This window comes from Topomyia yanbarensis, chromosome 3, assembly GCF_030247195.1.
Source record: "Topomyia yanbarensis strain Yona2022 chromosome 3, ASM3024719v1, whole genome shotgun sequence".
Classification (NCBI taxonomy): Eukaryota; Metazoa; Arthropoda; class Insecta; order Diptera; family Culicidae; genus Topomyia; species Topomyia yanbarensis.
In genome coordinates, this window is record NC_080672.1 from 387,824,227 (window position 1) to 388,977,659 (window position 1,153,433).

Here is a 1,153,433-nt window from a genome sequence, read left to right on the forward strand (position 1 = left end):
TTCCAGCAAAATCTGATTTCGGTACACGGATTTCACCACACTAGCATAGACACGACATGGAGATCGGACGCCAGTTGTTGAAACAGCGATCTCCAGTGGTTCATCTCATGTAACCGGCCTCTGGTGGGTGCGCGGAATGTTTTCACTTTCCGGCAACAATCTCGCGATGCACGTTGAAAACTTTCTTCCCACTCGTTCACAAACAACGGCGTAAAATTTTGCCACAATTTGACCAACCGTCATTGTTATTTTTTTCTGCTGGTAGGTAACCACTAATAATGCGGTTAGGTGGGGCCAGATGAATCGTTTTCTGTAGTTTAATTATGCTTTCAGCTCTCAATATAGAGCCTTATTGTGGAAAATATATTGTCGTTAAGCACCAACGGAATGCTTTTGTGGCATAAATGTTATCGCGTGTCGAATAAGGGAATTGTAAGCGTGGCTGCATCTCACCCCAGCAGGTCTAGGTTCAATTCCAACCGAGGTCGATGAGATTTTCTGAGGTAAAAAATATATGGTAACTTGCCAGCCCGGTTCATATGTTAATGGGCCGGTATCTAAGGCCCATACGGTAGATTCGCCTCTCTGACGTCAGTGATAGGAACTTAGTGCGGACAGAGGCCAATGGAAAATAAGGGAGGCTTAACCTTCGAATGCACGTGGAATGTACCGTGCGTGCAATCAACTTGGAAAACAAATTCTAACTCTCTATCATTTCAACACAAGAACTTGCCACTCGATGAATTGGTTGGTGTACTGATCACAAACAGAGACATGTCGGAACCAGCGAGACATTCACGTAAATAATTTCAAGAACACCAAAATCCTTGGTTTTATTGCCATCGAAAACGACTTCCTAGTAATAACAACCGCTTTCGAGTGAATGTGATGCACGCCACAGAGCAAACATCCGGCTGCCTCTACACCCTTATCGCCTGCTCCGGAAATGAAATCAATGCTTCACTAACTTCAACTTAGAAGAGTGTATTTCAGCTGAAAAAAGAACTATAAACCATCGAGGATCCTCACGAACCCAAACCCCTTCCGCTTGACTTGTTGCCCTGAAAATGAAACCAAAAACTGTACGCCGGACACATTCAACAAGCAAGCGAAGCCAGTCGAATTATTAGTTCGTCGATATTGATTCATATCGAAGCTTCCAAAAAGCTTCCCTTGTACGACTGGCGTGTCATTGATGTATAACTATATGTATGCAGCCCGTTAGTTGAAGTTATTCTATCAATATGTATAGACGATGGCAGGGTACTTACGGTTCCGCTTCGATCGATTTCAATTTGGCAACGTAGTTTGATGGAATGTATCCTTCCTGTCGTGTCTTTTTGCTGCGGGCCAGCCACCAGTCTCCCTGGAATTAGAACCGAACAAATGATAGTGCACATGAGAATCAGAATGATGGTGGTTGATTTGAGGAATGGGGGGATGGGGTGTGGAACACTGTTGCTGATGTTTCCATATCCTCAGTTGCTTCAGCCCAGAGGCAGATGGGTCGGGACGTGCCTCCGGAAGAGAAAAAACTTCAGACATGTACTACAAATTTTCAGCATTTTGTGCTCCTGGTATTAGAGAATGGGTTCTGTGTCTGTACGTGAATGAACTGTCACCAGGCCACATTATATCTGGTTACATTTCGGTTAGCTTGGTTCCGTTTTCGAGTTTTGTTTTGAACGTTTCTTCTGGTATCCATATCCGAACTTTCAACAGAGAGTACATAGTGTGTCATTATCATAATTTACACTTAAGGGATTGCAGAGATTCCGATTTTTTCCCATTTCATATCTTAAGTAGATTCGGAGCACATAAATTAAGGCGTTTGAGGTAAAACATATTATATGCTACATACAGATATTACGTTAAGTTGTCAGCGAACTTTAGATATAATTATTTTTATGCAATATTAATTCCCATAAGGGAAAAGTGGATTAAACCACTTTGCACATTAAGGGCACAAAACCTAACTTAAATTAAGTTTTTTTTTGTGTTTCGAATTCATCTCGTCAGTAACTAGCACCATCTGGGTGTCTAGTTAGACGATGTATCTAAAATAGTACCCAAATTAGCACTAGTTAGACACAAAAAAATCCCAAAAAGTTCACACGACACATGTGATCGTTCAAAGCAACTGACTTGTCCCGAGTGATGTCCCAAGTGGAAGCAAGCACAGAGGCTCAGGTTTGCTGACGAGAAAGCGAAAACGAACTCTTGTGTTTTGGCTCGGTAGCTAAACGCCTTGCATTATGCAATAATTATTCCCAATTAATCTCCTCATCAGTGGCTAATAACAAAGGTGGTTTTCAAGATTTTTTTAACATGAACACAAGAAAACAACAAAAGAAACAAATTATCTTTTGCGTATTTTTGAACATATATTTACTCAACAGAAAAAGATTTTTTAATATCAAAATAAATAAAAATGGCAGATTTATAAACAATCTAGCACAGCAATTTGCCGCAGACAACTCAGACAAGATTGTGCAAGATTCAGTTCGTAATTTTTACTTTTTTTCGAGAGTTGTCCTACTGGAGCTGTAGAGCTAGGTTCTTGGAAGGGCTCCCCGTCAGAATCACATACTACAATTTGCAGACGAGACAGGCAATGTCGCCCACTGAAAAACTGCATTAGGCCAATTGTAGCGGGCCGTGATTCTGAATGTGATATTCATTGTACGGTTCAGGTATGAGCGGGCGTAGGGACTCGCGATCGCGTGTATCATCGCGAAGAGCTCGAGCATTTGTACGTTAACGTGTTCGATCGCGTGTGCGTTTGTATGTCGCGTGTGCTAACGTGTATGTAACTTCGCGTGTATAAATTCTATTTTATAACCGTATGCCTTTCGCATATTCGCATGTGTTCTTGGATAATCGCGCACGGACCGTGAGTCTAATACTTTATTTTTTGGTGTACTTCTAAGATGCTAAAATAGTGTGAGATCTTCTATATCACTAGAGTGCCCGCTGATGTCACCATGGAACGTGTTGTCTAGTGGATATGTGCTTTATTTTTTTTTTGTCCTACTGAATGTATTGACCTAAGTTATTAGGACAGAGAGTAATGGTTTCCGGACGTGACCGATTCATGAGCGCGCGAAAACGGACGTTTGTAGGTTCGTGTTTGAGACAGCGTTTGAAACTTCGCGAGCGCTAAAACGTTCTCCTTATTACCAGGGTGTTATTAAGTTTGCACGATCGTGAACGTAGGTGTGCGTTGTTAATCGCGAAGGGCTTAAGCGTTCGTACGTTAACGTGTCTGTCACGTGTGCTCGCGTTCATGTGACTTCGCGTGTACAAGACTGGATTTTGTAACCGTGTGGCATTTTCTATATACGCGTGCGTTCTTGGATGGTCACGCAGACCTTCATTCTGATAGTTAGTTTTTGGTGTACAATTCACATTCTGACAGGGAGTAAGTTACCCCATATCACTAGAGTCCTCGGTCATGTCGCCATGTAACGTGGTGTCCAGTGGATATGAGAGCTTTCTTTTTTTAATTGATCCAATTGAAGGCATGGACATAGTCTGCTGATATCAAGGATAGAAACATCCGGAAGTGACCGATTCATGATAGTGCGAGTGCGGGAGTTTTTAGGTTCACGCTTGAGACCGCGTTTGAATATTTATAGGAGCTGAGACATTCACTTTATCACTGGGATGCGATCATGTTTACTAGATCGCCGATGTAGATGCCGGGGATGATAGCGAAGGGCTCAAGCATTTGTATATTAACGTGTTTGTCACGTGTATGTGACTTCACGTGTATAACTTCGATTTTATAATGACGGATTGTGTATTTTTGTTTGATCGCGCGCGGACCGTGAATCTGAAGCTTAATTTTTAGTGTATGATACAGATAGTAGTCCGTTTCCCCATATCACTTGAATTCCAGGTCATGTCACCACGGAACGTGTTGTTTAGTGAATATGAGCGTCACTTTTTGATTGGTTCAACTGAAGGCTTTAGTCCAGACTGGTAAAACTTTCGGACGTGACCGTTTCATGATCGCGCGAGTGGTGGGTTAATGTTTGAGACCGCGTATGGAAGTTTAAAGATGCCACGTTTACTTAATTACCGGGGTGTTTTCATGTAGGCGAAATCGCGGGCGTAAGTATATGTGGATTATTGCAATTGCATGGTCGCGTTTGTGGCCAGTTTTGTGTTACCGCGAATGCCACGAGCGTTTGTACCTATATGAGTATAGATAGCGTATAGCAGAGATATACTAATAAAAGGAATCATAACATGCTGAATAAAGAAAAAAAGATGCAAAGAGCTTGACTAGAAGTGTATAAATTGAACAATACTATTTTGGTATACATAAATAATGGAAAAGCAAACTAATAGATGTCCAGAAGAAACAGACTAATGAGGTAGAATAGAAAAACACATGTAACATGCAACAAAACTCGTCTAAATGCAGCAAATGTTGTATATTTCTCATTACCGACAATTGCATGCTGTTAGACTTTCATCATGCTATGCTGGCCGGGAATGGATGATTCACGTGCGTTGGTAAATTTATTTTACCCTAATTTATCCAGCCCGACTTTCCCCAATGAATAGAACTAAATGCTCAGATTGATCACCAGAAGAATTAGCCAGTATTCTATCATATACGTCAGTTCTGCATCCATTCCCTGACCCAACTGTCACAAATACTCAGACGAATACATACATAGATACACATACGACTAGCACATAACAGTTGTACACTAGTACGAAAAACAACGATTATCACAAAGCTACAACTAATAGTTTTCTACTTATTCTACTTTATTAAATTAATTTAATTGGTATATGCACGATGACGAAGTCGACCGATAAATGGACACACAATGACTCCCTCCGTGAGCCCCGTCCACGAATACCACCAATAGAACAATATTTGCAAACATGGCACACAGCAAAAGTCAATCTACGTCGATCCGCCAGTCGGCCACGCCACCGCCCATAGACCAGTGGTTAAGCGTTGGTATGCGCTGGTGCGGAGTATGAGAAGACATATAACATAAAAAAGGCGCATGAGCCCTCTCGGTCTCCTCGACGCACCACTATCGAGGCGTAATACAATACCCATCTTAAAGCAATTGATGCTTGATGATGTTTGCAATACCGTCAAAACCCTAAACCGTGGGGAGGGAGTTCGTAATTTTTACTTGAAACAAAAAATTGAAATACTTCTTTAAGGGGTTATACACCTTCTTACTTGATAAAATATTAATTTGTTTTAAATAAGATTTTTTTTGAGTTGACACATGATCTTACAATTTCCTAAAATTATTTCACTTTTCTTTGCAATAAGGGGCATCATGCAATAAGGGACTTCATGCAAATATATACGCATGAACTACGTTTACTAATTTTGAAATTTCTTCTCAAAAATGACCATTTGCTTCAGCAAACTTTTCACAATTTGTAGCCTTACATGCGCCCGAAAAAAGTTGGGTATGAAAGAGTAATTTTGTAAATTCTTACCAAATGAAATCATCATACAATGCAAGCATTAGACCAATTCTGAAATTATGCAGCTTATTATGGAGTTCACACACTATTCACAACACATTGAATCACCCCAAAAACAATTTCTCTTATACGCTTTTCGTAAGCTCAATTGGAACACATTTCCTGTTGCATCATATGGTGGACGCTGCATGTTCACTAACATACAAAGACTTGAAGAACGATTTATCTGATTACCTGCATTATTTCTCGACACGAACAATCCGACATTTTTTGGATTCTCGGAAGGGCTCCCTGTCAGAATCGCTCACTACAATTGCCGACGAGACGGGGAAATGTCACCCACTCTAAAACACTTTTTAAGGCAAATTGCAGCGGGCCGTGATTTTGATTGTGCTATTGAATATATGGTTCAGATGTGCGGGAGTAGAGATGTTACGATCGCTTGGGAATGAGCGTTTATTTGTTCGCGTTTGAGACGGCGTTACTCGGAATATAAGTGTTATAGCTACTTACTAAATCATCGGCGCGTTCTTGGGTTTTCGAAAGTTTTGGCGTAGTTGTGCGTCGATAATCGCGATACTCGTCTTTGCGTATCATCGTCAAAGACTCGAGCGTTTGTATGCAGAGTTCCATCGCGTGGGCGTTTGCATGTCGCGTGTGCTGGCGTGTATGTAATTTCGCGTGTATAAAATCGATTTTATAACCGTGTGATCATTTGTATATTCGTGTGTTGAATGAAACTTATTTTCAGTACAGGTTCAGGTTGCTAGAAGAGATTGAGTTTCCCCATATTACTAGAATTCCCGGTCATGTCACCATGGAACGTGTTGTCTAGTGGATCTAGGCTGCTGGGACTTCTGGACGTGACTTATTCATGATTGCGCAAATACGTTTATAAGTTTATAAGTGCTAAAACATTCACTTAATCACCCGGGTGTTTCAATGTTTGCGAGATCGCGAGCTTCCGGACGTAAAAGATGATCCTTTCACCTAATGACAGGAGCGTTTAAATGTTTGCTGAGATCACGGGTGTTGGTTTGCATGGACGAACGCAATTGCATGTTGGCGTTTGTGACCAATGTTGTATTATCGCGCAAAGCTGGAGCGTTTGTATGTTAACAAGATTGATCGCGTAGGCGTGTGTGTGTGAAGCGTGCATGTAACTTTGCTTGCATAAACTGGTTTGTATATCCCTGTGCTTGCATATTGTGTTCTCGAATATTCGCGCGATTCTCGATTTTGAGTGTATGTTGTATGAAAGGAAATTGATTACCCCATATCACTAGAGTATCCGATCATGGCACCCTGAGACTTCTAGTGTTTATTAAGTTTGACTGAAAGCTTTCAGACGTGAACGATTTATGATGACGTGGGAACGGGCGCTGATATAATCGTACTTCAGATTGTGTTAATGAATTCGTAAGTGCTAGCACATTGACTTGATGATCGGAGTGGTTTTATGTAGGTGAGATCGCGGATGTGAGCGTATGACCGCGATTGCATGTTCGCATGCGCGATCAGATTTGTATTATCGCGAAAGGCACAAGTTTTTTTGCGTTCGCATAGGTTATCGTTCTGAGACTTTCCGTTTATACTGAAGCCCCCAATTCTGGTGTCCTGAAACTTATCTAGTGTATAAAAGTTCCCTATTTTAGAGTGAGCGCTCCCGGATGAGTACGATGAATAATTCGACGGGCGTTCGTACGTTGTCACTTGAGACCGCGTTTATATTTTCGTAATCACTAACACGTTGACTAAATCATCGGGAGGATTTCTTAATTTCGAGATTGTGGGTATAGGTCCATACCATTTTACGATTTGAATGATCGCGAAATGCTCGAGCGTTTGTATGTCATTGTGTGCATTCTTTTTATCTCATGGGCGTTTATCTGTCGCGTATGCTAGTACGTTTGTAATTTCGTGTGCGCGTTCGTTACTAATGCGTTTCTATTATCATGTGGTCGTTTGCATATCCCCATGTGCTTCTGAATGCCGCCGAGAAACAGCAAAAGACTAACCAATGTCAACTTTCAGTTAAATTGGCCACAACCAAGAATCAGATTCAAAGCCTCCCTCAATGATTCACTTTCAAGTTGGTGGGATTTTCATGACGAAACCGAACGTCTTCACTTCAATTTGATGCTTTTTCATTCCCCAATCAAGGTTGTTATCTGCTTGGTAGAAGCAAGTTTAGTTTAAATATTAACATGTTTAGCATTTTCAAGCGAACATGAACAGTTTGGAGTATGTTTCATGTGTTCATAAATAAATCTAGGATACGTTACCACTTTTAGAAAAATTATTCCGCTTTGAAGCGGAATACTTTTTTAAAAAAGTCGTAATTAAATTTGACATTAAGTCTCTCAATAACAATTAAATCTAGGATACGTTTTATCGAGGTATATTACTTGCAGCGTAATGAAAAGCAAAGATTGTGTAACTATCCCGAAGTTCGAAGAAATTGTATAAAACTCAGTATTAATAGAATTTCTTTGGAGTTTGTAAAAATCTCCTTAAAGTGCAAAAAACTTCTCTGAAAATCGAAGGGATTCCTCAAAAATTTGAAAACTCTGTGTTTCCTTGTAGTATATTTCCGAAATTAAAGCTATCCATGAAATGTCGTAGGGTTTTTAAGCTACAGTTAAGTTTGTAGAAATAGCCTGGATTTGGTAGAATATGCCTGAAATTTGTTGATTTTTAGTTGCAGTTTATGGAAATCAGCAGAAGTTGGTAGGGTTTCTGGAGATTCGGAGGAATTTTCTAAACTGAGCAACAACTTTGCTGAAGATACTACACCTCCATACTGCGAACATGAGAAGCTTTGAATTTCTGTTCCGATAGCATGCATTTCTGACCACAGCCACCAGATTTTGAACATTGGCAATAAGTTTTATTTGGGAAAACATTCAGTAGTTATTCGAATTTCGTACTGCATTGATCGAAACCCCTTTGTTGAGAACATTTAAATAATTCATACATTTAATATGTTTATCTCATAACACACACGTAAATCATATTAAGGGATTCCATGAGAATCCGACCGACCACAAAATATGACCATCGTCGATTCGATCGAAACTTGAATGAATCTCCATGATTTTCTCTGACAATTGCAATATTTTGATAAAAGAGCAATTTTTCAAAACGGTGTAGACATTTCTACGTGCATTAATTTCATTTTATTTGTTCGATTACTCTATTTTATACAGCAAAACTTTCTGAGAACGAGTCACAGGGTATGATATTTCTGTACGCAAAAATATATACTGAAAAAAATGTTGTGTCATTTTTCACAAAATAAAAATTTGTGTTAAAAATTTTAATTGTAAAACAAACCATTTTTTCTAATTTTTTATATTTTGTCAACAAAAACCTAACTCGAAAAGAAACATTTTGAATGTGATTGTATGATGGAGAACTCATCGGTAAAAAAGTATTTCTAACAATAACTTTTTACATGTTTTTAAATTTCATACTAATTAACATACAAAGCCGTAATTTTATTACAGAAGTATCGTTTTAAATAAAAAAATAACAAAAATCTTCCAAAATGCGATAGTTTTTTAGATAATTGGAATTCTATTTTAACAAAAACAGTTAATTCGTGTGATTATGTCATTTTTAAAAGTTATTCGCGTTGCCCCATCATAAAATGTCAAAAATCTAATTTTGTCGTTTTAAAGACGTAAAAGAAACTTTTTTAGTGTATTTGGATCATGGAGAAGCTTTAAATAGAAAAGTTTTCCTAACAAATATTTTGACATATTTTTATTATTCATACTATTTGCAATAAAAATACAATTTTCTTTGTGAATATTATTCTAAACGCCATTTTAAATCATAAAACTTAAAACAAAATTTTCCTGAAATGTAATACTTCTCGAGATATTTTGTTTTAACAACACAATTCTTCTGTTTTATTACGACATTTTTAAAAGTTATTCGCGTTTCTCCATCAACAACAATAAGTTTTTCAAAAGGCTCATAACATTTCCTGTAACTTTCTCTTTGATATGAATGCGATATTGTAAACCATTTGAAAGCCATACTAAAACAATCAAAATTTGGATTTCTATTTTTGTGAAAAATGACAACATTTTTTTCAGTGTATATATTTTTCGTGCAGAAATATTCATCCCTTGTAACTCGTTCTCAGAAAGTTTTGCTGTATAAAATACAGTAATCGAACAAACGATATTTAAAATTATAACACGTAGAAATGTGTACGATCTTTTAAAAAATTGGTCTTGAATCAAAGTAATCTTACTGAATATAAAAAATGTTTATTCTTCCATGCCGGTGAAACTTGTAAAGTTTCATAGGAATCAAAGATGGTCGGTCACGATTTTAAATATTTTCGGACGGATCTACGTGGAATTCCTCTATTACAATAGGCATTTAAATTTTTACGATTTATGTTTAGAGAAGCAGATATAGGTCATTGCAGATTTCAAATATATCTCGACAAACATGTCAAATGGTCCTAAGTGCAAATGAGAGCCTCTCTTTGTTTACTTTCTCTTTCGATAATTACGGCGTCATCTTAAAACTTTTCATTATTGTTTCAGGATATATCGAAAAACTCTGATTTCGACTAGCTTATTCTGCTAAGAGTTGAGTAACAAACGTATAAACTGCCGAGTGCTTAGCGAAAGAGAAAGTAAAGAAAGAGAATTTGTCATTTGCACTTAGGACCATTTGACATGTTTGGCTAGATATACATCTTTGCCCACATTAGCTAGTCCTGTTAGATTCGGAAGCCTTGAAAAAATGGCTTCAATCAAAACTGCATTAAATTTAAAAAAAAAATCCCATGGGTGCAATATTGAATTATGATCATCTTACGCACCCTTACGCCACGCAACCAAAACAACCTGCATTTCCACGTCGTGTACGGTTTGTGGGTTTATGTGTCATCATGAGGAATTATTATTTTTCGTCTGCTGCGCGAAGCGGTGGCAGTACAAGAAAGGGCATTAGAGCTCGAAAACAAAAACAGAAGAACGGCGATTCTCAGACCTGTCGATCCGTGACGGTGCAGCAAACGGGGCTCAGACCTGGCCTCCTTCAGAATTAACGCTGTTTTATAGTATCAAAACAACGCACAGAAATACGATTTCAGTTATATCTCAAAACAATGTATACGTTTCGCCAATCGCTTATTCATGCTGATTATGTAGGGTTTGGTTCCAAAAATAATGCTTGATCTAAAGACCTAAAACCAACGCCTCTCAGCCGAACATCTTTGCTACACCACTGTTCGACAACCACAACACAGGTTGCAATGCGCGCGGGTGGTGACTTCAATCGGTTCGGTTTTCAACTGAACAGATTGAAGCTCCGTGCTCGACACTGCTGGTGGGTTTCGGGTTTCCTTTAACCAAATACCGGCACGAACTCTTCAGCATGAAAACGAATAATTTTGGAAAACAACCAACGAACCGGTGCGAGGTGCAAGAAAACAGAAAGCAAAAAAAGCAAGAGGACGCTTGTTGTAATCGGTTTCCCTGCGCACTGGACCACTCATATTATGATTGTTTACTATAGAGGAAAGAGCGGAGTACCCAAGAAGGTGTTGAGTTGATCACTATTGCACAGGTGAGTGACTCTGCTTTAAAAATGAATTACTTAACGGTAGCTCGAATCAACCTATTTGTTCACCTGAACATGAAATGTATCCCAAGTAATGCTACAATTATCAATTATTATGCTATACGTCTACGAACGCACAACGAAAAAAGAATTGCAATGGAACGGAACATACAACACAGACAATATGAGGGTTGACCTTGGGTGACAATATTTATAGTTTCAAAACTTCAGCAGTGAAAAAGGTTTTCCAAAGTACAAACGGACAGGTAGTTACATACCTAACTGCAATTTTTTATGACCTAATGGGAATTAGATTCTCATAAACCAGTTCCAGTCTCAAAACGAACGGTTTGCTGAAGCTAGACTTGACTGGAAGTTTACCATTTTGTTTCATGAAACAAACAGTCACCAGCGCACCTATGTAATTCATTTGTTTCCCACGTCGACGACAATCGGCACCCTTCCCTCAAGCTGGCATCTCCTAAGCGGAAGCAATCTCGGTTTCCACCACGCTCTCCACGGTTTTTTTCCTCTCCCACAGTTCGCGCGACAAGTGAATGCTGAATGCGTCATGAGGTCGTTCTGTCACGTTCTTCGGCAGGTGGACCCCGTTCCCAAGAATGATACAATCTTCACTGCGGCAACGGAGCTCCGCCGTTGAAATGCGTTCTTCCGATCAATCACAGCGAACCGTAAACCGAACGTGAGTCTTATTCTGTCGCGACACGGGTCCAATAAATTCAATCTAGAAAATGAGAGATACATTGCGAAGATCACAGCAAAATGTAACAATGCGCTGTACGATAAGTAGTGGTCAGTTACCCGCATGCGACCGCTACTTTTCTTAAACAAGTAACAGAAAGGTTCAAAATTGAATTACAAACGTTGACACATTTCAAAAATCGAAATCTTTGGTAAGAATAAAACCACCTGTGAGACAAACTGTCTAGTTTGTGATCAGAATTCCCTGTGCGCCGAACAAGTGAGCGGATTCGGTTTCGTGAAATCTGAGCACTTTTTTTGAACCGTCTGTCCTCACTTTAGTATTCGAGCCGAACGAGACATTGACGTTTCACTTAAAGCGTCGCGGTATGGTATGGTACCATCATGTCGAGTGCTTCAATCAACGCGATGAATCCACCCGACTGACGATAATGACAGTACGTTGAACGGTCGGTCGATGCCGGTTTCCTGCGGTTGGGCTATGGATGATGATGGCTTCATTTTTATGACAAGAATGAATTGTTGTGTCTACTATGGTTCCGAGTGTGAGGCCCGGGAATGGGCGTGTCGTAGAAAGAATGATTGCAACTGTACTCGTGTAGCAGACAGATTGGCGGTGGCGTGTGTAAATGCGCCCTTCGATGCGACCCGTCCACAGACCCGTCGTATGGCTGGATATGGTGGCGAGCTTCCGGGCGCTTGCAATATGCAAATGTGTTTATGCAAAGACAAACCGCAATGATTGAAATTCGACGTCTCGGTCGTTCCTTGAACTCAGTCGGGTCCAGGAGCATGGGCAGTTTGTCTGGATACATCGAGCGTTATGATTTACTGGGATATAGCTAGGGTACATCAAAAAAGTACGTAGCGTTTGAAAGAGGACGGAGGAGTACGACATTTTGTAACAATTGGACAGGTGTAAAGAGATGTAGAATTACATTCGATGAAAGAGATTCGTTTCAGCATAACGGGTTTTAATCCAAGATTTATAGAATGAGTGATGTTGTAGTTACAATTGGAAAGATAACAAAAGATAAAACATTTAAATGCTAGAAATGCTTAGCGATGATAAAGAGAGGTAGAGATGCGAACCAGAGTTAAAAAGATCGAAAAAATATTTATTTTGACTGCGGTTTGCGACGAGCCATTCCTATTGAACCAAATACTAATTAAATTGTTCGTGTTGAATTGCATGCCGTAAGATGATACACTATGCTCCTTCATGAAGAAGAATTTAGGTAAAAACTATTTTTCTCCACTAAAGAGAAAATTGTTTTAAATCACTTTTGCACGTAAAAGACACAAACCCTATAAATAACACTATTTTCACACTCTAAGCCCTAACGACACTCGATTACTAGCAGTTCGAATTAGCTATATCAACTTTTGATCATTGCAGCAGCGATTCATAAGTGGGACAGCATGCATATGTGCTATACAAGTTACCCCTGCACTGTATAGCCAACAACATGTAGCTGTGGGGTTCGATATTGTATTGCACAAGTAGAAGGTTGGTTGAGTACTAATGAATCATTTGGGAGCTTTTTACTCACACTTCGAGAACGAAAAAACAGATACATTTACGCTCCCAAAGATTCGTTTTGAGTGTAGATGCATCCAAAGCTTGCAATCGAATGATTTTATTTAGTTTAATGGCGAGCGGAAGAGGCATGGATTTATCGCGCAGGGAGACCTTTTTACGCGACGGTAAATATTTGTCTACTCGCATACTGCGTCATGGGGGTCATTTAATTCTATCCTGTCTTTCACTTTAAGATAATCTTCGTTACAACTGTCTTGGTGTTCGCGGGCAGATGTTCTTCACTGTTTCTTGCACTTACGGGTGACTCAGTGTAAACCCGTCGCCATTGTGATTAACTTCTTCACCAGTGTTGCTTACAGTTGATTTTGGGATGCTGGATGCTGCTTTTGCGGTTGCTTTGTGGTAGGCAACCGTACATGGTTTAGGTATTGGTATTGAAAACTCTGTTTTGGGATGGTTTGCGGTAGATCTGTTGGAATTTGGTTTAGATGCATTCTTTTCTGCATCTTGGTGTGCTGTTTGATTACAATAATTGCACGAAGCAGTTTGCCCCTTTTGGATACATGACGTAGCTTGTTTAATAGTAGCTTCGTGAGTTTTAAGTTTGGGAGTCAAGTAGGAGAGAATAGGTTTTTCGACCTACACCTCTACCACAAGAACACCGGTAGGAGTACCTGGGAATTTTTTTCACGTATCAGATGTAACGGATTCTACTTCTCCGTATTGCAACATTTATTCTCAAATTAGATCAGGAGAGGTACGCAGTGATAAGTCATGTAGTCTTACCTCTATATAGTTATCCTCTATATATGAGTGAATCTTAATTCCAACGTTGTCACTTTCAACCACGTGCTTTACGGCTTGTACTAATGTGTTGAATTATATCAATACTGCATTGCGGAGTTGATGATACTGATGATAGGCGACTTCCTTAAGCCTAACGCTCAGTTTTACCCGCAGAAGGCGTACCACTTCACAAAAACTCAATCTTATTGAACAAAATTTAAAGTCAACGACCACTGCGTTTGTCGGAGCAGAGATTTTTCGTCCACTTTATTCTTGATGGCAAGAATAAATAAAATGTTTGCTTTGTTTTCGAGACAATGCACACTAGATCGAGAGGTTGTTAGTTGTCCTTCACTTGGCTCGATTGTAGGTCTGACTCAGACAGAAGTGGAAAGTGGACTATGTCAATCTTGCACTTTCTTGCGAAAGTAACACTGCTGAGAAGTAGCTGAAAAATGACTTTCTTGTAGCTATCAGCTAACGAAGCCGAAGAAAATAACACCGTTTAGAAGTAGGTAATTCTATTCTATTCCATTCTAACTCTTACACAGCCAGTATTGAAAAGCATCCTGGAAAACACTACAGTAATTCTGTATTGTTTTTCTTGTCAATTATAAAAATGAAGCATATTTTCATATGTCGCAAATATTAAAGCGGCCAGGTCTACTGTGCAGAGTTGGGTTCGGAGATAATTCAAAATTGGACGGCAATTAAGCCATTCATTCAATGAATAATTTAATTAACGAATTGTTTTGAATCTTAAAGGAGGAAGAAACGAGGACAACCGTACCGACCGTTTCAGTTTAAAGGGGATATAATGAATCGTTGGGAGTGATTTGAAAGAAAGAAGAAAGCTAATGTAACTCCTTTGGTCCTTTTGGGTGGGACAGAGGCACTTATTCCTTGCCCTGACTAATAAGCCTAGGTTTAAGCGCCTTTACTCGCTCACCGCTTAGAAGTAGGTATTTGGTTCTAAAACTGCCGATACCTCAAATTCAGCGGAATATACGGTTAAATTGTGAGAAGCAAGCGTCGCATTGTACAAATATGGGTTTGAATAGGTTGTAAATATATGTGAGTGGTTGCCCAATAAGATCATCATTTTTGGACGTTTAATTTCACCGATATTTGTAGCATTGGAATTGAGCTGTTCATTACTGTGGTACCGGTTGATCCCAAAAGAGTTTGGTACTAGGAACCGTACTTGAGCTGGTTGGCTTGAGAGCTAGTTTGGTATCCCAAAGGATGCAAATTAAAATACTGCCTTAGGAGGATTCACAAAATGCTGGCCACCTTCTGTTACTTATAATGTCCCAACATGACATTCGTTGGTCATTGTAAAAACACCTGGAAAGTGGAAAAGATTTTGCGTACATCAAAAGCTTCACATTACCTTCTAAAAACAGGAAAAGTCCATGTGATCTAGAAAGACTAAATTACACATTTTTATCCACTTGGTATATGTATGGAATACCATGTTCTAGAAAGACGAGTAAAGATTGTTTTTTTTTGTATTTAATAAATCATAGCTTCCAAAAGCATCTAGTTTCGTACAACTTTTGAGCCATAATATTTGGCGTTATGGCTGATAAAAATTCCTACATTTCTCTTATCGACACAATACAAAAAAAATCTGAATGAAGTAAGCACTCCTCTGCTTAAGTCAATTACGATTTTTGCGAAGCAGTAAGAAAAATCAATGAATGATTACATTTTCCCAGTCCCTTCAGAGGTACATGCCCCGTCGATACGGTCCGAAGGACTCTAATTGCAAAATATTATTAAAAGTTTTTCTTCTTTATCTTCGGTTGCTTCCCTATGTCCAGTCCTGTTAGTTAGTGTCGGATTCTGATGAGAAGAACTAGAAACACCTCTCCAATAACTTATTTAGTAAATTAATAATAATTTACAGTACATATCGAACGACGATGTTTTTCGCTATCAAATTAGTAGCGACCTACTTATAAACGAAATATAAAGCAAACAAAAGAAAGGCTCTTATTTGCAGTTACGTTGTTTTCACAAACTATTGGCCGCTTTCTATCTAGCTATCATACTCATCCATACTGTCATCGCTCTTGTTTTCTTGGGGCTCAGTGTTGGATAGTTTTACTTGTCATCAGTCTTACTTGGCATCTGCTTGTTCATTTGTGGAGCTGGTTGTTGATTTGGAAGGACTAGGGACAGTCTTCGTTGAGTGAGCGCTACCTGGAAAGAAGCTACTGTTCGGACAACTGTTTGTGATGTAGCAGAAGATGTTGAAGATTGCAGGTACAGTCGAAGCATTGTTCTTAGCAGATTCCGCTCAGGGTTTCCATGGATGTGCCATCTGATTTCAGAATTGGCACGTAGGAATCTGTCTTTGATAAGCGCATAACGTAGTTTGCGCAGTTTTAGTTTCATTTGTTTTGAATTATAGAGTCAGGTATGAAAAAACAGGTTGGATTCCATTTCTCCGTTTTGCGGCATAAATTTTGAAATTGGCTTACGGGGAAAACGTGGTACCAAATAGTATAGTAGTATCTCCATATTATTTCATACTCACGAGAATTTTAATTCCAGAGTTGTCATTATCAACTAGGTGTTTTGGGGTATGCTGAGAAGCGAAAGTATTGGACCGAGGAAGCGCTTTTTCATCAATTTTATCTCTAACGACAAGAGCGACCTTTTTATTAACGACTAAGAGTGAGGCATTTTTTTCTTTTTATGATGTAACGACATTCAATTAGCAAGGGACTGGAAGATGTGAAGTATTTTCAATATTAAGAGCCATATCGTCACTAGATAACCCTTTGTCTTCTACCTGAACTCTGACTTCTATCTACCATCAGAATATTTTAGCATTTTTATCAAATGCGAATCACCTGAGTCTGCGGCATACCCAGAAAAGCGTAAAGTAACTTTCGACAGCATAAAGTGCCAAGTCACTTTACACTCCAGTCACTTGCTAATTGAATGTCGTTACAGCATGATAACAGCAACGTTTCTTTGTTCTTGAGTCAAGGCAAAGTTAGAAACTTCTGCTCCGATAGTCAGACTGCAATAGCTCAGACAAATAAGGTTCAAGCTAGTGATCGCGTGCCAAACCTAAATCAAAAAATTAAGATGTGTCAAGACTATATACCTTGAGTGGGTGCCCGGACATTCCGATGTTACTGGAAATGAATGAACTGACGAATTGGCCAGGACAGGTGCAGCGATTGACTTCGTTGGTCCTGAGCCTGCTCTGCCAATTTCAACAAGTTGGATAAGAGAAAAAATACGGTTCTGAGCTTCGTCTGTGCACCGCAATTACTGGAGAAATTTACGAACGTGTCGCCAAACAAAGATGTTTTTAAAGAACAACCGTGCCCAGTAGAGTGACAGGATAAAAATGACCCCTATCGGCCCACCCCTGATTAGATTCTTAGTCCCACCAGGAGTACTTGCACCAAATTTGAAGCAAATTAGACAAGTCTAGCTACCGGACCAACGTGCCTGAAGTTTGTATGTGATTTTTCGACAATTTACATGGAGAAAACCCACTAACTCGCATTTTTGCCGCTAGGTGGCATTGTATGTATCGTATTATCACTGTAAGTGAAAATAAGAAAGGTAATTTAATTGTCTACAACTTTGTCGAAGACTGCTAGTGAATCCGGCTTTGCTAAAAGAAGTTATTAAACTTTTAACGAAGTGATTTTTTTTTTTTTCATAAAACGTTTATTTGACACGGCATTTGCAAAAGCTTTTTTACGCCGGGGTTTTTGTTTACATAACATGTTACAAAGGTTCTTAAGACTATCACGTTATAAAAAAAATCACTTTCTAATGCTAACACTGAGGATAATCATCATTTTGAATGTTTTTAATTATACTCTATTTTCTTGAATTTCATTGTAAACCTATTGATAGTTTTTCTGTAATCTTTGTTTATTTTTTCTTTATTTATATCGTTTTATCTAACTTAACTAACTGCGAAGAAATCTAAATTGTTTGTGGGTAGCAAGGGGAAAAAAAACTAGAAACATTGTGGGGATAATTGTATTTGAATATTTATTGTTTTCAGGAAATGATAAATATGGCTCATGTATGTAAGATCTCGTAAAGCGAGAATATCACGAACAGGTACATAGGGTGGTTTTCTTCTGGCTCGTAAGGAGTCTATTAATTGGGATCTGGCTTCACGATATTCAGTGCAAGACCAAACAACATGTTCAATGTCTTCGTAACCCTCTCTGCAAGCACATTGATTATCTTCTGCGATCCCAATACGGCGAAGATGCGCATTCAACGTATAATGGTTGGACATGAGTCTAGACATCACGCGAATGAAGTTTCGACTTACATCCAACCCTTTGAACCATGCCTTCGTTGATACTTTAGGGATAATTGAGTGCAACCACCGTCCCAGATCTCCATTGTCCCATGATGTTTGCCAACTAGTAAGCGTCCTCTGACGAGAAGCGCTATAAAATTCATTGAAGGCAATAGGTCTTTCATAGATGTCACCGTCCAGCGCCCCTATTTTGGCTAAATTATCTGCTCTCTCATTACCCGGTATGGAGCAATGAGCGGGAATCCACACTAAGGTAATTTGATAAAATTTATTTGTTAATTTAGTTAAGTATTCTCGTATCTTCTTCAAAAAGAACGGAGCGTGATTATCAAGCTTTAATGAGCGTAGTGCCTTAATTGTGCTGAGGCTATCTGTGAGGATGAAATAATGGCTCGGAAGTAAAGTATCAATGATTTCCAGACTATAGTGAACTGCTGCTAGTTCGGCTGTATAAACGGAGGCAGGTTCTGCAAGCTTGAAAGAGATCGAGGTGTTATTGTTGAAAATACCGAACCCAGTGGCCTCATTGATTCGTGACCCATCAGTGTAGAACATTTTATGGCAGTCAATGTGTTGGTATTTACTTATGAATATTTTAGGGATCTCCAGAGAGCGCTGGTGATCCGGAATTCCACAAATTTCCTCTTGCATGGACGTGTCGAAAAATAAAGTGGAATCGGGAGTATCTAGTATATTAACACATGTCAGAACATAACTAGAAGGCGTTATTTCTTGTGACATGTGATTGAAGTACACTGTCATGAATCTGGTTTGGGATTGAAGCTCGACAAGTCTTTCGAAATTTTCAATTACAAGTGGATTCATAACCTCACATCGTATAAGTAAACGAGAGGAGAGATCCCAGAATCGATCTTTTAAGGGAAGAACTCCCGCTAGAACTTCAAGACTCATCGTATGTGTCGATTGCATGGAACCTAAGGCGATTCGTAAACGATACTGTATTCGTTCCAATTTAATAATGTGAGTGTTTGCAGCTGAACGGAAACAGAAGCACCCATATTCCATTACTGAAAGTATCGTTGTTTGATACAATCTTATCACGTCACTTGGATGAGCACCCCACCAAGATCCGGTTATTGTTCGGAGAAAATTTATCCTTTGTTGGCACTTCCTTATCAGATACCTAATGTGGCCTCTCCATGTACCTTTAGAATCGAACCAAATTCCGAGATATTTAAAGGTCATGACTTGGGCTATCGTTCTACCAACCAACTGAAGCTGAAGCTGAGCTGGATCACGCTTCCTTGAAAAAACAACCAACTCTGTTTTCTCCGTAGAGAAATCGATGCCTAACTTCAAAGCCCAACTTGATAAATTATCCAAACTATCTTGCAGTGGTTGTTGTAAATTTATGGCTTTTGGTCCTGTAACAGAAACCACGCCATCATCTGCAAGTTGCCTTAGAGTGCATGGGCTGACAATACAATTATCAATGTCATTCACGTAAAAATTGTAGAGAAGAGGGCTTAAACAAGAACCTTGTGGGAGGCCCATGTAACTTATTCTGAATGTTGCCAAATCGCCATATGAAAAATGCATGTGCTTTTCTGACAATAAGTTGTATAAATAATTATTTAATATTGGTGAAAGACCACATTGATGTAGTTTCTCTGAGAGAACATCAATGGAAACACAGTCGAATGCTCCTTTTATGTCTAAGAACACAGACGCCATTTGTTCTTTTTTTGCGTAAGCTAGTTGGATTTCTGACGAAAGTAGCGCCAGACAATCATTCGTTCCCTTTCCCCTCCGAAAACCAAACTGGGTATCTGATAGCAAGCCGTTCGCCTCAACCCAATTGTCGAGTCGTCGTAGGATAATTTTTTCCAACAATTTCCTGATACAGGATAGCATTGCAATCGGTCTATACGAGTTATGGTCGGAGGCTGGTTTTCCCGGTTTTGGAATGGCGATAACTCTCACTTGTCTCCAGTCGTGCGGGACTATGTTCTGCTCAAGAAGCTTATTGAATAAATTCAACAAGCGTCTTTTTGCTAGGTCAGGCAGATTCTTCACCAAGTTGAATTTAATTCTGTCTGGACCCGGAGCATTATTGTTGCATGAGAGGAGTGCAATTGAAAATTCCATCATTGTCAAAGGCGAATCAATGGAATCGTTACTTGTGGGAGCATCGCGAATGATTTTCTGCGCAGGAGCAGAATCTGGACAAACTTTCTTGGCAAAATTAAATATCCAGCGATTCGAAAAATCTTCGCTTTCATTAGTTACGTTTCGATTCCTCATGCTTCTGGCTGTGTTCCAAAGAGTACTCATTGATGTCAACGAAACGTCTCCAATAACTAGACTTTTTGGCATGACGGAGACTGTCAAATTTGTTTTGTAAAATCGAATAATTTTCAAAGTTTGCATGTGTACACCCTTTCCGTTTCATAATTTCTTTGTAAGCAACTTGTTTAGCTTCATATGCATCCGAGCACTCTTTGTCCCACCAGGGATTAGGAGGCCGGCTGTTCATTATCATGCCAGGATTGCATTTCGTTTGGGTTTGTTCTGCTGCTTCAATAATCAAACCCGCTAGAAATTCATATTCTTCGGTAGGTGGTAGCTCTTCCGTCGAAACAAGAGAAGTGGAAATTAAAGATTGGTATTTTTTCCAATCAATATTTCGTGTCAAGTCATAAGGGACATTGATTGAATTCGTGAGGCCTAATTCACTGTTAATTGAAATAACGACTGGCAAATGATCGCTGCCGTGAGGATCAGGTACAACCTTCCACGTGCAATCTAACCGAAGTGATGTCGAGCATAGAGATAGATCCAATGCACTTGGTCGTGCGGGTGGTCTGGGAATGCGTGTTGCTTCGCCTGTATTTAAAACTGTCATATTGAGCTCGTCACAAACATTGTATATCAAAGAGGATCGATTATCATTGAAGAGGGAACCCCACAATACTCCGTGCGAGTTGAAGTCTCCCAGTATCAGCCGCGGAGCAGCCATGGATTCCACTACCTCAAAAATCTGACGTTGTCCAATTTGAGCTTTGGGAGGTATATATATAGAAGCGATAGACATGTCTTTGCCTTTAATATTCGTTTGGACAGCTACAGCCTCAATGCCCGCAAACAAGGGGATGTTAATTCTATAGAAAGGATAGCACTTTTTAATTCCTAGAAGCACTCCTCCATATGGGGTGTCTCGGTCTAGGCGAATAATGTTGAAATCATTCAAGTTGAAATTGATGTTTGAGGTAAGCCATGTTTCACATAAAGCAAAAGCATCGCATTTCAAATTATGTAGCAAAATTTTTAAGGAGTCAATTTTAGGTATGATACTTCTGCAATTCCACTGTGAAACAGTGATGGAATCTTTCATTGGAGGAGGTGAATTACCCATTGAAAGATACAATCGCTGCAAGGATGGGCCATTGAGCAATCAGCTGTTCTAAAAATGTTCTAATTGTTGGGAGGAACGCTGAAAGTATACTTTTTAGTGGTTCAGAAATATTGAATGCTTTGAAAATCCAATCAACAATTTCAGAAAATTTCAATAAACCTATCCCTGGTTGAGGCTCGGAGGAAGTTGAAGTTTTATTATTTCCAGTAATGGTGTTCTGTTTGGATTGTACATTACCAAAACCGGGAGGGACTGGTTTCGGTATTGCATCGGAATTCTTTAGCTTTGGCCGCAATTTATTTGTTGGAGGAGAAATTTTAAGGCCCTTGCTTGGCAGTTTGGGAAAAGAGGATTGTTTTCTTTTCCTGGATCCTCTAGGTAAAACAAATGATGTACCTTCGGACGCTTCGTCAGAGTCAGACTCTTTCGGCAATAGAATAGCGTATCTGTTTTCTGGGACCGTGGGTTCAGGAGTAGCATTTTTCAGTATTTCTGCATAAGAGCGCTTAGATCTCTCCTTCAAGGATCGTTTAATTTTCTCCTCCCGCAATTTATATATGGGACATGCAAGGAGCTCGTGTGAAGTTTCTCCGCAATGTAAACATTTTTCTAAGTTTTTATTGCATGTATCCTCTTGATGAGGCCCCCCACATTTGCCACACCGTACCTTATTGGAACAGTAAGTGGCTGTGTGGCCAAGCTGTTTACAATTGAGGCAATTCATCACACGAGGGATGAAAAGGCGAACGGGGAGACGAATTTTATTAATGAGAACATGGCTAGGCAAAGCAGACCCAGCGAAAGTTACACGAAATGAATAGGATGGTCGGTAAACTTTTTTCTCTTCTTCAATTGATACTGAGTACAATTGCTTAACATCGAGTATGTTTACTTTATTAAGCAGGGTGTTCTTGAAACAACCAACACCATGCTTAAGTATATCCTAGGCAGTGAGGCTGGGTTCGGAGATGACTCCATCGCATTCTATATCGCGCGAAAGTATATAAACTTTATATTCACGCGTGAAGAGTTCGCAGGCTACTATCTCGTTAGCTTGTCTAATGTTATCAATGCTAACTCGAAGTTTATCTTTATTTACTTTCACGATCTCGGTTACAGCCGAAAATCGTGAAGTCAGATCCCGTGCAATTTGCACAAGGTTTAATGGCTTTCCTTTCCGCCTGAAGAAAACCTGCCAAGGTCCAGAAGACCCTTGGGGGTATAATTTTATTCTAAGGGGAGTTGAGGGAGGGGGATCAGAAGAATTCTGCTCTTGTGAAATGGAGGATTCCATCTCACTATCCTCCATCTCGCCTACCATACACAGTAAGTAAATTAAATACTAACACTAGCAAAATTATATTAAAATCTACCTGTCCTTCGAAGAGTTGCAGATTCTCGCTGTCTCCCTCTGTCACGCTCGGGTTGAACACAGCGCAACCACCACTACCAAGATGGAGCCGCTGTTTACCTGTGGGTCCAGGGGTATTTCCTTACTATGCAGCGTGGCTAGGTACACAAATACACAAAAGCCCGTTTCTGCACTAGCGCAGATGAATAAGTGATGATGAAGCGAGACGCTTCACCAACAAGATGCAGCTCTGTCTCACTTAGCGCCGACTGTATGCAGCGTAGCCACTACCACCACCAAGGTGGGGCCGCCGCTTACCTGTGGGTCCAGAGGTATTCCCCTGCTACGCAGCGTGGCTAGGTACACAAATACTCAAAATCCCGTATCTGCACTAATACGGATGAATGAATGATGATGAAGCGAGCCGCTTCACCAACCAGATGCAGCTCTGTCTCACTCCGTCGCAAGCGCCGGTTGTATGCAGCGCAACCACTACTACCACCAAGGTGGGGCGCCGCTTACCTGAGACTTCGTTGCCTTCGCACCAACACTCGCTTATCGCGTGGTACCACCACCAAACGACCGCTCTCGCAGCCAACAATCCTGCCTGTCTCCGCACCAACACGGCATCAAACACTGACACAGTACACAAACTTCTAGCCTATTCACGGCTTGCACAGCCCTGGTTGCCACAACCAATCAGCAAACACAACCTTTCAAGGCGAAGGCTAAAACTGTTATGATTTAACGAAGTGATGTCTGAGTCAGTTTTGCATGGGGCCTAGCAGTGCATGCGCTAATACTAACTTTTCAACGGAAAGAGATAGAAATTAGGTGTCTTCTACAAAGTTGTAGAACAGGCATTTTGTAATAATTCTTCCGAACTTCATGATATACTATCTCTTTTCTATGTAAAGTTAGTGTTGGCGCCCTCTATGCGGTCACATTTGGAACTAAAATTTTCCAACCAAAACATAACTCGTATTATGTCTTATAATTCTTCTGAACATACTATTGGGCTAAACCTATCGATTATGTCACAAAAATTCATAGTTCGTGGGAATCGAGTACTGATACACAACCATGCACTGCTAGGCCCCATGCAAAACTAACTCAGAGATCTCTTCGTTAAAAGTTTAATAACTTCTTTTAGCAAAACCGGATTCACTAGCAGTCTTCGACAAAGTTGCTGACAATTAAATTATCTTTCTTATTTTCACTTATAGTGATAATACGATACATGCAGTGCCACCTAGCGACAAAAATGCGAGTTAGTAGGTTTTCTCCATGTAAATTGTCGAAAAATCCCATACAAATTTCAGGCACGTTGGTCCGGTAGCTAGACTTGTCCGATTTGCTTCAAATTTGGTGCAAGTACTCTTGGTGGGACTAGGAATCGAATCAGGGGAGGGCCGATTGCGTTTTCAAAAATTCATTATTTTTCTGGGCAGTCTAGTGCCCAGTGATTTAGAAAAATCTGCATTTCTCGTAACTCCACTGCGGCATGCTGACCAGGGTTTTAACCGGCCACTGCAAACTCAATTGTCATATGGTAACTATTCAGCGCGCTGAGTCTTTTTCATGTGATCTTTGTGAATCCGACAACGGAACCTCGTATCACCTGATATACAACTGCCCAGCAGTAGCGATTGCGATTTCGAATTTTCGGCTTTACATAGCTGACATCGTGTTTGGACGACTGAAACTCAGACATAATAAAGTTTCTTATCCAGCGTGGTAACGAGCTTTAGGCTTACTCACAGGCGACTACTAACTACTTGTGAACTAAACATACCTGCTGTTTGTTTTTGTGCAGTTATTTTTTACCCTTCCAATTCTACTTCCTCCCTATTCCTTCTTCTTTCCTACTGCTCGGGAAATGCTGAGAAGACACGGTAGGGCACAAATCCTCGACTGCATACGGGGAACGTGCCATTTGAGCAAATTTTCCAGTCCCTTGCTAATTGAATATTGTTACAGATAAGAGCAACGTTTCTTTGTTCTTTAGACAAGGTAGATTAGGTTACTGGTAGTTATCGTTCACTTTGCTTGCTTGTACCTTGACTCGGGCAGAAATAAGTTCCTTTGTTAAAATTCAAGCTAGATAATTTCTTATCTAGCAGTTTGTGTACGGAATTTCCGAGTAGACGAATGCCAATAATACCCCCATGGTCATGGCCCAAATTTACCCTTACTGCATCGTGTATTGATAGTATTTGAAAATACCCTACATCTCATATAAAAAACATATTTTGGGGTATTTATGGGTTATTCAGTACCTTCTATGATGTTTAGATGGTTACAAAATTACGAACAATATTTATGGTTTTTTGCGGGGCTGCATGATGTTTGAGTCCTTGAGAATTAGTTCAGGTTGACACGCGGAAACCTGATTTTCATAAATAGACAACGTAGTCTGAGCAAACAATACATTGCCATGAGCCAGGGTCTCGAGGCAGAGAATGTCTCGAGGCAGAGAATGTAACGAAGATTACTTTCCGAAACATATTTGCCGAAAGCGCAAAGCCTACTGTTTTTTCCAATTCTTTTCCAAATATCTTTCTTACGAGTTTGGTCATTTAGAAAGAAATCGTCGAAATCCAAAATCGTCAAAATACATAGTCTTCAAGAACTTAAAATTATCATATATTGAGATATTGAACATATCTCAAAACTAGTTTTTTTCAAACCGTCTTCAACAACGGGAGACACACGAAATGTATCGAAGTTTATTACGTTGATTATCAATTATTCTACAGATGTATATCCTAATAATATGAACAACTTTTTAGATTAATCTAATTCTGTAGCTACGACATTGAAGATACTAAGTTCACCTAAATAAGACATCACTCACAAATAATGATTTATAACTTCGAGATACTTTAAAATATAGATATTTGATCTTTTGTAAGGGTATTTACAAAACAGACTCAACCATATTTCTCATGTTTCTTATCATATTTTACCTGTTTAAAAATGCAGCAAATATCTCATGTTAAAGGTACTGATCTCTGTAACGATATCGCCAGAATGAAGGTCAAAGAACGTTCATAAAACTTTTTAGAAGACATCATTGTAGTCACAATTTCACTTTTGGTAAAATGATCACTGTGTATTGGTAGGATTCGACTCTGGCGACTAAGCTGTGATTGAGGAACGACTTGCGCAAATATTTATTAAAAAAAATCAATTTCATGATGAAACATTTTTTAGAGTTACTGGAGCTGTTAAGTTTGGTTCTCGGGAGGGCTCCCTGTCGGAATCACTTACTACAACTGCAGACGAGACGGGAAATGTAACCAACTGAAACACTGCTTAAAACCATTTGCAGCTGGTCGTGATTCTGATTGTGATATTTAATAATAATTAAGTGGACGGTACAGATGTGCGGACGTAGGGACGTCACGATCGTGTGTATTGTCGCGAAGGGCTCGAACGTTTGTATTTCAACATGTTTGGTCGCGTAGTCGTTTGTATTTTACGTGTGCTAGCGTGTATGTAGCTTTAGCTTTATCAGTATAAATTCGATTTCATAACCGTGTGGCCATTCGCAAATGCGCGTGTATTCTTGAATGATCTCGCGGACCGTGAATCTGATACTTGATTTTCAGTATACGGTCCAGATGCTAGAAGAGACTGAGTTTCCCCTTATCACTAGAATTCCCGATCATGAAACTATGAAACGCGTTATCTAGTGCATATAAGCATTAATTTTAATGGTCCAACTGAATGTATGAACCTAGGTCGCTAGGGCCGAGAGTAGGAACTTCCAGACCTGACCAATTCATGATGGCTCGAACACGGTCCTTTGTATATTCACGCTTATAATTTTATGCTGAAATGTTCATTATTTTATGCTAAAATAAATAATGCTAAAATGTTCATTTAATCACCGGGGCATTTTCATGTTTACGAGATAGCGGCCCTAGGTGTGCTGAGATGATCGCGAAGGATTGATCACGTGGCCGTTTGTATATCGTGTGTGCTACTGTGCATGTATCTTCGCCTGTATATTTCGATTGTAATGGCAAACCGCTAATTTGAGTATACGGTTCAGACCTAGAAGGGAACAAGTACTCCAATATTTCGAGACTTCTAGTGCATAACTTTTTTTAAAGATCAAGATTGAAGGCATGCACCCCGACTCTTAGTACGAAAGGTAGAGACTTCCAGACGTGACCGATTCATGTTCGCGTGGGTTAATAACTTCGTAGGATTTGAATTCGGTTATATAACCGTGTAGCCGTTCGCATACTCGCGTGTGCTTTTGAATGTTTTCGAGAGCTGTACGGTTCAAATGAAGGAAGAAAGTGAGCTACGCCATCTAACTGGGGTCTACAACTATGGCGACCTGGGACTTATTGTTTAATGTATATAAGTTAGGTACTGCTGAGTGGAAGCTCCCGAACGACTATATTTCATGTGTGCGCTAAAAAGAGGTTTTGTATATTGACACATGAAACCGCGTTTATGAATTCGTAAGTGCTACCACGTTGACTTGATCGCCACGGCGTTTATATGATTGGGAGATCGTGAATGATCGCGTTTACGGTCAGTTTTGTGATATCGCGAAAGTGTCGAGCGTTTGTATGTTATTGTGTGCGTCCTTTTAATCGTTTTCATATACCCATGCTCTTTCCAAAGTCGCCGAGCAATAAACAACAAAAGAAGAAACAACACATTAATTAGACAGGAGTTAAAAATTTTCAAACGAACCACCCAAATTTGGTGAAATTACAATTTCGATGGAAGGTTTAATTTTTCGGTAGTATTTAACATTGCCAAATCAAATTCCAAAGGATTTTGTAAAAATAAACGTTTGGACCATAATGTTGACATTTGAAGATTTTGGTCCGTTTATCTTTAAAAAAAATTACAAGCGACCTAATTGATCGATTTTAACGAACTAACCTAACTAAACGATTTGATTAGGTGGGTCAGAATAGCCACGGGCAACCCCCTATATTTCTAATGAATTTTAAAAAACTTTCATTCTTAAATTGAAGTCTGCATTGATTGTGCATTAGAGTTATGTATAAATATGTATATGTCATCGATTTCAATTGAAAGTTATAGGGTAAGGTGGGGTAAATCCGACCTAGTAAATGGTTTTGGCTGTAAAATGCTCATTTTACATCGGATCAAGTCGTTTTATATACTAAATTAAAGGTTAGACTCCTGGGCAACTTTCTATATACAGCGTTTTATTCGTATATTGGGAATATTTTAAGATACAAGCTTTTAACGAAAATGTTCATTTTTGCTGTTTTCAAAAATGGTGGGATAAACCCGACCCCCTATGTTTTTGGTTGATTTAGTACAGATATTACCCAAATTTTATGGTGTTTTAATGATAAATCCATGAATGTTACGTTTTTGAATTGTAACATGAAGAAAATGGAGTTCAATGTCAATCTTGGAATGCTAAAATCACGAGCAGTAGCACGTAATGATATTCCCATTTCCATCGGAGCAATTGCTTGACGAATACTATAATCATCACGTTTTTGTGTCTTTCATTTGTAATTATTTTTTATAAAAATACTATAAAATAACAATAAAAATATATTTCAATTTAATAAATAAACATTTTCTTAGCAAAAAAAGCGATCGGATTTACCCCACTATTTAGAGGTCAAATTTGCCCCACCATGTCATTTTTCATTACGGTGCAATTAAAAAAAGTTATGAAAAAGGTTGAACCAAATTCATCTACACACTTTGTAGGACTTTATTCAAAGAATTTAAATCCACTTACATTTTTTATGCAATCACTTTAACAATCAGAAATATCCTGTAGGCAATAATGCACAAAAGTCAAATAAAATTCGTATTGGACATTCAACTACTCATCAACTTGTCAGAGTAACTAACATGACAAAGGCAAATATCTCAGAGGGCTATTCCACTGGAGTTGCTCTTCTAGACATCTAAAAAGCTTTCGACAGTGTTTGGCACAAAGGTTTAATTGTCAAAATGTGGGATTTCAATTTTTTAATTTACATAATAAAGATAGTTAAAAATTATCTTACTAACCGTACCCTACAGGTTTCTTATCAGAATTGTAAATCTAATAAGCTACCCGTTAAAGCAGGCGTCCCTCAAGGATCAAGCGTCGCACCAATACTTTACAATATTTTTACCTCTGATCTTCCAAATCTACCTACAGGCTGTAAAAAGTCACTTTTCTGTGATGATACTAGCATCTCAGCCCCTGGAAGGGGTCTTCGTATTATCTGCAGTCGACTGCAACGAAGTTTGAATATTTTCAATGATTACCTGAAAAAATGGAAAATTTCCACTAATGCGGCAAAAACACAATTGATTGTGTTTCCGCATAAGTCAAGAGCTTCTTCTCTTAAACCAAATAATAACAATATTATTAAATTTAATGGTTTGAATTTAACGTGGTCAGATCAAGTTAAATACTTGGGTTTGATTTACGATAAAAAACTCACTTTTAAGGATCACATTGAAGGAATCCAAACAAAATGCAACAAATATATAAAATGTTTATACCATCTTATAAATAGGAATTCTAGGCTCTGCCTAAAGAACAAACTATTAATTTATAAACAAATATTTTGACCGGCAATGCTATATGCAGTGCCAATCTGGGCAAGTTGTTGTGCTACTAGGAAGAAAACGCTTCAAAGGATTCAGAATAAAATTCTGAAAATGATTTTGAAGCGCCCTCCCTGGTTTAGCACAAATGAGTTGCACAGACTTGCAAACATAGAAACATTAGAAATTATGACGAACAGTATTATAAGCAACTTCCGACAAAAATCGTTGCAATCTTCAATTGTAACGATTAGCTCTCTTTATAGTTTATAAGTTAGTTTATAAGATTTGTTTAGCTCCTTATTCAGAAGACAGGTAGGTTTAAAACATCCTACTAAAAAAAAATACTTAACTGCGAAAGCATATTATAACTTAATAATAATTAACTGAATCATGTAAACAATAGGGATGAAAAGTCACCACTTGTGGCTGAACACCCAATATACAAAATTAGAAATGTAATGCAAACAAAACAATATAATCAAATAGAAAATAATATATATAAAAAAAATGTTTTCCACGCTCGCTTACCGTGCTTACATTCAAAATGCGACAAAATCTATAACAAACATGTTCGTCCATGCGGGGTCGGGAGTGTGTGTGCGAAATCGCAGACGTTGATGAGCGCAGATGATTGCGATTACATGATCGCATGCGTGATCAAATTTGTTTTACCGCAAAGGCACGAGCGTTTCAATGTTAAGGTTTTTGATCGCTTGTGCGTATTTATGTCGCGTATGCTAGCGTGTTTATACCTTCACGGGTTTGAATTCGTTTAGATGAGAAGAAAGTTATATAACTACTTTCTGTCAGTTTGTCCCCGGGCTGGGCCGTTGCATGATCCGGATTCCTTTAGGAAAATACATGAATTTACACGATCTGACGGAATTCATCGTAAAAATATTGTGTGTTCTGTTCAAGCCATAGGCGACTTTGTAGAAGTTTGGAGTTGTTCTGAAAATTCCATTGGAGATGTCGAAGCATCTCTACTGGCGCGCATACCGTACTAGCTAATGATGTGACATCAAGAATGCGTCAGAGAATCTTGATTGACACCCTTCGACAAAAAATTGGCCGTACCAACCAGTAACGCGGGTGACATCGTGCGTAAACTGTCGAATATGAATTGCCAATTGATATAGCTTAATTTAATACAAGTAATAAATTATACAAAACTACTCTTGCAGGATTATTTTTCGATAATAAATTAGAAATTTTGGTTAACTATGACGGGCAAGGTTGTTTGAATCTGTCATCATTATGCCACTTGTTTCCCCATGCGTTAGCTGCCGATTTATCCTACTTTCCGGTTGAGATATCGACGTTTCTCAGAAAATTACAAATTCGACGTTCATTAATAGTAAATATAAATGTCAATTCCTCTAGCCAACAATTCGTTTTGCCATAGGCAGATATAACTGGACGCGTATGGTGATACTTCAAGTTCGAGTGATTCTATAATCCCTAGATAAGCCTTGGATCAAACTCCATGCCAAAAATTAAAAATCTTCGGGATCTTCGGTTGATTCTCCATATTGATAAGGCCGGTTCTGATCGGGTTTCTCAAACTAATTTCCTTGTCCGGGAAGGATTCGGGTTTTTAAATTAAAAAAAATGGGTTCGGGTTTTTTAATGCCCAAGCTCTCGGTTTCGGGTCGAGTTCGCGTTCGAAAAAATCGAAACCCGACCATCTCTAAATACGACCTCCAGTGTAGATCAGAGATAAAAGCGTTTTGATGAAAATACATACTAAAACTTATACCATCATGATCGTCATAAATGGTATGAATAATGAATGTGTTAGAATTTTGGACGCCACTGAATTTTGTTCCTGCCATTAAGCGCTGTGGTGTTTGATTAAACAATTTTGCGATCATTAAACGTACGCAGCACACATTCACACGGAGACGAACTGTACCAAGAAAGAGTGAGCGTTTTTGATTACGACAGTCCGACTTCGACCGACATCGACCCTAATAATGATAAATGCTGTGGAGAAACCAGCCATTTGTAGGTCAACCCTGCAAATTCCCTAGGAAACATGAACAACGTGCCCTGGGCGCCATGGATATCGGCACGCGTAGCACGAATCAGTTTCTTCCAGTCAGGAAGTCATACGGTTGCTGCAAAAGATAATACACTTGTTTAGCATACAGTTCGCATATGTCACGCTCCGTTTTTTATTCAAAGTTTTCAAACCTAGATTCCTTCACTGAGCAAAAACAAATTGAGCTGAACCTATAGTCGGTATTTCCGGTGCACGCAGCGGCTAGCTCGCTACCCCCGAGCGCCGAATCGAAAAACAAACAGAAACAAAAAAATCATTTGACAAAATTGAGCAGGAAGCTTCCACCATGTCGACAAGTAGATGATCCACCTTAACACAAGTTCATTTGATGCTAGGTAAGGCTTCGCGGGGAAACCAAACAAATCGTATCTGGGAAGAACATTCACATCGCGAAGAAATCCGTTCCAAAGTATATACCTACCTACCTACATCATGAATCAAAGCGCAGAGGGAAAGAAACCGACCGCCCAACGCCACACACCGATACGTCACTTGCAGTAACCACAACAACAGTTGCTCGTGGGTATGCGTGGGGAATGCGATGCGAGTGTGTTGGTGGATCACTTGAAAAATGTTTCGATCAGACTTTAGAGGAGTTTGGGGTAGGTGGTTTTAAACGAGGTATAACGAAGAGCCGAAGCGAAAATACTCTTCGTAATTTATTCAGAAACTATATTAAAAAGTTAAACTAGTTGAAGAAACCGTTAGTGGTAACTGATATAACAGGTATTAAAATAATTTTAAGTGTTTGTTTTGTGTTTAACAAGTGCTAGTGAATTGTTAAAAAAGAAATTGTTGAATTGATGGGGATATCGGATCAAATTTCAAAATCAGCATTCAGCCAGATATATAACATTGCTCGAAACTTTTCCATAATTTGAATCAAGTTTAAATGAATCGAATGATATTTTTCTAGGAATATTTTATAAGAATAAACTATTTTATAAGAATAAAGTTGAGCACATTTTTCTGTACTCATATTTCTATGGATTCCATCCCAACACACGCTCAACCAAAGATTCTTAAACCTTAATTTACTTTGGAGTTCTCTAGAAGCATAAAATAAACCACCTGAGTATTAAAAACAACACCGTACGTGAACCTGCCCCGGTCTCCCGCCGAATGCCGGTGGTCGTCGGCAAGCGATGATGATTATAATTTACCTCATCCTCGCCAGATTACCCCGGTCTCTTGGTAGGGTAGTTGATCATGTTACCGAGGGAGTCCGTTCGATTTTTTAAATTTATTTTAAGCACCCACATTTTTTTACTACAAATTCTTGAACTTTTTCGCATTCTGGCCTTTCCTAACTGTGCTACAAAATTCGTAGGTCAACAAAACGTGCATTACCCCCGGCAAAGCTGATGAGTGAACGATGGCAGTGTCTGTGGCTTTCGCTTTCCATCTGCCTGGAACGGATGAAAGTAGATAGCAAAGAAGATATTAAGACAGGCTACGGTTCGAACCACCGGACTGAGTACCAATTGCCTGTGAATAATTTTTGCAATGTATTTCGGCTTACGGCTTATCAGATTCACTATCCGCAGTAGATCCAGTCCCGATGGAGATTTCAAAGAAGATAGCGCGAAAACAAAACGTGCACAAAAATAATAAATGTAATATGCAAGGCAGCATAAACGAACGTTTACTTGAACTCACCTAATGATTTGGTCGTGTTGAAAATCAGACTAACGGCGGTACTGAAGAGAAATTGGTACGCGTAATATGCATACGGTGCTTGTCGTCGAAACGTTATAACGTTGATCCGTAAATCTGTCATTACTTTTTCAGACAAACTCTTACCAAATCTCAATACAGATTTAAAAAAAGACAGAATTTTGAAAAAAAATAATACGATAAAGCTGAATGCACTTGAAAGATTTAAAAAAAATATATATGCATGTAACTCCACTTCTGAGAAACACGAATGAGAGAAGATCTGAATCGTTTAGTATAAAACTCGGCACTTCAGTTCTCGAAATAAGTGTTCAAGGTTTGAACGCTTTCTATACCTTTCTTTAATAGGAAAGGTAAAAAACATTCAAACTGTTTTGGATTCAGAAGAACTGGAAAGGAGCCCCGCTCACAAAAGCATGCACCCAAAATTAATGCATAAATTATAAACCATGCCTTCCGACGGTTACCTTCCCCTAAGTTTAATATCCGCGGTAGTAGACACGCCATCCAAGTGTCAGTACGCCGCTGTGTACGAGAATCGGATTAGTGAGGCAAGTTAAGTCTAAGCTTACCAGCCAACATGCTAGCCAACAACCAACCGGCCGCCGGATAGCATGTTACATTTGTGGTGTACCTGTACATATATTTCGTCCTCAATTCCCCGCCTGAACAATTGCGTGATTTCATCACACACCGCACACAACTCATACAAACTACAAACACACACTCACATCCTGGTCAATTATTATTTCGCTTGCACCAACCAATTAAACCCTTTCGTGAGTTGCTAGCGCAAAGTGCACGACGGTGGATTCGACAAAAAAAAAGCGAAAGCCCATCAGACAAGCGGTGGCGGCGCGCGGTGCGGCATCAGGTGCATCGTGAACCGAAAGCTCTTAAGTTGGGTTTTATGCAACACAAACTCCCACAGTACCACCCAACAAATAAAAAAGATTCAAACGAATCTTCTGCTACTGTCACTGAATGACGAATGATTACTCGATGTTTCGGAAAAATTTCATCAGTGGAACTCGCTCCGAACCAAACTGGACACCAGTTCACAAAGGAATATATTATAGTAGATTCATTCAGGTGGATATTTTTTTTTTTTTTTGAGATTAACACGCAGCTATGCATTATTCATAGCGGGGTTTTCCCACATTCCTACTGGTATTCCGACCAGTACTCAAACCAGGAAAAAGTAAGGTCATAAAACCAAGCATTGGATAGCGGTTGGAGGAAGCGGAGCACTTTTTGGTGGTGATGTTCGCAAGGATTCAATCGATGACCGAATTAATGTGGAAACCACTTCAGTGTTATTGACTGCAGTTGGGATGCATGCAAGTGCACTAATGTGCCCTAGTTATTCGCCCTCGTTGGTTTAGGGGATGGTGTGATAAAACGGACTAGCGACAATTTATTAACAAAGTCATGGGCGCGTCGACTTCGTCTCATTAGAAACAGACACTAACTTAGTGTCGGAATAGTTTAGCGCCGGCTTGACGCTAAATCCCTTAAACGGAAACACATTTTGCGTTTCAATCGAACGACTGGTCAAACGTGATGTCCTGTCCGTTTCGGCTTCGCTGTGTCTCATCGGCATAAACAGAATTTCTGCTCGGACGGGACATCACGTTTGAGCAGTCGTTCGATTGAAACACAAAGTGTGTTTCCGTTTTAGGCATTTAGCGTCAAGTCGGCGCTAATCTATTCCGATACTAAGTTAGTGTCGGTTTCTGATGAGACGAAGTCGAAATGCACCCATGACTTTGTTAAGTTAGGTTTTGTGCCCTTTATGTATAAAAAGTGGTTTCACCGGAAATTTCCCCCTGGGGAGTAATATTGGTGTTTACCCAATTTTTTCTTCTTACGGACCATTAATAAATTACGTAACGCAAAAATTGCCCAAAATTGACTCCCCATCCCCCCATGTAACAAATTGTCACAAATTACTCTATCCCCCCTTCCCTGTTACGTAACAAATTCCTTGGAATTTTTTTTTCTTCAGTATAAACATGTTACGTAACGTTCTAGCTTACTCCCCCTTCCCCATATGTAACAACATGTCACAATTTGTCGGACCTCCTCCCCCCTAAAAGCGTTACGTTATTTATGAATGGTCCTTTAGGGAGGAATATAGCATAGGACAATTTATTGTTAAAACTGAACATTTCTACATATTTTTTTCAAAACGATATAATTTACAAAGGTAGACAAACTGAGTTTAGGATGCCAATTAGTAGGTAGCACCGTTACCGAAAATCCGAACCTATTTTTGGAGATTAAATACCTGCACTTTTTGGTATAATTGGGAGATGTTTGTGATTTTATCTTTTTCGCATTTTCTAGAAATAAAATGTTGAAATAAATAAATTGAAAAGCTTTCGTAGACCTCTGGGGAGGTTGGTCGGTTCTAGAAGGGGGGTAATTAAAAATTGTCAAAGTTTGGTATACGTGATTTATGAACAGTCCCTCACTTACTGACCATCTCCTTTCAAATAACAAATGACATAGGGGAACCCGGGGCTATTAAGACCGCGGGGATAATTCGGACCCACTCGATATCTCAGAAAATCGCAAAACTTTTTGACTGTCGTACATATTTGTGGAACCGCTATTCTGAAACATTAATTTTGACAGCTCATTCTTCATTTTTTTGTTTTGAAAGGAGAGCGATTCCATGAGAAACCGGCCGACCACAAAATATGACCATCGTCGATTCGAACGAAACTTTGAAGTTGTGTCCGGTTTATGAATCTCCATCATTTTCTTTGACAATTGCAATATTTTGATACAAGAGCAATTATTCAAAAGGGCGTAAACATTTGTACGTGCATTAATTTCAATTTTTTTTGTTCGATTACTGTATTTTATACAGCAAAACTTTCTGAGAACTAGTTTCAGGGAATGAATATTTATGTGCGAAAAAAATATACACTGAAAAAAATGTTGTGTCATTTTTCACAAAAACAAAAATTTGTGTTGAAAATTTGAAATGCAAAAATACCTATTTTTTCTAATTTTTTTTATTTTAGAAACAAAAACCTAAACAGAAAAGAAACATTTTGAATGTGATTGTATAATGGAGAACGTTTCGGTTAAATTTTTTTCTAACAATTACTTTATACATGTTTTTAAATTTCATACAAAATGACATACAAAACTGTAATTTTATTACAGAATATAATTCTTAGTCTTATTTGAAAAAAAAAAGTCAAAAGTCAAAAGGCCCACAACATTTCCTATAACTTTTTCTTTGACATCAAGGTGATATTGTAAACCATTTGAAAGCTATACGAAAACAACCAAAATATAATCGAACTATTTAGTTTAATCATAAGTCCCTATGGTTGAATAGTATTTTGATTGTTTTTGTATAGCTTTCAAATGGTTTACAATATCACCTTGATGTCAAAGAGAAAGTTACAGGAAATGTTATGGGCCTTTTGAAAAAGTTATTATTGTTAATGGAGAAACGCAAACAACTTCTGAAAAGGTCGTGATAAAACAAAAGCATTATGTTGGTAAAACAAAATTTGAAATATCTACGTTTCAGAAAATTTTTGTTTTTAGCATTTTGATTTAAAATAGCGTTTAGAATCATATTCAAAAAGAAAATTGTATTTTGACTGCAAATAGTAAGAATTATAAAAATATGTCAAAAGTTGTTAGGATTTTTTTTTTATTGAAAGCTTCTTCATGATCCAAATACACTGAAAAGTTTCTTTTACGTCTTTAAAACGATAAACATTAGATTTTTGACATTTTATGATGAGGTAACGCGAATAACTTTTAAAAAGGGCATAATCACACGAATTAAATGTTTTTGTTGGAACAAAATTTCAAATATCTCGACAAATATCGCATTTTGGAAGATTTTTGTTAACTACATTTTGATTTCAAATAAGACTAAGAATTATATTCTGTAATAAAATTACAGTTTTGTATGTGAATTAGCATGAAATTTAAAAACATCATAAAGTTATTGTTAGAAAAACTTTTTTACCGATAAGTTCTCCATTGTACAATCACATTCAAAATGTTTCTTTTCTCTTGAGGTTTTTATTGACAAAATTTAAAAAATTAGAAAAAATGGTTTTTTTCGCAATTTAAATTTTTAACACAAATTTTTGTTTTTTGAAAAATGACACAAAAATTTTTTCAGTGTATATTTTTTTCGCACATAAATATTCATTCTCTGAAACTAGTTCTCAGAAAGTTTTGCTGTACAAAATACAGTAATCGAACAAAAAATTGAAAATAATGCACGTAGAAATGTTTACGCCTTTTTAAAATATTGCTCTTGAGTCAAAATAATCTTACTGATTGTGGAAAATGTCTAGTCTTCCATGTCGATGAAATGTGTAAAGTTTCGTAGGAATCCAAGATGGTCGATCAGGATTTTAATTATTTTCGGACGGATCTTCGTGGAATTCCTCAGCTACAACGTGTTTCATTTTTTTGTCATCCTCTAAACAAAAATCATTAATGATTATAATTAGCATGATTAAAATAACAAATGAAAGTGAAAAAATAACAGGCAAACATTTTGAAAATCATGAGGCTCCTCTTTTGTGAAATGATTTTCGTTTGGGTGAAAACACAGATATTAGGACGCTCGTCGGTTTTGTGCGAAATGGGCGTACTGGGCTATTCGGACCTCCTATCTCATCAACCACCGTTCAACGGCTTGCGGGTACGCACACGATTGCCCACGCCACAGCAAAGAATATAAATGATACCGCAATCGACATCTGTGACTAACCAAGTGCCAATGAACTTTTACGGCACCAAAATATAGCTGACGTTTCAAATTAACGATTAGGACCTTTGACCGATAAATTCTTTCACATCGACCAAAAAGGGCGATTTGCTTAGGTAGTTTCATGTTTCATGGCAACTGGAAGCCGTCATTTTGGAATATAATCATCAATTTTCATCATCTCTTGACCCCCATCTGTCAAATTAACTTCATATTGCTGTTGGTTTTTCACTGTTTTCTTGTAACCGAAAGCTGTCATCTTGGTTTTCAAAATGGCATACTGACCACCACCTTTCAAATGTCACCAACATTGATGATGGTTTTACTGACATTTATTAAACGGATGCCAGCACCTTGGTTATGAAAATGGCATCAATCATCAATTTTCATCATCTGCTGACCACCTCCTTTCAAACGACATCTATATTGATCATAGTTTTCGCTATTTTGTGGCTACCGGTAACCGCCATTTTGATTACAAAATGATCTCAATCATCAATTTCCGTTATCTCATGACAACCATTTTCCCAATGATACCCATATTGGTTTTGTTTTTCACTTTTTTGTGATAACCAGAAAGCGTCATCTTGAAAATGGAGTCAAACATTAATTTTCATCAGCTACTGTCAACCCTCTTTCAAATGTCACCCATGTGGATGATGGCTATCACTGTTTTATTGGTAATCACAAGCCGCAATCTTGATTTTCAAAATGGCGCATTGCACCCCAACTAAAGTCATAGTATTGGTGTTTTCGGTACTATACATAAACTGCATGAATACTACATTTGATATAAAGTATATCTTACCAACAGCAAAAACTTGAGAACAAAAATGTCATCGTTTCCAGAAATCGAGCGAGTAATAACGGGAATCAAACGTCGCACCTCAGTAGAATGACTGAAATCGGAACTGTAGTTGTTATTAGACCATGTAATGCAAACGTACCGAAGGACTATCGCAAATAAATCAAGAGTGCTGATTCAAATTGGTCCTTAGTGACAAATGTAAATCAACCGAGCAGCACAGCATGTGATTAGTACATAGCTAACAAATACCAAAAACCAGAACTCATTATGGTCCGTATTTGTCAAAATAAGCATTATAAAAAAAGTCGCAAAATGTTCATGATCATATTTTGAAATTTTGTACTTGAGACCTTTTAAATTAAAAGAATACATGAGTACAATATTTCAAAACTTCTGCAACTGTTTATAGACACCTTGTAAAAACGACTAAAACTAGCAATCATGAATGTAAACTGACACCACGAAAGATCCCATAAGCTTTGCATGGGCTTCCTCCTATACTTCCCCTTACAAAACCCTTATGCTCGTTTGACTATGCTTTTTAACAATCCGTTTGACAAGAATTTTTGACACTTCGCTAGTCTGTGTATAAAGTGTCTGTAGTACATAGTAAGAACATCCTAAGCATCAAAATAAAACAAATTATTTTCTCCTGTTCATGCGACTTATTTTCGAAGTTAAATTTGGAAAGTAAAATAAAAACTATAATTGAAAACCTCATTTATTCCGATGTCATTCATGGGTTTTAACTACTTCCAGCCAACTGTTGGTTAATATCTGAGACGAGACATGCTAATAGCAAAAAATCGAACGTCAAATGCAGCCAGTCCATTGAAACTATGTGAGGCAGAAAGAAAGGCTATGTGACACGAACGATAGAATGAACGGGAAAAAAAGAAAACATCTATCCGTAAGTCCCGTCTTAGGTTAATATATACAAAAGTTTCCTACATTTTTTCTCCAAGACTTCTTTTAAATCCAGTGCAACTATTAAACTTCCGTCATAGAGAACATCTGTAGTCCGCTGTTCATTTTGTCGGAAACCTTGAAGAAGTTCAATATAAGTGCTACTTTTGTTGAAAAGTCTTTTGTGTAGTGTCGCCTTATTCTTGGGCCCGAAAAAAGACCTATGTGAAAGGTCCCTTAATTTTCAAAAAGACGCTTAGAAACTACACTAGTAATATTTACCTAAAGAGCACAGCCCTTAGACTATATTAGAATAATTGTTCCGCCAAAACACATATTTGTTCCCAAATAGAAATTTGTTTTAAGTACAAGAAACTTTAACCTTCTCTTCTTCAGTTCCAGCTGAGTTTCACTTGGGACCTTTTGATTAAGTACTATTGAAATATGTTACTATATGGCTGCTTAAAATCGCATATCCGCCGTCGCGACGTCGAAAATCGGGTTGCCACGTCTTGAGAGGCTTTGACCCGGAGATTTTCACTGTCCTAGCGGGTGGTGAATTTTAAGTGGAACAAGACATAAATTGGAATCAAAGCGATTGCTCGGTATTTCACAGCACTAATCGTCTTTTATTACATATTGAGCGAAAAAAGACAAGTATGTGCTCTTTCATTCCTTCTGTAAGTTGTCATGGATTTTAGCACTGGTTGATTAGTGATATGCCAAAATTATCTTATCAATCACTGTACATTATTATGTTTTTACCAAGCTTAGTGCGCACCACTATTCCATGACTGTAAAAAAAGATGTAAAATTTTCACGTTTGAAAACGGTTTGTACGTGCCAAGAATTCAAAAGCACCAGCTACTCTCGCTGTGGAGAATAGGTAGAATGGGCATAGCTCTCCTCCACAACTAACAGGAAAATGGGACAAAGGAATTTTGTAGAAAATTTGATGTTTTTTATTTTCATTGTTTTGCGAATCAAATCAGCAATATTTGGTGAACTCATCTTGGCCACCTTGAAACGAAGGGTTAATCGAACAGAATAAATTTGAACCACCGCAATGGTAAACTTAGGCTTTTTAAATATTTGGCAAAGAATCAATTAATTTCGAAAAAGCTGAAACTATGCTTCCTCCCACCAAGCCTAGAGAAATTGATGTAAAACCCGCAGGCCCGGAAATAGCTCCCGAAAACCGGAGTCTCCGAGTCAAACCCGAACGGGTGGCAATCCTGGTCGAAAGGGAACCCCACAGAACATGGGACAAACATACGATTATAGGTAGTATGTCTATAATATAAAATAAAAAAAAATTACTGCCGCGAAAATTGATTTTATATACCGGTCAACGGATGAGAGATCACAATCCTTCAGCGCCATGCTGCAGCAGAATTTGCACGACCCGTATACGATTGTAACCGGCAGCCGAATCACGTGAGATGCAGCTACACCCGTCACTTGCACACCGTTCACATTCAGCGGTGTCAACAGCTCCAACAGATGCTCTTCCGAGTCGTTTCCAGCAGTTCGTCCTTTCTGTACTCACCCGGCTTGTAAAGGAGTGCCAAATACAGTGGAATTTTATTTTACGAATTCCTTAGGATCTGCGCCATGTCGTAGCAGTGCAATGCGAACATATCTATTTTCCCTTGCTGGCGAATGGTTGCTATACAACAGCAACCGAAAATCAAATAAACAAAGAAGTGTTGCCGGAGAAATTATTGTTTTGATCGCATCGAGGGGTTACTCAATATGCTGGTGACTACTGGCGGTAAATTGCTCGGACACTTTTTTTTCAGAAAATTTCGACCTTGTGTACCATCGCGAAGGTTCCGAGCGTTTGTATGTTAACGTGTGAGTCGCGTGTGCTAGCGTTTATGTAATTTTGCGTGCATAAAATCAATGTTATAATCGTGTGGCCATTCGCATATTCGCGTGTATTCTCGAATTATCGCGCGGATCGTGAATCTGAAACTTAATTTTCAGTGCATGGTTGATGCTAGAAGAAATTAAGTTTACCTATATCGCTAGTCATATCGCAAGGGAATGAGTTGTCTAGTGGACATGAGTGTCATTTTTTATTGATCCAGCATGGCATGGACCGCATTTATGAGTTTATAAGTGCTAAAACGTTCACGCGATCACCGAGGTGTTTTCATGTTTGTGTGATCGCGGGCGTAGTTGTGCGTGGACGAAGCTCAAGCGTTTGTATGTTAACGTGTGAGTCGCGTCTGCTAGCGTGTAGGTAACATCGCGTGGATAAATTCGATTTTATAACTGTGTGGCCATTCGCATATTTGTGTGTGTTCTCGAACGATCGTACGGACCGTGAATCTGATACTTAACTTTCAGTGTACGGTTCAGATACTAGAAGAGACTTCCCTCAAATCACTAGAGTTGCTGGTCTTGTCGCCAAGGAACGTGTTGTTTAGTGTATATCAGCGGAACTTTTTTAATGATCCAACTGAAGGCATGGATCTAGTAGGCTGCTGGAACCGACGGTAGGGACTTTCGGACGAGACCGATTCATAATTGTGCAAACCTGGACGATTGTTGGTCCATGCTTCAGTCCGCGTTTGTGAATTTATTAGTGCTGAAACGTTCACTTAATTACTTAGATGTTGATGTTTGTAAGAACGCGGGCGTAAGTATGTGTTGGTAATCGCAGGTACTTGTTGACGTTTGTAACCAGTATTATCGCGAAGGCCACAAGCGCTTGTACGTTTAGAAAAAGAGATTCTGGGTGTATATAAGTAAAAGAATAATAATATACCAAACAATGATAAAAAAGATGCAAAAAGATGAAACAGGAGCGTATAAATTGACCAAGACCATTTGTAGAAAAGCAAACTAAGGTGCACAAAATAAATCTAATAAAATAGGGGAAATCAACAAATGTAACATGCAATCAAAATACTTGAGCTCGCCTAGGATATTAGAGAAACATATAAGAATGCCAGCAAATGAATTTTGTGGGAGTATGCTGACAAGAAAATGATGATTCACGTGCGTCAGTAAATTAAGCAAAACTTCCCGAATGAATCAAATCGAATGCACTAATTGAACACCGGAAAAATTTAACAGCGAATCCTAGGAAGGATTGAATTGCACGCAAAAAATAAATGACCTATTTTCCCATTATATACGCCAGTTCTACATTCATACCCTGACTCAGCTATTACAAAATAATCAGACAGTTCCGCTCAAACCAACTCGCATTAGGACATTGCAAAAAGACACTCATTTTTGAAATCTCAAAAGCCCCTTCCATATTGTGACAAATGTCAAAGTAAACCAAGATGCCAAATTTCAAATTATTAGGTCAATGTTAGACCCCGCCCACTTTGCTTGAAGATTTTAACATTGGCATTACGAAGAATTGTGAGGAAAATATATATTAATTTCCATAACTTTTAAAGTTGCTACTTTAAAAGTTGTGGAATTTAATATATATTTTCCTCACAATTCTTCATAATGCCAATGTTAAAAGCTCGGAAAATTATGCCTTTTTTAAAAGAAAAAAATCTTAGCATTTCAATGAAAGTATCTTTGTTTCCCAAAAACTAGGGCAAGACAAAACGCCCGAGAACCTTAACTTCTCGTATTCTGACAAAGGTCGCAATGATCTCATGCCATTTCTGAGATTATCTTTTATTAGAAAAATTGCAAAAAAATGCATGTTTTGCAGCACACAGCAGAATAGTTATTAAGAATGTTGAATTTTTTGGACAAAATGTCCCAACATCCCAATTTCCTGTATTTTTCGGGAAATAAAAACACTTTCATTTAAATGCTTTGAATGTTTCCTTTTTTTTTTTTTTAAAAAGTGTAAATTGTAATTTTCCGAGTACTACTTCAAAAGTTTAATGTATTTCTTCCTCATATTTTCCCATAGTGTCCATGTTTAAAACTTCAAGCAAAGTGGGTGGGAGTCTAAAATTGTCCATTGTCCAAATTGGCATCGTATAAATGGTGATTGGCCTCTCCAATTTGTCTTCAACGTCCTCCAGCAGCTTCTCGTCACCAATTATGTGGTGGCTTGCTCTCGATTCAAGTACGAGTCTGGCAACATTGCCTTGTTTCGCTTTGGTCATCATCGCAAAGTTCTTTCTTAACTATTTCTTAAAATTCTCTTTTTTCTTTGCGTTGAATTTCTTCATCAGCGCGCATTTGTTTTTAACCGTTATGTGTCCAACAAAAAAAACCCCTTCAACAGGCCAACGAGGGTACCCGGGTACCCACAAATTGAAATGCTCATAACTATGGTTTCCTTTAACCGAATTGGACACTTTTAGATGTTTTGGATTCAGAAACTCGTTCACTTTTTGATTCTGTAAATTTGAACCAGATGAATGGATCTGGTTCTTGGTAATATGGATGTTCCGGAGCAATGTTCCAGTACTAGGGTATGATTTGTATATTTTAATAATGTCTTAGCAATATGAGTATCAAAACTCTTCAAATTGTCTCGGAAGTCTGTTATTTGTTGTTGCCCTATGGCAGTTTGAAAAATGAAATATGAATGGAATGGCCACTCATGCCCCCATGGGAACCTGTCCGGAATGTCCGTTCCGGGGTCAAATCACCAAATGGTTCAAATCACCGCAATTCGAAGAATTTTGATTCCCATATTGCTAGTATTCCATTGAAATTCACAAATAATATCCCAGCACTGGAACATGCTTCTGGAAATCCGGATTCCCAGAAATCGAATGATGTAACCCGATTCATTTTTACCAAGTCTAAAAGTGGATGAGTTCCCAAATCCACAACACCAAAATGTATCTAAATCGGTTGCAAATTACCTTAGTTATTTGTATTTCAGTTTTGTGGTTACCCGGGTACCCACGTCGGTCTGTTACGTAGTAAAAAAAATCAAGAACCCCTCCTCACGCCGCCCCTTACTATATCAACAATATTATGAACCCAAAAGCTTGACTTAGAGAAGTTCTAAGATGTCACAGCTATGGATAAAACATGCGAATTTCATTAGTTGAAGCCTCAAAAGGTACCCGGGTACCGCGTCGGACACATAACGGTTAAAATGCCTAGTTTCATTGCAACCGAAGCACCGGGTTGTTATTTTCTTGGTCCTGTAATTGGAAGATAGCGCAAAAGCTCCAGTTTCAGCATATATGAACATCCTAAGCTAATCTCCAATAATGGTTTAGCACAGAGTTACTTGTTTGGTAGTACTAACAAAGCGCCTTTGACGTGTCGATGCTGCTCTGGCATAGAGATTAGTAGAGCATCAACCTTTTGCGATACTCTCATTTTAGATTCCATGCGATCTAGGTCGCGTGTAATCAGATCGTACTCGTCAAAAATCATGGACAATGTTCCATAATTTTTGTACATAATAGCCTAACTCGCATATTTACCATAGCGGCAGTTACAACCTTTTGGTATGTTTTTACAAGCATTTCCATGGCTAGTTTTGTCGATTCTAGGCCAACCAGCATATTGAGAACATCGTTTTTTACGAGCATCACTATCTCGTCTAATGCTTCGATGTCGTCATCAATTGCATTCTTGGTTGATCCTTCCGAAATATGCCGCCGTTGGAACGGAGCGATCCTGTCTTCATTTCTTCTACCCTCGAGAGTAACCCTCTCGGCAGATTCTCCAGCTTGTTGCTGGATTGCCATCCTCAGATATCATTAGAAACGCTGGTGCTAACAAGATGTCGCTTCTACACATGTATGTGGTGATGATGGTGCTCAGAATCTTGTACAAACTTGATAGACAGGTTAATGGTCTGGATTTTGATGGGTTGGACGTTTTGCTGTCCTATGGACGGAGAATACCACTGGTAATGAACTGCCGCTAGAAGCACAACTATTCACATGGGACAATTATGCTTCTAGCGGCAGTGAAATCCGGCAATGACGTTGTTCGTGTAATGCCCCGTCGAAACATACAGCCATCGTGGGATCTACTGCTTCTTTAAAGAAAACTTTGGACACCATCTGATCCAGGTGCCGCCTAATTCCTAAGGTACTACGTAGCTTTGTGTACACCATTGGTTTCGCCGGTAACAGCTGACATCTTAATTTCTTCGTCTGCCCACAAATACCGACACAAAAGCTATCCGATAGACCTTCGCTGAGATCTGGCTTATTGTTACTGAATTGGTCATAGAACGCTCGCTCGTTATCACTAAACATCCGATTTTTTGTCATCGCTTCGCAGTCAGTGTAACACCTTAGCCTTTTGGAGAAGACACTCAATTGCTGTACTAGTCTATCGCGTTTCTCCGTCGTTTGCCGTCTCTGTACTCGGCCAACCTTCCAATAGCGACACGTTTGTTCGACATTCAAGGTTCTGCACAATTTTCAGGTGCATTGGAAGATCGTTACCGTCCATGACCTGAAGTGCTTAAGTCAACTTAAAATAATATAACAGCTTCGGGAACCTGGGGCGCGACATTGGGTCGGTGTCACGATACTGCGTAAGCGCTTTATCTATATTGAAGACCAAATCGAGTAGTAGCTGCCAATCAAGCGGCGTGTATTCTGGCAATGATGAGATTTCAGCTGCAGGTGCCTCCACCAGCGCTACAGGTTCGCGGCTCTCAATCGCAATTGACGCGCTCAACCATACTGAACTTTGCCTCGATACTTTGCTTGCTCTATTAATCCTTCTACTCAGTTCTCTCCGAACTTCTTGCTAAATCAGATATTGTTGCGGATAATTGCTGTACGTTTTCCGTTCACTGCGTTCTAATTCAGACGTCCGGGAAACTCTAAGTATGTCGCATCGAACATCCCGCGTATCAGAGGTCATTCGCTCATGTCAGTCTGAAATGCTGTGCAAAGATAGTAGGCGTGGATTACGAATTTGTTCATCTCCGTCATCCACAAGATCCTACGCTTCCGTGTTCCGTGAGGGTGAGCGAATGGCGTCTCCTAGTTGCAGCATTCCTCACAGCTGCAGCGTTCCTTGCTGTGTGTTGTCCGTAGTTGCTCTCTCCGGCCATGCGTAGCGGCAGCTCTAGGGGACTCGTCCCTCCTGGAAGCCCACTACTCGGGCGATCGTACGGCCAAACTTTTTCTTGTACGTAGCTCCACCCACAGTTGAGTTGTAGTAATAGGCGCTCACTCGAAACCCTCTTCTCTTTTAGCTTACGACCAAAGATACCACCAGGGTAGGATACATGGTCTTCACTAAGGTTGTACGTACCCACAGCGGTAGGGATAGATGCTTTGTGGGGCCTCGAGTGACACAATAATACAACTTTACCAACTTAAAGCTTGTACGTGGTTGAGAATCGATACCGAATAAGGTAAATAAAGACCACCGGTTGATTCGGAGTGACTCAACTCTTTTTGCTATCAGCAAACACGAAAGTAGCCGTTCCGTAGCAGTCTAAACGTTTCTATGATTTGCGAAAACGTTTCGGAAAGGAAGTCCTTCAAAAGACTTACTCATACTCGATTGCCGATATTACAGATTCTTAAAAACAAACTTTTCCCAGTGAAAATGGAAATTTTTTGAAATGGTATCTTCCGTTTGGCCTGATTGTTACGTTGATCAGTCTAGTTCTGTTTATTGCGTATACACCGATTATTCATCGTAGTCTTCCTTGCTTGACTGCTCGGACTTCTCGTGACGAGATGAGATTTGATTTCCAGGCAGAAGAAAAGATTCTCTTACGGAAGTATTATTGCTTCGAAGTAGTGGTTCAATTTTTCAAGCTATCTCGTCAATATGTCAGCTTTTCTGCTCTACTGCTCAGTAGCTTTGGGTGTGGAACTTTTGCGTAATGTATTTGACCCTTTTTCAAACTGATTCCATCAGCTGCAACTTCCTCCGAATCATCAGTATAATAGTACCCCTTCAACACTAGATTCTCCTTTTTTGAGAATCCTCTTCAGTCACTTTTCAAAAAATCAAATAATCCTGAAACAAATATGAATATAGAGAAATAAAAAGGAAGCATAATATGGTTGACCAAATGGTATATATCGCTCTTTGATCCAGTCAGTATCAAGAAGAATCTAATGATAGAAAGTTCCGACTGATTCATCATTCTATTGAATTCATCGTCACAGTAATGCATTTCGCTGGTCTTATTCTTTGCCGCTAGCTAGTTTAAATCTTTAAATTTTAATGTAAAGGTAGTGGCAATGTTCTATTTTCAGATTACATATTCATGTAAAGTTATAAAAATAAACTAACCATTCAATTCAAATCATTCAATTATTCAAAATTACTCCCACTATCAAGCGAATGTTTCATGTTTCAAAATTATTTGCGGAATTTGCGTTTCGACTTCGTCTCAACACAAATTCAATATCAATTCTTCAAAAGGGCTAATGAGATTTTTGTAAACAAACTTATTTCGCTCATTATTCCGCTGTCGAGTTGAATTTCATGAAAGATACACATGAATCAACATCTTTACCCTTTATAGAATCGATTTCGAATGCCTTTTGTGTTGAAATTATAACAAATTAAGAGAAATCAGCAAAACAAAGGTTTGTTTACAAATCTTATTAGCCCTATTCAAATGTTGATATGGAATTGTGTCTCCGTTTTTGGAGCCAGAGTCAATCCGGCGCTTGGCACTAAGTTAGTATCGCATTCTGAAGAGACGAAGTCGAAATGCAAATTCCATAACTCTTTAGCTATAGGTTTTGTGTCCTTAACGTGCAAAAGTCGAGCAAAATTAGTTTTTAACATTATTTTTGTCTGAAATATAACACAAAAGTTATCTCTGCAATTCAGAGAGGAGCTGTTTCAATAGGACTATGTATGGTAAACCCGCAACATAAGACTTCTGCCGGTTGGGCACGATCGCCTGCTAAACCCTACCTGTGTATCATTCAGTATCTCCAGATGTTCCCCCTTTCGGAAGCTCAAATCCTCATCGGTTCGAGCATCGTAATCGTACAGCGCAACGAATATCTTGGCCGTGGAGATGGAATCCCCGCCCGGATCGGGGATGGCCGGCGGAGGCTGCCGGATGGCTTGCTCCTGCGGTGGTGTTGCCACCTGATTGTTAGGCATCACCGGGTCGCTGTCGAACGCACCGGTCCCGATCTGGTGGTGCTCCTTGGGATCCGTTTTCGCACTACTGCTGAAACAGTTGCCCATGTTGACCAAGCAATTACTATTATTATTATTATTGTGGTAGTCGGGAGATCTCTCCAATTCGTTTTCTTCTCACTGAGCACCTCCACTACTTCGTTTGGGGTGGAGCACGCACACGGAATTTTTAATGACTGTGTGTCTGCCTTTTCACTGCGGGTCTTCTCTCGCACTCACTATAAGCTATTTGCTGGGTGTATTTATTACTTTTAGCATGCACTACTTGCTGTTGTGTTAAATTTTCGCTGACACTTTTCGGCTTAACTTTTAAATTTCAACACGAAGTCCCATTTGGAACTTTCCAATAGCCATCATACCGTGGATCTTTCCTCCATAGCTAGCTCATTTCAACACACACTTCTTTCATTCCCAGATATCACATAACTGCTTCGAGATCAAAACACTCACCGACACTGACTTTGGCCGCTGCTGAGGGAAAGTAAACCCGTAATTATTAATCACACATAGCAATTCAACGACAAATTTTGTAGAGATTGCTCTCACTGTTATTTGCCATTGCAATTTGCTCGGGGCACAAGCTTTGCATGAAACAATCACAAGTTTATATTGCCCAAAAACTGCCACTGATGCATGCTTCTACACCTTCTTATGAATGAAGGTGTTGCTTTTCTGAGCTATGCTCGCCACGAACCTGTCAAAATAATCTTATGACTTCCAATCGATGGATAGGAAACGGCAGTCTCCTGTTGTTCACTCGCATACTTCTACAAAACCAATACAGAGAAACCTGCTAGTGTCAGTGCATGGCAGCACTGCTCAACACTTGAGCCTCGAGCAACTTTCAAAGAGAAAAATCTCCGTCCATAGTTTTCGGGGAAAAAATCCGTCAGGATCGAGATATATTACCCAAATAATTCCTGCATCAGAACATTTCTGAAGAAATTGCAAAATAAAAAACAAAACTTGCTGTGATGCTCGGTTCTAATACAGCTGAGCTGGCGGAACTCGTAGGCAAAAAATTTTTTCAGCTTCACACCCAAAATAGTCAGAATCCGGAACTATTACCACTGAAACATTAACACTTCTAGCCGCTTCCGAAGCTGCAGTATCTTTTCACATTGCACAACGCGAACCATCCGTCGTCCCGATTAGCGAAAACGCGCTAGTTTTCCCTTTTTCCTGCCGTCTGCCGAGGGAAAATGATAATAAAACGCGAACGCCTTCACACAGCAGCAGCAAGCGGATGCCTCTGACTCGACTCTGTAGTTTTCCGTGTGAAGTATCAGACCATCAGGTACTGCCGTGCCGTGACGGTTGCGTATATAGTTGTGTTCAGGCCGCCACCAGCGCCAGCAAGTCAGACATAATATGCCGTAATGTGCAAGTGTTGGGTTGCGTGACCGAAACGATTGTATATGGGTTTCTCTTTCGCGCTAGTGGAAAACCGACCCGAAGCATAAAAAGTCGAGTAAACAAGTTGTATGCAAAATTGCGAGAATGCGATGTCTGACAGTTGATAGATCGCACTAACACATGTGCATTTTTGTATATGTTACACGCTAAGATTTTGAAACTTACATTTAAGTAGAAATTAGCCATCAAGCTTCATCCCAGTTAAGCTCAGCCGGAAATGAACCGGAATTCTGGCTGGTTCCAGTTCGTATTCCGGCTCCAGTGACACAACCGATTCTAGTTAGAATCGGTTGTTGCACTGGAGCCGGAATACGAACTGGAACCAGCCAGAATTCCAGTTCATTTCCGGCTGAACTTTACTGGGATACCAACAAAATTAGGTAAACTACTGCATTACCCAAAGACAAGATAAAAATGATGATTCTCAAAATTAAGTAATTTTACCAAATACTGCAACTATTCGGTGACCAGAATAAAAGCGCAACCTAGTTAAAAAATGCCGCTCGCCAACTGGGCTGACCCAAAGGCGTTGTTTAAAAATGCGCCCAGAGTGAAGAAAAATCAACCTATCGAACATTTCGCAGATTGCTATATCTGAACAAAGTAAACAAATATTCTTGATTCGGAGAACATGCAAGAAAAGTACTAGCACAGACTAACAAACATAACACTATGTGGGTATTCCCTAAAAGAATATCACTCCAGCAGTTTTCCCATAACACTAGCTCTACTTTTTATTTACGGTCCCAAACTCTTATTTGCTTGTGGGTTACCCCTCAGGCGTGGCAACAATTTTCCACAAATGGTCTATCCTTCATTTGTTTGTTCGTATGTCAGTGGCGCCATAATTGCAAATGTGGCCACAGTCCCAACAACAAATATATTTAAAATGGCCGTTAAAATGGGTAAAGCAATGTTTTCGAGTGTTATGTCTGTTAGTCTGTGGTACTAGCGTTGAAAAAATAATGTTATGGCAAAATATTTCAATCGACTAAACACTTTATTCAGTTTATTATACAGTCGTAATTCGCTGGTTGGGCCACATCCTAGGGGCAGATCACTTGTGATGCATTTTGAAAAATCAGCGAAATTAAATGCATTTCTTTCCATCAAAATAGAAATTCGTAATGTATTTTGCGTTGCGTGTAAGATGTCAAAACCCTACAAAAAATTAACCCTTCATTCAACAAAACGTCGAACAAAGTGAATCAGCGTAGGAGGTTTGTTAAATAAACTTTTCTACGAGGGAGTGCAAAGTTGATGCAAAAATGGAAATTAAATGCATTTTGTCCCATTTGATGCAAACTTGTTATGCATTTCTAGAGTGATCTGCCCCTAGGCCACACCTCTGTCCAACTAACGAATTTTATTCGTTAGTTGGACCGACTGACAGATGTCAAAAACTCTTCAAAGAAGATGTTAGTAGTGTAATTGCATCTATTCACATCTTTAATAATTGTCAGCTTGATTGTCAAAGTAAATTTGATATAAGATTTTGACATTCAGATGCTTTTTAGTTGGACAATGGTCCAACTAGCGGAGGTCCAACTAAAAAGCGGTCCAGTTAAAAAATGTCCAACCAGCGACTCACGACTGTAGTATTTCGTAGCAATGTACAATAAATTACATGAAAGTGTTATAAATAAAGTGCTGTAAGTTTTCAATTTACTTCGTTTGAATTTGTGTAACTCGGTTGAAGTCACTCAAAGTTGCAGCAAAAACTATGGGTGCCAGGCAAAGTCCCTCTAAACAAGGTCCTAGTATGCGTCATAATTATTAGGGAATATAAAAATAGTTATCATTTTACGCAGTGTTGTGCATTCCTCTGTACGGGACCCTATTGAGATTTCTGACAGCTCATTTACAACCAGAGATGCCAACTCAAACCATAGGAGTTTGGTTTGTTTGCCTCATGAAATACCCCACTGAGAAGTCCAAAAAATTGTTTCAAAATCGTTTAACACGGGTCCAACGATGGACGTTCGTTGAACGGTTATTTGAACATTGTCCAAATTGGTCGAACGAACGCCCTTCATTGGACGATTTTGAAACCAACCGTTCTTAGAGGGACCTAACTTCAACCGGTTTTTGCAGCGCATTTTTTTTTTGTTTTCCTCACGAAATAATTCTGCACCGCTTCTTTTTAACGGAAGTAGAAAGGTCAATAGGGGCCCTTACACGATCAATATAGTCAATACTGTCATTGACAAAAATATTGAACGTGTACCCAGTTAAGCTCAGCCGGAAATGAACCGGAATTCTGGCTGGTTCCAGTTCGCATTCCGGCTCCAGTGACACAACCGATTCTAGTTAGAATCGGTTGTGTCACTGGAGCCCGTGTACGAACTGGAACCAGCCAGAATTCCAGTTCAATTCCGGCTGAGCTTTACTGGGTAAGAACCGCTTATAATACACACGCTCATTCAACACTACTCAAAATTTCAGTCCCGTGTACTCAAATTCGTACATCGATGCTATCTGTCAAAAAATGAGTTCTGAGTTGAATAAAGTTAACTCATCTCTTGAATATCCGTGAAGTTTTCACGTTTTGGGTGAAAAAAAATACTTCGAACAAGTACATTGTGTCGGGCGTCGACCCAAAATTTAAAAAAAACACCTTGCTGTGAAATAGTTGACGCGGAACCATTCAAGAAAACCGAAGGTAAGTGTCGCCGAATTTTGTTGTTGTTTTGAACTAATTTCCGTTGTTTTTTTCAGCTCCTCCCTTTACTGCGAGATGAAAATCTGCAGGCTATCTGAGGGCATAAAAGTTTCCGGAATATGTGTCGAGACAGCACATTGAAGTAGAAAGATTCAGATAAATACGATACAGATCAATCTTTCTACAGTTATATTAGAAATACCGAACGGTTATTTCCACGGTTGGCCATTTACTTTTGAGTTATTTTTAACGAGCGTGGCACAGACTAGTAGGCTGAGTCATTTGGAATTTTGAAATGTAGCATGAAAAAAATGAAACTCTCGAAATTGACGTTTTGACCGTTTCAGTGCTCGAGAATAAATCAAAACAAAGCATATCCAGCAGCATAATTGCAGGAACAAATACAACAAAACCATAAGTTTTGTTGCCAGAATTTTTGAAAGATTCGAACATAGTGTATGCAGATGCCAGTTACATCAAATTGGTCGGAATTCGAGACAAATTGGGTCATTAAGCCATAGACTTATCCAGCTGCGTTAGTATTGTGCCGTTTTGACGTTTAAATTGGGAGGAAAACAAATCATTTGCACTGCGAATTGGGAGGAAAACAAACCGCTTGTGGGCTTAACGGGAGGGCGGTAGTATAAAAATGCGAAATCTCAGTGTGCGTATTTTAAACGTCAGATATCTCAATATACTGTTTTTACGACTTTTTCCGACGCGACTGAAGTTAAGGATACCCCTAATAAAAATAATCATACACTAACCTTAACCCATATAGTGCAATGATTCCACATATTGTTTGGATGATACTCTGAACAGGTCGAAGGGCTCTCAAATCATACGATGTTTATTAGGGACATAATAGAACTTTTTTCTTCACATTTTTGTACGCAAATTAACAAAAAAAAAATCATGAAATTGAATTATCACGAACACACCTTCCATTGAACTATCTTGATTCCTATTCTATTGCCGGGATAACTGTCAAAAATGCTAACCCAAGTTGCTAAGATCACTGCCAAGGAAGACGGATAGTGTCAACCGAGGACGTGTTTGTATATTTTTAGAAAATCAATTAAAAATCATTCTGAAGCTTTAAAGGTTCTACCAAATGCAAATATGTATTTGGTTGTACAAACATATTGTTGCATTTAGAAAGATGAGCTCTATCGGTTTATAAAATAAAAGAAATTTTTTTACGCTGGAAGCCTTATACCCACCCCCCCCCCTCCCTTAATTCTAGCAATACTCGATTTGTTAAAAATTGCACTTAAACCAAATACAAATATGTATTTCAATTTCATATTCCGGCTGGACTTCAAAAATCGAGCGAGTAAATGCAGTCATTAGAATTAAAATATTGTGCAAACCGCTTCGTCGTCATCGTTGTCCGGTATACCATTTGCGGTTTTCCTGGCTGTCTCAGAAAAGACCAGCAATGCACCCATTCGTATAATAGATTGACTATGACTAATTTATATGGGACCTTGGCGTATTTAATTTGTATTTGCTTAAACTATCCAAACGTGAATATCTATGCAATTTGATTTTTTTTCATGACACAATTCAAACCATCCTCGGCTATTTCAAACCATTATCGATTAATGCTGGAAATTTGAATACATTCCGAACTAATCAATGTCAATATTTATCAATCCAATCGCAATTTTAAATTATAAGCTCGATTATAAGTTTATTTCATCAACAAATCATGCAGTGTCGTTCCCCTCGTGTCAAAATTTTGAAGTACATTTAACGTCAATTTTTGATGTTTAACTAAAAGAGATTAAAACTACTAGAGGGAGCAAAGTGCTATTGTCTCCATGTATACACGGACTGAATCATGGGGTCTCGCACTAGCATATTGTATCCCATTTTTTTAACATGTGTGCACCCGGGGCAATATGTGTCAAACTAATGGGCCTAGCACATGTGAAAGGGAGATAATAAACCATCAGTGGTAACAGCGGCATGCAACCTCTAGTAGTTATAGTCTCCTTTGTTTAACTGCTTTTTAACTTGGCTGCAGCCTAGGGGCAGATCACTTGAGATGTAATTCTAAAACTTAGCGAAATTAAATCCATCAGAATAGAAATTCATAATGCATTTTGCGCTGCGTATAAGACGTCAAAACCCTACAAAAATTTCTCCCTACATTCAACAAAACATCGAACAAAGTGGATCAGCGTAGGACGTTTGTTAAACAAACTTTTCTGCGAGGGAGTGCAAAGTTGATGCAAAAATGGAAATTATATGCATTTTTATTAATTTGATGCAAATTTGTTATACATTCCTAGAGTGATCTTCCCCCAGGGTTAGATAGATAAGTCTATACCTGCACTAAATTGGTACCAGTTAGACACTAATTCAAAAATTAACAAATTTAAACAAAGCCTTCAAAGATTACAGTAGACAGCACTTCAAATGAGTTAAATAATATTTTGGGATCCTAGTGTATAGTGAATTGGCTTTGCAATTGACGTGTATGAAATTAACAAAAAACTTTGAAACTTGTTTTTAGTAATAGATACACCTTAATGGTGCGCCAAAATATTCCACTCGTTCAAAATATATGGCATGAGCAATATGTTTATCCCTCCGGAAGTCGCGCTTATAACCCACTGAAGGAGCAGCCGCTGATGTTTCTAAGATGATTTCGCTAGATTTTCGGAGCAGCCTGCATTCACTGCACTATAGGGCGACTGCCGGAAGGTTATATACTTCGGTCGATTGTTCTGTTCAACAAGGTATTTTTGTCTGCACACTATTAGGTTTTACACCAACCGACAAAATGAGCCGGATGAACTTCGCTTGACAAATCTTGGTGGTTTGTTTACATGGGAGTTACGTAAGTTCGAATGTAATAGATGATTACCCGCTGCACTCGCACTCACGCAACTGACAAGATAAACAAACCATCAAGAATTGTTAACCATGAACTTCATTCATCATGAATTTCATTCATTTGTGTCGTCATCTTGTAGAACTCAATTCGCCTCTCTTCATATTTTTTTTCTGATAGCTGCCAGTGAAAATAATTAGTTCAATTGGATTAATGAAAATTACCCTGTCAAAAAATGCGGACGATCACTGCAGTTACACAACATTGGTTACAGATCACCCAAAATGAGTAAAATTCAATAAGCGTGTAATCGTAAAAACCTTGATGTCATAAACATCACAAAGAAATAAACGTTATAAAATCGTCCAGTGTTGGGCCAATATCGGAAGAAGTCTGACAGATTGTGCAACAAACGTCCTGTAATTGGCCCGACGATTTTGAGACATTTTTGGGCTTTGTCCAGTGGGAATATGAACTCGAAGATCGGGGGGTGGTTATCAGTGATGCCACAAGTACAGATTTATCTAGAAAGGTACAGATTTTTGAAGCGTTTTTGGTACAGATTCTGTACGGTACAGATTACAAATTTTCGTAAAAAAGTACAGATTGGTACAGATTTTTTTAGATGACAGATGAGTAAAATAATTTAACCTTGCGATGCATCCCATAATGTGCACAAAGAGCGAAACACAAAAAAAGAGCGGCACAAGAACACTGCGATCTGGAGATCGCCCGCCCAAAGAGAAACTTGAAAACGAAAAAGAGAAAGAGCTGTGCACCAAGAGATGCAAAATTTCGCACATTGAGTCACCTTGAAGAGCCACTTTTTTGTGCCTCTCCTCACTGGCAAACAGGGAGGAAGGGGAATCAAACTATTCAGATTCAGATAAAGATTGATCGGAAGAACGTTTTTAAAATGTTTTTTGGTTGTCTTCTCTGCTTCCGTGCGCATGGGACCATGATGCACACTAAAGAGCCTCTTTATTATTTACTCTTTGAGGTGTGCGGCCATGGAGTAGAATGCACACATGGGAGCAAAACACATAGGAGTGAAGAGGTTTATTGTGAAAGAGAAGAGTCAAAATTTCTTTTGATTTCCCCAAATGAAAAATATGCATAAGAAAAATGATTTTTTCTAAACAACCTTGTTATTGTTTCGGTACAGAATTTTTCTATAGCAGGGTACAGATAGGAAAGATTTTTCAACTCCCGGTACAGATTTAATTGTGGCAACACTGTGGTTATTATTATCACAGATAACAGAAGTTTACATGCTTGACCCAACTAAAGAATTCGAATCCAAAAGGGATGGTAGTACTGTGCGGCTTGCTTCGTAAGTAGCGATAAACAGGAACAATTTTCCTCCTGTTTGCTCCGGATTACTTCGAGTTTTCCCTGGTATTGGATCAAACCTATGATCGCTTTTCTTTTGATCGAAATACATTCACAATAATTATAAGAAAACGTATTATGCCTTAAAATCAAACGACAAATTGCCACTGTTACCATAAACTTTATTCCTAACATTCCATAAATAAAACTAGTGTCAAATGAATAAACTGGCAGGTACAATTCAGCCAAAAGCCCGCTGTTGCTGTTGATCTTCCTGTTGCTGTCGTTCCTGTTGTCTCACTAGCTCGAAATAATGTCCTTTTTTCTTTAGCAACGTGTCATGATTGCCCATTTCAACGATTCGTCCCTTATTTAGCACCACAATGACATCCGCATTCCGAATGGTTGACAACCGATGCGCAATCACTAGTGTCGTCCTGTCGACGACGGCAGCGTCCAGTGCTTTCTGAACAATCGCTTCGCTGGATGCATCAAGCGCACTGGTAGCTTCATCCAGAATCAGAATCGTAGGCTGTTTGAGCAAAGCTCGAGCTATTGCTATCCGCTGTCGCTGGCCGCCGCTCAGCTGAATTCCACGCTCGCCAACAGGTGTCTGATAGCCATCTGGAAGTTGACTAACAAACTGATGGGATTGTGATAATTTTGCGGCTTCGAGCACTTCGGCCTCGGTTGCATTCGGTCGTCCGTAGCGAATGTTTTCGTAGATGGTCGTCCCGAAGAGGACCGGTTGTTGTTCGATAAATCCTATCAGTTCACCACGAAGCCAATTAGGCGACAGATCCGAAAGGTTGTGTCCATCGATGGTAATCCGACCGGCGGTAGGTTCGTAGAACCTTTCCAACAGAGAAGCTATTGTCGATTTTCCCGAACCACTCGCTCCCACCAGTGCCACTGTCTGTCCTGGTTTAAGAATCAGAGAGAAGTCTTGTAGCACTCGCTGGTTCGGACGCGTGGGATACGTAAAGGATACGCTATCAAAGCAGATTTCTCCTCGAACCTGCGATTCTGGAATGATTTGACCTAGTTTAAGATCTACCTTTGGTTGAACTGAAAGGTACTCAAATACGCGAGCCCCAGCGGTCATTCCACGGATCATAGAACCTAGCAGAATTGAACCTTGAGCTAATGATCTTTGGACGCCCTAAAATATAGATAATTTGTGTAGCTTGATATTGAACCGCTATAAAATGGAAACTCACTTGCGAAGCTACCAGAAACGCCATCAAATCTCCTGCGTTGATAGAACTTGTGGACATAAAATGTCCACCAAGGACCAGCGTCGTCAGCACCATACCATTAAGGAATAAATTAGTTAACGATTGAAACACGGCGATTCCCACACCCAACTTTTCCGACAATTCAGCCGCTTTGTCAGTTTCCTGCCGGAACAGGTCCACCTCGGCATATTCACTCGCGCTCGCTCGAACTGTTCGGATGTTTGAAAGTGCTTCCTCGCTTACGGCGGTAGCTCGCTCCGATTGTGCTTGACTCTTCTTGCTCAGTGCCCGCAGGGACCGGCCAAGAAAGGAAAACATTGCAACCGCGGCCGGAACCGACACCAAGGCAATACTGGCCAGCTGAGGGGAGATCAAAAATAGAGAGACACCGCCACCGATTAGCTGAGCGATAGATCGCAATCCTTGCGAGATGCACTGTTTGAAGCTAGATTTGAAATCCTGCACGTCCGCGGTTAACCGATTCACAAGTTCTCCGGTTCGGTTTTCGTCAAAGAATTCCAAATCCTGTATGATAATTTGCCGGAACAAATCTTGTCGAATTTTCGCTGCCATCTGCTCGCCTATCTGACTTAGCAGGAAAATGTACACAAACGTGAATCCTGCTTGGGCGATGTACATTCCTAGAAGTCGCAGGGAAGGTAGCTTCATCTCGTTGAAAAATGTAGATGAATTTATGCTAGAATTGGATTTTATATGAAATAAGATATTCCTTTAATAATCCAGGTACTTACTCTTTCAAACCTATCCGAGCATACTTCGACAAAGTATTGACCACGACACCCAGCAGATTCGGAATCTGAATATTAAAATAGGCCACTGCTAGGGCGGCAAAAACTGCACCAATTAACTTAGTCAAATGCGGTCGCAAATAGATCCAGAACTTTGGCCAATCGAATTTGACTCCATCATAACCGCCGATTTTTTGTTGACCTGCTAATCTCCCGACGGCAGGTGTCTCCTCACAATGAGCAAACCACCGGCGGCATTGATAGCCTACTGTTACGCTTACCGCGGTTCCTCCTAAAACTATTCTTAATACTTTTGAACTAGTTCGTCTAGTCCGGACCACCTGTTGCTGACATTCTGTGGTGATGAACTTTCGTCCTAGCTGTCGTGTTCTTTCTTTGAACACATTTTTTCCCACATCCAATAGGTCGCTACGTCGGATGACGTATGTATGGAGGGATTTTCCTAGCAGCTGGAACCGATTTCGGTTTACCTGTGGGGCACTGTAAACAAAAATGGCCTTGAACTACATTCATCTGCAGCGTTCTTAAAATTAGAAACAATTATTGAGGTTATGCAATGGGTTTCAAGGGTGTAAGAGAATTCTGTTCATATCGGGTTCATGCAAATAACACGATGATACAAAACTCACCTGTAGTTTGTCTGGCAGCCTCGGCAGTTTGCTAGAAATAATTTTAACATGTTTAACAAATATGTACAACTAGAATTTAACAATTTTATGCTGAATGGAAGTATCTAGCTGCCAGCCATCGAAGAGAAAATAAAACTCTGTTGACATTCAATCAGCTGATTGTCAAGTCCGAATCACGTTATGTAGAAGCTTGTATGCAAGTGCATTGAAATTTTTCAATGTTGCTGGGTTTTGTGAGATTGGGCAATAGATGGCGGTACGTGCTGTGGCTGAATCTCATAGGGTTGTCAGCTGGGAGTTGCGTACAGTTACACACGTAGAAAAACTAAGCGTATTTAAATCAAAAATATCTGTTATTGAATACTATCATTTATTGTGTATTACTTCAAACAACAAACTTAACTTGAAAATATTTTTTATTGCAACAACAATAAATTTTTGCTTTCAACATTTTGTTTTAATTTAAGTAATTTATTATTAATTTATTTATTAAAAAATTGAGCAATAACTTTTTTTTATTGAAATAATAATTAAATTTTATTGAATTCAATAATTGAATTTATTGTCTCCTGACCAATAATTGTATTTATTGAATTTAATCCATATTTTTATTGAACCTACAAATCTTTTTCTGCGTGTAGAAATACGCAGCGTGTGATACGGGCGGATTTAAATTAAGGTTCAAAGAACTTTCGGTGAGCATCTACACGAATTGAACACTTGATAGTCTGCGTTGAAAAAAATGCGTTCAACTTTGTCATCGGTTTATTTTTCGTCACACCACCAACACGCAACACAACTGCGTAGTGAAAAAACCACAGCCACTTTTTCAAAAGCACCATCCCGCCCGGTCAATTGTTTTTCTACAAACTATTTTGCATAATTTGAATCTTGATAATCTAATAAATCGACTGATTTTCTTTTTTTAGAGTTTAATGACGGCTTTATAAGGAATAATCGGTGGCAAAGCTGTACACAATTTTTCCTACGCATACTACCAAGCGTTCAATTCTTACACATGCGCAAAGTAAGTAACTTGAGCCTCAAAGACGCGAATTCCTTTAGATAATGATTCGCCATCTCTATCGGTCGTTTAACATTTATCTGACAGTGTCGTCCCAATCGAGCACGAGACCTGTCAAAAGCACACAATCGCTTCGAATCAGTTTTGCACGAATTCGTATTTTTTCTGCCAATTTTGGAAAAATTTAAATTATGTTCCAACACATCGAGTATTTCTAAAACAAATCCAGCTTTGCTCGAATTCCGACCAAATTCATGCAACTCTGCATACTCTATGCTCGAATCTTTCAATAATTCTGGCAACATTTTTTTTTAATTTAAATAGGCCCAAGCGCGGTAGCTTAACGAGGCCGAATATTCTTTTTTTCAAATACATTGCACGTGTTAGTGGGGGAAGGGGAACTTTGCTTCCTTCTTATGTTGGTAAGTGAATAGGTAGGAAGTGGGATACATTAATATATAATTGGCATTGTTGTTGGCCGGTTGATTATTGTAACGAATATGCACTCTTGGTTGTAGCACAGATATCCGACGTTTAGGCTCGATTCGAAATGTATGCAAATACCCCCTACTGAGATTTCGAATAAATCAGACGTTTAAAACACGTTTGGCAAACATTTGTACGTGGAGCAGTGATTAATACAATACAGTTTGAGTGCAGCTGTCAAATACGTGTAGCAAACAGTTGCGTAGACGGCTATAGTGAATAGTGATTTCCAACTTTAGTGAATAGTGATTTCCAACTTTAACTAATTTGAAAGTTTACTCCTATTAGTTGGGACCTGTCAACACAGTACCACAGAGAACAGACATCCATGATCGAACAAAAATATTTAAAAAACGTATGTAAACATTTGAATTAATATACGAAAAACACTAGCGCCGCCACACCAACCTATCCCAACTATGCGTCAAATCGATTCCGGAACCGGTTCGAAATCCTGGCTGGATTCAGCATGGAATCTAGCTCAAAGAAAATAACCGATTCCGACTCCATCGGTTGACGCATTTGAGCTGGAATTCATGCTGGAAGTCCGAATCGGTTCCGGACTAGTTTGACTGGGTAGAGGAATAACCGCTGTCAATTCTGTCGCACTCAGCCACAAAAAAACATGACGACAGTAGCGCACCTGGTTTAGATATCCAAACCACCTTCGAAACCGTTAGAGATTTTACACATTTAGTTGAATGCTGAAATTGGACGTCTGTTCTCTGTGACAGTACTCTGCGCACAGCCAAACAACATTCTCGATGTCGTGATAGCTATTCTCACAAACGTAATGGTTACGGCACGCGAAGTTTGTACGTTGGGCATGACAAAAGAGCCATAGTAAACACATTTCTCAGCGGGCCCCCTGCAAACATCATCCGCATGGCGTTCCCCACATTTGCCGCACCGCCTAGCTATAACCTAGCTGCTTGCTATTGAAACAATTCATGACCCCCGGTACAGACGCACAGGTAGACGAGCTCCTTTCACTGCAACATAGCTCGGAAGTGCAGATCCAGCGAAAGGCACGCGAAACGAGTCTGGTCGATAGTACTTCCTATCTTCGATGGACATTAAGTGCAATTCATTGCACTCCAAATTCTAAACTGATCCAAGGTTAGGGTTCTTAAAGTGGTCAACCCAATAATTTATCAGAACATCCAAAGTAAAACCCGCTTCGCTTACAACACCGTCAATCTCTACATTTCGAGAAGGGATGTAGATGCTACACACTATCGAGGAGAAGCAGTAATTGCTAGCAATATCGTTGGCCTGTTTCAAATCATTCACTACTACGTGCAGTTTTTTTTATTCATTTCGTTTATTTGATAGGCACAAATGCGCTAGCTTGGCGGTGCCAAATTCTTTTGTTTTTACATTTTGGATATCTTAAAACCAGGAGGTTACAATGTTGAAATATTTTTTTTTATAAAAGAGAAATTTTTTACAGCTACCTTAAGACTAGAAATAAGATTCTATACACAAGAGAGGGGCCAAATAATTTTTTTTATGAAAAAAATTAAAACAAGGAATTCAGTTTGATATACAAGAGGGGAGTAGTTTTTTACGAAATATTTTACAATTATCTACACCCCTTTTGTGTACCAAATTAAGAGCATGTTCAGGAGTGTTTCAGTTTTAGATTCATAATTTTGACAGTTCTATTATATAAAACTGAAAATTTTAAAACTAGAACTTGCTGTCCCCAGCAGCAGTTTTAGCGTATGTTCTATTCAGTTTAAAATTCATGTCACGCCGTGCTTTCAGTGTCACTGCATTCAAATTTATTTTTCCCCAGTCTATCGGGTCTAAGTGCCTGTGCTGAAAACTTTGCACGTATTTAAAACACAGTTTTAAACGTGTTTTTAAATCAGCAATAAATAGAACGGCGTCGTATAACAGTTTTAAATTTTAAAACAAAACTGTTCGAAATTATAAAACAAAACGCTCTGCTGGGGATGTGAATGTTTCAGTTCCAGTTCTACTTTGAAACTCCTATACAAAATAAAACGCTCCTGAACATGCTCTAACAATATAGTTTGGAACACAAAAGGGGGAACAAATATTTATGAGAAATTTCACAGATGTCTTAAAACTAGGGATACAATTCTATTTACAAGATGGTGGACAATAGTTTCAACAAAGAGTAAAAATTACAGCTATCTTAAAACTAGGAATACGGAATGCAAATTTGATTTTTTTATCGGAGACTTATGCTTGGTCACGATATTCAGAGAGGGGTTTATTTCCAAAATCGGTGTAGCAGCAGTTGTATTAAGGACAGGGGAGAGAAGGCGTAGATGGTGACCGGGAGAGAAGAGCAAAACTTGCAACTTTCGGGCAAACATGGGATCAGCGAAACAAATTAGCGCCTCAGTCTAGGAGGTCGGATTGGTGGATGGTATTCTTGGAACCCGCGGGGAATCCTTCAAAAGTCATTGGACCTCGAGTCGCTCTTGCTTCAGTTTCCGTAGTGGTAAGGGCGCACTACGTGCAGTTTATCTGACTATACTTTTTTAATGTCATCCGCCGAGTAATGTTTTATCAGCTCTCGCGAAACAGTTGCTGTTTAGCCGTTTATGAGCTGAAAGGATCACCCAAGGACCAGTGGATCCATCTTGGTAAACCTTGACTCCGGGCCGGGGGTGGGATACGAGACATTGGGGGATGTGGTGGATCGGAGATAATAGGTTTGTTCCAGTACCAGGAGAAACTGGAAGTACTCCGGAGCAAACAGGGAGAAAATCGTTCCTGTATTATCTTCTTTTCTTTTTCTTCTTCTGGTAGCAAATCGGAGTGAAAAGGAGCAAGAATGTTTTGCTCCGGAGCAACAGGGAGTGACTTCCGTGTACTGGAACAAACCTAATATCTTCTGTTTCAGAAAGATCGAGACGTTTCTCTTTCCCATAACATCCATCTTTAGGGTATCCCCCGTCTTGATCCATTTTGTTGCGGTTGTAATATGCTCAACCGCACTGAAAACAGATAAATACGATCAGTCAAAAAACAATCGGCGGATTGCTCTTCGTCGTCCACTGTATGTATCTTGACAATAACGAGGTTCAGTCGGAAATGAGCCGGAATTCTGGTTGGTTCTAATTTGTATTCCGGCTCCAGAGACACAGCCGATTCTATCTAGAATCGGTTGTGTCACTGGAGCCGAAGTACGAATTAGAACCCGCCAACATTCCGGCTGATTTTGCGGCTCCGCTTAACTGGGTTTGTTGCTTCACCGAGACAGCCAGACAAAACCGATGTCGAGTCGCCTTTGTTCCGTGGGATTCGCAATCTAACACTAGTTGTTGGCCGGCAGATGACACGCGAGTGCAAAAATGATATTTTTATTTTTATCTGTCAAAACGCATCGAAAATTCGACATAGATCTTTCATTAGGGCTTAAATCGCAAATGTAAACAAACTGCGTTTTCGTTATTATGACATTATGCGATAAAAATACTACAAGATTGAGGTGAAAATTAGTTAAAATGGTTTTTAGTTCGATTTATAATTAAAGAAAACAAAACGGCGAAAGATGCATTTTCTTCGAGATTTCGACTTAGGCCCTTATTCTCATATGGAATATGAAGGCTAAACTTACATTTTTTGACAGAACCGGGCGTACACAAAATTATTCTTTAAACGGCGGTTCTATTATATAAATGATAAACAATATCTACTATGATCATGTCTACTCGATAGTTGTTGCACATAAACATTCGAATATTTCAATATTTTCATGTAATTCGAAGAAAAGATGCACGCGGCCTTACATTTACATTGGCTTTCTATGCGCCCATTTGCTGAGCCCTATGAAAAAGTATACTGTCAAGCTCGCCCATTTACCCAGCCCTACCCAGCAAGACAGAGTCAGTTTAGCCCATTTACCGCGCCCTTCTGAAAATTATGTACGCGGTTTAGCCCTTCCGCAGATGGTGGTTGCTGAAGGGCGAAATCACGACTGGGATGCAAATTGGGCGTAAGCATTTTTTTAGTTTCTACCCACTAAAAGCACATAGGAATTAAATTCTTTGTTATATTGTCATAAGGTTTAACTAAAGATGCTTCCGGAAAAACATAGTCATAAAGTAATTTATGCCTACAATAAAAACTACATTTAGAAAAGCATCGCCGAATATTGAAACTGATTTTTCTCCATTTAAGTACATTGCGACTTAGGCCCTAATGAAAGATCTGTGTCGAATTATGAATTTTACACGCTCGTTTAAAGTAACTCAAAGGTGAGTGACCAGCCACTCAATTTCATAAAAAGTGCACATAGTCAAAATATGAGTTATCATCGCTTACTCAGTTTTGAGTTCAAGACGAGAATGTCAAACTTGAGTAATTTTTACGCAAAGATCAAATATGAAAAATAACCCTTCCGTAATTTTATAATAGTAATAAATGAATTAATCTCTATTTAAAATACCACTCACCCGTATCTCTAGGCCTTAATGCGATGCCTAAAAATCTGCTCCGGGGCCCTTTCTTCCCTTTTTTCCTTGTAGCTCGGATCTCATACTAATGTAGCTAAAAAATAAAATAAGTGTTTAATAAGTTTGTTTATTTAAAAAACACATGTAGAAACTTACCTTTTAGTTTTATTCAAATTCTCTTCGTCGATTCTTTTGAATGTTTTTCAATTTTTTAGGTAGCGTTGAACTTCGTGCACCAGTAAGTTATTTTTTCACTCAAATACTTGATAATTTAAATTTTACTCAAGAGTTGAGTTAACTCTACTCAAATCGATACCCATTTTTTGACAGTTTGCCCCTATTTTTGAGTTTGAGTAGTGGGAACTCAAATTTTGAGTAGTTTTGAATGAGCGTGTAACATCCCAGTCAAAAAGGGAAATGGTCAGGCGATTCAAACAGTTTGACGTTTGACTCAACTCGCCTGTGCTTATTGCCCCTACGAACAAATGCAATTTGCGAATGCGATTTAAAAGCCATTTCGACACTTATGTGGTTTTTGTTTGAGGCGAAACTGAGTCAGTTCCTAACCCCAACTGCTGTCAAAACGTATGAACTGACAGCGGTTGGGGTTAGAACCTGACTCAGTTTCAGGTTCAAGCGAAATCGCCATTAGACAAATTTTCTGGCGGCTGAAAAGGACTTGGTTGTTTTTGCGTTTTTGAAACATGGCACCATTCACCAATTTCACCATTGATTCTTCCTATAGTCTGGTGGTGATTACTTAGTGTAGTGATATGTTTATGTGAGTAGATAATGAATCCGAAAATAAATATTATTTGTAATTTTCATATTAGGCAATTAAGAGCGATTAAATGGCTCGTTCCCTGGGCGATTTAGGGGCAATTTAAGGGCGGGCAAAGCGGCAAAAAAACGGTGGCAAATCCCCCAAATGTTGCATTTGTAATAGCCCCCTAATTGCCAGAAATTTGCTGGCAAATTGAAGGGCAATTAGGGCATCCGAGTTGGCCAATAGCCCACCGTTAGCCAGCAACTTGCCTTTTTTGACTGGACCACGACAGATTGGTGTAGTAAATTCTGTTTGACATTTGTGTATAAATAACATAGCGCTTAGGTAGGCCACCGCTCTTCTCTTGCTGCAATAAGTGTGCTGCGCGTCGGTGATGACAGTTATGAGTTGAGGCGGTTTTACGATTTGTTTTGGTCGTGCAGAGGGCCGCCATCGTGTAGAAATTACCCGTCGTTTTCCTGCCAGCACCAGCAGTGGCGAAGCAGCAGTGACAACGAACAGCCACAAGGAAGAGTTAAAGAAAATAAACAAGGTAAAATTTATTTTTTTGTTTTTCCTTTTTTGTTTGTTTACATACAAAAATCCGAAATTATTGTGGAGGCACCTAGGCCGCCCTGACAAAAGGGTCCGCAGGGCAAATAAGAACCCGAGTAGTGGTCAACCCGCTACTTACAAACTCAATCAATATTATAATTAAATACTATTTCTTCTAATAAAAAGTAATTTTCATGAAGAAAATACAATTTCTACTTCTGAAAAATATATGGATGGTAAATTTCTTGTTTTATCACCACAGCTTAACAGACATAACGGTTCGAGTGCTTGAAGCTAGAAAAAAGCGATATTTATATAATTGTTATTCCATTGGCTATGAGCTTTTTGAAAAAAAGCAAAATTATAAATTTTTTAACAAATATTTTTCCGGTTTTTTACCTACAAAAGGGTGTAAAACGAAAAAAAAATCTCAAAAGCTCGTGTCAAACCATAGTGACACTTCTGCTGAATAAATGAAAACTCATAAGCACGTGATATTCTGAATGTTTTAAACAGAAGCTTTCCAACACTAATGGAAAACACGACGCCAGAAATTACCGAAAGAGGCGATGAATAGCTTCCCATATCCCGAAAACAACAGCTGCTGATCAAATCCTTCATAAGGCACACTTGTAGTAACGCGTCCGTGAAGTTTTGTCGATAATGTTAATCACGAACAGGGCACCAGCCACGCTCGCTGTGAAGTATAACTCGAACGAACCCTTCTCCACAGTGAACAGTGCAAAATCTTTGTCACCACAGTCGGTAGGAAAGTTCAAACAAAGGAGAAAAGCGCACCTTTCTAACCGAGAGTCAAGGAGCACTGCAGGAGCAGCCAATGTTACACATGACACTCATTTTATGTAGATCAGATTGGTGGAATTAAACCAAAACAGTGATTGTAAATAAGCACCAGTGAGGTATTTTGGTAAGATTGAAGGAAGTTAAATGGATTTTTCTTAAAAAATGTAAAAACGTCCTTGTTTGACACTATGAATCTTCCTTGGCAATGAATTTAGTTACGTGGGTTAGCATTTTTGACAGTTAACCCAGCAAAAGATTAGGGATCAAGGTAGATCATTGAATGGTATGGTCACGATAATTCTATTTTATAAAATAATTTTTATTTGTTATTCTGCGTACGAAAGTTTTTTATTTCGATTGTAGAGGTTTTAACCTTAAGGTCATTTGCCTCTTCGGGTTAGAAAAATCTCTTATGAAAAAATTCTATCCCTATGTGTGGGGTCGGGACTCGAACCCAGGTGCACTGCGTACAAGACAATCTACGCTACCAACTACGCTACGCCCACTCCAGTACAAAAGTGAATAGTATTTTTAATGTCAGCGGCAAAATAATAAACAGAATATGGCTTAATGACCCAACTGAGTGTGTAAGTAAGCAAACGTTTAGATAACTGTCAAATGTCATTTGTTCCAGTACTTGGAAAAGAAGCAGTCATTGTTTGGAGCACAAAACCAAAAATAAAACGAACTGTGCTATTTCAATTAAAACATGTCAATGGGGCCATGACCGTTGCACATATTTATGCACAATTCACATATTTGCGCTTCGGTCAGCAGTGGTCGGAAAATTCGTATTGTTGGAAATGAAACTGGTTAGCAGCAGAAAAATATGCTGTTAATGGAACGCTAGGGAGGAATGTTGATTATTATACACATTTTTCTTTCAATGCCGGATATTCTTGCAGTTTACAGGGTGCTCAATTTTTCAATCCACTATGTTAGTAAATTTGATGGCTCAGATTCAGGTTAGGATATTTATCAGTTTTTTTACCTAACCACCCTCAACAGTTGTGAATTTGTTTAGCTCAGAAGCAATGCAAATAACGATGAAGATCTCTAACAGTGATGATTGTTGCTTTTGGACCTTGTCTCGCTGCACTTGCTTTGTGCACTGCACATGCTAGAACTTTTGAAATACCAGCATCTGCGGATACGCTGAAGCATTCAAATGTAAACTAAAGGGTCAGACCGGTTTGCTGTGATCTGGTACGGTAGTCCGAAGGCTGAATGTGTACACGTTATTGTTCTTATTCGAAATATTTCCCTCGAAAATAGCAACCCGACAGTGACTCCATCGTCTGCACTCGAACGCTATAGCAAAATCTCTCACATGTTTGGCACTGAATAAGCTGCAGGATCCCCGTTGGATGAATTCATTCAAAAGGCACACCATGTTTTATTACTTTCTGGCTCGGCGCGTTATCCACTTTGCAAGCCTTGATCGACCTGACCGAGCCTGGCCTGGTGGGTGGTAATATCAGGCATTTTTTCTATCCCTACGAAACGGACAGGACTATGTATGGGAACGTTTGGCGACTAGACCTCGCAACGGTTTTTTTTATTTCGGAAAATAGTTTCCTCCACGGATCATCCTGTTGTTTGTGAAGTGGGAGACGGTGGTTTCGGCGGTGCGTTCATTGTCCTATCGTAGAAAATCTCGGTTCCGAAAGCCCGAACGGAGGCTTTCACGTTGCGACGATGTCGATGTGAAACTGCGAGAATGCAGCAGTTTTGTCATGGCGCCCTACGTTATTTATTCCGCATTATTCGTAGGAATTTATGTTGACCGTATGGAAATTCGTCGATGGTGGCGATGCTTTGTCCTATTCATCAGCAGCGCAATATGCACTTTCTTTCTTCGGTCTCCTGCATTTGACGGCATGCAGTGAAACTGCGCTAACTCTGGTCTATTTAGGGTCAGTTTCAACTATATACAGAACATGTTAGGAAAGCGCAGGGAAATCCTGTACATTGTGATAAAAGCGGGTTGGTCCGATTCGTCGGTGCAAGGACACTGTACAGATGATGAGGATGTTACTACAAGAGTAGACTTGTATAAAAGAGACATTGTTTCTTCTCTCTGCATACATCTCCGGATTTCCCAGTCCAGTCGATGTCACATGTCGTTGCCACTTTCCGGATAATTCCATTGTCTTATTGGACCTTCAATCGAAGATGTGGACTTCGGTCGTCGGCTTGTGTCGGATTCATAATTATATAACATATTGTTTCGATTGGGAGAATGTTTCAAATTTATGACGACCATTTGCAATTTTTTTTTTATTTTTAGTGGCACAAATCCTAATTAAGATGGTCATAAAGATACGCGTAGTATTGCCACTGACGAACCGACATGCCACATGGAAGAAAAAAAGAGTCAGATGTTGTCCTAGTTGCTGAAATTAAAATACGTTGTTACACTAGCGGCATCTGTATACTGGTTCGTGCGGTTGTCAAGGTTATTCACTGCTAAATCCAATTTTTAAATAAATATTTACCGTATTTAAAACAACCAACTTAACCTCAATAATACAAAAATTACTCCGGATCTCAATACTTCGCAATAAAATATTAGGTTTGTTCCAGTACACGGAAGTCACTCCGGAGTAGCCAGGAGCAAAAAATCTTTGCTCCTTTTTACTCCGGTTTGCTACCAGAAGAAGAAAAAAGAGAAGAAGAGAGTACAGGAACGATTTTCTCCGGAGTACTTCCAGTTTCTCCTGGTACTGGAACAGACCTATTGAATTCGATTGAATGTTTTGGTGTCAAACGAAAGAACGAATGTTTTCTTATCACCTGTAATTGATCTTTTTGTGAATCTATGTAATGTTTATCTAAAAACATTTAAAATAGATCAAACATCCTATATCATCAATGCAAGAAAATACTCCTGTCATCATTTTACTGGTACCAATAATGAAATCTAGTTAGCGCCTGGAGCGGATAAGTTTCACCACAGATAACAGACGTTAAGGCTCGATTCGAAACGTGTGTAAATACTCGCTACTGAAATTTCGAATAAAACAGACTCTGAAACACGTTTGGCAAACGTTTGTAGATGGCGCAGTGATCGACGTAATGCAGTTGGAGTGCAGTTGTCAAACACGTGTAGCAAACAGTTGTGTAGATGGCAATAGTGAAACACGGATTTTCAACGTATATCAATTTGAAAGTTTACACAGGTTTTTAAAGAAATTTTGTTCTAGCCTAAACGTCTGTTATCTGTTGTTTCATGTTTGAGAGCCAATTGACTGATCCATTTGCAGTTGTGTTAGTGCGATATTGCGGTTAAATCATGTGAAATTTTTGCCAAATGAGGTTAAAGGACGATTCGGACGATACATCAGCTTCCGTCAACGGAACGTCACCGTTCCGTCAGGATAAGTTTAATACTTTTCTCTTGTGCCCGTTCACACGTGCCGTACGTCAAAACGTTCCGTGCCGCTGATGTTGTGTGTGAATGCTTCCATTTAACAGCATGTAACTAATCTTGACGTTCCGTACCGGTGACGGAAGCCTGATGTAACGTGTGAATCGTACTTAAATCAGATGGCAAATCGTAAACATCGCGTATACATATATGTCTATACACATTGCAACTGTGTTGGTGTACTAGACGTCAAATAAGTCAACTAGCTCCGTGAAACCGCCTGACGCACCAACTTGATTTCATTATTGGGAGAAGAACAAGAGGGTGAATGTTTTGACGTTTCTTTGAAAAATGAGTGAAGCCAACATAAGCTGGCTTTCTGGCTCGGATAGTTGCCAAAAATGACAGCGAACGCGCTTTATGTAACGTTCACATTGCTACGAGCCAATATTGTTAATACGACCTGAAACTTGTCGAATGCAAACAAACTTCATTTTGAGGTGCTTAACTGGAACTCAGGTGATAAAAGCCTGCGGATTTTATGGAGAATAAGCAATGCAAGAAAAATCGTGCTTCATCATTTATTGTTATTATTTACTTATTTTGATTCCCACCTTCAAACAGTGTTGTACAGTTCATGTGAATAGACCTTAAACCACAGAGAACAGACATATAAGTTAGAACAAACTTTCCCGAAAAACCTGTGTAAACATTTAAATGAAAATACGTTGAAAATCACCATCGCATACAGGTTCGCATGCGTGAATCACCATTGTATCCAAGTTTGCACACAAGTCCTGTTAGGCGTTGGCTGGCCAACCGAAGCGCCGACCTGTGGCAAGTTGCTACTCTCTATTGTCATTTCAAAGCGACAGTTTTATTTCTTACACAAGTTGAAAACTTTACTTGTATGTCAGTTCTCAGTGGCTCTATGGCAAAAAATCGAACGTTAAATGCAGCCAGGAGGTACTGTCAATGCAGTCAGTCCATTTAAACTATGCGAGGCAAAAAGAGACGCTATGCGAGACGAACGATAGAATGAACAGAAAAAAAAAGAAAAACAAAACATCTATCGGCAAGTCCCGTCCCAGTTCCGGACAAAACGGTATACTGATTGGCCGTTTTCAAAAAATATGCGAGAAATATTTGACGTGTTTGCACTCTTGAAAAATTAAAACAGATTTACATCACAGCATTGCGAATTTTAGAATGACCATACGTCCTGGTTTCCCAGGACATGTCCTGGTTTTCAATACTCTATCCTGGTGTCCTGGAAAATCGAGGAAAACGCTTCATTTGTGCTGGTTTTTCTCCTCTAAGCACTGAAATGTAACTGCAACATATATATATCTATCTATCTATATATATATATATATATATATATATATATATATATATATATATATATATATATATATATATATATATATATATATATATATATATATATATATATATATATATATATATATATATATATATATATATATATATATATATATATATATATATATATATATATATATATATATATATATATATATATATATATATATATATATATATATATATATATATATATATATATATGTATATTTATATATAAAAGTCAAAGTTTGTATGTATATGATTTATAGACTCCCAAACGGCTTAACCGATTTCCGCAAAAATGTATACAGTAATGTTTCGATTATATCACGGTCGTTCTGTATTTTAGCGTGATATATTTGAAGTGTGATATATTCAAAACAAAACAAAAAATGCATTTAAGCATCAACCCATGTATTTCTATAAACAAAAAGTCATAAAAGTTAAAGTTAATCAAAAAGAATTAATCATAGTAGGGTAATGATCCTATTGTTAGCGGATAATTTTTCCCAATACAACTTCACTTTACGTATCCCGTACCTTTTCTTAAAATCATAAAAATAGACACATCTCCAATTCTTTTCCAAAAGAAAAGTATTCACATCAATTTAAGAGAAAATGCATATCTCGGCATACCTACCATATCTTGCGTATTTTGTTTTTCTCATTATTTTGTTAGATTTTCTCGCGGATAACTAACAATTAAGCGAATAAAATATATACCAGGCACCCGCTTTAGGTCACGGTAAATGAGTTACGAAGAATTTAAAACAAAAATTGGAATCGGTCGAAAGATATTTCGACAATCCTAGTGATTACAACAACGTTTTTGGTAAAACATGATTTCGAGATTATTCACGTTTAAAGTTTTACACCTAGGCCTTCGCCCACGTATAGAAATAAGATGAAGTGTTAAAACTTTGATTTTACTGCTTAGACCTCCATAAAAAAAATATTTTCTTAAGAATTTATACTTTTAGATAAAAGAATAAAAAGTTCGGCTTTTTGACCGACCTCATCATATATAAACCCTTAAGGAAATAATCCGAACCCCACTAATAGGCTCATTACCCTACATGTAAATAAGCAAATTAATTGTAGAAAAATATTAAAAGTGCCAGGACACAACATGTGGCTTAACTGGATCAAAATGTAGTGAGCCTGTTCTGTTTTTCAAAAAGCGTGATATAATCGAGACAAAACCGTGATATAATCGAGGGTGATATAAGCGAGTATTGATATAAACGCATAGTGATATAATCGAAACATTACTGTACACAGTAGATATTTGTTATGGGGCGTGTTTGTGTGATATTGATCGGGGATTATCTGCTTGCCAGATGGAACTTTGGAATAAATTGTGTTTTCCTCCTCTTTCGTTGAAAATCGCAGCAACGCGCGATGGGTATTAGCTAGTTCACTCTAAAGCAGATTACGATAAACAAAACCTAATGCACTCGATCTCGAATCTCCCAATAATTTCTTTCGATGTCTTTATTCAATCCCTCAATAATGCCTCGTTATTGCTCTTTCCGATCTTCTGTCCTCACCAGGAAATCGGCATTCGCCACACCATTTCACCTTTGTTTTTCTCTGTCTGTATTTCGCCATGATTACGCTTTAATTGTTTTACTTGCAAAATGAATGGCAGTTAAAAAAACGCAGAGGCAAGTGCATTTTAACATTTAAATCCGGAAAAATGTATAAACAAATCGACATCGATATATGCCGATGAAACGAGCTCTTCATGGCTTAATTAAAGCGCCATTCAATCCGGACCCCATGATTGAGTTCCTTCGGTGTTTGTGAAAGGGAACATCGACGTTCTGGTGACGTCGCTTCTTCAAATATTTTGAGCATCTTTTGACAGTAGCATTTTACTAAATAGATGTTGAATAACGAGAGCTTAACTAGTATATTTTACACCGACCTTTCTGCCGTTTTTAATAGAGTGAACCACAAGAGAACAATCGCTCAACAGAAATTTGATATTAAAGGTAGCTGTTGCATTTGTTTCGATCCTAGCTCACAGAACTAGCGATCATGGTTGGAAATTGCCAGGCACCCACATTAACATCTACGTCAGGAGTAGCCCAAGAAAGCTACTTGGAACCGTTGATGTTTCTGCTTTATTTCAATGGCATGTGTTTAGCGTTGAAGACTCCTCTCCAGTTTTTCGCAGACGATCGCAAAATATTTCATCTCATCCGCTCAATTGTGGATTGCAGATTTCACCAATAATAGTTTACATTCTGGCAGAGCTCTGCCTGTTAGACACTCAAAAATATTCATAACCTGGGAAGAATTTCGTCAGGCACGTTCGAGCGTGATGTAAGAAGCAAGGGGGATCTCTTTCGATTGTCCGGGGTTTGAGCTCGTCTGCATGGTCACCCTGCGAATTGCCCAATTCAAATGATTATTTTTAAACAGCATCCATATGTACATTATCGCCATTATTTTCTAGGCATTCTTTAGTATCTTAAAAAAGAGAAATAAAAACAGCAAAACAGCAGGGTGAAACAGTGGATAAGAGGAAGGACTTAAAGCAGAAGTGGATTTTGGCTGCTAAACATGCAGGAAATGAAAGGACGATGAACTGAGGAAGCGAAAAGTTTTTAGCAATAATTACCCGTGTAGTCTTAAAAATTAAATTACTACCGAAGATAATTAGCTTTTTGCGTCTGAATTTTTCTTGTTCAAGCTTTGCAACCATCACGAATATACGAAACAAGCAGCTGAATGCAGCTAGAACCGGAAGCAAATTTGGCACGAGCACATAAAATACAGAATACTCCACTCTCGGAAATCTTCGCAAAAGTGACGAAGCGAAAGGATAACATTTTTCAAAGCTCTTCTTTTAAAAACTATTTTATCATCGGATTGAACGACAATGGTCGTCGGTAAGGCACAAAAAGGCCAACAAAAATGTGCAGAAACAGCTATAATGATGATGCATATTATGAAATAATGACGACCACGTGGCCTTGCATTAACTTGAGGCGTGTGCCTTGCAGTCCCACGCGGTGTTAGTCTTCTATAGCTTCCGAGAGGAACATTTTTAATCGAAAAACTATTACTCGTTGGAAGCGAGCTTTCACTTCGGACCAGTTTCTAGCAATTACTATTCAAATTGGCATTACAAACTACTTAAAACTAGCCAATGGACTGGTGTGATAAAAAGCGCACCTCGAACCCAGTACCAGTGCATGGTATGGCACCGCACGCGTAGTCTAGCTGGCGTGGAGCACTGTCAACCGACCCGAAACTCTTGCGAGCAAATACACAAAGGAACGAGTGTTTGCGGGATCTGGTGCAAGAAAAATTTCCAGTCTTTTATTATTGCTGAACTTTCCGGAGGCTTGGAGCATCTGAAAGCTCGCTCGCTCACTCACTGCGCTCCGTTTTAGACATTCTTTTGTTTCAATTTATCCATTCGAACGACTCGGGGATAGCAGGGCCCGTACAGAAAAGGAGCCCGTATAGCGGGAGCAGAAGAAAAATGAAGAAGAAACTTTTTCTCGAGTAGTTTTTCAGTTGATGTGCTTTCGAAACACTTGTATATTTTTTCTGCTTTCCTGAACTATTTAAGAATTCATAACAGTCTGTAATCTCCGTTCTGTTAGGAGCGTTGCTGATGGTTCAGCACTTTCCGAAGAAAAAAAAACAGCTATTCAAAGCTAAAAATTCTTCAAAGTGTCATAATCATGGCTGTTGAAATTTAAACACTAGCATATAATGATTTCCATTTGCAGGCCGAGATTACAGCCATTGCTGGTGCAGCAGAACGAGGCATCGGGAGCTTTCGGAAACACTATTGCGAAAGTTTTCTCGCCTGCCGTAATGCGGTCATTGAGTGAACATTTCGCTGGAAGCGTGTCAGACAACCGGAAATTGATATCATTCAGTAAGCGAGTGAACCGGCGGTGGGAGAAATTCTTGATGCAATGACCATTGTTGTTTTGCTTTAGTGACAGTATTAAACACTCGCCTTGTAGACTGAGAACTTTATTTAGGCATCTGCCTTTCGTTTCTTCTGTTGAAAATTGTATGTATTGAACACATTCGGTCTATTTATCCGGCGTAAATTCGGCGCTTGCTTACTCGTGGCACTAAGTCGGATTCTGATGAGAGGAACTCGAGACGCATCCGCATAACATTTAAATTACTTTATTTATAATATTTATTCCAATTAGACTATCTTTTCGGAGCATTGGACGTGATTGAAGTGTGGCGGTAAAACTTAAGGGGAATTTGAGTAGTGTCATGAGCGGATCCTCTTCCTTTGACTCAATAACCCTTAGCAATAAAACTTATAACTGTCGCTGATAAAAACAAGTTTCATTTTCAGTGTTTTGTTATCATGAATCATGGCTAAGTACTTGACATTTGACGAGGCTTGGTATATAAGTAAGCAGCCGTCTATTCAGTAGTATGATTTGAACCAGTAGTCAGCTCACACCCTAATACTATGAATTGTAAGTATTTCAAATCGAATGAAATTATGATTTTCTGCAATAGCTAAACATACAGTGTCTTTTTCAGTACGATTCATGCTTCTAACACTGATCATTGCGCCAGCACTATGTTCGGCAACTGATCCTCATTGTCCGGAAGTCAACGACCCGCTGGTGGCCATCCATTATCCACATCCAATGGATTGCAGTAAATATCTCACTTGCAATTGGGGAAAATTGGTCGAACAGAGCTGCCCAGCCGGATTACTTTGGAATGATGTACCGAAATACTGTGACTATCCGCAGAATGTTAATTGTGAGAAAAAATTCCTGAATGCCAGCATCGAAACATTATATAAAATGGAGTCTGGATAGGATTATATAATGATAATACAGTATTCCTTCATGAGATGGTGTAAATTTACGAAACTCTCTAGATCACGCGAGAAAAGAATATATCCGGCTAATTGGAAAGTGTTAGCTTTGCATCATACACAGCCGATCCTTCTCTCTGATTGGCGATTCTACGTTGAAACCGCTCGCAGATAGCGCTGGAAGGAAAGTGTTGCTGATTTTATTCTGTTCTGTCATAGTGCATATATTTTCTGTAAACATTGGTAAAAAATGACTTCTAAACACCAAATTACCGATCAATTTGTTGATAATTGTTTATGAAAATGGAGGAAAATCATCATTTTATCAGATGATGAGTAAACATCTTGCGAAAAGAGTGTAAAACATAGCGGTTTCTAATATTATTCGCAGAGCTATATGCGCGCTGTTTCGAAATGTAATTTGTTGAGCACCGTAGCCGCCGCAACAGCATTTCCCGTTCGTCCTAAGTTGAGCTAAACCTTCATGAGATGGTGTAAATTCATGAAACTCTCCAGATCACGCGAGGAGAGTATATCCGGCTAATAGGAAAGTGTCAGCTTTGTATCATGCACAGCCGATCCTTCTCTCCGATAGTCTTCACTGAATCTCCTACGTAGTTCAAAATATAAAGGAGTTTGACATTGGTGCTGATTGGGTCTCGGTTTCGAGTTGGAACTTTATTTATGGTACGATTTTTTATAACCACAATAATACCCCGATTACATTTCGAAGAAATGTATGAGTCAAATAGTTGCAAATGGCTGTACTTTCAGAATAATTGCAAATAAAACTAAATTTCTTACTCGTTTCATTCATATTTTGGCAGTGGTTAGCTTTTTCCGTGAAGATAATGAAGATTTTGTTGTAAGCTACGACTCACTTACGGGTGAAAAAAAAGCAAATTGTATCACTTTGCCAGTTCATGAGCTGAATCATAGGTGTCGCATGACTAATTTTGGTTTTGCCGCAAATCGCCAATAGGCTTAACAGAATTCCCAAAATATGAAGGAGTTTAACATTGGTACTGATTGGGTCTCGGTTTCCAGTTGAAACTTTATTTATGGAAAGTATTTTTATAACCACCATAATACCCCGATTACATTTCGAAGAAATATATGAACCAAATAGTTTTAAATTACTGAAATTTCAGAAAAAATGCAATTAAAACTAAATTTCTTTCTCGTTTTATAGGAAGCTATGACTCACTTGTGAGTGAAAAAAAAACTGTATCACTTTACCAGTTCACGAGCTGAATCATAGGTGTCGCATGATTAATTCTAGTTTTACCGCAAATCGCCAATTAGGTAATACCTTCATGGAAATATTTAAGAGATGGCGCTGCTTCGGTGGTGGCCAACGTAAATTAAAATGTATGGGAAAAAAATTGAAAGTTGCGGGTTTGGAGAAATTAAGAAATGTTCAGGAGTGTTTCAGTTCTAGATACATAATTTTTACAGTTCTATAATATAAAACTAAAAATTTTTAAAACTAGGACTTGCTGTCCCTACCCAGTGAGCAATTTTTCTGGCAGAGACCGCTCTGCTAGATTTCTGTAAGTCTTGATTTGGCAGCCCTGTAAGATTTCTGCGCGTATCCTGTCGGGTTAGTTGAGCTAGGGCGAACTCGGTTTCGCTCGTGTTTTCTGGCAAATTTTGACAGGAACCGAGCAAAACCCTGGCATAACTCGGACATAAACTGTGCAAAGATCCTGGCAATTCCTACCTGGTAGAATTTAGCACGAATCGAGCAAAACATCTGACAAAGATGTGGCAGGAAGCGTGCAGAGATCTTGTCCGTACATTTCTGACTGGATTCTGGATAAAAGTGAGCAGCATCGGTTGGTTTAACCGCTTCTGTCAGAAACGGTTGTTGCATTTGAGCGAATTCGTTGCCAGAATTCTCGCACAAATCGCGCAAAATGCTCGCAGAAACTCTGCCAGCATCAATTTCGCTTTGCTCAACTTTTGCTAACTTTCTGCGTGCCACGCTGACCGGGTAGCAGCAGTTTTAGCGGGTGTTCTATTCAGTTTAAAATTCATGTCTCGTCATGCCTTCGGTGTAACTGCATTCAAATTTCTTTTTCACCAGTTTATCGGGTCTAAGTGTTTGTGCTGAAGACTTTGCACGTATTTAAAACACAGTTCTAAACGTGTTTTAAAATCAGCAACAAATAGGACGGCATCGTATAACAGTTTTAAATTTTAAAACAAAACTTCGAATTTTTAAAACAAAACTCTCTGCTGGGGATGTGAATGTTTCAGTTCCAGTTTTACTTTGAAACGCCTATACAAGATAAAACGCTCCTGAACGTACCCTTATAGTTGTAAAATACACGGAAAATAAAACAACGTAAAGAATATGTTCTTTCAACTAAAATTTAGATACTTTTGATTTTTGCGTCGCTTTCACATTTATTAGTGTTGTTAAAAACAAAACGAGAGATTCGACTCAGTCGAGGTCTTCCATAGAGTAAGGTACGTTTGAATTGTTTGAATTAGGCAAATTCATTCCGAATTTAAGTGTACTTAACTCAAGGATGAGTATAAAAATCTTTCGATCAATTGTAATTTTTTCCGTGTTTAAAAGGAAACTATACCTTCAACACGGTTTGCCTTTTTTTTGTACGTTATTCCACGATACCCCGAAATTGAGTAAAAATAACTCAATTTTAGGTAGTTTTTCGTATGCATGTAAATACACATTTGATACAGAAACAATATGGGAACAGTTTGTAGAAGTTCTTTTAGATACTTATTAATATTTTTTTAAGAAAAACTGTTTGCGCCCACACATTTTACCCATTTGTTTCCACCAAGAGAAAATTTGAAATTCTTTCTCTTACATCTCTTTGTTTCAGTCGTTTTGACAGCAGACTTCGCCATTGGACCCCTTGGACACTCAATTCGGTTCGACAAATTTCCCAACAGCCGTGTAGTCGGCAAATTTAGAAACTGATGTCTCAGTAAAGTGAGATTTGTTAGCTAATTTTCGGTGAAATATTTTCCGAGTATCAGCTATGAAACGTCACTTGTACTGCTGAGATATCAGCCAAACAATTGTTTACTGAAACTCAACTCAGAGATGCCAGATTTGAAGATTTTTCTTCATTTTGAAAACATTTGAAATGTTGTGAAGACGTGTTTTTCATTTTAAAGACATTGTTTTCGGATGTTTGACTGATTTTTGGCGGAATTCTTGCTCAAAATCAATAACCGATTCAGAATCCTGCCCGTTGAAGACAAATGAAGACATTTTGTATTAAATGTACGAAATGTACCCCGTATAGTATCCCTGCCAGCTGTTGAGATTTCTGCAAAAGAAGCGAAAAAAGCTGAGATTCGGTAGAAAAAAATAAGTGGGTGCGTCGCAGTCGGAATGTTTTCTCTCAGAATTTGAGCGCAATTGTAACAACCGTTTCATCCAGTATAGGTGGTTGTATTCGGGCTGGAATTCCAACATAAATCAGCCTACATTCCGTATCTCATTCTGGATTTGTTGTGCTGGGAAGGGGTTATTTTATAGTGCGAACATCTATGTGTCGTTACAAAGTAGCTCTTGTTTCACGTATATTGCCGCAAGATGTCCATAATATGAATAAGCGCACCCTTTTATATAGGGTAAGAAACAACATAAACTACTCAATTTGCTTTAAGAAAGTTATTGCATTATGCCTCGATAGTGGTACATCGAGGAGACCGAGAGGGCATATGAGCTAGATGTTGTTGGCTCGAATAGAAAAATTGTCGAAAGTAAACAAAAGTTCATTCCGTAGAGGCAAACTGGCGCTCAGGTGGCGAAATCGTTAGAGTTTAACGGGGTGCTGGAGCGTTGCCAGAAAAATTTTATTTCCCAGATTAAATTTTAACCAGCCAGAATTCCGGCTTATATCCGGTTGAACTTTTCTGGATTCCGGTAATTAACCGATACCCTTCAGGAATCTTCTGGAATCAAAATAAAATTGGTGACGCTTGCAAAATGTAAACACAAATGAACACTCCGGATGAACCTATTGTCAATTGACATTTCGACGAGTTTTGATTCGAACCAATAATTGAATACTTTACGCTGACGTCACAAATGAACTCAAGTGCTCATTTTTGACAGTACGCTTGTACTATTTACATTGACTTAGAAAAAATCTTTGCGATTTGCTTAGAGCGAATCTAGTCGGCCACAAAACTTTTGTAAGTCCATGTAAACAGTACAAGTGAACTGTCAAGAAAAATGAGGTTAACTGTGTCAGTAAAGAACCTAATAGGGACCTGGGCGGCCTTTTTATGTTTTGTGTTTTTTTTATACTCTGTACCAGTCCTAGCTAATGTTAAACCTTTACCCTGTGCGCGCTGGCGTGACAGCCTGGCGGGTTGACGTGGCTTGATTTTTGCTGTGAGCCGTGTTTGCAGACATTGTTCCATAGTTTAATGGCTTTGTTGGTGAACAGAGCTTACAGTGGGGGTCATTGTGTGTCCATTTATGGGTTGACTTCGTCCTCGTGCACAGGTTAATTAAATTATTCAATAAATGTAAAATTAGAAACCTATTAGTGGCCGTTTTGTAATAATTATAGTTTTTAGTAGTAGTGGACAATTGTTATGTGCTAGTCGTATGTCTATATGTGTATGTGTTCGTCTAGGCATTTGTGACAGCTGTGCCAGGGAATGGATGCAGAATTGGCGAATATGATGGAATAGTGGCTAATTCTTTTTAGGATTCATTGGTCACTTTTTCTGGCTTTCATTTCGTGTATTCGATTCGATTTATTCAGGAAGATCGGATTGGATAAATTAAGGTACAATTAATTTACCGACGTACGCCAATCATGCCTTCCCGGTCAACATAGCATGATGAAATTCTAACTTAAAACTAGAGCTAAAGTAGTTTAAATGCATGTTACATGTGTTATTTTATTCAACTTTATTAGTCTGTTTTTGTTGTACTTCTATTAGTTTTCTTTTCCACTACTCATGTACACCAAAAATCGCATCGGTCAATTTATACGCTTTTAATTAATCTCTTTGCATCTTTTTTCTCTTATTCGACATGTTATGATTCCTTTTATTGCTATGCTAAATTCGATTCATACTAACATTCAATAAAACAATTAATTGCATATTCTCTCATATACATACAAACGCTCGTGGCCTGCACGATAATACAAACTTTGTCACAAACGCGAACATGAAATTGCAATCATCTACACATAGCTACACCCGCGATCTCGCCATCATTAAAACACTTCGGTAGTTAAGTGAACTTTGTAGCACCTATAAACATACAAACGCGGTCTCAAGCAATAACTCATCGCGCATGCGATCATGAATCGGTCACGTTCGGCTTCAGTTGAACCAATCAAAAAAATGACACTCAAATCCACTACAACACATAAATGGCGACATGGCCGGGATTGGCGACATAACCGGGAACTCTAGTGATACGGAAGAACTTACTTTCTTCTAGCATCTGAGCCGTACACCGATAATTAAGTATCACATTCACGGTCCGCGCGTGATCATCCAAGAACACAAGCGAATATGCGAAAGGCACACAGTTTAAAAAAATAATTTATACACTGAAAGTGATATACACGTTAGCACACGCGACATACAAACGCACATGCGATCGAAAACATGAACGTATAAACGCTCGAACTGTTCGCGATGATACACGCGATCGCGAAGTCTCTACGCCCGCACATATCTGAACCGTACAATTCACATTCACATTCAGAATCACGGCCCGCTGCAATTGGCCTTCAGCAGTGTTTTAGTGGGTGACATGTCCCGTCTCGTCTGCAATTGTAGTGAGTGATTGGGAGCCCTTCCGAGACCCTACAGCTCCAGTAGGACAACTCTAGAAAAAAATCTTGCATTAGGTGCCATAAGAATATTTAACAAGATTTTCCAGAAACAGTTCTTGCAAAACACATTAGTGTAGTTCTAAAAATGTAAAAGAAGTCGACATAATGATGAAATCAGTAGAAAAGAATAATCCAAATTGAACAGCTTGCCTTGGTGCGTATTGCTTAAAAGCCATAAAGCCTATTAAATCAGTGCTCGACATACACAATATTTCTTCCAACTACATTGGTTCACAAAATATTGCAAGTGCCTAACAATTTGTTTTCCTTCCAGTGTTAGTTTCTTGTTTTTGCTAACAATGCCGGAAACTCGAGCCATTCGTTAACTCTCACACACAACAACAAAAAGGAAAATTTAAATGGAAATCTCCAACTAACAATGTGCGCATAACATCAAAAGTTTTGATCGAGAACCGTAACCAACCGAAAAAAAACATCAATTTCGAACAACCTTTTCCTATCACGCAAAAACTCAGTCACAAACGATTCGCAACTCCCGCGGCCAAATGATATAACAAAAAAAAATACTGCGAATGAAAAACTTGCCCCGTAGTAGATTTTCCACATTTTCCAATCGCGAAAAACCTTCAAACTCATTTTCCCCATGGCGCAGTTTTTACTTTAACACACAGTTGTTCTCCGCTCGTTTGCTCTGTCTCTCTCTCTTCTCTCCGATTTTTTTTTGTTCCAACCCCTGCCTGAGTGCAACACTTCGACAACTTTTGCAATTACTTGGCCGGAAGCGAACAACTGTATTTTCGGAGATGAGAATGGAAACAACTCAATTCAAACGACGACGCAACACCTCGCCGCGCCTGCCATCGTCGGGGTTTTGGTTCTGCCTGCGGTGAAGAAGTTGGTGGTTAGCCGGGCTGGGACTCCGAAACGGGTGCCGTGTAACATGTACAACATTTTGTGTTCCAGCTTGATGTTCTAACGAATCTAAAGTGGTTCGAGCTCATCCCCTCTTACACATCAGGGTCCATAGCGTGCGCGACCGTCGATGGAAACACTAGCTGCCATTCGATTGGAATTTGCCACCAACTGGGTGGGAAAAAGGTTGAGAGGAAAGTTGGTGCCCATCGGACGTAACCGGTCCGGCCAGCCGGACGGACGAACGGCGGACGTAAAGTGCCAGCGTTGCAAAACAGCAAACTGCACAAAGGGAAAAGTTGCGTTCAGTGCCATAAATGCTGCGGTGCCATCAAAAGTTGACCACATAATCGGAACCGGGTGCGGCCGTTTGTCGATCGTTGATCGGTTTTGGTTTTCAGTGCGGGAAAAGTTAGATTGATTTACTGCTCGTTGTGTTTCCCTTCGTTTTTTTTGTGAGCGAGTCCTACAAATTGCGATGTGATTCGATGGATGGCTTGCGTACCTATTTATAACTTGTGACACTTGATTGCGTTTTGCTAAATGATGGTTTGTGAAACTACAAGTAATCTTATCTGTCTATAGTTTTAGGAGCAATCAAAGATGTCCCCACAAGGAGATCATTGGCCATTTTTCCAGGCACTTCCAGAACCGTCTATGGGGGTCAATGTGGCCAACAAGATTTCAATGGGCTGTTAGTAATCTAGAACTATAAAGGCAAGATGTTTGGCTCCTATTGTAGCAAAAAAAATCCGTTTTGTATTCATCGCGGTATCGGTTTGAATAGGAATTTTCTCTGTGACCATACTCTTCAACCCGTAACTCCGCAACCAGGAGTCGAATTGAAATAAAATTAATTAGCAGTTTTTGGGAACGCAACACCGTTTAGTTGAGACTAAGTTTGGGCAAATCGGTCCAGTCATCACTGAGAAATCAATGTAACTGTTATTCTGAATTTGAATACTTTCGCCGGGGCTTCCGGAACCGTCAACGGTGGCCAATGTTGCCAAAGAGTCTTTGAATTACTGTTAGTGACCTAGAACTAAAAATCCAAGCAGTTGTGCTCAAATTTTGGGAACATTTTTACCTTTTGGAAAAAAAAAAATCCCCTTTTTACATTCATCGTTATGTCCGCTGAAATCGGGGTTTGCTGCGTGTTCGTACTCATTACCCTGTAATCCCGGAACCGGAAGTCAGATCAATTAGAAATTCAATCACAGGCAATGGGAACGCTGTATCTTTCATTTGAGATCGAGTTTGTAAAAATCGACAAAGAATTCACTGTGAAACAGGTATGACATTAATTTAGGGACTTGGCAAGTTCTTCGGGGTCATCAAGAACCGTCATAGGTGACCAACGTGGTCAATGCGACTTCGATGGGTCATTAATGATCTTGGCCCGCAATTTCACGTATTGTTGTACCAGTTTATAGGAGAATTTGCCGTGTGATCTTCGACCTGTAACTCCGGAACCAGAAGTCGTATTAATAAAAAATCAATGGCGACCGATACGAAGGTTGTACGTTTCATTTGAGACTAAGTTTGTGCAAATCGGTTGAGCCATCTCTGAGAAAAATCGGTGAGATTGTTTGATACATACACACATATGCCACATACACACACGAACACACATACAAACATTTTCCGATTTCGATGAACTAAGTCGAATGGTATAAAAGATTGGGCCCTGCGGGCCTTGGTTAAAAAAGTCGAAATTTCGACCGATTGCATAACCTATATGAGAAAGGCAAAGTGGTTCTTAAATTCGTACAATTCGCTTTATTCATTTACTTTATTTAAGTCGTTTCTTTTAATATTATTCTCTATCCTAATTTTTCAGTTTATTCATTTCATGGATTTTTATTCGTTTTTTTAGTTTATTCATTTTGAACATATGGTGGATTTAAAATATATGATCATTTAATATTTATAATTTATTTGTTTCAGCATTCTATTTATTCATTTTGTCCATTTGACTTCATTTCATCTATTTTATTTTTTTCATGCTTCGGATTCATTCCGATCAGTTCATTCATTTGATGCATTTTGTTCATATCATTCATTTAATATATTTTATTTACTGTTTTCATTTTGTACAATTCATTATTTTTTTCCAGTTTATAATTTTTATATAGATCTTTTTCGTTTTAATAATCTGACTAATTTTGTTCAGTCATTCTTTTTATTCATTCCATGCAACATTATTAATTCGACACAAATTAATTTATCCTGTTAGTTTTATAACTGTTTTAATGTCGTCTAATTCTTAATCGTTGAATTCATTTTATTCTGTTTAATTTTACTTATTTTTATTAATTTTACCCTATCTATTTATTTTCTTTACTTGATTCATTTCATTGATTTTATCCACATTATTCATTTCATAGTTTATTTATTTAATTTCTTTTATTTATTTTTATCATTTTTTATTTTATTACTTTTTCTTATTGTATTCAGTTTTTTCATCTCATTCGTTTTGTATTTTTATTCATCCTAATCGTTTTGTTTATTTTAATCGTTTTATTCGTTTCGTTCACATTTTTTTCCTTTTTATTGATTTTGTTCAGTCATTCATTTTATTGATTTCATTCAATTTGTTGGGTTGAATCAATTGAATTCATTTTATTAATTTCATAACTATTTTTAAATTGTCTAGTTTTTCACTTAGTGAGTGATAACTCTTTTTGCATTTTTTGCTTTAATAATTTTTAAATAGGATTTGTTTTTTTTTGATTTTCTATGATTTATTCAATTTATTCAAGGTACTATTCGTGTAGATATCGAAGCTGTGTTTGCCTCATTTCTAGGTGAGAGCTTACTTCGCATGAGTTTTGCAAACTAAAAAATGATCTAACAGTGATAAACGTAAGAAATTTTTCGTCTCACTGGTAGGTGGGTCAAGTAGGTTCTTTTTTTTTTAAATGTCGTGCATAGTTCGGAATTGAACAAAAATTATTTAAAATTTATCCGACTGGTGTGTTAATTTTGCTCAATTTTCCATCGATATATTTCGCCCTTTCTGTGGTTTATCTCTGGAAATATGAAGCTTGAGGTCCTGCGATGGGCGTTATTTTCAAGGAGTTTTAACGGAAACTGCCTTGTCAAGTCACCAAACTTTTTATGTGATTACACGGAAAAAATCCGTTTATAAATTAATGAACAAAAGATCATGATTTCATGAACTGAACGATCTACGAAAATCGTGACCAAGTTCTTGAAATCCTGAATAATAAACCTCGTTTTCAAAAAACTATTTGTGTTTCCAAAAAACTAGTTGACGTGTTTGGTTGGGTTACTTTTGTTGTTCCCTGGACATGTTTAGTTTTGTTGTGATTCTTGTTCATAATTTAAGAATACGCAGCCGCCATTCACATGATGCTTATGATTTGAGGAGCTTATTCGTGATTTTTCTAATTTCTCATCACGTTACCTTGCTATTTTATTCATGGGTTTCTATCGGATTTTTCTGCCAGACTGGCCGAATTTGTGATCATGATTTCAGGATCTTAGTTGCGAATTTCATAATTTCTATTCACGTTATCGTCATATTTTAGTCATGAGTAGAGTGCTTCATGCTCATGATAGTCACGATTTTTGACATTTTTGTCGACATGTGTGATTCATGTTCATAATTTCGGGATCATAGTCACGATTTTCGTAATTTCTGTGCACGTTATCGTGATCTTTTATTCTAGAGCTTACTTTCGAATTTGACACGTAGAGTAATGTGACCCATGTTCATGATATTAGCAGTTTTATTCTGTGAAATATATCATGCTCAATGCAGTTTCCTTTTTCTGTCCAGACATCACAATGAACCTTTTCAAATAAATAGCGATATTCGAGGTCCTTATAGTTTCTTCTGCTCGTATGTATTACTGGCCAGTAGGAGCTGGACATTTCATGAAAAACTACATAAAACAAAAATGATTCCACGAAAAGTACTCCAAATTTAGTGAAATAATTCACGTGAAAATTTCAGTACCAATTTGCAAGTTGAAAGTAATTGGAAATATATTCTAAATATTACAAGCACACAAAATAGGTCGTAATTCATGAACTAGTTCATGAATCCATGAATGATAGTTAATAATTTTATGAACTATTTGACGAGCCTATTGACGTGACGTGACGTGACTATTGTACTATGAATCATGAATCAGTTGGCGAATAATATTTTATGACATCGTGAACTATTTCACGATCACAAATAGTAAGTACTGGCTATTATACTAGGTATCACAAAACCAGTTCACGAATACAAAAATAATATTTCATGATTTTGTGAACCAGTTCACGAATACATGAATAATATTTTATGATTTTGTGAACTATTTCACGAGCACGAATGGTAAGTCGTGGCTATTATACTAGGATTCATGAACTAGTTCACGTATACATGACTAATCTTTTATGATTTTGTGATTTATTTCGCGGGCAAGCATGGTCGTGACTATTGTACTAGGAATCATGAACCAGTTCATGAATTCATGAAAAAAAATTTCATGATTTTGTGAACTATTTCACGAGCACAGATATTGGATCTTGAATAATGTATTAGGAATTATGAACCAGTTCCGAATTCATGAATATTTCATGATTTTGTGAACTTTTTCACGAGCACGGATGTTGGATCGTGAATAATATATTAACCATGAACCAGTTCACGAGAACTGAATGGATTCATGAATAAAATTCCGAATCATCATGAATTTTGTGAAATAGTTCATGAGAAAATATCCAGAATGTTTTGATTTTGTGAACTAATGCTCCTAAATGTATGAACAACGTAATGCATGAAATCGTGGCTAAAGTTCACAAAACAAAACCAATATTCCCACTAATAAAAGCGTTACGCTGGCGTTACTGAAGGGAAATTGTACATAATTATAAAACACATGCCTTTTGTTCATGGTCCTGTTTTCGTAACGTAAAAACGTGATTGTTCCAGAATTCATGGTACTTTATTCACGATTTTGGGAACATTTTTTTCCGTGTACCTTTAAATGAGAAAACAACAAGCTAGCAAGCTGAGCAATCTGCACGGTAAATTAACTTCCGCGGGGCGTTACATAAATGGATAAAGCCACGTGGATTATGATAGATGTATCTATTCATCTAGAGACAATATGATCTTAGCAATATGTACGAAAGTCGCTCGCTATAATTCGAAACGAGCAATTTGAACTCCGAACAGTCGGCCATCGGGAGTATTGCAACACTTCTCTTCAATGATCATTTCCAAAGTTTGCAGTACAAAGCAAGCGTACAAAAAGTATAAAAGATATACCAAATGAATCTGCAGAAATTCACCGCTAAATGTTAATGACTGGTTGGCATTTCCACTCTCCCTATCACAGACGTTTCCATAATTGGGTTCAATGCTAAATTGCAAACGACAAGTTTATTATGCGCAATAAATATAGTAAACAAAACGACAAGGGCTTTTGTTCCATGGGTGGCCCAAAAGAAGATTGGATGAGAGAAGAGTAATACTGGCAAAAAACCGACTACCATATGGGCGGTTCAAACTCGAAAGAGTAACGCAGAGTACAGCAGTGGATGACTAGGACTAGGAGTGCGATACTTTCGATGGCCCTACATCTTTTGACAGAGTAAAGTTCTAGAGTGTTGAAGTTCACCACTCTTTAGGAAAGCAGAAGTAGTACAAAGCTAGTGTCAGACCTTTATGAGACCCCAAGAAGTCACTTTTGGAGGTATTCGTCAATGTAGATTTGTCGGGAGACGGTTCCAGATTTAATAAAAAAAACTGGCTTATTTTGACACATCTACAGATCGCTTGACACACATAAAACTTTTTGTGTAATTCGACAGCTTCATCTTAGGCCAATTCAAAACAATTCCTACTTGAAAGTTTGCTTTTTTAAATACGGTTTTTGATCCAAAGCTTTGAAGCCTTGGCATATTAATATATGCTGTTACTTAGTGTAGAATTAGACTTCATCCTTTATGGCTATTATACAACCGCCAGAAGAAACCTAAAACGTTGGCACACCATCGGGAATAGCGAATCAGAAAAGGTCACTATATGTCACTGATTCACTCAATGTAGAATGGATAAAGGCTACGATGCAAAACCTTAAGGTCCATCCAGGTTGTCTTCGGTACAGATCAATACATTGACCTAGGAACTCCTAGCATGTTGTTAGTTGCCTCTTATGACATGGGAGCAGCTTCCTAGTGGTTCTATTTTTGGCTGAAATAGCGCAAAATAAAATTTTATCGCGCCGGATACCACACGGTTTACAAATGTCAACCTTTTTTTCAGTCGAAAAACTTTGAGGATGTAACAGAGGTTGTTTTGTTTTACGAAAAAACATGAAAGAAATCATTCATCGTTTTTTCGAAGAAGTTCACGCACTTTTTTTATTCATTTCACTCTTATTTTGGCGCACAGCTTCTTCAGCCATTCCAATTAAAATTCTTCATTCGACCAATATCGCTGGTGACTGCTCTCTTCATCTTCAATTTTCGATTAATTATCGCCCAATACATCGCTAGCTATTGGATGAAACTGTGGACAATTTGGCGGATGCTACTCTTTTCGGAATGTCGTTGTACCGTATCCTTGCTGTAATGGCAGCGGACTAGATTTGGCCAGAGCGTAACTGAACAATCATGGAACTTAATCCGTTTGTTGAGGCACTTTCTTTACTTCTAAATTCATATAGTTATCTGTCACGAAAACAGTGATTTTCTTGTAACAGGAACAGATTGCTTGCCAAATCATATTTATTTTTTGTGAACACAAACTCGAATCCACCAGAAACCTCGCCACGCTTTTACATAGGTTTAATGGTCGATCAAAACACACCCATCGAGTTTCTTCAGTCCCTGGCCGAACAGTTTACGAACCAGGATTAGAAATGGTCAACCCATTATGAGCAATGAGCGTACTACCATACCCAATGATGAACGCCGTTGAAGTACATCGATAGGTTTGAGGGCACAACGAAAATTAAACAATTACGCGGTGGCCAGCCCCCAAACGGTTTCGTTTCTCGCTAGCAACTGTTTCAGCCGGTATGTAAATATTTCTCATATCAAATATGACAATAGCGACAACCCATTCATTTGCCAAACGTGCAAAATATCGCACCACACACAGCGCGAACAAATGTTGCCAGCAGTGAGCAAATAACATTTCACCAGCCAAACAACCTGTCATTTTTTACACGTCGCCCAACCAAGTACAGCCGTGTCAACATTTCCCCCAAGATTGATGTCAGGTCAACCATCAGCAGGCGAGAAATAAAAAAAAATGCAACAGCTGTCCTAGGCAGGCCCCGTCATCCACCCGGGACACGATAATGTGGGCCCGTGCTACTAACCAGTCACCAAGCTTTGAGCCTTCGGCGGCACAAGCGACACCGAACGACGACAGACGGATATCGGGAAAAAGTACATTCGGTGGTGATTTCAACACCGAGACCAATTTATGCTCCGCTCTGTTGGTATATGATTGCATTGGTTCGCATCCTGACGTTTGGCCCTACATACGGACTTCTGCCGCTGCTGGTGCATGCCAACGTTTGGGCGCGTCGCGTGGGGTGAAAACGGAAGCGAACTTTGCCCAGCCACGTGGTAAATATGATCCGTGTAGGCTGGAGACCGGCGGGTTATCTCGAACCGAACCCGGCAAACAAACAAGGACCACATTTTATGCGAAAGGGCAAACAAATCAACTGATGTTGGAAGGACTGACGGTGGCAAAGTTCCTGTGAATCCGGCGTGTGAACGAGCTGGAGCGTTATTAAACTTTCATCACGATCATTTGTTGGAAATGTTTATTACTATTTATGATTATTTCTGTTCGGAACAAACAAACGTAAAAATTGTCGTGTCGCGCTGCTAAATATTATGCAATATTGATGCTGCGAGGTGACAATGGCAATTCCGGTACTATATCAGGACATATTGCTGGAAGGGAAGGGTGGTGTTGGGTTTTTGCGCGAGCAAATACATACTTTTGTTTATGCCTCTCTGGCGATGTGGATGTTTTGTTGGTCGTGGTCGGTACGGATGCCACCCACGGAACAAAAAGTCCATTGTTGAATGACATAAAACATATAGATTTATTTAAACTTTTCGCCATATGTGCCCTTTTCTGTTTAGAGTTGTAGTATCACCGTTTGGGGCTTACGGCTGGTGATGATCGCTTATGTGCCGTTAATGTTATTAGTTCGTGGTACTGACTTGGTGGTTTGTTCCCCTTTGTTACTATTCCAGCTAACTAACACCGCTTAATATGAAAATATATTAAATTGTGACAAACCGATTCGTAAAAAAGAGAGAAATTAATTTGACCGTCCCTAGACCGAGTCGCAGCTCTGCTACCCTTTTTGGCAAACATGTGACTCCTATTGACCAACCTGGCAGGAGCGCCGCATGTATGTTTGCGCACAATATCCGGATATCCGCGATGACCTAGATGTACCGAGCGTGAAACGAAATAGTACAACAGTCCACTGCGGAGACCGGTCCCAGATAAAACGCTTTATTTTGCTGGTCATTTAACCGAAACCTAATATCTTCCGGAAGGTGGTGAAAGCAGAGGCAATGATCGATGAAAAGGTGACTTTCTATCATTGGCGCTGCTATAAACTGGACCCTGCATACGTATTGGCGCTATTATCATCATCGATTGCCATTGTACTACTGGTGCAGTGCGGTATTCTAACGTTACAAAATCTACGACAACAAAGTACGGATAATTTTACGCGTCAACGGCGACAACGCGGCCGGAAGTTACCGGTGCAAGCGAATCGCTGAATCCAATATCCATTATCACTGACGCATAATTGCTGCATCCTGGACCGCTTGTGATCCTTCCCGGCACGGTTAGGCTTCGATCGTTATCGCACGCTTAATCGATTTGAATACAATAATTACTGTCTTTGTTGTTAGTTCGGTGGCAGGGCAGGTGTGCTGGAAGTAGATGAAATAGTAATACGGCGTTTATCACTCAAATAAATCGCAACTTTGAAGTATTGAGTAGTTTTCCCAACGGGTCAGTTTATTCACAGAAACATCTTGAAACCAGAAAAAGATATCTTGAGGAAATTTAGACAACGAAAATTAATTTTGATTTATGGTGTAGGATTCATTTATAATGAAAAGAAATTTCGATATATTTTTCATTATCTCTGTTGCACCGTAATCTTCCTCATAAATAAGCTGATAAACCGTACGGAATTTGGAAGGACTGTACGGATTTTCATAAAGTAGATGTACGGATTTGTCCGGAATTTGCACGGAATTTTCGAGCTCAGTGGAAGTAGAAATACTCTCGGGACAATATAAATTCTTCCACAAATGACAGCAGACAAAATAAATTTGAGAACTAGTTTCTACTAGCCAAAAGTTCCGAATAATCATTGTTTTGCTATGAATCAAGATTTTGAGGGTACATTAAATTGATCAAACGTAGTTTTGTGTTGTATTTAACCAAACATACAACTTTTACTATATGTAAGTAGGGGTTTGCCCAAATGCCCACTACTCGGGTTCTTGTTTGCCCGGCGCACCCTTCTTTTCAGGGAGGCCTGGGTGCTTCTACAGAATTTCGGATTTTCGTTTCACAACAAAAAAGATAAACAAACAAAATAAATTAATAAGTTTACCGACTTTATTCCTCCTCTGTGTACTGATGGATCTCGTCGATCTGCTAATACATGTCGGGAAGACGGGCGGTTTCTTCCGACCGGCCGGGACCACAACGGCCGAGTTCTTCCGGAATGCTCCGGCAGCGGTCCTTGGCTTTTAGCTAGGGAGGTGAGCTTTGCTCCTTTGTTGGAACATCCCTAGCGACGTTGGCGATGAATCGCCGGATCGTCTACTCGCCGTAAACGATCCCGGAAGTCACCGCAGTGCACTTCTCAGGGGGAACCTTTGTCCGCCCTGCTTCGTTCTCCTTGGCTATAAGCTATAGGGGAGAGCTAGGCTCGTTCGACTTATCTTCTATAGCGAGAACGGTCGGTGTTCGATTCCTTGGATTTTAGCCGGGGACGCGAGAATGTGCCCGAACCACGGGCCGGCACTATTCGACGGTTTTATATCGCCGTCGTACACACGCACTGAATCCTTCCTTCTAGTGGCGGGGAACTGTCCCGAAAAAAAGAGAACACTTATCTCGACGTCTGTTTGAAGCCGTGGTCCGTCACTTTCTAGCCAAAACTCGATGGCCGTCTTCCGCACTCGACTATCACAAAACAAACACCATAAAACGCACCGCCGCATAGCTGTCATCGCTATGGCACAGCATAGTCAAACCACTTTTGCAGCGAGAGGAGAGCGGTTACCTAACTAAACCCTATGTTATTAATTCACAATTGTCAAACAAAAAAATTACTAAAATTACTACATCAATCTGCACGCACAAAACCGTTCACAAACGCGAAACTACATAAAAATTTACAAGAAAAAGTGAACGGTATAGAAATAGCGGTGAGCATAACTTTTTGTAAACAATACACTCTACGGAGAGAGGACGCACGAAAGGGTGTATTTCCACCCAGTGCTAAATTGTTACCCTGACGGGTTACAAACATATATCACTTTAAAAGTACATTCAATTATTTTTATTTTGTAGCACCGTGTTATCGGTCCCTGAATATTTTTGTTTTCAGTACGGGTTGCCTGCTCCTTTCCTTTGCATTCCATGGCTCTTTAAATATATATGACATATACCAAATCGATCTACGTCCTTTTATGTTCAGACGAAACGGGTAATATGGCCCACTAAAACACTGGTTAACCCTTTGAGACGCGATTTTTTTTCATTGTTAATTTAAAATTTTGGTTATTTTTAGCTTTATATAGGTTTTCGGGCTCGTTGATTCTGATTCAGACGTCGAAAATATAAAATTCAAAATGGCTGATCCAATCAGAGCTTAAAATTCTCATACCTATCCAATGAACGACGACATTCAGAGAATTCATCTTCGTCCTTTTTCGTCACTAAATGCATGAAAAAATAAAACAATAAAGGCGATGCCCCCTCCTCTCTCGATTCTACGAAAACGAGTAGCAGCAGCAGCGACTTTCGTTTTCCTATGACAATCCGAAGTTGCAATTTCGTTTTGATGCATGCTCAGTAATTTGCAATTTTCATTCATTAAATGAAATTAATGCAATGTGCATCTAATAAGGCAGCTAGAACAGAGTTAGAATGAGAAATATACACACCGATCAGGCTTCCGTCTTACAATACCACCATTAGCTCGCAAATCTACAGAATCGAGCATCGACAAATAAATATCATTGCTAGTGTATTTTCGTTTCCCCAGCAGTAGTTTCAATTTCGAGGGTATTAATATCATTCTGAATCTCAAAGCGAAAACGAGCGTGCGGAAAGAATAATGAAAACGTTCTGCTACATGCTTGCTATGTCCTAGCCCGTTGTCTCATTTTCGATTTCGCAAAGTGCTAGTGGTATGGAAAGAAGCTTCGTTCTTTCGTCAGTTTAGCCTGATTTTGGCAAATGAAAAAAACATTTTTCGACTCTGGATCCAATACGTCAGTCATTTGAATCGTAATCAGCAACCTAAAAAACTCTTGTAAATCGAGTTTTATGCTTATTGTAACAAAATTTGCAAATTTCGTAAAAAATGGGTGCCATTGTGTAGCCGCCATTTTAAATTTTCAAATTGTGTTATTAGAACCATAATCAGCGACCTCAAAAACCACATAATCATAACATTTTAATGCTAGTTGAGAAGTTATCCCTGTTTCTCAGAATCTTTTCTAGACCAACGTAATAATAAATTCCATTTTTGCATATTTTGATTTTTTTTTCGAAAAAACTGATCCACGAAAAAATCTGTTAAAAAACTATTATTTAGTACAATGTTTGAGATACCTGCAAAAAAAATTTCAGATCTCTAGGACTAGTTCAGACACAGCCGAATTATTGTAAAAAAACGAGATTTTCGAGTTTTAATTGTAACTAATAAGTAATTAACAAATTCACATAATTTTTTGTGCTAGTTGTACTCCTTACGTCCCTAAGAGTTGATTTAAAGAAAGAATTCGTATTTCTATGTCAACACTAACTAGAAATCCAATAAAAACTTAGGAGAAGTAGGTGGGACGTTTACGTCCCACTGCGTCGCAAAAGGGTTGAGGGATTCTGATTGCGATATTGCGTGTACGGTTCAGATGTGGGGCGCTTTGAATTCATGATCGCGTTTATATGTTGGCGCTGGAGATTGCATTTATAAATATGTAAGTGTTAAAAGCGAAGGATTCGAGGGTTTGTATGTTCGCGCTGGATTTATAAATTTGTAAGTGTTCAAATGTTCACTTAATCACCGGGGCGTGAAGATGTGCGTGGATGATCGCGAAGGATTCGAGTGTTTATATGTTAGCGCTGGAGACTGCATTTATAAATTTGTAAGTGTTAAAATGTTCACTTAATCACCGGGGCGTTTTCATGTTTGCGAGATCGCAGGCAGATTCAAGTGTTTGTATATTAACGGGATTGACTGCGTAGGCGTTTGTCATATGTATGTAACTTCGTGTGTATAAATTCGATTGTATAACGGTGTAGTCAGTTCATTTGAATATTCGCGATAGTTCTTGAATGTTCACGCAAACCGCGAGTCTGATGCTTAATTTTGAGTGAACGGTGTAGATACTAGAAAAAAGGGAGTTTTCCCATATCACTAGAGTACCCATCAATGAAACTTGTTGTCTAGTCTACATGAGCGTTATTTATTTTTTGGAAGATTGTCAAACTGAAGGCATGTCCGTAAGCTGCTAGGAGAGTAGGGGTTTCCGGACGCGACTGATTCATGATCGCATGGAAACGCGTCTTTGTATTGTACATGAGATCGCGCGTGTATCAATTCGTAAGTGTTAAAACGTTCACTTAATCACAGGGGTGTTTTTATTTTGGCGAGATTGCGGACGGAGATTTGTGTGGATAACCGCAATTGTATGTTCACGCTGATGGTCAGGGCTGTATTATCGCGTGGGGTTCGAGCGTTTGTATTTCAACAAGTTTGACGCACAATCGACTGTGTGTTGCGTCAATAAATTCGTTTGTGTAACCGTGTAATCGTTTGCATATTCGTGAAGGCTTTTAAATGTTTGTGCGAACCGCGATTTTGAGTATACGCTTCACATGTAGACTTCAAGTGTACATGAGTCGTTGTTTGTTTTTTTTCAACGAAGACTGAAGGCATGGACATAGGCTGCTAGGACCAAAGGGGCATTCGAATGAGATTGATTCATGATCGTGTCAGTATAATCGCACTTGGCCGCGTGATGGTATATCCAAGTTGCAACTGAATAATACGTATTTATATCCCACTAAAAAGTCGCACTAAATGCACAAAATTGGCATATGCGTACCAAACTGGAGGCGACATACGTACATAGCTATTGAAATTGACGATTTATGACAATAATATACACGTTAGGCGCGATATTTTCTAGTATGAAAGCGATTCTAGAGAATGTATTTACGATTGGATATGCCAATATCCATAACTAGTATACGATTCCGGAACACGATATACGATTAACTCTCATTCGTCGGTAAAGAAGATAAAAAACTGGTAACTGTTAACAGGCACATAAATCATCTCCAAAAAAACGAATGTCGGTTGTGAACCGGAGCCAAAGCCCAACCCATAGAGGTCCCTCTCATGTTAAGATGGGATTCGAACTTACGACATTTGGATTGTAGGACAGGATTTACTACACAGAACTATATTAATTGTTATAAGCGTGACAATATTTTGTAATCATATCTTATCTTCAAGTAGAGAAACCCTATTCCGATAAATATTCGCCATATATGCAGCAATCTTATTTTAAAGATATGAAAAAGTCCTAAGTAATTTTGCGAAATCGGGTTTCTTATATGTTGTGATATATTAAGTCGTATTTAACTTTTTGAAGTCATTGTGATGTATATCGAAGTCGTAGATATGTTTATGTTGCTTACTGACCACATATAGGAACGACCACAATGACTTTTAAGTTTTTAATCCGACATTGATACGCTCAAATTTGAGCAAAAATACGATTTTTAATGCTTTAAATATTTGTAGCTATATGAATATAAGTTTACCAGTGCTCAACGACCAACTTCGATCGAACGCGATTTAACTAGAACATCAATGCGATTTTGAATGAAAGGTCGTATTCAAATCATGTTTTTAGTAATATGCGATTACAAATCAATTTCTGCAGACCAAAATCGACTGTCATAACGAGTTTGACTCTTTGAAGACATCTTTACGAGCTTTTTCTACATTGTTATACGATTGATGATTTGCTGGGTAGTAAGTACTAACACGTTTACTTGATAACCGCAGCTTTTTATGTATGCTAGATTGTCGGTGTAGGTATGCGCAAAACACCGCAAATGCCTGTTCGCATGCGTTATGAGATTTTTTTGCCGTGAAGGGCACAAGCGTTTCTATGTGAACGTGTTTGATCGCGCGGGCGTTTTTATCTCGAGCATTCTAGCGTGTGTATTACTTTGGGTGTTTGAATTCATTTATACAACCATTTAGCCATTTGCCTATTTGCGTAGGTTTTCAAGTGCGCGGCCCGGCATACTGATGTTTAATTTTGAGTGTATTAGTGTATATAAGTTCCGTATTTTAGAGTGTGAGCTCCCGGACGAGTTCGATTCATGAACGCGCGAAAGCGCGCGTTTGTGTGTTGTCGCTTGAGACAGTGTTTATAAATTTATACGTTCTATGATTGCGAGCTCGTGGGCGTAGAAATGTGTGAATGCTCGCGATTGCAACCGGTTTTGTATTATAGCGAATAGCGAAAGAAACTTACTGTTAGAGATCAATATCAAGATCTACAATTACGTTGAATAGAATATTAATAACAATTTTCCTAGTTGACGTGTTGGTATTATTTGTTGATACTGGAAGCACTAAGTTTATTCAAAATCACATCAAATAACGCGGCGTTTGATTTTAGGTCTAAGACCGCATATTCGCCTGGTGGAACGTTTCAGGAATCAGGAATCAGAATATATTGGCTCAAATGGCACGTTCCCCGTACATAGTCGGGGATTTGTGCCTTGCCGTGTGTTTTCATCATTTCCTGAGCGGAAGGAAAGGACAAGGAGGTGTGGGGAAGTAGACTTGGAAGGGTGGGAAAAACAGCACAAAACAAAAAATAAACAACAGGTAAATTAAACTCACAAGTAGTTCAACTTGCCTGCGAATAAGCCTAAAGCTCTTTACCACATTGGATAAGAAACTTTAGTATGTCTCTGAGTTTCAGTCGACCAAACATGGTTTCGTCTATATAAGGACGGCTGAAGACTCGTAATCGCAATTGCGCTAGCGCTGGGCAGTTGCATATCAGATGATATGAAGTTCCGTAGTCGGATTCACAAAGATCACATGAAAAAGACTCAGCGCGCTGAATAGTTGCCATGTGATAATTGAGTTTGCAGTGGCCGGTTAAAGCCCTGGTCAGCATGCCGCAGTGGAGCTTCGAAAAATGTAAGAGATTTTTCGAAACCACTGGGCATGGTTGTTCTAGAAACGCCTTTGTTTGGCGACACGTTTGTAGATTTCTCCAATAATTGCGGTGCTCGGACGAAGCCCAGGACCGTATTTTTTCCCTTATCCAACTTGTCGAAATTGGCAGCGCGGGCTCAGGACCAATGAAGTCAATCGCTGAACCTGCCCTGGCCAATTCGTCAGCCCATTCATTTCCAGTAATACCGCAATGTCCGGGCACCCAGACAAGGTAAATAGTGTTGACAATGCTTAGTTCTTCGATTTGGGTTCGGCACGCGATCACTAGCTTGGACCGGGATTTGTCTGAGCTAAGGGCCTTGATTGCAGCCTGACTATCGGAGCAGAAGTTTATAACTCTGCCGGACAAACTCAGTTGAAGGGCCGATTGCACCCCGCACATAATCGCAAAGATTTCTGCTTGGAATACAGTACAGTATCTACCTAGTGAGTGAGATTGTTCCAGTCTCATTTCACGACAGTAGACACCAGCACCAGCACGTCCCTCCATCAGAGAACCGTCAGTGTAACAAACCACTTGCGTTTGTTGTTGTCTTTCCATAAAGCCAGACAACCACTCCTCTCGAGAGGGAATCTTAACATGGAATGTCCTGTAAGGAAAACTACAAGTGAGTGTAATATCGCTGGGAGCAAGAATATCTTCACCCCATGTAACCATTTGTGACCACAATCGTGTATGACTGGTAGCAAGATCAACATGATTACTGTTCCAAAGCCCAGTAACCTGCAGTCTGTATGCACATGATAGTGCTTCTTGTTTTAAGTGTATGTGTAATGGTTTGATATTTAGAAGTGCCTCAAGAGCAGCAGTCGGAGTCGTGGTGAAAGCACCAGTCAACGCCATGAGCGCCATTCTTTGCAGATGGTTTAGCTTTGACTGGACTGTCACCACCTCTCCCCTCTGCCACCACACAAGGCATCCGTATGACAGTATTGGACGTACAATTGTCGTGTAAATCCAATAGATGTATTTAGGTTTGAGACCCCAGGTCTTTCCAAAAGTTCGTCTGCACTGCCCGAAGGCCATGCACGCTTTCTTGACTCTGAACTCAATGTGAGCAGACCAATTCAGTTTGGAATCCAATATGACTCCAACGTATTTGACTTGATCTGCACACAGCAGCTCAGAATCAAAGAACTGCAAGGGACGAACCCCGGTTGTTATTCGCTTCTTCGTGAAAAGAACCATTGAAGTTTTGCTTGGGTTAACTGATAGTTTAACTTGTCGACACCACTGTTCGACAGCTCTTAATGCCTGTTGCATCAAGTCAAAGATTGTTCCGATGCAAAATCCAGTAATTAGTATTTGGTAATCGTCAGCAAACCCGTAGGTTGGAAATCCAAGCTCATTGAGTTTCTTCAACAAGCCGTCAGCTACTAAGTTCCATAACAAAGGTGACAGAACGCCGCCCTGAGGACAACCGCAAATACTCAACTTCCGTATCTCAGCCTGTCGCAGTGACGAGCAAAGTATGCGGTTACTAAGCATTGCGTTTATCCAACCTGAGATACATGCAGGTATCCCATGACCGCGCGTCGCTTCCAGAATAGACTGGAAGGACACATTGTCAAAAGCACCCTCAATATCTAGGAATACACCCAAGCTAGATTGCTTGAGCGAGAAGGCTTTCTCAATGTTGTAAACAACATCGTGAAGCAGAGTGATCGTGGATTTCCCACACTGATATGCATGTTGCATTTTGTGCAGAGGATATTCAACTAAACTAACGTTCCTGATGTGATGATCGATTATCCGTTCCAAAGCTTTCAGAAGAAAAGAACTTAAGCTGATAGGCCTAAAACTCTTGGCTTCTTCATAGCTTGAGCGCCCCCCTTTGGGAATAAATCTAACAGTTATTTCTCGCCATGCTTTCGGGATATACCCGGTAGCAAGACTGGAAAGCAAAATCTTTTTCAAGACATGTTTAAGAATATCAAATCCCTTTTGCAGTAGCACGGGAAGTATCCCATCTTTTCCGGGTGATTTGTATGGAGCAAAGCTGTCAACTGCCCACTTGACCGATTCAGTGGAAACCAATGTGCGTGCTAGCGCCCACGAGTCCGAATCACCAGAATGAGATCTGTGAACATTGATCAACTCCGGATCGATACAACCTGGAAAGTGTGTGTCGAAGAGACAATTAAGAACATCTTTTTCGTCTGTCACATAAACACCATCTCTGGTTTTCAAGGAGTTCATCTGAAAATCATTCGATTTGGAGAGAATTTTATTTAATCTGCTAGCCTCGTTCAGACTAGAGACATTAGTGCATAGGCTTTGCCAGCCAGCCCGTTCTGCAGATCTAAGATATTTCTTATATGCACTACGAGCTGACCTGAAAGCCCTGGAGTCATCACGCTGACGCCGGTTCCAAGCTCTTCTCATAACTTTCTTCATTCTATCAAGCTCAGCCCTCCACCAAGGGGTTCCCCTAGTCGATTTAACAGTACGAAGTGGACAAGCTTCTTCGTAGGATGCTAATATGAATGAGTTTGTCGTATCCACGACGTCATCTAAGTCGTCTAGTTGACTAATTGTTGGAAAATATCCATGAAATTTAGTCGCTAAGTTTTCCAAAAAGAGGTCCCAGTTTGTAGACTTAGGATTACGATATGTCACCACATTGAAGGTGACATCAAAATGCTCGAAAAATATATATTTATGATCGGATAGAGACGGTTCAGTTTCATTTGGAACCTGCCAATTTCCCAGTTCATGCAAAATTCTATCAGAGCAAAGTGTTATGTCTAACACCTCCTCCCTCCCAGACCTCGAAAAAGTTGGTCGGTTTCCCACATTCAGAATATGGAGATTTGTACTACTTATGTACTCCATCAGTTCAGAGCCTCTCAGATTGATGTCTGAGCTGCCCCAAATGATGTGATGAGCATTCGCATCACTGCCGATAATGAGCGGAAGCCCATTTCTGCTACAATATGATACAACGCTTTTGAAATCATCAGAAGGAGATGATTCGTTATGCGGTAGGTATGCTGAACAGTATATATATTTCTTGTCTACGTTTCCGACAGTCAATGTAACTGTGACAACACAGATATCGCGAGTTGTGAGCTCCGATATGAGACACGCGTCAATAGCCTTATTTGCAAGAATGCAAGCACGAGGCATTTCACGTGGGTTAGTCATGCCTGTCTTGTTGTAAGCAATGAAGGCAGTGTTAAGTAACTTTCCAAAATAGAAGTTTCCTTTATGGAAATACGGTTCTTGAACCAATGCTATGGAAGCTTTACCTTCCTGCATGAGTCGAGATAAATTCATAGTTGCTGTACGTTTATGTTGGAGATTGACTTGTGCTATTCTAACCATTGTTGATTAGAGAACTTTACATTTCATCTCCAACACAAATTGCACAACAACTAGAGGACACCAAGCGAGTTGGGATGTTAACGCATTTAGCGAGCCATATCAGGTTTAAATGGGACATGATCATTTGATTCCCACGATTTGCGAAGAAAATAATGGTCCACTGTGTCAGAGATTCGCATAACACAGCAAGGGCAAAACCCAAAATGCTCCGTGCGCGACTGGCATATTTTAGACCCTCCAATCATTAAGTCCTCGGCACGGAACTACACCTTGACTTAGGGTCTCCTACTTTCAGTCGCCTCCTACGACATGGCAGCAGGACTCCAGTGGCTCAATTCTAGGCCGGATACCACACGGCCTCTGGGCAGGTTCATCTGTACACATCGAAATTTGATAATCGAGACTCAACAAAACTTCACCGAACTACCATCAGCCGAGAGTCTCTGCAAACCCCCAGCCAACAAAAATTCGGCAAAATTAAGTGGATCATCGGTGAAAAAAAATCGGAGTGTAGAGTGAACGTTCCGCTGCGTAATGCAGCGTACTGGGGAGTTCGCCCGACTCTTCCCAGGCTCCGTTCGCCATTGAGAATGTTTTCAACCCCCTCAACAATTTTACCCATAGCACGGGTCGCATGACACTATGGAATTGGGGTTCCCTGTATGGTAGATTTTTACCACTGAAACAGGTAGTCCGTAGTGTAATTCTTAGCCGGTTGAAACAACCACTACCGACACTACATGGCTTATCTAGGCTGTTCGGTGAAAGAAGCTGACATTGAAGAACAGCTTCCATATTCAGATGGGCGAACAGCCGCAGAAGGAAGGAAGGAAGGAAGGATAACGGGAGGAGAGGGATTTGGGCTAAGCGCTTATTTAAAGGCGGCACTGGCTCGCCTTGTCAGGGCTGCTTTAGGGCATGTGGTATTTAGGCCTAGGACGTATAGGGCCCACTACCTCGTCCTACCACACCCGCAGTCAGCCCCCGCTGCTGGTTCGGGTCGCGAATCACAACTAGTTGCTATCGCGATTAAGCATTATCCACCACCTATGACCCGCCCGGTTGCTTGCAGCTCAGCTTCCCACGTAGCGTTCCTCCACCACCACGGGGCCCGGTTGGTATTATTTGTTGATACTGGAAGCACTAAGTTTATTCAAAATCACATCAAATAACGCGGCGTTTGATTTTAGGTCTAAGACCGCATATTCGCCTGGTGGAACGTTTACTAACAGTTTTCAGAGATAAGTCTTACGAAAGTCACCTCTATCCCATTCCATCATATCAACTATTATCAAGTCGCATCTCGACTAGAAGTCCTAGAAAGCCATTTTCGCAGATAAGACCAGATCTCGATGTTTCAGTACATTATGACATTTTTTCCTAATTGAATTCAAATTCTGCATAGAAACTTTTTTCGATTGTTGTGTCTATTTGATATATATATATATATATATATATATATATATATATATATATATATATATATATATATATATATATATATATATATATATATATATATATATATATATATATATATATATATATATATATATATATATATATATATATATATATATATATATATATATATATATATATATATATATATATATATATATATATATATATATTGAAGGATACCATTTTTAGGAGCCGAGGCCTGGTGTGGTTAGTCACAAAGTTAGTGTCGGATTCTGATGAGACGAAGTGGAAACGAAAATTCCATAACTAATTTTCGTATTGTGATGTTAGTTGCGTTCTGCGAGCGAAAAGTTCACTTTTGAGTTTAAAGTACGGGATAGGTTCTCTTTAAAGTTGTTTTTTTTTTGCGGAAAGTAGGGGAAACCGAGGTGAGTTGGAACAGTGTCCGTTACTAGCGAAATGATAACGTTGGGGATGTACACAATTATACTTACTTGATGTCCACAAAACTTTCAACACACGTCAATTTTGTCAAATGAGTCAAATGAGAAAAAGTGAATAAATAAATAAATAAATAAATAAATAAAAAAATAATAAATAAATAAATAAATAAATAAATAAATAAATAAATAAATAAATAAATAAATAAATAAATAAATAAATAAATAAATAAATAAATAAATAAATAAATAAATAAATAAATAAATAAATAAATAAATAAATAAATAAATAAATAAATAAATAAATAAATAAATAAATAAATAAATAAATAAATAAATAAATAAATAAATAAATAAATAAATAAATAAATGAATAAATCCCTAAAGAACAGACTTGAAATCAAAAGCGCGTGTGTGTAGAAGGCCGGAACTCGCACTGAATGAGCAGGTGTTTGTCTTTAAAGAGGGGTATTCTAGTTTTTCAGAGCGGTGTACCAGTGTACCTCCGCGTATGGTAGAAGGTTAACATACACTCTTAGAAAAAATGAAAATTACATTTGACATAAACAACGCAGCGACGTATTTTTCTGTCCGATAATAGGATTTTACATGCTGTGATATGTAATATTGAATATTATGACTCTTTTGATGTAAAACTCAGACTGAATGACCAAGAAAAAGCCGAACATCGCGCATTTTTACATGTAATAAAATGTAAATTTATATGAATTGGGACGTTCGTTTTATGTGCATCTGGCAAGACGTAAAGTTAAATGATTTTTTTTGTTGTGTAATAATAAGTTTGACAAAGTACACCATTTTTTCTCATTCAAATATAGACGTTGCCCGAATATCTGGGTTTTCTTCCCGTAGCGCATAGTTTCTCGATGTCTCTACCATCGATCAATTTATGCAAATGAATAACATCGTTAGGCAGGCGTTTGACACTGAAACTCTCGCGTCTACCATATAAACCCCCATCCGCTTGCTTGGACCTCATTTACGAACCAAATCAAAACTGATTCCATGCCGAAGGGCAAAGCATCCTGTTTTCGGGAGGACAATTTGCGATAACAAAGTGTGAAATAATCCACTCTGTTTCCTCTGCTGATTCTCAGCCCGGAATTATTCGCATCATCAAGCTCTGATGATTTTTGCTCTTTCATCGGCATTCATAAATAATTGACAATTTGCCCCACCTTCCGCCCGTTCCCTGTGCACGTTCGCTTCGCGTGCCCGCTATTTGTAAAGTTTTGTTTCATATTGTGTGCGTGCGAGAGTGAAAGAGTGTTATTATTTGAAATTGAATAGAATGTCTTTATCATCAGCACTTGGTTCGTCGATCCGGGTTCCACGTTTCAGATGTCTGCCTAACCAAGGACACCATTATCAGCAACCTCACCTACCCTACCCAACTTTGGCGGGCATCAAATGGTAGCTTTTGGGCAGAGCTTTCGGTTTATTCCGAAAATTGGTTGTTTTGGTTGACTGGCGGTGCAAGGTTGTGCGAAAATGTTACCGCACATCATTACCGCAATATCCACATCGTAATTTCCGGCCTAGCATACACGATGGACGCGCTTTACCGGGGTGGGGGTTGGAATTAGACTCGGAGGTGTGTGTGTACGTGTACCTCCTGTTTTGGTGGAATATGTATTGCCAATGAAGCAATTTATTTCGGTCTAACAAGCGACCAAGTCAATATTGGTTTGGTATTTCATCAGTTCATAGAGCAGTTTTAGATGAGTATGAAAAAGTGGTTGGGTCCTTTGAACTAGACGTTTTAACTGGCGTTTAGCAAATAATTTAAAAGTTTCAAAGAATTTCGTTCTCATATATGGAGTATTTTCCAGCAGCACTTAATCTAGTTATCTATTGCAAAACTTTCGTTAGGACGAGGCTATAGGGTCTAGTATCCCCTACAGCCTCGTCCTAACGAAAGTTTTGCAATAACTGATCATTGCTGTATAAGAAGCAGTTTAAAGATTTTTTGTCAACATGCGAGTGTGACATAATAAAAAACATTCATTTTATTATTTTTTTTTTTTTGAAGAATGCGGATATCGTCCAACTTTTTGATTTATTGTAAATGCCAACCACGTAGAGATCAGACAAGAGAATGTACTCAGCGTTGTTTGATTATACTCAAACAACGCTGAGTACATACCCTCATCAGATCCCTACGTGCCGGTTTCGTTACAAGACAGTCCGCTACAAAAAAGCAGGCTCCGAATTTGGTAAAGTAAACCTACCTACTAAAATCTCGCTTATTTAGAATACGGACATGGAAAACAAGGTATTTCCCAGGATTGAAGGAAAAAATTGTAATTTAGGAGAAATGATGGTATTTTATTGTATTTGGTTACACTGAACTTGTTAGTCTTAAATTATGGTAGTATAGACTTCTGCGGACAATCTTGTTTAATCAGCTTCGAGTTTTGTTTTTTGTTTGAGTCCGCAGCTGCAAGTTGCTTGCCAGATTATCAGTTTCTAGACCAGTTTATTGGTGAACCCGTCATACATCTTCCTGGCACGTTTTTTGGTTAGTAAATTCATCTTCATCGGTTTTGTTTGGAGACACGGAATGAACGGGTGCTCATAGATGGATTCTCCGAGCCATACTACAAAATACAATATTGTTACAGTTGTTATTGAGATGTACATTGACTGGAACTTCAAACATTATTACACAGCGGTCATTGACTTTAAAACCGCTTTCGCTCGCACGTATGAAAAGTGGAGCGCTTATTGAAAGCTTATTCAGCTTCAACATATACGACATGTGGTGGTGATATAAATTCAAACTCTATTGACACTAGATCAATTTATCTACAAGAATCACATGAAACACTTCGTTGAACATGATAACTTTAAGGTTACAATCCCCTTGTATAGATAGATAATATCATCGGGATAATATTTGTGCATCAGTTTTAAAGAATCTCTGCCAGACAACTGTTTTTGAATGATTATTTAATTAAGTCTCGTTAGTGGTGCATCGAAGAGACCGGGAGGGCTGATGAGCCTTTTTTATGTTTTGTGATTTTTTATACTTTGCACTAGCCCAAACTAACGATCAACGCTGGCGTGGCCCACTGGCGGGTCGACGTGGATTGACTTTTACTGTGGGCCGTGTTTACAGACATTGTTCCACAGCTGAATGGTAGTGTTGATGGACACGGCTCGCAGTGGGGGTCATTGTGTGCCGATTTATCGGTCGACTTTGTCATCGTGCACAAGCTGATTAAGAAAATTTAGCACTAATAGGCAGTGTTAGTATAGTATAATTGTAGTTTTTAGTACTAGCGTACAATTGTTATGCGCTAGTTGTATTTTTATCTGTGTATGTGTTTCTCTGAGTATTTGTGACAGCTGGGTCAGGGGATGGATGCAGAGCTGGCGTATATGATTGAATAGTAGGTGATCCTTCCTGGGATTTTCGGTGTTCAATTCGTGCATTGGATTCGACTCGTTCGGGATGATCGGATTGGATAAATAGAGGTGCGATTAATTAAACGATGCACGTGAATCGTCGTTTCCCGGTCAGCATAGCATGAAAAAACTCTAATAGAATGCAATTGTAGCTGATGTTAAATAAATATAATTTTCTGGCATTTAGACGAGTTCAAGTAGTTTGACTGTATGTTACATGTATTCTTTTTTCTACTCCATTGGTCTGTTTTTGTTGTACTTCTAGTAGTTTGCTTTTTCACTACTCATGCACACCAAAAACAATATCGCTCCATTTATACGCTACTATTTAATCGTTCTCCATCTTGTTTTCTTTATTTGGTATGTTAATTTTCCTTTTATTACAATATCTTAAATTTGAATCATACTAACACTCACGAACACAATCAATTGCATATTCTCTCATATACACTCCCAATCTCTCTCATTCTAAATCTACAAACGCTCGTGGCCCTCGCGATAACACAAATCTGGTCAAAGACGCCGTACATGTAATTGCACTCATCCACGCATACTTACGCCCGGAATCTCGCCAACATCAAAACACCCCCCAATTAAATGAACGACTTAGTACATATAGATTTACAAACGCGGTCTCAAGCATTAACCCATCGCTCGCGCGATCATGAATCTGTCACTTCCGTAATTCTCTACCTTCGATTCAAGTACCCTAGACTCATACCTTCAGTTGGATCAATCAAAAAATTCGCTTATATTTACTAGACAACCCGTTCCATGGCCACATGACCGAGAACTCTAGCGATATGGAAGAACGCATTCGAAATGCAAATTAATTCGTGTCATTAGGTGCCAACTCTGTGCCGATCTTGCGTTTTGCGGTAAGCCATGCACACAAGAGTTTTTCTACTGCAATCCAATTCGACACACAGTCAGCAGTATAATCGCCGGATCCAGAAACGGTTATCATATTTCTGGTGGGTATGAATTATGACTGTGAAAGCTGCATCCAGTATCTCCAAATCAACGACACTTGTGACTTTTTTTTATATATATTATTTTCTATTTGATTATATTGTTTTGTTTGCATTACATTTCTAATTTAGTATATTGCGTGTTTAGCCGCAAGTGGTGACTTTTCATCCTTTTACGACACTTGTGACTCGTAAGTTTAAGACACAAGCGAGAACTATATCGACTAAAGGAGTTGAGCATTAATCAAGGTTTATAATTTCAGGAGCGTAGTCACGGTTTTCGTAACTTTTATTTACGATTTATTGTGATTTTTTACTCATGCGTTTACTTTCGATTTTTTTACGTGGAGTAATGTGATTGCATGATTACAAGAGTATTGTTACGATTTTCGTCAGTTATTCGTGCCAAATACTTGCAGCGACTATGAAGTCACACAAAAAACAAAAAATCGAGAAAGTTTTATGCACGTCGTTAAGCTGCGTTATTGATCTGACTAGGCAACCTTCACGGTTTGAGGCTTTCCTTGCTCCTAGAAGAAAACCCCGACCATATGTTGCCAAAGTTATCAAAATGGATCTCGTATGAGACACCTCATATTACATATAAAAGTTTTTTCACCACAAAAAGCAATTTATCCCGCAAAAAGAAAGTCATATTTCCCAGATTAAAGGAAAAGCCAACCACCCGTTCATCGCCTTTCGACTAAGAAATAGATAGAAAGTTGCATCCAATATTTTCTGATGGATAGCTAAAGGGCGTTTATCAACAGGCTTTGTTAGTTTCCAATGGTGATGGCTGCAGGCCGTAGTAGTAGCAAAAATAAGATCGGAAAGAATCGAGAAATATATAAGAATCAACAGAAAAAAAGTACCAGAACAAATTTTGCCATCCAAGAAGCAGATAGGGAAAAGAATGTTCAGGGAAAAATAAAAAAAGTTTCCTGGCTGCTACTGCTGCTGCTGTAAGGTGCAAATCGAATTTGACGGCTGATTCGGTTGGCAGTGTGTAGGGTAGACGCTTATAATGCGCCCTCCACCAGTAAAATGGCGGAAATTCAATGTGCTCTTCACACGTATTACTAGAGTTGTTTAAAAAATGTTGCATTCTTATTTTTCGATAAAGGCATTCTTTTCATTCGTGACAGAATGTTTAACTATGTAATTTATTCTATCACTAGAGTGAAACACTTCAGTCATAGCGTTTTTGTTTTTGTAAAAAAGGGATACATTTATTACAACAAAATTTGATGTTATGTCATACAACTAACAGCAGGTCAGGATTTCGTTTCGGGTTGGGCTTAAAAATGTTTGCATAAATTATATCGATGAGTTGTTGATTTTGAATTTGATTTTTATTATTAATTTACGAGTTACAGTATTCTATAGTTACAAAAATGAATATGTTCAAAGTATTTAAGGGTGCTAGAAAACGCAAGATATGCTAGAGAAATCCCTGATGGTGCTAGAAAATAGAAGGACTACACATTTACAAGGTGTAGAAGTCGCTAAATTGTAATGAAAAGAAAAATATTATCCAAAAAACAAAAACCCGTCTCACGAAACTTTACATCAAATCCCCAATCAAATTGTGCTCCACCGTGATGGAGGACGAAACCTACGTTAAGGTTATCTCCATTGATTGTATTATATTAGCATGAAATCTAAGTTTACCTGCAGAGAATGTTCGAACAAAGAGAATGTCGTAATTTGCTCTAAATCTTCCGATCAGGCAGGCGATTTGTAGATGCAAAGAAACGGCTCAACTTCCGTTTCCTTCTTCAGGCGTCTTACCATTATAGCTAGTTCTGTGGCATCACAGATAGTTTGCGTCAACTCAGCTTTATGATATTTCCAATTTAACTACTTAAGCTAGCAGTAAGTGAAAACAGCTATTTATTTTTCTATTTAAGTATTCAGATTCTTTTATAGCTCCCAATTTTTCATGAATTTAAACTATTGCAGGCTGATTTTTTAGTTCGGAAGAATTTCTAGATCCCTGAAAAAATCCTGGTAAAATGCAGACCAGTAATTTTCATTGTTGAAAGTGTGTGCAAAAAAAACTATTGATTTCTCTTCAAAGCAAGTATAAAAACTAACTCCATTGACTTTTAGTAATCTTACATAACCATTGGGACGTTATAAGATTACTTAGATTAAGCAAATATTATGTTTGAACATATGAAGGCAAACGTTGATGACACCACCAAAATGACTATAATCTATAAATATGGGTGAGCTCAAGAAATTCGGCATCACTTGCTTCTGACACGTGCAAGAGAACAAATTGCACTTACTTTTCCTTTGCTAAAGAGTCTTTCTTTTAGATTTCTCTGTTTGTAAACAATTTGTCAATTCGTTAAAAAATATGCTGACACTGATCTGCTCAGTAGTTGTTTTATTTTTGTGAATAAAACAATTAACCTCTTGATTTTTTTACAAACATTATTTTCTCTTATTTCTGATTTCTGATCATCACTCTCATTTTGTTCAGTAACGAGCAAAGAAAACTGAAAAAGAGACTGTCACATACTGAAGACATGAAATCGACATGTTTATCCCAACTTATTGACTTATAGATTCAACCAGTCACAACATTTTAGTCGCTCTTTGAGATTGCTTATCGGTGTCTGTTCGCTATATTGTCATATCATTTACAAACTTGCATGGACATTAATTGAAAACTTCAGAAAGCGACTAAAATGTCGCTGCTGGTTGCGACGTTAATTTTATCGTGTGAACCTAACCTAAAAGCGAAAAGTGGAAACTACCGTTATCGATCAATTCTTTGATTGATTGCCTAATATGCCATTTAGTAGCAATTGGCATCCGATTGAAAGAATACTACTTTTACACGATTTTTTACACATTCTTATGGTTTATTGCACAATTGTAAACATATATGGAAGATATTTCGAATTAACAATGTATGGAACGAATTCATCACACAAATAAAAATAAGTGTCAATAAAAATAAAGTTATGTTAAAATGAAGTCAAAAAAGCAAAAATTTTTTTTCTCAGCTACATCGTTCTCAGCAAAATGAAATAGTTTTTTGCGTAGTAAAAGTCGAACACGAAATTATTGCGACACATTCAACAGGGCATAACTTTTTTACCATTTGGTAAAAATCAACCAAATTTTGTACACTTTCTCATTGATGTGTATTGTTTACATGCTGTCAAACTCGAAGTCGTGTTTTTCGATTCAACGAAAATGGAGGTGAACCAACGCGAGTCGAGAGAACAAATTCTTTCCAAACACCTGGAATTTCCTGACCTGTCGCACCGGCAGTTGGGAAAAATGTTGAACATTCACCATTTAACCGTCTCCAGAGTGTTGAAACGGTTCCAGGAGCGGTTGACGTTGGACCACGGCAAAGGAGCTGGAAGAAAATCGGGACCGGAGAACAAAAAGACGGAGGGAAAGGTGAAGCGGATTACTAAAGCAAATCCCAACGTCTCAAGCCGTGATTTGGCTAAAAAGATCGGCATGTCGCAGAGCTACGTCCAGAATGCAAAGAAGAGAGCTGGACTACATACATACAAGGTACAGAACTTCCCAAAGCGCGATGAGCGGCAACAATCGATGGCTAAAACTCGGGCACGGAAGCTCTACGAGAAGATGCTGACAAAATATGGCTGCTGTGTGATAGACGTCGAAACGTATATAAAAGCCGATTTTAAGGAAATTCCGGGGTTGGAGTTTTTCACCGGCAAGAGTAAGTTCTATGTGGACGACAAATTTAAGAAGAAGAAAATGTCGAAGTTCGCCTCCAAATATCTCATTTGGCAGGCCATCTGCTCTTGCGGTCTGAGGAGTGAGCCTTTCGTGACAAAGGGCACAGTAAATGGCGAAATCTACAAATGTGAGTGCCTCGAGAAGCGCCGTTTGCCGTTCTTGCAGCAGCACGACGAAGCTCCGTTATTTTGGCCAGATTTGGCATCATGCCACTATTCTAAAAGTGTCCTGGAGTGGTATGAGGCCAATTCTGTCCATTTTGTTCCAAAGGACATGAATCCGCCAAACTGTCCGGAGCTGCGCCCGGTGGAGCAGTACTGGGCAATGATGAAGCGGGAACTTCGGAAGAGCAAGAAGACAGTCAAAGACGAGAAGGACATGTTAAGAAAATGGAAAAAAACTGAGAAACTGGTACCGGATGACACTGTAAAGACTTTGATGGAGGGCATCAAGCGAAAATGCGTTCAATTTTACACTCAAGGCTCCATCGATTAACTTTTCTTTTGATTTTTGAGGTAAATATATGTGTAAAACTACCCTAAAATTTTGGTTTGATTTAAACATTATAAGAAAATTGGCATGACATTTTCGGTGTCGCAATAATTTCGTGTTCGCCCTTTATGCTTGAATGTAATGCCTAGTGTTTATAATAAGAGTACAGAGCGCAGAGTATGCACCAGGGTTACCATATTCACTGATTTTTTTTCACAATTTTTGATCACAGATTCTTTTTCACAGATGACAGATTTTTGGCATTTTGATAAAAATTTCACAGATTTTCACAGATTTTTGGAAATATTGCGGTTTTTCACAGATTTTTTGGATATTTATCACAGATTTTTTTCCTGTTTTAGTCATCACAGATGGCAAAATATTTTTTTTGGCCCAAGCACAGATTTCAATTTGGCATCCCTGGTATGCACTGCCCTAATACGAAAATTGTGTACAATTAAAGTAATGGTCATTTAAATAACAAACTGAACCGTGGGTCTTTTATATGTTTCCACTATGTAGGAGGACCCGGGGTTATTAGAACAGTGGGGGTAATTCGGAGCGCCTCGATTTCTCAGAAAATCGTAAAACTTTCTGACTGTCGTACATATTCGTGGAACCGCTATTCGAAAGCATTAATTTTTACAGCTAATCTAATTCTAAGTGTTTGTTGAAAGCTTGAAGCTCCTATTTTATGGAAAAATTTTTGTTTGGGTGAAAGGACAGATATTTTCAAGACGCTCCCAACTTTTGTGCGAAATGAGCGTATGGGGCTATTCGGATCCCCTATTCCATCAACTACCGTTCAGCGGCCTGTGGCTGCACACAGGATTGCACATGTCACAGCAGAAAGAAAGTACATGATGCGCTAATCGACAGCTGTGACTAACCAGTTTTGTAACGCAATCTATTTTTTTGCTTCTTAAGGATTTTTTCTAATAAATATTTCATAAGTAAACATAATTCTATTGTCAAAAACGAAAAATGACGGTCTTAGTTTCTTTGTAAGGATATCCAAATTACTCCTATATTGTAAAAGGATGGAAAAACGCAAAGTTTTTTCAAATCATCACATAGGGCTGCCATGGAGTGGTGGAAATGATCTTTTATGGCACCAAAAAGATAGAAAACTAATAATTAGGACCTTTCACCGGTAAGTTTTTTACATCTACCCACCTTAAAGGGCGATTTGCTTAGGTAGGTCCGAGTAGCCTCGGGTTCTCCTAAACAATAAAAATAATCACATGAGTTTTTATAGTTGTCCGCAGATCCCGCGCAAGCGCTAAGCCATTGACCGTGGAAACCTGTTAACGAGGCGGGGAAACATTTTTGCCTCACCAACTGCGTCATGGGGGTCGTTCATTTCTCATCTCGCTATTGTACACTTCCGCATCATCATCGTGGTTGCTGCTTCTATGTTCGCAAATATCTGATTTTTTTTCTTGATTCTTGCCCTGATGAGTGTGAACTTCTTCAATGATGGTACTGGCTGTAGATTTTGAGGTACTTGACGCAGCTTTGGCCGTTTTCAATATTATCTGAGCAGCTGCTATAAATCTGGCAATTGTTAGTGTTTAGCGGTTTCTGAGCAGGTGACGTTTTCATACAACTAGCACGAATTAGTTTGTCCTTGATATGTGTAAAGAATTCGAAATAGCACGTTGTGTTTAGTACTGCAAGTCGACATAGGAGGAAATGGATTGGTCCACCGACATTTTCACCCCATAAATACTATTTGAAATACCCGTTTCTACATATGTCCTTCGGAATTAATTCCATTTCTCCCAAATGTGACATGAATCTGCAAGTAAGCGGTGTTCGATCTTGTAGCCGAACATTGATTTTCTCATCGTCCATATATATATATATATATATATATATATATATATATATATATATATATATATATATATATATATATATATATATATATATATATATATATATATATATATATATATATATATATATATATATATATATATATATATATATATATATATATATATATATATATATATATATAATCTTAATTATGGCATGCGTTTTAAGTTTCTTTCCATTCTTAAAAATAACAATCGAATATGCCAGAGGTTGGATAATCTAGGTATATTTTGTCACGTATAGTATCTCAGATGGTAGTAGCTTGGGGTGCCCTGGATTAACAAGTGAAAAGTGGAACTTTTCTGAATCTTCCATCTTTAAAGTCGACATATCTGAAGTAATTCAGTTCAGATGGGCATGAACAAAAGTCTCGCGAATTTAGAAACTTATTTTCCCTGTAGATTTGGAATTCAACATATTTTTCACTGGAGTTACTTATATAACGCCAAAAATATTCTTATGTACTGTTTTAAAAAAAACAAATTTACCATCAATATACATCTATTAGATACCTAGTGTACTGCCCATAAAAGCATAAGAGTCCCATATGGATTTTTGACGAAAGTGAGTTATCTGTTGGATTGTACTCTGTATCACCACCGAATCACAATGAACAAATAAGATTACCAGGTTTGTTATGAAAATACCGAAAAAATACCAAAACATGGTTATCCCATCCATAAGGCTCAATGAGAATGTAAATCTTCAAAAGTGTTTTTCTCGGCTTGCTGTTTTTCAATATGGGACTCTTATGCTTTTATGGGCAGTGTAGGCACCATTCTATAAGTGAAAACGGAAATCAACGTAGGGGAACATGGGGAGACTTGGGGTTATTGTGCGTCTTCATGATTTTTTGCAGAATTTTAATTTTTGAAAAGTTACAAAAGTTTTTCTGTGGGGAGACTTGACCAAGAAAATTTTGAAAAATCATAGCAAAAAATAATGATATAAAACATACTGTAATATTTCTGTTTCAAATTGTCGAGATCCTTAGGTAGCAGTACAAAAATATAAAAGGGTTGCATTTGATAATTTTCGATTTTTAATGCATTTCTTTTTAAAGATTAACTGTACTGCTTGCATTGCATGTTCACACGTCACAAAATCAGTCCTACTATTGCTAGCTTTGTTTACTAATACTAAAATATGAAGACTTATGTTTGAGATGGGATTTTTATGGCGTGATTAACATTAACAGTAGATACCAAAGCATAATAAATATCAGGAATATTGTATCTTTCTTCAGCTAATTGCCACTTGGTCAAGTCTCCCCATAAAATCTTGGTCAAGTCTCCCCAACATTAGTTATTGCGTTCAATGTCATGCATAACTATTATAACTATTCCAATGTTCCAATTTACACACCTAGAAAAAATAGTGTAAATTTACGTCTCCTGACCCTGACATATACGAGCATCAAAAATGACTTAGTTTTACGTTTGATTTTAATTTTACATGACGTTTAATTTCCTGAATCATGTAGTTTTACTCTACATAGAGCGTTTGTTCTGAATGGTATGAAGTGTAATTTTATGTCATTGCGCATGTAAAGTATATGTATCATATAAAATTAAACGGAACACGGTAATGTTCCGTCATTTCGTGAATTACGAGTTGTTGAATTGTGTCATGTTTGCAATTACGTCACCGATAAAATTAAGTTTTTTTTGTGTGTATGTAAAATCATTTCACTGCTACACAAGGATTAAGATGGTATATTAGTACATTAATAGTAATTAGTAGTCGAATAGATATGTCCATACAAAGTTTGATAAAAAATTATATCATTTAATGCAAATTTATTAATCACGTAATATTTTTTGTAAGAAAAGGATTTATCATTCCAAACTTTAAAATTGCCTTAAGGGATCGAAACAAGTGCAAAAATATTTTTGAAAAAAATTTAAGAATGGAATAGAAGACGCCATAGCCAAAAATAGAATTTTGCGCTTGGTCAAGTCTCCCCATGTTCCCCTACATTTTTTTGATAACGTTAACGTTACATTCATCGAAGTGCATTGACGATGAACGATGAAATCAACACCAAAATCGACGTCGTTAAATTCAAAAGAAAAATTCTCGATTCAACGATATCGCAAGCAGTGGACTGATTAATGATGAGGGTTTTCAAAAATTGCTTGGAGATTTGAATATTTTCAAGTTTTTTGAAATTTTTAAGAAATTAAGGGTGGTCAAAACTGTTTATTACTAAAAATGGCGAATGTTCATGATAATTTTGCTTCAATATTAAGCAAAAAACTAATTTGTCTACATTTTGCGCGTTCTAGACGTGAGAAGTTCACACTCAATATCCCAAGCAACATATGTAACAAGTTTAGGAAAAAAAATCAAGCTATTTGGTTGAATATCAGTCGTAGAAAAGTGTCAATGTATTTTTTCAGACCATTAATTGTTATTAACAGACCACAAACAAGTTTTTTGCTGCTAATCGAACCGTTAAACGCGGTTCTGTTGACTAAAAGAATTATTTTCCATTTAACAACACCGACTATAAACGTTACTTAGTAGGTGGAGCCTATTATGTTTGACAACTGTTAGTTGAAAGTAACTGAATGCTATAGTGGATAGCAGCTGTCAGTGTTTGTGTGCAATAAGTATCATATAAAGAACAGAACACTTGGAAACTCGTCAAATACTTGCCGACACTTTAACAAAACAAATTTGCAACAACGAGATGGCGTTATCGCTGCATCTGTATTGGTTGTTTTTCTTCTGTCAACGAATCAGCCACAACGAGAAGGCGGCCATGATGCTTTCATAAATTTTTGCACCATATTCGAATTGCATATTGGTAGGCGCCATCGAAAACTGCGTCATTTGCTTAGAGCGCTATATCTTATCGTTATATTTTCATCCATTCCTGATTTTATTTGAGGTCGCATTGAAAATATAAACGTAAAATTGAAAAATTCACAGTAAATCTAGATGCACCGGTGAAATTTAAGTATAGAAGAGCAAAATATTTGCTTTCAAATATTCCAAATTATCTTGCCAAAATAACATCGAATTATTCCAACACCGAAAATTTTCCAAACATAATTGAACTCGATTTGAAACTAGGTGGCAAAATTGATTTGTAATACAGGGTACGTTTTCATGGCAAGTTACAAATGGAGCCTTGGGCTTTTTTGGTGATGAAATAGTTGAGATCATGTTCACCCCGGCTAGATTATTACATGTGATTTGGTTTCATTATTAGTTGTTAATATTCTTTTACTACAAAATATGTTGCTTGGGATATACTTATCCAGCTGCGTTGGTATTGTGCCATTTTGACGTTTGAATTGGGACAACAAATCAAACCGCTTCAGAGCTTAAAAGGAGGACGGCACATAGTATAAAAATGTGATATATCTGTGAGCGTACTTTCAATGTCAGATATCTTAATAGTTGCTTAGTTCATGCAAGACGTATGACTTTTTGGATTTAGGAGTGAGCGTCTAACTCGTGCTAACTTTGGTGCTAGTTTGGATGTATCATCTAATTGGCACCAAGATGGTAATAGTTACTGAAGAGGAGAATCCGAAACGCTAAAAACACGGCAGTAGCTCCGGAGCATAGAGGAGTAAAAAATTCCTGCTACTTTTCACTCCGTTTTGCCACCAGAAGTAGAAAAAAGAGAAGGAGCAGGAACAATTTTCTCCCTGTCTACTCCGGAGCACTTCCGGTATTTCCTGGTACTGGACCAAACTTATTTTGTCCGCGTTTCTCTCCTTGGAAGATAACTATTGTTATCAGTAGGTAAATTTCATATTTGAAATTATTTTGCGTTCCTTTAAAATCAGACCGGGGCATTTTTTACTTCTTTACCCTTTACAGAAGGGTTCTCTGGTGAGTGGCGGGAAAAGTAGTTCGATAGTATTGTGAGTTTGCTCTTCTGGAGCTGCCGCTATTGCCGCTGCCAGATGCTGTAGATTGGCGACAGCTTTCCACGTGATGTGCATCGCTGAACCGATAACGTATTGTGATTTGCGCGAAGGCTGAGAACTCGACATACAGCAGCAGAAATTGCATTATGAGCTGGAAAGTCGTAATATTGATTGGTTAGCAGCGTACAGCGCTGCATAGAGCGAGCTTCAAAAAAGTTTGGCCGTGGCGTGAAGTGATGGCAATTTTTCTTCTTCAACTTCAATTTGATCATCATTGTAACGTAGCATTTTTCACATCATCTGTTACATATCATACTTTTGATTTATAGTTGAAAGTTTGGATTTTGCCACAAATACTAACACGAGAGGTATTGATTTGGTTTGTGCTTTCTAAGTCTTCTAGTTTGTTTTCAAACCGAAACCATCCTACGCAGTTAGTCGAGCTCGACAATTTTCCGCAGAGCCGAGTAATCAGTAAATGTTTATACTGATTGTAGTATATAATTGGTTTGGGTAATTAAATATCTAAAATTTCGGAAAAGTGTAATTTGTTTCCTGATTTTCAGCGAAATATTTTCCGAATCTCAGCAAACAATTAGAGCTTCTACTGAGATCTCTTCGAAAAAAGAATTTACCGAAAACTCAGCAGTTCAAATCTCGGCAAAAGTTGCAAAGATGCTAAGATTCGGTAAAAAAAAATTAAGTGTGTAGTAGAGAAGTGTTTTCAATAACCCGCTACTTTATAAAATATTGATCGCAATTGCAATAAAACTTCTTCCGGGTCAGATCACGAACATATGACGACTATCTTATGAAGCAAACGCTTTACTCTTTGCAAGACAGACATTGGTATACAAAAATCGTCCACATTTTCATTATTTGATTTTTAAGACTCTACCACTCGAGTCCACCGAGTAATTTCGCTCATCATTCTATAGTGGCCAAAAACAACATCCAATCCTAACACCAACAACACGGGAGAAGTGTTGATAACATTTGAAAACATTCGAGCCTTCGAATATTTCTTAGTGTAAACCAGTCGCACTTTCCGTTTCGTTGGTAATCTGACTGAGCAGTTAACACAACTTTTGTGTTCCTGAAATAGAAGGCAGCTGTTGTAAGGAATCAATATCATTTCAACGTTGTTTGCTCGACTGGCAGCAGGACTGATAAAAGAATTGCTAGTGTACAGCTCCAGCAGTTTGCCTGAATACATCAAACCGTCACCACTAGTCACCAGCATTTTTCAAACCCAATTTTTCAGGTACGACGGAACGCTTGCATTGGGGCTCCGTTGTACTTGGTACCAGCACCAACTATTTTCATTCAGCGTCATTCCAGCCATGACCGGCGGGTTCTAGATTCACTAAAACCCCCCTCTTTTTTCAATCTATTCCACCGAGCGGGTTTTAACGCACGGCTCAATCTACAATGTTGCAGTAAATGTTGACGTCGCCGCGAAAAAAAATCTAGTTTCGTTGAGGGAACCTGCATGCAATCCGAGCTGGTGTAGAACGGATTTGGTGTTTGTACCGCAGCTCATGTTGTGCAGAGGAAACCGATTTGTTGGCTAGTGCAAAGAATGTAAGGTAAACTGAATCTATTTTCAATCTCAATTTCAAAGCATTCCTTTAGTGGTTGTATTCCACAGATTTTCCGGCTTAAGCTAAAAACGGGTTTTCTGTATGCACTCGGTATATAAGGATTAAATGGGTGGTAATACCTTACAATTCAGAGCGCCCGTTCTGGCCAGTAAGTACTGAAATAATGTTGGTTGGTGAATGAATTAGAATGAATCTGATATTTTTAATTAAATCCTAAATTAGGCAATATGTATTCCGCGATTCAATGTGAGCTTGAATAACATCATACTTTGCTGTTGGAGTGTGCACATCGTCTGCATGCACATATAACCGCAAGTTTTTCCTTTCCAAACAGAAATGCTAAATGAAAAGATCTCCATCTTTAGTATGTTTGTTGATGAAAACAATCACCATTATCTCATTTCGCTTTTTCATCGAAGTTCATACAGCTTTGGAATCACAAATCCTTTTAAGAGCTCAGAAAGCACACCCAATGCAACCTTCGAGCATTTGTGGCATACATCGTAATCTATATAGGGGTTTGGCAAGTGGGTACTTGCCGCTCTCCTCATTCGCAACCGCGAATTTAGCGCAATCATCATATCCGAACAGAAGCTATGAAACCGGTGGTGAAAAAAGCTCTCAAAACGTTATTATTTCCATTCATTCTTGACTGAACAGAAATGGAACCCAAATGGAATCAAATGCACCACACGCCAGCAAAATAAAAATATTTTTTGCGCGAAACTGTCTCATCATTCTGTTGATTTCCCGCCATCGCTAGCCAGGCCAATCCATAAGGTACCACGAAATAAAACCAACGAAAACAGTAAAAGTCAAATAATGAGCTTCCGCATTTGTTCAACAAAGCCACCGTCATTTGGTATTATTTGCTGCCAGTGCACTCATTAACCCCTTTATGACCATGATGATTTGAAAAAATGTGGGTTTTAAATAGCTATAACTTTTGAATTGGGACAAGATTTTCTTACACAAACAAGTTTGAGCATTAACAGTTATTGGTATTATCTGTAGAACGGAATTATTCTGATTGGATTCCGTTGGAGCAGTGCTGCCAGAAACAATTTTAGAGAACGGGGAATAAATAAATTTCGAGGCATTTTCGTTATCTTTAATTATTATTAAAAACTAGCCAATCTCATCAATTTTACATATTATTTCAACCTTTTGCGTGCAATGGGGGTATTGTAAATATTATAAAAGAATAGGATTGAGCTTTGGAAGCTGAAAATTGAAGTTTTGGCATTGCGAATGAATCTTCTATTTTTATCAAAACAAACTTCTTTGTTGCTTGCCTCCAAAAGATTTAAATTAAAATAGTTTTGGAACCCTACATGTATTACAGAAAAATATGAGCATTAAAGGGTTAAGTACGTATTTGATCTTGCCGTTCAGAGGGTAAGGTGCTGGTCGAATGTTCGAGCTTCAGCCAGGAAGATCAGCTGGATTGTAGCACCGGCCCTGCAATTGTCCTGTACGCTAAGTATTGGTTGCAAAACCTGTCGAAAAAGAAGGTCAAGTTTCACAACGAAATGTAAGCCCGCAGGGGTTCGCTTTGGCGTTGCTTTTACTCATTAAGCAGTCAGTGCTATTCTTCAATAATATTTTGGCAGTTGTTTTTGTTCCCCAACTCGGAACTAGTGCATTAGCGCGATGTGCAGCTTTTGTTCAATTGTTGACTTGTATTCTTGTGGAATAAGTGTATGCACATGGGAAATAAGTCTTGAATAGAAGCGTCTTCAAATGGAGTGAGCTTTTGTCGGTATTCTCTGGAAGGGAAAAAGATATCTTTTTAAGAGTCCATATTGAACTAACTACAGTTTGACATAAAAATTTCAGTTATGATGGTTCTATAGAGATGCGGGAAGACTGAAACCAAAAGTTCCAATCCATCCAAAAATCACGGTTTTGATCGAGTGCTATACACCCGGAGGTTTTTACGCAGGGGATACGCATCGGAAAAAATCGAGGACGTCTGCGTTAATCAGAAATCCGCGTAAAACTCGCTTATTCGAAAAACCAGCGAATCCGGAAATTGATAATTGGAGCCATGTTGAAATCCCAGATGGCGGTTTCGCTTACTATAAACACTACAATTCATATCAATCTGAGTATTAGTTGAAATGTGTTGACGGGTAGATAAAGAAAGTTAGTGATTTGGAGCCCTTTTGAATCGAAATCCGGCGGTTTTTTGTTACCATAAAACACTAAAATGGACGTTGATATGGGTTGATTAACGACTGGCCTTGAATATAAGTTATGGTCCGAGTCCCGTTTAATCAAAATTCTCTATAATCCAATCAATAAGGGTTTATTCTGATTGGGCATGACGAGTAGATGAAATTGCTTAGCAAGCAATCTTTCTATATAGGATTGACGGGTAGATGACGGAAATCAATGGCTGACGCCATTTCGATTTCCAAGATGGTGTCTTTCAGGTCAGCAAAGCACTCGTTAGCCTTATCAATGTGGTTATTTCTGAAATGGTCCATTGCGGTTGATGTGCCCCCATCGCTGTACTGGTCCCTGATAGAGCCTCCTGACAATAGTAAGCGAGCAGGCTTCTTTTGTAATCTGGGAGTGTTTCGTAGTAGACCTGTTACCCTGTGCAGTCTTCGACTCTTTCTTGGTAGTCTGCGGCTAAAATCTATCCCAAATCAATTCTGTCCGTAGCCAAAATCAATTTCAACTTCCGTCTCTACAGTCTTTTCCAAGAGATGGCATCCATCTCCAAGCTATGAATGTGTGGAGTCGCGGTGTTCTTTCGGTCTATCCAGAGGCTGAAGTTCGGCAGGGCAATAATGTAGTACTGGGTGGAGAAATACTGTGGGGTGTATTGATTTTGCAATATAATGCTCGCCACTGTTCTGTACTGTTCACAAATACCCATTTAAACCCATTCCGGAACCGGTTCGGATTTCTGAATTGAGTCAGTATGGATACCAACTCAAACGCAACAACCGATTACGACTTAATCGGTTTCGGAATGGTTTGTTGCAGTTGAGCTGGAATCCATACTAACTCCATTCAGAATTCCGAATCAAATTCCGAATTGTTTGACAACCAAGGCTACAACTATTGCTGCAAAAAAGACTTGCTGTTCACTGACAGCTGGCGTGAGTGGTGTGTGTGTTTTTATAATCCATCTTCCACTAAGCGACAGTGTTTTTAGGGAAGAAACTTGTCTGCATCTATTTATTGATAAATTGTGTACTATACATAGATGTGCACATGTTTAGCCCTAGAGATGAAAGGCGATAGTTCTATTGTACATCCAACGACCCATTTCAAGAATGCCTGTTCCTAGACGTACATTTTGAGGCCGTCTTCATATACAATAAGCCCCGCGCGAATACATCCACGTACCAATTGAATATGTGCGATATATTCGCACTTCCAGAATGAAAAAGAATATTTTTGATCCTGGCACGTATTTACAATAAGGTAAAACATATAGTTGAAGAACAACACAAACCGATCTCACCAGCGTGTTGCTCTGAATTCGTTAATTGATGGCATTTCTGCAAAGAATTCTCCTCCATCTACAATCCACAATCAGTAAAAGCGTTGCATCAATTAGTCAAGTTCAGATGGCGCTGTGACTGCTAAGTGGGTGTATTTATTGGTGGCTTGATTCGCGCACGTACATAAAATAATTCGTTAAAAATAATAAAATCAAAAGAATTCGTTAAAAAAGATAAAATCACTACGTCAATTTACACTATTCTCGCGATAGTTTTGCCTACTAACACATAACACAACAGGAGAAACGACCTACTAAGCGATTAACTTCGATTTCCTGTTAAATATACTATATGTCACCGCAAAATTTTGAAAACTATCGGAAGAAACACAAAATCACTTCAAAGCGATTCAACAGTGCTGCCGGATCACCACTGACAGCTGGCGTGAGTGGTGTGTTTTGGATGTATTTTTGTTTTGGTCGAGCGGCGGAGGCGGTCGTCGTAATTTGAAAATTAGTGACGGACCGTGGATTAGGACATACATTCATTGTTTTCGGCCACAATAGCTAGATAACGAATGTGGTTTTGGTTCGTCGAAGTGGAGCAGCTAACTGTAAAGGAACATTCTCGCGCTCACGGCTAACAGCGAATACCGACCGTGCTCACTGTGAAGAAGCTAAGGTAAGCTCTCCTACACAGTTAATTGCTTAAGAGAACGAAGCAGCGCGGACCTAGGTTGCCCTGGAAAGTGCATTGCGGTGATTTGCTAGGGAGGTTCCAAAAAGACGCTTCTATTATTTTCCTGGCATAATATAAAGAAGCCCTACCGGAGCAGCCAACAAAACGACCTAAGAGAACGCAGCCGTTGTTGTCCCGACCAGTCGGCAGAGACCATCCGCCATTTCGCACAGCAGTAACAACGTGCAATGACGAGAGCTTTGGAAGTGTATTAATGTTGGTATGTTCACAGTTTATTTATTTTCGCTTTTGTTGTTTGTTTAAGAAAATCCGGAAAAAATGTAATCGCATCTAGGCCGCCCTGTCGTTTAGGGTCTGTCGGGTTGGTAAAATAAAGAACGCAATACCTAACGACTAACTACAACTAAAACTAAACAAAACGTGTTTCGTATAACATAGTGTGGTTCAGATGTCGTATCGGATGAATCATTACATAAATCACACCGTCCTTGCACACATATTGCACCATTGTTTAGACCATTCTAGCTAGCAGGAATGCAGCCATTGACTCTTTTTGCCACAAACACGTAGGAGAAGGAATACTAGGGTTGATATCTTCTGATTAGGATGCTTAGAAGACTACAGTTCACTTCTAAAAGATCAGCTTATTAACCAAACACTTTATGAATGAATAGGTTGTTGGAAAGGAGGTGGAGGGGGAACGTGTATCTCGTCTTTCTCCCTACAGCCACCAGTGTAGATTATTTTGGGTCTCAATCATTCCACAAAAGAAGTCGCGCTTTCAGCCCTGTGCCGGAGATATCCCTCACCTTCGGGATTTTAGATTCGCTCATAGTCAGTCAAGCGATAAGTCAAAAGTATTCGAGAAGGCTTATTCTTCAAGACATTTAGCGGTTACTTCATCTGAAGAGTGAAGTTTCATTCAGCTAGTTCTGAAAGTTGTGATCTGGGGGAATATTTAGGGGCTTGACATTGCTGCTAGCTCTTTGTTCCACCAGCCGTTCTAATACTTTTTTTCTAATCTGGCAGGCCTCTATCCAAACTGGCGAGCTTCGGGTGATTCGAGCCTACGTACCTACTGTACAGTAGAATGGGGTCAAATAGGTATGAGGGTACAATAGTTGTAGGGCATTATGCTTGCTATGTTATTGTAGAGGTTGCCCATCTTGTGGGAATTGGATACACGGTAGAGAACATCCTTGATGACCGTCATTTCGGTAATTATCGTGGATCAGCTGTATTAGTTACGGCGTCCTTTATGTTTTCGCGCAGTGTTCTCCGAAAACGCATTGTCTTTCTTCCACAGTACAGTGCATTTAATCAATGTAAAAAAATCAAATGAGTTTTTTCTTACGTAGAAATTAATGCTGAATACGAATTTTGTCTTGTTTTTTCGATATTTTTGTTTTTGAAAAAAATACTGACATCAACATGAAACATTTGCTTCGAGGCACGACAGGTCAGCCGTTTGGGGGCACTATAGGTCACTACTGATCGTCTTACAGCCAATCAACCACGTGAGCCGGAATGAGCAACTTCAATTCCACACTCTGGCGACGACGAGGACACCGAAGAAGTCATTCGTAGGTACAAAGCCAAACGCAGCTGCCGAAACAACAAGTTTTTTCAACATTTCCTTTCGTGGTTTACTCTTTTCACACATCATTTACCCAAAATGTTCTACACTGACGGATCAAATCTCGATGGGTCCACTGGCTTCGGTATCTTCAATAATACTATCAAGCTCAATGATCCCGCTTCAGTTTACGTCGCAAAATTAGCTGCTATTCAGGACACCCTTGGCATCATCGAGACCCTGTCCACAGATCACTACTTCATCATTTCGGACAGCCTCAGCTCTATAGAGGCTCTTCGTGTGGTGAAGCCTAAAAAGCAATTCCCGTATTTTCTGGGGAAGATACGGGAGTCTCTGCGCAAGTTATCTGAAATTTTTTACCAGATTACCTTTGTTTGGGTCCCCTCTCATTGCTCTATTCCGGGTAATAAAAACACCGACTATTTGTCATCAGAGGACAACGGACAGTTGGCAAAACTCGTGGAGCAATGGGGAACTTGGACGATGGTTACATTCAATTATCCCGAAGTTATCAACGAAACCTTGGTTCAGGGGGGTGGATGTGGGTCGGGATTTCATACGTGTTCAATAACGTGTCTTATGTCCAATCACTACACATTGGATGCGCATTTGCGGCGTATTGGGCTCACAGAGAGTAGTCTGTGCGCTTGTAATGAAGGTTATCACGACATCGATCACGTTGTCTGGGCGTGCGCTGGGTATTGTGGCTCCAGATCGCAGTTAAAAGATTCCCTCCGGGCCCGAGGTAGACCACCCGATGTTCCAGTTCGGGATATTCTGGCAAGTCGCGATTTTCCCTATATGTCTCTCATCTACCTTTTTATTAAATCGACAAATATCCTAATCTAGCCCATATCCTTTATTTCTCGTTTTTAGAAGTTCTCTGTCCTTCTTTTTGGAGCACCAGAGTGCCACTATGTGACTGTCGTCACATTTACCACACCTGCAAAAATGAAGTCAAAGCGAGAGCACGTCGATGGTCTGATCACTATTGAAGGATTCTCCGCCGTCAACCCGATCCTAAGCACCTACCATCTACCAGCCTGAGGCTCTAACTCATGTCACTGTTCTTCTCTTTGCCAAGTTTTGTTCTTCTTTCTCCATCATCGTGCTCACCTACTCCCCCTGTTCCAGATACAACTTCTGCTGCTGTTACAAAAACTAATTTGTATTATATTTCTAGTTTTAAGATAACCTTTTCATTTTTTTTCATTTCCCTTGTTTTTTATTGTATATCTAATTGTATTCTTAGTTTTAAGATAGCTATGAAATTTCTCATAAAAGTTTGTTCCCCTTTTATATTAATCTACATTCCTAGTCTTAAGATAGCTGTAAAATTTTTTTTGTAAAAAATAATCATTGTTCAATCTTGTATATCGAATCATATTTTTAGTTTAAGATAGTTGTAAAAAAATGTTCCTCTCAATATTAAAAAATATTTGTGCATTATAACCTTTTAGTTTTAAGATATTCAAAATGTAAAAAAAACCTATTTTAATCCACCTAGCGGTGCAATTGTGCCTTTCTCAATCATGAATCACGAGAATGTGTGCGTTGTTTATATTCATTAAAAGCTTTTAAATGCATTTTATTATTATACATCACATGACAACTATATACAGGAAAATAAATCATTATTCGAGTTCTAAAATTTTGAAAAAGAAAAAACAGCCACGGTAATATTGAACTGAAAAAAGGTGCAAAATCGGCAAAGTCCCAAAAAGTCGATTTTTATAAAAAATTTTTTTCGAGATAACATAAAATCTCGACGTTTCATGCATTTTAAAGATGTTTGGCATCAAAAATACGAATTCGATTTCTGAAATTTTATGGGGTCCCCCCTTTGAAAAAAAAAAAATGAGTTCCGGCTTATATGGGAATTTCATATGTGACCGGACGATTTAGTCTATATTTCCGGAACCATACAAGCGATCCGTGCGAAATTTTACAGACATCTGTGGGGATAATATAGCTATCATTTGGGACTAAGTTTGTGAAAATCGGCCCAACCATTTCCGGAAAACTGATGTGAGTTCGTAAATTTTGAAAGATGGCCGCTTTTCCCGGGTACTTCCGGAACCGTCTATGGTGGTCAATGTAGTCAACGAAAGTTTGGTTGGCCGTCGGTGACCTAGAACAGCAAATTTAAGTTGTTTGAGAGACATTTTAGCGAAATTTTTACCTTTTTTGCTTTCATCGGAGTATCGGTTTGAATCACAATTTGCTATGTGATCGCACGCCACAACCTGTAACTCCGGAACCGGAAGTCGGATCGGGATGAAATTAAATAGCCATTTACGGGGACGCACGCAATACCTTTCATTTGAGGCCAAGTTTAGTCGAATCGGTCTAGCCATCTCCGAGAAACCGATGTGACTGTTATTCTGAATTTAGATACTTCCGCCGGGGCTTCCGGAACCGAGGATGGTGGCCAATGTGGCCAAATAGACTTTGAATGGATGTTAGTGACCTAATACTACAAATCGAAGCAGTTGTGGTCATATTTTGGAAAATTTTTCACCTTCATACATTCATTGCAGAATTTATTAAAATCGACATTTTCTGCGTGTTCGTACTTATCACCCTGTAATTCCGGAACCGGAAGTCGGATCCATTAGAAATTCAATAGCAGCCTATGGGAACGTTGCACCTTTCATTTGAGACTAAGTTTGTCAAAATCGGTTCAGCCATCTCTGAGAAAAATGAGTGACATTTTTGGTCACATACACACACACATACATACATACACACATACATACACACACAGACATTTGCCGAACTCGACGAACTGAATCGAATGGTATATGTCACTCGGCCCTCCGGGCCTCCGTTAAAAAGTCGGTTTTCAGAGCAATTGCAATACCTTTCTATTGAGAAAGGCAAAAAGAATTTGGCACCGCCAAGCTAACGCATTTGTGTCTATTAATCGAACTGAATAAAAAAATTAACCTCGAATATAGTGACCTATAGTACCCCCAGAGTTTTAAAACATCAAAAAAAGTACTTTCGCCATATAGGATTTAGCTTGAAAAATATTTAGCCATTATTGTCAAAACGATGCCAGATGTTTAACCTTTCCAACGAGTGCTTATTTGTCAAAATCAGTGCAAAAATGCCATCGCACGAGCTCGTCAAAGAAATCTGACCTACTTGACCCCACTCTAATCTAGTGTGTTTTCTTGTTACAAAACTGACACGTACGGGTCTGTTCTTCATATGCGTGCAGCGTGATATGAGATTTGAGTACACCTTCTATTTTGCATTGAAAGTTCAGGTAAGAAGAAACAGGTTTCGACATCCGCATTTTCACGGCACGAATGCTGTTGGAAATGTCGGGGAAAAATTTCTCTGAGTCTCAAACTTAACGTATACCACCGCTCCGTATTCCGACATGATAGTTGTAATAAACTGTTCGCTAGTGCTAGGTCGTGCAGACGCACATCAATTTTAACATCGTCTATTTAAACGGGTATCTTGATTCTAACATTGTAATGCTAAACGACGTTTTGCAAATTGTTTTCCTTAGTTTATTGCTACGGCTAAGAATTTAAACATAATCAGTGTGGTGAAACTAAATAACGACGGCTTCCGTAAGTATGAGTTTCATTTGTACTTTTGATAAATGTTCCACTTAGCGAACACCAGGGCGGATAGGGCAGCATTTAAAACAGACGGACATTGTATTGAACAGAAAATTTTTCCACTTCACTCATCGTGGAATAAACGATCGATACTCGAAAAATACATAGACATTACCATGTTTGGACGACTGAAACTCAGAGAAATATTTGAGTTCCTTATCCAAAGTGGTAGAGAGCTTTAGCGCGGCACAAATCACCGATTATATACGGGAATTTGCAATTAGAACCAATACATTCTGATTCGTGATTCCTGAAGCAGCATCATGGAAGAACAGTACAAACAGCCTTGAGAGACTCCAGATTTGTTTGTAAATTAAGAAGAGACGCAAGATCCAAACTGTACAGTGTACGTGTAGGCCCCACTGTCACACAATAACCCAGACAAATTTTTAATTGTTTATTTAGTGTTAGGTAACTCTTTTAGTTAGAGGTTCACGAGAAGAGAATGAGAACCGCCCGCTTCGAGTTTGCATCGGTGGCGACGAAATCGGGGTGGTTGAAGAGTTCGTGTACTTGGGCTCACTAGTGACCGCCGACAATGATACCCGCAGAGAGATTCGTAGACGCATCGTGGCAGGAAATCGTGCTTACTTTGGCCTCCGCAAGTCACTTCGGTCGAACAGAGTTCGCCGTCGTACGAAGTTGACCATCTACAAGACGCTGATTAGACCGGTAGTTCTCTACGGGCACGAGACCTGGACCATGCTCGTGGAGGACCAACGCGCACTTGGTGTCTTCGAACGGGAAGTGCTGCGTACCATCTACGGTGGAGTGCAGATGGAAGACGGCACATGGAGACGGCGAATGAACCATGAGTTGCATCAGCTGTTGGGGGAGCCGCCCATCTGTCATACCGCGAAAATCGGACGACTACGGTGGGCCGGGCACGTAGCCAGAATGTCGGACAATAGCCCAGTGAAAACGGTTCTCAATTGCAATCCGACCGGTGCAAGAAGACGTGGCGCGCAGCGAGCACGATGGATCGACCAGGTGCACGGAAACAAATCCTTTGCCGTTTTCATGAATTATAAATCATGAAACCAAAAAATTTGTCATCTTTAGAAATCATGATAATGGTTCATCATATCATGATGAAAAAGACGCCCATCATGAACTATAACAAGCACTTCCATGATTAATAATCATGGCCGCTACATGCGTAATACCTACCAGCAATTTTTGCCACGAGCCTGGTTGCCGTTATTTAGGGGCAATAATTACCTGTTTTCCTTCAGGACATCATATTAAATGAGTCAAATTGAACAAATGCTGACGGAGTCTAATAACTACAACTGGTTTCTAAACCAAAATCTTAGAGAATGTATTTGAAACGAGTTGCTGTCGTGCATTCCCAGGCTACTAAGTTGATTTTGATGTACGGTTATCATACTATTAGGTAGTCAAATATGTTTCAAGGATTTTCTCATACTAAACGAACACAGATATTTCAATTTCTGGAAAACTTCATTCAACATACAATAACCATTTTGTTCGACTAAATTTTTGCTTCTTTTAGATAAAAAATATGCCTTGTCCAAAAAAATTTAGTGTTTCTGTGAAAAATATGATTTAAGAGTTAATTTTGCAATTGTCTATGGGCAATCATTTTTTCAATCACTACCTGAAACAAATTGAAGGACTTTGGTTGGGAAGAACTGTTGTATGTTGCCTATTGCAATCTAGGAATTTTATCATTTATAGTAGTCGAACATTTATTTTGAGAAGTTAGTAAGGTAGACGAACAAAACGGCGAATACTTGATTAAAAAAAGTTGTTCATGCATTAGAAATGCCATGTTCATTTTATATTACAAAGGCCTTTAAAACTTTTTTTGACTAATATAACGACCATTATTATCTTGTTTTGAAGAAGCTCACTAGTAAGCATGTTTTGAACACGGACAAATCAGGAAATAAACCATAAGTTCCTGAACCAGTCAACAGAGCAAAAATAGCAACAATATTCGGACTATTTCAATCTTATTCTGGTGGTGCAGGAGTTAAAGTTGATCTCAAAAGCTGTTCGGTTGGGGAATATTGCCAGTAAGATTATCACTCACCATAGTTATCCTAATAATAGTAAAAGAGAGAGGTTTTAAGTTTACCAAATTTAGTAATTTTAGTGGAATTATGATTGAAATGAATATCATTTAATTTATTTTCAATTTCAAAAAAAAGTTTGTTTTCAGAAATTTAGTTCATGATACCTGGAATCATAACCGTCATTAAAACGCCTGAAAATATACTCGTCGACGAAACAAGAGTAACGCATAGATTGCGTTACAAACAAATAGTTCATGATATGATGCACATAATTCATGGTGTATTTTCATAACATTAAAAATATATCATATCAATATATTCCGAAAATCATGAGTCAATTTTCTCATTTAGAGGAACGGATTTGTACCCGTGTGGAAGACGATTTGCGGACCCTTCGCAGATTGCGTGGCTGGCGACGCGCGGCCATGGACCGAGTGGAATGGAGGAATCTTTTGTATACGGCACAGGCCACTTCGGCCTTAATCTGTTAATAAATAAATAAAACTCTTTTAGTAAAAAATAATCTATTGTGGACCTGGAAAGGTTTTGAGTCCACTTTCACATATATATTGTCGTCCATTAAGATGCGTGCATCCGGTCGCTGCAAAACTCGTGACTACAATTTCTGGGCCCTTGTTGCACTTTTGTTCTGCACTTTATTTGGCAATTTTCTGCTTTTTATAGGTCTTCAAGATTACTCCATACGTTGGATTGGAATCGTGATTTACGACTAACCCAAAGAATGTCAGGCGGAGGAGTTCTCATCGCAGTTTCATCTATATATAATTCCGATCTTATTGTTTTACCAAAATTCAAAGAATTTGAACATGTATGGGTTAAAGTACACATCGCTGACGAAATCCACCTTTTTGTCTCAGTGTACTTTCCACCGGATCTAGCTTGCAAATCAACATATAAGATTTTCTTTCAAGTAGCTGAAGAAATAATCTCTAATTTTCCTCCATAATTTAAAGTTCATATTTATGGTGATTTTAATCATCGCAACTTAGATTTTTTTCCTGACTTGGAAAATGAGAGCATTCTACTTCCTGTCGTTGGTGAAAACGAAACATTACAATATATGTTTGAGAAAATTGCATTGCTGGGACTCAATCAAATAAACCATATAAAAAATCAACACAATCGTTATTTAGATCTGCTATTAACAAACATTAATGAAGATTTCTGTGTTGATGAATCTCATTCTCCCTAATGAAAAAATGAAACCTTTCATACAGCAATAGAATTCTCTATTTTTGTGCACAAGAATCATAATTCCGTTGATTGTGACTTCGAGGACGTCTTCGATTATAGAAAAGCAAATTATGAAAATATTAAATATAAATTAAGCAATGCTAATTGGTAGTCCCTTTTAAAGAATCAAGAGAACATTGAATGTGCAGTGGAGATCTTTTATAATATTTTATGGCAAATAATACAGGAGGAAGTTCCACTCACGAAAAAACGACGAAATCATGCATCCAAAAATCCAGTTTGGTTCAACAAGGAAATTATTAATTTGAAAAATCGGAGGCAAAAAGCTCACAAAATTTACAGGAAGCACAATAATCAGGATAATTGGGAAAAATACCTCAACATTCGCGACCAACTATTTCTTCGGCACTAACTGTATATAATGCAAAAACTGAAAATGAGATCAAGTCATGCCTAAAAAACTTTTTTAATTATATCAAAACTAAGTTGAATTCATGCAACTTCCCTTCAAAAATGTCTAGATGGGAAAGAGGGTAAAACTTCAGAAGATATTTGTAATCTCTTCGCAACACTTGTTCAAGAAACTTATTCTAACTATTCAGACAAGGACCGTGACTATGAATATATTTCTTATTTTCCTGATTATTCAAGGGATATTGGTGTCAGTCACATTAATGTTCAAGATATCTTGTCTGGTCTCAATGATCTCATAGAAGCAAGAAGAATTTAGCAACTGAGCTCACGTCACCTTTATTCTGGCTGTTCAATAAGTCACTAGAATCTAGTATTTTCCCAAAAGACTGGAAAAATTGTTTTTAATTTATTTATTTATTTAATTTATAAATCGGGTAAAAAATCTGATATTCGCAATTATCGCCATTCTGTCTTGTTTTCCCAAACTTTTCAAATCGATCATAAATAAAAACATTTTCAACCAAGTCAAACATAAAATATCAAATTCACAACATGGGTTTTTAAAGGACGTTCAACTAGTACAAACCTTTTAGAATTTGTTGATTACTCGTTAAATGCTATGGATAAAGGAAATCATATAGAAACTCTTTACGCTGACTTCAGCAAAGCTTTCGACAAACTGGACATTCCCATGTTAATTTTCAAACTTGAAAAATTGGGAAATGAGATGAGACTCCTCAATTGGATTAAGTCGTATTTAACAGATCGCCAGCAAATAGTGAAATTCTATGAGATGAAATCTGATATAATTAAAGTTACTTCGGTTGTTCCTCAAGGTTCACACTTAGGACCTCTTCTTTTCATTTTATATATCAACGACATCTCTCTTATTTTAAAAAAAACATTAAAATTCTCATATATGCGGATGATATGAAGCTATTTTTATAAATTAGAAATAATAATGACTATAATGTTTTTCACAATGAAACACAAATCTTTTATACATGGTGTTGTAAATGTTTACAGGAATTAAATGTTAAAAAATGTAATCTCATAACTTTTTGCAGAAAACAAATCACGACCTCCGTGTCAATTACATAAGGTAATCAAACCGTTCAGAAATGCGATAAAATAAGAGATTTAGGAGTTATCTTAGACAAAAAATTAAAATTTGTAGAACATTACAACACAATTGTTCATAGAGCTAGTAATATGCTTAATTTTATAAAACGCTTCGGATATCACTTTCAAGATCCTTACACAATTAAAACTCTTTACGTAACATATGTAAATAGACTGGAATGCTGGTTCCAAATCATGTATCGACATGAATTTTTTCTTCCTAATTAGAGATACCACTTTCTAATCGAGCTTCGGGTTGAAAGATCCGCGTATTCTACCTCTTTCTGGCAGTTCATCCAAAGAATGTTGTTTCCCAAACTTGTTTATTGTGGATTTTATACTCGCATGACTAATTCCAAAGAGCTTCGCAAATTTTCGTATCGTGCAAAAAAGTAAACGTACGAAAGATGACAATCAAACACATAGCATACTGTGGCTTAGACTAAGGTTGTACCGATGGCAAGCCTGCTCCAAATTGTGAGCTATACTTGTAACGATCATTAGCTGTCCTAAGGCCTTAAACTCACCACGTGAATTCCTACTAGGTGGCCTTAGGGGTACCATGCTGCTGAATGGTACATGCTCAGCGGCATCGTATCCTTGAGCCATGGAATTCAGAACAAGAAGATCACAATTCATAAACATCTTATAATTGCTTCTAACTCGAAGCTAAACATACAACAAATAAATACAGGTACAATAATTAGAAGAAAACTCTTAGAACAAATTTCCTTTTCACGCTGAGTTAGCCAAACCGGCGAAAACAAATTTCATGTTCTAATAATAGTATTCTTGTTATGTGCCGGCTATAGCGCATTATTTGACTCCGTGAGCGAGTAACATAACCAGCAAAAAATAAAACAGACAGCGGTCCGAGAAAAAAGCGTTAATTAACATTCGGTTGCAGCAACCAATTCCCAAGATGGACCAGCTGACCATTACTTACCCGTCAAGGTCTGCAGCCGAGTTGTGTGCTGACTGGTAGCAGGACATAACAATTACAACAGAGTTAGTTAGTCTCTCCGTCGACCGATGCGCACCGAAGTGGGAAAACATCATAATTTAATTATGATTTCTGTATTTGCACAGACAGTTTAAGCAAACTTTGATTTGGATGTTATTATTTCTTGGTAGATAATTTTTCGACTCTGTCGGCGACAAGTTAATTAATTTTTTTTCTAGATTTCTTATCTTATCAGAGAAGGATAAAAAATGGTCTCGACAAGATGCGTTGCAGAGATCGTTCCGAGACGAGTTTGTGTGTAATGAGCGCAAAATTTAATGCATCCAGTGAATGATAAACATGGGTTTAGGCGAAATAATTTGAAATGCAAATGACACTGCTGCTGTCGTCATTATTAATGCACGTGGTTAAGACCGCAATCCAGTATAATTTATGGAACATGGGCAGATGAACTTTTTGCGGATTAAATATTGACACATCCACAAATAGCTCTGGGAGGGTAAATAAACCGCACTACTCATGAAATTAGTAATCAAGCTCGTAGATTGAACTTGACATGTATTGTTGCGAGAGGATTTGTCTATATATAAAAGGAGAGGTTCACTTAGTTACTTCCAAATCAACTGCTTATTTCTCACAATTTAACTTTGAGGTTACACTTTTATGGTGAAGCCTATTGTGTGCGGTTTGAACGAGAATAGACCACGTGATTCAATCCATCATTAGAATAGCAAACGCTGTGTATAACACTTTCCCATTGAGCTAGATTTCCTATTCCGGCTTCGATCCGATTTGTGATTATGGGGCTGGACGACGGAACGTTCACCACTGTAGTACGCGGACCCAGAACGGTTCCACCTTTGAAAACAACCAGACTAACCGAGCCAACTGAATCCATCAACGGTGATGGATATTTTAAAACCAAACCACGGCCGTTACATTTCCCCGCATAAAATCCCACGAAAACAATCGGCCTTGATGGAACCGGGTAGACAATGGTGCAGCCATCAAAACACGGCATGAATCCGGATGGCTCTGATCAGGTTGCGGTCGTTCGATGGATAATAATGCGTACAACTTATCGCACCCGCAGGACCGAACCGGATGATTCTTGTGATTCGAACAGTACCAGTATACTGAAATATTTAGCTCCCATTCCTAGCGGCGGAAAGAGAGTGTCACTCGCCAATCGAGCCGATATTGCATGTACTGGCGCGACGAAATTGGTTCACCTAAATATTCCGGCCGCGGTTTGCCCTTATTGACAGCCGAACAGGCAGACGGCCGTGTGCCGAGAGCGAACCAAAATGGCACCGTGTGAACGTGTGCCTTCAGGAAGTCCTTTAAAGCTTTTCCATAGTAGCGCCATTCAGTCGTGTGTACATACTCCGTGGAAAACACAATACGGTACGTGTTTATTGTTGGGTATTAGTTGAAAATGATTACCCGGCTGCGTCGCTGATGGCGGCATTGTCGTCGTTGGTGACGCATCCCTCGAGAGCGTCGCCGTCGTTATGTGCGTAACCGCGCCGCTTCACTGTCATTGTCGTCCACGGGTTTGCCTAATGTCGGTACCGTCTCTGGTGGGGCGGGTGAAGTGTGCGTAGCGGGATAACAATTTATTACCCAATCTTTTACTATGCCGCATATTATCTATGTGATTTGAAGTGTGACTCGGGGATGATATATTTCAGACCTGACTGACAGATTCATTATTATGAGTTTGGAAATGAAACTATTTATGCACTGGACACGCCACTGCTTTGGCTAGAATAATAACTGACATCCTGAATGCGTGCTTCGGTACGCAGTGCTTACCCTTTCACGGAGAATTGATGGAATACGTGCCAGAGGGAACGTTCGCTGTTGGAGATCTCGGTGGGACTTTTACATTTAGTCACTATGGCACGTACCACAGCGGATGGCTTCAGTTGAAATGTGGAATTACACCAATTTTGTACGTGCAAGTGTGGCCTGATATAGGTTTCACGCACTATGCAACGCAATACAATTATTGGATTGATTAGTTATTGTCAAGCTTGTGACGTTAAAATAATTGATAACATTTATTAAAAAGTTGAACGATAATCACTGAAAGCAAATTTAGAAGTAGAAAGCACAAGTTGAACGCTGTTGCAGGTTTGTCTATTTTTACTACATATTCATTTAAATTCAGACCATTTATCTTGTTTGTTCATGCCTGAGAGAAAGGACACGTATGTAACTTAGTCGAGACGAAGGCGCTTCACGGTCGGTTTTGATGTGTTTGACAGCATGTCAATTTGACTGGAATAAGTTATAATTTGTCTTTTGCTTTCCAAGAAGATTTGGGTTTTCGAAATTTGCGAAATGTACGCAATAGTTGACGTGCTCTTCACATTGCGACCTTCGAGGAAATTCTAAGCCGGTGGTTCTTAAAATGTTGTTTTTAGCTTTCTCAAAAAGTGAATCAATACCGAACTACTAGATAATGCCATCTGTTATTGCTTGATGGACTTGGATTGTAACGAAAGATTTATCGGAATGGTTTGTGGGGGTACATTTGTACCCCAGAGCTATTAGCAATCCATGTTATTCCGTAACGGTTTATTTTAACCGCAAGCAATCTTTATCATAAATCAATTAGATTATTAAAGTTCCAATAAAGCATGTGCAACCTACTTGTTTCACTTGACTAACTTAACAGTACCCGCTTAAAGTTTGTCTGGGGTACAAATGTACCCCACAAAACCGTTTACGTTAGTGTTTTGTCATGTGTACGTAATTCGGAAAATTTATTATATCTTTTTTTTTAAAGCAAAATGTTAGAAACTACCGAAGTTATAGAAATATTAAGGAAAAGGGGAATTTTGACGCATTCAAAAAAAATGAAATATTACATAACAAAATAGGTCAAACACGGATATTTTTGAACAGGCTACTTTAAGAATGATTTTAGAATAAAACTATCCAATTTAATAAGATATTCAATAAAATTTAGGCATACTTGAGCGATTTTAGTTCTGGGGTACGAATGTACCCCACAAAACCGTTTACGTATAGAAATATTACGAAACCGTTGTAGGGTTAATGATATTGTAAGGAAACATGCTACCATCGAGAAACGCCAATTAGACTGTCTTCTTTTTGGACTACGCAGACTGCGTTTTCTGATCCTCCTCTCTGACTATCTCTTAACAATAATAAAAATCAATTGTTCCCCCTCTTGTAAATGTTTCCTCTTAGATCTAATATAAAATTACTAAATTGGAATCCCCCAGTTTTAGGAAATTTGAATGTAAAACAAAAAAATTGGCAAGATAAAGCAAACGTGTCTATCAATTAAACGACTGATTAATAAAATATCTTTGTTTTGTTTAGGTGGGTTAGCTACTGGATACGAAAATAGCAACACACATTTACAACTTTCTCAGTAAACAATTTCAAGCGAGCGGTTTGATTTTAAAATTTCTAGCAATAAATTGAAACAATTAATTTGCCAAAACTAATTCCAAGAAAGCCCTGAGACAGGAGAAAAATGTACAAAACCTTGACGTCTCAGGGAACGGGTTTGCGCTGCCATCACTTGATCCGCTAAAAAGCACTGCTCATGCCCAGAACCTGATTCCTCCCCGGCACTACCTTACGGCATTACTTCGGGGAGGGGTTTTTATGTGCATAGCATCCACTCTAATTCAACTACTTAGTAGTTAGTTCCTTCAGTAGGGTTACAGTACCACCCCTCGACACACCAAAACAGTCCGAAAGCTGGCTGTAAGTCAAAACTTAGTGCTCTTCCCCTACGAAGACAATCTGGGCGGCAAACTTCAGATTGTCTAATTCACCAAGCCCTTCGGTTTCCTGGTGTCATTTAGCACCACGACTCGGCTCCTTTGTACTATTTAGCACCGCAGCTCCCTTCTCGCACCCTTCAGCACCATTTAATCGTTGAGCTCACGACTTGTTCGCGAACTACTCGGTCTAGTCCCCAACGATAGATCTAGTCTACTCCGACTGAGAATTCCCCGGCGAGAGAGGTTCTCCTGATACCGAGCGGTAGATTTCCCTCGATACCGATATTCGTTTCCGTGAGCTGTTTAGTTCCCCCCTTCGTCCCGATCTACTCGATCTAGCCCCGGCGGTGGACCTAGCCTACTTAACGGGACAGCCAGTAGGTGCAGAGGACCATCCAGCGATTCCATGTGGAGCGGAGCTTCCGGTTCACTGGCGCCCCAGCGACCCGCTGCTAGCTATTCGACGCGGTCTACTCTGTCTAGTCCCCGGTGGTGGATCTAGCCTACTCACGAGCTACCCGGTAGCCTGACGTCCGGTTCACTGGTGCCCCGACGACTCGAACCCGGTGCTACGGCGCGTACTACTCAACAGGTGTCCGGCGGTGGGCCTAGTCTACACCGACGGAGAGTTCCCGGCAGCGGAATTTCTCTCGAACCACGATTTGTGATTTCACGGCGGCTTTCTAGCCAATGGCGGTATTTTGTTGGTCCCTTCGCCACTTCCTCTGCAGCCCAGAGAGTATAATCGTAATCACCCTGTTGACAGCGTCCCAGGTATGCTCGTCGCGGTACATCTCCAATGTTATTGTCCACTGTCACACCAGGTATACCCCTTCGAACTTCTTCGAACCTAGGGTATTCAAAGACCACGTGTTCCGGGGTTTCTTGCACGTTCGCACACTCCGGGTAAAGGGGTGACGAAGCATGTCCAAACCGATGCGAGTACTTCCGGAAGCATCCGTTCCGGAACAAAAACTGCGTCAAATGGGAGTTCGCCTGTCCATGATTCCCAGGCGTTTTCGACGTGATTGTTGAAGCTCCACCGGTCAATGATTATCACTCCTAATCGCTTCAGTGCACGCTTCGATGCAATCACGTGCCCTCCGATGTCGCTCTGCATCCACTGAACCGCTTTGCAGTTGCTGACGCTGCAGTTGGTGAGCTATTTGCAGCTTGATCCCGTTCATCCAGCTCTCGATCACGTCTAATGTCTCCGTAACCGACACCTCCACTTCTACAAGTGTCTCATCCATCACCGTCAGTGACATGTCGTCTGCGAAACCCACGATTTTCACTTGACTGGGCAGCCGCAGTGCTAAGACCTTCGTACATCCCGTTCCAAAGAGTTGCACCGAGAAGGGAGCCTGCTGTGACTCGCATTGACTTCTGCCCTTCGCTCGTCTCGTACAGCAGCTCTCTGCCCTAGAAGTAGCTCCTCAGGATGTGGCATAGATAATCAAGAACCCTCATTCTGTGCAGCGCTGCAGCAATTGCTTCCCAGCTGTTAAATACATTCTTCACATCTATCGTGACCCCAGCGCAGTATCGATCACCTCTTCGCTTCTGTTTAGATGCCTTCTCAGTACTCTCGAGCACTGTCCGAATTACACTCACTGTCGTGGAATCCGAACTGCATATTGGATAGTCCTCGCTCACCTTCCGTGCATTTCGTCAACCTATTAATGATGACCCTTTCCAGTTTTCGGCCAACGTCGCTAGGGAGGTTCCAACAAAGGAGCCAAGCTCACCTCCCTAGCTAACAGCCAAGGACTGCTGCCGGAGCAGCGAATAAACACGACGACGGAGAACGTGGCCGTTGTAGTTCCGACCGGTCGGAAGAAACCGCCCGCATTCCCGCCAACAGTAGTAGCAGATCGGCGAGATCCATCAGTGCGTAGTACAGCAGAGGAAGAAAAAGTCGGTAAATTTGTTAATTTATTTTGTTTGTTTACCTTTTTTTGTTCATGTGCGAAAATCCGAAATTTTGATAGAAGCACCTAGGCCGCCCTGAAAAGAAGGGTCCGCCTGGCAAACAAGAACTCGAGTAGTGGGCAAACCGCTACTTATATTTACTTACAGACATAACCTTCTTTTTCGTGACAAAAATAATAGGAACCGTTCGTGGTCGTAACTTTGCATGTAGTATTCTCAAAATTCCAGTATGACGATATGTAAAAACGGTACTGACAGTGGTACTCAAGCTGAGATATTTCAATCCACAAAATGCACACAATGATCATTATAACAATGACGGTACAGTGTATAGCATTTCTAAAGCGTAGCGCACACGATCGATTTGTTTCTTCTTCAAAATTAAATTAAATTAATTGAATAAATGATTAAAAACGATTATATAACACTAATTGTTACTTACGTAGTAGAACAACCAGTTTTTAAACTGGTATTGTCACGACTCACATTTCCACTGACAGCACGAAACCTGACGAAACGCTAACGGCAACCGTACAATGGGGTACAAATGTACCCCACGCCAACTTTGACACCAGCATCCACGAAGGTTATAAGCAAACTGGCTATACCACCTTTTCCTACTCTTACTAGAAACTCTAAATTGAATTATGGTTAGGGTCCCAGGTCGGTAAATGCCGAATTCTCGTCTTCACACGGCTCCAAAGAAGGCATGCGGTACATTTGTACCCCAGTGCAACGTTCTAAGGTTAAAATTTACGCGGTTTTTTTTAAATTTACGCGGGTTTTCATTTACGTGGCCTGTATCGCCCGCGTAAAAAACTTGTGTGTACATTATACCTATTGTTCTTCACTGAGGAGAACGTTGGGTAATACCACCTTTGTGCGAAAAGGGCACAAAAGCTGTAATTAAATTAACTATGGAATTTGGGTTTCGACTTCGCCTCATCAGAATCCGACACTAACTTTGTGGAGCATATATACCATAATGCATCGTGCATTGCTAATCCAAACCAAATGTTTCGATTTCACTAGCTCTCATCAGCCAGAGCTTTCACCATTAATTCAAATTCAATCCGAACGAACCACAATACAGTTCGGTATAACGCTAGCCTTCGCCCCAACCGAATGAATCGCCGTTATTGACATCGAAGCAACACCACGAGGAAACATGAACAGGAACGATTGTGTTCGTGCAAACTTGCATATGTATATTAGGGTGGGGCATTGTTATATGGAAAAACGTAATCATAGCCACATCAACCGAGCACATAACTTTTTTGGTACCTTTTGGGGTCCCAAACAACTGTGCAAAATTTTGGGTCGATTGGTGTTGACCCGGCGTTGCGCATTGCGTTTGAAATTTGTATGGAGATTAGTATGGGAAAAGCTACATTTTTGCATTTTTAATTCTACAGACTACAATTCTTCTTGTAGTATGTCAACAAATAGATAAAAGTATAGTTCAGGATATGCTGAACAACTTTGCCGAAGGATGTATGGTGTTAGAATGTCTCAAAGTCTAGTTATAGCTGTTCAAAGTTCGATACATCGAATTAAATCTATTTGTTGGCATACTACAAGAAGAATTGTAGTCTGTAGAATTAAAAATGCAAAAATGTAGGTTTTCCCATACTAATCTCCATACAAATTTCAAACGCAATGCGCTACGCCGGGTCAACACCAATTGACCCCAAATTTTGCACAGTTGTTTGGGACCCCAAAAGGAACCAAAAAAGCGCTGTGCTGAAAAAACGATCGTTTTGCCCCACCCTAATGTATATATTCTTATAACGTTGAACAGTTGGGAGCAATTTTCAGAGAGAGAGAGAGTGTATCAATATTGCCTTTTCTCTTGAACAGTGGTTTCCTTATTGCCTAAATGGTTATGTATTAAATGTGGTTCACGAATCTACATGCTGTTAAATCATTCAGATTTTTTGTTTATTTGGGGATGGAGGTATAATTTCGTAATATTGAATCTGAATCCGAATATATCCGCTAGACAAATTAGTTGTTCTCAGCGTATTTAGCTACGCGTAAGTTAAATGTAGGCTTGTGGGGCACACTTTAGACATCAGGCATCGCCGATTTCATACCGTAAAGAGTTGGGGAGAGAATTTTTTATATGTTCGGTATGCTGTGGGATATTTAACAATAAAGAAATCACTTAGTTTAAAGTTGAGCAAAAATGATAAAATTAGACACGCATTTCAATTTATTTAGAAATATTAGTGTCCCGAGTTAGTGCTTTAATGAACTTGTTAATTTAATTTTCGTTTGGTCAATAACAGTTAATTCGGAATATATCCCAACCAGGAGCGGATCCAGAAAAACATTTCGCAGGGGGTCCGAAATTTCGATTTTGAAATGTTCATTGTACAGTTCGTAATATGTAATGCACTCATTTAATTAAAATTAGTCTTGATGATTGAATCTCGTTTGACATGGTTTTGAATTTTGAACGAATTTAAAATTGAAACTGTTTTAAAATTTCTCAAGAAGTTAAAAAATTTCGGGGGGGGGGGGTCCGGACCCCCAAGACCCTCCCCCTGGATCCGCCACTGATTCCAAGTGAATCTTATTCTAAGACAGCCGATATTTTTATGCAACCAGACAATCTGAGCATGTTTCCGTGTTGCTTCAAACCATATGAAATGGAAAACGAAGAGTGAAAAATTTTCCCGATGGATTATTATTGTTTCTTCATTTTAATAAGTGCAACACTAATAAACCTTTCGAAATTGAACACAAGACAAGATATTGCATGGACCACGACGGACGTCGTTTTAAGTTTGTTTCACAATTAAATAAACATGAAGCATGGACTTCTAGTATCATAGGGTAAATCATCGCCAAACATTAAGGAGGAACGAACAATTGTACGGAAATCGAAAACGAAAAAAGCAGTGTTTTCCACGCCATGTGTTACATCTTCATAAAAATCAATCGGCTTATGTGTATGTGTAGAAAAACTCCTTTTTTCGTTTTTAACTTTTGCGCTTTTATCTTTTCAACTTGTAAAAGGGGATATCAGTCTCATTCAACAAAATCATTCATTATCAAATGTTCCCTTACATTTTAAATATAAGCAAGCGGATTAAATCAAACTAATTTTCAACTACTTCACGCTTTCGATAGGTTTTCGTAGCCAACACTAAAAAAATAGATCGCAAGGAAAGCGTACAAAAGAACATGTACATTCCACCCTTTCTTCTCGTTATTTCTAGAGATTTTTTTCATTACATCATATCTAACAGAAACGTCAAACGGAGAAAATCGCGTTCAAAAATTTCCTTGCAACTTTTAAATTTATTTAACAATTAAAGCACACAGAAGGCTATTAATTCTACTATCACCTCTGAATTTACTCATTGCAGGATCGTATAAGCATATTACATGTTTTTCGCGAAAATAATAGGGAGATAATTGGCCTGTGTTAAGCCAAAGGGGACCAAGCGCCATTTTGAGATACCTGCCTAAAAAATGCTATCACATCCAATGTAATGCTAGTAACACCCACATCAAGTTATTTTTGAGAACTCAAATAGTAATTGAAGGCAAATTAGTATCCCTTAATTTTCTAAGTTAATGGCAAGTTATCAAAAAATGATTTTTTGCATGAAAAATGCCAGAAAATAATCATGGCGCTCAGTTCGGTATGGTTTAACGCAGGCCAATTGAAAACTATTATTTTTTTACATTTTGCCGATCACTTTCGCTATTATGCTCTTTTACATATGTGGTCTTGGCAACACCGTTTGTAGATGGTACATTTTACTGTGACGTTTTGAGAGACGGGCTTGTAGTTGTGATATATATATATATATATATATATATATATATATATATCATGTGCTGTATTGCAACCGAAAGTGTAGATATGAGGTTTGGCATTGGCAAAACATACTAACTACAGTCGACTTGGAGAAACATCACAACGCAAAACATCACATCTACAAAATATTAGCAAAGCTTTGGTATACTATATGTGACATTATGACTTAAGATTAAATAAACATATAAAGAGTTATCATTTTTCTCTATTATTTGTGGACGATATAGAGTCAATGCTTAGCTTTTATTTGGCATAATAAACTCAGTTTGTTTACATTTGTTAGTTATTACGTTTTGAATAAACGGTAAACGTGAGTCGCACTAAGCAGGCAAAGAGAATCAGGGTATCTATGTACAGCTTGCCATAAAAACGAATGGTGCTCAGCTGTAGCTATCTGTTCGAATGAGAGAGAGAGTTTTAGTAACGGGTACTATTACGCTATGCTCATACAATGTTATATACATAGGTGTGGCAGAACACTCGCTTTGCTAGTGTTGGCAACCAAAAATATGTAAACAATCCTGAAGCACAACGAGTCGACGTCATAGCGCTCACACGATTCAATGGGAGCAGAACGAACGGTATGACGAAAGCAAGTCGATTTATTCTGTGATCACTCACACCACTCATGTAAGAATCACCTTACGAATACCAAAGGGTCATCTTAGTCACACCTGTATATACAAAATTGATGCTCATATACTAACCCTATAGAATAACAATGTTTCACCAGCCTTGGTGGTGGTGAACCACCACCGTCAACTCAGCAGCTAGGTAGTGAATGGTTCAATTGGTGGCATTTTCGTGAAGGCAAGAACGAATGAAGATTGTTCCTTCTTTTCAGTTTATTCGTTTTCCAAGCTCTGCTCATCAGCTTAAAATGAACTCTATTTCTTGCAGGACATCACTCATGACTAGGAGTTTTCTCAGGAACACAAGCGGTCTTCGTTTTTTTAAGCTAGCGTGAATCCGGCGCTAGCCTAGTCCTGTCACTAAGTTAGTGTCGGATTCTGATGAGACAAAGTCGAAACACAAACTCCATAACTAATTTAAATATAAAATGCTTAAAATGTTAATATTTCAAAAATAGAGAATAATCAATTTTTTTAAGAAAAATAAACGAATTGTTCCCCATCTAAAAATGTCTCCAAATCATACAAATGAAAGCATTATTTTTACTTTCTTTGTGAATTTGAAACTCCTCTAGTTTATGGAATAACGAAAGAAGGTATTAACGAAAAAATTAAACTCATTTTAAGGATAGGGTAAGGTGGGGCAAATCCGACCTAGTAAATGGTTTTGGCTGTTAAATGCTCATTTTACATCGGATCAAGTCGTTTTATATACCAAATTAAAGATGAGACTCTTGGGCAACTTTCTGTATATGGAATTTTATTTGGATCCTTGGAATATCTTGTGATACAAGCGTTTTACAAAAATGTTCATTTTTGCTGTTTTCAAAAATGGTGGGGTAAACCCGACCCCCTATGTTTTTGGTTGATTTAGTGCAGATATTATCCAAATTTTATGGTTTTTCAATGCTAAATCAATGAATGTTGTGTCATTGAATTGTAACATGAAGAAAATGGAGTTAAATGTCAACCTTGGAATGCTAAAATCACGAGCAGTAGCACGTAATTATATTCCCATTTGCATCAGAGTAATTGCTCGATGAATACTATAATCATCACGTTTTTGTGTCTTTCGTTTGTAATTATGAACCATTTTGCATAAAAATAATAAATAATAACAATAAAAATATATTTCAATTTCAAAAATAAAAATTTTCTTAGCAAAAAAGCGGTCGGATTTACCCCAATATTTAGTGGTCGGATTTGCCCCACCGCGTCATTTTTCATTACGATGCAATTAAAAAAAATATGAAAAAGATTGAACTAAATTCTTCTACGCACTTTGTAGGATTTTAATCAAAGAATTTAAATCCACTTACATTTATTATGCAATCACTTTAACAATCAGAAATATCCAGTAGTCAATGATGCACAAAAGTCAAATCAAAGGTTGTAAAAACACACTTTTTGTCGTTTCAGCATCTCAATGTAGACTAATGAAATGCTATCATACCACCAGTATGATTATTTTCGATGCTCTACACGACAACATTGATATTAGTTCGCGTAGTGCTTCTGATTTTCGATAACAGTGGGGGGTCGGGTTTACCCAACGGTCGGATTTGCCCCACCTTACCCTAAGTTTCATAGTCTTAGTGAAAATTTAAAATTCATGCATGCAAATCTTTATGAATCCACATTATCTTCCATCTGATGTGAAGTCATTTACGGATAGAGTTAATATTGTGGCATATTTTATCACTGGAAACATCGAAGATTGGTATCTGATTCCGTCATTGAGCCCTTCGTATGATTTTTTCAAGTAATTGTACAATTATACATTGTCGATGTTCTGATTTGGATTTTGAATGAATGTCTCTTTTACGCTCGTAACTGGAATTCAAAGTCAATACAGTTTGCATCTGAACATGCGAATTACATAATTGAAAGTAAGAATGACGTGAAAATCCAATTAGATTTGTAAACAACTCATTAATATACACATGAGCGAGTTGAATCGACACCAGCTCCTGTTTTGGTTTCTATTTTGATTCTTTATTATCTAACAGCTATCTTAGATTTCGAAGAAGTGTTGTTTTTTTGCATTCAAATAATATTATTATTAATATAGTTATTAATATTAATATTTATTCAATATTTAATTACCTTCTTTACTTTAATACATTTCCGATAGCTTTAATCCATCCCCAATGCACAATCAAAACAAATCATAAAGAAAAGACAGCATCAAATTTATAGTTCGTTTCCCCTGATGTCAACTTCGGTGCTACATAATTCTTCTCATTCCGCGGGACAACCCAATCACATAATTATTAAGAGCATGAATCGTTTTACCTTGTATTCGTGATGAATGTGAACTCGTTTGTCAACTTCCAGGTATACAGTAGTTCCAGAAAGAAAGGCAAAGCCGACTTAAATTAGACACGAAAATCCTACTGGAGCAAACCGAAACAGCAAACATCAATGCTAGGATCGCAGGAAAACTGAGCCCACCACCAGCACGCCCTCTACGGCACGAACGACGGACCGGGTAAACCCGAGCTGAAAACACAGTTCGGAACGCAAAAGGCAAAATAGCAGCCGGGAGGAATTATGATAGCAATATATTTCACATTATGAATGTCGCGTGTAATATTATTCTGATGTATTCAAATTTTCCTGACAGAAGTTGGGCGAGAGATTGCTTCGCAATGGAAATAAAATATGAAACGTTGTAACGACTGGCATTTTTCCCCCCTTCCGCTCAATCACCCGGTCGCTTACAATTCCGTGCTTCGTGGGGTTCCTCTCGGGGAAGAGTTTGGGAATTGGAATGAACGGTGGGAACGCAGGGCTTTCGGATTTGACGGTTCTGAACAACGATGGATCTGTCGTTTGGTCATCCTTTATTTTATTTTGCAGTTTTTTTTTCGTGGAGAGATGCACTGCTACATGATCTGTTGGGGATGCAATCCTCCGGCCATAAATGAGTTTTGCTTTTTCCAACAACCCTAAGCGTACTCTTATAAGTAATCAAAGCTACGAGGAAAAAAATACGCTAGCACTGAGGAGAGAAATGTTAATAAATAAGAAATTGAGGAAAAGCTGGTAAATATTCATTACACTCCCTTCATTTTTCGCAGCTTACAGCTCAGGTCGTGCGCAAATTGAAACGTGTGCGACAATATATGCTGGCTTGCTAACTGGCAGACTGGTATGCAAACACGGGGGTTGGGTGGTCCGCCCAGCTGAAACTGTGGGATGATGGTAGAGCACTGTGTTCACCTTGAAGTGGAACAGGCGACTGTTGGTACCTACTGGGGTTGTGATTTTCTCTTTTGCTTGAAACTCTTACTGTAGTGTCGTGTCAATATTGATGAACATATTTTTATACAAGGTGGAATATATATTTTTGCTTTGATGACAGTACTCGTTTCGAAAGCAAATTTAATGGGCCTTAGAGGAGGTTTATTTTTGAAAATGTTCTATATTTTGGATTTTGTGCGTCGTGCCGCAAATGTAAGTTGACACCATGGTCATAATTAAAATACCGTAATCTATATAAATATTGTTCATTGAAGCATCGAAATGATGTTAGCATTGTAACCAAAATTAGATAAACACACGTTCCACTCATACACGGTTGATTTAGCATGATTGTTCTCACTGATCTGGATTGTTAGTCTCAAATAATAGATGAATTTCTCAGTCCAGCATTTGAGTTAGTAACCCTCTAAAGATTTATGGCCACAATTTTTTTCAACCTCTGAACCCTCATTTAAGAGGGGCTCCGACTATAAAGGGCCAAAATCATCGCACGTACCTGCGTCATCGCAAGAAGTTGTTAAATTGCCGGCATGGTGCACGTTTTGTACCCATCGAGAAATCCCATCCCACAGCATATCAGCATTAGTGTTGCGAACAGCTTGCGTTTGATGATCTGATTAAATTTCTTCAGATGCCTCTTCCGTGCTATTGCACAGTGGAACTTTGTACAAAAATATGACAAAATTATTAAAACTGGTTTATATGACTATTACTTTAGTTTTTAATTAATTTAAAGTCTTTGAATCCATCTATCTATCAGCTTTCAAATCCACTAATTATTTTTCTTTTTTCCGATGAAAATGGTGGTCGTCAAAGATCCTCATTATAATGGTAGCCAATCAAATCTGATAGCAAAACTGGTTTCCAAAACTAAAAAAATCACAATTTTTTTAACTATATGTTTAGGTAACTAATTTGTAAGAAGATTTGAGCAACTGAAAGTAAAAGTCGCAAGGACAGAACATGCTTCGTAAAACCCGTTTCAAACCTATTAGAATATAAAAATCGGTAAAAAACTTCAAGCGTAAAAATCGGACAGAGATCCTACAGCATAAGAATCGCTTATAAAGTTAGATATGACGGTATTATTAACAGAAGAAAGTGAGCTAATAAACGTTTATAAATGAATATTTGAGAAAAAACTACGTTGGATGACTGCCTATCTTCACACATCATCACAAAATACAAAATTCCCCCTCCCCCATATAATCCTACGTCATTTATTATTTTGACCTGTACAAACACAGTTTGAGAGATATATGAATTATTTGAATGTATGACAGTTACTAGAATGCGAATATGAGGAGTATGTCGCAGTTTTATTAAGTACGAAATCTCAAGTTCTCTCTTGTTCCATGTAGTCCCAAGCTTCAATAAATCCATTTACAAAGTTTCACATAACAATAAGACCCAACTCTTAATTAGTCCCAAATTCCATATCCTTCAGATCAGACCTCTAAGTCGCTAATCTAAAACCATAACATACCATTCCAAAGTCTCAGTAGGAGTCCTATTTTGTGCTCATTTCTCATTTCATTAAGTCCTAATTTCCAATTAATATTATGCCTCGAGTCTCAAGTACTATATTTCAAACCCGTGCTCCACACAAATAGGATTTCAAATTATTTATGAAATATTTTCAACTTCTTGACTAGGAAAAAAATAAACATAAGATGTCATTTGAGTTCGGTCTCTTTACGATCGGTTTCTGGCGACATGCTTCTGATAATTCTGACGGAATACTGTGGAGAATTCTGTTTAAATTTCCATCTGAATATTTATTCGTATTTCTATGTTTTCCTGATGCTAGTTCTGGTGGAATTCTTCTCAGGATTCTGGTAACATCCATCTCCAAATAGTTGTGATATCTTACTTAGGATTCGAATGGTATACTGCTCAGGTCTCCTGTTGGATTTTGCTAATATTCTTAGCAAAATTCTGAAGAAAAACTGAAGCGAACTATGTATCAATCGTGAGTTAGGTTTCATTGGAAACCGGATTGGGATTCCTTCTGAATCCTGAGTAAGCTATCTCCAGAGTTAGGAACACGATTCAGATTGCTAATCCTTCGTAAATTCCACCAGAGTGGTCGCGTAGCCAGAAACTCGGTTTGGTGGAGGCTCGTAATTTTTCGAAAATGCCAAAATTTGATATAACTTGATATAAATAATGATTCTATAAACAAGAAGTATCACAGCGTGTTTTATTTCGTCGGTAGGACAGTATTGAATGTTTTGATAGCGAATTCAAATTAGTAATAAATATTAACGATAGGCTGATAAAAAATAATGAATTGAAAAATATACAAATAATTCAAAGCATAATTGTAAACAAATCAAATATTATCTAGGGTATCTATGATATGTGTATAACAGTTGTTAACGCTTATGTAGGTTACACAGTCCATGACCATGCGAGCGCGTATAGAACTATCTCAGCGGAGGCAGTATGTGATCTTGTTGGAATGATCCCTATCAAAACTCTGAAAACACTGACATGGCCAAGTGACAGCAGGATTGAAATTTGTCGAAAAAGATACATGGTTAGATTCGTTCTAGGTCCCCTCAAACCGGGTCATCCGAAAGTATGGAGGAAACTCATTATACCTATCAACGTTTTTGTCTGGCCGTAGTTGATTCAGACAGTAGCTACATTGGTTTAAAGACGCAGTGGCAATATTTTTCCTAGAGTGTATAAACTTTGACGAAACACACCACGGAGCACGTGGTCCTTGTCTGCAGTAGCTTTGCAACAGCGCGAAGGCAGATGATTTTGGTTAGAGTGGAGACAATTGTTGTTCAGAGGAGTCAGAAGAGGAAAAACATGAACAAACAGCATAAAATTATAGAAAACAGGGATTTTCTATAATTTTATGCTGACAATTACTTCGCAACCATTTGGCAACAAAAAAACATACACTTTTAGTTGCAAACTGGTTATGAAGTGGTTGCCGGAACTGAAATTGCTGCCAGGGATTTCTGTCGGAGTACCTGAGAGCTAAATCGTTTACGACGGCAGACATCGGTATCGGGAGAAATACCGTCGCCAGGGAACTCTCAGCACCAGCTAGCAGTGTAGCGCCACAAGGAATAATAAACCCGACGAATGATGTTGTAAAGAGATGCAAGTCATCGTGGTCGGCATCTCCGGATCGATTCGCGATTCGATAGGTGACGATATTTCCGATTGATCAGAGCCGAGAAGGTTGACCAGCGTGTACGAAAGAGCAGCACTGTAAAAAACGAGAACATGAACGTAGAACCCAAAATAATCACAAAAACAAGGGCGCAAGCCCCCTGAAATATTATCTAATGGTGGCCTCGGAAGGATGATGATTTGGAGAAGCAAGTGGTTTAGCTTTAGTCGGTAGGCTCACTACAAAACGCTGCAGTATGAATCCAACACTACCGCGAGGCAACATGTAGTGGTGTCTATTAAAGATTCCCTGTCAACGAAAAAATAAAAAGAAATCACATTATCCCAATTGAAATGGAATGACATTATTCAAATTTGTTGAACTGGGGCCTTTCATCAAACCTTGTGGGTTTCTATATCTTTCAAAATTCCAAATTTTACGAGAAACCATACCCCTACGTAGAGTTTTCGAAATAAATTTCCAATTAAGCAGTCTTTAAATGGGCGCAATTTTTTTTGAAAAATGGCGATTATGCCATTTTATGAGTAAAAAAACCCTGAATTGAAAAAAATATCTCGAAGATTCTATGTAGGGGTTAGGTATTTTATACAGAGAATGTATGCAAAGTTTGAAATAAATCGATTAAGTAGTTTTTGAATGACAGCTAACACCGTAAATTTTGTTTTTTTTTTCAGGTACGTTCTACAAAAAGCTTCATCACCGAGTCGCTTGTCGAAATTTTTCCATGGAAAAATTACAGAATATGATTTAAATGATACATTATAATGTACAGAAATTACTCCAATTTCCAAAAAAAAAAAAAAAATCTCAAAAAAGTGTTTTTTTTTCAAGCTGAAACCTTTACCCCTTTAAAAACTTGGCCTTGCCGGAAAGTTTTGCAAAGAAAAACAACTTACGTCGTTGAGCATGACAATGCTAGAATAAATGTACCCGTTTATATAGACGATGATAAGATTGATGTGCATCTGCACAATCAATCTCCGCGTACTAGCTATCAGAACATACGGAAAAGTGGAAACCATTTAGTTGGAAACCTAGAAAAAAAATTCCAACGGCGTTCAAGTCGTAAGAATGCGAATGATGAAGCCTATTCCTTCTTATCTGAACTTTCAATGGGAAATAGAAGGTGCTACAAAAGCTCAAATCACGCTGTGCACCTATGAGGGACAAACCCGTACGTGTCAGTTCTGTAACAAGAAAACACCCTAGGTCCCAGAACCGGTTTTTTAAAGAAAGAACTCCCGCTACTACTTCAAGACTAATCGTATGAGTCGATTGTATGGCACCTAAGGCGATTCGTAAACAACGATATTGTATTCGTTCTAATTAAAAAATGTGAGTGTTTGCAACTAAATAGAAACAGAAGCACGAATATTCCATTACTGAGAGTATCAATGTTTTCTTATCATGTTACCAAATTCCGAGGTATTTGAACGTCAGGAATTGGGCTATTGTTCTACCAACCAACTGAAGCTGAAGCTAAACTGGATCACGCTTTCAAAAAGGAGCAAATCTGTTTTATCCGTAGAGGAATTGATACTCAGCTTCAAAGCCCAAATTGATAAATTATCCATGGTATCTTGCAACGATTGTTGTAAATTTAAAGCTTTTGGTCCTGTGGAAGAAACAACACCATCATCTGCAAGATGTCCTAGAATGCATGGGCTGATAGTACAATTATTAATGCTATTCATGTATAAATAGTAGAGAAGGGGGCTTAAGCCTTGTGGAAAGCCCATGTAATTTATTTTGAATGTTGCCAAATCGTCATATGAAAAATGCATGTGCTTTTCTGACAATAAATTGTATAAATAATTATTTGATACCGGTGAAAGACCACATTGATGTAGTTTCTCTGAGAGAACATCAATGGAAACTGAGTGGACCTTTCATGTCTAATAATACAGACGCTATTCGTTCTTTTTTGCGTAAGCGAGTTGGATTTATGATGAAAGCAGCGCCAGGCCATAATTCGTTCCCTCTTTCCTCCTAAAACCAAACTGGGTGTCTGATAGCATGCTGTTCGCCTCAACCTAATTGTCGAGACGTCGAAGGATAATTGTTTCCAACAATTTCCTAATACATTGCAATCGGTCGATACGAGTTATGATCGGAGGCTGGTTTTCCCAGTTTTCGAATGGCGATAACTTTCACTTGTCTCTAGTCACGCTCAATATACTTGTTGAATAAATTCAACAAGCGTATTTTTGATAGTTACATGAGAGGAGTGCAATTAAAAATTCCAGCAAGGTCAAGTGCGAATCTATGAAATCTTTTCTTGCATCGCGAATGATTTCCTGCGCAGGAATAGAATCTGGACAACAGGGGGAGGCATACATCCCACTGAAGGATGAAGCAAAGTGAATTGAACTGGTCATAAATAATACATAAGAGGAACAGGTACGAAACAAAGTAGGGGAACATGGGGAGACTTGACCAAGCACAGAATTCTATTATTGGCTATGACGTATTCTACTAAGTTCCTATTTTTTTCAAAAATATTTGTATGCTTGTTTCGATCCCTTAAGGTCATTTTAAAAGTTGGGAATGAAAATTCCTTTCCTTATAGAAAATATTCCGTGATTAATAGTTTTGAGTTAGGTGATGTAATTTTTATCATACTGTGTATGGACATATTTACTCGACTAATAATTACTTTTAAAGTACTTATATCACATCTTATTCCTTATGAAATAGTGAACCGATTTTACATAAATCGGAACATTGGAATAGTTATTACTAAAATTTGCACGACATTGGACGTAAGAACCAATGTTGGGAAGACTTGATCAAGACTCTATGGGGAGACTTGAACAAGTGGCAATAAACTGAAGAAAGATACAAAAATTTCTGATATTTACTATGCTTTGGTATCTACTGTTAATGCTAATCACGCCACAAAAAATCCCATCTCAAACACCAGTCTATATCTTTTAGTATTAGTAATCAAAGTTAGCATTAATATGGCAAATCTCGTAACGTGTGAACATGCAGTGTAAGCAGTACAGATAATCCTTAAATCCTTAGGAAATGCATTTAAAAATCGAAATTCATGAAACGCAACCCTTTTATATCTTTTACTGCTACCTAAGGATCTCGACAATATGAAAAAAAAGGATTACAGTATGTTTTATGTCATCTTTTGTCCTGATTTTTTAAAATTCTCTTGGTCAAGTCTCCCCAGGCCTTGGTCAAGTCTTCCCGCAGTGGGGACTTGACCAAAAAAAAAAAAAAAAACGTTCACAGAAAAACTTTTATAACTTTGCAAAAATAAATTAAAATTTCTGAAAAAATCATGAACACGCACAATACCTTTGCACATCATATCTCGATGAGTTTTGAAGGATTGAAAACTTTTTTAGAGAATTATGCAGGTTTAGCTGAAAACCTGGTCAAGTCTCCCCATGTTCCCCTACGCTACACAGCGTTGATTATACATATATTATGGTGGTGATTATATTATATATTATGGTGGTGGAGAACCAATGCGCTCTTAGTTGCAATGCGTTGAACTCTTCTCTAATCAACGGCTTCAAATTGATAATCATAATCATAATATGAATACGTTAAAAACAGGCAAATTAGTAGGGGTATGAGGTGGTATCATCGTCATAAAGCATCGAATTCTACGACGCTGTGTAATAGTATAGCTTGAGTATAGCTTTGTTTGCTGTACGTGGTCTGCGTTTTTTTTGGTTTGTTATTTTTTTTGTTGCGATTGACATTTTTAAAATTTTATGATCATTGATTTTCTGCTCTTTTTACGCTATCTTGCGGCACACCGTGCAGTCGACTTTATATATAAATAAATAAATGCGTAAAGCCTAATTCGTAAAAATGTTAATTATACTAAAATTTAAATACTCCTCTTCCCTCCACTCGAAAACAGCTAACTAACTATAGAAATAACTGCCCCACATCGGCAGGCAACCCTCATTCTAACCACCTGCTACGCATAATTTAAGAACCCCTAATCTAGGGCAGCGTTTTTTTTATTATAGGGATTTGCGGGTGTCGCCGGATACTAAAACACATCATCATCGTTGTGGCGCTCGACCAGCCGCGTCATTCTCTGTTTGCTTCCAAGCCGTTTTGTGTTGACAAGAGGATTTATTTCCACCGTTCTACACCGTACCCTAGACCGCGTGCCGACCACTTTCTTTCGTTCGGTCGTTCGTTCGTCCCCGGGTCACAATTATGGTAGGTTACATTTTTATAACCGCACTTTCGCTGATGACCTACCCGCGGAGCTTGATGAGTCGAGCTGGGTGGTAGGTCGCTTTGCATGTCTGCATTGATGGCCTCCTCGGCTGCTTGCATGCTCCGTTAAGTGCTGCTGGATTCAAGGGCTAAATAGAGCAAGTGGTCTGGATGGGAACGCATTAATTAGGTTTATTTCCCCTGAGGGAAGTTGATTTGGCTTCATAACTTTGTAATTTGATCAAGTTTTACTGAGCTTTCGTTTCAAATTCACGCAGATTCTCGTGTTTATTACTCAAGGGCAGTGGGAGAGGGCTCGTAAAATCATAAAAGTGTCATTTGTTCACGCGGTTTTTATGCATGCTGGGGCAGCAGACCAACCCCAAGCAAGATTCTGATTGGGAAGTGGAGCCATGAAATGGTTATTTTTACAACCTTAATCATTTCGGACGCACTAGTTTATTACCCTTTCTCATGTTGACCTAAGTAAATGAGTAGGTATTTTATGCGTTTTTGGTAGAAAACAAGTTAATTACTCATGACATCGGTATAAACTCATCACTTCATTTATAGATGTAAATGGAAGCTTTTATTGCCACTATGAAACATACCTATTACTTGTTCACTTCAGTTGAACCAGGAATGCATGCAAATATGTCCAATAATTAACAAACATATGTTGAACAATTCCTCTGTCAAGAATTTCCAAACCAACCAATCAATTTAATGTTCTATATGAATACAACATCCGCTTGAATGAATTTTCCATAGTCACTCTATTGCACCTCCAATCATAAGAGTCGATTGTGTTTTGCAATTACGATCACATGCTAGTTGCTATGCATGCACTAAATTCCGTTTCATACGAGTAAAGGGTTATAAACTTTTTGTTAGCTTAAGGAGTATGTTGCATTGTATCATTTGTTCCTAGAGCTACTGTAGACGATTTATATATCAGTCGACAATAATTTGTTTATAACTTCTAAGTCCAAAGAACTATCGAAATTGAACTGTAATGTGAACAATTTTCAGCATACATAAAATGCTTTGTATTATTTGTATTGGCTTCATGTATACATACTAGAGTGACAGGAAAAAAATGACCCCTATCGGCCCATGCCTGAGTCGATTCTTAGTCCCACCAGGAGTACTTGCTCCAAATTTGAAGCAAATCGGACAAGTCTAGCTACCGGACCAACGTGCCTGAAGTTTGTATGGGATTTTTCGACAATTTACATGGAGAAAACCCACTAACTCGCATTTTCGCCGCTAGGTGGCACTATATGCATCGTATTATCACTGAAAGTGAAAATAAGAAAGATAATTTAATTGCCTACAACTTTGTCAAAGACTGTTAGTCAATCCGGCTTTGGTAAAAGAAGTTATTAAACTTTTAACGAAGTGATGTCTGAGTCAGTTTTGCATGGGGCCTAGCAGCGTATAGTTGTGGATTGGTACTCGATTACCACCAACTATACATTTTTGTGAGATAATGGTTACATTTAGCTGAAAGTATATTCACAAGAATTGTAGTACATAATACGAGTTATGTTTTGGTTAGAAAATTTTAGTTCCACCTCTAACCGCATAGAGGGCGCCAACACTAACTTTTCATAGGAGTGAGATAGAATATCGAGATGTTCGGAAGACTTATTTAAAAATGCTTGCTCTACAACTTTGTGGAAGACACCTAATCTCTATCTCTTTCCGTTAAAAAGTTAGTGTTGGCGCCCTCTATGCGGTAAAATGTGGAACCAAAATTTTCTAACCAAAACATGACTCGTATTACTTACTATAAATCTTCCGAACATACTATTGACCTAAACCTAACTATTATTTCCCAAAATGTTTTGTTCGTGCGAATCAAGTACTGATCCACAATCATGCACTGCTAGGCCCCATACAAAACTGACTCAGATATCACTTCGTTAAAAGTTTAATAACTTCTTTTACCAAAGCCGGATTGACTAGCAGTCTTCAACAAATTTGTAGGCGATTAAATTATCTTTCTTATTTTCACGTTCAGTGATAATACGATGCATATAGCGCCACCTAGTGGCGAAAATGCGAGTTAGTGGGCTTTCTCCATGTAAATTGTCGAAAAATCCCATATAAACTTCAGGCACGTTGGTCCGGTAGCTAGACTTGTCCGATTTGCTTCAAATTTGGAGCAAGTACTCCTGGTGGGACTAGGAATCGACTCAGGGGTGGGCCGATTGAGTTTTCAAAAATTCGTTATTTTTCTGGGCACTCTAATACATACCTTGTTTATTGCAATTTTTAAAGTGTATATCAATTATTTGCGTCACATGAATATTTTGATTTATGTGGTTTATGTTGATCGTGTTCAAAATTTCCTCAATTTGTAGTAGCTTCTACATTAATCATAGAATTGTGATTTTTTACCCATACTTCTCATGTGTACGAACTGAATTAAATTAATTTTAGATTTTTAGCAAATAGGGTGACAATAGAAACAGCTCAACCATTCACTATTTAGCCGGCACAGTCTAGTTGGAGTTTGATCAACGGTAATTAGTGCTTTTGCCGTTGTATCTACACAAGCAGGCAGTCACAGTTTTGTCGAATGGATAATACATTTTCAATAACGATTCGCAGTCATGACAATTGTCATATGAAAACATGTTGCGTGAAATTGAATTTTGCTGGTTTATTTTTATTTTTAATGTTCTATGATGCCTGCGAATGTTTTCGAGTTTCTATGATGATCGTAACTGACTTAAAAAAGGCAATAAATTTGAATATAATTTTCCGAAAATCACATGGTGTGTATGGTGTATTTCATATTTCTATCAACACAAAGTATGAAATAACAATTACCCACTCGTAAATAATAATTTACGCCTATCAGAATGAAAAAAAAAAGTTTTCGTTCTTGTCTGATAACTGGTTTTTTGAAGTGGAAAATTTCTAACCTCACAATGCGCGGTGGCTCGGTTCAGAATTTTCTGCTGGAAGTTTTCCAGTTTTTGAATGCGAATGACTTTTGTTGTGCTTAACGGAATAACTAGAGTTTAACACTATTTGATCGGAGCACACAGCCATTTTGAGTTTAATTCTGTAATATGTGCGACTACTAAAAACAACTGAAAAAATGAATTTTGGCGAAACAGTAATTATCTGCGCCACGATTGGTCCATTCTATTTGCCAACTACAATGCGTTGTTAGTACTGCCCCCTTTTGATTCTGATGAATGGTAACTCGCATAAAAAATGACTAGTTTGCACATTATTCAGTTTGTTTTTAGTTATCATGCCGTCCGGAGGTCGGCAGCAAAAATCGAAGGGTTTTTGGCGAATTCGTATCAGATTGTATATTTGGCAAAAGGTCCGAATTCTACAACGTATATTCCCCAATTCACTCACCGATTAAGCGGAAACAGTTAATAGTCTCACCCAAAGCAAGATATTAGATAAAAGATGATTTAATTAATTGTTGATGCCTACAAAAATTTTGTTATTTGGCATACAAACTTTTCAAAATACACGAAAGCTGAAAATAGCCAAGTTTGGAAAAGAGCTGCACCGCAACCATGAAAATGTGATATATAAGCTATTCATAATATTGCCATAATTAAGAAATAGCGGGAGTCAGTGGTCTGAATTGGCCCACTTTCCCCTATAGCTAAAAAAACGAAAATTGTTGCAATCATCTATCCTGGACGCACTGGTTGCTGTTGCGCGTGATCTTGCACGGGGCTGAATTCACTTTACCAAATGCTGCTAGCTGATTGTTCGGTCCCTCTCCCTGGCTCTACTGTACGTCTATGTCGTTGTTGCTAGAGCATTTGTGAGTTTCACTGATGGTTGTTTTTTGATGCTTCTTTTATTTTTGAGCCACCTTGGAGTATCCGTCTTCTATTTATTTTTTGAGCAGGTATATTAGATGCTGGTTTGAGGATGAGGCTTATTGTTTGACTGGCTGTCTGTGGTTTGGCAGTGGAAGGCTGTTTGTTAGTATGTATTGTAGTAGAATTTTTTGTTCATTTTCCGTGGACCTCTGACCGCACTGGGTGTCAATAACCGATGGCGGAGAAATTACTTCACCATCTGGAACCTAGATATCGAATCATCAACACATGTACCGGAACCAACGGCTTTAGTTCTTTTCCAAAGAAAGACGTGATCACAGATTTTTCACCTCAGAAAATTTCAACTACCACTGGCTGGATTGAAGCCAGATACATTGAGGTGAGTGGCGGTCACGCTTACAAATCAACCACCGAGCCGTTTGTGTTGTAGTAGATATATTATCTTTAGTAGCTTTGGCGCATGGATTACCGTAGTGCGTCGTCGTGGTTCTAGTTTACCTTTAGCGCCTACGGATTATTATTGTGTATTCGTTTTCCAAGTCTCTAAATTTTTCGTTGCTAATGCTAGGTGGATATTTGGAGGTACTAGGCGCATTCTTCACTCAATACGTTGCAGCAATCAAATGTGCTCGGTATTGCAGCCATAAAATCCGCTAGGTTGTAAGACATCGCTGTTATAACGTTCAATTAAATAATAATAATTTCAAGAGCAAGTTATACTCAAACCTTTGTCATAATGGGTAGAAGTGGCAGCACTGCTGAATCGCCCGAACGCGTTTGTGTTCGTTCTTGTTTTTTTTTTCTATATTTCGATGAAATAGAATGTAGTTAATTGAAAATATGAATTACTTATTCACCAGATGTTGTATTTGGTTGAATTGGGTGTTAATTTGTGAAATTATCGTGATCCTAATGCATTTTTTGCGTAGATATTGTATCGCAACTTCTAATAATTTTGATATGCACCTGCGTGATTCGAGCCACTAAAGAATGCACCCGTTCTTTTCGGTTGGTATTGGGGCGTATAAGACAAAGAATTCTTGAAATGGGTCGTTGGATATATAATAGAGCTATTACCTTCCGTCTCCAGGCTTAAAAACGTTTTGATGCAAAAAAAAAAATATGAACATCGTCGTATTCTTTTCGATAATTTAAAAAAAAAAGTTTGATGTGTTTATCCTAAAATATTTAAATTAAATTCAGTTAATCAAAATTATTCACAAACATCTAACTTGGACTATTTCGATAAAATAACTATTTCTCACCTCCTTAATCTATACTGATGTAGAATTGAGGTACTTTTTAAGGTCAAAAATGAATTCAGTACACAAAATTACTTGAAACTATCTTATTTAAACTGTTTCAAAAAAGTTTAATTCAAACTTTGTTTCCAGGAAGAATATTTATAAAATATAGAAAGGGGAGCAAAATTAACTAATAAGAGCAAAAAGTGCATTTTTTGCATTTCGCAGATTTTTCTGTTCAAGTAACTAATTAGAGTTAAATTTTTCCACCGTTCTAAAAAGTTGTAAAACTAACTTTTAGAAATTACAGATTTTTGGAATAAATTACCTCAAAACCAAACTACCATTATTGTGCACAAGATGAACCAGATCCTATTGGATTACCAAGATTTTTGTCATTTTACTTTATTTAATTCCTTCACTGAGCATTAGAATTATTGTTTTTTTTCCATTTTTGCTTTCTTTTCCTTAGTGTTAATTATATAATAGACATATAACATGGAACTATTCTCGGAAACACATGCGCAAGGCTTTTCGTAGAGTGTTATCGCTTTATAATACTGACATGTGACGATCTGGCATTGATACATACAGATTAGTAGTCTGAGCAATAAAAGCAGCCTGTATGCATTTCAGTTCGTTAAGTCAGATACTCAGCGTTGAAATCGCTTTATAGTAACATGCCATGTTGAACTTACATTGCTTTAGTAAGGGAAGGTTAGGGTTAATTCGGTAAAAAAGGACAATTGTTTTTAAAATTTGCTTTGGCGATATAGAAAGTAGCGAGTTACGAGAAATCTCCTAAAGCGCCTCAAACAAAAGTCGTTTTACAGTGTACATCATAACTCAAAGTCTACCGCGCCAAATATTTTGAAACTTTTCACAGTACTTGTCTACAAAATTCTCACCGTCGTAACCAGGATGTACATAGTAAAGCTTTCTTGACCATACTTTTAAATGATACCAATACTAAATTACTTGTATGATGGAAGAGTGACCATTAGCCTTTCATTTTCAACAATTGTTCCACGTTACGAACAGATGAGCAGACACGACAATAACTAGATTCAACACGCACGATGTTGCTACGATGTGTACGTTTCAGATTTTGATACATACGATTTCCACAGCAGGAATAGAAATCATGGTTCTATGTTAACGTACAATATAGAAGCAATGAAAATGGTAGAACTGTTTATAATTCGTTTGCGCTGTGCATTTCTAGCAATCAAAAGCAATGAATAAATTCTAATCACAAAAATACAGAGACCTTTCCTAATATTTGTAAATAGGTGCTTCTAAAACCAACAAATCACAAACACAAAGAATAATATTGATGATATCATCTTGAAAAATGTCAAATCCGACAAGCTGCGTTTCGTCCATTCAGAGATAACAGAGGCGTGATTAACTTTACGCATGCACGAAGTGGAACAGTTAATCAAGGTGAAAATGGAGTTTGTGCTTATAGAAGTGGAACACATACAATTTCATCATACGAGGAATGTAGTACCGATAATGTTCAATTCCTTAGCCGCGTCAGAAAGCTTCGTAGCGAAGAGCAACGTACAATAAGACGTCGAATATGAAAACGTTAAGCCCAACATCCCCGTGTATATGGACAATGATATGATGAAAATTCGCCAACACGATTTGGCATCGCGCACTAACACGAATTATATCAAAAGAATCAAGTCATTGTATGAAGAAGAGGATTCCGTCACAGGGACGATCCATAAATGACGTAGCATTTTTTGAGTGATTTTTAACACCCCCCTCCCCTATCGTAGCATTTCGTCACAAAAATCTAAATACCCCCCTGGTAATTACGTAGCTTGACGGTAATTCTCCCCCCCCCTTTCACCGTAAAATTAAAAAAAAAAATAAAAACCGATGTTATTTAATCCCCTTTAAAAAAGCTACGTATGACATGACCCCCTACCCCCCTGTCGTCACACATCATCACAAAATACAAAACTCCCCCCTCCCCCATATAATGCTACGTCATTTATGGATGATCCCAAATGGTACTTGAAGAAACTTTTTCCTGTCATTTTCGACCTTTTTCGCACCTCTTTCTTTTGTTCACGAGTTTTCCGCAGCCATCTCGGAGCCTTACTTGAACCATAAATTGGTTAGACCTAGGATTTAATTCTCGACTTTTCTTTTGCTATTCGCCTCCATCTATTATGCCGCCATTTAGCTCCAGCCTCAGTGAGCCATTTGCGTGAGTCTTTCAAATTCCAGCTTTATCACGATTTACTCGAATAGTCCCGGGCGGTGAACTTACCCTACTCCGACTGAGAGTTCCCCAACTGAAGATTTTCTCCCGACATCGATACCCACTTTCTTGAGAAATTTAGGTCCCAGTTTTATCAAGATCTACTAGGATATTATTCGGCAGTGAAACTACCCTACTCAGATGGAGTAAAGCATAGAGTTCCCCGGCGGCGGAATTTATCTTGGTACCGATGTCTGCTTCTTGAGCCAATTAGCTTCCACCCAATTTGAATCTACCCAACTATGAATTCCTTGGCAGTGGATTTATCCCGTTACCGATGCTTGTTCTCGTGAGCCATATAGTTCCCCGCTTCGTCCGAATCTACTCGATTTAGTTCCCGGCGGTGAACCTAGCCTACTTAACGGGCCAGTCAGTAGGTTGTCTAGCGATTGTGGGTGAAGCATAGCTTCCGATTCACTGGCGCCCCAACAATCCGCTGTTGGCTGTTCGACGCAAGCTACTCGATTCCGGCGGTTGATCTAGCCTACCCCGGCGAATAGCTTCCCGGCGACGGAATTGATCGCTAGTCAGCGGCGCTGCTTTGTTGGATTCTTCGCCACTTCCTCTGCAGTTCGGCGAGTATATTCGTCACTACTCTGTTGACCTATTCTCGTGGCACAACTTTTCGACGATATTGTCCAGTGTAACGCCAGGCTTACTTCTTCGAACCTAGTGTAAACTGTGTCCGTACCGCAGGACTTGTCCAATCTTCACTATCAGCCCAATGAACTCACGGCCTTACTTTTCGACAAAATCAATGACGCACAGAACCGGCAGACAAGTGTTGAGGTATTTCAGATCGCGGAGTAAAAGCGAACTGACGCCTACTGTGTATATTTACGATAGAATCGCCTGCTCCCGTGTTTAATAGTATGGGTATATTTTCCCGATAGTACCAGCATCAAAATTGGTTTAGACTAGGGCATTCGAATTTTGAAGGCGTCTTGTAAGTTCACATAATCCGGTCAAAGGGGTGACCAAGCATGCCCAAACTGATGGAGATAATTACAGTAGCATTCGGCTCCGGACAAAAACTGCGCTAAGTTCACCTCTCCATGTTTCCTATGCACCCATGCCGACATATTTGAGATGATTCGGGGGGCTACCTTCCTTGCTCCGCGTTGTGCCACTTTTGCTGGTACTTATCCAACGAGTCCGCTCCAACCAGTCTCCTTGCGTTTCGTGTATTCCTCCGCTGGTAGCATTCCACATCCGCAGTCAGAGCGTTCGGGTATCTTCTTACTTGACGTCCAAGGCCAAATCATAGCAAGTTATTAACTACATATTTGCACATACTCTGGCAAGACGCCAGAGTATGTGCCAGATTCATCTACCACAACCAACACTAACAGTCTTCAGTCTTCGACATCTGATGATACAGCATAGGCAGCAGGCCAAAAATAAATACCAGCCTAATAATATTCCACGGTATCCAGAATCCAATAACTAACATACCAAGGGAAGTAATAAACGAAAAAGAAGATGGCTATACCAGAGTCATCCGAAAACTCAAAAAACACCAAACATCTAACAATGAAAACCGGAGCTGCTCTAGCGACGATGACATGGACATAAATACGAGCGAGGAATAAGGCAGACGGAACGACCAACAAGCAGCAGAGGGTAAACCTGTCTATGAATCGTCACCGAGAAAGAAAATCAACACACGGCGGCAGTAATACTCGGTTATTTTTTTAAATTTTTCTTGAATTGTATTTTTTTCTTCGATATGTACATTATTTTCCGAAAAGCCGAATGACCCCTTGAGGTTTAAACTTTAATAATTAGCAATAATAATAATGAATCTACTGAATGGTAAAGATTCAAAGAAAAAAAAGATGTTTCAATGTGGTCAAATAACTTAGTTCGCGGATTTATGTAGGTGTTAGCTCAATTGACTTTCCGATAACCCATTTCGTGCACAGAGCAAGTCATGTCGCGATATTCTTGTGCCACCAAATAAGCTGCACCGTCATCGATGAATCGAATGACTGATTGGAGTCATTCCAAGTACGCATTTTGAGATGTCGAAGAAGATCCACTGATGCATATACCATACTACTTGAAGCGTATAGGAAATTATCTACCACATCACAGACGAACATTCTCCTACAATAATCAATCGAGATTGCCCGTTGATTCTTAGCCGAAACGTCAGGTAAGCTAAATTGACCCTCTTCGTCGCCAGCTTCTCCTTACCAACTGAAACGTGGGTGGCGTCGTGCAAACTTGACAACAGTTTTTCTTGGATTAGCCATCCAACTTAGTGCTAGCATCTTCAACCTTCTCGACATTGATGGTGAACTAAAACGTAATTTAGTGGTGAATGATTCGTTTAAACGTCGAACTTAAAGGATGTTTGAACCCAGAATATTTCATTAAATCTAGAATTTCCATTTTGACGATTTGCAAACTCTGCGAAAACTATCCCCAGCCAACATTTTGATTCACTTTAATAGTTTGCAATTTGATTAACTGTACTCTTCAACGATATGAATTGGTTGTATAAAATGCACAGATCTCTTCTATGCGAACAAAAGTGGAGGCCATATACGTACAACAAATCGGTATAGTAGAACTATGTGATTTACGACGAATTTTGATCTCATCAGAAGCATTATACAATCATCTAGCGTATCATTTTGAGTATATATATGATCAACTTTACAATCACACATGAAGGTTTATGCAACTTAAGGTCCCCAATGTGGTAACAAGAAGTATTTTAAAAAAAATAATATTATGAAAATAAAAAATCAGGATGAAATTTCCATAATTCTGTTATAAGACACAGTTACGCCCACACTGCACAGTGGTCCAGATCGCTAATTTAGGAGGAATTTTTACTTTCTGACAAACCTGTATAATTTAGCCGTATCATGTCTTAGGATGAATTTGTGTACTTTAGAAGATGCTTCTTTTTATTGGAATAGTTATTAGGGTGGTTCTAATTTATCTAAAATACGAAAATAAACTTTTTACTGATGAAAGATAGAGCTCCACAGTCTTCCACAAAGTTGTAAAGTAACTTATTTTGAATAAATTTGTTGAACATATTAAAGCTCTATCTCTTTTAGTTTTTGTTATACAAGAAATTTAAAAAAAAAGATTAGGGTGTTCCTGAAAAAAACGTTTTTTTAGTATAACTTTCGTATCTTTTACTTTTTGTTAACACAACCTTTGAACAGCTTATTGAAAACTTCAAGCCGAGTATTTTTCTCCAAGACACCGAAGGTCTAACTTTTTTCTTTAAAAAGTTATGGACACTTTTCGTTAAAAAAATAGCCTATTTCAAGGCTCAATATCGCTGATGCGGGCACCTAAAATTGAATTCTATTTGCACCACATGAAAGACCATACTTATTAGTATATTTGAGCAAAAATTGGCGAATACGATATTTTTTTAAAATTTGCAATTTAGATTTAAAGTTTGTAGTTTTGCAGGTTCAACGCATTAAAGCATTTACACACATATCGTTGTATTATGAAAAAAGCCACTTTCAAATATCATTCTCTCATCGCAGCAAGCTTTGCATAAGTGAAACGACTGTCAAAAAAGGTTTCTGATTTTATTCGTTTTAAATAAAACTAGTAAATATGGATATTAGTCGAAGAGAGTTGGCGAATTTGCTTATTGCTGGTAAAAAGACAGATGAACTGCTTAAGTTCATTACAAGTAGTAATCCAAATGTAAAATTGAGACTTGTTAGTGCTCGGAAGAAAATAAAAATCTTCATGTTGGAATTTAGAAGGTTGTGGATTCGGAGTAAGCGCACGCAAATTCGGTTTGAGCTGGAAAATTTTGTGTGGCTTGAAGGAAAGCTAAGATTCGAAGTCGAAGGTAAAGGTAAAGGCCGAAAGAGGAAACCATTTTCCGAAATATGTCGCAGAGCCAAAATAAAAAGATTAGGAAAGTTGCGCGATAAGTATTCCACGGAAGAACTTGGTTTAGCGTCAGCCGTCAACGCTAATTCTACTGGTTTCCGTTTAGTTGGCAGACAAATCGAACGATTGTCGAAAAGTCCCGTCAGATCTACCGTAGAGAATTTAGGATCTATGGCTGTCCCGATTGCAGAAGCGTTTACTGCGGAGGAGGCACTTAGATTTATTTGTGAAAATGATTTTTCTAAGGCGCAGTACCAAAACATACGCAGCTCAGTTATGCAGAAGGGTTTGGACATTTATCCCGCGTATAATAAAATAGTAGAAGAAAAGAAACTATGCTATCCGATCGGTATGTACTATTCTCAAAGATTCGTCCCTGAATCAACAATTTTTTTCAGGAATTTCTGTTCAGCCTTCTTGTGCGTATGTTCCCCTTCAAGCTCTTGTTAACCATACCGTGGAACGACTCATCTCGTTTCTGAATATTGGAGTTCTACCACTGCATCCTGAGGATAATACGTTTGTTATCTTTAAGTGGGGCTGCGATGGAAGCAGCAACCATTCCCGGTAGGCAACATTATTTTTCTTCTAAACTTTGACTGACAGTCTCTTTTCCACTTGAACATAGATACAAGCAAATGTGCGTTGACGAAGATGAAAATGGAGAACTATTCGAGTATAACGATTCGCATATATTTGCTCTATCTATAGTACCTTTACGTGTAGTTAGTCGCCGGAAAGATGAGTCAAGAGATTGCATTCTTTGGAATAATGATTTTCCATCTTCAGTATCCCTGTGCCGACCAGTAAAATTAATTTTCAAGAAGGAAAATCCTGAACTAACAAAGGATGAAGTTGCCGCGATGAACAAGCAAATCGATGAATTAGTCCCGACTATAGTAAATGTTAATATGCGCAAGATTCCGATTAGTTCAAGCTTCATATTTTCCATGGTTGATACGAAGGTAGTGAATGACGTAACAGGCACACCGTCTCAAGCGTGTTATATATGCAAACGCTCCGGAAAGCGATTGAATGATCCTTTACTGGAAGCCAGCGATCCACCGGATAGTTTATATGTTTTTTCACCTTTACATGCATTAATACGAGCAATGGAGTTACTATTGAATATTGCTTACCGTTTAGCTCTAGCAAAACCGCGTTGGCGCGTAGGCAAAAATACCAGCGAGCTTAAGGAACGACAAATAAAAATTCGACAAGCGTTACGTGACCGTTTAGGTCTTCGTATTAGCGAACCTTTGCCAGGTGGCGGAAATTCTAACGATGGTAACACAGCTCGAAAATTTTTCAGAAACCGAGATGTCGTTGCAGAAGAAACCGGGTTGGACGAAATGTTGCTAGAACGTATGTATGTGCTATTAACAATCATCAACAGCAAATTGGGAATTAACGCGGATGCTTACCGGAGTTACGCCGAAGATACACGATTGCTTTATGTACGCCTGTATGGTTGGTACGCTCTCTCACCAACCGTGCATAAACTCCTGGTCCATGGAGGAAGCATTATTCAACATAACATGCTGCCAGTAGGTATGTGCAGTGAAGAAGTTCAAGAAACCAGGAATAAAAGTATTCGCAGATTCCGAGAATTCCACGCACGCAAATTCGATCGACTCGTCAATCTTGATGACGTTTTCAAGAGACTTCTTGTTTCATCAGATCCTATAATTTCTCTTAAATGTAAACGTCGAATTCAACGAGCACCGCTGGATATACCTGAAAATGCAATGCATCTACTTTTGAATTAATTGGCATTGAATAAATTCTCCTTATATAAATCATAAATTGTTGCCATAGCCAAATTATTTTTAATGAACACATTCTGTATTGTTGATATGTAAGCAAAACAGAAAAGGAAATACAAAGGCTTTAGGCAATTTCTTTTATGTCGCTATGCGATAAAATTTAAAACTTTGGTTAGTAAATTTAAAATTACATGCTTAAAAAAAATAATATTTTCCAATTTTTGCTCAAATATACTTAAAAGTATGTTCTTTTCTATGGTTCAATCCGAACTTACTTTTATTTGCCCCAATCAGAGATAATGACATTTGAAAAAGGGCTATTTATGAGCGAAAAGTTTCCATAACTTTTGAAAGTATAAAGTTAGACTTTCAGAGTTATGAAAAAACGTGGATTGAAGTTTTCTAAAAGCTGTTCAAAGGTTGTTTTAACAAAATATAAAATTTCTTTCGAACATCAACAAGTCTCAATTTTACATTTGGATTACTACTTGTAATGAACTTAAGCAGTTCATCTGTCTTTTACCAGCAATAAGCAAATTCGCCAACTCTCTTCGACTAATATCCATATTTACTAGTTTTATTTAAAACGAATAAAATCAGAAACCTTTTTTGACAGTCGTTTCACTTATGCAAAGCTTGCTGCGATGAGAGAATGATATTTGAAAGTGGCTTTTTTCATAATACAACGATATGTGTGTAAATGCTTTAATGCGTTGAACCTGCAAAACTACAAACTTTAAATCTAAATTGCAAATTTTAAAAAAATATCGTATTCGCCAATTTTTGCTCAAATATACTAATAAGTATGGTCTTTCATGTGGTGGAAACAGAATTCAATTTTAGGTGCCCGCATCAGCGATATTGAGCCTTGAAATAGGCTATTTTTTTAACGAAAAGTGTCCATAACTTTTTAAAGAAAAAAGTTAGACCTTCGGTGTCTTGGAGAAAAATACTCGGCTTGAAGTTTTCAATAAGCTGTTCAAAGGTTGTGTTAACAAAAAGTAAAAGATACGAAAGTTATACTAAAAAACGTTTTTTTCAGGAACACCCTAATCTTTTTTTTTAAATTTCTTGTATAACAAAAACTAAAAGAGATAGAGCTTTAATATGTTCAACAAATTTATTCAAAATAAGTTACTGTTCAACTTTGTGGAAGACTGTGGAGCTCTATCTTTCATCAGTAAAAAGTTTATTTTCGTATTTTAGATAAATTAGAACCACCCTAATAACTATTCCAATAAAAAGAAGCATCTTCTAAAGTAGGGGAGAGAGGGTAACGGTGGATCAGCAGGAACTATGAAACAATCGCAATAAAATCATAATGCATGAACATAATCGTCTCATTCCCTCATATTTCATGGTTTCTAATTCTTTACACGTGTTACTATATTTTGGAAGATTTCTCATAACTCTATCTCTTTTAATGGATATTTGTTTGTTTTATAACAGTCAGAGTAAATTTGCCATAAAAATCATTATTTCATTTTTATGAGTTACCGTTCACCAGAAAAATGTTTATTCTACTGCTATTTGTAGCAAATTTTATGCTCAACATTTGCCGCGAACAAAGTTTTTTGGTAACTTGTCATGGTTCTGTGCAATTTGACAATCTTCATAAATAGACCCATTGGGTAGCTGTGAAACGATGATATATGGGGAACAGTGAAAATTTCTTGTCTTTGTGATCTATATTAAAATGTGAATGGGTTCAGATTTTCCACGATAAATACATTTCATTAAATGGAAAGTTTGTCAATTTGGGCAAGTTTTGTAGAAATTATCGCCTCTTTCAGGATTGCATCTTATATGCATATATGGTGGTCCGATATTACGCGATGATATAGTGATATCTTGCGGAAACAAACAATTTGCGTCTCAAAATAACTTTAATAGGAAGCTTTAGGATCTTTATTTGTCAAAACAAAAGAATGAAATTCGCAAGTAGAATAATTCACTGTAGACGACGTCGTGTTTCATAGTTCCTACCCATGGGGCTCACTGGTACATTTTACCACCGACTGTTGATTACCCAAAAAAAGTTATTTCCCATGAATTTTACCAGCTGGAAAAAATATATGCATTAGTTAACAACAGAGTGAAACTATGTATCACTTTTAGCTACACAAATAACATGTATTATCATCAAAATGAAATCGTATAAAAAATGTGTTTCATTGTTACCCCCTCTCCCCTACACAAATTCATCCTAAGACAAGATACGGCTAAATTATACAGGTTTGTCAGAAAGTAAAAATTCCTCCTAAATTAGCGATCTGGACCACTGTGCACTGGTAGTTTATGTGAACTTTTTACAACAAAACATAATTTTGCTTGCACTATTTGTAATTTTGATTTAGTCTGTCATTATTTGTAATTTATTGTAAACTTTTATATACGATTACTGGTTTGCTGGGTCGTTTTGAAATGTCAATTTTTGGAGTGTAAAATACCCTAGCTTCGTTTCATCAGCGAGAGAAATGAAAGCCCGCAATGGCTCGGCAATCTCTATTTTTAAATACAAGTTTATTCAAACTAGAGCATTGTAACCAGCTTGCCTTTTTGAGGATTACTGATTAGAGATCACTATTTTCCTATTCTTCGATTGTGCTCTAAAGTTCAAATTTAGCATAAATAATACCTTAAATTTTAGCCTAAAAAAACGATTACTGGATCGTAGACATACGCCTCCCCCTTCCACCACGAGCGCAAAATTTTTGACTGCTTCATTTGTTCAATCTGTTACAACTTGGCAAGAACTCGACATTCGACATTCACCACTATCAAATATAAAACCATCTACCGTAAACCGGGGTGACATTGATCACTTTTCGAAGTAATCATTACATATTTTTAGAAGCATAAAATATTTTTTAGGCTTAATATTTTTAAACCATGTACTGATGTATGGAAAACAAGATTCGTTGGTTTTACCTAAAATTGTCCGCTTACAGCTATTTTTCCAAAAATGATTTCAAGTTGAAGTCCGTTTTCGTATTCTGGGGTGACTTTGATAGCCTGCATGTTCACCCACACTAAGTTTTTGATGTCAATGTTTTCCATTCAAATCTTTGTTTAAACTAATTTTGAAAAAATACTCATTGTCAGAGTCGGAAAATGTTTTTTCATTTGCCAAAATCAGGCGAAACTGACGAAAGAACGAAGCTTCTTTCCATACCCTTAGCACTTTGCGAAATCGAAAATGAGACAACGGGCTAGGACAAAGCAAGCATGTAGCAGAGCGTTCTCATTATTCTCTCCGCACGCTCGTTTTCGCTTTGAGATACAGAATGATATTGGTACTCTCGAAATTGAACTTGCTGCTGGGGAAACGAAAATACACTAGCAATGATATTTATTTGTCGATGCTCGATTCTATAGATTTGCGAGCTAATGATGGTATTGTAAGACGGAAGCCTGATCGGTGTGCATATTTCTCATTCTAACTATGTTCTAGATGTATTATTAGATGCACATTGCATTAATTTCATTTAATGAATAGAATTGCAAATTACTGAGCATGCATCAAAACGAAATTGTAACTTCGGATTGTCATAGGAAAACGAAAGTCGCTGCTGCTGCTACTAGTTTTCGTAGAATCGAAAGAGGTGGCGACATCGCCTTTATTGTTTTATTTTTTCATGCATTTAGTGACGAAAGAGGCAGGAAAAGGACGAAGATGAATTCTCTGAATTTCGTCGTTCATTGAATAGGTATGAGAATTTTAGGCTCTGCTCATTGTTGAATAGATGTTAATATAGTTACTATATTCATATTTAGGCGGAGACACTGAGCGGAGCCAATTGAACATGTCAAATACCGGAGCCAATCGAGCATGACGTCACATAACATGTTCTCTTTGGATGTATATGGGAAAGGTATTGTGATTATGGTCATAACTATTTAACTCTTATCTTGTGTTATCACGTGTAGAGAAACGAAAAGAACCAATTTTTTCTGTAACATGAAGAGTTTGAAATCATATCATCCGATCTTCGAATTGTTTTTTCTATTCGTGCATGTAAAGTTCTTACTTACGACGACAATGAAATTATTAAGCTAGAGCTTGAACATTTACATGGGATGCCAGTGTTTTTTCCTGAAATAAGAGCTGCCAGTTTTCCGGCTTTTGTGTCCGCCTAACTCTTAATATAGTAACTCTAGATGTTAATTGGTATTGTACAAAGTGTTTCAATATACTGTAAAATTTGAGTGACCAAAATTCGTATAGTTTGTTTCCAACTAGCATAAATGAATCTGATACATTTAAATTTGCCAACTAGTTTCACAAAAAATTGTTTTTAAAATAAGCAAACTCATAAAAGCAAATTTGGCACATCCCATTTTAAAGAAAACTAAAAACTCGCTTAGAATTTATTACTTTTGCTAAAATGTGAGATTTATTTGTTTTATAAAAAATTGAGACTTTACGAAGCTTCGTAAAAATAAGGTAAAGTCAAATTTCGATTTTTTTGTAGTTTTTGTGCCAAAAAACCGAACAATGTACTCAAAAAGTATAACCAATCAGTATTTTTTAGGTTTAGAGTAAAACTCACTTCCAATTTGAATGATTCGGTAGACTATTCTGGCTAAATAAGCGATCTACGAAAAAAGTTTCGAGTAATCAAAGTCACCCCGATGATCAAAGTCACCCCGATTGACGGTATATAAAACAATAAAACAAGGAGATCAATACCTACCATGGCACAATCCCAATTTGTCTTTTTGAGGCTGTGAAACAAATTTAAACAATTGAAATACGTCTCAGCGAAAGAAGCTTCAAAGTTTCAAACATGTCAATGAATTTTGCTGGAGGTATTTTTCTGTTTTTGATATGTATTAATCATATTTGTATCAGCTTTGAGAATCGGATCGATGATTTTTTATCTGATTGACCAGCTGTCTTCTACGAGATTTCGATTCCCAGTAGGTATCTCTTTGATGTCTTTGATGTTTGAATTCTACTACCTCTCAATGTATTGTCAGGGCTGTCATCGACTATCACAATCAACTGCAACAGTTTATATTTTTTACGAAAAGAAATTTTTATTCATTCTTCCTCAGTGTTTCTCTAGATTTCTGTTTTACCGATCCAATTCAGCTTTTAGCTCATTGAATATGACGGTGATAGACTTTCTTCGTGTCGCTTCCCCTTGGCGCTAGTGTCCGTGTATTCTATGTAATTTGCTATTTTAATTCTCATTCGAAACAAAGAAAAATAATTCATTAAGTAAATATACCGCATTTTTTTCTCTCTCTTTAAATCTCACAATCACCCAACATTTTCTCCTATTTGTTCTACGAATCTCGTTTTATCATAATCTTTCCCATAATCATCGTCATCATGTCCATCATTAGAGTGGATTAAATAATTTAACTACGATTTTTTTTAGTACTCTAGTTTCCATTTTCAGCTGACGGTTTTTTCACCTTTAACTGAGTTTCATTTACATTTACATTCCTGCTAGTCGCTATATACCGCCCAATGATGCCATATTAGTTTCGACTTAAACCTATGCTTTTTGTTTATAAATTCAGATACAATCAATATGTTACAATCACCGTTGCATTTTCCTTTCTATGTTCATCTTCCCTTCCTGCTGGGATAATTGTAATAGTTTTTTGTGATTTTTTTCGGTATGTTCAATAGTTTGCATAACTTTTCACACCGGTACTTTTGAAGTAACAAAACATGTTCCTTCTAGGAATCATTTGAATTGTTTTTTTTAGTAATTGCAATAGAAAACGATTACTGGAAACGAAATTTTATTTTTTCCGGGCCCGCTTGCCCACGGCTTCCGATTTGGAAAACGTTAACAGTTCTATCGTTGATAGGTTCGTATTCTTTGTTTTCATTTTATGGAATTGGATTGTTTAAATTGTGTTTTTTTAAAGTTATTTTTTCGCATTTCAATTGTCTTTAGTCAACATTAGTTTTTTTCCTATAACAATCCCGTTGTTTATAAATTCACTGTTGCTTGTTTGTGTGAAACGTTGCTTTGGTTCTTTTAGTGGATTAAAACTATATTTACAAACTTTTTTCGATGGCTTTTCCAGAAGGGTGTTTGGCTGTCGGAGCTTACTGATCTCGCGGGATGTGTTCTCTTTCATTCGGGTTGTTATTAATTGGCGCAGCGGCGGTGGTACTCGCTCGCATATTGATTGCAGGTTAACTTTCTTTCCGCTTCTTTTTTGGTTGATTTGACGTTTTGATCTGTATTTTCTGAATTAAAAGTTTTATTTTTTATCAGGACAAAGTATTATTTGAAATGAGAGTTGAAGAAATATATTTGTGGTAAGGCTTTGTTCGCGATTTGGAAAAATACACAAGCAGCTGCGTCATTGTTTCTGGTTCAATGTTTTGGCTGAAAAAATTGAATTAGATGTGAAATACATCTTAAATGTGCCATGGTAGATACTTAAAAACGTCAATAATGGAATTCTAATGATTCTGGCAATGGCTGAAAATATAAAATATATTCAATCCTAGGATTTCCTTTGAAATTAAACATTAAAATAGGTTAAGGAGCAAGCAGATAGCTCCAACACTGACGCAGTGTCAAGACCCATGTTTTATCATTTGTTTCGAACGAACAGGAAGCGTTGTTCCGACATTGTTAAAACTTTCCAAATACTGCTTGACGTCGCGTCAGCGACAGAACCATCTGCGTGTGCCTTTACAGTGCTTCATGAAATTCAATGACCTACAAAGTCTTTCATTCGAACCACAAGCGGAAGATTGGTACAGTATTTACATCCGTCGGTTGCGGTTCCGGCGACCAGATGATGCTGATGATGATGATAATGCTCCTGGTGAATGCTGCCACACTCGCAACACATCACACAATTAACCAGCTATTAATTATGCAAATCGGACACAACCGGGTCGATCCGGAATGGTAATCAGGCTGCTGGAACGTGGCATAGATTTCGTTCGGCAGCGAACGTGCACTCAAGTGTTACATCCTGTTGCCTGCAGCTCTGCGCCTCCTGTCCGCACTTGGACGCGTGGAACAGCTTCCCAGTTCAATTTAATTTGAACTGGCGACCAGGTTCGTTATTTTTTCACCTGTTTACACTGTGGCGCCGCATTTTACGCAGAGAGCCGCACTGTTTGTTTTCCCATTTTCATTTTCAACAATTGAAAAAACAAACGCACGCATTTGTTTGTGTGTTGACGTTTGTGAGTGTATGTGCGTTGTGAAATGGTGAAACGGCTGGAAGCGAGAAATTAAACATTTTCGCTTATTATTCATGCACTCTCATCGACTGGGCAGGTCGTGTGATTGGGGTCATGTTGTTGGGGACACCGCCGTAGGACGAAGCAAAGTTCGTTTAATTAGTGTACATTTAATCATTTACGAAATGAAGAGTTGGGGTAGGTGAAAAAACAAAACCCGTTACCGCAGTGGGAAGCAGCATGAAATTAACGCATCGTGCGCGTTTGTGTTGCATGCTAGAGCAAACACAGTCAGTGACAAATTGTCATAATATATGAACATTAAGAAATGTTTGGAGAACGGGGTTGATATGTGCTGCTTCGGAAGTCTTGCTATGATCTCATCTGAAACATAAATACAATGCTCAAGGGATCATTCATAGTCGTTAGCAAATATAGCGTACCTTATTAAACTGAAAGTAAAACTCCTTGGCAATACATCGAACTAGCTTGGCGAACACTATGATCGCATTTTTAGTACAATCGACAATCGTTTCGAGTAGCAAATCTCTTCGCTGAAAAGCTTCAGTTTTTTTGGTTTAGTGTATTTTCACCAATTTGTTGTTTGTATCGGTCGCTCCAGTCATTTTAAATATTTGATGTGATTTGTGCCGTTTAATCGACGTTCATTGCATCAACCGGCTCAGAATTTTATTTTTACTCTTGACGTTGTAAAGTTCAAAAGTGTTTCCTGTTTGTTTTTGTGTGATGAAAAATCCAGCGAAAAAGTTCAGATTGTTTACATCACCGAACCTGTGTGTAATTGCCCACAAAAAATTCAAGCGCTCATTTCGCCATCTGCACGCGGGTATCGGAAAGTGTTTCCCACATTGCAGTTTGGCGCTCAGTGAGACGAAATCGAAAAGCCGGACCTAGGGCGCACAGTGGGGCAGAATGCTACTTTCGACGCTCAAAACCTCTAGTGCCCTGGGTATGTATCTTGGATGATTGGTGTGTTCAGCAAAGTATCGTGGATAAAAATAAGCATTATTTTGACAACTTTGGTTTTGATCTAGATAAGTAGAAACAGATCTAGATCAGTTTTATCTTTTGATACAGGCGTCCAATCAAAAAGTTTTCTTCTGTAAAGTTATTTGTTTTGATATACCAAACATATATTTCAAAGACACTTATATTCTATTACCTATGTAGATGGCGCTACATGACATTTAAAAAAAATATTCGAAAAAAATAGTTTTTACACTTTTTTATGAAAACATCTCTGGAAAATTTTAGCTATTACTAAATCTTCGAAAAAATGCAATATTTAAAAAAGTTGCAAAGAGTGATAAATGTTATCATGACATTTAAAGGGTGTTTTTATCATAAATATTGAAAAAATATATCCCACAAAAATTTTAATAACCCACGAAGCGGCAGATGGCGGCAGCTGAAATTTTGTTCGTGTTTAGTAGAGACTTTTAACTTTATAATAACGAAGAGAAAAAAGTGGGGCAAGGTGGGGCTTTTTATCTACAGACACTTAGGTTAGGTGAAATTGCCAATTTCCGAATTCCGCCATCATTACTCAATGTGCGGCGGCAGCTGAAATTTTATGTGTGACTAATTCAAAACTAATATTTGTAGCCGTCAAGGGCTAGTTTAATGTTATGTGAAATAAAGATAAAGAACAACAATAAGAACAAGTTCATATATTCTGAACAGGTTAAATTGTCAAATGTACGAAATGTTCCGCACGATCATAAAAGCCATTTTTGAAATGCTTGACGACCATAACATTGGGTGAAATCTCAGATTTTGAAAAAGCTCAATCTTAAAGGTAATGCTAAAAGAAAACGGTAGCGGAAGTGGATTTACTTAAATCGTTCATACAAAACATTTCTTTAGGGGGTGGGCGTAGCGTATTTGGTAAATTGATTACCTTGTACGCAGCGCACCTGGGTTCAAGTCCCGACCCCGCACATAGGGTTAGAAATTTTTCATAAGAGATTTTTCTAACCCGAAGGGGCGAATGATCTTAAGATTAAAACCTCTATAATCCGAATTAAAAAAAAACATTTCTTACAAAGAATAAGCACTGGTTTATGTCTGAACTACAATTTGGCAAACTGCAGAAAGCACGAGATACATCAGGTATTAGAACAAAATTACTATATGAATTACTTTATTTTTAATTCCGAAATATTATATTTGGAGACAAAAACAAGAAAATATTTACATATTTTTAAGATTACTCAAAACTACTCAAGGAAACTAGGAACTGTTTCATACGAATTATATTTTTTCCTTATTTCCAATGTCTATAGATAAAAAGGCCCACCTTGCTTCACATTTTTCTCTTGGTGGTTATAAAGTTAAAGGTCTCTACTAGTCACAAACAAAATTTCAGCTGCCGCTATCAGCCGCTTCCTGGGTTATTAAAATGTTTGTGGGTCATATTTTTTCAATATTTATGATGAAAACACCCTTTAAATGTCATGGTAACATTTATCACTCTTTACAACTTTTTCATTATTGGATGTTTTCAAAGATTTAGGAATAACCAAATTTTTCCAGAGATTTTTTCATAAAAAAATGCAAAAAATAATTTTTTCGAATATTTTTTTTTAAATGTCATGTAGCGCCATCTACATAGGTTATAGAGTATAAGTGTCCTTGAAAAATATATTTATCATATCAAAACAAACAACTTTACCGAAGAAAACTTTTTGATAGGACGCCTGTGTCAAAAGATAGAACTGATCTAGATCTGTTTTCACTTATCTAGATCAAAACCAAAGTTGTCAAAACAATGCTTATTTTTATCCACGATACTTTGCTGAACACACCAATTATCCAAGATACATACCCAGGGCGCTAGAGGTTTTGAGCGTCGAAAGTAGCATTCTGCCCCACTGTGGGGCGGGTAGAAAGTAACTATGAGTTGCAAGTCATGCGACCCTTCCGTTATTAGGATTGACAAAATTACCTGCCGTGGATATTGTGCATCGGATTTTCCAGCGTTCCGCACTAGATCTGTTGCCCTGTTTCAACAAGTACATGTACTGGTTGTGTGACGATTGTACTCGCTGTTTCAACAATTGGGTACAGCTAACCGATTCTGCTACTCCCATCGTGGACACAACACAGTCCTCTTAAATCACTCGACCTGCATTGAGACTCAGTTTGGGGCTAATCCTGGCTCTGTAGCGCAAAGGGGACTGTTTGTCAAGTGACTTCCAGGAGATCTACCCACTCCAAAACAAAGTCTGAAATTTGCGCCACAGCGGTCGCTATCTGTGGCATTAGAGCCATGCAGCGGGAAATCAGAAGAAACCCTGATGAGCGCGAGCAATTCTAGGTCTATCAGAGCCGTCTCGACCCGAGCCATACAGTAGAGGAAATTGTTACTATGACCCAAAGCAATTTAGTTGATCAAACAGGATATCGATCTCACGAAAGTCAATTTCGCTTCTTTCTGAGTTGAGCTTCAGAGCGAAATACAAGGCGATGCATTCAAAACGTCTACTTAGCCGACTCGTGGAGTACTCGTTCGTCAATTTAATTTCAACTAGCCAAAGCAGGATAGATGGAAGTCCTCGATCCCCTTGTAATATCCAGTTGTACCGGTCCTGTGTGCGGGTTTGAAGAAAGGGCCTTTCAAGCTTCCTAATACGGCAAGTATATATCCATTTTGAATAGTTTAAGAGCTGAAATGCTCCCCGATTCTAGTTCACCATTAATTGCTTCGTATCAGTAACAGATTCAATTTTCCTACTAGTAACCTACAGCTGTTTACGAGAGGTACCTATTTCAGCTGCATTGCATACATCTTCCTTACCCCAAAGCCTTTCGATTTCCAGCCTTGGTCAACGACGGGATAAGCTACTATTATACTACCAAACCGTCGGTGGTATCAATTCAACCGTTGATGAATATCGCCTTGCAGTCTCCGATAAGAGTTTTGACATCATCGTCTTCGTCGAAACGTGGTTAAACGATGACACACTTTCTAGTTAGATGTTCGGTACTGGATATGAGGTTTTTCGTTGCGACCGGAATCATAGAAATAGCCGCAAATCTACTGGAGGGGGTGTACTAGTAGCAGTTAATCGCAGTTTGAAAACACGAGTTGTCGAGAAAGCTTGCTGGAATTGTCTCGAGCAGATCTGAAACAGGTATGTGCCATCGAATGTGTTGACGCACACTGCAGGTCAGTTTTTATTATGCTCGAAGATCTATTGAAGAGATCATCGTACTAGGAGATTTGAATCTTCTCAGCATTTACCCGGGTCCCAATCACTCCGTTCTTCGCTCAGGGTCGGTGAGGCTTCTTGGCAGTTACAGCTCAGCAAGGTTATTGCAAATTAGTTCTATTGTCAACGAGGATAACCGTCATCTTGATTTTTGTTTCGACAGTGGTCAGGTTTCTGCTATATCTGTAGTAATGGTAACTAATAGTAATAGTAATTTCCACAAAGCTGATCATCGCAGTATCGCTGACTTTTTTCCACCCTCGATTGGCTAAATATTCTGAACTCCGAAGATGTTGAGTACACAGTTCAAACTTTTTCCAGTGTTTTGGGTTATGTTATTGATGGACAGGTCTCGAAGAAAGTCTGTCAAGAAAGCTGCCCTGCGGAGGTTTACTAAGTATCGCACAATCCCGCTTAAAAACTAAAACTTGAGACTGGCGTAACCATGCTTATAAGCGAGCTAGTTAAGATTGTTTCTTTCGATATCAGAGTAATCTCAAGTCACACCCTATACGTCTTTGGAAATATGTGAATGAGCAGTGTAAGGTATGTGCAGACTATTTTCGGAGAATATCGCGAGTGTGTTTACAGATGAGATCTTAACAGTTGCTCAAATTGAACTCGCTGTTAGTTCCGGTCGTGAGCCAAACTCTGAGTGCTTTCAATGTCAACGAAACGATGATTACTAGAGCTTGTTCTCGGCTTAAATCGTCTTTCAATCTGGAACCCGTCGGTTTCTCTTCAGTACTTTTGAAAAGGCACATCGATGTATTAGTGAATCCAATTTTTCACATCTTTAGAGCATCTATTACCAGTGGCGTTTTACCATCTTGCTGGAAGCCCGCAAATTTTTTTATGAACTTGGAACATATTCACGGACTTACAGAGACGCGATACGTCAACGATTACCGCGAAATAACTTCATTGAGTGCTGTCTCGGAGTTGTTCAATCTGGTGATTATGGAATCTCTTCAGTTTCATTGCAGGCAGTACCTGCGTCATGATTAACATGGCTTCACGTCTGGGCATTCGACTGCGACTAACCTGCTATGACCTAACATCCTACATAACAAAGAGTATGGAATATCGCGCTCAAACCGATGTTTCGATCCTATCCTATAGGTCGAGAAATAGTGAATGTCATTGGAGGTTGTCAATCACCCAGATTTATTCCATCGCCAGGAGTACCCCAGGGAAGTCACTTGGGACCGTTGATGTTTCTGCTTTGCTTCAACTACGTTCATATAATTCTGAAGACTCCACGCCTGACGTTCGCAGACGATCGCAAGATGTTTTTACATTTCTTCTGTAGAAAGCAATTACTCTGAACATGGTCAAGCTAATCCCGGCCCGTATATGTGTGTATGTATGAAACCAACAAATGCACATCAGTTACTCGGAGATGGCTGAACCGATTTTCTCAAATTTAGTCTCAAATGAAATGTACAACGTATCCATAGGCTACTGTTGGATTTCATTTAATTTCGACTTCCGGTTCTGGAGTTACGGGTTGAAGAAAAAATTCAGGATACATCATCAGGGTTGCAAAAAAATTTTGCGGATATTTATTGTCTCAAATCGCTGTACTACTCTTTTTCGCGGACAATCCTGGAGTAATGCTGTGAAGTTTGGAGCCCAGGCAATAATAACGGTGTTGAGATAATTGAAACCGTGCAACGACGCTTTCTATGTTTTGCGCTTCGTAGACTGCCAATGGAGAGATTTTGTCCGTCTACCCAGTTACGAAAACCGGTGCAAACGGAAAAAAAATTATTCTCAAAATCGTGAATCTCGTTTTTACCTTATGTAAGCCTTATGGACCGTTAACAAAAATCATGTGTTTTGTAATTATGTTAAATTTCCCTTCAGCAACCCCTGCATAACGCTTTAACTGGATGAAATATTTGTTTTTGATTTTCTGAACTTCAGCCACGGTTTCCACCATGTCACTACAACAAACGATTTTCTGCACGTGAACTTTATGAACATTATTCATAAAACCAAAGATTGACTCATGATGTTATTTATAGATTTTAGAACATTAGTTCACAAAATCGAAACATTTTGGATATTTTGTCGTGAACTATTTCACGATACACTCAGGTTTTATACGCGGATTTTCAATTAACGCGGTTTTTTACGCGGATTTTGCAAAAATATTCGAAGTATTTTTAAATGCAAAAGACTTTGACTTTTTTCTGAAAAAAATTTCTAAGTCCTTTTAAATGCAAAGAACTTAGAATTTTAGCAGTTTTTCCTTTGCGCGGATTTCGCAACGGTTTTTGCAAAAATATTCTAAGTCCTTTTGAATTTGAAAGATTTTTGGAAAGATGGAAGAGACTGGTCTGGAAAACTCCTAATGGGCCGCACCCCAACAATATGGGTATTTTCGAAATTAACTTGACAAATAGCTGCTAGAAATTGATTTTTGACGCCATTTTGAAATCCACGATGGCGACTTCCGGTTTAGTGAATTCGCTATAACCCAATCAATATTGGTATTTTCGGAATGGACTTCAAGAGTAGGTGCCAGAAATTGATTTTTGACGCCATTTTGAAATTCATGATGGCGACTTCCGGTTTAGCGAAATTCGCTATAACCAATCAATATGGGTATTTTCGGAATGGTTTTGACAAGTAGGTGCTAGAAATTTATGTTTGACGCCATTTTGAAATCCAAGATGGCTACTTCCGGTTTAGCCACATTCACTATAACCCAGTCAATATGAGTGTTTTCGGAATGATCGTAACGAGTAGGTGCCAAAAATTGATTTTTGACAGCATTTTGAAATCTAAGATGGCGATTTCCGATTTAGCGAAATTCGCTATAGCCCAATCAATAAGGGGAATTTTGGAAGTTGAAGTTGTAGTACAAATAGTTTTAATTAAACAGTTGAACTTACATGAATTTAAGTAATGTGTTTAATTTGAATCAAATCAAACCCCCAACTCACATCACACATGTCTCTTTCTTCTCTCTCTTCCATCCTCACCGCACTCTTCTGGATAAACACATAAAAATATTTTGCATTTTGCTGGGTTTTGATTAGATCTTATATTTGAGGATGTTTTGGATGATTGCCCAGATTTTTCATGCGGGAATTTCGGTGAACTGGAAGTCACCATCTAGAACTTTAAAATGACGCCAAACATCGACGTTTGTCTTCTACTCGTCAAAACCATTCCGAAAATACTCATATTGATTAAGTTGTAAAGAATCTCGCTAAGCCGGAAATCGCCATCTTGGATTTAAAAATGGCGTCAAAAATCAATTTTTCATGGAATACCTTGCGGGGAAACTGCAGAATTATTTATTTATTTATTTCTGGCACCTACGCGTCAAAACCACTCCGAAAATACCCATATTGATTGGGTTATAGCGATTTTCGCTAAACCGGAAGTCGCCATCTTTAATTTTAAAATGGGGTCAAAATCAATTTCTGGCATCTACTCTTCAAGACCATTCCGAAAAGACCCATATTGATTGGGTTACAGCGAATTTCGCTAAACCGGAATTCGCCATCTTTGATTTCAAAATGGCGTCAAAAATCAATTTCTGACACCTACTCTTCAAGACCATTCCGAAAAGACCCATATTTATTGGGTTACAGCGAATTTCGCTAAACCGGAAGTCGCCATCTTTGACTTCAAAATGGTGTCAAAAATCAATTTCTGGCACCTACTTTTCAAGACCATTCCGAAAATATCCATACTGTTGAGGTGCGAGCCATAAGGAGTCCGCGTGAGCTAATTAATGATACCTAATATATTAGTCACGATCCAATATCCGTACTCGTGATATAGTTTATAAAATCATAAATTATTATTTATGTATTCGTGGTTCGAATCAGGATTCCTAGTACAATAGTCACGACTGACTGTTTTTGATTGTGAAATAGTTCATGTATTTTATTATTGTATTCGTGAACACGTTCATGAATCCCAGTATAATAGCCATGACTTACCATTCGTGCTCGTGAAATAGTTCACGAAATCATAAAATATTCTTTATGTATTCGTGAATTGATTCATGATTCCTAGTACATGCTTTATAATCTATTTTACGTGCTGGGGATATTTAAAAGATATCCCTAATCAATTCCAATTTCTTGCAGCATGGTAATTAAATTTTCGCGTGAACTTTTTCACAAAATTTGTAGTATTGTTCGTGGAATCATTGCACTTTTTTATGAAATAATAGATTTAAGAAAACTATTAGGTCATCGAACATCGTTATTCATTTGATAAGGTTCAGTGTGATGTCTAGACAGAAAACGAAAACTGCTCTGCGCATCACAAATCGTATTCGTGATACAGTTCATAGAACAAGATTCCGCTAATCAGTAACAATTTTATTATCCAGTTCATATTGCCACATTACTCTGAGTAAAAAAACCGATAAAAACCAAAAAATAACAGAACGCAGTAAGGCGAAGAGATACCATCGCAGTAAAACTGCTGATATCATGCACATGAGTAAAATTACTCCATGTGTCAAATGCGAATAAAATCTCTAGAATAAAATATCATGATAATGTGAACAGAAATTACGAAAATCGCGACTAAGATCCTGAAATCATGAACAAAAATTATACAACTCGTGACAAAAATATCAAAAATCGTGACCAAGATCATGAAATCATTAACATAAATAAAAATAAATCTCTACTCGTGACTAAAATATCATAATTATAGAAATTATGAAAATCGTGACTAAATTTCTGAAATCATAATCATAAGTCGAGTAAAGGACCATTCATAAATTACATAACGCATAAATTACTCAAAATTGACTCCCCCATGTAACAAATCGTCACAAATTTATCCACCACCCCCCTTCCCCCTTCCGCGACTATGATCCTGAAATCATGAACATAAATCTTGCTAGTCTGACAGAAAAATCAAATAGTAAACTAATGAATAAAACAGCACGGTAACGTGATGAGAAATCACAAAAATCGTGAAAAAGCTCCTGAGAGATTCCATGAGAAATCGGCCGACCACAAAATATGACCATCGTCGATTCGAACGAAACTTTGAAGTTGTGTTCCGTTTATGAATCTCCATTATTTTCTCCGAAAATTGCAATATTCTGATACAAGAGCAATTTTTCAAAAGGTCGTAATCATTTGTACGTGCATTAAATTCATTTTTTGTTCGATTACTGTATTTTATACAGCAAAACTTTCTGAGAACGAGTTTCAGAGAATGAATATTTCTGTGTGAAAAAAATATACACTGAAAAAAATGTTGTGTCATTTTTCACAAAAACAAAAATTAGTGTTAAAAATTTAAATTGTAAAAAAACCCATTTTTCTAATTTTTTATATTTTAGAAACAAAAACCTATAGAGAAAAGAAATATTTTGAATTATCGGCAAAAAAGTTTTTTTATTCATGTTTTTAAATTTCATACTAATAGACATGCAAAACTGTAATTTTATTACAGTATGTAATTCTTAGTCTTATTTTAAATTAAAATGTATTCAACAAAAATCTTCCACAATGCGATAGTTTTCGAGATATTTGGAATTTTGTTCCAACAAAAACAGTTAATTCGTGTGATTATGCTCTTTTTAAAAGTTATTCGCGTTACCCCATCATAAAATGTCAAAAATCTAATGTTTATTGTTTTAAAGACGTAAAAGAAACTTTTTCAGTATATTTGGATCATGGAGAATCTGTCAATAAAAAAGTTTTCTTAACAACAACTTTTGACTTATTGTTATAATTCATACTATTTGCAGTAAAAAATACAATTTTCTTTTTTAATATGATTTTAAACGCTATTTTAAATCAAAATGCTAATAACAAATTTTTTTTGAAATGTAGTAGTTCTCGAGATATTTCAAATTTCGTATTAACAAAACAATTCTTTTGTTTTCTTACGACCTTTTCAGAAGTTATTCGCATTTCTCCATCAAAAAATAAGCTTTTCAAAAGGCCCATAACATTTACTGTAACTTTCTCTTTGACACTATCACACTATATCACCTTGAACATTGTAAACAATTTGAAATCTATACAAAAATATGATCAAACTATTTAGTTTAATCATAAAACACTATGGTTGAATAGTATTTTGATAGTTTTCGTATAGCTTTCAAATGATTTACAACATCACCTTGATGTCAAGAGATTTTTGTTAAATAAATTTTGATTTAAAATAAGACTAAGAATTATATTCTGTAATGAAATTACAGTTTTGTATGTCAATTAGCATGAAATTTAAAAACATGTATAAAGTTATTGTTAGAAAAACTTTTTTACCGATAAGTTCTCCATCATACAATTACATTCAAAATCTTTCTTTTCTCTTGAGGTTTTCATTGGCAAAATATAAAAAATTAGAAAAAGGTTTTTTTACAATTTTAATTTTTAACACAAATTTTTGTTTTTGTGAAAAATGACGCAAATTTTTTTTCAGTGTATATTTTTTTCGCACATGTACATTGATTCTCTCAAACTCGTTTTCATAAAGTTTTGCTGTATAAAATACAGTAATAGAACAAAACAATTTGAAATTAATGCACGTAGAAATGTTTACGCCCTTTTAAAAAATTGCTTTTGAGCCAAATTAATCTAACTGATTGTGTAAAATGTTTAGTTTTCCATGCCGATGAAATGTGTAAAGTTTCAGAGGAATCCAAGCTGGTCGATCAGGATTTTAATCATTTTCGGACGGATCTTCGTGGAATTCCTCTCCTGAAATCATGAACTGTCGGCTGTGTATTCCCAAATCATGAACGAGAATCATAACAAAAACTAAACAACAGTAATCCAATCAAATATTCAAATGCAACGCCATGTTCATATCTGGGGCGACCTAGTTTATGAAAGCACAAATAGTTTCATGAATACGAGGTATATCATTCATTATTTTAGGAACTTGGTCACGGTTTGCGTAAATCGTTCAGTTCACGAAATCGTGATCTTTTGTTCATGAATTTATGAACGGTTTTTTTTTTCGCGCAGCTGTTTTATTTGGAACCCTTGCTTGCTCGAAGGAATACAGCAAGGGCACAGTTGGGTAATTCGCACCCTATATTTCCTTTTGTGCGGAAGTGTTTATACACAATCAGATTTGCGGGTACCCAGTTCCCCCACTAATGCAAGCAATAAAGTACATCTGCATTTTGAAGTGCAGATTTTAAAGCAATCTGCTCAACATATTTAAAAAAAAAATTTGTGAAATTTTCTGGTTTGATCTATTTAAATCAGTGAACACACTACCATAACCAGCACCGGTATTGACAAGGCACACTTAATTGTGTATTTCCATCGTTCGGTTTTAATGGAGACGCGCGGTAATCGAAACAAACTGAAACTGTCTCGGCCATGAATTCCCGGAAACCGTTCTCTAGCGTATAGAGTTATCGTGTGACAGACGAGCGAGTTAAAACGTTTCAATTAAACAACTGCCGAAATGAAATAGATGAAAAATGAGTCTAGCTGTCAACTAAAAACCAATCTATTTCAACGGCAAAAGGACAAACAAAAACTGTACCCTGTCAACTGCATCCGTCCAATAACAACCGGTCAATGAAAGAGTCATTTGCGAGATTTCAACCCAACAGTTTCTACCCCTTTACACCCGCCATCGCTACTAAAGCCTGCCAACTCTCTGAGGAGTTCATTTCTAGCCTTCCATTCAACAATCAGCCCGTTTGCCCTTTTGCATAGTCTAATTTGCAACAATTTCGAGTGACCTCCTATCGTGGGAACGAGAGGGCAGAGTAGTGTATGTACGTGAATGGATAAATGCATTTTTAACGTGACCTTTTCTACATTACCCTCTATTCCCCCGCCGCTCCCAAGGGGTAACACATGCGTGACCGTAGGTTGTTTTTGTGTATGTGTTTTTGTTAATTTTCCTCAATGGAACGGTTCGAGTACGGTCGTTTTTTTCCACACGATTCACTTTACAGTTAGTTAGGCTATGCTTTGTTCTCACTCATGCAATCGTGATCGGTTACGGTTGATTGCAATGCGATCCCCGGGGTTGATTTGTGAGATTTTTTGTATTCTGTTTCGTGATTTCGTTTGATTGATTCGACCAACGAATGTACTTGTTATTAATTTTTAAGCTCTCAACTTTGGTTTCCCTTCTGCTGACTCATGCTCGTTACGGGCTCTATTCATCAATTTTGAACTGTACACGTAATAAATGTCGATTTTTTCTGTGTTCTCAACTTCATTATGGAATTCGTCAAAGTTTGAAATATTTACAAAACTCGCTCGCGGCCATCACATTCTTTTTTTTTCTCGATGGCTGACGCTGATATTTTACAATATTTCTACAGGTTCTGTATTGAATTTAGTGGATTTCAATTACGCTAGTCTAATTTAGCCCGGTATGCAATTTCCTCTCTCTCTATTCCTGACACAAGAAATTGAACACAGAAATTCCTTACTTTCCACTTGGGTTAGTGTCGCAGTTTCAAAGTTAATTTCCGCTCGGTTGTAAAAAATGCATTACGGTGGCCGTGTAGCAACCTCATTGTGGCTTCGAGGAGAATTGAAACAACAGGCTATTTTGTTGCTGTTCGAACCATTAGGTCGATTGGGTAAACGAAGTTGTCCAGAGAATATACAAAGGATGACGGTTGTGTGCTTTCAATTTCATTCGTCGTCGTGCTCCTGTTTCGTCCTGTATGAAAAATGCTTCCCCAACGTAAGCGTGGTACATTGAACCCAGCTTCCGGTTCCCACTAGATCGATACATACTCACTAACTACTGCGGACAACTGGGGCTGGGATTGTGCTCGGGAAATGGTTGCCTCACGTTCAGACCTGGTACCTCGCCGTCAGCAGGAAGGATGCTATCACTCCGGGGATTACGAATAGACTGTCTAGCAGCAGCGAGGATAGGTGCGTGGTAACTGCGATCGTTGCACCGGCGCCACTCGTTTTCCGACGCGATATCGCCGCGGTGTTGTCACCTGAAATGGAGAATTGAAGAGAAGGTGTGACTATTAGTGTTTTGCTGCTTGAGGTGTATGGTGAAATTAGTAGAATTATTTTGTGGTATATTTGATAACTGTGAGATTTGTTGATAACGCTAGTTTACAAAAAAAAAATAAGTCGCTAGAAACAATATTTCTTAGCTAAGCTTAGGTCGCTGAGTACGAAAATAGTTATCAATTTTTTTTTTTTCAAAAATGCGTTTTAGAGATTGGTTCGTACAACGATTTTCTGCTTCCTCTAGGAATTGGTCGATAAATATTTAAAAAGGTGTAAATCACATGATACATGTAAATTCTCGGCATTTCAAGCGACCAAAGTCGAAAAAGATTTTGGCCCAATGAAAATTTATAGATCTATACTACTTATATTTCATATATTTCTAATAAAACTATTTTGTCAATCTGATGTTTTTTCAAAATATCGACAAATAACTGCAAGTAGTACCTTCTAGAGCCCCGGTTATTGGAGCCAATCACTAACCAATAAATTTTATCAATTTTCAACAAGGCATGGAACCAAAGTTTCATGAGATATTTCATTATACAATCTTGGCCTTAAGCAAACTAAGGTTAGTCTATTTTGTAACACGGTTCTTAGCGGGCACCGTGTTTCGCATAAGCAAACATATGCTTTGTGTCAACAGCAGTATTAACTACTGATAGTAACGATGCCTAAGCTCGACTCCTGTTAGTAGAAGACAACAGATTAGTCCGTAAGATTTGAAGCATGTTTCTAATGACCCTGTCATTACTGTATTATCAATTATATAAATAGTTACAGTGGGAATGAAAATCAAGCAAAATAAAAAAAATTAAGTAGGGGGTTATTCACGGTAAAAATTAGAGTGCTGAATTGGCACAATCAGATTTTGTATACAAGTTCACGTTTTAAAATTATACACCTTTAAAGTCAAGAATTCTGAAATAAGTGCTCGACAGTGTTTGACGATGAGGATTATATAATTTCCAAACCGGCAACTCTGGAGGTTTAGTGTCTTCGAAAAAGTTTTATAACATAGTACAGCGTTTAATTTGAAAAATAATGTTGATGATTAAGTCCCCCTAATTAAAAGATTTGGAGTCGTTAGTAAAATTATTGAGAACGACATTAGGAACAAATTTGTTGAAGGCACACATGTTCTGCGATCCTGTACACGATTCTGATATGATTCTGTCGTGGATTATGTTTGATTTTTTTTTCCATATTCCAAGTTCTAAGATTCTGATAGAAAGCTCTTATTATTCCGATGGAGCCCTTATCCGTTTTAAACTAAGAAGTCCGATCGAATTTCCCTCAGGTGGTGACATTCATCTCAATATCCTTAGCATAATTCTGAAGAGAAGGATCTCCGAGTTGTAGTGGAACGATTTCCAAGCTGGCATTCTGCTGAAAAATGTAAATCACTCAGAATTCTGATGAACTCACGTTCATGTTTCCAATTAAATTCTAATGAAAATTGCTCAGAATTCTAGCTGATTGTGTTCAGTATTTTTATGCAATCTTGCATACGATTCTGACCCTATCCTCTTCAACATTGCGATCGTATCAAGACGAAACTTGTACCTCTGAAACTCGCGCATTTTGCGAATAAATCGATGTTCTAACTTTCCAAATCCGATCACTAGAGGTGTTTCTATAGAGCATGAGCATGATCATGATGACCGTACAATTCGTAGTTGCTACTCGGTGATTGACCAGAACAAGCGAAATTGCACAGAGAATCAACGAATGGGGCTTGGGAGTAGCTATTCATCTTCAATGTACACGTTTTGAGAGTTCTATACTTTGAAATGACAATAACGGCGCCACGTCCTTACAGTCATCGGGGAAGGGAAGGAATGTTAGTGTAACAAACGTTGTTATGGACACCGTGTATACTAGGAAATTGCAAAAAAAAAAAAATTTTTTTGAATTCTCGAAGGCCCCCCCTCTCATATTGTGACAAATGTCAAAGTAAGCTCAGATGCCAAATTTCACATCATTTGGACAATTTTAGACCCCCGCCCACTTCGCTTGAAATTTTTTGAAATTGGTACTATGGGAAAATATGGAAGAAAAATACATTAAATGCTATAACTTTTGAAGTAGCAATCAGAAAATTGCAATTTATACCTGTTTTGGAAGGAAATGATCTTAGTATTTGAGTGGAGATATCTTTGTTTCTAGGAAAATACGGGAAAGTGGGGTACTGGGTCATTTTGGCCCCAAAATCCCCTATTTTTAATGATTTTTCTGGTCCGTGATGCAAATCATACATATTTTGTAGTTTTTCTAATGTGAAAAAATCTCAAAAATCAATCGGAACCTTTTTGACCTTTGTCAGAATACGAGAAGTTGGGGTTATATGGGTTATATATTAAACTTCATCATTTTCTCGTGAATATATCTCTATTATTCTTCATTCAATTTTCATAAACTAAACTTTGTTGAACGTGGAAAATCCTCAGGTATAAAAATAGATTCGTTACCGGTAAAATTCAGGAACATCAAATTATCTGACATATAGTGTCGATTTCACATTTTTATCATAAAATCGCACGTATTAACTCCATTTAACAACAAAATTCTTATTTAACTTACTACTTTTAGTGTAAAATATGCTTAGGGATCACATGAGAAAAGTTTCATTCCTGGAAAAATAGGGAAAGTTGAGGTATTAGGACAAATAATGAAAAAATTAGATTTGTTGAGTAAATATCAAAAAGTTTGATGTTTCTGAATTTTACCTTTAACGTTTTTATTTTTGTTTTATTCCTCAGAATTGTACACGTTCAACAAGTTACATTTTATGAAAATTGATTGAAGAATAATAGAGATATATGCATGAGAAAATGATAAAATTTAATATGAATGACAAAAAGCCCTATAACCCCAACTTCTCGTATTCGGACTAAGGTCAAAAGGGTTCCGATCGATTTCTGAGATTTTTTCACATTAGAAAAACTACAAAATATGTATGATTTGCATCACGGAGCAGAAAAATCATTAAAAATAGGGGATTTTGGGGCCAAAATGACCCAGTATCCCACTTTTCCGTATTTTTTTAGGAACAAAAATACCTTCACTCAAATACTAAGATTATTTCCTTCCAAAACAGGTATAAATTGTAATTTTCTGATTGCTACTTCAAAAGTTATAGCATTTAATGTATTTTTCTTCCATATTTTCCCATAGTACCAATTTCAAAAAAATTCAAGCGAGGTGGGCGGGGGTCTAAAATTGTCCAAATGATGTGAAATTTGGCATCTGAGCTTACTTTGACATTTGTCACAATATGAGAGGGGGGCCTTTGAGAATTAAAAAAAAATTTTTTTTGCAATGCTTTAGTGTAGGGGAACATGGGGAGACTTGACCAGGTTTTCAGCGAAAACTGCATAAATCTCTAAAAAAGCGTTCAATCCCTCAAAAGTCATTGAAATATAATGTGCAAAGTTATTGTGTGTCTTCATGATTTTTTGCAAAATTTTTAATTTAATTTTCGAAAATTTACAAAAGTTTTTCTGAGATCGCGTGGGGAGACTTGACCAAGAGAATTTCGAAAAATCATAACAAAAAATAACGTCAAAAAATATACTGCAATTATTTTTTTCCATATTGTCGACATCGTTGGGTAGCAGCACAAAATATAAAAGGGTTGCATTTGATAAATTTCGATTTTTTTAATGCATTTCTTTTTAAGGATTAACTGTACTGCTTGCATTGCATGTTAACACATCACGAAATCAGTACTATTGCTAACTTTGTTTACTAATACTAAAATATAAAGACTTATGTTTGAGGTGGGATTTTTTTTATGGCGTGATTAACATTAACAGTAGATACCAAAGCATAATAAATATCAGGAATTTTGTATCTTGCTTCAACTAATTGCCACTTGGTCAAGTCTCCCCATAAAATCTTAGTCAAGTCTCCCCAACCTTAGTTATTGCGTTCAATGTCATTCAAATTCTAGTAAAAACTATTCCAATGTTCCAATTTATGTAAAATCATTTCACTGCTTCACAAAGATTAAGATGGTATATTAGTACATTAATAGTAATTAGTAGTCGAGTAGATATGTCCATACAAAGTTTGATAAAAAATTACATCATTTAATGCAAATTTATTTATCAGGTAATATTTTCTATAAGGAAAGGATTTTTCATTCCAAACTTTTAAATTTACCTTAAGGGATCGAAACAAGTATAAAAATATCTTTGAAAAAATTTAAGAATCGGATAGAAGACACCATAGCCAAAAATAGAATTTTGCGCTTGGTCAAGTCTCCCCATGTTCCCCTATACCTCTGCATCTCCACGTTTGCCACGGGAAGGGGTTTTTGTTAGTGGAATAGGGTAAAGAGTTACACAAATCTGGATTAACCTTCATGAGTGATACGATCTATGCAACTCTCAGTAGTATTATCATGTCTTTATTGCTCTGGGCAGCCGGCTGCCTAGAATTTATGATAGATTTATCGCTTGTTGAATTAATTTGGAAATGCTCGGTTTGTAGAAAAGCAACATCAACTCCGAACAGCCGACAGTCGGGAGTGTTTCTTATGTTTAATTGAATCAGACGGCAGATGAACGATTTTATTGTTCCTTGCTTCTTCATTATGGCGAAACACGACATTCCGATAACATTACAAAATAATGAAAAGCAATAACTTTTAGTGTCTCTAGACATTTGTCGATATACCTATTTTAAGGTTTCGTAATACATGCATAATTTATCGTGTATAAACTTTGGTATTATTAGGGGGAAGTGGGCCAATTCGGACCCCCAGCTATTTCTCAGCTGCGATAATATTATGAAAAGCGTATATATTATTTTCATGGCTGTCATGCAGCTCTGTTCTATCTCTAAAAATTGTGCGGTGTGCGTGTGCTAGTGGTAAATGTTGTTCCGAAACTCTTTTTTTTTTTTGAAAAATGTGTAAGCCGAAAAACAAGATTTTGGTTGGTAACAACAATTAATTAAATCAATTGCATTATCGTGATTTTTGATCTGCCGGATAATATCTTTTATTTAATATCTTGTTTTGAGCGAGACTATCATCTGTTTTCGTTTAATCGGTGTATTTACGATGTATATACGATCTGATCCGCGATCGCGAAAAACCGTTTGAGAGGAATGTGTGTTTTTATTTTTTATTGAATATTTTCTGCAACGTTTTATATATCAAAGAGAACTTTTTGTTTCATAATTCGAAATTTAGTGCAAATCAAATAGGAATAACTTAGGCCAAAACAAGAATTCATTTCTATTGCAAAAAATCGATAATTAGGAAAAAAGGAACTACCGAATTACCTGAAACGATTAACTTTCGATGTCGAATATATAATGCGCCGTTTTTTACGTTTATTACTACACGGTAAATCGGATACACACAGAAAATTGGTAGTAGCACACTACCCAGTTGCTGCAGTTTCTCAGACTGCAGACTTTCAATTCATCGCTGTATGAAGGGCCAAAAAGGGTTGGATCCATAAACAAAAGTTCTTATGTGCACTCCACAGAAAAAAGAATCCAGACGTTTGAATAGCGGTACTTGCGATACTTGTTACGGCAAGTAGTAGCACAGTACCCATAAAATGGGTACACATTACCCATTATTAGATTCCAATCCCGATCAATTCCATTAACTATATTCTGGTTCGTTCAACTTATCTGCTGCTGAGTAAGTGCAGTGTTGTAGAATTTAGGTACAATTTGCTTAGGCATCCAGAAAAGTGCGCGAACTTACAAGTAGGTAAATTTATCTAAATTAGGCAATCACGAATCAATTATAAATACCTTGTACATTGAAAAGAATACACATTATAGATATTTACTGTATCGATTTTGTTGGCTATTTTCGGCAAATTTGAGACTAAGAGAAACGAAAGCAATGAAATTGAAAGACGGATAGGTATTCTAGAGCGAATCAGTTATAAACTTAGAACGGAAAACTAGAACTAGGCAGGCTCATATGGGCATGATCGAAAGGATCATAATGTTTTACCGCCGGCGTCGGCGGTAAAACATGATGATGAGTTATGTTCTACCATAGACCATGCGGTAGACTTGGGTGCAACGCCAAACTCCTACTCTGCAGAAGGCAAAGAATTCTTCACATTTTCCTTTCGATCATGCCCATATGATCCTGCCTAGTTCTAGTTTTCCGTTCTAAGTTTATAACTGATTCGCTCTAGAATACCTATCCGTCTTTCAATTTCATTGCTTTCGTTTGCCGAAAATAGCCAACAAAATCGATACAGTAGAACCTTGCGGCAATTAAAACATAGTAACATTATAGATATTTGCACATATTAGTTGGTCAAATATAACTTCTGTTTGGGTATAGCACCAGTATAAATTCGCCATTCTGCTATTTTTACTCCGTTGACTGATTCAAGAGAGGATTGTAATATTGATCATCATAGTATAACTGTGTGTTAGAATCAATTAGTTAGCCTGAGAAAGCTGCCAATGACTAACTCGATAACACCCATAGATTTGGGTCTAGAAACTAGTTATACACGGAATAAAATTGTTCCCAAAATCGTGAATAAAGTGGCATGAATTATAGAACAACCACGTTTTTACGTTACGAAAATATGACCATGAACAAAAATTGTGTTTTATAATCATGTTCAATTTCCTATCAGTAATGCCTATATATTGCTTCAATTACTGGATATGATCTTTTTGTTTGGTGAATTTCAGTTACGGTATTACCAATTTGAATTTCTTTTTATATTGTATCTTTAAGAACATTATTCATAAAACTAAATGTTGACGCGTGATTTTGTTCATAGATTTAGGAACGTTATTCAAAGTCCGACTATGTGACGTGATTCATGATTTATTAAATCTTGACCATGATCTGGTTTTCGGGTCTGTGAATTAGTCCCCAATAACGAAACATATTTTCTCGTGAACTACTTCACGAAACTCAACTCATCAACTAGTTCATGACTCTAAATATATTAGTCACATTCAATATCCATGCTCGGGAAATTGTTCACAAATTTATAAAATATTATACGTATACGTGAACTGATTCATGATTATTAGCGAATCAATCACGACTCACACTTCGTGCTCATGAAATAGTTCACCAATTTATAAAATATTATTCATGTATTTGCGCATTGGTTCATGATTCCTAGTACAATAGTCACGACTGATAATTCGTGGTTGTAAAAGAGTTAACGGAATCGAAAATTTTCATGTGAATTATTTAAAAAAAATTGGGTTTCCCATGAAAGTTCTATCCAGCTTCCATCCATCCAGCGACTAGTAATAGGTGCGAGCAGCAGATTCAAAAATAATAGGACCTGGAACATCGGTAATCATTCTATAAGGTTTAATGTAATGTCCGGACTGAAAACGAAAACGCTGAGCACCTAAAATAAATTATGGAGATGCAAATCGTTCTCATGACTTCACAAAATATGATACAGTCACTTTTATGAACCAGTTCATACTGTCACGTTACTCCGAGTAAAAAATCGGATATTAATTACATCTGAACATGAGTCGCATTGGTCCATGTGTCAAATTCGAAGGATCTCAAGAATGAAATATAACGATTACGCGAATATAAATTACGAAAATCTGACTAAGATCTTGAAATCATGAACATGAATCACATTACGTGTGACAAACATCAAAAACCATTGCTAAGATCCTGAAATCATGGACCCAAATCGCTCTACGTGTGACTAAAATTTCACGATAGCGTGAACACAAATTACGGAATCGTGATTAAGATCCTGAAGATCTTTATTTACTTTCTCTTTCAATTATTATGGCGTCACTATAGCACTTTTCACTAATTTTACAGTACAGATCGAAAGACGGTGGTTTTGACTAGCACATTATGAAAAGAGTTGAGGGATAAATATTAATGCGACCGAATTATTAACAGAAGAGAAAGTAAACAATGAGAGTCACTTATTTTAGATATGTCTTTTTGAAAAAAAAACGCTCAAGAAATGAGAAATTTCCACTGCAAATTGAAAGTGCAAAACCATGTCATTACTGCCCTTTTAGTATTGCTGGAAAATACTGATATGATATACCCTGATTTTTAAAAAAACTGGTGATATCAGGAATGTCAGAAATGTAGGCAGAAAGGCTAAATGGTAGTATTTTTGGAGTGCGGAGGTGTCCTTTGCATGTGTAATAGTGCGGGGTAATTCTAAAACTAATATTGAAGGAGTGTTTTTGTAAAAGGCAATGTAGCAACACTGGTTACTGGAAGGAAGCTGAGAGAAAGACTCATACTCGTTTTGATTATACTAGCATTAGTAGCGGACAGGATCAGGAAGGCACATGACGTGAAAACGAACGAGAGAGAGTGATAGTAGTGCGTATTCACGCGACTATATAACTGTCGGCCGGTTTTTCTCATCATTCGTTTGATCGTTGCTATGCTACCAGCCTGCAGAATTTTTCGTGCTATGGCCTGTACCAAACAGTCCGCAAGCCCGGATAGAATTTTACAATAGCATTTACCCTACAAACAATCATAAAACAATAAATATTATAGTTATTACTGTTTCAACATTGTTCGATGCCAAGTTATCACAGTAGATTTACAATAAAATTTCATGTAACAATAAATTTCACTGTTCAGCAAAAAACTGATACAGTGCATTCACATTAAATTTTATTGTTTTTGAGAAAAAAATGTATGGAGAAAAATTGATTTTTTTAATGTTAAGATACATAACCACCCCCCTTTTTCACTGTAAAAGTCTATTTTACATTGAAATTTACTGTAAAAACGTTAAAATTTATTGTTTTTGTATTGTAGCATAACACTAAAACTTACTGTAAATTATTGTAAAATTACTGTACTGTCACAGTGAAAATCATGGTTTTGTTACTGTACATTTCTATTCGGGAGTCCACCGGATGGAAAGCTCACCGAAAGCAGTTAGCAACGAAGGCCGTCCGCAAATGTGCTCTCGCTACCGACCAGGAAACGTCGCCCTGTCTCAGCGGAGCTACTAATCCGCAAGCTGCCCTTTCAGCGTCTGGTGTGTGAAATTACGCAAAATTTCATAAACGATCTACGCTTCCAGACCTCAGCCGTAATGGTCCCCAAGAAGCTAGCAAGGCCTACTTGGTCGGTTAGTTCGAGGCTATGAAATTGTGCGCCATCCACACCAAGCTAGTAACCATCATGCCGAAAGACATCAAACTGACTCGCCGGATCCGCCATTACTAATTACCATTAGCGGACCTATTGTGTCTCCCATAATGAAAAAAACCTATGGTCCTTTTCAGGACTAATCAATTATATTGTAATAAGAATATTTAACTGAAATTTTCATTTTACATTGCATTGCAAACAAACCCCACCTGCCCTTCTCTTCTGCTTACTTGAATTCTTTTCAATATGATAAACCAACGAAGGAGATAGAAGGGATATCAAATCAAAACTCTTCATGTGAATACAATGGTCGCCCTGAAAAGGGCAGGTTCGGTTTTTTTTCTTGGCATCGTTTCGCTTGCCAACAAAGAATAACTTAATTCTTTTTGGTTTTCTTTGGCAGCAGAATGGTATGCATGTTAGGCAATACACCATCCTGGGCAATTGTCACGCCGGAGAGCAATTTGTTTAATCCCGTCATTTAGAATGGCCACCTGCGTCTGACGGGAGGTAATCCTGGTATTTTTGTTTCCTGGTTTTTTGTTTCGCTTCCTGCCAGCTCCAATATTTCGGCGGCGAGATATTCCATTACGTCCGTGTACGACCCCTGGTTCTGTATTCGGTTCAGTTTATGTTCGAAGTCAAATGGGCTGGCCATCGAATGAAATCAGTTTATTTCCATCGTCAAAGAGATGAAATTTTGAACAAAAACTGTTGCGGCATGTAATTACCGGGAACAAACCAGGAATGAGCATCAGTCAGATGATTTAAAATCGGCTTTTCCCGTGTGTGTATGCTAATTTCAACTCGTCGGATATAAAAATGTTGAGGAAGGATAAGATTTACATATTCAATTCTTGGTTGTTGGTTTGATAGCACTGATAAGGGCTGATTTGTTTCCCCAAGAAAATGTTCTCTGGGTTGGTGATTTTTTTTCCAATTGGCCCCCGTTACTAGCACGGTGCAGTATAAACTAATCATTACAGTCAATCCACAGAGCCGACTGAATCCTAATATTTACCTTCTCTCCCGATGTTGAAATGTAGTCTCCGGTTGTTCAGCATGGTTCACAAATAGAAACCGACTAAAATCACAATGATTTTTTTCGGGATTTGCCACTCGGTGCATGAAATTAGCGGTAACCGATCACGAACTGACTTCGGTCGAGTATTTCAATATCCAATTTTTCGTCGTGTATGCTGCTCTCTAAACATCGGAAATGAAAATAATTGGCTCTGCTAGCAGCAGGTAACTACACAAAATGATTCAGCCACCAGCCGTTTACCGCTCACATATATTTTTTTCTTGGTATTGTACAGGCCTTTGAGGGGAAGCCCTGTACGCTCCAAATAGCTTAGCACGAATGATAATGAAGCAAATCTGCAGCTAACCTATACATAAAACTTTTCATCATTTAAGTGTTCGGTTGGTGCACCATATTGATGGCTCTGACGCGAGATGAACTGAAAATTTTCATCATTTCCGGGCAGTTTTCGGAAGATTTTTCAAAACAGTTTTTCGGTTTTCAATGCATGTCATACAAACCTCATAATTTTATACTGAATTGTTAAACTTATTTTCGACAAAATGGCAAATAAATTCATTAAATCCATGCAGCACAGAAAAAGATATAAGCGTTCCAAATTTTTCATGACTTTCCTTCCGAAATTGTGAAAAGTGCCAGTAAAGGTAAGTCGTTATTCACGACAATAATAAGGCGTGATTCATAGCATAGAGGGTTACGGCGCGGTACATTTTTCGAAGAAACTATTTTTATTGGCCTACTTTGGAGTCCTAAAAATAAAATCACTATTGAGTTACTTAGTACTCTGAAATGGTAGTCCGAATTTCTAAAACCTCATATGGAGTACCATTCCAAAGTATTGATTTTTATTGCCCAGTTTGGAAGTTATGTGTGGTACCAGATACGACAAAAAATTCACCATCCGGCATTCAAATGACCGTAGTATCCTTTGCCTACTACCAAAATATCAGTCCCATAATCGTACAACCAATATCAATTGAGTTGGGCTCGCAGCACATGGCACGTCTCGAGTCGACCAACGAGCACCGACGGCACCAACATACACTACATCTCTGCGGCGATAGCGAGCTACATGCGCGATGAAACGCAGATACCCAGACGGTTCCGTTTCTATAGTGAGAGCGATCGACAAGCACCAACAGCAATGTTACAACTTTCGCGGGAGACGATCCACCCATGCCGGAAGATCCGCACAAAGCAAAATTGAAATATCTTGTGATGTACCCCCGACTGGGCAGACAGCGCAGTTGGCATACACACTTTGCTTGTTTGCAAGGTAGTATAGGATGCTGAATATAATAGAAACACAGCGCTAATTGTCGCCTACTGTATCAAAATATATTCATTCGTGCAGAGATTGGCATGATATTATATGAATGTTATGGTTTAAGCACCACCATGCGGCAAAACTTCTATTTTTACAACGAGACATGAAAGCCTTTGAAGTTTTGTATAACTTCGCAGAACATCAGATTGCACTATCTTTATCCATTGTATAGATAGGCGTATTACCTTGAATTAATTTTGTTTACTGGCGCCACCATGGGGTATAATTTTGCATTTTTCAAATGAGAAAAGAAAGTATTTTTTGCTACTCTACAACTTTGTAGAACATCATATTGCTCCATCTCTTACCGTTTTACAGATAGGAGTATTCCCTTCAAATTACTTGGCTCACTACCGCCACCATGCGGAGGTATCCCGAAAGTGAAAACAAAAAGTCCTTTTATTCTTCTACTACTTTGTGGAACATAATAACTTTCTATCTCTCATTGTTTATGAGATATATGAGTTTTTCCTAGCTTTGTCCCAGCTTTATGCGTGGTTCACATGCTTGAGATAAGCGGAGTACGCCCTTTGCGAATGTTAAGCAGCAGTATCCAACTTCAAACGTTAATAACTTTTTAACGGTTGGTTCGGCATATCTTCGAAAGCTTAACTCCTTCCTAGGTCCGTGTTCGAACGTTTACAGTGACCTCTAGCGGCGAATTTGTGAACTGCGAGTGTTTCCCCATACATTTTGGCCAAAAATCCCATACAAACTTTAAGCTCTTTCGGGGAGGGGTTAAGGTTAACCGATTTTGCTCAAATTTGGACAGTGTCATTTTTTCATGATTTGGAATGACGCTAGGGGGTGTAGGTTGTGAATTTGTTTTCATATACATCATTGTCACCCTGGTGCACAGTTCTGGGTGCATTGGAAAGTGTTTAATTGAGAAAATGACACATGACACAAATAAATGGTAAATGTGTTTTAACTTAATCAAAGATAATGAATCCATTAAAATTCTCGCCTACTTTTTGAAATGGACCTATGTGCAAAAGAGAGCCTCTCTTTGTTTACTTTCTCTTTCGATTATCACGGCTTTACCGTTAATCTTTCCAATAATGGTCCAGTACATATTGGAAGAGCATCATTTCGACTAGCATATTATGCAAAGAGTTAAGCAGCATACGCAGGTGCGACCGTGTTATTTGCGGAAGAGAAAGTAAACAAAGAGAGGCTCTCATTTGGACATAGGACTTTTTCAATAAGTTTTCTTGAATTGATTTTTGGGTGCAAACATGCGTGCCAGGAATATAATGCACAGTTGATGTCGAAATACCTAGCGGGCCCTTTCCTTTTCGTGCATGTAAAAATCTATGAAGCACGCCATATTTGATATTTCTGTAATATCTTACTTTCTCTATGAATATTAACATCAGTTAATGGAATTTTTATGTTCAAGCTCTTACTGGATGCATAACGCTTTGTAACTAAGAAATCGATAGCCGCCGGGCCTGGAAGACCCGCGTGCCTTTTTGAGGGTTAATTTTACACATCAGAACATGTAAAATCCCGGTATCAAATAGATAAATACGTCACTGCATTGTTTACGTAAAATGTAATTTTAAATTTTTCTAAGAGTATGTCTATACATTTCTTTTAGAAGGACCCTCAAAAATCAATCCTGCCCATTGATCATATTCGACGCGCGAGCCTTCATATACATAAAATTTGAGCATTTTGACGATAAACCTACTACATACTAATCTAGTCAAATTAGTTGGACCCAAAATTTAATCCCTCAGTGATAGCAAGAAATCCATTTATCAAAAAAGTAATTTATACAACTTTTTCAATGACCTATTGAATAGATTTTAACTCTCCTTAAAAATTAATTACGCTAATGAATCGCCTACCGACTCAATCGACTGTAATATTAATTGCCTTGTGACCGATCCGCTTCATGCCTTGCGAAAATTCAATTCAAATTAACAAGTCCAAAGTAAAATAAAACTGCAATTCGGCATAATCCATAGCTCATTCAAATCGGAATCGCCAAATAAGGATCGGTGAATTTGCCGGAACATCTCGAAAAACTTTCCCCTGGAGCATTTCCCGGCTTCACAGTCGCGAGGGGTTTTACAACGTCGGTCGGCAGTTCATCTTCGTCGTTTGCTTACTGCCTTAGCGGGTAATTATTTACCAATCACTTGAAAAGTACGGAAACTACGCTAAATAGGATGGTTTTCGTCGAAATTAATCTTTCACTTTATTCGACCGTCTTCGCTTGGTCGCTTTTGCTGCCAGCCGGCTTCCCAAAACGGTTGTTGAATGGCCAAAGTCCAAATTGATGATTGATTACTGCTTTTGTGGTAGGTTTTTAACCAGCTGGCTTTATCGCGCACTCTTCAAACAGACTATTGAATGAGTTCGGGCTATGGCGGATGAGATAAAGAAGAAGGATGGTTATTTGAATTTTTCGAAAAGATAATCGATTGCTGAGGATGTTCCGGCTGGAGCTTTTCGAGTGAGGATTGATGTAGTTTAGTGCGGATCTGTTTATGAATAGGTAGGTCCAAAGGAAGCATCGAAGTGCTCAGGATCTTGCTGTTATTGGGGAACCCGAATAAAATAAGTGATTGAAATCGCTTTTCGACCGAATAAGTTTATTGAACGAAGAGTTTATTGAACGAATGTATTTTAGCTAGTTGTTCCTGTAATAATTTTATACGTATATTTGGTAACTCACTTAGTTGTTAAAATATCATAGAAATTCTTTTATTTCTGTCTGAAACCACAACCACAATAGATTTTATTGTTGTTATCGGCAATTTTTTTTTTCGGGCACACACACACACTGGCCATGAAGAGTACGGTGAAAGTAGGCCTCCCGAACCGGTAACCATCTCGCTGGAAGTGGTCCATGATTGAGCGAATGCCTACATTTCCCGGGAGACGCATAATTTATCAAGGGAAATGAAAAGAAAAGAGATTATAATCATCATCATCATCGCCATTGTCAGGCGTGGCATCGTTCACTCATGTTAGTAAGCCTGAGTGGGTGAACGAGGGGCTCGAACTGAACCAGATTATCGATGCCGGGTGGGGGGTGCCAATGTTATGTGGGATTTTCAAGTCATGATCTCTGATCTCTTTTCTTAAGACCTTGTGTTAAATTGTTCGGAAGAAGTTTAAGATTATCGTGCCTATGGCGATTGGATCGCAAAAAAAGAGTTGTTTTGAGTTTCATGAAAATTGGGTCATAATCTTTTTAACGATTCTATTAGATAGGATAAATTAACAAGGAACCGAATTTGGGTAATTTTCGATGGATGAAAATCTTCCTGTTTTTGTTCTTTAATCATTCTCCGGTTCGAATTCGGTCAAACACAAAACATCCTTTGATCCAGCCAGTAATGATTCTCACCTACCCAGATCGGACAGACTACCGCCAAATGCAAATGTGAGAACCCGGTACCAGTCGTTATGCATATGTTTTATAATCGTGAGGCATGCATAATAAATGGATTTCTCCCCTTATCGTACTGTGCTTGGACAAGCTTCCTTCCCAAAAGCGGACAATGTGAAATCATCATACGAGGAGTGCTGTCGCTGGGACATGATAAACGGTAGAACCGGGACCGGTTGGTCGGTCGGTCGGTCGGATGTTAAGCTATCGCGGATTGCCTTCAAAAGTTGTATATTACAGCGATAATTTTTTACAACGCTTCTTCTCTTATGATGATGCCGGTCGCTTAGTTGGTTCGAACCGGTAATCACACACATACACCAGTCCCGGTAAAAGCTCATTCGCGCGAATTAATATGCATGGTTCGGCTGAGCACACAAGATCATGCATGTAGTATCCGTCCGCCCGGTGGTGGTGCATGGTTAAATCAGTCGAATGATGAGGTGAGCACTGGATGAGCCTGCACGTGTGGGATAGTGAAATGATGTGTAACTGCCCTGGAGCTCGTGAATACCCTCGGTTCGAACCCTTCTAGACCAAACGGTGTGGGGTAGGTTCCGCTTGACACACGGTTTTCTTCCCGCTGCTGACGTGTTGTTGTATTTAACAGGTTCGGTCCGGGAGGGATTTCGGGATGCGCAAAAAAAATCTCCGGCTTTCATCTACTCTGAGTGCGGCGGCTACGGAGAAACTCAATCTCCTACGTGATGCAGCCAGGACAGTACACGCTGTACGTCATGATGTTCCGGATAAGCGCTTCGAGTGAGATAGTCTAACATCGCGGATGCGAAGTAGGGCTGTTCGGAACGTGATTGAAATTGAAAATTAATGGATATGATACAGATTACATTCGGACGTGAGCTTGGAGCAGCGCGGTGCTGGCTTTTGGTAGCCAGAGTACCTTCGGCAGTAGCATACTTTTCTTTCGCGCGCTGCCTGGTCGGATGGAATACTCAATTGTGCGGATTGACCTGCACCCTGATGCGTGAAATCTCAACGTCAGTGAGTGCCGATAATTACTGTTCGTGATCGGCTAATATCAATTGCTTCGATTGTATTTCGTTGGGCATCACTACCTAGCTGTCGCGGCATTGCCGAAATGATCATGGTACACAAATCGAGCGGAAATTTTCATTTCCGTATTTTCAAAATTATATCGAAAATATTGCTCATTTTGAAGTTTGTAAAATTAAGATACGAAGATGGTTATAATATAAATGTAACATACGTCGTAGTGTATGCAATAGCATTCATCTATTATGAGGTGTCTGGAAGAATCTCCTTACCTTGGTTCAACCACTTTCAGTTTGCGATGGAACTCCTGACGGTAAAAATCAATGGTTGCCAAATCATTAACATCGTGAAAAATGATTCCCCATATCTGACACAGAACTCTAATCTGAGGTATGAGCAACCTTAGTGAATATCAGGCAACCATTGACATGGACCGGGAATACCTAGATAGTACCTGTTCTTCATATTAGAACCGATTCGAAACAGTGTCTGTCCCGTAACGAGCGATTAAAGAAAAATGGCGGTACCTGTTCAGCTACAGTCGGGTCTCCTACTACGCGATTAACTGGGGGCGTGAAAAAGGAATCCGCGTTGTAGGATACCTATAGCTTATGGGATTTCGACTAATTGGGGCTGTGGCCGATTATTTCGTCTTTGTCAACATGTAGCGCCAAACTTTCTTTGGCAAAGTTGTTGTACTCACTTGGGCCTACAACTTAGAGTAATTGGGTATCCAATTAGTTGAGAACTATGCCTCCAGGGGTGCTATGAAGAAAGAGTAAATAAATCGAAATTCTTGTAGTAAATTCGACTATCATCAAATGGATTCAATGTTAAATATATCAAGACCCTCATTATTTTGAAAGGTGGTGTCTTAGAGGAATTTATAAAAGAAGTTCAGAGCTTCTGGATGGTAGAAAGTATAACTCGCTATTACCCCACCAGGCGGCGCTAGTGCTAATGCAAATATCCAACACATGTTAAAATAATTCTATATCTCAACATCGTGATTAGATAGAGTAGTACTGACTTCAGTAAAGTTGCTCGAGAGGTCGAGGACTAGGCAACGGTAACAGACTAGTTTGGAATACTCTCACTATGCGGCGCTAGTGAGCGTAGAAGCTTTCAACATATGGTAAATTATGATATATCTCAAAAGTCTAATAACTTGAAAAAGTGGTATTTTCGGCAAAGTTCTCGAGGAGGTCAAAGGCTACTAGATTATGGATAGATTAAATTGGAATGAAACCGCCAGGCGGCGCTAGTGAACATTTTCTTTCAAAGCATATATCTCGAGATCGTGTTACTCTACGGTCCAGAAGGGTTAACCGTGCAAGGACCTCAATCCCTGGTCAAGCCACGGGGATCTAGCGAGGCTGGGCTTTGCAACAGCCTTCTTTTTCGGGCCTCTAGCTCGATCGTGAGTAGCACGCTTGCTCTCAGGGTCGGCTCTTCAATAAAGATGCTGATTAAGGGACCGGGAAGGAACGTAAAACAACTCTTTTTCAATGTAACACTTTTATTCCCTAACGACTTACAATGTGTCTGGTGTGGCGTGTATGTTGGCCGGCCGGCTGCTGCTGATGCTGCTCGTGATGGTGATGTTGAAGGTGGGAAGTGATCTACGCTGTAGCGTTATGTAGATCGCTGGGCGGGAGAAGCTGGAATACACTGTGTCGGTCGTCCCTGCTCGCGTGGTTCTCGACGATCGCTGGCTGCTAGTCGTCGTGTGCCTGCTTGGAGGTCGTGCTTCGCTATACACGTGTCGGACGATTTCCTTGCTCGGGTGTCCCGTGATCGTCTTTCCGGACCGATCGGTTTCCACGGGTTTGTCTCTGGGCGGATACTCGTTTCTGCTAACCGCAGCTAGAGCTTTCAGGCTAGATTTTCGGGTTCTATGGGTAGTTAGTCCGCCAGGCGGAAAGGAAGATTAGTTTGCTACTGGGTTTCGGTGGTTGGGAATTTCGGTTGGTCTTAATTGACACAACGTACCTGATTCGTCGCTAGCTTTACCGAATCGCTGGTTGGTGTATCGGTGGTTAATATTCAATATTTAAACTTTCGTTGAATTATTTAAAACTTTCGTGAAGAAAAAACTCTCGATGATGTACTTCGTCGAATGGTTGCACCGGAATAGACCTTTCCCAACGCTCAGACCCAGTAGCTCTTCCTTTTTCCCTTTTATTGTTCCCTTTTCTTATTCCCTTTGCGACTCCGACAGTTGTAGACTGTTTATTAAGTTGGTAGCAACAACAGGGGTGTATTTTGTATATGTGTATTAACAAATTGTGTTTTTATTTCTCCTAACGAACTATCAAATTTTGTTTCTAGAGTGTAATTTTTGATTTTAAACTAAGGTAAGTTTTATTATTTTTAATACGTGTATAGTAAGTTTTAACTCTAAATATGTAACATTTAACATTTTCAATTCTATATTTTAATCATGCTTTCTTTAATTTTTATTGTTTTGCCTCGACGGTAACAATCGTGATCATTTGGAAGGGTGGTGTGTTTGGCAATATTTATAGGCAGGTCGAGCTCTGTCCTACGGCGAACAAATTGGTTCAGAACTCGCCCACTAGATGGCGCTAATGAGAATGAAACTTTTATAACATTATTATTTCTAAAGTCTGATAATTTAGGAAAACGCTGTTTTTGGTAAAGTTCTCCAGGGCGACAAGTGCTGTTTGACAATGTATAGAAAAATTTCGATTTTACCCGCTAGGTGACACTAGTGAGTACGCATTTTACCTTTCAATTTCTGCATCTCAATATAAAGGCAGTTTAGAAGGGTGGCGTCTTCAACAAAGTTGCTGCAGTGGTCGACGACCAACGGTAACAGATTAGTTTAGAATACTCTCACTATGCGGCGCTAGTGAGCGTTCATGCTTTCTGCATGTGGTAGATTGTGATATATCTCAAATGTCTAATGAATGCGCTTTTGGCAAAGTTCTTGAAGAGCTCAAGGACTACTCGATCATGAATAGATTAAATTGGAATGGACTCGCAAGATTACGATGGTGAGCAAGTATATATTATATTCTGTATCTCTAGATCATGATAATTTGCAATGGTGATATCTTTGGTAATATTCATCGGCAGTTTGAGTTCTGCCTTACGGTGAACAGATTAGTTTAGAACTCACCCATTAGGCGGCGCTAAGGAGGATAAAGCTTTCAGAATATTGTAGATCTTTTTTGAAGTATGGTAATTACTATAGGTTACGCGAGTAAGCTCGTGTTCTGGGTGACACTAGTATGCACGCATTTTTTTCAAATTCATCATTTCAATATTAAGGCAGTTTAGAAAGGTGGTGTCTTCAACAAAATTGTTTGATAGGTCAATGACTACTCAATGATGACCGATTAGTTTGGTACACTCTCACTATGCGGTGTTAGTGGGCGTGGAAGCTTTCAGCATATGGTAGATTATGAATTATCTCAGAAGTCTAATAAATTAGAAAGATGGTGTTTTCGGAAAAGTTTTTGAGGAAGAATAAGGGCTACTAGATTATGAATAGATTATTCACTACTCCGATTGTTAATTTTATTTGATTTTCTGAAGTAACCTCAAAATGGATAAGAGGATAAATTCATCAACCCATTCTCTGGCGCATTATGAAAGTATTCAAAACCAATCTACCATCATCAGACAGCTCTAGAACTACCGATGAATTTCACTGAAGAAAGGCTAACTGTCATGATTTTGAGGTGCTAAAATTCGTAAATAATTTTTTTTTCTCTCTAATGCCACCTAGTAACTGAAATCCACCGTAATCTGATAACACCATTTTCATGAATTATCAAACTTTTGACTTAAGCTACTACGTAGTAGAAGTTGTATTCTCCCTAGCAATGAGTGAGTTCTGAACTAATCTTATCACAATAAGATAAAACTCAACCTGTCGATGAATTTTGCCAAAGATACCACTCATCCAAATTATCCTGATCCCGAGAAATAAAATTTGAAAAGAGGTTGCTCACTAGCGCTGCCTGGCGGGTCCATTCCAATTCAGTCTGTCTATAATCGAGCAGCCCTTGATTTCCTCAAGAACTTTGCCGAAAACACCATCTTTCTAAGCTACACTCGTGAGATGTATCATAATTTACCAGGTCCTAAAAGTTTCTGCGCTCACTAGCGCCGCATAGTGAGAGTATTCTAAACTAATCGTTGGGTAATTCTCGACCTCTCAAGCAACTTTGTTGCTTGACCACCCTTCTAAACTGCCTTTATGTTGAAATGCGGAAATTGAAAGAAAAAATGCGTGCTCACTAGTCACCTAGCGAGTTAATCCAAAATATTTTTTACATTGTCAAACAGCACTTGTCGCCCTGGAGAACTTTATCAAAACAGCGTTTTCCTAAATTATCAGACTTTAGAAATAATAATGTTATAAAAGTTTCATTCTCATTAGCGCCATCTAGTGGGCGAGTTCTGAACAAATTTGTTCGCCGTAAGACAGAGCTCGACCTGTCTATAAATATTGCCACACACCACCCTTCCAAATGATCATGATGTCGAGATATATGTTTTGAAAGAAAATGCTCACTAGCGCCGCCTGGCGGGTCCATTCCAATTTAATCTATCCATAACCGAGTAGCCTATGACCTCCTCGAGAACATTGCCGAAAACACCATTTTACCAAGTTATTAGACTTTTGAGATATATCATAATTTACCATATGTTGAAAGCTTCTACGCTCACTAGCGCCGCATAGTGAGGGTATTCCAAACTAATCTGTTACCGTTGGGTAGTTCCCGACCTCTCGAGCAACTTTGCTGAAGTCAGTACTACTCTATCTAATCACGATGTTGAGATATAGAATTATTTGAACATGTGTTGAATATTTGCATTAGCACTAGCGCCGCCTGGTGGGGTAATTGCGAGTTATACTTTCTACCATCCAGAAGCTCTGGACTTCTTTTATAAATTCCTCTAAGACACCACCTTTCAAAATAATGAGGGTCTTGATATATTTGACATTGAATCCATTTGATGATAGTCGAATTTACTACGAGAATTTCGATTTATTTACTCTTTTTTCATAGCACCCCTGGCGGCATAGTTCTCAACTAATTGGATACCCAATTACTCTAAGTTGTAGGCTCAAGTAAGTACAACAACTTTGCCAAAGAAAGTATGGCGCTACATGTTGACACAGACGAAATAATCGACCACAGCCCCAATTAGTCGAAATCCCATAAGCTATGGGTATCCTACAACGCGGGTAACGCGCAGTAGGAATCCGCGCAGTAGGAAGCCGCGTTGTAGGAATCCGCGTAGTAGGAGACCCGACTGTATATCTAAAATAGCTGATAATGCGGAATGACGCATTTTCAGCCAACCACTCCAAACCACAGTGGTACGACTTAGAACAAATAGTGGATTAAAGTCAAACGGTTTTTTGGGCAAACTTGGCTTAAAAGTAGGTATGTTGTATTTTTGGGTATATTGTATAACATTCGCATTAAACTTAAAATGCATAAGAGATCGTTGAAAAAATTTCAGCCAAGAATAGCACCACTGGGAACCTGCTCCCATATCGTAAGAGGCGACTAACAACATGCTAGTAGTTCCTAGGTATTACTCCGTACCGAAGACCTGAACGGACCTTAAGGTTTTGCATCATAGACTTCATCAGTTCTGCATTAAGTGAATCACTGACATATAGCCAACTTTTCTGATTCACTATTTCCGAGTGTGTACCAATGTTGAAGTCTAATTCTACACTAAGTAACAGCATATACTGGCTATTCCACGCCAAGGTACAACTTTTAAAGCCTTGATTTAAAAAGTGGATTTAAAAAACAAACTTTTACGTAGGAAATTTTATTGAATTGGCCTAAGATAAAGCTGTAGCATAGCACAATTTTTTTTTGTGGCAAGTGAACTGTAGATGTGTCAAAATAAGCCACTTTTTCATTAAATCTGGAACCATCTACCGACAAATCTACATTGACAAATGCCTCCAAAAGTGACTTCTTAAGGTCTCATGAAGGTCTGACACTAGCTTTTGCTTTCCTAAACATTGGTATATATTTGAACACTCCAGAGCTTCATTATAAGGCCATCAGAAGCTAAAACTTCGTAAAATCGCACTCCTGGTCCTTTCTTCAAAATTATCCAGTGCAGTACTCTGCGTCACTCTTTCGAGTTTGAACCCCCCGTATGGTAGTCGGTCTTTGCCAGTACAGTGAAACCCGTATTTATCAGCCCCTTGGTGAATTTTATGCTGATAAAACGGGGACATTGACAAAATCGGGACTTATGTTTTCCTTTCTTTTTAATAAACCGATGCTCTTAAAATATTCTTCTTTGGTCCCTATATATAGCCTCATAATCTTTTCTGATTATTTAGTTTAAATTTCCTTTAAGGGGATCTGACAGTGCAAAATTTCGAAAAAAACTTTTTTTGCATATTTCGGATCTCTAAGATAAAAAATATGCTCAAGAAAGGATTTAGTCAGATTCAACTTGGTTCATCTGCTAGAGCCCATCAAACTACCAGCTATCGATTTTCATATAAGGCTGACAAAATTGGGTCAAAAAGCTGATAAAATCGAGGGTAGATGAAATCGGGTCTTCACTGTACTGCTTTTCTCCCATCAATTCTTCTTCTGAGCCGCCGATGGATCAAGAGCCCTTGTCGTTGTGTTTATTATATTTATTACCCATAATAAATAGGTCGTTTGCAATTTGGCATTTAACCCATTTATGCAAACGTGTCTGATAGGGAGAGTGGAGATGCCAACTTGTCATGAAAATTTTGCAATGAACTTCTTCACATTCATTTGGGATATCTTTTATACTTTTCATACGCTTGCTTTGTACTGCAAACTTTGGAAATGATCATTGAAGTGTTAATAAGAAGCAATACTCCTGATTGTCGGCTGTTCGGAGTTTAAATTGTTCGTTTCGAGTTCTCGGACATTGATTGCGAGCGACTTTCGTACATACTACTAAGTTCATATTGTCTATAGATGAACAGATACCTCATTTTTATTCCACGCGGCTTTGTACTTTTATGTAACGCCCCACTGAAGAATAATTATTAAAATGCCTATTCAAACGGCTTTCCTATTTCTACTGGAGGTCGCATACTTGAAAACTTTGATCTAAAATGAAAAGACAAAGCACGTGAGTACTTAGCTAAATCACAATGGCTACCAAGATATATCCTGATAATATTTCCCTACCTACTAACACCAATCCTATCTTGCGACACTTGTGGATGATGCAAGGAATTCCTCAGTCATAATAGTTACAAGTGTTGAACTAACATTCCTTTCCATCCCCATTGTCGATCATACTACAGTCGTAGTCTCTTTAGGTTGCACGTTGAGTATGATGTACTACTCCCAAGTATTATACAATTAGTTCAATATGCAGTTTCAACAGGCTTTGAATAAGTTTTGAACGTTAAATTCATATGATATGATTGATATGAAAACTACAAATTATACGCTGAATTTTCTAGAATTCTGAATAGCTTCACCATCTAGGAAACTTCTCTTTCCACTCGGTTCTTTCTTCATCATTAGTAAAACCCTTGTAGATTATGTTCTTAATGCTATTTTAAAGTTGTGCATGTATTTGTGTCATTATTCTAGCTATAAAGTGGTTATTAAAATTTAATGATAGTAGTAACCATGCGTCTCCATTCATAGTTTTTTAAATTTTGTCTACTTATCGCAAGTTTTCGCAAAACTAGCATAGACTAATTTAGAGAGAAAATTAAATGCTTTCGAATGAGTATAGTGTGATCGCGGGCATTCACGGGTGTCGTTGTTGTTATCGCATTAGAAGTTCGAATTCAATAAAAGTTCATGACAAACAGTTATCTAAATAATAGCTACACCAACTACTGACTTATTTTGGTGATTTTATGATGTGATTTAATCACACGGAACATTTTGCTCAAGTAATGCAATCCAAAAAATCAACCGTTTCCTCGAAAAACGATCACAACTGGATGTAGTTCCTAAGGTTTATTGTAAAAAACGCTTGAGTTTTGCCCTTCAAAAAGCTGTCAAAAATTCATTTTACGTCCACATCACCTAAAATCTCGCAAAAAAATCTTAAGTTCGGACTTCAATTTATTTTTCCTTGAAATATCTTTTTGCTCGGGATTCCTATGTGACTAATGCTACATTCAAGATTTTATAATTGTTCTATCGAAAAATTATTTTTTCATTATAGCTTGTGATAAAAACAAGCTATAATGAAAAAATAATTTTTAAGAGACCACAAACAACACGCTATTTGGGAGCATTTGTATGTTTAGTACGTTTTCTCGTAGTATAATTTTCTATAACTTTGTCATTGTCAATCTCGAAATTTTGAAGAAATAATTTTCTATCTCACTTTTTGGTGGAATAATCACAATTCAGAATAAATCAAATGCAGGGAACTTCCATGTCAAATAAAAATTTCTTAACACATCAAATCACTCCTAGAGCACAATTTGAAAAAAAGCATCATTGCGATCAAGGCGCTATGATTGATTCAATATTGGAATGTAGTGGGAAATTATTGGATTCGATAGCCGTTATTCGAAATGATCGTAGCAATACTCCTGTCGGGAGTAAACTGCTTGAGATAATCTTCGGCCAAATGGCCTTTTCGGCCAAATGGCCTTTTCGGCCAAATGGCCTTTTCGGCCAAATGGCCTTTTCGGCCAAATGGCCTTTTCGGCCAAATGGCCTTTTCGGCCAAATGGCCTTTTCGGCCAAATGGCCTTTTCGGCCAAATGGCCTTTTCGGCCAAATGGCCTTTTCGGCCAAATGGCCTTTTCGGCCAAATGGCCTTTTCGGCCAAATGGCCTTTTCGGCCAAATGGCCTTTTCGGCCAAATGGCCTTTTCGGCCAAATGGCCTTTTCGGCCAAATGGCCTTTTCGGCCAAATGGCCTTTTCGGCCAAATGGCCTTTTCGGCCAAATGGCCTTTTCGGCCAAATGGCCTTTTCGGCCAAATGGCCTTTTCGGCCAAATGGCCTTTTCGGCCAAATGGCCTTTTCGGCCAAATGGCCTTTTCGGCCAAATGGCCTTTTCGGCCAAATGGCCTTTTCGGCCAAATGGCCTTTTCGGCCAAATGGCCTTTTCGGCCAAATGGCCTTTTCGGCCAAATGGCCTTTTCGGCCAAATGGCCTTTTCGGCCAAATGGCCTTTTCGGCCAAATGGCCTTTTCGGCCAAATGGCCTTTTCGGCCAAATGGCCTTTTCGGCCAAATGGCCTTTTCGGCCAAATGGCCTTTTCGGCCAAATGGCCTTTTCGGCCAAATGGCCTTTTCGGCCAAATGGCCTTTTCGGCCAAATGGCCTTTTCGGCCAAATGGCCTTTTCGGCCAAATGGCCTTTTCGGCCAAATGGCCCTTTCGGCCAAATGGCCTTTTCGGCCAAATGGCCTTTTCGGCCAAATGGCCTTTTCGGCCAAATGGCCTTTTCGGCCAAATGGCCTTTTCGGCCAAATGGCCTTATCGGCCAAATGGCCTTTTCGGCCAAATGGTCTTTTCGGCCAAATGGCCTTTTCGGCCAAATGGTCTTTTCGGCCAAATGGCCTTTTCGGCCAAATGGCCTTTTCGGCCAAATGGCCTTTTCGGCCAAATGGCCTTTTCGGCCAAATGGCCTTTTCGGCCAAATGGCCTTTTCGGTCAAATGGCCTTTTCGGCCAAATGGCCTTTTCAGCCAAATGGCCTTTTCGGCCAAATGGCCTTTTCGGCCAAATGGCCTTTTCGGTCAAATGGCCTTTTCGGCCAAATGGCCTTTTCGGCCAAATGGCCTTTTCGGCCAAATGGCCTTTTCGGCCAAATGGCCTTTTCGGCCAAATGGCCTTTTCGGGCAAATGGCCTTTTCGGCCAAATGGCCTTTTCGGCCAAATGGTCTTTTCGGCCAAATGGTCTTTTCGGCCAAATGGTCTTTTCGGCCAAATGGCCTTTTCGGCGAAATGGCCTTTTCGGCGAAATGGCCTTTTCGACCAAATGGCCCTTTCGACCAAATGGCCCTTTCGGCCAAATGGCCTTTTCGGTCTAATGGCCCTTTCCGCCAAATGGCCTTTTTCGATTAAATGGCCCTTTTTCGGCTAAATGTCCCTTTTTTGGGCTCTTTTTCAGCCAAATCGCCCTTTTTCTTTTCGAACATATGGCTCTTTTTCGGACAAATGCACTTTTCCGGTCAAATGGCCTTTTCGGCCAAAGACTATTCAGCTACTTCACTTATTCGGTCTAATGACATTCGGCAAAGCGGAATTCGATTCAATGGCTTGTGGCCAATTGACCTGGATCCAAGAACTGCCAGAAATGATCGATTTGCTGTAACGTACAGAAAAGGTATTCGAAATATGATATTTAAATCTATTCCTTTATTTATGAACTAAAAGCGCTGATTTGTGAGCAGCTATTTCTTTGCTTTATGAAGATTCATAACTTTTTTCTAAAATGTACGAAAGTTTTTGTGATGCGATGTTTAAAAATATTGGAGAAAACTCAAAAAAAAATTTCTTGCAAGGAAGCCGAAAATCTGTACATTTGAAAATAAACTTATTTAAAAAAAAAATTGAATCCTTGCATCATGTGTTCGAGCTCTGCCAAGTCTCAAAATTTCTCGAATATTTTGGAAAAGTTATAAATTTTCATCTCAATGATAGGCCCGCCGTTATAAATGAAATTCTTTGTAAAATACTTCGAGGTCCATTCTGAAATTTTTAGACAATCCTCTCAATATCAAAAAAAAAGAAAAAAAATTAGGCCCACTTTAAAAAAAAAGCTTTTAAGATTTGCAGAATGAGTGTTATTCCACGTCAGATTTGCAAGAAAAATGTTCCTTCCAAATTTGTTTTGCGTCCTGTTGCTAAAAATTATTGACACGATCTTTTGTTCTGGTTGACTATGATATTTTTTTTAGTTATTAGATTGTTTATTCAGGAAGGGTGGACAAAGATGACAGGGGGAGAAAATTATTAATTTACAGTTTTAGGCATCGGGAGATCACCGGCATAGGTTATAGACTCGGGTGGCCTTCATCAGGAAGAATTATGTACTGTGACGCGGGTTGGTCCTCCTCGAGTCGGCATGAGTTCCTCTAGACGATTTCGTAGCACGGCTCAGATGCGAATTGGAAAGACTTCGAGTTGCGCGGGTGACGTTTGTTGGCTCATTCGACTGAGATATATAGAGGAGATCACGGTTTGCCATAACATCGCTGCCGGAACTGTACTCGGCACACGCCCAGACAATGTGCTCGATATCGTGATAGCCGTCGCCACAAGCGCAGAAACCGCTACCCACGAGCCCAATACGCCGAAGATTTGCAACCAGCGTGTAATGGTTTGCCATGAGTCGGGACATCACACGAAGTTTGCCAACTTTCGAGGGTTCTCTGATGAGTAATTCTGACAAATTTGTTGAAGCAAATTGGTCTTTCATAAATGTCACCTTCCAAGGCACCCATCTTGGCTAGAAAGTTTGCCTTCTCATTACCTGGGATGGATAAATGAGAAGGAACCCACACCAAGGTAATCTGGAAAGATTTGTCAGATAAAGCACTCAGTAGCTAAGTTAAGTTATTAGGTGTTGCATTTTTGATTTTTTTTTAAATTGATCATTTTTCAATCACTCATAACCTAGAAACTATTCAATTTGATACAGTGGCGTAGCCAGAAATTTGGTTTGGAGGGGGTTTTGATGAAAATCGCAAATTTTTTGAAAAAATGTTAAAATTTAATATGAGTTTGATAAATTATTGAAAACTCATAAACATAAGTAGTCTAACAGATGTCATTACAGACTACAAACAAGAAGGATCAACATGGAACAGTTTTCAAACCTCTATAGATTATTTTCTTGTATAATATGTCAATGAAGTCAAAAATTGCGATCTTTTAAAGTGGGATAAATGATCTAAAAAATTTTCAACGTTCAAGATCGCCTAATATAATAATCCTTGACTTTGAAGGTTTGACAATTTCGGGAAGTTATCAACATAAAACAGCGCCTGCTTTGATATAGAAATTTTAGTGATTAACTCTCATAGAGGTAATTATGGTGAATTAATTTTTCAAAAATATTAAGAGACATGGTGCCTTCAGCAAAGTTTTTGATAATGTCATTTCAAACAATTTTGTTGAAAATGTGAAGGCTACATGAATTCAACATATAGGGATTTAAATGGACTGGGCCTGCTATATTTCTTCTTAGTGAAGAAAAATTTAGGTGAAAACTATTTTTTTCTGCGCTACGGATAAAATTGTTTGAAACAATCATTGCGAGTTGAGAACACAAAACCTATAACTAAATTATGGATGGATGGAACTGAAACTTGCGTTTCGACTTCATCTCATCAGAATCCGACACTAACTTGGTGGGCGGACTAAGCTTGCGCCGAATTGATGCTAGCTCCTGAAAATTGAATCACTCTTTGTGTTTTTGAGTCCTTTTAATATCTGGGAATTATTTGTTTTATATCGAGTTCCCTTATTTTTTTGTAAGCTTCAAAGGCACCTTGAACGCAATGTGAATTTATTATTTAATTACCGCAGAAGAGATTTATCAAATACAGTAATTTCAGAATAGCTTGTTGTAAAGGTTTTCTACTACTATATTTCGATACTCTGAATATGTGGGATATTTATGTCTTTGACAAAGTTGTTTGAAATAGCACTTTCTAAAACTTTGCTGGAGACATTAAGTCTCGACCCAAATTTGGTTGAAGAGTAATTCTTGTCTATAATTACTTCTAGGAGGATTAACCGTCAAAATTATTCTATCAGCAGATGAACAGTTTTACGTTTTGAAATTCTTCAATGTTACTTAACATCGAAATTTGGCAGTTTCGAATGAATGTGATCGTGACCGTTAAAAATCTATCGAGCATTAATTTTACTTTTCTTTATTAGTCAACCTCACAACTTGCAGTACTAGTACGTAGCACACAAAATTTTAGTACGCCATTCATTGCATCCTGCTAAGAGGCTATTCATATAGTTGATAATACAACAAAAATCCAATGCTCATAAAACCGATCCTGACCTGCTAGAGACAAAATTACATCAGCTTTCAACTAGTTTCTGAAATGTTATTCTTGTTGTTAACCATATTGAATTGTTGTCTAAACTCTACACAATCTAAAAAAATACATTTTCAGCAAATGTTGAAATGTATGTAAGTTTTCGGTAAACAAGCTTATGTTTTATATGCAATCAACCTATTCAAATTTAGATTCCCATTCGAAAAATTGTCTCTAATCCATATTTTGAAGCATCTTTCCAAAAATGAGCTCATAATAATTCAGACAGTTATTTTAATTTACATTGAAGTAATTTGACAACTATGGGATTCTGGCTAAGAGATAAGTTACAAGATCCCCTTCCTACAATTTTCCAAAAGTTCTGATGACGCTTTAAACACAGTTCTCAATGTAGTGATCAGAGAATATTTTTCCAAAAATATTTTGTGGAATATTAAATTAAATTCGTCAGCATCAATTTTTTTTCAATCCAATTAATTTTGGTTTGGGGGGGGGGGGGGTTTAACCCCCAAAACCCCCCCCCCCTGGCTACGCCACTGATTTGATAAAAAATTAAGCAAAAAAGTGGCATTTTTGCGCATGTTTTGTTTTGTTATGTAAATTATGTATTCTGCAAATGGCATAAGTAAATTTTTTTTAAGCTGAGCAATTTTTTTAATATTTTTTAAAATTATTTATAACTGTATTGAGAAGATTGAGTAGGGGAGACCGGGGCTGGTTGGCCGAGTTTTGCTTTCGGAATTTCTGAACTCATTCTGGTTACACTTTTTGAAAACCGGTTTGTGCTGTCATGAAGATACAACCCTTGAGCACATATGTAATTTTTTTCATTCATGAAAAAAAAAATCAGGGAAAAAGTTATTAGCAGCCCCGCACAGAACTCGGCCAACCAACCCCAATGTATATTTACGAGAACAATCACGATTTACACAAACAAATATAAGGTTACACTGGTAACCGTTATACCATTTAGTTGGGTTTTGAGTACCCTTTCCAGCAGTATCAAGTTATTGGAAATCGGACGTAAATTGATTCGCGTTACATATATTATTTTTCAGAAACAGAAATTTACTCATCAGTGCCGAAAAAAGAATAAACGTGCTCCTGTACAAACGACACAACCAAAACACCTGAAATTACGTCGGTACATTGGTGACCTAATACCCCACCAAAATCACTGTAGATGTCGCTACTGCGCATAATAGTCTTTCCATAAAAGGCACTCGGCCAACCTGCCCCTTCGGCCAACCAGCCCCGGTCACCCCTATAAATTTCAGAAAGGATCTCGAAGTGCTTTACGAGATATTTCAATTTTAACAAGCCTGTCAGGGTGTTCAGTATAAAATTACATTTTTAGATCCACTTCCAAATTTTTTCATAATCTTTTTGATATGATTCTCAATATTCAAAGAGAATAATATATAAAAATGGTCTAATTTAAAAAAAATCAGTTTGTTTATAATTATTGCAGATTTTATAAGTTATATAACAATTTTTTCTGAATTTGTTCAGTAAACTTATACGAAAACGCAACTTTTTCTATTTAATATTTTTTCTATACTTCGAATAGTTTCCTTATTATCACTAATTGAAAGATGTTCAATTTATAAAATTCAAAAGTTCAAAATTTATTAACTAGAAGAAATTATCATGTTCAATCAAAGCAAAAATTACTTGCCAATTATTATTAGCTAAAGAATGCAAGAAATTTTTTGGAAGGAATTAAAATTTTGGTTATAAATCTCTTCATAATTTATTTTTACTTGGTGATAATTGTAGTGCGACTTCCTCTAGCGGAGCATCGGTTTGAAGATTCGTCCACCAAAAAAGTTCTGTTCAAGCATCTTGCCAAAATAGCAACTAAATGCCACGAATGAAAAACGAGCGAGCTCTCGAGAACCACTGATTGGCGGCGACCATCACGCTCGAAACGATCGAGCTTTCTAACTGGTTCCTATATCTTCGTAAAGTTTCTAGTGACCTCATCACAGCCAACATATGTACTGGCGTCTCTGGGGACATCAGCTTCCAATCGCAAGGATGAAAATAGTTTCGATCTCTTCGTTCTGTCTAAACGGTAAACTTCGGAGCAATTTCAAATTGTTTTAGCTTTGGTTAAATTTGCTGCCACGCGAAAAGCAGAGGCGGTGTGAGTTTCCTAAATAAATAGTTGTCATCCTGTGTTTGTGTGTATGGGTGTGCGGTAAAGCGGGGGTACAGCATGCGGTTGATGATGATGCAACTCAAATATTTGGCAAGTCGAAAGAGTCTGCAGTACGATCCCGAAAACTTGCTACTTCCCAACAAGAAGAAGTATTCCTATGTGCTATGTGCTTCAAAAATCATTTATGTTTGTGGCTCAGAACTGTGCTGGCGGTGATAGTTATTTGTTTTCGTTGCGAAGTGTCGCAGTTTCACGAAAGAATCATGCGTCTCCATTGAAATTCATGGATTGAACATTACATTTGGATTCATGGATACGATGCATTTGGATGGAGACGCATGATTGTTTACTTTTTGGATTAATGACTGTGCGTCTCCATCCATCCTTGTTGACAGTGGTTTTAATATTTTTCCTTTATCATCAAGATAAACAAATGATTTTGCGACCAATCAGAGCTCTATACCTATCTCCTAGTTGTTTGTTCACAAAGTGCTGAGCTGCTGTAGAAAAAGGTAGCTGCTACGAACCTGATCGTCTTTTCACCAGAGGCAGCAGGCTCCAGTGAGCTAGTTATTTTTTTTCCTTGCTCCGCGCGCGGAATGGAAACCGTGAGAGCAGTTTAAAGTTCGTGCCATTATTGTGATCTCCGTTTTTCATCGGAAGAATGATTCCTGCAAATTTCTCATTCCTTTGTTCGGTAGTTTCGGGGGAAAAAAGAACGGCGAGAAAGCAGCTCTAATCAATCACGTTCCGTGATTTCACAAGTACCGTTCTATTCCTTCCTATACGGCAGCCGGTGGTGGCTGGCTATCTGCAAGGCGCGTGGGATGCTAGCGGAGAGGGTTATTCCATTTCCATGATAATGGGACGCGAGAAGAAATATCTATATGGAACAAGATGAATGGAGTAGATTGGAAGGGATGCTGTCTCGGTGGGCAGAGCTCTGTGTTTCGCAAGCAACGAGTTCGAATTCGAGCTAGTTGGGTTCGGAAACTAGTTTCGCACTACTAGTTGGGAATATTTTGCCTGTTTTTCTGAACAAGTTGTTTGCACAGCGGGTTAGGTTAGTGCTTCCTTAATCGTGATTGATTGCATGTTTCGGTAGTTGTTGTTGAGTTTAATTTCGCGATCCGGAACAGTTACCGTGTGACATCACTAGACTGAATTCGGATTAAAAATGGGATGCAATTACTTTCTGTGTCCGAGACAGGATTATCATGGTCTTTTTACACTCTTGTAGCATATTTAATACTGATGGCTGGAATGAGAGGCAGTACTCAAGAAATGGTATCTTGTTTATTTGATCATTTTGGAAGGTCTTTGACCTTGGTACTTAATCAAAAAAAAAAAAAAATCAGAAAGATGGGTCATTTTTTAAAGATTGCGATTCTTGGAACCAATTTTTCATATTTGTTTTAATGCTTTAAATCGTACGGGGTAGTAAAAGTATTTTTCAGAAAAAAAGCAACACATTTCGCAAGTACCGACACATGTTTGTAATATTATGAAAAAATATTCTTCTTTTATAAGAAATTCTACGTTCGGATCATTTGCGATCCCCTATGAAAAAATCAGTTAGCGTCGCGAACGGATCACAATAGTAAACGAGCTAGAAAACTTTACGCTGGATCTCATTCATCAAATTCTCCGGATAATACAAGTATTTTGTTTGTTTCAGTAACTTGTACTAGTTCACAAAAAATCACGTTCTTGTACAAGCAGAAGGTTGCTCTAGTTTCCATTTGGATGGCAAAAGTTATGTTATGAAAAATATGCGAGAGATTGAAAAAATATACGGTTTTTCCTTCTTCATTTCATGAGCTGTTTTTCCCCGTGATTTCTGTAATTACAAATGTAATCAACATTGACTTGGAATCAAGAGAGTGTTGATCCTGTTTTTGAAATGTTTCTACGTTCATTGTACCTGTTATCTTTATTCTATGCATTGGCCTTTATAGTAGCATGAAAAGTGGTACACCCGATTCGCTTATACACACGAGCCCACTTTTCACAGTTTTTTTGCGGATTTTAATTGATATTTTTTCGGTATCAATTAAAATCCGCCAAAATCAGTTCACGGTGACCTAAAATCGATATTCATAAAAATACTTTTCACAGTTGTGATACTTATTCTCGAGGTAGAAATAAAGTAATTTACCTTACACGAGATTCTCCATGTCAAGCATACTAAATGATACGTTTATTTGATAGACCCAACCAATTTCTCGTCGTATAAATCATAATATATTCCCTTAAAACACTTTAAATATGATCTGAGCCTAACTTCAAAATTATCAAAACATCATAATGGTCTCAATAAATCATAAATCCACCAAAATATAGTTTTTATGTGGCATCTGATTTTATGGGACACCTTAATTTTAAACACTACCAAAACACTATACAGTGGGAACGAATTTGGACTGTGCGCATAGTGATATAATGAACTTTTTGTTTGCTCGAACAAGGACCTACGGTATGCAACACGATTAGAAAAGTGCAAGTTTTTACGCTCTTATCACCCGACGCCATCGTCGCTAAAAATGAGTTTTAAAATAGTATACTATGATATTATGTACCTAACGTCCATTATGCCTGACGTCTATTATGTCTAACATGCGTATGCCTTTCGTCCATATGCCTACCAATTTCTGCCTATTCGGATATATCATTTTCACAGAATAATATCTTATATGTTTTTGAATTTTTGAATACAATGTACTTTTTTAATATGTAGGTATTAATAATAATTTTTAATTGGAAAAGCGGCCAACTACTTTGAACACTAATAAAATACGCAATATTATATATATGCAACGATGTACTGGACACAAGTCTATCGAATATCCAACGACTCAATTATCTCCTAAAATTGAGGAATTTGACCCCCGTGTACGAAGTGTTGCTGTAAACTGTCAGTTTTGCTATAAATAAAATTCTTTGATAATAATTTGATGGATGTAGTTTCAGTGCGCTAAATCTACCAGAAGCAAAATACTACCAGTACGCATGAAAGTCTACATCCTTTAACGTCCATACCTCCAGGCCGTACAGAGCAACAGGGAGTGTCAGCGAATGGTATAGAGCAAGTTTAGTGCTCGCATGTAGGTTAATCAGAAAAATATTCAAGAAAAATTTCCGCGTTCTCCATTATTTTTTTCTACCTGGGAGTAGCAACTTTATTTACCAACTACCGGTGCGAAAAAGAGTAGATAAAATAACAATCATGATAGTAACTACCGGTGCGTAACACGGTTGTTAACCAAAATAGTAACGAATAAAGTTGTCAATCTAGCATGCTTTGCCAACCCGAATAGCAACGCATTGGTGCGGGTGCTCTTACGGCACTCTAGCTGGCTACATAACCCATAGTGAGTCCTATTCGTATGCGCTACACGCCTTTTTACCTCGCTGCTAAGATCGTTGTAACATGTTACCAGGCTTTTAGTGTATATGCAATTATCGACAAAATCATACCACAACCCATCGATTTCCACCTCTGATCCAATCACCGTCGTGCTCTCCCCCTGTTATCTGATATTGCTGTTACTCCGACACTGAAATCAACCCCTCCTGAAAAATGTATTTTTGAAACAATTAGGCCTTTGTCATCAAAAAACCGAACTTGAACTTTCTTTAAACTACAAGCGAATTGGAATCTGTTTACCTCACTTTGAATTAAAATTTCTCAAAACAAAAGCTAAAGTGTATATATGTACCGTAAACCGGGGTGACTTTGATCATCGGGGTGGCTTTGATCACTCGAAACTTTTTTCGTAGATCGCTTATTAAACCAGAATAGTCTACCGAAACACTTTAATTTGAAATGATTTTTACTCTAAACTTATAAAATACTGATTTGTTATACTTTTTGAGTATATTGCTCGGTTTTTGGGTACAAAAACTACAAAAAACCGAAATTTGACTTTACCTTATTTTTACGAAGCTTCGTAAAGTGTCTATTTTTTATAAAACAAATAAATCTCAGATTCGAGCAAGAGTAATAAATTACAAGCGAGTTTTTATTTTCCTTTAGAGTGGGATCCGCCAAATATATTTTTAAGAGTTTGCTTATTTTAAATATAATTTTTTGTGAAACTAGTTGGCAATTATTTCAAATTATTTCAAGCTAAAATTCGTAACATTTTTATTGTTCAATAGTCCAACGTGTTAAAATGGATGAAACTTTTTGTACACTGATAAAGCACTGAAATAAAACAATTTTTGCAATTTTAAAGGTTTTCAGAATCTTTTATTCTAGTTGGACACAAATTATTCGAATTTTGGTTACTAGAATTTTACAGTATATTGAAATACTTTGTATAATACTAATTAACATCTATTGAACAATGAATATCTTTCCAGAATTAGTTTAAACAAACATTTGAATGAAAAACATTGACATCAATAACTTAATGTGGGTGAACATGCAGGTTATCAAAGTCACCCCGGAATACGAAAACGGACTTCAATTTGAAATCATTTTTGGAAAAATAGCTGGAAGCGGAGAATTTTAGGTAAAACCATCTAATCTTGTTCTCGATACATCAGTACATGGTTTAAAAATATTAAACTTGAAAAAAATGTGCTGGGTCTAAAAATATGTAATGATTACTTCGAAAAGTGATCAATGTCACCCCGGTTTACGGTACATAGTAGCTTGGGGATGACCCACCAATTGTCTGTCAACCCCAAACCTCATTCTGTTTGTGTTTTCTGCACTCCTTTGTCTATTGCAACTCATAATGCTCCTTCCACCTCGCAGTGACGATCTGTCCACAGATTCCTACTTTGGTTGTTAATCATGACCGGTGCCAGGGTGCTTTTCCTCCTCACGTTATTGATCGTTTTGTAAAACGATTATTTTTTGGCCAAGCTTCGCTTCGGCTCAGTTAGAATCCTATCGTCGTACGGACGTGATTCGTCACTGCTACTTACCAAATACTACAAAATCCACACAATGTTCTACGTTCTGGTTACCACTGTAGTAGATGTGATACTTGAACGAGGTACCTGCAATTGGATTTACTGTACGTAATTTTTGTTCTTCTGTATCGCACAATCTCCATTTTAATTTTCTACAGCTTCGAAATTTTATGAGTTAGTTATTTACTGGTGAATGTTGAGCATTAAATTTATTCTAAATAATTTATATCTGATCTACGCTACCTTTACCCTGTGACAAATCGTGAATAAATTTCGGAATTACAACTATTGGGATTTCAAGGTAGCGTTCGATTCAGTGAAAATAAATGAACTGTAGCCTCTAGCGCTAGAACTTAACTTTACGTAAAAATGGTAAAGCTAAGTCGTACGACGCTCGACGGTTCAAAATCAAGCAACAGAATAGTCGAAAACTCGATCAGAAGATAATAACAAAATGTTATTAACAACTAGGGTAAAGTGCCTATTTTCACCATACTAAGCAGGGTGCCTCACTAATTCATTAACTTCTCGGACTACAATCAATGAAATGCGTAAAATTGACATGAGCAGCTTTACTTCGTTGTTAAAAACCAATATAATAACACAAATTCGCTGAAAACAGTAAAGAGCGCAACGAAAACTCAAATCGAGTGCCCCTTTTGTTGCGTTACCATTTGACTCAATGCGTTGGACAGAGATGGCAGACACTGCTCTAACCAACGGCTTTAAATGGGTAGGGTGATAATAGAAACATGACGAAAATGGGATCATCACCCTATCCACATAAGTCAAGGGGTTTACATTTCAACTTCGTCTCTTCAGTATCATGTCACTTGACTACAGCACCAGGCTGACGGTAGTCCAAAATTTGAAGCACTATTGGCGAAGAAGCTAAACGACTCTCAACCTGCGACGTCTCGCAAGGGGAGAAGTTCTGTTTGCAGATTAGATAGATATGTATGTCGAGATTTCGGACTCAGAGACTTTCAGCAAATTTGTCGACGCCCTAGAAATGGTGAGATATTGAATCGGCAGCCCTAAGTTTGCGCCGCTAAAACAATAAAAATGATCCATAAAAAATTGAAAAACGATCCATAAAATAGTTGTCCATGTTCCATAAAACAAAACTGAAAATCCATAAAAAAGTGTGAATGATCCATAAAAAAGGGTGATTTGATCCATAGATTATGTAAAATTGAACCATAAAATAATCGCAAAAGAGCACTAAAATAGTAATAAAAGAGCAATTAAAATGAACCAATGCCCCATAAAAATATTGGAAATGTTCCATAAAATGATACATTTTGCGCCATAAATTAACTGACATTGATCCATAGAATATTAACAATGTACATTAAAACACGTCGATATGTTCCATAATATCGACAAAAATGTTCCACATTTTATTTTCTTATGGATCGTTTTGTAAATATCCATGAACCATAATTTAACGTTCGATATATGAATCATTTCTACTGTTCATTTTTACATCTTCTATGGACCAAGAAAAATTATTTAGCAAACATTTTCATCAAATTTATGGAACTTTTTCTGATATTTTATTGCTCCATTTTGTAATGCCGTGGAACATTTTTGTCGATATTATGGAACATATCGACGTGTTTTAATGTACATTGTTAATATTATATGGATCAATGTCAGTTAATTTATGGCGCAAAATGTATCATTTTATGGAGCATTTCCAATATTTTTATGGGGCATTGGTTCATTTTAATTGCTTTTTATTACTATTTTAGTGCTCTTTTAAGACCATTTTATGGTTCAATTTTACATAATCTATGGATCAAATCACCCTTTTTTAGGAATCATTCACACAGTTTTATGGATTTTCAGTTTTGTTTTATGGAACATTGACAACTTTTTTATGGATCGTTTTACAATTCTTTATGGATTATTTTAAATATTTTATATGCAAAAGTACATTTTCCCATATTGAATCAGTATAGGTCGGTAGCTAACGAAAAATGCTTATTGACACCACAATGGAAGATATGGCGATTTCCGCTTGCCACAAAACGGTGAAAACCATCATCAATACGGGTGTCATTTGAAAAAGGGTGGTCAGTAGATATCGAAAATCGATGGTGAACGCCATTTTGAAATCTAAGATGGCGACTTTCGGTTACCAGAAAATAGTGAGCCACTATGCATATGGGTGTCATTTGGGAGGAGGTGGTTAGTAAACATCAGAAATCGATGATTAACGCCATTTTGAAAACCAGATAACTTCGGGTTACCAAAAATTAGAGAGAACATTATCAATATGGGTGTCATTTGGAAGAAGGTGGTCAGAAGACATCAGAAATTGAAGATTGACGCCATTTTGAAATCCAAAATGTCAACATCCGGGTATCACAAAATAGCAAAACCATCATCAATGTTGATGTCATTTGAAGAAGAGGGATCGTAGACATCGGAAACCGATGATTAATGCCATTTTGAAATCCAAGATGGCGACTTTTGGTTGCCAGAGAATAGAAAGAAGCAGCATCAATGTGGATGTCTTTTCAAAGAGGCGAATCAGAAATTGATGAATAACGCCATTTCGAAATCCAAGATTATGGCTTCCGGCTACCAGAAAATAGAGAGAACCATCATAAATGTGGGAGACATTTGAAAGAGGGTGGTCAGTAGAGATTAGAAATTGATGAATAAAGCCATTTTGAAATCCTAGATGGTGACTCCCGGGTACCACAAAACAGTGCAACCATCATCAATATAGGTGTCATTTGAAAGGCGGTGGTCAAAAGACATCGGTAATTGCTGTTTAATGCCATTTTGAAAACCAAGATGGAAACATCTGGTTACTAGAAAGTAGAGAGAAGTAGCATCAGTACGGGTGTCATTTGAAATGTCATTTTTGAGCCTGTATTTCGTCGTATGATATCTTCACAGTGTTATTCTGCGACTTTGTAAATAAAAACTTTTTTGATTGAACTAAAGCAGAGTACCCGAGCAATAAATTTTTTGGAGGGTTGATGTCTTCGGCAAAGTTGCAGAATATTATGTTTTGAATATTTTCATCGAAGATACCACAAACAGCAGACCCTAATTTTTGAGGTGATATTGTTATTTTTTGTAAATGTGAGCTAAAAATCAGTTTTTCGACTGTTCTATGTTAAAACCTTCATTTATTTAATATTTCCATAAACTTGCAGGTATCTCTAAAATACAATTTTTTGTTGAAGAATCTTTAGTGTTATCACTGTTTTGACTTCCAACACCATTTTCGCTATTTTCATCAAAGATTTTTGTTTTCATAGGCACTTTTTGGCAGTCAAACTGTGGCTATTCCGATACTCTATTATTTCGAGAATAAATTAAATACTACAGTAAATTAGGATAGAGTGGGACTCAAAATGTTATATTTTACACGCACCTACAAGTGTGTAGAACATATTGAGTTGATCAATTACGGTTACAATATGGAAAAGTTGAAAAAATACAAATTTTGAAGTAAAACTGCCAAAAAACGACTCGACTCAAAAAATAAATCCACAGTATGTATATGGTATTTTCAACAAAATTGTTTCTAGATATAATATTTTACAACTTTGCTAAAGACCCCAAACATTTTAACAAAATTTGAGTTTTTCTGGTGCGGGGATTTTAGTTAAGTTTAACCAATAAGGTCAGATTTGCGAATTCATAAAACTTGGACAATACTTATTTGAGGTCTTAGATAGCATTAGTTGTCCTTGAAAAAGATTCACAATATTATCTACTATTTATTGGATAGTGGATGTCTTCAGCAAAGTTGTAGAATATTAAATTTCGTACATTTTTGTTGAAAACATATTTACTGTAGTTTTATCTTTCAAGTTGTTTTTTGGCAGTTTAACCTCAAAATCAGCATTTTTTAAATTTTTCATATTGTAACCGCAATTGATCAACTTAATATGATCTACATACTTGTAGGCGCGTGTAAAATATAACATATCGTTTATAGCTAACAGTGTATATAAATTAAAAATAATATGCAAAAATTCGGTGGCTGTAAACTCTGACCAAAAATATTAACAACAGTTTCTGGTAGTTTGAACGATGTTGGTTCCGAAATGGCAATGGATGGAGTAAGGTAGTAAGATTGTAGATGAGTTCTAATATCTTGAAACACAAGTTTCAATGCTAACAATATGCCATATGTTCATGTATTAAAAAAAGATGTTTGGACGATAGTCTTTGGATGTTTCTTGATCGGTATTTTCGTGGCCGAACAATCCGTGTATTCCGATTGGTAATCCAATATATTTCATACTTCCAGGTTTCTCGGTCTTGGGTCACCACTCTTCAACCGTCTGTCGTGAAGTTGACGACCCTTTCTAGCCATGTTTCAAAAGAGTTCGTAGCAAAGTCTCATCAGTAGCGCATCAACCAATTGCTGTGTTTATGCAGCGAACATACTGATACTTAACACCTTCCATATTGTGGATCAAACATAGGGACAAATCGCGGACAGAAAAATTTAGATTAAATTTCCATAAAAATACACTCTTGTAGAAGGATATGTATTCTACATATCTAAAAATACTAGTCCGCATTCCGTTGCAGATGCCACTTTCACATGTCTCGCAAAATACATCCACCCTCCGCGCCGTTTTGTGAAAGAGGAAAAACGGGAAGAGTTTCACGCCTGCCTTTTGATAGTTGGCCCACAAAAGTAAACAGGGATCAAAACTGTCGAACAGTGTGCTGGTGAGTGAATTTTTTCCGCACACAAAACTACTCTCCTGCACCGAAGAATGTACGAAATGCGGGATGAGAACCCCTCAATATTCCGGTGCTTATACGTATCCCGTGCCAGAACACATCTTAAACTAGCAGAAATGTTTCCATTCTTTGTGTTTCCTGTTTTTCTTTTGTAACCGACGCGGAGCAAACTTTTCGACTTGGCTCCTTGCACTGACAACAATTGGAGAAAATTGGGTGAAAAATGGCGAAAGGGGAAAGTTGTCCGCATTTGTCCCGCATATCCCGCGCAGTTGTGGGGAACAGTGAGTGGAACGTTGCTGAAACCGGTGATGTTGAACTGTACTGCATGGTAGCTAGGTAGGTATACGTTTACCAATTTCGGTTCTGATGCATTGTGATCCGTGGGAAATGTTTGTAAAAGTTCCAACCAACAAAGGCACCAAATTCGTAATCCCCTTAACTCATATTTTCGAGTCAGTTGGAGCTTTCCTCGTCCGCAGGGAGAATGCTTCCGTTACACTCCGTCCAGCCGGTCGGTGCAGTGGGAAGAAAGTGTAGGAAAAAATCAATACACACACAGAATCAAACATTCATGATAATCCATCCGATGCGGAGGAAATAAATTTGTAGCCAAGAGGCGAGAAGAAGAAAAACAGACTCGAATAAAACTCTGTAACAGATCATCATTCTCTTTTCGGCTGGGTTCCGGGCGGCGGCGAGCGATTGATACGATGATTGAGGCGGAATTTTGAGTAATGGAATGGGTATGCCGAGCCGAGGTTACATTGCAGTGCGGAAGGATCCTTAAGCCAACGGGAGTTAAAAGCGGTGTAGAGAACTTTTCGGGAATGGATGTGGCTGAGTTCAAGACAAATATCAATTTGGGGATTGTCACCGAACCTCAATCCAGATTGGTTGTAGAAGGACTAAGGCAAACTAACCCGATCGATTGTTTCAAATTCAATCAGGCCAAATGGGCGGGACTTTTCGGTGGGGTGGATGGTGACTGGTTGAAAAGGATAATGGCTAGAAAAGGTTTTTTTTGTCGGGAGCATTTCATAAGTGGGGAGAAATGCAAAGTGTGTGGAGGGTTTTTCTTGGAGTGAGTAGCGCTCAAATTGGGAAAGTTGGCGGAGCCTCTCTAAGAGAATTTACGTGTGATTTCAATTTGACGAATTGTTGTTTTACGAAATAAAAAACACCCAGAAATATTTAGGGAATACACACTTTTTGTACGTGTTCATACTATGATGACATCGCATAATTAATATTTTCTCTCTCTGCTTTGAACAAAAATGAAGTCATTCTATTGAATGAGGCTCATTTCATGTTTTCGTTGTTTTTACTTCTACTGTGACGTAGCCGGGGGGACTGGAGTTAAACTCTTATCAAACTAGTTTTAAGTATGAAGAACTTATTTAAATTAAATACAGTATATAGTCAGAAGAGTCATGTATGAAGTCATGAGTCATGTATGAAGTCATGAGTCATGTATGAAGTCGCAAAATCGATTTGTGACGTCCCCTAATGGTATTCTACGGACTATTTTAACCCTTTCAGGCCCAACTTTTTTCTAGTGCATGTACGGTTTCAAAACTATTTTTCCATTGAACACGATGGAGTCAAGAAACACGAAAAGCCTTTTTCATAAAGATAGCTTTATTCACTAGCTAAATTCACTGTGCTAGAAGCTGCTCAATTTTTATCATTCAATGCTCAATACAAGTCTCCTAGAATATTTACAATAGTCCAATCGCGTAACCAAAGGCAGTCTGAATTGATAGGTTTAATAATTTTTTTTAATAATATTGCTACATAACGAAGATATATGAAAAATTCATTTTTTCACTGATCCTGGCAGCACTACTCTATTGGACTCCAATCAGACCAATTAAAATAACTCCAGTTTATTCTTGTAGCTGTTAATACTCAAATGAAAGCACACTTTGCCTTAATCAAAAGTTATAGCTGTTTAAAAACGTTGTTGTTCACAAACAGCATTGGCATGGGTTAAGCAAATTTCTCCAATAGATTTATAATTTTATTTTGAATTTCACGTCCCCGGGTTTTCAAAAGTATCTTTTTTTCAAGAAAATAAAAAAATGGCCTTTTAAATCAAAAATTGGTATATTTTTTATATGCTTATATAGTGGGTTTTGCGGGTAAGGAATTCATTTTTTGATATTTATTTTAACTTGCACGTGTCGCAAGAGGCGTTTCTTGCATTTTTGGTCATTTTTTGCATTTTTTTTATAGAAAAATGACGAAATTCTTGAGTAAATTGAGTGATATTTAACTTTCCCGTATTCAAATACGTATAGCCGTCTTTTATTGTTTATTACTTCGCTAGGTGTGCTGGCTGTTGCTTTGGGGATATCGAGGATTACTGTTTTACCGACCGCCTGTGGTTTTTCAGCAGACACCGAAGGCTAGATCAATTTTCTTTAGCAGTTTTGGTGCATGAAGGGATTTGAAAGTAGGGTATGCCTTTTCGATTTGTAATCGATACGTTGAAAAATATTTTACCTAGAAAAATGGCAAATTCAAAAACGTTTTAGTTCTTGCGACGACCTAATTGAGCATAAGGTTGCATGGATGAATTCTGGAGTAAATTTTGGACTATGAGCTTGCGGTAATAACTAGACTTAGTGCAAAATATTACAATTTTTAAGAAACTTCAAATTTTCAAAATATATTTTTAAATTGGCTCATTTGCAGGTTTCTTAGACAATTTTACCCCAATTCAATGTATTATATTTTTATTTTGTTGAAAATCTATGGTTCAACACGATCGAAAAATTTCTTCTTCTTAAAAATGCTTCTCTTAAACCAATAATAAACTATTCCGCCATTTGCACATTTATTACTTGACATATTTAGTTGAAACAAAGATTTCGATGAATCCTGTAAAACAAAAAGTTGAGTTATTTGCTGGAATACATATCACGTCATATCGTCATTGAAAAAATGTATTTTTATCACAAATCAACATAATTTTCACATACTTTAATAAAAAATGTCAAAACATCAAAAAAGAAACTTTAATGAATAATTTCGAAGTTTATTTATAGTTTTATTACGATGTTATGAGTATTTTATTCGGCTTGACGATTACACTGTGTTTGAGTTTTTTTAATTTTTTAAAGTTTTTGTGTGTTAGATTGCTGCCATGTATACTTTTACTTATACTTGATGACTTTTCAAAAAACTACACAAAATATTTGCGAGAGTGGGAAAATAGGAATTTTTTTTGAGAAATAACACAATAAAACTCCCTTTTGTTTATAACTAGACATTCAATTTGCGTATTTACAAATAACATGAATAAAATAAAAATTGTTTTGTTTTATGAAAACCCCATAAGCGACATTAGAAACTGGTTACTATTATTTGCTGTGTTCCGGCATAATAGGTTTGTGGCCTAAATCACGCCTGCATCAATTTTGCTATAACATATTAATGTACAAATAAACGAAGGCCGACTTAGTACCTAACCTTAATCCGAATTTGGCACGTAGAAATTTGACCGGAGTTTGCGATTAAAGTAGCTTAATTATATGTAATTTGTATTCAAAGTCAGGTAAGAAGAAATATGTTTGGTCATCTGCATTCTTACAACACGGACGCTGTTTGAAACACATGGGAAAAAGTGTCTTCCAATGCCATTGGTAATGGATTCTACTTCTCCGTTTTTCGTCATGATTCCTGTAAAGAGCTCTTAGTTAGTGTGCGTTACAAAATCGTGTAGACGTACCTCGATTATCCTCCCTACATACGGGAATCAGATCTTGGCTCAAACACTGTTGTGTTCGATATTGTGTTGCATGATTTTCTTCACAATTATACTTCCAGCTCCGGCTAAATTTTTGAACGTCACTAGCACCTCATTGCGCACATGATGTAGCCACTTTCGATAGGATGAGCTCCGTTTTACCTTCCGTAACTCTTCCATCTAGCATATTGTTGGTATTATAAGAGTTTGTTTAATATTAATCGCAATCTTAATTCTCCTAGTAGAGAGACTATTCACTTCTGTGGCTCTTTTATTTCCCTGCTCAACCAGAAGAACGATATAGTACTGTTTGTGCAGTGAATAAGAAACAAAGCAGTAGCAATGGGTAGCTTGCTTTATTGATTGCTATAACATAACAATTTTTTGCTTCTAGTCTAGGCCATATAAGAAGGTAGACTGAAGCATTTGAAAGCTTACCAATAAAAGAATATTTTTATGCGTTTTATTTCTCTCTGAAGTGTTTTTCAGCTGGAAATAATATTCCTGTAACGGTATTTTACCGGTACTGAGGGTTTCAGTGCCGTAGAACCGGTTCTCACCAAAACAACTCGGTACTAAGAACTCTAATTCCACTCGTCCATATTTCGACATATCGATTAATGAAATTCGAGCCAGGGTGGGGTATTGGACCGTATAGGCGAACTTCAGTGCTTTCGTTGTCCATGTATATGGGGATTTTAGTTTTAATGTTGCCATATGAGACATCATGTTGCAAGTTGTTTTTCACATTGCCACTTTCTACGTCGATTAAAGTATTGAACGTCATCAGTACCGAATCACGAGTATGATAGAGTTGGATATGGAACTGTAGGTCCAATACGAGTTTGCCTAAAGTCAAGTTTCACATTATTAACAAAGCGGTCCATGTAGGATTCATTCGTTTGCATTTCTGATAAAAAGCGGTGCGATTTTTTACGTATCACAGTGGTTAAAAAAGACGGTCAAAATATTTACTGGTTTTCGATGACGGTTTCGTACTTAGGTATCTTCGACAAAGCTTCATAAATCCTGATAACGCCTCTTCACATTTTTGAAGGAGTTACTCCCACTTCTTCTGCAACCTTGTAGAATGATTGATTTGGAGTAACTTTGCTGATGCTACTATTTGCCTATAAATTTATATGGGCGATATATACCTATCCCATTAGGGTACCTTCAAGCAATTTCATAACTTTGCTGAACACACTTTGATGTCCATTTTTTTAATGGTTGTCCTATACCTGAAAAAGACGGGTAAAAGATTTTCTGGTTTCCGATGACGTTTTCGTGAAAAAAGTGGCTTCAGCAAAGTTTCATGAAATTACCTTACGTATTAAAATTGATTACCACCTTAATTTTCCTTAAGCGTGTACTCCCACTTTTAGAAAACTTTTTTTTTATTTTTCGGCCTTGCTTAACGGTTAATTTGGAGTAATATTGCGGAAGATTATTTTGCTCTATAAATTTATACTATATTGGACTGGTAGAGCTAGTTTAGAATAATTTTTTGACAAGTCCATACAATGAATTTCTATCACTTAGGTATATTCTAAAAGCTTCTGACACTAGCTGACTACTGTGTTCGTGTCCTGAATATGATTTTGAGTCTAGTTCATAATTTTGAGAATGCGCTAAATTGTATAAACTATATCTAGAGTAGAGTGGGGTAAAGTAGGCCAGTTTTCTTTGGCGAGCGATGGTATTCTTGCACTGATTTTGATAAACAACCACTCGTTGGAAAGGTTATACATCTGGCAACGCTTTGGCGATAAAGATTTTATGCCTGGCCGAATATTTTTCAAGCTAAAGTTAATAAGGCGAAAGTACTTTTTTCAATGTATTTAAAATCTGCGGATACGATAGATCACTATAATCGAGGTTAAATAAAACAATGTATACGCCTAGAAAATCAGCGGTTCAACTTTTATTTGAAGGGTGTGAATACTGCAGATTATTTGAAAATTAATCACACAAATAATAAATGCAATCCATTGACGTCATTCAAGTAGGAAAACGAGGAAGTGGCACATGATGTGAACAATCACGAAACTGCGGAAGTAAATGTTGAAAAGACATGTATTTCAGCAGCTGCGTCTGGTTTTGTGCTTGCGAGTGACATCTTCGGTATTCTCGTCGTCGCCAGAGTGTGGAATTGAAGCTGTGCATTCCGGCACAGGGGTATGCTTAGTATCGCGACGATCATGTTTGATCTTCGGAGCAGCTTTTAAATTCCTTTTCCTTCACTTTTTCGATCATGTTTTTTTTCGATTATTTACTTCAACAATACTTTAAACTATTATATTGTTAACGCCTGCGAAATATCTGACACACTTTCATTGATGACGGGCGCTTTCTTTTGACACGAGCACATAACATTTCGAACGGAAGCTTGAATTCTTTAGAGTCTGATCGAATACTGGCACCATCTTAAACAGATGCAATCGCGTTCTGTTGGCCGTGTGGTATCCGCCGAGAATTGACCAACTGGTTTCTGTTCCCATGTCATAAGAGGAGACAAACAACATATGTGGCTGTGGTCCTTTAGCAGGTTGTTAACAGTCTATTATCTTTCTCCTGACTAAACCAGCCTAGAGACCGTGTGGCATCCGGCGGGTTGAAGTATCTCAGCCAAGAATTGATCCACTGGGTTCCAGATCCCATGTCGTAAGAGGCGACTGAAAACAGGAGTCCTCGAATCGAATTGTTTCTCCATGCCGAGGACTGAATGGCTGGCATGATACAAGTATGCCAGTCGCGCACGGAGTATCGTGGGTATTGTCCTTGCTGTGTTAAGCGAATCTTTTACACAGTGGACGCTTGTTTCTTCGCAAATCGTGAGATTCAAATGATGGTCATGTCACTAATGCCCACTTCGGGGCTCGCTATAGGCGATTATAAGCCACCGTGTTTGGCATCTTCTAGTAGCTGTACAATACCCGATCAGAACGAAATAACTATAACAGAAAGCAATTTTCGTAACTTATTGTGTTTTAAGTTAGGTCTCGTAAGCAGTTAAAATAACAGAAAATTATAACAAGTATCAATGCGAGATATTGTTTTGAAAAAACAAAATGGCATGACAAATCCACGCTGAATTCCGTCGTGCATGTAAACTTGTGAATAGTACTATCGACGCATATCTTTTATCCGACCTCAAACTCGTGATATTTGTGTTCTCACAGTTAATGTGACTGTTGATAACATAAACATGACCTTCTGATGATTTCAAAAGGGTTGTATACTGTGGTAGAAATGGGTTTCCACTCATAATGGGCAGTGATGGAAATACCCATCACATGATTTGAGGCAGCTCAGATATAAATTTGAGAGGCTTCGAATTGATGGACTGTTCAAGCAGCACAAATTTGCATATACTTAATCACCCAACATTTGTGGCTCAAATTTGCATATCATAAATCACCCAACATTTGCACGATCTGGGGTGTTAGATGTAACTCTCTGCTTTGACTGTATTACGCATGAGTTGGCACACTGGCTCGTATCCAACGAGCTCGAACCGTCGTTATCTGATCATAAGCTAACTGGAAGAACGACCATTTTGTTTTTAACAGATGGAGATGGCTTTTGGTCACGGTTTTAGCGAATATTATTATGTTTTGCCTATCGCCTACATTTCAAAGGTCTAGGCGCTAGAGAAAATAAAATAATATTTGCTAAAACCGTGACCAAAAGCCATCTCCATCTGATCATAAGTACATCATCTTTGATCATTTGAACGCCTAGATGTAGCAGCCTCTTGCGGTTCTAGTATGTGATAATTCGATTTTTAATAAGTGATAGAAAAAAATGGATTTAATTGTGTGGACTTTGTTAGATTGTAAATTCCCACTCGTTTTGATGAAACCGATGATCCGTGTAGATCGTTTTTGGATTTTCGGGGAATCGAAAATTGAGTCACTTTCCACAACATCAGGTGTGAATACTGGTAGTTGCGAGAAACGTGCTCCTTCTAAATCTTTAAAAATGAAAACAAATTGATAAAAATCAAAGAAACGAAGGACAACCGCAGAAATGCTTTCTTCAACAATGCATCGGCTCGTTGTATAGAGTCTCAATACTTATCGAGTGCAAGCAAGGTTGGAGAAAGGTCACTTTTCGTTTGCACTGAAGGATGATCTGTTAAAAGATTTTAACGGGTGTTTCCTTTCAATCCTTCCTAAATCATTCATCCCGAGTTTTAGTGAGTTTGACTAGGTATGGTATGGTTTGGTTCTCTCCGGATAACGAACAAAGCTGTACCTGGTTGAAATAGAAATTGGAGGAGATAAGTGAGAAGGCAGGGGACTTCCGTTTTATTGTCGAACCATATAGCCTTCACTAGAATAAGGTATTCTTTCACCTTAAATAATGCCCTATTTGACCTCATGCTAATCTACTAGAAGAGCCTAGAATTTAACGATATCCATGATTTTAGGAGGTTAACCGCGTTTTTCGTAATTTCGTTGGATTATATCATGATAGTTTATTCGTGAGAGTTTACTATCGATATTTCTTTTTAGAGCATATTATCTAAATTTATCATGCGGAGTAATTCTATACACAGTCTTATCATGATTTTCGTAACTTCTTTTCGCGTTGTTTTCATCTATTATTCTTCAGCTTACTATAGGATTTTTATGGCGAAGAAACGTAACAACATGAGAGCTTGCCCGATCGGTGGTATTTTATGCACTATGCCATACTTCCCCCTAAGGAGAAAAAATTGGGTAAACACAAAAATTTCTCTCTATGACATACATTTTTGGTGAAACCACTCTTTGTACGTTAGGGGCACAACTCCAAATTTAACAAAGCCATGGGTGCGTTTCGACTTCGTCTCATCAGAAACCGACACTATCTTATTGTCGGAATAGATTAGCGTCAAGCCAAATCAATTCAACAAATGATAAATCTATCATAAATTCTCGGCAGTCGGCTGCCCAGAGCAATAAATACATGATAGGACTGACAGTTGCATGGATCTTACTTATCTAGATGAATCTAGATCTGTGGAACTCTTTACCCCTTCCTACTAATAAAAATCCGTTCCCGTGGCAAACGTGGAGTTAGAGAGACATACACGGTCTCCATAGCAACGTTTGTTACACAAACATTGTTTTCCTTCCCCGATGGCTGTAAGGACGTGACCGGTGCCGTTGTTGGCATTTCAAAATTTAGAACTCTCGGAACGTGCACATTGATAATGGATAGCTGTTCTCAAGCCCCATTCGTTGATTCTGTGTTCAATTTCGCTTATTCTGGTTAATTACGGAGTAACAACTACGAATTGTACGCTCATCGTGCTCATTTTTTGATGGAATTAAATATATCACTTCTTTGGTTCTTTTTTGGAAAACCCTGGTTTATAATGGGTTAAGCCAACCTTCTCATTTAAATATAATTCAACTGGTAATACGAAATATGATCTGCCCTTCCAACTTTCATTTTCCACCATTATATATTGAAATTAAATATTTTCTTAAAACAATCCCTCCCAAAGCAAATATCTGGCTACGCAACCGACTTTAATGAATTGCGTGCCGTGGCTGCTTCATCCAAGTTCGAAGCAGGCTAAACGATTCTGTGTTTCACCTCGAGTCATCCCAAAGCTCACCTTACGTTCAAATGTACCAGAGTTGTAGAGTGTACGAATATTCACCCGCTCAATAGCGGGACAACTACAGCAAAAAAAAAGCGAACAAGTTGAACCACGGCACACGACCACCGTCAATTTGCATTTTTATTTCATTTGTCACACTTGCCTGCACAGTTCGCGGAACTCTATTCACGCCGGAAAGCTTTGTCATGCCGTTCGCGACGGAACGGCACGGTAGGAAAGGCCTCCCAATAGAATAATCTCACCACAGGTTTTTTGTTGGTTTTTTTTTCTTTCCAACAGGACATTCAGGTGCAGAACCTGCGGCTGTGAAGATTGTACGAACCACTACGGAAGCCCGGAAATGCCGGCGGAGAGTTTTCCATTATGAAGTTCGCCGCGTAATATACTAAGAAATGTTTGTCATCCTTTTTGATTGAGTAATATTGTTGCCGCTTTAGAGCGGAAATGGGCCATCCAGGAAGAAAGCTCATGATAACATTCAAATTAGGTCCAACAGTCTCTTTTTCCCGGTGTCAATTACGATTCGACTGACTTCGATAGTGTATCAATTATCGTGAGCTATGTTCAGCCTCAACGTCAGCCTGTTGCAGGTCTCACATCATTGCGACGTGATAGTCTTCCTTTCCCGCTGCTCTGCGAAATTGAATCGCAGAAAACTAATATTGGAATCACGTACACCATTTGAATAATGAGTGAGGTACCGAGGTTAGGATACTAGTAATTTCATACCACACCATCCTATTCCCTCCTGATGATGCATCCCGCTCGGTTGCATCGCCGTGAACTGGTGGTAGCGAGCGAAAGAAAGAAGGCCATCTGCATAACGAAAATGGCCATCGGAAACGGAACACGCTTCGTATTCCGTATCTGCCTGGCTGGCTGCTATAGCTGCTATGGCTGCTGCTGCTGCCACTGCCACTGCATTGAGAAGGTTTAATAGACAGAAACGAACCGTAGAAAGGAGACCATCGAGACGAGTAGAATGGAAATTATAATGGATGTAATTTATGGGATATCTTTCCTAGCGTGCTGGCAGTATCTTTTAGAATTTTTTCTCGCTTGCTGGAAACTAGAAAAATTGCTTCAGTTGCTTGTCGGTGTAGGTGCAGACCTGACTGGGGAACTTTTTTTTGTCGAGGTTGTACTAGGTTCACTGCGGGGTGTCAAGAGCTTAGTTTAGCGTCCGGACAGACTATAGGATGGCTGCTGAAGAGAAGACGAATAGAATTTGGGAAAATTTGAACTGATTTGAAAATTAGTATGATTGTGTTTAGTTTGTCAAAATGGAATTCATTCGAATTTGTTATCACTTGTCGGTTTATATTTGGTGAAAAGAAAATAGTTATTTAATGACATGGAAAAAATCTGAGATTATCTCAGAATTACTGAAGCTTTATCTAATTTGATCTTTCAAAGAAAGGTTGAGGAGCCGGTTGTGACTAAGCAGAAACTTCAAAAGAACATTGAAATTACTTTTTATATTTAAAACCGCTTCAACCACTATAGGAACACATGGTCAAGGTTCCTGTTGGTTTGTGAAATCGTGTGATAATTGTGGTATGAACTCAGCCATTCAGCGAAGTTGTGTGAGGCACCCAGCCTTTTTATCCTCGTTAGTAAAAGAGAGTGATCGACGCGGTCGATGGTGTTTCTTGGTGTCCTTTCTTATTACAGAACTGGTACATAGGAAACTGTCTTAAATGCTTGCATAGCGTGGTTTGTCCAGGTGTGAGGAAGAACGGAATAGGTTATCGACATGCATCGTTACCGCATCATTCGTAATTGGGTTTGTAGCACCAGATCGTGTAGTAGCATCCCTATTTTGTCATCTTCCATGTACACAGGAATCTTGATGCCAACGCTGTAACTGTCAACCAGGTTATTCTGAAAAAACGAAACGCTGCTTGGAATAATGATATCGGTACTGAATGACGTAGATGATGGAACTGGATGTAATCCTATGGGCCAATTTCTTCACTTTCGCTTAACTTTTAAACTAGGATTAAAGCACCGGCAAACCTGGTTCAAAAGTTAAGCGAGTGTGAAGGAATCTGACCTAAGCTAGATATTCATCGCCTATAAAACTTCCATCTCGCGAATACTGGATCGAGTAGTACAAAATTAAAAGTCCACTACCACGATAAAGAGACAAAGCAAAACCTATTCATCAGTTTTACTCTGGTTAAGTTGCAGGAGGCAAACAAAAGAATTTTTTTTGCGCACAATAGCTAGTTGCGTGCTCTAAATCTGACGGATACTCAATATCATCTGTATTTATTTATGTTTGTTGTTTACATTGTTCCGGATTATCGAGGGTGTATCGAGAGAGATATTTGGTGAGTACTCTTTTTAGAGACAGATGATAAGCTATCAAATTATAATTACGAGTGCGAGAAATGTTAAATCGAATGAATATTCAACTTTTCAAGGAAAGTATGGTCGAACCTCATTCCTATCCTTAAAATTGTAAGTGCCTAGCCACCGGGAAACAATGGTTCTGTTTATTCGTTGTTTATTAAGGTTTTGATCTCATTTGTCTACTACAAGGATTCTGCTTACACGGAAAAAACCGTGAATGAAGTGTCACGAATTCTGGAACACGGTTTCCGCCATGTCATTACCAAATCGATTTTCTGTAGGTGAATTATTACACATCTTTATGAAAAATTTTCATAAAACTCAAGTTTGACTTATAATGTTAATCATAGATATAGGAACATTAGTTCATAAAATGAAAACAGTCTGAATACTTTCTCGTGAACTATTTAACGAAACTTGGAATTTTTTTTATGACTTCCATTCAATCCTCGTGAACTAATTCATGATTCCCGATATTTAGTCACGATCAAATATCCGTGCTCGAGAAATAGTTCACAAAGCCATCACATATTATTCACATGTTCGTGAACTGGTTTATAATTCCTAGTATAATAGCCACGATTTACCATTCGGGCACGTGAAATAGTTCACAAAATCATGAAATATTCGTGAACTAGCTCATGATTTCTAGTACTTGACTTATGATCTATCCTGCGTGCTTGTGATATTTAGAAGATACCCCTAATCATTTTCAATTTCATGCAACATGGTCATGAAATTTTCATGCGAACTGTTTCACAAAATCTGGAATTTTACTTGTAAAATCATGTATGTTTCATGCACTATTCCATGAAATGTCATATAGGGTAAAATGCCTATTTTCACCATACTAAGGAGGGTGCCACACTATTTCATTAATTACTCGGCGTACAATCAATGGAACGCGTACAATTTGGCATCAACAGCTTTGCTTCGTTGTTAGGAACCAAGATAACACAAATGCGCTGAAACCGGTGAAATTCTCGTGTTTGAGCGCAATGAAAACTTGAATCGAGTGCCCCTATTTTTGCGCTACCATTTGACTCAATGGTTTGAACAAAGATGGCAGACGCTGCTCTAACCAACGGTTCAAGTAGGTAGGGTGATAAAAGAAACATGACGAAAATAGGTTCATCACCCTATGTCCAGCTGCTAGCGACCAGTAATAGGTGCGATCAGCAGATGTAAGAAAACTAGTTCAGTGTGACGTTTCGACAGAAAAAGAAAACTGCCTTAACCCTTAAAAATACATTATATAGCCCTGAATAGTGTTCGTGATATAGTTCACAAGATATCGCTAAGCAGTCAAACTTTTATGTTCCTGTTCATATTGTCATATTACTCCGAGTACAAAAACCGATACTAACCAAAAAATAACAGATCGCAATAAGGCGAAATTACGAATATCACAATAAAACTGCCGATGTTATGAACATGAGTCAAATCACCCCACATGTCAAATTCGCTCTAGAATAAAATAACAAGGTAATGTCCAAATAAATTACGAAAATCGTGACTAAGATCCAAAAATCAAGAATGTAAATCACATTACTCGCGACAAAATATCAAAAATCGTGCCCAAGATCCTGAAAATCGTGACTAAAATCCTAAAATCATGAATATAAATCACATTACTCGTGTTTGAAATATCAAAAACCGTGACTAAGATTCTGAATTCTCGAGCCTAAATCACTCTATTCGTGACTAAAAGATCACGACAACGTAAATAGAAATTACGAAAATCGTGACTAAGTTCCTTAAATCTTGAATCACATTGTTCTTCATTAAAATATCAAAAATCGTGAAGAAGATCCTGAAATCATGAACATGGATCACTCTAGTCTTAATTAAAATATCACGATAATGTGAATAGAAATCTCGAAAACCGCGATTAACATCCTACAATCAGGGGTGGGCGTAGCGTATTTGGTAAATCGATTGCCTTGTACTCAGCGCACCTGGGTTCGAGTCCCGACCCCGCATATAGGGTTGGAAATTTTTCATAAGAGATTGTTCTAACTCGAAGAGGCGAATGACCTTAAGGTTAAAACCTCTATAATCGAAATAAAAAAATCCTACAATCACGAACATAAATCACACTTCTTTGACAGAGACATCCTACAGTTAACTCATGAATAAAATATCGCGATAACTTGATGAGATATCACAAATATCGCGGATAAGCTCCTGCAATCCTGAACTTTAACGTTTAACTGTCGGCTTGTACTCCCAATTTATGAACAAGATTTACAACAAAAACTCAACATGTTCAAGGAACAATCACAGCAACTCTACCAAACATTTGAATGTATCGCCGATACGAGGATTATTATTCATAATTTCAGGAGCTTGGTCACGGTTTTCGTAAATCGTTCAGTTTATGAAATCGTGATCTCTTTTTTATGAATTTATGAACGGATTTTTTACCGCGTAACTAGTTTAGACAAAGGAGTTCTCAGTTTCACTTCTGTCATGCAACGATAAAGTTACGGAGCTAGACAGAATTCAACTCATAAGATTTTTGCGCCTATCTTTCGTCACTTTCACTTTCAAATCGGAACTAAAAACTACTGTAACATTTTGGAAACATGATTCGAGTTACTAGCACAAACCTATTTGGAGAATTAATTTACTATGGGCAGATTCACCCTGGAGAGAAAATACTGATTAAAACCATTTTTTAAATTTATGAAGAGCACACTACTGAAATAAATTAGGATTTTGGGTTTTGACTGCATCCCATCAGTAGGATAACAGACCAGCCTGACTGGACACTAAATTCAAAAATTCCTATGTCTTGTGTGACTGCCTGGAAAAATCGGGATTAGAAACAAAGCATCGCCAAAAATTAGTGCCCGAAAACTTTACAAGTAGTTGTTCACTGAATCGTATTGCATTGTGATGGGTCACGAAACTTTCGCAAAGGTCGATTTCCATCACTGCCCTGGACAAGAATATTAGTCGTTTCCAAAGCTTGTCCGAATAAAAAAATGTCGAAAATGGTAAAAAAATTTCTGATCTGACCAGTGATTGCTGAATGTGGTGAAAATAATGCTACTAAAATCACTTCTGGAACAATAAAAGGTGGGGGTTGTCAAAAAATGAACAACAAATCTGGTTTGACCTTATGCGCCGTCTTGCCACTCAGCTTGAAATGGGATGAATTCGAGTCTAACATCTGTAGTATTACGCCGCAAGAAATGAAGCCGCAACACTTGCCGGATTGAAATGAAAATATTTGACCAATTAATTCGTTAGCATTCCAAAATTATCTAAAATGAGCCCAAGTTGAAGCGAGGATGAGGGAAATTAAAACTTATTAGTAGTTCTACAGCTCCTGAAGCATTCTGGAGGATCTGATAAAAGGCAACATTTTAGACAACAATTTTGTATGTGGCAGAATAGGTCCAGTCGTAATATTACTAAATACTGTGAATACCCCTCCCCCTCCCCCTAGCTTCGTCTGTAGATAGAGATGCTATCTGGGCTTCAAAACAAAAGAAATCGTACGTGTCCTGAATATAACGATGTTCCGTCAATCCTACTTCTACAGCAAGCAACGCACGAAACCGTGAGAAACTAAAGGTGGGTTGCCCGCTTAAAATCTTCACAGTAATAGCTGTTTTTAAAAGTGACAAAGATTCTATTTACTACTAGCAGAATGTTTAATAAAAGAGTTAATATTCAATCCTTCCCCTAATTTATTGATTTATTTATTTCTTATCTTCGGTATACATCGTAGAAGCTTCGTTAAATCTGCGGCAACATCTTTTCAGTGCCCCCCCCCGGTTACGAAGAACACGAGGAGACGCATACAAATTAACGCCCGAGCGAAGATCGGGACTGTCGATGTTACCTGATATCAAGTCGAAAACAAAAATTCTTTGCAGGAAGATACGGCGAGTCGCCAGAGTCTGCAGAACGAGTAACACACATCTATCGGCATAAGGAGGCAACACAACTGGATCATTCCATAGAGGTTTCCTGAGGGCGAATCGCACTCATGCTTTTAGTCCGTAGAAGTCATCGACGTCTGCCCTGTTCCGCATCAGGTAGCCCAGCATTCCGAAAGCCTTAGCAGTTGTCGCGGTGATATGGTCGGAAAAGCTCAACTTCCTATCGAAGAGCACTCCCAAGTCACGGATTGAATCGACGCTTTCAATTGTTCTTTCTTTTAGGTTGTATTCATAACGTCCTGGAGTAAGCAAGGGTTCGAAACTAATGACTTCCATTCCGTTAAGCGTGCACCATTTCTGAATAGTACAGATATCTTCTTGAAGCACTACGGCGTCCAGTGCCGAAGCGATAGTTCGGAAGATTTTGAGATCGTCCGCGTAGAGCAATTTCCCAGACTTGATCGGACTGCAGATATCGTTAATAAACAAAATAAAAATAAGCGGGCCCAGATGGCTGCCTAGCGGGACGCCTGTGGGTGTTCTGAATGTGTTTGAGCGCGTGTTTTTTATACTCACGAATGCCGATCAATCGAAAAGATACGACTGCAACCAGTTATTCAGCCAGGAAATTAAATGGTAATGTTTGCCTTTAAAAACCGCGACACGTATAAACGATCTAAATAGTCAATGGACAAACATGGATTTACGCTTGAAGTCTGGTAGAAAACCCATCTATGACCGCATACCACATCCAAACCGTTATAAATTTCGATTCCGTCAATGAAATATTTTCAAACTTACAGGAGATATACTTGATTACTATATCTTTCGAATGCCATGTACTAAATAAGTAGACAAATATTTTTTTGTTTATAGAGATAGGACCAAACCCGTGGGTGTTTGCTGGTAGCCTTATGAAACGTGTCATAAAACTTCAAATCGCAATTTCTCTCGAATCTCTCGATGGATCATTTTGAAATTCACTGAGAAGATGCTTAGATACTGTATCTTTCGAATGCCGTATGACAAATTTATGGTCATTTTTTTTGTTAATAACGGTTTTAGGAACACCGTGAGCTCCTTTCCAGGCTATAGGAAAAATGCCTTCAGCGAGAGAACGATTGAAAATGATGCACACTGGAAGAGACAGCACGTGGGCGCAGCTTTTTATAAATTGAGGCGAGAGATGATCGGGGCCAGGCCCTTTCGACGAATCAATAGCTGTCAGAGCCTTCAAGACGTCAGCTCGACTTACAGTGGGACGGGGGAGATTTATGTTGTACGATAGTAATGTTTCCAAATACTCTTCCGAAGGGACGGTATAGTCGCTTCTAAACACTCCGCAAAAAAAACAGCAAGAAAATTTACGGCATCAGCTGGATATTGCGTGCTTGAGTTTCCAAGGAAAACGTCAGTGGGAGTACTACCGAATCGTTTTCTGCTACCAACGAATTTCCAAAATGTTGCAGGATGATCACGAAGGCTATTTTGCACATGACTCAAATACTCACGAAAAGCCGAATTCCGGGCAATTTCGTATTGCAGTTCTATCCATCGAAGCGTAACTTTGTTTTCATCTGAATAACGCTTGCTTTGTTTTCGTAGGGCATTACGCAAACAGAGAATCTCAGCGTTTCACCATGGAAATTTGAAATCCACCCTCCTGTTGACTCGTTTCAGTGGAACCTTTTGGCGGAGTATACCATATACCTTACCATAAAACAGCGCGACTGGTTCGTAAAGCTCATTACAACACATTAAATCGGTCCAGTCGACAGTGGCAATCAGTGCGGAGATTTCGTCAAAGTTGCAACGATTAAAGTCAAAATCAAGGTTGAGAATCGAATGATATGAATCATCTCCAGTGTTGGTACGTACATCTAGCCGCAGGACAAACGGTGAGGATCGACTTTGAGAATAGCAGTCGGAGGTTCAAGCAGCTCTGCGATATCCGTGTTGTTTATGAATGCAAGATCGCGGATCCTCCCGGTCACATTCGTCAGTGAGCAGATCTGGTACAGACCGCCTGTAGCCTATTTCTTGTTCCGAAGAGGCATTAATAGGTAAGTAACATTTTAGATCGCTACCGAGCGACCACTGATGGTGTGGAAGATTGTAGTCTCCAAAGACGAGAACAGTGTCGGTGCTGCACTCGGTGCACTAGCACGACTTCCGGGAGATTAATATGTTTTCGCGCAGCCAGGTTTCCGTTAGGCCAATGACGTCGTAGTAACTAAAAGAAAGCGCTAGATGGAATTCTTGTGTTTTCGTTCTCATTCCTCTCACGTTCTGGTAATAAACGGAAAAAAAACTGGTCGGAATGTGCAGCAACTTCGGGAACAGGCAATACAGGATGTAAAACAGGCGATGTAACTAGTTGAGTGGGGGGCGAAGAGCAGTGGAGGTCATTGTTACTGAGTTGGGCGCATTCGGTTTCCAAAAAACCTTTCCGGAATCCGACTTCTCATCGAACTCACGATAAGCAATCCCAACTGGCCAAGTAGCCGCCGTCATAGCCTTTCCTTTGAGATCCGTGGACATGCCAACATTGTAGGAGACAAAATTTAGCGTTCTATGATCTCACAAATGTCACATGCTTCGTGAACACACACAAAAATTTATGTGAAAGGGCTAGGGTAACGAAAAATCTGTAATTCTATTTCTGCGGGGAACATGTGGATCGGAAATCTCAAGGTGGTTTGTCCGCTTGGGATCTACAGTGGGGCAGAATGTTACTTTCGAAGCTCAAAATCTTCAGCGCCCTTGGATTGTATCCCGGAGGATTGGTGCCTTCGCCAAAGTATCTTGGATGGAAATGAGCATTACTTTGGCAGCTTTGTTTTTGATCTAGATAAGTAGAAACCAGGCATTGTATTTATCGCTCATATGAGTAAATGCGCCCGGATAGTTTGCTACTGCGACAATAAACACTCACATTTTCACACGAAAAGTTATTGGCACTCACACAACTTCTCCGGATAAATACAATGTGTTATTTCTCTGGATAAATAAAACAGCCGGAGAATGAGTGAATGAGTTTATCACGGTATCCTTTTTTCGCTCGCTGCTTTCCTGTCGTTATTCCAGAACACGAAAAAACAAGTCTATCATATTTCTTTGCCGCTTTTCTTTGTAATTAAGTGTATTTTTTGAAGTTTTTATTGGTTTCCACGAAATTAAAATTTTATCACCTTCTCCGGTGAGAAGGAAAAAGTCAAATAAATTTTATCCGGAAAATCATTCTCATCATATTTGTGGAGACGGATAATTTTGCGACTCATCTCGGAAAAGTTGGACATCGGATAAGCTTCTTCTCGCGTGAGTGAGAGAGAATTACAATGCCTGGTAGAAACTGATCTAGATCAGTTCTATCTTTTGACAGAGGTGTTCTATCAAAAAGCTTTCTTCGATAAATCTGTTTGTTTTGATACGTTTAACATATGTACTAAAGATAAGTGAAATCGTTTTTAACCACTAGCGGGATCTAGTACAGTGAGCCATTTATGCGATTTCCGGAGGGTTAACATCGTATAGTTTGATTTCCACGCATATATTTTTTGAAAAAAATAGTTGGGTTTATCGGAACAGTATGTTTGGAAGAATGTTCATACATAATAGCCATCTTTTGGCTAGAAAATGTTAGTTTCACATTGCACTGGTTAGATGGCGCCGATACTATCTTGGACACGAGGAGATATAGAATATTAACATGTTCAGAAGAATTATCGAAACATGTCTGTTCATCAACTTAGTGGAAGACGCCGAATTGCTATATCTATCCGTTCAAAAGTTAGTATTGGCATACTAACCAAAGATAACTCATATTTTGTACTAAAATTCTACCAAAAATAAAAAAACCTTGAACTAATTTATAAATTAATTGAAATAAGTCATGAAGTGAGTAAAACTCAGTGAGTCATTTTCTAAATTATGGTTCGAAAAACGAACTGAAAATAATATTCAATTTAAAAACCAGTGTGGTGCAAAACTGAGACTCCATTAAAGGTGTCAGTTCCATTCAAATTCATTCACAATATATGGTGTTGTTCGCAAATGTAAGTCGGATAAAAAAATTAATATCGAACGAAAACGACACGAAAACTTCGAATTGGAAAAAAAGCAAATATCATTGCAAACTTTATCACTCTCTTTTTCTCATGTAGGGTCTTTCCACAAAAGGCACGCGTTTTAGCATTCCTAATCCTAAAAAATCTTTGCGCAATCGCCATTCAAAATCTTCGCTCACTGGAGCAAGGGGTTCTTGAAACAATAAATCCCGTGCTTCAGTAGATCTACGTCAGACGAACTCGAATCGATGACCACAACGTTGATCTCAACTTTATGGGCGGGCATGTAGATGCGGTAGTCTTTTATAAAATACTAGCTAATACCCGTTGCGCGTTACTGCGACTATCAACGAAATGGGAGGAAAACACAATTTGTTCCGAAGCACCATCTGGCGGGCAGATAATCCCCAACCAATAGCACGCAAACACGCTCCATAACAAATGCCTACTACGTATAAATTTTTAGGGCAATGGGTTAAGCCGTTTGGAAGTACATAAATCACATACATACAAATATTGACTGTTGTATACACTGAAACCTCCATTTACGAACCAAACCGGGGGTTCTTAAATTGAATTAGGTCGTAAAAAGGGTTCGTTATTTGGGATTTAGTTCGTAAAAAAAGTTTGCTTCACATTCTTATTAGATTCGTTGGTTGAGCAATATTCTCGATAACCCTTGCAATATGGGTATTTTTGGAACTGGCTTGACAAGTAGATGCTGAAAATGGACAATTGGAGCAGTTTTAAAACCGGGTTTGAGGAGAGCACTGAAAGTTTGATTTTCTTTATAAGCTCATTGAGGATAACTCAAAAAATACGTCAGCGTGACATTTCCGTGAACATAAATTATCATCGAAAGTTGAACTGCAAAGGCACCAAAGTAAACAAAAAAGAGGCACAAAACTGAAACTCCGCCAATGACGTCAACAGACAACGCTACGGCTCAGGCTGTAATTAATCATTCCCGTAATGTGATGTTTTGTCAGGTTCAACAAAACTCTCCCTACGTCTGTTTACGCCTATTTTGATCAAAAGGGCTCCTAGTTTCAGGAGACCTGATGAAAAAATGACAAAAAGGTGTTACATTTTCGTAGAATTTCCGGTGGTTTCCCAGTAGACTATTTTTGAAATACAACACGAAACTCGCCAATCACAAAGATCGTTTAACCTAAGGCCGACGCATTTTAGAACTTCCCTATGAGAGCGGCGCCTTTCATCCTGTTCTACCAGACCAAAGTTTCTTCGATTATTTAGTGATAAAATAAAACAAAAACCTAGAAAATTACATTAAATTTAAAAATGTCGCATGCTATTCACTCGCTTCCCTTAAGAGTCATTCATTCTCAGTAATGCAGCTCCCAAGTTATATTGCTTAAAATAGGTCCCTCCTTCCAACGTAAAGAAAATTACATTCATATGCAAAACTGGTCTGCTCGTAACATGCACAGAGCATTATTTGGGTTCAGATCCAAATATTTGTTTCAATTTAAGTTGCCCCTGTAATCGCTCTCAGGATAATAATAAAAACAGCTTGAGCTTCTGCAGTAACCAGTTTCATGATTGAATAACCATCCTCGCTTCCATTTCATGGTTAGATAATATTGGAGTAAACCTTGTTGATGTATCCCATCAACCAGAGCCCCATCCTTTCTCTCACCTTATCGCCAAACTATTTACCACCGTAGTGGAATGTCTATGTCTGAAAGCCATTCGGGATTGCAGCTTCTGTCGAGTTAATCCCAGTGCTTCCTCGATACGGTTACGGGTCCCAAAATGGATCAAGGATAACTAGCCCAGTGTGAATTTATTTATTGCTTAACACACTACCGCATAGCACAGTCACACATACAAATACAAAGGAACCCTAGTGAAAGGAGAACGAAACCCGTTTCGACCGGTTGGGAGACAGAGAAAGAGAAGGAGTGCAACCAGCGTAAAAGGGGAGCCAGGATTATCCCTTTGGAGTTGATTAATGGGCGTTCGGAGCGGGATGTTCTTTTCAGCTTCCATTGCTGATGATGGTCCGGCCCGGCAGCGTGCGTTGGGGGTAAAAGGGCAAGCAAAAATATATCACATATCTGCCTTCGGATAGTGCCATATGAGTTCGAAACGAAGGCGTAAAATGAAAAGCTTCCTTGTGCACTTGATGGAGTGCCGGAACTACATGAGAGGTAGTGTGATGCGTCTGCAGCTTCACGGCTGGAGACTCTGCCGGCAATACGACGTCGACAGCTTCAAACAATAGAGTGTAAAATGGGGCGAGGCATCGCGACCATTTATAATGTTGGCGCTGCGGTGTTGGTCCGGGCGGGTGCACTGAAAGACGGGATTTGACGGCTAGGGCAAAGATCTCGCGTTCAAAGAGCATGTCCAGTTCACTTTTTAATCACTGCATTTAGATGGGTGGAAGCGTTTTTCAGCTTCGGTGGGAATGAATTACTGTCCATTGTGTTCCTTGGATGAAGTATGAATAACGAGATACTTGCGAGCGCTTGAAGCAGTTTCAATGGACTAACGTGGATTTTCTTGCTGTCAGGAACTGAATATAATGATCATAAAATAGTTATAGCATGTTTCAGTTCAGGATGTAAATCCCACAAAGAATTGGTCACAGTTATTATGCACCAGCTTCGCATCGAGAGGGCTGTGTTAAATATTCAAGCAGACAGGTACACCTGACAATGTCAAACATAATCCCAAACTTCCTTACATATCTGAACAGAACAGCAAAGCTTAGAAAACTTAACATGTCCGACTCATTGGAGGAAACTAATTAAACCAAAACATAATTCGCCTTTCATCTAGCAAACTGCGTTCGTGATGTCACATATTTCGGAAACTGCGCCATCATCATCATCGATTATAACGAAACACCGGCGAAACGTTGTGATTCGATTAAGGTTTTCCCTTTCCCAGCTTGCCATTCATTAGTCCTTCCGCGCGGAGTGTTCTTACGTAAGCTCGCACATTCACCATTCTCTATACACACAACTTGCTTCACCTTTGTGCTCTGGGAAGCCGTGGTGCTAGTTCCGCGATGCTCACAGTAATACCAGATGGATGATGGTGAGGTAGCAGAAGCGAAATCATGTAAAATTAGCTAAACATTGCCGGCGTACATCAGCACTAATCAAATTTATCTTCTGCTCCACCACAAAGCCACCCGATCCATCCAATCAGTCGAGTTTTGTTGAAACGTGGACAGATCAGAAAGGAACCGGAAATAGGCTATAATTTTCAAACAATTTGCTTCCCCCCCTCTTTGAAAGCGAACTACATTACAAAGCTAGTAGGTAGGTATGCCACGCTAAACCGCTGCTGGATGCTTCCCGTTGGCAGCAGATTTGTTTCGCTTAAAAGACGACTGATGGAACCTCAAAAACTGATTAGATCGTGTCTTCGGTCTCTGGCCCTTCTCGATGATACCTTGCTCGTCGGTCGCTGGGGGTAAATCAACTCCGAAAGGGACCGAGGGGCTTTATGGGTGAAACCGGGGCGATGCTTGAGTTACGGATGGGATGGTTGTTCATTTTAATTAAAAACTTGTTGAGCTCGTCTATTGGATCTTAGCAAGATCTACGTGCTAAACTAGCATCAATAGAATGTCAATGTTGGCTGAAATGAGAAAGCCATTACTCGGGGTCGTCCCATCAGTAGGGATTGGTTTTCTTTCGGCTTTCGGCAAGGATACTATTGCTGCTGTTGTACCGACCGAGAGACTGAACTATTTAGGATTGAGAAATTTATGGAAGGTAAATGAGGTTGGCAAGCTAAAAGGTGGTGATCCCAAAATGGTTTGTTTGTCTGATTGGCTCGTAAAAGAAATTAGTACGAGTTATGGTCTAATTAGGAGAAGCAATCAATAGAGTACCTAATGCTACGGACGGAATATTATTGATATTAAGATATTTGATGACATGATAATCCCTACATGCGGCACATTATTTCTATGGTTAAGTTGCAATTTTAGTCTAGATTTTATGTCAATTAAAATGGTAATTTTCATTATTATGACGATATATTCTATTGACAGGGAATTTTTAAGCATAGTTTTTCTTAACTTTTTTATTATTATTTACCAGCCCTTGGGTTGCTCTTTTATTGGAACCGTTTATAAAGTAAGAAATAGCAAATTTCGCGGTGTTTTATTGCTTATATGGTGATTAGCATGCAAAGAGCTTCATACGATAGAAGTGCAAATCCCGTTCAGTTTAGTTCTCCAAGTAGCACAATTTGTTTTCATGTAGTATTTTGATCGCGATGTAGAACAATGAATCCTGATTACTTTTTTTTTAATCTTTTTTAATGACTAAGAGTGAGTTACTATTTCTTTTTTATGTTGTAACGACATTTAATTAGCAAAGGACAGGAAGGTGTGAAATATTTTTCTATATTAAGAACTATACTACGCAAGGAGTTGAAGGAAGAAAGTTTAGAAAAGCGTCAAATATGGTCATATGAGCAAGCTTCGAGTTTCCCGCCGATTTAAACTTTTCTCTGCTACCGCAGGAGTCAGGATATTTTGGCATTAGAAATGCGAATCACCTGAGTCTGCGGCATGTCCTGGACGAGCGTAAAGTAACTTTGTACTTTATGCTGTCGTAACCGACGTTCAGGACATGCCGCAGACTAAGGTGAAATTTACACCCTACTTGACGAGGAAAATATTTGTAGTCGTTTTGTCCTCCCTTTGAAACGTTGACTTGAACGTAAAATAAATGTTTTGTGATAGAAACTCGAGACCTTTTCTTTAAATCTACAAACAAAGTAATCGTTCCCGTCCTCAGTAAATTTGCTAAAGGCTTACGGAAGTCGCCTTTATCGAGTTCTACCATATCGGGCATTCAATCCTATTAACGTTCAACAAATTGACCAAAGCGAAATAATTCATTTTGTATAAATACTTAAAACTCGTGGTTGCATGTGACAGCGTTATAATTAAGACACTCATAAATGTGAACGATAAGAAAATCACTCAAGATCTGACACCACTCAAATACACGGTGGGTATTGAAAGATTAATTTCCCATTTGAAAAAAAAAAATGGAATCTGGGTGAACTGGCCCTTCAGGCTCTTCAGGTATCGGCAAAAACTGCGTCAAGTACCTCAAAATCGACAACTGGCACCATCATTGAGGAAGTTACTACCAAGGATGGAGAGCTCACACTTGTGACTAGCAAGGGCAAGAAGCTAGGAAGAACATCTGATCGTGAGTATCAAGGCAGTAATCAAGATGATGATACGGGCTTCGACAAAGATAATATAACAAAGAACCGTAAATTTCTGCAACAAGGAACACGAGGATCGCAAATAAATAAATCACTAGGAGATAATCAACCGGAGGGGAAGCTAGAGGGCTAAAGCCCTCCCGAAGTTTTTGAAAAGTGAGTTGAAGAAAAAACAAGTTTTCGGTGACTGCTGACAATTTTGTATCTATTTTGGTTTAAACAAATTTATGAGAAAATGTAGAGGAAGCTTGCTGTTTCGAACCACCTCTCACGGAGGTGAGTGAGTGAAGAGCAAACGACAGAAACAGATGAGTAATTGGCAAAACCAAGTGCTCCAACTTACTAAGGAGGTTGTTGACTTCCATCCTTTTCGCATAAGATCAAGCATTCCTGATGTGAAACATTTGCTGAAGGTGAAAATGGAGGTTAGGCTTACAGAAGTCGCCATTATCGAGTACTACCATTAGGGCATCGCAAAAAAAATTTTTTTTTGAATTCTCAAAGGCCCCCCCTCTCATATTGTGACAATTGTCAAAGTAAGCTCAGATGACAAATTTCACATCATTTGGACAATTATAGATTCCTGCCCACTTCGCTAAAATTTTTGAAATTGGTGCTATGGGAAAATATGGAGGAAAAATATATTAAATTCTATAACTTTTGAAGTAGTACAATTTATACATCTTTTTAAAGGAAATAGCCTTATTATTTGAATGGAGATATTCCTGTTTCTAAAAAATACGGAAAAGTAGGGTACTGGGTCATTTTGGGCCCAAAATCCCTTATTTTTAATAATTTTTCTGCTCCGTGATACAAATCATACAGGTTCTACAGATTTTCTAATGTGCAAAAATCTCAGAAAACGGAACGGAACCTTTTTGACCTCTGTCCAAATACAAGAAGTTGGGGTTATACGGCCTTTCGTCATTCATATTAAATTGTATCATTTTGTCGTGCATATATCTCTATTATTCTTCAATCAATTTTCATAAAATGTACCTTGCTGAACGTGGAAAATTCTTAGAAATACAACAAAAATAGATTCGTCAGCGGTAAAATTCAGAAACATTAAATTTTTTGACATTAACTCTACATATCACAGTCCAGTCTAGAGTCTAGAATTGTCCAAATTATGTGAAATTTGGTATCTGAGCATAATTTGACATTTGTCACAATATAAGAGGGGGGGGGGGGGGCTTTGAGATTTTTTTTTTTTGCTATGCCCTAACTACCATGTCAGGCATTCAGTACTGATAAAGTTCAATAAATTGGCGAAATCAGTCATGTTGCATGACAAGTTGTAACAGGTGATTGTGTATGGAAACGCTATAATTAAGATTCCCATAATATATGTGTACGATGAGAAAATCATTGCTGAGCTATAAGATCTGATACCACCTACTCGCACCGTGGCCATTAAAAATTCATGTCACATTTGGAAGAAATGGAATTCATTACAAAGAACATATCTAAGAACTACATCCCGGTATTTCAAATGGTGTTTTTGGCCTAGAGGCCAAACCCATTTCCTCCTACCTGACCCTGCACGTGCACAACATAATATAATGCTATCATTTCATACATTACATTTTTTCTCCATCCACAGTCTCCAGTACCATTACCGGAACCATAAACAATTGCCAAATTTGTGGCAGCTGTTCAGATAGTATTGACGACAAAAGCAGCGTCAAGTACCTTAAGATCAACAGTCAGCACCATCACTCGTGACCCGTAAGAGCAAGAGACAAGAAAGAATGTTCGCGAACATGAAGCTATTAATTGATTATTATACCGTAAACCGGGGTGACTTTGATCATCGGGGTGACTTTGATCACTCGAAACTTTTTTTTTGTAGATCGCTTATTAAACCAGAATAGTCTACCGAATCATTTTAATTTGAAATGATTTTTACTCTAAACTTATAAAATACTGATTCGTTATACTTTTTGAGTTCATTGTTCGGTTTTTGGGTACAAAAACTACAAAAAACCGAAATTTGAATGTGCCAAATTTACTTTTAAGAGTTTGTTTATTTTAAATAAAAATTTTAAGAAACTAGTTGGCATTTATTTCAAATTATTTTAAGCTGAAATTCGTCACTTTTTTTTTAATTGTTCAATATTCCAACGTGTTAAAATGGATGAAACTGTTTGTACATTGATAAAGCACTGAAATAAAACAATTTTAGAAGTTTTAAAGGTTTTCAGAATTTTTTATTCTAGTTGGACACAAATTTTACGAATTTTGGTTACTCGATTTTACAGTACATTGAAATACTTTATAATACCAATTTACATCTATTTAACGATGAGAATCTTTCCAGAATTAGCTTAAACGAACATTTGAACGAAAAACATTGACATCAATAACTTAATGTGGGTGAACATGCAGGTTATCAAAGTCACCCCGGAATACGAAAACGGACTTCACCTTGAAATCATTTTTGGAAAATTAGCTGTAAGCGAACAATTTTAGGTAAAACCATCCAATCTTATTCTCCATACATCAGTACATGGTTTAAAAATATTAAACTTGAAAAAAATGTGTTGCGTCTAAAAATATGCAATGATTAATGTGAAAAGTGATCAATGTCACCCCGGTTTACGGTACCTCATGGCAGGTATTGAAGAAACAGTTTTCAATACCTGTTAATACCTCAATGAGGTATAATGCTTTATTTTAGTATTATTTATTTATTCCAGTGGTTTTGCAAATACCAAATCAATACCTTATTGAATACTGGAATATTGGAATTCTAAAAACAAGAAATAAAAGAGAGCGGCTAAATTGGGATATTTATCGTTTTTATGACAGTATAAATAATGGAAATATAGGGAAGATCGCGATTTGCCAGCATATCTCGAACTGTGACATTGGGTGGTCTACCTCGAGCCCGAAGTGATTCCTTTAACTGAGAACTGGCGTCCAAATACCCGGCGCATACCCGGACAACGTGCTCGATGTCGTGATAGCAGCACGCACATTGGTTACCACTGAATCGGCCAAGTAGGCAGTTGACAACTTTGCTCCACATTAATCGCCTGGAAAAGATCTTTCCCGTGCTGCTGCAAAAAGGATTTGAAGATTTTTTTTTGCCACCGAATATATCCTCCCGTGGCGAGAAAGAACTGTTAGATTTATTACCAAAGGGGGGGGGGCTTAGGCTATGAAGAATCAAAGAATTTTAGGCTTACAAGATAAAGTTCTTTTCTTTCTAGAAGCTTTGTAAAGGATAATCGATCATCACGTCAGAAACGTTAACTTAGTTGAATATCCACTGCACAACATGGAACATGCATATCGCTGTGGAAAATCTGCGATTACTATGCACGAGATTTTTTCACATTAGAAAAACTGCAAAATATGTATGATTTACATCACGCAGCAGAAAAATTATAAAAAATAAGATATTTTGGGGCTAAAATGACCCATTACCCCACTTTTCCGTATTTTTATAGAAACAAAAAAAATCTTCATTCAAATACTTAAGGTTATTTTCTTTAAAAAGAGGTATAAATTATAATTTTCTGATTGCTACTTCAAAAGTTATAGCATTTAATATATTTTTCCTCCATATTTTCCCATAGTAACAATTTCAAAAATTTCAAGCGAAGTGGCGGGAGTCTAGAATTGTCCAAATGATGTGAAATTTGGTATCTGAGTATACTTTGACATTTGTAACAGTATAAGAGGGGGGGGGCTTCGAGAATAAAAAAAATTTCTGCGATGCCCTAATGGTTATAATTATGTAATTGAATGCGAAATTTGAAGCTAATTTTTTTCCGACACGAATGTAACCCTCCGATGTAAAGTGTCATTAATTAACAACAACAACAACGAATCTCCACGGCGGCATGCTGACCAGGGCTTTAAACGGGTACTGCAAACTCAATTATCACATGGCAATTATTCAGCGCGCTGAGTCATTTTTATGTGATCTTTGTGAATCCGGTTATGGAAACTTATATCATAAGATATGCAACTGCCCAGCAGTAGCGAAATTGCGATTTCGAGTTTTCGGCCGTCCTTACATAGACCATGTTTGGATAACTGAAACTTAGAGACATGATAAAGTTTCCTATTCAATATGGTAAAGAACTTCAGGCTTATTCGCAGGCGATTTAAACTACTTGGGAGATTAACTTACCTGTAGTTTGTTTGTGTGCTGTTATTTTTTCCACCCTTTGCCAATTCAAGCCAAATTATCTGTTGTTGTTGTTGCATTTTCTTCAACAAAATTACGGTCCTATGTCAGGCTCAACTACCTAAAGTTAAAATTAAAAGTCACCACCAGTAGAGAGCTTTTTAGCAAACTCATTTTACGAAGGAGAAAGTGGTACTAATACCCTACCCATTCGTTTGTGGGATGAGCCTGCTGACTTTTCTGATATGATATCATTTTAGGACTCTCTAATACATTATCCATCCATCCATAAGCATTTGCAAGTCTCTGAGCTGAATGGTAACTATAAATGATTGCAACATTTCTGCGGTTATAAGTATATATTTTACTCTTTCAATAAATGATTTCAACTACAAACTTTATTTTCATTCAAAAGTTTGTCGATTTTTTGTTACTAATAGAGCACTTGAATTGCTTTATGTCCCTGACAGATGAGCCTTATTTAAACTGCACTACTATAACAAAAATATAATTTGAACTTTTTCGCTTTTATTCCGCGTATGATTTCACTACTGCCTTTTCCCTCAAGTGTAGAATTATGCTATATTACATCACATTACTTCACAGCCGAAATGTTCACACAGTTACATTGCAGCCAAGCTGTTCCCTGATTCCGCACACAAACTTCTCGCACCAAAATGTGAAAGAGATGGCAGATCATTTAATTTCCTGATTGCAACCACTAAAACTGTTTCATAACGGCCATTCAGCAATTTTTAACTAACCACCTCCTCTCCCCCCGGAACCACCCATCAACAAGCCACCTCTTGCTCTCTTTGGCAACGAAAACAAAAATGGATTAATGTTTGAATTGCACTTCCACTGAGCAGAGCACTTCACTCGAGTAGCACCCATTTTTATGTGAATGCTTTTATCCCGCAGCAAAAATGGGAAAAGTTTCTGCCAGAAATGCGGTACCTACTCTCTTTTACAACTGCACTAATACTCGGTTGCCAATCCGGCCAACCAACCAACTATATACATTATAGGCATCGGGCTGATGAGAAAATGAAAAAGAGGCCTGCCTGCCTGCCTGCCGAGGCCTATATTCGGAGAACCACAAATCCAATCTGAAACAATAAATCGACAAAAAAGGAGTCCGACAGCTTCCGTTTATGCGATGCCCGATTCAAAAAAAAACTACTGAGGGTAGGGACGCTGGTGCGGAGGTTCGAAAAAATGCTGGCGTATTCTTTTCTATGGTTACCACTAGCATCAACTAGGGTGTTGGGGGTGAAAATGAATGGCTTTTAGTTAGAGCCCATAAAAGCACGTCTGAGTGAATTCAGGGCTCGAAAAATGGTTAACTTTCTGTGAAAGTTGACACTTTCTTTACTTTGGATTTTCAAACCGACATTCGAATAATCACAATCGTATAAAGTGTAGATCGTCAGGTTACTATAGTTGCATCAAGTATCATATTATTTATGATGGGATTCATGAAATCCAACCCCTCAAGCTTAGTATTTGAAAAAGGTACTCTGCTGAACGTTTCCTGGAATGACAAGAGCGATTATTGGCTTCAAGAGTTTCCTTTCAATTTGCATTGTCCGCTACATCTGAGAAGAAGGTCTGGTAACCTACTTTTTAACTTACCGCTGCTGACATTGTTAATCAATCAACACGTGAACTCTCCCCTTGAACCTACTTCCGAGCATCGTGATGCGCGTTGTGAAGTGCCCTAGTTTTTGCATGTCAGTATGCCAGTATCATTATCTCCAACCATTACATCATCCTCTCCCGCAATAGCGCATCCTTACACCGAACCCATTCCCGCCTGCTCTATCTTGCCATTAATTTAGCACTGAGACAGCCCAAGCTCCGATAAACCCCCGCACGGATCTTGCACGAGATGAGTGTGTGTGACTGGGTGGAGGAGGCTCTGCATGCCTACTACTAGAAGACAGTCAGGCGGGCAGTAGCGTACAGAGATCACAACCGAGTTTATCGTTCCGAGGTTAGCCTGATTCTTCGGCACTAAGCAGCATTCAGCGCGGCAACTCGTTTTGCCGGTGAATTTAACGCTGTGTCATCGTCATCATCCGCTCTATCGCCTGTCGGATGGCGCTGTTGCGTAAGACAATGACCAAGTAGCAGTCAGTGAATTGCACGATTGTGTGACGGGCGACGCCGAACGGTGGAATCTAATCTATATGTAGGTGTGTACTTAGTGTATCCTAATATTAACCCGCATACCCATTTAGGTCCGTTCAGCTGAGACGCGCTGTCCAGTTTAATTATCTTCATCTTTGAGAATGCTGGCTGGTGCCGCCGACCGAGCGTTCCGCCGTCCATTAGACTGACAGTTACATGGGAATTTATGGGGTCAGACTCAGCGCAAATCAATATAATCCGATTTTAGGACGTGGTGTCAGAAGGATCAGACGACTAGCGCTGTAATGGTCCAGAATGCTAAGCATCGGCAACCAGTTCTAGTGGAATGTATGGTCAAAATTTCCCAACAGGATTCTAGTCACAAGGCTTTACCTTAATAGGAAGAGAGGTGGACTCTACATTTTCTTCAGTATGATGTATGGTATGAGGCATGCATGCTCGTTAAAACGATGATGTAGTATGCATAATGAATAGGTACATCCATGCTACCTGAATTATTTCGTTGGGCCTATATTTTCCGGATAGGAAACTGTTCTATTCATTTCTAGATCATTTTAGTTCTATTCACCAAATATTATTTTGTTGTACAAACATAAAAATGGTACTTGTTTTAAAATAAATAACAACATGCAGTTGAATTACCAATCGAAAAGAAAATGTTTCTTTTGAACTCAACCCTTGTTAAATCTAGCTCCTTGATAACCTCTTCAGTAGCGCAAATACTTTTATTTCCCCATTTACTAGTGAGATAATTGAAGCACTGAAAATGTTTGCTCGTTTTTACTTTTTATTGTAATTCTACCATCCCATATTTAAAACCGAAGCTATATATTTGTAACCAAATACGGATTATATACAAAATATTAGAAAAAGATAAAAAAAATCTATAGTAGTGGGCTTACAGATAAATATTGTTGTGACTCGCTTTAAACAAAAGCGTCTATTAGACCTGCGATTCGAAAGGTGAAACTGCTAATAATGTTGAATAAAGTGAAACTGCTAAACATGGAGCTTAAGCTTACGGAAGCTTCCCATATTCAATTCCACTACGTGGCACAGTGGCATCAGGCCATACAAAGATGTGACCAAATGATAAAAAAGAGATTACATGGCTAAACAGTGAGTTTGCAACCAATTTTTGTGGATCATTTAAAAGCGATGATCGTTACAGCGCTACTATACTCGTCAATTATTGCGATTTTTTTATTTCAATTATAGAGGTTTTAACCTTAAGGTCATTCGCCTCTTCGGGTTAGAAAAATCTCTTAGGATAAATTTCTAACCCTATGTGCGGGGTCGGGACTCGAACCCAGGTGCGCTGCGTACAAGGCAATCGATTTACCAATACGCTACGCCTACTCCCCAATTATTGCGATTATTCAAATCACAATTTACTAAATTTTCAACAACATTAGGTTATTTAGATTTAATTTGTGTCTTCATTATATCCATGATACGCAAGATGAGACCTAGGTGTCTTTGGACTACATTATATTCTGAGGCGAATGGATAATAAGAGATCTGTGGGAGTCCATCTCAAAAATTGTGAACAATCAACCATGCGTTCCCTTATTCTTAAAGCACCATGTGAACATGAGGCATTTATGCTCAACCTCTCCTGTAGCCGTTTTTAAGGGAATGGGAGGTTAAGGGTAATTATGTAAAAATACACATTTAAAAATAATTGAATTTTGGGGCCCTGAGAATGATAGAATATTTATGAAAAAGTAGCAGCACTGCCGAATTGCCCGTGCACGATGTGGGAAATTGACTGTGACTGTGACAATTTATGAATTCAAATTTAAAAAAAATCTTCGAATTTTTCTGTGCTACTGGCGCACTGACTTCCCCAATTAAACGCCTGCTTAGTTAACCAATCTGTATCCACATTGCACAGTAGAGTGGGACATGGTTATATGAAAAAAATAAAATTTGGCTCCGAGTAACTTTTTGGGTCCCATTTAGCTTCCAGAACAACTCTGGAAGTTTTTAGCTCGATCGGTGAAACTATATTTTTGCGCCCACGGTTTAAAGTTTACATGGGATTTCGTATGGGAAAATTGTCTTTTGCAAATTAATTCTTCCAAGAGTCGCCCGTTATCTCCTAAAAATTAACAGAAGTCTGATTTTTATAGGAAATTTGTCAAGGAAACAAAATCTAGAAGACTGCAAAACGATCTGATGCTTGTGGAAAATGTTATTAAGCAAAAACCGATTGATGCCCTGAAGATTGATGAAAATATTACTTTTCATAGCATCACTGCTTCTGACGGTTTTATTATATACAACATTTTTAACCTTCTTTTATTATGTACAAAAGAAGCCTCAATTTATCCCTCAAAACCTTGCGAAGTGGTCAAATAGTATAGATAAACGATTTAGATACATTAAGAAAGGATTAAAACGAAATTGCGTATAATTGGACAACCAAGAGCAATGGTGCTAGAAAAAATGAATATTTTATCAATCGTCAGAGCATCAATCGGTTTCTGCTAAATAACTTTTTTCTCAAGCATCAGATCGTTTCGTGGTTTTCGAGACTTTTTTTCTTTGTTAAATTTCCTATACAAGCCACATAACGATTTATTTTTAGGAAGTAATGGGCGACTCCTGGAGGAATTATTTTGTAAAAGTTAACTTTCCCATACAAAATCCCATGTAAACTTTAAACAGTGGGCGCGAAAATATAGTTTCACCGATCGAGCTAAGAATTTGCACAGTTGTTCTAGGACCCAAATGGTACCCAAAAAGTTGCTCGGAGCTGGAATCTATTTTTTGTCCCACCCTATTGCACAGTCTTCCAAGAAAATGCTGCGTCTGCCTTCAAACATCCTAATGATGGAATTAAAAACCAATCTATACTGCACTAATTTTTAAAATTTTACATAGTAGTGATCTGCTAGTGCTCCATATCAATGGTTTTCGTCAAAATTTCACAAATTTTGAGGATTTCAAGAAAATTCGAGAAATTTTGTGAAACGTTGTGATATTTTGTGAAATTTTCCGAAATTTTGTGAATTTTGTAAACCTTTGTAAATTTTGTAAATTTCACGAAATTTTGTAAATTTTATGAAGTTTTAAGAATTTTACAAAATTTTGTGAATTTCGCAAAATTTTGTGAATTTTGAAAAATTTTGTGGAGTTCGTAAAATTTTGTTGATTTCGGGAAATGTTGTGAAATTTAGTGAATTTTGTGAATTTCAAAAATTTGGCAAATTTAAAGGGTGCGCCGCGCCGCCGATTTCAGGTAAAAATTGTCTAGTCTAGTCTACTAATTTTTTCTCATCAAATTTTTTAAATTCCGTTTATTTTTTGATCTCCGCAAAATTTTGTGACATTTTGTGAATTTCATGCAATTTTGTATTTTTTTTTTAAATTTTGTGAATTTCGGGAATTTTGTATATTTTGTGAAAATTAAAAACTAAATTTGTGTAATTCTTGAATGTTCATTTTTTTTTGGAATTTTGCGAATTTCGTGAAATTCTGGGCTTCCGAGAAATTTTTCAAATTTTCTTAAAAATTTGACAAAATTATTTGACAGTTTGTACATTTCATGAAAATTTGACAATTTCGTGAAATTTTGTGAAATTTGGTGAATATTGTGCAATTTTGTGAATTTCGAAAATTTTGTAATTTTTTTTTCGTAAAATTTTGTGGATTCCGTAAAGTTTGTGAACTCCGTGAAATTTTGTGAATTTCGTAAAATTTTATGAATTTCGTTCAATATCATGAATTTGTCAAAATTTTGTAAACTTTGCGAAATTTTGTAAATATCGAGAAATTATTATATTTTCTGAAATGTTGTAGAGTTAAATTTCTTGTATTTATTTATTTTTTTTTTTTTTGCGTTTATTAAGGACCTTTTAACGTTTTGTCATTCAGGTCCTTCTTATGTTGAATATACATATTGTTTCATGTACATTTCATGGTTTCCTTCTAACCTTACGTTTAAATACAATTGTATAGAGAAATGCTTTTAAAAGAATTCAAAACTTTTACTGCCCTATTTTTATCATCGCATAATGCTTCTCGTATGTTCTCTGGTATATCTGCAGCTTTCCTTGCATCATCGAGTCCTGGGCAGTCCTGTATGACATGTTTAATCGTTAACCGTGCGTTGCACCATCTACATTTCGGTGGTTCTTTTTTATCGAGTAGGTAGCTATGTGTTAATTTGGAGTGGCCAATCCGTAATCTGGTCAAAACCACTTCATCCTTTCTTGATCCGGTAAAGGTTTCTTCGTAAGGCAATATACTATTTTTAACTTCTCGTAATTTGTTTCCCGTGACGACGTTCCAGTTTGATTGCCATTGCTCGAGAATCTGCTTCTTCACTATATTTTTGGCGTCTGTGAACTCTACGTGTACTTCGGAGTGGAGTAGCTCGTGTAGCGCCTTTTTTGCTTCTTTGTCGGCTCGTTCGTTTCCGTCTATGCCCACGTGGCCGGGCACCCAGCAGAAAGTTATTGCTGATCCATTTCTTATAGCTCTCGCATAATGCTTCGCCATTTCGTCACGCCAGGTGCTGTTAATTTTACAGTTTTCCAAAGCCTCGATCGCACTTAAGGAATCAGTGCATATAAGGTACGCGCCAATTTCGTTTTGTTCGGATATCCATATCAATGCTTCTTTCAAAGCTGAACTTTCGGCATGGTATATGCTGCTCAAGTCAGCTATTCTCTTTCGTATCACTGTATTTTCGCAAACCACGCTGTACGCTGTTCGTCCTTCTTTTTTGGAGCCATCTGTGTAGATGGTGCGGTATACTCGGTATCTGGAAGCTTTGAGCTGTAGGAATGTTTTAACGATTTCTCTGTCAGTTGCTCCTTCACGTTGCTTCGTGTGCAGGCTCTTATCGACGGAAATCGGTGATCTATTCCAGGGAGCGCTTGTCGGGCGCACGAAAACTTTTAAGGGAGGAAGCTTAAGTTGCAGGTGGCTGATGACTTGTTGGCCTCGTTGTCTTGCGTTGTAGGATATGTTTGGTGGTCGTGAGTTCCATAACTCTCCGGAGCTAGACTCACTACTCACTTCCGAGGATGATGTCGTGATGCTCTGGAGCTTGGTGGGTTCGAGAGATCCTTTTCTAATTGAAAAAATAGCTAGACGCTGTTCTAGTAGAGTTCGAAGATCAGGAACGCCCGTTTCTGCCTGTATGCTGATTATCGGACTCGTGGGAAAGGCTCCACTTACCGCTCTTAAACCAGAATTGTGAACTATTTCCAGCTGTTTTAATGTTGCATCGCTTGCTCCTGAAACCAAAGGTGCTGCATAGAGTAGCTTTTCCATAATTGTAGAACGATATAATTTCAGCAGAGTTTGACGGTCTCCACCCCAATTTTTGGCAGCCACGCTTCGCAATAAATGTATACGTTGTTGGCAGCCCGCCTTCACCTCGTCGAAGTGTGAGTTGAATGATAAAAACTGATCGAAAATTACTCCCAAGCATCTGTGGCTATTTTTACGCGTGATCGGTTGTCCGTTTAATTGTATCGGTGGGCTACAACTGGGTTTTCTGCTTTTCGGGTTTCGGAATACTACTGTAGCACTTTTAGTCGCGGAGATTTTGAAACCGGTCAATTGTTGCCATTGTTCGATTTGAATCATTGTATTGCTGAGTCGTTTTTCTATTACTGCGTAGCTTGGTCCACTGGTAATAATAACGATATCGTCTGCGTATAAAAAAATTTGGACGTCTTCTGGGATGTTTTCGGCAATTGAGTTGATTGCGACAAGAAACAGAGTCACACTTAGGACGGAACCTTGGCACAGCCCGGTTTCCATGGTCTTTTCTGTCGAAGATTCCCCGTTGGCTATAACGGAAAAGGTTCTTTTTGCAAGCATTTTTTCTAGAAAATTCATCATCAATCCGCCTATTCCCCAGTTGCTCAACCGTTCAAGCACTAGCCTTCTCCATGCTGTGTCATAAGCTTTTGTCACATCCAGAAACACGGCCTGCGCGTAGTGGTTCCTGCTCATGGCTTCTCGAATTCGTGTTTCAACTTCCACAAGGTGATCAGCTGTCGACCGGCCTTTTCTGAACCCGTATTGGCTTTCATGTAGTAGGTTTTGCGTCTCTAATACGTGTGTGAGCCTGTTATTAATCATTCTCTCGAGTATCTTTCCAAGGCAACTATTTAAAAATATTGGCCGATAGTTGCTTGGGTTCGATCTCTCTCCTTTTCCTTTGTAGATGGGCACGACGTTTGATTTGGTCCAACTTTCGGGGTAAACCGATTCTGTCCAGATGCGATTGTAGGTTTCTAGAAGCTTTCGTTTGCAGTCAAAAGGGAGTTTAAATATCATGGAATAGTGCACATCATCGGGTCCTGGCGAAGATCCCCGTAGTCCATGTAATGCTTCTTCTAATTCGTTCATGGAGAAACAGCTGTTGTATTCGGCTTCTGGCAAGGATTGAATCAGCAGCGGTTTTTTCTCGGAATTGGTTTTCAGTGTCAAGAATCGTGAATCGTAGCTGCTATTTCTAGAAATAGTTTGAAAAGAGTCTGCTAGTGCTTCGGCGATTTGCATCCCATTTGTAAACGTCTTGTTTTTATATTGGATAGCGGGGATGTTTGTTGATCGGTTTTTTCCCTGGATACGGCGATAGTTATTCCAAATAGTTTTAGTGGGCGTCTGAACGGAAAAGGTATTCACAAATTCCGTCCCGGTTCTTGCTTGCGCATTGGTGATGGTTTCTCGTGCGTTTTTCCTTGCGTTTCGAATGTTTTCAGAAAGTTCATTGTCGTTATCTGGATTTTTGTTGGATTTTAGTTTGCGTAGTGCTTTTCGTCGGGTTTTTATAACTGTTGCCACTTCATCGCTCCACCACGGCACGTTTTTTTGTCCAATGATTCCACTTGTTTTTGGAATCGCGATTTCTGCTGCATCGATGATTTGCTTTGTTATTTCGGTAATCTGCTCTTCAGGGTCGTCTTTATGTGCAAATTGAACGCTATTGCGGTACAAGTCCCAGTCCGCTTCGTCTATCTTCCACCTAGGTCTAACTTTCGTGGTCAAAGGAGTTCCTGGGTATGTTATGGTTATTGGGAGGTGATCACTGCCGTGCGTGTCGTCTGCTACCGCGAAATCTAAGTAGCCGGCGAGTTCTGTAGAGCAACATGCGATATCAATGGCAGATCCATGTCCTGTTGCGTGGCTGATGTAGGTGTGTTCTCCATTGTTTAAGACACTTAGACCTAGTTCCTGAATCGCTTCTTCGAAGATTCTTCCGCGTTTACTTATGCTGTTAGAGCCCCAAAGAGGGTGGTGTGCATTAATATCACCAACAAGGAGGATGGGTTTAGGCGTTTGGTTGAGTAGTTCGGTGATGTGTGACATGGTTATATTGGTTCCCGGTGGAAGATAGATGTTTAGAATGGTAAAGTTGAAGGGGGCACCTATTTTGATGGCTATAGCTTTCAGGTCAGTTTGCAGGTCAATTTGCTCGCTGTCTATACTAATTTTTACGGCAGTGATTATACCACCAGCTGTTCGGGTTCCCCCGGCTCGCTTTCGGTGGTATGAGGTAAAACCAGTTATTTTTGCTTCGTTTTGGTTGGAGCACATGGTTTCCTGTAGGCAAAGTACAATTGGGTCTTTCTCTTTTATTATTAATTTCAGCTCACTTCTACTAGTTCGTAGCCCTTGAGTATTCCACGACACGATGCTCGGTTCGATTGATGATGAGATTCTTCTTGTGCTATTGTTTTGTGTATTATGCATTGTTGAATTAATAAATGGTATCCATCTCACTGTTCTCTTCGTCCGCTTCCGTAGCTATCTGTGTCTGCGGGTTTTTTCTCGGTCTACCTGGCTTCTTTTTGATGACTCGTGTAACTATTCTGTCTGAGGTTTTGAGATTCTGACTGTGTGGTGATTTGTAGTTTTCGTCGCTGCTGATAGTAGTGAACGTTTTGACCCGTTTTGGTTTTGGTGATAATTTTTCTTCTCTGGGTTCAGATTCAAAGTTTTTGGAGGTTTGGTCATCTTTATTTATGTTAGTTTGGCTTGGGAGACTGAACACGATTTGTCCCGATGGACCGGGGGTTGTTGTGTCTGTTGTTGTTGCTGATTTTGCTTGGGGCTGATCATTACGCTTGATACATGTGCATTTACAGTTGCATCCGGTGGAATTTCCCACTGTTTTGGCAAAACTCTCTACTGGCGATGTTTGCTGCTCTACTATTTTTCTGGCTTCAAAATACGAAATTTCTTGGTCAATTTTTAAACGGGTTATCGCTGTTTCCTTTTGCCAGACCTTGCAGTTTGGACTAGTTGCATTATGCGGTTCCTGGCAATTTACACATTTTTCTGGTCTGGTACATTTTTCGTCGTGATACTTGTCTCCGCAATTCGCACATATTTTATCTGACTTACAGTCTCGGCCTAGGTGGCCGTAACGCAGACACTGAAAACATCGTATAGGGCGGGGATAGTAAGGCCGTGTTGGAACTCTAATGAAACCAACTTTGATATTTTCAGGGCGTGCTGTAACAGAGAGCGTTAGAATAATTGATGATGTTTTAATCAGTATCCCATCAACTTTTCTCATTATCCGATCCACCTTGATCACTTTTTCTCCTCGCATTTCTTCTAAAATTTCATCGTCGTTCATGTCTAGAAGATCGCGGCACGTTATAACTGCTTTGCATAAATTTAGGGTTTCGTGTTCGTTTGCAACTACATTTATTCCAGGCGTAAGAAATAGGAGATTTTTCAGCTGGGATACTTGCTTCTCGGTTTTAGTTTTGATTAGCAGTTTACCGTCTCGAATACGCTTCACGCTGGCAACCTCTCCACAGCAATTTCTGATTGCTTTATCAATCAGGAACGGTGATATCTTCTCCAGCGTATGACCGGCGTCCGACCGCTCAAGAACGAGATAGCATCCTTCGGTACATTGAGGAATCTGCCCCAACGCAGGGAAACTTCTCCCACTCGCGGCAGCGGAGCCAGTGTAACTGCCGCCGTGCGGCGGCATTTTTTATGCACTACACTATTAAATAAATCAGGATGTCCGCGTTCACAAAATGTTCACTATTTATTACTCACTTCTACTCGGGTTTCACAGCTTATTGGATTTCACTGTATTAGTGTTGTGTATCACTCTATCGCGAATCCAGTGGGATAAATTGAATCTAATTTAAGAGTTTAATGCACTCGTTTCGTTTTAACAAACCTCGATTTCACTTTGCTGTGCTACCTTCGACACTAATGTATCCACTACCAGTTTTGCACGACTTTATTCGCAGGTTTGCAACCGAAAAACAGAATATTTATTCGCAGCATATAACACGCGGGAATTGACAACAATGACCCGTACACTCGAATGTTGTATTTATTGAAATTTCATAAATATCATAAATTTTTTTTAAATTTTGTTGGTTTCGTGAAATGTTCTGATATTGAGAAAATTAGTAGGGGGAAGGGGGCCAATTCGGGCCCCTAGCTGTTCCTCAGCTATGGTAATATTATGAAAAAATGTTCATATCATTTTGATGGCTGTCATGTAGCTCGGTTCTATCTCACAAAAATTTGCGGTTCTCAGCATCCACTGTGTGCGCTAGAGGCAAATGTTGTTTCGGAGCAAGTTCATCAAATGGGCTTTTCCCGCCCAAAAAATTTTATGGGGACCATCTTAGATCAGACGAAAAATAAAGTAAAATAAATAAATAAATATTTACTACAAAGTTTTATGTAACAAAAAGAACTTTTCATTTCACAATCTCAAATTTTGTGAAAACCAAATAGAAATAACATAGGCCAAAATAGGAATTCATTTCTATTGGAGAAAAACGGTAAAAATTGGGTGGTCCGAATTGTAACAGGGTTGGGGTAATTCGAACCATTCGTGTACTTTTGCGTATACATGTTTATACACAATATGGTAAATAATGCGCAATTGATCAGGCTTTCAGATAAAAATATTTATTTGAGAATCGGTTGACACGTTCCAGTTCTATAGCTCATAAACTCTTACTAGGTCCGATTGGCCCAGTTTCCCCTAAATTTTGTGTATTGCGAAATATTTTGTAAATTTAGTAATATTTTGTGAAATTAGAAAAAATTTCCAAAGTTTTAGAAATTTTACAAAGTTTTGTAGATTTTGTGAAATCATGGAAACTTTGTGAATTTTTTAGGAAATATTATTCGATTTAATAAATTTGTGAATTTTGTGAAATTTTGAGAATATCGAAAACTGTGCCATTTTAAATTTTGTGAAGTTTTGTGATAGCTGTAATTTGTTTAAAATTAGATATTTCCTAAAGTTTTAGGAATTTCGCGAAATTTTGTGAATTTTGTGGAATTTGGCAAAAATTTTATGAATTTCGCCAATTTTTTAAAATTTTGTAGATATTTGGAAATTCGATAAATTCTATAAAATTTTGCAAATTTCGAGAAAAATTTGGTCCAACGGAGAATTTTGCATAATTCGTGAAATTTTATAAATTTCTGTATACATTGTGAATTTTGCGAAATTTTGTGCAATTTTATAAATTTCGCAAAGTTTTTGAGAATTTGAAATTTTTGTGATTTTTAAGAAAGTTTGTTCGTTTTCGTAAAATTTTGCAAACTCAGCTTTTTTCAATGTTGCATAATTTTGTTGTGTTTTGAAAACTGTAAATTGCGTTATTTTATGAATTTTGTGCACATTTTTAATTTTTGTAAATGGTGTAAAAATTAGTAAATTTTGTAAAATTTAGGGAATTTCGCGAAATTTTGGTATTTTGTGGAATTTGGCGTGAAATTTTATAAATTTTGTGAAATTTTTGATAATTTTGAGAACAGTGTGAGTTTTGAGCATTTTGTGAATTTCATGTTTCGTGAATTTCGCAAAATTTTCCACATTTTGTGAAATTTTGCACATTTTGTGAAATTTTGTCAAATTTAGAAGCACATGTATTTCGTGAATTTTTATAAATATCGTTATATATTGTGAATTTGGTAAAATTTTGTGAACTTCCCGAAATTTTGAACAATTTTATAAATTTTGCAGTTTTGTAAATTTCGTGAAATTATGAGAATTTTCTATGCTATATTCCTCCCTAATATGGAAAAATTGGGTAAACACAGATCTTTCTCCCAAAGGCGAACATTTCGAAGAAACCACTCTTTGTACGTGAAGAGCACAAATCCTAACTTAACCCTCCGGAAATCGCGCAAATGGCTCACTGAACGAGCAGCCGCAGCTGCTCTAAGTCGATTTCGCTAGATTTTCAGGGCTGTGTGCACTCAGTGCACTAGCGCGACTGCCAGAAGGTTAATAAAGGTATGGGTGCGTTTTGACTCCGACTCGTTGGTTTTCGTGAAATTTCGTAAATTCAGTGATTTTTTTAAATTTGTTGAATTTTGAAAACTGTAAATTTCGTTAAATTTTGTGAATTTTGCAAACATTTTTAGTTTTTGTAAATTTCGCAAAACTTTGAAAAATTCGCGAAATTTTGTGAACTTCATGGAATTTGGCGTAAAATTTTGAAAATTTTGTGAAATTTTTAATAATTGTGAAATTTTGTGAAACAGTCATTTTTTATGAATTGCGTGAAATTTTATGAATTTCGTGATAATTTGGAAATTTAGTAAAACTGCGAATTTTGCTAATTTTGCAAATTTTTAAAATGTTGCGAATTTTGTGAAGTTCTGTGAATTTCGTAAAATTGTGTAAATTTCTTGAAATTTTGACAATTTCGCAAAACTTAATAAATTTTTGAGATTTTGTGAATTTTTTTAACTTTAGTTTGTAAATTTTAAAAATTTAGGAGAATTTTATGAAACTTGTGGAATTTCAGGAAATTTTGTAAATATTGTAACTTTTTGTGGATTTAGCGAAATTTCGTAAAATTTTGTGAATTTCATGAAATTTTTCGAATTTCGTTAAACTTTTCTGAATTTTGCAAAATTTGCTATAAATTTTGGGAATTTAATTAAATTTTATGAATTTCTTGACGTAATTCTGACAATTTTATGAATTTTTCAAAATTTTGTTAATTTCTTGCAGTGTGATTCTGGTTTTTGTGAATCCCGTAAAGTTATGTAAATTCCGTGAGATATTGTGAAATTCGTAAAATTTTGTTTTAAAATTTTGTGGAATGCGAATATTGCGAAATTTACTGAATTTTGGAAATTTTGTGAATTTCGCAATGTTTTGCAAATATGTATAATAAAATATTGCGAATTTCGCGATTTTTTTTTAATTTCTGTGAATTTTGTAAAATTTTAATAACATCGGAAAATTTTGTAAAATACGTGAAATCATGAGAATTTTGTGAAATACAGTAAAGTTTCGATTATATCACGCCTAGATATTTATCTGAATTTCGCAAAATTTTATGAAATTTTGTGATATTCTTGAATAAATAAATTTTTTTGAATATTGTAACAAGTTGCAAATTTTCGGATATTTTGAGAATTTCATAAAGCTTTGTGAAATTCGCAAAATTTTTAAATTTTATAAAATTTTGTAATATTGTTTATTGCGTGAAATTTTACGAATTTAGTTTTATTTTGTGAATTTAGTAAAATTCTGCAAAATATGAAAAAAATAAAATTTTGTGAATTGCGAATATTGTAAAATTTTCTGAATTATGGAAAACATTGTGCATTTCGAAACATTTTGTAAATATGCATAAGAAATTTTTGCAAATTTCGCGAAGCTTTGTAAATTTCGAGAAATTGTGTGAATTTTGTAAAATTTTATTAATTTTGCAAACTTTTGTAAATTTCGTGAAATTTTGAGTTTCCTAAAATTTTGTGAATTTTGATGATTATATGAAATTTTGTTAATTTTGCAATATATTGATAATTTCGTGAAATTTTGTAAATTTCATATAATTTTGTGGGATTCATGAAATTTTAATTTCATGAAATGTGATTTTTTGTGAATTTCGTAAAATTATGTAGTTTGTAAATTTCGTAATTTCGGATATTTCGTGATATTTTGCTGATCTTTCAAATTTAGTAATTTTTTTGAATTACGTAATATTTTGTGAATTCCTTGTAATCTTGTGATTTTTTTGAATTTGGTGATTTTTTGTAAATAATTGTGAAATTTTGTAAATATTGGGAAATTTTGTAAATATTGGGAAATTTTGTAAATATTGGGAAATTTTGTAAATATTGGGAAATTTTGTAAATATTGGGAAATTTTGTAAATATTGGGAATTTTTGTAAATATTGGGAATTTTTGTAAATATTGGGAAATTTTGTAAATATTGGGAAATTTTGCAAATATTGGGAAATTTTGTGAATATTGGGAAATTTTGCAAATATTGGGAAATTTTGTAAATATTGGAAAATTTTGTAAATATTGGGAAATTTTGTAAATATTGGGAAATTTTGTAAATATTGGGAAATTTTGTAAATATTGGGAAATTTTGTAAATATTGGGAAATTTTGTAAATATTGGAAAATTTTGTAAATATTGGGAAATTTTGTAAATAATAGGAAAGTTTTTTAAATATTGGGAAATTTTGTAAATATTGGGAAATTTTGTAAATATTGGGAAATTTTGTAAATATTGGGAAATTTTGTAATTTTGTAAATATTGGGAAATTTTGTAAATATTGGGAAATTTTGTAAATATTGGAAAATTTTGCAAATTTTGCAAATTTTGTAAACTTTTGTAAACTTTTGTAAACTTTTGTAAACTTTTGTAAACTTTTGTAAACTTTTGTAAACTTTTGTAAACTTTTGTAAACTTTTGTAAACTTTTGTAAACTTTTGTAAACTTTTGTAAACTTTTGTAAACTTTTGTAAACTTTTGTAAACTTTTGTAAACTTTTGTAAACTTTTGTAAACTTTTGTAAACTTTTGTAAACTTTTGTAAGCTTTTGTAAACTTTTGTAAACTTTTGTAAACTTTTGTAAACTTTTGTAAACTTTTGTAAACTTTTGTAAACTTTTGTAAACTTTTGTAAACTTTTGTAAACTTTTGTAAACTTTTGTAAACTTTTGTAAACTTTTGTAAACTTTTATAAACTTTTGTAAATTTCGTAATTTTTGTAAAATTTTGTAAAATTGCGTTTTGAGTATTTTGTGAAATTTTATATATTTTGGTATTTTTTGAATTTCGTTGAATTTTGTGAATTTCGTAAATTTCCGAGATTTTTGAAAAACTCTAAGTTTTATGAAAATTTCGTGAATTTTCAAAATTTGGTGAATTTGGAGCAATTGTGTAGTTTTCGTAAAATTTTGTGATTTTTTAAAAATTTTGAGAAGCTTTGTAAACTTTGTGAAATTCTGTAAATTTTTGTGAATTTCATGAAATTTTAGGAATTTTGAAAACTTTTCGAAATTAATTTCATTAAATTTTGTGAGTTTCAGAAAAATTTCATAATTTTGGTGAATTTCTTAAAAATTTCAACAAAAGTTTGTGAAATGTCGTGAATTTTTATTATTTTCTTGAGCTTTATTTATTTTGTGACAATTGTGAAAATGAGTAAATTTTATAGATTTTTCAAGGTTTTGAAAAATTATTTATTTTTTAATTCGTGAAATTTCATGAATTTCGTTAAATTTGTGAATTTGTAAATTTTGTAAAATTAAGTAGATTTCCTAAAATTTTGTGAATTTCGTAAAATTTTGAAATCCACGAAATTTCACGAAATTCACAAAATTTTGTGATCTTTGTCATTTTTTTTGGAATATTTTGGGAATGTTTTCTGTGAAATTTTGTGTAATTTTGGGAAATATTGCGAAATTTTGTGAAATTTTGCAGAATTATGTGAAATTTCGTAGATTCCGTGAAATTTTAGATATTTTGTAAAATTTTGTCAATTTCATGAAATTTTGTCAATTTCGTGAATGTAGTGAGATTCCTTCAATTGTTCAATGTGAAATTTGGTGAAGTTTGTGTATTAAATTTTGAAATATGAAAATCGTTGAAAATGGCAAAATTTCCAGTCTATCTCGGCCAGAGCCGTCGATACGGTGCACTAACCGAATACAAAATAACGGAAAGTTTTAAATACATGTCCGCCACAGAATTGTTTATATAATAATTCGTATTGACACAAAGCACTGTACAATATCGAGAAATAAATATTGGTGAACTGCGCACTGCTGCTGGATTGCGATTCAATTAGTTAGTGTCATTCCGTGCTACTATCAGAGGCACTTAAATTTGAAACACTAACACTAACTCCGCTTTCTCCAAAACTTAGGCTTAAGTTTAATACCATGTTTATAAATTAAGACCGCTTGTGGTTCAATGCGTACAGCTTTGAAGATGTCAGGATCATATTGACTTGCAAGTTACACAAAGAAATCTCTGGATATATAAACTCTAACAGTCGACTTTCCGATGAAAGGTGATGATTTTTCCGCTTCGCAGACACTCCTATCTAGCTTTATTTTAATTAATAATATTTCAATTAGATTTCGCTTCGTGGAAAAGTGTTCCGAAATATTTCAGCTACCGTTTTTCATCTGCTTGGCAAATATGTTTGTTCCAGCATGACTAGAAAAAACGCAAAAAAATATTTTTGCAATCAGTTGCTTCAAAATATTCAAATCGAGTTTCGATGAAAAATAATATTCAGGCTACTCAACGTATCGTTCATTGTACCTTTATTCCTACCGTTTGCGTCAAACGTACATCGCCTATTCAGTTCATTATTCAGATTTCAATTTCACCAAACCGCTCAAACGGGAAATGATATGGCCATTTGCCAATGTAATTTTTAGCTTGCTAGGAATTCAGAAGCTCTAATATGAAACAAAAAAAAACTCGAAAATATAAACAATTTAGAACAAATTTTTGCTGCTGCTATAACCTGACCCCATTCACTTGCTTTATATCTGTGTTATTATCATGCAAACCTGATGCATCCATCGCTCCTACAACCAGCGAAGTTGGAGTTTCGTATCAGCCGTCAGCCTGGCGAATCGGATTACAAACATTATCATCACTCCATCGCTGAGGCTTTGGTACCGCGCGTCGGTGAATGGAAAGAAAGTTTCGCTACAGCCTGCCGGGGAACGTGTTTTACGATACGGTGCGGTCCTTTTCACTTTTTTGCCGCATTTAACACCTTCCTTAACCTTTTTGTTTTTCGGGAGGAGGCTTTTTGCGTCCCGGAAAGCCATTAACGAAGGATGGTTGCCTACGGCGATGGAGAGATTGCATAAAATATTTTTTTCGGAAAAGTTTTTGACTTGAATAATGGCACGGTGGAGCGTCATATATCGTACCAGTTCTTTGACGTGAATTCGATTTTCGCTATGGAAATTTGGATTTGAATATTCAGAACTGTGCGGACGAGTAGGCACGGAAGCTGCTCGTTCCCAAATTTTTTTTATGAGAAGTATGGAAATTGTAGCAATGGAACTTTTCGTTTTGAAGATTCAACAGCTTATCAATTATATATTAAATGTTATTAAATTTACATTATTTCAGTCAACGATACGACGTAACACTTACCTTTGGACACGAACACGTATATACTCGCCGGCTCGGTGTTGCTAGCCGAACAGGTGTAGTTGCCGGAGTCGTTGATTTGCGGCTCCCGAATAATGAGTCGGCTTTGCGTTCGCGGACCGGGCACCGTTTCGATCGAGATGTCCCGCCGCGAGTCGTCGTAGTTGATCATCCGGTCGTTCCGCTGCCAGTACACGTATTGTGGCGGCTGTGGGCTCTGAGGGGGGAATGAAAAAAAAAAAGAAAATTCAATGTAAAATTGTCAAAACGGATCTTCTAGCGAAAACACATGAATTTATGGCGGAAGATTATCTTGTATCAGCAACAGTAGCAGCAGCAGTAGCAGTGTAACATCAATTTTCTTGATAAGAGAGTTTACCAGCAGCTCATGCGCTGTGGGGATGTAAAGTTCGTAAATTTATTAAACTCTTTCAATTTCAACTTTTCACATTAGCTTGCTCCGGAACGAAAACTGGTGTCGTAAGTGAAAATACTCTTCACGCCATTGGTTACTGCTGTGCGATGATCGTCTAGCTCGTTAACGTTACCGGGAACAAATCGGTTCTTTGAAATATAGCATCTAGCAATAAATGTTATCAAAAAAAAAGTCCATAGCCATTATCCCAGGTTAGGATAGCGATATTTTTTGGAGTTGCGGTAATGTTGAACGATTCAGAATGTTTTGAAATTGCGTGCATGTTAAAACGTAAGCATATCCTAGGTCTAACTCAATATTGTAAAGAGCTATTGGCTTCATCAGTAGGTTTTTCATTTCTTCGTGAGAATTTGGACTGTTTAATACTTTCTATTTCCATTCTTTTCTCACCCCTTTCTTTTCCCATCAGAGAAATTATGAGACGATATGGTAAGACACAATCCTCCGAATAGCGTGGAGGAACGTGCCAAACATTGCTCCGAAGCGCTATCTGGCGGGCAGATAATCCCCAACCAACAGCACACAAACACGCTCCATAACAAATGCCTACTGTGTATAATTTTTTACGGAAATCGGTTAAGCCGTTTGGGAGTTTTTAAATCAATATTGTCAATACTGTCAATATTGTCAATATTGTCAATATTGTCAATATTGTCAATATTGTCAATATTGTCAATATTGTCAATATTGTCAATATTGTCAATATTGTCAATATTGTCAATATTGTCAATATTGTCAATATTGTCAATATTGTCAATATTGTCAATATTGTCAATATTGTCAATATTGTCAATATTGTCAATATTGTCAATATTGTCAATATTGTCAATATTGTCAATATTGTCAATATTGTCAATATTGTCAATATTGTCAATATTGTCAATATTGTCAATATTGTCAATATTGTCCATATTGTCAATATTGTCAATATTGTCAATATTGTCATAATTGTCAAAATTGTCAAAATTGTCAAAATTGTCAAAATAGTCAAAATTGTCAAAATTGTCAAAATTGTCAAAATTGTCAAAATTGTCAAAATTGTCAAAATTGTCAAAATTGTCAAAATTGTCAAAATTGTCAAAATTGTCAAAATTGTCAAAATTGTCAAAATTGTCAAAATTGTCAAAATTGTCAAAATTGTCAAAATTGTCAAAATTGTCAAAATTGTCAAAATTGTCAAAATTGTCAAAATTGTCAAAATTGTCAAAATTGTCAAAATTGTCAAAATTGTCAAAATTGTCAAAATTGTCAAAATTGTCAAAATTGTCAAAATTGTCAAAATTGTCAAAATTGTCAAAATTGTCAAAATTGTCAAAATTGTCAATATTGTCAAAATTGTCAATATTGTCAATATTGTCAATATTGTCAATATTGTCAATATTGTCAATATTGTCAATATTGTCAATATTGTCAATATTGTCAATATTGTCAATATTGTCAATATTGTCAATATTGTCAATATTGTCAATATTGTCAATATTGTCAATATTGTCAATATTGTCAATATTGTCAATATTGTCAATATTGTCAATATTGTCAATATTGTCAATATTGTCAATATTGTCAATATTGTCAATATTGCAAATATTGTCAATATTGTCAATATTGTCAATATTGTCAATATTGTCAATATTGTCAATATTGTCAATATTGTCAATATTGTCAATATTGTCAATATTGTCAATATTGTCAATATTGTCAATATTGTCAATATTGTCAATATTGTCAATATTGTCAATATTGTCAATATTGTCAATATTGTCAATATTGTCAATATTGTCAATATTGTCAATATTGTCAATATTGTCAATATTGTCAATATTGTCAATATTGTCAATATTGTCAATATTGTCAATATTGTCAATATTGTCAATATTGTCAATATTGTCAATATTGTCAATATTGTCAATATTGTCAATATTGTCAATATTGTCAATATTGTCAATATTGTCAATATTGTCAATATTGTCAATATTGTCAATATTGTCAATATTGTCAATATTGTCAATATTGTCAATATTGTCAATATTGTCAATATTGTCAATATTGTCAATATTGTCAATATTGTCAATATTGTCAATATTGTCCATATTGTCAATATTGTCAATATTGTCAATATTGTCATAATTGTCAAAATTGTCAAAATTGTCAAAATTGTCAAAATTGTCAAAATTGTCAAAATTGTCAAAATTGTCAAAATTGTCAAAATTGTCAAAATTGTCAAAATTGTCAAAATTGTCAAAATTGTCAAAATTGTCAAAATTGTCAAAATTGTCAAAATTGTCAAAATTGTCAAAATTGTCAAAATTGTCAAAATTGTCAAAATTGTCAAAATTGTCAAAATTGTCAAAATTGTCAAAATTGTCAAAATTGTCAAAATTGTCAAAATTGTCAAAATTGTCAAAATTGTCAAAATTGTCAAAATTGTCAAAATTGTCAAAATTGTCAAAATTGTCAAAATTGTCAAAATTGTCAAAATTGTCAAAATTGTCAAAATTGTCAAAATTGTCAAAATTGTCAAAATTGTCAAAATTGTCAAAATTGTCAAAATTGTCAAAATTGTCAAAATTGTCAATATTGTCAATATTGTCAATATTGTCAATATTGTCAATATTGTCAATATTGTCAATATTGTCAATATTGTCAATATTGTCAATATTGTCAATATTGTCAATATTGTCAATATTGTCAATATTGTCAATATTGTCAATATTGTCAATATTGCAAATATTGTCAATATTGTCAATATTGTCAATATTGTCAATATTGTCAATATTGTCAATATTGTCAATATTGTCAATATTGTCAATATTGCCAATATTGTCAATATTGTCAATATTGTCAATATTGTCAATATTGTCAATATTGTCAATATTGTCAATATTGTCAATATTGTCAATATTGTCAATATCGTCAATATTGTCAATATTGTCAATATTGTCAATATTGTCAATATTGTCAATATTGTCAATATTGTCAATATTGTCAATATTGTCAATATTGTCAATATTGTCAATATTGTCAATATTGTCAATATTGTCAATATTGTCAATATTGTCAATATTGTCAATATTGTCAATATTGTCAATATTGTCAATATTGTCAATATTGTCAATATTGTCAATATTGTCAATATTGTCAATATTGTCAATATTGTCAATATTGACAATATTGACAATATTGACAATATTGACAATATTGACAATATTGACAATATTGACAATATTGACAATATTGACAATATTGACAATATTGTCAATATTGTCAATATTGTCAATATTGTCAATATTGTCAATATTGTCAATATTGTCAATATTGTCAATATTGTCAATATTGTCAATATTGTCAATATTGTCAATATTGTCAATATTGTCAATATTGTCAATATTGTCAATATTGTCAATATTGTCAATATTGTCAATATTGTCAATATTGTCAATATTGTCAATATTGTCAATATTGTCAATATTGTCAATATTGTCAATATTGTCAATATTGTCAATATGGTCAATATTGTCAATATTGTCAATATGGTCAATATTGTCAATATTGTCAATATTGTCAATATTGTCAATATTGTCAATATTGTCAATATTGTCAATATTGTCAATATTGTCAATATTGTCGATATTGTCAATATTGTCAATATTGTCAATATTGTCAATATTGTCAATATTGTCAATATTGTCAATATTGTCAATATTGTCAATATTGTCAATATTGTTAATATTGTTAATATTGTTAATATTGTCAATATTGTCAATATTGTCAATATTGTCAATATTGTCAGTATTGTCATTATTGTCAATATTGTCAATATTGTCAATATTGTCAATGTTGTCAATATTGTCAATGTTGTCAATATTGTCAATATTGTCAATATTGTCAATATTGTCGATATTGTCGATATTGTCAACATTGTCAATATTGTCAATATTGTCAATATTGTCAATATTGTCAATATTGTCAATATTTTCAATATTGTCAAATATTGGGAATATGATCAATATTGGGAATATTGGCAATTTTTCTATATTCCCCACATCGCCATTATTGCTCAAAATGCATCTCACCGATTTTTTCTAGACCAAATAAATTCGAAGATATGAATAAAAGTTAATAATTGATGCATTTTTTCTATGGAAATTCATATTTTTAGTGAAAACTCGCAACATAGTCAACCGAACTTCGTCATATTTGAGAGATTAATACAGAATAGATAGAAGCATCAATTGTCTTTCTTCTATGAATTGTTTATACCATTTATAAGTTTCAAGATTTTCAATCTCAAACTTTAAAAATCGTTTTTCTCGAAATGAGCCAAATGGCGCTTGTCATAAGATAGTACAACAACGACGAATAGTGTCTGAATTGTTCTTGAATTGCGTCTAAATTGTGTTTAAATTGTGTCTAGATTGTGCCTAATTTGTGTCAAAATTGACTAAATTGTGTCAAAATTGTTTCTAAGTTGTGTCCCAATTATTATCAAAATTGTTTCAAAATTGTGTCAAAATTGTTTCAAAATTGTGCCAAAATTGTGTCGAAATTGAGTCTAAATTGTGTCTAAATTATGACAAAAATGTCAAAATTGTCGAAATCGTCAAATTATCCAAATTGTCAAAATTTTAAATTGTCGAGTAGACAAATTGCAGTGAGTTACATTCAGTAACTGTGGGGCATTCTAATGCTTGAGCAGCAAAGCAGCAAGTTAATCAATATCAATTAAAACTAACCGGTGGAGAGGAGTTGTGTCAATTTTCAGTAAAAGTTACTTTTGAAATTAGCCTGAACTCAACTGTTCCGACTTGACAGCCGGACTAAGTAAACCGAACTGATTATTGTTAGTTAGCATATCTGTCACACACCCGGATTCATTTCAACAACTAACAAACGGTTCGATCCGGTGGGGTGGGACTGGGTAAATCAACAAGACAACTTTAGCCCCGTCTCAACGCATAACTTTGGACTGCTCTGCAAAAAGCTCTTTTTGTTTTCGGCATTGTCGGTTTCGAGCGTCCATTCCCCCTTCTTGGGTACAAATGATAACATCTAGAGATTTCTGTATCAATAAGCGACTGTTCGCATTCAATGGCTGCCTGCTATTGATTGAGCCCTTTGAGGTTGTTGTGATTTCCCCTCGCACTGTTCGTTGAACTGACTCCGAACACTTAATTCACTCTGATGGGACCGGTGATTGGGGTCATCGAAATAAAACAAGCCCTGGTTGTCCGATTAGATGATAGGGAAGGAAAATGGCTGACCGAATTTATTTATCTGCTTTGATTACGCGGTGAAGTGGCTATCCACTTGGAACGTTCTGACTGGGAGATGTACTTTGCTCACTTGAATGAAAGCGCGGCAACAACTGTTGATTGTGCGATCGGAGCTCAAGAATACTTAGGGGACGCTTCTCTTTTTGATGTGGGACTGGGATTTGATTATATTTTTCCGGGCGAATGAGTAGAAACGTGTTAAGAGGTATTTCCCAAAGTTAATGAGGTTCGGTTGCGCCGGAGATTTTCGATATGTTGTTTAATCGACTTTAATAATATTATTGTTACTGTTTCATTTACTACATAATCCTGCCAATATAAGTAGTATTTAATGAAGAGAAAAATGGCACAAAAGAATGAGAAAATAATACTATTTACAGATTGTTAATTATTGATTTGAAATGTTCTCAAAAGCTATTACGAAGGCATTTAATTGTCAGCAAAAAGGAAGTAGGAATTCCAAACCATTCATCGAAAATCACAAACACAAAGCCGTTATCAAAAACTGCTCAAGTGTAAAAGCAATTATTTTCGTTTCCTTTGAAATGGCCGTTCAGCCGAACCAAAATGCACACCACACGCATAACGATTGTAGATTGCCGTTTGCAAGATTCAGCCCAACTCTCCCGTAGTCCCATAACTGCCGTTGGCCCATATACACACATACACAGAAACGCACGTACACAGTCGAAAAGCGAAAAGCAATTTTGTCCCGAAAGTGTGGCGGAAGGGTCATTAGATGCTGAAGAAGGCACGTTTTTTTTTGCTCTCCCCTCTGGTGGACTTTTTCGCACAACATGTGTCGTCGATTGGAACGACCGGTACCACGGAATAAATGTTACTTCCCTGAAGGGACTCGTTTCCACCTACTTGAACATCGGTGCTGAATGTGGTCCACGGTTTCGCAAATGGCGACTGCGGCGGCGGCGGCAGCAGCAAAAGCCAGAAACGGTTATGAGTTTGGAGCCTTTTTATTTGCCCGGAACACATCTCCCCAACATGGAACGAGCTGGACACACAACACCAGCAGGGAAACGGGAGCATGCTGTCGTAAAATGAAGGTAAGGCTTTGCCTAGGTTAGTTCAGGATAGGTTAGGTTGTGGGATGGACTTTTTCTTACAGTTATGGTTGGTTGTAGAAGAAAAAATACAATCTAGGGTGGTTTGCTGAGTTGAAATGTTTTGTACTTGGACCTTTAATTGTCCATATCATATAAGATTTAAAAAATGCTGTGATTGTTATATAGCGATAATTAACATTCTTTTGTTCATTATATTTATACAACAATTTCACTCGCTAAACATTCTGCACCAAGATTATATCTTAACCATTTCTAGTGTGGAAGTCACGCAATAGTTTCCGCACAGTCTGTATGACTGTGCTTGGCTACCCGAGATATCACTCGGGACAGGCCACTGCTTCTGGGGTCCTTATATGTTAGAATTTAGTCTTTCTTATGCCGATTTGGCGTTTAGCTTGAAATAATCGTCTAACTGGTCCTAAGTTGGTTTCAGTTACTGACGAGTAGAATACGAAACACGAAAAATCAAATTTTCATAGGTTAGATTAAGTGCCCTTGTGCACAGATTAGTTCATTCAATTTATTTTTTTTAATTAGTTTATTAACTTAGTTTATTAACGGCGTTGTAAGTCTTTTATTTTTTTTTAATCTAAGACTATAAAAAATATTATTAGTGAGATTACATCCCGATGCACGCACCTTATGATCTTTGATTTTTTCTTTAAATTCAACGATCAATTCGAATATATTCAGAATTCGACACTAACTCAGTGACAGGACTAAACTAGCGCCGGATTGATGCTAGCTCCAAAAAACGACAACACAATTTGTGTTTTTGAGCAAAACTCTAGTCCTGCGTGATGTCCCGTAAGAAAAGAAGTTCCGATTTAAGCTGATGAGAACTATTGAACCGAAAATTGGTTTGGCTTAGCAAGTCAATGAAATGTGCACTATGCTATATTTCTTCTTGGTGAAGAAAATTTGGGTAAATTTTTTTTTCTCCGCTAAGAGAAATATAACATAATGCCGTGTTGCGTTTGTCGAATTTAATGCAGAGGGCACTCAGAGGCAGCAATGCGCTCCCCTAATCCATTCGTTGGATTTAGTCCGAGAATTCTTACATTGTTTAAGAGTTTGGAAGAATTTTTATCAACCGAAAGTCGCCATCTAGGATTATCATTTTCCGTCAACTTCTCGTCAATTTAATTCTAAATATTCTCGTATGGTTAGGACCATAGATAATCTTGTACAATTAGAAGTTACCATGTTGGAGTTTAAAATGGTGTTAGACATTGTTTTCACGGCTCACCGCGTTAGCATAACTGATCCGTTGGTCACACACTAAGACCGATGAATCCTGCGTGTTGAGATTCATTTTCTTTATTTCATTTATTTAGTTCAACATCAATTTCATGATAACACTGAATCCACAATTTCCCTCCACAATACTCGATTTGTAGCTGCAACTCTCCAACGTCGGTTACGCCCAACACTCGCCAAATCACGTTACAGTTGGTCCGCCCATCGTGCTCTCTGCGTTCCTCGCCTTCTTGTACCAACCGGATCATAAGCGAACACCATCTTTGCAGGATTGTTGTCCGGCATTCTTGCAACATGCCCTGCCCACCGTATCCTTCCAGCTTTGGCCACCTTTTGGATACTGGGTTCGGCATAGAGTGTAGCGAGCTCGTGGTTCATCCTTCGCCGCCACACACCGTTCTCCTGCACTCCGCCGAAGATCGTCCTTAGCACCCGTCGCTCGAACACTCCTAGCGCTTGCAGGTCCTCCTCGAGCATGCTTCAAGTCTCGTGCCCGTAGAGAACCACCGGTCTTATAAGCGTTTTGTACATGGTTCATTTGGTGCGGGGGTGAATCTTTCTTGGCCGCAGTTTCTTCTGGAGCCCATAGTAGGCCCGAATTCCACTGATGGGTGCGTCTTCGGATTTCACGGCTCACGTTTTTGTCAGCCGTTAATAGGGATGCTAGGTAGACAAAATCCTTCACTACCTCGAAGGCATCCCCGTCGATCGTTACGCTGTTTCATAGCCGGATGCTGTCGTTTCCGGTTCCGCCTACCAGCATATACTTTCTTTTGGACGCATTTACCACCAGTCCGACCTTCGCTGCTTCGCGTATCAGGCGGGTGTACAGGTCTGCCACCGTTCCAAATGTTCGGGCGATAATGTGTATGTCGTCCGTGAAGCCTATGAATTGGCCGGATTTCGTGAAGATTGTGCTCCGACTGTTGAGCCCGGCTCGTCGCATTACACCTTCCAGAGCGATGTTGAATAGTAGACACGAGAGTCCATCACTTTGTCTCAGTCCCCGTCGAGATTCGAATGGACTGGAAAGTTCACCGTTGCATTGGTTATCTGTACCTACATTCTCCTCGCCGTTCAGGTGCTCGTCGAAGTGCTGCTTCCACCTTTCGATCACCTCACGGTTGTCTGTCAGCAGGCTCCCGTCCTTAGCCCTACATATTTCAGCTTGCGGCACGAAGCCTTTGCGGGATGCGTTGAGCTTCTGATAGAACTTCCGTGTATCTTGAGAACGGCACAACTGTTCCATTTCCTCGCACTCCGCTTCTTCCAGGCGGCGTTTTTTCTCCCGGGAGAGGCGTGTCTGCTGCCTCCGCTTCTGTTTGTATTGTTCCACATTCTGTCGGGTTCCATGCTGCAGCATGACCGTTCGCGCTGCGTTCTTCTCCTCCAAAACCGATCTGCACTCCTCGTCGAACCAATCGTTCCGTCGTCTCCGTTCTTTCTACCCGACAATGTCCTCAGCTACGTTGATGATGGCTGCTTTTACTGTTCTCCGGCAGTCCTCTAGAGGGGCCACGTTAAAGCTCTCCCTCGTCCGGCAACGCTGCCTCGAGGTGCTGCGCGTATGCAGTGGCGACATCTGGTTGCTTCAGTCGCTCCAGATCGTATCGAGGCGGTACCGTACATGATTAATGACGGATAGCTTTGGGCGCAATTTAACCCATTATATCCTAGCGTATGAAATTTCATACGCAGAACTATCCATCGTTTAACGCGTATTTAGTGCAGAATTTTGGCATCTAACTGCTTTATTATTGCACTAATGGGATCATTGCACCTCATATTTGAATGTGAAACAAGACAATTGCCATTTTTTATAATTTTGTTTACATTTTTGAACCGTGTATAGTTGGGGCAAATGGCGGCTGAAAAGTAAGCAATACATTTAATTGAATTTTATTGTTGGAATTCGTGCTAATAATTCCATTATGTGACAAAACGTTCCTACAGGTGTAAAAGAAGTGTTGTTTATCAAAAAATCCGAAGAAACATGTCAAACAACTTAAAATTTGTTGTTTTTATTTAAGCGTACGAAATTTTTTGCACGACATATTTTCATTCTCAAAACCATTTTAAGCGGTGATTTTATTTTTCCCATAATCTTTGATACATTTTTTGGTGGAATTGAAGATATCACTGCATTTTGCTCACTTTTTGAAACCCCTGGGTTATAATGGGTTAACCATCAACAGGTAGTGGTCAGACTCGATGTTAGTGCTACGATAGGTCCTGACGTCGATAACGTCATAGAAGTGCCGTCCATCAATCAGGACGTGGTTGATTTGCGATTCCGTCTGTAGCGGTGATCTCCAGGTGTAACGATAAGGGAGGCTGTGCTGGAAGAAGGTGCTACGAATGGCCATGTTATTGGAGGCGGCGAAATCAATGAGTCGAAGCCCGTTCTCATTCGTCAGCTGGTGAGCGCTGAACTTTCCAATCGTCGGTCTGAATTCCTCCTTCTGGCCTACCTAAGCGTTTAAGTCCCCAATGATGATCTTGACGTCATGGCTTGGGCAGCGGTCGTATTCCCGTTCGAGCTGTGCGTAGAAACTGTCTTTGTCATTATCGGTGCTTCTGGACTGAGGGCTGTGCACGTTTATTATGCTGATGTTGAAGGAACGGCACTTGATCCTCAACCTGCACATTCTTTTGTCGATCGGCCAACAACCGATCACGCGCCTTTGCATATCGCCCATCACAATAAAAGCTGTCCCTAGACAGACAGATTTTCTTATTGTTATATTTTTTCATTTTTTGGAACTAGTGTGAATCCGGCGCCAGTTTAGTCCGGGTTAGTGCCGGATTTGATGAGACGGAGTCGAAGCACAAATTCTATAACTAACTATTTTAATGTGTTACCATCGAACTCTTCGCACGCTATTTATCTTTACAAACGGAGATACTTTTTTCAGCCGTGAAGCTGTTGTCCATAGTTTTGTCACTGCTGGTGTCTTGGATGTTGCTGATTGCTTTGACTTGTTTCACCGGTTTGCGGTTGTGAAACTATCTTTTTTGTATCCTGTCGTCTTGTTGGCAGTGCTGGTACCTTCTTCTAAAACGTTGGAAGACGGTGTTGCTGATTTAGCTTTTTCTGATGGTTTAGCAGGTGTTACTGGTAGGACAACAGTTTGTGCTGAAGTTTCTGTATTTCTTTTAAAGTGATTATTGTCTTTGTCGTGGGCACTCCTGCGCAAGGTTTTCCATGGTGCGCTGATTGTTTATAGTTCTGACACGTGGGTAACTGATCATCATAAGTACACACTGTGGTTTGAGGATATACGGATTCACGTTCCAGGATAATGAAGAAAGGAGGGGGTGGTCTAACTGTATTCTCAACACTCGAACACAATAGAGGATATCCGGGAAAAAATCCTTCATTTATCTTCCTTCACCGAGAGAGCTTCATTATATTGCGACAACAATTTTCTAGTAGCAGTATGTTCCCGGAGAGAGATCGTACAGTTTTACTTCGATTGCATTATCTTAATAATGCATTTCTATTGTTTCTTGAAGTACAAAAATGTCAACACAGTTTATGTCCAACTGCGCAGTTGCTTCCAAACCTAATTACATACAAGTTGGTAAATTTTAAGTAAATCTGTCTTTAATCTGTTTGGACACCTCAGTTCAAGTCCAATTCTTCATTCGTTATCGAGCACTCAGTCGAGATAGAAGTCTTTTGTCATCGGTCCGTACACTCTATAGCGACAAATAGTGTTAATCCGCGTTCAAGGTTATTTGCACACTCTACGCCTAGTTGAGGTTTTTTCCCTTCTTTTGTGTTTCTGTTTCTGTACCGTTAGCCGGTCAGTGAAGTGAAGCAGTGTTCTTCTAGTAAGCCGTCTGGATACCGTTGCCTACACAAGCTAAGTATTAGTTTTCGTTTCCCCTTTTTGGTTGTCTTAATAACGTGCACTGGGCAATAGGCCCGTGCAAAAATGACTTCCCCTGACGGCGGTTCGTCTCAAAGTGAGATGGACGTCGAAACAAAATCGGCTCCCCGGCTGAAAGTATATCCGAGCTCGGCCACCGGGCCATTTGTGATCTTCTTTCGGACCAAAGAAAAAAAGTGTTTGAATCTGTTGCAGATTTCTCGCGTTCTGACAGACCGGTATTCGGCCGTGACAGAAATATCGAAAATTCGCCCTGATAAGCTTCGGGTGGTTGTTAACAGTTCAACTCAGGCAAATGATTTTGCTGGCTACGAGCCCTTTACGAGGGAGTACAGGGTGTATATTCCAGCTAGCAGGGTTGAAGTCAGTGGGGTCGTTTCCGATTCGAGTCTGAATTGCGAGGACCTGCTAAAATATGGGACTGGCTGTTTCAAAGACCCCATGCTCAAGCCAGTGAAGATACTGGAATGCAAACGTTTGCATTCAGCATCAGTCGCAGCTGACGGGAAGAAAACATACGTCAACTCAGACTCTTATCGGGTGACCTTCGCCGGCTCTGCCCTGCCCAATTACCTCCTCTTTGACAAGGTTCGTCTACCTGTTCGCCTCTTTGTGCCGCGGGTCATGAACTGTACTAATTGCAAACAATTGGGACACACAGCCTCCCATTGTAGCAATAAAGCCCGCTGTGGGAAATGCGGTGGGAATCATGCGGATGATTCCTGTGGTAGAGATGTCGAAAAGTGTCTCTACTGTGGGGGAAACCCACATGATCTCCCTTCATGTCCCGCGTACAAACAGCGCGAGGAAAATCTTAAGCGTTCCCTTCAGGGACGCTCTAAGCGATCTTTTGCAGAAATGCTTAAGATAGCTACGCCACCTGTCTCTACGAACATCTTTACCAGCTTGTCTACTGACGAAGGCGACTGTGATGAACCCCAGGAGGGAACATCTTCTGCTGTGCCTAGAAGTAGTAGAAAAAGGAAGAACATTTCCTCTTCCAAGCTTCGTCGTAAAGGCCAGAAGGTGTCTCTTCATGGTCCCCCTAAAATGACTACTCAAGGAAGTACTGTTGTAAAACCGAAGCAAGTCGCTCCCGGTCTCAGTAACCTGAGCTCAGAAAAGGAGTTCCCAGCACTTCCAGGAACATCAAAAACCCCAAGTGTTCCCATATCTCAGCCACAGAAAGAAAACAGTGCTGGCTTAATAAATTTCTCTGACATTGTGGACCGTATTCTTACAGCGTTGAACATTTCTGACCCCCTTAAAAGTATCTTGATAAGCTTTCTCCCCGCAGTAAAAACATTCTTGATGCAGTTCACTGCGAAATGGCCCCTCCTTTCAGCGACTGTATCCTTCGATGGCTAATTCATCGAACGAGGTCAAGGATTTAATCACTGTTCTACAGTGGAATTGCAGAAGCATTATCCCGAAAATCGATTCGTTTAAAATCTTACTAAATAATTTGAAATGCGATGCATTTGCCCTATGCGAGACATGGCTCAATTCAGAAATAACCCTACACTTCCACGATTTTAATATTATTCGCTTGGATCGAGAAGACTCTTACGGAGGAGTACTTTTGGGGATCAAAAAGTGCTATTCTTTCAATCGGATCGACCTACCCTCGACACCAGGCATTGAAGTTGTCGCTTGCCAAACCAGAATTAAAGGCAAAGACCTTTGCATTGCTTCCACCTACATCCCCCCTAGAGCCTCAGTTAGCCACCGACGGCTTTGCGATATTGCGGAACTCCTCCCCGCACCGAGGCTAGTTTTAGGTGACTTCAACTCCCACGGCACGGCATGGGGTTGCCTTCATGACGATAATCGATCTACCCTACTCCATGAGCTTTGCGACAACTTCAATATGACCATTTTGAATACTGGTGAAATGACACGGATTCCTGCCCCTCCAGCGCGTCCGAGCGCCTTAGACCTGTCCCTCTGCTTGACATCGCTGCGGTTAGATTGCATGTAGAAGGTAGTCTCTGATCCCCACGGCAGCGACCATCTGCCAATCGTAATTAATATTGCTAACGGTTCAGGGCCACCGAATACAATCAATGTTTCGTATGACCTCACACGAAATATTGATTGGAAGAGCTACGCGTCCGCGATATCCGAAAAAGTAGAATCGACACAAGAGCTTCCTCCGGAGGAAGAGTACGGGTTCCTGGCTGGCTTGATTCTCGATACCGCGATTCAAGCTCAGATTAAACGCGTACCAGACGCGAATTCACGCGGGCGTCCTCCCAATCCATGGTGGGACAAAGAGTGCTCAGACGTGTACGCGGAGAAGGCCGCTGCGTATAAGACCTTCCGGGACGACGGGCTGCCAGCTAGCTACCGACAGTACGCGATGGCGGAAACGCGCATGAAGAGTTTGATAAAAGCCAAAAAACGTAGCTACTGGCGCCGGTTCGTCGACGGACTAACGAGAGAAACATCGATGAGCACTCTTTGGAGTACGGCCCGGCGCTTACGAAACCGAAACAGTACCAATGAGAGCGTGGAATATTCAAACCGTTGGATATTCGATTTTGCCAAGAAGGTTTGTCCGGATTCCGCCCCGGCACAGAAGATCTACCGCGCCGCGTCCCCTCACAATAACGCGAACGAAACACCGTTTTCGGTGGTGGAGTTCTCACTTGCTCTCTTATCATGTAACAAAAAAGCCCCAGGGCCAGACAGAATCAAATTTAACTTGTTAAAGAATCTGCCTTAACTTGTTAAAGAATCTGCCAGACTCTGCCAAGAGACGCTTGTTGAATTTATTTAATAAGTTTCTTGAGGGTCATATTGTCCCTCATGACTGGAGGCAAGTGAAGGTCATCGCCATTCAAAAACCAGGAAAACCAGCCTCCGACCACAACTCGTATCGACCGATTGCAATGCTGTCCTGTATCCGAAAGTTGTTCGAGAAAATGATCTTGTTTCGCCTCGATAATTGGGTTGAAGCAAATGACTTACTGTCAGATACACAATTTGGTTTCCGCAAAGGCAAAGGGACGAACGATTGTCTTGCGTTGTTCTCAACAGAAATTCAAATGGCTTATGCTAGCAAAGAGCAGATGGCATCAGTTTTCCTAGATATAAAGGGGGCTTTTGACTCAGTTTCTATCAAAATTCTTTCTGAGAAGCTGCACCAGCATGGTCTTTCACCGACTCTAAACAACTTTTTGCTAAACTTGCTTTCTGAAAAACATATGCATTTTTCGCATGGTGATTTATCGACATCACGAATTGGCTACATGGGTCTTCCCCAGGGCTCATGTCTAAGCCCCCTTCTCTATAACTTTTACGTGAATGACATTGACGAATGTCTTGTCAATTCCTGCACGCTAAGGCAGCTTGCAGATGACGGTGTGGTCTCTATTACAGGTCCCAAAGCCGTCGATCTGCAAGGACCATTGCAAGATACCTTGGACAATTTGTCTGCTTGGGCCAGTTCTCCACGGAGAAAACTGAGCTAGTCGTATTTTCAAGGAAGCGTGAACCAGCGCAACTACAGCTTCAATTAATGGGTCAAACTATTGCTCAGGTTTCAACTTTCAAATATCTCGGGGTCTGGTTCGACTCTAAAGGAACCTGGGGATGTCACATTAGGTATCTGAAACAGAAGTGCCAGCAAAGGATCAACTTTCTCCGTACAATAACCGGAACATGGTGGGGTGCCCACCCAGGAGACCTGATCAGGCTGTACCAAACAACAATATTGTCGGTGATGGAGTACGGGAGTTTCTGTTTCCGCTCCGCTGCGAACATACATTTCATCAAACTAGAGCGAATCCAATATTGTTGTTTGCGTATTGCTTTGGGTTGTATGCACTCGACACATACGATGAGTTTAGAAGTGCTGGCGGGCGTCCTTCCGCTGAAAAATCGATTTTGGGAACTCTCCTATCGATTGCTCATCCGATGCGATATCTTGAACCCGTTAGTAATTGCAAATTTCGAAAGGCTTATCGAGCTCAATTCTCAAACCCGATTTATGTCCTTGTACTTCGATTACATGGCACAAAATATCAATCCTTCTTCATACTATCCCAACCGTGTCAATCTCTTTCATGCTTCTGATTCAACTGTTTTCTTTGACACATCCATGAAAGACGAGATTCGTGGAATCCCGGATCACATACGTCCGCAAGTGATCCCAAGCATCTTTCATAGTAAATTTCGAGAAGTCGACTGCAACAAGATGTTTTACACCGACGGGTCAAGCCTCGACGGCTCCACTGGCTTCGGTATATTCAATCAAAACCTCACCACCTCATTCAAACTCAATGATCCTGCTTCAGTTTACGTCGCAGAACTTGCTGCTATTCAGTATACCCTTGGGATCATTGATACTTTGCCCACCGATCATTACTTTATTGTCTCGGATAGCCTCAGCTCAATCGAGGCTCTCCGTTCAATGAAACCTAGAAAGCACATTCCATATTTTCTGGGGAAAATCTGGGAGCGCCTGCGTGCTTTGTCTGTAAGATCGTACAAGATTACCTTAGTTTGGGTTCCCTCGCATTGCTCCATTCCAGGTAATGAAGAAGCGGACTCTTTAGCTAAGGCGGGCGCTTTACAAGGTGACATATATGAAAGACCAATTAGCTTCAGCGAATTTTTCAGTATCACTCATCAGAGAACCCTCGAAAGTTGGCAAACATCATGGAGCAATGGTGAACTGGGAAGGTGGCTACATTCGATAATCCCTAAGGTATCGACGAAACCTTGGTTCAGAGGGATGGATGTGGGTCGGGATTTCATTCGCGTGATGTCTCGGCTCATGTCCAATCACTACACGCTGGACGCACATCTCCGGCGTATTGGGCTCGTGGATAGCGGTATCTGCGCTTGTGGCAACGGTTATCACGAAATCGAACATGTTGTCTGGGCATGCGCCGAGTACTGTTCTGCCAGATCTCAACTATTCGATTCCCTTCGGGCCCGAGGAAGATCACCCAATGTCCCGGTTCGAGATGTACTAGCAAGCCGCGATATTCTCTACATGTCCCTTATATACACGTTCCTCAAAACCATCAATATCCAAATTTAAATGCCCCTATCTTTTCTCTTATCATTCCCAGAAGTGCCCTCTTCCGCCTATCGTACCCCAACGATGGTTTGATACGACTCCAAGACGAGACAAAACATCTGTCGAATGAACCAACAACACGAGATCTACAGTACAACATCACACGCGCAACGCGGTGTGTTTTCGATCCGTATCTGAGCCGTACTACGAAATCGTCTGGAGGAACCCCTGCCGACTTGAGGAAAACCGCCCGGCGTCCCAATACTTGATGCATCCGTTCGAATCTGTAATCCTGGCCGTTAATTCCTGATGCCGGAAACTGAAAGTTTATATCTCACCCCCCCCCCCCCCCCCCCCCTCAGCCTTGACCGCTCTCCCTCCCATGTCTCTGATACACAGATGTATGACTCCTATTCTCCCCTTGAATATATTCCCAAAACTTAAGTGCTTAGTTTTAGTTGATCAATATTTAATCTCGTTAAGAAATGCCCAACAGTACCACTACTTTAAAGTAGCCCTAATGAATTCCCCTTAATCTTGAACCACTCTTTCTAGTTATTTCTAGTTAATAAGCTTGTAAAATGTTCCGCTTAGTTAATAATTAATTTCTCCTACAATCTCCCTTCTAAAAATCATAAGTGAATTACTATACAAAGAACACACAAAATGACCCGTCCCCCAAATCTTACGAATTTTATATTATACCCTCTTTTATATGTATAAGTTAGCTGTAAAGTTTTTTTTTAGTTTCATTATATAAAACAAAATAATATTGAAATGTGTAACCCCCTAGTTTTAAGAAATTCAAAATGTAAAACAATGAAAAAATGGCACCTTTAAGCTAACGCATACGTGCCTTATCAAATAAACAAATTGAAAAAAAAAAGTCCAATCCTTCAAGTGCTCAAAGACAATTAATCGTCGACTGCAACTATTTTTAAAATTTTGACAGCATCGTGTTGGAAAAAAGCCTGAAAATAGACAAAAATACGGTGGCACACCAAAACTATTGGAAATCAACACGCAAATTGAAACGAAAGTTTAATAGGGTGATGAGCCTATTTGCGCCATGTTTCTATTATCACCCTACCCATTTGAAGCCGTTGGTTAGAGCAGTGTTTGCCATCTTTGTTCAACACATTGAGTCAAATGGTAGCGCAACAATAGGGGCACTCGATTCGAGTTTTCATTGTGCTCAAACACGAGTATTTTACTGTTTTCAATGCATTTGTGTTATTATATTGGTTCTTAACAACGAAGCAAAGCGGTTGATGTAAATTTTTACGCATTCCATTGATTGTAAGGCAAGAAATTACCGAGTTAGTGAGACACCTTGTTTAGTATGGTGAAAATAGGCTCATCACCCTACTTTGTGTTGAATTGTCCACTGTTTTTATCTTAACTGTAAACGAATACTAAAATATACAGTGAAGCAACTTAAGAAATACCAATCACTTAACGAATGAAAAATGAATAATTTTTCGTTATGAATCGTACTTTACATTTTCACACCTTAAATTAAGTGGAGACGATGACTATTACACTGACAATATTGAAGCATAGCTAGATGATGTTAAATATGCCAGTAAACCGAACTTCAAGCTGGGGGTGCTGGCGCAGGCAGCTTTGTTTGAGAAAGGGTTTTCAGTGTCTCAGATTCGTCCGAACAAATCTAAAGCGGTCTTCCAGGCTGTCATTATGAGAAAAATAAGGGATTTGATGAAAAGACAAAAATAGCATTTTGTGCCGAAAAAGGGAAATCAAGCAAATTTTGAACGGGAACGGGTGGACGTGAAGCTCCAAATGAGCAGCAATTGCTTTCCGGAGTCAAGCGAAGGGTAAAAGAAATCGACGTCATCTCTGTCCAAATCCTTTTTCTGGTGGTAAAATCGAGGTCAACAGTCCATTAAGTATACTGTGAATATATTTTTCGCAGTTTAGAAGTAGTGGTACGAAGAATTTTCAGTTCGATTTTTTCTTTTCATGTAGGGGAGACCGAGGCTAGTTGGCGGTGTTTTCAGTTTTCAATTTGTATCGATTTGATGTAGATAGATCTTGCAAAATAGAACACGCGGCATGAAAGAGCAGACTGTTGGCAACATCTCTGATTTTTTTTAATGTGTTTGATGCATTACCATTTTAGAGACAAAAATATGTGACGCAGAAAACCCGCCAACTTACCCCCGGCCTCGGGGTAAGTTGACGGTATGTAAGTATACGCCAAAAACTAAGCAATCAAATGGAGATTCAATACTTCAAGAGCCTTTTTGGAACGTGCTGAATGTCTTGAGAAAACTGTATATTAACCGACATTTGCTATTATTCAATACCCTGGCATTTTGACTTTGACGCGTACTCCCTATTCAAAAGCAATTTTTCGAAATTCTTCATGCAATTGTCCGGAATAAATGTTTCCTACATTGGCGAGATACACAAGAAAAAGATTTTCTTACTTTGGAGTGAATACTAGAAATAAAATTTTTGATGACATTTTGAACCGCCAACTTGCCCCTTGTGCAGCACCGCCAGTATTGATAGACGACACGTTATCAAAGTTGTGGAGATTGCATTCGCGAGCAGTTTTGGTTAAATACACTAAGTCTCTTCTTCAAATATTTAAAGACTTAAAGCTCGTTATAATTAGAAGAGCCCTAAAATTGTTCTTAAAATATTTTTTCAAATATCATTCCTTTGAACTTCGAAGGCGCCGGTGGTTGAGTGGTAAACGTGACCGCCACTCATTCCAGTTGGCCTGGGTTCAATTCCAGCCGAGGTCGTTGAGAGTTTTCTAAAATGAAAAAATCTGTGGTCACGTCTTTCTTCGGAAGGGAAGTAAAGCCGTTGGTTGATGGATCGATATCTAGTACAGATAGTGGAGTCACCTCTCTGTCGTCGGTAAAGAAGAAGTAGCATCCATCTTCTATACTAACTAACAAACATCCTCCTCCCGTGGTACCTGTGGAGTGCGCAGTAGTATATACGGCCTCTAGCAAAAGCAAGCTTCGGACTAACCATTCCTTCCATTTCCATCCTCGATCTACGTTCGGGCCTAGCCGGGGCCGGTATTAATCAATAAACACTTTACCAGGAGTTGCACATTGAAAGATGTTTGCTATTCCTAAGCATAATTATATACTTATTCCCCGTACAACTTCAGTTAGTTCAGATCTCCCTTAAAATATATGGTTATAGGACGAAATTTCTTAAAAATGTATATGGCGGATGATGGGAACGAGACGGGGGAAGAGGTTGATGGAGGATGCAACACTCAACCGCATATTTTACCCCTCCATAAAAATCGGTTAAGTCATCACAGAAGAACCGATGTGACTTAATTCTGGAATACGTACCGAGAGTTCCAGAGCTGTATATAGTGAACAATTATTCAAAGAGTCTTTGATTGGCCATCAGTGGTCTGAACTTGCAAAAACAAGTAATTTGACGTCCATTTCAATGCATTTTTAACCCTTGAAGTATTACGATTTTACCGGTTTATATGGGAAATTTTCTATGTGACCGCAGTAACCAACCTATAACTCCGGAACCAAATGCCAGATATGAATGCAACTCAATAGCAGTCTTTGATAGTATTATATCTTTCATTTGAAATCAATTTTGTGAGAATCGGTCAAGAATTCCCTTAGAAAAAGGAGTGACATTGAATTAGGAACTTGGAAAGTAGCCGGGGACATCAAGAACCGTCATAGGTGGCCAATGTGGACAAAGCTGCTTTGAATGATCATTAGTGATCTAGACTCGCAAACCCAAATAATGTTGGACCATTTTTAATACGTATTACACGATTTGGACATCATGCTGTTACCAGTTTATATGAAGATTTGCTGTGTGACCGTACTCTTAAACCCGTAACTCCGAAACCGGAAGTCCGATTGACAAAAAATTCAATAGTAGGTTATGGGTGCGTTATCACTGAGAAAAAATTATGAGGAGTTTTTCGGCTAATCAATCATAAATTAGACAGCGAAAACAACAATATTGCTTTTACTTCCAACGTTTCAATGGATTTATTCCACCTTTATCAAGGATTAAAAACTTTGTGTTTTCTTGTAAAGTGTAATGTTGTGGTAAAACATGAACTGTTCTAATGTATACGCGTCATCTAATAGTGCTATTGTTCGCATATTCATGCACCTACTGTATTTTTTGAAATTTTTCTGCGTTTGAAACGTTTCTGTTTCGCGGGTAGAGAACGAGGGAAAAAGCGCTATATTCGATCTGAGAAAAAATTTCTGATCTCGACGAGCTGAGTCGAATGGCATGTGAGAATCGGCCCTCCGGGCCACGGTTAAACAGGCAACCTTCAGAGTGATTGCATATCTTTTCTATTGAGAAAGGCAAAAAAGTTCAATAAGTCATACTTTGATGCATGTACCTTAGGTGGTATTTCACGAATAAATAGCAAAAATTTTTCACGAGAAAAACAAAAAAAATCGATTATTCACAGTGATTTTTTTTGAAAGCTACGGATAACCGAATCTGGCCTATGGCCTTGAAATTTGTTTAGTCTACTGAATTTCTAGAGTTAAATAAAAAATCCAAAGTTACCCACAAAGTGCTAAAGAAGTTTGAACTATTCCATATTTTTCTTCCGTTCCATAGTGCAATAGTATACAATTCATTTTAGCTTGAAACGAAAGTGGCAATACCTTGATACGACGATTTTGACATTGATATTAGATTAAATTGCATTCGGCCAAATGGCATTCGGCGAAACGGCCTTTTCGGCCAAATATCTTTCGGCTAAACGACCTTTTCGGACAAAAGCAGCCGGTTTAACGGCATTCCGCTTAAAGGCCGCTAAATTCGACCAAATGATGTTCGCTTGAGCGACATTCGGCCATATGGCTTTCGGTCGTTTGATCTGGAACCTTTCATGATATTGCGTGAAATAAAGGTTTCTGCTGCACCAGAACAATTGAATTCTATCAGTACATTCACTCACTCTCATACTTTCGCCCGTATACCCCTACTCTTACACACGCTCACCCCGCATACCTAAACAAATGAGCATGAAGTCAAAATTTAACCAACACTGATTAAGTTAAATCAATATTTAGTGTTTCAGCGCCAACACGTAGCTCGTCAGGTTCGTGGCAGTCGAGCCCTTGTCTATAGGTGTCCACCATAATAGCAATTTTACAGACATTTAAACATAACCAGTCATGGAATCATAGAAAAGAGAAAGGCAGGAAACAGGTTTTTACTTAGGGACTTAGAATGAAAAGAGAATTTTTTGTGAAGTAAATTCCAAATATCGAAGTCTTTTTTCACGAATAATTTTAATTTGTAAACCCAAAATAACTCGAAAAATTGAGGTTCCAGTGAACAGGACAATAACCACTTCGTAGCTGGACTTGTGATTATTTTACATACTTAATTCGAACTACCCTACGGACGGGCAGGCGAACATTCCACGATTGCAATAAAAATACAAAACTATGAGCCCATTGACTCAAGACACAACCACACAATTTCGAGCATGCACTTTTAATTTCATTCCCTATAAAATGGCATTGTAGTTCTAGGTTGGGGCATCAGTAGAAGCGTGCATAGTTGGTAAAGCAAGGGCATGTGAATAGCGACAAATACAGCTCGCTTCCATCCAGAATGGAATTGCGCTCTGGAGATGCAATGATGATATTATTTTCCTACGAATATTGTTATTATAATTATCCTACCAGTGGATTGTGCTACAGTATAGGATTATATTTTTTGCTTATTGCAATTTATGAACAGTTTTACGTTCTTGTAAAAAAAGCTTTCAGTTATTTATTCATAAACATCCAATTATTATGTTTCCCTGGAGTAAGGCCTTTTGATAAAATAATTGTAATTTCGCCTGACTCCACAAACCGTACCATAAAATGTTGAAACTTATTCCAACTAGATTCTAATCGCTCCAACCAAGTGAACAAAATCCGATAAGCAATATTAGCATTTTAGCCAACTAATCTCACCACACCTATTCGCAGCTACCAACAACGGGAAACAGGTCAAGCTTTCATGGTAAACAGTTAAAATCCACTTCTTCCGCTTGATGCCCATCTCATCCACCCGGAGCAGGATGAAGTTTTCAGCTTAGTGCAAATTTCAAAACTCCACATTCCTGACTGGGAAAAAATCTTATTAAAATAAAACAACAACCTGCCTACCGGCCAGCAGAGCGGCATTGACCGACCGCCCATAACACAGTAACCGACCGCGGAAGTTGCTAGCCCTCGAAAAGCTCAAGGGTCAACTAGTGTTTTTTGCCATACATACATCCACCGAACGTTTGGCTGTTAGCGAGGGCCGCTTAAATGGGTTACACCCGCTTCGATCCACTCCGGTGAAACGTGCCGTTGGCGAGTTTATGCCCCGGACTGAATATGTACGGGAATGTTCTAGAGGGAAAAAATAACCCTATGCATAGCTGCGGCTGCTACAGCTGCTGACATGGCCGCGGACGGGGCCGCCCGCGGTAGGTCGGCTAAAGCCCAATCCCAAGCAGGAGTGAGTGTGGTGAAATAACAACAACCTTACCTTCTCAATTATGCAAACTAAATTGATTGTTGATCCCATATCCACGTGCAGCTCGCCGGAACCGAGAATGAACGCTTCGGGTACCACCACTTGCAGATTCACGAAATGGGAAATTACACCGGTTGGCGTTGATACCTGGAATGAAGGCGGAAAAAAAGAAGAGATGGAAAGTGAGATTAGTGGAACGTGGAACGAGTTGAATTAAGCCGTTCAGAATAACCGACCGACCGGTGCGGCGGTAACCGGAACGGCTTGTGGTGTGATTGTTGCAATGTGGATTCGGAGATTATTTGCATGGAGGAATTTTTTAATCAGTAGCTTATGGAATATTTGGTAGTTGTAGAAGTTGTCATGTTGCTGTTGGGTGGCTCATTGATTTTTATTGTTTTACTAGTGGGTAATTTCTTTGTTTCGTTGATTCTTTATTTCAGAGCATAGAAATGCCCGCAGGAACTGAGTTTTGTGTAGCTCGCTCTCTAGCAGGCATAAAACCTCCTCATCTCTTATATCAACAGATAACGAATATCTAGATGAATGTAGTCGGCATTTATTACTACAATTGAAACTAACAGCATAATCTTACTAGCTAGGAACTAGCACAGCTAACCAGTTATTGAGATCAAAAATGATTTATTAACAACGTTACGGAACAAGTGAAAGTCGAAAGTATTGGAATAACGATTAAACAGACGACATATGCCGACGAAGGTTCGAAGACTGCGACGACGAATGTCGAAGTCCAAAGGTTGTTGAAGTTCGGAGCAGTCATTTCGGAGCAGTCATTTCGAGATTGCATTCGAAACATCCCGGCGTACAGACAGGAGGTCGAGGTCAATAAGACTACAGTGATCTAGGTAGCTCGGTAGGTTCAGTCCCAAGTAACAATTGAAGTTTTATAGCACGCTACAAGTGCAATCTATGTTTTATCAGTGGCTTTAAAACTACCATAAAACCTCAATTGTTACTAGGGGTGGGTCCCTTCATGAAAGTCGACGAAATGCGAAACGAATGTAAAATGTATACTGAATAGCTTCCATACGTTTTATATCGGTTTGGATGCCCTGACTACGGCAATTCGAGTGTAGAACAGACCAAAGTGCACTAAAGTGCTTTTAAAAAAGTATATTGATAAAGTTCTTAGTGACTCTAAAAATGAATCCCAACAGCTTAGAGCCTTAGAAATAGTGTACTCGATGTGGTGCTTAAAGTTTAGTTTATGGTCTAAGTAGACTTCTAAATCATTAACAAATGATTTCCGTTTGAGAACGATTTGTGAGAAATTAACTTTTGAGTATTTGGGAGTGAAAGGTATAAGTGAATACTTGAATGAAATTTAATTATTAGTATACACGGCCAACTGGAACTACACTAATTCTGCATCTCTGGCATTCTTGATATGGGGGAATAGTTTTAAGTTGTCAGTAGATGAAAGTATAATACACTTCAGCAAACGGTTGAAGTCATTTAGGTAACGCAAAAATATAAATGGTCCGAGATGACTACCCTGAGGAACTCCTGAGCTAGCAGCAAATGATGATTTTTGTGTAGTCTTTTTCTAGGCGGCGAAATATTTTCAGTGTTTTCCACTGCAACTTGAGGTACGATTGGTTTGTCTTTTCTCGCGTTATCGTTCACATCCATGTCCGCATATGTACTAATTTCCTACCATTCGCGGTTCGATGTTGTAGTTTGTGTCTTACTCTTATGGGTCGCTATTGTGTATCGTCTTCTTCGGCATTCGCTTCGTTGTTGTTATTGTTGTTGGTGCTGGTAGTCGGTTTAGAGATATTAGATGCGATCGGTGTTTTGTTAATGTTTCATTCGCATATATGGGTTTTGCAGTTGTTTGTGGTTTAACGTAAGATGGTTGCGTGCTGGCTTCAGTTGAATTGATTGGATTTTTCTAAACAGTTTCTGCGCAAGGTTTTCCGAGATGTAGCGTCTTAGTGTAGAACTGGCACATAGGAACCTGCCCTGCATGCGTGACCAGTGTTGTTTGAGTACGTGGGACATCATCGTGTGATAACGCTAAGATCGCTACGTATGAGGGGATTGGCTTGGTCACACGTATTCTCCCCACACGAACAACGTTAGGAATGACCGTGAAAAGTTTTTCCGTGTATCGTTTGAAACAAAATCTACTTCTCCGAATCTTTGCTTGTATCTTTTAATCGGGCTGTCAGGAGTATGCGGAGCTAGATAATGTACGCGAACTTCTATAGTGTCAGTTTTATGTATACGAGGATGTTATATTTAACATTGCAATATTCGGCACTGTGCTGTTGTTCCGCGAAAGGAATGACTCAGCTTGGCTGCTATATTTGAAAAAATTAAGCACGCAATGTTTGATTTCATGCATTTGTTGAGTTTTCACTTCTGTCAGATTGAGTTCCATCTGCACTTTTAGTAACTGTTCCACTTCCTGAATGGCTGGTTTTACAGGGCATTTCCAGAAACCAACAGCAATACAGTTCACTTGCAGCGTGGGTATTGGAAAGGCGAATACAACGCACCATTATTCACCCTACCATTTAAACTAGTGCGTTGAATCAAGATAGCAGACACTGCTCTGATAAATGTGTTCAAATGGGTGGGATGAATTAGGGCAGTTACCGTATAGGGAGAACTGACTGTTTCATTTGTGCGGAACGATTTTTAAATTCTGCTCACAAACTGCAAAACGAAGAAGTGAATAGTTTCAATTATTTAGGGTAATTTCGGGAGAAATGTCGCACATTTCCAAAAATGAATCCTGCATCCAATTAAACCAAGCAATATATGATTTAAACATTTTTATCAATTTCGACAAGTATCTAAAATACACTCAAATGGTTTTTGTCACGGAAAAAAATCATCAAATTTCCACGAATTTTTGAAAATAAGTAGGCGAGTGAAATGCCGCACCGTGGTCCCAAACCCAAAAATGCCAAAAAAAGGCATTATCTGGTTTTCGTTGATGTTCTCGTGATTATAAAGTGGATTACACCTTTATATCGGTTTGTACCTTAACTTTTCTTAAGGGGGTACTCCCCTTATTAGAACATTTTTTTTTAATTTAACAATATTGAAACATTTTTCTTTCGCAACCTTGTGTTATGGTTAATTTAAAGTAACTTTATTAAGGGGACTATTTATCTATATATTTGTATTTGTGATATATATCTCTATGTTTGTAGGGGTTCCTTAAAATCACTTTTGACGTTTTCGTTGTACAATGCAATTATATCACGAATGCAATTATTATCACTCATAATTGTTATCAATTCAAATTGATACATTCAGGAGAGTTAGAGTCTCAAATTTTAAAGAATAAACCGAGTAATTAATAAAATAGTGCATCTTTCGCCTACATAATACTGCTGGTTAGTTAGTTATCTATTGCAGAATTAACCACGGCGGATCATTCGCTGATAATTGAACATAAAATTTGTCTGTTGTTTATAGATATTCTCCTGAGTTCCATCCGAAATTATTGTGATATTTGCGCAGGGTTGGTTGTTCGATGGGCCACGGGAAACCTTCCCACTACTCGGTGGAGTGTGGCAGAGGGCCCGCGTTCAGTTTTCATCTGGTTTGCTGCGTTGCTAGATGTCGTCGTATAGGTCGGCATCCTTGATGAGGGATATCCACATTTGCTCCCGGACAGGGTCGATCGAGGAAATGTCTCTCTGATCGATCGCGACATGTCGTATTGTTGTCGTAGGTTTTCGAGTTCCTTGCAGTTGCACAGGATGTGCTCGACTGTGAGGCGCGTGTTGCAAGGGGTGCGTTTTGGGATGGGGTTGTTTGTAGTTATGTATGCTTTGATCAATATTTTGTGGCTGACGCGATGCCGGGAGAGGATCTTCTGCTTTCTCTGGTTGTTGCGGTTGGTCCATACGTCGGAGGACCTTTGATTTTGTGCGTAGTTCAACTCTCGAATGATGGTGGTTGGTGTTTCCGCCGAGAGTTGGGCGCGGGTCCGTTTACCGAGGAAGACCTGTGGCCTGGGACCCAGCTGATGGACTCTAGTGGGTCGCGGCACGTTTCAATGGCTTGTACGAAACGGTGCTTGGATACCCCGCTCTCGATGTACTTTAACACGGAGAGCGAGTCGGTGAAGATGACCGCTGGGGAGTCGATGGGTCTTCTATCCATTGCTACTGCCAGGGCGGCTGCCTCTGCGGAGAAGATTGACTATGAGGTAGGCGGAAGGAGAGTTCATTCTCCGGGCCACTGATCCCCGCTGTCATACTATCGTCAATCTTCGGACCATCGGTAAATATTTGCAGGTAGCCTGAATATTTCCGGTTGATTAGTTGCTGATAGTGGGCTCCGATGCAGTTGGGGGGTCACCTGCCTTAACACCAAGGGATAAGCTGTAGTCGATGTTGTGGCTCGGGTCGTTCCAGGCACGATGTCTCACCCGGTGTTGGTGGGCAATGTGTAGGGGGCTGTTTGCGCACTTGTTGTGAAAGAGCGTGGCTATGGAAAGAGGGAAGCACTCTCCTCTTAAAGAATCTGAGGATTTTCTTGTATGCTGTTTCTGCGACAGCACAGCGGCACGCAAGGACTTCTGCTTCGACGCTGGCGGATTCAGCAGGTTAAACAAGGGGTGCCTGGTAGCAGGTTGGAGGTTAATCAAACGGCTCCGTGATATAGTGGGCCGAGGACCTCGACTAGTCCATCTAGATTGCGAAAGGTAATTTAAGGTTTTTCTGTTGTTTATTAAGGTTTTTCTGTTGTTTTTGATGCAACGAAAGCAGATTGTTTAGACCAACCGCTTTCGGCTCTCGCAATCCCTCTTTATTTGACAAAAGTGTGGAACGAAAATTACTTTCCTGTCTAGATTGATGCCGAGCACTTTCGGCTTTTTTTCCGGAAGGGTATCTGAGCCCCGTTGAGCGAGACCGGCCTGGCGTTGGCGGGGTGTAAGGATTCGCAGCAATGAGTGATCACACACTTAGAGGCTGCGGTGTTGCAGCCGGTAGCTTGAGCCCATTCTTGGACCGCGTTGACGGCGGTTCGGATACGTGAGTTCGTTTTTCTTGAGGCGACTAGGATGATATCGTCCGCGTAGACGAACTCGTAGACTCCTTTGGGTAGTGAAGCGAATATTGAGTTCATCCTAACTAGGAAAGCACTGATTCTTGTGGGACTCCGTTGGTCTCCCAGAATTCGTCGGAGAGTTCGCTGCCGCTGTATACCTGGAATCACCGGCCCTTTATGTAAGTTTGAATCAAGGCTCTGAAATTTCAGCGGATGTACCATTAGTGCAACTCTTGTAGTACTCCTACGCGCTACACTGTGTTGCAAGCTTTTGCTACGTCTAACATGGCGCGGTCGGCATATACGTGTTTCGACCACGCTTCTTCAATCGGTTTTCCGTGCGATTATTGATGGATTCCGGTCCCGAGTCCTTTCCGGAAGGCGATTTGACATTTATCACGAAATTTGCCTTCTTCCAGCCATGTAATCAGCCATCGGTTGACCTCTTCAGAATCGTCCCGGTACACGAAAGGCGGCTTATGGGACGTAAGTCGCCCGGGGATCGTGTGCCTTTACTCTTTTTGGGGGTTTGTACTATGTAGGGAAGCTTCCAGTCGTTTGGGAAGGTCCCACCTTCCCAGATCCTACACAGAAAAAAATATTTTGTAATTTTAAGTTTATTTTCATGCACATATTTGGAGCATGAATATAAATGAAAAATTAAGTTCCACCACAAACACACACGACTTGTCGTGCTTTCTTCTACGAATTTGATTATAATTTTACACGTGGATTGAAAATTACAGTTTCTTTAAACGGGAAACCAATGCGCTTCTTATGTATTTTTACTCGAATACTGCTGTAAAATGAATGACATGTAATATTACACGAATGAAAGTGTAAAATTGTATGCTGTTTGATGCTCCAATCGAGTTTAACGTAATTTTCAATCAAATTTTTGATTCAATCGTTGTATGTTTACATTCGTATTGATTTACATGTCGTTTAAATTTCATTATTTTTTGGTGTGTAACGAAGGCATCAAGGAGTGCCCTTTTCCCACCTGGGTGTAGGTACCTTATCATTGGGTACCCTACTCTGTCGGGACCAACCGATTTTCAGTGGGCTGTCCTGAGGGAGGCTGTGAGTTCCGTTCCGGGTTTGTTATATTTCGCTATAGAGTTTTGTAGTGGCGGATCTCCCCTCGTTACCATTAATTTTATATTAGTTGCAACCTCAAAACCATTTCAAACTAAATTCTACTACCAAAACTGATTTTCTTTAAATGAGGTTATGACATATAACGTATTGTACAATAATCTTCATCCCAAAATCAAAATTTCGGACCCCTCCCGAAATTTGTTACTGGATCCGCAGTGGTGGGTATTGCTACGAGACGTATCTTGTGCCGAACGAAGGCAACGGGGAGGGCATCGATCGCGGATAGGGATTGGAAATGACTGCTAATTCTGTTTGGAATTTTCCTTGGCTTTGTTGTTTTTACATTGTTGATTGCAAGTGAGAAACCGTTTTACCGCTGTTTACCGCTGAGAGCGTTAATCCTCAAAGCTAAGGTGTTTGGGAATTTGGGTGGATGCCATCCAGGAAATCGGACCAGCTTTTTTCCTTGGGTTCTTGGATGGTTTACCTAGCTAGATTGCGGAGTCTCCTAAGTTCGGCTGCTCTTTAATTGCGCAGGGAGTGGTCAAGGGGAGTTTTTTTGTAGAAGACGTAGTGCTTTGCTGTGTGTCCTGATGGCGGAGGCGACGTCTGGGTTGGTGCGGAGCGGTACGACCCCGCTAGTTTGGGGAATGCGCGGGTTGGGTGGACTGTCCGGCGATGGGGCTTGGTTCACGGTGGGATGAGCTGGACTGGAGATGAGATGTGGTGAGTTGTACGAAAGAAATTCAGAGGCGTACGATTCCTTTATGGCAGGAGGTGTATTGTGACTTACCCGAAAGCAAGCCGGGTACCATCAACCAGCAGCCGCCGGCGGCTCATCGATTGTAGTTGATACTTCCCCGGTCAGGGCCAGTGCCAGTGTTATGTTGTGAGTTAAGTCCTCAGTTGACTTGTAGTCGCATCTTGTCCTGCTGGGATTGATGAAGGGGTACCTTGGTTGATAGAGAGGTTTTCAGTTGAAGGAGTACCTTGGTTGATAGAGTGTCTTCAGTTGATTGCAAGATGCGAGACCTAGTAGGGTGCCAAACGCATCCGGCATCCGACTTCTGGTGAAGTGCCTGGCATTCGCTGGTTGCTTAGTACTGGTGTTGGTCGGTGAACGTCGTATTCCTTTCTTGGTCTCACCGGTGTGAGAACTGATGGGTGGGCGCGGTGAGTTGTTTTGCAAGTCGATCAGAGAGGTACCTGGGGCGAAATCGGGTCCCCTACAACGGCAGCCGCCGGAGGCTCGTCGTCTGGAGTCGATCCGGGCCGGTGCAGTAGGTAGGGCATTCTCTCTAGCCAAGCGGCTGGCTGTTTCGGATAGTTTGTAGACTATTTCGCCTGGTGGGCTACGGAGTGGGGTGAGCTTGTTGGGGTCGACGGTTCTTCGAATTTATAGCAATTTGTGAAGCTGTGACCGTTTCTTTTGTGTTGGTTTCAACATCGTTGCTGTTTGTTGTGCTTGATGCGTGGTTTCGTCCATAATTTTGTTTGAATTGTTTGAGGTCTAGCTACTGACGATATTTTGTAGTTTTTCAATCCGAAATGAGCTCGCTGCTGTCGGTGGGCACTTCACGGTTTTTATTTTGCGGTTGGTTGGGTTTTGATTTTTTGGGTGCGGTACTTCGGTGGATTTCCAGTTTCTTTACTTTGGAGATCTTTGATGATCTGGCTGCAGAATTTGTTTGTGTCGTCCGAACGAGTGTTCTTGTTTGTATATGTTTTGGCTGGATCTTCTTTCACCACTGCTTGAAGTTGTTGGGGTTACCTGGATATTTACCATTCTTTTTTTTATGGTTTATTGGTCACCACAAAATTGTTATGTATTGTGTGACCGCCACTCATTTCAGTTGGTTTGGGTTCAATCCCAACCGTGGTCGTTAAGATTTTTCAGAGTTGAAAAAATATGTGGTCACGTCTTCCTTCGGAAGGGAAGTAAAGCCATTGGTCCCCGGTCCTTGAGTTGATGGAACGATATCTAGTCCAGATAGTGGAATTACTTTTCTGGTGTCGGTAAAGAAGATGTAAAATCCAACTTCTATACTTACTAATAGGATTTTCGATTGATTGATACCGGTGTAGTGGAGTGCACTGAAATTGCACCGTTTTTGCATAAGTGCAGAAAACTGGGTATGTTCTATTGACACTTCTGCTAGAAATGCACTCCACTACACCGGTGTCAATCAATCGAAAACCCCATAACAAATATCCCCTCATCCTATGATATGTTCAGTTTTCCGGAACAATCCATCCGACGCCTTCAAATACCCAGCGTTAACTCATTTCACAAAGTCTCCTGATAAAATGTTTCGTCCGTCACCTTCAAATAATTAAATTATTCAAACAAATAAATTCAATAAAATGAGCAAAATAAGAAAATAACAAAGTAAATTAAACAAATAATAGAACTATAGAGTTCAATTAGGGCTTAATATTGATGGCTTTGCTAGAAATAGGCTGGATAATTTCGGTTTTCTGCGTCGTCTTCGATTTTTTTTTCGAAAATCGTATATTTGTATAAAAGTTGTACATGCGCCGTACATTTCGAATCGACCTGGCGAGAGAGCTGGTCATATTAGCGCATTTGAGCTGGAGGCTATTAGAGCAAAATTCGCATAAAGCGGTGCCAATTCGCGACCCTGACGCACCAAAGCAAATATTAGCATATTGTCATGTTGACAGCGAGATGATGCGATGACAGAAACGTAAGTGACCGTTGGTGCTTGCCGATTGTGGATTCGATGGGTGTCGTAGAGCGAGTAATGACTTATATTGTTCATTGCGATTTTTTTGCACAAATTATGATGCGTATTCCAGAAGTTAATAGTGTAGATTAGATGACTAACAATCATTCACTAAACAGAATTCAAACTAATGAATAGACGGTAGTATTACACTGGTAATTGATAAAAGTTTGGAGCGCGGAAAAAAAACACTTGTAATGACTAGCTATACACTGAACCAATACAAAGTTGAAATGTGTTGTAAAAGCATGCGTACGATTTTGGAAGATGAGATGAGGAAGAACTAGATCGCATCGCTACTTCAGGAACAAACATTCAATGCTCGATATTTTATGAATCCAAGCAATATATTTCATAGTCGTGATGTTTTTACATGTCTAAAGTCGTATCAGCAGAAACAAGGAAAAACATAGGGACAGAGATGAATAATGGGACAATTCTTCTAGTTCGCTTTCCATTTACACATTAATAACCTTATCAAAAAAAGCAATCCAGGAAGAATATTCGTTATAATAAATGTTATTGGTATCAGTTGCATGCAATATTTTTTTTTTGGAATATCTCCTCTCTAACTAGATACCGTGGCTCTGCGGTGCCCTTAGAGGGCTCGTTTGCCAAGCCATTTCCATATCATTTCCGTGTTATGAGTTGCAAATAGGCCGACCGCATTTCAAAGAGCACAGACAATAATGTGCTGCCGCGTTGTTGTTTTTTTTTCTTTCTACAGTCGGATTTTTCTAACGGGATTTACTTCACAACGGTCCTGGCATTTATTGTCGTCATTGCATATTGCTCCACCAACAGGACAATAATGCTGTGCTACAAAACCTCAGCAAATAGCTGCGCTGTTGCCGGCTGGCGAAAGCTTGTGCGAATATGTAAATAGGGGAAAAAATCGAGTCCCAGCGCCGGATGGATGTCAGCCAGGAAGCCGAGCTAAAATTTTCCGCTAAATTTGAGCTGTGTACCCAGTTAACAAAAGCATCATGGGAAAGCGAGATAGATAGAGAGGGAAAAAATACGAATGGTAACAACCGCGAAGGCCTATGTTGTTCCGAGCTGCGCCGTTTTTTTCCCCAGAAGCCACCATAGACACAGAATAGGGGATCCCATTAGGCACTAGCTAACTGGTTCAAGAGGGAACGGCGGAGCCAGTCGGAGTGCGCAAGGAATGGAAATTCTTTTGTTTCTGATTATTGCTGAGCTCAGCTCAGCCAGCCTTGTGTGAATTCCATAGTGAGACCAAGCCCATCATTGAGAGCATTCGTCACCTAACCGCCCGCTGGCGCTGGCCGTGGAATCCGTCAACATGCCGCGACCGAGTTTCGATGGCGCTAATGATGGGGGAGAAGGTAGATAATACGACGTTATTTGGGTGGTTTAGTTGTTTGCAGCGCAGGGTTGCTTTCAAGGGCACTCGTAGCCGTTTGAGGGGTTCGGTTAATTGAGGTACTTTGGAAACATTCCGTATTGTGGAAATATGACGAATAGGTGTATATACAGCTAAAGGATTTAAGCTGATTATGCAGGCACCTTCACAGCATTCATGGGTTGTGAATGACAAACTGATTACCTCTGCGTTCTGAAACAATACTAAGTGATGATTATAATGATGAGGAATTTACCATCAGCTTCAGGACTATTCCAGTAGTAGCAAATGTTTTCACCAGCAACAATAAAATGGATGTTATTAAACGTCGTTCGTTTTGTTGTTGCATGGTGGGCCAAAAAACAAAAGAATCTTTAAGTAGCGTCATTATGCTATATCGATTTTGTTGCCTATTTTCGGCAAATTGATGACTAAGGGAAACAAAAAATGTAAAAATTGAAAGACGAATATTATAGTGGGTGATGTATGTATATCAATACAGAACCCTACGAGTATTTTGTAACTAATTATTATAAGATAAATTATTGCTATTATTAGTTGTAAGGTTGGTAGTAAAGTATTGTGTAAGGACCTTTCCAGTAAACGATGAGTTAGTTCTCGATAGACAGTCTCCGAATAAAGAGCTGGAAACTAAACTGTGTCTTATTGTTCCATACACAACGGAGGGAATTACCTATAAGCCTAGAATGGAAAACTAGAACTAGTTAGGCTCATACGAGCAGAATCGAAAGAAAATTTTACGAATCTTTTGTCTTCTGCACGCTAGGAGTCGGGGGTTCCACCCGAGTCTAGCAGTATGCTCGGTAAGCGAGCATAACTCATCACCGATGCTGCGACCATAGCCATTTTCCACCGATGCCGGTAATAGATTTTTCAAGAATCGTCACTTACAAACGATTATTGTTCTGTTGCAGATGAAGTAGACGCAGTAGAAGAATAATGATCACATCGTGACAAATATTTTTTTGGTGTCATTACAATGAATGCATTCATGAAACTATTTGTGTCTCCAAAAAATTAGTTCACCCCGAATATATACATGGCGTTACATTCGAATGTTTGGTTGGGTTACTGTTGTTGTTCCTTCGAAATGTTTAGTTTTTGTTATGATTCTTGCTCATAATTTGGGAGTACACAGTGGACAGTTAGACGATGTTCATGATTTCATGAGCTTTTTTGTGATTTCTCATCACGTTATCGTGCTATTTTATTCACGAGTTTACTATCGGACTTTTCATTCAAACTAGCGGGATGTATATTCATGATTTCAGGATGCTAGTTGCGATTTTAGTAATATCTATTCACGTTATCGTGATATTCTAGCCATGAGTAGAGTAATTCATGTTCATGTTCATCGTTTCAGGATATTAGTCACGGATTTTGATATTTTATCAAGAGTATTGTGATTTATGTTCATGATTTCCGGAACTTTGTCAAGATTTTCACAATTTCTATTCACGTTGTCGTGATATTTTAGTCACGAGGAGAAATTTATGTTTATTTGTGTTTATAATTTCAGGATCTTAGTTACAATTTTCGATATTTTTATCACAAATTGTGCGATTTGTGTTCCCCTAGGTTGAGAGATTTGATGCCATTACGCCTCGATAGTGGTGCATCGAGGAGGCCAAGAGGCCTTATGGGCCGTTTTTGATTTGTGTTTTTGCATACTTTGCACCTGCCTATACTAACGCTCAACCACTAACCTGTGCGCGCTGGCGTGGCCGGCTGGAGGGTCGATGTGGGTTGGCTTCTGCTTCATTAGTCAGTTTCTTTTGTCCTTCTATTAGTTTGCTTTTCCATCACTCATGTATATCAAAATAATGTCGGGCAATTTATACACTTCTAATCAATCTCTTTGCACCTTGTTTGCTTTATTCGGCATGACGATTCCTTTTATTACTATATCTCTATACTACACTCGTACAAACGCTCGTGGCCTTCGCGATAACACAAACCTGATCAAAATGCGACCACGCAATTGCAATCATCTACACTTACTTTCGCCCGCGATTTCGCCAAAATTAAAACACCCCGGTAGTTAAGTAAACGTTGTAGCACCTATAAACTTACAAACGCGGTCTCAAGCATCAACTCACCACTCGCGCAATCATGGTCACGGTCACGTCTGGTAATCTAACCTCGGTCCTAGCAGCTTCGACTCATGCCTTCAGTTGGACCAATCAAAAAAATGACGCTCATATCCACTGGACAACATGTTCCATGGCGACATGACCGGGAACTCTAGTGATATGGGGAATTGACTCTCTTCTACCATCTGTACCATGCACTAAAAATTAAACAACAGATACACGGTTTGCGCGCGATTATTCAAGAATACACGCCAAAGGATTATACAATATAAATTATACACGCGAGGTCACATACACGTGACAACCCGTTAACATACAAATGTTTGAGCCCTTCGCGACCATCCACGACACCTACACCCGCGATCTCGGTGATAAGATAAACGTCTCAGCACTTATAAATTTTTAAACGCTGTGTCAAGCGTAAACCTACAAACTCCCGCGCTCGCGCGATCATCGTCCGGAAGTCCCTATTCTCTGTACCAGCAGTCTAGTTCCATGCCTTCAATTGAACCAATTAAAAAAAGAAAGCTCTCATATCCACCATCACGTTCCATGGCGACATGACCGGGAACTCTAGTAATATGTCTCTAGGGTAACTCGCTCCGCGTGACCATCCAAGAACATACGCGAATTTGTGAATGGCAACCCTGTGACAAAATCGAGTTTTGTACACGCGAAGTCACATGCACGCGAGCACACGCGACAATGTTAGCGTGTTTGTCGCGTGTGCTCGCGTGCACGCCGTTCGCGATCAACAACGCACACCTACGCCCGCGATCACGCAAACTTGATAATACCGTGGTAATAAGGTGAACGTTTTAGCACTTACGAAGTTTCGAACGCGAACCTACAAACCTCCGTATTAGCGCGATCATGGATCGGTCACATCCGGAAATCATTACCCTTCGTCCTAGCAACTTAGACTCATACATTCAGTTGGACCAATCAAAAAATAAAGCTTATATCTGCTAGACATGATCTACTGTTATGGAAGATCTCATATTCTTCTACACGGTTCACGCGCGATCATCCAAGAACACACGCGAATTTGCAAAAGGCACACGGTTATAATGTAGAATTTATACACGTAGGGTTGCCACCTCGGGAGAGGCGTTGACCCGGAGATTTTTACTGACCTGAGCAGGGGTGCCAACCTTCCAGATTTATCTGGATTTTTCCAGCGTCGTCCAGACATACGGATTTATATTTGTCTGATCCAGATTTCAAAAAAAATGTCCAGATTTATCCAGACAATTTGGAAATTGAGAAAATAAGTTACAAGAATGCATAGTCGATTTTTAAACCACCTTTTGAGCTACAACTTTTCAAAACAAAACCTTTTAGAAAAGCTGGAAGCACACCATGCCCTAGCTTTTCGAAAAAATTTGGTCGTATTTTCTTCAGCTAGAAGTTCCAGCAATCCACGATACTGATAGCTCAGAGACGCAATTTTAATCCATATGCTCTATGCTGAAAATTAAGCGTTTGAGATTATCGAATTTTCAGTAAGCCGTATGTTTCATTAATAAATTGCAACATTTATAACTCCCCCAAAAAATAGACAATCCAGACAAATCCAATTTTTTCAAAGAATATTACAGATTTTCTGGAAAAACACTTGACATCCCTGGACCTGAGGGTGTAGCACTTTAAATCAAAGCAAACAAAAAGTGGAATCAAAGCGATTGCACGACATTTTAGACCTTAAGCTATTTGTACACGAGGCGACAGGACCCACGTTCCAAAAAATATTCACTATGGATTTTGTTCTACCGCGTAAAAAACCTAAGTGTATATACTTTTTCTTTCCTTCTGTAATTTGTCATGAAATTTAATCCTGGTTGATTGGAAAATTATAAAAATTACCTCACTATCACCGTAGAGTGATCTCGTCTATATCGTCAAAATAAAGCTGTAAATTTCTCAAGTTTGTTAACGGCTTTGTCGGTTTTATTAGTGTACAGTTTATCTTCTCCGGCTAAGCGCAAAGAATACAAAAGCACCAGCCATTCTCGCTGCGGAAGATAAGTCGAACGAGCATTGCTCTGATTCACAACTAACAGAAGAAGGAGAAGTACTTTGTGTTCTCGGTAATTCGTCACAAGACGTTCCTACAAAGTGGCAAAACTTACCCCCATAGCCAACAGTTGGGGCCAACAACACCGGAAGCACTCGTTTTATCTTGACCTAGCCATTCAGATTAGAACAAACCCGCCATCCCTTGATGCAGCTGCAGATAGGCACTACCAACAACGAAGTGATTTGATAAAATTGCAGGAAAATAACTTTTGAGCGACTCAGTGTACGCAAAATTTTAATTGTAACATATAGCGAAATATTATTTTCCTTGAACTGTAATAAATTTGTGTTGTTTTATTTTCGTTGTTTCGCGACGAAATCAAAAATATTTGGTGGACCCGTCTGAACCAGAAAAATAGTACATGCACCATACTTACACTTGTTAAATATTTAGAAAAGAATCAATTAAATTCAAAAAAGTTTAAATTATCATTTTTTCAACCAAACCCGGAGAAATTGATGTAAAACCCGGAGGGGTGGCAACCCTAATACACACGAAGTTACATACACGTTGGAAAACGCGACATACAAGTACACACGCTGTTGAACACGTTATCGTATAAATGATCGAGCCCTTCGCGATGATACACAAATCTGAACCGTACAATGAATATTACATTCAGAATCCCGGCCCGCTGCAATTGGGTTTTACTGGACGACATTGCCTGTCTCGTCTGCTATTGTAGTGTGTGATTTTGACGGGAAGCCCTTCCGAAAACTTAGCTCTACAGCTGCAGTAAGACAACTCTCGAAAAAAAAAATTCCGTGCAGAAGAACCAATTTCGACCAGAATTATAAAACCAACTCAAATAGCCAAACTATTAATAAACCCACGAGTACCAACGCATCACCGGAGAGAGATATCATCACGGGGAGAATGTGAGTTGTAGAAGAAAGGGAATCTTTTGTGAGCTTCTAAAGCAGCACTTTCATACGAAACCAAATACTAAGAATGTCTCGTTGTGTGTGAGTGTGTGTCATGGATTTTTTTTCGAGCGCTTTGCGCTCATCTCGAACTTTGTGCGAAAAGCTCAATGTTCAAAAAGAATTACTTTTGAGAATGAGATTCTGAGCGCAAAACCCGAAAATCTGAGCGAGCCGTTTTGGGTGTATATAAACTTCTCTTCATTGAAGTAGCGATCACGAGTAAGACCGCTGGTAGACGTTGGTATGTGTTATCAAAGTTATCTCTACAATGTGTAGTCAGTAACGTGTAGTTGTGAGGCTCGTTGTTGTATTGCACATGTATGAGGTTGGTTGAACACTATAAAATCATTTCGAAGCTTTTCGCTCACAGTTCAAGAGTGGAAAACATATGCATGTACGCTCCCGAAGATTCGTTTTGCGTCTAGCAACAATACACCTTATTCGTTGGTTTTTTTGTCTCTAGTGTTAATAGCTAGTGTATTTTGAATCTATCCTCAAAGTCCCTCTGAACAAACTAGCATGCGTCAAAATGTTAGTTGTTGTGAACAGAAAGAGTCTATGAAATGTGGTAATGACCCAAGTAGCAAATCTAGTTTTATAGCACACTACAAGTGCATTCTAAGTTTTAAGAAGGTCTTCAAGAGTACCACCAAACTACTATTGTTACTAGGGGATGACATCGACTAGCATGCGTCAAAATGTTAGTTGTTGTGAACAGAAAGAGTCTATGAAATGTGGTAATATGACATCGTTGCTACCTAGCGTCGAAACAATTACCACCCATTAGACTGCCCAGAAAAAGAATGAATTTTTGAAACTCAATCGGCCCGCCCTTGATTCGATTACTAGTCCCACCAGGAGTACTTGCACAAGTCTAGCTACTGGACCATCGTGCCTGAAGTTTGTATGGGATTTTTCGACAATTTACATGGAGAAAACTCACTAACTCGCGTTTTTGCCGCTAGATGGCACTGTATGCATCGTATTATCACTGTAAGTAAAATTAAGAAAGATAATTTAATTGTCTACACCTTCGTCGAAGACTGCTTGTCAGTCCGGCTTTGTTAAAAGAAGTTATAAAACTTTTAACGAAGTGATGTCTGAGTCAGTTTTCAATGGGGCCTAGTTGTGCATGGTTGTGTATCAGTACTGGATTCTCACGAACTATACATTTTAGAGAAATAATCGTTAGATTTAGCTCAATAGCATGTACAGAAGAATTGTAGCAAATAATACGAGTCATGTTTTGGTTGAAAATTTTTAGTTCCAACTGTGACCGCATAGAGGGCGCCAACACTAACTTTGCATAGAATAGAGCTGGAACATCAAAATGTTCGGAAGAATTATTGAAAAATTTCTGATCTGCAACTTTGTAGAAGACACCTAATATCTATCTCTTTCCGTTGAACAGTTAGTGTTGGCGCCCTCTATGCGGTACAATATGGAACTAAAATTTTCTAGCCAAAACATGACTCGTATTATTTACTACAACTCTTCTGAACATACTATTGAGCTAAATCTAACGGTTAATTCACAAAAATGATTAGTTCGTGGGAATCGAGTACTGATACACAACCATGCACAACTAGGCCCCATTGAAAACTGACTCAGACATCACTTCGTTAAAAGTTTAATAACTTCTTTTAACAAAGCCGGACTCACAAGCAGTCTTCGACGAAGTTGTAGACAATTAAATTATCTTTCTTAATTTTACTTACATTGATAATACGATGCATACAGTGCCACCTAGCGGCAAAAAGGCGAATTAGTGGGTTTTCTCCATGTAAATTGTCGAAAAATCTCATACAAACTTCAGGCACGTTGGTCCGGTAGCTAGGCTTATCCGATTCGCTTCAAATTTGGATCAAGTACTCCTTGTGGGACCAGGAATCGACTCAGGAATGGGCCGATAGGGGTCATTTTTTCCTGTCCCTCTAACCACCCATACACGTACAGAGACAGTTTTCCGTTTGACGCGTGCCTTCCAATTGAAGAGCTACGATCTCTTAAAGGTGCGGACTACAAAATTCCGGGGTTCCTAGCCCTAGTTCAGTGTGCTCAAGGGCAAAGACGGTACTGCAACACAGATACAAATGTGCTAATATTGTTCACTAGCCCAATCTAATTATTTGTGTCAATCAACCTAATTTTAAACCTGTCGTTAAGCTATCACTGCCGGAGCATGTCGTGCTTTTTTCCGAAAGATTCATTTTTATTATATCACTTAGAAGCTTCTTTTCGATTTTTTTCATTCAAACCGCCATTCTTTCCTTCAGTGGCAAAAAAACCTTCCCAGAATGTGTTATGTACTGAAACACTAAACTTTCACCGCATTATCGTCGGATTTCTTTTCCTCCCCAGGGTCACAAACTTACTTCTCTTGGAATCATTTGACTGCGGCCCGACTAAGAATGGGAAAGCTGGTTATTGCTCTAACCAAATAATGGGAAAACAAATGCTAAGTGGAAAGAATATTGCCGAATGTGGGCTTGCTTGCTTGCTTCGGCAAATTTGCGTTTCTCGGAAAGCCGAAATGGAAACAAGATGCTCTTCTTGTTTCGCTGCGAATGGCAGCAGCAAACAGTCATCAATATTCATTATTTAAATGGTTCAATTTGATTACCCGAATGTGAATGTGTCTATGAGGATTAGGCGTGGAATACGCCGATTTCTTTCGATTAGATTGTACGTTTTTGGTTGATAAGGGGATCAGTATCATGGAGTTTTTGAAAGCTGCTTTTCTCTCTTCTCGTACTACGCTACGAATTCTAGCATTGCTCTTCCCATGATAAGCCTGTTTAAAATTGTGTTAAATCGGCCCCTTCAACCATTCTTAATTACACAGCAAAACAACCGACCTCAATTTGCTCACGTACTTGTTTTCAATCTGGAGTGCCCTTTGTGCACCGTTATCTATCCAATGGCTACTTCAACATTGTCCTGTATGATTGTCGAGAGTCTTTGCTCATCGATGTACCGACGTTGTTGTTCCTTTTTTTCCTGCAGCAAAATACGAACGCAGTCGTTATTCAAAACGGTTGATTGATTGCAACATGTGAACAAACAGAAGCGGAGAACCGGGCTGGAACTGCATCAGCTTACCAATGCACACGTGGTTCTATATCGACGGGAAATCTAGACAAAGTAGTACACATACTGACTGACATGGAAACTCAAATCCGAGTGACATCGATGGGGACGTTGATGATGATGGTGACGGTGATGGTCTCTTCGTATTTTACAGCAATGTAGGAACTCAGGAAATGGTTTGTAATGAGTTATGGAGCACTGGGGTTGTTCTGAGGGGAAATGGTGATCACTGTCTAGTGAATTCATCAGTAAAGAACATTTCAAGGATGGTTTTTAAAAAGATTTTCGTTTTGTGTTGTCGTGTTATTTGCGATATATTCCACAATAGTTAGAAGGTTGATTTATGGAATTCTTCTATTTATCTGTATTCAAATCGTGCAACATACTCCAAAAACGTAACAATTTTTTTAATAAATTCGAAAGGTATAAAAACTATTATTTGGCAATCTTTGAATCGTGACTTCAACAGTTTTATGACGATAATATCAGTTTGCAGAGGGTGAAATAATTAAAGTAATTATTGAACTTTTGAAGTCGCTACCGACACAGTTTTATTCGCAGATTTTCAAGCATACGATCCGTTTCTTTTTTGTGCGCGAAACGAGCTTTCAAAATTGCCTCGGACGTTTCACTGTCACGTTGCTTCGAACATATCCCACCCATATATATTGAAGCACCAATTAAGCAAAGATTTATGATGAAAGGTCCCCGTTCTCGTCCAGGGAATTTTTCTCATAGTAGCTGTATAGGCATAAATGCCTGAATTCGGTGTAGCCCTTGATGTGGTACTAGACAGATTTCTACCTCCAATGAACGGTAACCTCCATGGCACCGAAATGGTACGCACGTGATCGAAGGAGCCCTTTTTTTCGTCATTTCCTACTAATGAAACAATTTTTTTTGTTCAGCCTTGTCAAATTGGGAACTATACAATTTCCGTCCGGTTGGAAGTATGTTGCTGTAGTAGAGTACGACGTCGTACACTTACTACACACTCGTACGAACTATTATGGCCAATAAAAGTATACGTATTGTGCAATGTTGGAACTGTGAATGGGAATTGCAACACCAGGAACCGCCCCAATCGTCTAACAACCGTTTCCATTATCAGTTAGCTGCTACCGCCAACTCGTTGCTTTCTATTACCTACCATTTATGTTCCGTTTATAGGCGAGTGTACGAAGCAGAATTCTAATGATCCAATTAAGCTGCAACAAGGGCGAATTTCTTCGATGAAACATTTTGAATGCGAAACTATAATAGGGCTGGTGAGCTTGTTGTGGATAGGTACCAGCTATGGCTACAGGGTGAATACGAAATTACTGCAATTCTCGCAGCTGGCTGTTCCTTGTTTTCCGCTGAATAGAAATTAATCAAGTTTTTAATAATTTATCTATGAATTGTACAGTTTACAGTCTGTTCATTGTGTGGTTGTTTATATCAGAAAGGTTTAATTTAAAGGGTTACATTTCTTTTCAGGCGAGAAAATTGAGGAAAGTTTGGATATTGTTAAAGGTAATGTAACAAAAAAATTTATATCTTCAAAGTTTTTATTTTTTACAGTTCATTTTTGAGTGTAAAAACAAGCTTTAGAACATGGGAAAAAGGCCGTTGAAGAAGCCAAAGCCGCTAGTTGGACCAAATTTATCGATGGTATCAGTCCCAATTCTCCAACTCCTGAGTTGTGGAGAAGATTTAACGCCCTAAGCGGAAAACGTCGGCAAATAGGCTTTACACTCACAACCGAAGGGGTGGGTCCTTCCCAGATAACTGGCGTGAGGCTCTTATTGTGCCAATCCCGAAAAAGAAACGACCCAGAATCGTAAGTGACTTCCGCCCAATAAGCCTTCTCCCGTGCACATCTAAGGTGATGGAAAGGATGGTAAACCGAAGACTTACCACGCTGCGGAGGATCGTAACCTGCTTGATCTCAGACAGTTCGCTTTTCGCAAAGGACTCGGTGCCGGAGTACACTTGGGATCCTTCGGCGAAGTGGCAACTCAGGCCATGAACGAAGGTCACCATATCGATATTGCCATTCTGGACTTTGCCAAGGCCTACAACACTACGTGGCGTTAAGGAATCCTCCGACAACTTAGGCAGGAATCAGGAATCAGAATATATTGGCTCAAATGGCACGTTCCCCGTACATAGTCGGGGATTTGTGCCTTGCCGTGTGTTTTCATCATTTCCTGAGCGGAAGGAAAGGATAAGGAGGTGTGGGGAAGTAGACTTGGAAGGGTGGGAAAAACAGCACAAAACAAAAAATAAACAACAGGTAAATTAAACTCACAAGTAGTTCAACTTGCCTGCGAATAAGCCTAAAGCTCTTTACCACATTGGATAAGAAACTTTAGTATGTCTCTGAGTTTCAGTCGACCAAACATGGTTTCGTCTATATAAGGACGGCTGAAGACTCGTAATCGCAATTGCGCTAGCGCTGGGCAGTTGCATATCAGATGATATGAAGTTCCGTAGTCGGATTCACAAAGATCACATGAAAAAGACTCAGCGCGCTGAATAGTTGCCATGTGATAATTGAGTTTGCAGTGGCCGGTTAAAGCCCTGGTCAGCATGCCGCAGTGGAGCTTCGAAAAATGTAAGAGATTTTTCGAAACCACTGGGCATGGTTGTTCTAGAAACGCCTTTGTTTGGCGACACGTTTGTAGATTTCTCCAATAATTGCGGTGCTCGGACGAAGCCCAGGACCGTATTTTTTCCCTTATCCAACTTGTCGAAATTGGCAGCGCGGGCTCAGGACCAATGAAGTCAATCGCTGAACCTGCCCTGGCCAATTCGTCAGCCCATTCATTTCCAGTAATACCGCAATGTCCGGGCACCCAGACAAGGTAGATAGTGTTGACAATGCTTAGTTCTTCGATTTGGGTTCGGCATGCGATCACTAGCTTGGACCGGGATTTGTCTGAGCTAAGGGCCTTGATTGCAGCCTGACTATCGGAGCAGAAGTTTATAACTCTGCCGGACAAACTCAGTTGAAGGGCCGATTGCACCCCGCACATAATCGCAAAGATTTCTGCTTGGAATACAGTACAGTATCTACCTAGTGAGTGAGATTGTTCCAGTCTCATTTCACGACAGTAGACACCAGCACCAGCACGTCCCTCCATCAGAGAACCGTCAGTGTAACAAACCACTTGCGTTTGTTGTTGTCTTTCCATAAAGCCAGACAACCACTCCTCTCGAGAGGGAATCTTAACATGGAATGTCCTGTAAGGAAAACTACAAGTGAGTGTAATATCGCTGGGAGCAAGAATATCTTCACCCCATGTAACCATTTGTGACCACAATCGTGTATGACTGGTAGCAAGATCAACATGATTACTGTTCCAAAGCCCAGTAACCTGCAGTCTGTATGCACATGATAGTGCTTCTTGTTTTAAGTGTATGTGTAATGGTTTGATATTTAGAAGTGCCTCAAGAGCAGCAGTCGGAGTCGTGGTGAAAGCACCAGTCAACGCCATGAGCGCCATTCTTTGCAGATGGTTTAGCTTTGACTGGACTGTCACCACCTCTCCCCTCTGCCACCACACAAGGCATCCGTATGACAGTATTGGACGTACAATTGTCGTGTAAATCCAATAGATGTATTTAGGTTTGAGACCCCAGGTCTTTCCAAAAGTTCGTCTGCACTGCCCGAAGGCCATGCACGCTTTCTTGACTCTGAACTCAATGTGAGCAGACCAATTCAGTTTGGAATCCAATATGACTCCAACGTATTTGACTTGATCTGCACACAGCAGCTCAGAATCAAAGAACTGCAAGGGACGAACCCCGGTTGTTATTCGCTTCTTCGTGAAAAGAACCATTGAAGTTTTGCTTGGGTTAACTGATAGTTTAACTTGTCGACACCACTGTTCGACAGCTCTTAATGCCTGTTGCATCAAGTCAAAGATTGTTCCGATGCAAAATCCAGTAATTAGTATTTGGTAATCGTCAGCAAACCCGTAGGTTGGAAATCCAAGCTCATTGAGTTTCTTCAACAAGCCGTCAGCTACTAAGTTCCATAACAAAGGTGACAGAACGCCGCCCTGAGGACAACCGCAAATACTCAACTTCCGTATCTCAGCCTGTCGCAGTGACGAGCAAAGCATGCGGTTACTAAGCATTGCGTTTATCCAACCTGAGATACATGCAGGTATCCCATGACCGCGCGTCGCTTCCAGAATAGACTGGAAGGACACATTGTCAAAAGCACCCTCAATATCTAGGAATACACCCAAGCTAGATTGCTTGAGCGAGAAGGCTTTCTCAATGTTGTAAACAACATCGTGAAGCAGAGTGATCGTGGATTTCCCACACTGATATGCATGTTGCATTTTGTGCAGAGGATATTCAACTAAACTAACGTTCCTGATGTGATGATCGATTATCCGTTCCAAAGCTTTCAGAAGAAAAGAACTTAAGCTGATAGGCCTAAAACTCTTGGCTTCTTCATAGCTTGAGCGCCCCCCTTTGGGAATAAATCTAACAGTTATTTCTCGCCATGCTTTCGGGATATACCCGGTAGCAAGACTGGAAAGCAAAATCTTTTTCAAGACATGTTTAAGAATATCAAATCCCTTTTGCAGTAGCACGGGAAGTATCCCATCTTTTCCGGGTGATTTGTATGGAGCAAAGCTGTCAACTGCCCACTTGACCGATTCAGTGGAAACCAATGTGCGTGCTAGCGCCCACGAGTCCGAATCACCAGAATGAGATCTGTGAACATTGATCAACTCCGGATCGATACAACCTGGAAAGTGTGTGTCGAAGAGACAATTAAGAACATCTTTTTCGTCTGTCACATAAACACCATCTCTGGTTTTCAAGGAGTTCATCTGAAAATCATTCGATTTGGAGAGAATTTTATTTAATCTGCTAGCCTCGTTCAGACTAGAGACATTAGTGCATAGGCTTTGCCAGCCAGCCCGTTCTGCAGATCTAAGACATTTCTTATATGCACTACGAGCTGACCTGAAAGCCCTGGAGTCATCACGCTGACGCCGGTTCCAAGCTCTTCTCATAACTTTCTTCATTCTATCAAGCTCAGCCCTCCACCAAGGGGTTCCCCTAGTCGATTTAACAGTACGAAGTGGACAAGCTTCTTCGTAGGATGCTAATATGAATGAGTTTGTCGTATCCACGACGTCATCTAAGTCGTCTAGTTGACTAATTGTTGGAAAATATCCATGAAATTTAGTCGCTAAGTTTTCCAAAAAGAGGTCCCAGTTTGTAGACTTAGGATTACGATATGTCACCACATTGAAGGTGACATCAAAATGCTCGAAAAATATATATTTATGATCGGATAGAGACGGTTCAGTTTCATTTGGAACCTGCCAATTTCCCAGTTCATGCAAAATTCTATCAGAGCAAAGTGTTATGTCTAACACCTCCTCCCTCCCAGACCTCGAAAAAGTTGGTCGGTTTCCCACATTCAGAATATGGAGATTTGTACTACTTATGTACTCCATCAGTTCAGAGCCTCTCAGATTGATGTCTGAGCTGCCCCAAATGATGTGATGAGCATTCGCATCACTGCCGATAATGAGCGGAAGCCCATTTCTGCTACAATATGATACAACGCTTTTGAAATCATCAGAAGGAGATGATTCGTTATGCGGTAGGTATGCTGAACAGTATATATATTTCTTGTCTACGTTTCCGACAGTCAATGTAACTGTGACAACACAGATATCGCGAGTTGTGAGCTCCGATATGAGACACGCGTCAATAGCCTTATTTGCAAGAATGCAAGCACGAGGCATTTCACGTGGGTTAGTCATGCCTGTCTTGTTGTAAGCAATGAAGGCAGTGTTAAGTAACTTTCCAAAATAGAAGTTTCCTTTATGGAAATACGGTTCTTGAACCAATGCTATGGAAGCTTTACCTTCCTGCATGAGTCGAGATAAATTCATAGTTGCTGTACGTTTATGTTGGAGATTGACTTGTGCTATTCTAACCATTGTTGATTAGAGAACTGTACATTTCATCTCCAACACAAATTGCACAACAACTAGAGGACACCAAGCGAGTTGGGATGTTAACGCATTTAGCGAGCCATATCAGGTTTAAATGGGACATGATCATTTGATTCCCACGATTTGCGAAGAAAATAATGGTCCACTGTGTCAGAGATTCGCATAACACAGCAAGGGCAAAACCCAAAATGCTCCGTGCGCGACTGGCATATTTTAGACCCTCCAATCATTAAGTCCTCGGCACGGAACTACACCTTGACTTAGGGTCTCCTACTTTCAGTCGCCTCCTACGACATGGCAGCAGGACTCCAGTGGCTCAATTCTAGGCCGGATACCACACGGCCTCTGGGCAGGTTCATCTGTACACATCGAAATTTGATAATCGAGACTCAACAAAACTTCACCGAACTACCATCAGCCGAGAGTCTCTGCAAACCCCCAGCCAACAAAAATTCGGCAAAATTAAGTGGATCATCGGTGAAAAAAATCGGAGTGTAGAGTGAACGTTCCGCTGCGTAATGCAGCGTACTGGGGAGTTCGCCCGACTCTTCCCAGGCTCCGTTCGCCATTGAGAATGTTTTAAACCCCCTCAACAATTTTACCCATAGCACGGGTCGCATGACACTATGGATGGTGCCGGAGTACACTTGGGATCCTTCGGCGAGGTGGCAACTCAGGCCATGAACGAAGGTCACCATATCGATATTGCCATTCTGGACTTTGCCAAGGCCTACAACACTACGTGGCGTTAAGGAATCCTCCGACAACTTAGGCAATGGGGGATTGAAGAAAATTTAGGCCTCTTCGTACAGCATTTTTTGAGTAACAGGCGTTTTCAGGTTGGTACACTGATAATATAACTTCGTAAATATAATGAAATCGATCATGCAATGCACGAATTCATTCGTTGTTTTCTGCAACGAAGTACTTTCGTGCATTGTAACTAGTAGGTTTTGTTCATTTCATGAAAAAGAATGGCCGCTTGGTGAACGAAGACTTTCGTAAATTTTACACGTTCAATGGACACTGCACGAATGTAATCGTTGATAACGACGCTATTTTTCGTGAATGAAACGAAATGTTTCGTTTATTTTAATAAACGTTTGTGTATAATACGAACGATTTCATTACTCACACGAATTTATTTCGTTCATCTTAGGAAAGTTTTCGTATTCATTATTTTTGCAATCGATATTTTAGGATCGATGTTTGACGACTAACTAAACTAAGTAAAAGAATCGATCTGACAAAATCGATTTTATTTCAACCTGCTCACCTGTATTGAAAGATTGTGGTGTGATGAAATGGACGCTTGATGAACACAAGTTTAAGTAAATTTTACTTATCTAGTGTACATGGCACGAATGAAACGAAATGATTCGTTTGTTTCAATAAATGTTTGCGTATATTACGAACGACTTCGTTGGTCGCTCGAATTCATTTCGTTTATTTTAGAAAAGTTTTCGTATTTGTTAGCCTCTTATTGTTTTCAGTCGATGTTTTGGGATCGATGTTTGAAAACATCGATATTTTTTAATTTAAAAAAAAATAGATGTGGCCAAATCGATTTTATTGTGGTACGAAGAAATGGCTGCTTCATGAACGAAAGTTTTCGTAAATTTTACTTGTTCAGTGTACATTGCACGAATGTTGTCGTTGAAAACGACATTTTTTTTCGTGAATGAAACGAAATGTTTTGCTTATTTTAATAAACATTTGTGTATATTACGAACGATTTCGTTGGTCGCACGAATTCATTTCGTTCATCTAAGAGAAGTTTTCGTAATCATCTTCCATCGTTCATCTCTCGTCATTCTCGATTAGTTAAATTTTGTGTGGAGTAAAGTGTATAACGTTAAAAGTTAATTAAGTAGTTAATTTCTCCGGGTAAAATAGTGGCCCTGTAACTAGAATCTTCATCTAACCGATAGCAACGCCATTCAGCATGGCTGTTAAAGCAATCACCGATGAAGCTCACTTCCAAACCGAACTAGCCGCAGCAGGAGGAAAATTGGTCGTTGTGGATTTTACCGCAGCTTGGTGTCGACCGTGCTGAAGCATATCGCATTTGTTCGATCAGCTTCCGGCGAAATATCCAAAGGCTGTGTTTCTCAAGGCGGACGTCGACAGATGTACCGAAATGGCGCCGTCCCAGGGCGTCGACCATGCCAATGTTTATTTTCTACCGAGCCAGAACAAAGATTGACAGGATGCAGGGTGCAGACATTAATGGACTTGAAGCCAAAATACAGAAACATTACGTCGCCAGCTTGTATGAATCTGGAGAAGATTACGGTCATGGAATGTTGGACTTGAACACCTTCATCCAGAACAACCAGTGTGAATGTTTGAACGAATCGAACGACCACCCGATGGTGAATGCGCTAAGTTCCAGCGGTGGTCATCTGGTGTCCGATTGTGACGAACAGCTGATAATTTCGATTTCCTTCAATCAGCTGGTCAAAATCAGTGCCATCAATTTCAAAGCACCGCCCTCTCACGGACCGAAAAAAGGTGAGAATCTTTATCAATCAACCAAGCACCATCGGTTTCGATATGGCCGAATCGCAATTTTCGGTGCAGAAGGATCTTGTGTCGGGATCGCCGATTCCGTTGCACTTCGTTAAATTTCAGAACGTGCAGAATATGCAGCTGTTCGTGAAGGATAACCATTCTGGTGACGAGACGACCATTATCGATCATTTGGCCTTCATCGGGTCACCGATTGCAACGACTAAGATGGATGACTTCCAGCGGGTGGCTGGGAAGAAGGGTGAAAGCCACTAGATTGTTTGAGCCGCCGGGAGAAGGATGGTTAGAAGGCGGTGGATACCCGATCAGAATGAAATAACAAGATTATAACAGAACACAATTTTTGTAACATATTGTGTTATAAATTAGGTCTCGTTAGTAGTTAAAATAACAGAAAATTATAACAAGTAACAACGGGAGATATAGTTTTGAAATATTCTTGTTATGTTTTTCTGATCGGGTAGGTGCGGTGACGAATAAGTTTGATCGTATATTTAAAAGGTTAAAGATAGTGATCTTTTTATAAATTGTTCAATAAAATAATGAGCAGGAAAAATGGCATATTATTCTGATATTGCTCCCGCAGAGAAAAACTCAATCTTATTCATACAAAACCAACGAACAGTTCGCGATGGCTCAGCTGAACCCGTACAGCTCTGGATCAACTGGAAACGAAAGAGGTTCAGGAAATCTTCCTGAAACTGGCGGGCACAGATAGGCTACTAAATAGTCAGACTGAGACCGTCGTAATGAATTGTTGACGTATTCTACCTCTATTGAAGCTTTTTTGACGTTGACGGTTTGACAAATAGTACTCGTAAATATTACAAAGATGTTCGTATATAGCAGCGAACAATTCGTTTGCCGAATGAAGCTGTTTCGTAATAAGCCAACGAAAGTCGTTTCGTGGTATTCACGAAAAATTCGTAATAAAAAATAAAAAAATTTCAATAGAACCACGAACGATTCATCATATGTATGAAAAAATTCGTATATTTTATGAAAATTGTCTGTACGAAACAAATTTCTGACGATTTACGAATATATTCTATCAGTGTATAGGTGGAAGTCGATCTAACTTTTTCCAAGAAGCAAATGGGGTTCCCCAAGACCACCTGAAGATATTCACCGACGGATCAAAGTTAAATGGAAGGGTAGGGGTGGAGTGGAGTTGGAGCTGGTCTTTCAACTCGCCTTCCCTCGCCGTGCTCTGTCTTCTCCGCTGAAGCTGCTGCCATCGCTCTAGCTATTACAAAGAAACCCGAAGGTGTTCCAGTTGTTATTTTTTCCGACTCCTTGTCTGTTATAACCGCACTATCTTCCGGAAACTCCAGGCACCCATTTGTGCAGGCTATCGAACAATCTTGCGACTCGCTCACCTCCATCTGCTGGGTACCTGGACACAGTGGCATCCATGGTAATGTGGATGCAGACCGCCTGGCATGCCTCGGACGTCAATCCAGCACCTTACTCACCAAGAAGGTTCCAACGGCAGACATCTTGAATGAGTTCAAAGGGAAAGCAGTAGCAAATTTTACAAGCCATTGGAGAAGCAGCCAGAGACATCTACAAAAAGTCAAGTGTACACTCGAAGGATGAACCGACCGTGACAGCAGACTCGAACAGAGGGCTCTGTCCCGGCTCCGCGTGGGACACACAAAAATCACTCACGCTCACACCATATCACGTGTCGACCCTCCGATCTGTGAATCCTGCCAAACTAGACTGACGGTCGAACACTTGCTGATTAACTGCCAAGAGCTAAACGATCTCCGTCAGCAGTACAACCTGCCCTTGTCCATTCGGGATGTTTTGGATAACGACCCAGTTCGAGAGGAGACTTTACTAGCCTTCTTAAAAGATGCTAGGATCTTTGAGGCAACTTAAACAGGAATCAACATTTTCCGCGGGCCCTCCGCCACACTCTGGAGAGTGCTGGGGAGGTTTCTCCGCGGCCCTAACATACCCAGATGAGTCAGCTGAACAATGCTCCATTCGACTACAAACCAGCAAACCACGACAACGCAAAGGAGGAGAAATCCGTAATAGCCACATCTACGAGCCCACATAGCAACGAGACATCTTCCGGACTACAATAAAACAATAATTTAAGAAATTTTTTGTAAAATCCGATGTAAATTACCTTTTATTTATTTATTTTTTTCTTATCAAGGCGAATGACCTATGAGGTTAAAGCCTTCAATTAAATAAACAAACAACTAGCTTTAGTTTTTAAAAAACTATCAATGGTTGGCTGGCGCAATCCTCGGAACTCCTTATTATTGGACTTGTAGTTATCACAATTAAAATCCAGCAGGATGACTGAAATCCTAAGACTCAAAAAATTTGTTGGACGTTCTCAGTACTCGAACGGATACTCCAAAATATATTTCGACATTCAGTAACGTAGTAGCGACAAAACATCTCACGAAATATTATAAGTATTGAAAAATTTAACATGTTCGTCCAAACTGTGCTTAATGTTTTAAATTCTCTATTGTTCCCTTTGAAGAAGTAATCTTCTAAGAATATTTTATAAGTTACTTGTAGTGAAAATTGGCGACAGAACTCTGCATGCCCGTTGAGTAGGCTAGGTGCACCGTTGGGGCGAATTGGCTCACTGAACGGACATCGAAGCCGAGAGAAATCTCATCACCGCTCCAGGAAACGGGTATCCGTATCGGGAGAAATTCCGCCGCGGGGGAACTCTCAGACAGAGTAAGCTGTTTCACCTCCGAAAACTATGCGAGTAGATCGCAACAAAGCTGGTATCTAAATAGGACACGGAAATATGAGCTATATGGCTTACGGAATCAATAGCTGAATGGCTTGCGGTAATTTACCGCTGGAGATTATCCGAGTGAAGTGGCCAATGGTTCAATTGAAACGAATTGAAACGACGTTATAGATGAAGAGAATGTCGGAAAGCAGGAGGAATGTTGGGAGCTAAATAGATTGATCAAGCGAGACTTCGAGCAAATTGTGGAAAACTGGTGAGCAAAAGAGATAGGTGATTTGAAAGCATATAACTTCGTCTATGCAGACTCAGGTAGAACTAAAATGTTCTAACCAAAACATAACTCGAATTATCTGCTACAATTCTTCTGAACATGAAGGGCGAACACGAAATTATTGCGACATATTCAACAGGGCATAACTTTTTTACCATTGGGTAAAAATCAAACCAAATTTGGCACACTTTCTCATTGATGTGTATTGTTTACATGCTGTCAAACTCGAAGTCGTGTTTTTCGATTCAACGAAAATGGAGGTGAACCAACGCGAGTCGAGAGAACAAATTCTTTCCAAACACCTGGAATTTCCTGACCTGTCGCACCGGCAGTTGGGAAAAATTTTGAACATTTACCATTCAACCTTCTCCAGAGTGTTGAAGCGGTTCAAGGAGCGGTTGACGTTGGACCACGGCAAAGCAGCTGGAAGAAAACCGGGACCGGAGAACAAAAAGATGGAGAGAAAGGTGAAGCGGATGATTAAAACAAATCCCAACGTCTCAAGCCGTAATTTGGCTAAAAGATCGGCATGTCGCATAGCTACGTCCAGAATGCAAAGAAGAAAGCTGGACTACATACATACAAGGTACAGAACTTCCCAAACCGCGATGAGCGGCAACAATCGACGGCTAAAATTCGGGTATGGAAGCTCTACGAGAAGATGCTGACAAAATATGGCTGCTGTGTGATGGACGACGAAACGTATAAAAAATCCGATTTTAAGCAAATTCCGGGGTTGGAGTTTTTCACCGGCAAGAGCAAGTTCGATGTGGACGACAAATTTAAAAAGAAGAAAATGTCGAAGTTCGCCTCCAAATATCTCATTTGGCAGGCCATCTGCTCTTGCGGACTGAGGAGTGAGCCTTTCGTGACAAAGGGCACAGTAAATGGCGAGATCTACAAATCTGATTGCCTCGAGAAGCGCCTTTTGCCGTTCTTGCACGACGAAGCTATTTTGGCCAGATTTGGCATTATGCCACTATTCTAAAAGTGTCCTGGAGTGGTATGAGGCCAATTCTGTCCATTTTGTTCCAAAGGACATGAATCCGCCAAACTGTCCGGAGCTACGCTCGGTGGAGCAGTACTGGGCAATGATGAAGCGGGAGCTTCGGAAGAGCAAGAAGACAGTCAAAAACGAGAAGGACATGTTAAGAAAATGGAAAAAAACTGAGAAACTGGTACCGGATGACACTGTAAAGACATTGATGGAGGGCATCAAGCGAAAATGCGTTCAATTTTACACTCAAGGCTCCATCGTTTAACTTTTCTTTTCATTTTTGAAGTAAATATATGTATAAAACTACCCTAAAATTTTGCTTTGATTTTAAACATTATATTTGCTTTTGCTAAATCTAACAATAATTTCACAAAAATGTGTAGTTCGTGGGAATAGAGTACTGATACACAACTATGCACTACTAGGCCCCATGCAAAACTGACTCAGACATTACTTCGTTAAAAGTTAAATAACTTCTTTTAACAAAGACAGATTGACAAGCAGCTTTCGACAAAGTTGTAGACCAGTGGTTTTCATTCCATGTTTTTCGTTCCATGTACCCATTTCCGAAAACCATAATTTTCTAATTGGAAACTTGTTCCTGAGCACTCTCAATTCTTCACACACTGAAACAATATATCGTCAATTCTCATGGTAAAGGGGGACAAGTCTTTCTTTGCCGGGAGACATATTGGTAGAGTTGAGCGACACGTAGTAATGCTGCCTAAGCTAGACTCCTGCCAGCAGAAGCCAAAAGATTAGTCTGTAAGATTTTAAGCCCGTTTGTAATGGCCCTGCCACTTCTTGTTTTCCGATTTGTATATTTCACATCTTTGCTCTCACTTGAGTACTATGGCTCCTAAATTGTAACAACTTTCCCTACTCAGCAATGTCTTGCTAATTGAATGTTGTTAAAAGTTAAAAAAATAAAAAAAATATATTTAAAGACACAATTCTGACGGCAATGTTAGGTTAACAAGTTTAAATTTATCCCGCATAATTTACCCCCGGTTGAAAACTATTATTGTAGACAATAAAATTATCTATCTTATTTTCACCTACAGTGATCATACGATGCATACAGTGCCACGCTCGGGTTTTCTCCATGTAAATTGTCGAAAAATCACATACAAACTTCAACCGGTAGCTAAACTTGTCCGATTTGATTCAAATTTGGTGTAAGTATTCCTGGTGGGACTAGGAATCGATTCAGGGGTGGGCCGATGGAGTTATTAAAATTTTATTATTTTTCTGGGCAGTCTAGTACACAACCCCGTTTTGAAAACTCAGGATATCCATTTTTATGGACATTCTAGGTTATATGTATCATTAATTCCTATCAAAAAATTAAAGTTGATTGGTTTCTCTACAAATAACAACTACACACCTAGAAAAAATCGTGTTAATTAACGTCTCCTGACCATGACATATACGAGCATCAAAAATGACATAGTTTTACGTTTAATTTTAGTTTTACATGTCGTTGAATTTGGCGAGTCACGTAAGTTTACTCCACATGTGGCGTTTGTTTAAAATGTTGAAGGGTGTACTTTTATGGAACTGCGCATGAAAAGTACATCTTTCATGTAAAATTAAACAGAACACGGTTATATTTCGTAATTTCGTCAATTACGGTTTGTTAGACTGTGGAAGTTTGGAATTACGTCAATGATAAAATTCAGATTTTTTAGGTGTGTTGGTATATAAACAAGAAAACCGACAGGGGTTGAATTGATTATTTTAGGATAACGAACCCGTATAAATAAACCATTAAAATACAAATAATCTAAGTTCTAAAATTTCAGAAACCTGAACTCGATCCGAACCTAAAAATCTCAAATTTGGGAAACCGGAATTCAACGTGGGTTCAAAAACTCAAAATCGACCATCTCTCCTATGTATCAGAGCAATCCAATAACTGGCAATAATTTTGCGATACTTGAACTTTACATTAGATAAAGAGTACAAGCATGCAATTAGTTTATTCGGGCCAGCCTCTTTCTTTTTGCATTCGATGGCATATAATTAGTCTTCTGCCTGTCTATTGATGACGTCTAATCTGCAGGCGAACGTGACAGGGTACTGCTTCAACGCCTGATCTCAGCCATTGAATTCACTTCGCGTCCGAGAAGGATCTCTCAATGTCTTGGTTCGGGATGTACCAACAAGGCGCGATCTCCATTATATCTCCCTCGTATATAACTTCTTGAAAAGCATTAATATGGTAGTTCGGTGAAGCTGGGTTTCGACTATCTAATTTGGATGTGTGTGGTATCCGAATTGAGCCACTGGGTTCCTGCTCCCATGTCGTAGGAAGCGACTGAAAGTAGGAGATCCTAAGTGAAGCTGTAGTTCTGGACCGAGGACTTGATGACTGAAGGGTCTAAAGTATGCCAGTCGCGCACGGAACATGTTGGGTTTTGCCCTTACTGTGTTATGCGAATCTCTAACACGGACTATTATTTTCTTCGCAAATCAAAAGATCGTGTCCCATTTAAATTTCCATAAAGGAAATGTTTATATTGGAAAATATTTTAACACTGCCTTCACAGCTTACAACAAGAGAGGCATGCCTAACCCACGTGAAATGCCTCGTGCTTTGTATTCTTGCAAATTTGGCTATTGACGCGTATCTCATATCAGAGCTCACAACTCGCATTATTTGTGTAGTCATTTCCTTCTGATGATCTCAAAAGCGTTACATCATATTGTGGACACAGAAATAGAAATGCAAATGCTCATCACATCATTTGGGGCAACTCAGACATTAATCTGAGAGGCTCTGAACTGATGGAGTACATAAGTAGTACAAATCTTCATATTCCGAATGTGGGAAACCGACCAACTTTTGCGAGATCTGGGGAGAGATGAGTTGTTAGACATAACGCTTTGCTCTGAAAGAATTTCGCATGAGCTGGAAAATTGGCTAGACCCAAATAAAACTAAACCGTCTTTATCCGATCATAAATATATGTTTTTCGATCTTTTTGATGTCACCTTCAATGTGATAACATATCGTAGTTCTAAATCAACAAACCAGACCCTCTTTTAGGAAAACTTGTCGACTAACTTTCATGGATATTTTCCAACATTTGGTCAACTAGACAACTTAGATAACGTCATGGATACGACAAAGTCATTCATAGTAGCATCCTACGAAGAAGTTTGTCCATTTCGTACTGTTTAATCCACTACGTGAACCCTTTGGTGGAATACTGAGAAGAATGAACAAGGATATGAGAAGAGCTTGGAACCGACGTCAGCGTGATGACTCCAGAGCTTTCAGGTCAGCCCGTACCGCATATAAGAAATGTCTTAGATCTGGAGAGCGGGCTGGTTGGTAAAACCTATGTACTAATATCTCTAGTCTGAACGAGGCTAACAGGACAAATAAAATTCTCTCGAAATCGAAAGATTTTCAGATGAACTCCTTAAAAACCAGAGATGGTGTTTATGTGACGGACAAAAAAGATGTTCTTAATTGTCTCTTCGACGCACATTTTCCAGGTTGTATCGAGCCGGAGCTGAACAATGTTCACAGATCTCATTCTGGTGATTCGGACTCGTGGGCGTTAGCACGTACATTGGTTACCACTGAATCGGTCAAGTGTGCAATTGGTAGTTTTGCTCCATTCAAATCGCCCGGAAAAGATGGAATACTTCCCGTGCTACTGCAAAAGGGATTTGATATTTTCAAACATGTCTTGAAAACAGATTATGCCTTCCAGTCTTGCTACCCGGTGTATCCCGAAAGCATGGCGAGAAATAACTGCTAGATTTATTCCCAAACGGGAGGGGGCGCTCAAGCTATAAAGAAGCCAAGAGTCTTAGGCCTATCAGCTTAAGTTCTTTTCTTCTGAATGCTTTGGAACGGATAATCGATCATCATATCAGGAACGTTAGCTTAGATAAATATCCACTACACAAAATGTAACATGCATATCAGTGTGGGAAATCCACGATTATTTTGCTTCACGATGTTGTTTACAACATTTGAGCTTGGGTGTATTCCTAGATATTGAATGGGCCTTTGACAATGTGTCCTTCCAGTCTCTTCTGGAAGCTACGCGCGGTCATGGGATATCTGCATGTGTCTCGGGTTGGATAAACGCAATGCTTAGTAACCGCATTCTTTGCTCGTCACTGTGACAGGCTGAGATACGGACGTTGAGTATTTGCGGTTGTCCTCAGGGTGGCGTTCGGTCGTTTTTGTTATGGAACTTGGTTGCCGATGGCTTGTTGAAAAAACTTAATGAGCTTTGATTTCCAATCTATGGGTTTGCTGACGATTACAAAATACTAATGGCATCGGAACAATCTTTGACTTAATCCAAAAAGCTTTAAGAGCTGTCGAACAGTGGTGTCGACAGGTAAAATTATCAGTGAACTCAAACAAAACTTCAATGGTTCTTTTCACGAAGAAGCGAATAAAAACCGGGGCTCGTCCCTTTCAGTTCTTGGATTCTGAGTTACTGTGTGCAAGTCAAGGTTATATTGGATTCCTAACTGAATTCGTCTGCTCATATTGAGTTTAGAGTAAATAAAGCGTGCATGGCGTTCGGCCAGTGCAGACGAACTCTTGGGAAGACCTGGGGTCTCAAACCAAAATACATCTATTGGATTAACACGACAATTGTAGTCCAATACTGTCATACGGATGCCTTGTATGGTGACAGAGGCAAGGGGTGGTGACGGTCCATTCAAAGCTAAACCATCTGCGAAGAACGGTGCTTATGGCGTTGACTGATGGCGCTTTTACCACGACTCCGACTGCTGCTCTCGAGGCACTTCTAAATATCAAACCATTACACATACACCTCAAACAAGAAGCACTATCATGTACGTACAGATTGCAGGTTACTGGGCTTAGGAACAGTAATCATGTTGATCTTGCTATCAGTCATACACGATTGTGATCACAATTGGTTACATGGGGTGAAGATATTCTTGCACCCAGCAATATTACACTCACATGTAGTTTTCCTTGCAGGACATTCCATATGAAGATTCTCTCTCGAGAGGAGTGGTTGTCTGGCTATATGGAAAGACAACAACAAACGTAAGTGGTCTGTAACACTGACGGTTCTCTGATGGAGGAACGTGCTTATGCTGGTGTCTACTGTCGTAAAATGAGATTGTAACAGTCTCATTCGCTAGGTAGTTACTGTACTGTGTTCCAAGCAGAAATCTTCACGATTATGTGCGGGGTACAATCGACCCTTCAACAGAGCTTGTCCAGAAAAGTCGTAAACAGACAAATCACGGTCCAAGCTAGTGATCGCGTGCCGAACTCAAATCGAAGAACTAAGCATTGTCAACACTATTCACCTTGTCTGGGTGCCCGGACATTTCGGTATTACTGGACATGAATGGGCAAACGAATTGGCCAGGGCAGCTTCAGTGACAGATTGACTTCGTTTGTCCTGAGCCCGCCCTGCCAATTGGATAAGAGAAAAAATACGGTCCTGAGCTTCGTCCGAGCACCGCAATTATTGGAGAAATCTACAAACGTGTCGCCAAACAAAGACGTTTCTAGAACAACCGTGCCCAGTGATTTCGAAAAATCTCCTACATTTTTCGAAGCTCCACTGCGGCATGCTGACCAGGGCTGTAACCGGCTACTGCAAACTCAATTATCACATGGAAATTATTCAGTGCGCTGAGTCTTTTTCGTGTGGTCTTTGTGAATCCGACTACGGAACCTCATATCATCTGATATGGAACTGCCCAGCTGCAACACAATTACGATTTAGAGTTTTCGGCCGTTCTTACATAGACGACACCATGTTTGGACAACTGAAACTCAGAGACATACTAAAGTTTCTTATCCAATGTTTAGGCTTACTCGCAGGCGAGTTGAACTTCTTGTGAGTTTAGTTTACATGATGTTTGTTTTTGTTTTTGTGCTGTTATTTTTCCCACCCTTTTCCACTTCCTCTCTCCTCCTTTTCCTTTTCTATTCGCTCAAGAAATGATGAAAAGACACGGCAAGGTACAAATCTTCCATTACATACGGGAAATGTGCCATTTAAGCCAATATATTCTGAGGCGATGACAGATTACAATTACCGGATATACCCTGAGATGCGGGAAGCGGTTGGACGGTTGAGAAACAAAAAAGACGCTTGCAACGTTCAACTTCCACGTGAACGGGAGAGTGACAGGAAGAAGCAGTGGCTAGAGTATTCCACAGGGTGATTTCGAAGACCTTGAGAGGAGAAGATTTTGTTGGGCTACAAAACAGGTAATAAGCTGGTTGCCGAGCAATCACGTTGTTGAATGCCGCCTACAAGATGCGCTCCCAAATTCTTTTCCGCCACCTATCACCGTTAGCAAGGCAGCTTATAGGGCAATATCAAGAGGGTTTACTGGTCTACTACGGACTAAAAATTCGCGATTCGACGAGTCCTGTAAAAATGTCACCTGGTTGTAGATACATACATACAGGAATACAGGTTCCTGGACAAGCCGACACGATTGATCGAAGCTATAATGGATCGAGTGATGTGTAACGTTCGAGTATAAGGGATAGTTTCGAGTTCATTGGAAATCCGGAAGGGGTACGGCACGGAGCTGGGCTCTCTTGGCTATTGTTCAAGATCGTTTTGGAAGATGTGATAATAAAAACGAAGATTGGCACAAGTGGTACGCTTTTGTGAAAATTTGTTTAGCTTTTTAGCTTCGCTGACGACGTTAAGATTGTGGCACGCAATCTTCAGGCGATGGTGGAGACAAAAATCCGACTGACAGTAGAAGCAAAGTGATTTGGACTGGTCATAAATGCGTAAAAGACAAAATACATGAGAGCAAGGCGTCAGAAGGAAGAAGCAATACGTCCGCTTCGACTTATGGCAACGATATCGAGATGGCCACCGATAATAACACCAACAGAGAAATTCAGAGACGTATTCTAGCGAGTATTCGTGCTTGCTTTGAGCCTCGAAGAATCCCTCAGTCGAACAAACAACGCTTATTAGACCGATTATCATTTATGACTACGAAACCTGAACTATACCAACACGTGCTTAGTGTTTGCGAGCCGAAGGTGTTGCGAACGATCTACGATGGGGTATGCAGATGGAAGACGGAATGTGGAGACGGCGTATGAAGCACTGCTTGGAGAATCACCCATCTTTCGAACAGCGAAAATTGTGCGGCTGTGACTGGGAATGCCGTCGGAATGGCAAACGACAACGCGGTAGAAATGGTTCTCGAAACCAGTTCAGCAGGTACAAGGAGGAGAGGAGCGCATGGAGCAAGGTGGATCGATCAAGTTGAAGAGGAGCTGAGGAATCTTCGTACCCTGCAAGGCTGGTGACATTGATGGACCGAGGGTACTGAAGAGGACGTCTTGATAGAACAGAGCACATCAAGACCTTAGACTGATTGGTAAGGTAAGTGAGGAAGGCGCAGGCATTAGTTCTTATAGCTTCATTCAAAGTCACCAAGCCACTAAACGATTGTAGATACGAGAGCATATAAGATCTACGCACTCAGGCAATTTTTAGCGCCATTTGCTCCACAAGAAATGCTACATAGGAATCACAGTGGCACAGCAATAACAAAAGTAGAATATTTAGCACTAGCCCCACAACCATAAACAGCAAGCAAGCGAAACACGTTTTAAAAATTTCAACTTTTAGAACCGCGTATCATCTATTAACAACCGTGCTGCCAGTTACCACTAAATATGGAATTACGATAATTTCAGCTAGTTATCTTCTAGGGAGAGATATTCCGAGACACCATCTTGAGCCAGCGAAACTGTCAAATTGTTGATCCAGCCGATCCAATATATCTCATGTTGGGAGCACTGCTAGATTTTACCATTGGAATTGTGGGTTGCCATTTTGACCGCATTTCTCTATGTATATCTCTCTCTCTAGAGGTTAACTAGTTTCAGCTAACATATGATGAACAGATCTAAACAGCAAACGCACGCGTGACCTAGTAATTAACGAAAAAGAAAGTAGTCAACGTTAGTCTCTCATTTACAGTTACTTCATTTTCAAAATTGTGGTAGATTTAAGCACGAACTGAATTTTGTTCTGTATTGAACCGAAGAACCCTTCACGCCAATGTTGTTCACATATGTTTTTCTCACAAAAACCAGACTAAACTAGAAAAATCATTTGAGTATCAACAGTTATTAGAACAATCCACAGAACTAATGATATTGCTGCCAGCGACAGTTTCAACGAACGGTGAAAAATGAAATTTTGATATAATTTCGTTGTTTTGAAATGGGGTCCATTCATAAATTACGTAGCGCAAAAATTGTTTAAAATTGTTTCCGCCCGTGCCCCATAAAACAAATTGTTACACATTTCCTTTATTCTCCCTGCCCTAGTACATTAATGATAATTAAAAAAATGTTCAATGCAAACATGTTACGTAGAGTTCCAACTTACTCCTCCTCACCAATATATCACAACCTGTAACATATTGTTTGGCCCTCTCCGCCCCTTTCATAATTTATGAATGGTCCCAATATTTGTGAAAACAGAATACTCATATCAATTAGAACTCTTTTCGGATATCTTTTTCGTGTAATTGGACAGTTCAATGGAAGTTTGTGATCTTTGCGAAAAATTTAGGGATTAAAATCGTAAATGCTCTAGAAGGTTTGTTGGGGTATTAATCAGATCCAGTTTTTTGTAGAATTTCATCCATGGAATAATACTTTTGACTGACTAAAAATTTTTAATTGATTCGACTAAACTTCAAATCTGCTCGCATATATTTATGTCTATGTTTACCTCCAAACACAGAAGGATTCCAACAACAAATAAATTGAACGCAAACCAAATTACGCTATTCTCGTCTCTGATTCCACCCACATTCAATACAAACCATTTACAGTTGCAGACAATTCCCTGGAAATCCATTTCCATTCCAATCAACCATCCATTGCAGCAAACAGTCAGTCTCGTTAGGGAAATCTCTATCATTGCTCTCAATCACCGTAGCCATCCAAATCCGTGTCAACAACGTGCCACTCAATTAAATAAAAGAGATGATCCCGCCTCCTTCCATCCCTCCCCGGGGACCCCCAAACGACAAGCCTTTCATCCTTTCGTCGTAAGATGCATCCCAGGATTCCTTTGGCCCGGCTTGGATCTCTCTCTCTGCCGAGGGGATAATATTGAGATGGAACCGACTGGCACCCCGGTTAACCCGGTCAGCAAAACTCTGTATCAAGCTGTCATCTGCGAGTTCGGACTCATCCGGTTGGGGGGCTACTGCCCGCCGGGATGATTCCGGAGGGGAGGCACTAGCAATTGAATCCATCTGTCCACCCGCACGTTTCCTCTCTGGCACACTACCGTTCCGAACGGGTTTGCTACTTTTAGCATGTTATTTACCTTCAACAACTGAACCGAGACCATCAGTAACATTTAATAAATCAAAAGTCACCCGGCACACAGTCTGTTGTAATCACTTTAAATAATTGGATATTCATATCATTTCCCCCGAGAACAAACATCCCCTTCATGGCCGTAGATGCAGGTTCACCCGTCTCGGAAGGGGCTGCATCGTTTCAGAACAAACGTTTGCTCAAGTCGTTTTGCAGAAAGTTTCGGCTTTCGAAATGGAAAAGGAATGCAAACTGCTCTGTAATCTGAGGTCAGAGGTGTGGCTTATCTTTGCTCCAGATTCAGCAATTTACATTTACGGACTTGTTCCGGATGCATGGAAAGGTTGGTGTTCTTAAGAGAAAATAAAAGATATCCAGCATCGAAGAGGTAAACTAAGCTAGGAGAGTACTTTTTTAGACCCTGCTATTGCTATCTGGCACAGCATTTACTGATTCAATATGATTATTGGAATATTTGGGATTACCGGAACCAGAGCATGTTCGTTCTGAACATGACGCACTGACAAGCACTTGTTAGAAGGAACAAATTATTTGTGCTGATCCTGAGTGCTTGAAGAATGCTGCTACCGCTTCTGATATATAACGATTGATTTGATGGACAAGCAAAAACGCCCTACGCAGCAATCTGCAGCAGCAATGGTTTGAGAGCTTCCGAAACAAGGGAAAGCGATAAGTAATAAAATCACTCAACGATGAATGATTACAGATAATGATTAGATTGAGTTATAAAAAACTGTTCGTACCCTTATGGCCGTAGGAAGTCGTAAAAAATATCTTCTAGCTTGCAAAGCATGGTTGGTTGACGATGGTTCCATTATTGGGCAAAATGGGCAAACGTACCTAAGCTAGCAGCATGCTTTAGCCGAAGATGGATCGGATGGTCTTTAGTCGTTCCAGGCAAGACGAATTGTCGTAAATTAGAGTATAGTGATGTGGGTAGCTTCGGCGATGCCTGGTTTAGTATGATGCATGCCGAACAGTTTGAGGAGGGATAAAATCTGGATGCTGGGAGCAATCCTTGAAGCGTAGCCATCAAGAGCATAGATGATTCCAAACATGGGGTTTACTGTCAAGCTGCGGTGCAAGTTTATCAGTTCGCATCGGCAATTTCTTGAAGACACCTATAATAGTATTCAACCGTTGTTTGTTCAATAAAAATCACCTCTAACAGGCTGACAAATTGAAAAGTTATAGGCTATTTTTTCCTATTTGAACACTTTTGGATGTTTTGAAATCAGGAACTAATTCACTTTCAGATCCAGCTAAAATGTACCTCCTTCCCGGCAATCCGGGTAACGTAATAAATTCAATTTAGGTTATGATATGATATGATATAATATGGGTGATTTTGAGAAAATACGAAGAATTTTAGACATATAACATTCAAACAAAACAATTCTGTCATGTTATGATTTTAACATATAAATGCCTTTCTAACATGCAATAGATTGCGAATCTGTTCACAGACGTGGAGATATTGAACATTTTATATTATTATTTCTCACTTACCATTTGCTAATAGATAAAAATGAGACCGTTTCATAGTGAGTACTACTTTACTGGAGTTTTAAGGGCAAAACTAATCCGATTTTGAATATCGTGGTAAGAAAACACACCTACATAATTTAAGTATTTAATACGGTTTTATAAATATTTCATGAATATACTCATGAATGTGTGAGATTTCACTTTAAAGATAAAGAGCAAACTTTTCCAGAATTGAACTATTTGCCCCTTGCATTGAGCGTTGCCTTAAATGTTTGATCAGATAACCATGTAAACCACTGTAGTATGATATTAGCTTCTCATATAAATCAAATTCATATTATACTCTTTGCATCATTGAGAGCAACCGAATTTTTGAATCCAGAACTACTAGCGAAAATAAGACTTTTTTTGCAAAATTTAGCTTATACTGGTCGTTGCGAAAAATTACGGGTTGCAATATATATATATAATATAAGAATATAGAAGCAATATATCGCACAATAGAAAAAAATCAATGTTAAAGATACTTGGTGTCTTGGTATTCTGCTAATAATCTGAAATACTTCGATGTTCAATCTGATTTGAAGTGCGCAGCGAAACTATGCGCGCTCAAGTAGACAAACCTAAATGTTTGCCACTGTTTCTATATTAATACTTACTTATGTTAAAATAACACTCCTGAAGGTGACCTTTGAAACGGCAGTCACCGAGCGCAAAATAAAATCAGAATGTACAGTTTACCTCAATTTAGCCATTTCTACAGATACTGGTAAACCAACCTTCAAATAATTGGGATTTTCCAAACAAGACCCCCAAAACAAGCGATTTCCCCGAAATTCATATTGCTTGTTTCATTCCTTTACTTTATTTTAATTTTTTCTTTATTACATTTACATTTTTAAGGCAATTTATTTTATGTATTATCTTAGTTTAGCTATTTTGTTCACTTTATTTAATTAGACTACTTGATTCATTTTATTTTATTCATACATTCTATTTCAATAATTTAATGCATTTCAATCAGTTCATTCATTTTATTCACTTTGTTAATTTTATTCATTTATTTAATTGTACTTCAGCAATTCATTTTATGTATTTATTTTATTTATTTCTACCAATTTTATTAAGGGATTGTATATATTGAGGACGGTCAAATTTTGTTTTTCTTTTATCTTAAAGTATAGGATCTTAAGAAAATCCTAAACATGTACAGAGATTCAAGCAGTTGAAGCAAAGTTATAACGTTTTTCATCTTGCTCCTTTAGGATTGCCGAAAAATTTGTCATCCGAATTTCATTTTTTTCTAACTTTTTGGAATGTATTTGCCGTGCTCTTGAACGATTTCATTTTTTCGTAAAAGATTCCATTTCTCATCCCAGGAACCAAAGGAGTGATATAACCCTCTTAGAAAAGTCACTCCCAACGATTTATCAAACCTCCACCAAATTGAAACGGTTGTGTACGGTTGTCCACGTTTCTTTCTTATTCAAGGTTCAAAATAATTCGTCGATTAAATTCTTCATTAAATGAATAATTTGATTGCGGTATAATTTTGAATCATCTTTATTTTGTACGCTGCACAGTTGGCCTGGCCGATTTAATGATTGTGTCACATTCAATATGTGCTACAAACATTAATATTGACAAGAACAATTGTAGGCGAACGTCTGCAATTTTCCAAGATCCCTACATGTACTGGCTGTGTATGTAGACCAGACCAGACCAGACCAGACCAGACCAGACCAGACCAGATTTTTTTTATTTTTTTCCATGCGTTTATTTCACACCGCATTTACGAAAGCTTTTTACGCCAAAGTTTCTTTTTTTACATAGCATGTTTCAAAAATCCTTAAGACTAATTTTAACTATACTAGTAATTTGTCTAAAACTTTCATCATTTTAATGTTTGCTTTTTTTGGATTCTTGTATTTCATAATGATCTTATATTTTTGAGTGTATTTATTTACATTTATCTGCTATTACCCGAACCTAAAATAAAACTGAATTTTCTAGGACACTTTAATTGGTGAATGATTAGCCTTGGATGAGAGTATGAGGAGATGAACCTAATTAAATTTTGACTGACACTGTTTTTAGAAAATGATAGATAAGTTCCATGTATAGAGGATCGCGGTGAGCCAGGATGTCTCTAACAGGAACATGGATTGGTCTTTCTCGGACTTGTAAAGAATCTACTAATTGTAATCTGGCTTCACGATAATCAGTGCACGACCAAACAACATGCTCAATGTCGTGGTAACCTATAAATTTTTATATCAATGTTATTGAATTTTTTTGGATGAACAAAGTGGAAAAATCGTCCCTTTTTGCATAAAAGTCCCTATACTAATGAAATTTATTTGCTTTCAATTAAGCTGTTGAACTTAAATCATAGCTATGGCAAGTCTTTCCAAAAAAACTCGTTTTACGGAAATTGTTATAACATTGATACTTATTAACATTTTTTCATGTTCTTAAGCTGATTTTACAAATTAGACAGTACTCAATAATTCAAGCATTCATTGAAACCACGGATACATACCTTTACTAAAATTCCCTTAATTTCCGCTACAAATTTAACCTCTTAATTAATTTCCTTTGTTGATCATTATTTTTGTTTGCCGCGAGGTAAAAAGGCATGCTGCGATTGTGAATAAGACTTTCTGTGGTAGTCAGCTAAAGTTTCGTAGCCTACAGACGCATACAAAAATTGCTCTGCACAAATCGCTGATATTCCCTGTTGCTCTGTACGGCCATAAGGCGTGGAAGTTGAAAGAAGTAGACTATCGAGTGTTTGGAGTATTGGAGAGATGAATTCTGCGTTCAATACTTGGAGGTACAGTAGAAATTGGAAAATGGCACAGACGCACATTACTAATTCAACCAAATATACAAAAATGCTGATCTTGGAAGGTTGGTAAAACACAGCAGATTACAATGGGCTGAACATGTCATGCGAATACCGAAAGAGCGACCAGCTAAATAAATGTTCAGCGGAGGAACTGGAAGAGGTCGTCGACTTCGGGGCTGACCTCACACTCGCTGGCTCTGTGCAGTTAAAAAAGATGCGCGCGCCGCGGGCGTTCAAGAGGATTGGAGACTGGTGGCCCAAGAACGAGTAAGCTGCAAATTTAAAATACATTCGGTCATGATTCTGAGTACCTGGATCGTTCGATTACGATGATGATGATGATGGGTTTAATGCAATTTATCTCTTCTTTTGTTTTATTCATTTTTTTGATTTTATAATTTTTTTAATTTTATGCATTTTAGTATTTTATTTCATTATTTGTTTTATTGATTTTATAATATCATGAATGTTTTTCATACTACTTTTTATATGAGTTCGATTTTTTTCTTCGTTTTTGTTTCTTTTTTACCAATTTTTGTTACAATTTTAATTTTGGACCATTCGTCATTTTTTCGGGTTAGAACAATTTCTAACCCTATGTGCGGGGACAGTGTAATTTTAATCGATTTTTTCATGATTTTTTGGTGGTATCCAACGGGGAAAATAGATCGAAATGGCGAGTTAAACGAAATAAATTATGTAGAAATTCTTTCCAGAGTTAGGATTCGAACCTGCAACCCTTGGGACTCCGACCTAAGGCACAAACCCTTATGCTATCCCTGGGCAATGAGTACGTCCCAGGTAGAACAAATGATTATCGCATTGGCGACAGTGATCATACCACTTCTTCTAAAGTGAGATCACACGCAACGGCGGTTGCCGTTACATACATTTTGATCTATTTAATTTCCTCGCTAGATACCAAGGCCGGGGTTTTCATTATCGTCTGATGTCTGATTTTAGTTCATTACTCATTTGACTTCGGTGGGTGACAGAGTTAATGGAGATTGTCGATGTCTGGCCCCTTGCCTAGTTAACAGATTTGATTCTTTCATGTTATTTGTTTTATTCATTTTTGTCGTTTAATTTATTTTATTAAAGTTATTCATTTTATTTGTTTTGTATTTTTCATTTTATTTGTTTTATCTAATATTTAGTTTTGTTTACTTTTTGTTTTATAAATCTTAATTTTATTCGAGAATGTTGCCGACAGGTATTGAAGTGCACTGTTAGTTGAATTTCGTATTAATTTTGCAAAATAATGAATGAGTAAATATTGATATAAGAAATGTCTTATTTCACTGATATGTGAATTAAGCTTGGTTTTTTCTTTCAATCTTCTATTTTTTTGTGAATTTTCTTTTTAATTTACTTTCTTTTCTCTATCGTTTATTTTTCTGGTTGGTGATATATTTCTTTATTTTAGTTGTTTATTTATCGTTCTCCTCACTCTTTCTTTTCTGTTATATTTCCTGTTTCTATAACTTCTTTACCCCCATTCTCTTTCGTTCCTTTTTCTTTTTTCATTCCTTCTATTTTTTCAGGTTTTCTGTATTCTGTATTCTTTTTTTCCTTGACCGTTTTCAATTTTATTTTTCTCCGTTTAATGAATCGAAGCGAAAAATCCATAGTACCGAAACATACACTATAAGACCACATATATGATATATTAAAGCATTTTATGTTGTTCGTATAAAAAGTTCGTATAAATAGCTTGAACGGTACCAAGCTGGCGCGACAAACTTATCCCGATGAATGAATTTTGCGTTGAAACTCTTCAATAAGTGGTTGTCAATTTACATTAAGGTCCAGACCAGACCAGAATGTCGGTCAGAAATGTTACGTATTTTATTTATTATATTTTTCTTATTTATTTTATTTCTTTCATTTATTATGTTTTTTCATTTATTTAAACCATTTTATTTATTTTAATTATTTTATTGATTTGATTAAATTTGATTCTCTTATACTCTTAGATGTCGATCCATAAATACGTGGATCGGGACCAACGGATTTACTCCCTTTACGAAGGAAGACGAGATCACATATTTTTCACCTCAGGATCTCAACGGCGTCGGACGGGACTGAACCCAGATCCTCTGGCGTGAGAAGCGATCATGCCTAGCACTCAACTACCGGAAATTTATATCATTTGTTTATTCTACTCATTTTCATTAATTATTTTATTTTATTCATATAATTAATGTTATTTATTGCGTTTGTCTTATTCATTATATGAATTTAATTCATTTTATTTATTTCATTCATTTAAATAATTTTTTCATTGTATGCGTTTTATTCGTCGTTCCTTTTTTCATAATATTCATTCCTTTAATTTAAATTTAAATTTATTTTATTTATTTTATATATTTCATTCATTTTATTCGTTTCTTTCATGTAATTAATTTCATTTATTTTATTTATTCTATTAATTTTTTTTCGTTGTATTAATTTTATTCATTTGATTCATTTTATCCATTTTATCAATTGTTTTTGTTTAATTCATTTTATTAAATTGATTCATTTTAATAATTTTGATAGACTTATTCATTTTATCCAATCTATTTATTTTTTTAATTTTAATCGATTTATTAACGTTTTTTATTTTATTCATTTTGTCAATTCGTAGAAATATACCTTTTTTACCTGCTTTCTTCGTAGAGTGCATCGTTTTTTTATTTTATTCATTTTTTTATCAAATTTTCAGATTTGTTTACTTTTTATTTTATTGCATTTTCTTAGAGGTTGTTGCCGACTAGCAGTGTACTGCTTTGCTAGTTTGTATTTCACATAAATATTGCAAAATAATGAAAGAGCAAATATTGAGATAGGAAACGTCTCATTTCACTTTCATGCGAACTTAGTTTTCTCTCGGTGTCTTCTATTTTTTATTTTTATTTTGTCATATTTTTTAATATTCCTTTTCCCTGTTGTTTATTTTTTGGACTCATTATATATTACTTTACTTCATTCGTCTAATTATATTTTTACTTAGTTTCCTCCTTTCTCTTTCTGTCGTATTTGGTCGGTATTAAGTCAGACCGGAAATTAATTTCCAATCATAATGTAAAGGATGCAGCGATTCAAACTTTAAACTCGTTTTTCTCGAAATCAATATTTTGTCACTTAGTCCGGTCTGACTTAACACTGACCATTTCATATTACCATAAACTTTTTTCTCATTCCCTATTCCGTTTGTCACTTTTTGTTTCTTTTTCTACTTTTTATTATGCCTTTTTTCTTTGCTGTCTTTTTCTTTTGCTTTATCTTTTTCCTAATTTTCTTTTTCCTCATTTCTTTAATTTTCCCCGCTTTTCTGTGTTCTGTATTGCTTTTTCCTTGATCGTTTTTAATTTCATTTTTCTCCGATTAATGAGTATGAACAAAAAATCCGTTACCTAGATTCAAACACAATAGAAGACCACAAGCTGTGATATATCAAAGTTAACAAAAAATGATGTATTTTGAAAATTGTAAAAACTATTTTTTGTTGTTCGTGTAAAAAGTTCATGTACATAGCGTGAAAGGTATCGAACCGGAGTGACAAACTGATCCGATGAATGGATTTGCGTTAAAAACTCTTCAATGAGTGGTTGTTAGTTTACATTAAGGTTGTCACCGGACAGATGGCGGTACAGGAATGCTACGTATTTTATTTAGTTTGTTTTTGTTATGTTATTTTATTTTTTTAAATAATTCTATCTATTTGAAATATTTTTTTTGTTTGAGTAAATTTGATCTTTTTATGACTTTCTCTCATCTAAGTCATTTTATTCATTTTATTCGTTAAATTCGTTTTTTCTGCTTTATAATATTTTTTTTTAGATTAGGCTAGTCCTACTTATCTTTTTCTCCTTTCTGTCATCCTATTCTCTGTCTCCGTTATTTATTTACTAATTTTTTGCTTTTCATTTTGCTTTGCCCATTTTTGTCCAAAAGCGATTTCTTCTCCTTTCTTTAGTTTTCGTCAGATTTTAGCATCCTTGCGAACTTATGTTTGAAACTGATACAAAAGCAATGATGTTTTTGTACCAAAAGAGCCAAACATTACTCAAAATTCCCGAGTCTCTGAAACCTTCCGGAGCTTCGTTCTATCATTCAATTTTTGGTGATCTTCATTGAATGCTTTAAAGTGATTGAAAATGAAAAATAACCTCGAAAGTGATTGAAAATGAAAAATAAATTTCCTAACAGTTCAGTCTTGCCATTTTCCGAAATTCGATGAATGTGTCAAAGCTATGATGCGAAAATTTTCATGGGGAGAGGAGGATCGCTAAAGATGTAATATTGAAATTTAACCACATAATAGTGCTTAACTTCCAAATAGTTTGAAGAGTATCGGACATTAGACAATATTTCTGCAATCTGGTTATTGTGTCAATTTTTCGAAAACAGTTTTTAATCTATGTTGCAAATCAAGTTGGTGTTGAACAAGACACTTTAACTTCACCCGTTTACCGCTGAACGTTAACAAGACACCCTTACTTAAGAGGAAAAGCACATATGTATTGTCTTTCCGCTATCAAACTGTTGTTCACTCTGCAAACAACACAAAAACGGATTTCCCCTGGAAGTTTCGACAGTGGCCTATTTAAACCTTTTCAACCGAAACTCGATTGTTACTCCTTTTCGTTGTAATAAAACAAAGTTCAACCCGCTAATTCTAATTATCCATTCGATAACATGGAATTTTGCTCCAGCGAGCCAGCCACGGGAAAATCAAATTCCATCAAAACACGCACTCATCCAGAAACTGACCCCGTTTCCGTTGAGCACTAACTATCAGAGCACAAAATTCAATTGATCAAATAAAACAAGCAGGCTTAGTTTTCAATGCGCACTCACAATTCCGCTAAATGCCACTCTCATCGATCCAATTGAATATAGTCATGTGCAGGTACCGCATGATGCATTCCGGAGTAATGGTCTAAACTGTACACAAAACCTAATCAGCAGGTCTAATGTTAAGCGACCGTACCGAGCCTGGCCGACGGTCCCACGGTCGAACGGATCCGTCGCTCGCTGTTGCGTTGCGTTGATATTGAGTGTACCGCGGAAAAGTTGTACCACCGCATGTTAACTGCGATTTGATTCGATTTAATTAAACCCAGGTATTTCCGCACAAATTTACCATGTCGAACGGGATAGGGCTGTGTCGATGAATATATCCTATATATCCGGTACCGGGAGCCCGATATTACCTATACAAGCCACACAGGATTGGCAGATTTGTGAGATCGAGGGGTAGCATGTCGTGAGCGGATTGAGAGGACGGACGGCATTAGTGGCGGCATGTTTTACGCGGTTGAGTTTCTCGTTCGGTTGCGGTTATCCAGGTCTCCGGAAGCCGTCGCCATCCGTTCGATGAGGTTAAATAAGCCACAGAATAGCTCGGAATTAGCGAGATAGTGGAATCTATTTGGTGTGCGTCAGTGCTGTTTGGTGCTTGGTCTCCAATCGACCTATGGGAATTTCCACGCAACATTTAGATTGCTGTCAACTACGGATCCGGAGATTGCGAGCTGCCTGAAGGTAAATAAGCTTTGAGTAACGCAATATGAATAGTGATTGAAGAGCGCCTGAACGATCGATAGTGTTTGGGTGCATAATTGCATCCAAGTACTGATTTGTTTGGGAAAATCAAGAACTACAGCGTATAGTTTGGACTCAGAAAGGAAACTATCTAATCGATATCCAAAGTTATGCAAATTAAAAATTCTAATCAGCTACCTTTATTTGGAACTGAAAAACCTGATCCCCTTTTTGTAATATTCCCGACAAATGTTTTTTCTCTCGAGTGCTATTTTTTTCTTTTTGTCCCGAAAACACTAATTTTCATTGCCCCAAACAAGCGCATGATACCGCAACGAAGTAAATTCACCCAAAAACCAGCGACCCTATCAATCACGCGCAAAGTGGTTATCCTGATCCTAATTGCCTTCCGATATCCGCCGTTTCCGGCCTGAGTTAATCCAATTGCCACATTTCGCTGTGTAGCAAACCGATGAGAGGTGGTTGGTTGATGATGCGACCGAGGGACAAAAAGTAAAAATCCACTGTTCATCCCTTTTCCGGTTGAAAGGAGGGGAGGGTTGGTGTATGGGGTAGGTACTTCATTAAATTCCCCTAATGGCACTTTAAATTGCCCATTTAGCGAAGGAAAATGGCACAAACGGGAGGCTGCTGTTTGCCAGTGCGGCCGAGCTAGAACGAGTATTTACGGTTTTATTTAGGGATATCAGTCTCCACGTGAAGCATGTTTTATCGGACTGAGCCATCTACTAATGCTCACCACAGTGCCAAGTGGTTCGATGAGCCTGCAATATTGTATATAGCTTAACCGTTAACTCTTTTGAATATTGACGGGGATTAACTGCGGGTTTTTGCTATTTGTGCAACCATTGTTATCAGCTTAACATACTTTTAACGGTTCACGATCAAGGGTAAATTCAGGCTTCATCATATAAACCTTTCAGATATACAGATTTGAATCATAGTCTTCAACACGTTTCTAAATTTGTTACAATCGGGTCTTTTTCATTAGTGTTAGTTGCTTTTCAAATTCTATTTTTTTCTGAAGCAGTTTTCATTTAGATCGATCACATTTACCACACAAGTCCTTCGTACTCGAACACACATTGAATAGGCAAAAAACCAATAATGAATGTGATTACCAGGGTAGGATTTAAAAATTATTCACCCAAGATGAGTATTCCCTGGAAAATGGGGACTAACGTATGTAGTTGTGCCCTCGTTGCAACAGTTAATTTCGTCGAATGGGCGGGGATGGGTTTGTGGTGATGTTTGCGGTGCGAAAAAAAAATTAATTAAACGAGGACCGCATTAATTAATTAACACCGAAGCGGCGTTCCATGGATGAATGATGGATGCATTAATGGACAGATGCATCCCATAGGATGGCTCGCTTTTTTTTGCGGGATGCGGATATTCATTGGGCGATGGAAAAAAATCGCTCACTTATCACAAATTAAAAACAGCAACCGAGGTTTATCTTACGTAACGATAATCATTGGTTTCGGAGCATTTAAATGCGGATTGTTATTCTGGGTTCGTTTTCTTTCTTTTTCGTTGCGAAATTGATGAGAGTGGGATCTGTGAAATATTAATTTTTGCAGCGATTGCTCATTCGTTTGTATCGAATAAAATATCTCGAAAAAGCAACGTGAATGAAAATTACGTTGTTTGCGTATTACACCGATGTGAACCTGGAGGAGCCATCGAACTTTTTTTACTATAGAGGTTTTAACCTTAGGGTCATTCGCTTCTTTTCGGGTTAGAAAAATCTCTTTTGGAAAAATCTCTTACCCCTTTGTGTGCGGGGTAGGGTATCGAACCCAGGTGAGCTGCGTACAAGAAATACGCTCCACTCCCTTCAAAATAAATTCTTTTATTTGCATCCGGATCGATTCATCGCCAGCACTATAGATACATAAGTACCAGACCGACACAAAAATTCGCATTTTCTGGAAACCGCTTAATTCAAAGGTTATTGACTCCATAAGCCTTATGCCTAATATAAATTTATTCAATTGCCTCCGTATACATCAAAGAATTTTTAAGTTTGTATGTGAAAATATTTGATAAATCGGCAAAGGAAACAATAAATTCAGAAAAAGGCCATTATCATCTTATAAACCTCTAAATTATCATGCCTATGTTCCAGCTTGTTACGTGGAGATAGATGGTGTATCTGTAAAAATTGGTCTCACTTGCGAGGATCTTCCAAAGGATGGGATCTTCCGGTGGCTGTGGTTCACTAGGAAATTGATAACAGTCTATTACCTTTCTCCGGACCAAACCAGCCTAGAGGCCGCGTGGCAACCGGCAGGTTAAAGTATCTCAGCCAACGATTGATTCACTGGGTTCTGCTCCCATCGCGAAGGAAGCGACTGAAAACAGGAATTCACAAGTCAAGGTGTTTCTCCGTGCCGATGATTGAATGGCTGGCAGGACTAAAATGTGCCAGTCGCGTACGAACTGTCGTAGGTATTACCCGCGCTATGTTAAGCGAATCTCTGACACAGTGGACTTTTGTTTCGTCGCAAATTGTGGGATTCGAATGATGGTCACGTCCCTAATACTCATTTCAGGGTTCGCTATGTTCGATTATAAATCTCTGAATAATTCGGGGTATGCTCCAAACAAGTAAATATATTGATTCAACTAGTGTCGATATGATGGTCAGTTTAAAGACCTAAACATCTAATGCTTAGTTACATACATTTCAAGTTCCATGAAGTAAAATTCTTGCGGAGCTCCGTGCACATGGCCACATCTGTAACTTTTTATGAAGTTCGAATTTGTGAATATCCAAAACTCCAACCAACTACCAACATTTTCATTAATTGTTTAGAACTAAATTACAGCGTTTCCGCAAAGATGAATGTACTCCAGCTTGGTTTGGTGGCACTTGTTACAGTTTATTGTGGTCTAGCTGAGAGCAATTAAACTTCTCTAATTTTTTACTTCAGCGTCCATGATTTGGTTTCCCTTTTTACCACGTTAAGCCTTCATTGCACACTGCATTACTGTAAATAACGAGTTTTTTTCTTTGCTGCAAACTGGTTATCCTACTACTAGCGGTCGTCTATGCACTTCTGTTTTCCATTTTTTTTGCCTCCCGCAAGCACAAAACATAGCCGTTGTTGCTTCCTCTTTGTTGCTACTAAAATTGTCTGGAGTGGAAAAAAACCTGCCCCAATGAATGCTCCAAACACAACAACGCATCATTATGATAAGATATATTACCAGCGCGACAAAGCACCGAGCCAACAGAGCATCATTACGGCCATGATTGGCGGGATGGTCTGCGCTTTGGGTGCCAAAGCAAGACCACTCAGGGCTTCCTACGTAACTGCCCTTCGGCGGTTGTCTGACGCTCTGCTGCTGACGCGATAGAAAGGACACATCAGCAGAAATGAATTGCAAACATCAACTACAGGGCGTCCGGTACAGAAAAGTTCTCCGCAGGATCACGAAAGACGGCAAGTCCTGCTGCAAATCTACGCGGAACGGATGCACAATCTACTTAGGCGCTCTGCTAGGATGTTGCTTGAAACTTGACGGGGGCACACCCAGATGTTTGGGGAAATTGTAGCCTGTCCTGTTTTGTATGCAGCCGGCGCGCGCCACACACTGCCCACGCCTGAGCCCACCCGGCCGGCTAGTTGTTATCCTTTTGTGTGCGAAGAGGATGCTGAGCGTGGCGGGAAAATAAAACGAAAATAAACATAGAACATAGTTCTTTCTCCGGCTTCACTCAGGCAACAATAAATAATAGCGGGTCGCAAAAAAACAAGGAAAACAGGAAACGTAATTTTCCTGACAAGCAAAGGGAGCGTATCGGCATCAGAGTCATGGCCATGAATGGTGAGTCGAAAGAATGTCACCGGGCGTGCAGGGTTATTAGAAAAGATTTGATTAATGGCGTTGGTAGAAGCGCATAGTAGAAACAAATAAACTACAACTTTTGAATGCTATGTAGTTGACTTTTAAATTCTGATTTATTTTGAAAATCGAATAACCGATATCGGTGAATTTGTAGAGAATTGCATAAATCCAGAAACGTATATCAACGTGACTGTAGGTTCAAAGCAAACTCGAATATTTATAAAAGTTGAAAAAATGGCAGTAGAAGGATTGTTCAGTAATTATGCAATTTTTTTGTTTCAAACGGAAACCATGTGCATTAGGTAAATCTAAGGGGGCGTAGGAGCTTTTTCCCTGTTTTCTGAATCATTTAAAAAAAAATCTCGAAAACGGAAAGGTTAAATGGATTGTGTTTTTGCATATTACTCAACAAACTTTAGTCTTGCATTATGATATTTAGCCTCATAGTCTTTCACCACTTCCCTCCAGCTCTTTCAAATTACCAATGAAAAAAAAAAAAATAGTTGAAAAGCGGTTCCATGGATGGGCTTTAATTGGAAGTAAAAATTCCAAAAGTGTCTTAAAGCATATTAAATTACCTAGTTCTTGACCTTTGTCAAAAATTCAAATTATAATCGAAATAGTGGCATTTGAACAAAAAAAAATTCTTGCCTTTAATTGCTTCAAAAAACACTTGAAATTAAAATTTTGGTTAAGCGGTTTTGAGCAAAATACGATTAAAGTGTTCACAAGAGTTCTACCTCAAAAATTTATTTTTTTCAGCAGAAGGAGGGAGGCCTATAGGCTATAGTTATTTAATTAATCACATCAAGGGTGTAGTCAAATCGGATGGGCGCCTCCCTCCGTGTGAACGTAATAATCGAGCTTTTTCGCGGTTCAAAACTATTCGGTTGGCTTGACACGACTGTCTAAAAATTATCAATTGTCGTTGGAGCAATATAGTGTCCTCTGTGCTCTGAATTCTGTAGTAGTTCTATAGTTCATTAGTAAACGATTACCGTGGATCTTCCAGGGCAAACTTAACATCGCTTTAGTACAGTAAAAAAAATCAAAACAATCAAAGGACCAAGATGACTGCCTTGCGGAATTGCGGATTAGGCGAAGAACTCTTCGGAAACACAATATCTTAACGGAAAGATAGCGGTAACTGAGGTATAAGGTATCCAGCGAATTACATTGGAACCGTAGCCAAGTCTATCCATCTAAACAACAGTAATATGGTGCGGTTGATCTTTATGAAAGGCGCTGCGTCCGTCTGAAGACCGCTGAATAATGTGCCTGTCACATAAAACGTGATAGAAGTTTAGTTGCCGACAACCGTGGAGCGTTTTGGTATGAATCCATGCTGAGTCTCGACGATATATTGCTTACAGTGGTTGAAATTAGTATCCATAATAACCTTTTCAAACAGCTTGGGTACGGCACTTGGTTAAGTAATCCCATGGTAACCCATGGTCACTTTTTTGTCACCTTTTTTGAAGACCGCAAACATGAATGAAGACTGGAAGTCAATTATGCTATTTTAGTTGGCTCTAATAAAATTATAGCTTACGGTGTCGGAAAGGTCACACTCATGCGTTAAACGATTAGCCCTAATCACCAGACGCAGGGAGGGTGATGTCGGATAGATTTCACTATAGGGAAAGGTGCTGTGGTAATGCTAGATGCTTAGTTGGAATTGCTCGAAAAACTAGGGTCGATAACTCGGCTGTTTTGTGCTCGCAACGGGGCATAATAAATTAAGGTTGTAACAGTCGAGCAAGTGATGCTAGCGTGGAAGGTTGATAGCTCTGGATCCGCATACAGGAATCCGTCGGAACGCTTAATTTTAGATTGGAAAAGTTGAAATCACCGACAGTCCATTTTTTTCGACAGGAACAGTATGAGCAGATCGCGAGTCTGGTCAGGTGGAAGATAAACCACACAGAGGAAAATTGAATATCCTGCCATTTGAAGTTGCACCTACACCAGTTCGGCGCAGGTCCCTCAAGTACTCGCAATTAGTTGCGCCATTAAACGGCGGTGAACTGCAAGAAGCACTCCGCCGCCGGTTTTCTTCAGACTATTGCGAGAATTGCGTTACGTACGCAAAAGCTTCATAGTTAGCTCCGAAGGCTTGGTCTGATATACTGATAATGTGCTTTCTGTGAGAGTGATAACGTCGTTGCAATCATTTGAGCACGGCAATAGAAAACTGTCGATGCATGTGTTCATACCGCCAACGTTCTGGTAGTAAACTTGGAGATTTGAGAGCCATGATTGAGCAGCTTGACTACGTGATGGAGAATTGTCACACGTGCTAGGTTGGAAGAGCCCCTCTCCCCTCCCGCACACAGGACTGGGACGGCTGGTGATCACTGGCTGTAACGGCTAGACTGTGGTCCGAGTTAAGGGAGTCTTCTCATCAGTCAGCCTCAAAAAGATTATTTTTTTTACTGCAATCGTTAGAATTATTATCATAGAATATTCTTGCAAAGTTTCCGATAAATTTTATTTATACAAGTAATAAACTTTTTTTTAGATAATTTTATTGGATATAGCCTGTACTAAAAATGTAAAAAAACCTTATTTTCAATGTTTTAACGCACTTACTGTTAAAAAAACCGATAAAACGAGTACTTCATTTAAAAACTAACTAAAATACCCAAAATTTCAACTATCAATCACCATGGTAATTTATAGTGTGCAGAAAAGCTTTCCGAATAAGGAAGTATTTCAGTTTGTTTATAAATCCGCAATTTTTATTTATTTTAACACTTAAAAATCTTTTTTGTCGTCTGAATACATGTTCAAAAATACGCAAAAGATAATTTGTTTCTCTTGCTGTTAACATGTTCAAAATAAATCCTAAAATTCACCATTTTTGAGAGCCAATGATGAGGAGGTACCCTCGAAGCACACGATTTAGAAGCGTAGGGATCATCAACATCACACTGCTCAGAAATGTTTGAATATTTGCTTCACCATTCCTGCACGCATGACCGGGACGAGTGTTGGGCGTTGGCAGCAATAGTTCGAGTGCCATAGCCCCAGGATGATTAGAAGCTTTCACATTACCAGTAGGGTTTGGAGTACCGACCTTTTTGGGCGAGAACCGGTACTACGGTACTGAAGCGCTCAGTAGCCGTAAAGTACCGGTCTTCGAATATTTCTTTTAAAAAATACGAAAAAAGCTTCAAAGTGAAATTGAATGCTCAAACTGATGACCTTATTCCCAGGTGATTGATTTGTGCTGATCAAAAAAACACGTTTGTTGTTTTTAATTGCTTCGGAATGACATGACTCATTTCAGCAGAAGATATTTTTTGTATGCCGTACCCTCTTTCATTTTGAAATCTAGGCCACTTTGAAATCAATAACTGCTAAGCGGTGCGACTTTCGTCGACTTCAAACGATGGTAAATGTAAGAAACCCTATTAACAACAGTAAATCAAAGCGAGAATGGGCGTCAATCCGAGCAGGTTGCTCGCATTTCCTCTCTTGCTTTTCTGTACATTGGGTTCGACCTTTATGTCGTTTGTCTACTATTCTCTAATGCATACCAACGCTCCTTGTTTCCCTGTAAACTGTGGAGTTTTGCAGAATTTTCCAATCAACAATAATTACAAATCGCCCAATTTGAAGCAGTTCACCAAGTCAAAAATTCTAGCTACTAAATCGCTGTTCGTTCTTTTATAGATAAAGGTTTATTAGCAAACCAAATACAGACATGACTTACTAAAAAACACCAAAAATTACCGTTTTTACCAAGTTTTAATGGATCTGTAGCTCTTATAATCCAAAATTTGTTCAAACTAACTAACCAAAATTCTCTATTTGGATCTCCAGAAAAATAAAAAAATGCTGAAAAAATCTAAAACAGTTCAGGAGCACCAGCAGGAATGAATTTTACCCAAAATCGGCCCATTTTTCAAAAAATCAAGATTCGCCACCAGTAGGGAGCGTTTTAGCGAATCCACTCCGAGGAAGAAAGTGGTCCTGATACCCTAACCTTTCATTTAAGAAGTGAGCCCGAAGACTTTTTTTTAACATGATGTCATTTTGGGACACCCTATTGGACAAGCATATATTGGAACCGTAGGCAAGCGCGCGCACATTTTCTCTGCTAGGGCTCTGATTGAGGCTTTCGTTTTGTTACAATGCATCCTTCATTTATTCCATGACACAGGCATCTGATATAGTAATGCTCCCTGCACTTTCAATTGCCCATCTCCATTAAGCAGTTGTCGCAAAACCACAAGACCGGTCATTAACAAAAGCAAATTAGAGTAAACCCAACCAAAACACTGCATATGAGAAGATCCGTAGCGTGCGGTTGGCCAAGTTGGCCCTCGCCAAGGGCACCAACCTAAGAGGGGCGCTAAAATCTTCGTCAACTTTATAAAATAATTGAGGTTAAGTCATAAAATAAGTCAGGATAGGAGTATCATACCCAGGTACACACAAAATTATTGTTTAAAATTGGAACTGAAAAAGAAAGCCAAAGTAAACAGCGAAAAGGGGCAAAACTTAGACTGAAGACTACGCCACAAGATAAAAACTACAAGATAAAATAGAAGACTACGCTACAAGATAAAAATTTTAACAAAAGTAGCGAAAACTATTGCAAACTTTTTTCGCTAGTTTTCTCAGTTTCATAGAAACAAGGAGAACGGAAATGAGGTCATGGGCAGCAAAGCAGGCCATCTTTTTCAAACTCTAGCAAAGATTGTAGAATAAGCTAGATTAATTAACAACGACAAAATAACCCCATGCCGTGAAAATTGAAGTCTCCTCGATGCCGGAAGGAGCTTTGCAATATTACAAAGTTGCCGGTTCCCAACCTAGGTCCAACCAATACTGCACTGAGTTGAATCTCTGAATGAAATATAACGTGAGATTTTCGGTGTTCCTGGAAGCGTTGGAGACTCTTTGTTTCTTCTCAAATGTCTAATACCAGGTGCTATTTTCTTCGGATTTGTGGCAGAGCTTCTTCTTGCTGGTATATCGACGGCCTCTCAAGAGAGAAATTAAACGGCCTCTCCAAAAAAAAAAAGCTATTGCTCCAAAGACTCATTTGCTTATAATTATAGTAATACTGCATGCATGACGCACGGCAAAAACAACCGATCATGCGGACGATCCTTGTCACAGAAGACGCAAAGCAGTCTCGCCAAAAGGTCACCCGACACTAGTTTGAAAGAATACACCATTTTGTTCCGTCCGGTGCGATTGTCATTCAAAATCTTCGCTCACATTTGCAAGGGGCACGCATGCCAAATTCAGATCGATAATTACACCATCGATCTCAACTTTGTGAACTGGTATGTAAACGAGTTAGATCATCATAAAAGACTTTGTCGACAGTAATGTAATTTGTTTGCTTTAGACAAAATATCAGAATTCTGGGCTTATCTAAGCGAACTTTCGAGAAACCTGGCTCAGCTGAATATTTCTGCGTCTTTTAAATTGAGACTCGGAGTCTTTGATGACGAATCTTGTTCGACATATATTCTAGAATCATTTGGGCCATTTCATGAGAGTTCATTTATGCACGGGCCTAGAGCCGGACGCAAAGTGAAAACTGTAGAATATGACAGAAATCATGGGGGATATAATTCAAAAAAGACAAGTATGAATAAAGGAATAATGTGATCATCTATCTTCACTCAATATATGACTGGATGCAAAATATTTGATTAGAAACAGGAACGAAGAATATGCGAAAAACTTAATCAGCAATAGATCATAAAAGCATTTTTGGATCACTTGCTTGTACAAGAATATGGGTGGGTGCTGTCTGGAATATAACCGGAATGCCGTGACGGCCATTAGCCTGGTAATTCAAATCCCCAATCAACAATCCACCAACCAGTTCAAAGTTCTTGAAGCTGTCTCCTCAGTATACTTGATATACGGTAGAGTGCCAATATGTACGGTCATCCTGAATTTTTAAACCGGACACACCTCAAAAGTATTGCACATCGAAAAAAAATGCCCCATGAAAAATTTGAGCACAATCGTCGCGTCGAGATCTAGTATTATATAAAAAAACTGCTTTAATGTGACAAGGAAAATGTTTGAATTGAGATGGGACTTGAGTTGGGAAGTGTCTAAATCTGATGTCCATTCAAAAATAAACAATTTCCTTGATTTTTTTTAAATCTCAGTTTAAAAAAATAAAAGTACCAGAGAAGCAATTTTTGTCATAACATTTTTTTTACGAAAAGGTAAAAGATCCGTTGTTTCATGCATTTCTATGACAGTTGGCATACAGCTAAAATTTTGCTAAGAGACTTTTTTCGAGGTACTAATGGTGTTGGGGTGCGTCCGGTTTCTTGTTTCCCATACATGCCATTGGTACCCTAATATACAGTCTTCTGAACTTATGCTCCCTCTGTCGCCATTTATATGTACACAAATTATTGTTTGAAGGTCGAACTGAAAAAGAAAGCCAAAATAAATATCAAAGGGCGCAAAACTGAGACTCCGCCAAGGGCGCTAGAAGGCCACGCTACGGCTCTGCATATGAGCCGCTCGCTCGCAAAGTGGACATTTTACTAAATTAAAATTTTTGTTGGTTCAGAGCACTGATAGGATTCTATTTTCACCGTACTACACTCAATAAATAAAACACTTAAATTGGTGAAATCCACCTGTTCATTATTTACTGTGTGACGGAAATGCACGTAACAATCACATGAATCGGAGCTCGCGTGGTGAAAGTGTGATTAGCTTACACTATTCCATTCTTTGTGACCCTAATTCAAATCACTTCTTATATTCAGACTACGTTGCGTACTCAGGAGTTCCAAATTGCGTCGCATCATTTTGTTAACAAACTGTACTGTACAAAAAGTAGTGAGCGGAAAATACTAAGAAACTAGTAAGAGTGAGTGGCAACTTGTAAATTAAGTTTCTTTTTTGAAGCTGCCATGAAGAGTAGTGAGAGTCCAAATACAACTGCCAAAATCAAAATTTTCGTGATGAAAGTATTGTAATTCTCGGATAAGACTGCCTTTTGAATTTTGGTGAGGAGCTGGAACTTTAAATATTTTTGCCTGTGATTTCCGATATTTCTGTACTCAATTTCGCCATTAATCTATCTATCTATCTATCTATCTATCTATACCTATAAAAGTCAATATAAGCTGCATGAAAATTACTCCTTTAGTAATACCTTTCTGGTACTTGAACTAGACCTCTGACCTACCAGCTCGTTCATTTCCTGGCATCACATTACTATCATAAGCCACTATCAGTATTGCGTCGAATAATTACCAACTAGCAATGAATAGGTTTCACTCTATCGCGTCCTTTCATTCGCCGAGCTTTACACGCTACGGATGCATTTTACTGCAATCGGGTGACACTGCACTCGTCGCATCACTAAAGTTCCCGCATCGGATGCGCGGTACCTATGTATGCAGGCAACCTTTGCCTTAGAATGGACCATGAGAGGGGTGTGAAATTTTGTAATATGCATTTCAAGCAGCGTTCCACTTCCGCTCTGGTACGGTTTCTATGGCATACCGATGAGACGTGGATCCGAAAGTGGATCCTTTCTTCTCTGGCTGGTTCCGATGACAGCAGTTGTAGCGCGTGTGGAGTCATTTGGTTGGTCTCGTGAAGCTGACTGGCACCAAGTAATGGCTTGCTGTCTTGGCCTGGCAGGGTTCATTTTCAGGCTTCCGCTGCTTCGATCGCAGGCAATGAGGCAATGAATATTCATGTCAAGAAATGGTAAGAAAATCTTACAGCAGCATAAAACGAATTGATAGGTTGGTTGCTGGTTATTTTTTACCATAATGCTACTGGGCAAAATACTTGAAACAGCTTAAACAAATTTGTGACCTACCGGGGTTTAGCTTGTTTCAAAGTTAATTTTCCGTTTTCATTCGTAAGCGATTTAAACGAATCGACACGTACTAAGAGTGTAATGATTTTGGTAATGTTCAGTCGGTTGCAGAACAATTAGGCGCTCATACTAATGAAGAGGGTAGTCCGTATTTGCTGCGGTGGATTTAAATTGTTACAATAACCGTTTAATCTCACGCAAAAAAGGCCCTCACCGGCTTACGTGACTTAGGTGTGTCAATAAAGCCATCCGTCTAAAAAAATAACACGTAAAGGTCAATCTATGCCATCAATAATATATTCAAGATTGCAGGGTTGATTTCGTTTGCGCTTGCTGCGGCTTCTCACGCATATGTATTTGGACCTACGGGAAAACTAATACCGATCGTGGCAAGAGGCAGCCAAAACTCGGCGACTCTAAAAATAAACCAAATATCACTTAACCTCAGCAGTCACGAAACAATAACTCCGTACACCGGCAATGTTTTGTCAATTTTTGCTTCGGATTACTAGTCCTATTCTTATTTGGAATCCTCTTTACTATTCACGAAATTAACTCCCACCCTCCTAAGGAATACATTTTCTTGTCGCTAGTTAAGCTAGACAGCCAAGAAAGCAGCGAGTCTTTTGTAGTCAATTCAAACAACTCACCGCGAACAACCCCGCGACCATCGGAATCGAGCCGAATGGAAATTTATCGTCCGGTTTTATAGAACCTAGTCAAATGGCATTGCGTGCGGCATCTATTTATTTTTCGTTGGGGCTTTGTATCGAAGAGCGAAAATAAGTCTGCGGTGGACTCTTCCTTCCCTGTCTAGTGTTATCAACGTTCAGGGCAATGACTGTTCGTTCGGATTATGCCCAAATTTACAGAGAGGGAGTGAAACCCGCGTGAACAAGCTGTTTTTACAACTGATTTTTATTATGTCTTCGGTTGGTGGTTGGTAGCGGAGATAAACACGTTGACACTTGGGCTTAACTCAACAGTGACAGTTAGAGTGCTGATGAAGGGATATTATTTATAGTTTTTTTTTAATCTTCTTGCATTCTTTGAGCGCGTATTTCTTGATGAGGAAAGTACTTGAAAATATTCGGGATTGGAATAAAACATTTAATAATCTACATACCAATTTTATTCCAAAATTACCATCTATAATAACTATATTATAAATAAAGATGTTTAGGTATGTTATAATGGATGGAAAAACAACTTAGGTCCATAATGTGATCAAAAATTCAACACAGCAAGTCTCATAAATCGATTTATTAGATTTTTAAATAATTTTTAAAAAGTAAAAAGAAATGAAAAAATTACTAAACCGGTAATTTTTGTTCTATTATGCCCTAACTCATCTTTTAATTTTCTTATTTTCCATAATTCCTGTCCCTCTAATTTCATTTTTTTCCGCCTGTCTTTTTCTCGAGGCTCTAGACCCGCACTTAATTGGCCTCTTTAGAAAAGGACTCACTTGACGTTGAAATATCGAGCAAGAGTCGTCTGCAATGATTCTAATTCCCTATTTAAAATCCTACCCATACAACTTGGTCGAAGTATTGTGATCTGTTTTCCGGCCCAGAAATAAAGCTCTCAATATTCTGATAGACCTGACGGAACGATGTGTGGATGTAACCAATAGTTCACCCCGATAAGCTTAGGGTTGTGCTGTGCAGTTTCCATTACTAGGAACAAGATCTGTGCGACGAAGTACCGTACCTACGTACCAGCACACAAATTTGAGATAGATGGAGTGGTCCATAATTCAAGTTTGGTATGAACGGATCTGGGCCGCCTCGGTACGATCTGGAGCGACTGAAGCAATCAGATGTCGCCACTGCATACGCGCAGCACCTCGAGGCAGCGTTGCCGGACGAGGGAGAGCTCGACGTGGCCCCTCTAGAGGACTTCCCGGGAATAGTAAAAGCAGCCATCAACAACGTAGCTGAGGACATTGTCGGGTATGATGAACGGAGACTATGGAACGATTGGCTCGACGAGGAGTGCGGAGCGGTTTTGGAGGAGAAGAATGCAGCGCGAGCGGTCATGCTGCAGCATGAAACCCGACAGAATGTGGAACGATACAAACAGGGACGGAGACAGTAGACACGCCTCTTCCGGGAGAAAAAACGCCGCCTGGAAGAAGCGGAGTGCGAGGAAATGGAACTACGGTGCCGTTCTCAAGATACACGGAAGCTCTACCAGAAGCTCAACGCTTTGCGGGAGGCTTCGTGTCGCAAGCCGCAATATGTAGGGATAAGGACGGGACCCTGCTGACGGACAACCGTGAGGTGATCGAAAGGTGAAAGCAGCACTTCGACGAGCACCTGAACGGCGAGGAGAATGCAGGCACAGATGACCAAGGCAACGGAGGATTTGACTACGTCAGTGCAGTTGAGGACGGGAATGAACCAACTCCCATGTTGATGGAAGTTAAGGATGCCATCCAACAGCTCAAGAACAACAAAGCACCTGGCAAAGATGGTATCGCAGCAGAATTCATCAAGTTGGGCCCGGAAAAGTTGGCCACTTGTCTGCTCCGGTTAGTAGTCAGGATCTGGGAAACCGAACAGCTACCGGAGGAGTGGAAAGTAGGGATGATCTGCCCCATTCACAAGAAAGGCGACCATTTGGAATGAGTTCGTGGGAAGTTATTAAGCCGGCTTCATTGATGGCCGGTCGACAACGGACCAGATCTTCACCATACGGCAAATCCTCCAGAAATGCCGTGAATACCGGGTCCCAACGCAACACCTGCTCATCGACTTCAAGGCGGCATACGACAGTATCGACAGCGTACAGCTATGGAAAATCATGGACGAAAACAGCTTTCCCGGGAAGCTGACTCGAGTGATCAAAGCAACGATGGACGAGGACTGAGACAAGGTGATGGACTCTCGTGTCTACTGTTCAACATCGCTCTGGAAGGTGTGATGCGACGAGCTGGGCTCGACAGCCGGGGCACGATCTTCACGAAATCCGGCCAATTTGTATGCTTCGCGGACGACATGGACATTATCGCCAGAACATTTGGAACGGTGGCAGACCTGTACACCCGCCTGAAACGCGCAGCAGCGACGGTCGGACTGGTGGTAAATGCGTCCAAAACAAAGTATATGCTGGTAGGCGGAACCGAAAACGACAGGATCCGGCTAGGAAACAGCGTTACGATCGACGGGGATACCTTCGAGGTAGTGGAGGATCTACTTAGGATCCTTATTTACCAACTACGCCGCGCCCACCCCAGCTGCAATATTTCGATTCCAAGCGATTGCATTAAAGGGGGCAGGATGGGGCAAAGATCTATATCCGTCAGACTCACGGGTGACGCTCTGTATAGTTTTGCATTTTTCATCGATAATTTCGAAAATATTTCTGTTTTAAATTTAGACATTCGGTATAACGAAATATAATAAAATATATGCCAAATTGGATTATATTTCGGGCATAATTATCAGAATTTACGCGTTTGAACCTTGGCTAAATGAAATTTTGGATAGCAGCTACTATCTTTAACCACAAATTAGGAATGAACATATAGTTAATAGTTAATTTCATATTCAATCGCCATGCTAGTTTTTCTGCGATGACGAAGATTAACCGTTAACCGGAGGTTGCTTGAACAAAGAAATAAAAACGATCACTCATTTCGATCACGTTACGACTGGACTCCGGAAGTCTGGATGTGAGTTCCAGTTTCGATATCGAAGTTAAAATTCACAAAGCGCAAGGAGTTTTTTCAAAATTATTTTCAAAAAGTGTGAAAAATTGAGTTAATGTTAACGATATCCTTTGTTTCCATTATTTATTTGCTATGACCAAAGTTTGTCATAGTGCGTTCAGTTTCTAAGTTTAACTCAGCTTATGCACAAAAAAATTATTTTTTAATCATTAATTATATTAAACAAGACTTCTTAAGAGTTAGCTCAGTTCTCAGTTTGAAGTGTGAATTCCCAATAGCCGTCCGTTTGACGGCGCCGGTGGTTGAGTGGTAAGCGTGACCGCCACTCATTACAGTTGGTCTGGGTTTAATTCCAGCCGAGGTCGTTGAGATTTTTCTGAGGTGAAAAAATCTGTGGTTACGTCTTCCTTCGGAAGGGAAGTAAAGACGTTGGTCTCCGGTCCATGAAATTGGTGGATCGATATCTAGTCAAGGTAGTGGAATCACCTCTCTGGCGTCGATAAAGAAGAAGTAGATCCTACTTCTATACTCTTACTAACAAAAAATATCCTCCTCCTGTGATACTTGTGGAGTGCGCAGTAGTATATAATACGGCCTCTAGCAAAAGCAAGTATCGAACTAACCATTCCTTCCCTTTCCTTCCGTGATCTACGTTCGGGCCTGGCCGGCGCCGGTATTGATCAAAACACTTTAGGATTACCAGGAGTTGCACATTGAAAGATGTTTCGCTACTCCCAAGCATAATTATCTACTGATTCCCTGTACAACTTCAGCTAGTTCCGATCGATAACGGAGTAGCAGCCAGGGGTGGTCGCACAAGCTCAAGCTCAAGCTCAAGCTGACTTCCTAATGGCCGTCCGTTTCGTCCCATGAAAAGTTTCCAAGAAAGTACTCGTACAAGCAAACGACTGGTGGTCTCTTGATCGCGAGAGTGGCGCTAAAGTCACCTAGGTTAATAAATATCTTTGACTCGAAACACGGATGGTTACATTTCGCCGGGTCTGCGTTGTCCAGTTCCATCCTCGGTGTACAAGCAGGACGTTTTAGGTGCGTGAAAAGAAGTGAAGATATTAGAAGTTAAGAGTGATGGAGTGTAGTGTAGCTCCGCCGATCCACGCCTTTGGTGCTGATTCACCGATCTCTATAAATCGGGCATAAGCAACGAAACCTCGAAGCAAACCTTCTCGAGAGGTAAGAAGCGCGTTGTGATCACAGTCAGCCGATTGAGCTGAAAGCACGATGTTATAAGTTGGCATTTCAGCCACCGTGCAGCATAATTCATTCAGAACTCCTAGCCGAGACACTAACAACATCGGTATTATTGCAGAACTACGAATTCAGGAATAAAAGGATGAACACGATCATATCTGAACATTTTGTACATATTTTGAAAATATAGGGTTTAGATTTATTTATCGTTGTAAATGGAATTGGGAAGAATAGAAGTGTGACAGGTCGGTATAGTAGGGCTCTACAGGTAGAGCACAACCAATGTTAAGCATCTCAAATCGAAATACAAGTTTTATGAAGGCACCAGGAAGAGAGAAAAAATAATTATCGTGGTTGGGGTACTGCGACTCCTATTTTCAGTCTTTCAAGGGGTTTTGCGATATGGTTGATGGGTGTCGGCTGATTAGGGTGATTAGAGGGAATAGGGAAGTAATTCGGGCCCTTAGTCTCACCGGGTAAACAAGACCTTGCTGCTTCACATACAATGGGGATTCGTCCCGTTATTTGGTGCGAAGTGAAGATAGTTTAACACCAGAAACCCGGTCCCATTTCGTGACCATTTACAAGGTTTGTCTGCTTACCTAGTTCTTTGAGCCGCGTGTCGAAAGTTACACAAATTGTAAGCAATTGGGTTATTGTAGCACTAAGGCCCGATGTGCTAAGACGAGCTACACCACCAACCATGACGAACTCTTATACTGTCTTGGGTAAGAAAGAGTTAAACTGCAACGATTCCCATAAGGGGACATCTTTTCCTGTGCCTAGAGTTTGTAGGAAGAGGGAGAATTTTTCTTCGCTTGAAATCCCTTGTAAAGGTCAAAAGGCTTCCGATAAGTAGCTCGAAGGAATACTAATACTAATTTACTCATTTTTGAGCTAAACTATTAAACAACTAAAATGCCAACAATAACAAAACAATGGAAACATAAATAACAACAACAATAAAGTAGTTCCACATTATCTCGACAAGGTTCAACTGAGAACGCCTCAATAAGCGGTTATCTTGGAAAACGAAAAATGCAGTTTTTTTTCTCCCACCGAACCACTAGAGGCTATCCTCAAGGAGGAGTGCTTTCCCCCCTTCTATGGTCTCTGGTAGTAGCCGGATTACTAAATGAACTGGATAGTCTGGGATTTGAAGTGGCTGGTTAGGGAGAATAAATCTTGCAACTTTTAGTCCAAACTCGTACTCAGATGTTATTGTTTCTTGCCCTTACAGGTTACGAGTGGAAATCCTCCGTTCATGGTAGTGGCTACCTTGCTGTAGTACTGGTTGATGATTCTAGGATACTTGGAGGCAGTTTTTCAGTTGCTATTAATGTCCGAACTTCACAATATTCGGCACCCGCTTGTGGTTCCAGTAATGGTATTGGAGACTGTAGACAGTCTATTCTCAACCACCAAAGGCATCGGTCATAATACCAGCGTTCTGTCTGCTGCTACCCAAGCCAGCACTTTTTCTTGTGTGCATTGCCTGAAGAACAAAGGAAACCTTGTACGGTGATCTATCAAGATGACTGAGTCTCATCAGCAAAATGTGATTCTTCGGTCTAACACGGCGGCCATGGATTTCCGATGTTTCCGCATAAGACCAAGTATTCGTGATGTGGAACATTTTTGTTGAAGGTGAAAATGCAGCTTCGGTTTTCGGAAGTCACCTTCATCCAGTTGGAGCTCGTCAGGCATGCGGCATTGATAACGTACAAAAATTGCGAAAGCCGCGTCAAGTACCACAAACTCATCAGCTAATACCATCAGTCACGGAACTACTAGCACTGACGGAGGATTTACACTCGTAACCAGAGGAAGAAAGAAGTTAGGCAGAGCAGCTGACCGCGAACATCAAGGCAGTAACCCTGATGATGACTCGGGTATGTGCAACAACGACAGAGATCTGAATGACTCCCATGATACAGTTGGCATGAATGCAAATATTTCCCCGACGCGAAAAAGGGTCTCCGCGTGCAATGGCGAGTCACATGTTCAGGATCGGATAGACTTTTTCTTATTAATCGTTTTTCATTTTCATTTTTTGCATCTAAATAAATATATAAAAGACCCACGGCTCTGTGAAGCTAACGCTGAGCCGTGCCAAATAAACGCATTGAAAAAAATGGAGACTGACTATTGAAGTTGATTGACGTAGATAAGCTTTCTTAGCGGTTTCTAAGCAGTGCTGTTCGTAATGTACCGTCTGTTCCCGATCAGAAACACATAACAAAAATATTACAAGACTATATCTCGAGCTGTTACTTGTTATAATTTTCTGTTATTTTAACTACTAACGAGACCAGACTTATAACACAGCCTATTATAAAAATTGCATTCTGTTATAATCTTGTTATTGCATTCTGATCGGGTTCACAGAACTGGCACGTATTTATTTGACCTTGATATGTGCAAAGAGTTCTTTGTGTTTTGTACTGCATGGTCTGGTAGGATAGAAAGGGTCAGTTCACCCGCATTCTCACCACAAAAACACCATTTGAAATATCTGGGAAAAATTTCTTCTATTTGTTTTTTTGGTAATGGAAAAAATAGATTGAACCGATTTGTGCTTTAGAGTTACTAGTTAAAGTTGGATTGGATGTTTCGAAATCATTTTAAATCGTTTTTTAGATTTTACAACTATGTTTACGTGATTCCTTTTGAGTAATTTTTTCAAAGATTCCAAGCTTCTGCGATGAAAATTTTTGAATGGTTGGTGTTTGTGATACATTTTCAGAGTTCGGAGAAATCATAAATTCCTGCCATAAATTTGACTTTTCTCGAAAAACTTGTTAACCATATTCCGGATTATATTTTCCGTTTTGTTGGAATCTGCATGGTATTGGGTCACTAGGCCAAAGGCCGTTAGAGCGAATGCCATTATACCGAATTGGGTCGAACCGATCATTACGCCGAATGAGTGTTACTAAATTTTCCTAGATACTAGCTAAAATTGTGTTCAGCGAGAATCTGTAAGAGCCCACCGACTGATGGTATGCAATCGAGTAAAATTCGCAGGAGTCTAGCGTAAAAAGGGTCTCGCGACTGGTGGCCCAAGATCAAGTATCCTGAAATACATTCAGTCATGATACGGAACATCCGGTCTTGGGCCGAATTCCGCAAGAAGACGAACGCTTTCTGACGATGCTAATGATCGGACTCGTGTGGTCGACGGTCATTCGGTCGAAGGATATTTGGCCGTCTGGTTATAACATCGACTGGTCATTAGGACGAATGACTATTAAGCCGTAGGACACAAAGCCGAATGGACTAAAGAGAGTGATAAATTACGTCTAGTGAAGCGACACCTCGTCGTTTCAAATGGGTGCTGTTCGACTTAAACTAATTCATACCCTCTATGTTTGAGTCATCCAGGTAAACGAGTGGATCGAAGGTTTGCTTGCAAGGGTCCGTGGTTTCCGACGGCGGGTCATTATGTCATTATTAACCTTCTTAAGTCAGATATCTTGCGTTATTAATAAAGCAAAGTCTTGGTACTACATTATGAAACCAGCGCCGTTTATTATAGTGGAATTAAACGGAAGGCATGTGTCTTAAGACGTTTAATTCCACAGGCAATTAAATAGTATGATATTTATCTAATTGAGCTCCGCACATTTATCTCACTGTGACAAGTCTTAGAAGCTCCGCAGTATAAACTTTGGCTTCTTTCTTAAACAATAGGCTTCATTTCTTTTGGCCTAATGTTAATTCGACCAACTGTCGCTACTACTTCTTTGGACTCTATCTGTGAATAAACCGGGCAAATTCAGCAATCACAGTTTTGCGAAAATTAAAAAGAACAGCTCATGATTTGAAGAAGGAAAAATACACAATCTATTTTCATAGGCTCTCAATAAACTCATCTATCCTGTGACAAGCATTACGATCTGTCATGGACCAAAATGAGTTCTACTGATGCTACTAACTGCTACGGGCTGCTATATCAGAGGCCTTAAGTTAGGTGAAATGATCGCAAAACATTATTTTTGTTTTCGCAGTGAAACAAAAGGGTATCCCACATCAAATAACATAACGGGAAAAAACGCTGTAGAACATAACCCATTGGGTATTTTTTCTTGAAAATTTAGGTACAAGTAGTTGTCGTGAATCGATGAGAACACTGTACGGACGCGTCTATTCGCGGTAAACGTGGTTGGGTGAATGACGTACGAGGTTTATATCTTTTCGCTCGTCGATCTGTATGCATCGTACATACTCACACGCGCACACTGGCCTCTCGTTATTCCGATCTCGGGTAATAGTTCTCGTGCATCAGAATATTGCTCTCTGCCGCTCTATCGCGATTCTTCCATGCACGATGCACACATACCCTTGCAGATAGGACGATGAGACGGCGACAGGCTCTGCGGTATAGAAGCAACGAGATGCTTACATGCACACATCAGCCAGTTGCTATCCCGATTTGAGTATCGAGCGTCTTTTAATGTTTATTTACCGCTCTTTCTCTCAGTATGGTTTCGCTTTCGTGCATGCATAAACATGTAGGTAGAAAAGTGAACGAAGAATAAAATGTTCGCTTCGTACATCTTCAACATATGTGTTCGTTCGTTTATTCATTCGGATCATAGTTGTATATTTTTAAGAGAATGCGATATCAGAGGCCAACCAATAATACATGCAAGGTCTGTATTCACCAGGAGTGAAATAAAATAAAATGATACCAACATTTTACGCTTTCCGGTATGACTCATTTATCTAGGCCTTATTCTCCACATTCTTCCCCTTCTCTACTCCTAGCAAAAACTACGCTTTCGAATTTATCATCGAATCGTTTGGGTTCTTAATGTTGTTTATATAGAGTAATAACCATTAAACCAGCCATATATGTGCTTGTTCTCTTGCATTATCATAATTATCTGACGATACCATGTTTATGGAGCGTGCAACGTACTCCATGAGATGACTACCTTCATTCAGAAGGTTATTTGTTGAACTAAATGCTCGATTTTGCTTTCAGTTTGAACTAACTTTCTCTCGAAGAGCTTTCAAACAATTGTTTTCAACGCAGGCCTTTTCTATTTTCGTCGTTTTTTTTTGTATTCACCAATAACATCCGTTTTGTCGTCTCTTCATCGGAAATCAGTTTGATTTTATAAACACTTTGTTGCATCATCCTTGCGTTACATAACTTCAAATTTGAAAGCCTACTTTTTGATACCGACCTATCAATTTATCTAGGTCCGTCGAAATATGCATTTTACAACTCATGTGTCCAAAACGTTTCTTTTTTTTGTTTTGTTATTCCGTCCTTCTGTTTGAAAACAGCCCTTTCATATAAAATTTCAATAGTTAATACTTCGAGATTCTACAAAACACTCAGTTGGAGCTGATGAAACTGCAATTCTTAAACACCAGTATTGAAAGGAAATCATCTCAGTCATAACACTGGGTACAAGACACTTATTTATCGATAACTCACATAGTAATTATTCACAATTCATGATGAATTAGATAAGCTAGCTGTGTAATGAAAACAGCTTATCCTAACTGATAACTATAAGATCATCCCGATTCATCGAAATCGACGGCTTCTAAATTTACTAAATATTCGTTGATCTCAATAGCTTTTGAATCTTACTATCGGCACACTAGTCTCTCAACGCACCTACTTGAATAACATACAATGAATAACGTACTAGTCATTGCATCGTGAGATTGAGCCATCTTTTCTTCGGCCCTGTGTAAGTAAAACATTAAAATATGAAAAATATTCCACAACTTTCGATATAGTTGAACTGTCCCTTCATAAAAATACTAGCAACTACTTATTTAAAAAAAGATTAAGCGCCTTTCTGTCGTTAATACGCTAATTTATCTAAACACAGCAATACTGCCAACTTACGTGATCGTCATATTTTTCCACCCCCTTTCTCAAAAAAAGTTCAAGAGCAACGCAGAGCTACCTATGCATCAGTAAATATCAATTTCTACTTCACATTGCTTAGCTGCTTTTCCGCCAGCAAGCACTTTATTTTATTTCAAATCATCTTTTTTTTTAATTTCTACTTCGCTCTTCCGTCGAGGAGAATACACACATTGCTTTACTGCCATGCCGTCAGCAAGCATCTTCCTTTTTTTTAATTTCTACCTCGCCCTTCCGTCGAGGAGAATTCACACATTGCTTCACTGCCCTTCCGTCAGTAAGCATCTTTTCTTTTTTTAATTTCTACCTCGCCCTTCCGTCGAGGAGAATTCACACATTGCTTTACTGCCCTTCCGTCAGAAAGCATCTTCCTTTTTTTTAATTTCTACCTTGCCCTTCCGTCGAGGAGAATTCACACATTGCTTCACTGCCCTTCCGTCAGTAAGCATCTTTCCTTTTTTTAATTTCTACCTCGCCCTTCCGTCGAGGAGAATTCGCTTCGCCCTTCCGTCATTATGCATATTCATTTTTTTTTAATTTCTACCTCGCCCTTCCGTCGAGGAGAATTCATAAATTGCTTTACTGCCCTTCCGTCAGCAAGCATTTTCTTTTTATTTGCATAACTTCTCTCTCCCCCTAATCGAGAGGAATTTCGTACACTTACCACAAAAATGCACCATAATGTGATATATTTTCTCATTGTGATATATTTACAAAAGCACTGAACTTAATTCTTTCGGAAATGATTCTTTTCTTACCTAATTGGAGCATTTGCTGCGCCATTGTCGTGAATCGATGAGAACACTGTACGGACGCGTCTATTCGCGGTAAACGTGGTTGGGTGAATGACGTACGAGGTTTATATCTTTTCGCTCGTCGATCTGTATGCATCGTACATACTCACACGCGCACACTGGCCTCTCGTTATTCCGATCTCGGGTAATAGTTCTCGTGCATCAGAATATTGCTCTCTGCCGCTCTATCGCGATTCTTCCATGCACGATGCACACATACCCTTGCAGATAGGACGATGAGACGGCGACAGGCTCTGCGGTATAGAAGCAACGAGATGCTTACATGCACACATCAGCCAGTTGCTATCCCGATTTGAGTATCGAGCGTCTTTTAATGTTTATTTACCGCTCTTTCTCTCAGTATGGTTTCGCTTTCGTGCATGCATAAACATGTAGGTAGAAAAGTGAACGAAGAATAAAATGTTCGCTTCGTACATCTTCAACATATGTGTTCGTTCGTTTATTCATTCGGATCATAGTTGTATATTTTTAAGAGAATGCGATATCAGAGGCCAACCAATAATACATGCAAGGTCTGTATTCACCAGGAGTGAAATAAAATAAAATGATACCAACATTTTACGCTTTCCGGTATGACTCATTTATCTAGGCCTTATTCTCCACAGTAGTGTAGAGTGTGTTGTTTACAATGTATTTTTATCGCTGCCAGTTTTTCGAAAATTGGATAAATGGCATCACCCGAAACGCAACGTCGCGAATTGATTTTGCCCAAGCACCTGGAAACTCTCATCGGGGCATCAGAAATCATCTCGGAATCATGCAGTCAAGGGTGAGTTGTGTGATTAAACATTATTACCTAATTCCGAGCATCGAACGGAAGGAGAAATGCGGTCAGAAGGGATGTTCTATTACGTCGCTGTTGTGCTATCTTATGACAAACGCCATTTTGGGGTAAACTGAGTTAGATATGCCACATTACTTGTCTGAAAAATCTCTACAAAGTGGCGTTTTCAGAAGTTTGAAATTCTATTTGGTTGCTTAGATATAGCGAGAAACATGATGAGAAATTGTAAGTTTTTTGCTTCAAATCACTTTATCAAGGATTTGCTCAAGTTATATTGAAGTTTTAGATGTTTTTATGTGTAAAAATGTCTGAGGAACACAATGCATAAAAATTTTCAATAGAAAATACAATAGTTGTGAGAAAAACACAGTTTATGTTTTAAACTGAAAATATAGCATATTTGGCAACACTGTAACCAAAAATAACTATTTTTTCTAGATTCCCTTACTCATTTCCTTTAAAATGCATCTCACCGATTGTTTATCGACCAAATGAACCCAAAGATATGAATAAAAGTAAAAAATTGATGATTTTTCCTTATGGAAAAATTTCCATGCACGATTATGACACGTCATACAAATTTTGTCATCAATACACGCCTATGACATGTGTGAGTGCGACTTTTGTTTACATTCATAGTAAAAACTCGCAACATAGTCAACCGATCTTTGTAATATTTGAGAGATTAGTACAGAATAGATAGAAGCATCAATTGTCTTTTTTGGATTGTTTATACCATTTATAAGTTTCAAGATATTCAATTTCAAACTTTAAAAATCATTTTTCTCGAAATGTGCTAAATGGCGCTTGTCATAAGATAGCACAACAGCGACGATTCGTGATCAGGATCACAAGCATGTAGTGAAAGCGTTTAAGCGGGATTCCAATGCTTCGGTCAGGGATGTGGTCGAAAGTTGAACCTGTCCAAGTCTTTCGTTCAGAGAGCCAAAGACCGGGAGGGACTGCATACGTACAAAGTGCAGAAGGCTCCAAATCGTGACTAACGGCAAAATACGGTGGGAAAGTCACGGGCCCGGAAACTGTACACCCAGATACTGACCAAGCATCATTGTCTCATCATGGATGATGAGACTTACGTCAAGGCGAATTTCCGGTAGCTTTCAGGGCAACTGATCTTAGCCGTCCAGCACGAGTTTTATGTTCCGGAGAAAGTAAGGTAGCCGAAACTTTCAAAGTTTGCCATTTGGCAAGCGATCTGCTCATGTGGCAAACGGAGTGCGCCGTTCGTGACTACCGGAACTGTAAACGGGGACTTCTACCTCAAAGAGTGTCTAAGAAGCGTCTGCTTCTGGTCGGATCTAGCGTCGTACCACTATTCAAATGTTGCCCTGGAGCAGTACGTAGACAAGGGGATCACTTTCGTACCCAAGAACGGGAACTAAGACCCATCGAAAAATACTAGGCAATTATCAAGCAGGCACTACGAAAGCATTCCACAGAGGTGAAATCTAAGGAAGACATGAAGAAAACTGGGCTTGCGATGGGGGACTAGAATCGCTGTAGATCAATTCTTGGCTCAAATACTTCAATCCGTCGGATAACACATGACCTTTGATGGCTGATTTAGTCCGACAAAAGATTTCAATCATACTCGTAACGAACCACAGCAACTATAATAAAATGCATAAAACAGGTATCAAATGCTATCATTTCCAGTTTCATTGGCGATTGAAATGACCTTGTATTACTTGTGCATTTCGAATCCACGCACAATTTCCGCAAGTTGCCATTATGCTGTTTATTACTATTTCTTGTTGATGGAAAAGGGGTTTATTATTAATATCACGTTTCGCATTGTTGCAAGATGAGTACGGCAATAAAATACATACAGAAGTAATAAAAAATTATTGTTGTGAGTCTAGGTGTGAGAAATATCAACTTATGACCTAACATTACCTGGCCTATGAGACCATAAAAAATCCAAGCAGACCATAGCTAAGGTTGGTTTAGATATTTTCTCTATAGCCTCATCAATATGCTCTGGTGAACTGTTGCTCTTGGAGCACCACAACAACGTTTGCCTTATCGAAAATCCAAATTGGAAATTCTATACATATTTAGATGGCCGTTTTTTTGTAGCAGGTAAAACCCGTACGGTCAAAACTATATGAAGCAATGTTTTTCCTGCTTGTGGAATTCATCAAATTGCTCTTTTCTGTGCAGGATCATTTTCTATTCACCCAAGCGATTATCGTAAAAAGCGACAGCTTTTCCATTGCAAAAGTGTCCCGTCTTCGGTTCCGCCACCCACACGAACGCTCCGGAATTTGCAACATTGCATGTGTATTATTCAAACTCGTTATAGTCGAAGAATAATAAAACTTCCGGTTGACCACAGCTTCCTCCAGTGTGCATCTTCAGCCGCACCGTAACAACGATCGTCTTCGGAAAAAAGCTAATGTGGCAAAAGTACATAAAATGTCGTTAAATTCTGATATACGGATAAACTTAGGGTAGCTGTTCCTCGATGCATCTCAGTCTCTCTATTTTGCCTACTTAACAGATGTTGGAGCAGGAAGTGCTATCTCTGTTCAACACATTGGTCATGACGATATTAGCACAATCCATTGATTGTCGGCCAATTATTCATTGATATAATGTTGTACTCCGTCTAATGAGTTGGACAAGAGCTTGTCTACCCTACATAAGATACGTACCTTGCTACGTTTAAACGAGCGAACGGAGGCAGTAGCAGCATAGAAATGACGAGAATGGGTTTCTTCAATTCCATTCGATCCGATGACTCTCGATTCGTTTGCCTTCGGTTACCGCACTTTCGCCAATCAATAGTCGAGCAAGTTTTCCATTTTTATGGGAAATTTCCCGGTCCGCTTCGGTGAGCGATTTTATTATATTCGACGTAATCGGATATTGAAGCATTTCCGTGCAGTGCGGCTCCGATTCCTGTAGGGATGTAGGTAGGTACGTATGTGTGTGTGTGGGCAGGATTCGATAAGCGATGGTCGGAAAAAAACTGCATAGTGAATATGATTATGCTGCTCGTAATGTGCTGATTTTTCGGTTTTGAGTGCTTAACCAGATGCAGATTTTACGACAGTTTCAACGGGGGAAGCAAAAGATCATCGATTTTTTTTCCGCTACAATGATTGTTGAAACCAAATAAAAATCCATATCTCGAGCTATGTTTCTGTTTGCTGGATGTATTTTGAGTTAAACAATTTCAAAGTTGTTATTACGAAACGTACCCGTGGAATAAAGCAGTGATAAACATATGCGAGATGATCAACAATCCGCTTCTTTTCTACGTCAACAATTGGATACGATACAATTTCAACGCTGTTCATTAGACCGGCACCGGATCTTTTAAAAGTAGGTTTGAAAAATTGAAAATGAAAGCTCAAAATTCAATAAGAATCCCCACATTTAATTTGTATACTCACGCAAAACATATAACAAAATTCATAAGATTTATCTTATGATGTATAGAAAAGTAGACAAAACGAATAGCGAAATTCATAAGATTCATCTTATGATACAAGAAAAGTAACAAAACTATGTTTTCATAAGATTAATATGAAAAACATACGACTTATATGATTACCTTAACATTTTATAAGTTATTGCATATGCCAGTCATTCGAATTTCATACGAGCATCTTATGATTCTCATAAACATAATAGAAATGTATAATATTTTCTTATGATAATTCAAAGATGCCTTATGGAACATGAAATCTTAGCAAACCGATTTGACCAAATAAATGCCGTTTCATAAGATAACCGATCAGAAGAGTGTAACAAAACAATAACACTACTATAACTATGGTTGATATTTATAACAACTGGAGCTATGTTCAGATAACGGAATTGAAAGTGGATTGCGGACAGTTTTCTATACTATCAATATTATAACATAATCTATTATGAGACCATCAATTTATGAATTGATCGTTTGTTACTAGGTCACTGTCCTTAGATGATTATATCTAATACTGTTCTCTCACAGAATACCTATATACTTTTTGGGAAAAAAAAATATCTCATTTAGTTTTAACTTTGATAAAATCATATCAAATTTTGTTACAATTTTTTTATAATTGGCCAGGTTTTTGTTTTATTTTTTGTTATTTTAACAACTAATCAGCCGGATTTATAACAGGTTCTGTTTCAAAATATTTTTGAAATAAATAACTCCAGGTGTTATGAATCAGTTATGCCCTTCTGATCGGGTAATCCTATGATTTCCATACGTGCTACTTGTGGCTAAAAATTATACGATATTTCTATGAAATTCGCTGTATTTTTTGCCTGAGTGTAGGTATACCTCAAAGCTTCGAGCCGCCTGGCTTACTTTGTTACGAACACCTTTGTTGAAGATTTTATATTTATTGGAGATTGCCGGATAAAAATTATTTGACTTTAGGGGTAAACAGAATTTCCTGTTTTATAGCCAATTATAAAACAAAACGTGCTATTAAACTTCGATTGTCACTTGGGAAGCTCATATTTGGCATGAGTTTGTGAAAGAGATTGTGGTATAAAGCAAAGGGAGTGTTAACTAGAACGGGACGTAACATGATTTTGCGAAAAAAGAAATTAAATCGATTTGGGCGCTTTTTTGCGGGGATCTAAAATTATTTAAAAGATATGAAATTTGGCATCTGAGATTACTTCGAAATTATCCAATTTGTCACAATATAAAGGGACGGTTTTTTGACGTTTAAAAAAACGTTTTTTGCGATGCCTTAATGAATACATACAATTTCAAATCTTTTGATACCTCCAATGAAATATTTTCAAATTTGCAGAAGATAAATTGTAATACTAAATAGATGGACAAATATCTTTTGCATGCAAAGATCAAACCATACCTATGGGAGTATGCTTTCAGCTTTAAGCAAATTGACATAAACTTCAAATCGCAACTTTCTACCAAAGCAACCAGCCTCTGTCAAGTAGTTTGGACGATGTAGAACCATCTTTTACCCAATGGGGGTATCATATATATTTTAAATCTGTTAATATTTACCTAACCGTTGACAAGCTTCGAACCATTGAATTACCTGTAACAAAGAAAGGGATGTAATTAGTACTCTTTCATTTCCTGGAGGAGTGAATATTTTTATAAATGGTTTATCAATTAAAGAGTGTGGAACTAGAAATGAATCATAAGCTGTACACATGTTTTTATATTTCTTAAAACCAGTCTGAACAATGAGTAGAAAAAAAAATAAAAGTTGTAATTTACTCTATAAAACAGTTAGCGTACATTTGGTAGAATGAAAGCGTTGAATATTGATTCTGCTGTCGCACTGAGTGGCAGTCGATGCGTTGAAGTTGTTTATAAATTGCCGAAAGAAATCTTTGAATTGAACCGCTTTGAAAGGGTGAATAAACGCGAACAATATGATTCTACTATATAGTTTAATCATCAGACCCTATGGTTGAATAATATTTTGATTGATTTTGTATAGCTTTCAGATTGTTTACAATATCGCTTTGATGCCAAAGGAAAAGTTACAGACAATGTTATGGGCCTTTTGAAAAACCTATTTTTGTTGGTGGAGAAGGCAAATAACTTATGAAAAGGTCGTAATGAACCAAAATAATTGTGTTGTTTAAACAAAATCAAAAATATCACGAGAATCACTGCATTTCAGAAATTTTTTGTTATGAGCCTTTTGATTTAAAACGGCTATTAGAATCATATTCAAAAATTACATTGTATTTTTGACTGCAAATCTTATGAACTATAAAAAATATTTTTTAATTTTTAATGAAAATTTCTCCATGATTCAAATGCTTTGAAAAAGTTTCTTTTATGTCTTCGAATCGATAGAGATTGCTGAGATTTTATGATGGGGGTAACGCGAATAACTTTTAAAAACGGCATAATTACACGAATTAATTGTTTTTGTTGGAGCAAAATTCCAAATATCTCGACAACTATCGCATTGTTAAATCGAAATTGTTAAATGCATTTTGTTTTAAAATTGTACTTTGAACTATATTCTGTAATAAAATTATAGTGTTATGTCAATTAGTGTGACATTTAAAAAACATGTATAAAGTTATTGATAGAAAAACTTTTTTACTGAAAAGTTCTCCACCGTGCAATCACATTTAAAAGGTTTCTTTTTTCTTTAGGTTTTTGTTGACAAAATATAAAAAAATAAAAATGAGTTTTTTGAAATTTCAAATATTTTTCTCGTACAAAAATATTCATTCCCTGTAATTCGTTTTCACACAGTTTTGCTCTATAAAATACAGTAATCGACTAACAAATATTTGAAATTAATGCACGTAGAAACGTTGTCACACTGTGGAGTTATGTGGAATAGACATTCTGACCACAACACGGAGGGAATATATTTTATACTTCTGATTGCACTGCCAAAACGAACGCTCACTAGCGAAACATCAAACTTAGCGAAACCATAGAACTATGGTCGTCACTCTCGCACACAAATACAATCGAAGCAGCAAGCCGCAGCTCACCCAACCGCACAAACTGCTAACAATGATCGCTTTTCGTAGTGCTTCGAGACTCTCCGCATCATAGCCACGAGATCTCCATAAATCAGCGTGGTTGGAAAAATTTCATCAAAGTCAAGAGATCGCGCACAAGCACAAATCAACAAAAGCGCCAACACAAGCGTCGGTTGAGCCACCATTTTGCTACCACGAGCACACGCTATTTCGCAGCAACATATCACTGGAGCTCAAACAGTGTAACCACGACGCACGGTTCCCGAACAAGGCTCTCAACTAGAGAGCGTTTTATGACGTGCTTCTGACGGTCATCACCAATGTGCAAAGAGCCGAGCAATCCAGGCATTCAACCTCACTAGGTGCTGCGTGTACTAAAGGTAGTGCAAAAGAAGACGCAATAGTGTCGGTGAGAGAGATTCGACCGGCAAAGTAAAGTAACTGCGGAAAAGAAGTACGTCTACCCAATGTCGCGAGCTGGTCGTCAGACGATACGAGTGACGAGTTTGCTGGCGTTAGGTGTCAGCCGTCAGCCGAAGACGTGCTTAAGACTGTCTTTGTCAGTGAGCAACGCGGGAGTGTGAGCAGAGGAGGTGAGACAGAGGGACTTTCTATCGTCGACGGCGGGTCTTCGGATTGTGTGTGTCAGAGTTGTGGCACGGTGCAATTGCGGCTGAAGAAACGAGCGACCCTTATTAGTGTGCCATCAGCACGTTCGAAACACCGAGCGCTCAGGAGCGAGCGATCGAGTACCATCGCATCGACGATGGTGGTGAATCATCATAGGGGCTCCATCGAAGTTCGTCCGCTAATAACAGTAGTCACCGGAGACAGCAAGTGTGAAACAGGAAAGTGAGATAGGGCTAGATAGTAAAAAAGTGTGTATGGCAACGGGCACAATATACTAGATGTTAACATGTCTTGTTTTTTGAATGCTTATTAGCTGCCTAAGTATCTCACAGACACAATGCGCTTTAACCGGGCGAAAGGACAAAGCGAAGCAGATCTCGTTCACTCAATGAGTTGAGCATGGCTTACTTTTACAGTCTATTGTGTTTAATGATTTTTATTTATAATTTTGTTGGTTTTCAATCCAACCAGTGCCAGTATATGCACAGTGAGAAAAGAGTGTTTAAATGTCTACACCCTTTTGAAAAATTGCTCTTGCATCAAAATATTGCCATTGGCAGATAAAATTATGGAGATTCATAAACCGAACACAACTGAAAAGTTTCGTTCGAATCGACAATGGTCATATTTTGCGATCGAACGGTTTCTCATGGAATCCTTCATAGGGTAATTTCGGGAGAGATGCCTCGCATTTCTAAAAATCAATTCTGCATCAAAGAAAACCATACAATATATGATGAAATCAATTGTAACAGGTGTCTAAAATACATTAAAATGGTTTTTTTCATGAAAAAAATCATCAAATTTCCACGAACATTTTAAAAACAAAGGTCCTAAACTGATGAACATCGTTGTTTTTTTTGAAAACGCTAAAATTTAATGTAAGTTGAATAAATTATTGAAAGTTCAGAAACAAAATTAGTCTAACAGGTGCCTTTTATATATTTTTTGTTATATGTTAATAAAGTCAAAGAAAGCAAATGCAAGGTGTAATTTTAAAAGTTCAAAATCTTTTCCAACGGTCAAGATCACATAATTTCGAAATCATCAACTTTGAAGGTTAAACAACTTCGAAAAAGCTTTCCAACATAAAAAGCTCATATTTTGATATAATAATTTTGGTGATGAAAACTCCTAGAAGTGATTATGGAGAAGTAACGCTTCAAAAATAGTTAGAGATTTGGTGTCTTCAGCAAAGCTATTGATTTCATTTTAAAAAGCATTTTAAAAAACTGTGTAGAAAATATGAAGGCTACATAAATTCAATTTTATTAAATTTTATTGCTTATACACAGCAGAAGAGATTTATCAATTACAGTAAGATCAGAATAACTCGTTTTAAAAGTTTTGTATCCTAGGGGCAGATCACTCCTTATTTTAAAAAATCAGCGAAATCAAATGCATTTCATTCCATCAAAATAGAGATTCATAATGTATTTTGTGTTGCGTGCAATGTATTTTGCTGCGTGTAAGATGTCAAAACCTTACAAAAATTGAGCCCTACATTCAACAAAAAATCACACATAGTGTATCAGCGTAGGACATATGTATGTAACTTTTCAGCAGGGGGTGTAAAGTTTATGTGAAAATGGAAATTAAATGCATTTTTATTAATTTGATGAAAATTTGTTATACATTCCTAGAGTGATCTGCCCCTAGTTTGTATCACATATGGTGGGTGTTAAGTCAGACCGGGCGGAGTCGCAAAACCTTAAAAAGAGGTAATCATAACGCTGGATAAATAATTTCTTCCGCTACATTCGGCTTTTAGCTAATTTGAAATATGAGCAACAATTATAGCAAACATTAATTTCAAATTATAATGTAAACGATGCTGCGCTTCAAACTCGTTTTTGCTCGAAATCAATACAATGTTACTTAGTCCGGTCTGACTTAACACTAACCATATAGTCTAATTTACTTCAACATTCTGAACACACGGTCTTCTTCAAACTTAGTTATAAAATGTCTTCAACAAAGTTTTTCTTTTCATTTTGATTACAGGGGCGTTAACCATAGGGTCTTTCTGCTCTCTTTTCAGGTTAGAAAAATTTCTAACCTTATGTGCGGGGATTGGGAATCGAATCTAGGTAAGATGCGTACAAGGTAATCGACTTACCAACTACGCTTTGCCCGCTCCATTCTACAAAGTTGTTTGAAATAGCATTTTCGAAACATTTGCTGAAGGCATTAACTCTCGAACTAAAAATGGAGGATTAACCTACAAAATTATTTTATTAGAAGATGTGCTGCTTTACGTTGTAAAATACTTCAAAGATACTAAACATCAAAAGTTGACAGTTCCGAAATAATGTGATCGTGACCGAAAACAATTTTTTTTCGAGCGGTAATTTCATTTTTCTTCACTATTAAAGCTCGCAAATCCATAACGAGTCCTCGTAAACATTTTATTACACCATCCAATTGAACACTCAAATATACACCATTTATAGCCATTAATTTGAAATATTTTGAAATTTTCTTATTTCCATTACTGCTTAAAGGCTACTTATACAATTGATTATACAACAAAAATCAAATGCTTATAAAAACCGATCCTGACCAAACGGAAAAAGTATTTTTTCATCATTTTCCTTCTATTTTTCACAACTATCGTTGTAAATCACATTGAGGTTTTACGTCAACTCTGCGCATTCTCAAAAAATACATTTTAACAAAAAATTAAAATTATCCAATTTTTCGATGAGGAAGTTTGTTTTAAAGACAATCAAACTTCGCTTCCCATTCGAAGCATTGTCCCTAATCCATATTTCAAAACACCCCTTCAAAAAGAATTCATGATAATTTGACAACTATAGGACCTCGGCTAAGAGTTCACTTACATGATCCAATTCCCAATGTTTTCCAGAAGTCCCCATGATGCCTAAAACAATAAATTCATAATGTAGTGATCTGACAATATCCTTAAAAAAATTGTATTGTGCCATATTTAATTAAATTTGTCAGCTTTATGTTTTTTTCTATTCCAATATTTTGGTTTTGGGGGGGTAACTCATAAACCCCTCCTGGCTACGCCACTGCTATGTGGTGATAAGGGTTCCTTAAAAATAGTTTGTTGACGATTTCTCCGAACAATGAATTTATATCACTTAGATTTATTTTTGAAAGTTTCATTTTGAAAAAAGGAGCATCAATTCTTTGAAATTTTCGTTTTTATCCTAAAACTGATTTCAATACTAATGATTGCGTTCACGGAAGTTAGTGCTCGAAACTTTAAAGAATTAACCAAAATAATTATGCTTAAAAATATTTTGCTCGTTTAATCCTCAAAAAGGCAAGCTAAAATTGTAACTTCATGAAACATCGCTTATACGGCCCAATGAAATCAAAAGTCTCTTTTACTGATAAAACGTAAGAGAATCGAAAGCCCGATAACGCCCGATCGTTTGTATATGAAATTAGAAGTTCATTGAAACTAGAGAACTGTAAATAGCCGGACCTGTGAGACCCCTTACTTCTTTGAGGGTTAAATATTTAGATAAATGAAAATCGTTGTTCTTTGGCAGTTCAATTTCAAAATTTGTTTTTTTCTCAACTTTTCCATATTGTAACCTTAATTGATCAACTCAATAAGTTCTACGTGCTTGTGGGTGCGTGTAAAATATATCATTTTGTTAATTGTTAATAATGCATATACATTAAGAATAATATAAACACATTTTATGTTATAAACTGTCGTACATGGATGGTCACCTAAACAATGCGTCCAACTATATCCTATTTCTATATAATGTTAAATGAATTACTGGAATAATAGAGTATCAGAATAGCCAAAGTTTGGCTGCTCGAAATCGCCCATAAAAAATCTTCAATGAAAATAGTGCAGATTTATATGAAAAATAGTTTTAGAAGTCAAAATATTGATTTTGCGTTATTAGTTTCATCAAGAAAAAGTTGTATTTTAGAGATACCTGCAAGTTTGTACTACATGCTAAATTAATCAATTAATTTTTGTGGCATGGAAAAGTCTGATTTTTGGGTCATATTTACAAAAAACAACAATTTTACTTGAAAAATGAGGTCTGATATCTGTGGTATTTTAGACGAAGTCATTTAAAACGTAACATTCTACAACTCTGCCGAAGACAGCAACCCTCTACAATTTCTTTTTGATTTTTTTTGTTCGGGTACTCAACTTTAGTCTAATTAAAAATATTATATTTAAAAAGTTGCAGAACAATATTGTGAAAAAAATCCCACGAAGAGATGATGGCTTTAAAATGACATCTAAGGCCTCAAATAGGTTTTGTCCCACTTTCTTTGGATTGGTTCCACTGTGGTGCGGGGCTACTTTGCATACTTCTGTTTTTCAATATTGTCTAGCAGACGCACTTTTGTTAGCTTTATTGTACTTTTCACATTTGTAAAGCCAGATCTGTTAACCATGTTGCATATGTCTTTTGTCATTTTTCTTTACACTGTTTAGCAAAACAAACAAAACACTTCAAGGGTGGATAAAAGTGATTAGAGCCTCGTAAAATGAGACTGCTCGGCAAAACAAAAAATCTTGAGTGCACTGAGACTACATATTGTTTTTCGGAAAAAAAAAGAAGAAAAATTATGGAAAATGGCTTTTTTATGATGATTTGAAGATTTTGTGTCTTCAAAAAAGTTGTATCTAATATCATTAGCAACAACTTTACAGAAGATACCAAGCCTCTAAATCATGTTTTGAGTTCATTCTTCATAATTATTTCCAGGAAAATTAATCATCAAAATTGTTTCTTTAAGAGATGCTCTGTACTATATTGTATAATTTCTTCCAAGACATTGAACCTCCAATGTTGGCTGTTACGAAATAATGTGATCTTGGCCGTGAAAAAATTGGTTCCCAACCATTATTTCAGAATTCAGAATTTAAAAAGTGCATAACTTGAGAAATAGGTGAAGGTTTACTGTTGAAAAAACCCTCTGATATCAGTATAAATTAATAATATTTTAATAAAAGTAAGTAATATTGGTTAATTTTTATTTTATATCAAATTTAAGAAGTGTACAAAGTAGCCCCACATTAGTTCATATATAATATTTTAAAACGCCATATGAACAAGTTTTCTATTTGGGGACCAATTCTGCAATTCAAATTTGCAAGATTGTAAATGACTGCTTTAACAGTAATAACCAAAAATATACAAATAACTATCCAAGACATGACATATGCGCCTTTTTTCTCAGCTTTCGAATAAGGTATATTAAAACATAATCGTAATGTTTATTTAATAAAAATATTGAAAAGCAGATTTTTTTCAATTTCGGAGTTGCAATTAAATACTTACGGAGCTATGTATTCTTCAATCACACCCGGAAAGAAATGACCCAACAAACCACCATGCGTCCGATGCTTGTGTTTTGCTTTTCCTTTCCCACTATAACGAAATGACTCTATACGTTTGTGCTCTACTAGTCGAGTCAAATTTTCTGATTTTTGTTTATTTTTTTTACCTCAATCCACACTTCCACCCCGTTTATATCATGATTAAACCTTTTCCCCGCAGGCAGGCCTGGAAGAGAACTGAACACCACTGCGCGGACCCGTTAATTTATTGCCTTCAGCATTGAGTAATTGTCACCATTGTCGCTGGAACTGGAACAGGCCGAGAGTTCGTTCGGGTTTGGCGAACTGCCTTTCAATGAAAATGGATTATCGGTAAAGAGGCTTTTTTCGTTGATTCAGTACTTTTTTTTCGCTCGCGAGACACAAATTCATTTTCCTCATACCGGGGTGTTGCCAACTGGCGCGTGGGAGTGGTGAAGAGTGGGCGAACCTGTACGTACTGGGGTTTTTCCATCCTCTCCACTGGTTGTGAAGTGGCGATAAAATGTTCCGGAAACAGGTTTGGTGGAAATTTATTAAAAGCTTCATTTTAACAAGGCTACATAATACTGTTTATGTGCTTTTGGTGTGATTTTACACAGAGAGCGAATTAATCATAGCATGGCCCCGAAAGATTACATTGACTTTCATTGCGCACCCTCCCTCCGTACGTTCTTTTCATCCATGCCAGAGGAAGCGGGTAAATTCTCTCACCCTGCAAGAAGGAATTAATTATTTCCAGCGAACAGGATTTTCGTGAAATCTTTTGCTACTTAAAATTCGTAACAACTGCGTGGTTCGCTTGATCAAATTTACAACTTTGACTACGTCGATTTGGGGAAGAAAATGAGCGCGGGCGAATTATGTCCCATTCGAACAGAAAACGAATAAATTCCCAGACTAATCACCTCGAGTTCGTGTTGGCTGCCGGCTTACCAAACAATTAATAATTCCAATATAATTATCGCTATTCCGCCACAACACAGTCGTTCATTGTCCCCGTGCGTCCTCGTTGTCGTCGTCATCGTCGACGCCGTGCCAGTCAGCAGTGGTGGCGAAGCGAAGAAATGAGATGTTAAGCATGCCAGGTGACGCGTTATAATTAGCCATCGGGTGCGAACCGTTTGTTTGCTTCTATTCAAAACAATGGCTCCGGTTCCTATGATTTCCGTCATGTGACAGGGAGGATGATTGATTTGGCTTGCGGTTGTATTTGGCTTCCTTTTAATGTTGTTAGTCATACATAATTGTGGGCGATTGTTGGTGCGGGAGATCGCATGGTTTGACTGTAGCGTCTCTTTTTTCATCGAAACTGACATATTTTCGTATGGAAATGTGAACTTGATTGATTGAGCATACGATCGGTAGCTGTGTTCTTGCGTCAATAGAGTTTAGGCAGATGATAAACGGACGAATTCTAGGTGCTATTCAGATAGGGCAAGATTGGTGACAATTCTGCAATATTTCTCACAATTCCTTGAAATTGAATAGCTTGTTGAAGTCATGATTTGACTTATAAACAAACTAATTAGTTTGATAATATAAAGAGTCGATGCTTGTCCTGTCACTAAGTCAGTATTAGATTCTGATGAGAGAAATGCGCAAATGTTATTTAAAACCATTTTCGCCTAAGTGGAGATCTTAGTTTTAAGCTAAATTTTTCTCCGTTAAAAAGAAATACACCATACTGTAAAATTGGAATGGAAAAGCAAAATCAAAAACCGCTAGAAGAAGATTGTTAACTAGAAAATACAAAAACGAAATATTGGCAAAAGTCAAAACGGAGAAAGGAACAGAGAGAAATTAAAAAAAAAATATGAAATGGATAATCGTGAAAAGGGGAAAACGGTAATTGTAAAGAATATCTAAAAAGCAAGAACAATTGTCGAAAGAACAGAATTGTAAATACTAATATTGTAAGAGGCAAAATTGTAAGAAGCAATGAATAAAGTAATATAGATAAAAGTAGGAAGAAAAATTGGGGAAAAAATAGAAAAAGAAATGGGAATAATAAATGTTTAAGAGAAACAAAATGGAAAAAGTGAAATCGAAAAAAAATAAATAAAAACGAATTTGAAAAAAAATATTGAAAAAACAAATCGTGAAAAGGATTATTGACAGAAATGTCAAATGATATGGAAATATGAAATGTTTCTTTTTCATTTTCGTTTTTCCCTTCTTCAATGTTCCTTTTCTTGATTTTTTATTTTTATTTTTTTTTCTCCTTCTTTTGCCAAAATTCTTGTTTGATTTCACGTTATAAGTTTTATAAAAGGAAAGGAAAAATAATTTAATCGAAATCTAGTATTCCTTACGCTTATTCCTTTGTTTTTGATATTTCCTTTTATGCAATTTTTGCTCTTTTGATTTTCATTCTCTGATCACTTTTCCGATAAACCTAGATCCTCTTGTCAAAATTGTCAAAATTGTCAATATTGTCAAAATTGTCAAAATTGTCAAAATTGTCAAAATTGTCAAAATTGTCAAAATTGTCAAAATTGTCAAAATTGTCAAAATTGTCAAAATTGTCAAAATTGTCAAAATTGTCAAAATTGTCAAAATTGTCAAAATTGTCAAAATTGTCAAAATTGTCAAAATTGTCAAAATTGTCAAAATTGTCAAAATTGTCAAAATTGTCAAAATTGTCAAAATTGTCAAAATTGTCAAAATTGTCAAAATTGTCAAAATTGTCAAAATTGTCAAAATTGTCAAAATTGTCAAAATTGTCAAAATTGTCAAAATTGTCAAAATTGTCAAAATTGTCAAAATTGTCAAAATTGTCAAAATTGTCAAAATTGTCAAAATTGTCAAAATTGTCAAAATTGTCAAAATTGTCAAAATTGTCAAAATTGTCAAAATTGTCAAAATTGTCAAAATTGTCAAAATTGTCAAAATTGTCAAAATTGTCAAAATTGTCAAAATTGTCAAAATTGTCAAAATTGTCAAAATTGTCAAAATTGTCAAAATTGTCAAAATTGTCAAAATTGTCAAAATTGTCAAAATTGTCAAAATTGTCAAAATTGTCAAAATTGTCAAAATTGTCAAAATTGTCAAAATTGTCAAAATTGTCAAAATTGTCAAAATTGTCAAAATTGTCAAAATTGTCAAAATTGTCAAAATTGTCAAAATTGTCAAAATTGTCAAAATTGTCAAAATTGTCAAAATTGTCAAAATTGTCAAAATTGTCAAAATTGTCAAAATTGTCAAAATTGTCAAAATTGTCAAAATTGTCAAAATTGTCAAAATTGTCAAAATTGTCAAAATTGTCAAAATTGTCAAAATTGTCAAAATTGTCAAAATTGTCAAAATTGTCAAAATTGTCAAAATTGTCAAAATTGTCAAAATTGTCAAAATTGTCAAAATTGTCAAAATTGTCAAAATTGTCAAAATTGTCAAAATTGTCAAAATTGTCAAAATTGTCAAAATTGTCAAAATTGTCAAAATTGTCAAAATTGTCAAAATTGTCAAAATTGTCAAAATTGTCAAAATTGTCAAAATTGTCAAAATTGTCAAAATTGTCAAAATTGTCAAAATTGTCAAAATTGTCAAAATTGTCAAAATTGTCAAAATTGTCAAAATTGTCAAAATTGTCAAAATTGTCAAAATTGTCAAAATTGTCAAAATTGTCAAAATTGTCAAAATTGTCAAAATTGTCAAAATTGTCAAAATTGTCAAAATTGTCAAAATTGTCAAAATTGTCAAAATTGTCAAAATTGTCAAAATTGTCAAAATTGTCAAAATTGTCAAAATTGTCAAAATTGTCAAAATTGTCAAAATTGTCAAAATTGTCAAAATTGTCAAAATTGTCAAAATTGTCAAAATTGTCAAAATTGTCAAAATTGTCAAAATTGTCAAAATTGTCAAAATTGTCAAAATTGTCAAAATTGTCAAAATTGTCAAAATTGTCAAAATTGTCAAAATTGTCAAAATTGTCAAAATTGTCAAAATTGTCAAAATTGTCAAAATTGTCAAAATTGTCAAAATTGTCAAAATTGTCAAAATTGTCAAAATTGTCAAAATTGTCAAAATTGTCAAAATTGTCAAAATTGTCAAAATTGTCAAAATTGTCAAAATTGTCAAAATTGTCAAAATTGTCAAAATTGTCAAAATTGTCAAAATTGTCAAAATTGTCAAAATTGTCAAAATTGTCAAAATTGTCAAAATTGTCAAAATTGTCAAAATTGTCAAAATTGTCAAAATTGTCAAAATTGTCAAAATTGTCAAAATTGTCAAAATTGTCAAAATTGTCAAAATTGTCAAAATTGTCAAAATTGTCAAAATTGTCAAAATTGTCAAAATTGTCAAAATTGTCAAAATTGTCAAAATTGTCAAAATTGTCAAAATTGTCAAAATTGTCAAAATTGTCAAAATTGTCAAAATTGTCAAAATTGTCAAAATTGTCAAAATTGACAAAATTGTCAAAATTGTCAAAATTGTCAAAATTGTCAAAAATGTCAAAAATGTCAAAAATGTCAAAAATGTCAAAAATGTCAAAATTGTCAAAATTGTCAAAAATGTCAAAATTGTCAATAATGTCAATAATGTCAAAATAAATAACAAAATTGTCAAAATTGGTAAAATGATCAAACTTGTCAAAATTGTCGAAATTGTTAAAATTTGTTAAAATTGTCAAAATTGTCGAAATTTATCGTGTCTATATTGTGTCTAAATCGTGTCTGAATTGTGTTTTAATTGCGTCTAAATTGTGTCTTAACTGTGTCTAAATTGTTTCTAAATTGTGTCCAAATTGCGTCCTAATTTTGTTTTAATCTTGTCTAAATTGTGTCAAAATTGTGCCAGATTATGTCCAAATATTTCAAAGTTGTGTCAAACTTGTTCAAAATTGTGTTAAAATTGTTTCAAAAAAATTTTATTGCATTTTAACGTTTTTCAACTTTCCATTTTTAGTTATACATTTTTGTTTTCTCGATTTCCTTTTCATCGATTTTTCTTTTTTCAAGTTTTCCTTCTCATGACATTTCTTCGATTTTTCTTTTCGCTAGTTTTGTTTTGATGGTCGTTGGTGACGTTTCTATTTTCTGATAACTGATTTTGCATTTCGAGTTTTCTTTTCTCGACTTCGTTTTTATTGGTTTTTCCTTTTTGGATGCTGCTGATTTCATTATATCTTCTTATAATTTTTCTTTTACCACTGCTTGCTGCTTAATAATTTTTAATTTTTTACACCTTTTTCCGATTTGCTCTTTTAATCGATTTCTTCTTTTAAGTCTCTGGTATTTGAATCAATGTTGATTTCACTCAATTTATATTTTTGATTTTCCGTTTCTCTGTTCTCCTTTGTTCGATTTTCTTTTTACGATTTACTGTTGGCTAGATTTTTCTTACACTTTGTGTTTTTTTTAATATTCTTTATACGATAACCAATTTTTTATTTTTTTCTCTATCTCTTTGTTAGATTTTCGATCACTATTTTTAATTTTTTTTTCTTATTTTCCACATTTTTTCGTTATTTTTTCTCTTTTTTCGATTTTTCTATTTTTATTATCCGTTTTTCAATTTACTCTAATTCTTTGATCCTTTTTCTATATTATTTCTTCAGATGTTCATTCTTTCAATTTTTCTTATCCAGGTTTTTCTTCTCTCGACATGGACCTTTCCTATTTGGTTCTTCACTTTGTTCTATTTTGTTTTTTTTTTCGATCCGCCGTAGAAATTGCTGTGTTTGATTTCTTTTTTGTCGACTTTCCATTAACATTTTTCTGGTCCTTTTCACAACTTTTATTTCTCCGATTTTTTTGTATTTCCTATTTTCCGTTTTTTCGCTTTGTTGTTATATTTTTCTTCTATCAATTTTCCTATGTTTTACATTGCTTTGTTCGATTTTGTCTTATTTTAATTTTCTTTTCTATTTTTGTTTTTATGATATTCCTCCTCTCGTTTTTTTGTATCGATTCCCCTTCATTTGTATAGCTAATTTTAATTTGTCTATCTTTTTAGATTTCTCTTTTTTTCGATTTTTCTTTTCACTAGTTTTTTTCAACGTTCGGTTGCTTCCATTACCGTTTCTCCTATTGTCTTATTACAGATTTTCTAATTTTTTTCCAATGTTTCTGTTTTTGACTTTCATTTTATCGATTTTTCGTTTTTAGATTATACTATTTTCGGTTTTCTTTCTTTCAAATTTTACGACTTATTAAAATTTTCTTTTCACGATTATCTTTCGATTTGCTTTTTTATGATTCTGTTTATTTGGATTCATTTATTTTTTCAATTTTTTTTTTGGTTTTTGTAATAATGCTCATCTTTTTTTTTCTAAATTTACGTTTCTTATGTTTGACCCTTTTTTTAGATTTTCCTATGCATGATTTTTTTTACATTGGCTTTCAATTATTCAATATTTTCTTCCTATTTTTTCTCCATTCCTTTTTTCTCTTCATTTTCATTATTTTTTTTTGACAATTTTGCGTTTTTTTTCCTTCTCTTCATTCGTTTTTTGTGCGGTTTTTTATTGTAGTGTATCCTTTCTTCAGTGTTCGATTCCCTCTTGTTTATTTTTTATGTTGTTTCTTCACATGTTTCTCCCTTAGAATTACTTTGCTCCGATTTTCCTTGGCTAACTTTTTCTTTTTTAATATTTGCTATTTTGTTGTTTACTTCTTCTGTTTTCCTCTTTTGGTCATCTATTATTATATATATTTTGCTTTATACGTTTGTTTTTCTTTTCTCCGATTTTACGTTATTTTATTTTCGTTTTTCTTCTCCTTTTAGCACTTGTTTTTTGTGTTTTAATCTTATTTTTTCGTATTTCCATTTTTGGTTACTTTTTTCCTTTAAATTTTTCTATATTTGTGCTTCTTTCGTTCGATTTTGCATTTGTTAAATTTTTCTAGTTTTTTTTCTTTTTACGGTATTCCTCTCGATTTTTTTCTGTCAATTCCCCTTGTTTCATCTTGCAATTTATCTTGCTTTAGAGTTCACTGTCTAGATAACTCCCTTTTAAATTTTTGGTTAATTAATTTTCTTGTTACGGTTATTCGTTTTGAGATTTCTCTTTTTTCAATTCACCTGTTCATCTATTGTGCTCTTTTCTCCCTTCCCTGTATCCATTGTGCATTTGTTGATTTTCCTTCTGTTTATTTTATCCCATTTTTTGGTTTTTTTATATTTCCTTGGTTTTTGATTTTTTTTAATCGTTTTATTTTCCTATTCCCGATTTTTGGTTTGGTTTGATCCCCTATAATAATTTTAAAGTTTTGTTTATTTTTGATACTTTGGATCGTTTTTCTCGTTCGGCAATTTTTCTTTTCATTTGATTTTTTTGTATTTCTGTTTTCCTTTCTTGGATTGTACTTAAACGTTTTTTCCTACTAATGCTTCTTTTCTTTTAGTCCTTCAGTTTTTTTGTTTAAGTCATCTTTTCCTTTTTTATTCAATTTCTTTGTGCCTTTTTCGTTAGGCTTTTTGCGATTATCGTTCTTTCGTTTTTCATTATCAATGTTTTCCGATAAACCTTCGTATATTTTAATCTACCATTACTCCATTTTCAATAGTTCTTTGTTTGTCTCGGTTTTACGTTTTTAATTTTTGCAAACGATATCCATTTACCAATTTTTACTCTACTACATTACAACACTGTAATTTTTTTTAGGTTTTCGCTTCTTGATTTTTGTTTTCTTAATTTTCTTTTATTTCATAATTCTTTTTTCGAGCTTCTTATGACATTCTCTCGATTTTTCTTTTCGTTGAGTTTTTTTTCAATGCTCGTTTGCTTCAATCTCCCCTTTTCTGATATCATGATTTTCCTTTTAGATTTTCGTTTTTTTCCTTTTTCAGATTATTCTATTTTTGATAATGACTTTTGCAGTTCTCCTTTTATAAGTAACGCTTTCTAAATTTTAGCTCTTCACGACTTTCTTTCGATTTTCCTATTGGTAATTCCATTTTTATAGATTTTTTTTTTCAAAATTTTTACTAATCTGATTTTTTATCAATCTGATTTTTTTTATAAACAGAGGAATGTTCTTTGTTTGTTTGATTCTCCTTTTTCGATTTTCTTTGCATGGTTTTTTACAACTATTTTTTTTGTTTTTTTTCTTTTCTCCATATTAGATTTCGATTTTCCCTTTCGATTTCAATTTTTTTGTCTTCAATTTTCCGTTTTCCTTTTTTTCTGCTATCGATTCTTTTACAAATTTTCTTTTTTAATATCGGGTTTTCAATGTTTCAATGTTTAATGATTCGCTGCTCTTTTTGTCTATATTCTTTGTTTAAAATTCGTTTCCTTTGGATTTTCCTGTCTTCGATTATCCTTGTTTAGATTTTTCTTTGTTTGGTTTTACTTTTTTTATATTTTTGTTTTTGTTTTCGTTCTATTTAATGCGCTCTAATTTCTTTTGTTTGTATTTCTTTTTTCGATTTTCCTAATGGGCCGCGGTGGCGGGTGTTGTTCAAATGTTTATTTTTCTTACATTTTTTAACGACTCTGCTTTTTTCGATTTCTTTGGTTCCTATTTTTTGTTTTTCAATTTTCTGTTTTTCTATGCCTTTTTCAATTTTACTTTTTTTGATTTACTTAGTTCGATTTTGTCTTTTATGAATTTCCTTTTTTTTATTTTCTGTATTCCTCTACCCGATTTTTTATTACTTTTCATTTTTATCTGATCTCATTTATATTTTTTAGATTTAACATTTTCCCTTTTTCAATTTTCCTTAAATAGATTTTTTTTCTTTTTCAAATTTTCTTTTTGACAATATACCTCTTTACTTTTGATTTTTCTCTTTCGAATTTATTTTTTTCTATTTTGCATATTCTGATTTAGCGTTTTTATTTCCCTTTGTTCGATCTTCTCTATTTTGATTTCTCTTTTTTTGACATACTTCGTTAAATTTTCCTTTTTTGGTTTATCTTTCTTCTATTTTATTGACATTATTGGTTGGTGGTTACACCGTGTAATCGAAAAATGAAAATGGTCATTTTTCGATTGCACGGTGTAACCACCAACAATATTAATACGGGCATGGCACCTATTACAGTCTTTGGGAAGGCGGTCCACATTTTTTTGACAATAAATTTACCAGCATCATCGTAGCTGCGTGGAATTCAGCAGACATATAAAGCTATCTCAGTTATCGTTCGTGTGTAATACTAAGGTACGTCAAATCCTTTCTTTCTATCACTTCATCTATTGTCGGAGGTCATTAAGGGTCCCAACGAGCTTTGAGACGTGTTAATGAATTCTAATGAAATGTTCACCACTGAGTGAACAACCTTCCCTGACCAAAAGGTTGTCGTTAGTTTCTCACTATGACGGATTGATAGGCTACAGTATTTCAAAATAAACAACCAAATTATTAATGGAACAGACTGTACCATCCTGACCCAATACGCAAAGGAAACGGTTGATGTGCTGGCATTCAAATAGATTACCTGAAACCAATGTTACTGGCTCTAGGCCAGTATTCCCCTACTGGGAATCTCCATCTGCTGACTTAAAAAAAGAGTGTTTTGTTAATTAGTTTTATAAATAATGTAAACATTCCAAACCACGTTGAATCATGTCAAAATATTCTGAAAATGGATGTCTTTTGATATGTGATGATATGATAGATCACGAACAGACTATTCAGCAGATTAATTCATAAAAACAGATTCTCTCTACTCTTGAGTTCAGCACGCGGTTACATCCATTTCAATGTTTTCTAAAAAAGACTAAATTATTCAGAAAATCTCAACCACTGAAAAAGGAATGAGAACGTGCTAATATATGCAACAGGTTCAAAGGCAGCTTTTTTTTCTCCACGTCACTCAATAAAGCATTGCAGTCCATTACGAAAACTTAACAACTAGCACAACCAAAGCCTCCGGACCAATAAACCCATTCCGGCAGTTTAAACCAATAGCTCTGCTCCTCGACTGACTTATTTTATTTATGAACCAAACAAGGAGCAGAAAATTTGCATTGCAAATCTCCCTCCCTTTCTCTCCCTCAGGAATGCAGTTCACAAAGCGAACTGCCACACTGCAGCACTGGGAAAAAAATGAAGCACTTTCTATTCTGCCCAACGAAAAACTGTAAACGAAGCGAGAGCATAAAACGTATAAGGAAGTTAGGTGAGCTTGAGTTTTCCACATTTCCATTTGCTGGCTGCCGTTGACGGTAGTGTTTCTGCGGTAGTGATATATGAACAACACCCGCCGTTACCGCCGCCGCCGCAGCAACCGTCACACTCCGCGGCCCATGCTGGAATTGTAAGCACTTTTTCGCTGAAGCTTAAACCTTACCCCACCACCACTCTTCGCTAATGTACGACGATAGCCGAGATGCTATTCGCAGCCAGGAAAGTTTTTTTTTGTTACCCCAACGTCCTTGGAGTTGCGACTGCTGATGATACTGCTGCTGCCAGAGCTGCTTCTGTCCCTCTGGAGGTGGCATCCAGCAGCGGGGAGTCTGTTTCGGGCGAAAATTCCCGCGGCGAGAGATTACGAGTAGAAATTTGCTTTGCATGAACTGTTACCAAACAAAGGTTGGTTGAGGATGTGTGTGGAGGGGGTATAGAACGAAGAAAAAATATAATATAGCACCTAGTGCAGTGTACTATCCAACCGGTAACTGCTATGGACGGACAGGGTTTAAATGGCTAGAAGAGAGTGGTAAGTTTTTAACACACTCATAAATCTAGAACTTCCGGTCGACGCTGTTGATGTTTGTTAATGTTGTTGCGGACAAAACGCCTGGGGGTGGGAAACATCCGTCGACCGCTCAAGTTAGCCATAAAGTGGTTTCTTTTCTACTTCTTCCGAGGGATCAGTTTCGAGACCTAGTTTTCTACCTTGGCAGATAATAATTTATTTAAGTTTTAGTAACAACATGATTCACTCTCTGTTCTCCGGTGAAAAGTGGTTAAATTTTTAAACTTTTCAAGGACTGGTATATCTTCTGAGTGCTGTGCTAACAGCAGCGATGCGAAACAATTGAGAACTCTTTTCGAAGCCATTTGCGCCAAACCAGCACCTTCTTAGACAGCAGTAGACTGTGGGTAGGAATCACGTCCGCACATTAAGAAAAATTAATGCAGCATGTTTACTTGCTTTTCGTTTAGGGATAGCGAACTGTGGAACAGCTTAGTAGTAGTGTCTCGCCACAAAATACTCTGATCGGGTTAAGGTTCAACATATTTACAGAGCATCGTAAATTATTTACACTTCCAGCCACGATTTGAACTACGAAACTAAATGGACACAGTCACGTGCGCCAGATGACAGAATCTTTTACCGCAGTGAGTATAATTTAGTTTTCCATTGCTTTGATTTGGTCACACACAATCACATGGTGCTCGTTGGGAAAATTGTAAACTAACGGAATAATGTATAATTCTGTCTGAAGGATATACCACTGGCTCTGCTGGTATTCTTATTAAAATCAGTAATTTGTAGGTTAGGACTAGAAAAAATGGCAGTTTGCATTCCCTTTTCGTTCTAATCGGTCATGAAAAAATCAATCAGTAAACAGCTATTCGGAAGGGATGGTTACAACAGTGCCAGCAGTTTCGGGTCACCTTTTCGAATGTCTTCGCACACTGGAACAGGATGGTATAGTTTGTTCCATTTAGAATTTGGTTGCTTCCTTTTAATTGATGTAGCGCATCCAACTGTTATTGAGCGAAATAACCATATTTCGTCTGAATTCATAACCATGCTCAAAAGCTATCGAGGATGAGACACGTGATAATTTTGCTCAGCTACGCTGTCAGGAATGATCAAAAAGGTTATCAAATTTTCGAGATCGGCTGACGTGTCGATGAATAACACCGCACAGCTAATTCCCCTCTTATATCTGTCAGGGTCGGTATCCACCGTTCCACGGAGGATTCGCAGTAATTAAATCTCTCAATCTAGCCCAAAATGGAGCGAATCAATGGGTGTCTATACAACCAAATAGAAGAGTCTCATTTAATAGTAAGAGGGCATACTTTCTTTGTCATATATGCGGTTCGCTTTGGTACCGAGCGTCGTTCTTTTGGAACCCTTGATGATCTCCAACAATAAATGGGGCGAGATACAGTATTTCACGTCCCTAACGTACTCCTCGCGGAGAATAGTTGAGATAGCTTTATATCTCTGCTGATGAATTCCACGCGGCTACAGTGATATTGGTAAACTTGCTGTCAACGAGATGTTGACTAATTTCTAAGAGGCGGTTGTACTAATATTGGTTGTTATTATTCTGCGCTGTGAAAAAAGGAAAGTAGAAATAAAAGAAAAGAAAAATTTCCAAGAAAAACACTTTTAATCCACCTAACAGTGTGATGGGACATTTCTTATAACTCTTATCACTCTCTTCGGATATTATATCGTTTGAGAACATTAAGAACTTGATGCTTCGCGATGTTTTTGATAACACATACTACATGGGATAGTGGCAGGACTCAGAGAATCGCTCAAATCAGCATAGGACAACATCAGTGCTAGAAATCTCAAACCAAATCAATAGGAAAGCGAAAAAATGGCCCATAAAATAGACATACCATCGAATTATTGTTAATGCTCTGTTAATAAAATATCTAAATTGTGGTGGGAAAACAGAATTTTCCTAAAAAGGTTATTTATTAATCATTAGCATGTATGAAAAAAGCCTTATGTTTACATTTGGGAGTATCGCCCTTTTCACAAAAAAGCGTTGAAATGAAATCGCAGCTCCTGATATCACGCTATCTCTGAAGTGCATGCGTGCATAGTTCCAAATTTTACTTCGACATCGACTTTTTCTAAAGGTGACGTGCCAGTATGTAGTATCCTTGATTTGAATTATTATCGCTAATCCTAATGCCAAAGAACAAATAAAAACCTCTCGAAAACGAACCGTTTGGGAAAATCATCATCATTACTGAAATTTTCATTTTTACGAAACTTTTCGATAACCTTCCGTCACTTGCGTTAATGCACTGGGTGCACAGTGCTCTGAAAATCTAGCAAAATCGTCTGTAAAATCTGTAAAGAACACTAAAAATTAATTTCTATTCCATAATTTTCAGTTCAGCAATTCGAGAGATCGTGCTCACCGCAAGCCATGAAAAATAGACTATGTTGTTAAGCGATGGTCACTATTTATTAAAAAATCACGGTTAAATAAAAAATTAAACTATTAAAATATTTCAAATAGTTTACAATTTTCACAAACATATTAGGAAAAATTGTTTAATAAGCTTTCGTAATATTGTGTAGGAAAAAAGCTGAAAACTTCAGTATTTTTCTATCTGCAACATATAAACCCTTAAGTATACCAATTAATTGGTATACGAATTGGAATAGGTTCGCCAAATTTTGGAAGAAGTCTATAAAATAACCCCTTGACAGCTACCTAAAAATTGTTGTAGTTCGATGCAATAAAAAAATCATATTTGGCAATTCATATTTGGCTGATAAAATTGGGGTGTCAATGTATTATAATAGATATTCAGCATTCGAAGAAGTTTCTTTCGAGTGTAGAACGACTTTGTTTCTACTTACTTGAAGTCAGCGGCGTAGCCAGAAATTCGGTTTGGTGGGGGTTTGGTGAAAATCGATCTTACTGTCCAAACGGCATAATTCCGAAACCATAAATTTTAAAGTTTTAAAATTATGCAGAATTATTTTCCAGAAAATAGTAACAAGGTTCGTGTCTTTAGCGAATTTGTTGAGACTTTATTGTAGTCATGAATATTAACCTGAGAAAATTCACCATAAATACTTCTTGGACGATATACCGTCAAAATTATTTTATCAAATGATGCGCTGTTTAAAGTTTATAAAACTCATTGAAGATACTAAACCTCCGAAATTGGCGGTTTCAAAATGATGCTATCTTGACCTTAAATTACTGTTTTTAAACATTTGACCTATACATATAATTGGTCATACAACAAAAATCAAATGCTCATCAAAATCGATCAGAACCTGCTAGAGTCGAATGGAAATCGTCATTTTTCATAAATTTCTCTCTACATTCGGAAAGTGTTATCCTCGTTATTAATCATATTACGTTTTCGTCTCAACTCGACGCATTCCCAAAATATAAACCTGTTTTAATCCACCTAGTGGTGCAATTGTGCTTTTCTCATTTGTCCAGACTACGATTCCATGGCTGGTTATCTTCATTACAATGGTGGAAATGAATATTACATGTTCAGTACGATTTGCACATACATACAATCGATCGACAGCCACGATCTTGAGATACTATGTGATATTGAAACATCGCTTGAAACCAGCGGCGGATCATGGAGAAAGATCCGGGAGGTCCAGGTCTTGCCGAAAATTTTCAACTTGTTAAGAAATTTTAAAGTAGCAACCCCTCACTGCATACCCCCCCTCGGGCCGGTATAATTGAAGATTTTTAGAGTGATTGCATAACCTTTCTATATGAGAAAGGCAAAAATGTACCAAAGTCTAAAAAAGTCAATTTTTGTCAAACATCTCAATGTTTCATGCATTTTAAATTCATTTGGCATCAAAAATACAAATTTGATTTTGAAATTTTTTCATTTCAGTTTATATGGGAATTTGCTGCGTGATTGCACTCTTCAACTCGTAACCCCGGAACCGGAAGTCCAATCAATAAAAAAATTCAATTGCAGCCGATGGGAAGGTTGTACCTTTCATTTGAGACTAACTTTGTGCAAATCGGTCCAGCCATCTCTGAGAAACAGAGGTCACATTTTTTTCCACATACACACATAGACACACATACATACACACACAGAGACATTTTCCGATCTCGACGAACTTTAGAGTGAATGAGAAAGGCAAAAACATTTTTAGCAAATGTTGAAAGTTATGCATTTTTTTTGGTGAGCAGTTCTATGTTTCATAAAATCAATTTTAACTTCGCTTCCTATTAAATAAAGACCCTTATTACATTATATCTCTACAAAAACGAGCTCAATTTGAAAAGAAATCTGAGGATTATGATTGATTACAGAACTCTGGAGTTTTCTATTGGAATGTTTTCAGGCAGGAATTTGATATTGATGCAATTGGACAACTGTGAAATCAAAACCAATAGATCAGTTACATATCAGGACCCCATTCCGACAATTTATCAAACGTCCTCATGATGTCTACAACAACAGGTTATCAATCTACGGATCAGATAATTGTTATTGTAATATTGAATTAAATCAGTCAGAATCAATAGATTTTCAACTTCAATCCAATTTTTTTGTTGGGTGTGGTGGAGGGGGTGGGGGTGTTGTATGGTGGTAAACCCCAAAACCTTCTCGTGGCTACGCCGTTGCTTGTAGTTATTTATTTCGCTTTTCATTTTCCGATATTTTTCAGATCGATCCGATGGTTATAACTTAGAAAAATTGCAGTCAGAAGGTTCGTACAAATGAACATTTTTGCACTGATAAGTTATCAAGTTCCTTCCAGACAACTTGGAAGTGTTCGGTGATTATTTCTAGCGGTTGTAGATAGAAAAATGAAATACAAAATTCGTTTTATTGAAATAATGTTTGGCTTATTTCAATGGATTATTACAATATTGAACAATAAATAGGCGACAAAGAGTAATCCACAAACAACAAGCCATAACTTTTAAAGTATTCAAAATAGATATTTGAAGTATTCAGTAAAGTTATTCGTAAAAGTAAGAGCTACACATTTGCTGAAGGCATCATTTCGATATACTCACTCCCAAGAAAATTTGTGAAAATATCTCACTCATAGGGGGATTAATCAGCAAAAGCACAATACCAAAAGAAAGGGCATATTGCCTTCATTAAATTCTCCGAAGATACTATTGACCTAGAATAAGCCGTTTTGGCGTTAATAATAGATTACATGTTTTTGGTCATATTTCTGGCTATGGGAAATGATAAAAATCTTTCGTCCGCATTTAATGTTAAATAATAGTCCGATTTCAACAAACTATAGCTTGTTCGAAAGGTATTCGTTAAAGCTATCTAAAAGCATATAAATTGTTAATCTATATTGTCAATTTCGGCAGATAATTTAAAAAAACTGCAAAAAACGCCATTTTTACACATTCAAACATTCATATCTTGGAAACTAAACATCAGAATCAAAAACAAATTAATAGCGTTCATACTGTTTTTTATTTCTTTCATTTAAAATTGGTTTGGATAAGATCGGTTCAGCCATTGCTGAGAAACACGAATGAGAATTTATCTGTTACATACACACACACACACACACACACACAGACATTGTCCCAAATCGTCGAGCTGAGTCGATTGGTATATAAGACTCGGCCCTCCGGGCCTCGGAAAAAATCTTGAAAGTTTGAGCGAATTCTATACATTGCTTTTATAAGAAATGTAAAAAATAAAAAAAATATTTAAAAAGAAAGGATAATCGAAGAAAGAAAAATTGCACAAAAGAAAATATTAAGAAAAGAGAATAGAACAAAGAAAAATAGAAAAACGAAAGATCGAAAGAAATTGGAGAGCTTGAAAAAAAATTAAAAAAAAAAATAATAAGATCGCGATACTTTTTCAAATCGAAAATTAAAATTAAGAAATATTCAAAAAATTAAATCTAGAAGGAAAATAGAAATAAAGGAAAAGAAAAATCACCAAGAAAAATAAAAAAAATATCTAAAAAGAAAGGAAAATCAAAGAAAGAAGAATTGTACAAAAAATATTAAGAAAAGAAAATAGAACAAAGGAACATAGAAAAACGAAAGATCGAATGAAATTGGAGAGATTGAAAAAGAATTTAAAAAATAATAAGATCGCGAAACTCTTTTTTAATTGAAAATTCAAATGAAGAAATATTCAAAAAATGAAAATCGAGAAGAGACGAGAAGCTATAGAAAAAATGGAAAAAAGAAAAGGATAAAAAAAAGGAAAATCATAAAAAGGAAGATCGATTGTAGGAAAATTCAAGAAAAAAGAAGCCAAAAAAAGAAAAAAAAGTATTCGGAAAAAGCAAAATCGAAAAAAGATAATAGAAAAATTGAAAACAGAACGAAAAACGAAATATGAAAAAAACAAAACGGATTGGTCGGAGCGGGCATAGCGCACTTGGTAAATGATTGCCTTGTACGCAGCTCACCTGGTTTCGATTCCCAACTCTGCACACAGGGTCAGGAATTTTTCTTAGGGGATTTTTGTAACCCGAAAAAAGAGGCGAATGATCTTCTATAATAGAAACAAAAAACAAACAAAACACGGAAAGGAAAAAAGAGAAATGAGAGCAACGATTTTCGTCGAAAAAAACGAGAGTCGTAAACAGAGAATTTACTGAAAGCAAAAATCAAATAAATAAAAAAACAAAACACTTCGTTTACTCAAACTACATTGACTCAGAAAGCCGTAAACATTCACAGAAAGTCCAGTTTCAGTCAATATGATACTCAAAGATAAAAAACAAACAATAGAGAATGGAAAAATAGACAAATTGAAAAAAGAAACAAAAAACTGAGAAAAAACTGAAACTGGAATAAAAAAAAAATTTGGAAAAGGAGGATCGGAAACCGGAATGTAGGAAAAATTTGAAGGAAAAATATAAAGAAGGAAAAAAGCATAAAAAGAAAAGTGATATAGAAAATAAATAAAATTTTGCTAATGTAAATCAAACAAAGAAAAATAGAGAAAAGCAAAGCAAATCGGAAACAAGAAAAAACAAAATAAAAAATTAGATGGGAAAATTTAAAATACGGAAAGCTTATTAAAAAGTAAAAGCATAACAGTATAACAAAAAAGCAACATTTCAAAATGAAAACCGTAAAATGAAAATCGGTGTTAGAAACATCGTGCAAAAGAAAATCGAAGGTAGGAGAAAAGGATAAAAAGGAAATCAAAAAAAGGTGGATTGAAAAAACGTACATTTAAAAAAATAATGGAAGAAGGAAATTGAAAAAAGGAGAAGTCAAAAAGGGGGGAATTTTAAAACGACAATAAATAGAAAATCGAGAAATTAAAGAAAAAGTTTTCGATGCATGAAAAACTGAAAAAAAAGAAAATCCTAAACAGGAGAGTTTAAAAAAGAAAGAACAATAAAAGAAAGTCGAAAAAGAAAAATCATTAAAAAGCAAATAGTAAACTGAAAATAAGCAAAATAGCCAATTATGAAATAAAAAATAATAAAAAAATAATAGAAATAATCGAAGATAAGAAAATTCGAACAAATATCGGGATATTGAGAAAGAAAATAACACAAGCAAAAATCGATAAAAGGAAAAAAGAAGCAGGAAGGAAAACGAAAATTTAAAATCAAAAAACAAAAATACAGATATAGAAAATGGAATAGGGAAAATTTGTAACCAGCAAAACAAATTATAAATGAACAAAAAAATTACAAATGCATAAAAGAGAAAAATAAAAAAATATATAAGGAAATGAAAATTTGGTGTCAAAAATATTAGGAGAAAAAATTAAAAATTGTATAGAAGGAATATCTGAATAAAAAATTAAGAAAAGAAGGTTGAAAAATGATAACAACCAATAACAGAAAATTAAAAATAGAAAATCTGAAATTCATGAATTAGAAAAAAGAAAATTCAAGAAAAACGAATATAGAAAGACGAAAATTTGACGTTTTTCTTCGCTAAAAGAAAAGTAATAAAAAAGGAAAATCGAAAAATGAAAAAAGGGAAATACAGGCATAAAAACAGAAAATTCGTAATGCGTTAATTGAGGAACACAAATCCTGAAAAATAAAACCGTAAAAAAGAAAATCGAAATAATCGATCGTAATAATTAAAATTTGATGAAGAAAAAATTGAACATAAGAGAACGAAAAGGAAGAAAAGAGACGAAATGAAAAATGAAAAATTGAAAGTAGAGAAGAGAAATGACAGAAAAAGAAAATTTAAAAAAGGAAAATTTGAAAAAAAAGATTAATACAAATCAAAAATATAAAACCAACATAAAAGAATAAAAAAAAAAGAAAAATGCGAATTCGAAGGAAGAAATATAGAGAAAAAAATCGAAAATTATAAAATGAAATAGTGGATTTATTGAAAAATTGATAGAAACAAAATTGTGAAATGAAAAATCAATGAAAATATAGTAAAGAAAAGAAAAATTCAAAAAAAGAAAATTCGAAAAGAAGTGGGTAAAAAATAGAGAGTCGATAGTACAAAAAAATTGCAAAATAGTATATTGTAACATGCTCATAAACTTAAATCACAAAAAGCAAAACAGAAAAAAAAATGAGAAGCAAAGTTAGAAAAACGGAAAACAGGAAAAAAGGAATTCCTAAAAATAAAAATGGATTCATAAAAAAACTCATAAGAAATTTTGAGAATGGGAAAATCTGAAAAAAATAGCTAGATGAGGGAAACTGAAAGGAGATAAATGGTATCAATAAGTAACAAATACGAAAATCGAAAGATTAAATGTTGTGAAAAAGTGGCTTGGAAAAAAGTAAATAGAAAAAAACAAGGGAAAATTGCAAAAAAACAAGGAGCGAAAGAATGAAAATCGTCATCATTGAACGTTTGCTAAATTGATTGAAATTCAAGGATGCAAAATAAAATTAAACGAAATTCAAGAATTCAAAATAGTAAACAAGAAAGTTGGTAAAAAGAAAAACTAAAGAATGAGGATTCGAAAAAAAATTAAAACAAAGAAAAAGAAATAAAATAGAATAGAAAAAAATGAAATAGAAAAGAAAAAAGGAGAAGTCAAAAAGGGGGGAATTTTAAAACGACAATAAATAGAAAATCGAGAAATTAAAGAAAAAGTTTTCGATGCATGAAAAACTGAAAAAAAGAAAATCCTAAACAGGAGAGTTTAAAAAAGAAAGAACAATAAAAGAAAGTCGAAAAAGAAAAATCATTAAAAAGCAAATAGTAAACTGAAAATAAGCAAAATAGCCAATTATGAAATAAAAAATAATAAAAAAATAATAGAAATAATCGAAGATAAGAAAATTCGAACAAATATCGGGATATTGAGAAAGAAAATAACACAAGCAAAAATCGATAAAAGGAAAAAAGAAGCAGGAAGGAAAACGAAAATTTAAAATCAAAAAACAAAAATACAGATATAGAAAATTGAATAGGGAAAATTTGTAACCAGCAAAACAAATTATAAATGAACAAAAAAATTACAAATGCATAAAAGAGAAAAATAAAAAAATATATAAGGAAATGAAAATTTGGTGTCAAAAATATTAGGAGAAAAAATTAAAAATTGTATAGAAGGAATATCTGAATAAAAAATTAAGAAAAGAAGGTTGAAAAATGATAACAACCAATAACAGAAAATTAAAAATAGAAAATCTGAAATTCATGAATTAGAAAAAAGAAAATTCAAGAAAAACGAATATAGAAAGACGAAAATTTGACGTTTTTCTTCGCTAAAAGAAAAGTAATAAAAAAGGAAAATCGAAAAATGAAAAAAGGGAAATACAGGCATAAAAACAGAAAATTCGTAATGCGTTAATTGAGGAACACAAATCCTGAAAAATAAAACCGTAAAAAAGAAAATCGATATAATCGATCGTTATAATTAAAATTTGATGAAGAAAAAATTGAACATAAGAGAACGAAAAGGAAGAAAAGAGACGAAATGAAAAATGAAAAATTGAAAGTAGAGAAGAGAAATGACAGAAAAAGAAAATTTAAAAAAGGAAAATTTGAAAAAAAAGATTAATACAAATCAAAAATATAAAACCAACATAAAAGAATAAAAAAAAAAGAAAAATGCGAATTCGAAGGAAGAAATATAGAGAAAAAAATCGAAAATTATAAAATGAAATAGTGGATTTATTGAAAAATTGATAGAAACAAAATTGTGAAATGAAAAATCAATGAAAATGTAGTGAAGAAAAGAAAAATTCAAAAAAAGAAAATTCGAAAAGAAGTGGGTAAAAAATAGAGAGTCGATAGTACAAAAAAATTGCAAAATAGTATATTGTAACATGCTCATAAACTTAAATCACAAAAAGCAAAACAGAAAAAAAAATGAGAAGCAAAGTTAGAAAAACGGAAAACAGGAAAAAAGGAATTCCTAAAAATAAAAATGGATTCATAAAAAAACTCATAAGAAATTTTGAGAATGGGAAAATCTGAAAAAAATAGCTAGATGAGGGAAACTGAAAGGAGATAAATGGTAACAATAAGTAACAAATACGAAAATCGAAAGATTAAATGTTGTGAAAAAGTGGCTTGGAAAAAAGTAAATAGAAAAAAACAAGGGAAAATTGCAAAAAAACAAGGAGCGAAAGAATGAAAATCGTCATCATTGAACGTTTGCTAAATTGATTGAAATTCAAGGATGCAAAATAAAATTAAACGAAATTCAAGAATTCAAAATAGTAAACAAGAAAGTTGGTAAAAAGAAAAACTAAAGAATGAGGATTCGAAAAAAAATTAAAACAAAGAAAAAGAAATAAAATAGAATAGAAAAAAATGAAATAGAAAAGAAAAGAATCGAAAAGATTAAAATGTAAGAAAACTTATGGCAGTAAGGAAAATTTGCAAATAAAAGTGGGCAAAATAAAAAAATGGCAAAATATGAAAAAGAATATTGAAGAAAATGAATGGAAAAAACATACAAAATTGACAAAATAGAAAATAGAATACTGTCGAGACTTGATTTTATCAGCCCCCGATTTTGTCTACCCCTGATTTTATCAGCTTTTTGAGGCGATTTTGTCAGCCTCATATGACAATTGATAGTTGGTAGTTTGAGGGGTTTTGGAAGCCGACGAACAAAGTTGAATTCGAGTAAATCCTTTCTTGAGCATAATTTTCTATCTTAGAGATCCGAAATATGCAAAAATGCGAATTTTATTTTTTTTTAATTTTACGCTGTCAGACCCCCTTAAGAGAAATTTAAGCTAAATAGTCAGAAAGGGTCATGAGGCTGAATTTAGGGACTAAAGAAGAATATTATAAAAGCTTCGGTTTCATAAAAAGAAAGAAAAATATATGTTTCCGATTTTATCAATATCCCTGTTTTATCAGCCTATAATTCACCAAGGAGTTGATTAAAACGGGTCACTATTGTTGAAAAATAAGAAGAGGATAATCGAAATCAGCAAAATTGAGAGAATAGAAAATCAATAAAATTTTAATGATGGTAATGAGTATTCAAAAAGAAAAATAGAAAACAAGAAAAAGAGCGAAGATGATCGATAATAAGAAAAATTAAAAAAAATATTATCGAAACATAGTCAAAAATGTATATCGCAAAAAGCAAAACAGAAAGGTAGAGTTAGAGTTAGAGAATCGGAAACAAGAAAGGGGAATCGTAAAAGTGTAAATCAACACAAAGAAAACTCATATAAGAAATATTGAGAATGATAAAATCAAACAAAAGGACAATACAAGGGGAAATTGAAAGTAGAAGAATCAAAGGAATAAAACGGAAACAGAAAAACTGAAAAAAAAAACAAAATTGTGGAAAAGAAACGTTGAAAAAAAAATACAAAAAAAAATGAACAGAAGAATAGGACTAGAGAACAAAAATCGACATGTACATTGGTAAATTGAAAAAAAAAATCGAAAATGCATAATAGTGAATAACGAAATCGATAAAAGGAAAAACTGAAAAATAGAAAATAAAAAAAATAACGAAATCAAAAAAAAAAATTAAAATGGCAATTACACTTAAAATATAATTTGGAACCGAGAATAAAAATGAGTGGCAATCAAAAGGAAAATATAATCAGGACAAGAAAAATAAAATTGAATAGAAACAAAAAATAACAAATAAAGAGAAATCAGAAAAGCGAAATATACGTAAATGGGCTTTGCTTCATGTCTCCCATAGGAGAAAAATTTAGGTTTAACCAATATTTCTTCACTAAGGAGAAAATTGGGTAATAGTTCATTTATGTCTGAAGAGCATAACACTTATAATTAAAAAAATGATGAGATGAAGTCGGAATGTAAATTCCATAATTAATTAAATTCAAGAATTCCAGGAGAAAACGAAAATTGCATAAATGAAAAATTAAGAAAGCAGAACAACAAAAATCAAAAATTGGAAAGTAGAAGGGTAAACAGAAAATGGAAAAAAAAAACTATAATTATAAAGCAATAAATAATGAAGGGGAAAATATGGAAAATTGAATAGACAAAACTTATCACCAGAAAAAGAAATATCGGAAAAAAATTAGAAAAACATTAAAAAATGAAGAAAAGAATTAAAAAGGTTTATGCAAAAAAAATTCTAAATGCAGAAAAGATTTTTAAAAAGAAAAAGAAATTACTATAAAGAAAATGAAAATTGATACTAAAAATTAACTCGTAATTAATATATCAGAAAAAAGGGAAATTCGAAAAAATGAGAATAGAAAGTCGCACATTGAAAGAAGAAAAATTAAAAGAAAAAAGTTAAAAAATGAAAATCACAAAAAGGAAAAGCAAAACAAGGGGCTTAAAACAGAAACATCAGAATAAGCAATTTGAAGAAAATAAATCCGAAAAAGTAAAGGCAATAAAAAGGAAAATCGATAAATGGATGACCGTTGAGAGGAAAATTTGGAAAAAGAAAACAATAAATGGAAAATGAAAAATGAAAAAAAATAGAAATAAAATAAACGCAAAAATACCAATTTAAAAAAATAAGATTTGCAAAAAGGACAAGTTGTAAAGATAATGGAGAATAATCGAAAAAAACCAAAATAAGGAAATATAAAAAGAAGACAGCTGAAATGAATAATTAAAAAAATGGTGTAGCGATATATGCTCGAAACGCAATAGCAAAAAGTAAAACAGAAAAGAATTTAAAAATAGAAGTTACAAAAGCGGAAGATTAAAAGAATGAAATCGTGAAAAGATAGTTTGACACAGAGAAAGCTCATATAATAAATATTAAGCAAGAAGAAAACCAAAAAATTACAGAAGAAACATTGAAAGGAAAAAAGGTAGTATGAAAATCTACCTAGGGAAAATTGTGATAAAGTAACTTTAGAAAATGGCAAAAATAATAAAATGATAATTTGAAAAAAGAAAAAACAAAAACCAAAAGAGCGGGAGAATGAAAATTGGGTACCTGAATCAATAAAATAGTTATGGAATTTGCGTTGCGACATTGTCTCATCAGAATCCAACACTAACTTAGTGGCAGGACTAAGCTGGCGCCAAATTGACGCTAACTCTAAAAACTGAAAACAAGATTTGCGTTTTTGAGCAAACCCCCAGTCCTGTGTGATGTCCCGCAAGAAAATGAGTTCAATTTTAAGCTGATGAGATCTAGTGAAATCGAAGTATTTGGTTTGGCTTAGCAAGCTAATATAAAATGCACTATACTATATTCGAAAAATGCAAAATTGTAGATAAGGAAATTGATAAAAAGAAAAATTTTAAAGAATGTAATTTTATTTCATCAAATCCTGTTTAATTCCAAATGTATAGGGATTGCAGGAGGACATTTCTTGTGTTTTCTTTCCATTTCCTCGTTGCCAGTCGAAAGTTACCCCTAACGCATTACTGCATAAACAATAGTCACTCAACCATAATTTATTCCCAAACATCACACCTTCGAACACCGCAGCTGAAACCTCCTTTGTACCGGGTTGTGGTAATGAGCACCAAAATCAATAACGAGCAAACTGTTCCCCTAGCCTCGAGCAATGAAATTCAATACATTGACTCAGAAAGCCGTAAACATTCACAGAAAGTCCAGTTTCAGTCAATATGATACTCAAAGATAAAAAACAAACAATAGAGAATGGAAAAATAGACAAATTGAAAAAAGAAACAAAAAACTGAGAAAAAACTGAAACTGGAATAAAAAAAAATTTGGAAAAGGAGGATCGGAAACCGGAATGTAGGAAAAATTTGAAGGAAAAATATAAAGAAGGAAAAAAGCATAAAAAGAAAAGTGATATAGAAAATAAATAAAATTTTGCTAATGTAAATCAAACAAAGAAAAATAGAGAAAAGCAAAGCAAATCGGAAACAAGAAAAAACAAAATAAAAAATTAGATGGGAAAATTTAAAATACGGAAAGCTTATTAAAAAGTAAAAGCATAACAGTATAACAAAAAAGCAACATTTCAAAATGAAAACCGTAAAATGAAAATCGGTGTTAGAAACATCGTGCAAAAGAAAATCGAAGGTAGGAGAAAAGGATAAAAAGGAAATCAAAAAAAGGTGGATTGAAAAAACGTACATTTAAAAAAATAATGGAAGAAGGAAATTGAAAAAAGGAGAAGTCAAAAAGGGGGGAATTTTAAAACGACAATAAATAGAAAATCGAGAAATTAAAGAAAAAGTTTTCGATGCATGAAAAACTGAAAAAAAAGAAAATCCTAAACAGGAGAGTTTAAAAAAGAAAGAACAATAAAAGAAAGTCGAAAAAGAAAAATCATTAAAAAGCAAATAGTAAACTGAAAATAAGCAAAATAGCCAATTATGAAATAAAAAATAATAAAAAAATAATAGAAATAATCGAAGATAAGAAAATTCGAACAAATATCGGGATATTGAGAAAGAAAATAACACAAGCAAAAATCGATAAAAGGAAAAAAGAAGCAGGAAGGAAAACGAAAATTTAAAATCAAAAAACAAAAATACAGATATAGAAAATGGAATAGGGAAAATTTGTAACCAGCAAAACAAATTATAAATGAACAAAAAAATTACAAATGCATAAAAGAGAAAAATAAAAAAATATATAAGGAAATGAAAATTTGGTGTCAAAAATATTAGGAGAAAAAATTAAAAATTGTATAGAAGGAATATCTGAATAAAAAATTAAGAAAAGAAGGTTGAAAAATGATAACAACCAATAACAGAAAATTAAAAATAGAAAATCTGAAATTCATGAATTAGAAAAAAGAAAATTCAAGAAAAACGAATATAGAAAGACGAAAATTTGACGTTTTTCTTCGCTAAAAGAAAAGTAATAAAAAAGGAAAATCGAAAAATGAAAAAAGGGAAATACAGGCATAAAAACAGAAAATTCGTAATGCGTTAATTGAGGAACACAAATCCTGAAAAATAAAACCGTAAAAAAGAAAATCGAAATAATCGATCGTTATAATTAAAATTTGATGAAGAAAAAATTGAACATAAGAGAACGAAAAGGAAGAAAAGAGACGAAATGAAAAATGAAAAATTGAAAGTAGAGAAGAGAAATGACAGAAAAAGAAAATTTAAAAAAGGAAAATTTGAAAAAAAAGATTAATACAAATCAAAAATATAAAACCAACATAAAAGAATAAAAAAAAAAGAAAAATGCGAATTCGAAGGAAGAAATATAGAGAAAAAAATCGAAAATTATAAAATGAAATAGTGGATTTATTGAAAAATTGATAGAAACAAAATTGTGAAATGAAAAATCAATGAAAATATAGTGAAGAAAAGAAAAATTCAAAAAAAGAAAATTCGAAAAGAAGTGGGTAAAAAATAGAGAGTCGATAGTACAAAAAAATTGCAAAATAGTATATTGTAACATGCTCATAAACTTAAATCACAAAAAGCAAAACAGAAAAAAAAATGAGAAGCAAAGTTAGAAAAACGGAAAACAGGAAAAAAGGAATTCCTAAAAATAAAAATGGATTCATAAAAAAACTCATAAGAAATTTTGAGAATGGGAAAATCTGAAAAAAATAGCTAGATGAGGGAAACTGAAAGGAGATAAATGGTATCAATAAGTAACAAATACGAAAATCGAAAGATTAAATGTTGTGAAAAAGTGGCTTGGAAAAAAGTAAATAGAAAAAAACAAGGGAAAATTGCAAAAAAACAAGGAGCGAAAGAATGAAAATCGTCATCATTGAACGTTTGCTAAATTGATTGAAATTCAAGGATGCAAAATAAAATTAAACGAAATTCAAGAATTCAAAATAGTAAACAAGAAAGTTGGTAAAAAGAAAAACTAAAGAATGAGGATTCGAAAAAAAATTAAAACAAAGAAAAAGAAATAAAATAGAATAGAAAAAAATGAAATAGAAAAGAAAAAAGGAGAAGTCAAAAAGGGGGGAATTTTAAAACGACAATAAATAGAAAATCGAGAAATTAAAGAAAAAGTTTTCGATGCATGAAAAACTGAAAAAAAGAAAATCCTAAACAGGAGAGTTTAAAAAAGAAAGAACAATAAAAGAAAGTCGAAAAAGAAAAATCATTAAAAAGCAAATAGTAAACTGAAAATAAGCAAAATAGCCAATTATGAAATAAAAAATAATAAAAAAATAATAGAAATAATCGAAGATAAGAAAATTCGAACAAATATCGGGATATTGAGAAAGAAAATAACACAAGCAAAAATCGATAAAAGGAAAAAAGAAGCAGGAAGGAAAACGAAAATTTAAAATCAAAAAACAAAAATACAGATATAGAAAATTGAATAGGGAAAATTTGTAAGCAGCAAAACAAATTATAAATGAACAAAAAAATTACAAATGCATAAAAGAGAAAAATAAAAAAATATATAAGGAAATGAAAATTTGGTGTCAAAAATATTAGGAGAAAAAATTAAAAATTGTATAGAAGGAATATCTGAATAAAAAATTAAGAAAAGAAGGTTGAAAAATGATAACAACCAATAACAGAAAATTAAAAATAGAAAATCTGAAATTCATGAATTAGAAAAAAGAAAATTCAAGAAAAACGAATATAGAAAGACGAAAATTTGACGTTTTTCTTCGCTAAAAGAAAAGTAATAAAAAAGGAAAATCGAAAAATGAAAAAAGGGAAATACAGGCATAAAAACAGAAAATTCGTAATGCGTTAATTGAGGAACACAAATCCTGAAAAATAAAACCGTAAAAAAGAAAATCGATATAATCGATCGTTATAATTAAAATTTGATGAAGAAAAAATTGAACATAAGAGAACGAAAAGGAAGAAAAGAGACGAAATGAAAAATGAAAAATTGAAAGTAGAGAAGAGAAATGACAGAAAAAGAAAATTTAAAAAAGGAAAATTTGAAAAAAAAGATTAATACAAATCAAAAATATAAAACCAACATAAAAGAATAAAAAAAAAAGAAAAATGCGAATTCGAAGGAAGAAATATAGAGAAAAAAATCGAAAATTATAAAATGAAATAGTGGATTTATTGAAAAATTGATAGAAACAAAATTGTGAAATGAAAAATCAATGAAAATGTAGTGAAGAAAAGAAAAATTCAAAAAAAGAAAATTCGAAAAGAAGTGGGTAAAAAATAGAGAGTCGATACTACAAAAAAATTGCAAAATAGTATATTGTAACATGCTCATAAACTTAAATCACAAAAAGCAAAACAGAAAAAAAAATGAGAAGCAAAGTTAGAAAAACGGAAAACAGGAAAAAAGGAATTCCTAAAAATAAAAATGGATTCATAAAAAAACTCATAAGAAATTTTGAGAATGGGAAAATCTGAAAAAAATAGCTAGATGAGGGAAACTGAAAGGAGATAAATGGTAACAATAAGTAACAAATACGAAAATCGAAAGATTAAATGTTGTGAAAAAGTGGCTTGGAAAAAAGTAAATAGAAAAAAACAAGGGAAAATTGCAAAAAAACAAGGAGCGAAAGAATGAAAATCGTCATCATTGAACGTTTGCTAAATTGATTGAAATTCAAGGATGCAAAATAAAATTAAACGAAATTCAAGAATTCAAAATAGTAAACAAGAAAGTTGGTAAAAAGAAAAACTAAAGAATGAGGATTCGAAAAAAAATTAAAACAAAGAAAAAGAAATAAAATAGAATAGAAAAAAATGAAATAGAAAAGAAAAGAATCGAAAAGATTAAAATGTAAGAAAACTTATGGCAGTAAGGAAAATTTGCAAATAAAAGTGGGCAAAATAAAAAAATGGCAAAATATGAAAAAGAATATTGAAGAAAATGAATGGAAAAAACATACAAAATTGACAAAATAGAAAATAGAATACTGTCGAGACTTGATTTTATCAGCCCCCGATTTTGTCTACCCCTGATTTTATCAGCTTTTTGAGGCGATTTTGTCAGCCTCATATGACAATTGATAGTTGGTAGTTTGAGGGGTTTTGGAAGCCGACGAACAAAGTTGAATTCGAGTAAATCCTTTCTTGAGCATAATTTTCTATCTTAGAGATCCGAAATATGCAAAAATGCGAATTTTATTTTTTTTTAATTTTACGCTGTCAGACCCCCTTAAGAGAAATTTAAGCTAAATAGTCAGAAAGGGTCATGAGGCTGAATTTAGGGACTAAAGAAGAATATTATAAAAGCTTCGGTTTCATAAAAAGAAAGAAAAATATATGTTTCCGATTTTATCAATATCCCTGTTTTATCAGCCTATAATTCACCAAGGAGTTGATTAAAACGGGTCACTATTGTTGAAAAATAAGAAGAGGATAATCGAAATCAGCAAAATTGAGAGAATAGAAAATCAATAAAATTTTAATGATGGTAATGAGTATTCAAAAAGAAAAATAGAAAACAAGAAAAAGAGCGAAGATGATCGATAATAAGAAAAATTAAAAAAAATATTATCGAAACATAGTCAAAAATGTATATCGCAAAAAGCAAAACAGAAAGGTAGAGTTAGAGTTAGAGAATCGGAAACAAGAAAGGGGAATCGTAAAAGTGTAAATCAACACAAAGAAAACTCATATAAGAAATATTGAGAATGATAAAATCAAACAAAAGGACAATACAAGGGGAAATTGAAAGTAGAAGAATCAAAGGAATAAAACGGAAACAGAAAAACTGAAAAAAAAACAAAATTGTGGAAAAGAAACGTTGAAAAAAAAATACAAAAAAAAATGAACAGAAGAATAGGACTAGAGAACAAAAATCGACATGTACATTGGTAAATTGAAAAAAAAAATCGAAAATGCATAATAGTGAATAACGAAATCGATAAAAGGAAAAACTGAAAAATAGAAAATAAAAAAAATAACGAAATCAAAAAAAAAAATTAAAATGGCAATTACACTTAAAATATAATTTGGAACCGAGAATAAAAATGAGTGGCAATCAAAAGGAAAATATAATCAGGACAAGAAAAATAAAATTGAATAGAAACAAAAAATAACAAATAAAGAGAAATCAGAAAAGCGAAATATACGTAAATGGGCTTTGCTTCATGTCTCCCATAGGAGAAAAATTTAGGTTTAACCAATATTTCTTCACTAAGGAGAAAATTGGGTAATAGTTCATTTATGTCTGAAGAGCATAACACTTATAATTAAAAAAATGATGAGATGAAGTCGGAATGTAAATTCCATAATTAATTAAATTCAAGAATTCCAGGAGAAAACGAAAATTGCATAAATGAAAAATTAAGAAAGCAGAACAACAAAAATCAAAAATTGGAAAGTAGAAGGGTAAACAGAAAATGGAAAAAAAACTATAATTATAAAGCAATAAATAATGAAGGGGAAAATATGGAAAATTGAATAGACAAAACTTATCACCAGAAAAAGAAATATCGGAAAAAAATTAGAAAAACATTAAAAAATGAAGAAAAGAATTAAAAAGGTTTATGCAAAAAAAATTCTAAATGCAGAAAAGATTTTTAAAAAGAAAAAGAAATTACTATAAAGAAAATGAAAATTGATACTAAAAATTAACTCGTAATTAATATATCAGAAAAAAGGGAAATTCGAAAAAATGAGAATAGAAAGTCGCACATTGAAAGAAGAAAAATTAAAAGAAAAAAGTTAAAAAATGAAAATCACAAAAAGGAAAAGCAAAACAAGGGGCTTAAAACAGAAACATCAGAATAAGCAATTTGAAGAAAATAAATCCGAAAAAGTAAAGGCAATAAAAAGGAAAATCGATAAATGGATGACCGTTGAGAGGAAAATTTGGAAAAAGAAAACAATAAATGGAAAATGAAAAATGAAAAAAAAAAATAGAAATAAAATAAACGCAAAAATACCAATTTAAAAAAATAAGATTTGCAAAAAGGACAAGTTGTAAAGATAATGGAGAATAATCGAAAAAAACCAAAATAAGGAAATATAAAAAGAAGACAGCTGAAATGAATAATTAAAAAAATGGTGTAGCGATATATGCTCGAAACGCAATAGCAAAAAGTAAAACAGAAAAGAATTTAAAAATAGAAGTTACAAAAGCGGAAGATTAAAAGAATGAAATCGTGAAAAGATAGTTTGACACAGAGAAAGCTCATATAATAAATATTAAGCAAGAAGAAAACCAAAAAATTACAGAAGAAACATTGAAAGGAAAAAAGGTAGTATGAAAATCTACCTAGGGAAAATTGTGATAAAGTAACTTTAGAAAATGGCAAAAATAATAAAATGATAATTTGAAAAAAGAAAAAACAAAAACCAAAAGAGCGGGAGAATGAAAATTGGGTACCTGAATCAATAAAATAGTTATGGAATTTGCGTTGCGACATTGTCTCATCAGAATCCAACACTAACTTAGTGGCAGGACTAAGCTGGCGCCAAATTGACGCTAACTCTAAAAACTGAAAACAAGATTTGCGTTTTTGAGCAAACCCCCAGTCCTGTGTGATGTCCCGCAAGAAAATGAGTTCAATTTTAAGCTGATGAGATCTAGTGAAATCGAAGTATTTGGTTTGGCTTAGCAAGCTAATATAAAATGCACTATACTATATTCGAAAAATGCAAAATTGTAGATAAGGAAATTGATAAAAAGAAAAATTTTAAAGAATGTAATTTTATTTCATCAAATCCTGTTTAATTCCAAATGTATAGGGATTGCAGGAGGACATTTCTTGTGTTTTCTTTCCATTTCCTCGTTGCCAGTCGAAAGTTACCCCTAACGCATTACTGCATAAACAATAGTCACTCAACCATAATTTATTCCCAAACATCACACCTTCGAACACCGCAGCTGAAACCTCCTTTGTACCGGGTTGTGGTAATGAGCACCAAAATCAATAACGAGCAAACTGTTCCCCTAGCCTCGAGCAATGAAATTCAATCGACGGAACCCCATCGATGACGCGATCACCATTAACTTGCACCGTCCCAGGATATCGCCTATCGGGAGGAGACAGTGTAGCTTCAGCGGAGCCAGTAAATAAACTGTCGTCGTAAACTTTTATTATTTCATCGCCTCACCGCACACCTGTCGGTACAGAACCAGCGGTGGTATAGTATAGCGGTTGAACGCGCGCGCTTATATGTGTTATGTCTACAATGCCGAACAAGGACAAAGGTATAGCGAGGTTGGGCAGGATCCAAGGGACAAAATTACTTGGCTATAAATATAGGCCCGAAGCTATGAAAGTGGAATATTTAGCATAATCGAATTCATCGAAGTATTTTTATGTTTTTTAACGCCCTGGTCTCAGATTTTGTTTACTCAATTATTTCTGGATTTAACGGAGTGTTCGAAGTTTATTATACAGTGGTTCATTGCGGGTTACAGGTATGGCAGTATCCTGATACGTAAATACATGGTTTTTATCCACCTGCTCTGTTAATGTAGTCACGGATTAACTTAAGCAAATGGTATAATTTTTGTATTAAATGAACGTGCTTTTTTGTTTCAATTACAGCGAATTTAAACTTTAGGGTCATTCTTCTATTTTGCGTGTAAGAAAACAGAGCTCGACAAGAATGTTATTCTACGATAAGGTGTTTGTCGTTGTCTTCACATATTTTTCTTTTTTATTAACGACTAAGAGTGAGTCATTTTTTTTCATTTTTTTGTTGTAACGACATTTAATTAGCAAGGGACTGGAAGATGTGAAAAACATTATTCAATATTATAGGGTCAAAGTACTTAAGAAAAAGCAAGGAGGTGGTGGAAGAAAGTTTAGAAAAGCGTGGATTAGTGTCATATGAGTAAGCTTAGAGTTTCCCGGCGATTTAACCTTTTGTATTCTATATGCAGGAGTCAGGATAATGTGGCATTCAATGCAAACCACTTGAGTCTGCAGCATGTCCGAACAAGCGTAAAGTCACTTAGTGACTCATGCTACTGTGTATTCACAGCAAACGGATTAATTCGAGATTATACAAAAATCAATGAAAATGCAAATGCAAATCATCAAGTTGCAATCTTTGCCCCGGCATTCTCTCCATAACCAGTTTGCGTCAGAAAATGTGAGCGGTTGTTTGTAGTTGCAGTAACAAAAGCAGCTACTTGGCTCAAATGTCAAAGTCAAATATATTAATGTTAAATCCGCCATTGCACCTTTTATTTTTTGTCTCTGATACCCCTACATAAAATCACGATACGTTCCCCAGGTTGCGAACCGCTTTTCTACTACAACCTCTATCGGCACTAATTGAACCGCAGCTTTTTCGCCGTCCTTGAAATGCGGCAGCAGACTCCTAACAAGCAATGAAATGCAATAAAACTTACACAATCGCATCTCGATTTTCTCTGTCCCGGAGTGGTTCCTAACTGAGCTCATTACAGTTGACTGCTCTCAGGCAGAACCACTTCGCATCGGTTTTGCGAAATCGAAAAAAAATACGCTGTATCAAATTTATTTCCTATTATTCGCCTATTTTCTCCAAGTTGGTTTTTCCCCACCGCAACGAACCAGATTAAACGAACTTTTCAATTTTTGCAATTAACCTAGATTTCAGTACCCATCGCCATCCGACCATAGTTTTTCCGTTTTCCCACGCTCGTGAAGGGGTTTTTTTTCGTTCTATTTCTACATTGGGTGTCTCCTGCCCGATTCGACTCGTGAATGGTGGTACACTTGTGGGCGACCGTTTTTTTCCCTCGATTCTCGTTTCGCGAAAGCAGAGAAAGTCAACCCTGACTCAGTTCAAAGTTTAAATTATTCTTTCCATTTTTTTTCTACTTTCTTCCACTTCTCTCCATCACATCACGTAGCCCTAACGAGCGAAACGTTTTTGACCCCTCCCATAGTCAGTCAGCTCCCGGAGTGTTGGGCACCTCAAACTAACATATCTTTATAGAGTGCTTCGGTGCACTTTCAGATTTGCCCCTACCTATGGGTGTATGTATGTATGTCGTAGCATGCAATTTCCCGGTTTGGATTCGGGTGTCGCGATCCCGTGTCGTGACTCCCCGGTCCCTTCAGCCAGTGGTTGTGTATCTTTGATGATGTGGTTACATGCGACAATTTCCAATTACGGTTACATTAGGAGAGCTATCTTCTTCGCTTGGGGTCAGCCGGGAGTGAAGGGTGGTGATTGCGGAGGACTGCAACCGCAAGGATGATGGAATATAGCATCCACGAGAACACTTTAACTTGGAATAGAACTTTTGTCTTTATACTCGTGAAGAGTTATAAAATATGGAGTGCAGTACTATAACGTGGTGAAACTTCTTCGAACCATCTTTTCCGATACAATAGAATGCAATCACGGAATGATGTTGGAATGATGTCATTGTCGTCCACAGGTTGACCAATTAGTGTCTTTATTATATGGTTAACTTATTGCGAAAGTTGAGGTAACACTTTGGGTAGTAACTGAATTGAGCATGAGCATGATGACAACACAATCCGAAGTTGCTTCTCCGTGATTGACCAGAATGAGCGAAACTGCAACGGTGCCTACCACTTCCTTACAGTCATTGGGAAAGGAAAGGAATGTTAGGGTAATGAACGTTGTTATGGAGACCGTGCATACCTCTGCTTCTCAATGTTTGCTACGGGAAAGAGCTTTTGCCAGTGCGACGGGATAAAGAATAACACAAATCTCGATTCACCTTGATAAGTGATGCAATCTATCCAACTCATAGAAGTGTTCTCATGTGTTTATCCCTCTGGGCAGCCGGCTGCCGAGATTTTATAATAGATTTATCGTTTCTTGATTGAATACGATGATTCTTATTTAGTAAAATATGCAACGTTGACTCCGGACAGCGGTTATTAATGTTCAATTAAATCAAATATTTTTAAGACAGGTTTTTCATCCCTCTCATACACCCACCCTCGCATGCCAAAATATGTTAGCAAGAAGACACCATTGAACTAATGCTGATTAAGCTAATTAAGTATAATATATATTTTTTTCAAGTATTTCAACGTCGACAACAAGTTCAATAAGTTCGTGGATGACGAGCCATTGTATATTGGTGTTCGGGGACATTTCCAGAATTATATTGAACATAACCAACCATGGAATCATAGTTTTGAGAAATGCGAAAGGCACAATTGCACTACTAAGTGGATTAAAACAGGTTTTTGAATTGGTCCCACGGCATGGAACAAATACTTCGTTCAAAGGAAATTCGGTAGCAATAAATGTGAATACTATACCCTTCGTATAAGACTAAGATTGTGAGAATCGATTCAGAGAAATATGAGCAGCACGTGTGAATCTAATTTTGGGACTAAGACATTCCCTCGAATCTTCAGGAATGCTCAACGGTTCTCAATGCGGTCAAAGAGTTAGTTAGTGACCAGAATCAACAATTTAAAGCAATTTAGAACTAATTTCAATAAGTTTTGCATCATTTAGATATTATGATCATACCGGTTTATATGGGAAATTTGCATACATTAACCCGTAACACAGGAACCAAACCTCAGATTCCAATGGAACTTAATAGCAGTCAATAGGAATGCTATAGCTTTCATTTGAGATTAAATTTTTGAATATCGAATCAGACATTTCTGAGGAGCAGATGTGAATTCAATTCAGGCACTCAACTACTTATCTTAAGCTCTTGGTTCCGCCGAAGATTTCCAGTGGTCAATGTGGGTTTGATTGGGTATCAGTGAGCTGAAGCTATAAATTCAAGCAATTTAGAACACATTTTGTGAAATTTTGTATTTTTTAAGTAACATCTTGATTCCGATCTATATGAGAATTTCATGCATGGTCGCACTCTTCAACCAGCAATTCCGGAACTGGAAGTCGGAATTGATTGAAACTCCATAGCAGCTTAAAGGAACGTTGTACGTTTCATTTGAAACACTGTTCGATAAAATCGGTTTGGTCATCTCAGAGTAACCGTTGTGCATTTGCTGGTCACATATACACACACATACGAGAACACAGACATTTGCCGAACTAGACGAACAGAGTCGAATGGTATAAAAGACTCAGTCCTCCAGGCCTCGGTTAAAAATTCGATTTTCGGAGTGGTTGCATAGCTTTTCTGTAGGAGAAAGGCAAATGGTAGGACAAATATTATTTGAGGTCTGAGATGAATTTTCTGAGCATTTCTTCATAGGTTATGTTCACAATATTATGTTGCAACTTCGCGAATGATTTTTTTTTATTAGACTAAAATAGAGTACCCGAGAATTTCTATTTCGAATTTTTTTAGAGGGTGATACCTTCAAAAAGTTGTAGAATATTATGTTTTGAATAAATTTGTCGAAGCTACCACAGACATCAGACTTAATTATCGAGGCGAAATTGTTTTTTGTTAATATGAATTAAAATTAACTTTTCGACTTTTCCATGTTAAACCTTAATTGATTAATTTATGAACTAGCAAATCACTAAAATACAACTTTTTGTTAAAGAAACCAATACAGTAAAACCTATGTTATGATTTCTAACCCTATTGTTCTTTTGAATTTGCACTATTTTCCGCAACGATTTCTGTTTTCATGGGCACGTTTTGGCAGCCAAACTTTAGCCTTTTTGATACTCTATTATTCCAAGCAGACTTCCCATGAACATCGACAAGTTTGTGTCTGTGTACAGAATTTCGTGCTCGCGTTCAACCTCAAACATGCTTCATCTCGATGTACATGTTCGCCTCGAACGTCGAACCCAAACGAACGATGTTCAAACTCTAGTCCAAACTCTAGTTCAAACATCCGTGTGCGTACACCGTGTGCGTACACTAGAACGGTTCACACAAGGCAAAAAGAGTCTACGCTAGAGATGATGAAAGTGAGACAACTGGTGCCACGAACCTGTGTGTACGAGAGGTGTACGCGCACCGTGTACGCACATGGATTTCGGTTGTGTAGGCGAACATGTGCACGTGTTTTGGTACGAAATAGCGTGTTCGAGTTCGTACACAAAATGGGGGTTTAAGGCTCAAGTTACTTTCTTTGAGTATGTGTTAGAATTGAACGCTTAGTAGTATGCGTAGGAAAAATTAAACTCTAAAAGAAGAAAATCAGTCGATTTATTAGATTATCAGGATTCAAATCATGCAAAATAGTTGGTGTAAAAACAATTGACCGGGCCGGATGGCGCTTTTGAAAAAGTGGTGGTTTTTTCACTACGCAGTTGTGTTGCGTGTCCTGGGACAGTGTGGTGGTGTGACGAAAAATCACCGCCACTTTTTCAAAAGCACTATTTCACCCGGTCAATTGTTTTTCCACCAACTATTTTGCATGATTTGAATCCTAATAATCTAATAAATCGACTGATTTTCTTCTTTTAGAATTTAATAAATGCTTTATATGGATAAACCGGTGACAAAGTTGAACGCATGTTTTCCAACGCATACTATCAAGCATTCAATTCGTGTAGACGATTACCGAAAGTTCTTTGAACCTTAATATGAGCACAGAACCAGAGCGAACATTGTGTACGATGTTCATTTGGGAAGATTGATTCGAAGTATAAATTACATGTTTCATAAAAACAGGATAAAAGGGTATCTCACATTAAATTACAACACGGATAAAAAGCTGTAGAAAATTACATAGTGGATCGATCCTTTCCAAACTTTCAAACAATAAAATATAACCCAATAGTAAGCTTTCGTCATATTTATTTCTTTCAACTTAATGCCATAACGGTACGCTCGCCTCCTACGCTTAACTGCACTCATTATGTTCTGTACAACATCTGGCAGCAGCTTCTTCTGGATGAAAACCCATTCTTCGTGTCTTCCTCAAATTCGACCTCCTTAGGATGCTTCCGTAGTGTCTGCTTCATATTTGCCCAGTAGTTTTCGATGGACCTTAGTTCCGGTGCTTTGGAGGGAGGGAGGGAGGGGGTTATGTCCTTGAGAACGAAAGCGACCCGGTTGGCTACGTACCACATCAGGAAAACATTTGAATAGTGGTTCGAAGCGAGATCCGGTCAGAAGATCGTAGGGCTCTCGCGTTGCTTCAACGAATGAAGCAGACGCTTCTGTAGACACTCCTTGAGGTAGATCTCCCCGTTTACAGTCCCGAACGGCGCACTTCGTTTTCCGCATGAGCAGATCGCTTGCCAAATCATGTATATATTGGCAAACTTTGATAGTTTCTGTTTCCTTACTTCCTCCGGAATATCAAACTTGTGCTGGGCGGTGAGGAACAGTAGCTCCGGAAGCTGTCCGAAGCTCGTCATGATGTGACAATGAGGCTTCGTCAGCATCTGGGTGTGCAGTTTCCTGTCTAGTGACTATCGTATTTTGCAGTCCCTCCCGGCCGGCTCTCTGAACGTAATACTTATCCAGATTCAACTTATTGGCCACATGCTTGAACGAAGTTTTGGGATTCCGCTTAAACGCTTTCACTACACGCTTGCTATCATGATCACTAATAGAACATCCATTCTGACCGCATTTCTCCTTCCGTTCAATGCTTAGAGTATGGGAGTAGCGTTTATTCACACGACTCACTGGAAACTCAATTTGAGACATTGCTTTTTGGGTGACGCCATTTACCCTATTTTAGAAAAACTTACAGCGATAAAAATACAGTTTAAACAATACAATCTTATCTACCTCTACATAAATTTTCAACAGAAAGTACCCAATGGGTTATTTTCTACAGAGTTTTATCCGTGATGTAATTTAATGTGGGACACTCTCTACTCATGTATAAAAATTTCCTGATTATTGGTCCCGGTTGCGATGTAATTGTCGGTATTCAAGCCACAAGAACAGATGGCCGGCCAAGCGAGTTATTTCTTCGCGAGCTTTGGTGTGTGTGAAAATCACATTTCTCGTCCAGTCGACGTGTAATATTCCCATCCATGAAGCTATTGAAAGTCTGCCTTGGCGTAGGTTTCGTCATCATGTATCACGCAATCAATCAAACTTCGTCACTATCTTCAAGTACAGCTTCCTCAATCGTTCTCTGACCTACTTGTTTTGCTTATCGTCACGATTTGAAGTCATCACCTTCTTGTAAGTAGACAGTCTGGCTCGTTTTTCAGCTCGATTCATGATTGTGCACGACACTATTAGTTTCCTTGCGACATCTCGAACGGAGAGGTGGGGATTCCGCTTGATACAGATGGCCACTTTTAACATCGTTTTTGTAGCTTCCGACTACGATGCTCCCCGATTTCGTCGTTCCTGCTGTCGACAAACGTTTTCCGAACACTTCTATCACTTTGGTGACAGATGATGCGGCCACATTCAACGCGAAAGCTAACTTGGCGTGGGACTAGTAAGGTTTTTTGCCTTGTCCGAGCAAAATTTTGCTTCGTTGCTCCTCTTGCTTCGAAGCCATTTTCACATCTGAGGAGCTAATGTCAATATCAACCATCAAGATGATGCTACATACATAAATCTTTTAAAAAACGAGGGATGAGAAGGATTTTACAATACGCGATGAAAAAATTGCGTCAAATTGAAGTTAACCCTTTAAATCAATCATTCATTCAAGGTATTACCAGTGGTTGCGGATATACTTACAGTAGACTGAACTTATTTATCAAATATCTGTCATATTATTGTAATTAACTGGTTGGATCGATCTTTAAACGGGTGGGACAGATCCATAAATGATTTGGGAGGATCCGTAAACAGAGACGTTTACGTGTATTCCACAGGAACAGATTATTTTCTAACAAAAATATGAAATATGTTATGAAAAAAAGTTTGAAATTTTTATATCGATCCCGGAAAGATAGCTTTGGGGTCATCCATAAATGACGCAGCATTTTTGGAGTGATTTTCAACACCCCCTCCCCCATCGTAGCATTTCGTCACAATACTCTGAAACCCCCTCTGGTAATTACGTGGCATGACGGTAACTCTTGACTCGAAAAAAAAGTTAAAAAAAATATAAAAAACGATGTTAGTTAGATGAAACGGGTAAGGTTGTCGTGATTTAGGTCAACCCCTATTCCCCTTTTAATAAGCTACGTAGCATGACATGATCCCCTACCCCCCCTGTCGTCACATATCATCACAAAATACAAACCCCCATATAATGCTACGTCATTTATGGATGGTCCCTTCCTTCGCGAACCCCCAGCGTCTATTTCAAAATTCCTAGGATGCAATTCACTGAGTTAAATTATTCTCTTCGGGCCTGACGTCTACATAGCCAATATTCCAGTTCGGGACGTCTCTCGTGTACAATGTGAATGTGTTCCTGTTCATAACGTTTTGGAAATCATTGGTGGAAATTGATCGTTTCATTTCCCATGGCTGGTTGTGTTCTTTTTTTGCTATCGGCATCTTTAAAATGTCTTTTCCTGATATTATAGGCATCTCTTGAAAATAGATAATATGAATGTGCTCTTTTTGTTTAAAATGTCAAATGTATTTTCCCTATCTTCAAAATGCAATTAATCATTCTTGTATATCGAAATGTTTTAGTAGTTTTTCATAAATCGTATATTATATCGTGCCTCAATGGCGTATATTTATCAGATTTAAAAGGAAGATCTTTTTTTTGCGGTGTGGAAATATTTGCTTCCTCGCACACGGCTTCTCGGTGTTCATTTAGATTTTTTTCATGTCGCCATCGTTCGTACTGCCATGATGCTCACGATCAGATGCTCTCTCTCTCTCTCTCTCTCTCTCTCTCTCTCTCTTGCTTTTGCACGTACGGGTTACGAATCTGAATCCGTCGTCTGTCTTTCGCAATTACTTCCTAACCGTGAGGTTGGGCGGGTAGGTCCAAGCCAAGGACGCCAACCTTAAAGGGGTGCCTAAAATCTTTATCTGCATTATAAAATAAGTGAGGTTGGGAGTGGGCGTAGCGTATTGGTAAATCGATTGCCTTGTACGCAGCGCACCTGGGTTCGAGTCCCGACCCCGCACATAGGGTTAGAAATTTTTCCTAAGAGATTTTTCTAACCCGAAGAGGCGAATGACCTTAAGACCTCTATAATTGAAATAAAAAAAAAAAAAAAAAAAAAAAAAAAAAAAAAAAAGTGAGGTTAAATCATAGAATAAACCAGGATATGTTTCCCATTTCCAGCTACGAGCTAAATTATTGTTCGAAAGTCGTGCTGAGAATGAATGCCAATGTGAATACCAGAAGAACGCGCTACGGTTCTGTCAGTCCCTTTCAGATTTATTCACAATGAATAGAATTATTCTCAAATCTAAAGTAGATAAAAGAATAAATAACGAACGTGTTTGAGTTGCACGGTACTGCAAAGAATTAAAAAATAGCGAAATTACTAAAAACTTTATTATTCATTTTACCAGTCTTATAGAGCACGTAGCAAAGATCGTGGATTCAGCTAGATCGATTATTATCGAGAATCCGCATCGCGAGAATTGTAGTCTTCTCAGTGCCGGATGAATTCCGCAATATCACAAACTTGCCGAGCGGACGGGCATAGCGTAGTTGGTAAATCGATTGCCTTGTACGCCGCTCACCTGAGTTCGATTACCAACCCCCGCACATAGGGTTAGAGATTTTTCCAAAAGAGATTTCTCTAACCCGAAAAGAGGCGAATGACCCTACAGTTAAAACCTCTATAAACAAAATAAAAAAATAAAAATAAATAAAACAAACTTATCGGTGCCCAACATAGATTCAGCTTCCAGTTCAGCACTAAGTTCAGTCTCTCGTTGAAATTATTAGCAACATAGAATTTTCAGTGTTTCTGAAAGCACTGGAAACTGCTTGTTTGATCTCAACCATCTTAAACCCGGCCGGAGCTGTTTGTTTCAAATTGGTGACAGCGTTTTTTCTAGCTGCTATATTTGGTAGTATCTAAAGAGAAAAATTAGCATTTACAAGGAATCTCATCTGCCTATAATTTTTAGGAACAGTAACACATGGGGTTTGGCAGAGTCACAGACTTCCTGAGCCAAAAAAGCATATTGATTTGTGTGAGTGGTGTAACTCTCTTTAGTGTTCCTGACAAAGAGTGCTTGTCTTTTAAGTAAATCGTATCATATTCTACGAGCACTGTATGCACGCGGGGCATGGTATTAGATCACGAGAACTCTTCCCGTAAGAAGCACATTCTCAGGATTATCAGCGAACTTGCCAACGGGTCTAATTGCTACAATAGCCCATTTTCTTGTGCTTAATGCAAAACATGACGTGCAATACAATCATATGAATAGGCGGACGTAATTAGGTAGGTACGATACGTTCAAAAGCTTCGCTCAATGGAGCAAGGTTTCCTTGAAATAATCAACCCCGTGCTTTAGTAGATCCATGCAAAACCTAATCAAATCGGTTATCACACCGTCGATCTCTACTTTTTGAACGGGTATGTAGATATGGTAGTTCTAGATAAACGATTCGTCGCCGGTAATGTGATTTGCTTGCTTTAGACAGGATATCACAATTCTGAACTTAACCGGGCGATCTTTCAAGATTTTTGCAATGGCTAAATATTACAGAGACAGTTCTTTCAAGATCTTGAGAATACGTAGCACAAGAAGATCAGATTTCGTCTGATCGATTTCAATATGTATAATTTTAAATGGGAAGTCGGAGTCTTCGATGTCGAATACACTGGAAGAGACGGACATTACGGGAGATTAACAGACGAATCAGGAGATAGTAAAGCAAACATGGTGTCACCTATCTTTACTTGATGGATGGTTAAAAGCATCTTTGTTTCACTTGTATGTGCACAAGATGGGAGTGTAATGTATGGGATATAATCGAAATGTCGTCACGAAATTTTGACTGGTAATTTAAATATAATTATATGCACAGTAAGTAACAATTTACCAACCAGATCACAGCTCCTAGGGATAGTCTGTATACTGTCGTTCTGTGCATAATTGTCCCATGTTAATTTTTGAGTATTTAAATTTTTTAATCAAACTTTACCATACAACGTATATTTTCAGAAAGCACATCCAAATCATACAGTTTGTTCCAAGACTCCGATACAGTCTGATTGTTCAAAAGTCGCATAGCTGTTCTACTAACAAAATATCCAAAAAAGTGTACAATGAAACATAATTAACTTGTGCTTAGTTGAGAAATACATTATACTAGATACTGGGGAGTGGAAAAAGTTGGCGGAAAGAGAAAATTTCATTAAAACGAGATGGCTGTCTTATTAATAAGTGTGAGCAATCCTGTCAAACTATTCATTGCAATCATCTCTTCCATATAGAGGAGAGTGAGGACACTTGATCTTTGGGGATATTTGATTCCCTGGCCATATCTCATAATCTATACATCAAAAGTTACCACAATATAAAAAGAAAATGAAATATTTGATCGTTTATGATGTTTCAAAAACAAATCTAATGTATAACATTTGGTTTGGAAAAATTGTACAATATTTTAGAAAATATGTGTTGGTATCCATCTCGATCTTTTTACAATTTTTTTAAGCGGTTGTATGAGATCGGCTAACTAATTGTATATGAATATTTTCAAGTACGATTACTTTCTAAGGGCTTTGTATAGAAAAAAAAACATTTTTAGAATAAAAAGTTTCACAACACATACAAAAAAATAATAAATTTGGTCACCTTATACAATAGGTATCTTTGATCCCTGTAACACTGGGTACACTTGATCCCTATCATTAGCTCTCTCAAACAGTTTCGAAATGTATAGAAATAGAAAAACATCATTTTCACAAAGTGCCTAGCACTATTAATTAATCTAAAAAAAATTTCCCGTGAGCAAATTACGGTATAAGTTACTGAAGGTTGGAAAATCCAGTGAAACAGCACTGATTTACCGCAAATACTTGTCTTGACTTTCTACTGTGATTAAGATTTGTTGTGCATCTAAAAAGGTAGTCTAATTAATTAATTTGTCAGGACAGGTGATTGGCAGAATATTAGTGGGTATTAGTCATAGTGTGCTTTGTTTCTTTAGCCCTAGTAGGCAGGGGATCAAGTTACCACACGTTTTTACAAAAACCTCGTTTTGACATGATTTCCAAAATTGTTCATATTACTGACAGTGCATAGTATTCAGATTTACATATTATTCATAGCTCTTACAATTCAAATTTACTACAAAATGGTGAATTTTGCAATTTAAATTTTTATTTCATTGAAAAGTTATAAGAAAACATGGCGAAGGCAACAGAATTTCGGTGAATCGTCGGTACCACTGTAGTATCTCCCGGATTTAGTGGCAGCGATATGAATTACAAATTAGAGGCCATCGCTTTCTTAGGTATAAAAGGCGCAGCTGCAAATTCCTCGCCAAATCATCAATTTTTGGACAAAATTACTGGAGAACACACACCTGAAGTTGCTAGGGAACTTGCGCCAGATAAAACGTTTGTCCTGGAACCTACAGAACTGGGTTTTTGACGTGGATGTGCGTAGGATAAATTTTCTGCTCTCGTCTTCTATCTAGCACAACTTTCTACTGACCGTATCAAGACGAAACTTTCACCACTGAGCCGTGTGTTTACCAATCAAATCCCTGTCTGAGCATTCGAGTTACGTCCACTAGATTTTCTGTTACGGAATAGTGTCCGGATAATAAATAATTCCAACTAGTTTCGGTCGAGATTCACCGTGTCCTTAATTTGCTTTCAGTCCAATTAGTAACCCTATATTTGCTAACAATGCTACTAGCTTTGACAAAAGCTGCAACTTTCAATAATTGCGTTTTATCTGTCATTGTCAATGACGCAATCTTGGTGGCCACATGACACTTCAAGTTCGCGCTGGTAGATCAAAATTGTCGCATATATACCGATCACAAATCAATCGTGTTAGTTTTCCAGCAGAATTCCGGAAAAAAAACCCAGCAGCATGCGTGTGCCTACTCTCATGCATCGCGGTTTTTCACTCCGTGTCGTCAGTGAATTTTGAAGCTCTAGCCGCCAAAAAATACGATGACGATCAATGAATATTACTGGTAGGTAAATTAAAATTGACGGCAAACCTCAAATAGGGTAAAGTGCCTATTTTCACCACACTAAGGAGGGTGCCTCACAAATTCATTAATCACTCGGCCTACAATCAATGGAATGCGTACAAATGGACATCAACAGCTTTGCTTCGTTGTTAAGAACTGTCATAAAAACACAAATGCGCTAAAATCGGTGAAATTATCGTGTTTGAGCGCAACGAAACTCGAATCGAGTGCCCCTATTGTTGCGCTACCATTTGCCTCAATGCGTAGAACAAAGATGGCAGACACGCATCAGGCCCTTTGTTACAAAAAGGTTTCGTGACCAATTTCTTCAAATCATGCACAAATTTTTTCCTTGTGGTCTCCCAAGCGACACTCAAATTGTGGCGAAAAAAGGACAAGCGGGTGTCTACAATGCCAGTGTCCAAAGGCACCTTGCGTACGAAGAAAGATTTCGTCGTTGATGATATAACGACATTGCTGGTCCTCAGGGCCGTCTTAAGACTACATGGGGCCCTTGGGCACTCTTGAGCTAGGGGGCCCCTACAATTGAAAAGCTATAAGCAACTGTAGTAGTAGGATCAAAAAAAATTCCCAGATTTTCGGTACTGTTTCCACTCAATACCACCCTGAAGCTCTTTTCCAAATTTAAGCCAAATCTGCTAACCGTATTGACATTATTTTATAAATAAAGTGGGATTTAAATTATACTGAGAACAAAGACGATTTCAGACAACCTGGTGTCGTTGCCGATGTCCAAATATCGTCATGGACTTATTTACTACGCTATAGTATTCCCAGACGGTGTAATCTGACCTTCATAGTTTGTAGACGATGTTTGAGGATTAAGAGTGCTTCCATCAAGAAGGAGAAATGTTGGGGTTGGGTTACGCTACCAAATGTCCGAGGTTCTTCAAATATCTTCAAGCGCACGCACATTGCCGTGACTCATTTATTCAAATCTAGGGGAAAGTCAGGGTTTATGTGTGTAAACATATTAAAAAGGCCATTTTCAAACTTATTATTGTCATTTCATGACGTTTGTCTACACGATGGTTTATTTATTCTAGATAAGGCTGATGCATTACAGAGCAACATTATTGGTATTTTGTCAGTCTAAGACTGACCATGCAAAATGAAACATGCCAAATCCGAACAAATAGTGTCGAGTCTTCGCAAGACCTCAAGAAGTCACTTTTGGGCATTTCCATGTGAATTTGTTCATTTACAGACTCAAATATGACATAGAAATAAATATTTTTCCACATCCGCAAATCGCTTGCCAAACAAAAAGTTCTAGTTGGTTGGCTAAGGTCCAGTGCCTTCTAAATTTTGTATACGTGGTGTGCCAAATGTTTGTTTGCTGTAGTTAAAAATAAATTGAAACTTGAATCGAATGCTGAATTATCATAGGATTGATTTTTCCGAACTGTGTGACTATTTGCTCCATCTGGACTGGTCAACGCATCTAGGTAACAGCGATGAAGATGCAATGACTATAAACTTCTGCCGAGTAATTCAGGACTGCTTACAGAATAATCTTTCAGTAAAACGACAGCCTGTTTCCCCGGCGTGGAGTACATCGACGCTACGAGCCCTTCGCAGAAAACGAAATGCATGCCAACGCAAACTTCATCGCAAACCATCGCCGGCCACGAATCACGACTTTCACGTTGCCAGTGAAGCATACCGGAATCTCAACGCTGTTCTATATAGATCGTAAGTACAACGAGTTCAAGTAGACCTACGAAGTAATACTAAAGGATTTTGTAACTTTGTAAATTCAAAACGGAAAAATTACAGCGTTCCTTCCAATGTGTACCTCGATGAAAAGGCAGCGTCGTCCAGTGCAACAGCTTTTGAATTGTTTACCAATCATTTCGCATCCGTCGTTGCTCCCTGTTTAGCATCTGATCAGGAAATCGATATCGCATTAGTAACTACTCCGCAAGATATCGCCGATTTAAGCACCTTTTCGATTTCACCAGACATGGTAATAGTAGCTGCAAGAAAGCTAAAAAGCTCTTTCTCCCCTGGAGCGGATGGGATTCCAGCTGCTGTCTACTGTCGCTGTGCCGTCGCTTTGGCTCAACCATTGTCTCGCATCTTCAACCAATCATTTGACCAGGCTAAGTTCCCCGAGGTTTGGAAACAACCTTACATGTTCCCGGTGTTCAAAGCCGGAGATAAGAGAAATATCAAACAGTAGCGCGGAATAACGAATCTTTCAGCTGGATCTAAGTTATTTGAAATTGTTGTCAATCAATTCATCCTCAGCCGTACAGTAAGTTATATCTCACCAGACCAACAGGGTTTCATGCCCGGGCGATCCGTTTTAACAAACCTGCTGTAATTTACGTCAACTTGCATCAATTGCATGGAGAAGAAAACACAAGTGGACATTGTATACACCGATTTGAAATCTGCTTTTGATCGAATTTCCCATTAAATTCTTCTCAAGAAGTTTTACAAGTTAGGAGCGTCCAACAAGCTTACGTTTTGGCTACGCTCCTATCTTACGCACAGAACGCCATGTGTGAAATTGGGCTCTTGTACATCGGCTCCGTTCACCAATAGATCAGGTGTACCGCAGGGCAGCAATCTGGGCCCACTGCTTGTCTCACTGTTTTTTAATGATGTAGCAGTAGTGTTAGGGTACAAGCTCATATTTGTCGACGACCTTACGCTGTACTTAGTCATCCAGTCAGCCGAGGACCGCTACCAACTGCAAGCACTATTGGATCACTTTGTGAAGTGGTGTGGATTGAATTAGCTTACTGTAAATATTGCCAAATGCTCCGTGATGACGTTCCACAGGAAGAACGATCAGTTGATCTTCGATTACATTATCGATAAGGTTGCGCTACAGAGTCAATGCAGTCTATGATCTGGGTGTAATTCTTGACCACAAACTGTCCTTAAATTCTCATATGACCAACATAATCGCGAATGCAAATCGCCAGTTGGGATTCATTTCGAAGATTTCACGGGATTTCACGCATCTGTACTGTCTAAATTCCCTATACTGCACATTGGTCAGACCAATCCTTGAGTTTGTCTTGCCGGTTTGGAATCCGCATCACCTAACTTGGTGTTTAAAATTGGAAAGAGTACAGAAAATGTTCGTAGGCTTAGCGCTTAGAAACTTGTCTTGGCGTGATCCGCAAAATTTATCACCGTATCCAGCTGCTCAATTTTGACACATTAGAATGTCGTCGTAGTATCCAGCAAGCTACTACCTTGGTGAAAATTTTAAATGGAGAATGTGATGCGCCTGAATTGCTGTCCCGCTTAGATTTCCGAGTAGCGAGGAGAACACGAGATACATCATTATTATTGTCGAGGTTCCATCAGACATCTTTTGGATTCCATGAACTACTGTCTTTAATGATTGAAACCTTTTCTCGTGCTAATTGTGCCTTTCAGTTTGGTGACTCCTCAAAAATATTTACAAGCAATGTAAGAAGATTGTGTTTACTGTGATTATTATATGTATTTGTAATAAGAAGTCTGACATGTAATTTTACTTAATTTTGTATATTTAACCTTACGAAAAGATAGTAGTTTTTACGCCCATTAGAGGGTGGGTGTAGGAGGAGGCCAACTCGAACAGACTGTTTCTCACCCAAATCATTTGAACTATAATGTGCGATGATAAATAAATAAATAACTATCCCATGTGCTATGGGATTCCCAATACACACGATACAATTATGCGTAGAGTGCACGATACAATCTATGCTAAAAAGTTACAAACATTTTTTTTGAAAATTAGTCAATTGAATGGTTTAATATTCATCCTACGTGCGGGGCCCCCAAAATCGCGGGGTCCCTGGCCCTGGCCTAGTGTGCCCATGCGTAAAGACGGTACTGCTGGTCCTTTACCATTAAGCAACGGAAACCAATGATATCTCACCACCATCGACAGGTTGTCCCATCGTTCGGAAGCACTACCTACTCCGGACATGCCAGCGCCTACACCGAGCAAAATTTAGATTGAATTTCCATAAAAACGTCTTATGACTTTCAGACATAAGGATTTTAAATGGATTTTATAAGTCTGTCTTATGATTTGGAGGGGAAATTTTGCAAATCCATCTCTTATTATTTTCATAAGAGAGTCTTATGAAATTTATGAAAATGTTCGAATGAACGCCATAGGTTCCCATTTATGAAAATTGCTGACATTTATAAGCAGAAAACAAAGTAGAAATAATGATTTCCATAGAACAGTCTTATGAAATTCATCACAATGTTCGAATGAATGTCATAAGTTTATTATTTATGGGTATTATTGTGCATTTATATAAAAAATAGAACATGGCTGACTCGAGCATTATTAGTAGACAAAAAATCAACAGTAAAAATCAATCTTGAGAGGATATTATGTTTTACACCAACCGACATAACCCCACAAAATGAGCCGGATGAACTTCGTTTGACAATTCTTGTTTGTTTACATGGGAGTTACGTGAGTTTGAATGTAGCAGATGGACACCCGTTGCACTCGAACTCGCGCAACTGACAAAGTAAACAAATCACCGTAATTGTCAAACATGAACGTCATTCATCATGAGTTCATTCGTGTGGTCGTCTTATAAAACTTAATTCGGGACAAATGAACCGCCAAGTGTAGATCCCTTCAGAAGATTGAATAGAAAACTCTCATTAAATATTAAAATTTGTGCATAATGAGCAATGCTTCGTCAATATTTCTTGGGAAGCTGGGCTTAGACAACTGGGAAACTGGACTTGACAACTGAATGATAATGATTTTTTTTTTTTTTTTCAATTCGTTTATTTGATAAGGCAGGTTTGCGTTAGCTTAACGGTGCCAATTTTGTTTTGTTTCACATTTTAAATTACTTAAAACTAGGGGCTTACATATTGATTTTTGAAATTAAACTAAGGCTAATTTATAGCTATACATATACACAAGGGGGTAGTATAATTTTCGTAAGATTAGAGGGGTCATTTAGTTTTTATGGCAATACGGTTTGACATTTTTAGCAATGAGATTATTGGAGCAAATAATGTTTAACTAAGGGGGAAAATTTTTACGACTATCTTAAAAGTAGAAATAATTAGAGGGCGTGATTAAATTTTGTAAAGATTCGGAGACATTAATTAGAGTTATTTTATGTGGTAGTAGAGTTGGGCATTTTCAACGAGATCATATAATATAATAGTTAAAACTAGAAAAGGCAAGAAGAGCTAAATGCTTCATGAAGATATTTGGGGGGGGGGGGGGGAAGGGGTGTTACTTCTGTGTATAAGAGTCAGGGGAAGTAGGGTGGACAAACATGGCAGGGGGAGAACATTATTTCAGTTTCAGACTTCGGGAGATCAACGGATGGATTACAGAATCAGGGTGGTCTTCATCAGGAAGAATCATGTACTGGGACGCCGGGTGGTCGTTCTCGAGATGGCAGGGGTTTCTCCAGACGATTTCGTAGTGCGGCTCAGATGTTGATCGGCTACATTTCGAGTTGTGCGTGTGATGTTCGTGCTTTAGGTCCCGTGTTTGTTGGCTCATTCGACAGGGATGTTTTGTGTCGCCTTGGAGTCGCATCAAACCATCGTGGGTGTATGGTACAGGTGGAAGAGAGCGCTTCTGAGAATGATAAGGAAAAGGGGCAGTTAAAGTTGGATATTGATGGTTTTTATGAAGGTGTATATAAGGGACATATAGAGGACATCGCGGCTTGCCAACACATCTCGAACCGGGACGTTGGGTGGTCTTCCTCGGGCCCGGAGGGTATCCATAAGCCGAGACCTGGCGGAACTGTACTCGGTGCACGCCCAGACTATGTGCTCTATATCGTGATAACCGTCGCCACAAGCGCAGATACCACTCTCCACGAGCCCAATACGTCGGAGATGTGCATCCAGCGTGTAATGGTTCGCCATGAGTCGGGACATCACACGAATGAAGTCACGACCCACATCCATCCCCTTGAACCAAGGTTTCGTCGATACCTTAGGGACTATCGAATGTAGCCACCTTCCTAGCTCCCCATTGCTCCACGAGGTTTGCCAACTTTCGAGGGTTCTCTGATGAGTAATACTGAAAAATTCGTTGAAGCAAATTGGTCTTTCAAAAACGTCACCTTCAATAGCACCCACCTTAGCTAAGGAGTCCGCTTTCTCATTGCCCGGAATGGAGCAATGAGAAGGGACCCACACCAAGGTAATCTGGAAAGATTTGTCAGATAAAGCACTCAGTAGCTCCCGTATTTTCCCCAAAAAATACGAGGAATGCTTTCCATGTTTCATCGAGCGAATAGCGTCAATAGAACTCAGACTATCCGAGACGATGAAGTAATGGTCTGCGGGTAATGTGTCAATGACTCCAAGGGTATACTGAATAGCAGCTAGTTCTGCGGCGTAAACTGAAGCAGGGTCACTGAGTTTGTAGGAGGCGGTGAACTTTTGATTGAAAATACCGAAGCCAGTGGACCCTTCGAGGTTTGATCCGTCAGTATAAAACATCTTAGAACAGTCGACTTCTCGGAATTTATTATAAAAAATATTTGGAACCACTTGTGGGCGAATATGGTCCGGAATTCCAATAATCTCATCTTTCATGGATGTGTCGAAGAAAGCAGTAGATTCAGAAGTATTTATGAAATGCACACGGTTGGGATTGTAAGAAGAAGGATTAATATTTTGCGCCATGTAGTCAAAGTACAGGGACATAAAACGGGTCTGAGAATTGAGCTCAACAAGCCTTTCGAAATTTTCAATCACCAACGGGTTCAAGATATCGCATCGAATGAGCAATCGATATGAGAGTTCCCAAAATCGATTTTTCAGCGGGAGAACGCCCGACAGGACTTCGAGACTCATCGTATGGGTCGACTGCATGCACCCTAAGGCGATACGCAAACAACGATACTGAATTCTTTCGAGTTTGATGAAATGTATGTTCGCGGCGGATCGAAAGCAGAAGCATCCGTATTCCAGTACCGACAGTATCGTTGTTTGATACAACCTAATTAGGTCTCCTGGGTGGGCACCCCACCACGTTCCGGTTATTGTACGAAGAAAGTTGATCCTTTGCTGGCATTTCTGTTTCAGATACCGAATATGGCATCCCCAAGTACCTTTCGAGTCGAACCAGACCCCTAGATATTTTACTGTGAAGACCTGAGCTATAGTTTGACCCATTAATAGAAGCTGTAGTTGTGCTGGTTCACGCTTCCTAGAAAATACAACTAGCTCAGTTTTCTCCGTGGAGAATTCGATACCCAGCTTAATAGCCCATGCAGACAAATTGTCCAAGGTATTCTGTAATGGTCCTTGTAGATCGACAGCTTTGGGTCCTGTAACAGACACCACGCCATCGTCTGCAAGTTGTCTTAACGTGCAGGAATTGTCAAGACATTCATCAATGTCGTTGACGTAGAAATTGTATAACAGGGGGCTTAGACATGAGCCCTGGGGAAGGCCCATGTAGCTAAATCGTGATGTCGATAAGTCACCATGCGAAAAATGCATGTGCTTTTCCGACAACAAGTTTAGTAAAAAGTTGTTTAAAGTCGCTGAAAGACCATGCTGGTGCAGCTTCTCTGAAAGAATGTTGATAGAAACTGAATCAAAAGCCCCCTTTATATCTAGGAACACTGATGCCATCTGCTCTTTACTAGCATAGGCCATTTGAATTTCGGTTGAGAGCAACGCAAGACAATCGTTCGTCCCTTTGCCTTTGCGAAAGCCAAATTGTGTATCTGACAGTAAGCCATTTGCTTCGACCCAATTGTCGAGGCGGGATAGGATCATTTTCTCGAACAACTTCCGGATACAAGATAGCATTGCGATCGGTCGATACGAATTGTGGTCGGAGGCTGGTTTTCCTGGTTTTTGGATGGCGATGACCTTCACTTGCCTCCAATCGTGTGGGACAATGTTAGCCTCAAGAAACTTATTAAATAAGTTCAACAAGCGTCTCTTGGCAGAGTCTGGCAGATTTTTCAACAAGTTGAATTTGATTCTGTCTGGCCCTGGAGCTTTATTGTTACACGACAAGAGAGCAAGTGAGAACTCTACCATCGAAAAAGGTGTTTCGTTCGCGTTATCGTGACGGGACGCGGCGCGGTAGATCTTCTGTGCCGGGGCGGAATCCGGACAAACCTTCTTGGCGAAATCGAATATCCAACGGTTTGAATATTCCACGCTCTCATTAGTACTGTTTCGATTTCGCATACGTCGGGCTGTTCCCCAAAGAGTGCTCATCGATGTTTCTCTCGTTAATCCGTCGACGAACCGGCGCCAATAACCGCGTTTTTTGGCTTTCATCAAACTCTTCATTCGCTTGTCTAACGTCGCGTACTGTCGAAAACTAGCGGGTAACCCGTCGTTCCGGAAGGTCTTAAACGCGGCGGCCTTCTCTGCGTACACGTCTGAGCACTCTTTATCCCACCAGGGATTGGGAGAACGTTTTTGTACGTTCGCGCCGGGTACTGGCTTAGTCTGAGCTTGATTCGCGCTGTCGAGAATCAAGCCAGCCAAAAAGCTGTACTCTTCCTCCGGAGGAAGTTCTTGAGTAGATTCGATGTTGTCGGATATCGCGGCAGCATAGCTCTTCCAATCGATATTTCGTGTGAGGTCATACGAAATATTGATTGTTTCCAATGGCCTTGAGCCGTTATTGATTGAGACTACGATCGGCAGATGGTCGCTACCGTGGGGATCAGGGATTACCTTCCACGCGCATTCTAACTTTAGCGAGGTCGAGCAAAGGGATAAATCTAATGCGCTTGGGCGCGCTGGTGGGGGAGGAATCCGTGTCATTTCACCCGTGTTTAGAATTGTCATGTTGAAGTTGTCGCAAATATTGTGAATTAAAGAGGAACGGTTATCATCATAAAGGCAACCCCATTCCGTACCGTGAGAGTTAAAGTCGCCTAAAACTAGTCGCGGTGCAGGCAGGGATTCTATGATGTCATGTAGCCGGCGATGCCCAATCGCGGTATTGGGGGGAATATATATGGAAGCTATGCAAAGATCTTTGCCTTTGGTTGTTACTTGACAAGCGACAACTTCAATACCTGTTATCGAGGGAAGGTTAATTCTGTAGAAGGAATAGCGCTTTTTGATCCCCAAAAGCACTCCTCCATAGGGGGTGTCTCGATCCAGGCGAATAATATTAAAGTCGTGGAAGTTGAGATCTATGTCGGAAGTTAACCAAGTTTCACATAATGCAAATGCATCGCAACTCAAATTATTTATTAAAATTTTGAAGGAATCGATTTTCGGGATGATACTTCTGCAATTCCACTGTAGAACAGTGATCAAATCCGTGACCTCGTTCGATGAGTTAGCCATCGAAGGATACAATCGCTGAAAGGAGGGGCCATTTAGCAGTCAACTGCTTCAAAAATGTTCTTACTGTAGGGAGAAAAGCTAACATAAGACTTTTAATAGGATCAGTTATATTGAAAGTTTTTATTATCCAGTCCACAATGTCCGAGAGTTTGATAATTCCAGTGCCGCGATTATTCTCGAACTGAAACAGAGGAACACTTGGGATTTTTGATGTTCCGGGAAGTGCTGGGAACTCCTTCTCTGAGTTTAATCCTCCGAGACCAGGAGCTAATTGCTTCGGTTTGGTTGCAACACTTCCAATAGATGTGACTTTCTGAGTCCCGTCAAGGGATACCTTCTGGCCTTTACAACGAACTTTAGGAGAGGAAATGTTCCTCCTCTTCCTATAACTTCTAGGCGCCCTAGTAGATGTTCCCTCTTGTGGGTCATCAGCCTCGCCCTCGTTAGGAGGCAAGTGAGTATAGATGTTTGTTGAGGTTGGTGGTGTAGCTTTCTTTAGCATTTCTGCGAAAGAACGTTCGGATCGTCCAGCAAGGGAACGTTTTAGTTTATCCCCGCGTAGTTTGTACGCGGGACATGCCGAGATATCATGCAGATTCTCTGCACAGTAAGGACACTTCTCAGCATTCTTACTGCACGAATCATCTAGATGATTCTCCCCGCATTTTCCACAGCGGGCCTTATTGCTACAATGGGTGGCTGTGTGACCCAATTGTTTACACTTTGTGCAATTCATGACCCGCGGCACAAACAGACGCACAGGCAGACGAACCTTGTGCAAGAGGACGTAATTTGGCAAAGCGGTACCAGCGAAGGTCAACCGATAAGAGTTTGATTGGGGGTACGTTTTTGAACCATCCCCCGCAACTACTACTGAGTGCAAACGCTTGCACTCGAGTATTTTCACTGGCTGAAGTAAGCGGTCTCTGAAACGGCCAACCCCGTACTGCAGCAGATCCTCGCATGTCAAACTGTCATCGGTGACAACGCCTTCAGACTGTACTTTCACAGCTGGAATATACACGTGATAGTCCTTCGTAAAGTGCTCGCAGCAAGCAATATCGTTTGCCTGCTTTGAGTTAGTCAGCACGACCCTCAGCCTGTCTGAGCGGACCTTTCTTATTTCGATCACAGCCGAAAACCGTTCCGTCAGGTCTTTTGAAATCTGTAATAGATTCAGCGATTTTGTTTTGGGCCGAAAGAAGACCACAAAGGGACCGGTCGAGAGCTCTGGATATTGTTTGGGTCGGGGGAGAGCCTTAGGAGTCGACTCGATCTCCATTTGGCCATCCGGGGAGGAAGCCATCGACACCGTCAACGCACGGGGTCAGCACCCGCGCAGACGGGAAAAAGCCGTAAATGTATCAAAAAGGTAGATTTCACTTATCTGTATACTCGTTTCCCACGACGCACCAGTCCAGCTTAAATAGCTGGTTATTGTTCAATCCTCGCTTTACGAACAAAAGGTTGAGGAATGTGGCCTAACGGTTAACACACGCACAAAAGAAAATAAAAGTCCAAACCTCGAAGAGGCAGAGAATGGCAAAATAACCTTGAACGCGGATTACTGCACTGTTCTTTTTCCAACAGACCGAAAACAAAACACTTCTATCTCGATCGAGCGATGCGTAGAGACTGAATGATAATGATTGTTATTTCTCAAATGATTTTGATAATTATAAAATACGCGTCAGACACTAATAATATGCACAACTTATTTCATGTCAAATAATTGGATATCTTCTTTAAAAATCATAACCATGGAAACTGATTTAATGCTCATAGTAATTTATTGAATAACATAAAGAACAATTATTAAAAATTTGGTTGCAATTTGACTAAAAATCACATTTCTTTTGTTTCAAACAGCGGTAACCAAAAAGTGCTGGCCTGAAACTATTAGCTTCTGGTTGGCCGTCAAGGCCAGTACTGAATTCATAAGAAACAATTATGAACTTTTCACAAAAGTGACGTTTATGAAAAACAAAATATAATTTTATAGAATCAATAACAGATCTCATATGGGTTTCATGAGAAAAACTTATGAAATTCTTTAACGCATATATTGGAGCGAAGTCATAAGACTGTTTTATGAAATACATTATTTGTACGTCTATGGAGTGCATGAATAAAGATAAATGAATTCATAAGCCTGCATATGACATTCTAAAGCGTTCAATGGCATCGTCAGAAGGCTGGTTCATATGCCGAGACTTATAGCGGCCCTTACACGTTCAATATTTTTGTCAATACTAGAGAGTATTGACAAAAGTATTGTACGTGTAATGGAAAATTTTTTATTGACGATGTGGATTTCAAACGGGACTGAAATATTGTAACAATACCGTCAATACTGGTATTGACAAAAATATTGAACGTGTAAGGGCCGCTTATGAAATTCTCAGATGCTTTTTGCTCGGTGTACCACCTCTCACAAGCTTGTTTCCGGGTAAATGTCCCATTTTGGTCTACTAACATCACCACGGACCAAGGACGCCAGTTCTTATCGGCCCTCTTCATAGAATTGGTTCGAACAGATTCAATTTGCAGCCGCGCTCCACCTTCCTTCAAATGCGCTACAATATTAATTGAGAATCCGAAAATCACCCGAGAGAACCGCTGAATTTTTTCCGATTAATACCAGTCAGCGAAAACGGGAGAAAAAAGTTCGAAACGAAGGATAATTTTCATTTTGTTAGATTCAATTTTCCGTTTTACTGCTTACGAAAGCAATTAAAATTAAAAATTCTATCCATTTGCTGAATCTACCGCGAAGCTTTCCCCCGGGAATGGGGTCTTTTTCATCCGAGTAGCGCGGGTTCAGCTAGAACATACATCGGCACACAAGAACTGTGTGCGCTTCTTTGTATCCCACCGTCAGTAACAACTCTTGACAGACCCTGATGGTAGTATCTCGGAATCAGGTATACATTTTCGAAAGCATCGCTTCGGCGATAGACGGGAGATACCGAAACATCCAGGTTGAAAATTATATTCTGTACCTCCGGGGGGGGGGGGGGGGGGGGGGGGTTTGTCCTGGTTACGAGGGGAGGGAAAAAAGCTGCACCAGTGTACTAATGACTAATCTTCTGTGGGAATGTAAAATTTTCAATTCAGATTACTATTCAATTTCGCCACATTTCACGTACGAATGGAAGATTGAGTTTCTCGTTACAGTCATACCCCTGGGGTATGTTCGAGATTGAGCTACCATTTGCATCACGATAGGATGGTTGGTAGCGGGAAAGTGAATACTGCTACTGGAGCTGGTACCTACGCTTGATGTTCGGTGTTAGTAATTACAAGCACTGGATACTGTAATTCAGCATAAATTTGGTTATGACTTCTAGAGTAGAATTTGTTCGGATGCCGTTTACTTTAATTTAAAACCGTAGGTTAACTTTACTCGTATATCATGATGTAGTAAATCACTGAAGGACTGGTTAACCAAAAGGGCGTTCAAATCTGAAAATGACATTTTTATTGAGCCTTCTTTTTCAACTGATTCCTTAAAAATGGGGCAAACATTTAAAACAAGCAAGTCATTAGCAGCATAAAAAAGCTTCGCTTTACTCCAAATTATTTACCAGTGCCAGCGAAGGCTAAATGACCAAAAGTTAGACCAGCGAAATTGTCGTAAATATTATAGTGTTGGAACGAGGCGAATGCATTTCCAATTCAGATAGTTTGCAGCGCTAAAAAAATTAAACGTTTTTCCAATCTTCTGCAGCAATCTCGACCCACTTTTACGTATGCCAATTTTCGCAGAAACCATAAACATTAAATTATAGGACTTTTATGTGTCTCCTCAGCTCGTCGGTTTTATATTCAATCCCTGCTGGCGGTTCTTTCACTGAGAATAGATTTACGACCTTGAATAAATTTAACTCCTTTTTCCGTTCATTCCGACGCTAGTAGTGCCGCACGGAAGATGGGCCAAAATACTGGACCTCTGCACCCCCGCTGTAGACAATTTTGTTGGGACCGGGGGAATTCGCTCCCGAGGGAACCGAGCGGGAGAAGCAACAAATTAAAAAAAACCGAAAACTATAAACCACTTTAGTGAAAATACAACAGAAAGCGAAAAATCCGACTCTCCAACCCGTTTAGCTTCTTCTTATTGGATTGCTTCTTGGTTCGACCTGCAGCTGCCAGCCAGCTGCAGCAACCAGCAGGCAACGGCAACGAGCGGGAAAACTTTACCATCGTCTTGCATTCATCGTTCGCTCTGTAGCACACCGAGTGTCCATTCAGCGAACTGGGAAATCCTTTCAGCACTGTCTGCACTGTGCATAGTGCGCGCCAAACCGTATTCCGGTTCTTTCATCGCCGCGCCAGGGGAAAGATTTACAATTTAGATCAGTTTTCCATTGGCTCTCGAATTGCGAATGCAAGGATCAAGCCAACGGGAATGCCGATTGATATCGGAAATCCGAGGGACACCGTGCGCGGTATGCAGGTGGGAATTTCCCATAAATCGGTGCACAATGTCCCTACCCCAGATAAGATGTTTTGTCAATGCTGGTGCATAACTTGATTAACGAAGGTATTAGCAAAGGCAGCCTGCAGGAATGAAAAAAACCTCGAAGAATCGACTGTATGGTAATTGAGTGTTCTAGTCCGTCCATAACGTGTAGGTAGTGGCGTTAGTAGAATTAAAGAAAGTGTTTGGTTGATAATTGGTAACAGCTCAAAAATGAAAAAAAAACGAATAATTTTAATAGCGATGCATCCATTTTGTTGAAAATAAGAAGTTTGAAATCAGGCATCAGAACTTAATGACTCAGATGGCACGTTCATCATATTATACGGAAATATGTGTTTTGACACACAATGTCCTAAAACTCTCTACTGATCAAAGTTTTACTTTATTTAAAAAGACTGTACACTGATAGAATATATTCGTAAATCGCTAGGAATTAGTTTCGTACAGACAATTTTCATTGAATATATGAATTTTTCGTACATATGATGAATCCTTCCTAGTTCAATTGAAACACTTTTATTTTTTATTACGAGTTTTTCGTGAAAACCACGATACGACTTTCGTTGGCTTATTACGAAACAGCTTCATTTGGCAAACGAATTGTTCACTGATATTTACGAATATATTTACAATATTTACGAGCACCATTCGTCAAACCGTCAACGTCAAAAGAGCTTCAATAGAGGTAGAATATGGAGTCATTGTTGCTATACGTAAGATATATGTTGACGACGGTTTCGGTCTGACAATGTAGTAGCCGTATCCGTGTGCGCCGATTTCAGGTAGATTTCCTGAACCTATTTTGCTTCCAGTTGATCCGAAATCCAGAGCAGTACAGATTCAGTCGTGCCAACACGAACTGTTCGTTAGTTTTGTATGAATAAGTTTGAGTTTTTCTCTGCCGGAGCAATGTCAAAATAATATGCTATTAAATATGAAAACTTCTCTTAATGAACGAAATGAATTCGTGCGACCAACGAAATCGTTCGTAATATTCACAAACGTTTATTAAAATAAACAAAACATTTCGTTTCATGCTCGAAAAATAATGTCGTTATCCACGTTAACATTCGTGCATTAAATGTGTAAAATTTACGGAAGCTTTCGTTCACCAAGCGGCCATTCTTGTTCATGAAATGAACGAAACCTGCTATTTACAATGCACTAAAATACCTCGTTGCAGAAAACGACGAATGAACTAGTGCATTGCATAGTCAATTTCAGTACGAATTTGAACTCAAAGTTTCAGGAATCCGTAGCTTGTAACCCGGACCGACTATCTAACAAAACCAATCTTGCCCCTTAGATTGCTCCTAAGCAGACAATTTCTGACACAGGTCTCAACAACACAGTAAGGACTGCTGTCTCCATCATAATAATATTCTGGGAGGCCTTCCGAAACCGGAAGCCTCCCGCTCGTCCATTCAGCTCGATCAGGTGTAACAGTCTCGAATGGAATATCGAAGACCTGCATAAATGACATGTAAGTCTGTGAGAGACTTGATATGCAGGTGATCCGTGATCCGGGATTTTATGGTCACCCGAAAAATACATATAGAGATAATGTATCCACAAGGCACTACGTGGTACCTTCTTTTTAATGCGCACGTGTGTCCCTTTTACAAAATTTCCCTGACCCGTTTATAGAACGCAGATTGACCTTGGCCCTAACCAGTTTCTTCGAATCCCTTTCATTTAGGAAGCCGTCTACTAGCAGGGACCACAGAAGGGGCGAAAGCACTCCTCTTTGAGGATAGCCTCTAGTGGTTCGCATGGTTATCATCTCACCTCCCAGCGATACTGTCAGAGTTCGGCAGCACAGCATTTCCATAATTCATTCGACAATGGAACATTTTGATTCAGCAGCACGTTGAATCGATTCAACGGCAGTATTGTCGAAGGTTTCCTTAATACCGATACAGAGGGTCCTTTATTTCGCAACCGTTTCGACAGTATTACATGTAAGTAGGGGTTCTTGTTTGCCTGGTGGACCCTTCTTTTCAGGGCGGCCTAGGTGCTTCCATCAGAATTTCGGATCTTCGTATGTAAACAAACAAAAAAGTAAACAAACAAATAATTACCATGTATTTTTCCTCAACTCAACGGTTGCTTCCGACCGACCGGGACTACAATGGCCGTGTGGTCCTGTGGTCGTTGGCTGCTGCGACAGCGGTCCTTAACAATTGGCCAGGGAGGTGAGCTTTGCTCCTTTGTCGGAACCTCCCTAGCGACGGTGGTGACGAATCATCTGATGATACGTAGGGGTTAGATATTTTTAACATAGAGTGTGTATGCGAAGCTTGAAAGAAATCGGTTAAGTAGTTTTTGAATGGCAAGTAACATCGCAAATCATTCTACAAAAAGCTGCGTTACCGAGTCGTTTGTCGTTATTTTTGCATAGAAGAATTACACCTTGTTATTGAAATGATACACTATAATATACAAAAGTTTTAATAAATTCGCAAAGTTCTAAAAAAATTAGCAAAAATGTGTTTTTTCTTTCAGGCTGAAACCTTTACCCCCCCCCCCCCCCCCCTCCCTTTAAGTTAATTGTCTATAAATAAAAACTCGCTCATCGAAAAATTGCATACAATTCAATATTTGCTAAATTTTTTTTAGAGAATGCGTTGAGTTTATACAAAAACTCAATGTGATTAACAACGACGAACATATTTTTGGAAAGCAGAAAATGATGAAAAATGACGCTTTGCGTTTGTCTCTAGCAGGTCAGGATCGGGTTTTATGACCATTTTTGTTGTATTATCAATTGTATAAATTGCCTCTACGCAATAATAAAGATTTCAAAATATTTCAGGCTAGTGGCTATTAATGATGTATATTTGAGTTGTATAAGAGGACTCGCTCTGGAGTTGTGAACTTTCGTAGTGAAGAAAAGTGAGATTAATGCGCAAAAACCTTTTTTTCGGTCACGATCACATTATTTCGAAACTGTCAAATTTGGATGTTTAGTATCTTTGAAGAATATTACATCGTAAAGCAGCACCTCTTGTAATAAACTAATTCTGGCGGTTAATCCTCCTAGAAGTAATATATAAAGTATTTATTCTTCAAACAGTTCTTATTCGAGATTTAATGGTTTCAGTAATGTTTTCGGAAAAACTTTGGGTAAGGGGCGAGAAAAGTGTAGTGGTAAGTCGACAAGGTACGCAGCTCGCCTTGGTTCGATTCCCAATCCCCGCACATAAGGTTAGAAATTTTTCTATTCTGAAAAAAGAACTGAATGACCCTAGTGACCCTAAGGCCTCTAATTTCGAAATGAATGAAAAAAAAACTTTGTAGAAGACATCCATAACTAATTTTATTGAAGACATGAATACTCCGTGGATTCAGAATATCGGAATATATTGGAATAAATATGAGAGAAAACTTTTTAAAGAAGTAAGTCTGATATTACTGCAATTGATCAATCTCTTCTGCTGTGTAGAAACAATAAAATTCACATTCTATTGAAGGTAATCTCTGAAGCTTATAATAAAAAGTTTTATTGCAAAGAAGTGGTTTGAGGAAATCCCATATATATCGTTTTATATCTTTTGTGTAGCTTTCATAATTTCAACCAAGTTGTTTAAAATGACAAAATCAGCAACTTTGCTAAAGATACCAGGTCCCTAACAATTTTTGAAGAGTTATTTCTCCATATTTACTTCTAGGAGATTTAATCACAAACATCAAAAAACGCGCTTTGTTGTTGAAAGCCTCTTCGAAACATTATAAACGGTATCTATTGGACTGATTTTGTTTTTAAACTTTCACTAAATTATCAAACTTAATATAAAAGCATTTTCAAAAATTCAACGATTTTTATCAACCCCCTCCCAACCAAATTTCTGGCTACGCAATTGATTACATAATATGCTGATTGCGATTTATATGAGAATTTCAAGCGAAGCTGCACTCTAAAACCCGTAACTCCGGAACCGGAGGTCGGAATTTAATGAAATTCAATGGCAGCCTATGGGAACATTGTACCTTTCATTTGAGACTAAGTTTGATCAAATCGGTCAGCTGTCTCCGAGTATTCGATGTGTATTTGTTGGTAACATACACACATACACATACAATGCGGGGAGACGGGCCATCTTGCGAGAGGCACGCACACAGAGGCCGAAGTGCTTGCTTTGCACCCCAGCCAGCGGGCGGAAACGACTATTAGACGGGTGGCCTTAAATGCCCTGCCTAAGAAGGCGATTGTAGGCCAACGGTAATGGAGCTAACCCAGATAAATCTGAATTACTGTGCGGTGTCACAGCAACTGTTGTGAAAGTCTACGACAGAAACAATGTGTGATCATTGCAGCATTTTGGGAAACGCAGTTTTTGTCCGAGCACGGATGCTTCCGGAAGTACTTGCATCGGTTTGGACATGCTTCGTCACCCCTTTGCCCGGAGTGTGTGGACGTGCAAGAGACACCGGAACACGTGGTATTTGAATGCCCTAGGTTCGAAGAAGTTCGTAGGGTTATGCCTGCTGCGACATGGACGATATCATTGAAAAGATGTGCCACGACTAGCATACCTGGAATGCAGTCGACAGAGTGATTACGAATATACTATAGTATACGAGCTGCAGAGGAAGTGACGAAGGGACCAACACAGTAGCGCCATTGGCTAGAAAGCCGCCGTGAAACCACAAAGCGGGATTCGAGAGAAAAAGTTGAGTAGTACGCGATGTTGCACTGGATTCGGGTCGACGGGGTACCAGCGAACCGGACGTCAGGCTTCACCGGAATCGCCAGATCGACCTCGTCACCCTACAAGGTAGTTCGTTAGTAGGCTAGGTCCCCCGCCGGAAACTAGATCGAGTAGATCGGAACGAAGCGGGAAGCTAAATGACTCACGGAAATGAACATCGGTATCGGGAGAAATCTACCGCTCGGTTTCGAGAGAATTTCTCTCGCTGGGGAATTCTCCGTCGGAATAGGCTAGATCCATCATCGGGGACTAGACCGAGTAGTTCGCGAATGAGTAAGGGCGGGAGTTGAATGGCTTATCGGGGCGAAAGCGAAATAGAATGAGAGAGGCCAAAGGGCCTAAAGGAGTTGAGGTGCTAAATGACACCGGGCAAGGAGCCAAAGGGTTCAAGAAATCGAGGTACTTAAACCAAAGAAGAATCGATATCGGGAGAACTTCCTTCGCCGGGGAACTCTCTGCCGACGAAAGCTAGATTCACCGCCGGGGACTAGTCTGAGTAGACCGCAACTACACACCACCAGTCGCGGGTCGTCGGGGCACCAGCAAACCGGACGCCCTGCTCCACCGGAATCGCCGAACGGACCTAAACAGCTGGCTGCTTGTAGGCTGTCGGAGTAGGCTAGGTCCACCGTCGAGGACTAGACCTAGTAGTTTGCGAAGAAATCGGGAACTCAACGAGTAAATGGCGGTGAATGGTGCGAGAAGGGAGTTGCGGTGCTAACTGGTACAAGCGAGCCGAGTTGTGGTGCTGAATGGCACAAGGGAAGCCCAAGGGCTCGGTGAGTTGGACAATCTGAAGTTTGCCACCCAGATTGTCTTCGTAGGGGAGGAGCACTATGTCTCGACGAACGGCCAGCTTTTCGACAGTCTGTGCGGATGGTGGAGAACTGGTGGTGTACCGAGGAGTGGTGCTGTAACTCTACTGAAGGAACTAACTACTAAGTAGTTGAGTTAAAGTGAAAAACCCCAAACTAATACGTGCCAGTTCTGTGAACAAACGGCACACTACGGATAACCCTACCCAGAAACAGACGAGGAAAGTTTACCTGCAGAAAGAAATGCCAATATCCGAGCTCCAATATCCAACCTGAACCACAAACGGTTGCCAAATTTGTGGCTGCTGTTCAGGCTATAATGACAACTGTAAGAGCTGCGTCAAGTACTTCAAACTTAATAACTAATACCACCAGTGAAGAAGCTACCACCAAAGATGGAGAGTTCACACTCGTGACCCGCCAGAGCAAGAAATCAGGAAGAACATGTGATCGCGAGTATCAAGGCAGTAATCAAGATGACGATACGGGCATAAACAACAGCGAGAGAGACATGGACGACCCCGAAGTTGTCGAGAAGACTCTAAATAAAATTTATTGTTATTTTTTTTATTTGTAAATATATAAGAGACTCACGACTCCTAACGCATTGAGCCGTATCAAATGAACCAATTAAAAAACGTCAGGTGCTAAGATTTTATTTTATCTTTTGTCACTGCATCTTTGGTCATCTCATCCTTCTGCGCACTCACCAAAACTGTTGTTCCACTATGGTAAATTCGACTAGATCTTTAAAGTCTCTGACATTGACTTGGAAACCCTCTGGAGACGTTCTTATGGTGTTATAGTGGAATTAACCGCAAGAAATCTGTCTTAACACGCTTAATCCTCGCGGTAATAGAACAATAAGGACCAAGTCTAATCGAGATACGCTAATTTATCTCAAGCCGAAAAGTTCTGGAAGTTCCGCAGGGTAAACTTTAGCTTCTTTATTAAACATTCAGGTTCATTGCCTTCGGCCAAATATTCATTGAGCGCATTGTCCTAGTCGGCTTCGGTTGGACACCTTTTTCTAACCTCGCCACTGCCAATAAGCCGGGCAAATTCAACAACCACAGTTTTTGTGAAAATTTGAAGGAACAGCTCATGATTCTAAGAAGGAAATACAAAAAATTGATTTTTCAATAAACACATCAATCATGTGACGAGCGTTACAATACGTTATGGCACGAAATGGTTTCTGCTCATGCTGCCGATTGCTATTGGCCGCTATGTCTGAGCTCCTTAAGGGCCCTCATTAGTCAGATTAAAAAAAATCGATATTTTTCTTTGTTTTATTAGTTAGAGTTATTATCTGAGAATATTTTTTCCAAGTTTTAGGGTATAGCTGATTAACATCTCATCCCAGTAAGTTTTTTTAATATGATTTTTTTCCTTCTCAAATCTTTAAAGTCCCATTATATTTTCGTGCAGAATCCTTCAGAAAATGAGTTTTTGTTTCAGGTAAACATTACAGGCTAAATCTTGCATGGAGTTTGAGTTGTCCGCGCGAGATTTTTTATAAATCCAAGCATTTTTTGTGCGGTAGGTTCAAAAATACATAGAGAAAAATTTGGTTCTCTTATTTTCATGTTTAAAAATCCCAAAAAAAACACCTTTTTATGAGACGCTAATGAGGGACCTCCTTAAGTTAGACATAATAAAGGAAAAATATTGCTTTTATTCATGGAGTCAAACTAGCTTAGAAGTTATAAATCTATTGGGGGGTCGAATAACTGTGCGGTTTAACGACACATTCGGTCTATTGACTCATTCGATCTAACGGCATTCGACCTCATTACCCGACACCATTTATTTTTATGTTTCATACTGATTGGAGTTAGAAATACAATTTTCTTATAGCATATGATTCTAAGTGCCATTCATAGTCAAAAAATTTCCAACATGTAGCCAGCTTCAAGATTAATTTCCTTAAAAAACTTAAATCGAGCACGGAAACAAATCCTTTAACGTTTTCATGAATAAAAAATCATGAAACTAAATTTTTTGTCATCCTTAGAAGTCATGATAATGGCTCATCATATCATGATGAAAAAGACGAATATCATGAACTATAACAAGCACTCCCATGATTACTGATCATGGTCGCTACTTGTGTAACACATACCGGCAATGTTTGCCATGTGAGAGCCTGTTTGCCGCTATTTGGGGGTATTCATTCAACTGTTTTCCTTCAGGACATCATGAAGATAGTCAAATTATCGTGAGGTTTTAGCACTAATTTACGGAAAAAATACAGCATACTTTATTTAAAAATTACGAAAGTTCTCATGGTGTTATGTGATATATAGAAGTGAAAATTTTCTCGCATACCAAATAGGAAATAAATACGCCATAAGTTCCCGAACCAGTCAACGGAGTAAAAATAGCAACAGTATTTAGATTATATCTATCCTATGCTGGTGGTGCAGAAGCTAAAGCATTGATCTCAAAAGGCCCTTCATTGAGGGAATATTACCAGTACGATCAGCACTACACCGCAGCTGTCCAATAGCGCGTTAGAAATCGGTTGCGAAAGCTGACAATGACTATTATTAATAATGGCCAATTTCCCAATTAATTTGAAAATAAAGAAAATAAAATATTCGAGTATTGCTTTTTTGCGCAGAATAATAAGTACATTAGGATCTCCTCAATAATGACAGATTTGTTTAAACACGAAGAACAATTCTAATATGCTCAAACTGCAGTTATTCGTTGCATCATGCATAATTTATCATACGATGCTCAATCATTTTCAACATAATTGGAGATTTTAAGATCTATTCACTAGGAATCTGACACGGTTTTTGAGCAAAAACTCTGGTGAATGAATGCGTCGCTTTGAAATTAAGGCTTTTGCATGAAAACTCTGCCAATTTAGTAATAAAAATTGTGAGAGATTAATCAACTTTAGTAAATAAATTATAATTGGATTGATAAATCCATAATTTGTTTTAAATTTCATAAAATAAATTGACAATTTTCAGAAAATTGGGTCATGTTACCTGGAATCAGAATCGTCATTAAAACGCCTGAAATTATACTCGTCGACGAAAAAAGAGTAACGCATATACTGCGTTACGGACAAATAGTTCATGATATGATGCACAGAAATCATGATGTATTTTCATAACATGAAAAAACACTATATTCCGAAAATCATGAGTCAGTTTTCTCATTTCGAGGAACGGATTTGTTCCCGTGAGGTTTCTTGATATCGTGGTATAGATACAGATCGGAGAATCGCTTATAAGCGTATGTTAGGATAAAATAATCACTTAAAAGATTTAAGAATCTGAAAGTTTGTCCCGTGTTTGGAAAGCACTTGGTCTCCCAGTTTCCGAAATATCTACTATTGTAAACTGAAGAACTTTTGATATTTTTGTTATAACAAGACTCGTTATCAATTCCGCCCAGCTTATTCAACGATTTTAATGAATCAACGAATTTTGGCGCGATGACATTGGGAAGTTTTTGAGACTTATCTAACATTTCGATTACAAACCCACCTTAACCATACACCAAAAAAAATCTGAATTTTATCGTTGACGTAATTGCAAACATGACACAATTCAACAAACTGTACTTTGCGACATGATGGAACATTACCGTGTTCCGTTTAATTTTACATGAAACATATGCTTTACATGCGCAATTACATAAAATTACACTTCCTACCATTCAGAACAAACGCTGTATGTGGAGTAAAATTACATGATTTACGAAATTAAACGTCATGTAAAATTAAAATCAAACTTAAAACGAAGTCATTTTTGATGCTCGTATATGTCAGGGTCAGGAGACGTAAATTTACACTATTTTTTCTAGGTGTGCAAATATCTTCAAACTCCACTTCTTTAAAATATGCATCTCGAGGGCATTTCGTCTAAGCGAAAAATGGCAGTTATTTTCTGTCACTTCCATCAAGTGTCCCCAACATGAACCCACTGAAATTTGTGAGCACTGCACGGTAATCACCACTTACCTGACACTCGTAGGTACCGTGATCCCTTCGCTGCACGAACTTGATCTGCAACGTCCACGTGTTGGAACCGGGCGTATGCAGAATCGCGAACCGTTCATCATTGGTGTACATCTGTGCTCCGGAGGACAGGATGTGCCAATCTCGCCGCCGAATCCACGAGATTTGGTTCTGGAAGGAAACAAATGCAAACGAAAAATGGAATGAATCGTACGCCAAATCATTTTTATTTTGCGGAATATAAATGTAGAATAATGTTTTGGATATGAGAGCCGTTGGCAGCTCGGAAAATTCAGAGTGATAAATCTGTACTTTCAAGTAGGTAATAAATTTGAGTTATTTGGCTGGTTGAGAGCGAAACATAACAGTTACTACGTGTGAGAAAAAATGATTGTGGTTCGATTCGGCTATAAAATAGAAAGTAAGATAAGCAATAATCGTGCGGAAGGAGGAATTTTAAATGATAAATGTTATATGATGATAAATGATAAATCATTACTCAAAGTCTGACGAAATCTACAGTATAGATAGCACATTTAAAAAAATATACGTATTATAAGAACAATGTTGATGTGTGCTGCATCCGGGTGTAGCTATCCATCAACATCTAGAATCCTTTTATTGAATTGAGAATGACGGATAAAAATTTTTTTACAAATAGTGCGCGCATGATGTTATATTATAACAGAGATTTGCAATAAAATAAACCAATAAAGTTGTAACGAAGCACCACAAACTATATGAAGCCTTTAAAGTTAATTAGAATCACAATTATTCAAATGAATGACAATCCGCTTAAACATGGCATAATAACTCACAGCTGCATTAATTTTAATTGATGCCACTTCGGAGAGAACAGCCGTTTCATATAACAATGGCTGCGTGACTCCGCTCATTAACCAATAAGTCGCATTTGTAGTGGAAAACTGGCCTGACAATCAAACAACTGACAACTCGAGCAAGCACTTATGTGAATTCTTTGATCATATTTTTTCTTCACATTCTCGTGAATCTCGAACCGCATTCATTCGCATTGCGTCGTTCAGCCACCGACCACCACCACCACCACCGTTTCGATGCCAATGGGGAAAACATTGGAAAATTTATGTTAGCCCCCCGTTCTTCCCTGGGTAACCCTGTGAAACAATTCATTCCTCAGAAGGCAATTTTTTACAAGACATACGGTCCGATGTATACGACTTCCAGGATCCGCTTCCTGGTGCCACTCTCGAGCATATGTGTGGGGAGAAATTGAGTAATCCGTATGGCTTTATGCGGGTATTTACATGAATTAGTAGCCATAAAAGTGAATAATTTACAACCTTTTGTCTTTGCTTCCTGGGGGGGCCGCCATCTACTTGGGCTGTTTGTGCGCCAAAAGTTACGTTATTTAAGATTTTATGAAGCAGAAAATCGTTATCCCCTTTCGCGTGGATGCTTCAGCAATGGAGAACGGCGTTTCGTCTCCGGAGTGACTGCATGATTGCCTATTTCGCGAGGATTGGAGTACTTGTGGCAAATATTAAAATTTGTGTTCATTTGCGGTGGAAACATTACGGAAAGTCGTTTACATGAGAACCACGGTGTTTTGCTAAACTAATTTGCATTTGATATCCGGTAAGTAAGTGGCACGGTTTTAAAATTTGTCTTGTTTGATTAAGGCTGCACTCAAAATTTTTTATGTTGATTAAGTTGTTCATTTTTTTTGGTTGTGCGGTGTACTGAACCTGTGGGGCGCGAAAATTCTGTGCGAAATTCCGTGCGAAATTCTGCGCGAAATTTCGTGCGAAGTTCCGTGCGAAATTCCGCACGAAATTCCGTACGAAATTCCGCGCGAAATTCCGTACGAAATTTCGCGCGAAATTTCGTGCGAAATTCTTTGTCAAATTTCGTGCGAATTTCTCAGCGAAATTCCGTGCGAAATTCCACGCGAAATTTCACGCGAAATTTCGTGCGGAATTTCGCGTGGAATTCCGTACGGAATTTCGTGCGGAATTTCGTGCGGAATTTCGCGTGGAATTCCGTACGGAATTTCGTGCGGAATTTCGTACGGAATTTCGTGCGGAATTTCGTACGGAATTTCGCGCGGAATTCTGCGCGAACTTTTGTGCGAAATTCTGTGTGAAATTCTGCGCGAAATTTCGTGCGAAATTTCGTGCGAAATTCCGTGCAAAATTCCGTGCGAAATTCCGTGCGGCATTCCACGCGAAATTCCGCGCGAAATTCCTCGCGAAATTCCGCGTGAAATTCCACGCGAAATTTCGCACGAAATTCCGCGCGAAATTCCGTGTAAAATTTCGTGCGAAATTCCGCGAAATTCCGTGCGAAACTCCGCGCGAAATTCAGTACGAAATTCCTTGTCAAATTTCGTGCGAATTTCTCAGCGCAATTCCGTGCGAAATTTCGTGCGAAATTCCATGCGAAATTCCACGCGAAATTTCGTGCGAAATTCAGCGCGAAATTTCGTGCGAAATTCCGTGCGAAATTCCGTGTGAAATTCCGTGTGAAATTTCGCACGAAATTTCGCGCGGAATTTCGCACGGAATTTCGAACGGAATTTCGCACGGAATTTCGAACGGAATTTCGCGTGGAATTTCGCACGGAAATTCGCACGGAATTTGACACGGAATTTCGCGCGGAATTTCGCACGGAATTTCGCACGGAATTTTGCGCAGAATTTCGCACAAAATTTCGCACGGAATTTCGCATGAAATTTCGTACGAAATTTGACACGGAATTTCGCCCGGATTTTCGTACGAAATTTCGCGTGGAATTTCACAAATAATTTCTCAGGGAATTTCGCACGGAATTTCGCGCGGAATTTCACGCGGAATTTCGCACGGAATTTCGCACGAAATTTCACACGGAATTTCGCACAGAATTTCGCGCGAAATTTCGCACGAAATTTCGCGCAGAATTTCGCACGAAATTTCGCACGGAATTTCGCACGGAATTTTGCGCAGAATTTCGCCCAAAATTTCGCACGGAATTTCGCATGAAATTTCGCACGAAATTTGACACGGAATTTCACCCGAATTTTCGTACGAAATTTCGCGTGGAATTTCACAAAGAATTTCTCAGGGAATTTCGCACGGAATTTCCGCGGAATTTCACGCGGAATTTCGCACGAAATTTCACACGGAATTTCGCACAGAATTTCGCGCGAAATTTCGCATGGAATTTCGCACAAAATTTCTCGCGGAATTTCGTGCGAAACTTCGCGTGGAATTTCACACGGAATTTCGCGCGGAATTTCGCACGGAATTTTGCGCGATATTTCGCACGGAATTTCGCATAAAATTTCGCACGGAATTTCGCACGAAATTTTGCACGGATTTCCGCGCAAAATTTCTCGCGGAATTTCGTGCGAAACTTCGCGTGGAATTTCACAAGGAATGTCGCACGGAATTTCGCATAAAATTTCACACAGAATTTCGCACGAAATTTCGCGCGGAATTTCGCACGGAATTTCGCGCGGAATTTCGCACGGAACTTCGCGCAAAATTTCGCACGAAATTTCGCGTGGAATTTCGCACGAAATTTGGCACGAAATTTCGCACGGAATTTCGCTGAGAAATTCGCACGAAATTTGACAAGGAATTTCGCACGAAATTTCGCGCGGAATTTCACGCGAGCGATATTTCGCACGGAATTTCGCATAAAATTTCACACAGAATTTCGCACGAAATTTCGCGCGGAATTTCGCACGGAATTTCGCGCGGAATTTCGCACGGAACTTCGCGCAAAATTTCGCACGAAATTTCGCGTGAAATTTCGCGTGGAATTTCGCACGAAATTTGGCACGGAATTTCGCACGGAATTTCGCTGAGAAATTCGCACGAAATTTGACAAGGAATTTCGCACGGAATTTCGCACGGAATTTCGCACGGAATTTCGCACAGAATTTCGCACGAAATTTCACACGGAATTTCGCACGGAATTTCGCATAAAATTTCGCACGGAATTTCGCATAAAATTTCGCACGGAATTTCGCACTGAATTTCGCACGAAATTTTGCACGGAATTTCGCACGGAATTTCGCGCGGAATTTCACACAGATTCGCACGGAATTTCGCGCGGAATTTCGCATGGAATTTCGCACAAAATTTCTCGCGGAATTTCACACAGAATTTCACGCGGAATTTCGCACGAAATTTCGCACGGAATTTCGCGCGGAATTTCGCACGGAATTTCGCACGGAATTTCGCACGGAATTTCACACAGAATTTCGCACGAAATTTTGCGCGGAATTTCGCTCGGAATTTTGCGCGGAATTTCGCACGGAACTTCGCGCGGAATTTCACGCAGAGTTTCGCACGAAATTTCGCGCTGAATTTCGCACGGAATTTCGCACGGAATTTCGCACGAAATATCGCACGGAATTTCGCACAGAATTTCGCACGAAATTTTGCACGGAATTTCGCACGGAATTTCGCGCGGAATTTCACACAGAATTTCGCACGGAATTTCGCACGAAATTTCGCACGGAATTTCGCTCGGAATTTCGCATGGAATTTCGTACGGAATTTCACACAGAATTTCGTTCGTCACAATTAGATCAATACAACAGTCAAATGTGGTGAGATCGGCGACAGTCTGTTGGCATTTGTATAGGGACCAGTTATAATTAAAGTGTTTAACATCTAGCAGTACAGTCCTACGTCAAAAATTCGTGCAACCTCAATGGGCTATTCCTTGTAAATTTTTCTTTCATTAAAGAAAGCTCTCACCTTTCATACTACCAAACATTTCGGTATTTTCATTACTTCATTCAGATCCTGAGGTGGCCGGAAACAGACCCGTCCTTCATTTCGAAACGTGCGAACACATCGTGTTCAGGTGATGGAATTTCTCTGTCTTCCGATTCTGAGAAAGCTATTAATAACTCCCTAAGGAAGGCTGTTCAGTGTTCATCAAATGACCGGAAATTGAAGTTGTAAATCGGATATTCTCGCTTCACATGTGTATGTGGAAAGATTTTCCACCACCCCTTTTCTCCCCGCATCGTCCTCAATCGACGAACGGACAAAACAAACGCAACATTTTGTCACGTCGTCGTCTTCTCCCTGGCCCGCAAGCAGGATAAAGATATGGGCACTATTTGGAACCTGTCACATTGACTGGGTTGCTTACCCGGTTGGCTCGTTGGTCCCATGTCAAACTGGGACATGTGTTTTATTGAAAATAAATGAAGCATTTAGCAGAATAGCAGCTAGCCCGGTACAGCACGGTAGGAATGTGTCGCTGTCGAGGATTGGATTTGGATACAATGAAGCGGAAATAAACAGTCGTTCTGTATTTTCATTTCTCTCTTTCAAGTTTCTTCCGGAAAACAGGAAGCCAACCGAGTGAGAGCTTGCATCGGTTGAATTGGCGTGAAAAACAAATTGTTGGCACTGTCCACCTTCGTCAATGTGCCAGCGGTTGGAACAAAATTAGTGACATTTTTCACAGGACAATAGAAAAATATAGACAAATATACAGGAAACTGAAGAACATGGTACTTAAATGTTGAGGTTGTGAAATATACCTTGCGATCAAGAAGCGAATTGGTTTGATGATGAAAGGTAATACAATTATGATATTTAAACACGAACTGAAAATGGTTGCAAATGTGTTCTGAAAGATTTATTGTACCTATACCATTTTAATTTCCTAATCTTAAATAGATCATCAAGCTAGACCCGTAACACCTCACCAAACAGACGCCATTCCTACGTATGAAATCTACCATCGCTATTCGCGTCAAATTGCAGCCTTTTATCGCTCATTAGACCAATTTGTCTACAAGCGGGTGGAGAACTGTAGCAATCAGCCGCCGTATTATTACCGGTTCGCGACGTGTCAACTCACACCCTATCCCACCCGACGGACTGCACTCAACCGGACCAAATCAAATCTAACAGTGAAGTGGTTGTCGTCTCGTTTTGCATGTCACACACCCACACACACAGTCTCGATGGCCGGAAAACCCACCACACACAGAATCGAACGCCCGACTTTCCTGGTAAGAGTAGGTAAGCGAGAAGTCGACGAACAACCACGCCGTAACCGATGTCACACTCTTGACTGGGTGGAAAATTAGCATTCAAATACACGAAACAACAACCCCGGGTTGATGGTGTCCATTGTTGCTGGTCGCAATAAAAGTGACAGTGCTAAGGCTCAGGCGATCCGGCAGTCAGCCCCCTTTTCGACAGGGTCGAGTCGCGCTCTTGATTTGAGTGCTTGTTCAGTCGGTATAGTGTACCAGACCGGCAGTAATACTTTAATTCATATTCCGGTGACAGCACTAAAGCACCGTGTTTACAGCTTCTCGAGCGGGCTCTGGAGGGTATGGGTTTAGTTTTATACGGTGGAACGGGAGACGAAAGGCGTTAGGAGGTCGTGGATTCGCTTCGATTTTGAGTAATATGCTTTGGCATCCAGTCTTCTTTTACAAGCATACTGTTGCAACCATAAATGGTGGTTTGGGATTTCTGCGTTATGGTTTGAAAATAAGTCCACAGATCGTGGTCGTCCAATACTTATTTATTCTGGCTTAGAGTTCTCTAAACGAATCCGAAAGTACACGAGTCCACAAGCGCACTTAATCGAAATAGGACTAGTCAGAGTAATTCGGGTTCTGTAAATTCAAAATTCTGGGTTCGGATCGAGAGGTTTACGGCAAGGTGATGGTCTATCGTGTCCGCTGTTCAACGTTGCGTTAGAAGGTGTAATAAGGAGAGCGGGGGATAGACACGAGTGGCACGATCTTCAGGAAGTCCGTCCAGCTTCTTGGCTTCGCCGACGACATTGACATAATAGCATGGAACTTTGAGGCGATGTCGGAAACGTACATCAGGCTGAAAGCTGAAGCCAGCAGGATTGGACTGGCCATCAACGTTTCGAAGACAAAATGCATGAGAGGAAGCGGTTCTAGAGACTACAATGTGGACCTCCCATCCCGAGTTCGGATTGACGGCGATGAAATCGAAATGGTCGATGAATTCGTGTATGTGGGCTCACTGGTAACCGCCGACAATGATACCAGCAGAGAAATTCAGAGACGGATCTTGGCGGGAAATCGTGCCTTTGGACTCCGAAGGACGATCCGGTCGAACAAAATTCGATTATCTACAAGACGCTGATTAGATCGGTAGTCCTCTACGGCCACGAGACCTGGACTATGCTCGTGGAGGACCAACGCGCCCTTGCAGTTTTCGAACGAAAGGCGTACTATCTATGGTGGCGTGCCGATGGAAGATGGAACGTGGCACAGGCGAATGAACCATGAGTTGCATCAGCTGCTGGAAGAATCATCCATCGCGCATACCGCAAAAATAGGACGTTTGCGGTGGGCTGGACACGTCGTAAGAATGTCGGACGACGACCCGGTGACGATGGTTCTTGAGGGCGACCCGCAACAGAGCAACAAGAAGACGGGGCGTACAGTGAGCACGGTGGATCGACCAGATAGAGGACGACCTGCGGACCATTCGAAGACTGCGAGGCTGGCGACAAGCAGCAATGGATCGTGTGGAGTGGAGACGGCTTCTGCATACAGCAAGAGACAACAAGGCTCTAGCCTGAACGATAAGGTAAGGATTCGGATCGAGCTCCGATTTTTCCAATATGAAATTTTTTTTTAAATTTTTATAACTATATGGAGCTAGCAAGATTGTTTTCTTGAAAACAAACCTTCCGGAACGACGGGTTACCGACAGTTACGGGTTATCGACAATACGCGACGTTAGAAACGCGAATGAAGAGGTTGATGAAAGCCAAAAAAAGTAGCTACTGGCACCGGTTCGTCGACGCGCTAACGAGAGAAACATCGATGAGCACTCTTTGGGGCACGGCCCGGCGCTTACGAAACCGAAACAGAGAGCGTAGAATATTCAAACCGTTGTATGTTCATTTTTGCCAAGAAGGTTTGTCCGGATTCCGCCCCGGCACAGAAGATTTACCGCGCCGCATCCCCTCACGATAACGCGAACAATGAACCGTTTTCGATGGTGCAGTTCTCACTTACTCTCTTGTCATGTAACAATAAAGCCCCAAGGCCAAACAGAATCGAATTTAACTTGTTCAAGAATCTGCCGAACTCAGCCAAGAGACGCTTGGTGAGTTTATTTAATAAGTTTCTTGAGGCTAACATTGTCCCACACGATTGGAGGCAAATGAAGGTCATCGCCATCTAAAAACAAGGAAAAGCAGCCTTCGACCACAATTCGTATCGTCCGATCGCAATGCTGTGCTGTATCCGGAAGTTGCTCGAGAAAATTATTCTATTCCGCCTCGACAATTGGGTCGAAGCAAATGGCTTACTGTCAGATTTTTTTAATTTACACATTATATTTAACGTTTGGTAGACAACCCTATTTTCATATTTTTTCAGTACACCATATAAATAACACCTTTTGTACATTATATTTATGAAATTAAATGGTAAGGTTTTTCTTTCAAAACCGCGACACATATAAACGATCTGAATAGTCAATGGACAAACATGGATTCACGCTTGAAGTCTGGTAGAAAACCCATCTATGACCGCATACCACATACAAACCGTTATAAATTTCGATTCCGTCAATGAAATATTTTCAAAATTGCAAGGGATATACTTGAATACTATATCTTTCGAATGCCATGTATTAAATAAAAATATTTTTTGTTTATAGAGATAGGACCAAACCCGTGGGTGTTTGCTGGTAGCCTTATGAAACGTGTCATAAAACTTCGAATCGTAATTTCTCTCGAATCTCTCGATGGATCAATTTGAAATTCACTGAGAAGATGCTTGGATACTGTATCTTTCGAATGCCGTATGACAAATTTATGGTCATTTTTTTGTTAATAACGGTGTATACCTATAAAAATAATATCACGGCATTAACCATCATTTGCCATTCCTTAAACGTCTCCCCCTATTACTATCTCACTCTCTCTCTCCCTTCTTGTTAGTGGTAACTGTCACGACTCACATCCACCTTGCTATTTCTCAATCCATTTAAAAGTTGTGTGATAAGATCTTCCATTAATCTGAAATATTTATTAACATCCAAGCTAATTTCATGTGTGCGATGCAATCGTGAAGGTTTTAGAAACAAAACTATTTTTTGTCTGCTGTTACCCTATTTGTAGTCCTGAGAAAATTTCCAAAATATTCGCATTATGGGACAACTATAACTATTTTCAAATGTTCACAGCCTCAAGATGCACGAGATATTATCCATTCGAAACTTTGCACTATGGGTAGACAGGTGACCAAAAATCGAAAACTACATCAACTCAAATTTAATTCAGTTCTATTCAAAGCTTGTATATACACTATAATTAAGGATATTCATGGCTAACTCAGAAAAAAATATTTGGCTTAGCTGGGTAATATGGATGTTTGACGATGAACGTTTTGAGAAGAGATATTCCACGTGCGTTATTAAAACTCATCGTATCTCTATTGAATTTTGAATGAAACATATGCTCAAATATGTCATGTTAAAACTAATTTTTTTTTGTGATGATATTATTGAAAATGCACATTCGTTGTTTTGGTATGAACTTCCATGAAAAATAACGGATCAAAACCCAAAAATATCCACGAATTAGACCCGGGAAAAGAAATCGCCCAAAGTCCCCACTCTCGATGGTGGATGCAAGTACATGGTGTCTTCTAACTTATCATCGTCCATATCTGCTCTATACTGAGTACACTTCAATTGATGTTTCAATGGCAGTCATAATTAGTGGAGTGGCATTAGATAATTCAGCACACGTTTCGTTCGAGTTTTCATATTGTACAAGAAAATTGGCGAGGATTACAGTCAGAGTTTATGCATTGGACAGATAGTTGATCTGACTACATTTTTTGCCATCCTAATAGTTTGAACCATTTCTTTTCACAGTATTGGTTTGTATAGGACACATTTATTCATATTTCCTGAACGAGAATTCCGAACGAAACAATATGCAAACCGTAAGGATGGCAGGAAAGGGACTGCATTATAATCAACTGAATGCACGCCTTTTATGCTATCGCCATAGCCTAGACACTTCACATTTTTCACTTTAATGCAAATAAAAACTTTGAAATATCTACCTGTCTCATTCACGGATCGAATTCTCCCACTGTCGCTCTCTGTGCAAGGGGCTTGAAAGCATATCGTCGCTGTTGTGCTATCTTATGACAAACGCCATTTTGGGGTAAACTGAGTTAGATATGCCGCATTACTTGTTTGAAAAATCTCTACAAAGTGGCGTTTTCAGAAATTTTAAGTTCTACTTGGTTACTTAGATATAGCGGGAGACATGATGAGAAATTGTGAGCTTTTTGCTTCAAATCACTGTATCTAGAGATTTGCTCAAGTTATATTGAAGTTTTAGATTTTTTTATGTGTGAAAATGTCTGAGGAACACAATGGTATAAATATTTTCAAAAGAAAATTACACGAGTTGTGAGAAAAACCCAGTTTTAGTTTTAAACTGGAAATAAAGGATATTTGGCAACACTATAACCAAAAATAACAATTTTTTCTAGATTCCCTGACTCATTTCCTTCAAAATGCATTTTACTGATTGTTTATAAACCATATTAATGCAAAGATATGAATATAAGTTAAAAAGTGAGGATTTTTTTCTATAAAAAATTGTCCATGCACGATTATGACAAGTCATACAAATTTTGGTATCAATACACGCCTATGACAGGTTGAGTGCGACTTTTGTTTACATTCATAGTAAAAACTAGCAACATAGTCAACCGATCTTCGTAATATTTGATAGATTAATGCAGAATAGATAGAAGCATCAATTGTCTTCTTTGGATTGTTTATACCATTTATAAGTTTCAAGATATTCAATCTCAAACTTTAAGAATCGTTTTTTCTCGAAATGTGCTAAATTGCGCTTGTCATAAGATAGCACAACAGTGACGACATGTGACCTTTTCTCGCTTTACTATATTAAATTGCGCGTTAAAATACTGGACCAGCAAATTCTATTCTGTACAAAATGTTTTTTTTTCGGGAATATGTGACCAAAATTTTAAATTTTGAATTTCAAAGCAAATTGAACGTTCCAAATTACTGATAACTAATTAAGGTCCATCGATAAAGTAGATAATCTTAAAACGACGCCGTCAAGTAAAGAAGCATGAAAACGAAAAGGCTAAAACAAAAAAAAGGATGGAAGCCCCAGAAAGTCCATTGCATACTATTTAGCCTTTTTTCAGAAGATGGGATTTTCAAAAACATTTCATAACTTTCTGATGCAGTGGTTCTCAAATTCGTACAATTCGGTTCATTCATTTTCTTTAGTAAAAATGTTTTTAACTTTAAATATATGATCATTGCATTTTAATTAAATATTTCATTCAGCAACTTATTCATCTGCGTTAATTTAATCTGTTTTTTTTCGATTCATTCTTTGGATTCACTCTGATCAGTTTATTCTTGTCGTGCCCCGATCAGAAACACATAACAAAAATATTTCAAGACTTTATCTCGAGCTGTTACTTGTTATAGTTTTCTGTTATTTTAACTACTAACGAGACCAGACTTATACCACAGCTTATTACGAAAATTGAATTCTGCTATAATCTTGTTATTGCACTCTGATCGGGGTTCTTTACTCATAGTATTCATTTAACTTATTTTATTCACTGTTTTCATTCTATGCATTCTATTCATTTTTTCCAGTTCATACATTTTGTTAAGCTTCTTCTTTTCAATAATCTGACTATTCTTTCAGTTTAATTAATTTCATCCAAATAATTTATTTGACTCAATTTTTTTTTATTAATTTATAACCTTTTAACATCGTTTAATTTTTCATTTTAATCAATGCATTTTTTTCTGCTGATTTTCTTCTTTTAATTTAGTTTGTTTTGTTTATTTTATTCGCTTGTTTTCTTTATTTATTTAATTTATTTTTTATTTTATTCATTTTATAAATTTTATGCATTTTTTTAATTTTATTCATTTTGTTCATTCCATTCATTTTATTCAATGGATCCCTTTTATTCATTTGATTCATTGTATTCACTGGATTCATTGAAATAATTTGATTTAAATGAATTTATTTCATTCATTTGATTTATTTAATGCATTTGATTTATTTGATGCATTTGATTCATTTGCGTTCATTTGTTTCATTTGATTAATTTGATTCAGTTTAATCGGTTAATTCATTTGATTCATTTGAATCAACTGTTTCATTTAATTCATTTTTTCATATATTCAATTTTATTCATTTCATACTCAACATACATTTTGTTAAGTTTCTTCTTTTTAATAATCTGACTATTTTTTCAGTTCAATTCATTTCATCCAAATAATTCATTTGACTCAATTTTTTTTATTAATTTATAACCTTTTAACATCGTTAAATTTTTTCATTTGAATCAGTGCATTTTTTCTGTTGATTTTCTTCTTTCAATTTATTTTGTCAATTTAGTTCGTTTTGTTTATTTGATTCGCTAGTTTTCTTTATTTATTTAATTTATTTTTTATTTTATTCATTTTATTATTTTTTTTCATTTTATTCATTTTGGTGATTCCATTAATTTTATTCATTTGATCCCTTTTACTCATTTGATTCATTGTATTCACTGGATTCATTAAATTAATTTGATTTATTTGATTCATTTGATTTATTTGATGGGTTTGATGGATTTGATTCATTTGATTAATTTGATTCATTTGATAAATTTGATTCATTTGATTCATTTGATTCATTTGATTCATTTGATTCATTTGATTCATTTGATTCATTTGATTCATTTGATTCATTTGATTCATTTGATTCATTTGATTCATTTGATTCATTTGATTCATTTGATTCATTTGATTCATTTGATTCATTTGATTCATTTGATTCATTTGACTCATTTGACTCATTTGATTCATTTGATTCATTTGATTCATTTGATTCATTTGATTCATTTGATTCATTTGATTCATTTGAATAATTTGATTCATTTGATTCATTTGGTTCATTGGATTTACTTGATTTATTTGATTTGTTTGATTCATTTGATTCATTTGATTCATTTGTTTCATTTGATTCATTTGCGTTCATTTGTTTCATTTGATTAATTTGATTCAGTTTAATCGGTTAATTCATTTGATTCATTTGAATCAACTGTTTCATTTAATTCATTTTTTCATATATTCAATTTTATTCATTTCATACTCAACATACATTTTGTTAAGTTTCTTCTTTTTAATAATCTGACTATTTTTTCAGTTCAATTCATTTCATCCAAATAATTCATTTGACACAATTTTTTTTTATTAATTTATAACCTTTTAACATCGTTAAATTTTTTCATTTGAATCAGTGCATTTTTTCTGTTGATTTTCTTCTTTCAATTTATTTTGTCAATTTAGTTCGTTTTGTTTATTTGATTCGCTAGTTTTCTTTATTTATTTAATTTATTTTTTATTTTATTCATTTTATTATTTTTTTTCATTTTATTCATTTTGGTGATTCCATTAATTTTATTCATTTGATCCCTTTTACTCATTTGATTCATTGTATTCACTGGATTCATTAAATTAATTTGATTTATTTGATTCATTTGATTTATTTGATGGGTTTGATGGATTTGATTCATTTGATTAATTTGATTCATTTGATAAATTTGATTCATTTGATTCATTTGATTCATTTGATTCATTTGATTCATTTGATTCATTTGATTCATTTGATGGATTTGATGGATTTGATTCATTTGATTAATTTGATTCATTTGATAAATTTGATTCATTTGATTCATTTGATTCATTTGATTCATTTGATTCATTTGATTCATTTGATTCATTTGATTCATTTGAATAATTTGATTCATTTGATTCATTTGGTTCATTGGATTTATTTGATTTATTTTATTCATTTGATTCATTTGATTCATTTGATTCATTTGTTTCATTTGATTCATTTGAGTTCATTTGTTTCATTTGATTAATTTGATTCAGTTTAATCGCTTAATTCATTTGATTCATTTGAATCAACTGTTTCATTTAATTCATTTTTTCATATATTCAATTTTATTCATTTCATACTCAACATACATTTTGTTAAGTTTCTTCTTTTTAATAATCTGACTATTCTTTCAGTTTAATTCATTTTATCTAAATAATTAATTTGACTCAATTAATTGTTTTATTAATTTAGAAGCTTTTAACATCGTTTAATTAATCAATGCTTTTTTTCTGCTGATTTTCTTCTTTTAATTTATTTTGTCAATTCAGTTCGTTTTGTTTATTTGATTCGTTTGTTTCCTTTATTTATTTCATTTTTTTTTAATTTTTTCTCATTTTATTCATTTTATTAATGAATGCATGAACATTTTTTTTTTCATTTTTTTCATTTTGTTCATTCCATTCATTTTATTCATTTGATCCCTTTTATTCATTAAATTCATTGTATTCACTGGATTCATTAAATTAATTTGATTCATTTAATTTATTTGATTCATTTGATTTATTTGATTAATTTGATTCATTTGATTAATTTGATTAATTTGATTCATTTGAGTTCATTTGTTTCATTTGATTCATTTGATTCGGTTTAATTCATTTGAATCAATTGTTTCATTTAATTAATTTTTTCTCATATATTTAATTTTATTCATTTCAAGTCCAGTCATTCCTTTTATTTATTTCATTCAATTTGTTAGTTTGAGTCAAATTATTCTATTAATCTTATAACTATTTTTAAACATAATCCAAATTTTTAATTAATGAGCTAATCTTATTTGATTTGGGAATTTTATAATTTTGATTTCATTAATCATTCTACTCATTTTATGGATTTGATCACCCTTTATTTCATTTTTTGCTTTATTTTTTATTTTGTTCGTTTTATTGATTTTCTATTATGTATTCAGTTTATTTGAGATTTTATTCGTGCAGGACTAGAAACTGTTTTCATCTCACCTCTAATTGGGTACCTACCACGCATGAGTTCTGGGTCGGGACTCGAACCGAGGTGCGCTGCGTACAAGGCAATCGATTTACCAATACGCTACGCCCACTCCCAAAAAAAAAAAATCATAAATTTTTGAAGTTGTTCAAGAACTCTGTACCGGTTGAGATTGGATGGATTCCTGATTAGATGTAGGATGTAAATGATTTTCCCCCTCAAATATGGCGTCGTTTTTATTGATGAAATTCAATATGTTTTATATCAATGTATTGGGATATATGAGCTAGTTTATAGAATACCGGTGTTTCAACTTTCATTTTAATCCTTTAAGACTGCAAGATGATTTTACTACGCAAATGCGTAAAATATCTATTTCATTTTTAGGTGTAGAAATCATTGGTAATACGAAAAAAAATTTGCAATTTTTTCGTTATTCCATTTTCTCAATTAACTGAAGAATAGATTAAATAAAAGTTTTAATTTTAATTGCTGTGGAAGAACGTGTTTGTATGTATAATAGACTGCCCAGAAAAATAATGAATTTTTGAAAACTCAACCTGCCCACCTCTGAGTGGATTCCTAGTTCCACCAGGAGTATTTGTACCAAATTTGAAGCAAATCGGACAAGTCTCGGACCAATGCCGGGTTCTAGTCAATCTGACTTTGTTAAAAGAAGTTATTAAAATTTTTGCGAAGTGATGTCTGAGTCAGCTTTGCAGGGGGCCTAGCAGTGCATAGTTGTGTATCAGTACTCGATTCCCACGAACTATACATTTTTGTGAAATAATGGTTAGATTTAGTTCAATAGCATGTTCAGAAGAATTGTAGTTCATAATACGAGTTTTGTTTTGGTCGGAAAATTTTAGTTCCACATGTGACCGCATAGATGACGCCAGCACTAACTTTTTATAGAAGTTAGACAGAATATCAAGATGTTCGGAAGAATTATTACAAAATGCCTGTTCTACAACTTTGTAGAGGACACCTCAGTTCTTTCTTTCTCCGTTGAAAAGTTAGTGTTCGCGTCCTCTATGCGGTAACAAGTGGTACTAAAATTTTCTAATTAAAAGATAACTCGTATCATGTACTACAATTCTTCTGAACGTACTATTGAGCAAAATCTAACCATTATTTCACAAAAATGTATAGTTCGTAGTACTGATACACAACCATGCACTGCTAGGCCTCCTGCAAAACTGACTCAGACATCACTTCGCTAAAAGTTTAATAACTTCTTTTAACTAAGTCGGATTGACTATAAGTCTTCGACAAAGTTGTAGACAATTAAATTATCTATCTTATTTTCACTTACGGTGATAATATAATGAATACAGTGCTACCTAGCGGCGATAATGCGAGCTAATGGGTTTTCTTCATGTAAATTGTCGAAAATCCCATACAAACTTCAGGCACGTTGGTCCAGTAGCTAGACTTGTCCGATTTGCTTCAAATTTGGTGCAAATACTCCTGGTGGGATTATGAATCGACTCAGGGGTGGGCCGATGGGGGTCATTTTTTTTCTTGTCACTCTAATGAATAATGATAAAATACAGCTACATTTCGTAAGAGTTTAGGGCTATACTAATATTTAGAGGAATGGTAATATTTTACCTCGGTTCGAAAGTCTTAAAATGTATGTCATTTTATTATTAAAAATTGCAAAAGTTGATCTTTTTATAAACTTTACATTCTAAGGAGTCTGTCAAAGTTGAATTTTATTTCAATGTGATTACCATTTTATTATATATGGTTATACAAAAAATATGAATAATTTTTCAACACAATTTTTAAATATATCAATTTTACCGCATTATAGCGCGGTGCGATGCGGCAAATGTAGTGCGGTTTTATTATTTTTTTGCGGTTGCGGTGCGGACAATCCATTTATCACCCATATCCGTACCGCGACGAACCCTAACCCTAGTTTTAAGTAATTTAAAATGTAAAACAAAACAAAATTGGCACCTTTAAACTAACGCAAACGTGCCGAAATGAATAAAAATAAAAATACATTTTCTTAGTTCGAACTCGTGAAAAGCAAACTGAGCGGTTGAATATCCGCAAAACAAGGTTCTTTGTACTTCAAAAAATATGGCTTGGATGTCGGTTTCTGATCTACCTAAGCAAATTGATTGCTTTTGCACACCAATGTTTAGTTCCTTGTACAAACCATGACAGGTTACCGCCTGTAATCGTGCCCAATTTTAAAAGCAAAAAATGTTTTCGCCGAAGCAAGTGACAGCTTCGGATTACTTCTGCTGAAGAGAAAACTCGTCTTCTCCGGATACACGGGATCTCGACAATAGGAAATTAAAATTTCTCAGCATCGAGAATCCCGAGAAAGGCATCAATGCGAAGCTGAAAGCTCTATTTTTGATCCCTTGTTCTCTATAGGCTTGTAATAAATTCACTGGAAGTAGGGTCCAATTTCATTGTTTAATGTTTCTCGTAAGTTAAGACCACTCACAAAAGTGTTTCAACTGCCAAATATAGGGAACAACAAAAATGTGATTAGATCACGAATCCGTTTCAACTTTTATGTCACTTTGGTTTGACGTCATTCTTGTTACTCTTTGCCTCTTTCAATACCACAAAGTTGGTATCGTTCATCGGAGCTAGCTACCGCTAGATGGCAGCATTTTAATTTTGATGTGAAGGTAAAAGGCCCGAAAGAAATGGTTTTATTAATTTGTTCGACACAGTCAATAAGAAAGTTTATAAAATTACGTAAAGCTAGGAGAGTTTTAATTAGGAGAGAAATAAGCTAAGAACAATGTCGGCGAAGTACCGATACAGTTCAAATGAATACTACAATTGGACACCCGCAAACAAAAGCAATCGGAAATCATCCCAGTGTCTTTGCCATCTAACAGTTCACGCACACAACAATGCAAAAATTTCAACACCAAAACAAACCCAATGTACACCCACTCTGTCCACGCCTGCCACCTTGCAGACCAGGAACGCGACGCCTCCAAGCTGGACGGTTGTGTTGTGCGCCATCACCTGAATGAAGAGAATAGAAAGAAAAAGTTCGTTAAAACCCAGTTCAAATACTGAAATTGTTAGTTGTGTAATCAGCAGCGAACAAAAAGCTCAAGCTGAACCGGAAAAAGAAACCCGAAATCATCACCCACCGGCACCAAACCGCAGAAGCTCGCTAGTGTCTGAGCGACATTGAAAGAAGCCCCCCAGCTCGCAATAGATAAGCACAATATCGTGAAACGCGACAGTTATGACCCGTGATTCTGAATGAGGCCGTTGAAAAGCTTTCCCCTGAAAGGCGACTATGGAAAGCTAATTACACTCTTTGTCATACAATTTCCACCCTTTTGAGTGCCGGAGGGGTTCTTTGACAGAAAATTCGAAATAGTGTCGTTCCCTTTTGCACGTTGCTGCTGCTGCTGCTGCACGTCGATGGAAGCTAGAGAGCGGACGCCCACTTTGCGCCGCGTCGTCGTCGTCGGGGCGTTGTTGGGTGGGAGAAATGTTATAACGAATCTCTGGGAAGGAGATGCTTCGAATGGCGCAAATTAACAATGCCGCAGGGTTGAAGCATGTTTGACACGATGCTATGTTGGGCCACTTGCTAGAAATAAGCAGCGGCAAATTGCTGGTGAATGATTCTGAGGGGGGAAGTATGGTGCACTGACTGCCACAAGCAGGCTATTGCATATTATGACCGGGGAGGTTGAACGTCGGCGATGTTTCTGACAAATCCTTATGCTGTTTGTTGCCAATTATTTAGTATAATAAACTAGAGTTAACTGATATCTTTCAAAACCCGCTGGCGCTTTCGGGCGTTGCTCAGAGAAATCGTCTAGCTCTGTTGCATTTGACACATTGTAACTAGGCCAAAATTATCTGTTTGTACCGGGTAAATCAGATATTTAATTGAACCATGCCAGAAACTATGCGCTCTTCAACGAATTCCTGCCGGCAATTTTGCAACTTTCACAATCACTTCCCCAACATCGCGCATCATGTTTTAAGCCCCTTGTTACCCGGCCTGGCGAAGCCTGCTTCCAGGACACATTACGCTTCCAGCGCTCAAAGCTCCATTTATCGCTAAAGGGAGCACATCTTTCCCGGCGAACAGTAATCACAATCTCGCGCACCCGAAACAGACAGATCCGCCGTGGAAACCGTCGCAGCTGGTTCTGAAGGGAGCATTTCCCATTTTCGCAGGAGTGCTGCAACACGACATGGTGTTTATTTGTTTCCTATGCGCTTACACTGCCACTGGATGCTCCCGAAAATAGCTAAGACTTACAAAACAGTGTAAAAGTTTTTCAATTTTCGAAATTGTTTTCAAACAGTGCACATTTCTCCTGCCTCCTGGACGATCTTCGTTCGTCACCAGCCGGTCGGGATAGGTAGGTGAAGCGCACGCAGCGGGAAAGTTGTTTGTTGTTTCGTTATATATTTACACATTTTGAAGATGGCACCGGGTGTTGTTGATGTTTTAGTTTCCTTGTCTTTATCCTGATACCTATTAAAGGCTGCTCAACGTCAGAGCTCAAAACTGTCAGAGCCATCAGACGAACTCTTATAGCTCGGTCAATCATCCGATTGGTTTGGAGATTTTCCTTCGTATTCCGTGGATCATATTTCATTCGGAAATTTCAGAAATAATCCCTAATAAAGACGGGCAGATAAATCATCCACATCACGGCAGTGTGGAAAGGTGTGCAATAAAGAAGGATTTACATTAGAGCAGATAATATTTTTCTGTCCACGGCGCTGCAATATGAAAGAGCCCAGCAGACTAGACTACATCGTTTCATCATTGTGAATCTTACATAGAGCAGAAAAAATAGCTCAGAACTGACCATAACAACCGTAATAAATTGCCGTGCAATTTTTCGTCCTTTCGCAGCAAGTAATGCCAACAACCGTTTCATCCTATTCGGGGTTTCTCCCCCCAGTTGAGAATAGCTCAAAGCTGGCGAGGTCAGTCCGAACCCGACGTTGAACCATGCCCCGTACGTAACGTATCGGTAATGTATGGATGTCATTTCATATTGTGTTTGCCGATGAGGCAGGGAGGTACGAAGTGCGACGGTGGTGGTCACTGCCTGCCACCGGCAATGGCGCTGCCTATATGTATATGCTTCGCTTGCTCCGTGGCATGGTCATTGGTCAATCGGCCTACACTGCTGCCCGAGTCCCGAGTTACGATGTGGGGAGGTCACGTGGAGTGCAAACGTGTGTTGGCACATAAATGGTCCAGCAGTGCGGTGGGATTGCTCCGTTCGATGACAAATAGTGCCGAACCGCTTCATGTTGTATCAATATTTCAATTGGAAAAATATCAATTTCTAACTGTCGCAAACAATCGTTCGAAAGCGATCAAATAATCTGAAATAATGGAGTTTCGAGCTGTTTTCAGTGGGTGTAGTTTCAATTTTTAATCGTGGTTCTTGCATTGCGTATGTTCGGTTTAGTCGAGATTTCTTAAAGCGGTGCTCGGATTGTGATTTGTTGGTGCAGAATTTTAAGTTCAAATGTTTGGAGTTTCGGCTGTAAAAGCCTGGAGTATGGAATGACAAACATATTTTTTTTTACAATGGAGAATGCAATTTACGTACTGACCCAGTACACGTGCATTAGTAGATACCAAGCTACCACACGGAGTGTACTGGAGTGTCGGGCTCCACCATAAGGTAATACCGACTAAACTCCATTGGGCACCGCCATTGTTCTCCCTAGGGACTGCCTCTCGGTATTACTTCTAAGGGGATGGCTGTACTTGATGTACTCATTCACTCTCGCTCACGCGTTCATACATCCTGTATGAGCCTTACTTGGGTGCTCGCACTGTCACACCCTGATTCACTCTCTAACACTCCATATGAGGCTTACTTGTGTGCTCACCGTTTCCGTACCGTGTGAGGCTGACTTGGATGCTCACCCTTCACTCCTCTGCCACGCCACGAGGTATCAATAGCGAAATCCCAACATACTACGCTACGACCCTCCCATCTTGGCATGAGGTAGTCCATATATACGCCTATTCACTCACTCTTCTGCCTTGCTTCGGGGTGGCTGGGTTTACCCCTTACGCGGTTGCCAGTCGCTGCGCCACACCTGCCTAAGCATGAACAGACCATTCACTCACTTTTTCGCGCTCGGCGCTTTCCGCTCCAACTAAATAATCACTAGTTAGTCGTGCCCGTCGTCTGTTGCTCGGTGCGCCAGATTCTTTGTAGCCTGCAGACAATCTGGGTGGTTGCAGTCGAGACTGCGTTCCACTTCTCCACCGCTTGACACATCCGCTGTATAAGGGTATAAGGGAAACTGCTCGACAGTTTCGTCAACAGCTGGGCAGTCAGGGCAGGCGGGGACCTCCGCGTGCCCGAACCTGTGGAGGTACTGTCGGAAGCAGCCATGGCCTGACAGAAATTGTGTCAGATGGAAGTGAACTTCTCCATGGGGTCTACCCACCCAGCTCAATATGTTAGGTATCGGCCGGTGGGTCCACCTACCTTTCGAGGAGTTATCCCACTCACGCTGCCATCTGGCGACCGAGACCACCTTGATGCGCTCGCGGGCTCCTCTATTTCCACGTAGCTCGAAGCACTCCTCATCTTCCCGGATGACCAGCCCGACTGGCATCATGCTCGCTATCACGCAGGATGCATCGTGTGATACCGTGCGGTAAGCAGATATCACTCTGAGGCACATCACGCGGTAGGTGCCCTCCAGTTTTTGCAAGTAACTGGTTACCCTCAGTGCTCTTGACCAGGACGGGCCGCCGTACCTGAGGTTAGATACGGCAACGCCTGCCAGTAGCCTACGTCTACTGGCGCACACCTTTGAGCTGTTGGACATCATCCTCGATAATGCCACAACAGCAGTCGAAGCTCTCTTGCACGTATAGCCGACATGGCTGCCGAAGGTCAGCTTGTCGTCTATGATGACTCCGAGAGACTTCAGACTCCGCTGTTAAGTGATCGCGATTTCTCCCACATGGATAACTGCATGTTGTGCCGACTTGCGGTTGTTGACGATAACCACCTCCGTCTTAAGCTGAGCGTGCTCCAGGTCTCTCGCGCTCATCCATTCCGCCACCGTGTTGATCGCGTGTTCTGCGGTTAGTTATACCACAGGGATTGACTTCCCGTAGATCTCCAAGGTTACGACGATCTTGACCCCAGGAGGGAACTTCAGTCTCAGACCCCCGTCATACATGAGGTTACATAATACCGGGCCTAGGATCGAGCCCTGCGGGACTCCGGCTGTAATAGGAACCCTTTTCTGACCGGTCTCGTATAGCAGTACGCGGTTCTGGAAGAAACTTTCCAGGATCCGGTACAGACCCACCGGTAGGCTAAGCCGGTGTAACGAGAGCGCGATGGCATCCCAGCTTGCCCAGTTGAATGCGTTTTTCACGTCCAGTGTCACTGACGCACAGTATCGAATGCCTCGCCTTTTTCGTTAGATCGCTATCTCGGCAGTCTTTATCACTGAGTTGATAGCGTCCACCGTAGACTTACCCTTTCGAAAACCAAACTGGTTGCTTGACAGGCCGTCCGTACCTACTGAGTACGGGGTTAGCCTGTTGAGGATGATCCTCTCTAGCAATTTGCCAGTCGTGTCGATCAGACAGATTGGTCTGTACGTCGATGAGTTGCCTGGCGGCTTCCCGGGCTTCGGCAACAGCATCAATTTCTGCCTTTTCTATCTATCGGGGAACGGCACTCGTGAAGACATCTCTGCATAGGTATCCTGAACATGTTCGGGTTCGCTATGATCGCTGCCTTGAGAGCGCTGTTTGGAACTCCATCCGGCCCTGGAGCTTTGTTCATTGCTAGGGAATTAGCCACTGCGAGTAGTTCTTCATTCGTCACCGGAGCCACCATTTCGGCCGCGCCCACACTGTCTGGTGGTGCAGGTGGCCAGGGGCTTGTGGCTCGAGACGGGAAGAGTGCTTCGATAATCGTCGTCAACAGGTCCGAAAACCGTTGTAGGGGTGAAGAGCCCCCTTTGGTCTTGGCCATCACGATTCTGTAGGCGTCACCTCACGGATTCGCGTTGGCACTCTCGCACAGGTTGTCGATACACGCTCTCTTGCTGCTTTTAATGGCCTTGTTAAGGGTCAATTTGGCAGCTCGAAACACTTCACGGTGGTTCTCTCTCGCATCCTCGGTGCGGGCTCTTTGCATCCTACGTCTATCTCTGAGGCAGGCTGATCGTAGAACTGCAATCTCGGCACTCCATCAGTATACCGGGCATCTGCCGTTTCTTGGCAGAATTTTCCTCGGCATAGAGGCGTCGCTCGCGCGTGGCGGCTGCTAGCACATCCCCGCTTAGACTGTCGGTGTTGGCCTCCAGTCCCAGGGCCGCGGTGAAAGCTTCGATGTCGAAGTGATTGGACTTCCACCTGCGTACCTGACAGGGATCACCCGCCCTCGGATGCTGCTCGCCATAGTTGATCCTAAAGCGAATTGCTAAATGATCGCTATGGGTGTAGCCCTCGTCTACCCTCCATTCCATGCCTGGAACCAGATCCGGGCTGGCAAACGTTGCGTCAATCCATGCCTCCACCCCGTTTCTACGGAATGTGCTAACGGAGCCATTATTGGCTACACAGCGTCGAGTTTCGCCTCCAGTAGCGCTTGGCCCCTGCTATGTGTACAGCGTCTGCCCCACCCCAAGCGTTGAAGTCTCCCGCTATGACTACTGGTTTCCGGCCCACTAGGTCTGACGAGAGCCTGTCGATCATCTGGTTGACATGTTTATGTTTATAATGTGCCATGAAACCAACAGCTCGAAGTTTTTTTTAAATGATTTCTTGTAGAATTTTTTATTCGCCTCTTGAAAGTCGGCTTACAGTTTATCTGAAATTGAATTATTTTGGTGGTTTTTGATTGATATTTTTCGGTGAGAATGAACAGAAAAGCAACCCCATGTGGAATAGAGGATAGAATATGTAGTAAATTTCTGATGAGGGCTGAAAAGAAATAGTAGGCCGAAACCGATCAACTTATTTCCGTTTATTTTCACCGAAAAATATCAATCAAAATCCGCCAAAATGATCGTGATCTAAAATCGATATTCCCAAAATTGAATTATTCTATTAACTCTGGAAATCAAGTTGGTATCATCAAAATATCTTTTTCGTAGATATCATTGAATAATATCTTGTAATTTCAAAGTAATTAGGCAGCTAGGAATAATAATTTACTATTAATGCCAAAACGGCAATGTTATTCTTTTTCCGAAACACACTTTAGTTTTTAGTTTACACTTTCAACAGTTATAAAAGTTATTCTGTTAACGTTTTTGTCAAGCCTCTCCATTGTGGCAACACTTTTTTTCCCTAGTAGGTAGTAAGATGCGGAGCGATTTACATCTAATAAAACCGGCCCCTGGATGGTCTACTTCCGGACCAAAGATAAGCCGTTTAATATTATCGTTATATGCGTGATTTAACCAAACAGCACTCAGCCATGTACGAAGAAGTATCTTGTCTACGTACCCGCCCGAGAAGTAGAGATTGATGGTGTAGTCTCCAACAAGGGCTTTAATTATGAAGTATAAGGTTGGCTCCCTCAATAACCCTTTGCTTCGGTCAGTGAAAATTCTGGTTTGCAAGCAAATGCGTTCAGCAAAAATGGAGTACTGTATGAAAACTATTTTTATTTCATGAGCCTTATTTCGAGCCTTTCGTACGGATCAGCTCTTCCAAACTTTGGGGAACGGGCATGAACTGTAGTCGTTGCAAACAAATGGACTCTGGAATCCGAACTCTAGACTCTAAAGTCTGGACTCTGAACTACGGAATCTGCACTCGGGACTCTGGATTCTGGACTCTTGGCTCTCTCCTCTGGACTCTGGATTTTGGGTTCTGGTCTCTGTACTATGGACACTGAACTTTAGATTCTAGACTCTTCACGCTCACCACTGGATGATGGACTCTTGGCGCTGGTCTCGAATTTCTGTGCTATGTACTCTGGACTCTGAACCATGGGCTCTGGTATCTGGCGTCTTGATCCTTCACTCTGAAATCTGAACTCTAGACTCTGGACTCTGAACTTTAGGCACTGCACTCGGGTCTCTGGATTCTGGACTGTGGGCTCTCTCCTCTGGATTCTGGTCTCTGAGCTCTGGACTCTGGGTTCTGAGCTCGAGACACTCTGCTCATTATTTTGTGTTGAGGACTCTGGTATCTGGACTTTGGATTCTGGGCTCTAGACTCTGAGCTCTAGATTCTGGACTTTGAACTCTGGATGCTGCGCTCTTCACGCTGCGTTCTGGAATCTGGTCTCTCGCCTCGAGATTCTGTTTTATGGACTCTGGGTTCTGCGATCTGTGCTCTGGAGTCTGAACTCTTTCCTTGGGTTAAGTATTTCGGGCTCTGGATTCTGGCCACAGTGATTTAGATTGAGGGCTCTGGGCTCTGGACTCTGGACCCAGGATTCTTGTCTCTGTTCTCTGTACTCTGAACACTGGACTCTGCATTCTCAACTCTGGATTCTGAGCTCTCGCCTCGAGATTCATAGCACAGACTCTGAACTGTAGACTGTGGTCTCTGAGCTATGTGCTCGAGGTCTTGATTCTGGACTTTGGACTCTGAACTGTGGATTCTGGACTCTAAACTCTGGACTATGCACTCTCCACTCGGGACACTGGATTCTAGACTCCGGACTCTGGGCTCTCTCGTCGGGACTCTGAGTTCTGGTCGCTGGGCTATGGAACCCAAACTCTGGATTATCGAATCTGAACTCTAGTTTCTGGACTCTGAGTTTTGGAATCTGGACTCTAAACTCTGGTCTCACTATTTTGGGTTAGGGGCTCTGGACTTTAGACTGTGGGCTCAGGATTATGTGCTGAGGACTCTGGGCTCAGTATTTTGGGATAAGAACTCTAGACTCTGGCTTCTGGTCTCTGGACTCTAGGTTGTGGACTCTGCGCTCTGCCATCTGAACTCTGAACTCTGCGCTATGGAATCTGAACTCTGCCCCCGCAACTCTGGATTCTGGACTCTGTGCTCTGTCTTCAGAACTTTGGGTTCTGATCGCTGCGCTATGGACTCTGGACTCTGCATTCTCGACACTGAACTCTGGATTCTGGACTCTAGACTCGCTTCAGTATTTTGGGTTAAAGACTCGCGACTCTGGGTTCTCTTCGCTGGGCTATGGAATCTAAACTCTGGATTATCGAATGTGAACTCTGGTTTCTGAACTCTGAGCTCTGGAATCCGTATTAGTCTGAATAAAATTGCATTCATATTTTTTGTATTCCCCTTAGTATTTATATAAAAAAATTAAATTTCAGGCAAATCCTAATTATTATCACATATCCCAAATAGTTTGTACAAAAATAAAACATTTTTAATTGTTGTGCATCGAGAATTGCAGGCACATGCATTTTGTTCGCGAGATGTATACGTGGTTAATCTCAGGTTTTAGTGTTTTCCAAACCTTCGAGTGGGTAATTCCCCCCTCGGGTATTTTCGAGTGGGTAGTACTACCCATACTACCCACGTTATCCGCCGGCCCTGCATTGTGGGGATACTTAACCAAGAGAATTTAAAAAACCAAAACAAAAAATTGCGACATAAACATGCTTTCTTCATATTTTTACACATTGTCGAGATCATTTGTTCTAGAGCGCTCGGTCGAGACAGAGTGTGTAGCGACAAAGAATAGTGCTAATCCGCGTTCAAGGTCATCTTGCGCACTCTTCGCCTCGTCGAGGGTTCAGTGTTTTTCCCTTATTTTGTGTTTCTGTTTCTGACTACCGTTAGCCAGTTAGTGACCAGTGAAGCAGCGTTCTTCTAGTAAGCCGTCTGGATACCGTTACATACACAAGTTAAGTATTAGTTTACGTTTCTCCTTCTTAGTTCTTTTAACAAAGTGTACCGGACAATAGGCCCGTGCAAAAATGACTTCTCCTGACGGTGGTCCATCTCAAGGAAAGATGGACGTCGAAATACAAATCGCCTACCCGGCTCAAAGTATATCCAAGCTAGGCCACCGGGCCTTTCGTGATCTTCTTTCGGACCAAATACGTGTATTGCAGATTTCTCGAGTTCTGACGGACAGGTATTCGGCCATGACAGAAATATCGAAAATTCGCCCTGATAAGCTTCGGGTGGTTGGAAACAGTTCAAATCGGGCAAATGATATTGCTGGCTACGCAGGAGTACAGAGTGTATATTCCAGCTAAGAGAGTTGAAGTCAGTGGGGTCGTCTCCGATTCGAGTCTGAGTTGCGAGGACCTACTGAAATATGGGACTGGCTGTTTCAAAGACCACATGCTTAAGCCAGTGAAGATACTGGAGTGCAAACGTTTGCATTCAGCATCAGTTGCAGATGACGGGAAGAAAACATACGTCAACTCAGACTCTTATCGGGTGACCTTCGCCGATTCTGCTCTGCCCACCTACCTCCTCTTTGACAAGGTTCTTCAACCTGTTCGCCTCTTTGTGCCGCGGGTTATGAACTGTAGTAATCGCAAACGTAAAATCGCAAGAGATGTCGAAAAGTGTCTCTACTGCGGGGGAAACCCACACGATCTCCCGGCATGTCCCGCGTACAAACAGCGCGAGGAGAGTCTTAAGCGTTCGCTTCAGGGACGCTTCAAGCGATTTACCACATACGCCCTCAAGTGATCCCAAGCAGCTTTAATAGTAAATTTTGAGAAGTCGACTGCAACAGGATATTTTATTCCGACGGGTCAAGCGTCGACGGCTTGACTGGCTTCGATAAATTCAATCAAAACCTCACCACATCATTCAAACTCAGTGATCCTGCTTCAGTTTACGTCGCAGAACTTGCTGCTATTCAATATACTCTAGGGATTATTGTATACGTTGCCCATCGTTCATTACTTTATTGTCTCGGATAGCCTCAGCTCAATCGAGGCTCTCCGTTCAATGAAACCTAGAAATCTCATTCCATTTTTTCTGGGGACAATCTGGGAGCGCCTGCGTGCTTTGTTTGTAAGATCGTACAAGATTACCTTAGTTTGTGTTCCTTCGCATTGCTCCATTCCAGGTAGTGAAGAAGCGGACTCTTTAGCTAAGGCGAGCGCTTTACAAGGTGACATATATGATAGACCAATTAGCTTTAGCGAATTTTTCAGTATTACTCATCAGAGAACCCTTGAAAGTTGGCAAATTTCATGGAGCAATGGTGAACTAGGAAGGTGGCTACATTCGGTAATCCCTAAGGTATCGACGAAATCTTGGTTCAAGGGGATGGATGTGGGTCGGGATTTCATTCGCGTGATGTCTCGGCTCATGTCCAATCACTACCCCCTTGGCCCTCATCTCTGACGTATTGGGCACGCGGATAGCGGTATCTGCGCTTGTGGCAACGGGTATCACGAGATCAAACATATTATCTGGACAATCTGCCCAGGAGCGGATCTAGAAAAAAATTTCGGAGGGGGTCCAAAATTTTGACTTTGAAATGATCATTGTACAATACGTAATATGTAATATCCTCATTCAATTAAAATTGGTTTTTGTTATCGAATCTGGTTTGGAATGATTTGAACTTGAATTTAATAGAAACTATTTTAAAATTTCTCAAGATGCTAAAAATTTTCGGGGGGGGGGGGGGTCCGGATCACCAAGACCCTCCCCCTGGATCTGCCACTGATTCTGCCAGATCTGAACTATTCAATTCCATTCGGGCCCGAGGAACCCAATGTCCCGGTTCGAGATGTACTGGTAAACCACGATCTCATCTATATGTCCCTCATATACACTTTCCTATAAGCCATCAATATCCGGATTTAACTGCTCCTATCATTTTTCTTATAATTATCAGAAGTGCCCTCTTCCGCCTACCGTACCCCAACGATGGTCTAATGCAACTCCAAGACGACACAAAACATCTCTGTCGAATGACCCAACAAACACGAGACCTACAGCACAACATCACACGCGCAACGCGGTGTGTTGCCGATCCGCATCTGAGCCGTACTACGAAATCGTCTGGAGGAACCCCTGCCGGCTCGAGGAAGACCGCCCGGCGTCCCGATACACGATGCATCCGTCCGAATCTATAATCCTTACCGTTGATTCCCGATGCTGGAAACTGAAAGTTTGTATCTTCCTCCCCCCCCCCCTGTCAGCCTTGTCCATCCTCTCTCCCCTATCTCTGATACACAGATGTAGGACTTCACCCCCCCCCCCCTCCTCCCCCTTGAAGATATTCCCAAAACATATGTGCCCCCCTATCTTTTAGTTTTAGCTGATCAATATTTAATCTCATTAAGAAATGCCCAACAAAACCACTACTTAAAAATAGCTTTAATTAATCTCCTCCTAACCTTAATAAAATTAAACTACTCCCTCTAGTTATTTCTAGTAAAAAAGTTCCACTTAGTTAAGAATTGATTGCTCCAACAATTTCCTTCTAAAAATTCTAAAGTGCATTACTATACAAAGAACACACAAAATAACCCTCCCCTCTAATCTTACAAATATTATATTACCCCCCCCCCCTTGCATTGGTGTAATTTAGCTGTAAAATTTCTTTAGTCTACTTATATAAAAGCAAAATAATATTGAAATGTGTAACCCCCTAGTTTTAAGAAATGTCACCTTTAAGCTAATGCCAAAGTGCCTTATCAAATAAACGAATTGAATAAAAAAAACGCTTTTAATCCACCTAACAGTGTGATGAGACATTTCTTATAACTCTTATCACTCTCTTCGGATATTATATCGTTTGAGAACATTTAGAACTTGATGCTTCGCGATGTTTTTGATAACACATACTACATGGGATAGTGGCAGGACTCAGAGAATCGCTCAAATCAGCACAGGACTACATCAGTGCTAGAAATCTCAAACCAAATCAATGGGAAAGCGAAAAAATGGCCCATAAAATAGACATACCAACGAATTATTGTTAATGCTCTGTTAATAAAATATCTAAATTGTGGTGGGAAAACTGAATTTTCCTGAAGGGGTTATATATTGTACTGAGCCAAAAAAATCGAAATTTGTTTTGAATCGATTTGAAGTTTATACTTTACTCAAATTTCCAACGCGACTGAGAACTAAGAAATCAACACTTTTTTCTTGAAAAGGGCGATACTAGCAGTGATACCATTCAAAGAAAATCAACAGTGAATATTTCCAGACTTGGTTTTATTTCCTATTTAAAAACTATTGTGTTTTTTACATCCTAGATTGCATGTATCAGTGATCGAAACCCAAAACTTCATAAAGTATTTGAAATTATTAAATTAAAATTTGTTTTTGCTATTGAAATTGACAAAATGATAGTATCACCCCTTTGGCGATTGTTTACTTTTTCGGTCCCACCTATTAGCATTGAAGTATCGCCCTTACGTTTTTTACAATAATTACCGTTCTACACCACCGATTTCGTCCGGGTTTTTTTCAATAGCGATCATTGTTACTATTTACAGCTGGTACCAGCTTGATAATCCTAAAAAATACGAAAATAACAGTTTCGCCTCTAAACTGCTAGCAAAAAAAGTATCGCCCTGTTTGTTTGCATGGAGCGTGGAGGGCGAAACTTTAAATAAACAAACAAAAATACAGTTTCGCCCGTTGTATTTTCTGCTGTAGTTTAAGAAAACAATATCGTAGAATCAAAATTTTTAGGATAATTTGTTGCGTTTCAAAGCCCTCATTCGCATGTATGAAAAATGCCATATGTTTACATTTGTAAGTATCGCCCTTTTCACAAAAAAGCGTTGAAATAAAATCGCAGCTCCTGATATCACGCTATCTCTGAAGTGCATGCGTGCATAGTTCCAAATTTTACTTCGAAAACGACTTTTTCTAAAGGTGACTTCCCAGTAGTATCCTTGATTTGAATTATTATCGCTAATCATAATGCCAAAGAACAAATAAAAACCTAACGAAAACGAACCGTTTGGGAAAATCATCATCATTACTGGAATTTTCATTTTCACGAATCTTTTCGATAACCTTCCGTCACTTGCGTTAATGCACTGGGTGCACAGTGCTCTGAAAATTTAGCGAAATCGTCTTAGGGCACCAGCGGGTCTAATTCAGAGCTATCTGCGCGGCGAGTTTAATCTATAAAGAATACTAAAAATTAATTTCTATTCCATAATTTTCAGTTCAGCAATTCGAGAGATCGTGCTCACCGCAAGCTATGAAAAATAGACTACGTTGTGAAGCGATGGTCACTATTTATTAAAAATCACGGTTAAATAAAAAATTAAACTATTAAAAAATTTCAAATAGTTTATAATTTTCACAAACTTATTAGGAAAAATGTATTAATAAGCTTTCGTAGTATTGTGTAGGAAAAAAGCTGAAAATTTTAGTATTTTCTCTATCTGCAACATATAAACCCTCAAGTATACCAATTAATTGGTATACGAATTGGAATAGGTTCGCCAAATTTTGGAAGAAGTCCATAAAATAACCCCTTGAAAGCTACCTAAAAATTGTTGTAGTTCGATGCAATAAAAAAATCCCCAAAAATGAAATGTACCTATTAATGTGAAACACAGTGAATAATACATACAATAAAGACCCATTTTTATCAATCTCATGGTGTATTTTAGGCTGACAAAATGGGGACATTGACTAAATCGGGCAATTTTTTTCTTTATAATGAACTGAAGCTGTTAAAATAATCTTCCAGTCCCTTGATGTAGTCTGATAACTATTTCCGATTATGATGAACTTTTTACTTTGCATATTTCAATCTTCATGATAAGGAAAACATGCTCAAGAAAGGATTTACTCGAATTCAGTCTTGTCCGTCTGCTAGAGCCCATCAAACATATGTTCATATTTGGCTGATAAAATCGGGGTTTCAATGTATTATAATAGATATTCAGCATTCGAAGAAATTTCTTGTGAACGAGTGTAGAAGGACTTTGTTTCTACTTACTGGAAGTCAGCGGCGTAGCCAGAAATTCGGTTTGGTGGGGGTTTGGTGAAAATCGATCTTACTGTCCAAACGGCATAATTCCGAAACCGTAATTTTTGAAGTTTTAAAATTATACAGAATTATTTTTTTCAGAAAATAGTGACAGAGTTCGTGTCTTTAGCGAAATTTTTGAGACTTTATTGTAGTCATGAATATTAACCTGAGAAAATTCACCATAAATACTTCTTGGACGATATACCGTCAAAATTATTTTATCAAATGATGCGCTGTTTAACGTTTGTAAAACTCATCGAAGATACTAAACCTCCGAAATTGGTGGTTTCAAAATGATGCTATCTTGACCTTAAATTACTGTTTTTAAACACATTATACATATAATTGGTCATATAACAAAAATCAAATGCTCATCAAAATCGATCAGGAACTGGGAAATCGTCATTTTTCATAAACTTCTCTCTACATTCGGAAAGTGTTATCCTCGTTATTAATCATATTAAGTTTTCGTCTCAACTCGACGCATTCCCAAAATAAAAACCTGTTTTAATCCACTTAGTAGTGCAATTGTGCTTGTCTCATTTGTCCGGACTACGATTCCATGGCTGGTTATGTTCAATACAATGGTGGGAATGAATATTACATGTTCAGTACGATTTGCACATACATTCAATGGATCGACAGCCACGATCTTGAGATATTATGTGATACTGAAACATCGCTTGAAACCAGCGGCAAATCATGGAGAAAGATCCGGGAGGTCCAGGTCCTGCCGAAATTTTTCAACTTGTTAAGAAATTTTAAACTAGTTTTATTTTTAAAGTAGCAACCCCTCACTGCATACCCCCCTCGGGCCGGTATAATTGAAGATTTTTAGAGTGATTGCATAACCTTTCTGTATGAGAAAGGCAAAAATGTACCAAAGTCTAAAAAAGTCAATTTTTGTCAAACATCTCAATTTTTCATGCATTTTAAAGTCATTTGGCATCAAAAATACAAATTTGATTTTGAAAATTTTTCATTTCAGTTTATATGGGAATTTGCTGCGTGATTGCACTCTTCAACTCGTAACCCCGGAACCGGAAGGCCAATCAATAAAAAAATCAATAGCAGCCGATGGGAAGGTTGTACCTTTCATTTGAGACTAACTTTGTGCAAATCGGTCCAGCCATCTCTGAGAAACAGAGGTCGCATTTTTTTCCACATACACACAGACATTTTCCGATCTCGACGAACTGAGTCGATTGGCATATGACACGGCCCTCCGGGTCGGAATTATATTGACGAATTTTAGAGTGAATGAGAAAGACAAAAACATTTTTAGGAAATGTTGAAAGTTATGCATTTTTTTTGGTGAACAGTTCTATGTTTCATAGACATTAAATCAATTTTAACTTCGCTTCCTATTAAATAAAGACCCTTATTACAGTACATCTCTACAAAAACGGAGTCAATTTGAAAATAAATCTGAGGATTATGATTGATTACAGAACTCTGGAATTTTCTATTGGAATGTTTTCAGGCAGGAATTTGATATTGATGCAATTAGACAACTGTGAAATCAAGACCAATAGATCAGTTACATATCAGGAGGACCCCATTCCGACAATTTATCAAAAGTCCTCATGATGTTTTAAACAACAGGTTATCAAACTACGGATCAGATAATTGTTATTATAATATTGAATTAAATCAGTCTGCATCAATAAATTTTCAACTTCAGTTCAATATTTCTTTTGGGTGTGGTGGGGGGGGGACAGTGGTTGTATGGTGGTCAACCCCAAAACCTTCTCTTGGCTACGCCGTTGCTTGGAGTTATTTATTTCGCTTTTCATTTTCCGAAAGGTTTCAGATCGATCCGATGGTTATAAGTTAGAACAATTGCAGTCAGAAGGTTCGCACAAATGAACATTTTTGCACTGATAAGATATCAAGTTCCTTCCAGACAACTTGGAAGTGTTCGGCGATTATTTCTAGCGGTTGTAGATACAAAAATGAAATACAAAATTCGTTTTTTCGAAATACTGTTTGGCTTATTTCAATGGATTATTACTATATTGAACAATAAATAGGCGACAAAGAGTAATCCACAAACAGCAAGCCATAACTTTTAAAGTATTCAAAATAGATACTTGAAGTCTTCGGTAAAGTTATTCGCAAAAGTAAGAGCTACAAATTTGCTGAAGGCATCATTTCGATATAATCACTTCCAAGAAAATTTGTGAAAATATCTCACTCATAGGGTGATTAATCAGCAAAAGCACAATACCAAAAGAAAGGGCATATTGCCTCCATTATATTCTCCGAAGATACTATTGACCTAAAATAAGCCGTTTTGGCATTAATAATAGATTACATGTTTTTGGTCATATTTCTGGCAATGGGAAATGATAAAAATCTTTCGTCCGCATTTAATGTTTAATATCTCTTTTGATAATAGTCCGATTTCAACAACCTATAGCTTGTTCGAAAGGTATTCGTTAAAGCTATCTAAAAATATATAAATTGTTAATCAATATTGTCAATTTCGGCAGATAATTCAAAAAAACTGCGAAAAACGCCATTTTTACGCATTCAAGCATTCATATCTTGGAAACTAAACATCAGAATCAAAAACAAATTAATAGCGTTCATACTGTTTTTTAGTTCTTTCATTTAAATTTGGTTTGGATAAGATCGGTTCAGCCATTGCTGAGAAACACGAATGAGAATTTGTCCGTTACATACACACACACACACAGACACACACACACACACAGACATTGTCCCAAATCGTCGAGCTGAGTCGATTGGTATATAAGACTCGGCCCTCCGGGCCTCGGAAAAAATCTTGAAAGTTTGAGCGAATTCTATACATTTCTTTTATAAGAAATGTAAAAAACTAAAGAACTAATTTCGAATTTGTCGAATAGGTGCATTTAAGGGCAGCCTGGCTGTTGAAGTGAAAAAATGGTATACCAATAATCGTGTTTCGTTTTTTTGGAGCTAGCGTCAATCCGGTGCTAGCTTAGTCTGTTAACTAAGTTAGTGTCGGATTCTGATGAGAGGAACTCGAAACGCCTCCAATAACTCCAATTTATGCCAATAAATTTCTATTGAAGAGCCGATTGTACGGCATACAGAATCGGAAAGATTTCCGCGTACCCTTGTTTTTATCATGAGCTGTTCTTTTAAATCTGAAATAATCAGGTTTTTACGTCACGAAAGCAGGACCATGATTACACATCACGTGTTTCATAATTATGTTCAATTTCCGCTCAGTAACATCTGCGTAACGCTTTAATTAGTAGAAATATTTGTTTTTGTTTCGTGAATTTTAGTCACGGTTTCCGCCATGTGACTACCAAATCGATTTTCTGTACGCGAACCAGTACAAGACTTTATAAACATTATTCATTCAAGCTGTTATTCATTGATTTATACTATACTAGATACTTTCTCGCAAACTATTTCTTAAAACTCGGGATGTCATTCTTGAGTCCAAGATGAACTTTAATATGGCAATCAGTTATAATGCAGTACCAAGCGTAATACATACAAATTATTTATAGGCCGAATTCTCGTAAAGAGATTTTTTTATTAAAAACTCACAACAAAATTGTTTCAGAATAGTTTAACACATGGTGATAATAATATATTCAAATTGCATACAAATCATATAAATCTCGAGTACATAGCAATTTAGAGCTTAATTGCTGTTACTGTTACACATTGACCCCAAAGCTTTTCGTGCCCCATGTCGTTGCTACCCAACCTCCTAGTAATCTGAACCTCAAAGTCGAGCGCTTTAAAACAGCTAACCATACCTAACAGCCTCCCCTTCTCCATCCTTGGCCCGGCTTCTGGTCATAAATATTTGATATTTGTTCATTTTTTAGCATCGCTGGTCCTAAATTGGCCCAACTTTGCCTATCATTTGCCCGACCGGACCGAACTTGCTCGTCCGGGACCTGACCACAGACCGCAATTTCGAGCAAGCACTTTCCAATCAAATCCCAGTACCATTTTGCCCTCACCCATAGAAACAGTAGCAGTAACGGTAGCAGCATTAGCTGCTGGGGGCCGGAAATTTGTGAGTACGTAAAACACATTTTCACAAACACATTGGTGATACGGGTTTGTGGTTTCCCCCCATCAAGGCAGACAAAATTGCACCTCGTCATCGGACGACCGACGACTGCTGGGGATGACCTTTCTCTAGGCTCAAATGAGTTAGTCTGTCTTTTCATTTTTGGAAAACCGGTTCGGTAAGCGAACGGAGAGCGATAGATACCACAGAAGCCAGTCTGTTGCGTCGTTGGTCTTCTGCCGTACGTAGAAAGTCAATCTCTGGTTTAGTATCGCTTCGCTGCTGTGGAGCTGAAATTGCACTGTTTCATTCACTATGCCGGTATCCGGGTGCCAATGGACGATCGACCGAGGGGGATCGAAGTGTACGTTACAGTTTTGTCACCCTCAGTTACAGCTTTACTTGCTACCATATTTGTCTCGGTGGAACTCGAAATGTTCGAAGAAGTTGTGTTTATTGTTCCTCGAGAGCTCCCCAATGGGGGTCTGCATCATTTTATAGGAGCGACTTTTCATGTGTGGTCATTAAATTGAAAATTGTCTCCGGAGCTGCATAAATTCGGTCAAAGTTTGATCATTAAGCCATTCTCCGGAAAGTTGCATGTTGCTCGCTGTCAGTTGGCAGATTTTCGCTTGAATTCGATGCGGCAGTAGCTGTGTACAAGTGACTTCGCTTTGCCCATGATTTAGGAAACTGCGGTAACTATTTTGAAACGACATCTGCTAATGGCGACAAGCAGGGAAAGTTTTCCCTGATGGCTATTAGGTTGCAATTTCATCTGCCGCTCATGTGCCACTGCGGGTTCGTGCCAGCATAATAATGTATTTAAACTCGGCGAAAGTTGCATACTACTTGAGAGCTAGAGACTGATTGCTTGGCTGTGTTGGAGATAGAAGAACTTTTCGGTTTTGCGAAGCAAGAGTTTATAATAACGAACGGATGGAGACGCACGGTAGTTTATCTTCGAATAACCGACCATGCGTCGCCATCACCGAAAATTGACTGTTCACACTTACCTCGCCATCATCGAGCAACGTCGAATCGCTGCTATCGAGGTGATTGTCTAACCGAGGACTGCCAATACCGGCGCTGATGGTCCCAATTCCTGCACTGAGACCAATACCTCCGCTACTACTCGTTCCGCTGGAGCTTCCACTACCACCACTGCCACCACCACCGCTACTGCTACCAAGCAGACCCGTTTCCTGCCAGAGCTTTTTCCAGTCCGTATTGGCAAGTATTGATTTGTTATCTGAAAGAAAAAGAACGGCGAAAGCCGAGAGAAAAAGGACACATTTAGAAGAACGTCATTACTGGGTTATATAGTATGGCTGCTGTGGGATCTCGGTTGGATTGATGCCGTCTCTCACCACAGCTCGCGGCTTGGGTTGACCAGGAGATTATCCGACACCGTTCAATATGAATTCAATGAATAGATCTTTTAGCTTTGTAAATTCTAGAGGGTTTTAATCTTTATTGGGGATTTTGAAATAAATTTGCGCTTTTCGAGAGTCCTTGGGGATCTCATGACTTCGCTGTGAAAGGTGGGAATGATTTAAATTCGTTTAAAAGTGAGAATTGACCTTCCTTCAATCGCTATTTAAAGGTACGTAGAGATTGTTCCTTGGAATTTGTTTAATTGATTTACCTCAACCCAGACAAATATCAATTAATTTATCATTGAATGCCTATTGTTACCGTGAAAAGAAAAAATAATTTCTGTTTTACTTTTTGTTTTTTTTTCAATTTAATTTGAATTTAAGTAATACAATGATTTTTGGAAGCTGCTTTTCTATGGGGTTTGTATGATTTGGGTAATAAAATAAATGCAGTTTATTTTTTCGCATAGTATACTGTCTTAATAATGCAATACACATTACTAGAAGGGTAGAATCGTTTTCAGTAAGGCTGTGGTGAGAAAATTCTTAAAATCGCATGGAGATGTTCCATTACATTTAGATTGGAAAATTACAATAGAAGCATTCATCATTGAATACGATAAATACCCGTTTGGCATACCGCTTAAATTCTTCACGTTTAAATTATCGGTTGAAATCACAAATGAGTTACTTTTATGACTATCATTGATTTACTCGAATCGTTTTTTTATTATGGTGCACCCCAAATAATAATTCGGGATTTTAGTATCTTAAAAGAACATTCTAAGTTTTCTGGTTAAGTATCACAACTGCAATGAAATGCTACTACTTGTGCAACTAACATCGCATCTCCAATGGCAACTCAATTTAACCGCTCGCTATTTATGGGAACATTCCCAGAAATCTCGTTTCTTTTCCCAATGCACAACAAAGGGTAGCAACCGTATTATCTCGAACTCTCGTGGTGTTGAGGATTTATGTGCATTAGCTGAGCTATTCGAATTGATAGTAATGGATTTCAGGCCACGCTTCTCTTCGCAAAAAATATCACGGGTTCATTCCTTAGCAAACACCAATCTAGTTTGTTATGCTGCCCTCATCAGCTAAGTGATGGAGAGAGGATTTGACACAATTAAACACGAAATCGCTAGAGCGAGCTCAAAGTGTCTCGGTTTGCATGAAAAGTTCCTCGACTAACTAAACTGGTGTCTTGTTGGTCGCGAAATGTAAGTAAAAATAAATAAATACCGGTACCGCTGGTATGCCACAAGGAAGTCACCTTGAACCTTTGCTATTTCTGATTTACATCAATGGCATCAACCTCCCTTTGAAATGCCTCTCCTAGACTGATTGGATTGATAATGTCACGAACTTCTTCCAGCAATATCACATTCATCAGTAAAACTATACTTAGTGCGTCAACTATCAATAATATATACTGTTCCTCGCCTGATCGATCCTCAGCAAGTTTGCGCCGCTTCGGATCCTCAGTACCGGTTATGCGACAAATCCGAATCACACTAGCTTTGCCGCAAGAGCAGTTTTAAAAACGATGGTTCAGTAGGTGTACATGCATTCAATAAATTGTCGTTTTAGAAACTTCGTGACATCCCGAAATGATAATGCTGGTACAGTGAATACCCGTTTCTATCAGCCCCTTGGTGAATTTTAAGCTAATTAAACGGGTTTGACAAAATCGAAACATATATTTTACTTACTTTTTAAGAAACCGAAGCACTTGAAATATTCTTCTTTAGTCCCTAGATATAGCCTCATAACCCTTTCTGATTGTTTAGTTTAAATTTTTTTAAGTCTAATAGCGCAAAATTTAAAAAAAATCATTTTTTTTTATTTTTGCATATTTCGGAACTCTAAGATAATAAAAATTTGCTCAAGAAAGGATTTACTCCAATTCAACTTAATTCGTCTGTTAGAGGCCTTCAAACTACTAACTATCCATTTTCTGTGACAAAATCGGGTCAGAAAGCTGATAAAATCAAGGGTTGCAAAAATCGAGCGTTGATAAATCGAGTCTTAATTGTATTTAACTAATAGAGCTGACTGGATAGAATATTTTACATTATACATAATTTGAAAGAACAACTCATGATAAACAGAAGGTTAATAAACAAACAATTTTAATTATTGAAAACTTGTCTTGAAAAGCAGTAACTCACTGGCGGAAAGATTCTAACGAGTGGATACGTATGAAGGCGTTTTCATGACGTAGTAACATTTGATTGACTTTTCCCGGTACAATGCGAAAATTCAGCCACAGCGCACAACATAACAGTTGTGGTGCGAAGAAGTTGAAGGAAGTCAAATGAAAATTGGCCTCTTTGTAGCCGCCGGACCGGTAAGATAAAGTAGCCGAGTTTTCGCCTAAAATTTTAACTAGTTTGGCTGGTTTAGTAGCAAATTTTAATAACATAATTATTGCAATGAAAATTAAACATATAATATAAATTTGAGGAAACTGAACTAATATTTTTTAATTTTGATGCAGTTAAGCAATAAGAGATTCTTCGAATCTAGATATGAAAATATAATTGAAACCAAATAGCCCCGAAAGCTCCACATGATAAGCTTCGGCTTTTCACCCTCTCTCTGTAAAGAATTCTGTTTCTTGGCCCTCGGTTTAAAGCCTATTGAACCAAATGTCCATTCGGCCAAATGTCCATTCGGGCAAATGTCCATTCGGCCAAATGTCCATTCGGTCAAATGTCCATTCGGATAAATGTCCATTCGGCCAAATGTCCATTCGGTCAAATGTCCATTCGGTCAAATGTCCATTCGGATAAATGTCCATTCGGATAAATGTCCATTCGGTCAAATGTCCATTCGGTCAAATGTCCATTCGGTCAAATGTCCATTCGGTCAAATGTCCATTCGGTCAAATGTCCATTCGGTCAAATGTCCATTCGGTCAAATGTCCATTCGGTCAAATGTCCATTCGGTCAAATGTCCATTCGGTCAAATGTCCATTCGGTCAAATGTCCATTCGGTCAAATGTCCATTCGGTCAAATGTCCATTCGGTCAAATGTCCATTCGGTCAAATGTCCATTCGGTCAAATGTCCATTCGGTCAAATGTCCATTCGGTCAAATGTCCATTCGGTCAAATGTCCATTCGGCCAAATGTCCATTCGGCCAAATGTCCATTCGGCCAAATGTCCATTCGGCCAAATGTCCATTCGGCCAAATGTCCATTCGGCCAAATGTCCATTCGGCCAAATGTCCATTCGGCCAAATGTCCATTCGGCCAAATGTCCATTCGGCCAAATGTCCATTCGGCCAAATGTCCATTCGGCCAAATGTCCATTCGGCCAAATGTCCATTCGGCCAAATGTCCATTCGGCCAAATGTCCATTCGGCCAAATGTCCATTCGGCCAAATGTCCATTCGGCCAAATGTCCATTCGGCTAAATGTCCATTCGGCCAAATGTCCATTCGGCCAAATGTCCATTCGGCCAAATGTCCATTCGGCCAAATGTCCATTCGGCCAAATGTCCAGTCGGCCAAATGTCCATTCGGTCAAATGTCCATTCGGTCAAATGTCCATTCGGTCAAATGTCCATTCGGTCAAATGTCCATTCGGTCAAATGTCCATTCGGTCAAATGTCCATTCGGTCAAATGTCCATTCGGTCAAATGTCCATTCGGTCAAATGTCCATTCGGTCAAATGTCCATTCGGTCAAATGTCCATTCGGTCAAATGTCCATTCGGTCAAATGTCCATTCGGTCAAATGTCCATTCGGTCAAATGCCCATTCGGTCAAATGTCCATTCGGTCAAATGTCCATTCGGTCAAATGTCCATTCGGCCAAATGTCCATTCGGCCAAATGTCCATTCGGTCAAATGTCCATTCGGCCAAATGTCCATTCGGCCAAATGTCCATTCGGCCAAATGTCCATTCGGCCAAATGTCCATTCGGCCAAATGTCCATTCGGCCAAATGTCCATTCGGCCAAATGTCCATTCGGCCAAATGTCCATTCGGCCAAATGTCCATTCGGCCAAATGTCCATTCGGCCAAATGTCCATTCGGCCAAATGTCCATTCGGCCAAATGTCCATTCGGCCAAATGTCCATTCGGCCAAATGTCCATTCGGCCAAATGTCCATTCGGCCAAATGTCCATTCGGCCAAATGTCCATTCGGCCAAATGTCCATTCGGCCAAATGTCCATTCGGCCAAATGTCCATTCGGCCAAATGTCCATTCGGCCAAATGTCCCTTAACGAAATTCAGCATAATGACAGGACAGCGCCTCGATAGTGGTGCATCGAGTAGACCGACGGGGATATTTGGGCATTTGTATACTACATACTTTTCCCTACTTTCACCAGCCCAACCCAAAGTTTAACCATTAGTTAGTGTTTGTGCTCTTTGTGTGGCTTAGGACATAATATTATTAGTTTTTCATATGTAGTTTTCATATGTGCTGTATATTTTCGCCTTTCTCATCTTTCATTTTAATTATTTTTTGTCGTTCTGCTCTTAATTTGCAGAATATCTGATATTTTTCTCTAATATATTGTTGTATACGGTCGTACGTCTATCTAACCTATCCTGAATGCATGTCTAATTATAGTGTTATTTCTCCCTTTGCTGTTTTTTCTCGGGGACACTTAAAAGCAATAAGGAATATGCAAACAACAGCATGGTTATAGAAACAATTTAGTAAACGCGAAAGTACATACGTGACATACAAACGCCCAGGCTATGAAAAGAACGCTCACAATAGCATACAAACATTCGAGCCGTCCACGATAATACAAATCTAGTCGTAAACGCGATCAATCACGCTTACATACGCCCATGATCTCGCAAACATGAAATCCATTGGACAATCCAATCAACCTGTTAGCGCTCGCGGAAAAAATTTCAATTTAAAAAGTTGCAGAATTATATTATGAACATATCCTACGAAGAAATACTCTCTCTAAAATGACACCTAATGCTTCAAATAGGTTTTGTCCCATCTTTTCGGTATAGATCCCACTGTGCGCCCGTTGCTACGTAATCAAGATTTGTTTCACGTCCGGAAGCCTCTAGTCTCGACAAAAAAACAAAACCAAACTCTTATACACTAGAATTCACTTTAGTGATATATGCAAAGTAACTTCCCACTATATCTGAACTATACACTTAAAATCGTGGAGGATCCTGCGAACATTGGCCAGCCCACGTGAATATGTAAGCACATGGTTATACATGCGAATTAATACACGCGAAGTTACATATACGCTACACGCACACGCCCACGCGATCAAAATCGTTAGCATATAAACGCTCGAGATCTGTGCGATAATGCAACATCGATCACAACATCGGTGATCTCGCAAAATTTAAACATTTCTGTGTTTTGGTAAAATTTTTAACATTTACGAATTTATAAAACGCGATCTTAAAAACGAATGACAGACGGCACGCGTTTCCACGCAATCATGAATTCGTCGATTCGGAAGCCCCTAGCGTTGGTGCTAGCAGCCGAGGACTATTGTAGAAAAAAAAATCGCTCATATACACTAGACAACACGTTTCATAGTGACATAACAGGGTACTTTAGTGATCTGAGGAAACTCACTGTCTTCTAATATTTGAACCGTACACCAAAATTAGGCATCAGATTCACGGTCCGCGTGATAATTTAAAATTTATGCCACGTCATCTCTAAAGCGTTACTGAACACAAAATTATTTTTCTTCAGTTTATCTAGTCTGAGTGTCTCTGCACATTTTCACAAAGTTGCTAATTGTAATCAATTAATGTAAAGAGTAAAAGATAACCAATTAGTTTGAAAGTATAGCAGATAGCATGGTGTTATACTTGGTTTTATAAGTTTTAATATACATATAGCAAATTACAGCACCTCAGACAGTTTGCGCAGTTTTATCTTTGACAGCAGAAATAATATAATCATTGACCTGATTAATATGGGAAGAATCCATTTTAGAAGCAGCTATATTTATATATTCATTGATTAAATAATAATAAAATTGATCATTCTTCATTTCATGATCAGTTCTTCAAGTCAAATATGTTCTCATTGGAAAATTAGAACATGTATTAGTTATATAATTTGCGATTCGACTTCGTCTCATCAGAATTCGGTGCTAACTTAGTGAGAATGCTAAGCTAGCGCCGGATTGACGCTAGCTCCAAAACAAACGGAGACACAATTTGTGTTCTTGAGCAAACCCCTAGTCAAGCACCCAGCAGCGCGCCATCAAAATCGATTTCCATTAGCGTACCCGCGTTCTGACTGCGGAAAGTGAAAGCCCGTTGACACGTGTCTCGTCATAACCTCTGAAGAATGGATAAATAAATGAGCTAACAGTGTTTCGACTGTCGTCGTGGCACAGTCAGCATTGTATTGCAGAGCTACTGGTGAGAGGGTACCTGAGTGGCTGCGAACATCAATCATCTACAAGTGGTTTGGACTGCACGAAATTGAATTCGGTTCCAACAATTGTGATTGGGGTAGCCGGGAAAGTACAGCAGCTCGTTACTAATTCAAGCTGATGGCAATTGTACTAGAAGCCAGCTGAAGTGAAACTGAATTATGGGAGATTCTGAAAGGTTGTTGCTTAAGAGGTTTCAGATGAATGGATTGCTCAGAGTAGGTTTCGAAGAGTGTTTTGCAGTTTTGGAAGTTATAAATATTAAGCTTGACAGTATTTTATGATGTGCGCTTGGAAATGTTTAATCATTATTCAAGGTCAAACCACTGGATACTGCATAATCAAAAGCACTCAATAACCTCAATACGTACACTAAAATCGCTACAATATAAAATAATTATATCATTTCATAGAACCATAAAATTAATACAGAATAATCACTCGTATTAGCTATTTTGACAACTTTGAAAATATACGTAGGAGAGAAAATCGAATGAAGATGTGTTTTCAAAATTTTTGACCGGTGAACAACACTACAGTCTCTTCTATTTTTACTACATCTCAAACGACTGGTCACAATAAAGCGCCATTATTAGAACGATATACAAGATAGCATTTTTTTCTCTTTCATATGATCAACATTCATTACATCCGTCCTCTTATACTTATGCTTATGATCAACATTCATTACATCCATATTATCCAGTATATTCATTATATGAAAATTAAATACCACTGAGTTGTGTGAGAGCATCGGGGTATCAGCAAGCTCATCGATTAAAATGTGTAAAAAATAATATAATTGATTTTTAGTCGCTCTAGGCTAGTAATTCTCAACCTGGGGTCCGCGGACCCCAAGGTTGCCGGGAAAAGGTTTCTGGGGGTTCGCGAAGATGAATATCTTTTCCGGTTGGATCTTGACACTTAAAACTGTTTCGCAACAAACAGAGAATAATATATTGATAGCAAACATAATTGATTTTCACAAACAGTATTGTATCGTTGTTTCCGGCTGCGCAGTGAAATGTACCAACCAGAGAAAATTAAAGTGACTGTAAAGCGCGAAAATATAACTTCGATTGACTTTTAACAAAATCCTCTTTTACCTACAGTACATAACATTGAACTGTTATTAAAAATGAAAACAGATCTTGATCGCAAACAAATGACGCCAATACAGTTACACCATGTGAGAAACTGTGTAATACACAGTGTGTATAGATAACGTTTAAAAATTCAGCGAAACATGCTACATGGCGTCGAATATGACAATGTTCAATGTAAGATCCTGAATATATGGATTAGGATCAAATTGAAGTGCGCTTACACGACCTAGCGCCTTGCGTTAGACCAGAACACTGTAAAAGATTTGTGTCAAAATACGGAGAAGTGAATCCATTACAAACGCTTAAGGAATATTTTTCGGTGGAATTCCCATCGGCGTTCGTGTTATTAAAATGCACTTGACAAATAACGCTGTGCACCTAGGCCAGTCAGATTCCTACGTGCCAGTTTTGTAACCAAAGGGCACATTTCGAAACACAATGTTCCGAAGTCGCTAAGAAAAATCAACCTACCTCTATCAACAGATTTTGATAAAGCACAATCATTTGACCAATCAATAACTGATGCGCTTTGTATATAAAAACTAACTGCCTGTACCAACAACGAAATAACAACGATTGGTCTAGTGTTTCCAAACCAACAACCAGCACAATAAATGACGATAAACACACGGATTTGCAACAGCGATCCGTAAGAGCAATGGACGTGATTGATAACGCGAGTGAAGGCAAATGAGCTGAGAGCTGATGCATTTCTACAGGTGTGGATCCGTAAAAAATTCGAGAGGGGTCTGAATTTAATGAAAATTGACGTCTGAATTTAATGAATGTAAAAAATTTGGTTTGAAAATGAAAAATTAAAAATAGTAAAAATGAATTTTGTAAACTAATGTCGTTTTCGCTTGAAGCAGAAACTAGCTCAATTTCGGACCTAACTGCTGTCAAACCGTTGGTTTGAATCCAGTTTCGAACCTAGGTTATGCGCCACTGAACTGAAAACCGGGTTGGATTCAAACGTGAAATATATTTTGGGGGTGACTCACATCACCGCTGTTTTGCGAGAACCCAACTCAGTTCCATTAACCCTAGAACGCTGCACTGGGGTACAAATGTACCCCACGCCTTCTTTGGGGGCGTGTAAAAACGAGAATTCGGCATTTACCGACCTGGGACCCTAGCCATAATTCAATTTAGAGTTCCTAGTAAGAGTAGGAAAAGATGGTATAGACAGTTTGCTTATAGCCTTCGTGGAAGCAGGTGTCAAAGTGGGCGTGGGGTACATTTGTACCCCAATGTACGGTTGCCGTTAGTGTTTCGTCAGGTTTCGTGCTATCAGCGGAAATGTGATTCGAGACAATACCAGTTTAAATACTGCTTGTTTTACTACGGTCGTAACAATTAGTATTATATAATCGTTTTTAATCGTTTATTTAATTAATTTAATTTAATTTAATTTTGAAGCGGAACAAAACATCGTTCTCATTTTTAAGATTTTTATTATTATTTTTATTTATTATAGTTTTTCAAAGCAATGACTCACAAGTATAGTTTGCGCACAATAACAGCTGTAACAGTAACATTGCGTGTTACCAATGTATTACTGGTCAGAAACAATTTTTTCATTTCAATTTCCACCCCATTTCGTGGTATTTTCCAAAACTTCTTCAAAATAATTGCAGTTTTTCAAAAATATCGAAATTCCATTATATACCGTATCAAGATTATTCTTTCAACTTTTAGAATCATTTGATTTTTTTCAAATCGTTTGAAAATTCGCAAAATTATAGTAATTTTTGTGAAAAAAATCAAAACAGCGATTTTTTCACTTTTTATTTGGTTCAAACCAATTTATGTATCATTGATTCAATAAATTCCGTACTTTCACTTACACAACTGTTTTTGGAATTAAAATACGAAAAAAATGGTGTATTATACATTTCTTTTCTTTGCATTTTTACCTGCCAAAATTGCGATCAAACGCGTGAGGTACATGTGTACCCCAGTGCAACGTTCTAGGATGGAAAATGCAAGTGCAACGTTCTAGGGTTAAACATGTTTGTTTGAAGCAACTAACCTGGGTTAGTTAGTTTCTACACACCAAAAAAATCTGAATTTTATCGTTGACGTAATTGCAAACATGACACAATTCAACAAACCGTAATTTACGAAATGACAGAACATTACCGTGTTCCATTTAATTTTACATGAAACATATACTTTACATGCGCAATGACTTAAAATTACACTTTCTACCATTCAGAACAAACGCTGTATGTGGAGTAAAATTACATGATTTACGAAATTAAACGTCATGTAAAATTAAAATCAAACGTAAAACTAAGTCATTTTTGATGCTCGTATATGTCATGGTTAGGAGACGTAAATTTACACTATTTTTTCTAGGTGTGTAGGTTTTCAATAGAAAACGATATAAAAATAGAATATTTCGAAGGGGGTTCGAACTCCCAGGACCCCTCCCCTGGGTCCGTCGCTCACTTCTACAAGAAAAAGTTTCTCAACACGCAGCAGCAAGCGGCATCCATAATACCTTCCTATCCTCAGAAACGTTTCATGGAAAATTGTTCCCAAAATCGTGAATAAAGTTCCATAAATTCTGGAACAACCATGTTTTTACGTCACGAAAACAGGACAATGAACAAAAATCATGGTTTTTATAATTATGTTCAATTTACCGTCAGTAACGCCCGTGTAACGTTTTTATTAGGGGAAATATTGGTTTTTGTTTTGCGAACCTAAGTCATGTTTTCGCAATGTTATTACCAAATCGATTTTCTTTACGTGAACTAGTACACAACTTTAAGAATACAATTCATAAAACCAAAGATTGACTTATGATGTTATTCATAGATTTAGGAACGTTAGCTCACAAAATCAAAACAGTCTGAATACTTTCTCGTGAACTATTTCACGAAACTCGAAATTTTAACAATCCTCGTGAACTAATTCATGATTCTTAATATATTAGTCATGATCCAATATCCGTGTTCGAGAAATGGTTCATAAAATCATCAAATATAATACATGTATTCGTTAACTGGTTCAGGATTCCTAGTATAATAGTCCCGACTTACCATTCGTTTTCGTGAAATAGTTTACGAAATGATGAAATTTTATTCAATTATTCGTGATCTGGTTCATGATCCCTTGTATACTAGTCACGATCTACCATTCGCGTTCGTGAACTATTTCACAAAATCCTATGATAATATTCATGTATTCGTAAACTAGTTTATGATTCCTAGAATAATAGCCGAGATTTACCTTTCGTGGTCGTGAAATAGTTCACGAAATCATAGAATATTATTGTTGTATTCAGGAACTGAAAGTTACGACTTACCATTCGTGCTCGTGAAACAGTTCACGAAATCATCAAATATTATTCATGGGTTCGTGAACTGGTTCATGATTCCAAGTACAATAGTCACGACTGACCATTCGAACACGTACAATATTTCACAATATCATACAATATTATTTATGGGCTCGAGAGCTAGTTCTTGTTTCCTAGTATTTGACCTAGGATCTATCTTGTGTGCTTGTAATATTTAGAAGATACCCCTAATCATTTTCAAATCCATGCAACATGGGCATGAAATTTTCACGGAAACTATTTCACAAAATCTAGAGTATTATTCGTAAAATCATTTTTGTTCCATGCACTATTCCATGAAATGTCATATATGTCCAGCTACTATGGATCTGCAAAAGATATGAGCAGTTGAACTAAGAAAACGATTAGGACCTAGAACAGCGTTATCCATTTGATAAACTTCAGTGTGATGTCTCGATAGAAAAAAAAACTGCGCTGAGCTCCAAAAATACATTATAGAGCCACAAATTGTGTTCATGGAAAAAGATCCTACTTAAAAAAACTGCTGAAGTCATGAACATCACTCACACCACTCCACATGTCAAATTCAAAGCTCTAGAAAAAAATATCATGATAACGTGCAAATGAATTACGAAAATCGTGACTAAGATCCTAAAATCAAGAACATAAATCATACTATTCGTAACAAAAATATCAAAAATCGTGACTAAGATCCTGAAATCATGAACTTAAGCCACTCTACTCGTGACTAAAATATTAAGATACCGTGAATAAAAATAATGAAAATCGTGACTTAGATCCTGAAATCATGAATATAAAACACATTACTCGTCATTTGAATATAAAAAATCGTGACTAAGGTCCTGAATATATAAACATTAATCACTTGCGACTAAAATATCACGAAAACATGAATAGAAATTATGAAGATCGTGACAAAGATCACGAAATCATGAATATAAATCACATTTCACACACAAACATCGTGACTGCTATCCAGAAATTATAAGTAAGAATCACTCTACACATGACTAGAATACCACGAAATAGAAACTACGAAAATCGTGAAATCCTGCAATCATGAACACAAATCACGCTACTCTGACAGAAAAATCCGACAGCAAACTCATGAATAAAATATTACGGTAACTTGATGAGAAATCACAAAAATCGCGAATGAGCTCCTGCAATCATAACCATCGTTTAACTGTCGGTTGTGTATTCTCATATTGTGAACAAGGATCACAACAAAAACTAAGCACGTCCAGGGAACAGCCACAGTAACCCTACCAAACATTGAAATGTAACGCCATGTTAATATTCGACGCAAACTAGTTTTTTGGAAACACAAATAGTTTCATGAATATGAGGTTTATTTTTCATAATTTCAGGAACATGGTCACGGTTTTCGTAAATCATTCAGTTGAGTCAATCCAAAAACAGTTTCTATTATATGCACTACGCAAGTTAAGATGGACAGTATTCCCTCTTCCATCTTATGAAGCACGTTGTATGTTTGTTAGATATTCAAACATTGAAAGAACATCGGGACTATGCTATGATCTCGTTTCTAAACGATATCGTCATGCAGCGTATTGACTCATCTTACATATTGTCAAAATTAAATATTTATGCTCCTACTCGTCAATTACGCAATAGAAATTTGTTCGCGATAGGTCATCACCGTACAGACTATGCTAAATTCGGACCACTAAACCAGATGATGGCTGTGTATAACGAGCATTGTGAAAGTATTGACCTTACCATGCCCCGAACAAGTTTAAAACAGTTTTTCAACTCTTTACGGCATCATAGTACATAGAAATAGTTTACAGGATAGTATATAAGCAATTAATATTTGTATAATGTAGTCTACACTTGATTGACGAAATAAATAAATAAATAAATTAAGGAAATAGTGATCTTGTTTTCATGAATTTATGAACGGGGTTTTCCCTGCGCGTTATTTTTTTATTTTTTGCGTCATGTATAAACAAGAAAGCTCCACGGCTAAATTATGCTAACGCATTGAGTCTTGTCAAATAAAACAAAATTAAATATTAAAAACAATGTTAATCCGGGGGGGGTCCGCAATAACCCAAAGTGATTTCGTAGGGGTCCCTGATACGAAAAAGGTTGAGAACCACTGCTCTAGGTGATCAGCCTTCCATAATGCAAAAAACACCTTCGCTATATAACCTTCAACTCACAAAGAGGTTTGACCATACAATCATCACTTTGTTAATGATGAGCTCTAGTGCATTCCTTCTGAAATAACCAGCAAGCATTAAAGCTTTGATCTGAGCTCAAGGCGAAAATCTCCCCTGATCACCCATCTACCCAACCGACGAAAGCCAAATCAATGCCTAATGATCGTAAAGCACGCTTTTCCAGTGCTCTAATTAGAACTAAAAATAACAACTGGTGCTGAAACTACCAATATCTAGCGCCACTCATCCCCTCCCTCCTCGCTCTACCCGAGCTGCTTTGATGCGGGCGGTGGTTAGCCGAGATCGTGATTTCTTTCGCCCCCCCCCCCCCCCCCCCCCGAAAGCAACATCCAGCGCAGCGAACGAGCGAATCCTAAACAAACAGCGCACGGGGTGAGATTCAGTCGCTTTAACAGCATCCAACCCAGAACGGTTGCGGTCATCCACAGTTCCGGCTGCGTGGCACACGAAAGACAGGATATGAGAAAAATCCGGAAAAGGCACGAACCAGCAACTGACCCGACCAGCGCTTTTATGGCAGTTTGTTGGAAGTAAGGGTGCAGGCAGGCAGGCAAAGGCTGTAGTTTAGTGGATGTCAGTTATTCGTCTTATTTTCCACATGCATATATCCATCAGAGGATGATGGCAGAAGCGATGTAGGTACACTCTATTCCGCACAAAATCAGTTCGTTGGAGTTAAAGTCGCAGTCTTTAAAGAGTCGAATTAGTTTGAATGTGGTTCCAAAATTCTTTTTCGCGAGCAGACAATGGTTGAAGACAACCTACTGGGAAAATCAAAGTGAGTAAATAAATCGAAAATAAACACAGTCGAAGGCGGCATCCAATTTTAGAACATTACACAATTTGTCTATGCTGGAAACGTTCTCTCAGACGTTTGTTCATCTGAATATTGGCGACACTTGTGCGTGTCGATAGAGTCGTCCCGCTGGCGTACGGTTCTTCGGTCGAATCTAAAGTTTTCAATTGATTGATTCTGGTTATCGTAATAGGAAAAGTTTCTATCCCCAGTAAGTACCATTAAAACGATACCAGAGTAATCGATTGTTGAACTTTCATATTAGCAATCTTTCGTTGGAGGAGACGCATGATCTTTTAGCGATATTTTTTTCTCCGTAGAAATGCTTTATGGTGGAACTTTTCCACCAAATTGTTTGCTATGCGAGGTTGGATCTAACGATTAAACGAGAAGCAGCCACGATGACTGAATATATCCGGTTTGTGCCAACGTGAGGATTGTTTGAGAGTTGTTTGTTTTTTTTTCTATCACAAATCCGATTTCGTTTCGATTTATCCCCACAACAGTCTCGGTTTGTTTGAAGTGCCATCGAAAATAAATCCAGCAGCGCATTCGCGAGTCAGAAAAGTCAAAATCAATTGTTCGCTGAGACTTTGAGATTTATTACAGTAGCGTTCCTCCACCACCCGGGCCCCGTGGTGGTGGAGGAACGCTACGTGGGAAGCTGAGCTGCAAGCAACCGGGCGGGTCATAGGTGGTGGATAATGCTTAATCGCGATAGCAACTAGTTGTGATTCGCGACCCGAACCAGCAGCGGGGGCTGACTGCGGGTGTGGTAGGACGAGGTAGTGGGCCCTATACGTCCTAGGCCTAAATGCCACATGCCCTAAAGCAGCCCTGACAAGGCGAGTCAGCGCCGCCTTTAAATAAGCGCTTAGCCCAAATCCCTCTCCTCCCGTTATCCTTCCTTCCTTCCTTCCTTCTGCGGCTGTTCGCCCATCTAAATATGGAAGCTGTTCTTCAATGTCAGCTTCTTTCACCGAACAGCCTAGATAAGCCGTGTAGTGTCGGTAGTGGTTGTTTCAACCGGCTAAGAATAACACTACGGACTACCTGTTTCAGTGGTAAAAATCTACCAAACAGGGAACCCCAATTCCATAGTGTCATGCGACCCGTGCTATGGGTAAAATTGTTGAGGGGGTTTAAAACATTCTCAATGGCGAACGGAGCCTGGGAAAAGTCGGGCGAACTCCCCAGTATGCTGCATTACGCAGCGGAACGTTCACTCTACACACCGATTTTTTTCACCGATGATCCACTTAATTTTGCCGAATTTTTGTTGGCTGGGGGTTTGCAGAGACTCTCGGCTGATGGTACTTCGGTGAAGTTTTGTTGAGTTTCGATTATCAAATTTCGATGTGTACAGATGAACCTGCCCAGAGGCCGTGTGGTATCCGGCCTAGAATTGAGCCACTGGAGTCCTGCTGCCATGTCGTAGGAGGCGACTGAAAGTAGGAGACCCTAAGTCAAGGTGTAGTTCCGTGCCGAGGACTTAATGATTGGAGGGTCTAAAATATGCCAGTCGCGCACGGAGCATTTTGGGTTTTGCCCTTGCTGTGTTATGCGAATCTCTGACACAGTGGACCATTATTTTCTTCGCAAATCGTGGGAATCAAATGATCATGTCCCATTTAAACCTGATATGGCTCGCTAAATGCGTTAACATCCCAACTCGCTTGGTGTCCTCTAGTTGTTGTGCAATTTGTGTTGGAGATGAAATGTACAGTTCTCTAATCAAAAATGGTTAGAATAGCACAAGTCAATCTCCAACATAAACGTACAGCAACTATGAATTTATCTCGACTCATGCAGGAAGGTAAAGCTTCCATAGCATTGGTTCAAGAACCGTATTTCCATAAAGGAAACTTCTATTTTGGAAAGTTACTTAACACTGCCTTCATTGCTTACAACAAGACAGGCATGACTAACCCACGTGAAATGCCTCGTGCTTGCATTCTTGCAAATAAGGCTATTGACGCGTGTCTCATATCGGAGCTCACAACTCGCGATATCTGTGTTGTCACAGTTACATTGACTGTCGAAAACGTAGACAAAAAATATATATATTGTTCAGCATACCTACCGCATAACGAATCATCTCCTTCTGATGATTTCAAAAGCGTTGTATCATATTGTAGCAGAAATGGGCTTCCGCTCATTATCGGCAGTGATGCGAATGCTCATCACATCATTTGGGGCAGCTCAGACATCAATCTGAGAGGCTCTGAACTGATGGAGTACATAAGTAGTACAAATCTCCATATTCTGAATGTGGGAAACCGACCAACTTTTGCGAGGTCTGGGAGGGAGGAGGTGTTAGACATAACACTTTGCTCTGATAGAATTTTGCATGAACTGGGAAATTGGCAGGTTCCAAATGAAACTGAACCGTCTCTATCCGATCATAAATATATATTTTTCGAGCATTTTGATGTCACCTTCAATGTGGTGACCTATCGTAATCCTAAATCTACAAACTGGGACCTCTTTTTGGAAAACTTGGCGACTAAATTTCATGGATATTTTCCAACAATTAGTCAACTAGACGACTTAGATGACGTCGTGGATACGACAAACTCATTCATATTAGCATCCTACGAAGAAGCTTGTCCACTTCGTACTGTTAAATCGACTAGGGGAACCCCTTGGTGGAGGGCTGAGCTTGAAAGAATGAAGAAAGTTATGAGAAGAGCTTGGAATCGGCGTCAGCGTGATGACTCCAGGGCTTTCAGGTCAGCTCGTAGTGCATATAAGAAATGTCTTAGATCTGCAGAACGGGCTGGCTGGCAAAGCCTATGCACTAATGTCTCTAGTCTGAACGAGGCTAGCAGATTAAATAAAATTCTCTCCAAATCGAATGATTTTCAGATGAACTCCTTGAAAACCAGAGATGGTGTTTATGTGACGGACGAAAAAGATGTTCTTAATTGTCTCTTCGACACACACTTTCCAGGCTGTATCGATCCGGAGTTGATCAACGTTCACAGATCTCATTCTGGTGATTCGGACTCGTGGGCGTTAGCACGCACATTGGTTTCCACTGAATCGGTCAAGTGGGCAGTTGACAGCTTTGCTCCATACAAATCACCCGGAAAAGATGGGATACTTCCCGTGCTACTGCAAAAGGGATTTGATATTCTTAAACATGTCTTGAAAAAGATTTTGCTTTCCAGTCTTGCTACCGGGTATATCCCGAAAGCATGGCGAGAAATAACTGTTAGATTTATTCCCAAAGGGGGGCGCTCAAGCTATGAAGAAGCCAAGAGTTTTAGGCCAATCAGCTTAAGTTCTTTTCTTCTGAAAGCTTTGGAACGGATAATCGATCATCACATCAGGAACGTTAGTTTAGTTGAATATCCACTGCACAAAATGCAACATGCATATCAGTGTGGGAAATCCACGATCACTCTGCTTCACGATGTTGTTTACAACATTGAGAAAGCCTTCTCGCTCAAGCAATCTAGCTTGGGTGTATTCCTAGATATTGAGGGTGCTTTTGACAATGTGTCCTTCCAGTCTATTCTGGAAGCGACGCGCGGTCATGGGATACCTGCATGTATCTCAGGTTGGATAAACGCAATGCTTAGTAACCGCATGCTTTGCTCGTCACTGCGACAGGCTGAGATACGGAAGTTGAGTATTTGCGGTTGTCCTCAGGGCGGCGTTCTGTCACCTTTGTTATGGAACTTAGTAGCTGACGGCTTGTTGAAGAAACTCAATGAGCTTGGATTTCCAACCTACGGGTTTGCTGACGATTACCAAATACTAATTACTGGATTTTGCATCGGAACAATCTTTGACTTGATGCAACAGGCATTAAGAGCTGTCGAACAGTGGTGTCGACAAGTTAAACTATCAGTTAACCCAAGCAAAACTTCAATGGTTCTTTTCACGAAGAAGCGAATAACAACCGGGGTTCGTCCCTTGCAGTTCTTTGATTCTGAGCTACTGTGTGCGGATCAAGTCAAATACGTTGGAGTCATATTGGATTCCAAACTGAATTGGTCTGCTCACATTGAGTTCAGAGTCAAGAAAGCGTGCATGGCCTTCGGGCAGTGCAGACGAACTTTTGGAAAGACCTGGGGTCTCAAACCTAAATACATCTATTGGATTTACACGACAATTGTACGTCCAATACTGTCATACGGATGCCTTGTGTGGTGGCAGAGGGGAGAGGTGGTGACAGTCCAGTCAAAGCTAAACCATCTGCAAAGAATGGCGCTCATGGCGTTGACTGGTGCTTTCACCACGACTCCGACTGCTGCTCTTGAGGCACTTCTAAATATCAAACCATTACACATACACTTAAAACAAGAAGCACTATCATGTGCATACAGACTGCAGGTTACTGGGCTTTGGAACAGTAATCATGTTGATCTTGCTACCAGTCATATACGATTGTGGTCACAAATGGTTACATGGGGTGAAGATATTCTTGCTCCCAGCGATATTACACTCACTTGTAGTTTTCCTTACAGGACATTCCATGTGAAGATTCCCTCTCGAGAGGAGTGGTTGTCTGGCTTTATGGAAAGACAACAACAAACGCAAGTAGTCTGTTACACTGACGGTTCTCTGATGGAGGGACGTGCTGGTGCTGGTGTCTACTGTCGTGAAATGAGATTGGAACAATCTCACTCACTAGGTAGATATTGTACTGTATTCCAAGCAGAAATCTTTGCGATTATGTGCGGGGTGCAATCGGCCCTTCAACTGAGTTTGTCCGGCAGAGTTATAAACTTCTGCTCCGATAGTCAGGCTGCAATCAAGGCCCTTAGCTCAGACAAATCCCGGTCCAAGCTAGTGATCGCGTGCCGAACCCAAATCGAAGAACTAAGCATTGTCAACACTATCTACCTTGTCTGGGTGCCCGGACATTGCGGTATTACTGGAAATGAATGGGCTGACGAATTGGCCAGGGCAGGTTCAGCGATTGACTTCGTTGGTCCTGAGCCCGCCCTGCCAATTTCGACAAGTTGGATAAGGGAAAAAATACGGTCCTGGGCTTTGTCCGAGCACCGCAATTATTGGAGAAATCTACAAACGTGTCGCCAAACAAAGGCGTTTCTAGAACAACCATGCCCAGTGGTTTCGAAAAATCTCTTACATTTTTCGAAGCTCCACTGCGGCATGCTGACCAGGGCTTTAACCGGCCACTGCAAACTCAATTATCACATGGCAACTATTCAGCGCGCTGAGTCTTTTTCATGTGATCTTTGTGAATCCGACTACGGAACCTCATATCATCTGATATGCAACTGTCCAGCGCTAGCGCAATTGCGATTTCGAGTCTTCAGCCGTCCTTATATAGACGAAACCATGTTTGGTCGACTGAAACTCAGAGACATACTAAAGTTTCTTATCCAATGTGGTAAAGAGCTTTAGGATTATTCGCAGGCAAGTTGAACTACTTGTGAGTTTAACTTACCTGTTGTTTATTTTTGTTTTGTGCTGTTATTTTTCCCACCCTTCCAATTCTACTTCCCCACTCCTCCTTGTCCTTTCCTTCCACTCAGGAAATGATGAAAACACACGGCAAGGCACAAATCCCCGACTATGTACGGGGAACGTGCCATTTGAGCCAATATATTCTGATTCCTGATCCATCAGAGGATGATGGCAGAAGCGATGTAGGTACACTCTATTCCGCACAAAATCAGTTCGTTGGAGTTAAAGTCGCAGTCTTTAAAGAGTCGAATTAGTTTGAATGTGGTTCCAAAATTCTTTTTCGCGAGCAGACAATGGTTGAAGACAACCTACTGGGAAAATCAAAGTGAGTAAATAAATCGAAAATAAACACAGTCGAAGGCGGCATCCAATTTTAGAACATTACACAATTTGTCTATGCTGGAAACGTTCTCTCAGACGTTTGTTCATCTGAATATTGGCGACACTTGTGCGTGTCGATAGAGTCGTCCCGCTGGCGTACGGTTCTTCGGTCGAATCTAAAGTTTTCAATTGATTGATTCTGGTTATCGTAATAGGAAAAGTTTCTATCCCCAGTAAGTACCATTAAAACGATACCAGAGTAATCGATTGTTGAACTTTCATATTAGCAATCTTTCGTTGGAGGAGACGCATGATCTTTTAGCGATATTTTTTTCTCCGTAGAAATGCTTTATGGTGGAACTTTTCCACCAAATTGTTTGCTATGCGAGGTTGGATCTAACGATTAAACGAGAAGCAGCCACGATGACTGAATATATCCGGTTTGTGCCAACGTGAGGATTGTTTGAGAGTTGTTTGTTTTTTTTTCTATCACAAATCCGATTTCGTTTCGATTTATCCCCACAACAGTCTCGGTTTGTTTGAAGTGCCATCGGAAATAAATCCAGCAGCGCATTCGCGAGTCAGAAAAGTCAAAATCAATTGTTCGCTGAGACTTTGAGATTTATTACAGTTGAAGCCAAAAAAAAAATCCACACAGTAAACGAACTCGCACGGATCAATCGGACCACTAACCCCTCCTCCGTCTCTTTCTTCTTTCTCGACTGGCTGCAGGTCTGCTACGTTCGAGTGGAAGTTCGGTAAAAGCTGTCGACGAATGTGATCAAGACCGGGACCGCAGTAATGCACATGTACCTAGTTGCAGCGAAGCGAGAAAAGGGGCCACCACCGCCAACCAAGTCGTCAGTGTCGCAATCATTTTCAATCAGTTCCGTTCGGTCGTGGTCGCATAGAAGTCGCTTTCGGAAATGGATAAATTCGAAGTAAAATGGATGTTTACTCTGTTTTTATGATTTTTTTCAGTAACGTGGTTTACCATGGAATTCGTAACTGTTTTTGTTTGCCTGATGTGGTTGTATTGTTGTGCTGTCGTGTTTGGCACTTGCTTTCAATTTTTATAGCTGCCAGAAATGGAAAGCAGCTCTGTCGGTTGGTGTGTATGCATTCGTGTGTCAGATCGACTCTAGGTTGGCTTCTCTAATTTATGTGACTCTTATTCATAGCATAAATCAATTTGAGCAGTGAACCTTCCGGAAGTAGTTCGTACGCTGAACCGAAGTTTGTTTGAGAGTCTTGCGTTATTTCGATTGAAACATCCTGAAGGTCATAATTGAAATATCCTGAAAGTCGTAATAAATAATCGCTGTAAGTTTAAAAAAGCAATTTTTGTGCGCCTTTTGTCGCACGGGTTTTTAAAATATTTTCTCAGTTCTAATCGGGAAAGTGTGCATCTATCACAGGTTGAGAGATCTTGATGTGTATTATCAACTTCAAAAGCTGTTGAAGCACTGGAAAGTTGGACACTACATTGTACTGGGATAGTATATAAATTGATTCTGTTGGATTCCTGGGCTCCCACTGTGTTCCTGGACACCATGATTTCAATCCTAGTTATAGAATATTACGGTATCTTAGGTGCTAACGCTTCGAAACGAATAAAGTGTTAGCGGGTGACCCGGATTTCGAAGTCAGCCTTAAGCGATATTTTTCAGTTATATCTAAATGATTTTGTGTCCGATAACCATACTTGCACTTTTTTGTCGCATGAGATTTTAAATGTTCAATGATTTAATCGAATTGTTAGGGAACACGCATCTGGGATCACGAACTGACATTTTTTTAACTGAAAAAAATAAGTTGTTCGTTTGTTTATTGTTTATTTGGCCAACAAGATAGCTAATCCATTGGACACTTAATGCATGTGGGGAATACGCATGGTCTTACCTGAGTTGAGTAATAGTTGTTGAAATATGCATGCAGATTATTGCTCAGTAACATATAATTTGGAATAGCACATACACTATATTAAATATTATTTTCCATGTTAACCATATTTCATCACCTGTATAATAATATTATAGCTGGATTATTGTTATAAGAGGCAACAAAAACGGGACATGAACACAGCCAACAGATGATGTATTCCGACGAACCCCCTTTCGAACATTGATGTACCCCTTTCTGAAATTGTTTACCATCATTACTGAGAAAAAAATGATTTTCACTTGAATAAAAACCATAATTTTCCAATTAGAAACATGTACCTGTCCCACTCTCAGTAAGCATCTCAATTTTTGACACACTGAAACAATATATAAAGACAAAATTTCGACGGCAATGTTAGGATAACTAGTTTAAATTTATCCCGCATAATTCACCCCCTACAATAGTCTAATTCACCCCTGGGGGTGAATTCACCCCCAGTTGAAAACCACTGCAATAAACAATTATGTACAAAAATATTGACCTGGCAGCAGGTCAAGGCGATGGCGGGCAATCGCCCAGGATGGCGATCTTTCTCAACGGCCCTTTGCATCACCAGGGGTGCGCAGGGATAAAAACCAAAAAAACTGCAAAAAGATTGATTCCTTTCGGGTAGGTGAGCCGTTCTTTTTTTTTCGTGGGACAATCCGAGTTTCAAAGTTTATTCCTTCAATTGAAAGGGTCGTAAAATACCCCTGCACCTTCCAGCCCGTTAGCTTTATCGGCACACATAGCATAACCTCAGAGGCATGGTCTGCCTGCCAGAGATTAAAATCCCCGAATGTTAGCATTAAGTATCAGGAATCAGTAGCGACTGGCTCAAATGGCACGCTCCCCATGTTGATCGGAGATTTGTGCCTTGCCATAATTTGTCTTTTCGTCATTTGATGGACAGGATTGGGGAAGTGTTAAGGTTAGGGAAAAGGAAAATAAAGAAACAGAGCACATAGACAATACGGAAGTACTCTTCACTCCTAAGAGAATAAAGACACTTCTCGATGAGCGGATATATCACCACCCCCGAGGGGATATTGAGACAACAGAACTCTCCACGCACCAGGATTATGGAACTCTAGCCACATCGAAACATCAGTGCTCTTCAAACATTCCTTGGGATTCCATGGAATGTAAAGAAATACCTTGTTCTAGTGAAGGCTATATGATTCGACAATAAAACGGAAGTCCCCTGCCTAGTCAGATATCTCTTCCAATTTCTATTTCAGCCTGGTACAGCTTTGTTCGTTATCCGGAGGGAAACTAAACAATACCCTACCTAGCCAAGCTAGGGATGAATGAGTTGGGAGGGATTGCAAGGAGATACCCGTGAAGATCTTTTAACAGACCATCCTTCAGCGCAATTTTAAAGTGATGTTTCTCTAACTTTGCTTGCACTCGATATGTATTATGACTCGAAGACTCTATACAACGAGATGAAGCATTGTTGAAGAGATCACCTCTGCGCTTGTGCTCCTTTTCTTTGATTTTCCCATTTTTAAGGTATTAGAAGAAGCACGTTTTTCGCAACTACCTGATGTTGTGTGAAGTGACTCAATTTTCGATTCTCCGAAAATCCAAAAAGGATCTATACGCATCAACGCTTTTACCAAACGAGTGGGAATTTACAATCTATCCAAGTCCACACAATTAAATTCAATTTTTTTCTACCACATATTCAAAATTGAATTATCACACAGTAGAATCGCAAGAGGTTGCTACATCTAGACGTTCAAATGATCAACGATGACGATGTACTTATAACGATAACGACGGTTCGAGCTCGTTGGATACGATCCAGTTTGCCAACTCATGCATAGTACAGTCAGAGCAGAGAGTTACTACTAACACCTCTTCTCTGCCAGATCATGTAAACGTTGGGTGATTTGCTACATTAAGTATACTAAAATTTGTGTTACTTAAACAGTCCACCAATTCTGTGCCTCTCAAATTGATATCTGAGCTGTATCGAATTATGTGGTGGGTATTTGTATCACTGCCGATTATGAGTGGAAACCCATTTCTGCCACAGTATGATACAACCCTTTTGAAACCATCAGAAGATTCCTGTTCATGTTATCAACAGTCACATGGACTGTGACAGCACAAATATCACGAGTTTGAGGTCGGATAAAAGATATGCGTCGATTACACTATTCACAAGTTTACATGCACGAGGCATTCATCGTGGATTTGTCATGCCATTTGGTTGTATGCTACGAAAACGGAGTTAAGTAGCTTTCCAACATAGACGTTTCCTGCATGGAAATACGGGTCTTGAACCTTGCATGCTTTCGCATGCAAAAGACGGGATATATTCATAGTTGATGTACGTCTATACTTAAGATTAATTTGGGCTACTCGAACCATGGTCGATCAGACCATTGCACATTTCATCACCGGCATTTATTGTACAGTTACTAGAAGATACCAAACACGTTGGCTTATGATCGCCTACAGTGAACCGAAGTGGGCATTAGTGACATGACCATCATTTGAATCTCACGATTTGCCAAGAAAGAAACGTCCACTAGGTAAAAGATTCGCTTAACATAGCAACACGGCAGTACTCGGCTTGAAGAAACACTTCGACTCAAGGACACCTATTTTCAGTCGCCTCTTACGACTTGGTATCTGCGCAGATCCCAGTGGATCAATTCTTGGCTGAGATACTTCAACACACCGGATGTCACACGGCCTCTAGTCTAGTTTAGTCAGAAGAAAGATAATAGACTGTTATCAACCTCCTAGTGGACCACAGCCACAATTTGTTGTTGGTCGCCTCTTACTATTTGGGAACAGAAACCAGTGGGTCAATTCTTGGCTGAAATACAACGAGAGATTTCAACCCGCCGGATACCACACGGTAAGTACCCGGCGGTGCCACATTAAGTATCTGAAACAGAAGTGCCAAAAAGGGATCAACTTTCTTCGTACAATAACCGGAACAACGATACTGTCGGTAATGGACTACGGATGATTCTACTTTGTTGTTCCGCTGCGAACATTCATTTCATTAAACTCAAAAGAATTCAGTATCGTAGTTTGTGTATCACCTTAAAGTGAGTGCAGTCGACCCATACGATTTTCCTGTCGGGCGTTCTACCGCTAAAAAATCGATTTGGGAAACTTTCATATTGATTGCTCATTCGATGCAATATCCTGAACCCATTGGTAAATTTCGAGAGGCTCATCGAGTTTAATGATTAAACCCATTTCATGTTCCTATACTTTGACTTTATGATTCTAAACATTTTTCATAATAAATCCTGAGAAGTCGACTGCTTTAAGATCTTTTCAAACCGAATTGAGAGGATCAGAGCGAAATTCCGAAAGCACTCGTTCTGAGTGCATAGAAAAGATAGAAGAGGTGCCCTTGAGGCTTCTTAGATTAGCTGATTCTTTTTTCCTCCTCCGTGATTTCTGATCATCTCTCATTTTAGTCCAAAACGAATAAAAACAGATCGTGAGACTGCTATATACTGCTGCTAGATTCAACCAGTCACAACATTTTAGTCGCAACAGTGTTGCGAACTAACATGAACGGAACGAATTCCTCGCATGAAAGTGACATCAAGTGCCAATGAAAATAATGATGCTTTAAAATGACGCGAAAGCAAAAACTGTCGCCTCAGCTATATTATCTCAGTAAATTAAAATATTTGTTTTGCCTAGTACGCTTGAATGTGATGTCTAGTATTCATACTAAGAGTACAGAGTGCACAGACCTAATACAGTAATTAAAATTGGGTACAATTCAAAAACCTGTGATTTAAATTTAAAATTGAATTGCCAAAATCGAGTATTAGATCTGAGTTTTGTTAAACGGGACAATCACTTGCGATGATGCGTTCACTTTTGGAGAGTTTTAGTACTCAGTCGTCCATTAAACTTCTTCTACTATTTTTTAAATAATTCATAAGTGAACTCGGTTCAATGCTTTAACCAATCGAAACAGTGGTTCTGTTATCAAGTTATATCTGTTTCCAACAATAAAAATAAAAAAATGAGTTTTACTGGTTGTCCAACAGATCTCACGCAAGCTCTTAACCATTGCGCGTAGATACCTGTTTACGAAGCAGGGAAATATTTTTTCCTCATCAAATGCGTATAGGGGGTCGTTCATATCTATCTCGCTATTGAACACTTCCGTGTCATAATCGTGGTTACTGCCTTTATGTTCGCAAACATGCTTGCTTGTTGCCTTTATGATTGTGAATTTCCTCAATGATTGTGCTGGTTGTAGATTTTGAGATATTGACGCAGCTTTTGCCGTTGTCAATATTATCTGAACATGTGCCACATATTTGGTAATTGTTTGTGTTCAGCGGTAAATATATCGTAATGTGACGTTTTTTCACAGAACTGGAACGTACTAGTTTGCCTTTGATATGTGCAAATGAATACTATGTGTAATTGTACTATCGCATTATTTTTGTACTGCATTTCTCCCATATGTGATATGTATCTGCAAGTAAGCGGTATCCGATCTTGTAACCGAACATTGATTCTCTCACCGTCCATTTATATAAAGATCTTAATTACAGCATTGTCACACACAACCATTAAAATTTAATGGTTTTAAATCATTCAAAATCAATGATTTCGCCTGATCCAATTTGTTGAACGCTATGAGCGCAGAACGCCTGAGGTGGTAGAACTCAATAAAGGTGGCCATCGTAAGTCCATTTTCACCTTCAGAAAATGTTTTTCATCACAAATACTCGGTCTTATGCGAATCACCACAAATCACAGTATTTGACCGGTGCACCACTTCTTGCTTCTGCGACTCACTCATCTCGACAGATTACTAGGGCATAGTATAGTAGAAGTTTCCTTTGTTCTTCAGACAAGGAACACTTCACACCGGCTCAGACAGAAGCATAAACCACACTGAATTTCGTGATCATTGATTTTGGTTGTTGGAAACAGCAATCTTCTAACTTTATCTCAAACCAAACGAGCTACAAGCTAAAGTCGCTGATAATAATGTTTTTGAAATTTATTTTCAAAATATTTCGGGGGGAGGCTTTAGCCCCCTAGTCTCCCCTCTAGCTACGTGCCTGCTTAACATCCATTATGCCTACCGTATTGATGCCGAACGTCGCGCACTCAATCTCAGGGATGTCAAATTCGGCACGTGCCGTTGGAGAGGTCTCGATAATGGTGCCGATCAGCGTATACTAACAAGGCTGTGGACCGACTATACATATTTAAGGTTCGACTGAGAAAGCCGAGAAAATTTTGTTTTCAAAGATGGGCGCTTTTCGAAACTTTCTTAGTTGAATCTTCATACATGATTTTCTGCTTAACAAAACGCCTCCTCCAATATGCGACCGCTATGGAGGGAACCGCGTAATTCTTCAGTGCAGAAAGTATGACGATTCAAGAAGGATGCACGATGTAAATTCGGCAGTTCTGCGAGCTGCTGTATGCAATGACGCAGACAGCGAAAAGAAAATGTTAAGCTGCCTTAAGGAAGCAAAGTAATATAAAAACTACAAGGGGCAGCCCTATGGGGTTGCACGAACTGTAGACGTAGGACTATACTACTTAATGTAAAATATTTATTTTCTTAGTACTTAGTGTGTGGGAAAAAACACCCGGACCGGTGAAGAAAAATCAAATTTTAGACAATATAATCACATCTCATGTATAGAACAAGCTTTCTAGTTGCTCTCAAACAGATCCTAAAAGTTCAAACACCCATGGATAACCCCAAGTTTGTAGATGTGTTTCGATGCCACAGGATTGTAAAATGGTTAATAATACGTCATGAAAATTCAATTCTTCCGTGACAATTTTTTTGCCTGCAAAATGCCCTGTGTGTATGCAAAGCTCATGATTTGTTGGGATATTAGCATTGATCGGAAAATGCTTTCCAACGCTGCGCATTGCATACATACAGGACATGTTGCAGGTCACCAGAAGCTGTTCATTTTACCACCGCCACATGTTCATTTTACCCACTCGCTATAAACATGTCTCATTTTTGGACATGTTAAGAAATCAAGAATCATGTTTGAAAAAATGTGTTTATGACGAAGTATTTTTACCAGATATGTACAAAACATGTCTAACAAGAAACATAAGGTGATTGTAATATCTCATTCACTTATTAGTTAGAAAATAATGACTTTGCTTAACGTGTTCATTTTACCGCCAGTTCCCCTACCTACCAACTCATTCGCCCCAAACATTGAACCCAAGCGTACAATGCAAAATGAGTCAACGCTGATGATGATGGGTAGAGCGAAAGAGACAACTAGTACCACGACACTATTAGCGCATTTCTTGAGTGTTTTTTCAAAACGTCATATCTGCAATGAGTTACTCTCTTTGTTTACTTTCTCTTTCTATTTTTACGGCGTCACTATAACACTTTTCACTTATTTTACAGTACAGATCGAAAGACGGTGGTTTTAACTAGCATATTATACAAAGAGTTGAGGGATAAATGTTAAAGTTGCCGAATTATTAACAGAAGAGAAAGTAAACAAAGAGAGTAACTCATTGCAGATATGACGTTTTGAAAAAACGCTCAAGATTTCACCAAAATTCCACGCGGCCTTTTCCGATTGAAAGGAGCGGTCGCGCTTAGCCCATCTGTCATAATATCGTGATTTTGCATAGCGAAGAGCTGAATGATAACACATTTTGTTCCAAAAACAGCCCTGCGTTATGCAACACTTTGTGCAGGTTGATTATACCAGTTGCAAGTGGGGCCAAATTCACCAAGTTCCGTAAAATTCCTTTCAAATTACAGTATTGATAAAATTGCTTAGATGAGCTAAACTAATTAATCAAATCCTGTTTTAAAAACTGTCCTTGCGTTTAAACCAAAATGGGAAGCTTATTACTACCACTACATTACAAAATTTCAAGCGCAAATAGCAAATACATGTGATAGTTAAACCAAAAAATTTACTGGTAACATTACAGCGGAATTTAGGAAGCAGTTGGAGCGGTCGCCTGTTGGACGACACAAGGTAGCGTCCCTCCACAGCCAGTGTAACGGACTTCTAGCTCAGCTGCACTGGCTGTAAAAAACACAGCGCAATGATCTGCTTCGCCAGCCGTTCAACAGGGAACTGAGCGTGTCTGGCCAAGTCCGTTCTTTAAATAGTCGATGATGACGTCATTCATAGAAGCGTTGCGCGCTAGGTACACCAATCCGTCGTACAGGGCTTGGGAAGCGCTATCTTCTGTGTGTTAATGCGCGATATTTTGACAAGGTTGAATATTATTTAATTTTTTAATGCTATGAGATCAAAAATCTTTGGGTTTATCTATTGGAATCTATTCTTAGAAGTATTCCGGGGCGATTTGCGCAAAAAATTTGAAAATTTATCGTGAGATGGCTGAATTATATGCGTTTAAAATTGGACCACTTTTCGTTACATATCATTTTTGTAGAATTTGCAGAGTGCACCCCCATATCGAAAACAAAGACGTAGTCCTACGTCAAAAGTAGTAGAATTTTGAAATTGAGCCTTATTGGTGAATAGTATTGTTCAACATTATACGCAAAACAAAAATTCCGACATGAACGCATGAGTTTTCGGTATCAAGTGTCTACAATAAAGAATAATGAGAACGATCCGTTAGCTGGAAAATAATTGGACTGAGAATTTTGGCAAAAGGTATGCTGGCCAAATAACGTATATTTATTGAATTTATTTGCTTCAACTTCAACCGACTGCAGACCAAATATCATTCACACAAATAGCACTGCGTAGAATAATATTTCGACAAATGTTCCCACATCGACCAACATATCCCCAGTGCATTTTAGGGAACTTCTCCGTCGAACAGAATCAACCACTCACACCGGTTCGTAGCTCGAAGGCATTGTTTTGCCCGAGTAAACAACATGAACATCCGTAGCAGCACGTGGCCATTGTCCATCCCATTCAAAAACTGCAAGCGAAAGTGCTCCGAATGCAAAACTTTTCCGGAACCATTGTCATTCTTTTCCCAGCGGGGGAACTTTCATCGTCCGGAAACCATCCACTCTCTTCGCCTCATGCATCCGTTCGGTTTTATTCGAAGCTGACGGGAAATTGACTACGAACAGAAAACTTTTTCAATTTATGCCAAGAAATTTCACTTGCAAAAGGCACACTTTCCTCAGATCTCTGCTAGTGCCGCGCGTGTGATATTCACTCCTAAAGATAAGACTAAATTTAATCAACATATCCCCAGAGGAGACCTGTTTGCGGCGAGGATGGCTTCCGGCGACAGCGGAGGCTGACCACAACATATGGGTCGACGGAGCTGCTATGCAAAACAAAGCCAAGAATGAGACAAAGCTCTTCCTCCTTTAGATTTGACAATTGTAGACGGTGCGGTGTTGGTATAGTTTGGTGAGATGCGGTACGGAAGCCACCAGTATCTTTGGAACTAGTTCGGAACTGGAACGTTCAAACACACTGACATTATGGCTTTTAGGAACAGTGATGAGTGAGGTGAAGAAACGACCGAACTGCAGCAGATGTTAGATATGCAAACACTGGGAACCACCAACTTCTCGTTGCAATTCTTGCAGTTAATTTGTGTTCTGTTGTCACATTGCACAGACTGAATCAACTGCTACGGTGGTCCGGCTACAACTTCAAAGGGCTACACAACACCATCCAGAATCACTGTCTCATCCTGTCGGACTGTGGAATAGGCTAATGAATAAAACCAACTTCGACGGTAATGGAATTTGAAATGTCGATTCTTGTTTGTAGGTTTTGGGCAGAAAGTCCGGGAGAGTTCAGTATCTAGTTGAACGTTAGTTGGTTTTGTATGTGTGTGGGAAGATGGTCCTAGGAAAGAAGTAATGAAAAATGCAAACGGAGCTGTTGAGTGAACTCAATTCAAAGACATTTCATCAAACTGTTTCCTAATTTTTGTTAGTCTCTTTATTCCGCTTTGAACACTTTAGTTCAATAGATTGACTCTTGAAACGAAAGTTGTTTATTTTGTTTTTATACTGTTCCTAACAAAGTGAAATTATTCAAGCCGATTCGATCACAACTTATTGATTGTAGGCCGACAAACTCTGAGTGATAGGACAAAAAGTAACAAAATTACCTTACGTTTACTGTGCTCGAAAAATGCCGGAACTGAACCAAGCTGTGACGATAATCACTCCCGGATGGATTTATTGCTCAAAAATGAACAAATAATAATTCAAAGCAGCTGTGTCAATCTAATAAATCATTCGACTATCTCCGAAGCAAAAAGTTATAAATAGCTCGAAAAGTTTTCGAGCATAGTCACTCCGTTTCTATAATCCATCATTGGGATTTTTCATTTTCTTATGAAAAATCGCGCCCATTCAATAACATCCCTTACCCGCAGCCCAAACAAGACAGATTGATCAGCGAGCGAGACTGGTGCTCCCATCCGTTTCAATCCGAGTGATTTCCGAACTCGTTTGACCAAAAACTGATCTGAGCCATCCCGCCGCGCCGTACCGTCGCGTCGCGTCGCGGTCGCCATCGTCATTTGAAAGGAAATTGTTTATCCCATCGCCGCCCATTGGTCCCATTTCGGTTTCCGCTCTTCTTGTGCACAATAAATGATTCATAAATCATATGCGTTTTGATATCGACGCGAATCACACGGAACAAAGCAGTACCGGAAGCAGACACCGTTTAAAAAAAAGAAGAACTATGATTCCACATCGAACTAAAAATCAGGGTACATTTTTATGAATCATTCATCATAGCGAGCGCAAAAACAGGGATTCACGAAAAAACAAATGCTTCCTGCGAAAGTACTCCGACAAAAAAAGTATATCAATTTTTATAAATATGCATATGATAAATCATCAGTAAATATGACAAAGGACAACAACAGTGGAAAACGGCGGCGGCGGCGGCCGGAAAGACATAAATCGCTGTAGTTGGAATCGCAACAATAATTCATGCCTTATAAATGGCGGCGGTCTTCGCATTACTGGTGGAAGCAACTCGGCATGGCAACGAACAAGGAAAATTTGTCGTTGTCGAAATCCGCCACTGTATAGGGTACCACGGTGAAGACGGAAGGTGAGGTTTACGATTGGTTGGGATGGTGATAGTATGTTGATGTTCGATGGGTGGGCTCATTTATTATCACACAATCTGTAAGTTACGGCAATCGTAATGAGGTGCCAATGTAAGTCGTATTTGGTCGGCGGAACAAAAGATCCCGGAAGGTTGCCAAGTGGTGACAATAAATCTTTGACTGTTGATTATGTGATATTTGCATTGTCTGCAACAAATTCGTGCTGAAAGTGATATCGAAAATAAACGGAATATCAAAAGATCGTAACGTTTAGTGTGAAGGAATTTATTGCATCCCATCCCATCGCTCATTTCCCTCTAGCCACCTAGATATTTCTTTCATTTCACTCTAGCTACCTATGTGAGTCAGGTTGCTACGTGTCAATTCTTTCGGAATTTTGCTCACATTCTACTCACATAGTGTAATAGCTTATGACTGCCATGACCAGGCACGTAGCCAAAGGAGGGGGCTAGGAAGCTAAAGCCACCCCCCGGAAATTTTTCCAAAGCAAATTTAAGAAAGAATATGTTTTTCAGTGACTCTTAACAAATCTTTTTTATGAGAGAATGTTGAGGTAGATTGCTATTTCGAACACCCAACACCGGTCACGATACCTACTCAGTATGCTGAGTGTGACAAAAACATTTCCATTCATATTGTGTGACTCGTTGGAAGATACAAAAGGAACTGTTACTTTCATTCTTGCTGTGGTGATCTGTCGAGATGAGTAAGTCGCAGAAGCAAGAGGTGGTGCTCCAGCTAAATACGGAGGCTGTGGGCTTCCAGTCTTTTCGCAGAATACATTCGCATTCGTGATGTGAAATATTTGCTGAAGGTGGAAATGGGTTGCTTTTATCGAGTTCTACCGTGTCATTTTGCATAATAACTTGTAACACGTGGTTGCGATTCTCATATATTTGGACGATGAGAAAATCAATGTCGGTTACAAGATCTGATATCACTTACTTGCACCGTGGCCATTAAAAGATTCATGTCACATTTGGAAGAAATGGAGTTCTTTATAAATGACACATCTAGGAAAAAGTGAGAATCTAGGTGGACCGACTCATTTCTTCTTAACTTCCCCTTGCACGTACAAAACATGATGCGATATTATTATCCTTATTCATCCATAATATCCAATTCCATTACCTGAACCACAAACAATTGGCAAATTTGTGGTTGCTCTTCAGGTAAAATTGCCGGTAAAGCTGCGTCAAGTTTCTCAAAAGCAACAGCCAGCGCCATCATTGAGTAAGTCCACACTCGTGACCTGCAAGGGCAAGAAACGAGGTTGAAATCAACTGTTCGCTAACACGAATATGGCTGTAATCACAATGATGACATAGAAGTGTACGAGATAGAAATTGATGACCTCGAAGGTACTGTTTGTTAGGAAACATATTTCTCAGCTTAGTAAACAGGTTTCCACACGCAATCGCCAGTCGCTCGCACGAGATCTGTTGGCAACCATCAACGTTTTTTTAGGTAACGCATTAAACCGAATCAAATAAAATAATCATTAACAAAATAGTAAAAGTTTTATAGAAAACTATGCACAGAAACTCTCCAAAAATGAGACTTTGTCGCTGGTGATCGCTCGTTTAAAAAAAACCGAGATATTATGCTAGATTTCGGCCAAAATAAAATTAGTTATTTAACTGAATAACTGTTTTTAAATTATACACAAATTGAATTTCTGATGTTAGTGCACTGTATGCTTCGCATAAATATCAAGCATCTCACTGAAGCGTGCTAGGTAAAAAATATGTACTGATGACAATACAGCCAAGAAGACAGTTTTTGCTTTCGAGCCATTTTAATGCAATAGTATTTGTATTGGCACTCAATTTCATGTTTATGCGGGGAATGCGTTCCGTACTAAAAACGCTGTTAATTGGGAAAACCACATTATTTTTAACAATCAATCAATATGCAAGAAAAACGTGAAAAAATAAACAAGCCAAAAGTGATAGATCAGTTGTTTTACGGTGTTGTTCATATACTCACGAATTGTATACACTCGTGTGTTACTAATCTCGCTGATATGCACAAACGTACCCCGTAGCAGCAGGGGTCGCTATCTATGGTTTCCAATTAATGTCTATGTAAGTTTGAAAATGACGTGACGATACAGCGAACAGATATCAGTAGCAATCACAGAGAGCGACTAAAATGTTGTAACTGGTTGAATCTATAAGCCAATAAGTTGGGATTATTGTTTCGATTTCATGTATGTGAAAGTCGTTCGTTTTGTTTTTGTTCGCAATGGAATAAAATGAGATAGATGATCAGAAATCACAGAGAAAAGAGAGTTGAAATCAACTCAAGAACTATATTTTCTTTACACTCAACTCGAGTGCTTGTGGAATTTCAAAAGACCCTTACGTCTTCGTTATTCGTAGGGCTTTGATGCGTTAGGTGTAGCAGCTTCAATTGAAACTGTGGCAAACCTGTAATTAAGCAGACATTACAGCTTTTTTCAAGTAGTCGAACATCTTGCAATCTTTATGGTAATTGTGGAAAAAAATTAGATCAAATTACTTTTATTCATAAAACAGCCCAATTACTGAACAGAGTAGTGTAAATATATTTGTTTAACGAAGTGACTAATTAACTTAGAAAGTGTAACCGAAATCATCTTAGAATGTTGGCCTTACATCTTACTTAGTCTTCCACAAAGGGGATGAAAGTGCGATGTATTCTGTTCCATGTGTCGAAAGCAAGAGATGCTGAAATTATTGAGCTTATTCGTATTTAAAGATTCTAGTTATTTTGGTTGTGTCATCAATGATACATTTAACTAATTTTACGTAAACTAAAAGCTATCAGTAATCAGTGTTAAGCAGGCATTGCATTTATCGCTCATATGAGTAAATGAGTCCGGATAATTTGCTACTGCCACACTAAAAACTCACATTTTCACACGAAAAGTGATTGGCACTCACACAACTTCTCCGGGTAAATACAACGTGCTATTTCTCCGTATTAAGAAAACCGCCGGAGAATGAGTGAATGAGTTTATCATGGTATCCTTTTTGCGCTCGCTGGCTTGCTGTCGCAATTCCAAAACACATCGGATAAGCCTCTTCTCGCGTGAGTGAGAGAGAATTACAATGCCTGGTGTTAAGTGATTTTCTTTCAATTTTTAGACAATTTCTGGGCAATTTCCTGCATTAGTTTAATTTCTGGGCAGTGTCCTTTAGTTGATTAAAACATTGCAATATTTATTTTGATCCCATTGATCACCAAGAACGTTTCCAGACTGGGGCTCTGATCTGTCAGGCTAAGCCCAGTCGAGGAAGTAGTTTAATTTAAATTGAATATATAAAAAATGTATTAGCATGATGCCATAGAACTGGTAATAGTTGCAGGACGCGAGATCAAGACAATAGAAGTTGAACCTTTCTACGCATATACAAATCGCTTGCTAAATCAGAATATTTATTGCAAATTTCGACATTTTCTTCGTTCGAATATTTATATTGTTCTACTCATTTCAATTTAGCGGCTTCTATACCTTTTGAACGTCCAGTTCGGAACATCTGGATTTTCCAGCACCTTCCAAGAGTGTCATATTCCTGTTAGCTCATAAATATTTTGAACTGTAGAATATCCATTGTTATAACGAGAGTAAATTGTTACTTGCAAATAAATAATAACAATCAAATTCAACATCAATAATTCGCCTTTTTTGTGACAAAGAACAGGTTTTTAGGATTTTTGTGTTCCTATTCCTAGCGACAGTCATCAGAATTAGAAGATATCACACCAAACATATGATTACGGCGTAAAAGCCAACTGTAAAAGTCTACTTTTAATGAAAATTCCGGACAAACGGTCACTCGCCAATCACAGATGTTGGAAGTAAAGAGAAAAGTTTCCTCTTGCATTTAGTGCGGCGAACAGTGTTTAGCCAGTAGCGGTTTATCCAGAATTCCCCCTTAAATTTAATTTTGATATTTGGCTTTTACGCCGCAATAATATGTTTGTCGTGAGTTATACAATAATTTTTAAGCCCCTCCCGAAACAAAATTCTGGCTACGGGCTTGGTCATGACTGTCAACTGGAAGCTGTACGATTCATGAGTAGCAATTGCCACCATCTCCGAGACTTTTCTGAAACCGGAAGTGAACATTTGTATACTTCTAATTTATGGAAAGTCTGATCCAATACTGAAAGAGGGGTAGTGGCCGCCTTCTGTCGAACATGAAATTCAGCTGCATCGGAGTAATCGGGGTCGAAATCCCCACTTCACACTTGGTCCGATTGTCATTATCGCAGCCTACTACCCAAGGCAAACCAGTATCGGGGACGGTACTTTAGCCCTGCTTAAAAGGGTTTCGGCCAAGCTAACTCGACGAAGTTCATCATTGCAAGGGATTTTAATATCTGGCACGAAACAGAGGCCCCTATCATTGAACAGGTGTAAACAGTGGAGATAGACGGGTTCGGGCTTTTGGATACGAAACCCGCGCCCGACCGAGCCCGTCGGGCGAGGTTCTGGGTTTTCAAATTTGAAATTTTAAAACTTTCGGGTTCGGATCGGGTTCGGGTTTTTCAAATTTGGAATTTTAGTGTTAGCGTCGAGTTTGGGTTTTGAGCAACTCACACCCAACCATTATTAACGCTAGTGGCATGAAACAACGATAGCACTGTCAAATCAGTGGTACATATATGAAAAAGCACTTTCTGTCATACTGTCCCCGGGCTGGGCCGGTGCATAAAAAAATATGATAAAGTAAGCTTACCCTATTCATAGGGTTCTAGAGTGCCACTCACCAAATTTTCTTAGCTTTATTGTGCATAGTTTAGGCAGTTAAAAAGTGCCTGTTCGTGCATTTTGGTTTGCACCTTTCTTTCTTATACGTAGTTGAAATCGGTGTAAAAAAAATGTAAAAATCCTCAATAACTTTGAAACGAATGAGAATTTTTACATACAGTCTTCGAAAAAATTATGACAAATGTTATATTAAAAAAAACTAGATTTAAGGGGGTTGCCATAGAAAACGCCTTATAAATCGATAACCTTTAATCCTACAAGCTCAAGTTCTTCAACAAAAATGTTCACAATGAGCATTTCTAAAATTTTGTCGAAGACACCAACTTTATACCTCGTCAGTGTAAAAAGTTAATTTTTTTAGTTTGATCGTAGTAAGCCATGTCCAATTTTAATTGTTATCAGATTGTGGGGAACATTCATACGAACAATTTCTCCAAAGACATCCTGTGAATATATTCGATGGTTTGGCCAATAGTGAATTAAGTTCACGTTTTTGGCGTTTCCGACCACTGTGCAACTCCGGTGGGATCTTTCGTCGCATGCTGACTGGAAAGGGGGAAATGGAAGAGCTGTTCTCCATCTTAGGAGCGACTCTAAATGGCGTCTGTCTCGGAGCGGGTGGCTGAATTCGAAATACTAGCCTCGCCAGCTATATCCAAGATGACAGACCCATCTCGAGGCTAGGAGTCGCGGCCCTAGTACGGAGACATGCCAAATAAACAACCAAACAACTTTGAAAAAAATGTAAATGACGATGAAGGATGGAATACTCGGCACAGGAAACAGTAAAGTTTAATTGAGTCTCATTGTAACTTCGGTACTTGGAACGTCAGGACCCTATTTGAACCTGCGAAAGCCACTCTACTTTCTTGGGAGCTGTAAAAAGTGAAGGTGGCGATCGCAGCCCTACAGGAAGTTTGGTGGTGTGGCGCAGGAGAGCAAGAACTCTTGTTCAAGTACCACAACTACTACAGTGGCGACGAGAATTCAGAACACTGAGTGGGTTTCGTAGTGTTTGGTAAGCAACAGATCATTAGATGGATTACGGCTAAAGATCGTATCTGCGTATTGAGGATAAAGGGTATGTTCTTCAACTACAGCTTGATCAATACCTACGCACCTACAAATGACAAACCCAATGATGAGTTCTATGAGCGTATAGACAAGACCCACGGAGTGTGCCCAAAATATGAACTCACCATCGGGGATACACATGCACAGGTCGGAAGGAAGGAATTGTTTCGCTCGGTTATTAGCAACAAGAGCGAAAGAAGAGCTTTAACTCAACCGCCAATGACAACGGCCTAAGGTTGACGCCAGAACAGGGAACGAAATAGTGAGCTGAGAGCATCCCAGTAAAAAAATCATCGGCGTAAGAAACGTGGATACGACGAAATCTTGAGCGTTTTTTTTTCAAAAAGACATATCTACAATGAGTGACTCCCACTGTTTACTTTCTCTTATGTTAATAATTCGGTCCCTTTAACAATTATCCCTCAACTCTTTGCATAATATGTTAGTCAAAACCATCGTCTTTCGATCTGTACTGTAAAATAAGTGAAAAGTGTTATAGTGAAGCCGTGAAAATCGAAAGAGAAAGTAAACATAGAGAGTCACTCATTGTAGATATGTCGTTTTGAATAAAAGCTCTAGAAATGGTGTTCGCTGAGACAGTGCAAAGCTTTGCGAAGAATGATACGCGGAGTCACAACAAATCAATCAAAAATCATGAGAAGAAAAACCATCCCGTCGCCGGTCAAGATTAACCACCTGGAGGGAACCAGTTGACAGATCGTAGAGTAGTGGTCGCCTGGTGGAAAGAGCGTTTTGAGTTTCTATTTAATAGACAAACGGGTTGAGAAGGCACATATTGAAAAGAATGGGGGATGATGGACAAACTGTGCATCTATCCACACTAGACGAAGTGCGAAAGGCTATCCGACAGCTGAAAACCAGTAAAGCCGTTGGAAAAGACGGTGTTCCAAGCGAACTTTAAAACGTCGGGAGTGCCCGAATGTACGAATTAATACACTGCGTGATTGGGATGATCTGAGTGGAAGAAGAAAAGCCTTCGGAATGGTAGTATGTTCTCATATACCCTATTGTCAAGTAGGGCCACAAACTCGAGTGGCAGAACTACCGAGCCATAATGATCCTCAATGCCGCCTACAAGGTACTTTCTCGTGTTCTGTTCAGCGTATTACACCCGTTGGCTGCATCTTTTGTCGGTGAAAACCTAAGAGGGTTTCGAGAAGGACGATCAACGATGTACGAAATGTTAAGTCTGGGACAAACTCTGAATAAATTCCAGAAATACTGGCGTTGACCTAAACTCACCATTTCGATCTGTTTCCCTGTTGGATAGCAACTAAAGAATCTTAAATAATGTATCTTACTTTCGTCAGAACCCAAAAAATGAATTATTTCATTTATTCGAAAGGCGGGTTCGCTTCCGCTCTTGCTTTTGTTAACCGGGCAAATGGCCAGAAATCGACATTAACTTTGTCACCCGCCGAAGTAAAATGGAATAGATCTAATGTGTTGGGTTGGCAGCGGCGGTTATGTGTGATCTCGCTCTAGAGGCAGTGGAACGATCACTGTCGCCAATGCGATAATCATGTGCTCTTCCTGGGATGTCACCATAGCCTAGGGATAGCATAAGCGTTTGTGTATTGGGCCGGAGACCCAAGGGTTGCAGGTTCGAAACCTGCCTGTTGGGAGGATTTTTCATATACTTGCTTTCGTTTCTAGTGGGGAAAAACATGATTTAACCGTTGTGTGTCCGACGCGGTATCCGGGTACCTTTTTAAGTTTCAATTAATTAAATTCCTATGTTTTATCCATAGCTGGAAATTGAAACTTTGTGACATCTTAGAACTTCACTAAGTCAAGCTTTTGGGTTAATAATATTGTTGATATAGTAAGGGGGGGAGTGAGGAGGGGCTCCTGATTTTTTTTACTACGTAACAGGCCGACGTGTATACCCTGGTACCCACAAAACTAAAATGCCAGTAACTAAGGTAATATCCAACCGATTTCGATACTTTTGGCCGTTTTGGATTCAGGAACTCATCCACTTTTGGACTTGGTAAAATGAATCGGGTTACTTCCTTCGGTTCCCGGGAATCCGGGTTTCCGGAAGCAGGTTCCAGTGCTGAGGTACTATTTGCGAACTTCAATGGAATACTAGCAATATGGGCATCAAAATTCGTGGAATTGCATCAGTAGGCTGTATCTCGTGGTTTTGGAATCATTTGGTGATTTGACCCCGGAACGGACATTCCGGAGCATGTTCCCGTGGGGCCGTGAATGGCCATTCCATTCCAATTCCATTTTTCAAATTGCCATAGGGTCCCGTAACAAGAAAAAACAGACTTCCGAGACAATTTGAAGAGTTTTGATACTCATATTGCTGGGACATTATTAAAATTTACAAATAATATCCTAGTACTGGAACATTACTCCGGAAAATCCGGATTACCAAAAACCAGATCCATTATTCCGGTTATATTGTACAGAATCAAAAAGTGGACGAGTTCTTGAATCCAAAATATCTAAAAGTGTCCAAATCGGTTAAAGGAAGCCATAGTTATGAGCATTTCAATTTGTGGGTACCCGGGTACCCTCGTTGGCCTGTTAAAGGTGTTTTTTTGTTGGACACATAACTGTTAAACGGAGCACGAAATATAAACTAACGTAAAGCACAAGTGTTGACCTACTATTATTTACTGCTCCAATACTAAATTATAATCTAACCATGATTGTTGTATAGTTTGGATTCATTTCATTTTTTGTCTCGATTTTTAATTCACACCCGACTTTAAGTCCTTTACCCTCGAATGGGACCAAAACCAATTTGATTGAAATCTCCAAACGGACCATATTTCTGCAATCGCCTTTCCCTGCAGCCAATTCGAGCTGATCTCGTCATAATAGGCTCAGCGCAAAACGAAACCGCACTGCTATCAATTTCATACTCGACGACCATTTTCCATTTTCCTTAAGAGGCTATAAACAGCTTATTTGGAAAACCCCGTTGCTCTATTATTTTCGAGACTTTTTCTTTACTCTCTCCGATTATTTTCTTTAAATTTCGCCCCGGCTGCCGGGCAAATTGGAATCGTATTACCATTGAATCGCTGGAGCATTCATGGAAATGATATGTAAATACTAGCGAACTCGAAACCTCACAGACAAAGAAGCACAGGAGATGATGGTTTGAGGCCATGGGGAGGGGGGGAATGTAAAGCCGACGCCAAACAGTCGTCAGCATCATTCTCATCGTCATCTTCGCTATTGGAATTGATTCGTCCCCATCACTTGAGAAATGCTGACGGCATCCAGAAGCCGTCCTCTTAAGATGTGCATGAATAACGCGATCGGCGGCAAATCAGGAGGTGAGCTGCTGAAAATTTGAAGCTGCTGAGCTGACGCTCAAGGGTTGTTGATCAAGCAGTCAATAGCTAATCTGATTGGGTTCGGGGGGTGTCGAAATCGAATTATACACGTTTTTTTTTCGGCGTCATTCGTTGAGTGGTGGAAGCGGGGTCGCTTCGCTGAAGTGCCAATGTTGGCCGTAAATTGGAACCGAGAAATCTTTTAGAATTTTAATATCTGGTGCAATTACATTTTCATTTACGGAGGAATCGCCATAAACCTTTTGTCTGGAACCAACACCAAATTTTTCAAAATAATTTCACAACTCTAACACCTCGGTTTAGTATTGTTGTTTCATCTAGATTTTATCGGTAGAGAAATGTTACTCTGCTGGCAAATTCCTTTCCACTTCACGTCCATGACTCAACATGTCCGAGGTTTCTGTAGAAGTTACAGAATGTGTACACTGTGTGCCCAATTAAATAGTTTATTTGTTCAGATAATACCTGTGACGTACTAAGAGCCACTTTCAGTTGGATTTGCTTTTCCAACTTACCACAACAACTTGGGACATCATAAGATTCCATGATTATTTAGAGCCGGCCATTGCAAAATAATTTCTATGGTCAGTAGACTCTGATCTAACTTTTGACTATCTCGTACGGCATCGCATCCAAATGTGCGGAACCCGGAACAGGTGGCACCGCTTTGAATGCTTTCGAAACGAAGGAAAATGCATTGTGTCCGCCTGTTCACTGCACCGGAACCGGATTTTGGTGACCGTTGGTTCCGTTGGTAGGATTATCACTGTGCACTGTGCTTCCTTGAGCGTCGCGCAACTTACGGATGGACAAACCAAAAACCCCTTTCCAAGGCGAACCGGAGCGGTCGCAAGCAACGTACTGCCAGCGTAGCTTAACCTGCGAGACAGCGACCGACAACGGCTTATCGATGCATGAGCGATTGCGAATTGCTAGCAAACTGTAACACGGCTGAGTTATTATTTGTACGGCACGTGGATCCCGTGCAGGGCGTTCTCTCGGGCGAAAGTGATTAACAACCAAACTCTGACAATGGGACGAATGCTATACGTATCTGATGGTAGGTATTCAGACAACTCCAACCGTACCTTTCAGCTAACGAGCAACGTTATGATTGTGTGCCGGTGACTGGTCTTGGATTAAACCTTTTGTCCCGACAATTGGCAACAGGATTTAACAGAGAATTGAGCGACAAGGGGAAAAGGGATTATCCGGGGAGCCCAAAACGTGAATTATGCCACGTGTGAGACCCCCAACAGTGGCGATTGATGTAACCGGATCAGAATGTTCAATTGCCAATTTGGTGCGCAAATTATCGAAGCATCAGTTTGAGCAATGAATAGCGAAGTGATAATGTGTGTTCCTATCAAATTAAATATGTAATTCATGAAAAGTTAGTTTGACTAAACTCAAAACCTTAAGCACAAAACCTATGAAAGTTAACAGTCAATACAATTTCTTTACGTATTTTCCACAAACATTATTTATAACTAATCCCGAAGTGACCTTAATTCAAACTTACGGTAATGACTATTACACGAACAAGCACAAATTAGGTTCTGTCATCCATAAAAATGGACAACCCGTTACCCTGGAATGCAGCTAACTATCGGCAGATCGGCCTCCATCAAGGGGTTGCGCTCTAATGTTACATAAATCTTAATTATAGGTAATTAAAGGGTTCACACGGATGGCACTATTTCTTCATACTATCTTACCGAAAGGATACTAATTGGAAAACTATTCGATAGCCGGAAACGTTCAAGGCATACAATATATATGAAATTTTCGATTAAAGCCTTGAGTATCGTTTTTAAACAAGTTGGTACGGTACATACAAGTGCAAGGAACTCACCGAACGATGCTATCAAACGAAATCTGCTAAATAAACCAGACTGTAATAAAATATTTATTTTTCCCATTTGTTTTTTTTCTTCGCCAGCACCCGTTTCTGTTCAGAGCTTTCTTCGCCTGAATTTTGTTTTTTTTTTCAGCCACCAGAACAGAATGCTCCATCTGCCGCTCTGTGCTTTGCTGTAGCTAGCTATCTATTTGCCGCAATGCCGGCCGGATGTGCGCTGGTGCACACGGCAAGTGCTGTCGGTATATTTATGTATGTTGCTGCAAATCGAAGGGATTGAGTCGGAATCGAAATCGTGGGCCAAATTCACCCGCCGGTTTCGATGGTGTCTGTCTCACTGTTAAAAGGGTCAACTGCAAAATGTTATACGCAGATGTACACACAGCTATACAAAAATACACCGAGCTAATGTTTTCTTTCAGATACGTTAGGCTCAGTATTTTGTAACTGTATTTTGAAACCACAGTTTGGTTAATTTTTTTTTTGTTATTATGTGAATGTGCTATTTATTGTCAGTATGAGCCAAACTTCATTGACAAATGGGAGAAAATTTATACATGAGAAATCGATAACTGAAATATTATCTTTTGATCCACATCATGTGGGCATCATTTGGAAATAATTTTTTTTGGTGAATTTGGACCGTTGTTCACATGAATTATTATTAAAATATCTGGAGCTTTCTTAGCTTTATACGTGAATCACAATTTTCAGGAGAGTATTTTGCTTTAAATGACAGTTCGCTTTCTGAAAACCACTCGCTGTCTAGCGTACCATCGGGTACAATACGTTTGGGCAATCTATCGTTACTTGAACGAAGCATAGTTTCCATGCCATCGCCGAGACAACATCTACAAAATTAGCCAGCAACCAGTTTTTAGTTTGCAGCACGTTACCAAGTACAACACATGATCTCCTGTTCGTTTACTACCAGAACGTTCGTGGAATGAGAACAAAAACTCAGACCTTCTTGCCTGCGATTATGACATTATTGTTTTCAACGAAACTTTGTTACGCGATGATATGCGAAACTCCAAGCTTACGACAAACTACTCAATTTATCGATGCGATCGGAACTCTTCTACCAGTGATCTAGGGCGAGGAGGTGATTTTCTTATTACGATAAAGAAACATCTAACTGGGACTGTACTAAAATGCCTGCATGTGAATGTTTAGAACAAGTTGTCGAACGCGTTTCAGTGCAAGGTCGATCTTTACCTGTTTGCTGCATTTATCTGAGGCCGAATAGTGATCCTGACTTGCAGGGCTGCCGAGTGGGGAGGGTGACGGAGTTTTTCCCCCCGGGCCCGGATTTTGAGCAGAAGGAAGGATCCTGTCAAATATTGTTTCAATAACAATTTATTTGAAAATCCAATTTCGATTTCAATATTGGTATGATTTAATTAGGATAGCTTGACAAAATTCTAAATTGCAGCATTGTAGGAAACAAATATATGGTTGTGTCAATTAGACGATCAAACATGTCATGGTATAGTTGGTTACTGATGAAATATCGTGAGATTTTTATTGATTTCTTAAGAATTTTGTAAATGGGTTAAAAATATTTTTCCCTAAAAGCAAGTATTTTCGACTGTAGAAATTATGACAACGTCGTAAGTGGCTTTATGGACGATAACAAAATGAAAGAGTTGTAACTGATAAAATTAAATTAACAAATATTGTCAAATTTTTATCATAAAGTTAGTACTAAATTATATCATAAAGTTTATACTGCATGAAATACTAATAAAAAAAACTTCATAACTTACATCTCAAAAATGATTTAAGCGCGCTGTGGGCAAAAAACATAAAACCTGTTTTTTGTAAATTGTGCATTAAAAGTTTGAAATTTACTTTCTGTTTTATACTTTACTTTATTTATCTCATGGGTTTTGAATGACTATTTAAAAAGTTTTTAAGTGTTTTTGAGTTCTTTGCTCTCGAAATTGATTATGATTCGTATTTTACTAAATAATTCGAAACTTTGCGATCTGTTGATTGGTTTTCAAAAACAATGCTTTATTTTTCTGCTTAAACCATGCGGTTAAAATAGTCCGATTGCGATTTCTTGTCTTTTTAGGACTACTATTTCTACTTATTTTCATCCATCATAACTGCTAATTGGAATTTATTAGAGAAAAGAAGAAAATTCAGCAACCTTCTTTTGGAGTAATAAATTGGTCAAATAGGACTTGAGAAACGAATTCTGAATAATTCCACAAATAAAAAAATATATGAAAATTCACGAAAAAATGAACCTTAGTAATTTTTTGTGTTCACTTGAAAAATATTACTTAAATTTTTTTCCTTTCTTTTACTAATTTTCTCAATTTTAATACATTTTTCGATCGGCGTTTCCATTTTTTCTATTTGTACAGTTCAATATTTGATTTTTGTTTCTTTTTTCCATTTCATCAAGGATTTGTATTTCTATTTTTTCATTTATTCTTATTTTACTGTTTTATATAATTTGCTCCATATTTTCCTTTTTTTATTTTTACCATTCTTGCTGCTTTTTTTAAAATTTGTCCCATTTTTTCAATTCATTTCATCTTTTCACGATCTTTCATTTTTTTTCATTTTATCTATCATTTTATTTGTTGTTTTTTCATCCGTTTGTTTAATTGATTTCATTAAATTTATTTCACAAAACTTTTATTGTTGTTATTTTTTTGAATTTTTTCATATTTTCAAATAAACCTATTTTAGTTTTTCTCTATTCCACCCTTTTTCCATATTTTTAATTTTTAGGTTTCTCTCATTTGCTTAGAAAATCATTTTTTATTTCTATTGTTTGGTTTTATTTTTTTGTGTTGTGAATGTGTCTGTTTATAATTTATTAGTTTTTAAATATATGCTTTTCTTTCGCGCGCGATTTTTTTCAATATTCTTCTATTTTATTTTATTGTTATGCTACATTACCCTTGACCTTTTTATTTCTTACCCGCTTAAACAATTTTTCCTCATTATTTTAGTTTGACCTTTTGGCGCTTTGTGATTGTTTTCTGTTTTCCATTTCATCAAATTTTAGTTCCTTTCCACTTTTACTGCACATAGATTTTTTTTAATTTTGGCAAAATTCCTCTTTTCTTCTAGCAATTTATTTTTTACCCATTTAAACTATTTTGATTTTACATGTTTTTGTGATCTCGTCTTTGTCTGTTGTTGGCTTATTTCTACGTTTTTTTTCAATTTGTTTATTTGATAAGGCACGTATGCGTTAGCTTAAAGGTGCCATTTTTTCATTGTTTTACATTTTGAATTTCTTAAAACTAGGGGGTTACACATTTCAATATTATTTTGTTTTATATAATGAAACTAAAAAAAAAACATTACAGCTAACTTATACATATAAAAGAGGGTATAATATAATATTCGTAAGATTTGGGGGACGGGTCATTTTGTGTGTTCTTTGTATAGTAATTCACTTTATGATTTTTAGAAGAGAGATTGTAGGAGAAATTAATTATTAACTAAGCGGAACATTTTACAATCTTATTTCTACTTGTTCATGTTTTCTTTAATCTATTCCGTTCAATTGTTACCATTTATTTTATTTCTATTGGTTCATTTAAAAAAAATTGCCTACTTTTTAGTTATTTTATTTTTATCTATTTATTACATTCTTGTTCATTCTTTCTTATATTCTGAAACATTTGTTAGCTTTTTTTCCATTTTCCTATTTTAATGCTTTCTGTTTTTGATTTTGCTACACATTTTTTATTATTGTTATTTATGCGTCTAACTTAGTGGATCCATTCCGTTCATTTCTATATTTGTTTACTATTTTGTAGCCTAGTTTTATATTTTTTCTGGTTTTCATGATATTTTTCTTATCATTTTGTTGATTACCTGTTTTTTGTTATTTTAACCATTTTGTGATATTTTTCAATTTTGTGTGTATAATTTCTTTTTTTATTTCCTTAATTTTTTAGTTTCAATTTTTCAATCTGTTGTATTTTGCTATTTCTTCAAGTTGTCTAAATACTTTTATTGTCTTTATTTTGTCCATTTTCTGTTGTTTCTCCGCTTTGGATTTTTTTTTTTCTATTTCTGATATTGGTAAGTTTTTGACTATTTGCATATTATTATCTTTTTTTATTATTTTAAATGTCATTTTTTCAGCTTGCTCGTTTTATCTATTTATTAGTTTTTCTTCGATTGTTCCTTTTCTTGTTTTCTCTCTTTGAATTCTGCCTCCATTAAATATATTTTTTGTTTTTTATTAAATTTATTGCAATTTCCATTTCGCTACTATTTTCGCGTACAAGGCTTTAATTGTGTTTTTTATTAATATTGTACCAAATATTTAAATTAAGTACTCGGAAAAATCACCTGATTTTGTTTTCCCTTGGCTAAATGTTTTATTTCTTTAACGAATTACATTAGTTTACAGTGATTTGTATCCTCACAATATTTTTATCATTTCCGTAGTAAAATGGCCCGCTGAAAACGAAAATGCGATTGAAAAAATTCTGTATGGAGCAGATTTTGAGATATTGCGAAAAAATCTGTTTTTGTATTTTAAAAAATTGGCCCTTCACTTCATAACAAATATCTCCAGTTGTACTCTACCGATTTTAATGATTTTAATATAATTTGATCGACAATTGCAAGACCTATCAATTATTCCTAGAACATTTTTTGATCACTATTACAATTAGATCTCTATTCAGTAATTAATTAAAAAATATTGTTATTTCTTGCAAAATTTTGGATTTTTTTTTATTTGACGGTAAATTACTCAAATAAGAACGATTTATTAAATATTTTTATTCGTGGGTATTGAAATATGATCAATTACGAAAATAATGAGCGGTTGTTCATTGGAATCTAAATAAAAATATAGAAGTTATGAGTATTTTTGTAAAACATAGAAAAAGTCAGTTTTGTCAGTTTAGAGTTTTGCGTTTCTCATATAGAAAGGTTATGCAATCGGTCGGAGTTTCGACTTTTCAACCGAGCCCCGAAGGGCCGAATATCTTATACCATTCGACTCTGTTCGTCGAGATCGTAAAATGACTATATGTGTGTGTATGTGTGTGTATGTATATATGTACATGTGCATGTGTCAAACAATCTCACCGACTTTTCTCAGAGATGGCTGGACCGATTTGTACAAACTTAGTCTCAAATGAAAGGTACTACCTTTCCATTGGTCGCTATTGATTTTTTTATTGATCCGATTTCCGGTTCCGGAGTTACAGATTGAAGAGTACGATCACACTGCAAATTCATAGATACACTGGTACCACCATGATGTCCAAATGATGCAATACATATTAAAATGTGTGCAACATTGCTAGGATTTGCGTGTCTAGATGATTGATGACCCACCGAAGTCGCTTTGACCACATTGGCCACCTATTATGGTTCCTAATGCCCTGGGGAACTTACCAAGTCCCTACGTTAATGTCATACCTATTTCTCAGCGAATTCTTTACCGATTTTTACAAACTTAGTCTCAAATGAAAGGTACAACGTTCCCATTGGCTGTTGTTGAATTTCTAAGTGATCCGACTTCCGTTTCCAGAATTACACGGTGATAAGCATGAACACGCAGCAAACCCCGATTTCAACGTATACGGCGATGAATGTAGAAAGGTGAATTTTTTTCCAATATGTGACCACAACTGCTTGGATTTGTAGCTCTAGGCCACTAACAATCATTTAAAGTCGCATTGGCCACATTGGCCACCATCGACGGTTCCGGAAGCCCCGGCGGAAGAATCCAAATTCAGAATAACAGGTACATCCATTTCTCTGTTATGACTATACCGATATGACCAAACTTGGTGTTACGTCACTTAAAACTGTATTGAATTTTATTTCTATTCGACTTCCGGTTACGACTCCGATGGGTTATCAATAGGGCATTGCAAAAAAAAATTTTTTTTGAATTCTCAAAGGCCCCCCCTCTCATATTGTGACAAATGTCAAAGTAAGCTCAGATGCCAAATTTCACATCATTTGGACAATTTTAGACCCCCGCCCACCTCGCTTGAATTTTTTTGAAATTGGTACTATGGGAAAATATGGAGGAAAAATACATTAAATGCAATAACTTTTGAAGTAGCAATCAGAAAATTAAAATTTATACCTCTTTTGGAAGGAAATAATCTTAGTATTTGAATGGAGATATATTTGTTTCTAGAAAAATACGGGAAAGTGGGGTACTGGGTCATTTTGGCCCCAAAATCCCCTATTTTTAATGATTTTTCTGCTCCGTGATGCAAATCAGACATATTTTGTAGTTTTTCTAATGTGAAAAAATCTCAGAAACCGAACGGAATCCTTTTGACCTTAGTCCGAATACGAGAAGTTGGGGTTATAGGGCTTTTTGTCAGTCATATTAAATTTTATCATTTTCTCATGCATATATCTCTCTTATTCTTCAATAAATTTTCATAAAATGTATCTTATTGAACGTGAAAAATTCTGAGAAATAAAACAAAAATAAAAACGTTAAAGGTAAAATTCAGAAACATCAAACTTTTTGATATTTACTCTACAAATCTCATTTTTTTCATTATTTGTCCTAATACCTCAACTTCCCCTATTTTTCCAGGAGTGAAACTTTTTTTCTCGTGTGATCCCTAAGCATATTTTACACTAAAAGTAGTAAATTAAATAAGAATTTTGTTGTTAAATGGAGTTAATATGTGCGATTTTATGATAAAAATGTGAAATCGACACTATATGTCAGATAATTTGATGTTCCTGAATTTTACCGGTAATGAATCTATTTTTGTTATAATCCTAAGGATTTTCCTCGTTCAACAAGGTATAGTTTATGAAAATTGAGTGAGAAATAATAGAGATATATTCACGAGAAAATGATGAAGTTTAATATGAATGACAAAAGGCCATTTAACCCCAACTTCTCGTATTCGGACTAAGGTCAAATAGGTTCCGTTCGATTTCTGAGATTTTTTCACATTAAAAAAACTACAAAATATGTATGACATGCATCACGGAGCAGAAAAATCATTAAAAATAGGGGATTTTTGGGCCAAAATGACCCAGTACCCCAATTTCCCGTATTTTTCTAGAAACAAATATATCTCCATTCAAATACTAAGATTATTTCCTTCCAAAAGAGGTATAAATTTTAATTTTCTGAATGCTACTTCAAAAGTTATTGCATTTAATGTATTTTTCCTCCATATTTTCCCATAGTACCAATTTCAAAAAATTTCAAGCGAGGTGGGCGGGGGTCTAAAATTGTCCAAATGATGTGAAATTTGGCATCTGAGCTTACTTTGACATTTGTCACAATATGAGAGGGGGGGCCTTCGAGAACTCAAAAAAAATTTTTTTTTGCAATGCCCTAGTTATCAACGATCTGGACTCGCAAATACAAGTAATGTTGCACACATTTTAATATGTATTGCATCATTTGGACCTCATGGTTGTACCAGTGTATATATGATTTTGCAGTGTGATCGTACTCTTAAATCTGTAACTCCGGAACCGGGAACCGGATCAATAAAAAATCAATAGCGACCGATGGAAAGGTAGTACCTTTCATTTGAGACTAAGTTTGTACAAATCAGTCCAACCATCCTTAAAAAAAATCGGTGAGATTATTTGACACATGCACATATAAATACATACATACATACATACATACATACATACATACATACATACACACACACACATACACACACATATAGTCATTTTACGATCTCGACGAACAGAGTCGAATGGTATAAGATATTCGGCCCTTCGGGCCTCGGTTGAAAAGTCGAAATTCCGACCGATTGCATAACCTTTCTATATGAGAAACGCAAAACTCTAAACTGACAAAACTGACTTTTTCTATGTTTTACAAAAATACTCATAACTTCTATATTTTTATTTAGATTCCAATGAACAACCGCTCATCACAATCGTCTGAACTCTCGATCGAAGCAGATCGTTTTCTTGTGCTGTGCATAGAGTGGATCAATATAAATATATACATTGTGAAGGCCAGTCATTGTTTGCGGCAGGCTTTGTTCGCCGGTGCCTAGGTTGGTGAAGTGAATAGTTCAATAACCGGACAAGCCGCTATATAAGCTAAGTATCTTTTTTTTCTCATTTCCCTTTCCCCCGATCTGTCGCTACTTCTTAGATCCCTTTCCCCTGAATATAAGTTTCATCTCTCGTTTACACCACGTGCTATCCTCGTGCCTAAATGGCCGAGGGCGAAGTAACATTGGATGGGAATGATATTCCCATGGATATACCGGATAAACCCGAAATTACTCCCTCCCCTGATTCCCCCAGTCCTCCTCGTATTAAAACATACCCACCCAGTTCAACTGGGCCCTGGGTGGTCTATTTCCGGCCCATTACGAAATCGCTTAATATTTTAGAGATCTCACGGGAGCTGACTGCTAACTACCCGGCCGTAGCTCAGATAACACGTGTTAGAGCTAATAAGATACGCATATTAGTGAATGACCTCGACCAGGCAAACCAGATTGCTCGCAGCGAGCGCTTTACAAAGCAATTTAAGGTGTATATACCTTGTTTGGCAGTGGAGATCGACGGGGTCGTTGCCGAACCGGGTTTGAAGTGCGAAGACGTGTTGAAGTATGGAGTTGGTTGCTTTAAGGACCCCTCACTTGAACATGTGAAGATTCTGGAATGCAAGCAATTGTATTCAGCAAAAACTGAGAATAATAAGACAACTTATTCATTGTCAGACTCGATTCGGGTGACTTTCTCCGGGTCTTCCCTCCCCAACTATGTCCTCCTGGATAAGGTTCGTCTACCGGTTCGCCTGTTTGTACCGCGGGTAATGAACTGCAGCAATTGCAAGCAGCTGGGCCACACAGCCACCTATTGTGGCAATAAGAAAAGGTGCGGCAAATGCGAGGGAGAACATGAGGATGACGCTTGCAGTGGAGAAACTGAGAAGTGTATTTACTGCGGGGGCCTTCCGCATGATCTTAAATCATGCCCCGCGTACAAACAGCGCGGGGATAAAATTAAGCGCTCCCTTAAGGAACGCTCGAAGCGCTCTTATGCAGAAATTCTTAAGAATGCTTCGCCATCTGTCCCTTCCGAAAATTCCTTTGCTCTTTTGGCTGGCGTTGAGCAAGAATCTGACGACCCACAAGAGGGAACATCTTTGGTTAACCCAGGGGAGTCCAGGAAGAGGAAAAATCAAGCTTCTCCTAGATTGCCTCGTAAGGGTGCCAAGGTGTCGTCCACTCAGAGTGCGCCAACTACAATCAATAAATCCAACGGAAGTGATGCACTAAAGCCGAAGCAATTTGCTCCAGGACTTGGAAATTTTAATTCTAACAAAGAGTATCCACCACTTCCAGGGACACCAAAAACCCCAAGTGTTCCCTTTTTTCAAACAAATACTCAGTCCAGTAGCGGACTAATGAAATTTTCTGACATAGTGGACTTAATTTTCACAGCTTTCAATGTTACTGATCCTCTTAAAAGCATTCTGATACATTTTCTCCCTATGGTGCAAACATTTTTGAAACAGTTGACTGCTAAATGGCCCCTCCTTGCAGCGATCGTATCCTTCGATGGCTAAGTCATCAAACGAGGTCACTGATTCGATCACTGTCCTACAGTGGAATTGCAGAAGTATCCTCCCGAAAATCGATTCCTTCAAATTCTTACTAAACAGTTTAAAATGTGATGTTTTCGCATTATGTGAAACTTGGTTAACTTCCGATATAAATCTCAACTTCCACGACTTTAATATAATCCGTCTGGATCGAGAAAACCCTTATGGAGGAGTACTTTTGGGGATCAAAAAGTGCTATTCTTTCAACCGAATTAACCTCCCTTCGACACCAGGCATTGAAATTGTCGCTTGTCAAGTTCTAATCAAAGGTAAAGACCTTTGCATTGCTTCCATCTACATTCCTCCTAGAGCCTCGGTAGGGCACCGAACGCTTTGTAATATCACGGAATCCTTACCGGCACCGCGGCTAGTTCTGGGAGACTTTAACTCGCACGGTACGGTATGGGGCTGTCTTCATGATGATAATAGATCAACATTAATCCAAGATCTTTGCGACAATTTCAACATGACCATCTTAAACACGGGAGAAATGACGCGGATTCCTACACCACCAGCACGCGCAAGCGCGTTGGATTTATCGCTTTGCTCGACACCGCTACAGTTAGATTGCATGTGGAAGGTGATCCCTGATCCCCACGGTAGCGATCATTTGCCTATCGTGATTTCAATTGCTAACGGTTCAAGACCATCGAAAACAATCAATGCCTCGTACGACCTCACACGGAACATTGATTGGAAGAGTTACGCGACCGCGATATCCGTTAAAATCGAATCCACTCAAGAACTTCCTCCGGAGGAAGAGTACAGGTTTTTGGCTGGCTTGATTCTCGACAGTGCGAATCAAGCTCAGACTAAACCAGTACCCAGCGCGAATACCCATGGACGGTCTCCCACCCTGTGGTGGGATAAAGAGTGCTCAGAGCTGTACGCGGAAAAGTCCACTGCATATAAGGCCTTCCGGGAAGACGGGTTACCCGCTAGCTATCTACAGTACGCGTCGTTAGAAAGGCGAATGAAGAGTCTAATGAAAGCCAAAAAACGCAGTTATTGGCGCCGGTTCGTCGACGGGTTAACGAGAGAAACAGCGATGAGCACTCTTTGGGGTACGGCTCGACGTATGCGTAACCGTAATAGTACCAACGAGAATGTGGAATATTCAAACCGTTGGATATTCGCTTTCGCCAAGAAGATCTGTCCGGACTCTGTCCCGGTACAGAAAACGTGCCGCGCCGCGTCTCCTCACGATACCGCGAACGAAACACCGTTTTCGATGGTGGAGTTCTCACTTGCTCTCTTATCATGCAACAATAACGCCCCAGGGTTAGACAGAATCAAATTCAACTTGCTGAAGAATCTGCCTGACACTGCAAAAAGGCGCTTGTTGAATTTATTTAACAAGTTTCTTGAGGGTAACATTGTCCCTCATGACTGGAGGCAAGTGAAGGTCATCGCCATCCAAAAACCAGGAAAACCAGCCTCCGACCACAACTCGTATCGGCCGATTGCAATGCTGTCCTGTATTCGGAAGTTATTCGAGAAAATGATCTTGTTTCGCCTCGACAATTGGGTCGAAGCAAATGGCTTACTGTCAGATACACAATTTGGCTTCCGCAAAGGCAAAGGGACGAACGATTGCCTTGCGTTGCTTTCTACAGAAATCCAAATGGCCTATGCTAACAAAGAGCAGATGGCATCAGTCTTCTTGGATATTAAGGGGGCTTTTGACTCAGTTTCTATCAACATTCTGTCAGAGAAGCTGCACCAGCATGGTCTTTCACCAATTTTAAATAACTTTTTGCTAAACCTGTTGTCTGAAAAGCACATGCACTTTTCGCATGGCGATTTAACAACATTGCGATTTAGCTACATGGGTCTTCCCCAGGGCTCATGTCTAAGTCCCCTGCTCTACAATTTCTACGTGAATGACATTGACGATTGTCTTGCCAATTCATGCACGCTAAGGCAACTTGCAGACGACGGCGTGGTCTCTGTCACAGGGCCCAAAGCTGCCGACTTGCAAGGACCATTACAAAATACCTTGGACAATTTGTCTGCTTGGGCTCTTCAGCTGGGTATTGAGTTCTCCACGGAGAAAACTGAGTTGGTTGTTTTTTCTAGGAAGCGTGAGCCGGCGCAACTCCAGCTTCTATTAATGGGTGTAACGATCAATCAGGTTTTCACATTTAAATATCTCGGGGTATGGTTCGACTCTAAAGGTACCTGGGGATGTCACATTAGGTATCTGAAACAGAAATGCCAACAAAGGATCAATTTTCTCCGAACAATAACTGGAACATGGTGGGGTGCCCACCCAGGAGACCTGATCAGGTTATACCAAACAACGATATTGTCGGTGATGGAGTACGGGTGTTTCAGTTTCCGCTCCGCTGCGAACATACACTTCATCAAACTGGAGAGAATCCAGTATCGTTGCTTGCGCATTGCCTTGGGTTGCATGCACTCGACCCATACGATGAGTCTCGAAGTGCTGGCGGGCGTTCTTCCGCTAAAAAATCGATTTTGGGAACTCTCATATCGATTGCTCATCCGATGCGACATTCTGAACCCGTTGGTGATTGAAAACTTCGAGAGGCTCGTCGAGCTTAATTCTCAAACCCGATTTATGGCCTTGTACTTCGACTACATGGCACAGAGCATTAACCCTTCTTCATATACTCCCAACCGTGTTCGTTTCCTAGATACTTCTGATTCTACTGTGTTCTTCGACACATCCATGAAGGAAGAGATTCGTGGAATCCCGGACCATATACGCCCGCAAGTGATCCCCAATATATTTTATAATAAATTCCGAGAAGTCGACTGTGACAAAATGTTCTACACTGACGGATCAAATCTCGATGGGTCCACTGGCTTCGGTATCTTCAACAATACTATCACCGCTTCATTCAAGCTCAATGATCCCGCTTCAGTTTACGTCGCAGAGTTAGCTGCAATTCAGTACACCCTTGGGATCATCGACACTCTGCCCACAGATCACTACTTCATCATTTCGGACAGCCTCAGCTCCATCGAGGCTCTTCGTGCGATGAAGCCCAAAAAGCAATTCCCATATTTCCTGGGGAAGATACGGGAGTCCTTGTGTACGTTATCTGAAAAATCTTATCAAATTACCTTTGTTTGGGTCCCCTCTCATTGCTCTATTCCGGGCAATGAAAAGGCCGACTCATTAGCAAAGGTGGGCGCATTAAATGGTGACATATATGAAAGACCAATCTGCTTCAACGAATTTTTTAGTATTTGTCGTCAGAGGACACTCAGCAGTTGGCAAACCTCGTGGAGCAATGGTGAACTTGGACGATGGCTACATTCCATTATCCCAAAGGTATCAACGAAGCCTTGGTTCAGGGGGATGGATGTGGGTCGGGATTTTATTCGTGTAATGTCCCGACTTATGTCCAACCACTACACCTTGGATGCGCATTTGCGGCGTATTGGGCTTGCGGAGAGTAGTCTGTGCGCTTGTGACGAGGGCTATCACGACATCGAGCACGTTGTCTGGGTGTGCGCCGGGTATTTGGACGCCAGGTCTCAGTTAAAGGATTCCCTTCGGGCCCGAGGTAGACCACCCAATGTCCCAGTCCGAGATATGCTGGCAAATCGTGATTTCCCCTATATGTCCCTTATTTATACTTTCATAAAAACGATAAATATCCCAATTTAGCCCCTCTCTTTTTATTTCTCGTTTTAGAAGTTTTCTCCTGCTTTTTGGGACCGATCAGCTCCAGACTGCAACTATGTAACCGCCGTCGCACTTACCACTACGGAAACTGAAGCGAGAGCGACTCGAGGTCCGATGACTTTTGAAGGATTCCCCGCGGGTCCGAAGAATACCATCCGCCAATCCGACCTACTAGACTGAGGCGCTAATTTGTCTCGCTGATCTCCCGTTTGCCCGAAAGTTGCAAGTTTTGCTCTTCTCTCCCGGTCACCATCTACGCTTTCTCTCCCCTGTCCTTGATACAACTGATTCTACAGCCCCCTCTGAATATCTTGACCAAGCATAAGTCTCCGCTAAAAAAGTTCAAATTTGTATTCTGTATTCCTAGTTTTAAGATAGTTGTAACTTTACCTCTTTGTTAAAACTATTGTCCCCCATCTTGTAAATAGAATTGTATCCCTAGTTTTAAAACACCGGTGAATTTTCTCATAAACATTTGTTCCCCCTTTTGTGTACCAAACTATATTGTTAGTTTTAAGATAACTGTAAATATTTCCTAAAAAACTATTACTATTGAATTCCTTGTTTTAAAATTTTTCATAAAAAAAAATCTTTTGCTCCCTCTCTTGTATATAGAATCTTATTTCTAGTCTTAAGATAGCTGTAAAATTTTTCTTTTAAAAAAAAAATATTCACCATTGTAACCTCCTAGTTTTAAAATATCCAAAATGTAAAAAAAAAAAATATTTCACCATTGTAACCTCCTAGTTTTAAAATATCCAAAATGTAAAAACAAAAGAATTTGGCACCGCCAAGCTAACGCATTTGTGCCTATCAAATAAACGAAATGAATAAAAAAAAAAAAAAAAACAACCGCTCATTATTTTCGTAATTGATCATATTTCAATACCCACGAATAAAAAATATTTAATAAATCGTTCTTATTTGAGTAATTTACCGTCAAATAAAAAAAAATTCCAATATTTTGCAAGAAATAGCAATATTTTTTAAATTAATTTTAATTAAATTAATTTAAATTTAAGCGTAATTGTAATAGTTATCAAAAAATATTCTAGGAATAATTGATAAGTCTTGCAATTGTCGATCAAATTATATTAAAATCATTAAAATCGGTAGAGTACAACTGGAGATATTTGTGATGAAGTGAAGGGCCAATTTTTTAAAATACAAAAACGGATTTTTTCGCAATATCTCAAAATCTGTTCCATACAGAATTTTTTCAATCGTATTTTCGTTTTCAGCGGGCCATTTTACTACGGAAATGATAAAAAAAAAGTTGAGGATATCACAACTTTTTGAAATTTGTAAACTAGTGTTATGGGTGAGCTAGGAATTCTTCGCTGCAATAGCCTTACAAAACGTTCCACTAAAAACGCAGAATTTTAGATTCCGTGGTGGTACGCTGCGTTTGGCCGGCTGCGCAACGTATTCCGGACGCAACGTGAGGGATTCTTACGTCACAGGACTTACGACAACAAGACTATTCTGCGACAAATTGGACTGCAATATGAAACAGCCCGGAACAGTGCTTTCGGTGAGTATCTCAACCAAGCCCAATGCAACCTGCGAAATAATCCTTCGACATACTAGAAGATTATAAATAGCAGAAGACTCACAGTCTGAAGCCGAGTCGGTGGATCTTTTTGCAGATCACTTCAAAGATGTATTTACCATCTGTCCTGTCCACCCATCGCAACATTACCAACCTTTAATAATAGCCTCCCCCGCCCTAACGTAAACGATGCCGATACTTTGAGAGCTTTGTCTAGTGTTGATCCGTGGAAAGGGCCAGGTCCGGATTGCTTGACTCCTTTGGTCATAAAACATCGTGCACAAGCGTTTTCTGTACAAGTAAGCATTATTTTCAAGTGCTCAATCACGGACAATGTTTTCCCAAGCGTATGGAAAGCAGCTGATATTGTCCTTATCCATAAGGCTAGAAAAGCTAATAACGGGTGTTCAATTAAAAATGAGAATGACTTCAATGCCTTTCTTGAGCTTGAGCTTGAGCTTGTGCGACCACCCCTGGCTGCTACTCCGTTATCGATCGGGACTAGCTGAAGTTGCACAGGGAATCAGTAGATAATTTATGCTTGGGATTAGCGAAACATCTTTCAATGTGCAACTCCTGGTAGTGTTTCTGATCAATACCGGCGCCGGCCAGGACCGAACGTAGATCGCGGAAGGAAAGGGAAGGAATTGATAGTGCGATACTTGCTTTTGCTAGAGGCCGTATATACTACTGCGCACTCCACAAGTATCACGGGAGGAGGATATTTTTGTTTGTTAGTAGAGTATAGAAGTTGGATATACTTCTTCTTTACAGACGCCAGAGAGGTGATTCCACTACCTGGACTAGATATCGATCCACCAATTTCATGGACCGGGGGCCAACGGCTTACTTCCCTTCCGAAGGAAGACGTGACCACAGATTTTTTCACCTCAGAAAAATCTCAACGACCTCGGCTGGAATTGAACCCAGGCCAACTGGAATGAGTGGCGGTCACGCTCACCACTCAACCACCGGCGCCGTTGAGAATGACTTCTATGCCTTTCTGTAAATAAAGTAAAAAGCGTAATTTTTTTTCTCCTAGAGAATTGCTCTTTGGACTCCCTAGAAATGGATGGCATGATTCTTTTCGCTCGGGTATTGTCAATTCAATCGAAGATGGCGTCGAAACAGCAAGCACTCCGGGAACGTGTTGTACGGTTTTACGAAACGCATGGTCTTGGTGGAAAAAAGTTTACGGTAGACCACTTTCGAGACGAAAACGTGCCCGTGAGTACAGTTCATCGGATCCTAGCATCCCTGAGCGTGGAGCGGAAGGTAGTGGCTGTCCGGCGAATATGATGATGATGAAGAAAAAGAAGAATAAGAAGAAGAAGGAAGAGTTGAAAAAGCTGTTCGACAACAAGGACGGAGCGAGTTTGCGTGACGCCGGCCAAAAATATCACTGTTTCCATACCTTCATTCACCGAACTCTCAAGATGGAGGACATCATCTGTCGGAAGAAGACTCGGTCTCCGTAAAATTACTTAGACATGTGCGCTATTCTGCAAAATGTTTATTAAGGTTTCATCTATAAAATAAAAATTTTCGAGCGTAAGGTGTCAAAAATGGCGGCTCCAGCAAATGGTGTTTTAAAAACCGACCTCATCTGCGGCCACGATACAGGTCGCAATTCATCGGTCGTCTACAAGCAGCAAACCAAGATGATCTTGAAGATTACAATCCGTAGAGGCGGTTCAACCTAAAAAAAATTCGAAAAAAATTGATATAGAAACAAAATGGCGGCCACTTGAAAATAAAGTATAGTTTTTTTCGTATGATTTTTCCACTATGGCCGGCTGTAAAAAATCGTTCATGATCAAAATATTGCCATTTGTAGGTTACAGTGCCCGAGAATGTTGTCTTCTTTTAGGCGGGCAAAACACGAAGTTGATTGGTTCAATGGTTCAAGAACGAGAATGCCCGCAGATTCGAAAAATTTTGTTCTAAGAAATTGGCCATTTTGGACGCTACCCCTCGAAAATTTTTATTTTATAGATAAAACCTAAATAAACATTTTGCAGAATAGTACACATGTCTAAACCATTTTGCTCCTTAAAAAAAATATTAAACATTTGGTGCTTTTTACCACAATTATATAAGAGGAACCCCTTAAATGCTTGAAACACCTAACTTTGAAAGGTATTAGAGACAAATCTACATCGAACTTATAGCTAAAATTTTACAGAACTATTGTGTTTTTGGTGTTTCAGTTTGTTGACATTACTTTCCGGTTAGATTGATTAGACAAATGTCGCAAAAGGCGCAATATTGCGACTCCGCCGAGAGCGCCAGAAAGCCACGCTACGGCTCTAAGTATACGAATGCAGATCATGTAGTCGTACTCCTGTTTTGTCATATTCCATACATACGAGAATCTTGATGCCAATGTTGTCACTTTCAACCACAGCTGTTAGATTATTATGCAAAACGAAACTTTTTGCGCATGTGATGAAGGATTACAGCACTGAATGACGTAGGTGATGAAGCTGGATAACGACGAATTGATTAAGCCTGAGGTCCATTTTCACCTTCAGGAAATATTCCATCTCACTCGTACTTGGTCATATAGAGTAAAATTTTAGGTCGTTGATAGCGGCAATGGGTTTTTGCATCAATTTCACTTATAACGGCGAGAATGAAGACAATGGATCCTTTGTTCATGAGACAATTCACATTGGAACACAATGCTAGCGGTTTTTCACTTTGCTAGCTTGTAGTTGTGACTCGTGCAGAAGTAGAAAGTGGACTGTACGGGTAGGAATGGAGGTGATAGCTATTTTGATATGACAGGCGACAAGCTGTCTAGAAGTTTTATTAAAAAAATTTAAGAAAAGAAGTAGTTGCAAGATTTGACTGATTTTTTGTTCTAAATTGCCGTTTTTAGCTTCAAAATACATGGCAAAACTTTGAAATATAGAAGTCAGAACTGGTGGTATCCAACGGGGAAAAACGATCGGAAATGGTGAGTGAAGCTGAGCAATCATGTGAAAAAAATTCCCCCCAGAGGCGAGACTCGAACTCGCAACCTTTGAGACTCCGGCCCAATGCACTAACCCTTATGCTATCCCTGGGTATGGTGACATCCCAGAAATAACATATGGTTATCCCACTGGCGACAGTGATCGTACCCTGCCTGCAAAGCGAGAATCACACACAACGGCAGCTGATCACCACAACACATTTGATCTATTTAATTTCCCCGCTAGATTCCAAGGCCCGGTCGCCAGTGGGATAACCATATGTTATTTCTGGGATGTCACCATACCCAGGGATAGCATAAGGGTTAGTGCATTGGGCCGGAGTCTCAAAGGTTGCGAGTTCGAGTCTCGCCTCTGGGGGGAATTTTTTTCACATGATTGCTTAGCTTCACTCACCATTTCCGATCGTTTTTCCCCGTTGGATACCACCAGTCCTAAATAAGGTATTGACATTTAATTCAAAAGACCAAAAAATTGAATTATTAGTATATAGAAGTCAGAACTGGAGTAAATGAGCTTGACATTTTCGCCTATTAAATTATGAGATAAATTAGCATTACAGTTATATTGACCAGCTATCAGGTTCATGAAATTGTCATGTCTAAAATAAGTATGAATCACAGTTTGTATAGTCCCCGACCTCATTTAAAAGTGCACTTCCTGCGCGATTGTTCAACAATTCAACAAACAAGAAAAGTAAGAAATACATACGGCCATAACGGGCTGCTGGTCCGCACCGCCCGAAACCGGTACCGACCAGAAGCCGGCAAGGGGACAATTTTCATCTCCAAACGATTCGTTTCCTTCGTCCTCCGTCGTCTTCACCCTTTCTGCTTGAATGGGTTTTTTCCGCGTTACTCGAATCGAATTCCGGTTGATATTGCGCTTTTTTTAACGTTTACTGCGCGGTTGTTAAAAATTTATGAAAATCTTCAGTTGCTTTTTCTTTGGCTTTCCTCTCACAACAAATCCATTTTCAAGGACCATTCAAAGGTCACGGTACTACCTTCGCGAAAAAATTCAATTAACGTTGTTAATCCAATAAAAACCTAATAATGGATACTTCAGTTCTCCTAAAATCAAACCCTCACTCAGTGCCCTTCCCCCGGCACCGAACTGAGGCAAATAAATTTCTTAATTAATTTCTTCATCGCGCCTATTCTAACGAGTGCTAGCTTCGAAATAATTTCCCACCACTCAGCAATCGACTCAAGTATGAAAGCACTCAATGCTGGAAAAGCCAAAGTCTTGTGACTTTTGGACCCACCGCTCCATCGCTCCCGTCCCAAATCCATTTGAGCCCCGCAGTTCGCGCTGCGGCGGTGGTTGGTTAAGAGTGCCCAGGTATAATTTAATTAGCCTTCGGTAAGGAAACGATGTGGCTTGTAAAACTTGTGAAATAAAAGGAAAAAGAAATGCCCAGCGAACCACCAAACGGGCCAAAAAGCTCACGGGCGGAATCGGTGGAGTGGGAAAGTAGGGTCTTGGTCCGGGCATTAGCGATAAGATTATGGTCGTCACATCGAGCTCCGGGCAGAGGCGGTTAGCGTATTAAAGTTTTGCTGGTTGTAAAGGGTGTGAAATTATCTTTCAAATTTCTCCTTGTTAAGTAAGAGTGGAATGGACGGCACATCTGGGGAAAGTTTTTTATTTAAAACGATGCTTACAAGGTTTTTTTTGTTAGGAAAAATCAGATACTATGTGCTCTACGCTTGTTCCGATATATACCAAATTCAAGTAGACTAGGGAACCATAAAAAGTTGTGACTATGTAATCATTTACACAACCAATATTCCAACCAACATAATATTCTTTGGAATATTAGAATACCACTTAAAGGTATTTTATTTATCCCATCGACCAGAATAAATTTAAAACTTCAGAAAAAATTGTTTTTTTATTCTTTCAGTATTCAAAAAGTATTCAAAAGAATTCACATGAAATGGTGCATTACATGCTCTATTGAATCAGGTCAATATGTTTAACCAATCAATAATATTTACACAATTTGCATTTTTTTGGTTCCTACATACTTCGTTTTTATTACCGTGACTTATAAAAATCAAAAATACACATTTCCTATGATGCTGCTCCTCACGCATTTTTTGAATCTCTGCCATTCCATTAGATCTATCGTATGTTTTAAAATGTTGAGAACTCAGTACTAGTTATGCTACCTATTCACTTGAAAATAGCTTTATCTATGAATGTTTTATTTGAAGAAAAAATATATCTTTTTCAATAGATTACCGATCTCTCCAAGTAGTTACAAGTTAACCGACCGGGCCTAATATGCATACGGAAACGGTATAATCCATCCAACTTTCAGACTATAACCTCATCTACCTGTCCCATACAAATTTCGGATGTCGGAATCCCCTTCAAAAAAATCGACCGCCATTAACTTTTGAAGTGGTAATTGCAAACACGGCAATCGATACGGTCCCCTTTCAGGTAATTTCGATTGTTTTCGAACGACAGTAGGATAGCAAAGCCCACAGCTATTTGTTCCAAGCATTATTGTATACTGTAGGTATTGGTGTTCAAACCGATATCACATTCGAGTAAACACAGCACCCCCGAAAAAGTACCAAACCAACACAACGGGCTGGTTGTGGTTAGCTGTTTGTGTTCCCGGATTCGGTTTGGCGCGTTGGCTGACTACTATATTCTCAACTATACACAAGAGAAAATTCCTGGGCCAGTTTTTGGCAAATATCAAACGGGGTCCATATGCGGGGTTAGTCAACATCATCAGCACAAATCAAACAGAAAGTCAAATCATTCATGTCTGTAAGAGGATTTGGGAGCTCACAAAGCGAATGGATTGAAATCGGAACAGCACACGTACACAGTGTGGGAGTAAAATAGAACAAAGTACAAATTGTGGTAGATTGCGATTGGTGATACAACATAAGCTTTGCTGTGCCGTAACACCGGATCAAGGCAAAATCAAATGCCACACATGGTATAATACTGACCTTGCTTGGGAAACAAAGCACCTGAACGTGGATGGTTTTGGAAGTTTGATTTGAAACTTTTGAACTAATTGTTGGGATTGATTTTAGTTGTAATTGGGATTGGAATAATTCGAAGAGGAATTTATCTTCCATTTTTTTCCATTTAATGCAATTCACTTATAGGTGTCGGAACGTAAATTTTGCAATAGCACGACTAGTAGTTGCACGTATCTATTTGTTTTCTAGTTTGTCTAGTTTGCAAAATAAAGGCGTTGACTTTGAAGGGTCGTCAAACGGTAAGATAACATAGTTTTCACTAAAGGGATTGGAATGGCAAGGAGACGCCATGTTCCGTTTGGAGTTTCAATTCAGCTGTAGAAGCTTATAGATGAGTTCGAATTCAGGACAGAGCATGTCGTTTCTTTGTTTTTTAATCTCTTTAGTTCTCACAAGTCTCCTATCTCATGCCTCCACGCGAGTCTAAGTCTATTGATGACATTTGGTCCTTAGACCGGCGACGACTGGGTGCTATCAGCCTTCTGCCGATAGTAGCTGAATGAGAGGGTGCGAACAGATCTAATCAAGGAAACATTACCGTAAAAATGAATATTTGATCGGAAATCAGCCGCAACAAGACTTTAATCTGACTTGTATCGATGATCGCGGGTCAATACGTATTGAAAATTCGCAGCGTCTGCTTTTATGAATCTAATTTCAAGTTCCGTTATTGCTAACCAGCCCGTGTATCAGGTTAATAATTCTTTGTATTTCTCTTCAATGGTCGTTATTATTGCTTGTATACGTGTATATTAAAATCATCCGATACGTAAAATAGGAAATACATGCCTTGATTTATAACATCTCGCGCTATCATAACTCTTTGTCTATATAACGTTTTATCACTCCGTAGTTTCCAAACAAATAAATATACCTTAGAGAAGAAGTAGCGAATTCTGTCTAAATACTGTTACAATAGATAGTGATCCGGCCCGTTACGCAGATAAGTTTAGCTTTTCTAGGCAATACTCCCACGGTCGGCTGTGTGGAGTTCAAATTGCTTTTGTTTAGGAAACATAGAATACTCTCGGTAGCCGGTTGCCCAGAGTTTAAAAAGAGCCAAAAAATAAACAAGCTCTTTTCTTTTTCGAGTGATCGTGTACTCGAAGACTAACTAAACAACTACATAATAAAATATTCTTTACAGGTCGCATCGCTTGCTTGGAGCGAACCCTAGACCGAACGACCTGGCCGCGCACATGTAGGGATTGAGAAATGATAATACTTGTACTCGATTTGTGAAACTAGTAGCAACAGATCGAAGGCCTTTGAGCGGAAGCATGACCGAAATTGCCTGCAAAAAGATTACCACTTAGGGGCAGGCATTTGAATTGAACACCCAAGAGGTTTTAATAACTGCACTACTTATGCGAACGGTTCTGTATATGAAGCTATACTGCAGCCTAGGGTGCACTGTAGGGGCAGCATGTGACCAAAAATCGAAAATTGTATCAACTCCAATTTAATTGAATTCTATACTGAGTATTTCTATATACTCTAGCTAAGAAAACTTCTAAGTATCTCAGAAAAATATTCGACCTAACTGGGTAACTGGGTGGATGTTTGAAGATCTCTGCTAAATTTTGCATGAAGTATATGTTAATATATGAAGAATTCCACGTAGATCCGTCCGAAAATCTCTAAAATCGTGACCGACCATCTTAGATTCCGATAAAACTTTACAGGTTTAACCGGGATGAAAGACTAAACATTTTCCACAGTCAATAAGATTATTTTGACTTAAGCGCATTTTTTAAAAGGGCGTAGACGTTTCTACGTGCAATAATTTCAAAATTTTTTGTTCTATTACACTATTTTATACAGTAAAACTATCTGAGAACGAGTTACACGGAATGAAAAAAATGTACTCTGAAAAAAAATTTGTGTCATTTTTCAAAAAACAAAAATTTATGATAAAAATTCAAATTGCAAAAAACCATTTTTTCTAATTTTTTATATTTTGTCAACGAAAACCTAAAGAGAAAAGAAACATTTTGAGTGTAATTTCATGATGGAAAAATTATCAGCAAAAAAGTTTTTCTAACTATAACTTTATATATGTTTTTAAATATCATACTAATTGACATACAAAACTGTAGTTTTATTACAGAATATAATTCTAAGTATCATTTTAAATCGAAATGCATTTAAAAAATATCTTCCAAAATGTGATAGTTTTCGAGATATTTGGGATTTTGCTCCAACAACAATAATTAATTCATGTAATGATGTCCTTTTTAAAAGTTATTCGCGTTACCCTATCATAAATTGTCAAAAGTCTAATGTTTATCGTTTTACAGACATAAAAAAGCTTTTTCAGTGTTTTTTGGATCAGGGAGAAGCTTTCAATAAAAAAGTTTCCCTAACAACAACTTTTGACAAATTTTTATAATTCATCCTATTTTCAGTCAAAAGTAGAATTCTATTTTTGAATATGATTCTAAACGCCATTTTAAATCAAAATTCTTTTGACAATTTATGATGGGGTAACGCGAATAACTATCGCATTTTGGAAGATATTTGTTAAATGCATTTTGATTTAAAATGATACTTAGAATTGTATTCTGTAATAAAATTACAGTTTTGTATGTCAATTAGTATGAAATTTAAAAACATGTATAAAGTTGTTAGAAAAACTTTTTTGCTGATAGTTTCTCCATCATGAAATTACACTCAAAATGTTTCTTTTCTCTGTAGGTTTTTGTTGACAAAATATAAAAAATTAGGAAAAAATGGATTTTATTGCAATTTGAATTTTTATCATAAATTTTTGTTTTTGAGAAAAATGACACAAAATTTTTTTCAGCGTGTATTTTTTTCGTGCAGAAGTATTCATTCCCTGTAACTCGTTCTCAGATAGTTATACTGTATAAAATAGTGTAACCGAACAAAAAAATTGAAATTATTACACGTAGAAACGTCTACGCCCTTTTGAAAAATTGCCCTTTTATTAGAATGATTTTATTGTCAGAGAAAATCATGGAGATTCATAAACCGAACACAAATGTAAAGTTTCGTTCGAATCGACGATGGTCATATTTTGCGATCGGCCGGTTTCTTGTGGAATCCCTCATGTCATTTGAAAGCTTATAATACCAGCTTTGTGAAAAAATTATTCGAAATTCATATATGGTATCGGTATGGAGTTTTATGAAAAATAACCTTGCAATGTACTAAAATATTCCTAAATCAGACCCGAGAAAAAAAAGTCCCCCGATGTCCCCCTGAACTCTCGACTGGGGATGCAAGTATGATATAACTTCTAACTCACAGCGAAGGTTTCAGTTGCCCATATTTGACCTAAGCTGAACCAAATTTGGAGGAATTGTTCATCTAGGGCCAATATATAAAAACCCAATTTTTTGTGTCAATTGAACCACCCCTTGGGTCATAGGAGCACCCCCGGTTTTGGCAAATTGCCAAAACCCTTGATTTCCTTATGATCATATCTCCGGTTCTATTTACTCTAGATTCAAACCGTAAGATGGATTTTTAAGAAAACTGTTCAAGGAATCTAAAAAAATATATTAATTTTTGGCGGCAGTGCTGCCAACTATGCGATTTTTTTAGTTAAATAATAAAAGTTAATTTTTCTCTCGATACAAATATTTTAATTTTGAAAATTCTTATGCCATCGCGTTTCTCAGACATTTTTACATAAAAACACTTATCATCTCAATATAATATGAGCGCATCCTGAGTTATACCGATTTGAAGGGAAAAATTCGCATTTTCTCATATAAAAATCCATTTTTATTGGCCAAAATTGAGAAAATCTTCAAACGGTAATAAAAATCGACCCTGATCTGTCAGAAGCAAACCAAAAACGTAGTTTTTCATCATTTCTCGTCTATTGCACGAAAAATTATGTTTGAACTCAGAATACTCAAGTGGGTTTTTTATTGCTGTGCGCTTGCTATTTTATATTATTATTATTATTATTATTATTATTATTATTATTATTATTATTATTATTATTATTATTATTATTATTATTATTATTATTATTATTATTATTATTATTATTATTATTATTATTATTATTATTATTTATTATAACTATCAAATATGGATCCAAGAATAATATTCTGAGCTCTGTGAAATCGCTCACGTGAAAAATTAGAACCATGCTTAAAATTGCAATATTTTTGGAGCTGAACGCAACTGTTCAACTTTCAATTTCCATTTCATTTTACAGAAATTGGTTATATTATACAGATAAACTTTGTATGGCCGATTTAAAAATAAAGTGAGAACTTTTGAAAATGCTGAACCAATTCTCGAAATGCTGCAAATCATACATTTTTTGCAATTTTTCTGATGTGAAACAATCTCAGAAATCGAACGGGACCTTTGCGACCTTTGTCAGATTATGACAAGTTGGGGTTTTAGGGTATTTTGTCATTCATATCAAATTTAATCATTTTTTCGTGCACTCTATTATGTTTTAGTCAAATTTTATTAAATTATCTTGTTGAACTTGGAAAATTCTCAGAAACAAAATAGAAAAAGATTCGTTGCCGGTAAAATTTAGAAACATCAGTTTTTTAGGAATTTTGGAACTTCCCGTATTTTTCCTGAAATGAAATATTTACCATGTGATTCCTGATCATTTTTTGAATAATAGTTTATTTCCTAATGGAGCTAGTATGTGCTCTTAAATAATTAAATATGCAATCGAGACTAAATATCAAGAAATCTAATGTATCTGAATTTTACCGATGGTAAATTCTTTTCTATTTTGTTCCTTTGGATTTCTCACGTCCAACAAGTTACTTTTAATAAAATTTGATTGAAGAATATTAGAGATGTATGCACGAGAAAATGATTAAATTTAGTATGAATGACGAGATGCTGTTTAATCACAACTTCTCGTATTCTGACAAAGACCGCAAAAGTTCCGATCGATTTCAGAGACTTTTCACATCACAAAAACTGCAAAATATGTATGATTTGCAGCATAGAGCATAATGGTAATAAAAAATATGGATTTTTTGGACAAAATGCCCCAAAACGGCAACTTTTTCTATTTTTGTGATACGACACTTTCATTAAAATGCGAAGATTTTTTGTTTGAAAAAAGAAAATATAAATTATAATTTTCCTAGTGCTACTTCACAAGTTATTGCATTTAATATATTTTTTCCACATATTTTCCCATAGTGCCAATGTCAAAAACTTCAAGCGAAAAAAAATAATCTAAAATTGTTCAAATGATTCGAAATTTGGCATCCGAGTTAACTTTGGCATTTTTTTTTCAATACCCTAATGCTCAACCCTAGAATGAAAGTTATTCATATTTGTAGTAAATCCATCCGCAAATGTGGTGGTTGTTGTGGTGACTAGGGTTGCAAAAGAAGCGATTTCAATTTTTCTTTTATTGTTCGTAATTTATTTGCCGTGTCCTTGGAGGATTCCATTTTTTCGTCTAAATAATTATATCAATGTTATGAATATTTTAATATTTTTCTATCAAATAAAAAAGTGGGTTGGTCAGAAAAATCGTCCCCGCTGACAATTTTTTTTTTAATGAATCGTTCAAGGACACTACTAATTCCTATACTAATGAAATTGGCTTGGTTTCATGCTTTCAATTGAGCTAGGAATCATTGTTACGGCAAGCCTCTTCGGAAAAAGCGTTTTGGGTTCAAATAACCATTACAATGCATTAGAATAGAGTCTATTACAGTTCTAAGCAGTCTTTTGGTATTCCTCCTTTTTGTTCATCAGCCTAAAGCCTACACCAACCGACATAACCCGACAAAATGAGCTGGATGAACTTTCGCTTGACAATTCTTGGTGGATTGTTTACATGGGAGTTAAGTGAGTTCGAATGTAACAGATGAGCACCCATTGCAATCGTACACACACAACTAACGAAGTAAACAAACCACGGAGAATTGTCAAACATGAACTTCATTCATCATGAGTTCATTCGTGTCATCTTGTAGAACTCAATACCGAAAAGGAACGCCTTGCAAAAACATTAAGCATGCAAACACGTGGTAGGCGAGGTCTCGTTTGTGACTGCTCATTTTGTTCTCGTTAGATTTTTCTCCGTAACATTTTGCTGCAGTTTCCAAAGTTTCCTTGATTTCTTGGGACTATTTTCGACGAATTCCCGGCGGTGGAACACAGTGCGCTGTACGGTGGATTGCTGGTCCAGCGTTGCCAGAACGTCATTTTTTAGCGTCATTTTGCCGCTCGCTAAGAAAGAAAGCTTCTACATGTTGGTGTGAAGTGCGAGCGGCACGTTCGCCCGGGCTATTGCTGCTGACTGGCGCTACTTAGAAGTAGTCCCAGCGGTTAGCATGCACGAGAGTAGGAAAGCATTTAGGCAGTTTGGACGTGATAGTGCGAGCTGCGGACACCGGCGCGTCGCCTCTGGTGCATGTTCGACCGACGTGTCACTGTTCGCTGCATCGCGTTTATCGGGAGATTCAAAGTTTTTAGCATTAGGTTTGCATTTATTTTTAATTTAGCATTATTTTAAATTTACATGGATTTTTTATTATATAGTCTGGAGAATCAACTGTATAGTTAAACTATATTATTACTATTTTCATGAGTTTTCAAACGGCCTTGATGTGAAAAAGATTTTGAAAAACCTATTATTCTTGATGGAGAATCGCGAATGTCTTCTAAAATGGTCGTAATCATCCAAATTATTGTTTTTATTGAAAGAAATTTTAAAATATCTCGACAACAGCTACATTTTTGAAAACTTTTGTAATGATTTAAAATGGCATTCAGAATCTTATTATATAAGATAGTCATTGTTAGGAAAACTTTCTTATTGATGGCCTCTTCATAATTTTCATCTTCTCTTACCACTTCTGTCTTAGTAATCTATAACTACACAAATGTCGAAAAATTCAAAAATAACTTCCCAATAAAGTTGTCCATTTTATTATCAATAATTTTCCGACTGGTTAATAAAAACGAGTCGTTACTGTATATCAAAATAAGACGGCATTTTTATGAGACACTGATAAAATGCAGAGTACGCCGTACTGCACATCAATTTTCAATATCAAATATGAGAGAATAATTCAGCAGCCCCTTAAAAATCACATTCCCCAGCCCATGCTCTCTCGGGCTCGACAACAAACAAACAGCCGAAATGTGCCTCAAGTGCCGCTCACCATTGTGCAGTGCAATGATAAAACTCGAACAATACCGGTCCCCACTGAATCTGGACCTTGGAGTGCCGGTGCTATCCCCGCACCAGTAGTTCCAAGCTATGTGTGTGTGGGAAAGCAAGGGGGAAGAAACGATAACGAGGACCATCCCATCAGCCATATGAACCGGGAAGGAATTTATGTTTTCATTTCCAGCTTTCGTAACGAGCCCCATTCTGCATTGGATTCTGGCCAAACGCGTGAATCATCTCCATAATGGGGATCGTTCATACATATGCCCCCCTTCCCTGCTGATGGGATCAGCTTCGGCAATCCTAAACCTTGGCTGGTGTTGTAGTTAGCAGCGCATACACTCAGCGGGAGATCTTCGGGGGGTGATTTTTATGCGAGAAATTTAATAACTCTGGCTGGCACAAAACAACCGGAGTCTGGTGGGGCGCTTGAGGCCCCACAACGGTTTTAGCCGGTTTTGTTGTGCGGATGCGGATCCGACTATGACTGCCAGGCTGCTGCTTCATAACTTCGGTATGAATTTCATTCCGTTAATAATGCAGTGATAGGCATACATATACACAAGCACACTGCTGGGAGAAAGAAAGAAGTAATATTCCGAGTTTGTTATTTCCATGACAAAGAAAAGCTTCTCTCCGGAGTGGAAATCGTTTGGCAGCGAGTCCGTCTGAGTAGGTCTCGGCGAGGCTGGCAATAAATTGCCCCGGCCCTCGTCGTTATTATTAATGTCACGGATGAAAGGATCGTCTCGTGTTTTATTTAAGCGGAGCTTTTCACAAACAAACAGCTTTCGCACCGGCGACCGGACCGGATTTGATTGTTTGCGGAATCTTTCGCGATAAAACTTTTTTTTTCTGTTGACCGTTCCGGATAATTCAATAAAATGAAAATATAACTCAATTAATTCTCCCCAAATTGGGTTCTATATTATCAAATCGATTTTCAACTAAATCCTGTCAATGAATCAATAAGCTTGTGAACCGAACGTTGATATTAATATGTGTACGTGACTGAAATAAGTTACATTACTCTTCAAGGATTACGAGTTTTTTTCTCCCGTACAGCAAATTGCCTCTCGGTGAAAGCCTGATTAATCGCAGTCAATCGGAGAGGCTAATAAAACTCAACGGAGATTTAAACGTTTTACTGCCACCACCCCCCAAGACGGTAAGGACGTAAAGATCGTAATACAAACACAAGCCATCATCTTATCTCGGGTGGCGAACGAACGTGTGGAAAAACCCCTTCAGAGGAAAAAATAAATTTTTATCTCTGTCACTGTTTCAGAGGCGCCCCCATCCGACCGGGCCCTGTACCCTTTACATGGCAAACCAGAAATTGAGAATAAAAATACCGAGATCCTATCGTGGAGGCCACAATCCTTACATTATCATAGAAGATAAATGTGCGACATGTGTGATTTGCCTGAGCGCTTATTCTTCCTCCTGTCGTTGGTTAGAGAGGCTTCGCCGGATTCTCTGTGGTTGAGCCGACACGTTGCTGGAGGAAAATGAACCGTCGGAAAAGATAGGCAAATCTTGCTACTTCCGAGAGACAGTCTGACAACTCCTAGCAAATTTCTCCGCTATCATTTTCTTTATTTTTGAATGAATTTTCTTCTTTTACAATATCTGATGGGTTTTCATGTTAAATTGAAATAAATCGAGTCTCGAACCCGGCTGTTCGAACTACAGACAACTCGTTCACAAGCGTTCCCTCGACTATTCGAATATGTGTGTGCGTGCGTAAGAGGAACAATATTATGCTTTCGCTGAGAATATCGCCCCTATGACTGTAGGGTGTCCCCAAGGTGTATACCGCCCCTTTTTTTGAACGATGCCCATGGGGGTTTATGCCGGTCTGCGTACGGATAACTGGGTTTTCTTGTTCCAGCAATGATGAAGACTCGGCGTCAGCTTGCAACCGTTATCGGTTGGGACGTCGGTGTGGGAGATGCCACCGAACGGGATGTGGTCACATGGAAAATGGCATCAATTGTGGTGATGCTGCGGGTGGTTGCTGGTTGATGGAGAAGCTTCCGTTCCGATTGTGTCACCGAACGAATTGTGAATGTGTGGTATTTTTGGTTTTATTACCTACTACAGCTGCTCGGTTGGTGATGAAATGCTACCGTTTGACCTTTAGGAAAATTCGGTTGGAACATTTCAGAGTTCTGCTAAAGTGCTAACAAACATAATGAATTCCGTTCGAAACGAGTTGCTATAAACTCTGGAGCTGGATGTAAAATCTAATGTCTTTCTTGAGTCTCTTATTTGATAGACAGCTTGTTCAGTGTGGTACCGTCTTTACGCATGGGCACACTGGGCCAGGGCCAAGGGTCCTGGGATTTTAGGAGCACGGAACTTTGGATGAAAACGAAATCATTCTAAAAGCTATGTTCTAAAAATATCACGACATTTAAAGAGGATCAGATAACCAACCAACCAATAAACGTCTATTCAACATTTCGATTCAAGTTTCAATTTATTTTGAGCAACACGTATACAATGTCCGAAAGGCACCGAACAGAAGCGGAAACCAGAACATGTTGGCGAAATTCGCACAAGGGGGCCTTACAGAACGCGAAAAAAAAGGTGTCGAAATTTGCTACAAGATCCTTGTTTGGCAAGCGAACCGCAGATGTGGTAAATATTCAGTTCTTTATCAGATCGGGGATCGTCAATAGCTAAAGCTACATGGGAGCCTCGAAAAGTGACTTCTACACTTCTTGAGTTGTCACGAAGGCTCCATACTTTCTCGGTCGGATTTGGCATCTTCCATCATGCCATCATATACTGTTGCATAACCAAAAATAAAAAACCTGTTTTAATCCACCTAGCGGTGCAATTGTGCCTTTCTCATTTCTCTAAACTATGGCACGGAGGCTTTTTATGTTCAACATAATTGTGGAAATGTCCATTACATTCTTAGGACACTTTGCACTTATACACAATGGCATGTCAGCCACGAACTTGATGAGCTACGTGTCGACGGTGAAACACTTGAAACAAAAAAATATCATACTCCATTAGCCTAATCAGCATTAGATCAATGTTATCTGCTTGCTAACTCATTTTGTCATGCGGGGGTGGGTATGTGAGGAGGGCGAAAGTCCCATGAACGAACAACTCCCCAGCTTAAATTGGTATGCTTTGTGATATAGTGGTGGTTTAAAGATGATGGGGTTGAAAGGGAGGGGTATGAGGTGGTGGTCTGAGGGGTGATTTAAGGATATTTTTAAAGGAGGGGAGTGAACAGTAGAGGGGGGTGTAACCCCTCTCCGTAAACCATCAACTACGCCCCTGTTAAAATCCAGAAACCTTATGCGAGTCGAAAAAAAAATTTAGGTTGACGTTTTTCAGAGTGATTGCATAACCTTTCTATATGAGAAAGGCAAAAATGTGCAAAATCCAAAAAAGTGAATCTTCGTCAAATTTTTTTCGTGTTTGCATCAAATCTCGACGTTTTATGCACCTTGAATACATTTGGCATCAAAAATAAAAATTCTATTTTTAATTTTTCCTATAGTTTTTATGAGAAATTTCTGTGTGGCCGCACTCTGAAACCCGTAATTCCGGAACCAGAATTCCGATCGATCCAAAATTCAATAGCAGCCGATGGGAAGGTTGCACCTTTCATTTGAGACTAAGTTTGGGCAAATCGGTCCAGCCATCTCTGAGAAAAATGAGTGGCATTATTTGACACATACGCACATACATACACACACACATACACACACATACACACACATACCCACACACATACACACACATACATACACACATACACACACACATACAGACTTTTTCCGATCTCGACGAACTGAGTCGAATGGGATATGACACTCGGCCCTCCGGGCCGGGATTAGGTTGACGTTTTTCAGAGTGATTGCATAACCTTTCTATATGAGAAAGGCAAAAAAATTAAAAAAGCCCTTATGAAAGTGTGATTGAAAGTCGGTCATACCTTTACGTTAAATCTGATTAAAGGAGTCAAGGCAAATGAGGGTGACTTTGAGAATGTCGGAAAAATCTCGGATGTGTGGTAACGTAAACTGTGTGTAGAGTTATTTTATAGATTGCTTTTCATTTTTTGACACGAAAAATATTTTTATGAACATTCTTATATTGCGGGGTGTTCCCAATCATAGCATGGTGAACACATGAGGAATTCCTCGAAGATCCATCCGAAAGTCAATAAAATCGTGACCGACCATCTACGATTCGGAACTTTACACGTTTCATCGGCATGGAAGACTACACATTTTCCACAGTTGAGGAATTCCACGACGATCCATCCGAAAATATTTAAAATCGAGACCTACCATCTTAGATTCTTATAAAACTTTATACGTTTCATAGGTATGGAAGACTAAACATTTTCCACATTCAGTAGGATTATTTTGACTCAAAAGCAATTTTTTAAAAGCGCGTAATCATTTCTACGTGCATTAATTCCAGTTTTGACGTAGGACTACGTCTTTGTTTTCGATATGGGGGTGCACTCTGCAAATTCTACAAAAATGGTATGTAACGAAAAGTGGTCCAATTTTAAACGCATATAGTTCAGCTATCTCACGATAAATTTTCAAATTTTTTGCACAAATCGCCCCGAAATACTTCTAAGAATAGATTCCAATAGATAAACCCAAAGATTTTTGATATCATAGCATTAAAAAATTAAATAATATACAACCTTGTCAAAATATCGCGCATTAACACACAGAGGATAGCACTTCCCAAGCCCTGTACGACGGATTGGTGTACCTAGCGCGCAACGCTTCTATGAATGACGTCATCATCGACTATTTAAAGAACGGACTTGGCCAGACACGCTCAGTTCCCTGTTGAACGGCTGGCGAAGCAGATCACTGCGCTGTGTTTCTTACAGCCAGTGTAGCTGAGCTAGAAGTCCGTTACACTGGCTGTGGAGGGACGCTACCCTGTGTCGTCCAACAGGCGACCGCTCCAACTGCTTCCTAAATGCCGCTGTAATGTTGCCAGTAAATTTTTGGTTTAACTAGCCCATGTATTTGCGCTTGAAATTAAGTATTGTAGTGGTAGTAATAAGCTTCCCATTTTGGTTTAAAAGCAAGGACAGTTTTTAAAACAGGATTTGATTAATTAGTTTAGCTCATCTAAGCAATTTTATCAATTCTGTAATTTAAAAGGAATTTTACGGAACTTGGTGAATTTGGCCCCACTTGCAACTGGTATAATCAACCTGCACAAAGTGTTGCATAACGCAGGGCTGATTTTTGGAACAAAATCATTCAGCCCTTCGGTATGCAAAATCACGATACTATAACAGATGTGCTAAGCGCGGCCGTTCCTTTCAATCGGGAAAGGCCGCGTGGAATTTTGGCGAAATGCGCTAATAGTGTCGTGGTGGTACTTGTTGTCTCCTTCGCTCTACCCATCATCATCAGCGTTGACTCATTTTGCATTGTACGCTTGGGTTCAATCTTTGGGGCGAATGTGTTGGTTGGTAGGGGAACTGGCGGTAAAATGAACACGTTAAGCAAAGTCATTATTTTCTAACTAATAAGTGAATGAGATATTACAATCACCTTATGTTTCTTGTTAGACATGTTTTGTACATATCTGGTAAAAATGCTTCGTCATAAAAACATTTTTTCAAACATGATCATGAGCTTTGCATACACACAAGGCATTTTGCAGGCAAAAAAAATTGTCACGGAAGAGTTGAATTTTCATGACGTAATATTAACCATTTTACAATCCTGTGGCATAGAAACACATCTACAAACTTGGGGTTATCCATGGGTGTTTGAACTTTTATGATCTGTTTGAGAGCAACTAGAAAGCTTGGTCTATACAAGAATTGTGATTATATTGTCTAAATTTGATTTTTCTTCACCGGTCCGGGTATTTTTTCCCACACACTAAGTACTAAGAAAATAAATATTTTACATTAAGTAGTATAGTCCTACGTCTACAGTTCGTGCAACCCCATAGGGCTGCCCCTTGTAGTTTTTTGTTCGATTACTGTATTTTAAACAGCAAAACTTTCTGAGAACGAGTTTTAGGGAATGAATATTTATGCACGAAAAAAATATACACTGAAAAAAATGTGACATTTTTCAAAAAAAAAAACAAAAAATTGTGTTTAAAATTTAAATTGCAAAAAAAAAAAACATTTTTTCTAATTTTTTATATTTTGTCAGCAAAAACCTAAAGAGAAAAGGAACATTTCGAATGTGATTGTATGATGGAGAACTTATCGGTAAAAAAAATTTTTAACAAAAACTTTATACATGTTTTAAAATTTCATACTAATTGACTTACAAAACTATAATTTTATTACAGAATATAATTCTAAGTATCATTTTCAATCAAAATGCATTTACCAAAAATCTTCCAAAATGCGATAGTTTTCGAGATATTCGGAATGTTGTTCCAACAGAAACAGTTAAATCTAATGTTTATCGTTTTAAAGACGTAAAAGAAAAATTTTCAGTGTATTTGGATCAGCTTTCAATAGAAAAGTTTTCCTAACAACAACTTTTGACATATTTTTATAATTCATATTATTTGCAGTCAAAAATACAATTTTCTTTTTGAATATGATTCTTAAAGCAATTTGAAATCAAAATGCTCATAACAAAAAATTTCTGAAATGTAATAGTTCTTGCGATATTTCAAATTTTGTTTTAACAACATAATTCTTTTGTTTTATTACGAACTTTTCAGAAGTTATTCGCGTTTCTACATCCACAACAATAAGTTTTTCAAAAGGCCCATAACATTTCCTGTAGCTTTCTCTTTGACATCAAGGTGATACTGTAAACCCTTTGAAAGCTACATGAAAACAATCAAAATATTATTCAACCATGGGGTCTTATGATTAAACTAAATAGTTCGATCATATTTTGGTTGTTTTCATGTAGCTTTCAAACGGGTAATAATATCGCCTTGATATCAAAAAAGAAGTTACAGGAAATGTTATGGTCCTTTTGAAAGATTTATTGTTGTTGATAGAAAAACTCGAATAACTTCTGAAAAGATCGTAATAAAATAAAATAATTGTGTTGTTAAAGCAAAATTTGAAATATCTCGAGAACTACTACAGTTCAGAAAAATTTTATTATGAGCATTTTGATTTAAAATAGCTTTAAGAATCATATTCAAAAGAAAAAATTGTATTGTTGATAGTAGGGTAAGGTGGGGCAAATCCGACCGTTGGGTAAACCCGACCCCCCTCTGTTGCCAAAAATCAGAAGCACTACGTGAACTAATATCAATGTTGTCGTGTAGAGCATCGAAAATAATCATAATGGTGGTATGACAGCATTTCATTAGTCCACATTGAGATGCTCAAGCGACAAAAAGTATGTTTTTACAACTTTTGATTTGACTTTTGTGCATCATTGACTACAGGATATTTCTGATTGTTAAAGTGATTGCATAATAAATGTAAGTGGATTTAAATTATTTTATTTAAGTCCTACAAAGTGCATAGATGAATTTAGTTCAACCTTTTTCATATATTTTTTAATTGCATCGTAATGAAAAATGACGCCGTGGGGCAAATCCGACCTCTAAATATTGGGATAAATCCGACCGCTTTTTTGCTAAGAAAAATTTTATTTATCAAATTGAAATATATTTTTATTGTTATTATTTATTATTTTTATGCAAAATGGTTCATAATTACAAACGAAAGACACAAAACGTGATGATTATAGTATTCGTCAAGTAATTGCTCCGATGCAAATGGGAATATCATTACGTGCTACTACTCGTGATCGAGCATTCTAAGATTGATATTGAACTCCATTTTCTTCATGTTGTAATTCAATAACACAACATTCATTGATTTATCATTGTAAAACCATAAAATTTACGTAAAATCTGCACTAAATCAACCAAAAACTTAGGGGGTCGGGTTTACCCCACCATTTTTGAAAACAGCAAAAATGAACAATTTTGTAAAACGCTTGTTTCTCAAGATGTTCCGAAGATCCAAATAAAATGCTATATACAAAAAGTTGCCCAAGAGTATAATCTTTAATTTGGTATATAAAACGACTTGATCCGATGTAAAATGAGAATGTTACAGCCAAAACCATTTACTAGGTCGGATTTGCCCCACCTTACCCTATGAATTATAAAAATATGTCAAAAGTTGTTGTTAAGAAAACTTTTTTATTGAAAGCTTCTCCATGATCCACATACACTGAAAAAGTTTCCCGGGTTATGACATTTTGGGTTATGACACATGACCCGGGTAAAAAGTTATGACATTTTATGATGGGGTAACGCTAAAAACTTTTAAAAAGGGCATAATAATACGAATTAACTGTTTCGCTGGAACACAATTCCAGATATCTCGAAAACTATCACATTTTGGAAGATTTTTGTTAAATGCATTTTGATTAAAAATGATACTTAGAATTATATTCCATAATAAAATTACAGTTTTGTATGTTAATTAGAATGAAATTTTAAAACATGTATAAAGTTATTGTTAGAAAAACTTATTTACCTATAAGTTCTCCATCATATAATTTTATTCAAAATATTTATTTTCTTTTTAGGTTTCTGTTGACAAAATAAAAAAAGAATGTTTTTTTTTCAATTTAAATTTTTAACACAATTTTTTCTGTGAAAAATGACGCATTTTTTCAGTGTATATTTGTTTCGTACATTAATATTTATTCCCTGAAAAACGTTCTCGGAAAGTTTTGATGTATAAAATACAGTAATCGAACAAAAAAAATTTTATTTAATGCAAGTAGAAATGTTTACGCCCTTTTGACAAATTGCTCTTGTATCAAAAAATTGAAATTGTCAAAGAAAATCATGGAAATTCATAAACCGAACACAACTTCAAAGTTTCGTTTGAATCGACGATGGTCATATTTTGTGGTCGGCCGGTTTCTCATGGAATTCCTCAGTTAGTGACAACTTGTTGACTCAAGAGCAATTTTTTAGAAAGGCGTAGAAGTTTTTGCATGTGGCATTTTTCAAAAATAATTCTTCGATTACTTTATTTTATTCAGCAAAACTATTTGAGAAAATGTTACAGAGAATGAAAAGTTCTGCATGAAAACGCTATAGACTGAAAAAATGTTGAAACATTTGTCAAACAGTTTAAAAATTAAATTACAAAAAGACTATTTTTTTCAAATTTTGCATCTTTTGTCATTGAAAATATACAGAGAAAGAAAATATTTTTTATGTAATTTCGGAATGGAGAAACTATTTTTAACGATGACTTTAAATATGTTTTTAAATGTCATGCAAATTTACAGACAAAACTATAATTTTACTATGAAATGTGATTCTGAATTCCAAATCAAATCAAAATTCATTTAACGAAAATCTTTTAAAACGCGATAGTTTACGAGATATTTTGAACTCAATTTCATCGAAACCATCAGTTTGCAAAATTATGCTCTTTTTAGAAGTTATTCGCGTTCTCTATCGGGAACTATAAACCGATAAATGTTCATTATTTTAAATATAACAAAAAATTTTCAGTGTCCTAAATGAAGAAGCTCACAAGAAAAAAAAATTCCAAACTAAAACTTTCAACACATTTTAAAAATCCATACTATTTGCAATCAATATGGGGCTTTATTATTGAATATGATTTCAAATACCTTTTCAGATCAAAATGCTCCCTACAAAAATTTCGAAAATGCAGTAGTTTTTGATATATTTAACATTTTGCTTCAACAAAAACAATAATTTTGCTTCATTACGACTTTCTGATAAGTTATTCGCGTTTTTCCACCAGGAACAATAGGCTTTCCAAAATGCAGCGAAAGCTACATGAAAACAATAAATATATGATTCTACTATAGTCATGTGAAGGAAAAGGCTCGTCATCAATGAAAGCGCGCCAGATATTTCGTCTGAGTTAACAATATAATAATTGAAGGTGTTGTTTAAGTAGATAATCGAAAAAAAACATGATCAAAAAAGAGAATGAAAAAAAATGCCTCGAAACGCAAAAGTGATCGGCGCAGTGGAATGCACAACTTCAATTCCACACTCTGGCGACGACGAGGACACCGAAAAAGTCATTCGCAAGTACAAAGCCAGAATCAGCTGCTGGAAAAACATGTATTTGCAACATTTTCTTCCTGGGTTCCATGATTTTTCACATCATTTGCCACTTTCTCATTGTCTGAATGACGTGAATGGATTGCACTTATTATTTGTGTTATTAATTTTTATATAATCTACAGTATTCATACTTTGCAAATAAAAGTTGAATTGCCAAAACAAACTGACCTACTTGACCAAACCAAAACGTTTTCTTGGAAAAATAGTAGCAACTTTGTGTACATGAACGAGTATAGAAAGGCGATAGGTTCGGGCATTGTACACTCGATGTTTTGCAATGCAGGCGGGTAGTGTGGGTTTGGATTGAGTTCGACACTGTGTGGTGTGACGTGTGTGTTGCTTGTGAGTTGCGTTGGGATAAGTTAATTTATTTTTCTGCTTTTGTGTGCGTTAGATTGATACGGGTCAAAATGTTATTGGCGGTTTGTAGGTGCATAGGGTGATGGGGCTAGTGACACACACGTTTCATATTTCAAATATGTGTGATGCTTCTTTCTATCACTGAGTCATATGACAGTATGCTTCTGTACGCAGCGCACCTGGGTTCGAGTCCCAACCTCGCACATAGGACTAGAAATTTTTCATAAGAGATTTTGCTAACCCGAAAAGGCGAATGACCTTAAGGTTAAACCTCTAAAATCGAAAAAAAAGAGAATATGCTTCTGTAGGTGTTTCTGAAGCACGGGCGGATTGAACTGGATCTGCGCCTGTTGAAGAGCGGATGTTGGTTGGTGATTTTGTTGGGCGAGAAGATTTAGCTATGATAGAGTAGTTTCAGTTTGTTTCAAAAAGTTGTGAAGCTAATCTGTACTATTCCTGGCGGTTAACCCAAGGGTGATGCCATCTGGCCAAGATAAAGCACGTATTGGTTTTTATTGTAATCACAGGTTTAATTTATTGCTACGAACAGTTTTGTGTCGAACTTCAAAACTGGTATACAGTGCCGTTCTTTTTTTTTAAATTTTATTTTCGATTATAGAGGTTTTAACCTTAAGGTCATTCGTCTCTTCGGGTTAGAAAAATCTCTTATGAAAAATTTCTAACCCTATGTGCGTGGTCGGGACTCGAACCCAGGTGCGCACACTGCCGTTCTCTTTGTTGCGTCATTGTTCGAAGTACGTTTAGAACTGTTTTTTTTTAATAAGAGTATTCAGCAGGTATCGACCTAAGGACACGTTCTGGTGTGGTTTAGTTTTAGATTCATAATTTTGACAGTTCTATAGCATATAACTGGAAATTTCAAAACAAGAACTTACACACCCCAGCAGCAGCTAGAGTGGTTGTTCTTTTTAATTTAAAATTTCCGCCACACCTTGTCTTAAACGTTACTGGAGTCAGAATTATTTTTCCCCATTTTATCCGGTCTGAGTAGCTTTGCTGATAGATTTTTTTACTAAGTTGTTTATTGTAATTGCTTAATGCCAAGAGCAGTTCATCAATTGTAGTAATCAATTGGTTTAAAAGTAAAGGCAGAGAGCGTCATGTTGTACTTGGATTTTAAATTTTTTTCAAATGTCAAATGTCAATCAATTCCTGAATACCCAGAATCCACAGATTCTCTTTTCAGAATATTCAGAATCCTCAGAATCTTCAGGATTTCCAGGATCTTCAGAATCTTCAGACTCTCCAAAATTTCCAGAATCTCCAGACGCTCCAAACTCTCCAGGCTGTAGAGTCCCCAGAATCTCCAGCTTCTCAAGAATCCTCCCAATATGCAGAATCTCCAAAATTTACAGTATCTTCAATATTCCCAGGTTCTCCGGAATCTCCAGAATTTCCAAGATCTCCAGAATCTACAGGATCTACAAAATTTTCAGAATCTACAGAATCTCCAAGATCTCTAGCATTTCCAGAATCTCCAGAATCATCACAAACTCCATACTCTCTGCGATGTTCAAAAACTTCTGTATCTTTAGAATCTCCAGAATCTTCAGAATCTCCGAAATCTCCAGATTTGCCAAAATCTCCTGAAACTCCAGAATCTCAATAATCCTCAGAATCTCCAGAATCTCTAGAATATCTAGATTCTCCAGGTTCTCCATGATTTCCAGAATCTATGGGATCTTAAGAATCTCCGAATCTCCAAACTCTCCAGGTTCTCTAGAATCCCCAGAACCTCCAGTTTCTCCAAAATCTTTACTATTCCCAAGATCTCTGAAAAAGAAAATTCAGAATCTTCGAAATCTCCAGAATCTTTAGAATCTCCAGAATCACCAGGATGTCCAAAATTTCTGGAATCTTCAGTATCTCAAGAATCTCCAGAATTTTCAGAATCTCCATGATCTCCAGAATCTCCAGCATCTAAAGAATATCCAAAATATCTAGAATATCCAGAATCTATAAAAACTTTGGTTTATCCAGGTTCTATAGAATATTGGAGAATTTCTAGAATCTCCAGAATCGTCAAATTCTCCAGAATTTCCAGGATATCCAGAGTCTCAAGAATCTCCAGAATTTCCAGAATCTCCAGTATCTCTAAAATCTCAAGAACCTCCTAATTATCCACGTTCTACAGTATCACCAAAATCTCCAGAATCTCCGGAATCTCCAGAACTTTGTAAATCTCTAAAATTTCCAGAATTTCTAGACTCTCCAGGCTCTCTGGAATATCTAGAATCTCCAGAATCTCTAGAATCTCCGGCATGTACAGAATCTCCGCGATTTACAGAATCTCCCGAATCTCCAGAATTTGCAGGATCTCCAAAATCTCTAGAATCTCCAGAATCTATAAAAACTTTGGTTTATCCAGGTTCTACAGAATATTGGAGAATTCCTAGAATCTCCAGAATCCTCAGAATCTCCAGAATTTCCAGAATATCTAGAATCTCAAGAATCTCCAGAATTTCAAGAATCTCCAGAATTTCCTGAATCTCCAGTATGTCTAAAATCTCAAGAACCTCTTGATTATCCAAGTTCTATAGTATCACCAAAATCTCGTGAATCTTTAGAAGTCCACAATCTACAATCAACAATCTTCAACCTGCAATCTAAAATCCGCAATACAGTATCTGGAACCCGAAATTCCGGAATCTGGGAAATCGAAAATTTTGTGCTCTCATATCAAATGTACGCTTCAAGTTTTTGTGTTCCCTGAAAGTCTCACCCGTCTGACGTGCTCGGTCTGTACGTGCAAGCTCCGTGTGGTCTTCGTATAGGCCCGTCCCGGTTCGTGACACGTGTTTCATATTTGTTTTGAACGTGTGTGTCCTCATGTGTTCCCGTGTCTGCTCCGTGTGTACTCCCACATACGCCTTGTTCGTTTTCCATCCGTACGTGACCCGTACCTCCGAGTGTGATTGTGCTTGTTGTGTGTTATGTCCTTTGCGTCTGTCAAATCGGTCAAAAATACTAATTGCTTTTAAGGATCTGCTCAAAACATCTTGCGTGTTTCGACAATACTTGGACATTTACAACGAAGCCTAGTGATGGACATCTGAAATTTTTTTTCTCCATATATTTTCAATCCGGAACTTTTTTATTATTAATTTCAATACGGTTTCCTGATTTGGCTCAAATTTGGGAAAAATCAGAATGGTGTGGAGTAGAAATAGCTCCGTGATACTTGATCATCCTACTCTACAGTAGTTTATACCTCTTCAATTATGGAGTCTCTTCCAGCTCACTAGTGCTCAGGGACCCCGAGTTGTTTAAGGACGGCCCTAGTCCATCGAGGTATTGTGATCTGATTAACAATTCACCGCTTGGATCTAGGCTAAGCAAAATTGAGTTCTGCGTAAATTTGTTTAAAGTGGAACCATTTTTGACAGGATTTTTCATCTGATGTTTCGCTGTGAACCTGACTATTCTGCTAAGTTCAACGAAAGAAATTTATCTAAATAATTACATTAGAGCACGGGATTTGAATTTACTTGAACGGAAAACATTTCTAACTTTCCTTTTCTAGCTGAAATCGACTCCAATAGATGCCAGAAACTTTTACAAGATTTACTCAACAAGAACTGGAGATATTGACTTTCGAGCTACTTTGCTCCTTTTCTGCTAAAAATGTGAGTTGAATTAGCTGGTGGTTCCACTCAGCTCTAACTGCGCCTTATCACAACCATGCAGAAGATTCAATGTAATCTGACACATCGAAACTTAACAGACAGTTATCCCACATAGCTGCAGCTTGCACCGCATTGCGTCACCGGCCTCATCTATTTACGTTCACATTTCCTTCGCGCCTCAGTGATTATTTTAATCAGTCAAATTTCTCGCAACACCCTTCAGCCAGACAATAGTTCTGCGTCGGTAACTAAACCCATTGCTGGCATTGTTTGACTAGCGAAACGCTAAGAATCCCACGCTGGAGAATGCGAACTGACGCCCGCTGCTTACCTCGCCGCCCGTCAGGCAGGCGCCGCCCCCCTGCGGAGCGGATGCGTGGAAGTACCACTATTTTGCATATCTACATCGGTGTACCGTGCGCCTTCCTGGTACCTACACTACCAGCACCCGCCGCCACAAACAGACAAGCAGATGGAATTGAAATTTCTATCATCCGTCAGTTACCCTCACTACTATGCACTACTGGAAGCACGGTTCGCGGGTGTCAGTTGTGCTCGGATGCGTCGGATGAAGATTTGTACCAGGCAGCTAGCAGCAGCAGCTCTATGCTATGATGGCGCGTTCTCTCGAGGATGAATGCGTAATTTATGTTAAATATTTGAACGAAACTCGAAATTTGGCAATCTGTGCATGATGCGGCCAAATATTCGGCTGGCACGGCGTTGCTTTCTGCAAACATGGGTAATGTGTTTGAAGAGCGAACAGAAAAGTTGGCTGTGTTGTTTTAATCTCGTGTCTGTATATTTCGTGGTGTAAGACGCCGGTTTTGTTTGGTTATTACATATAAAATGAGTTTGGTACTTTGTGAACATTATCAAATTTTTAAACTAGATGACATATTCTTCACCAATCATTGGAATGATATTCAACGCTTATAATTTTTTTTTCTTTACTCGCTCGCTCTGACCTAAATTTTGCTCCCATAAATGCTAGATTTAATCTTTTGTACCATGATGCAACAAATTATTTTCCAATTCGAACCGAAACACTTAAAAGCAAAATCAAATATGTTTGTAGAGTTTAAACGATTATGGTTTAGTTTCTTAGGTCATTGCCCGCTCGCTAAAAAAAACATTAAAATCACTATTTCTCCATGCACTTATCAGCCAGACTTATTTTTTAAAAACGCCCCAAAATTCATTTAAATATATATGACACGATTCGGGTGGAAGAAGAAACGCTTTTGGACTTGTCGGATGGGTTTATATGCCCTATCTACAAGGAGGGCCACACACTGGAGTGAAATTACTATCGAGACATAACTATCCTCAATTTCTTCCACATGGTACTCTCCCGTGCTCTGTTTAGCAAACCGAGCTCGCTAGCTGAATGCATTGGTAGCAAGGCTTCAAGAATTACGATCAGCAACGAACTGGATGTTTACTCTGCGATAAATCCTGAATAAATTTCGAGAATACATCTCACGGGTTCACCAGCTGTTTGTGGATTTCAAAGCAGCGTACGATTCAGGGAAACGTCACGGTTTGCGATACGTAGGCCTGATATGTAAAAGAAAAGAATCAGCTTTACATGAGCCGGCATAGCGTAGTTGGTAAATTTATTAGTTTGTAAGCAGCTCACCTAGGTTCGATTCACAACCCCGCACATAGAGTTGAACAATTCCAAAGAGATTTTTCTAACCCGGAAAAGGAGGCGAATGACCCTAAGATTAAAACTTCTATAATCGAAATAGCAAAATCAGCATCATGAGATCTGTCCTATTTCTTGGCTTCGACAACGACATCGCTGGCGTTAGTCGCAGAGCAGTTCACAGTGGTCCAGAATGCAAATTTAGCAGAAATTTTGAAATTTTACTAAAACTAAACAACTTAGCCTCATTAAGTCTTTGGAGAAGTTTTCGTAGTTCGTGAACCCTTTCTTTTCGTTAAAAAAAAACAGCCAGGGTGGTTCTAATTTTACCAAGATCAAAAAATTAACTTTTTAATCATTCCAGCTTGTAGAACGACATAGTTAAGTTGTAGAACGACATATTTTGGAAAAGTTTACTGAAGACATCTAAGCTCTAGCTGTCATACTTTTTAATTTTACAATAAATTTAAAATCGAAGGTTAGGGTGTTTCTTGGAAAAACTGTTTTTTTTTATTAACTTTTGCGGTTTTGATTTAAAAAAGAAGTAGTCTTCAGACAACTTTAAGACTGTTTTTAGGCGAACAATTTGTTTCATGGCACCACATATCTAACTCTTTTCGTTGACAAGCTATGAGCACTTTTTCGCCAAAAATGGTTTTTTTTGGAATAACAATATTATGCATTGGGGCAAACAAATGGGTCATGATTAGAGTTATAATTTAGCAAAAAATAGCGAATACGATATTTTTTAAATATCATAAAATTGATAAAATAATCTATTTTTGATATATTAAGTGGTTATATTTTTTGAATGATACAAGTTAAAGTTTTGATGTGTTAGAAGAAAATTTTCGTCTTTAAAATCTTCGAAAAATATCAGAAGGATAGGATGGCAAAAAATGAAAACTGAAAAAGTTATATTATAAATTTGGTTTTTCATAAATTGACTCTTTGTAATATGTTTAAATTACTTTCACGGTGGACAAAATAAAAAATATAGTTTCGTGTTCATGATAAAATATTGCACTTTACAATACTTTGCTATTCATTCAAATAGTGGGTAGGGTGGTTCTATATTTAATAAAATCAGCAAATTAACTTTTTAATGATTCGGGATAGAGTTTCGCTGTCTTCCCGAAAATTGAAGAAAATAAAATTTTAAAAAACTTTGTCAAAGACCTTGAAACTCTATGTAGTGTTCTTTCCACTTTATAAGAAATTTACCAAAAAATATATGAGTGTTTCTTAAAAAAAATGGTTTTTTATATAACTTTCACTGTTTTGATTTATCATTAAGATAACTTTAGAAACACTTTCGGATATTTTGAAGGAGAGCAATTTGTCCTAATATACCGAACCTCTAGCTTCTCTCGTTAGAAAGTTACATATAGTTTTTACTAAAAATAAACTATTTATTTAATAAATTAACTTTGAAACGAAAAGAGTTTAGTAGTTGGTGTTTTAAAGCAAATTATGTGCCCTAAAATAATTTTCCAGTTGTCTAAAGGGTATTTTATTGTAAAACAAAACTACAAAAGTTATAGAAATAAAACCGTTTTTTAAGGAACACCTTAAAGCTTAAAGTAGTTGCGCCAAATTTTAGGTTAATTGGTCGAAGAAAGAATTTTTAACCGATTTTTGAAAGGCATTACTCCACTGTTTTTTGAAAAATTGGACCATAGGAACTTCAACCGATTATTTTCGTTTTTCGGAGAAACAGTTGTTTTTATGGTCCATATTTCTTCAGCAAAATTATTTATTTGGTTAAATCACATCGTCAAATCAACAAACATAAGTCGCTAGTTGGATTAATTATCATTTGGATACCCGCTTGTCGTGAACTTTTATTAACCACAAACTTCCAATGTCGTAACAACAAGAACGCTCGTGAATGCTCTCAATCACTCTATACTCAATTAAAAGCTTTTAATTTTCTCTGTAAAATGAGCCCAAGCTGGTTTTGCAAATTAAAAAAAGTACCAATGGAGACGCATTGTTAGTAATGATATTATTTTTAAATTCTCACTTAGATTCATGGCAAGAATATATTCAAAACTTTCAAATAACATGATCTACAAGGGATTCACTAGTGAACAAAGGAGAGGGACTGAGTGAAAGAGTGGTTTCTTAGATGGTGAAAGCATACATATTATTCAATGACTTCTTTCAATTTATTGAAATAAGTTTTTTGTTACTTTTCTTTATACGTGAAATCAAACAAAATTATCACAATATCAGACACAACAACCATGTGAATTTGATTTTGAAATAGCAATTTTTTGATGATTGCTCAAAGTAGAACCTGCCGTTTTCTTAGTGGTAAACGGCGTGTATTAGAGATTCAGTACATGATTCTGGAACAAAGAATGTAATTTTTTCGTTTGCTAATAACTCATCTTTAGAATGACGTTTTTATTAAAAAAAAAACGATTTTTACGAAAATTACATCAAATTAAGCGAATTTTTTTGCCAAATTTGTTTTAAAACAGTCTGATTTTTTGTCATTCTGTTAAAAATTTAATACAGTTTAGTTAGATAATTCAATCTTAAAAAACGAGTCGTTCTTAAGCCATCGTGCACGTCAGTTCAGAAAACTTGGTTTACCGAAGAACGCGTTTAAAGGTCTAAACTCAATAGCATTTTATATTTGAAACATGCCGTGATAAAAAATCCGTATTTAAAATTATGATGCATGTAAAATATGAAATTATTGTCCTAAAATACTTAAAAACATATTATTTGAACCAAAACGAAAAAAGTATATGTTAACCACGCTACCGATTAGTGAACGTCAAAGCCAAAAATAAATTAAACTTTCAAAAATTATTCAAACATCTCATTTGACACTTAAAAAACTAAATAATCATGTTTGAAGCACAATGATTAGATCTAAATTTATTTCGAAGACATCATACCTATTTTTGAGCCACCCTAATAAGTAGTATAGTTCAGTAAAGTCAATTCAGTGCACACACATTTCCTTTAAAAATTATGAAACTTATGACAAAATAATTAATTTTGAGCCACTCTAATGAGTCGTAAAGGTTTTTTTTTTAAATAATAATAGTAAATTTTATTACAGATTATTACACTTTCGACAATATATATATATATATATATATATATATATATATATATATATATATATATATATATATATATATATATATATATATATATATATATATATATATATATATATATATATATATATATATATATATATATATATATATATATATATATATATATATATATATATATATATATATATATATATATATTTTTTTTTTTTTTTTTTTTTTCTTTTTTTTTTTTTGAGTCACCCTAAGATTATTTCTAATACATTTCCATATCAAAAACGAGTTCCGCTTACCAAAACTACATTACTCATCTTATTTGAACCGATTTGACAAAGTTTTTTTTGTTTTATTTGAAACGGCTCACAACTGAGCCGTGGGTCTTTTAATTTTTTACAATAGGTAAAAAAATATTCTAAGATTGTCGGTCTTCCAGAACTTGTTTGCTGCTGCGTGTTGCGATCCTTTTCCTTGGCGGTGAAGCCGCTTGGCGGTCATTCAGTCTGCCTTCTCTCGCGTTATTGTTCCCGTCCATGTCGTCATCGGTACTGCTTTCTTGATGTTCACGATCAGAGGTTCTGATTTGTTTCTTGTTATTACAGGTCGCTGTTGTATATCCGTCTGCATCGGTATATGCTTCTTTATTGGCGATGCTAGTTGTTGGTTTGGGAGCGGTTGTCTTGGTCGTTGTACCTGCATTATTGGTTAATTGGATCGTTGTTTTTGGTTTATCTGATGGTGTCGGTGGCTGTTTGTTAGGCTTGTTGGCTGTAGTAGATGAGTTATGACTAGTTAATTCGGCGCATGTTTTTCCGTAGTGGGCTGTATGGTTACAGAATTGGCACGTTGGGGTCTGCCCGGGATATGTGATTAGCGTTATTTGCTTATAGGTCACGTCATCCTTCGATGATTTGCATTCGATAGTCATGTAAGAAGGTATTGGTTTAGTCACTCGCATCCTCACAATACGAACGCCGGTGGGAATGCCGGTGAAAAAATTTCTCCAGGTGTCATTCGTAATAGATTCTACTTCTCCATATTGCGACATGATTCGTTTGATGAAATCTTCCTTCGGCGCGGGGCCAAATCATGGATACGCACGTCCACCATGTCGTTTTCCATTTGCACGCGGATCTTGATTCTGGTGCTATTAAATTCGATCTCGTGTTGCATGTTGTTCTTTGCAATGAAGTTTTCGGCCTGTGCCAAGCTTTTAAACGTGATCAAAACACAGTTTTTCACGTGATGTAGCTGAATGTACGTAACTTCAGCGAGATTAAGCTCCATTTTCACTTTAACTAATTGTTCCACTTCCTGAACTGTGGGTCTAACACGAGTTTTATTAAAGTTGATCGAAATCGTGTTATCCCGTAGCACGGGCACTATTGTTTCATTTGGCAAACTCATTTCACTCCGCAGCCGGGGGCAACAATACAATTTGTATGTGCACTGATATAGAACAATAGCTAGCTTGATTTACTGGTGCCTATAGCCTGCTATAGCGTAGCGATTTTTTTTTGCTTCTGCTTTGTGCGACGTCAGAAGATAGACTGATGACAACGTTTTGACTTTAGTCCACCTTTTATTCAAAGCCGAACCACTGTGCATGGGCGTTGAAGGAAACAGAGTATCGAGTACTCAGTGTGTTTGAGAGAAAAATTTTGCATTCAGTGAGCGAGTGGCAACGCAGTAGAAAATGTAAAATAGTGTAGACACATGAAACTCGAGTTATATCAAGTATGCTTACATCGAACGGCTGCTAAAACACGGCAAACTTCAGAGGGCTGTACTTGTAGCGCGAATGACAGAAGAGAAAACAGCTATAGTTATGCTCAGCAGAGAGCCTGGACTAGATTGTCCACTACGGTACTGAGTCCGCGCTCGCTGACTGGGTGCAATCGAGGAAAATGCGCGAGCAGAGTTAAAGAAAACTGAGGAATGGCGCTTCAAGATTGAATAACCTGAAAATCTGAAGCACGTTTGGTTATGATTTGAAGTACCCGAATAGTACGGCCTTACTGATGATGATGATAACGAACACAGGGAAGCTAAAAAAAACTATGCTATATTTCACCCTAAGGAGAAAAATTGGGTAAACACCAAAATTTGTCACAAGCCGAACATTTTTGGTTAAATCAGTCTTTGCACTTGAAGGGCACATATTCCGACAAAAAGTTAGTAGATTCCAGTCTCACTCGAGGAGGTATCTTTTTTTAGTGTGTCCAAAGAGGGTGAATATTCGCCATACCTCTAGTTCACCGCTTCTCTTTTTCCATTGGAAATTTTGCTATTGTTGCTACACCGACCAAAATATTTGGATTTAGATTTCGGGTTAAATGAGCAAGATTGTTTCGTGTGGTCATTCTAACTATCGTCAATTGATTCCTAAATCTTTTGTACCTAATAAATACTATTTTTGATTGGCTGCAATCAGTTGCTTGCACATAAAGTTATAATTTATTTTCGATGGAAAACTATCCCTCCCAATTTTTTTTGCTATAGCGACAGTGGTTCTGAGATTGTTAAATTTAACGCGCCGAAAAAAGATCACATAGGTCCGATCGAGTTCAACTGGTAGTACGTACAGTGAGGGATCGGAGTCTTTGATGACGAATCTTGTTCGACATTTATTAAATTATGAAACTTTTCAACGAAAAAAATGTAACGGGATGTAAGGGGTTTCGGGAAAAACACTATTAAAGTGTTCAGAAGTGTTTATACCAAAATTTATTTATTTTTCCAACCTAGTTGGCGCGATTCTGAAAATTTATTTCTGAAATGTTTCAATGTATGTAAAAAGAAGGAAATCGATTTGTTTGTGAAAAGAAACTCCAATGTCTCCTTAAACGAATTGTTTGATTAAATATATAGAAAATTACCTTATATTCACAAATCAATTAGTAATATGTACGACTTTCCCAACGGAGCCCGCACTATTGTTTTATAAAAATTAACATTACTGTGAGAATATAAAGATAAATCTGTTATGAATATTACTTATTACTAACTGCCGGAAATAAATGATTTTTTGTAGCTCTGAAGATTTTCCCGGCCATCAACTGCATGATTTCTGATGTACAAGAGATTCATGTACCTGTGAAATAAAAGAAATAAATATTTGATTAGAATATGTGGGTATGTTCAATATTTGGATTGTATTTAACTTTTGGGAGTAAAGATATGACAAAAGATTAAAAATATTTGGATCAGGAATGTTACATTCAGTGTTCTGAATTCATCTCATCAGAAACTAGCACCAACTGGGGACCAGTTTGAGGCTAAATCCATCCTAGCACCAAATTGGCACCAATAAGACGCTAAATCCAAACAGTCACACAACTCGTGTGAGCGCTAAAGATATCTGATCCCTAGTCATGTCTCGAGAGGCAACCACAGAACCCCTGGTATGCTAAAGAGATAGTGAAAATGAGCTTTTTTGCTCGCTTATCACTATGCAAAATTTACTCCTGAAAAGAAAAAAAATCATTGAACGAATTTGTGTAGGTATAAGACCACAACGACTTAACTAGAAAAGTTGTATTTGGAGTTTAGAATCCATTTCGTTAACGAATTACTTTAGACGTCCAAACAAGTTGTGGGACTGTTTGGATTTAGTGTCTAACAGATGCCAATTCGGTGCCAAATACTGACGAGATGAATTCGGAACTTTGTAAACAATGTGCCCAATAGAGTAACAATAACTGACATCCCACCCTCATACTACGTTCACACTAGGAGTTAAAACATGTTTTAACGCTGTCTTGATGACATTTTTCTTGTTGCTAATTATTATAACATGTTTTAAATCTGTAGTGTGAACGTAGCATTAAATAGATTCCTGGTTCAACCAGAGTATATGCCGTTAAATTTGAACCAAATCTGACAAGTCTAAATGGCTAGCAGACCAGCGTCAACATTATGCAACCAATTCGAATCGACTTTTTCATACAAGCTTGTATGCAATACACCTTTCGTTTTGAGATGCACTATGCCACCTCTGGATCGGAAAAAAATCGAAGTCATAGCTCCGTAGTAACCGGAACAAATATGTTTAAGCGGAAAAAGTTGTCAAATTTGCTGAAAAAATTCTCGGTTTGGCAGACAATTTGCATATGTGGACCGTAAAGAGAAATTGTCTTGTCTTGTCTTGTCTTCATTTATTTGAAACGGCTCAATGCGAAAGTTTAACAATGCCGTGCGTCTTTTAAATATTTGCAACAAATAAATAATAAAAAACAGTTACATGAGGTATTTCCATTGAATTCTTCATACGCAATTTACCAGTGCTCGTGGAGATTCTTTTACGCCGCTCTGAAGTATTTGCAGCATCGTTTGAAACATCTGAAGACACATTCCAGCGTTAGGGGACAACGTTTGCACGCATTATGCAACTGTTAACAGCTTGTCGTTTGAAAAATTCTACGATGTACGTTCAAAACACTTAATTGAATTCCTAACATAACGTTAATGTTATGGGTTCGATATTTTTCAGGTTGTCATTTCATTCTGAGAGGTGAAAATGTCGCGTTAGGGGACAACAGAGCAAAATATTGATTTTCCAACCTACACTTGTATTTATCAAAAAACCTGCTCTATCTCAAACTTTAGAGCATCCATTTGTTCTAGGAATTTGATCATCGATAGTCACAGAACAATACTGTATACTTAGATTTTCGTGCTTTCATGAAATTTTTTTCACGACCGTTGCAAACGCACCAAAATGAACACAAACGGTCGCATATGAAGTGTTGTCCTCTAACGCGACCGAAGTGTTTGTTGAAGCTCAAACAAAGCGAACTATATTACCTCTAGACATGTGAATAACTCAAAACAAAGATTTGAAATGCCAAACTAGATGTATTTCTAGTTTCACTTTCATGTGTATTTGACAAATGATTTAGAAATCAAATTAATATGGATTGAGAACAGGCCACACCGCATACCACAGTGTGGCCCGGTATAGAAGAGATAGTAGATCACAATCGCCACTTTCTAATGGTTCAGAAAAGGTGGTTTCAAGTAGTTTTGGTAATTTGAATACATGATTGACATCGGAAAATATATTAAATAAAATTAACTGTTTATTAGGGTGACTCAACAAATTTTTATTTTGTTGACCAAATAAGTTTTTTCAAGCAATTTTAAAGCGCTGACTTTGTTTTTTGACATTTTGACATCTTGAAAATAAAATTGACTGTTGATTAGGGCAGATCAAAAAACATCATTAGGGTGGTTCAATATTTATTTTCTTATTGCGTTAAAAATAAACAAATGTGACACTGAAGCAACTCAGCAAAGGTAAGACCGTCAAACGATTATACTCAGTCAAGCAGTTATGATATTTACATATTGTAAATAATGTCGCGAAAAAACAGTAATACGGTTGAAGTAAAGATTTCGAAATAGAATGTAGCCCTTCCAGTTCCACCTCTGGCGTTTGTTCAACCGTTTCTACTGATAGATCTGCAAGAAGGCGCTTAATAGTTATGATTGCGAAAATTAATCAAAATACATCCGTTTTACGCGATTTTTGGAAAAGAAGGGAAAGACGCAGCTTTTTGAAAATTTAGATGAAAAAATTGTTAAAAATCTGCACACAATTGCGGTCTTATGTCACTGAATTAACTAAATGATAGAAAACTGGAGAATTTCGTGAAATTGTATCTTTTATTTGCGAATTCTGAGAAATGCGTATCCTCGATAAAATTTTGACTTTAACGTGCTATAAAAACATTAAAAAGCTGTGTTAAACTACGATGTTTGGTTCATGTAGAAGAAAATCAATTCCGAAAAGACAAACCATGGTTTGTTCCAAGTGGTCGATAATTATAAACTGTGAAGTCCCGTTCCAATTTTTTTTCAAAAATTTCTCCACGGTGATTTAGTTGGAACCGTAAATCTCCGCCATATTTTTATTTGTTCTGCTCCCAAGCCCAATACGTTGGAAAATGTCTATTTTCACTTAAAAGATGCAAATTTTCAAAAATTCCACAAAACTTTGTTTTTAAACTGCCCCGTTCCGTTTATTTCAAAAATTCCTTCACGGTGATTTAGTTGGAACCCCAAATCCCTGCCATCTTTTTATTTGTGCTGCTACCAAGCCCAGTTCGATGGTAATTTTTTTTTGGATCGTAAAAAATTCTATAATTTGTTTTCAGCGGTTTTCGTTTGTTTTGAGACTAGATGCTGATGTTTCATGCTATTTTTAGACATATTTCGACAAAAAAAAATCGATTTTCAACATTTCATGTACTTCCCTTTGGATTTTTTCTTATATTATGAAAACAATATTCAAACGTCGCACCGCCTTAATGATGTCCGATTGAGCTAAAAACATGCATAGATTACTTTTTCGATGTAATAAACATTTTATGTAAGACTTTATGCGAAAATTTAAGATGACCATTTTCATTGAAATCTTGCCTCTTAAACACCCCTAGTTCCTCACACAAACTTTGGTTTTAAACTGTGAAGCCCGGTTCCAATTTTTTCAAAAAATTCTTCACCAGGGGTTTCCTGGGACCCAAAACTTTCGCCTTTTTTTTTCGTTCTGCTCCCCGATCGTGTGTTGAACAGCGTTATCCCGTCAATTTGAAAGAATATTTAAGGAGGACAAGTGAATGTTATTCCCTACGACCAAATTCTTCCATGCGCTCTCATACTTGTTTGGCATATTGTGTTCCATTCCATATCTTTGAACCCTGTTCTAAAATTGTTGATTTACTCTTAAATAGTTTATCCATTGATAGATGTAATAAAATCTCGATTATTTTGTGATATTATAAGGTAGGCCTTTTTCTTAATGGCATAACCCCCCCCCCCCCCCTCTCTTTCCACCCCTTATGCCACTCATACCACTGCATGGCTGCGCTATTTCTGAAATAGGTAGCTTATACCTTTTATATCTATATCCTGTTCTGTAGGCTCCCAAAATATCTCTGCAGAAGGATTTACCGTACTGTAACGGAAAGCGTTAGGGGACAACACTTCTGTGCACCCCTGTGAAAGAACGATTTCAAAGTTTGTTATATACAAATAGCATTGGTAAGGTATAGGAAAGGTATTGATGAGTACTAATAGCTTCTGAAAATATTTCATAGATATCGTGCATTGTTTTCGTGAAAAATTGAAAAAAAACATGATTTTTGCGTTAGGGGACAACGCAAAAATGGTCAAATTTTGCCCCCCTTTTATCCGGCAATCCATTCACTCAAAAAATCGGCGTCCAAAGATGAAATCTTTGTAAAATATGTATACAATAAAATGGCATTTAAGATTACTCCAAATTAATTTTATTGCGAACATACCGGTGTGGTACGGGAAAATCTATTCAATTATTAAAAACGAGTCTTAAATGTAGTACTGGTTTTTATTGACGAGCTTCATAAAATTCTTTTAAAAAATTTCTATATATCTATGATTTGGGAGCCTTAAACCTTTACCAACATATTTCAGAACAACTTTTACTTATATTAGCAGATTTATTTTCATGAGGTAAGCGATACAAGTGCGTGGAATGTGTCTGAAAGTCATTCGGTTCGCTTCCTTGGTTATCGCTTTTGTCAATTCTGTCATCACTGCTGCTTTCAGAGAAATTGTTGTTTTCTTTGCTTTGTTTCTTAGGTGTGCATATTATGGACATGAAACCATCTTCCTAGTTTCCTACCTCGTTGTTAACGGTATTGTTCAGTTTATCTTCTGACCTTGCCCAAAGCAGAAGCAAAAAAATCGGTACGTTTTAGGCACCAGTTAAGCAAGCCAACACTTTGTTCTATATCCAGTGCACAAACAGTATTGTATCGTTGCCCATGGCTGCGCAGTGGCATGAGTCTGCGAAAGGAAACAAAAGTGCCCATGCTACGGGATAACACAATTTCGATCTACTTTAATGAAACTCGTATTAGACCCACTGTTCAGGGAAGTGGAACCAGTGATGCCACAAGTACAAATTTATCTGGAAAGATACAGATTTTTAAAGCATTTTTGGTACAGATTCTGCACGGTACAGATTACAGATTTTTGTAAAAAGTACAGATTGGTGCAGATTTTTTTACATAACAGCAAGGTAAACTAATTTAACCCTGCAAGGCAGCCCAGTAAACAGCAGGTGAACATTGAGTTAGGCAGCAGTGATGGCAAGAATCTGAAGTGGAGCTGGTACTGATTGAGCTTGAACTGAAGCTGCCATTAGAATGCGATATGCGAGAGACCTGCTTGCAGCACATCAAGAGGGATGATGTCTAAGTGAAAGCCGAGCGAATCTTCTCGGAGTGCATACGTTTACTCTGACCTGCTCCATTTGAATTCCTGCAAGCAGGTTTCTTCTATTGATACTACCAGCCCCATCTCAGGTTCTCGCCGCTGCTCTGTTGACCATCTTTGGTTGCAAACAAAGCGGAGCTGGAGTTGATATTGCCTAACCCGAAGAGGCGAATGACCTTAAGGTTAAAACCTCTACAATCGAAATAAGCAAAAAAGTATTAGTAAAAGTAAAGAAATGGAAAGATTAAATTTGTAGTACATAATAGCAAAAAAATTCAAAAATTCCCTTTGTTCAATTGTACAAAAAAACAAAATAAAGGGAAAACTTTATATTGAAAGTGTGTACAGAAAAACTAAAAATCGCAAAATCAACAAATTAAAGTCAATTTTCAAAAAATGTATAATCGACAACAAAAACCAAAACAAAACCTGTAAGAATCGATAAAAGAAAACAAGAAACTAGACAATCAAATTGCAAAGATTAAAGAAGTCGAACATTGTTGAACAAATGGTGAAAATTATAAAAAAATCGGCAGATATTGAAAAATTTTGAGAATCAATGAAAATGAAAAAAAACAACTAAAAAAAATACGAACATTGATATAAAATAAAAATGCATAAAACTGAAAAGCTCGAAAATAATAAAATATTAGAGGTGTGCGCCGATGCATTTTTAATCGGCGGCGGCGTAAGCGACATTTTTGGCCGGCGGCGGCGGCGTTGGCGGCGTCACGCCGTTGGACACTACCGGCGGCAGTGACGAATATTGACGCCAATGTAACTAAAAAAAATCTTGACTGTACAATTCCTTTCCCAAATTTTCGGTTTCTATTGTAACAGACTTCACAGCACATACAAACAAACGTTACAGCTTAAAGAAAATCTAAAAAAATCATCGCCCACGATGTACTAGCGACATCTGTTGAACACATTGCACAAAATGTAATTCTCGCAACCATATCAAATTTTTTTTCAACTGAAACTCCAATAGTGCCCACCTTGCTTGCCAAATGCAAGATAATAAATGAAAGGTGGAACTATTTTTACAGTTGTAAAATTTGAAGAACGAAATAGAAAAATTGTCGATGTCGCATACTACGACTTCGCATGAAATAATGATTGCAATGGACAAATTTGAAGAGGGCAGAGTAACGACTGTATTTCAATGACCCATAATAATTATTTATTGTTCTATATTTGGGAAATTAAGCAACGGTAAAACAATTTTTGTTTTATTTGAGGAAATTAATTGTTGTTGTCGTTTCATTTTTTTTTGTTTCTATTTAGTCATCTTTACCGTAAGCCCGGGGACAATTGACAGCTCCCATATATTGAATTCATAAGCAAATTTTGGGGGTGATTTGGTGATGTCATGGCGGCTCGAATGGGGCAAAATTTGAAAAAGGCGCATCCCATTTATTGTTTTCCATATCTGTGGAAAATAATCAATTTAAGCATTTTTACCATTTTTTTGCTAGAATTTTGATAAAAACACAAATTCTATTCAAAACGAATTGTTAAGCTTGGTGGTGATGTACTTTCATTGGCCAAAATGTTTTTCATTTACAATTCTCGAGATAAAAAGCACCAATGATTTAACGTTTTCAAACTTCACACAACAAGAAAACCAAAACATGTTTAGGAAGGAAGAGAGCCGGTTGTTAAAAACAGACTTCCAGCTAAATATTAATAAGATTTATGTAACTTTGCTGACGGTTTTCAGTTAGGGATAAATTTATTCTCTAATAATAGTTTTCTTTATTCACATTTTGGAATAAGCTTTTTCTAAATGTTGTTCTAGCCGCATTGACGGCGTTCATAACGTAACGAAACACGCTTTTCTCTTGAAACTTTTTCGTTTCGTTGTTCGTGGTACTCATACAGAGAAGGCATACTAGCGCCACCATCAAGTCGGTGGTGCATATATGAAACAAGCACTATCTGTCAAGTTGTCCCTGGGTTGTTTACCATCGCTCTTTTAGAATCCCGCAGATATCAGGTACCCTAACACGAGGCGTTATTATTGGCATTACTGCGCAGAAATGTCACTTTTAATGATCGTGTAAGGACACCTTTCAAGGTAGACACATTACTTCATTTTCCAGGCTGGTGTTTACTTTTACTTCTTGTAAGTACAAAATCGCAACAATGATAAGGAATACGATTCCCTGGTACTACATTTTCTTACAACGTACGATCTGCTTCTATCTTGAGTGCAAAGTATGCTCGATGTGCTGCAATCATACAGATCTACACCCTGACGAAACCTAAATATACAGTTACTATCAATCATAATCATTCCACGACTTGACGTGTTAGCTCCTGTTAGGTTGAAACTGATCACTAAACAAGTCTGATTGAAAATGGCCTGAGCATATCTCTAGTTTTCGTAGCACCTGCACCCCGCCAATTTCTCCAGCAGTTCCGGGGACCAACAAATTCTAATCCATTGCATACATTCGATACACCGAATCAATTAAATTACTAACATCCTGTTATGTGCTTAGTCACCGATTGGCATCGTGTTGTAACTTAAGAAATGGTTGTGAACAACTCCCACCTTGGGCACTTCGACAAGAATGAATTTCACATTTCCGGCCCATATTGTTTGTTTTGGTTTGCATTAGATTAAAAAGACCGTAACGTTTTCGGGTGGGTGCGGAAACTAAGTAACGCATTTAGCTCTGTGTCAAAATCTCTTCACTAACGCCACCGATTTGTAGTTGAAATCTACCGTTTTTTCTACGAGTGATGAAAATTCATCTCGTGTTACGTCTTATTTGTCTGTGATACCGGGCTGGTGCAACTGACACTGAAAATCTTTCTTGAGTGGGGCTAGATCATACGATGCATAATTTATGAGACTAGAAATCTTACCCTCTGCATCGCCACATTTGTGCACCAGCGTCGCGAAAAGTCAAGATCACTTTGCTCAACTATTCTTCGAGAAATTTTTTTTAAAATAGGTAACGATTCAATCAATTATAAATAAACCACGTATTGAAAATATTTTTTGTGTTTTCACAAAACTAGTTCACGCAAAAAAAAGATGACATTATACTCAAATTTTTAGTAGGTGGTTGTGTCTGAATATGTTTGATATTTTTATGATTCTAATTCATAACTCGATGAAACATTGATTTGTATTAACTTTATTGATTAAAACAGTCAAGAATTGAACGACGTGCAAGGATTTTCGTAAATTCTCGTCGTGTTATAGTGATATTTTAGTCTTGAGCTTACCGTTGGATTTTTTACACAGAGTCACGTGTCTTCTAGTTTTCTAAATTATTTCACGGACATGAATTGTGGTTAGGTAAAGTATTTTGCTCAGCGCAGTTTCATTTAATTCCGAACATTTCTCTGAATTTTAACAAAGGAATAACAGGGTTACAGGTCCTAGTAATGTCTTTGTATCTAATGCTCGTGCCTATGAGACTGGCTGCTAGCAGTTGTACACAATAGCTCACATAGAAATTTCAAAACCAAAAAGCAGAGCGAATAATCCATGAATAATAGCCTGAGTTCCTTGTAATTTTTTACGTAAGTATAATAAGATTATGTGGAAAATAAATTACTTCATGAATTACATCATGAACAGTTTCACGAGCTCGACTGGTGAATCGTGTGTAGCATATTAGGAATTAAGAATCGGTTAAAAAATCATTGAATAATACACTGCGTTCCAGTGTAATTGATTAGGTGCAAAGATTTGGATCAGGCACATAATCGTAAATTTCAGGCACATATATCTTGAAAGTGGAAGTTTTTTTTTAATTTGTGGACCATTTCACGCACACGAATGGTGAATTGAAACTTATATGCTCACAATCATAACCAGTTGACGAAGCAAAAATGGATCTTTGAATTATATAACGAGTGTCGTGTAATGGTTTTCGAGAAAATATCAAGATTATTTTAATTTTGTAATCCAATTGACGACCACTAATATCAAATACTGATCAAGATGTGATAAATCATGAATCAGTTAACGTCGTATATTCGGTCCATAGACAATGTTCCTAGATTTGTCGATAAAATTATGAGCCAATAATTTTAGAGCTCGCGAATTGTCGGCGCGGGAAAAATGCATCGGCGGCGCGCCGCCGATCTACCATTCGGCGTCGGCGTACGTTAAAAATTACCGGCGGCGGCGGCGTGGCGCGGCGGCGCACAAGTCTATAAAATATATTCAACATTAAAAACAAGAAATATTTAAAGCACTAGAAAAAATGAATAAAGCGTTAAGAATGCATAAAAGTAGAGGAATAGATATAAAAGTCAAAAATAAAATAAACATGAAGAAATTAAAAAAATGAATTGAGCAAAAAAGGACAAAATGGAAAACAAAAGATAGTATAAAACTAAAATGGTATACCATAGAAACACACAAAATAACAAGAAGAAATTGAAAAAAATAGATTAGATTATTTAAAGAATGGAAAACAACATTAAAAATGAAACTTGACAGAAATTCAAACAGCCTAAATGTAAAGCGAAGAAAAAATGCACATAATGGCAAAAAATCCAAGGTTTTCTAGAAAAATAAAAAATATAAGAAAACAAACCTATTGGACAATGGCCAACAGAAAAAAACACTTTCAAAATAGGTTATATGGAAAAATGAAGAGTAACGAAAATGAACAAAATGAAAGATTAAGGAACATGCGTAAAAAATAAAAAATATTATAATAAATTAGCAATGAGAAAAAATAAAATTACAGAAAACGGAAAGCTAAAAACTAGAAAACATGTACCAAAATACGAGAAATGTTGATAAAGGGACAATGAGATATTTTGGAATGAGAAAAGGAAAAATGCAAAAATATAAAAGAAAAAAGAGAAAAAAGAAAATAGAAAAGGGGAATGATAAGAATGAATGGAACTAATAGACTAATTTTAAAAGTTTGATGGAATGACAAAAGAAACAAATGAAAAAGCAGGGTATTAAAATATGAAACAACAGAAAAAATAAAATAGAATGGAAAAATTGCAAATAAAATGGAAAAACTCGGCAATGACTATAAATTAAGGTAAGTGGTATGGGTAAAAATGCAAAAATGAACAGCGTGAAAAGCAGGATAAAATAAAAATATGGTAACAATGGAAATAGATAAAAAAGCAGAATGTTGAAATTGCAGATATACCACGACTTGCAGCCTTCATCAGTGTTTGTATCAATATGCCTTCATCAATGTTTGTATCAATATGCGAAAGACATCAAAAAAGAAAAGTGTTTAATATAACATTCCACTAAGTCGCCCAAAAACAGTGCCTTTTAAAGTGCTGAAAAAAATTGATCAACGAAATTTTAACAAATTTTTTAAACATCCATGTACAAATGGGGAAATAGCGAAACATGGATCAAATTACAAATAAGGGTTGTGGTTGGATTTTACGCTATGCTGGTTTCGAAAACATTCATAAAAGCCAAACAGGCTCTGCTTTATTTCTTATGTAGTTCGTAGCGCAAAATATACACTGAAACCTCCATTTACGAACCAAACCGGGGGTCCGTAAACAGAATTAGTTCGTAAAAAAAGTGTTCGTTATTTGGGATTTAGTTAGTAAAAAAAGTTGGCTTCACATACTTATTAATATTCGTTGGTTGAGCAATATTCTGGATAACCCTAACAATATGGGTATTTTTGGAACGGGCTTGACAAGTAGATGCTAAAAATGGACAATTGGAAAAGTTTTAAAATCCAAAATGGCGACTTCCGGTTGAGCAATATTCTCGATAACCCTAACAATATGGGTATTTTTGGTACGGGCTTGACAAGTAGATGCTGAAAATGGACAAATGGAACCTTTTCCAGGTTCAATATGACGATTGCCGGTTGAGCAATATTCTTGATAACAAACAATATGGGTTCTATTTCCGTCATTCATTCGTCTACCCTATCCCGAAAATACCCATATTGTTGAGGTTATAGAAAATTTATCTAAACCGGAAGTCGCCATCTTGGAATCCAAAATGGCTCAAGACATCGATTTCCGTCATGCACTCGTCAATCCCATTCTGAAAATACTCAACTTATATTAGTAACAGTTAACTAAGAATACATAAGTATATAACTTCATTCTGTAATGTACGAACTCAAACTTTCCAAAAAGTGTTCTTTATTCCGAATGTAGTTCGTAAAAAAAGAGTTCGTTATTTCGAATTTAGTTCGTAAAAACGTAAATTGAATATTACATAAAAAAAGAGTTCGTAAATGGAGGTTTCAGTGTATCATACATTTTTTACACTCACTGCAGAGTGTAAAGTTATGGTAGAGCTTTTAGGTGCATTTTTTCGCATTTGTGAAGAGTTTTGTTGATTTAGTGGGGCAGTACTTCACATCCTTGAATATCTGCAAACAATCAACAAGCATCAGCCACTCTCGCTGTGAAGTATAACTCAAGCGAACTGTGCTCTGCTTTACAGTAAACAAACGCGACACTTCAGTGTCTTTCAAGAATCTTTGTTGATCCATTGAAGTGAAGGTCCTGTGGGGCAAGGTGAATCTGAACCCAAATGGTGGCGAGCACTTTTTAAATATATTGGCCAACACCGAGAGGGGGCCCACTTATCGTTGGGGGTCTGCAACCTGAGAATGATATTTATGACGACTGTGTGCTAGACGATTTATAAAATGATGCTGAGAAATCCAAAATAATCCACTGGATTCATCCGGGCGAAATCCGAATTACATGAACAAAGACCCGGAATTTGCCTCAAAAACCGGTGTGGCAACCCTATATAGAAGGTTGAGAAGTTTTCTTTTCCTTTCTAATTACTTTTGATAATTACCCAGCAGTTGCGAAGACATGACAATAAATCAAAAAATCGATTTCATATTGACGAAATTTGAAGACAACCTCATATGACTTCTAATCAAATCATTAATTTTTTACCCCTAGTGAGTCTAATCTAATTTTTTTTTCGATTATAGAAATTTTAATCTTAGGGCCATTCACTTCTTCATTTAAGTTAGAAAATTTTCTTTAAAAATTCTCCATTCCTATGTGCGAGGTTAGGAATCGAACTCAGATGAGGTGCGTACATGGCAGTCGATGTACCAACTACGCTATAGCCGCCCTGGTCTGATCTTCTAATTGGGTGCAAATACATATATTTGATATCAAATATGCAGTAGTTTTTAAAATCATACACAAGATATTGATTTTTTTTTTTTGAAAGTATTGACCAAAATTTTAGTTTCCTTTAATAATCCGGGCCCCCTTCAAAACTCCGGGCCCGGGGGGAAACGCCCCGGAATATTGGAATATTGAATATTGGAATATTTTTTCGATGCAATCAAAAACAATTTCGTGGCAAACTTTTTTTTTCGAATGCTCACAATTTCGTAAATAACCCGCTTATGGCAATTGTTTCTCTCCGATTGCCGCACCAAAAAGTAGTACAGCTGATTGAAGCAATCAACAAACAATTACGCTCCCGTTAAGAGCCTTCTTCCGAATCATTGCCAGCTCCATGGAACCGAGTGTCGAACAAGTAGCCGCTGGCATCTGCAGGTATCGAAAAACCTCCTCTTTTCGTAAGAATATCAACAAAAACAGATGTAGTTCATATAACAATTTCCTGGAAGCAATCTGAGATAAAAAAAAAAGTTCAATACCAGTGCCTTGGTAAAGTGGAGATGTACAACCAGCTCGAAAGGTGTAACCCGCACTTCAGGATGCTTGAATGACGAAGAAAAACCAAAGACAATCCAAAATAACGTTCAGTATTGAACTTAATAGACTAAATCAAGACGGGTTAACCGATATCAGCATACCTGTAGACCGTCGGTCCGCCGGTTAAGCCCTTTTTACTTCTACGCGAATCAATTGTATGTCGCTCGCATGTAGGGCGGTCTCGCTCGGTAACAAAGAAAGTAGTAGTTTGTGTGACAGAACGAAAAACAAATGGTTCCCAAAATAAGCAAGTCACGCTACTCACCTACATAGGTACATGCGATAGTCAGTCGCTAGATGGAAAATTGAAAATCGAAATCGATGCTCACGGCTGCAAAGCGCCGAGGTCAAAGAAAAATAACCGAGCGAGCATCGATGATGTGCTGGGGAATGAGTTTGATTGGTTCTGTCATGATGATTGGAGTTTTTCTTCCGGTTCCTGATTCTTTTTGCAAGCTACAATAGCTGTTTGAGTGAGGGTTTTTTTTTTGGTTTGTTTGTAGTCAATTGTTTTTTTTTCGAGAAGTAAAGTAATTTTTAACGAGAAAGAGTTTTCCGCTCAGCGTGCTGTTGTTCCATGTTATTCTTTTTCTTTTTTTTCCAGAGGATGGTTGAATCGCGGTTTACATGAAAAACGTTTAGGCTAGAACAGAACTTATTAAATTCGGTATAATCTTTCAAATCGATATACACTGAAACAAACTCATATTTGTACATCGCTAAAGAATGAAAAATTAGCATCATGCTTGAAATTTTCGTTTTCTAGTTGAATAACTCCAATTATTTCAAAATTTTACACAGTTAAGAAGAATCTGTTGTGTAGATTGTAAGTATTACCAGTTGACGACTTCAATCCTTTCGTAAAACTTTATATTTACCACTGGAATTTGCTTACTATACAGGATGTGATTTCCGAGCACCTGAATCAGCCCGCCGACCGCAAAAATGAGGTAGCTAATGTCAAATCCCGACCCCGTTGATCGTCTTAAAATATTAACCACCAAACTCAACTCGTACGTTTTCACTTTTCCAGCCCCACAAAAACCACATTCGGGCGGCTGTTGTTCGTCGGTTACAGCTTGAGTTTGGAGCAGGATTACAGCTAACTTTTACAACTTTTTGAGAGCTCCACTTTTGACAACATACAGGAACATATAACCTTTCCGCCGAACTCGCCGCCTCCATTCCGAGGCAGATGATGGTTGCGATGTACAGGTACACATAAAGCGGATTAAGTTATTACCAAACTGTAGTTTTGCCGCCGTGTCGCTGCCGCATCCGCGTGCTTCCAGCGGCAACACATACCGACGACTGTGCTAGTGGTGTGGGGGGGGGGGAGTGCCGAGGCAGGTAATCATGTGAAATAATTTATTATGCTAGTTAGAATTTTGAGTTATAGGCAGATGAGCTAATATACTGCGGCAGGCAGTTGAGCTGGGTTCTCGCAGTGGTTTGAAGCTTTAGTTCATCAGTTTAGTGGATTGTGAAGACGGGGTTTGAAACGCGTTTGAAAGATGTTATCTATTATGACAGCAGGGGTGGTTTTTGTTAAAATAAGTACGGCCATGATAAAACGTAAATATGAAATATCAAATGCGAAGCTCTTCAAATTTGAGGTACTGGTGATCAAAGAAATTGATAGTGGAGTGAGATTGAATTCCTATCCAGATAAATTTGAATTAATTATTTCTAGAAAATATATTACTGATACCGAACTACTTAGGCAGAATCATGCGTGTTCACTTCGTAAGCGCTATAAACTATTCTAATTCAAAATTTCACATTTTAATGCGTCCATAAAAATTGTTGAATTATGAGGTAGAACACTTGTAAAATTCGGTTTATCCATGTTGAATTCAAATCCAGATTGTGGGCATAAAATACTTGAGGTTTTCTATTCCGTTCTATATGATTATATACGATTTGCCTTGAAATGAATTGTTCCGTCTAAATTTATAGATTCGAGTAAATTATAGGTTTTACTCCAAAATAAATTTTCAACAGACGAACGAAACGCGGGGGAACGGCAAACTATCTTTTGAGATGATAGCTAAACACCTTTATTTTATCCTAAAGGAAGAAAAATGGATTAACAAATTTGCATATAAGAGCACAAAATCTTACTTTGAAAAGTTGAATTTCAGTCTTTCGACTTTTCGTATCCCTATATTCGTCAGCGACCCAGAGCTTCTGTGTTTGGCTAAACGAGACATCACTTGGTTTCAGTCAGTAAGTGGCGCCAATTTGGTGCTAGTTTGGATACATCGTCAAACTGGCAGCAAGTTGGTGTCAGTTACTGATGAGTGGAACACGAGATAGCAAAAATAGACGATTTTAGTGTAATTAATATAGGGCCGTAGCGCGATCTTCTAGTGCTTTTGGCGGTGTCTCAGTTTTGCGCCTCTTCGGTGTTTAACTCGGCTCCTTTTCAGCTCCATGGGTCCATGGAAATGGCGCACTTATTTAATAACTTTTCTTATTATGTTTACAAAGCAGATCAAGATTTTAATGCTGTCAAATGAAATAGTTGACAGTTGCGGCATTTGTCAACGAATATGTGAAATGAAGTGTCTGTAAGACAATCCAACCGGTAAGTGATGTATAAGGGGTGTTCATCAAAAATGAGAATACTACAAAATACTCCAGCGTTTTCCTGACATAATCGGAAAACGCCTTGTCCGGCCAGAAGATGTACTACTCATCCGCATGATGCTCCTTTAAGAACGACAGAAGAATTGTCTCAAGACATTCCTCCTGGTACACTTGTTGATTCATGGCCTAAACCACGGCTTTGAAACCCCTCTGTCCGATGTGGCGATGTGCAGCATAATTTTTTTTTTTTTCAAATATATGCTCACAGATAACAGACGTTCAGGCCAGTACTAAATTTCTTCACAAACCTGTACAAAATTTCAAATTGATAAACGTTGGAAATATGTGTTTCACTGTTGTCATCTGCGCAACTGTTTGCTGCACATGTTTGACAGCTGCATTCTAATTGCATTGTATCGATCACTGCGCCATCTACAAGTGTTTGCGAAACGTGTTTCAGACGTCTGATTTATTCGGAATTTCAGTACCGGCTATTTACACACGATTCAAATCGAGCTCAAACGTCTGTTATCTGTGATATGCTTAAACTTATATTTTACTTCGGAGGGTGTAGCGGACTTGTCGCAGGAATACTAGCTGTCATTTCCTGGAATGTGGGTCTTCGAAAGCGGAAAATAACGAACGACGTCCTGCGGTAGTTCTTCGTAATCCACCGGCACTGTGATTTCACGATCGCTATCAGCTCGTCCTCGTTCTCGGGGGACCGAGTCTTCTTCCGACAGATGATGTCCTCCAGCTTGAGGGTTCGGTGATTCAAGGTATGGGAGCAGTGATATTTTCGGATAGCGTCACGCAAACTCGTACCGTCCCTGTTGTCGAACAGATTTTTCAACACTTTTTTCTTCTTCTTCGTCATTAACACCGCCGGACGGTCGCTACCGGCCTTCCTCCTCCATGTTCAGGTATGTAAGGACCCGGTAAACTGTACTCACGCGCACGTTTTCGCTCCGATGAACATGCGTTTCGCAAAACCGTACAACATGCTCGCGGAGTGCTTGCTGTTTTGACGCCATCTTCGATTGAACTGATAGCACCCGAGCGAAAAGAAACCATTGCCACCCATTTCTAGGGAGTCCAGAGAGCAATTCTCTTGGAGAGAAAAAAAATTACGCTCTTTACTTTAATTACAGAAAGGTATTGAAATCATTCTCATTTTTTATTGAACCCCCCTTAATTACAATGCTTCTGATGAAGGAATTCAATAGCAATAAGTTCATTCATGAATAAGGACGACCAATACAAATGTGGTTACAATGCTGCTTGATGCTTCCTAGTTTATAGATAATCACCTGAATTTTTTTTTTGTTGATTTGACAAAGCAGTTTTGGTTAAACGCCACTGAGAAGTGCACCCCTTGCAGACCTTCAAACTTATTATTTTCTCACGCAATAGGAATAAGGGGCGAAGTACACCAATTGAGCAAAATTACCACATCAGTTGGAGAATTTTTAGCCAATTTTTATTCAATTTCTAGGCATGTATAGCATTTATAAATAAAATGTGGAAACTAATTCCTAGACAATATTTAGAAAACGACGTGGTAAACCGAAATTTTCTACCCAATTTCTAACAAAGCCATCAATATGGACCATCAACAGACCACTAAAGAAATGGAGCATTTTATCGACTTTGTAAAATCAGTTGACACTTGGAATTTGAAGGTGAAGTATTTGTCCGGGAGGCAGTACATGCAGATCAGTTAACTGCGCAGAAGAATAATTGAAAACAGCCACCCAGATCTATCATAGCAAATTCGTAGAATTAATTTGAATATTTATTACATCATCCACCGTTAATTAATAACTTCCGATGATTGGAAACTTGTAACATACACCGAAAGACCCAATTTTCCAAAGATGCTTCGACTGTCGTTCATTTTATGTAAACTCCAGCCGCCAATCTTGAGCTGTAGATTCGTGAAATCAGTTGACGGTAGGTGGTTGAAGGCAATGGATTGCCATCCGGTCATGCATTGAGAAAAGATACGTGCTTTAGTATCCCCTGGCTCCATAAATGAACTCTTCTGAAAGAGACCTAGCTGATGGTAAAATGAATGTCGTACAAGATTCGTCACATAGACTCCGCCACCTGTTGAAAGTCGTACATACTGAACTCAGTCAGACCATATCTGAACTACTTTCAGATCAAAATTGTATTCTACAAATTTAAAAAACTAGCGAATTTACATCCCGCCTACAAAGCTGAGATCGACGGCGTCGTCACCTATTCGAGCCTGTTTGGTGTAGATCTACTGAAGCACGTGGACCAGTTAGCGAAGGTTTCGAATGACAAAGGCCCGGTGCACCGCGGTGTGGTAAATATGCAGAGAATCTTGTATTAGGTAACGTGCCTATTGTGGGAAGAGTCCACGTGAACTATTACCCTGCCCAGCGTACAAATATTAGGGGACCCGGGAGCAAGTCGGACACCTTAAGAGCAATCATTTTTCTAAATTTCCTCAAAGCTCCTAAAATTGTGTATTCTGTTCATAATCCTTGTTTAGCTGGTTCTTAACAAGATATATTTTTTTCAGCGTTTCAAAAAAATGGTTTTTTTGAAAATTATAGGTTGCCAAAAAATGACATTTTAAAAACACGTCGGGTCAGACCAACATCCCAAAGGGGCAAAAGCGATACCCTTTTTAACTTTCGCTTTGTCCAATTTTTGTCATTAAAGCTATTATCATGATTTAATCTGTTCCACAACATTCCGCCACGTCACTCGGTCAGTTGCTGCTTGTCTCCAACCTCTCAGGTGCCCGATACTTGCAAGGTTTTGCTCCAATTGGTCCATCCACCGGAAACGCTGCGCTCCTCTCCGTCTTGTACCTGCCGGGTTGGAGCTGAAAACTAACTTGGTGGGGTTGTTGTCCGGCATCCTCACAACATGCCCCGCCCGCCGTACCCTTCCAGCTTGAGCTACTTTCCGGATACTTGGCTCACCGTAGGGTCGCGCAAGTTCGTGGTTCATCCTTCTCTTCCACCTGCCATCCTCCTACACACCACCGAAGATCGTTCTCAGTACCCTTCTTTCGAAGACTTCGAGTGCTTGCAGATCCTCCTCGAGCATTGTCCACGTTTCGTGCCCGTAGAGAACCACCGGTCTAATCAGTGTGTTGTACATGGCACATTTCGTGCGGCGGTGAAGCTTTCTGGATCTCAAAGTTTTGTGGAGCCCACAGTAAGCACGACTTCCAGAGATAATACGCCTTCTGATCTCCCGGCTGGTGTTATTGTCCGCAGTTACCAATGAGCCTAGATAGATGAACTCGTCAACCACCTCGAACTCGTCGCCGTCGATCGTAATACTACTGCCCAAGCGTTCCCTATCGCAATCGGTTCCGCCAGCCAGCATGTACTTCGTCTTAGACACATTTATCTTCAGTCCTACTCGTGCTTCTTCGCGCTTCAGTCGGTTATACAGATCTGCTACCGTCTCCTTGTTTCTACCGATTATGTCCACGTCGTCAGCGAAGCACACGAACTGTCCGGACCTCGTGAAAATCGTGCCCCGCATGTTGAACCCCGCTTTTCGCATTACACCTTTCAGCTCCATATTGAACAGCAGGCAGGACAGCCCATCGCCTTGTCTTAGTCCCCTGCGTGTTTCAAACGGACCCGAGAGGCCGCCCGAAATGACACAACACCTTACACCATCCATCGTAGTCTTAATCAGTTTTGTCAGCTTCCCAGGGAAGCCGTTCTCGTCCATCATTTTCCATAGCTCCACACGGTCCACCGTGTCATATACGGTTTTAAAGTCGATGAACAGGTGATGTGTCGGGACCTGGTATTCAGGGCATTTTTGGAGAATTTACCGTATAGTAAAGATTTGGTCGTTTGTTGATCTGCCGTTGATGGAACCGGCCTGATAACTCCCGACAAATCTATTTACCAGCGGTGATAGGCGCCGGAACATAATCTGGGATAGCACTTTGTAAGCAGCATTTGTCACTGTGATCGCTCTGTAGAGTTCACAGTCCAATTTGTCGCCTTTCTTGTATATCGGCCCCTTTCTTCCACTCCTCCGGTTCCCTGTACCAGATTCTTTCGATAATTCGGTGCATGCATTCCGTCAGTTTCTCCGGACCCCCTTCGAAGAGTTCTGCTCCTAGACCATCCTTACCAGCTGTCTTGTTGTTCTTGAGCTGTTGAATAGCCTCGTTAACCTCATTCATAGTCGGCGCCGGTACATCCCCGTCGGCTGCGACACTGACATAATCTCCTCCTTGAACGCCCGATTTTCCGCCTGCGCACCATTCAGATGTTCATTGTAATACTGCGTCCACCTTTCGACCACCTCACGTTCATCCGTCAAGATGCCACCTTCCTTGTCTCTACACCTTTCGGCCCGCGGCACAAAACCGTTGCGAGAGTCATTCAGCTTCTTGAAGAACGCTCGCGTTTCCTGAGAGCGATACAGCAGCTTCATCTCTTCTCTCTCAGACTCTTCCAGGCGACGCTTTTTGTCCTGAAAAAGTCTGCTCTTTTCGCTTCCGTCGATATGACTCCACGTTCTGACGAGTGGCTTGAAGCAACATCGCCGCGCGTGCTGCATTCTTCTCGTCCAATATCTCTTGGCACTCGCCATCGAAGCAATCGTTCCGACGACTCCTCTGTACGTATCCCAGGACGCTCTCTGCAGTGCTGCTCATGGCTACTTAAGTCCTGGTCCAGCAGTCCTCAAAGGGAGCATCGATGAGCCCCTCCTTCGGTGGCAGCGCTGCTTCAAGATGCTGCACGTACGTTGTCGCGACGTTGGTTTCCCTCAGTCAGTCCAGGTTAGACCGCGGCGGGCGCCGGTATCTTACACTGTTCACTACGGATAGTTTTGGACGCAGTTTAACCATCACCAGATAGTGGTCCGAGTCGATGTTAGCGCCTCGATAGGTCCTTATGTCGATAATGTCCGAGAAGTGCCGTCCATCAATCAGAACATGATCAATTTGCGTCTCTGTTTGTTGCGGTGATCTCCAGGTGTACCGGTGTAGGAGGCGGTGCTGGAAGAAGGTGCTCCTTATGGCCATGTTCTTGGAGGTGGCGAAATTGATTAGTCTTAGGCCGTTCTCGTTCGTCTGCTAGTGGGCGTTTAACCTTCCAATTACCGGTCTGTATTAAAACCTCCTGCCCAACCTGAGCATTAAAGTCGACAATGACGATCTTGACATCATGTATTGGGCAGCGATCGTATTCACGCTCCTGCCGCGCGTAGAATTCGTCCTTGTCGTCATCGCTACTTCCGAGGTGGGGACTATGCACTAGGGCATTGCAAAATTTTTTTTTTTAATTCTCGAAGGCCCCACTTCTCATATTGTGACAAATGTCAAAGTAAGGTCAGATGCCAAATTTCACATCATTTGGACAATTTTAGACCCCCGCCCACTTCGCTTGAATTTTTTTGAAATTGGTACTATGGGAAAATTTGGAGGAAAAATACATTAAATGCTATAACTTTTAAAGTAGCAATCAGAAAATTACAATTTATACCTCTTTTGGAAGGAAATAATCTTAGCATTTGAATGAAGATATTTTTGTTTCTACGAAAATACGGGAAAGTGGGGTACTGGGTCATTTTGACCCCAAAATCCCATATTTTAATTGATTTTTCTGCTCCGTGATGCAAATCATACATATTTTGTAGTTTTTCTAATGTGAAAAAATCTCAAAAATCGATCGGAGCCTTTTTGACCTTCGTCCGTATACGAGAAGTTGGGGTTATATGGCCTTTTGTCATTCATATTAAACTTCATCATTTTCTCGTGAATATATATTATTCTTCACTCAATTTTCATAAACTATACCTTGTTGAACGTGAAAAATTCTTAGAATTATAACAAAAATACATTCGTTACCGGTAAAGTTTAGGAACATAAAATTATCTGACATATAGTGTCGATTTTACATTTTTATCATAAAATCGCACATATTAACTCCATTTAACAAATAATGAACGAACAATGAAAAAAATGAGATTTGTAGAGTAAATATCAAAAAATTTGATGTTTCTGAATTTTACCCTTTAACGTTTTTATTTTTGTTTTATTCCTCAGAATTGTACACGTTCAACAAGTTACATTTTATGAAAATTGATTGAAGAATAATATATATATATATATATATATATATATATATATATATATATATATATATATATATATATATATATATATATATATATATATATATATATATATATATATATATATATATATATATATATATATATATATATATATATATATATATATATATATATATATATATATATATATATATATATAATGATAAAATTTAATATGAATGTCAAAAAGCCCTATAACCCCAACATCTCGTATTCGGACTAAGGTCAAAAGGGTTCCGATCGATTTTTGAGATTTTTTCACATTAGAAAAATTACAAAATATGTATGATTTGCATCACGGAGCAGAAAAATCATTAAAAATATGGGATTTTGGGTCCAAAATGACCCAGTACCCCAATTTCCCGTATTTTCCTAGAAACAAAAATATCTCCATTCAAATACTAAGACTATTTCCTTTCAAAGGAGGTATAAATTGTAATTTTCTGATTACTACTTCAAAAGTTATAGCATTTAATGTATTTTTCCTCCATATTTTCCCATAGTACCAATTTCAAAAAATTTCAAACGAAGTGGGCGGGGGTCTAAAATTGTCCAAATGATGTGAAATTTGGCATCTGACCTTACTTTGACATTTGTCACAATATGAGAGGGGGGGGGGGCTTTGTGAATTCAAAAAAAAATTTTTTTTTGCAATGCCCTACTATGCACGTTAATTATGCTGATGTTGAAGAACCGGCCCTTGATCCTCAACCTGCACATTCTGTCGCTGACCGGCCACCATTCGATCACACGCTTTTGCATCTTCCCCACCACCATAAAAGCTGTTCCCAGCTCGTGTGTATTGCCGCAGCTCTGGTAGATGGTGTGGTTCACACGAAAGATTCGCAGCGTAGACCCCTTCCAACACACCTCCTGCAGCGCCACATTGTCGAACTTGCGGTCTTTCACTATAACGGCAAGTATGCGAGTGCTCCCGATAAAGTTAAGCGACCTGCAGTTCCTTGTCCCAAGTTTCCAGTCTCTTGTCCGTTTCCGTTGCGTACGTCTGTCCCAATTTTGTCCATCCGTAATTTCTAGTTGAACTTCCTGAGCATGCTATTTTTATGGGTGGCTAGCTAGACCTGCGCCAACCTTGCAGTAACCTCGTCCTACTACACCCGCAGTCAGCCCCCGGTACATGGTTCGGGTCGCGAATCACAACTAGTTGCTATCGCGACTAAGCCTTATCCAGCACCTATGACCCGCCCGGTTGCTTGCAGCACAGCTTCCCACATAGCGTTCCTCCACCACCAGGGCCGGCGTCACACTTTTAGCCCGAGTGGGTAGTAAGCATACGATGAGGGTAATAGAATAGGAATTTGTCTCATTTTCGCAATACACACGCTTGCATTACCTTTACATTAAATCACTTGCGTTTGTACAAATGGAATTGTCGTACAACGATATTTTCAAATGTGTGCCCGAGATACTTAAGTGGCAGATCTCAAATTTATGAAAAGATCCAAGATTTCGCTATCCGCCGGCCCTGTCCACCACCACGGGGCCCGGGAGGCATGACCTAAGAACGAGAAAAAAAATTTAAATTTGTTGTTATAGTGCGATCTCAAACAATGTTGCAAATATTCTTCGCCGAACTAGTTCATTCGTTCATCATCGATGCGATATTCATCGTGTCATTCACCCATGCTTTGAATAACGCTGCGCCGTTCGTCACACGAAAGCACAGAATCAGCAAAAATGAATAATACAAACAAACAAAAAATCCGAATCTGATGACTGCTGTTCGCTGCTTGTTCGCATCGTTGTTTGTGGGATTTAGCCATTCATGTAATGTTCATCTTCACGCATCGTTCGGATCGGCACACGAATGGCTTAGGTGATAATCGCCACTAGCCATTCTTCGCTAAGGATTCTTCGTTCTTCATTCCTTCTGCATTGCGACCAAGAAAAACAAATTTCTTGTTCATTGATTGAAGCGTCAGAGCTTCATGACTGAAGTGGTGCAGAAATGCTTGCTATGTTCGGAATAGGATGACTTTTGCTATAAACAATTTATCATGTTTTTTATCAGATTTGAAACGGAAAGCTGCGTAAGCAAAGCAAAACAAATCAATTACATTTGTAAATCTGTGGATGTCTCGCGGGCGAAACACAATTATGAATCTTCATACTAGACTATTGGTACTTCAAATAACTTTTTTTCTAATGATGAATTAACACTTGGTGATAGTTTCCTTGAATCTACGTTTAATGACTTTCTTAGGACCATTTGGCACAAATAGCAACCTTAAGACGATATACTCTTATATAATATAATTTCTATATCTATAGAAGTATAATCAAGCCACAAGTTTTTGACAAATCGATGCATTCCGATTTCAACCAAACCAAATATTAAACTTTTATCCAAAACTGAAGCGGTTAGTCTTATACCCTAGTATCAATTGGGGTTTTATCGTACTTTTATAGCCACTCATAATATTTAAATTGCACTTGTAGCGTGCTATAAAACTTCAATTGATGCTTGTAAACATAAGTTTTTGTACCATGAAAGACTATTCTTTAGCTTAAATAGCAGCTAATATGGTTTTAATTTCAGCAAAATCTAGCATGTTTTCAATAAAGTTGTACAACAAAGCATTACAGAAAAAATGCTGAATATGTATATCTCACTTGACATGACATCAAGAAATAAAATTTGGATATATTCTATTAAGGGGCTACACCACTGTAGAGCACGCCAAACATGTCATAAAAATTGACACTAAATTAATTAAAAAAGCTAAGCAATAAAAAAATCCTACGTACGTCGCTGGAGAAATCAATTTTGAATATACTGTGAAAATTTCCAAGCGTTCAAAAATCATTTGTTCGAGTTACATTTTCGGCCAGCTCAAAAAAAGTGGCTTCGAGAAAAACGCGGTTAAAGTTTTCAGTACACACGAGATATACATAAGAGGCATTGCGTTAGAATTGAAAATCTGAATATTTATGTATTGTTTTCGTCTTCCATGTTTTGGGATATGATTTTTAACATTCTAAAGCCATTTTTGATTAATAAATTGAATATCGACTTTTTTTTTATTCTACAGTGCTGTGACACTTTAAAACCGTTTTTAGATAAATTTAGAAATTATTATTTAACATAAATGTAATCTCTGGACATATTAAAAAATATTTTAGAGCGCATGAGATGTTTAAGGACACCAACCATTAAATTATTTTCATTTGAAAGTTATAAGAACTCCGTCATCTTCGAATAAAGTGCCTGAAAGTGAAAACTGTTTTTTTTCCATAAAGAATATACGACTTTTTAGAAGAAAAAAAATGGCCTGAAAATGCCAAAACAATTTTTTTAAATTAACAATTGTCAAGACATATCAACCCTCTAGGCCAGATTTTTAAAGGCAAAAGTTATCTTCTAAAACTTCAAAATTTCTTTTGTGAAGAAGCGGCTAAATAATTTAAGAAATAGGCGTTAAAAATATCAATATTTTCCAATATCGCTCAAGTGTTCTACAAGTCATGACATACTATGAAGTTGAACGGAAATAAGCTTTGCTTTCCATAATCAGTGCTACTGGAATATTAAACAGAAATATTTTTAAAGAAAAAGTGTTCATAACAGTTTCATAAATAAATGCAAAATGTCTAGCGTGAAAATGCGTTCCGCGAAATGCTTTTTTTTTTAATCGACTAATTTTGATCAGAAATGTTCAGAAATTATCTTGAAGCTGGAGTTACTAAATTTGATCAAGTTGTTTATTTTAAGTGGGTGAATCTTAAATGTAAGATTGATTGGAACTTGGTACTTCTAGCATATTTCGAAAATGTACATAAATTTAATTGCTCCGACGATAGAATAGGGGAACATGGGGAGACTTGACCAAGCGTAAGATTCTACATTTGGCTATAACGTATTCTATTTGGTTTTTAATTCTTTAAAAAAAATTTTATACTTGTTTCGACCCCTCAAGGTAATTATAAATGTTTGAAATGAAAAATCCTTTCACCATAGAAAATATTCTGCTCGGGGCCGCCGTACACTAATTACGTAAGGCTTTTTTAGAGCTATTCAACCTCCCCCTCCCCCCAGATAAGAGTTCGTATGATTTTGGTGAACTCCCTCTCCCCCTACATAAGATTTTATCATGCTTTGTGTAATCAAAAATCATATTGTTAATTCATTAAATTATTCGATAGCGAAAACGATACTTATTGAATTATTAAAAGAGAACTCAGGACAAAATTTAACTACACACCAAAAAATTATAAATTTTATCATTGACGTAATTGCAAACATGACACAATTTAACAAACCATAATTCACAAAATGACTAAACATTAAACATCACCGTGTTCCATTTAATTTTACATGAAAATATTTTCCATGCGCAATGACATAAAATTACACTTACTGTCATTCAGAACAAACGCCATATGTGGAGCAAAATTACATGATTTACGAAATGCAATGTCATGTAAAATTAAAATCAAACGTAAAACTAAGTCATTTTTGATGCTCGTATATGTCAGGATCAGGAGACGTAAATTTATATGATTTTTTCTAAGTGTGTTTATAATCATCTTCAGAAATTTCATTTGCATCCTAATCTCGCCCAGTAGAAATTTCAGAATAAATTTTGGGAGATATTTAGAAACTCTGATTTGTTCCACATAATTTGCTTCGCTATATTCCACTTCCTTTGAATCTTTTCTTTGTGATGTAGAACTCAAAAGAATTTATAACCTCTTCTGGTGTGAATTTGTTCGGAGTTCCAACTAAAACGCTTATCGTACGCATAGTTCCGACATGGCTATCTTCGATTTTCTTGAAGTAAAATACAGTTCACACTCTGGAACTATACGGCCAACAAGTTCTTTGACAATCACATTACAGAAAATTTTTCATATACCTTGCGGGTTTGAAGCGAAAGTTTGAAAAGAAGGATGTTGGCCTAACAACACGAAGGGTCTCAACACTTCTTAACTAGTAAAGCAGATTGTGACTCCAGTTCCCGATCAGAACAATGTACCACCAAGAGTCAAGAAATTTCTGTAACTGCTCCAAAACCATCGACAATTAAGCCGCCCCTTACGTTGGCAACAATAAATTCCATAACTAATATAACAATCACATTCTGTCGCTGCAAACCATTTCAATTTGAGGTCTGCGTTTCCATGACCATGATGTACAGTATGTGCTCATTTTGTTTGATATATAAAATGTTCATGGCACAAATAAGAAATAGTTTCTTTTTTATGAGAAGAATATTTTTCTTATCGATTTCATTTTTCATGCATGTTTTATGATATTACTTAAGAAAGGACAAACCTTCCCTCCCCCAGGTGAAAATTGGTAAGATATTTTGAAACACCCACTCCCCCCATATATCCTTACGTAATTAGTGTATGACCCCTAATTAATAAATTTGCGTTAAATGATGTATTTTTTATCAAACTGTGGTACCTACTGTTAATGTAAACCACGTCACAAAAAATCTCACCTTAAACATCAATCTATCATTATAGCACTAGTTAACGAAGTTAGCAGTCATGGTTGAATTCGTGAGATGTGCACACTGCACATGCAATGTAATCATTATAGCTAATCCCTAGAAGGGAATGCATTAAAAAATCGAAATTCAACCATTTTATATTTTTTGTTGGTATCTAAGGATTTCGACAATATGGAGTAAAATAATTACAGCACGTTTTTTATGCCAAGTCTATCCCGATGGAGGAACAAGAAGTAATATTTGTATTTTCCATATTACACCCACAACACACTGTTCATTCTACAGCTAATTTATTTTTAAACAACCGTGCTGATTAAGCGATTTGGTCGTGATACTAGCAAAACATGCGCAATAGGTTAAATTATTGTGATATAACACCATGTGCAGATTAAAATTAAAACTTCATCCAAAAGAATTTTGTTTTGCTTATGCCGAGTTTTATCACCAAACATGGGTTCAATCTCCTTTGAATACTTGAAACACAAGGCTTCTATTAAGATTGTACTATATTTAACAAATATTGCCTTAATTGCTGTTAATTTAACCCATAGTTTTGTACTGAAGAACCAGTAGCGCATTGGCTTGTTCCGAACAGTACAACGCATCAGAATACAAATATAGTTCCTCGCGAGGCATCATTCTGCGAAGATAAAATTGAAGTCATCTTCGCCAATAGTTGTAAGCGATCATCGCTATGGTGAAGAATGGTTTGCTGAAGATTTATTCGTCATTCACTTCCTAGCTTCCTCGTGCAGTTCATTCGGTCGCTCGATGAGTAGCAAGGCACGAGTGTATGGATAAGGCATTCGGATGAACACGGATTGGCAGTCGGCTTCATTCGTGGGTGAATATCAACAGCAAGTTGAATATAACAGCGAAGAACGATGTGGGACGAATGCAGGTGATTCATATTCACCGTGCTTCGTCGCGATGAAGATTCTGAAGCAACATCTCAAACTTTAGTATTAATTTTTTAGTCCGTTATTTCCAATTCATTTCCACGAATTTCTGTTTTTCGAAATTCAAAATGGCCGATCCAATATGGCGGAACCCCACTAAAAAATAAGTGGTATTTCAGCTAAGATCGAGAACAAAAAGGTTTTGTGATTTATATACACGAATTTGAGTTAATATGTATCGAAATCAAAAAATGAAAATGGCGATTCCAATATGGCGGACCAAACCATATGACAGACTTTAACAATTTTGAACAAATTTTTTCGTTTTTTCACCGTGCTAACTCACGATTAATTTGCGATCAAGCCGTGAAATACGTTCTTCAAACCTGTACACACGTACAGCGCAACGCGAAGCATTCTAGAAACGTGCATAATGCCATGAAAAGGTTTCTCACTGAGACGCGTGTCTCGAGCCGAGAGCGGCGAGGACACCACTTCGAACAATGGCTTGTCAAAAGATCTTTGATGCGCGGCTTGAAAAATCCGTTTAATACAATATAGTGGACATTTATACCTTACAAAAAATGCAAAGAATTTTTTTTTTAATTTTGAATAAGAGTTTCCTCTTAACTTAAGTTTCGCCCTGATAGATAGGTTGTTTCCCATATTTAGTGATTCCATGTTATACAAACTTTTTGAACTTGTTTCAAATACACCATATTTAGTAAACAGTGGTTCAACAACCTCCTAGAAATCTCCACTTCCTGCGTCGAAAATTGAACGTAAACCAAAAAGCAGTTACGGTAGTGAAACTTCCAAAAGATCTGCAATATCTGATAAATCATAAGAAACGTTATACGAAACTTTACATAAAAATTGAAGAGCACCTTAGATTAACAATAAAAAGTGGTATGACTTTCGAGCTGCATGACAGTCCATTGGGACTCAGTGCCGGAAAGTGAAATCAATATAACTCCTTCGGTTCACTAGCACTGAAGTAATAAAACTTTATGGAATACCATTTCCCAATCCATTGCCATCCGCTACGCTGATATCAAAAACAATGCGGAATCCCTCCTCGTGATGTTGATTTTTACTGTCAAACTTTTCTATTCACTGTTTTGCAATTTGGACTCAGCTTGTTTTGTCACCATCATCCGTGCGGAAGCGTAATAACGATAAATATCGATACGCAGAAGTGTGCTTTCCTTCAAGTACGAGCTCCCGAGCCGCCCTTAGACCCATGTGAGCAAATGTAATAACTATCTCACTATCGCACTCGAAGTTTATCCATTGTTCCATTTTGAGTAGGGTGGAAATTCGAGCTTGAAACAGGGACCATTCAAATTTTGCGTTCATGCAAAAAACCTATTGTTGAGATATGTTCAATTTTACATTACTGATAAAGAAATGTACAAAAAAAATTTCTGTTATTTCGTCCATACCAGTCACAATGTGCAGCATCGTCGTGAACCACTTGCTCCCACCAAATTGGTGCAGAATGATCAAATAAATTACTTCGCAGAAACCCTCGGCTCAACGGCGGCGTGGTGAATTCGGAACAAGCGGCTTGAGCACTTTCGATTGTGTACCCCATAATGAATTTGAAATGTAAATTAACGTCAACAATTTCATTGAAATATCTGCTGGCTGCTACATTTTGGCTAACAACAGAAAAAAAAAATGTTGACGGAAAACCGAGGATCCATCCTACCACGCGGCACGCGAACGAAAACTGACTGGCTCGAGGATGTTTTTACTCACGATGGCAACAAAAAAGTCGAATAAATTTGCATAATTTTATTAACATCGTCAGACATGAGTCCCTGATGCTCGCCATTATAATACCAACAATAATAATAACAACCACCACTCTTTGGAAGGGAGACAGAGAGTGGACGAGAAAGGAGCGAGAGAGAGAGAGAAAAACATGGCCGATAACATTGTTGTGGATCTCTGTGATGAGAACAAAGCAGCATGTTAATGTGACCAGCGTGACTACTTGTATTGTGAAGGACTGCTGTTGATCCGCCGCCATGCAGCACAGCACACAAAGACCTTCCGGCTACGGTCGAATTCGGACAATTTTCATGAAGTGAAAGCACCTCCATGGCTCAATATTATGTTCGTGTTTCGGTTGTTTACCCAGTGCATACAAACGCGCACATGAAAGCAATATGGTTCCGTGCCATGTACAAGGGGCTGGGCCGGTCCTATCAGTGTACTGGCCCCTCCCTTGGGCGAGGAGGAACATCCAAAACGGTTTGCCATTGTGTTTGGCTGGGACCGGAGCAAACAAAGTGAAGGCAATGATATTAGCAATACTTCTGCGAAAATATTTTGCGTAGCGCTCACATCAAAAGCCGATGTGCTGCTGCACCTGGTTGACAATATAAAAGAAGTCAACAGGAACGAAATCAGTAGCAAAATCAACACAGTTTAAAACCGGATACTAGTTGGATTGAAACCCAGAGGAAATATGAGTTTCAGTGAATTTGGAATCTCAATTGAAATCTGAAAGTAAAATTTAAATTTTGAATCAGAATCTCGAATCTAGAATTTGATTTCTGCGATCTGCAACCATAAGCGGCTCCAGCCGGTTGGAAAGGCGGGACGGGGGAGAGGTGCACCTTCTTGACACAATGTATCGGATGCACGATTTTGAAAAAGAAATTTCACATTTTGGAAACGCATTTCGTGACAAGCGTGGATAGTGGCAAAGAATTTTGCAAATCATACACAGAAACCATTTAAGATATTCCTCAAGGAAGCCACTAAGGTCTACTGATATCTGTTTTATTCATTAATGATAGTGATTCAATAAGCTATACTATGTATACTTTCCCAGGTGAATCTTCCTCTGGAACCGCCAGTATTTGCAATTTGTCTGGAATTTGAAAAATACTGGAACCTGGTATTTGGAATATATAATCTATAATCTGGATAATGGAATCATTAGTCTGAATTTCAGAATCTGAGAAGTGGAGCCTGAAATCAGGAATCTGGAATCTATAATTTGTGACTAAAAATACGGAAAATGAAAACTGGGGTTAGGAGACTAATATCCGAAATCTGGAAGCTGTATCGAATCTGGAGTCAGAAATGTTTATTCTGGATTTTAGAATCTGTAACGCGGATTCTTATGTCCGCAATATGGAATGTAGGCTCTAGAATAAGGAATTTTTAATTTGTAATTTCTGAACCTGGACACGGGGATCAGGAATCTAGAAACTGTAACTATTGTCTGTATTCTAGTATCTATCAATTAATTTAGATTCTGGAATGCAGATTTCTGAAAATCTGAGAATCTGATATCTGGGATCCGCAGTCTGTCAGCTGGCATTTCAACTGTTTGGAATATTTTGTGTCTAACTAGTGCTAATTTGAATACTAGTTTAGATACATCGTCTAACAAGACACCCAGATGGTACAAGTTACTGACGAGATGAGCTCGAAACACAAAAAATCAAACTTAATTCTTGGCATTTCAAATTAAAAGTTTTACTGTGGTTTCTAGAATCAGGAATCTCTAATCAGTCTAACATCAATAAATCTCTAAAGCGGTCTGATATCTTTGATATGTAACCTGAAATATGAAATATGGATTCTGAATCAAAATTTTTAGTCAACAATCTAAAATCTCAAATGCTCATTCTCATATCTCAAATCTCGTTTCTGGAATCAAGAATGTGGAATATGAAATCTAGAATCTTTATTCTGGAATTTGTGATACGAAATTTGGAATAAAGAACGTGAAGCGTTGAATCTTTAACCTGACATCTCGAATCCGGTATCTGATCCTTTAGATTTCTGAATCCCGAGTCCCGAACCACGAATGTCAAAGCTCGCATCCGAAATCAGCAATCTGAAACCTCGAATTCCGAATCCCTAATGTCGAATCTTGAACTTAAATTCTAGCGTCTGGGAATTTGAACCTGGAATTTGCAGTCATCAATCTGAATTCTGAAATCAGAATTCAAGAATCTGAATTTAATTTGGATTCTGGAAACTAGTGACTGGAGTCCAGAAAGTTGAGCCTGCAATCGGGAATTTAGATTTCGCGCGCCAAACTTTGTCTTATGTAACCTCTTTAACATGTAATTTGGAATTTGAAATAAAAAATTATTGAGCTCTGAATTTCGAATCTTAAATCCTTTATCTGAAATCTGAAATACGGAATCCAAAATTGAGAATATAGGGTCTTTAATTTTTAATCTAGAATCTTGAACCTGGAATCTAGAATCCTGAATCTCGTATCTGGGAACTAGTTTCTGCAATCTGATATCTAGAGCCTGGTGTATGGAATCCAAAAACAGGAATCTGGACCCTGTAATTAGGAATTCAGAATCTTGGATCTTGAATTTGAAATCTTTGGTTAGCTGTCTAGAATCTGGAATCTAGAATTTGGAATATGGGATCAAGAAACTGGGAGTGTGAATTTAAAAAGTTGTATCTAGAATCCGATTTTTGAAAATTGGGGAGCTGTATGTTGGAACTTGGAATCGGGAATCGGAACTCCGGAATTAAGAATATGGAATTTTTGCTTGGAATTTAATCCGGGAATTTTTGTTCAGTCTGAATCTGAATCAGGAATATAAATCCGGATTTTGTTTCAGGAATATGAAATCTTGATTTGATAATGTTTGTAAGTAGGGGTTTGCCCGCTACTCAGGTTCTTATTTGCCCGGCGTACCCTTCGTTTCAGGGCGGCCTAGGTGCTTCTACAGAATTTCGGATTTTCGTTTCACAAGAAAAAAAGTAAACAAACAAATTAAATTATTAAATTTACCGACTTTTATTCTCCGCTACTCTCTCAACTGCTGCTGCTGCTGGTGATCTGCTACTGCTGGCGGAAAGGCGGGCGGTTTCCTCCGACCGGCCAGGACAACAACGGCCGCGTTTTCCTTTGGTCGTTGGCTGCTCCGGGAACGGTCCTTGACAATTAGCTAAGGAGGTGAGTTTGGCTCCTTTGTTGGAACCTCCCTAGCGACGTGGGTGACAAATCACCGGATTCACTTGCTCCCCGCAAGGAATCCCGGAAGACACCGCAGTGTTCTTCCCAGGTGGAGCCGTTGTCCTACCTGCTTCCCTCTCCTTGGCTGTTAGCTGTAGAGGAGAGCAAGGCTCGTTCGGCTTATCCTCTACAGCGAGAGGGGCGGATGCTCAGGATCTTTAACGATTAGCCGGGGAAGCGAAAGCTCCTTTGTACTTAGCTGTCCCACTTCGGCGATCCAGCACCATACTACTGAGTACCCGGACCACGGGCCGGCACTTTTCGACAGGACTTTCACTGTCGCACGCGCGCACTAAACTATTTAACAGTGGCGGGAAACTGTCCCGAAAAAAACCACAGCAATTTTCTGGACGTCTGTTTGTAACCGTGGTCCGTCACTTTCTCCTCTTCTCACACGATGGCCGCCTTCCACCTCGACCGAAAACACCAACACCAAAAAAACCGTACCGCCGCATAGCTGTCATCACCTATGTGCAGCATAGCCAGTACACGTATTTCAGCAGTAGGAGAGCGGTGGCCTATCTAAGCCCTATGTTAACTATGTACAATTGTCAAACAAAAATTACTACACCTATCTGAACGCACAAAACAAAAATTTACAAGAAAACGTGAACGGTATCGAAACAGCGGTGAGCATAAATTTTCGTAAACAATACACTCTACGGAGAGAGTACGCACGAAAGGGTATATTTCCACCCAGTGCCAAATTGTTACTCTGACGGGTTACATGTTGAGTTTGAAATCAGGAATATGGAATCTAGAATTTGGTATCTGTTATCTGCAATTATAGGTGATTACAGCCGGATGCTGTGAGGGAAATGAGTAAGAGGGGGGGGGGGGGGGGGGCTAGTCCGCCTTCAAGTAAAAATATATTTGAACGATTTGGAAAATTAAATTTTGCATTTCAGAAGCGCAATTCCTGATAAAAGTGGCAAATAATTTCGCACATCTTACACAGAAATTATTTAATTGTTTCTCAAGGAAACTACTAAGGACTGCTGCCATAAATCTGAATTTAGAAATCTTAGAAGTGGAGCCTGGAATCAAAAATTTGGAAGCTATAATTTGGGATCAAAAATAGACAAAATGGAAACTGGCACTAGGACTCTGGTATCTGAAATCGGATATCTGTGTCGAATCTGGATTCAAAAATCTTTTTCTGGATTTTGAAATTTGAAACGTAGATTCTGGTGACTGAAATCTAGAATCTGGAGCCCAGAATCAGGAACTAAATATTTACTTTTTGAACCTGAAATCGGAAATCTAGAATCTGGAAGCTGGGATCCATTGTCTGCATTCTAGTTTCTGGAACTTGTAAACTGTAATGGTAAATATGGAATCTGCAATCTAGATTCTGGAATGCTGAATTCTGAAAATTTGGAATTTGTTATCTGAAAGCTGAATTTTGAAATTTAGAATTTCGAATGTGGGATCGGAGATCTGTAATCGGGAAATTGAGTTCGGTAATCCGCAGTCTGTCAGTTGGTATTTCAAATTAAAACTTTTACTGTGAATTCTGGAATCAGGAATCTCTTATCACAAATAATGATTTTTTTTTCATTTTTGACAGAAGTGCTTATACCTTATTTTAGAGAGATATACAATACAGAAAACAGGGAAATACAGATCAAAATGGCGAGTTCAGCGATAGTAATTATGTGAAAAAAATCTCCCAGAGGCTGGATTCGCACTTATAACCCTCGGGACTCCGGCTAAATGCACAAACCCTTACGCTATCCCTGGGATAGGATGACATCCCAGAAAAAAAAACAAAATATGAGACCTTCACTCTGAAATTTGTGAAACGAATATAGAACGTGGATTCTTTAAACTGAAATCCATAGTCCGGAATCTGGTATTTTAAATTTCTGAAACCCGAGTCCCGAACCATGAATGCCAAAGCTCGCATTTGAAATCAGCAATCTAAAATTTAGAACTCCAAATCCCAAATACCGAGTCTGGAACCTCCATTGTAGCATATAGAGCTTTGAACTTGGAATCTGCAGTCATCAATCCGGAATTAGGGGTCAAGAATCTGAAACCTGGTATTTCGCAAGTATATGCAGTCTCCTGAACATTCTGAGATTCTTAAATCCTGATTTTTGATTCAAAAATCCTGAAACTGTAATCTGGAATCTGGAGTAAGAATCTGGAACATAGAATCCGAACTTGCGAATCTAGAGGCTTCAATTTTAAATCTGGAATCCTATACTCGGAATTTGAAAATCTGGAATCTAAAATCTGGTATATGGATTCTGTCTTCTGCAATCTGAAATCTGGAGCTTGGTACATGGAATCTAAAAACTGAAACCTGGAATCTGCAATTAGGAATACAGAATAATGGATCATGAATCTGAAATCTTTTGTCAAAACTCTAGAATCTGGAACTAGAATATGAGAGTTAGGATCTTGTATCTCGCATCCGAAATGAAGAAAATTAGGAAGCTGTACGCTGGAATCTGGAATCGGGAATTGGAACTCTGGAATTTAGAATATGAAATCTTTGCTTGAAAATCTGGAATCGGGAATTTTTGTTTTGTCATCCAAAATCTGTCTGCTGGAATTTCAAGTTGAAAGATTTACGGTGGAATCTAGAATCTAGCATTTTAAATTTCCCATCTTGAAGCCTGTATCCCGAACCACGAATGTCAAATGTTGCATCTGGAATCTGTAATCGGAAAATTCGAACCCGGAGCCCCGAATATCGAATCTGTAATCATATTTCTAGCATCTGTAAATTTGAACCTGGGAGCTGCGATCTGGAGCCATTAGTAAAAAATCTAAAAGCTCGAATCAGGATTTTGTAAAATTGCATCTAGATTCTGGAAGTTAGAAGTTGGAATCTGAAGAATGATGTCTGGAATCGACAATTTAGATTCCGCAAGCCGCAGTCTCTCATATAGAATCTCTTTACGCTGGATTCTGAAATTTCAACAAGAAATGAATCCAAAATCTCTAATCTCTAATAGCTTCTTGAGTTCCTTATCTCGAATTCTGAAATCTGGAATAAGCCAGGAATCACTGGGTCGACTATAATAGCGTAGTTGGTAAATCGATTGCCTAGTACGCAGCTCACCTGGGTTCGATTACCTACCCCCGCACATAAAACTACACACCTAGAAAAAATAGTGTAAATTTACGTCTCCTGACCCTGACATATACGAGCATCAAAAATGACTTAGTTTTACGTTTGATTTTAATTTTACATGACCTTTAATTTCGTAAATCATGTAATTTTACTCCACATACAGCGTTTGTTCTGAATGGTAGGAAGTGTAATTTTATGTTATTGTGCATGTAAAGTAGGGCATTGCAAAAAAATTTTTTTTTTGAATTCTCGAAGGCCCCCCTCTCATATTGTGACAAATGTCAAAGTAAGCTCAGATGCCAAATTTCACATCATTTGGACAATTTTAGACCCCCGCCCACTTCGCTTGAAATTTTTTGAAATTGGTGCTATGGGAAAATATGGAGGAAAAACACATTAAATACAATAACTTTGGAAGTAGCAATCAGAAAATTACAATTTATACCTCTTTTGAAAGGAAATAATTTTAGTATTTGAATAAAGATATATTTGTTTCTAGAAAAATACGGGAAAGTGGGGTACTGGGTCATTTTGGCCCCAAAATCCCCTATTTTTAATGATTTTTCTGCTCCGTGATGCAAATCATACATATTTTGTAGTTTTTCTAATGTGAAAAAATCTCAGAAATCGAACGGAACCCTTTTGACCTTAGTCCGAATACGAGAAGTTGGGGTTAAATGGCCTTTTGTCATTCATATTAAACTTCATCATTTTCTCGTGAATATATCTCTATTACTCTTCACTCAATTTTCATAAACTATACCTTATTGAACGTGGAAAATCCTTAGGATTATAACAAAAATAGATTCGTTACCGGTAAAATTCAGGAACATCAAATTATCTGACATATAGTGTCGATTTCACATTTTTATCATAAAATCGCACATATTAACTCCATTTTACAACAAAATTCTTATTTAATTTACTACTTTTAGTGTAAAATATGCTTAGGGATCACATGAGAAAAGTTTCATTCCTGGAAAAATAGGGGCAGATGAGGTATTAGGACAAATAATGAAAAAAATGAGATTTGTAGAGTAAATATCAAAAAGTTTGATGTTTCTGAATTTTACCTTTAACGTTTTTATTTTTGTTTTATTCCTCAGAATTTTACACGTTCAATAAGTTACATTTTATGAAAATTGATTGAAGAATAATAGTGATATATGCATGAGAAAATGATAAAATTTAATATGACTGACAAAAAGCCCTATAACCCCAACTTCTCGTATTCGGACTGAGGTCAAAAGGGTGCCGTTCGATTTCTGAGATTTTTTCACATTAGAAAAACTACAAAATATGTATGATTTGCACCACGGAGCAGAAAAATTCAATATCTTGTGTATGAGGTAACTAGAATAAAATTCTAAACTACTGCATATTTGATATTAACTATGTTTATACCAACCTAATTCTCGCATCGAAACAAGATCAGGCCCGAGCGGACATGGCGGAATTTGTACATTGAATGTCATGCTCGCAGCTCACCTGGGTTCGAATCCCAACCCCGCACACAGGAATAGAGATTTGTTATAGGAAAATTCCTAACCTGAATGAAGAAGCGAATGACCTTAAGGTTAAAATGTCTATAATCGAAACAAAAATATGATCACATTTGTAAGGGTTAAACAATTAAATGGTTTGATTAGAAGTCATGAGGTTGTCTTCAAATTTCGCCAATTTGAAATCGATTTTTTTGATTTATTGAATTTCCAATCTTCGAAAGCGCTGGATCAGTATCGAAAGTAATTATTGAAAGGAAAAACCCTGCTTCGGGTTGCCACTCCGGTTTTTGGAGACGAATTCCGTGTCTTCGTTCAGGTAAATCCGAATTCGCCCGGAATGGATTATTTTGCAATTTTGCGTTGCCCTTTTCTTTACCAGGAATCGCCCAGCACCCAGTCCTCATAAACATCATCCTCGGGTTGCAGGCCCTAATTGTTAAGGAGGGTCCCTCTTGGCGTTGACAAATATTATTTTAAAGGTGCCACTTGGGTTTACTTTACCCCATTGAACCTTCGATTCAATGGATTAATGTTCCTCACAAAGATTCTCGGAAGAAACTGAAGTGTGATTTCACACCCCGTGTGGAGAGCAGAGCAAAGCTCGTTCGGGTTATCCTTCACAGCGAGGGTGGGTGGTGCTTTTGGATTCTTGGTGAATAACCGAGACAGTGAATCACTACATCCAACTAAATCAACAAAACTGTTAACAAATGCAAAAACATGCAACTAAATGTGAACGGCACAGAAAGGTGGAGTCCTTTACCAAAACATTACACTCTACGGTGAATGTGAAGAAAATAAGATATTTTCCTCCTAGTGCTACGAGCTACATAAGAAATAAAACAGTGCATATTTATTTGTTTTTAAGCGTTTTGGTCGAATGAGTCATCAAAAACTCTTGATATACTAAAAGAATACGAAATTAACCCAAAAATTTATATTTAAAATTTAATATATTTGGTTTGCCGTTCATTGATACAAAATCTATAAAAAATCATATTCAGATACGAGATGATTCCGAAACATTTTTGTAAAGTGGTGATACTCAAATGACGTAGCTTTTTTCGGCGATTTTCGATTACCAATTCCCCCTAGCAAAGAGGCCAGGGATGGAAAAAAAATAAATACTTTTCAAAAAAATTTCAAATGCGGCCTTTTATCAACATTTTCATTATAACAGTAAATTGCGTACACAACAAGCCCCTTTCGTGACGAGTATACTGTTATTAGTTTTGTTTTGAATTTTATACGTCTTGTAGCATGAAGAGAAGATCTCTCAGTTTACAATCCTGCAGCTGCCAATGATTCTAAGAAGCATACGTTCAACTAAATTGCTAAATTGTGTTTGATTGATTTCGAAGAGAAAATTTAACTCTGCTACAAAACTAAATCAACTAGTTAGCAAGATTAGCTAACTAATGCAGCAAGTTAAATCCGCATACAAAATCTTTTCGTTTTGGAGGAGTGAGCGTGAGATTTTGAACGTCGCTTCCTGAACGTAACGATTTTATTTTTATTTTTGAACTATTTTCTAGAAATCAGTTACAACATTCTTGTAAAATATTTTAAGGTGTGCTAACACACCAACACAAATAAAAGAATAATTCATTTTTTATAGGATTATAAATGTTTTCGAAACCAGCATAGCGTAAAATCCAACCAAAACCCTTATTTGAAATTTGATCCATGTTTCTCATTTTTTTTCCATTTTTTATTCCTACATGGGTTTTTTATTTTGTTAAAATTTCATTGATCTATTTTTTCAAGTTGTGGATTGTATTTGTATTTCTACAATTGTAAGATTCTGCCATTTTTATCTATTTGCTTACTTTTATTTTATCCATCTTTTTACGTTCCTTAATTTTGATTTTTTTTATCACTATCACTTTCTTTAATTTATAGCTTTTTCTCTGTTACTTAATTTTATTTGCAATTTTTCGAGAAAATTATGCTTTCTTTATTTTTTTCCTATTGTTTCTTATTTTAATACCATGCTTTTTTATTTGTATCTTTTGTCATTTCATCTAATTTTTAGAATTTGTATATTTTCTACATTTATTCTTGTCATAGCCTTTTTCTATTTCCTTTTTTTCATATTTTTTGCATTTCCAAAAGCAATTTTACTTATTCAAATTCATTCCAATTTGTCTTATTGTTTAATTTTTTACCTTTCTCCTATTTTCTTCCTTATTTTCTAGTTTTTAGCTTTCCGTTTATTGTAGTTTTATTTTTTCCCATTGTTCATTTAATACAATTTTATTTATTTTTTATACCTTTTTCTTAAGATTTTATTCGTTATTGTTATTTCTTCATGTTTTCTATTTAACCTATTTTGAAAGTACTTTTCTGTTGACCATTTTCCTATATGTTAGCATTGATTTTTTTTTATTTTCCCAAAAAAACATTTGATTTATCTTTTCTTGACACTATGCGCACTTTTTCTTAATTTTGCATTTAGTTCGTTGTTTGAATTTATTTAAAATTTCATTTCTAGTGCTTTTTCTGTGCTTTAAATAATATCCATTTTATTCATTTTTTTCGTGTTAATATCTTCATTTTTGTGTTCCTATAGTATACCATGTTGGCTTTTTTCTACTATTTTTTGTTTTCCATTTTGTCTGTTTGCTCCGTTTTTGTTCAATACTTCCAATTTTCTCTACTTTTTCGTCTTTTCATCATTTGAATTTTCCAGTTTTTCAAAATTTTCTGGTTCGTCCTTTTTTCAATTTCTCTATGGTTATTTTATTCTTGTCTTTTATATATTGGTACTCCTCTAGTTTTATGCATTCTTAACGTTATATTCATTTTTTCTATTGCTTTAAATATTTCTTGTTTTTAATGTTAAATAAATTTTATTATTCTTGATTTATCGAGTTTTTCAGTTTTATGCATTTTTTATATTAATATTTGTATTCTTTTTAGTAGTTTTTTTTCATTTTCATTGGTTCTAATTTTTTTTCCTAATTTTCTATCGATTTTTCATTATTTTCACCATTTGTTCAATAATGTTCGACTTTTTTAATCTTCGCAATATGTTTTTCTAGTTTCATGTTTTCCTTTATCAATTTTTTATAGGTTTTGTTTTGGTTTTTCTCTATTAAACATTTTTTGACAATTGACATTTGTTTATGTGGTTGATTTTGTTGTTTTCAGCTCTTTTGTACATTCTTTTAATATTTAGTTTTCCTATTGTTTTTTATCTTTTGCCGTTGATCGCCGTTTGGATATTTTTAATTTTTGTAGTTACTACATTTTTAATCTTGTCATTTCCTTTCTTTTATAAATGCTATTACAAAAATGGCGCTTTTCAAAGTCACCAAAACTGTCGAAGAGGTATTTAAAACTCCCAAAGTATAAAAAACTCCACCTTTTTTCCTTCATTGGCACTACAAACAACAAGAGCAAAAAATGGTACATAAATATAAAATTTCAGTGCACTATACACAATATCAGTGAACTCCAATGGATTTCAAACATTGAATTTTTTGCACTCAGGCAATACACAGTGGTGGGGCCCGTATTTTCTCTCTGCGGCCCTGTGAATATGAAATCTTTTGTCAGAACCCTAGAATCTCGAATCTGAAAACTGTATTCGGAAGCAAGAATCTGCAATCTGGATTCTGACATTTTGATCTACATTATGGAATCTGGATATCGGAATGTAGAACATAATTTCTGAAAATTTGGAATCTGGTTTCCATAATCTGGAATCTCGATTCTAGAAACTAGTTTCTGTAATCTATAACCTGAAACCTAGTATCTGGAATCATAAAACTGAAATTTATAACCTGCAATACCAGTAATATAGAATCAAGAGTCTTGAATCTGAAATCTTTAGTCTCAAATTTAGGATTTGAATTCTAGAATCAGGACTGTGGAAGCCAGATTCAGGAAACCGATTTTTTTTTTGAATCTTTGTAATCTGGTTTCTAGAATCGAAAATCTGGAAGCTGTGATTGAGCAGCGAAATGAAACCGGTTTACCTTCGATAAAGTTGTTAGATAGCGAAGTTGGTGATGATTCGAAAAATATTGGCAAAACGTTCGCCACGAAGAATTTACTTTATTCTGACCTGGATGGTATTTTGTCTGCGCTCATGAAAAAAATGCATTTCCCGCCTAACTGAACTACTTCGTCAGTTGTTTAAATTGTCGTTATCAACCATGGCGTTTCCATCGCTATAGAAATTAGACTTTGTGTTTCCAGGTTCGCAAGGAAAGGGAACAAATCAAAACCTATCGAGGCATTTCCGCACTACGCTGCTCTGGCATCCCGCAAGGAAGCCAACTTGGACTACTCTTCTTCTTACTTTACTTCAATGATGGGAACGATAGACTGAGCAGACCACGGTTATCGTACACGGAGATTACAAATCTTCTTCAATCGCGTTTCGCTTCTATTTGTTTTATATATAAATAAATAAACAAATAAATAAATATATAAATAAATAAATAAATAAATAAATAAATAAATAAATAAATAAATAAATAAATAAATAAATAAATAAATAAATAAATAAATAAATAAATAAATAAATAAATAAATAAATAAATAAATAAATAAATAAATAAATAAATAAATAAATAAATAAATAAATAAATAAATAAATAAACAAACAAATAAATACAGTGAAGACCCGATTTGATCAGATTTTTGACCCAATTTTATCAACTTCATATGAAAATTGATAGTTGGTAGTTTGATGGCCTCTAGCATACGAACCAAGTTGAATTCGAATAAATCCTTTCTTGAGCATAATTTTTTTAACTTAGTGATCCGAAATATGCAAAAAAATATGTTTTTGTTAAATTTTGCGCTGTCAGACCCTCTTAAGGGAAATTTAAGCTAAATAATCAAGAAAGGTAATTAGGCTATATCTAGGGACTAAAGAAGAATATTTTTAAAGCTTTGTTTTCTTACAAAGACAGAAAAATTTATGTCCCGATTTTGTCAATGTCCATGTTTTATCGGCCTAAAATTAACCAAGGGGCTGATAAAAACGGGTCATTACTGTAAATAAACAAATAAACAGTTTCTACAGTATGAAAAACTCGTACCTGAAATCTGAAATCAGGAATATAGAATCATGAGCTTTGAATCTGTAATAAAGGTGAAGATAAATCTGGAGTCTAGAATCTGAAATTTGGATCTGGAATCTTCGATTTATATTATGGAAACTGGAATCCGTTTTTAGGATATTTCGATTCTGGAAACTGTAAACTTTAAATTGGAATGTTTAGATTTAGAACATGGAATCTGGAGTCTAGAATCTGGATTCTGGATTCTTTAATCTCGATTTAGAAATCTGGAAACTGGAATTTGAAATATGAAATCTTTGGACGGCACTTAAGAATCTTTGGTGTGGAGTCTGAAATCTGGAATTTTGGTTTTGAAATCCGAAGTCTACCGTTAGGCTTTCAATCTGGAATCTTAGGTCTGCAAATTTAGTGTCGGGATTCTCGTTTCTAAAATCTGGATGTAGGAATTTAGATTCTGCAGTTTGGACCTTGGAATCGTTAGTCTGGAATATAGAATCGAGTATTTTGGTTTGGCGACTTGTAGTCTAGTTTTCAATCGGGAAACTGAAGCCTCAAAGTTAGTTTCTGTATTCTGGAATTCGATTTTCGGAAACTAGTTTTTGGAATCTGAGATTCGGAATGTGGAAATTGGATTCTGAAACTGGAAACCTGGAGTCTAGTATCGGGATGCTGGTTTCTGTTATCTGGATACTAGAATCTGTGGTGGTTTCTGTTATCTGGACACTGGATCGAGGAATCGGAAACCTGGAAGCTAGTATCTGAAATCGTGATTCTGAAGTCTTTGGTGTAGATGCTAGAATCTGGTATCCGATTTTTGGAATCTTGGTATCTGCTAGCTAACTTCTCTAATTTGGTTTCCAGAATCACAGAAAACTGAATTTGGAATTGTTTTCCAGGTGTAGGTTTCAATCTGGGATGTGTAACACGAAATTTGGTATTCGTAGTCTGAAATCAGGTAGCTGAATCTGGAATCTCGAGTTTCGTACCTCAATACCTGCATCTGATCTCTGGAATCCTACATATGAAACTTAGAATTAGGAATCCGAGACAGGGAATCCGGAATGAACAATTTGGGATACAGAATCTGGTATTTTGAATCTGGTGTCTGTGGACTGTTTTTTGGGATCTGCGATCGGAAATATTGATTGTGAAATTCGAAGTTAATTATCTCGGATTAGAATTTTGATTTCGATACTTTTTAAAAATTCTTAACTTTCTGATCAGGAAAAAAGTAAGCTTTGTCATGCAACATGTCATTTGATTCCGGTAGTCGTTGAAGAATTCACGGCGAAGGATGTCAAGTTGTTCTGCATCCCCGGATCAGTTCACGTCTCAACAACTTTTGATATTAGCAACACTTGAGAGTTGACCAGTTATACAGCGGAGGTCGATCAGCGAGCTAGCAACGGCAAAAAAGCAGGGATAAAAACAAATACACAAGATCGGTAAAAAGCGGGATATCGTTGTCTCGAGAAATTTCACTCACTGCCGGTTATTCCTCCGTTGGAGTGGCTGAGAGCTAAATGGCTCACGAAAACGGGAATTAGTATCGCGAGAAATTCCGTCACCGTGGAACTCTCAGCAACAGCTAATATATAACTAGGAACGGGTATTGTAAAGAGGGATAAGAAACCCTGAGCAGGTGTTTGTAAAGAGATGGAAACCATTGTGGTCGGCACCTCTGAATCGGTTGCCGTCCCGGCAGATCACGAATAAGGATTGGGAAAAAACAAGAGAGTTGGGTTTAGTCGGTAGGCTTACTACAAACTACTGCAGTCAGAATTCGGCACTACGAGGCAGCAGACAGTGGTTTTTGTTGAAGATTCTTCTTTGATAACTAATTTGTTGAGCTGAGTTGATAGATACACAAGACTCGTCGTTCGAGGCATCGGGAAAATCTTTAAAGTTTGAGAGTTATTTATCTTGTTATAAGAAACGTGAAAATATTCCCCCAATTCTTGAGAATTTTCTGCGCATGGACCTGAACTATGCTAAAGTTATATTCCAAAAAATTCCGCGTTCAATCGTTTCTAATTTATTAGCGTGTGGGTAACACTGGATCGGTAGCAGCTCGGAACCGTGCATTGCAACTTATCCCATATGATCTAGCTGTTTAGGAGAATCAGACAATCAAGTGGAGTGGTAGTGGCGGCACAGCATGAGCTGGATCGCATTTAACCAATTCAAACGTCAATCCAATATTTTTATTAATTTTGAGCAATGGGCAACACGTATGCATAGTTCGAAAGCTACTGAACAGGACCGGCAACCAGAACACGGTGGCAAAACTTGAACAAGTAAGCCTTATAAGAAGTGAAAGAAGATGCTGAAATTCGCTACCAAATCCTTGCTTAAAAAGCGATTCACGGATGTGGCAAATATTTAGCTCTTTTTCACATCTGGGACCGTCAACGTGCAAATCTACATGGAAGCCTCCAAAAGGGACTTTTGAACTTTTTGGGATTTTACGACGTCTCGACCGGATTTGAAATGTTTACTATGTCATCTTATACAGATACAGAAGCAATTATAATAATTTTGTACTGAACTCTGTCTTTAAAAAAAATGACGCGGACATGAAGGCGAACGTTTGTGAAACCCCAAAAAAAGTTTTAAAACGCCTTATAAGAATGTCCAAATCGACCCTACTTTTGCCCTAAATCTGATAAAACAAGTCAAGGAGTTAATTTGGAATCAAAATCTCATTGTGGCATAGAGTAGAAATAGCAGTTCATACCTCTTCAAGTATAGCAACCTCTTAGCTCAGGGGTACCCAGGGGCTCCGAGTGGTGTTCTGACGGCCCATGTACTCCACCATGGCTGGTGTGTTTCGGAAATCGACCCCATTGCCAAAATACACCAGAACAGAAACGGGAGAACGGTGGAACTAGAAACCGTCCAACATTCGTTTTGTCAAAGTAACGTCCGTCAAAGTCAAAACAGTCGCACAACTGAAGAAGTTATTTTGGATAAATTTGTCTGCATTCGATTCTAGTACGACAGACAATGACATCAAAACACTAACGAGGAATTGTATGGAGCTAACGGTTAACCGGAAGTCGTAAGGTTAATTCCAAACGGCAGAGACCCGACCACATTAACCCTTAAAAAGGCAAGCTAAAAATGTGACTTCGCGAAACATCGCTCCTATGACCCAATGTAATCAAAAGTTTCTTTTTTGTCGTTTTATCAGTGAGAGAATAGAATGCCCGAAAGCGCTAGATAATTTGTATATAAAGTTACAAGTTCGTTGAAACTTTTCAAGCCTCTGAGATCCCTTGCCTTTTTGAGGGTAAAACTTTTCCGGAATAATCTAAACGCATAAGGACGTGGTATGATTCAGGAAAACGTGCCCGTAAAATGTTTTCGATCGGAAGCTTGACAACCAGCCAAAAACCAACCACGAATTATTAGAGTTACTGCAGCTTAGAGCCGACATGGGAACCAGTAAGTCATCGCCAGACCCCGAGACGCACGGTTGCTCCTAGCATCTGATCCGCCCATCCCAGTCTTACCTGTCCTGCTCGAGGTCTGCAGCTGTCTCGGTCTTGTATGTGGGGTCGACGGAGAAATATTCCAAAATCCTAGCGTACTATGAAAATCCTCTTGCAGTGGACTTTTTACCGGATTCCTATCGATTCGTTCGACACACGCAGCTCAACAGTTATAGCTTAACGACATCAATACAAACTAAGTGCACTTCTAATGAGAACTACCTTTGTTTCTTCAGTAATCACCAGCGACTGATAGTATTTCACTTACCACTTCAACCCAAGATAATCGATACCAATCTATCTGTCTTATCAATTCGCTCTCCCGCATAGTTTCTGTGAAAGATAGTTAACTAAAAGACCATGTTAGAATTTTTTTTCGTCATTTCGTATTTACCATCACAATTCAATGGCCACCGTGAAATCGCACAGTACTGTACTGTAGCCCCTAAAACGCTATTTTAATGTGCAAACCGAAAGCGATATTTTTACGGCTCGAAAATGTTTGTTCTGACATAGCTACCAAACATTGCAAATGTCATCTAAAAAAATAATCTATTTTTGGATCTACCGAATCCATTCAATGTTATTTACTACCCAAACTAATCATTCACTTCCAGTACCGATGAAGATTTCGCCAAGCCATTTAGCCAAACATCCATCTACGGGGGAATGCGAAGGTGGCGCCCGTTAGCTGAATGATCTGCTTCAACACAAATATCTACTGCCGGTCGGCCTTCCACCGTGCCAGCGGAACGCGATGCCTGCCTGACCAGATCCACAAAGATTCATTCCCATCCATAAACGGCCGTTAATGGTCTATTAGTCACACAATGGGACTCTGCTCGGCACGGTCAAGGGCACTCCAATATATTTCCCCCACTCCACCACTGCAGTAATGGTGTGGGGATGTCCTGCGAACGGAGCGTGTTTTGACGTAGGACTACGTCTTTGTTTTCGATATGGGGGTGCACTCTGCAAATTCTACAAAAATGGTATGTAACGAAAAGTGGTCCAGTTTTAAACGCATATAATTCAGCCATCTCACGATAAATTTTCAAATTTTTTGCACAAATCGCCCCGAAATACTTCTAAGAATAGATTCCAATAGATAAACCCAAAGATTTTTGATATCATAGCATTAAAAAGATAGCGCTTCCCAAGCCCTGTACGACGGATTGGTGTACCTAGCGCGCAACGCTTCTATGAATGACGTCATCATCGACTATTTAAAGAACGGACTTGGCCAGACACGCTCAGTTCCCTGTTGAACGGCTGGCGAAGCAGATCACTGCGCTGTGTTTTTTACAGCCAGTGTAGCTGAGTTAGAAGTCCGTTACACTGGCTGTGAAGGGATGCTACTCTGTGTCGTCCAACAGGCGACCGCTCTAACTGTTTCCTAAATGCCGCTGTTATGTTGCCAGTAAATTTTTGGTTTATCTAGCACATGTATTTGCTATTTGCGCTTGAAATTAAGTAATGTAGTGGTAGTAATAAGCTTCCCATTTTGGTTTAAACGCAAGGACAGTTTTTAAAACAGGATTTGATTAATTAGTTTAGCTCATCTAAGCAATCAATTCTGTAATTTAAAAGGAATTTTACGGAACTTGGTGAATTTGGCCCCACTTGCAACTGGTATAGTCAACCTGCACAAAGTGTTGCATAACGCAGGGCTGTTTTTTGGAACAAAATCATTCAGCCCTTCGCTATGCAAAATCACGATATTATGACAGATGGGCTAAGCGCGGCCGTTCCTTTCAATCGGGAAAGGCCGCGTGGAATTTTGGTGAAACGCGCTAATAGTGTCGTGGTGGTACTAGTTGTCTCTTTCGCTCTACCCATCATCATCAGCGTTGACTCATTTTGCATTGTACGCTTGGGTTCAATGTTTGTGGCGAATGTGTTGGTAGGTAGGGGAACTGGCGGTAAAATGAACACGTTAAGCAAAGTCATTATTTTCTAACTAATAAGTGAATGAGATATTACAATCACCTTATGTTTCTTGTTAGACATGTTTTGTACATATCTGGTAAAAATACTTCGTCATAAACACATTTTTTCAAACATGATTCTTGATTTCTAAACATGTCCAAAAATGAGACATGTTTATAGCGAGTGGGTAAAATGAACAGCTTCTGGTGACCTGCAAAATGTCCTGTATGTATGCAATGCGCAGCGTTGGAAAGCATTTTCCGATCAATGCTAATATCCCAACAAATCATGAGCTTTGCATACACACAGGGCATTTTGCAGGCAAAAAAAAAAAAATTGTCACGGAAGAATTGAATTTTCATGACGTAATATTAACCATTTTGCAATCCTGTGGCATCGAAACACATCTACAAACTTAGGATTATCCAAGGGTGTTTGAACTTTTAGGATCTGTTTGAGAGCAACTAGAAAGCTTGTTCTATACATGAGATGTGATTATATTGTCTAAAATTTTATTTTTCTTCACCGGTCCGGGTGTTCTTCCCACATACTAAGTACTAAGAAAATAAATATTTTACATTAAGTAGTATAGTCCTACGTCTACAGTTCGTGCAACCCCATAGGGCTACCCTTTCTAGTTTTTTGTTTCGTTTTCAATGCGCAGGGGGAGGGATGTTTTGCGAACCCATGTTTTTGCTAGGGTGGTTTGTTGTTGCTGCGATGGTCCCAGCTAACAATAATTATATACCTACCTACATCAATGTATCAAAAGAAAGCAGTTAGAAGTTAAGTGGGCCTATTTAGGAAATGACTAACAAACTGCTTTCAGCGATAATTTATTAACCCTTTTATACCCATGTTGTATGTAACCAGCTACGTTTTAAAACACCAATAACTTTTGGTTTAGGTAAGATTGACCACAAAAATACAGGATACTAAGAGTTGGGGCTAGTACCTTTCATTCAAGTAATAATAGTTATTAGTATTATCCGTAGATCTGAAATTATTATAATTAGTCTGATTGGATTCATCTAGAGCTGTGCTGCCAGAAACAGATACGTAATTGGTGAAAACTGCTATTTTGATACATCTTCATCATCTAAATATATTAAAACTGATGAAACCTAAAAGTTTCATCTGTCATTAACCAAATTATAAATGAATGTGAATAAAGATAAGTGTTTAGGTATTTTCGGTACTATGCAAAGTTTTTGATGACGAATGTAATTAACCTACCCTTTTAGCATATAAAAAGGCCTGTTCAAAAACATCGACCAACAAGATGGCAACGAATATAACTGCCGTTGGACGCAACTGGTCATTTTAACTATTTAAAATTATCTTCAGTGACCTTTCATTAAACTTGTGTATTAAGAACTAGCATGAATAAAATAACAATTGACTTGAATCTCCCATAAGCGATATTCGGGTTAGTTCCCATTGTCCGATGTATTCCGCCATAATAAGTTTGCGGCTGAAGTTACGCCTGTTAAATATTAATCTATAAAAGAATGAATGCCGACTTAATTCCCAACATCGATTCGAATAGGGCACATAGGGATTTGACCTGTGTTTGTAATCAGCGTTGTTTGAATATATGTGATTTGGATCCAATGTTAGGTTAGAAGGAGCACGCATTTTTTAAATTTTTGTAGGCTTATTTCTTGGTAAAATTTTACCAAGAAATGTCAACAAGTCCACGAAATAAATATGTTGCGGTGACCATAAAATCTTAGAAAGAAGGAATACATTTTGTCATCTGGATTTTCACAATATGAATCGTTAGAAATACATGGGAAAAAGTTTCTACAAATAATAAATTCCACTTCCCCCTATTTCGACATGATTCCTTCAAGAAGCTCGAAGTTAGTGTGCGGTGCAATTCGATGTACCTCAACTTCATCATCATCCATATATAATAGGGAATAATCTTCATAAGGATGCTTCCAGCCTCGGCTAAACTTCGGACGCCCTTATCACTTTTTGGAACTGTTCCACCAACCGCACATTTGGTCTATTTCGAATTTGTTTAAAATCAATCGCAATGATTATTCTCGCAGTAGAGGCACGGTTCACTTCGGCAGTTTTTTGATTTAGGTCCGCGGCCGGAAGAACGATACTGTTCTATTTGTGCAGTGGATAAGCAACAAAGCAGTAGAAATGGATTTGTTTCGACACGTTTCCTTCGCCAGAGAAAGACTCTAGTGTAGATAGACTAAACTTCTCCGTTTTAGCGAATTCCCTTGGTTTGGTAGCAGAATTCAATTTACTTGTCTTATAAAACTAAGGCATAAACGTATAAGAACCATTAGCAGCAAAAATTGCAGAAATTGTGAAGCAGTGGACTGAAAAAACAGCTAATCATCAAATGCCACGATATAAAATAACCTAGCAAATTCTGAACCGAATGTTTTTGCCCTCAAAAGGACACACAATTTTTTCGACCAGAGCTTAAATGTTTATAAAATCCGCACTGAACAATTTTCTATGAATTGTATTTTAGAAAATCATACAAAAATGTAGATATTTTTTCTGTCGATAGGGGGAATTTTGGCAGAAGATACGTTGGTTAAAGTATATTTTCAACATTTTATTTAGGTCTGGGGTTATTTAGTTTTTTTTTGCCAAAAATATTCCAGTACCTGAATTTTACCGGTACTACCTGTACTGAGAGTTTCAGTATGGTAGAACCGATATTCGCCAAAAAGGGTCGGTAGTAAGAACCCTAGTACAAAGTTAGTCGTTTCAGGTATTTCAATCATAAACTCTCGGCAGCTGGCTGCCCAGAGCAATAAACACATGATAACACTACTGAGAGTTGCATAGATCGTATCACTCATGAAGGTGAATCCAGATTTGTGTAACTCTTTACCCCGTCCTACTAATAAAAACCGCTTCCCGTGGCAAACGTCCACGGTCTCCATATCAACGTTGGTTACACTAACATTCCTTCCCCGATGACTGTAAGGACATAGTCGGTGCCTTTTAAAGTATAGAACTCTCAAAACGTGCATCTTCAGGATGGATAGCTACTTCCATTCCCTATTCGTTTATTCTCTGTGCAATTTCGCTTGTTCTGATCAATCACGGAGTAGCAACTACGAATTGTGCGGTCATCATGGTCATGCTCAATGCTCATTCGGTCACTCTTAGATTGAGAATACACCCAGGTTTAACGTACTTCGTAAAAAAAATCCGCGGAAAATCGCGTTAATTCGAAAATCCGCGTAAAAAACCTCAGCAAAAGAGTTGGACTTTTTTCTGAAAAAAATCTAAGTCCTTTTTTTGTGCGTATTTCACAATAAACACGCTTTTTGCATAAAATATTCCAAGTCCTTTTGAATGCAAAAGATTTAGAAGATTTTCGGAAAGATGCTAGAGACGGGTCTGGAAGACTGCTTACACCCCGCACCTCAACAATATGAGTATTTTCGGAATGGTCTTGACGAGTAGGTGCCAGAAATTGATTTTCGGCGTCATTTTGAAATTCTAGATGGCGACTTCCGGTTCATAGAAATTTGCTATAACGCATGCAATATGCGTATTTTCAGAATGATCTTGAGGAGTAGGTGCCAGAAATTGATTCGGGACGCCATTTTGAAATTCAAGATGGCGACTTCCGGTTTAGCGAAATTCGCTATAACTCATGCAATATGGGTATTTTCGGAATGGTCTTGACGAGTAGGTGCCAGAAATTGATTTTGAACGCCATTTTGAAATCCAAGATGGCGACTTCCGGTTTAGTGAAATTCGCTGTAACCCAATCAATACTGGTATTTTGGGAATGGTCTTGAAGAGTAGGCGCCAGAAGTTGATTTTTGACGCCATTTTGAAATCAAAGATGGCGATTTCCGGTTTAATGAAATTCGCTATAGTCCAATCAATATGGGTATTTTCGGAATGGTCTTGAAGAGTAGGTGCCAGAAGTTGATTTTTGACGCCATTTTAAAATCAAAGATGGCGACTTCCGGTTTAGCGAAATTCGCTATAACTCAATCAATATGGGTATTTTCGGAATGGACTTGACGAGTAGGTGCCAGAAATTGATTTTGACGCCATTTTGAAATCAAAGATGACGACTTCCGGTTTAATGAAATCGATATGGGTATTTTCGGAATAGTCTTGACGAGTAGTAGACAAATATCGAATTTCGCTAAACCGGAAGTCGCCATCTTTGATTTCAAAATGGCGTCAAAAATCAATTTCTAGCACCTACTCTTCAAGACCATTCCAGTTATAGCGAAATTCGCTATAACCCACGCAATATGGGTATTTTCGGAATGGACTTGACGAGTAGGTGCCAGAAATTGATTTTTGACGCCATTTTGAAATCAAAGATGGCGACTTCCGGTTTAGCGAAATTCGCTATAACTCAATCAATATGGGTATTTTCGGAATGGTCTTGAAGAGTAGGTGCCAGAAATTGATTTTTGACGCCATTTTGAAATCAAAGATGACGACTTCCGGTTTAATGAAATCGATATGGGTATTTTCGGAATAGTCTTGACGAGTAGTAGACAAATATCGAATTTCGCTAAACCGGAAGTCGCCATCTTTGATTTCAAAATGGTGTCAAAAATCAATTTCTAGCACCTACTCTTCAAGACCATTCCAGTTATAGCGAAATTCGCTATAACCCACGCAATATGGGTATTTTCGGAATGGTCTTGACGAGTAGGTACAAGAAATTAATTTTTGACGCCATTTTGAAATACAAGATGGCGACTTCCGGTTCAGAGAAATTTACTGTAACGCATGTAGTTTCGGAATGGTCTTGACGAGTAGGTGCCAGTAATTGATTTTTGACGCCATTTTGAAATTCAAGATGGCGACTTCCGGTTTTGCGAAACACGCTATAACCCTTGCAATATGGGTATTTTCGGAATGGGGATGACGAGTAGATACCATCTTAAATTTCAAAATAACGTCAAAAATCAATTTCAGGCACCTACTCTCACGACCATTCCTAAAATACCTATATTGTTAAGGTGCGGGCCGCAAGGAGTCTTCCAGACCCGTCTCTACCATCTTTCTGAAAATGTTCGAAGTCTTTTGCATTCAAAATGACTTAGAATATTTTATGAAAAAATTGTGTTATTGTGAAAGCCACACAAAAAACTGCCAAAATTCTTCTAAATTCTTTGGATTTAAAAGGACTTAGAGTTTTGACGTAGGACTTACGTCTTTCTTTACTATACTGGGTGTCATTTCAAAATTTTCAAAACGGATGCGTTACGTACACTTTGAACTCTAATAACTTTTCTCCTACTCAAGGAATTACTAATTTTGTTTCATAAATCGAAAGGAAAACGTTCAACGCTTGCTATTGATACCTTGTTTGCTATGTAAAACTTGTTTAAAAAGTTCAAAAACTACTTTTAATGCGAATCAACATTAATGCTAAAACCTTTAAATATGGGTGTCACAGTTTTTCTTAAAGCCAGACGTGTGTAAGCCACAGAGCAGAACACACGTACGTGTGCTGCTCAACGAGAAGCTGCATTTTGACCACCAACCAAATCATAGCTACTGCCTTATCGCTGCCAACCAGTCGTCGCCCTGCGTGAAATTCATTGCTCTCAGAAGTGGACAGAGTTACTAATTCGCAAGCTGCTCTTCCAGTGCCTGGTCCGTGAGATTGCACAGAATTTCAAAACCTACTCTTCCGGAGCTCAGCCGTAATGGCCCTTTAACAAGCCAGCGAGGCCTGCCTGGTTAGTTTGTTGGAAAATACCAATCTGTGCGCTATCCATGCCAAGCGAATAATCATCATGCCGAGCGGGAAACGGCGAAATAATATTCACAACAAACGGTCCTTATTAGGACCACAAAATCGTTCTCAGAAGAATTACAATTGAAATTTCCATTTCGTGCTTTGGAAAATAACTTCCCTCTTATCGGGTTAGTTATTTTCTATAATAATATCCGAAAAATGTGCAATAAAACCAATAAACTGACCAATTGGACGGAAGCAATAAAATACCTACAACAATTTGAGTCAGAAAAGTGATATTAACGGAAAAATGCTTCGATCGTTGTGTTTGGCAGCTGAAGTTGCCGATTTGTTTTCCAACGTCAATTATTTGCGCTGTGCTGTACGGAACAGATTTTTGCGCGATTTGTTGGGAAATAATTAAAACAATTGTGTAGTAGATTCCGTAGATTTTACCGTAAATTTTGATAGAAATGATTTTGTAAAAGCATTAATTAGCCGTGCTTTGAATGATGGTTTTTGCAAATCTTTCTAGAACATTAGTGAATGTGGAATGATGAAAATATTTTCATTTGTCGCACAAAGGGATGGACTACCATCTGCACTAAGAAGTTTATAAAAGAGATCGCATTCCGATATACAATGCTCATTCGATGTGAGCTGCGAAAGGGGAATGTTCGTGTATGTACGCAGCAGAAGCGAATTCGGGCAAGGTTCGAATCGTTAGCAAGGATTCTCGTCTGGTATCACCAAACATAGTTATCTACAAACCGTTCTTTTTAGGATGAAAACATAATGGAGAAAGAATTGAATTAGAAAGTTCCATTTAATAAGTTTGCGCTTGTCAATTCTTGTGTACATTTACCAGTGATTCATATAAGCAAATGTTTATCAAATTAATCTACAAACCCGAAGGTTTTTGCAAGTCCTAGAAAATCAGTGAATGTGGCAATCTCATTCGACATGAAATTTCCAGTAAACATTCATTCAAAAAGTGCATTGGCTCAAATTATCCATGAATGTCATATGATATGCCCAAGTTTAGTCCTACGTCAACACCGCGGTTACGTCCCGGACATTACCCACTCCTAGTTTTTCAGGAAAAAGTCTAAGTCTTTTGCATTCAAAAGCACCTAGAATATTTCTGCAAAATCCGCGCAAAACAACTTCCAAATGTACGCAGAATCCTTATTAAAAACCTTGTAAAAAACTCGTAAAAACCTGAGTGTACTAACAAAACAACTCCATTCAGTCCTTGATATATGAATAGGTTGATGCGATTACGATTGACAGACACGGCTATGCTTTCCACGCGGGTAAACCATAACAACTGCAAATCATTTTTCCACAGAAAAGTGTGTTCCAATAAATCAATAAAAAAATATGAAGCATGATCCCGAAAATCACTTAAAGTAGCCAGAACTAACGATAATGGCTTGGCATCGGGCTCAGCATTGGCATGTCACATAATATCTCACTCGAGGGAAAAGCACATTGTTGAACGTGGACGGTTCGCCACCAGCTCTGGTTCCGCTCGGGTTGTGCTCTGTTCTGTCCTGTCCTGTCCTGTCCTGTCCTATCCCGTCAAGCCTCGGGTAACCTCGGTCGATAATGTCTACGTGTGCCGCAATTTTATGCCCAGGTGTCGATAGGCAGGTTGATATATGGGATTAGCAGAAAGAAACGAGCAAAGTTCAGTTCCAGCCACTGTATCCGCTCTGGCAGTTGATTCGATCGAATCGAGGGGCATGTAGGATGTAAGTGACCAGAGGAGAGAATTGGCGTGGTTAGCTGCACTGCATATATCGAGCATATCAATCGATTTGGATATTGTTATGGCGTTTTTCTATAGGCAGTTGAATAGTTGCTGTATCAAATTACCCTCATTTAATAAATGAACTATTTTACCGTTATTTGGCTGACGGGATGCCCGGGGAACTTTTTGGAATTCAATCCATATAATTCTTTTCCCAAGCTCGACATAATTATTTAGTGACGTCTTAGAATCATGAAATCATAAGCTCCGTAGATATCAAAACTGATTAGCTTACGGGTTTGCAATCGTTTGAATTTGTTCTGACGAAGAGCTTAATTCAGTTAGCTGCTCTTTTTGTGTTATTTTCACAATTATTCACAGCCTTGGGATATCTTTCTCGGGGGGGGGGGGGGGGGGGGGGGGTTTGTCGGTGTATACTGATCCAAATAAGAATATGAACCATTTGAGTTGGATATGACTGCATTGATGTCAATAGAAAGCTGTAATGCCTCGTGTTTTAATGAAAATCAACAAATGAATGGCTGACATTCCAAAAGAGGCTAACCTACTTCTTTTCCTAAATTGACATTTTTGCATTTTTAAATAGTTCTAACTAATCCGCGTGTACTACCACTTGAGAAATTTGAAAATAATCTTAAATTTGATGCTATTATCAGTCAAAGTAAAATGATATTTCATGTATAGATGTACCCTAATAGTAGATGTGGTAGAAGACAGGTATATAAGGGGGCGGGCATAGCGTAGTTGGTAAATGGATTACTTTGTACGTAGCTCACCTAGGGTCAATTCCCATGCTCGCACATAGGGTAATCAAAATAGAAAAAAGAACAAAAAGACCAAAAAAGACAGTTATATGTGAGTATTATTTCAAAAATTATAACATATGCCTTACAGTTGGATTCGTTAGGCAACTTTCCTCAACGACTAAAATTCGTTCCTTTCTTTCCATAGCCTGAAGCTCTATGATCGGATCAACATTCTGTGCGTAAAAATATCTTACTCAAAACTAATATTACGCCAAATCCTCTTCTAATTTCCACTTCAATTAGTAAGGTTTTCCATGAGTTCATCATCACTGGCATATGTAGGTATTTGAAATCCAGCAAAAATTCCCATCAGTTTTCACCACAATAAGTTCTTTTCATTTTACCTGCCCCCTTCCGAAGCTTCCCAAGCTAATCCATCCTAAGCTTCCAGCAAAATCTCATTTTTCTTTCATCATCTAACCGATGATGGATTCCTAACCTCCCCACAGCATCAGCCAGCTCATTGAGCGCTGGCAGTGACGTGGGCAAGTTTATTTTACCTCCTTCCCGGACCATTCATCCCGGGTTTTTTTCCCCTTTATCTCTTCCAAAAGTACCCCCCTCTCGACCCCCGCGGGAACAAAAGGATTTATGAAGTGTTGTGTTATTGAAGGATATAAAATATACGTACGAACGTTTGAGCTGGCCCACTCGGACCGAAAACTAGCCACATCAGCTCCGGCACTCAACTCAAAACCAAAGAATGAACCAAAAAAAGAGCCCACTTTGGCAATGACGAAAGGATTTTCCCCTACCCTTACCGGTCCGACTGGAATAATGACTGCGCACACTGCTGCGGAAGACGCATTCATGCCGATATGGGTGGGAGAAGGACCCTTAACTTTGTCCGCCATCCTGTCGAACTGCCCTTGTCAGCACCAGCAGCGTGACAGCAGCAGCAGCAGCTCTAGCATGAACCGGTGCGGCGGCGGCGGCGGGCACTACGCTGCTGGCTGATGTGTGCTGAACGTGGTCCTTTTTGGAGCTACCGTCGTCGCAGTTGCTTCTCGCTGTGAATTCACACCCGCAGCAGGGGGTGTAGGCAGAATACAAACCACAGCTCCTCATCGTCAATGATGGCATGAATGGACCGTGTCGGTCGGTGTGAGTGTATGTGTACGTGCGATGGCAGCAAGTGAATGGTTTGTATGCGGGGCGTGATAAGCAAATGGATCTCCTCAAGTGCCCGTAATAGAATGATGGTTTATGAAAAATGGGATCGGACGGGCTTTTGATGCTGCCCTTTTTTTCGGTCAGAGGGAACAAGTAACTAGTCCGAGGGAAGGGCGGCAAACGTTCGGGTGGGAAAAAAGGTTGCTCAAGTGAGGAAATATTGCTCTGCGTGTGATGATTCATAAATTTTGTGGAATTGTGGAAGTTGGGAATCGGGAAGAAAAACGCTGGATGGATGGTTTTGAATGATGGATTGTATTGCGACAGCAATTGGCTACACATTTGACAGTATGGCGGGCAGCGGGAGTGTGTTCGGAAAATAGAATTGTGCTTCAAATATTCGAAGTTTTTTAGAAAATGTATTTTTTTCGTATTACTTTACTAATGTAGTAGGAGCAAAAATAAACCGATTTTAAGGATCAGTGCTTGAAAACACATCTGCGTAATTCAAGGAATTTGATTGCATAAACGTTTTGAAATTCACTAATGATCAATAATAATTCATTTATTTCTAAAACGTTACGTGTGCTTCAACTTCAAAGATAAAGAGCAAAGTTATTGGAAAGCTGCGGTTCTTGCCCCTTGCATTATGCGTTGCGTTCAACTGTGAGTTTGAAGTTTGATCGTATATGAATATACAGATCACCATATAATCCACCTAATAGCAGTCATGGCATAGGTCTCTTATTTAGTTGCAATTCATATTATATCCATGGCTTCATTTTGTACCAAGAACAACTGCCTTTCTGAAATCAAAGCTTCTAGTGAAAGTTTAACTTATTATTCAAGTTTTAAGCTATACTTGTCGAGGTGGAAAACATTCTAATTGCATTATTTTTAATATAAAATTATGGATATTACATATCATTTGAACTGGGAACGGTGTATTTACCAAAGTAGTCGATGCGTTTACGGCGTCGAAAGTAAGGCTAGTTTGACGACTGGGCGGACGATCGAATCGGATGTGGCTGTCTTCAGTGTGACAACGCGAACAATCCCATCCTTGTTCGGATGCACATTGGTAACTCTTCCGAGCGGGTTGGTTGCAGACATTCGTCCTTGATGACCTCAACTTGGTCGGGTGCAATGGTGACAGTCCGGTACATCGCGCAGTGATGGTTCTGGTACAGCTTGTAGGTTGGTTCCTATCAGGAAATGACCTGAGGTTAGAGCTTCCAAGCCTGACGGATCGGATGGTATAGAGTTGAGAGGCCTGGAGCTCAGGCATATTTCGATCTGGGCCAGTATGGTTGTCATGTCCTTGTATTTATTTATTTATTTCCTTATCTTCGGTATACACCGTACAGACGCATTTTAAAACTATATATTTCTTATTAATATCTTATATCTATGCTTGGAAACGTTAAAATCATACACTGAAGGAGCTTCGTTAAATCTGCGACAACATCTTTCCAGTGGATTATTTTATCCATATGAAGTACGGTGTCTAGGGATCCACAGCAGAGTGGGGTTACGGAGAACACGAGGAGGCGCATACAAATTAACGCCCGAGAGAAGATCGAGACTGGCGATATTACCTGACAGCAAGTCGAAAACAAAAACTCTTTGCAGGAAGATACGGCGAGTCGCCAGAGTCTGCAGACCGAGTAGCATACATCTATCGGCATAAGGAGGCAACACAACTGGATCATTCCATGGAAGTTTCCTGAGGGCGAATCGCACAAAACATCTTTGTATACACTCTAGTCGGTCAATTTGAACGGCATGGTATGGTGCCCACACTTGCACAGCATACTCCAGAACACTTCTGATCAGGGCACAGTAGAGTGCTTTTAGTGCGTAGAAATCATCGAAGTCCGCCGTGTTCCGCTTTAAGAAGCCCAGCATTCCGAAAGCCTTAGCAGTTGTCGCGGTGATATGGTCGGAAAAGCTCAACTTCCTATCGAAGAGCACTCCCAAGTCACGGATCGAGTCGACGCTTTCAATTGTTCTTCCTTTTAGGCTGTATTCATAACGTCCTGGAGTAAGCAAGCGTCCGAAACTGATTACTTTGCATTTATTAACGTTGACTTCCATTCCGTTAAGCGTGCACCATTCTTGAATAGTACAGATATCTTCTTGAAGCACTACGGCGTCAAGTGCAGAAGCGATAGTTCGGAAGATTTTGAGATCGTCCGCGTACAGCAATTTCCCAGACTTGATCCGACTACAGATATCGTTAATAAACAGAATAAAAATAAGCGGGCCCAGATGACTGCCTTGCGGGACACCTGTGGGTGTTCTGAATGTGCTTGAACGCGTGTTTTTTATACTCACGAATGCCGAGCGATCGGAAAGATACGACTGCAACCAGTTAGTCAACCAGGTGGGAAATCCCAAACGCTTTAATTTCAAGATTGCGATGTTGTGCGGTACTTTGTCGAAAGCTTTTGAGAAATCGACGTAAATTGCGTCCACCTGATGACGCTTCTCGACGGCGGGAAACAACTTAGAAGTGTAAGCTATCAGGTTAGAAGTTGTTGATCGTTTTGTGACAAACCCGTGTTGATACTCCGAGATAATGTGGGATGCAGCTGCATACGTGACGTTGTAGACCAGCTTTTCGAGAACTTTGGAGAGACAGTTTAATAATGAGATACCTCTGTAATTTTCGACGTTGTGAATATTTCCAGCCTTGTGAAGGGGAACGATAGCAGCTTCTTTCCAAGCGATAGGAAAAATGCCTCAGCGTCAGCGAGAGAGCGTTTGAAAATGATACACACCGGAAGAGACAGCACGTGGGCGCAGCTTTTTATAAATTTGAGCGAGAGATGATCGGGGCCAGGCCCTTTCGACGAATCAACAGCAGTCAGAGCCTTCAAGACGTCAGCTCGGCTTACAATGTGACGGGGGAGATTTATGTTGTACGATGGTAATGATTCCAAATACTCTTCCGAAGGGACGGTATAGTAGCTTCTAAACACTCCGCGAAAGAAATCAGCAAACAAATTTACGGTATCAGCTGGAGATTGCGCGCTTGCGTTTCCAAGGAAAACGTCAGTGGGAGTATTACCAGGTCGTTTTCTGCTGCTAACGAATTTCCAAAATGTTGCGGGGTGATCGCGAAGGCTATTTTGCACATGATTCAAATACTCACGAAAAGCGGAATTCCGGGCCGTTTCGTATTGCAGTTATATCCGTCGAAGAGTAACTTTGTTTTCGTCTGACTTATGGCGGAAATAACGCTTGCGTTGTTTTCGCAGTGCATTACGCAAACGGCGAATCTCAGCGTTCCACCATGGAAATTTGAAATCCACCCTCCTGTTGACTCGTTTCAGTGGAACCTTTAGGCGGAGTATGTCATATACTTTGCCATAAAACAGCGCGACTGCTTCGTCAAGCTCATTACAACACATTAAGTCGGTCCAGTCGACAGTGGCAATCAGTGCGGAGATTTCGTCAAAGTTGCAACGGTTAAAGTCAAAATCAAGCTCATCAATCGAATGAAATGAATCATCTCCAGTGTTGGTACGTACATCTAGCCGCAGGACAATCGGTTTGTGGTGAGGATCGACTTTGAGAATAGCAGTCGGAGGTTCAAGCAGCTCTACGATATCCGTGTTGTTTACGAATGCAAGATCGAGGATCCTCCCGTTCACATTCGTCAATGAGCAGATCTGGTACAGACCGCCTGCAACCATAGACTCCGTTACAGCTATTTCTTGTTCCGAAGAGGCATTAATAGGTAGGTAACATTTTAGATCATTATCGAGCGACCACTGACGGCGTGGAAGACGAGAACAGTGTCCGTGCTGCCAGCATTGTCTAGAATTGTTTGAACGGCATTAGCGTGCGCGTGATACAAATCCGGATCACTATTTGGCCTGAGATAAACACAGCTAATATATACAGATTAATTCGGGAGGGCGATACGCACGGCGATTTGCTCCAGGCGTTCAATTCCAGATAAGCTTAGTTGCGAGCCTACGAGGTTGTTCTTTACCGCTATTTGGACGCCACCGCCTCGACGCAGATGACTGTTGAGTTGCGGTCGCAGCGATATATTACGTAGTTGGACGAGAGCTCAGCGTTTAATATGTCTTCGCGCAGCAAGGTTTCCGTAAGGACAATGACGTCGTAGTCACTAGAAGAAAGCGCTAGATGGAATTCTTGTGTTTTCGTTCTCATTCCTCGCACGTTCTGGTAGTAAACGGAAAGAAACTGCTCGGAATGTGCGGTAACCTCGGGAATAGGCAATACAGGATGTGAAACAGGCGATGTAACTAGTTGGGAGGAGGGCGAAGAGCAGTGGAAGTAGTCATTGTTGCTGAGTCGGGCGCATTCGGTTTCCAAAAAACCTTTCTGGAATATGACTTCTCTTCAAACTCACGATAAGCAATGCCAACTGGCCATGTAGACGTCGTCATAGCCTTTTCTTTGAGATCCGTGGGCATGCCAACTTTGTAGGAGACAAAATTCAGCGTTCTAGGATCTCTGCCACGAGGGACCAACTTGACGACAGTGATGTTCGAATTTCCGAGTTTATCCGCAGCTAGCTTGGTGACGCTTTCATCAGGGACATCGGGCGAAATTCCTGACAGGTACAACCAAAACTTTTTATCTTCACGATTCACAGCGATGGATGGTGTAAATGAACCGGCGGCATCAGTACCACGTAGCAGCTTAGAAGGATTGAAGCCTGTATCGTCGTTGTTCTTTTAGCAGAATTAAAGGAAAATTGTCGCGTTCCAGGAATCGGCGTTTTTGGTACAGCGTCTATCAACGTTTTGAAGTTGGTCCGAATTTCTACCTTTAATTCCTCCAGTATGTCGTTGCGAATTGAATTTTTAAGCTCCTCGATCACCATTTGGTTTGCGGACTCAACGGACACGAATGCGTTACGAAAACGTGCTTTGTCTATGATATTTTTGCAGGTGTTACACATCCAAAATAAGTTAGACTTGTTAATAACAGCGGCAAATAATTCGTCGTTTAGTCCGCAACATTTTGCGCAAAATGACGAAGAGTAAAAACCGCCACATTTTACAGCATTACGACCATCGGAAAATTTATCAGTACAACTCTCACAAAATCCAGGCATTTTACGATATGCGGTAGTGTAAGGGTTACTAGTTGAAATGCTCAGTAACAGATGGCGCCACTTACACTCTACAAGATGATGACAGGTATGTTTTTGGGTACGAAATTCACTTAGGTACAAGATCGAAGGAGGGCAAGAAAGTACTAACCAAAACAATTACGAATTACTTCTCACCTTTCTCGTTCTGGCACCTGGAGTTCAGGAAGGCGGACGACAACTGATGGATGTATATGTTCTTTCGGTTGGCAGAAATAAAACACAGCAGCGGCGATGATGTTTATTTCTGCTGGATGATGAGTTAGCAAATTTATGGGCGGTATTTGGTCGTGTGTTATGTTGATATTTTGTTCAGGATGGTGACACTTTTGTAAACTGCGAGTGGAAGTGATGGTGGTGGAGTGGCGAGATGGCGGAGTGGCGCGGTGGCGGTGTAGCGGTGGTATGGCGGTTATGGCAAATCAGCAAATTGCTTCAGCTTGTCCAGAATACCTTGATATTACGGTCCTACCTTGCGTGTGAGCAAAACACCGTCATTCGGCAAGTGAAAACGGAGGCTGGATAACAAGTTTGAACGGTTTTGTAGGATATCGAGGCAATAATTACAATGATATAAACAAAAATTGAGGAGCGCGGAAAACAAACTAAACTTTCAGAAACAGTGTTGGCAGTCTGGTAGCTGACATTCACGCTGCCGATCTCATGCAGCAGATGGTGCTTGGCTGGCGTGACGGTTGCTTCCCACAGCCTGCCCAAGTTCGGAGCGCGAGGTAGAGTAAATCGCCAAGTGATTTCATTTTCGGTACACCAGTCGAGGATCTGCTTTCGTCCACCCTGATAGGACTTCAACATCTGGTGGATTCTGCTGAGCTTATTACACGCTCCCTTGAATGCGGTACTGTTGTCTCTGTGAACTTCCCTCATTCTTCCTCTGCGGGCGACGAAACAGCGGAGGGCAGCCAGGATGACGTGGATAGATCAGATGTGGATGGTTGCGTCTCGGCGATTTTATGTAGATTGGTCCACAATCGTCCACACCGATTGCAACCGAGAACGGTTTGGTTGGTGATGCTCGCAAGGATGGCAAGTCCGCTATGGTTTGCTGGATCTGTCGAACGCTTGCAAGGGAGACACTTGTGACACGGGTGGTACGGGCTGCGAATGAGGTCGCGTTCTCCAATCACCCAGTACTTCTGGCGCATTGTGGTTAGCTACAGTTGTAGTCCTGCGTGTAGTAGGTTGTTGTGGTAGTGCTCGGAAAACAATACGGACAGTGGATGCTTCGCAAACAAGGTGCTATACTTCTTCTAAAACTACGGCGTGCTTGCGTCTCCCACTGATTAAAATGATTCCGTCTTTGTGCAGCGTCAGTTTCAGCCACTGGTTATAATGGAAAATTCCCTGGAGAACATATCCGGTTGGGCTATGTCACACAACGCCATATCAGCCGCGCGTAGATCGGAAATCGAGAGAGACTCAAACGGCTCTAGTTTGGACTCCTGGATGGCAGCTCGTAAAGAGCGGAAATATCACAACCAGTATACGCTGAAACGACGGAGCTTGGAGCCTCGTAAAATTGGAGTAGCGACTGAACAGTCGAGTGGAGTACGATGGTTCGGCTGTGGTGGTGTGGTGTAGTGAAATTGATAGTCATTGCAGTCCTATCTACCAAAACTCGAAGTTCACGATATCGGTAAGATTGATACCTTGGCATATAAGGTCTGCTGAGTTGGATTCTCCGAGAACTTGCTGCCAAGTGCAAGATCCAGTAGTGGATTGGCTTGTGGAAACTCGGTCTGCCACAAACGTTTTCCGGCGCGACTGGCACGATTACAGCCAGTAGAGCACTATCGTGGAATTAACCCAGAGGAACATTTCGCACAATGTCCTAAGGGATTTCATCACCTTCTCATATTAGCTTGCCGATAATACGGCGGCACACAACTCTCGGCGCGTAATCGATTGGAAAGTGGCTTGGATTTTGACGCTGGCAGCTGAACATGAATCCCTGCAGCAGATTCAATCCGGACGTAGCAGTATGTCCTATATACCTTTTCTGAGGCATCGGAGAAAAAGTGGACTTGTATGGTTTCGATCTTGACTTGCGATACGAATCTGGGAATGCGCAGGGGCGGCGAAACACTTTACGCGCGAGTGGGTAGAAAGCATTGGGTGAGGGGTTCATTAGTAAGGATTTTTACCCTTTTCTCAATGCACACGCTTACATTACATTCACATTAAATCACGTACGTTTATGCAATTGGAATTGTGGTACATCGTTGTTTTCAAATGTGTGTAGTGCGAGATACATGCGTTGCACATCTAAATTTTTTGAAATGGTTCAAAATTTCGAGTGGGTAATTACCCACTCGGCTATTTTCGAGTAGGTAGTACTACCCATACTACCCACGCTTTCCGTCGGCCCTGGAAATGCGGATTGTGGGGATTGCATCTAGCGTACTATGGAATTCCTTCCATTAACCTTGGAGATCCGGAGGTAGCGTTGGAATCTCCTACGTCGGTCTTCAATATCCACAGGCACTACAAGAAAAAACTGACCCCTATCAGCCCACCCTTAGGTCGATTGCTAGTCCCACCAGGAGTACTTGCAACAAATTTGAAGCAAATCGGACAAGTCTAGCTACCGGACCAACGTATGTGAAGTTTGTATGAGATTTTTCGAAATATATTTAAATAATAATAAGAAAGATAATTTAAGTGTCTACAACTTTATCAAAGATGCAGGTCAATCCGGCTTTGTGAATAGAAATTATTAAACTTTTAACGAATTGATGTCTGAGTCAGTTTTGCATGGGGCCTAGCAGAGAATGGTTGTGTATCAGTACTCGATTCCCACGAATTACACATTTTTGTGAAATAATGGTTAGATTTAGCTCAATAGTATGTTCAGAAGAATTGTAGTACATAATATGAGTAATGAGGTTAGAAAACTTTAGTTCCACCTGTGGCCGCATAAAGAGCGCCAAAAATTCAATACTTTTCTCGGCAGTCTAATGAACAGCTTCGCTATAGTGATTGTCGGGCCAACTAGTCCTAGTGGGTCGTACCGGACTTCCCTAGAAATGTTCGTCCTGGAGATCATGCAGTGGCAATGTAGCGAGATATTTCCTCGCGAAACCTTCGCCAAGACTTCGGAGAAATTGAATGATCACTTCTTTAGCGGAAGGCCAGCTGATGCAAGCATGGCGGAGACTCCTTGGCAATGGCGGATAATTCGATATCGACAGCACCCGATAAAAAATCATTGACGTCTACGGTGGCGGAGTACTAGTCGCTTTCGTCCTGTGCAATTTGTAGGAGGGTGCGGGTTACCAGGAATTGGGCAGATGCATCACCGCTCGTAATGATTTGGAACTCGTACGTTACGAGCGAATCGTCGCCGTTGGGACGCCTAGAATGCGTCGAAGCGGTCGACCATGGAGATGCAGCAGGATCTATTGGTCGAAAACAACTCGGACCTTCGTGGTTCCGCTGGATTCCTTGAACACAGGTTCGTAGAGCAGTGTATCCATGAACTTGCAGTATGCGTCCTTGCTAGGTGGATCACGTTTTAGTTGCTTCTTAAGGTTCTGGAAATGACTATTCGCCGAGATTGACTGGCGGATCACTGGTGAGTGCCAAATGAACGAGATAATGACCGGATGAATCGTGAGTGGTGGTAGTAGCGTAAAGATCTTCACACTGTTTTTCTTCAATGGCATACACAGAACACGGCTCAACAGCTTCTAGCTCCCAGATCGAGAGTGATCACATGGCAGACGTGGGGAACGGTGGGATGATCGACGGATATCTTCCCGGAAACAGTTAATCTAAACACCGTGGGATGTGGAATCTGGCGTCTGCCAACAACAACTTGGGAAGATTCCACGCGGAAATGTCGATCGGAAAGGTCGGAAGGTTGACTGTCGGTCTTTCGGGGATCATGAGCTCAAGCTTGGTGGAGCACGCTGTGGGCTTCGACTAGGATTCAATTGGCACTTTATCTGCATGGTGGATTCACCTATACCAGCAACTGCGATATCCACCTTTATGCGACGAAGGTTCAGGGAATTTTCAAGCTTCTTGGCGATGAAGTTGCACATGGATCTGGAATCTTGGAGTGCGCTTACGGGGATCTTCTTACCATTCTGATCTACGACGAGCAAGGAAACAGCTTCCAGTAAAACTGTACTGTGCTCAGCCTGAACCGACAGGCTAACTTGCCTGTGCGGTTTCACCGAAGGGGAAGGTCAACGATGGCGGACGGGAATCGGTTGATTTTCCGCGATAACTGGAGTCGATAGCGACTTCGACAGTGACTGACTCGTGTAGCAGGGAGTGATGTTTTTCGTGGCAATAACGGCAAGTGAACTTGGAGGTACAGTTCCTGGTTTAGTGTCCCGTACGACAGCAATTCCGGCGCTGATAGATGGACCTCTCGTGAACATTGAAAGAGGAAATGTTTCTCTGGATAAGCAAGGCACGAGGGAGCACTGTACTTCCGTTCAACGGTAGCCACTTGAACGGTTTCGGAATTGGAGTCGGACAGGCCACCTTGGCTGTAACCGATTATCGGGACCGGTATTGCAGGTTCGTTTCTGCAGACGTCAGCTTTCGACCACCATGGTAAAGGAACTCGATCAGCATATCGTAGGTAACGCCGTCGTCATTGCTGGTTTTCTCCTTCCAAGCACGTAGCGTAGTTGGACCCAGCTTGTAGGAAAGGAGGTTGACCAACGGGGTGTCCTAATAATGCATTGGCTCGCCTCGCTTTGCCAAAGTCCACACATGCCAGTGGCTATCATCAACTAATCCATAGATTTCTTGGGGATTCTCTCGCTTGACCGGTGGGAGGTCGTACAGAGTTTCACTTCAGGAACCGCTTGTTGTCGTACCGCTTTAGTAATGCTTTGGGCTGCACCCTCCGGAGACTACAACAGGTACTGCAGTTTTGTAACCGTCGGAATATCTGCGTTGCTGTGGATCATTGACTTATACGTGTCATGGAATGCTAGCTAACACGAGAAATCATCGTTCAACTTGGGAAAATCAATCTTGAGTAAGCGTAGATGGAACAAGAACGAAACATGAGCAGGTGCCGCCTTTGTGCTGTTCAGCATAGTTGGGTTGGCATCAGCAGCACGATTGGACAGGATAAATCCGTTGACCGTACAATAACGCGTCTCGAAATACAGTCTCTCTTTTAAGTGGGTATCCAACATCTCCGGCTTATCGTACAGCTCGATCTGCCGTTGTACCCCCAGGACTCCTTGTAGATCCGGTCCAGTGAATCGAGGCAAATTGGAATTTGGCAGGCAGCGTGGGTACCGTTCCTACACGACACGGAATCGAAAATGGCACAATTCGAACGAAAAAATCCTTCCCGTTGCGTTGTGCTATTTTATCGCGGAGCGACCTAGAATGGCACGTAAATCTAACGAATTCATCCTTCCAGCGTATGCGAATTTAGCACTCATCACCACCTTACCAAAAACATGCATTTCTGTTCCGAGTTGGCGCAAATCAGCTGCAATTACAAAAGTTCGCAAAAAACTACAGCGATAGCGTCCAAAATGGTCTTAATGATAGGCATCTTCAGGGGGCTGGGACGGGCAGTGTCTTTGCCGTACCGTCGCGTCAGCAGTAATTGTATTGTCTCACCCCGTTCGACCATCAATTTCAATCAACCCACACTAGCACAACATTTTCATATCATCCCGACAAGATAGATCCCAGTCGAAATCCAACTCGCGAAAGAACCAACTCCAACGGGGGCGGCGAATGAATTCACACGACTGCCACGTCTGGAGGCGCCATATAAGCATCTGTGTCCACACAATTATTGGCAGTCGAGCCAGACGGGACCAGCAGCAACGACAGCACGCCGAGCCGCCGCCGCCGTCTGCATATGAGTGTGAATCTGTTTCCGGTGATTGATTGTATTGACATAAATTATGTTAAATCGCGTACGTGCACCCCGCGGAAGGAAACATCCCACGAACCCCAATCAGGTACCGACCGACTGACAAAGGAAAACAGCAGCAACAATAACAACAAACAGCATGATAAACTGCCACCGTCACAGCAAATGGCGGGTTGTTTCTCTGATTTGGCATAACCATTCCACGCTGGCGCTTATGGGTGGTGGTGGGTATATTGAGATATGCATATGGCGTGGTTATCAATCGACTGAAAGATGGAACATGGACCGCAAACATGCCGAACGAATGGAACGACGCGCGAACGTCGGATGTCGACGGGGGAACGAGATTTATCGACAAACGATTCCTTGTCGCTTTCAGTCGCTTTTTCCTATTCACCTTGGCGGGGTTGAATATTTTCCGGGAGAGGGCGAAATACCACCGATCGTAAATCATTGGAATCGTTCCGAGGAAAGCTAAACGAATCGAAGAAAAACACGTGAAAATTACATATTAAAGTGTGCTTTTCATTTCGATGGGGGGAAAAACTCGTCCCAACAACGATGCTAAAAAGCAATCAATTTCTCCGTTCATCTCCAACCGCAGCAGACGTGATTCCGTCATCTACAGAATTCGAAGAACGGGTAAAATAGACAAATCAAACGAAATTTCAAAGTTCAACGAAATTTGAACGACGACGCGCGATGATTTCCTTCCACTGCTGATGGAGATGGACGAGATGGAGCGAGATAATTTCACGCTAAATTTACATTTCAAATTTTCACCCGTTCTATTCGTGCCGCGATTGTTGGCCAGTACCGTTGGATAAATTGGAATAGGACGCCTGTGTTGACAACGGCACCGCCATTATCGTCATCATCATCATCATCACCGTCGTCATCATCGTGAAAATCATTTATGCCACACCGGATATGAATTGTACGATGTCAGATTGGAATCGTTTGAAAAATGTGCTATTTGGTTGGAAAGGCGTCCCGAAATATGAATACACAATTTTACATGGACCTGGGTGACGGTACAGCCGACTTTAAAAAATGTTTCAATGTTTTCGTTTGAATCAACTTTGGAACTGACGTGACTTTTGATGTTTTTGGTTTGGAGATTCTTGGGAAATTTTCGTTTTTATGTAATTACATGGGATTTTAGTAGCTAAATAGATGATTTGAAGAGTCGCTGGTCTAAAACTGTTAGTTGACATTTCAGAAAATTTTCAGGTCGTTGTTATTTGCGTGAGCGCCAGTCTTTTTTACAGAATAATCTGAAATATCTATAAAAAAAACCTAGTAAACTGGATTGTAAAAAATGAAAACAAAAATTGTTTATCGATATAAAATAGGGTGTGGAGCCTATTTTCGCCCTACCTCTCATTTGAAGCCGTCAGGGATCACCCATAAATTACCTAACGCTTTTAGGGGGAGGGGTACGACAAATTGTGATATGTTGTGACATATGAGGAAGGGGGAGTAAGCTAGACAGTTACGTAACCTGTTTTTACTGAGAAAAAAAATTTTTTTGAAGAATTTTTACGTAATAGGGGAGGGGGGAATAGAGAAATTTATGACAATTTATTACATGAGGGGAGGGGAGAGTCAATTTTGGGCAATTTTAGCGTTACGTAATTTATGAATGGTCCCTTAGTTAGAGCAGCTGCTGCCATCTTTGTTCAACGTATTGGTTCAAATGGTAGTGCGATAATTGGAGCATTCGATTCGAGTTTTCGTTGCGCTCAAACAGAAGTATTTCATCATTCTCACGACATTTTTGTCTTTACATTGGTTTGGGGAACAAAACAAGGATACTGATGTCAATTGATTTTTGCGCATTTCATCGATTGTAGACTGCTTAATTAAAAAAATTCTGATCAGAAACATATAACAGAAATATTTCAAAACTGTATCTCGCATTGTTACTTGTTATAAATTTTTGTTATTTTAACTTTTAACGAGACCTAATTTATAACACAATATGATACAAAAATTGTGTTCTATTATTATCTTGTTATTTAATTCTGACTGGGTGTGTATTACTAGAAATTTGTAGCATTTTCGCAATATACACGCTTGTATTACAAGCATATAAAAGTTTACTCGAATGAACTCGTATTAACCGTGTTAGATCTCGATAGAGAAAATTCAATTTTTGTTTTGCTCTGGTTCGTACTATTGTTCTCGATGTGATTTCTACTCGTAGTGACCAAGGTGCAGACATCGTGTGTAAGTGCAAATAAAAATTCCCGGATAATAGCTGGAAACACTCTTTGTTGTACGACTGACGGCTTAGCGAAAAAGTTGATTGATTACCGAAACTACCAACATTCCGCCAAGTTCCAATTTATCCCTACTATTAAATTTCGTTGCATTAATTTCGGGGTCCCTCCAATAAAAACTTCTTGTCGCGGGTAGCAGAGTTCGTATGACAGTCTTGGCTAATGGGAAGAAATTTCCGTTGATCGACAACCTCTCATGCCTAATGTAGGTCGATTTGAAATACTCGTCCGTAGCGGATATCGCTATATGCTGGCGAATGACCCTATGCGGTTAAAGCCCAATAAATAAATAATAATAATAATAATATCGCTATGATCCGACCAGACGAACGTGGGTTATATGTGAGCGAATTTGAACAGGTTAATATGATTGCGCGCTGCGAGCTTTTTACGAAAAAATATCTTGTCTACGTACCCGTCCGGGAAGCAGAGATTGATGGTGTGAGGGGGTGAGCGTAGCTTAGCTGGTAAGTCGATTGCCTTGTACGCAGCGCACCTGGGTTCGAGTCATAGGGTTAGAAATTTTCCATAAGATATTTTTCTAACCCGAAGAGGGGAATGACCTTAAGGCTAAAACCTCTATAATGGAAATAAAAAAAAGATTGATGGTGTAGTCTTCGACATGGGCCTCAACTGCGAAGATCTGCTGAAGGTGGCTCCTCGAAGAACCCCTTGCTTCAGTTAGTGAAAATTCTGGTTTTCAAACAGTTGCGTTCAGCAAAAAATGTGCAGTATAAGAGAACAACTTATTTTCCATCCACTTCATTTCAAGTCTATCGCCGGATCAGCACTTCTAAACTTGTTTTTTTTTTTTGTAAAGTTCGGTTCGTCTACCTGTTCGCTTTTTTGCGCTGCTGGGCATAAGTACCGCCGTTGCGAATAATACTGCTACCTATTGTAGAAATAAGACATGGTGCGGAAATTCGGAAAGAATCACAAACACGATTCTTGCCCTGGGGATGCTAAAAAGTCTTCCTATTGTGAGGAGTTTGCGACGTATCCCGCGTATAAATTATGCGAGGAAATATGAAGCATTCTTTTAAGGAACGCTCTATGAAGAACTACTAAAGAGGGTTACTCCACGTATAATTTATACCCTCTCTTGTTCACCAAATAGTGAGGGTCTGAAAATTCCATTGAGGGAACATGCAATTATGCGGAAAGAAATTTTCGAAAGAGGAACTTATTTCCTCTCCTAAGCTTCCTCGTAGAGGCATGAGGGTGTTCCTTGATGTGCCTCCAAATATAGCTCCGGGAAGTTCTGTTTCCAAACCGAAGTAAGTGGCTCCTGGTCTCGGAAATCTTCGGAACTACCAGGAATTTCCACATGGGACATCAACAACCCCAAGCGTACCTATATTTCAACCAGATATTCAATCTATTACTGGACAGATGAAATTTTTCGATATCGTGGACTGGATAATGAAAGCATTCAACAGTGAGAACACTTTTGAAGCAGTTTTCTACTAAACGACGCTCCTTGAGCGATTGCATGCTTCGATTGCTAATTCATCAAGAAAAGTCACGGTTCTGATCACTGTTTGCAGAATTATCATCGATTCTTTGAAGAATTTAATAAAAAAAATCAGTGTTAGGCATTTGCATTTCCGTTGTGTAAATTCTGATAAACTTCCGATGTAGATATTAACTTCCACAATTTTTACATTATTCGCCAGGACCGAGTAGCCACTATGGACGAGCGTTTTTGGGGATCAGGATGTACTATTCTTTCAATCGAATTAACCTTTGCACGGTACCAGGTATTGGAGTAATCGCATGTTAGTCTGAACCAGAGGCAAAGATTTATTTGCATTGCTGGTGACGATTCTCGAGACATTAAACATGTTGTCTTGTCGTGTGCCTAGTATTTTGCTACCATATCTCTGCTAAACGATTCGTTGACCATTGTATGCTATTATTTTTGATTTTCTACTTTTTATTTTCTGAGATATGGGTGATTTTGTCAAAATACGACATATTTTAAGCAAATAACTTTCAAACAAAGCAATTTAAACGTTCTAAATGCATATAAATAGAAAGCTTACAGGAATTGCAAATGGCAGAGATATTAACCATTTTATATTTTTATTCCTTACTTGCCTATTTTCCGTAGCGAAAAATGAGACCGTTACAAAAAGAGTATTGCTTTATTGATGTTTTAGAAGCGAAACGAAACCGACTTTGAATGTCGAAGTATGAGAAGACATCTACGGAATTCGATTCCGAAAACATTTTATGAATAATTTATTAAATATTTAAAAAAAATAATATGCAAGTTCACTTGCAGTAAAAATTTGTCCATAGTTGATGGGTTTACTCGTTGGATTAAGCATTGCGTTTAGTCGTAAGGAGGATGTTGGGTGGTATATGATTCCACAGATCACCAAGTAATCCACTTAGTAGTCAGAAAATAGATTTCTAGTATAATTCTTATTCAATTTATACTCGTAGCATCAACGAGAGCGACTGTATTTTGAATCACCAAATCTTTTACATGATTTATGTAATACTGGCCAGTTGCATTATTGATTAAAATGACTTAAGGAATCAAAATATCTCCCAACATACACAAAAAAATTTGACCTCTCTCTAGCTTCGTGTTCGTGGCAACTGTCACGATTCACATCTATTCTGCTATTTCTCTGTCTATTTTTGATTTGTTTTATAAAATCTTCAACTAATCTGAAATCTTTGCCTATTTCCGAGCTCATTTGATGCAATTGTGGAGGTTTGGAAGACAAAACCACTTTTGCTTGCTGTTTCCCTATAAACAGGTTTTACTTTTTAGTGTAGAGCCATGCGCGGAAACAATCTTTATATTACATTCTACTTGAAAAAGAAAATATTTGTAGAACTGACAAAATTTAAGAAAATTTGTAGTATCAGAAATCTATAACTAATTTATGTTCAAACTCTGCTTTCCCCTGAAGATAAAGGGATTGACCTTCGAATCGAAACGTTGCACTATGGAGAATCATGTAACCAAAAATCCAAAACTACATCTATTCTAATTTAATTCAATTCTATACTGAGAATGTATATATACTTTAGTTAAGGGGTTACATATATTTTTCTGCGAAAAATTTCAAGAGCGTTTGACTTTACGGAAAGACATAAAGCAATGATTACATTACATTAAACTTATAGTATTTTGGTAGTTCCTTTTTCAGTGAAATAAACAAGCATAAATTAATAAAAATACATAGTTAATTGGGGGATTTATGGCATTTTCCCTGAAACCCTTTTTTATTTAAGAGGTTTGTGGTAATCACGATTGAAGACCAATAGTTCAACTAAAATTCCAAAACCTTAAAAATTCCATTATTTTTTCGTGCATTCGGGGACGTTTTTCCTAAAAAGTCGCTGTTTTAAGTCCTAAAAATTGCATTAAAAAATTCTCATCTTCAAAACAAAAAATGATGAATAAAAAAGAAATCGTTAAAGAACCAGAAAAATTAATTACGATCAATTAACAAAAAATTGAGGCAAATCGGTTGTGTGGTTTTTTAGCAATCGTGATCACGGAAAACCATTTTTGAAAAAAAGACATTTCGAGATAATTGAGTTTAAAATTTCAAGTTACTACTGCTCTTGGTAGACGAAGTGAACTTGGAAACGCTGTAACTATCGATCTGTTTCTCGGATATGCATAAATTTTTGTGAAAATTTTCTCAATGAGTTGTATTTTCAGATAACGCAAAAAAATCGATTTTTTTTAAATATAAGGGTATGTAACCCCTTAAGGAAATCCTTAGGTATCTAAAACAAGGTAATATGGATGTTTGAAGGTAAACATGTTGAAATGATACATTCCACGTGCGTTTTTTAACTTTTCGTATCTCTATTAAGTTTTGAATGAAACATATGTTCAATTATGCCATTTGAAAACTAAAAACACCTATTGTAGCGTTTACGTATTATTGTTAACATTAAGTCAATGATGCGCCAAACAGAATCATCAGTATTAGAAATTAAGAACATTTCGGCAACACTGTACGGCAAGTCACCATTCCCTCGTCGTACGCATCAGTAGTGGCATCTTGAATAACTTCCACCGGATGTCGTCAGCAGCAGAAGCAAAATCACGGCACAAAAGCAGTCAGTTGAATTCGATCGTCCATCGCGGTAGCAAGCACTTTGCTCGTGGCGAAATAGTGCACCAAGTTCCCAACGATTTGGCACCATAAAGTCGGTTTTTCGAGCCGGACAGATTTGTCCATCGGCACAATCGATTGGGAAACCTGCAGACCTCGTTGAAAACGAGCTAGCGAGTGCAAAAGAAAGGTGAAAACGTGCCGCGTCGCGAGTACAAAGCATCGCGAAGGGAATTGTGCTCTGCTACTGAGAGAAGCTTCGAGAAAAAGATCCGGCTAACAAGTGTAAACCAGAAGAGGAACGAGGCTACAAAGCATGGAAGAGCCACGGAAGATTCGACAGTCAACGAGCATCACGCACCAGGAAGTTGGCTTGGTGCTTGAAGAAGATCGACGGGAATGTTGCCGACACGGAAGTAAATCCGCGGGCCCGTGAATAATAAATAAGTGGTAGATAAATAGATGTAAGGGAGATAGATCAGGAGTGAGGAAAGGAATGGGATGGAGTACAAATATATAAGATTTGTTGGTGCGAATTTGTGCATGCTAGTCGGTGTGATCACGGCATATTCGTTCCCCGTGAGGTCGTAGGTTACACCATTTTGTGATGATATTATTGTAAATACTTATTAATTGTATTGGAAAGAACTTTTATGTAAAACTACGGATCAAGGTCCAAAATATCCACGAATTAAATCCGATAAAAAGTCACCCAAAGACCCCCTAAACTCTTGATGGGGGATGCTAGTATAGCAAAGGTTTCGGTTGCCCATAATTACCTTGTGCTGAGAACGCTTCAATTAAAGTTTCAATGCGTTGTGGCACACTGACTTCATCATGTTTGACTGCTGATTATCTAATAAATAATCCATTAAAGCGCCTAGTAGAAAGTTCCAACAGCCCACAGATTGTCGGCATCTAGCCAAACCGGCCCAGTCGTTTATTGGGGAGGCCTAGTATTAGGTGATGTTGGATCAGTAACCGGAGCCAACATATCGAGATCTTAAATCAATTTTCAGCAGGCACATATTTTGAGGTGGAGATTTCTACTCCGATATTTTTTGATACTAACATTTGAACGAAAAAGTAACAAGTAACACCACTATCCGCAGACTCAAATTAATCTAAAACGAAGTCAGACGAATAGAATGGTATCAGCATTTTATTTCCGATACTTCTGGTGTAGTGATACTTTCGTTTTTGATAAATCCATATGCCAGCACTGATACTTTTGGTATCGCCCAATACAATTTTAGTCAAGAACAGGTAGAACAGGTTATTTCGTGCAAGGCACCTACACCTCACTCTTTGACAGTTCAGAGAGCTTGCCAACATCGAATTATTTGATGCATGTGTCACGAGCGCAGCCGCAATGTGAATGAATATGATTCCATTCTACCAGACTATACCTTACCCGATTCAGCTACCTACTGTGACGTCATCATTTTGCCGTTACGTTTACCAACAAGCTCAAAAATGAGCAATGCTTATACCTGTCACTGTCACTCTTCGGAGGCGGAAAAAAGAAATTACGGAAACGGATATCGCCAGAACTTCACTTGTCATTGGAACCACGGACGGGACCCGAGCACCTAGGACAGGAACGGAGACCGGAAACACGTAGCAAACCGAAAAAACTAAGTACAAACACGGAGTTCAAAAATTGCAACCCGGCTTCCTGAGCAGTGTTGTCAGTTCTCTTTATAATGGAAAAATGATTAATTTCAGCTTAAGCTCTTATATAATTGTGGCAAAAAGTACGTAATATTCAATTATTTTTTTGAAGCAGTAAAAAGACTTAGACATGTGCGCTATACTGCAAAATGTTGATTAAGGTTTATTAAGGTGAAAGGTGTCAAAAATAACGGCTTTCTCGGAACAACATTTTTCGAATCTGCGGGCATTCTCGTTTTTAAACCTCGCCTAAAAGATGGCAACATTCTCGTGCGCTGTAACCTACAAAATCGTAATATTTTGATCATTAACGATCATTTTTTACAGCCGGCCAAAGTGGAAAAATCATGCGAAAAAACGATTCTTAATTTTCAAGTGGCCGTCATTTTGTTTGTATATTGAATTTTTTCATGTTTTTTAGGTTGGTTGGCGCCTCTACGGAATGTAATCGTTTCAAGATCGTTCTGGTTTGCTGCTTGTAGACGACTAATTGCGACCTGTATCATGCCCGCAGATGAGGTCGGTTTTCAAAAAACCTTTTGCTGGAGCCTTCTTCAAAAAAAAATTATCATACAATAGGTAATTTTTGGCACAATTATATAAGAGGACCCCCTTAGCTTATAATAAGTATTGAAAAACGAATAGGAATTGTTACACGGGTGCGTGTCGGTTACGTCTCATCAGAAACCGACACTAACTTTTTGTCGGAATAGATTAGCGCCGGCTTGACGCAAATCCCTTAAAACTAAAACACACTTTGTGTTTCAATCGAACGACTGATCAAACGTGATGTCCCGTCCAAGCAGAAGTTCTGTTTATGCCGATGAGACACAGTGAATAGGAATTGAATTGTGAAACAAGAGATATAATATGCGAAAAAATTATAAAACGTTGAGAACTGACCCTAATCGATAGTTCGGTTCGTTTCCATTTAACTGCCTTCTATAATCCATTTCCCCTTGCCATCGAGACAGCGGGCGAAACCGAACGTTAACGCTTTCGACGCCATCATAGACCGATGAAAAACGTCGGAATTTCCGATCAAAAATTGCGTTCCTTCGTTCTTTCTATGTGGAATCCGCATCATAATACCGTTGCTTTCCAGCAGCGCCGTTTCCATTCCAGTGCAGGAACCGACACCCACACACACGCAGTTGCTGGTTCGGAAGCTGAATCGATGAGCATTTTCCGACCCCTGTATATACCAAATGCATAGCGCATTAGTATACAGGACACAAGCCGTTGTAAGGAATTCACCATTTCAAATATGCCATAACTCGTAACAATTTGCATATTGCATCATGAGTTTTCCATGTACGGCTGTTCGACCTTTGTTGCTTTGCGTTAAATCTTATGAACACGATTACAGACGAACTATGGACTGTTGCTAATCTCTGACAGATGTCTTTCTCGGCAGCATTAGTCGATGTTTTCCTAACGGTAGAATGAATTATGTACATATCCCCTTCACATTCGACCGACACCTAGTCCATGCAAGACAATCTCAAACTGTTTTGATTTTCTCCGACATTATTACTTTCTTAAACTTCATTGTTGGCAGCTCTAAGCGGTAAAATCCCCCCTTTACAGATAGTTGGTCTACCTGTATGTGCCTTACTGTGTTCATTGTTTAATATATTGTAAACTGACAAGGTGGAGGGAACATTCTGGCAGCAGCAGCAGCAGCTACAAGTAAGTAGGTGACATAATCTAGACAGACTGGTCCTTCAGCGAAGATTCCCGCCGGGGGCTCAATTAAAAGCACTGTGTTGGTGCTAGAGATTTTAATTCCCCTTGATCCCCAGCCGTCACTTTCCGTTCGCCCACACCAGCACTCTTCGTATAAAGGGGCGGCAGGCAAATCGAACCCCGTTGTTGTGCCGGGGTGTACCCGGCAGTAAGCGGAGGACGAAGATTTGCTCACTCATGCGGTGGTGGGGCTGCTGCTGCTGCTGCTACTGCTATCTTATCAAGATTAATTGCTTCGAAGAAGTGGAATCTTAACATCGTTCTACTGAATCGTTTGTTGTGGGTTTTCTTCTGCTCATATTTGTGGGTAGGACAATCAAACAGACACAAGAACCCATCACACCACCCACGTACCTACTATTGTTCTATTGTGTGACAGCCAGTAAAGTGGTGCGATGCTGGTACATAATTCCACAACAAGGTCACGACGTTGAATTTTAATCTCTCCCATGGGTAAGCGTGCGGAATTTATTGAGACGAATGGCACGGAGCAGCATTTTCGCAAGCATATTTTCTATTGAGCGATGAAAACGTTTGCCGCAGGATTAAGCGCCTACAGTCGGTGCTTCTTGATTTTAGTCGGTTGATATTATTCTCTTCTGTTGCGAGGCTCATTCCGAGCAAAATGACGATAAACTATAAGCTCCTGATCTGCTGACAAACTGGTCCAAAGCGAAAGTATCGATAACGCGTCTGGTACACGTGACATCCATACCGGATCGATTGGAACGAAGGGCCCCGTAATGTATATCTCAAGATGAACTTTTTTTTTTCTGATACTGGTTTTTACTGCGACGAACGATTATCGTTGGCTTTTTATTATAGAGTTATTCGGCTGAGCGGTTCTCGAAGTGTGAAATTTTATTGAAAACTGTGTTAGGGGGGAGTGGGGAATTGTGAAATGAATTTTGTTTTCAAGGCAAACTTTTCACACAGATCGGTAGATTCCACTGCGAAACATATCGGAAAAAATGCTTTAGGCTAAGAACAAAACAATGTCAGCTATTCTCGTACGCGTCTCTTATCACCAATTTTTAAAAGGTGATTCATCAATAGCGCTATCGTTGAAATTGAGTCACCTTTGCTATGCGAGTAATATATTTTTCGGTGTAACTTTATTGTAAATAAGTTGTAGTTTTCATTTTACTATTGTTAAAATTGCACTTATTTTTTCCTACGTCATTTTAACCCATTCATGCCCATGTTGTTTGTGGACAACAACGTTTTTAAATAGCTATAACTTTTGATTGAGGCGAGATTTGCTCACAAAAACAAGTAAGACTAAAGAATGTGACTATTGCCTTTCATTTGAGTAATAACAGTTACAAGGATCAGCTCTAGAAGCGAAGTTATTTTAATTTGTCTGGCTCGATTCCGATGGAGCAGTGCTGCCAGGGACAGTTTACGTTGACAACGAAAAATGATTTTTTCATATATCTTCATTATGGTGCAATATTATTTAAAACTGATAAAACTTATCAATTTAGACTGTCTTTGGCTACGTTTTCCATGCAATTGGACTACTGTAAATATTCTTGGAGAATTTATTGAGCATTGGAAGGTAAAAATTGAGCAGCTTCTAGCACTGCAATGGAAGCACCTATATTTTTGACAATAGACTTTTCGTGTTTCTTGATCTCACCGTTTTCAAAAATAGTTTTGAAACCTTACATGCACTAGAAAAAAGGTGGGCATGAAAGGGTTAAATGTTGGTTGATTTCATGGCATTCTAAGAGAATATGCATCCGTCAGATGATGTTAATAGAGCTGACATTTATTTGGACTGAGCAAACTAATTTCTCTGTTTGTTTAGCGTTTATTTGACCAACTAGAGAACTAAGCCACAGGGTATAAATGTGCGTTAGAAATACGCATGGTCTTGTTTGAGTGAAATGGATCATGGATGAGAAATGACAGAAATTTTGTTCGGGACAAATTTATCCTTCAGTTTTCAGTAAAGTAGAACGGCATTTTAAAAGATCCATTCCTTCAACTCGAAAGATACCCTGGGTACCTCTTTAAGTTTCAATTCCCATGTACCCCATGTACCGGGATACCTACAAAACTGAAATGCCAATAACTAAGGTAATTTCCAACCGATTTTAATAGTTATCGGTGTTTTGGATTCGGGAACTCATCCCCTTTTAGACTTGGTAATAGTGAATCAGATTACTTCATTTGGTTTTCGGGAATCCGGATTTCCGGAAGCATGTTCCAGTGCTGGGATACTATTTGTGAATGTCAATGGAATACTGGCAATATGCAATTCTTGGAATTGCATCAGTAGGCTATATCTCATGGTTTTGGAACTATTTGGTGATTTGAACCCGAAACGGACATTCCGGAGCAGCTTCCCTTGGGGCCGTGAGTGGCCAATTCATTCCAATTCCTTTTTCAAATTGCCATAGGGTCCTGTAACAATAAATAACAGACTTCGGAGACAATTTGAAGAGTTTTGATACACATATTGCTAGGACAATATTAAAATTTACCCGGGTGCCTTCGGGGTCATATTTAACTGTTTTTGCGTATTGCCACTGACTCACGTACGTGGCGGTTTAGTAATTATCCGAAAACGGTCCTTAACGAAGAAATCAGCTAAATATGACTATTGCACCAATATACGAAAGTGTGTTTGACGAAAACACGGTAACTAGCTTAATTTCTTGAGAAAGGCGCAATACATGCTGCCGAAACGTCAGATGAAAATTAAATATTACATTTATTAAATATTTTTGAGACTGGAAGCTAGGGCATCGCAAATTTTTTTTTTGAATTCTCAAAGGTATCTCCTCTCATATTGTGACAAATATCAAAGTAAGCTCAGATGCCAAATTTCACATCACTTGGACAATTTTAGACCCCCGCCCACTTCGCTTGAAATTTTTTGAAATTGGTAGTATGGGAAAATATGGAGGAAAAATACATTAAATGCTATAACTTTTGAAGTAGCAATCAGAAAATTACAATTTATACCTCTTTTGATAGGAAATAGTCTTAGTATTTGAATGGAGATATTTTTGTTTCTAGGAAAATAAGGAAAGTGGGATACTGGGTCATTTTGGCCCCAAAATCCCATATTTTTAATGATTGTTCTGCTCCGTGATGCAAATCATACATATTTTGTAGTTTTTCTAATGTGAAAAAATCTCAAAAATCGATCGGAGCCTTTTTGACCTTTGTCCAAACACGAGAAGTTGGGGTTAAATGGCCTTTTGTCATTCATATTAAACTTCATCATTTTCTCATGCATATATCTCTATTATTCTTCACTCAATTTTCATAAACTATACCTTGTTGAACGTAGAAAATCCTTAGGACTATAACAAGAATAGATTCGTTACCGGTAAAATTCAGGAACATGAAAATATCTGACATATAGTGTCGATTTCACATTTTTATCATAAAATCGCACATATTAACTCCATTTAACAACAAAATTCTTATTTGATTTACTACTTTTAGGGTAAAATATGCTTAGGGATCACATGAGAAAACTTTCATTCCTGGAAAAATAGGGGAAGTTAGGTATTAGGACAAATAATGAAAAAATTAAATTTGTAGAGTAAATATCAAAATGTTTGATGTTTCTGAATTTTAACTCTAACCTTTTTATTTTTGTTTTATTCCTCAGAATTTTACACGTTCAACAAGTTACATTTTATGAAAATTGATTGAAGAATAATAGAGATATATGTATGAGAAAATGATAAAATTTAATATAAATGACAAAAAGCCATTTAACACCAACTTCTCGTATTCGAACTAAGGTCAAAAGGATTCCGTTTGATTTCTCAGATTTTTTCACATTAGAAAAACTACAAAATATGTATGATTTGCGTCACGGAGCAGAAAAATCATTAAAAATATGGGATTTTGGGCCAAAATGACCCAGTACCCCACTTTACCGTATTTTACTAGAAACAATTATATATTCATTCAAATACTAAGATTATTTCCCTCTTTTGGCCCTCTCTTGTATATTGAATCTTATTTCTAGTCTTAAGATAGCTGTAAACTTTTTTTTTTCCTTTGTAAAAAAAATATTACAACATTGTAACCTCCTAGTTTTAAGATATCCAAAATGTAAAAACATAAGCATTTGGCACCGCCAAGCTAACGCATTTGTGCCTATCAAATAAACAAAATGAATAAAAAAAAGATTATTTCCTTTCAAAAGAGGTATAAATTGTAATTTTCTGATTGCTAATTCAAAAGTTATAGCATTTGATGTACTTTTCCTCCATATTTTCCCATACTACCAATTTCAAAAAATTTCAAGCGAAGTGGGCGGGGGTCTAGAATTGTCCAAATGATGTGAAATTTGGCATCTGAGCTTACTTTGACATTTGTCACAATATAAGAGGGAGGGCCTTTGAGAATTCCAAAAAAAAAAATTTTTTTTTGCAATGCCCTACTGGAAGCCGAACATAACCCCAAAAATGTTTTCCTTAAGTATGCGACTATTGGTACATCAACCCTGCATGGCGTTACATTCGAATTATTGGTTAGGTTACTGTTGTTGTTCTCTGGACTCCTTTTTTGTTATTTTTTAACAGTGTACGAAGCAGACGTGCTGTACTGTTTTGAATTTTCGTTGTGTTTTATTTGTGCGAATAACAGTTACTCATCAAATTACCGTTGTAGTCGAAAATATTTGTTCACCGTGCCAATCTCCTGCATAGTTTTGTGTTGGTTTGTGTATTTGAAGCTAAAAACCAAAGATTTTCTGTAGTTATTCTTCATTTATCTCGTGATTTTGTTTACATCACCCCCAGCGCAGGCGAGTAGCGAAAAGTGCTTCCCACACGTCAAAAAGGCGGATATAAAGTAGCAATGAATTCTGCTTGCAAAACATGTGACTCTCCTATTAATGGGATCGAGAAATTTACATGTCGTGGCAATTGTGGATCGGTTTTTCACCGCTCTTGCATTCCTGGTATGCAGTGATCTGCTCTGGACTTGTTGTTTGGATTTAATAAGAACTTGTACTGGCTGTGCGACAATTGTGCTTGCAGTTTCAACAAGTGGATGGAGCAAACCGATTCCGCTGCTTCCAGCGTGGACGCCAAAAAATTGTGCGAGGCAGTAGATAACCTGAACGCAGTCGTGTTTAATCTCTCCAACTACATTGAGACACATTTTCCGGCTATTTCTGGTTCTGTAGCTCAAAGGAGGCTGTCTATCAAGCGTCTTCCAAGGGATCTACCTACTCCAAAAATAAGTCGCGAGAATTACGCTAAAACTCGTGCCACTGCCAGCCGCTGTCTGTGGTACTCGAGAAATTCAGCGGGATATCAGAACAGTTGCTGTTGAGCGGGAACAGTTCTGGGTCTACCTCAACCGCCTTGATCCCAGCCATACAGTGGTTGATATCATGACCCAAGAATGCCTGGGAATAAGCAATACACCCAAAGCAATCTTGTTGGTTAAGAAGGATGCTGATCTGACAAAGCTCAATTTTGTTTCCTTCCTAATCGAGCTTCCGAGTGAACTGAAGGACGTGGCCCTCAGAGCGTCTACTTGGCCAACTGGAGTGCTGGTTCGCGAATTCAACTTCGACCAGCAGTGACAGGATAGATTTCGTCAATAGGTTACACCGGACTGCAGGATACACCGCCGCTTGTACTATGGAAGTCCTCGCTCTCTCCGCCATACTGCCGCCAGCGTTCACCAGTCGTTCCGGTCCTGTGTGCGGAAGAGGAAAAAGGGTCTTCCAAGCTTCATACTGCGGTAAGTATCCCTCTATTTCGAAACCTTCTAGCACCGAAATGTTCTTCGATTTCAGCTCTCGGTCAATTGCGCAAAGTTCTTATCGGTATCAGACGCCACCTTTCATGCAAGCGACCCGCAGCCGTTCAGGAGTGGTACCTAGCCCAACTACATCGAGTACAACCCTCGGTTTCCCATTTTCCCGGTCAACGGGACGCACACTTGCCACTAGTCCTGAGGAAGCCCTTAGTCCCCACCCATCACAGTCGAGCCCCTCCAGCCAGCGACCAACAGCCGTTCCGGTCCTGTGGTGGAGTTGGGACGAGCGGTCTTCCGCAAACCTACAGCAGGCAAGTATAAAGCATCTGTGAGCTCTTTTTTGCCTCAAAACTCTTCGATTTCCAGCCTTGGATAACGATGAGACAAGCTGCTACTATACTACCAAAACGTTGGTGGTATCAATTCAACCGTTGAGGAATATCGCCTTGCAGTCTTCGATAACAGTTTTGATATAATCGTATTCTGGACCCCAAAGTCGTTGATACGGCAGTTCAAAAATTTTCCAACGTTTTGGGTTATGTTATTGACAGGCACGTCCCGAAGATAGTTCATCATCAACAAATCGGCCCTCCTTGGCAAACGAGCCCGACACGACGGCTGAAGTTCATTAAGAGAGCTGCTCTGCGGAGGTTTACCAAGTATCGCACAACTCCCTCTTAGAAACTATTACGTCAGTCTCAACCATGCTCATAAACGAGCTAGTCAGGATTGTTTCTTTCGATATCAGCAAAACCTTCAGCGTAATCTCAAATCGCACCCAAAATATTCTGGGAATATGTGAATGCGAAATTCGCGAATGTGTTCACAGATGAGGTCTTAACAGTAGATGAAATTGAAGTCGCTGTTAGTCAAGTTTCGGTTGTGAGCCAAACTGTAAGCGCTATCGATGTCAATGAAACGATTATTACCAGAGCTTGTTCTCAGTTAAAATCGTCTTTCAATCCGGGACCCGACGGCTTCCCGTTTGAAAAGGAACATCGACGTTTCAGCGACTCCACTTCTTCGTCTCTTTAGAGCATCTATTGCCAGTGGTATCTTTCCATGACTGTTGGAAGTCCGCGAATATGTTCCCAGTCCACAAAAAAGGTAATAAGCGAGACGTCAATAATTACCGGGGAATCACTTCATTGAGTGCTGTCTCGAAGTTGTTCGAGCTGGTGATTATGGAACCTCTGCAGGCTCACTGCAAGCAGTACCTAAGTGACGATCAACACGGCTTTACGTCTGGACGTTCGACAACGGCTAATCTGCTTTGCCTAACATCCTACATAACAGAGAGTATGGAATGTCGCGCTCAAACCGATGTGCCGCTTTTGATAAAGTGAACAATGACATAACAATCGCTAAAATGGAGAGATTTGGAATTAACAGTAGTCTGTTGCAGTTGTTCCGATCCTACCTTTCAGGTCGAGAAATAGTGGTTGTCATTGGAGATTGTCAGGCACCCAAATTTACTTCTACGGCAGGAGTACCCCAGGGAAGCCACTTGGGACCGCTGATGTTTCTGCTTTACTTCAACGACGTTCATCTAGCTCTGAAAATTCCACACCAGTCCTTCGCAGACGATCTCAAGATGTTTCTTCTCATCCGCGCTACTGAAGATTATAGATTACTCCAACGACAGTTTGAAACCTTCGCTGACTGGTGTAACACGAACCGTATTGTAGTAAATATGTGAACAGAGACAGTGAAAATAAGATTGACATTTAGAAAACCAACAACAGCCAAAATGGAACCTTACAACGGTATCAAAAATGCGCACGGCTTTCCCAAACCATACACTGTAAGATCGAACTAATTCGAGTTAGGAAAACATGCGTTTCTGCGTTTATAAATACACAAACGCAATATCTTCACCGGAAGATGATAGATGTCGATGGACTTATGCGTTCAGAAAAAAAAAAGAGGAATGAGAGGAAATGATTCATTCTGTGAACTAAATTGAAGGAGAAAGGACGTGTTTGCCATATTATCAGACACGTTCACGACATGGCGCAGTTGGTCGGTAAGTATAAATAGCAATTGGAAAAGCTTTTGCTTATTGGAATATACGAAGAAGTATATTGGCCGAGCGTTGCAATACGAACCGCATATAATGCAATATTCGGAAATAAAATAAATGTGAGGTTGAGCCCACAATTGGTTCTGAGCGAGAGGTCTCGGATCACGAGAATATAAATTGGAGCAAGAGCGATAGGTCTCTTCTCATTTGCTACTCGAGCGAGTGGTCTTGAAGCACAAGTAACAAAAAAAAAAGTGTAAACCGAAATTGCTTGGTCGAGCGAAAGGTCTCGACCCACGCGCAAAATAAAAAAAAAGAAGAAGATGAGCGCCATGAACATCTCGTGTTTTCTTTTCTCGTTCATTTTAGATAAGTCGTTGGGGGAAAGCAAGACTAAGAAAAAAGCTAAGAAGAATTTGTTGTCTAGAGAACTAGCAGAAGAAAAGGCTAGGAATGCATTGCTCTTGGACGAATTGGAAAAGAGTCGTATGCAAAACGCGGAACTTCTCGCAGGATTAAATGTCTCATCGGCGGCAAATATCAATCCTGTTGATAACGCCGCAATTGATTTTGATTATGGAAATAGACTCTGCAGTACACAGCACGTACCCACCCCACCGAGTTTGGATGAGTCACGATTTTTGTCATCCATGAACCAGCTTTCCGTTGCATCCATCAACGTACCGGAATGCAAACCTATTGATGATGATGATGATATACATAGACAGTCATTCGAGTCATGGAAGGATTTGCTTATCGATTGCATGAAGTTGGCGGGAATAGATGACGAGTTTACGAAATTTACGGTGTTTAAAGTGAAAGCCGGGGCTCGCCTGCTAGAGTTATTCCGGAACACAAAATCACAAGCAGATGATCCGGACCCGGACATCAAACCCTTTTCAAATGCTATGCACAGGCTCAAATCCTACTTCGGATCAGGCTCCGATGTAATGTTGATGAGACGCAAACTAGCACTAATGAGTCAGAAGCCAATTGAGTCTGACCTGACGTTTATCACTAGAGTTGGTTCTACTGCTCGCCTTTGTGAGTTTGACGAAACGAAGGAATTCGAAGAAATAGTTGCCACGGTTGCCGAACACGCTAGAAACAGGGATGTAAGAACAGCGGCATTAAAAATGCTCAGCCGCAAGGGATGCTTTACAGATCTCGTAGATAAAGTACGTGAAATCGAAGCTATAAGGCTGAATGAAGAATTTGTTATGAGAAAACATGGCAAAAATGAACAAACACAAGTCGCGTATGTCACTGATTCAAGGCAAGTGAACCGCCGACGATTTCCAGAACCGTATGAAATGCGCAGACACAATTATCGCAGTGCTCCAATGTCAAGAGATCGACGGTCTCCGCAAGGCAGATGGGTTAACAGGAACTCGGGGTCTATCCGTCCTTCCCGCGCTATGAAATGTTGGCGATGTAATAGCGTGTTCCACACAGCAGACGTTTGTAACGCCAGGGACAAAACGTGCAACAACTGCGGTCGAATGGGACATATCCGACGTGCATGCCGCGCTCAGGAATCAATTCCGACACCAAAACGTACATCAGATGACCAACTGGAATCTATTCCGAAGATAGCTGCTATCGAGAAGGAAGAAACCAATCACGAAGTTGAGGAAAATGTGAGTGAAGTACTTATTAATTAATATTGCGATACAATGTATCGAGTTAATATAAACCATGAATTTAAATATATTATTTTGAGAGAAATAAATAGAGGCTGGATTCATTATTAAAAAAAAAAAAAAAAAACATGTTTCAATCGAAGTAATGCTTGAATACTATACAGGTACAAATTAATATTGACCAACGAGAAGCACGCATGCTATGCAATCAAATTTATCCGAAGATTCGAACAGAGACTGACTCAGATGCAAATGCGTGTGTCGATTCTTCTATTTGTCCAAAGAGTAATGTTACAAATGCTGCTAGCTACGATCCGAAGATAAAGACCGATATCAGTTTCCATCCAGTCGGACGAGTGAGTAACAATATATGCTTTAGGCAAATTGATTCTTTAAAGTTTGTTCTTATGCATTTAGGTTCAGACTCCATCTTCAGAACCGAGAAATATGGATGGAACTATTATAGCTGAAGTTGCGGGAATGCGATGCATTTTCTTGATCGATTCAGGGGCACAAGTGAACACGTTCACCAAAGATATGTTTCGTAAACTAATTAATGATTCAAGATATAGCAGTGGTTTGTTGAACATTCAATACAAAGCCGATAGACCGCTTAAAGCATACGCTAGCGGTGAAATTGCAGTAATAGCAACATTTGATGCAAAGTTGTACATATCGAACGATCGACCCACATTTCTTGAGAAGTTCTATGTTGTCAATGAGGTACGAGCACTCCTGAGCAGATCCACTGCCACAAGATACAGCGTCTTATTATTGGGTCTAAAAGTACCTATTCAGCATGATAATTGGGAAGATCAACAATTATATGCTGGGGAGGTCGCGTCGATTGGAATAAGTGGGATATTTCCAAAATTTAACGTTCCCCCTGTAAAGATATATTATGATAAAACCAAACCACCGTGCAGAAACATATTTCTGAACATTCCGTTGGCAGTGAAACCTCTGGTGGAAGAACGGTTACAGGCCCTTGTTGTGGCAAATATCATCGAACCTGTGAAGGACGGTATGGATACGTCATTCTGTTCTTCCATGTTGGTGGTACCCAAAGGAAAAGATGACATCAGAATGGTTATTGATTTGAGGGGTCCAAACCAATACATACATCGTACGCCATTTTCAATGCCAACTTTGGAAAGGATTCTAGCCGAATTAGATGGAGCTCAGTGGTTCTCGACGATTGACTTGGAAAACGCATTTTTTCATATAGAACTGGATGAGGACTCGAGACACCTTACTAATTTCTTCACAGAATATGGAATGTTTAGGTGTGTTCGGCTTCCATTTGGTTTATGCAACGCGCCAGACATATTCCAAGAAACTCTACAAAGAAAAGTTTTAGGAGGTTGCAAAGGCTGTAAAAATTACTTAGATGACATACTTGTATTCGGTAAAACGAAGGCTGAACACGACGAAAATTTGGCGGAAGTACGGGCACGCTTGGATAACCATAACGTAAAAATAAACGAGAGCAAATGTGTTTTCAGTTCTCAATCCGTCAAGTACATTGGATTTACCTTAACACCCGAAGGCTGGCAGATTGAAGATGAAAAAATCACTGCTATTAGTAATTTCAGAAGGCCTGAAAATTGCTTGGAGGTCAAAAGTTTTTTAGGTTTGATCACATTTATCGATAAGTTCATCGTGCATCGAGCCACGAAAACAGAATATCTCCGCTTATTGGCCAATTCGGAAAAATACTACTGGACGGACAACGAAGAAGCGGAGTTCAACTTTTTTCGAGAAACAGCTCTTGATTCAATAAAGCGTTTAGGATATTATAGCCCAACGGACCGCATTGAGTTGTTCGTCGATGCATCGCCCGTTGGACTTGGGGCTGTACTGACTCAGTTTAACGAAAATGAAATCCCAAGAATTATAGCGTGTGCTTCAAAAGTACTTACTGCAGCTGAACAACGATACCCCCAGACACAGAAGGAGGCTCTTGCAGTTGTCTGGGGTGTAGAAAGGTTTTCATACTACCTGCTAACCCGAACATTTACAATCAGAACCGATGCCGAGGCAAATCAGTACATTTTCAATAACAACCATCGCCTAGGAAAACGAGCCGTCTCACGAGCAGAAGGTTGGGCATTGCGTCTTCAGCCATACGATTATAGCATTCAACGTGTTCCAGGTAACCAGAATGTGGCCGATGTTCTATCTAGACTCATACCTGCAGCACAACAAGCTCAACCATTCAAGGAAGATGAAGAGAACCATTTCTTGTATGCATTGGACTCCGGTTGTATGGAGATTACGTGGAGTGAAATCGAGTCTCATTCAGAAAAGGACAGCGAACTTCAGCTAGTGCGGCAGGCTTTGATATCAAATAACTGGCCTACCGAACTACGATGTTTCGAGGCCCAAGTAAAGCACTTACATGTACTTGGTTCGTTGGTGTGCAAGGACGACAGAGTCATTCTACCATATTTGCTCCGCGAAAAAGCACTTAAATCTGCCCATGGAGGGCATGTAGGAGAGGTAGCTATGAAGCGCATCATGCGAGGGTTTTTCTGGTGGCCCCGTATGTCTTCAGATGTAGCACGGTTCGTAAAAAACTGTAACACTTGTACGCTTTTGTCGAAACGTAATCCTCCTCTGCCACTAGCAAATAGAGATATGCCAACTGGTCCGTGGGAATTCATACAGATCGACTTTTTGTCGATTCCCAAATGCGGACACGGAGAATTTTTAGTCGTGATCGATATATACTCCCGCTATCTCTCGGTTGTCGAAATGAAGGCAATGGATGCAGAATCTACAAACTTAGCATTATCCGAAGTTTTTCAAATGTGGGGATGTCCACTCGTAATACAGAGCGACAACGGCCCACCTTTCCAGAGTGCAGCATTTACGAAATTCTGGGAGGACAAGGGGATCAAAGTTCGAAAATCTATACCACTATCCCCACAATCTAATGGAGCAGTAGAACGCCAAAACCAAGGCATCATTAAAGCAATTTCAGCATCTAGATTGGACGGCATAAATTGGCGATACGCTCTACAGGAATACGTGCATAAACACAATACACTAGTTCCACATTCGCGACTCAGAGTAACTCCGTTTGAACTAATGGTAGGGTGGAAGTTCCGTGGAACTTTCCCAAGCTTGTGGAGTAGCTTAAATGGGAACGAAATAGACCGCGCAGATCTGCGAGAACGAGACGCGGAGGCTAAATTAATCAGCAAAAAGCACGCGGATTCTGTTCGCGGGGCGAAGGAATCTGACATAAACGTAGGTGATACAGTATTACTTGCTCAAAGTAAAAAGAGTAAAACCGATTCCACTTTTTCACCGGAGCGATATCAAGTTATAGCTAGACAGGGAGCTAAAGTGGTGGTGATGAGTAAGACAGGCATCCAGTATGCACGAAACGTCCAAGAGGTCAAACGAGTACCTGTTGAAATATCGGATGAATCAAGTTCAACCGCACAAGAAATTCCTGCCAATAGTTCCAACATAACCAGCGATGATACATTTATTCCAGCATCAAATGAAGCTGTGGATCGAGAAACGGGATCTTCAAAATCGCCGAGGGCTGGTTCAAACATTGAAGCTAGAACATTGCGCAAGAAAGAATTAATTATTCGGCCAACAAGATTTGACGACAAATATATTTACCACTTATTTTGTTAAATCCACATTTCCATCGCATTCTATTTCATAAAATTTTGTATACCAAACGATATTGAAAAAAAATAAACTTTAAAGTCAATGACATGATCTGGTTATTAATTTCACCAATTTCACCAATTAGTATTGGGCGATGCCGATGCGATTTTTTTTTTCAAAATCGATTTTATAGCAAAATCGATTTTTTTCATTCGATCTTTTTTCCGTTCAATGTTTGACAACATCGATTGTATTGATTCATTGAAATCCGAGGGTCTGCCCCAAAGGGAAAACGAGCGTGCCCGGACAAGAATAAGAAGAGTGGCAGATTTGACAAAAGCAAAACAGATTCAAGATAATCTGCATAAGGTGTATGCATGTGTGTACAATAATATTTTTGGTGGCAAACGCTTTGAGAGGCTGAAAGCACCAGTTTCTATATTCAAAACATTGTTTTAATTAATTTCGGTTTTATCAACCTCTTTTTTTGAGAAGTGAATCAGTATTTACGCAATGTCGATCTTGCCAATCGTAAAACCAAAACTCTTGCTTTACGTATGCCTATACCTTATCTGGTACCATCTTGGGTTTTCACGTCTTGCAGTTTGACAAGACCAAAATTTGACAAGACCATAATTTGATGTTGGAACGGTCTATCCCTGAGAATGATCATAGGAAGGGCAATACCTCGATGAAATCGGCTTAGTGAAATCGATTTTATGGCAAAATGGCATCGATGTTTGACATTAATTTTTTCTGATTAAAAAGATCGATGTAGCAAAATCGATTTTAATTTTCAAAATGCCCTTTATGTTGTCCAGCGATACCAGCTATGAGAAATTAATATAAGTTCTTTGCTGTTAGAGTCCCATCCGACTTACTGTAATTAAAAGCGAAAATTTTCAAACGAAGTTTATCAGGTTCACTTTGCGAGGTTAGGCTGGCGTAAAATGTAATATCAAGGGTTAAGAAAGAAAATTAAAACATTTAGTGAAGGTATTAAAAGTCGTACTAATAATTAGTAATAATAAAACTAAAGCAAAAAAAAAATCAGATTACGCTGCTCTCGTATGTTTACTCAGGTTTGTTTTCCTCCAGCTGTCATATTGTCAGTCAATTAAAACATTGAAAATGGCCAACCTAAAGTATATACAATGGTGTGAAAATGCTCTGTCACTGTCAAACTTATTTCGGAGACTAGCTAGCCGACTTTCCGAAATTCACGACAGAGACGTGCATTATTAGTTGGTCAGGTTCCATCATGAAGATTATCTGGCCTGAAAGCTATTTTTCAATTTGTTTTCTTCCATTTATTAGAACATTACGACAGGTGGAACAAAACAAATCGTTCAGCACACTAATACAGATACAGATGGTAAAGTACTCCATAAAAGAATGGAGGTGAGAAAGGATGTAGTAAATATGTGAACAGAGACAGTGAAAATAAGATTGACATTTAGAAAACCAACAACAGCCAAAATGGAACCTTACAACGGTATCAAAAATGCGCACGGCTTTCCCAAACCATACACTGTAAGATCGAACTAATTCGAGTTAGGAAAACGTGCGTTTCTGCGTTTATAAATACACAAACGCAATATCTTCACCGGAAGATGATAGATGTCGATGGACTTATGCGTTCAGAAAAAAAAAGAGGAATGAGAGGAAATGATTCATTCTGTGAACTAAATTGAAGGAGAAAGGACGTGTTTGCCATATTATCAGACACGTTCACGACACGTATGTGTGTAAATCCAAAAAAGTGCTCGGTGATATCGTTCTCACGAAAAAATGAACCGGTTTGTTTTAACTACCGTCTACTGGATACCGAAATTGAACGCGCTAGTCAGGTGAAGGATCTAGGAGTGATACTAGACTCGCCACTTACGTTTAAACAGCACGTCTCCTATACAGTTAGCAAAGCATCTCGAATGCTGGGATACATTTTCAGAATAGCGAAAAAAATACGGACATTTATTGTCTCAAAGCGCGGTACTGCTCTTTGTTGCGGTCAATCCTGGAGTACTGCAGCGAAATTTGTAGCCTAAACTATAACAACGGTGCTGGGAGAACCGGGTCCTTGCAACGACGCTTTTTACGTTTTGCGCTTCGTAGGTTCCCGTGGAGAGATCCCGTCCGTCTGCCAAGTAACGAAAGCCGGTGCCAGCTGATTAGTTTGGAACCTTTGCTTGTTCGAAGGAATACAGCAAGGACTGCACAGTGGGACCAATCCTAAAAAGATGGGACAAAACCTATTTGAGGCCTTAGATGTCATTTTAGAGTCAGCATTTCTTTGTAAGATATATTCAAAATATTATTCTGCAACTTTTTAAAAGGAAAATTTTTTGGTTGGACTAAAGTAGAGTACCCGAGCAAAAAAAAATTTTCAAGAAATTTTTTTAGAGGGTCGATGTCTTCGACAAAATTGTAGAACATTATGTTTTGAATAACTTCTTCTAAGGTATCACAGACATCAGACCTCATTTTTGAGGCAAAATTGTTGTTTTTTGTAAATATGACCGAAAAATCAGTTTTTCGACCTTTTCATGCTAAACACTTCAACTGATTGATTTAATACTTTCTATAAACTTGCTGGTATCACTAAAATACAACTTTTTGTTTAAGGAACTAATAACGTAAAATCAATTTTTTGGCTTCTAAAACTATTTTTCATAAAAATTTGCTCTATTTTCATCAAAGATTTTCGTTTTTTTGTGCACTTTTGTGCAGCCAAACTTTGGCTATTCCGATACTATATTATTCCTAGAATACATTTAATATTACATGGAAACAGGATATAGTTGGACGCTTTGTTTGGGTTACCATTCATGTACGACAGTTTATAACATAAAATGTGTTCATATTATTTTTAATTTATATACATTATTAGCTATTCCCAAAATCTTATAATTCGCACGCACCTACCAGCATATAGAACATATTGAGATAATGAATTACGTTTACAATATGGAAAAGTGAAAAAATATAAATTTTGAAGTTAAACTGCCAAAGAACAACGATTGCGGCTAAAAAAATAAATCTACAGTATGTATATGGTATTTTCAACAAAATTGCTCCAAACACAATATTTGGCTACTTTGCTGAAGATCTGAACCATTTCAACAAAATTTGATTTTTTTAGTCCGGGATTTCTACTTTAGTTTAACCAATAAGGTTAGTTCTACAAATTCATAAAAGTTGAACAATACCTATTTGAGGCTTTAGATATTATAGAACCTTGGCGTCTTTGGAAAAAAAACATTCACAATATAATTCAAACATTTCTATTTTTTTAGATGGTTGAGCAAAGTTGTATAATGTTCAATTTCGAATATTTTTGTTGAAAGTACCTTACACATACAGTCGATTTATTTTTTAAGCCGAAATCGTTGTTCTTTGGTAGTTTAATTACAAAATTTGTATTTTGCTTAACTTTTACATGTTGTAACCGCAATTGATCAACTCAATATGTTCTACATGCTTGTAAGTACGTGTAAAATGAATATTTTGGGAATAGCTAATAATGTATATAAATTAAAAATAATATAAACACATTTTATGTTATAAACTGTCGTACATGAATGGTCACCCGCGCAATGCTTCAAACTATATCCTGTTTCCATGTAATATTAAATGTATTCTAGGAATAATGGAGTATCGGAATAGACAAAGTTTCGCTGCCCAAAAGTGCCCAAAAAAACAGAAATCTTTGATGAAAATAGAGCAAATTTATATGAAAAATAGTTTTAGAAGCCAAAAAATTGTTTTTACGTTATTAGTTCCTTCAACAAAAAGTTGTATTTTAGTGATACCTGCAAGTTTGTAGAACATATTGAATTAATCAACTGAGGTTTTTGGCATGGAAAAGTCGAAAAACTGATTTTTAGTCATATTTACAAAAAACAACAATTTTGCCTCAAAAATGAGGTCTGATGTCTGTGGTATCTTAGAAGAAGTTATTCAAAACATAATGTTCTACAACTTTGTCGAAGGCATCGACCCTCTAAAAAAATTTTTTGAAATTTTTTTTTTTCTCGGGTACTCTACTTTAGTCCAAACAAAAAAATTTCTATTTAAAAAGTTGCAGAATACTATTGTGAACATATCCTAAGAAGAAATGCTGGTTCTAAACTGACATCTAAGGCCTCAAATAGGTTTTGTCCCACCTTTTTTGGATTGGTCCCACTGTGGGCTGTTGCTCGTTGCTGATACTTTGCGATGTCATCTGGATTGCCCAGCCATCTTGAAGAAAATTAACGAAAATGTCGCACCTCGAACAATGCGTAACAACCTATCTATTCCCTTTGCTGAATACAATCGTTTGTAGTCCAGTATATTCACTGAGGTCTTTAATACCTCCAACCCTGCGAGTCAGCAGATCCGCATAATTAAAACTCGAATTGGAGTCGACCCCACTCATTTCAACCTGGTTAGCAGGTACATATACTCTGTACTCCTTCGTAAAAGGCCCGTAGCCAGCAATAACATTTGTCTTATTCAGACTATTTTCATTATCCTAAGCATAACTGGAAAAAATTCGATATTTCCGTCACGGTCGAATATCTTTCAGTCAGAACTCAAGACATTTCCAATAAATTTTAAAAAAATAATGCCTTTAGCCCGGATAAAGATCGAGAAGGGCTTAGGCGGCTTAGGAACATGGGTATGTATGTATAAGCAGACCAACTCTGACGAAAAGATCCGTACACCATTAAGCAACGAAGCGTAATCGTTCACCACGTTCAGGCACACGGTTCGTATAGCGCACGAATTTTTTCGTCAGCGTTGGTCAGCTTAGGTATGTAGGATATATGAGCATTTTCAAAGAAAAAGCCGCTGTTCTGACCTGGATTACTGTATTGTAGTTGTAAATGTAGAAATACGATTTGTGTTTTTGATAAAAACTGTGAAAAGAATGTAATAAAATTTTCTGATAAAACAAAACGTATTTATTTACATAAAAATTATCCCATCTCGTCGCTGTTGTGCTATCTTATGGCAAACGCCAATTAGTACATTTCGAGAAAAATGATTTTTAAAGCTTGCGATTGAATATCCTAAAACTTATAAATGGTATAAATAATTCAAAGAAGATAATTGAGTATCTCAAAATCTACAGCCAGTACAATCATTGAGGAAATTCACACCATTAAAGACAACAAGCAAGAAAGAAATCAAATGTCGCGAACATGAAGACAGCAACCACGATGATGACACGGAAGTTTTCAATAGCGAGAGATATATAAACGACCCCTTATACGCAGTTGGCGAGAAAACAATATTTCACCGCCTCGTAAACAGATATCCACGTGCAATGGCTGTGGGGTTGCGCGAGATCTGCTGAACAATGTTTGTTTTTTATTGTTGCAAATAGTAGTTTTTAGTGTAGCAAATATACTGATCCGATTGACTAAAGCATTGAACCGAGTTCCCTAAACGAATTATTTAAAAAAAGAAGAAGTTTTATGTACGACTGAGCACTAAAACTTTTCAAAAGTGAACGGTGAGTTTAACAAAACTCAGATGTAACTCGATATTGGCAACTCCATTTTAATTTGAAATGTCAAGTTTTTGAACCGGTCCCAATTTGAATTTTTGTATTAGGTCTGTGCGCTCTGTATTCTTAGTATAAAACTAGGCATCACATTCAAGCGTACTAGGCAAAAGGTATATTTCAAATTACTGAGAACGATATAACCGAGACAACAGTTTCTGTTTTCGCGTCATTTTAACGCAATATCATTTTCATTGGCACTTCATTTCATTTAAATGCGAGGAATGGGTATTAAAGCACTGTAACGACTAAAATGGTGTGACTGGTTGAATCTATAAGTCCAATAATTTCGAACTCATGTCTTCAGTACATGGCAGTCACTTGGTCTGTTTTTGTTCGTTTTGGAGTAAAGTGAGGAGGCAAACAGAATCATCGCGTATATATTGGGAAAAAGAATCAGCTAATCTAAGTCGCCTCAAGAGCATCTCTTCTATCTTTTCGACCATTTTCGAGAATCGCCCAAAATTGACACCCCCTCCCCCCATGTAACAAATTGTCACAAATTTCTCTATTTCCCAATCCCCTGTTACGTAACAAATTTCTCGATTTTTGTTGTTGTTCAGTAAAAACATGTTACGTAACGATTTAGCTTACTCTCCCTCCCCTATATGTCACAACAGGTCACAACTTCTCGTACCCCCCCCCCCTCCAAAACGCGTTACGTAATTTATGAAAGGTCCCTTTATTACCCGCACAACGTTCAACGTCACCCGGTCAAAAAAAAAAAATGCGGACGAACATGGTCCGGCGATTTAAACAGTTTGACGTTTGACTCAACTCGCCTGTGCTAATTGCCCCTAGGATCAAATGCAATTTGCGAATGCGATTTAAAGACAATTTCAATACTTAGTCAAATTTTCTGGCGGCTGAAATGAACCTGGTTGTTTTTGCCGTTTTCCAACATGGCGGTTCATGTTCGGTTTAAGCTTAAAATTGTTTTTTTTTTAACAATTGGCGTGTTCTCGCTTGTATTTTATTTGTCTAATGCACTTCATTTAGCCAACGAATGTGGGAAGCTGTGGAATCGTGTGTAAATATAGTGGAACAAGATATCTGACCTAAAGTCTTAATTAAAATCAGATTGTGGTAAGTTTTGGTGTGCAATACCAATATCACCATCGATTCTTCCTATAGTTTGGTGGCGATTACCTAGTATACTGTAAAGTTTATGTGAGTAGATAGTGAATCCGAAAATAAGTATTATTTGTAATTTTACATATTAGGCAATAAAGGGCGATTAAATGGCGCGTTCCGTGGGCGATTTGGGGGCGATTTAAGAGCAAGTAGAGCGGCCAAAAAATGACGGCGGCGAATCGCCCAAATGTTGCATTTAAAACAGCCCCCTAATTGCCAGCAATTTGCAGGCAAATTGAAGGGCAATTAGCGAATCCGAAGTGGAAAATAGCCCCTCGTTAGCCAGCAACTTTCCTTTTTTGACTGGGTAGGCACAACAACTTAAATTGAAATTGTCTCCCAAATTATGGTAAAACAAATCTATAATCAAAAGGCGCTTCAAGAAGTTATGTCTCTCTTGTAATCTTGATGATGATTATAAAAAAAACTTGAGCAAATCAAAAACGAACCTATTACTGAGCAGATTAGTGCCATAATGTTCGATATGGCTTATAAAGTGTAACTGCAAGCATCCTAGCAAATCCAACTACCAGAAGGAATTAGACAGTAGGCCATGTACACTGCCGCTGACAAAAATTTTGCAAATGATTCGTAGGAATCGGAAAAATTGCAATAATTTAAAAACAGAGAAATTCTGCAGTCCATTCTGCAAGGGAGAAGCAAGAACGATGAGTTTTCTTTGATTTATCGGAAGCAAGTGTGATGCTAAAATTAGTGAATTCATCCATAGTTATAGTTTCTAATTATTTTGGTGTTATCGCTAATGTTACACTTAAAAAAATTTACGCAAATTGGAAGATAACAGAAATCAGTACTAAGGGACTTCCTTTCGATTAGTGAACAGTCCTTTAATTGATAAAATTCTTGTTAGTTTAGTAGATTAATTTATTTAAACATATCTTTCGCATTGTTCAAAAATCTATGAATTTCGAAATAAAACCTATAAGCTTCGTGAGCTTAAATATAATATTTACTTAATCTAAGTAATCTTATCGAATCCCAACGGGTTTTCAAGATTGTGAGTCAATAGAGCTAATGTTCTTGTTTATGTTTAGTAGCATTCATAGGTTTTTGTACGCACTTTACATCTTAGCAAGCCAAATTACTGGTCTGCCTTTAGCTAAAGTTTCAAGGATCTAGTAGAAGAATTGCCTAGAAAAATTGGCTTGTCTAATGATATCAATTTCATAAAATATAGGATCTGTAAAAAAACTAAATATTTAAATAGATAAATAATTATTTGTTCTCCCTTGATTGATAATTTTGCCGACAATAGTCTTTAACGTATTATCATTAAAAATATTATAAATTTGAGTTAAATAGGAGTTCAACCGTTTCTCCGCACCTACAAATCGCCTGCCTGATCAGATATGTACCGAATGTCTACATTCTCTTGTTTTTGTATTTAAATAATCGAAGTCTGACACTGAGTCTTGTAACCCGAGACAGTTGGAGCCGGAGCCTAAATCAATATTTAGCGGATGGCTTCAGCGCCACTCCCGAAGGAGACCATTCGCCTTGTTCAGTTTGCCCAGCTATTGAGACCCCTCCTACGGGCGGGTACCATTTGTTTCTGAGTTCTGGCTCCAGAATGGTCCAACTGGACTCAGGTACCTTGATTACCAGTCTGAAAACATTCGCTAGAAATCAACAACAGTATACAAAGAAGGCCTCAGACCGGTATAATTAATTAGCTCTAACGCTTTTTATCATCACGGGCAAAGATCTACTCAAACACAAGGTCCCCAATCGTGGCCGATTTAGGAAAGGTTGAGTCGAAGGAAAAACGGAAACGACCGAAAATCGTGAAACAGCCTAGACCAGAAAATACCAAAAAAAGTTTACTGCAAAAAAACTGTTTAATCACTTCAACTCATAATTCGCTTACAAAAAAATATTTATTTCACATTTCGGGTCTCGAACCCAGGCCTTCCAACTTGCTAACTAATTTCCTCGCAGCGCGCTAACCAACATGGTCACTGTCTATCCTGTCTCTCTCCCTTCCCAAAGCATATCAAAAATCTAACTACCTAATGTTGTGTCCATCCGAAAATGAGTGGCTCAACTTACGGTGCGTGCATATACAGTCGGCGTGTTTGCGTGTAATACAGCGATTTCATCGCTGACCTAGGATTTTTACGGGGTGGGAAAAATATAACCGCCGAACAAAAAAACTGATAATCGGGTTTCGAACCCGGGCTTTTTGAGCTTGTCACGAAAACGCTGTCACTTAGCTCACTGAACCGGCATTTGCGGTTTTAAACAAAATTGATCATGCGCATGTCAAGAAAAAGGAAATGAGTACTCACACTACCATGGTTTTACGTGGGTCGCTCGAAAATCCAGTCCGCTGGAGATGCTGATCCGGTTGCCACAAACGATTTGCCCGGTCGTTTGCTGGCAGAGTCTGACCTGATGGAGGTCACTGCATTACATGTTTCCCACGTGGGTTGATCGATAGTCGGTGCCCAGCAACTGGACGTATGCTGGCAACGACGCTGCTCCCTAGCTAGCGCGAATTTGACGGTCGTCGCTCTTCCGGATGGTTCACCGGGAACTTTGTAACTAGATGGCGGGGTCAGAAGCGGTTGATGACGGATGATGATCGGTGTGACGGGATGCTGCAGCTTCAAACCTGCACGAAAAACACGCATCCAACGACAAGTTGGAATTAGGGCACGCACTGCACTGGCCACCATTTGCACCTTACCTTAATTCGGGAATACCGACTCTAAACCACTGCTTCGATATGCGGGAAGCCACTTAACTTGTACGAGTTAGAACTGGGAAGGGAAAACTAATTACTGGCAAAACTGATATAGAGAATCTCACGATTTTTATCTTTTACCTATAAAACCACACCGAGGCGCGAGAAAAAAACTAAACCACTCCTGCCTCTTCCACGATCCAGAACAAAGTGAAACATCAGATCTTTGGAGTCCTCAGTTTAAAGCATGAGTCATATCTTCGTGACCGGAACTACGCAATCGTTCACGAAATTACGCAAGTTTCCCCGAAGCCTTTTTTTGTATACGGCTTCAATTTCTTTTGAATATCCCCAGACCTCGATCCTCTACCACCAAATCCCGGGTGCTGCCGAATGGCTTTCAAAACCCAGAGACAAATAGTTTCCCCTCCACTATAGCTTATTCTGCGGTTAAAGGTCGCAGAAAGGGTTATCTCAAAAGCGGGGCGACGCCTGCGTCGCGACCACCCGCCAAAAGTAACTCGGCTCCAACCACGGCTGGATCCGGTGGGTGCTCAACCACTCATCTGACAGTTCATTCGAAGGAACTCCAACCAACCACTCACTCTCATTCACATTTCGGGAGAAATTACAGAAGCTTTTACCCATGGAAGTGGCAGCACTGCCGAATCTCTCGGAAGTGATTTTGTGTTCCTCCCATAGTTTGCAAAATTTTGCAGTGAAATGTAATATATTTGATAGGAAATCGAAGTTAATCGCTCGGTAGGTCGTTTCTCCTGTTGTGTTATGTGTTGGTAGGCAAAAGTATTGTTGGAATAGTGTAATTTGACGTAGTGATTTTATCGTCACATCACAATTATTTTACTATGTATGTGCGCGAGCTACCAAAACAATGTTCCCACTTAGCATCGACAGCGCCATCTGAACTTGACTAGTTGATGCAACGATTTCACTGATTCCCAGTTAAACTCATTCCGGAACCGGTTCGGATATCTGAATGGAGTCAGTACCCGGTCAAAAAAAATGCGGACTAAGATCGTCAGGCGATTTTAATAGTTTGACGTTTGACTCAACTCGCCTGTGCTAATTGCCCCTAGGAACAAATGCTATTTGCGAATGCGATTTAAAGGCAATTTCAATACTTAGACGACAAATTTTCTGGCGGCTGCAATGGACTTGGTTGTTTTTGCATTTTTCAAACATGGCGGTTAGTGTTATCCACATTATTCATATTATTTATCTTATTAATTCAATAATTTTTTTTATTGTTTTATTCATGTTAATTGTTTCATTTGTTTTAATAATTTTATTAAATTGTTAGTTTTTCCCAGTTCATATATTGTTCAGTTTCTTCATTTTATTAATTCGGTTTAGTCAGTTCTTATAGTTATTGGATGACAGTTAGTTAGCTTGAAACAATTTAGTTTACTCTCTTAATTTCATAACTTTTTTAATATTGTCTGATTTTCATTTGAGCTAATTTGATTTGTTTTATTAATTTGATTTATATGGATCATTCTATCCATTTTATGAATAACTTTTTTTGTTTCATAATTGTTTTGATTTTTGGTTTGTTTTGTTATTGTTTTTTAATTTATTCAGTTTATTATACGTGTTATACGTGCAGGACTCGAGGCTGTGCTTGTCTCACATATAGTTGCTTGCCAGCTTTGCGTGCGTTTGGCAAATTAATGAATAATACAACAGTTATATGTATGAGAGGTGTCTCATCCCACTGATGGGTGGATTAAATCGGTTTTATGTATACATGTGTGTATATATGTGTATGTGTTTATGTGTGTATATGTACATATAAATTTTCAAAAAATGGTTGCATTATACACGGGATTGTTTTGTAGTGTACATATATAATCTATTAATGTGAAAAACTGATATTTCTGGATAGAAGTCAGATCTTTCTCCAATTACAGCTCCTTGGAGATCTCCAATGGAACAACTTACACAAGTCCAACAGGCAGTGACACCAGACTAGGAGAAACGGAAGCGCTGAGGAAAACACGGAGTCTATCGGTTCTTTTTTATTATTTCCCCTTTTCTTTCTTAAATAAGCAGGAATTCAAGAAATGTGGATGAGAGTTAAAGGAGACATAAATGGAAGATATGAATGAAGGTAGAAAACTGAAAAAATGGTAAGTTCTAGCACACATGTGTTATGTTATATATACAAATTGAACCATTATAATAAATACGCGTCGATTTCCTGCTTAAATGGAATCGAAAGTTTTACTGTAATGTTACAATCCAATTGATACAATTACAGTAAGACGGGGCTAGTTGATGGAACGATGACCTCGGAACATGTCTGGCACTGTACACGAAATGGGTCATCGGAAAGTCAATTGAGCTAACACCTTCCTAAATCCGTGAACCAAGTTATTTGCATGAATGTTTAAATACATGCAAACATATTTTTTCTGTAAATCACTACCAGCTAGTGGGAGATAGGAAGGTTAACACACACACACAAATTACAGAAGCTTTTACCCATGCTGAGCGGACCAGTTATTCGAGGGGCCGCTCGATATTATTTACATTCATATCGTAGTACTACAGTCTAAATGAACTAAACTAAAAAGAAATGACCCAAAGTGGCAGAAAAGGTTACGAAACTGTTTAGAACTTATGACGAAGTCGAAGATGTCACTATAATTGTTGAAGCGACTGGTCATTTCTAATATGACAGCGTGGTTAGTGTTGCGCACTTCAGTCTGCAGCAGCGTTCGAGGACGATGGATACGGGTTGTTGCGTAGAGCTTATACTGTGTTCACGCTACAGAGCTAAAACTTGTTATAATAATTAGAAGCAAGAAATATAGCCGATAGCCTTAAAAGACGTTTTAACTCGTAGTGTGAGCGTAGTATTAATGTGTGATAGGAGATCATATTTAGTTAAAAGAAGCTTAGACATGAAAGTAGCTTGCGACACGATCTTCCAAAGTGTGTAGTTCTAATAATCGAAAACGGTCTACGAGTAGTGGCAGGTTCAGCAGATCGTTCCAAGGCAATTGACGTAACGCATATCGTATGAATCTGCGCTGGACAGCTTCAATTCTTTGGCTCCAAGTTGCATGATAGGGGCCTCCACCAGACGACGTTTGCAAATTCAAATGGTGAAGATTGTAGCTTGTAAATTATTTATAAAAATCAAATTCAATTAAGCAATAATTCGTCGATGTACTAAAGCCTTTTTTGTATCAGATAATTGTCTATTGCCTTAGCTTTGGAACTATTTTCTTTAAGAACTTTTCAACATTACATTCATTTTCCAGTAACTATCTCAATTCACCAGAAATAACACATTTATGCACCGAGTTTAAATCCCCTCCCGAAACAAAATGCTGGCTACGGGCCTGTTAAACTGCATTTACTGTCAAAACAAATTTAAATTGTATTTATTAACATAAGAAATATACTATCACTGCGAAAGCTGAATTTTCCGAAAGGGCACCGTCGCTTCGGCATCTTCGCAAATAACGAGACTATTTACGTGCATAACACATCTCCACCGAATGTGGATTAAAATGCTCCGAACAGCCATTCATAAATATTCCGAAACAGTCCTATAACCTTAACACCGCCAAACCCAATGCTGCTACTGGCGAATCATACGAATGGCATAATCTGGAATCACTATCGAAAGCATATCTTCCAGTTTCTTTCTCTTTTTTTTATCATAAAACACAAATCCCAGTTAGTCAACGATGCCGATTCCATCGTAGGTTCTATATAGGGCACTGTTTTGTCCGTTCCCCTCGCTTTGGCTAGATCTGTCGAGATATGTACTTCTCATGTACATTTGATGCGGTGGACCAACGGAGAGAAAACATTCCGTGCTGTATCAATTGTAAATCCCTTTTTAAAGCAAAGTCACGTACAGTTTCGAAACCGTACCGGAGCATCATCTCAGGCACGGTCGGTCGGCCGGCCTGTGCTGGTACAAAAGCTCCCCATACATAGCCGATGATTGCTGGGACGCTGGGGTCGCGGTGGGTACTTTTATTCTGCTCAACTGGCAGAATACTACTGCACCATCATAAAAGAGGTGTCTCCATATCTGCACATGCAGGAGACAACTATAGTGACTGCCATAAAGATTGAACTTTTCACAGGCCCTTCCTTGCCTCCGTTTGTGTGTGTGTAGGGATGATGACGGTGTCTAGGCTGCTAAAGTATCGAAGGGAGGTCATAAATATGTTTAGTTGGTAATTCATGATAGAGAAATTTGCTAGAAGGGAAATCCTTTCTTTTTTTTGCAGGGTTTAAGTCAGAGAAAAGTTTTAGATTACAATACGATGGGATTGACTCGATGACGTTGAACTGGTTTTGGGAGAATTTGCTTGTGCGGATGTGCCTTTGGGAATTATGGGATTACCGGAAAGCGTATGTTTCGGATTCTTGGAGTCAACTTTGTTCTGAAAGCGTTCAATAAGCACTTTGGCGTTTGCGATTCCTTCTCTCCATTTACATAATATTCAAAGGTGATTTATGCAAAATGTTTTTATTTCAGAAATGCTAACGAGTTTAAAATCCAAGCGAATATATGTCTTTTTGTTTCCCTACTGTTTAACGAGCTGGATTCAATGTACTTATTGAAAATATATACGCAAACTTTTCTCGACTCAATTTACCGTTTGGTGTAATGTCATTTGCACTTAATAACGCATGCAAGATCGTTTTGAACAGATAAAGTGAAATCTATTTCCCTCCCCATTCGGCTGTCTCATCTGAAAGTCAAATTAATTACTCAACGTGAAAGCACCTACCTGATTCGAGGGTGGTGGCCAGCAGAATAGACGGCAAACACAGGATAATCAGTTTCAGCTCCATCATCACGGCCGGCATTCTGGAAAACGGTTTGGCTCGGGGTATGTAACTTTCGCTGGTTGGCTTAATTGAAATCTATTCTTTCGACAATTGACGAACTTGTTTTAGCACCACATTTCACCACGCATCACACGCGCCACACCCTTCCTCAGCTGGTCATTTCAGGAAGGTCCAAACTCACAACCAACTATTTACTTTTTCCCCCCGAACCCGTCCACGCAACAGTCTCACCACTTTTTCTCCGCTTTGTCAATCTTTATCTCACACAATGTTGGAAACTTTTCCTTCCCGGGCTATTATCACATTATTCCACTATCAGCGCGAGCTCCTGTGCCGGGTTCGTTTCTAGCCGAGATAGAGAGTGGTCTGGTGTGAAAAACTTTCCGATTTTCCACCCTTTCCCCCGGTTGTTTGTTACCGCCGACTAGCAAGCACTCTGGAGGACAATCCAGTGGGAAAAATTAGTTCGGACAGCTGGCGCACACTATCGTAACGGATGGACAACCCACTGTGACGGTATGATTACGCCATCGCTGTCACCCGGTCTGACCACTCTGGCACACACACAAGCACACACCAATAGACACAGCAGCCAGTAACGTCCCTTGCGGTTAGTCACTAGAGTGGAAAAACTTTTCCCTCCCCGGAACTAACCCCGCCACCACACCACCGCACGGCAACTGCAACTGCCGGCTGCTTCGGGTAGGCCAGCCTTCATTCAGCTAATTTTCATTACACCATTTAAATCAATTGCCATTGTGATCCAGTTTGCCATTGTGAAGCTGTGCTGCTTCGGTCTGGTGCGGAAAAATGGAAAGTTTTAATATCTCTATTACCGGTATATATATATAGAGAGAGAGAGCAGAATCCAGGAACGGGTAAAGAATTTTACCCGGTTCGTTTTTCACGCTTGACGATCGACGATCTGACTAGTGAATGGAGGTGTTTTCTGCTTCGCTTACTCGGCTACGCTGATGGCACTGGCAACGTGTCCGCTGGAATGCTGCTAAAATGATATTCTCCAAAAGCATGCTTTTCACCTGAAAATGGGAGAACGAGAGAAAACGAATTAGTCGAGTGGTAGCAGTAGGTTTGCAGTTTCTATGGGAAAACTGATGAATACGCAGATAGTTGTGAAGGGGGAACCGTTTTTATACCTTCAGTAATATCCTTTCAAAGTAATCATCTATTACGAGAGTCTGTTTAGCAGTGCAATTTTAATTAACAACATTCTAATTTACATAATTAGTTTTGGGTAAATTTCACGAAAGCCGAAAATAAATTTAAGGGGACCTTTTCCTGCATTCGGCGGAAAATGAAGTAATAGTTCAGAATTTTTTGTGGAGAAATGAAAAGACCTACAAACTTCTGATATTGATATTTTTTTTGTTATCTATCGATAATTAGAAAATGATAATCATCTTTCGAAAATTCCAAATGACGGCTTCAAAATGGCGGCTCTTGTCGGCCTCTGCACGCGAAACATCGTCCTACTTGGTCAAGTAGAGGCAGGGCCGGCGGATCACGTGGGTAGTATGGGTAGTACTACCCCCTCGAAAATAACCGAGGGGGGGGGAGCAAACCACTCGAAAGTTTGGTACAAACCAAAACTGCCCAAAAACTGCATGCGTCTGAAATTCTCGATGCACCAAAGTTTTATTTTTGTATTCAGATGCAAATTTCTTTGCTTAACAATTTAAATTTCACATCTGCATCTTAAAACAAGAAATTCAGATCGATATACAAAAAAATAATGCAATTTTATTCAGAATAAAGAATGCAGTTAGAAATATATTTGAAGACTAGATAAACGATTTGTATTTTTTGAACAAGAACTATTATTTGATTACACGGTGCTACAGTGATTTTATACTTTTCAAGTGACATAGTATAAGTTGTAGATCTCATCAAATGCAACAATAATGTTTGAAAAATGTTGAATACCCTAAAAATCTTGATTTATAGCAAAAACGATTTTTCTCAACTTTTGGCCCTTAAAAAAATTCTATGTCGTTATTTTTCAATCGTTTTTCAATTTTTTAAGTGTTCTGGAAAGGTGAAGACATTTTCAACGGTATGCTATATTGTGATCTTTAGTTAAAAATACTTTGCGGTTTAGGGACAACAATATGTAAACTACAATAATGTTACGATTTTTCCATGGAAATTGTGAAAATTGTTCAATATTATTCTGAAAAAGCGCCTTTGTTTCAATAAAAATTTAGAGAAACATTCAATTTTGCATCCAACAACCTATTTTTCATCAAAATCGGTTGAAAAATGGCAGAGTTTTTTTTTAAATTAGAAACTTGGTGGCATGCACTCTTAAGGGGTTAGTGAGGTATTGTCTCGCACTATAGGATTTTCGAATAATATTTTCCGTTATTTTTCCAATTCCAACACATACTTTTGAATGTTAACGTAATCGAGCAAAAAAATCTAATATTTTAAAAATTTTATATGTGACAGTCCCCTTAAAAGCTTATGCAAACATGTTTCTAATTTGGAAAAAAAACTCTACCATTTTTCAGCTGTTTTTTTAATAATAAATAGGTCGTTTGATGCAGAATTAAATGTTCTCTCAAAATTTCTATTGAAACAATGACGCTTCCTAAAATAAATGTTGAGCAATTTTCATATCCTCAATAAAAAAAATCACAAAATAATGGTTGTCCCAAAACCGCATAGTACTTTTAAAAAACCGATTTAATCCACCTAGCAGTGAGATGAGACATTTCTTACACATTTCACTATTAAATTAGTTTGCAGAACTCACGAGAAGTAGGCACCCAACTAGAGGTGGGATGAAAACAGTTCCTAATCTTGCACGAATAAAATCTCGAATAAACTAAATAAATTATAGAAATCAACAAAACGACCGAAATAAAAAAGTAAAGCAAAAAATGAAACAATAGGTTTTTAAATTTATAAAATGAGTAGAAAAATTAATGGAAATCAAAATTATAATATACACGAATCAAATTAGATTAGGTTATAACATAAAAATTGAGATTATATTTAGAAATAGTTATATTAAGATTAAGATTAATAGAATAAATTGACTCATACTAACAAATTGAATGAAATAAAACGAATGACTGAACATGAAATGCATAAAATTAAAGATATGAATAAAATGAGTCAAATGAATCAAATGAATCAAATGAATCAAATGAATCAAATGAATCAAATGAATCAAATGAATCAAATGAATCAAATGAATCAAATGAATCAAATGAATCAAATGAATCAAATGAATCAAATCAATCAAATGAATCAAATGAATCAAATGAATCAAATGCATTAAATGAATCAAATGAATCAAATGAATCAAATGCATTAAATGAATCAAATGAATCAAATGAATTAAGTGAATCAAGTGAATCAAATGAATCAAATGAATCAAATGAATCAAATGAATCAAATGAATCAAATGAATCAAATGAATCAAATGAATCAAATGAATCAAATGAATCAAATGAATCAAATGAATCAAATGAATCAAATGAATCAAATGAATCAAATGAATCAAATGAATCAAATGAATCAAATGAATCAAATGAATCAAATGAATCAAATGAATCAAATGAATCAAATGAATCAAATGAATCAAATGAATCAAATGAATCAAATGAATCAAATGAATCAAATGAATCAAATGAATCAAATGAATCAAATGAATCAAATGAATCAAATGCATTAAATGAATCAAATGAATCAAATGAATCAAATGCATTAAATGAATCAAATGAATCAAATGAATTAAGTGAATCAAGTGAATCAAATGAATCAAATGAATCAAATGAATCAAATGAATCAAATGAATCAAATGAATCAAATGAATGAAATGAATGAAATGAATGAAATGAATCAAATGAATCAAATGAATCAAATGAATCAAATGAATCAAATGAATCAAATGAATCAAATGAATCAAATGAATCAAATGAATCAAATGAATCAAATGAATCAAATGAATCAAATTGTAACGAACTTACTTTCTAGCATCACAAATTATTCCCACAAAACCAATCCCTACATGCACCAATGTGAATCCTTCTCAGGTCACAGGTCATAAAAACCAAATTTAACATATCCTTTAGTCAGGCCACTTGAAACGAGGCCACACTCATATTTTCCCACAGATCGTAAATTACTTGAACGATCGTTTTCAAATCCAACTTGCATAACCAGATGGGCGCATTCCAGTTAAACCATTCTGGTTCGCACCACTTGTTATAGCAACATTCTCACTAGGTCATTATTATGCTGAGGCGACAAATAAACAGCCTTGCGTAACCAAACAAGCACCGATAGCAACCGATGTACCCATACTTGTTCATTGAATTGTTTTCCCTTTTTTACGCTACCCGTACATAATTATGTACTTTGAAATTGTAACTGACTCCTCCCATTTTGATATACATAGAATAGTTTAAGTCAGGTTAGCTAGGTTAGCTCGTAAGATTTTAAAACGGAATAAAACACGTTATGTTAAACAACCAACAAGTGTACAGGCTAAAAGTCTAAAAGTAATATCACGTATCCAAAAAAATGAATCAAATGAATCAAATGAATCAAATGAATCAAATGAATCATATGAATCAAATGAATCAAATGAATCAAATGAATCAAATGAATCAAATGAATCACACGAATCAAATGAATCAAATGAATCACATGAATCACACGAATCACATAAATCAAATTAATAACATTGATTAAATGAATCAATTGAATTAAATGAATCAAATTGATTTGATTCATCCAGTGAATACAATAAATCAAATTAATGAAATGGATCAAATGAATAAAAACAATGGCTGAACAAAATGAATAAAGTAAAAAATAAATGAAATGCATAAATAAAACAAACGAATCAAATAAACAAAATGAGCTGAAGTGATAAAATGAATAAAAAGAAGAAAATGAGCAGAATTAAATGCATTGAAAAATTGAACAATGGTAAAAGGTTATAAATTAATATAAAGAAATAAACTGAATCAAATAAATTATTTGGATGAAATGATTAAAGCTGAAAAAGTAGTCAGATTATTAAAATGAAGAAACTGAACAAAATGAATAAACTGGAAAAAATGAATAAAATGCATACAATGAAAACAATGAATGATATGAGTAAAATGCACAAAAAGAATAAACTGATCAGAGTGAATCCAAAGAATGAAACGAATAACATAAGTAAAATGAACGTAGATGAACAAAACGAATAAAAAGATGCGGAATGAAATAATTAATTAAAATGAAATGGTCATATATTTGAAGCTAAAATCATTTTTGAATAAAGAAAATGAATAAACCGAATTTGAGAACCATTGCATCAAAAAGTTTTGAAATGTTTTTGAAAATCCCATCTTATGAGAAAAGGCTAATAAATATGCAATGGACTTTCTAGGGCTTCCATCTTTTTTGGTTTTATTCTTTTTGTTTTCATGCATCCTTACTTGACGAATTCAAAGTTTACTTTTTGGTCACATATTCCCGAAAAAAAAATTTATGTACAGAATAGATTTTACTGGTCCAGTATTTTAACGCGCAATTGAATATAGTAAAATGAGACAAGGTCACATGTGCTTTCAAGCCCCTTAAACAGAGAACGACAAGGAGAATGCGATTCGTGAATGAGACCGGTAGATATTTCAAATTTTTTATTTGCATTGAAGTAAATAGTGTGAAATGTCTAGGTTATGTCAATAGTATAAAAGCCGTGCATTCAGTTGATTGCAATGCAGTCTCTTTCCATTCATCCTTATAGCTTTCATATTGTTTCGTTCGGAATTCTCGTGCAGGAAATATGGATAAATAAGACCTATACAGACCAATACTGTGAAAAAGAAATGATTCAAACTACTCAGTATATCCAAATATGGACGACGATAAGTTAGAAGACACATTGTAGTTCCATCCCCCATCGAGAGTGGGTACTTTGGGAGACTTGGGACTTTGGGACTCTTTTTCTGGATCTAATTTGTGGATATTTTTGATCTTTGATCCGTTTTTTCTCATGAAAGTTCGTACCAATACAACGAATGTGCAGCTGATACAACTCATGGTTCATTCGCCTGCGCAACGTTCCGTCTTCCATCTGGTACGTAACACCTTTCGTTCGAAAACTCCAAGGGCGCGTGGGTCCTCCACGAGCATAGTCCAGGTCTCGTGCCCGTAGAGGACCACCGATCTAATCAGCGTCTTGAAGATAATCAACTTCGTGCGCCGGCGAATTTTGTTCGACCGGATCGTCCTCTGGAGTCCAAAGTAGGCACGGTCTCCCGCCAAGATCCGTCTCTGAATTTCTCTGCTGTTATCATTGTCGTCGGTTACCAGTGAGCCCAAATACATGAATTCGTCGACCATCTCGATTTCGTCACCGTCAATCCGAACTCGGGTGGGAGGTTCACATTGTCGGCTCTAGAACCTCTTCCTCTCATGTATTTTGTCTTCGAAACGTTGATGGCAATTCCAATCCTGCTGGCTTCAGCTTTCAGTCTTTGATCATATATTTCATTCTAACTTCAATAGAGATACGAATAGTTTAAATATTGCACGTGGAATGTCTCTTTTGAAAATTTTCATCGTCAAACTTTCATATTACCCAGTTAAGCTAAATATTTTTCTGATATAGCCATGAATTTCCTTAATTATAGTGTAGATACAGGCTTTGAATACAATTGAATTAAAGTTGAGTTGATGTAGCAGCAGACAAAAAATGGTTTTGTTTTCTAAAACCTTCTCAATTACAATTAATAAACATTTTAGATTGGCAGAAGATCTTATTACACAACTTAGAAATGGATACAGAAATAGCTAGATAGATGCAATGGAAGAGAGACAGAGAGAGAAAGAGAGAGAGAGAGAGAGAGAGAGAGAGAGAGAGAGAGAGAGATTGGGGGGGGGGGCTGTGGGGAATGGCAAATGATGGTTAATGCAGTGATATTATTTTTATAGGTATATTATTATGATATATTGATTTTTACATTCTTATCTTAAATAATGTAAGTAGTAATTTTTGCGCCATAACCAGTATAACCTAAATCTTGCAAAAGAGCTAAATTTTCGCTAGATTTTTGGGCTTCAAACATATACTCGCTTTCGGTGACGCGACAAGTATAATTATATTACAAATCTTTTATCTCACTACTAGGTGAATTACTTGTTGATCTGTGTATTGATATACCATACAACATTTACCTCATGATTGAACGCAATGCCTAATCCAAGGAATAAATACTAGAACTCACTGTTTCTTTATCAACACATTATTTTGTCTTTGAAGTGAACTTATATATTGATTTTTGAGAAATAGTTCATTTATTATAAAGGTAATTCACAAAATGTTCTCAACATCGAATTCCTTGAATCACGTAGATGTGTTTTCATACCCCGATATTCAAAATCGGTTTAGTTTTGCCCCTAAAACACCAGTAAAGCAATACTCTGTATGAAACAATCTCATTATTAATTAGTGAAAATTAATAAGCGAGGACTAAAAATTCAAAATGTTTAATATCTCCACCGCTCGTGCACGGATTTAGACAATCTATAGCTTGTTAGAAAGGTATTTTTACAAGCTTTCTATTTATGTGCAGTTTGTGGGACAATATTGTACTGTTCGAAAGTTATTTGCAAAAAACCTGCCGTGTTTTGATAAAGCCGCCCATGTCTCAGAAAGTAAACTACATATCGAGAATCAATAATAATAGTGTCAAATGGCAACGTTAGGCCTTTCATTTGAAACTAATTTCATTAAAATCGGTTCAGCCATTGCTGAGATAATTACATGACATTTTGTACATACATACATACACACATACACACACACACACACACACACACACATACAGACATTGTCTCAATTTGTCGAGCTGAGTCGATTAGTATATGAGACTCGGCCCTCCGGGCCTCGGAGAAAGTTTTCAAAGTTTGAGCGAATCCTATACATTTCTTTTGTAAGAAATGTAAAAAGAACATAACATAGCATATCGTTAGAAAGGTTATTTCTTCTTCTTTCCAAAACAGAAAATTAAAAATCGGTTGCAAAATGACAGCGTAAAAAAAATTTTAGTGCTGAAACTTTCGGTTTTGTTTTGCATTTGATCAGACCTCCAACCTCTAACGGACTACCTCAAAAGTACATTTGATTTTTTTTCTTTTTTAGCGCCGTGTTATCAATTGAATCATTCGGAAATCCCGGAAAATGGATTTTTTAATTTATTCCAAAAAATTTACCTTCTGCGAAAAAAAAATTGACCGGCAAACACTTGAAGTGGGTAATAATTGTAAATTATACGCTTTCAACTGGTTCGCAGATCAATTTGTTACCATTTGGGCCCTTTACCCCATAGATCAGTTGCAAAAAACGAGAGCAAAACGAGAGCAAGAGAGTTTGCCATACTGCTGTTCGACACGAACGTAGGCAGTAATAGAGACGCTACACGGAAACAAATCCTTTATCGTTTTCATGAATTAGAAATCATGAACCCAAAAATGTTATCATCTTCAGAAATCATGATAATGGTTCATCATTTCATGATGAAAAAGACGTACATCATGAACTATACCAAGCACTCCCATGATTACTAATCATGGCTGCTACATGCGTAACACATACCGACAATTTTTGCCACGTGAGAGCCTGGTTGCCATTATTTAGAGGCAATAATTTACCTGTATTCCTTCAGGACATCATATTGAATGAGTCAAATTGAACAAATGCAGTCGGAGTCTAATAACTATAGTTGGTTATAACTATAAATTTTGTGTTTCTAGGAAAAATATGATTTAAGAGTTTCTTTTGCAGTTGTCTATTGACAATCATTTTTTTCAATCACTACCCGAAACAAACTGAAGGACTTAGGGTGGGAAGAACTGTTGTATCCTGCTTATAGTCCGGATACAGTGCCATCAGGCTATCGTTTGTTTCGTTCATTACAATACACTTGACGAAAAAAAATCTCCATGAATAACGTCAAAACTCATATAAAGTAATACTTTGATGAGGAATTTTATCATTTATCGAACAAAATAGCGAATACTGGGTTGAAAAAAGTTGTTCAGGGCATTAGCAATCCCATGTTCATATTATATGATAAAGACCCTTAAAACGTTTTTTTGACTATCTAATTTAACGACCATTATTATATTTTGAAGAAGCTCACTAGTCAGCATGTTTTAAACATAGGCAAATCATCATGAATTCGAGCCGTTATATATAAAAAATGAGATATTAGGTTTCAAAATTGCGAAATTTCATCGTGTTTTGTGTTATCTAGAAGTAAAAAATAGTTCGCGTACCAAATAGAAAATAGATAAACCGTAGGTTCTTGAACCAGTCAACGGAGCTAAAATAGCAACAGTATTCGGATTATTTCAATTTTATTCTGTTGGTGCAGGAATTAAGGTTGATCTCAAAAGCTGTTCGTTGGGGGAATATTGCCAGTAAGATTCGCACTCCCCATAGTTCTCCTAATAATAGTAAAGAAGAGAGGTTTTTTACTAATTTTAGTAAAATTATTATTGAAATTATTATCATTTAATTTATTTTCAATTTCAATAAAAAAGTTTGTTTTCAAAAGTTTAGTTCATGATTCCTGGAATCATAACCTTCATTAAAACGCCTGAAATTATACTCGTCGACGAAACAAGAGTAACGCATATATTGCGTTACAAACAAATAGTTCATGACAGTCTTCCCATGAACATCGATAAGTTTGCACCTGCGTGTACGAATACCGCGTACGCATATGGGGTTCCGTTGTGCAGACGAACATGTGTACGTGTTTTGGTACGCATTAGGGCGTTCGAGTTTGCACACGAATTGTGGGTTTAAGATGAGCACAGAACTAGAGCGAACATGGTGTTTGATGTTTATTTGGGAAGTCTGGTTCATGATATGATGCACATAATTCATGGTGTATTTTCATAACATGAAAAAACACTTTATTCCGAAAATCATGAGTCAGTTTTCTCATTTAGAGGAACGGATCTTTACCCGCGTACCTGCGTATAACAGTTAGGAGGCTTAACCATCCTCTCAAATATGTGTCTTGGATAATGAAAGTATATAACATTTATTTTGTATATGAATATTCAATGTAATAACTAAAATACTTAGGAGGAAATTGTAAGGAAAGCACGCGTAAATTATATTCAAACGATCTAAATAAATATTAAGCTTTAACGTGTAACACACGAACACAAAAGATCAAATTACACACACGTTGGGAAAACAGGAAACGCTCGGGACTGGGAAACTATGGGAAAGCATGAAGTAAAACCAAACGGGAGAGGAAAATTGCGAGTGAAAGGGAAGCTACTGGGTTAGGATAGAAAGAATGCGAATCACTTTTGCTGTAACCTCCAAGAAAGGCAGACATCAAAGTTAAAAGTTTAAGAAGATAGACGTTTGGAAATATTTGAACGTAAAGTATATAGTGAAGCAAATAGAGGAGTGATAGAAAGTGAATTAACTAAATACCGAGAAGGAATCAGGTATGAAACGAAAATTAAACCAGTCCCATTAGCAAACCCATAAGATTTCCCTCCCTCGTCAATATTATCCGCTTTCAGGACCCCTTATATTAGATCCTAAAGCCATCGGAGTGGCTTATAGTCCGAGGCGTGGTGTCCCTTGAAAGGCCCGTCATTGATAGTAGCACCATCATCGCTAAAAGCCCGTCAAAAGTGCCCATGAGCACACTGAACCAGCCACGAGGTTCCATCGAGACCTCCGGGTCATCAGCCGGTAGCTGAGTCCAGCCAGAGTGCCCTTGATTCGCCGGTCTGTCGCCGAAGATCAACCGCAGTGATCGTCTATCTACGCGCCCGCCAGAAAGTGGCATTGCTGGTCGCATCGGACCCCGCCACCCAACAGTCCACGTGTACCACACCAACAGCAGACCATCGCAGCAACATCCCGTCGTCGTAGCCATCGCAACAGCAGCCGACCGTTTCCCGTTTCGTCCCAGCGTTCGCCGGCCGGCCGTATACACACCTACACGCACACACCAAAATGGTAAGTCAAATAAATAATTGAAAAAAGTGAAATAGACCGTGTTTGTCTTCCGACTGGGATAGAGTGGCATTGAGCCGACCCTGAAGCCTCCGTGCCTCAAGCTCGAGCTAGCCAAGAATAGAAGACTTTGGAGCCCACCCCAAACGGTCCCCGTGGCTTGACCAGGGACTAGGGGTATTCTAAGCCGCGACCCTTCTGGTCCGGTGAGTAACAAATGGGCGATATATCTTTGATCTCGGTAACATGAAGACATTTTTTGTGATTTTTAAGATATAGCGTCCAAACCTTACGCAAGTATTGGCTAAAGAATGTTCAAAATCGACAAATTTGCCGACTACTACCGCGAAGTATTTCTTTACACTAGTGTTGGTGGTAACACAGTAGCTGCGTTCAGGCTAGCGTCACAATCATAATCGTGATTACCAGAATTTAGGTTATCCAAGGTTGATCAAAGAAAAATCATTGAAATGAAATTGATGTCAGCCCGGGGACAACTTGACAGCTCCCATATATTAAACTCATAAGCAAATTTTGTGGTGATTTCGTGATGTCATGGCGGCTTGAATGGAGCAAAATTTGAAAAAGACGCAACCCATATGACGAATTTCGCGTCAACTCGAACAAATGTTGGCAGCACCCTCTCAGATTCTAATGAAACTTTCTGTACATGAAGACTTTGCCACAAAAAGCCACTTAGCATATTTTGTTTTTCCAAAAATGATCTAGACTGTCTTTTGAAAAGGGCCAAGCTTTTTTACCATTTTTTTTTCAAATGGTTATAGTCTAAAAATGGCAAATCCTGCAAAAAAATGTTGTAGGAGTGGTTTTCACAAAACTAGTCAAATTTTCAAATAAAAATATTGAAAAAATGCTTCATTGACTTCTACACTGAAAAAAATCGATTTTAAAAATTTAAAGTCGCTTTACAAAAGCTACTTCCACTTATATTGGAATTCCCGAAAATCTTCCGGATCGAATCAACATTTCCCGTCGAAGTCGAACAAAACTCTGGCAGGAGTCGAACAAAATTGTACATTCCTGGCAGTATTCTTGCTAAAACCGAGCACTACCGGTTTGCTGCCAGAATTCTGATAAAAGCACACACATTCTATTTAAAACTAATAGGCACAAAATCCTACATATATTGTTTATTCTCCCGATCAAAATACTAGAATTCTTGACGTTCGTAATGAACTTGAAACAAGGTGTCGTAGGTTCACGAATTGTTAAGCTTGGTGATGTGCTTTCATTGGCCAAAAAGTTTTTAATTTATATTTCTCAAGAAAAAAGCACCAATATTTACCAACTACAAAATTCACACAACAAGAAAACCAGGCACGTAGCCAGAGGGGGGGCTAGGGGGCTAAAGCCCCTCCCGAAATTTTTCAAAAATAATTTTAAAAAACTGGCGACTTTTAACAAAATGTGTTGCTCATTTGGTTTGAACAAATTATTGAGAAAAAGTTGAAGAAGGCAATTTCTAACCACCAAAGGCAATGGTCACGAAATTCAGTGTGCTTTATGCTTTTGCTCGAGCCAGTGCGAAGCGAACGACAAAAATAGTAACTTTTATATTGAGTGCCTTGTATGAAGAATAAAAGAAACTGTTACTATAATTGTTGCTGTAGTAATCTGTCGAGATCAATGAGTAGTAGAAGCAAGAAGTGGTGCTCCAGCCAAATACGGTGATTATAAAATATTAATTCGCATAGGACCGAGCGTTCATAATGTGGAACATTTCCTGAAGGTGTAAATGGAGGTTAGACTTTCGGAAGCCGCCTTTATTGAGTTCTACCATGCCAGGCATTTAGCGCTCAACAAATTAGTCCAGACATTTCGAACAACTTAAAACACATGGTTGTGTGTGTGACAATGCTATAATTAAGATCCTCCTATATATGGACGATGAGAAAACCAATGTTCCGCTACAAGATCGGATGCCGCTTACTCGCAGATTAATGTCACATTTGGGAGAAATGGAATCCATTCGGATGGGCAATTATTTAGGGTGAGAAGCAAGGAAGAAATCAGACATTCGCGAACATGAAGGCAGCAACTGCGATGATGACACGGAAATGTACAATAGCGAGATAGAAATGAACAACTTCCCCCCCAAGACATAGTTGGTGAGAAAAAAAATATTTCCTCGCCTCGGAAACAGGTTTCCACGTGCAATGGCTAAGCGCTTGCGCGAGATTTGCCGGACAACCATTTAAACTCGTTATATATTTTTTTATTGTTTACATAAGGAAATATATAAAAGACCCACGACCCCGTTTGTTATTTTTAAATGATAAGTTTTTGAATTGCATGCAATTTTGATTTATGTATTAGGTCAGTGCTCACTGTGCACTCTGCACACTGTACTGTGTTACACAAAAAGTATTTCATTTCATTTTTACGAAGAATTCGTTCCGTACTAACACACTGTTAATTCGAAAATCCATGATATCTGTAACAAACGTGTAAAATAAAATTTTTTTAAAAGTGAATGGGTCAAAAAGTGGTAAAATAATAGTCAATCACGAAGCGCGACTAAAATGTTGGGACTGATTGAATCTATAAGCCAATAAGTTGGGATAAGTGTTTCGATTTTATGTCTTCAGTATGTGACAGTCTTTCGTTCTGTTTTTTGCTCGTCATGGAATTAAAATGAGATAATCTTAAATAAGAGAGAAAAGATAGGAAAAAAATCGATCAATCCAAATCGATTCAGTATCACTTTTCTATCTTTTCTATACACTCATCACGAGTGGTTTCGGAATTGCGCTCTGATCTTCTCATTTCGTCTTCGTTATTCGTACAACTTTGATGCATTAGGTGCAACAACTTTATTTGAAACTTTTTCCCAAATAGTGGTAAAACAAACCTGTAATCAGACAAACATTACAACTTTCTTCAAGAAGTCATACATCTCTTCCAATCTGGATGATTGTAAAAAAATCAAGAGCTAATTATTTTTATTCAAAAACAAACCAATTACTGAGCAGAGTAGTGTCCACATATTTGTTTAACGAATTAACAAAAAGTTTTGCAAAAGTTTCTCAGGAAACGGATAGTTTGCTTTAATTTAAAAACAGACAACTCTAAAAGAAAGCCTCTTCGGCAAATTAGATGTAAATGGGATGTGTTCTCTTCCATGTGTCGGAAGCAAGTGATGCTGAAATTATTATGAAATTAAACCTATATTTCTAGTTTCTAGTTCATCAATGTTAAATTTACCATTAGAAGCATTCACTAATCAGTGCTAAGCAATTTTCTTTCGATTAGTGAACAAGTTCTGAGCAGTTTCGTTCAGTAGATCAAATTCTGGATAGTTTCCATTAGTAGATTAAATCATTGAAATATATATATTTGACATTGTCCAAAAACCCACGAATTCCGAAATAAAACCTTCAAATGTTCAAATATAATATTTACTTAATCTAGGTAATCTTTTCAAGTTCCAACGGTTTTGCAAGATTCCGAAAGTCGATATAGCTAAGGTTCTTATTCTTGCTTTGTAGTGAAATCAGTAGTTTTTTGCGCTCACTTTACATTTTGACTTTTACTATAGTTTCAGGGATCTCGGAAAATCAATCTACGATATTTTTAATTCGTAAGTCCAATGATATAAAAAGTATCTAAAATGAATCTACTTAAATAGATAGTTATTCTAAGTTGCCTGATAATACTGTCGAAGATAGTCTTTAACCCATTCCCCACGAGAGAAAAATGAAAAAATATTCTTCCTCAGGATTGTTATGATTACGACATTATCAGTATCATTTAAATTGAAAATTTCATAAAGTTGAGTTAACGCAAACTTCGGATGAAGTCACAGAACTAGTAATAGTAGCAAGACGCCTGTTCATGAACATATAAATTGAACCTATTTTCCGCATCTACAAATCGCCTACCTTCTCAGAAGATTTAAAGCAAATTTCGACATTCACTTTGTTTGGACATTCTTTGCAACGGTAAACTTGGATTTCACACTGATATGATACTATCCATGGAGACAACCTTGACGTTGGTTTCGTTCTCCAGATTAGCAAATGAGTGTAAAATTTCGTGAGACGTGTTTTTGGATATTTTTCTACTTATTCCAATTTAGCGTCTTCTACACCTTGTAAACATGTAGTCTAGAATGCGTAACATTTTTAAAGCAGCCCTAAATACTTTGAACTCTTGAATATTCATTTTTGTAACTAGAGAAATTTCTAACTTGTGAATTAATAATAATCAAATTTAAGTCGTCGATGTACTATAGCCTTTCTTGTAACAGGCAACGTATCTTTAGGGTTTTTTTAGTGTCTATTGTCTTAGTTTTGGAATTGTTTTCACTAAGAACTATTCATAATTACGTTCAGTTTCCAATGACTATCTCAAGTCATCAGAATTATTACATTTTTTCCTTTTTTTATTTCGACTATGTTAGTCACATTTTCTTTTTTACATTTTAACGACATTCAATTAGCTAGAGATTACTGGGTAGGGAAAGTTGTGAAAATTAGAGCCAAGTACTCAAGTGAGAGCAAGGATGTGAAGTAAACAGATCGGAAAACTCGGAAGTGGCAGGGTCATTATAACAGGCTTAATATCGTACGGGCTTAATTTTTGTCTTCTGCAAATAAAGGTCGATCTGTTTACTTCACATCCTTGCTCTCACTTGAGTACTATGGCTCTAATTTTCATAACTTTCCCTCCCCAGTGATATCTAGCTAATTGAATGAAGTTAAAATGTAAAAAAGAATTATTACATTTATACAATAATTTTAAGCCCCTCCCGAAACAAAATCCTGGCTACGGGCCTGAAGAAAACTAAAACATTGTTAGGAAAAAGGCGAGCCGGTTGCAAAAAACAACGACCTCCAGCCAAATTTATAATAAGATTTATGTAACATTTCTGACGGTTTCCAGTTTGGGATAAATTTATTCTCTAATAATCGTTTTCTTTATCCACATTTTGGAATACGCTTTTTCTAAATGTTGTTGCATTGACGGCGGTCATAACACACGTATGATGCCGGAAACTGAAAGTTTTTATCTCCCCCCCCCGTTCAGCCTTGTCCACCCTCTCTCCCATGTCTCTGATACACAGATGTATGACTTCACCCCCTTCTCCCCTTGAATATCTTACCAAAACTTATGTGCCCCCTATCTTCTAGTTTTAGTTGATCAATATTTAATCTTTTCAAAAATGCCCAACAGTACCACTACTTTAAAATAGCCCTAATTAATTCCCCCTAATCTTGAAGCACTCTCTCTAGTTATTTCTAGTTAATAAGCTTGTAAAATGTTCCGCTTAGTTAATAATTAATTTCTCCTACAATCTCCCTTCTAAAAATTATAAAGTGAATTACTATACAAAGAACACACAAAATGACCCGCCCCCCTAATCTTACGAATAATATATTATCCCCTCTTTTATATGTATAAGTTAGCTGTAAAGTTTTTTCCATTATATAAAACAAAATAATATTGAAATGTGTAACCCTCTAGTTTTAAGAAATTCAAAATGTAAAACAAACAAATTGAAAAATAAAAAATAACACACGTAACGAAACACGCTTTTCTCTTGCAACTTTTTCGTTTCGTTATTCGTGGTAGAGGAACATGGGGAGACTTGACCAGGTTTTCAGCTAAAACTGCATAAATCTCTAAAAAGGCTTTCAATCCCTCAAAAGTCATTCAGATATAATGCGCAAAGTTATTGCGCGTCTTCATGATTTTTTGTAGAATTTTCAATTACATTTTTGAAAAATTACAAAAGTTTTTCTGTGATCGTTTTTTCCGGTCAAGTCTCCCCACTGCGGGGAGACTTGACCAAGGCGTGGGGAGACTTGACCAAGAGAATTTTGAAAAATCATAACAAAAAATAATGACATAAAACATACTGTAATTATTATTTTCCATATTGTCGAGATCCTCAGGTAGCAGTAAAAAATATAAAAGGGTTGCATTTGATAAACAGCGATTTTTTAATGCATTTCTTTTTAAGGATTAACTGTACTGCTTGCATTGAATGTTCACACGTCACGAAATCAGTCCTACTATTACTAACTTTGTTTACAAATATTAAAATATAAAGACTTATGTTTGGGGTGGGATATTTTTATGGCGTGATTAACATTAACAGTAGATACCAAAGAATAATACATATCAGGAATTTTGTATCTTTCTTCAGCTAATCGCCACTTGGTCAAGTCTCCCCATAAAATCTTGGTCAAGTCTCCCCAACATTAGTTACTGCGTTCAATGTCATGCCAATTCTAGTAATAACTATTCCTATGTTCCAATTTATGTAAAATCATTTCACTGCTTCACAAGGATTAAGATGGTATATTAGTACATTAATAGTAATTAGTAGTCGAGTAGATATGTCCATACAAAGTTTGATAAAAAATTACATCATTTAATGCAAATTTATTAATCATGTAATATTTTCTGTAAAGGATTTTTCACTCCAAACTTTTAAAATTACCTTAAGGGATCGAAACAAGTATAGAAATATTTAAAAAAAAAAATTTAAGTATCGAATAGAAGACACCATAGCCGAAAATAGAATTTTGCGCTTGGTCAAGTCTCCCCATGTTCCCCTACTCGTAAAGAGAAGGCATACTAGCGCCACCATCAAAACGGTAGTACATATATGAAACAAGCACTATCTGTCAAGTTGTCCCCTGGGTTGATTGATATTGTATAAACTGAGTGACGAGTTATCAAATGATTTAATGCTGTGTAGTCCATCAAATCGACGTTTTTTGACAACTGTTCTGGGACAGATATATATGGAATGAATCAGGTTTGAAAACTTTTAAATTTTTTCTTGTATTTTCAAGGAAGCAAGTCATTCTTTTTATTTTTCTTATGCATTCCTGGGAATTTTTTTTATTCATTTCACAAATCCCGGGAAGGTAAAAACGAATGGATTCATGGGACGGTGATCTGGCGCTTGGAAGCGATGCACTAGCTTATGACCAGATAACATGTTTAATGCCGCGATAACCGTCACCGAAAGCGCAGAGATCGCTCTCCATGACCTCAATACGACCAAAGATATGAATTCACGACCTTTATCCATCTACTTGAACCAAGGTTTGTTGATACCTTTGGGATTCCTAAGATTCCACTGCTCCACAAAATTTACCAGCTTTCGAGCGTCCTCTGAAAAGAAATATTGAAAAATTCGTTTGCGCTACACAATATTTCATAAAAATCACTTTCTAATACTGAAGTGTCCGCTTTCTCATTACCCGGAATGAAGTAATGAAAAATAACTCAAACTGCTTTCTAATATGATTCTTCAGATAAAGCTCTCAGGAACTCCCAAGTTATCCCCGGGAAATACAAGGAGTGCTTCTATCTTTCATCAAATGGAGAGCATCCTTGTAATTGCATAAGCGATGCATACCTTTGATCATCTGATGAACTTTACGGCGATATGCGTACTAGAATGCCTAGCGCGAGCATCTTGGCTGTTAGATAAACTCGTGTGTTTAAAGAACAATTCTTTCATGTATATACAGTATTAGCATTTCATCGCGAAACGTCTATTGTTGGAATATGTATCTATATGGAATGCTACAAGCTTCGAAAAAGGATTCTTGGTTCCGTATATTTCAATCAAAGGTTAATTCGAATGCACAATGTAGGGACTAGCCACCGGACAAAAAAACGTTTTTCTTGTTAATCCTTCAACGAACCGGTGCAAATAACCGCGTTTTCAGCTTTCATCAAGTTTTTCATTTGCGTTTCTAACTCGCGTATATTCGGAAAAAATCGGGTGATCTGACGTTACAAAAGTCCTTATAGCACCTTTTCGCGTACAATTCCGAGCTACCTTTGCCCACCATCCACAGTTGTTCGCTCCGTGTACTCGTTTCGTCTGACCTATAATCGTATTGTCGAGAATCAAGCAAGCCCAAACCTTGTACGCTTCCATCAGATAAATTTCTAGTTCTGATTCGATTGTGGATGCTTAGCTCTTTCAATCGATGGGCACACTAATTGTAGCGAGGTCGAGTACAATGATAAATCTAACGTGCTTGGCCGTGATGCCGGAATAGAAATTCGTGTCATTACCATCGTATTCTAGATGGTCATATTGGAATCGTCGCAAATATCATGCAGTTGAATAGATCGGTTATTATCGTGAAGACAATTTATAACATGTAGAGCAAACAGGGGCAGCCACAAAAGATAACCTGAATAGTGGTCGCAGTGGCAAAGTTTCCCCTAACAAAAAAAATCGTGAAGACAACTCTATGGCATACCGTAGGAGTTGAAGTCTTCTAAAACCAGCTGAGGTGCGATGTATATGGAAACAATGCTAATATTTGCCTTTGATTCGGACTTAACAAGCGACAACTTGAATACCTGGTACCGAGAAAAGGTTAACCCGATTGAAAAAAAAATATATTTTGATCCCCTAAAACGCGCCTCCATAGTGTTTTCTCGGCCCTGGCTGAAAATGTTAAAATTGTGAAAGATCTACGTTTGATGATAACCAGGTTTCACACAATGCATATGCAATGTGTAAAATCTGTGAATATATAGGGACTGACATATAGGAACACTTGCGGCTTGTGATATCCCATGTAAAAATTTTGCTAGTTTCTAAGATCTCCGAGACCAGAAGTCACTTACTTCGGCTTTGTAATAGCACCCTTCAGGGGACATTTTCAGGCCTTTACGAGGAAGCTTAGGAGAGAAAAGTATTTTCCTCTTTCGAAAATGTATAGGCACATTAGAAGATGTTCCCACAATGGGATGGTCAGATTCTCGCTCATTAGGGGCCGTACACAAATGACGTAGCTTTTTTCTGGCGATTTTCGACCCCTCCCTCCCCCCTCGTAGCATTTGGTCACAAAATTCTAACCTCCCCCTTGTAAATGACGTAGCATATCTCTAACCCCCCCCCCCCCCCCGCAACGTGACCGGAAGATGAAAAAATTACATATGTTTTTCAATTCTTTTAAATATATGTCCTTACAAAATGTTTGACGACTTTTATCAACATTTTCATTATAACAGCAAATTGCCTACAAAAGAAGCCTATTTCATGGCAAATATAGTGTGGATAGTTTTATTTAGAATTTTACATGTCATAAAGCATGAAGAAAAGTTCACAATCCTGCAGCTGCCAACGATTTTAGGAAGCATAAGCTCAACTAAATTACTAAATTTTCTTTGATTGAATCCGAAAGAAAATTTAATTCAGCTACCAATATAAGTCTACTAGTTAGCAATATTAGCTAACTAATGTGGAAATTTAAATCCGCATGAAAAATCTATCCTTTTCTTTGCGAGCCTGCCATTCTGCGAACAGTAAAATTTACAAAATGAAAAACCGCGTGAAAATCAACTTAGGAATGGAGGAACACTAAATTGTTTTCTCTAATTAATGGGTTTTGATGCCCGCCAAAAAATTTAAACTTAATGCTACGTCGCACAACTTCTGACCCTACCCTCCCCCTCGTCACACTTCGTCACAAATTTGGTGTACCCCCCCCTACCCCCTAAAATGCTACGTCATTTATGCATGACTCCTTAGTGAACAAGGGAGCGTAAAAATTAGTCGTAACCGGTGGCATAGCCCTCTTTAGCATTTCTTTCTGGAGCGTTCCTCAAATTTTTCCCCGCAAAATTAGTATGCGAGATATGTCGATAGATCTTGGGTCTCTTCACAGTAGGAAGACTTTTCTTGACTCTCCGTTTTTCCACGCTACAAATGCAATCCAAGTTTTATCAGTGGCTATAAAACTATCATAAAATCACAATTGTTACTAGTGTTGCCTCTACAAAAGGTAGCTGTAGGCCCAGTGCTTTGCAATGACGGCAGTTCACGCCCTGAGGCGCAAAATGGCGAACAGGTAGACGAGACAAGTAGAAGGTAGAAGAACAAAGTTTGGAAGAGCAGATACGGCGAAAGGCTCAAAATGAGGCTGTTGGAAAAAGTTCTTTTTTATACTCCTCGATTTTTGCTCAACGCAATTGCTTGCGAACCAGAGTTTTCACTGACTGAAGCCAAGGGTTCTTGAAAGAACCAACCCCATTGTTTGCAATTACGGCCCCAGTCGAAGCCTACACCATCAATCTCTACTTCCCGGGCTGGTACGTGTACAAGATACTTCTTCGTTCACGACCGAGTGTTGTTTAGTTAGATCACGCATATATCGATGATGTTAAATGGTTTATCTTTGGTCCTGAAGTAGACCATCCAGGAGAATGCAACGAAATTTACAAGAATGGAGTAATGGGTACTTAGTTGTGGAACATTTGTAGTATCAGTAATCAACAAACACATTTTCGCTGAGCCATCGGTCAACAAAAGGTGTTCCAAATAGTCTGTTGCCCAAGAATTTTTATTTTCACATATACACGATGACGCGAAGCAAAATAAAATTTCCTCAATCGATAGAATTTAAAAAGGAGGAAAGGAAGAAATGAGATTTTTTTCGCTATCACAATATTTTAGGCATCGCTAGCTTTAAAACACGCTTGTCACCATAAACTGTATGATTTTTGAATGGTATGTTGTCAAAATGTATATGGAAAAGGCATATTTTGCTATGGTGATCTTTCTTAACAACCCATTGTTTGTATGGTCGAGTACGGAAAAGCTATAATTGTTATGTTCGATATTGTACCTGGCAATGGTTATTCTACTGTTGAACGATCTCTAATGGAAATAGTTTTTAAACGTTTGATAAAGAGGAATTCCACGAACATCCGTCAGAAAATTTTTAAAATCGTAACCGACCATCTTTGATTCCAATGAAACTTTTCACGTTTCACCTGCATAGAAGACTAAACATTTTCCACTGTCAGTAAGATTATTTTGCTTCAAGAGCAATAATACTTCCGCACGAAAAAATATACACTGAAATTTTTTTTTGTTATTTTTCACAAAAACAAACGCTTGCATTAAAAATTTAAATTGCAAAAAAAAAAACATTTTTTTAAATTGTTTATATTTTGTTTATAAAACCTAAAGAGAAAAGAAACATTTTGAATGTGATTGCATGATGAACTTATCGGTAAAGTTCACAATATCATCTTGATATCATAGGGAAAGTTACAGGAAATTTTATGGGCATTTCGAAAAATTGTTGTTGATGGAGAAACGCGAATAACTTATGAAAAGGTCGTAATAAAATAAAATAATTGCGTTGCTGAAACAAAATTTAAAATATCTCTACAAACTACAACATTTCAGAAAATGTTTGTTATGAGCATTTTGATTTAAAATTCAATATTGTAAAATTGTATATTTGACTGTGAATATAATGAATTATAAAATATGTCAAAAGTTTTTGTTAGTAAAACTTTTTTATTGAAAGCTTCTTTATGATCCAAATACACCGAAAAAGTTTCATTCATCTCTTTAAAACGATAAACATTAGATTATTGACATTTTATGATGGGGTAATGCGAAATACTCATAAAAACCTGTTTTAATCTACCTAGTGGTGCAATTGTGCCTTTCTCATTTGTCCAAATTACTATGCCATTGCTGGTTATGTTCAATTCAATGATGGAAATGTATATTACATATTCAGTACGATTTGCACATACATACAATGGATCGACAGCCACGAGCTTGAGATGCTATGTGTCGACGCTGAAACACTTGAAACTAGCGGCGGATCTAGGAGTGGGTTCGAAGGGTCCTTGATGGGTGAAAATGGGTTTAGAGAAGGGTGGTATGTGATGTTTTGGGGGGAGGGGGTGCTAACCTTTCACCGCATACCCCTAGCTACGCCACTGTACAAATACAGAAAACCTATATAAGGCCGGGATTAAGTTGCCGATGTTCAGAGTGATTGCATAACCTGTCTATAGGAGAAAGGCAAGCATGTGAATTTGCTGTGTGGCTACACTCTTCAACCCATAACTCCGGAACCAGAAGTCGGAATTAAAATTCAGTAGCAGCCTATGGGAGCGTTGTATCTTTCATTTAAGACTAAGTTTGAGAAAATCGGTTCGGCCATCTCCGAGTAACCGATGTGCATTTTTTGGTCACATACATACATACATACTTCCATGCCGGTGAAACCTGGAAAGATTCATCGGAATCTAAGATAGTCGGTCAAGATTTTGCAGATTTTTGGACAGATGTTCGTGGAATTCCTCAATAGATCCATGTGTGGCCTGTGCGTAGACATGCATCAGGAACGTCATTCACCACGACGAAACATCATGCTCTCTTGGCCAAGGAAGAGTACGGCTCTGCCGATCCCCTTGTGACCTGTTACTGCTCCTAAAATTATAGGCAGATGAGGTTCCTTGGAAACGCATTTTTTTCTTGAACGGTCGACAAATATAACGCCGAAGAGACTACAAATCTCAGGTACGTCATGGGGTTGTTTTCGCGATGGTAATCCATCTAATGGCATTTTCGTTTTTGACATTGCACTACACCGGTGTAGTCGGTGCTACACTCATTCAAACTTGGGTGTAATCAATCTATCTCTTTCTTTGCACTACACCGGTGTAACACCAAGAAAAAACGAAAACGCCATAAATTACGCCTTGATCTTTGCTACAGCTTCAAAGAGACGGTCCGCTTTATTATCCATGAATGTGATGTGTGCTATCCATGATTCTATAAAACTAAAAACAAGAGCGATAAATTTTGCAATAATTTTCGCATGGAAATGGCATCCTTATTTTGACTTATTTTAAAAAGCATATCAAGAATTCGGTGCCCCCGTAAGCTTAGTGCCTTTGGCGGGGGCATCCGACCATGAGCAAAATGAATGCAGTACCGATGATGACATGGATGTTAACAAAAACGGACCACCAAGTTGCAGCAGACAACGCAGATAATGTTTCATTGTCTAGGAAGAGAATCTCAACACGCAGCAGCAAACTGTGTCAACAAGGCCCAATAGGCACACGTTTTGCTAACTAACTTTTATTTTTATATATAGTAAAAAATCGAAAAAGACCCACGGCTCAGTTATGCTAACTCTTTGATCCGTGTCACATGAACAAAAGAAAAATAATAATAACCAGTTATGGTATTGCATAAATAGGAATAAAATAAATAAGAAAAGAACAATTTTATCACTAAGTGGAAAAAACTAGGTTATGCAACACTTTGTTATTTTGAATACACTTTGTGCAAAAGTTGCATAGCGGGGCGGGCATAGCGTAGTTGGTAAATCGATTGCCTTGTGCGCAGTTCACCAACCTCGCACGTAGGCTTAGAGATTTTTCTAAAAAAAAAAATCGCTAACCCGAAAAGAGGCAAATGACCCCAAGACTAAAACATCTATAATCGAAGCAAGCAAACTGTTGCGTAGATTGCATATTACGTAAACAAAAGACTTCATAAAGCATTGTTTCAGTATACCAACATTGAAAAAGCAAGCTAATCCAAGGAGTTTTTATTCTCAGGTGATGCGATCCTCAAAAACGCTGATCAGCCATGTTGGTCTTAGAAACGACAGCTAACAACATTGTTTACTAGTTCTCTCCATATGTTTGCTTTGATTTCAGAGGGTAAACAAAGTTGTTCGCTGTCATTTTTCTTCCCCGCAGTCTGCTGCATGCTTACCTCACTCCTCGCCTAGTTACTGCCGAAGACGAATCACCTTAGAACTCTAAGCACCTTGGGCTAACCAATCTGGTACATTTCCATCTTTAAAACGGAAATTCACCCGACCGTTGCTTGGTAACTGATTCGAAAGAAACCGCCACAATTCGCAATCAGTCGCATTGCATTCAGTCGGCGCTAGCGTGAAGCATTTACCGCGAAAACCGCATTGGTCTTGTTAGTGAAACCGCACGTTTCGCAGCATTCCATGCACTATAGTTCAGGGCTAGAGTTTCTCGAAAATGCACAGTATATTACTTGGTGGGGGAAAGATAAGTTCGCCACCCTACCTGCTTACCCGATAGCCGCCCGGTTTTCTTGAAGTGGGCGGAATTTCCAGCAGCAACCAGTACAAACGGTTCCGATGATGACTGTGATAATTTCAGGAATCGTTTCGAATTAATCCGGATCCAGCAGCTGGGTTTCGTATCATTTTCGGTGCTGTTATTCTAGGGTTATTTTAACGAAGAGAGATTGGGAAGGTGGAGTGGTAGCGGGTTAAGAAATAAAACATCCAAGTACAAGCGAGAGCTGAGAACTGCCTTTTGTTAAGATCTTCTCGTTCGCTGGTGCACCGTTGAGTAATGGACGACGGTTCAGCGCCCCTGATAAATCCTTGCCGTTCGGGTATTGTTCGGGGTGCTGGAGATCCGGAAAGAACAGTCAGACGGTGCAATGGAACTTGTTTGCTGGGTTTTGCTAATCCTTTTTCATTGCCACTATCTTCGCTTAATTAAAATTAAACATGGCGAAGAGAAATGGTCCTTTTCTTCGAGAAGGGGATTAGTATCCGAGACGAACGGTTGGGCAACCTATAGGATCCCCCATCGACGACGGAAAAATTGACCCCAATTCGTTTACGCTCTAAGCTGATAGATGACGATGTTGGTCCAATTAGCACCGGCTTCGGAATAGCTCCCGGTTCGATGATTTAAGTGAGACACCGTTAGGACAAAATTGTGTGAGGAAAATGTTTAATTAACTGTTCGTAAATGACATATCTCAAGTTCGTGCCGAGCATTAGCCGTGTCACGACAAGAAAACCGGTTCCGCCCTATACGCATACATTAGGCCCAATCGTGAGCATTCGGTGTTAATTGGGTGACGCATAAATCAGGATTACCAGTTAGGAAATGAGGGCGGGCGAGGGGAAACAACGAATATGTATGTGTATTTTGAAACCGGACCACTGTTTTTCTGGTGTTCCTGCAAAATGGAACCATTTCCTAACGGTCGAGGATTAAGTAACAAAAATCAATAAACGGCAATTCCTGGTATAAGAGAACTTAACCCATTTCGACGCTGCAACAAGCTAAGCGGATCAATACATTTTTGCCGGATCACACTTTGCGGCCCCAATATCTCTAAAACCAGCTTGTTACCGGGGATTACGTTTTGCGCTGCCATTTTGTGGGACAGCTGAACCCACATTGTGCAATCTCGGGCACGGTTGAATGCGCCCTTGTTCCGTCATTATCTCTGGATTTCCGGGTAAATGCCGGTGCACTCGGTCTGGCTACTGTGGAAAATGTCCACCAAAGTGGATTGCCATTTTTTTTCTACTAGGGGAAAGGTGAGTCGAAGGTTAACGATACCTTGGAAAAGAGACATCCGCAGGGTTTTTGAAGAGCACCAAACCTCTAACTAATTTAGTTATGGAATTTATATTTCGACTTCGTCTCATCAGAATCCGACACTAACTTAGTGACAGGAATAAACTAGCGTCGGATCGATGCAAACTTCTTTTCTTGCGAGACATCACGCTTGACTAGGGATTCGCTCAGGAACACAAATTGTGTTTCCGGTTTTTGGAACCAGCGTCAATCCGGCGCTAGCTTAGTCCTGTCACTAAGTTAGTGTCAGATTCTGATGAGACGAAGTCGAAACGCAAATTCCATGACTTATTTAATTAGACAAGCCTGTGCGTCTAATTTCAATTCCAAATGTATGGTTTAATATGCCTGAACAAATTTTTAAGAAAATAATGCAGAATTTTCGATTGAATTTCTGTGAATCAATTAATTATTCGAATGTGTCGGCTTTAGCCACCCTAGTCATTCGTATTACTTATTTTGTTAGCAACATGCAGGTTTTAAAGTCAAATTTTCAAACAAACATAAAAGTACAGATCATTTCTGGTTCTTAGTGAAACATTAAAACTTACTTTTAAGCAAACACAAGTAGAACCACTTAAACGCAATAAAAATAATTTGATACTTCAGAGAATAGCTTTTAAATCCTAAGGTATCCTTGCTGGGAATACTTCCCCTACAATTTTTTTCCCGTCCTGCAATTTCTACTCTTCTTAACCACCGTCAATTGATTTCCGCCTTGGTGGGTGCTCTAATGAAAAGAACCTTTTGTCCTAACAACAATTCCGAGCTGCTTGCGGTGCGAGATGAACACAGGAAAAAATTTTCCACTTCGCTCCACCTCCACCAGCGAGCGCTGCGTGGTAGCAGCTCAAAGAATGGGGAGGAAAACCGCACGGCTTCAAGCGTCAGCCAGCCTTCTTTTGTCGTGTCACGAGAGTCTTCTCCCACACACCTTCGTCCGTCACCCACCAACCGACCGACCGACCGATAGGGTGATTCGAGCGTTATAGAAATGCTATCTGTGCTGCAGCCGCCGCCCGTATGGTGGAAAACCCTTTTCTTCCGATGTGCACTCACTCATTAGACGCTGCTAGACGTGGTGGTTTTATTGTTGGTGGTCTCTGACGATGAAATGTGGCAGAGGGAAACCCTGTCAACCGGTTCCATTCACTTCCGGCAATCAATTTCTATTACGGCGCTTCATTGAAACGGAAAGTGGTTCTGTCAGCGTCGTCGTTGTCGTCGTCGCCGTCGTCGATGACTTTAACCTGATCGATGAACTGTAATAATCGGCATGCATCGCTGTACGCCCGGCCTGAAGAGAATGCATTTTCCGATCGTCGAGAAAGTGGTGATTGTTTTCCTCCTGGATTAGGGTTTGACTGACTTTCCGGTTTCACAGTGTGGTTAAAGTACCGGGGCTTGGTTGTCGTTCAATGAAGGCGTGTGGGTGGCGCATGTAGGGAGTGGTGTTAATTTAATGTGCTTAAAGATGCACGTAATTGGCGGTTTTGAGCTTCAAACGATTTCTCTTTAGTATGTTGGAATTGAAAATTTCAAATTTCAAACCGTTCATCATACACTCTTACGTTGTAAATGATTCCCACATGTGGTATTTACAAACAGGATGCACTAGTATTACACACCCTATTCCGCGTTCTAGGCAAGATACGATGACAGTAGGCATATTGTTCCAAATTCGTAATTGCGCCACGCCCCCACTACATTTGATCACTAGAGTGGGACACGGTTTTATGAAAAAATAGAATTCTGCCCCGAGAAATTTTTAGTGCTCCATTTAGGTCCTAGAACAAATGTGTAAATTCTAAACTCGGTGAAACTATATTTTTACGCCCACAGCTTAAAGTTTGCATGGGATTTCGTATGGGGTAATCCAAGTTTACAAAAAAATTCTTCTAAAAGTCGCCTATTATCTCCTAAAAATAAATCAATTTATGATTCTTATAGAAAATTTTTCAAGAAAACAAAGTCTCGAAGACCGCGAAACTATCTGACTCTTGGGGAAAAAGTTATTATGCAAACCCTGATATTGTTAAGATTTATGAATATTTCAATTTTCATGGCATCACTGCTGCTGATGGTTGAATTATAATCAGAATTTTTAACTGTCGCTCATTGTGTACTAAAGAAACCTCAATTTATCCCTCAAAATTCATGTGAAGAGATCAAACAGTTCAGATCATTGATTTGGAAACAATACGAGAAAGTCAAACCAAAATTGCATGAAATTCGACAGCCAAATGCAGTGATGCTAGAAAGCATGATTATTTTATTAATCGTCAGAACATCAATCGGTTTCTGTTTAACAACTTTTTCCACGAGTGTCAGATCGTTTCGTGGTCTTCGAAATTTTGTTTCTTTGTTAAATTTCCTATAAAAATTACATAACTATTAATTTTCAGATGATGGGCATGGCGTAGTTGGAAAATCGATTGCCTTGTACGCAGCTCACCTGAGTTCGATTCCCAACTGCGCACACAGGGTTAGAGATTTTTCCGAAAGAAATTACTCTAACCCGAAAACGAGGCGAATGACGCTAGGGTTAAAACTTCTATATTATTTTTTTTTTTAATTTTTAGGAGGATATGGACGAATCCTGGAGGAATTCTTTTGTGAAAGTTACTTTTCCCATACGAAATCCCTTGTAAACTTTAACCCTCAAACCCTTAACCCTTTCTGAAAGTTGTCTCACAGCTTTGATACTAATAATTCAATTTTTGGTCTTTTGACTTAAGTGCCAATACCTTATTTAGGACTGGTGGTATCCAACGTGGAAAACCGATCGGAAATGGTGAGTGAAGCACCCCGTGGATAGGTTAGCATAAGGGTTAGTGCATTGGGCCGGAGTCTCAAAGGTTGCGAGTTCGAATCTCGCCTCTGGGGGGAATTTTTTTCACATGATTGCTTTACTTCACTCACCATTTACGATCGGTTTTCCCCGTTGGATACCACCAGCTTTGATACGTTACTACGATAATTTTGAGATGATTTTCGCAATGTTGTTTTAAAATAACATTGCGCATTTAAGGGTTAAACAGTGAACACAAAAATATAGTTTCACTAATCGAGCTAAGAACTTACACAGTTGTTCTAGGACCCAAATGGTACCCAAAAAGTTGCTTGCAGCGGGAATCTGATTTTTGTTCTACTCTATTGATCATACTCAGTTATCGTACAGCTGCCGGAGGCAAGATAAAACCCAAAAGTATTAGTAGTTATCTTATTTTATCCTTTTTAACGACATTTAATTAGCCGCTGTACTCAAGTGAGAGCAAGGATGGGAAATATACAGATCGAAAAACTAGAAGTGGCAGGGTCATTAGAAACAGATTTAAAATCCTACAGATTAATATTTTGTCTTCTGCTGGCAGGAGTCAGGCTTAGGCAGTGTTACTACGAATCACTCTACCAAAATGCCCCCGGCAAAGACACTTGTTGGAAGCAGGTTCCCGTGTGTTCGTGAGTGGCCATTCCGAGGTCAAATTGCCATATTGTCGCGTAGCAATAAATAACAGACTTCTGAAACAATTGGAAGAGTTTTGATACTCATATTGCTAGGGCATTATTAAAATTCACAAATCATGCCCTAGTACTGGAACATTACTCCGAAAAATTCGGATTACCAAGAACCAGATCCATTCATCCGGTTCAATTTCACAAAAATAAAACAATGGACGTGTTCCTGAATCCAAAGTATCTAAAAGTGTCCAAATCGGTTAAAGAAAGCCATGGTTATGAGCATTTCAATTTGAGTTTTTTTTATTGGACACATCATGATTAACTAACTTCCTAAATTTAAATAAGTTTTTCCATTTTCTGCCATTTCGTCCGAGAAATTCTATAGTTTTCATATAGTCAAGGTTTGCTATTGTTTCCAATTTTTTCTCTTTTTCTGTACATCATATTTGTTTTTTTTTTGTTTCTTTTTCCATTTCATTCAGGTTTTTTATTCTTAATATTTTCTTCATTCATTCTTATTTTACATATTTTTTTATATTTTGATTCATATTTTCCTTTTTCTATTGTACCAATTTTGCTTCTTTATTTAAAGTTGTCCCATTTTTTAATATTTGTTGTATTCAATTCACTTGGTTTCATTTGTTAACGTTTTTCTTATTTTGTCACCATTTTTTTTAAATTTATTTTTTTCCATCGATTTGTTTATTGGATTTCAGTAATTTTATTTAATTTGTTTTACAAATCTTGTTTTTTATTATATTTTTTGCTTTTTTTCATATTTTTTTAAATATTATTTAATTTTATTTAATTTGTTTTGCAAATCTTGTTTTTTATTATATTTTTTGCTTTTTTTTCATATTTTTTAAATCTTTTCTATTATTTTATCTACCCGCCTTATTTTTCGTACCTTTTCTTTCTTCATGTTTATATTTTATGATAGTCTTTTCGTTTTTATGTATGTTTTTTTTGTGTTGTGAATTTTTCTGTTCGTCTTCCAGTTTTGAAATTTATCCTTATTTTGTAAGATTTTTTTCCTTATTCTCTCATTTTTCTATATTGTTATGTTTCATTACCTGTAGCATTTTCCTTTTAAACCCATTTAAAGGGCGAACACGAAATTATTGCGACACATTCAACTGGGCATAACTTTTTTACCATTGGGTAAAAATCAACCAAATTTTGCACACTTTCTCATTGATGTGTATTGTTTACATGCTGTCAAACTCGAAGTCGTGTTTTTCGATTCAACAAAAATGGAAGTGAACGAACGCGAGTCGAGAGAACAAATTCTTTCCAAACACCTGGAATTTCCTGACCTGTCGCACCGGCAGTTGGGAAAAATGTTGAACATTCACCATTCAACCGTCTCCAGAGTGTTGAAGCGGTTCCAGGAGCGGTTGACGTTGGACCACGGCAAAAGAGCTGGAAGAAAACCGGGACCGGAGAACAAAAAGACGGAGGGAAAGGTGAAGCGGATGATTAAAGCAAATCCCAACGTCTCAAGCCGTGATTTGGCTAAAACGATCGGCATGTCGCAGAGCTACGTCCAGAATGCAAAGAAGAGAGCTGGACTACATACATACAAGGTACAGAACTTCCTAAACCGCGATGAGCGGCAACAATCGACGGCTAAAACTCGGGCACGGAAGCTCTACGAGAAGATGCTGACAAAATATGGCTTCTGTGTGATGGACGACGAAACGTATATAAAAGCCGATTTAAGACAAATTCCGGGGTTGGAGTTTTTCACCGGAAAGAGCAAGTTCTACGTGGACAATAAATTTAAGAAGAAGAAAATGCCGAAGTTCGCTTCCAAATATCTCATTTGGCAGGCCATCTGCTCTTGCGGACTGAGGAGTGAGCCTGTCGTGACAAAGGGCACAGTAAATGGCGAGATCTACAAATCTGAGTGCCTCGAGAAGCGCCTTTTGCCGTTCTTGCAGCAGCACGACGAAGCTCCGCTATTTTGGACAGATTTGGCATCATGCCACTATTCTAAAAGTGTCCTGGAGTGGTATGAGGCCAATTCTGTCCATTTTGTTCCAAAGGACATGAATCCGCCAAACTGTCCGGAGCTGCGCCCGGTGGAGCAGTACTGGGCAATGATAAAACGGGAACTTCGGAAGAGAAAGAAGACAGTCAAAGACGAGAAGGACATGTTAAGAAAATGGAAAAAAAAACTTAGAAACTGGTTCCGGATGACACTGTAAAGACTTTGATGGAGGGCATCAAGCGAAAATGCGTTCAATTTTACACTCAAGGCTCCATCGATTAACTTTTCTTTTGATTTTTGAAGTAAATATATGTATAAAACTACCCTAAAATTTTGGTTTGATTTTAAACATTTTAAGAAAATTAGCATGACATTTTCGGTGTCGCAATAATTTCGTGTTCGCCCTTTAAACAATTTTGAATTTCTTGTTTTCTAGCTTGTTCATTTTTTCATTTGAATTTTTTTCCAATTTTTTTTATTTTGGTCTTTTTGCGTTTTGTGCATGTTTTTGTTTTCTATTTCATTAAGTTTAAATTCCTTTTCAATGTTTACTTTATATAGTTTTTGCTAACCATTTTTTTGATAACGACATATTGAGTCAATTTGTCAACTGTTGTTACGGCATTTAATTAGCAAGGGACTGGAAGGTACTCAAGGGAGAGCAAGGAGTTGAGGGGGGAAAGTTTAGAAAAGCGAGGAAGGGTCAGATGAGCAAGCTTAGAGTTTACCGGCGACTTAACCCTTTGTCTGCTACCGTAGGAGTCAAGATCTTTTGGCATTAGAAATGTGAATCACCTGAGTCTACGGCATGCCCGGACAAGCGTAAAGTACATTACGTAGCAGCCAAAGGCTTAAGTCGCCGGCAAACTCTAAGCTTGCTCATATGACCCTTCCACGTTTTTCTAAACTTTCTCCTTTCAACTTCTTGTTTACTTTATATCAGTCTTCCCATGAACATCGACAAGTTTGCACCTGTGTACAAAATTTGTCTTTGTGTAGAGGTTTGCATCGAACACCGAACCCAAGCGAACGATGTGCAAACTTAGGTTTAAACACCGTGTACGTACATCGTGTGCGTACACAAAAAAGGCATGCACAAAACAGAATGCGTCAACGCTAGTGATGATGAGTGAGAGAAAGAGAAAACTAGTGTCAAGATCCTGTGTGTTCGAACACCTCGTACGTACATGGGGTTCGGATGTGCAGACGAACACGTGCACGTGTTTTGGTACGCATTAGCGCGTTCGAGGTCGTACACGAAATGTGGGTATAAGATGAGCACAGAACTAGAGCGAACATGGTGTTCGATGTTCATTTGGGAAGACTGCTTTATATAGATTTATTTATTATTTAAACAATTTATTTTTTTAATTTTTTCTATTTTTCTTTATTGTAATGTTCCTAAATTTTCCTATTTTTTCTAGCCTTTTCATTTTTTAACCATTTAAACCATTTTGTTTTTACATGTTTTCAATGACTTTGCTTTTATCTGTTTTTGGGATATCTCCACTTGTTACTATTTTCTATATTTTTTTCTTCAATCCATTCCATCCAGTTTGTCCCATTTATTTGTTTTTCTATTGTTTCACTTTTTAATTCTAGATTAGTTTATTTAAAAACATAATTAGTTTACTTCTTAAATTTTTATATCGATATTGTTTTCACCTATTTATTCTATTCTTGTTCATCATTTCCACTAATTTGAAACATTTGTGACATTTTTCTCATTTTCCAGTTTTCATTCATTCCAGTTTTTTTTTTCTATTTTGTTACCAATTTCGACATTTCAAATATTCTATTGTATTGTAATTTCTATTCTGGATCCATTTTATTCATTTCCATATTTGTTTACTTTTTGGTAATTTTACCGTTTTTCCTATTTTGCAGGCCTCTGAAGTTTTGTTTGTCATTTTGCCGTTTACCCCATTTTCATTATCTTAACCATTTTGCAGTATTCTTGTGTTTATTCAATTTTTGTCTATTTTCTTTTTTAATTATTTTAAATATTCAATTATTGATATTTCTTCAACATTTTTACATACTTTCATATTTTGAATTTTCCATTGATTTTGTTCATTTTCTGTTGTTTCTCCGCCTTGGACTATTTTTTGATATTGGCAGGTTTTTGACTATTTGCATATTATAAATCTTTTTCCCATTATTTCGCTCTCTCGTTTTGTTACCTTTTGTTTGTTTATTAGTTTTTGTCTCGTTTATTCCTTTTTTTGGTTTTCTTTCTTTAAATTCTCTCTCCATTGAATAATCTTTTGCTTTTTTTTAAATTTATTATATTTTCATTTTTCTACTCTTTTTACAATTTGTAGAAGGCTTTAGTTATAACTTAGATTAAATAATATTGTGCCAAATATATAAATAAAGGGCCCTTGAAAAATCACCTGAATCAGTTTTCTTCGAAAGTGAAAAAAGTTAACTAAACTATCTCACAAATGAGGTGTTTAATTTTCAGATATTGGCAATGTTATAGCTCATCGAATTGGCCGCAAGAGTTTTTTGCTTGACCAATTGTAGATGAAACTACACAAAAATCCGAACAGACTTATGCAGTACCGACACTTGGATAAAATTGAAATTATTGATCAATAGACTTCTTTCAAAGTCACTCAAAATTTCGTAGAGATATTTAAAACGTTCTACGATCAAAAGTTTGTCGACAATCAATTTGACACATTTTTTTGTAAGATATTCCACAAATCATTTGCCTGCGTGCAAAAAGATGCCTCTTGTTGGTGCTGACATTGGCTCTTCAGTTACAAAAGTGTCGTCCAAGCAAGAGGAGCAACACAGCGAAATTTTGCTCGCGTATCGCCTGAATCCGAACTGCTCGCGCGCCGTGTTAACTAAATCGTTAAAAATGACCAAACCATCTGTTACCAGAATCATGACAACTGGAAGGGAATGGTGGCCAATATTTTCAAACATATGAAACTGACGAAGTTCAGTCAGAAATAACTGGTTTGGCAAGCGTTCTGTAGCTGAGGTTTAAAAAGCGTTATTTTCTTTGCAACCGAGACAATAAACCATGAAGTTTACGTGGAAGAGTGCATGAAAAAACTTCTGCTACCTTCAGTGGCGGATCCAGGGGGAGGGTCCTGGGGGTCCGGACCCCTCCCGAAAATTTCTAACTGGTTGAGAAATTTTTAAATAGTTTTTATTTTAAATTCGTTCTAAACTCAAAATGATTCCAAACCGGATTCGACCATCAAAACTGTTTTTATTTAAATGAGGTTATTTCGAATTACGTGTTGTGCAATAAACATTTTAAAATCGAAATTTCAGACCCCCTCCGAAATTTTTTCCTGGATCCGCCTCTGGCTACCTTTCATGAAGCAACACTTTTGTTCCATGCCATTATGGCCAGATTTTGATTTCTGCCATTACGGTAAAAAGAACATGTGGTATGACGCCAGCAATGTTCAGGTGGCGCTCATAGACATGATTCAATCTCAGCCCAGGTCGTTGAAATTTACTGATGTAAAAACTCTGTGTCACGCCTTACCTCACAAGGGAAGTAGAGTCGTCGGTCCCGATCCATTCGTTGATAAACCGATATCTGGCGGTGGAGATAACTCTTTGGCGTCGGTGCGGACAGTGATCGACGCAAGAGACCGACGAAAAATAAACGAAAAGAAAACTACAAGGGACACCCCTATGGGGTTGCACGAACTGTAGACGTTGGACTATACTACTTAATATAAAATATTTTTTCTTAGTACATTTAGAGCAATAATAAATCAAATATATTTCTTACGTATAGTTTAAGCACAACCAATCAACATCGAATGTTACATATTCAACCAAACCTTCTTGGTTATCAGGTCATTTCATTTATAGTAGGTAGTCGAATTCGATTAAACTTATTTGAGAAGATCTGAAGAAAGAAGACAGAAAAACGTGACCGAAAACTAATATATGGAACTAAATCTTAATAGCATAAGATCAGATTTTAGAAATTGTAAAAACTTTTCGATTGTTTGTTGTAAAAAACCCGGACCGGTGAAGAAATTTTTTAGACAATGTAGACAGTACATTTGGTCGGTGTTATGTCAGACCGGACTAAGTCGCAAAACATAAAAAAAGAGATAATGATCACACTGGATAAAGAATTTCCTCAGCTACATTCGACTTTTGCCATATTTGAAATATGTGACCATAAACAAGAATTATGGCAAAAAATAATTTCCAATTGTAACGTAGAGGATGCTGCGATTCAAACTTTAAACCCGTTTTTCTCGAAATCAATGTTTTGTCACTTAGTCCGGTCTGACTTTACACCGACCATTTCATGTATAGACCAAGCTTTCTAGTTCGTCATTATCGTAACTTTCCAAAAGTACACATACAAATATAGCGAATGCAGTGGTCTTAATCATATATCGAAGCAATGAATATACAAGAATCGAAAACAATTTTATATATGGACTTAGATACGTTTTTGCAACGGTTTTCGAGTGCCAGTGTATTCATTCGTATATAGGCTTTGTAGTATGTACCTTAGACTGGTTCAATTTTTGACTTTTAACTCCACCAGGCTTTTCTGATTCCTTTCATGGTCCCTAGTAATTGTGCAGATTTTGGTACCGATTGGTTGTGTCTACGGACCCTCCAAAAATTTCAAAGTTTATATGGAAGTTTGTATGGAAAATCGGTTAACATTGAAAAAAAAAATCTTAAAAAATCACCTTATCAATCAATTAATCAGAACACTATATATTTCTAAAGGTAATCTTCTACTGAACACATTCGTGGAACATTAAAAGTTAATGAAAATTCACTGAGAAAAGTTATTAACTAAAGAAGCAGCATGACTTCAAAACACGTGGATTTTATTATTAATCATAGCAATCCTTTTTGAATAGCTGTATCTGCCATACACAAGCGGTGGGTGGTAAGTCTAGTTTACACTGGTATAACGGTGTAGCTATTCAAACAGGGTTGCTATGGTTACTAATAAAATCCACTTGTTTTGAAGTCATACTGCTTCTTTTGTTAATAACTTTTCTCAACGAATTTTCATAAACTTGCAATGTTCCACGAATGTGTTCAATAGAAGAATACCTTTAGAAATATATAGTGTTCTGATTAATTGAATGATGAGGTGATTTTTTAAGAATTTAAGAACTTTCACATAAACTTGGAAATTTTTGGAGGGTCCGTAGACACAACCAATCGGTATCAAAATTTGCACAATTACTAAGGACCATGAAAGGAATCAGAAAAGCCTGGTGGAGCAAAAAGTCAAAAATTGAACCAGTCTAATTGGCAGAATAAAAATAGGATAGGCTGATTGGAAATGAATCACGTGAAGTGGATGAATCAATGAATTGATCGAACGTAAATAATAAACTTTCGCGGTGCTTTCCATCGATCCGCGTAAATTTGTTGCTAAGAAAGTTTTCGTCGTTGCGCAACGAAATCACAGATTGCTATTGTTGTAGCCCTGTGCGCGGGCAGGTCAGGAGTCTTGTTGATCAAATAAAAGACACTCGCGTACAGACTACATAAAATACTTTTAATAACGAAAGGTTAAAATAAAGAGCATGTGCTCAACGGACTGACTGATGACTGACTCGTTGATAAGTGGTTTCCGCTTATGGCGGCATCTCGGAGTGACAGCAAGACTGTCACTAGAGAGCCTAGCGCAGAGAGTGGCGGATGGCAGGGCAGAGTTGCCATCCCTCCAGTTTAGTTGTCTCCAACATCTCCCCTCTTAATAAAGGTGGAACGGGTCAAACCACTGCGGCGCTCTTCGAACTCTCGAAGATCGGCGTGGTAGTGCTGCCACCGGATCTGCTTCAACTGCTGACTCAAATTCGGAAGATGTTGCATGTGATGACGAAGACAGTGGAGAAAGTGATGGACTAACCACCGATTCAGGCGGCTGATCACAACGAGGTGTCGACGATGCACATTGTGAGGTGGTTGGCTGCAGCGTCGATGATGACTGTGATGTTGTATCAGTTGGTAAGTTCGGCAGCTTCCACACGTCCAACAGAATATCCAAAGGTAACTGAGCATATCTGGTTTGCTGTCCTACTGTGTTGGTGGTTGATCCGGTTACAGTTCGACTACGGAGTTGATTAATATGCGAACGTAGCATTCGGCGGTCCTCCACCCAGATGTTGTACATCACGTCACCAATTCTTTCGACGATCACACCTGGAGACCATTTCCAACTGTTTCTTGCATATACTTTGGCAAATACTGGATCATTCCGACTGAAAAATCTCAACTGGCTGTGCTGCTTCTCGATTGGCTTCGGTTCAGTCGCAGGGGGCGGCCGAAGTAGTTCGAGACAGGTTCGGATCTTGCGACCAAACAAAAGTTCAGATGGAGATTTGCCTTCAGGAGCCGAACGGTTAGGTGTGCTTCTATAAGCGAGCAAGAAGGTATCCAACGCATCAGTAATTGATCCTCTACCCTCTCGGATTTTCTTGACGGCCCTTTTGAAAGTGTCTACAAAACGCTCAGCTTGGCCGTTGGATTGTGGATGAAAGGGGGGTGTCGTGATGTGCTCGATACCGTTGATTGCGCAAAACTCAGCAAATTCCACGCTCGTAAATTGGGTACCGTTGTCGGACACTAGAGTCACTGGCATACCAAGTCGAGCAAAAAGGCCACACAGGATGCTGATTGTAGCTGTAGAGGTGATTCTTCTGGTTTGCACAATCCCTGGCCACTTGGAGTACGAATCCACTGCAATGAGGTAATATTCGCCTTCGATGGGACCGGCAAAATCTACGTGAACACGCTGCCATGGGCCGGATGTTTTCGGCCACGGTACAGGAGCAGCGCAAGGAGGGGACCTGGAAACGGATGCGCAATGCTGACACGCCTTTACATAACCAATTATATCATCATCTATGGAGGGCCAGTAGACGTAGCTTCTGGCGATTGCTTTCATCCGCTGCATGCCCGGATGTCCACGATGAAGCTGGTCCAAGCATCGTTTTCGATACTGCGATGGAATGACGAGTCGTTCAGCAAACAGAATACACCCATCAACCACAGTAAGTGACTCCTGCCTGGAGTGAAACCGCTTAAGCTCCGGATCGACGGTTTTTGATGAAGGCCAACCGTCTTGTATGTACCGGAAGACTTTGCGAAGCAGTGGATCAGCTTGGGTACTCTGTGCTACGACTCTGAAACTGAGAGGTAACATATTAACGGTATCTGCGGCTACTGACCTTACATCTTCTTCGAGGATAATGCTCGCAATGACGTAATCCTCCTCTGGCTTAACGTGTTGGTTGATTAGACGAGACAACACGTCAGCGTTGCCAAATTTGTCGGTTGGCACGTATTCAATGTCAAAATCGTACAATAGCAGATTGAGGGCGAAACGTTGTAACCGGTTTGCCGTATACATCGGTATACCCTTCTTAGAACCAAAAATTCGAAGCAGAGGAGCGTGGTCGGTTTGTAAGCGGAATTTCCTACCGAAAATCATTTTGTGGAACTTGGTGACTGCAAAGATGATTGCTAAACCTTCGCGATCGGGCTGGCTGTAGTTTTGTTCCGCTTTCGTGAGCGCTCTGGAAGCATGCTGAACAACCTTGATGGACCCATCGGGGAATTTGTGACTGATGGTTGCTCCGAGGCCAACGGATGATGCGTCAGCCGATACTATAATCTCCTGCTTCGGATCGTAGTGTGTCAGCAGAAGTCCCGAGGAGAGAATCTGCTTGAATCGCTCGAACGCTTGCTGGCACTCCGAATTCCAGACGAACTTTGTCTCCGACTTCAGCAAGTTGTCGATCGGATAGCGCAACTGTCGCATGTTGGGCACAAACTTGCCGTAATAATTGATCGCCCCAAGGAAAGAGCGAACACCTGAAATGTCAGTGGGAGGAGGTAGCTTGGTTATTGCCTCAACTTTTACTGGATCAGGTTGCAATCCACGTCGGTCGAATAGATGGCCCAAATAGCGTATCTGTTGCTTACTGAAGCTGCACTTTTCGGCTCTGATGGTAAAACCAAAATCCTGAATCCGCTGAAGAACTGCTTCCAAATTACGGTCGTGCTCCTCTTGTGTTTCACCGCCAACGATGACGTCATCGAGATAACCAGAAGTGCCCTTAAGGCCGGCTAGCATGGTATCGATGAGCTGCTGAAAAGCACCAGGTGCTACCTTTACACCAGGTGGAAGGCGGTTGTAGTGGTAAATGCCACGGTGTGTGTTAATTGTCAGCAAATGACGGTACTGTTCGTCGATTTCCACCTGTAGAAAAGCGTCCGAAAGATCAATCTGGCTGAATATTTTGCAGTTAGCCAGCTTGGCAAAGATGTCTTCCGGGAGTGGCAGTGGATACAGATGAGGCTGCAAAGCGGAGTTTAGACCTGTTGAATAGTCTCCGCAAATTCGGATGTTGCCATTTGCTTTGCGCACTACGACGATCGGCGCTGCCCATTCCGAATAGTCGACCAGTGTGATGATATTGAGTTTTTCTAACCTGTCCAATTCCTGGTCGACTGCGCTGTACATTGCATACGCCACCGGACGCTTGGCACAAAAAACAGGCTTGCACTGTTCTTTTACCTCAAATTTAACTTTGGTCCGGTTGCACAACCCGAGCTTTTCGCTGAACACTTTTGGGTAAGTAGCTTTGAGAGTTCCACTGGTGGACGGGGTACTAGTAACTTGGCAGCAAAAAGTATCCATTGGTATGGACCACAAATGAAAACTATCGACTAAATCAGATCCAAGCAGGTGTAGTGGTTTCTCGGTGACACGAATTATCTGCGTGCGTGTGTTTTCGCCGATAGTGATGTCACAGTTAAATTCACCATCAAGTGGCAAAATGTTTCCAGATGCTGCCTTGGCTTTTACTGTTGCTGGTGACAACCTTGGGCTGCCAATTTTCTTCCAGATCTGCTGGCTGATGACGGTAATATCGGAAGCCGTATCCAACTGAAGACGAACCTGTGTTCCATCAAGGGTAACGGAAACGAATCTCCTTCGCTTCTGCACGTTGCACACATTAACGACGACCATTTTGCTTGCCACCGAATGATTACCCTTTCTCGATGAACGTTGTGACTTTTTTGAACTGTTGCAGTAGCCTTCACGATGTCCAAACTGCTTACATTCAGAGCATTTGTGGTTTTTGAAGGTACAGTCCCGTACGTAGTGAAATGCACCGCAAAACCAACACGGTGTATCAGGTTTTTTCCTCGTGTCGTTTGCAGCAGGCTTCGAAGATGGCTGATCCCGTTTGTTGAACCGTTTATCAGAAGATCGCTGCTTAATGACATTCACTTGACCGAAACATGTGGCTGACTCGATCATAGCATTGTCATGTTTGAGGTTAAGAAGACGCTGGCATTCTTCCGCTAGCTGCTCCAACGTGACGCCATTGTTTTCCTCAATCCTGGAAAGCAGCCGTGTACGGGTTTCTGCATCGCTTTCTGCTTTCAATCCGCAAACGTATGTCAAGCATTTAAACTGCTCTTCCGATAGCTTTCCCAGCTCAAACTCAACGCAGGCTTTATTAACACGGCAAGCGAAAGCAATATGGTCTTCAGTCGGGTGCTTGGCGATTTGCAACGTTCTATACCGCCTGCTTATTACCGACTCTTTCGACCCAAATAAATTTTTCAGCTTCGCTACTGATTGGGCAAAGGTGTGTTCTTTCGGAAGTTTCGGTAGAATAAAGGAAACATACCTTTCATGTTCAACTGCGCCCAGCTTTCGCAGCAGTAACCTGACTTTCGCTTCGTCGTCCAAACGAGCGGCATCTTTCTCGAACAAATCTTCATACCTGCTGTACCAAGCCGCAAACGTGACGCTATTGTCAGCGTCGTAGCGAAATTCCTTCACGTTGCCTGCCAAAGAGTCAAGAATTTGCTCTGGGTTGGGTGGTACTTGTACGTGGATAGATGAAACTGCACTCCGGAAAAATGCTTGCTGCTGCTCGTCGTTTTGCTGCTGCCGCTGGAGAAACTGTGCCATTAGCTGCTGGTGCTGAAGCTGCTGTTGCTGCATCAGGTGCATGAACTGCACGATTAGCGGATCTGCTGCTGGTGGGACCTGCTCCCGGTCATTATCATGTGGAATTTGACCATTCTCCATGCTTCTTCTCCGTTTTTTACGCGGGGGTGACGGAATTTTGAGGTTACTTTTCGTGAATCGAAATTTCACCAAATATCCGCCAATATACTCGTCGCCACTGTTGTAGCCCTGTGCGCGGGCAGGTCAGGAGTCTTGTTGATCAAATAAAAGACACTCGCGTACAGACTACATAAAATACTTTTAATAACGAAAGGTTAAAATAAAGAGCATGTGCTCAACGGACTGACTGATGACTGACTCGTTGATAAGTGGTTTCCGCTTATGGCGGCATCTCGGAGTGACAGCAAGACTGTCACTAGAGAGCCTAGCGCAGAGAGTGGCGGATGGCAGGGCAGAGTTGCCATCCCTCCAGTTTAGTTGTCTCCAACAGCTATCATTGCAGGTTAACAAATTAGATTTACATCTACCTACACATTCGCCTCAAACATAGAGCTCTTGTTACGCACACAGTCAAAGCATATGTTGGGTACACATTGCATGTTTAAATTCGCTGGACTGAAAAAAAATATTTTCTTCAATTAGAACTCCACCCAGTTTCATAATAATAATCTGCGATTTTATAACTATATGTAAACATGATTATTAGTTTATGGTGGCAGCATGGAAGACCGTGGTAGTGAAGAATTGTTTCGCTTCTCACAGGGGGATAATCGTCCAGAGTTTCAAAGTTACATGAATGAAAGTATAATTGTTTAGAACGAGTGAAGAGTAGCAGCTCCGGTCAATTATACGGCAATTCACAATACTAAATGAACTGAAGTAGACCGACTTCACATCTAAGTATACTTCGATAAATCCGATTATGTTGGGGTATTTATGTGGGATCTCCCAACATTCAGGCTTCAAATATAATGTGTTTACCCGTAAAAATAAAATTTAATTTTTATAAATTACATTTTACAAATATTGGGGTGGGCGTAGCGTATTGGTAAATCAATTGCCTTGTACGCAGCGCACCTGGGTTCGAATCCCGACCCCGCATATAGGGTTAGAAATTTTTCATAAGAGATTTTTCTATCCCGAAGAGACGAATGACCTTAAGGTTAAAACCTCTATGATCGAAATAAAAAAAAATTTCGAATATTGAAATGGAGCGATATGATAACCCACTCTCTATAATAAATAATCCAAATTCAATACTTCTAAAACCAAAGATTGGGTTGTATAGGGATTAAAACTATTCTTGTAGCTTCCTTGTATGCACGAACGTTCTAGACGTACAAGATATTTCACAATTTTAAGATAAGATTTCATTTTTTGACAAGAATCGTTTGGGACATTCGTTGTTTCTTTGGGTCTGAAGCATAACTTTAGCAATATTTTATTTATTTAATCCGCATAACTGGTTCAAATGCTTGAAAATATTATGTTACGCAAAGAATGTATATTGATGCATCGTACATAGCATACAAAATTCTTTATTTGCTCGAAATAATATGAATTCAATATTTAAAACAAAACAATCTCAGCGATCCGTATACTTTATATGCAGCTGTCATTTTTGCTTGCCCAACAGCTCACCAATCCATATGGTCAAGGCTTCTGTCTGTTACGTTACAAGTTTACGCATATTTCATAAGATAAATCTGCAAAAACGATAAAATCAGATTATATCACAAATGCTCATTATTAACGCCACTAAGCCGTAATTTTTTTCTACAGAAAGTTATTTTCTATCATAAATGGTTTTCGCTTCATTGTCATTTTGATACGTCTGTCACGTTACACAATTTTCGCAGTGAGTTTGGAGGTTACCCCAAATTTGCGTGAACACAGATTTAAGTTGAAGTTTGGAAATCAAAGAAAAGTTTGAAATATAACTTTGTTTTCGATTTTATGGAGTATTCTCAATGATCTGTCACGTTACAATCAGAATCTGTCACGTTACAGTTCTGCATTTTCATTGAAGCATGGATATCAAGACAATCGTACACAAATCACCCTTAATCTAGGAACTGAGTATTAACGGGAAATTTCATGTTTATTTTGAAAAAAAAACATATTGGTTTTGATGAACAAATGTGAAAAGTTTTTGTAAAGGTCGTAATTTCACGAAGTAACATATTATGTCGAAAGAAAATTCAAAATAACTTGAAAACATCTGCATTTTGAAGGATAATTTTTCGTGAGCATTTTGAATTGAAAACCCATTTTGAAATACATTCTATAACTAAATTATTTAAAGAAAAAAATGAAATGGAAATTCAAAATAAAAAGAAATATTGAAATATGTTAAAACTTTTTATTGTTATTTTCTCTACCATGCAATTATATTTTCAAGTTTTTTTTTCATTTGCAAATAAATTTTAAACGTGTTATGTTTATTGCCTTTGGTATTTGTGAGTAATTTATTAAAAGGACGTATTTTCACTACTAGATGTTTTTGTTGAAAAAAAATCAAAATGCTTCGAAAAATTTAAAAGCATCCTAAGTCATAAGCGCATTTTGCTTCGAAATTATATTTAGTATTAATATTGTATAAGAAAATTATATTTATGACTGGCAAATACTAAGAAATTTTGAAGAATACTTAAAGTCAAAAATGTTTTCTTACTAATAACTTTTTAATAGTGCAATTATAGTTTCATCAGTTTACAGGCTTTCGTTAACAAAAAAAAACATTGCTTTTCTGTAATTGTATTTTCATTTGTTTTTGTTTTTTAACAATATATTTGTATTTTTTACATATTTTTGCTTTTTTTTTGAAAAAAATCACCAAAAAATATTCACACAGAACAATTAATTCCCTAGAACTCGCATTCAAAATCTCATGCGCCCTTTTTAAATATTACTCTTGAATAAAAATAGTTTGCTTAATATTGAAAAATACTTAGTCTCCCATATAGATGAAACGTAAAAGCTTTCATCAGAACCAAAGATGGTCACCAATATTGACGCAATCGAATCAAACTTGATAGAATTGCTTTACAGCAGACAAAAATCTATCACGTTACATAAGATCAACTGTGTTTTCTTAAAAAATAATAAAACTTTAAGGTTTTCACAATACAATTTCAAGGGGGTGGGCGTAGCGTAGTTGGTAAATCGATTGCCTTGTATGCAGCGCACCTGGGTTCGAGTCCCGACCCCGCACATAGGGTTAGAAATTTTTCATAAGAGATTTTTCTAGTCCGAAGAGGCGAATGACCTTAAGGTTAAAACCTCTTTAAAAAAATACAATTTCAAAAAGTAGACTCAAAGTAGTAATAAAAAGTATAAGTTAGACACTGTATGCATGCTTTTAGTGTGGTCCACAAAACTTTTTCGAATTTTTGATCTGTCACGTTACAAGTTATTTTGGTTCCATTACTTGACAACTGAAAATAAGCAATAATCCATATTTATCAAAATTTTTCAAGCAATATCATCAAATTTAAATTAGACTACGATAGAAAAATGTGGTTGCAAGCAAAAAGTTGAAAATATGGATTTTGTTTACCTTTTTATCTCCTTACGGTCTTTTATTCACTTTCAGGTCATGCAAGTAGTATCAACAAACTTTCATAAATGACAGACATGAAATTTTTTTCTGGGATCGCTATTCATATTTTTTAATATTAGAGGTTATATACATACGGAAAACAAACAGTTTGACGCAAAATTTGATGAACAATAATTTCACCTGTAGTTGCCATTTTCGGAGCCTTGACCATATGCGCTCTATTGAACCCAAGCGTACAAAACAAAAAGAGTCAACGCTGATGATGATGGGTACAGTGAAAGAGACAATTAGTACTACGACACTATGTTAAACGTGTTTGCAAATGGAGCTCGAGTGTACAAGTAATTTTGTGTACGAATGATTGTTTTCGAGATTGTACATAAAATTGTGCTTGTGGAAACAAGCACAACACAAAAGAAAGCATAAGGACAAGCTCAGTCGCATGTTGGACGGCACTGGGTAGCGTACCTCCACAGCCAGTGTAACGGACTTCTCACTCAGCTACACTGGCAGTGAAAACACACTGCGCAGTGATCTGCTCCGCCTGCCGTTCAACAGGCAACTGAGCTGGTCTGGCCAAATCCGTTAATTAAATAATCGATGATGACGTCGTTCATAGAAGCGTAGCGCGCTAGGTACACAAATATGTCGTGCCGGACTTGGGAAGCGCTATCTTCTGTGCGATATTTTGACTAGGTTGTACATTATTTAAATTTACAATGCCATGATATCAAAAATATTTGGGTTTATCTATTGGAATCTCTTCTTAGAAGTATTTCGGGGCGAAATGCGCAAAAAAAAATTGAAAATTTATCTGAAGTTGGCTGAATTATAAGAGTTTAAAATTGGATCACTTTTCGTTACATACCATTTTTGCAGAGTGTGCAAAGTGCACCCCCATATCGAAAACAAAGACGTAGTCCTACGTCAAAGAAACGCTTTTAATTTTGCGATGTCCCGATCAGAGAGTTGAGGATTTTTGAGGTGCTTGCGCAAAATGAATTCACGACGGTGTTTTGGGGTGAACGCCATTTTTTCCAAGTTTCGAAAATCTGACAGCGACAAAAATACAGTGTAAACAATACACTATAAACTACTTCTACCAAAATTTTCAAGTGAAAATACCCAATGGGTTATTTTCTACAGCGTTTTTCTGTGATGCAATTTGATGTAGGACATCCTTTATTCTGCATAAAAAAATATTTTGGTTTCGAGAGGTGGGCCCTTATGGCCTATGGCTGGTTAGGACCTTAGCTTCACTCGATTAAGTTCATCAAAAGCATGTTTTGAACCGCTGTGCACTAGCCTGAATTTTGAAGTCGTAGCTGGCGCTTTTGAATCCTGTTTCTCAACTTCTCTAACGCACATCTCAGGCACGTAGCCAGAGGGGGGGGGGGGGGGCTAGGGGGCTAAAGCCCCTCCCGAAATTTTTCAAAGATGAATTTAAAAAACCGGCGACTTTTAACAAAATTTGTTGCTCATTTGATTTGAACAAATTATTGAGAAAAAGTTGAAGAAGGCTATTCCTAACCACCAAAGACATTGGTCACGAAATTTAGTGTTCTTTATGCTTTTGCTCGAGCCAGTGCGAAGCGAGCGACAAAAATAGTAGCTTTTATATTGTGTGCCTTGTCCGAAGAATAAAAGAAACTGTTACTATAATTGTCGAAATCAGTGAGTAGCAGCAGCAAGAAGGTGTGCTACAGCCAAATACGATGATTATAAAATTATTCATGATTCCCATAGGACCGATCATTCATAATATGGAACATTTCCTGAAGGTGTAAATGGAGGTTAGACTTTCGGAAGCCGCCTTTATCGAGTTCTATCATGTCAGGCATTTGACGCTCAACATATTAGCTATTCATTTCGCACAACTTAAAACACATAGTTGTGTGTGACAATGCTATAATTAAGATCCTTCAGTATATGGACGATGAGAAAATCAATGTTCCGCTACAAGATCGGATACCGCTTACTCGCAGATTAATGTCACATTTGGAGAAATGGAATCCATTCGGAAGGGCAATTATTGAGGGCGAGAAGCAAGAAAGAAATCAGATATTCGCGAACATAAAGGCAGCAACTACGATAATGACACGGGAATGTACAATAGCGAAATAGAAATAAGCAACTTCCCCCCCAAGACATAGTTGGTGAGGAAAAAATATTTCCTCGCATCGTAAACAGGTCTCTACGTGCAATGGCTAAGCGCTTGCACGAGATCTGCCGGACTGCCATTTAAACTCGTTATATTATTTTTATTGTTTACATAAGGAAATATATAAAAGACCCACGACCCCGTTTGTTATTTTTAAATGATAAGTTTTTGAATTGCACACAATTTTGAATTTCTGTATTAGGTCAGTGCACACTGTGCACTCTGTACTGTGCTACACAAAAAGTATTTCAATTTGTTTGAGAACGATTCAGCCGAGAAGACAGTTTTTGTTTCGAGTCATTTTAATGCAATACCATTTTTATTGACACTTCATTTCATTTTTACGAGGAATTCGTTCCGCACTAATACACTGTTCATAAGTAAATCAGTGATATCTGCAACAAACGTGTTAAAGAAAATTCTTTTGAAAGTGGACGGGTCAAAAAGTGATAAAACAATAGGCTATCACGAAGAGCGACTAAAATGTTGGGACTGATTAAATTTATTAGCCAATAAGTTAGGATAAGTGTTTCGATTTTATGTCTTCAGTATGTGACAGTCTTCCGTTCTGTTTTTGCTCGTCATGGAATAAAATGAGAGAGAAAATCTTAAATAAGAGAGAAATGAGAGGAAAAAATCAACCAATCGAAATGAACTCAAAATCACTCTTCTTTATTTTCTATACACTCAACACGAGTGGTTTCGGAATTGCGCTATGATCTTATAATTTCTTTATCCGTACAACTTTGATGCGTTGGTGCAACAACTTTAATTGAAACTTGTTCCCAAATAGTGGTAAAACAAACCTGTAATCAGACAAACATTACAACTTTCTTCAAGAAGTCATACATCTCTTCCAATCTTGATGACGATTGTAAAAAAATCGAGAGCTAATTATTTTTATTCAAAAAACAAACCAATTACTGAGCAGATTAGTGTCCACATAATTGTTTAACGAATTGACATAAATTTTTGCAAAAGTTTCACAGGAAATGGATAATTTGCTGTAATTTAAAAACAGACAACTCTAAAAGAAAGCCTCTTCGGCAAATTAGATGTAAGTGCGTTGTGTTCTCTTTCATGTGTCGGAAGCAAGTGATGCTGAAATTATTAAACTCACCTATGTTTATAGTTTCTAGTGGTGGTGTCATCAATGTTATATTTACCAAATTTTACGTAAATTAGTAGCATTCACTAATCAGTGCTAAGTAATTTTCTTTCGATTAGTGAACATGTTCTGAGCAGTTTCGCTCAGTAGGTTAAATTCTGGGTAGTTTCCATTAGTAGATTAAATCATTGGAATGTATATTTTACATTGTCCAAAAACCCATGAATTCCGAAATGAAACCTTCAAATGTTTAAATATAATATTTACTTAACCCTAGAACGTTGCATTTGCTTTTTCCTCCCTAGAACATTGCACTGGGGTATAAATGTACCCCACTCATTTGATCGCAATTTTCGCAGGTAAAAATGCAAACAAAAGAAATGTATAATATATAATTTTCTTCGTTTTTTAATTGCGAAAACAGCTATGTAAGTGAAAGTAAGTAATTTAATGAATCAATGATACATAAATTGGTTTGAACCAAAAAATAGTGAAAAACTCGCGTTTTGGACTTTTTTTTACAAAAATTACTAAAATTTTGCGAATTTTCAACCGATTTGAAAAAAAAAACAAATAGTTCAAAAAATTTGAAAGAATGATCTGGAAACGGTATAAAATAGAATTTCGATATTTTTGAAAAAGTGCAATTATTTTGAGGAGTGAAAGTTTAAAAATCGAGTTTTGGAAAATACCACAAAATGGGGTGGAAATTGAAATGAAACAATATTTCTGACCAGTAATACATTGGTAACACGCAACGTTACTATTACAACAGTTATTGTGCGCAAATTATACTTGCGAGCAATTGCTATAAACAATAAAACAATAAAAATCAGCAAAAATGAGAACGATTTTTTGTTCCGCTTCAATATTAAATTAAATAAATTAAATAAATGATTAAAAACGATTATATAATACTAATTGTTACTTACGTAGTAAAACGACCAGTATTTAAACTGGAATTGTCACGAATCACATTTCCACTGACAGCACGAAACCCGACGAAACACTAACGGCAACCGTACACTGGGTACAAATGTACCCCACGCCAACTTGGACACCTGCTTCCACAAAGGCTATAAGCAAACTGGCTATACCACCTTTTCCTACTCTTACTAGGAACTCTAAATTGAATTATGGTTAGTGTCCCAGGTCGGTAAATGCCGAATTCTCGTTTTCGCACGGCTCCAAAGAAGGCGGGGGGTACATTTTTACCCCAGTGCAACGTTCTAGGGTTAAGCTAGGTAATCTTCTCAAATTCCAACTGTTTTGCAAGATTGCTGAAAGTCAATAGAGCTAAGGTTACTATTCTTGCTTTGTAGTGAAATCAATAGTCTTTTGCACTCACTTTACATTTTGACTTTTACTATAGTTTCAGGGATCTAGGAAAATTAGTCTACGATATTTTTAATTCAAAAGTTCAATGATATTAAAAATATCTAAAAAGAATCTACTTAAATAGATAGTTATTCTCAGTTGTCTGATAATATTGTCGAAGATAGGCTCTAACCCATTCCCCACGAGAGTCAAATAAAAAACATGTGTTTTTGTCAAGATTGTTATGATTACGACATGATCAGTATCATTTAAATTGAAAATTTCATAAAGTTGAGTTAACGCAAACTTCGGATGAAGTCACAGAACTAGTCATAGTAGCAAGACACCTGATCATGAAAATAGGAGTTGAACCTCTTTTCCGCGAATACAAATCACCTGCCTTATCAGAAGATTTGAAGCAAATTTCGATATTCACTTTGTTCGGACATTCTTTGCAACGGTAAACTTGGATTTCACACTGATATATTCCTATACATGGGGACAACCTTGACGATGGTTTCGTTCTCATGATTAGCAGATGCGTGTAAAGTTTCTTGAAACGGGTTTTTGCATATTTTTCTACTCATTCCAATTTGGCGTCTTCTACAAATTGTAAACGTGTAGTCTAGAATGCGTAGTATTTTCAAGCAGCCGTAAATACTTTGAACTCTTGAATATTCATTTTTGTAACAAGAGAAATTTCTAACTTGTAAATTAATAATAATCAAATTTAATTCGTCGATGCACTATAGCCTTTCTTGTAACAGACAACATATTTTTAAGGTTTTTAGTGCCTATTGTCTTAGTTTTGGAATTGTTTTCACTAAGAACTTTTCATAATTACCTTCAGTTTCCAGTGGCTATCTCAAATTATCAGAATTAATTCATTTATGCAATAATTTTTAAGCCCCTCCCGAAACAAAATCCTGGCTACGGGCCTGGCACATCTAGCCGGATTACGCCCACTACTAGCCTGAACAAAGACGCGATAGAATATTTCCTTGACGCAGTGTCACACTCAATTTGAAAAGTTTTAAAGTTTTGTGAAAATGACATTGCCTTGCTCGCTACAGATAACAATCCACGGTTGAACAGATTTTCCGATCCGGCGCTGAAACGCTTTCACCAGTGACGGAGCATTCTGTTTGAACCAACAAGTGACACCCCACATTTTTGAGATTCTGTTCTAAAGTGTGTAAACCGAACTAACTTTGTCATTCGAAGAATGCAGAATTTAGACTTCCATCCCCCTCCCCCCCATGGGTGGTGGAAGAATACATATTTAAGAAAGAAGCCGCTCCATTCCCTGGGCGCGTGTCGGCAAACTTGACGCAAGCAACAGAAGTGTTTCGAAATGACGTGGTCTATATGATTCTAATTAAAACAGCAAGTTTAATGATAAAAGTTATAATTTCATTGTGCTGCTGATTTATTTTATGGTGATACGGGGGAAAATGGTTTTATTGCACAACTTCATTTCGCTTCGCTGCCGTCGCGCCGTGCAGGGGGGGGAGTGACGATGTTGGCCACCACCAACGTTTCATGTTTCTGGTGACAAAAGTGTGGTGAGCCAGGATTTATCAGGCAGCTTGGGGTTCGGGTTATTGTCAAGAAGTGAAACGAACGATGAAGGTGACGTTGGCAATGGTGTGGAACATGAGAGCGTTAAACTTTTAATTTCGGCACGCAAGCATTGGCGTATCTGCTCTATAGCACGTCAAAGTTAGACGGCAACGGGAGAGTGGCATATTTCTGCTGTTTCACGCTGTCGTATCAGAAGTTGAAATTTGTTGGAATTATGGTTGCAGCTAATTTTTACTCTATCATCCGGTTCACGGAGCGATCAAAACTGGTGTGTCATTCTGATGAAAAGTGCAAACAGCTGGTGGTGTGCTTTGTTTGATTAATCGTTCGTAAAGTTAGGTATTGCTATTTATCCAAGTTTCATTGCTTAAACACGTACCCATTTTCAGGTTGGAGTTTTTATTGCTTTTCAGTTGTACACTTCATTCCACCAGCAGTTTCCACCGATTAACCTCAAGCTTTAAATAAAAGCTCCCTTCTTTCAAATTTAGAATTTCAAATAAATCTATTTACAGGTGTAGTAGTATCCTACAACGGCTAACAAATATATCCTCATAAATAATGGCAGCTAAGGGATTTTGTGTAAAATTTATCTACTTGGGCTCATTCTTCTATATAACAACATCGCAAAGCCCAAAACGTTCAATGAGGCCATCCACCATCACTCCGAAACCAACCGACCAGGATAGCCTCCCGCTCCATAAGTATACTCGCTATTGTTCGCCTTTGATGTGTACATCACTGCCTTCGGGCGTTTTTGCACGCCAGCAAGTTTTCTATATGTTATAGATAGACCGGAATATACTCCAGCTTGCGATTGAACGGCCAGCGTATACCCAGAAGCCGACTGCCTCAACACACATCAAATAGATTATATTATACCTCATTCCAGATATAATTCGGAGAGGGGCTGTACCCCTCCCCCCACCAACCAGGTCACCATCGACTCATATTCGCTTCCGGTTAAAATCATATACCTACTTTACACTCGAAGGGAAGGTAAAAGGCTCCCCGACCTTCAACCGTGGCTTCATCTGCCGGTAGGTCCGCGTTCGAGTACGGATTTCGGGGGTGGGGATAGAAGCCGCTTTCAAAACGAACGATTCGACTATTTTTGCACCACGTCCAAGCCATTATTTTCGGTGTGCCAGGAAGGTCGGCTGTTGCCGCATTCGCTTCTTCCTTTGATGATCGTAAAAATTGCCCCAACTAAAGCTTTTCCGCTGTGCCAACCTGAACAACCGCCCGAAATCGAGCCCTACGCTTCCAACTCGTGTCTGTTCTGCTGTCGAATTCGGCAGCAGTCGGTAGGTGTATTCTAAATCCTGTGTTTTTATCCGTAGTACATTTATGCGCACATACACACCAACACAGGCGAGCTCGGGCTCATTTTGGGTAGGCCTGAAAGGCATTAACGAGTAGATCCTCGTTACAAAGATGGAGCATAATGGGTTGCAGACCATTGTTGGCTGGAGAGAAGATTTGAATCCTTTCCCACCTACCCCGCTGACGCTGATCTGCACCGTCCACCTACCGTCCCGTCGCGACGCCGCGCGCCACCGGTTCCTACAGTCGACCGGAGAGTGAGAATAAGATAATGTTTATCAGCCTAGTTGCCATGCAATAATGATAGCGGTTTATGGAGCCTTCTTGATGGCTCTACTGGCCACTTCTGGCAGGTTATGCTCTAATGCGGAACGAGCCAGTAATTGACCTTGCCGGGGGCCATTTATCTACATTTGTGGTCGGCCTAATAAGCTATATTTCTCGGTGATGGTAAAAGCTTTCGGTTATGGTGGGGAAACATATTTTTCGGTTGTTTGCCGGTCGGATTTAGCTGTTTCCAAAATAAAAAAAAACAAAGCTGTTGCGGTCAGCTTTGGGTCAGTTTCGATGTTCGGCGAATTTCGAATCTGGTAGCAATGTAGTCTGGTACCGGATTAGGGCTCCTGTCATATTGATGAGTTTTGTTAATTTCGACGCAGTACGATCTTGTGCAATGTTAATGAGGTGCGGAAATTAGGTAAAACTAACAGCAGAAATATATTTTAGTACTGGATATGCTAAATTTACCCTCGAAAGGAAAAAATAAGATTTAGCCAATTTGTGTATCATGTGCTCAACACCTAACTGGATTTTTGTGTTTCAGTTTTATCTCATCAGTAATTAGCACTAAATTGGTCCGAGTTAACTCTCGAGCACTGTTGTACTTTGTTCAACACATTGTGAGTTTCCGTTATCATTTTGCAGCAAAAACGTCTATCAATGCCAAATCCCCCCTTTATTCTTTAGCAAAAAGGTAGAAAATAATAAAATCTCAAATTGTTTATTATAACCATGTTAATGGAATGCGCGATATTGGAAATTCAGCAAAACAGTATACTCTTCAAAAAATGTCGTGATCTCAATCATGTAAAGCAGCGGCTCTCAACCTTTTTCGTACCAAGGGACCTCTTAGAAATCACCCTGGGTTGCCGCGGACCCCCACGGATAAACATCGATTTTGTATGCTTTCAATATGTTATTTTCAGTTTTTTAGGCAACAAGACTTAAAATTTCAGTCTGCTTTCGAAAAAATATATCTTTCTTCGCGGAACCCCAGCAGCGACTACACGGCCCCCTAGGGGTCCGAAAACCCCATGTTGAGAATCACTGATGTAGGGCATAACAGTCTAAGGAAAATTTGTTAGGAGATCAAGAGCTGTACAATGAAAAACCAAATAGTTTTAAATTCTGTCCCTAGATAGTGCCAGCGAGCATGCATTTTTTCAGTTTGCTGTATCTCAAGATCCTGATATTTTGAATTGTCGATGTCCTCAACAATGTTGGTGACGAGAGCAAAACCCACGAGTTGGTAAATATACTAGAGCAAGATTCTGCTACTAGTAACCGCAGTTTTCAACTTCGTAACAATGTCCGAAAAACCATCACCGATGCCAAAGAAGCCAGCTGGAACGAATTTCTTGACGGGATCCATACTGACTCACCAATCAGCGAACTGTGGCGAAAAGTCAACGCATTAAGCGGGGAAAGAAGGCATTTCGGATACTCACTTGAAATCGACGGCATCACAACTACCCAACCAATCGAGATAGCCAATGAGTTAGGCCGCTACTCCTCCTCTCTATCGGCCAATACATCCTTTACGCAACCCTTCCTCAGGAGTAAATAAGCAGAACTATCTCCAATAGTTTTTCCACCGGACAACGGCCCCGAGTACAATCAGTGATTCACGGGAATAGAACTCACAGAGGCGCTCAACCAAGGAAAAAGAAAAGCCACTGGTATAGACAATATCGGATATTCTCTCTTGAATCATCTGTCTCCAGAGGGTGATGGGGCACTGCTGGCCAGTTACAACAGGATCTGGGAAGGCGAGTCCTTCCCAGAGTCCTGGAGTACCGCCCTCATCATACCACTTCCCACCAGAAATCAAGGCGCGAGGACCCCGGAAGACTTTCGACCAATAAGTCAGTTGCCGTGGACCGGAAAAGTCATGGAAAGAATGGTCAACAGAAGACTCATCCTCCTACTTGAACCAGAAGATCGCCTTGACCGTCGTCAATTCGCTTACCGCACAGGCCTTGGAACCGGTTTTTACCATGGGTCTTTCTGGGAAATAGTCGGGCAGGCCATCGCCGATGGAATGCATACGGGTATCGCTGTTCTCGACTCGGAGAAGACCTATAATACTGTGTGGCGCCACGGGGTTCTTAGACAACTTCAACAGTAGGGAATCCGGGGCAATCTAGGGCAGTTTCTTTAACACTAACACTATTTACTCACCCGACGATTTGGTGTTGGCATTGGCGGTAGCCAATCCGACGTCTTTTGCGAAGAAAACGTGTCCCTCTGCGATCTGTACTGGCTGTGACTTCGATTCTAGTCAGCATACAGTCTGTATTTGCTCGTCTTCCAAAGGGCATTTTCATCTTTATTAATGCTGATGACATCATACTAGTTATCGTTGGTGAATCCAGGAACCGCAACAAAATCAAGTTGCAAGCTGTTGTAAACGCCATCGGATAATGGGCATCTTCGGTAGGTTTTCGGATCTCCACCAATAAATGTGTCACTGCTCAGTGTTGTCCATATTACCACGTGGCAACTGGCAGACCAATAAAACTCATCGGCTTCCTAATACCCTTTAAGAAGGACAGGAAGCTCACACTCCTTACGCACTTTCGGCAGCTTAAACGAGTCTGTGACAGTCGGAAAAGGCTTGTTCGCACCATCTTCTACCGACACCCGAAAAACAACCGCAATACCGCCCTGTACATCACCCAAGCCCTATGTTCGGTATGGTAATAGTAAGGTCACGTCCGTCGTCCGTTCCTACCTCTTTTCCAGACCTGTCCACTACCTTGGCTGATTCCGGTTCCCGGAGGATGTTCCTTGATAAAAATGTGTCTACTTTATCGAAACTAAAGCGACCGATAAGAGCGTGCGTTTATTCGTAAGTGCCATATGAATAGGAATGACAATGATATATATTTCTGGCCTGTTAAGGTTGGCGATACCGAGTGAAAAAAAGTAATCTAGATCTGTAGTTGATAGCGACGAGTAGTTTAACCACACACAGTATCACCCCAATATTTTGCATATAGGTTCAGACTGAACATAACCGGCCACCTAGAAATATTTATCCTTAATGCTTACTATACATCTCGAGTTCAAATAACTTATTTCTATCTTAAACTATAAAATTTTCATCATGCTGCTTGACCGGCATCTCCGACATCATCTCTTCAGGTCCAGGTTGATGATGATTAAACGATTCATAGTACCATCCGATGACGTTCGTTGAGATTATGAAAAATATAAGACCGGTAGCACTTTTTGAGTACATTTAAATATTGGAATGCCAATTACCTGAAAAAGGCCTTTTCAATGCCTTGAATTTTTAAATCCATCCGGAACTATACTGCAACTGCGCCGGAATTGCCATTGCAATCAGTTGTTCTTTCAGCTGTTGACTCCACGTCGATATCCCAAGGCAAAATACAAATCTTGTTGGTGGCGCGTTGGAGGATTCCGGTTGAAGTACGTAGAGTTACTACTCTGGTTGTTTCGTCTTTTCCAGGATGAATGCTTATCACTCTCGCGAGTGACCAGTGAATCGGAGGTAGTTGCTCGTCTTTGAGAACCACAATATTTCCGACCTTAATATCAACTTTAATCGGATTGCGTTTATACTGCTGGTTTAATTCATTTAAATATTCCGTCCTCCATCGACTCCAAAAACTCTGGACCCTTTCTTGGATGCGCTGATAACGATTCAAACGGTTTTCATGGACGGAGCGGTAATCAAAATCTGGCAAAGATTGCAAGCTTCGGGTTATGGCAAGGTGCGCTGGAGTTAAAGCTTGCAGATCATTTGGATCATCATTTAAGGCAGTCAATGGGCGTGAGTTCATGCATCCCTCAATTTGTGCAAGAACTGTTGTTAAATCCTCGTGGTTCATAGAAGATCGCCCCAACTGTCGGATAAGATGACGTTTCGCTACCTTGACTGCGGCCTCCCAAAGTCCTCCGAAGTTGGGAGCCCGCGGGGGAATGAAGTGCCATTGGATGCCCTTATCGGCTAGAAAGGTGATTATATGATTTTTACTAGTATCAGTGTGCAGAATTTGATAAAGTCTGTGCAACTCATTTGCGGCACCGACAAAATTCCGACCATTATCGGAATAAATGTGTTGCGGTTTTCCGCGCCGAGCCATGAAACGTCGCAGAGCGGAAATAAATGCCGATGTAGATAGATCCCCTACTAGCTCTATATGGACCGCCTTCGATGCTAGACATACGAATATTGCAATATATGCTTTTATTGGAGCAGCTCTTCGTGATAACGGTTTTAGGTAGACGGGCCCACAATAATCCACACCCGTACAAGCAAACGCTTCACTGGATGAAACCCTTGCGATTGGCAACTGACCTATTGGTTGCTCGATTGGTTTTGGATTCGCTCGAAAGCAGTTGTAGCATGATCGAGTAGCACTTCGTACGGCCCTTCTGCCGCTGAGTGGCCAAAACTCGTCCCGAACTATCGACAATGTAACGTTAATTCCACTGTGGAACAAAGTTTCATGATGATGCTTGATTATCAGCCTTGTGAAGGGATGAAACCCTGGAATAACCATGGGATGCTTTCGCCCGAATGACTCTCGTGAGTTTGACAACCGGCCACCAACTCGTATTAGTCCCTCCGAATCCAAATATGGACTAAGTAATTGTAGCCGGGATTGTTTAGTAACACGATTTCCTTTCCGCAAACATTTAATCTCCTCTGGAAAGCATTCAGATTGCACTAACTTCACTAATGTTTTCTTAGCTGCTTCTATTTCGTCGATCGTGAGAATGGGTTCCTGGATCCGCTCACCTTTATGCTCGTCTCTCAATCGACTGTTTTGAGCAAAACGTCGGAGGTATCCAACAACATGTACAAGTAGGCGAAAGGTAGAAAAACGAGTGAATAAGTGAGACTGCGAGTTAATATTTGTTGAAAGTACAATATGCCGGCGTTCTGTTTCGAAACCAAGAGGTTGCTCAAATTGTGTGGGTTGCTCAGACCATCCTTGCCTTGCGTGTAGCATCCATATGGGTCCGAATTTCCACTTTTCACACTTTACCAGTTCATTTGGAGTCATTCCCCGTGACAATAGATCTGCAGGATTATCGACTCCTGCCACATGAAGCCATTTGCAACCATGGGTTAGTGTTTGGACTTCTGAAATCCGATTGGCTACATAAGCTTTCCAAAGGTGAGGAGACGTCTGCAGCCATCGCAAAACAATCGTAGAGTCCGACCAGAAAACCACTTCGTCGAATTTTGTTTCCAAGCTTCTATTCACCTTGTCGAACAAACGAGCGGCTACTACGGCCGCGCACAGCTCCAGCCGGGGAATGGTTATTCTTTGTAAAGGCGCCACGCGCGCCTTGGCGACCAGCAAGGTAACTGTGACAGCTCCACCCGTTGTCCAGGATCGCACGTACACACACGCGCCATAAGCTACCTCAGAGGCATCAGCAAAAATGTGCAGCTCCACATTTGTATGGTGGGGTGTGAGGACAAACCGATTTATGCTGAATGCCGATAAACTTGATAGTTGCGAGGTGTACTGTTCCCATTTCAGTTTTAGATTCGATGGGACTTCTTCATCCCATCCTAGGGGGAGTAGCCATAACTGCTGCATTAAAATTTTCGCGGTGATGGTGACTGGAGAAATTATCCCTAACGGATCATACAACTGTGCAATTGTAGACAAAATGTTCCGCTTGGTTGTTGGTCCCTCGCCGGTCTGCTTCACGTTTACCACGAGTCTGAAGACATCAAGTGCTGGCTCCCATAGAATGCCGAGCGTCTTTATGGATTCATCTGGATCGAGTTGGAGCTCGCTTTGAGTAGTGCGCAACTCTGGAGGTATATCTTGTAAGACTTCCTTGAAATTGGAGCACCACTTGCGCAGTCGAAATCCACCTTTATGTAGTAATTCACACATTTCATCGCGCAACTGGATTGCAGATTCTACAGACGGCGCCCCATGCAGAAAGTCATCGACATAGAACCCCTTTTTTATGGCTACTGCAGCTGCAGGGAAATCTCGTTCGTAGTCATCTGCTAAGCTATAGAGCGTGCGTATCGCTAAAAACGATGACGGAGCTAATCCATACGTAACGGTGCTTAATTGATATTCAGTGAGTTCTTCAGACGGATCAAATCGCCAAAAAATGCGCTGCAAGGGCTGGTCGTCTGGATGTACCAGTATTTGGCGGTACATCTTTTCTATATCCGCCACTATTGCCACGTGAAACAAACGAAATCGAAGAACGATGCTGATCAACTCGTCTTGCAAAATAGGGCCTACCTGTAGAAGATCATTTAAAGAATGCCCGCTGGTCGTTTTCGCTGATCCATCGAAAACCACGCGAATCTTCGTTGTAGTGCTTTCCTTTTTTATAACCGGGTGATGAGGAAGATAGAATGCTATGGCCTCGTTTTTTCCTTGATAAGGTATCGGATGCATGTGGCCCAATTGAAGGTACTCGGCCATGAAACTATTGTACTGCACGCGAAGTGGTGGATCTTTCTGCAATTTTGCTTCTAGACAATGGAAACGTCGAATGGCGACTGGTTTTGAATCACCTAAAAGATTTTCGAAACTCGATCGTTTAGGTAGCCTCACTACATATCTTCCATCTGAACTCCGTGTGGTGGTCGTAGAATAAAATTTCTCGCACTGTTGTTCCTCTACTGTCCAAGTAGTTGCAAAGTTTTCCTCGATCAGCCAGAAACGTTCTAGCTTCGCATCTAGAGCTTCCAATGTAATGGTGTTGCACGCCATACGTGCTCCTTGTTTGTCGACATCCGCTAACCCAGTTACCAACCATCCGAAATCACTTTCCACCAATACCGGCAGATTTTCTGACAGCCGGATGCGTCCATTTCGAATGAATGAAAAGTAATGTTCCGCTCCAATAACTAAGTCAATTTCTCCGGAAATATTGAAATTGGGATCGGCCAATTCTAGGTTACAAGAAATATTCCAATCTTCTACAGAAATCGTTTCTGCGGGAAGATCCGTCGTTACATTTTCCAATACTATGAAGTGAACGAGCTTACTGGTGCTGCCGCACCGCGATTGAATCCGAGCTGATACTGAGTGTTTAGCCGTTTTGACACTGTGGCCAATTCCACATATGTCCACGTAAATGTTGTGCCGTTTTAGCCGTAATCGTTTACACAGTCGTTCGCTTATTATGTTTGCTTGCGAGCATGAGTCCAGCAGAGCTCGAGCTGGTTGCTCCCTCCCCTGCGAATCACTGACCTTCAGACTTACAGTTGACAAAAAAACGTTCGTCTGCTTAAAAATAGATCCAACGTGTGAGTTGGATTGCACGCCGCAGTTGCTAACCAGTGAAGAAATGCGATTTGTTCCTGACGTGGAGGGAGTTTCTAATGAAGAGCAAGATTGCCTTCCGGACCCCGATTGCTCTAGATTTCCAAACCCAGGGTGAAGCATTGAATGGTGGCGCTTGGCACACGTTTTACATGTGAATTTCGATTTGCAGCCTCGAACAAAATGGTCATTTCGTAGGCAATTACTGCATAATGCTTTGTTGTTCACCAGTTCTAAGCGCTCCTTAAGCGGCATGCCATGGAACACGGAACAGCTGGTTAATAAATGACGCTGATTACAAGCAGGACATCCGCGGTACTGTGTCTTCTCTATAGCGGCGTGACTGACCATCTTAGGTGTTGGTCTCTTCATTGACGACTGAGAAACAGGATCGGAATGTTGTGAGCTCCGATGATTATTGTTTACGGAAACTGATTCAAGTACTCGAGTCCTCTCGTGCAAAAAATCGACTAACTTCGCGAATGTCGGATGTTCTTCTTTTGCAGCGATTTCCTCCCAAGCTGTTAGTGTCAAATCGTCTAGTCGCGCTGTGAGAACTTCAACCAATAAAGAACTCCAATGCTCAACAGGCTCCTGTAGTTGTTCCAGAATTTGAGTATGGCGTTGAAACTCGTCGACTATTGCATGCAGAGCCGAGGATGACTGCTTCTTAATCTTTGGATAGTCTAGCAGCGCTTGTATGTGTTTTTTCTTCAAAAGGTATTTGTTAGAATAACGATCCAATAATGTCTGCCAAACAACAGCATAGTTTGCGGTCGTGATGGTAAGTGTTTCCGTCAGTCGCGCTGCTTCTCCTTTTAGTGAAGCCCTAAGATAATGAAATTTTTGGACTGTCGTCAGCTCGGTAGATGAGTGTATAAGTGCTAAAAACGTGTCGTGGAATGTTAGCCAATCATTAAAGTCTCCACTGAATTCTGGCAGTTTAATCGTGGGCAACTTAATATTCGATAAACCGGTATTAGCAATGACCGGTGCTTGGTCGCTTGGAATCGGTACTTGGACCATAGCGGCTTGTGGCATCTTCGTTATCAAGTTTGCTTTCACCCGAAAGTAAAGTTCCTCGAACCTGGCCCTTGTTCGTAAATTTGCCTTCAAGAACTGATCCGTATCATCCAATACCTCGTATTCAGTTTGAATCGTCTCGAACAGCTCGAAATATTTTTCCAACCGTTCCAGTCGCAACGGCAGTTCGCCTACGTCCCTTTCTGGATCATAGTTGTCCGAAAACTCCGCAATGCGATCCACCGAATCCATTACGTTTCGACGTTTTAACTCCTTCTGCTTCAACTTCTTGTCGGATGCCATGCCGAACTGCACTCCGCGCGCTTGTTGGGAAATCAATCTATAATCAAAAATATCTCACGCAGCACCGAATGAAATAAGTGTTAAGAATGGACAGACACTCACCTGGTGCCTGTCTTTAGTAGGCCTTGTAAAATTATTGTACCCGACGATTGTGAGGTTATGGCTCAGCCCTCCACATGGACGAAGTAAGAGGAGATTTCGAGGTTAACTCCTGTGACCACCAATCCTGGTCACGGCACCAATGTTCGGTATGGTAATAGTAAGGTCACGTCCGTCGTCCGTTCCTACCTCTTTTCCAGACCTGTCCACTACCTTGGCTGATTCCGGTTCCCGGAGGATGTTCCTTGATAAAAATGTGTCTACTTTATCGAAACTAAAGCGACCGATAAGAGCGTGCGTTTATTCGTAAGTGCCATATGAATAGGAATGACAATGATATATATTTCTGGCCTGTTAAGGTTGGCGATACCGAGTGAAAAAAAGTAATCTAGATCTGTAGTTGATAGCGACGAGTAGTTTAACCACACACAGTATCACCCCAATATTTTGCATATAGGTTCAGATTGAACACCCTAATTCTCAGCCGCTTGTTCTATGGTATTGAGCAAATATGCCAAAATCTCGAAGGTACCCTTGCCCCGCTTTATCATGGAGCAGCGCGCATTGCATCCACCCTACTCCCCAGCACACCAGTAAATAGGGCATGTGTTGAAGCCTTACCCTGCAGATGGGCGACAGTACTAGTCACCCTGAGGCGAGCCCTCGGATTCCTGGAAAGGAGGAAACTGCCTAACACTTGACACAGCCGAAGAAATCCAAATTGAATATACCCAAACTCGTCTTCCGCCGCTATCGAGTAAACATGGATATTAGTCTCTCTAGATCAGTGGGGGCGGGCGCAGCTCCAAGTGTGCCACAAACGAAATTTCTTGAAGTCATTGAAAGAAGATACGCCAACCATGCAAAGCTCTATACAGACGGATCTAAGACTTACTAGGGTGTAGTGATAGAGGCAGCTGTAATCCTTCTGGTCATTCGCAGGAGGCAAGAGAATCTTCCGGCAGTGATACTAACAGACTCTTTATCAGTGCTATCAGCACTTCGAACAGGGCAGTCACGACACTCGTTTGTTCAAACCATCGAAGCAGCCTATGACCCACTAACCACCATCTGTTGAGTTCCGAGGCACAGTGGGATCCAGGGAAATTTAGAGGCCGATCGGTTGGCCTCTCTCGGCAGAACCTCGCCCACATCCTTTACCAAGAAGGTACCGAAAGAGGACATTGTCAAGGCTTTCCACCAAAATATTCTTCAGCATTTTAACAACCATTGGAGATCTTCTACCGGCTATCTTCAGAAAATTAGAATCCATTGACAAATGGACGGACCGCCAGAAACAAACCGAGCAGAAGGTTCTCTCCAGGCTGCGTATCGGGCACACCATAATCACTCATACGCATACAGTTTCCAGTGTGGATCCACCAGAATGCAGCTCCTGCAATACCAGGCTCACCGTTGAGCACCTTGTGACCAACCGCCAGGAATTTGTTGAGTTGCGTCGCTTCTATAATATACCCACGTCTATCATAGATGCCGTATCAAATTACTCGCCTACTGCTTTTCCAGGATGCCAATATCTTCGATGCTGTGTATCTGTAGCAGTTCAGCACCAAGCCTTTCAAATATCATTATCAGCAGAAGTTCCTTCGTTACCTAATCTTTTGGGGGCCGATTATCCATCGCAGACCTACGTTTCAAACACTAACACAACTGTAATTCTTATCGGTCTAGCGCAAGAAACAATACAACTACTGAAGCTTTGAGATTAAAAAAGGAGATCTACAGCAGAACCAATCGAACGGCAAATTACCCACTTTTGTTAAATCCAACGTTAAAATATATCCTTTTATTTCATTAAGGCGAATGAGCCTTGGGGTTAAAGCCCAAATAAACAAACAAATAAACGGCGTTTTCTGGCGAGATTTTACGAAAGTTAGCCATTAAATAGCCTTAGGTTGTGCTATTACTAGGTTTTCAGAACGATTTTCCTGTTCTCGGTTAAAAAATCAGCCAGATCATGGAAATGTGTTTCCTTTTTCTAGAATTTGCCTTGTACTTTCCTCGTACCTCTTTCTTATGCTCTATCTTAAAGCCTTACTTGGTTCATAAAATGGCTCGACCTTTGAGCTTTGATTTAACTCTCGGCTCTTCTCTTAAATCTTGTCTCCATCTATTACGTCGCCGTTTTGTTCTCTTCCCCGTTAGCCATTTAGGTGCTGATTCCTTGAGCCATTTAGCTCATGATTGCTGGAGTAATTCAGCTCCCGGCCTTATCACGATCTACTTGGATAGTCCCCAACGGTGAATGGTTCCCCGGCGGAGAAATTTCTACCGATACCGATACCCCCTTCCTTGAGTTATTTAGGTCCCAGCTTTATCGAGATCAACTCGGATATTATTCTTCCCCCACTGAGAGTTCCCCGGTAACGGAATTTTTGTTACGTGAGTCAATTACCTCCCCTTTTTGTGACGATTCTGTCGGGTAGTCCACGGCGGCGAATCTACCCTACCGTGAATTCCCAAGTGGTAGATTGCTCCCGATACCGATGTACCTTGCTGTGAGCCATTTAGCTCCCCCTTTCGTCTACTCGGTCTAGTCCCCGGCGGTGGACCTAGCCTACTCAACGGGCCAGCCAGTAGGTGCTGAGTTTGTGTGTGTCCACGTATGTGTACGTAGAAAAAATGTCACCCCTGTTTCTCAGAGATGGTTGGACCAATTTGCACAAGCTTAGTCTACAATGAGAGGTATAACCTTCCTATCGGCTGCTATTGATTTTTTTTTATTGATTGGACTTTCGGTTCCGGAGTTACGGGTTGAAGAGTGCGGTCACACAGCAAATTCCCATATGAACTGGTACTACCTTGATATCAAATTGATGCAAAACTTATTAGGTGCGAAATTACTGGGATTTGTCAGTCTAGACCAACTAACCAAAATCGCTTTGACCACACTGGCCACCTAAGACGGTTCTTGATTCCATATAAGCAGGAACTGAAAAATGCTCAAAGGGGGGATAGGAAAATTTCAAAATAGAATTTGTACTTTTGATCCCAAATGTCTTTAAAATAGAAGAAACGTCGTGATTTGATATAATTCCGAAAAAATGGCTTCTTTGGACTTGTCACATTTTTGCCTTTCTCATATAGAAAGGTTATGCAACATGACCAACCTAATCCCTCCTAAAGTCTTTTTGACAATGTTAGGTTTTCTGTGTTTTAACAGGGGCGTAGCTGGAAGAATGCGATGAGGAGTCCTCCACATTACACACCGTTCCTAAGCCTTTCCATCAAGTTCCCCTCATCCAGTTCCCCTCATCCAGCCACACCCTCCCCTCCCACCAAGCCCCCAACATGTCCACATCAAATAAACACTTCAAGCATCCTCTTTAGACCCACCCCCTCTCATCCTAATCACCTTCACCAATTAGGCATACCAAGATAGGCAGAGGGTGGTTGGGTTGGGGGTTATTCATTCCCTTCATACAGATGATAAAATAAGTTAGCCGAAAGACAACATTAAGCTAATGCTGATTGTGCTAATTACATATTATATATTTTTGTTTCAAACATGAGCGGGTACGGAATAAAATTGCCTAGTGGGTCTGAAGTTTCGCTTCTGGAATGAACACATTACGTTTTACGTAATATTCGCATTTTATAAAACCCTGTGCAAAATTTGATTTGAAATGATTTTGAGTTTGAAACAACTTTAAAATTGAAACTAATTTAAAATGTCTTAACAGATCCACCGCTGAATTCAAATGTTTCATTGTATGTATGTGCAAATAGTATTGAATACAGTGATGTACCGATGGGAAAAATTCCATTTTCCCGGGTTTTTATTTTTGGGTTTTTACCGGGTTTTTTCCCAAATGATTTTAACCCGGACGAAATATGGGTTTTTTCGTTTTATCGAATGTATGATGTTCATTTAATGTTTTCTAAGCTTTGGGCAGTCGCGCTAGTGCACGCTGCTCTGAAAATCTAGCGAAATCGTCTTAGAGCACCAGCGGCTGATCGTTCAGTGGGCCATAAGCGCGACTTCCGGAGGGTTAAAGAATCTTGCATTTATATTTGAGAGACCGAAAATAAAAGTCGCAGGAAAAAACATACTTTGTAGAGCCCACTCTAGATACCTTAGTATGTAAAGATCGAATATAAACATCAAGCGTAAAAATCGATCCTTGAGCATGAGAATCGCTTAGAATATTCTCACCCGAAAAAGTCGGCAAGTATGAACCTCCAGTGTAATTCGCTCACAGGAAAGTCCGTACAACGTTACATTCAAGTTGGATAAAGAAAAGTCCTTTGTAAGAACCGGATATACTTTTTTACGGTTTTTATTCTATATGAAATAATCGAAAAGCTCCTGTCCGATTTTGAAACTTGAAGTTCAAATCCAATTTTCACATTCTAGTATATTTATAACGGGTTTTACGACTTTAATTTCGGTCCATTCCATCTTCCAACTTGTTCCATATAATACTGGGAACAATAGTCATTGTTACTCTGACTAGTGAAAATTAGAATAATCGTGTGATGCCAAAACTACTTTTATTCTGCTTGTTACTCATTTTAGGGGTTGCTATACTTTTAGCGAAATAAGGTAGGTATTCACACAAAATTTAGAAAATACCTATTTAGTTCGGTGAAAAGTAAAAGTGAGTAATATGCAAAAAAGGGAGTGGCCTTGACATACGTATGAACAGTAATCAGAAATCTCACAAATCTCAATCCAAATTCTTTCGACATCAACTACATCAGCAACAGTAGAAAAAATGTTTAGTACGTTTAGGTGCATTCACAGTAAGAAACGCAGCCCAAAACGTGTTGAAAAGTTTTATCACTTATTTAACCACAATATTTGCAAAGAAATGTTGGATCACCGCTATAACAATGATTCAATCGAAGAAAACCATCCAGAATTCATATACATGCAAAACTTTATGACAATAATGCTCATAAATAAAATAAAAATGTTTGGGTAACAATACATTAATGTTCAATTACTAAAATATCAAAAAATTGCAAAAAACCCAATCTTCCCGCGAAAAAACCGTTTTAACCGGGAAAAAACCTTGGGTTTTTTCCCCAAAATTATAAAAACCCAATTTGGTACATCACTGATTGAATATGTAATAGACGTTTCCACCATTACATTGAACATTACCAGCCATGGAATCGTAGTATGGACAAATGAGAAAGGCACCATTGCATCACTGGATTAAAATAGATTTTTTACGATGGAACGATGTTAACCTATTAAATCCTTACTTGGAGAAAATCATTAAGAAGCAAAAAAATCACTTCAAACAATTAATCTAATTAGTCACAGCTGTAGATTTGGGCATCACATGCTTTCTTTTTATGGCGTGTGCAATCGTGTGTGCAGATGCAAGCCGCTGAACGGTGGTTGATGAAATAGGCGGTCCGACACTGAAAGAATATATTCGTAAATCGCCAGGAATGTGCTTCGTACAGACAATTTTCATAAAATATACGAATTTTTTCGTACATATGATGAATCGTTCGTAGTTCTATTGAAACATTTTTATTTTTTATTACGAATTCGATAATGGTCGTCTCGTTACCAGAATGGTTATCCTTCACGAACAGCTGCATATTCTGCACGTTCTGAAATTTAACCAAGTGCAACGGAATCGGCGATCCCGACACAAGATCCTTCTGCCCCAGTACCAGATCCTGCACCGAAACTTGCGATTCGGCAATATCGAAATCGATGGTGCTTGGTTGATTGATAAAGATTCTCACCTTTTTTCGGTCCGTGAGAGGGCGGTGCTTTGAACTTGATGGCACTGATTTTGACTAGCTGATTGAAGGTAATCGAAATGATCAACTGTTCGTCACAATCGGATACCAGATGACCACCGCTGGAACTGAGCGCATTCACCATCGGGTGGTCGTTCGATTCGTTCAAACATTCGCACTGGTTCTTCTGGATGAAGGTGTTCAAGTACAACATTCCATGACCGTAATCTTCTCCAGATTCATACAAGCTGGCGACGTAATGTTTCTGTATTTTGGCTTCACGTCCATTAATGTCTGCATCCTGTCAATCTTTGTTCTGGCTCGCTAGAAAATAAACATTGGCATGGTCGACATACCCTGGGACGGTGCCGTTTCGGTACATCTGTCGACGTCCGCCTTGAGAAACACAGCCTTTGGATATTTCGCCGGAAGCTGATCGAACAAATGCGATAAGTTTCGGCATGGTCCACACCAAGCTGCGGTAAAATCCACAACGAACAATTTTCCTCTTGCTGCGGCTAGTTCGGTTTGGAAGTGAGCTTCATCGGTGATTGCTTTAATAGCCATGCTGTATGGTTTCTTGCGCTGCTATCGGTTAGATGAAGATTCTAGTTACAGGGCCACTATTTTACCCGGAGAAAATAACTACTTAATTAACTTTTAACGTTATGCACTTTACTCCTCACAAAATTTAACTAATCGAGAATGACGAGAGATGAACGATGAAAGATGATTACGAAAACTTCTCTTAGATGAACGAAATGAATTCGTGCGACCAACGTGATTGTTCGTAATATACACAAATATTTATTAAAATAAGCTAAACATTTCGTTTCATTCATGAAAAATAATGTCGTTTTCAACGACAACATTCGTGCAATGTACACTAAATAAGTAAAATTTACGAAAACTTTCGTTCATCAAGCGGCCATTTCTTCACACCACAGTAAAATCGATTTGGCCACATCGATTTTTTTAAATTAAAAAAAAATCGAAGTTGTCAAACATCGATCCCAAAAGATCGGCTGAAAACAATAAGAGGCTAACAAATACGAAAACTTTTCTAAAATAAACGAAATGAATTCGTGCGACCAACGAAGTCGTTCGTAATATACGCAAACATTTATTGAAACAACCGAATCATTTCGTTTCATTCGTGCCGTGTACACTAGATAAGTAAAATTTACCAAAACTTGTGTTCATCAAGCGTCCATTTCATTTAGTGGCGTAGCCAGAAATTTGGTTTGGAGGGGGTTTTGATGAAAATCGCAAATTTTTTTAAAAAATGCTAAAATTTAATATGAGTTTGATAAATTATTGAAAACTCAAAAACATAAGTAGTCTAACAGATGTCATTCCAGTCTACAAACAAGAAGGATCAACATGGAACAGTTTTCAAACCTCTATAGATTATTTTCTTGTATAATATATCAATGAAGTCAAAAATTGCGATCTTTTAAAGTGGGATAAATGATCTAAAAAAATTTCAACGTTCAAGATCACCTAATATAATAATCCATGACTTTGAAGGTTTGACAACTTCGGGAAGTTATCAACATAAAGCAGCGCCTGCTTTGATATAGAAATTTTAGTGATTAACTCTCATAGAGGTAATTATGGTGAATTAATTTTTCAAAAATATTAAGAGACATGGTGCCTTCAGCAAAGTTTTTGATAATGTCATTTCAAACAATTTTGTTGAAAATATGAAGGCTACATGAATTCAAGATATAGGGATTTAAATGGACTGGGCCTGCTATATTTCTTCTTAGTGAAGAAAAATTTAGGTGAAAACTATTTTTTTCTGCGCTACGGATAAAATTGTTTGAAACAATCATTGCGAGTTGAGAACACAAAACCTATAACTAAATTATGGATGGATGGAACTGAAACTTGCGTTTCGACTTCATCTCATCAGAATCCGACACTAACTTGGTGGGCGGACTAAGCTTGCGCCGAATTGATGCTAGCTCCTGAAAATGGAATCACTCTTTGTGTTTTTGAGTCCTTTTAATATCTGGGAATTATTTGCTTTATATCCAGTTCCCTTATTTTTTTTTTGAAAGCTTCAAATGCACCTTGAACGCAATGTGAATTTATTATTTAATTACCGCAGAAGAGATTTATCAAATACAGTAATTTCAGAATAGCTTGTTGTAAAGGTTTTCTACTACTATATTTCGATACTCTGAATATGTGGGATATTTATGTCTTTGACAAAGTTGTTTGAAACAGCACTTTCGAAAACTTTGCTGGGGACATTAAGTCTCGACCCAAATTTGGTTGAAGAGTAATTCTTGTCTATAATTACTTCTAGGAGGATTAACCGTCAAAATTATTCTATCAGCAGATGAACAGTTTTACGTTTTGAAATTCTTCAATGTTACTTAACATCGAAATTTGGCAGTTTCGAATGAATGAGATCGTGACCGTTAAAAATTTATCGAGCATTAATTTTACTTTTCTTTATTAGTCAACCTCACAACTTGCAGTACTAGAACGTAGTACACAAAATTTTAGTACGCCATTCAATGCATTCTGCTAAGAGGCTATTCATATAGTTGAAAATACAACAAAAATCCAATGCTCATAAAACCGATGCTGATCTGCTAGAGACAAAATTACATCAGCTTTCAACTAATTTCTGAAATGTTATTCTTGTTGTTAACCATATTGAATTGTTGTCTAAACGCTACACAATCTAAAAAAATACATTTTCAGCAAATGTTGAAATGTATATAAGTTTTCGGTAAACAAGCTTATGTTTTATATGCAATCAACCTATTCAAATTTAGATTCCCATTCGAAAAATTGTCTCTAATCCATATTTTGAAGCATCTTTCCAAAAATGAGCTCATAATAATTCAGACAGTTATTTTATTTTACATTGAAGAAATTTGACAACTATGGGATTTTGGCTAAGAGATAAGTTACAAGATCCCCTTCCCATAATTTTCCAAAAGTTCTCATGACGCTTTAAACACAGTTCTCAATGTAGTGATCAGAGAATATTTTTCCAAAAATATTTTGTGGAATATTAAATTAAATTCGTCAGCATCAATTTTTTTTTCAATCCAATTAATTTTGGTTTGGGGGGGGGGGGGGTTTAACCCCCAACCCCCCCCCCTGGCTACGCCACTGATTTCATTACACCACAATCTTTCTAGTCCTCAATACAGGTAAGCAGGTTGAAATAAAATCGATTTTGCCAGATCGATTCTTTTAGTTAGTTAAAAAAATCGTTGTCGTCAAACATCGATCCTAAAATATCGATTGCAAAAATAATGAATACGAAAACTTTCCTAAGATGAACGAAATAAATTCGTTTGAGTAATGAAATCGTTCGTATTATACACAAACGTTTATTAAAATAAACGAAACATTTCGTTTCATTCACGAAAAATAGTGTCGTTATCAACGATTACATTCGTGCAGTGTACATTAAATGTGTAAAATTTACGAAAGCCTTCGTTCACCAAGCGGCCATTCTTTTGCATGAAATGAACGAAACCTACTAGTTACAAAGCACGAAAGTACTTCGTTGCAGAAAACAACGAATGAATTCGTGCATTGCATGATCGATTTCATTATATTTACGACGTTATATTATCAGTGGAATAGCTCCTTACGCTTATTTGATTTCGCGTTTTGCCATCATAATGATTTTTATTTTAAGGACAGCAAAAAAAAAAAAATTAAACACATTGTATCTCCTTTCTAAAAAATTCAGCTGTCAAAATTTACGTTTTTCAATAGCTGTACCACAAATATGTACGACTCTCACAATTTTCTGAGAAATCTACGGGTTTCGAATTTTCCCCACGGTATTAATAACTCCGGGTTATTATATGTTAATTTCGACTCGACTAAAAATAGTTGGTGAAGAAAAAGATTTTCAAATTGAGCTCTTGGTCGATGGATTGATAGCACTGGTAAGGGCTAATTTGTTTCCAAAGAAAACATTCTGTGGGTGGGAGATTTTTGTTCCAATTGGTGCCCGTTACTAGCACGAAGCTGCACAAGCTATTACAGTCAGTCCACGGAGAGTGCTGAATCGTAATAATCGCCTTCTCTCCCGATGACGAAATCTAGTCTACGGCCTCCTAACAAGGTTGACTAATAGAAACCGATTAAAATCACAGTTTATTCGGTTCAAGATTTGCGGCTCGGTGCATTGTTTAGAATCCGGTTTTCCGTTGTAAATATTAGTTTTTATTCATCAGAAATGAAAATAATCTGCATCTGCTAGTAGCGGGTAACGACACAAACTGATGCATCCACACAGCCCACATATCTTTGCTTCTTTGAGCAGCTGCTTCGTTCGCTCTAAACAGCTCACCACGAATGATAATGTAACAGATCTGTAGCGAACCTGCATTTAAGGTTCAAGTTACCTTTTTTAAGCATGTGTTAGAATTGAACGCTTGGTAGTGTGCTTAGGAAAATATGTGTTCAGCTTTGCCACCAGATTATCCTTTTAAACCCTTTTAAAACTCTAAAAGAAGAATATCAGTCGATTTATTAGATCATCACGATTCAATTCATGCTAAATACCTGCTGGAAAAACCATCGGCTTAGCTGGATGGTGCTTTTGAAAAAGTGGCTGTGGTATTTTCATTGCGCAGTTGTGTTGCGTACCCCAGCTCGGTGTGGTAGTGTGACAAAAAATCACAGCCACTTTTTCAAAAGCACCATCCAGCTAAGCCGATGATTTTTCCAGCAGGTATTTAGCATGAATTGAATCGTGATGATCTAATAAATCGACTGATATTCTTCTTTTAGAGTTTTGAAAAGGTTTAAATGGATAATCTGGTGGCAAAGCTAAAAACAATTTTTTTTACGCATACTACCAAGCCTTGAGGTAACTTGAGCCTTAAAACCTTTCATCATTCAAGTGTTGGTGCACTATATTGGCGGCTCTAACCGAGATGAGCTGAAAATTTTTACCATTACCGAGTAGTTTCCGAAAGATTTCTCAAAACAGTTTTTCGTTATTAATGCATAACATACATACATTACTGAAGATATTTTTGACAGAATAGTGAAGAAATAGATTAAATACATGCAGTACAGTAAACGATATAAGCGTTCCACACCTTTTTGCCTTTCTCAATAGAAAGGTATTGCAATTGCTCTGAAAACCGACTTTTTAACGGAGACCCGGAGGGCCGAGTGACATATACCATTCGATTCAGTTCGTCGAGTTCGGCAAATGTCTGTGTGTGTGTATGTATGTGTGTGTGTATGTATGTGTGTGTGTATGTGCGTCTATGTGTGTGTACGCGAACACAATCTCACTCACTTTTCTCAGAGATGGATGAACCGATTTTTACAAACTTAGTCCCAAATGAAAGGTGCAACGTTCCCATAGGCTGCTATTGAATTTCTAATGGATCCGACTTCCGGTTCCGGAATTACAGGGTGATGAGTACGATCACGCAGAAAACGTCGATTTTAAGAAATTCTGCAATGAATGTATAATGGTGAAAAATTTTCTAAAATGTGACCACAACTGCTTCGATTTGTAGTACTAGGTCATTAACAGCCATTCAAAGTCTCTTTGGTCACATTGGCCACCATCATCGGTTCCGGAAGCCCCGGCGGAAGTATCCAAATTCAGACTAACAGTCACATCGGTTTCTCGGAGGTGGCTAGACCGAATCAACCAAACTTAGTCTCAAATGAAAGATGTTGCGTCCCCGTAAATGGCTATTAAATTTTATCCCCAACCGACTTCCGGTTCCGGAGTTACGGGTTGTGGCGTGCGATCACATAGCAAATTGTGATTCAAACCGATACCCCGATGGAAGCAAAAAAGGTAAAAATTTCGCTAAAATGTCTCTCAAATAACTTAACTTTGCAGTTCTAGGTCACCGACGGCCAAACAAACTTTCGTTGACTACATTGACCACCATAGACGGTTCCGGAAGTGCCCGGGAAAAGCGGCCATCTTTCATAACTAGCAAACTCATATCAGTTTCTCGGAAATGGTTGGGCCGATTTTCACAAACTTAGTCCCAAATGATAGCTCTATTATCCCCACAGATGTCTGTAAAATTTCGCACGGATCGCTTGTATGGTTCCGGAAATATAGACTGAACGGTCCGGTCACACATAAAATTCCCATATAAGCCGGAACTCAAAATTTTTTTCAAAGGGGGGACCCCATGAAATTTCAAAAATCGAATTCGTATTTTTGATGCCAAACATCTTTAAAATGCATGAAACGTCGAGATTTTATGTTATCACGAATTTTTTTTTTTTTTTGGAAATCGACTTTTTGGGACTTTGCCGATTTTGCACCTTTTGCACCTTTTTGCCTTTCTCAATAGAAAGGTATTGCAATTGCTCTGAAAACCGACTTTTTAACGGCGGCCCGGAGGGCCGAGTGACATATACCATTCGATTCAGTTCGTCGAGTTCGGCAAATGTCTGTGTGTGTGTATGTATGTGTGTGTATGTGCGTCTGTGTGTGTGTACGCGAACACAATCTCACTCACTTTTCTCAGAGATGGATGAACCGATTTTTACAAACTTAGTCCCAAATGAAAGGTGCAACGTTCCCATAGGCTGCTATTGAATTTCTAATGGATCCGACTTCCGGTTCCGGAATTACAGGGTGATGAGTACGATCACGCAGAAAACGTCGATTTTAAGAAATTCTGCAAAGAATGTATAATGGTGAAAATTTTTACAAAATGTGACCACAACTGCTTCGATTTGTAGTACTAGGTCATTAACAGCCATTCAAAGTCTCTTTGGTCACATTGGCCACCATCATCGGTTCCGGAAGCCCCGGCGGAAGTATCCAAATTCAGAGTAACAGTCACATCGGTTTCTCGGAGATGGCTAGACCGATTCGACTAAACTTGACCTCAAATGAAAGGTATTGCGTCCCCGTAAATGGCTATTAAATCTTATCCCCAACCGACTTCCGGTTCCGGAGTTACGGGTTGTGGCGTGCGATCACATAGCAAATTGTGATTCAAACCGATACCCCGATGGAAGCAAAAAAGGTAAAAATTTCGCTAAAATGTCTCTCAAATAACTTAACTTTGCAGTTCTAGGTCACCGACGGCCAAACAAACTTTCGTTGACTCCATTGACCACCATAGACGGTTCCGGAAGTGCCCGGGAAAAGCGGCCATCTTTCATAACTGGCAAGCTCATATCAGTTTCTCGGAAATGGTTGGGCCGATTTTCACAAACTTAGTCCCAAATGATAGCTATATTATCCCCACAGATGTCTGTAAAATTTCGCACGGACCGCTTGTATGGTTCCGGAAATATAGACTGAACGGTCCGGTCACACATGAAATTCCCATATAAGCCGGAACTCAAAATTTTTTCAAAGGGGGGACCCCATGAAATTTCAGAAATCGAATTCGTATTTTTGATGCCAAACATCTTTAAAATGCATGAGTGTTTTTTATGATTTTATGTTATCTCGAAAAAATTTTTTTTTATAAAAATCGACTTTTTGGGACTTTGCCGATTTCGCACCTTTTTTCAGTTCAATATTACCGTGGCTGTTTTTTCTTTTTCAAAATTTTAGAACTCGAATAATGATTTATTTTCCTGTATATAGTTGTCATGTGATGTATAATAATAAAATGTAATATATGCATTTAAAAGTTTTTAATGAATATAAACAACGCACACATTCTCGTGATTCATGATTGAGAAAGGCACAATTGCACCGCTAGGTGGATTAAAATAGGTTTTTTTTTGAAAAAAGGGACCCCTATATTGAAAAATAAGTCGAATGAAAGAATTCCAAAATCTCAAAAAGGCAGAGAACGGTTAAGGTAACCTTGAAAGGAGATTAGCTAGCTCTGTTTTAATTCGTTACATTGCATGGACGGAAAAAATGACTACACGCTATAAGAGTCACTGTGCGAATGACCGATCGCCATATCTAAAGAATCACTAGCTTCAAATCATATTTATAAAACAATCTGGAGTTTATTTCTGCTTTGGAAATAAAACAACATAAACTACGATTTCCCACAAAAGGTTCACCGCTCTATGTAGCTAGAGGCTATTGTAATATAGCAACCCGATTTCGCTCTATCGTACGCATTAACGTAAGGTAATTGTGTTCCATCAATGCGGGGGTGGGAGACAGGGGAAGAAACACTCATTCTTCGTAAGTACGTACGTTGTATGTACTATGATCCCATTCACATCAGCGAGACAGTATAATGGCCCTTCCGGAAATGCGAAACGATAAAACACGCCCATGTGTATGAAGCTACAGTCCTTCCATCTGTATCCCAAGGCACGTCTAATTCCGAAAAATGAATTTCTCGCTCGCAGCAATTTATTATTCTAGCTGCAAACATAATTATTTTTGCTCATTAAAACGTACCCCGGAAAGGACTCACTTCAAAAGAGGTACAAAACCATTAGAGATGGATAGCCACGAACCCGTGAAGTGTAGAGTGATGTGTGGTAATTGTTCACGCCTTAGTTAGCTGGCAGTTTCTATGAATATATTTCCTAGTCATTATGGCTAATATCAGCCAGTTATTTCATTTAGTCATTTAGATTGTTAATTGTTTTTCGTAATTTGAGCATTGAGCCGGTTTTATCTTACGTAAACATAATTAAATTCTCTTGTTCCAACTTTCTTCCGTTTCCGTTGCATCCTGCTGGCAAGACACACTTTCGTACCCAATAACTCACTGTTCTTAATTCAATTCGCTCACATTACTCTTCGTTCGCTCCAGTTATTATTGAAAATTATTTCGTTTCCAAAACGAGGTCCAGCCAAAAGCTTTTTAACCGTTTCCTTCCTTTCCAGTTTGCTTTGTTCCCAGCCAATATCAAGCCAGGCACGACTGCCAAAAGTCGATCCTTTCCATCCCACACGCGCCTCTCATAAACTGTTCCACCTCTCGCCGAAAAAAAAAGAAGAACCACCGAATCACGAGTTTTTCGCGTGCACAAAATACTTTTCCACCCACTGACTGTACTGTGGGCTCCATGCTGACCCGGTTCGGCGAATGTTATACCACGGAGCAGCAACCCTTTTGGGCAACCGCCCAGCTGGAAGCTGAAAATGGCCGTTTTGCTCAATTCGTTTCACCCTGTTTAGATCGGTTAGCCTCGAATCGGTGTAGAATTTCGCACACCTATCGTTGGTTGGATCGGTTGGTTAGTTGGCTGGGTTACCATCATTTTCGCGCGTCGCTGGGTAACGAGTGAAGAGAGATTAAATTAAAATACCATGCTTCATTCAAACAAAAAAACATTCGTATCCTCCGAAGTTCTCGTTTGTCATACATTCCACCAGCATAGCCACAATTGTGTACCGGAATTTTCGCCCGAAACGTTGTTGTGAGCTTCTGGGGGAATCTCAAGGGAAACGTTGAACACCTATCCCAAGTGAGTTCCAATTTTGTAGAAATGAACTAAATAATTGGGGTAGGGACGGCACGGGAGAATTCCGATTGTCGAATTTATTCGATTGAAAAAGCTTCCTTTGAAGTTGGTTCCGCCATCGCAATGTTTTGGGTGGAAGGAGATGAACTTGACTTCTGCTGAATCACGTACCACAAGGATGCTAGGATTTTTGACAGTGGACACTGGATTTATCGTAAGTTCGATAGTTGCGTTTCTGCATTGGGAGTCGTCATATTTTAAGTGAAAACAGCACGATTTAGTTTCAGAACAAAATATGAAATGTTCCGAAAAAAAATCTTTTAAATTACTATTAGTTTACTTTTGTAGAATATCGAACTAACATAAATGCACTGTACTGCCACGGCCGGATCCCACGCTGAACCACTCGAGACTTTTGGCATCCTAAACAAATTACCAGCGGGCAACTCGTCCATTTAACCGTCATCCGAATTTTGCGTGAAATCCTCGCCGCAAGATGCTGGTTGCCTGGTTGCCTGGATGTAGCCCGTGCGTGACTGATGATGGTATGGGCGAGCAAAATTGTGTCACGTTCACTTCGAGGCTTCGTTCCGTTTACCGATACATCTACCGACCGCGTATGCAAGAACGTGAGGGATGATGTGCTGCTAAACCAGGCACTCACTACCATTCCGCTGGTTGAGCTTGTGCTAAATCCAGAGTTGGGCTTGTGTAACCGAACGAAGGCGAAGATTCGTGGCAACAGCACAGCACTCGGAATTTGATGCCCAAGGCAGATTTCATTAGTTTGGTGTTCGAGCATAATTGCGAATTTCACGTCTATTGCTGGCAGTGGAGGCCGAAATGGCCGAGAAGGACTCCTTCGGGGCTTGATGTAATTGAAGAGCAGTTCCCGTGATAGAAATTTAATTTCAAGTACTCGTGAAGGTTTTTAGAGTGCTACAAACAAGGGTGGCAAAAAATCAATACTGAGGCTCGTTTTCCGATTTCGATCAGCTCCAAGAGCAGATATAATCGACTGATTCCTTCAACCCTAAAGTGAGGCTCACTTACTGATGGACTTCCCGCCCATCACTGAACGATAGAAAATAACGATCATAGAGGGATAGAATTAATACATCGCTCACGCATCGCTTGTCGTGCCATCAGTAGATGAGTTGTAAATGTATGGCTCAGTGATAGAAAGATGAGCGATGTTATAAGATACTATTTTTGAGCATCTGATGTAGATCTGATTCTCATAATGATGGAATTTTATGAGAATGAGATGTATGTACAATGGATGACGAAAAGAGAAGGGAAATAGATGTTTACCGCCATTTTCAAATTCAAGATGGCGACTTCCAGTTACGCAAAATCGCCAACAATCCTATTAATATGAATATTTTTGGAATGGGGTTGATGAGTACACGACGGAAATCGATGTTTGGTGTCGTTTTGAAATTCAAGATGGCGACTTCCGGTTACGCAAAATCCTCTATAATCCCATCAATATGGGTATTTTTGGAATGCGGTTGATGAGTACACGACGGAAATCGATGTTTGGTGTCGTTTTGAAATTCAAGATGGCGACTTCCGGTTACGCTAAATCCTTTATAATCCCATCAATATGGGTATTTTTGGAATGCGGTTGATGAGTAGACGACGGAAATCGAAGTTTGGTGTCGTTTTGAAATTGAAGATGGCGACTTCCGGTTACGTAAAATCCTCTATAATCCCATCAATATGGGTATTTTTGGAATGGGGTTGATGAGTACACGACGGAAATCGATGTTTGGTGTCGTTTTGAAATTCAAGATGGCGACTTCCGGTTACGCTAAATCCTCTATAATCCCATCAATATGGGTATTTTTGGAATGCGGTTGATGAGTACACGACGGAAATCGAAGTTTGGTGTCGTTTTGAAATTAAAGATGGCGACTTCCGGTTACGTAAAATCCTCTATAATCCCATCAATATGGGTATTTTTGGAATGGGGTTGATGAGTACACGACGGAAATCGATGTTTGGTGTCGTTTTTAAATTCAAGATGGCGACTTCCGGTTACGCTAAATCTTCTATAATCCCATCAATATGGGTATTTTTGGAATGGGGTTGATGAGTACACGACGGAAATCGAAGTTTGGTGTCGTTTTGAAATTCAAGATGGCGACTTCCGGTTACGTAAAATCCTCTATAATCCCATCAATATGGGTATTTTTGGAATGGGGTTGATGAGTACACGACGGAAATCGATGTTTGGTGTCGTTTTGAAATTCAAGATGGCGACTTCCGGTTACGTAAAATCGTCAACAACCCCTTCAATATGGGTATTTTCGGAATGCGGTTGATGAGTACACGACGGAAATCGATGTTTGGTGTCGTTTTGAAATTGAAGATGGCGACTTCCGATTACGCAAAATCCTCTATAATCCCATCAATATGGGTATTTTTGGAATGGGGCTGGTGAGTACACGACGGAAATCGATGTTTGGTGTCGTTTAGAAATTCAAGATGGCGACTTCCGGTTAAGAAAAATGGTCTACAACTCTAAAACAATTTCTTTTGCATAAAAAACTTAAGAATAAAGTAATAAGAAATAATTATGAGACAAGGAACTAAAAGGAAATAAATAAAGAATATGATTTAAGCAAAACCGTAATCTTGAATTTCAAAATGGCGCCAGACCGATTTCTGTCGTACACTCATTGACTCCATTCCAAAAATGTTGAGCATTAAGAGTCACTATAGCGAATACTTGTTTTATCAGCCGCTGTGTTTATTTTAGACCGACGAAATGGGGACACAGTTAAACTTCGATATACATCTCGGTTTAAAAATTGTACGTTATATCGAAGCATGCAAAATTCTCACAGAATTGTTATCTATGGTACTTTATTTTGTAGAATTTTGATAACGAGTAACTAATTTTGAAAATCTTACCCACCTAGCAGTGTGAAACAGCTTTTCTCTTAAGAATATTATAGTGGTTCCATGAAAAAGATGTCACAATTACTTTTCTTACTTACAATATTTTTTTTTAATTTTGATTATAGAGATTTTAACCTTAAGGTCATTCGCTTCTTCGGGTTTGAAAATTCTCATATTAGAAATTTCTAACCCTATGTGCGGAGTCGAGAATCGAACCCAGGTGCGCTGCTTACAAGACAATCGATTTACCAACTACGCTACGCCCACCCCCAGTTATAAGTTAATCTTTATTGAAAATTTTCTTATTTTGACTCATTTCCTAATAATTAAATCATTAGTCATTATTATTATGTCTGGGTTTGTAAAGTGTTTCTTAATATTCCCACCGCTTGCACCTCATCAAGTAAAAGCAATACATGAACTTATATCATTAGAATGGACTATAAAGATCCACTTGTATCCACGATTCAAGAAATTTTGAAAATATATTTCAGTCCGCTAACCGGTTTCTTAAATACCCCAAACCGGTCGTAAAACGTACACAGTAACTAAAATTATGATCTCTCACGCTTATTAATTTGATGTGGCACATAATAGGATTCGAAAACACTTTTCGATTCTAGTAACCAGATTCAGGAGTTTCAAAAACCAGCAGTAAAATTTTGATAAAAATCGCTGGATTCCTAGGGTACGTCATTTCATGCGTCACATCATGGCAAAATCAATGCAAAACAGACAAAACAATCATGAGTCCAGCGAACTGAATTCAGGAATATCCGAAATCGGAGTTAAATGTGTCCGCATTACTTTCAATATGATTCGTAGATCATGTGGTTGAAGTAATTTGATGACCCAAATGTTGAGAATGATAAAAAGATTCTGTAGTCCGAAAAACCGAATTCGGGAGATTCAGGAAGCGATTGTATCTTATATTATTCATTTGAGTTTTCAGTTAGAACTTACTGATCTTGTATTATTTATTGAGATACGTGGTTGGTTTTAATAAATTACGATCATACGCAAATGAAATTGGAAAAAATCGCTCTTTTAGCTTTCACTGAAGTAACCAATTGCGAACATGCTCATTAGAAGCCAAATTAATACGTTTTAAGATTGTGTGTAACATATTGAATTCTTAAAATATGGAATACATGCGTAATTGATGAGAAATTGGGACCTGAAAAATAAATTATAAAATAAGTACGTTATATCGAGTGACGCTATATCGAGGGTAACATACCCCGATATCGAAAATTACCTGTATTGGACAAATTGGGACACATTTTTTCTATCCTTTTCATTAACCATATAACCTATTCTGCTTATTTGGTATACATTTCTCTAAAGGGGGTATTCCAGTGCAAAATTTAAAAAAATGATCTTTTTATTTTTGCATATTTTGCATCTTTAAAACAAGAAAAGAAAGATTCAGAAAAAGGTTTACTTGAATTTAATCTAGTTAGGCTCTTAGAGCTCATAATTTTTTCTATACAGTGTTGGGTAAAACATGTGCAAACATGTACTTTAATGTCATAACTATAATTATAATTAATATTATAACTATTTGTAGTTTTTAAGGAATTGTATGTGTTATTAGCGTCATGATGGCAGAATAACATTTGTTTAAAACTTTTTGTTGTGAAACATAATCTTTTCCGTATGTTTTTGTACTATTTCACAAAAAAACCCAAACGGAAAGGAAAAGTTACACTTGTTTTGTCCAAAGAAAAAATGCACTTCGCATAATTTTTTTCAGTGTGCCGTCGTTAACGAATTTTTTGCCCATATAACGATATGGAATCAAATTAGAACTCTGAAGCACCAATTGTGCAGCTTTACTTTGCTTCGGTTCGGTTCAAGAACGATTAAGTTAACTGACGCGATCTAATAAAGTTCGGTATTTGTTACACATGTTTTACCCAACACTGTATAAGGCTGACAATCGGGTCAGAACGCTGATAAAACCGGGGGTAGACAAAATTTGGGGCTGATAAAATCGGGCCTTCACTGCATCTTGAATTTCAAAATAAATCCGAATCTTAGGTTGCAAAACCGGAAGTCGCCATTTTGAATTTCAAAACGACACAAAACATCGATTTCCGTCGTGTTCTCATCAACCGCATTCCAAAAATACCCATGTTGATGGGGTTGTTGACGATTTCACGTAACCGGATGTCGCCATCTTGAATTTCAAAACGACACCAAACATCGATTTCCGTCGTGTACTCATCAACCGCATTCCAAAAATACCAATATTGATGAAGTTATAGAGGATTTTGCGTAACCGGAAGTCGCCATCTTGAATTTCAAAACGACACCAAACATCGATATCCGTCGTGTACTCATCAACCCCATTCCAAAAATACCCATATTGATGGGGTTGTTGACGATTTTACGTAACCGGAAGTCGCCATCTTGAATTTCAAAACGACACTAACCATTGATTTCCGTCGTGTACTCATCAACCCCATTCCAAAAATACCCATATTGATGGGGTTGTTGACGATTTTACGCAACCGGAAATCGCCATCTTGAATCTCAAACCGACACCAAACATCGATTTCCGTCGTGTACTCATCAACCCCATTCCAAAAATACCCATATTGATGGGGTTGTTGACGATTTTACGTAACCGGAAGTCACCATCTTGAATTTCAAAATGGCCACTAATCATCGATTTCCGTCGTGTACTCATCAACCGCATTCCAAAAATACCCATATTGATGGGGTTGTTGACGATTTTACGCAACCGGAAGTCGCCATCTTGAATTTCAAAACGACACCAAACATCGATTTCCGTCGTGTACTCATCAACCCCATTCCAAAAATACCCATATTGATGGGGTTGTTGACGATTTTACGTAACCGGAAGTCGCCATCTTGAATTTCAAAATGGCCACTAAACATCGATTTCCGTCGTGTACTCATCAACCCCATTCCAAAAATACCCATATTGATGGGGTTGTTGACGATTTTACGCAACCGGAAGTCGCCATCTTGAATTTCAAAACGACACCAAACATCGATTTCCGTCGTGTACTCATCAACCCCATTCCAAAAATACCCATATTGATGGGGTTGTTGACGATTTTACGTAACCGGAAGTCGCCATCTTGAATTTCAAAACGACACAAAACATCGATTTCCGTCGTGTACTCATCAACCCCATTCCAAAAATACCCATATTGATGGGATTATAGAGGATTTAGCGTAACCGGAAGTCGCCATCTTGAATTTCAAAACGACACCAAACATCGATTTCCGTCGTGTACTCATCAACCGCATTCCAAAAATACCCATATTGATGGGATTATAGAGGATTTAGCGTAACCGGAAGTCGCCATCTTGAATTTCAAAACGACACCAAACTTCGATTTCCGTCGTGTACTCATCAACCCCATTCCAAAAATATTCATATTAATAGGATTGTTGGCGATTTTGCGTAACTGGAAGTCGCCATCTTGAATTTGAAAATGGCGGTAAACATCTATTTCCCTTCTCTTTTCGTCATCCATTGTACATACATCTCATTCTCATAAAATTCCATCATTATGAGAATCAGATCTACATCAGATGCTCAAAAATAGTATCTTATAACATCGCTCATCTTTCTATCACTGAGCCATACATTTACAACTCATCTACTGATGGCACGACAAGCGATGCGTGAGCGATGTATTAATTCTATCCCTCTATGATCGTTATTTTCTATCGCTCAGTGATGGGCGTGAAGTCCATCAGTAAGTGAGCCTCATTTTTAGCGATGAGGAAAAAAACCGATTATTGCCACCCTTGGCTACAAATCACAGTAAATCCGGTTTTATTTTAATCCTATGCTCGTTCCAAATCACTGCGTACATCGTTGCATTATGTCTGTGTGTCGTTCAACCCAAGTTTACTTCCACTGGGAAGGAAGTATCTGAAAATATTTTTTTCCAACATGTACAAGCATAAACTCCAAGTCGATATCCGATTTCATGGCTCGGTTGGTACTGTTGGTGCAGATATGTCTGATACACACCTATACTGATACACTCGAGTACAAGTCATCGTCTCTGGCAGTTGTCCTGTTTGTATGTGTCTGAAAGTTATTGAAAATGTTATTCTTTCGGACGACTAGCTGATTCATTTTATATCCGAAGCTGGTTGCCGGTTTAAAGGTATAAAATTATCAATGGGCCCCTGATACAGCATTGTGTGTGGTCAAGCAGAGCTTTGTAGAACTTTTCCAAGAATTCGGGATTGCATGTACATAAGCATTAGTGACTTGATCCAAGATGAGATGGAATGATGAAGTTGTTTATAGCTCTAGCAGCCGGTAAATTATTGTGTATATACTGAATTAGGGTTACCAACCGTCTTTATTTTAAATAATATATCCTTAATTTCGACGATTTTGGAAAGCATATATATCCGTCATTTTACCTCAAATGTCTATCATTGCTGTTTCAATCCTAGACATATTTCGAAATTTTTCAGAATAAGTTAATTCCGACAAATGCCTCGATGCGTGCAGTCTTAAAAAGACGAGAAAAGAAAATTTATACTGCACACTCACTTCGAAAATCCAGCCTGTTAACCTCAGCCATTTTGAGCTGTCTTTTCAGCTTTCTTTATCTGCTTTATCTGAAGTATGAAGTTTTCAAGGACCATCCCAGTGAAAATTAAGAAAAACCAATTAATACGGAATATTTTCATGCGAAATTTGATTTCTTTGAAAGTTTCCTATTTTTTCTTGAAACTACATTTGAAAGCCATTTATTTAAGCTATTAACAATATCAGGTATCAGGAAGCAAGTGGCGTTTGGATCAAATGGCACGTTCCCCACGTTGCTCGGAGATTTGTACCTTGCCATGAATCATCATTTCTTCATTTTCCTGCTGGGAAGGATTGAGGAAGTGATAAGGTTAGGGGTAAGGAAAATAACGACACAAAACATTTAAAACAGAGCCTTCTGCACACCCGGAAGGCTGCATGAATTAAACTTCCAATCCCCGGAGGGATCAAGAATTTTTATTTAAGCAATGAGCTGGTATATCAGCACCCCCGAGTGGATATTAACCCTTTCATGCTCAACTTTTTTTTAGTGCACGTAGGATTTCAAAACTATTTTTTCTTGAAAACGGTGGGGTCAAGACACACGAAAAGCCATTTTTCATAAAGATAGGTGCTTCCCTCGCAGTGCTAGAAGCTGCTCAATTTTTACCTTCCAAAGCTCAATACAAATCTCCTAGAATAATTACAATAGTCCACTTACGTGGAAATCGTAGCCGAATGCACTCTAAATTGATAAATTTTGTCAGCTTTCAATAATATTGAACAATAACGAAGATATATGAAAAAATCATTTTTCGTCGTCAATGTAAACTGTCCTTGGCCGCACTGCTCCATTGGAATCCAATCAGAAAAATTGCAATTATTTCAGTTCTAGAGCTGATCCTTGTAACTGTTAGTAATCAATTGAAAGGCAACAGTCACGTTTATTAGCCTAACTTGTTTTTGTGAGCAAAGCTTGCCTCAATCAAAAGTTATAGCATTTTAAAAACGTTGTTGTCCACAAACAACATGGGCACGAATGGGTTAAGATAACAGAACGACAATGGCGTAGCGAGGAGCAAATTGCTCCAATTGCACAATATAGGAACATTAACATACCAATTAAAAGCTAGAAGCCTTAGCTAATAACCGGTGAAAGATTTTAGTTCATTCTGACAACTTGAAAAATTTTACTAACAATTTAGTAAAATGATCATTTTTTGCCTTTTGCAAGAATGTGGTCGGTTGTCGGCACCCTAAGAAAATTTACTAAAAATGAAAAAGTATGAATGAAAATCATCAGGATTCAAAGGGAAAATGTAATTTATTCACTTCAACTACCATCAAAAGCATTTTGAACATTTTTCTTTATCAGAAGCACAATGTGTATATGCGCAAAACTCGTGCGAATATAACGCACTGCTAATGCACCGACGGATAGCATTCATTGCAAATGAGTGAATTTTAGTCAGTCCAGTTTTTGACTAAAGCTTCAGACAAATCAGACAGAAGTCCACGGTGGCACATATCCAAAAGGGGGGTCTATGGAGTAAACCTGCTCCCCCACTTCTGAAAAAAATATAAATAAGCGTGTATCTCGGCGAAAGTTTTGTGTAGTGTGCCTAGAAAATGTTCTAACATTTTTTTGTAAAAATTATGTAGAATAAATTGAATAAAGACTTCATTAAGTTTTGTTGTTTTCAAATTATGGGAAACTGGTCAAATTCGGATATAGTAAGGGTTTATGGGCTGTAGAACTGGATTAGGTCAACCGTTTGACGAAATCAGATGGCAGCCTGATCTATTGTTTTGAGTCAATTCCTAGTCCCACCAGGTGTGTCTGCTCCAAATTCGATCTAAATTGGCCAATTCCAAGTACCAGACCAACGTGATTGAAGCTTGCGTGGGATTTATTGATAGATCACATGGAAAAAGCCAACCTGGTTCTGTATTTTCCGCTAGGTGGCATTATATGCACTCATGACAAAGATAATTATTTGCACCAACACTATCTTTTCAATAGAGTGAGATAGAAAGTTAGTGTCTTCCACAATTTATGAAGTATGAAATGCTTTTTAGAGTAATTCGTCTGAAGAAGTCAATGGCCTATCTATTTTGGTTAAAAAGTTAGTGGTGGTGCCCTCTATTTGATGAAATTGGGAACTAATATTTTTACGTGTTAAGATTTTTCGAAACACACATATGCTAAAAATTTTTAGCTAAACCCAAACATTTTTTGTTAACCAAATAAATTCGTGGATATCATACAGCACTTCATTAAAAATTAAATATCTTTTCCTTAAGTAAGTCGGACCAAGTTCGACAACGTTGTCCCCCTGATTGTTACAATGTGGTGTATACAGTGCTACCCAGCGGTAAAAACACGACCAGGTTGGCTTTCACCATGTAAATTGTCAAAAACACTAAACCGGAAGTCGCCATCTTGGTTTTCAATCAAACAGTGTCAAACATCGATCTCTTGTATCTATTCGCCAATCCAATACCAATATTGAAAATACCAATATTGATTTGGTTATATAGAAATACCCACAAAAAATGGGCTGCCGACAACCGACCATGTTTGGGTGCCAACAACAGAATTTAGTAACCTTTCTTGAAAGCTGAGCAAAAAAAATCGTGGCGAACATTTCGGTTCCATTCAATGTTGAATCACAAAATAGAATAAATTCACTTCGTAAATGTTCATACCGCATACTATTACGTTCGATTTACTTTTTTTATAGCACTAAGCAAATTATCAAAAGAAATTTTTGGCTAGAGTTTCACTTGTTCAAAAAATATATTGGTCGTAGAACAAAACATACGAGTCTGTTTGCTTCAGCAATCACCACAAAAAGAACGTTCTAATAATATTTATCAGAATGTACATGTCTGCTTTCTGCGAAAAATTATATAAGGGTGTCGACAACCGCACAGTGCCGGCAACCGACCACTTACCCCTACAATAATAATTTTGGAAGTATTGCGTCTGATCACTACATTGAGAACCTCTTGTTTTAGCCATAATGGGGACTTTTGGAAAAATGTAGGAATTGGATCTGTCAATTGTAACTGATCAATTGTTGTTGTCAAATTATCGTGAGCTATTTTTTGAAGAGATGTTCCGAAATTTGGATTATGGACAATGCTTCGAATAGGAAGTGAAAGCTTGATTAGGTTGATTGTCTATAAATATAAACTTCCGAAAAATATTTCAATATTTGATAAAAATGTGCGTTTTGAGAATGCGTAGAGTTGCGACAAAAACTCAATATGAATAACAACGACAATAATATTTTGGAAAGTAGAATAAAAATGATGAAAAATATTTTCCGTTTGTCCCTAGCAGGTCAGGATCGGTTTTTATAAGCATTTGATTTTTTTTGTGTTATCAATTATAGGTATAAACAGCCTCTAATTTGTGTTTTGAATTGAATGATGTAATGAAATGAAATAAAAATTTGTATACGAGGACTCGTTACGAAGTTGTAAACTTGAACTATTAAAAAAATCTGTTTTAATCCACTTTCCTGGTTACAGGTTTAATCCTGGTTACGTTCAATATAACATTGTGAAAATGTCTATTACATTCCTATCATACTTGATAAGCATATAAAAGTGCACGACTCTCACGAACCTGATAAGCAATATGTCGACACTGACGTACTTGAAACAAACAAAAATATAATATTTATGTAGCTTAATCAGCGTGAGTTCAATGTTGTCTTCATTTTAACTTCATGGTGGAGAAGGGAAGGGGTATAATTAGTGGTAGGTAGAGGATGCGTCGGGAATCATCTAACTTATTTTAATATATGGGGTGGATGAAGGGAATGCAGAAGAGAGGTTGGTCTGAGCGGGTGGTGAGGGGGAGGGTGAGAGGTAGGAGGTGACGTGTTCTCTGATGGAGGGACGTGCCGGTGCTGGTGTCTACTGTCGTGAAATGAGATTGGAACAATCTCACTCACTAGGTAGATACTGTACTGTATTCCAAGCAGAAATCTTTGCGATTATGTGCGGGGTGCAATCGGCCCTTCAACTGAGTTTGTCCGGCAGAGTTATAAACTTCTGCTCCGATAGTCAGGCTGCAATCAAGGCCCTTAGCTCAGACAAATCCCGGTCCAAGCTAGTGATCGCGTGCCGAACCTAAATCGAAGAACTAAGCATTGTCAACACTATCTACCTTGTCTGGGTGCCCGGACATTGCGGTATTACTGGAAATGAATGGGCTGACGAATTGGCCAGAGCAGGTTCAGCGATTGACTTCGTTGGTCCTGAGCCCGCGCTGCCAATTTCGACAAGTTGGATACGGGAAAAAATACGGTCCTGGGCTTCGTCCGAGCACCGCAATTATCTACAAATCTACAAACGTGTCGCCAAACAAAGGCGTTTCTAGAACAACCATGCCCAGTGGTTTCGAAAAATCTCTTACATTTTTCGAAGCTCCACTGCGGCATGCTGACCAGGGCTTTAACCGGCCACTGCAAACTCAATTATCACATGGCAACTATTCAGCGCGCTGAGTCTTAGGCCTGTGAATCGAAGTAATTTAATATTCATTTCAAAAGATTTTAAACTTATGAGGTATTACGATTGTACCGGTTCATATGAGAAATTACTATGTGAACGCAATAACCAACCTGTAACTCCGGAACCAAAAGTCAGAACTGAATGAAATTCAATAGCAGTCATTGGGGGTATTATATCTTACATTTGAAATCAAGTTTGTCAAAATCGGTCAAGAGTTCGCTGGAAAATAGGTGTGACATTAGCTCAGGAACTTGGCGAGTTCCCCGGGGGCATCAAGATCCGTCATAGGTGACCAATGTAGTCAAAACTATTTTGATTGGTCAGTAGTGATCTACACCCGCAAATCCAAGTAATGTTTAACGTATACCAGTTTACATGAGAATGTAAACATGTGTTACTGCACTCTTCAATCCGTAACTCCGTAGCCGAAAGTCCGATCAACTAAAAATTTAATAGCGTCTTATGGGAGCGTTATACCGTTCATTTGAAACTAATTTTGTGTAAATCGGTTCAGCCGTCGCTGAGATGAATAAGTGAAATGATTTGACACACACACATACATACACACATACATACACACAGACATTTTGCGATTTCGACGAACTGAATCGAATGGTCTATGACACTCGGCCCTCCGGGCCTCGGTTGAAAAATCGATGTTTACAGTGATTGCATAGCCTTTCTTTATATGAGGAAGGCAAAAAGTAAAATTAATGTTTGAAAACATTTTTTGCGTTCACGATCACATTATTTCGAAACTGTTAACTTTAAATATTTAGTATTCTTGAAGAATATTACAACGAAAAGCAGAACTTCTAATAAAAATTTAGCGGTTAATCCTCCTCCACTTACTGCTCATGTACCTAAATGAGATTTGTTTTAGCTCTCTGAGTTCCTGTCGATGGTCGTTGCTGACTGTGCATTTACATTTGATTTGTTTTGATTCTCTTTTTTCGTCTTGCTCTCGTTGATCGTATGAAGAATCCTAGCATAAACTACATGCAGATTGGCTGTGTCTCCTAATGTGGCAAATATCTAGGATTGGCAGATTATTAGTTTTGAATGAACTGTCGATAATTTTTGGGTTGTCTAGCCGGAAGGTGTGTCCCGTTTCTGCTGCGTGATCTACCAGTGCTGTTTTCTCTCTTACGCAAGCTATCGCTGTATCTTCGTTGGTGTACCCCGCATCCCGAAGCGTTGTTAGTATTTTCATGTTGGACCGATGACCACTTATGCTGTTTTTTTAACTTTGTGCTAGTCATGCATATGTATGAGCACATACAATCAGAACACACACCACCATACAGGCATACTCTATACGAGCTCAAGCAACTGTCACATTGTATGCACAGAAAACTTGCATTACCTAGCAATAGGTAATCTTAAATCTGTGCATCCTACTCCTCCAACAAAAAACAGGAAGTTCAAATTTATAAAGCTGACTAAACTTCATCCCATTAATTTTAAGTAAAAAAAATCATTCCCTCTCCCTTGTTTTCCGGCAGTGAAATAAGGACAGCAAATTAAAATTACCTGGTAAGTAATGGATTTTAAATGTGTGTACTCTATGGCTGGTTGAAATCTGTTCAGCTCGAATTCCGAGGTAGAAGAATAAGCGTTTCGATCTGAAAATCGATGTGGACACGATCGAAACGGCGAAATATAAGTACACGGATAGAAGTGTTCTGTGAAAAATAACTTTCCAAACAGGTAGTTTTGATTTCAGCAGTTGGATAGACAAATGACAATTGCTTGGTGCAAAACAAGACATCGGACCACAGAACACACATTATCGGTAAAAAATATTAAAAAACAATGTAACAACAGCATAATAAACTTCCTTTCTAGAATCTTCGAAAAAGGTCCCAAGGCGACCGAAACGTCGGATAAAAATAGTGTTTTGTAAACATCAGACTGCATAGCCGAAACACACAACCTTATAGTTATTACAGTCGACCCCCATCCAAAAGCTGTTCTAACCTGAAAAAGAGCCGAAAGACCCTTAAAGGTTAAATCTTCTATAATCATAATGAAAAACTTTGTTCAAGACATTTCATAACTAATTTTGTTGAAGACATGAAAACTCCATGTATTCAGAATATCCAAATACTTTAGACAATATGTGAACCAAACCTTTAAAACAAGTTATTCTGATATTACTCTAATTGATAAATCTCTTTTACTGTGTATAAACAATAAAATCCACGTTCCATTCAAGGTAGTCTCTGATGCTTACTACAAAAAGTTTGATTGAAAAGAAGTGGCTTTAAATTTTTTCTTAACTATCGTTTTATATCACGGTATATTGCATTTATGTAGGCTTCATATTTTCAATAAAGTTGTTTAAAATGACATTAGGGATCATCCATAAATGACGTAGCACTATATGGGGGAGGGGGGAGTTTTGCATTTTGTGATGATGTGTGACGACAGGGGGTAGGGGGTCATATCATGCTACGTAGCTGTTTTAAAGGGGAATAACTAACATCGTTTCTTATTTTTTAAATTTTACGGGGACAAGGGGAGGGGAGAATTACCGTCATGCTACGTAATTACCAGGGGGGGGGGGGTATTTAGAGGTTTGTGACGAAATGCTACGATGGGGAAGGGGGTGTTAAAAATCACTTAAAAAATGCTACGCCATTTATGGATCGTCCCTTATCAACAACTTGGCTGAAGACACTAAATCTCTTACTATTTTTGAAAAGTTATTTCTCCATAATTACGTCTGGAAGATTTAATCACCAACATAATTATATCAAAAGCAGCGCTTTTTATGTTTGAACACTTCTTCGAGGTTGTTAAACCATTAAAGTTGATTGTTTCGAGATTTTGTGATCTTCACCGTTACCGTTGACCGTTCTAAAGTTTTTGAACATCTAGTCCACTTTAAAAGTACACTTTGTAATGGCATTCTTTGACTTCATTAACATATTAGAATAGAAATTATAAAAGGTTTGGACTAATAAGGTTTGGAAATTATAAAAGGTTTGGACTAATTTTGTTTCTGACTTTTTCCAATTTATCAAATTTACATTAAATTTACACATTTTCGAAAAATTAACGATTTCCATCAAACCCGCCCCCTCGCAAGCCAAATTTCTGGCTACGCCACTGCAGAACGACAACACCCCCGAGGAGATATTGTCATTCAAATACGTCTTAAACTATAGCACTTAACCATACTGGGTTAGAAACAATAGCATATCCTGGAGATTTAGCTTTCTGTACATAGGTTCATCTATGTATGGTAAACCAAACATCCGGGTACGCAAGTGAATTACTACAGGGCAGTTGTATATTAAATGACATGATGTTCCGTGATCGTATTCACAAAGATCACATGAATAATATTCAGCACACTGAATAGCAGCCATTTGATAATTGAGTTTGCAATGTCCAGTCAGTGCCCTGACTAGAATACTGCAATTGTGCTTGTAAAAATACAACAAATTCTTCGACATTTTCGGACTCACATCCGGCATAAAAGTCTTTCTTTAAACGCAACCTTGCCAGCTACGCCAATGGTTGGCATGTTCGGATGCAGCCCAAGTGCGAATCTTGTGCTTTATCCAACTTATCGACAGTGGTTCAGGGCCAACGAAGTCATTCGCACCGCCATCCAGCTCTAGCCAATTCATCCGCCCATTAATTTCCAGTAATGACATGCGATTACTAATTTCGATCTCGAATCTACCGAACTATGTGCTTTCAGGGCAGCCTGACTGTCAGAGCATAAATAGATTCTTTTACCACAAATTCCCTGTTTAAGTACCGATTGTACGCTACACAGAATCGCAAAGATTTCTGCTTGGAATACGGTACAGTATCTACCAAGCAAATGAGATTGGTTTAATCTCATTTCATGACAATAGACACCAGTACCGGCTCGGCCCACCAACAAAGAACCGTCAGTATAACAAACTACGTATTCTTCAAGTTGTCGCTCCATCCATCCAAACAGCCATTTCTCGCGAAGGGGAATTCTCACATTAAAGTTCTAAAAGGAAAACTACATGTGACTATGTGGTCACTGGGAGCAAGTGTATACTCATCCCAAGTAACCATTTGGAGCCACAGTTTTGTGTGGCTAGGTTCACGATCTATTAGGTTACTTTTCCAGTGCCCAGTAACCTTAAGACGGTATGCACAAGAAAGTGATTCTTGTGTCATGTAGTGGTTTTATGTTCAAGAGTGCCTCTAGAGCAGCAGTAGGTGTTGACGAGAACGCACCAGTCATTGCCATCAAACAAGGCCTCCCTTCTGCCACCAAACAAAGCCCCCATATGCTAGTATTGGTCTAACAATTGTTGTGTAGATCCACTGAATGTACTTGGGTTTGAGTCCCCAAGATTTGCCAAAAGCCCGTCTACATTGGCCGAAGGCAATGCAAGCTTTCTTGACGCTAAAATCGATGCGAGCTGTCCAATTAAGTTTTGAGTCAAGAATTACCCCAACGTACATAACTTGATCTGTGATAATAATTTCAGAGTCTAAGAACTGCAATGGACGAGCTCCGGTTTTAATCCTTCGTTGAGTGAAAAGCACCATTGATATGATACCGGTGATCATTATTTTATAATCATCGACGAAACCATACGTCGGAAACCCAAGCTCATTAAGTTTCCTCAACAAGCCATCGGCGATAAGGTTCCATAGGAGTGGTGACAGCACACCGCCTTGAGGACATCTACAGACACTCAGTTTCCTTATCTCTACTTGTCTTAACGATGTCGATTGCTAAGCATTGCGTGTATCCAGTTCGTGATATATGAAGGTACTCCATGACCTCGTGCTACCTACAAAATGGATTCGAAAGACACGTTGTCGAAATCACTGTCAATATCGAGAAAAACTCCTAAACTTGATTGCTTCTGTGAAAAAGCTTTTTCATTGTTGTGAACGACATTGTGTAACAGGGTGGTAGTAGACTTCCCCCGCTGACATGCATGTTGCATTGCATGCAGCGCGTGCTCGCCCAAGCTAACATCCCGAATGTAGTGGTCGATTAAACGTTCCACTGATTTGAGAAGGAAGGAGGTCAGACTGAAATCGTCATAGGGCACCAGCGGCTGCTCGTTCAGTGGGCCATAAGCGCGGCTTCCGGAGGGTTAATAACATTTCCTTGAAAAAAGCCAAAATCAGTGGCCGAAGCGTCGGGTAGCATACGACACCCGTTCTACTTTTAGACCCTAAATTCTAAAAAGTCAGCATTTATTTTTCGAAAATCATTGCGATTTTAAAAAAATGACTCTTCCGTAAAAGATCTTCTTGTGTGAACAGTCAAAATCTTTACACAATTGCAGCAGTGTTCGATTCCGAACATTCCTCAACCATATGAACATGAAAGGAAGACATTGAAGATTAAATTGAGTTGGCAAAGTCTTGAACAAACTCAATAAGTGTGTGTTTGCATCTTCTGCGACAAGTACGTAGATCAAACTTGACTGCTATCATGATCAATAGTGTTAGTGTTGCCAGTCCCGCGCCATGCTCGGATATGATTAATCTTGCTAAGAGAGTACTTTACCGTACAGCGAGGACGAGCTGCTCTGCGCAAAAGATCCCATCCATGGTGGAAGGTTTGTTTCGTTTAATCTCGCTAATTAATTATTATGCAACACAGAGGATTCACTTAGCAGTCGACTGGCGGAAGCCGGTTTTGGCAGTTCGAAATGGGAGCGAAAAGAATGGGAGAAAAGTACTGAAACAAACAGGACATTGCTACTTCTAAAGGCAGTTGTTTGTGCTGTGCGGTCGTATGTGTGTGTGTACAAAACAACAATGTTCGTGACGCACAAAAGCTTCATTTTTCGCCGACGGTGACGACGACGACGGCTAGGAATGGGCTTACGGCACAGTTGTGGCAAGTGCCTGCGTTGTGGTTACGTATGACGACGCGCGCGAGGGTGGAATGAAAATTGCTTATTCTGCTGTTATTGTTGTTTCTTTTTTTCCTCTTCTGGCGCTTTTCAAAAACAACTGAAACCGGCGCCTGTAATGTTGGCGGATGTTTAACTTGGGCTTATGTCTCGCACGCTTTAAATCATGATGCTTTACATTTCGTTTCAGTCGTTTATTATGTTGTTTGAGTTCTATGGATGCTTAGCGGGAAGGTTAGCAACTTGGTCATGAACAATTAAAATTCATCAAACCCCATGCCAACAAACTTTAGTATGCCATGGATTTGCATTTCAATTTCGTCTCATTGGTATCAAGCAGACGGACTTGGCCAGCAGATATTTAGAAGATTTTCGTTTTGAATTTAGCGTCTATATGGTAAGTGAATAGGTCTGTCAAACAGTGCTGAGTTCCATCACGGTAGTGATGGAAAAACTACTAGACAAATGAGAATGAAACAATTAGCAGTCAAAAGAGTAAGTGGTTCTCGCTTCAATAAATTGGCATGGTAGTAGTAAGACGGTTCTGTCTTAGAATCATCATTGAGAGGATTTGAAAAGGATCATCATTTTAATTACAACTTATATACGACTTATGATGGTCATCTTAGTACAAACAATGAACTAATATTAACAAATGTGCGGTTTTCCACAATGAGAACGGCTTAAAAGAAACGGAAAGGTGGAGAAAAAATCCACCGCATGCTGTCTGAAAACAATACACAAAATTTTTTCGATTACCACTTAAATAAAAATTAATGGTACTCCATCTACATGTCATTTTAATGCGCGCTCTCTCTCTCGCATGGCTTGTGTAAGATATAGTTAACTGAAACACTATGAGAAGACTATGAAAATGAAATGACGGTCATTTGTGGTGTGGCGATACTGTCATTTCATATTTACCATTTACAATTAAAATACCATCGTGAGATTGCTCAGCGCTGCCGTCAGATACTAATGAGACGAAGTTGAAATGCAAATCCAAGGATTACAAAAGTTATATGTACAGTGCTCCTCATGCACCAAATTGTTTTAATCCAATTATCTTTTAGTGAGAAATATAGTATATGTGTAACTTTTCGAGCCCGCTTTTTCAATTTTTGTACAAAGAACCCAAAAAAATAATATAGATAATAAGTTTGAGAACACTTATTTCCAATTGTCCTTAGAATTGACATAAAGTCAAATTCTTTCATATTAGAAAGCAAGCTCCAGTTCCACGAAAAAAAATATGAAAAACCATTTCCGGCGAAACAAAGCTCCAACTAATATCCCACTCTCGTTAGCAGAGTTCTCCATCGTGTCCAAACCCTAAATTGCTCCCCGGCGCAGAAATACCGAGGCGCAAAAAACTCCTTTGATCTACAGCATTTTTTTCGCTCTCTCTCTCCGTTCGACATACCCGAATCGAGTTTCGCTACCCCCCTCCCTCCCCTTCATCAGCTCTACCCGTTCAACCCAAAACCGCGTGCTTTAATTGCATTCCAGTTTTGATAGTGTCTCGCTTTGTTCTTCCAGCATATTCTATAGTAATCGAGAGGAGAGAGAAAGAAAAAAAAAAAAGACACACTCCCTACTATCTTTGGAAGCTGGCCATTTTTATTGCCTTTCTAACTGGTTAGAACCGAGTGTGCCCGGTTGGTTATTTTGCATCATTAGTCCTTGCAGGGGCAACAGGGCGTGTGCCAGCCATGGTCAGTGTACGGTAGTAGAAGAGTCCAGTAGTTTGTGCTGGCGAAACGAGTTACCTATACGGTCCTCCCCACCAGCGCACACCATCGGACCCCCCAGGTACCCGGGTATGTGACAGAGAATTAATTGAATCATTTGAATTTTAATTTGAAATTTAAATTAATTGAAATTGATTGCGGGCTATTGTTGGGTGCCTTCGCCTAGTGTAGTTTCGGGTGGTGCCATAGAATCGGAACCGACATTCGATTTGCGCTTGCTGGTACCTATATGCATATGTCACGAATATACGTAGTTAGGTGCACCATTCCCATCCGGTGTTTGCATTGCGCGTTAGAATGGATTGGAACAAAAGGTTAGGTCCGGAAAAAACGGGTTTGTGTTTTAGAACCAGCGGGGAGGAATGGTGATGATGTTTGATGTGATTCAGTGCCACATGCTGGAATCACTTTTTGCTGAAATGGCTACAGCAATGCAAATTTTAGAAACACATTTGTTTTCAATTTCGAAATAAAATTTGTTTCGGGCAATGGAGACGTATAAGGGGCGGTGAATGTGAGCAATTGCACATATTGTAAAATCATAAATTTTTGAGAAACACTTTGAATTATGTTTGATGTATCACTAGATTAATGATCAGAGAAAAATTATTTCTTGCATGCGGACATCATTCGATATCTGCCACAGTACCTGTGAACTCATATATTGTTTCGTTTTGGAGCTTGAGTCTATCTGATAGTCAAGTCGGTCAGCCAAATACTGATCAGACGAAGTCGAAATGCAAATACACAAAAGGTTTTTATTCCAAGTTTTTCCTTAGGAAGTAATATTGTGGAATGAATAATTTGTTTTAGTACACTATACCTACAAAAGTCAGGGAATTTAATTTACAGTTTTTAACGCATTCGTGACTGCCGAAGAATTTGTTCATCAACAGGAACAAATTTCTTCTCTGGCTAGGTACATTTTCGCTTTAAATGGATATACCGTTTTTACAGCACCCACAATATCTATATTGACAAGTTTCGATGGAATGTACTGTTTGAAAGCACAACAGCTACGAGATGGAACAAGCTGCTCGAAGCTGTCTAGTTTTCATCCGGCAAATAACATTTTCTTCCAATCGTGCACATCAAGGCTGTCTAGAGGCTACTCTGGTTACAATGGCTTAATTTATTGACAGACCCTTCTATATACCTACTTAATTGAATCTTGATATTGATTCAATTGTTGAAAAGGAATCATGTTGGGTCCGTTCGTTAAAGCAATAACAACCTTCATATTAAGCAACTGAATAGTGCCTTGATAGAAATGAGCGAATCGAGAGAGCAGAAGCCTGTTTTAACCCCCAAAGCCAACTGATGATCGAAATGTGATAGAAAATAAATTGCCTTTTTCGGAAAACGCACTTTTTAGATTCTCCGCTGAATATCATTTTAGCTATTCCATCCTCCGGGATAACGACTGCATGTCGAGCTCACTGCCACGCGGAATAAATCATAAATTCATGAACAAAAAGTCACGATTTCGTGAACTGAACGACTTACGAAAACTGTGACCAAGTTCCTGAAATTATGCATAAAAAACCTCATATTCATGAAACGAGTGATTGTTTTAGAATTCATGACACTTTATTCACGATTATGGGAACAATTTTCTTCCGTGCAGTATTTAAGCCTTTTTCTTGACACTCGGAAATATGCTTACTTCAATCTCTTTTATTAACTACTTAGAGTGAGTCAATCTTTTTCCTTTTTGTATTGTAACGACATTTACTTTGCAAGGGACTGGAAGATTTGAAATAATTTACAATGTTAAGGGCCATAGCACTCAAGGAAGAGCAAGGAGAACCGACAACATAAGTCATTAAGGGACTTTACGCTTGTCCGTACATGCCGCAGACTCAGATGATTCGCATTAAATGCCAAAATATCATGACTGTTGCAGAAGACAAAGAGTTAAGTTAACGACGCTGAATCCTTCCTGATAAAGACTCGACACGTCAATCGTTTGTTTACCATTTATCTATCAGTGTCATTCTAATCGAGCACGAGACCTGTCAATGTTATTCCAATCTAACAGAAGACTTGTCAAATGTTGTAATCTAATGAATGAATTTTGGAAAGTATTGTGATAGTGAGTTAAAATATTTTGAATAAATTTCTGAATCGAATCTCTAAGGCAACATAAAACATATAACTTTTATCATTACGGTGTCTTCTAAAAGTTGCTTCAACCATTGCAGCTATCCGTAATGTGGTAATTTTTTGGTAAACTACAGAACTGGACCCATTCCGCACGAATGTCGTAGTTTACCAGGAAGCGAAAAAACCAATATTTTTAAAACCAGCGGTAGTTTTATTGGTACAAAACATCACAAAACACTTCATGATGAAAAAATTACCGACGTTACAACTCTGCGGTAACTAGTATAATAGTCGACTGAAGTTAACGCTCTAACAGTGGTGCTAGTTTGCAGAAAATAACGTTGCCAAACCGTTTTATTTTGTGGAGATAAGATGGCGAGTCTTTATTGAATAATTCAGCGTCTTTAGGTTAAGTCACCGGGAAACTCTAAGCTTGACCCTATTCCACGCTTTTCTAAACATTCTTCTTTCAACTCCTTGCTCTTCCTTGAGTACTATGGCCCTTAATATTGAAAAATGTTTAACAACTTCCAGTTCCTTGTTTATTAGATGTGGTTACAATATAAAAAGCTTACTTTAACGTCCGTGCCCCATTGCCATACAAGGCAACAGGGAGTATCTGCGATTCACCCACAGAATTCTATCTGCCCGAAAAGGCCATCTGGCCGAAAGGGCATATGGCCGAAAAGGCCAAAGGTCACCTCGCCGAAAAGGCCATCTGGCCGAAAAGGTCATCAATCTGGCCGAAAAGGTCATCTGGTCTAAAAGGCTATCAGGTCGAAAAGGCCATCCGTCCTCCAGTCTTCCACAGACGTCCAGTCTTCCACAGCCGTCTAGTCTTCCACAGTCTTCAAGCCTTCCACAGTCTTCCAGTCCTCCACAGTCTTCCAGTCTTCTATAGCCTTCCAGTTTTCCACAGTCTTCCAGTCTTTCACAGTCTTCCAGTCCTTCACAGAATTCCAGTCCTTCACAGTATTCCAGTCCTTCACAGTCTTCCAGTATTCCAGTCTTCCACCGCCTTTCACTGTTTTCCACAGTTTTCCACAGACTTCCACAGTCTTCCACAGTCTTCCACAGTCTTCCACAGTTTTCCACAGTTTTCCACAGTCTTCCACAGTCTTCCACAGTCTTCCACAGTCTTCCACAGTCTTCCACAGTTTTCCACAGTTTTCCACAGTCTTCCACAGTCTTCCACAGTCTTCCTCAGTCTTCCACAGTCTTCCACAGTCTTCCAGTCTTCCACAATCTTCAAGTATTCCACAGTCTTCCAGTCTTCCACAGTCTTCCAGTCTTCCACAGTCTTCCACAGTCTTCCACAGTCTTCCACAGTTTTCCACAGTCTTCCACAGTCTTCCACAGTCTTCCACAGTCTTCCACAGTCTTCCACAGTCTTCCACAGTCTTCCACAGTCTTCCACAGTCTTCCACAGTCTTCCACAGTTTTCCACAGTTTTCCACAGTTTTCCACGGTCATACACAGTCTTCCACAGTCTTCCACAGTCTTCTACAGTCTTCCACAGTCTTTCACTGTTTTCCACAGTCTTCCACAGTTTTCAACAGTCTTCCACGGTCTTCCACAGTCTTCCACAGTTTTCCACAGTCTTCCACAGTCTTCCACAGTCTTCCACAGTCTTCCACAGTCTTCCACAGTCTTCCACAGTCTTCCACAGTTTTCCACAGTTTTCCACAGTTTTCCACAGTCTTCCACAGTCTTTCACTGTTTTCCACAGTCTTCCACAGTTTTCAACAGTCTTCCACGGTCTTCCACAGTCTTCCACAGTTTTCCACAGTCTTCCACAGTCTTCCACAGTCTTCCACAGTCTTCCACAGTCTTCCACAGTCTTCCACAGTCTTCCACAGTCTTCCACAGTCTTCCGCAGTTTTCCACAGTTTCCACAGTTTTCCACAGTCTTCCACAGTCTTCCACAGCCTTCCACAGTCTTCCACAGTCTTCCACAGTTTTCCACAGTCTTCCACAGTCTTCCACAGTCTTCCGCAGTCTTCCTCAGTCTTCCACAGTCTTCCACAGGCTTCCACAGTCTTCCACAGTCTTCCACAGTATTCCACAGTCTTCCAGTCTTCCACAGTCTTCCAGTCTTCCACAGTCTTCCACAGTCTTCCACAGTCTTCCACAGTCTTCCACAGTCTTCCACAGTCTTCCACAGTCTTCCACAGTCTTCCACAGTTTTCCACAGTTTTCCACAGTCTGCCACAGTCTTCCACAGTCTTCCACAGTTTTCCACAGTTTTCCACAGTCTTCCACAGTCTTCCACAGCCTTCCGCAGTCTTCCAGTCTTCCACAGTCTTCCAGTATTCCACAGTTTTCCAGTCTTCCACAGTCCTCCAGTCTTCCACAGTCTTCCACAGTCTTCCACAGTCTTCCAGTCTTCCAGAGTCTTCCAGTATTCCACAGTCTTCCAGTCTTCCACAGTCCTCCAGTCTTCCACAGTCTTCCACAGTTTTCCACAGTCTTCCACAGTCTTCCACAGTCTTTCACAGTCTTCCACAGTCTTCCACAGTCTTCCACAGTCTTCCACAGTCTTCCACAGTCTTCCACAGTATTCCACAGTCTTCCACAGTCTTCCACAGTCTTCCACAGTTTTCCACAGTCTTCCACGGTCATACACAGTCTTCCACAGTCTTCTACAGTCTTCCACAGTCTTTCACTGTTTTCCACAGTCTTCCACAGTTTTCAACAGTCTTCCACGGTCTTCCACAGTCTTCCACAGTTTTCCACAGTCTTCCACAGTCTTCCACAGCCTTCCACAGTTTTCCACAGTCTTCCAGTCTTCCACAGTCCACCAGTCTTCCACAGTTTTCCACAGTCTTCCACAGTCTTCCACAGGCTTCCACAGTCTTCCACAGTCTTCCACAGTATTCCACAGTCTTCCAGTCTTCCACAGTCTTCCAGTCTTCCACAGTCTTCCACAGTCTTCCACAGTCTTCCACAGTCTTCCAGTCTTCCACAGTCTTCCAGTATTCCACAGTCTTCCAGTCTTCCACAGTCCTCCAGTCTTCCACAGTCTTCCACAGTTTTCCACAGTCTTCCACAGTCTTCCACAGTCTTTCACAGTCTTCCACAGTCTTCCACAGTCTTCCACAGTCTTCCACAGTCTTCCACAGTCTTCCACAGTCTTCCACAGTCTTCCACAGTCTTCCACAGTCTTCCACAGTTTTCCACAGTCTTCCACGGTCATACACAGTCTTCCACAGTCTTCTACAGTCTTCCACAGTCTTTCACTGTTTTCCACAGTCTTCCACAGTTTTCAACAGTCTTCCACGGTCTTCCACAGTCTTCCACAGTTTTCCACAGTCTTCCACAGTCTTCCACAGCCTTCCACAGTTTTCCACAGTCTTCCAGTCTTCCACAGTCCTCCAGTCTTCCACAGTCTTCCACAGTCTTCCACAGTCTTCCAGTCTTCCACAGTCTTCCAGTATTCCACAGTCTTCCAGTCTTCCACAGTCCTCCAGTCTTCCACAGTCTGCCACAGTTTTCCACAGTATTCCACAGTCTTCCACAGTCTTTCACAGTCTTCCACAGTCTTCCACAGTCTTCCACAGTCTTCCACAGTCTTCCACAGTCTTCCACAGTCTTCCACAGTCTTCCACAGTCTTCCACAGTCTTCCACAGTCTTCCACAGTCTTCCACAGTCTTCCACAGTTTTCCACAGTCTTCCACGGTCATACACAGTCTTCCACAGTCTTCTACAGTCTTCCACAGTCTTTCACTGTTTTCCACAGTCTTCCACAGTTTTCAACAGTCTTCCACGGTCTTCCACAGTCTTCCACAGTTTTCCACAGTCTTCCACAGTCTTCCACAGTCTTCCACAGCCTTCCACAGTTTTCCACAGTCTTCCAGTCTTCCACAGTCCTCCAGTCTTCCACAGTCTTCCACAGTCTTCCAGTCTTCCACAGTCTTCCAGTATTCCACAGTCTTCCAGTCTTCCACAGTCCTCCAGTCTTCCACAGTCTGCCACAGTTTTCCACAGTATTCCACAGTCTTCCACAGTCTTCCACAGCCTTCCACAGTCTTCCACAGTCTTCCACAGTCTTCCACAGTCTTCCACAGTCTTCCGCAGTCTTCAACTGTCTTCTACGGTCTTCCACTGTCTTCTACTGTCTTCCATAGTCTTCCACAGTCTTTCATAGTCTTCCACAGTCTTCCACAGCCTTCCACCGTCTTCCACAGTCTTCCACAGTCTTCCACAGTCTTTTACAGTCTTTTACAGTCTTCCACAGTCTTCCGCAGTCTTCCAGTTTTCCACAGTCTTTCAGTCTTTCACAGTCTTCCAGTCTTCTACAGTCTTCCAGTCTTTCAGTCTTCCAATCTTCCATAGTCTTCCAGTCCTTCAGTCTTCCATAGTCTTCCAGTCCTTCAGTCTTCCATAGTCTTCCAGTCTTCCACATTCTTCCGCCGTCTTCCAGTCTTTCACAGTCTTCCAATCTTCCACAGTCTTTCAGTCTTCCAGTGTTTCACAGTCTTCCACAGTCTTCCAGTTCTCCATAGTCTTCCAGTCTTCCAATCTTCCAGTCTTCCAGTCTTCGACAGTCTTCCAGTTTTCCAGTCTTCATTCAAGTTAGTTATGAATATATACAAAATTCGTTACTGATACTTTGTGCATGTATCAAGAAGCTAGCAGTTGAAAAATTGGATTCTGAGATGATTACAATTTTCATTGGTTTAGTTTTCGATAAAAATACGCTGAAAGAAAAATAAAAATTAGGACAATGAAATTTTTTTTCTACAAATAACTTTTTTTTCCTTAAAAGTACCCAAACCCATTTTTTGACGGTAGGTAGAGAACATAATTTCCTATCTTGGAACAAAATTTCATCCAAATCAAAGATGGTTTTTTTTAATCGCCTTCAAATTTTTAAAGTCGATTTTTTTAGTTCAGGAATATATGAAGATTTATTTCAATGTTTTTATTTAAACATTTTGACTAGTTTTGTGAAAATCACTCCTTCAATATTTTTTGTAGTATTTGTCATTTTAAGATTACAATAGCCGTTTGAAAAAAAATGGTAAAAACAGTTTGACCTTTTTCAAAAGACAGTCTAGATCATTTTTGAAAAAACAATGTATACAAAGTGGCTTTTGTGTCAAAGTTTTCATGTACAGAAAGTTTCATTACAATCTGAGAGGGTGCTGCCAACATTTGTTCGAGTTGGCGCAAAATTCGTCAAATGCTTTTTCGTGTTTGAAATGATAAACAAATAATTCACTTTTACATTTACACGAATTACTTTTAAAAAAAGCATAATTTCGCGAATTAATGGAAAACTATTGAAAACAAAATTCCAAATATCCCGAAAACTGTTGCATTTGCGAAGATTTTCGAGTAATGCGTTTTGATTTTGATAAAATTACAGTTTGGTCGGTTAATTAGTATGAAATTAAAAAAAATAGTTGTAAAGTTATTGGGGACATACGGCCGAGACCAATCTCAAAAAGGCCTAAGCCTTGCACACTCGATGGAACACGAAGCCAGAGAAAAAACTCAACCGATCACTTCGAGTGATTGAGCCGATCTGTTTTTTAAAGTACTTAAGATTAAATTAGAAAAAAATAGCTTAGCAGTCATCCAAATATAACGAGTTTTAATTTCTAAAGATTGATTCCTAGCGTAATCTGCACAAATCTTCGTGAAAATGATCTCGACAATTTTGCTGACATGTCGTCTATCTATCTATCACTGAAAACAGACCTCATCAAACTCTATTTTTTTATTGCACAGTTTTCTTGTGGTCATTGATATTAGATCGAAGAAATATAAATACAGAACAGCTCATGTTAAAAACAAGGAAAATATCAACAGAACATTTAATAATTACAAATGTTGTAAACATTATAATGAATTGCCAATATTTAATTTAAAACTAAACATCACATTCGTTATTGATTAGTTTCCATCTACGGTTTTCTTTATTATGATTATTCAAACAAACAGAGTGGTATTCGGTCTAATTACTCATTCGGTTAAATGACGTTCGTCCAATCGGCATTCGGGTCAATCGACAATTTGGCCAAATGGCTTTCAAGTCAGGCATTCGGCCAAACAGCATTCGGCTAAATGACCCATTCTGCCAATCTGCCAATCGATCATGTCAGTCTAATGGTAGTCGGCCAAACGACATCCGTCTAAATGTCTAAATGACATCTTGCAGATGATATCATTACTGCTAGCTATGGGATAACTTGATGATAGGGGAAAATGTAAAATGACGTCAAACTGATATCTGACTAAGCTACTAGTATCAATTTGAGGCATATAATAGAGCAAGCTGGAATTTTATCGAACACTGAATACTTTGTCTTCCATCTTAATAGTTATGATGTTGGAATAATTCAGTAAATGGATTTCGTAGCAATCAGTTATCCAGACTTATATACGGAAGGAAAATGTATTAGTACGGTCAGGTTCAATTTATGAAGGAATTCAACATATCAGCTGGCACTTTCAATCTATGAATCTGAGAATGTTGTATCAGTTGCGTTTTAAAAAAATAAGTTTTAAAAAGTTGTTAAGATTTATTCACTAAAATCATTTTATGGAGACGCGTAGTGTTTTGTTAAAAAACCCAGTTGAGCGAAAATATGGATTGACATAAAAAATGCTCAAAACTGCACCTAGCAGATTGTTTTTGTTTTACAAAAACTGATTGAATCAATTGAAACTCCCGCTCGCTGTGAACTAAAATTCCAATCACACAATCCATTTTCGTTACCATGTTTTTACGAATTTATTACTAATCCAAACCAAAACCGCATCCACCGGTCCATGCGGCATCGGATTGGATTAGAGCGAATCGAAAAATACGTTTCGTCAGCTTTTTTTTTTGCTCCACCACCGCAAACAAAAACAAAAAGGCTTACCACCAGATCTCTCGCCTGTCGGTCAATCTAATGCTTGCAATCCCTCCGGTACGGCCCCGCTCATCAGATCGGACTTTTTGCGTCATTCATGTATGTATATGCACGAACGAATGAATGAACATGTATTTTATGTGCAGACATCAACCAAACAAAAAATGGCACAAAGAGAGCCGCATATCCCCGTCACTCGCAATGGCCCGAAATGGAACGAATCGCCACGGCGGCTATGGAAGGTTATGCAAAAATTTGAATAATTGATTATTCATTCTCTTGTTTGAACGCTGGCTGGCTTGCTGACGGTGGGTGTTCGGTTCGCTTCATCGGAGACCACTTGGAGCCACCCCCCATTTCTGGTTTATTCAAAACCGGGAGGATTCTGTTGAAATGAATGCTGTAGGCAAAATGTGCGGCAATGATTCTCTCTGTGTGGAGGTCGTCTGTGGTCAGGACAAAATTTGCCTTCGGAGGAACCGGTAAAAGTTTGCCGAAAGAAAGCAAACCGACGACGTCCGAAAAGGCAAGAAATTATTTTCCAGCAAATGAGAATGTTTTTCTTCGGCTGGGCGACGGACGGGATGAAATTCTAATCAGGCTGTTTTTCTTCTGGGAAAACTGGGGGTATTATTAGGGAGGTTTATTTTGAACAAACATAAATATTGAATCATAATTTTGTGCTTCACCTTCCTCTGATGCGTACTGTTTTTCGGCTTATTAATTTTACGTTCGCAAAATGTTAGCTATTATTTGCAATGTCATACCAGGCGACGTAATCTTTAATGCTTACTTATACAGAATCCCACATGAATTGTACTACTAGTGAAACACTGAATCCTAAAAATAGATTTGGACGGAGTAGAATTGAAATAGATACATGAGGTTCACATGGTTTCACGAATTGCTCCCAAAACTTTGTCCTATTATCCCAGAAGAAGCGATTTTTCAAAACTTGAAAAAATCAATTAGAACTTCTTCTGACAAGTAATACTAATTTAATTATTTTTTCTTACAAATGGTATATCCTACGCAAGACATGTTTTACGATTCCAAAAAAAAAACATCGAGAGATGCTTCCTTCAGTGCAAGGTAAAAAGGTCGAAGCCTGATTGGAAGGAAAAACATAATTACAATAAATTAAAAACTTTTGCTCACGACCCGTTACTAATACAAGGTCAGTGAATCTTTCTTCGCATTCCTTAACCAGAGAGAAGGCCAAGAGGATAGTATGGAAGATTAGTCCCAAAACTTTCACGTTATTTAATATTCCACGAAGGGAGTGATGTTTGGCCCTAAAATACAATTATAATTAGTAAGCAACGCGAAGAGCTACCGCAGTCCAAGGTTGGACCGGTTTAAAAGGTTTCATGTTTCATTGCCATATTCAGCCAGTAAAGCGTGCCCGGAAATTCCAAGTACCGAGTTATACTTTCACTGTAGCCAGTTTCAAACTATATTTTGGAGCCGAAATAAGCAAGAGATCGGATGAAAGTTATTTCTTAGTTTAAGCTGCTTGAAAAAAAATTGGAAGAGAATTCTTAGCAGAGAAGAAGCTGTGCCGGAAGTGGCCGGCAAAGAGTTTATATTATTATAAGAATGCACACTTTGAAAGTGCTTAGTTTTTCGTCTTTCTTTTTTCGTTTTTTGGTTTTTTCGTTTTTTTTTGGTTTTTTCGTTTTTTTTTGTTTTTTCGTTTTTTCGTTTTTTCGTTTTTTCGTTTTTTCGTTTTTTCGTTTTTTCGTTTTTTCGTTTTTTCGTTTTTTCGTTTTTTCGTTTTTTCGTTTTTTCGTTTTTTCGTTTTTTCGTTTTTTCGTTTTTTCGTATTTTCGTTTTTTCGTTTTTTCGTTTTTTCGTTTTTTCGTTTTTTCGTTTTTTCGTTTTTTCGTTTTTTCGTTTTTTCGTTTTTTCGTTTTTTCGTTTTTTCGTTTTTTCGTTTTTTCGTTTTTTCGTTTTTTCGTTTTTTCGTTTTTTCGTTTTTTCGTTTTTTCGTTTTTTCGTTTTTTCGTTTTTTCGTTTTTTCGTTTTTTCGTTTTTTCGTTTTTTCGTTTTTTCGTTTTTTCGTTTTTTCGTTTTTTCGTTTTTTCGTTTTTTCGTTTTTTCGTTTTTTCGTTTTTTCGTTTTTTCGTTTTTTCGTTTTTTCGTTTTTTCGTTTTTTCGTTTTTTCGTTTTTTTGTTTTTTCGTTTTTTCGTTTTTTCGTTTTTTCGTTTTTTCGTTTTTTCGTTTTTCGTTTTTTCGTTTTTTCGTTTTTTCGTTTTTTCGTTTTTTCGTTTTTTCGTTTTTTCGTTTTTTCGTTTTTTCGTTTTTTCGTTTTTTCGTTTTTTCGTTTTTTCGTTTTTTCGTTTTTTCGTTTTTTCGTTTTTTCGTTTTTTCGTTTTTTCGTTTTTTTGTTTTTTCGTTTTTTGGTTTTTTGGTTTTTTTTGTTCTTTCGTTTGTTCGTTTGTTCGTTTTTTCGTTTTTTTGTTTTTTTGTTTTTTTGTTTTTTTGTTTTTTTGTTTTTTTGTTTTTTTGTTTTTTTGTTTTTTTGTTTTTTCGTTTTTTCGTTTTTTCGTTTTTTCGTTTTTTTTTGTTTTTTCGTTTTTTCGTTTTTTCGTTGTTTCGTTTTTATCGTTTTTCCGTTTTTTCGTTTTTTCGTTTTTTTGTTTTTTTTGGTTTTTTTGTTTTTTTTTGTTTTTTCGTTTTTTCATCTTTTCGTTTTTTCTTTTTTTTTGGCTCTTTGGTTTTTTGTTTTTTTGGTGATTTGGTGTTCTGGTTTTTTGCTTTTTTGTTTCTTGGTTTTTTCGTTTTTTTGTTTTTCTGTTTTTCCGTTCTCGTTCTCGTTCTCGTTCTCGTTCTCGTTCTCGTTCTCGTTCTCGTTCTCGTTCTCGTTCTCGTTCTCGTTCTCGTTCTCGTTCTCGTTCTCGTTCTCGTTCTCGTTCTCGTTCTCGTTCTCGTTCTCGTTCTCGTTCTCGTTCTCGTTCTCGTTCTCGTTCTCGTTCTCGTTCTCGTTCTCGTTCTCGTTCTCGTTCTCGTTCTCGTTCTCGTTCTCGTTCTCGTTCTCGTTCTCGTTCTCGTTCTCGTTCTCGTTCTCGTTCTCGTTCTCGTTCTCGTTCTCGTTCTCGTTCTCGTTCTCGTTCTCGTTCTCGTTCTCGTTCTCGTTCTCGTTCTCGTTCTCGTTCTCGTTCTCGTTCTCGTTCTCGTTCTCGTTCTCGTTCTCGTTCTCGTTCTCGTTCTCGTTCTCGTTCTCGTTCTCGTTCTCGTTCTCGTTCTCGTTCTCGTTCTCGTTCTCGTTCTCGTTCTCGTTCTCGTTCTCGTTCTCGTTCTCGTTCTCGTTCTCGTTCTCGTTCTCGTTCTCGTTCTCGTTCTCGTTCTCGTTCTCGTTCTCGTTCTCGTTCTCGTTCTCGTTCTCGTTCTCGTTCTCGTTCTCGTTCTCGTTCTCGTTCTCGTTCTCGTTCTCGTTCTCGTTCTCGTTCTCGTTCTCGTTCTCGTTCTCGTTCTCGTTCTCGTTCTCGTTCTCGTTCTCGTTCTCGTTCTCGTTCTCGTTCTCGTTCTCGTTCTCGTTCTCGTTCTCGTTCTCGTTCTCGTTCTCGTTCTCGTTCTCGTTCTCGTTCTCGTTCTCGTTCTCGTTCTCGTTCTCGTTCTCGTTCTCGTTCTCGTTCTCGTTCTCGTTCTCGTTCTCGTTCTCGTTCTCGTTCTCGTTCTCGTTCTCGTTCTCGTTCTCGTTCTCGTTCTCGTTCTCGTTCTCGTTCTCGTTCTCGTTCTCGTTCTCGTTCTCGTTCTCGTTCTCGTTCTCGTTCTCGTTCTCGTTCTCGTTCTCGTTCTCGTTCTCGTTCTCGTTCTCGTTCTCGTTCTCGTTCTCGTTCTCGTTCTCGTTCTCGTTCTCGTTCTCGTTCTCGTTCTCGTTCTCGTTCTCGTTCTCGTTCTCGTTCTCGTTCTCGTTCTCGTTCTCGTTCTCGTTCTCGTTCTCGTTCTCGTTCTCGTTCTCGTTCTCGTTCTCGTTCTCGTTCTCGTTCTCGTTCTCGTTCTCGTTCTCGTTCTCGTTCTCGTTCTCGTTCTCGTTCTCGTTCTCGTTCTCGTTCTCGTTCTCGTTCTCGTTCTCGTTCTCGTTCTCGTTCTCGTTCTCGTTCTCGTTCTCGTTCTCGTTCTCGTTCTCGTTCTCGTTCTCGTTCTCGTTCTCGTTCTCGTTCTCGTTCTCGTTCTCGTTCTCGTTCTCGTTCTCGTTCTCGTTCTCGTTCTCGTTCTCGTTCTCGTTCTCGTTCTCGTTCTCGTTCTCGTTCTCGTTCTCGTTCTCGTTCTCGTTCTCGTTCTCGTTCTCGTTCTCGTTCTCGTTCTCGTTCTCGTTCTCGTTCTCGTTCTCGTTCTCGTTCTCGTTCTCGTTCTCGTTCTCGTTCTCGTTCTCGTTCTCGTTCTCGTTCTCGTTCTCGTTCTCGTTCTCGTTCTCGTTCTCGTTCTCGTTCTCGTTCTCGTTCTCGTTCTCGTTCTCGTTCTCGTTCTCGTTCTCGTTCTCGTTCTCGTTCTCGTTCTCGTTCTCGTTCTCGTTCTCGTTCTCGTTCTCGTTCTCGTTCTCGTTCTCGTTCTCGTTCTCGTTCTCGTTCTCGTTCTCGTTCTCGTTCTCGTTCTCGTTCTCGTTCTCGTTCTCGTTCTCGTTCTCGTTCTCGTTCTCGTTCTCGTTCTCGTTCTCGTTCTCGTTCTCGTTCTCGTTCTCGTTCTCGTTCTCGTTCTCGTTCTCGTTCTCGTTCTCGTTCTCGTTCTCGTTCTCGTTCTCGTTCTCGTTCTCGTTCTCGTTCTCGTTCTCGTTCTCGTTCTCGTTCTCGTTCTCGTTCTCGTTCTCGTTCTCGTTCTCGTTCTCGTTCTCGTTCTCGTTCTCGTTCTCGTTCTCGTTCTCGTTCTCGTTCTCGTTCTCGTTCTCGTTCTCGTTCTCGTTCTCGTTCTCGTTCTCGTTCTCGTTCTCGTTCTCGTTCTCGTTCTCGTTCTCGTTCTCGTTCTCGTTCTCGTTCTCGTTCTCGTTCTCGTTCTCGTTCTCGTTCTCGTTCTCGTTCTCGTTCTCGTTCTCGTTCTCGTTCTCGTTCTCGTTCTCGTTCTCGTTCTCGTTCTCGTTCTCGTTCTCGTTCTCGTTCTCGTTCTCGTTCTCGTTCTCGTTCTCGTTCTCGTTCTCGTTCTCGTTCTCGTTCTCGTTCTCGTTCTCGTTCTCGTTCTCGTTCTCGTTCTCGTTCTCGTTCTCGTTCTCGTTCTCGTTCTCGTTCTCGTTCTCGTTCTCGTTCTCGTTCTCGTTCTCGTTCTCGTTCTCGTTCTCGTTCTCGTTCTCGTTCTCGTTCTCGTTCTCGTTCTCGTTCTCGTTCTCGTTCTCGTTCTCGTTCTCGTTCTCGTTCTCGTTCTCGTTCTCGTTCTCGTTCTCGTTCTCGTTCTCGTTCTCGTTCTCGTTCTCGTTCTCGTTCTCGTTCTCGTTCTCGTTCTCGTTCTCGTTCTCGTTCTCGTTCTCGTTCTCGTTCTCGTTCTCGTTCTCGTTCTCGTTCTCGTTCTCGTTCTCGTTCTCGTTCTCGTTCTCGTTCTCGTTCTCGTTCTCGTTCTCGTTCTCGTTCTCGTTCTCGTTCTCGTTCTCGTTCTCGTTCTCGTTCTCGTTCTCGTTCTCGTTCTCGTTCTCGTTCTCGTTCTCGTTCTCGTTCTCGTTCTCGTTCTCGTTCTCGTTCTCGTTCTCGTTCTCGTTCTCGTTCTCGTTCTCGTTCTCGTTCTCGTTCTCGTTCTCGTTCTCGTTCTCGTTCTCGTTCTCGTTCTCGTTCTCGTTCTCGTTCTCGTTCTCGTTCTCGTTCTCGTTCTCGTTCTCGTTCTCGTTCTCGTTCTCGTTCTCGTTCTCGTTCTCGTTCTCGTTCTCGTTCTCGTTCTCGTTCTCGTTCTCGTTCTCGTTCTCGTTCTCGTTCTCGTTCTCGTTCTCGTTCTCGTTCTCGTTCTCGTTCTCGTTCTCGTTCTCGTTCTCGTTCTCGTTCTCGTTCTCGTTCTCGTTCTCGTTCTCGTTCTCGTTCTCGTTCTCGTTCTCGTTCTCGTTCTCGTTCTCGTTCTCGTTCTCGTTCTCGTTCTCGTTCTCGTTCTCGTTCTCGTTCTCGTTCTCGTTCTCGTTCTCGTTCTCGTTCTCGTTCTCGTTCTCGTTCTCGTTCTCGTTCTCGTTCTCGTTCTCGTTCTCGTTCTCGTTCTCATTCTCGTTCTCGTTCTCGTTCTCGTTCTCGTTCTCGTTCTCATTCTCGTTCTCGTTCTCGTTCTCGTTCTCGTTCGCGTTCTCGTTCTCGTTCCCATTTCAAATAGCATTAATTGACAAGACTGGACTAGAGTCCAAGTCCAAGTCCAAGTCCAAGTCCAAGTCCAAGTCCAAGTCCAAGTCCAAGTCCAAGTCCAAGTCCAAGTCCAAGTCCAAGTCCAAGTCCAAGTCCAAGTCCAAGTCCAAGTCCAAGTCCAAGTCCAAGTCCAAGTCCAAGTCCAAGTCCATGTCCATGTCCAAGTCCAAGTCCAAGTGCAAGTCCAAGTCCAAGTCCAAGTCCAAGTCCATGTCCATGTCCATGTCCAAGTCCAAGTCCAAGTCCAAGTGCAAGTCCAAGTCCAAGTCCAAATCCAAGTCCAAGTGCAAGTTCAAGTAAAGTCAAGTTCAAATCCAATTTCAAGTTCAATTTGAAGTTCCAGTCTGAATCTGGTATACATGGCTCTTTATCTAGGCCACTGACAGAGTGACAGCGAGAAGCTGAACCAGCCTGATTGCGAGGTGCGAGCAGGCGGCTTGTTGTTGGAGTGAAAGTCGTCCGGATCTGTAGGAATTTACTGCTTTTACTCTGACAACTTCCATTTGATTTGCTGCAAGCAGGTTTCACGCATGCAAATACCAGCTCTAGCTCAATTTCTCGTAGCTACTCTGTTGACCATCGAAATCAAAATGTCTGAAAGTTCTAAAGTCTGCTTGTCTCCAAGAATTCACGTGTCATGAATACAAGTTTCTAAGGCCAGGCCGTCTCAGCTGCCAAGATGCAAGTCTGAAAGTCTACAAATCTTAACATTTCCAAGTCGCTAAGTCCTCAAATATCCATTCTATTCAGGTCTCCAATTATTCAAGTTTCCAACTAAGTTTCAAAATATCCAAATTTCCAAGTTTGTATGTCCCTAATTCTTCAATTCCGCTAATCTCGAAGTCTCCAATTTTCCAAGTCTACATAAGTCTCCAAGTCGTCAAAAAAGCATTTTTCAAAATTTCGATATTTTCAAATCTCTGTGTATAGAACTCCTCAATTCGCTGGGTTTGTAAATCTTCAAATCTCCTAGCTTTCCAGAAGTTCTCAACTCTATAAGTTTCCAAGTCTCCATGTCTTAAAGTCTTCAAGTCTTCAAGTGTTCAAGTCTTCAAGTCTTTAAGTCTTTAAGTCTTCAAGTCTTCAAGTCTTCAAGTCTTCAAGTCTTCAAGTCTTCAAGTCTTCAAGTCTTCAAGTCTTCAAGTCTTCAAGTCTTCAAGTCTTCAAGTCTTCAAGTCTTCAAGTCTTCAAGTCTTCAAGTCTTCAAGTCTTCAAGTCTTCAAGTCTTCAAGTCTTCAAGTCTTCAAGTCTTCAAGTCTTCAAGTCTTCAAGTCTTCAAGTCTTCAAGTCTTCAAGTCTTCAAGTCTTCAAGTCTTCAAGTCTTCAAGTCTTCAAGTCTTCAAGTCTTCAAGTCTTCAAGTCTTCAAGTCTTCAAGTCTTCAAGTCTTCAAGTCTTCAAGTCTTCAAGTCTTCAAGTCTTCAAGTCTTCAAGTTTTCAAGTCTTCAAGTCTTCAAGTCTTCAAGTCTTCAAGTCTTCAAGTCTTCAAGTCTTCAAGTCTTCATGTCCACAAGTCTTCAAGTCTTCAAGTCTTCAAGTCTTCAAATCTTCAAGTCTTCAAATATACAAATATTCAAGTTTTCAAGTGTTCGAAATTTTCCACTCCAAGTACGCTGAGTCCTCCAATTTTTCGCTCCAAGTACTCTAAGTGCTCCAAGTGATCCGATCCATGTGCTCCAAGTGAACCAAGTGTTCCATGTGCTCCAAGTCTCCCAATCTCCAAATCCCCTAGTCTCTCAGTCTCCAAATGCTTGAAGTGTCTTAGTCTCCAAGCGCTCCAGTTGTTCCAGGTGCTCCATGTCTCCAATTCTTCAAATCTCTAAATCTTCAAGTCTTCAAATCTCCAAGTTCCGAAATATCCAATTCTCCAAGTATCCAATTTATTCTGATTCCTGATTAATGACTCCCACCCCCTTGCGACTTTGTAGCAAGTGTACTATTTATCATTTTTTTTTTTGATTATTTTAATAATTTTTAAAAATTAGCATAATTTGTTTAATATTTTAATAACGATTTTACAGTATGTTCCGAATTATTGTTCAGTTTCTATGGTTCTTATTCTTAACCTCTCTATCTGTTTGAGGTTCACTCGCGGGCCGTCATATTCGCTATGGTGACTGTTTTCCTCGCAACGCAGCCAGCCCACCGCATCCATATCTGTTTATTCCAAAACATAATTGTACCCTGCGGGAATAGCACAAAGTGTCTGCATTGACCCTCGCAGCTGGGATTTGGAATCACTCGGCGTCGTTGTTGGTCTGTTTGTGTGTTCCATTGCAGCCCTATGTGAACCCGAAGATGAAGACGTGATCGGACGTGATTTAGAACGCCGTCCCTCGTGCATGGCTGGCTGGCTGGCAGGCACGTCCAAGTTTTGGCATTCCCAGCACGTTCCGATGGCTCCTCTCGCTTTCGGTAATCAATGGGTGTGCGGATGTATGTAGGTTTGTAGCATAATATTGCGGGAATCGACTACGGGCAAGGACGATTTAGTGGTAGTGAGCGTTGCGGGCAGCGAACGTGCGTGTACCCATAAATACTTGAATAGCGTAAAGGGATTCGTCCTGCCAATAGCTGCAGAGCAAAGAAAACATAAATGCTCCAATATATTATTTATGAAATTTGCTTTTTGAATCAGATACCGAACAAAAGGAATGCGGAATGATTTGTTGTCTCTGCGCAAATTGAAATTTGTGGCGAGACTGATGAAATCAATGAAAATTTTCACGATTTATGTTATGTGGTATTGTTATATAAGGTATCCATAGTCATTTGCTGAACTCAACTTAGTTATGATATCTGCACAGAGAAAAATATTGTGACCTACAAAAATGAGTGCACATATGTTTTCATTGAATCTTTCCTTTTGGTTTATTGGTTCATTGTGCTTATTTTAAGTTATCCGCAAGAAAAACTGGAAAACAAGACAACATAGATTGTGATTTATGTCACGATTGGTATATTATGTTTTGGATGATTACACAATCTTTAATAAAGCTACGGTAGTTTTAGTTCCTTTGTTTTTGATCCTATGCCACAATTTTCCCTAAAAAGAAAAAATGGATGGTACCACCTCACCTAGTATTAAAATTTTGAGTTTCGGATTCTTCTCATCAGTAACTATCACCAATTGGGGGAATTTAGACTATATTAGATAGTAATTTGGATTTCTAGTCAAAATGGCACCAAGTTGGTGCTAGTTACTTATGAGAAGAATTCGAAACGCAAAATTCTAACTTTATTTTATAGTTTTTTGAGACCGTAATTTTATTTGTCATTACGTTGGTGTCTTTGCTGATCGCACAGTATTTACTGGTTGGACACAGTAGTTTGTTCTATAGTTGACGATGTATTTTGTTAATTATTTCTGGTTATGGTAATTAAGTTTTAATTAACTGTCGCAGGTAAAAGAGGGAAATAACGAACAGATCTTTTTCGGTGAATACCAATAAAATAATATTCAGATGAACCTGCTAAATAGGTATACCTTGTGTATTCAGTACTCTCTGATGTTATAAAACATTTCATTTAAACTAAAAATTACCGAAAACATTAATCATGCAGTCAACAAAAAAATGTATTCTCTTCGAAGTCGTCAAGCCAAACTTCAAACTTTTTCAACCAAATAATGAACTGCTTCTTCCCTGAGACTCAACTCCTTCCCCACTATCTTGAGGTTAATAATATGGCACACTAATGGCCTGTCGGTTTTGTCTTACACTGTTTAGTGAAGCAACCAGTTGAAACAAAGTTTCCGATAATGCTAAAATGTTTTTGTCATTTTGTTGCTTCGCTTGGAAGCTCAGAATCTCACGAATCGAGTATCTTTTTTTTATCCAGGAAAACATTCCAAGCGAGGTTGACGGATGCTGTACCGTTTAAATTGAAATTCTATAGAGGAAATGTCAGCTCAAAGATAGGGTCTGAAACTGGTTCGCTTCAACGAAGAATCATTTTCTCCTGAACCTGCACCACTTCCGAGAATTCGTTGTGTAAACCCCGACGCTTTTCTCGGTTCAATGCATGATAATCTTTGATCCATTGTCCCGTAATCCATCGGTGCTCAGTTTAATATTCGGGTCATGGATACTTTCTTGGAAGCCATCAATACATTATCCAGTGTGTAGGCTAAACATTTTCTTTGTAGATTTTTTTGCTGGAAATTTGTCTCAAGCAGAAGTGGAAATCGCGCCATTCCACTGATTGAGTACGCGCTGGGCTTTCCCGTCACCCGGTTCTGTGTAAGAGGAATATGTTTGCCAAAGTAAAAGCAGTTAAAAGGTTCACTGAAGTGGAAGAAACTTCCGTTGTTTGGTACTGTATTTTATTTCGGGTTTTTTTTTTTCTTACGCCCAAGTATTAAAAATGCAACGGGGTAGAGGCAAAAACTCGGTAAAAAAACTTTTTCAAACGCGCGCGCACGCTCTCTAGACGGCATCAACCGGTCCTGAAGCAGTTGCTTCCGTTTGGTGTTACTTTTTTCCTTCTTCTACTTCTTCTTCTTTTTCCCTTTGGTTATAAACCAGAGAAGAAAAGAATGTTTCTTTCATGAGGCAATATAGCGCACGACTACAACAAGGCAAAGCAGACGACATCGTCTTTCAAATTGAATTGCTTCGTGTTCGTTTGCTGGTATGATGTTTTGTTCGTTATACTTCGTTTTTGCCACTCGAGGAAAGGAATTTTTCTTTTTCTGCTGGATTTTATTGGGTTACCGGTGCTGGATTTCAGACGATAATAAGCTTTACAGATGCAAGAAGCTGTATATATATTGTAAAGTTTGGATTGTAGTTTTAGTGTTACATTTTTAGTGTGCTGGCATCCTGGAAAAAAACTAGTTGTATTGAGTCACTTCATTTAGAATAGAATAGAGGTATAATTGGTTCATTTTCAAGCATTATAATGAGACGCACTTAGCCGGGAGTATCAGAAAAAACCACCTATTTGATCAATTAGGAAATTGAGATGCTAGTGCTGCGATCAAGGCATTTGAGGATGCGGTCGTTAAATGGTGAATTCTTTCATGTTTTGACAATGTTTCATGACTCTCGGCGCGCCTATTGATGACACTTAATCTGTAGGCCGGTGCCAACGTACACGAAAAAACAATTGTTCCCAACATCGTGAATTAAGTGCCATGAACTCTGGAACAATCACGTTTTTACGTTACGGAAACAGGACCATGACCAAAAATCATAGCTTTTATAATTATGTTCAATTGCCCTTCAGTAACGCCCGCATAACGCTTTCATTAGTGGAAATATTTGATTTTGTTTTGTGAACTTCTGTAACATGATTTTTTCATAGTTATAGGAACAATAGTTCACAAAATCAAAATATTCTGGCTATTTTCTCGTGAGCTATTTCACAAAATTCGGAATTTTATTCATGAATCCATTTAATCCTCGTGAACTGATTCATGATTTCTAATAAATTAGTCACGATCCAATATCCGTGCTCGTGAAATGGTTCACAAAATCATCAAATATTATTCATGCATTCGTGAACTGGTTCATGATTCCTTATATATTAGTTACGATCCAATATCCGTGCTCGTAAAATAGTTCGACATCATGAAATATTATTCATGTATTCGTGAACCGGTTCATGATATCTAGTATAATAGTCACAACTTACCATTCACGAAATCGTTAAATATTATTCATGTATTCGTGAACTGTTTCATGATTCCTAATATATTAGTTACGATCTAATATCCGAGCTCGTGGAATAATTCACGAAATCATGAAATATTATTCATATATTCGTGAACTGGTTCATGATACTTAGTATAATAGTCACAACTTATTCGTTTTCGTGAAAAAGTTCACGAAATCATAAAATATTATTAATATATTCCTGAACTGGTTCATGATTCCTAGTACATGATTTACGATCTATCTAGTATTTGCGTGCTTGTGATATTTAGAAGATATCCCTAATCATTTACAATTTCATGCAACATGGTAATGAAATTTTCACGTGAACTCTTTCACAAAATTTAGAGTATTGTTCGAAATACCCAGCTGCTAGCGACCAGTAACAGGTACGAGCAGTGGATATTTTTAGGTATTTTTTTAGGTATTTTATTTCAAGTACATTACGTTTTAGTTAACATTGCATCTCTTTTAACTGCGACACTTTCCAGTGAGCCTAAGCTCTATTAAGGAAGTGTATAAATTATTCACTTATTAAATATTATGCTTCATTATCTTAATAAATTAAACTTCGAATGAACGGCTGACGTTGATGAGTGGTGGGTGGCGATAATTGTCGGGTGGCGACGAGTGGTGGGTGGCAGACCTTGTGCGAAACAGAAACGGTATGAGTATATGGTGGCATGTTTATGACAGGTACTGCGAAATTCTGTCTTTGATACTGCTTCTCAGTAAACGTTTGAAGGCAATTAGGTTGGATGCGTTCTTACACTGACTGGACAATGCGTTATAAAGCTTACTACCGATATAAGTAAACTTCTTTCGTCCAAAGTCTGTGTTCGGCCTAACTAGGAAAAAGTTTCCAGTCTGTCTGGAAGTACGGTCGTGTTGGATTCTGCTTAGTACAATGTTGTGATGTATTGATTGGTTGGTTGCGATTTTCCGCATATTAATGAGTATTTGGAACTCGTATAATGCTCGTATGGGAATGGCGGTATCGTTGACATCGGAGTATAGGTGGTTTGTGGGGTACAGATGTGGTTTTTGGTATACAATTTTTAAGCATCGATTCTGGATCACGTGTAACTCCCGGAGGTTGGATCGGCTGGCGGCTCTCCAGTTAGCTATCAAATATTGTAACCTTGAGTGAATTAGCGATAGGTACAACTGCTTAACCCAGTTTTTTGGTATGAATGCTGAGACTTTCCGAAGAATTCCACAAAATGAGTTGAGTTTATTTTTCAATGCTGCTATATGTCCAACCCAGCTCATCGTTGAGTCTAGCGTGAGACCCAGGAATGTGTATTCAGGTACTTCTTCGATTATCTGTCCATGAACTTCGATCGGGGGGCGATCTCCAACTTGTCTTCTAGGGGAATGAATTATCATGTGTTTCGTTTTTCCTAGATTCAGCGATAGCACATTGACCTCAAAGTAGGTTTTTAGCAATTGTAAGTCTTCTTTGATTTGTTGATGCACAACTTCACAGGAATCTCCGGTGTACAGTACCGATGTATCATCAGCGAATAAACGAAGCTTACCTTTTAATTTCAATCTGGACACGTCATTTATGAAAAGCAGAAACAGCACTGGGCCTAAGTTACTACCTTGCGGCACGCCGGTTGTTATTGGGCGCATGGAACTTTAGCAGTTTCCAATTGAAACGAATTGAAGTCTATTTGATAGATAACTTGCAATAAGGGATTTTGCGGTACCTCTAAACCCATAGAACTCGAGCTTCTCGATGAGAATATCGTGATCGATCGTGTCGAAAGCTTTCTTGAGATCGATGAACAGCGCTCCAACTATTTTCCTGTTATCCAGCGCATCGTATATACTTTCTACCAGGTCGCATGAAGCAGACAGGGTACTGGAACCTTGTCTAAATCCGTACTGATGTGCATATAGCAGGTTGAAATGGTTAGTGTAATTCACGATTCTAGCGACGATGAGCTGTTCTATAATTTTGTCCAGGACTGATAAAGTTGATATTGGACGGTAATTATTCAGATTCTTGACATCTCCGGATTTGAAAATTGGGATCACACGAGCTACTTTTAAGCAGTCCGGATAAACACCAGTTTCTATAATCTGATTAAAAACTTCCATCAATAGGTTTGTGAAAAAATATGGTGATGTTTGACGAAGGCAACTGGTATATTATCGGGACCAGCGGATTTTTTGGAGTCCATGTTCTTAATTAGCAGTATAATTTCGTTCGCGGTGGCTGGGTTTAAAAACATAGAAGTACTGTGCGGTGTGAGTGTACCCAGTCTGAAGATATCGCGGTCACTGTTTATATTCGCTGCCAGTTTTTTACCCACATCGCAGAAAAACTCGTTGAACGCATTGCAGATTGGGCTTGTGTTAGTGAGTATTTGTCCATTCACAGCAATCTGTCTAGGATGGTCCTCTCTATGTCGTCTGCCTAACACATTATTAATAAGTTTCCATGCTACTCTCTGATCGTTTCCTGTCATCAATCCTTTATAATATACTCTTTTACATTGAGCCTTTTTCATTTGCAACTTTCTGGATACATGTACAAGCATACCACTTAGATCATGATCGTAGGGATTCCGGTGATCAATTATCTTTTTCTGTAAAATCCTTTTCTCGATACCATGAGGCATGTTGAACGATGAAACGATGAAACAATGATCACTTATATCTGTATTTACGGTCTCATTTGTAACGCTATCAGTTAATGTCTCGCAGCATATGACATGGTCCAATATGTTAGAACTTGCTGGTCTTGTTATATTTGAGTTGGTGATAAATTTATTGTACGAAGCCAAGAGACGAGTGTACTCACGAACAATGTTATTTGAAGGTATGTTAATGGGTATATTCATGTCTCCAATAATAATGCAGTAGTCGTTGCTATTTTTATTGTTTGCTAAAATGCCTTCAATTTCGAGAAGAAACCGTCTGGCATCATAAGACGGTGGTCGGTAGACTGAATGTAGCTCGATTCGTTTGCCCTTCATTAGTAGTTGGCAGTGAATGTGATGGAATCCATCTTCCATTCTGATATTTTGAATAGCAAAGTCCAAGTCATCCCGAAAAAACGGCAAGTCCACCATGTGATTCGTTCCTACACGAGAAAACGCCTTTATAGCCATCGAGAGTGTACAAGGAAGTGCGGTTAGTTTTGATCCATGTCTCACACAACACAACGACATCGATTCGATCTCCGTATCTGTGTAACAACTCCTTAACACAGTCAAATTTCGTCATATCGTTCATGCCTCTTATGTTCAATTGAATGATTTTGAAGGCCGAGTTTTGCTGACCACATTTTTTATTGTTTATCCAATGCTCTATACAATCAAAATTTAAGTTAGAATACATTTTAAGAGGAACACATTTGGCTACGTTCAACAGTTCGGTTTACTGTCGACGTTTAGGAGAAGGCGATGATATAGTGGTTGACTGTAACGACGATAAGTTTAGTTGTCTTTTCTGATTCGATCGTTGAAGCTTTTCAAGGTCTTTTCGATTCCGGATGGTTTCGGATTTGGAGTGTTCGTTTCTTTTTATAAGGATGACACCATTGCGGCCGGGCCAAACAAAGTCGAATCCAACCAGGTCCTGTACGTCTCGAGTTTCCTTGAGCAGCTTCATTCCGTATGTAGTTAGTTCATCCCGAAGCATCACCTTTCTATTGATTCCGTTGTAGCACTGGTCGATAGCAGATGATACTAGCGGACCGTGGATCTTCTTTTTCGAAAATAGTTCCTCTTTATAGCTATTGTTAGAGAATATAACTTTAATTGGAGCTGTTTTTTCATCTGATTTACTCGGTTCTTTCGAAACCAGCCGTTTCGCCTCCACTATAGCTCCTTCGGGTAGTTCACAACCGATTGCGTCTGCGATCTTATATACCATTTTTTCGAGCATCTCATTTTTCCGCATCGGTAACCCTAAGATAACTGCATTCTTCGAAATTGCAGCTCGATTGATACGATCGACTTCCATTTCAAGATTATCTACTGTATCGCTTACTAGTATGTGGCTCCCTCGTAGACTCTCCACATCAGCTTTCAATACGGTGTGTTCTGCTTTCATGGATTTCATTTCAGTTAATAATGTATCCAGTTGACCAGATAGAAAACTTTGGAATTTTTCCATCTCTCCTACCGTGTTCCTGATAGCTTGCATTTCACCTCGGGTTGCGCGTACTTCTAATAGGACCGATTCCATTTGCTTCAGCAATTGTGGTTCCGTCGCAGTGTTTTGGGTCCTACGTAAATAGAGTTCTTGACACTCCACAGAGCACAGATAATTTTGATCGCGCAATTTACGGATCGCGTTGCCTATAACATTTTTGCACTTGAAGTGTTCACTCCGATGACAATGTATACATTCTATGACCTTTTTCGGGTCTTTTTCCTCCTTTCGACAGGTAATGCAGATGATCAAATCTTCAGACATTATTTATGTTAATTAGAATTGACGCTGATAGAAGTGACAGTAGAAAGATAGCATACTCAGCAGACCTCCATGCACATTACTAATTCAGACACACAAAGCTGGGATAGTGCCTGGTGACGTATACGTTCGCGCTTCTTTCGCCACAATGGCTTTCCACTATTACCAAACTGGCGATCGCTTATTATTGAAAAAAAATAATCAATCCATGCAGGGATGCCTTGGACAATACTGCCACTTGCAAAATGCGGTTCCCTCGTTGTCCAGAACAGTTTTAGATGCTTATTTCTTCGGTATACACTTTAAAAATACACAATTATTTGCTGCTAGGGGTAGTAGTGTAAAAAAAACTATTAGAACCTTGAACATCATTATACATTTGATAAGGTTTATTGTGATGTCCTGACAGAAAACGAAAACTGCACTGAGAACTCGAAATAGTGTGCGTGATACAGAACCAGATATCACGAATGCGTCTTATTTTAATGATCCAGTTCATATTGTCACGTTATTCCGAGTGAAAAAAAAACCGTTAGTAACCAAAAAATAATATATCACGATAAGGCGAAGAGAATTTACGAATACCATGATAAAACTGCTGCTGATCATGAACGTTAGTTAAATAAAATATCATGATAACATTGAACAGAAATTACGAAAATCGTGACTGAGATCCTGAAATCATGATCACAAAACTAGTGACAAAAATATCTAAAATCGTGACTAAGATTCTGGAATCATGAACATGAATTTCTCTATTCATGACTAAAACATCACGACAACATGAACATAAGTTACAAAAATCGCGACTAAGATCCTGAAATCATGAACACAAATTACACAACTCGTGACAAAAGTCTTTATAACCGTGACAAAGATCCTGAAATCATGAACATGAATCACTCTACTCATGATTAAAATATTACGATAACGTGAATGGAAATTACAAACATCACGACTAAGATCTTGAAATCATGAACTTTAATCCCACTAACGTCATGAGAATCCACATGAATCGCGAATAAGCTCTTGAAATCATGAACAAGGTTTGACTGTCGACTGTGTATTCCCAAATCATGAACAAGAATCACAACAAAAACTAAACATGTCCAGGGAACAACAACAATAACCCTACCAAACATTCTAATGTAACGCCAGGTATATATTCGGGGCGAACTGGGTTTTAGAAATCACAAATAGTTTCATGAATACGAGGTTTATTATTCATAATTTCAGGAACTTGGTCACGGTTCTCGTAAATCGTTCAGTTCACGAAATCATGAACTTTTGTTCATGAAGTTATGAACGGATTTTTCCGTGTACTACTACCGCTATCTACAGCTCATGTGAAAGGCGAACACATAACTGGACCACGGTTGCAAACTTGGAACATAGAACTGCAAGTCGTTTGGTTTCCCGGCGTTTGAACGAATTCCGCACGACGAGCTGCAACCTCGCAACTTCAAGGTTTTGGCAATTTTGCTTATTTTTGGGATAAAAGGAGTGGAAAAGCGGACAAAACGAACGAGCTGGGAACGATCAGCGAGAGTATGTGTGTATCGAGAGTTAAAGGCCGTTTCTTCAGATACAGTATCATCAACGTTCACAGCTCCCGCGAAGTGAGACCCGAGGACAAGAAAGAAGCATTCAATGCAGACTATCTACTGAAATACTATCAGACAAGTGAGGACAACTATTTATTTATCTATTCAAGTATTCAGATACTTTATTTTTCATGAAATTGATTCTTTTTGTATCATTAGACTTACGAATTAAAAATATCCCAAAATTATTTTTCTAATTCAGAAGAATTCCTAAGCCCCTGAAACTATGGTAAAGGGCAGATCAACAATTTTCATTGCCAAATATAAGTTGTGTTAAAAAACCTACGCTTCTTTTTCAATGACAATTGTGAAACATAAATCGATTCTGCAAATCGATTTTTTAACAAAAAAATGATGTTGTCAAACATTGAAGCAGAAACATTTGATGCGGAAAATCGATTTTTCGATGAGAAAAAATCGATTTTGAAAAAATCGCATCCACATCGTCCATTCCAACTCTCAATCAGGATTGAAATTCATTCGTTTTCGAGCGCTTGGTCGAGACACAAGTGTTTTATTACCAGTCCGTGCAGTGTATAGCGACAAAGAATAGTGCTAATCCGGGTTCAAGGTTATCTTGCGCACTCTCCACCTCGTCGAGGTTTCAATATTTTTCCTATCTTTTGTGTTTCTGTTTCTGAGTACCGTTAGCCGGCCAGTGACCAGTGGAGCAACGTTCTTCTAGTAAGCCGTCTGGATACCGTTACATACACAAGTTAACTATTATTTTACGTTTCTCCTTCTTGGTTCTCCTACTAACGTGCACTGGGCAATAGGCCCGTGCAAAAATGGCTTCCCCTGACGGCAGTTCGTCTCAAGGTGAGATGGACGTCGAAACGTAAACCGGCTCCCCGGCTCAAAGTGTATCCAAACTCGGCCACCGGGCCCTTCGTGATCTTCTTCCGGACCGAAGATAAAGTGTCTGAATCTGTTGCAGATTTCTCGAGTTCTGACGGATCGGCATTCGGCCGTGAAAGAAATATCGAAAATTCGCTCTTATAAGCTTCTGGTGGTTGTAAACAGTTTAAATCAGGCAAATGATATTGCTGATTAGGGGCCTTTTACGAAGTAGTACATAGTGTATATTCCAGCTAACAGGGTTGAGGTCTGTGGAGTCGTTTTCGATTCGAGTCTGAGCTGCGAGGACATGCTGAAACATAGGGCTGGCTGTTTCAAAAACTCCATGCTTAAGTCAGTGAAGAAACTGGACTGCAAACGTTTGCATTCAGCATCAGTCGCAGCTCACGGGAAGAAAACATACGTAAACTTAGACTCTTATCGGGTGACCTTCGCCGGTTCTGCTCAACCTAACTACCTCCTCTTTGACACGGTTCGTCTACCTGTTCGCCTGTTTGTGCCGCGGGTCATGAACTGTACTAATTGCAAACAATGCGGGGCACACAGCCTCCCATTGTAGCAATAAGTCCAGTTGTGGGAAATGCGGTGGGAATCATGCGGATGATTCCTGTGGAAGGGATATCGAAAAGTGTCTCTACTGTGGAGGAAACCCACATGATCTCCCGGTATGTCCCGCGTACAAACAGCGCGAGGAGAATCTTAAGCGCTCCCTTCAGGGACGCTTGTTACCATAAGGTAACTTAGTTTTATTAAATTATTATTATTATTTGTTTTGACGCTCATGCCCAAGAACAATCCTTTTTGAACATGGAGCTATTCACGTGCAGTTTGAGGTGAGCGGGAGGTGGGTTGTACAAGGTGAGAAATCAAGCTTCCAGAAAAAACGGCTAGCGAGCTTTATCAGAACTAGAATCGACAAATACCTACTCGTTGGAAGCGCCTATTTGCACCCTAAGCCATAACGACACATGCTTAGTAGCTCTTCGAATGCGTTCTATAAACTTCCTAAATTGCAGTAGCGATCACAAGTGGAACCTGCATGTAGACGTTAGTATACGCGATTCAAATTATCTCTACATGGTGTAACCAACAATGTGTAGTCGTGGGATTCGATCTTATTTTGCACAAGTATGAGTTTGGTTGAACACAAACGAATGATTTGGAAGTTTGAAGGTGGAAAAAAACAAATGCATTTACGCTCCTGATGATTCATTTTGGGCGTAGCATTCAAATGATCGAAATGAAATCCTGGCTGCGCAGAAAACAATACCCGTCCACAGCCGGGGCACTCCCCTATTCGAAGCTAATCCGACAGGTACAAGCAGGAAATTTGCACTGTCGGGGGTTCCGAAAAATACAAAAATTGAAAAAGAGATGAAACAGTTTTGGACATGGATCGATGGAATAAGGCCATAGACCCAATTTGATAGATTTTCGTTTACGTGAAGTAGCCCCACCAGGCCCACACCCTCCCAAACTTTTTTGATATTTTGGAAACAATTTTCGCTGAAACCGGGCCACGACTTGCACATGGATCTTAAAATAGGAATCTTGCATCTTATTCGTTAATCCTTAGAACGGTATTTACAATTTTGGCTTACGGAAATCTGTACCATCAACATAGAAAGGCGGTTAGGCAGACAATCCCGATCGAAAAAGGCATACACTCAGGTTTTTTTTTCACGCGGTTTTTATGAGGTTTTTTTAAGCGGATTTTCCAATTAACGCGGTTTTTGCAAAAACATTCTTTGAATGCAAAAGATTTAGAATATTTTCGGAAAGATGGAAGAGACGGGTTTGGAAGACTCCTTAGGGCCCGCACCTCAATAATATGGGTATTTTCGGAATGATCTTGAAGAGTAGGTGTCAGAAATTGCTTTTTGACGCCATTTTGAAATCCAAGATGGCAACTTCCGGTTTAGTAAAATTGCTATAACCCAATCAATATGGGTATTTTCGTAATAGCCTTGAAAAGTAGGTGCCAGAAATTAATTTTGACGCCATCTTGAAATCGAAGATGGTTACTTCCGGTTTAGCGAAATTCGCTATAACCCAATCAATATGGATATTTTCGGAATGGATTTGCGAATAGCTGCCAGAAATAGATTTTTGACGCCATTTTGAAATCCAAGATGGCGACTTCCGGTTTAGCGGAATTTGGTATAACCCAATCAATGGATATTTTCGAAATGGTCTTGACGAGTAGGTGCCAGAAATTGATTATATGGGTCTTTTCGGAACGGCCTTGAAAAGTGAGTGCCAGAAATTGATTGTTATTGCCATTTTGAAATCCAAGATGGCGACCTCCGGTTTAGCGAAACTCGCTATAACCCAATTAATAGGGGTGCTTTCGGAATGGTCTTGAGGAGTAGGAGTTAAAGATCGATGTTTGACGCCATTTTGAATTCCAAGATGGCGACTTCCGGGTTAGCCATATTCGCTATAACCCAGTCAACATGAGTGTTTTCAGGATGATGTTAATGAGTAGGTTCCAAAAATTGATTTTTGACTCCATTTTGTAATCCAATATGGGTATTTTTGGAAGTTGAAGTTGTAGTACAAATAGTTTTAATTAAACAGTTGAACTTACTTGAATTTAAGCAATGTGTTTAATTTGAATCAATTCAAACCCCAACTTACACAACGTAGTTTGCCTTGTCTGTTTTTAAAAAAGCGTGATATAATCGAGGGTGGTTCAAACGAGTATTAATATACACGCATAGTGATATAATCGAAACATTACTGTATTTTGCATTTCGCTGGTTTATGATTAGATTTTATAATCGAGAATGTTTTGGATGATTGCCCAGATTTTTCATGCGGGATTTCGATAGACCGGAAATACCCATATTGATTGGGATATAGCGAATTTCAGTAAACCGGAAGTCGCCATCTTGGATTTCAATATGGCATCGAACATCAATTTATGGCACCTACTCGTTAAGACCATCTCGAAAATATCCATGTCGCATGGGTTATAGCGAATTTCCCTAAACCGGAAGTCGCCATCTTGGATTTCAAAATGGTGTCAAAAATAAATTTATGGCACTTATTCTTCAAGACCATTCCGAAAATACCCATATTGCATGGGTTGTAGAGAATTTGTGCTAAACCGGAAGTCGCCATCTTGGATTTCAAAATGGCGTTAAACATAAATTTCTGGCACCAACTCATCAAGACCATCCCGAAAATACTCATATTAATTGGGTTACAGCGATTTTCGCTAAACCGGAAGTCGCCATCTTGAATTTCGAAATGACGTCAAGAATCAATTTCTGGCCCCTACTCGTCAAGACCATTCCGAAAATACCCGCATTGTTAAGGTGCGGGTCGTAAGGAGTCCAGACCCGCCTCTCCCATCTTTCCGAAAATCTTCTGTCTTTTGCATTCAAAAGTACTACTTTTTTCAAAAACCGTATCAATGGCAAAATCCTCGCAAAATAAAAACCTCCAAAATTTTTCTAAGTTCTTTGCATTAAAAAGGACTTAGATTTTTTTTTCAGGAAAAAGTCTTGCATTCAAAAGGACAAAAGGAATATTTTTGCAAAAATATGCTAACAAAAAAAAACTTACAAAAACTTCGGATTTTCGAATTAACGCGGTTTTTTACGCGGATTTTCCAGTTAACTCGGTTTTTAAGCGTATTTTCCATGCCTGGGTGTACTTCGAAAGCGTTATGGTTTTCTTTTCTGAATTTTATCTAATTGAACCATGAAGTTCTTCCCATCGCATACTACAGCAGACGTTGTCAATTAAACACCGTATCGATGATCACACCATCAATCTCAACATCCTGAGCGGGAACTGATCAGGAAGAATCTTGATCATTTCAGTTCTGACCAAGTAGTGTTTTGTCAGGCCTCATAACATTTTTAATAATATTTAAAGCAAATCCGAAAGTGCACGCTTCATGAGTCGGTTGAATTTTAGAGAAGTTTTTGACTCGACCTAAATTGTCGATTGGGGGATGTCCGCAGCCGTTATGATGCAGGTGAGGAATTCCACGAAGATCCGTCCGAAAAATCCGAAATCGTGACCGACCATCTTAGATTCCAATGAAACTTTACACGTTTCACCGTCATGCAAGAGTAAATATTTTCCACAGGTAATAAGATTATTTTGACTCAAGAGCAACTTTTCAAAAGGGCGTAAACGTTTCTACGCGTATGAATTTCAAATTTTTTTTTGTTCGATTACTAAATTTTATACAGCAAAGCTATCTGAGAACGAGTTACAGGGAATGAATACTTCTGTCCGAAAAAAATATACACTGAAAAAAATGTTGTGTCATTTTTCAAAAAAACAAAAATTTATAATAAAAATTTAAATTGCGAAAAAATCCATATTTTAAAATTTTTTATATTTTGTTACCAAAAATCTAAACAGAAAAGAAACATTTTGATTGTGATTGCATGATGGAGAAAACATCGGTAAAAAAGTTTTTCTAACAATAACTTCGTACATGTTTTTAAATTTCATACTAATTGACATACAAAATTGTAATTTTATTTTATTACTTGTTCTCAGATAGTTTTGCTATATAAAATACAGTAATTGAACAAAAAAAATTTGAAATTCATGCACGTAGAATCGTTTACGCCCTTTTGAAAAATTACTCTTGTATCAAAATATTCCAATTGTCAGAGAATATCATGGAGATTCATACAGCGAACACACCTGCAAAGTTTCGTTCGAATCGACGATGGTCATATTTTGCGGTCGGCCGGTTTCTCATGGAATCCCTCAGGTCAAAAAGTAACTCTAACCAGAGGAGAATTGTGGTCCATCGATCTGTTTACTGCAATATACGGCCAACACTACGGATTATACGGACTACGCAAATATTTATTTAAGTCGTTACTTTTTTTCCTAGGAATATTTTATTTTTGTTTTATGTTTTAAGAAATTTTGTCTAAATCTGGTCAAACTTACGATTTCTATGATTTGAATCCAAAATTCGAAAGTGCTTACCTGCAAAGAGAAAAAAACGGAATGATTTATTAAGGTTCTACAGCAATACATAAAATCAACATCCAATGTGAATTTTCGCCGCGCGATCTTCCCATTATGAATCATTATCTCAGAACCCTAGAAATTCTTTTTATATTAGTAAGTAGTTCTTTTCATATCGGAAAAAAACAGCGCCGGTGGTTGAGTTGTAAGCGTGACCGCCACTCATTCCAGTTGGCCTGGGTTCAATTCCAGCCGAGGTCGTTGAGATTTTTCTGAGGTGAAAAAATCTTTGGTCACATCTTCCTTCGGAAGGGAAGTAAAGCCGTTGGTCCCCGGTCTATGAGTTTGGTGGATCGATATATAATCCTGATAGTGAAGTCACCTCTCTGGCGTCGGTAAAGAAGAAGTAGATCCATCTTCTATAATCTTACTAACAAAAATATCCTTCTCCTGTGATACTTGTGGAGTGCGCAGTAGTATATACGGCCTCTAACAAAAGCAAGTATCGGCCTAACCATTCCTTCCCTTTTCTTATGCGATCTACGTTCGGGCCTGGCCGGCGCCGGTATTGATCAATAAACACTTTAGGATTATCAGGAGTTGCACATTGAAAGATATTTCGCTACTCCCAAGCATAATTATCTACTAATTCTCTGTGCAACATGATTGGGTGTTTGTCGACTGATTACGGAATATTCACAGGTATTTAACGGCTTTCTCAGTCTTAATACTCTAGGCAAACGATTTAATTTTAGATTGCCCGACGTTTCGGCCGGTTTTGGTGACCTTTTTTGGTGGCCGTTTTCAAGGAAAAATCTAGTCTTGTCGTTTTTGTGGGAGACGACAAGACTAGATTTTCCATTGAAAAAGGCCACCAAAAACGGCCGAAACGTCGGGCAATCTAGAATTAAATCGTTTGCCTAGAGTGTTAAGACTGAGAAAGCCGTTAAATACCTGTGAATATCTGAGTGCAACTTCAGCTAGTCCAGATCGGAGTAGCAGCCAGGGGTGGTCGCACAGGCTCGAGCTCAAGCTCAAGTAAGTAGCTCATTTCATATCGGAAAATAGATACAACAAATATCCAAGGTCGTCTTTTTTGGCCTTGTCGAACATCTTAAAGCATTCCCCCAACTGCTAGATATCAATTCCAGAAACAATTATCTCCGCAACCTTTTTCTTCATAAATCAACCCTCCTCCTTCTCCGGTCGAACTCCGCCCGTTAGCGAAACGGAAAAATCCAATCAATTTCCAATTTCCTTCTCCAAATTAACCAAATCCTGTGGACAGAAGCTCGCTTCCCTCCGGCTACTCGTCGGAATATTCACAGCACTCCGCACTAGCATGACGTCCGCTCCGCACCTTACCAGCTGGATATCAATTATGAATCCTATAATTTGGCGATAAATTCTCGGTGGGAAAAGCATAACTTTTTGTCCTGGTTCCTGGCGAACGCAACCGGTCGGTCGGTTCGGTGCTTAGCTCGATGTATGCGACTAGTCACTAGTCTCATTAGCCCATCAAGTGCCGTGAGACTTTATTTTCGTTTTCATATATGTAGCTAGCAATTGCTTCTGGGTATTGAAAAATTTTATCATCGAATCAGTTTTTTTTTGCATTTGATAATTAAACTGATTAGCGTTAATGGCAGGAGAATAAAAGCAAACAATCGAACTGATTACATTTCAATTCAAAAATTACAGCTTCAAAGTACCACGTTCCCCGCAAAAAAAGTTGCAAATTGCTGTAATCGTCCCGGAAATGTTCCAGGAACAATCTAATTACTGCTTTCAAAACAACCACCCTCCGGGACATGTCGGGTTAATCAAGCTCTTCGCAGCAGGCCACACTCTAGTTCCGGCGCTATAAATGTTAGATTATTGCTCGGACACCGCACCGAGCCAGCCAGCCAGCCAGCCAGCCAGCGCTTCCGTCTCACACCAACCGGCCACTGACTGTGAGAAAAGTTTTTAATATTTTATTATAAAATAATATTGTGGTCGATGAATTTTGCTTCCGAAATTAAATTGGTTTTCGGGCACTGGCTCGTATATTTTACTTTTCAGAGCGTAACGATGCAAACTGACCGTTCAGCATCATCAGCTCAGCTGTGCAAGGGCCTCAGGGTGTGGGGAACCGAGGATGAAGGCGAAGGTCCGGTGCGTTTTGACACGCTCCATTTAGTCGGACCGCATTCTCGCCCTCCGGCCCGCCCGCCAGTGGCCGGTGGTGGTACGGGGTAGACAGGCTGGCAGGCGACTATCGTTTCAATCTTAAATTTTGCTGCATGGCATAATACCCGCAGGCCACACGAGCTGGTTGAAATTATAATTTACGTTATAGTTTTGTACCAGAACCAGAACTCGGACAATACTAGGGACCGCGTTCGCTTGGAGCGGGAGAATGGCTCGTGGTGGATGCCCCAGTAGCAGTCGATCGGAACGTGTACTGAATAAAATACGCACGACAACCGAGTTTTATTTGTCCTATCTAGGTTTTAATCGAATTAAGTATTGCACAGCGAACGCCAACAATGTTACGCTGATGCCAGATCGGAAAGTGGGCCGAAAGGGAGGGAGAATAAAAAAAAAAGCATCGAGAAACTGCTGACATATAATAACCCCAAGTGCGCTTGGTTAGAGGATGAACCTGACTCTCTGTGCAGCTCCATTGCATTGTGGCTGCGAATGGCACCACGCACCGAACCGAACCGACGACGACGACCGGACGGCGTTGGTTGGCAGAGTGATAACAACAGGCTTCTATACGGTGCGGTGGTGGATTTTAACTGCGCTTAGAATAGAGATGAACTGGTGGTTTTACTCTTCACACCCTCCCGGTCACCGGCCGCGAGTGCCCATTCTCGGCAGGCCTGCACTGGATCGCTCATAATTCACCGTGAGATATTGAACTGACACCGGAAGTTATGAGCCTGGACAGTCTCCGGTGACACTGAAATATTATAATGGTTGTCAGGAAGAGTGCGAGTGGAGTGTGATGGGGCGGTGGTACGTTGTGGTGTGGTGGGGACCGACGACGACGTTGTATTTATTATGCCAGTCACTCGAGTCGAGTGAGAATTAGGTGCTGGTGGCCGCAGTTGGTGCCTGTCAATAAATGTCACTATTATTCGATTGGATTCTTGTTTTTATATTTCGTTATGAAGATTAATCTGCAATTTGCCGGATTAGATTCGACGGCTTGTTCGGTTCGTCAGTTATACGCGTTCGACCGGCAACAACTTAGTCTTGCAACTGCTTTTTCTGCAGTAAGGAGAAAATTATTTAAAGCCATTTTTGCGCGTGGATGGAATTTGCGTTTTGACTTCGTCTAATCAGAATCCGGCACTAACTTAGTAACAGGACTAAGCTAGCGCCGAATTGGCGCTAGCTCCAAAAAAAACGAAAACTCTATTTGTGTTTCTGGACAAACCTCTGCCTGATGTCCCACAAGAAAAGGAGTTCTCATTAGCTTAATCAGAACTTTTTTTCTTGCGGGACATCGCGCAGGATTAAGAATATTGCATATTGATTGGAGGTTATCGGATAAATTTATACAACTTTGAAGGTCAATAGAATTTTTGAAAATATCCTATTCCAAGTATGAGCGAGAACGAAAAGCAACACATCATTTTGTATTAGAATATCTTCCAAAAAAATGTCAATTTTATTACCAGTCTAATGCACGTTCAACCGTTTCCAGTAGGCGATGGAAATTATGCGATTATTTGAGCATAAATAAAATATATACTAGAAAACCCATTGTTTTGATTTTCTAAAGAACTTTCAGTGACACCTGAAGCGCTATCTGGTGACGAATGGGTGTGCAAATGCGCCCACAACAAAGCGGATAACAGTCCCTGCTCTTTTCACCCGAATATAGTAGGTATCGATAAATGCGCACGGTATGTTGATTCTAGAATACCCAAATCCCGATCAGAAACACATAACAGGAACTTTTCAAAACCATATCTCGCATTGTTACTTGTTATAAATTTCTGTTATTTTAACTACTAACGAGACCTAATTTATACCACAGTATGTTACCAAAATTGTATTCTGTTATAATCTTGTTATATCATTCTGATCGGGATGCCACCGTATCTGAAGAATCACACAGATTCAGTATAACTGGTGATTCGTTACTGTAGCGTCTCTAGTTATTATTTTCTTCACGCACAACATTTGAGTCGACCGGCAATGACTAGCATTTCTTTGAATCAAGCAGTGGATTAGAGCCTCAAACTTAATAGTGGGGATGTTTGCAGATAATAGATTTCTGAACTTGAATTATTAAGACTTGTCTCAGATAACATATGCAAGTCCTTGATTTCATTACTTGTTGAACAAAATGTATGCTCATTAGTACGACTTTTATTAGTCTCACACCTATAAGACGTTAGTCATAGTGTCTGTCGCTATAAAGTATGGTGAGAAGCTTGCTAATCTGCTTTCAATGTTAACTAGAAAAACTCTAGAAAGTACGGAGAGAAAACAGCGCTTTTGGCAACGTATGTCTCGGCATTGTACGGCAACATGTCTAATTTTACAAGGATAATCAGTATTCGGGTGGATTTTTTTGACAGCTAAACCCGAATCCAATCGATGCAAAATGGAGACTCCACAATTCTCTTTCTAAAGTTTTTTCTAATGTTAACTACTGTGTACTCCGCCTCTTCGAGATTTTGACATTTTTTTCCATTGTGTGTGCACGTTAACCGTTATTCGACCAGCAGAGCAGTGGCAGTGTTTCGTTTCTTGTGAGCTGCCTGGATACTGTTATGCAAGTTAAGTACCGTAATTATATTACATTCCCCATTCTTGTCTCTCCTCCAGCACTGGGCAATGGGCCCGTGCAAAAGGAGACATTTTATAAATCTATTTACTGATTTCTCGAGATTTCTTTCGGACCGATATTCGCTCGCGACAGTAATATCAAAAATTCACCCTGATAAGCTTACTACCCAAGCAACCAGAAGTTCGGATAATACTTAAAAATCTCACTTTAAAGTTCACATAAAGTTCTTAGCGAACTTTCAAGCTGCTTAAGCTTGAATGGAACTTGAAAGTAGCTTAAGCCGCTATTAGAACATAAAGCGTATCGCAAAATTACTTAAAACGTGAAGCTTATGCAGCTCCCTTATACGAACTTTTGGTTGCTTGGGTATCGTCGCTGCAAACCAAAAAATTTCGGAACAGCTATTCGCAGCGGGCAAAAATGTTTCATTCTGACCCAAAGAGGCATAAGAAAATCAAATTACACTCAAGCACACCCAACCATGAGTCAAGTGCGCCAGCTTACGTACGGGTCACTTGTGCTTAGTAGGAATTCTCGATAGCTCATTCGATGGCCGCAATTATATCAATATATTTCGCCTTTACGGGGTAGCTTAGAAAATAAATCTTTGGTTCAGAGCTGACAGTAAAGTTTGTTGATAACATTCTGTATAAAAGCGAAACGAAATACGAAGCGATTCAAATATAGATTACTTGTAAATAGCTAGCGTAAGGCAAAATAGGAACATAAACCAAAAACAATATAATAAAAACAAATTATAATTGTGGCTTCACTCTGTTCACTTCGTGATTCGAAATTCTGGAGTTTCTTCATTGTTAGTTCACTTTGTCTTCCAGAGATAATCTACTTCCTTGTTTGTATTAAATCAGATTATCTTACAACCGGATTAATATTCGTTTGTCACGCATAACGGTACCAACTGAATGGGGACTCCCCTGCTATTAAACTATAGCCTACGCTATTTGTAACGCAGGTGCCGTAAACTATGGACTTTGTCCAGATTTAGATGTGTTATATGCCGCAGGACGCTTCCAACAAGACCCAGCACCCCCTTCTACGGCGTAGTACGGTGTATATACACCAGCTAAACTTGTAAAAATATGTGAGGTCGCCACCGATTCGAGTTTGAATTGGCGCGAATCTGTTGACAAACGGAACTGCTTGCGCTGTTTGTATGCGGGACATTTCGAGAGATCATGTGGATTTCCTCCACAGTAGAGACACTTTTCAGCATCCCTTCCAAAGGAATCATCCACACGATTCCCACCGCACTTCTCACAACGAACCTTATTGCCACAATGGGAGACGGTGTGTCCCAATTGTTTGCAATTAGTACAGTTCTCAACCCGTGCCACAAAAAGGCAGGTAGACGAACCTTGTCAAGGAGTAGGCAGTTAGCTAGGGCAGACCCGGCGAAGATAACCCGATATGACTCCAAGTTGTCCTCTTTCAGTCAGCTGCGATTAACCCTTTCATGTCCAGCATTTTTCTAGTGCATGTAGGGTTTCAGAACTATTTTTCCTTGAAAACGATGAGATCAAGGAACACGAAAAATTGTCAAAAATATAGGTGCTTCCATTGCAGTGCTAGAAGCTGCTCAATTTTTACCTTAGAATGCTCAATACAATTCTCCAAGAATATTTACAATAGTCGAATTGCATGGAAAACGTAGCCAAAGACAGTCTAATTTGATAAGTTTTATCAGTTTTCAATAATATTGCACCATAACGAAGCTATATGAAAAAATCATTTTCCGTTGTCAACGTAAACTGTCCCTGGCAGCACTGCTCCATCGGAATCGAGCCAGACAAATTGCAATAACTTCGCTTCTAGAGCTGATCCTTGTAACTGTTATTACTCAAATGAAAGGCAATAGTCACATTCATTAGTCTTACTTGTTTTTGTGAGCAAATCTTGCCACAATCAAAAGTTATAGCTATTTAAAAACGTTGTTGTCCACAAACAACATGGGCATGAATGGGTTAATGCTGAATGCAAACGTTTGTGCTACAGTATCTTCACTAATATGTCAGCAGATCCATGCAAGTCAAACTCGTATAAGAGATGACCGCACACACTTCAAACCGATGTGCTGGTACATGTACTCTGTACTGGTTTATGAAAGGTCCGTTGCCAGCAATATCATTATCCTGTTTTTGTTTCGACATTCATCTCCTTGGGGTGAACCACTGCTAGGGAAAGTCATTTTTGCGCGGGCCTATTGTTTACGAAATTTCAGATTTATACAAGCTCAAGTTCCAGTTGCCAGTACGAGTTATTGACATTTCGGAAGTCACGTTTTGTCTCAGGACTACACCGACTACGCTGGCTGGCAATGCGTTCACGCTTCAAGTAATGAAGCAAAGAAATTTAAGGTCGGACATTCGACCTGAGTCATTCAGCAATTATATTACAAAACATCGGCCATGTCGTCTACGTCCATGAAATTAAACAAAACAGTCTAATCCACAGTCAGTGAATACTAAATTAGTCCGCTATTTACGCAATTCACACACATTTCGAATTGCCGAACAGTGTAATCATAAAGCGAGTCTTAGCCAAATTGTGAAACTAGTGTTTCGAATTTTAGAATTATTCTCCATCAAAACATGCTCGAATCACATTAGACAAAATCGATCCATGCATTTTCCGACAAAGAAGCCAATCATTTACGAACGCCTCACACGTTCTAGGAACGTCCAATTTTGATAGCTTTTCGGTATTCCTCCCCGACACGTATGTTGCAACGCTACACATGATTATTACCCACCCGAGTAATAACAGAGATTTCCCACTTCCGTTTCGTGACCGGTACAATTTAGTTAGGATACCATATAGGATTGAAATCGGTCATAATTTCCTCCCCCCTCCGCGTCGGTGGGCGCGATCTGGTGTGAGGTTGTGAATGGTTATTATTTATAATTTTCGTTTTTCGTGAAATTTGACTGCTCGTGTGGACTATACTTTCTCGCTCACGTGGAAGCCTTTCTGTTTACCGAACCTTCAAAGGCGGCTGACTCGGGTCGGTTCGAAAATTTTTATCCTTATATGGTTTCATTTGGGTTCCGTTGAAAGGGTTCCGCGTGGGATGTAATATAAAGCTCGAAGGGAAATTGACTTTTCGTTCGTGTTATTAAAATGATGATAATTGTGTAACAGTGAAGGTTCGCTGTTATTAGTAACATTTGACGTGATAGCTTGTGTTTAATGGAACGTTTTAGTTCTATTTATCTTTGTCTTCGAAGAGAGAAATGATGGCTAGGTCTTATCTGCTCATCAACTCACATACCACCTCGTGCAACATTTCGTCAATAATTGTCTAACCTAGTGTCAACACAAGCTTAATAGAGTATCAGGAATGAAAACATTCTAATAGCCTCACGAGGAACAGATTCCACTAGACTAACGACAAATTCCACGAAAAATACCCTAATTACCGAGTGGTACACCTTTCACCGGCTGACATAATACCAATGCACAGTGGCTCAAAACAGCGTTTAGAGGTACTTAATTCATTGGAGTCAAAACTATTCATATTAGCGTTTTTACATATTCTACAATGTTTGTGTGTGTAAAATGCGCCATCTTTTGGCAACATTGTTGTTTTAAAAAATTAATCATAGTAGGCTATAAAAAATTTAACTTTTGAACCAAAAGAGATATCGCTTGGCCGTCTTCGATAAAGTTGTAGAGGAGAGTATTTTCATAAATTTTGCAGAAGACATGTTGTCTCTGTCACTCACAGTTATTGAGTTATAAGATATTTTCTATGATAAAGTCCTACAATTCTTATTTTTAGTTATAACTTTTTTGTTTCTGATTTTTCGCGTTAACAATGTTCGAAGGTATTTTTGATCATTACAAAACACACAACTTTTTAGAAGAAACAAAATAGCTGTGAATGCTGTGTAAAGACTTATGGCTGATTTTGATTTAATTTTAACCTGTTTTTGAACCCCTGTAGCTTGCCTATCGGCAAAAACTGTTATTGCACTATCAATTATTCTAAGAGGACTGGGTTTCGTCTACAAAACGAAGGCAAAACCGTTTGTCCATAATCACCCGTTCAGAAGTTATACCCTGTTGAAAGCTGTACGTCTGGACCTCTTGAAGTCGCGCGTATGGCTCACTAAACGAGTAGGCGCTGGTGTTCAAAGACGCTTTCGCTTGTTTTTCTGTGTGGCGCACACTGTGTACTAGCTGCGTCTGCTGGAAGGTTAACATCGATATTGCATGATGTTCTAACGGGTAATGTACAATTTCATTTCCGTCCGGGTTACCGTATGAATGATAGCTTTAGGATATAGAAGATGCACAAAATTGCCACGGTATGAAATATTTAAAAATATTAAGCCGTTTAATACAGCGATTATATGGAAAAGTGTATCTTTTACCTCTTCTTCAATATCCAGAAACTAAAATTCATCCGATTAACTGGAAAAGTACATCACCCGTTAGAACATCATGCAATATCGATGTTAACCTTCCAGCAGACGCGCTAGTACACAGAGTGCGCGCCACACAGAAAAACAAACGAAAGCGTCTTTGAACACCAGCGCCTACTCGTTTAGTGAGCCATACGCGCGACTTCAAGAGGTCCAGACGTACAGCTTTCAACAGGGTATAACTTCTGAACGGGTGATTATGGACAAACGGTTTTGCCTTCGTTTTGTAGACGAAACCCAGTCCTCTTAGAATAATTGATAGTGCAATTACAGTTTTTGCCGATAGGCAAGCTACAGGGGTTTAAAAACAGGTTAAAATAAATTCAAAATCAGCCATAAGTCTTTACATAGCATTCACAGCTATTTTGTTTCTTCTAAAAAGTTGTGTGTTTTGTAATGATAAAAAATACCTTCGAACATTGTTAACGCGAAAAATTAGAAACAAAAAAGTTATAAGTAAAAATAAGAATTGTAGGACTTCATCATAGAAAATATCTTATAACTCAATAACTGTGAGTGACAGAGACAACATGTCTTCTGTAAAATTTATGAAAATACTCTCCTCTACAACTTTGTCGAAGACGGCCAAGCGATATCTCTTTTGGTTCAAAAGTTACATTTTTTATAGCCTACCATGATCAATTTTTTAAAACAACAATGTTGCCAAAAGATGGCGCTTTTTACACACACAAACATTGTAGAATATGTAAAATCGCTAATATGAACAGTTTTGACTCCAATGAATTAAGTACCTCAAAACGCTGTTTTGAGCCACTGTGCAATGTAACGAGAGCCTTTCGAGAATGTCGGGTTGACCTCGCCTCAGTTTTGTAGCAGTTGTTTCAAAAGGGGAGCAAGAGGCCAAACGCCACCTTTCTGTCTCGGGAAGCTAGGGGAGCTCACGGGAATCCCTGGTGTGCGTAGCTTTGACGCATAGCTAAACAACAAGTTCTCTGTTTACTCATCATTCATTCATCATCATTCATGGACAGTTCCAGCCAGTAGAAGAAGGTGTAAAACTTTTCCCCCAAAAGTGAAATCACCATTGAAGTAGAAACCGACCAAAAACGAAAACAACAAATAATTATGATAGCTCGTAACAACGGCGTTTCATCACCTGACAGTACTGCCCCCCAGTAACATTGGCAAGAGAAGAGTGGGAGGTCAGGTCCAACGACTTCATAAAAGTGAGCTGCGGCTCACGGGGGTTCTCTATTCCGGTTAGTTGAACCTGGGTTGGGGATGGGAAATAGGCATTCTGTTTCGACCTATGTATTTATTCACATTATCGTGACAGGTGAAGTTAATTGGAAAAGTTTTCACTCAACTCGTGTCAGTCATGTTTGGCAGGATGGTTTACCTGCTGGTGTTCTTGTTGTTGTTTTTTTTTTTATTCATTTCGTTTATTTGATAGGCACAAATGCGTTAGCTTGGCGGTGCCAAATGCTTTTGTTTTTACATTTTGGATATCTTAAATTCTTGTTGTTGTTGTTGTTGTTGTTATTGTTACGGGGCGATGAACCACACCGATATGATGGAAACTGAAGCTTTCATTGACGAGTGGGTAATGGCAGGCACGTAGCCAGAGGGGGGGCTAGGGGGCTAAAGCCCCCCCCGAAAATTTTCAAAAATAAATTTAAGAAACAACATGTTTTTCGGTGACTCTTAAAAAAATTGTATCTTGTTTGGTTTCAACAAGTTAATGCGAGAATTGTGAGGAAGATTGCTATTTCGAACCACCGAAGACAGCGGTCAGGATATCTACTCAGTATGCTGAGTGTGATAAAACAGTTCCCTTCATATTGTGTGACTCGTCGGAAGACAAACGAAACTGTTACTTTAATTCTTGCTGTGGGGATCTGTCGAATGATTGAGTCGCAGAAGCAAGAAGTAGTGCTCCAGCCAAATACGGAGGCTATTGACTTCAGGTCTTTTCGCATAAGATCGATCTTATGCGAAAAGACCTGAAGTCAATAGCCTCCGTATTTGGCTGGAGCAACATTAATGATGTGAAATATTTGCTGAAGGTGATTATGGAGGTTATGCTTACGAACATCGCCTTTAACGAGTTTAACCATGTCAGGCGTTCAGTGCTGATGCCATTTAACAAATTAGCCCAGGCGAAACCAGTCATTTTGCATAACAACTTGTAACATGTGGTTGATCCTCATATATATGGACGATGAGAAAATCAATGCTCGGCTACAAGATCTGATACCACTTACTTGCACCGTGGCTATTAAAAGATTCCTGTCACATTTGGAAAAAATGGTATTCATTATAAAGGACACATCTAGGAAGTATATTAAATGGTGTTTTTGTGGTGAAAATCTAGGTGAACAGACATATTTCCTCCAATCTGACCCTGCACGTAAAAACTGAATGCGATAGTATTATTTTACACATTATATCTTTGCATATACATAGTCTCCAAAACCATTTCCTGAAAAACAAACATTTGCCAAATTTTGGCTGCTGTTCGGATAATATTGACGGCAAAAACTGCGTCTAGTATCTCAAAATCAACGGTCGGCACCATCATTGAGGAAGTCGACACTCGTGACCCGTCAGAAATTCGCGAACATGGACATGGCAGTAACCACTATGATGATAAGGAAGTGTACGAGATAGAAATGAACACCACCGCGACACTGTTGGTTAGGAAAAATATTTCTCAGCCTAGTAAATAGTTCTCCACATGCAATCGCTAGTTGTTCGCACGAGATCTGCAGGACAACCATTTACGTTTTATCACTTTCATTGTTCACATCATGGAAATATATTGAAGACACAAGGCTTCATTTAGCTAATGCATTGAACCGAATAAAATAAACGAAATATATAATAAAATTGCAGAAGTTTTATAGAAAAGTGAGCTCAAAAACTGTCCCAAAATGAGAACTTTATCGCTAGTGGTTGTGTCTAACAAAACTCAGATATTATGTTATATATTAGCCAGAATAAAGTTAGTTAAAGCATAAGCAGATTGAATTTCTGTAATAGGTTAGTGCACTGTACGCTTAGTAGAAACATCAGGCATCTCACTCAAGCGTGCTAGACAAAAACATTTCCGTTAGTTGATGACAATATAGTCGAGAAGACAGTTTTTGTTTTCGCGTCATTTTAATGCAATAGTATTTCTGTTGACACTCAATTTCATTTTATGCGGAGAATGCGGTCCGTATTTAAACATTATTAGTCCGCAAAGTAGTGATATTTTAAACAATCGAACAATAAGCAAGAAAAATGCCAAAAAATAAACAAGCCAAAAAGTGGTAAAACAGCGGTTTTTCTGAGGTGTTCATCAACCCAAGAATTGTATACCGTCGTATATTACTAATGTTGTTCACATACAGAAACGTACATAGTAGCGGTAGGACTATCTGTTGTGATTTTATCCTTACTTTTCAACGGATGTCAATAGATGCTAAACCACATATTAGTCAATCAATCATAATAAACTTAATGTTGTAAGCAGCAGCATTTCTGTCTCTTTCGATGGTTTCCAATTAATGTCCATGTAAGTCTAAAAACGACGTGACGATACAGTGAACAAACATCAGTAGCCTATCACGGAGAGCGACTAAAATGTTGTAACTAGTTGAGTCTACAGTCAATAAATTGGGATTAATGTTTCGATTTCATGTTTTCGTTTTATTTGTGTTCGTTATGGAATAAAATGAGAGAGATGAGCAGAGATCACGAAGAAAAAGAGAGAAAAAATAATAAATAAATTGAAATCGACCCAAGAGCAGCTGTTCTATATTTTCTGGGCACTCAACTACAGAACAACAGAAATCATCAAAGAAAGTTGGCCTTACACCTACGTTACTCTTCGACAGAGGTGAAGTAAGTGCGATGTATACCCGTCCATATGTCGGAATAAAGAGATGTTGAAATTATTGAGCTTGTTCATATTTATAATATTTCTTTTTTTTCAATCTAAAATTTTATTTGAAACGGCTCAATGCGTTAGCACAACTGATCCGTGGGTCTTTTAATTTTTTTTTACAATAAGTAAAAATAAAAAAATTCTAAGAATGTCGGTCTGCCAGATCTTGTTGACGCAGTTTGCTGCTGCGTGTTGAGATCTTTTTCCTTGGCGGTGAGGCCGCTTGGTGGTCATTCAGTCTGCCTTCTCTCGCGTTATCGTTCCCGTCCATGTCGTCATCGGTACTGCTTTCTTCCTGTTCACGATCAGAGGTTCTTATTTGTTTCTTGTTCTTATGGGTCGCTGTTGTATATCCGTCTTCATCGGTATCTGCTTCTTTATTGGCGATGCTAGTTGTTGGTTTGGGAGCGGTTGTCGTGGTCGTTGTACCTGCATTATTGGGTAATTGGATCGTTGTTTTAGGTTTATCTTAAGGTATCGGTGGCTGCTTGTTAGAGTTGGCTGTAGTAGATGAGTTTTGACTAGTTGCTTCGGCGCATGTTTTTCCGTAGTAGGCTGTATAGTTACAGAATTGGCATGTTGGGGTCTGCCCGGGATATGTAATTAGCGTTGTTTGCTTATATGTCACGCCATCCTTCGGTGATTTGCATTCGATAGTCATGTAAGAAGGTATTGGTTTAGTCACTCGCATTCTCACAATACGAACGCCATTGGGAATGCCGGAGAAAAAATTTCTCCAGGTGTCATTCGTAAAAGATTCTACTTCTCCATATTGCGACATGATTTGTTTGATGAAATCCTCCTTCGTGCGCGGGGCCAAATCATGGATACGCACGTCCACCATGTCGTTTTCCATATGCACGGGGATCTTGATTCTGGTGTTATTAAATTCGACCTCGTGTTGCATGTTGTTCTTTGCAATAAAGTTTTCGGCCTGTGCTAAGCTTCTAAACGTGATCAAAACACAGTTTTTACGTGATGTAGCTGAATGTAGGTAACTTCAGCGAGATTAAGCTCCATTTTCACTTTAACTAATTGTTCCACTTCCTTAACTGTTCGTGTTATCCCGTAGCACAGGCACTTTTGCTTCATTTGGCAAACTCATTTTACTCCGCATAGTGTATAGTCACCGTAAAAATACCTATCTAAATACGTCACAATTTAGAAATAATATAAAACTATTACCAACAAAACGAGAATAAGTAGTTGAGGACATTTGTTTGGCACCAGTGAACGTTATATGATCAACTTACGGTGTATTTAAAATTTTGATTCAACTTTAGTTGGAATGTTTCAATAAAACGATGAAACGAAAGGATTTGGGATCTGGATCTCTCCGATGGATTTAGGGAGCTAGTTCTTTAAATTTCGTGATTTTGAAACTGCACGGTGAACGACACATGCACGGCGACTGGCGATTTGAAGGAAAATTAGAAGATATTAGTAATCAGTGTTTTCATTCGATTTGTAGACAATTTTCTTTAATCAATTAAATTGTGGGCAGTTTCCTTCAGTTGATTTAATCATTTAAATTTATATTTTGATCCTATTGATTACCAAAAATCCTTCCTAACTGGGGTTCTAATCTACCCGACCAAGGCTAGTCTTGAAAATAGTTTCATTTAAATAGAATATATCAAAAAATTGTGTTAGCATGATGCCTTGGAACTGGTAATACTCGCAGAACACCAGACAAAGAAAATAGAAGTTGAACCGTCTCTGCGCATCTACAAATCGCTTGCTAAATCAGAAGATTTTGTACGAATTTCGACATTCTTTTCGTTCGAACATTTTATGGAAATTTTTCTACTCATTTCGGTTTAGCATCTTCTACGCCTTTTAAAGGTGTAGCTTGGAACACCTAGTGTTTTCCAGCACCGTCAAGCATTGTCATATTCGGTTAGCGCATAAATACTGTGAACTCTAGAATATACTTTGTTGTAACGAGAGTAAGTACTATAACCTTTCTTGTGACAATGAACATATTTTTAGGATTGTCTTTGATTTGGAATTGATTTCATTATGAACTTTTCAAAATTTAATTTAGTTTCTAGTGACTATATCAAATTGTCAGAATTAAAAGCTTTATGCAAATTTTTTTAAGCCCCTCCCGAAACAAAATCCTGGCTACGGGCCTGGGTAATGGCGGTGGTACTGGCGTTGATGGTTGTTCATATGTTAATTAACTAGTTTAAAGTTTGGCTTGAAGTTAGCTAGCTTAACTGGGTTAACTTGGTCTCCTGATGTCACGGGCAGTTAGTTTTTGAGCAAAATTGAACCGAATTTGTTCGGTAAAGCGAGGTCAGTATCTTTCAGTCTGGTCATACCACGGCCTGGACTTCCTACTGTTTTTAAACTAGAACAGTTTTTTTTAGTAACTGTGTTTTTCAGTCTTTGCAAAACTAGTACAGACCGTGTGTAATTAGTCAATAATGTGATCAGTGCAATTGTATATTTGACTGTCTGTTTGAACCAATTTGTTAACAAAGTTAAGTTCAACGAATTATTTGATTTTTTGAACAAATTTTTTGGGCCAAACATTATAAATAAAATCGACCGAGAATAAAAGGAAACTTCACTCTGTGTAAGTTTGATTGATTGCAGCAACAACGCACAGTGTTTTTTTTTCCAAAATCATGCGATCTATTAATTGCGCCTAAATCGTTCAATATGGATCAATAACATCTTTTGAGAGGAATTTGTGGACATTACAAGCCCTTTCATATGGTGTTGCGATTTACATGATTAGTCTCCCTAAAAGTGAGATATTTTTATCAGCTTTCTTGCAAGTACACATATTAAGATTATATCTTCAGCAAAGTTGTAGAGCAAGCTTTTGCAGCAATTTTTCTGAAGACATAAAGCATTTATCTTTAATATCTTCAACATTACTGCTTGTTGTTTGTTGATGACCCCTTAAAAAAAATTAAATTATGTGATTTTTAAAATATCAATCTGACAAATTCCGTAAAAAAGGTTTGAATTTTCAAAATGAACAACTTACTATACATATTACAACATTGGCTGATCTCGTGTATTTTCGGAGTCAATCAGCAATTTTTTCAAAATATATTGTTTCAAATGGTGATCAACTGTACATCAGAAATTGATTAATCCTTCTAGAAGTGAGTTTTAAATTATATTTTTTTGTAGTAGAAATTATCTGACGCTTTCGGAAAAGTTGTTGAGATTGGTTTCGTAAATATCGTTGCTGATCACACTAAGTATCTTCTTCCTCATCTCGTACAGATCAGAAGCCAAAAAGCGACCTGCTTGCGAACAGCACACAAACAAAAAATACTACCCGCGCCGCGCCGCTCTAACGTGTACGTGTAGCATATAGACACAGGAAAGTTCCGTTGCAGCTAACTGCGAGTGAAATGAGTGAACAACAAAATAAATTTCGCCCATTACGGGAGAACACAATCGCGATTGATTTTTCGCAAACCCGTCTTAGACCTTCAGTGCGCGAGGTGGAACAATTGGTCAAGGTGAAAATGGAACTTGATCTTACAGAGATATCACACGTCCAGCTTCACCACACCAGGAATGTAGTACTAATAACGTTCAACTCCTTAGCCGAGGCAGAAAGCTTCGTAGCAAAGAACAACATGCAACATGACGTCGAATATGAAAACGTCAAAACCAAGATCCCCGTGTATATGGACCTTGATCTAACGGAAATTCGCCTCCATGATCTGGCACCTCGTACTAGCACGGATTATATTAAAAGATTCATGTCGAAGTATGGAGAAGTGGAATCCGTCTCTAACGACACTTGGAGAAACTTTTTCCCTGGCATTCTCAACGGTGTTCGGGTTGTGCGAATGCGGCTGTACCAACCTATACCATCTTACTTGACTTTCGAGGGCAGATCATCTCAAGGTGTTAACTACATACAAAGAACCCTATGCACATACCCTGGGCAGGCGCCCACGTGTCAGTTCTGTAATCAGACTGCACACTACGGTAAGCCATGCGCCAAAACAACTAAAGAAAACTCATCTTCAACCACCACTACCAAACAGCCTTCAACATTTACACAACAAACAGCCGGCCAACAAATGAATGCCGGACAAACAATATTCCACGGCATCCCAAAGCCAATACTCACCGTACGCAGGGATGAAATAAACAAGAAAGAAGACGGCTATATCAAAGTCACTCGAAAACACAAAAAGCACCAAAAATCTAACAGCGACAACCATTCTAGTGATGACGATATGGACACAAACACAAGCGAGGGGGAAGGCAGACAGATTGATCAGCAAGCAGCAGAAGGTACACCCGACCATCGCTCACCGCCGAGAAAGAAAGTCAACACAAGAAACGGAAAGCAGTGCACCCAGGATAGTCGACAAAAATAATGTTCGATGGTTTATATATATTTTGATATCTATTTTGAATGAAATTTTGAATTTGTAATTTTTGAAATGTACATTATTTTCAAAAAGGCGAATGACCCTCGAGGTTAAAGCCTTAATAAATAAACAAACAAACTATTTGATTTTTTGAACAAATTTTTTGGGCCAAACATTATAAATAAAATCGACCGAGAATAAAAGGAAACTTCACTCTGTGTAAGTTTGATTGATTGCAGCAACAACGCACAGTGTTTTTTTTCCAAAATCATGCGATCTATTAATTGCGCCTAAATCGTTCAATATGGATCAATAACATCTTTTGAGAGGAATTTGTGGACATTACAAGCCCTTTCATATGGTGTTGCGATTTACATGATTAGTCTCCCTAAAAGTGAGATATTTTTATCAGCTTTCTTGCAAGTACACATATTAAGATTATATCTTCAGCAAAGTTGTAGAGCAAGCTTTTGCAGCAATTTTTCTGAAGACATAAAGCATTTATCTTTAATATCTTCAACATTACTGCTTGTTGTTTGTTGATGACCCCTTAAAAAAAATTAAATTATGTGATTTTTAAAATATCAATCTGACAAATTCCGTAAAAAAGGTTTGAATTTTCAAAATGAACAACTTACTATACATATTACAACATTGGCTGATCTCGTGTATTTTCGGAGTCAATCAGCAATTTTTTCAAAATATATTGTTTCAAATGGTGATCAACTGTACATCAGAAATTGATTAATCCTTCTAGAAGTGAGTTTTAAATTATATTTTTTTGTAGTAGAAATTATCTGACGCTTTCGGAAAAGTTGTTGAGATTGGTTTCGTAAATATCGTTGCTGATCACACTAAGTATCTTCTTTAAGCGCTTTAGAAGTTATAGTTCGTTATATTTGGACGCGATTTTTGGTCTGCCGTAAAGATGTTCGTCAAAACAAGTTCATTAACATTTCTGAAGATTTCATATTGCTTTTCGTGCTTTGAACAAAATTGTAAGAAATATCTCCTTTCAAGGAGGATTAATCACTATAACTATACCACTAAAATGGAGGTCTTGGACCATCATAAAACATTCCAGAAGATATTATTGCTGCATGCGCGTTTCGTCAAAACAAAAACCACTGTGAAATGTTGTAAAAGAAGGAAAAGGCAAAATTTCACGCATCGTACATAATTCCAATGCAAGAAAATTCCAATCGTCCAACAACAGTGACGATTGTCGACTGCAGAGCATTTTGAGTTGAGCTTACAATGTTCCTTAAGGGTGTGGTTGATTCATATCGGATTGTTTGAATAGGAGACTCTTATGTTATAGTGAATAGATCTGTTACAAAATTCTACTGAAAAATTATTTATTTATAAATTAGTTTTGAAATTTGCGTTTCGATTTTGTCTCATCAGAATCTGACACTATCTTAGTGACAGGATTAAGCTAGCTCAAAAAAAAAACGGAGACGCAATTTGTGTTCCAGAGCACACATCTATTAAAGTGTGATGTCCCGCAAGAGAAGGAGCTAATTTTAAACTGATGAGATGTAATGAAATTGAAGCATTTAGTTTGGTTTAGCAATAAGGGATTCCATGAGAAATCGGCCGACAGCAAAATATGACCATCGTCGATTCGAACGAAACTTTACATTTGTGTTCGGTTTATGAACCTCCATGATTTTCTCTGGCAATTGCAATATTCTGATACAAGGGCAATTTTTCAAAAGGGCGTAGACGTTTCTATGTGCAATAATTTCAAATTTTTTTGTTCGATTGCACTATTTTATACAGTAAAACTATCTGAGAATGAGTTACAAAGAATGAATACTTCTGCACGAAAAAATATGCACTGAAAAAAAATTGTGTCATTTTTAAATTTATGATAAAAATTCAAATTTCAAAAATATTTTTTAATTTTTTATATTTTGTTAATAAAAACCTAAGGAGAAAAGAAACATTTTGAATGTGATTTCATGATGGAGAAATTATCAGCAAAAAAGTTTTTCTAACAATAATTTTATACATGTTTTGCCTTTCTCAATAGAAAGGTATTGCAATTGCTCTGAAAACCGACTTTTTAACGGAGGCCCGGAGGGCCGAGTGACATATACCATTCGATTCAGTTCGTCGAGTTCGGCAAATGTCTGTGTGTGTATGTGCGTCTGTGTGTGTATGTGACCAAAAATGTCACTCATATTTCTCAGAGATGGCTGAACCGATTTTAACAAACTTAATCTCAAATGAAAGGTGCAACGTTCTCATAGGCTGCTATTGAATTTCTAATGGATCCGACTTCCGGTTCCGGAATTACAGGGTGAGGAGTACGAACACGCAGAAAATGTAGATTTTAATAAATTCTGCAATGAATGTATAAAGGTGAAATTTTTTCCAAAATATGACCACAACTGCTTCGATTTGTAGTATTAGGTCACTAACATCCATTCAAAGTCTCTTTGGCCACATTGGCCACCATCATCGGTTCCGGAAGCCCCGGCGGAAGTATCTAAATTCAGAATAACAGTCACATCGGTTTCTCGGAAATGGCTAGACCGATTCGACTAAACTTGGTCTCAAATGAAAGGTATTGCGTCCCCGTAAATTTAATTTCATCCCGATCCGACTTCGGGTTCCGGAGTTACAGGTTGTGGCGTGCGATCACATAGCAAATTGTAATTCAAACCGATACTCCGATGAAAGCAAAAAAGGTAAAAATTTCGCTAAAATGTCTCTCAAACAACTTAAATTTGCTGTTCTAGGTCACCGACGGCCAACCAAACTTTCGTTGACTACATTGACCACCATAGACGGTTCCGGAAGTGCCCGGGAAAAGCGGCCATCTTTCAAAATTTACGAACTCACATCAGTTTCCGGAAATGGTTGGGCCGATTTTCACTTAGTCCCAAATGATAGCTATAATATCCCCATCTATAAAATTTCGTACGGATCGCTTATATGGGTCCGGAAATATAGACTAAATCGTCCGGTCACATATGAAATTCCCATATAAGCCGGAACTCAAATTATCATTTTAAATCAAAATACATTTAACAAATATCTTCCAAAATGCGATAGTTTTTGAGATATTTGGAATTTTGCTCTAACAAAAACAATTAATTCGCGTAATTATGTTCTTTTTAAGTTATTCGCGTTAGCCCATCATAAATTGTCAAAAGTCTAATGTTTATCGTTTTACAGACATAAAACAAGCTTTTTCAGTGTATTTGGATCATGGAGAAGCTTTTTATAAAATAGTTTTCCTAATAGCAACTTTTGACAATTTTTTATAATTCATACTATTTGCAGTCAAAAGTAGAATTTTATTTTTGAATATGATTCTAAACGCCATTTTAAATCAAAATGCTTATAACAAAACATTTCTGAAATGCAGTAGTTCGCCAAGTATTTTAAATTTTGTTTGAGTAACACAATTATTTTGTTTTATTACGACCTTTTCAGAAGTTATTCGCATTTCTCCATCAACAAAAACTAGTTTTTCGTAAGGTCCATAACATTTCCTATAACTTTTCCATTGACATCAAGGCGATGTTGTAAATCATTTGAAAGCTACATGAAAACAACCGAAATATAATTCAACTATATAGTCTAATCATTAGATCCTATGGTTGAATAATATTTTGATTGTTTTTGTATAGCTTTCAAATGGTTCACAATATCGTCTTGATGTCAATAATAAAGTTAGGTACAGGAAATATTATGGGCCTTACGAAAAATCAATTCTTGTTGATGGAGAAACACGAATAACTTCTGAAAGGTCGTACAAAATAATTGTTTTGTTAAAACAAAATTTAAAATATCTCGACACCTACCACATTTCAGAAAATTTTTGTTATAAACATTTTGATGTAAAAAGGCGTTTAGAATTATAAAATAAAATTCTACTTTTGACTGCAAACAGTATGAATTATGAAAATTTGTCAAAAGTTGTTGTTAGGAAAAATTTCTCATTAAAAGATTCTCCATGATCCAAATGCACTGAAAAAGCTAGTTTTTTGTCTGTTAAACGATAATCATTAGAGCTTTGCAAATTTGTGATGGGATAACGCGAATAACGTTTAAAAAGGACATAATTACACGAATTAATTGTTTTGTTGGAACGAAATTCCAAATATCTCAAAAACTATCGCATTTTGGAAGATATTTGTTAAATGCATTTTGATTTAAAATGATACTTAGAATTATATTCTGTAATAAAATTACAGTTTTGTATGTCAATTAGTATAAAATTTAAAAACATGTATAAAGTTATTGTTACAAAAACTTTTTTGCTGATAATTTCTCCATCATGAAATCACATTCAAAATGTTTCTTTTCGCTTGATGTTTTTGTTGACAAAATATCGAAAATTATAAAAATGGGTTTTTTGAAATTAGAATTTTTATCATAAATTTTTGTTTTTGTGAAAAATGACACAATTTTTTTTTGCAGTATATATTTTTTTCGTGCAAAAGTATGCATTACCTATAATTCATTCTCAGATAGTTTTACTGTATAAAATAGTGCAATCGAACAAAAAAATTTGAAATTATTGCACATAGAAACGTCTACGCCCTTTTACCCATCTCTACGCGCTTTTGCGTTTCAACTTCGTCTCATCAGAATCCGACGACAAATATCCCAATTTAGTCCCATTGTATTACGAAACTTGCAATTATAAAGATATGTCGATAAATGTCTTGAGACACTAAAATAAATTGCTCTTCATTAAATTGTATTGTTTTTTGGAGTACCATGTTTGGCCTAAATGTAAAAGCAAGGGTTAATAAAATCGTTCACCTACCATTTGATTCAATTAAACATATGCAACATTCCCGACTGTCGGCTGCCCGAAGTTGAAGTTGCTTTTTTACAAACCGAGTATTTCAAAATTACTTCAATAAACGAAAAATCTATCATAAATTATCGGCAACCGGCTGCCCAGAGCATGATAACATTACTGACAATTGTATAAATCGTATAACTAATGAAGGTGAATCCAGATTTGTGTCACTTTTTACCCCATCCTACTAAACAAAAACTTCTTCCCGTGGCAAACGTGAAGATGCAGAGGTGTACACGGTCTCCATAATGACGGTTGTTAAACTAGGGTGCGCGACGTTTGGCATAAATACGTTAGGCATAATGGACGTTAGGCATAATTGACGATTGGCATAATATACGTTAGGCATAATGGACGATAAGCATAATTCACAAAAATATAAAAATAATCGCAAGGCTTTCGTTAGAGATTTCGTTTGTTTTTTTAGGTTAGGAAAAAATGACGCATTGCTATACTGCCCATATATGCATAAGAGTCCCATAATGAAAAACAGAAAGCCGAGAAAAACGCTGTTCAAGATTTACATTTTTCATTAAGTCTTATGGATGGGACAACCATGTTTTGGTATTTTTTGATATTTTTTAACAAACCTGGTAATTTTATGTGTGCATTATGATTCAGTGGTGATGCAGAATATAATCCAACAGATATCTCATTTTCGACAAAAATCCATATGGGACTCTTATGCTTCTATGGGCAGTATACCATACCTTCGCATAACTCCAAAATGAAAAATACCATGCGAGATATTTAACCTTTGCAAGTGTAGAGTTTTTTTCTCTATTTTTCTGTAGACGAGTAGAGTTTTTTTCTTTTTTTTTCTGTAGACGAGATGAAGAAAACATCCCTTCAGTTTTGATACAAGCAAATTTTCAGCCTTTTAGCTGTATTACCAATATAGCTACATCCAAATATTTAAAAAAAAGCAAAATAATGAACAGACTGTTGCAACGGCATTTAATTGGCAAGGGACTGGAAGGTGAAGTATAAACGCCGTTACAATATTTAACAAATTGACTCAATAAGTTGATAATAAAAAAAATTGGAAAAAATAATGAATAGATATTAATTTTAGATCCAATGGAAACTGGCAGTGTTATGTACAGGATCCACATTAGGCTACGGATGTGACGATACCTTTTTCGTTTCGGTAACTCATCACAGTACAGGAATAAACTCTCTTTCACATCAAAGAGTTTCCGTAGTTCTATTTGTGATGGCCTCGAGAATACAAACCACTGTGCTTCAGAATATGGGAGATAATCAAGATAGAACCAGCAATATTCGTATATTCGTTGAATGAATTAGTAAATTTCATTATTCTTTCTTTCATGAGCTGTTCTTCTAAGTTATAAATTTTCTTCTTGGACAATTACACCATGCATGCATGAACAACTAATCTAAGTTAATCCTTACATACCCAACTTTTTTCTAGCGTTCACAGGGTTCAAGATACACGAAAAAGTCGCTTTGAAAGATGCTTCTTGCGCAGTGCTGGAAACTGCTCAATATTTACCTTTCGGTGCTAAGCACAATTCTCCTAGAAAATTTTCAATATTCTATATGCTAAGAAAAGATCGTCGAAGATACGCTTTATCAGTTTTCAATAATAATGGAAAATAATGAAGATATATCAAAATTTCATTTATAAACGCTAACTGTCAATATCTCTGGTGGTACTGCTCCAGCAGAGTTATATCAGACTAATTGCAATAACTTCAGTTCTAAGTTCTAATAGTCCCAGTTACTGGTCTTCCTTGTTTTTGTGAGTAAATTCTGCCTAAACCAAAAGTTTTAGAAACTTAAAAACGTTTTTGTTTACTAACAACATGGGGGGTTGATGTGTTTCATTCATACAAAATAGACTGATTTTAAACAAGAGTATTTAGCCTATTTTAGAGATGTGCAATTTGTTTATTCGCTCAATCGATGTTCATTCGTTCTGGATCTTTTATTTGAGTGAAGATTTCTTGAGGTATATACAATGGAATAAAATGTTGATCTAGTTTTGTCAGCTTCCAAAGTAATTCAAATTTTTTTTAAACATTTGCGCTCTTACCACCCGAGGCTGTCACCACCAAAAAGTTATTTCCTTAAAGGATACTTCAATATGATAATTTATGCCTAACGTCCATTATGCCAATCGTCCATTATGCCTAACGTCCATTATGCCTAACGTGCGTATGCCTAACGTCCGCATGCCTAACGTATTTATACCTAATGGGGTACACCCGTTACACTAACAATCCTTCCCTTCCCTGATGGCTGTAAGGACGTGGCCGGCACCGTTATTGACATTTCAAAATACAGAACTCTCGAAACGTGCACAACGAGGATAGATAGCTTCTCCCAGGCCCCATTCATTGATTCTCTGTGCAATTTCGCATGTTCTGGTCAAACACGAAGTAGCAACTACTACTTGTACGGTCATCATGCTCATGCTCATTTTTGTACTATAAAAATGAAAGCTATCTTCCAACAGCCGGAAAAAGCACCTGATTGAAGCGATGAGTTAAAAATTAGCGAAAGCGGCGTAGCTAGGCTCATTGGATATTTTTTGACAATTAGAGAGGATATTCCGTCTAGACCAGAGTTTGATGAGCTTCTCAATTTTGCACAAGCGTTATGAACCAACATTTTCTTGTCTTTTTTCGTTATCTTCGGATAAATGACAAGACTGACCTTGATACGTACATTGCGTGGGCTGACCTAGTAATTGAGTTAGAATTTTAAGTGCTGCTTAGTGGGACTCAGTCGGTGCTGCTTCATTTTCTTTATAAAATACTATGAGATCGCCTGCAAAACGGGACGCTGCGTACCACAAATACATATGAGTAAAAAATCTTTTTATATGGCATTTTAATCATTTAAAGCTTAACGAGTAACTTCCCATGGTTTATATCTCTCCATCGTCTCCTAATGCAAAAAGGAAATGTGGAGAATTACACATGCATAATGTGAAAAGCTCTACACTTAGCTGTAGACAAAACAGCATTATGTGAAAGCAGATTTCTTGCAGCTTTCTGGGCTCCTTTTCGTCACAGTTTGTCATAAGTTCGACGTCCTGAGGAAGTTAGAAAGCAAAAGATATCTAACTTTGTCCAAAAAATACATGATTTGGTAGGCAATTTGTTCATGTGAAAAGCGGAGCAGGTTACAGGCCTACTTGAATGAAGCAGGCACTTCGGAAGAATCCTAAATAAATGAAATCGGAAGCAGAAATGAGGAGTTATGAATTTTTACACAAAAACTAGTTCGCCCAGACGTTATAAAGACCTTATGGGCAGCGTTCAGAGGAAGGTACGTACATTTATCTATTTCTATCAAAGGTGGGTAAAACAAACATAGAAAAAGTTCTATAATATGTCTTATTTTCTTCCCTGAAAGTTTGAAATCGATCGGTTGAATTGGTGAAGTTGGCCGAACATTTTCTTGTGGTGATTTAATTTAGAAAACTCTTTAGATAATTCGGTTTTCTTCCGTTGCTGATCGTCCTATCTTCAGATATCTTTGGCATTGTTTTAATTTCTGTCGGTGCTTTTCTTATCCAGGATTGGGTGTAATCAGTCTATCTCTTATTACTGGGATATTTTCGTCAATCTACCTTATAATTTCTAATTTCAGAGCGGAAGCATAAAATTGCTCTGTTAAAGCCATCAATGAAGCAATAAATCAATTACTACCGCTTTGTAGCTTATCCACTGCACAAACAGTACAGTGTCGATCGTGCGTCCGTGCAATGAATTAAGAAAGCCACAGTCGTGGAGAGTGTCTCTACTAAAAGGAAAATTACCACTGCAATTAACTTTAGAGAATCCCGTATTGGACCAAACAACGCTAGGTGGAACAATTAATTAAGGCGAAAACGGAGCATATCAGCGCGGAAGTGGCTACATCATGGGCGAAAAGTGGTTTCAATAGCGTTCAAAAGTTTACCCGAGGTTGGAAGCATCATTGTGAAGAACACCATCCAGCGTAACATTGAATACAACAACGTTTGAGCCTAGATGTTCGTCTATATTAATGATGATGGAATCGAGTTTTGTGTTGATTTGCAACGCACACTAACTCAGAGTTCATTGAAGGAATCATGTCCAAATGCAGAGAAATGCAATCCGTTTTTTGAAGAAACTTTTCTCGCGTATTTCCAACAGTTCGTGTTGTGAGAATCCAAAGGACGAAATACACTCCTTCTTGCCTGGTAGTGAGTGCAAATCACATGTAATCAAACAATGTTGATCACAAACTTAAGTCAGATTCCTGCGTGCCTCATTCGCATCGAGGTTAGGTACTAAGTCGGCGCTTGCTCTTTTATAGATTTATTTTTATAGTTCCAAGGATCGATTCAAATAATTTGCTCAAACTGAGCTGCAGGCCGTCTAGTCGCTCGTGAAAAGTATCGCCCGTAGTCGTCATCGTCATCGTAGAAAACGTCATTGTGAGTGTATTGTTGACGATAGTAGTTTATTCAATCACTAAAGAAGGAATGTATTCGGCATAACATTTGCAGTTTATTAGTAGGAGACCTCACCAGCTTTAGAGCGGAGGTAGTGCGTTGAAGTACTGTACTTATGACAGACATGCCCTTCAAAATAGTTTCGATAGGATTAGCTAACGTCTTAAAAGATTTACTGCGCTTTTCTACTTCCTCGAGGAAAAAGTGTGCAGAGAGAAGTGAATGACATTAACATAAAATCTGCTTCACTTAGAACTCGGACACTTCATTCTGTAGTAGCGCCTCCACCAGCCGGAGTTAGAATATTGTGACTGTAATTTGCCAGAAAAACACATTTATTTTAGTGGAGGTAGATTCATTTCGATGTTAAAATAGTTGCTCTAGATGGAAGACCTGATCAGAAAGTTGGTCCTGCACAGCCTCACCAGTGATCATTTCTTTCCAATATCGAGCCATTTGTGTAGCGCACTGGGTCGCCTTTCCAGTTTTCTTCAGCTTCCTTTTGAAATTTTTGTATTATATTTCGATTTGGCGAAAATGCGGACAGTTGGATTGGTTGATATCCCTGGTGGACGAAATTCATTATATGGTCACAGTAACACTTTAAGTTTGAATCTGAGGCTGCAAATTCCTTGCCAGATCCAAAGTTTTCAGGTGAATTCATCGACGATTTTACTGGAAATATCACCCGGTGCTGTGGTTAGATCACAACTTTGATCCGGGAACTTGCAAAAACGAGAATTTTGAATATTTTAACGCGATTTTGAATTGAGCGCGTTGGGTTTTCGACGGATTAATGTCATTTTCGTGTATTCCATCCAGCACAACTATGTTTGACACTGAACGAATCGAGATAAAGCTTTCCTTTCAGAAATACGTGTATGTTCAAACAAATACCCAGAATATTTTACATCGGACTACTGGAATCGCTGCTACATAAAAGATTACATGTTAGTATTCTATGTGAAGCATACTTCATCAACATTCATTTCAACCCATCCAATTTATCTGGAACCTTCAAGATAATAAAAACTAAAGATCCTCACACAAGCAGTATTCTTTTATCACGTACGTCATGACATCAGAAACGCTACCGCTCTCTAAGCCCACAGTTACCGGCATTTTTATCCAGTTTGATTATTATATGATAATTAAGATCTCATCGCAACATCACTTACATCACGGCAGCGCACCATTTCGCTTGTGCCCCGGCATAAGCGAAACTCCTTGACTACCCGGGCTACGGTGGCCTGCCAAAGGAGAGCTGCACACCGGTCGCTAAATGGTGACTCGCTCCATTTGGCTTACAAATAGGCATAACGGTGGAACAACACGCGGAAAACGCTCGCTCGCTAGGCTACTATCAAAGCATCAACAACACCGAGAACACGGTAGAAAAGCTCGTACCTACATACTCAGAGCATTAGCATAGATGAAAGGGGAAGCATAATGTTGGCACCGTCATCACGTCACGAAATCGCTACCAACGCTCATATCTTCCGTGTAGTTTCCGTTTTTTCTTTTGAGCTTTGAAGAAAGAAAGTAGAAAAAAACACCACAAGGCACATATGTTGTACACGTGTGCTTTGTCCCGTTTCGTGTGTGCCTCGTACCCCGGATGACGAAACATACACACACACGCTCCGTGAGAGCCTTTCGTTCGTCTTGGGGCAGGCTAATGCAAACAGGAAGCTTTTACACAAAAATGTGAAGCATTAAAAGTTAATTGGAAACGATGTTCACCGTGGGAACGGGCTCCTCTTGCGGGAGACAACGACGTTAAGAAGGCCTACCTGCTGCTTTTGACCTACATTTGCTGGAAATAATTTCTACATTTTACTCTAATGATGTTTGTGTGCATGTGTGTGCTATTGTGCATGTGGCGTGTAAGTACGATGTAAGATTTCTTGAGGACGAACAGAATAATTGATTTAGCTTCCTTTAAGTTCAGTTTTGATTAAATTAGTGAGCGGTGAGGTACGGTCTTAAGGTTCAACGGAGAAAGCCTCAAAAAGCGGCCATCCTGGAAAATGAAAAAATCCGTTTTTTTTCAAACGGTTGCAATTTTTTTCATGAAAATCGGGGCATTGATAGAGTGCAATTGATTGATTTTCGTGAAGAGGTGTGAGGGAAAACTGATTTTTTCGTTTTCCAAGATGACCGCTTTTCCAAGCTTTCTCAGTTGAACTTTAAAAAGATGTTGGTTGTAGAGCTTTTGTCCATATATCGACAAAAGTCTATGAAAATTTCCTGCCGGAAAACAGATGTGAATAGAAAAAAGGTCCAGTCATTGAATGGGGAATAAAATAAATGAACATCAATAGATATTCGCTTTCTAAAAATTCTACAAAAATATTCAAGTATTGATTGCTCAGAACGATTTCTGCTTAACTTTCTGCGAAAATGTAAACGGATCGTTGTTTGAGACTATCGGCTTTACTTGACAGCATTTTAGTGGGGTCATCAGGACGAATGAGTCATTAGGCAGACGTTGTTAATCCGGTTATGTATTAGCTTAGTCATGTCACTAAGTTAGTGTAGGATTCTGATGAGACTAAGTCGAAACGCAAATTCCATAACTAATTTGAGTTAAAACTGCTGTGCTTGTGCAGACAATTTGAATAACACATATATTGCTAGGAAAATTCCACGTACAGCATAAATTCGAAGGAACTATATTCACACTGCGGTAGGTACGAACGTTGGTGATATCAGAGAAGAATCGCCCGTCGATTAGAACGTGATCGATTTGGTAATAATAAGATCACTATGCTATGTTTCTCCATTAGGAGATAAATTTTAATGTAAAGCAATTTGTCTACATTAGGGAGAAAATTGGGTAAAACCTCTTTTGCGCGTAAATTACACAACCTACACACACCTACACACCAAAAAAATCTGAATTTTATCGTTGACGTAATTCCAAACTTGCCACAATCTAACAAACCGTAATTGACGAAATGCCGAAATATAACCGTGTTCTGATTAATTTAACATGAAAGATGTACTTTCCATACGCAGTGCCATAAATTTACACCCTTCAACATTTTAAACAAACGCCATATGTGGAGTAACATTATGCGACTCGCTAAATTCAACGACATGTAAAACTACAATCAAACGTAAAACTATGTCATTTTTGATGCTCGTGTATGTCATGGTCAGGAGACGTAAATTTACACGATTTTTTTCTAAATGTGTAGTTATAGAATTCTCGTTGTGACTTCGTTCCATCAGAGTCAGACATTAACTTAGTGCCAGAACTAGGCTAGTTCGGAATTAACGCTATCAAAAGCAAAAACGAAGACAATATTTACATATATTCCTGAGCAAACTTTTAGTCAAGAGCGATGTTCCGCAAGAAAAGGAGTTCATTTTTAAGCAGATGAGAAATTAGTGTCGGTTTCTCATGGGATGACGTCGAAATGCAAATTCCACAACTAGTTTAAAATGGGATCTATTTCATTCATAAATTTGTCCAAAGTTTTTTTTCAGAGGCGTTTTCAGCTTTGATGGTGATTTTTTTGTGCCACCGAATCTATAATGTGTAACTGAGACCATGTACACTATGGAACGTTTTCAATTACTTAACTGTATCCTAAATCAACATCTTCGTCGATATCCTTGTGTAAACATAGCACTTTAGTTTGAGCGTCGACAGCAACGAAGTACAATATTTAATCTGCTGTTGTTCGTACTTTTTTATACTAACGCAAAAAAATTTAAGTTGTGAACATAATTTAGTTGAACATGTACCCACTAGAGTGCCCAGAAAAATGATGAATTTTTGAAACGTCAATCGGCCCACTCCTGAGTCGATTCCTAGTCCCACCAGGAGTACTTGCTCCAAATTTGAAGTAAATCGGACAAGTCTAGCTACCGGACCAACGTGTCTGAAGTTTGTATGGGATTTTTCGACAATTTACATGGAGAAAACCCACTAACTCGCAATTTCGCCGCTAGGTGACACTGTATGCATCGTATTATCACTGCAAGTGAAAATAAGAAAGATAATTTAATTGCCTACAACTTTGTCTAAGACTGCTAGTGAATCCGGCTTTGTTAAAAGAAGTTATTAAACTTTTAACGAAGTGATGTCTGAGTCAGTTTTGCATGGGGCCTAGCAGTACATGGTTGTGTATCGGTACCCGATTCCCACCAACTATACATTTTTGTGAGATAATGGTTAGATTTAGCTGAATAGTATGTTCACAAGAATTGTAGCACATAATACGAGTAATGTTCTGGTTAGAAAAGTGTAGTTCCATCTGTGACCGCATAGAGGGCGCCAACATTAACTTTTTATAGAATTGAGATAACATATCGAGATGTTCGGAAGAATTATTTAAAAATGCTTGTTCTATAACTTTGTGGAAAACACCTAATCTCTATCTCTTTCCGTTGAAAAGTTAGTGTTGGCGCCCTCTATGCGGTAAAATGCGGAACTAAAATTTTCTAACCAAAACATAACTCGTATTACTAACTATAAATCTTCTGAACATACTATTGACCTAAACCTAACCATTATTTCGCAAAAATGTTTAGTTCATGCGAATCAAGTACTGATCCACAACCATGCACTGCTAGGCCCCATGCAAAACTGACTCAGACATCACTTCGTTAAAAGTTTAATAACTTCTTTTAACAAAGCCGGATTCACTAGCAGTCTTAGACAAAGTTGTAGGCAATTAAATTATCTTTCTTATTTTCACTTACAGTGATAATACGATGCATACAGTGTCACCTAGCGGCGAAAATGCGACCAAGTGGGTTTTCTCCATGTAAATTGTCGAAAAATCCCATACAAACTTCAGGCACGTTGGTCCGGTAGCTAGACTTGTTCGATTTGCTTCAAATTTGGTACAAGTACTCCTGGTGGGACCCGGAATCGACTCAGGCATGGGCCGATAGGTGTCATTTTTTTCCTGTCCTGAAATGTGTAGTGCTGTAATCGAATATGGTTAGAGTAGCACAAATTAATCTTCAGCATAAACGTACAGCAACTATGAATCTATCTCGCCTTGTGCAGGAAGGGAAAGCTTCCATAGCTTTGGTTCAAGAACCGTATTTCCATAAAGGAAACTTCTATGTTGGAAAGCTACTTAACCCCGTCTTCATAGCTTTCAACAAAAATGGCATGGCAAATCCACGTGAAATGCCTCGTGCATGTATACTTGCGAATAGTGCAATTGACGCTTGTCTTATATCGGACCTCACAACTCGTGATATTTGTACTGTCATGGTAAATATGACTGTTGACAACATAAACAAGAAATACGTCTATTGTTCGGTATATTTGCCGCATAATGAACCATCACCTTCTGATGATTTCAAAAGGGTTGTATCATACTGTGGCAGAAATGGGTTTCCACTCATAATCGGCAGTGAAGCAAATGCCCACCACATAATTTGGGGCAGCTCTGATATCAATTTGAGAGGCACCGAATTGATGGAATACTTAAGTAGTACAAATCTGCACATACCTAATGCAGGAAACCGCCCAACTTTTGCACGAACTGGCAGAGAAGAGGTGTGAGATGTTAGATGACTCTCTGCTCTGACAGTATTACGCATGAGTTGACAAACTGGCTCGTACCAAACGAGCTCAAACCGTCGTTATCTGATCATGAGTACATTGTCTTTGATCATTTAAAAGTCTCGCTAGATATCGTCACCTATCGTAATCCCAAATCTACTAACTGGGACCTCTACGAAGAGGGCTTGGCGACTAGCTTTCATGGGTATCTTCCGACGATTGAATCTCCAAGTGATTTGGATGGGGTCGTGGATAAAACAAGCTCACTCATAGTAGCAGCATACCAAGAGGCTTGTCCGCTTCGAATTATGCGTGCTTCTAGAGGAACACCTTGGTGGAATACCGAACTTGTTCGACTCAAAAAGTTATGTAGGAGAGCTTGGAATCGCAGACGCAGGGACGGGTCGGAGGCATTTAAGTTGGCTCGCAAATCATACAGAAATGCCCTTCGATCCTCTGAGCGAAGTGGTTGGAAAAGCCTCTGCACAAATGTCTCAAGTCTCAACGAGACTAGTAGATTAAATAAGTTACTTTCGAAATCGAAAGACTTTCATGTCAGTTCCATTAGAACTGCTAATGGTGAATACTCGTCTGACGAAGATGTAGTACTCAACTGTCTTTTTGACACACACTTTCCAGGTTGTACGGAGCCATCACTGACGGCTGCCCCTGAGTTCTTTTCAGGCAGTTCTGATTCTTGAGCATTTGCTCGTAGAATTGTGACAACCGAATCGATCAAATGGGCGATTGAAAGTTTTGCTCCGTATAAGTCTCCGGGAAAGGACGGAATTATTCCAGTTCTACTGCAAAAAGGATATGAACACTTCAAGCATAACCTTTTAAAAAGGTTCTTACTTGCAGTCTTGCAACAGGATACATTCTATTAGCGTGGCGGGAAATATCTGTAAAATTCATTCCCAAAGGTGGCCGCGTCACTTATGAGGAGGCAAAGAGCTTTAGACCGATCAGTCTGACCTCCTTCCTTCTCAAATCAGTGGAACGTTTAATCGACCACTACATTCGGGATGGTAGCTTGGGCGAGCACCCACTGCATGCAATGCAACATGCATATCAGCGGGGGAAGTCTACTACCACCCTGTTACACAATGTTGTCTACAACATTGAGAAGGCTTTTTCACAAAAGCAATCAAATTTAGGAGTTTTTCTCGATATTGAAGGTGCTTTTGACAACGTGTCTTTCGAATCCATTTTGGAAGCAGCCCGAGATCATGGAGTACCATCATATATCACGAACTGGATACACGCAATGCTTAGCAATCGATATCTGTGCTCATCGTTAAGACAAGTAGAGATGAGGAAACTAAGTGTCTGCGGATGTCCTCAAGGTGGTGTGCTTTCACCACTTCTATGGAACCTTGTCGCCGATAGCTTGTTGAGAAAACTAAATGAGCTTGGGTTTCCGACGTATGGTTTCGCCGATGATTATCATATAATGATCACCGGTATTTGCATTAACACACTTTTTGATTTGATGCAACAAGCCTTATGTGTTGTTGAGCGGTGGTGTCTTCATGTTGGACTATCAGTTAATCCAAATAAAACCTCAATGGTGATTTTCACGCAACGAAGGATTACAACCGGAGCTCGTCCATTGCAGTTTTTTGACTCTGAAATTATTGTCGAAGATCAAGTTAAGTACGTTGGGGTAATTCTCGACTCAAAACCTAATTGGACAGCTCACATCGATTTCAGGATCAAGAAAGCTTGCATGGCCTTTGGCCAATGTAGACGGGCTTACGGCAAATCTTGGGGACTCAAACCCAAGTACATTCAGTGGATCTACACAACAATTGTTAGACCAATACTGGCATACGGGTGCCTTGTTTGGTGGCAGAAGGGAGAAGTCATGACAGTCCAATCAAAGTTAAACCATCTTCAGAGGATGGTCTTGATGGCGATGACTGGTGCGTTCTCGACAACACCTACTGCTGCTCTCGAGGCACTCTTGAACATAAAACCACTACATGTGTTTCTGAAACAAGAAGCACTTTCTTGTGCATACCGTCTTAAGGTTACTGGGCTCTGGAACAGTAACCCAATAGATCGTGTAACTAGCCACACAAGACTGTGGCCCCAAATGGTTACTTGAGATGAATATACACTTGCTCCCAGTGACCTTACACTCACATGTAGTTTTCCTACTAAAACTTTCAATGTGAGAATTCCTTTTCGTGAGGAATGGCTGTCTGGCTGGATGGAGCGACAACTTGAAGAATACGTAGTTTGTTATACGGACGGTTCTTTGTTGGAGGGCCGAGCCGGTGCTGGTGTCTATTGTCATGAGATGAGATTAAACCAATCTCATTCGCTTGGTAGATACTGTACCGTATTCCAAGCAGAAATCTTTGCGATTCTGTGTGGCGTACAATCCGCACTTCAACAGGGAATTTGCGGTAAAAGAAACTATTTTTGCTCTGACAGTCGGGCTGCCCTGAAAGCACTTAGTTCGGCAGATTCGAGATCGAAATTAGTAATCGCATGTCGAACTCAAATCGAAGAACTTAGCATTTCAAATGCTATCTACCTTCTATGGGTACCCGGTCATTCCGGTATTACTGGAAATGAATGGGCGGACGAATTGGCTAGAGCTGGCGCTGCGACTGATTTCGTTGGTCCAGAACCACTTCTACCACTGTCAATAAGTTGGATAAAGCACAATATTCGCTCTTGGGCTGCATTCGAACATGCCAACCATTGGCGTAGCTTGCAAACTTGCGTTCAAACAAAGGCTTTTCTGCCGGATGTGATTCCGAAAATGTCAAGAAATTTGTTGCATTTTTCCAAGCACAACTGCAGTATTCTGGTCAGGGCACTGACTGGACATTGCAAACTTAATTATCACATGGCTACTATTCAGCGCGCTGAGTATTATTCATGTGATCTTTGTGAATCCGATTACGGAACATAATATCATTTGATATGCAATTGCCCTGTATTAATGCAATTGCTCATCCGGATTTTTGGTTCTCCATACATAGATGAACCTATGTATAGAGAGCTGAAATTTAAGGATATGCTTTTGTTCCTAACCCAGTGTGGTAAAGAGCTATAGTTTTTTAGCCGTATTTGAATAACAATATCTCTTCGGGGGTGTTGACGTTCTGTTATCTCAATATCCCCTCGGGGGTGTTGATATATCCGCTCACTGTTTGAGTAGAGGTTCTAAATCCCTCCGGGGGTTGGAAGTTTTATTCCTGCTGTTGTAGCACCTGCAGATCGTTCAGCATCACTCCGGGGTGAAGAATGCTCTGTTTTAATTGTTCTGTGTCGTTGTTTTCCTTACCCCTAACCTTACTACTTCCCCAATCCTTCCCATCAGGAAAATGATGAAAAGACGATTCTTGGCAAGGCACAAATCTCCGATCAACATGGGGAACGTGCCATTTGAGCCAGACGCTACTGATTCCTGATTCCTGACCCACATGTAGAAGAGTGAACTTATTCTTATCTTCTACGTCTAAAAAGGGCAGATAGTAAGTAGAATTCATCCAGAAACTCTCCCTACAGGGTTTCGAACCCAGCAGAAAACAGATTGGATCCGAAGCAGCTCTGTATTTTTCAATAATCTCCATTGATCCATCTCTACAATCTCAATAAAGATAATCGAACAAAAGTTTATTTTCAACTCACCCAAGTAACATAAAATAACTGTCAACTGGCAACAAACACAAACAACGCCAGTAAGCTGACTCAATTCGTTTCAAATGGCGATGATCTCAGCTCCTTGCATGCACTTGCGTGCCTCAATCAAAAAGAGCAATAAATCACTGACTGTAGAAAACATAAATAAATTTGATTTGTGACTGAACAGACCTCAACCCTACCATGACTCCAAAAATGTTGCCGTGCTGCTGAAACACAAACCCCGTAACTTAGTTCTTCGACCCGATGGCAATTCCTAACCCCGTTTCATTAGTCCATTCTTGCTGTACGCTCAGTGGCAGAAGCAATTATCGCTCACAGGCAAAACTACTATCAAGGTCACCGTTCCGACACGCCATCGACGGAGTAAGAAAACAAAGTGGGAAAAAATCAGCTAGGGGAGAAAACAACCCCACTGTAACCGCCATAAAACTCAATAAATCTCTTACCTGCCAGAGCCAGTCGTGGAAAAAAAACTGAAAGATCCCATCGAAGGTTATTTTTCTCCCTAGTTTATTCCACTGTACACTCCAGATTGCTCCAGTTAGCCACGACCAGCCACCGAAGTGGGGGAGAAAGCATCCTGTAAAGTCGTGCTAGAGTGTATCTCACGTTCGTCATCATCGAATGAGGATCACTTGCTGTGCTGGCAACCTTATTTCTGTGCTCTAATTCATTTCCACTACACTACTGACAGTCGTGCTAGCAGTGAACGAACCGGGCCAGGACTGCTCTAGTCTAGTGGGTTAGCAGTTCGATGAATCCTAGCAGAGGGCACCGGTTTCTGCAGTGCGGAAGAGTCCGGAATTTCAGGTACGTCTCAACATGTGGAACGTGCTCGATTATTCGTCCCAACTAGGAATACTCCCGTTGTAACCTCTTCAAACATATTGCTTATCGGTGATTCAAGATATTCATCGTGACGCGTTCAATAGTGATACCTTAGTCGTATAGGGATGCTGGTGATTCGCTATCAATATTAATGCGGATAATATTTGTGTGGAGACGCATGGTCGTTTGTTAGTGACTTTCGATGGAAGCGCATGGTCGGTTGTATTTCTGATCGAAACTCGAATTAAACATGAACACCCTCAGCCAACATGTCACATCCTTACCAAGCAAGCAGAAAAGCGGAAAAATCGAAGCGTAAATTACTGCCTCTCTGCCCGCTGCTTCACATCTCAGCTCTCCAGCAATCGATCGACAGACATACATCCTAGCACTCACTCACGTGTGTCCCTCGGTGGACAAAACCCCTTACGGCAGACGACCAGTATAAATTGCTTTATCTCGTGGGAGAAAGGACCCCACCTCCTTCGCCTCTTTTCCATAGTTCTCTGTTCAATCGCATCACTCAGCTCGTAGTTTATATCCTCTGTCTATGTCTCTCGGTCCCGGAACGCCACCCGATCCCCGCCAGGCCTGTGATTGGGATGTTAATGTGTTGTTATTGAAATTTAGTAAAATTTATTGCCCAGGTTGTATTCAATTCCATTTTCACCTTTCCGACTGCTAACGGAACGGGGGTCCCGGTACGGGAAAACGGAGACACGGACGTACACACATATCAACACATTTGGGATGCAGGATTCGTTCCGGCGGAGAAAAGTCGGCAGGAACTTTTTGCACGTGCTCGTTTTTTGGGAATTGATGACTTACATGTTTTCAATCAGATCAAACCCGAACCGAATGGAGTGGTGGGGGGGGGGAGGATGGTAGGGTTGTTGAGAGTGGAACAGTTTCCACTTTGCCGACCAATACGGATGCTTGTTTATTCGGCTGAGATCACACAAATGTCTTCGTTCCCTGTTTGGGGAAAAGAAAACTGTGTGTGAATGAGGTTCAATTGAGGAAGAATATAAATGGGGTTCGTTTTTTCTTTGGGAATTCTATGGGTGGTGTGAGAATACTACACGTTTGATTCAGGATTATGCAGATAAAGAAAGTCAGTTTCTGATAGCAGATTTCGAACAGGTTAATTTGGTACGGGAATTGATTTTCATGAAGCTTGTTGTAAATTAGAACATTACGAAATGGAAAATGGTGCCATTAGAATATTTTCTTCATATTACGTTGCATGAAAATAATAGTTTTGGTTGAGGTGTTGAGATGTTATAGACTGCATCTTTCTTTACAGTTATGCATTTATTTATACTGACATCAACTAAACCTAACTTTGAAACGAATTAGTATTTTTACGCACAGTCTTCGACAATATTATGTAGTTTTGATACCTACACATTTGTCTTGAACATAGTTTGCACGAAAAGTCACAATGAAAAAAGTTATATTAAAAAACTAAATTTAGGAGGGTTGCAATTGAAAACGCCCTATAAATCGATAACCTCAATTTCTTCAACAAAATTCTTCATTATGAGCATTTCCAAAACTTTGTCGAAGACACCAACTTTCTACCTCCTCAGTATAAAAAGTTATTTTTTTAGTTCGATCATAGTAAGCCATGTCTAATTTCAATTGTTATCAGATTGTGGGGAATATTAATACGAACAATTCTTCCAAAGCCACCCTGTGAATATATTCGATGGTTTGGCTTTTAGTGAGTTAAGTTCACGTTTCTGGCGTTTCCGACCACTGTGCCTTGATGAGGAGCGAGTGCGGTATGGAGTTGTATGTCTTCTTGTAATCGATATGGGTCATTCCATGCGAAGTGATCAAGGTACGTGTAATCGACCTTCACGGATTTGAACCAAATTTGGAGGAATTGTTCATCTAGGGCCAATATATAAAAACCCAAATTTATATGTCAATTGAACAACGCCTCGGGTCATGGGAGCACCCCCGTTTTGGCAAATTGTCAAAACCCTTGATTTTCTTTTAATCATATCTCCGGTTCTATTTACTCTAGAATCAAACCACAACATGGTTTTTGAAGAAATTTTTTCAAGGAATCTAGAATCTTTTTTTTTGCCGGCAGTGCTGCCAACTAAGCGATTTTTTCAGTTAAATATTCAAAGTTAATTTTTCTCTCAATACATATATTTTAATATTGAAAATTTTAATGTCATCGCGTTCCTCAGACATTTTTACATAAAAAACACTTATCATCCCAATATAATATGAGCGCATCCTGAGATACACCGTTTTGAATAGAAAAAAAAAACTCCATTTCCCATATAAAATCGCAAGCGCACAACGCTAAAAAACCAACTTGCGTATTCTGAGTTCAAACATAATTTTTCGTGAAGTAGGCGAGAAATGATGAAAAACTACGTTTTTGGTTTGTTTCTAGCAGATCAGGGTCGATTTTTATGACCGTTTGAAGATTTTCTCAGTTTTGGCCAATAAAAATGGATTTTTATATGAGAAAATGGGAGTTTTTCCCTTCAAAATGGTATATCTCAGGATGCGCTCTTATTATATTGGGATGATAAGTGTTTTTTATGTAAAAATGCCTGTGGAACGCGATGGCATTAAAATTTTCAAAATTAAAATATATGTATTGAGAGAAAAATTAACTTTAAATATTTAACTGAAAAAATCGCATAGTTGGCAGTACTGCCGTCAAAAAAAATATTTTTTCTAGACTCCTTGAACAAGTTTCTTCAAAAGCCAACTTTTATCAGGAGTTTTTTCGGCTAATCAGTCATAAATTAGACAGCGAAAACAACAATATTGCTTTTACTTCCAACGTTTCAATGGATTTATTCCACCTTTATCAAGGATTAAAAACTTTGTGTTTTCTTGTAAAGTGTAATGTTGTGGTAAAACATGAACTGTCCTAATGTATACGCGTCATCTAATAGTGCTATTGTTCGCATATTCATGCACCTACTGTATTTTTTTGAAATTTTTCTGCGTTTGACAAACGCAGAAAAAAAATTTCAAAAAAATACAGTAGGTGCATGAATATGCGAACAATAGCACTATTAGATGACGCGTATACATTAGGACAGTTCATGTTTTACCACAACATTACACTTTACAAGAAAACACAAAGTTTTTAATCCTTGATAAAGGTGGAATAAATCCATTGAAACGTTGGAAGTAAAAGCAATATTGTTGTTTTCGCTGTCTAATTTATGACTGATTAGCCGAAAAAACTCCTGATAATAGAAGCTCGACAGTCAAGAAGACATTCATAATTATCAAAAGCCAACTTGCGATTTGATTCTAGAGTGAATAGAACCGGAGATATGATCAAAAGAAAATCAAGGGTTTTGGCAATTTGCCAAAACGAGGGTGCTGCCATGACCCGAGGGGTGGTACAATTGACACAAAAATTTGGGTTTTTATATATTGGCCCTAGATGAACAATTCCTCTAAATTTGGTTCAAATCCGTGAAGGTCGATTTCAAGTTTGCCACTTTTTTTGATCACTTCGCGTGGAATGACCCATATAGGCATCGAGGATGGCTTGATCTTTCCAGTTTTGTGTGTTTTTCTTTCATCCCTTCTGCTCCTCTGTCAGGATGCTATTCTTCTCATAGTGGGCCCTTGCGTATGTAGTGATGAAGGTGCTCATGATCTTGTGACGACTTGTTAGACAGATAATTGGTATGTCCTTGGGTATGAGAATTGTTGAACCACGGGTGATAAAATCCGGTGATAAACGGGTTTCGCGCAACGCCCAATTTCCAAGATACCGCGTACCATTGCGTACATCATTTGTTTCGACGGAGACAGCTGACATCTCGTCGATTTCTTCGCGACTAAGCCACTGTTGCCCTTCGCGATATTGTATGGGGACCAAGGTGCGGAAAACTCGCTCACCGCCATGAGCGTACATGAATTTGTTTCCTTATACATCGTCGGGGGTTTACGCTCTCATTAAAAAGATACAGACCCACACAACTCGTTTCGCATCACACCGTATGCGATTACGAAGAGAGAGAGAATCGGAAATCGCAAAAATTTTTAACGCGTTCCGCATTGCCGATGCAGTGAGGTAATGAGTGCCATCGAACATATTCGGCAGTGAACATGTTCGTTCGGAAAAATGATCCAAATCTTCGTGCGTAATCCTGAAACTAAACGATTGAAATATCTGGCTGGCCTGAAAATATCGGTAGGAGTCAGTGTCCGCCTGGACACCGCACGGAGTGGCAGTTTCTGCTGTGTAGGTTCAACTCGCAATCATTTCCTTGCTGCGTGTTAATTCTATCATGCGCATGTTATCGCTCGAGTTGAACTCTACCATTGTATGTACAAATGCCGTACTTACGATGTAGACAAGATGTGTGGTAATGTACATTGGTTTAGATTTGTTTAGATTTAGTTTAATTTTCAATGTTCAAGCGCGTTCGGCTCCTTCCATGCGCTGCATTCGAGAAGAAACTTAGATTTGTCTTCTTTTCTATGCCAATAAATAATCTCGAAAGTTGTGCGTTTTATAGCGTATCATTGCGCGAATATAGCTCACTACTTCCGGTGATATGCATTTGCATAAAATTGACAAAATATCGATTGTCGCTGATCAATTTTCTTGTTTTTAACTGTAATGATAATATCTTTTGCTTCAATCATATTTATTATACACGTTTAGGTGGTTTTGGCTTGAGACGAAGCTGGGCCAGGTTATAACTCAAATTGATGTTAAAATAAATTAAGTGATAACAGTTTCGGTTGAAACCTGACTCAGTTTCGAGATCAAACAAAAACACATTCGTGCTAGGGCATACGAGTCCGGTGCATAAAGTTCATACCTTTTTGTGTGCATGAAATTAGGTGTGAATAAACAGATAGAAAGGGAATCATATGTATCAACTAATAACAATATAATAAAATATGATAGATAAATCGAAATTTTAAAAACAGTTTACCAAGCGAAATTTTCACTGAAATGCTGTTAAGTTTATTAAGTTTCTTGGAACTAATAATTGGAATGTGGAATCTGGCGGAGTAACTATTGGTGTTTGTTTCAGGTAAGATTTGTTCACAAAAATAGATAAGGCTAGTAACTAGGACTATAACCATTCATGTATGCGCTTACAGTTGTATTATCTATAGCATTGCAGTTATTGATATTAGTCTGAAGGGATACCGCTGGAGCAGTGCTGCCAGGGACATTTTCAGTTAGCAGTGAAAATGATATTTGTATAAATATTTTCGTTATATTGCATTATTATTGAAAACTGATAAAAACATCTAAATGTAAACAATCTTTGTCTATCTTTCCTATGCTATGGGCTATTGAACAATTGGGCAGGTCATTGCACTCTGATAAAAGCATCACTCTTGATAATCAGAGGTTTTTGATGTTTCTTGATACAAACAAACCAAAAAAAAGTTTAGCATAAAAGGTTTCGAGTGATCGGTGTGAATGAATTTGTTTATAGACATCATTCAAAAACCGGGGATGGAAAACGTGTGTAACTTTCGTAGCCATATATTTTTCCAATCATGATAACTGGCCAACAACATTTCGATCCGCCTCAAATTATTTAAAATCACAGTATTTTCAAATCGATTGGAATTTCTGAATCGGACAAGATCAGTTGAGTTTGAATCTAATATTAATAGTAGACCCCATGTTATATAATACTTTCTAGTAATACTACTACTTACTTGGTTAAATCTCACGGTATAAAGATACTTTCCTAAGATTCAAATTTGAAAAATGTTACATGGGTAATTTTACGAAGATGCGAATTTTAATCCTGGTCGCAATTCTATGATTGTGAGTATTGTGTGAATTATATTAGAATTTAAACTAAACTGTTCTCATTAGGGTCAGATCCAAAAAAAATGTGAAAAGCCTTCAGACAGCACAGAAAAGCTATTAGGAAAACTTGGAGTCTCAAACCGAATTACATCTTTGAGTTTATATAAAAAATTGTATGTTTAATAATGTTCTTGTGTGGTGTCAGATGGAAGAAGTGATGACAATCCTGTAAAAGCTTAGCTATCTGCTGAGAATGGTGTTCATTGCGATAACTGGGGCACTTACGATACAGAACTGCGTAGAACTGAAGAACTTATAAATACTATCAATTTGGACAGTCTTCGGCTATATTTTCCAAGCAACTGGATTTTTGCAAAGATTCTAGGGGAATTCTATTGTACTTCGGCAAGTAGACATTGAGTAGTAGCTTATTATTGAAAGAGAAGCACATACCACAGAGAACAGGCGTCCATCTTTAGCGTTGAACTTGTGTAAAAATCACTAACGTTGTCGAAGCTAATTGGGATATCTCCACCCGGTGCGTTACTGTCGTCATGTTTTTGGTGACCGAGTTCGATAGATTGAAAATCGAATTGTAATGCCTGAAGATATTTAGGTTTGAAGAAAACCATTTTTGTTGTAAAAATCACTTTCAACTGTTCAAACAAAAAGTTCTTTTGAAAATTTTCTCCAGAAATAGTCTTATTATCCAGTGTAGCGCATTCCTCTGTATTTGACTCCTAAAGTGCACAGACTCTGGGTCTTACTATAAAAATTGATTCCGTCAGACACTAGTTACACTGTTACCAGTTATATTATACAAAAATAATACATTTCTATGCATTGTAATCAATAAATATAACACGTGTAGCATAAAATATAGTTAACCCTTAAATGCATAACGCTGTTTTAAAACAATATTACGCAAAACATCTCAAAATTATCACAGTAATGTATTGAAACTAGGAAACAATTTTCACAAAATTTAAAAAAAAAATTTGCGCCTTAGAGGGTAACGTGACTACCATGTTTGGAAATAAAGTAAAATGTGATATCAATTGATACAAAAAATATCTATTGCACATTTTTAAAAGACCTATTATGTACAACGATAATGTTGCCAAAAACGGAGCCCATTTGTTGCCAAAATCTTAGTGTACCGAAAAGGGAGCATGCAAAAATCGGAACGTGCCAAAAACGCTATCTTACTGTACTATCATTGAACAGCCTCCAAGAAACATAAAAAACACATATCGTCAATACTTCCTCCATTCCATTACACGTTGAAAAACCTTGTCAATACGCTTCAGTATTGACAAAACAACTGAACGTGTAAGGACCGCTAATACGGAACACAAACAAGATCAAACATTCTTTACTAGTATATATGATGATTGACAGCAGAAATAACAAAAAGCGCCACAAAAAGCATAAGCAATCAAAACATCGGGAAAACAATATTTAGAACAGATCCATTCTTGACCGCTCATCATGCCGAATTAGATCCACATGACATCACTGTGAACAGCCTAGTGAAAGAAACCGATTTCGCGCACCCCGGCTTGGCCACAAAGTCAACTTACTGTACTATCATACTACAAATTATGCAAAACATCAAACTGTCTTGAAAACAAAAACTCTAAAGTCTGGCTCTTAAGCGTTCAATAATCCATTGTGGTATAACAAAGTTGGATTGTTGATATGCATCAAAAATATTGAACGCGTAAAGTCCGCTATTCATTTATACCTATGTGGAATATGAATGATATACAAAGGGACAATCTGCTCGCTTAGCAAATTACAAACATGCGCATGCACTCGACTGACACTACACTATTCCATCGATACAAAACACCGCGGCAGCGTCAATGCAAACAATCGCAAGCACCGCTCCCGCTCGCATGCGGTGGGAATTGAATCGATTTTCGATTTAGGCGAACATAGATCGCGATCCAAATTTTTGAGGAAGAATCGCATTGCCGAACGGATCCGATCATCATTGTTCGGATACAATTCCGAACATGTATCGGAAAGAACCTAAATCGCAGCGATCCAAGGTGAGCGTAAGAGAGAAAAAATACGAACATGTGAGATACCATATTCACTTGGCTCTGGCCGATCGGGCGCTCAACAGATGCACACTCATAAACAAGAAAAACAGAATAAAGCATCGGAGGTAGGTGAGTGCGCATGAGCCTTGAGTGAGCGTAAAACGATGCGATTCTTCCTATCCTTGATGGGGACCTCTCAAATACTGGTTCCAAAGCTATAACATCGCTGATATCTGGTAGACCTTCGCTGAAATTGGGCTTGGTCATAGAAGTGTAACGCCTTAGCCATTTTGATAAAACACTCCGTTACTGTATTAGTGTGTCGTGTTTTTTCGTCTGCTGGCGAGCTCCCAACATGCGACGTTCAGTAGGTGCAGTGAAAACGGCAGAGTGGTTCGAGATCCGACTCTCCAATCTCCGATACCTTGGAGGTATTTGCTTTTCCTGGTGATGTTGAAACGGGTCGCCTCTAGGTGTAAGTCGGTATCGTAAACATCTTACGGTTTCCACTGCTGCACAGAATACTTCCAGATTCTGCAAAAATTCCAGGTGAATTGGGAGCACGTTACCATTCATGACTGAAGTTTCACAGGTCAACTTAAAAGAATACTACAGCTTCGGGATCCTGGGATCTGTGTCGCGACATTGCGCAACCGCTTCATTCATATCAAAGACCAAATCACGTAGTTGCTGCTGACCAAAAGATGGGTCTTCTGGTAACAATTCTCTTTTTTTCTTTTTCTTAATGACTAACAGTGAATCATTTTTTTGTTTTTATCTTGTAACAAGCTAGACGATGAAAGATGAAAGTTTAGAACAGCGTGGAAAAGGTCATAAGAGCAGGCTTACACTGATAATATAAATTCGTAAATATAATGAAATCGATCATACAATGCACGAATTCATTCGTTGTTTTCTGCAACGAAGTACTTTCGTGAATTGTAACTTGTAGGTTTCGTTTATTTCATGAAAAAGAATGGCCGCTTGGTGCACGAAGGCTTTCGTAAATTTTACACGTTTAATGTACACTGCACGAATGTTATTGTTGATAACGACACTATTTTTCGTGAATGAAACGAAATATTTCGTTTATTTTAATAAACGTTTGTTTATAATACGAACGATTTCATTACTCAAACGAATTTATTTCGTTCATCTTAGGAAAGTTTTCGTATTCATTAGCATATTATTTTTTCAATCGATATTTTAGGATCGATGTTTGACGACATCAATTTTTTAACTAACTAAAAGGATCGATCTGGCAAAATCGATTTTATTTCAACCTGCTCACCTCTATTGTGGACTAGAAAGATTGTGATGTGAAGAAATGGACGCTTGATGAACACAAGTTTTAGTAAATTTTACTTATCTAGTGTACATGGCAAGAATGTTATCGTTGATGACGAATTTTCGTGAATGAAACGACGAAATGATTCGTTTATTTCAATAAATTTTTGCGTATATTACGAACGACTTCTTTGGTCGCACGAATTCATTTCGTTTATCTTAGAAAAGTTTTCGTATTTATTAGCCTCTTATTGTTTTCAGTCAATCTTTTGGGGTCGATGTTTGACAACATCGTTTTTTGATTTAAAGAAATCGATGTGGCCAAATCGATGTTATTGTCGTGTGAAGAAATGGCCGCTTTATGAACGAAAGTTTTCGTAAATTTTACTTATTTAGTTTACATTGCACTAATGTTGTCGTTGAAAACGACATTATTTTTCGTGAATGAAACGAAATGTTTTGTTTATTTTAATAAACGTTTGTGTATGTTACGAACAATCTCGTTGGTCGCACGAATTCATTTCGTTCATCTAAGAGAAGTTTTCGTATTTATCTTTCATCTCTCGTCATTCTCGGTTAGTTAAATTTTATGTGCAGTAAAGTGTATAACGTTAAAAGCTAATTAAATAGTTTATTTTTCCGGGTAAAGTAGGACCTATAACTAGAATCTTCATCTAACCGATCGCAACGCAGGAAACCGTACATGGCATGGCAGTTAAAGCAATCACCGATGAAGCTCATTTCCAAACCGAACTAGCCGCAACAGGAGGAAAGTTGGTCGTTGTGGATTTTACCGCAGCTTGGTGTGGACCGTGCCGAAACATATTGCATTTGTTCGATCAGCTTCCGGCGAAATATCCAAAGGCCTCTTACGGACCGAAACAAGGTGAGAATCTTCATCAATCAACCAAGGACCATCGAATTCGATATGGCCGAGTCGCAAGTTTCAGTGCAGGATCTGGTACTGGAGCAGAAATATCTTGTGTCGGGATCGCCGATTCCGTGGCACTTCGTCAAATTTCAGAACGTGCAGAATATGTAGCTGTTCATGAAGTCCGGTGATGAGACGACCATTATTGATCATATGGCCTTCATCGGGTCACCGATTGCAACGAGTAAAAGGGATGACTTCCAGCGAGTGGCCGGAAAGAAGGGTGAAAGCCACTAGATTGTTTGAGCCGCCGGGAGAAGGATGGTTAGAACGCGGTGGAAAGGTGCGGCGACGAATATGTTTGATCGTGTACCTAAAATGTTGATGATGGAGATGCTCGTGAACTTGTTCTTTTTACAAATTATTCAATAAAATAATGAGTAGGAAAAAATAGCATTTTATTTTGACATTGCTCCGGCAGAGAAAAACTCAAACTTAGTCATACAAAACCAACGAGCAGTTCGCGATGGCTCAACTGATTCCGTACTGCTCTGGATTCTGGATCAACTGGAAGTGAAATTGTTCTGAAACCAGCGGGCACGGATACGGCTACTAAATAGTCAGACCGAGACCGTCGTGATGAACAACAATTATCTGAAGAATAGCAACAATGACTCCATATAGTACCTCTATTGAAGCTCTTTTGACGTTGACGGTTTGACGAATGGTGCTCGTAAATATTATAAAGATATTCGTATATAGCAGCGAACAATTCGTTTGCCGAATGAAGTTGTTTCGTAATAAGCCAACGAAAGTCGTTTCGTGGTTTTCACGAAAAATTCGTAATATCAAATAAAAGTGTTTCAATATAATTACGAACGATTCATTTGGATTGCTACCACTGTGGGTCTCCACCGCCCCAAGGGACAGCCAAGGTTCCAAAGGGCCATTTCTTATTCAAACTAATCAAATTCCAAGCATACTACGGTGAGGAAAAAATGAAAATCGGCTCCGGAACAATTGGCCAAAGTCATTTGGCTGAATACCGTTTGGTCGAATGTTATTTAGCCGAATTGGCCAGTGTTGCCGAAAGTTATTTCTTCAAACGCTTTAAGCACTCGTTCGCAGAAATATTGAAGAGAGCTACGCCATTCCCCATGACAAATTATAGTGCTCTATGATTCAGCTTCCTAATCAGCGATGTATTTAGTGTCTAACTGATGCCTATTTGGTACTGGTTTGGACTTTGCTACCGGTTGGTGTCAGCTACTGACGAGGTGAATCCTACTTACCAATTTTTTTTTTAATTTTGCTCTTTTGACTTGGAAAACGGGCGACTGTGACGATCCTCTCGTGGGGTCATTTGTTACTACTTCTAAACCAGGAACCAGCGTTTCCAGGGACATCGAAAATCTCAAGTCACACAACACTGTTGGGCCTCTGCAACTTTACGTTAGTTTCGAACTTCTTTCGACACCAAGGGGACTGCTCACAATGCGGTATGGGGTAGTCTTTTCGATTATAATCGATCAACAGGGCTACAGCTTCAAGAATGAAACTGGGAAAGCGAGCGACAAATTTTGCAATTTTTAAATTTGTGCAGTGGAGGTGGAATTCGTGTCGTGGAATTCGAACCAGTTCATTATTTATTCTTCTTCTGCTTTACATTTCAGATCATTTAAATTTGGTTTTGTTACGATTTTCGTACCAAAATTTGATGTGTACCTAAAAATAGCACTCTTATTACACTTATTTTATAAAGCAGATCAAGATTTCTGCCGACCAACTGCACGATACGGGCCTGGATGCTTTCCGGAGGCGGAAGGAGTCATGGTAGTCATCCAACACCGGCCCTTGGGAGGAAGAAGCTGTGGACGGAATTTTGCACCAATAACTTGCAGCAAAGCACAGTCTGGTGAACCTGTTTGTATCCAACTACAAATACCTACCAGATTCGGTCCAAGAAAACAATTGTACAAACCTGAACTAAGATCGCGAAATCATTACAGTTGTTCATATCCGTGACAATCTCCCAGATATTATCACAATAGATCTAAATCATCCTACAAAAAAATCTCCCAGATATTGTTGTTCACTACAGAAGGATGAAGCAGGTGACCCTCATTGATGTAGTAGTACCGTTGGACCACAATAATAATAACACACGGTATCAGATCATACAGCCGAACTTCGATTGAGTCATCGTCCATGTATGTACGGAGAACTTGATTCTAACGTAATCATATACGACGAAATGTAGCATGTTGTTCTGCCAAACAAAACTTCTTGCCTCGTCTGACCTCTTGAACATGATCAGAACTGCACTGCGCACAAGGACCAAGTGTATTTGGGGGACTTCCGGTAGTTTAAATGACGCTTTTGCTTTCATTGAATGTTCTACCACGCAAATTGGAGGTCTGACGCTAGTTTGTTTGACGACGATCACAACGCACAGTGGGGCCGGGCCGGTCAAAACCTCCAAAATTTATTGTCGATTTTCATAGCTTTTATATTTTTTCCTAAATGTACATTACCTAAAGCTGTATTCGCCAAATGTTTGAGTCAATCGGTTGAAAAATATAAGTGTTACATTTATTTTTTGAACCGTTCAGGGTCTTGAAAATCTGCAAGAATTTGAGTGACAAAAAGTTTTTGTTCATTCTAATTCATCTCGCATTAATAGGTACTACAATGATAATTTAACAACACATATTGGCATTTCTAATAGAAAATCATCTCAGGAATTCAATGGTGTATTTCGGTTTGAGAAATAATGAGTATTTAAAAAGTTACCAACAAAATCAATATAACTATGTTGTTCACCGCGGACTTATTTACATTCAGAGTGTCTTGTCTTTATCGGTAAAACCGTGTAGAAGGATTTCATCTAGTACAACTGACGTAAAATTTTATCTAGTTTTCAAAAATCATAGTGCCATCTTGCGCCGTTTTGCGTCGAAGGTTAATATTTGGACATTTGTAAAATTAGTTTTTTCATGGAGACGCATGGTATTTCTTGATTTCATGAAGTTTTGCATTATTATTCACCGGTGGATTTCTTTTTCTGAACGCTGCTGATAAATTCAGGGTTTGGGGCGATTTCCTTGATACAAATATAAGTATGCCTTAACCGTCTTGCAACTATGACTGGTGTTTCTACATTTTCACAGTTATCAGCAATATAGAAAAATTCAAATATATAGAAGCCAACGAGGCAAACTAACTGCAACTATTATTATATCTTTCCATGCATCCTATCTCTTTGGTAGGTATTGGTCGTTAGCTTTACTGGTGGCCGATGAAAGGTAAACACGTTAGTGTGGGAAGTGTTCTTTTTTACTCGATTTTTAGTTATTGCCCAGTAATGCAACATTTATTTTCAAGTGCAAACTCCCCATTGAATCTATCACAATCAACAATCAAATTTAAAATCTCCCTAAATAATTCACTTCCAAATTGACTAGAGTTTCATACAAAAACGCTCACGCCTCTATTTCAAAGCATACACATACAGTGCAAAGTATGCTCAGGATATTTTCGTACGAAAAACCAAGTCAGTACCCACAAGGACAGATATTCATATCATCATTGGAATTGAAAATCAATGGAAAAGTATTGAGAGGCTTAGCGTATGAACAACTGTGAATAGAGCATAGTACGGCATGATTTGAGATCTTCATCATAATCAAAAAAACCTGTCATCTTTTAATAGCTTTGGCGATAACTGTAAATAAATAAACCAATAAAACAAAAATTTAAAGCATTCTATCAAACACCTTTAGATATGCTATCTTTTACAACTATTCTAAATGCATACGTTTATAAATTAGTACATGAGGATTATCTCTTAAAGAGCTATGAAGGGATGATTTTTTCTACGATGATATTCAGATTGGACTGAATTCCTACAAACAAATATATAAAATTACATCATTTTTAATTCACCAGATTTCAATAAATTGGAACCACCCTAGCTAACTCGTTACTAAGAACTACCCTAGGAAATCAAAATGTTTCTATTCACTTACGAAGTATCTGTTTTGAGAAGTTAATAAAATTCACTTTTGCGAAATTTAAAAAAAAAAAAACATTTAGAACCACCCTAGGCTGTCTAATTTTCATTTTAGCGTCCTAATTTAATCAAAATCGAGTTCAGCGCACCAAATTTACCCTTAGATGATATTTTCAGACATTTTAAACTACTTTTGAGGTTTTGTCCAGCTTTTGTATGGAGTGGATCCACTGTGCAACGGTCCGCAAAGCGAAGAAATCTGGTTCACTCATTTTCACTAGACAAAAAGGGGCAGCGAAACTATAGTGTTTGTACGGTGGATTGGCAACCGAGCAGTATGTCAATTGCTTACTGTGTTTGTTGGTGTTTTATAGTGGTATGATTTTTAGCTTATGCTTATGGAAAGATGAGAAGGTAGACTGGAATGTGTTTTATTTGTACTTTTAATTTTCGATTCAGCAGTTTCTCATTATTGTCCTTGCAATTCACTCGCATCCGTCAAAACGGGCGAGGTAAGAATTATTGGTCAAGTGATGGTCAAAGCTTTCATTTTGTTAATGGTTTGAGTACCGTAAAACGGGGGAACATTGAATATTTTTTCTAAAGCTTTTCGAATAACTTTCTTCAATTGAAGTAAATATAACAGTTTCCATTTTTTTTAACAAGTACTGGTACTCATAGATTCGAAACATTCATATTTTTGAGTTTTTATTTCGTTTTACTATAAGAATAAAATTACTTTGCTGCAAATTTTCACTCGTTGGGAACTTTGATTGATCAGCAAAATATATATATATCGAAATAGGAAATAACGCTCGAAATGTTGTGTATATTGCATATCGGCAGGCAATTTCATAGCCCGATATTGCGACGTCTCAAAGGAAAACAAAGTTGCCTAGAAGGATATAGCTGATTTTCATCGAACTTTTTATGGAAAAAATCAAAATTAAATAGTTAACAACAAATCTTTCGTATTTTTAAAATCAATTAAATGGGGTGACCATATCAGACGAGTAAAAAACCAGGACAGTCGAAAGAGTACTGCTTCCCCCCGCTACCTCTCAATCGACATTGCCTTTTCCGCATGTTTTCGGCAGCTAAGAAGCTCTGGGGTCTGTCAGGCAGAGCTTCGACAGTAAAAAAGTTCTGGGAGTTTGGGAGTCTGGGAGGATGAGCTTTTTCGGATATACACAAAGGCAGTTCTTGCTACACCACCATCAGCAAACGTTTCATGCTGAGATGATCGGTGCAGAACTAGCGAGGAGTTTTCAGTACTAAAAACACGACATTGACGTAAATCAGAAACATCAGCGATTCCAAGTAGCTTCCCCGCGCTATGCCTGGCTCTCTCGATTTGAGAGCTACAAAACCTACCGTTGTTACCAAAAATTTCTCCGTTTAATCGATTGTTATATGAAAACTGGCGGATAGCTTGGTGTAAATAATATCAGTTTGAGCCAGAAAAACTTGACTTCTCTGCGTGAACTTGAAAGAAAACAAAATTCAATTCATGCCCGTCGCGACGAATGAAATGTTTGTTTCGTTTCTCTCGTCATTCGTTCTCCCGACACAGCGTATTCAGGTTTGGACATGTTCGGTTTCAGAAGCAAACTGAATTTTGTTTCCGTTCTACCTATGAGAGGGATTATTGAGCAAAAGTGCACCAGATAAAGATTATGCAGTTCACTTATGCTCGAAAATGTAGAAGATGTCAGCTTCTGCCTTCAACCTGTCCACATAAAAACAAATAAATGCTTTGGTTGGCGAAGGAATTTATATTTCCTCTGCAATCAAGCATTCCATTCTGCATGAAGTTTCAGTCAGTTGGAAAGTTAATGAATGAGGGAGGCGGTGAATCTGAATTTTGGTTTCGGTAAATACAAGCAGAAATAAGTAACTGATTTTGAAATTTCGCAGCACTGATTTGAGCGCGACATTCCATACTCCCTGTTATGTAGGATGCTAGACTCGGCGGTTAGTCGCTGTTCAGCGTCTAGGCGTGAAGACATGTTAATCGTCCCTTAGCTATTTCATTTATTTGATACGCCTCAATGCATTACCTGAGCCGTGGATCTTTTAATATTATCAATGTGTAAATAAAAATAAATATAACGAATTTTATTGTATATCCATCGGATCTTGTGTACGCGATTTGTTACTTTGCGTAAAGATCTTATTTCATGTTGAAGATCAATTTATTTCATTGTCTCTTGTTGCTTGAGGATCGCTTAGTCCGCATTCTCTCGGTTTATCGTTTTCGTTCATGCTATCCTCGCTGTTAATGTTGTATGTGCTTTCACGAATGGTTTGAATTGTTTGTGTTGCCTATGGGTCATCCGTATTCTTTGTTATTTACTTTATTATCGGTGATGCTATCGGTTGATTGAGAAGTAGTAGGCGCATCACAATGATCGGACATGCAGTGCGTAGGTTCTCTTGTTCCAGTATTCGTTGGTACCTGAGCTGCAACTCCGGTGGTTTGTGATTTAGTTGATGTTGATAAAGGGCTGAGTGATGCTTGCAGTTGATATTGCTTCGTTAGAGGTTTGTGTGCATGGTTTCTCGTAGTGTGTCTTCTTGTGTAACAACGTAGGGCACGCAGGGGTCTGTTCTTCATGCTTGCACAGCGTGATTTGACATTTGGTCACGCGTTTTGCTTTGAATTGAAAGTTCAGATATGAAGGAATAGGTTCCGTAACTTGCATTCTTAGGAAACAAACACCGTTGGAAATACCTAGAAAAATTTTCTCCAGGTTTCAACCTTAAAAGTTATGATAGTAATAAATTCATTAATAGTACCCAGGTGTAGATCATGCAGACGCATATCAATCTTATCATTGTCAATATAAACGGGTATCTTGGTTCTAACATTATCATGCTCAACGACGTAACTTTCCGTTATGACCAAGTTTTAAACGTTATCAGTAACGAGAATGGTGGGCATGTATGACGACGACTTCCGTTAGTCTAAACTGCATTTGCTGTTGAATTTTGCTGTTGAGTTTCAAACATCTTGAAATGAATGATCGATATCGCACCGATGAAAGTAAAGGTGCTTTATTGTTCACACTGTCTTGGGATGAATTTTATTATTCGATTGCTTTGCTTGTTTATAGTACTGGCACGGTTCATATAGACAGCAGACTTTAGGTAGAAACGTTCGTTTGATTCACTGCACTGTTAACAAGCAGAGCGACTGATTAGGTACTGGTATCGACCCCTTACTAATTCCATGATCCCCAGCTCGAGAGAAAAAAAATCCACTAGCAAGAGAACTCAAGTAGAAGCAGAAGCACCAAAACGCCGATGTGTCTTTTCAGAGGTACCAAAGGGAATTCTTCGTGTCCCGGATTGAAAGGCGATTCAAGCCGAGAAGAAGCGCTGGTAACCATTGTTTCATCGATATTGACGATGCACTCTTGAGAGGTTAAAGAAATCCCTCAGAAGGTACAATGGGGAGATTCGACTGTATTAAGTTTTGTTTATCGCATTCCGATGGAGGATGAGTATACGGTGCAGTTATGGTTGCGGTCGGTCGTAACTGCGATCTAAAGCATAGTGAAAAGCGAAGACTGAATAAATAGAAATATATTAGGCTTCCATGAGAAAAACCAGGATAAATCAAGCATTTTCCTCGACTTCCCAGGACACCAGGACAGTCAATGCAAAACCAGGACATGTCCTGGGAAACCAGGACGTATGGTCACCCTAGAATTAAAGGACAAAAATAATTACGGTTTTCAAAAAACTGATCAATTTAGTTCAAATTGATTGAAATCATTAATATACGAGGGATTGTTTGAACAGATTAAAACGCTGCAGGAGAGCTGTGTCATTTTCATTTTAAATGTGTTTATAAAAAGTACAATGACGAAATAATCCTTGCCGATAGATATGTTTAGAATATGATTTGTTTTTTGTTTCGATGTTTTTAGAGGGAATCATTTTATCGTACCTTACTGAAAAAAGTCTCATTTGATCAAACTTACTCCAGCGATCAAACATAACCCGTTTTACGGTAACGTTCTCGGGCAAGTTTTGAGGTTCAGTCAGCCAATAACGTTAAAACTTGAATCACACTCGAAGAAAAATATTCCAGTTGCCCAACTCCTTGTTAAAAATTCTTTGACCTCCAAAATAAGGCTAAATAACGTTCGTCCTCTGCTTCCCAGAACCCACCTACACTCATCCGTGATGGTTGGACCTGACGAAAAAATCAGCGGCAACCTGCGGCGGCTGGTAGAATTGGGCAGATGAAACTTTGTGAATTTATGGCTTCCCTGTCTGGCGCAGTGACACAAACACTTGACAAGGGCAGGACGGACAATCACCTGGAGTGTGGGAATGACAGTGCAGATCGGCGACGAAACGAAACGGGAACGAAAAGCACTGCTGTCTCATTGTCCCCAGCTGGTTTCTGGGAGGGCAACATAGCGCATTTTTCCTGAAAATGAAAACATGCCTGTCCTGTACTGTCTGTCTGCCTGCCTGCCCTGGCTGAAAACTGGGCCATCCCATCCACACTGCTGTTGATTCGGTTAGTTTCATCACAAAAGTAGGCCAATCGAGAGAAAGACAGAGAGTGTGAGGAAACGAGAGATCAAGCGTTGAGCTTGTTTCCAGTGAATTGTGTTGTGTCATTTTATTTTTTTTTTGACGTCGTGAAGCTTTTACGGGTGATGACAGCTCCGAGTGGATCCCGAATCGAACCAATCGAGAGTGTTTGTGCTCTGTGCGAGCTGTAAACGGTTTCGCATCAACAACGGTTGAACCAAGTGACATATAGAAACCGGATTTAATGCTCCATCAAGCAGGACGGATATATCGTGAATTGTGTAACTGGATGATTGGAGCCTATTTCGGAGGTGTTTCCTTTTTATTGTTTTCACATTAATCAAATCTTCAGACAATCATTGATTGATGAGCTAACGTTTGCTGAACATTTTAAACTCTTAAACATATATCAAATTTATTTCTGTCAAATATTCAACAGTATGGAATAGCATCAGTAACGTTCCGAGAAAATTCCGATAAATCAACGCAAAGATAAATTTCTAATTAGATGAGCCTAACCAGAGGCAAAAGCTAACCTGATACCTTTTACTGTCCGGTTCGTCGGCTTATCTTTTCTCAAAACAGATCCCTCCTTCTGTCCCTCCGATTCACAGGAAAATATGAGTGCATATTGTACTCTGGGATCGGATATTCGTCTCCTTTCAGCTGTGACCTCAGCCATCCCCAGTTCCCCAGTGTAAAATGCAAAACAAAAGCTCCATTTTATCGGGCCCTGCGTGCCATTATCATCTTCATTCAATTTCTTGATGGTACCCATTCTGGGTTGCTCCGATGCTGGTCGGACGACCATGCCATGGAACCGGCCGCAAAACCGATAGCTAGTCATCTACAGTAGCACAGATCTTTTGTTGGAAACTGGCCGTAACTTTGCTCATGCTTTTGTCGGACTCGGGTTTCGTTCCAAGGGGGGGGGGAGTTATATCAGCTACTGCCTAAAGATAAACTTTTCCAGGTTGAGCGTGGATTACTTACGAAGATTGGAATGAGGCCAATCTGGAGAATGGGAACAAGAACGTATAAGTTGTTAAGCTGCAAAAAAGTAAAAATGTTGGTACTTCCTGTTGACCAACGGAATACTAACCGTGGTTTGGTGCGTAGATTTCAGTCATCGTAAATTGTTGGATTGTGGTGATAGTAAAAGAAACTTGAACGGCAACTGAAAGTAAAATTATCGGCTGTGGCAAGGAAAATGAGTGTTTTGACTACGTGGTTAAAATGATTTTTCAACAGAATTGTAATAGACAATGATAAAGGGTCCGAAGCGGACAAAACTAAACGAGATCGCTTCAGCCTTCATGCCCTAAGAGCATCGAGTTTCAAACGATATCACAATTTTGCATAGGACATTAATACGACTTTTCACTTACTGCAACATTGATATCAACATTTAGGATTCGTTTGTATAACTAAAGCGAAATCCACACGGAACAACCATAATACGGGAGTGCATCGAATTGCTATTAAATGAGCTGAAATTAAAGCAGCTACTGTGGGCCATAGTAACGCGGTTGCACACATAGCCAAAACCTAAAATGAACTGGTTGCTTCCAATAAGACTAGAAAACTGATGTCGTTTCCACAAAAAAAATCATTTAACATCGCTATTCAACATATCTATGAAAGCTACGAAAAACAACATCGACAATCTTTTCTTGGATGGACTGCTATTGTCTGAAGCAAAAGACCTCAACTTCCTATAGAGCAATCATTGTATTCCAGAGAGGAGATGCGTTAAACCCGTACCACACCGACCAACCTTCTCTAGTAACAATCCATTATGGAACTCTTTAAGACACTCTTAAAACTTAAATTGCACTTGCAGTATGCTTTAAAGCTATTAATGTTACTTGGAAAATACTTCACTTCGAACAGCTGCTGCCACGCCGATGCACCCTGACGGGATGGGTACCTATCGGTGTTTTGGCCACGCAATTGACGCACTCGGCAGGTAGCAACAATATAGTAATAAATTTATAATACATTTAGTTTTAGCAACTGAATCCAGTTGCGATGAAACAGGTAGAGGTGAAGAAGTTTTCGGGAGCAAATGCAATACCTATAGGGATGACCGAGACTATGGAGTTTCTGGAAAGAAGTCAGGAGGTGGCGTTTTGATTGCGGTTTCGCAAAAATAAATGCAGAAGATATCACAGCCACAAATTCAATGGAATTCAAGCATGTGTGAACGAAAGTACATGTTAACGAAGAAACGCTCGTTTTCGCCTCGGTGGATTTTCGTCCAAATTTTTTGTCGAAAAATGACCTATGGAAAGTGTTTGTCATGCTGCTGAATGCATGCATTATTAGTAGTCTCCCCGGTGGTAAAAGATAATATTTTAATGAGGGCATCCTACTTCCTATTTTGGGGGAAATTAAACTTTGCAATTTATTTGTGATAAATGTGCCAGCTGTGGTCTTAACCAAATAACCACATAATATTTTTGCGACATTGTTATTGAGATTTTTTTAGAGCCGAATAATGGCGAAAGTTTCTGTGAAATGGAATCGCTTACTCCCTTAAGAAAAAAAAATAGATTATCCTACCTCCATTGGTTTTTTTTATATTCTTGCATGTTGACAACATACCCGAAGGCAGTGAATATGAAGAGATATTTGACTATACGAACTTTACATTACATTTTTCGAGAAGGATCGATAGCGTGAATACTTTTCATCCCTACCAGAACTTTCAAGAGACATTAACGTTAAACAGATGAAGGTACAGACCATCATGGATGCTTTAAAAACCAAACTGGATAATTCTGAAAGCCTTGGACCTGATGTCATTCCACCAGTGTTTTTGAAAACAATTGAACTAAGAGCTAATTTAGGCTTTTTTACATGTCCCTGAATTGAGATTGTTTCCCTAAAGCTCTTTCCTAGTATCAATTTTTAAAAATGTTGAAAAATCCGATGTGCGCAATTATCGCGGAATCGCCATCATGACGTGCATTCCCAAGATTCTCGAAGCAATAGTTAAAAGGTCTGGTTTGGTTTTTGAGTTTTTTAAACTCTGGGCAGCCGGCTACCGAGAGTAACGTACGTTTTCTAAACAAAGGTAATTTGGACTCCAAACAGCCGGCCGTGGAAATATTTCCTAGAAAAGCTAGTCATATCAGCGAAACTGAGCATTCAGACAGATTTCCTTATTACAACTCTACGCTATTTTTATATATTTATTGTGTTGGAAACCACCGAACAATAACACGTAATATGCGAATATAGTTATTAGGCCGGCAACCATTTTGACTTTTTTTTCGGAACACCGCTAATTCAAATGGTAATTGGATGCACAAATCATATTTAAAATATGAGCATTGCACAAGAGGTTTGAAGTTTCTATAGTAATATATATGGAAACTCGGAAATAAAAATTTAAAATTAAATAAAGAATTCCACAGTAACTCTGCCTACTTCAAAAATTTTGACCACATAGCATATTTTATAACGAACAACTTTGTTGAACAATGCATATTGATTGGAGGTTCCCCGGCAAAGTAATTAACCTTTGAAAACCAACCGATTTTTTTGAAATTGCCTATTCTAAGCATGTGCGAGAGAGAGGCAACACATTACTTTATATGAGAATAACTTTTTACTGTAAAATCGGATCTATTTGCAATCTTCGCCAATGTGATCCTTAAACCTTAAGCTATATATCTGCAGATTATGGGATGCACAAGACCACACTGGCATTTTTAATGAATTTATTGTTTCGTTTGCCTATTTTTAAAATATTTTACCATACAAACTACGCAGACTTAGGTGATTCGCATTTAAAGACGACAAAAAATCCTGACTCCTGCGGTAGAAGACAAAGAATTAAGTCGTTGGGAAACTAATTAATGAATTTAATTAATAATTAAATTAAATAATTAAATAAATTGAAAGAATAAAAAGAATTGAATGCGTTTAATGAGTTGGAAGAATTTAATGAAATTAATAAATATAATTAATTTAATGAATTTAATGAATTTAATGAATTTAATGAATTTAACGAATTCAATGCATTTAATGAATTTAATGAATTTAATGAATTGAATGAATTTAATGAATTTAATGAATTTAATGAATTTAATGAATTTAATGAATTTAATGAATTTAATTAATTTAATGAATTTAATTAATTTAATGAATTTAATGAATTTAATGAGTTTAATGAATTTAATGTATTTAATGAATTTAATGAATTTAATGAATTTAATGAATTTAATGAATTTAATGAATTTAATTAATTTAATTAATTTAATTAATTTAATTAATTTAATTAATTTAATTAATTTAATTAATTTAATTAATTTAATTAATTTAATTAATTTAATTAATTTAATTAATTTAATTAATTTAATTAATTTAATTAATTTAATGAATTTAATGAATTTAATGAATTTAATGAATTTAATGAATTTAATGAATTTAATGAATTTAATGGATTTAATGGATTTAATGAATTTAATGAATTTAATGAATTTAATGAATTTAATGAATTTAATGAATTTAATGAATTTAATGAATTTAATGAATTTAATGAATTTAATGAATTTAATGAATTTAATGAATTTAATGAATTTAATGAATTTAATGAATTTAATGAATTTAATGAATTTAATGAATTTAATGAATTTAATGAATTTAATGAATTTATTGAATTTAATGAATTTAATGAATTTAATGAATTTAATGAATTTAATGAATTTAATAAATTTAATAAATTTAATGAATTTAATGAATTTAATGAATTTAATGAATTTTATGAATTTTATGAATTTAATGAATTTAATGAATTTAATGAATTTAATGAATTTAATAAATTTAATGAATTTAATGAATTTAATTAATTTAATTAATTTAATTAATTTAATTAATTTAATTAATTTAATTAATTTAATTAATTTAATGAATTTAATGAATTTAATAAATTTAATGAATTTAATGAATTTAATGAATTTAATGAATTTAATGAGTTTAATAGATTTAATGAATTTAATGAATTTAATGAATTTAACGAATTTAACGAATTTAATCAATTTAATGAATTTAATGAATTTAATGAATTTAATGAATTTAATGAATTTAATGAATTTAATGAATTTAATGAATTTAATGAATTTAATGAATTTAATGAATTTAATGAATTTAATGAATTTAATGAATTTAATGAATTTAATAAATTTAATAAATTTAATGAATTTAATGAATTTAATGAATTTAATGAATTTAATGAATTTAATGAATTTAATGAATTTAATGAATTTAATGAATTTAATGAATTTAATGAATTTAATGAATTTAATGAATTTAATGAATTGAATAAATTTAATGGATTTAATGAATTTAATGAATTTAATTAATTTAATTAATTTAATTAATTTAATTAATTTAATTAATTTAATGAATTTAATGAATTTAATAAATTTAATGAATTTAATGAATTTAATGAATTTAATGAATTTAATGAGTTTAATAGATTTAATGAATTTAATGAATTTAATGAATTTAACGAATTTAACGAATTTAACGAATTTAATCAATTTAATGAATTTAATGAATTTAATGAATTTAATGAATTTAATGAATTTAATGAATTTAATGAATTTAATGAATTTAATGAATTTAATGAATTTAATGAATTTAATGAATTTAATGAATTTAATGAATTTAATGAATTTATTGAATTTAATGAATTTAATGAATTTAATTAATTTATTTTTTTATTTCGATTATAGAGGTTTTAACCTTAAAGTCATTCGCCTCTTCGTGTTAGAAAAATCTCTTATGAAAAATTTCGAACCGTATGTGCGGGGTCGGGACTCTAACCCAGATGCGCTGCGCACAAGGCAATCGATTAAACAACTACGCTACGCCCACCCCCATTGAATGAATTTAATGAAATAAATTAATTTATTGAATGTACTTGATAAATTAATTAAATGAATTGAAATAATCGTTTTACCTAAATGTTTTAAATGAATTCAACTTATCGAATTAATTAAATAATTTAAATGAACAAAATGAATAAAGCAATAGAACTATTAAAATCATCGAATTAGCAAAATTGATAAAATAAAAAAATAAAAGATGAACAAAATCAACAAAAGGAATAAAATGAATGAAATAAATAAGATGAATGAAATGAATAGAATTGACAAAAAAAGAGTTAGCGAAATGAATAAATTAAATGAATTTTTTTTAATTTAAATAATTCAATTAAGTAAATGAATTAAATGAATTTAAATAATCGTTTTAGCTAAATGTTTTAAATGAACAAAATGAATAAAACAATGGAATTAATAAAATTATCAATTTAGCAAAATTAATAAAATAAAAAATAAAAAAAATCAACAAAATGAATAAAATGAATGATATGAATTTAAATAATCGTTTTACCCAAATGTTTTAAATGAAATCAAATAATCGAAATTAAATAAATTAAATGAACAAAATGAATAAACAATGGAATTAACTATGCTATAGTTAATGCTATGCGCAACATAGTATGGAATGGAATTAATACAACTATCGAATTAGCTGAATTAATAAAATAATAAAATAAAAAATGAACAAAATCAACAAAAGAAATAAAATAAATGAAATAAATAAGATGAATGAAATAAAGAAAATTAATAAAATAAAAGTTTACGAAATGAATAAAATAAATGAATTGATTAATATGGATAATGTCAATAATATCAATAAAATGAATAGATGTAATAAAATAAACCAAATGAATCGTGAGAGCAAGGGTGTGAAATAAACAGATTGGGAAACTAGAAGTAACAGGGTCATTAGAAACAGGCCCATAATCTTACGAACTAATAATTTTGTCTTCTGCTGGTAGGTGTCGAGCTTGGGTAGAATCCCTACGAATCGTTCGAGTCTACCAACATGTCTCACGGCAAAGATAGACTTGTCCTTCTTTACCAAGAGAACCAATGAGAACACTGCATGAAATAAATTATTATAAGGAAATGATCATATATTTATAATTAGTCTAATATTCAAAATGCTTAAAATAAGCAAAACGAATAAAATTAATGGAATTGATAAAATATAATTAATATAGTAAACTGAATAAATGAGTACAACGAAATGAAATTAAAAACGAAAATGATTAAAATAAAGTAATTGAATAAAACGAATTAGACGAACTTGAGAGCTATTGTTTCAGAAAGCTCTGAAATGTTTGTGAAAATCCCCTTATTTGAAAAACGGCTAAATACTATACAAGGCACTTTCTAGTGGCTCCCCTCTTTATAGTTTGCTTCTTTTCGTTTTCGTTTTTCTTTTCTTGACGACATCGTTTAAGATGTTCTGGTATTTTCACTTTATTGATGGCCTTAACCGTTATGTGTCCAACAAAAAAAAAACACCTAGTCGCGCTTATGGCCCCTAAACGAGTTAATATCGGTTCAGCTATTGCTGAGATAATAACATGATATTAATGTACATACTTACAGACACACAGGCATTATCCCAGTTTGTCGAGATGAACCGATTGGTAAATGAGACTTGGCCCTCCTGGTTTCGGAAAAAGTTTGAGCGAATCTTTTGTAAAAAATGTAAATAAAAGACGGTTATATAGGTCACTCTAAAACACAAAAAAAAAACACCGAGCATCTAATAGCGAAAATTAAAGCTGCTCTAGCGACGGCGACATGGACGCAAACACAAACGAGGAAGAAGGCAGACAGAACGACGATCAGCAAGCAACAGAGGGTAAAGCTGACCATTGCTCCCCACCAAGAAAGAAAGTTAACACTAAGAGCAGAAAGCAGTGCGCCCAGGATAGACGGCAGCAATAATGTTCAATTTTTTTCTAATTCACTATTCATGAATTGTACTTTTTGTTGCTTCGAAATGTATATTATTTCTCAAAAAAATGCTAATGACCCTTACGGTTAAAACCCTTAAAAAATAATAACAACGGCAGAAAAGCAAAGCTATACACCACGCTCAGAGAAATGATCTGCAAGGAGCACGGACAACATTTTCAGCGTCAGCTTCGTGTATGTAAAGTACCGATTTTAGAAAATTTTAGTTTCGTTAAAATAAAACTAAAACAGTTCGAGTCTACGTTACAGTTACATTCCAGTGAATATGAATATGACTGCCATTCAATATTGAACTTTAGTAAATATGTTCGCAAAATCGAGATAATTTTCAAATATTAGCGCACACATTTATAGTTTACGAGATAACGACAGATTTTGCAGCGTCAATACTTCAAGTACAATAGCTATAATAACAATCAAGCCCAATTTGGGCCATACTGGTTTGTTCCGAAAGCATTTCTCTCTTTCCAACAGGCAAATGGGTGCCCTTGTTATCTGTTTCAATTCATTGTCGAGCTACATCACATTCTATCAGTGTTGCTACCCTTTTCAAATCCGCTGACCTTGGTTTTTATTCTCAACAATTCCACATCGAAAGTTGAATCGGTTTGGTCGAACTTTTTCGAACCACGTCTTCACATGCCGAAATTCGGAGGGCATTGAAAAAAAAGTATCACGATACAGTCCTCAGAGACTGTACATTCCCGACTCACCGATGTTTCCCCTGTTCAAATTATTCGACGGTATACATGAAGCATGAACGACCTTCGGGAATTGTATCTTTCGCTCGACCGTCTTTCGCTGGAAAATATATTATTTTCCCCCTCCGAAGAAAGGCTTTCCATACCGGCAGCAGCGAGTGTCTTTACAGAATCTGTCTCGGCTTTCAGTGAAAGACTTTCTGCAATCCAGCTTACAAGAAGCAAACGGTTGGCTTTGAACTTGAATAAAGCGGCGGCGGCTCTAGGTTTCCAATATAGTCTGGCATGGTTTCAAGTACCAAAAACTTCTTAGACGTAACTTCTGTCAGAAAACTCATTCATCCGACAACGAGACGGGTTTTCTGAAATATTTTTTCTATGTTTGTATCCGGATCAGCAGTTTTTAGATAAGAACTTTCGTACATGCAATCTCAAAATCGTGAATAGATATTTTTATATGTACAGGCGAATTTCACATTATACAACAGTCCTTTATAATATTCTATACATCTAGCAACTGAGTACAGCTTAACTGATACTATACAAATCTTGCACAGATTCTAGAAAAAAAACGATGAAAGCTTTCAAAACAACATTGAACTCTGTCATTCGGTTGCCCCACCCAAGAACAACAGTTGCCAATATCGCGACAGCGGCAACTTTATAGCCCGTGAGGAAGCCACCCTCCGAAGCTTATTTAGAACGACGACACAAAAGATCGAAAATCATGCCCATGCCGCACCATGCCGAGCAGTTGTCTGCCTCATTCTCAGCCTTGTTCGCAGTGTGTAGTCCATAATCATTGTCCTCGAAATATTCCTCGGGGGAAAACCCATCATGAACCCGCCTGTCCTCAGCGGAAATCCCCTCGTTCATAGATCGTACTGAGACATTCCACTTACTTCTATTCAGTAACCGTGCCGCGGTTGTGAGGAAGTAATCAGGAGCAGCAGCGGCGGCAACAGAAGACAATCGCTTTTTCTTTCTGTTTGCGCCCCTCACAGCAGCTTCCTGATGGCTATTATATTTACGGACTGATACAACGAGAGCGCGCGCGGGAAAACTTTACAAATTGAGAATAAATTTTCTTCCGATATCTCAGGCTGTCGTCTATGCTGTTTTGCCTTCGGCGCTACCCATTTCCTGTTTCTAGGTTCCTCTGATTGATGGTAGATTGAACGATGCCACCGGGGTTGGGGGGGGGGGGGGGGTAAGTAGTGGAAAGTGCTATGCCGTATCTACAAGTTACACGCTCTATTTAACAAAGCAATATGTTCCGGTCGGTGTTTGCTGGGCCGTCGACTTGGCCATGTTGTAGGTGATGTCTACAGCGAACGAAGAAAAACTGCATCCCGTTGAGACTGGCCTACCGACCGATCGACCGACTGCCATCCAGACTGGACGATGAGATTGTCGGTGTGTTTGCTGAATGCGGTATTCCGTACACAGACCAAACGATTCAACAAAGCAGTGGAAAGTGTAACATGAATAAGTTGATTATAGGAAAACAAACAGTGAGCTTTCGCCGTATGTTTGGATTAGCGGTGAGGAAGCGCTTCCAGTTCGTAAGGAAGCAGCAGATGGCGATGATGGAAAAATGATTGAGAAAAAACCAACATGACTCGGTTGTAATTAAAAACGCTGCCTAGGATCAAATGGGTAGATACGCCCAACGTTATTATGTCATGAGTATTTTTCGAAGATTTACTTTGTTTTCGTCAGTATGAGATCAAGGATTGTAGTTTAATAAAATTAATAAAAACTCACAACCTTGCTCGTTGAAAGGTTCCTTTAAGCCTCTTCAATTTTTGACGTAGGACTGGGGGTGCACTTTGCAAATTCTACAAAAATGGTATGTAACGAAAAGTGGTCCAATTCAAAATACATATAATTCAGCCATCTCACGATAAATTTTCAAATTTTTGGCACATACCGCCCCGAAATATTTCTAAGAATAGATTCCAATAGATAAACCCAAACATTTTTGATATCATGCCATTAAAAATTTAAATAATGTACAACCTAGTCAAAATATCAAGGATTTTCACACAGAAGATAGCGCTTCCCAAATCCGGCACGACAGATTTGTGTACCTATTTAACTATTTAAAGAATGGATTTGATCGGACAAGCTCAGTTGCCTGTTAAACGGCAAGCGGAGCAGATCACTGCGCTGTGTGTTTTCACAGCCAGTGTAGCTGAGCTAGAAGTCCGTTACACTGGCTGTGGAGGTACGCTACCCAGTTCCGTTCAACACGCAACTGAGCTTGTCCGTTCAAACATTATGCTTTCTTTTGTGGTGTGCTCGTTTCCAGCACATTTTATGTACAATCTCGAACACAATTCTAGACCTTTTATTCAAAACGACATATCTACAATGAGTGGCTCTCTTTATTTACTTTGTCTTCTGTTAATAATTCGGTCGCTCTTTGCATAATATGCTAGTCAAAACCACCGTCTTTCGATCTGTACTGTAAAAGAATTATTCGTGCACAAAATCGCTTGTACATTCGAGCGCCATTTACAAACACGGTTAACATAGTGTCGTGGTACCAGTTGTCTCTTTCGCTCTACCCATCATCATCAGCGTTGACTCATTTTGCTTTGTGCGCTTGGGTTCAATGTTTGTAGGCGAATGCGTAGGAAGGTATATGTAATTTATTAGCAGGGTTACAATATTCACAGATTTTTCTGTAATGTCACAGATTTTTTCGCAATTTTTGATCACAGATTCTTTTTTAGAGATGGCATATTTTTGGCATTTTGATGAAAATTTCACAGATTTTTGGAAATATTGTGATTTTTCAGAAATTTATCATAGATTTTCACATTTTTTTTCCTGTTTCAGTTATCACAGATGGTAAAAAGATATTTTTGACCAAAACACAGATTCCAATGTAGCATCCCTGTTTGTTAGCGGTTGCATGAGTAACCTGAATGATAGCAATCAGTGCCTTCGTTGCGCAAAGACAAAAACTTTCTTAGCAACAAATTTACGCGGATCGATGGAAAGCACAACGAAAGTTTATTATTTACGTTCGATCAATTTATTGATTCATTTCCACTTCACATGATTCATTTCCACTCAGCCTATCCTACTTTAATTCTGCTAATAGGTACATAGTACAAACCCTATTTATGAATGAATACACTGTCACTCGAAAAATCGTTGCAAAAACGCATCTAAGTCCATATATAAAATTGTTTTCTATATTCATAGTTTCGAAATATGATTAAGACCACTGCATTCGCTACATTTGTATGCGTACTTTAGGAAAGTTACAATAATGGCAAAATGTGACTAGAATGCTTGGTCTATACGTGAAATGTGATTATATTGTCTAAAACAATCGAATAGTTTTTACAATTTTTAAAAGCTGATCTTATGCTGTAAAGATTTAGTTCCAGATATTATTTCGGTCACAGTTTTCTGTCTTCTTTCTTCAGATCTTCTCAAATAAGTTAAATCGGTTTCGGTCACCTACTACAAATGAAATTACCTGATAACCAAGAAGTTTTGGTTCAATATGTAATATTCGATTTTAATTGTTTGTGCTAAATCTATACGTAAGAAATGTATTTGATTTATTATTACTCTAAATGTAGCACCTTTGCAAGGACCCGTTCAACAGACTTTAAGCAAAGGTATGGTCAAGTATTTTCTTTTCAAGTGCATTTTCAGTCGTTTTTTGGAGTTTTACGTACTGGAATGTTTACGTAATGTTACATAATTTTTCGATAGGCTGATGCTCCGGTCTGTTTGGCGCGCTAACCTATATGACTAAAACAATTTTTTGTTGTTGTATCATCTTTGACGGCCAGAGTAAAGAAACAGTGTTGAACTTTTATTAGGTTTCGAGACGAGCAGAATCTTTTTTTGAAGACATTCGTGCTTGTTAATTTATATGCTGGTGGTTTCTCATATTGCCACATCTGAAGTTTGCTCGCCAGACAAGAATTTTTTAAACAATTTTGCAGTTTCTTCTGCCGTATACTTAACTGCAGTTTCGAACTATTCTTGTTCCGAAATTTGTGTTGTGTTCGCTTAGGTATAGATTTCATTGTTCATCATAATGCAGAACGGATTCCTTAACCAATTTCCGTACAAATTCCTTGCACGAATTTTGGCTGTAGTGTTCTGTTTGTCGCTCCGGTTCTGTGGCTTCCGAACTTTGTTTATGTTTAGTGCAAAACGTGTATGTTAATAAACTAACCTAACTAAACTAATATCGAATTTTATAACCAAACACACATCTAAAGTATTGACACCTCTCAATTAACCGTCTTAAGACAGATATCTTCCATTTATTTCCACTATAATAGTATATTTCGAATTGTTTTGATGGTGAGATGCAAGTGTTTTTATTAGTATTATGATCATTATAGTGGAATTAAGTAAAAAATATTTGTCTTAAGAGGGTTAATTTCGACATTAAGTTTCTCCAAAAGTTTTGTTTTTGAAAATTGTAGATGGGTACTTTGAAAAAGTGTAATCTGGGGTGGGCGTAGCATAGTTGGTAAATCGATTGCCTTGTACGCAGCGCGCCTGGGTTCGAGTCCCGACCCTGCACATAGAGTTAGAAATTTTTCATAATAGATTTTTCTAACCCGAAGAGGCCCTTAAGGTTAAAACCTCTATAATCGAAATAAAAAAGTCTAATCTCAATCAAACATGATTAGCTGTCGCGCAAAGCGATTGAAATGCAAAAAACTTCTCCCGTTGAAAAACACCAAGGAATATTCAAACATTGGATTCGCATTTTTGTTGCCAAATGTTTTTGAATGTTATTGAACGTCAAAGTTTATGCAGATATCCTTTATGAGGCTTGACAAATGTTGGAGTTGAGTTGAAACTTGGATTTGATAATACAGCTTTTAATTTGAATTTCATCCAAAATGGCTTAGAAATGTACGTAACATTGGATCTTGCTTCATCTCGTGATTTTCTAAATTCAACTCTCTGAGACATTCGATTTTTAAACTGAGATTTTCAAAAAAATCATTTTTTTTTCGTATTGATACCAAATCTTGACATTTCATGACATTTTAAGACATTTCTTCCAATGGAGCTCAAATTTTGCAAAGAGACTTTTTACGATATTCTATATCTCTATATCGAGACCGGTATATTAAAGAGACAATTCTAGTAGCAGTGAACTGGTTGTTGGATTGTTGAATATCATTAGATTATAATCACCAGTCCAAGTGCTGTCACGACATTCCGGTTATGTCCCAGATATTATCCACCAGTCTTTTGTAGATGCGAGTAAAACAAAGATGCTTTAATGATCTATTTCTGATAAAGGTTTTTACACATACTCCGAACAAAAACAGTAGCATCTAGTCATACATCAAGTGAAGATAACAGACCACATTTTTGCTGTACTATCCTCTGACTTATCATTCAATTTATTATATCTTCCGTAATTTCTGTCTCTTCCTTTGTATTCTTTAAAATCAGTCCAGCTTATAGAGAAACTCTCCTGAAAAAGAACCCAGCTGATGTCGAATGAAATTCGCCATCGAAGACTGTGACTTCTCGTTCAATAGCATAAGGTAAGGTGGGACAAACCCGACCTAGTAAATGGTTTTGGCAGTAAAAAAAACTTATTTTACATCGGATCGCCATACATACCAAATTAAAGGTTAGGCCTCTGTGCAATTTTCAATAAATAGCATTTTATTCATACCTTGAAAAAATTTTGAATTGCAAATGTTTTTCGAAAAAAATCATTTTTACGATTTTACGCCTATGTTTTTGGTTGATTTTTTTTATAGTTCCGTTTAAAAAACTTCAAAAGCCTGTCCTATAGTGTATTGGCACTGTGTGGGACTCACGACTCACGTTCGTACCTAACCACTAAAAACACTCCTTACTCTTTTACGCCCTTCTCCCCCGCGGAACTACAACAGGTATTTTTCCTGGTGAGGTTCGTTGTGCTTTCGTCACACCTCTCTCTTCTGCTCCATCTAGGAGCCTCATTTTGGTTCATGGAATGGCTCGACCTATGAGCCTTGATTCAACTATCGACTCCTCTCTTGCTTCTTGTCTCCATCCATTACGTCGCCGTTCAGCTCTCGTCCCCGTGACCCATTTAGGTGCTGAATCCACGAACCATCTCGCTCATGTTTCCATGAGTCATTCATAATCGTAAGCATGAAGCCGTACCAACAGTTTTTAAACCGGATTAACTTTTCAACCAGCCCAAAATATTTGGTAAGCTTTAATCAAACGATGCTGTCATTTATATGGCTGCGTTCTGGTCTGCGTTACACTTTAATGTTAAAAAACAAGATAAAGAAAATTAGTAAATTGGACAACATGGTGAATTGTTTTTCATTCCGATATTTTCTTGCAGTAAAATAGCTTTTCTTCGTCAAATGTCTCATTACATGCGTTTGAGAACAATTTTGTCAACTTGTAGCCGATATGTTTCTGAACTTAGAACTTTAACGTGTTGGTTACTTGAAAGTTGGCCGATGATGTAGAGCACCTTAAAGTGACATAATATTAAATGCACAAAAGAAAATAAATTGGTATACATATGGGTCAAAAAAATTTTTCTCTCAATACATATATTTTAATTTTGAAAATTCTAATGCCATCGTATTACTCAGACATTTTTACATTAGAAACACTTATAATCTCAATATAATTTGAGCGCATCCTGAGGTACACCGTTTCGAAGGGAAAAACTCGAATTTTCTCATATAAAAATCCATTTTTATTGGCCGAAATTGAGAAAATTTTCAAACGATCATAAAAAGCGACCCTGATCTGCTAGAAGCTAACCAAAAACGTAGTTTTTCATCATTTCTCGTCTACTTCACGAAGAATCATGTTTGAACTCAGAATACTCAAGTTGGTTTTTTAGTGTTGTGCGCTTGTGATTTTATATGGGAAATTGCGATTTTTTTCCTTCAAAACGGTGTATCTCGGGATCTGCTCCAATTATATTGATATTATAAGTGTTTCTTATGTAAAAATGTCCGAGGAATACGATGGCATTAGAATTTTCAAAACTAAAATATATGTAATGAGAGAAAAATAATTTTTAATAATTAACTGAAAAAATCGCATAGTTGGAAGCACTGCCGCCAAAAATTAATATTTTTTCTAGACTCCTTGAATAATTTTCTTCAAAAGCCATTCAGCGGTTTGATTCTAGAGTAAATAGAACCAGAGATATGATCAAAAGAAAATCAAGGATTTTGGCAATTTGTCAAAACGGGGGGTGCTCCCATGACCCGAGGGGTGGTTCAATTGACACAAAAATGTGAGTTTTTATATATTGGCCGTAGAGGAACAATTCCTCCAAATTTGGTTCAAATCCGTGAAGGTCGATTTAACGTGCCTTGATCATTTCGCGTGGAATGACCCATATGCATGTTTTTATTCAGTTTGAATAGGCGCTCGTCGAGTTAGAGGTGACTGAACCATCGGTTTTTGAAAGCTACTGGCTAAACACAGTTCATAGAAGTTAATGTAAGAGAAAACTTTTCTCTTTTGTTTACTGCCAACATCTGTGATTGGCAAGTAACGCTTTGTCCGGTATTTCCTTTCAAAGAGAATTTTGACAGTAGGCTTTAAAGCCGTAATCATATGTTTGTCGAGATTTCAAACTTTGATTAAAAAATGCCACCACAATTTAGATATTTTATTAACAGAGCATTAGCAATAATTCGTTTGTATGTCTATTTTATGGGCCATTTTTTCGCTGGTGACTGAGTGGGGTACCTTCGTCGCGAGCGGTTGACTCTTGTAGAGCTCCCTTCGAGTCGGTTAATTTTCATTATTTTCGGCGCAGTTTACTGCCTCCCGGTTATAGAAAGTGTCAATAAGGGTGCAATTTAACGATTATACAAAGTTAAGTGGCTTATAAAAGCATTTTCGGCATATTTTTGAGTGGCGCGAGTGGTGACAGTTTGTGAAAATCGAATTCCGGCAAATGAAAAAATATCTTTTCCTCGCATTACGGGCCGTCGATTCCCGATGCAAGGACAATAAAAGTGCACAGAAAACATCTAGCAACACAGTGTATATTCCAAAAATAGTGAAAAATGGTTTTTCAGAGAAAAAAATTCAATCCGAAAAGTGAAAAAAGATACGGCAATAAGAAAAATTAGCATATTCAAATAATTGGCGTTTCACCAGCGACTAGCAACTACCAGGTGTCGCCCCAAAATTCTTCGCCCGAAAAATAGGTGGCAAACCAGCCACTCCAGCTCAGCTAATTTCGTCCGCGTCCCTTGTCACCTATGTTTTATTGGGTGTTTCATAGGCGGTGCTATCTTTGGAAATGAGCCGCCTTGGATACTCAACTGTTTTTTTTTTACTTTCTTATTTTATTGCGTATGAGGAGAGGTTTTGATTCTTTAATATTCGGGAACACGTATCTGCCGGTCGGCAAACTTTTCTTTGGACTGAGCAAACTAATTTCTATGTTTCTTTAGGGTTTGTTTTACCAACGGGGAACTGATCCAAAGAGCATTCAATGTGCTTAGGAAAAACACATGGCCTTATTTGAGTAGAATGATGACTTCAATCATGTATAAGGTTTGAGAATTGACAATTCGCGAGAGGAATCGGGGACCTTCAGTTATGTCAGCACGAAGAATAAGTGTTTTGCTGTCATGTTCATTCAGCTTTCAATTCTATCTCATGCCTCCACGCGAGTCTAAGTTTATTAATGGCATTTGGCCCTTAGACCGGCGACGACTGGGTGCTATCAGCCTTCTGCCAATAGTAGCAGAATGAGAGGGTGCGAACAGATCTAGCGGAGAAAACAATACCGTCCAAATGAATAGTTCTTGGGAAATCAGCTCCAATAAGACTTTAATTTGACTAGTATCGATGATCGCGGGTCAATACGTACTGAAAATTCGCCGCGTCTGTTTTAATGAATCTAATTTCAAGTTCCGTTATTGGTGGCAAGCCCGTGCATCAGGTTAACGAGCCTCTGTATTTCCCTTCAATGTTCGATATAATCGTTCGTATACGTGTATTTCGCAAACAATCCGATATTAGAAATAAGAAATACTTTCGTTGATTTATAACATCTCGAGCTATCATAACTCTTTGTGTGTATAACGTGTTATCACTCGGTAGTTTGCAACCCAAAAAATATATTGTGGAGAAGGTATAGCGAAATTAGTCTAAATAATGTCGCAATAAATCGTGATCCGGCCTATTATGCAGATAAGATTAGCTTTTCTAGGCAATACTCCCACGATCAGCTGTGTGGAGTTAAAATTGCTTTTGTTTAGAAAACATAGGATACTCTCGGTAGCCGGCTACCCAGAGTTTAAAAGGAACCAAAAACTGAACAAGATCTTCTTTTTCGAGCGGTCGTGTTCTCGAAAACTTACTAAACTACTACCTAATGAACTATGTACAGGTCGCATCGCTTACATGGAGCGAATCCTAGAACATCAACTTCGCGACACCTATGGAAGAGTGTGATGAACCTTCTGTATAAGATTCCTCATTTTATTCAAACGATCGCCGGGTAAAATCAGCACCGACAGGATAGAAACCACGAAAAAATTCGTCGCGTGATTGAATATTATTAAGAAATATTAGCAGTGCTCTTGTTAGCCGGCTTTCCGGAGTTCAAGTTGCTTATTTTGCTAATCGTATTAATACAACAAATGATAAATTTCCCACATTCTCGGCAGCCGGCTGCCCAGAGCAATTATTACATGATAACGCTACTGGCACACTTACTAACAACTCTCCCATTCCCGTGATACATGTGGAGATGCAGAGGATTCCTCGGTCTCTAGTAGCAACATGTATCGGACTAACATTCCTTCCTTTCCCAGAAGATCTGCATTTGGAAGTGGCCGGCGTCGGTATTGATCAGCATGCAGGGATCAGAATAGATTGTACAATGTGGCTCATCATGTTAATCCCAAGCATGTTGTTCCAATGAACATTTTGCAACCTAATTTGGTTCTGGTCAATAACGGAGTAACAACTACGGGCGATCTCTTATGCTTATGCTTATTTCAAACTTTGATTAAAAAATCGGTTAAAATATTTCAATTTGAATTCAAAATGAGCTGTGAATTTCATTCTAATTGAACATGATACCTATCGACGTGGGGGAGAACAGTTATATTCTTATCAAGTGAATTTTCACAAGTTTGGAATAAATATCAATTATCAATGAAGGTCTGCGAATTAAAATTGTACACGTTTTTCAGCGAGGTTTAAATAAAAAGTAAACAGAAAATTAAACTTTGACAGAATGATCATTTTATATTCACAAGTGTTATATTTCATATTTTTGTTTGCACTGCGGCAGACAGAGAAAAGAGATATATTTCTGTAATGCATCAATGCAAATTGGAACGATTTCGTTTGCTAACACAATTTCTATAATTTTCTGAACAAAATAATAAGTACATTAAAACAGAAATCAAAGTTTTAAGCATCCTAGCAATATATCTTTGCGAACACCCTGTAACAATTTGTGCCATTTATACGCAATTTTCCTTCAAACAAACTTATGATCTTTACAACAACTGATCTGACAGAATCTTATACCTGTTTCATTATTTCTAGAGTTAATTAATATTTTAATCTAACGTGTTCCAAATTTATGTCGTATTATTTTCTGACTCGCGGCCATATTTTTGAAAATTAGATAAGGTAGATATATGTGTGCCGGTGGTTCAGAACTATTGATGCATATGCCAAAAATCGAAATAAATATATTGATCACCGTTGTGTTTGCAATAAATTTCAAAATATTTCGTATTTAGATGTTTTATGTGATTTTATTCTTATTGGAACATCGCACATATTTAAAATCAATTATTTAATCTTAGCTTAGGGTATTTGTGGAGCTAATTTCTAAGCTGTTAACATTTTGATTCAATTTGTCAACCACGAGTGTAAAAAAATCATAAAATATTGCATTTTACGATCTATATCCAATTATCATTTATTTGGATCTATCCCCAAAAAATAATAATTTTCTTCTGTTATTTGCTTTTTTATGTGAGATACGATAGATATAATTCGGGAAAATATGTTATTGATTTGTAATTCTTATTGTTTTTCTGTTTATAATTCACACAAACAACTTTGATCTGAATTGCGATTCGAATCGATTCAATTTATCCAAACGTGCTCTACTGTAACCCTTTGATGTGCAATTGGAATCAAGCGTGTAGAGAGAAGGAAAGAACGAGGAAATCGAAAATGCGGGTAGATATACACGGTAAAAAACTTTACCCATTTTATGAATTCAAATTGCCCATGTTTCGGAAGTTGTTCGAGCTGTCAAAAATAGGTTTTTTTTTGCTTCTAACAATGAGTGCCTGTTATCCAATTCACAACTACTCGATGAGGTAATGTCAATGGGTATATTGATCTTCATAACGAGTGAAAAATCATTAAGAATTATTTTAAACGAGTTAACCTGCAAACTAAGGTTCATAGCGGAACCTGCAAATTATCAGCCTGCATCTGAGTCCGTGGCAGAAACGGAACATTTCGGCAATGCTCATAAAACAACGGCTGTTTAGACGACTGAGGATGTTGCAAATATGCGCCAGTTCGGCATTTTTAGAGCAGCCAAAAGATCCAGCCATTAAAAATATATCCAGTTGGCGGTTTTATTTTGTTAAGTAATTAAGGAGACAATAATATGAAATGAATGTTATTTTATGTTTTTTTTTAAATTCAGAAATAATTCTATCGACAGTATTTTTCATTCTGGCGCGATGTTTATGAATGGGAATTTTTAACGCATTTTGTTGTAACAGTTCTGCGAAAAATAATGGGTAAAACATACCCAGGTTGACGGACAAGATCTGTATTCATTTATGGGTACGAACTCTTTACGCAGTTAATAGGTTAATCCACTTTTATTGAAAATTCGTAGATTTCTACGCATTAATGGGTACTTAATTTTATCAGTGTAGATCGACAGTGCTTGTCTTTCCTACCTGATAAACTGGCTTATTTATTGCGAGCAAAGAGAGCCATATTTATCCACACGCAAAAATAAAACAACCCACAGAATAAGTTCTTTTAACTTAAATTTAGGTAATTTTGAGTTGTGCGTCGCTTTCGCACTTATTAGTGTTGTCAAAAACAAAACGAGAGATTCGAATCAGTCGAGGTCTTCCGTGCAGTAAGGTACTTTAGAGTTGTTTGGGGTATACTCAAAATTAGGTGAATTCAACTTAAATTTAAGTAAATTAAACACAAGGTTGAGTTATGATTTTTGCCGTAGTTAAATGGAAACTACCTTCAACACGGTTTACCTAATTTTACTTTCCTGCGCGATACCACGACATTGAGTCAAAAGTACTCAATTTTAGGTAGTTTTTTGGTGGCGTGTAGAAGAAAGCCGAAGATGTATTACATGATGTATTCGGTGGCGTGTAGAAGAAAGCCGAAGAGATTATTGAAAATAACGAAATGTGTGCAAGAGACGCATGACAATTTTTTGCATATTTTTGTCTTCTTTCGGTAGCATGATGCTGTCATTTGCATTTCTGCGTTTTGATCAGCAATACACGGCAATGTTAAAAAACTGTACAATGGATTTAATTTAAACTTCTCTTGCCATTTAATAGTCTGATGTATTTATGTTTTTGAAACGATTTTGAAATTCTCGATTTAGCTTAAGGGGTTACACCACTGTAGCGCACCAAAAAATGAGCTTATTTCGATAATTTGTATTGCCCAATAAAAAGGTGAATTGATGTCTTGTTGAATGGGATTTGTAACATAAGCATTTAATCAAACAAAATAATATTTTCGAGCAATATCATCACAAGATGGCGTCTCTAGCATTTTTAACTCATGCGCGTTTTTTGGAAGGGATCCAGGCGTGATTTTTAACCTAGCGCCAAAAACTAAAGTTTTTCTGATTTCTTAAGTCAATAGCGACGTACGTAGGATTTTTTCGATATTTTGATTTTACGCGAAATGGCGCACTTTTGAGTGAAACGTCGAAAATATCATAAAAATCTACACAAAATCGTTAATTAATAAAAAGGTAAGCAATAAAAAAAATTATCCTGCGTATGTGATTGGAGAGATCAATTTTGAATATACTGTGAAAATTTGAAAGCGATCAAAAATCATTTGTTTGAGTTACATTTCCGGCCAGCTAAAAAGAGTGGTTTCGAGAAAAACACGGTTCAAGTTTTCAGTACACATGGGATATACATTAGGGTGTCACAAAATGACATCATGTAAAAAAAGTCATCGGGCTCACTTCTTAAATGAAAGATTAGGGTATTTGGAGCACTTTCTTCTTCGGAGTGAATTTGCTAAACTGCTCCCTACTGGTGGCGAATTTTGATTTTTTGAAAAATGGGCCAATTTTGGGTAAAATTTCAACTGCATGCCTCTTGAAGTGCTCCTGAACGACCCTAGATTTTTTCAGCACTTTTTTTTTTATTTTCTGAAGGTCCTAATGGAAAAGTTTGGATAGTTAGTTTGCACAAATTTTGAATTGTAAGAGCGGCAGAGACATTAAAACATAGTAAAAAGTGAAATTTTTGATATTTTTCAGTAGTTTTTCTTCAAAACTGGGTATCTACAAAATTCTAAAAGTATAGTAAACACTTTATACAGTTGAGCCGAATACAGGGGCCTAATTTTGCAGAAAAAAGTGAATAGCTACGGCCAATGGGGTATGAGTTATTTAAGTTTTTGTTAAATAACCTTTTGACATTTTATGATATTCATCAAAAATAACATTGTTCTGCAAAATAAAACAACTTAAGTATGCTTAGTCCGCATATTATTTTTCGGAAAATAGAAGGAAAATGATGAAAAATGGCATTTTTCGCTTGTCTCTATTACATGATAATCGATTTTTATGAGCATTTGACCATTTTTTTTTAAATTATTTTGTATACTAATAGCTACCTAGCGGGTTTGAAAATCACTAAAATTAAACAAATTTGTCGAGTTAATGGCAAGTTATGGCGTATATTTGAAGGCTGAATTGATTGGCTTATTTCCATGTTAGGAACTTTAAAGTGGAGAAAAATGCAGAAGAGTGAGGTGAGTGTTGAAAAACTGATATTTACTGTTTAGATGACTTAATTCCGAAAAAGTCAAATTTGGGGCAAATATCCTCAAAAAAGTTTTACAACAGAATACAGCGCATTTTCTGACACAATTATTTCGTTGAAGATTTCTCCTAGAAGTAATTATGGAAATTTAACTCTTCAAAAACTATGTAGAGATTTGGCGTCATTAGCAAAGTTATCATTATTTTTAAAATTTAAGTTACAAAAAAATCATGAGATGCTCATTAAACCTCGTCCTGACATACTAAAGACGTACAGAAAACGTCATTTTTCATCATTTTCCTTCTATTTTCTCTGAATCCAATTATAAAACTATATAACTCTTCGATGTGGCGTTTTGAAATGAGCGTGTTGCACCTTCTAGATATAGGAAGATAAAGAATATTTAAAAAAATGCATTTAATATTCGATTACACCTGTTTTTCGTACGGGATAAAACTTGCTTACTTGCCGTCATATGGTTTGTGTGCAACATGGGCCATAATATTGCACATAAAGTTCGAAAAATGGATTCGAATTATTGAGATGTATGCAAGAGGAACCTGGCGTCCTTTTACGCTGGTTTCGTTTGGCTTCAGGATGCAGCCATTTCTGCAATGACAGGTACTAACGTCTTAGGCCGGACTAAACTCAGGCCTAAAATCAAAGATAGTACCGTGTGACGGTACCAAATAGATTCAAGCTTACCGCTGTCAGTGTTCTCTTTTCTTCTGTTTTTAAGATTCAAAATAATTCGTTAATCGAATTATTCATTAAATGAATAATTTAATTGCCGTCTAATTTTGAAACATCTTCAAACCCAACTCTGCACAGTAGGCCTAGCCATTTTAACGTATGCGGAATGAAATTTGGACAACGCTTCCAGCATTAAAACAAAAATGCAATCGGTTGCAAGGCATCATACTAAACGTCATACTCTAGGCACACTTATTTTAAACATCCAGTATTAATTTCGACCCGCTAGGAGATACCATGTGAACGAAATGGCAGCGAAAGCCCAATCTGGCACCTAGCTATTATGCCAAAAAAAGTTTTGGCGCATTGGAGAATTACGGCATACCTTTTGTACTAAAGGCTGATAAACCTCCAAATGTACCACAACTTCGCCCAAATGAGGATTTCTGGAATAATTTGAAGCAGAGAGTATATGCCAATAATTTTCGACCTAAAACAAACAAACGTGATAATCAAAATTAAGAAAGAAATTAAGAATATGCCAACATCAATTTTTTTGACTCCTTTGCAAAAAGTTCCTGTAAACTATCATAAAGCTTCTCGAATGGGCTAAATTTTTTTCTACATTAAGTTAATAAGTTGACAAATGTTTTCATACAGAGAGAACATTTAATGAATGGTTTTCTACAAAAAAATTGCCTTTTTGAATTTTGTCCAAATTTCATTCCGCATAGTTAGTATTTGCGCCATATGAAAGTATGCTACAAATTAATATTGACAAGAAAACCATTACATAATAACTGCAGTGTTTTCCAGGATACTTTTCAATACTGGCTGTGTAAGGATTCGAATAGAATAGAACGAAATTAGATACATTAATTACCCTATGTGTGGGATTGATAATTGAAAGATGAAGATGAGCTGCGTGCAATGCAATCGACTCACCAACTACCTATGCCCGCCCTTTTGGCGTGAACTAGTTTTGTGGAAACACACATATTTTTACGAATACGAGGTTTATTATTTATGATTTTGGGAGCATTGTCACGAATCTCGTAAATAGTTTATTGTACAGACTTTTTTTTCATGATCGTGAAACATTATAATTAGGAATAAACCCCTGTAAGGTGAAAATTCTGACCAGACCACTGTGCAGACCATTAAGTACATGCTTGACACCTTAGGTAGTTCCAATGTTTCTATTACCTTACTGTGGATTGAAAAATTAAACTTTAACCAAAGAAAATGAGCAAGCACACAAATTCCAAAAGATGCAGAAGAATCACCCGACGTCCAAAGTTCACAATGAAAAACTTAACAACGAACAAAAGTTCTGTTAAGAAAGTCCACACCCGAAGAAAGAAAAGATTTGTAAAGAAACTTATTGGCAGCTTCCCAAACTGTGTCCGTTTTGAATGCCGTTTGTCGGATTCTTGAAAGAAACTTACACTTTTGGCACATCATTTTGGGATGTATTTTCCTGGAAGAGGGAGACAAGTCCAGATGGAACTTCCCGGCCGCTGGGTATGATATTGTATGTAATTTTAAAGAATTATGAGAATTGTTTCGGATTGATATTTTTGAAGTTTATTACTGAGTCGGATTTAGGCTTTTTACTGAGTTTATTATAATGTTTTGAAGCTAAGCTATGGTGTATTAATCCATCAGATGTTGAATTGATGGAACTGGATAAAATCAAAACATGCGAAATCACCCCTCTAACATTGTTTATCACTTCAATAGAGCGAGTTTAATTAAACCTGAATATAGATTTCAGATAATCTGACCTGTGCTAACGACAGCGAAAAAAATGTATTTACTCATGATCTGATAATTACAATTTAGTACCGGAGAGTTATTTATTTTCCGAAAAAAAAACCTCCACAGAAACGTGCCAACACAGTGCAAGTAAATTGTGCGATGCTTGGATAACAATCAACCACCCAGCGCTTATCTCACGTTCCCGTCAGTTAATTGTCACCTCGTAATACATTCTGTCACCCCATTCAGGCGAAATCCGCCAGCGCGATCCTGTGTGAACGAAATCCCCATTCAGATTACGTACACGTCACGTGAATCTGAAAGCGGAAAGTACACTCGTGGAACCACAGAACTGCATCAACGGTCGGGCACAGCTGTGAAACCACCTCCCCCCCCCCCTTCATCATCACATCTACTGCAAAAGCGTGCGATCCAAAGTGACAAGATCAACGCTGCGATGCGCCACCAGAAAGTCGATTTACCTGTTCGAGCGAGTGACGACAAGCTAAAACAAACTTTGTATCGGTTATTTTTATGTCCTATTTGCAGGAGGAATGCTGTAGGATCATGCGAATTCGTGTTGAAACAAAGCTGAAAGCCTCTAAAATAAATATATAAAAACAAATGTAAGTCAATGAATAAAAATACGACAATTTATAATATATGTGATGCGATGTAAAAATAATATAACATATATTTTTTGATTATTGTGGATACTAACAATTGAACGTTGGAAAAGCAGTGCCGCTCCGTTAGGTGAACTCCTAGTCGTATTTTCGCCAAAAATTTGACGATAAGTCAAGCAGCCCGTGAAGGCAAAACTTTTCCATCGAATCGCTTCGGTACGGAGGCAAGCGATGATCTCAGGGAAATCGATTTTCCGTCAAATCCCGCTTCTCCTCCTCCTCCTTCTCCCTATCCATCAAGGGTTCCATCATACCGCATCGGATTTCGGTGCCACTGCGTCACACGAGCTGCTCGCCCCGAGTGACGGGGTCTCGGCATACGTGTGTACCTAATGCGGACTTTTCCCCGCTCTGTTGGATTTTCGGGGAAACTTTAGCGTGCCATGCCGCAGAAGAAAAGTTCCGCAGCAGCATTACGCGCTTCGAAAGGCTTTGCGAGTTTAAAAGTTTTGCGAGCAAGTTTTATGCATCATAATGCATACTCGCTAATAGCCCTTTCCGGTTAGGTTAAGCGAGGGGGATGGAGGAAGGGTGGGGCGAAGTTGTGTAACGCTGATATCATTCATTACTTTTACAAAACTTAAGTGTTCAATTTGTGTTCCTTATCACGGTAGCACGTGTCGGAAATGAAATGAAAATGATCGTAGTGTCAGTTAGGGCGTGTTATGATCCGAACCTACAAATGAAGGAAATTATCGTCATCATCATCACCAGCACAAACCATAAATCATACACCGACATACCGACGGTCAGCAAAAACTGTAACTGGAGCCACAAACATAATACCTTAACCAAGGGACTTTTTTTTCGAGAGGCGATGATGATGTCCGAATAGGAGAATTTGAGATGGGAACTTTGTTATTAGTAGCGGTCGGTGGTTTTATTTTCCGGATGGGTGGAGATTATTTTCACTCAATTCAGTTTTGTGTGTTTATATAGAAAAACATTAATGTTCACCCGTTAATTTCAACAAATGACGTATTATAGAGGAAGGAGGTGTTTTTACTCCGGTAATTATAGTAGTTGATGAACTTAAGGGTGGTTCGATTCTCATTTCATTTCTGTAACATTGTCGGTTCAATCCTTTTATGCTTCCGATGTGTTTAAATTATATAAACAGCGAACGAACGGTTGATTCAACAGTGGTGTCTGTATAAAGAGACGACCTCAAAATATTATCGTTTTTGTAGCTGTTGTCGGAATATCTACTGCTCAAAAAGCACCATGCGTCTCCATAAAAAAAAATCGGTGAAGCTACATTGTACATACTACAACGAATCATCTTTTCCAAGTAAGCTATCCGATCCAGATTGCGTGAATCACAGTTTCTGATCCTTTCCCTTCGATCCTATATGGGCATCTTCTTTTAACAACCATCACAAACAAAATCACCTACCCAGATTACCTCCCAAAACGCACTGCAATCTCTCGAAATGGGCCGGTCCACTAATCCAGTTTCAATCTGTCGAAAGCAACGAACCTCCCAATTTATTTTATCGCCCCCTCTTGCAGCTACCGGAACTTTCCCTTCCCACGGGCGGTGAGGTGAAATGAGTAATTTGCTTTCCAGTAGGTAATAACGGAAGACTGCCAAGGGCCACGGCAACGAGCGGCGGGGGTGCGTGAAAACACAATCGTTTATCAGCCTCCGACGCCTCCACAAATACTCAAACAATCACCTACCGAGGCCGAGGGAAGCAGTGTGAAAAGTTATAAAAAAGTGCCGTAAAAAAGTCAGACGATTCGCTACCCTCCCCCCCAACGTCCCACTTGTTTGCAGATATCGTATCTGTTTTCCCGTTGAAAGTGTTGGAGGATTGGCCGGTGCGCGATTCCGGAGGGTCGGTCGTTGGGTTTTCATGGCTTGTGTGTCATGCATGTCACGGTTCGGCTGGAATGTTGACCTTCGGAAGGTGGGTAGAGTCGACTTCCAGCAGACGCTGGGCTGGGCTGAAGCCCTGAATCGTCAAGGTATGCATATATGCTAGCTATAGTATTCATCGCTTTATACCGTGCAAAGAATGAATTTTTCATTAGCCCCTGAGACGGGGACGCTGGCAGAAAAAAATAATGCCGACGGGTTTTATATGATGGTTCGTTTGGCGAGAAAGAGAAAAGAAGGTGCAGTTTAGGCTACAATCAGCAGGATGGGCTTGGAAAAAATGTCGAGGCTGCATGAAATTGATTTTAATATTTAATTGAATTTTAAGGGCGCTTCCTGCTTCATGCGTTTTTACAGGGGTAAAAATAGATTATTGAGACACTGAAAGAAAGATGATTATTTGACACTGTTTTTTGGGCTTTCCAACCGATGAATATGGGTGCCGTAAGCAATTTTCACATTGATAGAGAAGTTGAGTCGCTTACAAACTAAAAAAATTAAATCATGGGAATCAGAACTTACCTTTATGCTCAAACTCAAAATCTTTATGCTCAAACTGCATTGGTAACGTATGAAAACAAAGTCCGTTTGCAATATCTCCTCGCTGTGAAATGAGATTGGCTTGGGAGGTAAACATTTATTCAACCTATAACTTTGAATTCAAAGCGATGACATATAGTACTACCTCAATCGATTGCATTTAACGCAGGCTCCAACGTATGTAAGAATATTTCTCGAAATCCATTGAAAACGTTCAAGAAAACCATAGAAATACGAAGAAATTAAGAATTTTTATGCAACCTTTTTTCCTAAAGGAAAAAAATGTATGTACCAATCTGCGCCTAAGATCACAAAACCTAACTTAAAGAAGTTAGATTTTAGTGTATCGTGTTCTACTCGTCAGTAACTGACACCAACTTACTGTCAGTTAGACGATACATCCAAGCTAACACCAAATTAGCGTCAGTTAGATACTAAATCCAAACAGTTCACACAACATGTGTAAATGCCTAAAGCAACTGGCTGGTACCTGTTAGCTGACGAGTATAGGGCACCGAACTCTTGTCTTTTGGCATTACAACCAAACGCCTGTGAGTATGTAACTTTTATCCCAAAAAAAAAGAAATGTTTTTAATGTCTAACTGACGCCAATTTAGTATTAGCTTGGATATATTGTTTAACTGATAGCAAGTTGGTGCCGGTTACTGACAACACGACACATTCAAATCCAAATTCTTTAAGATTTATTACCTTTACACTAAATAGCTCTGAATTCAACACATCAACATATTGCCAATGAATGTGAAAAAACTTTCTTCCCTAAAGTCTAGCCTGCATTAATTGAAATCGATTGATATATAAATATGCATATGTCATTGCTTTTAATTTGAAGATATAGGATGAAAAAAGGTTCACAACACTAGCTGCCGCACTTCCGCTCATTATCCCATCTGGATTTGGTTTAGCGTTGCCAAATACTAGCACTGACATCCATCTTCCGAAAAAAAAATCGGATCCTGGTGGTCAACAGCTTCGTATCCTTGGCCCGCCAATTACACTAGGGCACTGAGGGATCCGAAAAAATCTTCAATGGGATGGCACTCGGGCAAGTTGGTAGGGTTCCTTTCTTTTGGCACGTACGGTATCTTTTTCTGCTCAAGATACTCCAGTGTTTTCTTGACGTAATGGGAAGATGCCTTGTCCGGCCAAAATACGTACTTCTCATCCGCATGATGCTCCTTTAAAAACGGCAGAAGAATTTTCCCCAGACACTACTCCTGGTACACTTGCTGTTTAATGGCCAGACCGCTCGGCTTGAACCACGGTTTTGAAATCCCCCTGCCCCATAGGGCAGACCGGGGCTAGTTGGCGGTGTTTTCAGTTTTCAATTTTATCGCTTTGATGTAGGTAGATCTTGCAAAATAGAACACGCGGCATGAAAGAGTAGACTGTTGGCAACATCTCTTATTTTTTTTAAAAGTGTTTGATGCATTGTCTCCATTTTTAGAGACAAAAATATGTGACGCGGAAAATCCGCCGGCCCAGATAAGTAAGGTAGGGGGTAAGTTGGCGGTATGTGAGTATACGCCAAAAACTAAGCAATTAAATGGAGATTCTATTACTTCAAGGGTCCTTTTGGAACATGCTGAATGTCTTTTCGAGAAAACTGTATATTAACCGACATTTGCTATTATATTTCAATTTCAATACCCCGGTATTTTGACTTTGACGCATACTCCCTATTCAAAAGCCAATTTTCGAAATGCTTCGTGAAATTGGCTGGAATAAATGTCTCCTACATTGGCGAGATACACAAGAAAAAAATTCTTACTTTGGATAGAATTCCCGAAAAAAAAAATTGATTACTTTTTGCCTTTCTCAATAGAAAGGTATTGCAATTGCTCTGAAAACCGACTTTTTAACGGAGGCCCGGAGGGCCGAGTGACATATACCATTCGATTCAGGTCGTCGAGTTCGGCAAATGTCTGTGCGTGTGTATGTATGTATTTTTTTACAATGGAGGAGACGTTTACGTACTAGCCCAGTACACGTGCTATTAGTAGGTGTCCAAGCTACCACACGGGGTGTACTGGGGGCGAGTCAGGCTCGAATGGTGACGCTGCCATTAATACCGACTAAACTCCATTGGGCTCCGCCATCGTTCCCCCCAGGGACTACCTCTCGGTATTACTTCTGGGGGGATGGCTGTACTTGATGTACTCATTCACTCTCGCTCACGCGTTCATACGTCCTGTATGAGGCTTACTTGGGTGCTCTCTCTATCGCACCTTGATTCACTCTCTAACACTCCACATGAGGCTTACTTTAGTGCTAGCCTTTACCATACCATGTGAGGCTGACTTTTGTGCTCACCCTTAACATACCGTGTGAGACTGAATTGGATGCTCACCCTTTCACTCCTCTGCCACGCAACGAGGCATCGATAGCCAAGTCCCAACATACTACGCTACGACCCTCCCATCTTGGCATGAGGCAGTCCACATATACTCCTATACACTCGCTCTTCTGCCTTGCTTCGGGGTGGCTGGGTTTACCGCCAGTCGCTGCGCCAAACCTGCCTCAGCATGAACAGACCATTCACTCCCTTTTTTGCGCTCGGCCTTTTTCGCTCCAACTAACCAATCACTAGTTAGCCGTGCCCGTCGTCTGTTGCTCGGTTCGCCAGATTACCTGTAGTCTACAGGCAATCTGGGTGATAGCAGCCGAGAATTCGTTCCACTTTTCCACCGATTGACACATCCGCTGAATAAGGGTATCAGGGGTTGTGTCCCAGCCACAGACGTCAAGCATTGGTCTTCTTTCGACGTCGAACCGAGGACATACGAACAGTATGTGTTCGGCAGTTTCGTCTACACCTGGGCAGTCCGGGCAGGCTGAGACCTCCGCGTGCCCGAACCTGTGGAGGTACTGTCGGAAACAGCCATGGCCTGATAGGAATTGTGTCAGGTGGAAGTGAAGTTCCCCATGGGGTCTTCCCACCCTGCTCGATATGCTATGTATCAGCCGGTGGGTCCACCTACCTTTCGAGGAGTTATCCCACTCACGCTGCCATCTGGCGACCGAGGTCACCCTGGTGCACTCGCGGGCTCCTCTATTTCCACGTAGCTCGAAGCACTCCTCATCTTCCCGAATGACCAGCCCGCCTGCATCATGCTCGCTATCACGCAGGATGCATCGTGTGATACCGTGCGGTAGGCAGATATCACTCTGAGGCACATCACGCGGTAGGTGCTCTCCAGTTTCTGTAGGTAACTGGTTATCCTCAGTGCTCTTAACCATGACGGGCCGCCGTACCTGAGGATAGATACCGCAACGCCTGCCAGTAACCTACGTCTACTGGCGCACACCTTTGAGCTTTTGGACATCATCCTCGATAGAGCCGCAACAGCAGTCGACGCTCTCTTGCATGTATAGTCGACGTGGCTGCCAAAGGTCAGCTTGTCGTCTATAATGACTCCGAGAGACTTCAGACTCCGCTGTGAGGTGATCATGACTTCTCCCACATGGATAACTGCATGTTGTGCCGACTTGCGGTTGTTGACGATAACTACCTCCGTCTTATGATGAGCGAGCTCCAGGCCTCTCGCGCTCATCCATTCCTCCACCGTGCTGATCGCGTGTTCTGCGGTTAGTTCTACCTCAGGAATTGACTCCCCGTAGACCTCCAAGGTTACGTCGTCAGCAAAGCCGACGATCTTGACTCCAGGAGGGAACTTCAGTCTCAGAACCCCGTCATACATAAGGTTCCATAGCACCGGGCCCAGGATCGAGCCCTGCGGGACTCCGGCGGTAATCGGAACCCTTTTCTGACCGGCATCGGTCTCGTATAGCAGTACGCGGTTCTGGAAGAAACTTGCCAGGATCCGGTACAGACCCACCGGTAGGCTAAGCCGGTGTAACGAGAGCGTGATGGCATCCCAGCTTGCGCTGTTGAATGCGTTCTTCACGTCAAGTGTCACTAACGCACAGTATCGAATGCCTCGCCTTTTTCGTTGGATCGCTATCTCGGCAGTCTTTATCACTGAGTTGATGTATGTGTGTGTATGTGCGTGTGTATGTGCGTCTGTGTGTGTATGTGACCAAAAATGTCACTCATTTTTCACAGAGATGGCTGAACCGATTTTGACAAACTTAGTCCCAAATGAAAGGTACAATATTCCCATAGGCTGCTGTTGAATTTCTAGTGGATCCGACTTCCGGTTCCGAAATTACAGGGTGATGAGTACGATCACGCAGAAAATGTCGATTTTAATAAATTCTGCAATGAATGTATAATGGTGAAAATTTTGCAATATGTGGTCACAACTGCTTCGATTTGTAGTACTAGGTCACTAACAGCCATTCAAAGTCTCTTTGGTCGCATTGGCCACCATCATCGGTTCCGGCGGAAGTATCCAAATTCAGAATAACAGTCATATCGGTTTCTCGGAGATGACTAAACCGAATCAACCTAACTTAGTCTCAAATGAAAGATGTAGCGTCTCCGTAAATGGCTATTAAATTTTATCCCGATCCGACTTCCGGTTCCAGAGTTACGGGTTGTGGCGCGTGATCACATAGCAAATTGTGATTCAAACCGATACTCCGATGAAAGCAAAAAAGGTAAAAATTTCGCTAAAATGTCTCTCAAATAACTTCAATTTGCTGTTCTAGGTCACCGACGGCCAACCAAACTTTCGTTGACTACATTGACCACCATAGACGGTTCCGGAAGTGCCCGGGAAAAGCGGCCATCTTTCAAAATTAACGAACTCACGTCAGTTTCCCGGAAATGGTTGGGCCGATTTTCAAAAACCAAATTCCCAAATGATAGCTATAATATCCCCACATGTCTATAAAATTTCATACGGATCGCTTATATGGTTCCGGAAATATAGACTGAAATGTCCGGTCACATATGAAATTCCCGTATAAGCCGGAAATCAACTTTTTTTTCAAAGGGGGGACCCCATGAAATTGCAGAAATCGAATTCTTATTTTTGATGCCAAACATCTTTAAAATGCATGAAACTTCTAGATTTTATGTTAGGGACCATCCATAAATGACGTAGCATTGTGTGGCGGAGGGGGAGTTTTGTATTTTGTGATGATGTGTGACGACAAGGGGGGTAGAGGGTTATGTCATGCTACGTAGATTTTTTAAAGGGGAATAGGGGTTAACCTGATGTCACGACAATCTTACCCGTTTAATCTAACTAACATCGTTTTTGATTTTTTTTAAATTTTTTACGGGGACAACGAGAGGGGTGAGGGTTGCCGTCAAGCTACGTAATTATCAGGGGGGGGGGGGGGGTGTTTATATAGAATTTTTTGACGAAATGCTACGATGGGGGAGGGGGGTGTTAAAAATCATAGAAAATTATGGATCATCCCTTATCTCGAATTTTTTTTTATGAATATCGACTTTTTGGAACTTTGCCGATTTCGCACCTTTCTTCAATTTAATATTAATTGTGGCTGTTTTTTTCTATTACAAAGTTTTAGAACTTGAATAATGATTTCTTTTCTAATATATAGTTGTCATGTCGTGTATAATAAAAATGTAATACACTCAGGTTTTTTTTTACGCGAGGGATGCGAGCTGCGTAAATGAAAACCGCGTAAATGAAAACCGCGTGAATTTCAAAATCCGCGTAAATGAAGACCACTTAAATTTAAGAATCCGCGATAAAGGGAACCTCATTGATGGATACCGCGTAAATTCCAAAATCCGCGTAATTGAAAACCGCGTAAATTCCAAAATCCGCGTAAATGAAAACCGCGTAAATTTCAAAAACCGCGTAAATGAAATCCGCGTAAATTCCAAAATCCGCCTAAATGAAAACCGCGTAAATTTCAAAAACCGCGTAAATGAAAACCGGGTAAATTTCAAAAAACCGCGTAAATGAAATCCGCGTAAATTTCAAAATCCGCGTAAAAAAAATACCGCGCAAAAAAACCGCGTAAAAAAAACTTGAGTGTATATACATTTGGAAGCTTAAAACGAATATAAACAACGGAATAATTCTCGTGTTCATGATTAAGAAAGGCACAATTGCACCGCTAGGTGGATTAAAACAGGTTTTTTGCACTGTAAATAGTACTGCCAACTTGCCCCGTGTGCAGCACTGCCAACTTACCTCAATCGCATATTTGATTAAAAACTATTTAAAAAATAACTTTTGTTTGTGGATAGATGTAATATCTATACGGTTACTGAAATATCATTTCACGCGCTGTCGAAAAATAAAATTATTCGGAAAATAGATTGAAAATCAACCTAAATAACGCAAAGTATTTAAAATTTAGAAAATTTATTTGGTATGCTCGAAAACAAAATATTACCCACAACTTCCACAAAACAAATTGTTTTGCAACAAAATCGCATAGGATAACGGGTTTCACATAACTTGAGGTACACAAGAAGAGGCAGTGCTATATGTCTAATAGAAACAGAGAAAAAGGGATTCCGCCAACTTACCCCAACCGCCAACAACGGGCTCCCCTTCAGCATATGTTTTTTTTTTAAATTTATGCCTTACACTTATTTTTGGAATAGTAGCTCGTCGCTGTTGTGCTATTTTAAGACAAGCGCCATTTTGCACATTTTGAGAAAAACGATTTTTAAAGTTTAAGATTGAATATCTTGAAACTTATAAATGGTATAAACAATTCAAAGAAGACAATTGATGCTTCTATTTATTCTGTATTAATTTTTCAAATATTACGAAGATCGGTCGACTATGTTGCGAGTTTTCACTATAAATGTAAACAAAAGTCGCACTCACGCGTGTCATAGGTGAGTATTGATGACAAAATTTGTATGACGTGTCACAATTGTGCATGAAAATTTTCTATACAAATAAAGCATCAATTATTAACTTTTATTGATATCTTCGGCTCTATTGCGTCTAGAAGCTATCGGTGAGATGCATTTTAAAGGAAATTTGTCAAGGAATCTAGAAAAATAGTATTTTTTGGTTACAGTGTTGCCAAATATGCAATATTTTTAATTTAAAGCTAAAAGCGCATTTTTCTTAAAATACGAATATTTGTATTTTTAAAATTATTATTCCATAGTGTTCCTCAAAATTTTTACATATAAAACATCTAAATTTCTATATAACTTGAGCCAGTCTCAAGATACAGTGATTTGTAGCAAAAAACTTATAATTTCCCATAATTTTTCTGGCTATATCTCACTAATTAAGTAGAATTTCAAAATTCTGGAAACGCCATTTCGTAAAAAATTTTCAATTTAGTAATGTGGCATATCTAACTCAATTTACCCCAAAATGGCGTTTGTCATAAGATAGCAAAACAGTGACGAGCTGTCATTTCCTGGAATGTGGGCCTTCGAGAGCGGAAAGTAATTTTCTTCGTCCAGCACAAACGATTCATCCACCGGCACTGCGATTTCAAGATCGCTATCTACTCGTTCGTGTACTCGGGGGACCGAGTCTTCTTCCGACAGATGATGTCCAATGAATATCCAACAACAAATGGAAAACCAATATATGATTAGACAACTAAAAGAAATATAAGATTTTATGGTCACCGCAACATATTTATTTCATGGACTTGTTGACTTTTCTCGGTGAAAATGAAAACTCCAAATTTTCCCATTACCACACGTAACGTTTCGGCTTACTGCTCTTCAGCCATCGTCGGACGCATAAACTTATATCACGCATCTCCATTCACTCTCGTTCACTCTCCACCGCTAGGCGGGCGATCACTCTTCGACTGTCTGCGTTCCTCGCTATTCCAACACTGGTTGGAATAGCGAGGAACGCAGACAGTCGAAGAGTGATCGCCCGCCTAGCGGTGGAGAGTGAACGAGAGTGAATGGAGATGCGTGATATAAGTTTATGCGTCCGACGATGGCTGAAGAGCAGTAAGCCGAAACGTTACGTGTGGTAATGGGAAAATTTGGAGTTTTCATTTTCACCGAGAAAAGTCAACAAGTCCATGAAATAACTAAAAGAAATGCAGATGCGAGGGGCGGGCATAGTGTAGTTTGTAAAATTTATTGATTGTCTTGTACGCAGCTGACCTGGATTTAATTCCATAGGGTAGAGGTGTTGGGTTAGAAATTTTTCTAACTCGCTGCTTCGTTTAAATTACAAAAACTGGATTGCTGCGAAACGATTTCAATTTGATCGAGAAATAATTGTAAAATTAAGGAATTAATGAACAATTATTTTAAAAAAATATGCTTAGCTAAAATATATGGTATTGGAATAAAAAAATGAGTTTTAAACCAATATTTTATTTTAATCAGGAAGGTAGCAAACAAATTAGCCTATCGACACCCACTCAAACACTGCTTAAAGCTAATGGCAACAGGCCGTGATTCTAATTGTGATATTGAGCATACGGTTCAGATATGCGGATTTTACAATCGCGTAGGATTTAATTCATTATTTTAATTTTGGGCGCTCTTGAGACTGCATTAATTAGACTGTAAGTGGCATAACATTCGCCAAACCATCGGGGCGTTTTCGTGTTTGGGAAATCTTGGGCATAGTTGTGTGTCGATGATTGCAATTACATTTTTGTGACCAGGTTCGAGTTATCGCGAAGGCCACAAGCGTTTGTACTTTTGGAAAGAGAGAGATTGTGAGTGTATACGAGACAATATGCAACTGATTGTGGTAGTGAAGCTTAGTACGAGTCTAATATCACATATAGTAAAAAATGGAAAAAAAGCCGAATGAATACACAAAAGATACAAAGCAAAAGCGTATAAAATGGTCGATATTATTTTCAGTATACTAGACTAGTAGATTTACAATAAAAGCGACTAATGAAGTAGAAGAAAACGAAACGTGTAACATGCGATCAAACCTCTTGAATTCGTCCAAATGACAGCAAATAATAATTTACTTATGAGAATAAAGAATTTGTTGAGAATAAACGATTGTATACAACTTGTTTTTAAAACATCTGATAAACGGCTGATTTCAAATAGTTTCAGAAATTAAATTGGCATATTGCTCAAATTTATCAACCAGAAAAAAAAACAAACTTTAAAACACTTAAAGCCAGCTGTTTACCCTACTCGACTCGAACCCTTTTTCCATGGAAACATTACGCTGAACTGACGCAAAGATTTTCCTATCAAATAACTGTTAATTAGTATACAGAAAGAAACAGAAACAAATATGAAACCCGTCCCAGCAACAAGCTGACTAGGTTTGATTTTTTTCGAGCTGGCCTTGAGGCTAGCTTTGGGTTAAATTTGTCTGTCCGTAAGGCAGACAAAACGATATCGACGATTAGCAATATAGGCGGCTGACGTTATGCATAGACAACCATGCATGTATCGGCAGTAAAGGCTCGACAGAGATTTTCTTCGGTTGTTTGCTTTAATTAAAATAATATTAATAAAAAGCACTCGGCTCTAATCTTCGGAACTACCACTTACCCAACTGGGATCCTACACGTTGAGCATTCACCAACAAACAGAACCACGATGGAACAAGCGAGGAAAAAAACTATCCTACGTCCAATGGCCGATGGAGACCGACACTGTAGGGTGATGAGCGATGGAAATACTATCGCTTTGTTCGAGTTGTCCCTTTGGGTACGAAAGCCCACACTAATGAAACAATTAGTTGGTAGCGAGACGGAACCACTTCCTGATGATGCCAATATTAATAATCTTGTCTTACAAGGAGACAAAAGAAAAGCGCGTAAAGCCCTGAACAGAATGCTTCATCACCGGCGAAGCGTCAAAGCTTGGTTTGAAAAATATGGACCTACTAGGATAGATTAATTTCCATAGAGTTGGTGTTGTCCTTATAAATGTAAAACTTTTCACATAGAGTGTGATGCTGCGCGACACGGACGGTGTATTCTGTTTGGGTTGTAAGTACATGCGTTGGCGTTTCGTACAGAGGGGAGAATCCAATGGCGTTTTTTTCTGGGTTAGCTACACTAATGAAGCGTTTTCCACCCTCTTCATGGTGGTAATTTCTTAGTGACAAGCTTTCAATTAGATTACTTGTGGGTTGAAGAATTTCTACTATTCCTGTCAACGGATGAGGATTTTGTTGAATACGGCATGCGAACAAGTTAGTTGATTATATTAATAGATAGACGATCACAAAATAAAATCATAACCAACTACTCGAGAATGCTAACCAAATTTAACCTATCACGCTAGACTAGACAGCATCGAAGATGAAATAATCATTCAATCGGAGCTTGTTTACCCGGGGACAGATTGTCACAATTTGTAGGACACTATTTTACCACGAATAATCAAAAACGATAGCAACCAAAGCCACGAGAAGAACTGATTGCACAGGAAAGTGGTTCGATTCCGTCAGCAGTCAGATAATTGCGATAAGACTGCCGCGAAAGCTTGCGGATGGTACCGCAGTGTAAAATTGGCCATCCATTCAGTTTGTTCGTAAACAGCGTACCCAACGTTCGAGATTCTTGCTAGCATAACCAATTAGTAATCAAACAACATTCGAGCAAATACCTCAATTTGGTCGATGAGCAGAAGTCAAATATTATTCGTTTATCTTCGGTGGAAATGCTGCCAATAACGATCATGTTGACTGATGGTTGGAAATACCGAAATGGACAAAGCCGACGTTTTATGGGGAATTTTGTCCTAGAGATCGACCAGAGTAACAGAGAAGAAGAGCTGTTTTATTTAATTTATTTAATTAGGTTCGATTCATTTTAATATCTCTTTCAGAATGGTTTATATCCTCATTCAGCAAATTAAAAAATCAACGTTCTTGCGCTTTCGATGGTTTCAATTCGTTTGGGGGAAAATCGGATTTAGAAAGTGAAACGTGAAAAATGAACGCAACCATGAACGAGGAAGTTTGGACCAGTTTTCCGGTTTATTCCGCATAATCATTTGGTTCTTTTCTTTAGTTCGTAGTATTCAATCCGAAATGATTTACATTCCAGGAGAAGGCTGTCATCCGTTTCGAAATTGGTTTTCGCTCTAACTCTTTTCTTTGTCCGTAATTGAAATAAAACGCTTCAACGGCAGTTTGGCGATAAGATAAACATTGTGCCCGGTATGCGAAAAGTCGTTCAACTGTATGAAGCGTAGAAATTAAATTTTGCTATTTTCGTAAGGAGTTGGCTTATTTGCCTATGTGACATTTTTCATTTGACATTTCACATTCGAGATCATAGCGATATGAATGATGTATGTAAGCCATGAGTCTTGGATTAGGGGTGGGCGTAGCGTAGTTGGTAAATCGATTGCCCTGTACGCAGCGCACCTGCGTTCGAGTCCCGACCCCACACATAGGGTTTGAAATTTTTCATAAGAAATTTTTCTAACGTGAAGAGGCAAATGACCTTAAGGTTAAAACCTCTATAATAGAAATTAAAAAAAAGTCTTGGTTTATATATCATCATTATCATCATATAAATTGCCAATGTTCTAAACATATTCATGCTTTACGGTAGTCTGCATACCAACCGGAGGCAAGATTTTGATTTAGTATATTAATACTTTTTGCTGCTACAGTTAAGAAATGAGATTCGGAAGCAAAAATTCATGTGCCGAACATTGACTTCAAATCCTTCAGAAACCGAAACACTCAACGGGTGCAAGTACAACTACACCATCACCACTGCTTCTCAGAGAGGGCTGGACCGATTTGCACAAATAAAAGGTACAACCTTCCCATCGGTTGCTATTGAATTTTTTTTATTGATTGGACTTCCGGTTCCGGAGTTACGGGTTGAAGAGTGCGACCACACAGCAAATTCCCATATAAACTGAAATGAACAATTCTCAAAGGGGGGAGTAAGAGAAAATTTCATAATCGAATTTGTATTTTGGATGCCAAATGACTTTGAAATGCATGAAACGTTGAGATTTGATGTAACCTCAAAAAAAATCAAAGTTACTAGATTATAATTGCAGCATACAGTTTAAAAGCCCGAGCTCAATTTAGATTTTCAATTTTCATTTTATCAAGCACAAAAGCAAAACAGATCCTTGGTACAGTTCATGGCGAAACCTTCTCTTCGAGAGACCTCGAAGGCCAGCATTCAATGGTTAGCGTACTAGGATAGGCTTAGGCCATTACAGTAATAAATAGCACACTTGTTTTGCATCCTTCCACTATGCATTTGAACTTTTGGATTTCATCACTTCAGCAGAAACTGTTTGGGACGGAGTGTGCTCCAAAACAATCATCGGTCCATATTTTTTCAAAGAGGGAGAGACCATCGACAACGCACGCTACTGTTGGATTTAAGCGCACTTTTTCTGTCCAGAAATTTATAAAGAAGGTCTGAAAAAATTCTATTTTCAACAAACAGGACACCTTACCACACCTGAAATTTTGGCAATTAAGCCCGAAACGCTGTCCAATGTCATGCAAAATGCCCGCAAAAGAGCTGCTTTTTGTGTATCAAATGGGGGTGGTCATGGTTTATAATAATTGGGATAAAATATCCTAAAAAACTTGTTTACTTGTGAAAACGGCTCAAATGGCGGAGTTTTTCAATGTTGAAAAAGGATACATCCGCACCCTGTACAATCTGCTGGGATAATTGAAAAATTAAACATACAAATCTTGAAGCCCTACTAGCAAAGTTCGAAATTAAATTCGGTCTATAAGCGGCGCCAGAACAAGAATAACAAACCGCAGTGGACAAGAGGAGCCAAAACCTGGAGTGAAAACCTAAGAGTCAAAACCAACTTGGATTGCTTTGATTTTTTTACTCACTCCCAGAAACGTGCATAACAATGATTGACTTCCACCGCTCCTTTGGAAGCAGGCTCCTTGGTGTGAAATGTGTGGTTTATTTGAAACACTGTGTAATATATATTTCTACCATTGTATTGAACATAATGAGCCATGGAATCGTAGTTTGGACAAATGAGAAAGGCACAATTGAACCACTAGGAGGATTAAAACATGTTCTATATTACAAAAACAATACCATGAACAAAAATCATGTGTTTAATAATTAATAACTTTTATTAGTGGCGATATTTGTTTTTGTTTTGCGAACTTCAGTCACGATTTCTGACATACTATTACCAAATAGATTTTCTGTATGTGAAGTAGTTCTTAACTATATGACCACTGTTCATAAAATTAAAGTTTGCATCGAGATTTAATTCATAGCTTTTGGAATAATATTCAACGTCCAACTATGCGACGTGAATTGATTCATGATTTATTAGATGATTTGGTTTCTGTGGTTGTGAAGTAGTTAACAAAATCAAAATATATTTTCTCGTGAACGATTTCACGAAACCCGGAATATTATTCATGAATCCTTTCAAACATTGCTAACTAGTTCATGATTGCTAATATATTAGTCACTAGTCAATATCCGTCATCGTGAAATTATGTATATGTGAACTGATTCATGATTTCTAGCAAATTACAGCTCACCATGCTTATGATCAAGAAATAGTTCACAAAATGACAAAATATCATTCATGTATACGTGAACTGATTCATGATTCCAAGCAGCTGACCATTTGTGCTCGTGAAATAGTTCACAAAATTATGAAATCTTATTCATGGAAACGTGAACTGATTCATGATTCCTAGTATAATAGTCACACCTGGCCATTTTGGCCCCGGCCAAACCACTCTACCCGTGACTAAAATCACGGTGTGTTTGGTAGAACAATTTTATTCGAAAAAAATCGGCATCGCTAAAACTTCAGCATGTGATAGAATGAGCTTTTCCCTTTCATTTGAAAGTAAAATTAAAATATTCTGTCGGGGGCTCCAGAACAACTTTTTATTTTAAAGTTTTTTTGTTTGAAAACTTAGGTTTTTCAATGAAACTGGTTCACATTTTTGCCCCTAGGTAGTACTTTTGACATTCAAATATTACTAAAAGTGAGAATCTGATGGACAATTGTGATTGTGTATAACTTTGTACAAAACTACATCGCGATCTAAAATCGCTAGAGAAAGCTATTAAAATTACATCAAAGTTTTTAGATTCGCACGGGGCCTATTGGTTAAGAAGCTTTATTCCAAAAACATTTTCATTTGTAAAAAATGAATTGCCTTATTTTAACAGTGTGCTCAGAAGAACCTGAATGCTAGCAAAGTCCCACATTTAAGCGGAAAAGCATAATTCCAGATTCCACCGTTTTATGCGCACCAATGATATTTTAGGTGCAAGGAGATATAGAGAAGAGTAGATAAAATTTGAACGAAATTAAGACTCTTTTGAAAGATGCTGGGTAATGCAGCAAAATGAAACAGTTTTTTTCTGTCAAACAGGATTCTCAACCCAAAATTGCAATAAAATCCGTCTTTTATTACAATGACTCGAACTGTCTGCTTTAGTTCATTAAAATATAAAACTTTGAATTTAAGTCAATCGTATTTTACCAGGCAGGATAGGATCAGGAAGAACGGTCATTCTAGTTTACATGAGCTATCTCCTTGAGCGAGAAAAGAAATGAACACATGAAAGGCATGATAAAATCCGTTACTACATTAATCAACATCTGGAAAATGTATAAGCTTATCGAATATATTTGGTCAACACCTTTCCACACCTCCTTGTTCATAAAGTGTCATTTTTGTTTAAGACCCGGAGAAATCTGAAAATATGTTTTTTCTGCTGAGAATGGGACTTTGTATTAATTGAAATTTATCTGAATTGACTGTTAATTTAAACCCAACATTTATTTGTAAGTCCTAGTTAATCGACTTCTTAATCCATAGGCCCCGCGCACACCTAAAAGCTGATAGAATTTTAATAACTTTCTTGGATGATTTTACATCGATTTATAGCATTCTACGAAGTTGTAGAAAATGAAATCGTTCATTAGATTCTCACTTTTGGTATTTTTTGAATGTCTATAGTACCAATTAGTAGCAAAAATGCGAATTAATCCCATTAAAAAACTTATGTTTTCAATCAAAAAACTTTAAAATAAAATGTTGTTCTAGACCCCCCGACAGAATATTTTAATTTTACTTTCAAATGAAAGGGAAACGTCCATTCTTTCGTATCCCGAAGTTTTACAGATGCCGATTTTTTTCTGAATAAAGTTGTTTGACAAAGACACCGTGAAAATATCAGGATAACGCGAATAGAAATTACGGAAGTGCCCCCTGCCCTCCCTTTTCCAACGGGCAGGAGCCTCCTATGGTGAGATTGGAGTTTTCAATTCAGAAACCCAGTACTGTCTTTACGCATGGGCACACAGGGTCTGTGCCAAGGGCCCCGCACTGGAGATGGGCATAAATCCATACTAACGCCTGTGTTCGAAAAAAGGTACAATCGAATATTTGTAACTCTTCAGTGCGTTTTAAAAAATGGCAGAAATTTGAAATGAAAGTTGTTTATAGTTTAAGGTTTATACTGGCATTGTTTCATCAATATCCCAATGCCTCATATCGATGAATCGGTAGCAGAGTAGTTCGGAATCGCACATTGATTAGTATCTCATGTGATTAAACCTTCAAAGCGTATCAGGCATCCAAGCGGAATGATTCTAACGGCAGGAAACGCATCATGGCAAGGTCAGGATGGCACTGAATCAATTCAAGCGTCGAAGTATACATTTAGTCTAAAGAAAACCAATGACATGTGTTGGATTGCAAGTTTACAAAGTTTGCAAGGGACCAAACCGTAGCGACAAACAGAAGATGATGGTCAACAAAGCTGCGTATGGCAAGCGTTCATCGGATGTGAACGAATAATTCAGGTTTTCGTCACAACGGATAAATCTACAAAAGTAAGCCCCTCTGAATTTTGCTTTTCCACTATTCCTGGACCCTCTTAAACTGACACGGAACTAATAGTGTTTTTTTTTTGGCCTGAAACAGGTCAGCCTTCAAACATTCCAAAACTTCGTTCTATCGTGCTTAAAAGAAAAGACCCCATTCTTTTTGTCACTGTTATGCAATCACTCTGAAAAACGTCAACCTAATCCCGGCCCTGAGGGCCGAGTGTCATATCCCATTCGACTCAGTTCGTCGAGATCGGAAAAAGTCTGTATGTGAGTGTGTATGTGTGTATGTATGTGTGTGTATGTGTGTGTATATGTGTATGTGTGTGTATGTGTGTGTGTATGTATGTGCGTATGTGTCAAATAATGTCACTCATTTTTCTCAGAGATGGCTGGACCGATTTGCCCAAACTTAGTCTCAAATGAAAGGTGCAACCTTCCCATCGGCTGCTATTGAATTTTGGATCGATCGGAATTCTGGTTCCGGAATTACGGGTTTCAGAGTGCGGCCACACAGAAAATTCTCATAAAAACTATAGGAAAAATTAAAAATAGAATTTTTATTTTTGATGCTAAATGTATTCAAGATGCATAAAACGTCGAGATTTGATGCAAACACGAAAAAAATTTGACGAAGATTCACTTTTTTGGATTTTGCACATTTTTGCCTTTCTCATATAGAAAGGTTATGCAATCACTCTGAAAAACGTCAACCTAATCCCGGAGGGCCAAATTTTTTCTCGACTCGCATAAGGTTTCTGGATTTTAACAGGGGCGTAGTTGATGGTTTACGGAGAGGGGTTACACCCCCCTCTACTGTTCACTCCCCTCCTTCAAAAATCTCCTTAAATCACCCCTCAGACCACCACCTCATACCCCTCCCTTTCAACCCCATCATCTTTAAACCACCACTATATTACAAAGCATACCAATTTAAGCTGGGGAGTCGTTCGTTCATGGGACTTTCGCCCTCTTCACATACCCAGCCCCGCATGACAAAATGAGTTAGCAAGCAGATAACATTGATCTAATGCTGATTAGGCTAATGGAGTATGATATTTTTTTGTTTCAAGTGTTTCACCGTCGACACGTAGCTCATCAAGTTCGTGGCTTGCATGCCATTGTGTATAAGTGCAATGTGTACTAAGAATGTAATGGACATTTCCACAATTATGATGAACATAAAAAGCCTCCGTGCCATAGTTTAGAGAAATGAGAAAGGCACAATTGCACCGCTAGGTGGATTAAAACAGGTTTTTCTGATTATGATAGCAACCTTGTGATCCTGAAACAAATGACGTAAATTTTACAATGTAGTTTATATATGGTAAATTCATAACCTCGGCCAAACAATGAACGCAAAGTCAAAATATGATTCACTTCTCTTACGAAGGATGGCTTGAAATGTTCAGGCTCATTGGTCCGGCACTTGTGGTAGATTGATGAGTTGGCACTTCTGGTAGATTTTCTATGCATTTCCAAGCCGGTTATAATGAACGAGGGTACCAAACGTCTATTGAATAATAAAACAAAAAATTACCACAACAAAACATTCGCACAAAAAGGGGAAATACACTGAAGTTTTTTTATGCGGGGGATACGTACCGCATAAAAAAATCCGCATAAAAAACAGCATAACTTTTAAAATCCGCATAAAAAACACATAAGGTGTGAAATATTTTTCAATATTAAGAGCCATAGTACTCAAGGAAGAGCAAGGATTTGAAGTAAGAAATTTTAGAGAAAAGTGTGGAGTAGGGTCATATGAGCAAGCAAGTTTCCCGGCTACTTAACTCTTTTTCTTCTGCAACGCAGGAGTCAGGATCTTTTGGCATTAAAAGCGAATCACCTGAGTCTGCGGCATGTCCAGACAAGCGTAAAGTCACTTAATGACTTATGCTGTCGGAACCGTGACTCCCCGGAATCGCCAGACTGACCTCGGCACCTAACCGACTAGCATCGAGATAACCATTTCGAGAGAAATCGGGAAATTTCTCCGTCGGAGTAGACTAGGCCCACCGCCGGGGACTAGTTCGAGTAGATCGGGAAGTAGCTCCGGCAGATGCTCGTCGTGGCGCCTGTCAACTGGAAGTCACCCTCCACCCAGAATCGCAGGACCGACCTCGGCATCTGCCCGGGTAGCATCGGTTTCGGAAGATCTTCCACTGCCTTCGTCGGAGTAGGAAAGATCCACCGTCGGGGACTATTCCGAGTAGAGCGTAGCGAATCGCCGGTTTGAATCACCAGTGAACCGGACGCAATGCTCCACCGGGAATCGCTGGACTGACCTCGGCATTCTGCCGGACTGCATCTAAGGAAGAATAACGTGTCCGTCAACGGTTGCAGGAGACATTCTTTCGTTGGGGAACTCTCCGCCGGGGTAGGCTAGCTCCACCGTCGGGGACTACGCCGAGTAGCACCGAACGCGACAAACCACCAGGGTATTTGGGGCACCAGTGAACCGGAAGCCACCCTCAAACCTGGCGGTTACGAGACAAGCGAAATCTAGCACGACCAGCTAGACCTGGAATCAAGTGAAGTGCATTAGCACGCCTCCGCCCGAAGTAGTCATTTCAAATGGAATCCGGGGGATCAGATAAATGTCGGACTTCTTGGTAGAGTTTAGAGGAATAGGGTTCAGAGCTATCTTCTCTGTTCAGAGTCCCTTACTCTGGCACACGATGGAGGAAATCGGTAGTATGGTCTAACTACTGAACGTGCGTAAAAGCTTCACCACCAAGTAAAAAAAATACACGCTCAGAGACTTTTTGCCGATCTCGCCGAACTGAATCGAATGGTATAAGAGATTTGGCTCTGCGGGCCTCGGTTAAAAAGTCGAAATTCCGACCGATTTCATAAGTTTTATTATGAGCAAGGTAAAAAGGTATTCAGTCATTTTCGTTTTTATTTTCATTGCTTCAAGAATGCTTCTCATATCCTTAACCCAAAGACTAGTAATTTATAATCTAAAATAAAAATATGAACATTTTATGTCTTTTGTTTAAGCATGTGCATTCACGAGAATCTATCTTTCGATAAAAGTCGCTTCAGGTGATGCCCTAAAAATTAAAAGGAAGCTGCATAAAAAGAATCGCATAACTTTGGAAATCCGCATAAAAAGTCGCATAAAAACCGCATAAAAAAGACTTCAGTGTATTTGCAAAGAACCGTTTTTTATGCCTACAGCGAGGATGGAACATGAATGATCCTCAAGGCGTTATTCGCGCTTAGACTCAACACCAAATCGATTGATTTCAAAGATGGCAAGATTCGGCGATGTGGAATGTTCATTGGAAGAGAATATATGGCTTTCTCCAACGTTGGATGTCGACTCTGACCAGTTTCTTCATATCAGGACTGTTATACTGCTCACAATCCAAAGGTTCCGAACAACCTTAAACGGGACGCTGCATTTTTGGACTTGACGTCTATATCGCGATCAAGGTGGCTGTCATACGCTGATCAGAAGAATTCAAAACGTCAAGCCCAACTTATCATACACGGTCAAATGATATACTAGATTACTACTCCGTGGCGAATGCCTTCCCAATTTCAGTTAGCCCACATCATTTCTTATAGATTGGACATTCTATAGCCTTAAAGCTATGAGACGAGAGCTCCGAAACAAATAATGACAATACAAGCGAACAACGGTCCAAATCAACAACAAATACTTCTTTGTATATTTTATCAGCATTGTGAGGATTAGAATGTGTGATACTTTACTTTACTTATTTCTCTCGAATTGCTCATATATTAAAGATAATCAAGAAATAGGAAATTTCGCGCTTTGTTTACGAAAATCACCTTAAACTCATAATAGGATACATGTTTTTAGTCAAGACAACGTTCAAATGGTGGACGGTTAACCCGCCCTACTTCAGCATTCCCCCTTGGCCAAAGCATTCTTCAGCCTCAAACAACGACATGCAGCTATAAATGTCAGATTACCACATGTTAATTCAATCAGGTTACTGCTATTATATGCAACACCACCTGATATCTTTTATTTATAGCCTTCAAATGTCCTGTTACCTTTCCAAAAGTCATTTTAATGTCTCGTTTTGGAAATATTAGATTGAAACACGAAGCTTCTCTGCGATTTACTGCTTTTTTCATTTTAATCGCTAGTAACTCTACCTAAAGGTGTCCGGGATTTTGTTTTTGGAAATCCGTCGCATGATAGAGTTACTTGCTGTATAATGCCACCTGGTGGTGAATTATAGAACTATGGAGTTTATATAAGTTGATGATTTTTTCCATACAAACTAGGGATGGGAAAACCGAAGCATTTAAAAAACCGGTGTTTTCGGTATCGGAAATAAAAAACTAACTAGACAGAAAATAACAAGGGGTGTTTACAATGCAGTCATTGTCACCCTGGCTCGGTGCCAATTTATACTTTACTAACGAAATAATCGTTCAATACACGTTATTTCAGTATCCCTGATGTTTTCCGGTAGCTTGTTTTTGCATCGTTACCTGAACAGTGTGAATATCTACATGCTGTCCAAGTAGATTATTTAACCCTCCGGAAGTCGCACAAATGGCCCATTGAACGAGCAGCCGCTGGTGCGCTAATACAGTTTCGCTAGATTTTCAGAGCAGCGTGCACTCAGTGTACTAGCGCGACTGTCGCACAGTGGCACGACGAGTGACAAAACCCCAAAAATCAATGATTTGAAATTCTTTTGTAAATATTTATTTTATCTTTCTATCAGTTTGAATAAAGGTATCTCAAAATTTTACAATAATCGGATGAAAAATGAATTTTTAACATGTCGTTGAAGCAAGTGATGTCCAGGATTTCTGTTCAATTCAATTCATTGGAATTGTTAGTACCTTGGAGTTTCAAATGGCGATATCTCAAGAACTACACAGCCGATTGGAGCAATTTTAAGTTCATTGAGAAGAAAAAGAATATGCTAAACTATAGATGGGAGATTTTTGTGCAAAACTGATTTACGTTTGTTCTGCATAAAAAAAAACCAATTAAAAAGTTTCATATCATATCAGTAATTTATCTTTAAACGTCTTCCAATTTTTGAAATGGTCTTCCATGGGTCACTTATCATGAATCTGACTCAAAATTTAGTGTAGTTTAAAGATATATAGGAATCATCTTGCGCATTTTTGCGCCGAAGTTGGTATATCTATGTTTTTGAAAATACTCATATGGAGACGCCCTGTAGCTCATAAATCTCCTTACAAATTAATTGTCTAAACAACATCATATTACTGAAAAATTAGTGATTTTTACTAGTTTTGTCAACCATTTCTGCTATCCGATGAGATTGGTTACTATGATTAATGTTTATATTAACCCTTTAACGACCAACGCATTCAAATGGGTTTATATAAAAGCAGTCGAAAAAATTAAACATGGTATATCAAAACCGATAGCAGAAATGGATTCAGCGACCCAAAATTAGTTAAAACCCCAAGTTTTAGCCACATAGACCAATTTTTATAATTTTGTCACAACTTTGTATGAACAGGTGCCACTGTGCACAGTGGTCGCAATGGTACACAAACGTGCGTTTAATTAATGGTGCTCTAGGAGTTAATTTTAGCGATTTGGTGTGTTAGGAACACTTTTTCAGAATGGAAGCCTCCTTCTTTTGATGTATACTGAATTGTGATTAATTCACCTAAAAGTGAGATAGAAAATTTATTTCCGCTAACTTTTAAGATAGAGGCACAATGTCAATGACAAAGTTATAGAAAATTCTACTGCGAGAAAACTTGTTGAACATGCAAACTCTCTAAAATGTAATGGTGTTGAGATCAAGCGCGTTGTTTGTGGGAGGCACCCAAAAAATTATTTTTTCATTATAACTTTTTTGTGAGATTTTTGCAATTATTTAAATGTTCTATGAAGTTGTTGAAATTAAGAAATTGCAGATATTTGTCGAAGACGTCAAAATTTTTTATTTCAAAACTTAAGAGTAATTAAATAAAGTGGGTTAAAAATACCGCCATTTTGAACGTCAATTACTAACAGATGTGGAAATATGTGGAAGGCATTTCGATTCCATGAGAAAGACAGTGACAAGTACTATAAGAAAAAATACTATTTACAACGGGCATCCACCGGCCTGTATACAAAAAATACTTTCCGGCAATGTATGTTTTGCATTTTGTAACAAAATAAGTACGACTTTTTCAGCATAAATTTTTTAGCGATTTTTTTCTATGTGTCGAATATTTTAAAAAATCATTGAGAGTAATAAATACACATATGAATCGTGAACTTTGAATTTCTGTTATCTGAAACTTACGAGTTATTCATAAATTAACGGGATTTGGAAAGTGAACACTAGAAACGTCTGAAAAGGTTTACTGTATTTTCATGAGAATGAATTATAGCAAAGAGTATTAGATATGATTTTCACGAAACGACTATGTAGTCAGACTTGCTATTTAGGATCCGACTTGCCAGAAAATCTTTATAAAAATATTTTCACCTATATATTACATCCGTCAAATTTCAACCCTCAAAAAGGCAAGGGGTCTCAGAGGCTCGGCTAGTTACAGTTCCCTCGTTTCAATGAACTTGTAAGTCGAAATACAAATGATAGACCGTTTTCGGGCTTTCGGTTCTCTCACTGGTAAAACGACAAATATAGGCTCTTGGTTTCATTGGGTCTTAGAAGCGATGCTTTATGAAGTCACAATTTTCGCTTGCCTTTTTGAGGGTTAATTTCAAATATTTAATCATTCAATACGTTCTTGCAAAAGAATTATTGACAATTCGGCCACGTAATCGTTTCATGAAAACGGCATATAGGGTAGACGAGCCCTTATCCATCTCATTAGTCGGGGTGTCACACTATTTCGTTGATAACTCGACTTAGAGTGACTGGATTGCGCTTAAGTAAGTATCACCATCTTTCCTTCGTTCCTAAGAAGCAGTACAGTTAGACTTTTTGCCTGGAAAATGTGAAATGCTTGCGTTTGAGCGAAGCGTAAAGTCGAGTACAACGTGCCCTTATTCCAGTGGCGTAGTAGCGGGGGGGGGGGGGGGGGGGGTTTGGGGACGAAACCCCCCCCCCCCCGAAATATTTTGGAGAAATTTGAAAAAATTGAATATGTTAAACAAAAATATGCCTAATATTTTAAATGAAATTCTCAAAGTTTCATTTGCAAAAGTTATCTTGTAAAAAAATTTCCTTGTGGTGAAAATTGGCTGCAGACTCGACACCTACCTGTCGGCACGTTGTGGAGGCTAGCTCAACCGCCGAGGACTATAACGAGTAGATCACGGCGAAGCGAGGAGCTTAATGGTTCACGAAACGGATATCGGTACCGAGAGAAATTTCGCCACATTCTGTAGTCCTTGACTGACGGCGAACATGGACTGGAGAGTGTGAGGGAAGTATCCCCATAGAGGCCACCAGGCGATTCGCTACCGCATCGGTCAATGGAACCCTGCTGCAGCACGAAGAAGGACGGGCGGCAAGCTAAAGTCGAAGACGAAAGCCTTTAACGAAAACCTCTTTGTTGAGTTACTTCGGCGAACAACGGAATCAAATACGTTGATGCGGCTGACGGCTAACAAGAAGGATTGTGACGGCTTGTGACGTTACAATGTCACGAAAACTAAGGCCATGTAGTAGACGGCGTGCAGCTTACTGGTTAAATGAGTAACTCAGTATGCTATACGCTGCTTGTCGTAGATCCAGAAGGCGGGCTCAGAGCGCAAGATCGGAGAGTGAGAGAGGAGCGCAAGCGACGTATCTAGAAGGTAGGGACTCTTTAAAACAGGAGATCAAGCTTAGCAAGCCAATTGCCATAAGTAGCTGTGCTGAGAAATAAACGCCAGTCCCTGGGGGACGCGTACTGAGTCGTCATGACGAAGATGAGGGTCCGTCGACACCAGCTGAAATATGCCCGGGTAAGCTAAAGATAATCGTTGAGGGTCTCTTCCCGAATCACGATTCAACTACCTGGTCACCGACACCGTACGGCGAAGAAGAAGGAGGTAACACAGTCGAGTGGCAAGTGACTAACGACGAGCTCAAAGACGCGTCGATGTGACTAAAATCAAAGAAAACCCCTGGTCCGGATGGAATACCAACAGCGGCGCTGAAAGCTGCGATCCTGGCATATCCGGACATGTTCAGACATGCTGAAGTCTTTAGACGATAGTAATCCCCGAAATGAGGAAGATGCAGAAACTGATGTTGCTGCCAAAGTCAGGGAAGTCACCGGGCCATCCAGCCTCGAATAGACCAATGCCGCAGCGTGGCATAAAAGAATGAGCCAGATCCTGAAGAGCTACTTCCAGAGTAGAGCACTGCTGTACCAGACGAACAAAAGGGCAGAAGGCAATGCGAGTCGCAGCGGGCGTTACTCAGGGCTCCATTCTCTGTCAAACACTTTGGAATGGGATGTAAGATGCACTGATACCATAAATTCGTGAATATAATAAATCATGCAATGCACGAATTCATTCGTTGTTTTCTGCAACGAAGTATTTTCGTGCATTGTAAATAGTAAGTTTCGTTCATTTCATGAACAAGAATGGCCGTATGGTGAGCGAAAGCTTTCGTAAATTTTACACATTTAATGTACACTGCACGAATGATATCGTTGATAACGATATTATTTTTCGTGAATGAAATGAAATGTTTTGTTTATTTTAATAAACGTTTGTGTATATTACGAAAGATTTCGTTGGTCGCACGAAATCTTTTCGTTTATCTTAGAAAAGTTTTCGTATTTATTGGCCTCTTATTGTTTTCAGTCGATCTTTTAAGATCGATGTTTTTTTTATTTAAAAAAATCTATCTGGCCAATACGATTTTATTGTGATTCGAAGAAATGGCCGCTTGATGAACGAAATTTTCGTTTATTTTAATAAACGTTTATGTATATTACAAACGAATTTGTTGGTCGCATTTTATCTTTTAGGATCGATGTTTGACAACACCGATATCGCTCTGGCAGAGAAAAACTCAAAATTATTCATACAAAATCAATGAGCAGTTCGCGACGGCTCAACTGATTCTGTACTGCTCCAGATTCTGAATCAACTGGAAGCGAAAGAAGTTCTGGAAATCTTCCTGCAACCGGCGGACACGACTACGACTACTAAATAGTCAGACAACAACAATTTTCTGACGAATAGCAACAATGGCTCCATATTGCTCTTTTGACGTGGACGGTTTGACGAATGGTGCTCGTAAATATTATAAAGATATTCGTATATAACAGCGAACGACTCGTTTGCTGAATGAAGCTGTTTCGTAATAAACTAACGAAAGTCATTTCGTGGTTTTCACGAAAAACTCGTAATAAAAAACAAAAGTGTTTCGATAGAACTACGAACGATTCATCATATGTACGAAAAATTCGTATATTTTATGAAGCAATTGGGAGTGATAATCGACAACTGATTGAGCTTAAACAACCACGTTGATTACACATGCGAAATGTCGAGTCTTTATCTAGTATTTAGTCATCGATACTGCTTGGGGTGCGGCGCTGAAAACCAAGTGAAACCGCGAAAAGCTGAACAGGACGCTTCGACTACTGGTCGTACGAGTTGCGATTGCGTACCGGAGGCAGTATGCCGTGATGCCGAGATGATCCCCATCTGCATTACCCTGACGGAGGATATCAAGTGCTACAATCAATGAAATGTCAGAAACGTGAGGAAGATGATGAGAATCGATTCGATGATGACGTAGCAGCAGGAATGGGATAATACGGAGAAAGGAGAGTGGACCTACTGGCTCATCCAAACCTGTCGACGTGGGTCAATAGAATGCACGGAGAGATGACCTTCAACCTGAAACAGCTTCTACCGAGCCACGGCTGCTTAAGGAGTATCTTCATCGGTGTGGGTACGCAACGTCAACACTGTGCCTGGAGCGTCTTTGAATGTCCGGGGTTTCAAGTATTTGAATGTCCGAGGAGTGTCTTTGAATGTTCGAGGTTTGAAGTGACGTGCAGGGAGCTACTTAAAATGGGAGAACCGGACATCAACCCGGATAATGTAGCCTACAGAATGACAAGCGACGTAGAGACGTGGAACGCAGTAAACAGAGATATGATGTAGATCAGTGATTCTCAACCTGGGGTCCGCGGGCCCCAGGGGGCCGCGAAGTCATTGCTGGGAGTCCGCGAAGAAAAATATATTTTCCGAGTGCATATTGAAATTTCAAATCTTGTTTCCTAACAAATTGAAAATAACATATTGATAGCATACAAAATTGATGTTTATCTGTGGGGGTCCGCAGCAACCCAGTGTGATATCTAAGGGGTCCGTGGTACGAAAAAGGTTGAGAACCGATGATGGCATGAGCGGAATAGACATCGAACAACGATTTCGGGAGAGCAATCCCCGCCAGGGAACTCTCCGCAGGTATAAGCTAGATCCACCGCCGAGGACTAGTCGAGTAGACCGCAACAGAGCAGCGAATATGAGTCGTCGAAACGCCAGCGAACCGGACGTCACGCTCCATGCGAATTCGCCGGACCGACCACGGCTCCCCAGAATCGATATTGGGAAAACTTTTTTCGCCAGGGAACTTTCCGTTAGCGTAAGCTAGATTCACCGCTGGGGACTAGACGGAGTAGACATCAATGAGATACCACTAGTCGCGGGTCATCGGCGCACCAGTGCACCGGATACCCAGCTTCACCAGAATCGCCGAACTGAACTCGGCACCTAGCTGATTGGCTCGATCTCGGGAGAACTTCTCTCGCCGTGGAATTCTCTGTCGGAGTAGGCCAGGTCCATCGTCGGGGACTAGACCGAGTTGTTTGCGAACAAGTCGAGGACTGAATGGACCATCAAGGAAGTAGTGCTAAATGGCCCAAGAAGAGAACTAAATGGCTTAAAGGAGTTGCGGTGCTAAATAGCACCGGTTACGGAGCCAAAGGGCTCAAGAAGTTGTAGTACTGAAACCAAATAAGAATCGGTATCGGGAGAACTTCTTTCGTCTGGGACCGCTCCTTTAGCTTACAGTCAGATTCACCGCCGGGAACGAGACCGCGTAGACCGCGACGATACACCACCAGCAAACCGGATGCCCCACTCTACCGGAATCGCCGAACTGACCGTCGCACCTGGTTGGTTGGCTCGAACTTCTCTCGCCGGGGAACTTTTCGTCGGTGTAGGCTAGATCTATCGTCGGGGACTAGACCGAGTAGTTCGCTAACCAGTCGGAAGATCAACGAGGAAGTGGTACTGAATGGCACAAGGGAACTGAAGGGCTCAGTAAATTAGACAGTCTGAAGTTTGCCGCCCAGATTGTCCTCGTAGGGGAAGAGCATTTATTCTCTACCAACAGCTAGTTTTCCTACCTTGACTACCCAAACCTGTTCCCTGAGTTGTTGGTTTTTGAACATTTTTTCCTGCTCAGAATGTTTTTGAACATTTTTTCATATATATATACAAAAAAAAATTCATATCCCCCCCCCCGAAAAATTTTCTTACTACGCCACTGCCTTATTCATCCTACCATTTGAGCTAATGCGTTGAATAGAGATAGCAAATACTTCTCTAACTAATGAGTTCAAATGGGTGGGATGAATGCAGGAGCTAAGATGAATTAGGGCGCAGTAACCCTAATACTGTTTGTGATGGTTTTTACTCTTGTAAATAAAGCCAATTTTTTTGCACATTTTTTAGTTGATCACTTTTGTTGTTGTGCTAGTTTATTAATAATTCGTAAATTGGAATCTACAGAGCTGAGAGTTTTGGATTCATTTGTGTACTTTAACAATTCCAAAGATTTTTTAGAGTATTCGTACAATAGAAAAACACATAGAAACAATTGCTAAAAAAGTTATGCTTAAAATATCGTAATTATTTTGCTTCAAAATGCAAAACATACATTGCCGGAAAGTATTTTATATACAGGCCGGTGAATGCCAGTTGTGAGTAGTATTTTTTCTTATAGTACTTGTCACTGTCTTTCTCATGGAATCGAAATGTCTTCCACATATTTCCACATCTGTTAGTAATTGACGTTCAAAATGGCGGTATTTTTAACCCACTTTATTTAATAACTCTTAAGTTTTGAAATAAAAAAATTTGACGTCTTCGACAAATATCTGCAATTTCTTAATTGCAACAACTTCATAGAACATTTAAATAATTGCAAAAATCTCACAAAAAAGTTATAATGAAAAAATAATTTTTTGGGTGCCTCCCACAAACAACGCGCTTGATCTCAACACCATTACATTTTAGAGAGTTTGCATGTTCAACAAGTTTTCTCGCAGTAGAATTTTCTATAACTTTGTCATTGACATTGTGCCTCTATCTTAAAAGTTAGCGGAAATAAATTTTCTATCTCACTTTTAGGTGGCTTAATCACAATTCAGTATACATCAAAAGAAGGGGGCTTCCATTCTGAAAAAGTGTTCCTAACACACCAAATCGCTAAAATTAACTCCTAGAGCACCATTTATTAAACGCACGTTTGTGTACCATTGCGACCACTGTGCTGTGTGTCGGAAGGTTAACTGAAAGGCATGCAGGTTAGTTAGATGCAATCGGTGTTCCGAGATTTAACAATCAATTACTTCTAAACTGAAATTTCGCTTTACACCCTCTCCAAATGCTTCAGTATGGACTGAAGGTGATGTTCAACAGAAGTTTAAACAGATGCCCGCGCCTCAAAGATGCATCAAAGTTCTAGATTTGCTATAGGTCAGGTTTATCCAGGTCAAATTCGTCACCAATCTCCGGTCATTTAAACAGTCATAGTTAGTTTATAAAGCCGCTTGAACATCAATTCCACCTCGCCCCCTTTCCCCCAATTCTTCCTGACACAAATACCGAAAATACCGGTTTTTGGTGCTTAAAAAACCGGTTTTTCGGTATGGGATATATGGACAAGTTAACCGGTTTTCGGTAACGGTAAAACCGATATTTCCAACCCTAACACAAACTGCATTGTGGGCTTACTTGGCTCAAATTTGGAAAATTCTTCGAGTAGCATGGAGAACAGCTAGTTACACCTGTTCAACGATGGGAGCCCCTCCGTTCAACAGTGCTCAGGGGCTCCGAGTGGCCTTAAGACGGCCCGGCAGAAACCACGCTACCGATCAGTTGTAGAAGAAACACTTTCAATAGAATTTTTAAATAAAGAGATTTTTCCTCGGGTTGAACGTTTTCTGGAATTCTGCTAATCGTGCAAATTCCCAAGCTTAGTTTTAATTTATGTTATTGTTAGCGGTAATTTAATATTTAATTTTGTATCCGCATCCGCAAACTACCCAAATCTCATTATCGTAATCATAATCTAAAATTTAACTTACTTCTCTGTATCGCCAAACAGCTGCCTACCTTAAATCCTCGCCACGAAAAAATAGCGTTCTGAATCCCTTCGAGACCGGGTAGCACTGATTTTTCCACCAGCAGTCGATAATTTCCCTTTTTATGACTACTTATTCACGCTTTTTTCGCTACAAATACCGCGTTAAAAAAGAATCACTGCCCCGTCAATGCGTAGCAGCGCAGCAAGCACCAGCAAAGCGGTTGCTACCCGAAACACAGGCTCGAGCCCTCAAATCCTGGCACTGCTGGCGGAATGCGACACCACTAAAGCTGCTGCGGTACCAGCGTCATAAAATTGGAAATTCCACCGCGCGCACTAAACAGCATCAATTTATAGCACAATCGAGGTTAGGGGACTTTCACTTTTTTTCTCTCTTCTTCTTTATCCTCCTTTATTTGCGGAACCACCGTCAACATCCGTGCTGGTCGACAATTGGCGGCGAGAACCAACACGAATAAAAAAACAGGAAAATAGCTAGGTCATGGATATTTCGGAGTTTTTTTTTTCTTTCGTAGCGACTTTAGATAGGTTTACGTTTTCACTACGGGTAGCATAAATTTTCGCAATTTGCCTCGTTTGACTTATTGGTCGCGATTGTGGCCGCTGGCGTAAGATGATGGCGGGATAAGATCCTCCAGCGGACGGTGAGTAATATCACTTCGTTTTGCTATGGTTCTTCGAAGCGCGACATTCGTAATCGTTGCCAACGGAGCGGTGGAGGAACTTATCGCGTCGTAAAATGGACCGTTGCCGAGATTGTCGGTTTTGCAACGGCTACTACGATGCAACTGGAATGATGGTTTGGTTTTGGTGGATAATTAATTATACCGTTAACAGTTGCAACTTTGGAAATCGTTTCGTAATTAAATTCTGGTTTTATGGTTCACGAACAACAATACCATTAGTGAGTTTATTAACCCACTCTGCTTTATTTAAATAGTTTACCCTCACGCAATCAATTACGCCACTTATATTGCAACTATTACTTCCTAGAATTTTCTTTCGTTCACTTCGATCGTTATCCTTCGATCGAATCAAAAATTCACACCAACCACCACTTTATAGAACAATTTAAAAATAACTCCACTTTTCGCGTGATTTTCAATAGCACAACAATCCGGTTACCATATTATTCATGTGTTTTCATTTCCCTGGCAGCTCGTGTTCCACGCACTCAAATTCCAATCATGCCAGTAAATCCAGAAAGGGGATCGTGCCAACCGGGTCAAAATCAACACATTCTCGTTTGGATAGCACTGTGTTATTTTTTCACTTCATTTTCATTTCCATCTAATCACCACCCCACGCGGGTAAAGCTTTCCTGCTGAGCCCAAAATCACGAAAGTTCATTGCGCGAATAAATATAATTAACAGCAAATTGCCTTAGGCTCAAGAGCTGAGCAACGGGCGAGCAATCTTTCCTCGTTCACGTAAAAGGACGAAATCGATTTTCGCACTTCTCGCCTTGTTGTGTATATACATGTGTACACATTCACTCGCGCCGTAGTTTTTATTTTTTTTTATTTTGCCTCCTCGGAGTGTGTCAGTATTTTGCACGTTCTATCCTTCTTCCCGTGCGAATATCCTGCACGGAGCAGATTTTCACTGGTCACAAATCACTTGTGCCGTAATTCCTGATCACCCGAAAAAAAGCTTCCACCTAATATGTCGCTTAGCACTCATCACACGGCACACGGATACCGCGAACTAGCACGAGTACGGGATTTCACGGGAGGATCCTTCTTCGAGGATGATTTTCCGTAAGCACCTACCACCCAACTGAAGCTCGCACGGCACACGGGAGAGAAGCGAAGGCCCACTTGTGCTGCTGACTGCCTGACTGACGGTTACTCTTCGATGAAGAAAACGCCCGTTGCTCCGCTCGTCATCGCCGGCCGTCTAGTGGGAGCGGAAAATCGAGGAACATGCGCGTTCCGTGACGGGGTGAGCGGTGAGTTTTGATGTTCTCACCGGTTCACCAGCTGGTTGGCAGGTGAGCAGGTATTGGCTACCTCCCCCCCTCCCTTCCACGCTGAGTGAGTACAAAATGAGTCCCGATGAGATGACCAGCTGATTTGCCCTCCCTGACCTAGCCTCTCGGTTGGCGCTGTTTGATGGGGTGCGGATATTCTCGTCCCGTTCCTAGGTGAAGGTTGTTCACTGGACACACTTTTAAAGGTGGGGAAGGGGAGACATAGGCTGACACGGTTAGTGAGAATGGAGGCGCGGTAGGTGAAGTCCAGCAGGGCAGTAGTGGACGGGCAATGAGCCGAAAGGGACGAATTCATTAATCTAAAAATTTAATATTTGTTCAGATTGGGATTTGTTATTAGTATCTACATATACATGTTTTCTGGTAGAGCCTATTCTGACCGATTGTAAATATTAGAGTATCGGTAAAAAGTTTACATGGATAACCGGTACCGATGGAGGTGCATAGATAAATTTATTCGATTATGGTTAACTCTTAGGTAGTCGCGTCATTATGTATATTTATAGGACCGCCAGAAGCTCTAACACGGTTTCACGTGAATTTTGCTACATTGGGACCAATGTGAACTGCGCGACTTCCGGAGGGTTAGGGCGGTCGTCTCATGTGATAGGTGAGAAATTTGTATTTTAAAAGCAAGCGATATAATTGAAGAAAAGGAATGTTTCTTATATAGACCGAATATGAAAGATTGGTGGTCATAGGCGACTCCAGCCAGAATGTAAAAGGGGGGAGGGGGGCACGCCTTATTGGTAACTTATATCTGATGCACGGTTTGAAAAATGGATTTAAAAATTTTGTTTTTTTCTTTGAACTGGAGTCGACTGTTTCCAATTTTTAGGTTAGGTGTATGGCTTTGCAGTCTAATTTTTAAGCAAAAACAAACTATTTTGTCTTCATCCGACGTTTCGGTCCGTTTGGGACCCTTTTCAAGGATTCTAAAAGTTTATTGATGTGAAAATTACTGTATAACATTGTCTTATAAATTTTACCGATAATTGTTGTTTTGTTGTCAGATCTGTTGTTGTACAACAATGGATTGTCATATGGTTTTTCAGCTGTTCATAAAAGATAATCACCATATAATTCTTATTTTCGCCAGAACGAATTCTCTCCGTGTACTTACGATCATCTGTTCCGATCGTGTAAAGTTTTGATGGTTTTCCGCAAGTGCTCGCAATTTGACTGGTATACTTTTATTTTGTAGAAAGTTTGCTTTATCTCGAGATTTAATATAGTCTTTTTGAATTTTGCGACACAATTTTCCATTTTTCGCAGATATGGACTGCGATCTTCCATTAGTTCGAACAAACATTTAAAAGAATTTTGAATATGGTCCGGAAACACTCCGTTTCGACGACACCGTAGAAGAAATTCTTTCCGGACTTCCATGCAGCTTAATTTTCTGTTGTAATCAGCGTATTGTTTAAATTGAATCTTAACTGTACTTCCGAATTCGTTGTCTATAGTTTCGTAGAAACCGGCCATGGTTTGAATCTTTGAACTGGAGTCGACTCATCAATTACGTATGCAGCAAACCAGCAGCCGATACAGCTATGGAAGTGAACAGAGAAACTGTCGAAACGGACGTTTACTGCTCACTCACCAACGTCGATGGACTCACACATAGATTAACTAAAACATTGCGAAAAGAATTCCCTCGAACAAAAATAGCCAACAAAAACACTAAAACCGTTGGTGCACTTCTACCACCGGTTAAAGACATAACACCAAAAGAGGAACTGAGCAACATAATATATAAAATAGCCTGTGAGGAATGCCCCGGCTCATATGTTGGTATGACGACTACAAAACTAAAAAACCGACTCAGCGGACACCGTTCAAACATAAAAAAAACTGAACACTCTGCGAGATGCCGGGTATACTAACAACGACACAGCAATAGCTAGTATTAGAGAGAAGACAGCATTGGTTGACCACGCAGCTGCCACGGGGCATACCTTCAAGCTAGATAGTCCAGAAATAATTGATCGCACATTCAAAACAGCAAATTTGCCTGTAATTGAAAGTTGCCACATAAAAAACACCCATCATGCAGTCAACAAGAGGACAGACACGGACAATTTGCATACAGCTTATGGTGGTATACACACGATACACACGAGAAAGACGAAGAGAGAACCAAAACAAACCAGACACACAAACACTAGTCTTGCTGCCGAGAGAGAGAGAGAGAGAGAGCGAGGGATTGAGAGAAGTAACCTAAGGTAATCACGCACAGGGTATCATCACACACACACCATCATGTAGCAAAACACAACACACTCAAAAAGAATTGACATTTACAAAAGTTAGCAGTTAGCTGAAAGATATTAACTGAACCGAATTCAGAGGAAAAGACGAGCATTTCGATCCCGATAAAACTTTACACGATCGGAACAGATGATCGTAAGTACACGGAGAGAATTCGTTCTGGCGAAAATAAGAATTATATGGTGATTATCTTTTATTTGAACAGCTGAAAAACCATATGACAATCCATTGTTGTACAACAACAGATCTGACAACAAAACAACAATTATCGGTAAAATTTATAAGACAATGTTATACAGTAATTTTCACATCAATAATCTTTTAGAATCCTTTAAAAATTTTGGAAATGCGTTTCCCGACATGCGGTGAGTGCGGCAAAAAAAAAAAAAAATTGGCAAATTGGTTTCTCTTGTTGGGGAGACAATGAGACTGGATGCAAATTAAATAATTTATTCTGTGGTAGAATGTAAATTATTGAAATTCCTACAATATATTGAAGATTTAAACATAAGTTAAATAATTGAAATTGTACTACCTACTTTTAGTAATCCTGATTGATATATACTTCTCTAGCAACACTGTATGTTTCAATCGCTTATAGCCAAGAGGGTGAATGTTTTGACGTTTCTTTGAAAAATGAGTGAAGCCAACATAAGCTGGCTTCCTGGCTCGGATAGTTGCCAAAAATGACAGCGAAAGCGCTTTAAGCAACATTCACATTGCTACGAGCCAATGTTGTTAACACGACCTGAAACTTGTCGAATGCAAACAAACTTCATTGATGTACTTAACCGGTATGCACGCGATAAAAACGTACGAATTTTATAGAGAAGAAGCAATGCAAGAAAAAGCGTGTTTTCTCATATATTGTTAATATTTATTTATTCTGAATCCCACTTTTAAACAGAGTTGTACAGTTCATGTGAACAGACCTTAAATATTTGGAACGTAGCTAGCGCTACTGGCATTTGGTGGTAGCTTCAGGCAACAAACAGTTTTCATGGGGCTGCTTATAGCACAGATATACAAGCTAGAACAAACTTTCCTGAAACACGTGTGTAAACATTTAGATGAAAATGCGTTGAAAATCACCATTGCATACATCAGGTTCGCATGCATGGATCACCAATTGGTTTTGCTGGAGTAAACCAGTTCTGCGTGTTATCGTGGGACCTACTGCTTTCAGAATAAGTTCGCCATGACCTGTGATTCAGTTTGACAGTTTCTTCTATGTACCGGACTTTCATCGAAGTGAGCCCACGGCCTCAGACCGTTTACTGATCGTAACGGAAATAGGTGTTAGCGCAGATGTTTGGTCAGAGGGACACTCTTGCGAAACCGCTTTGAATCTAGTGTTAGCAAAATGGAAAGAGAAAATCGAGGTTAAAGAGACTATATTTGCTGTATTTTTGGATCTGAAACGCGCTTTTGAGACAATTTCGAGACCTTTACTTTTGAAAACTTTAGAGCGATTTGGTATCGGAGGGATAGCACATAAGTGGTTTGAAAACTATCTATGTGATAGAACTCAGAAAACTAGTTTTAACGATTTTGTATCTAGTCCTCTCGACAATCCTCTTGGAGTGCCGCAAGGTAGTGTCTTGGGTCCTATTTTATTTATTATGTATATAAATGACATTAGGCGAGTTTTACGATTTTGTGACTTAAATTTGTTTGCTGACGACACTGTTCTGTTCATTGCAGCTAAGGATATAGATGAAGCCGTGGCGCATTTGAACGAAGATTTGCATTCCCTTGCTCGTTGGTTAAAATTTAAACAATTAAAGTTAAATGTTGCTAAAACTAAATATATGATTATCTCTTCGGCTAATACTAGGCCTGACGTTAACGTTGAAATAAATGGTGAGACTATTGATCGCGTTAGTGAATTAAAATATCTTGGAATAATCATTGATGATAAGTTAACCTTTAAGTCTCACATCGACAATGTCATCAAAAAGATTGCTAAAAAGTATGGTATATTGTGTCGTCTGAAAAATGATTTAACAATTAGTAGTAAAATTTTATTATATAAATCTATTGTTTCACCACATATTGACTTCTGCCCGTCCATTTTGTTTCTTGCCAATCAAACACAAATATTGAGGTTACAGCGATTGCAAAATAGAATCATGCGATTAATTTTAAAATGTAACAGATACACTTCCTCTAGTTTCATGCTAAGCGCATTACAATGGCTCTCTGTGAAGCAAAGAATTTATTACTTAACAATGGTGTTCATTTTTAAAATTATTAATGGAATGCTACCTCGATATTTGTGTGATCGAATTGAAAGAGGAAGTGATGTGCATAGGTACAACACTAGAAACGCGTCTGATGCAAGAACACCTAACTTTTTATTTAGTAGATCACAGAACTCCTTGTTGTACAAAGGAATAAGTTTTTTCAATTCGATGCCTAGACATATTAAACGTGCGGCAACATTAGCGGAGTTCAAAACACTATGTATTTCACACGTAAAATCTGCTTTGTAGACAGATTTTTTGAATTTTTATATTTGGAGTTATTTGAATAACTATATAATACCACAAATATTGTATTTTTTTTTTCTCTTCTATTATTTGCATTTAGTCACACTAAGTTATTATATTCGCTATGATGATGATGGATTTTTGTTAATTGTTTATTATAGTTTTTAAAAATAATGAGATGTCTACAGAAGTCTGAGCCACGCGCGCGATAAACAGATAGAGACTAACTTGAAATCGAACATGGTGACTAGTACTAAGAGCTCATCGGGTTGAATTGAAGCTTTTAGACTTTTGTTGTGATCAGGGTCTGATTTGATGATGGAGTTGCTTTGCTGGCTTTGCTCGACAATAGAATTAATCTGGTTATTGCTGCCATAGCGGCAATAACGGAGTTGGTTCGTTGAGTGGGGGTGATTTCTTCTGATAAAACAAGATATCGGGTTCAATTCCTGATCAATCCAGGGTATTCCCGGAAAGGAATATCCCTGGATTGCCTTGGGTTAGTGGTACGCAACTTTCAATAAAGGGGCCTGATGTGGATGATATAACTCGATTAGACTCTGCACTGCCACTAGGCTCGTCACTTCTCACCTTAGCAGGTGGTAGTACCGATGTCTTGGTCAGGCGGGAGGAGTCTTACAGAGAATTATTAGAAATGGAAGCTATTGGGTTCAATTCCCGATTCTATCAAGTATCTTCCCGGAATGGAAATTTTCTTGATGGACCCTGGTTGTTGATGGAATATTCGAAATATATCTGGTTACGTTCTTTTGAAGGAAAGGCTATGTCTGTAAATTGAACCAGTCCGTTTTTTTTTGTTAACTGGTCTTGTCATGATTTAAAATATTAATTATCTTCTAGATAACTCGTTCAGCTCACACCTTTGTGGGGGTATGAGGTGGGACCATCATCATCAAAAATTATTCAGGGGAATGTCGGTCAGTGGTCACGAGTTGATAATATTTTCTACCTCGATCAACGCGTTCAGATGCACTTCGACGGTACGTAGTCTACTGGGTTGTAGCTTGCTTAAATTCAGCTTCACGCTGAGGCGACCACGATTAATTGAAAGTCCACTACTAGGTGCTGTAGTGTTCTTCACAACATTATTATATACATCTTGTGTAGAATAACCGTGGAGTGTTGCACTCACCTTTTGTAGAACATCCTTGAATAAATTAAATACGTTCAGTTCGATTCAGACAAGCGTCGCGCATACACGACTATTGTTATTTGATCCGAATACTCGAATTAGACACAACAGGTTCGATTTGAAATAAATTCGCTAGCTAATTTTCCGAAATCAAGCTGCTTGATCACCTTGCTTGTAGCTTGGAAACTTGTTCCGCGATCGCTATAGATGACAGCCCGTACTCCCCTCCTAGCCATGATGTTTCGAATTGCCATTACTCAGGAGTATTCACCTTTTCTCCGAGTTTCGTCCAAGCAAAACCAGAATCGAGCCGAAATAATCCGCCCTTGTATAGGTGAACGAGCAGCTGAAAGCGGCCAGACGAAAATGTGGAAGATCAGCCATCGCTGGAGGTTGCGGATTTGCTCGATCGTTTTTTGCACCACTGGCATTCTCTTAGGATCGCATGGTAGGTGGCTTTCAAACGAGGAATACGGTAGCGCTGTAGAACTTCGTTTCTGCTTGTGGAATGATTTTGGTGGTTGAAACGATCTTGAATGTCGGCTATGATCAGCTGTGTGATGCTAAGGGAAGAGTGACGGGTTCAACAAAATCGTGTTCGGCAAACGTACAGACTTTTGTTCGACCACCGACACGAGCAACTCCATTCTCGTTTAGAAAGGCTCAATGGAACAGTGGATTGTTCTTAATCATCTTCGTCCACTCATCTCTCACAGAGTGATTTGGCGGAACAAGTAGATAGCTTTTTTGTACCAGCGGTCCGAAGACACGATGTTCTTGTCTCGTAGAGTGCTGCAAGTTGTCTTAAAACAGGATCCATAATTCTGGAATGCTTAAGTAGATGTGGACTTGTCGGTATGTTGTCGGATTCTCGAAGCTAGGAATCGAAACCCAAACGTGTTCGTTTTGTCCAAGAACTTCTGGTCCCCAGAACTAACTACTGTCCAGTGATAGATTGCGAACACGTGTCCACTACGTCCCTTCATCGGCAACGTTCTACTTCGTCGGAATTCAACGCCACTCGCCAGCTTCCGTCGGGTTTAGAATTTCACTGACGAGAAAAGCAACGAATGGACTACATCGTCGGTCGTGGTCGAATCTCAGCCAGTATAACACGTCCTTGTCCAGGAGAACCGCTTGCTAACCTGCTGGACAGTGATGCCATTATCGTATCCGCCAATCGGACACCGAGTAAGTCCACTTGCAACCCGGACTTCGGGATGGACAGGAATTTCAATGGCGCTACTCGCGTTTCCGCTCCGACCAACTAGCTCTCATTTGTGAGCCCCTCGCGAAATCGAGGATAGACGACCGCCGCGATACCGTTCTCACTCGCATCTACAAATGTGTGCATTTCCACCTCCGCACTTAACGGTTGTTGACGTTCGTTAACATCTCGTTACTTAAACAGATCGTACCTTCAGAAAAACGACCAGCCACGTAAACCATTTCTCGAACGGCGTGTCATCTTTAGAAGCATTCCAGCCCACTGACGTTCTCCATATTTCTTGCAGAAGAACCTTCAAAACCATCAACAGGTGCGTAATCAAACCCAATGGATCGTACAGTATCATCAATGTGCGGATAACTTATTTGGTCGGCCGTGACCGCCGGAGAGCAGATTTTCATCCTAACGGGAAGATATTTTGAAAGTGAATCGTTCTGTCGTCGAATTCCACCACATTCCGATGACCTTTTCTGCAGTAGCTTCGTCATCGATGTTTAGGTTCTTCTCTTCAAGCGTTGTCTGTTTCAAGTTTGCCATGACAATAGCGGAGTTTGATATCCAGCTTCGAATTTTAAACCCAGTTTGCTCGTGAATCTTGTTCCTGTGCGAGTTTCACTGCGTTTTCCTCTGTATCAGTGCTAACGAGCGTATCATCAACGTAGTGTTGCTTGATGATTGCATCGACCGCCTCTTTATGGTACTGCTCGAATCGTCTTGTGTTCAGGTACTTGACGTGTTGTGCAGTGCTCGGTCAACAACATGCGCCGAAGGTCATCACCGGAACGACGTAAATACTGGGGCTCTGACAGAAGAAGCGCTGGCAATGTTGTCCCCGCATACTGCCACTCGAAACTCACGGAAACTGGTCAGCGCCGACAACAGCGATGTTAGCTGATCTGGATCTTTCAGGAGAACTGCATTTAATGAAACACCATAAACGGCGGCAACTGCGTCCCACACTAGGCTAAACTGGCCCGGCTTATTTGGGTTCACCACCCCGAATATAGTTGGGTACCAAATACGCGCACGCTTTTCTTAAAGTTCTTCCGAAGTCAGCTTTCTCACGCTCTTGACATGTTCTTGGATCTCATGCTCAATAGCCTCGGCTACTACTGTATCCTTGCTCAAAAGTAATTTCCATCGGTTGAAAGCCATCACTTCACTGTCCAGAAGTCAAACGTGATCCCGTCTTCAGAGCAGGCCGGATTCGAAGTGATTAAGCAATGAAAGGGTTTGAGATTCTAGCAATGACAGCCCGTTGATCGTCCTGAGAGAGAAGCAGCTTGTTTGGTTTGATAACTTCCATGCTATCCAGCGTGGAGTAAGATTTCATCGCTTTGTGAAGATCATTATCATTCTCCAGCCTACACTCACATCTTTCCATACCAAGAAAAATTACGTATTCGCCGGCGGCTCCGTTACTGGTACAATTGCAGTAAATCGTCCACCCTGAAGCGGGTAATGACGGCGATCGGTTCGTTTCCTACCTTCACAACTTTTGATTCCGTGCCCGAGATTGGCGTAATCCAGGCCAATTAGTATTGGACTGATATCGCGGTAATTTTTGAGTGGTGATCCACCAAGGTGCGTATACTTCTCCTGCAAGCTGGAAACCAGTAACGTCTGCGGTCGTATCTGCAGCGAACAGACAATACCTCTAAGGACTACTTTAATAAGCTACGATGTACACGACCTTAAGGCTCAAGTTACCTCAAGGCTTGGTAGTATGCGTAAGAAAAATTGTGTTCAGCTTTGCCACCAGATTATCCATTTAAACCTTTTCAAAACTCTAAAAGAAGAATATCAGTCGATTTATTAGGTCATCACGATTCAATTCATGCAAAATACCTGCTGGAAAAACCATCGGCTTAGCTGGATGGTGCTTTTGAAAAAGTGGCTGTGATTTTTTATCACACTACCACACCGAGCTGGGGTACGCAACACAACTGCGCAATGAAAAAACCACAGCCACTTTTTCAAAAGCACCATCCAGCTAAGCCGATGGTTTTTCCAGCAGGTATTTTGCATGAACTGAATCGTGATGATCTAATAAATCGACTGATCTTCTTCTTTTAGAGTTTTAAAAAGGTTTAAATGGATAATCCGGTGGGAAAGCTGAACACAAATTTTCCTACGCACACTACCAAGCGTTCAATTCTAACACATGCTTAAAAAAGGTAACTTGAACCTTAACACATTATAATGATTCGCAAAAGAAGTACACACGAAACATTTGGATATACATGCATTTCTAATAATTCACTTTCCGGTTGAATAGGGGGGGGGGGTTTCACGCGCCCGCTGCCTCCCTCTGGAGCCGCCAGTGGTCACAACGTGTCACAATTTGTCGTATCCCACCCCACTAAAAGCGTGTAGCACCTCAACGATCATCACCCTCGCAACCCACCTGCAATATCAACGAGGCTTCATCGCAGTGATCGTTCTCCATCTGTCGTGCTCGATGCACAGGCAGCGGCTATCGATCGAGTGATCGATCTTTATCAGCCGTGCTCGATGCGCGATCTGAAGCCACCGAGATGCATTGTGTGGTGATCGTTTATTGGTCTGTTGTGCTCGATGCACAGACCGAAATCAAAAAAATCATTTGTTTAAATTCCCTATACCTTTGCCCTGTGTAAAATATTTTTTCTTGTTTTCTCGATTCTTGACTTTTGTATATAAGCCCGTAGGCAGTAGCAATAAATCGTTAGTTTACTAAATCAAACCCAACCGAATACTTCTACCGCGTTTCTAAACGATCCGATAACCATAAATTGGTGACCCCGTTTTAAAAAAATGGTGAACGAGGACAAACCAGGCACTGGAGCAGGCAACCCAAAGGTACCGGAACAGCAGCAGGAAGCCAACGTGGACACCCTAAACCTGCCACGACTGAGCCCGCCGGTGATGACGCAATCCAACATCGAGTCATACTTCATGTCATTGGAGTTCTGGTTTGCCGCTTCCGGTATTGGAAATGCCCACGACACCAAGAAGTACAACATCGTCATGGCACAAGTGCCACCAAGCAAGTTGACGGAGTTACGTTCCATTATTGAAGCCGTCCCGCCTGCCAACAAGTACGTGTATATCAAGATGAAGCTGATTGAACACTTCGCCGACAGTCAGCAGAAACGTTTGCAGCTCGTATTGTCTGATATGCCGCTTGGTGACATGAAACCGAGCCAACTTTTCAACGAAATGAGGAGAGTGGCTGGAAATTCGTTTTGTGAACCCGTGCTGCTCGACCTGTGGGCCTCCAGACTTCCACCGCATGCCCAAGCTGCCGTGATTGCCTCCAAGGGGGACCCGACAGAAAAAGCTACCATCGCAGATGCCATCGTGGAATCCATGGGCCTTCGTAGCATCAACACCATCGGTGCGAGCGCACCGAGCACACCAGCAGCGACCGCTAAAGTTACAACAGAATCGCCTCCTAACAGAATTGAAACGCTCCAGCGGGAAATCGCTCAACTGACCAGGATGATCAACAAAATGTTCCGCTCAAGCGAAAACCCACGGGAGCGATCACGTTCCCGCAGCCGAAGCAAAGTGAGTAAATTTCGTGATAATGAACCGTCCTATGACGTCTGCTGGTACCACTCTAAGTACGGAGGGGAAGCACGACGGTGCCGTAAACCGTGTTCCTTCGGACTAGCAACCAAGCCCAGCAACCAACAATGACGTCGTCCAGTTGATCCTGCGTTGGAAATTGGCGAACTTTCCGACACAGCCACACTATTTCGCCTTAAGATCTCGGACACAATTACCAACATGAAATTCCTCATCGACACCGGTGCGGATGTGTCCGTCATCCCGAGAGATCTCAAATCAACCCGGATGAAACCAACGTCATTTAAATTGTTCGCCGCTAACGGAACACCGATTAAAGTGTACGGAGAAGTTATGCTGAAGGTTAGTCTTGGCCTCCGGCGTGAATTTCTGTGGACATTCCTCATCGCAGACGTGTCATCAGGGATCATCGGTGCAGATTTCATTTGCCACTACGACCTGCTGATTGATTTGAAACGTCATCGTCTCATCGACAACACCACGAAGCTGGAAGCGATGGCAGTTTTGACACGGACGAGTGAGTACTCTATAAAAACATTCAGCACGTCATGCCCCTACGCCGAGCTGCTGGCAGAATTCCCATCCATCACCAAACTAGCAGCACCCGGTACAGTGAGTGCATCATCAACAGTGCATCGCATCGAAACCACCGGTCAGCCATCATACGCCCGGCCGAGACGTCTTTCATCAGACAAACTAGCAGCAGCGCGCACAGAGTTCGAACATTTGATGCAACTGGGAATATGCCGCCCCTCGTCCAGCAGCTGGGCCAGCCCACTTCACATGGTGAAAAAAGCGGATGGAACCTGGCGCCCGTGTGGAGATTATCGTGCGCTGAACGCTCAAACCATCCCCGATCGGTACCCACTACCATACCTGCAGGACTTTACTACCATTCTGCAAGGAAAAACCATTTTTTCCAAGGTTGACTTGCAGAAGGCATTTCATCAAGTCCCCATACATCAAGACGACATCCCGAAGACTGCGATCACCACGCCGTTTGGACTGTTCGAATTCACATACATGACGTTCGGACTTCGGAATGCCGCTCAAACCTTCCAACGGCTCATACACGAGGTACTACGAGGATTGGACTTCGTGTTCCCATATATTGATGATATTTTCATCGCATCATCGTCAGCAGAGGAACATCGTGAGCATCTTCGGCAGTTGTTTACCCGTCTACAAGACCACAACTTAGCAATCAATGTTGCAAAATGTGAGTTCGGGAAGAAGGATATAATTTTCGTTGGCCACTCAGTCTCGGCCAATGGAATTCGCCCATTGCCCGAACGTGTTGAAGCAGTCAGCAACTACAAACGCCCGACAACAGTGAGGGAGCTAAAAAGTTTTCTCGCCACAATCAACTTCTACCGAAGGTTCATCCCGAACGCCATCGTGGCTCAAATACCACTTCTCAAGATGACTCCGGGGAACAAGCGCAACGATCGGTCTCAACTAGTGTGGACAGAGGAGGCCACGACAGCATTTGAGCAGTGCAAAACACAACTCGCTCAAGCAGCGCTGCTCGCACACCCCGCGAAGGACGCCGAACTATCTTTGTGGGTGGACGCATCCAGCATAGCAGCCGGAGCTGTTTTACACCAAGTTGTCGATGGTAACGTGCAACCATTGGGCTTCTTTTCCAAAAAGTTCGACAAGGCCCAACTGAAATACAGCACGTATGATCGAGAACTAACCGCAATCTACCTGGCAGTAAGACATTTCAAGTATATGCTGGAAGGTCGAAGTTGCCACATATACACCGACCACAAGCCGATCGTGTATGCATTCCAGCAGAATCCTGAAAGAGCCACCAGTCGTCAAGCCCGTCATCTAGACTACATCGGACAAATAACAACCGACATCCGACATGTGAACGGGAAAGAGAACGCAGTCGCAGACCTACTCTCTCGCATCGCAGCTGTGCACGCAGTGCCGTCGGTGAATTTTGAAGCTCTCGCCGCCGACCAACAAACAGATGATGAACTGCGAACAATTCTGGAAGGTAAATTAAAATCGTCATTAAACCTCAAACAGTTTACTGTTCCAGGCAGTTCAAATCAGTTGTATTGCGACTGCTCGGATGATCGCATTAGGCCCTTCATCACGAAAAGATTTCGTGACCAGTTTCTTCAAGCCACACACGGACTTTCTCATCCTGGTACCCGTGCTACAGCCAAACTGATGACGCAGAGATTCGTTTGGCCAAACATACGGAAGGATAGCATCGCTTACGCAAGAAGGTGTGTACAGTGCCAGCGCTCAAAGGTGAACCGGCATACCCAATCACCCCTCCGCCGGTACACTGCACCTGAGGAAAGATTTCGTCATATCAACATTGACATCGTAGGTCCTTTTCCACCAAGCAACGGGAATCGATACTGTCTCACCATCATCGACAGGTTTTCTCGTTGGCCTGAAGCGCTACCTGTGCCGGACATGACAGCGCCTACTATCGCTCAAGCCCTTGTCTCAGGCTGGATATCCCGCTTTGGTGTACCTACACACATCACCACGGACCAGGGACGCCAGTTTATGTCGGCACTCTTCACAGAATTGGTTCGAACGTTCGGAATAAGCCATCTACGGACTACGCCCTATCATCCCCAGTCAAATGGTATCATCGAGCGATGGCACCGAACTCTCAAGGCAGCCATCCTTTGCCACAACCCGGACCGTTGGACCGAACATCTTCCCATGATTCTACTCGGATTGCGTACCGTCTACAAAGGTGACATACGTGCTTCGCCAGCAGAGATGGTGTATGGAACAACACTTCGCATACCGTCGGAGTTCTTCCACGAAAATCCCAGTAACAACACTCAATCGGAATTCGCAAATGAACTTCGAGATGCCATGCGTATGCTGCGACCACCTGACACGGCATGGCATGGAAAAGGTAATGTGTTTGTGCACCCCAACCTCAAAACGTGCACAAACGTGTTTGTACGCAACGACTCCATAAGGCCATCATTATCACCACCCTACGACGGTCCATACCAGGTGCTTAGCCGAAACGACAAGCACTACCGAGTCAACATCAATGGTCGGAGCGTCAACATTTCAATCGACAGACTGAAACCAGCTTACATACTCGACGATCACCAGCCATCAGCACCCGTTAGCGATCGTCCAGCTGCAACAACATCGGAGCCCCAACCGGCGAGATTCACTCGATCAGGACGACGAGTGATGATTCCACTTCGATATCACTAATCGTCGCGCTCTCTAAAAAGGGGGTACTGTAGCACCTCAACGATCATCACCCTCGCAACCCACCTGCAATATCAACGAGGCTTCATCGCAGTGATCGTTCTCCATCTGTCGTGCTCGATGCACAGGCAGCGGCTATCGATCGAGTGATCGATCTTTATCAGCCGTGCTCGATGCGCGATCTGAAGCCACCGAGATGCATTGTGTGGTGATCGTTTATTGGTCTGTTGTGCTCGATGCACAGACCGAAATCAAAAAAATCATTTGTTTAAATTCCCTATACCTTTGCCCTGTGTAAAATATTTTTTCTTGTTTTCTCGATTCTTGACTTTTGTATATAAGCCCGTAGGCAGTAGCAATAAATCGTTAGTTTACTAAATCAAACCCAACCGAATACTTCTACCGCGTTTCTAAACGATCCGATAACCATAAGCGTTATGAAATTTATGAATGGTTCCTAACAGCATAGTGTGTGAGTGTGCAAGCATCTGTGAAAATTGAGAACATCGATGGCAACTATAATTAACAAATCAGAGGAAATCGCACGAAGCAAAATTCGACAAAAAAAATAATCAAATAGGGTAAGGTGGGGCAAATCCGACCGTTGGATAAACCCGACCCCCCTCTGTAATCGCGATTCGGAAGCACGAAGCGAACTATTATCAATGTTGTCGTGTAGAGTATCGAAAATAATCATAATGGTGGCACCACAGCATTTTATTAGTCTACATTGATATGCTCAAACGACAATAAGTGTGTTTTTACAACTTTTGATTTGATTTTTGTGCATCATTGGCTACAGGATATTTCTGAATGTTAAAGTGATTGCATAAAAATGTAAGTGGATTTAGATTCTCTGATTAAAGTCCTACAAAGTGTATAGATGAATTTACTCCAACTTTTTCCATATTTTTTTTATTTGCATCGTAATGAAAAGGAGTAAATCCGACGGCTTTTTTGCTAAGAAAATGTTTATTTATCAAATTGAAATATATTTTCATTGTTATTATTTATTATTTTTTTGTACGATGGTTCATAATTACAAACAAAAGACACAAAAACGTGATGAAAATAGTGTTCGTCGAGCAATTGCTCCGATTCAAATGGGAATATCTTTACGCACTACTGCTCGTGATTTTGACATTCTAAGATTGACATTGAATTCCATTTTCTTCATATTACAATCCAATAACATAACAATAATTGATTTATCATTGAAAACCATAAAATTTGGGTAATATCTGTACTAAATCAACCAAAAACATAGGCGGTCGGGTTTACCCCACCATTTTTTAAAACAGCAAAAATGGACATTTTCGTAAAACGCTTGTATCTCAAAATTTTACCAAAATTCGAATAAAATTCTATGCACAGAAAGTTGCCCAGAAATCTAACCTTTAATTTGATATATAAAACGACTTGATCTGATGTAAAATGAGCATTTTACAGCAAAAACCATTTACTAGGTCGGATTTGCCCCACCTTACCCTACCAATAATTTTGGAATTGGAAGCTTGTGGTTGAAATTACAAGCTAATTCAAGAATCCATAAGTTACTTCAATTTTGTGTTATGAATCTTAAAACGTAAATATAAAAGATCATAATGTCGTTCGGAAACGAGATATTTCCATGGAAATTTCACAAAAGATTATAGAAGTGTGTGACATTCTGTAGTTGAAGTGTGAACGATTTCCATCAGTCCTTTAACATCATAGTAGTCTAACACATTAAAAATTCTTCTAAAAAACCCATTTTTATGAAAATAGCCGAAAAGCGTTTTAGAAAGTCCACGTGGACATCGTAGGGAGGGGAATAGGGGTTTTTAAATTGTCCACGGAGGGGGAGGAGGGGGTCAAAAACGAAGGTTTTTTGTTCACATGGTATATGAACGGCCCCTAATGTAAAAACATCCCTGACGAATGAAAACAAATTTTGAATCACGTTGATAAAAATAAACAAAACAAAAAAATCCCTGTGATTAAGTAAGCATTTTAACAACAACGAATTTCCACGTTTCCACGCGAACATCAATCAGTCATGTCTCGAAACCCCTACCATCGGTCCAAACAGCCTACATCCACATCTTCAGTTGAACCAATCTCAAGACAATAAATGACGCTCATATACACTAGACAACAAGTTTCAGGGCGACATTGCCGGGCATTCTCGTCATATGAAGGATCTCAATCTCTTCTAGTATTTAAACTGTACATTCAAAATTAAACATCAGACTCGCGGTTTGCGTGAACATTCAAGAACTTACGCAAATATCCAAATGATCTGACCACACAGTTATGCAGTCGAATTTACACGCGAAGTTGCATACTCACTAGCACACGCGATAAACAAACGCATAGGCGATCAAACACGTACACATACAAACACTCGTATCCTTCACGCTCTGATATTCCTGCGACCTCGCCAACATGAAAATGTCCCAGTGATTAAGTGAATGCGATGGTAGGAAGGACGACCACTTTGTTTTTAATATGAAGAGATGGCTTTTTGGTCACGGTTTTCATACGACAATATCTATATTTCGTCTAATACCAACGTTTTGAAGGTCTATGCCTTGCCCTGAAGATGAAGGCATAGATCTTCGAAACGTTGGTATTAGACGAAATATAGATATTGTCGTATGAAAACCGTGACCAAAAAGCCATCTCTTCATATTAAGTGAATGTTTTCGCACTATTAAATTTATAAACGCGGTGTCAAGCGCCAACATATAAACGCTCTTACCACGCGATCGTGAAATCTTCACACCCCCACGTTCAATATCATAATCAGAATTAATTTTTCAACCGATTTTAATTTTTTTTTAAAGAAGAAGAAATTTCCTTTTCAACGGTATGCTAGGTTATGTACTTTTGTTAAAAGTACTATGCGGTTTTGGGACAACAATATGAAAGTTACCATTGTTTTGCAATTTTTTCATTAAATATATAAAAATTGCTCAACATTATTATTAGGAAACGTCTTTGATTAAATAAACATTTAAGGAGAACATTTAATTCTGCATCCAAAGGTCTGCTCGCATGAACTCTTAAGGGGTTAGTGAGGTATTGTTTCGTACTATAAGATGTTATAATTATATCTTACGTTATTTTATCCAATTTCATGTACAAAGTTCACACACATACTTTGGAATGAATACGTAATCGAGCAAAAAAAATCGTTTTTTTTTAAATTTTATAAGAGACCGTCACCTTAAAAGTTCTTGCGACTAAGTTTCTAATTTGGAAAAAAATTAACAACTCTGCCATTTTTCAACCGATTTTGATCATAAATATGTCGCTGGATACGGAATTAAAAGTTCTCCTTATATTTTTATTAAAACACGCTTTATTGAAAGACACTTTCTAATAAAAATGTTGTGCAATTTTCTTTTTTTATGAAAAAATGCAAAATTATGGTAATTTTCATATTGTTGTCCCAAAGACGCATAGTACTTTTAACAAAAGAACATAACATAGCATATCGTTGGAAAGGTCATATCTTCTTCTATCCAAAAAACTCAAAGAATTTCAAATCGGTTGAAATATGACCGCGTTAATTTTTTTTTGGTGCCGAAAGTTCCGAAAAATTGTTTTTGCCATGAATCAAGATTTTGAGGGTATATTAAATTGATCAAACGTGGTTTTGTGTTATATTTGACCAGATCTACAACCTTCACTATATCACATTTAAAGTACATTCAAATATTTTTATTTTGTTGCACCATTAACCATTTGTCTGAGAATAATTACAACGATCTTGTATCAAATTTTGAAGTATTTACAAGGAACCGAAAGTTACGGAAAACTTGATTTTTTAGAATGTTTCGTAAGCGAAATTATGCCTAATTTCCATTATTCGCTATGTGCCGGCGTAATTAGTTTGTGCCGTCACTTCTGTTTTAAGAGTGTTGTTTAATATTCTATAAAACAACGTACATCGATAAATAAATAATTAAAAGGCCATGTAGTACAAATGAAAGAAGTAGGCAAACCATACTGTTGCATTAGGTGCAGTGAATTTCGCTGAATTGTGTCGCTTAAAAGTTATAGAGTTTCTCGCGTTTTTCGAAAATACGAAAATACGAATATTCGAGTATTGGTACTACACCGGTACTCCCGGTATTGATGACGGCGCCGGTGGTTGAGTGGTAAGCGTGACCGCCACTCATTCCAGTTTGCCTGGGTTCTATTCCAGCTGAGGTCGTTAAGATTTTTCTGAGGTGAAAAAATCTGTGGTCACGTCTTCCTTTGGAAGGGAAGTAAAGCCGTTGGTCCCCCCGGTCCATGAGTTTGATGGATCGATATCTCGTCCAGATAGTGGAGTCACCTCTCTGACGTCGGTAAAGAAGAAGTAGAATCCAACTTCTATACTTACTAACAAATATCCTCCTCCCGTGATACTTGTGGAGCACGCAGTAGTATATACGGACTCTAGCAAAAGCAAGTATCGGACTAACAATTCCTTCCCTTTCCTTCCGCGATCTACGTTCGGACCTGGCCGGCGCGCCGGTATTGATCAATAAACACTTTAGGATTACCAGGAGTTGCACATTGAAAAATGTTTCGCTACTCCCAAGCAAAATAATCTACTGATTCCCTAGTGCAACTTCAGCTAGTCCAGATCCGATAAGGGAGTAGCAGCAGCCAGGGGTGGTCGCACAAGCTCAAGCTACACCGGTACTCCCGGTATTGAGTACCATGGCATCGGTTCTCACAAAATGGATCGATACTAGGAACCTCCGACTTCGCGCCAGCTATCTAAATTCAAACAAATTGTGCGAATGGTTTAAATGGCTCGTTGGGATGGATATTTAGACAGATAGCTGTTCATTTGTCCATGTGTTAGGGAAGATTCATAAAATTTACTTGTTCCCAGAGGTCAGAAAAAATGTGCAAAATTCGACGTATATTACTGTCGTTTACTGGTTTGCTATTATCACCAAAATTGCAATTTAGATCCTGCTAAACTAGTTCGCAACGTTATCTGGTTGTTTGTGGAAGAATTAGCATTTTCCCGGAAGTACATCTACTCAAACTGAACTCTAAAATTCCGTACCAATTTCGGACAAATCCATACAGGTGTTTTTTCTGGACATATGTCAGAAAATCCTTGCAGTCCTCCCAAATTCCGTACGTTCGGTCAGCTTAATTATTTATATACATTATAGGTTGCATCCTTCAGGTAGATCTGGGATCTCCAGAAATGGAAATAAAAAATTAGGTTTTACCATATTTTTCCCCAGTTGTTTGTTACCCCAAATGGAACCAAAATAGATTTGTTTTGGCTTGATGCGGTTAAGTTTAGATACACACACATACACCTACACACATAGACATTTTGCAATCTCAACGAACTGAATCGAATGGTATATCGATTTTTGGAGAGATTGCATAGCCTTTCTTTATATAAGAAAGGCAAAGAGTTCCAAAAAGCCGATTCTTGTCTAATTTTTTTCGATGTGGTATCAAATCTCGACGTTTCATGCAATTTAAAGATATTTCGTCGCTGTTGTGCTATCTTACGACAAACGCCATTTTGGGGTAAATTGAGTTGAATATGCCACATTACTTGTCTAAAAAATCTGTACAAAGTGGCGTTTACAGAATTTTGACATTCTGCTTGGTTACTGAGATATAGCGAGAAACGTGCTGAGAAATTTTTAATTTTTTGCTTCAAATGACTGTGTCTGAGGATTAGCTCAAATTATCTTGATGTATAAGATGTTTTTATATGTAAAACTATCTGAGAAACACAATGGTATAATCATTTTTAAAACATACTATGTTGCGTTTCGGCTTCGCCTCATCAGAAACCGACACTAACACATTGTCGGAATAGATTAGCGCCGGCTTGACGCAAATCCCTTAAAACTAAAACACACTATGTGTTTCAATCAAACGACTGATCAAACGTGATGTCCCGTTCGAGCAGTTTTTACCAACAAATTTTCACCCTAGTGAGAAATTTTGGTTTTTACCAAATTTTCCTCCTTAGGGTGAAATATAGCATAGTGCATTTTTAAAACAAAAATGCTCGAATTGTGAGAAAAATGCATTTTTAGTTTTAGACTGGAAATATAGCATATTTGGCAACACTGAAACCAAAAATAACTATTTTTTCTAGATTCCCTGACTCATTTCCTTCAAAATGCATATCACCGTTTGTTTATAGACCAAATGAAGCCAAAGATATGAATAAAAGTTAACAATTGATGATTTTTTTCTATGGAAAATTTTCCATGCACGATTATGACACGTTATACAAATTTTGTTATCAATACACACCTATGACACGTGTGAGTGCGACTTTTGTTTACATTTATAGTAAAAACTCACAACATAGTCAACCGATCTTCGAAATATTTGAGATATTAATACAGAATAGATAAAAGCATCAATTGTCTTCTTTGAATTGTTTATATAATTTATAAGATTCAAGATACTGAATCTCAAACTTTAAAAATCGTTTTTCTCGAAATGTGCAAAATGGCGCTTATCATAAGATAGCACAACAGCGACGATTTGGCTTCAAGAATACGAATTCAATTTCTGAAAATTGATGTGGTCTCCCCTTTGAAAACAATTTTTTTGTTCCTGCTTATATGGGACTTTCATATGTGACCAGACGATGCAGTCTATATTTCCTAAACCAAATAATCGATCCGTACGAAACTTTATACAGGGTCCGGCACTCGAAGTGGATCCTCTCGTGCAGCTGTTGAACTGGTTGCAGCAGGCTATAAATTGGCTGAATGACTGAAACATTTTTTGACCGTCTCATGGCTACAGTCAAGGTAAAAGGTGGTCATATCGAGCAAAAACGAATTATTTCAGAATTTTTGTTTATTTTCACTTTCGAGTAAATAAAAATTGATTTCCAAGCCGAGTTTATGGTCTTTTCAATTCGTTACACTTCGAGTGCTGTAACTATTTCATTTGAGACAAATTATGTGAAATTAATTTAACCATCTTCGAGAAACTGATGTGAGCTTGTTAATTTTGAAGGATGGGCATTTTCCGGGACTTCCTGATCCTTTTATGGTGGTCTATGTGAGCAATGGGACTTTGGTAAGAAAGGGAGAAGGAGGGCTTGGTGAGGGGTGCAACTGCATGTTACACCTTCCATTTGATCCTTGGTTTGTGAAAATCGGTTCAGTCAACACGGAATATGCGAGGTGACTTTAGTTCTGGAACTTCCGGAAATATCGATAGCGGACAATAACATCAAAGTATCTTTAATTGGACATCAGTGATCAAGGGCTGCCAAGCGAAGTAATTTGATGTCCATTTCGATAGATTTTTAACCTCTGAGGTATTAAGTTTGTAAAGGTTTTGATGGTAAATTACTTTGTGACCTGATTACGAACTCTTATTATTTTGACTTGAGAGTGAGAAGCCTAGAAATATGCTGAGCAAATCTGCCCCTGAAGTATAAATGGTAAAACCACAAAGGCAAACTTGATACCGGTAAGTTGCTTCGTATCAATTTTAAGGTAGGATTCGTCGTTCATCAAAATACAAGTTTTGAAAAAAATGTTTTTTTCAAAACCTAATTGAAATGAAATTTTGCAACCAATAATGTTTGAAATTCCAGTTAAGATCATTCCATAAAAGACGTAATAAGCTAGGTAACGCGCAATTGATTTAGTTTTTTTTTTTTAGAGAATAGTAGTAGAACTGTTTGTGAAAATATCCCAGACGTAACGAAACACAAACCCTACTGGGCCCTTATATAATCCGACATATATAACAGCCATTAGTTGAAGATAAAAGTCACTGTATCGTGATGATAAGGAGTTCAAAAAAGTGACATGCTTAGGCTATAACGATCTCCTGATGTGCAGAGTAGAAGAGGGTAAACAAGGTCTTAGAAATAAAAAATAACAAGTAGCAATGGGCCTGTTTTGATCCTACAAGGGAGAGTACCGCATTATTTTGTCAATAGGCAGCAAGAATTATCCAAAAATGGTGAAATATTAGTGTTTCAAATGGGTGGGGCGACCAAAGGAATAAATTTAAAACAAGGCTATTACCCTATATATCCGAAACCAGCCAAAATTGTACACAATGAAAGAACATGCACGTGCGGCAGAACGATGAAGCAAACTTAGAAGAGATTCAAGGACCATCCAGTCCAGACCGGCAACAAAAACAAATTTGGATGGCACGATAACAAAAGAAACTCAAGCCACGGATGAACGGAAACAGACCCACTCAGAACGACAATCGGCATTGTCAGCATCTTCCGGAGCATTGCAATACATTGCGGAGGGATGTTCTATTGACCTACATATGTACCGCCTCCCCCTCCTGTATCAGAATAGCCGAAAAACGAGTGATGCATCGCTCTCATTTAAAACTACACAGCAAAACGCACCACCATATCACAAGTGGGAAAAAAAGGTTCAGAGAAACATTCTCCAGCTAGAAGTCGCATACCGAATAATAACATTTATAGTGAGCCACCTCTCCCTTCTCCAGGAGCAGCATAATGTTCTGTCAAAACTACACAGCCATCCAATTCCATTTTCTCCCATTCATTTAGCCTCTCCACATACTTTGTGTTTTCTCCATTCAACAGTACTTGGCAAGCACTCGGATTCCGGATTTCAAGTTCATCTCTTGTCCACCCGCGAAGGGCTCACCCACCCACCCATCCATCCACCTACAGTTTCATCCTCGCAAGCGGCTTACTCACTCGATATATTATTGAGAGGTACCTACAACAAGTTTTGGAGAATTTTTCCCTATGAAGAGAATCCTCTTCTGTAGTCGCACCACAAGCGGCTAGCAGTTTCCACGGATTCGATGTTTTCCTGGGTTTCGATGAAGAGCTGGAAATCTTTAGCGTTCTCTCATCGTAAAGTGAGAGTAACGAGCGTGAAAGCTTCGCCAGGAGGACTGTGTAACGTGACGTGACGACGTGACGATACAATGGCACACACAAAGGTCAATCGGCACATAAACAGTTCGATACGGATCATTGGAAATTAACTGCAATATTTTTGATCGTAATTCTTTTCGGGTTGTTTCCTTCCTAACAAAATAAAGTTAACAAATACAACGGGTCATTTGACATTGGTGACATTATTCTGGATCCTAGAGAAATAAACAATTTTTGGTGCACGTCTGGACTGGCTGGTGACATTCGGTCGCTCAACTGCCGGTCACGGATATATGCGCGCGACAGATAGCACGTCGGAGGCATTGTGACGAAACACTTAGGGATGGTGTCCATTCGTATGATTAATTTTCCGGTTGCTAGCAGGCATAACAGCCCATCTAATATTTATTTCATTAGTCGAGTAGCTCCGATGAGGTGCAACGTGCTTGGAGACTGATTAAAGCTGTGACATTGAACTATGTCCCTAGTATTCCATATAATCAGAAATCACGAATCGGAATATATTGGCTCGATTGGCACGTTCACCTTATTTTTCGGAGATTTGGGCTTTGACATGTCGTCTCATTACTATCCTGATGGGAAGGGAAAGGGAGGTGAAAGAAAAAGTAGTGGAAAATAATAACACAATACAATCACATCATAAAACAGTAAACAGCTTGAATTCCTCACTCTCGAAGGAATAATGAACCCTACTGATAAAGCCTATAACTCTTTGCTTTGCTGGGTTAGGTACCATAAGTTTTAGCTCGCTGTACACAGAGTCATCCATGTGTGGAGAACCAAAAATCCGGATACGCAATTGCATTACTGCAGGGCAGTTACCTATACATCAAATGATATGAAGTTCCGTAATCGAATTCACAAAGACCATTCGAATAATGCTCAGCACGCTGAATGATAGCAAAGTGATAAGTGATATTTCTATGTTTTAATTGCCGCAAGGTTCTACTGTATCGATTTTGTTGGCTATTTTCCGCAAATTTAAGACTAAGAGAAATGAAAGCAATGACATTGAAGGACGGATAGGTATTCTAGAGCGAATCAGTTATAAATTTAGAACGGAAGACTAAGACTAGGTAGGCTCACATGGATATGATCGAAAGCAAATGTGAAGAATCCTTTACCTTCTGCTAAGTAGAATTTGGGCATTGCACCCAAATCTATCGCATGGTCATTGATTGAACATAACTCATCATTATGTTTTACCGCCGATGTCACATTAATTGAATAATTGAAAAATAGTCACGAAAACTCTTCGTAAGAGTTAGGCATTTTTACGTAGAATGTATGTACAAAGTTTGACATAAATCGATTAAGTAGTTTTTGAATAGCAGTTAACACCGCAAATCGTGTTTTTCCAGAGACGTTCTACAAAAATTGAATGTACAAATCCGCTTCACCCAAACTTCAAAAAAAAATCGCGATCAATTTTTTTTTCACACTGAAACTCTTATACCCCCCCTTCCCTTAAATTTCCTTAACAAGCCATCGACGACAAGATTCCGTAGAAATAGTGACAACACACCACCTTCAGGGCATCCGCGGACACTCAGTTTTCTTATCTCTACTTGACATAACGCTGAGCACCGATATCGGTTGTTAAGCAATGCGTGTATCCAGTTCTTGATATATAAAGGTACTCCATTATCTCGTGTTATTTCCAAAATGGATTCGAATGACATATTGTTAAAAGCAATGACCAGGGAAACTACTAAACTTGATCGCTTTTGCGAAACAACCTAATCAATGTTGTGGACAACATTGCGTAACAGGATGGTAGTAGACTTTCCCCGCTGATTTGCATTTTGCATTGCATACAGCGGGTGTTCGCCTAATCTAAAATCTCGAATGTAGTGGTCGATTAAACATTTCATTGATTTGTGAAGGAAGGAGGTCAGACTGAACGGTCTAAAGCTCTTTGCCTCCTCATTAGTAACGCGGAGAGTCACAATTTTATGAGCAAAGACCCAGGAATAAGAACTACCTGATTAGAACTCAAGGGCGGTCGTCGGTGATGGCTCCACACAGCCTGGAAAGTATGTGTGTAAAAAGAGAGTCGAGTAGGGTGATTCGTTTACGAGCGGTCTATCGAGAAGCAAGTGTTTTTTTCCAATCCGTCAGTGTTAGATAAAGAATAGTAGTAATCCGCGTTCAAGGTTATCTTGCACATTCTCTACCTGTCGAAGGTTTGGACTTCTTTCTTCTTTTGTGCGTGTGTTAACCGTTAGGCAGCATTCCTCAGACTTTTGTTCGCATAGTGAGGCTTGAACAATAGCCAGCTATATAAGCTGGACTGGTGCGTCGTGGGAAACAAATTTACAGATAAGTGAAATCTACCTCTATTGACACATATACGGAATATTCCTGTCTGCGCGGGTGCTAACCCCGTGCGTCGACGGTGTCGATGGCTCCCTCCCCGGACGGCCAAATGGAGGTCGAATCGACTCCCAAGGCTCTCCCCCGACCCAAACAATATCCAGAGCTCTCGACCGGTCCCTTTGTGGTCTTCTTTCGGCCCAAAACAAAATCGCTGAATCCATTACAGATTTCAAAAGACCTGACGGAACGGTTCTCGGCTGTGACCGAAATAAGAAAGGTACGCACAGGCAGGGTCAGGGTCGTGTTGGCTAATTCAAAGCAGGCAAACGATATTGCTTGTTGCGAGCACTTTACGAAGGACTATTATGTGTATATTCCAGCTGTAAAAGTACAGTCTGAAGGCGTTGTCACCGATGAGAGTTTGACATGCGAGGATCTGCTGGAGTACGGGGTTGGCCGTTTTAGAGACCGCTTACTTCAGCCAGTGATAATACTAGAGTGCAAGAGTTTCCACTCAGTATTAGTTACGTGGGTTGGTTCAAAAATGCACCCCCCATTCAAACTCTTATCGGGTGAAAGGTCAAGGCGCTGGTACCGCTTTGCCAAATTACGTCCTCTTGGGGACGATCCATAAATGACGTAGCATTTTTTGAGTGATTTTTAACACCCCCCTCCCCCATCGTAGCATTTCGTCACAAACCTCTAAATACCCCCCCTGGTAATTACGTAGCTTGGCGGTAATTCACCCCCACCTTGTCCCCGTAAAATCTAAAAAAAAATGAAGAACGATGTTAGTTATTCCCCTTTAAAAAAGCTACGTAGTATGCATGACCCCCTACCCCCCCTGTCGTCACACATCATCACAAAATACAAAACTCCCCCGTCCCCCATATAGTGCTACGTCATTTATGGATGATCCCTTGCACAAGGTTCGTCTGTCTGTGCGTCTGTTTGTACCTCAAGTCACGAATTGCACAAAGTGTAAACAATTGGGTCACACAGCCACCCATTGTAGCAATAAGGCCCGCTGTAGAAAATGAGGTGAGAATCATCTAGATGATTCGTGCAGTAAGAATGCTGAGAAGTGTCCTTACTATGCAGAGATTCTGCATGATATCTCTAAACTAAAACGTTCCCTTGCGGGACGATCCGAACGATTTTTCGCAGAAATACTAAAGAAAGTTACGCCACCTACCTCAACAAACATCTATCTCCTTCGATGGCTAACTCATCGAACGAGGTCACGAATTTGATCACTGTTCTACAGTGGAATTGCAGAATTATCATCCTAAAAATAGATTCTTTAAAATTTTTAATAAATAGCTTGAGATGCGATGCATTCGCTTTATGTGAAACTTGATATAAACCCAAACTTCTACGATTCTAATACTATTCGCTTGGATGGAGATACCCCCTACGGAGGAGTACTTTTGGGGATCAAAAAGTGCTATTCCTTCTACTACCTTCCCTCGATACCAGGCATCGAAATTGTCGCTTGTCAATCAAAGGCAAAGATCTTTGCATAGCTTCCATATATATTCTCCCAAACGCCGCGATTGGGCACCGCTGGTTACAAGACATCATTGAATCCTTGCCTGCACCGCGATTAGTTTTTGGAGACTTTAACTCTCACGGTACGGAATGGGGTTGCATTTATGATGATAACCGTTCTTCTTCAATTCACAATATTTACAACAAGTTCAATATGACAATTCTAAACACGGGTGAAATGACACGGATCCCTCTCCCACCAGCGCGCCCAAGTGCATTAGATTTATCTCTTTGCTCGACCTCGCTACAGTTAGATTGCGCGTGGAAGGTAATCCCTGATCCCCACGGCAGCGACCATCTGCCGATTGTAGTCTCAATCAATAACGGTTCAAGACCATTGAAATCAATCAATATTTCGTATGACCTCACACAAAATATCGATTGGAAGAGCTATGCTGCCGCGATATCCGACAACATCGAATCTACTCAAGAACTTCTTCCGGAGGAAGAGTACAGCTTTTTGACTGGCTTGATTCTCGACAGCGCGAATCAGAAGATCTACCACGCCGCGTCCCCTCACGATAACGCGAGCGAAACAACTTTTTCGATGGTGGAGTTTTCTCTTGCTCTGTTGTCGTGTAACAATAAAGCTCCAGGGCCAGACAGAATCAAATTCAACTTGTTGAAGAATCTGCCAGACTCTGCCAAGAGACGCTTGTTGAGTTTATTTAATAAGTTTCTTGAGGGTAATATTGTCCCTCATGACTGGAGGCAAGTGAAGGTCATCGCCATTCTAAAACCAGGAAAACAAGCCTCCGACCATAATTCGTATCGACCGATTGCAATGCTGTGCTGTATCCGAAAGTTGTTCGAGAAAATGATCCTGTTTCGCCTCGAAAATTGGGTTGAAGCAAATGGCTTACTGTCAGATACACAATTTGGTTTCCGCAAGGGTAAAGGGACGAACGATTGCGTTGCTCTCAACCGAAATTCACATGGCCTATGCTAGCAAAGAGCAGATGGCATCAGTGTTCCTAGATATCAAGGGGGCTTTTGATTCAGTTTCTATCAACATTCTTTAGGAGAAGCTGCACCAGCATGGTTTTTCAGCGTCTTTAAACAACTTTTTTACTAAAATTGTTGTCGGAAAAGCACATGCATTTTTCGCATGGTGACTTATCGACATCACGATTTAGTTGCATGGGTCTTCCCCACGGATCATGTTTAAGCCCTCTGTTATACAATTTTTATGTCAACGACATTGATGAACGTCTTGACAAAGCCTGCACTTTAAGGCAACTTGCTGACGATGGCGTGGTTTCTGTAACGGGACCCAAAGTTGTCGAGCTACAAGAACCATTACAGAATACCTTGGACAATCTGTCTGCTTGGGCTATTAAGCTGGGTATCGAATTCTCTACGGAGAAAACTGAGCTAGTTGTATTTTCTAGGAAGCGTGAACCAGCACAATTACAGCTTCTATTTACTATAGCTTAGTGAATTACCTTGGTGTGGGTCCCTTCTCATTGCTCCATTCCGGGCAATGAGAAGGCGGACTCATTAGCTAAGGTGGGTGCCCTAGAAGGTGACGTTTATGAAAGATCAATTTGCTTCAGCGAATTTTCCAGTATTACTCATCAGAGAACCCTCGAAAGTTGGCAAAAGTCGTGGAGCAATGGGGAGCTAGGAAGGGGGTTACATTCGATAGTCCCCAAGGTATCGACGAAACCTTGGTTTAAGGGGATGGATGTGGGTCGTGACTTCATTCGTGTGATGTCCCGACTCATGGCGAACCATTACACGCTGGATGCACACCTCCGGCGTATTGGGTTCGTGGATATCTACGCTTATGGCGACGGCTATCACGACATCGAGCACATTGTCTGGGCGTGCACCGAGTACAGTTCCGCCAGGTCTCGGCTAATGGATACCCTGCGGGCCCGAGGAAGACTAACCCACGTCCCGGTTCGAGATGTGCTGGCAAGCCGCGATCTCCTCTATATGTCCCTCGTTTACACCTTGATAAAAACCATCAATATACAAATTTAACTGCCTCTTCTTATTTCCTATCATTCTCAGAAACGCTCTCTTTCATCTGTACCATACACCCACGAAGGTATGATGCGACTCCAAGGCGACACAAAGCATCTATGTCGAATGAGCCAATAAACACGGGACCTACAGTACGAACATCACACGCGCAATTCGAAGTGTTGCCAATCCACATCTGAGCCGTACAACGAAATCGAAACCTCTGCCGTCTTGAGGAGGACCACCCAGCGTCCCAGTACATGATTCTTCCTGATGAAGGCCACCCGAGTCTGTAATCTTTGCCGTTGATCTCCCGATGCCTGAAACTGAAAGATTATAATTTTCTCCCCCCTGTTATCTTTGTACACCCTCCCTCCCCTGACTCTTATACCCAGAAGTATAAACCCCTACCCCTCCCCCCAAATATTTTCGCGTTCTCCTTGAAAATGCCCAACTCTACTACCACATAAAACTAACTCTAACTAATCTCCCCGAATCTTTACAAAATTCAATCGCGCCCTTTATTTATTCCTACTTTTAAGATAGTTGTAAAATTGACCCCCTTGGTTAAAAGTCATTTGCTCCAGTAATCTCCCTACTTAAAATGCCAAACCATATTACTATAAAAACTAAATGACCCCCTAATCTTACGAAAATTAAATTATCCCCTTGTGAATAGTATAAAATAGCTATAAAATCTCCTCACTTTCATTAAAAAAAATCAATATGTAATCCCCTAGTTTTAAGTAATTTAAAATGTAAAACGAAACAAAATTGGCACCTTTAAGCTAACGCAAACGTGCCTTATCAAATAAACGAATTGAATAAAAAATGAGAGTCGAGTACTATATCTTTGTTAGATGCGTATTCACCATTAGCAGATCTTCAGCCCTTCGGTTCCTATCTCGTGCCAATTAGCTTCGCAACTCCCTTAAGCCCGTTCTAACTTGTTCACGAACTACTCGGTTTAGTCCCAGACGATGCACCTAGCCTAATCCAACGGAAAATTCCCCGGCGAGAGAAGTTCTCCCGAAACCGAGCCCACCTGCCAGGTGCCGCGGTCAGCTCGGCGATTCCCGGTTCTCCTGAAACCGTTGCTCGCTGTCCATCATACTTCTTCCTTTGGAAGGCGGTCATGATCTGCATCACCACTCTGCTGATCGTATTCCACGTGTTAACATCGTTTGTCATCCTGTAGATGACATTATCCTGAATGATGGCCGGTCCTCCCCTTTCAAGCATCTTCCTCGGGTGTCTACTCGACGTTCGCCCACTCCGGGCATGTTTGGGATCAGCCGGTAGGTCCATCTTCCTTTCTCCGAAATATCCCATTCCTACTGCCACCTTGTTATCCAAACGATTGCCAAGATATCCTGACTCCTGCCGTAGAAGACAAAGCGTTAAGTCGTCGGGAAACTCTAAGCTTGCTCATATGCCCCTATTCCACGCTTTTCTAAACTTTCTTCCCTCAACTCCTTACTCTTCCTTGAGTACTATGGCTCTTATGGGTCTTCTACTCTCACGGTTTCAAAATATCGATTTTTTTTCTTTGTTTATTTTCAATCTATATGTATATCTAAGAACACGCCACAGAAAGGATTTGGGGAAAATCATATGCCTTGGCATGTTTCTGGGAACCGAAAGGTACCCATCTCCGGCCGTTTTTGAGATACTAAGCGCGGCGGCGCCACGATGGCGTTTGTCTATGGAAAAATCATTGTTTGAAGAATTCACCGGTCCATTCTGTACGGTTTATGTATACGTGAGCGTCTGTGAATGGTTTCTTGCTTTTTTGGGACGATATTATCGTACGGAAGAAAGAATGCGTTGGACTAGTTGAGGAGCGTATGGGAACGAGATTACGAAAACTGAAGAAAGAAAACAAAGGTATCTGAGAGAAAGGAAAGGGAAAGTTGAGGGACAAATCAATCGGCCAGCTAACAAAATTTTATGGGCTGGCGATTCGGAGAAACTCAAAATATGTAGAACGTATGGTTGGTGTCAGATCGGACTAAGTCGCAAAACATCAAAAAATGAGATAATGATAGCACTGGTTAAAGAATTTCGTCAGCTACATCCGACTTCTGCCAGATTTGAAATATGTAACAATAAACAAGAGTTATGGTAAAAACTAATTTCCAATCATAATGTAAAGGATGCTGCGATTCAAACTTTAAACTCGTTTGTCTTTAAATCAATATATTGTCCCTTAGTCCGCTCTGACTTAACATCGACCATATGCGAAATGCAATCTGGGCTTCCCTCGAACACTGCTCGTCATCAAACGATAATCCCCCACACTCAAAGTGTTCCTCCGGCGAGGACAGTTGGTGCAAGTGGGGTCAGGCTGAAGTAAAAGGAACTTTTGAAATTTTAGAATATGTCAGGATCTACGAAAATCTATCATCTAATGATTTATTCGAAAGATTGTTAGGAGCTCACACCCAAAACATCAATGAGTCTCTGAATAGTGGAATCTGTTCCTTAGCGCTAAAACGCATAAATTTTGGCAGGCAGGCGGTCAATGTTGTGACTTATTTGGCAGTCAGTATCCTCAACCAAGGATTTTCATCGATCTTACAAGCTATGGAGGGGACAGTGAATGTATAACACGTTCTGAACGCAAAGTGGGTGTCGCGGCAAAACAGGCCCGAATTCAACATTTTCATGATAAGGAAGGTGAGCTCTGCGGACCGGTATAATAGAAATTATCTAGTAAGGTACTATGTTTATTGCTAATTATGATTGATTCCTCACCGGCGCGAACCCGGTCTCGAGGAATCTATCACCTTATGAACTACGGCATTGGCCCGAACCCAATGCCGTTCTTAAGTATGTGATATATGTTTGCTAAAAGAAACACATTCTTTTCGAGTGTCCAGAAGGGAACTGATTTGATTTTATTTCACATTTATTTACAGAGTTGTTTAAACCTCGAGCTGGTTCCGTCGATTTGCTGATTCAAACGCTTTTAGCCGCTTGCCGTTTCGTCGCCATCTCCATATGATGATGACGACAATGATGATTATGAAGAAAGCACCGTCCAGAGAATACGATGCGACGTCGTGTGCGCTGATTGTATTTTGTATGATCACGTCGCACAGTGGCTGAAGGCTGGCCAAAACCTCAAAAATTTATGTTTGAAATATTCATATTTTATATTTTTTCTAAATTTCTCATATATTGAATGATGTATATTCAAAATTTTGGGATCATTGGATAAAACACGATTTTTAACATCAGTCTAAACGTAGTAAAGTCTTGACTTTTTAATGATTTTCATTTTCGAAACCACAATTTCTCTGTTCACTTCAAATGCATGTTGCTCTTTTGATTTTGGTCCGATTATAGCACAACTAATTTCATTGTGTAGAGGAACGAAAGAACTTGGTTAGCGATCAAAATACATTCGGTGAATTTGTTTGGAATTATGACATTTTCGTTTAAATATGTTTGATGAGGTCAGATCAAAAATAGTTATTTCACTAATGTATTCTGTACAAATTTCGGAATCATTTCGGAACGGTCCCATAGTATACATTCTATGGGAAATAACCTCTACTTTTCGAATATCATGGTCTCGTTCTGCGCCTAGGTGCGCAAAAAGATTTAAGGAGATTTAGAAGCTTTGTTCCTGATATGGAGGCACATGGTGTTTCGTGTAAAATAGTTAGACAATCTACAGTAAACCAACACGGTATACAATGGATTTAAAGTAGTGTTCTTCATTTTTTATGATATTGCTGATATTGGTGAACACTAACGGAAAATCTATCATAAAAACGGGATCATAGTTATAAGAAAGGTTCAATGACACTGTATGGAAAAATGCATTTAATATTTTACGACTTTTGACATCAAAAATGAGCTCAGCACCTCAAAATTAGCTTAAATTGTGATTTTCAGCAAAATTAGGTAACATTTGAGGTTTTGTCCGACTTTTGTTTGAAGATCCGCCACTGTGCGTCGTCTCCGAACGGCCACATCGCGTTGAGTTGCGTACTTCGTTGAAATTGGAGAACTGTTGCAGAGCGATGGCGGTGCGCATACTTTTTATGGCCCTCCAATGCGGATGTTTGTGGTGCCCGTTTATGCTGAGAACGGGCATTTCGATTGTTTTGAAAACGCTACGAAAAAGCGTTTTTCGATTGTTTGCTGCAACATTGTCGTGGGTAGGGTTCGTCGCGGTTGCAGTAATTACCGCAACCGCGCGGTATTTACCGCACCCGCACCGCAAAAACTGCGGTGCGGTGAGACACTTTTTCCCGCGGATGCGGTGCGGGAAATGAACTTTTACCGCGCGGTATTACCGCCACCGCACTTTAAAAAATAATTGATAAAGTCTGCAGTCTGCTTTAAAAAGTGAATTAAAACTATGACTTTTACCATTTGAGAAGGGCGCAACTAGATTTATTTTCTGAATGAATGCTTAGCAATGTCATTATTAGGAACATCTCTCTATCAGAACGTTCGAGTTGTATTTATTACCGTACAATAGAGAAACATGATAAACATTTAATTGCTCTAATATCCATAGACTTGACAATGATTTGAAAAGAAATCCGAATATAATCTGTTTTCGACTTATAGCTACTTGATTTTTTTACATTTTGCTCATTCAAATATGATAAAACATACTATTAGTAAGAAATAAAATCTATAAGCTGTGTCCAATATAATTTGGTATCATTTTCGACATATTTTCAAAACTATTTATTTTATACTTCAAAGAAAAAATTTAGAAACGAACCTCTTCAAATACATAAAACGCAAAATCCAATCATTGAAAAACAATTGAATTTTACTGTCAAATCCAATTACCAAATGCATCTTTTCTCCTGATTCCTGTTGGCAATTGTGGAATTATGAATCGTTTTCGATGACATTTTCTCAACTGTGAATTTTAATTAATTTGGAGAACTTAGAGATGAACTAATGATACCACGACTTAAAAACAATCCAAAGAATGTAATTATCATCATCAAACCAAACGAATTTGGAAGAATTTTTTTTTGCATTTGTTTGTTCGTCCAACTGTGAATTTTCTACCAAATAAACAAATAATATTTTTCAGTTAGGAGTATTTTGTAACTTTTTGAAAGTAAAGCTTTCGAAGTTAGTGTGGGCATTGCGATTTTTTTTTTTGTGTTTCTCAAAGTCTTCCTTCATATTGTGACAAGTGTCAAAGTTAGCCCAGATGCCAAATTTTGCATAGTTTGGACAGTTTTTGTCTTAATTGAAAATTTATCTCGAAACTTTAACGTAGGGGTTAGGTATTTTTACATAGAATCTGTATACAAAGTTTGAAATAAATCGGTTAAGTCGTTTTTGAATGGCAGGTAACACCGCGAATCATGTTTTTCCAGAGACGTTCTACAAAAAGCTTCGTCACCGAGTCGTTTGTCGATATTTTTGAATGGAAAAATTACAACATGTTATTGAAATGATACACTATAATGTACAAAAGTTTTGATCAGTTCGCTTCACGCAAAGTTTAAAAAAATCGAGAAAAAGTGTTTTTTTTTCACGTCAAAACCCTTACCCCTCTTAATAAAACTTGCAAAGTTGAATATTTTCATAAATGTTACATTCTGAGGAGTCCGTCAAAGATGATTTTCGTGTAAATAAGAATAACATTTTACTATATATAGCCATACAAAACAAATGAATAATTTTTCAGCACAATTTTTAAAATACATGATTTTTACCGCATTACCGCGCGGTGCGGTGCGGTAAATGCAATGCGGTAAGCGGTGCGGTTTTATTATTTTTTTTTGCGGTTGCGGTGCGGACTATCCATTTACCGCCCACATCCGCACCGCGACGAACCCTAGTCGTGGGGTGGTGCTTTACTTTGTGTCACACCATACTACAATCGAGTTATACACCGTACTTTATCTTTAAACGCGTTTTCCCGAAAGTAGTGTTTTTTAAGCGGTCAAGTAAGACTATTCATAGAAGTACTGATCCGATTTCAATAATTTTTTCTCCAGCTATTCAGAAAATATGCCGCTATGTTTGGTCGAGAGGGATTTGCAAAATGTCGATTTGTTCCATTTTAATGGCTCTTAATAGGCCAAAAAATAACGCAAATATTGGAAATTTTCACAAATCGTTACATAACTTTTACAAATTATAAAATAAAAGAAATCCCTCTCGTCTAAACATAGCCAACGTGACTATGACTAGAAAAATATGAGTTTTCTGATTACAGATTACCCAATTTGCCAAAGCTTTACTTAAGCGGGACTCATGCAGTTTCAAAATCGATGTCATCAATGAATTTTCAAGGTCGCGAGAGATTTTTCTTTTCGTCTTCAAATGTAAAATTGGAAAGTCAAAAGATGTATGTATCTTGAAAATAAAAAAAAACGTTTTTAATCCACCTAACAGTGTGATGAGACATTTCTTATAACTCTTATCACTCACTTCGGATATTAAATCGTTTGAGAACATTTAGAACTTGATGCTTCGCGATGTTTTTGATAACACATACTACATGGGATAGTGGCAGGACTCAGAGAATCGCTCAAATCAGCATAGGACAACATCAGTGCTAGAAATCTCAAACCAAATCAATGGGAAAGCGAAAAAATGGCCCATAAAATAGACATACCACACGGTTTGTTTGGTAGAACAATTTTATTCAAAAAAAATCGGCATCGCCAAAACTTCAGCATGTGATAGAATGCGCTTTTCCCTTTCATTTGAAAGTAAAATTAAAATATTCTATCGGGGGCTCTAGAAAAACTTTTTATTTTGAAGTTTTTTTTGTTTGAAAAGTTTTTCAATGAAGCTGGTTCACATTTTTGCCCCTAGGTAGTACTTTAGACATTCAAATATTACCAAAAGTGAGAATCTGATGGACGATTTCATTGTGTACAAATTTGATAAAAACTACATCGTGATCTAAAATCGCCAGAGAAAGATATTAAATTTTTATCAAAGTTTCTAGATTCGCACGGGGCCTATTGGTTAAGAAGCTTTGTTCCAAAAACATTTTTATTTGTAAAAAAATGGATTGCCTTATTTCAACAGTGTGCTCAGAAGAACCTGAATGCTAACAAAGTCCCACCTTTAAGCGTAAAAAACATAATTCCAGATTCCACCGTTTTATGCGCACCAATGATATTTTAGGAGCATGGAGATATAGAGAAGAGCAGATAAAATTTGAACGAAATTAAGACTATTTTGAAAAATGCTGGGCAATGCAGCAAAATGAAACAATTTTTTTCTGTCACAGATATACAGTAAAGACCCGTTTTTATCAACCTTTTGGCGAATTTTAAGCTGATAAAACAGGGACATTGATAAAATCAAGACATATATTTTTCTGTCTTTTTAATAAACCGAAGCTCTTAAAATATTCTTCTTTGTTCCTTTTCTGATTATTTACTTTAAGTTCCCCTTAAGGAGGTCTGATAGCGCAAAATTAAAAAAAAATATTTTTATTTTTGTATTTTTCGGATCTCTAAGATAAGCAATATAAGAAAGGATTTACTCGAATTCAACTTGGTTCGTCTGCTAGAGCCCATTAAACTACCAACTATCAATTTCCATATGAAGCTGATAAAATGGGGTCAAAAATCTGATAAAATCGGGGGTAGATAAAATCGGGGCTGATAAAACCGGGTGCTGATAAAATCGGGTCTCCACTGTATTTGTTTCTTATTTTTTCTTCACTCATTCTGAAGTATGCTTGATGTAACCTTGAATCCACCTTTTTGCTCGTTAGCATCTTGTGGGATATATTTGGCCTAAATTTTAACTTTATATTTGATCAAACTCGATTAGATATTCACTCATTTGATTTGATTTCGAGTGAGAATCCTCATTGACAGTTTCATGAAGGGTAGAAAAATAATTCGATGAGATTTATGCTCAAGTTGGGTAACTTTTGGGAATCGCTGTACATTGAACAGAAATCGCAATAGTAATTGAGAAATAAAGGTTTTGTCTATTGTACGAAGATTGCGATCTCAATACAAAAGTAGATATAGAAAGTTTCACCTTTACCCGAAAGACGTGTTGCGGTTAGTGTCTCTAGATTCTGACCTGAACTGGCTTATCCCATATTATGAGGGAAATCTTCAATAAACAGACTTGTATTACTTGAATGTATGGTACAGCCTGATATTTTCTTGTTCGTTTTCTGTTTTGATCCGTGTACAACGAGTAACGACTCCGGAATTTCTTCTTAAAGGAAATTATGAAACATGGTTTTATGGTTTTTTCTAAGATTATGTGAAGTGTGCTCGATTTGGAAATTAAATTTGAGGACAAGCAAAAATCTGCGTCTATAAATTCTGATGAATCTACCCCAAAAGATAACAAACATGGATCCAAAACTCAAAGAGCTTTTTTTCTTTTCAATCATCTTTCTTTAAATGTTGATAAAGACAAACAGGATTCTCAACCCAAAATTGCAATAAAATCCGTCGTTTATTACAATGACTCGAACTGTCTACTTTGGTTCATTCAAATAAGTGTCATTTTCGCCCAAGACCCGAAGAAATCTGAAAATATATTTTTTATATTTTTTATTTTGCTCAGAATGGGATTTTTGTATACATTGAAATATATCAGAATTTACTGTTCATTTAAACCCAACATTTTTTTGTAATTCCTTGTTAATCCATAGGCACCGCGCACACCTAAAGCTGGTAAAATTGTAATAACTTTCTCGGATGATTTTATATCGATTTATAGCATTATACGAAGTTGTAGACAATGGGATTGTTCATCAGATTCTCACTTTTAGTATTTTTTGAATGTCTTTACTGCCAATAAATGCAATGTGGATAGGAACGTGGGACTGATTTGCGATTATGGGCAGTATAGTGCCAATTAGTAGCAAAAATGCGAATTAATTTCATTAAAAAACTTAAGTTTTCAATCAAAAAATTTAAAATAAAAAGTTGTTCTAAACCCCCCGACAGAATATTTTAATTTTACTTTCAAATGAAAGGGAAAAGTCCATTCTTTCATATCCCGAAGTGTTACAGATGCCGAATTTTTTTGAATAAAGTTGTTCGACAAAGACACAGTGACCAACGAATTATTGTTAATGCTCTGTTAATAAAATATCTATATTGTGGTGGGAAAACTGAATTTTCCTAAAGGGGTTATATATTGTACTGAGCCAAAAAAATCGAAATTTTTTTGAATCGTTTCGAAGTTTATACTTTACTCAAATTTCCACCGCGACTGAGAACTAAGAAAATTTTAATTAAATCGCAGCTCCTGATATCACGCTATCTCTGAAGTGCATGCGTGCTGTAACTCTTCTACTGTGTATCCCGGTAAAGCTCAGTAGCAAGAGCCCCCTCGAACTGGGTCTCAGGGTCGGCTTACTACTGGGTAATCGGAGGGGTTTCACGGACAACTGTGCAGGGTACTATCACCTAACTGAACGTGAGCTATGGAATTATTAATTTGAGCAATTGAAATAAAGGAGACTTGATAATTTATTAAAAGAAACTAATTTTGGATTAAAAATCTATATTCACTATCGCTGGTGTGTGTGTGTGTGTGTGTGTGTGTGTGTGTGTGTGTGTGTGTGGGTTTTTACCGGTACGTACCGCTGCTGTTGCTGCAAGCTGCTGGTGGTTCGGGGCCGTCCTGCGAGCACTCGCGCGGCTGCTGCGGACGACGATGGGGTTCGGGAACTGGTGACAATGGTGGCTGCTGTTCTCGCTGGTGGGTTGGCGGGTTCTTGACGGTGTTGGTGGAGTCTAATGGCGGCTGCTGGCGTCTTCCCTCATTGACGAGTATCGACAGGCCCAGGACGATACCGGAGTGACCGTGCCGAGAGGGGTAAGTCCTCCTTAACGGTTATGGCCCAAGGCCAGATGACGAGCGCTGGTCTTTGACGGATTAGACGTAGCAAGCATCCAGGGCTCGCTAGGCCGAATCGTGTGCTGCCGGGTGGTTATGATTGCGTCACCCAGGGCACGAGAAATTTTATATGAAATCAAAAAAAAGGTCCTGTGAGGGTGTTCAGGAGACGGGTATTAGTGAAACCCTTGATTACTCGCATCAAGCTGTACTTCCACCTTTATATTACCTGAACAAATGTGTCACCTCTCACCGATAATTTTAACTTTATTTAAAACTCACTCCACTTCAAGGATGTTAAGCACACGAACGCCAGATTATGTCTGAACTTTGGTGGGCTCATCAAGTAGTCCAAAAGTCTTAGGTGGCGAAGCATTTTGGCGGTTTTCCACGGCTTTCTGGGGCGAACTTTGGGAGTGTCGCGCTACCATTTTTCGCCTGCCGTATAACAGATTTCCTCCCCCTTTCATTATCTGTTATACGGTTTGGTGTTCGTTGGTTTTACCACCCACTTGTACCCACAGTGTTGTTTTTAGTGTGTTGACAATTTATGTGTTTATTCTAATCCTACTAATCCTAATTTTAACAAATAACAAATAACTTTTAGTATTTACATTTTATTACTACTAACCCTACTAACAATTAACCCTTATATTATTTAGAAACGTGACAGTACATTAAACATTTAGGCACATAATTAAAATAAACAGAGGACTTTGTAACAAACGGTTACAGTGCATAGTTTCAAATTTTACTTCGACATCGACTTTTTCTAAAGGTGACTTCCCAGTAGTATCCTTGATTTGAATTATTATCGCTAATCCTAATGCCAAAGAACAAATAAAAACCTCACAAAAACGAACCGTTCGGAAAAATCATCATCATTACTGGAATTTTCATTTTCACGAAACTTTTCGATAACCTTCCGTCACTTGCGTTAATGCACTGGGTGCACAGTGCTCTGAAAATCTAGCGAAATCGTCTTAGGGCACCAACGGGTCTGTAAAGAATACTAAAAATTAATTTCTAATCCATAATTTTCAGTTCAGCAATTCGAGAAATCGTGCTCTCCGCAAGCCATGAAAAATAGACTACGTTGTGAAGCGATGGTCACTATTTATTAAAAAATCACGGTTAAATAAAAAATAAAACTATTAAAAAATTTCAAATAGTTTATAATTTTCACAAACTTATTAAGAAAAATTGTTTAATAAGCTTTCGTAATATTATCTAGGAAAAAAGCTGAAAATTTCAGTATTTTCTCTATCTGCAACATATAAACCCTTAAGTATACCAAATAATTGGTATACGAATAGGAATAGGTTCGCCAAATTTTGGAAGAAGTCTATAAAATAATCCCTTGAAAACTACTTAAAAATTGTTGTAGTTCGAGCCAATAAAAAAAATCTCCAAAAAAGAAATGTACCTATTAATGTGAAACACAGCGAAAACTACATACAATAAAGACCCATTTTTATGGTGTATTTTAGGCTGACAAAATGGGGACATTGACTAAATCGGGCAATTTTTTTTTTCTTTATAATAAACTGAAGCTGTTAAAATATTCTTCTCGTCCCTTGATGTAGTCTGATAACTATTTCTGATTATGATGAGCTTTTTATTTTCGCATATTTCGCATATCTTCATGATAAGGAAAACATGCTCAAGAAAGGATTTACTCGAATTCAGTCTTGTTCGTCTGCTAGAATTCATCAAACATATATTCAGATTTGGCTGATAAAATCGGGGTTTCAATGTGTTATAATAGATATTCAGCATTCGAAGAAGTTTCTTGTGAACGAGTGTAGAACGACTTTGTTTCTACTTACTAAAAATCAGCGGCGTAGCCAGAAATTCGGTTTGGTGAAAATAGATCTTACTGTCCAAACGGCATAATTCCGAAACCGTAATTTTTGAAATTTTAAAATTATGCAGAATTAATTTTTCAGAAAATAGTAACAGAGTTCGTGTCTTTAGCGAATTTGTTGAGATTTTATTGTAGTCATGAATATTAACCTGAGAAAATTCACCATAAATACTTCTTGGACGATATACCAACGTTGTTTAACGTTTGTAAAACTCATCGAAGATACTAACCCTCCGAAATTGGCGGTTTCAAGATGATGCTATCTTGACCTTAAATTAGTGTTTTTGAACATTTGAGCTATACATATAATTGGTCATACAATAAAAATCAAATGCTCATTAAAATCGATCAGGACCTGCTAGAATCGAATGGAAATCGTCATTTTTCATAAATTTCTCTCTACATTCGGAAAGCGTTATCCTCGTTATTAATCATATTACGTTTTCGTCTCAACTAGACTACGATTCCATGGCTGGTTATGTTCAATACAATGGTGGAAATGAATACTACATGTTCAGTACGATTTGCACATACATACAATGGATCGACAGCCACGATCTAGAGATACTATGTGATACTGAAACATCGCTTGAAACCAGCGGCGGATCATGGAGAAAGGTCCGGGAGCTCCAGATCCTGCCGAAAATTTTCAACTTGTTAAGAAATTTTAAACTAGTTTTAATTTTAAAGTAGCAACCCCTCACTGCATACTACCTCCGGGCCGGTATGATTGACGATTTTTAGAGTGATTGCATAACCTTTCTATATGAGAAAGGCAAAAATGTACCAAAGTCCAAAAAAGTCAATTTTTGTCAAACATTATTTTTTTCGAGTTTACATCAAATCTCAATGTTTCATGCATTTTAAAGTCATTTGGCATCAAAAATACAAATTTGATTTTGAAATTTTTTCATTTCAGTTTATATAAGGATTTGCTGTGTGATTGCACTCTTCAACTCGTAACTCCGGAACCGGAAGTTCAATCAACAAAAATTCAATAGCAGCCGATGGGAAGGTTGTACCTTTCATTTGAGACTAACTTTGTGCAAATCGATCCAGCCATCTCTGATTAACAGAGGTCACATTTTTTCCACATACACACATACACACACAGACATTTTCCAATTTCGACGAACTCAGTCGATTGGCATATGACACTCGGCCCTCCGGGTCGGGATCAGATTGACGAATTTTAGAGTGAATGAGAAAGGCAAAAACATTTTTAGCAAATGTTGAAAGTTATGCATTTTTTTGGTGAGCAGTTCTATGTTTCATAGACATTAAATCAATTTTAACTTCACTTCCTATTAAATAAAGACCCTTATGACAGTACATTTCCACAAAAACGAGCTCAATTTGAAAAGAAATCTGAGGATTATGATTGATTACAGAACTCTGGAATTTTGTATTGGAATGTTTTCCGGCAGGAATTTGATATTGATGCTATTAGACAACTGTGAAATGAAGACCAATAGATCAGGTACATATCAGGACCCCATTCCGACAATTTATCAAAAGTCCTCATGATGTTTATAACAACAGGTTATCAATCTACGGATCAGATAATTGTTATTGTAATATTGAATTAAATCAGTCAGCATCCATAAATTTTCAACTTCAATCCAATATTTTTTTTTGGGTGTGTTGGGGGGGGGGGGGGGTTGTATTGTCTTAAACCCCGAAACCTTCTCTTGGCTACGCCGTTGCTTGGAGTTATTTATTTCGCTTTTCATTTTCCGATATGTTTCAGATCGATCCGATGGTTATAAGTTAGAAAAATTGCAGTCAGAAGGTTCGCACAAATGAACATTTTTGTACTGATAAGTTATCAAGTTCCTTCCAGACAACTTGGAAGTGTTCGGTGATTATTTCTAGCGGTTGTAGATAGTAAAATGAAATACAAAATTCGTTTTATCGAAATAATGTTTGGCTTATTTCAATGGATTATTACTATATTGAACAATAAATAGGCGACGAAGAGTAATCCACAAACAACAAGCCATAACTTTTAAAGTATTCAAAATAGATATTTGAAGTCTTCAGTAAAGTTATTCGCAAAAGTAAGAGCTACAAATTTGCTGAAGGCATCATTTCGTTATAATCACTTCCAAGAAAATTTGTGAAAATATCTCACTCATAGGGGGATTAATTAGCAAAAGCACAATACCAAAAGAAAGGGCATATTGCCTCCAAAAAATTCTCCGAAGATACTATTGACCTAAAATAAGCCGTTTTGGCGTTAATAATAGATTACATGTTTATGGTCATATTTCTGGCAATGGGAAATGATAAAAATCTTTCGTCCTCATTTAATGTTAAATATCTCTTTTGATAATAGTCCGATTTCAACAGTCTATAGCTTGTTGGAAAGGTATTCGTTAAAGCTATCTAAAAACATATAAATTGTTAATCTATATTGTCAATTTCGGCAGATAATTTAAAAAAAAAACTGCAAAAACGCCATTTTTACGCATTCAAACATTCATATCTTGGAAACTAAACATTAGAATCAAAAACAAATTAATGGCGTTCATACTGTTTTTTAGTTTTTTCATTTAGAATTGGTTTGGATAAGATCGGCTCAGCCATTGCTGAGAAACACGAATGAGATTTTGTCCGTTACATACACACACACACACAGACATTGTCCCAAATCGTCGAGCTGAGTCGATTGGTATATAAGACTCGGCCCTCCGGGCCTCGGAAAAAATCTTGAAAGTTTGAGCGAATTCTATACATTTCTTTTATAAGAAATGTAAAAAAGTTTCAAAATCCATTGAGTAGATGCTTTACAATTTATTCCCAAAAAAGTGCTCAATTTTAGGCCTCGCTAGTAGATATTCACCTGTTAATTAAATGTCGTTGAAACATAAAAAAGTTCGATTTTATATCCAGTCCGGCGCAGTGCGCCCACGCTTAGAGACGGCTCTGACAGATAGATCATAGATAGGTTCTAATATAACACGAGTACTTTGGAGTTCGCAGAACAAAATATCTTATCGGACTGCTTGGAATGCTATTTTTCAACCTATAAAGTCTGATAAAATTTCAATCGAACTTTCGGTAGGTTGGGATATTTACTCAAATGATAAGTTCTGCTCTAGTGCAATACCAATGCAATAGGAAAACTTCTTCATATTTTATGCGAATTGAATTCATGTCGCATGAACCGTTCATTCGGATCCCAAATGAAACAAAAAGTCACAAACAGACCAGCCATGTTGATACGGCACGGTGAACCTAAAATGTCCAGCAAAAGTTTTCCTGTCCAACTCAATACAGCAGCAGAACACAGCTTCCGGCTAGGACTGTAAAATGTTCAGCTTCGCTACGATCCCCGGCGGCGGCGGCGTTAGCGTTCCTGTCATTACCGATCCGTAGTTTTTGCTAAGTTCACCAAGAAATGGATTATAAGTTGCGATTTGGTTCTCCCAAATGTGTACCTTTTCAGTGCGGTCTCTCTTATTCCTGTGGTCCTGCCACACCCGCTGGAATGCCAAAGAAAACTTACTCAACACATCCTTGCCGGCATTAACCTTCGCTTTCGTTTCTTGTGAGAATTCCCCCTTTTTTGTGCCCAACTTCCTGTCAAAACTTTCCTGGGATCAATTTTACACGATTAGTCAACAGCGGGGGCTTGCATCGAAAGAGGCGGGAATTTTCTTCGATATTGAACCAACGATGGGTCTTTAGGGGAATGAAAAAGAGTGCCTTATACAAAAAGTACTCTGTTACAGAAATTATCGCAAATGGCTCACCGATTGGGGTTGGGATCATGTAATGGTTTTGTCATTCGTGGCTGTAACACTATTTTTAAAGTCCAGAAACGGAGATATTTGATGACATACATTGCCTGGAAGTACGGCTGAACGTTTGAATTATAATTTTAATTAAGTTAGCACTTTCGTAATTCGTTCCAAATTAAACCCAACTTTAAAATTAATTAATCTCATGGAATTCAGTTTTAGTAACTGAATCACCATCGCCATCATATCGAACGAATCGTTCTCGTAATCCAATTCACACAAACGCACAAAGTTTAACGCTGTCGTGACCTACCTATAAAGCTGCTACAACTTGAAGTCTCCGCTAAAATTCCATCACTTCGGAAGCCCATCGTTATTCTTCTCACAGAAAAGTGATAATCTCACTGGTAAACAACTTAATTCGATGAAATTATACGTGTAAGTAAATTTATTGCATTTTCTGCTCAGGTGCGGATGTCGTTTTTTCATTCTCATGCTCCTCCACCGGGTCCCGTCATCTTCCCAATCCACCTGAAAATTGTTGTGCGACGGCTCGCACAAAATTTTCCCCATTCTCATGCTAATATCGCGCAGTACACGGGGGAAGGGTGCCTTCATCGCCAGACGGGGAAGCAGTTTTCATTTCGACACGAATTAATTTCATCTCGCGTGCTCGTGTCATCCTTTCGCCGGTTCTGCCTCGTTCGGTGACTTTTTTTTCCCAAGTGCTGCTGCTACTGAGCCCAGCCATCGTTCTCAAGTGGTTCATACCGCCGCGCCTTGAGGGCCATGAGTAGGTGGCTTTATTATTCTTCTCGATGCTGCGTCACCGCTGAACGTTTCACCATGTCAAGTATTGAAGTTTGACATCTTCGGTAAAGAGGAGGTAAAGATGCTTGCTTTCGCCCCACCCACTCGAACGATGGATGGATGGAGATTGAGCGGAAGCAGCGAGGTGTTATGCTGCCTGTAGGCTAAAGCTCTACCGAAAACGTTGGTTGCTCGGTGGCAGTTGTCGGTTGCACGCGGGACGAATTCATAATCTTAAACGGGGCTGATGCAAACGAGTTGGATTATTTTGACTAAGGGTGGAGTCAGTAGTTCGAAAATGGTACTACGGTAAGTACTTTCTAATATGTGCTGTTCCAGGAAAGGGATTTCTTTACTCTGCTCTTGATAAAAGAGTGCTTTTTGATAAGTTCTACACAAATTTTCTAACTTTCTTTGCGCCAGCTTGGTTCAGAATACCGATTAGTTTTGGAAGTCATGATTTTTAACTGAAATAGCAATCAAAAAGTTCGTGCGTAACATCCAGTAACTAGGAAAATAAATTTGAACGTTCATCTCGGAGACATAAAAGCAAAATAATAACAGCCAGTCTCAACCAACGCTCCAGCCAAACAAATTAAAATGTAAATTTGCTCCAAAAAAGAAGCAACGTCAACAACGATTTAATCAGTCAGCGACAGTTAATATGGCTGAAAATTGATTTTCATTCTATCATTGCAGCAAGTAACCATTACCAATGGACTCTCTAGCATCTCTCAAAGAACTCTACTTTGCATACATATTGAACGCATTTTCCACTTCACGAAAAAAATCGCTATTTTTCAACCGGTCGTTCCAGCACCAAATCGCCTGACAATACCCGCTGACACTGGACTATCGAATCGACTCGACCCAACCCACCCAGGCTGCATGCACATATTTATTAGCAATCTGCATAGTAATTCGGAATAATCAAATTCAATTTTCACGTTTTGCCTTGAACTGTACTCAGCAGCAGCAGCAGAACCAAGCGCACCCGTAGGTAGGTGAACTGCTAACCCCGGCCGATTCGTATGCTGATATATGCGCCACATATGCACCTGTTTAAGTGTCTATAGTCATATAGTGCATCCCTAGCCAGGTGCCAGGCGGGGCATAGTTATGCCGGCATTCAGGCTTGCATGCAAGTCATGGCGTGTCAGATGCAAGTTATGTAAAGTTAGAAAGTGACCACTTAGACGATGCTAATTTGTAGTACAAGTGGCTAACACTTTATCAAACATGTCTGGCTTCGAAACCCACTTGTTTCACTTAGGAGTACCATCAAGGGTGATTCATGGAGGTGTGCGGGGAGTTGCCCTTATTGAGATGGGTTGAATTCGTGATAGGGAGATATAGGTGGGCCTTTAAGGAACAGATCGATTTAAAGCTCATTGTGGTGTGCTGGATAGCATAGGCAGCTTCAGACCGCTGACAATGGAGGGGCATGCCATGCTCATAAAATATATCATATCTGCAATAAGGAAATTTAGATAATTTATGCATACCAAAAACTCATTTCTCTAACACAGTACATATTACATATGTGTATTGGAATAGCGAATAGTTGGTAGGAATCGGGGCGGGTTTGGGTTTTGTTATCACCGGGTACGAGTCGGGTCGGGTTTTTTCGAAAAATTGCGCTCTTAACCGTTTTTGACTGTTTGGATGACCTTTTCCGTAAAAATCAAAAAATGATAACTTATCCTCGTAGAAAATTTTTGAACCAAGCATTATTTTCTATTTTGACATACATTCGTCCTATAAGTGAGCGTGTATCGAGTGAACGGGACTATCAATAGATTGTGAACTGGAAGTTCATCATTTAGAAAATTTCGTTTGAAAAATTTAGCTGTACTAAAAAACAGGAAAACATTTATCGCTTTTTGTGGAGTTTCTCGAGCATTTTTGAAGTTTTAATGTCGTAAATTTTCTTTATCTTTCCACAATTCAAAAAGAAAACCAAGTGCATGGGAAAGATATGTAGTGTATGACTTCTATCGATCTGTTCAAGGAGAATAGTCTAAATTAACAACCAAGCACCAACAATTGTAGATTTTTTATGGCTTTATTGACAAAAATGTGTGGCGTTACCACAAAAAATTTATTGATAAGTTTAATTAAGAAGCAATGTTCACATGTATACATTTTTGTTACGGACACTTCAATACCTTTCGAGTGGTGGGTCGATTATGTTAATCGGAAGATTTATTCCTAAGACTACAAAAAGTGCCAAAAACATGTTTTTCAAAAAGCTCAAAAACCGATTGTACGAAAAGGAAAATGGATATGATTTTCAAGCTCAGCGACCCAAAATTGACATAGAAAAAGCCTTTTTTCTAAGATTACTGCATTCACACCAAAATTGGTATACTAATGTAATAGGAGAGGGGGAGTAAGTTGGCAGAGATCTTTTGGCTTCGTTTGTATTAGAAATCTCTCGTTTTCTACCACAAATTATGAAAATATGTTTTCATATGTTTCATTTCATTTTTTTTTCTAAAAATCATGGGTGACAGTTTACGAACGTTGTGACCTGTGATTTCTTAGGTCACAATATCGTCGCTTTGGTCACTGAGCCCAGCTTGTATATATTTGTAAATATTGTTATTTTTTTGTCGTATAAATAAATAACAGTGTACGGTCTATCTCGTGTATTTGACGACGCCTGTTCTTTGTTTATACTTTGAAATTATTGTTCGTAAATGTCTAAGTAGAATTTAAACGTCAAACCATTACTACTCCGTGCTTGCATGTTTGAGTCGCGTTTAAGTTCTGCTTAATAGCCCAGGTTGGTGTCAAATGTAGGTTTCGTTATTTATTTGTTCAGAGATTTATTTACTTATTTATTTATTTCAATATTTATTTATTTATTTATTTATTTATATTTGTTATTTATTTTGCTTGTTTATTTATTATTCATTTTGTTATTATATTCGTTATAATTGTTCATTATAAAAAAAATCAAGGAAACAAGTACCGCACGTTTAGCATGTCAATACACCCGATCAAAATGAAATAACAAGATTATAACACAATAAAAATTTCGTAACAGATTGTGTGATAAATTTGGTCTAGTTAGTAGTTAAAATATCAGAAAATTATAACAAGTAACAACGCGAGATATAGTTTTGAAATATTTTTGTTATGTGTTTTTGATCGGGCATTGTACTAAAATTTGAGCATATTTCGTGACACCAACCAAAACGATAAAATTTTTGTAAATGTCAACCGTCATCGTCCTGTTATCTCATCATCACCGTCATCAAATGCGGGGTGGGATACGAGGAGGCGCGGTGGGTATATTTTGGAAAACGGACAGGGCAAGGATAAAATCTACCGCGAAAAAGGAATGCGGTCTCTAATAGTTAACTGGCCCGGAGGAGTGAAGACCCACAGCAGCGATAGTCACTGACCACAAAGTGACCGCGCGTTTCGTTGAAAGTTTTCGGTATTTGTGCCAGTCGATCCTTAGGATCTAATTTTCCCGCCGTTCAGAACCGCCACACGAACGCTAAGTTTTGTTCGGCCAGTCGAGTGGGATAAGTGTGGTTACCGGTTTTTGATAGTACTACAGAAGTACGAGTACGTCGCGAGTGCAACAAAAGGTCAGTGTTTGGCGAAGTCAAAGAACGCCGTTGAAGACACCATTCCCTAAGTACCGGTAGGGTTTTGGTGATAGTGACCGTAAAAGCTAAAAATCCCACTCGACTTAGTGTTAGACACTCGTGTTTTAAAAGTGCACATTGTACCACTCTCCAGGCCCCGTAGTGAAACGCAGGCCTCCGCTACAAACAGGCCGAGTTGCTGCTTCTTCAGGAGTCCCCCGTTGCCGTCCCTCGACGCAAACGGCGTTTGTTTCTACACCACCATCGGAGCCCGCCCCGCATCCAGTTTGCTGCAAGTCGACCAACGTCATCACGGCCGCAACGGTATCGACAGAAGAAGGTTTTTCGCTGAATAAATGCGCAAGTAAAAATTCAAAAAAATATTTTCTGTTCCTTTTTCAAAAGAATAATTAGCAATAAATTAAAAGTGTAAGGTCTCTATATACAAGTTGTGTCGTCCATTTTGTTTATAGTGTAGTCCTTTTTGGTACTTGTTTCCGCCGAAAATTATTTACAATTCGCTCAGTGACCATAGTGTGGGAAGAAAAGTCCGCCCAGTGTGAATTTCTCCAGGAGACAATAGTGAAACGACCCTAATAGCAGGTGAGTACAGTGTGGCCCCACCACCACAATAAGAACGTTACGAAACCGATACGTAACAACGTAATAAACGAATTTTCTTAATTTTGTGGAGTGTGTGTTATTTCCGTTGAGTATTCTATTACGTGAAAGATAATATTTTTCAATAGTGCACAATCTATTTAAATAAAAGAGATGAAAATTCCGCCAACCAGCATCGGGCTCCCCTACTTTTTCGAATCAAATAGGTCAAATTTATTTATTGAAAATCGGGTTCGGATCACGATTTTTAATTTATTTTAATTTAGATGCGGGTCGGATTCGGGTCCGGTACGGGTCAGATTCGGGTCGGGTACGGGTAAGGTTCGGGTTCGGATTTGTTTTACAAGGCCGGGTTCGGATCGGGTTCGGGTTTTGTATATTTAAAAAATCCGGGTACGGGTCGGGTTCAGGTAAGCTTACAAAAATAATATTCGGGTACGGGTCGGGTCCGGGTACGAAAAAATCCATTCCCGCCCATCTCTAGTTCGCAAGTACTTCGTGGTGAATCATTTTGTGCCTTGACAGTTAGTCTAGTTCGATCTGCATCGTCAGAATAGGTTCGTCCAAATACGTCCATACAACCGGAAAAAAATCAAAATTTCAGAAAAAAAACCTGTTTTAATCCACCTACTGGTGTAATTGTGCCTTTATCATTTATCCAAACTATGATTAAATAGCTGGGTACGTTCAATGTAACATTGTGGAAATATCTATGACCTTCTTATTGGTATATATAGAAGTACACGACTGCCACGAGCCTGATGAGCAAACTGTCGACGCTGACACACTTCAAACAAACAAAAATATAATATTTAATTTGCTTAATCAGTGTGAGTTCAATGTTGTCTTCATGTCAGGCCCGCGCGCACGGGATGAGGGGGGGGGGTTCAACCCCCCCCCCCCATGAGCGTTTTGAATTACTTTTAAAAATTTATTTTTTTCCTGATCAGGAAAAATATAATAGAGATGTATGTCAAGTTGAGCGGCTTCTCTGAAGGATCGGTTAACGTTTCGACAAGATTCTATATTAGCAAAAGTAGTGAGAAGACAGCAGATGTCGGTCAGCGGGCTAGCAACGGCAGTTAAGGAGGATAAACACGAAGTTGGAGAAAATCGGGATATCGTTGTCTAGAGAAATTTTACCGCCGATGATTATTCGGTTAGAGTGGCAGCGAATGGATCGCAAAAATGGGCATCGGTATAGGGTGAAATACTGCCGCCAAGAAGTTCTCAGCGCCAGCTAGCAAATAAATAGGAACGACTAGCACCAAGAAGGATAAGAAACCCGGCGAAGGGTGTAGTAAACAGAAGTAAATCCTTATGGTCGACACCCCCGGATCGGTTCATGTACTAACAGGGTACGATATTTGCAACAGACCTGAGCAGGTGAGATATATCGCGAAGGTTTGACAACAAGTAAGGAAAAGTAGTTATGGATAAAAACACGATAAACACAAACAAAATAAGCAAGAAAACAATTCTTACTATTCTTACTAAAGTAGTACTTAACGGTTGCCCCGGATAGATGAGGATTACGGGATACAAGAGGTTTAAGTTTAGTCGTTGGTTTAACAACTACTACAAACCAATCCGAATCCATCACGAGTTAGCAGGCAACGCACAGTGGTCGGAAATGCCAAAAACATCACTAGAAGCCAAATTATTGAATATATTCATAAGGTATCTTTGGAGGAATTGTTCGTAAGAATATTCCCCACAATCTGATAAAAATTAAATTAAATTAAAGCCATGCCTCGGCTTACTATGATTGAACTAGAAAAATTAACTTTTTATACTGACGAGGTAGAAAGTTGGTGTCTTCGAAAAAGTTTTAGGAATGCTCATAATGAAAAATTTTGTTGAACAACTTGAGCTTGTAGGACTTAATGTTATCGATTTATCAAGCGTTTTCTAAGGCAAACCCCTTAAATTTAGCTTTTTAATATAGCTTTTTTCGCTGTGACTTTTCGTGCCAACGATGTTCCAGACAAATGTTGAGGTATTAAAACCACATAATATTGTTGAAGACTGCATGTTAAAATTAAATAATTGTTGAAGACTGCATGTAAAATTTTTGTTGAACACTGCATATAACAAATTTACCTGAAATCGGCGGCGCGGCGCACACCTCTTGTAAAAATACTCATTCGTTTTAGAGTTATTGAAGAATTTTAAATTTGTTTACACTAAGTTCAAATGCGTATAAAAGAGAAAGGTGTAAACCAAAATGGACCAGAAGGCACTATTTTCAATGTCCGGACTACGCATAATGAAGATAAGAAGGTTTTAAGCTCATTTTGTAATGTTTTTTACTTGGGTATTTTTACTTACAGTCTTCAACAATATTATGTGGTTTTAATGCCTCCACATTTGGCTGGAGCACGGTTTGCACGAAAAGTCACAGTGGAAAAAGTTATATGAAAAAATTAAATTTGAGGGTGTTGCCAAGGAAAACGCTTTACAAATCGATAACATTAAATCCTACAAGTTCAACTAGTTCAACAAAATTCTTTATTACGAGCATTTCTAAAACTATTTCGAAGACACCAACTTTCTACCTCGTCAGCATAAAAGGTTATTTTTTTTAATTTGATCGTGGTAAGCCATGCCTAATTTTAATTTTTATCAGGTTGTGGGGAATATTCTTACGAAGAATTCGTCCAAAGATACCCTGTGAATATATTCGATGGTTTGGCCTCTAGTGAATTAAGTTCGTGTTTTTGGGGTGTCCGACCACTATGCAGTGGTGTCTTTTGATGACTCCTTCTCGATAACAAACATTTACCCAATTTGTTGAGCAGAGTCGTTTGATTCACAAGACTAGGTCCAGGCCTCTAAACAAATCTTCAAAGTTTGAGAGTTTCTGTACGTTTCTTTTAAAATAAACGTTAAAAAATCAACCCCCCCCCCCACCTTGAGAATTTTCTGCGCACGGGCCTGCTTCATGTTAACATATTTTGAAATGCTGGGTGGTAAGGAAGTGGTGGATAATTAGTGGGAGGGGGAGGATACGTCGGGAACAACCTAACGTATTTTGGTATATAGCTGGATGAAGCGAATGTGGGTGTAAGGTTGGTCTGAGAGGGTGGGGTGAGAGCGTTTGGAAGGGGTGTGAGTGAAGGAGGGAGAGAGATGGATGGGGAGTGTAACACCCATATTATACCTTCCATTTGAGACTAGGGTAATGATAATTGATTCAGTCATCACCGAAGTGGCTTTAGTTCAAGAATATGCTCGGATCCCAGGAATTATCGATAGTGGACAATACACTCCAAGAATCTTTGAATCACCATCAATGATCTAGACCAGTTTGTGAAAATCGGTTAAGAGTTTGGTGGAAAATAGGAGAGTAGCTTAGGAACTTGTCAAGTTCCCCGGGAACCAATGTGGACAAAGCTACTTTGATTGGTCATTAGTGATATAGACCCGCAAATCCCAGTAATGTTGAATCCATTTATATATGTACTACATCATTCGGACACCATTGTCTTACCAGTTTATATAAGTATTTGCTGTGTGACCGTACTTTTAACCCATAACTCCGGAACCGGAAGTCGGACCAACTAAAAAATCAATAGCAGCTTATGAGATCGGTATACATTTCATTTGAAACTGTGCGAATCGGTTCAGGAAAACTGAGTGACATTATTTGACACACGCATTTCGAACGATTGCATAACCTTTCCAAAAAGTCCCAAAAAATCTTAAATAATATTTTGGGAATAACATAAAATCCTGAAGTTTTAGGAATTTTAGTATCGGCTTATATGGGGATTTCTTATGTGACCGGTCGATTCATTTTATTTTTCCGGAACCATTCAACCGATGCGTACGTAAGTTCATAGCAGTCTGTCGAGATAATGTACATAATGTAGATAATCATTTGAGACTTAGTTTATGAAAATCTGCCATATCATCTCCGAGAATCTAATGTGAGTTTGTTAAGGCGGGCGTCTGTGCTCTAACCGAAAGAAATTTTGTTTTAGGCAGGGCAGGGCGAAATACGTTTGTCCCAGGAAAGGTCTACAGGAGTTACATTAATCCTCTTAGCCAAGTCACTTCCTACAATTTATCAAACGCCCATGAAATTGAAACGGTCGGTATGGTTGTCCACATTTCTTCCTTATTCAAGGATCAAAACAATTCGCTGATTGAATTCTTCATTAAATAAATAATTTGATTGCCGTATAATTTGAATCATCTTCATATAGTACGCTGCACAGTTGGCCTGGCCGCTTTAATGATTGTATCACATACCACATGTGCCACAAACATTAATATTCACAAGAAAATTTGTAGGCGAACGTCTGCAATTTTCCAGGACCTCTACATATATTGACTGTGTAGGTGTAGACTAGAATAGACTAGATAAACCGAAAGTAATTGCAATTGTAATTAGTTTATTATTGGGTTTAACCTGATACTCATTCAACCAAACCGAAAGTAATTTTGTTTTACGATTTCGAAAGCAAGCAATGTACCTCTTGTGTAATTTAAAGATTTATTCATGCATTCCATATGTACGAAGAAAAAAAATATTATTCAGTCACGCAGAGCCACACATGCGAGCTTACCAAGAGTAGATGTCCAACCATTTCCACGTCGAGGAGCGCCACGGCGAACATGATAACTCTTGATACAATTATCTGAAATAGAAAATTTTGTAAAATTTAGATTTTGATGAACCAAAAAAGTCTGAATTTCGGAAAATGGCTTCAAAAAAACAGAATAATCTCATATTTTAGTGTAGAGTTCACTCACTATAATGGGAAGAAATTTTTTTATTCAGTTTTCCGTGGTTCATCGGTTGGCTACACATATTTAGCAGTCGTTAAAAAATCAAATCAATCCGCTGAACAGTTTTTGAGTTATCGTATCCGACACAATTTGAAAAATCCGGTTTCGAGAAAAACGCTATTAATGTTGCGGATAGCTTAAAATCTGCATGTGCTACAGCAAATACGCACGAGGAACGCATGGTTGTTTGGAACCAATCTTCCCATGTGCACATCACACACAATGTTCGCCCTGGTTCTGTGCTCATATTAAACCCACACTTCGCGTACGAACTCAAACACACTATTTCGTACCTAACCACGTGCACATTTTCGCCTGCACAACTGAACCCCATGTACGTACACGGTGTACGTACATATCGGTTCGTGGCACCAGTTTTCTCTTTCTCACTCTGATCGTCACTAACGCTGACTCTTTTTGCCATGTGCGAATCGTTCTCGTGTACGCACCTGGTGTACGTACACGGATGTTTGAACTAGAGTTTGCACATCGTTCGCTTGAGTTCGATGTTCGAGGCGAACTTGTGCATCGAGACAAGGCATGTTTGAAGTTGAACGCGTGCACGAAATTTTGCACACAGGTAAAAAATTATACCTGTTCATGGGAAGTCTGTTTGGAGCAAAAGTTTAGCGTGGCAATAGAGATTGCGGAAGACTATTCTAGAGTTTCAATACTAACAATTATGTGAATGAAAAAGATGTCGTTTTTTACCCACAACACCAGACGCCTCCTTTAATTTTGAAAGATGGTCACTTTTCTCGGGCACGTCTATGGTGGTCAATACGACTACGATGGGGCGTCGGTAACCTCTAACTACAAATACAAAATGTTTGGCTTCCATTTTAGCAAAAACATCCTTTTTTGCCTTTCTCATATAGAAAGGTTATGCAATTGCTCCAAAAACCGACTTTCTAACCGAGGCCCGGAGGGCCGAGTCCCCTATACCATTCGACTCAGTTCGTCGAGATCGGAAAAAGTCTGTTTGTGTGCGTGTATGTGTGTCTATGTATGTGCGAATGTGTCAAAAAATGACACTTATTTTTCTCATAGATGGCTGGACCGATATGCCCAAACTTAGTCTCAAATGAAAGGTTCAACCTTCCGATCGGCTGCTATTGAATTTTGTAACAATCGGAATGCTGGTTCCGGAGTTACGGGTTTAAGAGTGTGGCCAACAGCAATTTCCCATATAAACTGGTACCACTATGATATCAAATCAAAATGATGCAAAATCATTCGTTTTCGAGCTCTCCATCGAGACAGAGGTTGTTTTTTCTTGTCCGTAGTGCTGTGTGAGGCGATAAAGAATAGTTTTAATCCGCATTCAAGGTTATTTTGCCAGTTCGGTTCGGTCCTCAGTCTTTTGTTCGCGTGTGAGGATTAAACAATAGCCAGCTGTATAAGCTGGATCGGTTCGTCGTTGGACACCAGTTTAAAGCTAAGTGGTTTTTGTCTTTTGTAACACATTTATTACTTTCTTCCGTCTGCGCGGGCGCTGACCCCGTGCGTTGACGTTTTCTATGGTTCCCTCTCCGGATGGTCAAATGGAAGTTGAATCGGGTTCAACTTCTAAGGCTCCCCCTCCGGCCCAAATGCTATCCAGAACTCTCAACTGGTCCATTTGTGGTCTTCTTTCGGCCCAAGACTAAATCACTGAATCTTCTTCAGATTTCTAGAGACCTGACGGAACGGTTCTCGGCTGTGACCGAAATTTCAAAGGTCCGCTCGGACAAGATAAGGGTGTTGCTAGCCAACTCAAAGCAGGCAAACGATATTGCTTGCTGTGAGCACTTTACGCGGGATTATAACGTGTATATTCCGGCGGTAAGAGTACAATCCGAAGGCGTCGTAACCGATGAGAGTTTGACGTGCGAGGATCTGCTGAAGTACGGGGTTGGCCGATTCAGAGACCGCTTACTTCAGCCAGTTAAAATACTTGAGTGCAAACGTTTGCACTCAGTTCTAGTTGCGGGGGATGGTTCAAAAACGTACCCCCAATCAAACTCTTATCGGGTGACCTTCGCTGGTACCGCTTTGCCAAATTTCGTCCTCTTGCACAAGGTTCGTCTGCCTGTGCGTCTATTTGTGCCGCGGGTCATGAATTGCACAAAGTGTAAACAACTGGGTCACACAGCCACCCATTGTAGCAACAAGGCCCGCTGTGGAAAATGCGGGGAGAATCATCTAGATGATTCGTGCAGTAAGCAAGCCGAAAAGTGTCCTTACTGTACGGAGAGTCTGCATGATATCTCGGCATGTCCCGCGTACAAACTACGCGGGGATAAACTGAAACGTTCCCTTGCGGGACGATCCAAACATTCTTTCGCAGAAATGTTAAAGAATGCTACGCCACCATCCTCAGCAAACATCTATACTCACTTGCCTCCTGACGAGGGCGAGGCTGGTAACCCACAAGAGGGAACATCTACTAGGGTGCCTAGAATTTATAGGAAGAGGAGGAACACTTCCTCTCGTAAAGTTCCTTGTAAAGGCCAGAAGGTGTCCCTTGAGGGGGCTCCGAAAGTCACATCTATTGGAAGTGTTGCAACCAAACCGAAGCAATTAGCTCCTGGTCTCGGAGGATTAAGCTCAGAGAAGGAGTTCCCAGCACTTCCAGGAACATCAAAAATCCCAAGTGTTCCTTTGTTTCAGTTCGAGAGTAATCACAGCACTGGAATTATAAAACTCTCGGACATAGTGGACTGGATAATAAAAACTTTCAATATTACTGATCCTATTAAAAGTCTTATGTTAGCTTTTCTCCCTACAGTGAGAACATTTTTGAAGCAGTTGACTGCTAAATGGCCCCTCCTCTCAGCGATTGTATCCTTCGATGGCTAACTCATCGAACGAGGTCACGGATTTGATCACTGTTCTACAGTGGAATTGCAGAAGTATCATCCCGAAAATCGATTCCTTCAAAATTTTAATAAATAATTTGAGTTGCGATGCATTTGCATTATGTGAAACTTGGTTAACTTCCGACATAGAACTCAACTTCCACGACTTTAATATTATTCGCCTGGATCGAGACACCCCCTATGGAGGAGTGCTTTTGGGGATCAAAAAGTGCTATTCCTTCTACAGAATTAACCTTCCCTCGATAACAGGTATTGAAGTTGTCGCTTGTCAAGTAACAACCAAAGGCAAAAGCCTTTGCATAGCTTCCATATATATTCCCCCCAACACCGCGGTTGGGCACCGATGGCTACAAGACATCTTAGAATCCCTGCCAGCACCGCGACTAGTTTTAGGAGACTTTAACTCTCACGGTACAGCATGGGGTTGCCTCTATGATGATAACCGGTCTTCCTTAATTCAGGATCTTTGCGATAACTTCAATTTGACAATTTTAAACACGGGTGAAATGACAAGGATTCCTGCTCCTCCAGCGCGCCCGAGCGCCTTAGACTTGTCCCTTTGCTCAACATCGCTGCGGTTAAATTGCACGTGGAAGGTAATTCCTGATCCCCACGGCAGCGACCATCTGCCGATTGTAGTCTCAATCAATAACGGTTCAAGGCCATTGAAATCATTCAATATTTCGTATGACCTCACACGAAATATCGATTGGAAGAGCTATGCTGCCGCGATATCCGACAACATCGAATCTACCCAAGAACTTCCTCCGGAGGAAGAGTACAGCTTTTTGGCTGGCTTGATTCTCGACAGCGCGAATCAAGCTCAGACTAGGCCAGTACCCGGCGCGAACATACAAAAACGTTCTCCCAATCCCTGGTGGGATAAAGAGTGCTCAGACGTGTACGCAGAGAAGGCCGCCGCGTTTAAGACCTTCCGGAACGACGGGTTACCCGCCAGTTTTCGACAGTACGCGACGTTAGACAAGCGAATGAAGAGTTTGATGAAAGCCAAAAAACGCGATTATTGGCGCCGGTTCGTCAACGGATTAACGAGAGAAACATCGATGAGCACTCTTTGGGGAACAGCCCGACGTATGCGAAATCGAAACAGTACTAATGAGAGCGTGGAATATTCAAACCGTTGGATATTCGATTTCGCCAAGAAGGTTTGTCCGGATTCCGCCCCGGCACAGAAGATCTACCGCGCCACGTCTCCTCACGATAGCGCGAACGAAACACCTTTTTCGATGGTGGAGTTCTCACTTGCTCTCTTGTCGTGTAACAATAAAGCTCCGGGGCCAGACAGAATCAAATTCAACTTGTTGAAGAATCTGCCTGACTCTGCCAAGAGACGCTTGTTGAACTTATTTAATAAGTTTCTCGAGGCTAACATTGTCCCACTCGATTGGAGACAAGTGAAGGTCATCGCCATCCAAAAACCAGGAAAACCAGCCTCCGACCACAATTCGTACCGTCCGATCGCAATGCTATCCTGTATCCGGAAGTTGTTCGAGAAAATGATCCTATCCCGCCTCGACAATTGGGTCGAAGCAAATGGCTTACTGTCAGATACACAATTTGGCTTTCGCAAAGGCAAAGGGACGAACGATTGTCTTGCGTTGCTCTCAACTGAAATTCAAATGGCCTATGCTAGCAAAGAGCAGATGGCATCAGTGTTCCTAGATATTAAGGGGGCTTTTGATTCAGTTTCTATCAACATTCTTTCAGAGAAGCTGCACCAGCATGGTCTTTCAGCGACTTTAAACAACTTTTTACTAAACTTGTTGTCGGAAAAGCACATGCATTCTTCGCATGGTGACTTATCGACATCACGATTTAGCTACATGGGCCTTCCCCAGGGCTCATGTCTAAGCCCCCTTTTATACAATTTCTACGTCAACGACATTGATGAATGTCTTGACAATTCCTGCACGTTAAGGCAACTTGCAGACGATGGCGTGGTGTCTGTTACGGGACCCAAAGCTGTCGATCTACAAGGACCATTACAGAATACCCTGGACAATTTGTCTGCTTGGGCTATTAAGCTGGGTATCGAATTCTCCACGGAGAAAACTGAGCTAGTTGTATTTTCTAGGAAGCGTGAACCAGCACAACTACAGCTTCTATTAATGGGTCAAACTATCGCTCAGGTCTTCACAGTAAAATATCTAGGGGTCTGGTTCGACTCGAAAGGTACTTGGGGATGCCATATTCGGTATCTGAAACAGAAATGCCAGCAAAGGATCAACTTTCTTCGTACAATAACCGGAACATGGTGGGGTGCCCACCCAGGAGACCTAATTAGGTTGTATCAAACAACGATACTGTCGGTAATGGAATACGGATGCTTCTGCTTTCGCTCCGCCGCGAACATACATTTCATCAAACTCGAAAGAATTCAGTATCGTTGTTTGCGTATCGCCTTAGGGTGCATGCAGTCGACCCATACGATGAGTCTCGAAGTGCTGTCGGGCGTTCTCCCGTTGAAAAATCGATTTTGGGAACTCTCATATCGATTGCTCATTCGATGCGATATCTTGAACCCGGTCGTGATTGAAAATTTCGAAAGGCTTGTTGAGCTCAATTCTCAGACCCGTTTCATGTCCCTGTACTTTGACTACATGGCGCAGAATATTAACCCTTCTTCTTACAATCCCAACCGTGTGCATTTCATAAATACTTCTGAATCTACTGTTTTCTTCGACACATCCATGAAAGACGAGATTAGTGGAATTCCGGACCACATACGCCCACAAGTGGTTCCAAACATTTTTTATAATAAATTCCGAGAAGTCGACTGTTCTAAGATGTTTTATACTGACGGATCAAACCTCGAAGGGTCCACTGGCTTCGGTATTTTCAATCAAAAGTTCACCGCCTCCTACAAACTCAGTGACCCTGCTTCAGTTTACGCCGCAGAACTAGCTGCCATTCAGTATACCCTTGGAGTCATTGAAACATTACCCGCAGACCATTACTTCATCGTTTCGGATAGCCTCAGTTCCATTGACGCTATTCGCTCGATGAAACAAGGCAAGCACTCCTCGTATTTTTTGGGGAAAATACGGGAGCTACTGAGTGCTTTATCTGACAACTCTTTCCAGATTACCTTGGTATGGGTCCCTTCTCATTGCTCCATTCCGGGCAATGAGAAGGCAGACTCCTTAGCTAAGGTGGGTGCCTTAGAAGGAGACGTTTACGAAAGACCAATTTGCTTCAGCGAATTTTTCAGTATTACTCATCAGAGAACCCTCGAAAGTTGGCAAACTTCGTGGAGCAGTGGAGAGCTGGGAAGGTGGCTACATTCGATAATCCCTAAGGTATCGACGAAACCTTGGTTCAAGGGGATGGATGTGGGTCGTGACTTCATTCGTGTGATGTCCCGACTCATGGCAAACCATTACACGCTGGATGCACATCTCCGGCGTATTGGGCTCGTGGATAGTGGTATCTGCGCTTGTGGCGACGGCTATCACGACATCGAGCACATTGTCTGGGCGTGCACCGAGTACAGTTCCGCTAGGTCTCGGCTAATGGATACCCTGCGGGCCCGAGGAAGACCAACCAACGTCCCGGTTCGAGATGTGCTGGCAAGCCGCGATGTTCTCTATATGTCCCTTATATACACCTTTGTGAAAACCATCAATATACAAGTCTAACTGCCCCTTGTTATCTCCTTATCATTCTCAGAACGCTCTTTCACCTGTATCAAACCATCTGTATCGAATGAGCCAACAAACACGGGACTACGGCACGAACATAACACGCTTAACTCGAAATGTAGCCGATCCACATCTGAGCCGTACTACGAAATCGTCTGGAAAAACCCCTGCCATCTTGAGGAGGACCACCCGGCGTCCCAGTACATGATTCCCCTGATGAAGGCCACCCGAGTTTGTAATCCATCCGTTGATCTCACGATGCCTGAAACTGAAATAATTTTCTCTCCCTGCCATCTTTGTCTACCCTCCCTCCCCTGACTCTTATACCCAGAAGTAACATCCCTACACCCCCCCCCCCCCCAATATCATCACGAAGCATTTAGCTCTTCTTGTCTCTTCTAGTTTTAACTATTATATTATATAATCTCGTTGAAATTGCCCAACTCTACTACCCACAAAAATAACTATAATTACGAATCTTTACAAAATTCAATCATGCCCTCTAGTTATTCCTAGTTTTAAGTTAGTCGTAAAAAATTGTCCCCCTTAATTAAACATTATTTGCTCCAATAATCTCACTGATAAAAATGTCAAACCATATTGCCACAAAAACTAAATGACCCCCCTAATCTTACGAAAACAATATTATCCCCTTGTGTAGATATATAAGATAGCTATAAAATCGCATTAGTTTCATTTTAAAAAAATCAATATGTAATCCCCTAGTTTTAAGCAATTTAAAATGTAAAACAAAACAAAATTGGCACCTTTAAGCTAACGCAACGTGCCTTATCAAATAAACGATTTGAATAAAAAAAAAAATGATGCTAAACTTTTTAATTTAAAATAGGTGCACAATTACTTGTATTTGCCAATCTATGCATAAAACACCGATATTTGAAGCAATTTCGAAAAAAAAATTGACGAAAATTGACTTTTTTTGTATTTTGACAAATTTTTGCCTTTGCTTTTCGCATACAAAAAGGTTATGCAATCACTCTGAAAATCGTCAACCTAATTTTCTTTCGACTGACATAGCATTTATGGATTCTACAGGAGCGTAGCTAGGGAAGAAAGGAGGACATCAGGTCCGGCGAGCGTGTGTAGGTGCAAAGTGTATAAACCCTAGAACGTTGCAAATGTACCCCACGCCTTCTTTGGAGCCGAGTGAAAACGAGAATTCGGCATTTACCGACCTGGGACCCTCACCATAATTTAATTTAGAGTTCCTAGTAAGAGTGGAAAAAGGTGGTTTGCTTATAGCCTTTGTGGAAGCAGGTGTCAAAGTTGGTGTTGGGTACATTTGTACCCCAGTGTACGGTTGCCGTTAGTGTTTCGTCAGATTTCGTGCTGTCAAAATGAAATGTGATTCGTGACAATACCAGTTTAAATACTGGTTGTTTTATTGCGTAAATGACAACTAGTATTGTATGATCGTTTTTAATCATTTATTTATTTTATTTAATTTTGAAGCGGATTAAAAAATTGTTCTCATTTTTGCTGATTTTTATTGTTTTATTGTTTATATTTTATAGTTTTTCAAAGCAATGGTTCGCAATTATAATTTGCGCACAGTAACTGCAGTAACAGTAACGTTGCGTGTTACCAATGTATTACTGGTCAGAAATATTTTTTCATTTCAATTTCCACCCCATTTCGTAGTATTTTCCAAAACACGATTTTTAAACTTTCACTCTTCAAAATAATTGCACTTTTTCAAATATATCGAAATTCTATTTTTTACCGTTTCAAGACCATTCTTTGAACTTTTAGAATCATTTGATTTTTTTCAAATCTGTTCAAAATTCACAAAATTATAGTAAGCAATTTTTTCACTTTTTATTTTGTTCAAACCTTTTTATGTATCATTGATTCAATAAATTCCTTACTTTCACATACACAGCTGCTTTCGAAATTTAAAAACGAACAAAGTGATGTATTATAGATTTCTTTTGTTTGCAATTTTACCTGCGAAAAATGCGATCAAACCCGTGGGGTACATTTATACCCCAGTGCAACGTTCTAGGGTGGAAAACGGAAGTGCAACGTTCTAGGGTTAAGATTGTAATAGACATTTCCACAATTATATTGAACTTAATCGGTCATGGAGTCGTAGTTTAAAGAAATGAGAAAGGCACAATTGCACCGTTAGGTGGATTAAAAGAGGTTTATAGGATTGCATTAGCTTGCCCAAAATATTGACCAAACGTTCATTTTTCTTCAAAAAATGACGAAAAATCAAAAAAAAGTTCAATAGATTCGTAAATAACGCCAGAACCAGTAGTCGCACTAAAACAAAATGTTCTAACGATCAAAAGTGCATTCTATTACCTTTAATTCAACATTATATTTCATATCGAGGCTCTACAACCGAAGGTATTTGGATTTTACTGAACGCACTTTTAATTTTAAAGGTGAAATTCATATTTTTACTGCAACTCGAAAATTTTTCTACTGTAAATTTTTTGGACCTCATTTTTGAATTCAGCGCGAGATTTTACATCAGAAATGGTGCTCGAATATTAATGTTCAGATTTTGATTTTTATTTTGTAAACTAGTGTAATTTGTGTTCATGATTTGAAGATCTTTGTCATATTTGCTTTATTTCCGTTCACATGATCGTGATATTTTAGTTAGTTTTAGTTTTACTCAAATTGGCATAAAAACCCCATATATTTTCAAATGAATACACAATTCAGAACTTAAAAATAAATACAGTAAAAATATAATAAAAACAAACTAATACAATAAAATAAACAAATGTAAAAATATAAACAAAAGCAGCAAATAAATACAGATTAAAATGTCGTCAGTATATATAAAAATTTCATGATTTCATGATCTTTGTCCAGAGTTTGGAAATTTATAGTCACGTTATTGTAACCGTGATAGTTTATTCTTGAGCTCATTTCCGAATTTGAGATGTGTATTACTATAACTAATATTCATGATATCAGCTGTATTATCATGATATTTGTCTATGCCTTATCATGATATGCTGATTTTTATTCACCTTCGGAATTTTTACACGGAGTAACGTGTCACTATGAACTGGATCATAAAAGTGCGGCATTTTGTTTTGCGAACTGCATCACGAACTCGATTTTCGGCTCTATGCGTTATACATTTTGATTCTCAGCGCAATTTTCGTTCTCTATCCGGGCAACAAATGAATAACGATGTTTGAGGTCCCAATAGTTTTCTTACATCTACTGCTTACACCTGCTGGACCTAACTATATAATATTTCATGGAAAAAAATCCAAATTTTGTGGAATAGTTCACGTGAAAATTTCATAACAGTGCCCCCATGATCATGGTCCATGTGCAGAGCTGTATGAAATTGAAAATGATAAGGGGTATCTTCTAAGCATCACAAGATATATCGCGTATGATGTACTAGAAAACATGCACCAGTTCACGAATACATGAACAATATTTTTTATTTTGAGAACTATTTCAATGTTACGCAAGGCCAGAGAAACATGAATCTATTCTCATTTCCATAAATAACATTTCATGAGTTTGTAATCTATTTCACGAGCACGAATGGTGAGTTGTGACATATACTATGTACTAGGAATCATGAAACAGTTCACGAATATATAAGTAATATTTTTAGATATTGTGAACTAATTCACGAGCATGAATAATGAGACGTGACTAATACACTAAGAATCATGAATTAGTTCACGTGTATAAGAACAACTTTTTATGATTTTGTGAATTAATTCACAAGAACGGATATTGAATCGTGACAAATATAATTGAAAGGATTCACGAATAGTATTCCGAGTTTAGTGAAATAGTTCACGAGAAAATATGTTTTGATTTCGTGAACTACAACCACGAAAACCAGGTCATGTTCAAGATGTAAACGGTAAATCATGAATCAGTTCATGTCGTATAGTCGGGTTCTGAAAAATGTTTCTAAATCTATGAATGAAATAGTGAGTCAACCATTGATTTCATGAATAATGTTCATAAAGTTATGAACTACTTCTCGTGCAGAAAAGCGAAAAACATGGCGGAAACTGTGACTGAAGTTCATAATTCAATAAATATCTCCACTAATAAAAGCGCTCTACAGGCGTTATTGAAGGGAAGTTGAACGTAATTATAAAACATATCATATTTGTTCATGATCCAGTTTTCAAAACGTGATTGTTCCAGAATTCATGGCACTTTATTCACGATCTTGGGAACATTTTTTTTCGTACCTCGACGCCTATCGGGGGAAATCCAAATGGAAGTTCTGTTTTCCCTGGCGTCATTTAATGGATAAACTCGTAAATAATCCATTCGCCAGCGGTTGAGTGCCAAACGTGACTACTTCTTTATCCCACTGGATATGAGATCAATCCCAGCCGAGGTCGTTGGGATTTTCGAAGAAAAACATCTCTGACCGCGTCTTTCTCAATGTGTTGATGGCCCTATATCTTGGGATCAAGCGTATCCTCTATGGCGTCGATGATAGACACTCAGTCCGGAATGAGGCGGATGGAAACTAAATATGAATGGAAAAGCTTAAAATTTACAAACGATTTCTCGATCATATTCCATTAATCAAATTTCAAGCTGAAATGCCATCCCTTAGCGCCACTTGTAACGATTTCAACTGGAAAATTACCCAGCATCAAAGCATTCCTAGTACCCTTAGAGACCACGCCCAGCCGGAAAATCTACCGGTCGTTAATTTATCAATTATTGAATCATTTACATCATTTACATTAAAACAATGCCCGGTCTCAGCTCGGTACACAGAGGCTTGGTCATGGTCATGAACAAGAGACTGCACTAGAACAAAAGCTGATGATAACGGTAATAATGCAGCCCCTTCCCCCGTCTCCAGACGGTAGTTTTCGTACAGGAACCCCCACGGTGGAAGTTTGTGAATTACAAGAGGGTAAGAAATATTCCACCCTCTGCTAGCCAGCTCACCTTCTAATAGGATTAAAATAAGAGGCTTTTGCAGCTTCCCGATTTCTTCGGCCCGTGCTTGCAGCAGCAGCAACAACAGCGCCCTATAAGCTGCCCCAAGAGAACGAAACTACCTAGTACATTCTTCTTGTCCATGAAAAAGCGAAACCTGTTAGCAGGAAGAAAATTGATGCTCTCTTCGTTACGGACCCCGGCACGGACTGACTGGATGGTTGGCAGCATTTTCTAGGATTGTGTAAACAAATACATGTAGGTAGTATGTTGTTCCTTTATTGTTGTTCGCCTGCTTCGGTTACGGGAGGGAGTATGGTGGACTGTTGTCGTTGCTATGCAAGTGCGTTTGCCAGCGAAGTAATACAGTGCAGCAGTGCAGGACGATATGCTTCTCTTGAGTAGGTATGTACTTTTCAGTGAAGGATTATTAGCATGCTTCTACTTGGTAGAGATTGATTTATGGTTCGGTATCTTTGATCAACAAGTTCTCCGGGTGGCTTAGAGAGCTTTTCACCATTTTTAACTTTTTTCATCAAGACTGGAACGGATGCTGTATACAGTAAAGTTTGATAAAATTGATAAATGCTTTTTTTCGGAATTCGATACGATAATAGCTGTAAAGGGTTGTTCCAGCGGATTTTCAGGAAAGAATCAGGACGGTTTAGGATTACATTAGAGCCAATACACAGGAGTACGTAAATTGATACTGGTAGATCTTTGAACAGTTATTCCGATTTATAACTCTTTCTCAAATATTCAAATTCCGTTTCCGAATCCGGACTACACACATAAACAATCGAACGCAAATTGTGTGGATCGGGCTTCCCTCCTACATCCAGATTTTGGCGAATGTGTCGTTTATCTAAAGATGTTTGTCCCGGCTAGGAGAAAAAAAGCATTTGTTGACACTTTTATTATTAGGAGGCATTTCAGGTATTAGAATCCAGCTTCCGAAAAATAATTTTACTGGCTACAACCAAGGATGCAAAATGCCTACCTTTTCCACGGCTGTAATTTTTCTGCCTACATTCTCATTTCTCTCTCGATGCTGCTGTCATTCGCTAGTGCAGGACGCCCAGCGCTGTACGGCTGCCTGTGTGTAAAGCAGTAACATGACAGAAAACTACTGTCCCCAGTACAGCCACCAGACGCGAGCGGTACAGCTTCGCTTTCCTTATTTTACATTTTTTAATATTTTCAATCTTTCTAATATTTTTATTCAAAAATGACTACAATGAATGCGGCTCATTTACGCCACGGCCGGCATCAACGCTTTCGTGTGCGGGACTCTCCCTTTGACTATGCAGAGAAAAATGTACAAAGCGAGAGAACAAAGTTTACTACGCCACACTCTCACCGAGCAGTCGGAGTACAGCAGCAAAACAAAAATGTATTCTACTGCTGTACGGCAAAATGTACTCGGTTTGACTACTGTTCTGGCAAGAGCTGTAGTGATGCGTCGCTGTAGCGGGCTGTACGGCTTGTGCAAATGTAAATATATCGAAAAAAATGTAGTTTATCGGTACCGTTGGCATCCCTGGCTACAACCTTGTCGAAGATTACAATGGATTTAAAACCATTCGGATAAATTACTAAACTTTTAACGAAATATTATCTGAATTTGCTGTGCAGGTGAAGTTTTTCCGCAGTTCATCGTAAAAAATGCTCTCGAAGTTCGGGCGAAGTAGGAGAAGATTTTAACTTAAGAAGATTTGCCCGTCTGCCTAAAATTAAAGCTAAAAGCATAAAATTGTGACACGTTACACACTCTTAAGTAGAGTGAAAATATTGGATCGGTTTGTTTTTTCGCCACCTAATCCAATTCCGTGGATTCCAAGGACATGACAAGTACAATAAAATGTACCGCACTTAAACTCCTTCTCAGATTTCAGCACCTTTTCTTTCACCACGCGGGAAAGTGTTTTCCCCCTTCTCCCTATCATGATCATGATAGGGATTTGTCGATCTGCATAAGTAAAACCAGAACACCGAACAGATTTGAACCAACCACCACCGTCCCAGCACTGAAATATATTGCCTCTTCTAACTGTCCCGACAGTCAGTGGCGGCAGATGATGACGAGAACGCAACCCGATTTTTTTTCTTCTGCTTCTTCACTGCTTTTCCACCCACCAAGGACGTAGCCGATGTCGTTCGTTTCCATGAATGATTCATGGTCCTTCCCGGAGAGATTTAATATAGTTCGCATACCGGAGGATCAATAATTTCCAAGAGTCTTGCAACAACAACAACAACAACGACGGCTACGGAGGTACGTCATGTCTCCAACGTTGGCGCGCGGGTCGAATTTCTCTGTTATGAAAATTCAATCATAGGGTGGCTTATGTGTGGTTTGGAAAGTATTGTGGTGCTTCGCCGAAAGGATTGTCTGTTCGTTGGATATTTAAGCTGGAAATTTCATTTCGGAAAGCCTGCCTTGCTTAAGCTTGTAAACAATAGAGATGGTTTTGATGGGTTGATTTGGTGAGCGTTTTTCAATTGGAAATGACTACCTGGAAGGGGAACAACAATACTTCTCGAAGGGAGTGGGCGTAGCGTATTGGTAAATCGATTGCCTTGTACGTAGCGCACCCGGGTTCGAGTCCCGACCCCGCACATAGGGTTAGAAATTTTTCCTAAGAGATTTTTCTAACCCGAAGAGGCGAATGACCTTAAGGTTAAAACCTCTATAATTGAAATAAAAAAAATACTTCTCGATGGCAAATTCAAATGATGGAGACGCATAGTACTTTTCCGTTCGTAATGTACCATGCGTCTAAATTATAACCATCAGAGTACAGAATACATTTTTGAACACTTATCATATGAATAAAACTGCGTTGATAAACACACGGAGCCTACATCTATGGTGAACTGTTTAGAGGGACTGTAGCCTACTGGTGAGTATTGTCTCCTTTTAATGATATTATCCATGCGAAAATTCTCCTACGCAGCCCAGTTGACATGGTCGAACTACCATCGTAACAATACAGAATTTTACACTGTTAAAAAGGACCACATCTGCGACGAATAATTTAATTTTGTGAAGCTAAAAATACAACTCAAAGCAGAACATCGGCCGCCTCCTGTTCACATTGATGTGATTAGGTCAATCCAATCAAATGCGAACTTGCCGGTCGGGTCTGATTCTGCGAACTCTGACCTCTAGCTAGATGGCACCGAGTGTAAAATGTCTGATTCCCATCACGGTACCCGGTAGCCGCCCCAGGTCTAAATTGGTTAATTAATTTATTGAGCACCTTTATTATCTCGGCGCTGGGTCAACATCATCGTCCTACCCGAGAATGTGCGCTTCCACTCACCTCGATTAAGGAGGACCACGGGTGACATTCCAAGCAAACAATTCGCCTAATAAATGCGATTACCGAAGGTTGATTCTCGTCCCAACCTGGGCGACTGGTTTCCTGCGGGTGGAGATTGTGGTTGACCATTTCATCTGATTATGTGAAGTAACGATTGTTATCTTTAAGTATTTGTTCTCGTCGGAATGGAGCTAGTGGTCTTACGATAATCATAAAACGCTTGGATACTGTATCTAATATGTAAATGCTTCCTAGGTACAAGCTTGAAAAAGTGAAAACCAAAACATATGAATTATATTATTTGTTCAGCTGCTCGGATTCAACAAATAAACAATGCACGCCTTGTGTTGGAAGGAGAGCAAATTAATTCATCCTGTCTAAAACGACCAAAAAGGATAAAATTCTGATCCACCAGTATGTTTGTAGCTTCTGAATTGTTCCGTAAAGAGTGTTTAAACAAAACAATACAAACATATCAACAGTGGCGACCGTACTCGATTGCACTTCAATACAAAAGCAGGCTTTCGTCTGTTGTTTGGTTGGAAACATAATGTTTCCAACTACCCGGCAAGCACTCAGAAAAGGCTTTCCCCAACCGCACTCTTACCCAAGTAGGCACACGCACGAAACACATTTGTTTCGGGCCTCCATCCGAATCCCCCCATATCGGTTTCACTGGCTTTTTCGGTTTCCCTGCTCAAGTGTCTGAATAATTGAATGGTTTGCTTATCATGTGAATTTACCAACTAGGAATCAGGATCATGCATTTTTAATTTTCATTATTATTCTCATCCAACTGAAGCTTTCCCACTAGTGGGTTTTATTCTTTGTACAGAACAAAGTTGGAACAGGGCTGTACGATACAAACTAACCCCTCACCCAGCTTCGCTTCAAATTGCAGAGTCGTAGGTCGAGTGGATCGGAATTGTTTTGATTACTGTGGCTTAGCGCCTTCCTTGTCTGCCGAAAACTGAAACCAATGGGTGCGAGTGACCATGTGAATCGCTCTAATTGGAGTCATTTAGATAGTTAACAAACCATTTGGAAAAACGTCCACTTAAATTATTTGAATTAGGACGAGAGACACATAAAAGCCTTGTTCACATTAGTCTATACCGTGAACCGATTTGGGGCCCGCTGTGTGAAAACTACAGTTTATGGCCATGCGATGAACAATTACCAGGCAAACTATGCCTCAATTCAGGTAGCTCAACTGGTAGTTTTGGACGTGATGAGTTAACTTGTATTGATAGGATAATTTTAATCGCGGTCTACCTTTATCAGAAATTTTTCGACTTCAGTTGGTCAGCCATAACAATTTTTAATCTAATCCACATTTCGGTTAGCTCGCCCAGTAACATTACCGGGTAGCTGCTCAAAAAAACTATTAAATGGAATAATAACCGCCACAAATGTTAAATCCATTAATGGTTAGTTTCCGCCAAATTGCTCTTCATCGACGTTGAGGGAACCTTTGACAATATTGCCTTCGAAGCGTTTCGGTGTGCGGTTTAATCGAAGGATGAAATTCGGTAGGGATCAATCGGGATACCACATCTTTCATTTAAGACTAAGTGAGAATCGAGGCAGCAATCTCAAAGAAACAAGTATGACTGTGAATTTAATTTCAGAACTTATTCTATTCTATTCTATTCTAACCCTTACACAGCCAGTATTGAAAAGCATCCTGGAAAACACTACAGTGATTCTGTAGTGTTTTTCTTGTCAATATTAATATTTGAAGCATATTTTGACATGTCGCAAATATTAAAACGGCCAGGCCTACTGTGCAGAGTTGGGTTTGAAGATGTTTCAAAATTAGACGGCAATTAAATGATTCATTTAATGAATAATTCAATTAACGAGTTGTTTTGAATCTTAAAGGAGGAAGAAACGAGGACAACCGTACCGACCGTTTCAGTTTGAAGGGAATATGCTATTTAAATCGTTGGGAGTGACTTGGCTAAGAAGGTTAATGTCACTCCTTTGGTCCTTTGGGATGGGACAGAGGTATTTACACCTTGCCCTGGCTAATAAGCCTAGGTTAAAGCGCCTTTACTCGCTCTCATTATAGACCAGAACCAATTGAGATTGCAAACGTTCATTGGAACAACATGTTTGGAAATTACTTGATGAGCCACATCGTGCAATCTATATTGATTCTTGCATGCTGATCAATACTGACACCGATCACGTCCGAATGCACATCTTCTGGGAAAGGAAGAAATGTTAGTCCGATACTGACAGTCTATTGGAATGAAACCGATAGATAAATGGTAAATACATGATTTATGTGACAAATCTTTACGCCAGAGATTCAGCGATTCACAAGGTTTGCTATTCCGCAAACATCGATTTTCTATGACGTCGTTGAAATAGTTGAAATAAATAAACGGGTTTCCCGAAAGTTGATAGGTGACACTATTCAAGCTCTTACGGTTGCTTTGTTCTACTCCGAACAGGACTTTCTGCAAACTGTGGACAACCGTAACTTACAGGTCATTATCCTCTTTGAAATATTTGCACTTCACTCCTGTATACTTATATATTAAATAAAAAAAAGTTAATTCCGCAAGTAGTTGAAATTTTTTGAAAATTTTGTGCGACGGTTGATTACGTAGCAATAGTACATCAAAAATAGTTTGTACTTCCAAGCTACACATTATAAAAAGTTCGAATCATTTTACCTCTTATTGCATAACTCATGTGAAAAAAAGTGTTGGTACCAAATTCTACTTCGATTGCATAGCCATGTGGATAACTTAGCATAAAATGTAAAGCACATTGGAAGCATACTAATAAACAATATATTAGAAAGATCTCACCCGATATCCTATGAGTTACTGCAGACTGTAAATCTCAGTTTCAACAGCTCATCCTCCTGTGGGAGTAATCAGGAAACTAAGTTATGAGCGGACCTGTCAGATTCGTCACCACCATCAATTGCACGACGCTTATTCATATCACTTTATTTCCCAATTCGATTAATGGTCGAAGTATCACATCCTTTATGCATCCAGAAAATCCTGTTGAGTACGATCCCTGCCTCCATCGTCCCTTGCCTACAATGTTGCAACGATCCTCCAAAAGCGCTAGGCACACTCTAGGTGAAACCGCGCCATACGGATTACACGGAATACACACGGTTCAGTTTCTGAAAATATGATGTGACATTTTTGGTCACATACATACAAAATTGGTAGAAAAAGACTTTCGTACGACGATGCCCAAACCGGATTCTGAAAATATAAGTAAAAGCAGGATATTTAAGCTGCTTCTTTCATTAAAATTCCAACCGAACCCACTTACACAAGTCACTTGAAAATATTGCGATTTTCAGAGTTTCCACGAATTAGAAATCTTTTTTCCATAAAATATATCAAAAAAGTCATAATTGTTGTTTATTTTATTTAATATTAATTATATTAACAGGCTCCCTCAATGACGACACTAAATACACCCAAAAATAGCCAAAAAATAGTCACATCCATTTTCAGCATTTTTTTTTTCAATTTTATATTCTCACAATATAATTTAATGAAAACGTTTTTAGACCACCCAACAGTGTAATGAAACATTTCTTATAGCTACTAGAACTCTCTCGTAGGATCCTATATCGATTAAGAACATTTAGAATATGAGGTTTCTCGTTAGTTTTGATAACAAATACTACATGGAGCTGGTTCAGAAAAGCGATCACATAAGAATAGGGCAACATCAACCCAAAAAATCGTGAAAATCATCAATTCCCATGGAATTTAAATATTCACGTAGAATTTCGCCTGAGACTTCACATAAAATTCACATGCACTTTAACATAGAATTTAGGCTGGGATTTCATATATGGACTTAAACAAAATTTCACGTGGGAAATCACGCGGAGTTTTACGTAGAATTTAATGTGAAATTTCATGACAGAATTTACTTCCGATTTCACACGAAATAACACGTGGAATTTTCAAGTGGAAATTCGCTTAGGTTTCCATAAAATTTTACGCGAGATTTTAGATGGGATTTCATATGAAATTACACGTAAAATTTCACCTGATGTTTCACGCGAAATTTCACATCGAATTTCGCGAGAAATTTCACGCGGATTTTCACGCAGAATTTAATGTGGAATTTCAAGCGAAATTTCAAATGGAATCCCACGTAAATTCCCACTTGAAATTCCACGTTGAATTTTAGGTGGAATTTCACGCCCTGGATTCCACTTCCAATTTTACTTGGAATTTTATGCAGAGTTTCTAGTACAATTTTATGTGAAAGCTCGGCTGAGTTTTGAAATGGAATGCCACATGGAATTTCGTGTGGAATTTCGCGTGGAAACTTTCTTGGGATTTCAACCGAAACTTCAAGTGGAATTTTGCCTGGAGCTTAACATGGAATTTCATTTGGAATTTTACGGGGAATTTTAATCGAAATTTCCAATTGGAAATCGCATGGAGTTTCAAATCAAATTTAACGTAGAATTTTACATCGGATTCCACATGAAAATTCAAAGGGAATTGCATGCGACGCTTCAGGTGGAATTTTTCGTGAAACTTCGCCGGGGGTTACAAATGTTATTTCACATGTGATTTCACGCAGAATTCCACGTGGAATTTGGCCTCGGATATCACGTGAAATGCACATAGAATTTCACGTGGGAATTTTCACGTTGAGCTTCACGTGGAATTTAAAGTGAAATTTAACGTGGAAATTCGCTCAGAATTATACGTGAAATTTCAATTGAAATTTTACGAGAAATACCACATGAAATTTCATGCAAATTTTCACATAAAAATCTACGTGCAGTTTCATGTGGACATCTCCGTAAAATACCACCTCCACCTGAAATTCCACGTGCAATTTTGCGTCAAATTCCGTTTAGCATCCTTTGCCAAAACCTATGTGAAATCACAGGTGATTTTTCACGTGAAATTATACGTGAAATTTCATGTGGAATACCAAGCAAATCTTCACGCAAAGTTTCACTCGAAATTCCCACGCAAGGTTTCATATGGAATTTCGTGTGAATTTTAAGTGAGATTCTATGTGGAATCCGAGGCGTGGAGTTTGGGTAAAATTTAACGTGAAACTCCATGTGGAATTTTAAGTGGAATTCCACGTGAAATTTATCATGAAATTTTACCTGACATTATGTGGGAAAATCCTCATCCTTGTGAATTTCCACTCTAAACTTCGCGTGAAATTTCGCGTGGAATTTCATGAGGAATTTCAGATGGAATTTGGGTAAATATTTCACGAGAAAATTTGCTTGGGATTTCACATAAAATTTCACGTGGCCATCCACTCGCATTTTCACGTGGAATTTAAAGCGATTTTTTGCATGAAATTTCAAGTGAAATGTCAGTTGGTAGATCGCTTAGAATATCACCTGGAAATTCGCGTAAGATTTCAAATGCAAATTTAACGTGAAATTTCACGTGGAATCTCACGTGAAATTTCACGCAAAATTTCATGCGGAATTTTCCATGGAATTTTGCGTAAAATTTCATGCGGAATTTTCCGTGGAATTTCGCTGGGCAATTTAAGTGGAAATTTACTTGGAATTTTATAGGAACTTCCACGTGGAATTTCTCTTGGAATTTCACTCGAAATTTTCCGTGGAATTTCACTTGGGGCTAAAATTTAAATTAAAATCGCTTAGGATTTTACATAAAACTACGCGGCCTGGTATATCACGTGGATTTTCACGCAAAAATTTACAAAATTTTGCATGAGATTTTACATTGAACTTCACGTGGAAAACTCACGTGATATTTCACGTGAAATCTCACTTGGAAATTCATTTGGGATTTCGCAAGCATTTCAGGCAAATTTCGCATGACACTTTGAGTAAAAATTGGCGCAAAATTTTACGTTGAAATTTGCTTTGATTTCACATTGAGATTTCACGTAAGATTTCGCCTAGGATTTCACATAGAATTTTGCTTGGAATTTAACTTACGATATCACGGGAAATTTCACGCGAAATTTCACGTTTCACATCGAATTTCGCGTGGAATATCACGGTATATTTCTCGTGAAACTTCCCATGGAAATTCACTAGGGATTTCACTTGAATTAGAGGCGAATTTGCCATGGGCTTTCAAGTTGAATTTGATGCAAAATTTGGCGTGGAAGTGCGCTTGGATTCATATTAAATTTCACTTGAAATTTTACGCAAATTTTCGCGCAAGATTTCACGTGGAATTTCATGCGGAATATCGCGTGAAATTTCACGAAGGCTTTCACATTTAATTTCACGTGGAACTTCGCGTGGAAGATAACTGATTATTTCACGTGGAGTTTTGCTGGATATTTCACGTGGAAATTTGCTTGGGATTCCACATGAAATCTCATAGTGAAATACACATGGAATTTCATGTTGAATCTTATGCGAAGTTTCAAGTGGAATTTCACATGAAATTTCACGTGGATTTACCCCTGGGATTTCACGTGGGGTTTTACAAGTAGCTTCGTATGGAGCTTTGCCCTAGATTTCAGATGAAATTCACGTTGAATTTAAAATAAAATTTCATGCGAAATGTCACTTGAAATTCCACGTGAATGTTTGTGATATTTCTTGTGCAATTTTACGTAGCGTTTCGCGCGCAATTTCACGTGAATGTTCACGTGGTGTTTCGCGTGGATTTGCAAGTAATATTTCACCCGGAAATTCGCGCGGGATTCCGTATGAATTTAACATGGAATTTCTTGTGAAATTTGAGATTTATAATGTAATTTCACGAGAAATTTCACATGGAATTTCACGTGAAGTTCCGCTCGAATTTCACATGGATTTTACGCGAAATATCACGTGGAATTTTTCGTAAAATTTCGCGGGATAGCTCCAGAAATTTTACGTGGACTTTCGCGAGAAATTCATGTGAATTCCTGAGCAAATTAGTTCAAATGCTTCGAGAAATGCTATGTAAAATCCTAGGCGAAACTCCATATAAAAATGTTATGTATAAATTTACCTGAAACTTCACGCGAAACTGCACGTGAGATTCTATGTGAAGCTTCATGTAAAATGCTACGTGAAATTCGCTTGAAATTCAAAACGAAAATATACGCGAATTTCATTTGAAATCTCAAGCGAAGTTCCACGTAAAGCTTCGCGTGAAATTCTCCGTAAAATTTCAGACAAAATTCCGCGTGAAATTTCACGTGAAATTCCACGTGAAATTCAACGTTAAATTCCACGTGAAAATTCACTTGAGCTTCTGCATGGAATATCAAGCGGAATTTCACATGAAATTTCACGTGGAATTTCGCTCAAGATTTTACGTGGAAATTCGCAAAGGATTTCACAAGAAATTTGATGTAGTGAATTTCCACTCAGAAAATAACGCAAAATTTCATGCGAAATTTCATGTGGATATGAACGTGAGATAGCATGCGGAATCACACGTTGAATTCCACGTGGAAATTCACTGGATATTCAAGGTGGGAATTCGCTTGGGATTTCACACGTAATTCACGTTGAATATTACACAGAAATTTTGGTGGAATTTCACGTAGGATGTCTCCCAAGATTTCGTACTGAATTTTACGTGAAGCTTTGCGTGGAGTTTCACGGAAAGTTTCACAGGATCTTTCACCTAGAAATTTGCTAGGGATTTCTCATAAAATTACACGTGGAATTTTAAATTAAAATTCATGTAGAGTGAAATTCCATATGGAATTCACACAAGTACTTCATGTGACATTTCACGTGAATTTACACAAGAAATTTTCTGTGAAATATCACGATAAATTTCACGTGAAATTTCACGCGGAATTTTGCGTGGGTTTTCACGAGGAATTTTACGCGGAGTTTCACGTGGAACTTTGTTTGAGATTCAGATGAAATGCACGTGGAATTTGACTTGGAATTTCACTCAAAGTTTCACGTGAAATTAACCTGGGACTTGAAATGGAATTTATCGTGGAATTTAGCTTGGAATTTCACGTAGCATTTCACATGAAGTCTCACATGAAATTTCACGTGCAGTTTCATGTGAAATTTCAGGTTCACGCATAATATTTCTTTGTGAAGTTTCGCCTAGAATTTCACACGAATATTCTCGAGGAACATGAGCAAATTTTCTCGGAATTACGCATGAACCTCTCGCAACCACGTTGGATTACATGGGCAATTCCGTGTGAAAACCCACGCGAAATTCCACAAAAAATGCTACGTGAATCCATTCGATATTTTGCTTCAAATTTCACGTGAAATTTCACGTAAGAAAATCACGTAAAATTTCCTGTGAAATTTCACATGGAATTGCATGTCAAATAGCATATGGAATTACACGTTGAAGTTCACGTTGAATTTAACTGGTTGTTAAAGGTGGAAATTTGCTTGGAAATTTAAGTTGAATTTCGCATGAAATTTCCCTTGGAATTTCCAGTGGAATTTCACATGGAATTTGACAAGGAATTTCAGCGAAATTTCGCTTAAGAATTCTACAGAAAATTTTACGTGGAAGTTCACGTGAAATTTCACGTAGTATTTTTTGTGAACATTTGCGTGAAATTCCACGCGGTATTTTAAGTGGAACTTCACGGAAAATTTCACGTTGGTTTCATGGGCTATTCCACGTAGAAATTCGTTTGCGGTTTCGCATGAAATTTCACATGGAATGTAACGTTGGATTTCAAATGATATTTTTCGTTGAAAACCCACGCGAAATTCCACGAAAAATTCCGCGTGAAAATCCATTCGATATTTTGCTTCAAATTTTACGTGAAATTCCACGTTAAATTCATGTGAAACTCACGTCACGGATTTTCACGTCTTATTTTACTTGCCATTCCACGCGAAAAGACACGTGAAAAAACACGTAAAATTTCACGTGAAATTCCATCCGAAATCTCAGGCGAGGTTCCACACAAAACTCCTCGTGAAATTCCATGTGAAATTCCAGGCGAAATTTCGCGTCGAATTCCAAGTAAATTCAGGTGAAATCCCAAGTGAATTTCTATGAGAAATTTCACGTAAAATTACTCATGAAATTTCAGGTGAAATTTCACGTGAATTTTCCGCTTGAAAATCGCCGTGATATCCTTGGCAAAATATCACGTGAAATTCTATGTGAAATCCACATGAATTTTAATGTTAATCCAACGCAAATTTTCACGTGAAATTTTGCGTCACATTGCACCCCACGCGAAATTTCGCGTCAAAATCAAAGTGAAATTAATACGAAATCCCGAGTAAATTTCTAAGGGAAATTTCATGTGAGTCTTCGCTTAGGATTTCACATGAAATTTGAAGTAAAATTCCACCTGAATTTTAACTCATAAAATCACGTAAATTTTCTTGTGAAATTTCACGTGGAATTGTATGTCAAATAGCATGTGGAATTAAACGTTGAATTTCACGTGTAATTTAACTGGATGTTAAAGGTGGAAATTTAAGTTGAATTTTGCATGAAATTTCCCTTGGAATTTCACGTAGAATTTCACATGGAATTTGACGAGGAATTTCACGCGAAATTTCGCTTCAGAATTCCACAGAAAATTTTACGTGAAAACCGGATGCATCACGTGAAATTTGACGTAGTTTTTTTGTGAACATTTGCGTAAAATTCCGCGCGGTGTTTTACGAGGAAATTTCACGTGGGTTTCATGGAATATTTCACGTAGACATTCGTTTGCGGTTTCGCATGAAATTTCACATGGAATTTCACGTACAATTTCACATGGAATTTGACGAGGAATTTCACGCGAAATTTCGCTTAAGAATTCCACAGAAAATTTTACGTGGAAGTTCACGGGATGCATCACGTGAAATTTCACGTAGTATTTTTTGTGAACATTTGCATGAAGTTCCACGCGGTATTTTACGTGGAACTTCACGAGAAATTTTAGGTGGGTTTCATGGGATATTTCACGTAGAAATTCGTTTGCGGTTTCCCATGAAATTTCACATGGAATTTAACGTTGGATTTCAAATGATGTTTTACGTTGAACTTCACGCGAAATTTCATATGGAATTTCACGTGGGATTTAACAAGAAATTTCACGTGGAATTTTACGCGGTGTTTTTCGCAAAATTACGCGTGGCGTTTCAAGCGATATTTCATTTGGAATTTCACGTTAAATTTCATGTAGAATTTCACGCGAAATTTCTCGTGGAATTTCATAGGGCATTTCACGTGGGAATTCGCATGGGAAACGAAATTTCCCCGATGAATTTCACGCAAAAATTCACGCGAACATGGAACTACACATAGCATTTTACGTAAAATTCCACTTGGGAATTTGCTAGGGATTTCAAGTTTAATGTGGAATTTCACATGGAGTTTTGCGCGAAATTAGATGTGGACTATTACGCAAAATGAACATGGAGTTTCACGTAGAATACCTCGCGAAATTTCATGTGGAATATCACAAGGAATTACACGCGGAGTTTCACTTAAAATTTCACTTGAAATTTCATATGCAATTTCCATTGAAAATTTTCGTGGAAATTCACCGTGGAATTTCAGTTGGAATTTCACGTGAAATTTCACCTGAAATTCAATTTCGAATTTCATAAGGAATTTCACGTGAACTTCCCCTTAATCTTTTTAGTGGATTTTTACTCTGAAATGTCTGACATATTACGGGGAGTTTTATCTGGGATTACACTAGGAATTTAACCCATTATTGCCCAACCTACCATATATAGTAGGTGCTAAGAATAACTCCTATTACTCAATTAATAACGCAGAACAGGCATCATCAACGAGTTAATATTGTTCATATACTCTTGAAGAATATGTTTAGAGGTTGGAGTGGTTAAACCGGTGTTTATGTTTTGTTTTTTAATCAATTTTCACTTAAGGGGTTACACATTTTTGTTAGGATGAAAAAAATCGATTTTTTGTAAATTAGATATTCTGAAACTACGTACGCTGAGGAAAACTTTCTCAAAGTTTCATTAAGATCGGAATACTACAACTTAAGTTACAGCTATTCATAGACCGCTACCCATTCACCACTTGTAGGCAGTACGTAGTGTTTGAAACGCTAGACCGTTGACTCGTAAAACTCGATTATCTCGGAGTTGTATTTTGTTGAAAAGTTCATCCGCGGCGATCACGATATCTCAGGAACCGATTAACCGATCAATCTTAAATTTTCACTGGTTCTTCCTTATAATATCAGCTACTTTGAGTATAAAAATAATTTTACTGGTATGACCACATCATTTTTCTTCGATCGGAAAACACAATTTGTGATGCGCGTGAAAAATAAGTTGGGCAATAATGGGTTAAGGAAATTTCCTCGTGGGATTCTATGTTAAATTCCATGTTAAATGTCACGTGAAATTTCCAGTGAAATCTCATGTAATAACACGTGAAGCTCTGCGAGAAATTCCACTTGATGTTCCGGGCATAATTTTCCCTTAAATTGCACCTGAAATTCAAGGCGAAATTCCACGTAAAATTCCTCGTGGCCTTTGTCAATGTTTTAACTATTTTCCTGAGACATTGGAGTATATACTTAGCCCTTGTGCAGCATTATTGCTGCCAAGGCAGCGATGCTTCCAAAAACGTCATCTTATACCTAGCAAAGCTGTCCCAGTGTCGGATCCTCAGCTAGAATAATCCAGCTTTTTACGAGCCATAATGGCGGTCAACATCGTCCTGTTCGTAACTCTGATTTTGACAAGATTCGTTTACGTTGTCCGCCCACTAAGCGGAAGTCGTCCTGTGTGAGCTCAAAGCGTTGGAAGATTGTTTAACAAACGCCAAACATTCCTAATTGGGCGTTGCTGTCTTGCTGGTCAGAATATGGACAGCTTGAAAATTACGATCAAGATAAATAGTTCGCCACAACTTCCGCCAGTACCCGACTGGGACTACACATGATGACAAACAAGAAAAACTGTTTCCAACTACACTGGATTCGGTGACTTGGTAGCATACGTGGGTGTTCATAAAACATAATCTGACTAGTGATCGCAGTGGCTAAGCTTCCCTTTAACAGGGAAAAACAATCAAAAACATGGCGATCACGATACTAAAGAGTCGTGTGATGAAGTTTCATACAAACGCCCAAATTTTATACTTTAAACGCGTTTTTCTTGAAATCAATAAAATGTCATTTAGTTCGGTCTGACTTAACACCGACCAATTCCAACATTACCAAGCTTAAACTCAAATTAACTATTTGTATATATACAATCATGAATGTATCAGCTTCGAACGACAAGTCGAACTTTGACATTCCCACTTCACCCACCACATGTCAGCCGATCCACAGACAAGCAATATTTTCTCTTGCCAATGGGCAAGATAACCAATACTAAGCCTCGGTAAAAATGGATCCTTCTATATGATAATGCATATTTTCTGCCTTTTTTATTCGCAAACGCACCACACCCACCAGTGTCTTATTTGAGCTTCATGCAAAATGAGATTGCAAAAAAAGATATTTTTTCCGAAATGACGCTGTCAGTTCTGCTACGATGCACAGATCGGTACCCGTCTTCAAAGCCCCCCCCCCCCCAAGTATTGAAGAGTCCTATCGAACAAAAGTTCATATCAACATGCGTGACGGATTCGGTGATGTACTAGGTTGATTCTATGGGTGGGAGGTTGGGGTTGAGCGAGAGGGAACATTTTCTATGTATATTTGAACTTTGTCATCGGACGTGATACCTGGGAGACAGTGCGGTTGTTCTAAGGTTATTCCGGCTCTCATCGGAAGCAGAAATGTTTTGTAGGCATTTGGCAACATGTAGGTTGATAAGGTTAGTTTCGAAAAGCATCGTTGCAATGTTGATGACACTGTAGATTGAATAAAACTGTGTTTGACGCAAGATTGAGCATCGTTCAGATAGAGGTTAGAAACAAAGTGAATATAAATTAACAGAGCTTCAGGGTGCATGCAAAAATGTGGACCAACTGGTCGGTGTTAGGTCCGACCGGACTAAGTGACAAAATATTAAATTCGAGAAAAACGAGTTTAAAGTTTGAATCGCAGCATCCTTTACATTATAATTGGAAATTAATTTTTGCCATAATTCTTGTTTATTGTTACATATCTCAAATCTGGCAAAAGTCGAATGTAGCTAACGATATTCTTTATCCAGTGGTATCATTTTCTAATTTTTTGATGTTTTGCGACTTAGTCCGGTCTGACTTAACACCGGCCAACTGTCCCCAACGGTTATTTGATATTGTTTGTCTTCTATTTAAAAGGACATCACTTTTATCATTATTTAATATCATATTTAGAGGTAACTTTTTGGTATACACATGTGTCACATACAGTTAAAAAGTCCTTGAAATGCTTCATTTACAGTTTCACATTCTATCATGTCATGCCATGCTTCTAAAATCATCTGCTTCTCTTCTGATGTGTACTGTGGCATTCTACTACAGCAGTTTTCCGAGCAAAAAAGTGCAATCAAAAAATCCTCAACATTATCACCACCGAAGGATTAAACAGGCTCGTTCTTCACCTACCTCGAGCATTGCTTTATTTTGTGTTGATATTTTCCTTCGATAAAAGCACGAAAGATTTGAGGAATTTTTCATAAATCATCCAGACGATCGGTGTCCGGAGCGGTGGGAAACGAAGGTGCCCAAACAGATTGCTTTTGTCTGTCGAATAAACGTACACAACACCATCTCTCTCTCTCTCTCTCTGAAAGGTAAGGTATTCGATAAGTGGAGAATTTGAGAAACAGATTGGAATTTCCAATCAATCCTGTGCTTCAAAGACATACCTGTTATGGTAATAAAGCGCTCGCTTTCTATGACGCACGACGTTGAGAAAAATTCGGAAATTTGCATCGAAAAACTTGACCCCAAATTGTCTAGAAGGGGACACTGGTTATCATTGATTTATGAAATTTCTCGAATATTAGACTCTAGTCAAGTTAGGAGTTGGAACTTACATCAAACACAAAAAAATGCGACAAAATATAATAAATTGCAAAATTTGATCAATCCCTTAAAACACGGTGAATGTCCTTTTTCTCCGAGTTACCCGAATAGAATTCCTTTTCAAGTGGTTTTCATTTTCCCACCGTAAGCAAGCAAGGAAGGAAAAGTTTAAAAGGCAAGTGTAAGAATCGCAAAAAAACGGCAATTTATTTATAGACAAAGTTAATGGCCCAGGCGAAAGTTGGCCCTCGTTCGCCCGCTCGCTCGCTCACTCGTTCAGTCCAACGCTTGCAACGCTGGAACACAAAAAGGGTTCGGTTTTGCAGAAATACGTGCGAAAAAGTCAGGGTTTCTCGGTGGTAAATATATCTCCGCTGCTCCTGCCTGGGCACTGCTGGGCCACAAGACGCTCCGAATTACATTACATCGTTACGGCCCGGTTTTCCCCCCGTAGCGAGCGGGTACTTTGGGGAAATTTCTCGCATCGTTTCACATCCTGGAATCTTCCGCCAGCGTTGTTCCACCTTTCTTTTCGGTGGAAGCGTTGGAAAAACTGACTAAAGAACAAACCGATTTACTCTCGCGCATGGGACAGTCTGGTGAAATGTGGCTCATTTTAACCACCACAGCGAGCATGATTAGAATCGGGCAGGACCAGAAGAATGAGTTAAACTGCTCCCGCTGGTAAGATTTGGCACTCTGGCTGCTGGTGGTGGTGGTGGTGGAGCCGAACCGAAGCACATAAACTAGTGCCCAGGAACTGTTGAAAAGCTGGTACTGCAGGCTTTCACCTCGTGGTAAATAATTATAATTTATTCTTGGTAAAGTGTGACTGTTGGCAACAGAATTAACTGGAAGAATGCGATTTTATAACTTATGATTCGATGCCATTTTTCTTTGAGTGTTCTTTTTTGGGCTAAGTATCGTTGGGAAACACCAAGACTGCTTCGGCTCATGCTCACAGTATGAAGTCTTGGATGTCCTACTAAGTGAGGCAAGATTTAATACGTTGATTAACTGCTGTGTAGTGCAATGTGTATATTTAAAAAAAATTATTTACGAATCTTTGCTAGTATATGAAAAGGTTATAAAAAACTCAATTTTAATAGTCATTATCTGAGTTTCCCTGCCAGCATGAAACTTCAATAAATAATTTTTATCAGTAATATATTGCTGAGGTTCCCAATTAATGAATCTGGATTAAAATTCAGCCAGGAATCAATATTAAAAATCAAAAGCATTATTCATCAGTCAACTTTAAAGTACAATATCCAGTCAATCCAAGAACATCCCCGTTGAGCAAATCAGCTTTCATCTTGTTCACGAACTAATCCGGTTCGCTGAAGCCCCGACGACCCATACCCGGTGCTCTGTCGCGGTCTACTCGACTAGTCCTCGGAAGTGGATCTAGCCTACTCCGGCGGAGAGTTTGCCGGCGGTGATTGTTCTCCCATAACCATTGCATTGCTCGCTGTTCATCAAGCCATTTCCGCTGTAAGGCGGCCATGATCAGTTTCTCTACTTTGTTGACTGCATTCCACGCGTTTACGTCACTTGTCATTTTGTAGACGACATTATTGATGTCATGTCTCGTTTCAAGCTACTCCCTGCGCGTCGTTTCGAACCTCGGGCATTCAAGGACCACATGCTTCAGCGTCTCTTCGTCGTTCTCACATTTCGGACACAAAGGTAACGTTGCGTGCCCCAACCCGATGAAGAGCTGTTACCCGACAAGAGCTTTGTCAGGAGGAAGTTTACTCCTCCGTGCTTTCTATTGACCCACGTGGACAGGTTTGGAATGAGCCAATAGGCCAATTCACCTTTTTTTTCTCCGTATTGTCTCACTCCTGCTGCCTGCTGCTTTTCAGTGCCGCGGGAACCTCATATCGCAGTATCGATAACGAAACACTAGATAGCAGACGCGTCGTGCTGCTTCTCGGACCGCCGACGTTTGGCATGAGCTTTGCTCCGTTGCCTTCGCCAACTTTTTGTGTCCGTAGTCGACCTGCTGAACCACTTTCCAGTTGCTGACCAACAACACCTCGGTCTTGTGGTGAGCTATATGCTATCGTCTCTATTGTCTCCGTCACAAGCAGTTCCACTTCTTCAAGTGTCTATCCCATCACCGTGGATGACACGTCTTCCGCAAAACACACGATATGTACTTTCTTGGGCACCCGCAGTGTCAATACCCCATCGTACGTCCCGTTCCAAAAAGTTAGAACAAGAATGGCGCCGTGAGGAACGCCCACTGTGACTCGCATGGACTGTACGTCTCGTACAAAAGCACAATGCTCTGGTAGTAGCTCTTCAGGATCTGGCATAGATAGTCAGACCCTCATTCTGTGCAGTACAGCTGCGATGGCTCCCTGCTGGCGCTGTTAACTGCACTCTTCGCATCTATCGTGACCACCGCGCAGTATCGATCTCTTCTTCGCTTCTGTTTAGATGCCATCTCGGTACTCTCGAACACTGTCCGAATTGCTTCCACTGTCAATACTCCTTGGCGAAATCAGAAGTGCATCATCCGCGCTCATCCTCCGTGCTTCGGGAAGAGACCCTCAACGATTACTTTCGGCTTACCCGGGCACATTTCGACCGGCCCTTCATGTTTGTCATCACGACTCGGTACGCGTCCCACCAGGGATTGGCGTTTACTTCCGGCACAGCTTTTTATGGTAATTTGATTTGGTAAGCTTGATCTTCGTTTTAAAGCGGTCCTAGCTTACCGAAGCGCTACTTTGCGCTTCTCTCTATCTGACTCCTAAAGTGCTCTCTGAGACCGTTTTCTTGCTCCGAGACAAACTGCACGTAGCGTACTGAGCGTCGCGTCGCAACAGTAAGGCGCGCCGTCTATTGCATGAGTCCAATTTTCGCGGCATTATGGCGTCGCTAACCGTCACAACCCTTCTTGCTAGATCGGCCGCATCCGCGTTCTCGGTCCCGCTGTCCGACTGAAGTGTCTCAACGAAGAGGTCTTTATTGAAGGCTTTAGTCTTCCACTTTCGCTCGCCAGTTATTACTCTGCGTGCTGCAACAGAGTCCGTTGGGCGATACGGTTGCGAATCGTCTGGTAGTCTCTATGGGTATACTTCTCGCAGACGCTCCAGTCCATGTCCGTCGTCAGCGAAGGACTGCAGAACGTGATGTCGATAATGGACTCCCTCAGAACCTATCAGAACCTTCATTGCACGATCGTACGTCTAACTTCGCTAGAGCTTCCTGCGGGAAACACCCTCTCATTTTGGCTATTCTACTGTCCCACTCTCCAGCCCAGGTATTGAAGTCATCGCCAATGACTACGGGCTTCCAACCGATCAACTGCTCGGTTAACTATTCCAGCATTATGCTGAACTACTGCACTGTCCATTCCGAAGGAGTGAATGGACTTTTCCCTTTCATTTGTAACCGTAGAGTAGATTCTGATTGGCTAGGAGTTAATTGGCTCACGAAACAGACATCAACCTTCGAGAAACTCTCAGTCGGAGTGGGGTAGTTTCACCCCGAGTAGATTTCAATATAGCTGGGAGCTAAATGGCCCCAAAAAAGTCCGTATCGGTTTCGCGAGAAATTGCTCCGTCGGGGAACTCTCAGTCGGAGAATATATCCGAGTATATCGTGATAAGGCTAGAAGCTGGCGTCCAAAATCAATTTCTGGCACCTACTCTTCAAGACCATTCCGAAAATACCCATATTGATTGACTTATAGCGAATTTCGCTAAACCGGATGTCGCCATCTTGGATTTTAAAATGGCGTCAAAAATCAATTTCTGGCACCTACTCTACAATACCATTCCAAAAATACCCATATTGTTGGGGTGCGGGCCATAAGGAGTCTTCCAGACCCGTCTCTTCCATCTTTCCGAAAATATTCTAAGTCTTTTGCATGCAAAAGGACTTAGAATATTTTTTGGAAAAACCGTGTTAATTGCGAAATCCGCGCACAAAAAACTTCCAGTCTTTTGCTGAGAGTTTTTTGTACGCGGATTTTCGAATTAACGTGGTTTTTTACGCGGATTTTCCAATTAACTCGGTTTTTTACGCCGATTTTCCAATTAACGCGGTTTTTACGCGTTTTTTTTACGCGGTACTTATCCCCCGCGTAAAAAACCTGGGTGTATAAAAACATACATACACACATATAGCCTCCGAAGCAATTCCGTAAGGTAATACCGGGGCGGGATCAGGTTCATTTTTGCTCTCTGAAAAGACACATTCATACACACACACACATACACACAGACATATGATACACACCAAAAAAATCTGAATTTTATTGTTGACGTAATTGAAAACATGACACAATTCAACAAACCGTAATTTACGAAATGACGGAACATTACCGTGGGCCGTTTAATTTTAGATGAAACATATACTTTACATGCGCAATGACATAAAATTACACTTCCTTCCATTCAGAACAAATGCTGTATGTGGAGTAAAATTACATGATTTACGAAATTAAACGTCATGTAAAATTTAAATCAAACGTAAAACTAAGTCATTTTTGATGCTCGTATATGTCAGGGTCAGGAGACGTAAATTTACACTATTTTTTCTAGGTGTGTATATGATACTCGGCCATTCGGAACTTGATTAAAAAGCCGATTTTCAGATCAATTGCTATTACCTTTCCATTAAGAAAGATGGCAAAAGGTGGAATAAATGAATAACCCCTCGTAGTTATAGAAGTATAGTGTCTTCAGCAAAGTTGATGCTTAGTATCCAAGCCTTCATATGATTGTATAACGTAGTTCGGAAATCGGTCGTTATAACGTTACATAATAGAAGGATGGTCTTTGAAGATGTTTTAGACAGTACTATTTTGAGTAATTCTTTTAAAGATGTAGAATTTACAATAATGCGTATTTTTTTAAAAATAATTTCAATGCTTGATTTTTACCCAAAACTTACTCAGGTGTAGTCCAACAGTATAGCTTTGTTGTACATTTTTCCGCGATATATCCTAGATAATTTATTACTGTGGTATTACCACCACTTAAATCCAAAACAAGTGCAAAAATAAAATATTTTCTTGCAAAAAATCTGACATTTTTCATGCCACCCAATTTTGTTTTGGAGTAGCAACTTCGGGCTTACTAGCAACTAAGAAATACTTGCTCGCAGTAACTTGCAATATTTCTCCTACGACACACAGCATAACTGTTTGCCATTTTATACAGAGCTTTCCTAAAGAGATTACCAGTCTTCCCATATGCACATCGCACACAATGTTCGCTCTGGTTCTGTGCTCATATTAAACCCACACTTCGTGGACGAACTCAAACACGCTATTTCGTACCTAAACACGTGCGCATGTTCGCCTGCACAGCTGAACCCCATGTACGTACACGGTGTGCGTACACATCGGTTCGTGGCACCATTTTTCTCTTTCTCACTCTCATCGTCACTAGCGCTGACTATTTTTGCCATGTGCGAAACGTTCTCTTGTACGTACCCGGTGTACGTACATGGATGTTTGAACTAGAGTTTATACATCGTTCGCTTGAGTTCGATGTTCGAGGCGAACTTGTGCATCGAGACAAAGCATGTTTGAAGTTGAACGCGTGCACGAAATTTTGTACACAGGTACAAAATTGTCCATGTTCATGGGAAGTCTGGAGATTACAATAAAGTTTTATCTTAAATTGATTATAATAATGATCGTCACAGCGGACAATAGATTGAAAGTGATCTTTTATCCCTTTAAAACCACCAGCATTGTTTACCTTTCGTCAACCTTCATCAGCAAATATCGACATGTAATAAAGTTATACAGTAAGCTGAGTGTATCTCAAGTTCGTTGTGGTGGTAGCATGTATTATGTGTAGGCAAAATGTACTAAAAGAATTTAAAAAACCTATTTTAATCCACCTAGCGGTGCAATTGTGCCTTTCTCAATCATGAATCACGAGAATGTGTGCGTTGTTTATATTCATTAAAAGCTTTTAAATGCATATATTACATTTTATTATTATACATCACATGACAACTATATACAGGAAAATAATCATTATTCGAGTTCTAAAATTTTGAAAAAGAAAAAACAGCCACGGTAATATTGAACGGAAAAAAGGTGCAAAATCGGCAAAGTCCCAAAAAGTCGATTTTTATAAAAAAAAATTTTTCGAGATAACATAAAATCTCGACGTTTCATGCATTTTAAAGATGTTTGGCATCAAAAATACGAATTCGATTTCTGAAATTTCATGGGGTCCCCCTTTGAAAAAAAAAATTGAGTTCCGGCTTATATGGGAATTTCATATGTGACCGGACGATTTAGTCTATATTTCCGGACCCATATAAGCAATCCGTACGAAATTTTATAGACATCTGTGGGGATATTATAGCTATCATTTGGGACTAAGTTTGTGAAAATCGGCCTAACCATTTCCGGGAAACTAATGCGAGTTCGTAAATTTTGAAAGATGGCCGCTTTTTCCGGGCACTTCCGGAACCGTCTATGGTAGTCAATGTAGTCAACGAAAGTTTGGTTGGCCGTCAGTGACCTAAAACAGCAAATTGAAGTTGTTTGAGAGACATTTTAGCGAAATTTTTACCTTTTTTGCTTTCATCGGAGTATCGGTTTGAATCACAATTTGCTATGTGATCGCACGCCACAACCTGTAACTCCGGAACCGGAAGTCGGATCGGGATGAAATTAAATAGCCATTTACGGGGACGCAATACCTTTCATTTGAGGCCAAGTTTAGTCGAATCGGTCTAGCCATCTCCGAAAAACCGATGTAACTGTTATTCTGAATTTAGATACTTCCGCCGGGGCTTCCGGAACCGAGGATGGTGGCCAATGTGGCCAAATAGACTTTGAATGGATGTTAGTGACCTAATACTACAAATCGAAGCAGTTGTGGTCATATTTTGGAAAAATTTTCACCTTTATACATTCATTGCAGAATTTATTAAAATCGACCTTTTCTGCGTGTTCGTACTTATCACCCTGTAATTCCGGAACCGGAAGTCGGATCCATTAGAAATTCAATAGCAGCCTATGGGAACGTTGCACCTTTCATTTGAGACTAAGTTTGTCAAAATCGGTTCAGCCATCTCTGAGAAAAATGAGTGACATTTTTGGTCACATACACACACACATACACACACACATACATACATACACACATACATACACACACAGACATTTGCCGAACTGAATCGAATGGTATATGTCACTCGGCCCTCCGGGCCTCCGTTAAAAAGTCGGTTTTCAGAGCAATTGCAATACCTTTCTATTGAGAAAGGCAAAAATATCATATTTGCTAGGTACTAGAATAATTTTTTTTATTGCTCTAGCTAGGCTACAGAATAAAAGTATTGCGAACAATTCGCGTCTTAGAAAGCGTAATACACTCATATCACAACGTAGGAAGTCTCACCGATAAAAAAGGATTTCGCAATGACAAATAGTGTATTTCACGATGAGTTAACAGAAACAAGTCCTGATGTTGTAAGCGTAGGCAGCGTAATCGGCAGCGTAAAATAAAACAATTTAAAAAACGTGCTTCCTTACTTAGCTACATCACATTTCAATACTGAAATTGTAATTTGTATTTCATTAATTCCAGTAGATTTTTTCCAACAGCAATATGCTTTTCTTGTGCTCAGAATGAAAAATCCACGTAACACAAGTATTCCAATATCAGAGAAAATGCCGTCTACTAGTATTCAAAAAGAAACGATAATTCTCTCCTTGTTATATTCATAATAATAATTTGACGGTAAAACTATCCTTACTGCACGACCCGCAAATGTATCACCTCTGGCCTTAGCCCACTTTCAAAGACGGTATCGCAAAAGCCACCTCCAGTTGGCTCTCATAATATTTCTAAGTTCTAGAATTGAAATTTTCATAATAAGTTTCCAAACTACTTTCTAAGAATTTCTCGATGAACTGAGTCGAAGGATGAAAAAGCGATGAAATATAAAAGCAGGTAGAAACAATGAAACGCTCCGAAAACTCAAAAAAATGTTCGCTGCAGTACACTTCCTGCAGCGTTTTTCGGATACTGTTTCCTTCTAGTTGCAATTAAACTTCTTCAACTTCGCAGCGTTATTTTACGTCAAAGTGCGAAGACTTATACAATTACAATTTCCCCGAAAGTAAACAACATGATCCCCAACCAGCGGAGAAAAAAATAAATAGAAAATCCCAAGAAACAAACCATATTCCACACCGGGTTGAAGCTGCTAAATTTGACACCGAACAACTTCTGTTGCAAGTGAAGCATAATGAATCCGCCTCGCTTCATCACACCCCCATCTGATTGTCCCCCTTCCACCGTCCGTGATGCGTACTGGTGAGACATAAATGACACACTCAGATTCGGGGAATAGCGTCTCCAACACGACCATCCCCAGCGCGCCTCCACCACCACGGGCGGGCTGGGCTGGCTGTCAGTTTTAATGATCTCACTTCGCCGGTGCATGTGTGCTGTCGGAATGAGTAAAGCTGTGTGAAGCCTTCCAGGCACAGGGTCGCAACAATTTATCAAGCTGATGGGAAAATGATTAAAATTCGACGGGTGAAATTTTAATCACCCCAAACCCGGCTGAACAACACGGAGGAAAATCGGCAAAACAAGCTCCCCGTCTTGCCGATAAGGCACACTGGCAGGCTTCGGGAAAGCCGATTTTCAAAGGCTGTAAAATATGTAACCCACAAACTCCAACCACTGTTGGTCTATGGGCTGCGAAAGTGGGCTGATTCCAATCGGGTTTTTTTCGGAATGAGTTTGGTGAACGTTGCGCGATGACAACTGCGGGAGACAGCATTTAATACTTAGATGGGTAGTAAAATTTTATCAAATTAGCAACATAAAATGAGCCAGCTTTTGCGTGTTTTTGCGCCGGAATTTCCATACTAGAACGTTTATGTTTATTGCCAGGCGAAAGAAAATATAAATATCTATGCACAAAAAACATATTGGTTCGGCTTATCTGTCCTGCCGGTTCTGAGCTATCTATTTTCTCCAGTTAATGGCCGCCGATTGTATCGTCGTAATAAGAGAATGTAAATGGTAACATTTCACGATCATTGTACACAAAAATTGCACCAATTTCGTGCCAGTTCCTAGCTAGTTACAGAAGTATTTCGCCGACAATGTAAGATTTTACTCCGACCCGCATTGTCGCACCGGATCGGCGCAGCAATCGAAGTGAAAAAGCTCAAATTTTTAATCTCACTCCGTTGCTGGTTCGTTCTCTCGTGGTTGTCATTAGGCGCGTTCTTAAATCCACCAGCAACTCATCGGTATTTTGATGACTTTTTGTTGCGGGAGAGTAAAGCGACGCGCTGTGACACCGGTGTGCAACATAAACAAAGCTTGATTATGTTGCGCGAGAGAGAGATCATCACATCAGACAGCTCAACAATCCATCGTACGGTGAGGGCCGATGATTTGGTCAACAAACGGCATCGAGAGGAAAGAGACTTTTAACGTACACATACCAATACACCAGTTATTTGGCATGCGCTAGTATTGAATAATTCAATTTGCTGGTGAATAAGTTTCACTTCTGTGATCAGCACTGCGTGTCAGTCGAGTGAGCAGTTTAGAAACTGATTGGACTTGCGCCTGTCGTTATTTCCTATTTCCTGCTTGGGCAACTTATGCACATCTTATGTACATTTTAGTTAATAAACTGCTTATCCTAAACACTAGTTGCGCACGCTGAAAATAGGAGAATAAACAAAGAACAAGTTCACTATATCGCTTTTCAATTGCAACTCTTCCTTGCTTTATGGACTATACTTTAAATGTAGCTAATTATATAGCTGTTTATGAGTGTTTTTCGTGTTGGGTCTACTGAAAAGGTCTATATGTACTCGTCTCGATACTTCAGGCATTAATTAATTAGGGTGAAACCAAAATTTTTATCAGTATTTATAATTTAAGTTTGATTCTGTGGTAAGTAGTTTCTTCAAAATCGTGCTTTAAAAGATTCAACATTTGAATATCTCATCTTCAGTTCGGTGTTTTCCGCACAGCTGAACGGTCAGTTAATTTTTTCAATTGATAGCTCAACAACGTGGCTTCAATTTACTGATTTTCAGTGATATATTTTCCGAGTTTCAGCAGAACAAACGGCACTTGTACTGAGATCTTGGTTGACTGAGTGCTCGGCTGCGTAAAACTTGGTAAAAAGTTGCGGAAAAACTGAGAGTCGGTAGAACAAAATTAATGGTGTAGCTTCCAATCTGATTATTTCGTTGACGTTGGAAAATGTCTGTATATTTTTATGAACATATATGGTAATAAGCAGATTTTCTCCTTGTTTCTATTATCACCCTATCTGTTAGATCAGAAAAGCAGCTAAGCCTAAACAAACAGCATATTTACTGTTGGAAAATAATTCAAACAATAATACGTTCAATGTTGCTGCTGTATACCAATCACTTAAGGGACCATAGATGTTTTTCTACGTTTTCTGACCCATCTTAAAAAAATCATCGAACACGAGAATGTAAAATATATTGAGGTCTCTTGCGTAATTAAAAACACACTTTAGTGTTTAAATACAATATTTAGCGACATGCAAAAACTGCTTTACTGCCCTTCTTCGGTACCTTGAAGTTGTTTAGGCAAAACAGATGAAAAGCGCAATAGTTGCAATGCGAATTTTGAAAATACTTTCGAGAGTCCACAGAATTCCAGAACAAAGAATAAGCCAGCGGTCACTGTTTGATGAATTTAAAATTCACAAATTTTGCATAAAATGCAGCGTTGTTTTTGTCGAATGGAATTTTTTAACTTTAATTGGAACGAATTGGAATTTGAATTCGAGTTTGTGTAAAATTGTAAATTCATATTCTAGAACTTATATGGACCTTAATCCAGTCACCAGTATATATTAATATCAGAAAATCTACTAAAAATGCTTCCGAAAAAAAACTCTCTGAGTTTTAGTACTGGATTCATGAATTTATCAGTTATACGGATGCTCTGGATCTCCCGGGAGATTTGGATGTAGCTACGAAAGTAAACATTTGAGTGAAAGTTTCAATTTTATTTTAGTTGTGATTTTCTACATGCCTTAAAAATTATTGCAAAGGTTTTGAATCAGTTTTATCGATTGACCACATTATCTTTGTACAGTATTACTGAGGCCACACATGATCCACTTCGGCACCGATTCCTGTTGGCCAACCGCATCAAAGACAGTAATATTTACCAAACTCTGAATTTCTAACAAACAATTTGGTTTCAAAAACATTTAAATATGGCTTAAAATAATTTCGAAATTATTCGTTACAAAAATGTTACACCTAACGAAAGCTAACATTTTTCTCGTTGTTTCACTTCATATAGTTTCGTAGTAAGTAGGGGAAAGTGGTCGGTTGCCGTCACTGGTCGGTTGTCGACAATTGATTCGTAGGTTCTGTACTACAACCAAAATATTTGTTGAACAAGTGAAAACCTGCTTAAAAGTTTTTTTTTTTTGATCATTTGCTTAGTGTTATAGAAAGAAGCAGATCGATCGAAAAAGTATGCCCATAGAATATTTACGAGGTGAATTAATTTTATATTGCGGTTTAAAAATTGAATGCCACCGAATCGTTCGCCACAATTGTTTTTATTCTGCTTTTAAAAAGATTACTAAATCGGTTGTCGGTTCCCAAACATGGTCGGTTATGTGCACCCCAATGACAGGTGATCAAGCAGGAATTTTGCTAGTATGAAAAGGCACGTGGTTTACAAGCTTTCACAATTCACACCTTTCAGTTTACACGCTTTCACTCTTTCCTTATTTTGGTTATTGCGTGGGGGATTCTAACTGGATTCTTTTTACAATAACCAGCAGGATCGCCAATGTAAGAATTTGATTTTGCCAATGCTCAATCTACTATTAAATTTATTATACATCATTTTCACATCAATTTGAAAACACGCTTGTTTGGAATTATTATTATTTTTTATTTGTGATCATTTATCATTATTCCCGAAAATGTGGTGGGAGAGCGGAGTTACCCTTTAGACTCCCCCTCCTTCCCTCTGGCTACGTGCCAGCGTGGACTTCAGTATGATTTGTCCTAATCTTTAGTTAAAATATAGGTTGCCCGAAACTCACTCCATTGCAATGAATGCGATCCGTCAGTGCAATAGTAGTGCGTAATATTCGCACCAGTTTTTACATAGGTACATATATTGTGCATCTAATGAAGAATAACGTTCAAAATGCCTTTGATGGTAGTTGAAATGAATAAATTTCCTTTTTTTTATGCAAAAGACTTAGATGTTTTTTGAAAAAAAGTCCTTTGAAATGCAAATAACTTAGAGGAATTTTGGCAGTTTATTTTTTGCGTGGATTTCGAAATTACCACGGTTTTTTCAAAAAATATTCTAAGTCCTTTTGAATGCAAAAGACTTAGAAGATTTTCGGAAAGCTGGAAGAGACGGGTCTGGAAGATTCCTCATGGCCCGCACCTCAACAATATGGACATTTTCGGAATGGTCTTGAAGTAGGTATCAGAAATTGATTTTTGACGCCATTTTTAAATCTAAGATGGCGACTTTAAGTTTAGCGAAATTCGATATAACCCAATCAGTAAGGGAAGTACAAATAGCTTTAATTTAACAGTTAAATTTACCTGAATTTTAGCAATGTGTTTAATTTGAATCAATTAAAACCCCCAACTCACGTTACATACATCTCTTTCTTCTCTCACTTCCATTCTCACCGCATTCTTCTGGATGCGCACATAAAAATATTTTACATTTCGCTAGTTTATGATTAGATCTTATATTCGAGGATGTTTTGGATGATCGCCCAGATTTTTCATTCGGAAATTTCGGTTAACCGGAAGTCGCCATCTAGAATTTCAAAATGACGTCAAACATCGACATTTGTCTCCTACTCGACAAAAACCATTCCAAAAATACTCATATTGATTCAGTTGTAGAGAATTTCACTAACCCGGAAGTCGCCATCTTGGATTTCAAAATGACACCAAAAATCAATTTCTGGTACCTACTCGTCAAGACCATTTAGAAAATACCCATATTGATGAGGTGCGGGACATAAGGAGTCCAGACCCGTCTCTTCCATCTTTCCGAAAATCTTCTAAGTCTGTTGCATTCAAAAGGACTAGGCATATTTTTTACAAAAAAACGAGATAATTGCGAAATCCGCGCAAAAAACTGCCAAAATTCTTCTAAGTTCTTTGGATTTAAAAGGACTTAGCATTTTTGTAGGGAAAAGTCTAAGTCTTTTGCATTCAAAGGGACTTATTTTTGCAAAAACCGTATTAATTGCGAAATCCGTGCAAAAAAAAACTTTTAAAAATATTCTAAGTCTTGTGTTGAGAGTTTTTTAGGCGGACTTTCGAATTACCGCGGTTTTTTTACGAGGATTTTCGAATTAACGCGGCTTTTTACGCGGATTTTCCAATTAACGCGGTACGTATCCCCCGCGTAAAAAAAACCTGAGTGTAATACATTTTCATTATACATGACATGACAACTATATACAAGAAATCAATATTCGAGTTCTAAAATTTTGTAAAAGAAAAGACCAAATCGATAACTTGAACCAGTAATCAGCGGTTTGAGTTTGGTCGTCTTGATCAGCTGGTAAGAGAAACAGGATAATGTTCGCATAATGTATAGGAAGGATGCCCATATGATCTAAACACCAAAAATGGTGTGGTTAAAGTCTCGATGTTTCATGCATTTTAAAGATATTTGTCATCCCAAATTCGATTTCTTAGAATTTTTTAGTTCCTTCTTCTATGGGAATTTCATGTGACCGGACGATTAACAGTTTATATTTCCGGAACCATACAACGGATCCGTACGAAATTTTGTAGCAGGAAAACATTCCTTTAATTTGAGGCATTTGTGATAATCGGCCAAACCATCACCGAGAAACTGACAATAGCAAAAATAACCCGAGAATAGTGAAAAACTGTATTTGAGCGCAATGAAAACTTGAATGTCCTATTTATCATACAACTGCACGCATCAATTAACAACCATCCTACCAGATGCGAGCCCAAGAGCACACTGACGCCAAAACTTCGTTGACGGTGGTACACGCATTTTTGAAAGAAGCTTATACAACAGGTAAAAGAAGCGAAAGAGATAGCATGTCTGGGTGCCGACCACATGTTGTGAGAATGAGAATTTATTTCAGCCAACTGCATGCCCCCACCATCATTTCAAGAACGAATGAGAAGCGCGATTGACAGATCTGTATGCGTACCGCGCAGTGCTACCAAAAGTACAGATGTTTCTATAAAGCTGCAGATTATTTGAATTGTATAGGTACAGATTAAAATGATGTCTAAGGAAACTACAGCATGGTACATATTTTTGGAGATAAAATGGTTAAACAATAGTTTTATTTGATATTTCTAATACCTAGTAATATTGAGAAAGTGTATATAGGATATATAAATTTACGGAAACTTTTTCTTTGGTGTGTAATACAAATATATTTTGTAATTTGACTACTCCAAACAAATGATTTGCTGGCGAATGAACTTATTATTGAAACCTTAACAATAGAACAAATTAGTTTTTGCACTAAGAACTCAGTGTTTTTTTATTTATTATTGACGGAAAAATAAAGCGAGATTGGAAAGGTTGATGTATAAAACACCCAAATTAACCAAATATTATTCAACTAGCAAAACGTTTGCATTAACTTATTGCTGTAAATTTCGGTACAAATTTTCTGAAAAAGTAGTGCGATTTTTTTATTCCCGGTAAATAATATAAAATGTGGCATCACTGGTACCAGCTTATTTTAGTTTCTCTTTGCCGCTCAGCAGCGAGAGGGGAATGGGTGTCGCAGCTCTCCAACGTGCAATGTTGCATCCGAAGTTTTGTATCACAACAGAGCAAAACTTTCTCTTTTGCTCACCGAAAAAAATCGCGGCGGCCATGTTTAACTCAACAATTTGGTCATTGATGACCAATTGTTGAGCAATGTTGAATTTCGAAACATGCCTATTTTCACGCTACGTATTAACTAACGGGTTCTTCCTCCTGGTTCGAAAATATCCTTTTAAACGAAGCCGTCGTCGTCGCCGTTGAAGCATTGGAGATGCGGGTCATAGTGGTACTCGACATGGCACAGCAAAAAAAAATCGTCGCCTCAAAAACCACCACATTATCATGCAAATTAATTTCAATTCTATCTCGCAAACAACAGCAGCGTGAAAGAGTGAAGCGAGGCGTCAAACGAGAGTGAAGCTTGAAAGCGATAATGTTATTTTTCGGGACTAGTCGGATTGCCTCTTGTAAGATTTTATACAATTTTGTGATCCTAAAATTATGTAAAGTTTTTATTAGGCTTTTTTCATAGAATAATATAAAAAATAAATTTTCACATATAGTCACACTTTCGATGTATCAAAACTTTACTACTCGTTATTTGATAGATATCCTGAGATTTTGAATGTTAAGAATGCCCATTGTGCCGAGCGGAAATTGTTTTCCACTGTTTGGTCGTAACAGTTACGTGCATGACTGACGCTGCAGTAAATAGATCGGCATATAGCCAATTGTGCGGTACCTACCTTAATTCGAACAGAATAACAAACGCTTTTAGCTTCTCAATTTTTTGGAAAAATTCAATTAAAAAACTTTCATTTTTACGTTTTCACTTTTTCATATTTTTGTTTTTTTTTTTTGAATCATATTTTCACTATGCTATATTTCTCCTTAGTGGAGAACAATTTTGGTTAAAACTAATTTTTCTCCATTAAGGAAAAAATATTTAAAACCCTCTTTGCGCGTGAAGAGCACCAAACCTATAACTAAATTAGTCATGGAATTGGCGTTTCGACACCGTCTCGTCAGAATCCGACACTAACTTAGTTAACGGACTAACACGAGCTTCAAAAGCTTCAAAAAATGGAGGCACAATTTGCGGGACATCACGCTTGACTAGGAGTTTGCTCAGCTTAGCTTAGCTGACCGCCCGTGAGTTTCTCGTGATTAATCAAAGCCTGTTGAAATTGCATATTGAACCAATTGTATGATACTTGGGAGTAGTTCATCATACTCAACGTGCAACCTAAAGAGACTAAGATTATAGTAGGATCAATAACGTAGATGGCCACGCCCATGTAGGTCAATTTTGGGATGGGAAGGAATGTTAGTTCAACACTTGTGACTATTATGACCGAGGAATTCTCTGCATCATCTACAAGTGTCACAGGATAGGATTGGTGTTAGTAGGTAGGGAGATGAATCAGGATATATCTTGGTAGATATTGTGATTTAGCTAAGTACTCACGCGCTTTGTCTTTTCATTTTAGATCAGGTGTGCGACCTCCAGTAGAAATATGAATCCATTCAAATAGGCATTTTAAAAATTATTCTTCGGTGGGGCGTAATGAAAGGATAAAACTGCGTAGAATATGATAGAGGTCTATTTATCTATAGACAATATGATCTTAGCAACATGTACGAAGTCGCTCGCGATCAATTTCCGAGAGTTCGAAACGAACAATTTGAATTCCGAACAACCGGCCATCGGGAGTAATGCTTCTTATTAACACTTCAATAATCATTTTCAAAGTTTGCAGTACAAAGAAAGCATATAAATGTATAAAAGATATCCCAAATGAATGTGAAAAAATTCACAGCGATATGTTAATGACAAGTTGGCATCTCCACTCTCCCTATCAGACACGTTCTCATAAGTGGGTTAAATACCAATTGCAAACGACAGGTTTATTATGCGTAACAAATATAATAAACACTACGACAGGGGATCTCTCAGTGATCCAGAAGAAGAATGGATGGGAGAACAGCAGGACTAGCAAATACCGACTACCATATGAGCGGCGCAAATTCGAACGAGTGACGTAAAGTACTGCACTGGATGATTTTGAAGAAAGGTCCAGGAGTGCGATTTTACGAAGTTTTAGCTTCCGATGACCCTACATTTTCTGATAAAGTGAAGTTCTGGAATGTTGAGATTTTTATCACTGTTTAGGAAAACAAAAGTATTATGAAGCTAGTGTCAGACCTTCATGAGACCTCAAGAAATCACTTTTGGAGGTATTCGTAAATATAGATTTGTCGGTAGACGGTTCCAGATTTAATAAAAAAAATACCTAATTTAACACATCTACAGATCGCTTGCAACATAAAAAACTTTTTGTGCAATTCGACAGCTTCAATAAATTTCCTACATGAAAGTTTACTTTTTTTTAAAAAAGGTTTTTAAACCAAAGCTTTGGAAGTTAAACCTTCACGTAGAAGAGCCGGTATATTAATATATGCTGTTACTTAGTGTAAAATTAGATTTCGTCCTTTACGGCTAATGTACAAACTTAAAACGTTGGTACACAATCGAGAATAGCGAATCAGAAAAGCGTACTTTATGACAGTGATTCACTAAATACAGAATAGATAAAGGTTATGATGTAAAACTTTAAGGTCCGTCCAGGTTAGGTCTTCGGTACGGAGCAATACCTCGACCTAGGAACTCCTAGCATGTTGTTAGTCGCCTCTTACGACATGGGAGCAGTTTCCAGAGGTTCTTTTCTTAGCTGAAATAGTGCAAAAAGATTTCAGCCCGTCGGACACCACACGGCATGCTTGACTAGGGATTTGCTCAGGAACACAAATTGTGTCTCCTTATTTTGGAGCTAGCGTCAATCCGGCGCTAGCTTAGTCCGTTAACTAAGTTAGTGTCGGATTCTGATGAGACGAATATTCCAAAACTAATTTCATATTTTCACTTTTTCGTTCCATTCACTCATTCTCCGGCTGTTTTATTTATCCGGAGAAATAACACGTTGTATTTATCCGGAGAAGTTGTGTGAGTGCCAATAACTTTTCGTGTGAAAATGTGAGTTTTTATTGTCGCAGTAGCAAACTATCCGGGCGCATTTACTCATATGAGCGATAAATGCAATGCCTGCTTATGACCATAGCGACATACGAAGGATTTTTTTTCCCGATATTTGGATTTTATGCGTAATGGCGCACTTTTACGTGAAAAAACGCCGAATAATCAATAAAAAATAATATCCTACGTACGTTGCTGAAGAAATAAATTTTTGATATACTTTAAAAAATTCAAAACGACCAAAAATCATTTGTTTGAGTTACATTTCCGGCCAGCTCTGAGAAAGTGGTTTCGAGAAAAACGCGGTAAAGTTTGCCATAACTTCAAAATATACATAAGAGGCGTTGCCACTGAGTTGAATATTTGAACATTTATATGTGTTGGGGGTCCCGGGGCTACTAGGACAATGGGGTAATTCGGACCCCCTCGATTTCTCCGAAAATCGTAAGATTTTCAGTCTGTCGTACATATTCGTAAAAGCGCTATTCTGAAATATTAATTTTGACAGATGAGTCTCGTTATGCAGTTTTTTTATAAAGGAGATATTTTTTTGCCACCATCAAAACTTATAATTGCAAAACCGAGAAAAAATGACAGACACGTGTTTAGGAAAGCTTTAGGCTTCTATTTTATGAAATGATTTTTGTTTGAGTGAAAACACAGATATTTTCGAGATGCTCACCACGTTTGTGCGAAATAAGTGTACGGAGCTACTCTGACCCCCTATTCCATCAACCACCGTTCAGCGGCTTGCGGCTACGTACACGATTGCACACACCACAACAAGCTGTGACTAACCAGATTAAGTTTTTGTAGCGCAATTTATTTATTTTTACTTCTTAAAGAGTTTCTCTAATAAATATTTCATAGGTAAACATAATTCAATTGCAAAAAATTAAAAAACTGGACGGTCTGAATTGCCCCGTAGTGAGGTCTGAATTACCTCTACATAGTAAAACGATGAAAAAACGTAGTTTTGCAAATCGTCGCCTAGCGCTGTCATGGAGTGGTGCAAATGAACTTTTATTGCACCAAAATGGAGATGATGTTTCAAACTAACAATTAGGACCTTTGACCGACATCTTTTTGTTCAAATCTATCCACATAAACCTTTTGCCTTTCTCATATAAAGAAAGGCTATGCAATCACTGTAAAAATCGGCTTTTTAACGGAGGCCCGGAGGGCCGAGTGTCATACACCATTCAATTCAGTTCGTCGAGATCGGCAAATGTCTGTGTGTGTGTATGTTTGTGTGTGTCATTTAAACTCACACAATTTTCTCAGAGATGGCTGAACCGATTTTCGCAAACTTAGTTTCATATGAAAGGTATAACGCTCCCATAAGCTGCTATTGAATTTTTAGTTGATCCGACTTCCGGTTCCGGAGTTACGGGTTGAAGAGTGCGGTCACACAGCAAATTCCCATACAAACTGGTACCACCATGATGTTCAAATGATGTAAAACATATTAAAATTGATGTAACATTACTCTAGTTTGCGGGTCTGGATCACTAATGATCAATCAAAGCAGCTTTGACCACATTGGCCACCTATGACAGTTCATGACGCCCCCGGGGAACCCGCCAAGTTCCTAAGCTAATATCACACCCATTCCCCAACGAATTCTCTACCGATTTTTACAAACTTGATTTCAAATGAAAGATACAGTAATACCATTGACTGCTGCTGAATTTCATTCTGTTCTGACTCTTGCTTCCGGAGTTACAGGGGTGTTAGTAAGGATACAATGGAATTTCCCATATAAATCGGTACAATCGTAATACCTCAGAGGCTAAAAACTATTGAAATGGTCACCAAATTACTTCTATTCGCAGATCTAGATCACTGATTGCCAATCAAACATTCTTTGAATATATTGTCCACTATCGACGATTCCGGAAGTCCGGAATTCCGGGCATATTCCACAAATAAAGTCACATTGGTTCTTCGGTGATGACTGAACCGATTTTCTCAAACCAAGTCTCAAATGGAAGGCAAAATATGCAGCTGAGTATTGCATCAGAGCCCCTCCGCCCCCCCCCCCCCGCCTTGCCCTTACATCTCCCTCCTTCATCACTACCGTCCCCTTGGACCACCCTCACGCCCGCATTTCCTTCATCCACCCCGTATACCAAAATAAGATGAAGGATTTCTGACGCATCCTCCACTCCCACTCTACTAACCCCCCATTCCCTCCACTTTTAAACCCATTCCACCAACATTTCAAAATATAATCACATGAAGATAACATTGAACTCATGCTGATTAAGCTAATTAAATACTATTCTTTTGCCTTTCTCATATAGAAAGGTTACGCAATTGCTCCAAAAACCGACTTTCTAACCGAGGCCCGGAGGGCCGAGTCTCATATAACATTCGACTCAGTTCGCCGAGATCGCAAAATATCTGTGTGTATGTATGTGTGTATGTATGTATGAATGTATGTATGTGTGTGTATGTGTGTGTGTGTGTATGTGACCAAAAATGTCACTCATTTTTCTCAGAGATGGCTGAACCGATTTTGACAAACTTGGTCTCAAATGAAAGGTGCAACGTTCCCATAGGGTGCTATTGAATTTCTAATGTATCCGACTTCCGGTTCCGGAATTACAGGGTGATAAGTACGAACACGCAGAAAATGTCGATTTTAAGAAATTCTGCAATGAATGTATAAAGGTGAATTTTTTTCCAAAATATGACCACAACTGCTTCGATTTGTAGTATTAGGTCACTAACCTCCGGAAGCCCCGGCGGAAGTATCTAAATTCAGAATAACATTCACATCGGTTTCTCGGAGATGGCTAGACCAATTCGACTAAACTTGTCCTCAAATGAAAGGTATTGCGTCCCCGTAAATGGCTATTTAATTTCATCCCGATCCGACTTCCGGTTCCGGAGTTACAGGTTGTGGCGTGCGATCACATAGCAAATTGTGATTCAAACCGATACTCCGATGAAAGCAAAAAAGGTAAAAATTTCGCTAAAATGTCTCTCAAACAACTTCAATTTGCTGTTTTAGGTCACTGACGGCCAACCAAACTTTTGTTGACTACATTGACCACCATAGACGGTTCCGGAAGTGCCCGGCCATCTTTCAAAATTTACGAACTCGCATTAGTTTCCCGGAAATGGTTAGGCCGATTTTCACAAACTTAGTCCCAAATGATAGCTATAATATCCCCACAGATGTCTATAAAATTTCGTACGGATTGCTTATATGGGTCCGGAAATATAGACTAAATCGTCCGGTCACATATGAAATTCCCATATAAGCCGGAACTCAATTTTTTTTTTTCAAAGGGGGACCCCATGAAATTTCAGAAATCGAATTCGTATTTTTGATGCCAAACATCTTTAAAATGCATGAAACGTCGAGATTTTATGTTATCTCGAAAAAATTTTTTTTATAAAAATCGACTTTTTGGGACTTTGCCGATTTTGCACCTTTTTTCAGTTCAATATTACCGTGGCTGTTTTTTCTTTTTCAAAATTTTAGAACTCGAATAATGATTATTTTCCTGTATATAGTTGTCATGTGATGTATAATAATAAAATGTAATATATGCATTTAAAAGTTTTTAATGAATATAAACAACGCACACATTCTCGTGATTCATGATTGAGAAAGGGGGTGGGCGTAGCGTATTGGTAAATCGATTGCCTTGTACGCAGCGCACCTGGGTTCGAGTCCCGACCCCGCACATAGGGTTGGAAATTTTTCCTAAGAGATTTTTCTAACCCGAAGAGGCGAATGACCTTAAGGTTAAAACCTCTATAATTGAAATAAAAATAAAAAAAAATGATTGAGAAAGGCACAATTGCACCGCTAGGTGGATTAAAATAGGTTTTTTTTATTTGCATGACTTTAATTTTTTTTTTCATTCGTCATGTATCCACCTAAACAGGCCCCTAGCTTATGCAGGTCCGAATAGCCCCGGGTTCCCCTATTGTTTTCGTTTCTTATTTTTTGGGATATCATTTTTAACATCCTAATGCACATTCAAAACCAATAAATAAAAATTCGATTTTTTAAACCTTCTACATTGGTGTTACCTTGCAAGATGCCGAGGCCTGGGTTTTTACTATCGTCTGGCGTATAATTTTAGCTTATCACCCATCGCACTTCGGTGGGTGGCAGAGCTAATAAAGACTGTCGACAGTCGTCTGTCATAAGAGGGAATCCCAAGGGTTGCAGGTTCGAATCCTGCCTCTGGGAAGATTTTTTTCACATAACTCACTTTTCGCTTAACTCACCATTTCGGTCTGTTTTGCCTCGTTATATACCATTAAAAAGTTGTATTAGACTAGAAAAACAACTATTCAATATCGCTGGAAAAAATTATTTGACTTTTATGGAGAATGATTTCAATCAGGCTTGTCTTTTTTTATGACTAATCTATTCATTCCATGTTCGAATACCAAACAATGGACCCATTTTTAAACCAAATTAAATCACTCAGAACTTTGACAAGTGGGCTCACTCAACACTGCGGAGAAGTAACTTGAATATTCTCCCGATACAAATACACTACAATAACCCAACCGACCTTTACCCCGTGATGGACGATAGTGATCCAGGCCAATCGATGACCCTCCGAAATAATTTACATAAAATTTATGCCTTCGGCGCTTGGAACAATAGATTTTCGGTTCCTTTAGCCTTCGGCAAGGACACCGAGATCAGATGGCAACTATCGTGTCACGGGAATGAATATTCATCAGCCGCATTAATAAAACATCAAACTGTGCTATCCCCATCCCGGGGGGAAGGGGTCAGTGATTGGTGAGTGACCGCACCCGATGAAAGTGTGGGGGCGTGGAAAATGAGGAAACGCTGCAGCGCTTGACAACAAAGAGGACGAGTTATGAACTATGATGGTGGACGGGCAGCAGGTCAAGAGAGTGAGAGAGGTCAGTTCAGGAACCAGGCTTGCACATCGATCGAGGTTGAAGCTTTTCCAAATCGTATAATAAAATATCTCCGCCTAGCATCAAACGGTTCCGCGTTGCTCTGATTGAATTATTTAGCAGTAGATGTGTAGTTTTATCGTGGCTATCATTAATCACAGATTCAGCTAGATTTATTCGGTTGATTGGTGGTGATAGATCTCTGACAAGTAGTGCATTTGCCCCGTGATGCTGACGGGAGAGCTCGCTTTGAACGCGCAATTTCATGACAGTTTATTAAAAAATCCGATCGGACAGAATGTGTGCACAACGAGGATAATAACTGTCAGCGTTTTTATTTTCAAACGTGATTTATTAGAGGACTTTAAACTTGTGAATATTATAATATGCGATAATGACACCTATGTTCATGGAATGTAGCATTATAGTTAATACCAACTGTATAAATTAAATCCGCTTGTTTCGTGTGCCACTTATTGACTGATTTTTTTTTAATTGAAAACTAATAATCTGGATGGTTAATGGCATGCATTTCAAATCATCCCTTCTGGAATTCTGCTTTTGTTTAGCGACGAACGAGTGTGTTACATTAAGCTCACCTTTAAAAATTTCTGTGCCGTTCACTGATATGAGTCACTCTTCAAGATTTATCATCCGTCAACAAGGTAAAATACAAAGAACACTCCCCGCCCTTTGGGCACCAATTTCAACCATAAATGCATGCTATTAACCTTGGTCAAAGTGCTGTGGCTTCCATTGGTAGGCAGACAGATAGGGAGATTTTCCAAGAAGTGGAAGTGGATTACATAATTCTGCAGGATTACTTCATTCTGTCAGGGCGTTATTGGTAAGCTTCATGACGATGACACGATGAGCGTAAGAAGGATATTAAAATTTATTAATAAGTGAACGTTGTGCGCTATTCACAGAGCAGCGAAGCAATTTCTGTCCTCATTGCTGCGTGCAAACATTCAAACCAAGGCATCTCAGGGATTGGTAATATATTTTATGCTTGCGAGTAATGCGAGGACAAGTTGAGTCTCAGAGTGGGGGACTAAATTTAGCACTGAGCTTGAATTAACATTAGCATTATTCAGTATTCCGTCTAGGGTTCCTAATTTAGTTGCTTGTTTACTTGCTTCAATCTGTTCCGTGCGTGACTAGTGAACTGAACGAGTCGTCTTTGAAACAATGTCGGAATTTTCGAGTAAGCTTCTGTCGACCCGACTGTCTGGTGGTAACATTTGTAAAAATATGACCAAACGGAGATTGAACGCAAGAAACGATGCACAGATTTCGATTTTGCTATTTTGTTCAGCAAATCAAATCTTCTGGTCTTTCAAAATCTCACTGATTACCAGTTATTTGCATCGGAATCTCAAGTTGGGTAACGCTTCTGAATTTAGCGTTAATCTTGTTCCAATCCGGTGCCAGATACTGATGAGACTTGGTCGAAATTCACTCTAATTGAAAGTAATCAAAAATTGAAAAAATAATCCTCTTCGTATAATCGGTGTGAACTTTTGACCAGTTTCACTTCTACGTTAAAAACAAGAGCCTGCCATATTAGAATTCTTACATTCTTACACTTGAATCGGTGCGCGGCACAAAACAAGAAAAAAACAAATCCGCAACTCCTTGGCAAACAGTAAACCTTTCGACCCACTTCAAAGGACCAGAGAGTGAACAAGTGAAAGGTAAATATTTTCCCAGTTCCCGAAAGTAGACTGTAAACATAATACAAACAATCCATCAGCGCTCACGTCAGATCTGCACTTTACTGCTGGCAGGGGGGCAACAAAGCGTCCGACAACGCCTTACCTTACCTATCTACCTACCTACCTACCTGTGTGCTTGAAGAATAAGAAAAAGAATCTTCAAACAAAAGCCTTCATCATCATCATCATCAACCATACAGATTAACCTTCCGGTGAAAAGGGTTAGTTGTTTGTATTGTTGGGAGTAAAAATCCCAACAGATAAATGCGTTGAACCCTTTTTTCGGCCCGTGGATCCAATCATCGAGTAAAATTAAGCAGAAAATGCAAAAACCTAAATGTAGGAAATTAATTTCTAGAGCCGGGTTTGGAACGAACTTAACTTCAATTAGGGAGCAGTTGGTGATTTAGTGATCCCACTGCATAAAAGTTTTTTTTTTCTTCAATTTACTCACTGCTTGATTGCAGATTGCCAAATTTGCGACCGGCTGTTGAATAAACTATTTACTCGAGAATCGGCAGTGAGTTTTGATGGTGAAGATGTCTGCACTGCACTGTCTCACAATGGCACGACGAGTGACAAAACCCCAAAAATCAATGTCTTGTTATTCTTTTGTAAATATTTATTTTATTTTTCTCTCAGTTTGAATAAAGTTATCTCAAAATTTTACTATAATCGGATGAAAAATGAATTTTTAACATGTCGTTGAAGCAAGTGATGTCGAGGATTTCTGTTCAATTCAATTAATTAGAATTTTTAGTACCTTAAAGTTTCAAATGGAGATATCTCAAGAACTGCACAGCCGATTGGAGCAATTTTAAGTTCATTGAAAAGAAGAATGAATATGCTAAACTATAGATGCGAGATTTTTGTGTAAAACTGATTTAAGTTTGTTCTGCATCAAAAAAATCCAATTAAAATGTTTCATATAATATCAGTAATTTATCTTTATACGTCTTCCAATTTTTGAGATGGTCTCCCATGGGTCACTTATCATGAATCTGACTCAAAATTTAGTGTAGTTTCAAGATATATAGGGATCATCTTGCGCATTTTTGCGCCGAAGTTGGTATATCTATGTTTTTGAAAATACTCATATGGAGACGCCCTGTAGCTCATAAATATTCTTACAAATTAATTGCCTAAACAACATCATATTACTGAAAAATTAGTGATTTTTACTAGTTTTGTCAACCATTTCTGCTATCCGATGAGATTGGCTACTATGATTAATGTTTATATTAACCCTTTAACGACCAACGCATTGAAATGGGTTTAAATAAAAGTAGTTGAAAAAATGAAATATGGAATATCAAAACTGATAGCAGAAATGGATTCAATGACTCAAAATTAGTTTTGGCCACATAGACCAATTTTTATAATTTTGTCACAACTTTGTATGAACAGGTGCCACTGTGTCTCTGGAGCTACGTGTCATTCTAAAATATAAAATCTATCCATGTCACGTTTTTGCGTCACGCCACACTGTTATTTATGGATGTGAAATTACGGTTTATTGCTATATTGTTTTGGTATTCCAATAGTACACTATTGAAAATACACATGAAAATGAATAGATCTCGGCAAACGTCAAAACTCCCATACATGAGACAATCTATTCCGGGCAGAGCCGTCAATAGAGAGCACTTAAGCGACTCTATCCAATACGGAGAGCTTTAAAACATAGATCCCACGTGCCCATTTGTATAATTCGTTGCTCGCTTTTCGAACGAGGAATATCTAGACAATAACGTTCGAATGGTGCGATAAGCGGGATACGCCATTTTGTTACCAATGCTGGCAAAGACTTGCGAACTCGTTTCAACAGAGTTAAAAAAATTCTGGTTCCCGTACAACATATACTCTTTTCCTTACTGTGTGCAAAGTTTAGCTGCGCGATTTGAAAATTTGCATACACGCGCGAATATAAAAGTGCGATAGGTTCATCGTCGTGTACCCACAATGATTTTCAATGTGGTGGGAAGAGTGGGTTTCGATAGAGTTCAACACTGCAGGATGCGACGTGTGTGGTGCTTGTGAGTTTGCGTTGGGATAAATTAATTTATATTTGTGTGTGTCTTGGGTTGTAGGAAGGTAGGATAATGAGCCTATCGGCACACAAGTTGTATATTTCGGATATACGTATTGGGTTTTTTATCCCTAAGGCATCTGACATCATGTAATTTGTAATTTGTAGGTGAGCCCGGGCTAACTAGCGGTTGGGGTAAGTTACCGGAATCCCTTTTTCTCTGTTTCTATTAGACATATAGCGCTGCATCTTCTTTTGCACCTCAAGTAATGTGAAACCCGTTATCCAATGTGGTATTGTTGCAAAACGATTTGTTTGCTGGAAGTTGTGGGTGATATTGTGTTTTCGAGCGTACCAAGTAAATTTTCTAAATTTTAAATACTTTGCGTTATTTAGGAAGATTTTGAATCTATGTCCCGAATAATTATATTTTTCGATAGCGCATGAAAAGAGCTTTCAGTATAGATATTACATCTACCCACAAACAAAAGTAATTTTTTAAATAGTTTTTTCATAAAAGATGAAGTTGGGGTAAGTTTGCGGTGCTGCACACGGGGCAAGTTGGCGGTACTATTGACAGTGCAAAAATTGTCATCAAAAAATTTATTTCTTGAATTCACTCCAAAGTAAGAAAATCTTTTTCTTGTGTATCTCGCCAATGTAGGAGAGATTTATTTCGGCCAATTGCATAAAGAATTTTGAAACTTTGCTTTTGAATAGGGAGTACGTGTCAAAGTGAAAATATCGGGGTATTGAAACTGAAATATAATATCAAACGTCGGTTAATATACAGTTTTCTCGAAAAGACAATCAGCACGTTCCAAAAGGACTCTTGAAGTAATTGAATCTCCATTTGATTGCTTAGTTTTTGGCGCATACCGCCAACTTACCCCGGGGCCAGGATAAGTTGGCAGGTTTTCCGCGTCACATATTTTTGTTTCTAAAAATGGAGACAATGCATCAAACATTTTAAAAAAATCAGAGATGTTGCCAACAGTCTGCTCTTCCATTCCGCGTGTTTTATTTTGCAAGTAGTAGAATTTGCAGAATTTGCAGAATTTGCAGAATTTGCAGAATTTGCAGAATTTGCAGAATTTGCAGAATTTGCAGAATTTGCAGAATTTGAAGAATTTGCAGAATTTGCGTAATCTGCAAAATTTACAGAATTTGCAATTTGCAGAATTTGCAATTTGCAGAAATTGCAATTTGCAGAATTTGCAATTTGCAATTTGCAGAATTTGCAGAATTTGCAGAATTGGCAGAATTTGCAGAATTTGCAGAATTTGCAGAATTAGTTGAATTTGCAATTTGCAGAATTTGCAGAATTTGTAGAATTAGCAGAATTTGCAGAATTTGCAGAATTTGCAGAATTTGCAGAATTTGCAGAATTTGCAGAATTTGCAGAATTTGCAGAATTTTCAGAATTTTCAGAATTTGCAGAATTTGCAGAATTTGCAGAATCAGTTGAATTTGCAGAATTAGTTCAATTTGCAGAATTAGTTGAATTTGCAGAATTTGCAATTTGCAGAATTTGCAGAATTTGTAGAATTAGCAGAATTTGCAGAATTAGTTGAATTTGCAATTTGCAGAATTAGCAGAATTTGCAGAATTAGCAGAATTAGTAGAATATGCAGAATTTGCAGAATTTGCAGAATTTGCAGAATCAGTTGAATTTGCAGAATTAGTTCAATTTGCAGAATTAGTTGAATTTGCAGAATTTGCAATTTGCAGAATTTGCAGAATTTGTAGAATTAGCAGAATTTGCAGAATTAGTTGAATTTGCAATTTGCAGAATTAGCAGAATTAGTAGAATTTGCAGAATTTGCAGAATTTGCAGAATTTGCGTAATCTGCAAAATTTACAGAATTTGCAATTTGCAGAATTTGCAATTTAAAGAATTTGCAGATTTATCAGAATTTGCAGAATAACAAGCATTTGTAGAATTAGTTGAATTTGCAGAATTTGCAATTTGCAGAATTTGCAATTTGCAGAATTTGCAGAATTTGCAGAATTTGCAGAATTTGCAGAATTTGCAGAATTTGCAGAATTTGCAGAATTTGCAGAATTTGCAGAATTTGCAGAATTTGCAGAATTTGCTGAATTTGCAAAATTTTCAGAATTTGCAGAATTTGCAGAATTTGCAGAATTTGCAGAATTTGCAGAATTTGAGAATTTGCAGAATTTGCAGAATTTGCAGAATTTGCAGAATTAGTTGAAGTTGCAGAATTAGTTGAATTTGCAATTTGCAATTTGCAGAATTTGCAGAATTTGCAGAATTAGCAGAATTAGCAGAATTTGCAGAATTAGTTGAATTTGCAGAATTTGCAATTTGAAGAATTTGCAGAATTTGCAGAATTTGCAGAATTAGCAGAATTTGCAGAATTAATAGAATTTGCAGACTTTGCAGAATCTGCAAAATTTACAGAATTTGCAATTTGCAGAATTTGCAATTTAAAGAATTTGCAGATTTATCAGAATTTGCAGAATAACAAGAATTTGTAGAATTAGTTGAATTTGCAGAATTTGCAATTTGCAGAATTTGCAGAATTAGTAGAATTTGCAGAATTGGCAGAATTTGCAGAATCTGCAAAATTTACAGAATTTGCAATTTGCAGAATTTGCAATTTAAATAATTTGCAGATTTAGCAGAATTTGCAGAATAACAAAAAATTGTAGAATTAGTTGAATTTGCAGAATTTGCAATTTGCAAAATTAGCAGAATTTGCAGAATCAGCAGAATTTGCAGAACTTGCAGAATTAGCAGAATTAGCAGAATCTGCAGAATTATCAGATCTAGCAGAACCAGCAGAATTAGTAGAATTTGCAGAATTAGCAAAATTAGCAGAATTTGCAGAATTTGCAAAAATTTGCAAAATTTGCAGAATTTGCAGAATTTGCAGAATTTGCAGAATTTGCAGAATTTGCAGAATTTGCAGAATTTGCAGAATTTGCCGAATTTGCAGAATTTGCAGAATTTGCAGAATTTGCAGAATTTGCAGAATTTGCAGAATTTGCAGAATTTGCAGAATTTGCAGAATTTGCAGAATTTGCAGAATTTGCAGAATTTACAGAATTTACAGAATTTGCAATTTGCAGAATTAGCAGGATTTGCAGAATTACAACAATTTCCAGAATTAGCAGAATTTGCAGAATTTGCAAAAGTAGCAGAATTTGCAGAATTTGCAAAATTTGCAGAAATTGCAGAAATTGCAGAATTTACAGAACTTGCAGAATGTGCAGAATTTGCAATTTGCAGAATTTGCAATTTAATGAATTTGCAGAATTAGCGGAATTACAAGAATTTGCAGAATTAGCCAAATTTGCAGAATTCACAGAATTTGCAGAATCTGCAGAATTTGTCATTTGCAGAATCTGCAGAATCTGAAAAATTTGCAGAATTTGCAAAATTTGCGATTTTCAATTCGCAGAATTTGCAATTTAATGAATTTGCAGAATTTGCAGAATTACAAGAATTTGCAGAATTAGCAGAATTTGCAGAATTTACAGAATTTACAGAATTTACAGAATTTACAGAATTTACAGAATTTACAGAATTTACAGAATTTACAGAATTTACAGAATTTACAAAATATACAGAATTTACAGAATTTACAGAATTTACAGAATATTTAGAATTTACAGAATTTACAGAATTTTTCAGAATTAACAGAATTTACAGAATTTACAGGATTAGCAGCATTTACAGAATTTACAGAATTTACAGAATTTACAGAATTTACAGAATTTACAGAATTTACAGAATTTACAGAATTTACAGAATTTACAGAATTTACAGAATTTACAGAATTTACAGAATTTACAGAATTTACAGAATTTACAGAATTTACAGAATTTACAGAATTTACAGAATTTACAGAATTTACAGAATTTACAGAATTTACAGAATTTACAGAATTTACAGAATTTACAGAATTTACAGAATTTACAGAATTTACAGAATTTACAGAATTTACAGAATTTACAGAATTTACAGAATTTACAGAATTTACAGAATTTACAGAATTTACAGAATTTACAGAATTTACAGAATTTACAGAATTTACAGAATTTACAGAATTTACAGAATTTACAGAATTTACAGAATTTACAGAATTTACAGAATTTACAGAATTTACAGAATTTACAGAATTTACAGAATTTACAGAATTTACAGAATTTACAGAATTTACAGAATTTACAGAATTTACAGAATTTACAGAATTTACAGAATTTACAGAATTTACAGAATTTACAGAATTTACAGAATTTACAGAATTTACAGAATTTACAGAATTTACAGAATTTACAGAATTTACAGAATTTACAGAATTTACAGAATTTGCAGAATTTACAGAATTTACAGAATTTACAGAATTTACAGAATTTACAGAATTTACAGAATTTACAGAATTTACAGAATTTACAGAATTTACAGAATTTACAGAATTTACAGAATTTACAGAATTTACAGAATTTACAGAATTTACAGAATTTACAGAATTTACAGAATTTACAGAATTTACAGAATTTACAGAATTTACAGAATTTACAGAATTTACAGAATTTACAGAATTTACAGAATTTACAGAATTTACAGAATTTACAGAATTTACAGAATTTACAGAATTTAGAGAATTTACAGAATTTACAGAATTTACAGAATTTACAGAATTTACAGAATTTACAGAAATTACAGAAATTACAGAATTTACAGAATTTACAGAATTTACAGAATTTACAGAATTTACAGAATTTACAGAATTTACAGAATTTACAGAATTTACAGAATTTACAGAATTTACAGAATTTACAGAATTTACAGAATTTACAGAATTTACAGAATTTACAGAATTTACAGAATTTACAGAATTTACAGAATTTACAGAATTTACAGAATTTACAGAATTTACAGAATTTACAGAATTTACAGAATTTACAGAATTTACAGAATTTACAGAATTTACAGAATTTACAGAATTTACAGAATTTACAGAATTTACAGAATTTACAGAATTTACAGAATTTACAGAATTTACAGAATTTACAGAATTTACAGAATTTACAGAATTTACAGAATTTACAGAATTTACAGAATTTACAGAATTTACAGAATTTACAGAATTTACAGAATTTACAGAATTTACAGAATTTACAGAATTTACAGAATTTACAGAATTTACAGAATTTACAGAATTTACAGAATTTACAGAATTTACAGAATTTACAGAATTTACAGAATTTACAGAATTTACAGAATTTACAGAATTTACAGAATTTACAGAATTTACAGAATTTACAGAATTTACAGAATTTACAGAATTTACAGAATTTACAGAATTTACAGAATTTACAGAATTTACAGAATTTACAGAATTTACAGAATTTACAGAATTTACAGAATTTACAGAATTTACAGAATTCACAGAATTTACAGAATTTACAAAATTTACAGAATTTAAAGAATTTACAGAATTTATAGAATTTACAGAATTCACAGAATTTACAGAATTTACAGAATTTACAGAATTTACAGAATTTACAGAATTTACAGAATTTACAGAATTTACAGAATTTACAGAATTTACAGAATTTACAGAATTTACAGAATTTACAGAATTTACAGAATTTACAGAATTTACAGAATTTACAGAATTTACAGAATTTACAGAATTTACAGAATTTACAGAATTTACAGAATTTACAGAATTTACAGAATTTACAGAATTTACAGAATTTACAGAATTTACAGAATTTACAGAATTTACAGAATTTACAGAATTTACAGAATTTACAGAATTTACAGAATTTACAGAATTTACAGAATTTACAGAATTTACAGAATTTACAGAATTTACAGAATTTACAGAATTTATAGAATTTACAGAATTTACAGAATTCACAGAATTTACAGAATTTACAGAATTTACAGAATTTACAGAATTCACAAAATTTACAGAATTTAAAGAATTTACAGAATTTATAGAATTTACAGAATTCACAGAATTTACAGAATTCACAGAATTTACAGAATTTACAGAATTTACTGAATTTACTGAATTTACAGAATTTACAGAATTTACAGAATTTACAGAATTTACAGAATTTACAGAATTTACAGAATTTACAGAATTTACAGAATTTACAGAATTTACAGAATTTACAGAATTTACAGAATTTACAGAATTTACAGAATTTACAGAATTTACAGAATTTACAGAATTTACAGAATTTACAGAATTTACAGAATTTACAGAATTTACAGAATTTACAGAATTTACAGAATTTACAGAATTTACAGAATTTACAGAATTTACAGAATTTACAGAATTTACAGAATTTACAGAATTTACAGAATTTACAGAATTTACAGAATTTACAGAATTTACAGAATTTACAGAATTTACAGAATTTACAGAATTTACAGAATTTACAGAATTTACAGAATTTACAGAATTTACAGAATTTACAGAATTTACAGAATTTACAGAATTTACAGAATTTACAGAATTTACAGAATTTACAGAATTTACAGAATTTACAGAATTTACAGAATTTACAGAATTTACAGAATTTACAGAATTTACAGAATTTACAGAATTTACAGAATTTACAGAATTTACAGAATTTACAGAATTTACAGAATTTACAGAATTTACAGGATTTACAGAATTTACAGAATTTACAGAATTTACAGAATTTACAGAATTTACAGAATTTACAGAATTTACAGAATTTACAGAATTTACAGAATTTACAGAATTTACAGAATTTACAGAATTTACAGAATTTACAGAATTTACAGAATTTACAGAATTTACAGAATTTACAGAATTTACAGAATTTACAGAATTTACAGAATTTACAGAATTTACAGAATTTACAGAATTTACAGAATTTACAGAATTTACAGAATTTACAGAATTTACAGAATTTACAGAATTTACAGAATTTACAGAATTTACAGAATTTACAGAATTTACAGAAATTACAGAATTTACAGAATTTGCGGAATTTGCAGAATTTGCAGAATTTGCAGAGTTTGCAGAATTTGCAATTTTTTAATTTGTAATCTTCTCCTTCTCCTTCTCCTTCTCCTTCTCCTTCTCCTTCTCCTTCTCCTTCTCCTTCTCCTTCTCCTTCTCCTTCTCCTTCTCCTTCTCCTTCTCCTTCTCCTTCTCCTTCTCCTTCTCCTTCTCCTTCTCCTTCTCCTTCTCCTTCTCCTTCTCCTTCTCCTTCTCCTTCTCCTTCTCCTTCTCCTTCTCCTTCTCCTTCTCCTTCTCCTTCTCCTTCTCCTTCTCCTTCTCCTTCTCCTTCTCCTTCTCCTTCTCCTTCTCCTTCTCCTTCTCCTTCTCCTTCTCCTTCTCCTTCTCCTTCTCCTTCTCCTTCTCCTTCTCCTTCTCCTTCTCCTTCTCCTTCTCCTTCTCCTTCTCCTTCTCCTTCTCCTTCTCCTTCTCCTTCTCCTTCTCCTTCTCCTTCTCCTTCTCCTTCTCCTTCTCCTTCTCCTTCTCCTTCTCCTTCTCCTTCTCCTTCTCCTTCTCCTTCTCCTTCTCCTTCTCCTTCTCCTTCTCCTTCTCCTTCTCCTTCTCCTTCTCCTTCTCCTTCTCCTTCTCCTTCTCCTTCTCCTTCTCCTTCTCCTTCTCCTTCTCCTTCTCCTTCTCCTTCTCCTTCTCCTTCTCCTTCTCCTTCTCCTTCTCCTTCTCCTTCTCCTTCTCCTTCTCCTTCTCCTTCTCCTTCTCCTTCTCCTTCTCCTTCTCCTTCTCCTTCTCCTTCTCCTTCTCCTTCTCCTTCTCCTTCTCCTTCTCCTTCTCCTTCTCCTTCTCCTTCTCCTTCTCCTTCTCCTTCTCCTTCTCCTTCTCCTTCTCCTTCTCCTTCTCCTTCTCCTTCTCCTTCTCCTTCTCCTTCTCCTTCTCCTTCTCCTTCTCCTTCTCCTTCTCCTTCTCCTTCTCCTTCTCCTTCTCCTTCTCCTTCTCCTTCTCCTTCTCCTTCTCCTTCTCCTTCTCCTTCTCCTTCTCCTTCTCCTTCTCCTTCTCCTTCTCCTTCTCCTTCTCCTTCTCCTTCTCCTTCTCCTTCTCCTTCTCCTTCTCCTTCTCCTTCTCCTTCTCCTTCTCCTTCTCCTTCTCCTTCTCCTTCTCCTTCTCCTTCTCCTTCTCCTTCTCCTTCTCCTTCTCCTTCTCCTTCTCCTTCTCCTTCTCCTTCTCCTTCTCCTTCTCCTTCTCCTTCTCCTTCTCCTTCTCCTTCTCCTTCTCCTTCTCCTTCTCCTTCTCCTTCTCCTTCTCCTTCTCCTTCTCCTTCTCCTTCTCCTTCTCCTTCTCCTTCTCCTTCTCCTTCTCCTTCTCCTTCTCCTTCTCCTTCTCCTTCTCCTTCTCCTTCTCCTTCTCCTTCTCCTTCTCCTTCTCCTTCTCCTTCTCCTTCTCCTTCTCCTTCTCCTTCTCCTTCTCCTTCTCCTTCTCCTTCTCCTTCTCCTTCTCCTTCTCCTTCTCCTTCTCCTTCTCCTTCTCCTTCTCCTTCTCCTTCTCCTTCTCCTTCTCCTTCTCCTTCTCCTTCTCCTTCTCCTTCTCCTTCTCCTTCTCCTTCTCCTTCTCCTTCTCCTTCTCCTTCTCCTTCTCCTTCTCCTTCTCCTTCTCCTTCTCCTTCTCCTTCTCCTTCTCCTTCTCCTTCTCCTTCTCCTTCTCCTTCTCCTTCTCCTTCTCCTTCTCCTTCTCCTTCTCCTTCTCCTTCTCCTTCTCCTTCTCCTTCTCCTTCTCCTTCTCCTTCTCCTTCTCCTTCTCCTTCTCCTTCTCCTTCTCCTTCTCCTTCTCCTTCTCCTTCTCCTTCTCCTTCTCCTTCTCCTTCTCCTTCTCCTTCTCCTTCTCCTTCTCCTTCTCCTTCTCCTTCTCCTTCTCCTTCTCCTTCTCCTTCTCCTTCTCCTTCTCCTTCTCCTTCTCCTTCTCCTTCTCCTTCTCCTTCTCCTTCTCCTTCTCCTTCTCCTTCTCCTTCTCCTTCTCCTTCTCCTTCTCCTTCTCCTTCTCCTTCTCCTTCTCCTTCTCCTTCTCCTTCTCCTTCTCCTTCTCCTTCTCCTTCTCCTTCTCCTTCTCCTTCTCCTTCTCCTTCTCCTTCTCCTTCTCCTTCTCCTTCTCCTTCTCCTTCTCCTTCTCCTTCTCCTTCTCCTTCTCCTTTTCCTTCGTGTATAGCTTTCACCCAAGTAGCAATTGCAACTTGTTGAAAGTTTTTAATGTTGCACAACTGCTACACATCTCCTTTTCCTTCGTGTATAGCTTTCACCCAAGTAGCAATTGCAACTTGTTGAAAGTTTTTAATGTTGCACAACTGCTACACAATATTTTTTATTGCTGGATATATTTGAAAAAAATTTCCACGGGTTTTTAAACAGATTGTGCAACTATGTAACTATAGAGCTGGTCAATAGTGTTAAGTATGCAAACATCAATAACAGTTGTGAAACTAATCAGAAACTTTGCTAACTTGCCCCAACAGTCTAACAAGTTGCAAATGGCTCTTTGTTTGCTATTCCACACTAAAACAGAACTGTCCAACTACCCAGTGCTCGACAAATGGCACAGCTATTGTTTTCATTATTTTGCTGCAATTAAGAACATGTTGCACAACATACAAACAAAATGCGCTTTTTCCATAACATAGTTGTTACCAAGAGAGTTACAAATACTACACAGTAACAAAGCGTGCTACTTGGGCAATTTCCAGTGGAATAAAAACTTTTGTATGTTAAGTGTCTGTAGTTCAAACAGATTTTCGTCTATGTTGGACAAACGAAAACTGGCAGATGACATATCATAGGTTTATAGGTTTCGTTATTGTATTCACAAAGGTCACATGAAAATGATTCTGAGCGTTAACCTAAGTGAACTACGTGTGATGGTCATACTATCCAGCTCTAGCTAGATTTTGCTTTCTCACCAGCAGTGTGGCCAGATAGAATTTCTTAATATCGGTAAACTAGCTAGTAAAGTGTATCGGTAATTATCGGTAGGCCGTATTATTGTTCCAAAAATGTAGTTTTTAAATAAAATAAAATAAATACTGAAACGCGGAAACGACAAATGACACTTTGAAAAAATTCAGCAAAGATGTTCAGTTATTGAACCTTGCACTGGGCACTCTGAGATTTTCGATCAAACGGTAGTTTTCGGTAGGAATAAGAAAATAACGGCTAGTTTTCCCCTGGTCGTCTGTGAATCAATAGGGAAGCCTAACATCGGTAGGACTACCGATAAATCGGTAGATCTGGCCACTCTGCTCACCAGTAATCCAGAACTTCTTCACTTCCTGAGACATCAATTTTATAAGACAAGTTTTAATTTAGCTAACAGTTAAGATGTTCTGTTATGCTAGTGCAGAGACGAGCACAAAATCAGATTTATTTAAGTCTAGCTCAATTTTGGAAAAACAGGGCATCGAAGAAATTTGAAAACTTCGTATCCACTGAAATTCTAATGTTTGAGCGCAACGAAAACTCAAATAGAGAGCCCCAATTGTCGCCCCATAATTTGATCCAATGCGTAGAAGATGACAGACGCTTCTCTAGCCAACGGCTTCAAATGACGAAAATAGGCTTACCGCGTTCATTGTCCAAAAAACTCCATTCTGAGATAATCGTGTTAAAATTTTGTGTTAACTTCATTCGTGGACGGCACCAGCGCGCTGCGAGCTGCTGTAATTTGAAATCTAGTGGTCCAATCTGGATGAAATTTTGCAGATATTTTCGAAACTTTGTATAAAACCATAGTGACAATTGATAATTTATGAGGATAGATTTATAACCTATGATAAAATTTTAATTGTATGATTTAGCGTTATATTAAACATCAATTGTTACTGGGGACCGCCTCCTCCCCCCTACAACACTTGCCCTGAATTATGTAACAAGAGCACTCGCTCTCTGTACTTCGTACAACACAGATAGTTTTATCGCTTGTCGTTACACTACCTTGTTATCCTGATCATTTAGAGAACGGGTTGACCATCAGGTTAAAACCCGTAGTAAACAAATTACAATCATTTGGATAATAGATTTTTTCTGCAAACTTAGGCAATACCTTTGGATGAGTGAATGAATGGGTCTGAATTCTGCCACCAGACGGCGCTAGTGAGTATAGTTTTTTTTCGGTCAACTGTATCTCACGTTTCATATTTTTTGGCTGGTCTGTGTCTTTGGTAAAGTTATTCATGGAATCAAAACCTAAGAGGTGGTGTGCCAAATAGTTCGAAATGCTGTCACTAGGCGGCACTAGTGAGTATACAATTTTTCCTAATTACTGTATCTCTAGCTTCCGATTTTTTTAAGATCAGCAAAGTTCGCGATTCAATCACTAGGCGGTGATATTGAGTATACTATTTTGTCAACATACTCTATACGGAATTCCTTACGATTCGCACGATTCGTAAGCACAAATCTTCTAGATTTCACATCAACTTGCATCACGCAGATGGGCCCAAATTGATACAGTGTACCCGAGCTTAAATGCTGCATTCGGCCGAATTGACCACCGATTACTATCAAAAAAATGTCACGGCGCATCACGGAATTTCGTTAAATGGCTGAGTTGACTCCTGCATTTCTTCTCAATTTACGAGCAAATCTGAAATCCCTCAAGGCAGCAACATGGGACCCCTACTGTTTGTATCATTCTGCAATGATGCGGTTTTATCACCTAATGTGAAATGTAAAAGTTTTATTTTTTAAGAAAACTTTGTCGAAGATATCGACCTTCTAAAAACTAAGGATCTTGAGATACAGGCAACAGACAAATAAACATTCTTACTGGTGCTACCCAGGGTTATAAATTAAAACAATTTGGTTCTACACAGGCTGGCTCTTAATCTGCTGATCAAGTTTTTCGAAGATTAACTTCTACATGATTGAGATCACGATATATTTTGAACGGATTGCTGTTTTGTTGAACTTTTTTTATCACTTAAAATTCCGTATTTTCTGACCGTCTTCGTTAAAGTGATCAATGATTTGTTAGGGCTTTTAAGAAACGTCGATAATTGCAACCTACATACGATAAGTTTATGAAAGAAATTATAAATCTTCACCAGCTTCCCCTATCCCGATCATATTCCATCGAAAATCCAATGTTCGGGTGCATATTCTCGCGAATTCATTTAATAAGTAGACTAGAAATGAAATCGGTTCCGCATTAATTAACTATAGTTCCCATCATCGAAAAGTAACAAGCGTGCAGTCTGTCTTGTGTCTTGTTTTGTTTCGACAAAGCCGGATTTCATTGCCACTGCCGCCCGGTCAAAAAATGCCAAGAGGGAACGAGCGATGCGCTGCACCAGCCGTCTGTCCTCGTTGGCCAGAAGGCAATATTCTGAATAAATCGTCAGCATGAAATCACCTCATTGAAAACTTGTTCATTTCGACTTTAGTTTGCTGATTTTCTTGGCTGCTTTGCTTAGGAAACCCATTAGTTAGAGAGACTATATACGTGCTCGAGCCAGAATACCTAGTAGAATGTGCCTAGCACAGCAAGGAAGGTTTCAAAACGCGTTCATCGCACTGGAATCCGTGCGTGAAACAATCGCGGGAAGCTTCGTTATCCGTTGTCTATCGGTTTGAATGAGAACTTTTCCCCGAAGCTATACGGAGATGCGAAGGTTAGGAATAGTTTTCTCTTCTGAAGGTTTATTTTTCATTAATGTGGCTTTATTCGGGCATTTTTAAAATGATTTCAAACTACTTAAGAGACTCGCGATTTTAGGCATGCATAGATATACAGATTTAATCGAGGGTCAATTATGAAATAAGTATTAGCTTTTGTCGCAAATTTTCGATGAAAGAAATACATTTTCCAAACAAACAAAGAATCATTTCACTCAAGAACCATTCTAAAGGAGCGAATGTTTACGAGTTCAGGAAAGAATTATTGAAAGGCTTAATCTGAAAGGTCCAAAACACTTACACCTTTAACATTTTACGATATTTCGAGAGGAAAAATCACACATCAACGATACTGAACTCTATGCAGAATTATACACAGACGTGCGCATCAAACTTGTCATGTCGGAAGGTAGCCTGAAGATTTGTGTCATCAAATAGAACAAACGATTTTCATGATGAGTTTCCCCTGGGAAGCGAAAGTATAACGAACCGAAAGACTAAACGTACTACGCTTGTTCATCTCACATGGTGCCATTTGAATCACGTGCGAGTTCCACTTGCAGTTGGAGAGCAGACGGTACAAAAAATTAGAAGAATTATTTCAAATCACGTCGGAGTGAAACACGTCCCGTTCTTTATCATTCGCGGATAAAATTTTTAACAATTCAATTCACGTTAATAGGATCCTAAACCATCTTATTATTTTCTGGGGCATTTTTTTGGCCACTTTGGCCTGGGGCTAAACGGGCAGTTGGGGTAAATTTTGTGTTAGATATATGATGTTGAATTAGTTATGAAATTTGTGTTTCGACTTCGTCGCATCAGAATCCGACACAAACTTCGTGACAGGACTAAGCTAGCGTCGGATTGACGCTAGCTCCAAAAAATGGAGACAAACCCTAAGCTCTGGAACACAATTAGTGTCTCCATTTTTGGAGCTAGTGTCAATCTGGCGTTAGCTTAGTCCTGTCACTAAGCTAGTGCCGGATTTCTGATGAGACGAAATGACGAATGAGACGAAACACAAATTCCATAACTAATTTAACGACTCCCAGGCTAACTTAACTCCATTTTTGCTTCAAAAACGTTCCGAGCTCTTCGAACATTGTACTTTGAATAAAGTTTTCACTATTAGTCTTGCAACGTGATACATGCAAAGACCAAGGAAAGACACACAGGCGTTAAAATATCATGTCGAACTATACTTGTGGTCTTGAAATAAAGTCCTCAGGCTCTCATTCCAATTCGGTACAGGAAAATGGAACTTGTCAGATACGATGAATGGCAATCTCTTTACTTTCAAACAGGCCCGTAGCCAGGATTTTGTTTCGGGAGGGGCTTAAAACTTATTCTGGTGACTAGAGATAGTCACTTGAAACTGAATGTAATTTTGAAAATTTCGTAGTGAAAACAGTTCCACTAATACAAGAATCCGATACAAGAAATGGTATAGTACATCGACGAATTCTTGCTTTTGAATTTGGTTTTTATTATTAATTTATAAGCTACCATTTTCACCGTTTGAATTTGCAAAAGTGGTCTGGAGGGTGCCCCCATCATACAACTTGAAGCCAACGAAGTGAGACTGTCCAGCGCAGATTCATACGATATGTGTTACATCAATTGCCTTGGAACGATTCGCTGAACCTGAACCATACGAAGATCGTTTTTTTTTTTCATTTCGTTTATTTGATAGGCACAAATGCGTTAGCTTGGCGGTGCCGAATTCTTTTGTTTTTACATTTTGAATATCTTAAAACTAGGAGGTTACAATGTTGAAATATTTTTTTTCATAAAAGAGAAAAAATTTACAGCTATCTTAAGACTAGAAAAAAAATTCTATATATAAGAGAGGGGGCAAAAGATTTTTTTTTATGAAAAATTTTAAAACAAGGAATTCAATAGTAATAGTTTTTTAGGAAATATTTACAGTTATCTTAAAACTAACAATATAGTTTGGTACACAAAAGGGGGAACAAATATTTATGAAAAATTTCACAGATGTTTTAAAACTAGGGATACAATTCTATTTACAAGATGGGGGACAATAGTTTTAACAAAGAGTAGAAATTACAACTATCTTAAAACTAGGAATACGGAATACAAATTTGATTTTTTATCGGATACTTATGCTTGGTCATTTCCAAAATCGGTGTAGAAGTAGTTGTATCAAGGACAGGGGAGAGAAGGCGTAGATGGTGACCGGTAGAGAAGAGCAAAACTTGCAACTTTCAGGCAAACGGGAGATCAGCGAAACAAATTTGCTCCTCAGTCTAGTAGGTCGGATTGGCGGATGGTATTCTTCGGAACCGCGGGGGATCCTTCAAAGGGAATCCTTCGGACCTCGAGTCGCTCTCGCTTCAGATTCCGTAGTGATAAGGGCGACGGCGGTTACATAGTGGCAGTCTGAAGCATATCGGTTCCACACGGCAAGAGGAAACTTCTAAAAACGAGAAATAAAAAGAGAGGGGCTAAATTGGGATATTTATCGTTTTTATGAAAGTATAAATAAGGGACATATAGGGGAAATCACGATTTGCCAGCATATCTCGGACTGGGACATTGGGTGGTCTACCTCGGGCCCGAAGGGAATCCTTTAACTGAGACCTGGCGTCCAAATACCCGGCGCATACCCAGACAACGTGCTCGATGTCATGATAGCCCTCGTCACAAGCGCACAGACTACTCTCCGCAAGCCCAATACGCCGCAAATGTGCATCTAAGGTGTAGTGGTTGGACATAAGTCGGGACATTACACGAATAAAATCCCGACCCACATCCATCCCCCTGAACCAAGGTTTCGTTGATACCTTTGGGATAATCGAATGTAGCCATCGTCCAAGTTCACCATTGCTCCACGAAGTTTGCCAACTGTTGAGTGTCCTCTGACGACAAATACTAAAAAATTCGTTGAAGCAGATTGGTCTTTCGTATATGTCACCATTTAATGCGCCCACCTTTGCTAATGAGTCGGCCTTTTCATTGCCCGGGATAGAACAATGAGAGGGGACCCAAACAAAGGTAATCTGATAAGATTTTTCAGATAACGTACACAAGGACTCCTGTATCTTCCCCAGAAAATACGGGAATTGCTTTTTAGGCTTCACCGCACGAAGAGCCTCGATAGAGCTGAGGCTGTCCGAAACGATAAAGTAGTGATCTGTGGGCAGAGTGTCGATGATCCCAAGGGTGTACTGAATTGCAGCTAACTCTGCGACGTAAACTGAAGCAGGATCATTGAGCTTGAATGAAGCGGTGATAGTATTGTTGAAGATACTGAAGCCAGTGGACCCATCGAGATTTGATCCGTCAGTGTAGAACATTTTGTCACAGTCGACTTCTCGGAATTTATTATAAAATATATTGGGGATCACTTGAGGGCGTATATGGTCCGGGATTCCACGAATCTCTTCCTTCATGGATGTGTCGAAGAATACAGTAGAATCAGAAGTATCTAGGAAACGAACACGGTTGGGAGTATACGTAGAAGGATTAATGCTCTGTGCCATGTAGTCGAAGTACAAGGACATAAATCGGGTTTGAGAATTAAGCTCGACGAGCCTCTCGAAGTTTTCAATCACCAACGGGTTCAGAATGTCGCATCGGATGAGCAATCGATATGAGAGTTCCCAAAATCGATTTTTTAGCGGAAGAACGCCCGCCAGCACTTCGAGACTCATCGTATGGGTCGAGTGCATGCAACCCAAGGCAATGCGCAAGCAACGATACTGGATTCTCTCCAGTTTGATGAAGTGTATGTTCGCAGCGGAGCGGAAACTGAAACACCCGTACTCCATCACCGACAATATCGTTGTTTGGTATAACCTGATCAGGTCTCCTGGGTGGGCACCCCACCATGTTCCAGTTATTGTTCGGAGAAAATTGATCCTTTGTTGGCATTTCTGTTTCAGATACCTAATGTGACATCCCCAGGTACCTTTAGAGTCGAACCAGACCCCGAGATATTTAAATGTGAAAACCTGGTTGATCGTTGCACCCATTAATAAAAGCTGGAGTTGCGCCGGCTCACGCTTCCTAGAAAAAACAACCAACTCAGTTTTCTCCGTGGAGAACTCAATACCCAGCTGAAGAGCCCAAGCAGACAAATTGTCCAAGGTATTTTGTAATGGTCCTTGCAAGTCGGCAGCTTTGGGCCCTGTAACAGAGACCACCCCGTCGTCTGCAAGTTGCCTTAGCGTGCATGAATTGGCAAGACAATCGTCAATGTCATTCACGTAAAAATTGTAGAGCAGGGGACTTAGACATGAGCCCTGGGGAAGACCCATGTAGCTAAATCGCGATGTTGTTAAATCGCCATGCGAAAAGTGCATGTGCTTTTCAGACAACAGGTTTAGCAAAAAGTTATTTAAAATTGGTGAAAGACCATGCTGGTGCAGCTTCTCTGACAGAATGTTGATAGAAACTGAGTCAAAAGCCCCCTTAATATCCAAGAAGACTGATGCCATCTGCTCTTTGTTAGCATAGGCCATTTGGATTTCTGTAGAAAGCAACGCAAGGCAATCGTTCGTCCCTTTGCCTTTGCGGAAGCCAAATTGTGTATCTGACAGTAAGCCATTTGCTTCAACCCAATTGTCGAGGCGAAACAAGATCATTTTCTCGAACAACTTCCGAATACAGGACAGCATTGCAATCGGCCGATACGAGTTGTGGTCGGAGGCTGGTTTTCCTGGTTTTTGAATGGCGATGACCTTCACTTGCCTCCAGTCATGAGGGACAATGTTACCCTCAAGAAACTTGTTAAATAAGTTCAGCAAGCGCCTTTTTGCAGTGTCAGGCAGATTCTTCAGCATGTTGAATTTGATTCTGTCTAACCCTGGGGCGTTATTGTTGCATGATAAGAGAGCAAGTGAAAACTCCACCATCGAAAACGGTGTTTCTTTCGCGGTATCGGGACGAGACGCGGCGCGGCACGTTTTCTGTACCGGGACAGAGTCCGGACAGATCTTCTTGGCGAAAGCGAATATCCAACGGTTTGAATATTCCACGTTCTCGTTGGTACTATTACGGTTACGCATACGTCGAGCCGTACCCCAAAGAGTGCTCATCGCTGTTTCTCTCGTTAACCCGTCGACGAACCGGCGCCAATAACTGCGTTTTTTGGCTTTTATTAAACTCTTCATTCGCCTTTCTAGCGACGCGTACTGTTGATAGCTAGCGGGTAACCCGTCTTCCCGGAAGGCCTTATATGCAGTGGACTTCTCCGCGTACAGCTCTGAGCACTCTTTATCCCACCACAGTGTGGGAGACCGTCCATGGGTATTCGCGCTGGGTACTGGTTTAGTCTGAGCTTGATTCGCACTGTCGAGAATCAAGCCAGCCAAAAACCTGTACTCTTCCTCCGGAGGAAGTTCTTGAGTGGATTCCATTTTAACGGATATCGCGGTCGCGTAACTCTTCCAATCAATGTTCCGTGTGAGGTCATACGAGGCATTGATTGTTTTCGATGGTCTTGAACCGTTAGCAATTGAAATCACGATAGGCAAATGATCGCTACCGTGAGGATCAGGGATCACCTTCCACATGCAATCTAACTGTAGCGATGTCGAGCAAAGCGATAAATCCAACGCGCTTGCGCGTGCTGGTGGTGTAGGAATCCGCGTCATTTCTCCCGTGTTTAAGATGGTCATGTTGAAATTGTCGCAAAGATCTTGGATTAATGTTGATCTATTATCATCATGAAGACAACCCCATACCGTACCGTGCGAGTTAAAGTCTCCCAGAACTAGCCGCGGTGCCGGTAAGGATTCCGTGATATTACAAAGCGTTGTGGAATTGCGGTAAGGATTCCGTGATATTACAAAGCGTTCGGAGCCCTACCGAGGCTCTAGGAGGAATGTAGATGGAAGCAATGCAAAGGTCTTTACCTTTGATTAAAACTTGACAAGCGACAATTTCAATGCCTGGTGTCGAAGGGAGGTTAATTCGGTTGAAAGAATAGCACTTTTTGATCCCCAAAAGTACTCCTCCATAGGGGTTGTCTCGATCCAGACGAATTATATTAAAGTCGTGGAAGTTGAGATTTATATCGGAAGTTAACCAAGTTTCACATAATGCGAAAGCATCACATTTTAAACTATTTAGTAAAAATTTAAAGGAATCGATTTTCGGGAGGATACTTCTGCTGTTCCACTGTAGAACAGTGATCGAATCGGTGACCTCGTTCGATGACTTAGCCATCGAAGGATACGATCGCTGCAAGGAGGGGCCATTTAGTAGTCAACTGCTTCAAAAATGTTTGCACTATAGGGAGAAAACGTATCAGAAGGCTTTTAAGAGGATCAGTAACATTGAAAGCTGTGAAAATTAAGTCCACTATGTCAGAAAATTTCATTAGTCCATTACTGGACTGAGTATCTGTTTGAAAAACGGGGACACTTGGGGTTTTTGGTGTCCCTGGAAGTGGTGGGTACTCCTTGTTAGAATTAATATTTCCAAGTCCTGGAGCAAATTGCTTCGGCTTTTGTGCATCACTTCCGTTGGATTTATTGGTTGTAGATGGCGCACTCTGAGTGGACGACACCTTGGCACCCTTACGAGGCAATGTAGGGGAGGCTATATTTCTCCTCTTCCTGGATTCCCCTGGGTTAACCAATGATGTTCCCTCTTGTGGGTCGTCAGATTCTTGCTCAACGCCAGCCAAAAGAGCAAAGGAATTTTCGGAAGGGACAGATGGCGAAGCATTCTTTAGCATTTCTGCATAAGAGTGCCTCGAGCGATCCTTAAGGGAGCGCTTAATTTTATCCCCGCGCTGCTTGTACACCGGGCATGACTTAAGAGCATGCGGAGGGCCCCCGCAGTAAATACACTTCTCAGTTTCTCCACCGCAAGCGTCATCCTCATGCTCTCCCTCGCATTTGCCGCACCGTTTTTTATTACCACAATAAGTGGCTGTGTGGCCCAGTTGCTTGCAATTGCTGCAGTTCATTACCCGCGGTACGAACAGGCGAACGGGTAAGCGAACCCTATCCAGGAGGACATAGTTGGGAAGAGCAGACCCGGAGAAAGTCACCCGAATCGAGTCTGACGGAGAATAAGTTGTCTTATCATTTTCTGTTTTTGCGGAATACAATTGCTTGCATTCCAGAATCTTCACCTTTTGAAGTGAAGGGTCCTTAAAGCAGCCAACCCCGTACTTCAACAGGTCTTCGCACTTTAGACCCGGTTCGGCGACTATTCCATCGATCTCCACTGCCCTACAAGGCACATACACTCTGAATTGTTTCGTAAAACGCTCGCTGCGAGCAATCTGGTTCGCCCGATTGAGGTCATTTACTATAACGCGTATCTTATTAGCTCGAACACGTGTTATCTGAGCTACGGCCGGGTAGTTAGCAGTCAGCTCCCGTGATATTTCTAGAATATTGGGCGATTTCGTGTTGGGCCGGAAATACACCACCCAGGGTCCATTTGAATTGGCTGGGTATGTTTTAATACGGGGAGGACTGGGGGAATCAGGGGAGAGAGTAATATCGGGTTTATCCGGTAAATCCATGGGAATATCATTCCCATCCAATGTTCCTTCCGAGAGATGAAACTTGTATTCAGGGGAAAGGGAAAAGTAGACCGATCGGGGAAAGGGAAACGAAAGAAAGAAAAATAATACTTAGCTTATATAGCGGCGTGTCCGGAAATTCTGGTATTCACTTCACCAGCCTGGGCACCGGCGAACAAAGACTGCCTCAAACAATAGTTGACCTTCACTGTCAATATATATTCTTGTTCACTTTATGCACAGCACCAGAAAACGAACTGCTTCGATCGAGAGCTCGGAGAGTTATGATACGAAGATCGTTGTCGATTATTGGGACTAAACACTTTAGAAGATCGTAGACCCGCGTCGTAAACTGCCTTCGTGTTTAAGCTTCTTATGGCTGAATATGATGTTCCCGATCTTCTATCATACCAACCCGTGTCCTTTGTTCTTTGTTCTCCAGCTACGCTTCCTACAACCGATATTAGAAATGACCCGTCGCTTCAACGATTATAACGACATCATCGACTTCGTCATTAGTTCCGCGCATGCCACCTTAAGTCATTTCTTGTTAGTATAGTCCATTAAGACTCAATTATTTAAATACAAATACAATTACAAGAGCATTTCGAGATTCGCTCCAAATCTTCTGATTAGGCAGGCGATTTGTAGATGCGCAGAAACGGTTCAACTCCTATTCAACTCATAATAATTTTATATAATAATTTTCAATTTAAATGATGATACATTAAAGACCATTTTCAGACAAGCGATAACAACTAATTATTTATCTATATAGGTATTCAGATTTTTCACAGATCCTATTCTTTTATGAAATTGATACTTTTTATATCATAAGACAGGCTTATTTTTCTAGGCAATTCTTCTACTAGATCCTTGAAACTATGGCAAAAACAGACCAGTAATTTTGTTTATTGATATGTAAAGGGTGTACAAAAGATACTACTGATTTCTCTACAAAGCATAAATAAGAACTATAGCTGTATTTACCTAGATTAAGCAAATATTGTATTTGAGCACACAAAGCTTACAGGTTTCATTTCGGAATTCATGGATTTTTAGACAATACAAAAGAGATGTTTCAATGAATTAATTTACTAAACTAGCCGGAATTTTATCTACTATAGGATTGTTCACTAAACGAAAGGAAATCCCCTGATTACTGTTATCTTCCAATTTACGTAAATTTTGATAAATGTAACCAGAGCTTAAAAAAATTGACATTCCTGCGTGAACTTGAAAGAGAACCGAAATTCAATTCCTACCCGCCGCGGTTTCAGAAACAAACTGAATTTCGTTTCTATGCTAGCTTATTGAGCGAAAATGCACTGGACATAAATTACGCAGCTCACTAATGCTAGAACTGTCCACATAATAAAAAATGAATGCTTTGGTTGGTGAAGGAATTTATATCTCCTCTGCACTCAAACATTCGATTCTGCATGAAATTTCAGTCAGTTGGAAAGTTAATGAATGACCGAGGCGTTGAATCTGAATGTCAGTTTCGATAAGCAGAAATAGTTAACTGATTTTGAAATTTCGAAGCACAGAATGTAACATTGATGACACCACTAGAATTACTCGAAACTATAAATATGGGTAAGCTAAATAATTTTAGCTTCACACTTGCTTCCGACAAATTAAAGAAACAAGTGCGATGCGTTTTCTCCTTCTTCTCCTGTGCCGAAGAGACTTTTTTCAGATTTCTAGGTTTTTAAATTATTGTAATTTATCCGATTTCTGTGAATCTTTTGCAAAATTTTTTGTCAGCGGCAGTTTTCGTGATGCGAAGATACTTGCAGTTACACTTTCTAAATCAATTCAAACAATTATCTCAGTAATTGATTCGTTTTTAATTAGCTCAAGTTTTTTTTTACAATCATCATCAAGATTGGAAGGGATGCATGGCTTCTTGAAGAAAGCTGTAATGCTTTTTGATTACAGGTTTGTTTTACCAAAATTTGGGAAACAATTTGAATCAACGTTACTCCACCATAACGTTGAATGTTATGCGGATAACGCAGACGTAATGTTTTTTCGAAAATGTTGTTTTATTCAAACCGAATTGAGAAGAGTGCATAGAAAAGATAGAAGATGCGCTCTTGAGGCTTCTTAGATTAGCTGATTATTTTTTCCTCCTCCGTGATTTCTGATCATCTCTCATTTTAGTCCAAGACGAATAAAAAACAGATCGTGAGACGGCTATATACTGAAGACATAAAATCGAAATTATTGAACTAATAGATTCAACCAGTCACAACATTTTAGTCGCAACAGTGTTGGACGAGAACGGCTTCCCTGGGAAGCTGACAAGACTGATTAAGGCTACGATGGATGGTGTAAGGTGTTGTGTCAAAATTTCTGGCGGCCTCTCGGGTTCGTTTGAAACACGCAGGGGACTAAGACAAGGCTATGGGTTGTCCTGCCTGCTGTTCAATATAGCGCAGGAAGGTGTAATGCGAAGAGCGGGGTTCAACATGCAGGGCACGATTTTCACGAGCTCCGGACAGTTTGTGTGCTTCGCTGACGACGTGGACATAATCGGTAGAAACAAGGAGACTGTAGCAGATCTGTATACCCGACTGAAGATGTGTCTAAGGCGAAGTACATGCTGGCTGGCGAAACCAATCGCGATAGGGAACGCTTGGGCAGTACTATCGACGGCGACGAGTTCGAGGGGGTTGACGTTTTCATCTATCTAGGCTCATTGGTGACTGCGGAAAATAACACCAGCCGTGAGAGCAGAAGGCGTATTATCTCTGGAAGTCGTGCTTACTATGGGCTCCACAAAGCTTTGAGATCCAGGAAGCTTCACCACCGCACGAAATTCGCCATGTACAACACACTGACTACACCGGTGGTTCTCTACGGGCTCGAAACGTGGACAATGCTCGAGGAGGATCTGCAAGCACTCGAAGTCTTCGAAAGAAGGGTGCTGAGAACGATCTTCGGTGGTGTTCAGGAGGATGGCGTGTGGAGGAGAAAGATGAACCACGAACTTGCGTGACTCTATGGTGAGCCAAGTATCCAGAAAGTAGCTCAAACTGGAAGGGTACGGTGGGCGGGGCATGCTGTGAGGATGCCGGACAACAACCCCACCAAGTTGGTTTTCACCTCCAACCCGGCAGGTACAAGACGGAGAGGAGCGTAGCGTTCCCGGTGGCTGGACCAAGTGGAGCAGAACCTGGTGAGTATCGGGCACCTGAGAGGTTGGAGACAAGCAGCAACTGACCGAGCGACGTGGCGGAATATTGTGGAACAGATTAAATTATGTTATATGCATTCTCAGTAAATTGAAATATTTTTTGCCTAGTACGCTTGAATGTGATGTCTAGTATTTATACTAAGAGTACAGAGTGCACAGACCTAATACAGTAATTCAAATTGGATACAATTCAAAAACGTGTCATTTAACTTTAAAATAGAGTTGCCAATATCGAGTATTACCTGAGTTTTGTCAAACGAGATAATCACTTACGATGATGCGTTCACTTTTGGAGAGTTTTAGTACTCAGTCGTCCATAAAACTTCTTCTACTATTTTTTACTCTTAAACATTTCAACTCTTTTTACTCTTAAACATTTCACGTAGATACCTGTTTACGAAGCAGGGAAGTATTTTTTTCTCGCCAACTGCGTATAGGGTGTCGTTCATATCTATCTCGCTATTGAACACTTCCGTTTCATAATCGTGTTCGCAAACATGCTTGCTTGTTGCCTTTATGATTGTGAATTTCCTCAATGATTGTGCTGGCTGTAGATTTTGAGATATTGACGCAGCTTTTGCCGTTGTCAATATTTCCTGAACATGTGCCACATATTTGGTAATTGTTTGTGTTCAGCGGTAAATAAATCGTAACGTGACGTTTTTCCACAGAACTGGAACGAACTAGCTTGCCTTTGATATGTGCAAAGAATACTATGTGTAATTGTACTATCGCATTATTTTTGTACTGCATTTCACCCATATGTGATATGCATCTGCAAGTAAGCGGTATCCGATCTTGTAACCGAACATTGATTCTCTCACCGTCCATTTATATAAAGATCTTAATTACAGCATTGTCACACACAACCATTAAAATTTAATGGATTTAAATCATTCAAGATCAATGATTTCGCCTGATCCAATTTGTTGAACGCTATGAGCGCAGAATACCTGAGGTGGTAGAACTCAATAAAGGTGGCTATCGTAAGTATAGCCTCCATTTTCACCTTCAGAAAATGTTTCTTATCACAAATACTCGGTCTTATGCGAATCACCACTAATCACAGTATTTGACCGGTGCGCCACTTCTTGCTTCTGCGACTCCCTCATCTCGACAGATTACTAGGGCACAGTGTAGTAGAAGTTTCCTTTGTTCTTCAGACAAGGAACACTATATAAAAGTAACTTTATTTGTCGTTCGCTTCACACCGGCTGGGACAGAAGCATAAACCACACTGAATTTCGTGACCATTGATTTTGGTTGCTGGAAACAGCTAACTAACTAACTTTATCTCAAACCAAACGAGCTATAAGCTAAAGTCGCTGATAATAATGTTTTAGAAATTTATTTTCAAAACATTTCGGGGGGGGAGGGCTTTAGCCCCTAGTCTCCCTCTAGCTACGTGCCTGCTTTCAAACTGTGTAACCCCGTTCCAATTTTTTTTATAGATTGCCTAACCATGGATTATCAGAGACCCCACACTTCAAATAAGTATTGGTTTTTTGCTGCTTTATTACTTAGTTTCGCAATATACTTTATTATAAAAACTTTTTTGCAGGCAAACGATAATTTATTTTTTCGAGCACGTATAATTCGTAGAAGTCATTGTCGAGCAGCACTTAATACCACTTTTAATTTTGAATACTATGCCGGTTCGAGGATGTACCAAAACTGTCATTTAGTCGAAACTCGTTTGTCGCTCGAAATGTAAAATGAGCAATTTTGTGTAAATTGAAAAGGTTCTTTTTCATACTGAGGTTTGGACTGTCACCAGTATTATAACAAACAGCAAAGGAATTCCTTTGTTGTAATAACGCTTCAAAGATTCCCGGAAAAACATATTACGACTTAACGATGCCCTTAATTTTACTCGGAAACCTACACTTTTATTCAATCTTCCATCACGTCCCGTTCATTATCCCCTTAGTCTTTGTGGACCACCCGGCAGACGAAAAAAACCATTCATTCCGAGCAATTTCGTGCTCAGTCCCTCAAACGTCCCGCACATAATTTAGCGACGATGTCGTTTTCTTTCAATTCGCCCTCCATCAAATATCTTCCGTTGGTCCATTTTAAGTAGTAATAAAATCCGTTACACCGGAAGCGTTCGGGTACTTTAATGTTTCATCCAGGCTTTTCAGACTGGCATTTCTAAAATTGTCTATATTGAATTGCTGACAAGCTTTAAATCCGGTTTTCGGCCAGCTTCGGTCGTTAACGATGATCAAAATCATTTCATGGAATAAAAATAGAATAGACCAGAATAAAAGAGCAACCGGAAAGAAGGACAGTTTTCCACAACGCGTCATCACCGTCTGCGTTCGACTTTGTGAACAGGCCGTGGCCCATTCGTTTTTTTTACGATGTGGCTACAGTTACCGACCATAACCGTTCAGCTATCATCATTCTGTTCTCTCTATCAGCTCAAAATCGGACACATCTCTTCAGCGCACCATCCACCATCGCAAAACGAAAACGTGTGTCCACCCGGCTAACAGTTATTATTTCTATCCAATCATCGCCGGCCATGACTTGGGTGTTGTCTAGCACAGCTGGCGCCCCCCTCATAGGAAAACGCTTAAAACCGACCCGGGATCGATCCAAAATTCGAACTCGGTTTATGTGGATGGCATATGCAAAAGGGGCAGAGGCTCCTGACACAAGTGAGTGGAATTTTTATTGGTGTTTTTTTTTCGCTCAGACCAGCTACTATAGTGGATACTACTGGAGCAGGAACATGCCTTGTCATCGGAGAATTATACCGCCCATGTGTGGTCGGTCATCGTTAGGCAAGTGACACGACACGTGCGGGATATTGGGATGGAAAGGAGCGAAACTGTTAGGAACTAACGATTTTCCTCCATTCACCAAAGCTTTCGTCACGTGTCGTGTAGTGTGCGGCATCGGCGATGGCCAACAGAACATACGTGGGCTGTTTAATGAAGTTTGGAGTTTTTTGTAAAACCTAGCGTTTTATTTGTTTTATCTGTTTAAAGTAAGTCGTAAAAATTTCATTACGAGCAGCTTCCACACAAGCAAAATCAATCCAACTCCAAAAATAAATGTAAAAAAGTTTTGGGAACTAACTGCGCAATATCCTAACGAATGCTTTGGTTAATTTTTAATGTATCTTTCTAAAGATTGAAATTTTCATCTGTCACCTCTAAATTTAATTTCTCATAGTTTCTGTCAAACAAAAAATATTTTTAGTTCCCTTAGGTAACACTTGGATGACCAAACCCTAAGTTTTCCATGATTATATAAGTTAAGTCCCCCAAGTTCTTATTTTCCATGCTGTGCAAATTTTAGCAAAAACTCTTTTGATATTCCGATTCATATAAAATCGTTTCACTACTGCACAAGGAATGCTATGACAAATGAACACTTAATAAAAATATTTACTCGAGGAGGTTTATCCTTAATAGTTTGGTAAAGATTAACATCATTGAACACAAATTCATTAATGGTGGAAAATATTTAAAGATGAAACTAATTTCAAACTTTTAAAATAATTTTAAGAAATCGAAACACATAAAAATATTATAATACCCTTTTTTTTCAAATTATAGAATATCAAAATTGGTCAAGTCTCCCCAGATTATTCTATTGGATTTATAATTTTTCGAAGCACTCGAGATGATTTCCTGAGCTGTCGACCGACCTCTTTGTGGTAGTTTTCCGGTCCATAGATAAACCTAAACTTTTCAGTTTGTTAATAATTTTGAAGAACCCGACGGAACGCTTGTCGGCTGTGATTAAAATAACAAAGGTCCGCTCGAACAAATTTAAGGCCGTGATAGGAAATTCGAAGTACGCAAACGATGCTGCTTACTGCGCACGACGACTTGCATCTTTTAATATAATTCGTACTAGTGTGCGGTACCAAACCGTGTAGGCGAATTTCCGTCCGATCATTGTCCATATACGAGGGGATCTTTGTTTTGACGATTTCATCTTCGACGTCGTGTAGCGTATTGTTTCGTCGCTACGAATCATTCCGCCTCGGCTAAGGAGTTGAACGTTATGAGTACTACATGCCTCGTATGATGTAGCTGTATGTAAGACACTTCTGTAAGCACAAATTCCTCGACTGCATCAGTAAGTATCTTCATTGGTTTGGGTACGCAACGTCACTGTTGTGCCCTGAGTGTGAAAAGATCGAGAAGACACCGGATAATGTCCGAGGTTCGGAGCGAAACGCATGGATATGTTTGAAACTAGAGGACCGGATATCAACCCGGATATTGTTTTCTACAAAATGGCATGATACGTAAACACATGGAACGCAGTCAACAGAGTGGTGACACAGATCATAGCCTTCTTACAGCGGAAATCGCATGATGAACAGCAAGCAACGGTTTTAGGAGAGCTATCACCGCCGGGAAACTCTCCGCGGGAATAATTTAAATCCACCGTCGAGGACTAGTCATGTAGATAGCGACAAAGCAAAGGGTTGTCGGGGCCCCAGCGAACCGATCATTACTCCTTCTGCGTAAATTAGATTCACCATCGGGGACTAGACGGAGTAGACCGCGACGAAAATCCACCAGTCGCGGTTGTCGGGGCACTAATCAGTCCGTCGTTCCGGTCCTCCCTTGATTTTTTGGAGGTGACTCCTCCAGTTTTTGGAGGAATTGGCTCCTCCTGTGGCTAATGAAGTGAACCAAGGCTTTTGATTTTAAGTGGTAGATGATATCCGTCGATAGGACTAATTAGGCCAGAGTAGCTCCTATTCCTTTGACTCTTTCTAGCACCTTGGGGACGTCAGTGTAGAACCGAGCGGGTTCGGAAATCGTTGATTCATCTGCTCCAGAAATTTTACCTGGGCGACCTGTGGGGAAGGCCAACTCGTAGTGATCTGAATAGGTTGGTGCTGGCATTCGGGCTTCTCGTGTACCAAGGTCGATCCCGAGTCCTGTGGAGGCGAGCTATTTCTCCAGGAGGTCTGTGCCAGTAAATTCTGGGAATATATTTTGAGTCATTTGGAGGAGGACACAAGCGCTACCAGAAGGCTTTTCGAGGAATCCCAGGGCACGTCTGAATAGGATGTTAGCGGTCGTACACCGAAAGGGGAGGATTCCTGCTTCGATACAGACTACACCAGCGAAAGTACTCGGCAGTAAATTGGAAACTAACCGAGTAGTTTCGGTGTACAGGAGAGCAAGGATTCTTATAAGTCCTTCCAAGTTGTGACTGGTTATTTCAATACCGTAGATTTTGCAGTTGATGAGCGCACTACCGACGTTCAGGACAGTTCTCCTATTCCAGGTCGGATACCGGGCACTGATGGTTCGAATAAGTTTTCACAGTCTCGTTTGACTGTCTGGAAGTGCGATGCGAAGGAGAGACGACGGTCCCGCGTGATACCGAGTATTTTTGGTTCGCGTCTCCAAATTTGATTAGTTTGTTAGTGGGTAGGTGATAAGAATTGCAACAGTAACATACTGAGCATTTGGCTGTTGAACCCTGCTGCTTCGGCCCACCTTCCGACGTCGTTTACTGCGGCTTGAAGCTGAATCCTCACTCGATCATCCCACCACGACGATTTTGATGCAAGGTTGCAAAGACGGAGTTCATGCTGACGAGGAATAATGTGACGGCAAGGACGGGGATCCTTGTGTAACACCATTTTCTTCCACATACGTTCCGGACTGCAAAGTGCCGACTCCCACTCGAAAGGCACGGTTGTTGAGGTAGTCCTTGATGTAGTTCCCAAGGTTTCCGGTGACTACCCAGCTAGCTAGTTGCCGGAGAACCTCCTCGCGATAGACTGATTGTGTTGGCGATGTCCAATATACTAATGCCGCCATGCAGATTGTCCGCCAGGGCCTACCAGACGATTTCTGAGCTTCGGTCCCTCCCAGCTTGTGAAAGGCGAACTGATGCTGGTCTAGATGAGAGTTTCCTTCGAGGTGGTCAAAAGCCGTTTGTTGATGATCTACTCCATAGTTCTCCCTACGCAGCCAACTGGCCTAAAGTCTTTCGCCCTACGGGGAGTGTTACCCTTTTTGTATGGGGATTACAAGGGCCGCTTTCCAAGACGATGGAATGGGTTGGCCATCCCAGATGCGGTTCAAAAAGTCCGACACCATTTTTTTAGCCTCAGGTGGAGCGTGTTGTAGCATAGGGTAGCCGACGTCATCCAGGCGGGTGGATTTGCCGTGGACGGTAGCAAGTGCCGCCGTTAATTCCATCTTCGAGGCCTCAATGCCCTTCCTAATCAGGCTTCGTGATCTACGAAAGTCTGTAGCTCTTTGTTCTTTCTTGGGGTGGCTAGCACGTTTTTAAGTATCCGGAGTGCTTTGCGGCGGATTTTATGGCTTGATTAACCTTCGGGTTCCACCACTGGGTGGCTCGCGGTGGGGGTTTGTCACTTGTTGCTCGGCGGCGTTGACGAGTTTAGCCATTAGTTGGTCGGGTGAGTATACATGGTCTGATGCAATAGAGTTCGAAGCAGCCTCTTCTTAGGTGACCCAAGTCCGGGCGGTCGTATAGCCAGCGCCGACGGCGAGTCATGTCGCATACCACCGATCGTACGTTATTTGAATTGGAAAATGGTCGCAATTTTCGGGGTCTGCGAGAACGAGCTAACGGAAGGCCCCATTAATGTCCGCAGAGCAAAAAGATATATCCAGGACTGAGGAGCATTGCCGTTGGATATATATGAAGCTTCCGTTGTTAAGTACAATGACGTTACATTCTTCCATGATTTCGGCAATTTGGTGGTCCGGATCTCCACAGCAGATATTTGACGTTGAAGTCCCTCACCACCAAGAAACGGGTATTTAGTTTCTCCAGAGTGTTCTTCAGTTTTGAACCGATATTGCGCACTCCGGCGAAGATGTAGACGGAGTCCATTGTACATCTAACCGGATAGGATATAATCGGTGTCGATGAGATGTCGGTCCGGATTCCGAAGACAATGATCTGAAAGATGTTATCTCCACCACTAGCCTTCCACGAGTACCGGTTTCCTAGCTACGAACCGGGATTAGTCCCGTTTCGTGGTTTTTCAGTCCGAAATGAGTTCAGTACAGTCTACGGGGTTTCCGCATTTTTTTGTTCTGCGGTTGACTGGATTTTAATTTTTTGGGTGCGGATCCTTCCTGTTCTTTGCTGATTGGGCTGCGAGTCTGTGCATTCGGTATGGTGCTCTATTTTATTCAATTCGTTTATTTGATAAGACACGTTGCGGGTTTCTTGAACAACCAAGTATTTTGGTTGAATATGAGCGATTTGCAGCTATAGGTCCTCCAAACAACCCCCGATGTCATTCATATTCCACTGTAAAGCGAGTGTTAGCCGGGTTGTGAAGTTGTCATTATGGACTGATATGCTTCAATCGTCGGAACTCAGCGGTTGGTTGGGTCCGGTAAGATGCGTGTTCAGACGCGCCATCCTCGTGTCCCTTAACTGGAAGATTGACCCGGTAAAGATAGGCATCCTCACCGAACCAGGTAGCTGGGCTGGGTAGGTTTTCGAATGACTGGCCCATCTACATGATCTTCCTTTGGTGAGCGGGGCCGCGGACGGAGAATAGTTGTAGTCGGCGGACAATGGAATGGTTGTGTCTGGAAGCCAGTCAGGGGAAATAATCTGGTCGAAGTTGTGTCAATTGGGAAGGTGACTTACCCGGGGGGAGCTGGGTCTTCTGCATCGGCATCCGCCGCAGGCTCGTCGGCTATGGTCGGTACTACCCCGAAAAGAGTCGATGCAGGAGAGAAGATTTTCTCCCTGACTGAGCAGCTACCTGTTTCCGAAGATGAGTTGGAGGCTAAGTCCACGATCGGGTTGGGTGCTATAGAGGTTATAAAGAGCGTACCTTAGTTGGGGTTGCTGCTCAGGTGTATAAGCGGATTATGGAACCTCGTCGATAGGGCTTGGTGCCCAATGGGCTGGTATTTCGGTGCTATATCTGTTATTCGTTGGTTTCTTGGTATTGGTCTTCGTCATTGGGCGTCGGTTTCTCTTCGATGATTGCCCAGCGGGGAGGGTAGGTGAGCTGATATGCTGAGCTGACTGGAAGCGGTTCCGATGCGTAAGGCTGTTCGTTGATGGGATGCGTATGTTGCAACTTACCGGAGGAAGTTGCAACATACCCTGCACCGGCAGCCGTCGAAAGATCGTCGACTGTGGTCGGTACTACCCCAGCCAGGGCCTATGCAGGGAAGAAGACTATCTCCCTATCTAAACAGCTAGTGGTTTCGGATGATCTGTTTGAGGCTAAATCCTCGGACGATCTGCTGTTGTATCTGTAGCTGCTGGAGTCGTAGGAGGCGTACCTCTTTTGGTGGTGGTGCTCGAGTAAACTAGCGGATTACCTTTCCAGTGGCCGAAGTGGATGTGGCAAGGGGTCCGCTGTGGTTAGATTACTTGTCGCTTCGGACTGTTGACAGATGTGGAACTTTATTGGATACTACAAGCATCTGGCGATGGGGCTTGTTGCAACCGCCAGAGGATCATCGACTGTGGTCGATACTACCCCGGAAAGGGCCGATGCAAGGAAAAAGGCGTTCTCCCTATGTAAACCGCTAGCGGTTTCGGATGATCTGTGGGAGGTTAAATCTTCAGTCGGTCTGCTGTCGCATCTGATGCTCTTTAGATACCAGGGGCACCAGCGTTGTTTCTTGGTGCCCGGTGGGTTGAGATTTTGATGTGGTACTTGTCACTAGATGGTTGCTTTGTATTGGTGTTCGTCAGTGGGTGTCGGTTTGCTTCCGCTGTTTGTCCGGTGTAGGGGCTTGAGTTTGGGTGTAGTGGGTTGCCTGAAAACGATTCAGAGACGAACGAATATTCGTTGGGTCGAGGGGATGTGTTGCGACTTACCTGAGAGGAGACCAGGTCCCCTGCGCCGGCAGCCGCCGGAGGATTTTCTACTGTGGTCGGTGCTACCTCGGACAGGGCCGGTACAGGGGCCCTGGTCAAGCAGCTTTCTGTTTCGGATGGTTTGTTCGGGACTATATTCCCGAGTGGACAATGTTATTGCATGGGTTTGTTGTTTAAGAACCGTGATAGTTGCAGCTTTTGATGGATCCTTTCTTCTTGTTGGGTCCTTCGCTTTTGCTGTTTGTTGTTTTTGTTGCATAGTTTGGTTTATTGTTTTGTTTTGCTGGTTTGTGATCTAGGTGCTGTTGGTATTTTTGTGGTTCTTCAATCCGAAATGAGTTCGGTGCAGTCGACAGGGTTTCCGAATTTTTCTTTTCTGCGGTTGACTGGATTTTAATTTTTTGGGTGCGGTTTCTTCCTTTTCTTTGCTGATCGGGCTGCGAGGCTTGTCTGTGCATTCGGTATGGTGCTCTTGTTTGTTACTGTTACAGCTGGTTCGGGGGTTGCTAGATAGGTTTTCATTCTATCGGTCGAAGTTCATCTCGGGTCTCGGATGTTTCCCGGAAGCTGCACCAGCTTGGGGGATTGCTACCAGTTTTTTGAGCTTGTCGACCTCCTTCGTCAGAGTGCAGATGTTTACATCCCTTTCGTCAGCTGTGTTTATTTTTGTGGATGATTTGGTTGGCCAGTACTCCGACCTCGGGGAACGTTAGGCTTCAATCGGTTTTAAGTTTAATGATTAGGGCTTCCTTCATCTGAACAGGGCACCGACGATCCCTGGCTGAATGCTTGTCACAACAGTCAATGAATTTGTTCTCTGCTGAATTAAACAGGAAAAATTGTAGGCGAACGTCTGTAATTTTCCAGAATCCCACCATATATTGGCTGTGTATGTGTAGACTAGACTAAACTAGACTTGGTGTTGCCCGCCGAATTAAGGTACAGTTCAATACCTTTGACCCAATTCCAAATTTTTCACAACGGAAACCTTGCATCGGGCTGGGGCAGTATCGTCTGAGTTTAACGCGCACCATATCTAGAATGATTTCTTCCGGCAAATGGGACGCGGAGAATGAAGGTACCAGGATCGCAGAGTCTTGCAGCGCTTCCAAGATGGACGATGTCTCCATATTGGGGTTGTCGAAATCAAATAGTAGGCCTTGCACTTTGTTTAGGAATGGTATAATTTCGACATTCTGTCCATCGGCTAATTGATCTATTTTCAGCAGTCTGTAGTATGCCCTCTTGGAGGAGGTTCGGAGAGCCGTATTGGGTACTTCTCGCCTCATTCAGCGCGGACACATTTCTCCTATAGAAAGGCTATGCAATCACTCTGAAAACTGACTTTTTAACCGAGGCCCGGAGGGCTGAGTCTCTTATACCACTCGACTCAGTTCGTCGAGCTAGGCAAATATCTGTGCGTATGTGTGTGTATGTGTGATTAAAAATAAGCACATCGTTTACTCAGAGATGGCTAAATCGATTTTTTCAAATGAAAGGTACAATGTTCCCATAGACTGCAATTGAATTTCATTTAATTCCGACTTCCGGTTCCGGAGTTACAGGTTGTATGGGGTCACGCATGAAATTCTCATATAAATTGGAATCAGCATGGTATCTAAACGATGCAAAACTTGATAAAAGGTGTTCGAAATGTTTGAATTTATAGTTTCAGCTCACTGATGCCCAATCAAATCCACGTTGACCACATTGGACAACTTTGGCGGAACCGAAAGCTTCGGAAAAATGGTTATGTTCCTGAGTTGAATTCACATCTGCATCTCTGAAATGTCTGACTCGATTTTCACAAAATCAGTCTCAAATGAAAGCTAGAGTATTCCTATTGAATGATATTAAATTTCTTTTGAATCGGAGTTCTGATTTCTGTGTTACGAGTTGAAGTATGCGGCCACTGGCGAAATTTCCATATAAACCGGTAATCAATATATGTATAAATGCGTTGCGTTGCGTTGCGTAAGCACGGTATACTTCGTAGATTGCAGACTGATGACTCTCATTTCCAGCCAGACTAATTGAGGAGCATTGTTTGGGAATAACAATTGATCCAGTCCAAGCAAGAGTTTCGCCTGAGAGCCACCATTGCGGGCCACGACCATCTTTACCGAAACTTGGGATGAGAAAGGAAGTGTTGATGTGGTACTTACTTAACGGAAGGTCCCGACTCAGTGACACTCCCATAAGTACCACGGATTGGGTAGTGGGTGGGTTGTTAGTCAGGATTCGCTTCAAGCAAGCGATGCGACTGAGACTATATTTTCGTGCATGTTGGTAATCAATATATGTATTAATGCAAATGTAGGTTCGTCATTTTTGGTTATATTAGGAACTGAAACTAGCTGGGACGATAGCGTAAAAAGTGAAGAAATTTTCGGCAGTGGTTTTAACGTATTCAGAGACGATCGAAATCTTCACGAATCTCAAAAGAAGTCTGGCGGGGGAGTTCTTGTGGGTATTTCGGCTCAATTTAATTCAGAAATTCTAGTCACAGTAAAGTTTAAGGAATTTGAACATGTGTGGGTTCAATCAAACATTGCCGGCGAAATGCATGTTTTTGCCTCTGTATATTTCCCACCAGAGCATGCTAATATAACATCGTACGAAGCTTTTTTCCAAATTGCTGAACAAATTTTATCTGAACTCCCAGCCGAGGTTAAAGTTCACATTTACGGAGACTTTAACCAACGCAACGCAGATTTTATTCCGGACTCTGAAAACGAACATATTTTAATCCCAGTCGTGGGAGAAAACGAAACATTGCAGTATATTTTCGACAAAACTGCTAGCATAGGACTAAATCAAATAAATCACGTAAAAAATCGACAGAATTGCTATCTCGATCTTTTATTTACAAACATTCAGGAAGACTTCTGTGTATCTGAATCTCTAACTCCTTTGTGGAAAAATGAAGCATTTCATACTGCTATTGATTTTTCCTTATTCATCCATGAAATTCAAAAACCCAGCGATTGTGACTTTGAGGAAGTCTTTGAATACCATAAAGCCAATTATGACAATATCAGGCGGAAGCTAAGTAGTGTAGACTGGCAAAATAGCCTTAGAAATGAAGGAAATATTGTAACCGCAGTGGACGTATTTTACAAAATTATTTTCAATATAATTCATGAAGAGGTGCCTATTAAGAAAAAAAGACGACACGGCAACTCGAAGCATCCCGTTTGGTATAATAGACAAATTAAGAGTTTGAAAAATAGGAAGCAAAAAGCCCATAAGCTATATAAACCTGCAAAAATAATTAAAATGAGTTATAAATATTTTGAAATTGTTGGCCGACATTCTTATACCATTCGACTCACTTCGTTGAGTTCGGAATACGTGTGTATTCGTATGTGTGTATGTGTGTGAACAACAATTGCGCATCGGTTACTCGGAGATGACCGAACCGATTTTCTCAAAACAAGGCTCAAATGGAAGGTATAATATGCAGTTTGGAGTAGTATCGCCCCCACTTACTCTAACACCTCAACCTTTCATCACCCCCCCCCCCCCTTGGCCACCCTCGCACTCGCATTGGGGCATTGCAAAAAACACTTATTTTTGAAATCTCAAAGGCCTCCTATTGTGACAAATAGCAAAGTAATCTTAGATGATAAATTTCATATCAATTGGTCAATTTTGGACCTCCGCCCACTTTGCTTGAAGTTTTCGACATTGGTTCCATGAGAAAATACGGTGTGTCCCACATTTATTCGTTCACCCTAATTTTTCAGAATAACTTTTTCTATATTCAAACAAACTGCACCTATGTTTTAGCGTTTGTTTTGAAGCTTAATCAATGATGTTTCTCGAAATTTAGAAACCCTGGTGCGTTTTGTTTGTTTGTTATGGTAGTTTAAGTGAAAAAGTGGTGTTCCATATTTATAAGTTCACCTTACTTTTTTACCTCTCTCATTTAGAAAGGAACCCTGAACTCTGAACATCGTCAACCTAATCCCGGTCTATCCCCCCATCACACACTATCCTTCCCTCATCAATTCAACCCCCGCCGAATAAAATTTCATAGTTCCTCCAAAATTAACTTCCGTAGTAGGTCTGTAAAACCCGTGGAAATTTGGTTTGATATGATTTTTAGTTTGAAAACTACTTTAAAATTGAAACTGGCTTAAAATTTGTTAACAAGTTGAAACTTTTTGGTGGGATCCGAACCCCCGAACCCTCCGCCTGGATCCGCTGCTTGGTTAACGTGTTTCAGCTTCGACACATAGCTTATCAAGTGGCTGTCGATCTATTGTAGGTATGTGCAAATCGTACTGAATATGTAATGGACATTTCCACCATTACATTGAACATAACCAGCCATGGAATGGTACACGAAAAAAACATAAATTCATGAACAAAAGGTCACGATTTCGTGAACTGAACAATTTACGAGAACCATGACCAAGTTCCTGGAATTATGAATAATAAACGTCTCGAATTCATGAAACTATTTGTGATTTCAAAAAAACTAGTTCGCACCGAATATATACATGGCGTTACACTAGAATGTTTGGTTAGGGTACTGTTGTTGTTCTCTGGACATGTTTAGTTTTTGTTGTGATTTTAGTTCATGATTTGGGAATACACAGCCGACAGTCAAATGATGTTTTGATTTTTTTGTTAAACTAGCGGGATTAAAATTCATGATTTCAGGATCTTTGTCACGATTTTAGATATTTTTGTCACAAGTTGTGTGATTTGTGTTCATGACTTCAGGATCTAAGTCACGATTTTTGTAAATGCTGTTCATGTTATCGTAATATTTTAGTCATAGAGTAATTCATGTTCATAATTTCTGGATCTTAGTCATGATTTTCGTAATTTCTGTTCATGTTATCGTAATATTTTATTTTAGAACTTGCTTCCAAATTCGACACGAAGAGTAATATGACTTATGTTCATGATATTAGCAGTTTTACCATGGTATTCGTAAATTCTCTTCGCCTAATTGTGATCAATTATTTTCTGGTTACTATCGGTTTTTTTTAGTCAGAATAACGTAACAATATGAACTGGATCATAAAAATGTGACAGATTCGCGATAATTTGTTCTATGAATTATATCACGCACACTATTTGGGATTCTCAGCGCAGCTTTCGTTTTCTATCCAGACATCACCATTAACCTTATCAAATGAATTACGATGTTCGATGTCCCAATAGTTTTTTGTATATCGAATGCTCGTGTCTATTGCTGTGTTCGCTAGCAGCTGGACGTTTCATTATAATGTTGCATGAAATTGTAAATGATTAGCGATATCTTCTAAATATCACCAGCACGCAAAATAGATTGTAAATCATGTACTTGGCATCATGAACCAGCTCACGAATACATGAATTGATTATTTCACGAGCACGGATATTGGATCGTACCTAATATATTAGAGATCATGAATTAGTTCACGAGAACATATCGAGAATAACTTGATTTTGTGAACTAAGGCTCCTATATCTATAAAAATCATCATGAGTAAACCTTTGGTTTTATGAATAATGTTCATAAAGTTGTGAACTAGTTCGCATACTGAAAATCGCATTAGAAATGAACGTGACTTTTTCTCAAAACAAAATCAAACAGTTCCACTAAAATAAGCGTTATGCGGACGTTACTGAAGGGAAATTGAACATAATTACAATACACATGATTTTTTTTTCATGCACAGCAAAAAAAATCATATAACTTTACGTCTTGCCAGATGCACATAAAAGGAGCGTCCCAATTCACATAAATTTACATTTTATTACTTGTAAAAATGTGAGATGTTCGGCTTTTTTTGGTCAATTAGTCTGAGTTTTACATCAAAAGAGTCACAATATTCAATTTTACATATCATAGCATGTAAAATCTTATTATCGGAAAGAAAAATACGTCGCTGCGTTGTTTACGTCAAATGTAATTTTCATTTTTTCTAAGAGTGTGGTCCTGTTTTCATAAGGTAAAAACGTGTTTGTTCCAGGATTCGTGGCACTTTATTCACGATTTTTTCCCGTGTAGTTTGGATTGATGAGAAAGGCATAATTGCACCGCTAGGTGGATTAAAACAGGTTTTTTGTTGATTCCGTTCCTAGGGCGTTCTTGAGGGTCCAATAATAAGTTAATAAGGAACTTCCCGCTTATCCCATTTTCGTCTCCAGCGGCGCGCAGTAGCAGCATTTGATATTGTCAACCGGCTCCAATGGAACCGACGATCCGGTTCAATTGTAGGTGGCCAGAATCGTCAAAGAGGGTTTAATTGAGCGTCTCTGAGCCAGAATCATAAATCCCAGCTATTTAGAAAATATTTGATCAATTTTTGCCTCATATATATAGTAATACGATATAGGTTAATATGGAAATGCGATGTGTGACTGCACTTTTCAACCCGTAACTCCGTAACTAAAGCTCTGAATCAAAAAAGATATTAAATATTAGCACAGGAACACAAATTGTGTCTCCGATTCGAAGCTAGCGCCAATCCGGCTCTAAGTTAGTTCTGTCACTAAGTAAGTGGCGGATTCTGATAAGACGAAACGCTAATTCTAGAACTAGTCATAGGTTTTATGCCCTTAATGCACAAAACAATTTTCTTCTAAGTGGAGAAAAAAAGTTTATGCCGAAATTTTTCTCCACTAAGGAGAAATATAGCATAATAAAGCCCTGATTGAAAATTTGCACACATATCTCATCCGAACCAAACAATACTTTGAAAATATATATATTAAAATTAGTTTATCATTCTATAGCATAATTCGAGAAATAAAAACTAACACAAAAAGCAATCCAAAAAAGTATATTCTAAATTTCAACACTCAATTTCCGTGCATAAATCACTGTCTGCAGCCCGTACACCTATGGCCTCCGGAATGTTCCTCCCGATCGAAGGACACACCTTCACCTATCTTCACACGTTCGAATGAATGTGCAAAGCTCCGGAAACAGCGCTAAATATATGTGTTTTTTACCATCACACTTCCTGGTGCTGTACAAGTTCTTCTAGTTTGCCACATGCGAAAAGTTGTGGGAAACAAAAAAAAAGCATAACAAAACATACACAGCACGCACACGTCGTGAAAAAGTGTGAAATCGTATGCATCGCCCCTGGGAATGGGAAAGGAAAAACAACCGGAAACCGGTGCTATTGTTGCTGGTTCTCGTTGATCCAAACGTCGGTCCCGGAATGGAATGGAATGAAATCTCGGAGAAAAACGAGTATCGGAACAGTTTTAACGAATAAATCAAACTCAGCCCGATTGCACAGTTTAGAGTGCTCTAGCTAGAAGAAACAAAAAAGAGAAAGATTCTGTGCGAAGCCAACGACGAAACGACGTTGTTTGTTGCTTATTGCTGAAAGTGTCAGCCAGACAACGGGTACTACAAATCCGGAGGAAAAGTATACTTAGCAAGCGAGTAAATTGTGTGCATGTGACGTTTTGAAGGGCGACGCTACTATTTTGTTTGTTACGGTGATTCAAGATTAATGATTTTCGGGGATTGAGAAGAAATATAAGCGTTAGATCCAAGACATGGAGACGCATTATGTTTTGTTGCTCACTACGATACAATTTTGGAATAAAGTGTATCGCTGTAATAGTGGAATATAATTAACACTGCAATTTAAATTCTATACTTGTATTGCATTGCAATCAGGGTTGTTAATACGATACATTTTTCACGATAATTTATCGGCGTTACTCGTTAACAATAGTGTATCGTCATCGGAAACTCCGTTAACGATAATGTATCGTCGCCTTCATCGTCATCGTCGATAATTGTATCGTCGCTTTCATCGTCATCGTCGGTTCATCGGTTATCGCGATACATGTTGCGTTACTTTCCCGTTTATTGGAGTTGAAGTTAATGCGGTTAACTTTCAATTGTTTAGAAATAAATACCTATTGAAGGACATGTTGTTGGCAGTTGAAAATCAATAGTTTTGGACATTTTCTATGCACAGCGGGGTCTGACGACGCGTCAAAATGAAATTATTTCAACTTTTCGGGAAAATGTATTATGTTGAAGGGAAAGTTGTTGGCAATTGAAAATCAATAATTTTGGACATTTCAATACGCATAAGGGTCCGACGATGTGTCAAAATTGCATTTTTTCAACTTTTCGAGTAAGTTGGTGCACAGAAGAGTCCCAGGTGCACAATGTTTTCAAGCGGCAAAAAGGTGATCAATATTGTTTTGACCATGAAGAAAACAAATTTTGAGCTATTGTGCAATTAGTAATTTTTAGCACGCAAAAACATATAATGAAAAAACTACTAAACCACTATTATTAGGCCATTCACAAATTATACTACACATTTAAGTCGTGTGGTGATTAACAGATTTTATTATAATTTTAATTTAAACCAGAAGATCTCTGATTTTGAAAAAGAGAATATACATACATATTTCCAATGTTTGATTTCCTTTTCTAGTTAGGAAGCTTTTAGCCCCCTCCTCCGTTTCTTCTCTCCACTATGTAACAAGATGCTTCATGCTTCTTTCTTTTACCCTTAAATATGTAGTGTAATTTATGTACGGCCTCATAATAGAGTTTTAAACGTTTTTCGAATACAGTGAAGACCCGTTTTTATCAGCCCCTTGGCGAATTATAGGCTGATAAAACGATGACATTGACAAAATCGGCACATATTTTTTCTGGTTCTGAAGAGACGAAGTCGAAACGCAAACATCTGGACTAACATATATTTTTTCTTTCTTTTTAATAAACCGGAGCGGTTAAAATATTCTTCTTTAGTTCCTCGACAAAGCCTCATAACCCGTTTTGATCATTTAGTAAAAAAATCCCTTAAGGAGGTCTTACAGTACAGTACAGTATTCGTCTGCGGAAATTTGCGGCTTCCGTACCAAAATATCGCTTTTTGGGCACTAAAACATTCGACAACTTCTAAGTTGTAAGAGATACAAATAAACTTACATTACAAAAATTCTGTATTTTCTTATGCTGAACAACATCTTGGAACATTTCGAAATTCTACAAAATTACCAGGAAAAGTATTTTGAAAAAAGCAATTTTCAGGGGTATATCAAAAAAATGTCCACAAATGTAAATTAAAATCGACAGATAGACACATAGTCTCTTCAGCGAAGTTAATACTTAAGATATTCTCAACAACTTTGCCAAAGAAAGTTTTTTTTTATTTTCATAAACATAAGCAAAAACTTTCTTCTCAGCTTTAGAGGGATTAATCACCCAACTAATACCTTTTAAATGCAAAAAATATAAATAAACTTTGCTGAAGACACTATAACTAAAAATGTTTTTCGTGGTTCAAAGACTTTCTTTCACCTTTTTGCCAATTTGGATCCTCGAGTGAATTGAAAATGTCCAAAACTATCGATTTTCAACTGCCAACAACCTGCCCTTCAATATAAAAAGTTCGCGAAAAGTTGAAAAAAAAATCTATTTTGATGCACCGACGATACATTGAAAATGCCCAAAACTATTGATTGTCAACTGCCAATAACTTTCTCTTCAATATAAAACTCTCCCGAAAAGTTGCCAAAAAATTCCATCATTTTGACGCATCGTCGGACCCCCACCCCCCCCCCCCCCCTGTGCATAGAAAATGTCCAAAACTATTGATTTTCAACTGCCAACAACATGTCCTTCAATAGTTATTTATTTCTAAACAATTGAAAGTTAACCGCATCAACTTCAACCCCAATAAACGGGAAAGTAACGCAAAATGTATCGCGATAACCGATGAACCGACGATGACGATGAAAACGACGATACAATTATCGACGATGACGATGAAGGCGACGATACATTATCGTTAACGGAGTTTCCGATGACGTTGACGGGTGGTTAACGTTATCGACGATTAATTATCGATTAACAACCCTGATTGCAATTACACTTCACAATGCTCATTCACTTTGCTATAAAGTTGTGAAGTTGTCCAATAAACTGAAACGAAGTTACATTGAAGAAAATCTTCTCAGAATGCTGGAAAAGCAACTTGTCTCTCAACTTGTATTCGAAACATCTATCGAAAGCTAATGAATAGTTTCGTTAGAATTATTTTATTCACTTTTGTAAAAATGTAAGATTTAACTCCGAAAGCGAGTGCAATTTTAATTTCTAGTTAGTCAAGTCTTGGTTTAACAAATTTGTCCATAATTAAATTCATTAAAACGCAACATTAAAGCTATCCGGAACAACAAGGTTTTGAACATGACTTTGTAGGTTCTCGTGTATACCGATGCTACAGCCATTTGATGCAAACACCTTCAGCAGGGCTGGTGCTGCCGCCAGTCTGCCTTTCTTCTTTCTTGACAGTTGCCTTATTTGTTAGAAATTATGGCTTAATTGCCAGTAAAACCAGAAACAAACATCCGGCATTTCGCCTGACTGACTGGGTTTTAATTATTGTTTCCTTTGTCTGCTTCCGGTTGACGAGGCTTGCCGGAGGGTTTTTTGGCGTTGCACTACTACTTTGTCCGTGGATAACTTCTAGGTACCGTGTTGGCTTCTCCGACTGCCCACACGATGGGTATGGGCAGCACTTCAGTCAAGTACAATGTTTTGCTTTATGTCTAAGGAGAAGATCAGGGTTGCCGGAGCTGTCGGGTTGTTTTGGGTCATTGAAATCGATTGGAGTGAGTAATTTGGCTATACCGCGGTTTACAGTCAGTTCCGAAAAATATTCACACTCAAGGTCCGGTGTAACAAAAACCAAGACGCTTGTCTCATAAATCAGTCATCGTATGTTCGATCCCCAATCAGAAAAGATTCTTAATGTCAATGAAGTCGTAGTTTCTTTGTAATTGTTATGTACATTAAGAATGAAATCGACTGCAAAATCTTCCCACAACGAAACATAGTGCCTTTGTATTGCGTTTTATAACATTTCCAATCAATACTTAAGAATACTTGACCACAATCTTCAGTGAGAACTGCCCATTCGGCATCACTGCCCTTTTCGATGCTGTTTCCGATGCTAGAAAAAAAACCCATTCCGTCTCCGCCGCCGAACCGGATGCCACTGCTTCCTGAGATTCTAACCATAACAAATAATAAAGAAACCGAAAAGAACGGATCCGCAACGGAGAGGACAGCCGACTATAAAAAGCAGCAGCAACAGCAGCTGCCTGAAATACACACTCATGCGAACAATACACGACCAGACCAGAGCCGTACTTGTCGGAAACGATTCATTCCGGCACACAGTTTATTTCTACACTGGTGCTACACTGTTGCGTTTTTCCCCGTTTCCTGCCTTGGCTGCTTATTGGGTGGGTGGGTGTGTGATTGCTGCGACGGGCGGCGGCAGTGACTAAGCCGTCGTCGAGCGAAACAAGTACCAACGTTCATCTACAGTGGCTACTAGGAAATTACCGGACTAACTTTTTCTAGCGGGCGAATGTAGAAAACACTCAACGGCGGCGTCTCCTTCCAATCCCGGCTTCGCTCTGAAAACAGAAAGTTCACCGGTGCGATCGTGTCACCTGGCTGGGAAAGCTGTGTAGAGAAACATAAATTGAGCTTGAGTGAAGGGATAGTTCTTTTTTTCCTGCTGTCGGTGGTCGGTTTTCTAATGCCGGAGTTCTCGTTTGGCTAACAAGACTGTCGAAATGAGTTATTTGTGGGATGGCCGATAAACAGTGTCAATCTTCTGCAATTTCACTTGCCATGATTATTTTTTATTACCGGGTTCGAATGACCCCAAGTGGGATGAGTAGCACATAATTTCGGTAACGATTTGGCCTTCCCGGGCACACTTAGAGGCATACAAAATTATAAGGGGCATTTAATAGTACATTTTTTCATGTATTCCTGTCTCTGGTGGTCGGGTTAGGAATGTTTTGGCAGTGAACTGTTTTGAAAGTACACGAAACTATTTCAGTGGTGAAAGTGTCGTCTCGATGCATTCAGTATTAAAACAGATTTGATAGATAGAAGACGAGAAAAGAAAATCGATTGTGTACAGCTACGTCGTTACGCTAATTATTACGAAAAAATTTAAAAAAATCCCCTTCATACCACAAGAGCGTGCCCTGGAAAGTTCAAAGCAAACCTGAAGATGTTGATGTCGATTAGGGGAAACCAAACTCTTTCGAATCAAGAGCTCATCAAAAAATATGCACAGAAATTTTTTTTTGTTATTTTCAATTTATTTTCATGCACATATTTGGAGCATGAATATAAATGTAAAATTAAGTTCCACCACAAATATACACAACTTGTCGTGCTTTCTTCAATGAATTTTTTTTATAGTTTTACACGTGGATTGAAAATTACAGTTTCATTAAACGGGATATCAATGCACTTTAATGTATTTTTAATCCAATATTGCTGTAAAATAAATGATATGTAATATTACACGAACGAAAGTTTAAAATCATATGCTTTTTTATGCTCCCATTGAGTGCACCAAATTCAACTTAATTTTCAATCAAATTTCATAAATTTCATTAATTTTTGGTGTGTGGCAGGCCCGTGCGCACGGGGGGGGGGGGGGGGGTTGTGGGTTCAAACCCCCCCCCCCCCCATGAGCGTTTGGAATTACTTTTAAAAATTTATTATTTTCCTGTCCAGAAAAAAATATACTGCAAACCATTTGGACACATAAAATGTCATTTGGGTTCGGTCACTCTAGAAACAAGTCAATGAAGAAACCAAGGACGAAACTTTGCAAGGGTTGCCAAAAACACGCGATTAATTATTTACACAAAAACGGTCAAGTTTAGATCAATAATGTCTTCTGAAAGTTTTATCAGTATTTCTAGACCTTTCTTCTGATTTAGTACATTGAGTGATTAATCTCCCAAAAAGTGAGATATTTTTCTTATTTTTTTTAAATGAATAGATAATGAGATCATATGTTCTGCAATTTTGTAGAGCTACTTTTTGCGAACAACTTTGCTTAAGAGTCCAAAATTGTACATTCAATACTTGTGAAGTTATAGTGCCTTGTTTGTGGATGACCCCTTAAATCATTTTTTTTAATGTAACTTTTTTGGTATCGTACCTATGAATTTAGAATGTTCTACAAAGTTATTTGCGTCAATGTCACCCGCAACTCTTTAGAAGAACGTTTTGTTCTAGCTCTTCTATCTTCGAAGTTATTTAGCAATTTTTGAAAAAATAGTGCTATTTCCAATAGCAATAACTTTTGAACGGGCAACCAGCTATAGTTATAAACATTAGTACAACAAATGAACTACAAAATCCAATTTATTTGATTTGTCTACTGTTGTCCCCAGTGCTGTCATGGACGGTTTAGGAAGTGCTTTCCGCTGCATTTTTCGTTAAGTGGAATTGTTCATCTGTTCCTCGCTGGATTCTCTTTTTATGTATGCGTGTGCAGGAAAGAAATTGAGAGTGAGAGAAAGAGAGATAGAACAAGTGAGAGAGAGCGAGAAAGAAAGAGAGAGAAAAAGAGAGATTGGAGAGGACCGCTAAGCGCATAACTTCTACGAAATTAATTAAGAAAATCAGTGTTACACAGCTCCGAGATGTAGCAATCCTTGACTGTTACTAAGGGTAACGCTCAAAACTAGAAGATTCCCGAACTTCGACGCTGTCACGTGTGCGGGAGAATGTCTGTACGCGTTTTTTCGTACATGCAATGATACGAAACGTTTTAAGCGATACTAATTTAAAGGGATTTTCATCAAAATGTGTACAATTGGAATGTAAGGTAATTGATTGAAACATAATTTCTTTATATACCTAGTATTCTTGTTTATTGAAAAGTACACTCGTTATACTATTTAGGTTCCCTTGATAAATGCCACTTGTTTTCCCTTTGGGTTTCCGCGACAGAAAGTATGAAAATAGGTTCTGTAGCTCAATAAGTCTTTCAATATTATAACGTTGACGAACATAATATGCCCGATGTTGCCGCTGGAATAATGCAAATAGTCAAGAAGTCTTGTATTTATTTCAAAAGACTGTGGATCAAGCATAATCGCACAGTAACTAATGTTTTTAGTATGAATGCTGAGTATTTCAACTCCCCGTTCAGTGTGCCGGAACATATTATGACCAATGTTCAGTCTGCATGTGTTGGCGATGACACTAGCAGCGATGAGATGTTTAAATAAACTGTAATAAATGTATTTAACTTAAATGTGGCTTCTATTTGTCTACTAGAAATATAAAAACGTGTTTAATCCACCTAACAGTGTGATGAGACATTTCTTATAACTCTTATCACTCTCTTCGGATATTATATCGTTTGAGAACATTTAGAACTTGATGCTTCGCGATGTTTTGATAACACATACTACATGGGATAGTGGCAGAGAATCGCTCAAATCAGCATAGGACAACATCAGTGCTAGAAATCTCAAACCAAATCAATGGGAAAGCGAAAAAATGGCCCATAAAGTAGACATACCAACGAATTATTGTTAATGCTCTGTTAATAAAATATCTATATTGTGGTGGGAAAACTGAATTTTCCTAAAGGGGTTATATATTGTACTGAGCCAAAAAAATCGAAATTTTTTTTGAATCGATTTGAAATTTATACTTTACTCAAATTTCCAACGCGACTGAGAACTAAGAAATCAACATTTTTTCTTGAAAAGGGCGACACCATTCAAAGAAAATCAACAGTGAATATTTCCAGAACTATTGTGTTTTTTTACAACCTAGATTGCATAATTTAGTGATCGAAACCCAAAACTTCATAAAGTATTTGAAATTATTAAATTAAAATTTGTTTTTGCTATTGAAATTGACAAAATGATAGTATCGCCCCTTTGGCGATTGTTTACTTTTTCGGCCCCACCTATCAGCATTGAAGTATCGTCCTTACGTTTTTTACAATAACTACCGTTTTACACCACCGATTTCGTCCGGGTTTTTTCAATAGCGATCATTGTTACTATTTATAGCTGGTATCAGCTTGATAATCCTAAAAAATACGAAAAACATTGTTTGCATTGAACGTGGAGGGAGAAACTTTAAGTAAACAAACAAAAATTCAGTTTCGCCCGTTGTATTTTTTGCTGTAGTTTAAGAAAGCAATATCGTAGAATCCAAATTTTTAGGTTAATTTGTTGCGTTTAAAAGCCCTCATTCGCATGTATGAAAAAAGCCTTATGTTTACATTTGTAAGTATCGCCCTTTTCACAAAAAAGCGTTGAAATGAAATCGCACTTCCTGATATCACGCTATCTCTGAAGTTCCAAATTTTACTTCGACATCGACTTTTTCTAAAGGAAACTTCCTAGTAGTATCCTTGATTTGAATTATTATCGCTAATCCTAATGTCACAGAACAAATAAAAACCTCTCGAAAACGAACCGTTTGGGAAAATCATCATCATTACTTTTTCATTTTCACGAAACTTTTCGATAACCTTCCGTCACTTGCGTTAATGCACTGGGTGCACAGTGCTCTGAAAATCTAGCGAAATCGTCTTAGGGCACCAGCGGGTCTAATTCAGAGCTATCTGCGCGGCGAGCTAAATCTGTAAAGAATACTAAAAATTAATTTCTATTCCATAATTTTCAGTTCAGCAATTCGAGAAATCGTACTCACCGCAAGCCATGAAAAATAGACTACGTTGTGAAGCGATGGTCACTATTTATTAAAGAATCACGGTTAAATAAAAAATAAAACTATTAAAAAATTTCAAATAGTTTATAATTTTCACAAACTTATTAGGAAAGATTGTTTAATAAGGTTTCCTAATATTGTGTAGGAAAAAGCTGAAAATTTCAGTATTTTTTCTATCTGCAACATATAAACCCTTGAGTATACCAATTAATTGGTATACGAATTGGAATAGGTTCGCCAAATTTTGGAAGAAGTCTATAAAATAACCCCTTGAAAACTCCCTAAAAATTGTTGTAGTTCGATGCGATAAAAAAAATCTCCAAAAAAGAAATGTACCTATTAATGTGAAACACAGCGAATAATACATACAATAAAGACCCATTTTATCAGTCTCATGGTGTATTTTAGGCTGACAAAATGGGGACATTGACTAAATCGGGCAATTTTTTTTCTTTATAATAAACTGAAGCTAAATATTCTTCTCGTCCCTTTGTTGTAGTCTGATAACTATTTCTGATTATGATGATCTTTTTATTTTCCATTATTTCGCATATCTTCGTGATAAGGAAAACATGCTCCAGAAAGGATTTACTCGAATTCAGTCTTGTTCGTCTGCTAGAGCCCATCAAACATATATTCATATTTGGCTGATAAAATCGGGGTTTCAATGTGTTATAATAGATATTCAGCATTCGAAGAAGTTTCTTGTGAACGAGTGTAGAACGACTTTGTTTCTACTTATTTGAAATCAGCGGCGTAGCCAGAAATTCGGTTTGGTGAAAGTCGATCATACTGTCCAAACGGCATAATTCCGAAACCGTGATTTTTTAAGTTTTAAAATTATGCAGAATTAATTTTTCAGAAAATAGTAACAGAGTTCATGAATAAAATTCACCATACATACTTCTTGGACGATATACCGCCAAAATTATTATATAAAATGATGCGCTGTTTAACGTTTGTAAAACTCATCGAAGATACTAAACCTCCGAAATTGGCGGTTTCAAAATGATGTTATCTTGACCTTAAATTACTGTTTTTGAACATTTGACCTATACATATAATTGGTCATACAACAAAAATCAAATGCTCATCAAAATCGATCAGAACCTGCTAGAGTCGAATGGAAATCGTCATTTTTCATAAATTTCTCTACATTCGGAAAGTGTTATCCTCGTTATTAATCATATTACGTTTTCGTCTCAACTCGACGCATTCCAAAAATATAAACCTGTTTTAATCCACCTAGTGGTGCAATTGTGCTTGTCTCATTTGTCCAGACTATGATTCCATGGCTGGTTATGTTCAATACAAAGGTGGAAATGAATATTACATGTTCAGTACGATATGCACATACATACAATGGATCGACAGCCACGATCTTGAGATACTATGTGATACTGAAACATCGCTTGAAACCAGCGGCGGATCATGGAAAAAGATCCGGGAGGTCCGGGTTCGGCCGGACTTGTTAAAATTTTTTGAACTAGTTTTAATTTTAAAGTAGCAACCCCTCACTGCATACTCCCTCCGGGCCGGTATGATTGACGATTTTTAGAGTGATTGCATAACCTTTCTATATGAGAAAGGCAAAAATGTACCAAAGTCCAAACAAGTCAATTTTTGTCAAACATCTCAATGTTTCATGCATTTTAAATTCATTTGGCATCAAAAATACAAATTTGATCTTGAAAATTTTTCCTTTCAGTTTATATGGGAATTTGCTGTGTAATTGCACTCTTCAACTCGTAACTCCGGAACCGGAAGTCCAGTCAATAAAAAATTCAATTGCAGCCGATGGGAAGGTTGTACCTTTCATTTGAGACCAACTTTGTGCAAATCGATCCAGCCTTCTCTGATTAACAGAGGTCATATTTTTTCCACATACACACATACATACACACACAGGCATTTTCCGATCTAGACGAACTGAGTCGATTGGCATATGACACTTGGCCCTCCGGGTCGGGATTAGATTGACGAATTTTAGAGTGTTTGAAAAAGGCAAAAACATTTTTAGCAAATGTTGAAAGTTATACATTTTTTTGGTGAGCAGTTCTATGTTTCATAGACATTAAATCAATTTTAACTTCACTTACTATTAAATAAAGACCCTTATTACAGTACATCGCTACAAAAACGAGCTCAATTTGAAAATAAATCTGAGGATTATGATTGATTACAGAACTCTGGAATTTTCTATTGGAATGTTTTCAGGCAGGAATTCGATATTGATGTTATCAGACAACTGTGAAATCAAGACCAATAGATCAGTTACATATCAGGACCCCATTCCAACAATTTATCAAAAATCCTCATGATGTTTACAACAACAGGTAATCAATCTACGGATCAGATAATTGTTATTGTAATATTGAATTAAATCAGTCTGCATCAATAAATTTTCAACTTCAATCCAATTCTTTTTTGTGTGGTGGCGGGGGGGAGTTGTATGGTGTTAAACCCCAAAACCTTCTCTTGGCTACGCCGTTGCTTGGAGTTATTTACTTCGCTTTTCATTTTCCGATATGTTTCAGATCGATCCGATGGTCATAAGTTAGAAAAATTGCAGTCAGAAGGTTCGCACAAATGAACATTTTTGTACTGATAAGTTATCAAGTTCCTTCCAGACAACTTGGAAGTGTTCGGTGATTATTTCTAACGGTTGTAGATAGTAAAATGAAATACAAAATTCGTTTTATCGAAATAATGTTTGGCTTATTTCAATGGATTATTACTATATTGAACAATAAATAGGCGACAAAGAGTAATCAACAAACAACAAGCCATAACTTTTAAAGTATTCAAAATAGATATTTAAAGTCTTTAGCAAAGTTATTCGCAAAAGTAAGAGCTACAAATTTGCTGAAGGCATCATTTCGATATAATCACTTCCAAGAAAATTTGTGAAAATATCTCACTCATAGGGGGATTAATCAGCAAAAGCACAATACCAAAAGAAAGGGCATATTGCCTCCATTATATTCTCCGAAGATACTATTGACCTAAAATAAGCCGTTTTGGCGTTAATAATAGATTACATGTTTTTGGTCATATTTCTGGCAATGGGAAATGATAAAAATCTTTCGTCCGCATTTAATGTTAAATATCTCTTTTGATAATAGTCCGATTTCAACAATCTATAGCTTGTTCGAAAGGTATTCGTTAAAGCTGTCTAAAAACATATAAATTGTTAATCTATTATGTCAATTTCGGTAGATAATTCAAAAAAACTGCAAAAAAGCGCCATTTTTACGCATTCAAACATTCATATCTTGGAAACTAAACATCAGAATCAAAAACAAATTAATAGCGTTCATACTGTTTTTTAGTTCTTTCATTTAAAATTGGTTTGGATAAGATCGGTTCAGCCATTGCTGAGAAACACGAATGAGAATTTGTCCGTTACATACACACACACACACAGACACACACACACACACAGACATTGTCCCAAATCGTCGAGCTGAGTCGATTGGTATATAAGACTCGGCCCTCCGGGCCTCGGAAAAAATCTTGAAAGTTTGAGCGAATTCTATACATTTCTTTTATAAGAAATGTAAAAATGCATTAAATATTTCATTCTGGTGACTTATAATAAAACTTTTGGTGCTCATAACTCAAGTACACAGAATTTTCTTAAAGGCGATTTTTACGCGATTTCGTAGAAGTTATGCGCTTAGCGGTCCTCTCCAATCTCTCTTTTTCTCTCTCTTTCTTTCTCTCTCTTTCTTTCTTTCTCTCTCTTGTTCTCTCTCTTTCTCTTTCTCTCACTCTCAATTTCTTTCCTGCACACGCATACGTAAAAGAGAATCCAGCGAGGAACGGATGAACAATTCCACTTACTGAAAAGTGCATACTAAGCAGCGGAAAGCAATTCCTAAACCTTCCATAACAGAACCGGAGACAAAAGTAGACAAATGAAATAAATTTGATTTTGTAGCTCATTTGTTGTACTAATGTTTATAACTATAGCTGGTTGCCCGTTTTTGCTCGTTCAAAAGTTATTGCTATTGGAAATAGCACTATTTTTTCAAAAATTGCTAAATAACTTCGAAGATAGAAGAGCTAGAACAAAACGTTCTTCTAAAGAGTTGCGAGTAGCATTGGCGCAAATAACTTTGTAGAACATTCTAAATTCATAGGTACGATACCAAAAAAGTTATATTAAAAAAATGATTCATCCACAATAGGGTTCGTCGCGGTGCGGATGTGGGCGGTAAATGGATTGTCCGCACCGCAACCGCAAAAAAATAATAAAACCGCACCGCATACCGCAACCGCACTTTATTTACCGCACCGCACCGCGCGGTAATGCGGTAAATGCGGTAAAATTTTAATATTTTTAAAACTAGTGTTGAAAAATTGTTCATTTGTGTAACCATATATAATAAAATATTATTCTTTTTTTTTTTTTTTTTTTTTTTTTTTTTATTTCGATTATAGAGGTTTTAACCTTAAGGTCATTCGCCTCTTCGGGTTAGAAAAATCTCTTATGAAAAATTTCCAACCCTATGTGCGGGGTCGGGACTCGAACCCAGGTGCGCCGCGTATTATTATTATTCTATTATTATTATTATTATTATTATTATTATTATTATTATTATTATTATTATTATTCTTATTCACACGAAATTTAACTTTAAGAGACTCCTCAGAATGTAATGTTTATGAAAAAATCAACTTTTGCATTTCTATTGATAAAATTCCGTACATTCAAAAACGTTCTACTGCAGTAATAGAAAAACTTTTATTTTAGCAACCCTTCAGTTAATTGAAAAAAGTGAAATGAAAATGTAATAAGAAATGAAGTTGCATATTTTTTCTTTAAATTTTCATATTTTCAATGTTTTTGACATATGAAAATGAAATGGATGATTTTCGCATTTACGTAGTAAAAACCAACTATTATTCTTAAGGGAATTTCACCAAAAAAAATTTAAAGTCGAAATACCAGTACTTCTATATAGTAGCGCATATATTCCAATACAGTGAAATAAAAACATATTGTATTTCATCAATAAGAACGACGCCATATTTGACGAAAAAAATTGCTCTATACATTACATCTAATCAGGAGTCCGGCCTCAACCGGTACTGAATTATTGAACATTAGAAAAACTGCAAAAAATGTATGATTTGTAGCATACAGTAGAAATAAATTTTAAAAATAAGGGTTTTTACGAACAAGATATCCCAAAACTCTAACTTCCGCATTCTTCAAGAAACAGATGTATTTTCATTCCAAAACTAAGATTGCTCTCTTTAAAAATGCTAGCATTCAATGTATTTTCCTCTAATATTTTCCCAAAGAGACAATGTCAAAAACTTCAACCTTCAACTTCTTCAAGTGAACGGGAGTCAAACTATGTGGCATTTGGCAAAAAGGCTTCAAAAAAGCTACAAAATACTCTTAACTGAAAAATATTAGGACTTAATTTGGTAGAAAATTATAGTAAATTTGAAAGGAAGTACGCGAAAAAAAAGTTATGTAGCATACTTTTTGAGAAAGAGTCAAAAAAAAAAAATTGCCTGCAGAAAAATTCATATTGAATTTACACAGCAATCAAAGAAGATATAAATACGATGTTGATGAACGAATGATAGAATAATCATTTTAATTTGGACCCCTTCTTATTTTAAACGCTTTCATACATTTGTATCCTTTACTGTCAATTACTCCAAATTCGTTTGGTTTGATGCAGATAATTATATTCCTTGGGTTGTATCCCAGTCCAAGCATAATTAGTTAATAATTTAAATTAGTCGAAATTCACAGTAAAAATTTATTGTTTTTAAATGATTTCATAATTTTGTCTCTATTTGGATATTGCATTTTATGTATTTGAAATGGTTAGTTTGTGAAGTTATACTTAGTTAAGTTATACTTAGAAGTATAACTAGTCCAAAATATGTCGTAAAAATATTAGCGACAAAATATTTCGGACACAGCTAGATTTTCGTAATAGCAGTCTGTTTATCAATTTAACATAATCAAAATTATCACCTCATCTATTTTTTTTGCGGTGCGGTTGCGGTAAAACCGTGCGGTAAAAGCTATTTCCCGCACCGCATCTGCGGGAAAAAGTGTCTCACCGCACCGCAGATTTTGCGGTGCGGGTGCGGTAAACACCGCGCGGTTGCGGTAATTGCCGCAACCGCGACGAACCCTAATCCACAAACAAGGCACTATAACTTCACAAGTATTGAATGTACAATTTTGGACTCTTAAGCAAAGTTGTTCGCAAAAAGAAGCTCTACAACATTGCAGAACTTATTATCTCATTATCTATGCATTTAAAAAAATAATAAAAATATCTCACTTTTAGGGAGATTAATCACTCAATGTAGTAAACCAGAAGAAAGGTCATGATATACTAATAAAACTTTCAGAAGATATTATTGATCTGAACTTGACCGTTTTTGTGTAAATAATTAATCGTGTGTTTTTGGCAAAAAAAAAACCACTGGCTGGAAAGGGATGTATGTCAAGTTGGACGGCTTCCCTGAAGGATCGGTTAACGTTTCGACAAGCTTCTATATTAGCAAAAGTAGTGAGTAGACAGCAGATGTCGGTCAGCGGGCTAGCAACGGCAGTTAAGGAGGAAAAACACGAAGTTGGAGGAAATCGGGATATCGTTGTCTAGAGAAATTTTACCGCCGATGATTATTCCGTCAGAGTGGCAGCGAATGGATCGCGAAAATGGGCATTGGTATAGGGTGAAATATTGCCGCCAAGAAGTTCTCAGCACCAGCTAGCAGATAAATAGGCACGACTAGTACCAAGAAGGATAAGAAACCCGGCGAAGGTGGTTGTAAACAGATGTAAATCCTTATGGTCGACACCCCCAGATCGGTTCATGTACCAACAGGGTACGATATTTGCAGCAGGTCTGAGCAGGTGAGATATATCGCGAAGGTTTGATAGCAAGTAAGAAATGGGAAGCTATGGATAAAAACCTATTTTAATCCACCTAGCGGTCCAATTGTGCCTTTCTCAATCATGAATCACGCCACAACCTGTAACTCCGGAACCGGAAGTCGGATCAGGATGAAATTCAATAGCCATTTACAGGGACGCAATACCTTTCAGACCAAGTTTAGTTGAACCGGTCTAGCCATCTCCGAGAAACCGATGTGACTGTTATTCTGAATTTAGATACTTCCGCCGAGGCTTCCGGAACCGATGATGGTGGCCAATGTGGCCAAATAGACTTTGAATGGATGTTAGTGACCTAATACTACAAATCGAAGCAGTTATGGTCATATTTTGGAAACATTTTCACCTTTATACATTCATTGCAGAATTTATTAAAATCGACATTTTCTGCGTGTTCGTACTCATCTCCCTGTAATTCCGGAACCGGAAGTCGGATCCATTAGAATAGCAGCCTATGGGAACGTTGCACCTTTCATTTGAGACTAAGTTTGTCAAAATCGGCTCAGCCATCTCTGAGAAAAATGAGTGACATTTTTGGTCACATACGCACACACAGACGCACATACACACACATACATACATACACACATACACACACAGACATTTACCGAACTCGACGAACTGAATCGAATGGTATATGTCACTCGACCCTCCGGGCCTCCGTTAAAAAGTTGGTTTTCAGAGCAATTGCAATACCTTTCTATTGAGAAAGGCAAAAACTTGATTTAATACGCATAGCGGTGCAATTGTGCCTTTCTCATGAACGTTTCATGGATTCCATGATAAATTACGTTCATCATAAACTTTCTAATGCATAAATTACATTTTATTATATGTGACTAGTGATGTATCAAATCGGGTTTTTTTTATAAGTTTGGGAAAAACCCAGTTTTTCCCAGTTAAAACGATTTTTTCATGGGAAGATTGGGCTTTTCGCATTTTTTGATATTTATCCCTCTAGTGCCCAGTTTTTTTTGCGTGAAAAAAACTTGTATAGGTGGACTTCGTGATGAGAAAAAAATGTTTAAGCAATGGATTTTTTATTAAAGCCTTAAAATAAGTAGGCCTACAGGCGGTATTGAGCACCTGAGCGAATAAAAAACAAATACTTTTTTCTTCTAGTTACTTCAACATAAGCGAATACGGATGGTTGCTTATATTTTAGACTCTATCAGAACGCGAATTTCCTAAACTTTTAGGTTGTGTATTTCTGGACATCTAATGTATAGTAGGGGAGCCCAAGGCCTGTTGGCGATGGTTTTACTTAACATTTTTTTTATCTTTTTGATTTAGCAAGATCGTGTAAAAGAGAACACGTTGCATAAAAGAGTAGACTGTTGAATGCATCTCAGAATTTTAAATATGTGACGCGCAAATTTCACCTACTTATGGCGAAATTCCGAAGTAAACAAACAAAAACACAAATTTTGTTTGTGGTTATGTACATTACATATATGGCCACGGAAAGTTCGTTTCGCGCTATCGAAAAATCATGAACCAGTTCACGATAACATGAATAATATTTTATGATTTCGTGAACTATTTCACGGTCTCGAATGGTAAATCGTGACTATTATACTAGGTATCATAAGCCAGTTTACAAATACAAGAAAAATATTTCATAGTTTTGTGAACTATTTCACGAGCACGGACATCGAATCGTGAATAATACATTAAGAATCATGAATTAGTTCACGAGGATTGAATGGATTCATGAATAAAATACCGAGTTTCGTGAAACAGGTCACGAGAAAATATCCAGAATGTTTTGATTTTGTGTACAAATGTATCTTAATATATGGATAAAATCATGAGTCAACCGTTGGTTTTACAAACTAGTTCACAACTTTATGAACATTATAAAGTTATGAACTAGTTCACGTACAGAAAATCATTTTGGTAGTGACAGGACGAAAACCGTGACTGAAGTTCACAAAACAAAAAGTAATGGCATATTCGTTTTTGACAGTACACTACACCGGTGTAGTCGATGCTACACTGATTCAAACTTGTGTGTAATCAGTCTATCTCTTTCTTTGCACTACAAGAAACTAAAACGCTATAATATGTCCAGTAATTTATTTATTTATTTATAATTAATATCAACAGACACAGTGTGGTCCTAATGATAATTTCTTAATCTATTTAAAAAGTCAAATTGTAATCTGCTACGTGGAATGTGACGATCGAACTCGGATGACACTCTGTTGAAGGTCCGCTGCAAACCAATGATGGCGCCGTTTACTCCATAGTTAGTCCGGCGAAGAGGTAATCGGAGGAATAAATTATTGCGAAGGGCGCGAGGGCGAACGTTCATGTTTATCGCACTGAGAAGCTCGGGGCAGTCAATTCGATCTTGCAAAATATCCGAAATCGTCATAGCACGGAATAGATCCCGCCGCACTTGCAATGTATCGAGTCCAATAAGCAAACCCCGGCTTTCATAACTTGACAGTTGGTGAGGGTTGCTCCAAGGCAATCGACGAAGGGCAAACCGAACAAATCTGCGCTGTACTGTCTCAATTCGATGGACACCGTTGAGATAATGAGGGTTCCACACAACTGAACAATATTTCAGAGTTGATCGAACGAGTGAGCAGTAGAGCGATTTCAAGCAGTAAATATCTGAAAAGTGCTTAGATATTCTCATTATGAACCCCAAACAGCGTGATGCCTTTGCGACAATATAACTGATATGCTGTTTAAACGTCAGTTGTTCATCGAGAAAAACTCCGAGATCTTTGAAACAATTCGCTCTGTCAATCGTGGATTCAGCTAGACAGTAATCGAATCGAATTGGCGTTTTTTTCCTCGAGAACGTAATGACCGTACATTTCTTGGGGTTTAAGGTCATTCGGTTGATCTCGCACTATTCCGCAAAGGTTGCCAGTTGGCGTTGAAGGAAAGCTGCATCATCAGTATTCCGGATTCTATGGTATAACTTGAGGTCGTCGGCGAAGGACAACCGTGATCCTTCTAAACAAAAGTTGACGTCGTTGAAATACAGAAGAAAAATCAATGGACCGAGATGGCTGCCTTGCGGAATACCAGATGAAGCGAAGAACTCTTCGGATACACAATCACCTATCTTAACTGCAAGACGACGATCACTGAGATACGATTGCATCCAACGGAGAATATTAGTACCAAAGTCTGGTCTATCCAACTTTGCCACTGCAATAGCGTGATTATTCTTGTCAAAAGCAGCTGAAAGGTCCATGTAGATAACGTCAGTTTGAAGGCCGTCCGACATGGCATCTGTCACATATGTTGTGAATGACAGAAGATTCGTAGATGTTGAACGTTTCAGAATAAATCCATGCTGAGTCTCGGAGATATACTGTTTGCAGTGGCTGGAGATGGGTTCCAACACAGCCATTTCAAACAGCTTAGGAACTGCGGTTAGCGTTGTAATACCACGGTAGTTGTCAACTACCATTTTATCACCTTTTTTGTGAACTGGAAACGTGAAGGAGGATTTCCAGAGTTCGGGAAATACTCCGGTTGTTAGCAACAATTGAAACAGATGACAAAGAGGTTCAATTAGACCGGCAGAGCATTTTTTTAGAATAATAGTTGGTATACCATCTGGACCTGCCGAGGTTGAAGCCTTCATTTTGCCAATCGCCAGTTGTACCATATTATTGTCGATATTGATAGAGATCAAAGACTGGTATGATTGAGGTACATTGAGAGCCGCGCGTGAAGCCTGGGTCGGTGTCAGTTTCTCGTTGCAGAAAACACTCGCGAACTTTTCAGAGAATAGTTGGCAGATCTCCTGTAAACTAGAGCTTATACGTCCTCCATAGCTCATCGTTAAAGGCAACCCGAATTCCTTTCTTTGCTCGTTTACATGCTTCCCGAATGTTTTAGGTTCGGACTTCAACTTGCGTTGCACGTTTCACAAGTAATCGGCATGGCAACGCTTCGATGTCTTTTTATAGACTTGGTTAACAAGAACGTAGTGTTGTCGCAGCACGTAGCCCCCAAACTTGGAGCACTTCTTCAGAGAGGCTCTTTTAGTCGCTTTTAACCGCCTCAGCTCGGCAGTGTGCCACGCTGGGTGCTTAGATTGAAGGCCACTTCTTTTGGATACATAGCGATCGATAGCATTTCTCATAACATTGGAGAAGGTCTGCACTGCAACGTTGACATCATCAATGTCGAGAATTTCAGTCCAGTGGATATTCGACAGGAAGTCAATAATGCTATTATAGTCGGCTTTTCCAAAATTATAGCTGACGGTGTTAGAAGCATTGCAGTCGTGCTTCACTCGAATCGCTTCAAGCAATATATGCAGGGGAGGGTGGTGTCTAAAAGTCTTTACCAGGGGGAACGGTGCTGCGATAACTTTTAGCGCGTAGTCAGATTTGCTCGAAAACAGAGATCAAGGATTCTGTTGTTCTTGTTCACCACATTATTCGTTTGGCGCAGCAGATTTAGACTGTAGCAGTCAAGCAAACTGGTGATACCAGCATGAAAAGATGACAGTTCGGGATCAGCGAACATAAATCCGTCAGAAGCAGAGCGCCATTTTAATCCAGAGAAATTGAAATCACCAACAATTAGGATCTCATCAACCTGGCTTGCAATATGCGATATGCTGGCATTACTGGAGGGAAATTGAACATAACTATTACACACATGATTTTGGTTCATGGTCCCGTTTTCGTAACGTAGCAACGGGATTGTTCCAGAATTCATGGCAATTTTGGGAACAATTTTTTCCCGCGTAGGTTAGTTAGTTTTCGAGTACACGATCACTCGAAAAAGAAAACATCTTGCTTAGTTTTTGGTTCTTTTTAAACACTCTGGGTAGTCGGCTACCGGGAGTATCCCATGTTTTCTAGACAAAAGCAATTTGAACTCCACACAGCCGATCATGGGAGTATTGCCTAGAAAAGCAATTTCATCTTAGGTCTTCAGAATTAACTCAGAATTAAGCCATCCCGAAACCAAATCCTGGCTACGGGCCTGAATTACACACTTTTATTCCGCGGCATAGTTTGCTTAAATAGCATCGAGAGTACCCCTCCTACATCATAAACTCAGCGAAAGACATCGTCTTTTCCGAGTTCACTTCTGTCCACGTCCTTGATTTTCAAACCACCGCCGGACATTGAATCAGCGAGCTTATGTTTCGCAATAACTGCATATTGTTTCAATCTATTTGAATTGGTACGGGATAAATACGAAAAATCTGCATCTCTTTCGTCTTATTCCAGCCATCGAGTATGATCCCGCCAGTCGCCACAGCATTGCACTCTAAAAGCGAACATTTGATTGTATTTATCTTGAAGAAATCCCAACTGCTGCGCTATATCACTGAGGATAACGGCACTCCGACTGGCCGGAGGAGCCAGAACCGACATTCACTGGTGTTGTCAGTCGGCGAGAAGTGCATCTTCGCTGCTACCGCCGCAGACAATTCTGCAAGCTAGTCATGATTGTATCTCTAATACGTACGTAGATAGGTACTGAACCGTCACGGCGGTAGTGGCAGACTGGTGCGGCAGGCGGTGATGTTTCTCGCTGTTGGCTGTATCGTGCTGCGTCACGTTCTCGGTTCGCGTCAACAGTCAACGGAGGACTCAACCGGATCAGCTCATTTGTGCTGCATTATCTTGCCATAATCCGGCTGATGCTCACAGGACAAACAGCTCCATTATGAAGATGAGGTTGAATGGGACAGTTTATTTGATACGGTTCTTCAATTGGAAATAAAGTGGGATGTTTACTGCAGAACGAGCAAAAAAAACACATTCTAAAATTCTCTTTCGATCCAGGATTATTGGCTCAACCCATATGGTTTGTACATGCTGAGTGCTGAAAAAATGTAAAAAAAATCAGAGTCATACCCATCCCATTACTATGAAATTCGTCTGTGAAAAAGGCAATGAGAACATTTAGATACTTGAATTTTGATATTAAGATTTTCGTCTTTGATCAAATAAAAAATGTTTGAAACGAGATAATGGCAATTCCTTAATATCGCTAAGCAAAAATGCAAACTACAAATAATCACTACTAGTCCTCCATACTATAGAGCTTTCATGCAGAAAACCGTTTTAAATCTTCAACACTGTCATATATTTGCCCCGACATGAGCTCCTACTAATAAAGCGGCTCCAAGCGACAATGATAAACACCATCTGCTGCAGAACAGTTCAAATACTTCCGCTCAGCCGGTCGCATAAATCGTGCCCAGGCGACATTCCACAGTTCCTCCGTGCACTTTGTTCAGCAGTTCAGTCACTAGTCGCAATGCTAATTTTCCAGCCTGCATCCTGATGATGGTAAATTTGCTGGTAAATCTCGCGGCTGCTAATGCTCGGTCCGACTGCTAACACACACACTAGCGCGCGCGTCACACGCGGGTAGCGCAAGGGATATATCGCTTTATTAGCTGCTGTATGTGTCACTGAAAACAGCTGCTGCCACGGGCAGCTTCTCTTTTGGGGCGGTGGGGGGAGGAGGTGGACACGGAACATTCAAGACATACGATGCTGTTGTACTTTGGAGTCAATTTGTAGCATAAACTTCGGGGTTCCGGGAGGGTGGTTGTTATACAATTTCTCAGTATGGTTTAGTTTAAAGAGCGTGATACGTTAAGGCTTGACAAACCTAGTTTTGAACAGTGAATGAACAATTCATGGCATTTGAGCTGAAAAAAGTGGAAATATTTATTTAATATTCTTTATATTGAATGTTTTGTATCAATTTCAGCAAATGGTACTAGTTTAAGCTCAGCACGTGCAATATGAACGGTAATGATATCGGCATGAGATATTGATGAGAATCAATTAGCATCTAATTCAATGGATTTTTAAGTAGGTTACTGAGTGCATATAGGCTCATAGAATGACGATTACTAAAGTGATGAATTTTTATTGTCCTAAGCTCAAACAAGAACTTCCAGGAACGCATGTATGAAGATCAAAGAGGCACACTTATGAATGCCCACAAAATTGAAATGAATGAATTACCTTAACGTTCTAGGTCATCCAAAAACTTCATGGAATTTATGTCTGGTGATCTACATAAGCAAGTGATATATCGGCAGTTTTGGGACGTTGTAAAATGTACATAATCATCAAGGCTCAAAGAACCAGGAGGAGTGAGGTATTGAGGTCAATATATGTCCTTCGTCGCCCAAGCATTTCGTGCACTTTAGGAAGCTTTTCGATCACCATAATCAAATGCTTAACTAAGCAAAACAATTTTTTGTGCAGGAGGGCACAATACCTAACTTTAAATTAAAAATTAAAAACTAAAAAACGTGGTTCCGATTGTCCTCATCAGTAACTAGCATCATCTTGGTGCCAGTTAGATGATAAATCCATCCCAGCACCAAAATTAGCACCAGTTAGACGCTCACTCCTATATCTAAAAAGTTATACGTCTGACATTAATTAAGAAACTTGCTACATACCGGCTTGAACCTTCGTTCGAACCGGTCACAAACAGCGATGTCAGATCTACCGAAATCTCCGTAGATCTCCGGATTTGGAGGTTTTCTACGGATCAACGGATCCGTAGATAAAATCTACGGAAATGAAATTTTTCCTACGAAAATCTACGGATTTATCTCAGTGTTCTTTTTGAAGAAGGTTGCCAATGATCGACAGTTATTTTTTCTATTGGAAAATCATCTTAACAAAATGGAGAATCCGCAAAACCACGTTGTGCGATAATAAATACCAGCGATCGAAAATTCAACTCGAGAATATAGACCCTGCTTTATAAAACAGCTTCCAAAAGTTATACAGCATTTCGGCGATAATGAGTCGGGGAAATTATATGTAGTTCAAATCAATAAATCCAGTAAAAGTCGTATTGAATAGAATTTAATTTATTGTCTCATCTGCAAATGATAAATTGTTTATTTCACAGAATTCAAGCAACGTTTTCTCCTCTCTGTTGATGAATCGATATCTTGGATCCTGTTTTAACTGTTATAACTGTTTTAATTCGTATATTTGATTCGTGCACGTAGCCTGACAGCTGATTTGTCGATCGATTGGCGCTGGTTCAGGTAAAAGCGAAAAGGACACTGAGTATCGTGACAGTTGTCTTTGATAGTTGGAAATATTGGTTGACCAACCTCTGCGCGGCCCGATGTAAGTATGAATATCTGTAGCACTTTTTAAGACGAAATGCTATTAAGAAACACAACTGGAAATCCCGATTAGCAAAACCCAATCTAAAATCAGCTGGGTGTTTCTCCGATGTCATTGGTGTCAGGACCTTCTGAGAAACGAACGTCGCCTCTGACCATGTTCTGGTGGTGTGTGGGATTTGTACTTGACCAAACTAGAAGGCGAATGCTTACGGCGGTTATACGTCAAAAAGGAGCGATATGGTCGTCCACATCGTACGAATGAGGGTACAACAAAAATGAGGAAAATTTTACCATGAATGACACCTGAAAGCGATCAACAACACGAGAAGGAAAAACTTTTATTACTAAAGCAATTAGAGTTATCTAAATCTGTCCAGCAACCAACGTCACGTTAAAAGGGAATATGTGTATTGCCAGATATAACATTAATCTCATTCAGCTTCAACATGTTCGAAATTTGGCTCTGGTATGCATAGCTCGTACCTCACTAGATCAATTTATCTACAGTAACAGCATGACACATCTTTATGAACAGGATTAAGTTAAGATTAAGGTCCCCGTCTACAAGGAGGGCGGTGCGATCGACGGAAGACTACATGATTTGTCTCCTGGTAACCTGATGGCGTTACCCGTAGATTCATGTCGCAAGACGACGAAGTTGTCGCCGATAAAGACGTGTTCAGGAATTTGTTCCCCATTTCCTACGCTGTCTGGGTTGTGAGAATGCGGATAGAACATTCCATTCCTTTCTCTGTGGCTCTGGAAAATGTAACCAACTGGCACATATGGTCGGTGTTAAGTCAGACCGGGCTAAGTGACAAAATATTGATTTCGAGAAAAACGAGTTTAAAGTTTGAATCGTAGCATCCTTTTCATTATTATTGAAAATTAATTTTTGTCGTAATTCTTGATTATTGTTACATATTCCAAATCTGGCAAAAGTCGAATGTAGCTGACGAAATTTCCTATCCAGTGACATCATTATCTCATTTTTTATGTTTTGCGACTTAGTCCGGCCTGACTTAACACCGACCATATAACCAACAAACTATTACGTTTCAATTCTACGAACAACTATGGAAAACAGTGGTGTAAAATCTCTCTTTTGTTGCCCATTTCTGCTGCATTAACCGCAACCAGGATTCAGTTTCAACGCCTTATTCATTCTTTAATCTGCATCTTGACTGAAGTTTAAAGCAGAGTCTAAAGCCTTCAGCTCGGAGGCAATATTAATGCATTCACCCACCAAAACATTCATATGTTATATATGAGCTCTGTGGAATTAAAAGCAGAAGGTGGCATCTGTTTCATTTTCGAGAAAAAGTGAATTGTGTAATCTATGAAGTTAAATTTGAAGCGAAAATAACTGAATGAACGCGCTGCCTCAAACGAACTAAGGACGAGGCAAACAACTGCAATATTCCCTCCAGCGCGGCTGGCATACATTGAATTTTGCCATAACCAAAAAAAAAAATCACGACTTCAACGCCGAAAGCTAAAACACAAGCAGTGGTCCAACCAGCAACGACAGCTAAACCAGAATCTTATATTGAATCATCAACGATTACATCCAGTACTTTTATAGCAACAAATAGCACCGCCAAACAATATGCAAATGGTAGATAAAGATTCATTAAATTGCATCATGAAAAAAACGCTGCACAAAACAACACATCGGGATGTTTTCTCTTGAAAATGTGGGAAGAAGTAGTTTAGAAAGTATTTATTACATTGTGTTTTTATCGCTGTCAGAACGACGCTGAATCCCTCTGGATAAAGACTCGTCACGTCAATCGTTTGTTTACCATTTATCTGTCAGTGTCATTCCAATCGAGCAGAAGACTTTTCAAATGTTGCAATCTGATTAATGAATTTTGGAATCTATTGTGATAGTGAGTTAAAGTATTTGGAATAAATTTCTGAATCGAATCTCTAAGGCAAGATAAAACATATAACTTTTAGCATTACGGTGCCTACTAAAAGCTGCTTTAACCATTGCAGCTATCCGTTATGTTGTAATTTTCTGGTAAACCACAGAACCGAACCCATTCCGCATGAAGGTTGTAGTTTACCGGAAAGCGAAAAAAATATTTTTAAATTATCGACGTTGCAACTTTGCGGTAACTGTACTATATGAGTCAACTAAAGCTAACGCTGTGACAGTGGTGCTAGTTTACAGAAAACCATTTTATTTAGTTGGAATAAGATGGCGAGGCTTTATTCAGTAATTCAGCGTCTTTAGCTGTCAGTTTTTCGGAAATTGGAACGAAAAGCAACGTCGCGCATTCATTTTGCGACACTCATCGGGACATCGTAAAACAATTGGGAATCGTGCAATCAACCGTGAGTCGTACGATTAAAAGGTACTACTAAACTGTGAGCATCGAATGGAAGGATAAATGCAGGCAGAATGGATGTTCTATTAGTTGTCAGGATCACAAGCGTGTAGTGAAAGAGTTTAAGCGTAATCCAATGCTTCGGTCAGGGGTGTGCCTAAAAAGTTGAATCTGTTCAAGTCTTTGGTTCAGAGAGCCAAAGGCCGGGAGGAACAAAGTACAAAGTGCAGAAGGCTCCAAATCGTGACGAACGAAAAAATATGGTTGGAAAGTCATGGACGTGAAAACTGTACACCTAGATGCTAACGAAGCCTCATTATCTCATCATGGATAATAAGACTTGCGTCAAGGCGGACATTCTGTAGCTTCCGGGGCAACTATTCTTCACCACCCAGCACAAATTTGATGTTCCGGAGGAAGTAAGGAAGCAGAAACTTTCAAAGTTTGCCAATAAATACATGATTTGTCAAGCGATTTGCTTTTGTGGCAAACGGAGTAAGCCTTTCCTGACTACCGAGACTGTAAACGGGGAGATCTATCTCGAGGAGTGTCTTCAGAAGCCACTGTTTCCTCTGTTGAAATAACCCGAGGGTCATAGGATCTTCTGGCCGGATCTAGCTTCGAGCCACTATTCAAATGTTGTCCTGGAATGGTACGAAGCCAACGGGGCTACTTTCGTACCCAAGGAAATGAACCGGAACTAAGGCACATCGAAAAATTCAGCAGGCACTACGGAAGCATCCCAAGGAGGTCAAATCTGAGGAAGACATGAAGAAAAAATGGGTTTCCGTACAGGAGAAGCTGAAGCTAGATGTTGTACAGAAACTAATGAGGGGAGCTAAGCGTAATGTGCGAGCGTAAGGTTATGGTATTCGACTACAGAATAAAATAAATATGCCAAAAACTTACTAATGGGTTATATTGCATTGTCTGAAAGTTTGAAAAGAATCGGACAAACTTGGTAATTTTTACAGCGTTTTTTCCGTGGTGCAATTTGATGTGGGACATTTCGGAAGGTTTCACGACCGTAGTCAGCAAATCGAAGAAGCATACAAAGCCAACATACCGTTAAATTCAAGGCAACTGCTGCGTTGTTAGCATGAACGAAGTGACGACCAAAGAAGCAGACTGAATGACCGTCAGGTATTGCTACAAATTCCCCCCACAAAAAAGCTCCGCGCGCAATAGTTAATTGCGCGCGAGGGAAATACTACTAGCCTATTGAAAAAATCTTTATCTTTATTTGTTGTAAATAAATAAAAGGCAATGGCTCCGCATTGAATAGCGCCATATAAACGAACAATATAACAAAAAATTGGGATAGCACAATCACCAATAAGTATTAAGAATAAGTGACCAGATGGCAATAACAGAATCCCGTTCGAACATCTAAAAGTCGGGAGTGACAAGCAAGACGAAGCAATCCACTGCATGATCCTCAATATCGCATAACAATCCTCAATATCGCCTATGAATACCCTGTTCTGTTTAAAAGACTGCGCCTGTTGGCTGAATCGGGTGACGTTGAATACCAAAACAGACGATTTACGACGGACCAGACGTTTACTCTGCGATATATCTTGGACAAATTTCGAAAATACGACAAGCGGACTCACCATCCGATTGTGAATTTTCAGGCAACGTACGATTAAGTGAAACGAAACGAAAAGGACAGATAACGATGGTTAAAAAAGAATAACCAGAGAGATATCTCACGTTAAATCGGTTGAAACCAAGCGATGGGATTTCAAATTTGTTGTTCCATATAACGCTCGAAGGTGCGATACGAATTTGTTGTGCAAAGGAACGGAACTAATATCACGATATCTCACAATTACTGGCATAAAAAATATTTTGAAAACTTGTATTCTTACTTTAGAACTAACAAGAATGGTTCCTGAACGAACAACATGAGCGACGTTAGAACCCGCGAGAAGACTTGTAACGGTTTGTTCGTGCACACAACGTCGGCAACTTCAGCGCCACTTCCGTAAGGAAGGCTGCCGACGCAAGACGGTAGTCCGGCCAGAGACTCTAACCACGGGCGGGTAAATGAAAGTGGCTCAAACACAATGTCTCTTTCGACTTTCCCGAACGCAAAAAAGAGCAGAAGACTAAATCCGAGTAAGAGATCGAAAAGGTAAGCTAATCGCGGGTTCAAATAAACACGGGTAAACTAAATTAAAATCTACGCGTTCGCCTTAGGGAGAGATTGCCGGTGACCCTTTTAACTAGAGAGGAGTAGCGTTTCACATCATGATAACATAGTGTATTTTCAGGTGGTTTCACATTTGTTCTAGGTCCCGGGACAAATATTGGTCATGCTTTTACTCCTACGCTTATGCTAACTCATTAGCCTAGTATCGATCTGACCTGCAGTTGGTGAACAGCGGTAACGGGAACTGGTTGGTGACGTTGGCGGTGGTATCTGGAACTGATTGGTGACGTTGACGGCGGTAACAGGAACTGGTTGGTGACGGTGACGGGCGGCAGGCGTGAGCGAACGCGTGCGTCGATTTTCGATGAACTTACGCAGAATGTTTTAGTAGGCTGCTCGATTCGTAGCAATCATCCCCGAATTTGTACCATAAAACATAGCTCGAGTGGGTGATGGTGTCTCCGATAGCTTCGCGACAGGTTTGATATGTGCCGCCAGGTGGCACGTGGAGAGTATAGTTCTGACGTTGCACGTAATGCTCGGCGGGTGGGTTATGTTGCCGACCTTCTATGCGACGATGTGTTATGTAGCAACTGTATTTTCCGACGAGGGGCGCTCTGAAGCGTACGCGCCGAGTTGTCGGTTCTACGAGCCCCAAAAAAAAACCCACGTTGGCGCGGGTTTTCAACCTGGTCAGCGTGATCGATTAGGTGAGATAACCTACTTTTCTGCTCATGTCTTACCTGACTATCTTGGTACAGACCGCACAATTCGGACCGATTCGCTACTTTGCTAGCATTCGCTGGTTTATGTTTTATTGTGCGAACTTGCCGGAACAGTAATTTTATGCACCGTAACCGTACTCTACACCAATATTGCCAATTTTAGCGGTACCGTAGGAACAATATCACATCGAAATAAATTTATATAACTTTCTGGCTAATGGCTTCACTCTCTACCTCACCGCCGTGTAAAGGGTTCGACAGTCTCTACTTACGTGATCTGATCAGTCTTTTTTTGAGACAATTGGTGGCGTGATCTTGGGAAAACAAAAGCATTTTCCTTCTCGCTCAGTCCCATCGGCATTTGTAACTGACCCTTCTGCGGGTGAGAAAAACGAAGGGGAGTGCGTGGAGCAGATCTCGGTGATTTAAATTTCCATCAGCGAGACAGTCTCCCTTTGACGGATAGATGGCACTGAAAGTAATGCTGACAGTCGTATGCATAGTGGGTTAATTAATATCGTTACAGACTGAACAATTCTATAGATACTGTCATATAAAATTTGAAGCTTTACAAGGACAATGTGGACTAAAAATACTTTTCAACCATTGTGTAATATAATTTTAAGAAATTTTTCAGCATTGCTAATTTTTAGGTTACAAATAGTCCTTAACATGCGTCTTGAATAAGTCGGTTGGATTGCTATTTTAAAATGCTTTTTACTGCTGTAGTGTATTGAAAATGCTGCCTACTAGTAAGAAGCATTTGTAGAGTACTAAATATCAATTCATTAATGAATATAACTTTAACTTCTGTATCGATTTTGTTGGCTATTTTCGGCAAATTTGAGACTAAGAGAAACGAGAGCAATGAAATTGAAAGACGGATAGGTATTCTAGAGCGAATCAGTTATAAACTTAGAACGGAAAACTAGAACTAGGCAGGCTCATATGGGCATGATCGAAAGGAAATGTGAAGAATTCTTTGCCTTCTGCAGAGTAGCAGTTGGGCGTTGCACCCAAGTCTACCGCATGGTCTATGGTAGAACATAACTCATCATCATGTTTTACCGCCGACACCGGCAAAAAATTCTTCACAAATCCTCGCCTAGAACGACCATGCGATCATTCTTCATTAATTGCTATCAGCCATCCGTGTGTGCGGTACGAAAAAATCAATAAGTAGTTCCATCACAATAGGATCGGTGCGACACCGATAGCTTGGTGTCAATTGAATGCATACGTCACGGCTTGATGCTAGCAGAAAGGGAGAAGAATGATCGCATGGTCGTTCTAGGCGAGGATTTGTGAAGAATTTTTTGCCGATGTCGGCGGTAAAACATGATGATGAGTTATGTTCTACCATAGACCATGCGGTAGACTTGGGTGCAACGCCCAACTCCTACTCTGCAGAAGGCAAAGAATTCTTCACATTTCCTTTCGATCATGCCCATATGAGCCTGCCTAGTTCTAGTTTTCCGTTCTAAGTTTATAACTGATTCGCTCTAGAATACCTATCCGTCTTTCAATTTCATTGCTTTCGTTTCTCTTAGTCTCAAATTTGCCGAAAATAGCCAACAAAATCGATACAGTAGAACCTTGCGGCAATTAAAACATAGTAACATAACTTTAACTTGGAATTGAGTTTGGGCACACAATCCCTAAATGGGGTGAAAAACACTATTGAGTTCTGCAAGATGACGACACGAATGAACTCTTGCTGAATGAAGTTCTCGTTTGACAATTCTCGGTGGTTTGTTTACTATGTCAGTTGCGTGAGTTCGAGTGCAACGGGTGCTCATCTGTCACATTCGAACTCACGTAACTCCTATGTAAACAAACCACCGAGAATTGTCAAACGAAGTTCATCATTTTGTGGGGTTATGCCGGTTGGTGTAAAACCTAATTTGGAATACTTTTATTTCTTTGTTGAGTGCAGAGCAAATGTACGGATTTAATGTCGCGAGAATCTGGCATCGCTGGTCACAAATCTTGATAGCCCCTGGTTTACCTAGAGTTTTTCAACAGCAACATTCTTTCTCAAGACTCCAATATTTTTTTCCACAATTAGTCTTTCTCAAGACTACCTACTTTTGACGTAGGACTACGTCTTTGTTTTCGATATGGGGGTGCACGTTGCAAATTCAACAAAAATGGTATGTAACGAAAAGTGGTCCAATTTTAAACGCTTATAATTCAGCCATCTTACGGTAAATTTTCATTTTTTTGCGCATATCGCTCAGAAATACTTCTAAGAATAGATTTCAATAGATAAACCTAAAGATTTTTGATATAATGGCATTAAATTTTTAAATAATGTTCAACATAGTTAAAATACCACGCATTTGCACACAGAAGGCTGCGCTTGCCTAGTCTGGCACGACAGATTTATGTACCTAACGCGCAACGCTTCTATGAATGACGTCACCATCGACTATTTAAAGAGCAGATTTGGTCGGGCAAGCTCAGTTAACTCTTGGACAGCAGGCAGAGCAGAGCACTGCGCTGCATGCTCCCTCAGCCAGTGTAGCAGAGACTAGCGTCGTGGTACTAGTTGTCTCTTTCGCACCCAGCGTTGACTCATTTTGCTTGGTGCGTATCTTCCATTCGTGTACGGACACGATATACTGGCACAGCTTTTTGATTCAAGCACGGTACACCGTTCGCTTGGGTTTATTGTTTGAGGCGAATGTGTTTATTTTTTTACAATGGGGAGAACTGTTTACGTACTAACCCAGTACACGTGCTATTGGTAGGTGTCCAAGCTATCACACGTACTAGGGGCGAGTCGGGCTCGAATGGTGACGCTGCCATTAATACCGACTAAACTCCATTGGGCTCCGCCATCGTTCCCCCCAGGAACTACATCTCGGTATTACTTCTGGGGGGAGGCGAATGTGTAGGTATATCCAAGTGTTGCGTGTATGATAGAAATCTGAGCTTTCGTTGCGCGAAGCGAAAGCTTTCGGTTTTTCTTTGCGTTGTCGTCTCCATGACAGGCTAAGGAGACAAAAACTTTCTTAGCAACAAATTCACGCGAATGGATAGAAGAAAGTGCAACGAAGGTTTATTATTTACGTTTCATCAATTTATTGATTCCACGAGATTCATTTCCACTCAACCTATCCCACTTTGATTCTACCAATACATAGGTACTACAAAGCCTATTTATGAATGGATGCACTGTTACTCAAAAAATCGCTGCAAAAAATGCATCCAAGTCCATAAAACTATTTTCGATTCTTGTATATGTTTTGCTTCGATATATGATTAAGACCACTGCATTCGCTACATTTATGTGTACTTTAGGAAAACAACAATAACGACAAAATAAAACTATAAAGCTTGTCAAGAACTGTGACTGTATTGTCTAAAACATGATTTTTAAGCATCGGTCTGGTTGTTTACCGCACACAATAGATTTTTTTTAATTTTAAGGCAGTTCCAGATATTAGTTCGGTTTTCCATCACAGTTTTCTGTCTGCTTTCTTTAATCGGATTCAATCGCTCATTGTAAAGAAAATGACCTGATGAGCAAGACGGTTTGATCCATGAAGTGAACTGTAGAAAGAAATGTTTGATTAATTATTAATCCAAATGTAATAAGAAATTAAATATTTCACGTGTTGCAGTCCTACGTCTGCAATTCGTACAACCCCATAGGGCTGTCCCTTGTAGTTTTTCTACTCAATCAGGCTTTTTCAAGACTAAAACATTTTTCAAGAACAATTCAGCCTAAAGAAATATTTAATTATTCCAACATGCCTGGGTTCTCCCAGAAAGGCCGTGTGCCAAAAATTAAAGCTAAACGGAAACGGGTATCTTCTCCAGCCGAAAATTCAATTGACTACAGCAACTCATTCGATGTTTAATCCGAATGTGAAGCTGATGAAATTTCTAAATTTCCTCGCATTGTGCATAATGCCAATGAGAAGAAAACGCGATCACCTCCGCCTATAACAGTGATGATCTCCCACTTCAAAGTCTTTCGAACTGAGCTTTCGACGTTCCTTCCGAACGTGAAGCCTCTTTTCAGATTGGCCGAAGAGGAGAATGTCGAGTTACAGCGGAGGAATTGAGTGGCCACAAACGACTACTCCAGTATCGTACGGAGAAGTTATATAAATTTTATTCATATGATTTCAAGACAGATAGACCATTTAAAGCTGTGGGCTACCACAAGGTCAAAGTTTAGATGAAATATCCAACGAATTGAAAAATTTACTTGGCTTTTCTCCTTCACACGTTATTCTTATGAAGAGGAAGGCTAGCGGCGATAACACGCCAGTACGCTCTAGAATTATCCAGGAGCTTTATTTAATTCATTTTAACCGTAACGAGGTTAATAATTTGAAAGTATTTGAAAAAGCACGTTTTATGTTCCACGTGCGAGTAAAGTAGTGTAAATTTACGTCTCCTGACCATGACATATACGAGCATCAAAAATGACTTAGTTTTACGTTTGATTTTAATTTTACATGACGTTTAATTTCGTAAATCATGTAATTTTACTCCACATACAGCATTTGTTCTGAATGGTAGGAAGTGTAATTTTAAGTCATTGCGCATGTAAAGTATATGTTTCATGTAAAATTAAATGGAACACGGCAATGTTCTGTCAGTTCGTAAATTACGGTTTGTTGAATTGTGTCATGTTTGCAATTACGTCAACGATAAAATTCAGATTTTTTGGTGTGTGGGAACATTATAGACATCATAGGGGCAGAATTCAAAATCTGACCCAGTGTCGTCTGCCAAGGCTTTGGGCACGGCACAAAAAATTGATTTGTCGAATTTCTGGGGTTGTCCTTTTCAAAAAAAAAAATACTAATTCTCGTTCTAGACAACAAAAACAACAAATATAAAATGTACCTACTCCTTCAGGTACACTTCAAGAAAACACGTCGAAACGTGTTAATCCGATTCAAAATAGATTAACAACTTCTTCTACCTCCGTCACACCATCCTACAATGGTGTGTCATCTTATGCTTCAGTGACAGGTAACAAGGCCAAAATAACGGCTGCCGTTACCACGCCTACAAACTCGATTGCACCCAACGCTTCCTTTAGTCCAATGGATCTAGGTAGCGTAACAGAAGAAAAATTAAAATACCTGCAAGACTCTATGTTACCTATGATGATTGCTATGTTAAACTCTACCTCCATGTTTGAAGCTTTTCAAGCGGGTGGGAATTTGCTAACAAAATTGTAATGAAATTAAAATTTAACAATGACTTTAAATAATCATTTATCAAATTTATTAAATTTGAATGCTCATTCTTTAAAAACGTGCGAAGACGAATTTTTCAACTTCTTGAGGATACATAATGTGCATATAGCCGTTTTGACCGAAACTTTTTTAAAACCAAATATTAAATTGAAGAGTAACTCTAATTTTGTTATTCATCGATTTGATCGAATTGTTGGATTCGGCGGAGGAATCGCAATAGCGGTTAATCGCAGGATCAAACATTCCGTTACGCCGTCTCTTGACACCAAAGTGATCGAGAGTTTGGGTATCGAAGTTGAAACTGATTTTGGTATCATTTTTATTGCTGCAACGTATATGCCTTTTCAGTGCACTGGCGAGCAAATTAATTTCTTGAAAGGAGACTTACAAAAACTTACCAGAAATCGGTCGAAATTCTTCATAATCGGTGATTTTAACGCCAAACGCCGAGCCTGGAATAATGCTCAAAGCAATTCCAACGGTAAACTACTTTTTAATGATTGCTCTGCTGGTTAGTATTCAATTTTGTTCCCGAATGGTCCTACGTGCTATTCGTCTGTAAGGAATCTATCAACAATTGATTTGGTTTTGACAGATCAAAGTCACCTTTGTAGCGAATTGATTACACATGCTGACTTTGATTCTGATCTTCTGCCAGTAACTTTTTCACTTTCTCAAGAAGCTGTTTCCAATCCCATTAGCTCAGTGTTCAATTATCACAAAGCGAATTGGGAAAGGTACAAAACTTATATTGAGAATAATTTAAATCATGACCTTGATTTATAAAATAAAGCTGACATTGATACGGCATTACAAAATTTAAGTAATTCTATAGTTGATGCTAGAAATTTATCAGTACCAGCAACACAGAAAAAAAATTAATACTCCTATTATTGACGACGATCTTCAACTTCTGATTCGCTTGAAGAATGTTCGAAGACGTCAACATCAACGTTCTCGTGATCCTGCTATGAAATGTATCTATCAGGATCTACAAAAAGAAATTAAGCATAGATTCACACTCTTCAGAAATGAAAATTTCGCGAAAGAGGTTGAACAAATCAAGCCAAATTCTAAACCTTTCTGGAAACTTTCTAAGGTTCTTAAGAAACCTCAGAAACCAATTCCAGCTTTGAAAGAAGGTGACCACATACTTCTTACAAACGAACAAAAAGCTCAAAAACTTGCTCAGCAGTTTTAAAGCGTCCATAATTTCAATCTCATCGAATATATACCGAAGTCTTACAAAAATATGAAAACGTTTCAAATCAAGTATTCTTTCTAGACGATCGGTTGTCACGGTAAAGATGGACACATCTATCTATACCAGGACACATGCTAGTGAACTCGGGTGATTCGTAGTTATGCTGCCTAAGCTCGACCCTCATTAGCAGAAGACAAAAATTAAGCCCGTACGATATTAGGCCTGTTCTAATGACCCTGCCGCTTCTAGTTTTCCGATCTGTTTACTTCACATCCTTGCACTCACTTGAGTACTATGGCTCTAATTTTCATAACTTTCACTACCCAGTAATCTCTAGCTAATTGAATGTCTTTAAAATGTAAAAAAGAAAATGTGACTAACATAGTCGAAAAAAAGAAGAAAAATTTAACTAATGGGTTGAAAATAATTACAACGATCTTGTCTTAAATTTCAAAATATTTACAACGAATGGAAAACATGATTTTTCGAGTATGTTGCATAAGCAACGTTCTCATTGGTATCCAATAGTCGCTCTGCGCCGACATAATTAGTTTGTAGCGGTGCGTTTGGTTTTGATTTTCTATTAAGTGCGGTTTAATCTCTATCTATTAAATAAGGTACGCCGATTAAATACGTTATTATTCATAGGGAATCACCAGGAATCGCTTCGAATGTTGAAGGGGAAATTCGATGTCATCCAAAATATCAAATATGATATCAAATTAGAAGAAGGTAGAAACGATAAAAAGTAATTAAATCTAAAAGCGCGCCAAACCGCGGAATTAAAGAAGGTACCGCCTAAGAAACAAAATCTTCTGGTAGAATGTTACACGTGTTTTGCTGATCAGAATACTAAGAATTCAAAATCTGGTCAATAAAATCATAATTTAAACATGCAAAGCTCCTAAGCTATCTCTGGGCTATGCTATCCTAAAAAGAGCACCTTATTATCACATTGAAAATCTTTTCAATTTATTTTATTTCCACGCTCAACAATTCTTCTTTTGGGTACTAGCGTCAGTCATTACACAGGTCGAGAAACAGCAGTTTTCAAAAATTATATACTGATTTTGAGAGTACTAGATGATTTTAAGCAGCACATACTTGTTATGCCGTCTGCCCACCGTACTGACTCGTGATCTGGCGTTCATGGCGTGGTCTGACCAAAAACAAGCAAAATATTATTTCATCGGGACAGGTAAGTTTTTTCATTTATTTTGATTATATATGATTTAACCTTAGGGGCATTCGCTTCTTTTCGGGTTAGAGAACTCTCTTTTGAAAAATCTCCAACCCTATGCGCGGGGGTTCAGAATCGAACACAGGTGAGCTGCGTACAAGGCAATCAATTCACCAACTACGCTATGCCCGTCCCCTGTCAGGTAAGTTATTGGTCGGGCTTGTCGCTTAATTATCGACCGGCAAATTTTAGAACAACTGGGAAAAGGTTCTTTTAAAACTCAAATCATCTCACTTTAGTGCCATATCTTTGTCACCGTTCTTGCACCCACGAATAGACGCATGAGTACGACAATACTTAACATCAACCGCTACGGTGTAGTTTCACATAGCAGGAATATGACACATTGTTCTTTGTCTTCGCGCAGTGTCAAAGTAATAAAAAAAAAAAATATTTTTTTTTGCTTTACGTGCTATTACTACCCGTAACTAGCCGAGTTAGAGGAGACTGAATCACTAATTTTAAAGATAGAGTTGTTTCACGATACATGATTAGCTGTAATCAAGCGAGTGCAAAACTACTAGTTCTAGTTCTCATTTTGGGGTACATGCCTAAAAAATTATCAGTGTTTTAGACAATGTCACTGATGACTACTCCCTAATTTTTTTTATGTCGATTATAGAGGTTTTAACCTTATGGTCATTCGCCTCTTTATCGGGTTAGAAAAATCTCTTTATAAAAATTTCTAACCCCATGTGCGGGGTTGGGAATCGAACCCAGTTGAGCTACGTACAAGGCAATCGATTTACCAACTACGCTATGCCCGCCCCTCCTCCCTAAATTTTCAGTACACGCTTCAGAATCGTCCAATATGTCTTTAGTGGACGGAACAGGGGACACTTATTTGAATTCAGCTCCTTAGGGATGAACTGAACCCCATTGCTGCAAGTCCTTGCCGTTATGGCTACTGGTTAGATCTGATCATAAAGTAACTTGACTTGGGTAAAATTCATTTAGTGGAGGCACACCCTTTTATATACTTCCGAATTATTAGTCTTATCCGTCACAAAAATGCTGATTTTCTTGCCACAGGAACAATTTTCTTGCCAAATCATCACTTTTTTCGCGAATTTACCATCGAAAGCAACCTTTAATCTGCCTTGCAAAAATCGAGCCCCAAAATTTATTTTAAATCAGTTATTTGTTTTATACGTCAACAGGTATATCAAAGCCCTAAATAGTCTTATTTCTAACAATCAAAAGTCGTATACAAGAGCAACAGTCATACAAAAAATTTAAAAAAAATGAATAGGACAAATAATTTCAACGAATTGATTAAAAAGTATGAAAAAACGTGTAAGCAGAGTTAGTCGATAAACGTTCAAATCTGAAGCGACCTGGTTAAAAATTCATTGTAGACCAGGGATGGCATCGAAATTGTACTCGGAACATAGTGTTGGTGCGTAATGTTTGAGGAGCGACGTTTATCTTGATTTGTTCTAAAGTAGCTGGGGCATCTATACGACCTTGCAGAGTGTCAGCGATGAACATCCCAAAGTTGAATCAACTGACACCGATTTTTATAGCTACGTAGTCGGGCAGGATCTCTCCACGGCAATCTACGGAGCGCGACAAGTAAAAGCGGTGGTCTCTAATCTCTCAACGCCTTCATTTTTTTTAAATTTTGATTATAGAGGTTTTAACCTTAGGGTCATTCGCCTCTTTTCGGGTTAGAGAAATCTCTTTTGAAAACATCTCTAACCCTATGTGCGAGGTTGGGAATCGAACCCAGGTGCGCTGCGTACAAGGCAATCGGTTTACCAACTACGCTATACCCGTCCCCGGATGCCTTTATTGTAGTTTGGGCTTAACACTTCAGAGCAATATTCTTGGATTGATCGTGATAAAGAGTAGTAGAGCGATTTGAGACAATAAATATCCGTAACATTTTTGTCTATCCTGAAGATTCCAGTACTCGAGAAGACGTTTAAACAAAACGTTGGGGAACCAGAATCACTCTCAGATCCTTCGCGTGACTGATACGTTCGATTTCTGTTTCTAGTAGACGGTAGGTAAAATAAATCGAATCTTTCTTCCAAGAAAATAATATTACCGAACAATTCATTGGCTTCATACACCTGCGGATCGTATTACACTAATCAGCAAAGACTTGAATGTGCTGATGGAAAAATATACAATCTTCAGTTCGTTTAATTAGATGAAAAATATTAAGATCATCCGCGAAGAACAATCGTGGAGTCTTCAGGACTAGATGTACACCATTGAAGCATTGCAGAAATATCATCGGTCCCAAGTGGCTTCCTTGAGGTATTCCTGACGTATAAGTGAAGGTGGTTGATATGTTGAAATTTATTGTTGATAACAAAGCATGTATTCAATTTGGTGTCTCGCTGGTAAGAAATAAATAAACATATAAGCGCAAAATAAAAACAGGAACGTTGGCTTAGTTGAATATCCTCCTCACAACAATTAAAAAGGCCTTCTCGCCCAAAATTCCTAGCTATTGAGGGTACTTCTGACAACGTGTCCTTCCAGTCTATTCTGGAAGCGACGCGCGGTCTGGGGGGTTTGCATAAACGCAATGCTTAGTAACCGCATTCTTTGCTCTTCACTGAGACAGGCAGAGATGAGAAAGTTGAGTAATTACGGCTTTCATCAGGGTGGCATTCTGTCACCTTTGCTATGAAACCTGCTTGCTGATGGCTCGTTGAGGAAACTCAATGAGCTTTGATATAAATGTAATACTTATAAGCACTATCAATAGATTGGTTGTATATCGCAATCCTTAAATGAAGGATTCAGACACTGTATTTTTTTTCAAATTTTTTTCAAATTTGATTATCTGGCGCTGTGTAAAAATTGTTTCGCTCATTTATATATTAGGACACTATAAACGTCAAAAAAATTCAGAATTTGTCGAACCAAGTTTGCAATCAGGTAAACAGTGACGGATACAAGTTGTTTTTGTATCTGCTATTGACGGACAGACGGTTAGTGTTATGTTATTTAAAGTCGAAAAATAATCTATTTCAATTCGTTTCGTATATTGGAAAGCATTCCCATTTCTCCCGAACGAATGTTGCAAGATAAGGCTTACTAACGCCGGTCAAAAGTAATGGCATACAACCACAAATTCTCCAGTAAAGTTAGACTACAATTACTTATCAAGATGATAAAAACCACAAAACCACAAAACTAAGCCGGTTTCCGTTCGCCCCCCACCCAGATCCCGCCGGCATCGGAGTGAAATAACATAAACATCTTTTCGTTCCAGTACCACTCGTCGGTCCTGCCACGCGATAGGCGATAGCTGCTGGAATGTGCGGACTGGCACGCAACAATTTCCCCCCGAGATTTTCGCTAAACTCGTAGAGTGCGATGCAAATATTTGCTACAATCAGAAACAACGCTGCTGATGGTGGTGGCGGTGACGGTGGTGGTGATCCAAATATTTATCCACCCACGTGAACGCCCGCGCGCATATCTTCGTCTGGGCGCAAACTTCAAGTGCCATATTTAACGCTCACCCCCAAGTTTGCAATCGCTTTACCCGGGGTAAATCTGTCATATTGTAATTAACGGAACATTCTCCCGCTTTTGGTGTTAGTAGCAGTAAAAACAGGACGAATAGTTGCTGTTTGCCAAGTTTCGAAAGCAACCACACTTCCGTGCTCCCGCTCGCCGCTGCTGGCCAATCTCGGGCGGAAGAATTGGAACAGAACATTGCGTTGCTGATAAATTGTGCGGTATAGCTTGAACAGTCGCTCGGGAAAATAGTTTTCCCATCGAATTCGCCTTGAGATGCTGCTCCTTCGGAGGCTGTAGCAATGGGTTGGGGTAGATTGTTCAAAATTATGCTTTTTCCTTCGGCGCGTTGTTACCTACACTGGGGTGTTGCTGGAACGAACGAACAATCGGCTTCTCTGCGATAATTGTGCTTCCGGTCGGACGTTGAGGAGGGGGGGGGGGGGGTTACGCTGCGCCCAAGTAGCATTGAATGTGGCTTTCCACAAAACGTGCACTGGGATGGGGCACTGGAATATCCGATAAATTTCGGAACACCCGTTCCGGGTGGTGGTACTAGCCAGCTAGCTACAGTAGTGACTGTGATACAGCATTACTTGGCAAAACCACAGGCAACCCGTTTGAGGTTAAGAAGGAACAATTAAGGCGATGAAGGAAACCGTTTATTCTGTGATACCGACCGTGTCGCTAGTAGGTACCATTTATTGGGGCTGGTTTGGTCAGCATGATAGGTCAGGGCGTGGGGGGAATAACAGGCCGGTGCTTACATCGGCACAGCTTGTTGTTTAGGTGTGTATCTGTATTGAACGAAAGTGATAGTATTTTTGCTAGATGTCTACGATGTATCTTATTTTTGATCTGCTCAGCAGTGGTAAATCCAGTTCTTGTGAATCGTTTATGACAATTTTGTCATCAAAAATGCTTTACTTAGAAGTGTTGCTAACCGGTTCAATTTAGTAGACAATTTCTTTTTAACACCTGTGTTCCAAGTTTCTTGTGCATGGCGAATTTATTGCTTTCTGAAGCTGGAGCTCTTCCACAATTACCAACATGAAAAATTTGCCATTAAATAATCAATTATAAAATATTAGCAACGCTGGTTCCAACAACTATAGCAAACGTGAAGCAAGAAATAAAAAAAAAACACTTCACTAATTGAAACAATGACTCAAACTAATAATAGTAATGTTACTCTTTACTGAGCAGATTATCCCTGTGGATGTTATGCATTTTCCACAAGCGAAATTCCCTCGGATAATTACATTTCAGCAAGTAGAACGACCAAGCAAAATTGGAAAATCGCAAATTAAATTGGGATGTTGATAGGCAGAAATCATCAACTGACAATGGCTCGGACATAAACCCGCTGTGGTTTCGGTTCTCCCGGCAAATCCCGGCCCTAATGCCTAATCGAAGTGAGCTGAAATGGCACAAAATATCAATTTTCGAAATATTTTGGTCGATTTAGATAGTTTACTAATTAGCACGCATCGATTTGCTTTGAAGAGTCACCCTTGGGTTGAGTGCTGGGTCGCACAGTGGTTTCTGGATGGCCATGTATGGTAATTGAAATGAGGATATCGTTATAGAAAATATATCATGAATAAATTCCGGCTTTCGTGAAAACTAATAATGGTGCACAGTAGGCCCCGAAATCTTCGAGCATTGGATTCTTGGCTCCAGCAGTTTGTGTCCAAAGAGTGGAATTATTTTAATGTAGAATACATTTAAGCTTTCAATATAGGGGTCCCGTTTCAAAATATCGGCTGCGGCGCCGCGTCAGATTTTGAACGTTAATAACTTTTATCATACTTAACAGAATGATTTGATTTTTAGGCCAATTTGTTGAAAATATGTTCCTCTATGCTGTATTAAAATTTGAAGTATGTATAACATGCACTAATAACAAAAAATTGTGTTTTGAAAAATCTTTCGAAAACGACTCGGAAAAGTGAAAATTTTCAGCCCATCCCGCACACAGCCGTCACTTTGGTAGACCAACCGAACAATAAAATAATGAAAAGTTTATATATAGGTCCACTACATGTTTGTTCCTATGATTATTCGCATTGGGTTGCTTGACGAGAGCAGTTGGTGGGGGAAAGACGGCATATTCCTTTGGTTAGGCCATTAGAAGCCGGACGGAAAGGAAAGGCTCATGCACGGCACGAGAACGAGCGCGAAAGTGATAGTAGTGCATATTAGCGCGATTATAAAAATATCTGTCGGTCGGTTTTTCTCATCATTCGTATTCGTTCAAGTTCAAGCACTAGCAAGCAGCCAGTCCACCGAAGGAAAGCAGTTGGCGATGACGACGGTCGGAAAAAGTGCCCCAGCTACTGGTGACTCATCACAACCCGATCAGGAACTGTCGCCCTGCAAGAATTTCGCCCCAACTAAAGGGCAACAGAGAAACTAATCTGTGTTCTAATAAGAGTTAAACTGGCTCACCGTGTCCGCGGGGAGTGCGTCTGAATTATGCTCCCGCAATAAAACAATAAACGGTTCTTTACAGGACCAATTAATTGTGTTCTAATAAGTGTTAAACTGAAATTTACATTTTATGGTGTATAACAAATAATTTTCAGAAAGCTATATAAGAAATACGATGTGTGGAAAGAAAGAAAGAGAATTTAAATTATCCTCTCTCGCTCGTTTTCGTGCACTGCATTTCCATTCCTTTCTGCTGCTAATACCTTCATAACGAAAACGAATGTGCGTATTCTCCCGCCATCCCATGGCCAGTGTTGCCACAATTGCATGTCGCTATTACAATTTGAATTATTTTATTGAACTATTTGACAGCTTCCGTTGATTAACTACATAAATCGATTTGTTTGTGCAGCTCCTTGCTAGTAGCAAACTAAATATCCTTTATCAGCGCTAACAAATAACACAAAAGAATTTAAATTTGTGAAAATCTTTTCCTTCCTTCTTTTCAAATCTGCAACATTCTTTGAAAATATTGTTGGAATGTTGTTATTGAAAAACTGAACATGCAAGTTTGCTAGCACTGGCCACTAGATTGAATGCGATGGAAAGACAGAATATTCGTTTTGGTTATGCTAGTATTGGTAGCCGAACGGAAAGGAAAGGCACAAGAATGGCACGAAAACGAGCGAGAGAGCAATAGTAGTGCTTTCTCGTGTGTTCATATATGAATATTGGTCGGTCGGTTTTTCGCATCATTCGTATTCGTTCAAGCACTAGCAAGCAGCCAGTCCACCGAAGGAAAGCAGTTGGCGATGACGACGGTCGGAAAAAGTGCCCCAGCTACTGGTGACTCATCACAACCCGATCAGGAACTGTCGCCCTGCAAGAATTTCGCCCCAACTAAAGGGCAACAGAGAAACTAATCTGCGTTCTAATAAGAGTTAAACTGGCTCACCGTGTCCGCGGGGAGTGCGTCTGAATTATGCTCCCGCAATAAAACAATAAACGGTTCTTTACAGGACCAATTAATTGTGTTCTAATAAGAGTTAAACTGAAATTTACATTTTATGGTGTATAACAAATAATTTTCAGAAAGCAATATAAGAAATACGATGTGTGGAAAGAAAGAAAGAGAATTTAAATTATCCTCTCTCGCTCGTTTTCGTGCACTGCTTTTCCATTCCTTTCTGCTGCTAATACTATCATAACAAACGAATGTGGGTGTTCCCCACCATCCCATGGCCAGTATCACCGCTAACAAATAAGACAAAAGAATTTAAATTTGTGAAAATCTTTTCCTTCCTTCTTTTCAAATCTGCAACATTCTTTGAAAATATTGTTGGAATGTTGTTATTGAAAAAGATGGGTGGGTAATGTCTGCGACATAACCGGAGAGATGTAGAATACATAAGGAACACGTTCTTCAAATATGTTGATACTCATTGGAATTTTCGGACAAAAGGTGATTTGGGCGAGGAATATTTCAAATTATTCTTTACAAAAATGATGGTGGTCCTGAAAAGGACCGGTTTTGTTGGCGTTGTTGGCCTTGGTGAGGGAGATGGCTAACGATGAAATTAATTGTTAGCATGAGGAAGTCGCGTAGTACTGGCCAATGGAAGAACAGATAATAATTGATTCCTGAAAATCAATTTTTCTTTATTCATGTAAATTATACATACTTACAAATCTAACAGAAGATTCCTGATCATATTTCTGAATCATTAGTGCGAACATTGTGTAATTTGGTTAAGTACAATGAAAGTTACAAACTTTCCAAACTCGACCTTCTGTTTATTCAGAAATATTGAAATGGGGTGTCGTGGTCACAATAAAATCCTAATGAGTATCAACATATTTGAAGAACGTGTTCCTTATGTATTCTACATCTCTCCGGTTATGTCGCAGACATTACCCACCCATCTTTTTTAACATTAGTGGAACTGGATTACATTATTCAGCATTGGTCTCACTGCAGGAGATTATATTGAACTGTTTATCAGGCCCATAGCCTAGATTTTACTTCGAAAGTGGCTTTGCAGTTTTAAAGTTTTTAACAAAATTGGTTATGGAATTTGCCATTCGACTTCGTCTCATCAGAATTCGAAACTAACCTAGTGATAGGACTATGCTAGCGCCGGTTTGACGCTAGCTCCAAAAACGGAGACACAATTTGTGTTCCTGAGCAAGCCCCTAGTCAAGCGTGATGTCCCGCAAGAACCATCTTTGCGTGGGAAGATGCAGGGTCGCCTTAAGACCACTCGGAGCCTCTAGGCACTATTGAACGAAGGAGGCGTCTATAGTTGAACGGAATTCTTCGTGCTTCATGATGCGTTTAAGGCTATTTTCGTAAACAATGCGCTTGCGTAAGTATTGCAACATCTGTTATGCATGCTGTTAATAGATGCCAATTTTCATTGATAGATGGGCAATCAGGAATCAGAATATATTGGCTTAAATGGCACGTTCCCTGAATGCCATTCGTTTACGTGCGCTCAGTCGAGGCAGAGGGGTTATATTGTCAGTCCGTGCAGTCTATAGCGACAAAGAATTGTACTAATCCGTGTTCAAGGTTATCTTGCGCTCTCTCCGTCTCGTCGAGGTTTCAGTATGTTTCCCCCTTCTTTTGTGTTTCTGTTTCTGAGTACCGTTAGCCGGCCAGTGACCAGTGAAGCAGTGCTCTTCTAGTAAGCCATCTGGATACCGTTACATGCACAAGTTAAGTATTAGTTTACGTTTCCCCTTCTTGGTTCTTGGTTCTGGGTAATAGGCCCGTGCAAAAATGATCTCCCCTGACGGCGGTTCATCTCAAAGTGAGATTGACGTCGAAACAAAATCGGCTCCCCGGCTCAAAGTACATCCAAGCTCGGCCACCGGACCCTTCGTGATCTTCTGTAGGACCAAAGATAAAAAGTGTTTGAATCTGTTGCAGATTTCTCGAGTTCTGACGGATCGGTATTCGGCCGTGAAATAAATATCGAAAATTCGCCCTGATAAGCTTCGGGTGGTTGTTAACAGTTTAAATCAGGCGTATGATATTGCGTATGGCTACGGGCCCTTCACGAAGAAGTACAGGGTGTATATTCCAACTAACAGGGTTGGAGTCAGTGGGGTCGTTTCCGATTCGAGTCTGAGTAGCGAGGACCTGCTAGATATGGGACTAGCTGTTTCAAAGACCCCATGCTGACGCCAGTAAAGATACTGGAGTGCAAACGTTTGCATCCAGCATCTGCCGGGCAGAATATATACGTCAACTCAGACTCTTATCGGGTTAACTTCGCCTGCTCTGCTCTACCAAAGCACCTCATCTTTGACAAGGTTCGTCTACCTCTTCGCCTCTTTGTGCCGCGGGTCATGAACTGTACTAATTGAAAACAATTGGGGCACACAGTCTCCCATTGTAGCAATAAGGTCTGTTGTGGGAAATGCGGTGGGAATCGTGCGAATGATTCCTGTGGAAGGGATGTCGAAAATTGTCTCTACTGTCGGGGAAACCCACATGATCTCCCTTCATATCCCGCGTACAAACAGCGCAAGGAGAATCTTAAGCGTTCCCTTCAGAGACGCTCTAAGCGATCTTTTGCAGAAATGCTTAAGATAGCTACGCCACCGGTCTCTACGAACATCTATACCAACTTGTCTACTGACGAATGCGTTTGTGATGAACCCCTGAAGGGAACATCTTCTCCTATGACTAGAATCCATAGAAAATGGAGGAAAATTTTCTCTCTCAAGCTTCGTCGTAAAGGCCAGACGGTGTCTCTTCATGGCCCCCGTAAAATAACCACTCAAGGAAGTACTGGTGCAAAACCGAAGCAAGTCGCTCCCGGGTTCAGAAACCTGAGCTCATAAAACGAACTCCCAGCGCTTCCAGGAACCTCAAAAACCCCAAGTATTCCAATATCTCAGCCAGAGAAAGCAACCAGCGCTGGTATAATAAATTTCTCTAACATTGTGGACCGTATTCTTACAGCTTTAAATATTTCTGACCCCCTTAAAAGCATCTTGATAAGTTTTCTCCCCGCAGGAAAAACGTTCTTGATGCAGTTCACTGCGAAATGGCGATTGTATCCTTCGATGGCTAATTCATCGAACGAGGTCACGAATTTAATCGCTGTTCTACAGTGGAATTGTAGAAGCATTATCCCAAAAATCGATTCCTTTAAAATCTTACTAAATAACTTGAAATGCGACTCATTTGCATTAAGCGAGACATGGCTTACTTCAGAAATAGATCTACACTGACTCCTACGGAGGAGTACTTTTTGAGATCAAAAAGGGCTAGTTGGCCATCGACGGCTTTGCGATATTGCGGAACTACTCCCCGCACCGAGGCTAATTTTAGGTGATTAACTCCCACGGCATGGGGTTGCCATCATGACGATAATCGATCTACCTCAATCCATGAGCTTTGCGAGCACTTCAATATGACCATTTGGAACACGGGTGAAATGACACGAATTCCTGCCCCTCCAGCGCATCCGAGCGCCTTAGACCTGTCCCTCTGCTCGACATCGCTGCGGTTAGATTACATGTGGAAGGTAATCTCAAATCCCCACGGTAGCGACCATCTGCCAATCTTAATTAATATTGCTAACAGTTCTGGGCCGCCGAATACAATTAATGTTTCGTATGACCTCACACGAAATATTGATTGGAAGAGCTACGCGTCCGCGATATCCGACAAAATCGAGTGCACTCAAGAGCTTCCTCTGGAGGAAGAGTACGGGTTCCTGGCTGGCTTGATTCTCGATACCGCGATTCAAGCTCAGACTAAACGCGTACCAGACGCGAACTCACGCGGGCGTCCTTCCAATCCATGGTGGGACAAAGAGTGCTCAGACGTGTACGCGGAGAAGGCCGCTGCGTATAAGACCTTCCGGGATGACGGGCTGCCAGCTAGCTACCGACAGTACGCGATGGCGGAAACGCGCATGAATAGTTTGATGAAAGTCAAAAAACGTAGCTACTGGCGCCGGTTCGTAGACGGACCAACGAGAGAAACATCGATGAGCACTCTTTCGGGTACGGCCCGGCTCTTACGAAACCGAAACAGTACTAACGAGAGCGTGGAATATTCAATCCGTTGGATATTCCATTTTGCCAAGAAGATCTACCGCGTCGCGTTCCCTCACGATAACGCGAACGAAACACCGTTTTCGATGGTGGAGTTCTCACTTGCTCTCTTGTCATGTAACAATAAAGCCCCAGGGCCAGACAGAATCAAATTTAACTTGTTAAAGAATCTGCCAGACTCTGCCAAGAGACGCTTGTTGAATTTATTTAATAAGTTTCTTGAGGGTAATATTGTCCCTCATGACTGGAGGCAAGTGAAGGTCATCGCCATCCAAAAACAAGGAAAACCAGCCTCCGACCACAACTCGTATCGACCGATTGCAATGCTGTCCTGTACCCGAAAGTTATTCGAGAAAATGATCTTGCTCCGTCTCGACAATTGGGTTGAAGAAAATGACTTACTGTGAGGTACACAATTTTGTTTCCGCAAAGGCAAAGGCACGATTGATTGTCTTGCGTTGCTCTCAACAGAAATTCAAATGTATGCTAACAAAGAGCAGATGGCATCAGTTTTCCTAGATATAAAGGGGGCTTTTGATTCAGTTACTATCTAAATACTTGCTGAGAAGCTGCACTAGCATGGTCTTCCACCGACTCTAAACAACTTTTTGCTAACCTGTCTTGTCAATTCCTGCACGCTAAGGCAGCTTATAGATGACGGCGTGGTCTCTATTACAGATTTGCAAGATATCTTGGATAATTTGTCTGCTTGGGTCCTCCAGCTGGGTATCGAGTTCTCTATGGAGAAAACTGAGCTAATCGTATTTTCAAGGAAGCGTGAACCAGCGCAACTACAGCTTCAATTAATGGGTCAAACTATCTCAGGGTCTGGTTCGACTCTAAAGGAACCTGGTAATATCATATTAGGTATCTGAAACAGAAGTGCCAACGAAGGATCAACTTTCAAACATCTTTCATAGTAAATTTTGAGAAGTCGACTGCAACAAGATGTTTTACACCGACGGGTCAAGCCTCGACGGCTCCACTGGCTTCGGTTTAGTTTGTCAATCCTACACGTACACCATAAAACCAATACCCTCCAGACTCACCCACACCGTCAACACATTAACCATACTTAGGAACGCTATAATTTGCGTTAGATTACAATCACAAGTGACATAACCGCTCACTAATGACACAACAGTCGCCCCGTGCGAAGAGCCCTTAATTTTTTCATTATAGAGTAAATCCGCACTTGTGTTTATCTAAAACTGTGCTCCTTATTTACAAAAAATGAAATATTTTTTCAAAAAAAATGAAAAACTAACCTAGAAACACGATAATAAAGGTTTGTGCAGTTGTATTGCAATCACGCATATAACTTCCATAGAAATATTTAAAAAAGAAAATATAGAAACAAAAAAATGAATCAACATCATTTGAAAGAAAATTAAAATATTTAGCGGGGTCTCCCAAGCGACAACTTTAAGTGTTTACAGGGAATGTATCTGCCTATCATTTTTAGGAGCAGTAAATGATTGCCCCATATGGAGATCGTCAGAGTCACACTCTCCCTGAACCAAGAGAGCACAAGGATTTGTCGCAATGAGTGGCTAATTTTAGTATTTCCCCAAACTTAATTGGCACAGCAATCCCGCCTACGGTCCGCACGATACGAGATTGAAGGGACACGCAAAGTTATCGCGTTCAGGGCGATTGCCATTCAAAATCTTCGCTCACTGGAGCAGAGTTTGTGGAACAGGTAACTGAATGCTTTAGCAGATCCACGCATCATAAACACACATACGATACCCCACCATCAATCTCAACTTCATGAGCAGGCATATAAATTTATTTCTAATAAATTTGTCGTCAAGCAAATGATGGTGCTTGCTTTAGACTGAATATCACAATTCTGTGCTTATCTGGGCGAATCTTAGAGATATATGCACACGTTTTAGTACTTCTGCGTCAGCACAAGTACTAAAACGGCCATTTTGGACAGAATAGTGGCATGATGCCAAATCTGGTCAAAATAGCGGAGCTTCGTCGTGCTGCTGCCAGAACGGCAAAAGACGCTTCTCGAGGCACCCAGATTTGTAGATCTCGCCATTCACTGTGCCCTTTGTCACGAAAGTCCGCAAGAGCAGATGGCCTGCCAAATGAGATATTTGAAGGTGAACTTCGACATTTTCTTCTTCTTAAATTTGTCGTCCACATAGAACTTGCTCTTGCCGGTGAAAAACTCCAACCCCGGAATTTGCTTAAAATCGGCTTTTATATACGTTTCGTCGTCCATCACACAGCAGCGAAATTTTGTTGCTGCTCATCGCGGTTTGGGTAGTTCTGTACCTTGTATGTATGTAGTCCAGCTCTCTTCTTTGCATTCTGGACGTAGCTCTGCGACATGCCGATCTTTTTAGCCAAATCACGGCTTGAGACGTTGGGATTTGCTTTAATCATCCGCTTCACCTTTCCCTCCGTCTTTTTGTTCTCCGGTCCCGGTTTTCTTCCAGCTCCCTTGCCGTGGTCCAACGTCAACCGCTCCTGGAACCACTTCAACACTCTGGAGACGGTTGAATGATGAATGTTCAACATTTTTCCCAACTGTCGGTGCGACAGGTCAGGAAATTCCAGGTGTTTGCAAAGAATTTGTTCTCTCGACTCGCGTTGGTTCACCTCCATTTTCGTTGAATCTAAAAACACGACTTCGAGTTTGACAGCATGTAAACAATACACATCAATGAGAAAGTGTGCAAAATTTGGTTGATTTTTACCCAATGTTAAAAAATCTATGCTCTGTTGAATGTGTCGCAATAATTTCGTGCCCTTTAGAAGATCATCCAGTTTCTCCACCACCACATACCCCGCGGAACTGTAAGTCCTGTACACGTCCGGACGACGCAGAGGACCAGATGGTACAGTGCTGCGTGTGCAACAGCTGGGAGCATTTCGGATGCGCCGGAGTAGACGATGCAGTGAAAGCACGTGGCATTAAATACTCTTGCGACAAATGCGCATCTCAGCAAGGGGCCTCCGGCGGCATACAGCTTAATGTTCCCGAAGAAATACGTCCTGCAAAAGGATCCAAGGTCGGTTCGAAGATAGGATCAAAAAGGGGGAAATCAAGATGCGACAGCTGGAGAAAGAAGAACGCCAGCTCGAGGAAAAGCGCCGCCTACTACGTGAGCGTAAGCTACTGGCGGAACAGACACTAAAAAGGGAGCAGCAGAAAATTAGACAGGAGTCGTTCGAGAAACGAAAAGAGATCGTCCGACAGGCTGCGCAAGATAGCAGTAAGCGTTGCTCTATCACAGACTCATTCGGGAGAGTCAAGGACCGGCTAGCATCGCAGGAAAGTGGAACAGACCCGGGAGACGTTTCAAATAAGCTGAATCCATCTCCGATTCCATTGCCGGTACCGGTTCCTCCCGCACCGTTACCTCTGCCGCCAATTCCGACTCCAGCACCTAGGCCGCAGTTGTTACAAGACTTCCCACTTCCTCCAGCACCCCCAGTACCCCCGCTGCCTGCTTTAACGCAGGTGCAAATTGCAGCGCGTCACGTCGTGGGTAAGGACCTGCCAATATTTAGCGGAAATCCGGAATAGTGGCTGATCTTTATTAGCAACTTTGAGCAGTCTACGGCTACTTGTGGTTATACAGAAGCAGAAAATCTGGTGTGAACGTGCTGACCATCGAGTGGCCGATTGCCATCAATTCAAGAGCGCGTGTCTGGATGAACGCTGGAAGCTGGTCCAGCAGAAGGGGTTATGCCGGACCTGCCTTAACAGTCACGGAAAATGGCCGAGTCGTTCCTGGAATAGATGTGGAATAGAAGGATGTCGCAATAAGCATCACACCCTCCTCCACATTTTCAACTCTACTCCGGAAAACGTTGCCATCTCAGCGAGCCACGTATCCTCCGGTGTCCTGAAATGGCCACTCTTCCGAATCGTGCCAGTAGTCCTCTACAGCAACAGCACTTGCCAAGCGGTCTTCGCCTTTATAGACGAGGGCTCTTCCTTCACACTGTTGGAGGAATCTGTGGCGAAGCAATTGCGGGTTACGGGTCCAACAGAAGCCCTGACTCTCGAATGGACCGGAAATGTAAAGCGGGTTGAAACGAGATCGCAGCGCGTGAGTATCGCCATTGCTGGTAAGGGTTGTGTTGCACAAAATCGTTGATATTCGTACGGTTAGTCGGCTGGTTCTGCCTTCGTAAACGCTCAGATGCGGTGATTTGGCACGGCGTTTCCCTCATCTTCGAGGGCTTCCGCTAGAGGATTATGTGCTAGTTCAACCCAAATTACTTATTGGTCTCGACAACTTACGTCCGTGCGTCCCGCTGAAGCTGCGTGAAGGATGCCCGAGCGATCCAATTGGTGCAAAATGCCGGCTAGTATGGAGTATTGATGGGTGTATTCCGGGCCAACCGTTTCGAACGGCGATCACTAGCTTTCACGCCAGGGCGGTGTCCGATCCTGATCGAGAGCTAAACGAGCAACTGCGCGACTACTTTACTTTGGAGAACGCAGGAGTGCTGGACCCATGTGTAATTCCGGAATCCGATGACGACAAGCGTGCAAGAAAGTTGCTACAGGAAACAACCAAGCGTCTACCTTTCGGGCCAGGCTATGAGACGGGACTGGAGAGAGGACAACCCAGACTTCCCCGACAGCTACCCTATGGCTGTCCGACGGCTGGATGGACTTGAGCGGAAACTTCCAAAGGATCCGATTATAGAGCAGCGCGTTCGCGAGCAGATCTTCGAGTATGAGCGTAAGGGTTACGCTCGCAAGGCTACTTTAATTGAACTGACGTCTGTTGAGTCAAGCCGGATCTGGTATCTTCCCCTCGGTGTAGTCCCCAGAAACCAAACAAGATTCGCCTGATATGGGACGCGGCGGCAAAGGTGCGCGATGTGTCGTTCAATTCTAAGCTGCTCAAGGGACCGGATCTGTTGACCCCCCTGCCACGAGTTCTGTACCAGTTTCGTCAGTATCCTGTCACCGCTTGTGGAGACATAATGGATATGACCCATCAGATCAAGATTCGAGCTCCCGCCTGCCAGTCGCAACGGTTTCTGTTCCGAGACCACCCATCGGATTGCCCTCAGGTGTATGTGATGGATGTGGCCACATTTGGCTCCACTTGTTCCGCGGCGTTCGCAAAGCATGTGAAGAACCTAAACGCAGAGGAGTTCGCCGACCAGTATCCCCGAGCCGCTACAGCTATCCGGAATAACCATTATGTAGATGACTACTTAGATAGCTTCGAGACGACTCAGGAAGCAGTAACGGTTGTGAACGAGGTGAAGTTCGTGCATTTAAAGGGAGGCTTCACCTTGCGAAACTTCTCATCGAATAAAATAGCGGTGGTGGAGGGAATAGGAGAGACGATAATACCTTCATCGAAGAATCTAGACTCGGAGTGAGGTGAAAAGTCCGAATCAGTTTTGGGGATTAAATGGATACCATACGAAGACGCGTTTGTGTACTCCTTTGCTATGAGAGATGAAATACAGCGCATTCTTTATGAGGATCACATTTCCACCAAGCGAGAAATCACCCGAGTGGTTATGAGCCTATTTGATCCACTCGGTTTCGTCGCGTTTTTCCTTGTGCACGGGAAAATTCTCCTCCAGGACACGTGGGCGAAAGGTACGGAATGGGACCAACATATTCCTGACGATCTCAACAGGCGGTGGCGATAATGGTCGAAGCTCTTCGGACAGTTAAACCAGATCCGTATACCTCGGTGCAACTTTAGGTCACCCTTTCCTAAGAACCTGGATCGCCTCCAACTACACGTGTTCGTGGATGCTAGCGAAATGGCATATGCTGCGGTGGCTTATTTCCGACTGGAGAGTGACAGTTGCGTGCAAGTTGCACTCGTCGGGGCCAAAGTGAAAGTTGCTCCATTGAAAACGTTGACTCGAGTTGAAAGCAGCCAACCTCGGAGTTCGCTTGGCCGGCAGCATCTAAAGTCAGCACTCTTACCCAATCAATTTGCGATATTCCTGGGGCGATTCAGAAATCGTTCTCGCTTAGATTAAATCTATCGAGCACAGACGGTATCACAAGTTTGTTACTGTGCGCGTTGGAGGGATCCTGACAACCACAGATCCAAGGAATGGATGTACGTACCATCGAAACTCAACATTGCCGATCTCGCGACGAAATGGGTAATTGGTCCGCAGCTGACGATGGACAGCCCTTGGTTTCAGCCTCTTGATTTCTTCCAAACCACCGAAAGGAATTGGCCTATGCAACAACCGATTGAGCCAACTGATGAAGAACTAAGGAATGTCCACTGTCATTTCGCACACTTTACGTTGGTGGAATTCGCCCGGTTTAGCAGTTGGACCAAAATGCACCGTTCAGTAGCATACGTGCTCCGCTTTATCAACAACATTCGGCGGAAGAAAGGAAGAGCTAAGGAGCTTGGCAATCTTACCAGCGATGAGTTACGACTAGCGGAAGAAGAGCTGCGGAAGATGGCGCAAGGCGATGTTTGTCCTGATGAAATCGCCATACTCGTCCAAACTCAAGGCCCACCGGATCGACGTCATAATGCTGTAGATAAGGCCAGTGACATCTACACCAAGTGTCCGTTCGGCGGAGTCGTGGTCGAATCGGTGCGGCACCCTACACACTGACCGAAGCTAAGTTTCCCGTAATCCTACCCAAACAACATTTAATCACCTTCTTACTTGTAGACTGGTTCCACCGCTGCTTTCGTCACGCCAACGTAGAGATCGTGTTCAACGAATTTCGCCAACGATTCGGCATTTCGCAACTGAGTCGATTGTTAGACAAGGTCACACGAAGCTGCGTCTGGTGAAGAATTTCAAAGTCCGTCCCGAGACCGCCCGCTATGGCCCCACTACCGAAAATGCGGCTTACTTCGTTTATCCGGCCATTTATCTTCACTGGACTAGACTATTTCGGGCCGGTGCTTGTCAGAATGGGTAGAAGCAACGTCAAGCGCTGGGTAGCCCTCTGTACGTGTCTCACTACCAGAGCCATCCATCTGGAAGTGGTACACTCGCTGAGTATGGAGTCGTGCATCATGGCTGTTCAACGCTTTGTCTCCAGCCGGGGTATGCCGTGGGAATTCTGGTCGGACAATGCCACCTGTTTCCAGGGCACTAGCAACAAACTGGAATTGCACAAAAAGATGATGGCGGAAAAGTTTACCACCTCACAAACAACATGGAAGTTCATTCCACCTGCTTCCCCGCACATGGGCGGTACATGGGAGAGACTCGTTCGCTCGGTCGGGGCGACGCTGGATGGTACCCGAAAACCTGACGATAAAACACTGGAAACAATCCTGTTCGAAGCGGAGGCCATAATAAACTCTAGGCCACTTACATACATCCCATTGGAATCGGCAGATCAAGAAGCTCAGACACCAAACCACTTCTTGCTGGGCAATTCATCCGGCATCAAGTTCCTGCCTACTGGCCCGATAGATAGTCGTTCAACACTGAGAAGCAGCTGGTATTTGGCGCGGTCCATTACCGACGGATTCTGGAATAGATGGCTAATGGAATACCTCCCAGTAATTACGCGCAGATGCAGGTGGTCCCAGGAGGTTAAAGATCTGGATGTCGGCGATCTGGTCTTGGTGGTTGGCGAGGCGGCGAGGAACCAGTGGACTCGGGAGCGGATCGAAGCAGTCTTTCCTGGACAAGACGGAAGAGTACGACAGGCGTTGGTACGAACCACAGCGGGTCTAATTCGAAGACCAGCCGCAAAGCTTGCTGTTTTGGACGTCGAGCCGAATAGCAAACCTAGTTCCAGTATCCCAGGAGTTCCTGGCCCTGACCAAGGTTTACGGGCGGCGACGCTACCGAGCGAAGCGCTTTATTCGACGGTAACAGATCTGCCGACAGTGAGGTTTCACGAGGAAACGTCATGCAGCAGGATACAGTGGGGCAGAAGAAGAAAACAGTACCGTATAGTGAACACATTTTTGCTCAATAGCACATAACCCTAACTTTCTTCAACGAGTCAGTACGGTTACGGAAGTAGTGACATTATCTGTCGAATTTCTTAAAGCTAATAGTACGTGAGTAGTACGGATTATCTTAAATTTAAACCTATTTCCTATGTACAACTATACTAACAGGTACATATACTACATTGTTTTATAAACGAAGAGCCAAGGGTGACCCACACCTTCCGTTCAGTTTTTTTTTTTTTTTTTTTTCCAATTCGTTTATTTGATAAGGCAGGTTTGCGTTAGCTTAAAGGTGCCAATTTTGTTTTGTTTTACATTTTAAATTACTTAAAACTAGGGGATTACATATTGATTAGCTATACATATACAAGGGGGTAATATAATTTTCGTAAGATTAGGGGGTCATTTAGTTTTTATGGCAATATGGTTTGACATTTTTAGCAATGAGATTATTGGAGCAAATAATGTTTAACTAAGGGGGAAAATTTATACGGCTATCTTAAAAGTAGAAATAATTAGAGGGCGTGATTAAATTTTGTAAAGATTCGGAGACATTAATTAGAGTTATTTTATGTGGTAGTAGAGTTGGGCATTTTCAACGAGATCATATAATATAATAGTTAAAACTAGAAAAGGCAAGAAGAGCTAAATGCTTCATGAAGATATTTGAGGGGGGGGGGGGGGAAGGGGTGTTACTTCTGTGTATAAGAGTCAGGGGAAGTAGGGTGGACAAACATGGCAGGGGGAGAACATTATTTCAGTTTCAGACTTCGGGAGATCAACGGATGGATTACAGAATCAGGGTGGCCTTCATCAGGAAGAATCATGTACTGGGACGCCGGGTGGTCGTTCTTAAGATGGCAGGGGTTTCTCCAGACGATTTCGTAGTGCGGCTCAGATGTTGATCGGCTACATTTCGAGTTGTGCGTGTGATGTTCGTGCTTTAGGTCCCGTGTTTGTTGGCTCATTTGACAGGGATGTTTTGTGTCGCCTTGGAGTCGCATCAAACCATCGTGGGTGTATGGTACAGGTGGAAGAGAGCGTTTCTGAGAATGATAAGGAAAAAGGGGCAGTTAAAGTTGGATATTGATGGTTTTTATGAAGGTGTATATTAGGGACATATAGAGGACATCGCGGCTTGCCAACACATCTCGAACCGGGACGTTGGGTGGTCTTCCTCGGGCCCGGAGGGTGTCCATAAGCCGAGACCTGGCGGAACTGTACTCGGTGCACGCCCAGACTATGTGCTCTATATCGTGATAACCGTCGCCACAAGCGCAGATACCACTCTCCACGAGCCCAATACGTCGGAGATGTGCATCCAGCGTGTAATGGTTCGCCATGAGTCGGGACATCACACGAATGAAGTCACGACCCACATCCATCCCCTTGAACCAAGGTTTCGTCGATACCTTAGGGACTATCGAATGTAGCCACCTTCCTAGCTCCCCATTGCTCCACGAGGTTTGCCAACTTTCGAGGGTTCTCTGATGAGTAATACTGAAAAATTCGTGGAAGCAAATTGGTCTTTCAAAAACGTCACCTTCAATGGCACCCACCTTAGCTAAGGAGTCCGCCTTCTCATTGCCCGGAATGGAGCAATGAGAAGGGACCCACACCAAGGTAATCTGGAAAGATTTGTCAGATAAAGCACTCAGTAGCTCCCGTATTTTCCCCAAAAAATACGAGGAATGCTTTCCATGTTTCATCGAGCGAATAGCGTCAATAGAACTCAGACTATCCGAGACGATGAAGTAATGGTCTGCGGGTAATGTGTCAATGACTCCAAGGGTATACTGAATAGCAGCTAGTTCTGCGGCGTAAACTGAAGCAGGGTCATTGAGTTTGTAGGAGGCGGTGAACTTTTGATTGAAAATACCGAAGCCAGTGGACCCTTCGAGGTTTGATCCGTCAGTATAAAACATCTTAGAACAGTCGACTTCTCGGAATTTATTATAAAAAATATTTGGAACCACTTGTGGGCGTATGTGGTCCGGAATTCCACTAATCTCATCTTTCATGGATGTGTCGAAGAAAACAGTAGATTCAGAAGTATTTATGAAATGCACACGGTTGGGATTGTAAGAAGAAGGATTAATATTTTGCGCCATGTAGTCAAAGTACAGGGACATAAAACGGGTCTGAGAATTGAGCTCAACAAGCCTTTCGAAATTTTCAATCACCAACGGGTTCAAGATATCGCATCGAATGAGCAATCGATATGAGAGTTCCCAAAATCGATTTTTCAGCGGGAGAACGCCCGACAGGACTTCGAGACTCATCGTATGGGTCGACTGCATGCACCCTAAGGCGATACGCAAACAACGATACTGAATTCTTTCGAGTTTGATGAAATGTATGTTCGCGGCGGATCGAAAGCAGAAGCATCCGTATTCCAGTACCGACAGTATCGTTGTTTGATACAACCTAATTAGGTCTCCTGGGTGGGCACCCCACCACGTTCCGGTTATTGTACGAAGAAAGTTGATCCTTTGTTGGCATTTCTGTTTCAGATACCGAATATGGCATCCCCAAGTACCTTTCGAGTCGAACCAGACCCCTAGATATTTTACTGTGAAGACCTGAGCTATAGTTTGACCCATTAATAAAAGCTGTAGTTGTGCTGGTTCACGCTTCCTAGAAAATACAACTAGCTCAGTTTTCTCCGTGGAGAATTCGATACCCAGCTTAATAGCCCATGCAGACAAATTGTCCAAGGTATTCTGTAATGGTCCTTGTAGATCGACAGCTTTGGGTCCCGTAACAGACACCACGCCATCGTCTGCAAGTTGTCTTAACGTGCAGGAATTGTCAAGACATTCATCAATGTCGTTGACGTAGAAATTGTATAACAGGGGGCTTAGACATGAGCCCTGGGGAAGGCCCATGTAGCTAAATCGTGATGTCGATAAGTCACCATGCGAAAAATGCATGTGCTTTTCCCACAACAAGTTTAGTAAAAAGTTGTTTAAAGTCGCTGAAAGACCATGCTGGTGCAGCTTCTCTGAAAGAATGTTGATAGAAACTGAATCAAAAGCCCCCTTTATATCTAGGAACACTGATGCCATCTGCTCTTTACTAGCATAGGCCATTTGAATTTCGGTTGAGAGCAACGCAAGACAATCGTTCGTCCCTTTGCCTTTGCGAAAGCCAAATTGTGTATCTGACAGTAAGCCATTTGCTTCGACCCAATTGTCGAGGCGGAATAGGATCATTTTCTCGAACAACTTCCGGATACAGGACAGCATTGCGATCGGTCGATACGAATTGTGATCGGAGGCTGGTTTTCCTGGTTTTTGGATGGCGATGACCTTCACTTGCCTCCAATCGTGTGGGACAATGTTAGCCTCAAGAAACTTATTAAATAAGTTCAACAAGCGTCTCTTGGCAGAGTCTGGCAGATTCTTCAACAAGTTGAATTTGATTCTGTCTGGCCCTGGAGCTTTATTGTTACACGACAAGAGAGCAAGTGAGAACTCCACCATCGAAAAAGGTGTTTCGTTCGCGTTATCGTGACGGGACGCGACGCGGTAGATCTTCTGTGCCGGGGCGGAATCCGGACAAACCTTCTTGGCGAAATCGAATATCCAACGGTTTGAATATTCCACGCTCTCATTAGTACTGTTTCGATTTCGCATACGTCGGGCTGTTCCCCAAAGAGTGCTCATCGATGTTTCTCTCGTTAATCCGTCGACGAACCGGCGCCAATAACCGCGTTTTTTGGCTTTCATCAAACTCTTCATTCGCTTGTCTAACGTCGCGTACTGTCGAAAACTAGCGGGTAACCCGTCGTTCCGGAAGGTCTTAAACGCGGCGGCCTTCTCTGCGTACACGTCTGAGCACTCTTTGTCCCACCAGGGATTGGGAGAACGTTTTTGTATGTTCGCGCCGGGTACTGGCTTAGTCTGAGCTTGATTCGCGCTGTCGAGAATCAAGCCAGCCAAAAAGCTGTACTCTTCCTCCGGAGGAAGTTCTTGAGTAGATTCGATGTTGTCGGATATCGCGGCAGCATAGCTCTTCCAATCGATATTTCGTGTGAGGTCATACGAAACATTGATTGTTTCCAATGGCCTTGAGCCGTTATTGATTGCGACTACGATCGGCAGATGGTCGCTACCGTGGGGATCAGGGATTACCTTCCACGCGCATTCTAACTTTAGCGAGGTCGAGCAAAGGGATAAATCTAATGCGCTTGGGCGCGCAGGTGGGGGAGGAATCCGTGTCATTTCACCCGTGTTTAGAATTGTCATGTTGAAGTTGTCGCAAATATTGTGAATTAAAGAGGAACGGTTATCATCATAAAGGCAACCCCATTCCGCACCGTGAGAGTTAAAGTCGCCTAAAACTAGTCGCGGTGCAGGCAGGGATTCTATGATGTCATGTAACCGGCGATGCCCAATCGCGGTGTTGGGGGGAATATATATGGAAGCTATGCAAAGATCTTTGCCTTTGGTTGTTACTTGACAAGCGACAACTTCAATACCTGTTATCGAGGGAAGGTTAATTCTGTAGAAGGAATAGCGCTTTTTGATCCCCAAAAGCACTCCTCCATAGGGGGTGTCTCGATCCAGGCGAATAATATTAAAGTCGTGGAAGTTGAGATCTATGTCGGAAGTTAACCAAGTTTCACATAATGCAAATGCATCGCAACTCAAATTATTTATTAAAATTTTGAAGGAATCGATTTTCGGGATGATACTTCTGCAATTCCACTGTAGAACAGTGATCAAATCCGTGACCTCGTTCGATGAGTTAGCCATCGAAGGATACAATCGCTGAAAGGAGGGGCCATTTAGCAGTCAACTGCTTCAAAAATGTTCTTACTGTAGGGAGAAAAGCTAACAACAGACTTTTAATAGGATCAGTTATATTGAAAGTGTTTATTATCCAGTCCACAATGTCCGAGAGTTTGATAATTCCAGTGCCGCGATTATTCTCGAACTGAAACAGAGGAACACTTGGGATTTTTGATGTTCCGGGAAGTGCTGGGAACTCCTTCTCTGAGTTTAATCCTCCGAGACCAGGAGCTAATTGCTTCGGTTTGGTTGCAACACTTCCAATAGATGTGACTTTCTGAGTCCCGTCAAGGGATACCTTCTGGCCTTTACAACGAACTTTAGGAGAGGAAATGTTCCTCCTCTTCCTATAACTTCTAGGCGCCCTAGTAGATGTTCCCTCTTGTGGGTCATCAGCCTCGCCCTCGTTAGGAGGCAAGTGAGCATAGATGTTTGTTGAGGTTGGTGGTGTAGCATTCTTTAGCATTTCTGCGAAAGAACGTTCGGATCGTCCCGCAAGGGAACGTTTTAGTTTATCCCCGCGTAGTTTGTACGCGGGACATGCCGAGATATCATGCAGATTCTCTGCACAGTAAGGACACTTCTCAGCATTCTCACTGCACGAATCATCTAGATGATTCTCCCCGCATTTTCCACAGCGGGCCTTATTGCTACAATGGGTGGCTGTGTGACCCAATTGTTTACACTTTGTGCAATTCATGACCCGCGGCACAAACAAACGCACAGGCAGACGAACCTTGTGCAAGAGGACGTAATTTGGCAAAGCGGTACCAGCGAAGGTCAACCGATAAGAGTTTGATTGGGGGTACGTTTTTGAACCATCCCCCGCAACTACTACTGAGTGCAAACGCTTGCACTCGAGTATTTTCACTGGCTGAAGTATGCGGTCTCTAAAACGGCCAACCCCGTACTGCAGCAGATCCTCGCATGTCAAACTGTCATCGGTGACAACGCCTTCAGACTGTACTTTTACAGCTGGAATATACACGTGATAGTCCTTCGTAAAGTGCTCGCAGCAAGCAATATCGTTTGCCTGCTTTGAGTTAGTCAGCACGACCCTCAGCCTGTCTGAGCGGACCTTTTTTATTTCGGTCACAGCCGTGAACCGTTCCGTCAGGTCTTTTGAAATCTGTAATAGATTCAGCGATTTTGTTTTGGGCCGAAAGAAGACCACAAAGGGACCGGTCGAGAGCTCTGGATATTGTTTGGGTCGGGGGAGAGCCTTAGGAGTCGACTCGATCTCCATTTGGCCATCCGGGGAGGAAGCCATCGACACCGTCAATGCACGGGGTCAGCACCCGCGCAGACGGGAAAAAGCCGTAAATGTATCAAAAAGGTAGATTTCACTTATCTGTATACTCGTTTCCCACGACGCACCAGTCCAGCTTAAATAGCTGGTTATTGTTCAATCCTCGCTTTACGAACAAAAGGTTGAGGAATGTAGCCTAACGGTTAACACACGCACAAAAGAATAAAAGTCCAAACCTCGAAGAGGCAGAGAATGGCAAAATAACCTTGAACGCGGATTACTGCACTGTTCTTTTTCCAACAGACCGAAAACAAAACACTTCTATCTCGATCGAGCGATGCGTAGAGACTGAGCTTCCGTTCAGTTTGTCGGTCAACCAAAATTGTAAGCACCTAATCAATTGAATTATCCTATTTAAACCTAATTAAAATACTAAATAAAACTTATTTATAGCTTAAAGCTAACAGTTCAAAACGTTTGCTAAAAAGAGTTGGTACTCTATGCCGCATAACCCAATACTGGTTTCGATATGTAGTCTTCTGAGTAAATGCTCCAACCCGTCTCCTTCCTACCGAATAATATTATTTTCCATATACTATCTGCTAAATAACTCTTATCAGATAACCATCAGAGAAGCACGATGAAGTAATCACTATGCAATGCATCAATCTTCTAAATTATTAGTCAACCTTATTTTCAACATCTGCAGTATTAACCATTTTTCCATCGGATTTCACAGTGGTCCAGATCGCTAATTTAGGAGGAATTTTTACTTTCTGACAAACCTGTATAATTTAGCCGTATCATGTCTTAGGATGAATTTGTGTACTTTAGAAGATGCTTCTTTTTATTGGAATAGTTATTAGGGTGGTTCTAATTTATCTAAAATACGAAAATAAACTTTTTACTGATGAAAGATAGAGCTCCACAGTCTTCCACAAAGTTGTAAAGTAACTTATTTTGAATAAATTTGTTGAACATATTAAAGCTCTATCTCTTTTAGTTTTTGTTATACAAGAAATTTAAAAAAAAAGATTAGGGTGTTCCTGAAAAAAACGTTTTTTTAGTATAACTTTCGTATCTTTTACTTTTTGTTAACACAACCTTTGAACAGCTTATTGAAAACTTCAAGCCGAGTATTTTTCTCCAAGACACCGAAGGTCTAACTTTTTTCTTTAAAAAGTTATGGACACTTTTCGTTAAAAAAATAGCCTATTTCAAGGCTCAATATCGCTGATGCGGGCACCTAAAATTGAATTCTATTTCCACCACATGAAAGACCATACTTATTAGTATATTTGAGCAAAAATTGGCGAATACGATATTTTTTTAAAATTTGCAATTTAGATTTAAAGTTTGTAGTTTTGCAGGTTCAACGCATTAAAGCATTTACACACATATCGTTGTATTATGAAAAAAGCCACTTTCAAATATCATTCTCTCATCGCAGCAAGCTTTGCATAAGTGAAACGACTGTCAAAAAAGGTTTCTGATTTTATTCGTTTTAAATAAAACTAGTAAATATGGATATTAGTCGAAGAGAGTTGGCGAATTTGCTTATTGCTGGTAAAAAGACAGATGAACTGCTTAAGTTCATTACAAGTAGTAATCCAAATGTAAAATTGAGACTTGTTAGTGCTCGGAAGAAAATAAAAATCTTCATGTTGGAATTTAGAAGGTTGTGGATTCGGAGTAAGCGCACGCAAATTCGGTTTGAGCTGGAAAATTTTGTGTGGCTTGAAGGAAAGCTAAGATTCGAAGTCGAAGGTAAAGGTAAAGGCCGAAAGAGGAAACCATTTTCCGAAATATGTCGCAGAGCCAAAATAAAAAGATTAGGAAAGTTGCGCGATAAGTATTCCACGGAAGAACTTGGTTTAGCGTCAGCCGTCAACGCTAATTCTACTGGTTTCCGTTTAGTTGGCAGACAAATCGAACGATTGTCGAAAAGTCCCGTCAGATCTACCGTAGAGAATTTAGGATCTATGGCTGTCCCGATTGCAGAAGCGTTTACTGCGGAGGAGGCACTTAGATTTATTTGTGAAAATGATTTTTCTAAGGCGCAGTACCAAAACATACGCAGCTCAGTTATGCAGAAGGGTTTGGACATTTATCCCGCGTATAATAAAATAGTAGAAGAAAAGAAACTATGCTATCCGATCGGTATGTACTATTCTCAAAGATTCGTCCCTGAATCAACAATTTTTTTCAGGAATTTCTGTTCAGCCTTCTTGTGCGTATGTTCCCCTTCAAGCTCTTGTTAACCATACCGTGGAACGACTCATCTCGTTTCTGAATATTGGAGTTCTACCACTGCATCCTGAGGATAATACGTTTGTTATCTTTAAGTGGGGCTGCGATGGAAGCAGCAACCATTCCCGGTAGGCAACATTATTTTTCTTCTAAACTTTGACTGACAGTCTCTTTTCCACTTGAACATAGATACAAGCAAATGTGCGTTGACGAAGATGAAAATGGAGAACTATTCGAGTATAACGATTCGCATATATTTGCTCTATCTATAGTACCTTTACGTGTAGTTAGTCGCCGGAAAGATGAGTCAAGAGATTGCATTCTTTGGAATAATGATTTTCCATCTTCAGTATCCCTGTGCCGACCAGTAAAATTAATTTTCAAGAAGGAAAATCCTGAACTAACAAAGGATGAAGTTGCCGCGATGAACAAGCAAATCGATGAATTAGTCCCGACTATAGTAAATGTTAATATGCGCAAGATTCCGATTAGTTCAAGCTTCATATTTTCCATGGTTGATACGAAGGTAGTGAATGACGTAACAGGCACACCGTCTCAAGCGTGTTATATATGCAAACGCTCCGGAAAGCGATTGAATGATCCTTTACTGGAAGCCAGCGATCCACCGGATAGTTTATATGTTTTTTCACCTTTACATGCATTAATACGAGCAATGGAGTTACTATTGAATATTGCTTACCGTTTAGCTCTAGCAAAACCGCGTTGGCGCGTAGGCAAAAATACCAGCGAGCTTAAGGAACGACAAATAAAAATTCGACAAGCGTTACGTGACCGTTTAGGTCTTCGTATTAGCGAACCTTTGCCAGGTGGCGGAAATTCTAACGATGGTAACACAGCTCGAAAATTTTTCAGAAACCGAGATGTCGTTGCAGAAGAAACCGGGTTGGACGAAATGTTGCTAGAACGTATGTATGTGCTATTAACAATCATCAACAGCAAATTGGGAATTAACGCGGATGCTTACCGGAGTTACGCCGAAGATACACGATTGCTTTATGTACGCCTGTATGGTTGGTACGCTCTCTCACCAACCGTGCATAAACTCCTGGTCCATGGAGGAAGCATTATTCAACATAACATGCTGCCAGTAGGTATGTGCAGTGAAGAAGTTCAAGAAACCAGGAATAAAAGTATTCGCAGATTCCGAGAATTCCACGCACGCAAATTCGATCGACTCGTCAATCTTGATGACGTTTTCAAGAGACTTCTTGTTTCATCAGATCCTATAATTTCTCTTAAATGTAAACGTCGAATTCAACGAGCACCGCTGGATATACCTGAAAATGCAATGCATCTACTTTTGAATTAATTGGCATTGAATAAATTCTCCTTATATAAATCATAAATTGTTGTCATAGCCAAATTATTTTTAATGAACACATTCTGTATTGTTGATATGTAAGCAAAACAGAAAAGGAAATACAAAGGCTTTAGGCAATTTCTTTTATGTCGCTATGCGATAAAATTTAAAACTTTGGTTAGTAAATTTAAAATTACATGCTTAAAAAAAATAATATTTTCCAATTTTTGCTCAAATATACTTAAAAGTATGTTCTTTTCTATGGTTCAATCCGAACTTACTTTTATTTGCCCCAATCAGAGATAATGACATTTGAAAAAGGGCTATTTATGAGCGAAAAGTTTCCATAACTTTTGAAAGTATAAAGTTAGACTTTCAGAGTTATGAAAAAACGTGGATTGAAGTTTTCTAAAAGCTGTTCAAAGGTTGTTTTAACAAAATATAAAATTTCTTTCGAACATTAACAAGTCTCAATTTTACATTTGGATTACTACTTGTAATGAACTTAAGCAGTTCATCTGTCTTTTTACCAGCAATAAGCAAATTCGCCAACTCTCTTCGACTAATATCCATATTTACTAGTTTTATTTAAAACGAATAAAATCAGAAACCTTTTTTGACAGTCGTTTCACTTATGCAAAGCTTGCTGCGATGAGAGAATGATATTTGAAAGTGGCTTTTTTCATAATACAACGATATGTGTGTAAATGCTTTAATGCGTTGAACCTGCAAAACTACAAACTTTAAATCTAAATTGCAAATTTTAAAAAAATATCGTATTCGCCAATTTTTGCTCAAATATACTAATAAGTATGGTCTTTCATGTGGTGGAAACAGAATTCAATTTTAGGTGCCCGCATCAGCGATATTGAGCCTTGAAATAGGCTATTTTTTTAACGAAAAGTGTCCATAACTTTTTAAAGAAAAAAGTTAGACCTTCGGTGTCTTGGAGAAAAATACTCGGCTTGAAGTTTTCAATAAGCTGTTCAAAGGTTGTGTTAACAAAAAGTAAAAGATACGAAAGTTATACTAAAAAAACGTTTTTTTCAGGAACACCCTAATCTTTTTTTTTAAATTTCTTGTATAACAAAAACTAAAAGAGATAGAGCTTTAATATGTTCAACAAATTTATTCAAAATAAGTTACTTTACAACTTTGTGGAAGACTGTGGAGCTCTATCTTTCATCAGTAAAAAGTTTATTTTCGTATTTTAGATAAATTAGAACCACCCTAATAACTATTCCAATAAAAAGAAGCATCTTCTAAAGTACACAAATTCATCCTAAGACATGATACGGCTAAATTATACAGGTTTGTCAGAAAGTAAAAATTCCTCCTAAATTAGCGATCTGGACCACTGTGGATTTGAATCACTGTGCACCTAATCGTACCTCAATACCAACAGCTACAACCGTGGGAAGCTTCCATCAATCCCACAAAGCTGTCTCTTTTGAACTGTTTCCTCCTAATCTAGCCGGGTGCGGTCGTCGGGTTGATCCCTTTTCCGCTCTGTCAACAGCCTTTCCGTGCTATCCGGAATCCCAGTCAGACAAACCCGGTCCAGTAAATTACGCTATCAATTATGCTCATTATCAGCAATTATTAATCATGCTGTCAGTTTTAAGTTGATTAATTTGAAATGGAGAACGAACCGATTTTTATTCCGGCCATTCCGAAACCTCCACCCACATCCACAAAGCCACGCGCATCATACGGCGCACTGATCCGGCTACACGGCCGGATTCGAACCGTCGTGATGGAGACGCCCGGCTGCCCACATCGCAACCATGAACCGGGAAATAAAAATTAACACATCGGTCAGCAATAACGATGATAATGAGATCGTCCTAGTCGTGATATCATCGTAGCTATATTGCCCCCGAATGAAACAGACAGGGATCAATTGGAGCAAAATTTGAAATGAAATCCAATCAGCATAATCCTTCTCTCTGATCTGTTCATGATGGCAGCCTGGCAACCATACGGTTATGAGGGGTGTCGTGGCGGTCAATTTATTGCCGTTCAGCATCGCGTTTGACTGTCGGAGTTTTTTTTATTTTATTTTTTATTAATAGCCACCGCGTGCTGTGTCCATGTGCGAGCGGGAACATTTATCGCGAATTATCGTTGGTAATGATTTTCATGCGATTTTTGCTGTCGCCGCGAGGTCTTCACTCGGAAATGAGATCAAACAAAATGCAACTATGCCCTCTGATTGCGATTACAGGTTTAATAAATATGTACCACTGATTAATGCGGAACTAAATTACAGATTATGAAATGCAGTTATGGTTTCAATCCTTTTAAATTTCTGTTAAATAATCTAGTTCTCTCAATTTGTAATTATCCCTCGATAGCGCAGCGTAAGGCATCAAATGAACTCACCAAACATTGTCCAAACTCGCTTCAACATCATACATAGAACAAGAAAAATTACAATTTGCGAGTGTAGCTTTATTCAATTTTACGCCACAACAATCGCTCCGACATTGGAGCAAAACGCAACACACAGCTCGGTACTCCTCCGGTCGCCGTAGGCCCTGTCTGAGTCTGTCTACAAGTTCCCGAGCCAGCTGTTGGATCCTGATGCAGGAATGGGATGGGATGGGAACAAAACTAAATGGAAAGTCGTCCCCGAAAACGTGACATTTCCGTCGTCACCACCGGCGACTGCCGAGAATTGCTCGACAGGCAGAGAGATAGAGAAAGGGAGAGAGAGAGATAGAGAGAGAGACAGTGAAATATTGCCGAGGACTGGAAGTGAGTTACACACGTTTCAGACAACTGGCCTGCCTTCATTTCAGGCAGTGTTGCCAATGTTTCAGATATATCTGGAATCTTTCAGATTTTTGTGGACCGAACTGATACCGGTTAAACAAGCCAAAAGTTTTGATACTTAACGGATGATCGACGATTCATAGCACTCTTCTATAAATACCGCGGAGTTGGAAACTTAGATGGGCTCAAGTTCCATGGTTCACTTCAAGCAAGGAAAATGACCTGCGAAGCGTAGTTTGTTATCTAATTGTTTAGTTAGTGTTCGAGAATACGGTCACCCAAAAAAAGAAATTTTGTTTGGTTTTAGAGTTTTTTAAGCTCAGAGCAATAGGCTATCGAGTGTAGCTTAAGTTTTCCAAGCACAATTTTCTCTCCAGGCAACCGGTCGTGCGAATACTAGTTGAAAAGTTAATCTTATCTACGTGGTTGACCGTTTATTCATTCATTTCAATAGCATCAAATGAAATTCTGTTTTTTTCAGTTTATTAAGTTGATAAGGCTTTCAGTTTCAGGCAGACGATCAATCAACGGCATCGATCACAGACACGGGCGATCTTCATCCAGGACCATCTTGACGCCGTGTGATCCTCCTCGAACCAGTAGTGGTTCCTCCACATGATTTCGTAGTACTGCTCAGCTGCGGATAGGCAACACACCGAATTGCGCGTGTGATGTTTGTGCTGTAGGTCCCGATTTTTCTAAAATCTTTCGCCAGAGATGCTTCGTGTTGCCTTAAAGTCATATCAAACCATCGATAATGTACAGTATATGAGGAGGAGGCCTGAACGGTAAGGTAAGTAAGGAGGACGAGGCACTTCTGAGGAAGATAAGAAAATATAATATGCAGTTAGATCTATATATTGGTGGTTTTTTGAAAGGTTTTTGGGAAATAACAGTTTGTCAGTACATCCCGAATCGTGCCCGAAGGGAAACCAATAGTTGAGATCTTGCTTAACACTATTCGGCGCTTGTCCATACAACATGGTCGATATCGTGGTAACCGTTGGCACAACCGTAGACGCCTACTAATATTCTAAAGCGCAATACGTCGGATATCAGCGTCCAGCGTGTGGTGATTGGGCATGAACCGAGACTTCACACGAATTAACTTGCGTTCTAAATCTCCATTTATCCAAGATGTCTGCCAACTTACTAGCGTCCTCTGACGAGAGATTGAAAAATCCATTTAAGCAAATAGGTCTTTCGTAAATGTAACTTTCTGCACGCGACTTACCTAAAAAAAACCGCTTCTTCATTGCCCCGAATGGAATAATACGAGAAGACCCTGACTAAAGTAATCTTGTACGATCTTACA

The 1,153,433-nt window shown here is 38.6% G+C and overlaps 10 protein-coding genes, 1 long non-coding RNA gene and 1 pseudogene across 14 annotated transcripts; 7 read left to right on the top strand and 5 right to left on the bottom strand.

Moving 5' to 3' along the window:
• Positions 1-57,429: 57,429 nt before the first annotated feature.
• On the bottom strand, positions 57,430-60,029 carry LOC131691216 (mitochondrial potassium channel ATP-binding subunit). The gene is made up of 4 exons (XM_058977445.1): positions 59,899-60,029; positions 59,252-59,749; positions 58,482-59,196; positions 57,430-58,423 (listed from the first exon to the last, which is right to left on the bottom strand). The coding sequence occupies exons 1-4, from the start codon at positions 59,946-59,948 to the stop codon at positions 57,503-57,505; spliced, it is 2,184 nt and encodes a 727-aa protein (XP_058833428.1). The 5' UTR covers positions 59,949-60,029; the 3' UTR covers positions 57,430-57,502.
• A 17,121-nt stretch (positions 60,030-77,150) lies between these two features.
• LOC131692866 (uncharacterized) lies at positions 77,151-77,584 on the top strand. The gene is made up of 2 exons (XR_009306091.1): positions 77,151-77,185; positions 77,253-77,584. It is a non-coding gene; the product is annotated as an uncharacterized LOC131692866 (long non-coding RNA).
• A 110,069-nt stretch (positions 77,585-187,653) lies between these two features.
• LOC131689480 (zwei Ig domain protein zig-8) lies at positions 187,654-935,873 on the bottom strand. Of its 4 annotated transcripts, XM_058974584.1 has the most exons (9): positions 934,064-935,873; positions 821,540-821,578; positions 692,284-693,384; positions 493,902-494,137; positions 474,868-474,957; positions 457,045-457,212; positions 302,285-302,419; positions 278,766-278,979; positions 187,654-190,334 (listed from the first exon to the last, which is right to left on the bottom strand). In XM_058974584.1, the coding sequence occupies exons 3-9, from the start codon at positions 692,360-692,362 to the stop codon at positions 190,180-190,182; spliced, it is 1,077 nt and encodes a 358-aa protein (XP_058830567.1). In that variant the 5' UTR covers positions 692,363-693,384; positions 821,540-821,578; positions 934,064-935,873; the 3' UTR covers positions 187,654-190,179. The 4 variants fall into 4 exon arrangements, with proteins under 4 accessions (XP_058830567.1, XP_058830566.1, XP_058830568.1 ...); XM_058974583.1 differs by lacking the exon at positions 821,540-821,578 and having other exon boundaries at positions 934,092-935,873; XM_058974585.1 differs by lacking the exon at positions 821,540-821,578 and having other exon boundaries at positions 474,883-474,957.
• LOC131689482 (thioredoxin-like protein 1) lies at positions 328,666-329,543 on the top strand (annotated as a pseudogene).
• Positions 672,739-674,528, top strand: LOC131689479 (uncharacterized). The gene is made up of 2 exons (XM_058974581.1): positions 672,739-672,831; positions 673,198-674,528. The coding sequence occupies exons 1-2, from the start codon at positions 672,816-672,818 to the stop codon at positions 674,490-674,492; spliced, it is 1,311 nt and encodes a 436-aa protein (XP_058830564.1). The 5' UTR covers positions 672,739-672,815; the 3' UTR covers positions 674,493-674,528.
• Positions 729,488-734,481, bottom strand: LOC131689478 (uncharacterized protein K02A2.6-like). Its single transcript, XM_058974580.1, has one exon. It carries the CDS (start codon positions 734,117-734,119, stop codon positions 729,758-729,760), a length of 4,362 nt encoding a protein of 1,453 aa, XP_058830563.1. The 5' UTR covers positions 734,120-734,481; the 3' UTR covers positions 729,488-729,757.
• On the bottom strand, positions 750,113-753,954 carry LOC131688298 (uncharacterized). The gene is made up of 3 exons (XM_058972498.1): positions 753,104-753,954; positions 750,583-752,563; positions 750,113-750,133 (listed from the first exon to the last, which is right to left on the bottom strand). Exons 1-3 carry the CDS (start codon positions 753,952-753,954, stop codon positions 750,113-750,115), a joined length of 2,853 nt encoding a protein of 950 aa, XP_058828481.1.
• Positions 755,316-760,350, bottom strand: LOC131688299 (thioredoxin-like protein 1). The gene is made up of 4 exons (XM_058972499.1): positions 760,140-760,350; positions 759,787-760,077; positions 759,606-759,728; positions 755,316-755,518 (listed from the first exon to the last, which is right to left on the bottom strand). Exons 1-4 carry the CDS (start codon positions 760,348-760,350, stop codon positions 755,316-755,318), a joined length of 828 nt encoding a protein of 275 aa, XP_058828482.1.
• LOC131688300 (hepatitis A virus cellular receptor 1-like) lies at positions 793,257-794,833 on the top strand (the record flags this gene model as incomplete). The annotated part of the gene is made up of 4 exons (XM_058972501.1): positions 793,257-793,313; positions 793,831-793,887; positions 794,289-794,675; positions 794,777-794,833. Coding segments are annotated over 4 exons (558 nt in total), but the record flags the coding sequence as incomplete, so codon positions are not given.
• On the top strand, positions 800,494-801,174 carry LOC131688301 (serine/arginine-rich splicing factor 4-like; the record flags this gene model as incomplete). The annotated part of the gene is made up of 1 exon (XM_058972502.1): positions 800,494-801,174. A coding segment is annotated over one exon (681 nt), but the record flags the coding sequence as incomplete, so codon positions are not given.
• On the top strand, positions 802,930-804,027 carry LOC131688302 (serine/arginine-rich splicing factor 4-like; the record flags this gene model as incomplete). The annotated part of the gene is made up of 1 exon (XM_058972503.1): positions 802,930-804,027. A coding segment is annotated over one exon (1,098 nt), but the record flags the coding sequence as incomplete, so codon positions are not given.
• Positions 935,874-946,016: 10,143 nt separating the features above from the next.
• On the top strand, positions 946,017-946,904 carry LOC131688303 (uncharacterized). The gene has a single exon (XM_058972504.1). The coding sequence runs from the start codon at positions 946,017-946,019 to the stop codon at positions 946,902-946,904; it is 888 nt and encodes a 295-aa protein (XP_058828487.1).
• The last annotated feature ends 206,529 nt before the right edge of the window (positions 946,905-1,153,433 follow it).

Bases quoted from the DNA above. Each gene is read 5' to 3' on its own strand.
- LOC131691216 (XM_058977445.1), bottom strand. From the start codon at position 59,948: ATGTTAAAATTATTTCTAGCAAACTGCCGAGGCTGCCAGACAAACTAC. The intron at 59,197-59,251 runs GTAAGTACCTGG...ATCCAATTCTAG, and splicing joins GCTCGGATAGGTTTGAAAGA to CATAAATTCATCTACATTTT. The intron at 58,424-58,481 runs GTGAGTTTCCAT...TCTATATTTTAG, and splicing joins CGTTTCTGGTAGCTTCGCAA to GGCGTCCAAAGATCATTAGC.
- LOC131689480 (XM_058974583.1), bottom strand. From the start codon at position 692,362: ATGCCGGCCGTGATGATGGAGCTGAAACTGATTATCCTGTGTTTGCCG. The intron at 457,213-474,867 runs GTTTGTTTTGGT...GTTTCCTTCCAG, and splicing joins ACAGAGTGGGTGTACATTGG to AACCAAATCTCGTGGATTCG. The intron at 190,335-278,765 runs GTAAGTGTTACG...TCTCCATTTCAG, and splicing joins ATACGTGTTCGTGTCCAAAG to GTGACAACACCGCGGCGATA.
- LOC131689478 (XM_058974580.1), bottom strand. From the start codon at position 734,119: ATGGAGAATGGTCAAATTCCACATGATAATGACCGGGAGCAGGTCCCA.
- LOC131688298 (XM_058972498.1), bottom strand. From the start codon at position 753,954: ATGGCATCCGACAAGAAGTTGAAGCAGAAGGAGTTAAAACGTCGAAAC. The intron at 752,564-753,103 runs GTTAGTCGATTT...GTCAACTGTAAG, and splicing joins GAACATCCGACATTCGCGAA to TCTGAAGGTCAGTGATTCGC. The intron at 750,134-750,582 runs GTGAATAGAAGC...TGCTCAAAACAG, and splicing joins CCGCTCGTTTGTTCGACAAG to TCGATTGAGAGACGAGCATA.
- LOC131688299 (XM_058972499.1), bottom strand. From the start codon at position 760,350: ATGGCTATTAAAGCAATCACCGATGAAGCTCACTTCCAAACCGAACTA. The intron at 760,078-760,139 runs GTATGTCGACCA...GACAGGATGCAG, and splicing joins CGAAACGGCACCGTCCCAGG to ACATTAATGGACGTGAAGCC. The intron at 755,519-759,605 runs GTAACGAGACGA...GGTATATTATAG, and splicing joins CGTGAAGGATAACCATTCTG to AAGCGACGCAACTCAACAAA.
- LOC131688303 (XM_058972504.1), top strand. From the start codon at position 946,017: ATGGTGAACGAGGACAAACCAGGCACTGGAGCAGGCAACCCAAAGGTA.